The 1,153,433-nt window shown below is 43.2% G+C and overlaps 1 protein-coding gene across 2 annotated transcripts; it reads left to right on the forward strand.

Annotated features, from left to right (window-relative positions):
- Window positions 1-1,332: 1,332 nt before the first annotated feature.
- Window positions 1,333-968,837, forward strand: ptprn2 (protein tyrosine phosphatase receptor type N2). 2 transcript variants are annotated; one of them, XM_072576204.1, is made up of 23 exons: window positions 1,333-1,588; window positions 84,656-84,706; window positions 224,248-224,361; window positions 289,639-289,747; window positions 314,783-314,939; window positions 323,177-323,663; window positions 324,644-324,868; window positions 331,470-331,510; window positions 334,064-334,422; window positions 347,128-347,214; window positions 411,362-411,441; window positions 618,406-618,470; window positions 788,450-788,668; window positions 841,995-842,288; window positions 901,470-901,617; window positions 911,002-911,075; window positions 935,447-935,524; window positions 941,210-941,329; window positions 943,518-943,684; window positions 944,679-944,732; window positions 945,017-945,081; window positions 963,561-963,634; window positions 966,343-968,837. In XM_072576204.1, the coding sequence occupies exons 1-23, from the start codon at window positions 1,507-1,509 to the stop codon at window positions 966,412-966,414; spliced, it is 3,222 nt and encodes a 1,073-aa protein (XP_072432305.1). In that variant the 5' UTR covers window positions 1,333-1,506; the 3' UTR covers window positions 966,415-968,837. The 2 variants fall into 2 exon arrangements, with proteins under 2 accessions (XP_072432305.1, XP_072432306.1); XM_072576205.1 differs by having other exon boundaries at window positions 1,336-1,588; window positions 841,995-842,189.
- Window positions 968,838-1,153,433: the final 184,596 nt, after the last annotated feature.

A 1,153,433-nucleotide genomic window follows, 5' to 3' on the forward strand; every position in this document is an offset into this window, starting at 1 on the left:
ATTCATTGACTCACTACGCGATCATATGTTTTCGTTTTTTTTAATTTTTCAAGCCAAGTTTCATTTTAGGAGCTGATTTTTTTTGGGGGGTATTACCATCAGGCTGCGATCATGAGAGAAACTATCACAACACATATTTTGACACAAATTTCCCAATGTCAATGGGAATAGTTTTACAACACCAGTTAAATTTGTAATCTTTGTGAACCTGATGCTTGGGTTGATGCCTCGTTTAACAAGTCAATGTACTTTTCACCACTTAAGCTTCAAACATAAGGTTAATATGAATGTTTGAGAGGGAAATGAGAGCCACAAACCAATCTAATCTTCAAGCCATTTGCAAAGTATACCCAGTCTGTCCATTGTTAACGAATTCCAGTTCATTATTTATCATTTAGTCCAGTGTAGTGTTTTGTTTCTAAAATGCAGTTCTAGAATGTTCCTGTGTTCTAGAATATTCCAGCTATTCATGCTTTTAAGACAAGTTCCTTTTTTTTCCAAAATGGATCTCCGCTTATAACCTTTGGACCATATTTTAAGTATTTTTTAAAAATCTATCACTTTAGGTCTTATATGCAATTTTTGCTCGTCTTGCATTTTTGATACACTATGGTTAGTGCTGAAGCGATGTTTGATTGCCTGCCTGCTTACATTTTCTTAATATATATTGCATTTTCAATGTTAACTATTCCCATGTTTTCACAATTTTTCTTTCCTCGCCTACCTGCACAATTTAGCTTCCAGTGTGCCGATAACTATGTGATATCATTTCAAGTTGAACTTGACCTTATTCGCTCGCTTGTTTTATTCCTCATGGTAGTTGCATTTGTGCACTGGGCAAATTGAAACGTGATCTGTCGGGGCGAATGCAGATTTAGACCGGCGTTGTAAGGTCACCAAAAGCAGGATGTTTTGAGAAAGAAAACCACGAACCACAGTCCTCTGTGACTTTGGTATGATGCCCCAGTAGCTAAGAGCATAACACTGAACCCCGCCCAGGCCTAACTGTAAATATCAACTGAGAGATAAATTAACACGAGCCCATTGGGATCAATGACCTACAAACGTGAACAGAAAACACGGAGGCAAAACATTGTGCTGCAGTGAAGGATGCTGCACAAAGAGCTATGTGCCAATATGGAGCAGTTCCCTTCCAACCTTCCCCGCCCCTCGCTTTTAAAAAGACCTTTGCATTGGCACAGTCAGTCAATGGTGTGCAAGCTTTCTTGGCGCTGATCTCAGTGCTGTGGGCGGGCTGGGCTCCGCTGACTGACAGGATGGGCCTGGTCTGGGGTTGGGTTTGAATGACAGGCGATCCGGGGCGGAGTGAGAAGGGCTCAGTCTGGCTGCCGGCTCACTGTGAGCGCGGCGTGACCATAGGGGAGACGGACATCGCCGCTTCCTTTCACCCCATCACACCTTCCCTCTCCTCATCCCCTCTCATCTCTCGCCCCCCTCCCCCCCCCCCCTGGAATGGATTGTTAGTGCCAGTGCAATGGATGAAGAATGATGGAATTGTTCCACACCATCCTGCTGCTCCTATCGCTTTTCCACTGCCGCTTGATCGCGAGCGCCGATAGAAAATTCGGTGAGTTTGCTCTTGTGGTGTTGTTGGAATAAAACGCTAATTTATGTGGAATAATGAGAGCCTTCCTTTTTCCCTCTTGTTCGGTGCGGGTGCATCAGGTGGCGCACCCAGTGATTGAGAGAAGAGGTGGACGGTTCTCCTTTGGTTATCTGGGCTACTCAGATGCGACAGAATTACAGGGTTGCAAGAAAGATGAGGGACGAGACACGATAAGCCTGCAATCAATCTCCATGAAAAGGGGAGGGGGGTGTAGTGTTGTTAGGAGTTATATTTGCATTCACTCGGTGTGTTTTGTAAACCATGTGTACAGAGCTAATGATGTCTGAAGATACTTGTCACTGTTTGGTAAAGGGCGGGAGCCGACCGTTCCAGCAGAAATGTGCTGCTTTTTAAAAATGTTGCTGTTATTGAAACTGAAAGGTGTCCAAGATCAGTCACCTCCCCCCCCCCCCCCCCCCCCCGCTCATCGCCTCGAAACTTTCACATTTTGCAAAATTGAAAAAAGTTTCAATCCCATTCCGTCCCCTAAAAACAAACTGTTTCGACAAATCAATGCTTCTCATAGTCTGACTGAATATTCACCCTTTCCCTTTGTAAGTGGAATTGATTGCATGTTGTGATTTATTTTATACTAGACGCTTTCTGGTACCCAGTCAGATGCACGCAGTTCGCTGTCGCTGGATGTGACAGGATTATTTTACCATGGGGGCTCATAAAAGTTGTAGCCAGTCGTCGAGATGTGAATGTGGGAGCTGTGTTTCATGTTGACCATCCTCCGCCGAGATTTTGATCGAAATATCCAGATCCGAGTAGGAGAGTCAAGAACTCCATCCAAGAACACATCAATCCCCATAATATCCGTCAGACACAGGGTGAAGGTGAATTGAGGGCAAACTGCTTTCATAACGGACTTCGTGTACACTTGTCAGGGCGTGATTTATTTGACATTTGCACATTTTATTCTATGTAATTGTGCACGAATTACCTAAAATGCCTGACCTCGGGTCTTGAGAGGGATTTGGCGCTTTACAGAACTTAAAGGCAAACAAACCTTTATGCAAGTTTAACATTAGCGTTATCTTATTCCGGTAGGTTGAGAATAATCGGCCCTCATTAGTGTAAAATATGCAATGTTAAGAGTGTAATATGTGCCGTAGGTATTGGAGAAAAGGCAAATAAACTCTTTAACCAACGAACGTTTGTTTAAAGGGTTCGTATGTTGACAATAACAAGCAAACACCAAATTGTGTTTTCATTTTAATATTGTTAACGGTTTAAGAGTTCTTTGTTAACGCACTGTTTTAAATCTAATTTAAGACAGATATTTAAGTGCACACCCTTTCATTTTTCTTCACTTTTTAAACATGTTTTTAGAATAAAAACATTAAAGGGAACCTCTGAACCTTCCATTCATCTATTGTTATATCAGTGAAGGAGCTGGAAATAGTGTCAGGTTGAAAATGCAAACATAAAGTGGAGAAGTATAGAAGATGCATTTTTCAGACTTTTATTGCAAAACCAGCTGAATGCATTCAAGATCGTGAAGGAGCTAACAGCATTGATTTCAGCTTATCAGTTCACGATGGGACTAGTTCTAATGCCAGGGCAAAATGATTCGCAATTATGAGTAAGAAAGAATTAGGTATAACTTTTCACTCAAGCTTAGATTGTAGAGTAATGAATTTAGGGGAGGGACAGCCACTGAAGTTGGATTGGTAGGATTTGGAGGTCTATGGGCCAAATGCTGGCAAGTGGGACTAGGTTAATGAAGGATATACTGATGGCTCTGTTTCTGTGCTGTATAACTCTGTGACTCTATGACCGTAAGTGAATGTTATTAGTAAGTTCAACTGGTGGCCCTGTTTTGCTTTGGAGAGAGGAGAATGGAAATTGCAGCGGATAGACAATCCTGATACACAACAAGAAGTAATTTGTGTTCAATGGCCTTTTTGATGCTTTACAGTTTTATGTTTGCAAAATACTTATTCACTATATAATTGAGAACATGGTTCGTACAAGGTTCTGGATCATTTTGTTTTACCTCTTAGTGTCTCTGGAGTGATTTATTAATGTATTTAAATGAATTGTAAACATTATGGTTAGATGCCATGTGTTTCTCTGAACTTCATCAGGAATTCTTTCTGTTGGGGCCATTGTGCTACAGTGTCCATCTGTATTATGCTGCATTGAGTCACTCAAGGCTGGATTGCTACTCAGTGTCCATAAGTTACTGTTTGCACATATATAATGGGTTGAATTTCAGTTCAGGTAGGGGAGAAGCAATAACATTCAGTTTAAGATGATGTGATTTTACAGAGCTGCTATTTTTTAAACCTTTTATTGCAGTGCACCATATTTTACACTTAACTGGAAACAAGATCTATGTTTAGGAATCACATGAGTCAGGGTGGTTAGGGCATATGGTGGGTTCGGTTGGAGATTGAGATAGGGGCATGGTGTGGTGTTGTTGGTGGCCAGTAATCAAAGTAAGAACCAACTTTTCAATATCAACACACAATAAATTCTCTACAAATTGCAGTTTGGTGTGATTGTCCTTCTTACCTCTCCCATTAAATTGCTGCCAGATTTTGTGTGTCTGAGCGAATCCTTGGGAATGTTATATGCCCCCCCCCCCCCCTGTAATCCCTCTGTGGACTAACACCTGCTGAGAGCAGGCATTTATGTGACAAATGATGTGTTATGTACCAAATTTATGGTCCAAAATAGAGAGGCAAATTGCAATCAAATGCAAAAGAATCAGTTTGCTTTTAGAAAAGGGGCCAACTTCTCATTAAAAAATTAATCTTCAGATCAGTTTCGTCTCCTGTGTTGTGCCAGTATAGGTGTAAAGGTGTGAATGTTAACAGGGTGCCATCCCCAGACATTTGGAGATTGGTCAAAATATCAGATGAGAATCTCTCCTCTTTGTGCACGCTATTGTTGCAAAATATCTGCCCATTGTTCTGTTGTGTGAGTTACCACCAATTTTTCATTTCATTTTATGATTTATGTTAATAGTACTTTGACTCGAGCACTGTGTAGTTGTTTTGAGTTGAATGATATTGGGATTTTAGCCAGTATCATAAATAAAAATGCAGGAGATCTGCTAGTTTGTATTAAAAGTCTTTTCATGTGGCCATGTATCCTGGCCACACTGAAATCTTGTAACATTTTCCTTGTACTCAATTGTTAAAAGACAGCATGTCTCCAGTGGAGATCAGACAGTATGCTCATACAGACCAGGGCACTTTTTGCTGCAATTCTCTATCAGATTCTAGGCCTGCTCATAATCTCCCATAGAAATATTCATAGTTGCTGTACTTCAGAGTTTGCTTAATGATGTGGTGTCTTTGTGTTATGTTTATAATGGTAACAACAGTATTTGTGATTCCACATGAGGGGTCATCTAGCAGTGTTCCACAGGTTCACTGTCAAACAAAACAAAGGAGCAGTCCTTATAACTTAGCTGTAGATAGTATCACATCAGATTTATTTTCCACAGAATAAGGTTGATTTTATCTTTTTGAAATAGATATTAAAGGTATGATAACAGCTTCACAGTGGGGCAGGTCAAGCCACTGCCTCATTAAAGTTGACAGTTAGCTCTCTGCTGCTTTCAAAGGTGTCTACCTCTCAACAGCCAGTCCTTACCTGCACAATTAGGAGGCTGTTTTATTATGTATTTTAATCTCAACATGGCTGGAGCTAGAGTTCCACGCCCTCCGACCTCCCAATTTCAGAATTGAAAAGAACCTGAAAACATAATAAGACCTAAAAATCATGAGGAGCGTGGAAAGCCAAGATCATTTCCCCAGCATGTGGGAGTTCAAAACGAGAGGGCAGGGTGTAAATTTTAAAATGAGAGGGGCAAGATTTAAAAGGGACCCGAGTGGCAACATTTTCATGAATAGGATGGTGTGTGTGTGTGTGTGTGTGTGTTGTGCGTGTGTGTGTGTGTGGGTGGAATGAACGGCCAGAAGAAGTGGTGGAGGCTGGTACAATTACAGCATTTAAAAGGTATTTGGATGGGTACATAAATAGGAAGAGCTTAGAGGGATAATGGCCAAATGCTGGCAAATAGGACGAGATTAATTTAGGATATCTGGTCGGTGTGAATCAACTGGTCCAAAGAGTCTGTTTCTGTGCTGTACATCTCTATAACTCTGTGATTCCATAAGTTATAAAATATTTTTGTGTGGCAGGAGGAGCAGTTTGGAGTTTGATCAACCCATCTTCCATTGATTGTGTTAGCCTTTTTCTTATCAGATTTGATTGGTCTGTTCAAGATTGAGTTTGTCTGAATTTGGAGAATTTGCCTTTAGATGCCTGTTTGATACTGAGCTGACCAGTTCCATTTAAATGAAGCTCTGCTCTCAAAGGAGCTCTGACCTTTACTTCAGGAATGGTTGATCCACTGCCCTGTCTGCTGGTTGATCACCCAAAATATAATTGCAGTTGTTTCCGGTGGATGTTTTGGCGGTGGGGGGTGGGATAGGGAGAAATCCAGAACAGGGATGTGTAATCTTAAAATTAAAGTTGTTCAGCGATGGTTTCAGGAAAGGACTAATATCTGCACCATTCTGTCTTTCATAATACACTGCAGTGGCTTCACTTAAAATAATTTATTGTCTCTACAGAACTTTGGAACATTGTGAGGTTGTGAAATGCATCATATAAATGCAAGATCTTTACTTCTGGACATTTGATAAAATGATTAGCAGTAGGTGTTGCTCTTTCTGAGAAATACGTAAATGTTTTGAAATGTAAAGTATTCTTAGAGCCAATAAGAGTACTCTTGATTTGTTGAAGCATTGTGAGAGCAGGTTCAGACAACTTGTGTTCAATTGCTGAATATCTAGCCTTGCTTCCCACTTCAGTGAGAATCACTGGGGCTAGTTTTTAAAAAAAGTTATCATTTGGCTTGGTTCCTTGCAAGCTCCTGAGAAGTTACCATATGCCATTTCACAAGCACACTGTCAGATCTTATCCAGGAATTAATCAAAGCAGATCTTTAAGAAGGACAAGGGACAATTATGGCATTTGATAGTTATGTGACCTTCTGTCTACAAATTCCAAAAAACTGATAGTATCCCACTGTACAGATATTATGCTGTGAGTCATATTGAAATTAATGGTAAACTTTATTTGGATTATCTAGTCCGCTGTTTAGTTTTGTGTTTTACTCTGGACATCCATTGGTAAAGGGTAGGTGGAGCCAATCTTCTGTCAGCCTTATTTCTTCACAGATTTAACCATTACAAAAACAAAAACCTCCCTAAGTCAGTCACACCACAGTTTCAATAGTGTCTCTATTTACACATTAACAAATCAACAGTCTCTGAAAGATTTACTGTAACAGACTCAAGGGAAATGTCAGGTTCTGATAGTGTTTATTGGACTGATTGTGCAATCCAGCTTATATGGCTTCCACTAGTTACTGAAGCCCCAAGTTTACCAGTGCATACCACATACAGTCACAAAGCATATGTAGTCCCACCTGCCTGTGTTTGGTCAATATCTCTCCAAACCTTTCCTATTCATGTGGTTATCCAAACTTCTTTTAAATGTTGCAAGTGTACCTGCATCCAACACATCCTGTGGCAGTTCATTGCACATAGGAACCATTCTCTGTGTAAAATAAAAGGTTGCCCCCATGTCCTTTCTAAATCTTTCTCCTCTCATCTTAAAAATATAGTCCCTAGTTTGGAACTCTCTCACCCTAAGGAAGTATCCTTGTTATACACCTTTTCTATGCCCCTCATGATTTTATAAACATATATAAGGTCATCCCTCAATCTCCTACGCCCCTGTGAAAAATGACCCAGCCTATCTTTATAGCTCAAATCTTCCATTCCTGACAGCATCCTTGTAAATCTTTGCTGGACCTTCTCCATTTTAATAATATCCTTCGTATAGCACAGCGCCCGAAACTGTCCACAATATTTCTTACGGACCAGACCAAAATACATAAAGAAGATGGTCTAGACCCTAACCTTTTTTTTAATTTTGACAATAAGTTTCTTTGCATTCCAAATGCAATTCAGTTGATCAAATTACACGACTTGAAGCAAAATGCATTTTATTTTGATTATATTTTAACTGTAGTGTAAAATGAAAATAAAAGAATCAGTTTAATTTAACTATCAAAATCCTTAACAAAATAAAATATATTTAACAACTACTAATTAACTGTTCCAATATAGTAACATTCCATAAATACCCTTGGCAAAGGCAAATTCAGTAAAATAGATGACTTCACATGCAATTCTAGCAACAGGAAGAGAACCCCAGCTTTTAGCTATAACAGAGAATGGAATAAGAGCTCGTGCATCCAGCTTCAAGATTGCAGCAACTGCAGAAAGCTAAATTTAAAAATCCTGGTTCTGTGGAAGTTTTATCCATCCATTCAGGCTGTTTTTGTCTTTGTAACTTTTTTTTAGAAAGTAACCCAAGGTTACAAGCTTTGTAGTTTATTGACTGAGCAGACTGCTCTACACCTCTGTCTCAACATTTCTTCATAAAATAACAGGACAAAGTACAAGCCACAGTTCTGATGTATATACCTGTAGCTTAACGCCGTGGTATCATCACATACTCCAGAGGGGTCTCACCAAAGGCCTGTACAATCTCAACATGACGTCCCAACTTCTATACTGAAAGGTCTGAGCAATAAAGGTAAGCCTACAAAATGCCTTCTTAAACACCCTATCTACACGTGATGCAAATTTCAACAAATTATGTCCCTGAACCCCTAGGTCTCTCTGTTCTACAACACTACCCAGGGCCCTACCATTAATTGTATACGTACTGCCCTTGTTTGTTTTACCAAAATACAAAACATCACATTTATCCAAATTAAACTCTATCTGCATGTCCTCAGCCCATTAACCAATTGATCAAGATCTCTTCATAATCTTAGATAACCTTCTTCACTGTCCACCATGTTACCAATTTTGGTGTCATCCACAAGCTTTCTAATCATACCTCTTAAATTCTCATCCAAGTTGTTCATATATATGATGTACAAAAGTGGACCCAGTATTGATCCCTGTGGAACACCGCAGGTCACAGGACTCCAGTCTGAAAAACAACCCTCCACCAGCACCAATCTGTCTTCTACCATTAGGCCAATTTTGTATCCAGTTGGTAAGGTCACCCTGAATCCCATGTGATCTAACTTTACTAATTAGCCTAATGTGTGGAACCTTGTCAAAGGCTTTACAAAAATCCATGTAAACAATGTCTTACCATGCTGCCCTCATCAATCTTTCTGGTTACTTCCTCAAAAAACTCAATCAATTTTGTGAGACATGATTTTCCTGACACAAAGACAAACTGACTATCTCTAATCAGCCCTTGCCTTTTCAATATATGAAAATCATATCTTTCAGAATAACCTTCAACAACTCAGCCTTCGCTAGTGTCAGTCTCTCAGGTCTGTAGTTTCCAGGCTTCTATTGGACTCTTTGTCAGAACTTTGAAGTAGGAGCAGCCTCATTAAATAGTTGAAATGAAGCTGAAACCTAAAGTTCTCTTTACATGTACTCCACCATACCAAGAAATACAAAACTTGTACAATTAGCTCATTAATTGTACAATTAATGCATTCATTTTAAATCCATCTGCCTAGATTAGGTAAACATGCTAATCAACTAAAAAGATTGCTGTTGGGAGCTACAAGTAGACATATCAAAACTGTGGCTTGTAACAGCTGTTCCAATCTTAATGGAAGCTAAGCAGAATTATAGCCATTCATGAAGTGGCAAGTATACTTTTGAATTGTCTCAAAATATTTCAATGAACAGAGTTCGATCAAATTCTTGGATTTTATTGTCTAACCTGATTAAAGTGTGTCAACTGTTAGTTTTTATCAAATAATGAGACTTTGAAGGGAAATTACAGATGTGAGTTAATGAAATATGTATAAATGGTAAAGAAATAACACAGTTGGAACTTGACAGCTTGCACCAGGTTGATTTTCTAATATTAAAGCAAAAAAAGAATTTCCTGACTTCAATGAATTATTTGTCTAAAAGCCGCATATTCTGATCCATTGCATACCAGTCTAATGTGAGATTGTTCCCAAATTAAATTTGCTGTGAATGATATTTATTATCTTATATACCTGGTGACCAAATAATAATGCAGTCATGAATAATACTTCAGTATCCAGTGAATTGTGATTGCACAGTACTGCCTTAATGGATAGAGGGTCTGTTCCCATGCTTGTCCCATGTTTTGTATGGGCTGTATGATATAAGCAAAAACTTATTTTATATTTCCTGTAGTGTATATATTGTACATGTGTAATTAGAATTCTGGTTCCTAAAAAATGGTAAAGATATAAGATAGCATATTATTTATTTACAAATGGCAGTAGTTTTTTTAATATTGTATAAATAACGTCATCACATAATCCACTGTCTTATTAGAGAGGCAACTGGTGGTGGTTTAACCTGGGGGGTCTTCATGCATCGGACAAGGGGTGAGGTTGAGATTGAGATGGTGGGACCTTCATGGTAACATCAGCCTTTGTGGGAATTGAACCCACATTGTTGGCACCACTCTGCATTGCAAACCTGCCAAACTTGCAAACTGAGCTAATGAGGTTGGGTAAATTCCAAATTTAGTAAATGTCTGAAATGGGAAAATTAAAGTCAATTTCAGGTCGGGAAACTGATTTCTGAAACTTTATACCCCACCTGTTTCGAAAATTGTTATTTAGTCCCATATTTCCTGATTGGTGAAATCTTTTTCTATTTAAAAGTAAGGAATAAAGAGTAGAATTTATTTACTGGTTAACACAATCACAGGACGTCGAAAAGTGCTTTAGAGCCACTGAAGTACTTCTGTATGAGATGCAGTAGCCAATTTGCACAAATCAATCTGCCACAAACTTTATTGAGAAATAAATAATGGTCTGGATATCAGTGTTAATCAGTATCAGGGAGACATGGTGGCTCAGTGGTTGGCACTACTATCTCACAGCTCCAGGGACCTGGGTTCAATTCTAGCCTCGAGCGACTGTCTATATGTAGTTTGCGTATTCTACCTGTGTCTGCATGGGTTTCCTCCTCCAGGCCAAAGATGTATGGGTGAGGTTGGTTGGCCATGTTAAAACCACCCACAGTGTCCAGGGATATGCAGGCCAGGTGGATTGGATATGGGGAATGCAGGGATTGGGTAACAGGATGGGGTGGTCTTCAGAGGGTTGGTTTGGACTCAATGGGTTGAATGGTCTGCTTCTACTCTGTAGGGATTATGTGTTAACTCCCTGCTTTTCTTCTTCGATATAGTCCTTTGGGTAGTCTACATTCATCTGAGAGGGCTGGTAGGATCTCTGATTAATGTCACTTCTGGACAACAGTGCTTCAGACACAGCAGCAATCCCTCACCTGCGTTAATGTTAATGTTTTTGTTAAGTACTGGGGTGGAACTTGAACCTGGAGCTTGTGAGTGAAAACCAAGAGTGCCACCAGCTATTTGCTGGTATGTATTGCTTTACTGCAATGAGTAAATAAGGCAACGACAATGGTGTCTTTAAAGAAAGAGTGGAGAAATATTTCCACGAAGTACCGACTTATGTTGCATGAGTTGGGCAATGGAACCTATTTTGGATTGTTCTGGTAGCCTTGGTCTCCAGTGAGGCATTGTTATTTTATTGATCCAGGACCCCCAAGCATTACCTGGATTAATAGTCAAGAGGTCATCAGCTCCCTTGTATGAATATGCTAATTGGAATAGTTTCAGTCTTATATATCATCTGTTGGGTAAACATTGGTGAGTAGACTGGGAGTGCTCACATACTCTTCTTAGAGTTTGCTATTGGTTCTTTTATGATACCTGAGATGGTGCAGCAGTCACCCACTGTTATCCCAAAGTGCCACCTCTTATTTGCTACTACTGAGCCATGGCTGCCAAGCTAAGTACCAAGAGGAAAGTAAACAACCCAAAATGAAAGCAATTAGTTAAGCATGGTTTAAGCATCCTTAGATTTATTGCTGCTGTGTTCTTAGTGTTTACCATCCTCTAGTTACCTTCAGGCATTCATTTAAAAATAGATGCTGTGAAAATCAAGCATACTCTATGGCAGAGCTGTGGAAACGGTTGTGCAACGCTGATATCATAAAGTGAAATGTCTGCTTGTTCAGAGTGAGCTAATGACAATTGTTTTATTTATTCATGGGATGTGGGTGTTGTTGCATTGGTTATTGTTTATTGCCCATCCCTAATGGCCTAGAGGATGGTAAAACTCAGTTACATTCCTGTGAGTTTGGAGTCAAACATAGGCCAAACCGTGTAAGTATGGAAGATTTTCTTCTCTAATAAAGGTTAAGGGGCCAGTTGGATTTTCCCTTATAGTTGACAGTGATTGTCACTAGGCTAGATTTTAATTCCAGATTTGTATGCAGTTCACCATGTGGGATATAAAACCATGTGCTCAGCACACCAGCCTGGGTTTATGGAATACGAGGCCAGTGACATTACTGTGATGTCACCACTTCCCCAGTTGGTTTGCAACTCGCAGAAAGTGTGGGAATGCAGACTTCTATGCACTTGGACACTTGAAAACCACTGTCAACTGTCATAAGGGAAATCCATCTGGTCCCTTGGACGCGGTTTCAAGACCCCCCCCCCCCTTCTTAGCTTACTGCTAGCAAATGTACAATCTCTGGAGAACAAGGTGGATGAACTCGGATCACGGCTCAGCTTCCAGCATGAACTGCGGGACTGCTACGTTCTCTGCTTCACGGAAACCTGGCTCAACCCATCCAGTTCCGACTACGCACTTCAGGCTGATGGTTTTTCTATCCATCGTATGGGCCGTACAGCATCCTCAGGTAAGACAAAGGGTGCAGGGGTTTGCTTTTTAATCAATAACTTGCGGTGCATGGACATTGCAACCCTGGGCAGCCATTTCTCCCCAAATCTTGAATTCCTCACCATCAAATGCCGCCCCTTCTATCTCCCATGGGAATTTACCACTGCTATACTAATGGTGTGTACGTGCCACCATTAGTATAGTAGCGGTATGTACAAGCAAAGGTTGAGGAAGGTCTGGATGTGTTGTACTCCACCACTAACACCCTGGAGATGGAACACCCCGAGGCCCTGTTTATTGTAACTGGTGAATTCAATCAAGCCAATCGAAGGAAGGTGTTGCCCAAGTATCACCAGAACATTACCTGCCCCACCAGGGGCCCAAACAATTTAGACCACTGCTACACCACTGTGAAGGATGCCTACAGCTGCATCCCCTGCCCTCATTTCGGGAACTCCGACCACAATGCCATGTTTCTTCTCCCGGCTTGCAGGCAAAAGCTCAAGCAGGAGACCCCCTCGCAGATACAGGTCCAGTGCTGGTTGGAGAAGGCAGAGGATCAACTCCAGTGCTGCCTGGAAATGGCTGATTGGGCCATGTTCAAACAGTCTACAGGGACCTTGTACAAGTACACCACCACCGTCACGGACTTTATCAGCAAGTGTATGGAGGACTGCATACCGAGGAAGTCAGTCCGGGTGTTCCTCAACAGGAAACCCTGGATGTACCAGGACATACAGAACCTGCTAAAAGCTAAGTGTGAGGCCTTCAGATCAGCAGACCCACTCAAGTATAAGGAATCCAAGTACGATATTAAGCCAAGGACCAATACCGATCCAAACTAGAGACCCAGACAGACACCCGGTGACTATGGCAAGGACTGAATGACATCACAGGTTCGAAAAGAGACAGTGCAAGATTGCAGAAGATGAAATATCCCTCCCAGATCATTCTCAATGCCTTCTATGCTCGCTTTGAGCAGAATTTCGGCGGAGAGGTAATACCTATTCTGACAAGTCCTGACGAACCTATCCCAACAGTCACTGCATCACACATCAGATCAGTTTTCCTTCGTGTGAATCCAAGGAAAGCGAAGGAACCAGACAGAGTACCAGGCCATGCACTCAGAGCATGCGCAGATCTACTGGCAGAAGTCTTCTCAGACATCTTCAACCTATCCCTGCAGCAGGCCACCGTCCCTGCCTGTTTCAAGAGGGCCAACATTATCCCTGTGCCTAAGAAGGCTCATGCAGCATGTCTCAATGTCTACAGCCCAGTGGCCCTAACTTCGGTGGTCATGAAGTGCTTTGAAAGGCTGGTCATAGCATTAATCAACTCCAGCCTTCCCACTACTCTTTACCCACTCCAATTTGCCTATCAGACCAACAAATCCACGTCAGATGCCATACCACTTGCCCGCACTCCTCCCCAGAACATCTTGACAGCTACATAAGAATCCTACTCATTGACTACAGTTCAGCCTTCAACACTGTTATCCCCTCGGGACTGATTACTAGACTGAGTGATCTCGGACTAAGCTCCACTCTCTGCAACTGGATCCTCAGTTCCTTGACCCACAGGCCACAATCAGTGAAGATTGGGGACGATATTTCATCCTCACTAGCACTCAACACTGGAGCCCCCCAGGGATGCGTACTCAGCCCCCTACTGTACTCGCTGTATACCCATGACTGCATCACCAAGTACCAGACTAATGCCATTTACAAGTTTGCTGATGACACCACAGAGTCAGTTGAATCGCAGATGGTGACGAAACAGACTACAGACGGTAGGTGGAAGACCTAGAAAAATGGTGCATTGAGAACTGGTTACAAAGGCCCAACAACGTCTCCTCTTCCTCAGTCAGCCGAGGAAATTTGGCATGACGGCGAATCCCCTTGCCAACTTTTATAGGTGCGCCAGTGAGAGCATTCTGTCTGGATGTATCACTATCTGATATGGCAGCTGTACCATTCAAGATCAGAGACGGTTACAGAGAGTGGTGAACTTAGCCTGGACAATCACAAAAGCCAACCTCCATCCATAGAATCGATCTACCAGGCCCGCTGTCAAAGAAAGGCCGTCCAGCATTGTTTTTCTACAACCTCTACCATCGGGGAGAAGGTACAGAAGCCTGAACACACTCACCAGCCGGTTTCGTAACACCTTCTACCCTACTGTTGTTAGAATGCTGAATGGACTCACAAGCTCTTAACCTTCACCTGTACCTGTGCTTTTGTTTTTGCCGCTGTTTACCTATTGTTTACTTATCTATGCTACTTGGAGAAAGTGAGGACTGCAGATGCTGGAGATCAGAACTGAAAATGTGTTGCTGGAAAAGCGCAGCAGGTCAGGCAGCATCCAAGGAGCAGGAGAATCGACGTTTCGGGCATGAGCCCTTCTTCAGGAAAAAAAAAATTTTCCTGAAGAAGGGCTCATGCCCGAAACGTCGATTCTCCTGCTCCTTGGATGCTGCCTGACCTGCTGCGCTTTTCCAGCAACACATTATCTGTGCTACTTAACAAAGTAGTCTGCCTGTATTGCTCGCAAGACAAAGCTTTTCACTGTACCTCAGTACAAGTGACAATAAATTCAATTCAATTCAACCTGCAATGAATTTGATGTTTATGCTGGTGGCTCTGAGATGGTGGATTGGGACATGCCTGTTCCATATTGAATATGGTCACTTGTGCCTTTCGAGACCAGTTTGTGAATGGCAGTCTCTTTTGAGGCTGGTATAGGTGAATAGTGTTGGCACAAAGTCGACCGATACATTTTCCTTCTGACAGACTTTCTTTTCTGCCATCTTTTCATTTCTTTTGTCCACTGCATTTTCTGAACCATTCCCGACTGCTTGTTTTCAGGCACTCAATGTGCAGCAGCTGTGCGTGTGATCCTGGTCATCATCAAGAATGGCTTGCAGTCATTCTAGTATAATGCGCGTACAACTGGTACATTCGGTCTGGAATGTGCAGGTAAGAAAACCCATGTCTACACACAGAGAAATTAATGTACAAGATTTAAATCATCAATAATTATATTTCTCAACACCTTTATTATTGGTGCAATTGTGTCATGCTGGTCAAATGTCATCTTTCCTCTTAAAGCTTATTGTGACATGGACAGTATTCAAACCATGAAGGCAGTGAAGGGACCTCGTTGCTGTAAATGTAACATTAAAGACACAGTAAAGGTTCTGGATGTAGGTTTGCTCACTGAGCTGGAAGGTTCGTTTTCAGATGTTTCGTCACCATACTCGATAATATCTTCAGTGAGCCTCTGGATGAAGCACTGATGGTGTAGCCCACTTTCTTTTTGTGTGTTTAGGTTTGTAATGTCACTTCTGGTGGTGATGACATTTCCTGTGGTGACATCATCTCCTATGGTGATGTAATTTCCTGTTTTTCTCATGGGCTGGTAAATGGGATCCAAGTCAGTGTGTTTGTTGATAGAGTTCCAATTGGAATGCCATGCTTCTCGGAATTCTTGAGCATGTGTATTTGGCTTGGCTTTGAATGGAAGTGTTGTCCCAGTCAAAGTGTAAGATTGATTTCTCCAACTTTTAATTCCTTTGCAGTGATTGTAACGAGGTCAGCCAGTTGGACCTCATTGAATATGAGTTCCCTGATTGAGGGTGTTAATCTGGTCCAGTCAGGGAGTCCTGGCTGAGGGGTTGAAAAAGAAGAACTGTCAGAGATTCTGGCACGGAGAGCTGACTGAAGGAGCAGTACCCAGTGTCTGTGTGGGTTTCCTCTGGGTGCTCCGGTTTCCTCCCGCAGTCCAAAGATGTGCAGGTCAGGTGAATTATCCATTCTAAATTTCCCATAGTGTTAGGTGCATTAGTCTGAGGGGAATGGTTCTGGGTGATTTACTCTTCGGAGGGTCGGTGTGGACTCGTTGGGCCGGAGGGCCTGTTTCCACACTGTAGGTAATCTAATCTAATGTTCATGTGTAGAAAAGGGAAACTTGGTGACAGCCTCTGTGGAGTGATTTCACCTGCAATGTTGACCTTTTATAGCAGTCAGGCTACAGATCTCATGGAGTCATTCAGTGGTGGATAGGTCCAGGTAGGTAAAAGGCCTACTCCTGCTCTAATGGAGAAAGATTATTAAATATTTAATTGGTAAGTGGTGTTTAGCACACTATATTAATGCACTAAATTCACATTGCAGGGAATCTCATGACATGGCTGAATTGAAGTATTGTCTGAATGTGATGGTTTTGTACTCCTACTGCTCAATAATGCAGGCATACAACAACAAAAATAATACAAAAGCTCCATGAGCACTTGCTCAAGAATCCTTTGTACTGTTCATATGAAGAAAGCAGAAAGATTCTTATATCCTTTTTAGAAACATATTCAACTGTTGTCTCTAGCAGGAACCTTTCCCCTGCAGAGTTCACAGTGGGCTATTCCATAAACATGAATTTATCTACTCTTCAAAGAAACACCAGCAAACTTTATTATTGAGGTAAGGCCAGTGATTCCTGGCTTTCTTTTATTTGGACCTTCCAGAAAATTTTCCAGTTTTAAATATAGTCAGTTCTGCCACAGTTCTGTTCTCATTGCAATTCTCTGTTATAAGAAAATCACATAATAGCAGCACTCTTTAAACTAATAGGGACGGAATTGCATTTTAACCAATACATGCTTTAAAAGTTTGTGCTTTAGAAATAGTGTCCCCCAGTTTGTCAATCGCATTATAGGGAATTCGCATTCTTGAAATGCGCGTTATAGCAGAACGATCTGTATGACGACTTTTGACCTGGAAACAAAATAAGGCACAACAATAATTTCTTTAAAATGTCTGATGTATTCTATAATTGTTTAAGAATGTTAAAAGTTGTCAATGACTTCTAAGAGTTTGCATCTATTCTAAAGGGATCAGTTGGAATTTTCTTGCATAGTAAGGAATACTGGGGCATGTGACCTAGTATCACTTGACCTGATAGCAGCACCAGTCAGAAGAGAGTTTAGATTTCACATAGCCCAACACACAGATAAGCTGCAGATACAGAGGAGTGTTGCATGCAAAGGAGTTGGAAGGTGAAAGCAATTAGTGCAGAGATACAGACAGAGACAGAAAAAGAAACACAGAGAATTCTTGTTTGGATACGGAAGAAATCACTCAGGAATAGATCAGTCTTTCTGTTTAGCAGAAACTTTCAGTCACACGTTGCAAGCTGGCGATAAAGGTTTAAAACCTGGAAAGCTACATGACACCCCAAGAGATGCTAAAGGATTGCATGTTTTCCCAGAAGTGGCCAAAACGTAAACTGATGTATTATTGACCAGTCATTTGGGAAGTAACTCAGAACAGCTATGCTCACAGAACTGTCATGGCCCAAGGTAGAGGAGAATTTTGCAAGTCATAATTGCTGATCATAATTGCAACTCAGAAGTGAAAGGTGTTGTTAAATACAATTCCTAACCTACCCAATGTAAGTATTAAATAACAGCATATTGAGGAATTGTGTAGCGACTTACTCTTGTTAATAATTCATGTTAATTTTGCATTGGTTTTGATTCATGTTTTAGTAAAAGCTACAGAAGGTGAAATTATTTGGTAATTTCTTCATTTGGGGATCATTCAGTGAATGTGGTTATTTTGTGGTTCCCTCACATGGTTTGTTACAAATCAGTTACTTTTACTGTATTATTTATAGATTATGTTGTGTACTAACAATTCCGATTTTTAAAAAGTTGTTAATTATGGAGCCTTGAAGGTAACCAAGATACCAGTATAATGAAAATTACATCTTTAGATGAGATTTTCATTACAATCAAAATGATGGTGAAATATTTATACACTTTTTATTCCATATATGTCAACACATTATGCTGGTTATTATACAAAATTGAGAATTGTGGAATTAAAAGTAATATATCAATGTAGACTGAGGATTAATTAATGCACAGAAACAGAGAGTAGAAATAAATCACGTATTTTCAGGTTAGCAGGATGAAAATAACCGGACCAAATTTTGGGGATCTGTTCTTTACAATTTGTTTTCTGAAGATTGAAATTAAGTAAGTAATGAGAAGGATGCTATGAGGCTGTTACAGACAGATAGATGTAGATTGGTTAAATGAGTAGGCAGATGGAGATTAATGTGAGCTTATTCGCTCTGGTAAGAATACTTCTCTTTAAAAGGTTTAAAACTGGCAAATGTTGATTTTAAAGTAAAGTAGATTTTTTTTGTCATTTCTACCCGTATATAACTGATTCAGTAAAAAGTGAAACAGCATTCCACCAGGACCAAAGTGCTATGTGGACAGCACAAACAACACGATCATACACAGGGTGGTATAAAATACATAAAATGCATAAGAAGTGCAAAACACTGTAATAAAATAATGATAATTAATAGACATTGTTCTAGCAGCAATCCAAAGTTATGCAAAGAATTTCAGATGGAAAAAAGTCCAGTCATAGAGTGTTAAGGAGTCTGTTGGCTTGGGAGAAGAAACTCTTGCATAATCAGACTGTGAGAGACTGAATGCTCCGGTATCTTCTGCCAGATGGCAGGAGGGAGAAGAGTTTGAGTGAGGGGTGCGTGGGGTCTTCCACAATGCTCTCAGCCTTTCGGATGCAGCGGTGAAGTAAATGTCTGTAATGGAGGGGATAGAGACCCCAATGATCTTCTCAGCTGTCCTCACTACCTGTTGTAGGGTATTACGATCCAAAAAGGTATAATTCCCAAACTAAGCAGTGATGCAGCAGCTCAAGGTACTCTAAATGAACCCTCCTTAGAATGTGGTGGGTATGATGGGGGGAGGTGGTGGGAGGTGGGCTTTCCTCACTCTACGCAGAAAGTCGAGATGCTGCTACACTTTTTTTGGCTACGGAGCTGGTGTTGAGGGACCAGGTGAGATTCATTGTGACTTTCAGTGTGGCTTATATGTGATCGTACAAGGAACGTGCAGGCTGATTGTGCAGGAACATGGCAAATCAAATACGCTCTGGTACAGTTTGATAGTGGAGATGGTGGAAGGGAAATCAGGCTGTAAATAAGGAGGAATGACATGGGGTTAGAATGATCATTGTCTATCTATTGCGTGACATTTTACTGGTCGGACCCAAATGCCAACTGTTTGAGGCTGAATAGGCTGGGGCTGTTTTCCTTGAAGTGTTGGAGGCTAAGGGGTGACCTTATAGAGGTTTATAAAATCATGAGAGACATGGTTAGGTTAAATAGGCAAGGTATTTTCCCTGGGGTGGGGGAGTAAAGGACATCCGAACTAGAGGGCATCAGTTTACGGTGAGAGGGGACCTGAGGAGCAACTTTTTCAGGCAGTGGGTGAGCTGCCAGAGGAAATGGTGGACTCTGATACAATTACAACTTTTAAAAGGCATCTGGATGGATATAAGAATAGGAAGGGTTTAGAGGAAAATGGGCCAAGTGCTGGCAAATGGGACTAGATTAGGTTAGAATATCTGGTCAGTGTGGACATGTTGGACTGAGGGTCTGTTTCTCTGCTGTACATCTCTATGACCTAATGTTCAAGTTAAGAGGCCAGTGAAGTGCCTCTTCCTGATTCCTTTGGCGTTTTGCCAGCAGTGAGTGAAATCCCCTGCCATTTGGTAAACTTTGAGGATTTTCCATTTGGCTCTGGGGCTTTCCTCCTCATGGGTGACATTCTCAGCAGCAACCCTTACACAACTCTTTCCCACCCCCCTGCCTCCCACACTTGCCCATTGCAAGTGTCTGCCTACAGTGACCCCACTCAACTTGTTGTCAACGTAGCATCCATTTACTGTGTCCTCTCAGCTGGGTATATTCCCAGCAGAGAATTGAGGAGTAATTATCAGAAGAGAAAATATTTACCGGGCTATTGATCGAGTGATATGAGTGTATTGTTCCTTCAGCGAAACAGCACAGACACAGTGGGCTGAATGGCCTCATTATGTACTGTAATCATTCTGTGATTCAGTTACCTCTCATCCTGGTAAAATTGCTGAGCCAATCAAGAGTCTTTCATAACAGATAGGGGGCCTTGATGATGACTAATATGTTGCTGGATGAGCTGAAGATGCAGCCAGGGGTCTCCCAGACATCTGCGGTTTGCTTACCGTGAGCTTTTGGACACTTTCAGGGTCATATTGTCCTGAATAAATCCAACCCCGTCTTGTGCGTTTTGAGGAAAATATACAGTTAGTTGGAGATTCCCCTATTTGAGGAATTGCATTACAGTGGCTGACTATATATATGAATAATCTGGTGCTTAATTGGGCTCAAGTTGCATTTAAATGAAATAGAAACAATGTAGACCACAGAATATCGAACTTTACAGAGCAGTACAGGCCCTTTGGCCCTCGATGTTGCACCGACCTGTGAAGTTAAACTGATGCCCATCTAACCTACACCACTCCATTATTATCCATATGTATGTCCAATGCCCGTTTAACTGCCCTTAATGTCGGCAAGTCTACTACTGTTGCAGGCAGGCCATTCCATACCCCTACTACTCTCTGAGTAAAGAAACTACCCCTAACGTCTGTCAGAAATCTATCACCCCTCAATTTAAAGCTATATCCCCTCACGTTAGCCTTCACCATCCAAGGAAAAAGGCTCTCACTGTCCCCCTATCTAGCCATCTGATTATCTTGTATGTTTTTATTTTACTCACCTCTCAACCTTTTGCTCTCCAAAGAAAACAGCCTCAGTTCCCTCAGCTTTTCTTCGTAAGACCTTTCTTCCATACCAGACAATATTCTAGTAAATCTCCTCTGAATCCTTTCTAAAGCTTCCACATCTTTCCCATAATGTGTTGACCAGAACTGCACACAAGACTGTAGGTGTGGTTTTACCAGTGTCTTGTACAGCTGAAGCATGATCTCGTAGCTCCGAAACTCAATTCCCCAACCAACACAACATATGCCTTTTTAACAACCCTATCAACCTAGATGGCTACTGTCAGGGATTTATCCACCTGGACACCGAGATTTCTCTGTTCATCTACACTGCCAAGAATTTTACCATTAGCCTAGTACTCTGTATTCCTGTTACTTCTTCCAAAGTGGACTACTTCACACTTTTCCGCATTAAACTCCATTTGTCACTTCTCAGCTCTGCATCTTATCTATGTCCCTCTGTAACCCACAACATCCTTCGGCACTATCCACAACTCTGCCTACCTCAGTGTCATCTGTGAATTTACTAACCCATCCTTCTATGCACACCTCCAGATCATTTATAAAAATGACAAACAGCAGTAGCTCCAAAATAGATCATTGCAGCACACCATTGGTTACTGAGCTCCAGGATGAACATTTCCCATAAACCACCAACCTCTGCCTTCTTTCAGCTAGCCAATTTCTGATCCAAACAGCTAAATTACCTTCAATCCCGCAACTCCATATTTTATGCAATAGCCTACCATGTGGAACCTTATCCTTCATCCACTTGTTTTGTCACCTTCTCGAAGAACTTAATAAGGTTAGTGAGGCACGACCTACCCTTCTCAAAACCATGTTGACTATCCCTAATCAAATTATTCCTTTCCAGGTGATTATAAATCCTATCTCTTATAACCCTTTCCAACACCTTACCCACAACCGAAATAAGGCTCACTGGCCTATAATTACCAGGTTATCCTGACTCCCCTCCTTAAACAATGGAACAGCATTTGCTATCCTCCAGTCTTCTGGCACTGCTCCTGTTGTCAATGATGACATAACGATCAAAGCCAAAGGCTCTGCACTGTCCTCTCTGGCTTCCCAGAGAATCCAAGAATAAATCCTATCTGGCCCCGGGATCTGATCTGTTTTCAGATCTTCCAAAATTGCTAAAACCTCCTCTTTGTCAACTTTAATCCCATCTAATCTTGTAGCTGAGTAAAAGCTAAGATAAGCACTTTGTGGCTGAATATGTTAATGAGCTAAATAGGTAGACATGCCTACCCCTTCATTCTCAGTTAGCAAGGGCTACATTAGTTTAACTTGGTGTAAGGAAAATTGGTAACATTTCTCCAATTGAGGTTGAGAATCCATGTTTCATTTTAGTAAGTCTTCATACATACCTTGTATCCCTGTTAGAACATATATTTCTGCTACTTATTACCGTTCCATTATGTGCTTTACATTTTAAATTTATGTAAAAGCAAAGATTTCCTTTATAAATTAGGTAGGTCACCTTTATACTGTTTTGTAATTTGCATGGTTGTCTTTTGAGAATTAACTGCTGGAGGTAATATTTCTCCACTTACTTGAATGCTGGCCTTATGTTAGAAGTATAAAGCCATCTATTCTGCTAGACTAGGACCTACGTTGAGTTTATTGAAAACACAGCATTTACTGTCCATCTACTGTCAGAAATGTTTGAAGAAGAGAGCTGACCTATTGAACCTACTTTGACAGATCCTCCAGTCCTTTGAACATTGAACTGTCACCCTATGAATGGAAATTTTTATTCTAAAGGCTCTGTCGTGATATTTGATCACACGAGAAAACAAAATAATGCTTTTTACGATCTTCCCTTTACTTTCAGAAGCCTTCTCCAACACTCTCTTCTTTGTTGCTGGTGTTACCAATCCAAATGAGACCCAGTGTAATATTTACAGTCACTTTGGTTTCATGTACATAAACCAGGATATTTTCAATCTGATTTGATAACATTGCCACTATCCCTGATAGCATGTTGGCACAAATTACTACTTTACCACAGATGATTGCTACTTCCTGCTGGAGGGGGAATAAAAGCAAATTTTTCCTCTTTTAGCCGAAAATTCTCGGCCTGGCAAACTGCTAATGTTTTTTTTCTTTGTGGTCTGTGATGAGGTGGTTAAATCCATTTGCAGGTCAAATGTCCTGGATTCCGTGTGACTGAATAGATTATTGCCATGGCTTCATTTCTACGTAATTAATTCAAGACTACTCATCAGAAATGCCTTCTCCTCCATCCTTAATTGCACTGAGCTTCCTTCTGCCTGAGAACAAAACCTTGCAGCCAGGGCACAGCACCAGGGCTGTGAATCTTCATACCTCAGCCTCGTAGCCTCAGCTGTGCTGTTGGCACAGGAACACTAACTCAGGTGCCAGGTAGACTTCCTCACAAGGAAAGAGGGAAGTTACGGAAGTGCCAATCTCGGCAACTTTGACACAATTCTCATTGGTTTAAATGTCAGTTGGTGTGTGGCACCGCGCTTGTAATAAGCAGCGATTTGACTGAGGTTCATTTCCAAGGAATTTAAATCAAGATGTGTTTTGATTCTCGGGCACAGTTGGTCTTTTTTTTAAAATAGGTTCTGCAATGGGGAAGGTTTCTGCTGATTGTTTATTTAATTTCAGTTGCTCACCTGTTTCCAGCGAGATTTAACCAGAGACAGGAACCTGGTGATCTGATTCCTTCATCTGCAGGATTGCTCCAGGTCTCCACTTCAAAATCACTTTAGTGGGACCAGACAGAAATTTGTCCCAGACAGTCTTTGTTTCTGATGAAAGGACATTGACCTGAAATACTAGCCCCTTTTCTCTCAGAGTGGAACCTGTGATGAATGTTTGCTAATGTTCAGAATTGCAGCATCTGCAATATTTTAGATTTAATTACCTACAGTGTGGAAACAGGCCCTTCGGCTCAACAAGTCCACACAGACTCTCCGAAGAGTAACCCACCCAGACCCATTTCCCTCCAACTAATGCACCTAACACTAAGGGAAATTTAGAGTGGCCAATTCACCTGACCGGCACATCTTTGAACTGCAGGAGGAAACCAGAGCACCCAGAGAAAACCCACACAGACACGAGTAGAATGTGCAAACTCCACACAGACAGTTGCCCGAGGCTGGAATCGAGTCTGGGACCCTGGTGCTGTGAGGCAGCGGTGCTAACCACTGAGCCACTGTGCAGCCCGTGCTTTAATGTTGTTAAACTGGAAGGATGTCAATGGCGGAGGCTGCAGCAATGATGCTTGTGTTACTGTAGTATTTACAGTCTATGAACATGAAAATGGCCCAGTTAGCACTACGGTCATAGAATCATACAGAAGAGGTCCTTTGGCCTATCAAGTCTGTACAGCCAAAATTGTACTAAATTCAGAATAAATCCCATTTTCTAGCACTTGACATATGGCTTTTTGAATGTTGTGACATTTCAAGTGCTCATCCAAGTATTTTTTAAGGTTGTGAGGTTTCCCACCGCAATTACCTTTCGAGTCATTGCATTCCAGATTCCCACCACCCTCTGGGTCAAATGTTTTTCCTCAACTCCTGCCTTTTGTCTTAAAATTATGCCCCCTTGTTATTGACCTTTCAACTAAGGGGAACAGCTGCTTTCTTTTCAACCTATCCATGCCCCTCATAATCTTAGACAACTGAATCAGATTCTCCCTCAACCTTCTCTGCTCCAAAGGAAATAACCTGAGTGTATCCAGCCTCGGTTCATGATTAAAGTGTTCCATTCTGGTGCATAGCCTCTGCATTCTCTCTAGAGCAATCACATCCTTCCTGTAATCAAAACTGTGGTGCTGGAAAAGTACAGCAGGTCAGGCAGCATCTGAGGAGCAGGAAAATTGACATTTTGAGCATAAGCCCTTCATCAGAAATGAAGGGCTGACATCCTTCCTATAGTGTGATGACCAGAATTGCGCACAGTACTCCTGCTGTGCCCTCACTAAAGTTCTACATAGCTCCAACATAACCTCGCTGCTCTTATAATCTGATAAAGGCATATGTCCCATGTATCTTCTTAACTAGCCTGTTAACTTGTCTTGCCACCTTCTGGGTTTTCTGGACAAGGACCCAAAGATCCCTGTGTTCTCCAAGCTCCCTACTCTCCTGCCATTCATTGAGTACTCCCTTGTTTTGATATTTCTTCCAAACTGCATCACCTCATACTTCTCAGTGTTAAATTCCATCTGCTCCTGATCTGCCCACCTGATCAATTGTCTGCATTGTCCTGTAATCTAATATCTTCCTCTTCAAGCAAGCAGCCAATCTTTGCAGCATCCACAAATTTACTTTTGATTCTCCCCATGTTCTCAGCTACCTGGTTCATATATATTATGAACAGTAAGTGACCCAGCACAGATCCAAGTGGTATCCCACTGCACACTGACCTCCAGTCACACAAAGAGCCTTCTACCACCCACATCTGTCTCCTGTCGTTAATTCAATTTTGAATCCAACTTGCAAATTATCCTGGATCCCATGTGGTTTGATTTCCTTTATCAGTTTCCCATGTGTGACATTGTCAAAGGCCTTGGTGAAATCCATATAAACTATGTAACTGTATGACTCTCGTCTATATGTTTGGTCACCTCCTTGAAAAATTCCACCACATTTGTTAGGCATGACCTCCCTCTGACAATGCCATGCTGACTATCCCTGATCAAAGTATTCCTCTTCAAGTGAAGATTAAGTCTCTCCATCTGCTCTAGTTACCCGACTACTGTTGTGACACTCACCGGTCTGTAATTCCTTATTTGATGTAGACAATCCTTCTTGAAAAGTGGACCTACATTAGCCATCCTCCAGTCCTCTGGCACTTCTCTTGTGACCATATAGGAAGTAAAAATTTGGGTCAGAGTCCTTGTAACTTCCTCCCTTGTCTCCCAAAGAAGCTGGGGATGTAACTTATTTAGACTTGGAGATCTGTCTGCTTTTAAAACCATCAAAATCCTGTATCTCCTCAAATCCTTTATTAATCTTCTCAAAACCCTATGGTCCATTTTCCTAAATTCTGCACCTACATCCACCTTCTCCAAAGTGATGACACACTTGAAGTCCTCATTTAACACTTTACCAATGTGCTTCTGCTCCATGCAACAATTTCCCCCTTGGTCCCTAATGGGCCCCATTCTTTACTTGGTAATTCTCTTCCTCTTGATATTCTTGTAGATTATCTTGAGATTCTTCCTAATCTTGCCTGCCGGAGTTTTTATGTGCCCCTTCTTTGTAATTCTGATTGCTTCTTCCACTCCCCCCCCCCCCATTCTCTAAATTCGCATAGAGCTTCTGTTGATATCCTCCTCTTGTACTTGCTGTATGCCTCTCTTTTCCTTTTTATCCTATTCTGAAATATCCATAGTTATAGATTCCCTACAGTGGCCCTATTGAGTCCACACCGATCCTCTGAAGAACATCCTACCCAGACCCACGCCCCCATCCTATCACTGTAGCCCTGCATTTCCCATGGCCAATCTACCTTGCCTACACATCTTTGGACTGTGGGAGGAAACCAGAGGAAACCCAGGCAGACACGGGGAGAATGTACGAATTCTGTACAGTCACTCAACGCTGGAATCGAACCCGGGTCCCTGGCACTGTGAGGCTGCAATGCTAACCAATGAGCCCCCGTGCCGCCTCAATGAGGAATCGAGGACCTGAAATTGACAAATCCGGCGGGGTGCATAGAATCTGTATAGTGTCATTTGGCCCATCAAGTCCACACTGACCCTCCAAAGAACATCCCAACCAGACCCACCCTATCCCTATATCTCTCACCCTGCACTTCCCAGGGCTAATCCATCCAATCTGCACATCCTTGGGCTGTGCTTGTAAGGGCATGGAGATCCTCCACCTGCTTTATCTTCTTGGTTCTGCATTGTACAGAGTCTCACTTCCTTTCTTAGTTCCCCAATCCTCATTGGTCGAGGTCCAGGAGTACCATCTCCTATTTCAGTCCTCGAGTTCCTCGTTGATCGGGATCTCGGAATTCCGTGATGGTGATCTTTGGGCTTGTTACTCCTACATTTCATCTTAAATGAAACATGTTAGGCCTGTACTCTCCCCAGTTCCTTCTTGAATGCCTCCCACTGTCCTGCTGTAGATTTACTCTCAAGTAGCTGTTCCCGCCTAATTCGGCCAAAGCCCATCTTAGTTTAATAAAATCTGCTGTTTCTCAATCCAAAACCCTTTACTTCAGGCTGCCATTTTCATTTTCTATAATAAACTTAAAGCTTATTGTGTTTGTTGTTGTGAATTTGGTCAAATTATAGAGATTGATCCAGGCTCCTGAGACAGCACCTTCCAAACCTATGACCACTACCATCAAGAAGAACAGAGGCAGCACATACATGGGAACATCAGAATCCTGGAGTGTCTTCCCTCACTCCACTGTGGGTGTACCACACTATACAGACTGCAGTGGTGCAAGAAGGCAGCTCACCATCCCTTATCAAAGGAATAAGGGATGGCCAACTTGAAATGGGCCAGTCAAGCATAGCCTCCATCCTTTGAAAGAACAATAAAGTCTGTTGCGTGGCAGTTAACCAGTACACTATCCATGTTAATATATTATCCCCAATTCAACCTTGTGGATTAACCCTTTGTACAGCACAGTAGTATGCAGCCAGGAGGGAGTTGCCCTGGGAGTCCACAACACTGGGCGACATGTCATCAGTCAAACATGGTGAAGGAAGCTTCCTGCTGATTGCCGTGTACCACTTCACCCTCATGGCTGATGAGTCAAGTTTTCCATATTGAGTCCCACTTGGAAGAAGCACTGAGGGTTGCAATGTGCCCTGGGTGAGAAACTTCATTGTAGTTTTCAATGCAAGACTAGGCACCATGAGGCCATCACCTTCTGGGGATTTGTTGGTTTTAGTCCCTTCGGTTTCTCCAGTATTTTTTTTCCTGCTGCTATTCATTACTTTAAGTTCATCATTCCTATTAGCCTCTTCTGGAAGCATATTGAACTTAAAGTGTGAAGACAGAAGCAAAATACTTCTCATGCAGAACTGTTTGCATCTTTCAGGTCCTCGTTAACCTTGGTAAATTTCCCACTCCTTGTCTTTTTCTTCATAAGGATCACTTGTTTCTGTATCAACACCTCAGGTGTGTCTAACCATTCTCAACCAACTGTTGCTAAAACGTTTATCCGTACCTTTGTTATCTTCAACCCTATCTGTCCCAGTGCCTGTTTGCTCGACCTTCCATCTGCTATCCTATGTAAATTTCAGCTTCCCCAGAGCGTTGCCATCTGTCTTGATCCTGCAATAAAACCTAAGGGACTGAAACCAACAAATCCCCAGAAGCGGATGGCCTCCTGGTGCATAGTCTTGTGTTGTTAGATTTGTTCTTGCCCATCACTTTGTTGCCTGGAATCTAAACCCTTGCTCCATTTTGCCCCACCCCATTTTGCTGTCTGTGCCTTTCACTGAAAAGGCCACACAATCTGAATTTTCTCCCTGAATATGTGCCTTTGCTGTTTGAGACCTTTGATGTTTGCCTAGATTGCAGACCAGACAAGCATTGTACCTTAAAAATGGTAGATGACAAGCATGAGTTGTGACATTTCGATATAAAGATATCCACTCCACCTTAAGTAGCCAGTTCCAATCTTGCTAGTGCCAATCGTTACAATGACAGAAATATGAGGAATGGTTGACTTGCAATTTCTGTGTCTTTGCTGTATTTAGTCAATGTGGACTATGCGGCTGAAATTCCCTCCCTAAGAGCATTGTGGGTCTAACTCCAGCACATGGTCCGCACCATTTGACAAAGGCAGCTCACCAGCATCTTCTCAAGAGCAATGTGGGAATGGGCAATAAATGCCGGCCCAGATAGCCACACCAATGTCCTGAAAGTGAGTTAAAAAAATTCTGAGTGTGAGATATTAAAGCAAAACTTTAATACTTCAGAACACTTCAGGGTCATTGAATTCAAAACGTGAACTGTTTTCTTTTCACAGATTCTGCCAGACCTGCTGGATTTCTCCAGCAATTTCTGTTTTGTTTGTAACATATAGGGAACACATGGGCTGTACCATAAGAGCAGTTGTGTTTCACGCAAATCATCCTTCCTCAGAACCCTCTATCTGACCAAAGTTTCAGCCTTGCAATGTATCTTCTTTATTTTGAGGTCTGTATTGTTCCTGAGGTGCATAATTTCTTGAGCCATAGATGAAGTTAAAAGCTTTCAGCTTATTAAACCTTTGCAAATTGCTGTAGGAGTTATAGTTTCCATTTTTTTGTGCTCTAAACTGAGGTGACTGTAAATCTCCTGGGAGTTATAGTTTCCATTGATTGACATTGGGACAAATTTTTAAACATGTTTTAACTAGAGTTGTGGGTATTAGAGTTTCCCTGTTTGAAGCTCTCTAAACAAAATACACTACAATTCAGGGGTGTGGAATGTTAGTGTTTTAAGACTGAGGGACAATGCACTTCTTAATATATTTGTTAAACTGCAGCAGGTATGGTGAATTGCACATTTTTATAATGGAGTTTGGATTTCATAAACAGTGAATTGCGTGTGTACGTTACTGAATTTGGACTTTCACGGATGAGACTCATTACAAAGTACTTTCAGACCTTATTGGGATTGTTAGATTGAGTCCCTTTGGTAATTTTTAATAGGTTGTGCATTGCATGATCTAATGCTCTTGATGTTGTGGAACAATTCACCTAGATATACACTGTGCATCACCATGGGAGATCTAACAATCTCAATGAAAAAATATCTTGTATCTAGTTGTTAGGGACAACGTAAAAGAACAAAGGGCATACCTTTTCCTCCTTATTCCTCCCTTCTCAATCTGAAATTTGCAAGCAGTTTATTTCCCTTAAACATTTGCAAATAGCTACATGTATTTTAATTTCCAGTAGAAATGTTTGAATAGTGGTCTTAAAGGAACAGACATGTTAGCAGCTAAACTTTACGTTGCATTCTAGTTGACCATTAGCTCCTATTAATTTTTAGCTAGTTGTTCTGACCCATATGAAAGCATTTGAAAATATTTGTACTCCTTTGTCAGCCATAGTCATGGAGATGTACAGCACGGAAACAGACTCTTTGGTCCAACTTGTCCATACTGATCAGATATACTAAATTAATCTAGTCCCATTTTCCAGCATTTGGCCCAAATCCCTCTAAACTCTTCCTATTCATGTGTCCATCCAAGTGCCTTTTAAATATCGTAATTGTACCAGCCTCCTCCACTTCTCCTGGCAGCTCATTCACATGTCACCCTCTGCATGAAAAAGTTACCCCTTAGGTCCCTTTTAAATGTTTTTCCTTTCACCTTAAACATATGCCCTTTAGTTTAGGACTCACCTCATTCGGGAAGTGACCTTGGCTATTCATACCTCTAATGACTTTATAAACCTCTATAAGGTCACTCATCATGAAAGCAGGTCTCCATGTCAGAAAAGTTACAACAGGGATAACTGGTTTGTAGCGGCCAAGCATTCATAGAGATGACATGTTTTGATCCTTCAATATCGGCGCTTCCAGTCATTGTGAAGCAGAACTGTTATTAGTGTTCAGTCTGCAAAAGCACATTATATATCTATGGAAAAATTTTATATGTACACGTAGTGGCTTTAGATATTGAAATTAGATGGGGGACCAATTAAATGAGCTGCCCCCAATGCCATCACAATAAAGCAACCCATTTGATTGTTCCTCCATCCAAAGCATTCATCATTCATTGCCTTTAGCACTGCCACAATGTGTACTGTAGCAACACACCAAGGCTCCTTCACCAGCACTTCCAAACACGCAGCTGCCACCATCTACAAGGCCAAGAGCAGCAGATGCATGGAAGTGTCATCACATGCAAACCTCACACCACCGTGACCTGGAACCATAATCACCTGTAACTCTATCACTGTTGCTGGATCAAAATCCCTTCTTCATAACTGTGAGTATACCTGCACCCAGGGGGCTGTAGCACTTCAAGAAGGCAAATTGCTGCTATCTTCTCACGGACAATTATGAATGGACATTAAATACTGGTCTACTTAGCAATGCCCACATTTGGTGATCAATTAAATCTTTTAAAATGCGTAGGTTAAATAATATAAGAAATTGCAGCAGTAGAAGGACATACACTACTTTGCCTTACAATAAGACCAAAGCTTAGCCATTTATTCCATTTTCTCACCTTATTCCTGCAACCCTTGATTGGCTCTGTGTCCAAAACCCTATCTATTTCAAGTTTAAATATGCTCATCTACAGGAATCCACAACAATCTTAAGGTTAGAGAATTCTAAAGATTCACAAATCTTAAAAGTTTTCCCCACCATGCCGAATGACATCTTAATGTTTTTGTTTTCCCCCGTTTCTTGCTTTAATTCTCCCATCTGAGCGAGATGCGAAATCAGTGCCAACTTGGAACTTAATTTAGATGACTCATTTTTCATAGCCGACAATGTAAAGGAGGCCTTTGTCCATTAGACTGGCTTTGGTTCAAGCCTGGATCCCTTGATGAACTCAAACATTCATCAAAGTAATTAAATTAAAATAACTCCTAGAAATTACGATCTATCTGGACTGCAGCACAGGACTGATACCCAAGTTTGTTAATTAGTTTTGTTGGAGAGGCTTTTGTTTCACTCCTCTCATTTTCTCTCATTTGAAGATGTTGACTTCTTGTTTAGCAATGGAAACTTATTATTGGTACCAGAATGAAGCAGTTGTTAATTAAACATGGCACATTTGAGTGGCACAGTGGTTAGCATTGCTGCCTCATTGTGCCAGGGACGTGTTCGATTCCAACCTTGGGTAATTACCTGTGTGAAGTTTGCATGTTATCCCTGTGCAGACTCGATGGGCTGAATGGTCCCCATCTTCAGGGTAGGTACCATGTAATTGAGTGCAGGCTGCATAGTTGACTATGATGTTGAGGTACATCTGGATAATAAGCAGGCCCCTCGAACCTGCTTCGACATTCAATAGTTTCATTACTGATCCGACATTCCTCATGCTCACTTTCCTGACCTTTCCCTGTAACCGACTGATCAAGAGTCTGTCTCAGCCTTAACTATACATAAGGACTCTGTGACCACAACTCTCTGTGGCAAGGAGTTCCAAAGACTAAGAAGCCTCTGAGAGAAGAAATTCCTCCTCATCTCAGTCTTAAATTGGTGTCGCTTTTTTCTGACACATGCCTTCTGGGCCTAGCCTCTCTCGTGAGGGGAATCATCCTCCCAGCATTTACCCTGTCAAGCCTCTTAAGAACTGTAGATGTTGCAGTGAGATTCCCTTGGGGATCAGAATAGTGAAGCTATTTTCAGCTTCAGCTGATTTTAGGTGCTTGGTAAATTGTGCCGGTTTCCATTAACTCTGCATAGACTGAGGACAAAACCTGCAATATCCTAACTCATTGGATTAATGTAGAACCTAGGAGTAGGAGCAGGCTATTTGGCCTCAAATCTGAGCCTGTTTTGCCATTCATTGTGATCATGGCTGCTCATTCAGCTCAAACTTGTTTCTGCTTTCTCACTATTTCCTTTGATCACTTTACTCCGAAGAACTATTATCTACATCTTTCTTGAAAATTTTCAGTGTTTTGGCTTCAGCAATTTCCTGTGGGAGAAAATTCCCCAGAATCACCACTCCCGTCAGTTCTGCCGTGACACGTTTTTCTTCAATGTGAATTGGCTTTAGTATGATTGAAGAATTTAGACCGTTATTGCAGAACTCCAACTTTCCACACCTTTATTGGCTAAACATGATTCTCGCTCCATTAATTTAAATGGCATGGATATTTCACAATTTTCTTTTGACGTGAGATTACACAAGAACAGAACTATCACGTAACATCAGAACCGACTGTATCTGTGTGAAAAGATCCCTCTGCATCTCGGTGCTGAAAGGCCTGCCTCATATTCATAGACTGTGAACCATGGTTTTGGGCACCCTAGTCATTGGGAACTTTCTTCGCATCAACCTTGTTCAGTCCTGTTAGAATTTTATACCTTTCTATTATATCCCACCTCATGCTTCTAAACTCTAGTGAGTACTGTCCTAACCAATCCAGTCTCACCCTGTATATCAGCTCTGCCATTCCAGGAATCAATCTGTTTGACCTCCTTTGCACTCCCTCAATAGCCAGAACATACTTCTTCACATAAAGAGACTGAAACTCCTGTTAATACATTGATAGTTTAAGATTTTCTGGTTCTGTTCCTTCAAAAAGCTCAAATCGAAGGAACATTTTCATAGAAAGCAGGGTCACTTGTTCTTTTTCAATTTATTTTAGTCTGATCTGGTTTCACTGCGAACCCATCTGTATTATTGTTGCCTCTGGATGTATTTGAAGTTATCCCATGTGTATGACAGTGAAGCAGATTAGTCCCTGAGGTGGAAGTTTGTTTTGTCAACAAGAAAAGCACATTGCCACAATTTCACTCTTCTGAAATGGGATTTTAATGCTAGACTGTTCTTATGTATTAAGTTCTCTTTGAAAAGCCAAAGTGCTTGGTTTTGTGGGGACTTACTTCATCCTTTGCATTGGAGATAATTGTGCACACTAATTGTCTGCCTGGAGACATTTTTAATGGTTAGTACTAAATGTGATTGCTAGCTTTAGCCTCCATACATAAATTGATCCTGGAAATAAAACTAATGTAATGCATCTCAATGCACTGATTTGACTGTGATAGGACTTTCGTTCTTTAAGTGATTATTGTAGAGAATTATTAAGACCATACACCCTCAAGGAATGACAACAGAAGTAGGTCATTTGGCTCCTCGAGCCTGCTTCGACATTCAATAGGATCATTACTGATCCAACATTCCTCATGCTCACTTTCCTGATCTTTCCCTGTAACCTGTGATTCCTCGACTGATCAAGAGTCTATCTCAGCCTTAACTATACATAAGGACTCTGTGACCACAACTCTCTGTGGCAAGGAGTTCCAAAGACTAAGAAGCCTCTGAGAGAAGAAATTTCTCCTCATCTCAGTCTTAAATTAGTGTCGCTTTTTTCTGACACATGCCTTCTGGGCCTAGCCTCTCTCGTGAGGGGAATCATCCTCCCAGCATTTACCCTGTCAAGCCTCTTAAGAACTGTAGAAGTTGCAGTGAGATCACCTCTCATTCTTCTGCACTCTAGTGAGTAGAGTCCCAACCTGTTTAGCATTTGCTCAATATACAGTCCCTCCATACCCCAGGGTAGTGAATCTCCTCTGAACCACCACCATCAATGAAATGATATCTTTCCTTAAATAAAGAAATGCAAACAGCTCCCAGTATGCAGATGTGGTCTCACCAGCATCTTGTCCAGTTGCAGTAAGACTTCCCTACTCTATACTCCAACCCCCTTGAATAAGGCCAACATTGCTTTTGCCTTCCTCATTACCTGCTGTACCTGTGTGCTAGCATTCTATGTTTGTTCACAAAAGATTTACAAGGATGTTGCCAGGGTTGGAGGATTTGAGCTATAGGGAGAGGCTGAATAGACTGGGGCTGTTTTCCCTGGAGCATCGGTGGCTGAGGGGTGACTTTATAGAGGTTTTTTAAATGATGAGAGGCCAAAATAAGGTAAATAGACAAAATCTTTTCCCTGGCGTGGGGGAGTCCAGAAGTAGAGGTATAGGTTTGGGGTGAGAAGGAAAAAACATTTAAAAGGGACCTAAGAGACAACTTTTTCGTGCAGAGTGTGGTGCATGTGTGGAATGAGCTGCCAGAGGAAGTGGTAGAAGCTGGGACAATTAAAACATTTAAAAGGCATCCAGATGGGAATATGAACAGGAAGGATTTAGAGGGAAATGGGCCAAGTGCTGGCAAATAGGACAAGATTGTTAGGATATCTGGTCGACATGGATGTATGGGATCGAAGGGTTTATTTCCGTGCTGTACATCTCTATGACTGTAAGTACATTCAAGTCCCTTTGTGTTGCACACCATTATTTTCATTTGCCACGCTAAATCAATTTCCTGCAAAAGCTGTCATTAATGGATCAGAGGGCACCAACAGAGCACCGGCAGATACAACATCAAAGGGTACACTGTATGATGGGTGCAGCATTAATTTGTTAGACACTGAGAGATAGATTGGAGATTTGAAAGTATGTAGGAGGTGGATCTTTAGGAACTCACTGTGAGGACAATAGATTTTCTTCTGATCTCAGCCTCAACCAACATGAGGTGCATTGCAAATCAGCTCAGACCCAATCTTTGGCCAGATTAGATTTTGAAATAAGACCAGCACCTCACTGATGGCCATTCTGAGATTTGTTTAGCTGTGTCCAAAATTTGAAAGGAGATCCAAGTGATGCAAACAATGCTGTGTGATTGTCTCAGTTATGTGCATCACTGAAAAATATACTTCTAATTAAGTTAGCAGTAATCTGATACTAGAATCTCTTACAACTCTTTCAGGAGTATTCAAGAAAGTGCACTTTATAAAATCTATGTCAGGTCAAAGGACTGTAGACCATAGCTGTCATTGCTATGAAAAATGGAAGGACACAATTGCTTTTACATAAAGTACAATGATAAAGAATAATAATTTAGTGCAGTAAGCCTGTTTATTTTACTGAAGCCGTCTGCTGTCAATACATAATTTTTAAAAACATTATTACTTATTTATCAATTTCTAATTTTGCTAGTTAAGGTTTTCTGATGCTCGGCCTCTTTCCATGTGTAGAAGATCTTGTGCTAAAGTAATAATTTTGATGGTTGCACTACCTAGAACATAATTCAATGATTGTGATATTGACAATATTGGAGTAGAGGGAATAGAAAGCATCCAGAAACTTCCATGAGTTATACTGCTGATGAGTTGGAAATGAAACACCTCAGCTTCTTGCTTTGTGCAGAATTACAATTGGTTTCTTTTATTATTGTGGAATGCATTAATACTGTTCTCCTTTCTAATTATAATTTTTTTCTTTTCAGTTAGAACATTCTCCTGAAATATTAGGTTCATGAATTCATTTTCTTGAAATGAAAAGCTAACGTCGGTAAAAGAGACCTTGAAACCTGTTGTTTTGAAACCCCAACTGATTCACTAATGGTGTTTCACATAGGAAAACCTGCCATCCTTACTTGATCTGCACTCAAAGAGATTTTAATCTCAGGCCAATTCTGATTCTTACCTGCCCTCTTAGGTGGCCTAGGAAGCCCAGTAATAATTCAGGAAGAAAATCCGTCACCACTATCTCAGGATAACTTGGAGTAACCAATAAACTTTGGGCCTACCAGTGAAGCCCATTGACTTGATTTGTATGAGCAATGATGAAAGGTCTGCATGACCCTGAATAAATTCTGTCACACAATTTAACTTACAGAGGACGTGATTTAATGCCCTTGAATGTGACTTCTCTGCATTGTTTAGACACATGAGCATCTTCACAGCCCAGCTAAACTATATTGGATTGCTTCAGACTAGGCTTACTCTTGGGAGCTGAAACATTTGTCAGTCAGGGCTCTTGTGACATAACTCTGGACCAGGAGGTCAGGGTTCAAGTCTCCTCTGCCGCAGACATTTATCATAATGTGTTTGATTAAAAATATCTACAAAGTGAGTGGGTTAAAGCTGACTATCCTCACTGGTATCCGTGCAGTTTTATTGAAAGATTTGTGGCTAATATAGATAGCTGACACCTAACAGAATGGTTGTGAATTTCCATCATGGTTAGGGTGTCACCCCTTCAGGATTGGTCTGGAAAGTCTCCAGGAATTCAGGAGTAGCCCCTTTTGTGAGCACCGACAGAGGAAAAGCACCACAGGAGCACTTGCAACGAGATCATTTTCGATGTTGTGAAACTTGAAAGGGTTCAGAAAAGATTTACAAGGATGTTGCCGGGGTTGGAGGATTTGAGCTATAGGGAGAGGCCGAACAGGCTGGGGCTGTTTTCCCCGGAGTGTCAGAGGCTGAGAGGTGACCTTATAGAGGTTTACAAAATCATGAGGGGAATGGATAGGGTAAATAGGCAAAGTCTTTCCCCTGGAGCTGGGGAGTTCAGAACTAGAGGACATAGATTTAGGGTGAAAGGGGAAAGATATAAAAGAGACCTAAGGGGCAACTTTTTCACACAGAGGATGGTACGGGTATGGAATGAACTGCCAGAGGAAGTGGTAGAGGCTGGTACAATTCCAACATTTAAGAGGCATTTGGATGAGTATATGAATAGGAGGGTTTGGAGGGATATGGGCCGGGGGTGCTGGCAGGTGGGACTAGGTTGGGTTGGGATATCTGGTCGGCATGGACAGGTTGGACCGAAGGGTCTGTTTCCGTGCTGTACATCTCTATGATTCTAAGAACTATCCAATTGTTTGTGCCTAATGAACTCACGGCAACAGTACGGAGACAGGCAGTTATTTAATTAAGAAACCTCTAGGAATATGTTCAATAGAATGATTGAATACTAATCGTGGTGCCCCTCTCCCCCAGCATTTTGGGTTAGTGCTCACAGTTACAAGAAACATTAGTTGAAGATGGACTGCTGCAAATTATGAAAACTACCCAGAGGGAGAGGAGAGAATACACACTGAAGATGTACACAAGGGACATAATTAAATGCTTTAATGGGATTCAGACAGTGAGATAATGAGCTATTTAACTGATGGATACACCTTAAGAATTGATTGGCATTGATTGAGCCTACTTTTGTCTCTGGCTCTGAGGACTGAGCTGAAATATCTAGTAATAGCAGCTCTGTATTTAGCTTGCAGATTTAATGATTGCACTGGGAATGAGCACAATGCTGTAATGGAAGGTATGGCACTAAGTAATATTCTGATTATTTTTATACATTCATGGGGTTTAGACATGTTTGGCAAGGCCATCAATTATTACCCAACTCCGATTTCTGGGAGGACAGTGCAGACTTAGCGATGTGGCTATGGCTTTGGAGTCAAATGCAGGTCGGACTGGGTGGTGATGGCAGACTTCCTTCCCTAAAGCAAAGATGTATTTGGACAACAGTATTCAAACTGTATGATTTGTCATTTGGTATTTGGTGTCATAGTGTCACACACATTATTGTGAAGTTGAGCAGTTAAATTCAACACTTGAACCTAATTATTTCTGATTGGAGTTGGTCCCAGTCTCACTTTTCCAGTAAGCCTGATCAGTTTGAGGTTTCAGCTGTTAAGTGGTGATGTAGGTAGACTCTGTTGCTGGATCGAATACAATCTTTGGTTTAAGTCATGTTGCACATTTTCTATTAGTGTTAACAGCGATGATCATTTCCCTTCGTTACAAATATCCCATTAACATGCGGTTCTCCCCCTAGCAGCAGGTGCAGTGTGTCAAAGTTCAATCTGCAGTAACTTTAAGTGTTTTGTCAAGTTCACATTATCTGACTATACGAAAACACCACACATATTATTTTAAGCGTTTCCATTATCTCCTGAAAGAAGTAAATGAGAACATACAAGTGCAGAAGCAGAAAAGATTTCAGCCATCCTATTTTCACAGATTACTGTCTATCTTTTGCCACATCCCTCACGCGCTTGTCTCTCAACAAATCATCTGATTATCTCCTAAACACATTTACACAATTCATTTCAAGGTTCCAAAAAGGATATTACATTCTATTCTATCCTGGTAACTATTCTTCAAGTTTGTAATTTGTTTTGCAGAAAAGTTTGATAAGACTCTCCTTACACCTGACCAAATGTTTAATTTGTGTCCAGTATCAACTAAAATAGATTAGCCAGCCCTGTTTACCTCCTTGCTGTTCCAGGAAAAGCAGTCACTAGGTTTCAAAACTATTTATTCAGCAGTCAAACGTTTCAGAACGTACTGCGAATGTGAAAGATTTGATAAACATAACCCCTTCTTTGAAATAACTCAGGATTGTTGTTTTTTGCAGAGTATGGAGCAAATTGTTGAAATTTCCTCTGATGTGACAATACTATGGCTTTAAGAGGTTGTTTTGCCATTTTTCTCAGAGGGGTTTAAGGCAGAAGTTTAAACTGTCTAATTGGAAATCCAATAAGGTAAACAGCTTGTGAGGTCTTAGAATTTTTAAAAATAAATTGGAGCAGTAGAAGCAGTTTGAATGGGCGTGGTCAAACTCCTGCAGAACCAGGATTTTTGTTTTCTCAGTCTTTCAGTCACAGCTGTTGCTGGGTCTGCTGCTGTGTTACATCTCTCCTGCTACACTCTCGCTGAGCTCTCTTGATTTTTTTTTCCCTCACAAGCTGCTGGAATTGCATATGAGACAATCTGTTTTCTGAATTTGCATTTTGCCAATGATGTGTTTATGGGATTTTTCTGTATTGGAACAGCTACTACTTAGTAGCTAACTATCTATTATTCTGTTAAGTTTTCCAATAAGTTATAGCTAAGCTAGTTCCTTCTTTATTTTTCCTGTTATTTTATTTTAACTATAATGTATCAATAAATTATCAAGTAGTTTGACCACAGCACCTTACATTTACCTCTAAAATAAGAAAGGGTTAGAGGCCACCTACTTAATGAATATTGAAGGGGTCTGGTCTGGCCTAGCTTATAACATCTAGGTGAAAGTGAGGACTGCAGATGCTGGAGATTAGAGTCGAAAGTGTGCTGCTGGAAAAGCACAGCAGGTCAGGCAGCATCCGAGGAGCAGGAAAATCAGCGTTTCGGGCAAAAGACCTTCATAACATCTGCCAACTGTGTGCAGTTCTGGAATTCACATTATCCGAGGGATGTGATAGCAGGGGAGAGGGTGCAGAGGAGATTTACCAGTATGTTTCCTGAGCTAGAGAGTTTCAGTAATGAAGAGAGATTAGGCAGACTGGGATGGTATTGCTTAGAGCAGAGAAGATTGCGAGGGGACGTGATTGAGATGTACAGTGATTATGAGGGGCATAGATAGGGTAGACAGGAAGAAACTTTCCCTCTTGGTGAAAGGTTCAGTAGGTTTCAGGTAAAGGGCAGAAAGTTTAAAGAAAGTGTGAGGAAGAACATTTTCACTCAGAGGAGGTGGGAATCTCACTGCCTGTAAGGATGGTAGAGACAGAAAACTTCACAACATTCAAGAAGTATTTAGTGTGCACTTTTGATGTGAAGGCTATGAAGCAATCGCTGGAAAATGGTGTTAGAATAGTTAGGTGGTTGTTTTTGACTTGTTTGGACATGGTGGGCCGAAGGGCCTTTTTCTGTGCTGTAGATCTCTGTGACTCAAATGGTGATTGGATAGAACTTAACATCCAAGGTGGGGTTCATGTATGCCAGCTGGAAAGCTAGTGGGGACCCCCAAGTCTTATTTTGTAATGTTGCTATTTTCTCAAGGTCCAGGGTAATTTCATAAGAAGTGGGCACTATCCTGGGCAGCATGGGCCTGCTCACTGAATGAATCCCAATACAGGATGGCATTCTGCTGCCAGGACTTGCCAGTCAACCTGAGGCTGAAGGATACCTGGAGGGAGCTGACAGAGTGGGCTGGGGGTACGAGGGAAGGCAGTGGGTATTTGGTGGCGGCAATATCCAGAGTCACCTCGTTGCTGGGGCCCTAGATCGGAGAAAATGTGGCAATGCCCTCATGATTTGCCGTGCTGTCACCCCACAGGATGCATTCGTGGAATCCCTACAGTGCTATTGGTCCATTGGGTCGGCAGCAACTCACCAAAGAGCATCCTACCCAGCCTTCTCCCCATAATCCCTCATTTCCCACAGTCAACCCACCTAACCTGCACATCCTGGACACTACGGGGCAATGTAACATTGTCAGTCTACCTAAACTACACATCTTTGGACTGTGGGAGGAAACTAGAGCACCCATGTAGACACCGGGGGAATGTGCACAGTCAATCGACCAAGGCTGGAATCAAACCTGGGTCCCTGGCCCTGTGAGGTGGCAGTGCTAACCACTAAGTCACTGCTGTTGTGCTGGCTGCTGGTGGAATTCAAGTGGCAGAGGGCTGAGAATCCTGTAGCCACTTAAAGGCCTCAAGTGACCTATGGACATGAAGGTCACATTCCGACCTTTGTGTCCAGAGCTTGATTGGGTGAGTCAGGAAGGCACATGAAATGATGCCACAGAGGCTGGTATCCCATCACTAAGTCTCCCTTTATTGACACATGAACAATCCTGACATTGGTATTGCTTCATTCAGAGTCAGCTATTAGAGAGTCGGCCTCTCTGACATTCCCCCTTTTATCTGTCAGCCAGGGCTCCCTGATCACACCAGATTAACCATCCCAATCAGCGTACTCATATTCCATTGAGGTCCACCTTGCTGACCTTGTTGCAATCAGTATAACACCCCTCTCTCCGACCCAATCAAATGCCCCACCAACTCTAAATCCACCTCCAGGGAGGGGGTGTGCATACATTTCCACCCATTGATTCCTCTTGTGAAAAAAAAATAATTGGAAGGGGAGATCACAGAATCCATACAGTGTGGAAATAGGCCACTTTGCCCATCAAGCCCACGGCAACCCTCTAAGGAGCATCCCACTCAGTCCCAGACCTCCATCCTATTCCCATAGCCCCATATTTCCCATGGCTAATTCACCTAACCTGCACATCTTTGGGACTATGGGAGGAAACCGACGCAGACCCGGGGAGAATGTGCAAATTCTACACAGTTACCCGAGGCTGGAATTGAACTCAGGTCACTGGCACTGCAGTGCCAACTGGTGTGCCACCATGCCATCATGATCTTCTGCTTTGTTCCTGATATTGTATCTTTATGTGGCTTGTAATTTGGGAATGGAATATTGACATAGCTGCTGTTAATACTTGGTGGATGTTTGGGTTAGAGACACAGATGTTCGTAAGAAGCAGCAGCAAGTCTGTTGCAGCAACTATCCTGTACCTGCTCCTCTTCCTCTTCTCAAGGTGCAATTTGAATCCAAGTCCTCAGTCTGCTGTAGGCAAATTTGCCAACGCATAACTGAGCGGATCACAGGATTTTGGAATTTTTGTTTGAAAATGGCAATATATAAAACAAGTTCCAGCTCTCATTTAAACAATTGAGAAACATAAGGATGGTGAACAGTGTAAAGGTCCTGCTCCCAGTCTGCATTGCAGCCACTTTCTGTTACGAGCAACAGATGTAGCTGTCAAAGATCACCCTGAGCTAGTGAAGTAATTGTTCCAAGGTAATGTGCTGTTTGCCTTCCAGATAATTCATACAAAGATTCCGATATCTCTTCAGATGGACCTCACAGTGTAGTCATGAATGTAATATAAAAGTAGAAGGTAGCAGCAACCTTTTACCATATCTATAAGAAGCTTCATGCAATGAGCACATTATTATGCAAGCTCAAGCTTTGATCATCTATACCAAGCCTGTGATGAATATATTGGTGCCAGCAGTGTGAACATCAGATCAGTGAGTAAAACTGCAAGAGGAATAATATGCTGAAAGGAAGAAAATGCTTGCACTTAATGTAGTTTTTTTTCCACATCCTTAGGATGCTCCAAAATACTTTGCAGTCGATTAAGTATTTTTTATCACTTGTAAATAAGAATTGCAGCAGTAAATTGGTGCACAGCAAGGTTCCACAAACAGACAACCAGTTAATCTGTTTTCTAGTGATGCTGAAAATAAGGGAAAATATTAGACAGGACATCAGAGGTAATGTGTGGACTCTCCCAGAGAAGGATGGTGTTGGGGATTTGTATTTAACATCTCCACCTAACTGTCTACAGCACGTCCCTCAGTATTGGATTGAAATATCCGCCTACTTTGTGTGCTCATGCCCCTGGAATGGAATTTCAACCCACAACCTTCTAAACGAAGGTCTGAGGGCCAACACCATGGCATACTGATCCTTGCACAGTGGCCTGTCAGTCCAACAAGTGCAAACATTGACTCCAAATAATGGGATCAAACTACCATGATCATTTCTTCTGCTTGGCCTTACCAGGATTTCTGACCTTCTTCCTTCCTTGTCTTTTTTTTTTGTGTGACTGTTGATACCATGTACAGTTCCTCTAAACTTCAAATGATCTTGCTTGCTATTCATTTCCTTTGGAAGAGGATTTTTTTACCCTTTTGTGATGTTGCTGCAGTATTTTAAGTGACTAACATTGGGGTGATACATTAGAATTTTACTACAACACAGTGTCTGGGGAATTATCAGTTTCTGATGAGAAACCTGGGCAGCACGGTGGCACAGTGGTTAGCACTGCTGCCTCACGGCGCCAGAGACCCGAGTTCAGTTCCCGCCTTGGGCAACTGTATGTGTGGGGTTTGTACATTCTCCCCGTGTCTGCGTGGGTTTCCACCGGGTGCTCCGGTTTCCCCCCACAGTCCAAAGCTGTGCAGGTTAGGTGAATTGGCCATGCTAAATTGCCCATAGTGTTAGGTGGATAAGTCAGGGGTAAGTATAGGGGGGTGGGTTTCTCTTCGGAGGTTCGGTGTGGACTTGTTGGGCCAAAGGGCCTGTTTCCACACTGTAGGTAATCTAAAGAAAACATCAATTGGTGCTGTACATAAACTGTGCTGTCATGAGGAAGTATTAAACCGAGGACAGGCATCCTTTCAAAGGAGGAATGGAAATAACTTCACAGACACATAGTTGTTATCAGTGTCAATGTCTTCTATCTTCATGTTGCATGTGTCCTAACAGTCTGGATACTGATGCCCAGGAGGTCAAGATCTAGTGGCTAGTTCACTGCCTGTGGGAATCCAGCTGTCATCCATCTGATGAATGTGGCTGAGCAAGTGCAGATACTGAGGCCTCATTCCTGATGAAGGGCTCCTGCCCGAAACATTGATTTTCCTGCTCCTTGGATGCTGCCTGACCTGCTGTGCTTTTCTAGCACCACTCTAATCTTGTCTCTGATCTCCAGCATCTGCAGTCCTCACTTTCGCCAAGTGCAGGTACAGTTGGCTTAGCAATAAGTGTACACCAAGAATATGGTCTGAGGCAGGAAGACTGAACATTTTTTTGCCATTTCTCCTGACTATCTTATTGTCCCTATCTAACCACTGTACAGGTGTATACTGAGCCTGTGGAGTTGGTAGCCTCATAGTTCTCAATCACATTACTGTTGTTCCATTCACTCTCACTCACTCACCGTGGCTGTAACAGCTGCAGTTTTTGCCATGCTGTGACAGATTGCTGGTGATTGTGGAGTCTAGATGTGTGAAACAATTAACAACCTTTAGCAGCCCATTGTCAATGCTGATGGATGAAGGTTTGGCAACATCCTGGAGTGTGATAATTATCTTCCTAATGCTGATGGCCAAACCAAGCCAGATGTGAGAAAATATGTTCAGAAAAAATGGCGCAGTTATTGCGTTGATTAGTCCCCTGCACACTGGATCATCACTAATTTATTCCCGTCATTAATTATTGCAAAGAATCTTCTATATTTTTTAATTTTAAAAAGTGCTGTGACTGTAATAGTCTGACAGTTAGCCTAATTAAAGTGCCATCCATACATTTTGCAAACACTTATCAGTAAATTTGACCATCATTTTGAAGTCCCTTGCTTATTTTGTTGAATGTTGCTTATGTTTGAATCTGTTTGTAGTGATTTTAATGTGTGTTAACAGGATGTTTTTGGAGTCAAAGTTTGACCCATTAATTTCTTATTTTTAACGCACAAAAGGTGCAGCATATATATTTTTAAATGGTCAATTAAAAATAGCATGTTTATTCATTACTGAAATTGTTTAGGGTTGTACTCTTCAGAGTAATGTTCAGTGATAAAGTTTTGAGAGAAGATAACTGTTACTAGGCTGCCTTTCTTTCATTTTTAAAAGAAATTTCTACGTTATATTATTAATCTCCCAGCTGGAGGAATATGCCCAGTGAGAATTGGACAGCCTTGTTAAAAGTAAGAAAAGATTCTGACTTCACAAACACGGTAAATGGATGAGGTGAAGATGTCCATGCCTAAATCCCCTCCCCCCAACTGTTAGCCCCATAACTTTCTGTATGTTAGAAAGTTACAAATATATAAAATTACCCCTTTCCTTAAACCAGATGTCAACTCTCCAACTTTTTAACTGGGTGTTCACTGTTTCAAAGGAGAATCTATTAGAAACGTGCCAGTTGTGATGAACTGTAAGTACAAGTCACAGACCTGTCATGGAATCTGGTTCAGCACAGACTTGGATGCATACCCTATAATTTGAGAAGATGAATGGTATGCATATCTGTTCTGGAAAGCCCTACATGTCTTGGCTATCTGTTCTTTGTGTGGCCCAAATACAGCAGAGTAGTAAAACATTTTGAAAGTTCAATGCTGATTAGTGACCCCTGCCTTGGATCATTGATATGCAGAGGGGAAATTCTTTCCTTGCTCGGACCATTAATTCGTCTGTTGAGGTAAAGTAGAGCAGCCAGCTTTGAAAGTGGCTTCAGTGCTGCTGATTCATCAGCCGTCTGTGCTGATGGTTGTCACCAGCCTTGACCTGTAAGCAAGATTCATTAATGAGTCTGTTAGTAAGTGGTTGAACATCCCAAAGAGCACCTGTCTCCTGATGATCTCTGTGCCAACCCTCCTTGCATCAGCTTGCATAACATCTTCTTTCTGGCATGTCTCTTTTATTAGTGCGATGTAAAGTGTTGTGTGGATGATATTATTGTTTCTCACTGTGCTTCTGCTGTGCAGCTTCTGTTATGAGGTAAGGCTGAAGATAAGGGTTTAATGTAACATGTTCCTTTTCCAATTCGTGGGGTTAGGGGTTAATTATCACGTTGGATAGAGGAATGGCTAACCAACAGAAGGCAGCGTCTGCACAAATGGGTATTTTTTTTCTGGTTGGCAAGATTTGAGTGGTTGGAATGCCACAGGGTTCTGTCTCATGTCCCTAATTATTCACAATCTATATAAATAACTTGGGTAAGGGGATAGAGCCAAATTTTCAGAAGACCGTAAAATGGTTGGGAAGGTAAGTTGCAATGAAGAAATAATGCCTCTACAAATGAATATTGATAGAATCATAGATACAGTACAGAAGGAGGCCATTCGACCCGTTGTGTCTGTACTCGCTCCAAAAGAGCTACTCAGCTAGTCCCAGTCTCCAGGCCTATCTCCATAGCCCTTTAAATCCTTCACTTTCAAACATATAACTAGCTCTCTCTTGAAACCTCCTGTGGAATCCATCTCCACCACTCTCCCAGGAAGGGCATTCCAAATCTTAACAATTCTGAGTAAAGAATGTGCTCCTCATCTCATTCCTAGCTCTCTTGCTGACAGTCTTGAAATTACAACATAGCAAACTAGTGGAAACAAAATATCCTTCTTTGCCTTGTCAAGATTGTTTATAAGTTTGGACAGCTCAATAAGGTCACCTCCTAATCTTCAATACTGGCGAATAAGCCCAATCTCTAATTTTTCCTTGTATCTAAAATCCCTCAATCCTGGTATCATTCTAGTAAATCTCCTTTGCACTCTCTCTAAACTTTAACATCCTTCCTTAAATCAGGGTTTGCAGAACTGAGCACAATATTCCAATTGATTAGATTCCCTACAGTGTGGAAACTGCCCTTCAGCCGAATATGTTCACACCGACCCTCCGAAGAATAACCCACCTAGACCCATTTCCCTATATTTACCCCTGATTAATGCACCTAGCACTATGGGCAATTTAGCATGGCCAATTCACCTGACCTGACCTGTACATCTTTTGGAATTTGGGAGGAAGCTGGAGCACCTGGAGGAAACCCACGCAGACACGGGGAGAATATACAAACTCCACACAGACAGTCGCCCGAGGCCAGAATCAAACGTGGGTCCTGGTACAGTGAGGCAGCAGTGCTAACCACTAAGCCACTGTGCTGCCCTAGAAGTGGTCTGACCAACGAGTTAGAGAGATGTAGCTTTACTTCCTTGCTGTTATACTCTATACTTCAATTTATAACCCAAAGATCCTACAAGCCACCTTAACAATTGTTTCAACTTGCCTGGTCACCTTCAGAGAATCATGCACTCACCCATCAGCGGAAACATGTTTCCTGCCTCCAGAGTGTCCAATCCTTTAATAATCTTATGTCTCAATCAGATCCCCTCTCAGTCTTCTAAACTCAAGGGTATACAAGCCCAGTCGCTCCAGTCTTTCAGCGTAAGGTAGTCCCGCTATTCCAGGAATTGACCTCATGAACCTATGCTGCACTTCCTCGATAGCCAGAATGTCTTTCCTCAAATTTGGAGACCAGAACTGCACACAGTACTCCAGGTGTGGTCTCACCAGGGCCCTGTACAGCTGCAGAAGAACCTCTTTGCTTCCATACTCAATCCCTCTTGTTATGAAGGCCAGCATGCTATTAGCCTTCTTCACTACCTGCTGTACCTGCATGCTTACCTTCATTGACTGGTGGACAAGAACATCCAGATCTCTTTGTACTGCCCCTTTACCTAAATTGATTCCATTTAGGTAGTAATCTGCCTTCACCAAATCTGTCCAGGTCACCCTGTAATCTCCTAACATCCTCCTCACATTTCACCCTGCCACCCAGCTTAATATCATCAGCAAATTTGCTAATGTTATTACTAATTCATTCACCCATCTTCCCTTCTTCCCCCAACAATGCACGTTCTTCTGTTTCCCATCCCTGAAATTGGAAACCCACTTGATATTTTACAGACAAGATGCAGGGACCCTGGAACCCCTAGACATCATCAGGCGTAGTGTGGTCGCGGGGTTGGAGATGTCAGAGGTGAACGCTGTCAGGTTTGTGGGTGAATATTGTACAGATGGAAGTGGCTGCTGAGCAGTGCTGTGGTCACTGCTGGTGTTAAAACACCTGATCTCCAGCAGATTCTCTTCAAATCATGTTCCTCAGTAGGATTTATATCTGCAAGGAAAAACTCAAAATAAATCAGTGTAAAAACTGTGATAGAAGTGTAGTGATTGGTACAAGGCCAGTCAAGTGGACCTTATAGAATATGAGTTTCCTGATTGGGGCTGTTAATCTGGTCCAATCAGGGAGCCCTGGCTGACAGATTAAAACAGGAATGTCCCTCCAACTCTATTTTGATTTGATCCCTACCCTCCCCTTCACTGTTTTGCTCACACAGCATTGCCCTTTGATGTGAAGGGCAGTGCTTGTCACTGGCCACTTGGGTGTTTTTTAAAAAAAAGAAAAAAAAAAGGTAAAACAGGAATGTCCCTCCAACTCTATTTTGATTTAATCCCTGCCCTCCCCTTCACTGTTTGATCACACAGCATTGTCCTTTGATGTGAAGGGCACTGCTTGACACTGGCCACTCGGGTGTTTCCTTTCTTCCTGGTGGTGGAAATTTGAATAAAGATTTGTGCACCTTGTGTCTTTCACACACAACATGGGGTGCTGGGGGAAAAAAAAGAGTAAAATAAAACAGGAGCGTCCAAGGTTCTGTTTACTCTGAGAGCTGGCTGTATGGAGCTGGATCATTGCCAAGCACTGTGCACGTGTAAAGAAAGTGTGACTTGGTGAAACGATGCCAGCCTCTGGACTTATTTCAAGGTGTAGTGCAAACAGCTCATGTCACTGTGATTTTGGCACTCCTAACATCACTTCGGTGGAGAATCAGGCAGTAGGCCATGCCAGATAAAAACCAGCATAGGGAAGTTGAAACTTGCCATCTAAATACCATGGATGTTCATGTGTAGGGACTTCCTCCATCTCCTCAGGCACATCAGCAATCATGTACGATTCCTTTCAACTGGCTGGTGAATTGGTTTTGGTCATATTGGTTGAGGGACGAATGTTGGTGAAAAGGTAGGGTGCTTTCTACCTATCCTCAAATGGTCTGAATGTCCTTGTCAATCTGAACGCACATATGGGTTTAACATCTTAGCCAAAACGAACCCATCGATTAATCATTCAATCCCATTCTTCTAAAGCATGAATACAATCCCTAGCATTAATTTGTCTTTGTGTCTTCCTTTTATATCTGCAACTGTTTCAACATTTTTCTATGTGCTCTTGTCCACTTGATATGCACATGGATCTTGTGGCATCATAATCATTAGAAAAATATGTAAATATTATTTTTACACCATAAGATGTATATATGTACAGGCTGAGTTCAGTGGAATGTCATGTAATGTTGCAGTCTCGGTCATGTGAATTTGCAGTGGTGATTGTTTTAAGTCCCAAATGTGAAGAAATCCAAATAGCTCCCCCGTTCAGAATTTGATGACAACAAAAATAGTGCGCCAAATTCAACTTTTGATTTCTATTCTCAACTTACTCGTGCTTTGACCATTATTCAGTGTTAAAACTAAATGTTGACTTGAAAGAAAGAACCTTAATAAATAGCTCTTTTACATCCTCACAATTTTCCAAAACATTTCACAGCCCATTTTATAATTTGAAGATAACTTCAAGTTAAAGTAACAGCCAATTTCCTTTGAGCAAGCCCTCACAGCTAGCAGTTCGATAAACAACCAGGTTATCTGGCAATGTGGCTCAGTGGTTAGCACTGCTTCACCATAGTGCCAAAGACCGCAGTTTGATTCCAGCCTCAGATGATTGTGTGTGTGTGGGAGAATGTGCAATCTCCCTGTGTCTGTGTGGGTTTCCTCTGGGTGCTGTGCCTTCCTCCCACAAAGGTATGCAGGCTAGGTGAGTTGGCTATGTTAAATTGTCAGGGATGTGTAGACCTGTAGAATTAGCCATGAGAAATGCAAGACGGAGTGGGTCTGGGTGGGAAGCTCTTTGGATGGTTGGTATGGACTTAATGGTTAGAATGGCCTGCACATCGTGTGCATTCTGTTCTCTCTGTTTTTGGTAGTGTTGATTGATGAATATGTGTCTCCTAGATCACTGCTGAACAGCTTCATGAGATCATTTATCCATCTGAGGACCCTTGTTATAAAGGTATATTAATAGGCACCTTCAGCTGAGAAGCTTTTCTGTAATACTGCACTGAAGTGCTGGCCTGAGATTGTTCTCTTGTACCTGAAAGCAGAGCGTCAATCCACAATGTTCTGACTCCAACCCAAGAGTGCTACCACAGAGCCAAGGCAATATCAGAACTGAGACACTGAGTTCATTTTGCAGCTGTCGTTTACAGTGCACTCTGAAACAGTGGGACTCTGCAGTAAATAGATACAAAATAGCTTGCTATGAAGAGGAGGTTGAAATCATTTAGAACCACCTGATGGTGGGGGATTGTGAGTACTTCATGGACAGATGAATTAGGACCTAGTGTTGAATGGTTTCCTCATCCGTAATTTATCTTAAATGTAAACAGAATAATGTGTGGCCTAAGGACTTTATTGATGGCTACATCACTTTAAACCTCTCGGAAATGGAAGTGGTGACACCTGCCTTAATGCTAGTTGCCTGGCTGCGCAATCTAAGTAACAGTTTAATTTTATTACCAGCCTCAGTGTTCTTCCTTTTGTTAAAGAAGGAATCCTACCAAATAAAAAAGTGTAATTTTATTATAATCTTTGTATGGTATTTAAAAAAGATCATGAACATAATTATTCCCTTCACTAATACAATTTAGTATAAGATTTGTCAATGGAACATTCAACCTTAAGTACAACACAATGCATGTAAGTGAATATAATGTTTACTTGAGGTAAAGCGGATGAAGACCGTGTCTTTATGTTTGCACAAATCAATTTGAGTGCAGTATGACCTGTAACGCATTAAACAGAGGAACCTGCTTATGGAGCACAGCATATTTTACGTGGTAATGCCTGAGGATGCAAACAGTGAGTAGGCATATGTACCTGGGGACACAAGTTATCTTTTTCTTACAGTGTAACAGTGGAATTGAAAGCATAGGTAATTAGCAGTAAAGAAACAAACATTAATCTGAAATGGGCTATCAGCGTATTGAAAATGGGGAAAACAGTGACTTTTCAGATAAAGGTTTTGCATCACAACTGTGTTTGCAAATTTTTCTGTTTCCTTATCTCTGCATTGTTAATAGTTTTAGTTGGCATAACAACTATAATGAATTTTTCTCTTTATTAAAAATTTAACGACAGCATTGTAAATGTAATTGATGTTGTGCAGCACTAAGGCCCCTACAAAGTATATTAGAATTACATATTTACATGCTGTTTGCTCCCAGAACCTCTAGCTGTTGCCAGGACCAGTATAGACAGTGGATGCACAACAATATCGTGACAAGTAGATGAAACTCCAAAGATATTTTTGGTTCTAGAAAATATATTTTAAACTCAGACCACACCATGATTAAGCCCTGTGCAGTCCTTTGTAAATTGTTGTTAGCTAACAAAAGCAAAATATCAAATTTGCTGGAAATCCAGAATTGAAAGAGAAGGTGACGGAAAAAGCTCAGCAGGTCTGGCAGGATTTGTAGAGAGAGAAACAGCTAATGTTTTGAGTCTGACATGAAGAAGACTCTGCCCTCAAACTGGTTCCAACTTGCAATAAGGTCACAACTGAACTGATTAGACCGTGTTCCCCTTAATCCCAGGTATCCTTTCGCCCCTTGTTTATCAAGAATATGTGAAAAATCACCTAAAAAGATTGAAAGGATTGAATTTTATAGGCATCCAAGTGATGTAAGCTTTGAGAAAATTGTGGCAGGATTGGACGGAAAGTCAAGTGAGGTCCATCCAGCTCTCAGGAGCATCTTGCTCCATCTTTTATATTTTTACTAGGCCTTCTCGCTAGGCAGTGGTGAATTGCCAATGAAAAGAGAATAATAGCTTGTTAAAGACCTTATTAACGCACAGCTCATCTCATTTAATACTCAGCTTCCTATCTTATCAAACATGCCAAGCAAGCTGGTCACCAAGAAAGCTCAACATTGGCGTTGGAGTGAGTATCTGGTGAGGCAAGCAGACAGATGGTCACATGAGCCACTACACTGCTCGAGCTTCTGGACAACAAGGGCCTTTGTGTCCTACTTCCCTGGCTGCAGCTCCTAGCCCTCCCTGTGCATATGGACAAAGACCCTGATTTCTGACACCACTGTTGTCCTGTCCACCCTAGGGCTGAGCTGGGGCTTGGTCTCTGGCGGTCCTCTGAGTTCCCGGTGACCCTGGGGTGTTTTTCCTCAGCAGCATGATTGCTCCCACACCCTCTAGGCCAAACAGTCCCCACGGAGGTGTCACTAGCTGGGAGGGTGGAGTTTGCAGGAGCCAGCCTAGTCGATGTTTCATCAGTATTTCCATCCTCACAGTCATGGAGGTGGCTCCTGAGGGAACTAGCCACTTCACTGCAGGCGGAGTGGGCATGTTGGTGGTACCTGCCAGAGAAAAGAGAGAAAAGGCTGGTGTACAATGAATGAGACTGATAGTGAGCTTGCTGTGAGAGTGATACTTACTCAGTTGTCTGAACAGGAGTGGCTCTTGTTTTCTGCTCGGTGGTCCAAGGATTCTCTCCTCGCAGAGGCTGAGGAGTCCACTGTGAGACAACCATTCGGGCTCCTTTGACTGTATTGTTGGTTGTCTTCTCCTGTAGTGATAGGAAGGCGAGCATTGTGTGAGGTGACAGTAGTGGCATGGCTGTTTAGGGGGGTACAGGTGATCGGAAGGTGGTGGAGTTGTTCTAAGGGTTTGAGGAGACAGTGCATGGTTAGTGGGGCTGGAGGTGAGAGAAGGTGTTGTAGACAACATTGGGAGTGACAGAGCATGAGTGCAGTAGCGGAGCTTTTATTAATTCACTCGTGAGTCGTGAATGTCGCTGGCCAGCACCTCAGAATGATTAATAAATTGAGTGGCTTGCTAGGCCATTTCAGGAGGGCAGTTGAGAGTCAATCACATGGTTGTGGGTCTGGAGTCACATGTAGGCCAGATCAGGTGAGGATGGCAGATGTCCTTCCCTGAAAGACATCAGTGAGCCAGGTGGCTTTTTCCAACAGTTGACAGTGGTTTCATGGTCAACCGAGGTCCTCAGAACATTGGTGAAGCTAATTGTTTTCCAAGTGGTGTTCGCCATGAACTCAGCATGATGCCATAAAGCTAAAACGATGTTCCCTTTCCCATACACAAATGAGTAACATGTTATTGCCATGTATGTACACTGTATGTCCAAGGAATGTCAGATTGGAGCAAACAGCTTATCCCTTCAGTTCTTTGCAACAAGCAGGGTAGTGATCGTATATGACGAGGCCATGCTTAACTATGTCCAACTTTAGACACGATTCAGCAATTGGACAGCATGAGTTTCTGGATTAATAGTCTAACAATAATACCACTAGGCCATTGCTTCCCCAATTATAGACTTGAGTTTGGGGTAGCAAAGAGGAGGCTGGCATAGTGGATTAAACGACACTGCTGGCTGTTTCTCTGCACCGTCAAAGTGGTATTGACTTAGGCAGTTGCCTTAGACCAGGCTACCAAGTTCTGCTATTATGTTAGGAGTAGGATCACTCCCGCAACCAGGACTTCCAGTCACAGAATAACGGAGCCCTCTTCCCTTTCTTTTCTGATCTGAGAAGAGCAGATCTGGAATATTAGTGCCCGTCTGGGTGACCTTTTTAAATATGGTGTGTGCTCCCGAGATGCAGGTCTTTTGATGGGTGCACGGTGATCTCGAGAGATTTTTCAGAATTGGCACGTGGTCAGGTGGGGATAGAATCAAACATGAGGGTAAGCGTAGGGTTGTAGTTAAAGAAGCACATTTGGTAAGATACGCCATGAAATCTCACTGGGCTTTGCTGTGTGAATCCTCCCAAAAAAAACCCGACACAACTTAGCCAAAAAAATGGTATGACTCAGGCCGTGGCCTCTGCTTCTACCACCTTTTGAGGAGGAAAGTTCTGTTGCAGGAAATCTAAAATCAACCATTTTCTGTTTATGTTTAATTTACTGAAGTTATTTTCAATCTTATTATTGCCAAAAATGTTTTCTGCATGTAATTATATTTCAGTGTCTAATATAACATCAATTTACTGTGAGGGGAAAAGACATCCTTGTTATCTTTGTCTTTAACAGTGATATCTTTTGTGTTCCCTGAAGATTTGTTTCTTATTGGATTCAACAAGTTTGAGGAACAGGTGAAGCTAATTGTTTTCCGAGTAGTGTTTGCCATGAACTCAGCATGATGCCGTAAAGCTAAAACAATGTTCCCTTTCCCAAACACACATGTTATTGCCATGTATGTACACTGTATCTCCAAGGAATGTCAGATTGGAGCAAACAGCTTATCCCTTCAGTTCTTCGCAACAAGCAGGGTAGTGATCATATATGGAAATGTCGATTTCGAAGCTCCTTGGATGCTGCCTGAACCGCTGTGCTCTTCCAGCACCACTAATCCAGAATCTGGTTTCCAGCATCTGCAGCCATTGTTTTTACCTCATCATATATGACGAGGCCATGCTTAACTATGTCCAACTTTAGACATGATTCAGCAATTGGACAGCATTTGCTGTATAATCTTAAGTGTACAAAGCATTATGCTAACAACTAATTTAGGATTGTCAGTCAGGCTTGTAGTGTGCCACACACATTCATCCACAGTGCCCTGGTCTTTGTCAACTGAAGGAATACACACTAGCGTTGTGCCTGTTTCAGCTCAACAAAATAGGTAACAGCCATTTGCTTTTCCTTTCTCAGACATGCCCTGACCAACCAATCAGATATACCAATGAGAGACAACTTGCCAACTAATCAGGACTCTTGCAGTATGAATATTGGTGTTCCTCTTGAATTGGTATTCTTCAAATTGCCCTGATGTGTGCAAAACAAAAAGCTTCAAGAGAATCTCTTATTCATTTGTACTCATATTGTTTTTGTGTTTTGGAGTGAATGAATAGACATATTGGGGTGGGGAAACTTGTAGAAAGTGCCACCTGTGAAATGATGGGATGTCAGCAGGATGTTCAGTGGTGCTTCATAGAATAGAATCATAAAATCTCTGCCGTGTGGAAACAGGCCCCTCAGTCCAACAAGTCCACACTGAACCCCTGAATAGTAATCCACCCAGACCCATTCCCCTACCCTATTTTCCTACAATTACCCCTGACTAATGCACCTAACCTACACATCCCTGAAGACTATGGGCAATTTAGCATGGCCAATTCACCTAACCTGCACTTCCTTAAATTGTGGAAGGAAACCAGAGCACCTGGAGGAAACCCACACAGACATGGGGAGAACGTGCAAACTCCACACGGACAGTCGCCTAAGGCTGGAATTGAACCTGGGTCCCTGGTGCAGTGAGGCATCAGTGCTAACCACTGAGCCACCACCGTTCTCTGATTTCTACCTGTAAGACGTGTGGCTCTGTTAGCTGAGTTGGCTCAATGGCTGGTTTCCAGTGCAGACTGACGACAACAATGTATGCTCGTTTTCCATTCCAGCTGAGGTCACCATGAAGGTTCTATCTTCTTGACCATATCCTTGACCCAAGACACGGTAACCATCAGATTCAACTTACCACCAGTCTTTTCTCTCCAACAAGGGAGTGGGACTGTGGTGACTTTACCTTTTGTTCATTTGAAGGTACGCAATAAAGTGTTTATTCCTCAGCAGTGTTAGTTTACCCAGTTACTATTACTGAACCAGAGCTTTGACTGTTGAACTTCACTTTATAGCGGTCAGGAAAGCTTTCCCATTTGTGCATTTCCAGCTGGCAGGTTGGATCTCACCAGGAGTGCAATGGAGTGTCTTCGGTGAGGATTTGAGACATACTTTGCTTTTTTCTTGAAGTCTAAAGGTGGAACGTGGAGATTGGATTTATATTTCAGGCAAGTCTGGCACACGTTCAAGTTAATGAATGACAAGTAGGTGGGTGACTTCATGTGGGAACAGAAACACCAGTGGTTGCCAAAGGAAACCAGACCTTTTAGTTTGTTAAATTGAATATTCAATGAAAAACATTATTGTATGAAGCTTTTTATGAGTTTTCAAGTCGTTTTGTGGAGAATTATATTTGATAAAGAATGCGCAACTTATAATTTTTCACACTCAATAGTGTGTAGGGCAGGAAATGGTTTATCCTTATTTGTGATTTTAAGCAGATTATTATTGTTACTTTTAAAGATAGAAATTGGTTACTGAGGATGTGAAAAGACTGTAGTTGGGATGAGGTGAATGGTTGATTTTGGGATTCACTGAAGCATCTTGGGTGCCATTTCCTCCCCATCATGGACTTTCACAAAACATTTGGTCCCAGAGTCTAAATTATAATACAACTAAATTCTAATGCAACTAGATTCTGGGTTCTGATACTACCACTGATCTCTTCACCACCCCATTCCAATATTGCTATCCTTCCTGATGCTTTATAACTTGCATGTCAGTTCATCAAAACTCTTGAACTTCCTGCACACAACCCTTCCGAATATCTGTCTCCAGAACACCCTCTCTGCTCCCAAATTCTGAAAGTTTGACAATACTTTCACATTCTCTTGAATTATGAGGCTCTTTCCTGTTAATTGTCTTCAAATTAAGCAGGAACACCTTTTCCCATCTGACTGATATCAGATAAGTTCTAGTCTCCTAGGACCCTACCTCCTTGACGAGCTGGTTTTGAGACATTATTCCCAGTGGTTCTGGATCTAAGGCTGCCTTCCAAATATTCAAGGGCCATTTCCCAATACTGATTTTTCTTAAACCCTGCAAAAGCAAACAACTATAAAGCTGCTGTTCTCATAATGCTGATTCATTGTGATGAACACCATGTAAGATCCACTGATATATTTTAAAATGCTTCACAAAATCAGTTGCAGAAATTGTTTCTCAAACAGATTGGTAGTGTGGAAGGAATCTTAATAGCATTTTTCTGTAAATAGGATTACAGCTAATAACACATCGCATTGTTAGCTTTCACCTCATGGCTGTGCAAACTCCATACAAAATGTGGCTTTAAGAAGAAATAAAGCTTCTCTCTGCAGGTTTTCGAATCAAAAACCGACTTGGAGTTTGATGGGTAAGCAGCTTTATGAACTCAAAATTATCATAAGAAGAGGAGAGGTATAATGGCAGAAGAACCTAACCTCACCCTTTTTATTTATTTACTCATGGGACATGGGTGTTGCTGACTGGGTCAGTATTTATTGCCCATTCCTTGTTACCCTTGAGAAGGTGGTGGTGAGTTGCCTTCTTGAACTGCTGCAGAGCATATGCTGTAGGTAGACCCTCAATGCCCTTAGAGAGTGAATTCCAGGAATTTGACCCAGCAACAGTGAAGGAACGGCGATATATTTCTAAGTTGTGATGGTGAGTGACTTGGAGAGGAAATTAAAGTTTATGGTGTTCCTGTGTGTCCTTCCAGATGGAAGTGGTCATAGGTTTGGATCGTGGGTGAATTTCTGCAGTGCATCTTGTAGATAGTACACACTGCTGCTACTCTGCGCGATGGTGGCGGTGGTGGATGCTTGTAGATGCAGTGCCAATCAAGTGGGCTGCTTTGACCTGGATACTGTCAAGCATCATGAATGTTGTTGGAGTTGCACCCGTCCAGGCAAGTGAGGAGTATTCCATCAGTCTCCTGGCTTGTGCCTTGTAGATGGTGGACAGGTTTTGGAGAGTCAGAAGGTGAGTTACTCATCACAGTATTCCTAGCCTCTGACCTGCTCTTGTAGCCACTGCATTTATGTGGTGAGTCCAGTTCAGTTTCTGGTCAAGGGTAACTCCAAGGATGTTGATAGTAAGGGATTCAGTGATGCTAACACAGTTGAATGTCAAGGTGTGCTGATTAGATTTAGATTACAGTGTGGAAACAGGCCCTTCGGCCCAACAAGTCCACACCGTCCCGCCGAAGCGCAACCCACCCATACCCCTACATTTACCCCTTACCTAACACTGCGGGCAATTTAGCATGGCCAATTCACCTGACCTGCACATCTTTGGACTGTGGGAGGAAACCGGAGCACCCGGAGGAAACCCACGCAGACACGGGGAGAATGTGCAAACTCCACACAGTCAGTCGCCTGAGGCGGGAACTGAACCCGGGTCTCTGGCGCTGTGAGGCAGCAGTGCTAACCACTGTGCCACCGTGCTGCCCACAATTGTCTTTTAGATTGTCTTTTATTAGATGGTCATTGCCTGACATTTGCGTGGTGTGAATGTCACTTTCCAAGCCTGGATATTGTCCAGATCTTGCTGCATTTGAACATGGACTGAGGTATCACAAATAGTGCTGAACATTGTGCAATCATTGGCCAACATCCCACTTCAAACCTTATGACAGAGGGAAGGTCATTGATGAAGCAGCTGAAGATGGTTGGGCCATGGACACTACCCTGAGGAACTCCTGCAGAAATGTCCTGGAGCTGAGATGACTGACCTCCAACAACCATGACCATCTTCCAATGTTCCAGGTATGATTCCAACCACCGGAGGGTGTGCCACCTGATATTCCATTGATAGTTTTGTTAGGGTGGTGTGATGCCATCTCAAATGCAGCCTTAATGTCAAGGGCTGTCATTCTCACTGGAATTCAACTGTTTTGTCCATGTTTGAATCAACGCTGTAATGAGGTCAGGAGCAGAGTGGTCCTGACCGAACCCACACTGGGCATCACTGAGCAGGTTATTGCTGAGCAATAGCTCTGTTGATGACCCCTTCCATCACTTTACTGATGATTGAGACTGGACTGAAGGGGCCATAATTGACCGGGTTAGATTTGCCCTGCTTTTTATGTGCAGGACATACCTGGGCAATTTTCAACATTGTCAGGTAGATGCCGTAGTGTTGTAACTGTACTGAAGGAGCCTGGCTAGGGAAACGACAAGTTTTGGAGCTTATGTACTATTTTTCTCATGGTAAGATCTTCAGAACTATTGCTAGAATATTCTTGGGGCTCATAGCCTTTGCTGCAACCAGGGCCTCCAACAGTTTCTCGATATCATGTGGAGTGAATTGAATTGGCTGAAGACTGGTGTCTATGATGCTAGGGACAACGGGGGGCGGCCGAGATGGATCATTCACTTTGCACTTATTACTGACGATTATTCTGAATGTTTTGGTCTTTTGCACTTATATGTTGGAAATATTCATGGCGCTTCCTACTCCAGTGAGGTGTATAACTGTCCATGACCATTCAGGGACTGCAGAGCTTAGATCTAATCTGTTGGTTGTGGAATTGTTTAGCTCTGTCTATCACTTGCTGCTTATGCTGTTTGGCTTATAGCTGTCCTAGGTTGACATTTCATTTTCAGATTTGCCTGGTGCTGCTCCTGGCATGCCCTCCTGCACTCTCCATTGAATCTTTAGCATGTTTGCAGGTTATTGGATCACATCATAGAATCATAGAGTCCCTATAAAATGGAAGTAGGTCATTTGGTCCATTGAGGGCATCGCCGAACCTCTGGTTTCCTCATTTAGACATTTAGAAAAGCTCAAAGCAATGAAACAGAGTCAGCATGCTTTTGTGAAAGGTAAATCATGTTTGATACATTTGCTAGAGTTCTTTGAGGATATAATAAGCAGAATTGATAGAGAGGAACTACTAACTGTAGTGTGTGTTGACTTCCAGAGTGTATTCCATAAAGTGCCACTGAAAACATTACTGTGCAAGATAGGAGCTAACTTTGGCGGTAATGTGTTCGCATGGATTGAGGATTGGTTGCCACACACAAGACAGAGATTAATGGGTCTTCTTTAGATTGGAAAGACATAACCAGTGGAACCCACGTGTTCGTACTGGGGCACAATCATTTGCCATAAAAATTGATGACTTTGAGGAGGGGGCAAGATATAATGAATCAACATTTGCTGATGCTATAAAAATTAATGGGAGGGCATGTTTCACTGAAAACCTAAGGAATCTGAAAGAGAATTGATTGGGGAAGTGAATGGACAAACCATGGCGATTCTGTCTGATTGTATTCTGATTTTCTAAATACTCTCCTCCTCCTTCTTTATATTGATTCTACCATTTGCCCAATTATATACGATAGATTATCTGCCCTGTTTTATTTTTGTTTTTAACTTCCTTCCATTTCCACAATCTGCACCCCTTCCCATTTTCACGAAGCCACTCATCCTTCTGTAATTTACCTGTAAATGTTTACAGTACAGGAAACGATCTTTTGAGCTATGGAGTACCTGCCAGTACTTCCTTCGGAAAGAGCAAAATTGTTCCCATTACCCACTCTTTCCTCAAAACCTCGCATTTTCCTGACTTCCCATTGGAATTCATTCTCTCCTCTCCTAATGCATTCCCCTCTCTGTTACCCCATACTGCAGCCCCTGTCCTCCTTTGCAATATGGTCCATGTGGAACCGTTTACTCTTTTTGTACCATGAGATGAAATTGAGAATCATCCGCACATACATTTTTCCAAAATTGTCTAAACCTATCTGACCTCTGGATTAAAACACCGGGTGATATTAACCAATGCTATACACAGACGCAATGCTATTGGCTAACGTCTAGGCAAGGGTCCTGGGTTTTGAGCTTCGCAGACTGGGCTATGTTACAAAGAAAGACTGTGACATTCAATGGTTGACCTCTTTGCTTCACTGCAGCTTTGAATGTTCCAACCAGGGCACATCATTCACAAATATTATGGGAAGAGTGAATGGGAGCCTGCTGGATGACTCACACAAATTATTCAGATGCACGTCTGCCTACAGCAAGATATCCTACTTTCTTTCATTTAAAGAAGGAGCTTTTGAATCATTGACTAAGCACCTTGCGTAAATGCTGCAAATTTGTGAATATAATCTAGAATCCGGGGGCGTCAGCAGCTGCCTAAGAACAAGCAGAGGCAGCCAAGTTAACAAAAACAGCAAAAAGAAACAAAATGGCCAATTAGCTGCGTAATATCTTAATGGCACTCTAAAATGCCTTGTGTTGCTTCACTCTATTCTTCCAGTGCCTTAATTGTGCCATAATAACACACTTGCTTGCCTGTGATTGCTCACTTGGTAACTGGAAGGACTCTCCAGTCAATTTGTGTCTCCAATTGCAGGAAGTACTTTAAATTGTTCAGCAATGAATTGACGTCTTCTACAAGGCTAAGTATTTCTGTATGGTCAAGTAATTGATAGCTTTGCATTGTATTTGTTCCAGGGATGGAAGTATCACTGGCAAAACCAGCATTGGCTGCCATCTTTGATTGGTCTTTAGTGGATGACGCTGAGCATAAAACAACGGCCTTTTGGTTTTATCACTAGACAATTAATCTAAAGACCCAATTCCTACTCAGAGGACACGGGTTCGATTCCTGCCACAGCAAGCGGTGGAATTTGCATTCAATAAAATATCTAGAATGTCTAATGACAACCATGAAATTGATTGTCAGAAAAGTTCATCCAGCTCACTAATGCCTTCAGGGATGGAAATCTGGTATCCTCACCCAGTCTGGCCTACACGTAACTCCAGATCCACAGCAACATGGTTGACTTGTAAATGCCCTCTGGGCAATTAGGAATGAGCAATTCTGCCCCAGCCAGTGACATCCACATCCTGTTAATTTAAAAAAATCTTAGGGTGCAGGTAAATCTATAGAATTGTCAGTACGTCTTTATGACTGTAAGTACCTCCAAGTCCCTTTGTGTTGCGCATCATCATTTTCATGTGCCACGCTACATAAGAGATGAACCAACAATGATAATGGAACAGTGATATAGTTTCAAATCTGGATCATTTCTGGTTTGGAGGGGAATTTGCAAGTGGTGCGACTCAAATGCATCTGCTGCCCTTGTCTCACGAGGTGCTTTGGATGGTGCTGTTGAAGGAGCATTGGAGAGATGTTGCAAGTTATCATCAGAAAATATCTGATGCCGTCCGCTGTTTCTTGATATGACGTGGAGTGAATCACATTTGCTGAAAGTGGCATCTCTGATGCTGTTGACCTCAGGAAAAGACTGAGATTAATCTCCCACTCAGCACTTGTAACTCAAGATGGTCATAACTGCTTCAGCCTTGGCTTTTACACTGATGTGCTGAGCTGCTGCATCGATGAGGATGAGGATATTTTGAAGCTGCCTCTTCCAGGGAATGTCTAAGTACCCACATCTTGAATGGATATGGTAGGACTGCGGAACTTGAGTCTAATCTGTTGGACATGGGACTGTTAAATTCTATCGTGTTTAAATTCTGCTGTTTAGCATGCACCATAGTCATCTTTTGTTGGTTCACCAGGTTGACACCTCATTTTTAGGTGCTGCTCTCGTGCACTCTCCATTGAACCAGGGTTGACCCCTTGGCTTGATGGTAATGATAGAGTGAGAAAATGCCAACCCGTGAGGTTACAGGGTGACTGATTAAGCGTTTGTTTTGGATCACAGGAGGATGGATGATTAAGATGAAGGCTACCACTGGAAATGCCGAATGCGTTTTATATTTTTAAAATTTTTCCCCAGCCCCCATGTCATGTGTGTGCAGGTGTGGGACACAGTGAGACACACAAGGTGTACAAATCTTTATTCATTTTCCACCACCAGGAAGAAAGGAAATACCCGAGTGGCCAGTGTCAAGCAGAGACCTTCACATCAAAGGGCAATGCTGTGTGATCAAAATAGTGAAGGGGAGGGCAGGGATTAAATCAAAATAGAGTTGGAAATAAAAATAAAACACTCCACGAATGTGTTTTATTTGAATCACTGAGCCAGCACTTTTGAGAGAATGATCTATTGATCCCAGACATGCATAACTGAATGGATCAGGAAACCAAGGTGCCTTTCAAATGCTCTTAATGTATCTTATGCCCTGAACTATGAGATCAATATCTATGACAGTTTTTAAAAATATTTTTCTTTGGATGTATGTGATGATGCCTAGAAGTATTTATTTACACGCTCCATCCCGTAGGGAGTGTAGTTATCCAGTTGCATAGGGAGCTAGACCACATCAGAGGATGACAAAATGTCTATCATATAGCCTGGTTTAATGTACACCAGACCAATGACAGTTCATTTCCTTGAGAAATATTGGTATGACTGTTGCATTTTCATGACAGTTCAGCATTTTTCAAAATATTGGCAATTTACCATTGAAGTCAGAACCTCTGCATTCCTAGTTAAATACCATTAGCGTGTAACCATTGTGTCCTGATTTAATGCTTCATGATATTGTGACATTGGCAAAATTGATAAATATACTCCACACAGCAGCAGTCAAAATTAAATATTAAATCTCGCACATTCTCTTACTTTATGCCAGAGATATGGTATGAATGGGATATTCCAGCTACATTTATTGAATGTGCAGTAATTGTTGGAAAAGTTTAATCAACTAAACAGACCTATGGCAGCAAGAGCTACTTTTACTATTTAGCATACAGAAGAATGTAAATATTTAGCAAAGATAAATCATAGAATGCCTACAGTGCGGAAAGATGTTATTCAGTCCGTTGAGTCTGCACGGACCCTCCGAAGAGCAGCTCACACAGACCCAGCCATCTACTCTATAACCTGCATTTCCTATGGCACTCCACCTAGCCTGGACACTGTAGGAAATGTGGTATAGCTGATCTACCTGACCTGATGTATTTGGGCTGTGGGAGGAAATTGGAGCACCTGGCAGAAATCCACACAGACACTGGGACAACGTGCAAACAAAAAAAAAATCAAGCTATATCACACCATCCTTTACAAAATATTCAGTGGCTATGTCTCTTGTGAGCCAGCTGGAAGGTGATCGCCCTTGTACCTCAGTGTCAGTGTTGAGTTCAATCCCACACTAGTGATTTGGGATGTGTTTCGAGCCCTTCTGCACTAAAGAACTGAGATGGATGGAACCTGAAAATACCGGAGTTGGACGGTGTATGTTTACCCTGACACTGAACTTGGTGCTGGCCATTTTGAGATGGGCAGGGCTCTGGCAAAACCACCTTTCACAATGAGGCAGGCAACCAATTAGTCTAGTAAACTGCCAGGAGGAGAGAGGAGAAAACAAGTAAATTACCAGTTATACCTGGAAATGAAATGAGCCTACTGGTAGTACTGGTCATCCATTTTGAGATGTACGAGTCGGACCAGTATGGATCAGCCACCAGTTCTGTTTCTTCTGGGGGCTCTCCAGGCAAGTATAAGGGCTTTTGCCCGAAACGTCGATTTCGAAGCTACTTGGATGCTGCCTGAACTGCTGTGCTCTTCCAGCACCACTAATCCAGATACAAGCTTTCTCTGCCTGCCCAGGTCTTGCAGAAGGATACCATACCCACACAGTGCTACCCTAGCTGTTGTCTTTCTATTTTGTCATTTACAATTTGAAAGATTACGGATGAGGCCCCTTCAGGGATTGCAGCGCTCTCTTGAGAGTCCACCATTTAATGCAACTGGTTGCTGTTCTGTTGCTAGATGGTCTTTCATTGGCTTTCTAGCTTTGAGTGCCTGCCTACCACCCTTAACAGGCAGGAACCAGACCCAAAGAGCTGGTGTTTGCTCCCCCCTCAGGTGGGGTTCTGGGACCCTGAAGCAGTCCTGTTTTGTTTCCTACCCTCCAAAGCTAAACTTCAGCCTACAAACGCAGAAATCAAGGCCAACACTGGAGTGCCATACTGAGAGGGCGACTGCACTTGTCGGGGGGCAGTGTTTTCAGTGAGACACAAAACTAACGCCCTGATTGCTTTCCTATCTGGATGTAAATGATCCTCCATTTGGTTTAATGTAGCGGCTCAGATATAATTGACATAGCCAACAGCCACAGGATAAATCCATCATGTTGGCTGTTACTGTGATAATCAGGAATTATCTGCGTGTTCCTCTGATTTTGGTACACGTCAGCTGTCCACTGAGCCAGTGGAATTCCTCTTGGTCCAGTAAAGGGCAGGGATGTAAAGCCCGCAAAAAGATGGGCATGCAGTCAGTGGCACCCTGATCCACAGGGAAGCTTGTAAGTCAAGCAATCCGTGTTTCTGTTCCATTTTCTTCTACCTGGCAGGATAGAATTTGGTTGCCTCTTACCGTAAAGAGAACCACAGTGTCCTTTGCTAATGCAACAGCAAATGGCAAACTACAAAGTGTTGCACATATCTCCAGCTCCAACTAGCCAGGTATATGCTCAACAGCACAGTCACTGGCAGCATGGACCTTCCCCCACTCCAGGATTGCAGCTGTGTTCGGAGGAGAAGGCAGACTTCGGTGACACCATCCTTCCTGATGTGCAGACATCTTGCACATTGTACCTCTCTGAGGTTCAGGTCAGGATTCAGCTCCTGAATGCCCTGAATGGACAAGAACTCCCACACCTCTTTATGCAGAAGCCTTGAAGCCGACAAAAACCTGACACTTTACTCCACTTGTGGAATGGTAACAGCAGCCAGAAGAAAAAATCAACTCTCAACTAGTCGGTAAGGAATTGGTGACCCACTTAAATAATTCTTGTGGAAGCTTGGAGTTGTTGCCAACTCCGTTTTCAGCTGTGCGAGGTTAAGAGAGGGCATTAGCTGGAGGATGAAGAACCTGCACTGCTTTCACTTTTGAATTGCACACTGATGTCATGATCTGCCCACTGTGTCTTCCTTCAGCAACAGCTCAATGCACACTCACTGATCCCATCAACAATGGCATCTGCTCCCACTTTGCCCTAAAGGTGTGTGTGTGTTTGCACTGCCCATGTTATTTTGAAGCACTATTGACTTCGGAAATACCCAAAAAAAGGGCACACTGACTCCAGTTTCTCACCTGTGTGCTTTATGCTTGAGACATTCCTCAGTGTCGCTGAGGAATTCCTTCCCTAACAGTATTGTGGCTATACCCACAGCACATGCAGAGGTTCAAGAAGGCGCAGCCTTCACTTCATCATCACTTGGTGCAGCCAGTGTCACATCTCAGCAATGAATATGAAGAAATAGACAGACTGGCTAACTGAAGCACTCCACTTTTGTAAACTTAGTAAGCAAAGCTGACTACTTTGATCGTTATGAAACAGCTTACTGACATCCAACTTACCAGGAGTACTGGTGCCAGAATTCTGGCAGGTACTGTGCTGTACCTTTACAATAAGGTGAGCCCATCCCACTGGAGGCACATCTCCAGCTGTGATTCCATCACAGAATTTGTTACAGGGCAAAAGAATTAGAAAGATAATTGTTTTTCTACTTCTGATTTTGAGCCAGAAGATTATGGACCATGGCTTTGTCCTCCAAATGACCATGAGATTAAAAGAAAAATTGAAACTTCGAATGTAGAACACCAAGGCCACAAAAGGTTACTTCCAGGAAAGGTAGGAGAGGGAGGTAGGTAGTGCTGGAGTCTTCTGTGGCTATCCCATTTCAAACAAGTATGCTGTTTCCAAAAACGTAGGGGGTGATGGACTCTCAGGGGAATTTAGCACGAACAGCCAAGTTTTTGTGGCAGAGACTGGCTCTAATGTGTCAGGTATGTCAGATTCCAAGCGATCGATTGTGATAGGGGATTCTTTAGTCAGAGGCACAGACAGACATTTCTGCAGCCGCTAGCGAGGTATCAGAATGGTGGGTTGCCTCCCTGGTGCCAGGACCAAGGAGATCATGAGAGAGTGCAGGATGTTCTCAAAGGGGAAGGGATCAGCAAAACATCATTGTGCACATTGGAACTAACAACATGAGAAGGAAAAAGGATGAGATTCTGAAGAGAGAATATAGTAAGTTAGTCAAGAATTTAAAAAGGAGGGCCTTTAGGGTAGTAATATCTAAATTACTCCTGGTGCACAGAGATGGCGAAGGAATAGGAGGATAGAGCAGATGAATGTGTGGCTGAGGAACTGGTGCAGGGAAGAAGGGTTAACATTTTTGGATCATAGGAATCTCTTCCGGGGTAGAAGTGACCTGTAAAAGAAAGACAGATTGCACCTGAATTGGAAGGTAATATACTGGTGGAAAGATTAATATACTGGTGGAAAGATTTGCTCGAGCTGCTTGGGAGGATTTAAACTAATAAGGTGTGGTAGTGAGGGGTGTGTGTGGTGGTAGGTCCCAGGGTGATAGTGAGGAAAGAGATCAATCTGAGTCTGGTAAAGTTGGTAAAAGGAGCAAGTCAAACATCAGGACAGGCTGGGACACAGCAGGGAATGAGGTAGGACTGATAAATTAAACTGGATTTATTTTAATGCAAGAGGCCTAACAGGGAAGGCAGATGAACTCGGGACATGGTTAGGAATGTGGGACTGGGATATCATAGCAATTACAGAGATGTGGCTCAAGGATGGACAGGACTGGCAGCTTAATGTTCCAGGATACAAATGCTACAGGAAGGACAGAAAGCCGGGCAAGAGAGGAGGGTGAGCGGCATTTTTGATAAGGCATAGCCTTACAGCTGTACCGCGGGAGGATATTCCTGGGAGTGCATCCAGGGAAATTATTTGGGAGGAACTGAGAAATAAGAAAGGGATGATCACCTTATTGGAGTTACACTATAGACCCCTCCCAATAGTGAGCAGGAAATTGAGAAACAAATTTGCAAGGAGATCTCAGTTATCTATAAGAATAATAGTATGGTTATGGTAGGGGATTTTAACTTTCCAACATAGTCTGGGACTGACATAGTGTTAAGGGTTTAGAGGTACTTACAGCCATAGAGATGTACACCATGGAAACAGACCCTTCAGTCCAACTCATCCATGCCGACCACATATCCTAACCTAATCTTGTCCCATTTGCCAGCACTTGGCCCATATCCATGCTAAACCCTTCCTGTTCATATACCCATCTAGATGCCTTTTAAATGTTGTAATTATACCAGCCTCCACCACTTCCTCTGGCAGCTCATTCCATGCATGCACCAACCTCTGCATGAAAAAAGTTGCCTCTTAGGTCCTTTTAAAATTGTTTTTTCCCTTCTCATCCTAAACCTATGCCCTCTACTTCAAGACTCCCCCACCCCAGGGAAAAGACCTTGTCTATTTACCCTATCCATGCCTTTCACCATTTTATAAGCCTCTATAAAGTCACCCCCCAACCTCTAGATGGAGAGGAATTTGTTAAGTGTGTACAAGACAATTTTTCTGATTCAGTATGTGGATATACCTAATGGAGAAGGTGCAAAACTTGACCTACTCTTGGGAAATAAGGCAGGGCAGGTGACTGAGGTGTCAGTGGGGGAGCACTTTGGAGCCAGTGACCATAATTCTACTAATTGTAAAATAGTGATGAAAAAAGACAGACCAGATCTAAAAGTTGAAGTTCTAAATTGGGGGAAGGCTAATTTTGACAGTATTAGGCAAGAACTTTCAAAAGCTGATTGGGGGCAGATGTTTGCAGGTAAAGAGACGGCTGGAAAATGGGAAACCTTCAAAAATGAGTAATGAGAATCCAGAGAAAGTATATTCCTGTCAGGGTGAAAGGAAAGGCTGGTAGTTGTAGGGAATACTGGATGAATAAAGAAATTGAGGATTTTGGTCAGGAAAAAGAAGGAAGCATGTCAGGAATAGATAGCAGAGATTGAGTGAATCACTAGAAAAGTATAAAGGCAGTAGGAGTATACTTAAAAGGGCAATCAGGAGGGCAAAAAGGGGACATGAGATAGCTTTGGCAAATAGAATTAAGGAGAATCCAAAGGGATTTTATAAATACATTAAGGACAAAAGGGTAACTCAGGAGATAAAAGGGCCCCTCCAAGATCAGAAAGGCAGCCTATGTGTGGAACCACAGATGGAGAGATACTAAACAAGTATTTTGCATTAGTATTTACTCTGGAGAAGGACTTTGAAGATATTGGCACGGTGACTCTGTGGTTAGGATTACTGTCTCACAACACTAGGGGACCTGGGTTCGATTGCAGCCTCGGGCATTTGTCTGTGTGGAGTTTGCACATTCTCCCTGTGACTGTATGTGTTTCCTCCAAGTGCTCTGTGCAATCTAAACATGTGCAGGTTAGGTGAATTGGCTGTGCTAAGTTGCCCATTGTGTTCAGGGATGTGTAGGTTAGATGTACTAGTCATGGGAAACATAGCGTAATAGGGAGGGGAATGGGTCTGGGTGGATTATTCTTCAGAGGGTCTATGTGGACTTGTTAGACCTCAGGGCCTGTTTCCGCATTGTAGGGATTCTATGGTACCAAATGTGGAGAAGTAGATGGTGACATCTTGAAAAATGTCCATTATACAAAGAATGAAGTGCTTGATGTCTTAAAATGCATAAAGGTAGAAAAATTCCCAGGACCTAATCAGGTGTACCCTATAACTCTGTGGGGAGCGAGGGAAGTGATTGCTGGACTCCTTGCTGAGATATTTTGATCATCAATAGTCACAGGTGAGGGTTGGCTAACATGGTGCCATTATTTAAGAAAGGTGGTAAGGAAAAGCCAGGGAACTATAAACTATTGTTGGAGAGAGTCCTGAGGGACAAGATGTACATGTATTTGGGAAGGCAAGGACTGGTTAGGTATAGTCAACATGTCTTTGTGTGTGGGAAATCGTGTCTTACTAACTTAATCGAATTTTTTGAAGAAGTAACAAAGCAGATTGATGAGGGCAGAGTGATGGCTGCGATCTATATGGACTTCAGTAAGGCATTCGACAAGGTTCCTTATGGAAGACTGGTTAGCAAGGTTCGATCACATGGAATACAGGGAGAATTGGCCAATTGGATACAGAACTGGCTTGAAGGTAGAAGAGAGTAATAGTGGACGGTTCCTTTATAGACTGGAGGCTTGTGACTAGTGGTGTGCCACAAGGATTGGTGCTGGGTCCACTACTTTTAATTATTTATATAAATGATTTGGATGTTAACATAGGAGGTATAGTTAGTATGTTTGCAGATAACACCAAAATTGGAGGTGTTGTGGACAGCGAAGAGGTTACCTCAGATTACCACAGGATCTTGATCAGATGGGCCAGTGGGTTGAGGAGTGACTTTTGGAGTTTAATTTAGATAAATGTAAGGTGCAGGTTGGACAGGCAAATCAGAGCAGAACTTATACACTTAATTCGTAAGGTCTTAGGGAGTGTTGCTGAACAAAGAGACCTTTAAGTGCAGGTTCATAGCTCCTTCACTGTTGAATCACAGGTAGCTAGGACAGTGAAGCAAGTGTTTGGTATGTTTTCCTTTATTGGTCAGAGTATTGAGTACAGGAGTTGGGAGGTCATGATGCAGCTATACAGGACATCAGTTAGGTCACTTTTGAAATATTGTGTGCAATTCTGGTCTCCCTCCTGTTGAAAAGATATTGTGAAACTTGAGGAAAGGGTTCAGAAAAGATTTACGAAGATGTTGCCAGGGTTGGAGGGTTTGAGCTATAGGGAGAGGTTAGGGCTGTTTTCCCTGAAATGTTGGAGGCCGAGGGGTGACCTCATAGAGGTATATAAAATCATGGGAGGCATGGATAGGGTAAATAGACAAAGTCTTTTCCCTAGGGTGGGGGAAACCAGAACTAGGTTTGGGGTGAGAGGGAAAAGATTTAAAAGGGATCGAAGGGGCAACCTTTTCACACACAGGGTGGTCCGTGTATGCAATGAGTTGCCAGAGGAAGTGGTGGAGGGTAGTACAATTACAACATTTAAAAGACATCTGGATGGGTATATAAATAGGAAGAGTTTAGAGGAATATGGACCAAGTGTTGGCAAATGTGACTAGCTTAGCTTAGGATATGTGGTTGGCAAGAATGAGTTGGACCGAAGGGTCTGTTTCTGTGCAGTAAATCTTTATGACTTTATGATTGATGTGGTCTGTATATTGTATGTACAAACATAACCCCAAATCTCACAGGTAAACAATGCATTTTCTTTACCGGTTAATATTCTAGACTATTATTGGTCTTGTTATACTGCTAAATAATATTTACAGAGTCTACTGAGGTAAATAAAACATAACTTAATTTAAGAGCCATCTGACTGTGGCTTCATCTCGTTGCTTCTTGTGACAATGTGCACTCTCAGATCAGCAGACCACTCAGTAAAATGTAACCCTTTATACTATATAGGCTACACTTGAAAATTGCCAGGGAACTTCTGGTCTGATAAAAGAAGATGATATGCAACTAAATAAATGCTCTCTATGCCAATAAAATATTCTGTGCAATGCATTGCAAATCTGTTATACCTTGAAGTGCGATGTATTAACAACTGTAACTTCTGGTTCCTACTGAGATGCTTCATATAGAAATAGAGCCAGGAATGTCTCTATTCCTTGCTTTGCTTATATTTCAGCTGCAGTAGTTCAAAGCCTATTCTCCACATTCCATGGAGAAAAAAAAGGCTTAGCATCAATGTTCCTCCATTTTCTTTAATAAAGCAGTAGTTCAGCATAGGGTGAATGGCTGCCTTGTATCTGGGCATGTGCACAGGAGAACAGGCAGACATCCATCATGCTTATTGTTTGGGAACCGACATGATGGGATCCTCTAAATGTCATTCGCATTAACAATGAATGCAATTAGAGATTCTTTTTCCTGTTCCTAACTTCACATGAGCTAGATTTCAATGCTGGTGCCAATGCACATTCTGAACACCTCCCCCATCAGGTGTATGAACTATGGAATATAATTACCCTAGTGCAAGTTTGTCTCTTCATATTAATCTCCATCTAAACCTCATTTGCTGACAGATACAGGTTTACAGTATGATGTGCTGCATTATTAACTTGTATGATGTATTTCCTCTTTCTTTTATTGATTGTAGGAATACTTACCTTGAAATTGGTGGAGTTTGGATTTCTGAGCTGGGTGTGGTTGGTTTGACTGTAATTAATGCAAATACTATTTAACTAATTTCAAATTCAACCTCCAAACTTTCCCCGTCCTGCCTTTGTTAGATCTAGAAGTGAGTGGGTTGAGATCAGATTTGCAATTTTAAAAAAGTTTTGCATCCCACCTGACACAAAGCGACCTGTTTTTATTTAATTAAACATGGTGCCTATGGTTCTGTGAAGGACAATAGGCAGCAAGACTCCATCATGGTCCTGGTCTGTTCAAGTCTCTTAGCTCCAGTTTGTGTCTTGCCTTTGAAGGCCCCCCTTGAAGGTACTCTGCCAGTTTTTCTTTGGCTGTTCCTGTCATTGTTCCATCTGGTGGAACAGGAGGCACATGTCTCAGTGAGCTTCACTGCTGCCTCCCAGGGCCAGGGACCCGGGTTTGATTCCATACTCAGGCGACTGTCTGTGTGGAGTTTTCACATTCTCCCTGTGTCTGCATGGGTTTCCTCCAGGTGCCATGGTTTTCTCCCAAAGATATGCATGTTAGTTGGGTTGACCATGCTAAATTGCTTCAAAGTGTGCAGGGATGTGCAGGTCAGCCATGGAGGCGGAAAGGGGTAGCGGGAGGGAAGGTGGGGTTACTGGCATGGGGTAGAGGGGTGGGTCTGGTGGGATGCTGTTTGGATGTTTGGTGCAGACTTGATGTACCAATTAGCTTCCTTCTGCACTGTAGGGATTCTATGATTCTGTGATGATGTTGTCCATTCTACAGTCACTGTTGGGAAGTAGAATTTATAGCATTGCGTTTTGAGCACCATTACTCTTGAATAATGTAAACAGTGAAGTTGGCTGTTGCCATTGTGCTCCATACGTGGATGAGCTTCTCCTAAAGGTTATATTTGAAAATCTCTCCTCTGCCTGGGACTGGTGTGCTGGGTTCTACTGCTGGCAGTTTTGAACTCCATCTCACACTGAAATGTGACTGGTGCTTCACAGCAGGTGCGGTCTGTGCTGTGATCTCTTTAAATCTGGAGATGTGCACACACTGGATGAACTGAGAACTCCGTCCATTGTCATTGTTGTCCAGAATGGGTCAAGAAAATGTTTCTATTGCAGGGTCATTTCATAGGTTGGAATTTTCTGTCTGTCTGCGTGGTCAACATCATCACAGCTGCAGCTAGGTGCTCAGGCTGATTGTTTATTTGGGACAATGGGATAGATTCCAGTCACTATAAAAAATATGAGCAATAGGAGGAGGAGTTGGCCATTCGGTCCTTCCAATTAGCATGGTCATTCAGTACAAACGAGTTGTCCTTTTATCTCAGCTCCAATTTCCCACATCTTACCCATATGCTTTGAATTGCTTTGCATTCAGATATCAATCCCGAATGCACTCAGTGACTGAGCATCTACAGCGCCTTTGGGTAGATAGTTTCAGGGATTTACAGTCCTCTTTTCTGAGAGTCTCTTCTAGTTTCCAGCCAGAGGAAACATCCTCAATGAGTTCACTGCATATTCGTCTAAATTCTAGGGAATTTGGCTCTAGTCTTTTTTTCCCAAGAAGCCCTACAGCGTGGAAGCAGGTCATTCAGTCCATCAAGTCCACACTGACCCTCCAAAGTGCATCCTGCCCAGACCCACTCCCATCCCTTTATTTCCCATGGCCTATCCACCTGACCTGTACATCTTTGGACTGTGGGAGGAAACCGGAGCACCCAGAGGAAACCCACACAGACAGGGGGAGAATGTGCAAACTCCACACAAACAGTTGCCCTAGGGTGGAATCAAACCTGGTTCCCTGGCACTGTGAGGGAACAGTACTAACCAATGAGCCACCATGCCATCTCCTCAGGAACCAAGCTGGTCATCTTTCCAAGCATTCCTTCAAGGCAGATGTATCCTTCCCTGGGTAACGAGACCAAAACTGTAAAGACTTTTCCCAGTGTGGTCTTACTAAGGACCTATACAGCTCTTTTTCTCATCTTCAATCTTATATTCTAATCACATGCTAACATGTTTTTATTTTTCTCAATGCTATTGCAGGTCTTATTTAGGAAAACTGGATAATTTCAAAGTGTTTAATGAACCTGTTGGGGCCAAGTGCTGTGTCTTACTTTTAACAACTGTATACATGTCCATTTGGATTTTCCCATTGTACCAATAGCTCACTGTCCTTCAGAAGTGCAAATTGGATTGCTGTGAACTGCCATTATATAGCAGAGCAACCTTTTGAATGAGAGAGTACTTAATCTTACAGCTGATAACACTTTTAAAAAAGTGGCCGAGAGATGATTTGTGTATTTGTTCCTGCACTTTCACCTCTGAAACCTGGACTCGATCCAATGTTAAGATTGATGTGCTGAAGCTCTTCCCTCCTGCAGACTGCAATGATTTGGCATGAAATCAGTTCTGATGGTCTCACCCCATTTATTAGTTGAGGTGAGCTCACAGAACAAAAATACAATCATGGATCTATATGGTCAGTTTTGACTATACTGCAGGAGTAACTGAGCTAGTTCAGTTTTATATCTTCATTCATGGCTAGGCCAATGTTCGCGGCCCATTGCTAATTGCCCAGAGAACAGTTAAGAATCAACTGCATTGCTGTGGATCTGGAGTTACAGGTAACTCAAACTTGGTAAATTTGGCAGATTACTCCCATAAAGGACATTAGCGAATGAGATGGGATTTTAACGACAGTTGACAGTTGCCATTGAGTTAGCTCTGTTTTTGTATTCCAAATTTCGCCCCCTGTTGTATGGGATTCAACACTCCAGCCTTTTCCACATAGCTTGACAAATTCTTTCTTCTCAAATAACATTGCAATTCTCTTTTCAAAACTTGGGATTGGCTCTTTCCACACTCTTGATAAGTGGATTCCAGATCCCAACCACTTGCTGACCAGAAAATGTGTTTATTTCTCTCACAGCATCACCAGTTCTTTAGCTTTTTGCATTAAATTGGCATCAACAGCTTCTTGACCCCTCCCAGCACTGGGACCAGTTTCTCCCTGTCTGTTCTCTCCAGGACTGTTATGGATTTCTAACACTTCCATCAAATCACCTCGCAACACTCTCCTCGAGAGAGAGAAGAGCCCCAGAATCATGAGTGTACTCGTATAAATTGTCCAAAGCTTTGTATTTCTTATTATTGTCGTTCCTTCACTATTGCAAGGCCAATATCCTGAAAGTATCTCCATAGTGGTACTTTGGGTGTACTTACACTCTGTGAACTGCAGTGGTTCAAGAAAGCAGCACGCCAATAATGTCAATAAATGCCGACCCAGCCAGCAACACCCCACATCTCATGAAAGAATGAAACCAAAATAAAGGGGAAGAGATGACCAGAAATGTGTGAAATTGAGCAAATGGGTCAGGAGACCTGACAATGATCATACTGAGGAAGAATCGGCAGTTCAGAAAGACCTTATCCTGAAACGTTGGGACAGAAGTTCTATTTTTTGATCATGTCATACTGTGCTGTCCATCCCCAATTGTCCTGGTGAAGGTGGTGGTGAGCTGCTACACCTGGACAGCTTTTCACATTGTCGGGTAGGTGTCAGTGTTATATCAGTACTGGTGGAGCTTGGCTAGTGTCAAAGACCTCATTCTGGAGCTTAGGTCTTCAGTTTTGTTGCTGAAGTGCTATCAGGGCTCATTGTCCTTGCAAGTATCCAGTGCCATCAGCTGCTTTATGATGCCTCTTGCTTGAAGACTGGCATCGATGATGCTGAGGATATCTGGAGGAGACCGAGATGGATCATCCACCTGAACATGGTTACAATTACTTCAGCCTTACTTCCTCCATCAATGTACAGGGCTGCACTAATGTTGAGTATGGGGACTTTTGTGGAGCTTGTGCCTTCTATTAATTATTTATCTATTCCTGTAGGTATATAATTGGTCATGAACACTAAGGACAAACATTCAATCTGATTCATTGGTTGTGCGGTCACTTAGCCCTGCCTATTGTTTCAAGATTAGAGTGATACTGGAAAAGCACAGCAGGTCAGGCAGCATCCGAGGAGCAGGAAAATTGACGTTTCGGGCAAAAGCCCTTCATCAGTTTCCACTCTAACCGTGACTCTAATCTCTAACATCTGCAATACCCACCTCCACCCTGCCTATTGTTTGTTGTTTCACTGTTTGGCCTACACATAGAGATGTCACCAAGCTGACATCTCTCCTTGGTGTACCCCTTGGTGCTGCTCCTGGCATGCTGCCTGCACTCTACATTGAACCAGGGTTGTTCACATGGCCTGATGGTATTGGCAGATTTGGGAATGTGCCAGGCCATGACGGCACAGCTTGTGGATGAATGCAATTTCTGCTGCTGTAGATGGCCCACAGTGCCTCCTGGACGCCCAGTTTTGCATTGCTAGATCTGTTTAAGTCTATCTCATTTAGCATGGTGCCAGTGCCACACACATGATGGAGGCTGTTCTTGATGTGAAGACAGGACTTTATCTCCACAAACATTGTGCAGTGGTCACCCTTTCCAATACTGGGAGAAAGTGAGGACTGGAGATCAGAGTCAAGAGTGTGTTGCTGGAAAAGCACAGCCGGTCAGGCAGCATCCGAGGAGCAGGAGAATCGATGTTCCCTGATGAAGGGCTTATGCCCAAAATATCGATTTTCCTGCTGTTCGGATGCTGTCTGATCTGCTGTGCTTTTCCAACACCACGGTCTCCACCCTTTCCAATACTGCCATGGATAGAAGTATCTGCAACAGCGAGGTTTATGAGGATGAAGTCCAGTAGATTTTTTTGTTATCATGAGCTCTCTCTCACTGCTTCCCGCACATCGAGTCTAGCAACTGTCTCCTTTAGGACTTGACTCGCTTGGTCATTTGCAGTTCTACAAGTCACTGTTAAAGATGAACATTGCAGGCCCCTACACACAATACAGTACATTCTGAGCTCTTGCCACCCTCAATGCTTCCTGTTCAAAATGCAAGAGAGGTGCTATGTGATAATTAAGGCTCCCTTGTCAAGTTTAACTTGAATCTATGAGATTTCCTTGGCTCTGGAGTCAATGTTGAGAACTCCTTGGAACATCTGGAATTGAGGTGAGTTGTTGAAGGAGGTAGAAACCTTTAATCTGCATTAACCAGTGTTGCTGCCTTGGGAACATATGAAACTGGCCCTGGGGGGTTATGTTCTAGCTTTGTGTTGTTGTCAGTGGGCTTTGCTCACCCAGAGGACATTTGTTGATACACAGCTGTGTTTTGTATGATTTCTCCAACCACATGAGGGGGTTGCTGGGAAACTGTGTGTGACACTGAGCTGAATGTTCAGCTTGTTCTCATAAAATCATCGCCATTTACAACACAAACAGAGGCATCTGACTAATCATTTGAGAAAGAGCTTCCTGGCCTACAGCCCTTTCACAGCTCTGAGTCTGTCCCTTACAGCAGCTTTCTTATGCTCACGGAAAGCAATGTTTGAATATTGAGGTGAGAACTGATAAAGTTATCCCTTTCAGTACTGAAAGTGTGACATATGATCAGGGCATGCTTCCAGAGTGCTTATTTATGTGAGCCTGAAATTATTGACATGAATAGGGACAGATCTTGACTTTGTGCGAGTGTGTAAGATGAATTATAGCGTTGGGAATGCATATTTATTAAGAATGCTAACCCATCTTCTTTAGCTATCTTGCCTATCCCTCCTAGGTGCTGACCCTTGTTGGATGTTTAATTTTCCATTCTGGTCATCCTGCTGCCAGGTCTCTCTAATGGCAATTAAATCATGCCTCAAGTTATGCCTTCAAAGCATCAGCCTGTTTTGCAAATGCTGTGTGTATCAAACAGCGTGCCTTTAACTTTTTTTAACACAATTCTCTATTCTGACCTTGTTTGATGCTTCGCATGTTTTTTTTTGCTTTTTTCTTCCTTCTACCAGCATTGCTTCCAACAAATCTGAGATTTCTCTCTGATTGCAGTACCCTTGCCCATCTAGTCTAAACCCTCCTCAACAGCTCTAGAGAAAGTCCCTGCAAGTGCATTACATTTTTTTTTTAGATTACTTACTTACAGTGTGGAAACAGGCCCTTTGGCCCAACAAGTCCACACCGACCCGCCGGAACGCAACCCACCCAGACCCACTCCCCTACATTTACCCCTTCACCTAACACTACGGGCAATTTAGCATGGCCAGTTCACCTAACCTGCACATTTTTGGACTGTGGGAGGAAACCGGAGCACCCGGAGGAAACCCGGACGGACACTGGGAGAATGTGCAAACTTCACACAGTCAGTCGCCTGAGGTGGGAATTGAACCTGGGTCTCTGGTGCTGTGAGGCAGCAGTGCTAACCACTGTGCCACTGTGCCGCCCACATTAGCTCCTGTCTGGCTAAGATGCAGTCCATCCATGTTCCCTCTAAGCTGTGTGGTGGCATGTCCATTCCAGTGTTTGGCATACACTTGGCACACGGTGATTGGTGTCAGCATGCTGGCCATGGCATTCACTGGAAGGAGAAATAGGAGGAGCGCTGGGCCCCAACCTACCCCAGAATGACTGAAATGTCTCTGAAATATGATGCCCTCCTTCCTGCACCAGTTCTCCAGCTGGATGTTACAATTTAACAGTCTGTGAAGACAACTGTTTTCTGACTTTGTACATTTAGCAAGCAGTGCATGTGTCATGCCCCTGTTGGATTCAGGTACAGCTATCACAGTCACAAGGGCTCTGAGCTTTATTTCGGAACTGTTGTGCACATTTGTGACACATGTTTCTGTGAGACAGCCCGGCAGAGTTGATCATCTGCCCATCATGGGATAAAAATTCCACAATGAGCCAGAAATGAAGAGGGTTCCTTAAAGGTGAACATGACCCCTCTGAAATTTGATAAACTATTGATGAATTGTCTAGGCTGTACATCTCTATGACTCTATGACTCTTTGCATTACCAGTCACAGGGCTGCCAGCTCAATAGAGCAGGAATACTTCAGTGAAATGTCAGACCATCTTTGCGTACTGAATGGGAGCGAGAAAGAGAGTGCCATATTGCTTCATGTAGTTCAATATGCATTAACCTTCTTTATTTATAATACTTGAATTAAACATTAGACCAGACTCTTGAATGTACAAGTGGCAGTTCCGTACCAAATGTGCTCCAGTAATATCATGCTGTGCAACAGACTGAAGCTACAGTGGAGTGCGATCCTGGAGGCAAACTATGCATTGCACACACAAGTACAGTTACGAAGTAAAGACCGCTTTACAACAGATTTTGTACATGTGTGAATCTTCTATTTAAACATTTTATTGTGTCTCCCCAATTATGTTACTAAAGGGGGGAAAGCTGCACCGCTCGGCTGAAAGGATTATGGACAGCCAATGTCTGTTTCTAGCCACTTGCTGTAAAATATTGAATGATTTGCTCCCGTCTGTTAATTGTCCAATAATAATGCGTTTAGCTCCAAATGAAAGGTTAGATTACTTGCAGTGTGGAAACAGGCCCTTCAGCCCAACAAGTCCACACTAACCCTCTGAAGAGCAACCCACCCAGATCCATTCCCCTACAGTTACCCCTTCACCTAACACTACGGACAATTTAGCATGGCCAATTCTCCTAACCTGCACATTTTTGGACTGTGGGAGGAAACCGGAGCACCTGGAGGAAACCCACCCAGACACGGGGAGAATGTGAAAACTCCACACAGAGTCGCCTGAGGCGGGAATTGGACCCGGGTCTCTGGCGCTGTGAGGCAGCAGTGCTAACCACTGTGTTACCGTGCCGCCCATAAGATGTGACTTATTGCATGAAATTAAATTTTCTGTTCCTTGTTCCCTGCTGTGTTAATTTGTTACTTAAATTCCTGCCAGCTCGAACTGATTTGAAATCCATCTCCCAAAGTATATGTTGTCCCAAAGAATGTGTAAGTTTGGACCAGGAATCCTTCTACCCCATTAACTGTCATCCTGCTATCGCCAATGCCTTTTGGCTCAACTATCTGGTTATTGATCAGCCACTGTGCAAAGAAGTCTATCCTGACTTCTATTCCAAATTTGCTCTTCACTGCCTTCTCACCCCACCTGCTTATCTTGCTGCCTGGAAATACCTGGATTGTTATTTATTTTACTTCACCTTATCTATTCTATTAAACTGTTGAAAATAGGTTTTGTCATTCCCTTGGCTCCCTGATTGTGGAGATTTTGTGAAATCTGATAAAATGTTTTCTTTGCAAATAATTTTCCAAAAGTAAAAACCTAAGAGGTTTGCAAGTGTGAAGGAGACCATTTGGGTCATCTGACCTGTGCTGTTCATTGTAAGAGTTTTCCAATGGTAATCTCTTTTCCACATAATGCTGTAACTCTTCCTCTGCTTCAGCTGTTCATTCAACCACTTTTTCTTTCAAACATTCAAGTGTCTCGGATTTAGCTATTTGCTATGATGTAAACTTGATATTCTAACAATCCTGCCTAAATTTCTTTTTCTCAGGATCCGTAATAGTGACTACGAAACTACTAGCTTGTGGTCAAAGTGCACATCATTTTATGAATATCCTTCAGGATATTTTATTTGCCCTCCTTGGACAAGACAAAGTAGTTCTTCCTTTGGATGTGCATTCAGCATTTTCTTTTCACTTTGGATGTGTAAGCCAAGCATGTTTTAGTGATGCATGGGTATTAGCCAGGATGCCATGAAACTATCGTGAATTGTCTGATTTGTCTTCAGGGAAGGAAATGTGCTATCCTTACCTGGTCTGGCCTACATGTAACTCCAGACCCACAGCAATATGGCTGCCTCTCACCTGGCCTAAGAAATGGCCTGCTCAGCCACTCAGTGCAAGGGGTGCAGGAGCAGAGGTGGATATGTGCACAGATCGTTGAAGGTAGCAGGACATGTGGAGAGGGCAGTTGATAAAGCACACGGTGTCCTCAGCTTTATTAATAGGGCCATAGAGTACAAGAGCAGAGAGGTAATGTTGAAGTTGCATAGGACACTTGTTAGACTTCAGCTGGAGAATTGTGTACAGTTCTAGGTACCACACTACAGCAAAGATTTGAATACATTGGATAGGGCAGCACAGTGACTCAGTGGTTAGCACTGCTGCCTTACAGCGCCAGGGACCCGGGTTTGATTCCAGCCTCGGGCAACTGTCTGTATGGAATTTGCACATTCTCCCCCTGTCTGCGTGGGTTTCCTCCGGGTGCTCTGGTTTCCTCCTACAGTCCAAAAATGTGCAGGTTAGGTGAATTGGCCATGCTAAATTGCCCATAGGGTAGGTTATTAGTTAGGGGTAAATATAAGGTAGTGGAATGAGTCTGGGTGGGTTACTCTTCAGAGGGTCGGTGTGGACTTGTTGGGCTGAAGGGCCTGTTTCGACACTGTAGAGATTCTAAAAGAAGTGATTTACAAGAATGGTCCCAGGAACGAGAAATCATGAGGATAGGTTGAAAAGAAGTTGTGACCGTTCACCTTGCAGAGAAGAGGGCTCAGAGGAGATTTATAGAGGTATTCAAAATCATAAGTGAGCTGGACAGAGTAGCTAGGGAGAAGCTGTTTCCTCTTGTAAAAAGAATATGAATGACAGGGCATAGATTTAAGGTGATCTGCAAAAGAAACAAGGGTGTTGTTCAGACAGTGAGTAGTTTGGGTATGGAATGCACTGTCTGGAGATGTGGTGGAGGCAGGTTCAATTGAGGCATTCAAGAAGGCATTGGATAATGATTTGGATAGAAATAGTGTGCAGGGATATGGGAAAATGTAAAAGATTGACACTAGGTAAGAGAGCCAGTGCAGGCACGATGGGCCAAATGGCCTCCTCCTATGCGGTAACAATTTAGTGATTCTGTGACAATACTCCAAGTGTGGCTTTCCCAAAGCCCTGCACTATTGCAGCAGGACATTCCTGCTCCTGGTTCGAGTCCTCCAAATGTGAGGTTCAATAAATCGCCTGCATGCTTCCTTCCAGTGACTGGTGTACAAGAAAGCCCATGTCTCATTTCACCTTCCCTTTCCTAAGCCATTGCCATTTAGATAATGATCTACCTCTGTAGTTTTTCAATGATAAAGAGAGGAAAGTGACACTAGGCTGCTGTAATATTTAAAATGATGTAGACCCCAGTATCAAGTTGCCTCCTTGCCCACCTAACTGCAAATTCAGTGAAACCTCGGAGAGAGAAACAATTACAAACAGAATGTTGCCTGGAGAGCTCTGTGTGGCTGCTAGCATTCCCCATTGTTATCATGGGTTAATGATTTCCTTTCAAGTCAGAGGTGAACATTAAGGATATTTTTGTATGTTCAAGGTATTTCTTTGCAAGAAAAGAATTGATTTCATTGTTGACTGAGTAATAAAGGTTTCTAATTAGGTGTTCCATACAACTGGTCAGTGTTCCAATTGTCCCACAGTCAGAGCCAATTTTACTGTTACTCTTTAACAAACTATTCTCAGGCTGTCAACATTTTCCCAAAACTGGCTTAAGTGGAAGCCTACGCCAAGTTTTATGAGTTGTGTAGAATGAGGAGAATTCCTCTCATTTGCTTACCAGTGCCATAGAGTTGTAGGGCCAAATGCATGCCTATGGTTTCCCAATGTACTGTAGCTGTAATCTTTTGTAGAAGCACTAAGTAGGGTAACAACTTAGCAAACCAGTAAAATATAAGCTGCAGCTTTAAAAGAACTGATATAGCCTCCAAGTGATGACATCTGGAGAAGCTTGAGACCATCTGGGGAAAAGCAGCCCACTTGATTGGCACCACATCCTCAAACATTCACTCACTCCACCACCAATGCTCACTTGCAGTGGTGTCTATCATCAGAAAGATGTGCTGCAGAAATTCATCTTCCAGACCTGTGGCCACTACCATCTAGAAGGACAAGGGCAACAGATACGTAGGAAAGTTCCCCTCCAAGACACTTACAATCCTGATTTGGAAATATATCTCCGTTCCTTCAATGTCGCTGGGTCAAAATCCTGGCACCCCCCCCCCCCCCCCAAATGCATTGTGGGTCTATTTACACCAAGTGGACTGTAGTGGTTCAAGCAGGCAGCTTGCTTGCACCTTCTCAAGGGCAGCTAGGGATGGGCAGTTAATGTTAGCCCAGCCAGTGACACCCGCGTCCCACATACGAACAAAAAAATGTAATCCTTGAGCCTGCAGCTGGGGCGGAAGGAGGAAGCCATGTCAAAGAGCCCTTTGGCCTTGGAGATTAGGTTTGAGTGACCCCAGATACATTATGGCTCGAGGGCTGGGATGTGTTCAGTGTGCTTTGGGAAATGGAGTCCTCTCTTGCCTGGACTGAGCAGATTGGCAGTCTCTGGTGGCCGTCTGAGTGCCATTGACCTGGGGCAAGCGTTCCTTGGCCAGCTACAAAGACATGGTAGTGACTAGCATGTACTGTTTACTGTACTCGAGCAAACACACACACAGAGGTGTCTATATCTGAACTAGAGGCTGCCTGGCTTGTACATCCTCCGAGGACCTGTGGCTTCTTCCTTCCAGGTAGCAGAGGAGGAGCTGTATGGGAGGGCAAGACTCTTAGCTTTAGGGAAAATGCTGTGAACACGGGATGGATGTTCTGGCATGGTATGAACATCACACACAAACACACACGCACACACACGCTGGGAGAGTAGCCCAGCTGTGGACAATGCTTCTTCCTTGGCTGGCAAGACATGGATGTTTCAGCATTGTCATGAGCTGTCGCTGTCCTCACTGACCAGGGCTGGAGTCCTTACCTCGTAGGAAGTAAGGAGCCAAATGCCAGGCACCTCACTACCTCTTTCCCCATTGTGGGCTTTTCTCTCCTGCAAAGGGATTAAAGGAGGAATTGAGATTCAGGCCGTGTGTGACAGTATGGATTGCAGAGGCTATCACAGTTGAAAACACATCCTCCAGGCCCAGGGATGAGCCACAATGGCAGAGGAGAAGGCTCTGAATAAAGGAAAGGAGAGTGTAATTAACTACGAATAGCTGCATAATAAACCACTAGGATTGCCAAAACGTAAAACCTATGTAATGTTAGTGTTAGATGGGCAGATATCACACTTAACAAAGTAACAAAGACCTCACTCTTGTTTCTGACTGACTCTAGTTCCACTGGATATACTCATCTTCTGGTGCTTTCCCAGTGTCTTTTCTTGCAAGGAGTAAACATAGACTGAGAGCTGGGGGTAGGCATTGTATAACCAAGGGAAAAATGTTGGTCTTGATGATTTCTGGTGCATGTCTTAAGGCTCGTGTGTAAATCTGGAGGTATTTTTTAAAAACTTCTTTTTGGGCCCAGGACGTCACTGGCTAGGCTAATATTTATTGCCCAGAGGGCAGACTTCGTTTCTGTGGATCTGGAGTCATGTGTAGGCCAGACCAGGTAAGAATGGCAGATTTCCTTTCCTAAAGGACATTAGTATGTGGAATGGACTGCCAGAGGAAGTGGTAAATACAGCTCTAGTTACAACATTTAAAAGATATTTGAACAGGTACATAAATAGGAAAGATTTAGAGGGATATGGGCCAAACGGAGACAGGTGGGACTAGTTTAGTTTGGGAAACTTGGTCGGCATCGACTAGTTGGACCGAAGAGTCTGTTTCTGTGCTGCTATGATTCTATGCATGAGGGGGAAGTGTCTTGCACAGTGTTGGTACAGGTGAGGGGAAATCTGGTGAGATACCCTGAGGGGTGAGTGAGCAGGGAGAGCAGGGCAGAGGTTTGTACTGGATGAATGAGAGTGGGTGCTGTTTCACTCAATAGTCAGAGTGGTAGAGCATGAGCCTTCCTGGGAGGTCAGTATTATATCAGAGAGTGAGTGTGGGCTCTGTTGAGAGAGGTCATCAAAAATGTTTCTCAGTCATAAGTCTTAACTGGTGAATTTTGGAAATTATATTCTGTGGTTGACCTTATAAACTCATGAGGGGCATGGATAGGGTAAATGGACAAAGTCTTTTTCCCTGAGTGGTGGAGTCCAGAACTAGAGGGCATAGGTTTAGGGTGAGCGGGGAAAGATATAAAAGAGACCTAAGGGGCAACATTTTCACGCAGAGGGTGGTACGTGTATGGAATGAGCTGCCAGAGGAAGTGGTGGAGGCTGGTACAATTGCAACATTTAAAAGGCATTTGGATGGGTATATGAATAGGAAGGGTTTGGAGGGACATGGGCCGGGTGCTGGCAGGTGGGACTAGATTGGTTTGGGATATCTGGTCGGCATGGACAGGTTGGACCGAAGGGTCTGTTTTCATGCTGTATATCTCTATGACTCTAAATACGTTGGTCTCGAAAGGTTTTTTTTAGGCTAGTCTGTCTGGGTTTAATTTTATTTGTAATAGATTGCCTTCTGTTCTCTTGCAGGCTGCTTGTTCGAAGCTGATGTGTGCAAACCCTATGAGATCTGTGTAAATGGTGAGTAATTTCTACACCTTCTGAGGTTGTTTGTACTTGCGGATGCCAGAATGCTGCTGTTAAACTGATGAGTTTCCGCGATAATTGCCAGCCACAGATTGCAGTGTTTATTCACCAAATCCTTCACTGCAGTTTTACCTTGGGTAGTTTAGCTGGTATGTTCGAGGCAGGCCCCCTGGTTTCTCTGTAGCTCGCTAAGTATATTGAGTGAGCAATCCAATATCGCAGGTGCAGGAGTTCCTGGGCTGTCAGCACAAAATGGTTATGGAATGGAAAGAGGCCAGTCACCCTGTTGTGTCACACTAGGCTAAAGTCCCTCGGCACTGTCATCACCCTCTGTCACTTTTAACCAGGGACTTAACTGGATTAACCATATTGGCAGCACGGTGGCTCAGTGGTTAGCTCTGCCGCCTCATAGTGGCAGGGATTCGATTCCAGACTTGGGTGACAGTCTGTGCGGAGTTTGCACATTCTCCCCGTGTCTGTGTGGGTTTCCTCTGGATGCTCCGGTTTCCTCCCACAGTCCAAAGATGTGCAGATTAGGTGGATTGGCCATGGTAAATTGCCCATATGTTCAGGGGTATGTAGGTTAGGTTCATTAGTCAGGGGAATGTAGAGTAATAAGGCAGGGGAATGGGTCTGGGTGGGATACTCTTCAGAGGGTCGGTGTGGACTTGTTGGGCCGAAGGGCCTGTTTCCAAACTGTAAGTAATCTTAAAAAAAAACCTCTAATCTCAAAGGCCCTGTATTCACACTGTAGGGTTTCTATGATAACATGGCTAAAAGAGCTGGCTTTGAGATTCCAAGACCTGAAGGATTTCTCTACAATCTGCATTACTTAATTTAAGAATGTGATGGTATACTCTTTGTTGTAATAAATGTCAAGAAGTTTGGGGGCGGCACGGTGGCACAGTGGTTAGCCTTACAGTGCCAGATACCCAGGTTCAATTCCTGCCTCAGGCAACTGTCTATGTGGAGTTTGTACATTCTCCCCGTGTCTGCGTGGGTTTCCTCCGGGTGCTCCGGTTTCCTCCCACAGTCCAAAGATATGCAGGTTAAGTGAGTTGGCCATGCTAAATTGTCCGTAGTGTGAGGTGAAGGGGTAAATGTAAGGGAATGGGTCTGGGTGGGTTGCCCTTCAGAGGGTCAGTGTGGATTTGTTGGGCCGAATGGCCTGTTTCCACACTGTAAGTAATCTCAAAAAAAATCTCTAATCTTAAACTTTAATGGCAAGTAACAAAGGAGAGGTTCACATAATGTACATGAATGTTGCGGGACTGAACATCCACCAGACGATGGTGGGAGTTTACATGATCGTCAAGGTGCACTGGACCTACTCACTAAGGTTATTGGAAAGTACCTTCCAGTCCTCCAACCTTTATTGTCAAGAAGGATAAAAGCAGCAAAAGTCACAGGAGCACCACAGGGAACTCCAGCTTCTTCTCCAATGTTCGCCATGTCAACTTGCACTTACATCAATGTTCCTGCTTTGTCAGTGGAACTCCCTACCTCTCCATCATGGGAACACTCGCAGTGCAAAATTCTGACTTGAGAGATAAACCCAACCACCATCTTCTCAGTGCATTAAGAAATGAGCAGTGACTTCAGCCAGGGCAGTGTTGGCCATATCCCAAGAACAAAAGTTACAGACCCATTGAGTTGGCACAGTGCAGAAGGAGGCCATGTGGCCCATCATGTTGCTGGCAACTCTCCAAGTGAGCCTCTCACTTAATATCATTCCTCTTTCCTTCTCCATGCCTGCACATTACACCTTTTCAACTAGCTGTTGAATTAAGTTCTAAATGCTTCAGTTGAACCTGCCTCCACCACGTTCTATTTGAACTGGAATTTCTCATCCCAGTGACTGTTGTGTAAACCTGGTCTGCACCCTCTCCAGTTCTTTCATATTCTCCCATCTGCCCAGAACAATAAGCAATATTCCATTTGTGGCCAAATTAGAAACGAGACGTGGTTTCCGAGTGTCACTCCATGAAGGAGCTGAACATAAGTACTAGCAGCAGAATGAGGCCATTCAGCCTTTCAAGCTTGCATTGCCATTCGATATGATCGTGGCTGATTCGCTTGTGTTCTGAACCATATTCCCAACGATCCCTAATACCTTTTGATTCCTTTGCTTAACAAGAGGCTGTCTATCTTTGCCTTAAAAATATTTGATGAATATACATCCACAGTCTTCTGAGGCAAAGAGTTCAAATGTTATACAAACCTCTGAGAGAAAATAAATCCTCTCACCTCTGCCCTAATTGAGTTACCCTGAGTTTAAAACAGTGTCCCTAAGTTCTGAACCTACCCACAAGAGGAGGCATTCTTTCCTCATCCACCTTCTCAAGACCATTGCTTTCTGTTCACAGACGCTGTCAGTTCTGCTGAGTTTTCCCAGCAGTTTCTGTTTGTGTTTCTGATATCCAACATCTGCAGTTCTTTGGAGTTTTCCATTCAGGACCTAATCCAGTTTAATCAAATCACCTCATCGTCTTCAAATTTCTAGTGAAAACCATTCCAGGTATCAATCCAGTAATCTAGGAGAAGGCCAAAGCTGCACACCTGTATAACTGAAGCATAAAGCCTTACTTTCATATTCAGTTTTTCAAATGAAGGCTGGCATTCCATTTTCCTTCCTGATTATGTGCTGTACCTGAATAGTAACCTTTTGACACTCATGCACTGGAACATCCAGATTCTTTTATATCTCACGGCAATTGTTTTTCATTTCAGTAAAATGCTGCTTTTTAATTTATTTTCCTGCCAAAGTAGACAACTTCACATTTTACCATATTTTCTTGGATTCATGCACACACAGATAGACACAGACCAAGAAACAAAAATGGATGTTTTGGTGAAGGGGAAGACTGGCAAGGCATGTAATCTGTTCACAGTGTTATTGAGATGGTTATTGTGCTGATCAGAAGCCTGTTATTTGATCTTCCTTCTCTGAATTCCATCTGCCAGGTTTTTGCCCACTGCTCAATCTATCTATATTGGTCTGCATCCTTGTTATGTTCATGGCATACTTTCCTGTCTATTGTTGTATTGTCTGCAAATTTAGCCATTATACCTGCAATCCCCTAATCTAAGTCATTGGTATAAATTGTAGAGAAAATTAAGTCTGAGCAGGACACCACTTGTCTTATTCTGCAGATCTTAAAAAAGACCCGTTTATTCATACTGTGTTTTCTACCAGCCAACCAATCTTCTGTCCATGCTAATACGTAACCCACTATGTGCACATTAAGAGCTCATGATAATGACCATTTAATTTGGAACCTTTTCAAATGCATTTTGGAAATGCAAGTACTGTTCATCCAAGCGATGCCCTTTCATCCACAGCACAATTTAATCCTTCAAAAAATTTGAATAACTTGGTTAAATGGAATCTTTCTTTCACAAATCCATAGTGACTCTTCCTGATTATCTGGAGTTTTTTCAAGCGCCAGTTGTAACCTCCTTAATGATTGTGCCTCAACCCTTTCCCTACAATAGAGGTCAAACTAACTGGCCCATCATGTCCCGTTTCCTGCCTGTCTCCATCGTTGAATAGAGGGATTATATTTGCTATTTTTCAGTCTAATGGAGTTGTTCCAGAATCTATTGAATTTTGTCAAATTAACACCAAAACATCTACCATCACGTTAGCCACCTCTCCTAAGACCTTAGCATGAACCACCAAGAAACCTACTAGCCCTCAGTTCTGTCAGTTTGCTTAGTACCACTTCCCTGACAATAATTTCACAAAGTTCCTCTCTTCCTTCAACTTCTTGATTTTCAGGTATCACTGGCATGTCTTTATATTCTCTATAGACCATATCGTTTTTAAAATGTATTTTCAATAGTGGACTGAAATGGAAAACCAAGGATTGTTGGAGGATTACTGCGTGTTTTAGAAATCAAGTAACCTGGCACTCATTGTAAGTACTGTTTATACAGCTGCTGGTTCAAGCAGTCGCTGGAGAAGGTGCAAATGAACTGGATCCACCTGGCAACAAGCAGCTGATTGGTCTGTGGACAATTGTCCAGTTATCAATGTTAAAGGTCCAGTGCCCACCTGAAACTGTGATTTGGTTCTCCGGTAGCTGTTCAGCTTGGGACTGTGAACAGGGTGGGAAGAAGGTGTCAGGTCCCCACCAGCCCAGGAGCGGTCCTGTTCTCTGCAGTAAAAACCACCTTCAACCTGAAGAAAGCCAGTTTATTTAACTTCAGCAGTTGCTCTAAATTGTGACTTTGAATTTACAAGTTATGAACTTCAGCCAAGTGAAAGAATTCAGAGAAGGAAGGTCAAATAACAGGCTTCTGATCAGCACAATAACCATCTCAATAACACTGTGAACAGATTACATGCCTTGCCAGTCTTCCCCTTCACCAAAACATCCATTTTTGTTTCTTGGTCTGTGTCTATCTGTGTGTGCATGAATCCGAGAAACCCTACACTGTGGAAACAGGCCCTTCAGCCCAACAAGTCCACACCAACCCTCGAAAAGTAATCCACCCAGACCCAATCCCCTACCCTATTATGCACCTGACTAATGAACCTAACCTACACATCCCTGAACACTGTAGGTAATGTAGCATTGCCAGTTCACCTGACCTGCACATCTTTGGACTGTGGGAGGAAACCGGAACACCCAGAGGAAACCCACGCAGACATGGGGAGAATGTACAAACTCCACACAGACAGTCACCTGAGGCTGGAATTGAAGCCGGGTCCCTGGTGCTGTGAGGCAGCAATACTAACCACTGAGCCATTGTACTGGATGTGTAAGAGGAAGCTTGCAATGGGTCTAGAATTTTAACTAATAAAGTTTATGGTGAGAGCTTGTAATTGTTTACCCATACCTATCATTTACTTACTTGCAATAAATAGACATTCTTTTTAAGTACAGAAAACCAGTCTCTCCTTAGTTCCACTTAACAGGTAAATTAGGGAATTTTGCATTACTTAATTTTTTTTCACTTTTATGTTGATTCTGGGAATAGCAGGGCTTCATTTCCAGTGTACTATCCCACTGAGGCTTAACAACATTTGGGAGCTTATCCAGCATAGAGTGATTTGAATCTGAAACATTGAGAATGTGTTAATGACAGGTGAAAGAAAATAGAGTTTAGATCAGAGTGGTGCTGGAAAAGCACAGCAGATCAGGCAGCATCCGAGGAGCAGGAAAATCGACATTTCGGGCAAAAGCCCTTCATCAGGAATAGAGGCAGGAAGTCTCCAAGGTCGAGAGATAACTGGGGAGAGGAGGTGCTGGGAAGAAGGTAGCAAAAAGTACAATAAGTGAATGGGGGTAGGGATGGAGGTGATAGGTCAGAGGGGAGAATGGAGTGGATAGGTGAGAAGGGAGATTGGCAGGTAGGACAGGTCATGAGGACAGTGCTGAGCTGGAAGGTTGGAACTGGGGTAAGGTGGGGGGAGGGGAAATGAGGAATCTGGTGAAGTCCATGTTGATGCCCTGGGGTTGAAGTGTTCCAAGACGGAAGATGGGGCATTTCTTTCTCACTGCACTCCTCACTTTTGCCGAGGTGAAAGAAAATGCTGTGTTCTGTACTTCATTTACGACTAGAAATGGCAGGGGATTTCCTGCAGGTGGCAGAGTTGTCCCTGGCAATCTTAAGGAACTTTGAAAGCCCAGGTTGATTGATGTGGTGGGTAAATTGGAGGTAGCATTGCCTGACAGAGCTACAAGGCCTGACAAGGGAGAGATTATTGAGTTACTAGCATGGCATTTGGTGTTAGAGGAAATGCAGAGGGGCTGAGCACTCATGGGCAGTGAAACATTGGAATTGGGTGCCATTCAGTAATAGTTAAAGATATTTGAGCATAAGGAGAGAATGGAGAAACTAGAGATGGTGTTAAATAATAAAGAAAGAACAGAGAATGATAAAGAAATAGAAATAAAATTGAAAGGATTGAAAATAAGAACATTGTAATTAGAACTGCAACATGAAGAGGAAGGAAGGTGGGAAGCAAGAGAATATGAAGAACAGCTTAAAATGATGTAGTTAAAAAAAAACGAAATCAGATACTGATGCAGGCCCTGGCAGGGACAATCCGAGTCATAATTTGAAGTCCTGTCAGGAAATGTTTATGTTTGTGCAGATCCTATCAATGTTCTTTGAGAAAGGATAGGGAAACATTCTTTGTGTCATTTGTGAGAATTGCTAGACAAATAAATTGGGCAAAAGAAGACTGGAGATACTTCGTACAGAGAGGCCGAGGATGAGGGAGTTCTGGAGTGCCATTAATACCAAAGTGAAGTTCAGATGGAGGAAGTGGATTCATGCTCACAGACCTACAAGTGTAGAAAGGACGGTGATACTGGCCAGATACAGGAAGGAGATATTAGGAGGTTCCACAAGCAGGGCATAGAGGAATATCAAAACTGCCAGCATTGATAAACAGGCCAAAACTTCTTAAAGACATAGTGCAATTCTGTAAAATGTGTCATCCATGTCAGATGGTAGGACAGCCTGAACATGTGATCAAACATGTGATACACCTACCGGTTTTGAAGAACCAAGTTTCAGTGGATTATGTGGGATCACTACTGAAAATGAGAGCAGGCCAACAGTATATCCTTACAAATACTTTATAACAGCCCAATTCCCAAAAGCTATTCCTTTAAGGATGACTACAGCTAGGGTCATAGTAGAGAAGTTAGTTTTTTACTTAGATTTTTACTCATTACAGACTACTAATTGAGGTACAGCCTGATCAGGGTTCTAACATTATGTCTAAACATTTCCAGGAGATCATTAGCAACTTGGGTATAAACCAATTGAAGTCAATTGTGTATCATCTATAAACACAGGGACATTTGGAGAGCTACCATCAGACACTCAAAACCATCATTAAGGCATATCATCACAAATGCCCACAGGCTTGGAAGAAAGGATTAGATCCACAAGGTTAGATCGCAGGGGGCTGAGGGTAGAGTATTGTCTTGGATTGAGGATTGGCTGAGTGACAGAAAGCAGAGGCCTCGGATAATTGGGTTATTCTCTGGGTGGCAAACTGGAATTACTGAGGTAGATTAGATGAGATTACAGTGTGGAAACAGGCCCTTCGGCCCAACAAATCCACACCGACCCACCGAAGCGCAACCCACCCATACCACTACATTTACCCCTTACCTAACACTACGGGCAATTTAGCATGGCCAATTCACCTGACCTGCACATCTTTGGACTGTGGGAGGAAACCGGAGCACCCAGAGGAAACCCACGCAGACACGGGGAGAATGTGCAAACTCCACACAGTCAGTCGCCTGAGGCGGGAATTGAACCCAGGTCTCAGGCGCTGTGAGGCAGCAGTGCTAACCACTGTGCCACCGTGCGTTTAGTTCCTGGATCTGACAATCTATATAAACGATCTGCAAACAGGGCCAGGGTGTAACATTGCAAAACAGATGATACTAAATAGGTGGGAAAGTAGGCTATGATGAGGAGATGAAAAGTTTACAGATGGATATTGATAGGCTAAGAGAATAGGCCAGAATCTGGCTGATGGGGTTTAATGTGAATAAGTGTGAAGTTGTCCAATTTGACTGGAGAAACAAAAGGGCAAATAATTATTTAAATGGAAAGCAAATGCAAAGTGCATCCATGCAGAGGGATCTGGGTGTCTTTGTGCATGAATCACAGCAAGTAGGTATACAGGCACAGCATAACATAAGAAAAGCAAATGGAGTCCTGGCATTTGTTGCAAAACAACTGAATTATAACAGTTAGGAAGTGTTTTTACAACTATAAAAGGCATTGGTGAAACTACACCTGGAGTATTGTGTCGAGTTTTGGTTTCCTTACTTGAGGAAAGATATGGTGGCACTGGAGGCAGTTCAGAGGAGGTTCATCGGGTTATTTCCAGGGATGAAAGGGCTGTCATATGAGGAGCCATTGAATAGCGTGGGCTGGTACTTGCAGGAGTTCAGAAGAACGAGGGGGGATCTGCTTGAGCTATATAAGATGTGAAAAGGGATTGAGAAGGTGGATGTTGAACACATGTTCCCCATGTTGGACAGTCGCGAAGAAGAGGTCATAGATGATGAGTGGGAGGAGGTAGGTTCAAAACTATTTCTCTCAGAGGGTTGTGAATCCGTGGATCTCACTGCCCCAGAGTGTAATGGAGGAAGAATCAATCAACAGATTCAAGAAAGAAATAGATATGTTTATGATGAAAAGTGGGATAAAGGACTAAAGGGAACAGGAAGGAAAGTGCAGTTGAGAGGAGGATAAGATCAGCCATGATCATGTTAAATGGAGGAGTGGACTCAAAGGGCTGAATTGCCTATTCCCACTCTTGATGCCCCTGTTCCTATTTCTTACTACTGGGTAAATCTACTGGGTTTCATCCATTTGAATTGGTTATGGTCATGTTAATGGAGTTCCAGCCCAATTAAATTTGATTAGGGAGAAGTTCGTGATTGGAAAAAGACCTCAGTGTTGGATTACATGTCCATGTTTCTGGAAAAAATCAGGTGTGTGTAGGGTAGCACAAGACATTTGAAAGTTTCACAGCCAAAGGTGGAAGAATGGGCAGAAAACAAATTCAGCAAGTGAAATATTTCACGTGCGAGATGAAGTATTTGTATTGTCAATAAAAGTTGAACCTCTGAATATGAAATTCAGGAATCCATACAAAGTGGTTAGAAGGGTTAGCAAAATGACTAATCTGATAAACACTCCTGGTTGTTGGAAGGAGAAATAGTTATGTCACATAAACATACTGAAAATGTACCATCTTAGTGAAGAGGGTAAGGAGGAACAAGTGTGTCAGGTGGCAAGAGTAGTGAAGGTTTTAACAATAGTAAGTTTGAAGTAGGTGCAGTGGTAGACACTTCCCAAAGTGAACTTTCTACAACTTAACTCACTAACACAGCAATACGGAAACACTTAGACACTGTGTTCTCAAATTTAAGCAAAGAATAATGGGGAGATCTGTTAAGATACCGTGAGATAATCTGTAGAGATAGAGCTGCTAGTATTAGGCCTTTGCACGTGTGATAGTTTCTGATGCCTGTACGCATGACAGAAAAGGGCAGCACCATATGTCAGGAAGAGGTCATCAGAGTTGTTTGGGAGTACAGAAATTGAATATTGATGAAAAGGGCAATTCTGTCTCCAGGACTGAGTAACTTCAGTTATGAAGATAGATTGGGACTGTTCTCCTTGCAGAGATAGAGGCTGAGAGGTGATCTGATGGAGGTTTTTAAAATAATGAGCAGGTTTGATAGAGTAGAAAGGGAGAAACCATTCCCATTCGTATAAAAGATCAAGAACCAGTAGGCACAGGCAATTTGTAAAACATGATGCAAGAGAAATGTTTTCCACTGCAGGTAGTGAGGCTGTGAATGCACTGCCTGAAATTGTGGTAGAGGCAGGTTCAATTGAGGCTTTCAAGAGAGCATTGAATGATTATTTCGATAGAAATAATGAGCAAGGGTGTGGGGAAAAGGCAGGTGTAATGATGCTGATCTGAAGAATAAGAAGATGCAGACATAATGGGCCAAATGGCCTTATTCCACGCTGTTGTATCTCTGATTCTGTGAAGGTTTTCATCTTTCCCTCATCAGGATGTTTCTCAACAACACCAACTTAAGGGAAAACACAACATTTATAATTTGTTTAAGCTGCAAACAAAGCCTGGTTGTGAACTTCAACCATTATTCATTGATGCATTCTCTGTGGCAATGCATCGACCAAACAGATGCCACTTTCAAACCAATCAAACCTCTCCTGTTATATAGCACATCTGTTGGTTTTCACATTAAGTAGGTTCTGTTGTGAACTGTCCTGATGTAAGTCAAGAAGCTGGAATATTAGACTAGAGCCATATCACATCCGTCTGTTGTCTGCCCAGCCAGCTTTGGATAAACTATCTAAGACCAGTGCAATACATCATTTCTTTTTTTCCCTCTTTTTTTTCTTTTTACTTTGGGGTCATGTAAAGTTCTGTGTTTGTGCTTTTAACCCTGTAAACACTTTTCTTAAAGCAGCTGGCAGCCAAATGCATTTCTGGTTCCCATTACATCATAGTTTAGAATAATAAAAATAACTCCTTTCAGAAACTGCAGTTTTTTTGGAATTTTTTTCCTTTCACAAAAATTCTATTTTAAAAAGAATGCTGTGAAGTAAATTCAATGTAGTTAGGGATGTGTTGTCCCTACGATATTGGCTTTAGGTTCCTCATAACGTGGGCTGTATGACAGAAAAGGTTATTAACAGAGATTAAGGGAGTGATAGTTTAAGAAGAACGAACTTATATTTATATAAAACCTTTGCTGGCCTTAGGGCATTCTAAAACAGCTGATGCTAGTTTTGAAGTCTGCTCAGTGTTGTAACATAAGGAAACAGAACAATCAATATGCACACAGCAAGGTCCCACATACAGCAACAAGATGAAATACCAAATAGTTGCTTTGTGTTTTGACTAGGGATTAAAGTTTGTCCAGGACATCAGTACGTGCCACTGCTGTTTGATGTAGGTCAATAAGTAGAGGGTGATCTTTTTACAGCAGAGCAGGTAGACTGCTTACAGCCCAAGTTAAAATGAAATGGCAACTCTGACAGTGCAACGCTGCCTCCGGAGCTGTTCAGAGGAAGCGTCACTGGACTTGAAGCATTGACTGTGTTTTCTCTCCATAAATGCTACCAGACTTGCTGAGTTTCTTCAGCACTTTCTGCTTTTTTGTTTGAGATACCCTCTGGGAGTTTTATTAATTTATGGAATGCAAGTGTCACTTGCAAAATCAACATTTATGGCCCATCCCTAATTACACTTGACATGCTTTGACCAAGCATGTGGATGAGGGTAGAGCAGTGGATGTAGTGTACATGGATTTTAGTAAGGCATTTGATAAGGTTCCCCATGGTAGACTTATGCGGAAAGTCAGGAGGCATGGGATAGAGGGAAATTTGGCCAATTGGATAGAAAACTGGCTAACCGGTCGAAGTCAGAGAGTGGTGGTAGATGGTAAATATTCAGCTTGGAGCCCAGTTACAAGTGGAGTTCCGCAGGGATCAGTTCTGGGTCCTCTGCTGTTTGTAATTTTTATTAATGACTTGGATGAGGGAGTCGAAGGGTGGGTCAGTAAATTTGCAGATGATACGAAGATAGGTGGAGTTGTGGACAGTGAGGAGGGCATTTGTCGTTTGCAAAGGGACTTAGATATGATGCAGAGCTGGGCTGAGGAGTGGCAGATGGAGTTCAACCCTGCCAAGTGTGAGGTTGTCCATTTTGGAAGAACAAATAAGAATGCGGAATACAGGGTTAATGGTAGGGTTCTTAGTCAGGTGGAGGAACAGAGGGATCTTGGGGTCTATGTACATAGATCTTTGAAAGTTGCCACTCAGGTGGATAGAGTTTGTAAGAAGGCCTATGGAGTATTATCGTTCATTAGCAGAGGGATTGAATTCAAGAGTTGTGAAGTGATGTTGCAGCTGTACAGGACTTTGGTTAGGCCACATTTGGAGTACTGTGTGTAGTTCTGGTCGCCTCACTTTAGGAAAGATGTGGAAGCTTTGGAGAGGGTGCAGAGAAGATTTACCAGGATGTTGCCTGGAATGGAGATTAGGTCGTACAAGGATAGGTTGAGAGTTCTAGGCCTTTTCTCGTTGGAACGGCGAAGGATGAGGGGTGACTTGATAGAGGTTTATAAGATGATCAGGGGAATAGATAGAGTAGACAGTCAGAAACTTTTCCCCCGGGTACAACAGAGTGTTACAAGGGGACATAAATTTAAGGTGAAGGGTGGAAGGTATAGGGGAGATGCCAGGGGTGGGTTCTTTACCCAGAGAGTGGTGGGGGCATGGAATGCGCTGCCTGTGGGAGTGGTAGAGTCAGAATCATTGGCGACCTTTAAGCGGCATTTGGATAGGTACATGGATGGGTGCTTAATCTAGGATAGAAGTTCGGCACAACATTGTGGGCCGAAGGGCCTGTTCTGTGCTGTATTGTTCTATGTTCTATGTTCTAAAGTGCTTGTTTGTTTTTTCAGCAATACTTGCAAGACAGTTCTTACTACTTCAGGCTTAAATTGCTTTAAAACTGGCGATGGGCAAATTTACGTATTTTGATGCAGGCCATTCTGTTGGCAATTGAAATGAGCCTGGAGTGGGGTTCTGGAAAAGAGCCAAGGGCTCTTGCCTGAAACGTTGATTTCTCCTGCTCCTCTCCTGACAGGATGTGCTTTTTCAGCACCCCACTCTCGACTCTGATCTCCATCTGCAGTGCTCACTTTCTCCTAATTGAAATGAGACCATCTATCTTACTGTGAACAAAAGAAAGGACAGCATGAGAAACCTGCACTAAACACAACTTCAATTGGAGTATTGATGTCTGGTTTTGGAGACCATACTTTAGGAAGAGTACTGCTGCACAAGATACAGAAAAATATCGAAAGACTGATTCTGAGGAACAAGGAACTTGAGTATTTTGGATGGATTGGAGAAACTGGGTCTGTTCTTTTTGAAGAAGGAGAAGTTGAGATGAGATTTCTTAGACTTATTCAAAATCTTGACAAGTAGATCATGAGAAATAGTTCCAGTTCTCAAATGGATTGGGAGCTAGAGGGTTAATAATTAACTGAAAGCACTTGACTAATGAAGTAATGGCTACAATGGAGAAAAACGTTGTTGTACAGTGAGTAGTTAGGATTCGCGATGAGTTACCCAACAGTGTGGCGAAAGTAAATTCAATTATGGCTTTCCAAAGAGAGTTGTATGGTTGTCTGACAAAGAAAAAAAGTAAGGCTACTGCAAAAAGGCAGATAAACGGGACTGCGTGAATTGCTCTTCCTGAGACCCTGCACTGATGCGACAGGCTGCATAACATCCTTTAGTGCTGAAATCATTCTGTCATTTTATGTGGCTGAGACTTACATTTTTCAATTGTGAACTTTAGTTAACAAGATAACAACTGCTTAACCAAATACCAAAAGTATTATCATCATTACCACTGCTGTGATTAAATTCCTCTTGGCTTTTAATTTGCTGGCTCTTCCTTTATGTCCAATTTTAATGCATACACTGTTTAAAACCTGGTTATAGTTTCGACTCCTGAGTGTTAGTCACAGATAAAGCAAGCTCAGCTGAAATACTCAGAGGAGAAGATTAGAAACATCCCAAAAGGCAAGTGTTACTTTAGCAACAGATTTTACAGTGAGCTTGACAAATGAGCTAAGAACAAAACTTTGGAGAGTTAGTTGAAGGCTAATCAATTGCTTTTAGAGGTTACTTTATAATATGGACTCAAAGAGCAATGGGAACTTCTTAATCTTAAGAACAGGACTGTTGTTTTAAGACAGGCAGCACCATTTTCTTTTGAGAAAATAAATGACAGATAATTAACATGATTTCACATCACTTGCACGGAAATTTGAAAACACCGCTAACTGTAACATACAGGACAGGCAACATTTTATTTCTGCTGGTGTATAGTCCATTTGTGTGAAACTCCTTTATGTGCTATTTTAATGAAGGTAGAATACCAATTATCTTAAAATGGAGTAAATTAACATATTTAAATTAGACGAGTTCATACATCTTCTTTCTAATATCACACTGAAAATCCATTTCTAGGTGGCTACAACTTCATCTGTTTGCACAGATGGATGGAAAATAATGTAATGCACCGTATGGAAAAGCACAGATCCCGTCCAGCATCCTGACAAGTTTTCTCCTCCAAATAACACCATCATAACCTTGTGATAGGTTTAATTCTCAGTAGGCTGCAGAGATTGGAGGCCTGTGACCAGTGGAGTGCCACAAAGATCGGTGCTGGGTCCACTACTTTTCATCATTTATATAAATGATTTGGATGTGGGCAGAAGAGGTACAGTTAGTAAGTTTTCAGATGACACCAAAATTGGAGGTGAAGTGGATAGCGAGAAGGTTACCTCAGATTATAACAGGATCTTGATCAGCTAGGCCAATGGGCTGAGGAGTGGCAGATGGTGTTTAATTTAGATAAATGCGAGGTGCTGCATTTTGGGAAAGCAAATCTCAGCAGGACTCATACACTTAATGGTAAGGTCCTAGGGAGTGTTGCTGAACAAAGAGACCTTGGAGTGCAGGTTCATAGCTCCTTGAAAATGGAGGCGCGGGTAGATAGGATAGTGAAGATGGCATTTGGTATGCTTTCCTTTATTGGTCAGAGTATTGAGTACAGGAGTTGGGAGGTCATGTTGCAGCTGTACAGGACATTGGTTAGGCCACTGTTGGAACATTGCATGCAATTCTGGTCTCCTTCCTATCAAAAAGATGTTGTGAAACTTGAAAGGGTTCAGAAAAGATTTACATGGATGTTGCCAGGGTTGGAGGATTTGAGCTACAGGGAAGAGGCTGAACAGGCTGGGGCTGTTTTGCCTGGAGCTTTGGAGGCTGGGTGGTGACCTTTATAGAGGTTTATAAAATCATGAAGGGTATGGAAAGGCTAAATAGACCAAGTCTTTTCCCTGGGGTGGGGGAATCCAGAACCAGAGGGCATAGGTTTAGGGTGAGAGGGGAAAGATATAAAAGAGACCTATGAGGCAACTTTTTCACACAGACGGTGGTACATGTATGGAATGAGCTGCCAGAGGAAGTGGTGGAGGCTGGTACAATTGCAACATTTAAAAGATATTTGGATGGGTATATGAACAGAAAGGGTTTGGAGGGGTATGGGCTGGGTGCTGGCAGGTGGGACTAGATTAGTTTGGGATATCTGGTTGGCATGGACAAATTGGACCGAAGGGTCTGTTTCGGTGTTGTACATCTGTATGACTCTGAGAGGGTTTTGGACAGGTCAAGAGAGTGGGCAAAGAAATGGTAGGTGGATTACAACGTGGGAAAGTGAGAGATAATGCACTTTGGTAAGAAGAATAAATGCATGGACTATTTTCTAAATGGGAGACTTGGAGGTTCTAGTTGAGGATTCTCTCAAGATAAGCTTGCAAGTTGAGTCAGTGTTTAGGAAGGCAAATGCAATGTTGGCATTTATTTTGAGAAGACTGGAATATAGAGGCAGGCATGTATTTCTGTAGCTATCTAAGGCTCTGGTCAGACCACATTTGGAGTATTGTGAGTAGTATTGGGCCTCATATCTCAGGACGAATGTACTGGCCCTGGAGCATGTTCAGAGGAGGTTCATGAGAATGGTCCCAAGAATGAAAAGCTTAACATATGAGGAACATTTGAGGACTCTGGGTCAATACACGATGGAGTTCAGAAGGATGAGGGAGGATCTAATTGAAACTTACAGAGTAATGAATGGCTTGGACAGAGTGGATGTTGGGAAGATGTTTCCATTGGTAGGAGAGACTAGGACCCAAGGGCACAGCCTTAGACTAAAAGGAAGACCTTTGGAACGGAGATAAGGAGAAACCTCTCCAGCCAGACAGTGACGAATCTGTGGAATTCACTGCCACAGAAGGCTGTGGAGGCCAGGTCATTGAGCATGTTTAAGACAGAGGTAGAGAGGTTCTCTATTGTCAAGGGGATCAAGGGTTACAGGGAGAAAGTGGGAGAATGGGGTTAAGAAAGTTATCATCCATGACTAAATGGCAGAGCAGGCTCGATGAGCAGAATGGCCTTATTTCTGCTGCTATGTCTTATGGTCTTATGGTCCAAGCTGATATATTTTGGCATGAAATGAAAGAGCAAATTTCATATCACACAACTCTCCCCTATAAATTTTGCCTGTTTTATTGAGAAGCCTTGGTGAAGTATAGTGCTGACCATCAGTGATATTGAAAAGAAAAGCAGTTAGATGATGACTTCCTCACAGATTGGGTCTCAATGGGAGGCGTGAACACTTGTTTGCAGAAGGCTCAGTTCACCAGTTCTGCACATTCTGCAGTCAGGGTGGTGGATGGAGTTCCAGTGCAGCTGGCCATATTGGAGGATTGGCAACCTGAAAACCTCAGAAGACCCATTGGGATTGGTGGATGCTGCTGAGGCAACTAAAACTCAGAAAGACGTGGCATGCAGACCCACTATGGATATCCTTTCCTGCACATGGCACCTTCTTTGGGACATGGTCCCTTGGCTGTGGTGCCCTGGCCCCAGGCTGCTGCAGGGTGGACACCTCCATGAAGCTGATGGACTGAGAGCTCAAAGAATCGACCCTCATTGGCTCAGTCACTCTCCGTCTGTTTGATATCACCTCTAGAGGGCATGTGCCATTGAGTAAATAAGCAGGATGCAGGGCATGTGACTAGCATTTATTACAGAATCTGCCTTAGAGCATGTTGTGTGAGGGAGTGCTGCTGAACCTTTGTAACAAATCTGCAGACCAATCCTGTAGCATATCTTCACATAGATAGAACTTATATCCAGCTTGTTAGTCTGAGAGTCAGCCTGGTAAGTTCTAACAAAATTCAGAAGCACAACACATCTGGTTGCTTGAAGATCAGCGTCCCTGTCCATGCACATTGTGCACATGGAACATTTCTCTACTATTTGCCTGGTCCTCTCCACCTCCCAAACTATTATTCCAGGTCAAGAGCTTGGCTCTCTTTTGCTTCCGTCCCTACCATCGATAGTCCAATCACAAACCATTCGAAAATACACTGTGGATCATCTTCACAAGCTGAGCGTGGGACTTCAGCCCTTCAATGAAAGGAAGTCCTGTCAGAACCCAGCAAAGGGCACCACTGGGGCTGAGGCATCTCCACGCTGTAGACAGTTTGGATTGCAAAGTGAGGAGCATTCAGGCTCTTTGTGTGGGAAAGGATCAGGCAACCTAGAGAGGGATGGGAATGGTCAGCCTTTGGAGGCTGGGTGGATACCCATGATGGGAAACTGTGGTGGTCTTAAGGCACCAATCCTGTCCAAAGTTGTATTCCTCCTTGTTGGGTTTTTCCCAGAGTTGATACAAAAGCATCCTGCCTATTCTCCCTTATCTCCACTTGCCAATATCATTATGGCGGTGTAACATTTGGGTTAGACGGCTTGTTAACAAGCTCAATTGTCTGGTTGTGATTTGTTTTTAGAAATGGAGGGAGAGATGCCTGACCAACTACTATTTCAAGTGAAGATGGGACATTCACGCTGATTTTGCCAGCCGGCATCATTATGCAGGATACTATGTATGCACAGGACAGCAGCTGTTGTAATGGTTGCGCATGCAAAGTGCTGGACGAAGTGAGGGGCAGCTGCACTTTCTGTTGGGACCACCTCCTCACCTCAGTTGCAGAGGTACAGCATGTAATCGGAAAGATGGATAAAATGTTGACCTTTATCTCAAGGTGATTGGAATGCAGAAGTGAGAAGGTGACACTTCAGATGTACAGAGCCTTGGTCAGATGCCAGCTTGGATAGTGTTCAGTGTTAGGTGCCACTGTCAGGTTTAACCTTAGAAGCTGCATTGCACAAATTGACAGAATAATTCCTAAATGGTAAAGGTTCCATTGAGAGAACAGTCTATGGTGTTTGGTTTGTGTTCCCCGAGATTCAAAGCTTGAGGATTGGTTTAATTGCGATTTTTAAAATAAGAAACATAAGGAATAAGGGCCGGGTATTTGTCCCCTTTAAGACTCCCCACCCTCCCACCACCACCACCACCACCACCACCATTCTATATCATCATTCTGATCTACCCCAGGCCTCCAACTTCTCTTCCATGCTAGCTCCTCACAGCCCTTAACTCCTGTATTCTTCAAAAGCGTAGCAACATCCTCTTAAAGTACTTTCAGTGATCAAGCCTCCACAGCTCTCTGGGGGAGAGAATTCGAGACATTCTATGCCTTTCTAGAGAAGAAATGTTTTGCATCTCACTTTCAAATGAATATCCTTTTATTCTGTGACTATGTTCCCCCAGTCTGAGATTTCACCACTGGTGGAATTATAGAATCCCTACAGTATGGAAACAGGCCATTTGGCCCAGCAAGTCCACTCCAAAGTGTATCCCAACCAGACCCATTTCCCTACCTTATTACTCTACATTTACCCATTACTAATGCACCTAACCTACACATCCCTGAACACTGTGGGCAATTTAGTGTGGCCAGTTCGCCTATTCTGCACATCTTTGGATCGTGGGAGGAAACCAGAGCACGTGGAGGAAACCCACACAGTCACTGGGAGAATGTGCAAGCCCCACACAGATAGAAGCCCGAGGCTGGAATCGAACCCAGGTCCCTGGCGCTGTGAGGCAGCAGTGCTAACCACTAAGCCACTGTGCCACCCTAAATCTTCTGAATCGTATACCTTTCAATACTTAGAAGAAGAGTATAAAAGCAGTAGGAGCATACTAGAGAGAAATCAGGAGGCAAAAAGGGGACATGAGATAGCTTTGGCAAATAGGGTTAAAGCGAATCAGAAGGGATTTTATAAATACATTGAGGACAAAAGGGTAACTAGGGAGAGAATAGGGCCCCTTGAAGATCAGCAAGGCAGCCCATGTGTGGGACCACAGGAGATGGGGGAGATACTAAACAAATATTTTGCATCAGTGTTTACTGTTCAGAAGGACCTGGAAGATATAGAATGTGTGGAAATAGATGGCGACATCTTGAAAAATGTCCATATTACAGAGGAGGAAGTGCTGGATGTCTTGGAAATCATCAGACCTGATCAGGTATACCCTAGAACTCTGTGGGAAGCAAATGAAGTGAAGGATGGGCCCCTTGCTGAGTTATTTGTATCTTCCATAGTCACAGATGAGGTGCCTTGAGACTGGTGGTTGGCTAACGTGGTGCCACTATTTAAGAAAGGTGGGAAGGACAAATGTGGGAAGAAAGGTGGATAGTAGTAACAGGATAGGTCAGAGTCAGCGTGGATTTATGAAGGGGAAATCATGCCTGACTAATCTTCTGGAATTTTTTGAAGATGTAACTCTGAAGATGGACAAGGGAGATCCAGTAGATGTAGTGTACCTGGACTTTCAGAAAGCTTTTGATAAAGTCCCACATAGGAGGTTAGTGAGCAAAATTAGGGTGCATGGTATTGGGGGCAAAGTACTAACTTGGATTGAAAGTTGTTTGGCTGATAGGAAACAAAGAGTAGTGATAAACGGCTCCATTTCGGAATGGCAGGCGGTGACTAGTGGGCTACCGCAGAGATCAGTACTGGGACTGCAGCTTTTTACAATATATGCTAATGATATAGAAGATGGTAGTAGCAATAACATTTGCAAATTTGCTGATGATACTAAGCTGCGTGGCAAGGTGAAATGTGATGAGGATGTTAGGAGATTACAGGGTGACCTGGACAAGTTAGGTGAGTGGTCAGATGCATGGCAGATGCAGTTTAATGTGGATAAATGTATGGTTATCCACTTTGGTGGCAAGAACAGGAAGGCAGATTACTACCTAAATGGAATCAGTTTAGGTAAAGGGGCAGTACAGAGCGATCTGGGTGTTCTTGTACACCAGTCAATGAAGGTAAGCATGCAGGTACAGCAGGTAGTGAAGAAGGCTAATAGTATGCTGGCCTTCATAACAAGGGGGATTGATAAAAGAAGCAAAGAGGTTCTTTTGCAGCTGTACAGGGCCCTGGTGAGACCACACCTCAAGTACTGTATGCAGTTCTGGTCTCCAAATTTGAGGAAAGACATTCTGGCCATTGAGGGAGTGCAGCGTAGGTTCACAAAGTCAATTCCTGGAATGGCGGGATTACCTTACGCTGAAAGACTGGAGCAACTGGGCTTGTATACCCTTGAGTTTGGAAGACTGAGAGGGATATGATTGAGACATATAAGATTATTAAAGGATCGGACACTGTGGAGGCAGGAAACATGTTTCCGCTGATGGGTGAGTACCGAACCAGAGGACACAGCTTAAAAATACGGGGTAGACCATTTAGGACAGAGATGAGGAGCACCTTCTTCACCCAGAGAGTGGTGGCTGTGTGGAATGCTCTACCCCAGAGGGCAGTGGAGGCCCTGTCTCTGGATTCATTTAAGAAAGAGTTGGATAGAGCTCTTAACAATTGTGGACTCAAGGGTTATGGAGATAAGGCAGGAACAGGATACTGATTAAGGATGATCAGCCATGATCATATTGAATGGTGGTACAGGCTCAAAGGGCAGAATGGCCTACTCCTGCACCTATTGTCTATTGTCTATTGACAAACCAGCAACTATAGACCGGTGAGCCTACGTCGATGGTGAGCAAGTTGTTGGAGGGAATTCTGAGGGACAGGATGTACATGTATTTGGAAAGGCTAGGACTGATTAGGGATAGTCAACACAGCTTTGTGTGTGGGAAATCATGTCTCACAAATTTGATTGAGTTGTTTGAAAAAGTAACATAGAGGATTGATGAGGGCAGAGCAGTGGATGCGATCTATATGGACTTCAGTAAGGCATTCGACAAGGTCCCCCTTGGGAGACTAGTTAGCAAGGTTAGAATACTAGCCATTTGGATACAGAACTGGCTTGAAGGTGTCAGAGGGTGTTGGTGGAGGGATGCTTTTCAGACTGAAGGCTTGTGACCAATGGTATGCCACAAGGATCGGTGCTGGGTCCACTGCTTTTCATCCTTTATATAAATGATTTGGATATGAATATAAGAGGTATAGTTAGTAAGTTTGCAGATGACACCAAACTTGGAGGTGTAGTGGACAGCAGAGAGGATTACCTCAGTACAATGGTTCTTGGTCAGATGGGCGAATGGGCTGAGGAGTGGCAGATGAAGTTTAATTCAGATAAATGCAAGGTGCTGCATTTTGAAAAAGCGAATCAGAGCAGGACTTATACACTTAATAGTAAGATCCTCAGGAGTGTTGCTGAACAAAGAGACCTTGGAGTACAGGTTCATATCTGCTTGAAAGTGGAGTCGCAGGTAGATAGGATAGAGAAGAAAGCGATTGGTATGCTTTCCTTTATTGGTCAGAGTATTGAGTACAGGAGTTGGAAGGTCATATTGTGGTTGTACAGGACATTAGTTGGGCTACTGTTGGAATATTGCGTGCATTTCTGGTCTCCTTCCTATTGGAAAGATGTTGTGAAACATGAAAGGGTTCAGAAAAGATCTACGAGAATGTTGCCAGGGTTGGAGAATTTACCTTTGGGAGAGGCTGAATAGGCTGCTGCTCTTTTCCCTGGAGTGTCAGTAGCTGAGGGATGACCTTATAGAGGTTTATAACATCATGAGGGGCATGGATAGGATAAATAGACAAGGTCTTTTCCCAGAGGTGGGGGAGTCTAGAACTAGAGGGCATAGATTTAGGGTGAGAGGGGAAAGATATAAAACAGACCTAAAAGGCAACTTTTTCACACAGAGGGTGGTACGTGTATGGAATGAGCTGCCAGAGGAAGTGGTGGAGGCTGGTACTATTACAGCATTTAAAAGGCATCCAGATTGGTATATGAATAGGAACGGTTTAGAGAGATATGGGCAAAGTGCTGAGAAATGGGACTAGATTAGGTTAGGGATATCTGGTTGGAATGGACGAATTGGACCGAAGGGTCTGTTTCTGTGCTGTACATCTCTATGACTCAATAATAAGATCATTCTTCATTCTTCTAAACACTAATGAATAAAGGGAGAAATTGAGGTCTGCAGATGCTAGAGGTCAGATTCGAGAGTGTGGTGCTGGAAGAGCACAGCAGATCAGGCAGCATCTGAGGAGCAGGAAAATCATTATTTTGGGCCAGAGCCCTTCCTGATGAAAGGCCCTGGCCTGAAACATTGAATCTCCTGCTCCTAGGATGCTGCCTGACCCACTGTGCTTTTCCAGCAACATACTAATGAGTAAAGACCTATCCTGTTTAGTTGTTTTTGATAAGTCAACACCTTCATCTCAAGAATCAGCCCTTTTGAACAACATCCAATGCCAATACATCCTTGTAATAAATATGGGGACCAAAACTGTACACAGTACTTCATTATACAGTACTTATGGGCAAAAGAATCTGTTGTTAATGTAATTTAACTTGAATACTTTTCGAGAATTCACTTAGAGAATATTTAACCAAGATAAATGTTGTCTGAATAAAGGAAAAATACTTAACTAAATGGAAAATGGCATTCAGCAAAGAAACCAGAGCACCTGGAGAAAATCCACGCAGACGCGGGGAGAATGCGTAAACTCCACACAGACAGTTGCTTGATGCTAGAATCAAATCCAGGTCTCTGCCACTTTGACAGCAACAGTGCTAACCACTGAGCCACCATGCTGCCAATTTTCTTGGGTGGTTATAAGTCTTTGAAACTTTCACACAGAGAGCTGTGGGGGTAGAGTCCTTGAGTATATTTAAGGCTGTGATAGATTATTGATCTGTAGGGAAATAAAGGTTTGTGGGGAAATGACAGGAAGGTGGAGATGAGCTTAGATATGAACTTGTTGAATGATGGAATAGGTTTGAGGGGCCAAATGGCCTACTCCCGTTCCTGTTTCTTATGGTTCTTCTGATCAAGTTACTCACAGCTTATAAAATACATAACTTTGTAGGAGCACACAAAGGAATTTGGTACAAATGTGTTAAGCAATGCACAATTGAAGAAAATTAAATCCCAATGGAGTTTTCACCGACTGACTTGTCAGTGTCAAACCTGAACGTTGATGAATCTATTACAAGAATAAAGAGGATTTTGTGAATTAAACGTGTAAATCCGAAAGAAAAATCAGTTTAAAAGAATGATTTGGGAAATGATGTGATTTCAAGCTAAGATGATATTTGCTACAAAATCTGCAGTAGTTCAGCAGTTATATGAATACTGTAGAACTCCTCACTTTATGTTCCAGCATCCAGAATACATTTGAATTCAGTGTCGGTGCTGTGTCTTGTGTGATGTTGCCAGTGCAATAGTGTTACTGCTGCTTTACATCTGCTTCCGGGAGTAGACGATTTGCAAAATGGTGAGCACTATACAGGAAGCATCAAGACTCAGAATTAACACTATCAAGTCTTTTAATGCATTTTTAGAGGCAGTTTTGTGTGGGCCTCAATGGGGAAAAAAAGCACAATTATACATTTCATTTAGGTTCTGTTAATTGAATTCAGCGGAGATTGAAATGACGCAGTTTCTAATGTGCTTCTAATGGTCTCCAGATCTCTTTGATATGTTGCTAAAGGTCATTTGGGAAAGGTTACTCAAGGCTGGAGAGAAACCAATATATGAAGAATAACCATTAAAATGGAGTGTTCTACCAGCATCTGAATTGAGAGTTTGTGACCATCGCAGCTGGCACATGCTCTCAACTCATTGCTGTGTGTGTTTAAAACAGTTTGGATGCTGCAGAGCTCATCACTGGAAGGTATGTACAGTCTAATCTTGTCCAACTTGTCTAAATTGAATACCTTGTCAAGATGCTATTCTCACTATTTTGTGATGGTGTAGTGATCATGTCACTGGAATCCCACTGTGGCATATGGCAACATTTGACTTTGATGAAATTGAAATTAGTGACCGTGCAGCTATTGTCGATTATTGTACAGACCTATCCGGTTCACTAATGTCGTTTGGGGAAGAGCGTCTGCTATCCTTAGCTCGTTTGGCCTAGATGTGACTCCGGACCCTCCGCAATGTGGTTGGCTGTGAACGCTCCTCTGGCTAAATTGGAATGGGCAGCAAACACTGGCCTGGCTGGTCCAGTGGGCACTACACTGCTTCAAAATAGAGTAGAAGACTCATAACATACCCATTAGGTTCTCCCTTCAGTGAAACCAGAAGCCACTCAGCTTTCCCTGCCCACTCTGGGATATTTCCCCAGGGCAGGATTGCAACGGGGAGCTATCCTGAGATGGCTTCCTATTATTTTGCAGGCATTTCTGCCTCCAAGTCCCCCTCCCTGGGGCCAGGAAAATTCACCGCCAAAGCTGAGTAGTCCATCCAGATCATTAGCAATGATGTGAAACTGGGAGGGTTTACTAGACCAGGGTGATGTGGAGTGGTGAAGAGATTTCAAAATTTACATAACCGCTTTAAAATATTGTATGTCTAATGATTGGAGAGTGGGTTTTAGTGTAGATCGTGATGTTCATGGATGTGTTTGAACAAGTAACAGTTCATGGTGTGTGAAGGATTGGAAGTGACTGGAAAGATTAAATCTAATGGGCTCAAAGCCATGGTTGAAGAATTTAGCAACAGTATTGTTTAGTGCGAGTGTGATATTGAAGAAATAGAGCTAAGTATCTTGGTGATGTGGGCTTTGAACCTTAGCTGTGGATCCCAAATGCCCATCAACCTGTATGCATGGCCATCAGTGCTTGAAGGGGAAAATAACATCAGTGCCAGCAGAGCAGAGGAAGTTTAATGGCTGTCTCATTCAGGATTCAGGATTCAGTGGTTTTGCTGCAGTTCAGGTTTGGTGTCAGCAGCAGTTTTAAACAGTGATCAAGAGCAGTCAAGAAAATTGTAACCTGCCTATTACAGGCTGAAAGGTCTAAAAGAGTAACCTTGCTGCCATTCCCAGTTGTGATCAGCTAACTCAATACAAACCAGTAATACAGTCAGATTTGTGAGGTGCTGTAGTTAATCACCAGCAAGACTTGCTTAAGCCCTTGGGGCAGCTTTTTGAGATTTTGTGATTGTAGCTGTTGCAGCATTGTGCTCATTCATAATTGATGGTCTTGAATATCAGAACAAAATGAATCTCTCTCACTGACTCCTAAAGAATATCTATGAGAATTACAGAGCAGTTCTCTAGAGGACCTGTAAGAGCTGAGTGAAGGCAGTATAATATCTGCTGAACTCCAGGTAGTCCTGTGTGAGCAGTCACAATGCACTAGACTTGTGCAATTCTGAGAAGTGAAAACATGAGAGGACCAATGTAGTGAGAACACTTGATTAAATCCTGCTAAGGAACAGCCTCAGAAAGCATATATATTTTCTTTCTTGCTGGTGATGAGATTTACATTTGGGAAGTTGGAAACCTTCCATCTAGTTCCCCTTCCTACGTATACGCTCACACACACACATTTCAGTTCTTTTAAATTATACAGGTAAGACGGAGATATTTGTCTGATTTTCCCCTTTTGAGAAACCAAGGTTGAATAACATAGAACTCTGGCAAGGTTGCAAGAGTAGAATGCGAGACAGAATGGGATTAATATTGCAATATGCATGGATGGCCAGCTGCACCGAATTTCCAGAAAGCGCTCCTTCCCTTCCCAATAGTAACATCTGGATGATCACTTTTCAAATTCCGTCATCGATGCCATGGACTGAAATGATTTCACTAGGAAAAAAGCATCAACAAATAAAATGTCTGCAGTGATCACCTGATCAAAAGTTGTGCCAAGTTTCATTAAACCATCAATGAACATGAGCTAGTTGGAATTGAAATTAATGGGTTATTAAAGAGACTGAAACCAGATCTAGATCTTTGTTTAATTTACATCCTTATGTAAAGTTCATATGTTGGAGATAAACAAAAAAATCACCTGCAATTAACTAACTTTAAATTTATGAAGTCAGACCCTAGAATACACAAAAAGAAGCTGTATTTTGGGGAGCTTTTTTGGAAGATGTGAGATGGTTTTGGAACTGGAATTGGAGAATTCTCTCCCCCTCTATTTTTTGTCAACATCTCAAAAGACAAATCACCCAGTGATAAGGCACACTGGAGAGAAACCATCCAGTCACCAAGAATTTAGCAAAATATCTTCAATATTCATGTTGTTGTCAATCAGGACATCCCTAAACAACCATGGACACAGGTTAAAATTTACTCCTTCGAGAATCCCTGAAGGACTTTAAACTGCATATTCTTTTATCATTCACTTGATTTGGACACCATTGTTTCTATGATTTTGTCTGTGAGTTTGATGTCAAGCATTTATAATTTTTCTTAGGATTAGCCAGTAATAAAATTGCTGTTCCTTTACTTTGTAATTGATTTCTTAATTGTTTCTGGTGAACTAGTTGACCGCTTGGCAATATGTCACTTCAAAAAGATACATACTAAAATCTAGCCATCAGTACCAGGCCCTGCCAAGGTATGACCTTGGATCAAAACTGTAATGTCAAATTGAAAAGACTGAAGAAAAGCAAAGACTAATGTCATTTGAAAATCTGTGGGACTTGACCGTTTGGCAACTTGGCAAAAGTGAGGCAACTTGGCAAAAGTGAGGACTGCAGATGCTGGAAACCAGAGTGCAGATCAGAGTGGTGTTGGAAAAGTACAGCAGGTCAGGCAGCACTTGAGGAGCAGGAAAATTGACGTTTCGGGCAAAAGCCCTTCATCAGGAATCGCCTGTGCAGTTAGATTTGCAATGAGAGTCATAAGTGGAACTCTAAAATTAATGCTCATTGAGTGATTGCCTGCAGTACCATATATACCCTCACTTTAAAATCTAGAGGCACACACTCAAACCATGGCCAGCTGGAACTGACTAAATCTTGACCATCTCTGGAACATTCCAAAGTCTGGCTTAAAATCCTCAAAATCTTTCCTCTTGTGGAATCGAAGTAAGACCATAAGAAATAGGAACAGGAGTAGGCCATTCAGCCCCTTGAACCTGTTGTACCATTCATTAAGAACATGGCTGATTCTTCACATCCATTTTTTCCTGGCCTTTTTCCCCATAATCCTCGATTCCCTGACTGATCAAGAATCTATCTATCTCAGCCTTGAATATGCACAGGAACACTGCCCCAACAGCTCTCTGCAGCAAGGAGTTCCAAAGAATCAAAACCTTCTGAAAGAACAAATTCCTCCTCATCACGGTCTTATTGATGCCACTTTATTCTGAGACGTTGCTATCTGGTCCTAGACTCTCCCCTGAGAGGAAACATCCTCTCAGCATTGACCTTGTTAAGCCCCTAAGGAATCCTGTATGTTTCAATTAATTCACCTCTTATTCTTGGAAATGCCAGTTGGTGAAGACCCAACCTGTTTAGCCTTTTCTGAAAAAAATAATCTCTCTATACTGGGGTTCAATTTAGTGAACCTTCTCTGAACTACCTGCAATTAAATGATACCTGTCCTTAAATAAAGGGACCGAAATGGCACACAGTACTCCCGATGTGTACAGTTGCAGTAACAGTACCCTTATACTCCAAACCCCTTCAAATAAAGGCCATCATTCCATTACTCTTTCCGATTACCTGCTGCAACTGTGGCCTAGCTTTCTGTTTGGTGCACAAGTATCTCCAAGTCCCTTTGTGCTGCAGCTTCCTGCATTTTCTTTAAATAATGTTCTGTTCTTTTGTTCTTCTTTCCAAAACTAACAACTTCACATTTTCCCATACTCTCCTCCATTTTCCAACTTCTTACCCACTTGTGTAGCCTATTAATATCTCGCTATAAACTGTATCTCTCTCGCAACCAATTTTCCACCTATTTCAATGTGCTTATGGTTTCGTCATGAAACCTTGAGGCATTCCTGGGACAATCTGAGATAACCCACAATCCACTTCTAAACTCCCCCGATAATACACCAGGTGAGCAGGCTTGAAATCTGCTGCTCATCCACCATATATCACTAAATAGCTAAGGGCCATTTAGGCTTGTTCACATGTCTGTTGATCAGAATAATGCACTATCCATGCTAAACGGTCGTTGGTGTAGAAAGTCAAATGAGAGTTGGGAAGCTGCTTTTAAAGACCCACTTTGATATGTGGGAACATCATTTGCGAAGGCACCATGTGTATTAGAGGCTGCCTCCCTCAAGATATCATCTCACCCTCACTGTCTCCCTCACAGTGCCAGCCCCCTTAAGCTGCACCTTGGGCTTGCGGAGCAATCTCTGCCCCATTCCTCCTTCTTGGATCAAACATAATGCAGTCCCAGCGCTACTCAGTACCTAACTCTGCTTCTGCTGGTTATGATGGAGTTGTGGTCCGTCAGAATTCCTGGCACCTCCTATGGGCTGGACTTCCTGCTGGGTGAAGTCTGCTCGCTGGCTGAGGGACAGGCCTTCTTGGTGTGAGGGGGAGTGGGGGGGGGGGGGTCTTCCGCCCGTGATGATATATCTTCCAATGGTGCAGGGCAGAAGAGTTTATCCTGATCCCTCCACGGCAGTCCATTGTATTCCCACTGTCATTAATGTATCGTTTTCTCCTTTTGCTCTCTAAGACTGACATTACAGCACAACCTAACAACCTTACCCCTGTGCTTCGAGAGGACCGCGCTTTAGAATGACAACGTCTAATATGAGATGACCTGTAATACAGGGCGAAGGACAGCATGTTCCTGGACAATAACCACAATTGCTTTAGTTAGCACAATTAGCAATGTTAAACATCTCAAGGCGGCTTGCAGGAGCATACATAAACAAAATCCGACACTAGTTAAGCAGATATTGTGACAATTGTGCAAAAGCATGGGTGACATGGTAGATTTTAAGGAGTAACGTAAAGCTGGAGAGGGAGAGCCAAGTGGATTAGGGAGAGAATTCTTGGACTTAAGCCCACAGAAGCTGAAGGCAGGTTCTTCTGCCGAAATCAGTGGATGGATGCAGAATCACCATTTCCATTTATCAAGTGATGGTGGTTCGCTGACCTTGAGGTTTGCTCTACTGAAAGGGAAGGGAAGGGAAGTGCAGAGCACAAATTTTGTTCCCCTCCCTAGATATTTTCAATGTGTTAAGATTCATCAGATAGCAGATAAGTGGTGCCATTGAAAGGACAAACCAGCTCATTCTCATACACTTGTACAGTAAACAGTGTGCCTGCATTGGCTGTGTGCATTAGAGACATCATCTCAACCTCTCCAGTTGACATCAGAGCTCATAGCCTGATCTGCAGCAGGAAAGCTTACCTTACCCAGCTGATTGCCTTGTTCTGATTCCCTTTTAAGTGGAGGGTACACAATGGGGTTAATGCCTGGCATTTCTGCAGCTTCTTTCCTACTTTGTTTGCATTGCAACAATCTGTCCACATTGAGTCAGAGTCGTACAATATGGAAACAGACCCTATGGTCCAACCATTCCACACTGACCATGTTCCAAATTAAACTAGTCCCATTTGCCTGCATTTAGGCCATTTATCCCCCAAACATTTCTTATTCATGTACTTATCCAAATGTCTTTTAAATGCTGTAACTGTACCTGCATCCTTTCTCTGGGAATTTGTTCCACACAGGAACCATTCCATATGTAAAAAAACTCAGCTGAAATGCCGGAAGACTGGAGGTTGGCTAATGTAGTGCCACTGTTTAAGAAGGATGGTAAAGACAAGCCAGGGAACTATAGACCAGTGAGCCTGACGTCAGTGGTGGGCAAGTTGTTGGAGGGAATCCTGAGGGACAGGATGTACATGTATTTAGAAGGGCAAGGACTGATTAGGGACAGTCAACATGGCTTTGTACGTGGGAAATCATGTCTCACAAGCTCGACTGAGTTTTTTGAAGAAGCAACAAAGAGCATTGATGAGGGCAGAGCAGTAGATGTGATCTATATGGACTTCAGTAAGGTGTTCGACAAGGTTTCCCATGGGAGACTGATTAGCAAGGTTAGATCTCACGGAATACAGGGAGAACTAGCCATTTGGATACAGAACTGGCTCAAAGGTAGAAGACAGAGGGTTGTGGTGGAGGGTTGATTTTCAGACTGGAGGCCTGTGACCAGTGGAGTGCTACAAGGATCGGTGCTGGGCCCTCTATTTTTTGTCATTTACATTAATGATTTGGATGCGAGCATAAGTGGTACAGTTAGTAAATTTGCAGATGACACCAAAATTGGAGGTGTAGTGGGCAGCAAAGAGGGTTACCTCAGATTACAACAGGATCTGGACCAGATGGGCCAATGGGCTGAGAAGTGGCAGATGAAGTTTAATTCAGATAAATGTGAGGTGCTGCATGTTGGGAAAGCAAATCTTAGCAGGACTTATACACTTAATGGTAAGGTCCTAGAGAGTATTGCTGAACAAAGAGACCTTGGAGTGCAGGTTCATAACTCCTTGAAAGTGGAGTCGCAGGTAGATAGGATTGTGAAGAAGGCGTTTGATATGCTTTCTTTTATTGGTCAGAGTATTGAGTACAGGAGTTGGGAGATCATGTTGCGGCTGTACCGGACATTGATTAGGCCACTGTTGGAATATTGCATGCAATTCTGGTCTCCTTCCTATCGGAAAGATGTTGTGAAACAAAAAAGAGTTCAGATAAGATTTACAAGGATGTTGCCAGGGTTGGAGGATTTGAGCTATAGGAAGAGGTTGAATGGGCTGGGACTGTTTTCTCTGGAGTGTTGAAGGCTGAGGGGTGACCTTAATAGAGGTTTACAAAATTATGAGGGGCATGGATAGGGTAAATAGACAAAGTCTTTTCCCTGGGGTTGGGGAGTCCAGAACTAGAGGGCATGGGTTTAGGGTGAGTGGGGAAAGATGTAAAAGACACCTACGGGGCAACTTTTTCACGCAGAGGGTGGGTACATGTACGGAATGAGCTGCCAGAGGATGTGGTGGAGGCTGGTACAATTGCAACATTTAAGAGGCATTTGGATGGGTATATGAATAGGAAGGGTTTGGAGGGACATGGGCCAGGTGCTGGCAGGTGGGACTAGATTGAGTTGGGATATCTGGTCGACATGGACGAGTTGGACCAAAGGTTCTGTTTCCATGTTGTACATCTCTATGACTCTATATGCCCCCTAGTTTTGAACTCCTCCACCTTAGAGAAAAGACCCTTGCTGTTCACCTTATCTGTGCCCCTCATGATTTTATAGATCTCTATAAGGTCACCCCTTAACCTATTATTCTCAGTGAAAAAAAATCCCAGCCAATCCAGCCTATTTTTATAACTCAAATCCTCCATTCCTAGCAACAACTCTGTACATATTTTCTGAACCCTCTCCAATTAATAATATCCTTCCTATAGCAGGGTGACCAGAACTGCACATAGTACTTCAGAAAAGGCCTCATCAACATCGTGTACAACATTAACCGATGCCCCAAATCCTTTATGCAATAAAGGCAAGTGTGCTAAATGACTTATTAACCACCCTGTCTGCCTGTGATGCAAATTTCAAAGAATTATGTCCCTGAATGTCTAGATCTCTCTGTTCTACAATGCTACCCAGGGCCCTATTGTTAACTGTATACGTCCTACCCTGATTTGTTTTACCTCGCAATACCTCGCATTAATCCAAATTAAACTCCATCTGCCACTCCTCAGCCCATTGACCCAATTGATCAAGATCCCTTTGTAATCTTACACAACCTTCTTCACTGTCCACTATACCACCAATTTTGCTGTCATCTGCAAACTTCCCAACCATGCCTTCGACAAGCACAGAGTAACAGGAGGGGCCAAAAAAAATGGATGGTATTGAATCTGAGAGGAAGGTCAAATCAGAGGTAGATTATAAATAAAAAGCCTTAAAATTAAAGGTGCTTTGATTGTATAAAACATTCAATAAAAGGAAAGCCAAATTTATGACACAAACAGAAATTAACATGTTTCATCCAATAGCTATTACAGAAGACGTGATTGTATGACGACTGAGGTTGGGAACTTATATTCCAGGGTACTTTGTTTGAAAATGCAAATAAAATAGAAAGGTGACACGTATGTAGCAGTTTTGATAATGAATAGTGACTTAAAGATTGTAGTGATGAAAGATCTTGGCTCAAAAGAATAGGAAGTAGGCCTGGAGACAACGAATGAGGATCAGAAAAAAACTAACTGGAGTTGTTTATACGCCCTCTAATGCTAGCTCCACTGCTGGACAGCATTAATTAAAAAAATAAGAGTAACTTGTAACAAAGGTAATGCAGTAATCTTTGGCGACTTCGACCTTCACATAGCCGGTGTAAATTGAGTTGACAAAACAAGTTTGGACGATGAGTTCATGGAATACATTCAAGGCAGTTTTTTTTTTAAACCACAAATTGTTGAACCACCCGGGAAGGAGGTGACTTTAAATCCTGTTTTGTGTAATGGGATGGAATTAACTAGTCGTATCAAAGTAAGAGATTCTCTGGGAAATATTGAGCATCATAAGTATAAATTCAGTTTGAGTTTGACATGATGCATGAAAGTCCAAACCTCAATTGTTGTATTTAAATAAAGTCAGAAATCACACACCAGGTTAAAGTCCAAGAGGTTTCTTTGAAATCCCACATGTTCAGAGCATAGCCCCTTTGTCAGGTGAAGTGAGAGGGAAGCACACAGAACATAGAATTTACAGGCAGAGAGATCAAGGGCAGAGAGATCATAGATCATGGTGTGAGTGGAATGTCAAATAATAAGTCCCTGCAAGTGACCAGGGTGTTATGTGACCAAAGTGTCAACAGCTGAATAACAACCAAAGAGATCACCTGTACTCTGATTAAATGAGGCAGCGAGATAATTAGAAAAAAAAATGGTGCAGGAGACAACCAAGTAACTGGAATAACATGGAATACAAACAGAAGCTGCTGGAAAAAACCAGGTGTTGCTGGGAGTGCTCAACGGATCTGATGGAATCTGTGAAGGAAAATCGGAGTTAATGTTTTGAGTCCGGTGACCGTTCCTCTTTTCTGCACAGATACCACCGGACCTGCTAGGCTTATTTCATTTACAGGCTCCCCTTTCCCTACCCTGTGGGTTATGGGTTAAATAAAATCATCTTGTACCTTCATAAAACAATGCTCACTTAGGTTATCCAATGATTTTCTAAGTTCTGTGTTAAGACTTCCTTAATACTGATTCCAGCATTACCTGAAACCTGACGCAAGGCTAATTGGGCTGTAGTACCTTACTTGCCTTCCCTCTTCTCTTTATGATTGTGGATGTACACTAACTTCCAATTCCCTGGGGCTGTTCTAGAATCTAGGGAATTTAGGAAAACTTAACTAGTGCAGTCATGATTGCTGTGACCATCTCTTTTAAAACCCAGAATGTTTTGGTGGGATGCTTGGCAGTAGAGTTGCCCACAGAGATGCTACTGATAACCAAAATCTTGACAGAAACTCAGTGGAAACCCAGTAGTACTGGACCCTGTATCCACGTTATGGTAGAAAGTTGGGGACTTCTGTTCCTCTGTACTGCCGAAGCAGTGGCTGTATTTGGTTTGGTTTCAATGTTAAGGACATGGTTTTTTCAAAGAGAGAGATTTAATTTATACTTCAACATGTCACACACCTTAGAAATGTTTTCAAGTGCTTAATACATAATGAGCAACTTTTAAATACGGTCAGAATGCAGAGGACCTGGTGATCATTTTTGTGCACAACAGGGCCCCACAGAAAACAATGTGATGACTTCCCTGCAATGAACTGTTTTGATCAAAATGGTTGGAGGAAGAATTTTGATAGACTTCCTGGAGAATTTCCCTTTTTGTCCTTTATAAAATAGTGTGCTAAGAGGATAATACCTCCCTCTGGAGGAAGATTAGGGGTCAGTGCAATTCCTCCTATAGAAGGATAATACAACATTCCTTTTCACTTGAAACCAGTCTAAAGTGTGCACTCAAAACCTGCACTGGGACATAGTCAGCAGGCTGGAGGTGGTAATCCAGCACTGACCCTGGGCAGATTCTGAGATCTTTAGCTGCTTGGAGAACAATACCACTTCTTAGAAGGTTTACCAGTAGTATGGTGCCATTGGCCAACGCTGCCTTCTGAGCTGCACATGCCTCCTCCTGACCCTCAGCTGCACTGAACCCTTTGGTGCAGACATAAAGGTCTGAACAGCTTCCTCTGCGCCATAAGAATTCTGTGATTCTGGCTTCTCTTGAGCCTTGACCCACTACTCCTAGCTCTATGTGGTGCTTCTCTGGACACTGGCTGCCTGGACCCTGCTCACAACAGCTGTTATCAACACAGGGTCTCTCCTGGTGACTTCACTCCTGGTGGTCTCTTCCACTGGTTTCTCCCGATGCTGTCTCCTCTCCCTGTGGCACAGATTTTAAGTTTTCACCTGTGATCCTCGCTTTATTTTTATCCCCTCTTACTCCATCACACAGGTGCATAGCTTGAAATAAATAGCTTGAGTCTTTCAGCTGAATCACAACCCGAGTCTTTGTGCGTGCTGTTCACATGCTCAGAATTCTCAGCCAATAGAATTCTTGCCAGGGTCTGAAACCAGTCAAGTTCACATTTCATTACAGTATGCAGTTTCAATTTGTAGTCATTGCAATGCATTTAGCTCAAAAAGAAAATAGGTTGACTCTCTCTTCGTACATGTCCTACATATCATTTTAAAAGTGAAATGGAATTGCTGAAACAATGTTAACAGGAAGAGCGAATACAGTTCCCTGTCTTTGATCTGTTACCCAACCTCATGAAAAAATATCAAAAGCTGCATTGGAACTACTGCTTAGTTTCTAGTGCCCAAACTGTGAGACCTATCTACACTTGCACTTAAATTATGCAGGTTGTTGTCATGGAAACCAATCGCAGTTTCATTCCTGGTATTGAACCCACGCCCTGACTACTTTCAAGTGTTTGCTAAGTTGTTAGGATAAAGTGTAATGTGTCGTAGTATCAATCAGCAGTAAGTGTCGAGCTGCATGATGCCTCTGTGATATAATCACGTTACTGTTACAACCGTGAATTGTTGGGGAAGTTAGCTCACTGGTTCGAACATACTGCCTGCCAGGCTTTAATTGGGCTTTCTGTCTGTTTGTCCATGACAACATTGCTGATTCAGAGTCCAGTCTCATAAAAGCAGCACAGAGAGCTGCTCATTGTTTTCCTGGAAGGCCTTGGATAATATGAACCAGTTAATTGTGCAGATGCCTTGTGTTTACCCAGAGATAACAGACAGACAGATAATTTGCAGCCTCATTTACCCATGCTCCAAACACCAGCTGGACTGAACATTGTTCATGTATCACACCATCAAGAGCAGGCATGGTGGGGATAAAAAAGATGCAGTTTGGAAATAATGTCATACATTTAAAAACAAACTTGGTAAAGTTTCTAAATGTGGTATAGATTGTTTTGAATTGATTGCTTGTTCGTATGCTAAGAATGTAGTTAAACATTTGGTCATCTTTGCTCATCTCTTGCAAATGAGCAACAGACCTACCACCTCTGTCTTTTTAATGCCTCTTGGTTTTTTGTCTTCATGTACTTTCTATGTTCAGCCTATTCCAGGCAGAGGGCCTTCCTCAGCAGGAGTGTAGTTTTCACATTTGACTTTGCGTTATGATTTGATTTTGGACATACACTCCAACAGGTTAGGGTAATGGTTCCCAACCTTCTAAGTAATACGGTACACTTCAATGAGACAGTCAGTTCCATGGTTCACTTACTCCTCTCAGTTGAATTGATTGCTCATAAGCATCACATTTATTTGGTACATACTCTAGTTATGATCTTACTGGAGAGGTTTGCAACATAGTGCTAACACAAGCTAAAGAAGGGTCTGTTGTAGTAATGTTTCACATTCACCAGAAATAATGCACACACCAGGTTAAAGTCCAAGAGGTTTCTTTGAAATCCCACGTGTTCAGAGCGTAGCCCCTTTGTTAGGTGAAGTGAGAGGGAAGCACACAGAACATAAAATTTACAGGCAGAGAGATCAAGGGCAGAGAGATCACAGATCATGGTGTGAGTGGAATGTCAAATAATAAGTCCCTGCAAGTGACCAGGGTGTTATGTGACCAAAGTGTCAACAGCTGAATAACAACCAAAGAGATCACCTGTACTCTGATTAAATGAGACAGCGAGATAGGTGGAAGGAGGTCAAGGTGAGGGTGATAGGCCAGAGTGGGGTGGGGGCGGAGAGGTCAGGAAGAAGATTGCAGGTTAGGAAGACAGTGCTGAGTTCGAGGGATTTGACTGAGACAAGGTGGGGGGAGGGGAAATGAGGAAACTAGAGAAATCTGAGTTCATCCCTTGTGGTTGGAGGGTTCCCAGGCGGAAGATGAGGCGTTCTTCCTCCAACCGTCGTGTTGCTATGGTCTGGCGATGGAGGAGTCCAAGGAACTACATGTCCTTGGTGGAGTAGGAGGGGGAGTTGAAATGTTGAGCTACGGGGTGGTTGGGTTGGTTGGTCCGGGTGTCCCAGAGGTGTTCTCTGAAACAGGCCGCCTACTTGCGGAACATCTCCCCAATATAGAGGAGGCCACATCAGGTGCAGCGGATGCAATAAATGATGTGTGTGGAGATGCAGGTGAATTTGTGGCGGATATGGAAGTGTCCCTTGGGGCCTTGGAGTGAGGTAAGGGGGGAGGTGTGGGCGCAAGTTTTGCATTTCTTGCGTTTGCAGGGGAAGGTGCCGGGAGTGGAGGTTGGGTTGGTGGGGGGTGTGGACCTGACAAGGGAGTCACGGAGGGAGTGGTCTTTTCGGAACGCTGATAGGGGAGGGGAGGGAAATATATCCCTGGTGGTGGGGTCCGTTTGGAGGTGGCAGAAATGACGGCGGATGATACGCTCTATATGGAGGTTGGTGGGGTGGTAGGTGAGGACCAGTGGGGTTCTGTCCTGGTGGCGATTGGAGGAGGGGGGCTCAAGGGCGGAGGAGCAGGAAGTGGAGGAGATGCGGTGGAGGGCATCTTTGATCACGTTTAGGGGGAAATTGCGGTCTTTGAAGAAGGAGGCCATCTGGGTTGTACGGTATTGGAACTGGTCCTCCTGGGAGCAGATGCGGCGGAGACGAAGGAATTGGGAATATGGGATGGCGTTTTTACAAGGGGCAGGGTGGGAGGAGGTGTAGCCGAGGTAGCTGTGGGAGTCGGTCGGTTTATAGTAAATGTCCGTGTTGATTCGCCCGAGATAGAAATGGAAAGGTCTAGGAAGGGGAGGGAGGAGTCTGAGACGGTCCAGGTGAATTTGAGGTTGGGGTGGAAGGTGTTGGTAAAGTGGATGAACTGTTCAACCTCCTCGTGGGAGCACGAGGTAGCACCGATACAGTCATCGATGTAGCGGAGGAAAAGGTGGGGGCGGGGCCAGTGTAGCTGCGGAAGATGGACTGTTCCACATATCCTACGAAGAGGCAGGCATAGCTGGGGCCCATGCGGGTGCCCATGGCTACTCCTTTGGTTTGGAGAAAGTGGGAGGATTGGAAAGAGAAGTTGTTCAGGGTGAAGTCCAGTTCAGTCAGTTGAAGGAGGGTGTCGGTGGAAGGGTACTGGTTGGTACAGCGGGAAAGGAAGAAGCGGAGTGCTTTGAGGCCTTCATGATGGGGGATGGAGGTGTACAGGGACTGGATGTCCATGGTGAAGATAAGGCGTTGGGGACTGGGGAAGCGAAATTCATGGATGAGGTGGAGGGTGTGGGTGGTGTCCCGAACGTAGGTGGGGAGTTATTGGACTAAGGGGGACAGGACCATGTCGAGGTATGCAGAGATGAGTTCGGTGGGGCAGGAACAGGCTGAGACAATGGGTCAGCCGGGGCAGTCAGGTTTGTGGATTTTGGGCAGGAGGTAGAACTGGGCGGTGCAGAGTTGTGGGACTATGAGGTTGGAGGTGGTGGATGGGAGGTCCCCTGAGGTGATGAGGTTCTGGATGGTCTGGGAGATGATGGTTTGGTGGTGGGAGGTGGGGTCATGGTCAAGGGGGCAGTAGGAGGAGGTGTCCGCGAGCTGTCGTTTAGCCTCAGCAGTGTAAAGGTTGGTGCGCCAAACTACTACTGCGCCTCCCTTGTCTGCTGGTTTGATGGTGAGGTTGGGGTTGGAACGGAGGGAGTGGAGGGCTGCACATTCCGAGGGTGAGAGGTTGGAGTGGGTGAGAGGGATGGAGAAGTTGAGGCGGTTAATGTCGCGGCGGTAGTTGGCTATGAAGAGGCGGCGTGGGGTGTCCAGGTGGATGGGGTGTGTTGGAGGCGGGAGAAGGGGTCGTCAGAGGGTCGGCGAGAATCCTGGTTGGAGAAGTAGGCGCGGAGGCGAAGGCGGCGGAAGAATTGTTCGATGTCTTGCCGCGTATTGAACTCGTTAATCCGGGAGCGTAGGGGAATGAAGGTGAGGCCTCTGCTGAGGACTGATCTTTCATCCTCCGAGAGGGGTGGTCCTGGAGGGATGGTGAAAACATGGCAGGGCTTGGAGCTAGGACCTGGTGTGGGGCTGGAGCTGGGAGTGGGGGCGGGGACGGAGATCAGCGTGGGGCTGGGGTTAGGCGTGGGGGCGGGGACGGAGATCGGCGTGGGGGCGGGTTAGGCGTGGTGACGGAGATCGGCGTGGGGGCAGGGTTAGGCGTGGTGATGGAGTTCGGCGTGGGGCGGGGTTAGGCGTGGTGACAGAGATCGGGGTGGGGGCGGGGTTAGGCGTGGTGACGGAGTTTGGCGTGGGGCGGGGTTAGGCGTGGTGACGGAGATCGGGGTGGGGGCGGGGTTAGGCGTGGTGACGGAGATCGGGGTGGGGGCAGGGTTAGGCGTGGTGACGGAGATTGGCATGGGGGCGGAGTTGCATGCGGCATAGTGGTCGTGCAGGTTAGTGATGTCACTGGGGTCGGAAGTGACTGCGGTGACGGCAACCCAGGGGGCGGAAGTGGCTGTGGCGACGGCAGAAATGGTGTTATTCCTGATAGCCGCGGAGGCCGCGAATCTGTCGGCGATGGTCTTCCTGGCGATTGTGGAGGCGGTTGTCTGGCCGGCGATCGCGGAGTCTGCAAGGTTGGTGGGGGTGGAAGTGACGTCATGGTTCGTGGCGGTGGTTGCTGCCGTGGGCGCTGTAGCGGCCGCGTGGTTAATGGCGCCGGAGTGATTTTGGAGGCCGATGGAAGATTCTGGAACAGTTGCGGAACCCAGAGCGTGGGGGTAAGTACATGAAAGTTTTTGGTACTTACTGTCTTTAATTTCCGATATGGCTAGGAAGAACTGTTTGTTTAGTGTATGGATTCTTCTGTGGCTGAAGAACAGTGGAGGACCTTTGCAGGCTGCCTGACCTGCTGCGCTTTTCCAGCAAAACATTTTCAGCTCTGATCTCCAGCATCTGCAGTCCTCACTTTCTCCTCTAAAATCCAAATACAATCCATCAGAATCAGCACGATTTAATGGAGGGTAAATCACATTTAACTAACTTTCAAGGATGCCTTCCTTGAAGAAGCTCTCTTCCTCCCTCTACAAGGAGTTCAGTGAGTCCCTCTCTCACTGCACCCCTCAGGTCATCTCCTCTGCCCAGAAGCTCTTCAGCCACGTTCTCAAACAGACTCGCTACCACAGCCACATCTCCTTTCTCAGCACCTGCCTACGGAACCGACTGACCCCACACCGACTCCGGACTACATTCAGACCAACAAAATTTGGACCCAACCAGGACAACCAGTACCTACAACAAATCCGAAGCCTCCAGCAACAGACCTCCCTCCGGATCCTCCGCTCCACGCTTGCAGCCATGCGCCGCTACCTACATTCCCTGCAACTAGACCTACTCAGCTCAGGACAACACTCTCACAGACCTGCAAAGGTCCTCTACTGTTCTTCATCCACAGAAGAATCCATATCGCATTTCCAACGCCCCTCCCCAAGTCCCTCCTGCCTACCTTTTATCTTAGCCTGCTGAACACACTTTCCTCATTCCTGAAGAAGGGTTCATGCCCGAAACGCCGATTCTCCTGTTCCTTGGATGCTGCCTGACCTGCTGCGCTTTTCCAGCAACACATTTTCAGCTCTGATCTCCAGCATCTGCAGTCCTCACTTTCTCCTCTAAAATCCAAATACAATCCATCAGAATCAGCACGATTTAATGGAGGGTAAATCACATTTAACTAACTTTCTAGAGTTCTTTAAGAACGTAACAAGCAATATAGATAATGGCCTTCATATAGATGTAGTGTATCTGTAAGGTACTGCACAAAAGTTGAGATCACATGGCGCTGGGGTTATTTATCAGCTTGCATGGAGGTTTGGCAAACCAACAGAAAGCAGAGAGTTGGGATAAATAGATCTTTTTTGAGTTGCCAAGACGTAACCAGTTGGGTGCCACAGGGCTTGGTCCTCAGGCCCCAACTATTTACAATCGATATGATTGACCTGGATACGCTCGATCAGGAAAGACAGATCAATCCAGAGTGAGACACAGCCCGAATGAGGATGTAGTTCGGGGAATTTGGAGGCAGCGTGGGATTGCTTGTTTTGGCTCATCGTTTGTAAGTTTTCTTTCAAAACAGAATAAATTTAATTTCATTAGCCCAGTGCAGGAAAGTGACATCACAGGTAAACTAGTGGTTGGTGACAGCTACTAATTGGACTATCTGTTATAGGTTAATTTTTTATCAAATCCCAAAGAACTGCAGATGTTAGAAATCAGAAGTACAACCAGAAAATGCAGGAAAAACTCAGCAGGTCTGGCAGCATCTGTGGAGAGAAATCAGAGTTAACGCTTCAGAGTCAGAATCATTGGCGACCTTTAAGCGGCATTTGGATAGGTACATGGATGGGTGCTTAATCTAGGATAGAAGTTCGGCACAACATCATGGGCCGAAGGGCCTGTTCTGTGCTGTATTGTTCTATGTTCTATGTTCTATGTTCAGGTTGAGTGACCCTTCAGAATTGAATGGTGGACTCCATTGCGCTTCGAAGTGATGACATCAGTAGCAAATGGCCAGTTGAGACTCAGAGTTGGTGAGCTGGAGTCTGAGCTTTGATCACTGTGACACATCAGAGAGGGGAACAGTTACCTGGATGCTGTGTATCAGGATGTATTCAATTGGGTCAGTCATGAGGGTCAGGAGGGTGTGACTATAAGTGAGGCCAGTAGAGGGATCCAGGAGATAGTGCTGAAGGAGCCTCGGTCTTAGGCTGGTCTAAAAGGTTTGAGAATTTTGCTTCCTCTGTGGCTGAGATTGAGGAACAATGAGCAAACTGACCATAGCACTGTGGTACAGGGAGCCATTCAAGAAGGTGCGGGAGAAAAAAGAAATATCGCTGTACATGGGGGATGGTATAGTTGGGGAATAGACACTGTCCTCTGTGGCCAGAATTGAGAATCCCAATGGCTGTGTTGGTGCATCTGGGCTGCAGAGGAAGTTGATTTGGGAGGAGAAGATCCAGTTGTCATGGTCCACATAGACACCAAAGATACAGGTAGGAAGTGAAAAGAGGTTCTGCTGCAGGAATATGAGCAGTTAGGGGCTAAATTAGAAAGCAGAACCAAAACAGTAATAATCTGTAGATGACTACCTGACCCATGAGCAACTGGGAACAGGGTCAATGAGATTAAAGAGGTAAATGCTTGGCTCAAAGATTGGTGTGGGAGAAACAGGTTTGAATTCATGGGACATTGGCGCCAGGAGTGGGGAAAGAGGGAGCTGTTCCCATTGGACAAGCTCTACTTGAGTTATGCTGGGACTAGGGTCGGGGTGGTGGGGGGGTGGGGGGCAGGGGGTTCAGTTGCCTGGAAAAACTTAAAGTGGTGAAGGGCTCAGCAAAAGTTATTAAAGTTTCCAGAACAAATAATAGGACAGAGAGTATGGAAAGGGTCAGGAATTTAACCTCAGATGCAACAGGTAAGGAGACAGTTATGAGAAGGACAGAGCGTGCTGTATTTAAATACATGCTATATACAAAACAAGGTAATAATAGTGCTGGAAAAGCACAGCAGGTTAGGCAGCATCAGAGGAGCAGGAAAATTGATGTTTCGGGAAAAACCCCCTCATCAGGAATGAACGGCTTTTGACCGAAACATCGATTTTCTGCTCCTTGGATGCTGCCTGATCTGCTGTACTTTTCCAGCACTACTCTAATCTTGATTGTAACCTCCAGCATCTGCAGTACCCACTTTCGCCTATGAAACAAGGTAAATGAGCTTGTGGTGCAGATTTAAATTGGTGGGTACGATGTTGTGGGTATTACAGAGATGTGGCTGCAAGGGTATCAGAGCTGGGAATTATCCAAGGCTACACATACCATTGAAAGGTAAGGCAGATGGGTAAAGGGAGAGGGGTCGTCTTGTCAATAAGAAATGAAATCCAATCTATAGCAAGAATGACACAGAGACAGAAGATATAGAACCTGTGTGGCTGGAGTTGAGGAATCACAAAGGGAAAAAGACCCTGATGGGAGTGGTGTACAGGCCTCCGAGAAGCAGTCAGGCTATGAGGAGGAAAAGACATGTGAAAAAGGGCACTGATACAATAACCTTGGGGGACTTCAATATGCAGGTGTACTGGGAAAATCAGGTAGCGGATCTCAAGAAAAGGAATTTGTGGAATGTCTGAGATACTTTTTGGAGCAGCTGGTAGTAGAGCCCAGTAGGGAACAGGCTATTCTGGATTTGATGATGTATAATGAGGGAAACCTAATTAGGGAGCTTAAGGTGAAGCAGCCTCGAGGGAATCAGTGACTATAATATGATAGAGTTCACCCTGCAGTTTGAGAGGGAGTAGCTGGAATTAGATGTAATGGTATTACAAAGACATGAGGGAGGAGCCGGCCAGAGTTGATCAGAAGGGAAGACAGTGGAGCAGCAATGGCGGGAGTTTCTGGAGGTAATTCAGGAGGCATGGGAGAAATATATTGGAAGGAAGAATGAACATGCTAAGGGAAGGATGTGGCAACCATGACTGACAAGGGAAGTCAGGGACAGCCTAAAAGCAAAAGAAAAAAACATGCAATGTGGTGAAGATGAAATATAAGAATAAGAATTTTTTTTAAGCATCTAAAAGGTAAAAGAGAGGCAAGAGTAGACATTGGACTACTGGAAAATGAGGCTGGAGAAGTAGTAATGGAGAACAATGAAATGAGAGATGATCTGAACAGGTACGCTGCATCAGTCTTCATGATGAAAGACACCAGCAGCATACCAGAACTTCAAGAGAGTCAGAGACAGAGGTGAGTGTAGTGGTCATCACTAAGGAGAAGGTGCTGGGGAAACTGAAAGGCCTGAAGGATCAGATGAACTACGCCCCAGAGTTCTGAAGGAGACAGCTGATGAGATTGCGAAAGCATTGGTGGTGATCTTTCAGGAATTGCTGGAGTCAGGGAGGGTCCCAGAGAACTGGAAAATGTCTAATGTAACCCCCTTCTTTAAGAAAAGAGGAAGGCAGAAGACAACTGTCTGCCCATTAGCTTGACCTTAATCGTTGATAAGACTTTAGAGTCCATTGTTAAGGTTGAGGTTGTGGAGTATTTTGAAATGCATGGTAAAATAGGGTGAGGTCAGCACAGGTTCATCAAGGGGAGTCATGCCTGACATATCTTTAAGGAGTTTTTTGAGAATATAATGAGCAACTTAGACAAAGGAGAGCCAGTGCACATGATCTATTTGAATTTCCAGAAGGACGTTGACAAGATGCCACACAAGAGGCTGCAGGTGATAGGGGCAAGGTACTGGCATGGATAGAGAATTGGCTGACTGGCAGAAGGCAGAGAATAAAGTTCAGGATGGCAGCCAGTGACTAGGGGAGTTCTGAAGGGGTCAGTTTTGGGACCACAACTACTCAAATTATGCATTAATGATCTGGATGATGGAACTGAGGCCATTGTTGCTCGTTTTGCTGATGATACAAAGATAGGTGGAGGGACAGGTAGTATAGAGTGAGTGGGGAGGCTGCAGAAGGACCTGGATAGGCAAGGAGAATGGGCAAAGAAGTGACAGTATGGTAAAATATGAGGTTGTGTACTTTGGTAAGATGAACAGAGGCCTAGACAACTTTCTAAAGGGGAAAACCTTTGGAAATCTGAAGCACAAAGTGGTTGGAACCAGGACCAGGTGGATCTCATTAACTGTAAGATCCTTGATTGGGCTGTTACCAGCACCAACTAGGGAGCCCTGGCTGACAGGTATACACAGGAGAATCAGAAGGGCTCTCCAGTCAATAGACTGGCTCTGAGCTGGCTGGTCAGAGCCAGTGTACTGTGCACATGTAAATAAAGGGTGACTTGGTGATGGAATACTGACTCTGTGGAGTTATTTCAAAGGCACTTGGGACTCCTAGTTCAGGATTCTCTTTAGGTTATCATTCAGGTTCACTTGGCAATTAGGAAGGCAAATTCAATGTTAGGGTTCACTTCAAGACGGCTAGAAGACTCGTGCAGGGTTGTACTGCTGAGGCTGTATAAGGCTCAGACAGCATTTGTACTATGGTGAGCTGATTAAGCCCCATGTTTAAAGGAAGATGTGCTGGCCTTTGGGGTGTCCAGAGGATGTTTACAAAAATGGTCCCAGAAAGAAGGGCTTGTCTGAGGATTCTGTGTCTGTCCTCGATGGAGATGAGGGGGGATTTGATTGAAACTATCAGAATACTGAGAGGCCTGGATTGAATGGACAGGTAGAAACTGTTTCCACCAGTCGGAGAGATTGGGACCTGAGGGCACAGACTCAGTGAAGGAATGACCCTTTAGTATCGAGTTGAGGAGAAATTTCTTCAGGTTAATCTGTGGACCTCTTGGCCACAGATGGCTGTGGAGGCCAACTCATTGAGTGTATTTCAGACAGAGATAGGTTCAGGGTTAGTAAGGGGATAAAGGGTTAAATGGAGATGCAGGAGAATGGGATTGAGAAACATATCAACATGACTAAATGGCAGAACAAACTCAATGGGCTTAATAAGACCATAAGACATTAGCAGAATTTAGTGCTTTGATGTGGAGGGTCCTGGGTGTAATTATGCATGTATCACAGAAAACTGACATGTAGGTAGAACAGGTAATATGGAAAGCAACTGGAATTTTGGTATGTATTTCTAAGTGAATGAAACATAGAAGTAGGCAAGTCTTGCTGCAAGTGCACAACACATCAGTGAGACTGCCCCTACAGTATTGCTCACTATTTTGGTCCCTTTACTTGAGGAGGGATGTAGTTGTGTTGAAGGCAGTTTGGAGGAGATTCATTAGATTGATTCCAGAGATGACGGCGTTTTACTATGAAGAGAGATTGAGCAGTTTAGAAGAATGAGAGGTGATCTCATTGAGGTATATAAGATGCTAAAGGGGATTGACAGAGTTGGCGTAGAGAGGGTGTTTCCTTGTGGAACAATCTAAAGTGAAAGGTCATAGTTTTAGGATAATGGACAGCAGATTTAAAACTGACATAAAGAGAAATTACTTCTCCCAAAGGATTGTGAATCTGGAGAATGTACAACCCCAGGGTAGAGTGGATGGTAGGACTTGAGTAAATTTAAGATGGATAGATGTTTAATTATTAATGTATTGGAGTGCGGGCAGGAAAGTAGAAGTTGAGGCCAAGATGAGATCAGTTATTATTGTATCAAATAGCAGATCAGCCTTGAGAAGCTGAATTACCTTCTCCTCCTCCTAGTTCTTGTGATATTATGATCTCTTTTGCAACTCCAAAATCACCCCTACAATAGTTTTACATTCAGGCACGATTGAGATTTCAGCAGTGGGATGGGGCTTCTTTGATTTTGCTGCAAGTTTACCCACCAGGTAACTTGCCTTTTTGTCTGATACCTGCACACACTCAATCAGGTGTGGGTCTCCTTCATATTTTGTTCTTTCAAGCCCTTGAAGTGCTGAATATCTTTGTTTGCAGGAAATAGCCTGCAAATGGCATTTTACTTGGTTCGGATGCACCCTTGCCAACTTCTCTCTGCTGATGAGATCTTCAAGTAAATGGCATCTCCAGTCCATGAAAATCCAAAGGCCAGATTGCTCTCATTTCTGAACGGTTCTTGCTCTTCCTCCTTTGGGTTCGGATGCTTCATCAACAACTGAATTCACAGAGAAATCGCTTCTTTCGTCAAGAAACTTATCCATTTCTTCTTAGACCAGGGAAAGCAAAATAGATTTTGTAAAGAAATGCGGGGACAATCAATTTAGTTACATATGCTAACATTGTTTTGTCTTGTTTTATGATTAAAAAAGCACACAAATGCTGTCTTCGGTTTGTTTGATAACTGTTAAAAACTATTGCATCATCTCAATTTTGTTGTTTGACCACATGCACTAGAATGTTCATATTTTGCAACTGAATGACTGATATCTCTCTTCTAACTTGATGAATATTCACGAGTTTTATGTGTTGTAATTTTGATTGGATAGAATATTGTTTAAGATGAAAATTCATAGCACACTTGGACATTTCTCATAGCATGGCACACCAATTGAAAATCACCATTATGGTGAGGAAACAATCATATAAACCTTCAGCTGCCCTGTTCCCATGACCTTACTTCATAATTCCTTAAAACAGTGAGACAGTCTAATGTTGTAAATGGATTTGGTTTCTCCTCGCTCTTTAATGCTAGAAATAAATTCCACTGCTTAATGCACTTCATTACTTCTGTCAGTGGGACGTGGCAATGTTACTATCTTGAGCACTTCACTTCCAATGTGCCTGAGGTTATTTATGGGATTTTGCTGCTGTTTGTGAATTTAAAGCTGGTTCTTTCAGGTTATTATGGCACATCTTGGATTCACTACTGGCCTACTAAAGTAATCGGAATGGACCAGTGGACCTGTATTCTGTTGAGCAACATACACAGCAGGGGTAGCATGGTGGTTAGCACTGCTGCCTCACAGTACCAGGGTCTCAGGTTTGATTCCAGCCTTGGGTGACTGTCTGTGTGGAGTTTGCACATTCTCCCCATGTCTGCGTGGGTTTCCCCCGGGTGCTCCGGTTTCCTTCCACAGTCCGAAGATGTGCAGGTCAGGTGAATTGGCCATGGTAAATTGCCCATAGTGTTAGGTGCACTAGTCAGAGGGAAATGGGTTTGGGTGGGTTACTGTTCAAAGGGTCGGTGTGGACTTGTTGGACCAAAGGGCCTGTTTCCACACTGTAGGGAATGTAATCTAATATAGTAGAACATACTCATAGAGTGATAAAGCATGGAACTAGACCCTTTAACATGATAAGCTCAAGGCAATCCAATGTCTTGATTTCATAAACTTTTAGTTAAATGCTTTTTGCTATTTTGCATCTGTCTTCCTTTGTTAGGTTGCGGTTAAAGTAGGGTTGTTGACTTTTCTGGTTGATTGCAATTTGTTAACCTATGGATAAGGTCCTTTCTTTGTCACTTCTTCTGAGGCTGAATAGTCCAGGTAGACTGATATGCCTAAATAAAATTGGCTCAGGAATTTCTCAAAGCTTGGAAAGGGTAGTGTTGAAGGATTTTTTTGCTTTTACAGACAATAGACAATAGGTGCAGGAGTAGGCCATTCTGCCCTTCGAGCCTGCACCACCATTCAATATGATCATGGCTGATCATCCTTAATCAGTATCCTGTTCCTGCCTTATCTCCATAACCCTTGATTCCACAATCCTTGAGAGCTCTATCCAACTCTTTCTTAAGTGAATCCAGAGACTGGGCCTCCACTGCCCTCTGGGGCAGAGCATTCTACACAGCCACTACTCTCTGGGTGAAGAAGTTTCTCCTCATCTCTGTCCCAAATGGTCTACCTGTATTTTTAAGCTGTGTCCTCTGGTTCGGCACTCACCCATCAGCGGAAACATGTTTCCTGCTTCCAGAGTGTCCAATCCTTTGATAAACTTATATGTCTCAATCATATCCCCTCTCACTCTTCCAAACTCAAGGGTATACAAGCCCAGTCGCTCCAGTCTTTCAGTGTAAGGTAGTCCTGCTATTCCAGGAATTGACCTCGTGAACCTACGCTGTACTCCCTCAATAGCCAGAATGTCTTTCCTCAAATTTGGAGACCAGAACTGCACACAGTAATCGAGGTGTGGTCTTACCAGGGCCCTGTACAGCTGCAGAAGAACCTCTTTGCTTCTATACTCAATCCCTCTTGTTATGAAGGCCAGCATGCTATTAGCCTTCTTCACTGCCTGCTGTACCTGCATGCTTACCTTCATTGACTGGTGTACAAGAACACCCAGATCCCACTGTACTGCCCCTTTACCTAAATTGATTCCATTTAGGTGGTAATCTGCCTTCCTGTTCTTGCCACCAAAGTGGATAACCATACATTTATCCACATTAAACTGCATCTGCCATGCATCTGACCACTCACCTAACTTGTCCAGGTCACCCTGTAATCTCCTAACATCCTCATCACATTTCACCCTGCCCCCCAGCTTAGTATCATCAGCAAATTTGCTAATGTTATTGCTAATCCATCTTCTATATCATTAACATATATTGAAAAAAGCTGCGGTCCCAGTACTGATCCCTGCGGTACCCCACTGGTCACCGCCTGCCATTCCGAAAGGGAGCCGTTTATCACTACTGTTTCCTGTCAGCCAACCAATTTTCAAGGGGAATATAGAAGGGCTTTTGCCCGAAACGTCGATTTCGCTGCTCGTTGGATGCTGCCTGAACTGCTGTGCTCTTCCAGCACTACGAATCCAGTATTTGGTTTTCAGCATCTGCAGTCATTGTTTTTACCCAACCAATTTTCAATCCAAGTTAGTACTTTGCTCCCAATACCATGCACCCTAATTCTGCTCACTAACATCCTATGTGGGACTTTATCAAAAGCTTTCTGAAAGTCCAGGTACACTACATCTACTGGATCTCCCTTGTCCATCTTCAGAGTTACATTCTCAAAGAATTCCAGAACATTAGTCGAGCATGATTTCCCCTTCATAAATCCATGCTGACTCTGACTTATCCTGTTATTACTATCCAGATGTGTCGTAATTTCATCCTTTATAATTGACTCCAGCATCTTTCCCACCACTGAGGTCAGACTAACTAGTCTATAATTTCCTGCTTTCTCTCTCCCACCTTTTTGAAAAGAGGTATAACATTAGCCATCAATGGCTCTTTTGGGAGAGACTAGAAGACATGAGCCTTAGGGTCTGTTATGTGTCACTGCGGTAGTGTGCTCAAATTCAAGCCCCACTATCCCCAACAAGAGTTAAAGATTCAAGAGTTTATAAAAGTGTGCGAAATGCCCGAATTTCTCTATCTGCTAGACTCATCTTGACAAGAGTTAACAAGAGTTAAAGCCCCACTATCCCCAGATTTGTAACAAGAGTTAAAGTTTTATAAAAGTGTGCGAAATGCCCCAATTTCTCTGTCTGCTAGACTCCTCTTGACAGAAAGCATGGACCAGGTTACTGTACTCACAAAATAACTAGTTATTATAAATAAATGATTACCAGTTAAACCTCTTACCTCTTTATAAAACTCTCACTTCATGCACATGCACACAGGCACAAAACAAAGTGGTTATGAGTGTGCAGAAAGACTGGGAAGGCAGTTCATCGCTTCCTGTCTCAGTTCACTGAGATGACCCTTTTGGTTTGTCAGGACTTGCTGTTCCTTGATCATTCTGCAAGTAATTTTGCTTGCCTCCAGGAGGCACAGGGCAACTGGTTCATGCTTAGAAAATCTCTGACTTAATATTTAAATCATCTTGCAGCAACTGATGATTGAAGATAAACTGGCTTTCTTCAGGCTGTTTTGTTTTACAGCAAAATATAGCTCTGTCTTTCAGAGGTCCGATGGCTGCTAACCAAGCGTTCACACCCATGAGCTGTTCAGCTATCTGAGAGCCAATCACAGAGTTGCTAGCAGGCAGAAAGTCTTTGCCATCGACAATTGGTCTGCATTTTACAGAAGGCAGAGTTAGATGATTTTTAACCATTAAGAAAATCAAAGGTTATGGGGAAAAGGCAGGGCAGTTGAGGATTGTCAGATCAGCCATGGTCTTATGGAAAGACAGCGAGGGCTCAATGGGCTGAACGGCCTACTTCTGCTGCTATGTTTTATTGTCTTACAAATCAGCTACTTGTTGCTGGCTGAATGTCCCTCTTTACACACTCCCTTGGCACATCCAGTGTGCACTTGTTTCCTTCACTGACGGACAAGCAGCTTTGTAAACAGCATTCACAATGAGTGTCAGGTAACTTGCTTTAAAAAGTGCAGCAATCCTTCGACATTTCTTGGATTTTAAATGCGTTTTTTCGCCTTCAGTCCACAATCAAAACACAGAAAAATTTTAAAAAGTGCCATCGTTACAGGTTACTCTTCTAACACAAGGAGTCTTAGAGGCTGGATAATTGAATATAACACCGTTCCTTCGATGTTGCTGCGTCCAAATCCTAAAGTTCCCTCCCTAAGGGTATTGTACAGCGGGTGGACTGCAACAATTGAAGATGGCAGCTCACCACCACCTTCTCAAGGGCAACTAGGGACGAGCAGTAAATGCTGGCCAACCAGTGACACACCAACATATAAAGAAAATGAAAGAATGCTACTGTAGCAGTCAGCGACACAGTCCAGGCGGGCATGAGTTCACTGAATGATGGAGCAGCTTCGAGGATGGCCCACTCCTGCTTCGAGGGAGTTCCTTTTAGCAACATTTTGTAATGATATCCTGATACAAATTAGATTGCTTCCTTAAGCATCTTAATTTGTAAAAAATTGAATCATTTCATGAGGAAGAAAACTTGAAGCAAAGCTGCAAAGATGACATGCGTGTGGAGATGTTTAGTGAATTCTGCAAGCTAATAGCCTTTAAGGGGCTGGAAGAGCTTTTTCCATTAACTCCAGTGCATTTCTTCTTCTGGGTTAAGGCAGGTGCATGACAAACTAGTTAAATTTAATGAGCTTTGATTGCTATTACAGTGATGTGCGTGAACTTGAAGCAATTTCTGAGACGTTTTGTTCAAAACTAATTTAGCAACGCGCACTGAAATGAGTAAGTTAATTAAAATTGTACTGCGGTTGTTTATTCTATTGCATTAATAAAAAATGAACATTGGCGTTTTATTATTTGAACTAGATTGCTAAGACACTTATTTCTCTGATACTTTGGAACAAGCTGAACTGTTTTAACTAGATCAGAGATATATAGATCAAAAAAAGGGAACACCAAATACATTATAAAACTCAACTTAATTTTAGTTTTAAGTCATTTGCTGTGGTTTCACACAAGTAGAACGAATGTAATTTGTTGTCAGCCTCCGCAAGCTGACAAAACATTTGGTGGCAATGGTTGTTTTCTTCAAAAAAATGCAATTGTGACCTATTTAAGAGCACAGTTTAGTGAAGCATTTTCACTTGGGATGGGCTAATTCTCATGTATGTAATTGAACTAAACCTGACTTGATAAACTGTGTGGAGATGCGCTGGGCTGCATGTTCCTGGAGAGGAACAAAAACAAGAAAAAATTGCTCCTGTTTTAACATTAAAGTTGGAGCTGAGAGAATTTCATCCTGCATCTATTCTCGGAAATTTATGCAGCCGGGTCACTGAATAATCTTTGCTTCATTCTGAATGGGTATTCCAGAGGTCCAAGTGGGGCAACTCGATAACTGAAGCTCACTTAAAAAGCCTTGCATTTCTGGTGTTTTTCAACACCTATTTTCATGGTGTTACTGGGTCTTCAGCAGTCCTTAAGACCATTGGAAATAGGTGTAGGCCACTCAGCCCCTCGAGCCTGCTCGAATAATGGCTGATCCGACATTCCTCATGTCCACTTTGCTGCCTTTTTCCCACAGCCTTTGATACCTCTACCAATCAAGAACCTATCTATCTGAGCCTTTAGTTCCAAAAGACTCACAACTTCAAAGAAGAAATTCTTCCTTATCTCAGTTTTAAATTGGTGACCCTTTATTCTGAGACTGTACCCTCTGGTCCTAGGCTCTCCTGTGAGGGAAGCACCCTCTCAGCATTGACCCTGCCAAGCCCCTTAAGAATCCTTCATGTTTCAATGAGATCACCTCTCATTCTGCTGAACTCCAGTGATAGAGTCAAGATTAGAGTGGTGCTGGAAAAACACAGCAGGTCAGGCAGCATTCGAGGAGCAGGAAAATCCACGTTTCGGGCAAAAGCTCTTGCCTGTTCCTCAGATGCTGCCTGACCCCTTGTGCCTTTCCAGCACCACTCTAATCTTGACTCTGATCTCCAGCATCTGCAGTCCTTACTTTCGTCCAGTGATAGAGTCCCAACCTACTTAACCTTTGTTAATGAGACAACCCCTCCATACTAGGGATTATCCTAGTGAACTTTCCCTGGTCTGCCTCCAATGAAATGATACCTTTCCTTAAATAAGGGGATCAAACCCTTGAAAAAGAGCCAACATTGCTTAAGCCTTCCTGATTACCTGCTGCACCTGTGTGCTAGCTTTCTGTGTTTTATGCCCAAATACTCACAAGTTCCCTTTTAGAGTCATCGAGTCATAGAGATGTACAGCACAGAAACAGATCCTTTTGTCCAACTTTCCCATGCCGACCAGATATCCCAACCCAATCTAGTCCCACCTGAGAGCATCCGGCCCATATCCCTCCAAACCCCTCCTCTTCATATACCCATCCAGATGCCTTTTAAATGTTGCAATTGTACCAGCCTCCACCACATCCTCTGGCAGCTCATTCCATACACGTACAAAATACTCCACTCTTTTGTTCTTCCTTCCAAAATGAACAATTTCACATTCTCCTACATTCTACTCCATTTGCCAACTTCTTGCATGCTTACATATGCTGTCAATATCTCTCTATAAACTGTTTGTGTCCCTCTCACAGCCTGCCTTTCCATCTATTTTAGTGTTGTCTGCAAAGTTGGCTCCAATACATTGATTTCTTTCCTCCGAGACATATACTATAAACAGTTCCAGCACTGCTGCAGGGCTCCAACAAAGCTCAAGCTAGAAGAACAACATCTCATTTTCCACTTGAGGACCCTGCAGCCTTCTGGACCTCAAGATCAAGTTCAACAATTTTGGGGCTTGAGGTACCTTATCCCATGTCCTTCCCCCAAACCCCACACACAGGCCTTGTCATCACACAAACTGCCATCTAAACCAACCCACTATCAGCCAATAGTTGTTCCCATTAGCAGCTATAGATCCTCCCAGGCTGTTACCTATTCCTTTGGCTGCCTAACAATTCTTCCTCCCTCTGGACTCTATCTCTATCTATCTTTCTCTCCTTCCTCCTCCCCCTCCTCTATCCATTCTTTTGCAAGAAAAACAACCTTTTTCTGAAGAAGGTTCACTGGACCCGAAACATTAATTCTGCTTTCTCTGCACAGATGCTGCCAGACCTGCTGTGTTTTTCCAGCAATTTCTGTTTTTGTTTCTGATTTCCAGCATTCGTCCGTTCTTTGGTTTTTGGTTCCTACACTGATTCCTTTGGAATCCCACTGGTCATGAGTCACCAACTATCCCCACTTGCTGTTTCCTGGCCATTAGGTAAATCTCAATCTGTCCTAATATACTATCTTCAACGCCATGCGCTCTTATCGTAATACCTAACAATTTTGAGGTACCTTTTTCAACATCTTCTGGAAGTCCAAATACAACACATCTACTTATACCCCTATATCTACTCTGAGACTTCCTCAATAAACTCGTATAAATTAGTCACATACAATTTTCCTTTCATGAAGCCATGCTGACTCTGCTTGATTAGATTATTGTTTTCCAAATGTCATGCTATTAATTTCTTAATAATTGATTCCACTACTATTCCAACAATAGATACTCGCTTTTTGCTTCCCTCCCTTTTTGAATAGGCCTGTCATATTGGCAAGGAGACTGTGAGGTCTGCGGGTGCTGGAGATCAGAGTTAAGAGTGTGTTGCTGGAAGGCACAGCAGGTCAGGCAGCATCTGAGGAGCTGGAAAATCGATGATTCAGGATGGAACCCATTTGCTATCCCGTATTCCCAATTCCTCCGCCTCCACCGCATCTGCTCCCAGGAGGACCAGTTCCAAAACAGAACACACCAGATGGCCTCCTTCTTTAAAGACCAAAATTTCCCCTCCCATGTGGTTGAAGATGGTCTCCAACGCATCTCATCCACGTTCCGCACCTTCACCCTCTAACTGTAACAAGGACAGAACCCCCCGGTCCTCACCTTCCACCCCACCAACCTCCACATAAATTGTGTCATCTGCCGACATTTCCGCCACCTACAAACAGACCCCACCACCAGGGATGTATTTCCCTCCCCACCGCTATCCACTTTCCACAAAGACTGTTCCCTCTGCGACTACCTGGTCAGGTCCATCCCCCCTACAACCCACCCTCCCTTCCTGGCACCTTCCCCTGTCACCGCAGGAATTGCAAAACCTGTGCCCACACCTCCCCCCTCACCTCCATCCAAGGCCCCAAAGGAATTTCCACTTGCATCAAAGTTTCACCTGCACTTCCACATGTCATTTACTGTATCCGTTGCTCCTGATGTGGTCTCCTCTACACTGGGGAGACTGGACGCCTTCTCGCAGAACGCTTTAGAGAACATCTCCGGGACACCTGCACCAATCAACCCCACCACTTCGTGGCCGAACATTTCAACTCCCCCTCCCACACTGCCGAGGACCTGCATGTCTTGGGCCTCCTCCGCCGCCACTCCCTCACCACCCGACACCTGGAGGAAGAATGCCTTATCTTCCACATCGAGACCCTTCAACCCCAGGGCATCAAAGTGGATTTCACCAGTTTCCTCATTTCCCCTTCTCCCACCTTACTCCAGTTCTAACCTTCCAGCTCAGCACTGCCCTCATGACCTGTCCTACCTGTCAATCTTCCTTCCCGCCTATCCACTCCACACTCCTCTCCAATCTCTCACCTTTACCCCTACCTCCATTCACCTATTGCACTCTCAGTGACCTTTCTCCCAGCCCCCCCCCCCCCCCCCCTCCCATTTATCTCTCCTCTCCTGAGGCTCCCAGCCTAATTCTCTGGCCTGACCTGCAACATCGATTTTCCTGCTCCTAGGATGGTGCCTGACATGTGCTTTTCCAGCAACACATTCTCAGCTGTCATTTTTCCAATCTTCTGGTACTTTTCCAGAATCCAATGATTCTTGGAAAATTACTTCCAAAACATCCATCATCTCTGTAGCTACCGTCTGGATCAGGGCACCTAGCTGCCTTTAGCCTCATTAGTTTGACTAACACTACTTCTTTAGCGATGGTGATGGTACTTAACTCCTCCCCTGTATTTTTTGAATTAATTGAATGTTTAAAGTATCTTCCACCATAAAGAATGTTTCTTTTTATCATCATCCTTTGCTGGATTCTGAAGTCTTAAGGGTTTTCTCTGACTTTGGCCTCTTTATATGGTTTTCTTTTCAGCTTATTACTCTCCTTAACTCTTTTGGTTAGCCATAATTAGTTTTTCATCTTTCTTAGAAACGTTCCTTCTTATTGGGATATATTTTTGCTGAGAGTCATGAATTATTTCCTTAAGTGTCTGTCAGAGCTTTCTTACTGTCATTCCTGCTAAACCATGCACCCAATTCTCCTTAGCTAACACTATCCTCCTCTCAATAAAAACTGGAAGAACTGCAGATGCTGTAAATCAGAAACAAAAACAGAAGTTGCTTTTCCAGCAACTTTGTTTTTGTTTCTATCCTCACCTCATTGTGTTTTTCTTTATTTAAGTTGAACAGTTGTTTCTGACCCATGTTTCTCATTCTCAGACTACATATTAAGTTATATCATGTTATGATCGCTACTTCCTGGGAGATCTTTTACTCAGAGGTCATATTTTAAACCTGCCTCATTGCCTCCATGCTATGTTGCTCTAGGAAATTATCTGTAATGCATGCTATGAATTAATTGTTGTAGCTATAATTTGGTTGTAATTTTCCAGTTTGATTAACGCAGTCAACATGAAGAGGGGTATTCCTGATGAAGGGCTTTTTGCCCGAAACGTCGATTTTACTGCTCCTTGGATGCTGCCTGAACTGATGTGCTTTTCCAGCACCACGAATCCAGAATCTGGTTTCCAGTGTCTGCAGTCATTGTTTTTACCTAGTTGATTTTAACCCTACTGCAGATCCTTTTGCAAAGATGCCTGCCTTGAAGAAGTTTTCCTCCTCTCTGTACAAGAATCTCAGGGAGTCCCTCTCCCATTGCAACTCCCAGGTCATTTCCTCTGCCCTGAAGCTAGGTATTCCTGATGAAGGGCTTTTGCCCGAAACAACGATTTTACTGCTCCTCGGATGCTGCCTGAATTGCTGTGCTTTTCCAGCACCACTAATCCAGTCAACGTGAAGATAAAAGGCACCATAATTATTGCCCCGTCCCTGTATTTACCATGGCTAACGCTCCTAACCTGCACACCTTTGGACGGTGGGAGGAAACCGGAGCACCCAGAGGCAACCCACGCAGACAAGGGGAGAATGTTCAAACTCCACACAGAGAGTAGCTCGAGGCTGGAATCGAACCTGATCCCTGGTACTTAACTCCTCCCCTGTATTTTTTGAATTAATTGAATGTTTAAAGTATCTTCCCCATCTTCTTAAAAACATTATTAAAGCAGCAGTGCTAACCACTGAGCCCACATGCTGCCTAATGAAGAGCAACAAGCCATACGGTACTGCAGATGTTAGAGATTTGAAATAAAGATAGACAATGCTGGAGGAACGTGACAGGTTTAGCAGCATTTCTGGAGAGAGAAACAGAGTAAATATTTTGAGCCTGATACGACTGTTCTTCAGAATCATTTGGAGTAGGCAGTTGACTCAGAATGCTGATCTTAGCATTTCTGTAGAGATCTTTAAAGTGTGTGATTGTGAACCCTTCATGCATAATCTCAGATCATTGTAGAAAAGTCTAGGCTGATGAGGTATTATGTCTCAACTTTCGTAATGCTGTCATTATTTCACTCTTCACACAAGGTGATGTGGAGTTGTTGGAACTAAAGAAGCACATCCATTTTGTCTAACATGGGAAAGATACTCACACGAATCCTCCTTAACTGCCTCATACCTGTTGGCAAAGGGTCTCTTCAGAATCTCTGAAAAGATAGTCCTGCAGATGCTGGAAATCTGAAATCTAAGCAAAGGAGAAAAAAATTGCTGGAAAAAGCCTATTAAGATTAGGCAGCATTAATGGAGAAAAACAGAACATTTCAGATCGGATGACTTTCTGACACAGTTCTAATAAAAGGTCACCTGACCTCTCGGTTTCTCTTCACAGACGCTGCCTGAACTGTCAAGTTTCTTCAGCACCTTTTATTTCAGAGATTCACGACCATTTCCCTCTGGCCAGGGAACCACAGTTGCAATCTCTGCCACCTTGACAACGTTAAGAAACTCTGTAGTGCTGACACCATGTTGCCTGTAAAGGGTGTGCTTTAATAATGTTTTTAAGAAGACGGGGAGATGTCCATACCTGCTTCAGAGGGATACAGATGCTTTAGGAATTGGGCAATAGGTTTAGACAGTGGATTTGGATTGGCTTAGACTTGGAGGGCCATAGGATCTGTTCCTGGGCTGTAAATTTTCTTTTTTCTTTGTTCTCACTACAGGATCTGTCTTTGCTGGCTGTGATGTTTGGCAGTGATACTCACAAATCATACTCAAACTCCAGATGGAACTTGTACTTCTCAGCCTTGGGCAAAATGGTACTTCAACACTTTTGTTGTTGAGTTTAAGAGTGTCAATTCTTTTTTTTTGAAGAAACCCTCCCTTTAACTAGGTTGAACTTAGCCTTGGTGAATGTGGGTCACCCTGGCAATTGTTATGCCATTCTGCATGCACCACTCCTGTGTAAGAGCCAACACCCTCTTTGTTGCATGAGGAGGCCGTGTCTTGCACTTTTCTCTCAGTTCACACCAACCCTGCCTCCACTTACTCTGGTGGCATCTGTGAAGAGAAATCTGAGTTAATGTTTTAGGTCTGGTGACTCTTCCTCAGATTCCAGTGGATTCTCGTTTGACAACTCCTGATCTGAACTCTTTCACTGTACAACTGTTCTGTAACACTTTAGAGCACAGCAATTATTTTCTGGCTTCACATTGCCAATGGCAACCCCTGCTCGTAAGGAGTGCTAATCAGAAATTCCGAACAAAGTGGTGTGAGGTTATAAACCTGAATATCACTTAAGAGCTGGAGAGAAAATTGCAGATTCCTCACGATGGTGAAGGAGCTGTAGCAGTTCTACAAAAAGTAATGACAGGGGTCGCAATTTTAAACTACACCTTCTCCCACCTTTGATGGCTGGGTATGCATTGATGAGGAGACAGCTTGAAATGCCAAGACTTGCATTCGTACTTATGTGATGTGGTTTTCCATTCATTAGCACGTATGATAAATACGCCGAGTCACATTCCTATTGAGGCAGATGTCTGGAAGTTGTTTATTGACGACCAACTATGTAATCACAATCTGACATCTCAAACATATGTATGTAGTTTATGTATATGTAGAATCCCTACAGTGCGGTCGCAGGCCTTTTGACCCATCAAGTCCACATTGACCCTCCAAACAGCATTCCACCCAGATCCATCTCCCCCTAACCTTATTCCCTGTAATCTTGCATTTCCAATGACACTTCAACAAGGCGTTTGATAAGATTCCCCATGGTAGGCTCATTCATAAAGTCAGGAAGTATGGCATACAGGGAGATTTGGCTGTCTGGATTCAGAATTGGTTTACTGACAGAAGGTGGTTGTAGATGGGAAGTATTCTGCCTGGAGGTCAGTGGTGAGTGGGGTCCTGCAGGGCTCTGTCCTTGGGCCTCTGCTCTTTGCAGTTTTTATAAATGACTTGGATGAGGAGGTTGAGGGATGGGTTAGTAAATTTGAAGATGACATAAAGATAGTATCGAGGGCTATTGCAGGCTGCAACGTGACATAGACAGGATGCAGAGCTGGGCTGAGAAATGGCAGATGGAGTTCAACCTGGATAAACGCGAAGTGATGCATATTGGAAGGTCGAACTCAAATGCTGAATATAGGATTAAAGACAGGATTCTTGGCAGTGTGGAGGAACAGAGGGATCTTGGTGTTCAAGTGCATAGATCCCTCAAAGTTGCCACCCACGTGGATAGGGTGGTTAAGGAAGCACATGGTGTTTTGGCTTTCATTAATAGGGGAATCGAGTTTAAGAGCCGCAAGGTTTTGCTGCAGCTCTACAAGTCCCTGGTAAGACCACACTTGGAATATTGTGTCCAGTTCTGATCGCCCTACAGAGGCTTTGAAGAGAGTGCAAAGAAGGTTTACCAGGATGCTGCCTGGACTGGAGGGCTTGCCTTATGAAGAAACGTTGAATAAGCTCAGACTTTTCTGTCTGGAGAGAAGGAGGAAGAGAGGAGACCTGATCGAAGTATACAAGATAATGAGAGGAATAGATAGAGTCAATAACCAGAGTCTTTTCCCTAGGGCAGGATTGACTGGTACGAGGGGTCACAGCTTTAAGATATTAGGAGAAAGGTAAAGAGGAGACATCATAGATGGGTTCTTTACACAGAGAGTTGTGAATGCATGGAATGCGTTGCCAGCGGTGCTGGTGGAAGCAGAGTCATTAGGGACATTTAAGCGACTGCTGGACGTGCACATGGATCACAGTGAATTGAGGGGTGCGTCGGTTAAGTTATTATATTTTACATTAGGATTAAACGTCGGCACAACATCGTGGACCAAAGGGCCTGTTCTGTGCTGTACTTTTCTATTCTTCTAATCCACCTACCCTACACATCTCTGGGCACTATGGGGAAAATTAATGTGGCAAGTCCAACTAACCTGCACATCTTTGGACTGTGGGAGGAAACTGGAGCACCCAGAGAAAACGCAGGCAGACACGGGGAGAATGTGCAAACTGCACACGGGCAGTCGCCTGAGGATGGAACTGAATTGGTAGCAACACTCATAAATCATTCTCAACTTCCAGGTGGGACTTGTACTTCTCAGCCTTTGGCAAAATGTTCCCCTGTGTAAACTGATACTGCAGCACATTTTGTTGAGTTTAAGAATGTTAAATCTCTTTAATTAGGTTGAACCTAAGTCTTGGTGGGTGTGGGTCACCATGGCAGATTTTAAGCCATTCTCAGCGATTCTCTGAGCATGCTCCACTCCCATAAAAAGCCAACACACTCTTTGTTGCAAGAGGAGGTTGTGACGCAGCAGTGCTAACTATTGAGCCACCGTGCTGCCCTCCTATATGTTATATGTGTTCTATTATATAGATGATTGACTGGCCCTGATGAAATGACTACATGCAGAGTGAAATTGAGACTTCTTATACAGGAATGTTACACGACATGATGTCATTTAGCTCTCTGAAAACTGCAGTGCCTTTCTGGGGTCTGTAAATAATGTAACACTTCAATTTTTTTTTCATGTTTGGCTTTCTCTTAGGCAAGAAGCAAGTTTTTTTTCATTCAGTGCTGGAATATGGATGTGAGTGGTTTGGCCTGCATTTATTGCCCTGGTAACCGAATAAGGTAAAAACAATGACTGCAGATGCTGGAAACCAGATTCTGGATTAGTGGTGCTGGAAGAGCACAGCAGTTCAGGCAGCATCCAAGTAGCTTTGAAATAGACCTTTCGGGCAAAAGCCCTTCATCAGGAATAAAGGCAGTGAGTTCCACTGCCCAGTGTAGAGACCACCATAGACTAGTCAGCAGGCTAGATTGAATGCAATGCAATGAATCAACGCTTCACCTGGAAAGTGTGTCTGGGGCCTTGGATAGTGAGGACATAAACAGACAAGTTCTGTGATTGCATGGGAAGGTGTCGTGGGGGTACCCTGACCTATCACCTTCATCCCCTCCCCCACTCCCCATTGTACTCTATGCTACTTTCCCCACCCTCCTCTAGTTTATCTCTCCACGCTTCAGGCTCACTGCCTTTATTCCTGGTGAAGGGCTTTTGCCCAAAACGTCGATTTCGAAGCTACTTGGATGCTGCCTGAACTGCTGTGCTCTTCCAGCACCACTAATCCAGAATCTGGTAACTGAATAGCCTGCCAGTTCAATTAAAAACAAAAGAACTGTAGATGCTGGAAATCCAAAACATAGACAGAAAGTGCTAGAAGCAGAGTTTCTTCAATATGGGCACACCTGGAAGAGATGGGGTAAACCTTCATCTGGCCCATTTTTAACTCCTCCTTTCCCTTCCTTGACATCTCCATTTCTGTTTCTGGAGATGGGCTGCCCACTGCTATCCATGACAAATCCACCGAATGCCATTGTTACCTGGACTGTACATCCTTGTACCCTGCTTGCTTAAGGTCTCAATCCCATTCTCCCAATATCTCCGTTTCCATTGTGGCTGTTTTGATAATCCCGACTTCCACAGGGAGGCATCTGAAATGTCCACCTCTGCCTTCAACCAAGGGTCCCCCACCATACTGGTTGACAAGTCCCTCAGCCATGTCCAACCCTTTTCCCAATCTTATGCCCTCACCCTTTTACTCCCCTCCCACAACAACGATAGTGTACAGTTGTCACTTGCCACTCCATTGCTTCCAGAGGATCATTGGCCGTTATTTCCATCGCCTCCAGCAGGATGCTACCTCCAGACCCCCATTCCCTTCCCTTCCCTTGTCAGCTTCCACAGGGACCCTTCCCTCCGAGAGAGCCTGGTTCACTCGTCCTCCACTCCCAAAATTTCCCTATACGCCCACGACACCTTCCCATGCAATCACAGAACTTGTCTGTTTATGTCCTCACTATCCAAGGCCCCAGACACACCTTCCAGGTGAAGCGTTGATTCATTGCATTGCATTCAATCTAGCCTGCTGACTAGTCTATGGTTGTCTCTACACTGGGCAGTGGATGCCTGTTATTTTGATGTACCACTGTGTTCCCACCCCAGTACTTCTCTCTGAAGCTACAGTTCTCTAACAAATCTCAACACAAGCTGGAGAAACAGCATCTTCCACTGAGGTACCTTACAGCCTTCAGGACTCAGCACTGAGTTTAACAATTTCAGATCATGAACTCCATCTTCTTACATTACCTTCTCCCAACTCCTGAGGTCCTGTCCTGAATCGGCTGCTCCAGGCACAGCTAACCCTTTTTCACACATTTACGTTTCTCATTAGCACCCTTCTATTATCTCTATCTCTTGCAATAGTCTGCTTCTTGGAAGTGCACCAAGACAAAACAGAAATCTGCAGTTGCTGGAATCCAAGGTAGATGGGCAGGAGGCTAGAAGAACACAGCAAGCTCGGCAGCATCAGAAGGTGGAGAAGTGAAGGTTTCGGGTGTAACCCTTCTTCATTCCTCCCATCGACCAAACAGGTCATGCCCTCTACCTGTCTTCACCTATCCCTACCTTATCACTCTGCCCCTGCCTCCTCCTTTATCTGCAGCATCCCTGACACCCACCCCCAGTCCTGAAGAAGAGTTACACCTGAAGCATTGACTTCGCTACCTCCTGATGCTGCCTGGCTTGCTGTGTTCGTCCAGCCTCCTGTCTGTCTATCTAGGAATTGCACGTGCACACTTTTGGTTGCTTAAGCACTTTGCTGGCCTGACCCCATACACAGTCTAGAGCAAACTTCCTCTAATCCCCTAATATCGGTTCAAATCCCATCATAGCAGATAATGAAATCTAAATTCAATGAAACCTCAAATTAAAAAGCAGCCTATTGGGAACTAGGTGGATAATACTGATTGTTGTAAAGGCTATTCTACATTTTAGGAAAGGAAATTTGTCAGTCTTACCTCTAGTCCTATGTGTAAGTCCATTAATACTCTGCTGGTGTCTAATTTGTCATCCGAGAATACATGAAAAAGTCAAAGACAAGTAAAGAAATGGCACTTTGAAACTATGATATTCAAACCCTCACTTGTAGTTTCCACCTCATTCTGAGTGTGTTGATACTATTACCTGGTGAGTCATAGAGTCATAGAGATGTACAGCATGGAAACAGACCCTTCGATCCAACCTGTCCATGCCGACCAGATATTCCAACCCAATCTAGTCCCACCTGCCAGCACCCAGCCCATATCCCTCCAAACCCTTCCTATTCATATACCCATCCAAATGCCTCTTAAATGTTGCAATTGCACCAGCCTCCACCACATCCTCTGATAGCTCATTCCATACACTACCACCCTCTGCGTGAAAAAGTTGCCCCTCAGGTCTCTTTTATATCTTTCCCCTCTCACCCTAAAGCTATGCCCTCTAGTTCTGGACTCCCCAACCCCAGGGAAAAGACTTTGTCTATTTACCCTATCCATGCCCCTCATAATTTTGTAAACCTCCAAAAGGTCACCCCTCGGCCTCTGACGCTCCAGGGAAAACAGCCCTAGCCTGTTCAGCCTCTCCCTGTACCTCAAATTCTCCAACCCTGGCAGCATCCTTGTAAATCTTTTCTGAACTCTTTCAAGTTTCGCAACATCTTTCCGATAGGAGGGAGACTAGAATTGCATTTATTTCATTAAATGTTTAATTTCTCTAATATATTTTTATTAGGGCATCAGTATAGATCAGTAAGCACATAAATGATTTACCATCCTATAAACATTCATTCATATAAGGGAGGTACAGTTTGGACGAGGCTGATGTGGCATCTTTCAGTGAGGGTGAGGGGAGGACTGGGTGGAGGGGGTGGGGGGGGGAAGAAAGAGGGCAGGAGGTGGCATGGTGGCTCAGTGGTTAGCACTGCAGTCTCACAGCAATAGGAACACGGGTTCAATTCCCACCTCAGGTGAAGCTTGAAAGGGTTCAGAAAGGATTTACAGGGATATTGCCAGGGTCCGAGGGTTTGAGCTATAGGGAGAGGCTGAACAGGCTGGGGCTATTTTCCCTGGAGCATCGGAGGCTGAGGGGTGACCTTATAGAGGTTTATAAAATCATGAGGGGCATGGTTAGGATAAATAGACAAAGTCTTTTCCCTGGGGTGGTGGAGTCCAGAACTAGAGAGCATAGGTTTAGGGTGAGAGGGGAAAGATATAAAAGAGACCCACAGGGCAACTGTTTCACTCAGAGGGTGGTACGTGTATGGAATGAGCTGCCAGAGGAAGTGGTGGAGGCTGCAATTGCAACATTTAAAAGGCATCAGGATGGGTATATGAATAGGAAGGGTTTGGAGGGATATGGGCCGGGTGCTGGCAGGTTGGGTTGGGATATCTGGTCAGCATGGATGGGTTGGACTGAAGGATCTGTTTCCGTGTTGTACATCTCTATGACTCTGTGCACATTCTCTCTGTGTCTGCATGGGTTTCCTCTGGGTGCTCCGGTTTCCTCCCACAGTCCAAAGATGTGCAGGTTAGGTGAATTGGCCATGCTAAATTGCCTATAGTGTTTGCTGCGTTAGTCAGGCGTTTATGTAGGGGCATGGGTCCAGGTGGGTTACTCTTTGGAGGATCATTGTGGACTTGTTGGGCCAAATGGCCTGTTACCACACTGTAGCATTTCTAATCTTCTAACCTATTGTTGAAGCTAAGGCAGATATTAATTGCCATGCATTAAATGTGTACAGGTATGTATTTCGGCCATTTTGCAACACAGTATGTTTCTCTCTTACGACTCTATCTCTTGAAACAAGGCGATTAGTCAAAAGAAAATGAAATATTTTCTGTGTGATGTAGAGGGAAACAAGTTGTCACTGAGCACATTGAAAACTGCAAGTGGGTTTTGTTTTATAATTGACCGTTAGGAAAGTGAAGAATCTCAATCCGTCGCAGCACATTAATTACTGGTACGAGCAATGTGTGAGCTGGGACCAGAATGGAACGATGCTTCCGGAAGGCCGGCAATCCTGCTGTGGGCAATTAATTGTTCATACTGGTGTAACTCATAGAAAATTGCCACACCTCTATAATAGCTCATAAAGATGTAATCAACTGGCCCATCCTATCTGCCCCAATGTGAATGATTTTTGAGAGCTGAAAGAAAATGCTTAATGAAAATAGCAGATACTCAGGCCTGATTATAAAGCAAGACTCTAATAAGTGCAGGCTATTATTCGAAACACTGTTCACCTGGAGTCAGAATGTTAGCCTTGTGCTACTGTAGTCCACCATCACTGAGCTCCACACTCTTTGGAATTACATCCAAGGCTTTGTGACAGTTGAATTTCACTGTTCGATAAGGCACTGCATATTGGGTTACTTAATAAGACAAGAGCCCATGGTGTCAGAGGTAGTATCTTAGCATGGAATGAGGATCGGCTAACTAATAAAGTGAGGGAGTTGGGAAAAGTGCGGCGTTTTCAGAGTGGCAATCTGTAACTAGTGCCTCAGGGATCGGTGCTGGGGCCATAATTATCTCCTTTATAAATTGAGGGAGTTGGAGGAAGGAACTGAATTACTATCACCGAACGATGCAAACATAGATGGGAAGGCAAAGAGTGAGGAGGACCCAAAGATTCTGGAGAGGCTTATAGATGAGTGATGGTCAAAAACCTGGCAGGTGGATTATAATGTGGGTGAATTTGACAATATTTGCTTTGTCAGGAGAAATGAAAGAGATGAATATTATTTTAAGGAGAGAGACTGCAGAAAGCTGCAGCACACAGGGCTTTGAGAGTCCTTGTGAGAAAAGGTGAGCATCAATGTCCAGAGGACAATAGGGAAGGCAAATGTACCTTTATTTCACAGGGAATAGAATGTAAATACAAGGCAAAAGCACAGAAAGATTTTTTTAGATTAGATATTTACAGTGTGGAGATAAGGAGGGATTACTTCACTCAGAGGGTAATGAATCTATGGCATTCCTTACCACAACGGTTGTCAGGGCTGGGTTGTTAACTATATCCAAGGCTGAGATAGCTGGATTTTTAATCAATAAAAGAATCAAGGGTTTTAGGATGAGGCAGGAGAGTAGATATGAGGGTTATCAGATCAGTAATGACCTCATTGAATTTGTAGAATGGAACAGATGGGTCAAATGGCCTGTTTTGGTCTAATGGTCTCAGTGCGCTGCTGCTTTTAAGCTAAATGGTGAATGTTATTCCTAGTAATACATGTTATGGAGCTTATCAGAACTGATGTGTCTTCGATTTCTTTTTTACTCGTAGGCATTTGTCAAGCTTCTCTGTGTTGATGCCTGTGGAGGATAATGTGTCTTAATTACTAATCTGTTGTGCAATAATCTGTGGTTAGTTGCCAAGCAACAAGAGAACCAGTATACTTTTATCTAACCATAAGGGAAAGAAGAAATTGTGAATTCATAGAACATTGCATTGAGTTGCAGCACAAAAGCAGCTGTTTTGATGGACCATCCTGGTGTTTAGCCTCCACAGAAACATTCTCCTACATTTCTTCAGTTAACCTCTCCTCTTGATTTGCTGCTTTATTTGTTTATCTAGGCTCCCCTACTATGTATCCTTGCTATTTGCCTCAACAATTACTTAGAGTCATAGAGTCATAGAGCTGTACAGCACGGAGTCAAACCTTTCGGTTCAACTCTTCCATGCTGATCAGAAATCCTAAATTAATCTAGTCTCATTTGCCAGCATTCAGCCCCATATTCCTCTAAACCCTTCCTAATCATATACCATCCAAACGCCTTTTAAATGTTGTAATTTTACCGACCTCCACTACTTCCTCTGGCAGCTCATTCCACACAAGCACCCGCTGCATGAAAGAGTTACCGCTTAGGTCTCATTTAAATTTTTCCCCTCTCACCTTAAATCTACGCCCTCTAGTTCTGAACTCCCCAACCCAGGGAAAAGACCTTGTTTATTCATCCTATGCAGGCCCCTTATGACTTTATAAACCTCTATAAGGTCACCCCTCAGCCTCCAATGCTCCAGGGAAAACAACACCAGCCTGTTCAACCTCTCCCTATAGCTCAAACTATCCAACCGTGGCAACATCCTTGTAAATCTTTTTGAACCCTTTCAAGTTTCACAACATCCTTTCTATAGCTTGGAGACCAGAGCTGCATGCAGTATTCCAAAAGTGACCTAACTAATGTCATGTACATCAATAATAATGACATCCCAACTCATATTCAGTGCACTGACCAATAAAGGCCAGCATACTAAACGCCTTCTTCACTATCCTGTCTACCTGTGTAGCAGCATCTGTGGGGAAAAAGCAGAATTAAAGTTCCAGGTCCGCTGACCCTACTTCAGAACTGTGTTGTGAGATCCTGTCCTGTTGTATGTAACTGAGAACTGGATAGCCAGTTCTGAAGAAAAGTAACCGGACCCAACACATTAACTCTGTTTTCTATCAACAGGTGCTGCCACACCTAACGCGTTTTCCCAACAAATTCTAAGTTTGTTTCTGACTTTCAGCATCCACAGTTCTGTGTGTGTTTATTTTTGAGCTTGAGGGTAATTGTGGTTAATACCAAAACAGTACAACTCCTCCCACAGCACTTGGCTGGCAGGGTGAGTAAGTACAAGGGGACTGGCATGGAGTGGAAAGCAGTGCAGTCGAGGATTGAGCTGATACAAGCCAAAAGGGCAGAGTTATACCAACAGCCAGGGGCCATGGCTGTCTTGCTGCTAGTTCTGCTGAGCCTGGGTGCCCTGCTCCTCACCCAGCTGTACTCGGTGGGCACTTTCAGAAGGCAGTGGCCAGGCAAGCCCTCTCTTGGGCCGGGTGGCTGGCTGGCTAGGCCATGTCCCGTCGTTTGGAGGGTGACAGCAGAGTTCTTGCGGCTTGATCACCATTTTATTTAGTTCACACGGCAACAATATTTTAATGGTCAGTGAAAACCTTATCAATATAACTCTTTGAATGCTCTTAGGTCCCAGAGATACCAATCTTTGGGTGCACACCTCACCAGTGCATTCTCTGAGGGTGCAATTCTGGTCTCCTTCCTATCGGAAGGATGTTGTGAAAATTGAAAGAGCTCAGAAAGGGATGTTGCCAGGGTTGGAGGGTTTGAGCTTTATGGAGAGGCTGAATAGGCTGGGGCTGTTTTCCCTGGAGCGTCAGAGGCTGAGGAGTGATCTTATGGAGGCTTATAAAATCATGAAGGGCATGGATAGGGTAAATAGACAAGGTTCTTTTCCCGGGAATAGGGGAATCCGGAACTAGAGGACATAGGTTTAGGGTGAGAGGGGAACGATTTAAAAGGGACCTGAGGGGCAACTATTTCACGCAGATGGTGGTGCATGTATGGAATGTGCTGCCAGAGGAAGTGGTGGAGGCTGGTACAATTCCAATATTTAAAAGGCATCTGAATGGCTACATGAAAGGAAGGAATTAGAGGGATATGGGCAAATGCTGGCAAATGAGACTAGATTTATATAGGATATCTAGTCAGCTTGGACGAGTTGGACCAAAGGGTCTCTTTCCATGTGGTGTATCTCTGTGACTGTATGACTCTAGTACCTTCCTCCTCAGCGGTGGATATGATGCTGAAGATCTGCAGTGTTGGCCTCTTCACTGAGATGTACTGCTAGTACCTGGTTAAGAGAAGAGAGGCAGTTCGTTTTCAAGAATGGATAAAAGGCTGTGCAGGTTAACACTGGGAGAGCAATGCAGCACAGTATTATGAAGTTTACTGCATTTTGAATTCTCCCCATTCTCAAGCAGTGGTCACACTCTTCTCTGGCCAAATTGAATATGTCCCTTGATAAGTCTGGCCTTTGATTTCTATCTTATCTTGCTAACCTCTGGTACTGCTCTTCCCTGCAAGTGGAAAAATGCTGCCTGCATCCACTCTGTCAGAGCATATCATACCCGTAACCATAACCCTAACCCTGATTCAAAAAGGGAGGGAGACAGAAAGTGGGTTACTCCAGGTCAATTCACTGAACATGGATATTTGGAAAAGTATTGGAATCAATTACTAAGGACGTAATAGCAGAACATGTGGAAAATCTTAATGTAATCGAGCAAAGCTTCATGAAAGGGAAATCATGTCTGACTAATTTATTCACGTTTTGTGAGGAAGTTTTAAGCAGATTGGATAGAGAGGAACCAGTAAATATGTTGTATTTGAACTTCCAGAAGGCATTTCTCTCACAAAAGACTAAGTTATAAATTAATAGGCCTCGGAGTTGGAGGTGGTGGAATGACAAGGAGAGAGAGTTGCCCATGAGAGTGAGTGGATGTAAGGGGTTCTTTTTCAGGTTGGGTGACCCATGACCAGTGAGATTCCACAGGGGTTGGTGCAGGGACCACAATTGTTTACAATATATATTCATGAATTGGAAGATGAAAGTGAATGGATTGTAGCCAAATTTGAAGAGAACACGACAGTTGACAGAAACCCACACAGATATTGATAGGTTAAGTAAGTGGACGCAAAATTGGCAAATGAAGTATAAAATGGGAAAATGCAAAGATATTCATTTTGGAAGAGAGAACAGAAGAACAGACTGTTATTTAAATAGAGAGAAACTGCAGAAAGATTCAGCACAAACTTGGGGTACTTGTGCATGAAACACAGAAAGCTAGTATGAATAAAAGAAAGAACTGTGAGCGCTGGAGATGTGAAACAAAAGCAGAAATTACTGGAGGCACTCAGCAGGTCTGGCAGGATCTGTGGGGGGGAAAGCAAAGCTAATGTTTCGAGTTCGAACCGATAAAGCATCACTGAACTCGAAATGTTAACTCTGCTTTCCCTTCACAGGTGCTGCCAGAAAGATGGCACATAGGTACAGCAGGTAATCAGGAAGGCTAATGGAATTTAGGCCCTTATTTCAAGGGGGTTGGAGTATTAGAGTAGGGAAGTCTTACTGCAACTGTACAAGGCATTGGAGGCAGTTCAGAGAAGGTTCACTAGAATAGTCCCTAGTATATGGAGGGATTGTCTTGCAAACAAAAATTAAACAAGTTAGGATTTTACTCACTGAAGTTTAGAAGAATGAGAGGTGACTCATTGAAACATGCTGAAGGGGCTTGACAAGGTAAAGGTTGAGAGGATGTTTCCCCTCATGGGAGAGTCTAGGACCAGAGGGCATAGTCTCAGAATAAAGGGGCAAGAGTTTAAGATTCAGATGAGGAGGAACTTTTACTCCCAGATGGTTGTGAGGTTTTGGAACTCCTTGCCACAGAGGACTATGGGGCAGAGTCCCTATGTATATTTAAGGCTGACATAGACAGATTCTGATGATTAGGGCAATTAAAAGTTAATAGAGAAGGTTCCAAAAAGTGGATACAAGGAACATCGATCAGCCATGATCCTATTGAATGGAGAGGCCGAATGGCGTATTTCTGTTCCTGTTTCTTATGGTCTTCCAGACCTCTGTTAGGTTATCCCCAGCTTTCTTGATTCAAGAGAAGACAAACCTTGTCTGTTTAACATTTCTTGATACACATTTACGCATGTTTCTGCTATCAACTCTGCAGCTTGTGCCTCCATATGCTTCTCATTAATATGGTGGTCATCACAATGCGACAGTCCAAGTTATCACTTGCACTATCCTGCACACCATTCTCCCTGGGTTTCACTTGGCGCCTGATCCTCATCCTTCCTTCAAACCAAAGCTGATCTGCTGTAGATCATCAGCTTCAATTTCAGATTTCCAACTTTCCGGTCATCATGGGTCAACCTTCCCATTCTCATTTCAAAAAAACAATGTCTTAATTTGTATTGCATAAAGCTCATTCGGAACCACGACATAGCCGCTTATTTTTTTGTAGACCTGATCTGTGTGAGTTGTACCTGTTATTTTTCCCCTCTACCTGAATACATTTGAACCAATTATTTTACATGTTCAGTTGCTGCTCAGTTTAAATAATACATAAAAAGGAGTCAGAATAGCCTGCTGACGTTCCTGAATTAAACATTAAGCAGATAGAAATTATTCCCTGCCCTGGGACTGTCATTAAGCAACCATCACTTACTTTAACCTCTTTAGCTAATCTCAGCTGCTGCCCAGTTTATTATTGACTTAAGTCAGCTGAGTACTGCTGTTTACTGAGACTATTAGCATTGCAGTCATGCTGTGTGGCCTTTATGCAATGCTATATGTGAATTGATGAATACCCTTTATTCCTTGACCTCCTCAGGATGGAAAACAAAATCACCCAACTCGCAGTTTCATCAATATTAACGTGAAAATCTGTTGTGTTAATACTTTTATTTGCTCAAATATGAACAGAGTGTCAAACTCATTCCATAAACAGCACTGCAAAGACGAGGAATTTTAATAGCTGTGCCTGCCATTCCTTTCGCACTTGTATTAATTTTAATAATGGCCTGTAATTCCGGAGATCATCTTGTGTTGTCTTGCCTTTTAAACGAGTGCTTTTAGAAAACTGCAGAGGTAGGCCTGCAGACATGGTGTGAGGCAGCATTGCTGGGCAGCTTGTAGACTTACAAAATGGCGCGCACAACATTGACCGAAGGCTGCCATGCATGTGGTGAGAATAAGCTCATTGTCCATCATCATCACGTTCCACCCCAAATCGCTGCAAGGACCAGGTCCCATCAGTGATCTATCACCCAAAGTTAAAATACTGTTCTAATTATAACGTACAAAAGGCTAGCTCAGTGTGAATGCATAGCTAATTGATTAAAAGTAGCACTTCGCTTTCATTCATTCATATCAGATCTGTTCAGCCATTTGTTTAGCTGTTTTAAAGCTTTGAAATGCATAAACCTTTTAGTACCTTCAAAAATACCATTGCATTATCTAGTGGAGAGTTTATTTATTCAGAGGTCCTGAAGCTTGTGTATGAAGGCTTTGACAGATTTATAAGCTTCTGAAGATGTTACTGCTTTTTGAAGTGTGGTTTCAAGTGAGATTTAGGTGTTTTTTGACAGATTTATGCCATTCTGAAGGTGGGGGGGTAATGGTTTCTCCAGTACCCTATTCAAGTGCTATTTTGTTTCTTTAAACAGATTTAGGAGCTTTCCAACAACTTCCCAATATTATAGTAGGGTTTGTGAATTCAGTTTTTCTACATGGATTCTGGCTGGGTCAAGAGATAAAGCACACAAGGGAACAAGAGGGTGTAAGGGATGATGGTGTGACATGGGTGAAGTGATTTGGATTCAGGAGGTTAAAGGGTAAAAGGGTAAATGGGGGCAAAGGATACAAGGATTAAACTGGGGTAGTGTGAGGGGGTGTTGAGGGTGAGGTTTGCTTCACACAGATCTGAAGTACTGGGGCGATGTTTGTGGTAGTGGAGGTGGTCCTTTCCGCTAGCTGCTTCAGCATGCACCTTCAAACCATCCCCACACTCCGAGAGATAGAACTCCTCCTTTCTGAGACTGTGACTCTCATCTTTCAGTATTCTCTTTATTCATCCTTTAGTATCTGATTTGATGATTAATTCACACTGCTCTGCATTTCTTCCACTGCTCATTTCCCGATTTCTAATGTTCATTGCATAAGGAGATCGCCTGTTTGTGTTCCTGTTCACATGGGCACATCGAATCAGCAACAGACAGAGTTAGTTGCTTTGTTGCTGGAAATATTAGCGCATTGTCATTTGCAATGACCTGTGACTAGGTCTCCAACAATAGCACAAAATTACTTTAGAAGTACGGGTTTAAGAGCTATCCTCTTGACATCCTTAAATACCACTAAATGGCTCCTCTGACATTTCTGTCGTATCCTAGAATTAATCATCTTCATCAACGATTGTCTGTCCAGTGGGGACATCCACAATGTTGAGAATCAGTCTGTGGCCATATGCAGCAAGACCTGGACAATATCTAGGTTTGGCCTGATAAGTGACAAGAAACATTTGTACCTCAAAAGTGTCAGGCAATGACCAACTCCAAATCCAGCCACCTCCCTGAGATGTTCAACAGCATTAGTCTCACTGAATAACTCCACCGTCAATATCCTAGGCATCTATTATTGACCTGAAACTTAACTGGATCTGCCATGTAAGCGCTGCGATGACAAGAGTTTCAAGCAAGTCCTGGCCTCCTGACTCACCAAATCCTTTTTACCAACTTCCAAGGCATAACACAAGAGGCAGTAGCCGAGTGGTAACAATCTGGGCACCCGGATTGGAAGACAGCTGGTGGAATTTGGATTCAATTAAAAATCTGGAATTGAGATGCTAGTAATGACAATGAATTCAGCGAAAACCCACTTGGTTCACTCATGTCCTTTCAGGAAGGAAACTGCCATCCTTACCTTGTCTGCCCTACTTATGACTCCTGACCTACAGCAATGTGGTTGACTCCTAATTGCCCTCTGGGCATTTAGGGATAGGCAATAAATGCTGGCCCAACCAGTGATGCCCTTGTCTATGTAAATGAATTAATAAAAAAAGAGTGATAGAATACTCTCCACTTACCTGAATAAGTACATCTCTGACAACAATCAAGAAGCTCACTATCATCCAGGGTGAAGCATCTCACTTGATCAACTCCTCATCTATCAGCTTTAACCTTCACTCCCTCCTTGAGAACTGGGAATTAAAATGAAATCAGAGCATAGAGTGCAGTCTGAGATGACATATTGAAAAAGGCCTGGATTGTTTGTTAAGTCTCTCATCTTTTAGAATGACCGTGATGGTTTCAGTTCTTTTATATGTCAATCCCAGAACTTTTTAAAAGTTATTCTTGAGTGAACTTTAACAATAGGTGCCATATCATCTCAGATAATGCTTTGAAGGTGTAAGGTTAAAGTCTGCCTGTATCCTAATGTTCAGACTCTAATAAAGGGATTTACAGAATCTTGCATGGATTCATGCAGTTTGTGAGCAAAGTAAAACATTCAACCTTGGACCTTTGTGTGACCATCCTCCAAGGCGGTCTTTGGCAACAACACAAACTGGCCAAGGAGAGGCTAGTAGCTATAGTTGGTACCCATGGGGATGGCCTCAACTGGAGCCATGGGTTCATGTCACAGTAAGGGCGACCCCACATAGACTCACACATACCCCCCCCACCCCCAGCCCACCACACTCATACCCACCCTCTCACAGTCTTATACCACTTTATACACACATACATACACATATACACACTCTCTCACAGACACTCATAATCCGCCTCCCCCCCCCCCGCCGCCTCCACCACCGACACACACATGCACACACCCCACACTGTGGGGTGAATTTGTACTTGCAGAATGACATTTTATTTTGCTCAAAAACTGCATGAATCCATGTAAGATTCTGTAAATCCTTTTTGAGAAATACAATCAGACTGAATGGTGGGACACAGACAGACTTAAACCTTACACCTTCAATGCATTATTTGAGCTGACATGGCACCTTTTAGAGTCATAGAGATGTACAGCAAGGAAACAAACCCTTTGGCCCAACCTGTCCATGCCGACCAGATATCCCAACCCAATCTAGTCCCACCTGCCAGCACCCGGCTCATATCCCTCCAAACCCTTCCTATTCATATACCCATCCAAATATCTTTTAAATGTTGCAATTGTGCCAGCCTCCACCACATCCTCTGGCAGCTCATTCCAGACACATACCACCCTCTACGTGAAAACATTGCCGCTTCGGTCTCTTTTATATCTTTCCCTTCTCACCCTAAACCTATGCCCTCTAGTTCTGGACTCCCCGACCCCAGGGAAAAGACTTATCCTATCCATGCCCCTCATGATTTTATAAACCACTATAAGGTCACCCCTCAGCCTCCGATGCTCCAGGGAAAACAGCCCCAGCCTGTTCAGCCTCTCCCTACAGCTCAAATCCTCCAACCCTGGCAATATCCTTGTAAATCTTTTCTGAACTTTTTCAAGTTTCACAACATCTTTCCGATAGGAAGGAGACCAGAATTGTGCGCAATATTTCAACAGTGGCCTAATTAATGTCCTGTACAGCTGCAACATGACCTCCCAACTCCTGTACTCAGTACTCTGACCAATAAAAGAAAGCATACCAAATGCCTTCTTCACTATCCTATCTACCTGCGACTCCACTTTCAAGGAGCTATGAACCTGCACTCCAAGGTCTCTTTGTTCAGCAACACTCCCTAGGACCTTACCATTAAGTGTATAAGTCCTGCTAAGATTTGCTTTCCCAAAATGCAGCACCTCACATTTATCTGAATTAAACTCCATCTGCCACTTCTCAGCCCATTGGCCCATCTGGTCCAGATCCTGTTATAATCTGAGATAACCTTCTTCACTGTCCACTACATTCCAATTTTGGTGTCATCTGCAAACTTACTAACTGTACCTCTTATGCTCGCATCCAAATCATTTATGTAAATGACAAAAAGTAGAGGACCCAGCACTGATCCTTGTGGCACTCCACTGGTCACAGGCCTCCAGTCTGAAAAACAACCCTCCACCACCATCCTCTGACTTCTACCTTTGAGCCAGTTCTGTATCCAAATGGCTAGTTCTCCCTGTATTCCATGAGATCTAACCTTGCTAAGCAGTCTCCCATGGGAAACCTTATCGAACGCTTTACTGAAGTCCATATAGGTCACATCAACCACTCTGACTTCATCAATCCTCTTTGCTACTTCTTCAAAAAGCTCAGTCAAGTTTGTGAGACATGATGTCCCACGCACAAAGCCATGTTGACTATCCTTAATCAGTCCTTGCCTTTCCAAATACATGTACATCTTGTCCCTCAGGATTCCCTCCAGCAACTTGCCCACCATTGAGGTCAGGCTCACTGGTCTTTCATTCCCTGGCTTGTCCTTACCACCCTTCTTAAACAGTGGCACCACGTTTGCCAACCTCCAGTCTTCCGGCACCTCACCTTTGACTATCGATGATACAAATATCTCAGCAATCACTTTTCTAGCTTCGCACAGAGTTCTTGGGCACACCTGATCAGGTCCTGGGGATTTATCCACCTTTATGCTTTTCAAGACATCCAGCACTTCCTCCTCTGTAATCTGGACATTTTGCAAGATGTTGCCATCTATTTCCCTACAGTCTATATCTTCCAAATTCTTTTCCACAGCGAATACTGATGCAAAATACTCATTTAGTATCCCCCCAATTTTCTGCTGCTCCACACAAAAGGCATCTTCAAAGTTTGGGAGAAGATTTGTAGCTCGGGTGCTCGTTGTTGTGGTTCTGTTCGCCGAGCTGGGAATTTGTCTTGCAAACGTTTCGTCCCCTGTCTAGGTGACATCCTCAGTGCTTGGGAGCCTCCTGTGAAGTGCTTCTGTGCTGTTTCTTCCAGCATTTATAGTGGCCTGTCTCTGCCGTTTCCGGTTCACCGGAGGCTCCCAAGCACTGAGGATGTCACCTAGACAGGGGACGAAGCGTTTGCAAGACAAACAAAAGCCATCTTGCTGGTCTTTGAGGAGCCCTATTCTGTCCCTAGTTACTCTTTTGTCCTTAATGTATTTATAAAAACTCTTTGGATTCTCCTTAATTCTATTTGCCAGAGCTATTTCATGTCCCCTTTTTGCCCTCCTGATTTCCCTCTTAAGTATGCGCCTACTTCCTTTATACTCTTATAAGGATTCACTTGATCTATCCTGTCTATACCTTACATATGCTTCCTTCTTTTTCTTAACCAAACCCTCAATTTCTTTCGTCATCCAGTATTCCCCTACAACTACCAGCCTTTCCTTTCTATTCAGCTTCTCCCTGTAGCTCAAACCTGTAACCTCGGCAACAGCCTTGTAAATTTTTTCTGAACCCTTTCAAGTTTAAAAACATCTTTCCTATAGCAGGGAGAGCAGAATTGAACATCGTATTCCAAAAGTGGCCTCACCAATATCAGTGAAGGAGCCAGATGATACCCATTGCTCCTGAGGCCAAGTGCAATCCAGTGATGACTCAAGGATTGAGTGAGTGGGGTCCATCAGTGGTTTTGGGGAGGGGTGACACAATGTAGAATATTACTGCTAAAAGCCACCCCCTTTGCCTAACCTCTGACCACCACTCATCACCTCCGCCCTATTCCTCATTCATTGTCTCCTAAGGTCCCACAATGATACTGGGTGGGTACAGAGTCTGCTGTGTACTTCTACTCCAATAGGCACTGGCCAGCGTGAGGAAAGGTTAGCCTCTGATTGGCAATTAATTCTTCCTGGGAGAAAGTGAGGACTGCAGATGCTGGAATACCAGAGTTGAAAAATGTCATGCTGGAAAAACACAGCAGGCCAGGCAGCATCCGAGGAGCAGGAGAATCGACGTTTTGGGCATAAGCCTTCCTGAAGAAGGGCTTATGCCCGAAACGTCGATTCTCCTGCTCCTCGGATGCTGCCTGGCCTGCTGTGTTTTTCCAGCACGACAATTAATTCTTCCTGTCTGGGACTTCTCCCCAACAAGGACCTCAATCGTGAGGAAGGGCCAACGGCGTTTAATTAAATGCCTGACAGGGACTTGCTTATGTTGGGTCTCCCCCATCAGAGAGTAAGACCTCCCCCTGAGTAAAACCATTTTTATTAATTTTGAGCACGTTCATCTGGAAACTAACTCAGAGTCTGTTTCAGAAAACTCTGCGCTACAGTGACAATAATAGTGTTAACACAGTAAAATGTTTGTCTGCAGTTAAACCAATCAACGGCTGCCAACAGGCTTTTGGACCCTTGTCGATATTGATTACAAAACACTTTAGATGCTAATTTCTTGCTCTGGACTTGAGTATCTGCTATAAATTGAGTATCTTACTGCCACAAGCAGATATTAGCAGTGCTGCACATTAGTCTGCATTTGGAATTAGAATTGGAATGGTATTGATCTGAAGTGATTGTGGAACAAACTGGATTTAACAGATGGTGTTTTTAAAATTGTTTTGTAATATTATCTTTCTGTATTGCTGTGTAGTACTTTATAATGACTAATGTGACATTCTTTGTATGTGGCCTTCTGATTAATAGACGAACCAGATTAACTACTGTCTATGCCACATCCCTTGCTGTGCACAGAACAAGAGATGTCTCAGAGTACTTTACAAAATTGTCAAGGATCTGAGGGATTCTGAGGAAATCAGAGATGATTGAGTTGAAGTGTGTAAATGTGACTGAGGGCAGATGGTTAATCTCTGCTTGAAACACATTTATGAGGATTTTATTAACGAAATTGTTGCCAATACTTATCCAGTGGATAGAAGTTAATGATGAAGAATCTTATTGGAATTCTAAAGCCCCTCCAGTGCAAGGAAGGCACGTGATGTAAGGACCCAAAACAGTGGAAATAAAGATAAAGCACAACAGCGTGGGCCAAAGGGCCTGTTCTGTGCTGTACTTTTCTATGTTCTATAAAAACCCCAGGCGCTGTGATAGCATCCAGAGAAATTCAAGAAGATCGTTAAAGACAGAGCTTCAGAATGTGCTTTGGGAAGAGAAGTTGTGAGGTGGGCAGGTTCCAAAATGTGGGAACAAGACAATACTAGCGCCAACCTTCAAAACTCTCTGATCAATGTAGCACAGACAAAAAGTTAAGTTACTCGGTCGTACCCCAAACTATGTCCCAGACACACCTTCCCTCTGGGATAATATTGCGCAAGAATCCCTGGGATCATTCTTATAAACTTCCTCAGGACTCCCTCCGTTGCCAGCACATCTTTCCCTTAGATACAGTGCCTAAATCTACTCACAATATTCCAAGAGTGGTCTGACCAGAGCCTTACACAGCCTCAGCAGTACATCCCTGCTCTTGCATGCTCGCCCACTTGAAATGTATGCTTACATTGCATTTGCCTTCCCAACTACCAACCGAACCTACATATTAACCTGAAGGGAATCCTGAAATGGGACTCGCATGTCCCTTTGTGATTCCGATTTTCAAAACCTTTCCCTGTTTAGAAAGTAGACTATGCCTCTGCACTTCCTGGCAATGTGCATCACCTCACAATTTCCCACATTGTATTCCATCTGCTACTTCTTTGCCCACTCTCCTCCCTTGTCCAAGTTTGGATTACATTACTTACAGTGTGGAAACAGGCCTTTCGGCCCAACAAGTCCACACCGACCCTCCGAAGAGCAACCCACTCAGATCCATTCCCTGACATTTACCCCTTCACCTAACACTATGAGCAATTTAGCATAGTCAATTCACCTAACCTGCATATCTTTGGGCTGTGGGAGGAAACCGGAGCACCCAGAGGAAACCTGACAGAGTAGGAGAGCATCACAAGGATAGCAATAGACCTCAGAATGACCTGAATAGACTGAAGAAGGGCTTATGCCCGAAACATCGATTCTCCTGCTCCTCGGATGCTGCCTGGCCTGCTGTGTTTTTCCAGCATCACATTTTTCAACTCAGAATGTTCAAGCCAGGAAGGTGAAATGAGCTGAAGCATCGTAGATAATGTTCAATGTTGAGATGTCTGAAGTGATGGACTGGGAAAAAATAATATGGGAAGGCAGCATATTGCAACTGGCACAGTTTTGACAATTTGTGATGAATAGAGAAAGCTTTGTGTCTATTTACACAAACTCTGAAAGGCATAACAGCAAGTTGCTAAGATTGTTTAAAAGTTATTTGAGTTATGTGGCTTTTTAAATAGAGTAAGAGAGTATAAATTTGAAGAACCTGTGCTAGAATTTTGTAAACTGCTTTTTTTTATTTCAAAATATACTTTATTCATAGAAATAAATCTTTGGTATCTGTACAACTGGTCATGCCATTCATATATAGTTCTGTTTATTAACCATCCAGTCTCTTGGTATTTAGCTGAGGCTTCAGCGGAATCTAACTACTGAGTGGGCTCCCTGTTATACTACAGCAAAGGAACCTTCTTTAACCCCCAGTTTATGGGGTTACCATTGTCCATTTGATTGTCCAGTCTCTGGGGTGGCTGTCTGCATCCCCATGGTGAGCGTGAACTGCTGAACCCTCGCAGGGCTGAGGTAGCTGTCCAGCTCCTCACTGGGGTCATTTACCCACTCTGGTGTCATTGAGCTGAGGCAAGGGTCCGCACCGTCCAGTTCTGTGTCTGACAATCAGACTGTCAGAGGATCACGGCTCTCAGTTACCTGTAGCTGTAGCTGTGGGGCAGTGGGTATCCCCTGGTTCTCACTGGGTGGAGGGTGGACTTCAGGGGGTCTGTTGTTTCCTTATTGGGAGGAAATGCTCTCCTCTTCACCTACGGCGCTCTGTCTCTTCTTCTGGTGATGACCTTCCTTGCGCCCATCTTCACCATCCGAAGAGCTGACCATATGCAGCTGTCATTTCCCCCTTTGCTGGGAGGCTTTAGGGACTTGGCAGGATTTTCTTTTCCTGTTTTAATAGATATCCACCCCTTTTCCTCCCCGATTACCGCCTCCTCCATTGCTTCCATCTGCCCAGCTAGAGCTAGGATCAGCTGCTGTGTCTCTCCACTGGCTGCCGCCTCCTCCACTCCAGCCTGTTCTTCCTTCTGGGTGTTACCAGACTCCGTTTCCCTGCTGTCTAGGTGCACCTTGCTGATCTTTGGGGATCCACGGCTCACATTATCACCTCCAGCCATCTGTGTGCAAGTGCCCCCCTGTCTTGGGCAGGTCTTGTTCATGTGGCCCGCCTCTCCACACAGGTCAGATGACTCTCTTGCTTGCAGTTCCTGCAGATGGTCATCTTGCAATCGGCCACCATGTGTCCTGACTTCCCGCAGGTTCGGCACACTTTCGGCTGCCCTGCATATGTCAGGTAGCCTCTGCTCCCTCCAATTGCGAAGCTGGAGGGTCGGTGGAGGATGTTCCCGTTGTCATCGACCCTCAGGGTTACCCTGACCTGTCGCTTATTGGTCCAGATCCCGAAAGGGTAGAACACATCGGTGCTTTCTCCCTCGACTTGGACGTACCTTCTGCTGGTTAAGCCTCAGAGTACTATAGGCATGCCTGGTCAAGAATTAATGGAAGAGCCTTTGAAAGGGTACAAAGAAGGTCTACCCTCATGTTACTAGAGGTGAGGTAGAGCTTGAAAAGGTTCAATATGTTCTCCTTGGTACCGAGGGAAAAAAAGGTGAATTCTTAGAGGTTTACAAGATGATGAGAGGATTTGATAGAGAGGAAAATGAGGAAAACCATTTTCTCAGGTGACTAGCTCAATAAACACATCTTAGATTAAATATCATTGGCTGAAGGTCTAGAGGTGAATTCTTTCATATGACTACTTGGAGTAGTCAGGGCCGGGGATTAGCAGCTGTACAGTTTGGAGAATGGGGCATGGTTGTCCCTGTGGGTCCAACATAACTGGTCTGGGTTGTGGGGAGGTAACAGGAAGGTGGTGGGGTGCTCTACAGTGGTCAGTCAGAGGCTCTGGCCTATCGTCAGTCAGGGCTGCCTAACCTCAAGGTGGTTAAGGGGTTGGGCCACAGTCAGTCCTGAGGGACTGTTTCACTAAAAGACATGGCAGTGGGGTTATCAGAAGGAAGCTGGGGATCTGAGTTACAGTGATTGCAAGTCACATGCTGGGATGCAGAAGGGATACTGGGAACTATAGACCTGTGAGCCTGATATCGGTGGTGGATCAGTTGTTGGATGTGATTCTGAACGATAGGATTTACATGTATTTGGAGCGGGAAGGACTGATTAGGGATTGTCAGCATGGTTTTGTGTGAGGGAAACTGTGTCTCACAAACTTGGATTGAACTTCTTGAGGAAATAACCAAAATGATTAATGAGGGCAGAACAGTAGACGTTGTTTACATGGACTTGAGTAAAGTCTTTGACAAGGTTCTGCATGATAGACTAATTAGTAAAGTTAGATCACATGAGATTCAGAATGAGCTTGACAATTGGAGACGACATTGGCTTGGTGGTCGTGGAGGATTGTATTTTGGACTAGAGGCCTATGACCAGTGGTGTTCCACAGGTCCACTTTTGTTGGTCATTTATATAAATGATTTGGATGTAAATATAGGAGGCATGGTTAATAAGTTTGCAGATGACATCAAAATGGTGGTGTAGTGGACAGTGAAGCAGGATATCTAAGATTACAAACCGATCTTAATCAATAGGGTCAATGGGCTGAAGAGTGGCACTCGGAGTTCAATTTGGATACATGTATTGCATTTTGGTAACACAACAAAAGCAGGATTGATAGTTATTGGTAGGCCCTGGGTAGTGTTGTAGAACAGAGAGATCTCGGGCTTCAGGTATATAATTCTTTGAAATTTGTGTCACAGGCAGGCAGGGTGGTTAAGAAGGCATTTAGCTTGCCTTCATTGCTCAGACCTTTGGGTATAGGAGTTGGGATGTTATGTTGAGTTGTACAGGAAGTTGGTGAGGCCTCTTCTGGAGTACAGTGTGCAAATCTGATTCATTGTGAGGGATAACCTTTTTACACAGTGGTTTGTGTGTGGAATGAATTGCCAGAGGATGTGGTGGGTGGAAGTACAGTTACAATGTTTAAAAGACATTTGGATAAGTGCATGAATAGGAAAGGTTTGGAGGGATATGGGCCAAATACAATCAGGGGACTAGTTCAGGGAACATGGTTGACAAGGACTAGTTGGACTGAAGGGTCTGTTTCCAATCTGTATGACTCTATTAGTTAATGACTCAGAATGTGAGGGGTTAAAACAATAGAATGTGGAAGGGACAGGACTAATGCATTGGAGGAGGATAATTGCCAGTCTGTAACACTTGGCTTGGATGGAATGATATTGACAAATGGCATTGGGTGACATGGTGGCTCAGTGGTTAGCACTGATACCACATAGCACCAGGGACCTGGGTTCAATTCCAACCTTGGGTGACTCTCTGTGTGAATCACAACAGGTCAGGCAACATCCATAGAAAGAGAGCAAACTAATGTTTTGCGTCTAGATGACTCCTCATCAGAGCTGATATGAAGTGTGGAGCGGGCAGCATTTATTCAACAGTGGGGGGATGGGCAGGAATGTGATGGTGTGCTGGGGGGGAGGGAAAAGGCTGCAGATAGTGTGGACTGACGGCCATTTAGACTTGAAATGTTAGCTTGCTCTCTCTCCATGGATGTTGCCTGACCTCTTGTGGTTTTCAGGAGTTTTTGTTTTAAGCAGTGATTTTAGGTGGATTGGCCTTGGTGGATTGTCCAGGGATGTCCAGGCTAGGTAGGTTAGCCATTGGAAATGTAGGGTCACAAGATTGGATAGGAGAGCTGGATCTGCGTGGGATGCTCTTCAGAGGGTTGGTGTGGACTTGATGGGTTGAATGACTTGCTTCCACACTGTAGGGATTTGATGTCAATTCGACATACTTGGAGCTCAGGGTCATGAGGGGAGATGAACAGTTAGGTAGACAGGTTGGTAGGCAAGTTCAGTGCTGATGGGGTTAATGGCAGGGTGACTGAAAAGTGGATGTAGACATGTGGGGGTTCACTGTGGGCAAGGAGCTGAGTATGAGACTCACTTCACAAACAGCAACCAATGGGCTTAGAGCTATCATTCTGATATTTCTAACAAGTGTGGAACAAAGCTAAAGCTGGTTGGCATAACTTCAGGCGGGAGCAGGGTAAGCCTCTGTGAGGGAGGGGCCTTTTAAATTGAGTATTGTAACTCAGCAGTAATGATCTGTCACAGGAACTCTGGAAAAGCTGAAGAGTTGTTTAAAAACAGACAGTGAATCAGATGTAATAGTGTGGACTTTTATCAGCTGAATTTGTGATGGTTATAGAATTACGCTCTGTAAATATCATACAGTTGACTGGATGACATCAAGCAATGGCAAGCGGTAGCTGAGGTCAAAGTTGGTTAAAAACAAGAAATAAGCAACTTTCCAAGGAGATTCAAGCAAGTCCAAATGAGTTCATTATTCAAAACAACGTGGAAAACATGACACATCTGGGCCGTTTGCCAGTGGTCACATTGATCATATGTTGGTGACTGGATTTGGCTGTTTAGGTTCTTCGTATGGAAAGAGTATATAAAAATAAAAAACCCTTGCGTAACAGCACAATTAACTCATTCAGAAAGAGGGTTGTCTAATCTGATATGGATCAGGCTGGTCACCTGTTCTGGTCTGATCTTCAGGCATGTCCACATAAATGGGTTGACTTCCTGTTGTAAAGATTGTATGGATAAGATTTTTACAGTAGCTTTTGCAGCATACTTTCCTTAAATAAAGACCTTTGGGCATATTTTGTCTTTAGAACTGCCTTGGTATCCAAATTAAGTTGAATGGACCAGGGAAAGTGGGAAAAAGGCCTACAGAGAATTGGTGAGCCACCTAGGAGGGATGAAGATAAAGAAATAACCAGACTAGATAATAGAGGGGAGAATTAAAGTTTACATGGCAAAGAAGGTTTCACGTAAGGAATAGTGTGTCCAGACTATTTTGAAATGAGGTTTGAGTTTGATTTATTGTTGTCACATGTACCGAGACACAGTGAAAAGTGTTGTTTTGTGTGCTATACAGGCAGATCATCCCATACAAAATGCATCAGGGTAGCAAAATGAAGAACAGAATACAGTGTTACAGCCACTGAGAAGGTGCACAGGGAGAGAGAGAGAGATCACCTTTACGTTTTAAAGTCCTTATGGACATGCCAAATTTCCTTAGCCTCCTGAGGAAGTAGAGGCAGCATTGTGGTTTCTCTACCGTCATGTGGACATGAGTGGACCAGGACAGATTGGTGGTGGTCAAAACTGCCAGGAACTTGACGCTCTCGACCATCTCCACCTCAGTACCATTGATGCAGACAGAGACATGCCCTCCAATCTGCTTCCTGAAGTCAATGACTAGTTCCTTTGTCTTGCTGATGCTGATGGAGAGATTGTTGCCTTTACACCTTGCCCTGAAGCACTCTATACTCTGTCTCACCATTGTTTGAGATCTGACCTACAATGGTGGTATCAAAAGCAAACTTATAAATGGAGTTGGGAGGAATTTGGCCATACAGTCATGAGTGTATAAAGAGAGGGCTGAGTACACAGCCTTGCAGGACACTGATATTGAGGATTGTGGTGGAGGGGTGTTATCGCCTAATCTTACTGCTGGTGGTCTATAGGTCAGGAAGTCGAGCATCCAGTTACATATGGGGAGCTGAGACCTAGATCTCGGAGTTTAGAGAATAGTGAGATTTCACCAGCAAGCTGATGAGTGGATTGAGAAGTCTAATATAAGACAGGAATGTAATTGGTCATTTGGTTACTGTCATACCAAAGTGAAGAAAGTAATTAAAAACAAAAGATAGAGGAATTTAATTGAAAATGAGAAGAGGGGAAGGCTGTTATGGAGATACAATGCATGGATATTTAGCAGAAGAATCCCCAGAGCTCACAATATTTCAGTTGGCATTTGTATTGTTTCCATTGGTTACCATTTGGGTTCTCAGTTGGTCAAGACCTACTCCAGCAGCACTTGGATCGGATTGTTGAGCATGGACCTGATGATATTGCAATCATGTGTAAGACAATGGCAGAGCGCGACCAAGCCTTCACTTACTGATGACAACAGTGGGACAACAAGAATTGGTATTCAACAGCATAGATTCTGGATTAGTGGTACTGGAAGAGCACAGCAGTTTTACCTCTTTTTACTTTTTTACCTCTGTTTTTACCTATTCAACAGCATGGAGTAGTGGATCAACATTAACTGGATAGACAGCTTAGGATCCTTTTAATCCCATCATGGAGTCAGTCTCGATTCAGGTAAGGTTAGGTATGTTAAATGCCTCGTAAGATAAAGAGAATCTGTGACGTTGCCTCGGACTTTATTTCCCTCTTGCAATTTTGTGGACAAGGTATCTCCCGTGAGAGATTTGCTCAAGAAAGACATCCCTTATACATGGCAAAACGACCACCAATTTTGTGGGAACCCTTTCCTGAACAAGGTGTAACATTTCCAATTCATCAGTGTCCCTGTTACTGTTTGTAAGATTATGTCCAGTGTCTCCTCGATTTTCACCCTTACTTCCCATTATATTGTTGGATACATCTCATCACATCTTGATGGCTTATCAACTTTAGGTACAGCTAGGCTATCTGATACCCCTTCTCTGTGTTCATATTCAGCTCATCCACTGTCTCAAATCTTCCACTTTCAGTATAGCTTTGGCAGTACCTTTTTCCATGAAGTCTTCTTGCAGAAATTCAGTCATGCCCCGTGCATCCATGTTTCCTCATTGGAAGGTAGGACTAGAGAATTGTGTAACATGAACAATGCAATATCACTCAGCATCATCTCATTCATGGAACCTTTAGCAAAAGCCACGTGGTTGAGTGTGACATGTTTTCTTTAGGTGATGCAGTCCTTGTTTTGTAATACCATGGTGAGAGGACTGTGTACATCATTGGACCTTGAGATAGAATTAGAGGGGACATGGCTCTGAATAATTGGGCAGCCTCTTTTCTGAAGCAATTAGAATAGAATAGTCATTATTGTCACTTGTATTTTTTACAAAAAGGAATAGCTTAATTTGCTATACCACAGCACTTATCTTAATAACAGAGGCTTGGAAAATATAAGGAAAATATTTAAAAATGAAGCCAAGGTCCATGTTAGTTCAATTCCTAGCTCCTAGGTTCGAGAGAAGAGTTAATGCCACCAATTAAAATCCATGAAAATGAGCTGGTTGAATCCACTTCAAGGGTTTTACAGCTAAGTGAAAATAAAGATAATTGAATGCTGTACAAAACATGATGGTTCCTGAACTCAAGAGACCATGAAACTGTCAGGCTAAATAAAGTAACCTGTCAGAGATGAATAGCGTAGGAGGTTTGGTAATGTCTGTACTTTACCGTTTTACGTGATTTTTATCTGAAAAGGCTTGATGAATGGTAATGTAAGGATCAATTATTACTTCTTTAGAAATGCAAGAAGTATGGAATAGTCACCAATGGAACATGGTGTGCATGGTACTTGGAACAATGAAACTTCATGGACAAAGGTCACTCGATGCTTTCCTATGCCTTCTTGGACTCCACTTGTTGCACAAAATGCCTTATGAATTTCTCACCGAAACACATTTGACTCAATGTTTCACAACGTGGTTATTGAGGAGGTGAATCTGACTGATGAACTGTGACAGAGGGGCCGAGATATTCCAATTGACAGTAATACACTTGAATTCATATCTGTCTGAGATTTCTCTGACCGAGGTTCCAAGCCTGTCCTGTCCCAAATGTATCTGTTGAAGAGAACGGAGAACTCTACTCAATGAAGGTACTGCTTTGCAGACTAAGACAAATCCCTTTGATTAAACACTTACTGCTGTATTTCAGACATTAAAACCTCCAAAGCATTGACACCGACCGAGAAAAGGTAAATTAGGGCAGTAAGGGGAAAAGGAGTTCAGTGCCCGGTGCTTAAGAGGGTAGGGACCAGAGAAATGATTGTGTCCTTAGGGTAAGTCGATTCAGGCTGAATTTGGCAGGGATGGGGAGGTGTTGGCTGTAGCTGGGTCAGTCCAAGCTAGGCCAGTGTGAGTGCTGGAGCCTGTCAGCTTTAGCAGGGTTGGAGGGGGCCAGGTTGGGCTGGTGGGGAGTATGGGCAAGGGGGTAGTTGTGTTGGCTTCAGCAGGATTTGGGGGTACTCAGCTTGGGGCCGCGCAGGGGGCATGTCGGCATCTGAGGGTGTCATAGAAGTTATGGCTGGGCAGTTAATGGTGAGTCAGCTTAAATTCTGAACTGTCTTCAAAAGTGTAGGTGTGGACAGGATATTGCCTGTAATGGGAGAATCTAGAACCAGAGGTCACTGTTTAAAAATCATGCACCACCCATTTAAAGCACAGATTAAGTGAACATAAGAAATAGGAGCAGGAGTCGGCCATCTGGCCCATCGAGCCTGCTCCATCATTCAATAAGATCATGGCTGATCTTTTCATGGACTCAGCTCTACCTAACGGCCCACTCACCATTTCCCTTAATTCTTTTACTGTTCAAAAATATATTTCTCTTTGCCTTAAAACATTCAACGAGGTAGCCTCAACTGCTTCACTGGGCAGAGAATTCCACAGGTTCACAACCCTTAGGGTGAAGAAGTTCCTCCTCAACTCAGTCCTAAATCTGCTCCCCCTTCTTTTGAGGCTATGTCGCCCAGTTCTCGTTTCACCCACCAGTAGAAACAGCCTCCCTGCTTCTATCTTATCTATTCCCTTCATAATGTTACATGTTTCTATAAGATTCATCCTTACTCTTCTAAATTCCAATGAGTATAATCCCAACCTACTCAATCTCTTCTGATAAGCCAACCCCTTCAGCTCCGGAATCAACCTCCTCTGTACACCCTCCAATGCCAGTATATCCTTTCTCAAGTAAGGAGACCAAAATTGTACACAGTACTTCAGGTATGGCCTCACTAGCATTCTATACAGCTGCAGCATAAGCTCCGATTTTTAAACTCCATCCCTCTGGCAATGAAGGGCAGTGTTCCATTTTTCTCTCAGAGGGTGGTGAGTCTTTGGGACTGTCTTCATGAAAATACCCGATGGTGTGCTTTTGCACAAAACGTCGATTTTCCTGCTCCTCCAATGCTGCCTGACCTGCTGTGCTTTTCTAGTATCACAGTCTCGACTCTAATCTCCAGCATCTGCAGTCCTCACTTTCGCCTTCCTGAAAATCTGGTTGAGACAGAGTCTTTGATTATTTTGAAGGCTGAAGTAGATAATTCTTAGTAAGCGTGGGTTTGAAAGGTTATCAGAACGGGAAGGATTGAGTATAGAAGCAAAGAGGTTCTTCTGCAGCTGTACAGGGCCCTGGTGAGACCACACCTCGAGTAGTATGTGCAGTTGTGGTCTCCAAATTTGAGGAAAGACATTCTGGCTATTGAGGGAGTGCAGCGTAGGTTCACGAGGTCAATTCCTGGAATGGCAGGACACTGAAAGACTGGAGCGACTGGGCTTGTATACCCTTGAGTTTGGAAGACTGAGAGGGATCTGATTGAGACATATAAGATTATTAAAGGATTGGACACTGTGGAGGCAGGAAACATGTTTCCGCTGATGGGTGAGTGCCGACTCAGAGGACACAGCTTAAAAATACAGGGTAGACCATTTAGGACAGAGATGAGGAGAAACTTCTTCACCCAGAGAGTGGTGGCTGTGTGGAATGCTCTGCCCCAGAGGGTAGTGGAGGCCCTGTCTCTGGATTCACTTAAGAAAGAATTGGATAGAGCTCTCAAAGATAGTGGAATCAAGGGTTATGGAGATAAGGCAGGAACAGGATACTGATTAAGGATGATCAGCCATGATCATATTGAATGGTGGTGCAGGCTCGAAGGGCAGAATGGCCTACTCCTGCACCTATTGTCTACTGTCTGTTGTCTATAGTGGGGCAGGCTTGAAGGGCTGAAAGACCTAGTCTGCTCCTGACTCACATGTTTATTTGTTAACCAGGATTTTACACCTCTAATTTTCCTGAGTAAGGGTTAAGCTGAAGTGAGCTGGAAAATTGACATTTTTTGGAGATTCCAGAGGCAAGGGAATTGTCCTTTGGAAAAGTCAATTCAGAGTCATAGAGATGTACAGCATGGAAACAGACCCTTCAGTCCAACTTGTCCATGCCAACCAGGTATCCGAACCCAATCTAGTCCCATTTGCCAGAACTTGGCCCATATACCACTTCCTCTGGCAGCTCATTCCATACATGCACCACCCTCTGCATGAAAAAATTGTCTCTGAGGTCCCTATTAAATCTTGCCCCTCTCACCCTAAACCTATGCCCTGTAGTTCTGGACTCCCCCAGCCCAGGGAAAAGACTTTGTCTATTTATCCTATCCATGCCCCTCATGATTTTATAAACCTTTATGAAATCACCCCTCAGCCTCCGATGCTCCAGGGAAAATAGCCCCAACCTATTCAGCGTCTTCCTATTGCTCAAACCCTCCAACCCTGGCAATATTCTTGTAAATGTTTTCTGAACCATTTCAAGTTTCACAACATCCTCCAATAGCAGGGAGACCAGAACTGCACTCAATGTTCCAAAAGTGGCATAACCAATGTCCTGTACAGCTACAACATGACCTCCCAACCCTTATACTTGATGCTGTGACCAATAAAGGAAAGCATACCAAACACCTTCTTCGCTATCCTAGCTACCTGCAACTCCACTTTCAAGGTACTATGTCTTGGACAGTTCCCACAAAGTTAGCTGTATTGGGAATTTCATATGTCCCTGACGTGCAACTCCAATCCATGCTGTTCGAACAACATGTTGACCATGGAAATATCTGGGTCATTGTCTCCTCCATGTATTGAACACCAATGCCACCATTGCACTTTTGGGATTTACCAAGATTATTCTCTCATGTTCAGTGTCAAGGGCCACTTCTGTAATAAAATCACACAGACACAATGAACTGATATATGACTTACATGTAAGAAATAATCCTGTGTATTACTACTGGCCAGAGGGCAAAAACGGGCCTGTGTACTTTATTTGGCTGCTGAATCTGATGTCCACTCTTATTGTAATTCCCTGGAAGTCAGAAAGTGGAAAAATAAACATCCTTGTCAAACTAGTGTTGACAAGTTTTTTTAAACCAACTGAACCATCAGTAACAATGTACAGGTTACACAATCCTTTATCCAAAATGCTTGGGACCAGCTGGTTTTCAGAATTTAGAATATTTTTGAATTTTGGAATAAGTGACAGTTCGACAGTGAAACTTTTCAAAAGAAATCTTACCCAACAGCAGACTCATTGTGAGCACTACGGGCCCTGAGACAGAATTGAGGCCTGCAAGTGCAAGGCCACACCCACCCACGTCACATCTGAGTGACACGCATCGAATGGGTGTGGAGTTGGATCAATTGTTTGCACATCAAACAACCTTGTTAGTGAGATAAAAACTTCACAAAAAACCTTCGGATTTTGGAGCGTTTCGGATTTCGGGATTTTGGATAAACCGTTGTCTACCTGTACAATATAAGGGCGCACACTATTTCACTATGATATGTTATTCACACACCTGCCTATGTGTCATCATTAACTCTCCTGAGAACTCTGAACTTGGATAAATGCTCTTCTGTAATTCCTGAACATTTGTAATGGTCCTTAGAATCTGGACGGGCTCCAGTGCAGTGGCAGAAGAAATAGTGACCAGTTGGGAATATGATACCTGTGTTAACATTCTTAAAGGATATTTAAAAAACACACTTTTATAGGCAGCCAGTTTATATGATACTTTCCCAGGTGTAAGAATCCAATCCATGTTCACATATTATGCAGCACTTTACCTTGATTTGATTGATTTTCAGGACACAGGATGGTGGCTGTATTAGATGGTTTTTGTGTTGAATATATCCTCACGTACCAGATAGTGACATGCACTCTCTTCAGCATGTAGAAATAATTTGCTAGTTGCTAGACTTCCTTCACAAATTTATCTGGTTCTAATATATGTACAATTCAACCCCTATGCTTAAAAGGTTGTGACGTTTTTATAAGATTGAGAGTTCCAGGGAAGGAAATCATGTTGAGTGCATGTGTTGCTGGTTAATAACCAGCTAGGTATCTACAGTCTGTTCGATTCACTTTTGCATTGACAAAATTCACAAGCTGGTGTCCACGTTTATTTAAAAAAATGGCTTCTGTGACATTATCATTACGCTATCTCTCTTACATCAGTTTTACAACTTTGTCCTTTTAATATTGTAGTATAGATGCGCTTTGTAGATCCAAATTTTCCACATTTATCCATTAACATAATAAGTCAAAAATTTGTATGTGGATAAGGACAGAACATATGACATTTAAAATTAAGCCTGCTTCTGTCATCTTGGTCCTACAACTTGGATACCACATTTGGTCTTGAAGAGCTAATTTCAAAGGTTTCACTAAATTGACTATTTAATAAACTTGCAATGGGAATGATGGCATGCTAGTTTTAATCTGGGAATCTTACTGTCCATGCCTCCTGGTTGTTCTTCTTGGAAATTCCAATGTCAAGTAGCAGCAAGAACTGAAATATAAAAATCTAAAAAGTAAGAGGAGGAGTAGGCTATAAATATGGTTCCTAGAGCCAGGTCTGGCATTTAACAAGATCCTGGCTCCATGTTTCCACTTTATCTCCAGCACTAAAGAATCTCTTGATCTGAGTCTGAAAATGTACTGAATGATGGGACATCCATAGCCCTCTAAGGTAGAAAATTCCTAAGGTCATAAGACAAACAAACCTTTGAGTAAACACAACACATAGAAATCATAGCAGGAGTAGGTCATTTGGCTCTTTGAGTCTGTTCTGCCATTCAGAATGATCATGGCTCACCATCCATCTCAGTGCCCTGTTCCTATCATACCCTTTGATCCCTTTAACCCTAAGAACAACTAAACAAGTTTCTCCTAATCTCAGGAATAAAGGGCCAAAACCCTATTTTCATACCATCATCTCTAGTTCTAAAGTCTTCAGCTCGGAGAAATGGCTTCTCATCATCTATGCTGCAAGCCTCCCTCAGATATTTATGCATTTCAAATTCATCACCTCTCATTCTTCTAAAGTCCAGGGGATATAGACCCATTCTACTCAACCTTGGAGTAACCTTGAGAACTTTTGTGGCACACTGGTTGTTTTGTCTCACAGTCACTACATTAGTCTACCTTTAAAAGGCATACTCATTAAAACATCACAGTATGTGACCAAAGCATATAATGATCTCATACTCCATCTTACTTGGGATCACATGAAGTGTGACAGTCTACTGAAAGCCATGATTTGGAGATGTCTGTGTTGGACTGGGGTGTACAAAATTAAAAATCACACAACACCGGATTATAGTCCAACAGGTTTATTTTGACACTCTAGCCTTTAGAGCACTGCTCCTTCATCAGGTGATTGTCCTGTTGAAGGGGAGTGCTCCGGAAGCTAGTGCTTCCAAATAAACCTGTTGGACTATAACCTGGTGTTGTGTGATTTTTACCTACTGAAAGCAGTTACCTTTGTTATAAACCTAATGTTAGCATGGATCCCTGTGCCTGAACAATGAAATGTTTGTATGTAGTAGTTATTTGTCATAAATATCGACTGGATTCTTCAACACGAGGTCCAGTTTCTTGTGTTAAGGGCAAAAACAGAAGCATTTCTGCGTCAGATAAAACACATTAGGAAACCCATAGCCAGCATCTCTCAAAGGTAATAGACCCAAAATCATAGCAAATGTTTACATAATTATCACAAGTCTTTGTCACATTTAACCTCCAGAACTCCTTTCAGAATAAGAAACCATATCATTTACCTTCCTTATTGCTCACTGCACCTGCTCATTGTTGTCAGGCTACTAGGTGGTAATGTATTCCCTTTTCGATGGCGACAATATGGAAGAGGAGGGGAGGGGATGACAAAAAGATGCTGCGGGAGATAATGAGGGAGCAAAAAGTGAGAGCATTGCTGATAATACTCTGGCTAAGTTTGGAAAGGGAATAGGTTAGCCAAGTGTAGACTGTCCCACTGAGCTAGACAGGCAGGAAATTTGGATACTGGATTAGTGGTGCTGGAAGAGCACAGCAGTTCAGGCAGCATCCAACGAGCAGCGAAATCGACGTTTCGGGCAAAAGCCCTTCATCAGGAATAAAGGCAGTGAGCCTGAAGCATGGAGAGATAAGCTAGAGGAGGGTGGAGGTGAACTGCTGTGCTCTTCCAGCACCACTAATCCAGTATTTGGTTTTCAGCATCTGCAGTCATTGTTTTTACCTTGGAAATTTGGAGTCAGCAGGTTAGAGGAGATAGGTTTAAAGTGGAAAGAACCTTCTTGAACCATTACAATTCACGTGGTGAAGGTGCTCTCACATTGCTGTTCAGTAGGGAGTTCCAGAAGTTTGGGTGGCACAGTGTCTCGGTGGTTAGCACTGCTACCTCACAGCACCAGGGACCCAGGTTTGATTCCAATCTCAGGCAATTGTCTGTGTGGAGTTTGCACATTCTCCTCATGTTTGCATGGGTTTTTTCAGGATACTCCAGTTTCCTTCCACAATCCAAAGATGTGAATTGGCTAAATTGCCCATAGTGTAGGTTATTAGTCAGGGGTAAATATAGGGTAAGGGTGGGTTACTTTTCGGATGGTCGGTGTGGACTTGTTGGGCCTAATGGCCTGTTTCCACATTGTAGGGATTCTAAGTTTGAGCTAGCAACAAATGATTGGCAGTAGGTCTTCAATTTGGAGAGCACCTTGATGGTGATGGTATTCCTGCTGTCCTTGGCCTCTACTGTGGTGGAGGTTGAAGCTTTGGGAAGTACTGTTGAAGATGGCTTGATGAGTTGGTGCAGTGCTACCTGTAGTTAGTACACACTGTAGCCATGGTGCACTAGTGGTGGAGGACATGGATATTAAAGGTAGTAGTTGGACTCTGATCAAATGGACTGCTTGATGGTGGAAATCCTGTTGAGGTAGCTGTGCAAGTGCATCAGTCTTCGAAACAAGAAAATGTATAGGAGATTTACAAAAAGTCAAAAGGACAGGTGTCACCCTCCCTTACAATTCCAACAAGGTGTGTCAGTAACTGTCTACACAAAAATGAACAAAATGCATGTGCAGGAAAAGGCCTCATACTTCAAGTAATGGCCCTTCAAGTCTGACACATTATGATGCTTGGACCATTAGGACTAAACACTCACCCAGCACTAACACAACTTAAGCAAGCATAAAGAAAATCAACTCAAAAAAGGGCCACTGAGGGTAGAAAATATTCTGGCGAATACTTTCCTGATCTCTTCAGGACATTAAATCCAGTCCCAGAGATCACAAGGTCTTGGCAATCACGTTGACAAATCACATCCCCATCTTCCAACCACAGAAAAAGCAATGCTGTTGTTCCTGTGTGTACTTAGTGCCTTGAACAAAGCACACATTCAGAATGGTAAGTATTTAATCAGTTAGTTTTTAAAAAGAAAAAATGATATTTTATGTTTTGAAAGGAAACATTTATACAGTGTAATTTCAGAACAAAATGAATGTTTGTATCTGTTCCAGAAAAGATCATAAATAGCAGTAAGTGGATTAAAGGTGCAATCTAATTGAGGTTTTAGTTGACTTCATAAACTGAGAGAGCCAAGCCCTAGCAGTTCATGATCCTCGTGAACTCCTGAGTTTGAATTACTATCTCAAATCTACTTATAGTTACAGCTCTCGTTCGAAACGTACAGCAGGCTGCAGATTTTGCTTGAGGGGCTTTTCTTCCTTGTGAAGCTGTCTGCTGCTTTCAATGCACAACTTCCCTAATTTGGTGTCACTTAGGGTGAAGAATGTTGGCAGTCTTTGAGGTTAAGTCCAAAGAGTTATATCATGTTATGTAGCGGGAAATATCACTGTCTCGTGCCTGCAGGAAATCAGTGGTATCCAGGAGTATGTGAAGTGTGGCACGATGCACATTCTGTAGCTGGTTGAAGGTTATCGGCTATTGAATTACTGAACTTAACCTCAAACTTAAGATGCATTGGTATTGTTGTATTCACTTCATGGTGCATTACAGTTCAAGATGCAGCCAAATGTACTCACTTCTTGCCATTTCCCTTTGTTTTCCACTAGTGGGTTTGTCATTGTATAATCTGACAGCTGTTTGTTCCCATTTGTATATGAAGCAAATAGGCCAGCAAGGATATTGATCTTTCCCAAACCATCTCTATCAATGAGTGAAATTTAACACCTGAAGCTTGACTTACCTGTATTGATATTGATATTGATTCTGTCAATGCAGTCATTTCTAATGTAGTTTGAGCTGGAATCTAACAAAGGACTATTTTGGACAGAGTCAGGAAAGCCTATAGTTGGAAGATGCTGGCAATTAGAACAGAAAGATCCACTATGTCTGTTCTAACACTGGGTGGATAGAACCAGAAGACAAGGCAGGACTTCACGCTGAGAGTGATCAATAGGAAAGTCCCTCTGAAAGTTCCATGTGAGGAGAACACAATACCATGGGGTAGAGGGGCTCTGTGCAAAACATTAAATCTGTCACATCCCCTCAGGTGATTGAAAGAGTAGGCCAGATATCTCCTGTTCGGAAAGAGGGAAAAATGGTTGCAGAGTTTCCAATGACTGAGTCATTTATCTCCCAATGATGGGCAGCATTGTTGTGATCTGAAAACACAGTCAGGTGGAGCCTAGGATGTGGGAAACAATAAGTGAGAACATGGGAAAATAAGTCTAATGCATAGACTTATAAACAAATGAATAGCCTCAGAAAAGTAACGAGGTAGATCACAAAATAATAAAGGAATCAAGGTTTATGGGAGAAAGGCAGGAATATGGAGATGGGGATTATCAACCATGAATTTCATTGAATAGTGGAGCAGACTCAGCAGCCGAATAGCCTATTTCAGCTCCTATGTCATCTGGACGACCAACCTACAGAGTGCTTGATGTTACTGAAGGAGCCTGTGTTTGGATAGATTGGAGCAGAAACAGAGACTGCTGGAGCTAAGAGGTAGAGTCATAAAGCTAGAAAATATAGAGCAGGAAAATCGCAGACACATGAAATGATAGAGGGTGGGAATACAGATCTGTGAAAGGAGGGAGTCTGAAGCACAGCCTAAAGGGCAGAAATGTCTGAAGTGGACACTGCTTGCAAAACCACTGAGACACTCAGGCTTATTCTTAGAGGCAGAGACCACCCAATCTCCAGCACATTGGGCACTTAAGTAGACATCACTGAAACCTTCAAACTCCTCCCAGCACTCCCCTCCTCCACCAGGCTGTCATGTTGCAAGAGTCACCAGGGACTGAGGTAACTGAATTAAATTGGATTAGCTTTATTGTCATGTACTGAAATGAGTACAGTGAAAGGTTTAGAAGTCGCTACTTACAGCGTCATATTAGGTACAATTCTTAGTTACAGAATAGAGAAATGAAGAAAAAAAGTGATATAACAGCTATACACAGCAAAAGGTGGTCTGACCACTGGCTGCCGCCATGCTGGGCTGTTGGTTGTTGGTGTTCCTGCTCCAGCTATTTCTTCACATCTTAAAGAGCCATCTAGACTTGAAACATTAACTTGCTTTCTCTCCATGGGTGTTGGCTGACCTGCTGTGATCCCCAGCATTTGTTGGTTTCACCTCCCTGTCCCATGTCCATGCCTTTGATCATGTGTAAATGATTGCAGGTTGAGGGCCCACGCCAACTGGCCCACATCTCACATCTTTTAGCTTCATTAATTCAAAAGGATGTGAATTCCTGATGAAGGAGCAGTGCTCCGAAAGCTAGTGCTTCCAAATAAACCTGTTGGACTATACCCTGCTGTTGTGTGATTTTTAACTTTGTGCATCCCAGTCCAACACTGGCAACTCCTTGTCTTTCATATTCAACTCTTCAAGTGCACCTTGAATAGTCTGCTGTAGTTTCTGTTGTGTCTCTGATGTATGACAGATTCCACAGATCGTAAATAATGCAAGGTCAGGGCATTCTGTTATACCTGAAATGGCTGGCCCAGCCGTGTTTGCAGTGTAGAATATCTGAGGCATCCAGACAAATAGACTCAACCTGCACTGCAGTTCTGTTTATCCTACAAGTGAAATTGATGAACCATTGAACGCTGACTGTTTTATATTCATAGGTTTCCTCATGGTTTCTCATGCCTGTCTGCACATGAGTTTAGTCTTCTTAACAGTACTGCATTGGCTCTGATCCCTGTATCAATCTTAGCCAATAGGAATGGTCATCAGTTTTCAGAGGATAAGTCATGTGAGGTTTTGCAAACACTTCAGACATTGTGTTGACATTAGTGTTTCCTGTGAAATTGACAGTTCTAAATGTGTTCACCACCTTGTCTCATTGTATATATTGTCAGATTCTGGTTTGTCAATCACTTCATATATACCCCTCAGGCAGGATCCCAGATGGGCTCTTTATTGCTTAAGGTAATCCTTGTAAGCAGTCTGTTTAGGGAAGTGCACTGTGCTAGTAGCTGCTTCAGCCTTTGCTGTACTGCACTTCCATGGCCTTTTTGACACTTGCCTTGGAAAATTGATTGAAAGCTGGGCATTTCCTTGGAGCATACTGAAGGACGCATCTTCCAATGCTACGTTCTAATGATTGTGGTAAAAACAATGACTGCAGATGCTGAAAACCAAATACTGGATTAGTGGTGCTGGAAGACCACAGCAGTTCAGGCAGCATCCAACGAGCAGCGAAATCGACGTTTCGGGCAAAAGCCCTTTTGTGTCAACCCTCAAGGAAGGATCTATAAGCTTTGGTGACCTGTGAAAATAAGAAGGAGGAGCAGGAGCAGCACCCTGTATAGCTGCAACATAACCTCCCTGGTTTTACACTCCATCTGGCCCATCGAGCCTCCTCTGCCATTCAATAAGATCATGGCTGATCCTTTCATGGACTCAACTTCATTTACCCGCCAGCTCACTATAACCCTTCATTCCTTTAACTTTCTAAAACCTATCTATCTTTGTCTTAAAAACATTAAATGTGGTAGCTTCAATTGCTTCACTGGGCAGGGAATTCCACAGATTCATAACCCTTTGGGTGAAGAGGTTCCTCCTCAATGCAGTCCTAAATATGCTCCACCTTATTTTGAGGCTATGCCCCCTAGTTTTAGTTTCATCCACCAATGGAAACAACCTCCTTATTTCTATCTTATCTATTCCCTTCATAATTCTATGTTTCTATAAGATCCCTCCACTTTCTTCTAAATTCCAGTGAGTATAATCCTAGTCTACTCAATCTCTCCTCATAAACCAAACCTCTCAACTCCACAATCAACATAGTGAACCTCCTGTACATCGCTTCCAATGCCAGTATATCCTTTTCCCAAGTAAGGAGACCAAACTGTAAAGAGTACTCCAGATGTGGCCTCACCAGCACCCTGCACAGCTGCAACATAACCTCCCTGTTTTTAAATTCCATAATATTCCATTTGACTTCTTAGTTACCTGCAAACCAGCTTTTTGTGATTCATGCACAGAATCACTTTGTACTTTTGTCCATCCTTTAGTAAGTCATCAACACTATAAATTAGCAGTTTCTCTAGCAATTATTTCTGGAAAGCTTCCATGGGGGTAGATGAAATCATCAACTCAACAACTCTGACTGCTAGTCCCCATCTGAAACATCTCGTGATGAGCCCTTTTCTCTCCATCTGCATATAAAGCAGTCTTTGGATTCTGTCGACTTCTGTATAACTGACCAGAAGTCTCATTGGTGAGTACAAAAGTTCAGTTTGACTCTGAATTAATGTTCTAATGAGGTTCCATATCTTTGGGGGATCTTTTAGCTCCTCGGTTGTTTTTCCTCAATCGATAATTCTGTGTAGGTATTTGTTTCTAATTTCAAAGCAAAGTGTAATGCTTTGCTTTTTTGAATGAGACTTACCTGAATGTAGAATCCGTAGCACTGAGTGCTAATTAAACATTATGCTCTCTGTTAGGAGATGTGCTGTGTCCCAGATTAATCTCGGGAATTTTATGTACATTTTGATTGTATGTATTATCAATCAGCACGAGGTTTGATCACTTGTCTTTCCATAGAAATTTGTATGCCTACTTGCAAATTGTATTTCCAACATTTTCTGATATGTAGTGAACAAAGATTTTGAGTGTTGTCTCATGTACTTTAGTACAATTTAAAACTGTTGACGTGTGTCTCTTCAGCAGATTAACTTGTTTGCTAACTTTTTAAACATGATAGGCTTCATCAGTATGATATCTTCCACTGCTATTCACCATGTCACATTAATGATAATGTCCAGTAATCGGTTACCTATCAAGGGATTGAGTACGTCTGTGGTTTTATTGATTAAAAGCAGTGAAACAAATTTTAAAGCAGATCTTACAGCAAATGAACAAATTTCAGCATGTGCAATTTACAGACACACAGCAGACCAATTGTCAGGCTGAGTCACGATATTGTATACATACACAGCACACGAAGTGTTTAAAGGTAAGGTACGCCTAGAACAGATGATGCATGTAAACTTATGATCAGACAGTGTTTTGGATGCTTTTGTATATCTTTTATGCTTGAAGCATTTCAATTAAACAAAATGGTTTTGCTGAGAGGTAAAGGAACAAGTGAGCATTAAAGTGGAGTCAGGATAAATAACCTGCTAACATTGCAAATGCATTATTTAGGATTGCTTTTCGGATTTGACTTATTGTATAGCAATATGAGGAAGAAGAGTTGTATTCTGTTGCAAATTTGACAGCTATAGGATATTCCACAGTACATTTGAAGTAATATAGGAGGGTGGCATGCAAATTGCTGTGCACAGCATGCACCCACAAACAGCAATGAGATTATGACCACATAATCTGTTTCAGTGACATTAGTTGAGGAATGGAATTGGCCAAGCCACCAGGGAGATCTCCCCTGTAGTGAATGAGCCCTCTGAACCCTCCCTGCATTAATGCCACAAAATCTTTTACATGCATCTGAGAGGAGACACAGCCCTCAGTTGGAGGTCATATCCAAATATGGCTCCTTTGGCAGCGTATCATTGCCTCATTTTTACACTCACGTGCCAACCTTGATTATATGTTCAAGTCTTTGGAATGGGGTCCCAAACCTCTAACTCAGGTGTGAGCAGTGTGCCAGTGTTCACACTCAGAAAGAAAGAGGAAAAGGTAAAAATGTTTTTGCCGCAAAAGAAGACATTTGTACAGAGAGAAATAGAACATGCAGATGGGACCTACCATGACAGCCCCTGCTAGAAGTTGGCACTGATCCATATCATTAAGATTTTGTGCTTGTCTGGCTGTGTTGTATGCTGCAAACCTGACTGTCTTCAATATAGATTGCAGAGTTCTCATTCATTTTTCATACATGCACATCACACTTTTCAGTCAATTCCAATTCCCTTTCAATGCCAACTTCCTGCACCAAATGTTTTATGAAAATGTATTCAAGGTTGAACTGTATTCACCTCAGTTGCTGCATGTACTTAATACATTAGAAATACATTTTCGATGATGGGGTGATTGAATTTTTACTTCGTGACCCACTTTAAAACTGTTGGGCAGAGGCAGTCAGTGATGGAATACTTAATGTGAAATTGTATTTCACTCTGATACAAAGATAGAGACAGCGAGTGACACTTGCCTTTCCTGTTTTATCTGAAGTAGAGCTTGAAGGCTTAATTTCATGTGGCCCCATTTCAGTTAATGCACCAACATATGTTCTGTCATAGATGATTTTAACCCTGTCAGATTTTAAAAGTGTTAACAATTTTATTGCAAATGGTAATGAATGTGGTAACTATGGTCCTTCTAGAACCATTTATATTCGAAAAGATTTTCTGTAGCTGTCTTTTCCCACATTTATTTTTTTCCATTATTGTTAGATTGTGAAGCATTGTAACCAGGGACAACTGGAAGGTATCAGCAATTACACAGGTTTCCATTTTGTTTTATTCCTACCAACTCGTCAAAGTGTTTTTGCCTTCAACCTTGATTTTCAGAGTTGCAATCACTTATCCTTAAAGTCTCTCCTGTACCTGCTGTGCATGTAGCTTGTATTTAACGTCATTAGCAAGAAATTGCTTTCCCATTAGCTTTCCCTTTAGCTTTGTTTCGCTCTGGTGATAACTACAATAGACAGACCAATGCTGTATTGCTGGGTATCAACATTAACATCTACACAAGCTGTCATTGATCGCATATTTTATGTGAAACATAAATGTACAACTCATGACTTTTCAGGCTGTGCAATGGCAACTCTTCATCTTCATCACAAGAAGCTAGCGTACGAGTTCCGCAGGTAGTAGGGAAATCAAATGGCACGTGAGACTTTGTTTCAAAGGGAATGGAGTATAAAAGTAGAGAAGTTTGCCTCAAGCTACATAAGGCACGACAACTGGAATAATGTGAATAGCTTTGGGCCACTCAGCGAAGGAAAGACCTACTGGCATCGGAGCCAGACCAGAGAAGGTTCATTTGGCTGTCACCAGGTTTAGAAGAATAAGAGCTGAATTTATTGAAAGATTCAAGATTATTAGGGGTCTTGGCAGTGTGGCTGTGGAGAGGCTGTTCCCCATTCTGGGAAAGTCTAGGACCAGAGAGTGTAATCTCAGAGTGAGAGGTCACCCATTTTGGATAGAGATGGAGAGGAATTTCTTCTCTCAGGGGATCATTGCATCTCTGGAATCCCTTACCACAGAATGCTGTTGAGCCTGAGTCATTAAGTATAATCAAGGCTTGCCTGGTTTGGCCTACATGGCAGTGCAGAGCCACAGCAATGTGGTTAACTCTGGACTGCCCTCTGAATTGACTTAGCAAGCTGCTCAGTTCAAGCATTCCAAGAAATGGGCACCACACAATTCTAACCATAATCTAACCACAGCCCCTTGACATTCAATGGTGTTACCATCACTGAAACACCCATCATCAACATCCTCAAGGTTACCACTGACAACAAACTCAATTGGACTCACCATATAAACACAATGGCTACAAGAGCAGGTCAGAAGCTAGGAGTACTGTGGTGAGTAATCACCTCCTGACAGCCACTAAGCGAAGGAAAGACATATTGACCTTGGAGGCAGACCAGAGAAGGTTTACTTGGCTATCACCAGGTTTAGAAGGACAAGAGCTGAGTTTATTGAAAGATACAAAATTATTAGGGGTCTTGGCAGTATGGCTGTGGAGAGGCTGTTCCCCTTCTGGGAAACTTTAGGACTAGAGGGCATTATCTCAGAGTAAGAGGTCACCCATTTTGTGTTGAGATGGAGATGAATGTCTTCTCACAGAGGATCACAGTGGAATTCTTTACGACAGAGTGCTGTTGAGCCCGCATCATAAAATATAATCAAGGCTGAGATAGACATTTTTGATCAGTAAGGGAATCAAGGCTTGTCGGGGTAGAACCAGGGGAGTAGAGTTAAGGATGATCAGATCAGCCAGTATCTCATTGAATGTTTGAGCAGACTCGATGGGCTGAATGGCCTACTTCTGCTCTTTTGTCTTATTATCTTAATAATTCAGTTTTATTTGCAGGAATTAAAAGAGGAATCATCTAAACTAGTGAAATTCCCCCCTTGTTGAAAAGCAAAATATTTATTTTCCATAATCAACAACTGAGAAGTGAATTTTGATGGTGGATTGTAATTCGAAAGGGAAACAGGCCTTTTCCTTCCTTGTTCTGGCAGACATTACAGCCTTCATGTTGTCTCCTAGCTTGGTGAAGATATGCATAGCATTTTGTCAGCATGAATTGGGCTCTGAGGAGAACACAGCATCATCCAGCGAATATGGAGGGACAGCTGGCAGTTGGAACGTTCCAGAAACAAGCATCAATTAGAGCAGCAGCATACGGTTTGTCTCCCTTTTGAAGAATTAGCTTCAGTTGTCATGATAATTTACTCTAAGTGAAAAGATATCATTACAATCCAGATTAGGACAGAGTTCAGAATTCAAAGTATAGAATTATTACAAAGTAATAAAATATATTTACTGTGCAAGAACTGGCTAGTTAGCTTAGTTGGTCCATGCTGCATATGAGCCTCCTTCTCCCCCCTCCCCTTGTCTAATGCCAGCTCTCTATTCTTAACACCCTTGATATCAAGGCAGCTATTGACAGAATTGCATTAAGGAGTTCGAGCAAAGGGTATCTTCAATGCAAATCGAGGAAAAAAAGTACTCTGCTGATTGGAGTCCGATTTGCCATGAAGATGGATGGCTGCGTTTGTTGGAGGGTAATCATCCCAGCTCCAGGATATCTCTACAGTGGCTCCTCAGGGTAGTGTCCTAGGCCCAACCATCTTCAGCTGCTTCATCAACGACCTTTCCTCCACCTTAAGATCAGAAATGGAGAAGTTTGCCGATTGGTCAATGTGAATACACATTTGTGAATCCTCAGGTAATGAAGCAGTCCATGTTCAAATGTAGCAAAGCCTGGATAACAACCAGGCCATGATGGCATGTGATGAAAAGCATTTATGCAACACAAATACCAGGAAATGATCAGCTTCAACAAGAGAGAGTTTAAGTGTCTTCCCTTAACATTAACACTGTATTATCCACTAACAAAGCTTGTCTATCATCTACAAAACACAACTTAGGAGTGCGATGGAATACTCTCCAATTGCCTGGATTAAAGCAGCTTCAACAGTAATCAGGAACCTTGACACCATCCAGAACAAAACAGCCTATGTGTTTGGCACCTCTTCAACATGTACTTCCTCTACCACTGATCTACAATGACAGCATAGTGTACCAACTGCAATATGCAGTGCAGGAACACGCCAAGGCTCCTTTAACAGCATCTTTGTAACCCTCTACCATTAGAAGGATAAGGAAGCAACTTAATAGGCACACCATCACTTACAGGTGCTCCTCCAAGCCACACACCATCTTGATTTAGAAATATATCATCTTCCTTTACTATTACTGGGTCACAATCCTGGAACTCACATGGTGACAGCACTGTGGGAACACTTGTGCCCCATGGACTGGTTTTAGAAGGCAGTTCATCAACACCTTCTCAGGAGCGATTAGGTTGGACAAATGTCACATGAAATTCAATTTATCAATAACTTCAGATTGGAACTAGTCCCCATGATGGTGACCCTGAAACTATCATTGACTGTCATAGAATAATCCATTTGGATTATTAATGTCCTTTGGGGAAAGAGATCTGCTGTGCTTGCCTGGTTTGGCCTACATGGCAGTGCAGATCCACAGCATTGTGGTTAACTCTGGACTGCCCTCTGAATTGACTTAGCAAGCTGCTCAGTTCAAGCATTCCACGATATGGGCACCACATAAATGTTCATGCTAACCACAATCTAACCACTGCCCCTTGACATTCAATGATATTACCATCGGTGAAACCCCCACTATCAATATCCTTGAGGTTACCAATGACAACAAACTCAATTGGAGTCACCACATAAACGCAGTTGCTACAAGAGCAGGTCAGAAGCTAGGAGTACTGCGGCGAGTAACTCACCTCCTGACTCCCCAAATCCTGTCCATCATCTACAAAGCACAAGCCAGGAGTGTGATGGAATTCCCCACCATTTGTCTGCATGAGTGAAGTTCCAATAATATTCAAGACGTTTGACACCATCCAGGACAAAACAGCCCTCCTGATTAGCACCACATCCACAAGCATCCACTCCCTCTATCACCAATGCTCAGTAGCAGCATTGTGTCCTATCTACAAGGAGCACTACGGAAATTCACTGAAGATTCTTAGACAGTATCTTCCAAACCCATGACCACTGCCATCTAGAAGGACAAAGGCAGCAGATATCTTCAAGTTCTCCAAGCCACTCACCATCCTGACTTGGAAATATATTGTTGTTCCTTCAGTGTCACTGGGTTAAAATCCTGGAATTCCTTCCCTAATGGCATTGTGAGTCAACCCACAGCAGATGGACTGCAGCAGTTCAAGAAGTCAGCTCACTACCACTTTCTCAAGGGCAGCTAGGGACTGGTAATAAATACTGCCCCAGCCAGCAATGGACACGTCCCACAAATGAATAAGAAAAAGAATGCTGACCTTGTCAGCAACATCCGCATCCCCAAAAGAAGAAAAAGTCTCTCCAGGTAACTCCATCTGTGGAGTCCATAACTGTCGTAAACCTACTGTACACCCTCTCCAAGGCTAATATATCCTTCCAAAGAGATATGGCAACAGAACTGCTGGCATAACCAGGTGTGGTTTAACCAGGACTTTGAATAAGAGGAGCATAATTTCTAGAATCTTGTTTTTTTTTCATAGAATCCCTACAGTGTGGAAACAGGCCATTTGGCTCAACAGGTCCACACCGACCCTCCAAAGTGTAACCTACCCAGACCCATTACCCTACATTTAGTCCCTGACCAATGCACCTAACCTACACATCCCTGAACACTATGGGCAATTTAGCACAGCCAATTCACCTAAGCTGCACATTTTTGGACAGTGGGAGGAAACTGGATCATCTGGAGGAAACCCACGCGGACACAGGGAGAATGTAAAAACTCCACACAGATAGTCGCCTGAGGCTGGAATCGAACCCAGGTCCCTGGTGCTGTGAGGCAGCAGTGCTAACCGCTGTGACACCCCTCACTGAGCCACGGTGCCACCCCCCCCACTTGTTCAAGCCTTGTAGCTATAAAGGCCAGCAATCTATGAAACTTTGTGATTGTTTTTTTCTAATTTTTCATAACATTTCAATGATGTATGTATTTGCATTGCCAAGTCCCTTTGGATGTTCAGTTTGTAACTTGTCACCATTTAGAAAGAACTCTATTCTAACTATCTTACTGTAAAGGGGAAGACTCTACATTTGCTTAGGCCTTTGTTAAATGGCAAAGTTGAATATATGGTTTTTCCTAATCCATCTTCTAAGCTATTAATAAATATGGTGAATAGTTGAGAAACACAAATCTTGGATCACCATCAGTCACGCCCAGTCTACTTGTCTCCTGACACTTGGACAGTTTCCTGGACAACTCTTCAATTTGCCTTCAGTTCTATGGGGTACAACACAGACTAATGATTTCATGTGAGACATTTTATCAAATGCCTTCTGAAAATCTATTTAAATAACATCCAATAACATCTTCGTGTACTTTAGTCACATCTACAAAACAGCCAATCAGGTTTGTCGGGCATGTCCTATTCTTTATAAATCTCAGAATTGGCTCTCTGAGTAGCTGATAGTTTGCTAAGGCATTCTGTGACTGTCCTTAGCTATAAAATTCCAATAATTTTCTGATCAAAACATGTTACACTAACTGGTCAATTCCTCTCTGATCTTCTTTCTTCACTCTTCTCAAAAGGTGAGCAGAATTTGCCACTCTTAACGAATATTTCCTGAATTAAGAGGACTTTAAATGATTATACTTAGAATCTAGAATATCTACCAATGCCATGGACATCCTGGGTTAGGAACCATCTGGTTCTTGGGGTTTATTTGCTTTGAATGCTATTAATTCCTTCATTACTGCTGTTCTGCAACTCTGGAGAAAACCATAATTCTTGACCAATCACCTCAGAAATGCCAGTGGACTCTCATTAAGAAAAGTTGCCACAATTTCCTGCGAAACAACAATGAAAGCATTTATACTTAGTGTGAAATGTTTTCAGATACTTTAGCTCGATAGGTTACTGTATAAGTGCAATTGTTGTTCATTATCTCAATGAAAAGCATTAATGTCTTTTCACCAATAAGCTTTCTTTTGTTGCCTAGTGAACTCGCAGTTGCTTTTCAGAACAGAAAGTGATGTACCTCATCCACCTGTGCCACTCATTTATCTGATCAGCTTTTTCCTTTTGTAGTTCCTATGTGAACAGGATAGTAATTTGCTTGAAGCTCGGATGCCACATAATGCACATGGCACATTATCTGACTGTACAGTTCTAACCTTGCACTCTGTAAATTAAGTCATTACTGGTGACTGTCTTTCTTGTTCAAAAAATAGGGAATGCTGAAAATCCACAGAATTGAGTTTAAAAATGACAATATTTCGACTGTTCAGTAGCATTCTGGAAAAGTTAACTGTTTCCATATGAGATGTTTGCATTTTTTTCGAGCTTCATTCCTTCCTGCCCTGAAGCTTCTTGAATAAACTGTTGCAAAAGGCTCAGTCAAACTCCTGCACATGCAACTCCTAAATGGCCACCTTGATTGGAAATTTAGGTGGTGAGTATCAGCAGATATTTGACTATGGAGCCATTATATTTTAGTCTTAAAGTAAAATTCCAACCTCTCTAACTATATTACAGTTTGTGTGAAGAGCTCTGTGCTGAGCTTCTTATCCAGATATTGTAAATCATATCTGAAATTATATAAAATTGAAAACAAATGGATTCAAATGATTTAGAAAAGCCATAATATATTTTAAAGATTATACTTTCTTCTAATTTAGTGGAATTTCTCCCCACTCCCCCAGAAAAAAAACACACATCAGAGTTCATTGTTAAACCCTTTTTTTTAATGTTCTTACGACAGGCGCTGCTGTTTCTCTGTGTATTGGACTCTTTTATCATCAGCCTTGGTTTTTGTGTTTATTACAAGGGAGGGAGTTTTAGATGTGTTAATGGGTTATATGAATAGCCCTCTGTGGTTCTGATCAATTTTGATGTGGAGTTTTAAAAAAAACTCCAAACACCAATCCTAATTATCCTGCGTCACCATGACAACTGTGATCAATTTCCTTTGTTTAACGCCAGCATACAGCAACAGTGTTAGAGCCACTCACAGCTGCAAATTGTGTCACTGTAGAAATTGTGCAGGGAAAATGAGTCTTTTTGTCATTTATGTTTCTGTGTGAAGATGTCAGCTAAGATGTACCTTTCAGAGCCTGAAAGCTGTTGTCATTGTCCAAAATGTGCTTATTTTCAAAACGATGAACATAGTCATGGAATGGGTGTCACCATGTATCTTATAAATGGTCTTCACCCGCTACAAAAAAAAAGTTTAAAGAATCTGTTTGAAACTGGAAAAGGGAGGGAGGTCTTTCGATTAGATTCCCTACGGTGTGGAAACAGGCCCTTTGGCCCAACAAGTCCACATTGATCCTCTCTGAAGAGCAGCCCACCCAGACCCATTCCCTTACCTTATATTTACCCAAACTAATGCACTGAACTCTATGGGCAATTTAGCATAGCCAGTTCACCTGACCTGCACATCTTTGGATTATGGGAGGAAACTGGAGCACCCGGAGGAAACCCACACAGACATGGAGAGAATGTGCAAACTCCACACGGACAGTTACCTAAGGCAGGAATCGAACCCAGGTCCCTGGTGCTGTGAGGCAGCAGTGCTAACCACTGAGCGACCATGCCACCCATAAAGGATGTGGAAAGGATCCTTGAACAGGCCAACATTCCCAGCTTCGAGGCACTGACCGCCTATGACCAGCTGAAATGGACTGGGGGCATTGACAGCATGACTGACACAAGGTTCCCCAAGCAGGTACTCTATTTCCAGCTCTAAAATAGGAGGCCCTTTCTGTGATCACCCCCTGCCCCAAGTGTAATGGTCTGTACATCCACCTATGGACTCACCCTGAGAGTGGAAGAGAGTCATCCTCATGTGCAAGGGCCACCAGTGATCTCCAGCTTCCTGAGTATGTTTTATTCGATAATGCTCCTAGGTAGTACCTGAAGACTAGTCAACAACATGTACCTCACTATATAAATGTAAATTGTTGTTGTGTTATGGACATGGCATCCTATTTAAGATCCACAGTACTACCCAAAAACAAGCCATTCAGCCCAACTGATCTCTATGGCATTTATTGAGTAACCACTCTGATTGCCTTTCTACTTCTTGTTCCCCTCTCCCTATGTCTTAGCCAAGTCAAAGTCTTTTTTATTCACTCATGGGATGTGGGCATCACAAGGAGGGCCAGCATTTATTGCCCATCCCTTAAATACATCTGGGTGGCTATCTAAGGCATTTCAGAGTCGTAGAGGCATACAGCACGGAAACTGACCCTTTGATCTAACCTGTCTGTACCGACTAGACATCCCAATCTGACCTATGCCCTTTTGCCAGCACTTGGCCCATATCTCTGTAAACCCTTCTTACTCATGTACCCGTCCAGATGCCTTTCAAATGTTGTAATTGAGTCTACATCACTTTCTCTGGCAGCTCATTCCAAACACACATCACTCTGCATGAAAAGGTTACGCCTCAGGTTCTTTTTATATCTTTCCTCTCTCACTTTAAACCTACGCCCTCTAGTTTTGGACTCTGCTACCTTGGGGAAAAGACCTTAGCTATTCATGCTATCTATGCCCCTAATGATTTTAGTCAACAACTTTGCTGTGGGATTGGAGTCCCATGTAGGGCAGACTAGGTAAAGATTGCAGTTTCCTTCCCTAAAGGGCATTAATGACAACTGACATCAATTAAGTTTTGAATTCTAATTAAACCATCTGCTGTAGTGGGATTTGACCCTGCAACCTCAGATGATTACTTGGATCTTTGAGTTATTACCCTCGTGATAATGCCACTAGTCCATTGTCTTCCCTTCTCTGTAAAAGGTGTCCCCTAAAATGCACCAGGGCTAACTATTTCTGCCATTTCATGCAGTAAGTTATACACTTTCACCCAGTCTTTGTAAAGAACGTCCTTCCAAACTATTTATCTGATCTGTTATTAGGGAATTTAACATTTACATGCCTTCAGCAGACTGCACCCACAACAGGGAACAGGTTTGACCCGTTCTCTCTATCAGTCTCTTCAACAGTTGGAAGACCTCTTTTCAAGCATAAGCTCTTAATCAGAAACGAGCTCATTCCTGATGAGGAGTTTGTGCTCGAAATGTCCATTCTACTGCTCCTCGGATGCTGCTTGACTGGCTGTGCTTTTCCAGTGCCACACTCTGCCCTTTGATCTCCAGCATCTGCAGTCCTCACTTTCTCCCACTTGGAAAACCTCCATCCAATTTTGTCATAGTCTTCCCTTCTCCAGACAAGCACACATGACCCTGCCAATTAGAGTCATAGAGATGTACAACATGAAAACAGAGCCTTGGTCCAAATCGTCCATGCTGACTAAATATCCAAAATTAATCTAGTCCCATTTTCCAGAATTAGGCCCATATCCTTCTAAACCCTTCCTGTTCATATACCTATCCAGATGCCTTTTAAATATTGTAATTGTACCATGCACCACTCTTTGTGGGAAAAATTGCCCCATAGGTCCCTTTTCAATCTTTCCCCTCTCACCTAAAACCTATACCATCTAGTTTTGGACTCCCCCACCCTGGGGAGAAGATTTTGTCTATTTATTCTATCCATGCCCCTCATGATTTTATAAATTTCTATAAGACCATCCCTCAGCCTCCAACGCTCCAGGGAAAACAGCCCCAGCCTATTCAGCCTCTCCCTAAAGCTCAAATCCTGCAACCCTGACAACATCCTTGTAAATCTTTTCTGAACTCTTTCAACTTTCACAACATCCTTCCTACAGCAGGCAGACTAGAATTCCATGTGGTACTCCAAAAGTGGCTTAACTAATGTCCTGCACAGCCATAACATGACCTCCAACTACTTTACTCAATGGACTAACCAATAAAGGAAAGCACACAAAAAGCCTTCTTCACTATCCTGTCTACCTGCAACTCTACTTTCAAGGAACTATGAACCTGCACTCCAAGGTCTCTTTGTTCAGCAACACTCTCCAGGACCTTACCATTAAGTGTATAAGTCCTGCCCTGAATTGTCTTTCCAGAATGCAAATTTATCTAAATTAAACTCCAACTGCCACTCCTCAGCCCATTGGCCCATCTGATCAAAATCCCATTGTATTCTAAAGTAACCTTCTTCGCTGTCCACTACACTATCAATTTTGGTGTCATCTGCAAATTTACTAACCATACCTACTATATGCTCATCGAAATCATTGATATAAATGATGAAAAGCAGTAGGCCCAGCACTGAGCCTTGTGGCTCACCAGTGGTCACTGGCCTCCAGTCTGAAAAGCAACCTTCTACCAACACTCTCTGACTTCTATCTGAGCTAGTTCTGTATCCAAATGGCTAGTTCTCCCTGTATTCTGGAAGCATCCTTGTAAACTTGTACTTAAATATGTTTTTTTGCAATATGGGGAAGAGAACTGCCAGAGGTCCTGCAAATTCTTCAAAAAGAGATCATAGAATCCCTACAGTATGGAAGCAGGGCAGTTGACCCATTGAGTCCACACTAACCCACCGAATATCATCCCACCATAAACCCCCACCCCCCCCACTTACTCTCTCATAGTAACCCTGCATTTTCCAATGGCCAATCCACCTAACCTGCACATCTTTGGACTGTGGAATGAAACCAGAGCACCCAGAGGAAACCCTCACAGGCACGGAGAGAATATGCAAATTTCATACAGTTGCCCAAGGATGGAATCAAACCAGGGTCCCAGGACCATGAGGCAGCTGTGCTAACCACTGAGCCACCGTACCACCCAACAATTGTGAATGCTTTCGAATGAGCAGATGGACCTGTTGTGACCATGGACCGTATCTCAAAGCAAAGCCTTGTATTTTGGAGAGTCAATGTAGCTCTCAGTGCCATTGGCCTTCTAGATTCTGGTTTTAGTTACACTCATTAACACATCCATCAAGAGCACCTCTAGCCTGTTGCCTCATTTTGGTCGCATTGCTCTGATTTAACTCTACAAGAACATCTTCATAATGTGTTCAGCCATGACTCAGTTAGCAGTTGTCTGTCTCTGAGGTAGAAAGTTATTGGTTCAAATCCCATTCAGAGGCTGCAGTTTAATTGTGGTGATGGGAGTCTCCTGCACTGTGGCTGGAGACCCACCAAGAGAGCTTGTGTCACACATAAACGTCTCCAATTCTGACAGGCAGAGCTGGGCAAGCCAGATGTCAGGATGGGGTTTCCCCTGGCTGGATTTGGAGGCAGAGTTGTGAGGCTATGTTGGGTTCCAGACCAATGGGTCACAGTCTCAGGCTTCATTTCATTCTGAGATGAGGAGAAATGTCTGCGCTCGGCGGGTGGAGAACCTGTTGCAGAAGGCTGTGTAGGCCAAGACACCGAAAACATTCCAGTCAAAAAATAAATGGCTTCTCGGGGTGGAAAGAATAAAGGGACACTGGGAAAGATTATGATAATGACACTGAGGGAGAGGATCAGCCATGATCAAGTGGCAAAGTGGAGTGGGCCGAATGGTCTGAATGGCCTAATCCTGTTCCCGTTTCCTATGTTGGCTGGGGAAGGCCCAGTGGAATTAAATACCTGTCAGGAACACAACTGATCAGCCTGGCTTTCCTCTGGATTTAGGACAGCAGGGGCAGAAATCTATTGTACTCTATGCTACTTTCTCCCCACCCCCACCCTCCTCTAGCTTATCTCCCCACACTTCAGGCTTTCTGCCTTTATTCTTGATGAAAGGCTTTTGCTCAAAACGTCGATTTTACTGCTCCTCAGATGCTGCCTGAACTGCTGTGCTCTTCCAGTACCACTAATCCAGAAGCAGAAACCTTGCAGTCAAGGATTGGATGCTGATCAGAGGTTGCCATCCATTGCCAGCAGTGCTATAGAGAGCTGTGATAGCTGCTGTAAAAATACCCAGGGAGAGACCTGGCATCGGTGAGGCCCTCAGAGCAGAGGTGAATGAGGCTGGGATGGGGCTCCCTGGGACAGGCTCACCATTTGAGGAAGGAGTTGGGGCTGGGGTGTTGGTGGGGACGGGGGCGGGTATTGAAGTAAAGAGGAATGTCTCCAATCAGAGTGAGGGGCTGGTGAATCTTTGGGTGAATTCTCCACCCCAGAGGGCTATGGAACTTCTGTCATTGAGCTGGTTTAAGTTAGATATGACAGGTTGCTGGAAATAAATGACATTGAGTGTTATGAGGATAGTGGAAAAAGCAGCACTGATCATGAAAGTTAGGGCAGGCTCAACAGGCAGAATGGCCTGTTCATGTTTCTATGTTACACCCTTCCATGTACCATCATACATTGGATGTGTCAGAAATGGGAGTGGGATTTCCAAAGAGGGCCCCACTTACTTTTTGTTAAAGAGATTCAGAAAACACCATGATATCTGATCCTAGGTATGTGGTTGTGGTAGGGTAACTTGAGGGGAAGCTAATCACCACAGGAAATTCTACCAAAACCTTTTCAGAGAAAACTGTTCATATTAATATGTTGTATGCAATAGAAAATGTAGTCAAGTTAAATCTGGTATACACAAGTGCAGGAAATGTAGAGGAAAAGAAAGCCCTGATGATGAAGAGATTTGATAAAGTGGAATGTGGGGAAACCCACTGTTCCACTTAATGATAACTGAGTACAGACAGAACATCAATAAATGTTAGATAGCCAATAGCTAACCTGGAATATTTGCTGTTCAGTGATACCCACTGCCGAGCTGTTTTAAAAAAAAGGTAAGAAAAAGCTGTAATGTCTAGATACCATTTGGTAGTGATGAGACTACTACATGGGAATTTAATCTGAGACTTATGTGCAGAGATGATCAGACTTAGAAGGATACGCCAATGACTGACTCTGTACCATCCCTTTGAACTTTAGAAAATTGTCAGTTGCAGAATTAGTCCAAGCTGATGGTTTAGCCAGATTTACATGAGCAGGAGAGTCCTGTTCAGAAATGAATGCTATGCAAACCTCCCACTCTGTACACATGGTATCAGACTAATTGATATTGGGTGCTTTGTTGGCCCCTATTGTATAACTTTATGATGGTAACCCGATGAAGGGCTTTTGCCCAAAACGTCGATTTTCCGGTTCCTCGGATGCTGCCTGAACTGCTTTGCTTTTCCAGCACCACTCTAATCCAGTAACTTTGTGATGGTCCACTTCCATTTCAGAGCCATGTTGGTCGTGCCATTTCCAGAACAGCAGTGCTTTCTGGGCCTTGGTGAAGTCTCGAGTGAAACGTTACAAAGCTGTTCAAAAACCAAAAGAGGCCTGTTGTAGTTGCTTAGCAACGACTGTAAAACGGAGTTGAAAACGATTGTGAAAATTAGTCCTGTAGTTAGATGTCCTGCTGCTTTCCTTTCATCCCACATTGGCACTGTTATTAAAACAAATGACTGATAGCGAAGGACGGAGCTGAAGAGACTCAGGTACAATTAGCATCATAGTGACTGTGGGTAGGGAATGGGGAAAAATAAATGTTTACTCAAGATCAAGCAAGTTTTCTGCAGGGATTTTCACTGTGAGCCCTGATGAATTTTTTCACTGTGTTTTACAGAACTGCCCACAATTAACTATCTACCTTGCCTCCGTAGCATCCCTCACGTCCATTTCTAGCCCTAGCTTATCACAAACCATTCCCAGTAGATATCCACCATGACACCAGTAACACTTCCAGCTGCAACATCTTTCTAAGGCTGCTGCACCTCTGGACAGAAGTTGGTACTCTGCTGTTGTCCCTCACAGTATTGCGACTGAGTGGCAAGGCAGTCACAAAGCTATGCTGCCCACTTCAAATAGCTGGTACAGCTGGCACCTTCTTACACACAACTCCATTCTCTCACCCGAGTTGCTGTTTGACCATCACACCACATGCTTCCCCTGTCTGTATTTACACCGCGTCTGAAAACCTTCAAAGTCATCACTGTCCTAAACACAGTGCCCATGGGTGACCTGTAGCTTGTCATTGTCCAGTGGGGGAACATCCAATAAACAGTAATGAGACAGTTCCATGAGATATTGTTTACAGCAAGCAAAACTGGACACCAAAAAAACCAATAGAGGGTGAAGTTCACCACCAAAATGTTAGCCAGATTTCAACATTCTGACCATTGACTGTTTTACAGTCTGTCATGGGCTGCTGCATCTAGCTGTTAGACATGGGTGATAATCAGATAATGGCTGGCTTGTAATGCCAACGTCCTCCTCCCCAGTGTTCTTATGGTCTTCATCAGAATGCTGGTCCCTCAGCGTCCAACACATCCCCTCATTACCTGCTCCAACTGTGCGGAGCACAGTGCATCAGGATGATGCTGCACACTCAGTCTGACCTGCACTCGCATATCCCTGGTCCAGACAGTGGAATCACATCTTTTGCAGTCCCATTACCTGCTCCGCCCTTGTTGAGGCTTGGGCAGCATTAAACCTGTGCTTCGCACCAGGCAGGGGCTGGTGCAATGGTGTCATGAGCCCAGTCACAGTGGGTAGCTCTTGGCCCCCAGTGAGTAGCCTTGTAAGGCCCCCAGACCCTCAAATGCAGCAGGTACATGGGGGTGTACGCTAGGATGTGGGAGCTACAGCTGCCAGGGTAGTGGTAACAGCAATCACTCATCAGCTGGATATGAATCAAACAGAACGGTTCCCATTGCTGATTGCACATTGTTGTGATACGACTCTCTCAGTGCTACGTAGACAGGCAGGAGGCTGGAAGTACACAGGTAGCCAGGCAGCATCAGAAGGAGGAGAAGTCGATGTTTTAGGTGTAGCCCTTCAGGTTTGGGGATAGGTGTTGGGGGAGCTGCAGAGAAAGAGGGTGGTGAGGTGGGGATAGGTGAAGATAGATAGAGGGTATGTCCTGGTTGGTCAATGGGAGGAATGAATCCAATGGGTGTTTAAAGGGGATGGCGGGATAGCACCCCCTGCACCCACCCCCAGTCCTGAAGAAGAGTTACACCAAAACATCGACATCTCCACCTCCTGATACTGCCTGGCTTACTGTGTTCTTTCAGCCTCCTGCCTGTCTATGTTGGATTCCAGCATCTGCAGTTTTTTTGCCTCTCAGTGTAATGTGGCACCCCTCCCATGGGGAGGGTTCCAGCTACCACCCTGAATCCTGGTGCCCGGGCTGCAGCACTGGCCTTGTCATGGGGAAACAAACTGAACCGGTGTGATCTCACGCAGTTAGCAAAGTGTTTGTGAGTGTACGCCTGAGCAATCCCACACAGTTCAATCATCACTCCCTGGAAGGAGCCAATACATAGAGGCTCAATGAGACAGTGACCTTCACAGCCACTAGAAGAGGATGGCTTCCCATTCCGGCAGCTCTCAGATCCCACTCCAGCACCTGTCTGTCACAGTGTCCCGGGACATATGGATCCTGCCTCAGTCCAGCACCTCACTCATCCTGGGAAATGGAGTTGGGGCCTGAAGTCTCTGGGCCTGCAGTTCCCCAGGCATCCTGAGGGTCCTAGAGCAGTGCCTTCCCATTGTGCCGGCTGCTCTTTATTGTCCATAAAGCTTGCTGCTGCTCCTGGGTTCGCCTTTGGCCCCTCATCTCCTGAGACCATCCACACCTTCTTGTCATGGCAGTCACAGCGGCCAACATGTCACCAGCTGGGGTACCCAGGAAACTCTCATTGCAAATGACCTAACATGAGAACAGAAGGAACGTAAGAGGTTAATGGAATATCCTGCAGGTGAGGGCTGTGCACACTCTTCCTTACTGTGAGACAAGCTGCATTCTGATAATAAAGAACGGTATAACACACATCAAGGCCCTTGGGTCAACTAATCCCTACATCTTTCTAAACTAAAAACCTTTTGCCTTCATGCTGTTTATATCCCTCTATTCCATTCCTGTTCATACTTCTGTGAAGATGCCTCTTAAATGTTGCCGTTGTATCGGCCTCCACCCCTCTTCTGGCAGCACATTCCAGGCACTCACCAGCCTTTGTGTGAAAAAACACCTCTTACATCTCCTTTAAATTTACTGCCTTTTACTTTAAATGTATGTTCCCTAGTAATTACATTTCTACCCTGGGCAAAACGACTCTGATTCTATCCATACCTCTCGTAATTTGGTAAACTTCTGTCAGGTTGCCCTTCAGCCTTCGATATTCAAGTGAAAACAAACTAAGTTTGTGCAGTCTTTCCTCATAGCTATTACCCTTCTGGCAACATCCTGGTAAACTGTTTCTGTGCCCTTTCCAAAGCCTCTGCATCCTTCTGGCAGTGTGGTGACCAGAACTGTACACAGTGTTCCATATGTAGCCTAACTAAAGTAGTATTTGGCTGGAACACGATTTGCCAATTTTTATACTCTGGGCCCAACTGACGAAGGCAAGCATGCCATGTGCCTTCTTGACCATCTTATCTACATGTGCTGCCACTTTCAGGGAATTGTAGACCTAGATCCATCTGTATATTGATGCTTCTCTGGGCTCTGCCAATTACTGTATACTTCCTTCCTCCATTAGACCTTCCGACATGCATTACCTTGCATTTGTCTGGTTTAAACTCCATCTGCCATTTTTCTGCCCAAGTATCCAGCCAATCTATAACCTGCTGTATCCTCTGGCAATCCTCCTCACCATCCGCAGTTTCCCCCAGTCTTTGTATCATCTGCAAACTTACTAGTCAGACCATCTGCATTCTCTTCCAAATCATTAACATGTATTTCAAACACCAGTGATAATCTTTGGCTGTGCCTGTATTGCCAATGCTTAGCAAGATGAAAATGAGGACTGCAGATGCTGGAGATTAGAGTTGAGAGTGTGGTGCTGGAAAAGCACAGCAAGGTCAGGCAGCATCCGAGGAGCAGGAGATCGACATTTTGGCTAAAAGCCCTTCATCAGGAATGCTTCCCAAGGCCAGGCAAAGCTTTGCTGCTGATAGCATGCAGGTAGTCGCTAAATGAGTGAATACTAACACAGCGCGAGAGTAGCTTTGAGGTATAGCCCGGTCCAATCTGAGAGCTAGGTGTCTGTCCCTGTTTGGACAACAGCCTAGCAGCAACCTTTCAATGCTGCTTTCTGATGTACCTTGCAATGCAAGCAAAGCCTGTACTTCCTAAACAGGCTGCAGGTGGGTCAGAGAGGTGTGGTGTCGGTTGCAAATGCCAAGTGTCAGTGGACAAAGTTGCCCATGGATTGTGCCCTAGGCTGCAGGTGCAGGTGGCTCGGAGCGAGCAGTGGGCTGAATTGGTCAAGCACCCGTTCCTGGTTTCTTTGTCAAGTTTTCTTGACATGGAAGTTATTCAGCGGCTTTGGTAAAACAGAAAGCAGAATACTAATGAGGTGAGTTGGACCATCTACAAGGCGTTTATCCAGCAATAGCTGGCAACACGTGCAACGAAACATCTGACCTTTGGAGCAGATTCAGTTGACAGAACAATTTCATTTGGCCTGGGTTATGTGTTTGCAATGTGCCAGCACGATTCCAAACCCACCAACCCCCCCCCATAAAAGTTTGGCTAACCTTCCCGTTAAACTTATTGTCTGGAACATTATGTCTCAAACAAGTTCCGCTGAAGTAATTTGGGCCTATTGTTGACTAGTAAATTCAGATTTGACACAGAACGCACAGAGAGGTTTGGAGCTAGGAACCTCAACAAGAATGAGTTGTACATGACAGTTTGAAAGAAAAATGCTGATTTATCTGTCATTGTGTTACGGCTGCACGATTACCAAATTAAAGAACATTCCTTGACAAATGGGAATAGATGAAGGATGGGAGAGAGGAATCGTCCTGATGGCTGACCTGTTAAGAGAGCAAGCCTGTAACTTTGGGAGAGGCAGATGTGTCCAGACCTAGACCCATTTTTATTTGCACGATTTGCTTCACTAATGACGATAGTAAATCTATCAATTCAGTGATTTGATTTCAGAATAGTTATTTTTCAGGTGAACACATGCTGCTAATTCAATTGAGAAAACCAATTACCTCCAGCTGCAATGTTTTTATTGCAAAAGGAAATTTAGTCTTTCTAGAAAAAGAATAATTTTTGAACCATGTCAGTGGTTGTCAATTTTTCACATGCCTCTGTTTATAACTGAGACATTTGCTTGGGTGACAAAATTAGTATCTTATTTATTTATGGATGTGAAATAGAAAGGGATGCTGCCTGACCTGCTGTGCTTTTCCAGTAACACACTCTCAACTCTGATCTCCAGCATCTGCAGACCTCACCGTCTCCTAGTTTGATTTCTGAGCAACAGCTTGTTGCGGTGAAAGAGCACAGCGCCACACAAGGAATTGGTGAAACCACATTTTCTGAACGGGCACCTCCATTGATAAAACCAAGATCAATATTTACTAGCACACACCAGAAAATGATGTTGCTGTGAAGCTGAGCTATGAGTGTCAATGAAGTAAATGTGCCGACGCTACCATTGTCTGAAGGGGAATTTGTGAAGAATGCACGCTCAAAGAGGCAGAGATTTGACTTTCTGTTGAGTATGGCCGATGTCAAGTGCCAGGACATTCGATCAAGCCTGCTGTCCAAAACCCACCTTCAGCTGTGTACTTAGTGCTGTGGTAAGCTGGGGCCTAGAAAGAGCAAGAGAAAAAGACACAGGCTCTGGGTCATATTGATCATTTCTGAAATTTCAGCAGTGATTAAACTTTAAAATTCATTCATGGGCTGCAAATCACTTTCGGAGACTCTGCAGTCATGAAAGATTTGTTATGGACCAGGCCAGACCCCCTCAAAATATTTCAAGAAGGTAGACCCTAACGTTTCTAGTTGCTTTAAGCAGGTGTAAGTGGATATTCCAGGAGTGATGCAGCTGGTCAAACCATTCAGTTTTAAACAAAACAGAATTTGTTTACAGACTACCGAATGAAACACAAGCAAAAGGAAACAGAATTTAGAGTAACAACTATTTGAAAACCTGACTGACACCATATCCTCCCCAACTTAACAAAGAGTTGTTCCAATTTCCTGCAGCATCCCATAAACACACCCCCTTGACAAAAAGGTAAATTCAAACACAGGTTCTCACAGGAGAGAGAGATTGCAGAAAGGATCAGCCAGGGATCATTGGCTGAAACATTGGCTTCCACTGCAGCTGTTTCTCTTGGTCCCCAGCTGAAAACTAAACCAAACTAGAAAAATCCCTGAACTGGGAGAACAGGCCACACCCCTTTCATTGTTCGACTGCTTTGAAAAGCAAACAACCCTAAGACATCCTCGGCAGTATCTGTTACCATTATTAAAGTAGCCAGTTCAGACATATCGGCACCTCTGCCTTTACAATCCCTCTCAAAAAGAAAGAAGGGCAAAATAACCTTGTTAAAGAGGCAACATCATCGCAGCTGTTATTAAAATGTCGCAAGAGAAATGGTTTTTGCTACTGTTTTCCATTCTCACAAGGGAAGGTGGAGCTTTAGATCCGATCTATTTGCCAGCATTCCTGTACTTTCAACTAGGAATTTAAGATTAAATGTAATAATGTCAGAACTGACAATTACAAAGAGCAACAGGTGTAACCAAGTGGGAACCGTTTCTTTTATTCACTCGCTCATGTAGGTCAGATTCGAAGAGAACATCGCGTGAGCTGCCTTTCCAAGTTCAAGTTCTAGGCTTCCTTCTCTCAGATAGACAACCAGGGATTCAGAAATTGTGAGTCAGTGATTGTGCTGCTGGGATTAGAGTGGCATCTATTAAGGTGTGTGACTTTTTAAAACTAAAATGAGTTAGTGTCACTCGGTGAATGAGAACTAACATTCTAACTAAGTTTTTAACGGTCTGACTGAAACCCACCTGGTGTCTTTATGCAATGGGTGCTGAAAATGGAACTGAGTTTGAGTTTTAATATAAAATGTCAGACTGCATTCAGCTCATGTCTGGATAATACGAGATGAATTGGAGTCCTCCTGGGCTTCTGTCCTCTCCTGTATTTCTGTTTACGTTCGAGCTAATATTAAATTAGCCATATTACATATGCTGGGAGACCTGTTTTTCATACAGAAACTACAGGGTCTGCACCATTCTTAAGGATATCATGTGACGTGCTATACCTTCAGCCCTGGTGAATGTTGCTTTCAAACTGCACAGCATATCAGTGTAAATAATTTGCTTGCTTTTGAGGTGAAACACTGATGCAAAGAGATATACTTTGCAGCAAAATTCACTTTGATTAGATTTAAGTACTTTTCCCCAGGAAGACTATATTTCATTAAAACATTACGAGACCCCTGAAGCTCTGTAAACAGCAATTGAAGAAAATTTCCCCTGACACTTGCTTGCTAGCAACTTGTAAAAGCGACATGGAGAATTCTTTACCGTCGCAAGCTCAAACAATATTACAAGAAGTGAATGCAAAAGGACAATAATCAGAGAATATCATCTCTTGTATTGGTGTAGAAATTCGGCTGGAGAGTGAGGTAAAGCTGTTATATTGCTCATTCTTGATGCTTGTTTTAAAACAGCAACAAGTAATGGTATCTGAAATAATATTGCCGATTTTGTGCTTCAGGCCCAAGGTGACACGGGATTTGGAGATTTCCCTATTTCCAACATCCACGCCACACAAATGCCAGGCTATGACTATCACCAATAAAAGACAATCTAACCAGCACCCCTTGACATTCAATGGTGTTGCCATCTCTGAATCACAATATCCTAGGGGTTATAATTGACCAGAAGCTGGCCTCACCCCATTAGTAGTTACAGCTGCAGACTAGGAATACTGTGGTGAGTAACTCACCTCCAGACTCCCCAAAGCCTGTCCATTGTTTACATGGCACAAGCCACAAATATGATGGAATACTCCCGATTTGTCTGGATGGGTGAATAAGCTTGACACCATCCAGGACAAAGCAGCCCAATTCATTGGCGCAGTCCACAAGCATCCACTCCCACCAACACTCGGTAGCAGCAATGTGTACTATGTACAAGATTTGCTGCAGAAATACACTAAAGATCCACAGATAGCACCTTTCAAACCCACGGCCACCTCCATCTAGAAGGACAAGGACAGAAGAATCTGGGAACACCATCAATTTCAAGTTCCCCTAAAAGCCACTCACCAGCCTGATTTGGAAATGCATCGCTGTTGTTTCACTTACACTGGGTCAAGATCCTGGAATTCCCTCCCTAATGGCACTGTGGGTCATCTCACAGCAGGTGGACTGCAGTGGTTCAAGAAGGCGGCTCACCACCACCTTCTCAAGGACAGCTAGGGACAGACAATAAATGCTGGCCCAGCCAGCAACACCCACATTCCAAAAATAAATAAAAAATAAATTAGGTGGAACCTCTTACTTAGGTTAGTGGTGGGTAGAGACCAGGAAGAGGCGGGCATTAAACTGGCAAGATTGAATCTGTTATCCATTATGCTGTCCGCCCAACGTGCTCTCCCATTTCAACACCACACGTTCTTTTCTCCACCTGCCCTGTTGCTGTTGCAGTTTCCATATTCTCTTTTCCTTTTGAATTTCCACCAGTCGTCGGTTTTATGTTTATCCAAACTCATTGTTGTTATGTGCTCTGTGATTCAGACCTATTTGAGTGAGTCAGGGAGGAAAAAAACCTCACATTTATATAGGACTTGCACCTTAAACAATTTATATACCATGAAGTACTTTTGAAATGCAGGGTTTGCTGTAGGAAGGAAGAAAAAGCAATAGCCTGTATATCTTTGCAGATATTTATTCACACTTATTTACTTTTTCTCCTGATATCCTCCATAAAATGCGATTCAGAAATTGTAACAAAAGTAGAAAGAAATAAACAAATATCTACCATTACATAGCTCCCTTAAAGACCCCAGGATGTAACAAAGCACTGATATGTCCAATTAATACTTCTAATTCAGTTACTTGGGTTACTAAAGGAAATAAGGTTCACAGGTCAGCGCAACATTGAGGGCCAAAGGGCCTGTATTACTGTAATGTTCTATGTTCTATTTTCTCTAAAGCAGGCTGTCACAAACCAGGAGGTGATAATGTTGGTTGAGTTATAAATATTTGCTAGTAGTAGACCACAGAGGATTAGGATTTGCTATGAACTAGTGTCACCCGATTTTTCTTCTGCCCACCTGAGAGGATGGGTAATGTTTAATGTCAAACCTCAAAGATGGCACCTGTGATCACGCAGCACCTCTTGAGGTTGGCACAGAAGTTTCAGCTTAAATCTTAGATCGTTGGGCTCAAAATGGTGGAAAGGGTCGGAATCTGACTGTGTAGAGACCTGTGCATAATGAATGAGGCTGATAGTAGCAACAGTGATAATCATTCACCAGGGCTAGGATTTGAGGTGGAAGTGTTGTGAAAGTTGTGCCAAAAAACATTCAGGACGGCATTCTTCCCTGTTAGTGGACTTACTTGATGTGTTGAATGTGAGATCAAGGGCTGCACACCTAATGCCACAAGGAACTAGGAAGGGGAAAAAAAAAACAAAGCCTTGCATCGATATAGTGTTTTTCATTGGTTGGCTCAAACACTTCACAGCCAGTGAAGGTGCATGTATGGAATGAGCTGCCAGAGGAAGTGGTGGAGGGTGATACAGTTACAACATTTAAGAAGCATCTGGATGGGTATATGAATAGGAAGGGTTTAGAGGGATATGGGTCAAATGCTGGCAAATGAGACTAGATTAACTTAGAATATCCAGTCGGCATGGACAAGTTGGACCAAAGGTCTGTTTCTATGCTGTACAGTGATATGACTCTATAACTCAAAGTTTAGTCACCGGTGTATCTGAGCTATTTAACTGCATGCCTTTATAATTGCAGGGTCACATAGTGGCTCAATGGTTAGCACTGCTGCTGCACAGCACCAGGGATGTGGGTTTGATTCCACTCTTGGGCGGCTGTTTGTGTGGAGTTTCTGCATGGGTTTCTTCCCCTAGTCCAAAGATTAGGTGGATTGGCCATGTTAAATTTCCATAGTATCCAGAGATGTGCAGTTTAGGTGGATTAGCCATGAGGTTACAGGGTCTGAGTGGGATGCCCTTCATAGGGGCAAAGCAAACGTAATGGGTCAAATGGCCTCTATCTACATGTAGAGATTCTATCAATTGCCACACAGAAAGCTCCCACAAACATCAATGTGATGATCACCATCTGCTTTTTTGCTCTTTACTCTTCTTTGAAATAGAGTGACTTGATCTTTTGCATTCGCCTGAGAGGGCAGACTGGTCCTTAGTTTAGGTATTCATCCAAAAGACAGCACTTGCAACAGTGTGACACACCGTCAATACTACTGGAATCCATGAGCTTCTGAATCCGAGGCTACATTGCTACGAACTGAGCTGCAAGCTTTATTATTGTATAAATTAGAGAGCAGCGACAGGACTTTCACTAACAGTCTCCGGATTATTTCCCCACAGTCTGCTCTCAGTGCAGAGAATTGAGGCAGGAACTTCGCTCTGCATGTGGTTGGGCCCGAATGAACAAAGGCCACAGATCAATTCTGGGGCCTGCTGTCACAGAATTCTATTAACCAGCAACATAGAAACAACAGAAAAGTGCTTGAGTACCACTTGTTCCATGAACTGAACCATCTTCAGACACAGCAGTAGTTTCCCTTCTCTGAATCCACTCCTGCACAGTGAGAAATACTAGCATTATTCAGGGCAGCTGTTGATCTTCTGATTGAACCCGTGTTACACTGTTGTCCCCAGGAGTCGCTAACACCTTTGAGGCCTCCTCCTTGTGTGCTTCCTGAAGACGGATTGTGAACAGATCCCAGCCTGTTACACAGTGAACATGAATCTTCCAGGACTGAAGATGTGATTTGATACATTTCCATAGTCTAGCCTCAGAGTAAACTTTACCCAAGACAGACTGGTTATTTTGAAGAGGCTTTTAGCTATTTTTAATCCACATGCTATGACATAGTGTTCAGTAGTTAGCACTGTTGCCTCACAGCACCAGGAACCTGGGTTCGATTACACCCTTAGGTGGCTATATGGAGTTTGCACATTCTCCCCGTGGGTCTTCTCCAGGCACCCTGGTTTCCTCCCACAGTCCAAAAAGTGCAGATTATGTGGATTGGCCATGCTAAATAGTCCAGGGACATGCTTGTTAGGTGGATTAGCCATAGGAAATGCAAGGATGAGGATGCATCTGTGTGGGATGCTCTTTGGAGGGTTGGTGTGGACTTGATGGGCCAAATGACCTGCTTCTGCACTGTAGCAATTTTATGATTCGACATGTGGAACATGAACCCAGACCTTTATGTCCAGAGGTAGGGACACTACCACTGCACCATAAAACTCTAACAAACAGCAAAAGTTCCACTGTTGGATTGTCTTAAACCACTAACCTTTCTGTTATCAACTGAAGGCTATGCCATAACGATTAACTTGAAGAGGCTTTTGTGTTGTTGTGAATTTATAGATAGTTACAGAAAAAAACCTTTATTATTGTGTGAATACTTTCTCTTTCATTCTTCATGCGTGATCTCAAACAATGAGTGTGGACAGGGTATTGAACTGAGGCTTGTCTCTCTTCCACAATGAAAGCTTCTAAATGATCTACTTGATATTTTCAAGGTCATGATGAGAATTAGCTGAATTGATAATTATACTGAGTGTTTGAAGAGGGTCTCAACTTAGAAATGAGAGAGTTAGAGAAAGGCAGGTGGAACATGATCAAAGAGGAAGTAAGGGCTGTCAGATACATTGGGTCATTCAGTTATACAGTGCAATTGGATTCTTTTATGGAGTTGGTAGTGATGGAGGGAGAAAGTGGGAAAACAGGTAGCTTCAGGAAAATAAGGACAAAAGTTGTTGGAAAAGCTCCAGGTCAGAGTGGCATCTGTGAAGAGAACATAGAACATAGAACAATACAACGCAGAACAGGCCCTTTGGCCCTCGATGTTGCGCCGACCAGTGAACTATTCTCAGCTCGTCCCCCTACACTATCACAAAATCATCCATATGCTTATTTAAGGATTGTTTAAATCTCCCTAGTGTGGCTGAGTTGACTACGTTAGCAGGTAGGGCATTCCATACTCTTACCACTTTCTGTATAAAGAACCTGCCTCTGACATTGGTCTTAAATCTATCACCCCTCAATTTGTAGCTATGCCCCCTCATACAAGCTGACGTCATCATCCTAGGAAAAAAACTTCCACTGTCTACCCTATCTAATCCTCTGATCATCTTGTATGTCTCTATCAAATCCCGTCTTAGCCTTCTTCTTTACAAAAAAGGTTGTTGGAGTGAGTTGACTTTCTTTTTCATTTCAAGAAAACTCATTTCATGCTGAGTAGGATCTCAACTTGGGGGAAATTCTCAAGCCAGTTTTGGTAAAGTAACAGACGACTTTGATTGGAACATTGTCAAGGCAAGAGCTTTTCTTTATTTGTTTATGGCATGTTGCCCATTCCTACTCGGCCTTGAGAAGGCGATGGTAAGCCAGCTCCTTGAACCACTTGCAAGTGTGAGGGGTTGCACCTTGGGAGATTAAATGCTAAGGGAAAGTGTACAGCATCGATGCACAGAGGGATCTTGGGCTGCTAGTCCATAGCTCCCGCAAAGTGGTCACACAAGTATATAGGGTGGTAAAGAAGGCATATGGCATGCTTGCCTTTATTGGTCGGGACATTGAGTATAAGAATCAGGAAGTGATTTTGGAGCTTTATAAAAGTTTAATTAAGCTGCAATGAGACTATTGTGTTCAATACCAGTCACCACAGGATGTGGAGATTTTGGAGAGGGTGCAGAAGGGGTTTACCAAGATGCTTGCCAGGTTAGAGGGCATGAGCTATAAAGAGAGGCTGGACAAACTAGGGTTGTTTCCTCTGAAGTGGCGGAGGCAGAGGGAGACCCCATAGAAGTTCATAAAATGATGAGAGGCATAGATAGGGTTGACAGTGAGGATCTTTCTCACCAGAGTTGAAATGTCAAATACAAGGGGACATGCATTTAAGGTAAAAGGGAGAAAGTTCAAAGGAGAAGTGAGGGGCAAGTTTTTTACACAGAGAGTGTGGTAGGTGCCTGGAACGTGTCTTTGAGGAGAACCTGTAGGTTTTATTTGCTCCCCATATCCTTCCACGTGGTAAAGGTCTTGGGTTTATGCTGTTGAATGTGCCTTGGAGAATTACTGCAGTGCAGCCAGTGGTGGAGGGAATGAATGTTTAAGGTAGTAAGTAGGTTCATGTCAACTGGGCTGCTTTGTTCTGGATGGTTTTGAGCTTCTGAGTGTTGTTGGAGCTGCAACCATTAGGCATTGGATTGTATTGCTGATGTTCCTGACTTTGTCTTATCACTGGTGGACAGGCTTTGGGAATGCAGGAAATTAGTTACTTGTTGCAGAATTCCTAGTCTCTGAGCTGTCTTGTAGGCACTGTATTTATGTGGTTTGCCCAATTCAGTTTCTTGTCAATGGTAATCTTCTAGATGTTGTCAGTGGGAAATCTAGCAATGATGATGTAATTGGATGTCCAGAGGCAATGGTTAGGTTCACCCTTGTTGGAGATGATCATTGCCTGGTATTAGTGTGGCATAAATGTTACTTGTCACTCAGCAGTCTAAGCCTGGATATTGTCCAGGTCTTGCTGTATATGGACACAGACTGCTTCAGTCACTGGTGAGTGGCAAATTATGCTCTATATTGTTCAGTCATCCATAAACATCCCCACTACTGACCTTATGATGGAGGGAAGGTCATTGATGAAGCACCTGAGGAACTCTTGCAGAGATGATCTGGAGCTGAGAGTGACTGACCTCCAACAACCAGAATTATCTATCTATTTGCCAAGTATGACTCCAGCCAGCAGAGAATTTTTCCCCTGACTCTCATTCACTTTGGCTTTGCTTGGGCTCCTTGACGTCATACCTGCTCAAATGTGGCCTTGTTGCCAAGGGAAGGTACTCCCTTCTCACCAATGGAGTTTGGCCCTTCTGTCCACGTTTGGAATAAGGCTTTAAGTGTTGTCTCTCCCTCCTCAGCAACTACTGGGCCCTTAGAGAGAGAGAGAGAGAGAGATGCAAAATACAGGGGGAGCACGAGAGGGAAGGAAGATTTTTTTGCTTACTTCAGTTTCTTTCCTCTCATCAATTTTTTTTTAGGGGGGAGTGCTTTCCTCATGTTTCCTCCCGTCAAGTTTATTTTCATGTTTGCTAACTCACGACGATTTGCTCTCCCCTATCAAAAAAAAGTTACACTAAATTTTCTTGCCATCTGAAAGAAACTGTTTTTTGTTCAGAAAAAAAGAGTTATGGGATAACGGGAGGAGAAAGCAATGGAAATGAAAAATGCAAGAGCATTTTATTGACTTAACTCTGCGGAGAATGAGCTGAGGAAAAAATTTGTTGGGTTTGCAAAACAGCATCAGTCAATGTTGAGGGGGAGTTTGCTGTTAGAGCGCACAACTCAGGCTTGCACATATGCTGTTCTTGTTGTTCACAGTCATAAACTTTTAGATTAGATTAGATTAGATTAGATTACTTACAGTGTGGAAACAAGCCCTTCGGCCCAACAAGTCCACACCGCCCCGCCGAAGCGTAACCCACCCATACCCCTACATCTACATCTATATCTACCCCTTACCTAACACTACGGGCAATTTAGCATGGCCAATTCACCTGACCCTGCACATCTTTGGACTGTGGGAGGAAACCGGAGCACCCGGAGGAAACCCACGCAGACACGGGGAGAACGTGCAAACTCCACACAGTCAGTCGCCTGAGGCGGGAATTGAACCCGGGTCTCCAGCGCTGTGAGGCAGCAGTGCTAACCACTGTGCCACCGTGCCGCCCATAGTGCCACCGTGCCGCCCATGTCTTTTGTCCGCAGGGAGAATAAGTATCGGACAGCCTTTTTACAAAAAGTGTAAGACTTAACTCTAATGCCACATCTCAAGTATATATTTGAAGTTAATTATTTACTAAAGCATACTTGCATTTATATTTCTGTTCAAATTTACAAAAAGATTCTTTAAATGGATGAGGGATAGAATTTTCCTACTTCAATTGAAATGCGTGTACAGGAATCTTGTTCGGATAATCCAAAATTCAGATTATTGATGTTTGGATAACCGAGGTTGTTCTGTATAGAGGAGTGGTGGGTGAATCAGCATCCAAAAGGCTCCAAATTGCCTCAGAAAAATTTATTCATGGAAGTGACCAATCAGTGAAAAATACCTCCTCACAGGTTGAATGGAAAGAAATGGAGAGAACAGTTCCTCTCCAGAGGAAAGACATTCTGGCTATTGAGGGAGTGCAGCGTAGGTTCACAAGGTCAATACCTGGAATGGCAGGATTGCCTTACACGGAAAGACTGAAGCGACTGGGCTTGTATACCCTTGAGTTTAGAAGACTGAGAGGGGATCTGATTGAAACGTATAGGATTATGAAAGGATTGGACACTCTGGCAGGAGGAAACATATTTCCGCTGATGGGGGAGTGCCGAACCAGAGGACACAACTTAAAAATACGGGGTAGACCATTTAGGACAGAGATGAGGAGAAACTACTTCACCCAGAGAGTGGTGGCTGTGTGGAATGCTCTGCCCCAGAGGGCAGTGGAGGCCCAGTCTCTGGATTCATTTAAGAAAGAATTGGATAGAGCTCTTAAAGATAGTGGAGTCAAGGGTTATGGAGATAAGGCTGGAACAGGATACTGATTGGGAATGATCAGCCATGATCATATTGAATGGCGGTGCAGGCTTGAACGGCTGAATGGCCTACTCCTGCATCTATTGTCTATTGTCCTCTAATCTCAGTGCTGATAGGTCCACTAATGAACTTATCAGCAGCACATACCAGTCAGCACTTAGACCTGTGATTTCTACCCAGACTGATTCCACATCATGATCCTTTGCATCTATATCACTACTACCACCACCTTGATACCTTCCTTCAAGCAGTTGGGTAATTAAGGAGGCCATGATGTGGACAAGGTCAAAAATGACACCTGAAGAAGGAAGGAAGCTCCAAAAGCTTGTGTTTTCAAATAAACCTGTTGATCTAAAACTTGGTGTCTTGTGACTTTTGATTGTAAGTAAGGAAAGAGTTGCTGGGGATGCTGAGAGCTGGCAGCAGGAGTGCTGTGTGTTGGGAGTGGAGGCTGCATTCCAGGAGCCAGCAGTTGTTATGCTGGAGCTGGGAGCATTCTTACCAGGCTGGGTATGGGGAAAATTAGAGGTTGCAAGGGACTGGGGGGAGATGTGGGGTTGCAAAGGATTGGTAGTCAACAGGGAGGCTTTGGAAATTACTACAGATGCTGGAATCTGAAACCAAAAGAGAAAATGCTGGAAAATCTCAGCAGGTCTGGCAGCATCTGTAAGGAGAGAAAAGAGCTGACGTTTCGAGTCCAACTGATCTTTGTCATAGCTTTGTCAAAGGGTCAGTTAGACTCGAAACGTCAGCTTTTTTCTCTCCTTACAGATGCTGCCAGACCTGCTGAGATTTTCCAGCATTTTCTCTTTTGGTTTCAGATGCCAGCATCTGTAGCAATTTGCTTTTACCCAGTGTTTAACCTACTGCCACCTCTCTTCCAGGAATGCCTACCCTGAGGAAGCACTGCTCTTCTCTCTGACAGGATTTAGGTTTGTCTCTCTCCCCCTGTCCACCTTTGCTACTTTCTTTTTCTCTCTCAGTTGAGCTTTGACAAAGGGTCAGTTGGACTCGAAACATCAGCTCTTTTTTCTCTTCTTACAAATGCTGCCAGACCTGCTGAGATTTTCCAGCATTTTCTCTTTTGGAGAGAGGCTTTGGAGTTGGGAGGGAGTTTTATCAGTTCCTGATTTATACCTTGTTTTGCAGTCAGGCAACTCCTCGGGGGCCTTTGGATGACATACCTGTGACTTATATCTCGATACTCCTTATTTCCACCCACACTGATTCCACATCATAATCCTTCACACCTGTATCACACTTTGATACCTTCCTTCCTTAACAAAGCAGCTCCTTTTCCTTTTTGTCGATCTTTCCAGAAAGAAGGACTCTGTGAAATGGATGAATTATCCGTGGTTAACAATATAATGTGCAGGAACAGGAATACCTCCAAGTTCCCATCTGCTCCCATAACCATTGACACCTTTGTCAAAAATCTAATAAACTGAACCTTGAGTAACCTTCACGACCATCTGGGGAAGAGAATTTTCCACATAAACCATAAGACCAAATACATAGGAACAGAAGCAGTTCCTCAACTCTACTTCCTTGCTTTCTCCTTATAACCCTGATTCCTTCACTGATTAAATATCAATCTATTTCAGCTTTGATTGTACTCAACGACTCAATTTCTGAGTAAAGAATTCCACAAATATACTGCCCTCTGAAATTTCTCCTCCTGTCTACCTTAAAATGGCAACCTCTTCCTCTGAGACTATTCCCTCTGGTCCTAGACTCACCCACACAGGGGAAACAACCTCTCTGCATTTAACCTGTCAAATTCTCTCAAAATCTGGGAATCAAGGAGAGTATTCAAACAAAAACTAAGGCATACAAAGCAGCAAAACTATTGGTAGGCCAGTGGATTTGGAATTTTTAGGAATCAGCAGTGGATGACCGAAAAGCTGAAACAATGAGGGAAAAACATTGATTATGAAAGGAAGTTGGCAAGAAACAGGAAAACAAATACTAATAGCTTCCATTTGTGTACGAAAAGAAAAAGAGTGGAACCCTTGGAGGATTCAGCTGTGGAATTGGTAATGAGGAGCAGGGAAATGACTGATAGTGGAGACAAAATTTTGAATCAGTCTTCAGAGAGGAAGACACTGTAAATATTACATAGATATCAGGCAAGCAAGGTGCTCAAGGAAGGAAAGGTCTTGTTATAGTCTCTATCACAAGGGACAATGTATGTAGCAAACTAAAACAGATCTAAAGGCAGACATCCAGGTGTTTTATGGGAAATGGCTGCAGGGATAGTTAGTTGAAATATTCCAGAATTCTAACAAATTGAAAAACTGCTAATGTGATGTTTCTGTTCAGGAAGGGAGGGACACAGAAAGCGGGAACCTATCGGCAAGTTTGCCTAACATTCACTGTTGGGAAAATGCCACTCTAATTAATGAAAAGGATTTTGTGAGGGCTTTTGTTTATAGGTAAACAGATGAGACTTCAGGTCAAAATGGTCATAATTTAGAAGTGACCTATATAATGAAAGGGGAGTTGTAAACTCTCTAGCTGAGCAGTTTAGTTCAGTCTTGAACTAGTGCGGAGTTTAACAATGAACTGTGTGGAAAATCTCTCTCTCTCTCTCTCTCTTTCTCTCTTTCTGCCCTTCAACCTCAACCTGTAAGCATTTGTTCCACTTATACTGGGTTTTAAAGGGGATATGCTTATTGGGACTGTTGTGTATATTCGGAACAGTGTGGTTCAGTCTAGTTTGGATAGACTGAGTTCTGTAGAGGTTCTTTATTCTGTTCTTTGTGTTTCATTGTGTAATTTTGTGAATAACGTTCTGTCTGTTTTAAAATCTAGTAGTCAGTCATGTTATCTTACTCTGGGTAATTTTCACATACACTTACCGAAACAAATTGCAAAGTTATGGTCTGGGGCTGCCTGCTTAAGAATGTTTTGAGTGGTCTGGCCTAGTCCATAACGGTTATCACTAGACTATACAGAGACCCTGGTAACATTCTGAGGACCCGGGTTCAAATCCTGTTATGGCAGATGGTGGAATTTGAATTCAATAAAAATCTGGATGAGGCGTTGGGGAAATTTGGTTCACTCGTGGCCTTTAGGGAAGAAACCTGCCATTCTTACCTGGTCTAGCCTGTATGTGAGTCCAGACCCACAGCAATGTGGTTGACTCTTAACTGCCCTCTGGGTAATTAAGGAAGGACAATAAATGTTGGCCTAGCCAATGTGACTGAAATTTTAAAAAATTATTTTAGCTGGGACTGAGTCGCTCAAATTTTTTATGTGGCAAAGCAAGTATTTCAGTTCCCTAAAGCTATATTTAATTTATTTTGCAGCTATTGACCTCAATAGATGGAGCTCACTTACTGATTGTAATTGTATGCAACCAATGTTTTGCAATTCAGACATGAATTTGCATGTACCCATCTATAACAAGAACATATTAATTACGCGAGGTGTCCTTTGTACACAAAGTGCTTTTGTTTAATTTTGAGTGACATTGTGAAGTATCTGATTCACCACCAAGTTTCAAAATTCAGTATAAAGTTACATTGTATTTCAATTATAATTGCTGTGGATTTGTACAGCCAAACAAGGATTTCTGATGATGGGCAAAGACGAAATATATAATATAAACCTTTGTGTTGTAGATATTAGAAATCTCAAAACAGGAACAACAACTTCAATTGAAGGGGCTCACAAGAGAGAGATACAAGGAAAATGAGAACTGGAACTACATAAGGCATTAATATGGCAGATGGCAGTAACTTGGTCAAAGAAACATTATTTCATGAGGGGTCTTCAAAGAAGAAATTAACATAGAGAGACAGGTTACCTTTTCTAATGAAAGGTCAAGTGGCTGTGTTTTTCTTTTGACAAATGCTGGCTGACTGAATATTTCCAACATTTCTTTATTGCTCGTATTGAAATGTTACTTGTTTTTGAAAGGTTTGTGTTATCTAATGCGTACAAAATGAAGAAAGCAAAATGGCAACATGCTGTTAGCGCGTTAACCTGTCACAGCTGGGACCAAACGCAGATTCATCTCAGTTATTGGTGATCATCAGGAGAGAAAGGATTTGCATTAATATAGTTCCTTTCAGACATCAGAAAACACAGTACAGCCATCGAAGTCCTCCTAAAGTAGAAGCAAACACCGCACACTATTCCGTCCACGCCGACCAGATATCCCAACCCAATCTAGTCTCACCTGCCAGCGCCCGGCCCATATCCCTCCAAACCCTTCCTATTCATATACCCATCCAAATGCCTCTGAAATGTTGCAATTGTACCAGCCTCCACCACTGCCTCTGGCAGTTCATTCCATACACGTACCACCCTCTGTGTGAAAAAATTGCCCCTTAGCTCTCTTTTATGTCTTTCCCCTCTCACCCTAAACCTATGCCCTCTAGTTCTGGACTCCCTGACCCCAGGGAAAAGAATTTGTCTATTTACCCTATCCATTTGAGATGTCACTTAATGAAAAAGAGGGAAGAACAGGCTTTTAAATGATCTGATCTCTTTTAGATTAGTTGTGACCATCTTTGCTGAGTTTATCTACTCAAGGCCTATCCCAATTTGTACCGATCATTACTGTATTGCAGATTTTCCATCCACTTTTAATTTTATTTCCCCTTCTGGATTCTCAGAAGAGCCTACTGTTGGCAAGGATTTATGTGCTGTCTCACTCTCTCTGCTGCCTACACTCCCACTAGTTAATGTCCACCAAATGGCTCTAACAGAAGTGTCATTAAAGCTGTTGGATTTCAAAGAGAGCTTTGTAGCCTTTCTCTGTCCTACCCTGGAACGTTGGCCATTTGAAAGCTGAGGTGGGGGAAGAACCTTTTTCAGCCATTTGGACAAATGCAATCCTATAAATTTGATTTTGCAAACGTTTGGTCTCAATATTGTGGAGCTGGCTTAAGAAGGACCAGACTCACATTTGTTTGACTGGCCCTGTCATTGAATCCAGAAAGTGCAGCTGAGGCTTTGCTGTTGGAGTTTCTCTTGTGCATGTGTATGTCGCTGATACACAGTCCAGGCCTCAGTGCTCTTCAGGAGTGCAGGACCACACAGAGAGCAGCAAGCTGAGGATCGGAGCTCAGGAAGTGCAGCTACAGAGTCAGGAGCAATGAGGAGACGATCAGAGCTGGCCAGTTTAATCAGTGGGTTGGAATGATGTGTTTCATTGTTTGTGAAGCATGCAGTCCATTCCTGTGGCAGCATCGAGTCTGTGCTTATCTCAAGCTCTGAAAGCAGGTCCACAAAAAAAAAGAGGATGCTGACATTGAACCGAAAAACCCATGATCGAAAGGACGGATTGGAACAGGAGATATAGCAATTTCCCAGCAGCCATGATGTGTATGAATTCCTCAGCATACTCAATGTCATCTCCTGTGCAAGCTCCTACCTGGCTGACAGCTGACATGGGAATGGTGCTCATCGAGGACAGAGAGGCAGTAGGTGATGATTCAGAAGGATGTCTTTGAGGATTTCCTCAATGGAGACTCAGTCCTCGAAGTGGGTGCTATCAGGAAGGGCCTCAGCACAATCCCAGCCCAATATGAGATTGTAAAGGTCATTACAGCTGAGGGGTGCTACTGGAATCACTGCAGAAATGTAGCAGAGATGCACTGTTACCGCAAGCATGTGAAGGAAGAAAGCACATCAGCGAGTCTCTGAAGTCATAGAGTCATGGAGATGTACAGCATGGAAACAGACCCTTCGGTCCAACTCGTCCTCCAAACCCTTCCTATTCATATACCCATCCAAATGCCTTTTAAATGTTGCAGTTATACCAGCCTCCGGCATCTCATTCCATGCACGTACCACCCTCTGTGTGAAAAAGCTGCCCCCCAGGTCCCTTTTATATCTTTCCCCTCTCACCCTAAATCTATGCCCTCTAGTTCTGGATTCCCCACCCCAGGGAAAAGACTTTGTCTATTTATCCTATCCATGCCCCTCATACTTTTGTTAACCCCTATAAGGTCACCCCTCAGCCTCCGATGCTCCAGGGAAAACAGCCCCAGCCTGTTCAACCTCTCCCTGTAGCTCAAATCCTCCAACCCTGGCAACACCCTTGGAATTGTTTTCCAAACCCTTTCAAGTTTCACAACATCTTTCCGATAGAAAGGAGACCAGAATTGCATGCAATATTCCAACAGTGGCCTAGCTAATGTCCTGTACAGCTGCAACATGACCTCCCACCTCCTGTACTCAATACTCTGACCAATAAAGGAAAGCATACCAAATGACTTCTTCACTATCCTATCTACCTGTGACTCCACTTTCAAGGAGCTAAGAACCTGCACTCCAAAGTCTCTTTGTTCATCAACACTCCCATGGACTTTACCATTAAGATTAGATTTTGATTAGATTAGATTCCCTACAGTGTGGAAACAGGCCCTTCGGCCCAACAAGTCCACCCTGACCCTCCGAAGAGAACCCACCCATAACCATTCCCCTACATTTACCCCTGAGTAATCCACCTAACACTACAGGCAGTTTAGCATGGCCAATTCATCTAACCTGTACATCTTTGGACTGTGGGAGGAAACCGGAGCACCCGGAGGAAACCCATGCAGACATGGGGACTATGTCCAAACTCCACACAGACAGTTGCCCGAGGTGGGAATTGAACCCGAGTCCCTAGCACTGTGAGGCCGCAGTGCTAACCACTGAGCCACCATGCCACCCAAAGTGTATAAATCCTGCTAAGATTTGCTTTCCCAAAATGCAACATCTCACATGTACCTAAATTAAACTCCTTCTGCCACTTCTCAGCCCATTGGCCCATCTGGTCAAGATCCCATTGTAATCTGAGATAATCTTCTTCGCTGTCCACTAACCTCTAATTCAATGCCGGGGCAATTAGATTAGATTCCCTACAGTGTGTAAGTGGGCCCTTGGGCCCAACAAGTCCATACCGACCCTCCTAAGAGTAGCCTACTCAGATCAATACCCCTACCCTACATTTACTCCTGGCTAATGTACCTAACACTATGGGCAATTTAGCATGACCAATTCATCTGACTTGTACATCTTTGGGATTGTGGGAGGAAACCCATGCAGACATGAGCAGAATGTGCAAACTCCACACAGACAGTGACCCGCGGTGGGAATCGAACCTGGGTCTCTGGCGCTGCGAGGCAGCAGTGCTAACCAATGAGCCACCATGCTGCCCAACAGAGGCTAAGAACGACAAATTTAGATGAAGAAAAATGGGAGGAGGGTCAAGTTGAACCTAAACACCAGTGTGAACCAAATGGTCTATTTCTGTGCTGTAATAAGAAACTATATGCCATATCCTTTCCATAATGTAGTGGTTCTGAGGGTAAGGTGAAAAATAGCTGTGATCCCAATAATAGATCTTTTTTAGTAAACTGCTTTCAGATAAATTAGCACAGCTAAGACTCTGGTTTGACAAAATTGTGATAACTATATCGATCTTTCTGCTGTTCCCAAAATTACTCCTGACTAACCTCCTCTCGGTGCCTAAAGAGCTCCTATCAGAGACAGCATACATATTCTGTCAATCAACAGGAAAAGTGGATGTGATCTTCACAGCAAGACATATCCAAGAACTGTGCAGAAAGCAGCAGCAGAGCTAAACAATACCTTGACTTCACAAAGGCCTTTTAACAGTGTCAACCAAGAGGGATTATGACATGTTTTTTCCGAATTTGGGTGCCTGCAGAAATTAGTCACCATGTTCTACCAGCGACACAGCAGCCTACAAGCTGTGATGCTCATCACCAGGTTCACTAGAGACCCCATTTGTGGGAGGTCAAGGCAAGGCTGTGTCACCATTCCGATGATCTTCACTATCTTTGGCACTGCAACACTCTGCCCCATTTTCTGTCAAGCTTCTGGCTGGAGTGGAGCCGTTTTACAGGATGAATAGGAGACCATTCAACCTACACTGTTCCAGTCTGGAACCGAGACTATTAGAGTCTCTGTTATTGCGTTGCAGTATGTGGATGTCACTGCAAGCCATTGTCGGTGCACTCAAGGAGATGGATGAGGTAATGGGCTTTAAGTTAAGCATCTGGGTGACAAAGGTACTCTGTTGGCCTGCTCCCACTCCACAACATGATTCTCTGAAAATCGCCATCTACAGCGAACCACTGGAAAATGTGCATCGAATCTCAGTCCTAGGGAACCTCCTCTTAGCAAAGGCTGACATTGATGAAGAACATTGCTGCATTATGCCAGTATAGGCTTTGGCCATCAGAGGAACAGAGTATTTGATGTAAAGCACTCAATAGCAGGCTTATGCTCTATTAGGCAGTATAGGTTATCTTTCTTGACTATGTGTTGGAGCCATGGACCATGCACAACAGGCATCCAAAATCCTTGGGAAAAAAAATCATTGGAGAGACCTCCACAAAATCCTGCATATCCAACGGAAGAATATTTGCTGCAGTATCAGTGTCCTCACATCCCCAGTACCGAGGCACTGGTTATGATCAGTCAGCTGTGAAGGATTCTCACATTGTTTGCATGCCTTACGCAAGACTTCTGAAACAAGCTCTCTAACTTGAGCTATGTCACAGCAAGCAGCTATCAGATGGTAGTCAGGATGGTTAATGAAATGTTGGCCCTTATTTCAATGGGGTTGGAATCGAAGAGTAGGGAGCTCTTATTGCAACTGTGCAAGGTGCTGGTGAGACTGCATCTGGAGTACTGTGAGCAGTTTTATCTAAGGTATCATTTGATTGGAGCCAGTTCAGAGAAGGTTCACTAGAATGATCCTTGGTATAGAGGGATTGTTTCATGAGCAGAGGTTACACGGCTTGGGACTAAACTCACGGGAGTTTAGAAGAATGAGAGTTGAATTCATTGAAACGTGTAGGATTCCTAAGGGGCTTGACGGGGTAAATGCTGAGAGGATGTTTCTCCTCATGGGAGAATTGAGCACTCAGAGGGCATCATCTCAGAATAAAGCAACACCAAGTTAAGACTGAGATGAGGAGGATCTTCTTTTCTCAGAGGGTTGTGGTCATAGAGATATACAGCACAGACCCTTCAGTCCAATTCATCCATGCCGACCAGATATCCCAACCCAATCTAGTCCCACTTGCTAGCAAACGACCCATATCTCTCCAAACCTTCCTATTCATGTACCCATCTAGATTCTTTTTAAACATTGCAATTGTACCAGCCTCCACCACTTCCTCTGGTAGCTCGTTCTCCCCGTGTCTGCGTGGGTTTCCTCCGGGTGCTCCGGTTTCCCCCCACAGTCCAAAGATGTGCAGGTCAGGTGAATTGGCCATGCTAAATTGCTTGTAGTGTTAGGTAAGGGGTAAATGTAGGGGTATGGGTGGGTTGCGCTTCGGCGGGTCGGTGTGGACTTGTTGGGCCGAAGGGCCTGTTTCCACACTGTAATGTAATCTCATTCCATACAAGCACCACTCTCTGCATAAAAAAGTTGCCCCTTAGGATTCTTCTTATATCTTTTCCCTCTCACCCTAAACCTATGCCCTTTAGTCCTGGACTCCCCCACCCCAAGGAAATACTTTGTCTATTTGTCCTTTCCATGCCCCTCATGATTTTATAAACTTCTATAAGGTCACCCCTCAGCTTCCAATGTTCCAGGGGAAAACAGCCCCAGCCTATCCAATCTCTCCCTATAGCTCAAATCCTCCACGGAATTCCTTGCTGTAGAGAGCTGTGGGGCAGAGTCCTTGCATATAATTACAGCTGAGATATCCTTGATTTTCCTATTATTTAAGAATTTATAGTGAAAGAGCAGGAAAGTGGATGTGAGGAATGTCGAATCAGCCATGATCCTACTAAATGTTGGTGCAGGCTCGAGGGGGTGAACAGACTACACCTGTTCGTATTTCTTTCAGTCATATGGAGCCTTTCACAGGTACAGGACATGGTCATATGTCAGATCTTTAAAATCACACTCTTATATGAGATCACGTTTGTAAGTATTGGAGACCTCCTTATATTCTGAGATTATAAAATACAGTAAATGAATACAAGTCTTTTCCTTTTGCTTACACAGTTGGTCTGCTGCATACTTCAAGTAGCACTATCCCTGCTTTACTTAATAATATGCTCAACTAGCTTTCATGTACATGTTTTGAACAGCTATTAACATTGCTTTTATAATAAACCCATACAAAGAGAGGTCATTGATCTGATACATTAACTTCCTCTCTTTATATATGCTGCCTGACCCGCTGAACATTCTGTTGTTTTTTTCTTATTTCTAATTTCCAGTGTTTCCAGTATTTTATTGGTGTGAACTTCAACTCAAGAGCGCAATTCTGTTGAGAAAAAAGACATGGAACAATAAGACACAACTTACTTCCCAGTACTGCCCTTGGTCGTGGACCACGAAACAAGAAAATCACAAATTGACTTTGTGACTACCACGTTGATAATCTAGTGGTCCTCATCTTCAATAGATAATTCAAATTTACTTAGATCCTTGGAGAATGGATGACACAGAGGAGATTCATTAAAGGTTTTCAAAGTCATGTGGAGGTCTGGACCAAGTAGAGAGGGAGAAATTCTTCCTGTTGGTAAAAGGATCAGAAAAACTGACTGAAAGTTTTTGTGGCAAAGGTTGCAATAATAACGAGGAGGGAGAGAAACCTTATGGAGCGTGTGGTTAGAATTTGGAAAACAGCACTCATAAGTGTGGTCGAGGCAGATTGAATTGAGGTGTTGGATAATTGACTTCTGTGAAAATGTTTTTGAGGTCTGTGGGGAAAGAGCGGGAGGACGGTGGCTGAGACCAGCTGAGTTCTTCTTCCAGAGCGAGATAGCACAAACATGACAGACTGAATGACTGCCCTCTGCGCAGTAGCTGCTTTATGGTTCTGGTCATTGTTAATTTTTCACACGAATACAGTTTAACACAGCAGTGTCTTCATTGAAATGTTTTCATGACTTTGTTCTGATTGTAGAAGAGATTGTAGTCCATCACAGATCCATCTCCGTCAGCCAAGAGATTATCCAATTTGTGTGCTGGAGTGAATGTGTTCCCATTTCCCGCACATGTTTTAACAGCGAGATTTGTGGTGAAAGCTTTACAGACTTTTGAATAATTATTCAGGAATCTTCTCGTTGTTTTGCAGATGGAATATTCGGGAGGTGTCAGCTGGTCACGGTGATAGACATAGATAAATATGAAGTTTCACCAGCCGATCTTCAACGCCTCCGGACTGTCCTCCAGGAACTGGACCTCAGAGGTACACGTTAAATAAGATGGTTTTGAAAAAGGGCTTTTTCAATGAAGCTTCTGTTATGTCTCAGGAGCTTCACCGCATTATTACTAAGATTGCATCATGTATAGTATGAAACCATTGAAATATTTGTAAGATTTTCTCATATTTCTAACTGCGACTACACTTCAAATGTGCTTCATTGGCTGCAGAGCAGTTTGGGTTTGGTTTGACAGAATCCCTGCATTGTGGAAACAAGTCATTCAGCTCAACAAGTCCACACCGACTCTCCTGAGAGCATCTCACCCAGACTCACGACCCTCTACCCTATCTCTGCATTTCCCCTGGCTAATCCACCCCTGGACACTACAGGCAATTTAGCATGGCCAATCCACTTTACCTGCACATTTTTGGACAGAAGCCAAGCACCCAGAGGAAACTCACACTGACATGAGGAGAATGTGCAAACTCTACGCAGACAGTTGCCCGAAGCTGGGATTGAACCCGGGTCCCTCAGGGTTAACGGTGCTTTATAAATGTCATTCCTTCCTCATATAAAAAAATGACATGTGAATTGGCTTCAGAAGTTTTTCTCAGTGTTCTCAGTAGTCTGTGCAATCTGGCTTTCCCAGTAAGTAATAGTTTGTGGTCTTTGAATTGACACGCTCCTCGACAGGTAAATTGGTTTGTTTATGAGCTGGGTAGCTGGCACCTTAGTGTGAAACACGAATGTTGTCAGACCAATCACTGATCTGTCAGGCTAGAAAACCCAATAAACTGAGCTTGAAGGTCAACCCATCTGGTGCTTGTAAGGAATGAGTGTCCAATTGGACCTGGACACGATTAGCAAACGCAACACTGTGATCACAAAGCGTTTTAGACTTTCAAATAACTTGTATGTGCTGACAAAAATGCTTTAGCTAAGGAGTCAGGAATATTGACTGTTCTTCTCAAAACAGGAATAGTTTCTAAAGCTGAACAATTTTAGAAAAATCTTTTTGACAGTTACAAGTAATTTTGAGAGCTCAAGTTCCATCCAAAGTACGTTTTTGTTAGGTAACACTTGCAGTTTTTGATAAAATTTATTTATATTATCAAATGGAAAATCTTTCAAGGCAATTTCACGGATAACGAGTCACTTTTTGCTGTTAAGTCATCATGATAGAAGAGGATATCAGACAGAACTTTTTGACCAAGTGGTGAGAGAGTCATGGAAAGAGTTACTTTAACAGATTCCAAAGGCAATAAAAACATGTTTCTGGAAAGGGAAGGTGATCAAAGATAGGATGAGGAAGGCAGGAGTAAAGGAATTCACATTTATACACCAATTCTTATATTCCAAGATACATCCGAGACAGCATCTTCCAAACCCATGCCTGCTGCCATCTAGAATTGGCCATGCTAAATTGCCCGTAGTGTTAGGTAAGGGGTAGATGTAGATGTAGATGTAGGGGTATGGGTGGGTTATGCTTCGGCGGGGCGGTGTGGACTTGTTGGGTGGAAGGGCCTGTTTCCACACTATAAGTAATCTAATCTAATCTAGAAGGACAAGGTCAGCAGATATAGAGAAACACCACCACCTGCAAATTCCCCTCCAAGTCACTTGCCATATTGACTTGGAAATGTATCATCATTCCTTCAGTGCTGTTAAGGCAAAATCCTGGAATTGTCTCCCTCACAACATTGTGGGTATATTTACTGTGGTTCATTCTACAGACAAATATAACAATGCCCTGCTCTGTACCAAGTAAAGCTATTTGATATTTTATAACCTTCTAAATAGTGAGATGACATTTCGAACTTCATCTGAAGGATAGCACCTCGAACATTCTGTTAGGGCAGCAGCTGAGCCTGAACAGAGATTGCGTGCACACATCTTGGAACAAGAATTAAGTTCCCCTTAATGTGAAGTCGAATCAAGTTCAGAGGAACCTTGATTTTCCAAATATCAATTATCTGAATTTTGGATTGTCTGAAGAAGATCTCGGTTTCCTCCCACAGTCCAAAGATGTGCAGGTCAGGTGAATTGGCCATGCTAAATTGCCCATAGTGTTAGGTAAGGTGTAGATGTAGGGGTATGGGTGGGTTGCGCTTCGGCGGGTGTGGTGTGGACTTGTTGGGCCGAAGGGCCTGTTTCCACACTGTAAGTAATCTAATCTAATCTAATCTCAAGGTCCCGCAAAAGTGTTACATCAAAGCGGTAATTTACAGAATGCAAAGAATAGTTTGTTTAAATAGCAGACTCACTAAAATTATAGATTTAAACAAATTCTCTGGTAGAGCACAGCCTTAGATCAGTATGGCTTCCCTTGTTTAAGGTAATATTGATCATCCAAATAATCAATTATCCGAATGAAGCAGTGCCCACCCATCTCGTTTGGGTAATTGAGGTTCCTCTGTATTAGAGGAAAAGGCAGCAGTGTAGGGTCGAGGTTGTCAGATTGGCTATGACTTCATTCAATGGTGGAACAGACTTGACGGGCTGAATGGCCTACTTCAGCTCCCGTGTCTTAATGTGCAAAACCTTCTGACATGGTCATGCTTTGTATTTTCATCAAAAAGAGCAGGCTTGTTGGAGTTTCTATTGTACCTGAGATTTGGGACGTGTGCATGGAGAGGTCAAATAGGCAAAGCTAGTTAATGGGGTGAGCATAACTTGCAGTGTTAGGATGGACCTTGGAGTATTCATCCCCCTCTTAGCTGCACATAATTTAATTTGATTTAATTTATTGTCACTTGTACCTAGGTACAGTGAAAGGTTTTGTGTGCAGTACAGGCAGATCATCACATATGAAGACCATTGGGTGATAGAACACAGCAAGGAATATAAAGATACAGCTGCAAAGAAGGTGCACAAAAAGGAAGATCAACATTTGATTCGAAATTTGAGGGGTTCATTCAGAAGAGAGGATTCTGGGTAATCTAAGATGGAGGACGGGAAAAATTTCTGGTTGTAGCAGCTGCTCCTTTTTTGAGGTATTTTAGGTGCTGGAGGTGATTTCCTCAAATTCCAGGAGCAGCAATTACTGTTTCATATGCTGTTGCATTGTTTTGGAACTTTGGAAAAAAAAGTCAAAACAACAGCAGTTTTAAAAGGGAGAAGAGCAGACAAAGGAAGCACATGGTGAGGTCAGTGCAGGAGAGAGAGAGGGAAAGAAACTGACACCACAGTGAACCTGCACAGTTTTTGCCTTTGCTTTTTGAATTCATGTATCGCTGGACATTGGAGTGTGTCTGGGAAAATTAACGAACAGTGAAATTCATAACTAATCTTGGAGAAACTTGTCTGGGAGAGGTCATAGCACAGAAACAGATAAGTGAACAGTTTAAGTGTGGCCTACAGAAAGACTGCAGTATTGAGTTGAGTGGGTTCTTTATTGATTATATGTTTTTTGAGATATCTCTTGATTAAACTTATTATATAGGCCATAACTATTAATTTAACCTGGGGCAGTGTTTTGTAGATGAATAAGACGGTGTTATTTTCTGGGTCTGTAGATTGTGAAGGAGCAAAAATGACCTTTAGTAGAGTGATACGTGCTTCTTGTCAGATGTGGGAGTTTAAAGAGAGTCTAAGGGTTACTGAGGATTATATCTGCAATAAATGCTGTTGGATGCAAATATTATCAGATCGAATGGATCGGTTGGAGAGACAAAAGCAATGAGGAATTTGCAACAGCAACAGTATGTGATGGATGGCAGTTATAGGAAGGGCGGAAAGTCTCAGATACAGTCACATAGATGGGTTAACGCCAGGAAAGGTAAGAGAGGTAGGCATCTAGTGCAGGAGATTTCTGTGGCTATACCCATTTCAAACAAGTATGCTCCGTTGGAAAATGTAGGGAGTGATGGATTCTCAGTGGAACGTAGCACGAACAGCCAAGTTTCTGGTATTGAGACTGGCTCTAATGCAACGAGGGGTACGTCTAGTTCCAAGAGATCAATTGTGTTCGGGGATTTTCTAATCCAAGGTACAGACAGACGTTTCTGTGGCCAGCAGCGAAAAAGCAGAATGGTGTGTTGCTTCCCTGGTGCCAGGATCAAGGATGTCTCAGAGAGGGTGCAGAATGTTCTCACGGGGGAGAAGGGCCAGCAAGAGGTCATTGTCCACATTGAAACCAATTACATAGGAAGGGAAAAGGATAGATTCTGAAGGGAGATTACAGAGTGTTAGGCAAGAATTTAAAAAGGAGGTCCTCGAGTGTAGTAATATCTGGATTACTCCCGGTGTTATGAGCTAGTGAGCGTAGGAATAGGAAGATAGAGCAGATGAATGCATGACTGGGGAGCTGGTGAATGGGGAAGGATTCACATTTTTGTATCATTGGAATCTTTTTTAGAGTAGAAGTGACCTGAACAAGAAGGATGGATTACACCTAAATTGGAGGGGGACTAATATACTGGCAGGGAAATTTGCAAGAGCTGCTCGGGAAGATTTAAACTAGTGAGGTGGGGGGGTGGAAACCAGGGAGATAGTGAGGAAAGAGATCAATCTGAGACTGGTACAGTTGAGAATAGAAGCAAGTCAAACAGTCAGGGCAGGCAGGGACAAGGTAGGACTAATAAATTAAACTGCATTTATTTCAATGCAAGGGGCCTAACAGGGAAGGCAGATGAACTCAGGTCATGGTTAGGAACATGGGACTGGGGTATCATAGCAAATACAGAAACATGGCTCAGGGATAGGCAGAACTGGCAGCTTAATGTTCCAGGATATAAATGCTACAGGAAGGATAGAAAGGGAGGCAAGAGAGGAGGGGGAGTTGCGTTTTTGTTAAGGGATAGCATTACAGCTGTGCTGAGGGAGGATACTCCTGGAAATGCATCCAGGGAAGTTATTTGGGTGGAACTGAGAAATAAGAAAGGGATGATCACCTTACTGGGATTGTATTACAGACCCCCTAATAAACAGAGGGAAATTGAGAAACAAACTTGTAAGGGGATCTCAGCTTTCTGTAAGAATAATAGGGTGGTTATTGTAGGGGATTTTAACTTTCCAAACATTGACTGGGACTGCCATAGTGTTAAAGGTTTAGATGGAGAGGAATTTGTTAAATGTGTACAAGAAAAGTTTCTGATTCAGTATGTGGATGTACCTACTAGAGAAGGTGCAAAACTTGAATTACTCTTGGGAAATAAGGCAGGGCAGGTGACTGAGGTGTCAGTGCGGGAGCACTTTGGGGCCAGTGCCCATAATTCAATTTGTTTTAAAATAGTGATGGAAAAGGATAGACCAGATCTAAAAGTTGATGTTCTAAATTGGAGAAAGGCCAATCTTGATGGTATTAGGCAAGAACATTCGAAAGCTGACTGGGGGCACATGTTCGCAGGAAAAGGGACGGCTGGAAAATGGGAACCCTTTATTAATGAAATAACGAGAATCCAGAGAAAGAGTATTCCTGTTAGGGTGAAAGGATAGGTGGTAGGTATAGGGTATGCTGGATGACTAAAGAAATTGAGGGTTTGGTTAAGGAAAAGAAGGAAGCATATGTAAGGTAGAGACAGGATAGATCGAGTGAGTCCTTAGAAGAGTATAAAGGCAGTAGGAGTATACTTAAGAGGGAAATCAGGAGGGAAAAGTGGGGACATGAGATAGCTTTGGCAAATAGAATTAAGGAGAATCCAAAGAGTTTTTACAAATACATTAAGGACAAAAGAGTAACTAAGGAGAGAATAGGGCCCCTCAAAGATCAGCAAGGCGGCCTTTGTGTGGAGCAGCAGAAAATGGGGGAGATACTAAATGAGTATTTTGCGTCAGTATTTGCTGTGGAAAAGGACATGGAAGATATAGAATGTAGGGAAATAGATGGTGACATCTTAAACAATGTCCATATTACAGAGGAGGAAGTGCTGGATGTCTTGAAACGTATAATAGTGGATAAATCCCCAGGACCTGATCAGGTGTGCTCTAGAACACTGTGGGAAGCTAGAGAAGTGATTGCTGGGGCCTTTGCTGAGATATTTGTATCATCGATAGTCACAGGTGAGGTGTCGGAAGACTGGAGGTTGGCTAACATGGTGCCACTGTTTAAGAAAAATGGTAAGGACAAGCCAGGGAACTATAGACCAGTGAGTCTGACGTTGGTAGTGGACAAGTTGTTGGAGGGAATCCTGAGGGACAGGATATACATGTATTTGGAAAGGCAAGGACTGACTAGGGATAGTCAACATGGCTTTGTGCGTGGGAAATCAAGTCTCACAAACTTGATTGAGTCTTTGAAGAAGTAACAAGAGGATTGATGAGGGCAGAGAGGTAGATATGATCTATATGGATTTCAGTAAGGCGTTCGACAAGTTTCCCCATGGGAGACTGGTTAGCAAGGTTCGATCTCACGAAATACAGGGAGAACTATCCATTTAGATACAGAACTGGCTCAAAGGTGGTGGTGGAGGATTGTTTTTCAGACTGGAGGCGTGTGACCAGTGGAGTGCCACAAGGATCGGTGCTGGGTCCTCTACTTTTTGTCATTTACATAAATGATTTGAATACGAGCATAAGAGGTACAGTTAGTAAGTTTGCAGATGACACCAAAACTGGAGGTGTAGTGGACAGTGAAGAGGGTTACCTCGGATTACAACAGGATCTTGACCAGATGTGTCAGTGAGTTGAGAAGTGGCAGATGGAGTTTAATTCAGATAAATGTGAGGTGCTGCATTTTGGGAAAGCAAATCTTAGCAGGACTTATACGCTTAATGGTAAGGTCCTAGGGAGTGTTGCTGAATAAAGTGACCTTGGAGTGCAGGTTCATAGCTCCTTGAAAGTGGAATCGCAGATGGATAAGATAGTGAAGAAGATGTTTGGTATGCTTTCCTTTATTGGTCAGAGTATTGAGTACAGGAGTTGGGAGGTCATGTTGTGGCTGTACAGGACATTGGTTAGGCCACTGTTGGGATATTGTGTGCAATTCTAGTCTCCTTCCTATCGGAAAGATGTTGTGAAACTTGAAAGGGTTCAGAAAAGTTGTACAAGGATGTTGCCAGGGTTGGAGGATTTAAGCTATGGGCCGAGGTTGAATAGGCTGGAACTGTTTTCCCTGGAGCGTTGGCGGCTGAAGGGTGACCTCATAGAGGTTTACAAAGTTATGAGGGGCATGAATAGGATAAATAGATAAAGTCTTTTCCCTGGGGTGGGGGAGTCCAGAACTAGAGGGCATAGATTTCGCGTGAGAGGGGAAAGATAGAAAAGAGACTTAAGGGGCAACATTTTTACATAGAGGGTGGTACGTGTATGGAATGAGCTGCCAGAGGAAGTGGTGGATGCTGGTACAATTGCAACATTTAAAAGGCATTTGGATGGGTATATGAATAGGAAGGGTTTGGAGGGATAGGGCCAGGTGCTGGCAGGTGGGACTAGATTGGGTTGGGATATCTGGTCGGCATGGACGGGTTGGACCAAAGGGTCTGTTTCCGTGCTGTTCATCACTATAACTCTAAGTCGATTAACAGCGAGGAAAATGCTGCTCTTGAATCTGTTGGTATATGTTTTACTTCTGTATCTTCTCCCTGACAGAAGTGGTTGGAGGGTGGGAGGGGTGGGAGGGGTCTTTGACGATGTTGGCTGCCTTTCCATCAATGGATGAGCTGAAACAATAGCATGGTCAGACACAATTTTACTTCCCTTTTCTTGGTGACCTTAAAGGACCACTGGTTAGATCAAATCAAACTGAGCGATGCACATAACGTTATTCAAAATCTAGCTGTGACGTCCTAAGGTGGATATTAGGCATCTGATTAGCATAATATCAGAATCTAATGCCTGTTTCAAATGGGTGTACACTGTACATTAAGAACAATCTGGCTCTGATTTCACACTCAGAATGCGTCAGGGGAGAGTAGGATATTGTCACCATCAGTGGGACTGTGGTCTAACCTCTCTGCTGTTATGCCGGACATGTGCGATACTCGATTTGACAGAGCTGGCATCTTCATCTTGGTGTAGGTCAAAACCTTTTTTGAAAAATTACTGATAACTGACATAACAGAGCTTTTGTCCAGGAAATGTACGTGGGCCACGGAGTGAAAACCAAGACCAATCCTGACCTGTAATTGGCAGTGAACCTGATGCTTCTGTGTAACTGTGAGATAATCTACAATCATCATGTCAAGGATCTTGAAAGCTTCACACTGCATGAATATCACTTAGCAAGATGCGAGTCTAACACTTGAGGTCACAATGCTCGCTGACTAATGGGAAACCTAGGTTATTGTGTAAAAGCTGATCTGAAGCTCGTTGGGTCACAACCATTTTCCACTGATGGAAGGAAGGCAGATGTTCTCAGTTGAGGAACAGTCCAAAGGTTATAAAGACATGACATAAAAAAGGTTGAGGTGTATCTGGAATTCTGGGAGCAGCTTGCTGTTTTATCGAGGCTGTGTTTGCTGCCACTGCCATCCCTTTGTATGCACTCACCACCTGTGCAATCTCTCATTCATTGCCTCACTTATTGAGTGAAGCAGTGGTCAAGACAGTGAGCTGAACGCCCAGCTGCGCACCAGAAAAGGTGGCAAGGGTAGCAGCAAACACAGTGGCAAGGAGAACAGGGACAGTTAGGGAACCTGAGAACATAGTTGCACATGGGAGGCAATAGCCTAGTAATAGTATTGCTGGACAGTTAATCTTGTGACCCAGGTTCAAATCCTGCCGTGGCAGATGATGGGATTTGAATTCAATTACAAGTCTGGAATTAAGAGTTTAGTAAGACTGTGAAATCATTGTCAATTGTCGAAAAAACCCATCTGGTTCGCTAATGAAACTGTCATCCTTACCAGGTGTGGACCACATGTGATTCCAGACACATAGCGATGTGGTTGGCTCTTAACTGCGTTCTGGAATGGGATGGGCAATAAATGCTGGCCTGGCCAGCCGTACTGTCATCCTGTAAATGAATGAAAAAGACAACAGCCACACACTAATAAACAACTCCCTGCTTATAAGACCAACTTCCTGGTTCCAGTGCATTGGCAGGAGATACATTGCTTTAGAGTCACCGAGGGCTACAGCACAGTCAAAGGCCCTTCAATCCATTGAGTCTGTGCTAGTCAAAAACAGGCAGAACTGTGTGCAATTCAAGTGGGGCAGGTACATTCTGAGACAAAGTGATGCAGCATAAAGAAAATGCAAAAGACAAATTTATAACCAAAAAAAGCAATTCACCTGTGCTATGTCTGTTTGCAGTGTTGTCTGGAATTGAATTAACATAAGCTAATCAAAATGCCACTGAACCTATAGACAGCAGCCAGTAATCAACAGAGTTGAGGCTAAAGAAATTACTTCTGGGATTTAGCAATCTTTTTTGATTCAGAAGAAAATAGAACCCCGTACTGAAATCAATACCAGAGTTCTCTAAATAGAACAACTGTCGATAAATCACAATGGTAAGAGGAAATAAATTTTATCCTGCAAATGGAATATTTTACAAGGTCTCACTATGGAGCTGTTCAGAATATCAGAATATTAACTGATTGTCATCCCTGAAGCACTGATGTGAATCACATAAAAGCTCAGCTTCATTATTGTTTAATGCAGGTTTATAAATATCTATTCTTGCCTGTGACAGGCCAGTACAGCTCAATATGTGGCTGATTTTAGTAGAATGTGAGAACACAGACTAGAGAGCAGGATGTCAAATAGATCTGCATATCTGTGCTAACGTTTTCAGTTAATTATGATTCTTTTTCTCTCTAATACTGCTTTAAACTCTCCATATAGATCTTTTAGCTCATTGTGAGAAAGGACAGGAAAGGATAACTCAATTCTGAAGTCAGTTTTGTTTGTGATTAGATTAAGCAGTTAGTGAGCAGTCATGTTCGAAATGAAGCGAGCTTGTGCAACATATACAATGGCATGAGGAAAAAATGATAGACTGTACCATTACCCTGTGTTGCCTTGATGTTAATTGTTTGTTCATGTTCTGGCATTTGTACAGTCTGAAATTCGGAACTGAAAGACACTCCTTGGATCTGAAATAGACCAAGAGTCAATCATCATTGAGCAACATTCAGTTAATTTAAATTGGGGTGTAAGAAAATGACATAGGATAACACAGTAACAAGCCATTCGACCCAACCAGTCCATGCTGGTGTTTGTCTTCCATAGTATCATAGAGGCCTACACACAGAGAAATGCCCCTCAGCCCATTGAATCTGCTCTGGTCAAAGTACGTAAATCTTGGGATTGCAAGTGCACATCTAAGTACTATTTAAATTTTATGAAACTGGTTGACTCTACCACCCTTGCAGGCAGTGAGTTCCAGATTCCCACCACCCTCTGAATTATGGTCACTGTTCCCGAAATGCACCACCACTTACACTTTGATCACCTGGCTGGGTCCAGTGCCTAATTCCCCTAATTCCAGGCTTACTGTGGCCCCTTCCCCAGTTGGACTATTTAATTATTGCTTCAAGATTCTGTCCTGGACACATGTAACAAATTTCACCCCACCCCAACCACCCCCCCCCCCACCACCACCACCACATCCAAGCCCCCAGCACTGAGGGAGTCCCAGTCAATCTAGGGAAAGTTAAATCATCCACCACAGCAATTCTGTTTTTACATTTTCCATGGTCTATCCACATCTCTGTTCCTCCATAATCTGCTGGCTGTTGGGAGGCCTGTAGTACAGTCCCATCACCCTTCCTACTCCTGAGCTCTACCCCTATGGTCTCGCTGGATGAGCCGTCCAAGGTGTCCTCCCTCAGTACAGCTGTGATACTCCCCCTATTCAGTAACACAACTCCCCCCACCTCGTTTACATCCCTCTCTATCTTGCCTGAAATTCTAAATCCTTGACTGCTAAGCTGTCAGACTTAACACCCTCTCAACCAAGTCTCTGTCATATCTCCGATATCATAGTTATACTTATTAATCCAAGCTCTAAATTTGCCTTACCTGTCATACTGCTCACATTAAAACAAATACACCTCAGATAACCTCTCCCTGTCTTTTCTTCCTCTAAGCCTTACTGGCCTTAGGCTTTGACTTCACCTCAGTCATTTCACTTGCTGACTCCGGTTCCTCCCCAATCCCCACGTCCTGAGTTTAAATCCTCCCACATGGCACAAGCAAATACTCGGATATTGGTGTCCCGCCAGTTTTGGTGCAACTCATCCTTCTATACAGGCCCCATCTGCTGCAGAAGACATCACAATGATGCACATACCTGAAGCCCCTCCCTCCTACACCAGCTCTTTAATCACGTATTCAACAAAGTTCGTTAGCCATTCCCTATTGAATATTTGGATAGCCTCTAGTCCTGTACACTAGGAAGCATTTTCTCTGATTCATTGTATCAAAACATTTAATAGCTTAAAAAAATTAGTTCAGTCAGCTCTCAGCTTCCTTTTTTTCAAGAGAATTGATCTGTCAACCTTTTCCTGAGAATCTACATATGTGCAATTCTGATATAATCCTTGTTCACCTCTACTTTGCTTAGGAGAATGAGAGGAGACCTTATTAAAACATGGGAGATTCTCACGGTAGATGCGGAGAGGTTGCTTTCTGTTGTTGGAGGATCTAGGTCGACAGAAAGTAATCTCAGTACAAAGGGGCACCCGTATAAGATTGAGATGAGCATGAATTTCTTCGTTCAGGGGACAGAAAATCAATGGAATTCTTTACTGTGGAGGGCTGACGAGACTGTATCATTTTTCAAGGCAGAGATAGATAGGTATCTAATCAGGAAGGCAATCAAGGGTTATGCAGAAAAGGCAACAATGAGGAATTGGGTGGGGATTATCAGATCAGCCATGATCTCAATGAATGGTATAGCGAGCTCAATGGACTGCATGGCCTACTTATGGTCTTATGGCTCTTTTCCAATGCCTCGACATGCATTTTATAATATGGTAATTAGAACTGTACATTGTACTCTGTTTAGTGTAATTTCAATACAGCACAGAACAGGCCCTTCGGCCCACGATGCCTTACTCTTCAACCCAGTCCCTCTAGAAATAAGAACTAATGCTTGGTTTATGACCTTGCTTGTCCGTGGTATAAATTCTTTTGTTTGATGTATGTGCTCTATTCCACCTGGACTTGCACTTTGTATGTGATAAGTGACCTCTACTATTAACAACAAACTGCTTTACCTCACATTTATATTTGGTGAACTTTGTTAATTATTTGTCCTGTTTATCATCAAAGCTTATGCAAACTCATGTACAATCTTAAGTCTGCCAAGTTTGGTCCTGAAAAGTACCCAGTCTGCCTCAGATAATCCTGGGAAGTAAAGATAGTGCTCACCTCTCGCAGGATGCTGCTGTCAATCCAAAAAGACATTCTGCTAATTATGTAGCTGAGGAATATAGTCCATGAATTTTGGTGCCAATGTGATATCGTAGGCCATATGTCCCAAAGACTAGCAAATTGTATCAAACAGCCACATCTATTTGAATGACTATGCCATACTTCCAAAACTCAAATACACGGTTCAGCATTAGGTATGATTGACCAGATTTACAAAATATATCCTGAGTATGCTGTTGATTATGCTGTCAACCAATTTAAGATATCTCTCAGGTTCACAGTATGGCCCACTTGCATACACTGGAAGATATTTATATTATTATACAATATTGCAGCTACAAGGTGCATTTATATGTTTCAACTCATCAAAATGAGCAGCAGCCGTTCTCTGGTTCATTCCTTAGGGCAATGACTTGACCAATCTGAGTCAATCTGCCTGTTATGAAATTAAAGAAATATAGGCAGTAAACTGTCAGTCATCACTTAACTGGTGCCTTCTCCATGGTAGTGCCTTTATGGATAAAGTCTACTTGCCAACCAATCTGCCTTCTCTTGCATACAGTACAAAATGCTGTTCCCTTTTACATTGATATTCTTAGAAATGTCCTGATGAATACAAGCCAAAAACCTTCAATAAAATGTCATTCCTCAGCAATATTAAACTTCTGACAGTGTTGAGTGTTATTGTGGAGGAGGTGCAGTCTATTTTCACTGATTGCGGTCTATCGATCAGGAAGCTGAGGATCCAGTTGCTGAGGATGGAGCTGAGACCGAGGTCTGGGAGTTTTGAGATCAATCTGGGGGAGATAATGGTGTTGAAAGCAGAGCTGGAGTCGATGACTAGGAGTCTGATGTAGGTGTCCTTGTTTTCTAGATATTCCAGGGATGAATGTAGGATTCGGGAAATGGCATTCGCTGTGGACCTGTTTCATCAGTAGGCAAATTGGTCCTGCCCTTCTGCACTATCTCCATTAGCATGATGCTTTGGCAAGAGAAGGATCTTAACAACCTTAAGTGGTATTATCGCTGGACTATTGATCCAGAGACCCAGCAACTTGAGTTTGAATCCCACCATGGCAGATGGTGGAATTTGAATTCAATAAAAATCTAGAATTAAGCATTTAATGATGACCATGAAACCGTTGCTGATTGTTAGGGAAAACCCATCTGGTTTGCTAACGTTATTTAGCAAAGGAAATTGCCATCCTCACTTGGTGTAGACTATAGGTGACTCCAGACCCAGAGCAATGTGTTTGACTCTAAACTGCCCTCTGGAATGGACAATAATGCTGGCCTAACCAGCAATGTGCTCATCCTGAGAATGATGTTTTTTAAAAAAGCTTATTTCCATTTCTAGACTGCTGGAAGGCTTTTCAGACTCACATAAAAAAGTTAGAAATACTTATCTTTGAGCTCCTTCTCACTGACTGTTGCGCTGTCTTGATCCATAGTCAGTTAGACATGAAAACCTAAGACCATTAATTGCCATCAGCAATGAGGGATGGGTTGGGCAAGCACTTACTGTCTGTTACTAACGATCTTAGAGAGTGCGGTGGTGAGCTGCCTTCTTGAACCACTGCAAACCATTTGACCTAACTGTACAGCAAAAATGCTGTTTGGGTGGGAGGTCCAGGACTTTGACCTTGTGACAGTGAACAAAAGATTATATATTTCTCAAATAGCATGGCGATTGGTTTAGAAGAGAACTTGTAGGTGGTGGTTTTCCAATGTACTTGCTGCCCTTTTCCTTCTGGATAATTAAGTTCACAGTTGTAGGGTGCGATGGAAACCTCTGGTAAGTTCATGTAGTGTGTCTCATAGATGTACATAAATGGTGAGAATAGTGATGATAAAGATGATGAATATGCCAATCGAGTGCACTGTTCTGTCTTGAATGATGCCAAACTTCCTGAGTCTTTTTTGAGTTGTACTCATTTAGGATCTAATCAGGTGTACCCTAGAACTCTGTGGGAAGCTAGGGAAGTGATTGCTGGGCCTCTTACTGAGATATTTGTATCATCAATAGTCATAGCTGGACAACTGGAGATTGGTTAACATGATGCCACTGCTTAAGAAGAGTGACAAGGACAAGCCAGGGAACTATAGATCAGTGAGCCTGACATCGGAGGTGGGCAAGTTGTTAGAGAGAACCCTGAGGGACAGGATGTACAAGCATTTGGAAAGGCAAGGCCTGATTAGGGATAGTTAACATGACTTTGTGCATGGGATATCATGTCTCACAAACCTGATTGAGTTTTTTGAGGAAATAACAAAGAGGATTGATGAGGGCAGAGCGATAGATGTGATCTATACGGACTTCAGTAAGGCGTTTGACAAGTTTCCCATGGGAGACTGGTGAGCAAGGTTAGACATCTCATGGAATACAGGGAGAACTAGCCATTTGGATAGAGAACTGGCTCAAAGGTAGAAGTCAGAGGGTGGTGGTGGAGGGTTGTTTTTCGAACTGGAGGCCTGTGACCAGTGGAGTACCACAAGGATTGGTGCTGGGTCCACTACTTTTCATCATTTATGTAAATGATTTAGATGTGAACATAAGAGGTATAGTTAATATGTTTGCAGATGACACCAAAATTAGAGGTATAGTGGACAGTGAAGAAGGTTACCTCAGATTACAACAGGATCTTGATCAGACGGGCCAATGGGCTGAGAAGTGGTAGATGGAGTTTAATATAGATAAATGTGAGATGCTGCATTTTGGGAAAGCAAATCTTAGCAGGGCTTATACACTTAATGGTAAGGTCCTAGGGAGTGTTACTAAACAAAGAGACTTTGGAGTGCAGGTTCATAGCTCCTTGAAAGTGGAATTGCAGGTAGATAGGATATTGAAGAAGGCGTTTGGTATGCCTTCCTTTATTGGCCAGAGTATTGAGTACAGGGGTTTGGAGGTCATGTTGCAGCTGTACAGGACATTGGTTAGGCCACTATTGGAATATTGCGTGCAATTCTGGTCTCCTTCCTATCGGAAAGATGTTGTGAAACTTGAAAGGGTTCAGAAAAGATTTACAAGGATGTTGCCAGGGTTGGAGGATTTGAGCTATAGGGAGAGGCTGAACAGGTTGTTTTCTCTGGACCATCGGAGGCTGAGGGGAGACCTTATACAGGTTTATAAAATCTTGTGTGGCATGGACAGGATAAATAGACAAAGTCTTTTCCCTGGGGTGGGGGAGTCCTGAACTAGAGGGCATAGGTTTAGGGTGAGAGGGGAAAGATATAAAAGAGACCTAAGGTGCAACTTTTTCATGCAGAGAGAGATGCATGTGTGGAATGGGCTGCCAGAGGAAGTGGTGGAGTTTGGTACAATTGCAACATTTCAAGGGGGCCTGGATGGGTATATGAATAGGAAGGATTTGGAGGGATATGGAGCAGCTGCTGGGAGGTTGGACTAGATTGGATTGGGATGTCTGGTCGGCATGGACGAGTTGGACTGAAGGGTCTGTTTCCGTGCTGTACATCTCTATGACTCCAAGTGGAGGGAATTCAGATACTCTCCTGACTTGTGCCTTTTAGATAATAGACAGGCTTTAAGGAGGCAGGAGGTGAGTCACACCCACATAGTGTGACTTGTGAACCTCAGGCACTTGATGGTACCGGGAGTCATTCCCAATGTGTTTTGGTATAATGGATGCTGGCTACCATATTATAGCATATGGATTAGACATTGTTAATGGACCAAATGGTTAACAGGGCAGTGACTTTGCTGACTGTCTTCTTCATTTGTGGGATCATGAAAGATCTTTGAACAAAAGCCTTGCTTAAGAAAAGTGAGGGAATCATGCTTCTACGTAACACGGTTAGAAATCCCATGGCACGTGGATCACATATGTTGCACTGAGGGATAGCTATGAGGCAGAAAAGCACAAGAACCAGGTATAATGTATTTCTTTATGTTACAAACGGTCCTGCACTGCTAAAACAACTTATATGATCCGTTTGATTCAACGAAATGTCACAGGACACTTCACAATTGTTCTAGAAAACAAAGAATAACATTGAGCCAGGAAGGAAATATTCTTCAGACCAGTAACCTTTCAAAGAGGTATGTTGTGAGGAGTAAGATGAGATGGAGAGGTATGGATCATTTGAGCATTGGCACTGACCAAAGGTGGTGCAACTAAAGTTGAGGATGCACAAGCTAGAAAAACTACAGTAAGGCTAAAATAGGAACATAGGACAGAGGAACCTGGCAACAGAAATAGGAATATAAGTCCGTTGAGTCAGCTCCACTATTCTAGATCATGATCTTGATGCCATATTCCCATATCTCTTGAAGTCTTTAGCAGCTAGAAACCTATTAATCTCTGTCTTGAACTTAATTAATAGCTTGGAAGATTGTGCATCTGATGGAGATGACAGACGTAGGTAGGGGCAAGGCTGTAAAGGATTTGAAAACAAAGATGAAAAGAAGGCAGTTGTTCTTCCTGTGGTTGTTAGCTCAGTTTTGGATAGAATTTTATTGCAGACACAGTTGCTCAAGTAAGGCCTGCCCAGCCACATCTAAAATTCTGTTTGAAAGGTTAGTGGAGAATTGGATTGGATTTGATCGTAGCTCTGTTGTCGCAGCAGTACCAGGATTACCAGCTGCCACCAGATCCTCAAATGAAACATATGATCAAAATAGTGAGAGATTGCAGAGCTGTGAGATGTGGAGAGATCTTGGTAGCCTTGCGCATGAACTGCAAAGGCTCACATACAGCAAGTAAAGGAAAGCCAACCAAATGTTATAATTTATCATGAGATAGATTGAATACAATGATAGGAAGGTTACACTTCAGATATACAGTGCACTGGTGAGAGTGAATATGGAGCACCATGTATATTATTCATGAAGGAAGGTGTTGGAGACAATTCAGAGCGGGTTTACCAGACTAATACCTGGAATGGTTTGAGTTGTCTTATGAGGAAACGTTGGCCAGGCTAGGCTTGTATCTGCTGGAGTTTAGAAGTGTAAGAGGTAATTTGATTGAACTATAAAATCATGAAGGATCTTGACAGGGTGAATGTGGGAAAATCTAGAACCAGGAGCACTATTTAAACATCAGGGATGGCCCATTTCAAACCCAGACTGGGTGAAATCGTTTTCTGTCAGAAGGTTGAGAGGCTTTGGAACTCTGTTTCCTAAATAATGGTGGGAGCAGAATCCTTGAATATTTTGTAAGGCAGAGGTAGATAGTTCTATTTTAAGCCAGAGATTGGAAAGTTATCGCGGGTAGGTGGAATTTGGATTTGAGGTTATAATCAGAACAGCCATGAGCTTATTGAATAGCAGAGAGATTTGAGGGGCTGAATGGTCTCTTACTTCTGATTTGAATATCTATAATTCCCATAATCCAGACGAGGAAGTGTGGATGGTCAGAAGGTCTCACAATGGGAGGGAGGGTAAGGCCCAGGGGATTGGAATGTTGAGGGAAAGGCTAGGAAGTGGAATGAAAGAAAAGGTTGCACTTATGGAGTCTAACATTAGTGTGGAGGTGCAGGGCACCCAGTGGGGGAGAAGGGGCTTCGAAGGAAACCACTTGAAGGGCCTCCCCCTGCCCTGAACTCCTACTGCCACCCTCAAGGTAACCTCAGCCTCTGCATCACAATCCAGCCGTCCAACCAACTGAACTAACAAACCCCCAAGAGGCCTTTAAGGGGAGGTGAAAGCCTAGTGATATTGTCGCTGGGTTTATAATCCAGAGACCCAGGTAATGTTCCAGGGACTTGGTTTTGAATCCCACTACGGCATATGGTGGAATTTGAATTCAGCAAAAAAAAATCTGGAATTAAGAATCCATTGTCAATTGTCAAGAAAAACCCATCCTGTTCTTCATGGAAGAAAATGGCCATTCTCACCTGGTCTGGCCTACATGTGACTCCAGACCGACAGCAATGTGGTTGACTCTTAACTGCCCTCTGCGCAATTAGTGATGGGCAATAAATGCTGGCTTAGCCAAGGATGCCCTTATCCCATGAATAAATAAATAAAAAGTAGCCAGGAATTGGTCAGCCTTTGGCCTAATTCAGCCTATATCAAATTATGGACAGGTTCTGGGCAGGTGGGAAGGCAGAGATCAGGCTACTCTGGGGAATTTTATGAGTTTTCCAACTGCAAACCTGCAGGACCAGAGCATTCTGCCCAGTCTTACAACCCTTTGGGCGAGAAAAGCTTTTTTTCCTGAATTCTCAGTTGACTCAACAGTAACTTGTTAAGAAGGACTAAGCATCAGCTGTTGATGAGCTAATTGGAACTGTTTCAGTTACCAGAGAGATGATCAACCGATTAATCATCAGATCCAAACTTCATTCCAGCTCAGAACAGGCAGCTTACAACTAATGCTGCAGAGTATCACATCCTATCTGAGCACTTACACATTGGCACTGATTCACAACCCAGTTTCAAAATGGCATTGTCTTCAGAAAATCACTTATTTTTTAAAATTGAATTTTCAGCATCACATTTGATACAAACCAATTGTACGTTTGGATTACATGGTGCTTGCAAGTGTGGTATAATATATAAAAATATAAATTAGGGGATCTCAGACTGACTGTGAGGGTGCTGGGGCAATCGTTTCATAACACTTAAATTGTAATGTTTTAAAGAAGTACTAGGAACAGAGAGGCCTATGGGTTCACATGTATAAAGTTTTGATGGTGACAGATCAAGATCTGGATGGGTATATATATATAGGAAGCATTTAGAGGGATATGGGCCAAATGCTTGCAAATTGGACTCAATCAGATTGAGATATATGACGGTGCAGACGAGTTGGACTAAAGGGTCTGTTTCCACCAATATCATTTGTTGTATCCATTACTCCCGAAACAGTCTCCTCTACATTGGGGAGACTGGGCACCTCCTAGCAGAGCGCTTTAGGGAACATCTCTGGGACACCCGCACCAATCAACCACACCATCCCGTGGCCCAACATTTCAACTCCCCCTCCCACTCTGCCGAGGACCTGGAGGTCCTCGGCCTCCTTCACCGCCGCTCCCTCACCACCAGACGCCGGGAGGAACAAAGCCTCCTCTTCCGCCTTGGAACACTTCAACCCCAGGGCATCAATGTGGACTTCAACAATTTCCTCATTTCCCCTTCCCCCACCTCACCCTAGTTCCAAACTTCCAGCTCAGCACTGTCCCCATGACTTGTCCGGACTTGTCCTATCTGCCTATCTCCTTTTCCGCCTATCTCCTTTTCCACCTATCCACTCCACCCTCTCCTCCCTAACCTATTACCTTCATCCCCTCCCCCACTCACCCATTGTACTCTATGCTACTTTCTCCCCACCCCCACCCTCCTCTAGCTTATCCCTCCATGCTTCAGGCTCTCTGCCTTTATTCCTGATGAAGGGCTTTTGCCCGAAACGTCAATTTCGCTGCTCGTTGGATGCTGCCTGAACTGCTGTGCTCTTCCAGCACCACTAATCCAGAATCTGGTTTCCAGCATCTGCAGTCATTGTTTTTACCTTGTTTCCATGCTGTATAACTCTATGACTCCATAAGGCTACAATAGAAAGGATATGAGGTCTTTGGCTTTATAATAATGACATAGAATAAAAAAAACACAAGGAGATTCATAGAATCCTACAGTGTGGACTCAGACCATTTCACCCATTGAGTCCACACAGACCATCTGAACAGCATCCCACCCAGATCCAACCTCTACCCTATCCCTGTAGCCCTGCATTTCCATGGCTAATCCACCCAACCTGCACATCCTTGGACTGTGGGAGGAAACCCATGCAGACACAGGGAGAATGTGGAAAGTCCACACGGACAGTCGTCCATGGATGGAATTGAACCCGGGTCCCTGGTACTTATACTAACTCCCCCTTTGTAAATCACTGGTTAGGCTCCAACTGGTATCATACTGTTAGAAGAATGTCAGCCAGTTTGGAGATTACACATTTAAAAGTGAATCCCGTCATTAGATGCAAAGGTTTATTTTGTGTTTTTTTCACAACTTTTGCTCCTGATGGCATTAGCTTTTTCCCTTAGTTTTTGCCTTTTATTGTTGTGTTATTTACTATGTTTGTCTCTTCAGGTACTGTAAAGTGAGATGGAGCAAGCAGTAAAGCTGAGCATTATTTGGAATTTTCCTGAACAGTCTTTACCCATCTGTCTTTTTTTCGAGGAGAAAGGGCACTTAACAATATTTGAGCAGCTGTGTCTTCTGGGCGGGGCGCTACTAATTATATAAATGTGAACTTACTCATCTCATGACCACAGAGACACATTCAGGAAGTCATGATTTTTTTTTCAGTGGAAGACCTACCTCAAGCTGGAGCATTATGTGAGATTGACAGGGTTACCAGTGGTTTTGAAGTCAACTCTAGCATCAACCTTTGTGCAAATGGACCATTCTGAACTAGCAATAGCATATTTGCCCGTGCAGCCTGCAGTGCACTGATGTGTGAAGTCGGTCTTTGTTTGCTAGCAGCAAGTCTTTCATCGGTCTCCCTCTGAAATGCCATCATAGAGTACTGCGTGTTTAATGTGTACATGATGCAGTCTAGATAGTTTCTAAACAACCTGTTCAGAGATTATAGAATTTTTTTTTAGAATCCCTACAGTGTGGAAACAAGCCATTTGGTCCAACAAGACCACCCTGACTCATCTACCTACCCTATCCCATGGCTAATACACGCAACATACACAACCTTGGACACTATGGACAATTTGGCATGGCTAATCCATCTGTGCATCTTTGAACTGTGGGAGGAAACCAGAGCTTCTGGAGGAAACCCATGCCCACACAGACAGTTTCCCAAGGCTTGAATTGAACTTGGGTCCCTGGCACTGTGAGGCAGCAGTGCTAACCACTGTGCCAGCCCACAAAGGTATTATATACTTCTGGTGTAGTGATTACAACAAGGTCAGCCAGGTGGAATTTTTCTTCATTTATTCATTCATGAGATGAGGGCATTGCTAAGTAGGCAGCATTTATTGCCCATCCCTAATTGCCCAGAGGGCAGTTAAGAGTCAACCACATTACTGTAGTTCAAAGTTTGTGAGAAGATTTGTAGCTTGGGTGCTCGTTGTTGTGGTTCTGTTCGCCGAGCTGGGAATTTGTGTTGCAGACATTTCATCCCTTGTCTAGGTGACATCCTCAGTGCTTGAGAGCCTCCTGTGAAGTGCTTCTGTGATGTTTTCTCCGGCATAATGCTTCATTAAGCGCTTCACAGGAGGCTCCCAAGCACTGAGGATGTCACCTAGACAGGGGACGAAACATCTGCAACACAAATTCCCAGCTCGGCGAACAGAACCACAACACATTACTGTAGGTCTGGAGTCACATATACATATGGCAATTTCCATACCTAAAGGACATTAGTGAACCATCTGGGTTTTCCAGTAATCAACAATGGATTCATGGTCATTGTTAGACTCTTAGTTCCAGATTTTTAAAAAACTTGAATGCAAATTCCACCATCTGCTACAGTGCGATTCAAACCCGGATCCCCGGAACATTATCTCTTGATTAACAGTCAGTGATAATGCCACTTGGCCGTTTCTTTTCCCTCGGAGAATATAGGTTCCCTGATTGGAACTATTAATCTGGTCCAATCAGGAAGGCACGGCTGACAGGTATAAACAGGAGTGTCAGAGGTTCTGTTCACTCTGAGAGCTGGCTCTGAGGGAGCTGGATCAGTGTCAAGGACTTTCCATGTGTGAATAAAGGGTGACTTGGTGATGGTACACCCAGCTCTGTGAGGTTATTTCATCTGGAGCAGGTGGAACCTGACCCAGGCTCTTTGGTTCAGAGGTAGGCACATTACCACTGCACCACAAGATCCCCAGAAAGGTATAGTCCATTGTAAAGGACATACTTGGAGCCACCTGGGTTTCCAACCTTAATCCCATTACATTTATGAAAGAAAAAGGGGTTCAATTCCACTCTTTTGTAGATAGTCTGTTATTGTCTCTTAATTCAATAACAGTGTGGATGCCATCAGACGTTTGGCATCATGCAGTGTTTAAGATTTTCATGCTTTGAAGATGAATGCATAAACTAGCAATAGCTATATTAATTTCAGTATGAAAAAGGAAATCATTAAAAGGGTAGATTGAATCATATTTATATTCTCTTTGAACATGTTTACTAATTTTGCTAAAAGGCAAGGAAAATCTTTAAAATGCATTTTTGATTATAATCTTGAGGGAGGTCATTACAAAACTATTAGTCAAAAGAACTAGGAAGGTTTGTGTTTGAAATTTAAAAAAACCAAGTTGCTCAAGAATTAAAGCAAATATTACAAACATAATTACATACATTCCATAAACCCTTAGATTTTAAACACAAAAATTTAATTGGACCACTTCCTGTTCCAGTTTTAATTCTGTGGAAAAAATTCCCATAAATGTTACAGGATCTTGGAGAATTTTTTCACTTCTCCTGGGACAAATCCAAAGTAGGCCACAGCTCCTAGGAATTCACTTTGATTCTTCCCAGTGTTCCTGTTATTCTCCAAGAAGTAAGGTAGTTGAGCAAGATAGTCCTTCCATTGTCTACCAGTTGTTTCACAGTCTTTCCTTTTTGGTCTGTGAAAATTAAATGACAAATTCATATCTCTAAGAGTGGCCATTTCTCCTCAAACTCACAGACTTCATTTCTTCAGGTAACTGGGCACAGCTGCCAACTCCTCTCAACTCTGACCTTGTAAATTGACCTAGAAACCCCTTTGCTATTTAAATATGTTGGATGATCTTGTAAACCTCAGAGTTCCAGTGATTCAACCTTTTCCCCAAAACTAAATGAGCCATCCAATTAGACATTTTCACAGCACTATACATAGCTTCCAGAACTATTGAATGCCACTTGCTAACTCTGGTTGATATTTGTGGAGAGGGAAGAAAGTAATGCTTAATGTTTCAGTGAATTCAGGAGAAACTTTATTACTCAAAGACTGACATGAATATAGATGAGGATAATAAAATTAAACTTGAATGGGCTTGCAGGGAGTATGAATATCACATGCACCGGTTGGACTAAATGTCCCTTTTGTGTGCTGCAAACTTGTTGGAGCTGTCTTTAGCATGTCAGTGTACAACTGATTGGGAACATATTTGTAATGGTTTAAAGCCTGTGTTGTCTGCTCCAAGTTTATGTCAGAAATAATTTTACTCTAAGGTATTTGTAGGAAGAAATTGTTATTTTCGGTGTACTTTAATTGTGTGCACAGCCATCTCTGGATTGTTTTCTGTGGACATTGTGCAAGCTTTGGAGCCCTGCTGAAGCAATGGCACAGCACTGCAGTCACTTAAACTTAATGGACTTCTGGCAATCATGTAATCTGAGAAGCAAGCCATTCTGATTTTACTTCAATACCCGTCTGGCTGTTAGTCTATTTTATGTTCCAATAACAAACGTGGATAGCATCTGTCTCTTTGTGTTTTGCCTTATTATTCAGGCAGGTGGGTCTGAGGAAGGTGAACAGATGAATTTATCCTCAGTGCTGTAACTGTGATGAGAAGTCCATTGTTGTTACCTTATTACAATATGATGCAATGGGATGCCTGGGTCCCAACACTTGTGGTTGGGACAAACTGCTGCCACCAATTCCCTATGAGTATAAAGGGCTGTTCAATAGCCTGTGGTGGAGGATGGATCATGAATAAGTCCCAGCAGAAGAGGCCCTTGGATCTTGCTCCTGGATATTAAGATTGCTTGCGTTTAGATATTAAGAACGCCAAAGGATCCTTCCACATCCGACAGAAATTTACCTTTACCTCCACCAACGTCATCTCCTGTATCCGTTGCACCCGATGTGGTCTCCTCTACATCGGGGTGACAGGACGCCTATTTGCAGATCAACCAACCCCACCGTCCCATGGCTGAACATTTCAACTCTCTTTCCCACTCTGCCAAGGACATGCAGGTCCTGGGCTTCCTCCATCACCAAACCCTTACCACCCAATGCCTGGAGGAAGAACACCTCATATTCTGCCTTGGGACCCTGCAACCACATGGGATCAATGTGGATTTCACCAGTTCCTCATTTCTCCTCCCCCCAAATTATCCAATTCCCAAGCCTCCAACTCGGCACCACCCCCGACCTGTCCATCACCTTTCCCATCTATCAGCTCCATCTACTTCTCCGACCTATCATCTTCTCCCTCACCTTAATCTACCTATCGCACTTTCAGCTTGCCCCCAACCCCACACCCCCTCTCATTTCTCTGTCAGCCCTGGCTCACCAGCCACATTCCTGATGAAGGGCGTATGCCCAAAACATTGATTCTCCTGCTCCTTGGATGCTGCCTGACCTGCTGTGCTTTTCCAGCACCACATTCCCAACTTGGATATTAAGATGCAATTTATTCCATTTCAGTAACCACATATATCCACTTTTAGATACTTTTAGTTTTAGACAAGAGATAGATGCAGAACGTAACTCCATCAGAAGGCTGTACCCAGATTTCCCGTGTGCCTGCCTTCAACTCCATTGTGGTTGTTTACTATACCAGAATGGTTAGAACTTCAGCTTAACTCAATGTTTATCATTTGCAGATCCATTACAACCTATAAGATCTCTCTGCAACTTCCACCCCCCCCCCCCACTTTAGTTCACCAATTAAACAGTGTTCTAAGTGTTTATATAACATTCACCAAGGCCTTTTCTTCCCCACAAGCCTTTAACTTTACAAATTCAAGCAGTCTGGAGTTTCACAGTTCTTCCAGAACATACTTGTCACAGACTTGGAAGGTCAGAAGGATTGTTGGTTTGAGAATTGCTAACCTTAATTCTGATAATTTGTTTACTTCTTCTCTGGAAAATCTTTTGTCTTGTAAATGTCTTGGGTAACTGTTGACATTGGTGGTAGTGGTCCGATACGTTCTCTGGGGGTGATTTGATTTCGCGAATCTCCTTCGTGGAAGACACTAGTGTTGATGAAAGGGGTGTTTCATCCTTAGTACCAGACATGTGACAGAGCTTTCGCAAGAGCTTGGCCGAGACATCTTCCGGGATGCACCATGCTGGATTACCTGGTGTAGTAGATTTCCTTTGCACCAATGTCATTACTGGTACTGACTGGCCTGTGTCACTATTATCTTACTGCACTGATTCGCTTGATTGTTCATCGATGATCTCAGGTGAACCTTATTACTTAATTCTAATAGCAGTACTTGATTGCAGTCTCAAGTCTTGCTGATTGTTATCCTCTGAGGACCTTTCAGTTGTATCAGGGTTAGAAAGCATTTCTTATCGCCCTGTGAAATCTGAGCATTTTTCCATGCTTATATTACATCTCGGACACCAATATAAGTGATAATTGGTGGATTAACCTTCTTAGATTCAGCCATTAATCTTGGAAGTCTTCTATTGGTTTTGTCTTCCTAGGTCAGTCAATGGAAGTCTTTTTATGAAATGACTGAACTATATTAACAAATGGCAGGATGTTGAGAACAAAACACACATGTTCTGTATTTCGCTGGTTGTAGATGACATACAGAGTCTGCCCTAAGGTTCTTATGGTCTTTCGCCCTGAAATGGCAAAATTGATCTTACATCCCATCAACTAGATTTAGATTAGATTTTAGATTTTTTTTAGATTTTAGATTTTATTGTCCCTTGTACTCAATTACAGAAGTCCAGGTGTACAGTGAAAAGTGTATAATGTCGTCACACTTGGTGCCATCTAAGATACCAAAATACCTAGACATAAAAATAAATTAAGTACAAACAAACAAGAGAAGTGAAATAGGAATAATAATTAAAGTTCTGCATGATTTCAGTCTTTCTCAAGTTAAATTAAATATTTAAACCTTTGATATTTCTAAGATCATCTGTATGAATGAGTCTCTATAGTTTAATTTTTTCAATTTCTCAGCCTTGAAAGGTTGATTGATATTGTGTTAACAATTACCAAGTCATTAAAAAAGTATGTGCTATTTACCAGGCTTAGATTTTTTTATGATGCCATTAATGGGCAATTGTTCTGAAAATCTAGCAAGTTCTTAAACATTTCTGGGGAACCTGAGCTGGAGACGCTGTATTTTACAAAACAAGTGGGGGATTGGTGTGAGACCATGAGCAAATTCTGGGCAGGCAGCAGAAATGCCCGTCCCAATTAGTCAGGGGCTCCATTGATAATGTGATAGAAGAGGCAGCTGAGGGGTGACTCATCACCTCCTGCTACAATGTCACAATGTAACAATTCTCCTGTATATTCCACTAAAGCTTTGTATGTGCTTCAACATAGTGACAGATGGGTATATGTGATATTGATCTCTGATACTTCCTGAAGGGGACGCTGTTGCAGATGTTTTTTTTATATGAAAGCTGCAAGGTTTTAGGCATGGTTTGCCATATGGTAGTCATATTTTAAACAATTTGCATGTTGAACAGTTACATATCCTGTAAACAGAATGTTATGTCTAATAATATCCAGATGCTTAGTTTGATTCCCTTTAAAGTACTTGCAGTACACAGATAGGAAAGCAGTTCTTGAGTTATCTGACATTCATTAGTATCCAGTAAGCTCCTATAAATAGCCTCTGTATTTGTCTTTGATTTAATTTGAAATGAGATTAATATGATGGGCTGGATCCTGGTAGAAAGCTAATAGCATGTTAATGACCCATGCCGCTATTAATGTGCAATCGACCAGCTCATTCAGGGGATTAAGAGACAGTGCATGATTCGGAAAACTCCATAACTTGCTGACTGATTTACACATTTCCTTTCCAAAAACAGCATCTCCCCACCCTCATCCCCTCTATTAGTTTAAAAGTTTACTAGATTTGCACACTAATTACCTATTAAGCTCACCACAAAATGTTAAGCCTCGTAATTAACATGTACCTTTTCAACAATACGATAATTGCTAATAGGGTGCCAACCAAACTTGCTGGCTCAGAAATTAAACAACTTAATCTACAGAGTTTCATTTGATTAGATAGTAAATTGATCAAATTTTAACATTCAATTTACTTTTCCTTTATATCATTTTTTTCTTCCCTCAGTCCTCTCTTTATTCCCCTCTTTTTATTTTGCCTTTTTGTACTTCCAAGCCAGACTTCTTACATATTTCCAAGTTTTATTCCATTGATAGCATTTACTTGTCAGACGCCTGTGGCTCTGCGGGTCTGTGCCGAAATCTGTTCTCTTTTCCATGAATCAACGTTCCTCCATTAAGTCACTTTTTCAAACCTAAATTTTAAGCAAGCTTTAGGCCATCCTCCCTTATGTTTTCTAATGTGATTTGGTCTTAAATTCTATTTGATAACTTGCATTTGCAGTGCTTTAGGATTTTTTAAAAAGTTGAAAGCATTATAACGGAGCAGGCTTGAGGAACTAAATGGTCTATCGCTGTTCCTAAACAAATGCAAGTTGCTGATGTTGGTATTGAGTTGACTTATATTCAGTCTTCTCTCCAGTAAACATAAAAGAGAGTGGATGGCTGGTTGCTGATGCAGAGTGACACCAGTGGCATGGATTCGATCCCCACGCTGCCTGAGGTTAACCGTCTTAATCTCACCTGAGACTTGGTAACCCTGAGGATTAGCCACCACCAGTCATCTCACTGGTATTGAGAATAACCCTACGGTCTGGTGAGATTCTGGTAATTCTACCTACGTCTCAAGTTATTCCTTTGTCAATTTTTAACTCTCAATGGCTAATGAGTTAGGTCATTGGTCCCACCATTCATTGATATTCTAAATGCCCCTTGCTATTGTCAGACTATAGCCATCTTGGACTTCCAACAAGTCAGGGTGCAAATACATCTTTGAACTGAAGGTTGTAGGAACATTTATGGTGAGTTGATCGGATGATGTAGCAATATCCAGCCTGATGGGATAATTTGACAGTTCTAATCATAGCAGCACAAAATGAACGCATCAAGTTAACTCATTATCAAGCTGAAGAGACAATAGGACATCTGGAAATCGGCTGTATAATTATATTAAAATACATAGGAAAGTGCTGAAGGGCTGAAATGTTAAACCTTTAACGTTAAGGGGAATAATATTTGCAGTAAAAATGACTAGTGAGTAATCAGTAATTTTCCTTTAGGATAATGTTTTATTGGGGCAGAACCAATTTATTTTGATATTGCTGCACCTTTAATAAGACCAACTGCTCCTGGGAGCTTCCAACAGAGTGCCTCAATTTGCTGTCCCATTGTCACCAGCTTGGAGTCATTCCAAAGGAGGGCATTGCAATTTTCATGCCAGCTCCTTTCCATGAAGCATGGACTCCATGGCGAGGTACAACACCAGTGGTGATGTAATGTCTTGCTGAGTGACCATTCCTCATGTCTGAGGCAGTCTAGTGAGTGCTGGGACTATTCCATCACAGAAGGTAGGGCTGTTTCAGAAGGATCCATTCCTGTTCTACGTAAAGGCATCTTCTGTCAGTTAAACCATGTTGCATCCAGGAGCAGAAAACTTCACTAGGTTTTTTTTTCAATTCCCTTTTTCCAATCCAGTGGAATTGAATCTGGGATATTTCTACTCCGTGTGCCTCGGTTGCACTGTAAGTAATGGTTTTGATAACCAAGCCACTGATGACCTCAAAGGAAAAGAATGAAGTAGTCATTGGATTTTTTTTATACCATCGCTAATCTGTGACTCAATGCAAGGTATTTTAAGGAGTGGTTACTGCTTGAAGTTGTCTGTGTGTGTATATAATATATATATAATTTAAAGCTTATATGATATAAGCATTTTGAATAGTCGTCCTTTGCAGTAAATGCATGTAGTAAACTCAGAGATCCACTCACAAAGACAACTATCTATCGCCGGTAGCCTGGTCAATATTTGTTCCTGTCGGCAACTTCTAGTTCCCTTGGGTTGATCTCACAGAGAAACCAGAATAAATACTGATGTTAATTACTGGATAATTGTGTGCCGTGGTTCAAGAGGCATCAGCCAGAGGTGACACTCTATCTTGTTTCACCCTATTATGTAAGAATTTTATAAATTTCAATCTCAAAAACTCTAGACAATACAGACCAAGTTTTCTCAATATTTTCTGATAAGACAGTCCTGCTATCCCAAAGATTAATCTGACAAACCTCCATTAAATTCGATGTATGGCAGGTATATCCTTCCTCAGATAAAGAGTTGAAAACTGCGCATAATATTCCAGGTGTAGTCTCCCCAAGACTCTTTGCAGTAGCAGCAACACATCTTTACTTCTGGATTCAAATACGCTTAAAACTTAATGCTAATGTATCATTTGCCTTCCAAATTGCTGACTCCTCCTGCAGATGAGCTTTTCGCAACTCATGGACAAGAACATACTTTCAAAGTCCTCTCTTCCCAATCTCTCACCATTTAAGAAATGCCCTATATTTATGTTTTCTTCTACTGAAGTAATAACTTCTCACTTATACACATGATATCCCATGGTCCAAGTTTTAGCCCATTCACTTAACACATCCAGTTCCTCTTGAAGCCTCCTTGCATCCTTCTGACAACTCAGGCTCCCAGTCAGCTTGATGTTATCAACAAACTTGGAAATATTACCAAATATTAGTCCCCAAAGCCCACTGGAAACTGGCAGCTGGTTATTGTCCATACAGGCAAGCAATGAGACATTTTCAAAATGCAAAGCTATAGCGAGCTAAACCAAACACAAATGAAACCAACTGAGGCTGCAGTTCGCCCCTCTACACTAACCAGATGCTGACATTATGACCAATAACTAAGGTAGATTCCTGATGGGCTGCTGCACTCAGATCTTATCTCCTGGAACTGGGTGTCAATGAGGTCCTGTTTGGCATGGAGTGCCTGATGCAGCTGAACTTTGCCAAGCACAAGGACAGCTCCGCTAAGTGTTCTCAGCATCTAGCACAACACCACTTTGTGAGCTCCAATTATGTTTCGAGAGGATGTTTAGATAGAAAGCAGCTGAGGACAGGTAGTGTGTAGCCTGGGTGTTAATCAGAGACTAGGGTGAGAGGTTGGCCTTGGATGTACTAGACATTGTCAGCCATGTTGGCTGTGTGATTTGAGCACAGCTGTTACATTGTTCTGAGGGACAGTAAGGTTGCCACCATTTATCACGGGCACAAGGGATGCAGGTCTTTTGGCAGATATCCAGTGACAGGCAAGTTGTTTTGGGCATGGTGTATGTTAAAATAGGGATGGAATCAGATAGGAGAGCTCGATAATGAGGCAACTTTGATAAATATATGATGAGAAACCTTGTAAAGCCTTACAGCATGAAGCTCTCCATAAACCAACCCAACTCACACTTAGCCATAAATGCATAAGATTCACTCCTATGTCTTTGTTTGTCCCACTATTCATTCCCATGGGAATATACTGCGATTGTACCCAAAACATCTCCTTTTAAAGGCATCCCATTTTTTTCTTACATTTTCAGTTGTCAATGGCTGTTTCTAATTTACTTAAATATCCCACAATACCACGTTATAGTCTAACAGGTTTATTGGAAGTACAAGCTTTAGGATTGCTGCTCCTCGTCAGGAGGTTAGCTGTAAAAACCTGCTGTGCTATAACTTGGTGTTGTGTGATTTTTACCTTTGCTCAACCCAGTCCAACACCGGCACCTCCACATCTAATTTACTAAACAGAGTATTGCAGCAGTACAGGACATTGGTGAAGCCACTTTTGGAATATTGCATTCAATTCTGGTCTCCCTTCTATAGGAAGGATGTCGTGGAACTTGAAAGGGTTCAGAAAGGATTTATAAGGATGTTGCCAGGGTTCAAGGGTTTGAGCTATAGGGAGACGATGAAGCCATTTTCACTGGAGCATCAGAGGCTGAGGGGTGACCTTATAGAGGTTTATAAAATTATGAGAGACATGGATAAGGTAAGTAGTCAAGGTCTTTTCCCCAGGGTTAGTGATTCCAAAACTAGATGGCATAGTTTAAGGTGAGAGGGGCAAGTTTTAAAATGGACCTAAGGGGCACCTTTTTCATACAGAGGGTGGTGCGTGTATGGAATGAGATGCCAGAGGAACTGGTAGAGGCTGGTACTATCACAACATTTAAAAGGCATTCGGATGGGCACATGAATAGGAAGCGTTTAGAGGGATATGGGCCAAATGCTAGCAAATGGGATGAGGTTAGTTTAGGATTTCTGGTCGGCATGGACGAGTTGGACCGAAGGGTCTGTTTCCATGCTGTACATCCCTATGACTCGACATGCTATATGTGATGAATGATGAATCAGTCATTTGAATGCTGCATACATGTCCAGTAATTGGTTAAGACCTGACTTTTGCTGCCTTTGCAAGGCTGTAAAGAGTGACAATGAGATGTTTGAAGGATTTGACCGGGGAATGCTATTTCTATGATATAGGATTGATCTCCATGCTGCTGCTGGTACAGACCTACAACCAGACCCTTCAGCTTGTTCCTTTTGATCATTGCCAAATAGGAGTCAGAAACTTGGACAGGCCAATCGGTGCTCCATGACTGAGGCAGCACAGAGGGAGTGCTTCTGTGATAGTGGTGCTGCCTGTGGAGAGAGAGATGTTAAACTGATGCCCTGCTCAGGTGGATGTACAAGATTGCGTGACATTTTGAAGAACAGTGGAGTTAGCCAATGTTCACCTCTCAGTTAATGTCACCAAAAAAGATCATGGCCAGATTTTCACAGGCCTCTGATAGTGGATTTCTTGAAGGCCCAGTGAAATTTCCTGCTGTTTATTCCATCCCCTGTTCGCCTGTGATAATTTCACTGGGGGCTGGCATAGCACGTTACAACCCTTCAAAAAGTGTTCTATTGTTCCTCAATGAAACTTGAATTTTAAAGAAGGGTCCCTCAACCCGAAATGTTAAATCTGATTTCTCTCCACAAATGCTGCCAGACCTGCTGAGATTTTATTTTTGGGAAGCTTTTCAGAGCCTTCCCATTTCTCTGCTCTTCTGCTCCCTTAGTTTGATTATAAACTCTGCTGGCATCTTGTCAAGTGTCAACTCCTTTCCTGTGAACCAGCTGCCAGTTTTCAGCTGTTTCAGATTTCAAAGCACTTTTTTTTTTATAAATGGAAAAGGAAAAACTTGGCAGTTGGACAGTAAGCTTCATATCTGCAGGACACCCCAAAGTGACTTTCGCCTGATTTCGCATTCATTCCAAACGCCTTCAACGTTGTAATGTAGGAAACGTGGCAGCCAATTCCCGCACAGCAATCTCCCGCAGACCTCACTTCAGGAATGAGCAGCAAATCTGTTTTTGGTGATATTAATTGAGGGATAAGTACACAACAGGACATTCTGGGGACTGCTCACCTCCCCTTCCCCAGAATAGCCAAATGGGATAATTATGTCTGCCTGAGTGAGGAGACAGGGAGTCAGTTCGCTGTCTCCTCTGAATGACCATCTCCATGGAGCAGTGGTTTCTCATTGTGTCACTCGACTCTTAGTCTTGCATTCTGGGCTGAAATCTCCAGGGTTGAGCCCACAGCCTCTGCCTTGGGAGCAGAATGCTGGAAAATGAAAATTGGCTTCCCCTTTACTGTACTGTTTTTGAAAAAAAAAACAATGCTATTCACAGAATGGAAGAAAAATGGTTACCTTCGTCATTCCATACATCAAATGTTTTTTCAAAAGGCAGGCAAAACCCTTACTTTTTTTTTAACTTTTGGGATGTGGACGTTGCTGGCTGGTTTCTTGCCCATCCCTAGTTGCCCTTGAGAAGGGGTCGGGGAGGAGGGTTGGGGGGAAGGGGGTTGGTGAGCTGTCTTCTTGATCTGCTGCAGTCCACCTGCTGTGGGTTGACCCACAATGCCCTTGGGGAGGGAATTCCAGGATTTCGACCCAGCGATAGTGAAGGGATAGGAACGTGTTTCCAGTCAGGACGGTGATTAACTTCAAGGGGAGCTTGCAGGTGATGGTGCTCCCATGTCTCTGCTGCTCTTCCCCTTCGCGATGGAAGTAGTTATGGGCTGGAAGGTGCTGACTGAGGATCTTCAGTGAATTTGTGTAGTGAATGAGGTTCAGATGCTGGGAGTGGGCAGGGGCGTTCTGATTGTGGCTCAGGTGAGATAGGAAGTGGAAACGCTGCAATATAAGGTTACTCTAGTCAGCCTGGCAGAAATGTTCCTGCATTGAAAGTGTGGTGCTGGAAAAGCACAGCAGGTCAGGCAGCATCCAAGGAGCAGGAGAATCAACATTTTGGGCTAAAGCCCTTCCTAATGAATGACTTTAGCCTGAAATGTCAATTCTCCTGCTCCTTGGATGTTGCCTGATCTGTTGTGCTTTTCCAGCGCCACACTTTCTCCTAGAAATGTTCCTGTTCTTTCTGACCCTCAGAACTGTGTTGTAAAGTCATTTATTGTATGAATCCATCCCTTCTCAACTCCTTCCTAGATTTCCATACTGCTGAAACCTGGCAGACATCAGTTTACAATAGGTGCCTGTTAAAGTTAATGCAACCAGCTTCATTATCCAATTTCAGTTGCTTCATCAAGTTCCTTCTGTCAATCAGAAGGTCAGCAGTGGGGATGCTTGTTGATGATTGCACCATTTATGACATCTTGGACACTGAAGCAATCCGTGTCCAAATGCAACAGGATCTGGACAATATCCAGGTTTGGGCTGAGTAACTTTCACACCGCAAATGTGCCAGGCAATGACCTTCTCGCTGATTTTTCATTTCTTAAAATTATTTCTGGTTTGGACCTGTGAACTAGGAGCTGAGAGTGGAAAGGTGACCTTTGGACTATGAACAACAATTTGAGTTTTCAAAAAAATGAACAAATAAACTCTTTATGAAGAAAGCACTCTATAGACACTTTGACTCCAGAGAGGTCTTATGCTGAGTCAGACAGCAAATGTTTGCCACTGAACAGGGGTCAGTACCTGGGAATTGATTTCAGCAAGTCTGGGAGAGAACGTGATGATCAAACAGAGGTTGAGGCCAGAGTTTGGTGAACTGTTTTGAAGTGAGCCTTCAAGTGAAGGAGTTTTGCTGTTGAATTGAATTGAATTGAATTTATTGTCACATGTACCAAGGCACAGTGAAAAGCTTTGTCTTGTGAGCAATACAGGCAGATCACAGAGTTAAGTAGCATAGATTAGAAAATAACAGATAAACAGCAGCAAAAACAAAAACACAGGGGCAGGCGAATGTTAAGAGTTTTGTGAGTCCATTCACTTATCTAACAACAGGAGGGTAGAAACTGTTTCGAAACCTGCTCGTGTGTGTGTTCAGGCTTCTGTACCTTCTCCCTGATGGTAGAGATTGTAGAAAAACATTACCAGGGTGGGATGGATCTTTGAGAATGCTGGCGGCCTTTCCTTGACAGCAGGCCTGGTAGATGGATTCTATAGATGGGAGGTTGGCCTTTGTGATGGCCTGGGCTGAGTTCACCACTCTCTGTAACCATCTCCGATCTTGAATGGTACATTTGCCATATCAGATAGTGATACATCCAGACAGAATGCTCTCGATGGTGCACCTATAAAGTTGTCAGGGGTATTCACCATCATGCCAAATTTCCTCAGCTGCCTGAGGAAGAAGAGACGTTGTTGGGCCTTTGTAACCAGTGCATCCATATGAAGAGTCCAAGAAAACTTGTTGTGGATGACCACTCCCAGGAGCTTGACACTCTCCAATCGTTCAGCCTCTTTGGTGTTAATGTGTAGGGGGACATGAGTAACATCCTGCCGAAAGTCAATAATGAGTTCCTTGGTTTTGCCCGCATTGAGAGCTCGGTTGTTCTCAGTGTGCCTTTCTTCCAGGCCTTCCACCTCCCGTCTGTAATCTGTTTCATCGCCATGTGAGATTCGAGCGACTCTGGTGGTGTCATCAGCAAACTTGTAAATAGCATTAGTCTGGTATTTGGCGAAGCAGTCATGGGTATACAGTGAGTACAGTAGGGGGCTGCGTATGCATCCTGGGGGGCTCCAGTGTTGAGTGTCAGTGAGGATGAAATATTGTCCCCAATCTTGACTGATTGTGACCTGATTGTTTATGATACATCACGGAGTGGAGAGTATTCCATCACACGGTGACTTGTGCTCTGTAGATGATGAGCTTTGTGGAGTTAGGAGGTGAGTTACTCACAGTAGACTCAGAGCCTCCGACCTGCTGTTGTAGCTACTAGATAGATCAATTTCCTATTTCGTATAGTTGATTTTTAATTGCTGAACCCGTTGTTTGGGGTTACTTTTAGGCCTGGAGATGTTTATGCACCAACCTGTTCATTTTTGTTTCTTATATTTCTCAGACCGAAAATAAGAACTATTTTGTCTAATTCAGTTCCTTTGTGAACTCTGCCCTCCCATTGAAAACAGTGAAGAAATGTATTTCCCTGGTCTTTTGTTCACATGTTTCCCCTGGGTGAGTGCACAGTTACGCAGCAAACTTGTAACAGGCCGGAGGCCGAGGTGCGGAAGGACTGAAGTGGCCTTTATTGCCAGGTCAACTCACAGCTTGAGGGAGTTGTGTGTTATTGACCCAGTGGAGGAATCGTGATGTACTCCAGCCTGAGTACCACAGGTTAATAGAGTGTTTGCAGGTCAGTGCTGGGCATCTCCTGCTGCTAAACAATCTCACCAACTTCCTGTTCCTCTTCATAGAATCCCTATAACGTGGAACCAGGCCATTCAGCCCATTGAATCCACACTGACCCTTGGAAGAGTATCCCATCCCTGTAACGCTGCATTTCCCAAAGCTAATCCACCTCGCCTGCACATCCCTGGACACTATGGGCAAATTAGCATGGCCAATCCACCCAATCTGCACATCTTGGGACTGTGGGAGGAAACCAGAGCACCCAGAGGAAACGCACACAGACACGGGGTGAATTTACAAATTCCAGAACCATAAGCCACCCCGAGGTTGGGATCCAACCCAGGCCCTTGGTGCTGTGAGGCAGCAGTGCTAACCACTGAGCCACCATGCTGTCACTTCAGCTCAATGTTTCTGCAGAAGTGATCCACTAACCCAGATTCTGGGACTGAATCGAAACTTGCAGTGCCAAACTGTGCAGCGTGAAACTTAAGAGACCACAAAATAATCAACAGCAAAGACTTCAGTTCTTTACAAAATTCGTGCATTGCTTCAGACAAGGCCTAACAATGCATGTCCAGTTTACATCGAGACATTGAGGAATCAGTACACGATTGTCAGGTTTTCTTTTAATAGAAGCATTCTATATTATTCATGATCCCTGAGCCAGGAATCCTGATGTGTAGTATTGGCAGCGGTTGTTATATCCAAGTTACACATGGATTACTAAAATACACACACAGAACTGAGGACGCTGGAAATCGGAAGCAAAACCCCACTCGCTTACATAGACATTTCATCCATCCACAAGTACAATGTTATGATCCTGTTTTTGTTAAACCTGAATTACATTGGATGTAACAGACCATGGAATCATTGAGCTGAACCTTACTACGAATCGGCCACATGTCAGTGAATTTCATTGAGGGGTTGTCTCTGTGAGCCACAACATGGTTTCTCATGTCGTTTTCCAAAACATGTCTCATTCCTTCCGTGCCATGTCTCCATGGCACCCGTTTTCATCTCTGTTACACATTTGTTGTCTGGATCATGATGTTGGAAATCGCAGTCCCGCTTCGCAGGCTGAATTGCAACCTTTCACAATTTCAGGGAAGGCAACGGTCGAGCAGTATTATCGCTAGACTTTTAATCTAGAGACCCAGGTAATATTCCAGGGACCTGGCTTCAAATACCCCAGGACCAAGTCAAAAATCTGGAAATAACAGTGTAATGATGACCATGAATCCATTGCTGATTGGAGCCATCTGCCTCACTTTAGGGATGGAAACTGCTGTCCTTACCTGGTCTGGCCTACGTGTGACTCTAGACCCACAGCAATGTGGTTGATTCTTAACTACCTTCTGGGCAATTAGGGATGGGCAATAAATGTTGGCCGAGCCTGCGGTACCCACATTCCATGAATGAATACAAACAATTATTAGCCCCTTTCCATCCCAGTAGCTGCCTTCAAGCCCCATAGTTATGTTTCCCTGATAACCACCTTCCCTGAGTAGACAGACCATTAGGACTGACTGCGGTCTACCGCATTAAAAGGCATGAATGGACGGCACTGAGAGACTCGTGACTGATCACTGTATAGCTCCGGATTTAGCTGTGAATCCCTGGGCTGGTAACACTGTGACATTCACCACATCAACTGATCATATTCAAGCCCCGGACTGATACGTAATGCTGCCCTTGATTTACTGAGCCATGACAGACGGCTATATTCTTGTCCTGACTGTGGACTGCTCCCGTTGACACCCAGCTATTTCGTTGAAGTGTATTTGAGACCTCAGCTTGGCAGGGTGTCCATCCGCTTGACTGATGAGGCCTGACAACCCTGGGCAGCTGCCTGACATTGTGTCTGTGCTCACCTGGCAGCCTGTAAGCTCTGGCTGAGGGGGAGAGACACAGAAAGGTAAGACAGGTTATTGTGAGCATCCACATAGGCGCAATGAGACTGAGGTCACAGAGACCAAGTGAAAAGCCCAGATCCAATCCATGAGTTGTGTGTCTATTCCTGTGTGTAACATGGCTTGAGCAACCTTCCAATAAAAGGTGCCCAGGCACTACAAAGTGCAGCATTGAAGTCCATAACTGCTGTAAATGGATCAGAGACTGGACTGTCACTGGCCGTCAGCTTGGTCTCTCTGTGGGATGTCAGCCTGGTCTCTGGGCAGTATGTCAGCCTGGTCTCTGGGCAGTATGTCAGCCTGGTCTCTGGGCGGTGTGTCAGCCCGGTCTCTCTGCAGGATGTCAGCTCAGTCTCTCTGCGGTATGTCAGCCCGGTCTCTGTACGGTATGTAGGCCCGGTCTCTCTGCGATATATCAGCACGATCTCTCTGTGAGATGTCAGCCCGGTCTCTCTGTGGTATGTCAGCCCAGTCTCTCTGCGGGATGTCAGCCCGGTCTCTCTGTGGTATGTCAGCCCAGTCTCTCTCTGGTATGTCAGCCCAGTCTCTCTGCGGTATGTCAGCCCGGTCTCTCTGTGGTATGTCAGCCCAGTCTCTCTGCGGGATGTCAGCCCAGTCTCTCTGCGGTAAGTCTGCCCGTTGTCTGGGCGGTATGTCAGCCCGGTCTCTTTGCGGTATGTCAGCCCGGTCTGTCTGCTGTATGTCAGCCTGGCCTTACTGCGGTATGTCTGCCCAGTCTCTCTGCGATATGTCAGCCCGGTCTCTCTGCGGTATGTCAGCCCGGTCTGTCTGCTGTATGTCAGCCTGGCCTTACTGCGGTATGTCTGCCCAGTCTCTCTGCGATATGTCAGCCCAGTCTCTCTGCAGTATATCAGCCCGATCGCTCTGCAGTATATCAGCCCAGTCTCTCAGTCGTATGTCAGCCCAGTCTCTCTGCGGTATTTCAGCCCATTCTGCAATGGATTTAATGTAAACTATTACCTATTTGTTTTTTCTACTATTCTATGAAGTAATGTTAAAATTTTAACCCCCGTTTCTCTTACAACCTTGTACCTGAATGCTCTGTGTGGCTAGGTTCCTCGGTACCTGAGATGGTGCCATGTTTGGCGACATCATACTCTTTTCACTGTACCCCTGTACCTGAGTACACGAGAATGAAATCGAAAATCGAAATCTAGGCGACATACTGTGAGAATGCAATGAGGCTAGTATGTTGCGAGGTACCTGCCTGAGCACTCATGTCGGGAATAATCACTGTCTTGTTTCAGGCACATGGGAAAATGGGAAACTGTGTATCAGTGAGGCAAGCTTGCCTGATAATGGGCTTACAGTGCATGCAAGTACACCTCTTGCCACCCGCTCGTGAGATTCTTGGCTCACCAGTCAACACTTGTTTGGAGAGCCAGACAATTTCTTCTTGACGTCAGTAATCTCATTTCTGCCAATCTCGCTCTGTTTTCCCGACTGACTTGGTGATGTCCACATCATTCGGAGGCTTGGAAGATCCCTCCCATTCATAACTACAGCCGTAACATTTCAATCTGAACATTCAGTGTTACAGTGCAGATATCTTTTAACCAGATTTAATTCATGCATGGGCCTAAATGCAGCTGGTTTCATGAACTATTGACGCGGGAAAGAAAATAATAATAACCCAGCAGTCTTCAGATGTCATTGAGGAACGTCATGGGCATAAGTGAAGGATTGCAAGATTTGTGTCTTTTTTTTACTGTGTAGATTTTGCACTCATAAGGAGCAGAGGTGGAGTAGGGATCTTCACCATTCGTTCACTATCTACATCCTTGGGTCCCACGGATGCTGTTCACTGTAGAATAAGATTGCTTCAGTGTTCCAAGTAGTACAGTTCCCATCCAGCCCATGCAATAATTACTTTTTGGAACACCTCTGTGCTAAGCTTAACTAAGGGCAAATACAAAGAAATGAGAGCAGTGCTGGCTGGAATGGACTGGGAAAGGGGTTCAGCAATAAAGGTGATTGGCAACATGGCAGATGTTTAAGGAAATAGTACATGGCTCACTGCAAAATCATATTCCAATGTGAAAGAAGGGCTCTAGCAATGGGATAATCCAGTCGTGGACTGTTTGGATGCCTCAAACAAATGCAGGGAGGCAAGCAGCCACTTATATTTATTCCATTTGCAAAAGGTTAGTGCTTGAAGCAAATGAATGAAAAGTGCTCATTGACAATTGCTCGTACCTGGTGTTCAGGAGTGGTTCTCCCAAAGAAATTTAGGCTTTATTTTGGGTGGATCATTTAATAAAAGGCTATGTAAAACTGCAGGTTCAATTCAAATAATTAACAACAATGCTCCAGGGCTCCTTCGGCAACCGCCTTCCAACCTGTGACCTCTGCCACTAGAAGGACAAGGGCAGCAAATACATGGGGGCATCACCTTTTTCCAAGCCCCACGCCATTTTGATTTGGAAACATACTGGCGTTTCTTCGCTGTTGCTGCCCCTTCCTAATTGCGCTGAGGGTCTTCCTACCCCTCAAGAACTGCAGCGCCACTTTCTCCATGGCGATAAGGGACAGGCAATAACTATCAGCCTGACCAGCAACATCCCCAATTCATGAACAAGAATTGAGATAAACTGTCTGCGTACATCACTGACAAAGTGATTCTGTACACATCTGTGCATTGAATGTCAGAAGGCAGGAGGAGAGTGACTGTGCCAAAATGAAAATCATTTAACAGGTTATTTAACACAAGAAAAGGACAGATTTTTAATCAGCAAGGGAATCCTGAGTTACAGGGAAAAGGCAGGAAGATGGTGCTAAGGATTATCAGATCAGCATTTAGATTAGATTAGATTCCCGACAGTGTGGAAACAGGCCCTTCAGCCCAACTAGTCCACACCGACCATCCAAAGAGTAACCCACTCAGACCCATTTCCCCTCTGACTAAGGCACCTAACACCGTGGGCAATTTAGCCTGGCTAATTTACCTGACTTGCACATCTTTGGACTGTGGGAGGAAACCGGAGCACCCAGAGGAAATCCACACAGACATGGGGAGAATGTGCAAACTCCACACAGACAGTCGCCCGAGGCTGAAATCGAAACTGGAACCCTGGTGCTGTGAGGCAGCTGTGCTAACCACTGAGCCACCATGCAATGATCGTATTGTACAGCAGAGCAGACTCGATTGGCTGAATGCCTACTTCTGCTCCTTTTGTCTGATAGTCTTATGGAAATGAAAAAGTAAGTACTTGTTAAGTGAGTGGCATTGGGATGCCGGGACCAGTGATCAGACTGATAATTTACATCAGTATCATAGATTCAAAGCCTCCAATTTTGTTAAACTTTGATGAGATTGAAATTGAGTTTTAGTGGAGGAAAAGAGAACAAATAAGAAATCTCCCAGGGATCTGCAGAAAGAGTTGGGCAAACATATGGTCATGAATGAAAGAGCTGCAATGGAAGTTAGTTCCATGCTTGCCTCCATCGGTTGGGCCTTGAGTGTAATTGTTGTCAGATTATGTTGCAGCTGTATAAGACTTTGTAAAAACAATGACTGCAGATGCTGGAAACCAGATTCTGGATTAGTGGTGCTGGAAGAGCACAGCAGTTCAGGCAGCGTCCGAGGAGCAGTAAAATCGACATTTCGGGCAAAAGCCCTTGGCCAGGCCACATTTAGAGTATTGTGTATAGTTCTGGTCATCACACTATAGAAAGGATGGGTAGCCAGGGAAATGGTTGGCCCTATCAAAGACAAAGGAGGGAATGTAGGTGTGGAGCCAGAAGAGGTAGGTGAGGACTTAAACAAATACTTTGTCTTGGTATTTGCCAAAGAGAAGGAATTGTTTCTAAGCCAAATTCTATAAAAAAAAGGAAGGGGTGTTGTGCGTCTTAAAAAGTATTAAAATAACTAAGTCCCCAGGTGATGATGGGACCTATCCCAGTATATTGACGGTGGCAAGAGAACAAATTGCTGGGGCATTGACAGACATCTTTGTATCCTCTTTGGCCATAGGTGAGATCCCAGAGAACTGGAGAATAGCTAATGTTGTTCCATTGTTTAAGAAGGGTAGCAGGGATAATCCAGGAAATCACAGGCCTGTGAGCCTGACATCGGTGGTAGGGAAATTATTGAAAAAGATTCTCAGGGACAGGACCTATAAGCATTTAGAAACAAGTGGACTGATTAGCCAAAAACAGCACGGTTTTGTGTGGGGGAGGTCATGCCGTACCAACTTGATTGAGTTTTTTGAGGAGGTGACGAAGATGATTGATGAGGGAAAAGCAGTTGATGTTGTCTACATGGACTTCAGTAAAGCCTTTGACAAGGTCCTTCATGGCATGCTGGTACAAAAGATAAGTCACATGATATCAGGGGTGAACTGGCAAGATGGATACATAACTAGCTTAGTCATAGGTGACAGAGGGTAGCAGTGGAAGGATGACTTTTTGGAATGGAGGACTGTGACTAGAGGTGTTCCACGGGAATCTGTGCTGGAACCTCTGCTGTTTTGTGATCTACATAAATGATTTGGAAGAAAACATAGCTGGTCCAATTGGTAAGCTTTTGGATGATACAAAGATTGCAGATAGTGAGGAGGATTGTCGGAGGATACAGGAGGATATAGATCAACATGGGCAGAAAAATGGCAGATGGAGTTTAATCTGGACAAATGTGACAAATACATTTTGGAAGGTCAAGTATAGGTGGAAATTGTACAGTGAATGATAGAACCTTTAGGAGTATATAAGGGGAGGCAATGGCCTAGTGGTATTATTGCTGGTCTGTTAATCCAGAGACCCAGGTCATGTTCTGGGGGCCCGGGTTCAAATTCCACCATGGTAGGTGGTTGAATTTGAATTCAGCAATAATCTGGAATTAAGAATCTAATGATGACCATGAGTTCATTATCAATTGTTGGGAAAACCCCACCTGGTTCACTAATGTCTTTTAGGGAAGGAAAGAGCCATCATTACCTGGTCTGGCCTACATGTGACTCCAGACCCACTGCAGTGTGGTTGACTCTGCCCACTGGGATGGGCAATAAATGCCGGCCTAGCCACCAACGTCCTCATCCCACGAATGAATTTTAAAAATAAGTATTGATATGCAGAGGAATCTGGGTGTGCAGGTCCACAGATCACTGGAGGTGGCAGTGCAGGTAGATAAGGTAGTAAAAAGGCCTATGGCATGCTTGCCTTCATTGGAAGGAGCATTGAGTATAAGGGAAGACAAGTTATGCTGCAGCTTTATAGAACTTTAGTTAGGCCACACCTAAAATATTGTATACAGTTCTGGTTACCACCCTACCAGAAGGATGTGGATGCTTTGGAGAGGGTACAGAAAGGTTTTACAGGATGTTGCCTGGTATGGGGGATTTTAGCAGCACGGTTGCACAATGGTTAGCACTGCTGCCTCATAGCACCAGAGACCCGGGTTCAATTCCCGCCTCAGGCGACTCTGTGTGGAGTTTGCACATTCTCCCCGTGTCTGCGTGGGTTTCCTCCAGGTGCTCCGGTTTCCTCCCACAATCCAAAAATGTGCAGGTTCGGTGAATTGGCCATGTTAAATTGCCCATAGTGTTAGCTGAAGGGGTAAATGTAGGGGAATGGGTCAGGGTGGGTTATGCTTCGGCGGGTCGGTGTGGACTTGTTGGGCCGAAGGGCCTGTTTCCACACTGTAAGTAATCTAATCTAGCCGTGAAGAAAGATTGGATAGACTGGGTTTATTTTCACTGGGTCGCAGGAATTTGAGGAATACCCTGATAGACGTTTATAAGATTGTGATTGGCATGGATCGAGTGGAAAGTATGAGGCTTTTTCCCAGGGTGGAGGGGTCAAGTGTGGGGGTAAGTTTAAAACAGATGTGGGAGGCAGGTTTTTCACACTAAGGGTGGCGAGTGCCTGGAACACACTGTCAGAGGAGGTGGTGGAGGCAGACACAGTTACAGTATTTAAGAAGCACCTCGACGAATACATGAATAGGAAGGGAAGAGATTAGATTCCCTACAGTATGGTAACAGGCCCTTCAGCCCAACAAGTCCACACCGACCATCTGAAGAGTAATCTCACAGGCACATTCCCCTACCCTATGTTTACCCCTGACTAATGCACCTAACACTATGGACAATTAAGCATGGCCAATTCATCTGGCCTGCACATCTTTGGATTGTGGGAGGAAACCCACACAGATATGGGGAAAATGTGCAAACTCCACACAGACAGTCGCCCAAGGCAGGAATTGAATCCGGGTCCCTGGTGCTGTGAGGCAGAAGTGCTAACCATTGAGCCACTGTGCTGTCCCCAAATAGTGGGATAAGGATCCTGTAAGTGAAGACAGTTTTAGTTTGGAAGGGCAAAATGTGTCAGTGCAGGCTTGGAGGGCCGAAGGGCCTGTTCCTGTGCTGTACTGTTTTTTTGTTCTTTTTGTATGGATGTTTTGGAGAGGGTGCAGAAGACATTTACCAGGATGTTGCCTGCGTTGGAGTATATTAGCAGTAAGGAGAGATTGGATAAACTTGGATGGTTTTCACTAGAGTGTCAGAGGGTGAGGGGTGACCTAATAGAGGTATATAAAATTATGATGGACGTGGAGAGGGAGGATAGTCAGAATCTCTTTCCCAAGGTGGAACTGTCAAATACCAGGGTGGGGTCATAGGTTTTAGGTGAGAGGGAAAGTTTATGGCAATGTTTTTTTACACAGGTTAGTAGATGCCTGGAAGGCAGTACCAGGGGAGGTGGGAGAAGCAGATACAAAAGCAATATTTAAGAGGCATTTAGACAGAGACACAAACAGGTAGGGACTAGAGGGACATGGACCACATGCAGGCAGATGGGATAGGTTTAGAACAGCACAGACATGGTGGGCCGAAGGGCTGGTTTCTGTGTTGTACTGCTCTATGTTCTAAGACAGCACCCAATCACTAGCATGAATTGCTATTGTAGAAGATTTGGTCAAATGAAGAGCAGTCCATTAAATTGATTGCCTTCAGCTTTTCCAAAGTTGTTTGGCCCTCATCAATCATATAACCGTTGGCAGTTTTTGTATAAATCTGTTCTGCAACATGCAGCATGTGTGAAAAGAGCACTTGGGTAACGAAGTCAGTCAGACAGTATTTTCTCTTTCGGAAACCATGCGACCTGTCTTTGACAAGATTATGAATTAGGTTTTGGGAATGAAATCGAGAAGGGTTGGTATGCATTTCGCTGAACCCAAAGGTTGGGTGGAGCAGGCTTGAGGGGCTGACTACCTACTTCTGCTACTCATCACACACTCAATGCGTTGAAAGCAAACAGGATGTTGAACAGATATTGGTCTAGAGCCCCAATGAACATAATAATTAAAGAAAGAAAGATGGAGGGATATGGACCAAGGGCAGGCAGAGGGGATTGGTTTAATTAAGTGTCATGTTCAGCACAAAATTGTGGCCTGAAGGGCCCATTCCTGTTCTATGTGTATTTATAAGTTGCCTTTCATAATTTCAGAATGCCTGAAATTTATTTACTGTCAGTGAAGTTCTTCAGCAGTATAGACATAATGGATAATGTAAGGTTTGTGGGAGACCAGTTTAGGTTAAGCAAAAAAGCCCTTTTCTGAGCATGTATGTCAGGAGAACGTACAATGCCATGAGATTGTTTGCACATACTGGTAAGGGTAGCTGGTGATTCAGTTTAATGTCCTTACCCCAAAGGCTGGCAGGCTCAGCCGAGATGCTGGGGGTCAAGAGTGTGGTGCTGGTAAAGCACAGCGGGCCAGACAGCATCCGAGGAGCAGGAGAATCGACGTTTCGGGCATAAGCCCTTCATCAGGAGTGAGACTTATGGGCCAGGGTAGCTGAAAGATTAATGGGAGGGGGGTGGGGCTGGGGAAAAGGTAACTGGGAATGCGATAGGTAGATGAAGCTGGGGGTAATGGCGATCGGTCAGAGAGGAGGGTAGAGCGGATACGTGGGAAGGAAGATGGACAGGTCAAGAGGGTGGTGCTGAGTTGGAAGCTTGGGACTTTGATAAGGTTGGGGGAAGAGAAATGAGGTAAGTGGTGAAATCCACATTGGTCTCATGTGGTTGCAGGGTCCCAAGGCGGAATATGAGGCGTTCTTCCTCCAGGCGACAGGTGGTTAGGGTTTGGCGATGAAGGCAGCCCAGGACCTGCATGTCCTTGGTGGAGTGGGTGGGGGAGTTGAAGTGTTCAGTCACGGGGTGGTGGCATTGGTTGGTGCGAGTGTCCCAGAGATGTTCTCTGAAATGATCTACAAGTTGGCGTCCTGTCTGTCCGATATAGAAGAGACCACATTGGGTGCAACGGATACAGTGTGGAAGTACAGGTAAATTTCTGCCGGATGTGGAAGTATCCTTTGGGGCCTTGGACGGAGGTGAGGGGGGAGGTGTCAGTGCAGGGTTAACACTTCTTGTGTTGGCAGGGGAAGGTGCCGGGAGTGGGGTGTGGGCTGGTAGCTGGGGGGGGGAAGGGCGTGGATCTAAAAAGGGAGTCACGGAGGGAATGGTCTCTCTGAAATGTAGATAGGGTTGGGGAGGGAAATATATCCCTAGTGGTGGGGTCTGTTTGTAGGTGGTGGAGGTGGCAGAGGATGATGCGATGTATCTGGTGGTTGGTAGGATGGAAGGTAAGGACCAGGAGAGTTCTGTCCTTATTGCAATTGGAGGCGTGGGGTTCAAGGGCAGACATGTGGGAAGTGGAGGAGATGAGCTGGATGGGCATTGTTGACCACGTGGGAGGAGAAATTACTGTCTTTGATGAAGGAGGCCATTTGGGATGACCTATGGTGGAATTGGTCCTTCTGGAAGCAGATGCAGTGGAGGCGGAGGAATTGGGAATAAAGGATAGTGTTTTTACAGGAGGCAGGGTGGAAGGTAGTGTAGTCCAGGTAACTGTGGGAGTCGGGTTTGTAGACAATGTCAGTGTTGAGTTGGTCACCGTTAGTGGAGCTGGAGAGTTTCAGGAAGGGGAGGGAGGTGTCTGAGATGGTCCAGGTGAACTGGAGGTCAGGGTGGAATGTGTTGGTGAATTGGATGAACTGTTCAACCTCCTCTTGGGAGCATGATGTGGCGCCGATACAGTCATCAATGCAGTGTTCCATGTACCCGACAAAGAGACAGGCACAGCCGGGGTCCATGGCTACCCCTTTGGTTTGGAGGAAGTGGGAGGATTGGAAGGAGAAGTTGTTAAGGGTGAGGACCACTTCGGCCAGGGGGATGAAGGTGTCAGTGGAAGGGTACTGGTTGGGACAGTGTGAGAGGAAGAAATTGCAGGCTTGGAGGCTTTTGTCGTGGCGGATGGATGTGTACAGGGACTGGATGTCCATGGTGAAGATAAGGCATAGTAGGGTCGTCGAAACAAAAGTCTTGGAGGAAATGAAGGCAGTTGGATAGTGACCCGAATGTAGGTGGGGAGTCCCTGGACTAAGGAGGACAGGACTGTGTCACAGTATGCAGAGATCAGCCTAGATGCTATACTCTGGGCTCTGGGGTAATCACTGGTAACACTGATTACAAATCAATCATGGTATGTGAGGATGATCCAGGAGCTATCCAAATATTTCAGCAATGTCTCTGCCTGTATTGCAAAAGCACCAAACCTCTACTTCAATCATATTACCATTGCCAGTTTTTGCATATTGTAAATGCAAAAAAAAAGGCACTTGTGTGACTAAGTCAGGCAGACAGGATTTTCTGACAATATTTCCTATTGTCTGTGCGGCTGTATGATAATCGAATCACAACTGACACCATATTGTGAGCCGTTCTACAGTGATATGTGTGATTAAAATACTGTCCAGCAAACATCCGTTAGTCATCTGAGATATCAGGGTGATTTACTTCAGGAAGTGGAGGCCAAATTGCCAGTTTTAGCTGATCAATCTCTGGAGCATGTGTGCAATAACCAGTGTATTACAAGCTTCAGCTGTCTCTTGTGTTATCTTAGTCATAAAATGTGGATTTGATGGTAGCTAGAATGAAAAAAGTAATAAAAAAAAGCCATGATCTGTATGCATAGTACACAGTTACTTGTTTCTAAGTGCAGAGCAATGGGGTTTGTATCCGAGTTACCGTCGTCATGTAACTGCGATGTTTACATCAACATTTAATCCTGTGTTTCAAACATAGGTAGAAGTTGTTGGACAATAAATGGTCCAGATCTGCCAAGGTTACCTTTGACAACTTTTCATAGTCAAATGATGCAGACTGAACAAACACGTCATTGAATCAATCCTGGAGAGTCATCGGGTCAGACAGCATTGAAACAGACTCTTCGGTCCACCCCATCATGCCAACCAAGTTTCCTAAACTGAAGTAATCCCATTTGCCTGCATTTGCTCTGTATCCCTCTAAACCTTTCCTATCCATGTGCCTGTCCAAATGTCTTTTACATGCTGTAATTGTACCAGCCTCTACTACCTCTGGCAACTCATTCCATACGAGCACCACCCGCTGTGTGAAAACGTTGTCCCTCAGGTCCCTTTTAAATCTTCCCCACCCCCACCCCCACACCCCACCACACCTTAACCCTCTAGTTTTGGATTCCCCCTATCCATGCCTCTCATGATTTTATAAACCACTCACCCCTCAGCCTCCAATGGTCCAGTAAAAATTGTCCCAGACAATCCTCATAACTCAAACCTTCCAGTCTTGGTAACATCCTTGTAAATATTTTTTTGCACCCTTTCCAGTTCAATAACATCCTTCCTATAGCAGGGTGACCAGAATTGTATGTAGTATTCCAAATATGGCCTTACCAGTATCTTGTACAGCTGTAACATGATGTCCCAACTCTTATACTCACTGCTCTGACCGATGAAGGCAAGCCTACCAAATGCCTTCTTCACCACCCCACCTACCTTTGTCACCACTTTCAAGGAACTATGTCCCTGCACCCTTAGGTCTCCCTCTTCAACAACACTCCTCAGGGCCCTACCATTAACTCTAGAAGTCTTGCCCTGGTCTTTTTCTTGCCAAAATGCAACATCTTTTATTTATCTGCATCAAACTCCATCTGCTGTTCCTTGGCCTACTGGCCTAGTTGATCAACCTCCTTCTTTACTGTCCACTATGCCATCGATTTTGGTGGTATCTCCAAACTTACTAACTCTGCCTCCTATATTCTCATCCAAATCATTTTTATTCAACACTTGCTCTCAGTACCTTTGCTGTATAAACCTGCCTTTACCCAGAGTATTGTGTTGCTGACATAGGCGAGAGTCCTATTCTGCATGACTCCGATAACACCATTGTTACCCTCTCAGTCACTGTTAGTTTCCTGTTACTCCGCCACCATACCTGATACCAAAGTCTCCAGTTTACTCTCAGTGGTACCACACTCTCCTAACATTTGTTCAGTCCCATGCTTTGGTCTTGTTTACGGTGGACAGATATATTGTGTTGTCTTCATGGAGGAAGACACCGATAACATATCAGTCATTGATGATATGGAGGGTATGGCAGTTAACGACCCAAAGCGATCATTAATACTAAAGAGGCAGTGTTCGGCAAGTTAATGGGGCTAAAGGTAGACAGGTCTCCTAGCCCTGATGGAATGCATCCCAGGATACTAAAAGAGGTTACCGGGGAAGTAGCAAATCCACTCGTGGTAATTTACTAAAATTTGCTGGATTCTGGGCTGGTTCTGGCAGTTTGGAAAACAACAAATGTGGTGCCACTGTTTAAAAAAGTAGTTGGACAAAAGGGAGGTAACTATAGGCCAGTTAGCTTAACTTCTGTAATGGGGAAAATCTTTGAATCTATAATCAAAGAAGAAATAGCAAGAAATCTGGATAGAGATTATCCCATCGGCCAGACACAGCATGGGTTCATGAAAGTCAGGTCATGTTAACTAACTTGCTGGCATTCTTTGAGACCATTACAAGCATGGTGGACAATGGGGAACCAGTGGATATGATGTATCTGGACTTTCAGAAGGCATTTGACAAGGTGTCGCTTAAGATAAGGGTGCAAGGCATTATGGGCAATGTATTAGTAAGGATAGAGGATTGGTTAACTAACAGGAAGCAAAGAGTGTGCTGTGCAGAGGGACCTAGGTGCCCTTGTGTATGTATCAAAAGAAGTTGGTTTGCAGGTGCAACAGGTAATTCTGAAGGCAAATCGAATATTGTCCTTTATTGCTATAGGGATGCAGCTTAATAAGGTTATGCTACAGCTGTCTTGGGTGCTGGTGAGGCCACACCTGGAGTACTGTGTATAGCTTTGGTCTCCTTACCTGAGAAAGGATATACTGGCACTGGAGGGGGTGCAGAGGAGGTTCACTGGGTTGATTGTGGAGTTGAGGGGGTTTGCTTATGAGGAGGGGTTAAGTACACTGGGATTATCCTCATTGGAATTTAGAAGAATGAAGGCAGATCTTATGGAAACATACAAAATTATGAAGGGAATAGATAAGATAGAAGCAGAGAGGTTGTTTCCACTGGTGGGTGAAACTAGAACCAGGGGCATAGCCTCACAATAAGGGGGAGCAGATTTAGGACTGAGTTGAGGAGGAACTTGTTCACCCAGAGGGTTTTGAATCTGTGGAATTCCCTGCCCAGTGAAGCATTTGAAGCTACCTCAGGTGGTTTAAGAGCAAAGATAAATTTTTGAATAGTAAGGGAATTAAGGGATATAGTAAGTAAGTGGAGCTAAGCCCATGAAAAGAACAGCCATCATCTTATTGAATCAAGGGGCCAGATGGACTACTCCTTATGTTCTTATCCATAGAATCCCTGGCGTGCGGAAACAGGCCATTCGGCCCAACAGGTCCACACTGACTCTCTGAAGAACATTCCACCAAGACTCATCATTCCTCACCATCCCTAAAGCTCTGCATTTCTCATGGCACACCCACACGTCTCTTGACCCAATGGGTAATTTAGCATGGCCAATCCACCTAACCTACACATCTTTGGACTGTGGGAGGAAACACAGTCATGGGGAGAATGTGCAAACTTCACATACAGTTGCCCGAGGGTAGAATCAAACCAGAGTCCCTGGCACTATAAACCACCATGCCATCTCTGATATTCTTGTATTCTTATGTGGACAGTCTCAGTATTTTCAAATATGTGGCACTTTGCTGTGAACATGTCCTGTGCACTAATGAGAACATTTCACTTACTCTGGTAACGTCACATCTCAAAATCCAAATGGACATCTAGTAGCAGAGACTGAATGACTTACTCTTGCTTCTATGTTACTGCAGTGAGCAGTGGTGCTCAGCTGAAATTGGAAACAGGTAGAAAATTAAATTCTAATTCCTTCTTCACTTGTGACCTTCAATAATGTTCATACACAATGTGCAAGTGAATTGAGTGTTCGTTACTGATCTGTGTATTGGCAGTGTGTTAGATGTAGGGATGAGGTTTTGAAGAGTCTCTCCTGGTTCATTCTAATTGATCCAATTGTTGTGAGATTAGAAAGAAAATGACTTCAAATTTAAGTTGAAATGCCATTTTAGAATTCGAGCTGTTTTGTTATTTTATGAAAGGCTGATTGTCAATGTGAATTGTCAGTGGATACATATTGCCCTCTAGTGTTCAACTGCTGTATTTCAGATAGGTGAGAGCAATGTGCTGGGGGGACAAAAAAGGCTCATAAATGGAATTTCTTTTATTCATTCATGAAATGTGGGTGTCACTGCCCAGACCAGCGTTTATTGCCTATCTCTAGTTGCTCTTGAGAAAGTGGTGGTGAGCTGCCAACTGTTGCAGTCTTATTGCCAGGGACACACAATGCTGTTCGGGAAGGAGTTACAGGATTTTGACCCAATGTCGCTGAAGGAAGTTATTTATAATCAGCCTGTTCAGTGATGTTATAACAGACCTCTGGATCAGGTAAGACTTGAACTTTGGATTTCTGCTTCATAGGTAGGCACATTATCACTGCGGCAAAAGTGAGGACTGCAGATACTGGAAATCAGAGTCTAGATTAGAGTGTTGCTAGAAAGGTTTAGATCAGAGTGGTGCTGGAAAAGCATAGCAGGTCAGGCAGCATCCGCGGAGTAAGAAAATCAATGTTTCGGGCAAAATCCTCCAAGGTGGAGAGATAAAATGTGTGCCTCAGCATACTGAGGAGCAGTGATAATTTTCCAAGTCAGGATGGTGAGTAGTTCAGAGGGGAAATTGTGGTGGTGGTTGTTCTACGTATCTGCTGCCCATGTCCTTTTAGATGATGATGGTCTTTTGTTTGGAAGGCGCTATCTAAGGAACTGCAAGTCATGTGTGGAGGAGGTGAATTACTCACTGCAGGATTCCAAGCCTCTGACCTGCAGTTGTAGCTGCTGCATTGTCCAGTTCAGTTTTTCTAGTCAGTGGTAACCCTGGAGATGTTGATAGTGGGGGAATTAAATGCCATTGCATGTTAAGGGACAATGGTGAGGTTGTCTCTTGTTGAGATGGTCATTGCCTGGCATTTGTGTGGCGCGGATGTTACTTACCACTTGTCAGCCCAAGCCTGTCCAGATCTTGTTACATTTGAACATGGATTGCTTGAGTATCTGAGGACTCATGAATGGTGCTGAACATGGTGGAATCATTGGCGAACTTTCCCACTTCTGACAATATGATGGAGAGAAGGTCATTGATGAAGCAGCTGAAGATGGTTGGGCCTGGGGCCCTACCCTACGAATGTCCTGCAGAGAAGTCCTGGAACTGAGATGACTGACCTCCAAACAACCACAATCATCTTCCTCGGTGTGACTCCAAACAGCAGAGAGTTTGCCCCTTGAATCACATTGACTCCAGTTTTGCGCGGACTCCTTGTTGTGATACTAGATCACATGAGGCCTTGATCATATTAGCCATAAGACCATAACAAATAGGAACAGGAACACTTGCACCTTGGAGCCTGCTCAGCCACCCAGTAGAATCATGGCTGATTCAATATTCCTCATGTCCTCTTTCCTGCCTTTTCTCCATAAACCTTGAATCCTCTCATGATCAAAAATCTCTCTCAGCCTTAAATATATACAAGGACTCTGCCCTCACTTCTCTTTGTGCAAGGAGTTCCAAAGACTCAAGAAAAAATTCTTCCCATCTCAGTCTTACATTTGTTTCCCTTAATTCTGAAACTATGCCCTCTGGCCCTAGATTCTCCCATGAGGGAGAATTGAATTACATAGAATATTCAATACAGAAATAGGTCATTCAGCCTTAACTCCCCAATTCCAATATTGATAATCCACTGAAGCCAGATTAATTATTTATTTCTACTTCATGTTTGCATTTTCTTTCGCCTCCTTGATCATATACATTTGAAATAAGCCCTTAAACACATCAAAGCTATCTCTCTGAGCAGTTCCATGGGTCCCTTGTTGCGAGCAGTCTCTCTCTGAAGAAATATCTTGAGTTGATCTGTCAGCAACAATCTAACATTTATGCCTCCTTTTTCAGAACCGTTTCTCCACATACGTGTGAAACCTTCTCCGTTTTCAAGACTTTCAGTAGCCTTGATCTCAGTCGTCTTTTTATCATGGGGAAATGAGGGCACAGTATTCATGTCTCTGACATACTGATCGAGAAATACACGCTAATTCTTGGAAGCTATGTGTTCATGTCCCATGGCAGCTGGTAGAATTTAAGTTCAACTCAATTTAAATTATATGCTTCAGAATAGGAAATTAGTGTCCTGATAATAGTAACCATGACACTTTTTATCAATTGTCACGAAAAACTCATTTGGTTAACTGATGTTCTTTACAGAATGAAATCTGCTGTCCTTAACTACATCTGACTCCAGTCCCACATGGAATCATAGAATCCCAATAGTGTGGAAGCAGGCCATTCGGCCCCTCATGTCCACACAATCCTCTGAAAAGCATCCCATCCAGACCTACACTCCCTACCCTATCCTTTGCTCAGTTAAAGATTTGTAGCTTTAAGTCCAGTATCAGGCAGTTGAGCACAAAATGGAGGCTGATAGGTTGCACAGTTATTTTTCGGATGAAGAGCCCACCTTTTAGATCACGGTAAACAGCAGGGGTGTTGTACCTGCCCATTACTTGTGTCTTACCCACAGTCAAGAAACCAGATAATCTGGTCATTCTCTCTTGGCTGTTGATGGGACCTTGATGTGCAAGGACTGTGAAATATTTCATTGGTTGTGAAGTGCTTGAGACATCCTGAGGTGATGAGAGGTGTTGTGTAATGACAGGTTCTTCCAATCTGACTGTCACCATCCAGTTATATCATCGTGCCCAGTCAAATATTGGGAAACCGTTTTCTTTCTCCGACACCCAGTTTGTGTCACGGTGGGTGAATTACTTCATTCAACTTGACTTCCTTTTTATCTATGTCACATTTTTCTGACACTATAACAGTGACTGCATTTTGGAAGTGCTTTGTCAGCAGTGTGGTGCTTTGAGATGTCTGGCAATAGTGAAAACTGGCTTTTACATGCCCACTGCTCCTTCATTTTGATTTTCAGCAAACATAAAACTGACATGTTTGCAATCCTTGCTCAGTTCTGAGGAACTCTCAACCTGAAACGTTAACTTTGATTACTCTCCACAGATGCTGCCACACCTGCTGAACTTTTCTGGCAATTTCTATTTCTGTTTCTGATTTACAGCATCTACAGAATTTTTTTTCTGAAGGTTCCTTTTGATTGCTGTAGAACTGCAATCCTTCTGAGTGGCTGACATGACAGTTTTGAAGTTTAGGTTTGCGGATTGTTACCAGTGTGCACCCCTGGTCGTTGGGAGCATGCGATTATTTACTAAACTCTCAGCGTTTGTGATCATTTTTGAAGGTTTGTTCTGAAAATGTGTTAATCATAACAATGTTTGTGGCGTTTATAACATTCCCTGTGGAGTTTGCAAATCATTTGCCAAACAAAAGAGGGGGTTAACAATTTCCCCCATCTCTGGGAGCACATTAATACTAGCAGTTTCTCCCAAGCGTTTGTTGAGAGTCTCTGTGGAGTTTCTCAAGCATATTTATGTTTGCACATTTTCTCAGGGAATGTGCCTTCACCCTTTCTACCCAAAAAAAGAGGTATGTCACCAAACTTGTGTTGTAGCGATGGACTTTAAACCTGCAGAGTTAGATTAGATTCCCTACAGTGTGGAAACAGGCCCTTTGGCCCAATAAGCCCACACCGACCCTCCGAAGAGTAACCCACCCAGACCAGTTCCCCTGCCCTATATTTACCCCTGACTAATGCATCTAACACTACGGGCAGTTTATCATGGCCAATTCACCTGATCTGCGCATCTTTGGATCTTGGGAGGAAACCCACACAGACACAGGGAGAATGTGCAAACTCCACACAGACAGTTGCCTGAGGTTGGAATCAAACCTGGGGCCCTGGTGCTGTGAGGCAGCAGTGCTAACCACTGAGCCACCGTGCCACCCTTAATGGAATCTGAATGGGTATTTGAATAGAAAGGGTTCTAGGAAACAGGAGAGAACATTGAGTACTGGAGTTGGGAGGTCGTGTTGCAGCTGTACAGGACATTGGTTTGGCCACTTTTGGAATAATGTGTGCAATTCTGGTCTCCTGCTGTAGGAAGGATATTGTGAAAATTGAAAGGGTTCAGAATAGATTTACAAGGATATTGCCAGGGCTGGAGGGTTTGAGCTACAGGGAGAGGCTGAATAGGCTGGAGCTATTATTCCCTGGAGCATTGGAGGCTGAGGGATGACCTTATAAAGGTTTATAAAATCATGAGGGGCATGGATAGGGTAAAAAGACAAGGTTTTTCCCCGGAGTGGGGCAGTCCCTAGAGGGCATAGGTTTAAGGTGAGAGGGGAAAGATTTAAAAGAGACCTAAGGGGCAACATTGTCACTCAGAAAGCGGTGCGTGTATGGAATGAGCTGCCAGAGGAAGTGGCGGGGTGTGGTACAGTGACAACATTTAAAATGAATCTGGATGGGCATATGAATAGGAAGGGTTTAGAGGGATAGGGGCCAAATGCTGGCAAATGAGACTAGATTAATTTTGGATATCTGGTCGGCATGGATGAGTTGGACTGAAGGGAATGTTTCCATGTGGTATATCTCTATGACTTTATGACAATATTAGAGAGTAATACCAGGTTGCATTGAATACTGGGAGACACAGAAAACCATAAAATAGAGAGTATTTAGTCAGTCAGTGGAGTCAGAATAAGGGAGAAGTTAGAACATTCTGCATCATGGTTAAAAAGCATGTGCTTTGTGAATGAGTTGCAGATACACATACAGATACAGTTGCAGTTGCTGGCCTTGTGGATATATCAATGGGTTAATAATCCAGAACCCCAGCTTAATGCTCTAGAGACATGGGTTCAAATCCAACCATGGCAGAGGGTGAAGTTTGAATTCAGTAGCATTTTGGAATGGATTGGTGATCATGTAGCCACTGCCAGTTATCATAACAACCCCCATAGTTCCCCAGTGTCCGGTAGGGAAGGAAATCTGCTGTTCTTACCTGGCCTCATCTACATGTGAGTCCACGTCACTATGGTTGACTCTTAAACAATAAATCCTGGTCCAGCCAGTGACATATACATCTCTGAATAAACAAAAAAAAAGCTGCCATGTGGGAATATGATAATTTGGTGATAATGAAGACCTGTCTCAAGGAAGGGCAGAACTGAACAGTAACCATTCCTGGTTAGAGGAACAGATCTCCAAGGGTATTACAAAGACACACAAGCATTACAGAGTAGTTATGATGCTGGGGGGTACTTGAATTACCCAAGGACTGGGATAGTGGCAAGGTTGAGAACAGAAAGGGGCAATCTATCTTAGGTTGTGTTAAGGAGAATTTCAGAAAGCAGTATGTGACCAGTCCAAAATGAAACAAGGTAATACCAGTGCCTGGGAACTCGGTAGGTCAAATACGTCAGTGGGGGAACACGGGGGATAGTTATCATTGTATGATATAGTTTGGGATGAGAGTGGGAAAGGAGAATGGACAATCCAAAATAAGGGTAAATAACTGGCAGAGATTAAGGTAAGGAACAAAGGGTTTGCTTTATCATATAACTCAGAGTACAACAGGATTTTGAACAGATGGGTCAATGGGCTGAGGAGTGGCAGAAGCAGTTTAATTTAGATAAATGAGAGGTGCTGCACTTTGGGAAAGCAAATCTTAACAGGACTTACACAGCTAATGGTAAGATCCTAGGCAGTGTTGCTGAACAAAGAGACCTTGGAGTGCAGGTTCATAGCTCCTTGAAAGTAGAGTCGCAGGTAGATAGGATAGGGAAGAAGACAGGGTGGCACGGTGGCACAGTGGTTAGCACTGCTGCCTCACAGCACCAGAGACCTGGGTTCAATTCCCGACTCAGGTGACTGACTGTGTGGAGTTTGCACATTCTCCCCGTTTCTGCGTGGGTTTCCTCCGGGTGCTCCGGTTTCCTCCCATAGTCCAAACGATGTGCAGGTCAGGTGAATTGGCCATGCTAAATTGCCTGTAGTGTTGGGTAAATGTAGGGGTATGGGTGGGTTGTGGGTCGGTGTGGACTTGTTGGGCCAAAGGGCCTGTTTCCACACTGTAAGTAATCTAATGTTTGGCATGCTTTCCTTTATTGGTCTGAGTATATGGCATTGGGAGGTCATGCTGTGGCTGTACAGGACATTGGTTAGGCCACTTTTGGAATATTGTGTGCAATTCTGGTCTCCTTCTTATCAGAAGGATGTTGTGAAACTTGAAAGGGTTCAGAAAAGATTTTCAAGAATGTTGCCAGTTTGGAGGATTTGAGCTATGGGAGACGCTGAACAGACTGGGGTTGTTTTCCCTGGAGCATCGGAGGCTGAGTGGTGATCTTATAAAGGTTTATAGAATCATGAGGGGCATGGATAGGATAAATAGACAAGGTCTTTTCCCTAGGTTGGGGGGAGGCCAAAAATAGAGGGTATAGGTTTAGGCAGAGAGGGGAAATATATAAAAGGAAGCTAAGGGGCATCTTTTTCACATAGAAGGTGGTGTGTGTATGGAATGAGCTGCCAGAGGAAATGGTGGAGGCTGGTACAATTACAACATTTAAAAGGCATCTGGATGGGTATGTGAATAGGAAGGGTTTAGAGGGATATGGGCCAAGTGCTGTCAAATGGAACTAGATTGGGTTGGGATAATGTTTGGCGTGGACAAGTTGCACCGAAGGGTCTGTTTCTGTTCAGTATATCTCTATGACTCTATCTAACTGTCTTCCAAAGCTGACTATAGAGGCTTCAGAAAGGAGGTGGAAAGGGAGAGAAGTGATGCAAAGTGGGGTTATGAAGAACGACTAACAGCTAATATAAAGGGGAACCCCAAAGTCTTTTGTTGGCACATCAACAGTAAAAGGACAGTGAGAGAAAAGTAGGACAATTTAGGGACCAAAGAGGACTTTTACATATGGAGACAGGGGCATGGTTGAGGGTAAGGAAATACATTACAACTGCTTTTACCAAAGGGAAAATTTGAGGCCATGCACTTTGGGAGGAAGTGTAAAGGAGCTAAATATTATTTAAATGAAGAAAGGCTATGGATCAGACAGATTTGGGAGTCACAAAAAGCAGGTAATGGGGATGGCAAATGGACTGACGACCTTTACTTCAAAGGGGATAGAGTATAATAGTTGCTAAAACTGTACCAGGCCCTGGTCAGAGTACAGCTGCAATACCGTGAGCAGTTTAGGCCCCTTATCTAAGGAAAGGTATACTGGCACTGGAGGCAGAACAGAGAAGGTTTACGAGGCTGAACCCGATATGGAGGAACTACCTAATGAGGAGAGGCTGAGTAAGTTGAGCTTGTACTCATTACAGTTTTAGAAGAATGAGAGGTGAACGCACAAGATTCTGAGGGGCCTTGGCGGGTTAGATCCAGAAACATTGTTTCTCCCACACTTGGACTACAGGGCATAATCTCAGAATAAAGGCTAAGACAAAGGTGTGGAGAAATTTCCTCTCCCAAAAGCGAAGTGATCTCTGGAATTCTTTAGCACAGAGGATTGCAGAGGTTGGGTAATGGAGTACATTCAGGGCTGAGATAGAGATTTTTAATTAATAAGGGAGTTAGGAGTTATGGGGAAAAAGCAGGAAAGTGGAAGTGAAGATTGTCACATCAGTCATGATCTCATTGAAGGTGCTTTTGAAGAAGTAACAGAAATGTAATCTACAGAGAATCAGATGTAGATCTGTGAGGAAAATTGTAGATCACGGTATAAAATTGGACAATAAAAATTTAGATGTAAAGATAGGAAACTGACTGCAATGGTCAGTGGGTATTTTTCAGGCAGACAGAAGGTTTGCAGTGGAGTTCCTCTGGGATTGGTATCGGGACCCTTACCCTTCCTGATCTACATTAAAGATTAGATCTTGGAGCGCAGGGGACAGTTTCTCAGTTTGAAAATGATGTAAAACTTGGGAGTATTATAAACTGTGAGGAACATAATGTAGAACTTCAAAAAGGCATTGACAAGTTAGTGGAGCAGGTGGAAGACAGCATTCACTTTGGAGAAGTGTGAGGTGATACATTTTGGAACAAAAGGTGCCACTCAGAGGGTTGTGTAGGAGCAGAGAGACATTGTGTTCAAGTCATTGAAGGTGGCAAGACAGGTTATGAGAGTAGTTAGGAAGCACACAGTACATTGGTTTATTTAGTAAGGGTATAGAGTACCAGGAGCAAGGATGTTATTGAACTTATAGAAGGCATTGTCAGACAAAGCTAAATTATTGTGTACAGTCCTGGGCACCATCCTTTAGGAAATATGTAAGTACATTGGAGAGAGTCCACAAGAGGTTTCTGAGAATGCTTTCAGAGATGACACACCTCAGTTATGAGGACTTATTGGAGGCGTTAGGATGGCTTTCCTTGGAAAGAAGAAAGCTGCAGAGAGATTTGATAGAAATGTTCAATCTCTTCAGGGGGCTGGACAGAGTTGATTGAGAGAATCTGTTTCCCCTGATAAATGGATTGAGAACCAGAGCGCACAGTTTAAAGAGATGTGCAGAAGAGGTAGATATGGGGTGAGGAAAATGTTTTTTTCACGCAAGGAGAGGTTTGAGTCTGGAATGCACTGTCTGGAGGTATGGTGGAGGCAGGTTCATTTAAGGCATCTGAGGTGGCATTTGATAATTATTTGAATAGAAGCAATGGGTCCTCTGTAGAAAAGGCGAGAGAAGGGCACGAGGTCATAATGATTATTTGGAGAGATGATGGTTACACATTGGGCTGAATAGCCTCCTCCTGCATCCTAACAATTTTGTGATTCTGTAGACTAAAGGTTTGATCTGTACATAGGAGACTTGACCTTTGAGTGTGGCCTGAATCATCCTCTGGAATGCAGGAGATGAGCTTGCTCACAAGGGGGAGATGTACATGTAGCTGTCACTTCATCCCCTCTCCAAGTGTAAGCACATCCCCATCCTTCCCTCATCTTTCATTGGAACATTCCGCACCAAATTCAAGCCAGCATTGGAGATGACATTTGACTTTCTGTCTTGCCAATTCTCCTGAGAAAGTGAGAAATTGGAACCATTTTTCAGTGGTTCCACTAATTGTACTTACTTGCATTAAATATAATTCAGCATATAGAGGTAAACAGTGATGGACTCCATGCCCTAAAGGGTAAATCCATTGCATCTATAATATGCTTGTAGATGACACCTTGAGATGTCTTCATTGTTAAAATATAACACCCCTTCAGTGTCACACACACTCAAACACACAGCAATGATTTTTCTGCTAAATTTCTGATTCTACCACTAATCAGTAAAGCGAAGCACAAAGAGTGAAGTCATTTTATTGAAGTGTTCTTCATCATTTCAGCTTCCCTGAAAATCCTTTCTCTTTCATTAAAGTGTCGGCTGTGGCTCCTTTGGGAGTACCCCAGCCTCTGAATCTCAAGGTTATAAATTAGAATTCAGTCCCAGTGAGTTGGGTATTAATGTCAAGATAAATGCTCCAGAGAAGTGTTGCGCTGTCAGAGGTTTGCTGTTTCAGAGACGATGTTAGAGAGCAGCCCTGCCTACCCCCTCAGGTAGAAGAAATGATCCCTTGCCGTTATTTTGAGGAAGAGCAGAGAAGCATTCTCTGATCAATATTTGTCCTTCAGTCGACGTCACTAAAACACATCAGCTGATTGTTGTTACATTGCTGTCTGTGAGAGCTTCAGAATAACAGAGACTGCACCTAAAACTAGTCTATGTACTGTAGACACTTTGGGGCATCCTGTCTTCATGAAAGATGCAAGACCTTTTCTTTTATTAGTCAAAGAGGCAGCTACCTCTGCTCTAACCTTTCTCTCCTTTGTTGATGAGATGCTGTTAATTTGTTGATGGCAAGAGCAGTGTTAACCCCCATCCGAATCGCCCTTGAGATGGTGGTAAAAGAGCATGGACTCCTTTTCTTGCCCCTTTGCAATCAAGCAGAAGAATTGACTTTTTATAAAGAGAGTTCTGAGACAGGTTGTTAATTATTGTGGATGTGGTCATCGCTGGCTGGATCCCTGGTGGGCCTTTTTGAACCGCTGCAGTCCATGTGCTGTGGGTAGACCCACAATGCCATTAGTGAGGGAATTCCAGGATTTCGACCCAATGGCACTGAAGGAGTGGCGAGATGTTTTCAAGGCAGGATAGTGAGTGGCTTGGAGGCAAACATTTAAGTGATGGTATATCTGCTGCCCTCTCCCTTCTAGTGGATGTGGTTGTGGATTTGGAAGGTGCTGTCTTGTTCTGCATGGCTTCTTGTAGATAGTGGACCCTGCTGCTATTAAGCATTGATTGTGGAGGAAGTGACTGTTTGTGGATGTGGTGTCAGTCAAGCGGGCTACTTTGCCCTGGATGGTGCCAAGCTTCTTGGGTGTGGTGGGAGCTGCACCCATCCAGGCAACTAGGGATTGTTCCATCATATCTCTGACTTGTGACTCATAGTTGGTGGACAGGCTTTGGAGAGAATGTGGAGGCGAATTACTCGTGACAAGATTCCCGGCTTCTGCTAAGCTCTTGTAGCCACTGTGTTCATGTGGCTACGCCTGTTCAGTTGCTTGTCAATGGTGACCCCAGGGATGTTGATAGTGGGGAATTTAGTGATGGCAGTGCCATTGAATGTCAAGGGGTGATGGTTACTTTCTCTATGAGAGGAGATGGGCATTGCCTGGCATCTGTGTGAGGCAAATGCCACTTGCCACGTGTGGACCCAAGCCTGCATATTGTCAAGATCTGCAGAGCAGCTGAATTTTTTTATTGGATTTTAGTTAATGACATGGGATAACTTTGGTATAAACTCAGGAAACGTTATATCATGATGTTATGAAGGTATTAAGGAGTGCGGCGAATGGTGGTGATATATTAAAAACTCATTTCTGCATTTGTCACCTCGGAAACTTGTTACCAGTGAGTCGGAAATAAGCAGAATAATCATAAGTACAGATGTACCAGCAATTCTCTCAAGTGAATTGGCCAATATTGCAATAATAGGGTTGCACAGTAGAGTTAACTGTTAAACATGGTGGATAGAACACAGAAAGTAGACATTTGCTGTATATTACTTCTCATACCTAATCTTGTTTGAAGTTGTCATTTTGTAATTCCTTTCCTACTGATTTATTGGCCACACGAGCATGTGGGAAAAGACAAAAACAAAAATCAAATTACATAAACAGCGCTGTCAAAGCCCAGGCACGCAACAGAAGCACATTGTAACTGTGCAGGACTTTGGTCTGGCCATATTTAGAATCCTGTGGGCAGTCCTGGTCGCCACACTGTAGGAAGGACATGGAGGTTTTGGAGAGGGTACAAAGGAGGTTTGTCAGGATGTAGACTGGATTGGAGGGTATTAGCTAGGTGCCTGGAACGTGTTACTGGGGAGTTGGTAGAAGTAGGTATGATAGCAAGGTTTAAGAGGCATTTAGACAGGCACATGAACAGGCAGGGAACAGAGGGATATAGACAACGTGAAGACAGATGGGATTGGTTCAGAATAGCACAGACATAGTAGGATGAAGGGCCTGTTCCTGTGCTGTACTGTTCTACGTTGTAATGGACTGAAGATCATAAGGCATAGGAGCAGAAATAGACCATTCAGCCCACCGAGTCTGCTCTGCTGTTCAATGAGATCATGACTAATCTGATCATTCTTAACACCACTTCCCTGCTTTATCTCTGTAACCACTGATACCCTTACTAATTAAAAACCAGTCTTTATCAAACTTGAATAGCTTAACTTCTCAGCCTCCACAGCCCTCTGCGCTGAATAGTACCACAGATTCATCTCTGTCTTAAATGTGTGACCCCTTATTCTGAGATTACACCCTTTGGTCATACATTCTTCCAGAAGTAGAAACAACTTTTCCACATCTATCCTGTGAAGTCCTCGAAGAGTCATAGTGTGTTTCAATTAGGTTGGCCCTCACCCCTCTGATCAGCGCAGGATTAACATTCATATAAGACAGGCCGTCCATGTCAGCTGAGTGAACCTTCCCTCACTGGTCCCTAATCTAGACGACCCGCAGAGTTGGTGCTGCTGGGAGAAAGTATGAAGACAGCCTCTGAGCCTGGTCATCGCTGCGTTTCGCTTAATCCGTCGGCAGATTGTGACGGATTGCTCAGAATGTTGCTTTCTATTTTGATGATAAGGTATAATACCCATAGATCATAACTCTAAAGTATGTCCTCCGGACTCCGTCCCTCAGCACAATCCCCTGTCGTGGTGTTACCCTGGTCCTGAGCAAAATGGAAAACGCTACCTGTCACCTGAATACCAACAAACCATTCGGAACAGATGGAATGCTTACCTGAATTATGGAACATGATGGAGATACATTCATACAGATAGTTCCTTTATCTGGGGAGAGGAGTGCATGCAGGAATACCTCTGGGACACTGTCATCATGATTATATTTAAGTATATGGACACGTCTGATGTCACTGGCTGCAGAGGGGTTTCCATCCTGTCTGTGGGAAGATCATTGCATCAAGTATCCTCAATCACCTCCCAGTGGCTGAAGAGCTCTCAATGTTTAACCTTTGAGAGGCATTTTCACGGTGTGGCAAATTCAGAACAATGTACGTGACAGGATCAAATGCTGTGCTTGGCTTTTTTTGAGCTCATGGAATCCTCTGACTCTGTAAACTGCAAAAGCTGATCTTCCCCAATTTTGGCTGCGCTCAGAAATGTATTGCCACGTCCACTGTGACCCTCATCAACAGAACCAGCACAACTCTTTCTCAAACAAGTCATTACACCAACCCTTTACTCCATGTTCCTCACTGCCCTATTACACCTCACCTCCAGCAAATCACCCACTGTCTTAGAGCCTACAAAACAGAGGGGATCGATTCAAACTATGCTGCCTTCAATCCAAAACCAAAATCACTCCAGATGAAATTTGTGTGAGCAATCACTGAGAACCTGAGGTCCAGGTCATTGCCGACACCTAATCCAAGGCATCTGCTAAACTGGATCTTGGTCCATGTGACCAGAAATCCAAGATCCTCCTCAAACTAGTTCCCATAATACAAAAGCTCCTACAGTCAATTAAAATCCTGGAAAATGTGGCTATTTTCCATAAGTTGAGAACTGCTTCTTGACGGAGGCAGACATTGGAGACGAAATTCATCCTCAGCACCAAAGTGCAGATCATCCTTCAGCTGACTGAAGTAAAGGGTACCTATGGCCATGAGAAACAGGAACAGGCCATTCAGCCCTCCATGATGCCAGAAGAAACAGGAACAGCCCTCCACGCAGACCCAGGGAGAATGTGCAGACTCCACATAGATGTTGCCTGAGGGCGGAATCGAACCCACATCTCTAGTTGTGTGAGCCACCACGTCACCCTGCAATTATAGAGTCACAGAGTTGAATATTGTTCAAAGAGAGATGTGTCGAAGCTTATTGTCTTGCACTCATCAGGACAAATACACAAATCCAAAAAAAACTCATACAGTCAGAACAAATTAAGCTCTCAGGATGTTAATCAGTTGACAGGTTGATGCTGATTGGCTGAGGGATGACCACAGAGAAAACAATGGTTCCCAGTTAGGTAATGCCTGAACTTAAAAACATGTTGTTTTTGTATCCATAGCCATTGCCTTAGCCATTCCAAGCACGTGACTTCCTCCAGTTTTAAAATGCTCAGGGAACACTGACCATATCCTCCTGACCAGAACTCTTACACAATCCTGATTTCCTTTGTTCCATCACTGGTGGCTTGGCCTTTAGATGATTTAAGCCTAAAATTCTGTGTTTCCCTCCCTAAACTTCTTTGCCCTTTGATATCTCTTTCTTCCTTTAGAACACTTCTTACAATGGACCATCTTTTGTTAAATCTTTGGTTGCCAACTGTAATGCCTCCTTATATGTAGCTTGGTATCAAATTCTACCTGATACCACAACCTCTGATGTATCTAGCAATGTTTCATGACATTAAATGGAACTCTGTTTGAATATTGGTTGCAGTGTGAGTGTACTTGTTCAGAAAGCAATTGGAGTCAGCTGTATTCAATACCCTACTACCATTTACCGTCATTGTTTTTGGAAGGTTAAAGTGAAAAGGCATTGTTGATAATCATCTAATTGTTAATACCATCAAACAGTGACAGGAGGATGTTTCCCCACAACCTGCCTTGAGGTTGTTTACCTTTGTTCTAAACTGTGCAAACATCTGAGCTTCCACCTGTTAACTCAAAAACAGCACGGTTCTTTAGAGAAGCAAGTCTAAATTTAGTAAAGCCATATTCCCAATACCAGTGGGAAAAATGCACATTAATCGTATTTTCAGTTCATTTCTGCTCTTTATTCCCAAACAGGTTTAATGTGGCATGATGACGTTACTCAGCAGGTAATTGCGAAAGAACTGTCCAATCTCCATCAGAGCCATCACCCCCATCCAGAAGCTGGCTCATCAGACAACTTAAGGTGAGTAGTGGACAGAGTGAATTACTGTGTGCAGTCGGCTCCCTGTAAGGCCCTTTAAGGGGTAACTGTGAAAAAATAGGTAGTTCCAAAGACTGCAACTGTGGGAACTGAATAACGAGTTTAACTCAGACTACTTTACACAGTGAGTGGTGAATATGTGGAACATGATTTCCTGGGAGACAGTAGAGATGAACATTACTATCAATGGCAAGAAGAAAGTAGATTGATATTTGAAAGAAAATAGATAAAGAGTCATAGAGTCACAGAGATGCACAGCATGGAAACAGACCCTTCGGTCCAACCCGCTCATGCTGACCAGATATCCCAACCCAATTTAATCCCACCTGCCAGCACGCTTCCTATTCATATACCCATCCAAATGCCTCTTAAATGTTGCAATTGTACCAGCCACCACCACATCCTCTGGCAGCTCATTCCATACACGTACCACCCTCTGCGTGAAAAAGTTACCCCTTAGGTCTCATTATATCTTTCCCTCTCACCCTAAACCTATGCCCTCTAGTTCTGGACTGTCCTACCCCAGGGAAAAGACTTTGTCTATTTATCCTTTCCATGCCCCTCATAATTTTGTAAACCTCTATTAGGTCACCTCTCAGCCTCCGATGCTCCAGGGAAAACAGCCCCAGCCTGTTCAGCCTCTCCCTAGAATTTAAATCCTCCAACCCTGGCCACAACCTTGTAAATCTTTTCTGAACACTTTCAAGTTTCACAATATTATTCCAATAGGAAGGAGACCAGAATTGCATGCAATATTCTAACAGTGGCCTAACTAATGTCCTGTACAGCCGCAACATGACCTCCTAACTCCTGTACTCAATACACTGACCAATAAAAGAAAGCATACCAAATGCCTTCTTCACTATCCTATCTACCTGCAACTCCACTTTCAAGGAGCTATGAACCTGCACTCCAAGGTCTCTTTGTTCAGCAACACTCCCTTGCACATTACCATTAAGTGTACAAGTCGTGCTGAGATTTGCTTTCCCAAAATGCAGCATCTCGCATTTATCGAAATTAAACTCCATCTGCCACTTCTCAACCCATTGGCCCATCTCGTCAAGATCCTGTTGTAATCTGAGGTAACACTCTTCGCTGTCCAGAACACCTCCAATTTTGGTGTCATCTGCAAATGTACTAACTATACCTCTTATGCTCACATCCAAATCATTTATATAAATGACAAAAAGTAGAGGACCCAGCACCGATTCTTGTGGCACTCCACTGGTCACAGGCCTCCAGTCTGAAAAACAACCCTCCACCACCACCCTTTGTCTTCTACCTTTGAGCCAGTTCTGTATCCAAATGGCTAGCTCTCCCTGTACTCTGTGAGATCTAACCTTGCTAACCAGTGTCGAACGCCTTACTGAAGTCCATATAGATCACATCTACTGCTCTGCCCTCATCAATCCTCTTTGTTACTTCCTCAAAAAACTCAATCAAGTTTGTGAGACATGATTTCCCACGCACAAAGCCATGTTGACTATGCCTAATCAGTCCTTGCCTTTCCACATACATGTACATCCTGTCCCTCAGGATTCCCTCCAACAACTTGCCTACCACCAAGGTCAGGCTCACCGGTCTATAGTTCCTTGTCCTTACCGTCTTTCTTAAACAGTGGCACCATGTTTGCCAACCTCCAGTCTTCCGGCACCTCACCTCTGACTGCAGATGATACAGATATCTCAGCAAGAGGCCCAGCAATCACTTCTCAAGCTTCCCACAGAGTTCTAGGTACACCTGATCAGGTCCTGGGAATTTATCCACCTTTACCTGTTTCAAGACATCCAGCACTTCCTCCTCTGTAATATGGACATTTTGAAAAATGTCATCATCTATTTCCCTACAGTCTATATCTTCCATATCCTTTTCCACAGTAAATACTGATGAAAAATACTCATTTAGTATCTCCCCCATTTTCTGTGGCTCCACACAAAGGCCGCCTTCCTGATCTTTCAGGGGCCCTATTCTCTCCCTAGTTACCTTTTTGTCCTTAACATATTTCTAAAAACTCTTTGGATTCTCCTTAATTCTATTTGCCAAAGCTATCTCATGTCCCCTTTTGCCCTCCTGATTTCCCTTTTAAGTATACTCCTACTTTCTTTATACTCTTCTCAGGATTCACTCAATCTTTCCTGTCATATGCTTCCTTCTTTTTCTTAACCAAACCCTCACTTTCTTTAGTCATCCAGCATTCCCGATACTTACCAGCCTTTCCTATCACCCTGACAAGAAGATATTTTCTCTGGATTCTCATTATCTCATTTCTGAAGGCTTCCCATTTTCCGGCCGTCCCTTTACCTGCGAACATCTGCCCCCAATCAGCTTTCGAAAGTTCTTGCCTAATACCATCAAAATTGACCTTTCTCCAATTTAGGACATTAACTTTTAGATCTGGTCTATTCTTTTCCATCATTATTTTAAATCTAATAGAATTATGGTCGCTGACCCCAAAGTGCTCCCCCACTGACACCTCAGTCACCTGCCCTACCTTATTTCCCAAAAGTAGGTCAAGTTTTGCACCTTGGTAAATACAATGACTGCAGATGCTGGAAACCAGATTCTGGATTAGTGGTGCTGGAAGAGCACAGCAGTTCAGGCAGCATCCAAGGAGCAGCGAAATCGACGTTTCGGGCAAAAGCCCTTCATCAGGAATAAAGGCAGTGAGCCTGAAGCATGGAGAGATAAGCTAGAGGAGGGTGGGGGTGGAGAGAAAGTAGCATAGCGTACAATGGGTGAGTGAGGGAGGGGATGAAGATGATAGGTCAAAGAGGAGAGGGTGGAGTGGATAGGTGGAAAAGGAGATAGGCAGGTAGGACAAGTCCAGACAAGTCATGGGGACAGTGCTGAGCTGGAAGTTTGGAACTAGAGTGAGGTGGGGGAAGGGGAAATGAGGAAACTGTTGAAGTCCACATTGATGCCCTGGGATTGAAGTGTTCCGAGATGGAAGATGAGGCGTTCTTCCTCCAGGCGTCTGGTGGTGAGGGAGCGGCGGTGAAGGAGGCCCAGGACCTCCATGACCTCGGCAGAGTGGGAGGGGGAGTTGAAATGTTGGGCCACGGGGCGGTGTGGTTGATTGGTGCGGGTTTTGCACCTTCTCTAGTAGGTACATCCACATACTGAATCAGAAAATTGGCTTGTACACACTTAAGAAATTCCTCTCCATCTAAACCCTTAACACTATTGCAGCCCCAGTCATTGTTTGGAAAGTTAAAATCCCCTACCATTATCACCCTAGTATTCTTACAGATAGCTGAGATCTCAATAGACAATAGGTGCAGGAGTAGGCCATTCTGCCCTTCGAGCCTGCACCACCATTCGTTATGATCATGGCTGATCATCCTCAATCAGTATCCTGTTCCTGCCTTATCTCCATAAGGAGAAAGTGAGGACTGCAGATGCTGGAGTACCAGAGTTGAAAAAATGTGATGCTGGAAAAACACAGCAAGCCAGGCAGCATCCAAGGAGTAGGAGAATCGACGTTTCGGGCATAAGCCCTTCTTCAGGAATAATCTCCACAGTCCTTGATTCCACTATCCTTGAGAGCTGTATCCAACTCTTTCTTAAACGAATCCAGAGACTGGGCCACCATTGCCTTCTAGGGCAGAGCATTCCACACACCCACCACTCTGGGTGAAGACGTTTCTCCTCATCTCTGTCCTAAATGGCCTACCCCCTTATTTTTAAGCTGTGTCCTCTGGTTCGGGACTCACCCATCAGCAGAAACATGTTTCCTGCCTCCAGAGTGTTGTCCAATCCTTTAATAATCTTCTTTGTCTCAATCAGATCCCCTCTCAGTCTTCTAAACTCAAGGGTATACAAGTAAGGGTATATCTCCTTACAAGTTTGTTTCTCAATTTCCCTCTGACTATTAGGGGGTCTGTAATACAATCCCAATAAGGTGATCATCCCTTTCTTATTCTCAGTTCCACCCAAATAACTTCCCTGGATGTATTTCCAGGAATATCCTACCTCAGCACAGTTGTAATGCCATCCCTTAACAAAAACGCAACTCCCCCTCCTCTCTTGCCTCCCTTTCTATCCTTCCCATAGCATTTGTATCCTGGAACATTAAGCTGCCAGTCCTGCCCATCCCTGAGCCATGTTTCTGTAATTGCTATGATACCCCAGTCCCATATTCCTAACCATGTCCTGAGTTCATCTGCCTTCCCTGTTAGGCCCCTTACATTGAAATAAATGCAGTTTAATTAATTAGTCCAACCTTCTTGTACAGGTCACTTCTACCCCAAAAGAGATTCCAGTGATCCAAAAATGTGAATCCTTCTCCCATACACCAGCTCCTCAGCCATGCTTTCATCTGCTGTGTCCTCCTATTCCTGCCCTCGCTAGCTCGTAGCACTGGGAGTAATCCAGATATTACTACTCTCGAGGACCTCCTTTTTAAATTCCTGCCTAACTCTCTGTAATCTCCCTTCAGAATCTCAACCTTTTCCCTCCCTATATCATTGGTTTCAATGTGGACAATGACCTCTTGCTGGCCCTTCTCCCCCGTGAGAACATTCTGCACCCTCTCTGAGACATCCTTGATCCTGGCATCAGGGAAGCAACACACCATTCTGCTTTTTCGCTGCTGGCCACAGAAACCTCTGTCTGTACCTTGGATTAGAAAATCCCCGAACACAATTGATCTCTTGGAACTAGGCGTACCCCTCGTTGCATTAGAGCCAGTCTCAATACCAGAAACTTGGCTGTTCATGCTACGTTTCCCTGAGAATCCATCACCCCCTACATTTTCAAAAACAGCATACTTGTTTGAAATGGGTATATCCACAAAAGACTCCTGCACTAGCTGCCTACCTCTCTTACCCTTCCTGGAGTTAACCCGTCTATGTGACTGTATCTGAGACTTTCCCCCCTTCCTATAACTGCTATCCATCACATACTGTTGCTGTTGCAAATTCCTCATTGCTTCTAACTGTCTCTCCAACCGATCCATTCGATCTGATAAGATTCACAGCCAACAGCATTTATGGCAGACATAATCTGCAGTAACCCTTAAACTCTCTTTAAACTCCCACATCTGATAAGAAGTACATATCATTCTACTAAAGGCCATCTTTGCTCCTTCACAATCTACAGACCCAGAAAATAACACCGTCTTATTCCTCTACAAACACTGCCCCAGGTTAAATTCATAGTTATGGCTTATATTTCAAGTTTAATCAAGAGACGTATCTCCAAAAACATAATATCAAGAAAGAACCCACTCTACTCACTATTGCAGATTCTCTGTAGGTCACACTTAAAACAACAATACACTTATCTGCTTCTGTGCTGTGAACTTCACCCAACAGTTCCTTCAAGATCAGTTGTGAATTTCCCTGTTTGTTAGTTTTCCCAGATGCACTCCATTGTCCAGCGATACATGAATCCAAAAGCAAAGGCAGTAACTGTGCAGGTTCTCTCTCTCTCTCCTGCAATGACCTCACCGTGTGCTTCCATGTATCAAGAATGAAAGTTTTTTTTAAACTTTGGGACTGGCCAGGTGAACAACAGTGATCTTTTCTCTGACCCCATCTTCCTACTTTACTTAATCTCGCACCTATAATTTCTGAATACACTTGATGATGTTAATCAGTGAAATTGGCTACTTTATTTGAGCACTGAATAGTTTTCTTATTCATTCTTGGGATTTGTATGTCACCGGCTGCTCGGGTGTTAATTAGTCATGTCTAGTTGCCCTGGAAACAATGGTGGTGAGCAGGTCTTTATTACCAACCTTTATGGAGAGCAGAATTATTGATTGGTTGGACATGGGGAATGCAGTAGATATGGTGTGTGTGGATTTTCAGATGCTATTCAGATACAAGCATTGCTCAAAATATGTGGGCATGTGGTTTAAATATGAGATTGTTGATTCAGATTTGGTTAAATAATAGAAAATAAACAATTTGTGTAAATTGGAAGTAATTACACTGGAGGAAGATTGGAAGTGGATTCAGCATCTGCAGTTATTGTTTTTACCTCGAAGATTGGAAGTGGTCTACCACAGGGTTCAATGGAGGCAGTGGCAGTGCAATCCAGAGCTCCAAGATAATGTCCTGGAGACATGAGTTCAAATCCCATCGTAGTAGGTGGTGAAGTTTGAATTCAATAAAAATCTGAAATTAAAAAGTGTTGGTCTAATGGTATCCATGTGACCACTATGGTTCTTGTAAAAACCCAAGTGGCGCTAATGTCCTTTAGAGAAGAAAGTCTGTTGGCCTTGCCTGGTCTGACCTATGTGTCAGACCCACAGCAGTTCTGGGAAGTTAGGGATGGGCCTAGGCAGCAATGCCCATATCCTGTGAACGAATTAACAAACATTATATCAGAAATCAGTGTGTGAGTATACATGGAGTACATGGAGCTAGTCCTTATGGGCCATGCCCTGGCCACTTTTGGAATATTGTGTGCAATTTTGGGTCCCTCTCTGCTATAGGAAGGATATTGTTAAACTTGAAAGGGCTCAGAAAAGGGTTTGAGCTATAGGGAGAGGCTGAATAAGCTAGGACTTTTTTTTCCCTGGAGGGTTGACCTTTTAGAGGTTTACAAAGTCACGAGGGGCATGGATAGCTTAACCAACCAAGGTCTTTTTCCCAGGGTGGGGGAGTGCAAAATTGAAAGGCATAGGTTTAAGGTGAGTGGAGAAAGATTTAAAAGTGATCTAAGGGGCAATGTTTTCACGCAGCGGGTGGTGTGTGTATGGAATGAGCTGCCAGAGGAAGTGGTGGAGGCTGGTACAATTACAACATTTAAAAGGCATCTGAAGGAGTGTATGAATAGGAAGGGTTTAGGTGGATATGGGCCAAGTGCTGGCAAATGGGACTAGATTAATTTAGGATATCTGGTCGGCCTGGACAAGCTGGTCCAAAGTGCGTGTTTCCGTGCAGTATATCTCTATGACTTTATCCACCATGCGAGGTCCTCTGCACAGCCAGCAATGAGCTACAGCTGCCAGCTCCCTGTTCTGGGGCCCATGTCAAGAGTTCTCAATATCTAGCTTCTTTGGTGTATTTGGTGCGATTGGAAGCTAAATATTAATGAGGAGTGTTGCAGCCTTAATAAGACATTTAACAAGCTCTGATTTCCCAGAGTGGCAACTGGCCATTGCCGAGTGAGAAATCTGCCTCACTACTCAGCAAATACATAAAAGATGCTCAAATCTCATAGTAGCCCATGTCATTCAGACCCCTAGAAAATACCGCAAAAAGATAAAATGGAATAAACCATGCAATTTACATCTAATAAAAGTTTAAAGATTTCAAAGCACACAACCAAACACATTCCCATTAACCCCATCAGCATCTTATCACAATGCTGAAGCAACCAGAGTAAATACCCTTCTCTATCTCACATAGGGTTTGACCTAACTGTGGCTTCAGTCCTTGGCCAAGAGAATTTAATAGCATCTTCCTTAACTCATCATGTGTGAGAGCATAGACTTTCTCTGCTTACTGTGATCCCTTCAGGATTTTAGAGAAGCACTTATAGTGTGGAGCTCAACCCTGAGGTAACATTTCTATACTATTTTCTCCCTTTCTCGGGAGCCACTGCTTAAATATCCTGCTTCATCTAAGAACTCTGCAAAGTTGCCCAAACTGAAACTAAAAAAGAACATTATTATTTCAAGCTCTGAGTGTTACTCTAAGCTTCTATCTGAAAACTTTATGCACAATACTGTTTACTTTGTCCACCTGTAAACTCTCCCAACATAAACAAAAGTCTATTGCTGTCCAGGAAGTCCTTCTCTCCCACTGTGTTAAAGAAATTAAAGAAATCACTTTTGCCACAAAATCCTTAAAATTTACTCATTACAACCCTTCAGACACAGAAAACCCATATGCCACGAGTTGAAATCCAAATTCAAAAGTAAATGATTCCCACAAATTACATCGCAATGCCCAGTGTTGGCATTTGCTGATGACACAAAAGAAAAGTTCAGAAATCAGCTACAGAATATTTAAAAGACTTTGGGAATATCTGAACAAGCTAGTGTTTTTACAGCATTAAAGTTGATATATCAATGCAAATTGTTGTTGATACATGGACAGCCAGGTAGAAGATTTCATAGTTGAAGAGTGTGGTGCTGGAAAAGTACAGCTGGTCAGGCAGCATTCAAGAAGTAGGAGAATCACGTTTCAGGGATAAGCTCTTCATCAGGAATGAGGGGGTGTCCCAAGGGGCTGAGAGACAAATGGGAGGGGGGTGGGGCTGGGGGAAAGGTAGCTGAGAATGTGATAGGTGGATGACATAGGGGGTGAGGGTGATAGGTCACAGAGGAGGGTGGAGTGGATAGGTGGGAAGGAAAATGGACAGGTAGGACAGGTCAAGAGTGCAGTGCTGAGTTGGAAGGTTGGATCTGAGATAAGGCGGGGTGAGGGGAAATGAGGAGACTGGTGAAATCTGCATTGATCCCATGTGGTTGGAGGTCCCAAAGCAGAAGATGAGGCATTTTTCCTCCAGGCATCGGGTGGTTAGGGTTTGATGGTGGAGGAGGCCCATGACCTGCATGTCCTTGGCAGAGTAGGAGGGGAAGTTAAAGTGTTCGGCCACGGTGTAGTGGGGTTGTTTCATGTGGGTGTCCCGGAAATGTATCCGGATGTGGGGGTCCTGTCTCTCCAATGGAGAGGAGACCATATCGGGAGCAATGGATACAGTAGATGGCGTGTGTGGAAGTACAGGTAAAACTCTGATGGATGTGGAAGGATCCTTTGGGGCCTTGGACAAAGGTAAGGGGTGAGGTGTGGGTGCAGGTTTCACAATTCTTGTGGTGGCAGGGGAAGGTGCTGGGAGTGGAGAGGGGTTGGTGGTGGGGGGGGGGGGCATGGACCTAACAAGGGAGTCGTGGAGGGAATGGTCTTTAAGGAATGCAGATAGGGGTGCAGAGGGAAATACATTCAAGGTGGTGGGATCTGTTTGTAGATGGTGTAAATGGCAGAGGATAATACAATGTATCTGGAGTTTGGTGGGGTGGAAGGTGCCTGTCCTTGTTGTGGTTGAGAGGTGGGGTTCAAGGGCGGAGGTGTGGGAAGTGGAGGAGATGCGCTGGAGAGCTTCATTGACCACGTGGGAGGGGCAATTGCGATTTTTGAAAAAGGAGGCCATATGGTGTGTTCTTTAGTGGAATTGGCCCTCCTGGGAGCAGATGTGGCGGAGGCGGAGGCGGAGGAATTTTGAATAAGGGATAGCTTTTTTACAGGACGCGGGTTGGGAAGAGGTGTAGTACAGGTAGCTGTGGGAGTCATTGGGTTTGTTGTAGATGTCTGTGTTGAGTCGATGGTGATGAAGAGGTCCAGGAAGGGAAGGGAGGTGTCTGAGATGGTCCAGGTGAATTTAAGGTTGGGGTGGAAGGTGTTGATGAAGTTGATGAACAGTTCAACCTCCTCATGGGAGCATTGATGTAGTGGAGGAAAAGGGTAAGGAATGATGCCGGTGTAGCTGCGGAAGATGGACTGTTCCATGTACCTGACCAAGAGGCAGGCACAGCTGGGGCCCATGCAAGTGACCATGGCTACCCCTTTGAACTGGAAGAAGTGGGAGGATTCGAAGGAGAAATTATTGAGGGTGAGGACCAGTTCAGCCAAACAAATAAGAGTGTCAATGGAAGGGTACTGGTGGGGTCGACAGGAGGGGAGGTACTAATGAGGTCGATAGGAGAGGAGGTACTGGTGGGGTCGATGACAGAGTAGGTACTGGTGGGGTTGACGGGAGAGGAGGTACTGGTGAGGTTGACAAGAGAGGAGGTACTGGAGGAGTCGACGGGAGTGGAGGTACTGGTGAGGGGTTTTTCGGAGGGGAGGTACTGGTGGGGTTGATGGGAGAGGAGGTACTGGTGGAGTCGATGGGAGAGGAGGTACTGGGGAGATTGATGGGAGAGGAGGTATTGGTGGGGTTGACGGGAGAGGAGGTACTGGGGGGGTTGATGGGAGAGGAGGTACTGGTGGAGTCGACGGGAGAGGAGGTACTGGGGAGATTGATGGGAGAGGGGGTATTGGTGGGGTTGACGGGAGAGGAGGTACTGGGGAGATTGATGGGAGAGGGGGTATTGGTGGGGTTGACGGGAGAGGAGGTACTGGGGGGGTTGATGGGAGAGGAGGTACTGGTGGAGTCGACGGTAGAGGAGGTACTGGGGAGATTGATGGGAGAGGGGGTATTGGTGGGGTTGACGGGAGAGGAGGTACTGGGGGGGTTGACGGGAGAGGAGGTACTGGTGGCGTCGATGAGAGAGAAGGTACTGGTGGGGCCGATGAGAGAGAAGGCACTGGTGGGGTTGACGGGAGAGCTACTGGTGAGGTTGATGGGAGAGGAGGTACTGGTGGGGTTGACAGGAGAGGAGGTACTGGTAGAGTCGACGGGAAAGGAAGTACTGGGGGTGTTGATGGGAGAGGAAGTACTGGTAGGGGTTGAAGGGAGAGGAGGTACTTGTGGAGTCGACGGGAGAGGAGGTACTGGTGAGGTTGATGGGAGAGGAGGTACTGGGGGTTTGATGGGAGAGGGGGTAGTGGTGGGATCGACACGAGGGGAGGTACTGGTAGAGTCGACGGGAGAGGAAGTGCTTGTGGGGGTTGATTGGAGAGGAGGTACTGGTGGAGTCGACGGGAGAGGAAGTACTGGGGGTGTTGATGGGAGAGGAAGTACTGGGGGTGTTGATGGGAGAGGAAGTACTGGTGGGGGTTTGGTGGGAGAGAAGGTACTGGTGGGGGTTGATGGGAGAAGAGGTACTGGTGGAGTCGACAGGAGAGGAGGTACTGGGGGGTTGATGGGAGAGGGGGTACTGGGGGGTTGATGGGAGAGGGGGTATTGGTGGGGTTTGGTGTGAGTATTTTTAATGGTGTGACATATTAAGAAAAGGTGAGTGAAACATCAGAGCTTTTGAAAAGTGTTTTGAGTTCTGGCGGTTTAATTTGCTCCTGCACATTTGAAGTGATAATTGTGGCCTAATTCAAATTATTTATGAATAAATTCTATGCACGGACAAGGCACACAAGATCGTGACTTAGCTTTAATGCTGTCTTTTGGATAAGGTTGACGGGTGTGACATTGGTTGTGGGTAAGCTGTTGGAGATCATTCTGAAAGATGGGATTTAAAGTGCATTTGGAGAGGCAAGAACTGATTAGAGATAGTCCGCATACTTTTTTTTTAGATTAGATTAGATTAGATTACACTGTGGAAACAGGCCCTTCGGCCCAACAAGTCCACACCGACCCGCCGAAGCGCAACCCACCCATACCCCTCCATTTACCCGTTACCTAACACTACGGGCAATTTAGCATGGCCAATTCACCTAACCTGCACATCTTTGGACTGTGGGAGGAAACCAGAGCACCCGGAGGGTGCCCACGCAGACCCGGGGAGAATGTGCAAACTCCACACAGTCAGTCGCCTGAGGCAGGAATTGAACCCGGGCCTCTGGCGCTGTGAGGCAGCAGTGCTAACCACTGTGCCACCGTGCCGCCCACTTTCTGTGAGGAAAATCGTGTCTGACAAATTTGATTGAATTTTTTAATGAAATAACCAAAAAGATAGGAGACAGAGGTGATGGTGGAAAGTTGTCTCAGACTGGAAGCCTGTAACCAGCAGTGTTTCACAGAGATCCGGGCTGCATCCATTTTTGTTTGTTATTGAGTATAGACATAGGGTGGTCAGGACATGGGTTAGGCCACTATTGGAACATAGTGTGCAATTGTGCTGTCCCTCCTATCAGAAGGCTGTTGTGAAACTTGAAAGGGTTCAGAAAAGATTTACAAGGATGTTGCCATGGTTGGGAGGGTTTGAGCTATAGGGAGAGGTTGAATAGGCTTGGGCTGTTTTCCTTGGAGCATTGGAGGCTGAAGGGTGACCTTATAAAGGTTTATAAAATCATGAGGGGCATCGATAGGGTAAATAGACAAGGTTTTTCCCTGGTGTGAGGAAGTCCAGAACTAGAGGGCATAGGTTTAGGGTGAGAGAGGAAAGATTTAAAAGGGACCTAACGTGCAACTATTTCATGCAGAGGGTGGTGCATGTATGGAATGAGCTGCTAGAGGAAGTGGTGGGGGAACGGTACAATTATAATATTTAAACAGCATCTAGATGGGTATATAAATAGGAAAGGTTTGGAGGGATATGGGCCAAGTGCTGGCAAATGGGACTGGATTTATTCAGGATACTGGCCGGCATGGGCGAGTTGGATCGAAGGGTCTGTTTCCGAGCTGCATATCACGATGACTCTGTGGCTGTATTTACATGAATGATTTGGATGAGAATGTAGGAGGCAAGGTAAGTAAGTTTGCAGATGACAGCAAAATTGGTGGACAGTGAAGAAGGTTACCTAAGATTACAAAAAGTTCTTGATCAATTGGATCAATGGGCTTAGGGGTAGCAAGATGGAGTTTAATTTAGATAAATGTAAGGTTTTGCATTTTGGTAAAACAAACAAGGGCAGGGCTTATAAAATTAATACTAGGGCCCTGAGTAGTGTTGTCGAACAGAGAGACCTGGTTCAGGTTCACAATTCTTGAATTTTGTGCCAGAGGCAGACGGGGTGATTAAGAGTGTGTTTGGTACACATCCTTTTGCTTAGACCTTTTGATTATAGGAGTTGGAAGGTCATGTTGAGATTGTACAGGTGTTGGTGAGGCCTGTTCTGCAGTACCATGTGCAGTTCTGGTCACCCTGTTATATGACAGATATTATTAAACTGGAGAGGGTTCAAAAAAGACTTACCAGGATATTACTGGGAATGGACCGTTTGCGATATAAAAATAGACTGGATTTGCTGGCACTTTTTTCACTGGAGCATTGGAGGTTGAGGGGTCACCTTACAGAGATTTAAAAAGCCATGTGGAGCATAAATAAAAGACATTTGGATAAGTTCATGAATAGGAAAGGTTTGGAGGGACACAGGCAGGTGGGACTAGTTTAGTTTGGGAACGTGGTTGCCGTGGCCTAATTGGACCACAGGGTCTATTTCTGTGTGTTGTGACTCTAAAATCTCTCAGATAAACAAAGTGCTTTCACTTTGAAAGTTACTTTTTATAATTCCATTTTAACAAAAATGCCTGGAGATAACATTAAGTGTTTAATTCCCACTTTCATCCCATTTTAAAATTCAATGTTTAAGGTTTTTAAATTATTGAGCTCCTAAGCAGAATTACTGTCTTACTGTCTTACCTTATTGCCACAGGACCATGACCAATTACCTCAGACAGGGGAGCGGCAGTGTGGGGTGTGCTAGTGCTGACAGAGAGAAAATAAAACAGAATGGTGGGGAATGGAGACCTGGGCAGAGGGACAGAGGAGGAGGAGAAACATAGATAGAGACAAAAGACAGAAAGGTGAGAAGCAAAAGTGAAAGGCAGGAACAAAAGAGCAAAAACCAAGTGGGGCCATAATGCAATCTAAAGTGAAGATGACTGACAATGTTAAAAAGACAGGTCGAAAGCTTCATGTCTTAGTGCATACTGCATTCACAATAAATTGGATGAATTACTGGTATGAATAGATGTCAGCGATTGTGATCTATTACAATTACAGAGATATGGCTGCAATGGTGAACAAAGATGGGTACTGAATTTCTAGTGGTATTCATCAGCTAGGAAGGACAGACAAAATAGGAAAAGAGATGGGGTAGCACTGTCAGTAAGAGAGTAAAGCCAGTGTAATAGTGAGGAAGGATATTGGGTCAGAAAATCGTGATGTCAAAACTGTATGGTTGGCCATAAAAAAAATGCCAAGGGACAGAGAACATTGTTCACGGTTGCCTATAGGCTCCCAAACAGAGGTGGAGATGTAACAGAAGGCATTAAACAAAAAATCAGAGATGCATGCAGGAAGGCTACAACTGTATTCATGAGTGAATTTAACTAAAGTAGAGATTGGACAAACCAAACAAGCAATGGTACTTTGGAGGATAGTTTTGTGGAGTGTACACATAATGCTTTTTTCATATCAACACTTCAAGGAGCCAACCAGTGAATATGCTACTTTAGACTGGGTACTGTGCAATGAAAGAGGATTAAGTGACACTGGTGACACAGTGGCTCAGTGGTTAACACTGTTGCCTCACAGCACCACAGACCTGGGTTTGATACCCTCAAGTGACTGCGTGGGTTTCCTCCAGGTGCTCCAAATTTCTCCTACAGCCCAAAGATGTGCAGGTTAGGTGGATTGGTTGTGCTAAATTGCCCATCGTGTCCAGGGATGTGCAGGCTAGGTGGTCTAGCCATGGTAAATTCAGGATTATAGGGTAGGCGGATGGGTCTGGGTGGGATGCTCTTTGGAGGGTTGGTGTGGACTTAATGGGCCAAATGGCCTGCTTCCATAATGTAGGGATTGTATTCTATGAAAACATTCTTGTTATGCATAGTCTTAGGGAAGAATTGATCATAATAAGATCAATTTTTTTTCATTAAGATGGTGAGTGAAGTAGATGAATCCAAAACTAGGGTCCTAAATCGACATAAAGGGAACAATAAAGGTCTGAGGTGCAAATTGGAAGGACGGATTGAGGAATCTTACTGAAGGAGTTGATAATGGATAGGCAGTGGTTCATTTTTAGAGTCAAGAGTGTGGTGCTGGAAAAGCATAGCAGGTAAGGCAGCATTGGAGGAGCAGGGGAATCGACGTTTCAGGCAAGAGCCCTTCATCAGAACTGACACTTGTGAGCTGAGGTGGTGAAGAGATAAGTAGGATGGGAGTGGAGCAATCCTCACTTTCTCATATTGAGAGAAACTGTGCATGAATGGTTCACACTTGTCAGGCTCAAAGATTAAAGAAGAAAAGGTGTCTCGACCATGGCATACAAAAGAAAGTAGGGATTGTATTAGATCTGAAATATTTGATCAGTTAAGTGTTTGAGGTTAAGATTTATAAAATGTATAAATCTTAATCTGTTATTTTTCTTTTTATTCATCTATAATAGTGAGTAGGGGAGGGTACTTCTTTTAATGTTTTACTGAGATCTGTTTCTTGATTGAATTTTAATATACAAGATAGGTATTAACTTACCTCAGAGCCGTGTCTTGAGCAGTAAGGCTGTGCAACACTGGGTTTTTGAACAAAGTGTTTGTCTTTAGGTATTTTCTGGGTCTGTTGATTGCTACAGGGGCAAAGATAGCTTTTAGTAGAGTGAAGTGCTCTTCCTGGAAGATATGGGGGAGCGCAGTTTGAGGCAATGAGGAATTTACAGCAGCCAGGGGGTGTGACATATGGCAATTTCAGGAAGGTAGAAAAACTGCTGATACAATCAGGTAGATGGGTCACCTCCAAGAAACGTAGTAAGCAGGTAGTGCAGGAGTCTCCTGTGATTATCCCCATCTCAAACAAGTCTGCTGTTTTGGCTATTGTAGAGGGTGATGCCCTCTCAGGGTAATATAGCACTGATAGCCAGTTTCTGGTACTGAGACTGGCTATATTACAATGAGGAGTACATCAGGTGCTAAGTGATCAGTTGTGATAGGGGTCTCTCTAATCAGGGGCACAGACAGACGTTTCTGCAGCCGTGGGCAAGACATTAGAATGGTGTGTTACCCAGGGTCAAGGAGCAGATGGAGAATATTCTCAAAAGGAAGGGTGACGGGCAGAAGGTAATTATACACATTAGTACCAACGACATAGACAGAGAAAGGGACGAGGTTCTGCAGAGAGAATATAGGGAATTTGGGCGGCACGGTGGCACAGTGGTTAGCACTGCTGCCTCACAGCGCCAGAGACCCGGGTTCAATTCCCGCCTCAGGTGACTGACTGTGTGGAGTTTGCACATTCTCCCCGTGTCTGCGTGGGTTTCCTCCGGGTGCGCCGGTTTCCTCCCACAGTCCAAAAATGTGCAGGTTAGGTGAATTGGCTATGCTAAATTGCCCACAGTGTTAGGTGCAAAGTAAATATAGGGGAATGGGTCTGGGTGGGTGCGCTTCGGCGGGTCGGTGTGGACTTGTTGGGCCGAAGGGCCTGTTTCCACGCTGTAAGTAATCTAATCTAGGCAGGTGGTTAAAAAGTGGGTTCTTGAGGCGAGGAATATTTGGATTACTCCCAGTGCCATGTGCTAGGGAGAGTAGGGGATAGAGAGATGAACGGATGGCTAAGGAGCTGGTGTAAAGGGTAAGGATTCACATTTTTGCACCGTTGGGATCTCTTCTTGGGTAGAGTTGATTTATATAAGAAGAAAGGATCGCACCTGAACTGGAAGGTGACCAATGGTCTGGCAGAGAGTTTTGTTAGTGTTACTCAGGAGGCTTTAAACTAGTCTGTCAGGATGTGGGACCCAAAGAGATGGTGGGAAAAGAGATAAGTCTGAGGATGGTACAGTAATTAAGGGTAATAAATTAAATAGTAAAGGCAGGCAAGAACACGACAGAGAACAAGGTAAAACTGATCAGTGAAACTGCATTTATTTCACTGCATGAGGCCTGACAGGTAAAACAAATGAACTTAGAGCGTGGTTGGGAATATGGGACTTGGATATCATAGCGATTACAGAAGCATGGCTCAGGGAGAGGCAGGACTGGCAGCTTAATGTTCCAGGATAGAGATTTCTTTAAGAAGGATAGAAAGAGGAGCCAGAGAGGAGGGGGGGTGGCATTTTTGGTTACAGATAACGCAATGGCTGATGACACAAAACCAAGTGGGTTTGTGAGGAGAATTCAAGGTGGCTCCAAGGTGATTTAGACAGGTTGAATGAGTGGGCAAATACATGGCAGAAGCAGTACAGTGTGGCTAAATATGAAGTTATACATTTCAGTCTGAAAACAGAAAGATAGGGTGTTATTTAACTGGGCAAGTATGGAGGGAACCTGGCAGTCCTTGTGCACCAGTCAATGAAATCGGGCAGGTGTACCAAACAATGAGGAAGGAATATGGTTTATTAGTCGTCATAGCAAGAGGATTTAAATTCAGAAGTAGGAATGCCGTACAGCAGATATGCAGGGCCTTCGTGAGACCATACCTGGCGTATTGCATGTAATTTTGGCATCACTACCGAAAAAAGAATATACTTGGCATACAGGGAGTGCAGCAGAATGTCATTAGGCTGATACAGAGAATGTTAGGATTGTCCTATGAGGACAGTTTGGTTTATCTGAGCCTGTATTCACTAGAGTTTCTAAGAATCAGAAGGAATCTGATTGAAACCTTTAAAATTCTAACAGGGTTGGACCGATTAGATGCAGGAAGGATGTTTCCCATAGCTGGGGAGTCTAGAATCAGGAGGCACAGAGTCAGGATATGATGTAGGCCATTTAGCACTGAGATAAGGAAAAACAGCTTCACTCAAAGGATAGTGACCATTTGGAATTCTCTACCATAGAGGCTATGGAGGCCAAGGCACAGAATGTATTCAAGAGGGAGATAGATCCATTTTTAGATTGTAAAGGTGTGCAGCGAGAAAGTGGGAATATCACATTGAGACAGAGAATAAACCATGATCTAATTGAATGGATTAGGGCCGAATGGCCTACTGTTGCTCCTGGGTTTTATGTTTCTATTAAAACTAAGTGGATGGTTGAGCCATTCATGTGGATTATTGGAAAGTTGGAAATGTGTTCACTGGACAAAGATTTGGTAATAAAATTCAATCTTAATTGAAAACACTGCAAATAGAATATTTCAGACGAACAGAATCGAGGTAATGGCAATAATCCTACGTCACACATCAGCAGTTCCTCAAACAATCAAGTCTTATACAAAGCATTTAACAAAACCTGATTTGTGAACTAAAAGCTGTTTGATACACCATGAAAGAAATAAGAACATTTTGTCCCAAATGGGGTACTTGATCAAACTTGATGTTGAATTTATTTGGAAACATGCCAAGAATAAAGAATAGTTTCAGAATGATTTTGTTCATATTTTTCCCTATATCAAGGGAAACCAGTTGATCTAATGGCTTCAGCCTTCTGATGAGACTTCCATTTGAATTTAATTATTCCATCCAATGTGTGGCATCTCTGTCCCAGGCTCTACATAAGGTCCATCTGCTGACTGATGTCAGTTTTGATCTCATCTATGACAGTCTGTGACTGAGAGGCAAAGGCTTCTCAGCATTTTTTCATGGACTTTTAAACTTGGGAATATAAATTTGAGGTTACAGGAAGGATTGCTACATCCTTGCTTGTACTGCCTATTTTCAACCCTTGCTCTTCAGCTTCCTCATTGTCATCAGATCACAAACACCTGTTGTGTACTAACCCAAGGGAAATGCAAAAGGACGTATCAGTTCAATCGGCTCACTGTGAGCAAATTGGCAACAGTTAATCATGGCGATTATCAGGTGGTTCTCTGTGATGAATCATTGATTGCTCTCTGAGACAACAGCAAGGTAGGTCAAGTGCTGTGCCACTTTGTGTCTGTACTTGATGCTCTTGCTAGGTGTTGACAGTAGCCTACTGTGTGCTTGCTTTTCTTCTGGTGAATCTTCAGATCGGCTGACCTTAAGAGTTAGCTGTCAAGAGAATCGTTGAACGGCTGGACTGTGGATCACCACCAATGGTGCATGTGACTGACTGTGAGAGGGTACAGGAGCCAACCTGGGTGCAACTGTTTCTTCAGCTTTCTGCTCCCTCATTGGAAGCTCTTTCCTATGGTTTTCGCTTCAGTTGTGGGCCAGTGCAGCCTGAGTGCCTCAGGAAGACCCCGACGTACACAGAGCCGACTGCCATCTCTTCTCTTTCCAGCACTGATTGAGCCTGAGAAGAATGGAGGATCCTGGATTGGATAAAGGAATGGTGGGCATTCATCGTGGGTTACGAGGAGATCATCAGGCTGAGGGAACAAGGATAAGGCTGGCTAATTTTGAATGCCACCGTAGATGTGCTGGTCGAAATGTAGGGATCATCATTGAGTCAGGATCTGTGCTGGGGTTTGGGGGAAGGAGTGCGTAAAGGCTAGAGCAACAAAAAAATAACCAATTGTAATTCGGAGAATAAATAATCCCATTCAAAAATAAACCCTGGTCAGGTCAGATCTGTTGTGCGGAAACTTTCTGAATAATTCATTGTTGATTAAATCACACAAGGCTTTCAAATCATTAATATGCATTTAGAAGCTTCAGTAGTGTTTGCAAATCATTACTCAAAGAGATGTAATTGATTCCTGCTGCAGGCAGAAGTAGTAGATAACTATGAGCAAGAATGATGTTAGCTTGCTAAGATGTCGCCAGTAGTTGCTTAAACCATCCAATGGAACATTAATGTATCAGAGCAGCAGAGGAGCTGTCTTGGCTCAGAAAGCAATTTTCCCATTGCAGGTACATATTCAAATGGCACACTCCAACCCTATTCCCACAATCCTGACTTCAGAGATATTTCCAAGATAAAAATGAATGCTGTAGAGTTAAAGTGGTGTGTGCAAAAGGGGGAAGGGTAAAGGTGATATAAACTAACCATCAGAACAATACTTCGTCACTAAGTACAGAAACTGGAGAAATAGGTCTGTTCATGGAATCCCATGATTCTGGTCAATTTGCTTTTTCAATATAGACCAGTACAGCACAAGATTGGGGCCTCTGCCCATGATGTTGTACTGAACATGACCCCCAAATTAAACTAATCCCTTCTGCCTGCCCTTGGTCCATATCCCGCTATTCCTTGAACATTCATATAAAAGTCTCTTAAATATCCCTCTTATAGCTACCTCCACCATCAGCCCTGGCAGTCCATTCCTGAGTCCTACCACGCTCTATGTAAAAAACCCCTACCCCTCACATCTCCTTTGAATATGCCCCCTCTCAGCTTAAATGCGTGCCCCCTAGCATTAGACATTTCAACTCTGGGAACATGATTCTGATTGTCAACCATATCTGTGCATCCCATAAGTTTATAGACTTCTATCAAATCTCCCCTCAGCAACCACCGCTCCAGAGAAAACGACCTAGAGTCATAGAGATGTACAGCACAGAAACAGACCCTTCAATCCAACCTGTCCATGCCAACCAGATATCCCAACCCAATCTCGTCCCACCTGCCAGCACCCGGCCCATATCCCTCCAAACCCTTCCTATTCATATACCCATCCAAATGCCTCTTAAATGTTGCAATTGTACCAGCCTCCACCACTTCCTCTGGCAGCTCATTCCATACACATACCACCCTCTGTATGAAATGTTGCCCCTTAGGTCTCTTTTATATCTTTCTCCTCTCACCCTAAATCTATGCCCTCTAGTTCTGACTCCCTGACCCCAGGGAAAGACTTTGCCTATTTATCCTATCCATGCCCCTCATAATTTTTTAAACCTCTATAAGGTCACCCCTCAGCCTCTGACGCTCCAGGGAAAACAGCCCCAGCTTGTTCAACCTCTCCCTGTAGCTCAGATCCTGCAACCCTGGCAACATCTTGTAAATCTTTTCTGAACCCTTTCAAGTTTCACAACATCTTTCTGATTGGAAGGAGACCAGAATTGCACGTAACATTCCAACAGTAGCCTAACCAATGTCCTGTACAGCTGCAACATGACCATCCAACTCCTGTACTCAATACTCTGACCAATAAAAGAAAGCATACCAAACGCCACCTTCACTATCCTATCTACCTGTGACTCCACTTTCAAGGAGCTATGAACCTGCACTCCAAGGTCTTTTTGTTCAGCAACACTCCCTAGGACCTTACCATTAAGTGTATAAGTCCTGCTAAGATTTGCTTTCCCAAAATGCAGCAATTCGCATTTATCTGAATTAAACTCCATCTGCCACTTCTCAGCCCATTGGCCCATCTGGTCCAGATCCTGTTGTAATCTGAGGTAACCCTCTTCGCAGTCCACTATACCTACCTGAGTTTTTCTAGTCTCTCCTTAGAGCTCATACTCTATAATCCAGGCAGCATCCTGGTAAACCTCTTCTGCACCCTCTCCATCCTTTCATTATTTAACACTGCTCCAAATTGTTGATTGAATTTCATTCATTTTAATACATGTTTAGAAAAAAGGTATGGATACAATGTTTGAATAAAAAAGGTTCAACTCAGAATCTAGGATTTCCTATCAGTCTGATTTTTGTTTTGGTTTGAATGGGAACAGCATTAAGAACGTTTTTTTTCAACCAAGTCCGAGTTGTGAGAGTGTTTTTGGAGGATTTCTACTGAGTGTGCGAGTTGCTTTACCAAGCCCACCTCGTAAATGACTCACCTCACCCCGTGGAATCTCTGAATTCTGATTCCAACCCCATCTTATCACACACCATTCCCAGAACAACTCGACACTCAATGGGTATCCACCGAAAGATCAGCATTCCCCCGCGTTGATGCCATCTTTGAAAGGCAGCTGGGTACCCAGACGGGTATTGGCATGCTGAAGCTACCCTGCTCACTTGACAGGGACCGCGCGTTACTGGCCAAAGGGCGATGGTGCAAAGGCAAGCAGTTCTCTACCCAGAGGATGTCATGCCACCAGGCGTCAGCAGCCTGGTGTGAAGTCATCACCCAGGCCTGTACTGTCTCCTCAGACCCTGGAGGAATGGACAGCAGTGTGTGCTCGAAGAAGCTCAAAGGCCATCCCTGCTGAGCCAGGGTACATGCCACAATCTTCTCTCTGCTGCCTCACACCAACTGCAGCCGCATCCCACCAAGGCTCATGCTGTGCAACTTTCACTATTACCTTCATCTCTCAGTCGCAGTCTCCTCTCTGGACCTCCCACTGTAGCAATTCCCTCTGTGCACCTTCATCACGCCCTCAGACTATCTCCACCAACATTTTCCTACCTGCATCAGGACTAAGAGCCTTACCACTGACTTTCACCTGTGCCAAATTTTGGGATCTTCAGCTCATATGATGAGAGATCCCTGGCCCTTGCTCACCTTCCTCTCCATTTGAGATGTCCATGCCAAGTATGGTCATACATTGAGCCAGCCTTGAAACCAGGATGCTCCCCGACCATGGGCAAACCCTCTCTTTGAATGGCCCCCTTCCCACCTTTGCTTTACTGTATCCTCCCCTTGCAGTGCTCATCTCCCTTTACCCCAGCCTGCAGTGCCATTCCCAAAATAAATGCACAGAGTTTCTTTCCCCCTAAAGCAGACACCTTTGCTACCCCTCCTAGCCAATTCCTTTTCCGCTGAGTTTCTGTGGATGGACCTGATGGGGCTGACTGGTTAAGTGGCCTCACTAGATAACTGTTGACAAGAGGTGGCCACACCCCTGGCTGGTGGCTATAATTTGTAATTTCTCAAATGCATCAGCTCTATGCCCCCCCCCCCCATTTATCTCTCTACCCCTCGGCTCGCAGCCTCATTCCTGATGAAGGGCCCTTGCCCAAAACGTTGATTCTCCTGCTCCTTGTGTGCCGACTGACCTGCTTTTCCAAAACCACACTCTCGACTCTGATCTCTAATATCTGCAGTCCTCATTTTCTCTCAGAAATTAGGCCATTCGAGTCTGCTTCACCATTCAATCATGGCCGACGGTTTCTCAACCACATTCTCCTGCTTTCTCTGTCTTGATCCCCTTGACAATCAAGAACTTCACTATCTCCATCCTAAATACACTCAATGGCCTGGCCTCCACAGCCTTCTGTGGCAGTAAATTCTATAGATTCATCACTCTCTAGCTAAAGTAGTTTCTCCTTATCTCTTTTTAAAAGGTCTTTCCTTTACGCTAAAGCTGTGCCCTCACATTCTAGTCTCTTCTATCAATGGAAACAACTTCCCAGCCTCCACTCTGTCTAGGCCATTCATTGTTCTGTAGGTTTCAATTAGATCGCCCCTTCATCCTTCTAAACTCCATCGAGTATAGACCCAGGGTCCTCAAATGTTCCTCATGTGTTAAGCTTTTCATTCCTGGGACCATTCTCTGTGAACCTCCTCTGAACACACTCAAGGGCCAGTATATCCTTCCTGAGATCTGGGGCCCAAAACTGTGCACGATATTCCAAAAGTGGGCTGACCAAAGCCTTATAGAGCCTCAGAAGTATATCTCTGCTTTTGTATTCATTCCTCTATAAATAAATGCCATCATTGCATTTGCCTTCCTAACTACTGACTCAACCTGCAAGTTTACCTTGAGACAATCCTGGACTGGAACTCTCAAGTCTCTTTGCATTTCAGACTTCTGAATTTTCTCCCCATCTCGAAAATAGTCCATGCCTACCAAAGTGCATGACCTCACACTCTCCCATGTTGTATTCCTTCTACCATTTTGCTCACTCTCCTAACCTGTCCAAATCCTTCTGCAGCCTCCCCACTCCTCAACGCTACCTGTCCCTCTACCCATCTTCAAAAGCAATTAATGTTGGCTACATGGACTTCAGTAAAACCTTTGACAAGGTCCCTTATGACAGATGGGTACAAAAGGTGAAGTCACATGGTATCAGTGATGAGCTGACAAGATGGATACAGAACTGGCTTAGTCATTGGAGTCAGAGGGTGGCATCGGAAGGCTGCTTTTCAGAATGGAGGGTTGTGACTAGTGGTGTTCCACAGGGATCAGTGCTGGGACCTCTGCTGTTCATGATCAACATAAATGGTTTGGAGGAAAATGTAGATTGTCTATTTGGTATGTATGTATGATACAAAGATTGGTGGAGTTGTGGATAGTGAGGAGGATTGTCAGAGGAAAAAACAGGATATAGATCAGTTGGAGGCATGGGCAGAAAAATGGCAGATGGAGTTTAATCCAGACAAATGTGAGGTAATGTATTTTGGAAGGTCAAGTCCAGTTGGAATATATTACAGTGAATGGCAGAACTTTTAGGAATATTGATATGCAGAGGATTCTGTGTGTGCAGCTTCACAGGTCACTGAAGGTGGCAGTGCAGGTGGATAAGGTATTAAAAAAGGCCTATGGCATGCTAGCCTTCATTGGAAGGGATATTGAATATAAGGATAGTCAAGTTATGCTGCAGCTTTATAGAACTTTAGTTTGGCCACATTTGGAATAGTGCATACGGTTCTGGTCACCACCCTACCAGAAGGATGTGGATGTTTTGGAGAGCGTACAGAAAAGGTTTACAGGATGTTGCCCGGTATGGGGGATTTTAGCCATGAAGAAAGGTTAGACAGACTGGGTTTGTTTTCACTGGAACACAGGAGGTTGAGGAATAACCTGATCGAAGTTTATATGATTGTGATTGTCATGGATAGAGTTGAAAGTATGAGGCTTTTTCCCAGGGTGGAGGGGTCAATTACTAGGGGTCACAGGTTCAAGATGCGGTGAGGGTGTGGGGGGGAGTTTACAAGAGATGTGTGAGGCAGACTTTTCACACAAAGGGTGGTGAGTGCCTGGAACACACTGCCAGAGGAGGTGGTGGAAACAGACACAATAGCAGCGTTCAAGAAGCACCTGGATGAATACATGAATAAGAAGGGAATAGAGGGATATGGATCCTGTAAGTGAAGACAGTTTTAATATGGAAGGGCAAAATGTGTCAGCGCAGGCTTGGAGGGCCGAAGGGCCTCTTCCTGTGCTGTTTTGTTCTTTGTTCTTAAAAATGCATTGGCAGCATGTTATAAATATGTTCAGTGAGTGACCTCCGTGGTAAACAGATTGAAAAGAAACCAAATGGTCTTTGGAGCCAGGTTACGCTGTGGGATCTGATTTGTGCAATATTACTAGAAACTAAGATCTTAACAATACTATGGTTTCCAATCCATAGTTGACACAGTGAATGCCATTGGCTGAAGTCTGGGGCAGACCAGAAGGACAATTGGCTGTGAATGGGGTAACGTGGACTAGAAAAGGGTTGAGCAACTTAAGTAGAATATCTTTGTTGGGGAGAAAGCGAGGACTGCAGATGCTGGAGATCAGAGCTGAAAATGTGTTGCTGGAAAAGCGCAGCAGGTCAGGCAGCATCCAAGGAACAGGAGAATCGATGTTTCGGGCATCAGCCCTTCTTCAGGAATCATTCCTGAAGAAGGGCTGATGCCCGAAACGTCGATTCTCCTGTATCTTTGTTGGAGGCCAAGACCAGCCTGTGTCTTTGCAGTGTCACCATCTTGAACCATTCTCTGTTGAATGATAAAGAAAACTGTTCACAATCAATTCACACTGAGCCATTTTGACTTGGTTTTTGAATTCAAATTTAACTCATCTGACCCCTTTCTTTTTTCATTGTTAGGGCTACACAAGAAAAGGTCACAAGTGAGGAAAGTTATGAAAGGGCAGATCATGGTGACCTGCAAGGATTCAATTCTCTCCATCAGTACCTTCAGCTCCTCAGTGCTTTCTCGCAGCCAGCTAATCCCATGCCATCTCATAAGAGCAGAACTGACAAGGTTGGTATTGATTTTCATCTCTCTCTTTAAAAATGGTCACAACTGTGACAGTCACTGTCACATAAAACCATAAAATGCATGGCATTATATGACAGCAATAGCTCTTTTTTGATGACAAGAGTACAAGAGCTTGTGCATTCTACAACCCTCTTTGGAAGCAGACGTAGGATAATATAAAGTTGGCAGCGAGTTTCTGTGTGGCCCAAGTTTGTCTCTTAATGCTGCATAGTCATGCCCTACACATCCATGTTCTTCCTTCCATTGTCTACCAAGTCACGATACCTGAGCAAATTGATTTCAAGATTCTCTGATTTTCTGGAGCCTTTCCCCCCCCCATTTAATTCACAATTTCCTCCAGTCAGTTTATCCCCACACTCTGCCCCTTCGACCCTCAGGATGTGACATTGGGTGTATTTCCTGTGGCCTGGAGCACAGGCGAGAGACCCAGGCCGGCTCTTTTTGGGAAGTCCCCACTGATGGACATCCCACCACCTTGAGGATGTACCTACCGTATAGACTGCACAGTGACAGGCAGGCTTACAGCTGGGTCAGTCCCAGCCCTGGAGAGAGGAGTTGTTTGGCTTTCTCTCCCAGAACATAATTCTGCTTAAAAATAGGATCCGAGTGCACTATTGCCGCCCCTAATTATGTCGAATCAAAGACACTAGGAGCAGGATTTGGCCATTTGACCCATCAAGCCTGCTGCACCATTCAGTGTTACCATGGCTGATCCTCCACCTCAATGCCATTTTCCTGCTTTTGTTCCCATATCCCTTGATCCCTTTAAAACCTAAAACAACAATCCACCTCCATCTTGACTATGTTCAGTGACTTGGCCTCCACAACCTTTTGTGGTTGAGGAGTCCACCAGGCCATGACCCTACGAGGGCAGAAATGTTTCCTCGTCCCAGTCCTAAATGATCTACCCCCTTGTGAGACACTGTGATAGCTGGTTCTAAACATCACCCCACCCCCCGCAACAGGAAAACATCCTGCATCTAGCCTGTCAGCCCTGTTAGAATTTTATGTGTTTCAGTCAGATCCCCTCTCAAACTCTAGTGAGTGCAGCCCAAGCAATCCCCATTGAACCTTCACCGCACTCCCTCCATGGCGAGTGTATCCTTTCTTAGGTAGGGACACCAAAACAGCACAGCCCTCCAGGTATGGTCTCACCAAGGCCTAGTATGATCCAGTAAGACATCCTGGCTTATAGATGCAGCTCCACTTAAAATGAAGGAAGATACACCATTTGCCTTCCATGGGGTGGCACGGTGGCTCAGTGGTTAGCACTGCTGCCTCTCAGCGCCAGGGACCTGGGTTCAATTCCCGCCTCGGGCAACTGTCTGAGTGGAGTTTGCACGTTCTTCCCGTGTCTGCATGGATTTCCTTCGGGTGCTCCGGTTTCCTCCCACAGTCCAAAGATGTGCAGTTTAGGTGTATTGGCCATGCTAAATTGCCTGTAGTGTTAGGTGTAGGGGAATGGGTCTGGGTGGGTTGCTCTTTGGAGGGTCAGTGTAGACCGTTGGGCTGAAGGGCCTGTTTCCACACTGAAGGGAATCTAATCAATAGTTTGCTGCACCTGCTTGACTACTTACGGTGACTGGTGTACAAGGGCGGCCAGCTCTCTTTGTATTTCCTCACTTTCTCAATATCTCACCAAAACAATAGTACTGTGTGTCAGGGAGGAATGACTTAAGGTAAATCCATCAGCATCCAGGTCCATACCAAACATCAAATGGTTTATTTTACACCAGTGGGGAGTAGGTTGCTGGGCCCACCATGCATCTCTCCACCCCAGAAAAGGAAAACATAGACTTTGTATACTTTTACATCAGCCCATCCTGGCTGGTTGCAATCCAGTCATCAACATGAATTAATTACATATGGATGCAATCAAGTTAATAATTATGCATCATGCGGCTACATGAGCAGTTATGTGGACAGTACTGCATCGTCTCAGGATGTTCACCATTCCAACCATCCTCGGCCCTTCTCAATGAATCTCAGTGCTCAGTACCTCAACCATATCCCTCGCTTAGGAAAAAGTGAGGACTGCAGACGCTGGAGGTCAGAATCGAGAGAATGATGCTGGAAAAGCACAGCAGGTCAGGCAGCAACCGAGGAGCAGGAGAATTGATGTTTCCAGCATGAGCCCTTCAAAATGAGGCTTGTGGGCCAAGGGGGCTGAGAGAGAAATGAAAGGGCGGGGGGGGGGGGGGGGAATGCTAGGGGGAATGTGGCTCAGAGTGCGATAGGTTAATGAAGGTAGAGGTGAAGGTTGGAGAGGAGGGTGGAGCAGATAGGTGGGAAGGATGATGGACAGGTAGGACAGGTCAAGAGGGCGGTGCTGAGTTGACAAGTTGGATCTGGGATATGGTGAGGGGAGGGGGAATGAGGAAACTGGTGAAATCCACATTGGGTGTCCCAAGGCGGATGATGAGGCGTTCTTCTTCCAGGCATCAGGTGGTGAAGGTTTGGCAATGGAGGAAGTCCAGGACCTACATATCCGTGGGAGAGTGGGAAGGGGAGTTAAAGTGTTCGGTCACAGGATGGTGGAGTTGCTTTGTGTGTGTGTCCCGGAGATGTTCTCTGAAGCATTCTGCGAGTAGGCGCCCTGTTTCCCCAGTGTAGAGGAGACCACATCGGGAGCAACAAATATAGTAACTGATATGGGTGGAAGTACAGCTAAAACTCTGAAAGATATGGAAGGCTCCTTTGGGGCCTTGGACAGAGGTGAGGGGTGAGGTGTGGGCGCAGGTTTTGCAATTCTTGTGGTGGCAGAGGATGTGCCGGGAGGGGAGAGTGGGTTGGTGGGGAGTGAGGACCCAACAAGAGTGTGGTGGAGGGAACGGTCTTAATGGAACGTAGATAGGGCGGGGAAGGGAATATATCTCTAGTGATGGGATCTGTTTGTAGGTGGCAGAAATGACAGAGAATGATGCGATGCATACGGAGGTTGGTGGGGTGGAAGGTGAGCACAAGGAGGGTTCTGTCCTTGTTGTGATTGGAGGGGTAGGGTTTGAGGGTGGAGGTGCGGGAAGTGGATGAGATGCGTTGGAGGGCATCGTGGACCACATGGAAGGGGAAATTGCAGTCTTTGAAGACGGAGGCCATCTGGTGTGTTCTGTGGTGGAACTGGACCTTCTGGGAGCAGATGCAGCAGAGGCAGAGGAACTGGGAATAAGGGATAGTGGACACATAGTGGGAGGAGGTGTAGTCCAGGTAGCTGTGGGAGTCCACCTACAAACTGACCCCACCACCAGAGATATGACCCTCCCCACTACTACCTGCTTTCCTTAAAGACTGTTCCCTCCACGAATACCTGGTCAGGTCCACGCCCCCAACAACCCACCCTCCCCTCCTGGCACCTTCCCCTGCCACCTCAGGAATTGTGAAACCTGTGCCCACATGGCCTCCCTCATCTCCGTCGAAGGCCACAAAGGAGCCTTCCACATCCATCAGAGTTTCACCTGCACTTCCACATGTCATTTACTGTATCTGTTACTCCCGATGAAATCTCCTTTACATTGTGGAGACAGGACACCTATCTACAGAGCGCTTCAGAAGACATCTCCAGGACACCTGCACCAATTAACCCCACTGCCCCGTGGCCGAACACTTCAATACCCCCTCCCACTCTGCTGAGGACATGCAGGTTCTGGGCCTCCTCCATCGTCACTCAATGTGGATTTCACCAGTTTCCTCATTTCCCCTCCCCCCACCTTACCCCAGTTCCAGCCTTCCAGCTCAGCACCGCCGTCATGATCTGTCTCATCTGTCCATCTTCCTTCCCACCCTATCCGCTCCACCCTCCTCTCTGACCTATCACCTTTACCCCCACCTCCATCCACCTACTGCAGTCTCAGCTACCTTCTCCCAGCCCCAGCTCTCTCCCATTTATCTCTCCACCCCCCGAGGCTCCCAGCCTCATTCCTGATGAAGGGCTTTTGCCCAAAACGTCAATTTTCCTGCTCCTCGGATGCTTCCTGACCTGCTGTGCTTTTCCAGCCCACACTCTCTCCTCGTAATCAGTTTTTCAGTTTAGTTGTCTGCATGTCAGTGAGAGGCTTCTGCTCAGTAAGCATCATCTTTTCCAGCTGCAGTAACTGGATTTCCTCAGAAATGAGGTCACCTTATTCAACTCCCACAAAGCCAGTGGTACTCCATTGTATGGAATAGGTTGCCAGAGGAAGTGGTGGAGGGCTGGTACAATGATAATGTTTAAAAGGCATCAGGATGGATATATGAATAGGAAGGGTTTAGAGGGATATGGGCCATGTGCAGGCAAATGGAACTAGATGAGGTTGGTATATCTGTTGGCACGGACGAGTTGGACCGAAGGATCTGTTTCCGTGCTGTACAGCTAGGTGGCTATATGTAGTAGCCTCGACCATGGCCTTGGTGGGTATACAGTGTCGGTTTACAATATTGATATCTGAACTTCAGCAGCTATGAGGAGAAATTTTATAAATTGGGCCTGCTTTCTCTGGAGTTTAAACAAACTGATTTGAGATTCTAGAACTAGTGATCATAGTCTGAGAATTAAGACCATTCAGGTGACACTTTAGGAAGTACTTCTACACATAAAGGTTGGTAGATGTTTGCAACTCTCTTCCACAAATAGCAGTGGATGCTAGATCAATTGTTAAATTTAAATCTGAGGTGGATGACTTTTGCTAAGCAAAGTTATTAATGGGTAAGGGGCAAAGGCAGATATAAGGATTTAGGCCTCTGATCAGCCGTGATCTAATTGAATGGCAGAATGGCACAGGGGGCTGAATGGCCTCCCCCCGTTCTTTTGTTCCTATGCATTCTAACAACAGCACAAGATTCTGCCCTGAATTATCTGTTGGTTACAAGGCCCCCTTGTCAGATGCCCATCATCAGACTTTGTCATGACTTCATTTAATATGTATCTTTCTTCCAAAACTAATTTGTTGCACTAACTCTGTCCTTGTCTTCAAAGTCTTCTATCAGTTAATCTTCCCATAATGAGACAGATCAGAGATGCTTCTTCCCACTTCAAGCATTCTCCTGACTGCTGTTTTAGTTTGGCTGATCACTGCTCTGCATTGTTTGGATTCTGAGCTTTGTTTCTACAAATCTCATAGGTCCCTTTTGTTTCTCTGTTACCTATTTTAACACCACTAAGTGTTGCCTGTCTATGTCCTGTTTCTATGTGCAAGGTTTCCTGAGTCACTGCAAGTTTCAGTTGAACCTTTTTATTCATGTGGACATTTGATGATCCTTCACAAAAGTAATGCCATTAGAATAGTTCATTTATGTATAGAACTCTCATCTCTTCAACATTCCCAACAGGGTTTCAAATACAATGAAAAGGCTTGTATTGCAAAAGCAATTGTTTTGTAGGTAGGCACAGCAGCTCTTAACATTTGCCTGAACCTGAGTTTTTGTTTTTGCTGCTGTTTACCTATTATTTACTATCTATGCTGCTTAACTCTGTGATCTGCCTGTATTCCTCGCAAGACAAAGCTTTTCACTGTGCCTCGGTACACGTGACAATAAATTCAATTCAATTCAATTTTGAATGCAACAATGTCTGAACAATGAATGCAAGTCAAATGGCCTCATTAATTGCTTCTGGTTTGAAGGAGTAATGTTGTCCATGATTCCAATTTTCTCTTTGAATATGATGTGGAGATGCCGGTGTTGGACTGGGGCGTACAAAGTTAAAAATCACACACCAGGTTATAGTTCAACAGGTTTAATTGGAAGCACACGAGCTTTCGGAGCGTCGCTCCTTCATCAGGTGATTAAACCTGTTGGACTATAACCTGGTGTTGTGTGATTTTTAACTTTCTCTTTGAATAAGCATGCAGCATCTAAAACCATTCTATATGCTCAGCATCTCCATCAAACGTTGCCATCTTTCCCTCAGTGCTGCACCGAATTTGCAGTAAATGGCTTTTGCCCGAAATGTCGATTTTACTGCTCCTCGGATGCTGTGTTTTTCCAGCACCACTCTAATCTAGACTCTGGTTTCCAGCATCTGCATTCATTGTTTTTACCCAGTAAAGACTAAAATCCTTGAGCGGAGCTTGAACCCAGAGATTTCTGAGGCAAAAACTGAGCCGAATTATTATTTTATCTAAGCTTGTGTGGGTAGTGTCAAGGTGGCTGTATCACTGCATGCTGGCCAGACATTTCTTCTAGCAACGGTGGAAATGACTAACATCACAGGAAGACTTTGAAGACAAGGACAGAGTTGGTGCAACAAATTAGTTTTGGAAGAAAGATACATATTAAATGAAGGTAAGAATGGCTTTGTGCGTGGAAAATCATGTCTCACAAACTTGATTGAGTTTTTTGAAGAAGTAACAAAGAGGATTGATGAGGGCAGAGCAGTAGATGTGATCTATATGGACTTCAGTAAGACGTTTGACAAGGTTCCCCATGGAAGACTGATTAGCAAGGTTAGATCTCATGGACTAAAGGGAGAACTAGCCATTTGGATACAGAACTGGCTCAAAGGTAGAAGACAGAGGGTGGTAGTAGAGGGTTGTTTTTCAGACTGGAGGCCTGTGACCAGTGGAGTGCCACAAGGATCGGTGCTGGGTCCTCTACTTTTTGTCATTTACATAAATGATTTGGATGTGAGCATAAGTGGTACAGTTAGTAAGTTTGCAGATGACACCAAAATTGGAGGTGTAGTGGACAGCGAAGAGTGTTACCTCAGATTACAACAGGATCTAGACCAGATGGGCCAATGGGCTGAGAAGTGGCAGATGGAATTTAATTCGGATAAATGCGAGTTGCAGCATTTTGCGAAAGCAAATCTTAGCAGAACTTATACACTTAATGGTAAGGTCCGAGGAAGTGTTGCTGAACAAACAGACCTTGGAGTGCAGGTTCATAGCTCCTTGAAAGTGGAGTCGCAGGTAGATAGGATAGTGAAGAAGGCGTTTGGTGTGCTTTCCTTTATTGGTCAGAGTATTGAGTACAGGAGTTGGGAGGTCATGTTGTGGCTGTACAGGACATTGGTTAGGCCACTGTTGGAATATTGCGTGCAATTCTGGTCTCCTTCCTATCAGAAAGATGTTGTGAAACTTGAAAGGGTTCAGAAAAGATTTACAAGGATGTTGCCAGGGTTGGAGGATTTGAGCTACAGGAAGAGGCTGAACAGGCTGGGGCTGTTTTCCCTGAAGCATCGGAGGCTGAGGGGTGACCTTATAGAGGTTTATAAAATTATGAGGGGCATGGATAGGATAAATAGACAAAGTCTTTTCCCTGGGATCGGGGCGTCCAGAACTAGAGGGCATAGGTTTAGGGTGAGAGGGGGAAGATATAAAAGAGACCTAAGGGGCAACGTTTTCACGCAGAGGGTGGTACGTGTATGGAATGAGCTGCCAAAGGAAGTGGTGGAGGCTGCTACAATTGCAAAATTTGAGAATCATTTGTATGGGTATATGAATAGGAAGGGTTTGGAGGGGTATGGGCTGGGTGCTGGCAGGTGGGGCTAGATTGGGTTGGGATATCTGATCGGCGTGGACAGGTTGGACCGAAAGGTCTGTTTCCATGCTGTACATCTCTATGACTCTATGAGCTCTAAAGAACATACCTGCTAGACTGTAATCTGTCAGACTATCTGCTCATGGTTGCATTCTTCCATCAATCTTGCAGAGACTTCACGTGAGGTAGAATTGACATTAAAAAAATGATAGATTAAACTGTACTCGGCAGGTGGAAGAAATTTGATTGTAAATTGTACTATATTGAATTAGCTTTTGCTTTATTGTCACATGTACTCAAATGAGTACAGTGGAAAGATTAAAAATGACCACTTACAGCGCCATCTTAGGTACAAAGGTACCCAGGTGCAGTCCTCAGTTACAGAATAGAGAACATGCAGAACAGCCATAGGTCAGAAAAAACAAGAAGCAAAGTTGAAAAAACAAACATCACAGATAACGAATGTGGTTTGTCACTTTTTCACACACAAACCATAGATTTCCGTCTGTTAAAGTGAATGGAGAAAAGATTAGCAGGTTTGGAAGTGCAGACATGGAAAACTTAACCATGAAATTTGGATTTAGATCATTTGGACCAAGCGCCCTCTTTGTAGACTTCCCTCCACCGTGAAACAGAAGCATAATAAGAACTAATGATCTGAATTTAATTCACCGAAACCAGCTTGTTGATAACGATGTTTTGTTTTGAAAGCCAGCATCACACTCTGATGATTTTGCAAACCATGTTGTCTTATGTTTTGGTGACAGAGTGGGATCGCCCAGTCGAGTTCCGCCTTGGATGACTTCCTGCAAAGTAACCGAGGGAAATCTCCATCAAGCCAGTTCCTCGCATTTCATCATCAATTTCCCGACAGCAAACAAGGTCAAGCCGAGGCCTTAAGACTTCTCAAGCAGGAAAGAGGTCATCTTCTGCCACAGGGCCCTGCCCCTGTCAGTGAGGCCATCGACAGAAAGCAACTGATAGCACTTCTGGAGAGATATTTGTCACAGAAACTGGCAGCACAGGATACTACGCCAGGGAACGAGCCTAAAGTGTGGCTTAAGGAAACACTGGGCTCATCAAGGAGCAAACAGCAGGCAGGACCCAGTAAAGAGAGCCAGGGGGGTCATCCGAGCATGGATGGGCTACCTCCGAAAGCTGAAGATAGGCTGCCAGAGGTGAAAACGGAGAAAGTGCTGCATGAATCCAGCGCCAGGGCAATCAATGCAAACAATCTGCTCAGCCACATGGATGGTACGCATAAAAATTTAGATCAAAACATTTGAGTGATACCAAGTAATAATTGGTGGATTACAAGGGCTATTGGTAAGCTATTTCCCAAGGAAACGTAGAATTTTACAGGATAGTGGGAGGTCAGTCTGCACTTCACACACATCCAGGCCCTGACTGAAAGAACAATCCTACTTTCTCTCCAAACCCGTGGTTACCTTTTTAAATCTATTATGGTTTTGCATTCTACTTCTGCATTAAAAAGAAGTGTTGCCAGGTAAACTGCAGAACAGTACGCCCACCCTATGATCTCTAGGAGCCAATCAAAGAGTATACAAGGGCAAATTTCGTGTTGGAGAGATTTCTTTTCAGATAGAGGTAATTTACCTTTGAAACAAACCTGCTCTACATAAGGTACAGCCATTGCACTGTTAATGTCTGGTGGTGATGCCCATTGTGAAATCTGGGAATGGCATGGATTTATGGGCAGCATGTTGCTGGCCACAGCCACTAAGAGGCTGGCACCAGAATGACTGTCCAAGAAAGGACTGTGGTGCACCCCTCCCCTCCCAAGGCAATGTCTAGCCAATGAGAGGGCCTCGACACTGCTGCAGCTAACAGTGGCCATTGCTGAGGCTGTGTGGTCAGTGAAAAGGTCCCTCAATGTCTCAAAGAGAGCTCCTTCTGGGTAAGAAATGGCGAACCAAGTGAGTTGGCCCAGTCAGGCCTGGGGAGAGGAGAATCGTAGATCGTTGGTGTGAGTGTGGCCATTGCTGCCATTCCGATGAAGGGCTCTTGCTCAAAGTGTCGATTCTCCTGCTCCTCGGATGCTGCCTGACTTGCTTTGCTTTTCCAGCACCACACACTCAACTGTAAGCTAGACTGAGTGAGGATTAATGCTGTTCTCCCCTCCAGAGGTACACTCCATGGGAAGTCTGTTTATTCTTCTTTATTTTCAATCACATGCTCAAAATGATCCTAATCTGAGTTCTGTTTCTTATCAGAAAATTTCATTCATTCTGTGGTGCAGCAGCTTGGGACACAGCATGTAAACCTTGACAGTCTGACTTCCAAACAGCTCGATGAATTGTCCGACGTCATCGCTGATGCTTTGCAAGTTGTAGATGATGACACTCCCCGTGATGGCAGCAGAAACAGCCTCAAGACTAACCAAGGCCTTCAGCAGAAGGAAGAAGAGAAAGCGATGATGAGAAATGAGCTCCATCTGGGTAAGGAGGAGTCATTTTAGAGCTTTTTTCTGAACAAAATAATGCTGTTTTGCTATTAATTCTGTGCAAATGCACTAGAAAGGTTTTGTTTTCTACAAAGGTTCGTGGAAGTTTCTCAATTAGTGGACAGCAAAGAAGGTTACCTCAGAATACAACAGGATATTGATCAGATGGGCCGATGGACTGAGGAGTAGCAGATGGAGTTTAATTCAGATAAATGCGAGATGCTGCATTTTGGAAATGCAAATCAGAGCAGGACTTATACACTTAATGGTAAAGTCCTGTGGAGTGGTGCTGAACAAAGAGACCTGGGAGTGCAGGTTCATAGTTCCTTGAAAGGACAATCATAAGTAGATAGGATAGTGAATAAGGTGTTTGGTATGCTTTCATTTATTGGTCAGAGTATTGAGTGCAGGAGTTGGGAGGGTCATGTTGTGGCTGTACAGGCCATTGGTTAGGCCCCTTTTGAAATATTGCGTGCAATTCTGGTCTCCTTCCTATTGGAAAAATGTTGTGAAACTTGAAAGGGTTCAGAAAGGATTTACAAGGATTTTGCCAGGGTTGGAGGGCTTGAGGGAGTGATTGAATAGGCTAGGGCTGTTTTCCCTGGAGCGTCAGAGGCCGAGGGGTGACCTTATAGAGGTTTATAAAATCATGAAGAGCATGGATAGGATAAATAGACGAAGTTTTTTCCCGGGAGTTAGGGAGTCCAAAACTAGAGGGCATAGGTTTAGGGTGAGAGGGGAAAGATATAAAAGAGACCTAAGGGGCACCTTTTCCATGCAGAGGGTGGTACGTATATGGAATGAGCTGCCAGAGGAAGTGGTGGAGGCTGGTACAATTGCAACATTTAAGAGGCATTTGGATGGGTATATGAATAGTAACGGTTTATGGGCCAAGTGCTGGCAAATGGGACTAGATTAGGTTGGGATATCTGGTCGGCATGGACGGGTTAGACCGAAGGGTCTGTTTCCATGCTGTACATTTCTATGACTCTAATATTTCCTGCCAGCTTTCCCTCTCAAACATTGGCTCTACAGAAGACCTGAGTTTGTTTTGGACTGGCAGTCTATCTGTGGAATAGGTGTCAAACAGAGCTGTATATTTGCAGCAATTCTCGGATGTTGCCAGGCATGTTGAAGAGTAGCTCTGATGGATCACAGGTCTCCATTTTGAGCACTTCACTACAAACTTCTACACAGAAGCAAATTGGGCTGGGAATATATTTCACCATCACGCCTAGGTGATGCACTCATTGTCAGGGCTTCACTATTGTGCAAATGAATTGATCAGCAAGAAACAACTTGCATTGATGAAGTGTCTTCAATGTAGCAAAGCATCCCAAGCTCCTTATGAGAAGCACAATCCCAACCATTTTGACATCAAGCTCCAGAAGGAGATAACAAGATCAGTGAAAGAGTAAGGTATGGAGGAGCATGCTAAAGGATGAAAGGGAGATAGACAGTATTAGGATAGGTACAGAGCCAAGTATACAATTGGGAGAAAATACAGAAACTGGCTAGGCTTCCCTGTGTAATAATTAGCTTCAGATACGATCAAGGTGACCTTTGCACAATACACAATGCAATCAGGCTGGTCACTTCTGGATCCAGTATGTTTGGTATTAGCTGCTGAGATGATGTGGGATGTTAAATCAGAAGAATATTAATAACACCATTATGGGAGCCTTAGCTTTGTGTGAGGATGTGCACTGAACTGGGTCAGTGAACTAATGGAGTCAGGCTCTCCCAGGGAAAATGGTGAAAAACAGAATTGAACAAATGTTTCATTTTGTCCTCATTTTAGGAGCAATCATGCTTTTACCTGGTTTTCAGTGCCTAACCTATTGCAACTTGCAGAGGTTGATGAGAACAAACGTGAAGTGCAGTTCAATGTAGCAGATTGAAGAAATTCCAAAAGGAAAAGTCAGTCCCGTGCCATTGGGCTGTTAAACAGCAGTAACTTTTGTATAGGATTGCCATTTCAGCCACAGGCATTATACATCCACTGACTCCCATCAACACTCTGTCTCTGTCTTTCATCAAACTGAACTCACAGGTCTTTAAAGAATTGATGTTTGTGTTTACTCTTTATCACATTCACAAATGTGTTATATACATCGTGTGAACTAGACGTGTACCATCTCTGGCCCATTGTCTGTGTCACTTCAGAGCCCCAGTGTGATCAGAAATGCAGGTGAGCAGTGCGGTTATTTCTTTATTATTACCAGTTTGTTCTGTTTAAATTTTGTACCCTTGGAGGCTTGGAAGAGACATCTTTCACACTTTTGCCTCAGGTAAGAATTAACCTGGTAATGAAAGAGAGTTACTCCCAGGATGTTGCTTGGTATGGATGGTTTAAGTTCTAAATGAAAGCTGGATAGGCTGACATTTCTTTCACTGGAGCGTGGAAGGTTGAGAGGTGACATCTGTAAAATCATGAGGGGTATAGATAGAGTTAATGGTATGTGTCTTTTCCATAGGATGGTGGATTTCATGACTAGGGGGTACATTTTTAATATGAGAGAAGAAAGATTTTTTAAAAAGCATGAAGGGCAAATCTTTTACACAGAGGGTGATTCGCGTCTGGAATGGACTTCCTGAGGAAGTGGATGTGGGCATAGTTACAACGTTGCATGACAAATACACGAATAGGAAACCTTACCCCTCCAAATATGGGCCACAAGGTGGCAAGTAGGACTAGTTTGGTTTGGGATTATGTTCGTCGTGGAGCGGTTGGACCAAAGGGTCTGTTTCTGTACTATATGACTCTGTGATTCTATGACTGTATAAGAGAGGTTAGTACCAACAATGTGAGACAACAGTTAGAGTGGAGACATATGTTGCACCCTAGGCTTTCAAGTGGGCCAGAAGAGAAAAGATTGTACTTGCCTCCATAAGCAATAACCTTCAGGAGTGCTATTGAACTAACGCACATGATTAAAAAAACAGAGTTCAGAAAAGATTTACAAGGATGTTGCCAGAGCAGAGTTGGAGGGTTTGAGCTATAGGGAGAGGTTAAACAGGCTGGGGCTGGGGCTGGGGCTGTTTTTCCTGGAGTGTTGGAGGCTGAGGGGTGACCTTATAGGTTTGTAAAATCATGACGAGCTTGGATAGGATAAATAGGCGTGGGTGAGTCCAGAACTAGGGGCTATGTTTAGCGTGAGAGGGAGAAGATATAAAAGGGATCTAAGATGCAACGTTGTCATACAAAGAGTTGGGCGTGTGTGGAATCAGCTGCCAGAGGAAGTGGTACAGTTGCAACATTTAAAAGGCATCTGGATGGGTATATGAATAGGAAGGGTTTAGAGGGTTATGCACCCGGTGCTGGCAAATGGGGCTAGATTAGGTTAGGATATCTAGTTGGCATGGACGAGTTGGACTGAAGGGTCTGTTTTTGTGCTGTCCATCTGTATGACCCTATGACTCTACAACATACTTGATTAAAGTGATTGTTTGTTGAGGTAGGTGACACACCTTGCATTAAAATGGCTAATAATATTCATACAGTTATAATAGGCAGCTCAATAATATATCCATATGAAAAACCATAGCCTGATTTAGTGACCTAGAGTTTTAACCCTAAGGCAGTTGGACTGAGCCAGAACATTCCCAATTGACTACAGCTGACTCCGGAAGAATTGTCCTGAATGGCAGGATTTTCATTCTGGGGGAGGAGTGCAGGATGGTGTTGAACCTGTTGCTCCTTGACACTTGGTTACTATAATGATGGTACTTTGGGATATGTCAAGAAACAGCAATTGAATCTGCTATCATAGATGTTATTTTCAACTCTCACAGACACAGGAGATTCTTTTCCTCAGGGCAGAATATTTTAATAGCTTGACGGCTTGACAGTTGTACGCATCTTATTCATCCTTCATGAGTCTTTACAACTTCCCTAAAGAGTTGTAAATCACAGACTGAGAAATATGTCCTTGCCACAATGAAAGTCGTGCCTGTTTGAACTCACCACTGAGTTCACACGGCCATGTTGAGTTCCAGTTTCCCATATGTAGGAGACACATCCTACTTCTCTTGTTCTGCTCGACTTGGGAGCAGGGAGTTCCATATCTGAGGTTCATTTTAGGTAAATTGCTGTCTCTCCACAGTTCTGCTAAAGTTCAGGCCATTAACTCTGTTTTCTGTTCACAGATGTTACTAGACTTGATTTTCCTGTTTCAGATTTCTAACATCCATAGAACAGTATTTTGCTTTCGTAACAATGTACGTTGAGGTTTGTATGTTTTTAGCTTCTAATGCAGGAAATTACAATATAAAAGGAACTACTTAAGAGTCTGTCAGAAGTATAAGCCTTTAGTATTTCTATGAATAGTTACAATATTTATCCATAATTGGGCAAAATGGCATAAGCTGTTTAGAAAGTCAGGCCTGCTCTGCCATTACAACTTAACTCTCTAAACCCATTATATTCCTTTAATGAACAAAAAATCTATTAATCTCAGATTTCAAGTTAACAATTATAGAGTCATCAGGGAGAAAGTGAGGACTGCAGATGCTGGAGATCAGAGCTGAAAATGTGTTGCTGGAAAAGTGCAGCAGGTCAGGCAGCATCCAAGGAGCAGGAGAATCGACATTTCGGGCATGAGCCCTTCTTCAGGAATCCTGAAAAAGATTCCTGAAGAAGGGCTCATGCCCGAAACGTCGATTCTCCTGCTCCTTGGATGCTGCCTGACCTGCTGTGCTTTTCCAGCGATACATTTTCGGCAATTATAAAGTCATATGGCACACGAACAGGCCTTTCAGTCAATTAACCCAGCGTCAATTGGCATTTTTGCAGGAGAATTCCAAATTCCACTAAGCTCTCCAACTTCAGTCCTGAAAGATCTGGATCAAATTTTTAATATGCTTCCAACCCTACACTCGCCAACCAGAGCAAGTAGATTTGTCTGTATTTTCCCTATCTGTTCCCTCTCGTTTCTGGAAAACCTGTATCCAATCATGACATAACCGTACAAGTATTACTACATGGAGGATGTGAATACATTGGAGAAGAGCAGAGCAGAGGTTTATGAGAATGGTTTCACAGATGAAACATTTCAGGTATGAGAGAAAATTGGAAAGGTTGCATTGGAGAGGCTGAAAGGGAGATTTGATGGAAGCTTTCAAAATTATGAGAGTTCTGGACTGAGTGGATAGGGAGAAATTGTTGCCACTTATAAACAGATCAAAAAACCGGAGGCTTAGTTTTAAAGTGCTCTGCAACAGTAATGTGAGAAATAAAAACTGTTTTACAGCAAGTAGTGAAGGAATGGAATGCACTGCCTGGAAATGTAAGTTCATAGAGTCATAGGAGAACGAATGTGGAGGGTTATAGGGAAAGGCAAGAGATTGGCATGAAGTAAAATGCTCAGAGAGCCGATATGGACACGATGGGTTGAATGGCTTCCTTCTGCATGGTAACAATTCTGTAATTAAATGTCAGGGAATACAGCGCTAATTCTCACCTTCTCACCTTCGAATTTAACCCTTGGCGTTCAGGCACCATTGTGGTTACACTGCACTCCCTCTGAAGTGAATATTCTAAGAGGTGTTGAAAGATATGGAGCATTTTGATAGATATCAGTGAGAACAAGATGCTGTTGTTTTTGGATTATTGCACTGTGTGTATTAGATAGAGCATTTGGTATAATTAAAAAGAACAAGTCATGATCTTACAAGGCGTGTATATCTGTTGTCACTGTCAAACATCACAGATGCTTGGGAAGCTCAGTTATGTTACTTATAATAGATTTCTCTTAATATAAGGCCTGCACTCATCAAGACATTGGAAGCTGTAGAAATACGTGGCTGAATTTTGGATTGCAGCTGGAGTGTTCCAATTTCCTCTTTAAGATAATTTTTGCTATTATTCATCCATTGATGGGATGTGAATGTTGCTGGCTAAGTCAGCGTTTAATGCCCATTTGTAATTGCCCTGTGGTGGCGAGTCACCTGCTTGAGCCAGTGCAGCCCTCGGGGTAAAGGGACACCCAGCAAGCTGTCTTGGAAGGGCCCAGGCGCACTGAAGGAATGACAGTATCTTTCCAACTCAGGATGGTGTAGGCTTGGAAGGGAACCTGCAGGAAGTGCACTACTCGGAGGAAGTGATGCACTTGCTGCCCTGTGGGAGGCTTGGTTAATGTGTCTATCAAATGGAAAATGTTCCTGTGAATTTGTTTATAACATGGACTGGAATTTCCCATCATGACTTTCTACAGGTACCGGACACCTGGGTGTTCCTTTGAATAAAATAAATGCAGAGAAATAACTTTCTCCTGACTCTCAGCTCCAACATGCTGAAATACAGAGCTCATTAACAGCTGTTCCCTGCACTGTGACCAGTGGTGCAGTCGAGGTCAGTCTTTTCAGAGGCCATCTTGGTGTAGATTGGGATTAAAACTGGAGGGTCCTGCAGAATACATTTCAGTTCCACACCAGGCACTATGGAGTAGTCAACGAGCCATGCAGATGTGTGAGAGGCTTGGTGGAGGAGGAGAGAGCTACAGCCTTCAAAAATTTGCAACAGTTCTTTGTCTTCCTTATGATTTATCTCGTTCAAATAAAACATTCTAAAACTGATGTTCCTTTTTCATTGACAGGCAAACACAATGATGGATTCAATGAAGGCTTCCCTGAGCAGGTTTGTGGAATGTTCATATATTTTACAAAGTGGTTCCAGAGGGTCAGCTGTGCATTTTCTGGCAGGAGTTATGAGGAACTCCAAGATGGTCACATTTTTAGACAGATTATTAAGAACGAATGATGTGAACTTAAGAATTTAAATACATTGTATAGAACTATCATTTGAACACAAATATTAGCAAAGGAAGTGCTTTATTCCGACATTTACATTTTAATTATTGGGCAGAGATAACCTTTGACCTAGTATTGTCAAATGGAACAGTGAAGATGGAGAGCATTTTGCACATTGTACTTACACAGCTTCTTTGAAAGAGTTAGCTAATTAGGTTCCTTGCTTTTTCTCTTCATATATCCTTCAGATTTTTCCTTTTAAGGTTTGATCCAAATCCGTTTCGAATTTGTAGGCCCTCAGAATTAGTGGGTACTTCATCACCACCAGAATCACAGAATTATTGCAGTGCAGATAGAGGTAATTTGGTCCATCACACCTGCACCAGCTCTGTTATCTTGTGCCAATCTCCTGCCTTTTCCCCATCTCCCTAGACCATGACCATCTAAAACAAAAATCCAATGTCCCCTTGAATGCCTCAGTTGAACTTGACTCCACCACATTTCCAGGCAGTACCCCTTACAACTTGCTGTGTGACAAAGATTTTTCTCACCTCACCCTTGTTTCATGTTCACATCCCTTTAACTCTATGCCTTTGCAGAGCTCCGCATTCCCACTGCCTCTTTAACTGCATGGGAGCCTGCAAACAGGAAAGGTCTTTGGGGGCCTATTTACTTCAGCCCGTTTCAATATTAAAGGCACCGCTCATTTGAATCAGAGGTCATGGTGGATGGCTCCTTTTCAGCATTGTGACCAACCCCAGTAATGCCGAAGAGAGGCGACAAAAGTTGCTCTCACCATTTGGTTCTCTGAAATAAAAAGAGCAAATCTCAAAGCATATGGCAAGTAAACCGATATCTGAAATATTTCTCATGTAGAAGAATTTCATTGAAAGGATTTCAACCCCAAGGTATAAGATATCTTTATCTTGGGGTGGCACGGTGGCTCAGCTGTTAGGACTGTTACCTCATAGAACCAGGGACCCGGGTTTGTTTCCAGCCTCAGGTGAGAGTGTCTATGTGGAGTTTGCACATTCGCTCTGTGTTGGCGTGGGTTTCCTCTGGGTGCTCCGGTTTCCTCCCACAATCCAAAGATGTGCAGGCGAGGTGAGTTGGCCATGTTAAATTGCCCGTAGTGTTAGGTGCATTAGCCAGAGGGAAAATGGGTCTGGGTGGGTTACCCCATACTGTAGGGAATCTAATCTAATCTCTCACCAAGTGCTGATGGATCTGTTGAGGCAGTTCCATATTTTTGTCTTAATTTGCATAGAGTAGCTTAAGGAGCAAAATAAAGTGAAGAGAGTTATGATGAACCTTTATGCGTAGTTCTGACTGGAGGTTATTGTGTCCAGTTCTGGTCACTGCCGATTCAAAAAGATGACCAGGCCTTTACAGAGGATGTGGAAAGTGTTTGCTGGAATAGTTTCAGTGCTGATAGGTTTCAGTTATACAGCAGTACTGGCCACTCCTGGAACTGCACTCGTCCCAAGGCCAGATGCATCATCATTGAGGTGGCCCCTTTGTGAGGGACAAGGTGCCTGATCAGGTACCTCCCTCCAACACCCCAACAAAAACTTGTCCACAAGACACCAAGACCTGCCCATGCTTACCCATGTGATGCTCCCCTGCATACCCCATCCTCCCACCCTCAACTAGTCGAATACCAGCAGTGGTGAGGTGATGGGTTGAAGCCTTCCACTGGCCATGAACTGCCTCAGTTAACCTAGTGTGAGGGGGCTGACCTTGACCTTCCCGACCCCTGAATTCATCGGGAGGGAGAAGCGAGAAAGACAACAGGACCCTTCACCTTGCAACTTCCTGCCCAATGAAACCCTCCTGCCCCTTACCATCCAGCTGTAAAACCAGCTCCTGGAGCTGTGGGCTGGAGCAGGCCTTACCCCAAAGCGTGTGGCACTTTCAACCCCTTTCTATTTCCAGTCTTATCACTACAATTCCATCATGCTTAAAAAATAGGTTATTATTCAGATAATAATGGAATCACCACTATTGCGATATTTTGTGCATGTGCTGCCTTTATTGCTGTACTTGATCACTATTAAGATGAAATCAAGAGATAAAAAAGCTTTCTCTCATGTTAATGGACTACTTTGTTTTTATTGTGTATTTTATGTGGTAGATGAAGTTATTCAGCAACAATATTCAGCTCAAAAATTACTTTGCTGAACCTATGAAGGAATGGATGTAAAGCAAACCTCTTTAATGCTACATTGACCTCTGACCTTCATTCAATTTGTAATGAAGTGGGTGGTTAGAGTTGAACGTGTGTAGTGAGTGATAACATTAAGGATGTTTGACTTCTGGCATAGTCAAGTGGAACTTTAAGTGAACGGCATGTAGATTCAATTAAAAAAAGTGTGGATAATGGAGTTCAAAATTCTTTAACTGGTTAACGTTGACTTGTATTGATCAATATTTGTCACAGAGTCAGCCTTTCAAAACAGCAGCCGAGAGCGATGAAGTCAAGAAGAGTCTCGCTGACATTCTGAACGTTGACTCCTTATACATCAGGCCTCTCAAAAACCAAGTTAAAATGTTTGATTCCTCAAGTAAAGAAAAGGTTGGGATAGAAAATGTGAAAAGCCATACTATCACCAGAGAAGTGACCAACACCAGAAAGTCAGAAGATGGTATCTTTGACTCTGTAGAAGAACCAAATCAAAGGGTTGATGGAAGTCTGATGTACAAGGAACCACAGAAGAAGAACTCTCATATGGGAGATCAGCGCCTGGATGTATCTGCATCTGAAACAAACATGTACGGCTATATTGTGACCCAGCAAAAGTAAGTATTGAGACTATCATCTGCTTAACAAAAATACAAATGATGATCAGTGGGTTGTGATGGCCACATTACCTGGTAGATACAACCTATTTTGTTCTTCTAGATTTGTCTCAGACTCTCTCTTTCTCCCTTGATAGGGGTAAGTTGGACAGGGACATAGTTCTACGGTTGCCACAAATGAGGAATAGGGTTGGGTCATGTATGGTGAGGTAATTCATAGACAAGGGCGGCACGGTGGCTCAGTGATTAGCATTTTTGCCTCACAGCGCCAGGGACCCAGGTTCAATTCCAGCCTCGGGCGATGTCTGTGTGGAGTTTGCACATTCTCCCCGTGTCTGTGTGGGTTTCCTCCGGGTGCTCCGGTTTCCTCCCACAGTCCAAAGATGTGTAGGTTAGGTGAACTGGCCATGCTAAATTGCCCGTAGTGTTAGGTGCATCAGTCAGAGGGAAATGGGTCTCGGTATACTACTCTTCGGAGGGTCGGTGTGGACTTGTTGGGCCGAAGGGCCTATTTCCACACTGTAGGGAATCTAATCTTTTCCAAATGACTATCACATTCCTGGTGATCGGATTTGATGTGAGGGGAGCTGTGCTGATGATGGTTGAACAGCTCTGCTTCCTTTGGGTCCTCCCTCTCTGATGACTAAGCAATGAGCAACACTACTTATATTTTAGTCTGAGAGGTTATTTCAAATGAATGGGACTTCACGAATTGAAGGCAATGGAGTCTTCAAGCAGGGAAGATTTCAGAGAGATGACACTGGAGGATACTCCATGTCCCATGCAGCACAGAGAAGAGAGCACAGCTACATTTCGGGCAAGGCCTGTTCATAACTTTGGGCTATTTTAAAGTGTAGATTGAGACCTACCTTAAACCTTTGCCTTAGAACATAAGACACAGGAGCAGAAGTAAGCCATTCAGCCCATCGAACTTGATTCACCATTCAATGAGAACATGGCTAATTTGCTTATCTTCAACTTCATCTTCCTGCCTTTTCCCCGTAACACTTGATTCCTGTACTGATTAAAAATCTGCCCATCTCAGCGTTTAAGACAACTAATGACCCAGTCTTGACAGCCCTCTGCAGTAAAGAATAACATAGAGTCACTACCCTCAGAGAGAATAAATTCCTCCTCATCTTTGTCTTCAATGTGTGACCCGTTATTCTGAGATTATGCCCTCTGGTCTGAGACCCTCCCAAACGGGGAAACAACCTTTCTGCATCTCACCTGTCAGGCCCCTAAGCCTCTTGCATATTTCAATAAGGCCGTGTCCCATTCTTCCAAATTCCAAGAAGGACAGACCCAACCTTATCAACCTCTCCTTCAATGGTTGGCACTCCCTGAGGGGGGATAATCTCCTTCAAAATTAACCTGAGGAGAGTATCCATAGTTCAGGGGCTCCTTCTCTGGGCTCAGTTTGTGAGCTGGGACTTGTTCCAATCCTGGAGTGGAAATTAAAACTTGTGCTTTTGAGCCTGTCATGATAAAGGACACAGACACTTTCCAGCTTTCTCAGTTGTTAGATAATGACCGGGAGCAGCGACCTTGATTATTTTCTTTCCTGTGTTGCGAATGTGAAGGACATGTGTAAAAACCCTACATTATCCTGAATGAAGTTAGATAAAGCAGCACAGACTGGGGTGGGAGGGGTGCTTGTGTTATTTTTGATGTCCACTGAAAAATGAAGCAGTTGGTGGAGGGATAGATAATGCATATCTAGTCAAAAATCACCCACAGATGTTGCTAGCACTGTTTGGAATTGTTCTTGAAATGTTTCTGTCAACACGTGGATCTGCTGTGTTATTGTAAATGTTTTTAGTTTTGGTCAGCATAAAGTTGAGAGTTATGATGTTTATCATTGTACAGTGTGCTACTTATTTCCTTTGTTACTCGAGTCTTCTTTTGTATTACAGCGTACATTCTAGACCAAACAGGCAGATAGTCACATGATGAATGAATTCCAGTATAAAATTCTTTGCTTTCAGTAACTCCTTGCTCAGTGCAGTGGAGTCAGTGTGGTTGTTGCTTAGTTAGTTATATGTATGTAATTTCATAGTTTGGGTTTTATGCTTACTATTTCAATGCCAAAGATACCTGAGCAGTGTAAGTAGTTAATGTTGTTAATAAACTTCAAGGCCTCACTCTCAACAAGAATCTAGCCTTTATGGTATATATTATGTGAGTCAACCAATAGAAAAACACTCACCACATAAATCACATCATGACAACAGGAAGGGGTAGGAGAAGCTGGTGGCAACTAATGTCACAGCTGATCAGTGCCAGCGAATTGGCAGTAAAAGGTGACGGCAGCAGTAACGGTTAGAGTCATAGAGATGTACAGCATGGAAACAGACCCTTCAGTCCAACTCGTCCATGCTGACTAAATATCCCAACCCAATCTAGTCCCACCTGCCAACACCCGACCCATATCCCTCCAAACCCTTCCTATTCATTTACCCATCCAAATGCCTTTTAAATGTTGCAATTGTACGAGCCTAACAGTGGCCTAACCAATGTCCTGTACAGCCGCAACATGACCTCCCAACTCCTGTACTCAATACTCTGACCAATAAAGGAAAGCATACAAACGCTTTCTTCACTCTCCTATCTAACTGCAACTCCACTTTTTTATATGGGTTTAAAATATGCTAGAAGTTAATGAAAATTATATTAAATAATGTGAAATTTAGTTTCCACTTCTGAGATAACTGGCTTACTTCCAAAGATATCATTTAAGCATAGAGAAGGAATTTAGTGCATCACCAGTAATAAAGCATTATGTCTTCTCAAAGGCATTGATGCCTCTCCACAGTGCCAATGGAAATATTTAATGTTGAGGTAAATTGGCAAGAACATGAGTTGTGTACAAAGTACCATACCAAAACAAACATTGATGTACACGTTTGGAAGTGTTTACCTGTGCCTCACTGAGACCAAGTTCTAACATTTCCAGAGATGATGTTGGATTTTTCTTCAACCAAGTTCCTCTCATTGTCTTTCTTAAGACATTTCAGGGTTTCCAGCAGGCTATGCAAAATAGAGTTGTGCTCATTTTTAATGCTTCAAGCCCTTGGAATACTTGCTTTGTCTTGCCAATAATCTCTTCTTGTGACAGCTTTTCCAGTTTATCTTCCTTTAAATACACCATTGTGGACATGGTGTCATACATCCGTTTGCTTCAAATTTTGCAAAGTCATAATTTTCTTAATAGTCATTACTCATCATGTACCTGAGTTCAGAACTGAACCTGACAATACAAACATGGCTGAAGGCTAGAACTGTACTGAAGCACAGCAACCAGCACAGAGGAACAATTGTCAGTATACTCTCGCTCCTTCTCAAAAAAGATCTTCCATTTGCCAGACTTTAAAAATGTTCCAGGACAGTGCTGATTTCATAAAGCAATCCTAGAATGAAGTACAGCCCTAAGTGCAAGAAAGAAATTGCAGGTAGACACTGTGGTGAAGAAGGTATTTGGTATGCTTGCCTTTGTTCGTCAGTGCATTGAATATAGAAGTTGGGAGGTCATGTTAAGGCTGTGGAGGACATTAGTTTAGCCACTTTGGAATACTGCGTTCAATTCTGGTTTCTCTGCTATTGGAAGGATGTTGTTAAACTTGAAAGGTTCAGAAACAATTTACAAGAATGTTGCCAGGTTTAGAGTGCTTGAGCTATAAGAAGAAGCTGAATAGGCTGAAGCTGTTTTCCCTGCAGCGTTGGACGCTGAGGGAAAATCTTATAAAAGTTTAAAAAATTATGAGGGGTATTGACAGGGCAAATAATTTAAGGTCTTTTCCCCAGTGTGGGCGAGTCCAAAACTAGAGGGCATAGGTTTAAGGTGAGAGGAGAAAGATTTAAAAGGCACCTGAGGGGAAACTTTTTAAGGCAGAGGGTGGTGGATGAGCTGCCAGATGGCGTGGTAGAGGCTGGTACAGTGATAACATTTACAAGGCATTTGGATGGGTATCTGAATAGGAAGGGTTTAGAGGGATATGAGCCAAATGTTGGCAAATGGGACTAGATTAGGTTAGGATGTCTAGTTGGCATGGATGAAGTGGGGGTTTGTTTCAGTGTTCTACCTCTCTATGACTGTAAGAAATGTTCTGTATATTGTTAAGGCCTTACCTGTGCACAATTGTCAGTCAGTTCTGCCATGTTCTTTCCCCAAAATGGCGTAAAAGCAGAAAAGAAGACAAGCATGTCTTCACTTGGATACTGTTTTGTTGCGAATGCCACACAGAAGCACTGCACAACTATTTCTTTAAAAAGACAGAAATGTAAAATGTCAAGAACCCAGTCATTGTGATACACCTTATAAGAGCAAACATACAGGGAACCGCTCAGACCATGAGTCAAGATTAGAGTGGTGCCGAAAAAGCACAGGAGGTCAGGCAGTATCTGAGGAGCAGGAAAATCAACTTTTTGGGCAAAAGTCTCATTCCTGATGGAGGGCTTTTGGCCTAAAAGTCGATTTTCCTGCTCCTTGGATGCTGCCTGACCTGCTGTGCTTTTCCAGCACCACTCTAATCTTTACTCTAATTTCCAGCATCTGCTGTATCCACTTTCGGTACCGTTCAGACCATATCGACCTGACTGTGATATTTGACCCAAGAAATCACATTGTCATCTGATTTATAAGAGACTGAGATTACCTGAAGTATTTTAACTTGGTGCGAGTTTAGAATTTGAACCTGATCTACATCAAGCTTCAACAACATCTTATAATATCATCAGTATTCACACGTTGTGGACTGTGGCTTGATTTTAATTGACCACCTCTTTATCAGGCTCAGGCTTGTTGTGTATTGCATTCAAATGGTTGAAGAGAAACTCAGGAAAGTAAAGAAGATGTGGTTAGGTGATTTCAAGAGCTAGATTTTAAATTGTTCATAAGACGTTAGGTATGGTGCACTTTGAAAGTAGAGCTGTTTGATGGCAAGTCAGTGTTCCAACATATCAAAACATGTGATACTGGAAAAGCACAGCCAGTCAGGCAGCATCCAAGGAGCAGGAGAATTGATGTTTCGAGCATAAGCTCTTCATCAGGAATGTGGGGAGATCCAAGGGGGCTGAGAGATAAATGGGAGGGGGGAGGTGGGGCTGGGAATGTGATAGGTAGATGAAGGTGGGGGCTGGTGGTGCTCGGTCGGAGAGGAGGGTGGAGTGTGTAGGTGGGAAGGAAGATGGACAGGTAGGACAGTTCATGAGGCAGGTGCTGAGTTGAAGGGTTGGGGCTGGGAGAGGGGAAATGAGGAAATCGACATTGATGCCGTGTGGTTGGAGGGTCCCAAGGCAAAAGATGAAGCGTTCTTCCTCCAGGCATTGAGTGGCTAGAATTTGGCGGTGGAGAAGGCCCAGGACTTGCATGTCCTTGGCGGAGTAGGAAGGGGAGTTGAAACGTTTGGCCACAGGGCGGTGGGGTTGTTTAGGAAGTTTTCCAGCACCACACTTTTTCACTGATCTCCAGCATCTGCAGTCCTCACTTTCTCCCAGTTCCAACATATCAATGGCACACTGCAATTTGCAAAGGGAAAAAAGGGAAATTTGTGAGGATGAGTCGGCAAAGTGCCTCCAAGAAACTGGTTGTTAAGCTGCACAAAGTGTTTGTTAATGGGCTGAAGAGGGACAGGCTGGAGATCTTACAAATGACTAAGTTACATTGGGAATTGGTGTAATAAGTTTCCAGTTCAATACTGTGAGGAAAGCATGATAAATACACTGAAAGGAGACAATCATCTGTAAATTATTTTATTTTCAACCATTAAAATGTAAACGCATTTAATGAAACCAGATACAAACTGCTTTTTAGTGTGCAGCAATTTGTCATCCTGAGGGAATGTGCAAACCACTGTTAGAGTGCACAGAACAATACAGCACAGGAACAGGCCCTTTGGCCCACCATGTCTGTGCCAACCACAATGAACTAATCTCATCTGCCTGCGCGTGGTCCATATCCTTGTATTCCCTGCCTGTTCATATGTCTATCTAAATGCATCTGAAACTTTGCCCTGGTAGCTACTACCTTCTGTGTAAAAAGACTTTCCACGCACATCTCCTTTAAACTTTCCCCCCTCTCAACTGAAACCCCCCACATCCCCAAGTATTTGACATTTCCACTGTGGGAAGAAGGCTCTGTCTAGGCACTATATCTATGCCTCTCGTACTTTTATATACTTCTATCAGGTCGCCCTTCAGCCTCTGACGCTCTAGCGAAAGCAATCCAAGTTTGTCCAACCTCTCCTTATAGCTAATGCCCTCCAATCCAGGCAACAGCTTGGTAAACCTCTTTTGCAGCCTCTCTAAATCTTCCCCATCCTTCCTATATTGCGGTGATCAGAACTGCCCACAATACTTTAAATGTGGCTGAACTAAAGGCTTATACAGCTGCAACATTACTGACCAACTTTTATACTTGATGCCATGACTGATGAAAGCAAGCATGCCGCACGCCTTCTTTACCATATAATCCATTGCCGTATCAAGGAACCATGAACTTGGATCGCAAGATCCCTTTGATATCAATGCTCCTGAGGGTCCTGCCACTTACTGTATACTTTCCTCTTACATTTGACCAAAATGCATCTCCTCACATTTGTTCAGCTTAAACTCCATCTGCCACTTCTCCGTCCAACTTTCAGGCTGATTCATATCCTGCTGTATCCTATGACAACTTTCTTCAGTATCCATAGCTCCACCAGACTTTCATGTCAACTGCAAACTGATTAGAGCACCTACATTTTCACCCAAATCCTTTATATAAATTACAGACAACAGAGGTCCCAGCACTGATCTCTGCAGAACACTCATGATCAAAGACCTTCAGTCAGAAAAGAACCTCTTCACATCTACTCTTTCTTGTCTATGATCAAGTTAATTTTGTATCCAATGTACCAACACACCATAGATTCCATTATACTTAATCTTCTGGACCAGCTTACCTTGTGGAACCTTGTCAAGTGCTCTAGTAAAATCCATGTGGACAACATTTACTACCCTACCCTCGTCAGTCATTTTTATTTCTTCCTCAAAAAAGTCAATCAAGTAGAAAAGACAATATTTCATCTGTATAAAACCATGCTGACTATCCCTAATAAGTCCATTCTTGTCAAAATGAGAGTAAATCCTGTCCCTAAGCATCTTCTCCAATAATTTATTTACCACTGACATAAGGTTCACTGGCCTGGAATTTCCTGGATTATTCCTGTTGCCCTTCTTAATAAAGGCTATTTTCCAGTCTCCTAGGACCTCTCCTCTGGCTAAAGAGGATACAATGATCTCTGTCAAGTCCTAACAATCTCCTTGCTTGCCTCCTTCAATATCTTCTGACAGATCCTGTCAGGCCCTGGGGGCTTACCTACCTTAATGTTTTTCAAATCACCCAACTCCTCCTTCTGCTTAATATTGACATGCCCAAGAATATCAACATACTTTTCTCTATACTAACCATTCACCATGTCCTTCTCTTTGGGGATTAGCGATTCAAAGTATTCATTCAGGACATCGCCCACTTCCTCCAGCTCCAAGCATAATTGGGAATAAAAGGCCTTTGTCCTTGAGTGCACCTACCATTTCCCTGGCTACCCTCTTGTTCCTAATACAGAGGAACCTCGTTTATCCGAACGAGATGGGCGGGCACTATAATTGATTATTCGGTTTATCGATTCAAAGCCTTTCCTCTGGGGCTCGGAGTTTTCTGTAAAGTCTGCTCCCTGTTCAGGAGATAAGACAGCATCACAGCGCGCAACCCCCTCCCGCTCCCCCCAAACCCCGTCTAACACCACCCAAGCCCCATCCAACACCATCCCCTGCCCACCACCCAAACCCTGTCCAACACCACACCCCGCCCGCCCCCCAAACCTCATCCAACACCGCCCACTGGCCGCCCCCAACACTGCCCCCCCGCCTGCCCCCTCCCCACCCACCATACCCCCTTCACACACATCCCGTCCGCCCCGCCCCCTCTCCGGGGCAGCCGGACTGTACACCAACAACAAGACAGCTGCTGCTGCAACTGCCTTTGGGGGGGGGGGGTGAGTCTCCAAATAGTGTGCACGTGCGCATGCACACACACACACACGCGCGCGCACAGCCACACACACACAGATACACAAACACAGACACGCACACACACACAGATACAAACACAGACACACACACACAGATACACACACACAGCGACACACACACAAGAATACACAAGCACAGACACACGCACAGATACACGCACACAGCCACACACACAGACACACACACACACACACACACACAGCCGCACACACACACGCACACACACAGACACACACAGACACGCACACACACACACAGATACACACACACACAGACACAGATTCTCACACACAACTTTTTACTGCAACTTTTTGACAAGTTCCACCTTTGCCCCGTACAGGGCAATGTTGAAGAGATTATCTGGGGAAGGGGGATTTAGGGTACATCCCTGTGTAGAACTCCAGGGAAAATGTGGGAAGAGAGAGAGAGAGAGAGAGGTTGGGAGGTTAGTCATTTAAAGATGGTGCCTGGACTCCCCATCAGTCCAGGACTGATCTCAGCAGCACTTTTACTCACTGTAAATCAGTGTTGGACACAGGTCTTTGATGTAATGTTTCGTCAGGACCTCAAGATCTCCTTCGAATAATCCGATTTTGGGATAATTAGTATTCGGATAATCAAGGTTCCTCTGTATGCATATACAATGGCTTGGGATTCTCTTTAATCCTACTTACCAAGGACATTTCATGGTCCCTTTTAACCCTTCTAATTTCTTGTTTAAATTTTTTTCTGATGTTGATTTATTTATTGTTGCTTGCATTTTACTGTGAATAATACAGTAAAATACAGCGAAAAGCTTCAACGGTCACCATAATCCGGCACCATTTTGGATAGTTTGAGAATAAAAGGGGGTAAAAGATAGAACTGGAAGAGAGTCGTGACCCCTGTGCCACCACCCCTCCACTGCCTTGCTGCCGCCTGTGCCTGACCCACCAATGTAGGAGTTGCCACTCTTCATTAGGTACCATCTCTTTGCCACTAGGCCCACCTTGCTGCTGCTGTCGCTGCCAATGCCGTGTTCAGTGCCAAACCCACAATTACCGTGCAGCCAGGAGTTCCAGCTCTGCTCCTGCCTCAGTGGCAGGAATCCCAGCTCTGGGCCTACTCCAGGAGTCCCTGGCTCCACTGCCAGGCCGGGACGCTGCCACCATCACGCCAAGAGTCTCGCTCCGTCTGTCCTCCTCTGCAACGTCACCTGGCCATCTTGAAAAGGCCGCCGTGTCCAATCGCTGGAGGGTCCTAGCCGCCAGCCTGGAATGCCAGGAAGATGTCTCTGCTGCCACTGCCACCACTGCCTCCAGTCACTGTGAGGAGCCTGCTGCCTCTGACCGTCTGGAGGAGCTGCCATTCCCCACACAACCCGCTCTAGCTACGTTGCTGATTTCACCAACCAACCCACTGTATACTGCTCCAAAGAAAAGAAAAGCAAAAGATGCAAGAGAAAGAGCTTTCTTTTTATTTCTCAAAGGCCTTTGTTTGGTTTCAGTTTCCTAAACCTTACATATGCTTCCTTTTTCTTTTTGACTAAAGTTTCAACATCTCTTGTCATCCAAGCTTCCTGAATCTTTCCACCCTTACATTTCATCCTCACAGGGACACGTTGATCCTGAACTCTGATCAACTGGCCTTTAAACAACTTCCATACATCAGATGTGGATTTACATTCAAACCACCTCTAGTCTAATTTCTCCAGTTCCTGTCTAATATCGTTATAGTTAGCCTTCCCTCAGTTTGACACTTTCACCTGAGGACCAGTCTTTATCCTTATCCACAACTATCTTAAAACTTATGGAATTATGATCACTGTTCCCAAGATTCTCCCGCACTGGTCTGGCGAGGCTCATTCCCAAATACAAGAATTATATGGCCCCTTTTCCTAGTTAAAGACAAAACAAACTGCAGATGCTGGAATCCAGGCACAGGCTGGAAGAACACAGCAAGCCAGGCAGCATCAGGAGGTGGAGAAGTCACCATTTTGGGTGTAACCCTTCTTCCTTTTCCTCGTTAGCTATCTACATATCACTTCAAAAAACCTTCCTGGATGCACCTAACAAATTCTGCCCCATATAAATCCCTGGCAATAAGGGCGTTCCAGTCAATATTGTGGAAGTTAAAATCACCTGTTGTTTTTACATCTTTCCACCATCAGCTTACGTATCTGTTCCTCTATCTCCTGCTGGCTATTGGGAGGCCTACAGTATAACCCCCATCACAGTGACTGGACCTTTCTTATTCCTGAGTTCTACCCATAAGGCCTTGCTGGATGAGCCCTCTAAGATGTCCCCTATCAGTGCAGCTGTGACATTCTCCGTAATCAGTAATAAAAACTCCCTTACCCCTTCTACATCCCTCTCTATCACGGCTGAAATGTCTAAACCCCGGAAAGCTGAGATGCCAGTCCTGTCCTTCTCTCAACCAAGTTTCTGTAGTGACTACTACATTGTATTCCATGTACTAGTCCAGCCTCTAAGCTCATCTGCCTTACCTGTTATATTACTGGCAATAAAATAAATACACTTGAGATTGCCAGTCCCGCTGTGTTCATTAACCTGGCCCTGCCTGCTCTTCCTATTAGACTTAATTGACTTAACCTCCATGTTCTCCTCTATCACTCCACATACTGACCTACTGCTGTGGTGCTCACTCCCCTACTCCACTAGTTTAAACCCTCCTAAATGGCACTAGTGAACCTCCCTGCCAGGATATTGATGCTCCTCCAGTTTAGGCGCAACTTGTCCTTATTGTACAGGTCCCACCCGCCCTGGAAGAGGATCTGACTGTACAACCTGAAACCTCTCATGGACCAAATTGGATTTTCAGAAAGGAAGAAACTTGGACCCAAAATAGCTGCAGTTGTCACCTGATCACAGACCATGATGGGCTTTGTGAGACCCATGCACAATAAATGAAGCAGCCTGGACTGGAATCACCATAGTCATCTAAGACATTGAAACCAAGCGACTGAGTCAGTGACATGTATTTCATAGTTTCACGTTATTGAGAGACGAAAACTGTACTGCCAGTAGCCAACTTGAAAAAGCAATAGAATACATACTGAATTTTATTTCAACAACTGCTTTTGATCACCAGCCCAGAGCAGAGAGAAATACATGGGGCAATATCATCAGAACTTGGAAGCCTCGATCTATCTCTCTTGCCCTTTCTGGTTCTCTCACTGTTCCAAAACAAAATGTGCAGTGAAAAAAAAACAACTTGGGAACACATCCAGTCACTGCGAACTCCAGATATCTACAGATTCTGCTGTGAAAATGAGTCAACAATTAATCAACTCTGGCGTCATGTTTAAAATCTGACACCTCAGAGACTCGATAGACTTCAAAACTCCATAACCCTACTTCTCCCTGTCTGCACCAGACACAATCCCTTTTAAACTTATTACCCGTGTTTCTGTGTCTGTTCGATGATTATTAGGTAATAACATTTTCCTTTCATTCATTTAATAAAATCTTGTTAATTGGCTCCTTCTTTTTCTAGCAAACTATTCTAATTGAAATGTGATGGCTGAGAGCTAAAAATACATTAATAAAATATATTGTGACCAACGGAGAGGGGTTTAAAAGGAGGGCAGCTGATTCCCTCCTCCTCTTCAGTTTGTAACAGCCACAGACTATTTTGTTTCATGGGTTGCTACTCTGATATATTTTCCCTTCCTCAATGCAACCTCATCATTTTGATCTACCATCAAACTCAGTAGTTGAAAAATGAAAATATACTTTTTTGCAGATTGCTAACAAAATAATTGCACTTCGTCAATAATGTTTACCCTGGGAATGTTCACAGTTGGCTTCTTCAGATATTTAATGATTCTAAAATGGACGCATTACAGTCTAACTAAATATATTAATATAGCATTTTAAATCACGCAGTGTTCAGATTTGATGTCTTGCAGATAGCTTAATGTTTATAGCCAGTTTTGGCACTTTTGAAAATCTAGGTTTGAGAGGTATTATGTAAGATTGCTTTGTTCTCGTCAGCAAAAGGCTTTTGTATCACTGTTCCTTCCCCATTTTTCTATCAGCTTTGTAACCATGAAGTGACAATGGAACTATTAACCTGTAAACACTCGAAAATTTCAAAGCCTACTTCCCCTGCTGGAGTAGTTTAGCATTAATACAAAAACACCATCTTATATGAACTAATTGGTGCAGACAGGATCATCGTAGATTGAGGCGAGGTATTGTGAGAGAGGGTAAATAGTGTAATGCAACAGAACAAATCACAGCACTAACCTTTAGCAAAATCCTTATTTATGGAAATAACATTTCAAATGAGAACGTCCTACAGATGATGGTAAACCTCAATAATTAGTAAGCCCAGCAAGAAATCTTTTCAGATTTTAATAATAAATAGAGAATGACTGTTGATAAATTGTATCTCTTGTAATGATTCTACTTACACCTAATTGTTTGATTGGTGAAGAATTTGGGTTATTCATCATAGCTTAAGTGCCACCTGATCCCAATTCCCTTGCCATTACCCTTGCAGTGTGATAGGAATATAATGTGTTGCTGTTTGCAGTCTCTTCTGGTCAAAGGTGACAACCCAGTTGGGACCTTTAACTCAGCCGCTATTAATGAACTCTATTACTGATGCTGCATTTTTCCATCTCAACAGCCCCCTGAGTTCTGAGAAGGGCTTGGAATTAATGGAATATTTGTCACATCTTCTGAAGCTGCAAATCAGTATCTTTGATGATATCAGGTAAGTATTCCATCTCTTATATTATTCGGCATGGGGGAGGGTTGGGGGTGCTGGTTGTTTGTACTATTGTTGCTTTTGCTCAGGATGATCAGAATATGGAGATTGTATAAACAAGGCTTAGCCACATAACAAGCAGAAATCAATCAGAAAAATTGTTTGGCTCTTGAAGACTATTTTGATTCATGGGTTACCACTCTGGCATCCTTTCCCTTCCTCAATGCAGCTTCATCATTTTGACATACCATCAAACTCAGTCTGTTTAACTCGGTTTGAAAGAATTCACAGAAATGATGATATCAAACGATAACTTGGCCAATAATCCTTCCAGAACTTATGTATGGCTCCCAATGCTTTTGGTTTTGAAATATGTTCTTTAGTCTGGTTTGCATCCTCAACCAATACCTAGAGTCACAATCATTTACCCTGCAGTTATTTTACCGTTCTTTATACTAACATTCATTATTTTGCATTTCTTTGGCATTTAATACCATTCAGCAATCAATCACCTGCTAAGTTGCTCCAGATTCTAGTGAATAGTTTATTAACGGCTGCATGACACATTGCATGTTCCAGCGCCACTCTTTTCGACACTGATCTCCAGCATCTGCCATCCTCACTTCCTACAAATCTTTATCAGTTGAATTCTGCTTATAGTTCCTTATTTCAGTCATTTATGTATATTGTGACAGCTACCTGTTCAAGCAGTCATTCTGGTGGGACACTGTTTGTGATATCTTCAACTGGGATAACAACCATTTTCACTTCTCTCCTGTTTTCTATTGTTAAACCAGTGTTTGGTCACCACAGCCTCCTTCATGTTGCTGCCTATCTCCAGTAGCTTTCAATCAACGGGCTGTTTGGATGTCTTGTTATGAACCCAGTTGATGGTAATACTGCACAATTCAGAAAGGAGCCTGGTTTGATCAAACAGTTTTTTTTTGTTTAGTTAGACAAGATGGTCATTAGTCATAGAGACTTATTCTCATGAGGCTACACATTTTCCTTAACAATAAAGCAGAGGTTTATTACATAAAAGGAGAAAGAACAAAAACCAAGCTGTCTCAATATGGAAGATGTTAGAAAGATCTTAAAATAGAAGAATGTTGTTTCAATATGTTTCCCAAGGCTATCCATGATGGAGACTTTACAGCTTCATCGCAGTCCTTAAATTTCAATTTATTTATCACAGTTTCTTTGCTATGGATTGTGGAGACAATTTGATTGGTCCTTTCCAAGTCTGTGAACATGAACTATTCACAAATCTGAAAGCTTAAATGTTCTCAATTCTAACAACCTGTAGATTTCTAATCAAACTAATTAGGCCAATGATTTGCAAGCTGGGTGAATTAGCCATGGGGAAATAGAGAGGTGGGTCTCGGTGGGATGCTCTTCAGAGAGTCGGTATGAACCCAATGGATCGAATGGCATCTTACCACACTATAGGGTTTATATGATATGATTCTCCTGGATTGGAAGAATAACAAACAAAGCTGTCTTTCTGATGTGACAGGGTCTCTGACCCACCTTGACCTTTGGGGCTAGAAACTAAACTTGATTTTGAACTCAACCCTGAACTAACTTTAAAAAAAAGCTTTTTAAATCCTTGATTCTTCTCAACTGAAAACAAACCAAATGACCTTAAAAACAGAGAACTTCAGGTGCTGGAAGTCTGACACAAAAGGAGAAAGTCCCAGATCTAGCGTAGTTGTTAAGAGAGAAACAGAGTTTATGTTTCAAGTCCAGTGACTCTTTGTTGGAACTGAAGAAAGGTCACTGGACTCAAAACATTAGCTCTGCATTCTCCCAACACATGATGCCAGGGCTGCTGAGTTTCTGCTAATGACCTTAAATACTTATCCTCCCTGTCATAGGTCCACCAATATGCACCCACGGATCTGCATACTCAACTGAGAAATAAGAAAGGGATATGTATTATAGACCCCCTAACAGTCAAAGAGAAATTGAGAAACAAAGTTGTAATTGTGGTTCTGTTTGCCGAGCTGGGAATTTGTGTTGCAGACGTTTCATCCCTTGTCTAGGTGACATCCTCAGTGCTTGGGAGCCTCCTGTGAAGCGCTTCTGTGATGTTTCCTCCGGCATTTATAGTGGTTTAAATCTGCCGCTTCCGGTTGTCAAGATATAACGTTGTCAAAGTTGTAAAAATATCTCAGCTATCTGTAAGAATAATCGGGTAGTTATGGTAGGGGATTTTAACTTTCCAAACATAGACTGGGACTGCCATAGTGTTAAGGGTTTAGATAGAGAGGAATTTGTTAAGTGTGTACAAGACAATTTTCTGATTCAGTATGTGGATGTACCTACTAGAGAAGGTGCAAAACTTGACCTACTCTTGGGAAATAAGGCAGGGCAGGTGACTGAGGTGTCAGTGGGGGAGCAATTTGGGGCCAGCGACCATAATTCTATTAGATTTAAAATAGTGATGGAAAAGGATAGACCAGATCTAAAAGTTGAAGTTCTAAATTGGACAAGGGACAATTTTGACGGTATTAGGCAAGAATTTTTGAAAGCTGATTGGGGGCAGATGCTCGCAGGTAAAGGGACAGCTGCAAAATGGGAAGCCTTCAGAAATGAGATAAGGAGAATCCAGAGAAAGTACATTCTTGTTCGGGTGAAAGGAAAGGCTGGTAGGTATAGGGAATGCTGGATAATTAAAGAAATTGAGGGTTTGGTTGAGAAAAAGAAGGAAGCATATGTAAGGATAGATCGAGTGAATCCTTAGCTAGGTAATCCAAGATGGAGGATGGGAAAAATTTCTGGCTGTAACAGCTACTCCTTTTTTTTTTGAGGTATTTTAGGTGCTGGAGGAGATTTCCTCAAATTCCAGGAGCAGCAATTACTGTTTTATATGCTGTTGCATTGTTTTGGAACTTTAGAAAAAAAAAGTCAAAAACAACACCAGTTTTAAAAGGGAGGAGAGCAGACAAATGAAGCACGTGGTGAGGTCATTTCAGGAGAGGGAGACAGAGAACCTACACAGTTACTGCCTTTGCTGTTTGAATTCATGTATCGTTGGACATCAGAGTGCATCCTGGAAAATTATCAAACAGTGAAATTCACAACTAATCTTGGAGGAATTGTTGGGCAAAGTTCACAGCACAGGATCATATACGTTAATCGATGTTTTAAGTGTGGCCTACAGAGAATCTGCAGTAGTGAGTAGAATGGGTTCTTTCTTGATTATATGTTTTTTGAGATATGTCTCTTCATTATACTTAAAATATAAGCCACTACTATTCATTTAACCTGGGGCAGTGTTTGAAGAGGAATAAGACGGTGTTAATTTCTGGGTCAGTACATTGTGAAGGAGCAAAAATGGCCTTTAATAGAGTGATATGTACTTCTTGTCAGATGTGGGAGTTTAAGGGTTACTGCGGATTATATCTGCCATTAATGCTGTTGGCTGCGAATCTTATCAGATCAAATGGATCGGTTGGAGAGACCGTTAGAAGCAATGAGGAATTTGCAACAGCAACAGTATGTGATGGATTGCAGTTATAGGAAGGGGTTAAAGTCTCAGATACAGTCACATAGATGGGTTGACTCCAGGAAAGGTAAGAGAGGTAGGCAGCCAGCGCAGGAGTATTTTGTGGATATACCCATTTCAAAAAGGTATGCTGTTTTGGAAAATGTAGGGGGTGATGGATTGTCAGGGGAACGTAACACGAACAGCCAAGTTTCTGGTATTGAGACTGACTGTAATGCAATGAGGGGTATGTTGGGTTCCAAGAGATCAATTGTGTTCGGCTATTCTCTAATCAGAGGTACAGACAAACATTTCTGTGGCCAGCAGCGAAAAAGCAGAATGGTGTGTTGCTTCCCTGATGTCAGGATCAAGGATGTCTCAGAGAGGGTGCAGAATGTTCTCACGGGGGAGAGGAGCCAGCAAGAGGTCATTGTCCACATTGGAACCAACAACATAGGAAGGGAAAAGGTTGAGATTCTGAAGGGAGATTAGAGAGTGTTAGGCAGAAATTTAAAAAGGAGGTCCTCGAGAGTAGTAATATCTGGATTACTCCTGGTGCTATGAGCTAGTGAGGGCAGGAATAGGAGGATAGAGCAGATGAATGCATGGCTGAGGAGCTGTTGTATGGGGGAAGGATTCACACTTTTGGATCATTGGAATCTCTTCTGGGGTAGAAGTCACCTGTACAAGAAGGACGGATTGCACCTAAGTTGGAAGAGGACTAATATACTGGCAGGGAAATTTGCTAGAGCTGCTCAGGAGGATTTAAACTAGTAAGTTGTGGAGGGGGGGGGAATGTGAGGAAAGAGATCGATCTGAGACTGGTACAGTTGAGAACAGAAGTGAATCAGTCAGGTCGGACAGGGACAAGGTAGGACTAATAAATTAAACTGCATTTATTTCACTGCAAGGGGCCTAACAGGGAAGGCAGATGAACTTAGGGCATGGTTAGGAACATGGGACTGGGATATCATAGCAATTACAGAAACATGGCTCAGGGATGGGCAGGACTGGCAGCTTAATATTCCAATATACGAATGCTACAGGAAGGATAGAAAGGGAGGCAAGAGAGGTATATTGAGTCATCCCATCTATGTGACTGTATCTGAGACTTTAACCCCTTCCTATAACTGCAATCCATCACATACTGTTGCTGTTGCAAATTCCTCATTGCTTCTAACGGTCTCTCCAACCGATCCATTTGATCTGATAAGATTCGCAGCCAACAGCATTTTTGATAAGAGATAGCATTACAGCTGTGCTGAGGTAGGATATTCCTGGAAATACATTCAGGGAAGTTATTTGGAATGAATAGAGAAATAAGAAAGGGACGATAACCTTATTGGGATTGTATTATAGACCCCCTAATAGTCAGAGGGAAATTGAGAAACAAACTTGTAAGGAGATCTCAGCTATCTGTAAGAGTAATAGGGTAGTTATGGTAGGGGATTTTAACTTTCCAAACATTGACTGGGACTGCCATAGTGTTAAGGGTTTAGATGGAGAGGAATTTGTTTAGTGTGTACCAGACGATTTTCTGATTCGGGATGTGAATGTACCTACTAGAGAAGGTGCAAAACTTGGCCTCCTCTTGGGAAATAAGGCAGGGCAGGTGACGTGACAGTGGGGGAGCACTTTGGGACCAGCGACCATAATTCTATAAAATTTAAAATAATGATGGAAAAGGATAGACCAGATCTAAAAGTTGAAGTTCTAAATTGGAGAAGGGACAATTTTGACGGTATTAGGCAAGAACTTTCGAAAACTGATTGGGGGCAGATGTTCGCAGGTAAAGGGATGGCTGGACAATGGGAAGCCTTCAGAAATGAGATAACAAGAATCCAGAGAAAGTATATTCCTGTCAGGGTGAAAGGAAAGGCTGGTAGGTACAGGGAATGCTGGATGACTAAAGAAATTGGGGGTTTGGTTAAGAAAAAGAAGGATGCATATGTCAGATATAGACAGGATAGATCGAGTGAAAACATAGAGTATAAATAAATTAGGAGTATACTTAAGGGGGAAATCAGGAGAGCAAAAAGGGGACATGAGATAGCTTTGGCAAATAGAATTAAGGAGAATCCAAAGGGTTTTTACAAATACATTAAGGACAAAAGGGTAACTAGGGACAGAATAGGGCCCTTCAAAGATCAACAAGTTGGCATTTATGTGGACCTGCAGAAAATGGGGGAGAAACTAAATTAGTATTTTGCATCAGTATTTACTGTGGAAAGGGATATGGAAGATATAGACTGTAGGGAAATAGATGATGACATAGATAGGACAAGCCAAACAGAGAACAGCCAGGGAATTCCTAGAGGCATGGCACTCATCCACAGATTCTATCAACAAACACATCGACCTGGGACTCAATATACCAGCCACTGCAACGGACAGCTGGAACTGACAACCGGAAGCAGCAGATTCAAACCACTACAAATGCTGGAGGAAAGATCACAGAAGCGCTTCACAGGAGGCTCCCAAGCACTGAGGATGTCACCTAGACAGGGGATGAAACATCTGCAACACAAATTCCCAGCTCGGCGAACAGAACCACAACAATCCCTACAATGTGGAAACAAGCCCTTTGACCCAACAAGCCCACACTGACCCTCCCTCTGAAGAATAACCCACCCAGACCCATTCCGCTGCATACACTGATGCACCTAACTTTCACATATTTGAACACTACAGGCAATTTAGCATGGCCAAATCTTTGGACTGTGGAAGGAAACCGGAACACTCTGAGGGAATCCAAGCAGACACGGGGAGAATGTGCAAACTCCACACAGATAGTCACCTGAGGCTGAAATCGAACCCGGGTCCCTGGTGCTGTGAGATAGTAGTGCTAATCACTGAGCCACTGTGCTGTAATCAAGCACAAAACAATCACCAAAACATTTGCATTTACAAGGATGCTCTTTGGTCCACTATAGGTCAGTTTGGGCCCTTTGGGGGGGAAAAAACCTTTGCACAACCCAAACTGATTGATGAGGGAGGGGCTGTAGATATCATATACTTGGACTTCAGTAATGTGTTTGATAAGGTTCCCCATGGTAGGCTGATGGAGAAAGTGAAGTCGTATGGGGTTCATGTATATTAGCTCGATGGATAGAAAACTGGCTGGGTAGCAGAAGACAGAGTAATGGTGGAAGGGAGTTTCTCAAAATGGAGAACTGTGGCCGTTGATGTTCCGCAGGGATCTGTGTTGGGACCACTGTTGTTTGTGATACACACAAATGATCCGGAGGAAGGAATAGGTGGTCTGATTTGCAAGTTTGCTTACCTGGGAAGGTTTTTTTCTTATAAAAGCGTGCAGGCGAGGAACCCGAGGCACTACAGGGGTAGAGCCTCCCACCCACCCTCCTCCTCTAACCTAATAATAAGTCCCATTGTGACAAGCAGGTAAGTGCTGCATTTTGCTTGTTTGTTTCTTTAGATCTTGTTTTTAAAGTTTCTCTTTTAGAGGGATGGCAGCGAAGGCAGTGCAATGTTCCTCTTGCAACATGTATGAGGTGAGAGAAGCCATTAGCGTCCCTCCTGATTACACTTGCAAGAAGTGCACCCATCTCCAGCTCCTCCAAGACCGTGTTAGGGAACTGGAGCTGGAGTTGGATGAACTGCGGATCATTCGGGAGGCAGAGGTGGTCATAGATCAGAGCTTTAGGGAAGTAGTTACTCCGAAAGGTATAGAGAGATGGGTGACAGTGAGGGGGAATGGGAGGAAGCAGCCAGTGCAGGGACCCCCTGCGGTCATTCCCCTCAAGAACAAGTATACCATTTTGGATACTTGTGGGGGGGGGGATGACTTACCAGGGGTAAGCAACGAGGTTCAGGCCTCTGGCACGGAACCTGTCCCCGTTGCTCAGAAGGGAAGGGTGGTGAAAGGTAGAGCGATAGTTATTGGGGACTCAGTAGTGAGGGGCACAGATAGGCGGTTTTGCGGGGGCGACAGAGACTCACGATTGGTTTGTTGCCTCCCAGGTGCAAGGGTACGTGATGTCTCTGATCGTGTTTTCCGGGTCCTTAAGGGGGAGGGGGAGCAGCTCAAGATCGTGGTCCACGTTGGCACCAACGACATAGGTAGGAAGAGGGGTGAGGATGTTAGGCAGGCTTTCAGGGAGCTAGGTTGGAAGCTCAGAGCTAGAACGAAGAGAGTCGTTGTCTCTGGTTTGTTACCCGTGCCACGTGATAGAGAGTCGAGGAATAGGGAGAGAGAAGAGTTAACTGCGTGGCTACAGGGATAGTGCAGGAGGGAGGGATTCCGGTTTCTGGACAACTGGGGTTCTTTCTGGGGAAGGTGGGACCTCTATAAACAGGATGGTCTACACCTGAACCTGAGGGGCACCAGTATCCTTGGGGGGAGGTTTGCTAGTGCTCTTTGCAGGGGCATAGGAACCTGGACTGTAGCTTTAGGGTACAGGACCTTGAGTGTAGGGAGGTTAGGAACATGGCATCGTTCTCGAAGGAGAGTGCCTGTAAACAGGAAGGTGGCTTGAAGTGTGTATACTTCAATGCCAGAAGTATAAGAAATAAGGTAGGTGAGCTTGCAGCATGGGTTGGTACCTGGGACTTCGATGTTGTGGCCATTACAGAGACGTGGGTAGAACAGGGACAGGAATGGCTGTTGCAGGTTCCAGGGTTTAAATGTTTTAGTAGGGTCAGAGGTGGGGGGGTAAAAGAGGGGGAGGTGTGGCATTGCTTGTCAAGGATAGTATTACAGCAGTAGAAAGGGTGATGGAGGAAGACTTGCCATCTGAGGTAGTGTGGGCGGAGGTTAGAAATAGGAAAGGTGAGGTCACCCTGTTAGGAGTTTTCTACAGGCCTCCTAATAGTCGGAGAGAAGTAGAGGAAAGTATTGCGAGGATGATTCAGGAGAAGAGTGAAAGTAGCAGGGTGGTTGTTATGGGGGACTTTAACTTCCCAGATATTGACTGGGAAAGCTATAGCTCGAGTTCGTTAGATGGGTCAGTGTTTGTCCAATGTGTGCAGGAGGGTTTCCTGACACAATATGTAGACAGGCCAACAAGAGGTGAGGCCATACTGGATTTGGTTCGAGGTAATGTTGTGGCCAGGTGTTAGACTTGGAGGTAGATGAGCACTTCGGGGGCAGTGACCACAACTAGTGATGGAGAGGGATAAGTGTGCACTGCAGGGCAACAGTTATAGCTGGGGGTAGGGAAATTATGATGCGGTGAGGCATGACTTAGGATGCGTGGATTGGAAAAGTAGGCTTCAAGGGAAGAACACAAATGATATGTGGAGTTGTTCAAGGAACAGCTAATGGGTGTCCTTGATAAGTATGTACCAGTCAGGCAGGGAGTAAAGGGTCTTGTGAGGGAGCCATGGTTTAATAAGGAATTGGAATCCCTTGTGAAAGTGAAGAGGGCGGCCTATGTAAAGATGAGGCGTGAAGGTTCAGTTGGGGCGATTGAGAGTTATAAGGTAGCCAGGAAGGATCTGAAGAGAGAGCTAAGAGCAGCGAGAAGGGGACATGAAAAGTCCTTAGTTAGTAGGATTAGGGAAAACCCAAAGGCCTTCTATAGGTATGTCAGGAATAAAAGGATGACTAGGGTAGGTATCGGTCCAGTCAAGGATAGTAGTGGGAAGTTGTGTGTGGAGGCAGAGGAGATTGGTGAGACACTAAATCAATACTTTTCATCAGTATTCACTCAGGAACAGGACGTTGTTGCTGATGTGAATATTGAGTCACAAGTGATTAGAATGGATGGCCTTGAGGTACATAGGGAAGAGGTCTGGGGAATACTGGAAAGGGTGAAAATAGATAAGTCCCCTGGGCCTGATGGCATTTATCCTAGGATCCTCTGGGAAGCTAGGGAGGAGATAGCGGAGCCATTGGCCTTGATTTTTATGTTGTCGTTGTCTCCGGGAATAGTGCCAGAAGACTGGAGGATAGCGAATGTGGTCCCCTTGTTCAAGAAGGGGAGCAGGGATAGCCCGAGTAACTATAGGCCAGTGAGTCTCACTTCTGTTGTGGGCAAAGTCTTAGAGAGAATTGTAAGGGATAGGATTTATGAACATCTGGATAGGAATAATGTGATCAAGGATAGTCAGCATGGTTTTGTGAAGGGCAGGTCGTGCCTCACAAACCTTATTGAATTCTTTGAGAAGGTGACCAAGGAAGTGGACGAGGGTAAAACAGTAGATGTGGTGTATATGGATTTTAGCAAGGCGTTTGATAAGGTTCCCCATGGCAGGCTAATGCAAAAACTACGGAGGTATGGCATTGAGGGTGCATTAGAGGTTTGGATTAGGAATTGGCTGGCTGGAAGGAGACAGAGGGTAGTAGTTGATGGTAAAGGTTCATCTTGGAGCACAGTTACTAGCGGTGTTCCACAAGGATCTGTTTTGGGTCCATTGCTGTTTGTCATTTTTATAAATGACCTGGAGGAGGGTATACAACCTGCAGTTGTATAAGACTCTGGTGCGGCCTTATCTGGAGTATTGTGTGCAGTTTTGGTCGCCCTACTACAGGAAGGATGTGGAGGCACAGGAACAAGTGCAGAGGAGGTTTACCAGGATGTTGCCTGGCATGGTAGGAAGATCGTATGAGGAAAGGCTGAGGCACTTGGGACTTTTCTCATTGGAGAAAAGAAGGTTTAGGGGTGATTTGATAGAGGTGTACAAGATGATTAGGGGTTTAGATAGGATTGACAGTGAGAACCTTTTTCCGCGTATGGAGTCAGCTGTTACTAGGGGACACAGCTTTAAATTAAGGGGAGGTTGGTATAGGACAGATGTTAGGGGTAGATTCTTTACTCAGTGGGTTGTGAGTTCATGGAATGCCCTGCCAGTAGCAGTGGTGGACTTGCTCTCTTTATGGTCATTTAAGCGGGCATTGGACAAGCATATGGACATTATTGAGGTAAAAACAATGACTGCAGATGCTGAAAACCAAATACTGGATTAGTGGTGCTGGAAGAGCACAGCAGTTCAGGCAGCATCCAACGAGCAGCGAAATCGACATTTCGGGCAAAAGCCCTTCATCAGGAATAAAGGCAGTGACCCTGAAGCATGGAGAGATAAGCTAGAGGAGGGTGGGGGTGGGGAGAGAGTAGCATAGAGTACAGTGGGTGAGTGGGGGAGGAGATGAAGGTGATAGGTCAAGGAGGAGTGGGTGGAGTGGATAGGTGGAAAAGAAGATAGGCAGGTCGGACAAGTCCGGACAAGTCAAGGAGACAGTTACTGAGCTGGAAGTTTGAAACTAGGATGAGGTGGGGGAAGGGGAAATGAGGAAGCTGTTGAAGTCCACATTGATGCCCTGGGGTTGAAGTGTTCCGAGGCGGAAGATGAGGCGTTCTTCCTCCAGGCGTCTGGTGGTGAGGGAGCGGCGGTGAAGGAGGCCCAGGACCTCCATGTCCTCGGCAGAGTGGGAGGGGGAGTTGAAATGTTGGGCCACGGGTCGGTTTGGTTGATTGGTGCGGGTGTCCCGGAGATGTTCCCTAAAGCGCTCTGCTAGGAGGTGCCCAGTCTCCCCAATGTAGAGGAGACCGCATCGGGAGCAACGGATACAATAAATGATATTAGTGGATGTGCAGGTGAAACTTTGATGGATGTGGAAGGCTCCTTTAGGGCCTTTGATAGAGGTGAAGGAGGAGGTGTGGGCACAGGTTTTACAGTTCCTGCGGTGGCAGGGAAAAGTGCCAGAATGGGAGGGTGGGTCGTAGGGGGGTGTGGACCTGACCAGGTAGTCACGGAGGGAACGGTCTTTGCGGAAGGCGGAAAGGGGTGGGGAGGGAAATCTATCCCTGGTGATGTGGTCTTTTTGGAGGTGGCAGAAATGTCGGCGGATGATTTGGTTGATGCAAAGGTTTGTAGGGTGGAAGGTTTAGCACCAGGGGTGTTCTGTCCTTGTTACGGTTGGAGGGGTGGGGTCTGAGGGCGGAGGTGCGGGATGTGGACGATATGCGTTGGAGGGCATCTTTAACCAGGTGGGAAGGGAAATTGCGGTCTCTAAAGAAGGAGGCCATCGGGTGTGTCCTATGGTGGAACTGGTCCTCCTGGGAGCAGATACGGCGGAGGTGGAGAAATTGGGAATACGGGATGGCATTTTTGCAAGAGATAGGGTGGGTAGAGGTGTAATCCAGGTCGCTATGGGACTCGGTGGGTTTGTAAAAAATGTCAGTGTCAAGTCGGTCGTCACTAATGGAGATGGAGAGGCCCAGGAAGGGGAGCGAGGTGTCAGAGATAGTCCAGGTAAATTTAAGGTCAGGGTGGAATGTGTTGGTGAAGTTGATGAATTGCTCAACCTCCTCGTGAGAGCACGAGGTGGCGCCAATGCAGTCATCAATGTAGCGGAGGAAGAGGTGCGGAGTGGTGCCGGTGTAATTACGGAAGATCAACTGTTCTACATAGCCAACAAAGAGACAGGCATAGCTGGGGCCCATACGTGTGCCCATGGCAACACCTTTGATCTGGAGGAAATGGGAGGATTCAAAGGAGAAATTGTTAAGGGTGAGGACTCTCTCCCCACCCCACCCTCCTCTAGCTTATCTCTCCACACTTCAGGCTCACTGCCTTTATTCTTGATGAAGGGCTTTTGCCCGAAACGTCGATTTCGCTGCTCGTTGGATGCTGCCTGAACTGCTGTGCTCTTCCAGCACCACTAATCCAGTATATGGAGGTTATTGGGCTAGTGTAGGTTAGGTAGGCTTCAGTCGGCGCAACATCGAGGGCTGAAGAGCCTGTACTGCGCTGTATTTTTCTATGTTCTATGTTCTGTGACACAATATTAGTGGAGTAGCATATAGTGAAGGGAACTGTCAGAGAATGCAGCAGAATATTGATATATTGGAGAGTGGTGGAGAAATGGCAGCTGGAGTTCAATCCAGGCAAATGCGAAGTGATGGATTTTGAAAGAACCAATTCGAGGGCAAACTGTACAGTAATATAGCCCTGGGGAAGCTAGGGGAAAATGGAAAGCCCTGGGGAAAATTGATGTACAGAGAGATTTGGGTGTTCAGGTCCATTGTACCCTGAAGGTGGCAATGCAGGTCATTAGAGTGGTCAAGAAGGCATACGGTATGCTTTCCTTCATCGGATGGGGTATTGAGGACAAGAGTTGGCAGATCATGTTGCAGTTGTATCAGAGTTTGCTTTGGCTACATTTGGAATACTGTGTACAATTCTGGTCGCCACATTATCAAAAGGATGTTTTGGAGAGGGCGCAGAATTTGTTCACCAGGATGTTGCCTGGTATGGAGGATGCTAGCTATGAAGAGAGGTTGAGTAGACCAGGATTATTTTCATTGGAAAGATGGAGGTTGAGGGGGTACCTGATTAAGGCTTACAAAATCATGAGAGTTGTAGACAGTGGGGATAGCAAGAAACTTTTTCCCAGAGCAGGACTCAATTACTAGGGGTCATGAGTTCAAGGTGAGAGGGGAAGAGTTTAGGGGAGATATGCATGGAAAGTTCTTTACACAGAGGATGGTGAGTGCCTGGAACGCATTGCCAGCGGAGGTGGTAGGGGCAGGTACAATAGCATCATTTAAGATGTATCTGGACATCTGGACATGAATGGGCAGGGAGCAGAGGGATACAGATCCTTAGAAAATAGGTGACGGATTTAGAGGATCTAGATCGGCACAGACTTGGAGGGCCGAAGGGCCTGTTTCTGTGCTGTAATTTTCTTAGTTGACCTGAATGGACTTTAAGTGAAGGTAGTTTTCAAAGGGCCAGAACTCAGTGTGTCTGCAGGTCTGTTTAAATACATGCAGGCCCACTTTTGAAAACACCTTTGATTTTTAAGCCTTTTTAGTTTCTGGACGTATGGATAAGGATATCTGACCGATGGTAGATACCACAAATGTTCAAGAAAGATGTGGCGGTACAGCAGTTCTCAAGCCACCATTTTGTCCTTAGCAGTGTCATGTGTTATAGAAGGTCAAATGTGAACAGCTTCTATTTTAGGAGAAGGTGTATTAAAGTTAGATATATTTCTCAGAAAAGAAGAATTCTGAACATACGCACCATTTTTTTATTTTCATTTTTTAATAATGATGCCTTTATACTTCTGGGAACAGATGGAGGTCAAAGTAAAAATTTTGATTCTCTAGCCTTAACACAACTGGCATGTGTGTGCCAGGGATAGTGTGGCGCCGTGTAAATGTAGAGCTGCGAGATGACACATTGCAGAGAATGACCTGAGAGCTGGGCTGAGAGAGAACGAGGTAAAATTGTTCAGATTATTAGAGTTGTTTTAGAAAGAACACTTAAGTAAGTACGTTGCAGTTGTAGGCATTAGTCTTTCTGGAGGTGTGAAGGTTGGTGGAAGAGCAACATTAAGGTTTCACATTGAAGCTTTCAGGTTGACAGGAACGTAGTTCTGTTCCAGCTTGCGGTAAGTTGGTTGGGACTTTGGAATTCTTGAAGTGGAAGATCATTAAACCCAAGTGTCAGCCATAGCTTGGTGCCAGCATCGCTTCCTCTGAATCAGACATTTAGGGCTTTAAAATCTACTGCAGCAATTGTGTTTTGGGCAAGTGCCAAGCTGTTGGAGGAGCTACCTTTCAGGTAAGACTTTAACTTGAGACTGTGTCATGACTCTCAGCTGGCTGAAAAAGATCTCACCACCATGGTGCTGAGAAGCTTGCAAGTGAACCCTGGAGTCTTTTGCCAAAGTTTAATCCTCAACCAGTCTCATTAAAATCAAATGATCATGACCTCAGTGCTGGTTTTGGGATCCGGTGGTGTGCAATATTGGCTGCAGGTTTCCTACGTTTCAGTAGGCAAATCATGCTTCAAGGAAACTTTATTGGCTGTAAGGCAGTTTTAGAACATCCAGAGATTGCACTGCCCCGATTCAAGGCAGCAGCTCACCGCCACCTGAAGGGCAGTTAGCAATGGATGATAAATGCTGGCCTAGCCAGCAACACCCACGTTCCCTGAATGAATAGAGATTTTGAAAGGCACTGTATATATGCAACTTTCTTTATGAGTATCATGCAGTGCAGAAGAGACCCTTCAGCCTTTTGAGTCACCTGACTTTCAACCTCATCCCATTTACCAGCACTTGGTCCATAGCTTTGAAAGTTACAATGTGCCAAGTGCTCATCCAGGTATTTTTAAGGGATGTGAGGTAACCTGCGTGTACAACCCTCCCAGACAGTGTTTTCCAGACCATCGTCACCCTCTGGGTAAAATCATTTTTCTTCCCATCCTCTATAAACCTCCTTCCCATCGCCTTGAACCTGTGTGAACCCCCCATTGACTGACTCTTCAAGTAAGGGGAACAGCTACTCCTTATTCAATTTGTCTATGCCCCTCAATCTTGTAGACCTCAATCAGATCATACCTTAGTGTTCTATGCTCCAATGAAAACAACCCAATTCAATCCAATCTTTCCTCATCGTGTAAAGTTTCCATCCCAGGCAATATCCTGGTGAATGTCCTCTGCACCCCCTCCAGTATAATTGCATCCTTCCTGCAATAGAACATAGAAAAGTACAGCACAGAACAGGCCCTTTGGCCCACGATGTTGTGCTGAGATTTAATCCTAATGTCAAATATAGTAACTTAATCTATGCACCCCTCCACTCACTGCTATCCATGTGCATGCCCAGCAGTCACTTAAATGTCCCCAATGACTCTGCTTCCACCACCACTGCTGGTAACGCATTCCATGCATTCACAAACTCTTTGCGTAAAGAACCTACCTCTGATGTCTCCTTTATACCTTCCTCCTAATATCTTCAAACTATGACTTCTCGTACCAGTCAACCCTGACCTGGGGAATAGTCTCTGGCTATTAGGCCACTGTTGGAATATTGCGTGCAATTCTGGTCTCCTTCCTATCGGAAAGATGTTGTGAAACTTGTAAGGGTTCAGAAAAGATTTACAAGGATGTTGCCAGGATTGGAGGATTTAAGCTATAGGGAGAGGCTGAACAGGCTGGGGCTGTTTTCCCTGGAGCGTCAGAGGCTGAGGGGTGATCTTATAGAGGTTTACAAAATTGAGGGGCATTGATAGGGTAAATAGGCAAAGTCTTTTCCCTGGGATCGTGGAGTCCAGATCTAGAGGGCATAGGTTTAGGGTGAGAAGGGAAAAATATAAAAGAGACCTAAGGGGCAATTTTTTCACGCAGAGGATGGTACGTGTATGGAGTGAGCTGCCAGAGGATGTGGTGGAGGCTGTTACAATTGCAACATTTAAGAGGCATTTGGATGGGTATATGACTTGGAAGGGTTTGGAGGGATATGTGCCGGGTGCTGGCAGGTGGGACTAGATTGGATTGGGATATCTGGTTGGCATGGACAGGTTGGACCGAATGGTCTGTTTCCATGCTGTACATCTCTATGACTCTATGACCTTGATCAGGTCTCCTCTCATCCTCCTTCTCTCCAGAGAGAAAAGTCTGAGCTTATTCAACCTTTCTTCATAAGGCAAGCCCTCCAGTCCAGGCAGCTTCCTGGTAAACCTTCTTTGCACCCACTCCAAAGCCTCTGTGTCTTCACCAGAACTGCACATAGTACTCTCACTATGGTCTCACCAAAGGTATATTCAATTTCATCATGACTTAGTAGGAGCAAATTACTGCAGATGCTGGAATCTGTACTGAAAACAACAAATGCTGGAAATCACAATGGGTCAGACAGCATCTGTAGAGAGAGAGAGCAAGCTAACATTTTGAGTCTAAATGACTTTTCATCAGAGCTGAAGTGTGGAGGGGACAGCATTTATGCCATAATTCACATAAAACCTTGTTAGACTGCCAAGTTGCTTTGTGCAAAGTTTTTGTTGAGAGAGGACTCAAAGAGAATAGAATAAAACCAAAAGAGAGAATGCTGGAAAATCTCAGCAGATCTGGCAGCATCTGTAAGGAGAGAAAAGAGCTGACGTTTCGAGTCTAACTGATCCTTTATCAAACTCGAAACGTCAACTCTTTTCTCTCCTTACAGATGCTGCCAGACCTGCTGAGATCGTCCAGCATTTTCTCTTTTGGTTTCAGATTCCAGCATCCACAGTAATTTGCTTTTATTTAGAATAGAATAAAAACAAGGAAATAAGTGGAGAAAACAGGCAGAAAACTTTCTCAATGACGTGATCGGGTCCCCCTTGTCCTCACTTTTCACCCCATCAGCCTCCGCATTCAAAGGATCATTCTCCATCATTTCAGACAACTCCAACAGAACCCCACCACCAAACACATCTTCCCCTCACTCCCCCAATCTGTATACCCTAGTCCATCCACAACCACCGAAACCACACTGTCTCCCCCCCCCCCCCCCACCTCCCCCGCCAACTTTCCTATAGCACCATCCCATGTAACCACAGAAGGTACAACACCTGCCCCTCCACCTCCTCCCTGCTCACCATCCAAGGGCCTAAGCAGTCTTTCCAGGTGAAGCAGCATTTTACCTGTACCTCCTCCAATCTTGTGTACTGTATTTGTGGCCGACTCTAAGATTAGATTACTTACAGTGTGGAAACAGGCCCTTCGGCCCAACAAGTCCACACCGCACCCGCCGAAGCGCAACCCACTCATTCCCCTACATTTACCCCTTACCTAACACTATGGGCAATTTATCATAGCCAATTCACCTGACCTGCACATCTTTGGAGTGTGGGAGGAAACCGGAGCACCCGGAGGAAACCCACGCAGACACGGGGAGAACGTGCAAACTCCACACAGAGAGTCGTCTGAGTTGGGAATTGAACCCGGATCTCTGGCACTGTGAGGCAACAGTGCTAACCACTGTGCCACCGTGCCGCCCAATTGGAGAAACCAAATGTAGACTTGGTGATCACTTTGCTGACCATGTGGAAGCAGGACCCCAACCTTCCCAAGCCGGTCATTTTAATACAGCGTCCTGCTCACATGCCCACTTGTCTGTCCTCAGCATGCTGCAATGTTCCAGCGAATCAGAACGCAAACTGGAGGAACAACATCTCATCTTCAGACTTAGCTACATTACTTCTGGATTTAATACGAGGTCAGCACCTTCAGATTGTGAACAAACTCCCATTTCTTCCCTTTCTGTTAGCTTTACTCGTTACATCCTCTGTCACCGTGTCCTCTCTCTCCTCCCCCCTGCCTCAGTGGGACTGTCTGTTGTTTTCAGTCTGGCAGTTAGATAAACTGTTGTTCTGCCATTCTCACATTCCAATCGCTTAATGTGAACTATCAACATCTTTACTCCCCAGAACTCCATACCCCACTACAACCATACACACATCACCACCCCCGCCCACCCACCAACTGTACTATAAATGCTGTCCCCTCCACACTTCACTTGAGTTCTGATGAAGAGTCATCTGGACGTAAAATGTTAGCTGCTCTCTCTCCATGGGTGCTGTCTGACACACTGTGGTCTCCAGCATTTGTTGTTTTCAGTCCATCATGACTTCCCTGCTTTTGCAATCTATGCCTTGATTGATAAAGACAAATGTCCCATATTCCTGGTTCAAATGCCCTTCCAAGCCCTTCTGTTCCGCCAAAACTTTCTAGTGTTGTGTGTGCTCATGAATACTTACTGGTCAAATCACTACACTTTTCCAGTTGAATTCCCGCTGCCACTTAACCTGCTCATTTGATCATCCAGTTTATATCTTCTTTTAGGTGAAAACATGCAATCTCATTGTTAACTACCAAATCAATCTTTGTTCCATCGGCAAACTTACTAATCCAGTCCCCCCCTCCCCCACAGTTATCTATGTCATTTATATAAATGGCGAGTAATAGGGACTCAGCACAGATCCCTTGGTGCACCACTGAACACTAATGCAGCCTTCTGTCATCACCCTCTGTCTCCTACAACTGAATCAATTTTGAATCCTCATTTTTGTTGTATACGCAACGTAGAAGCAGTACTGTAGCTAATAATACTGTGAGAAAAATGTTATAGTAAATGTTATAGGCCACTGAAACGAAACTTAGCTAAAGTGTTGAAAAAAGCAATCAACGATGTCAAATAGACTGATGAAGGGCTTTTGCCCGAAACGTTGATTTTCCTGCTTCTCAGATGCTGCCTGACCTGCTGTGCATTTCGAGCACCACTCTCATCGAGACTCTGATCTCCAGCATCTGCAGTCCTCACTTTTGCCTGAGAATAGACAGGCAGAACCAAGCAGTATTTTCTGGAGATGCCAAACACGTTGCCACCATTAGCTGGATGCCAGCCTTAAACAGGCAGATCAAATGTAAATGTCACTGTCAAATTTGAGCAGTTTGCAGGGAGCCACTAAAAAGCAGGGAATCAAGAAAGAGGCACAAACAAGGCAGGAACGTGCGGTTGCTTTTGCATCCGTTTTTAAAATTTGCATTCTGATAGCCCAATGCCCATATGCTGGCTCTCATTGCTTAGGTTATTTAAATTCATTTTGACATTGTTAAATACATTTTCTGTAGCCCAGTGGGGTCTGGGTCTACCGGCCTGCCAATTTAATGGAGCAAACCCCCTCAGGAGCTGGCAGCTACACTTCCAGCTCCTGAAATCCCAAAAGAAAGTAACAAGAGCAGCTTGTGACTGAAATGTAATAACGGCCTGTGCCTGGAATTCCAGCAGTGAGATGAGGAAGGCAGCTGATTGCAAGACACTGCCCGCGGCCTTATCTTTATAAGTGACCTGTCTATCTTCAGTTTCCTGCTGCACAGAAACCATCATGCCCTACAACTTAATCAGTTTGGTTTGATTTACGTTCTCGCAGTGAGAGCTTGAACCAATGCTGTTTTCACCGGATTTTTAAAAACATTGTTTTTATATTCATGAATTTAGAACAACTTCTCAAACATATTAATTTTCAAATGATTGATTTTTCTTTTTCTTTTTCTTTGCATTTATGATTTACTGCAGGGAATGATTTTAGGAAATAGTGACGGTCCTTCAGACTGGGTTTGAACAGCTTATGGTCCGAAACAAGGAAAGCCTCTCCAGCTTTATTCTTCTAGCCACAGCTAAAAGGACAGTCGGTCAGACAGGTGACAATGTAAAGGGGATTGTGTTTGCTAACTTGAGATTATACTTAGATTGAGATGATGAGATTAGATTGCGGAGCAGACTCAATGGCCTAACTTCTGCTCCTATGTCTTATGGTCTTAACATTACCAACTATGAGCCATTAGAGTATTTACTTTTTTCATTTCCCATCCACTATGCCTAGGGTCAGTCTTAGGGGCTGCAGTTGAGATGGAAGGAGCTATGGGGGAGCCAGTTGACTTTGGAATTTTGGGCAGGCAACCCCGAGGCATTCTTGCGGTGGATTTTGCCAAGGTTGAAGGTCACAGGCAGAGTAGATGTGGAGGCGCTGGCAATCTGCAGAATGCCCTGAGAGAATAAGAGGGTCTGCATTTGATTTATAGAATCATGTAATCTCTATAGTGTGGAAAGTATTTGACCCATCGAGTTTGCACTGACCCTCCGAAGGAGACAAAAAAAGTACAGATGCTGGAAACCAAAGTAGACAAGCCTGAGGCTGGAAGAACACAGCAAGCCAGGCAGCATCAGGAGGTGGAGAAGTCAACATTTCAGGTGTAGCCCTTCTTCAGGACTGGGGTTGGAGGTGGGGATAGGTGAGCTGGAGGGTTGGTGTGGACTCGTTGGGCTGAAGGGCCTGTTTTCACACTGTAAGGAATCTAATCTAAGCTCTCACTATTCTCAACCAGCCGAACCCCTGACACCACTAACCCTGCCTGCCCTCTGCATTATCTAAAGAGTATTAATTCCGAAAATACCTGGCACTCTCTCATTCCAGGAGGAAAGTAGCCCTCAACAGGGCAGGAAGAGTGAAGACAGGTAATGAGTTGCCTGCTCCTTCCCCTTTAAATGAAGACTGTCCTGATTCTGACAGTCTGACTCACTGCCCATGTCCATACCCCTGGACTGGTATTAGAAGCTGCCATTGTACCCGCTGACCAAAGGCTATCTCCCTTGACTTGACTGAGGCCTGCTAACAACCACGATATGCTTCCTGCCTTTATGTCTGCACCAAATGGCAAGGCAAAACAAAAGTATTATGAGCCTGGAATTTCTGACTGTCTTTTCCCTGGGATTGGGGAGTCCAGAACTAGAGGGCATAGGTTTAGGGTGAGAGGGGAAAGATATAAAAGAGACCTGAGGGGCAACTTTTTCACACAGAGGGTGGTACGTGTATGGAATGAGCTGCCAGAGGATGTGGTGGAGGCTGGTACAATTGCAACATTCAAGAGGCATCTGAATGGGTATATGAATAGGAAGGGTTTGGAGGGACATGGGCCGGGTGCTAGCAGGTGGGGCTACATTGGGTTGGGATATCTGGTCAGCATGGACAGGTTGGACTGAAGGATCTGTTTCCGTGCTGTACATCTCTATGACTCTGAGAGGCAAAAGTCAACAAAGGCAAGGCCGAGCTGCTGTGATGAACCAGGTATGCATCAGGGTGAGTAGATGCTGTAAGAGTGATCGAAGAGCCTGGAGCTGCAGCCTGGTCTAAATGCAAGCCAGCTACAGCATCGTTTACGGCATCATTGCAATGATAACTGCCTGTGCAGCATTGAAGTGCAACAGTATCCTGTAATTGGAATGGAGATGCCCAGGAGGGGCTGGCACATATCAGATGGCATGGATGTGGTGTGCATGTGCCAGTGCCTATGTGGCCTGCCTTGAAATGTTGGAGCCCAATGTCCATCATGAAGCAGAGTGGTGAGTTGAACTTGCCAGGACCTGTCTGATTTCCATGTCAAAGTTTCTCAACATCTAATTGTTTTGGGAAGACAGGAAGCTGAATATCAGTGTGGTTAGTTGGGCTGTCAACCAGGTGTTTATCAGTCTATAATATCCCTTAGTTGGCAACTTGTCATAGCCTAACAGGAAACTTGCCACGCTGCTTGAGAAAAGCACAAAAGGTGATGCAGGATGCTTCAGATATTAAAATAGGTCTTGTTGGACTTCTCATGGAATTCTGCCACACATCTCGCCACAGCCCATGTCACTCAGACCCCTGTAAGATTGTCTTTGTTCAAAAAAATGATTGTAAGATTAAGATCAGCAATTACAGACCAGTCAGTTAACTTCACTGGCGGGGAATCATCTAGAAGCAATTATTTGGGAAATGGTGTGTTTATTCTGAAAAGCCAGTGTAGATTTCTAAAGGGGAAATCATACAATATCCTTTTTGAAAAAGTAACAGAAAGGATCGATGAGAATCATGCTGTTGATGTGATGTACAAGTACATTCAAAAGGCATTTGACACAGTGCCACACAACAGATTTGTGTCAATCATTATAGCTTATGGGATAAGGGGGATGGTAGTAATACGGATACAGAATTGGTTGAGTCATTGAAAATAGAGAGTTATAGTCAATGACTTTTTTTGAGCAGGGGGAGTTTGGGAAGGGAGTTCTGCAGGGGTCAGCATTAGTACCCTTGCTCTTCCTGGTATATTCTACCCAATTCACCTGATGGAGGAGCAGTGCTCCAAAAGCCTGTGATTACATATAAACCTGCTATGTGAATTCTGACTTTGTCTACCCCAGTCCAACACTAGCATCTCTACATCATGCATACTTCATTATCTCAATCATGGCATTGCAGGGAACAATTTGCGAGTTTGAAGATGATACAAAACTACGAAACATTGTAAATTATGAGGAGAATAGTGTAGAATGTCAGCAAGACATTGAGAAGTTGTTGGAGTGGGCAGCCAACTGGAAGGTGAAGCTTCATGCAGGCAAATACGAGGTGATCACAGGCAATCAACGCAAAACAAGGGCTACAATTCCAAATGGGATTTACATAAATGATTTGGATGCGAGCATAAGAGGGAAAGTTAGTAAGTTTGCAGATGATACCAAAATTGGAGGTGTAGTGTACAGTGAAGAGGGATACATCAGATTACAACAGGATCTTGACCAGATGGGCCAATGGGCTGAGGAGTGGCAGATGGAGTTTAATTCAGATAAATGTGAGGTGCTGCGTTTTGGGAAAGTAAATCTTAGCAGGACTTATACACTGAATGGTAAGGTCCTAGAGAGTATTGCTGAACAAAGAGACCTTGGAGTGCAGGTTCATAGCTCCTTGAAAGTGGAGTTACAGGTAAATAGTATAGTGAAGGCAGCGTTTGGTATGCTTTTCTTTATTGGTCAGAGTATTGAGTACAGGAGTTGGGAGGTCATGTTGCAGCTGTACAGGACATTGGTTATGCCACTGTTGGAATATTGCATGCAATTCTGGTCGCCTTCCTGTTGGAAAGATGTTGTGAAACTTGAAATGGTTCAGAAAAGATTTACAAGGATGTTGCCAGAGTTGGAGGATTTGAGCTATAGGGAGAGGCTGAACAGGCTGGGGCTGTTTTCCCTGGAGCGTCAGAGGCTGAGGGGTGACCTTATAGAGGTTTACAAAATTATGAGGCGCATGGATAGGATAAATAGACAAAGTATTTTCCCTGGGATCAGGGAGTCCAGAACTAGAGGGCATAGGTTTAGGGTGAGAGGGGAAAGATATAAAAGAGACCTAAGGGGCAACCTTTTCACGCAGAGGGTGGTACGTGTATGGAATGAGCTGCCAGAGGATGTGGTGGGGGCTGGTACAATTGCAACACTTAAACGGCATTTGGATGGGTATATGAATAGGAAGGGTTTGGAGGGATATTGGCCAGGTGCTGGCAGGTGGGACTAGATTGGGTTGGGACATCTGGTCGGCATGGACAGGTTGTTTCGTGCTGTACATCTCTATGACTCTATGAGCAGAGGACACTGGGTGAACATATCATGAAAGGTGGCAGGATAGCTGGAGAGAGCAATTAATAAAGCATACAGTATAATGGGCTTCATTATTGTGGACATAGGGTGCAAGACCAAGAAAATGATGTTGAACTTGTAAAAAAAACACTTGCTCGACCTCAGTTGGAATATTGAATTGAATTGAATAAGTTTTATTGTCACATGTACTCACATGGGGACAGTGGAAAGATTACAAGTCAACCATCTTAGGTACATAAGTACCTAGGTTCAGATTCTTCAGTACAAATTCTTCGGAAAAAATTTAGGAAAATAAAAAAAAAGTCCAGCATTACAGAAATTCAAAAGTAGAAAATCCTAGCAATAAATTAGAAAAATAAGGAAATAAAAATTTCAGAATACCAGTACTTCCACCATAATATAACAAGAAAAGAAAAGAAATTTTATAAAAAGAGGATTTAAGACAAAGTCCCCTTCATCTATTAGACTTCCTGATGAAGGGCTAATGCCCGAAACATCAATTCTCCTGCTCCTCGGACGCTGCCTGACCTGCTGTACTTTTCCAGCACCACACTCTTGACTCTAATCTCCAGCATCTGCAAACCTCACTTTCTCTTCGTCTATTATGTACAGTTTTGGTGCCACACTATATGGGTCTGGGTGGGTTACTCTTCGGAGGGTCGGTGTGGACTTGTTGGGTCAAATTGCCTGTGTCCACATTGTAGGGATTCTAATGTAAACTTCAAAAAGGGTGTAAACATAAGAGAGAATGCGGGAAAGAATTCCAGGAATGGTTCCAGGGCTGAGAAACGTCAACGATGAGGAGAGGATTGGAGAAGTTGGAACTGTTCTCCTCGGAGGGGAGGTGATGAAGAGGAGAGCTGGCAGAAGTTTTCAATGTTATGCGGGGCTTGATAAGGGTAGATAGAGAGGAACTGTCACCACTTGCAAGGATGAGAGGGCATAAATTTGAAGCAATTTGCAAAAGAAGAAAATGTGTGTGGGGAAAAAAATTTAGACAGTGTGTGGTTTGGGTCAGGGAAAAGTCAGGAGAATGGCACAAAACAATGGAGAGCTGAGACAGACACAGAGCTTGGCTTGACTGGAGGAGCTGTGATGGGGTAAAAACAATGACTGCAGATGCTGGAAACCAGATTCTGGATTAGTGGTGCTGGAAGAGCACAGCAGTTCAGGCAGCATCCAAGGAGCAGCGAAATTGATGTTTTGGGCAAAAGCCCTTCATCAGGAATAAAGGCAGTGAGCCTGAAGCGTGGAGAGATAAGCTATAGGAGGGTGGGTGTGGGGAGAAAGTAGCATAGAGTACAATGGGTGAGTGGGGGAGGGGATGAAGGTGATAGGTCAGGGAGGAGAGGGTGGAGTGGATAGGTGGAAAAGGAGATAGGCAGGTAGGACAAGTCCGGACAGTGCTGAGCTGGAAGTTTGGAACTAGGGTGAGGTGGGGGAAGGGGAAATGAGGGAACTGTTGAAGTCCACATTGATGCCCTGGGGTTGAAGTGTTCCAAGGTGGAAGATGAGGCGTTCTTCCTCCAAGCATCTGGTGGTGAGGGAGCGGCGGTGAAGGAGGCCCAGGACCTCCATGTCCTCAGCAGAGTGGGAGGGGGAGTTGAAATGTTGGGCCACGGGGCGATGTGGTTGATTGGTGCGGGTGTCCCGGAGATGTTCCCTAAAGCACTCTGCTAGGAGGCGCCCAGTCTCCCCAATGTAGAGGAGACCGCATCGGGAGCAACGGATACAATAAATTATATTAGTGGATGTGCAGGTAAAGCTTTTGGATGTGGAAGGCTCCTGTAGGGCCTTGGATAGAGGTGAGGGAGGAGGTGTGGGCGCAGGTTTTACAGTTCCTGCGGTGGCAGGGGAAAGTGCCAGGATGGGAGGATGGGTTGTAGCGGGGCGTGGACCTGACCAGGTAGTCACAAAGGGAACGGTCTTTGCAGAAGGCAGAAAGGGGTGGGGAGGGAAACATATCCCTGGTGGTGGGGTCTTTTTGGAGGTGGCAGAAATGTCGGCAGATGATTTGGTTTATGCGAAAGTTGGTAAGGTGGAAGGTGAGCACCAGGGGCGTTCTGTCCTTGTTACAGTTGGAGGGGTGGGGTCTGAGGGCGGAGGTGCGGGATGTGGACGAGATGCGTTGGAGGGCATCTTTAACCACGTGGGAAGGGAAATTGCGGTCTCTAAAGAAGGAGGCCATCTGGTGTGTTCTGTGGTGGAACTGATCCTCCTGGGAGCAGATACGGCAGAGGCGGAGGAATTGGGAATACGGGATGGCATTTTTGCAAGAGGTAGGGTGGGAAGAGGTGTAATCCAGGTAGTTGTGGGAGTCAGTGGGTTTGTAAAAAATGTCAGTGTCAAGTCGGTCGTCATTAATGGAGATGGAGAGGTCCAGGAAGGGGATGGAGGTGTCAGAGATGGTCCAGGTAAATTTAAGGTCAGGGTGGAATGTGTTGGTGAAGTTGATGAATTGCTCAACCTCCTTGCGGGAGCACGAGGTGGCGCCAATGCAGTCATCAATGTAGTGGAGGAAGAGGTGGGGAGTGGTGCCGGTGTAATTGCGGAAGATCAACTGCTCTACGTAGCCAACTAAGAGACAGGCATAGCTGGGGCCCATACATGTGCCCATGGCTACCCCTTTGGTCTGGAGGAAGTGGGAGTATTCAAAGGAGGAGCTGTGACTCCTAGCTTTCACTTGCTCGACTCATACAACTGGGACAGTGAACATATTGGGCTAATCAGTAAAATAGCTACAGAGAATGAGGCAGGTGTCCAATCTAACCAACAAAACCGATGTACAAAGTCTACTTTTGTCAGCACAGATTTGACAGCAGTCTTACGATCAGGACGTGCTCACCCAGATTGCTCACAAGGGCTGCAGATGACCTCTGTGGAAGACATCACTTAGATTAAATAAATCACGCCTATAGATTTTGGACACAGTCAAAAACAAATTGCCTGGAGTCCTTGGGATGCCCGAGTCATTTGTTCATAAAATCTTTTTAAGAGTCCACAACGTAAGCAATCTTCTGCATTAGTCAGTGGCTTCAAATTACAAATGGCTGTTTGGAGTATTTACTGACCATAAGATAAATATGAGCAGAATTAGGCCATTCGGCCGATTGAGTCTGCTTCACTGTCCAATCATGGTTGATATATTTCCTAACCACATTCTCCTGCTTCTCCCCCAACCCTTGATCCTTTTACTAATCAACAACCTACCTATCTCCATCTTAAATACACTCAATGACGTGGCCTCCACAGCCATCTTTGGCCATGGGTTCACCACCCTCTGCCTGAAGAAATGTTTCCTCCTCTCAACTTTAAAAGGTCATCCCTCCACTCTGAGGCAGTGCCCTCAGGTCGTAGTCTCTCTGACTAGTGGAAGCATCTTCTCCACATCCACTCTATTCAGGATTCTCACTTCTGTTTGTTTCAATCAGATCTCCTCTCATCCTTCTATACTCCATCAAGCACAGATTACTGACTGATTTTAATGTAGCTGTTAGGCAACTTGGCAATGATTTACTACAGCTTCAAATGTATGAATTTCCTTTAATGGAACAAGAACATAAGCTTTAAAGCAGGTAATTTGGGACAGTGCGCAATACAGTATTCTTAATGTTATTCCTGCTCACATCGCAAGGACAAAATAATGATCTCAACCTGTAAAATGGCCTATTAAGTGAAAGTCATAAGTATGTTCCTGCAGTTTTGCAATAGCTGCAATGGCAGATTGTCGCAGTGTTTATCATGGTGAAGTGGTTTGACTCAATACTTCCACCCCACTTCTTAAGGTGCTACAATTAGACATCCAGCTCACTGGAAAAGTGGGGCCAGTTAGCCAGTAACATTTGAGTAGAGCTGCAATATTTAACAGCTTCAGACCAGTTCCTTTTGCTCAGTGGTTCATTGCTCATCTTGAAATCAGATCTGTCCTTAGCAGGTAGTTATTAACAACACCCTGAGAAGTAAATGTGCAGTGTGTCAAACATAGCTTGTGGAATAACTTGCTGTGCAATAAAAAGTGAATCCAAGATTGCAATTTATGAATCTGTACTGGATTATTGGAAGAAGTGGAAAATCAGGATACTTTAACAAAGACACACAAACAATGAAACAGTGAAGGACATGTTAAAACATGAAATTTGACAAGTCCACCTGCAATCAAAGGGAGTATATCTATGCTAAAAAATGCAGTAATGTCAAGTATTAATTATGTAGCAAGTCACTGCAGCGGTCACTGTAATAAAAAAAAGTTCCATGATGATTACATTAATTATAATAGGATGGCACTGCGTGTTTTTGCATTGATGATATTAAAACTGAATGGGAATGAGGCATGGACAGTTCCATGTTTGCAATACCGAACATTAAGTGGACCATACTAATTAAGGGCAGCCCCTACAACATTCTTTATAGAATGTAGACCTTTTAGTGTGTACTGGAATAAATCTTTGGCACTGTCAGGCAATGGGTTTTACTGTCTGGACCAGGAATCTATGATTTCTGCCAGTGTGCAACTCCACATTCATGTGGTCTTCGGAGTCCTCCATAACCTCGCGAAGTTGAGGCCATGACCACCTTGAGCAGGCATGGAGAAGATGAAGTGAAGATTTGGATGAAGATCACATGGTGCACCACAGCTGGGGTCACAAGTGCTGTGATGGGGTTGACCGTCAATCCACTGTGCAAAGGGCTGTCTCCAAGCTCTATGTGATGCCCCATGCTACGTTTGGGGTGAAATTGTACTCTCAAGCTAGCCATGCCCCTAACCAAGTTAATCCAATACAGCTGCATCATCAGCATCTTACCCATCAATATAGAAAATTGATCATGTGTGCTCTACGCACAAAAGGCAGGCCAAACCCAGTCCAGCTAAATCCCACCCCATCTGTCTACTCACAAAAACAGCAAAATTATGAAAGGGGCCATTGACCTGTTCACTCATGCTCTGCTTGAGTTTTGCCAGGATGACTTATCTCTTGACCTCATTACAGCCTTGCTTGAAACATGGGCAAATGTTCTGAACTCAAGAGGTGAGGTGAGAGTGACTGCTGTTAATGTCAAGGCTACATTTGTCCCATTGCAGCACCCACCATGAAGCCTGAGTAAAACTGGAGTCAGTGGAACCCAGTCAGCAACCTCTCTACTGGCTGGAGACTTCTCTTACACAAAGAAAGATGGCTGTGACTGTTGAAGATCACTCATCTCAGCTCCAGGACATCGCTGCAGGAGTTGCTCAGGGTCATGCCCAACATCCCACCATCTTTATAATCTACCTTCTCTCCAACATAATGTCAAAAAGTGAGGATGTTTGGTAATGATAACACCATGTTCAGCACCATTCATGATTACTTAGATACTGAAGCAATCGGTATGCAAAAAGACCTGGACACCATTCGAGCCTGGGCTGATAAGTAGTGAGCTGAAAATGTGTTGCTGGAAAAGCACAGCAGGTCAGGCAGCATCCAAAGAACAGGAGAATCGACGTTTCGGGCATCAGCCCTTCTTCTGATAAGTAGTGAGTAACATTAGTCCACACAAGTACCGGGCAATGGCAGTTCTCGACGAGAGCCTCACAGCATCTTCCTCCCTTAACATTAAAGGTGTAGCCATCACTCAATCACTCATTATCAATATCAGGGCACAAAAATATATTTCTTTTCTCTACCCCAGGGCCCCTGTTGAGGGCTACTTTTTGATTTTAGGAGCTTTATTTTTGTGGTTCTCGTACTGTTTTGTCATTCTCACTAAAGCTTTGTTAGGTTAGGTATTAAGTTTGTTGCCTTTATATATTTGTGTTGATGTGAAGCTATTTGGTCTCTCACATACAGGCAGCATTGCAAGAATTCATCAATGTCCATAATAATTTTCAGCCCAATTAAATTTAAAGCTGCAGCACAGCAAGAGGACATTAATTTCCTGGATCCCATAATACCTGTATTTAAATTAGCACAGATAACAGGCGTCAATTAGCCAAGTATTTTTTTCCAAAATAACTGACGTATATTTCCATACACAAAGCACCATCATTTGAATATAATTTCCATCCACTGGCAAGGCTGCAGCTTATAGAGTTTACATTGCACATTCACAAAACGTGAATATTTTAACAAATCAGTTGCTACCCATGTTATTGCATATCTCAATCTTAGATTCTCAGATTTAATAATTGACACAATGTTCCTTGCAGCAGCTTCAACAATACTGTCCCCCATTGAGTTGCTCCTGAATGCATGCAACTTTAAGCTCAAGATATCATGATCATTTGCAAGTCATTTCTTACCTCAGTTATTTTGAGCTTCTAGTTCTTATATTGACAGGTTTGAAACTGTCCTGCCTTCTTTGTAACCCCCCTCACTTGCTCCCCCAATTGCTACCTCCTCTTATACACCCCCTCCCCCCTCAACATTGGAGCCTCCCTCTCGTTCCCAAACACTGTTTTCAAAAGTGACAATCCCCCAGCACTTCATACCCACCGTCTCCATTATGCAACCACCTTCTCTCTTGACGCACTCCCTCTCTCTCTCTCTCCCACACACCCTCGCTCTCTTTCCTATGCACCCTTGCGCTCTCTCTCTCTCTCTCTCTCTTTTTCTCACTCTCTAGCACACACGCATTCACACACACTCTCTCTCTCCCATACAACCTTGCTCTCTCTGTCTCGGTTTCCCAGGCACTCTCGCTCTGTCTCTTCCACAAACACTCTTGGAGCCTGCAACCTCCTCCGAGTGAACCCTCAATCCCCTACCATCCTCCACTCCCTCGAGCCATACTGTGGCTTTCTGTCTCCCTCCAACTCTTCATGTTCTTCGTGATTACCCCATCCCCGTTATGACCTGTTAACTCCTATGAGAACTCATGCTTCTTCCCCATCTCTCCCTACATCCCGACATTCACTCCATCTCTGCATAAATGCATTGCAGGCTGTCCCACTTCCCCAGCTTCCTGTCTCCCTGAGCTTATATATGGCCTTCCATGTACCTCAGACCATTGGGGCCTCTCTATCTACCCCAGGCTGCTTGCAGCCTCCCTGTCTCTCTCTATGTATTCTTTTGATAAGACCATGAGTTATAGGAGTAGAAGTAGGCCATTCGGGCCATCATATTTGCTCTGCCATTCAGTGAGATTATGTCTGATTGATAATCCTTGATTCCACTTTCCTGTCTTATCTCCATAACCCAGGGTTTCCCTATTAATTACAAATATCCATCTTTGAATCTCAGTAATGACCTTGCTTCTACAACCCTCTGAGGTAAATAATTCCACAGATTCACCAACTCTGTGAGGAAAAAACTTACATCGTCACCCGAGACTTAAATGGGTGACCCCTTGTTCTGAGATGATGCCTTCTGGTCCTAGACTCAAAAGGTGTGGTGCTGGAAAAGCACAGCCGGTCAGGCAGCATTTGAGGAGCAGGAGAGTCAAGGATTCATGATGAAGAGCTTATGCTCAAAGTGTTGACTCTCCTGCGCCTCGGATGCTGCCTGACCTGCTGTGCTTTTCCAGTGCCACACTTTTTGACTCTGATCTCCAGCATCTGCGGCCCTCACTTTCTCCTGTCCTAGACTGTTCCATGTGGGGAAACACACTTTCTGTATTGACCCTGTCAAGGCCCCTATATTTCAATAAGGTCTCCTCTCATTATTCCAAATTCCATTGTGCCCAAGACCAATCTACTCAACCTCTCCTCATAAGACCCTGCATACCTAGTATGAACCTTGTGAACGTCCTCTGGACTGCCCCAAGTGCCAGTTTTCTTTCCTTAAGTAAGGAGCCCAAAACTATTCACAGTATTCTAAGTATGGTCTGGCTGGTGCTATGTATAGATTTAGCAAGACCTCCCTATTTGTATATTTCATTCCATTTGAAATAAAGGCCAGCAGTCTATTTGCCTTCCCTATTACCCACTGAATTTGTATTCCAGCTTGTCGTGATTCGTGCACAATGGTAGGTGATGGCCTGTTGTGTCTGGATGGGGACAAGAATAGAAAAGGGTTAGAGGGATATGGGCCAATTGCTGGAAAATGGGATGAGCTCAGATTGGGATGTCTGGTAGGCATGGTTGAGTTGGACCGAAGGTTCTGTTTTCGTGCTGTATAGCACTGTGCCTCAATGGTATTATCGTTCGACTATTTATTGGGAGACCCAGGCAATGTTCTGGGGACTTGGGTTTGAATCCTGCTGTGGCAGATGGAATTAGAATTCAATAATAATCTAGAAATGAGAGTAGAATAATGACCATGAATCCATTGTTGATTGTTGGAAAAACCCAACTGGTCCTTTAGGGAAGGAAACCAGGTCTGGTCTATATGTGACTCCAGGCCCACAGCAATGTGGTTGACTTTTAATCGTCCTCTGAGCAATTAGGGATGGGTAATAAATGCTGGCCTGGCCAGTAACAGCCTCATCCTGTGAATGAACAAATGAAAAAAAGGACCTCAAATCCCTCCACGCTGTCTTTCGCTATTTAATAATAGTCTTCCATTCTTGCTCTCAGATTGTTTAATGTCACATTTTGCCACATTATAGTCCTTTTCAGACCAAGGCTACCCCCCCCCCCCCCCCTCCAACCGCCACCCACCACTTCAGCCCCTTGCAGCTTCCCTTAGATGGTGCTGATGGTTCAATCCTTAGACTGGGGGCCATCTTTCCTGAAGGACAGCTCTGTGCCTTCCTCTGCCGAATAGTTACAGCAATGTAGAAGCTTCAGGAGGCAGTGCTAGTAGGTGCCTGAGGATGAAGTGAGTCACATGAGTATCATTAAGCTTGATGTCCTGGCTGACAGGGAGTGCTGAAAAAGCGAGTGTTTGGGATACAATGCATTGAGTAGCATGAGAGACCAGAAAAGACACGATGGGTTAAATGGCCTCCTTCTGTACTGTAAAATTCAATGGGAGGTAATCACGCTGTGGGTTACAAATGTCTTGAGAAATTGCATGCACTGACCTTGTGAGATTATTGAACTCGTTCTAGCATTGCAACAGGCCCTTTCAGACACCTCTCGTCATCTCTCCCCATTCCCTTGATAAAAATCACACAACACCAGGTGATAGTCCATCATGTTTATTTGGAAGCACCAGCTTTTGGAGTGCTGCTACTTCTTCAGGTGGTTGGATGAAGGAGCAGCGCTTTGAAAGCTAGTGCTTCCAAATAAACCTGTTGGGCTATCGCCTGGGGTTGTGTGATTTTTAACTTTGTACACCCCAGTCCAACACCAGCGTCTCCAAATCAATCCCTTGATGACCTCCTGGCTCTCTGCGGAAAAGGTTTCGCACCTCTGTCTCATTTACCTCCTGGAGTGAAGCTTCCTGCATCTTATCTACATACCCCCGGGGGCTCTTTCTCTTGGCCATTGCTCCGTGCTGTTATCTTTGTTCTTACAGCCACTTGCATAGCAGGCAGTCAGCAGTAGACTGTGTGGTAAGTGCAGCTTCTCCTTAAGAAAGACATCCTGCCTTTAAGGGGTTGCACCTGCTGTTTAAGCAGGTTACTGACCCCTTCACTGGGTCATCTAGCAAACAGTGATGGTCACAGCAGGGGGTGGAGTATGTATGGAATGAGCTGCCAGAGGAGGTGATGGAGGCTGGTGCAATTTACAGCATTTAAAAGGCATCTAGATTGGTAGAAATCGGAAGTGTTTGGAGGGATATGGGCTAAATGCTGGCAAATGGGGCTTGAACAGCTTTGGATATGTGGTCGGTTTGGACAAGTTAGACCGAAGGCTCTGTTTACGTGCTGTATGAATTTAAAGAGAAAGCAGTATGAAATTTCTGTGCTTAATGAGACCGGGTGTATCATAATTATGGTAAACTGCCTGAACACAGGGGCAACCCAATTGTGAGACATAAAATCGACATTCAAGAACATGCTTTTTTGATTTCCTTCTGAGGCCTCCCCAGCTCATTTGCTGGTCAGCTTGACTTTGCTTTATCCTTTGTTCCTGTCCGACCGAACCGGCGTGTTTATTAGCACAGGGAGCTAATCAAAAGCCAGAGCAAGGAGACATAAATCAATAAGCAGGAAGAGGAAAGGCAACTTGGGTCCTGGGAATGGGAGTAATCAGGGCAAAGAAAATTAACTTTGAGAACAGGAGAGAGGCAGTTTCTGGGCAAGGCATGGGGTGAGAGGGGGCCTGGAAACAGGGTTGTAAATGGAATTCGAAAGCTATTGATCACCTTTAGCTGCATCACCTAAACTTTGCAAGCAGCTGGCTTCACTGTCACATCCCACTGCTGTATTGCCGTGGAAGCTGTAAATTCAGAAAACCTTCCATGAATGAAACTGACAAGTCTGTTCTCATCCCCCTCCCCCCCCCACTCAATCCCATGGTCGGCGTCAGAATTTCCACCAGACACTTCAAAGCTTACCAAAAACAAGAGTCGGTATTTACAATTTCTGCAGTTTCTGATTTACGAAGCAGTGTGCTTTTCTTTCTCACCGAAAACCTGACATGTCTAATTTGCAAAGACATATTGGTCAACATATGTAATATATGTTATGTTGATTAACAGGGTTATTTTGTGAAGAAGGTGGAACAAAATGAACCCCTCGTGAAATCTCTTAAGATTAACACATAAGTGAATGCCCTTGGAGGGATTCATGATTTTTTTTTAATACTGGGAGACATCTGAGAGAATATATTGCCATCACATCATAGCCTTTAGGTTGGGAACAGAAGTCTCTGAATACATTTATTCTCAAGAGACGTTTTAATAATGTATTTAAGGTAAAATTCTTAAGAATTCAAAGACAAGCTTTTTTTACAAAGAAAAATTGAATCAGTATGAGTTGCTGCATTTTGAGAAAACAATTTTTGAGCATAAGTGGCTTTTGATGAGATGGAGAAAATGATGGTTGCTGCTGGGAGCTGCGGAAAGTAGAGTATGGTGTCTGACTTAACCTCATGACCAGAGCGAATCCAGTTAATTTGAACAAGGTTGGCCTCTGGATGTCACATGATCCTAATCCCTTTCTGAGACTGTTCTGCTTTATCTGGTAGCGATGAAGATTAAATTCAAAAGCTCACAAACTTCGGATGGCCCCCTTTCTTTTCGCCGCCAATTTGCTGAAAGCAGTGATTTGAGCTGTGCTGCTAGTCTATGCTGACTGCCCAATCACCGGTCAGCTGAGTGACCTTTCTCCACCTCACTGCCTGACCTCCTGTTAATGGGAGCTATCACAACCAAGCCTATTTGTCACTAGTCCACCTAATGCATTTCACAGCAGAGCTTTGGCAGTCATTGTTTTTACCTTTATTGGACATTGATCAGGCAGTGTGGTGCAGCTCGTTCTGCTATAACACACATTTCATAGACGTGAATTCGCTGGAACGTGATTGACGAATTGAGGATGCTGTTTCTACAGGGCGAACATATGTTGGCTGTAACGCGATTACATCACCAACTTTTTAAGCACTGTTTCTAAAGCATGTTTTTTCAATAACATGGGGTTGAACAAGAATGTAACCATCACATTATTGAAGAAGTGACTGTACGTACTTCCTCCACCCTGTCAGTAGGAGGAGTGCCCGTCTGATATTACCAAAGAGAGGCAGGCATGGCCTGTTTTGAGGGCTGCGCAGTTCAGCATCTGTCTGATCTGCAGGCTGTGGTCTAAACCATCCGCAGTGAGTGTTTAGAATTTACCATCTGGAGACCAACAGCACAGCTGTATCTCAAGGGAGGCTGTGAGTGCGTGAGGAGGAAGAAGGAAATGTCATGTTGATAGGGTTAGATGAACAGAGGTGGGTGGAGGACCATGTGGAGCCATTGGGCTAATCATCCAGTTTCAAGGAGGTAGATTCTCTGTAGTTCTGAGAAGGTGGGGTAAATAAGGCAAGTCTTAATCCTCAAAAGCAAAATCAATTGGAACTTTCAAAAGGAAATTAGAAACGTTGCTAGAGAATGAAACAAATTGAAGTATGAAGAAGAAAGAATTAGGAAGTGGGCAATAACTTTGGATTGCTCTTTCAAAGAACTTGCACAGACTTGATGAGCTGAAGGCTTGCTATGCTGTGAGATTCCATGGGCCCAATTTTTAAGTAGATGTGATGGTGAAGCCGGAGACAAACATGATCCCAGAATCTCCCACCACTGGCCGGAATGCTACTTTGCCAGCACGTTCGGAGGCTGAGGGATGACCTTATAGAGTTTTATCAAATCATGAGAGGCATGGATAGGGTAATTAGACAAGGTCTTTTTCCTGGGGTGGAGGAATCCAGAACTAGAGGAAATAGGTTTAAGGTGAGAGGGGAAAGATTAAAAAAAAGGACCTAGAGAGCAACTTTTTCACACAGAGGGAATGCATGTATGGAATGAGCTGTCAGAAGAAGTGGTGGAGGCTGGTACAATTACAGCATTTAAAAGGCATCTGGATGAGTATATGAATAGGAAGGGATTGGAGGGATATGGGTCAAAGAGTGTGGTGCTGGAAAAGCTGGTAAGGCAACATCTGAGGAACAGGAGAATTGACGTTTCAGGCATAAGTCCTTCATCGGGCTAAGGGGGCTGAGTGCTAAATGGGAGGGGCTGAGGGGAAGATTGCTGGGAATGCAATAAGTAGGGGGGTGAAAGTGATAGGTTGGAGAGGAGGGTGGAGCAAATAGGTGGGAAGGAAGGTGGACAGGTAGGACTGTTCAAGAAGGTGGTGCCAAGTTGGAATGTTGGGACTGGGATAAGGTGGGGAAGAGGGGAAATGGGGAAACTGGTGATATCCACATTGATCACCTATCTGCTCCACCCTCCTCTCTGACCTATCAACATCTCCCCCATCTTCATCTATGTATCGCATTCCCAGCTACTTTCCCTCCAGCCCCAGCCCCCTCCCATTAATCTCTCAGCCCCCTGGGCCCACAAGCCTCATTCCTGATGAAGGGCTTATTCCTGAAACATCGATTCTCCTGTTTCTCAGATGCTGCCTGATCTGCTGTTTTTTCCAGCACCACACTTTTCGACTCTGATCTCCAGCGTCTGCAGTCCTCACTTTCTCCTTAGAGGGATGTAGGTCAAGTGCTGGAAAATGGGATTAGATTAGGTTAGGATATCTGGCCAGCAGATGGACTGAAGGGTCTGTTTCCGTGCTCTTCATCTGAACTACTCTGTGACTCTCGCTCATTTTAGACCTGAAAGTGGCGGTCGCCAGATGACAATCACTAAGGGCCTAGCAGATTCACTGTGCCACCTGGAATTCTCCAGTTGTCATATGGGCTGGAGTCTGGCTGCTGAATGTGGCCTATCAGAGGCAGACCAGGGAAGGCAAACTTTGTCGGCAAATTTTGACCACCTCCTCCTTAGGGCCGCCCCGTCAAGATGGCCAGAGATATGGCCACAGGCCACTTTGTGGGGGATTTGCTCCCCCTCCCTCCGCGCCAGTGGTCTGTCAGTTTGATTTTGACCTTTAGATCTCAGGTTGGAGGTTCTCTTTCACCTCATCTCCACCGCACAAAGCAACAGTTCCCACTTCAGATCTCAGGACTGCTAAACTCAAAGGCCCTCCAGTTTCAGGAGAGTTAAGGATGGCGATTGGCAGTTACAGAAAAAAAATCACTTTTGCTGTCAGATTCTGGCCTGAAAATCAATCTGATATTGGAGATCCTGCCCCCTGAATCCAAAATCCAACCTTTATGTGATTCACTTAAATGCAGAACCTTCCTAAACAATGAGTTCTGTAAGACATGATATTTGTTAAAAGGCTGAGAAATGTTTTTTTTTATTTTGCTTTGTGTAATATTACCTTCAAAGACACAGCAGAAGCACCATCACTATGGCAACACCTCAGAACAAACAAGATAAACAGGTGGGGGGTTGGGAAGGATTGGAAGTTGCTTTATTGGAGTTGAAATCTATTATCTTGCTTGGAAAGCTCCGTTTTATATTAACCTCGGTACATATCGTTCTGCCTTCAAACAGTGCCATGGTTTCCTGTCAGTTAGAATCAGAGACTTCAAAGAAGGCATAAGGATGGCAAACTAATATTTACCAAAGAAATTAGAGTGTTTATTGCACATTATTTGGATTTGAACTGATATGTACACTGCACCAGCAGCTTTGTAAACAAAACTTTGTCGGTTGCTGCAGAGCAGCAATGGATGTGGGAGTGGGAAATGCTTTTGCAGAGCATAATTGATCAAAACTATATTACAACCAGATAGCTACTTCACATAAGATGAAATTGTCTAGCCATGGATTGAGACATTGAGAGACACCACCTATGATAAAATGAAGCCAACTCTACCATTGTTGTGAAAGAGCAATCAGTGTTGGAGCAAACATCTTTCATCCAGCTGCAAACAGTTGGTGATAATCTCAGCAGTTTTGTTTTTGACAAGTTATATTTCTGCTAAGAGCCTGGAAACTGAAAGCTTTGAAGGCCTTGATATATTGGCAAGTCCACTTGCTTGCTATAGTGTAAATTGCATTGAAAGACTGTACGGCTCACTTTCACATGGGGTTAAATGGGAGATGTAACACAGAAATAGGTCATTTGGCCCAACTCGTTCATCCCAACATTTATGTTCCACTCAAGCCAACACTGGTCTTTGCTCATCTAAATTTATCGTTGTCCAACTCTGTTTCCTTCTAAGTCATATCTCTGTCCAACCTTCCCTTGATTGTATCTCTGCTATTTACTTAAACCCTTTGGTAATGAGCTTCATGTTTTTAACACTCTGGGTAAAGGAATTTCTTCTAATTTATCGATTTAGATATTTTTGTAATTGTCTTATATTGATGGTCCGTAGGTGTGTTTTTCCCCACAATGGAAACACTCTGTCTCCAACTTCCAGAATTTTTGACTAGACGATGCAGGAGCAGACGTAGGCCAGTCATTCAGACCATCACATCAGCTAGCCCATTCAACGAGATCAAGACTGATCAAATAATCCTCAACTCCAACTTGCTGCATTTTCCTATAACCCTCGATTATCTTTGTTGTGAATAATGTGCTATTTTCTTAAGCATCTGCTGTTGTTCCTCAACTGTCTTTTCAGCTAAGCCCTTTTGCCAATCCACTCTAGCTAACTCAGTCTTTGTCCCTATATCATTACCTTTATTTAAGTTTAGCACAGTTGTTTCAAATCCAACTTTCTCACTCTCAAACAGTATGCTAAATTCTATTGTGTTACTATCACTGTTTCCAAAAGGATTTCTTACTCTTAAGATGACTTATTAAATCTGTCTTATTACACATTGCCAAAGAAAAGATAGATAGGTTCTTGATTAGTAAGGAGATTAAAGGTTGCAAGGAACAGATAGGACAATTGAGTTGAGAAACACATCATTCATGATCAAATGATGGAGCAGACTCGATGGGCTGAATGGCCTAATTTGGCTTGCATATCTTATGGCTTTATGGTCTAAAATAGCCTACTATTCTGATTGGATCTGCAGCATAGGAAATTATCACAGACGCATTTTATAAATTTTCCTCATGGATACCAATTCCAATTTAATTTTCCAATCCACATGAAGATTAAAGATTGCAATGACATAATTACATGCCCTCATTACCTCTTGATTCATTCCGTGACCTACAGTGTATCTACTGTTAGCGGACCGAGAGACTCCTCTTGCCATTGTCTTCTTCACCTTGTTAATTCTTGCCCCCATTCATCTGGACTCTATTTCATCCAATCCAAGCTTGCACACTCTCTCTCCTCTTTGTCTCCCTTTGGGTATTGTTATTAAAGTCATTACCCTACAATGCTGCCATACCCTGAGAAGATCACCCCTTCAGCTTTTTGCTTGGGCCACTCATTGTGCCATCATATTCATGAGGAGTAGGAAGCTACTATCGGACATTATCAGCCATGATTGAATTACCTCTCATGACTGAGAACCATGAAGTTGTGTTTTCAAGTCCGCTCAACAACCTGAGCATGTCATTTAGGTTATAAATTCCTTTCAGTGCTGAGGAGATGATATTTTCCATTTGAGGTGTTAAACTAAGGTTTCTTCTGCTCTCTCAGCTGGATGTAAAAGATCCCACAACTCTATTAAGATCATCAAACATAGGAGCATAAATTAGGCCATCCAGTCCATCAAATCTCCTCCACCATTCAATCATGACTGATATGTTCCTCAACTCCATTGTCCCACCTTTTCCCCATAATCTTTGATCCCCTTGACAATCAAGATCCTATCTGTCTCTATCTTAAATATACTCAATGAATTGGCCTCCACAGCCTTCTGTGGCAATGAATTCCATAGATTCACCACTCTCTGGCTGAAGACATTTCTCCTCATCTCCATTCTGAAGGGTCTTCCCTTTGCTCTAAGGCTGTGCTCTCGGGTCAGTGTCTCCCCTGCCAATGGAAACATCTTCCCAGCGTCCACCCTGTCCAGGCCATTCAGTATTCTATAAGTTTCAATCAGGTTCCCCTCATCTTTCTAAACTCCATCAAGTATAGACCCAGAGTCCTCAAACGTCCCTCATCTGTTAAACCTTTCATTCTCTGTGATCATCATGTGAGCCTCCTCTTGACCCGCTCCAGGGCCAGCACATCCTTCCTGAGATAAGGGACCCATATCTGCACACAATACTCTAAATCTGTTCTGATCAGAGCCTTATAGAGCCTCAGAAGTACATCCCTGCTTTTATATTCTAGACAAAATAACTGCTAACTTTGTATGTGTCTTCCTAACTACTGACTCAATCTGCAAGTTTACTTTAAGATAATCCTGGACTAGAACTTCCAAGTTCCTTTACATTTCAGATTTCTGAATTTTCTCCCCATTTAGAAAATAGTCCATGCCTCTATTCTTCCAAAATGCATAATTTCCCATGTTGTACTCCATCTGTCACTTCTTTGCCCCCTCTCCTAACCTGTCCAAATCCTTCTGCAACATCAATACTACATGTCCCTCCACCTGTCTTTGTATCATCTGCAAACATAGCCAGAATTCTTTCAGTTCCTTCATCTAGATTATTAATGTATAAAATAAAAAGTTGTGGTCCCAACACTGAGCCTTGCGGAACTCCACTAGTCACCGGCTACCATCCTGAGAAGGACCCTTTATCCCCACTCTCTGCTTTTTGTTCAATAGCCAATCTTCTATCCATGCTGGTACCTTGGCTTTAACACCATGGGCTCTTAGCTTACTCAACACCTTGTCAAAGGCCTTCTGAAAGTCCAAATATGTAATATCCATTTGCTGTCCTTGGTCTAACCTGCTCATTACCTCCTCAAAGAATTCTAACAGATTTGTCAGGCATGACCTCCCTTTAGAGGTCCTATTAGTGGAAGAGCAGGAAATTCTTCCAATATCTGGCCAATAATTATCTTTAACAGATATCATTAAAAATAGTTGATGGCTATCTGTTGCTGGTTGTGGTTCCTGGGTGTGCATCGCTTTGGCTGTCATTTTAGAGAATGATGTTGAATATTGGAGGCAGTGAACGGTGCTAGGACTGCTAAGTTTTACTGGATGACATTGCTAATTTGCCCCACTAACAGAGAGTCTCACTTCCAAAGTGTGCATATAAAGTAATCCCTGGTGTATTCCCTGCCATCCATGTGAAGGTGCATGGAGGAAAATTGTTTCTCAAATGGCAAAACAGTCAAAGATTCAGGGAAATCATTTGATCAGGCAGCAACAGTAGGGTATAATTTTAATCTAACTTGGTGAATGGAAGACCCGTTGAGGGAATTCTGATTCATAATTTTCTAATTTTTTATTCACTTGTGGGACATAGGTATCGCTGGCTGGGCCAGCATTTACTGCCCTTTCCTAGTTGCTGTTGAGATGATGGTGGCGAGCTGCCTCTTGAACTGCTACAGCCCACGTGCTGTACATAGAGCCACGATTCTGTAAGGAAGGGAATCCCAGATTTTGATCCAGTGGCAGTGAAGGAATAGTGATATGTTTCCAAGTCAGGAGGGTGAATGCCTTGGAGGGGAACCTGCAGGTTGTATGGGGTTTCCATACATCTGCTGCCCTTGACCTATTGAGATGGAAGTGGCCATGGGTTGGATAAGTATTGTCTAAGGATCTTTGAATTTCTGCGGTACATCTTGTAGATTATGTAGCAACTGAGCATTGGAGTGTTGATCTGGTGCAAAGCAGGCGAGCTGCTTTGTCCTGGCTGGTGTCAAGCTTCTTGAATATTGTTGGAGCTGCACCCATCCAGGCAAATGGGGAGTATTTCCTCACATTCCTGACTTGTGCCTTGCAGATGGTGGGCAGACTTTGGGGAGTCAGGAGGTGAGTTATTCACTGTAGTATTCCTAGCCTTCCAGCCACTGTATTTAGAGAGTCAAAAAACCGACAGATGCTGGAATCCAAGGTGGACATGCAGGAGACTGGAAGAACACAGCAAGCCAAGCAGCATCAGGAGGTGGAGAAGTCGACCATTTTGGGTCTAACCCTTCTTCAGGACTGTTTTTATAGGGCAAGTCTAGTCAATTTCTGGTCAGTAATATCCCTCAGGATGTTGGTAGTGGAGGATTCATGATGGTAATGGCATTGAATTTCAAGGGGCAATGGTTAGATTAGATTAGATTAGATTCCCTACAGTATGGAAACAGGCCCTTCGGCCCATCAAGTCCACACCGACCCTCCGAAGAGTAACCCACCCAGACCCATTTCCCTCTGACTAATGCATCTGTGGGCAATTTAGCATGGCCAATTCACCTGGTCTGCACATCATTGGATTGTGGGAGAAAACCGGAGCACCCAGAGGAAACCCACGCAGACACGGGGAGAATGTGCAAACTCCACATGACAGTTACCCAAGGCTGGAATCGAATTTGGGACCCTGGTGCTGTGAGGCAGCAGTGCTAACCACTGAGCCACCGTGCCATCCCACGATAGGTTATTTACTATTGGAGATAATCAGTAACTGACATTTGTGTGGCATCAGCATTAAACTCAGTGGAGAGTACAACTGGGAAGCTTGTAAAACCAACGTTGCACCCAATCCCACATTAACCCAGTGAGCAAACTCAGGGAAAAATTGCCTCTTTGGATTACATTCCTCTCAAAAAACTGAAATAGTTCACTTTCACCCTTTTTAATTTGACTTTATTTTCTACACATGCCAGAAAAAGTACAATACTCGAGCCTTATCAAATTCTCACCTGGAAAATAAACAAGATTTACAACAAAAACTAATTGGTTTTTTTTGCTAATGAAATACACAGCTTGAAACATTAGACTTTGGGACAATTAAGTCATGGTAAAATCTAACTGTATTCCCGTACCATATTATCTCTCCTCTTCCCTTCCCCCAACTCCCCCATCCCCAACACACTCTCACACACACCCCACACAATTAGTGTTAAAAGCCACTAATGAGGATGGATGCTTTTGTTGATTGGTGGTTCACACTGTTTGAAAGAAGTGTGCAATTTTTGATATATTCCAGTCACTGTGCTTTCCTGAAGACTATTGCTGCTTTATTTTTCTTTACCCTCCCTCCTTTATATTTTCCTCCCAAGGGAAATCTTGAAGTTGAAAACCGTTTACAAGTAGTGCAGCGAAATTGTTCAACGTAACACTCGGCCAGAACAAATGGTACACTGCTGGGTGACTGCAAATGAAAATTGAGGGCATTGAAATATTTATGAAGCGGAATTTGTTTGCCGCGACAGGATCGCATTTGAAAACCGCCAACTTTAAATCAACTTTTGACTGAATGTCAAAGTTTCAAAACAACATTTTAATCAGTTTTCTTGCTTTTATTGCATCTGGTGCAAAAATTCAAAAATATAATAGTTTTTAGTCTGGCCTGCAGTGTTTCTTTATTTTGTGGTCTAGCCACAGGCATACAGCATTAAACAAAAAATATTGAATTGGAGAACACTGTGCAGTCTGCCTTATACTCTCATATTGTGAGTTCAAAGCATTTGCAGGTATCTTCAAAAAGCTAAGACACGTGTTTAAAGGAAATTTCATTTTATTCTTTTTGTGACACATCTGAGTGATTATCAGCCAGCTGCTGTTTTAGCTGCCCCCGTGCCTCACATTTAGAAAGGGATGATAACCTTATTGGGATTGTATTACAAATCCCCTAATAGTCAGAGGCAAATTGAGAAACAAACTTGTAAGGAGATCTCAGCTATCTGTAAGAATAATAGGGTGGTTATGGTAGGGGATTTTAACTTTCCAGACATAGACTGGGACTGCCATAGTGTTAAGGGTTTAGATGGAGAAGAATTTGTTAAGTGTGTTCAAGACAATTTTCTGATTCGGTATGTGGATGTACCTACTAGAGAAGGTGCAAAACTTGACCTACTCTTGGGAAATAAGGCAGGGCAGGTGACTGAGGTGTCAGTGGGGGAGCACTTTGGGGCCAGCGACCATAATTCTATTAGATTGAAAATAATGATGGAAAAGGATAGACCCTCTAGTTCTGGACTCCCCCACCTCAGGGGAGAGACCTTGAGTACTTATCCATGTCCCTAATGATTTTATTAACCTTCATGAGGTGACCCCCTCAGCCTCCGACACTCCAGGGAAAACAGCCCCAGCCTATTCAACCACTCCCTAAAGCTCAAATCCTCCAACCCTGGCAACATCCTTGTAAATCTTTTCTGAACCTTTTCAAGTTTCACAACATCCTTCCAATATTTGCATGCAATATTCCAACAGTGGCCTAACCAATGTCCTGTACAGCCACAACATGACCTCCCATAAGGTTTAGGGTGAGACGGGAAGGATATAAAAAAGACCTGAGGGGCAACTTTTTCATGCAGAGAGTGGTACGTGTATGGAGTGAGCTGCCAGAGGAAGTGGTGAAGGTTATTACAATTGCAACATATTAAGGGCATCTGGATGGGTATATAAATAGGAAGCTGAAAATGTGTTGCTGGAAAAGCGCAGCAGGTCAGCCAGCATCCAATGAGCAGGAGAATTAACTTTTCGGGCATGAGTCCTTCAGGAATGAGGAAAGTGTGTCCAGCAGGCTAAGATAAAAAGTAGGGAAGAGGGACTTGGGGGAGGGGCGTTGGAAATGCGATAGGTGGAAGGAAGTCAAGGTGAGGGTGATAGGCTGGAGTGGGGGTGGGGGCAGAGAGATCAGGAAGAAGATTGCATGTTAGGAAGGCGGTGTTGAGTTCGAGGGATTTGACTGAGACAAGTTGGAGGGAGGGGAAATGAGGAAACTGGAGAAATCTGAGTTAATCCCTTGTGGTTGGAGGGTTCCTAGGCGGAAGATGAGGCGTTCTTCCTCCAACCGTCGTGTTGCTATGGTCTGGCGATGGAGGAGTCCAAGGACCTGCATGTCCTTGGTGGAGTGGGAGGGGGAGTTGAAGTGTTGAGCCACGGGGTGGTTGGGTTGGTTGTTCTGGGTGTCCCAGAGGTGTTCTCTGAAACGTTCCGCCTACTTGCGGAACGTTTCAGAGAACACCTCTGGGACCACCTACTTGCGAAACATTTCAGAGAACACCTCTGGGACCGCCTACTTGCGGAACATTTTAGAGAACACCTCTGGGACTGCCTACTTGCGGAACGTTTCAGAGAACACCTCTGGGACACCCGGAACAACCAACCCAACCACCCCGTGGCTCAACACTTCTACTCCCCCTCCCACTCCACCAAGGACATGCAGGTCCTTGGTCTCCTCCATCGCCAGACCATAGCAACACGACGGTTGGAGGAAGAACGCCTCATCTTCCGCCTAGGAACCCTCCAACCACAAGGGATTAACTCAGATTTCTCCAGTTTCCTCATTTCCCCTCCCTCCAACTTGTCTCAGTCAAATCCCTCGAACTCAGCACCGCCTTCCTAACCTGCAATCTTCTTCCTGACCTCTCCGCCCCCACCCCCACTCCAGCCTATTACCCTCACCTTGACCTCCTTCCACCTATCGCATTTCCAACGCCCCTCCCCCAAGTCCCTCCTCCCTACCTCTTATCTCATCCTGCTGGACACACTTTCCTCATTCCTGAAGAAGGACTCATGCCTGAAACGTTGATTCTCCTGCTCCTTGGATGCTGCCTGACCTGCTGCACTTTTCCAGCAACACATTTTCAGCTCTGATCTCCAGCATCTGCAGTCCTCACTTTCACCATATGAATAGGAAGGGCTTGGAGAGATGTGGGTTGGGTGCTGGCAGGTGGTACTAGTTTGGGTTGGGATATCTGGTTGGCATGGTCAAGTTGGATTGAGGCATCTGTTTCTGTGCTGTACATCTCTATGATTCTATGATTCTCAGTCAGCACCTAAATTGAGGGCCAGTGAGCAGTATGCTGCTGAGGATCTGCTGCTTGATGCCACCTTCCATCACTTTACTGATAATAGAGAGTAGACTGGTGGGGCAGTAATTGGCCGGGTTGGATTTGCCCTGTTGTTTGTGTACAGGAGTCACTTGGTAGATGCCAATGTTGAAGCTGTACTAATGACTAGGAGTGTGGCAGGTTCTGGGGCACAAGTCTTCAGCATTATTGCTGGAATGTTATCAGGACACACAGCCTTTGCAGGATCCAGTGTCTCAGTTGATCCTTGATATTATGTGGAGTGAATTGAATTGGCTGTAGACTAGCACTTATGACACTTGGGTGAACAGCCTTGGCTTGTCAACTTTGGTACCAATGGCATAGGTAGGAAGAGTGATGAGGTCCTGAAAGAAGATTTTAGGAGTTATGAAGGAATTTATAAAGGAAGACCTCAAAGAGCAATGATGTGAAGTGAATCAAGATATCAATGAGTTGTGAATATATTTATTAGGTATCCGGATCAGGTAGTGTCTGACAATGGATCACGTTACACTTTGTTCAATATGTATACTCAAGATACATTGCTAAGTATGGAGAGACCCAGATTACATCATCACTGCACTACCCACGCTTAGACAATCTCATGGAACATAATGTCCATGCCACTGAGTCACTGTTCATTAAGTGTTCAGGAACAAAGCAAGATATTTGCACTGCTGCATTTTTGTGTGACACCAATGGAGTTGGGATTATCACCCCGAGCAGAACATATGCTTGGAAGGCAAGTGTGAAAAATCTTGGCCAGCAAATGAGACAACAGGTCATTGTTCTACAAAGACAGAAGGGAATCAAAGAGGTACACAATGAGCGAGCTGGTTGAGAGCTATCAAAACAACAGAGTGCGACTTAGAAATCCAAATCAAGCACTTGGGTACCAGTAAAGTTCTCTATAATACAACACAGATCATGCAACACCATTTCTGATCATGGTGCTCCATTGTGCTGGAACAGAAGGCAGCTCAGATGCAAGTGCAACACAGCACATCAGCTGTGCATGAAGAGAGTCAGGAAGAACACTCTGATGATGAGTGTCAATATTGAGTGGCAGCAACCAGCAGCAAGATAAACCAAGTGTCAGGCAAGCACAACACAGAGCAACATGTACCTTTTCACATGGATATATGATCAACACATCAACATGAGTTGTCAAAAGTGTTAATTGAAGTTTGAAATGTTAATGCTGTAAATACCCATTTTCACTTCTGTATAATTATCTAATTAACAACATGTGCCTACATACAGCCTTGTATATCTGTTTTGAATTTTTGAATTTTGGAAAAGGGGACTATCATGTTATGTCTCACAGCTAGTATGTATACCTTAATGAGGCATGGTCATGATATCATCAGTCATATCATGTGACCTGACTGTACAAAAGTCTCATACTCTATATTGTCTGGGATCACATGCAGTATGCTAAAAAAAAAACTTAAACATAACAGTTTAAAAACAATATGATTGTCTTTGGCTTCTCTGTGAGTTAAAGATGCTAAAGCATCATTGTAGCCATCATTTATTGCCCATCCCAGAGGACAGTCAAGAGTCAACATTGCTATGGATCTGGAGGCACATGCAGATAAGGTAAGGCTGGTAGTTTCTACCCTAAAGGACATTAGTGAACACATGGGCCTTTTCTGACAATTGATTCATAAGCATTTTTAATCACTGAATTCCAGATTTTTAAAAAATTGAATTCAAAGTCAACCATCAGCTGTGACAGGATTAGAACCCAGGTCCCCAGAACACTAGTGGGTCTCAGTCTTAACAGTCTACCAATAACACCACTAAGCCATCACTTCCTCTTTATAGTAAATGGTTCCAGTTGCAGTGAACTTGGCGTTAAGCTGTTGGCCTGTGCGTCATAGTTCTACAGGTTAGCCAATTCAGTGGTGCCTTTTCTGTCTTATGGCTTGCTTCCAGCAGTCAGCAAGAGTGAAGAAAAAAACATGCTTATACCAGCAAGCATCGGATTTCCTGGCAGACCTTCTTCAGCTGCGGTCTTTACAGCAAACACCAGCTCGATAGATCTAGAACACCTGGCTGATGAATTTAAAGCCAGTTTGCTAATGGTTTTTTTAAAGCCCTTCCCTTTTATATTCCTGGAAGGGGAAAGTACAAATACATGCCTTTCACCCAAACTAGAAAGGGTGGACTTGGCTTGGAAAGGGTGGATGCTAGGAAATTGTTTCCATTAGGTGAGGAGACTAGGACCCGTGGACACAGCCTTAGAATTAGATGGGGTAAATTCAGAACAGAAATGCGGAGACATTTCTTCAGCCAGAGAGTGGTGGGCCTGTGGAATTCATTGCCGCAGAGTGCAGTGGAGGCTGGGACGCTAAGTGTCTTCAAAACAAAGATTGATAAATTCTTGATGTCACAAGGAATTAAGGGCTATGGGGAGAATGCGGGTAAGTGGAGTTGAAATGCCCATCAGCCATGATTGAATGGCGGAGTGGACTCGATGGGCCGAATAGCCTTACTTCCACTCCTATGTCTTATGATCTTATGGTCTTAAACTACTTTCTTTGAACTTACATCATGTCCACAGCCTGGAATGGAATAGTTTCTGCTGAGGTGGTAATTATCCTCCATTACCTCTGCAGCCATGGGAGATTATAGTTCAGTTTCTGCATCTCTTCCACTGAAGTATCTCTGTGTAAAGTTCCTTAACACCCTCCAAATGCAACATTTTGTAGTTCGTCTTATGAAAAGTTCCACTTGTCTGAAAGTAGTTTGGGTCAAAGATCCGTGGACATGACACCCTCTGTGATCCTCACTTTATGTAATTGCTTGTCCCTCTGCCTCATCCCAGGCTTTGACACTTGCCACACTGCTCCCTCTCCATTGCACTCATATCCACCCATACCTAACTGCAGCATTTCCATGCTTCATAAGTAATTAACCCTTTCGTGATAATAAATGGATCAAACTTTGAAGAAAACAGTCATTCATTCATAACTTTACACTAAGTTAATAAAAAAAGTCCTTGCACTATGGAGCAGTAAAGTGTTAATCAACCAGATCATTTAAAATATCAATATCAGAAACTGCAAGCAATTGAAACTGCTTAATCTTGTGCAAATAAACATTGTGCAATTGACAGCAGAGGTCAGAGAGATTGAATTGAGAATAAAGCAGTGTTTTTTCTGGAGCATCAAGGCTTTAATCAGAGTGTTCGCTCGGAAATGAGTGCAGAACGAGGTGGCTCTGACTCCGTTCCAGACTTGATTCTCTGAGACTAAAATTCCAGGAGAATTGACTGAGTGTTTGAAGTCAGGAGCACAAAGTCAGGCGGTGACTAACTCAGGTGTTCAAACCAAAAATTAAAATCTAGTCCTTAGTGTTTCCAAAGTGGAGGCTGTGATGCATCGATTTGCATATATCTTCCCTCACCCTCTTTCTGCTGTTGAGCAGTCTATAAAATGCTCCTATTAGCATGATTGATCCATTCTTGTCTTTTTCAAGTCGTTTCGGGCAAAAGCCCTTCATCAGGAATAAAGGCAGTGAGCTTATCTCTCCACGCTTCAGGCTCACTGCCTTTATTCCTGATGAAGCCCGAAACGTCGATTTCGCTGCTCGTTGGATGCTGCCTGAACTGCTGTGCTCTTCCAGCACCACTAATCCAGTCCTTATTATTCTGTCCAGTGGTGTTCTGTTGGTCCAGCTGGAGGCCATGCAAGAAATGCAGCTGCTTCCTATCCCAGTGATGGTGCCATTATCTTCTGAAAGCTTTGATTTGGACAGTTGCCACATTGTAATTCGAAATGGCTGCTTGACGAAATGTAGAAGCAGGAAATGGTTTTGAAATCCAAGAAGAAATCAAGTAAAGAAGACTTAATTGGCTGTCATAAGTCAGTAACAGAGTGTCAGTGTTATACCAATTGGCTGCGTAATGCAATCTTTGATAGCAAGAAAGGGTGTGAAATGAGAAATACGCACAGGAAAGTGTTTACTATCTTTTGCAAGCTGGTACCGGGTAGGAATATCATTAGCTTTCTGCTTGAAGTGAATGCCTGACAGTTTTGTCAAAACATAATATGGTATCTCCTTTGATTTACTTGATTCACATCGGGCATACAGTCATTGCCCAGTGTTAGACTTGCAGAGTGAATGCATATTTCTGTAACTTTTAATCTTACTTGATTTATAAACAGCAGCAGTTGAAACATATTAAATGCTGCACGAGAATGCTGCAAAGAGAAATTGGAATTAGTTTAATGCTTCTGTATTCTCATCGACGTTAGATGTAAGCATGATTGGTATAAAGTTATCCTGTAGAGTGACGTGCTGTAGGTTAAAGAAGACGAAACGGTGTTGCCTAAATCTGGATTTGCATCAAGCAGGACACTTGTACCATTATAAGTAGACATGTCTAGCACTTATATTCTACTAATTTTCTTGTATTAACATGAACTTTGCCTGTGTGTTGGTGCATCTGTAATGAAATAAATGAATTGGGAAAATGGTGTAAATTAGACAGTTTTAAAACAAAAAGCTGCACATTCATACCATTGACTTTTCAAGTACAGGTATAAATTTTAAAAGTATTCTGCAGAACACAATAAAATAGCCCTTCAAGTCAAACGATATTGTGCAGTAGATCCGTATTTCACTTCACAGTGTCACAGCACTCATGTATAAATCATAGAATTCACTTACTGGAGCCTTCCACACTTCATTGAAACACCATGTCAACCGCCTCCAGCAAAACAAAGTTGAATGAGTATAAAATAAAAGAAGTTCCCACCAGCTTCTCCACACTATTAACAACAACTCACGTACCAAGGACAGGGTGTACCTCAAGGTCTCAAGTGGTTTTGGTGAGCCTCAGGGTCTTCATCCTTGCAATTTAACCCTTTGACAATTTAAGTTGACTTAAGACTGCAAGATGATAGGAAATAAGTAAATACAGCAAATGTACTCAGCAAAATAGTGACTCTGGGTGAATCACATGGATCAGGATATGTCCGAAGTACTCCTAATTTTCAATATGTAGTTGGAAATGCAACAGTAAATGAAATCTGGATCCTAAATTTGCACCTATGATTTGTGAATCCATATACTTATAAACTGGCTTGGGATGTGATTGGGGGATGGTTAAGTGGACTAGGTACCTAAGAACATAAGAAATGGGAGTAGGATCAGATAGCAGTGGCATTGTTGGAATGTCTCTATAAAAGTAATCCAGAGCCCCAGGCTAAAGTTCTGGGGACTTGGGTTTGAATCCCACTGTGGCAAATGGTAAAATTTGAATCCAATAAAATATCGGATAAAAAGCTGGCATGATGGCGACCTTGTAGCTATTGTTAATTGTTGTAAAAACCAATCTGGTTCACTCATGTGCTTCAGGAAAGGAAATCTACCACCCTGAACTGGTCTGGCCTACACATGACTCCAGACCCACAGCAATGTGGTTAACTCCTAACTGCTGTCTGGGGATCGCTTGGCCCAGCCAAGAGAAATGAACCAAAAAAAAGCTGCTCTCCTCCAGGCCTCAACTCCTGTTTTGTTCCAATACTTCTTAGCCCTCAGCCCCACGATATTTCCAAAGCCTTCAAACTGGGCGGCACGGTGGTTAGAACTGCTGCCTCACAGCGCCAGAGTACCAGGGTTCAATTCCCACCTCAGGCAACTGTCTGTGTGGAGCTTGCACATTCTCCCCGTGTCTGCATAGGTTTCCTCCGCGTGCTCCGGTTTCCTCCCACAGTCCAAAGATGTGCAGGTTAGGTGAATTGGCCATGCTAAATTGCCCATAATGTTAGGTGAAGGAGTAAATGTAAGGCTCTGGGGGGGTTGCTCTTCAGAGGGTCGGTGTGGATTTGTTGGGTCAAAGGACCTGTTTCCACACCATCAGTAATCTAATACTCTTTAAATACCTTCAGTGACCAAGTCTCCCCACCCTCTTGGGGAGACAATCACTACCCTACAGGAGAAGAAATTCCTTTATATCTCCGTTTTGAATGAGTAACCCTTTATTCTGGAACTATGCCCTCTAGTTTGAGATTCCCCCATGAGTGGAAACATTTTCTCAATATGTGCCCTGTCAAGCCCTCTCAAAATATTTCTATGTTTCAATAAGATTAATCCTCATTCTTCTGAACTTTAATGAATAAAGGCCTAACCTGGTTAGCCGTTCTTGATAAGACAATCCTTTCATCTCAGGAAGCAGCCTTGTGAATCTCTTGTGAACTGACTCCTTGCCAGTTTATCATTTGCACATCCTGAGGCCTAAATTGTGCACGGTATTCCAGGATAGGCCTTATCAACACCTTTTACAGTTGTAATAAGATTTGTAATTTGTGACCCTTGAGTGATAAAAGTCGAAATTACATTTGCCTTAGACCATAAGCTGTCGAAACAGAATTCGAAAACAGATACATTCAGCCAACCAGACTGCTCTGTCTTTTGAGCAGGGCTGATATATATTTCAACCCCATTCTCCTGCTTTCTCTCCATAACCCTCAATCTCCTTAGCAATCAAGAACCTATCTATCTCTGCCTTAAATGACATGGCCTCCACAGCCTTTTGTGCCAGCGGGTTCCACACATTCACCGCCCTCTGGCTGAAGAAATTCCTGCTCATCTCTGTTCTAAAAGGTTGTCCCTTCACTCTGAGGCAATGCCCTTGAGTTCTAGTCTCTCCTATTACTGGAAACATCTTCTCCACATCCAGTCTGTCCTGGCCTCTCAGTATTCTGAAAATTTCAATCAGATACCCACTCCCTGCCCCCGCCATCCTTCTAAACTCCATTGAAAACAGAGTCCTCAGCCACCCCTCAGATGACAAGCCTTTCATCCCCAATATCATTCTTGTAAACTTCCTCTGGACCTCTTCCAATGCCAGCACTTTCTTCCTCAGATACAGGTCCCAGAAATGCTCACAACATTCCAAATGCAGTCTGACCAGAGTCTTACACAGCCTCAACAGTATACCCCTGCTCTAATGTTCTAGCTCTCTTGAAATGAATGTTAACTGCCAAATGTACCTACATGTTAACCTTAAGAAAATCCGAAACCAAGAATTCTAAGTTGCTTCGTGCTTCAGATTTCTGGAGCATTTCCCCACTTAAAAAATAGTCTACATCTCTACTCTTCTTACCAAAGTGCATAACCTCACACTTTGCCAAATTGTATTCCGTCTGCCACTTCTTTGCCCACTCTCATATCCTGTCCATGCCCTTCTGCAGCCTCCCTACTTTCTCAACACTACCTACCCCTCCAACTATTTTTGTGTTATCTGCATATTTAGCAACAATGCCCTCAGTTCCTTTGTCCAGGTCATTAATTTATAATGTGAATAGTTGTGGTCCCAACACTGACCCCTGCTGAACTCCATTAGTCACTGGCTGCCAACTTGAAAAAGACCTCTTTTATCCCCACTGTCTGCCTTCTGCCAGTCAGCCAATCCTCTATCCATGCCAGTACTTTGCCCCAACACCAGGGCTTTTACTTAGCAGCCTCCTGTACAGCATCTTGTCAAAGGCCTTCAGGAATTCCAAATAGATCACATTCACTGGCTCTCCTTTGTCTAACTTGCTCGTTCCATCCTCTAAGAATGATAACAGATTTGTTAGGCATGACCTCCCTTTGACGAAGCCATGCTAATGTCTCCCTATTTTACCTTGCATTTCCAAGTACTCTGCAATCTCATATTTAATAATGAACTCTAAAATATTACCAATGATCAAGGTCAGGCTAACTCGTCCAGTTAATTACTTGCTAACGTTCATGCTAACTTTCTGTTTCGTGCAAAAGAAGATTTTTATCCCTCTATGCTGCACTATTTTAGAGTTTCTCTTTCTATTTAAGGAATAGTTTGCCTTTCAATTCTTCCTACTAACATTACAATATCTTTCCATTTTTGAGGCAAACCAAATGGCCTGTCTCCACACTGTAGGGATTCTAAGTATTCTAACACTCTGCAAAGAGTCTGCAGGGCATCAGCAGCAAAGACTTGATGGACAGTTCCTGGATGGAATATTACAGAATAAGATGTGTGAGACTATAACATATATGTGATTGCAAGACAATATATTTGTTTCTCAATATTTTTGTAAGATATTTTCTTGAGAGAACTACATGCTGGGGTCTCTTTCCATTCTATCATAATAATGTGCATCTATATAGGACCTTTTCATGTAGTAAAACATCCTGAAGTGCTTCATGTGAATGAGGCGCAAACAGCATTTGGGACTAAATAAATGACATGTTAGCAGAAAGCACCAAAAGCTTTGTTAGAGCTAGGTTTTAAGGGATGGATGTCGTGATTGAGGAAAGAGACTCATAGAATCATAGAGATGTACAGCACAGAAACAGACCCTTCGGTCCAACTCGTCCATGCCTACCAGATAGCCTAACCTAATCCCATTTGCCAGCACTTGGCCCATATCCCTCTAAACCCTTCCTATTCATATACCCATCCAGATGCCTTTTAAATGTTGTAATTGTACCAGCCTCCACCACTTCCTCTAGCAGCTCATTCCATACACAAATCACCTTCTGTGTGAAAAAGTTGCCCCTTTTTGTGAATCCATATACTTATAAACTGGATTGGTAGGGGGATGGTTAAGTGGACTAGGTACCTAAGAACATAAGAAATGGGAGCAGGATCAGGTAGCAGGGGCATTGTTGGAATGTCTCTATAATAGTAATCCAGAGCCCCAGGCTAAAGTTCTGGGGACTTGGGTTTGAATCCCACCGTGGCAAATTAAAATTTGAATCCAATAAGAATATGGGATTAAAAAACTGGCATGATGGCGACCTTGTAGCCATTGTTAATTGTTGTACAAACCAATCTGGTTTGCTCACAGGGAAGGAAGTCTACCACCCTGAGCAGGTCTGGCCTACACATGATTCCAGACCCACAGCAATATGGTTAACTCCTAACTGCCGTTTGCGCCATTACGGTAATAAATTTTGGCCCAGCCAAGCGAAATGATCAAAATAAAAGCTGCTGTCCTCCAGGATTCAACTCTTCTTTTGTTCCAATTCCTCATAGCCCTCAACTCTTCGATATATCTAAAGCCTTTCACCTCCTCTTTAAAGACCTTCAATGACCGGGTCTCCCCACCCTCTGGGGTAGAGACTTTTAGGGAGCAAGTTCCACAGCTTAAGGCCTAAGATGCATTTCTTGAAACACAATACAAACTTTGCAGCAGACACCTACTATGAGGAGAAGAAACAAATACCAATAAACCAACAACATAGACAATAAAATCTAAAAGGTGGTAGAACTCTGGAGATAAGAAGGATTAATTTAGGATGGCCCAGCCATGTCTGTATGGGTTTCCTCTAGGTGCTCTGGTTTCCTTCCATGGTCCAAAGATGTGTAGGTTAGGTGGATTTGCCATGTTAAATTGCCAGTAGTGTTCAGTGATGTATGATTAGGTGCATTAGCCATTGTAAATTTAGGGTTACAGGGAGAGTGGTGAGATGGGTTGAGGTGGAATGCTCTTCAGAGGGTTGGTGCAGACATGCTGAGCTGAATGGCCTGTTTCCAGCCTGTAGGGATTCTGTGACTTGTATCTCTATAGATCCACCACAGGGACATTGGTCTGTTACATGATATTTTGGGCTAAATCAAAATAGGATTAATTTGTGATGAAACATCAAAGCTAGAATTCCAAAAGTGGCCTCAAGAGAAACGGACCAGAATTTTAAGAAGACAGTGGAGATCTCACCCATCAGTTGAGGAATTTCCTTTAGTTCCATGGGGAAGACTGAGAATAATCAAATGCTATCAGGCACTTCATTGGCCATCATCAATCCTACCCATGATTGAGGGCCCTGGCCTCGGGCCTCATATGTGTGTAGTGCCATTGGGAGCAGTGGCTGCTGGTGGCATTGCACCCACCCCAAGGCTGTGACGCCCCAAGGGGCACCAGACCGCAAGTGATGAAGGAAGGATGCGGATTCTGAGGCAAGGATTGCGGGAAGGGTGGAAGGGATTGGAAGAAAGGGCAGGAGGTTGGTGCAGTGATTGTAACGAGGTCAACCAGGTGGACCTCATAGAATATGAGTTCCCAGATTGGGACTGTTAATATTGTCCAATCAGGGAGCCCTGGTTGACAAAAAGGATAAATAATGGGAAAAATGAACCCCTGGAATGTCTAACTCAGTGAAAGGCAATGCTATTATCAAAGGCTATGCTTTTGTAAATAAAGGGTGAGTGTGTGGAATGAGCTGCCAGAAGAGGTGGTGGAGGCTGGTACAATTACAAAAGACATCTGGATCGGTATATGAATAGGTGGACTCTAGAGGGATATGGGCCAAATGCTGGGAAATGGGGTTCGGTTAATTTAGGATACATGGTCAGCATGGAGGTGTGGGACTGAAGGGTCTGTTTACGTGCTGTGTAACTCTATGACATACTTGAATGTCAGCTAGCTCATAAATGAACTTACATAACATCCAGTGCCTGCAACTGGAAATCTGTGTAAGTGCCCTCTCCTAATCAACTAGAGAGGTTTTCCCACCATTGTGACTGATTTGGGAACTCTCCCATGATTGAGCCGGTTTGGCTGCCCAGGATACCAATCATGACGGATTCAATAAAATCCGCCGACTCCACCCCAGCGAATTATTACAAGTTGCTTCAAGAAGGGGCTTCCTATTAATTGAATCATTTTTTCTTTTGTTTCACCAGGAATGTTTATGTGGGAAAGTTTGTTTTTTCAGGAAATGATTTCAAGAAAGAAATTTGGAATTTGTAAATACACAGCCTCAGAGAGAAAGGAGAGAAAAACTGCAAGAGAAAAGACTCTTGTGGGTTCAATTCCAACTTTAGAAATTCAACAATTCAACACAGCACTGATAAAGGTTTAGACTGTTGGATGTGCCCTCTTTTGTATCAGACATAAAGTGAGTATTAAAGGTCACATAGCATATTCTGTAGAAGAGTGGGGAGTACACTCTAATATCCTGCCCAACATTTATCTCTCAGCAAAAAATCATGAAAGCCGTTCCAGTCATAGAGTCACACAGCATGGAAACAGACCCTTCAGTCTAACCTGTCCATGCCAACCAAGTTTCCCAAACTAAACTAACCCCCATTGCCTGTATTTGTCCCTCTAAACCTTTCCTATCCATGTACCTGTCAAATATATGTTAAATGTTGCAACTGTACCCGTATCTACCACTTCCTCTGGCAGCTTGTTCCATATACTCACTACCCTCTGTGTAAAAAAGCTACCCCCAGGTCCCTTTTAAGTCTTTCTGCTCTCAGCTCCAGAATACACCTCTCACTTTGAACTCCCCCAGCCTAGGGAAAAGACCTTTGTTATTCACCTTATCTGTGCCCCTTGTGATTTTATAAACCTCAGTAAGGTCACCCCTCAAACTCCAAGGTTTCAATGAAAAAAGTCTCAGCTTATCCCGCCGCACCTTATAACTGAAACCTTCCCATCCTAGCAACATCCTGGTGAATCGTTTCTGAACCCTCTCCAACTTAATAACATCCTCCTACAACCAGGCGACCAGAACTGTACATTGTATACCAAAAGTGCCCTCACTAACATCCTATATAACCTCAACATGATACCCCAACTCCTATTCTCAATGGTTTGAGTAATGAGGGCAAGCGTGCTAAATGCCTTCTTCACTACCCTGTCTACCTGTGATGCAAATTTCAAAGAACTCTGCACCAGAACCCCTCAGTCTTTGTTCAACACCACTACCCAGAACCTTCTAGAGTCATAGAATCGTAGAGATGTACAGCATGAAAACAGACCCTTCGGTCCAACCCGTCAATGCTGACCAGATATCCCAACCCAATCTGGTCCCACCTGCTGCTCCCGGCCCATATCCTGATTTTACTAAAATGTAATACCTCATGTTTATCCAAATTAAACTCTGTCTACCAGTCCTCAGCCCATTGGCACAGTTGATCAAGATCCATTTGTAATCTTAGATTATCTTGTTCACTGTCGACTCTCCCACCAATTTTGATGTCATCCACAAGCTTCCTAACCCATGCCTCTGATTGGTATTAATTTGCTGTTTTTTGAACCTTGTACCCCAACTGACTGCCAAGTTTTCTACGAAACAATAGTTACACTTCAAAAGCAATTCATTAGCAGAAAAGTATCTTGGGGCATCCAAAAGGCTGTACATAAATGCAAGTCTTTTCTTCCTTTACATTTATCAAGAATTAATACAATGGAAAGCCCCACATGAAATGCTAATCTTGCTTTACTTATTGAAATTTTGTTCTTTTGTAGCATTTTTTAATTCCTATTGTAGATTTTTAAAGATGTTTTCCTTCACGCCTTTTAAGTAATCAAATGAAGGAACTTTGTAGCATATTTGTAATCAATATCACACAGTATGATTTCAAAACCTTTGACTTCATAATTTAATTTGGTCAGGTAAATAAGACACATCCAATAGTATCAGTAACCTTGAAAACCTATAAACCTCTATAAGGTCACCCCTTGACCCCATATACTCCAGTGAAAACAGTCCAGCCTCTCCTTATATCGCAAACCCTCCAGTCCTAGCAACATCCTGGTAAATCTTTTCTGAACCCTCTCCAGTTTAATTATATCTAACTTATAGCAGGGAAACCAGAACTGTACACAATAATCCTAAAGTGGCCTCACCAACATCCTGCATAACCTTAACCTAACCACCTCATATCTCCTATACTCAATGGTCTGAGCAATGAAGGCAAGTGTGCCAAACATCTTGTTAGCCACCTGTTTAGCTATGACACAACTTTCAAAGAACTATGTATCTGCACTCATATGTCTTGCTGTTTATTTTAAAAATCTTTCAGACCTGTGTACGTCCTGTTGTACTTCTGATATTGTGTTCAGCAGTGAATAGGCAGAATACTTGTGGTGTGGATTATGGTTCAAGCTCCCTCCCAGGGCTTGGCTGCCAAGGAAGGTGTAGCCAAACAGAATGAGCACCAAACCTCCTTCCCACAGTCAACAAAGGCATGTAGTAAGTGTCATGGGACATTCCCGGTTAGTAATGTAATGGAAAAAAATTGGAGCATCTACCACTGCTACTTATTCCTCTGGATTGCACATGTGTTGCCACTGCAACTCGGATTGCTTGGGTTGGAATGTTACCAGGGCAATGGTGTGGATCAGATTGGTGTCAGTAACATGGGTTTTGGACCCTGTTCTGGCTGGGCTGGATTTGAATCTGCTTCCTCGCTCTACTATGGGGCATGAGATTTTACCTCGGTTAGCTTGTTAACAAGAGTGTGGTGCAGAATGGGAAATAAAACAAGAATGGGTTCAGTCCGCATCCCTGTTGTGCTAATTTACAATTGCCTGCCTCCTCATTTTATCTGTCCTTATGGAGTGGTTGCCCCCAAGTTGTCCATGACCACTTTTTCTTTTTGTTTTGGAGAGAGAAACTTCTGTCCCTTTGTGGCCTACAGCTCCGTGGCTTTCCCTAGCCAGCCATGGGGATAGTTGTAATGCTGTGGTTTAGACCAGCCTTCGGGCTCAGAACTGGAAGGAGAGAATGTGGATGAGGAGGCCAGGCATTTATTGTGCTTATTTGTTCATTGACTTTCTATGGGCTTTGCAGTGGGACTTGCATTTAAAAGTTCTTTGGAAGACAGAGTTCTTGACCGGTCAAAAGGGATCTGTATGAATAGGGCAAGCAACGGTGCAGCTTCTTAATCAATCTGATTGAAGGAATGTTTGTGAATGGGGCAGAATCTAATATGTGAGTTAGCACATTTACTGGACTGATTCAGAGGGAAGGAAAGTTGGGATTAATAGAAAGAGAGGTAAAGGAGACAGAAAGAAATAAACTGAAGGAATGAAGCACCCAATTTGTAAACTGTAAATTCCAGTGTCAGAGAGCTTCTCTTAAAGTAAATAAGGTTCATCAAGGCCTACTTATGGTCATTGAGTATTATTGAAAGAGAGACATTTGTGTGTCTTTCAGCAATATTTATCATGATATTAGAAATCTATGTTAATTTAAAAGTACAAGGTTTATCCTTTTCTGATTTGGAGATGCCGGTGTTGGACTGGGGTGTACAAAGTTAAAAATCACACAAAACCAGGTTATAGTCCAATAGGTTTAATTGGCAGCACACTAGCTTTCGGAGTGATGCTCCTTCATCAGGTGATCGTGCAGGGCTCAATCCTAACACACAGAATTTATAGCAAAAATTTACAATGTGATGTAACTGAAATTATACATTGAAAAGTTGATTGCCTGTTAAGACAGTCAATTTTTCAATGTATAATTTCAGTTACATCACACTGTAAATTTTTGCTATAAATTCTGTGTGTTAGGATTGAGCCCTGCACGATCACCTGATGAAGGAGCATCACTCCGAAAGCTAGTGTGCTTCCAATTAAACCTGTTGGACTATAACCTGGTGTTGTGTGATTTTTAATTTTTTCTGGTGAGTTTAGTCGCTAAGTAATGGGTACATACAGCAATTTTATACTGTTCATGTGTATGGCAGCAGAGTCTTCTTGCAAAATACTGTTCAAATGTAGTTTCTGGAGGAACAGGACAACTCAGACAACAACATCCTCAATTTGATATTCATCTTCACTAAGTTCTGACCAGCTTACCCTTTCACAGTAATCAGTGCTAATGCTAGCATAAAATCGAGGTGTTTCAATTTGTGGTGTAATGATAGGAACAAGGTCAGCAAGGTGGATCTTACAATTTTATGAGTTCCCTGACTGGGGCTGTTTGTCTGGTCCAGTCAGGGAGCCCTGGCTGACAGGAGTGCTAGAGGTTCTCTTCACTCTGAGAGCTGGCTGTGAAGGAGCTGGATCAGTGTCCTAGACTCTCCGCGTGTAAATAAAAGATGACTTGGTGATGGGATACCAGCCTTTGTGGAGTTATTTCAGTGCTTGTTTTAATACTGCCCTCTTAAAACACTTTTGTATTAATTTGGAATTGCAGTCATGTGTAAAACAGATTCTAAAATGCTCAGTTTTCTCTCCAAAGAAGGCTAATGTTGAATGGTAGGCAGACCAGGACACAAAGAAAGTCAGGGATGCAGAGAGACAGTGATACAAGGAATGGGAATGGGGAAGAATAGAAGAATAGGTAGCGAGGAGACAATACAGTGCAAGTGAGAGATATTGGAGTTGCTTCAAAAGGCACGATCACTGTCACAGGAACCCTTCTAAATATATATAAAAATAAATTGATTCAGGATTTTCCCAACTTCTGTACAGCAGAATGTTTTGTTCGATAGCAAATTTATATTCTTAATGTCCCAATTTTCACAGTTCTCCATTATCACAATTATACAAATATTCATTGTCTCATTACTGCCTTCACCTTTGAACTACTCCCCTCCCCTCTCCTGCTTTATGATTTTACTGCAAGTACCAAGTAGTGTTTTATTAAATTGATTTGTGCTATTAATAGTGTCTGCTCAATCACACCAATGTACAGTATTGGTCATTTAGTGATGTTTTGTTGAATTTATTTATGATAATGTTGATTCAGGGAAACTAAACATTGGGTGAGAGAAATTTGGGTGCAGTGTGCTGCCTCAAGTGGTATTGTCTGCCCTTAGGGAATTGATATAAATGCAGAAAAAAACACTTTTAATCTGGTTTATGGATCAATTTTATAGTCAGCCAGCAAGACAGCCTGATGCTGAATTGTCATATTCCACTAGGGGGTATAATTACATTGTAAATGTGTTCACGTCCAGTACAATGGTGTTGCAGAGACTGTCTTGAGTAGTGGTTTCAGTCTGCTCCACTATCTCCCTTTATCATGAAATTTCAGTTCACCCACAATTGTCAACTGGACTTCACTGTTCAAACAAAAGTTCAAAAGTTAGGGTAAAGCAAGTATTTTGTGCACAACAATATCTTTTAAATGTTTTGCTGAGTGATGCAATGCTAAGTTTCTGCTGTTTTAATTTTTAGAAAACTACATTTATATAGCACCTTTCATACATTTATTGCATCCAGCTGTACATATCTTAGAGTATTGTCATTTTTGCAGTGTTCCTGCCTAATAACCAAGTCAAGTGGCTTATGCTAAGATATATCACATTGCCATACAAGCCGACTCAGCTCAGAAGACTGTGTCTGACAGTTAATTGTACATAAAATCTAAGTTCTAGTGTGTGTCTTTCTGATATCATTTGAGGATTTATTTGCAATTTTTGTTTACACTCATTTTAAAAGACATTGAAATCCTTGGGGATTTATAAGCAGAATAGACCACTGTAAATCCCAATATATTTTACTGTGGTGTTGTCACGAGCTACCTAGAATGTTCAGTCTTAAAGTGAATGATTCTTGTGTACACTTCATGAGAGGTGATCATTTTTATTGTTTTTATTGAGTAGTCCTCAAGAAATCCCTGCTTTTTTTGACTAAGATTAAATCATTCTCACTGGTAGAATGTAACAAAGGGCAGTTTAAAAGCCTCCAACCATTTGATTTTACATTCACATTTCTAGGGACGCAAGACATTTGGAATTAAACAAATGACAGGTTCAAAAAATGCTGCATTACACTTAAATCCTAGCTGTTACAGCATCACAATCCATAATAAAACAACAAATATATTTGTGAAGATGCATTGAACACTTCAGGAAGTTTTCTTCTGTTAACAGTGCAGTACAAATGCAAGACATTGTTGCATTTCCAAATACTTTAATTTCAGCAAATGGAGATAGCAGATGTTTTAATGTATAGTTTTTTATATGTCGACACTCCAGAAACAGTCAAAAAGGGAGTGGTTTTAGAGAAAATCATTATCATTCTGCTCATTCACAGAATCTGCTTGTGAAATCATATGTTGAGAGATATTAATACATCACTTGATGCCTGTAGAATTGCTATTTGAGGACTAGCCTCCTTCAGTAATTGTTGCTTGAATTTTCTTGGTCCCTGTGGTATTCAGAGTTGCTTCCCACTGCCTGTATGTAAGAGCATTACTCATACAAAGGTGGCCTGCAGTGTCGGCAATTCAAGTATTGTTCAGCAAACATCAGTAAGGCAAACCAAGATCATGAGTCCTTGTAAAGAGGAAAGGCACATTTATTTTGGGTTCAGACCCTTTGTCAAACAGACCTGCTGTCCATTCCCCGTACCTTTGTTTTCATACAATCTTTTACACCTGTCTGTTCCTTTGCTTAAATGTTATTCAGTGAGGCCATCCCTACGTCATAAAATTTTCCAATTGATCAAAGTGACAAGTATGTTTTTCCATCTGATCTCACATGAAGCAATTATTGTTATACTTGGAGCAACAAAGGTTAAAGGGAACGTTATTAGAGGTGCTCAGAATTATAAAGGCTTTTGATTAAGTAGATATAAGGAAGCTGTTTCCGCCCTTAGGTGGGTCATTAACAAGAGGACGTAGAGTTAAGATCATTCAAAGGAAAAGATAGGGGGAGGGGCAAATAAGGCAATTTTTAAAAACTCAAAAAGTAGTTATGGTTTAGAATATGCCACATTAAAAGGTAATCATCAGAAATTAAATGTTAAAGAACATCTTTGCAGGGTTGTGAGGAAAGAGTAGGGAGGTGAGATTAATTGGTGGCTCTTTAAATGGGTTCTACATCACAATCTCCTTCTGTGATGCCTGGCTCTACGTTAGTGGAGAGTCAGAGTTTGCAACAGATTTGCTTCTTTACAATAGCCACTGTCCTCCCAAATAATTGTGTTTGAAGCACTTTGGGAAAAATTCTGATGCCTGTATCTTAACTCGTAATAAGTACAATTTAACCTGCTGCCCCTGTGCTCATTGGCCTACTTTGGCTCCAGAGTTAAGCAAAGACTTGATTTTAAATTCTTCCTCCTTTTTAAAAAAATGTCTCCACAGCCCCCGGATCTCTCCAGTGCTTTTATCTGCTTCTGCCCCATGACTCTGTGGGAAGTCTAGGTTCTTCAAAACAGGCCCACTCTGCACCCATTACATGCTGTGGGCTCCTACGATAAATGGGCAATGAGATTTCAGCCCCTTCGTACCTGCTGGCCAATCTCTGGCAGTGCCAGAGCTCTGTACTGGGCACTGCTGGGACTCCAGCTAGTCCCAAAATAGTGTACCATGGATCCACGTGAATCACAGGAATTGGATGGTGGATGGGATTGTACATTAAAGGTGGGGTGGCTGAAGACATTCAAGTTCATGCAGGGTAGAAGGAAAGGAGGTTCTGTCTTCTGGGGGGGTCCCTCAAATGTGTAAATGGATAATCTCTCAAGATGGTACCCATCACATTTCTTCAAAAATTGTTAACAGAAAAAGCTGCTCAAGTGGCACATGTTTTAGTGTGGGCAGCAGGCTTTTTAAACAAATCTCATTCAGAGGATGTTGGCATCACTGGCTAGGCCAACACATATTACTCAACTTGAATTTCCCAGAGTGCATTTAAGAGGCAGCCACATTACCGGGGATCTGGAGTCTCCTGTAGGCCAGACCAGGTAAGGGCAACAGTTTCCTTTGCTAAACAATCATCATCAGACTCTTAATTCCACATTTCCAATGCCCCTACACCAGGGCCAGGATATCCGGATTCACATGCTTCCTTCTCTGGAGGTGTGTTATGGCATGTCCGAACGCAGGTTGACAACATCTATAGTGTGGGCAGATGACATTGGGGTTAGTTGATCTTTTTAACAAGCTGAGTTTACAGTTTTAGATTTTAGTGCATCAAAGGCGCTATATAAATAGGCTTTGTGGATTTGTGGTTTTGTGACTTTCAACTGTCCACCTCAATTCCAGTGTAAAAATGAATCTACCATTGCTTCTGTGTAGAAGTCAAGCCCATCATTAATTTTAATTATCTTTCAGTATGCTGGGACCAGCTGTGATCTTCCAAGTCAAAGCCGTCGGTCAAAACGTGTCAACAGCTGATGTGGTGAACGTAGCAGGTAGGAATATTGCTTTTACTCTGCATCAAAAATATCGCAGAAAGGATTCTAACAGATACACACACATACACACACACCCCGCACACATGCATACAAGGAGACTGACACTTAATAGAAGAGGCGCTTGTGAGGAGATTGGCACAGATGGGAAATTGAAGTGTAACATCGTAGAGTCAATTAAGGCTTCATTGTTTGTAGAGGAGATGGATTTAAATTAAGAGATGTGAGTGTGGTGTGGAATAGTGAAAGAAACTGTCTCCATGCACTTAAAAGAGAAATAAAAAAGGACATGAAGATGTATTAGCACAAAGTAAGGTCACTGAGAGAGATGGAGTTTACCTTACTGACAAATACTGCCTGATCTGCATCTGTCTGAAGCTGAAATATAACATTTCGGGAACAAAATGTCGAGAAAAAGTCCATTCAAGTGAGCTGGGGGATGGGTTAAATTGAACAAGATAAAAATGGGTAATGGACTTGCCGTGATGTTGTCAGTTAGTGCTGAACCAAAAGGTATTTGAAATCCTTGCTACAAATGGATGAGAAGATTTATTTGCTTCAGAAAGAAGGTTTGTGCAGAGGTAAAGGAGTCTAACAGTAAACAAGTTGCAATAATTACATGTATAGCCTCAAATATATATTTGAATCAACTCTGTCTAAAGACAAAGATCATTGGCACAATATTATTGGAGCCACTGTTCAGCCAAGACTGTGCAATCTGCTTCACTCATAGAGTCATAAAAGCTTTTGGACAAAAAACAACTTGCTTTGGTAATATCTCCTTCGTCACAGTAAATCCAATTTTCCTGTTCGTTTCCTGGACACTTTCCTGTCTGTAAAGTCTTTAGTCTCACCTTTATTTTCTCCTGCACACAACTGTAAGCATTGATAACCTTGAGAGATGGTGGCAATGAATTAAGTCGCGTGGAAAGTGGCGCATAGTTTTGAGGAGACTTTTCAGCAGCAGTACGTGTCCAGTCCAATGAGAAATGAGGAGTAACAAAACCCAATAGTTGAGAATGAAGGGCCAAGTGATTCAGGTGTTAGTGAGGGAATATGAGGAGATGGTCATTATTGTCTCATAAGGTTTATGTTGACAGTGGAACAGAATAATGAACAATCCAGACTGATCACTAATTACCTGGCAGAGAGCTGACTTCAACGGGGCAAGAATGGGATTGGGCTAGAAAGGGTTGGTGGGAAAATCTGGAGCTGAACAGCAGGCGATCTTCAAGGAAGAGATGGTTCTGGCCAAGCCGAGGTATATTCTCCACAAAGGGAAAAGTTGGGCAGACAAATCCAGAGCTCCCTGGATGGATGAGGTGTCGAAATTAGGATATAGAAGAAAAGTTATACCTATGAAAAGCATCAGGTAGAAAATACAGTTGAGAGCCAAATTGAATATACAACGTACAGCAGGGAGATGAAAACTCAAATAAGAGATGCAAGGAAAAATTATGAAAAGAGACTTGCAGCTAACATAAAAGTGAATCCTAATAGTTTGGTTTTAATTTGGTTTATTAATGTCACATATACCAAAATACGGCGAATAGTATTGGTTTATGTGCTACCAGGCAAATCATACCTTACATAAGGAAGTTATATATGAAAGCAGGGCAAACAGGGCTGAGGTCTTAAATAAATACTTTGCATCTGTCTTTACAAATGAATTGGTGTCACCCAAGTCATGGTGATGGAGGACAAACCTCAAGCAATTGAAGCATTCAAAATTGATAATGAAGAGATGTACATTGACTATCCTTAAAGTTGACCAGACACTGAGACGCATTCAAGGCTACTGAAGGAAGTAAGAGTGGAAATTAGATTAGCTTCCCTACAGTGTGGAAACAGGCCTTTTGGCCCAACAAGTCCACACTGATCCTCCAAAACGTAGCCCACCCAGACTAATTTCCCTACATTTACCCTGACTAATACATCTAACATTATGGCTAATTTAGTATGGCCAATTCACCTGACCTTCATATCTTTTGGAACGTGTGAGGGAACCGGAGCACCAGGAGGAAACCCACATAGACATGAGGAGAAAGTGCAAACTCCACACAGGTAGTTGTCCCAAACGGGGATCAAACCCAGGTCCCTGGTGCTGTGAGACAGCAGTGCTAACTACTGAGCCACTGTCCATAACATTTCAGTTTTACTTAGAGTTGGGGATTGTGCCAGATGAGAATTGCAAACATCACTCCCTTGTTCAAAAAACGTATAAGGATAAGCCCAACACTTACAAACCATTCAATATAATCTCTGGTGCTGGGGAGTCACATAACAAGGGAAATAGAGAGTATTTCAAACTAAACAGTGAGGGGATTGGGAACAATTGTAGAAAGAGGTAATATAACAAGGATTCAAGATAAGGTAAGGGAGGAACATAGTAATTTGGGAAAAGAGGGTTTGAAAATGGCAAGATGTGGCCAGGGAGAGAAAAAAAAGCATAGAAATACACCAACAATCAAGACTAGATGCATACAAAAATTAAACAAAAAACTAATTCTTCTGTATGTGAATGTGCATTGCATTCTTAAGGAAGTAAAATTATTAGTGAGCATTAATGTAAGTAAATACAATCCGATAGCCATTACAGAGACATGGTTGCAGGATGACAAGGATTGGGCCCTGAGTTCTGAGGGGTATATGACATTTAAGAGAAATAGGAAGCTAGGGAGTGTTGGAGGGGTTCCACTGATAATCAAGGATGGTGTTAGTGCAGTTGTTGGAAATGATCTCAGTTCAGGAGATCAGCATATAGAATCAATTTGGGTGGAGATGTGAATTGTAGGGAGAAGAGGTCACAAGTGGGAGTGGCCTACAGGCCCCCTAACAGTATTACAGTGATGCACAATGTATACAGGAAAAAAATGGACTCTGTGTTAAAGGGAAAGTAATGATTATGAGTGAAGCAATCAACAAATAAACTGGAGTAGCCTGGATGACGAATTTGGAGAATGTATTCGAGATAGTTTCTTAGAGCAATGCATTTTGGAAATGACCAGAACGCAGGTTACATTCGACATGGTATTGTGTGATATGTCAGGATTAATTAATGACCTCAAAGGGAAGGGACCTCAAGATAATAGCAACCACATTATGATTGTATTTTGTATTCAATTTGAAAGGGAGAAATTTGGGTCTAAGATTAGCATTTTAATTTTAAATAAGGGCAACTTGTGAGTATGAAAACTGAGCTGACTGAAGTGAACTCTATTCCAATAATGACTATAAATCAGGAGGTGGATGGGAGAGGAAAACTTGGTGAAATGATATTCATGAGGAAAGTGGTCCTGAGCAAACTGATAGAGGTACGGGCTGAAAAGTCTCCATGTCCAGAAAGACTTCACCCGAGGGGTGAGGTTGCTCATGAAGTAGAAGATTCAAGTGTAAACCCTTGATTCAGGAAGGGAGGGAGGCTGGAACAGGAAACTATAGGTCGGTAAGCTCAATGTTTGTCAAGCAAAAGATGTTAGAGTTAAGGAGATTGTCACTGCGTACCATAAAAAAAGCGCTGAACGTAATTAGGAAGAGTCAGTATGTATTCATCAAAGGCAAATCATGTTTAACCAATTTATTGGGGTTTTTTAAAGGATTAACTATGAACAAAGGAAGCACTGTACTTGGATTTGCAGAAGGCATTTGAGAACATGCCACATCAAAGCTTATTGTAGGAAATAAAAGCTCGTGGTGCAGAGAATAATATATCAGAATGGATAGATGATCAGCTGTCTGGCAGAAAACAGAAAGCCAGCCTAAATAGGTCTTTGCCCAATTTGCAGGATGCAATATGTGACCAGTAAAACCATCAGTTTCCCACCTGTCCTCTGCTCTGAAAAAAAAGAGTCATATTGGATTTGAAACATTAACTCTGTTTCTGTCTGCACAGATGCTGCCAGACCTGCTGAGTTTCTCCAGCATTTCCTGTTTTATTGGTCACTTGTTACATCCTGCAAACTGGGCAAAGACCTATTTTTGCAGAGTTTCTGTTTTCTGTTTTTATTTCAACATTTTTCCTGGTAAACTGATTAAATTTTGATTAGAACATAGGGAGTTTGGGATTCTGGATAACCCGTTTACTGGCATTACAACTATCCCACTGTCTCCCCCTGCTACTATATTGAGTAGAGGAAATCTTTAGGGAATGCTGATATTATTGTAGGTAGAACCAGAGAATTTCATGTTAACGCATGTTGACATCATTCCTGATTGAATTACACAGAAGACCAAAATATTTTCACTTCCCATCTCAATAAACATAACTGTCATCTGAAGGAATTTTAATCACCTTATGTTAGAACATAGAACATAGAACAATACAGTGCAGAACAGGTCCTTCGGCCCTCGATGTTGTGCCGAACTTCTATCCTAGATTAAGCACCTATCCATGTACCTATCCAAATGCCGCTTAAAGGTCCCCAATGATTCTGACAACTTATCTAAGGATTGTTTAAATCTCCCTAATGTGGCTGAGTTGACTGCATTAGCAGGTAAGGCATTCCATGCCCTTACCACTCTCTGCGTAAAGAACCTGCCTCTGACATCTGTCTTAAATCTATCACCCCTCAATTTGTAGTTATGCCCCCTCGTACAAGCTGATGTCATTATCCTAGGAAAAAGACTTTCACTGTCTACCCTATCTAATCCTCTGATCATCTTGTATGTCTCTATCAAATCCCCTCTTAGCCTTCTTCTTTCCAATGAGAACAGACCAAAGTCTCTCAGCCTTTCCTCATAAGACCTTCCCTCCAGACCAGGCAACATCCTGGTAAATCTCCTCTGCATCTTTTCCAATGCTTCCACATCTTTCCTGAAATATGGGGACCAGAACTGTACACAATATTCCAAGCGTGGCTGCACTAGTGTTTTGTTCTTATGTATAACACCAGAAATGTTTGAAATTCACAAGATACTCGATTAGATTACTTACAGTGTGGAAACAGGCCCTTCGGCCCAAAAAGTCCACACTGACCTGTCGAAGCGTATCCCACCCAGACCTATTCCCCTACATTTACCCCATTCACCTAACACTACGGGCAATTTCACATGGCCAATTCACCTAACCTTTCCCTATTACTCTACATTTCCGCTGACTAATGCACCTAATCTACACATCCCCCTGACAACAATGGGCAGTTTAGCAAGGCCAATTCACCTAACCTGCACATTTTTGGATTGTGGGAGGAAACCGGAGCACCTGGAGGAAACCCACGCAGACACGGGGAGAATGTGCAAACTCCACACAGAGAGTCGCCTGAGGCGGGTATTGAACCCGGGTCTCTGGCTCTCTGAGGCAGCAGTGTTAACCACTGAGCCACTGTGCCGCCCACCTTATAGGTGAGGAAAGTCCTTTGCTCCATCAGAAATCTCTAGATTTTTGCAGACTGCAGCGGCCGTTGAATAATTCCAGGCCTTTCATCCACCCTGCTTTATCTGACAGTTTACTCCAAACAGTGAGCACTTTGTGAAGAATTTCCTGATTTCACCCCTAAAGTTCCTTCCATTGGTTTTGAGCCTGTATCCCCTTGTTAAATTCCCACAAATGAATTTAATTCCCTTTTGTGTAATTTTCTTTCCCAAAACCTCCATGCGATCACCTCTCTTACTATATCATATTTATAGAGTCAAAACAACTGCATTTCTTTCAAGGTATTTTTCATCAACCTGTTCAGACATGCCAGGAGAGTAGGTGGAACTTGGAGCCAGGTCTCTGGATCAGTGCCACAGGACCCTCTATTATAGTCCTTCCTTCATATGACAGCAAAGTGCAACTGCCCTTCTCCCACTGTCTTCAGTCCTTAAATGTCTCTTCTCTGAATATCATGAATAGGAGTACTATTATGTCATGTTCGATAGAAGCTTTGCTTACATGAGGTTTTGAAATTCTTTTGTCCTGGAGAGGCAAGGAATTGGTTAGAATTTTGGCGAGTTATTATGTTTGATCCTATGTACATTTATTAAAGTTGTAAGGAAATCACGTACTGAAATTCACGTTTGGAAATGAATCAGGTCATTGAAAAAGCCCTGGTAATTAAGAGCTCCATTGGATACTGCGCACTGGATGCTGGTGGATGCTGTGGGCTCTACATGGCTTGCAAAATCACACAGTAACATTCTAAACACCTGTCAAACTTCAAATGAAGCCACATGTGCGCTTATTTAGACATCATCATGGGATACCCAACAGGACATGTTCAAGGACGAGGCTTGAACTGTAATGAACAATAAATCCAGCCTTGCCAGCGTCACTCACTTCCCATAAATGAAAGCTGTTAATGAGAAACAAATCCATTGTAGATATTTTCTAATCAACCTGTTCAGAGGTGTTATTATAATATCTGATCGGCGTGGATTAGTTGGACCAAAGGTTCCGTTTCCATGCTGTACATCTCTATGACTCTATACACCTCTGGAACAGGTAGGACTTAAACGTGAATCTTCATGGCTTAGAGGTGGGGATGCTACCACAGCACCAGAAGACCCTGCATCATAATACACATCTTCACATCAAATGCAATAACTTGTTCCTTCTGGTTTTATAAAGAGCCTGAAGCAGAGGCATTTCCACCTATTATTCCCTCACTTATGATATTTTGACAGATTAGACTTGAAGCTAAGTTCATTTTTATCCACAGGGGCAGACTAAATCCACTGGAATCTATTGGCAGATGATCCCAAGTTGAGAAGTAATTTCCTTTGTGCTCAATAATTGTTTTGCTTTCAGATTTTGTTCCATCTGAGGAAGTCACAATGGCTCACACACCCTGACTACTTCGAATAGTTCCTTACTCATAGCCTGTCCTTAAATTATATTTGGTTTTGCTTTTGCGACATTTGACTCTCATTGAAAGCAGCACAAAAGGGAACGGCCCCTGCATTTTATATTCTAAAGTGAATAATTCCTGTTCTGACATATCACTCTGCGTTTTAAATGCACTGAATTTGAGCCTTTGGCCACACTGGTTTGATCATGAGGAGATATTTCCACAGTAATCTGTGAACAAAACATGAAAGGTCAGGACGTTGGGAATCGATGGGGGCAAAGATGGGATGCTTGCCATAACTCATCTGTTTTGCGTGTCCTGATGGAATATAATGCAGTGCACACAAACTGAGAAGAGGTTAAAATGCTCCTTTTAAACTGCGAGAAGTGAAAATGAGTAAGAATGCAGCATTAGAGTGAGCATCTTTGCCAATAGGAAGGTGACGTCTGATCTGTCACTGTACCTGATTATTATCAGCGGTTTGCTTTTCTATTCAATTCACAATTTGCAAGGCAGATTAGAGTTCAGAGGATTGGATATAACTGAAATGTCTCCAAAAAAAAACAAGATTTGAGACAGTATTGACCGGATCTGTCACATTTTCTTGTGTGCATCAAACACATCCTCTGTAGTTGCTGCTTGTTGACATTTTACCAAATGGTGGGTATGGACACTGGTGACTCACTCAGGGAGATGAAGAAGAAAAAGTGTTGGGTCGCTAAGGGGGGAGAGTAGTTACCAGCTGTCAGAGGAATGTAATGTGTGATGGCTCTCACATCACAGATCAACAGAGAAACAAAGATGTGTGGAGGTTAAAAACTGCCGTTTGGTCCCAGTCTAAACAGATTGGAATTTAAGGTAATGAAGGAGCCCATTAATTCTTCTAAAATTAATATATGTATTAAAATGTTTTAGCAGCATTTTCTTCTCCTCAGAGAGATGGCAAAACAGGGAAGTAATTGTGTGAATTTCCCCTGGAGAGAAATTTGTCCCTATCTCATGACCTTTGTTATTACACGGGCAACTTTTTCAACCCACTAGCAATTAAGTTCCTTAAGTCAATTAATGGCCACTAAGGACCTTAACGTGTCACTTCCTTGACCATCATCCTTTCTGGCTGGGGGGAAAGATGCACAGATGACAGAAAGGCTGTCAGCTTCGGCAGGTATCTCCCAGCCTTTATCCCAATCCTCCTGCTCCCAGGAGCTGAATAAGATGATGAAAGGAAAATGACTTTCTCGCTTCAGGACCACCTGTGGGGTAAGCCTCAATGAATGAACTTTAGGACTAAGAATCTGCCAGCCTCTGATTGGGCAGCACCTTCTGATGGTCGAGGGTCTAATAAAGCAAGGTACTCTCCTGTGATTGTGTCTCAGTTTTTAATGAGCTGATTGGCAGGCGATTCACTATGTTCACTCGCCTTCACTGTGTGTAATGTGTAAGCTGCCTTGCCAGTAGGTGGCCCGGGGGTTCGGAAGCAGTATATCACATTGGAATGCTTAGGAAAGATGGATAGTTATAATCCAGGGCCTAATCAGCATTAAAAACTTGAAGCAATTGGTAGAAATGTATCTTGCAGCCTTGCTATTGATCCTATTCTAAAGCCCATTATGCCTTTGAAAGCAGCAACAGAGCTACGTTGTTGTTCCATTTTGTCATTCTCTGTAAGATAACACCATTATAAATGCCATTCTTCAATCAGTTCTACTCACTTCTGAGAAATGACTATAATTTACTGAAGGCTATAGGCCCTGATAACATTGCAGCTGTGACACTGGTGACCGTGTGACAGAACAAGCAAACGTCTTCCTGTCCTTTTCTCAAGAGCAACCCAGTCAGTTCCCACTGCTCCACCTGATCTATTGCTGCTACTGTGCAAATTGACTGGCTTTCTTTTGAAATCATTGATTTGCTTTTGCTTCCACCAACCTTATTGGCAGCGAGCTCCACATCAACACCATTCACTGCATATGCCTCCCGTTCCCTCTATCTCCAACCCAAAAATTTCTCCTCCCTCATCATCAGCTAATGGACACAGCCTGTCTCTTGCTATCTGCCCCCAATTGACCCCAGACTGGGGCAAATGGAATTGCCTGCCCCAAATCTGGCTCTGCATTCAGTGTTGGTATAGCGGTCACTTGAGGCAGCTTTGTTGAGCCCCTCAAGTGGCTGTTAATTAGTCACTTACGAGCCATAATTGGTGGCAGCGAGAGGGGGTTTACCTGTGGACCTCCTGGTCCAGAATCTTATTGCTGAGGTAGCAGGAAGGGAATGAGTATCTCCGCACGGCCAGTCCCACCCCACCATTTTCTTCACTATCTCCATGTATCATGCCTCAGGAATTGGACTAGTCTGATTGTAATCTTTCAGTACTGCTCCCACAGCAGCCATTAAGTAGCCTTTGGTCAGAGGCTTTGATTTTTAAAAAAAGGTGTTTTCTTTTTAGCTTTTGCGATACAGAAAGCTTCGCTGATTGAATGCTTGTTATAGAATGCTATTCACTGGCGGAAGCTGTGTTTAAATGTCGCAACACCTTCTTTGGAGATGAGGGCAGATTGAGAAAAGTGAGATGAGGAGATTTTTTTTGCAGCTGGCTGTTATTATCGGAATGCACTGCCTGAAAGATTAATAGAAACAGGCTCAATAATAAATGGGCAATCTAAGTTTGATAAGACTGGATCTGGAAAACAAAATGAACAGCTAGGAGGAAAGAGCAGGGAACTAGGATTAATTGGATATCATTTTCAAAGGGCCAAAAAAGGCTTTTCTGACCAAAAATCATGAAATCCTTCCAAATACACCACACTCTAAATTATACAACTCCTCCCTTGCCTCAGTTTATCTGTTGCTAAAACACTTCGCTATTTCTTTCTCACCTCTAAACTTGATGAGCCGAACTCCTGTTCCCCTCCCATTTTCTATTCTCTGTCAGGTTGAAGTTATCTAAATATTGCTGTGTCTCTCCAACTCATACTAAGCCTCATTCCTAATCAGCCCATGCTCACTATCTTGTTGAGTGGTTGAGTAAAGCCACAGTTTGAAAATTCCCATCCTTTCTTTACAAATTTCTCCATGGCCCCGTGCCTTCCATCATCTTAGGTTTCTCTGTAAATGTTTCTGGCTCTGCAGCCCTCTGTGATTTCTGCTCTGTTCCAAATCTGGCCTTTTGACACTTACTTAGGGTTGTAGGAGCAGTAATTACCTCCTGGGTGCAACAGTGCTCTCCTCCCATTCTTTGCTGCATAGCTAATGCCTAGATTTAAAATTGTAATTAAATATGAGGCTCACAGTATCTTAATGACATTTGGCTTACTAATCCCATCCCAAGGAATGGCTTAGTTACTTCCCCCCTCAACCCATCACCCTAAAAAGCACAATTGGATGGTTTTCAAGCTTTTTGGAGTCAGAGTTGTGGTTTTTCACAATCCATGCAACCCGAAGTCTCCTATCTCTGGGAATTAAATTTCTTCAGACAGAAACAGAAAGATACATATATGGAAGGAAATAGTGGGAGAAGTGGAGAGGAAAATGGGAGACTTGCGCCAGGAGACTTGTGGGCAAACTGAATTTTAATCAGCAACCTGTCTCAAACGGCTGATGAACCCTGCCATTCGCAGCTTGCCTAACATTAAAGTCGCTTGCCAGCTTGTTACCATAGCAGCTAGCAGTATGGTTGGCATGCACTTACTAAATTACAGCTTAGATTAAAGGGGTGAATCAATGACCCTGATTTGTGGTACAACAAGAGTTGCCGAATTGGAGTTGCAGCTTTGTCTCTGACCTGTGCCTCTGTATGAATGCAGCTCCCCACTGGGATTGTAGCATCACGAAAATCACTCGTTAAATTATTGCTAATAGGGACACGTGGCAACGCTGTGAGAAACTGGTACAGTAACCAGCTGGGAAGTTCCTTCACTCCAGGGAAAGTTGGAGAGGCAGAACATTAACATATTAAAAATGCCACTGTTTAAAATTATGGTTTTGTGGTATGATCCCTTATATCCTTTGATTTAACATGGCAACCCCAATAGACATTTACTAATATATCTATTTATATGTTAATAAAACATCTTATGACCATACATCCAGGGCGATTATCTCCAACCCTCTAATCCTACTTCAGTCAGAGACAAAATTAATCTCAACTAGTTATATATTAAAAGCATTACATGTGGTACAATGATATGTTACAATATTATCCATGTCAGATTTCTCCTGTCACAATCACTTGACAGCTGTAAGATTGGTATGGATTTTACATTTGTAATGACAGCAAAAATGTCAATTCTCAATGTCGCTACAACCCTGAAATTACAAGAAACAACTGGGACTGGACTTGCCTCTCCCAGAAGTGATGCAAATAGGGAGGTGAAGCACTGAACATTTCTTTAGTTGGAGAAATGATTTTCATGTGCCTTCCTGACCCTGTGCCATTTTTGGTGGTTAGGGAAGAACATGCACCTCTTCCAATTGTAGGCACATGCACCTCTTCCACGGTAAAGCTCTTTTTCCTCTCCCACACTATTCTCCTGGGTGAATGTGGGTTTTGTAAGCCCAAAAAAGACACACCCCCTTGCAGAGTTCGTGACCACTGAGAGAATTATGCTGAGGAAATAGGAGCATTCTGAAAGGTAATTGTGAAATGTTTTGACATCTTCAAATGTCACACACTGTAATGTACCTTTAGATGAGTTTTTAGTGGAGTGATTCATCATAGGAATCTGTCCTTCTAATTGGTCTTTACATTGACCAGCATTGTGTTAGTCTTGTCATGCATTATGGAACTTGTACAACTGTCAGAAGTGTCATTAAAAAAATGTAAAACTAAATGCTCTGTCAACCTTTGCTGTTATGTTTTGTGCTGTGGAGGGGTCCCTTCTGTCCTGATTAAACCACACTTCCAACACTCCAGTACAGTGGAAGGCGCAAGATTCCACCCAAGAAATACATCTCATTCCCTCAGATCCTAAATTCTTCCAAGAGGTTCAAAGAAAATGTCTGGTCTATTTTGACAGCAAGCTTTGTGCTAATCCAGCCATCCCCACGAATTTTAATGTTAAAGGTCGTAGGGAGAAAGTGAGGACTGCAGATGCTGGAGATCGCCCCTCCCCGCCCCCAACATTCACCTACCTATCGTGTTCCCAGCTACCTTCCCCCAGGCCCCATCACCCTCCCACCTATCTCTCAGCCTCCCCACATTCCTGAAGAAGAGCTTAGCCTCGAAACATTGACTCTCCTGCTCCACGGATGCTGCCTGACCGGCTGTGCTTTTCCAGCGCCACATATTTTGACTCTTAATGTTGAGGGCAATCAATGATAAGTCACAAAGATGTTTTGAAACATAAAAATAAACATTTGCTACATTTGTTATTGACAATAACATCACAAGATAGAGAAATCTGAACAATTTGAGACATGGTATAGCCAAGTGTCACATACTTGGGACAAATATTTGATCTTGGACCCAGGGTTTCTGAAGCACTCGAGATTTTCATACCTCGTGTCTAGTTCTGCTATAGACTCATTGGAGTTATAGAGTCACAGAAATGTACAATACGGAAACAGACCTTTCGATCCAACTCGTCCATGCTGACCAGATATCCCAACCTAATCTAATCCTATTTGCCAGCACCAGGGCCATATCCCTCCAAACCCTTCCTATTCATAAATCCATCCAGATGCCTTTTAAATGTTGCAATTGTACCAGCCTCCACCACTTCCTCTGGCAACTCATTCCATATATGTGCCACCCTCTGCATGCAAATGTTGCCCCGTAGGTGTCTTTTATATTTTTCCCCTCTCACCCTAAACCTATGCCCTCTAGTTCTGGACTCCCCCGCTCCAGGGAAAAACTTTGTCTATTTATCCTATCGATGCCCCTCATGATTTTGTAAACCTCTGTCAGGTCACCCCTCAGTCTTCAATGCTCCAGGGAAAATAGCTGCAGCCCAGTCAACCTCTCCCTATAGCTCAAACCCACCAACCCTGGCAACATCCTTGTAAATCTTTTCTGAACCCTTTCAGGTTTCACAGCATCCTTTCGATAGGAAGGAGACCAGAATTGCACACAATATTCCAAAAGTGACCTTACTAATGTCCTGTACAGCTGCAACATGACCTCCAAACTCCTGTGCTCAATACTCTGACCAACAAAGGAAACCATACCAAATGCCTTCTTCACTCTCCTATTTACCTGCGACTTTCATTTCAAGGTGCTATGAACCTGCACTCCAAGGACTCTTTGTTCAGCAACACTTCCAAGGACCTTACCATTAAGTGTACAAGTCGTGCTGAGATTTGCTTTCCCAAAATGCAGAACCTTGCATTTATCTAAATTAAATTCCATCTGCCACTCCTTAGCCCATTGGCCCATCTGATCAAGATCCCGGTGGAATCTGTGGTAACCTTCTTCGCTGTCCACTGCACCTTCAATTTTGGTGTAATCTGCAAACTTACTAACACTCATTGAAAGAGAATGATTGCTCTTATTTCTGCGTCACTCCATAACTGTTGTATCATAAGGTTAGAAGGATGGTTGAAGACTTTGGGCTTTTTTCAGTGAGCCACTCTCTTTTCCTTTCCTTGTTTTTGTTTCTAATTTGCACTGCTTCCTCTGCCATCATTTGTTTTCCTTTCTCTATCCCTTTGTTCCATTGACTAGGGTGAGAGATGATGGGACATGATATTCATGAGGCCCCCATAGGAGATATTGCCATTGTCAGTTGACATTCCAGCAATGAGCACTGTCTGTATATTACACTCCATGGAAAGTAAAGGCAACAGTTCCCAATTTATGTCACTTATTGTGAACTGCAAATTTCTCGCAAAATCTGTGGCAGGATGTCAACTGAACCTTTAGGTAAAATCTGTTCATCTTTTTACTTCAGAAGGCACGTCAAGCAGAGAGACTATGTGTGTTATCCTCGACATAATTTGAATTCATCGAATTTTAAAAGCTTCTCATGCTAAAGAAGAGCTCTCATTACCATCCGCTGTGTCTTAATAGCTTGAAAACATAAACATTCTAATTAGTGACAGCTGTGATAGAGAGCGATAAACACAGAACTCTTCACTAAATATTGATTTCATTTCTGCGGAGACCTCTTGGAAGACTACAAACCAATGCTTATCGCTCCCCCTCCCTTATGCAATTCAGACTGTATTACTGATATTGATAAGGAAAGTGAACGTACTATCGCTAATTTTGTGGATGACGCAAAAATAGGTGGGAAGGCAAGTGGTGCGGATGACATAAAGAGTTTGCAGATGGATGTAGACAGGCTAAGAGAGTGGGTAAATAACTTAGCAGGTGATATCTAGTGTAGGAAAACATGTGCAGAGGAAGCATCATCAGACCTTTAATGTTAACTCTGCTTTCTCTCTCCAGATACTGCCAGACCTGCTGAGCTTTTCCAGCAATTTCTGCATTTGTTTAGGAAAATGTGAGGTCACTCAGTTTGGCAGGGAACAATAGTGGAATTGGATATTATTTAAAGACTGCAGAAATATACACACAGAGGAATTTGGGAGTTCGAGTTATTGGCTAACATCCATCTTGGGCAGATAATAGGGATGGATTCTGGATTAGTGGTGCTGGAAGAGCACAGCAGTTCAGGCAGCATCCAAGTAGCTTCGAAATCGACGTTTCGGGCAAAAGCCCTTGCTGAAACGTCGATTTCGAAGCTACTTGGATGCTGCCTGAACTGCTGTGCTCTTCCAGCACCACTAATCCAGAATCTGGTTTCCAGCATCTGCAGTCATTGTTTTTACCACCGAGATAATAGGGATGGCAAATGGAATTTTTTTCAAAGGGAATGGAGTATGGTAAATCGGTATGACTTGCTAAAGCAATACAAGGCATTAGTTAAACCATAGCTCGAATACTGTGAACAGTTTTGGTCCCCTTATCTAAGGCAAGATATATTGACACTGGAGGCAGCCCAGAGAAGGTTCACCAGGCTGATCCTGGGTATGGATGAATTTCCTTTGAGCAGGGTTTGAGTAGGTTGAGGTACTCATTGGGTTTAGAAGAATGAAAGGAGGTCTTATTAAAATATATCTGACTATTTGGGAACTTGATAGGCTAGATGGGGGAGGGAGTGGGGATGTTGGTTTAGTGGTATTATCACTGAACTATTAATCCAGAAACTCTGCACATATTCTGTGGATGTCAGTTTAAATTCCACCACAATTCAATTCAAATACAAATCTGGTGTTACAAGTCTATTCACCGCCATAAAACCATTGACGATTGTCAGAAAAGGTCATCTAACTCATTAGAACAAAGAACAAAGAAAATTACAGCACAGGAACAGGCCCCTCAGCCCTCCAAGCCTACACCAATCCGGACCCTCTATCTAAATCTGCTGCCTATTTTCTAAGGATCTGTATCCCTCTGCTCCCTGCCCATTCATGTATCTGTCTAGATACATCTTAAATGATGCTATCATTCCCACCCCTACCACCTCCATTGGCAATGCATTCCAGGCACCCACCACCCTCTGTGTAAAGAGCTTTCCACACATATCTCCCCTAAACCTTTCCCCTCTCACTTTGAATCATGACCCCCAGTAATTGGGAAAATTAGTATCTGGGAAAAAGTTTCTTGCTATCCATTCTGTCCACACCTCTCATGATTTTGTAGGCCTCAATTAGGTCCCCCATCAACCTCCATCTTAACAATGAAAATAATCCTAATCTACTCAACTTCTCATAGCAAGCATCCTCCATACCAGGCAACATCCTGGTATACCTACTCTGCAACCTCTCCAAAGCATCCACATCCTTTTGGTAACGTGGCAACCACAACGGTACGCAATATTCCAAATGTGGGCAAATCAAAGTCTTATACAACTGTAACGTGACCTGCCAACTCCTGTACTCAATACCCTGTCCGATGAAGGAAAGCATGCCTTATGCCTTCTTGACCATTCTACTGACCTGCATTGCCACCATCAGAGAACAATGGATCTGAACACCCAGATCTCTCGGAACATCAATTTTCCCCAGGACTTTTCCATTTACTGTATAGTTTGCTCTTGACTTGGATCTTCCAAAATGCATCACCTCGCATTTGTCCAGATTGAACTCCATCTGCCATTTCTCTGCCCAGCTGTTCAATCTATCTACATTCTGTTGTATTCTCTGACAGTTCCCTTCACTATCAGCTACTCCACCAATCTTAGTGTCATCTGCAAAGTTGCTCATGAGGCAGTCTACAGCTTCCTCTAAATCATTTATGTATACCACAAGCAACAGTGGTCTCAGCATGGATCCCTGTGGGACACCACTGGTCACAGGTCTCCATTTTGAGAAGCTCCCTTCCACTTCTACTCTCTGTTTCCTGTTGCCCAACTAGTTCTCTATCCATCTAGCTAGAACACCCTGGACCCCATGCAACTCCACCTTCTTCATCAGCCTACCATGGGGAACCCGATCAAATGCCTCACTAAAGTCCGTGTATATGACATCTACATCCCTTCCCTCATCAATTAACTTTGTCACCTCTTCAAAGAATTCTCTTAGGTTTTTAAGATGTGACCTTCCCTACACAAAACCATGCTGCCTATCACTGATAAGCCAATTTTCTTTCAAACGGATACATATCCTATCCCTCAGTATCTTCACTATTAGCTTCCCTACCGGTCTATAATTACCTGGATTATCTTTGCTACTCTTCTGAAACAAGGGGACAGCATTAGCAATTCTCCAGCCTTCTGGGACCTCCCCCCACCATTAATTCCTTTCAGGGAAGGAAATCTACCATCCTCACCTGGTAGGATCCTACGTATGATTCCAGCCCCACAGCAAATTGGTTTCCTCTCAACTGCCCTCAAAGTGGCTTAGTGAGGCACTTGGTTCAAGGGCAGCTGGAGATGGGCAATAAATACTGGCCTACCAGCAACACCCATGCCCCACGAGTGAATTAAAAAAAAAGATGTAGAGAGGCTGTTGTCCTTCAGGGGATGACCCGAGAGCATAATCTTAGAGTATAGGGTCTCCCAATTCGGACAAAGATGAAGAGGCATTTTTCTATCAGAAGGTAGTGAATCTGTGGAAATCTTTACCACAAAGGACTCTAGAGACCGGATCATTAAGTATATTCAAGGCTGAGATGGACAGATTTTTAAACAGTTGGGACTATGGAGAAAAAGGCAGGAAAGTGAGGTTGAGGATGATCAAATCAGCCATGATCTCATTGGATGACAGAGGAGACTCAGTTGGTTGAATGACCTTACATCAGTTACAAAGGCTCAGTTTTAACTCTGTAAGTGGGTGAGTTTGGAATGCCTTGAAACCAACTAATGGTCAAAATGAGCCTTGCATTTTTTACACCTTTTACTGTAAAAGTAACTGTTATGGACCAGGCCAGACCCCCTCAATATGTTTCCAGAAGGTAGCCTAGACCTGAACATTTTCTTATTTTAAAGGCAGATGTGAAGTGGGTGTTCCAGGTGTGCTGCAGCTGGTCTAACCACTCGGCTATAAGCAAAACAGAATTCACTTAAACACTACAGTTGAAACACGAACAAAAGAAAACAGAATTTAGAATAACTTAATTTTTGGAAATTCTAACCCAACGTAGTACAGTAACTATCACTACATAACTGTTTCAATACAGTAACATCCCATAAACACACCCCTTGTCAGAAAGGTAAATTCAAACAGAGATTCTTTCAGGCAGGAAGGGAACAATATCCAGAGAGAGATTTCAGAGAAAGTCAGTGGAATCATTTACTGAAGTTAGCCACTCTCCTGAGCTCTCAAATCTTGTGCCTGTTACAGGTAAAAAAAACTAAACCGGTAAAACCCTGAACTGGGAGAACTGACCATTCCCCTTCTGTTGGTAAACTATGATGTGGAGGCACTGGTGTTGGACTGAGGTGGACAAAGTTAAAAATCACACAACACCAAGTTATAGTCCAATAGGTTTAGCTACCTAATGAAGGAGCAGTGCTCTGAAAGCTTGTACTTCCAAATAAACCTGTTGGACTATAACTTCGCGTTGTGTGATCTTTAACATTGTTAAACTGTGCCTCTCTTAAAAATAAACCAAGGACAAAATAACCTTCTTAAAGTAATAGCATTGTCACAACACAAAGGTACTTCACATGTATTATCAAACAAAATTTGGTGATGAGTCAGAGGAGACATTTGGAGAGACATGTGTTAAGAATCATCTTTAAGGAAGAGGTAGATTTAAAGAAGGATTGCAGCTTCGTTCATGTCTTGTTGTAATTTATTGCAGTCCTCCTTGGCAATGATTACATTCTCTGCCCACCAATTGCCAAATTGGTGTCATCTTCAAATTTAGAAATTGATTCTAAAGTCTTCATTGTTACTAGGGATTTTGAACGTTTATTCCAGTCTCGATCCTTGTTGGAGCCTACTCTCCCCTACCCATCTTTCTACATGGCAGAGTTTCTCCTCAACTCTTATGCATTTTGCAACCAGCTGCTTATCCGTTCTGCTCTTGTTCTCTGATTTCATATGGTCTGACCTCATTAGATTGCCATCTGGTATAATTTCAAAGGCCTGTACCAGTCCAGCGATCTTACATCAACTACATTATCTTTGTCTGTTCTTGCTTACCTCTTCAGCTGATTCATGACTGACCTCCCCTCCATTATAAGGTCACAGATTGAGATGTTTGCTGATGATTGCACAGTTTATAGCATCATTTGTGACCCCTCAGATATTGAAGCAGTCCATGACCAAATGCCATGTCCTCATTCCTGATGAAGGGCTTTTGCCTGAAACGTCAATTTTCCTGCTCCTTGGATGCTGCCTGACCTGCTGTGCTTTTCCAGCACTACTCTAATCTTGACTCTGATCTCCAGCATCTGCAGTCCTCACTTTCGCCTAATCCATGTCCAGATGCAGCAACCTGGATGATCTCCAGGCTTTGACTGATAAGCAGCAAGTAACATTCACACTCCACAAGAGACAGAGTGACATCTCCAATAAAAGAGAATCTAACCATTTCCCTTTGACATTAAATGGCACTTTTATTACTGAATTCTGGACTATCCACATCCTGGGAATTGCTATTGACCAGAAACTGAACTGGACTGTGGCTAAGAATCCTGTGGCAAATGATTTACCTCCTGACTCCCTGAAGCCTCTCAGCATCTGCAAGATACAAGTCAGGAGTGTGGCGGAATATTCCCTGTGTAGTTATTAGAATGAGGCCAGCCAGATGGATCTCAATGAATATGAGTTCCACAATTGGGGCTGTTAATCTGGTCCAATCAGGGAGCCCTGGCTGACAGATATAAGCAGGAGTGTCTGATCACATAGCATTGCCTTTTGTGAAGGGTTGTCACTGGCCACTCGGGTGTTTCCTTTCTTCCTGATGGTGGAAATCGAATAAAGATTCGTGCACCTTGTGTCTCTCACTGTGTCTCACACCTGAAGAAATAAAGAAAAAAAAAGAAAAAAAAAATTAAGCAGGAGTGTCAGGGTTTCTGTTCACTTTAGGAGCTGGTTCTGAGCCAGCAGGGTCGGCATCATGCACTATGCACGTGTAAATAGAAGGTGACTCGGTGACAGGATACTGGCTTTCGTGGAGTTATTTCGTCCCACTTGCTTGGATGGGTACAGCCCCAACAACACTCAAGAAGCTTGACAGTATCCTGGGACAAAGCAACCTGCTTAACTGGCACTGCGTCCACAAGCATCCACTTCCCCCACCACCGACGCTTGGTAGTCGCATTGTGTACCATCGACAAGATTCACTGCAGAAGTTCGCCAACGATTCTTAGACAGCACCTTTCAAACCCACAACCACTTCCATCTAGAAGGAGAGATATACATGGGAACCCAACAACCTGCAATTTCACATTGTTGAATCAAACTCCTGGAATCCCCCTCCTAATGGCATTAACACCAAACGAACTGGCAATTTAAGATGGTAGCTCACCACCACCAAGGGCAACCAGGGAATAGCAAATAAATGCTGGCCCAGCCAGTGATGCCCACATCCACAGAATGTATAATAAACAGATACATCTAATCCAGAGCAACGTTTCTATCTTCTGAGCTGATTCACTTGATATTTCTTCTCTTGGTGTTTTAAATTCAGTTGTATATCTGTAATCTCATCTTCTCATGCCATGCTTACGTGCTGCTTTGATAGTAATAAATTGAAATGATTATATAATTTTACCACTGCTGTCACCACCTAACAGCCCGATATCTATCCCAAGTTTCCTTATTTTAGGAAGAAAACCAGAAATTGCTGGAAAAGCTCAGCAGGTCTGGCAGCATCTGTGGAGAGAGATCAGAGTTAACGTTTCGGGTCCAGGGATCCTTCCTCAGAACTGATGGCAGCTAGCTTTTTTTCATGCAGAAGATAGGGTGGGGGGAGGGTGTAAGGTGTAAACAATTGGTGGAAATAGAGCCCAATAACAGAGAAGATCAGTTGGACAAAGGAATGGATAACAATCAGGCTAGGAGAGTGAATACCTCTTAATGGGGGCTGTTAGTGGCTAACAATAGGTTGTGTGTAATAGCAGACATGCAATAACAAGGTCTGCTGTGTGGGGGTTAGGGTAATATCCACTACATACCCATCAATCCACATCGCTACCTTGACCATACACCCCGCTTCCTGGAAAGATTCTATTCTCTTCTCCCAATTCCTCCATTTCTGCTGCATCTATTCCAATGGTGCCAACTTCAATAAGGGAGCCTCTGAAATGTCCACCTTCTTCCTCAACCGAGGATTCCCCAGCACCATAGTTGACAGGGCCCTTAGCTGGGCCTGACCCATCTTCCATACTTCAACCCATGTCCATTTTCTTCCCTCCCACAACAGCAATAGCATTCCCCTTGTTCTCACCTACCATCCACCAGCATCCACATCCAGATGGTCATTAACCAACATTTCCACTTCCACCGAGCCTGTCGCTGACCAGGTTTTGGGTTCATGTCTGGGAGTCCTGATGTGACTACCTTCTATTCTCCAGACATAAGTTGGAGATCTGGAGGGGCACTGTGTGGTTTGTTGGGAGGATGTGGAGTTCAGATCCTGTCACCTTCGTGACTGTCCCTGATCGAGTTCCGAGTGAGAAAAGGACACATAAGGATCTCATGCTGCCACTGCTAATCTCTATCGGCTGTAGGTGGAGAATATGCAACATGGGTCAATCAAACAGCAATCGGCCTGATTTCTCTCGCGAACATTTGCTTCTGCTGACCGTGGGGTAAAGCAACCCTGCAGGTGATCCCTGCAACCCTCCAGGATGGGGCAGAGCTGGAATGGAAGTTTAACAGCACTGGGTTTCTGTTCTGGAATACCAGCTGGCAATCCTGTGAGTTGGTGCTGTGCAGAGGCAAACTGAGTTTAAATTGGAGCTGTCAATGTATGTGGGGTTCAATTCTGTGTCATCATCCAGGCCTCCTTTATCTCTAGACTTGAGTGGACAACCTCCAAACCCCAAGCAACACAAATCTGAGCTCATCTAAAACTCTGCTACCCATATCAAGTTGCTTTCACCCACCACATTCTGTGTTCTTTGACCTATATTTGATTAGTAACAGTTCAGATTTTAAATTCTCACCTTTGCATTGCAAATTCCTCCATGGTCTCAACCCTCACTAACTCTGTAACCTCCACCAACTTTGTAATCGGCAGCATCTGTGGAGACAAAGCAGAGTTAACATTCTGGTTCGTGTGACATTTATTCAGAACTTGTTCAACGAGGTTTTAGGGGTTGTCTTAAAAGAGGAAAGTGAGTTAGAGAGACAGGGAAATGGTTTTCGACAATTTTGGGCCTGGAGGCCTGAAGGCGAGTAACAAATTCCCGACTTTGGTCAGTTGACTGCTGCAAACCACTCGGAAGAACCTGGAAGCCAATGGGAGGGAGCAAGATGGAGGGCCATCATTGCAACTGACGGAATGGTTCCCAGTGTTGAGGTGGATTGCAGGAAACAGATTTTAGGATGTGCTTATATGGGGAATTCCAAATGATGTGAGCACCATTTCTCAGTAGGTATGGATGGCAAGTACGGCTTTTCTCTGTATTCTTTCCTGGGATGCTAGCATCGCTGATGCGGCCAACAGTTTTTGCCTATCTCGAATTGCCAGTTGAACTGCGCCATTTCTCAGAGGGCTGTTAAGAGTAGCCACGTCAAATCACATTTCTGGATAAGGGTAGCAGATTTCCTTCACTAAAGGCCATTACTGAACCAGGTGAGTCTCTCGGAAAACCAACAAAAGCTTCATGGTCACTGATGCTAAGACTGGCTTTACAACTCCAAGTTTATGAACTTGAACTCCACCAGCTCCTGTGTATCACAGAACATTCAGCAGAGCCTCTGGACTACAGAGGATCAGTGGTTAGCAGTGCTGCTTCACAGCGCCGTGGACCCGAATTCGATTCCAGCCTCAGGCGGCTGTCTGTGTGCGGTTTGCATATTCTCCCCGCGTCTGCGTCGGTTCCTTCTGGGTGCTCCGGTTTCCTCCCACAGTCCAAAGATGTGCAGGTTAGGTGAATTGGCCATGCTAAAATGCCCGTTGTGTTCAGGGGGATGTGTAGACTAGGTGAATTAGTCAGCAGAAATGTAGAGTAATAGGGAAAGGGAATAGGCGTGCTTGGGTTACTCTTCAGACGGTTGGTGTCGACTTCTTGGGCCAAATGGCCTGTTTCCACACTGTAGGAATTCTATGATTACTGGTTTATGACATGACCACGATTCCATAGTCTCTTCTTAAATAATATGTATGGTCTTATAATAACCTTCATTCATTGCCTTCTGTATTCCAGCAAATGTAGTGGGTGCATAGATGTGGCCAGCACACAAGCTGGGGCACCATGTATTAATCTTCCTCTAGTTTACTCTTATGTCAGCTGGAAAGCCCAGTGCTGCGCATAGCAATATTTTGGCACATTTCTTCTTACAAATGGGAATGACAGGGCCTGTGATTTATTACTTTCCTTCGGTGAATTGTAATATGGGTCCTTTGGAGAATGGTTTTATTGTTTTAATAAAATCAAGGTGGTGTGCACATAAATCCAGGCATTTGCATCAGGCTGCAGTGGGAGAGCATAGCCCATTTTAGTAATGAAGCCTTTTAAAAGTCATTAGTCAGTGCAGTCACATTCCAGACGTTGTGTTTAGAATCTCATCTGTGCCACACACAAGGTAAGAGTGGTTTATGCCCCAGATGAGATTTGATAAGAGTTTTGTTTACATTTTAATTGTATTAAAAAAGAAAAAGAGTCCAGGGCAAGCTGTCTATCACTACTGGATCACTCGCTCTCGGGCAGCGCCACCTCATCCCCCTGTCTACCACTGCCATACATGCCACCTAATCCACCTTTAGCTGAACATTTTGAATCAAGGGCCATTAGAATTAAACCTGGTCAGGAGCAACAGCCATTTCTGTTTGCCGCCTCTGCAGAGGCAGCACAATGCTTTTTCTTTCTTCGCTCATGGGTCATGGGAATTGCTGGCTGTCATTTATTACCTGTCCACAGCTGCCATGGAGAAAGGGCTGGTGAGCTGCCTTCTTGAACCGCTGCAGTCCATTTGCTGTGGGTTGACCCCAATGCCCTTAGGGAGGGAATTCCAGGATTTTGACCCAACAGTGACGGAATAGCTACATATATCCAAGTCAGGATGGTGACTGGCTGGGAGAGGAAGTTGCAGGTGGTGTTCCCATGTATCTGCTACCCTCAACCTTCTGGGTGAAAGTGGTTCTGGGTTTGAAAGGTGCAGTCTGAGGAACTTTGGTGAATTTCTGCAGCATATCTTGTAGATAGTACGCACTGCTGCTGCTGAGCTTCGGTGGTGCAGGGAATGGATGCTTGTGAATGTGGTGCCAATCAAGCGGGCTGCTTTGTCGTGGATGGTCTCAAGCTTCTTGAGTCTTCTTGGGGCTACACCCATCTTGACAAGTGGGGAGTATTCCACCACACTCCTAACTTGTGCCTTGTCGATGATGGACAGGCTTTGGGGAGTCAGGAGGTGAGTTACTCACCACAATATTCCTAGCTTCTGACCTGCTCTCATAGCCATTGTGTTTATGTGGTAAGTCCAGTTCAGCTTCTGGTCAGTGGTAACCTCCAGGATTGATAGTGGGCAATTCAGTGACGCTAACACCATTGAATGTCAAGGCATGATGGTTAGAATGTCTCTTATTGGAAATGATCCATTGCTTGGCATTTATGTGGTGTTAATGTTACTTGCCACTTGTTACATTTGAACATGGACTGCTTCAGTATCTGAGGAGTCACAAAAGAGGCTGAACATTGTGCAATCATCAACAAACATCCCCACCTCTGACCTTATGATGGAGGGAAGCTCATTGTCGAGGCAACTAAAAATGGCTGAGCCTAGGGCACTAACTGAGGAACTCCTGAAGAAGAAATGTCCTGGAGCTGAGCTGACTGACCTCCAACAACTGCAACCATCTTCCTGTCTGCCAGGTATGATTCCAACCATCAGCAAGTTTGCCTTTTGATTCTCATTGATTCCAGTTTTGTTCAGGCTTCTTGATGCCGCATTCGGTCAAATGTACCCTTGATATCACGGGTTGTCACTCTCATCTCACCTCCGGAATTCAGCTCTTTTTTCCATGGAGTCATAGAGTCATACAACATTGAAACAGACCTTTTGGTCTAACTCGTCCACGCTGATCAAGTTTCCCAAACTAAACTAGTCCTACTTGTCGGCATTTGTCCCATATCCCTCTATCCCTTTCCTATTTATGTACCCATCCAGATGTTGTAATTGTACCTCCATCAACCACTTCCTTTGGCAGTTCATTCCACAAATGAACCACCCTCTGTGTGAAAAGGTTGCCCCTCTGGTCCCTTTTAATTCTTCCTCCTGACATCTTAAAAATATGCCATCCAATTTTGAACTCTGCTAACCTATGGAAAAGACCTTTGGTATTCAGCTTATCTGTATCCCTCATGATATTATAAACCTCTAAAAAGTCACCCCTCGACCTCCTACACTCCAGTGACAAAAGTGCCAGTCTATCTAGCCTCTCCTTATAACTTAACCAAGGCTGTAATGAGGTCAGGAGCTGAGTGGCCCTGGCAGAACCTAAACCAGACATCACTGAGCAGGTTATTGCTGAGCTGGTGCTGCTTGATAGCACTGGTGATGACAAGGGCAGCAGATACATTGGAAAGCCACCACCTGCAAGTTCCCTCCAAGCCACTCACCATCTTGACTTGGAAATATATCACTACTGCTTCACTGTCACTTAGCCAAAATCCTGGAATTCCCTTCCTAAGGGCAATGTGTGTCAATCTGCAGCAGGTAGACTGTAGCAGTTCAGTATCCCATCACCAAGTCACCCTTTATTTACATTTGGAGAGGCCTTGACACTGATCCTGCTCCCTCAGAGCCAGCTCTCAGATTGAACAGGATGTCAGACACTGCTGTTCTTTTTTTTAATCCTTGTTTTTAAGACCCCTAGTCACACCTGTTCTTCTCTGTCAGCCAGAGGTCCCTGATTGAGCCAGGTTAACAGCCCCAATCCGGGGAGTCCTTCTCTGAGGTCCATCTGGCTGACCTTGTTACAATCACTACAACCACCACCTTCTCAAGGATAGCCAGGGACAGGCAATAAATGCTGGCCAGCCAGCGATGCCCATGGCCCACAAGTGAATATAGAAAACTCAGTCACATGACCCACAGTACTGAGTGAAATGTTCTGTTTATCTTGTGCTGGTTCCAGTGGTGTATCGATGAAGTTATGGTGAAGCAACCTGTGACAAATGAAATTAGCTCACATCATTGCTTCATTTCACAGTGTGCAAAACTGCAGTGAGAACTTGCTCGCAGATCTTCTAATTACAGAAACATTGGCTGCTGAGCTCCTCACCAGCTGAGCTGATTAGCATAGATTGTGAACGTTGATATCTTTGACCTTCACTGTAGCAAACACTTGTCAAAATGCCAAATGTAATTACCTGGCTGTTTAGAAAGAAGTAATGTGCTTTACCCACTTTTGTTCAGTTCCTGATTTTGGGCTTATTTCTTATTGGTTTGTCCAAAAACTCCAAACCATCCATTTGGTAAGTTGCCACATTGTGATAATATCTAGACTTGCCAGCCAAACCTTTCACACACCTTCATGTTACCAAAATATTGGAAGTTATTCACGCCAAACCCCAATGTGACCCATTCACTCTTATACTCTTCTTGTCATTATGCATCCTGTTTCTGTCTCTGAAGGGAAATATTTTTTCTGTTGCATTCAGCAAAAAATTAATGACCTTTGTTTCCGGCATTTCATTAATCCAAGCTTTTTGGGAAATTGATTACAGAAGGAATTTCCCCTCATATTAAATCCTTACTGCCTGCATCTGCTGCACACCACACACGTTAGGAGCGAAGACCAAGTCTCCTGACTTTAGCAGAAGAAATCTAACCTTATCAGCTGAGTTTTATGATGATACAATACCACTATATGTCCTGATGTGGACATGGATCAGTTTTATTACAGAAGGAAGTATGTTAGAACAAAGAACAAAGAAAGTTTACAGCCCAGGAACAGGCCCTTCAGCCCTCCAAGTCTGAGCTGATCCAAATCTACTGTCTAAACCTGCCACCCAATTCCTAAGCATCTGTATCCCTCTGCTCCCCATCTACTCATGCATCTGTCCAGATGCATCTTAAATAAATCTACCGTGCCTGCCTCTACCCCCTCTGCTGGCAACGCATTCTCTCTGTCTCGCTCAACATCATTCAAGTCCCTTTCTGTCTTCTTTGTCATCTCCCTTGATTTTTAATTTTTTTTTCTTTTATTGCTTTTGATGTCTTAGGGCCAATTTTTCTTTTTAACGCCTTAATTTTTCTGTCTTCCTTTGTGACACAATTTCTTTGTCTTGCTGTATCTCCTTTCACCATATTGTGATGGCCACAATATTTCTTTGGTATTTCTTTGGCTTCTCCTTTTGTTTTGTTTCATTGACCTTGACACCTTTATCCACCTTTGGGTTACTTGCTACCTTCAGCCTCTGTGAGATGTGTGGACTGATGGTCAGCTAAATGTTGATCTGAAAAAGAAAGTAAACAAAATTGTTGTAGCAAAATAAAAGCTGTCGACACAGTTTCCATTTTACTTGTTTTATATAAATTTAGTGTGTAAACAATGAAAGTGAAGATGAGTTGTAAATGTTCCAATTAGCACTGAGTTAATCCTTTACTAAGGTGAATTTTCATGGCCCTACCTGCACTCAGTTGCATTTTTCTTTTATATATTCATGCTCAATGAATAATTCAATTTAATTTGCTTGATTTTCACAAGTACTCAAATGAGAACAGTGAAAAGTTAATAAGTCATCACGTTATGGCACCATAGAGTCTTAGAGATGTACAGCATGGAAACGGACCCTTCGGTCTAACCCGTCCATGCCAACCAGATATCCCAACCGAATCTAGGCCCACCTGCCAGCACCCGGCCATATCCCTCCAAACCCTTCCTATTCATATATCCATCTAAAGGCCTCTTAAATGTTGCAATTGTACCAGCCTCCACTACTTCCTCTGGCAGCTCATTCCATACACATACCACCCTCTGTGTGAAAAAGTTGCCCCTTAGGTCTCTTTTATATCTTTCCCCTCTCACCCTAAACCTATGTTCTCTAGTTCTGGACTCCCTCACCCCAGGGAACAGATTTTGTCTATTTACCCTATCCATAATTTTGTAAACCCTCATAAGGTCACCCCTCAGTCTCCAATGCTCCAGGGAAACAGCCCCAGTCTGTTCAGCCTCTCCCTGTAGCCCAAATCCTCCAACCCTGGCAACATCCTTGTAAATCTTTTCTGAACCCTTTCAAGTTTTGCAACATCTTGTGGGCGGCACGGTGGCACAGTGGTTAGCACTGCTGCCTCACAGCGCCAGAGACACGGGTTCAATTCCCGCCTCAGGCGACTGACTGTGTGGAGTTTGCACGTTCTCCCCGTGTCTGCGTGGGTTTCCTCCGGGTGCTCCGGTTTCCTCCCACAATCACAAAGATGTGCAGGTCAGGTGAATTGGCCATGCTAAATTGCCCATAGTGTTAGGTAAGGGGTAAATGTAGGGGTATGGGCGGGTCGGTGTGGACTTGTTGGGCCGAAGGGCCTGTTTCCACACTGTAATGTAATGTAATCTAATCTAATCTAATCTTTCTGATAGGAAGGAGACCAGAATTGCATGCAATATTTCAACAGTGGCCTAACCAATGTCTTGTACAGCCGCAACATGACCTTCCAATTCCTGTACAGATGCTTAAGTATTTGATACAAAATAGAAAAAAAGTTCTCGTAAACAGATAAAAACGGAAAAATACTACACAGTTTAGAGTCTTTCCATCCCTGTTCATGCCAACACCTAGCCTCCAGACCACAGTGGGCCGAGTTTCTAGACACCACCAGGCCGAGCCTCCAGGTCACACCAGGTCTAGCCTCCAGACCACACCAGGTTATGTTTCCAGACCACATCAGGCTATGTTTCCAGACCACACCAGGCCATGTTTCCAGACCACACCAGGCCTAGCCTCCAGACCACACCAGGCCATGTTTCCAGGCCACACCAGGCCTAGCATCCAGTCCATACAAGGTCATGTTTCCAGATCACACCAGGTCATGTTTCCAGACCACATCAGGCTATGTTTCCAGACCACACCAGGCCTAGTCTCCAGACCACACCGGGCCATGTTTCTAGACCACACCAGGCCATGTTATCCAGACCATACCGGGCTTTGGAACTCGAGGCCTTGTCCCAGCCCATGAGGAACCTTGTCTACCCACAATGGGCACCCACTTTCTCGCAATGGCCTCCAGTCTGGAACCTCCCATTCATGCTGGGGACCTGTCTCCTTGCAACAGCATCCAGCCAGCACACTTACCTTGCCTCGATTCTCAATTGATTCCATTTCAAGACATTTAAAAAAATGTTTGCACAAAGATTTTAAAAACACAACAAAAACGAAGAAAAAAAATAAAAAACAGACAGAGTGGACGAGCTTCAGCACGGGAGCTCTACTCTGCTGCTATCTTGATAAAGTGGAGTGGATTAATTCATCATGCAACCCACAGACCTTTCTGGCCTCTTCTTTTCAAATGGGTCTACTTATACTTGGGATTCCACACGCAGGCAGTCTTTGATCCCTTACAACTACTTCAACTGTGACTGTAAAGAATAAGTGGCAGGGACTACAATGACACCAACATGAGATATTGGGCATGCTGAAAATCTGAAATAAGAACCAAAAAACTGGAAGCACAGGTAAAGTCAATCTGTGGAGAGAAACAGAGTTCTCGTTTCAGGAAGATGATCTTTCATCAGAACTGGTAGAAGATGGTTAAGTAAGAATCTGAGGCTTTTGACAAAGGAGTTTGAGTGCCCCTGTGGAGCTGGGGAAATCCATGCTGCATCCTTTCCCAGGACAGGATGGCCTTCCTAAACTTTGATGGCACAATAGTTCTATGTAATCGAGCTGTACTTTGACCCAGGCTCAGCTGAAGCATAACCTTTACCCCCCTTGAATTCTATTCCTCCTGATTTCAGGCCAGCATTCCATCACACCTTTTGATTACTTTCTCTACCATTTCTTGACAATTTGATGACTTACGTACCTAACCCCCAAACCGTTCCTTTTCAATTCATTCGCGGGATGAGGGCATTACTGGCCAGGCCAGCATTTATTGCCCATCCCAAATTGCCCAAGGGCAGTTAAGAGTCAACCACATTGCTGTGGGTCTGGAGTCACATGCAGGCCAGACCAGGTAAGGGCAACACTTTCCTTCGCTAAAGGATGTCATTGCTCTGTTGTTTCAAATTTATCACCAATCAGAAACTGTCCCCTTCCGTGTATACATCACTGTCACATATCACCAAAGGAGGCCATGTGGCCTACTCTATCAGTGTTGGCTCTTCACAAGGTTAGTCCCACTCCTGCTGGCCTTGCTTCGCATATTCTTTTGAAGTTGCAGTTGAACCTTTTTGATTGGATGGGTCAACCTTAAATCCAATTGCAAATAAAATTCAATTTTCAAAGAATGTAAAGGATGAATGAAATGTACCTTGTTTCATTTCCTAAAAATATGTTTGAAACATGATGACCATTTGCCTAAGTCAGAATGGATTAAATGAGCCATGTTCTTGCCTCAATGACCTCTGCATCAGTTGAAATGCTGAGTGTGAACATACCCAACTCCTTTGTTCGGAGCCCATGTTATTACAGAAACCACTTGATTGATGCTGGTCTGAATTTTGTGTAACATCTGGATGCAGGAGTTGGGGAGGCGGGGGCTCGTTCATGCGGGAAGCGATGGAATGAATACAGACGTAAGTTTTCTTTTGTCAGAGGTATGCACAAGTGGTCCCATCTGCATATGGGCCTGTCACATTGTATTAGAGCCTCTGATAAGAGAAACCCAGCCACTGATGCATGAACAGCCCTTTGTGGTGAAAAGTAAGGCTAGTCCTTGAAGAAAATGCACATTGTTCAGAAATAATTTTTGTAAAAAGAACTTCTCAGGAACAATAATAATAGCACAAAGAATCAAAAGGTAGCATTCAGATCTGTAAGAAAATAATTAGGAGTGTTTTTAATTAAATAATTGTTTCAACTCTCCAGTTCAAATTGAGTCTTTTTCCCTTGTGCATCCATGTGGCAAGGCCTGCATCTGTTGTCCATTCTTATTTGTCCTGGAGAAGATGGTAGTGAGCATCTTTCTTGAGCTGTTGTGCTCTGTATGATTGAGGTTTACACACAGTCCTATTGAAATAACTCCACAGAGGCCATTATCCCATCACCAAGTCACCCTTTATTTACACATGGAGAGTCCTTGACACTGATCCCGCTCCCTCAGAGCCAGCTCTCAGAGTAAACACAACCTCTGATACCTCTCATCTGTCAGCCAGGGCTCCCTGATTGGACCAGATTATATCCCAATCAGGGAACTCATATTCTGTGAGGTCCATCTAGCTGACCTTACTACACTGATAGGATTGGAGCTGTGGGAATTTGAACCAGTGACAGTCAAGGAAGGGGGATGTATTTCCAAATCAGAATGGTGAGTGGGTTGGAGAGGCACTTTTAGGTAGTGGTGATCCAATGCGCCTAGGTCATAGAGGGCAGGGATTTGGAAGGTTCTGTTGGATGAAACTTGGTGAGTTGATGCAATACATCTTGTGGAAGGTACGCATTATAAATATTAAACCCTTCACAGTTTTCTTTTGGTTTTGTCATTAAGATTTAAAAAGCCATAATTCTTTGTTTAGTTGCAAAGTCATGTCATTGCAGCTTGGCTGTCAACCGAGTAATGAAGGTATTTTGGGAATGGAACAGTACGTGTTAAATCCCAGGAAAACAACATTAAAGAACAGCATAGGCACAAGTGGTAAGAATTTTTACTTACTCAGTGAAAAACATAAAGGATTTTCAAATTGTTACCTTGCATTGTTGCACCAGCTAAACTCCGACCACTCTAGACATAAATTTAAACTTTAGAAGCGTGAACTCAGTGGTTAGGGAGTGAAACCAAAATTTGGTGAAAATCTATAGCAAGACAGATATGACTAGAAAGAGGTGGTTAGAAGCACAGATAAAGGACATATAGGTATTCGTGGTCCATTGGTTTGGTTACAAATATGCGTACTGTATATTTTACATTTTTCAATCTCACCTTTTGCAAAATGACTGTAAAATGATAAAGTTGTACAGCATGTAAACAGACCCTTCATTTCAAATTGACCATGCCAACCAGATATCCTAAATTAATCTATTCCCAATTGCCAGCATTGGCCAATATACCTCTAAACCCTTCCTATTCATGTACCTATCCAGATGCCTCTTAAATGTTCTAATTGTACCAGCTTCCACCACTTCCTCTGGTAGCTCATTCCATATATGTTCCAGTCTCTGCTTGAAAATGTTGTTCCTTAGGTCTCTTTTAAATTTTTCTCTTCCTCACCTTAAATCTATGCCCTCTATTTTTGGACTCCCCTACCCTGGGAAAAAGACCTTGTCTGTTCAACCTATCTGTGCCCTTCATGATTTTATAAACCTCTATAAGATCACCCCTCAGCCTCTGATGCTCCAGGGAAAACAGCCCCAGCCTGTTCAGCCTCTCCCTATAGTTCAAACCTCCAACCCTGGCAACACCCTTGTAAAAGCTCTCCGTTAAATTCTCCCTCACTGCATGCTGCCATTGAACCAGTGGCCTGTCTCACCACTATCCATAATGTGAAACAAGATAGGTTGAAGCTTCAGACTGGCAATTCTGGTTCTGTATTATCCTGGAGGTTTCATCATATGATTTGTCATCTTGAACCACAACTCCACCCTCCTGAAATTGCTTTCTGAAATCATCTGTCCTAAGGGAATAAGGTCTGCCCATCCCAAATCAGAATGCAAAAAGACAGCAGTGCTAAACTTGAGGAAAAAATATATTTTTTTAAACATTCCTCCTTTTCATGGTTCTTAATTTTTCTTTTGTTTTTTTATGGAATGTGGATACCACCGACAAGACCAGCAATTATTGCCTATTCCTACTTACCCTTGAAATGGGTGGCTTGCTGGGTAATTTCAGAGGGCAAGTAGGGGTCAAACAGTTTTCTGTGAGCCACATGAGTTAAGAATGGCAGATTTCCTTCCTTTGTTCCGTCAAGGATATTAGTAAATCTGGATGACCAGATCAGAGCATTACCTCTATGTTCCCATTTCCCCACCACAGAACTGACTTTACAGTTTCTAAGAACTCCATGCCAACACAGATGAGTTGGCATTTTTGAGTGGAACCTCTATTTACCTGATGTGCAAGTCCTTATCCTTAGTTTGGGCTGACATGTCACAAGTGACATGACACCACGTAAATGATTAGATTAGATTACAGTGTGGAAGTAGGCCCTTCGGCCCAACAAGTCCACACCGACCCGCCGAAGCACAACCCACCCATACCCCTACATGTACCCCTTGCCTAACACTACGGACAATTTAGCATGGCCAATTCACCTGACCTGCACATCTTTGTGACTGTGGGAGGAAACCAGAGCACCTGGAGGAAACCTACACAGACACGGGGAGAATGTACAAACTCCATAATGCTGGGCAATGATTATTTCTAACAAGAGAGAATCTAACCATTGACATTCAAAGGCAGCACCAGTACTGAACCCCTCATTATCACCATTCTGGAGTTTACCATTAACCAGAGACTGAACTGGCCTGTACACTATCTACAAGATATAAGTCAGGAGTGTGATGGAATACTCTCCACTTGCCTGGATGGATGCAGCTCCAACATCACTGAAGAAGATTGACACTGTCCAGGACAAAGCAGCCTGTTTGATTGCCACCATGTCAGTCCAGCATCCATTCTCTCCACCACCGACACTCAGTAGCAGCAGTGTGTACCAAGTACAAGACACACTGCAGGAATTCACCAAACTTCCTCAGATAGCATGTTCTAAATGTACAAACACTTCCATCTCAAAGGACAAAAGCAGCAGATAGTTGGAACTCACCACCCACAAGTTTCCTCTATATTGCTCTCATCCTGACTTAGAAATATATTGCCATTGCTTCTTTGTCATTGGGTTAACATCCTGGAAATCTCTCTCTGACAACATTGTGAAACTACCGATAACAAATGTAATGGAACGGTTCAAAAAGCCAGCTCACCACCGCCCTTATAAGGACAACTAAAGCTGACCCAGAAAAGCTTTCCCAGCCAGAGATGCCCAAGACCCATGAAGTAATTTTTAAAAAAGATGGTTTGCCTGCATTTGCAATGTTTGAATCTCTTTCAGAACCATCTCACAGCTGTAGCTCATTTGTTGTGTTTCCTTGCGCAGGTTAGTATTTCTCTATTTCACAGAGGTCTACAGCCTTGCTGGGTAAGATTGCCTGGCGAGTACTAATTAGTGTTGAATGAGGAACTGTTTTGCGCTGTGGGTCCAGGCCCGCTAGGAATTGATTTGAGACTAATTGTTTTTAAAGTGCGTGTGTGCCTTACCAAAACATAGAATCACATGGATTTCTTTGCTAATGTTGATTTTCTTTCATGTGCAAAAAGGTCACTAATTAACCACCTGGCACAACATAGATCTTGTAAATACTTTCAAAACTTTCCTTAGCAAAAATGATTTTTTTTAAAAATTGACAATAATTGCAAAACACTGCAACTTTGTGGAATGGTAATTGTTTCTGAAACTCTATTAGGTGCTATATATTGGCTATTCAATAATAAAAATAATAGCCAGGAGATTTCATTACAGCAAATGATAATGTGGGTCAGTTACACTACATAACAATGCAGAATTGTTGTTACATTTACCCTGGAAGCACTGCTCTAAATTAGAATGTATCTTTATATAATGCCTGCGGGAGCATTTATCTTCCTGGAAAGTATTTATTTTACAAAATGCACGTAAGTCTTTGCAAATCAGACTCTGTTATACCATGTGTGTGCGTGAAAGCATTCTGACTCACATATCACCTTTCAAGCCATAATAAAGCAATTTGCAATTAACAGTACTTCCAAACTGTAGTCATTGTTCTAATGTAGGAAATAGGACAGGCACGTGAATGTCAGATGTTGTCACACTTCAAAAAAGTAGGTTGTATTTCTCAAATCAATTGTTGGTTGGGAAATTGAATTCTTCCAAGGAGTGCTATTCATCAGGTTCTCATAGTATCAGACGCCACTCAAAAAGAGTCAAAAAGTGTGGTGGTGGAAAAGCACAGCAGGTCAGGCAGCATCCGAGGAGCAGGAGAATTGACGTTTCCGGCATAAGCCGTTCATTAGGAATGTGGGGTCGGGTAGGGTGGAAGATGAGGCATTCTTCAAAAACAAGCTGCTCGAGGAAGAACACCTCATCTTCCACCTCGGGACCCTCCAACCACAGAGATCAACATGAATTTCACCAATTTCCTCATTTCCCCACCCCCAACCTCATCCAAGATCCAACCCTCCAACTTGGTACTGCCCTCTTGACCTGTCCTACCTGTCTACCTTTGTTCCCACCTATCCACTCTATCCTCCTCTCTGACCTATCACCATTACTCTCTATCTGCATTTACCTATCGCCTTCCCAGCTACCTTTCCCCCCAGCCCCACCCACACCCTCCTATTTGTCTCTCAGTCCCCTTTCCCACCCCCACATTTCCAATGAACGGCTTATGCCTGAAACGTCGATTCTCCTGTTTGTCGGATGCTGCCTGACCCACTGTGCTTTCCCAGCACCACACTTTTCGACTCTGATCTCCAGCATCTGCAGTCCCCACTTTCTCTTACCACCCAAAAAGATCCAGAGTAAAAGCTGCTTTTGCTCTGCCACCAAAATAGGGTGACATCCCAACCTCAGAAGAGTATTTCCTACTGCTGCACTTTTACTTTCTCCATGAGCTTAGAACACTACTTGTTCAGTTGTGAACAGCAAATTTCTACACAGCAACATGCCACGCATAGCCTGCAATAGGTGATAATCCTGAACCCCTTCCCTAATGGTACTGTGGGTTTGCCTACCCCTTGTGGACTACTGCAATGTTCAAGAAGGCAACTCACTACCACTCTGTCAAAAGCAGCGAGGAAATCGTAACACGTTCTGACCATGCTCGGAACTCCAACATGCATGAATAAAAAAAAGGACATTAGTGTGACTCACGGAGCTCATTTATTGGTGGAAAATTTAAAAACCCAATGTGCACAAGCATTTAAACAGCAGGTAATACAATAGAGCAAGAATTGATGTTGCCAGCTACCTGGTTTGGTTAACACCCAATGTATTGTTCATCATTTTATCATCAATCTGCACCTTCATCCTTCATCTCAATATCACATTTCATTGGTTTGACTTCAAGGCTTGGGTTTCAACCACAACAGAGAGTCACTTTTATAAATGTTTTTTTAAGACTTTGGAATATTGCCGAGCTCCCTCACTGCTTTCAGCACTGGGCTCATTCCAACTTCTAACGTAAGCTGCACCACCACCATCATCCGGCTCTTTCCTCGGAAAAGACAGAAGAGCTAGTGTCTGAGCATCACTTCTGAAAGGTGAAAGTGAGACGCAGATGCTGGAGATTAGAGTTGAGAGTGTGGTGCTGGAAAAGCACAGCAGATCAGGCAGCATCCGAGGAGTAGGAGAATTGACATTTTGGGCAAAAGCCCTTCATCAGGAATGTGACTTGTGGGTTGGGGCTGAGAGATAAATGGGAGGGGGGTGTCGCTGGGCAGGGGGAGGGGAGGGGAGTAGCTGAGAGTGTAATAGATAGATGGAGATGGGGGTAATGGTGATTGGTCGGAGAGAAGGGTGGAGCGGATAGGTGGGAAGGAAAGTGGACAGGTAGGACAGGTCATGAGGATGGTGCCGAATTGGAAGGTTGGAACTGGGATAAGGTGGGGGAGGGGAAATGAGGAAACTGGTGAAATTCACATTGATGCTGTGGGGTTGGAGGGTCCCAAAGCGGACGATGAGGTGCTCTTCCACCAGGTGTTGGATGGTTAGGGAGTGGCGATGGAGGAGGCTCAGGACCTACATGTCCTTGACAGAGTGGGACAGGGAGTTGAAGTATTTGGCAATGGGGCAGTGGGCTTCGTTGGTGCGGGTATCCCGGAGATGTTCTCTGAAGCACTCTGCAAGAAGGCTTCCTGTCTCCCCCAATGTAGAGGAGACTGCATCGGGAGCAACGGATACAGTAAATGACATTGGGGAGACAGGATGCCTACTTGCAGAGTGCTTCAGAGAACATCTTTGGAACACCTGCACCAACCGACTTCACCGCTCCATGGCCAAACACTTCAACTCCCCCTCCCACTCTGCCAAGGACATGCAGGTCCATCTTGAAGAAGTTTTCCTCCTCTCTCTTCAAGAATCTCAGGGAATCCCTCTCCCACTGCAACTCCCAGGTCATTTCCTCTGCCCTGAAGCTCTTCAACCATGTCGTGACTCTGCTACTTTCTCCCCATCCCCACCCTCCTCTAGCTTATCTCTCCACGCTTCAGGCTCACTGCCTTTATTTCTGATGAAGGGCTTTTGCCTGAAACGTCGATTTCGAAGCTCCTTGGATGCTGCCTGAACTGCTGTGCTCTTCCAGCACCACTAATCCAGAATCATTTTCCTTTCCATCTATCCGCTCCACCCACCTCCCCTCCCATTTATCTCACCACCCCCTCAGCTCACAGCCTCATTCCTGATGATGGGCTTTTGCCCAAAACGTCGATTCTCCTGCTCTGAGATGTTGCCTGACTGGTTGTTCTTTTCAGCATCACACTCTCGATATTACTTCTAAAAGTCTGTTTGATGCATCGAGGAATTCTCCCAAATCTGTGCACCTGACTTGAGAATAAAAATCCAGGCCTTTGTTTTTACTGTGTGATCAATTTGCACATTTGGCCCTGCTTTGACAGGAATAAGAAAATTGAAAATTCTTTCTTTCGTCCTGGAGAAACGATCACCTGAGCAACACACTGATATACTTTCTGGAACATTACAACTATAGTTAGCAACTCTGATTGACTTGTCGATGGTTAGTGCTCAATATAAATTGCACTGTTTTGCCTGGTATTTTAAAACAAAAATGAGAGAAAATTAAGACCATCACAGATGCTAAATTTCATTTTGTATTTAGTTTACATGCTGATTGTAATACTTTGACTATGCTGGCTAATCTGTAATTGCATCTCATGGGACATTGCTGACCCAACTAGTTGTTACTGCTTTCCCATTGTTCCAACTAATCGTTAATGATTTAGCTTATAATAATTGTTGAATGCATACATAGTATTTTGACATATATGAGTAGTCTGTGGGTTTAAACAGTAGCAGTTTGAATGATCCTCAAGGCAGGGTAGCTAATATACATAATGAGAAAGGAACATTGTGTCCAGGTCTCTTGGTGTATTAAAAGCTTAACAAGAGGAGAAATGTTGCTAGGTCTAGTAATAAGAAACAAACGAGAGCAATTAAGGGAAATAACAGTGGGGAACATCTGGGCAATAGCGATCTCAACATAATGTGGCTTAAGGTAACATTTGAGAAGGAGCTATTAACGTTTGAGTGGGGTGGCACAGTGGCTCAGTGGTTAGCACTGCTGCTTCACAGAGCCAGGGACCCAGGTTCAATTCCAGCCTCTGGCCACCGTCTGTGTGAAGTTTGCACAATCTCCCCGTGTCTGTGTGGGTTTCCTCCCACAATCGAACGATATGCAGGTTAGGTGAATTGGCCATGTTAAATTGCCCCTAGTCAGGGGTAAATATAGGTTAGGGGAATGGGTCTGGGTGGGTTACTCTTTGGAGGGTCAGTGTGGACTTGTTGGGCTGAAGGGCTGTTTCCATACTGTAGGGAATCTAATCTTAAGATAAAGACCAAAACAGTAGATAGTTTATTTTGAGTGAATGAAAATGGAAGCAATGGCAATAAACTGGACACCAGATTATGGTCCAACAGGTTTATTTGAAATCACAAGCTTTCAGAGCACTGCTCCTTTGTCAGGTGAAGTGCCTGACCTGATGAAGGAGCAGCACTCCAAAAGCTGGTGATTTAAAATAAACCTGCTGGACTATAACCTGGTGTTGGGTGACTTTGACTTAGTCCACCCCTGTCCAACACTGGCACATCATATCATAATAAACTGGAAAACAAGGAAAGATAAAGAGCAGCAAGAAATATTTTAAATATTGTCCAAAAGAGTTCAGGAAATATATTTTTCTAAATATCAAGAAGTAATTAACCAGTAATGAATTGTTGTAGATGAATACTGCACGGTCGCTCAGTCATTAGCACCCGAGGACTTGGGTTTGTTGTCTGTGTGGAGTTTGCACATCCCCCCCCCCCCCCCCCGTCTGTGTGGATTTCCTGTGGGTTCTCTGGTTTCCTCCCACAATCCAAAGATGTGCAGTTTAGGTGAATTGGCCATGCTAAATTGCCCAGTTTCAGGGATTGTAAGCTAGGTGGACTGCTCAGGGATAAATGCAGAGTAATAGGATAGGGGAATGGGTCTGGGTGGTGTTATGAAGATGTGGGTGAACTATATCTTTTAAGAGAGTTAAAAGCTGGCAGTGACAGCACCAAGTGTTCTCAATAGACACAATGTAACATGTGCTCCAGCTACTGGTGTAGCTGGTTGCCTGGAAACAACAAACAACAGATTCAAATTAGGACAATCAGTTTAAATTATTCACCAAAAATTACCAATTTCCAATCAAGTTTGAATTGAGTATATTGGCAATCTGAAAAGCCAATGACCATAATCCGATGCTGTGGGAAAATTGAACAGTTGGGAGGAGAACTGTCAAGCCCAGCATGTAAGCAGACTGCTTGAAAAATAGCTCTCATAAAAGGTACGTTTTCAATCAGTAACATGTGACACGGAAATTCCTAAGAAGAAGAAAAGAAGACACAGGAATAGAAGAACCGAAAGCTGCCTGATTTTGAGATTAGTGTTGTTTTGTAAATTATAATTGGGAGTTTTATCGGACTAGTATTATAGAAGGGAAGGTAAAAGATTGGTTAGAGTGAGGACTTGTAAATAGTTGTTTGTTAATTATTCTCTGTTATACTTTAAATTTTTATTTTTTACTTTAACAAGTTCTTGGCCACTTGAATGTTTACAGATTATTGCACGGGATAAATCTTTTCTGTGTTCCCAGTTTTAAATTAAGCAGGAGAGTTTACCCCGTGTCACAACAGTGGGTTACGCTTTGGAGGGTCGGTGTGGACTCATTGGGCCAAGTGGCCTGTTTCTACACTGTAGGGATTCTATGAATAAAGAGATAATGCCAAAATTGAAATTGAATAAATGTAGACATTAAATACATAGAGTACAAAGGAAATGATGACAACAAGGAATAGGAGGAGGTTCGGATATGAGGCAAATGCTGGCAAATGTGACTGGATTAGTTTAGGATATCTTGTTGGCATGGATAAGTTGGACTGAAGGATCTGTTTCCAAGCTGTACATCTCTATGACTTTATGACTCTAGGAGAATAAAACAATAAGCAGGGCAAGAATGGTCTATGAAATTGAACTATTAAAGATTATAAAAAGAAATTGTAGTAAAGTCTTCTGCAGACATAATAATAAAATAAATATTAGGATGGGAATAGGGCCATTAAGGGATATACCAGGTAATGCTGCATGTTAATGCCACAAGAAGGCAGAAATATTAAACAATTACTTTGCCTCAGTGTTTACCAGAGAGCTTAACAAGATGGACATGACAGAAGAAATGATCACAGGCAAAATGAACATATTTAAGATAGATGTGGAAGATAACTGATAAACTAACCACACTTCGACAAGATAAACCCTTGGTTCAATTGAATTGCTTTTGACCATATTAAAAGAAACAGAGAAGACAAAACAGACGCACTATTTCATATTAAAAAAAATCATTAGACAAGGGAATAGTGCCAGATGTCGAGAGGATAGCTGCTTTTATGCCTTATTTTAAAAGGAGATAGAACAGGTTCAGGGAGCTATAAACCAGCTAGCTTATTGTCAGTGATAGGAAAAGTAATGAAAGGTTGCCTCAAAGATGTAATAAGGAAAAATTTCAGAACTGAAAATGACAGATTTCAAAAGAGAAGGTCATGTTTTACCAATTTAATTGAATTCCTTTAAGAGGTAACCGAAAGGGTGAACAGTAGATGTAATTTAACAATAACAACAACTTATATTTGTATTGTTATGACTGAGATGGGAGGAATGCACTGCATTTTTTCTAATACCACTACTTCACAGGTCACAATTTTAAATGTTTTATCCAGTGTTCGATATGGCTAGCTGCATAAGACTTGGAATAAAAATGTCCCATTCTTTAATAAACATAAAGGTATTTAATTATTGAAAAATACAACTTATTCAAAGAAGATAATTTTAACATGAAAGTAGAACAGAGGGTGCCTGTGAGAAGGGACCAAGATGGATTCTGAGAGTAGTTGGTGTGTATTCACCATGACTGAGAAGGGGATAGCAAAGGACCCAGTGCTCAACAGGAGGAAGTGTATCCAACAGGGGGTGCCAGTGAGAAACCACAATGGCAGACTTACTTTGATCAACAGCTAGGAACCAGAACCAGAGAGTCCAGAACGAGGAGACAGCAATCGGAGCAGGTAAAAACTCGAGCACAGGGTATATCAGGCCTAGTTTCGAGTAGCTCCATTACACGGAGATTGCCATGGCATCTGTACATTGTGATGTCACAAGTTCAAACGTGATGATTTGGACAGAAGGGCTCCTGATTTGTAAGTAGTGTTCAGCTGATTCTTTTTCTCCTTACTTTCAATCTCCATTAACCTTTTTGTACCCTAAGGTTTAGAGTAGAGGGAGTTAAGCTCGTAGTAGATTAGCAGCAGCTAGAATGGTGGTACAACAGTTGGCTCTATTGTACAGCAGGGAGCAGAGCAGTAATGATCTAGGACTCTGTAGTCTGTGGCACAGATAGGAAACAGTGACCATAATTCCTTCCAGATAAGGATCAGAATAGTCCTTGGATGAAAGTACAAAACTGGGGGGTGGCAGACTATCACAATATTAGGCAGGAAGTGGGAATGCAGATTGAGGGTGGCTGTTTTAAGGATAACCCACGTCTGCCATGTGGGAATCTTTTAAAGGCCAGTTGATTAGAGTTCAGGCCCAGCATATTCCTGTAAAAATGAAGGGTAAGGATGGCAATATTTGGGAACCTTGGATGACAAAAGAAATTGTGAGCTTAGTCAAAAAGAAAGAGTAGGCATATGTACGATTTAGGAAACTGAGACAGAGCTCTTGAAGAATATGAAGAAAGGAAGAAACAACTCTTAAGGAATTAGGAGGGCTAAAACAGACCATAAAATGTCCTTGACAAACAGGATTCAGGAAAATTCCAAGACGCTTTAATTGTACATAAGGAACAAGAGGGTGGTTGGAAAGGATAGGTTCACTCAAGGACAAAGGAGGGAATTTATGCTTGGAGCCAGAGGAAGTGGGTGAAGTCTTTTATGAATACTTTGCTCAGCATTCACAAAGGAGAAGGAAATGGTAAGGGTAAAGAGGGGTATGTTGATATTCCAGGGCGTAGCTATATTAAAAAATTGTGTCGGGTGTTTTGAAAAGTATTAAGTTAGACAAATCCCCAGGACCTGAAGGGATCTATTCCAGAATACTGAGGGAGGGACTTACTGGGGCCTTGTACAAAATCTTTGGAGGACAGGAGAATAGTCAGTGGTGTTCCTTTGTTTAAGAAGGGCAACAGGAAGAATTGGGAAATTACGTCAACGGTAGGGGAATTAGTGCAGAAGATTCTAAAGGACAAGATTCACTCATATTTGGAAAAATAAGAATGTATTAGTGATAAGCACTATGGCTTTGTATGGTGACGGTCACGTCTCACAAATTTGATTGGTTTTTTGAGGATTTGACAAAAATGATTGACGAGGGCAGCATGGTGGATGTCACCTACATGGATTTTAGCAAGGTCTTTGACAAGGTCCCTCATTGCAGACTGATACAAAAGGTAAAGTTGCATGGGATCTGTGGTGAGCTGGTAAGATGGACACGTGACTAGCTTAGTCATAGAAGACAAAGGTGAGCTGTAGAAGGGTGTTTTTCTGACTGGATATCTGTAACCACTGGTGTTCTGCAGGGATTAATGTGGAACTCCTGATGTTTCTAGTATATATATTGATTTGGTGGAGAGTGTAGGTTGCTTGATGAGTAAGTTTGTGGACAACAAAAAGGTTGGGGGAGTTGCAGACAATGATGAAGATTGCCAGAGGATACAGCAGGATATAGATGGACTAGAGACTTGGGCGGAAATGGGAGATGGGATTTAATCCAGATATATGTGAAATGATGCATTTTGGACGACATAATGCAGGAGGGAAGTATACAGTAAATGACAGAACCCTGAGAAGCATTAACGTGCAGACGGAATTAGGCATACAGATCCACAGTTTCCTGAAAGTGGCAACTGAAAGTGGTCAAGAAGGTATATGGCATGCTTGTCTTCATCGGTTGGGCATAGAGTTTAAAAATTGGCAAATCATGTTGCAGCTATATAGAACTTTAGTTTGGCCACATTTGAAATGTTGTCTACAGTTCTAGTTGCCACAATACCAGTAGGATGGTGAGGCTTTGGACAGGTTACACAAATGGTTTACCAGGATGTTTCTTGGTTTGGAGGATATTAACTATGAGGAGAAATTGAACAAACTTGAACACTGAAGGCTCAGGGGCAACCTGATAGATGTTTACAAAATTACAAGAGGTATGGATGTACTGGATAGTTAGAGTCTTTTTCCCAGAGTAAAAATGTCAGTTACTCGGGGACATAGGTATAAGGTAAAAGAGGGTAAGTTTAAAGGAGGTGTGTGTGGAAGTTTTTACCCAAAGGATGCTAAGTGCCTGGAATGTGCTACCACGGGAGGTGGTAGAAGCAGATACAATAGCAGCATTTAAGAGGCATCTTGACAATTATGGAATAGAAGGATATGGACAGCATAGAAGCAAAAAGGTGTTTAGTTTAGAAAGGTGCAATGTTGGTGGGTGGAAGGGCAGGATTCCGTGCTGTACTGTTCTTTGTTTTTTTTTGTAGAAGTGTTTACCCCTCTGAATAACCTAGAACATATAATTAATAGGTAAAAGGGAAAAACAGCAAGTTTCTCTTCACAGAAATACACTTTGGGCATTAAAAAAATTGTTGACCAATAATGGGTAATTCCTGAAAGAAAAATGGGCATGGCATGGAATTTTCAGATGGCTATTTCTCCAGCATACTGGCTGACATGGACAGTTCACTGGATATGTACATTTGTCTCTGGGGTCTTGGCAGATGCAGTTTGCTCAGAAAGTACGGTATTGATAATTGTTTTAGATGCTGTTTAAGAGAAATGTTAACTTTTATGCTGAAGTCACAGCAAGAGAATTTAAGGAGACAGATGAGCTGGGCAGCTTTTACCTCAGCAGGCTTTTCTATAACTGCAAATCAAACAATCTCCAAACAAAACCAGCCCTGCTCTACTCATTAACTCACCCATGCATTTTCCCAGAAGGAAGCCAATCAATTATAGGTCATTCTGCTATAATGCACGTTCGTTAACACAAATTCGCTATAATGCAATTGATCAAATGGGGGACACTGTTTCTAAAGTGCAAATTTTAAAAAGGTGTGTTGACTGTAACACGATTAAAGCATTATTTCTAAAGCACAATTTTTCTATAATTACACAAAAACACAACCATCGCTTTATAGAAGAACAACTTGTGGATGAAACCACATGACTTCTAACAATACCACGTTAAAAAAAGATGTTACCACTGAAAGGTTTGCTTGGCCATTTCAGAGGGTGATTAAGAGTTAACTGCATTGCTGTGAGTCTCCAGTCATATATAGGCCAGACCAGTAAGGACAATGTATTTGCTTCCCTGAAGGACGTTAGTGGACCAGATGGGTTTTTAAGAGAATGATCAACATTGATCTTTTCATTTCAGATTTTTATTGTATTCAGATTCCACCAGCTGCATAAAGAAGAGCAAAGAACAATATAGCACAGGAATAGGCCCTTCAGCCCTCCAAGCTTGCACTGTCACATTTTGCCTTTCCATACTAAAACTGTATTCACTTACATGATTCATGCCCCTAGGCAAAACTGAGGACTGCAGATGCTGGAGATCAGAGTCAAGATTAGAGTGGTGCTGGAAAAGCTCAGCAGGTCAGGCAGCATCCGAGAAGCAGGAAAATCGATGTTTTGGGCAAATCTTGACTCTAATTCATGCCCCTGTATATGTTTCCTATTCATGTATTCGTCCAGGTGTTTCTTGAATGCTGTAATTGTGTCTGCTTCCACCACCTCCTCTGGCAGTGTGTTCCAGGCACTCACCACCCTTTGTGTGAAAAGCCTGCCTCACATATCTCTTTTGAACTCTACCCCCTGCCCCCTGCACCTTGAACCTGTGTCCCCAAGTAATTCCCCTCCACCCTGGGAAAAAGCCTCATACTTTCCACTCTGTCTATGCCATTCACAAACCTCTATCAGAATCCCATCGTGCCACAGTAGGATTCAAATCTGTACACTCAGAGTAGTTCTCCTATAACGCCATAGTTGCATTTCAGCGAAACCTTGATTAGCAGAAAACCGCTTAATATAAATGATGAGGCCTCTGGGAAAAGTGGGGTTGGGGCAGATCAGCAAATTATATCACTTACAATCACTCAACTGTCACCCAAAAGTCTAACACAAAGTATAGCACAGCCTGAATGAAGGTTTAAATCATATTTATTAATGAAACAAAAGTAAATTTAGCACAGTACATTTAAGAAATGTAAGGAAGCTGCATTCTGTATAGTATCTCTCACAGCTGCTCTGTCGGCAGCTGACATCAGAGCATACGCAGAATGGCATGAAAGCCGACGCTGACACTGCGTATGGACAAAACGGTGCGGACACCAACGCATACACTGACCAGTGTGGAGATTTTGGCGCAGACATTGGCACAAGCGCAGAATGAAATACGTTAACCGATCCCCCCTGAAATCGCACTATTGCCAACGGAGGTGAGCGTTCTCGAAAATACCGTTCCCCAATTTTTCAGCGACGTTGTAGCCAAAACACGAGTTATCCCAGAATTACCTGTACATGGGTCTCTGAAATATTAGCCCAGTAAGAACACCACTACACTATCACCTCCCCCAATTTTGTCTGATGATTGTACTGTGAAGCAGCTTTGGGAGTTTAACCTCATCAAACAAGTTATGTAAATGCAAGCTGTTGTTATATGATTCCATATGCATGTTGTTAAGATGTTATACAGAGTGACTGCTATATTGTTATAGGAGATGTAAGTGGACCCAGTGACACTCAGGGACGTACAATAGACTGACCTGTTATGATTGCCATGTGGCACACTTGCTGCCCTGCCTAACCGCAGGCATGGTAGCACATTGTACTTTGAAAGATGTGTTTGGAAGTAACAAACATCAACAGTTTAGTTTTAGCCATATTTTCTGAATCGCAGCAGGGAACATCAAGAAATGAATTCAACAGAATTCCAGCTGAAGCTATGCGTATCCTTGAATTCAACAATTCCTCTGATGCATGTCGCTGTATTGGATTGTGTCACTCCTGTCAGACACAGTTTTTGATTTGGAACAGTCCAGTGGACTTCCCTGTCTGGGGACTAGTTAAAAACACCAAAAAGCACCATTAAAAATAGTTACAAACAACTACTTTAGTCAATGATATCTTTTCACTTTGCATAATAAGTTGACAAGTTTCCAGTTTTTTGTAGACATGGCAATGAGTCCTAAGGGCATGAAGCAGTCACATATAGCTCTCTCATCTAAGGCAGAAGCTGCTTGTAATCTTGTTTTGTCGTGGGTTGGGGGGTGGAGTGGAATGATTTTGAGGAGCTGCTTCTGCTGTGAAAGGAATTGAATGACACCACAAGTGTGTTAGACTGCTCTTGTGTTTTCAGTATTTTTATTCAGATATTTATATTTCAACACCATATCAAATTATTTTCTCTCAAAGACTATCCGAGATCCAAGTTACCATTATTATTCTCATCAAGCATCTCTATGACTCTATACCAACCTATAAAATTGAATGCAATTTTCACAGTGTCACCTGTTGCCATGTCCCTTGGTTATATCAACATATGGGCAACTCTCCACATTCTTTTGTGTTTGTGTATCGTACATTATATTGGCTGCTCTACTCTCAGACCATTCATTTAGGGAGAAAATCAATTGAGATTACACAATTGGAGTTGGTTCAGGTTGGACTGAATTTTCTGACCAGTATCAAGTCAAAGTCCAAGTGCAACAAGAGTCTGACTTTTTAAACCACTGAAGATCCAAAGTTTCCTGTGAATATTGATATTGCAGCAAATCATTAAAATTGTGGGGCGACATGGTGGCTGAGTGGTTAGCACTGCTGCCCCACAGTGCCAGGGATCCAAGTTCAATTCCACCCTCAGCTGACTGTCTGTGTGGAGTTTGTATGTTCTCCCCGTGTCTATGTGGCTTTCCTCTGGGTGCTTCAGTTTCCTCCCACAGTCCAAAGATATGCAGGTCAGATGGATTGGCCATGTTAAACAACACCCATGTTGTGCAGGGTCAATGGATTAGTCATGGAAAATGCAGGGTTACAGGGATGGGGTAGGGAGATGGGATCCTCTCCTGAGAGTGGTGTGGATTCAATGGGTTGACTGGTCTGCTCCACAGAGCAGGATTTGAATATAGAAGGTTTTCTAGGCACAGTCTTGCTCCTGACTTGCAGCTCATTATTCCATGTTGTGAGTTCCATTTGTTGTTGTGCTGTCTACACCAAGTGCTTCCCACTCGTCTTTAAATGCCATTTCAGCTTTTAAAACATTCTGGAATGCTGCTTTGCTCATTTAACTCTGCATAGCTGCAGTTTGAAAGATTTTTTTAGTATAACTATTATTTTACCTTATTTTCATGTTATTTCAAATCTAGTGGGCTCCTGATTTTATTTAAACTGCTGTTCATGAGATTTTCCTAACCTTTCCTTTAATGAGTTCGAGGTCGAAGTGTTTTTGAAAGTTGTTTCTTGGCCTGTGAACTCCAAAAAGAGAGATTAGAAAATGACCATTTAAAAAAAAATTGTTGTTCTGAATTTTGAAAACGGCGAAGGGACGTGTGCCTTATCCATGTTTTTTTAAAATTCATCCATAGTTTAAGAGCATCACTGCCAGGATTTGCTTCCCATTCCTAATTGCCCAGAGGACAGTTAAACATCAACCACATTGGTGTGATCTGGAGTCACACGTAGGCCTGACCCGGTAAAAAGGAAAGATTTCCTTTATCTAAATGATATTAATGAACCAGATTAATTTATACGCTAATCGCAAGTGGTTAGGTGATTGTTATTAGATTAACTACTAGAGTCAGAGAGATATACAGCACAGAAACAGACCCTTCAGTCTAACTCGTCCATGCCAACCAGATATCCCAACCCAATCTAGTTCCACTTGCCAGCATCTGGCCCACATCCCTCAAAATGCTTCCTATTCACATACCCATCCAGATCCTTTTAAATGTTACAGTTGTACTAGCCTCCACCACTTCCTCTGGCAGCTCATTCCATACACGTACCAACCTCATTGCGAAAAAGTTGCTCCTTAGATCTCTTTTATATCTTTCCCCTCTCACCCTAAACCTATATCCTCTAGTTCTGGACTCCCTCACCCAAGGGAAAAGACTTTGTCTATTTACCCTATCCATGTCCCTCATGAATTTTAAACCTCTATTAGGTCACCTCTCAGCCTCTGACGCTCCAGGGAAAACAGCCCCAGCCTGTTCAGCCTCTCCCTATAGGTCAAATCCTCCAACCCTGGCGACATCCTTGTAAATCTTTTCTGAACCCTTTCAAGTTTCACAACATCCTTCTGATAGGAAGGAGACCAGAACTGCACGCAATATTCCAAAAGTGGCCTAACTAATGTCGAGTACAGCTGCAACATGACCTCCCAACTCCTGTACTCCATACACTGACCAATAAGGGAAAGCATACCAAATGTCTCCTTCATTCAAACGTCACTAGTGGATTCAATCCCATGTCCCCTATCTGTGGATGTAGACTCTGTACTTCAATGTGTTGATGAGCACAGATACTTGCCTTCACCTCCTGCAGTTGCTGTAATGGTGTTTTCTAACCTGCTTACTTGTTAGTCATGCTGGTTGAGGATGCTGCTCATTTATAGCATGACATCTCTCACTGGGACAGCTGATTCTTCCTTGGAAAATGAAAAATTGAAATATGGTTCATAAACTTGTTTCACATCTCCCAAAGCTACTCATTTGCAAGGTTGTCTTGCCATCTGAACACCATCAGTTCAAGGTTTATTAATGAGCTCAATGGGATCATACAGATTCTTATTATCATTCTGATTGTTTCTTCAGCTGTGGTGTGTAATATGGAAACGTAATGGCACGGTGGCTTAGCGGTTAGCACTGCTGCCTCACAGCACCAGGGACCCGAGTTTGATTCCATTCTCAAGCTACTGGCTGTGTAGAGGTTGTACATTTCCCCGTGTCTGCGCGGGTCCAGTTTCCTCCCACAGTCCAAACATGTGCAGGCTGGGTGAATTAGCCATGGGAAATGCAAGGTTACAGGAAGAGGTGCGGAGTGTGACTGGGCGAGATTCTCTTTGAAGGGTCAGTATGAGGTCAATGGACAGAATGGCATGTTCCTACACTGCAGGGGTTCTCTCATATGTCATAGTGACACCAACCCTCATATCCAACATCAAATTAATGAGATGTCCATTAACAGAAATCACTTTTTGCATCAATATATTGGTTGGATGACCAATTTCCCCGACTTTTGTCGAATTACCGATTTCCTCTGGGTTTATATTGGGTGCCTCTTCTCTTGGAAGTTGCTCTACCTCAGAAAGTTCGTTTAGATATCAGTAATAATAATATGGTTAAATTTCACATTCAGCTTGAGAGATGAAGAGTGGGTCCAAAACTCTTAGCATTTTAAACAGAATAGGGGCATGAGTGCAGAACTAGTTAACGTGAACCACTATATTCGTTTAAGGGATAGGTCAAAAGAGATGACAGCATCAGACATTTAAAGAGATATTTGAGAACTTAGAAGAAGGAGACCAGAATGAGAAGGAGAAGAATGAGAAAGAAGAAATCTCAAGGGGCAATTTTTCAAGAGTTTAAGAGACCAGCAGACTGAAAGAAAAAGCACATATTTATGTAAAGATGGGTAGTAGACCAGAAGATTGGGCAGTTCCTTTTTTAATAAACAAACAATTATTAAAAGATTTACAATAACAATGACAATTTAACAATAATTAAAAGGGGGAAAAATAAGAATATGAGAGAAAGCTAGCTAAAACTATATAAACAATTAGTGAAAATTTCTCAAGTTAGTTTTGAAAAGCAAAGAGTTAAAGTGAGAACTTGACCTCTTATAAAGTGGGCGTGGAAAATGAATTATGGAAAGTAAGGAGCTGGCAAACGAATTTAACAGGTGTTTAACATTGGCTTTCCCTGTATAGGATACAAATGACATTCCAAAAATAGAAATACTGGGAAGGGAGAACTCAAGGTAATTAGAATCACTAATTAGGACTAAGTGGGACTAAGCAAGTTGTTAGAGTTGTGTGCTGACAAATTCCCAGGTAATGATGGACTTTAATCTTTGGCCTTAAAAGAAGTCACTATTGAGATAGTTGATCGGTTGGTTAGAATTTTCCAAAAAGCTCTGGATTAGCAAAAGTTTTCATTAATTTGGAAAACTGTGAAAATAATTCCTTTATTCTGAAAAGGGAGATGGAGACAGAGCAAGACATTACAGGCCAGTAAGCTTTAGCTCTGTCATAGGGATCACCTTAGAAGCTATTATCAAAGGTGTAGGGCACTAACATAACGGCACTAAAAGCTCAATTTGAAAGTTTGAAAAGTTCAAGGTAATCAGACAAAGTCAACGTGATTTTGCAAAAAGGGAAATCATGTATATCCAACTTGTTAAAGTTTTTTGAAGCAATGACATGTGGATAAAGTGGAACTGGTTGATGAACAATGCAAGATTTCCAGAAGGCATTTGATAAGGTGCCACATCAACCACTATTGCGAGGGTGTAAGCTCATGGTGTAGGATGTAATATTCTGACATGGATAGCAGATGAGGTATCTGATAGGAAACAAAAAGTGTACCTTTATGGTTGGCAAGACAGAGCATTGAGTACTGGAGTTGGGAGGTCATGTTGCGACTGTACAGGACATTGGTTAGGCCACTGTTGGAATATTGCGTGCAATTCTGGTCTCCTTCCTATTGGAAAGATGTTGTGAAACTTGAAAGGGTTCAGAAAAGATGTATAAGAATGTTGCCAGGGTTGGAGGATTTGAGCTGTAAGAAGAGATTGAATAGGCTAGGGCTGTTTTCCCTGGAGCGTCGGAGGCTGAGAGGTGATGTTATAGAGGTTTATAAAATCATGAGAGGCATGGATAGAATAGATAGGTAAGGTCTTTTCCCTGGGGTGGGGGAGTCCAGAACTAGAGGGCATAGATTTAGGGTGAGGGGGGAAAGATATAAAAGAGACTTAAGGGGCAGCTTTTTCACACAGAGGGTGGTACGTGCATGGAATGAGCTGCCAGTGGAAGTGGTGGAGGCTGGTACAATTGCAACATTTAAAAGGCATCTGGATGGATATGTGAATAGAAAGGGTTTGGAGGGATATGGGCCTGGTGCTGGCAGATGGGACTAGATTGGGTTTGGATATCTGGTCGGCATGGACGGGTTGGACCGAAGGGTCTGTTTCCATGCTGTACATCTCTATGACTCTAAGTGGTGTTCCACAAATGTCAGTGCTTGGGCCTGAACTGTTTACAATTCATAAAAATGACTTGGATGATGGGACCAAAGGTTTAGTTGCTATCTTTGCTGCTAAATAAGGAGGTAAGTTGTGAAGATGAAATAAGAATATTGCAAGGGAATAAAGATAGGTTTGGTCAACAAGCAAAGATCTGGCAAATGGAGTACAATTTGTGAAAGATGTGGATTTGTTCATTTTGGCAGGAAGCATTAGAAAAACACATTATCCAACTAGTGAGAAGATGCAAACAGATGTGCTTGTCTTAGTGCATGAATAACGAAAGGTTAGTATGCAGGTAAGTAAGTAATCAGGAAAGCTAACAAGATTCCAGCTCTGATCCCCAGCATATATTTTTATCACAAAAGGAATCGAATACAAAGGGAGAGAGGTTATACTTCAGCTGTACTGTACTTGGACCACAACCGACCTATTGTGTTTAGTATTGGTCTCCTTAGTTAAAGATGGATATGTATGCATCGGAATCAGATTGTAGAGGGTTACCAGATTAATACTCAGAATAGCCGAGTTACCTAATGAAGAAGGTTGGACAGGTTAGGCTTGCATCTAGTGACGCTTAAAGTGACTCTATTGAAACATATAAGATCCAGACGTTGGAATTGGAATGGAAGTGTCTTCTTGTGAAAGATTCAAGAACAGGGGTCACTGTTTAAAAATAAGGGGTCCACCATTTAAAGTAGCCGTAAGGAGAATCCTTTTCTGACAGAGAGTTGCATGTCATTGGAACTCTTTTGCAGAAAAGATGGAGGAAGCGTGGTCTTTGACTATGTTAAGGCAGAGGTGGATGGATGCTTCATTAGCAGAGGAAACTTGAACAGAAATTCAGGCTACTGCAGGTGTAGGGTGCTTGGATCAGTTGGCTGGTACCTTTCAATCCTGCACTCCTCTGTCCTTGGTCAATATAGTGGTCTGCTGCAGTCTCCATAAGCTGACCCTCCAGTACACTGTGAACATTGAAAATAAACAGGCAGGAAGCTGGAAGAACACAGCAAGCCAGGCAGCATCAGGTGGTAGAGAAGTCAAAGTTTCGGTTGTCACCCTTCTTCGGTTCTGAACATTGAAGACAATGCACCCTCAGAAGAGGATAACACTTTGGGGGTGGAGCAGGAGGGACAAGGGAATGAGATATTGCAAGGGGAGGGAGAGAGGCACCTCATCTTGATGTTTCATGGCCTTGCTCTCAGTGCCAAATTTCTGGCTCCCTGCGACATTTCACCTCCTTCTGGTGTAGTGAAAGGCATTAGCATAAAACTGGGCTCTTAGGACAACTAGCAGCCTGAGAAATGGCTGACATGAGCCATCTGAAGGAATCCCACACTTCATCCTACCTGCCTGTAAGTGGACAGAAACCTTTCCCTGAAGGGATCATCCCTGTGAGAATCTGAACTTTAATCAACTTCCCATCAGAGACAGGGTTCTGACTTTAAAACACAGATCCTGTTTCCTGTTTCCCTGGTGAAATTCAAGCCTTAGCATTCATTTCTAACAGAGTTTTGTTCAAAATTGGAAAGTGCAAAAAGTGCCAAAAGAGTTGCAAGGGTGATAACAGACTTCAGACGGTGAAACTAATAAAGAAACCTGAGGAGGTTGGAACTCCCTACTTGAGAAGCGAGAAGTCTGTGAGGTAACCTGGTACAGACCATCAAAATATAGAAGGGGTCTGATTGGTGTAGTAGTAGCAGTTTTCCTTTGTAGACAAGTCTGAAACTAGCGCCCCAAATGCAAAATAGTTATCAATAAATGCAATAAGGAATTCAGGAGAAACTCCAAGGTTCAGAGTGGTGGGAGTGTGGAACTCACTACCACACTTGGCAGAGGTGCATTTAAGAGTCATCTAGATTAATACATGAGGATGAAAGAAGTCAAATAAGTTCATTGGGTAAGATGAAGCAAGGTAGGAGAAGGCTGGAGAGAAGCACAGACATTGATGTGGAGCTGTCAGTCTGAAAGGGCAGTTTTTGTGATGTAAATGTTCCTGTGATTCTGATCTGGGTCTGATCTAGTCTTTTATTAATTTTCATAGTTTGCTCTTTCTGTTGGATCTATTTTGGGGACACTCAATACCAGCAGGAAATTGCAAGCATAGATGAACTAATTTTTAGACAGTGTAACTGACATCACTCATTTACAGGTGAACCTCCTTGTTGGTATGCTATCTCTGAAAATCAGCCTTTCTATTTCCTGTTTTGATTCATCATAAATGAGTGTCAATGATTACATAAGCTGATTGAAGTGGGTATAAGTGAATTATGTCCTCCCCACCTCATCCCATCCCTAGGTTTTGCTTCTGTGACTATACTATGGCTTAAAGAGATATATTTTGTCCTTTTCTTACGAAAAGCCATTGAGATAGAGGTGGTAAGCTGTCTATTTCAAACCAACAAAGTAAACAGTTTGTGCGGCCCTGAGTTTTTTCTTTTAAAAACTTAGAACAATAGAATCGGCATGAATGGGTGGAGTCAGGCTCCCACAGAGCCAGGGATTTCGTTTAGCTTTCAGTAGTTGGGGTTTTGAAGTAGCTTGCAGAAATTGTTGTACATCTCTCCCTGCTACAACAAAAGGCTTGAGTGTTCTCTCTCTGCCAGAGATTTCTCTTGGTGTTCATTTCTCCTGGACTAGAGATACATCACATGTGAGAAAATCTATTTTACTGAATTGCCTTTGCCAAGGATGTGTTTATGGGATGGTACTATATTGGAACGGTTTGTGTTTAGTAGTTAGATAATCTATTATTCTGTTAAGTTGTCCAGTAGCGTTAAAATTCTACCAATTTTTCTTTCTTTTGTTTGTATTTTAACTTGTGGTAAGAATAAAGTGTGTTTTGCTTAAAGCCAAGGAATGTGACCAATTAAATTGCATCTGGAACACAGCACCTTATATTTGCCTTTAAGTAACATATAAGTTAGGGTCTAGACTATTTGCTTGATATATTTGAAGGGGGTTTGGTCTAGTCCAAAACACTTTCCCAGGGATTCAGAGTGGGGATCACTCTTTTCATAAAGCCTATTTTGACATCAACCCTAACTTTCCTTTCGTCATTTTAAGCCTATTTGTTTACCAACATGCCTTGCTCCAGTGCTCAGAATAACTTTTTCTGAGTCACCTACCTTTATATATAGCTCTGTAAGATAATTTCACTGTCCCTTAATTCCAAGGCTAAAGAGCTACAGTTGTATTCAAGTCAGGTCAGCTTACCATCTGTGAAATTCCCTTTCTTTAAAGCTTACCATTTTAAATAAGTTTTAGTTTAAAATTATAATACACTTTCAATAGCAAAAATTAATTGGATTAATCTTCACTTTAATCCCCCGAGGCTTGATATTAAATGGGTGCTCAAATTTAAAATGTAATTAAATGTTCAATTTTATAGATTAACACATGTCTGAACTGTGATGTTGCTTAAGCATTTTTGACCTGTTCATTTTAGGACTTTGCTCAAGGTGTCAGCTCATCGTGTCTCATTTGTCTATAATTTGCATGGAATAATTTCTATCTATTTGAGCAGGTGAGCTGACATTTGTTACAATTCCAAAAAAAAACCCACTCAAGTGTAACCATCTAATTTAATTTCCAGATCCTGTAGATTATTTCTGTCAAAGGATAAGCAAGGACCAGAATTAACTGCTAAATTAATAGTGAGGCTATTGGCACTTTCTGTTACTTATGACTAAATGGTGCAGTAATGCCAGGTGAAGGATATTTCATTGCATGTCATTGAATGTAAATAACTAAAAGGTGTCGAAAAAATTATGCAACTTTAACATTAGTTTTGCAAAAATCTCAGCCATATACCTCCTTTTTTGCTTCAGATTTTCCATACTACTTTCTCACTAATTATCATTAAACTTGCCTGAGAATGTTGAGTGTTGTCATGATAAGCATAAGTACCCTTTTAATAACTTGTTAAAAATTCATTTTAATCAACCAACCTCCCCAGCACTGAAAATTAACTCTTACAAGTATGATATTCTATTTCCTCAGCATTACGTCCATGATAGGTCATCACTTTTCCATATCCCTACCCTTAAATTTCTATGAAATGACTCTACCGAGGCCATTACCCTGTCACCAAATCACCCTTTATTTACACTTGACACTGATCCAGCTCCCTCAGAGCCAGCTCTCAGAGACAACAGGATGTCTGACACTCCTGTTCTTATCTGTCAGCCAGGGCTCCCTGATTGGACAAGATTAACAGCCCCCAATCAGGGAACTTGTATTCACTGAGGTCCACCTGGCTGGCATAATCACCACATCAAGGTCAAAATGATCATCTCCAAGAATAGCACCACTTAACAACTCAAAAAAACCTTATACTTGTATATCAGGAATTATAGAAACAAAACCCTACAATAATGTGATTTAGAAAAATGTAATTAGACTAGTCTACTAGTAGTTAATGAAAAAGATTGTTCATATCAATATGAGAAAACAAAATAACTAAGATCATAACAACCTGCAAACCCAAATTACTTAAAGGTTTTCTTGACCTTTGAAAATATCTTCAAATAAACCACATGTTCATTTTAAGATATTGAAAAATAGAATCCCAACAACAATGTGGAAGCAGGCCATTTGGCCCATCGAGTCCACACTTTACCTTGGAAGAAATCCCATCCAGACCCACGTCTCCTACCCTGTCCCTGCAACCCTGCATTTCCCATGGCTAATTCACCTAACCTGCACAACCCTGCGCACTATGAACAATTTAACATGACTAATCGACTCAGCCTGCACAGTGTTGAACTGTTAATTAAAAATGTATTGATGTTCTAGGACAAAAGAGTGGAATCCAAAAATTTACATGATTCATACAAATCCAGAAAGAAAGAAAGATTTACATTTATATTGCAATTTTCTCAACTTTGAATGTCTCAAGGTACTTCACAGCGAAAGTGCTGTCACTATTGTATTTTTGGGATCATGGCAGTTGAATTGTATGGAACAACCTACCATATATGTAGTGTAATAATAACAAGATAATCTATTATAAGGAGTTAGTTGAGTGATCATTTTTGACCAGGACATAGGCATGAATTCCTGCTTTTCATATTAGTACTGTGCCTCTTTGTAAAAGTAGGTATGTTACTTTGTTTAAATGATGTGAAGGACCTGATAATAAAGCTGTTTGAAAACAACGTAGTAACAGAAATCAACCACGTTTTCAACTATTCGTCCCTGTTGCATTCTGCTTTCTCAGTCTTTTTGCATTTGCTTTGAAAATAATATTTCTCTATACAGTTGGCCAGTATTATTCAAATCTGGAACATTATAGTTGAATGATTCTATAATATTCTACAGGCTTTTCTAGGATGTCATTCTCCATTGGTGTCAAAGGATAAAAATAACAAGTTGTTATTTGATAGTACAGACCTTGAGTATTGCTGTATAAAGCATTTTGTTGAAGCTTTTTATCTTGCATGTATTAAGACAATGAATAAGGAAAAGTAAAGGGAAACAAACATATGTATTGTGTAGCAAAAGAACATTGATTTGTTGGCAAGTAGACTCTGATTGGCAGAGACATTGGCAATAAGAATGTACTGGTTAATGAAGGTTGATAATTAACTACCAAAGAATGTTTAATTTTAAAACAGGCTGGTTGATTCTGATTGGTGAAGACTTGTCATGAAAAATGAACTAGGAAATCGCTTTCAACTGTTTTACTGAGTTGAAACAGACAGTGTGTGCACATGTTTTTGCCATCTGCAAATAACAGAGCTTTGTGTATTAATGTATATAGCTTCCACAGCTGACATGTTGCCTCAATATGTGCATTATTGTAAACTGTTTCTTTGCATACTCAGAATTATTTAACAAAGTTTGCCCCATTTTGGAATTACTAAACAATTGTCATTTGGGCTTGTGGAAGTTTACATGCACACTCTATTTCAATGCAGTAAAATTGGTGCAGACTCAATGAGCTGAAAGGCCTCTTCTGTACTGCATGATTCTATGAAAATAGGTTGATAGTCATTCTCTGGTTCATTTCTCAGGGCAAGGTCTTGACCAATCAGCCTCAACCTGTCTGATTTAAAATGTAAACATAATTTGACCATTAATTGTCAATTATCATTAACTCTGCTTTTCCACGACAATGCCTCTAACCATCAGAGTAAACTCATAAGTCATCTGCACTCTCCTCTCATGCAGAATAAATGTTGGTTTTCCTATTAACTGTTTTTTGCAAATTGGCCTGATGAATCCAAAATAATAGACTTTGATGAAATGTGTCTTTTTCAGCAGTTATTAGAATAATCTTCATTGCTTATTTTATGCCCTCTTTCAACTTAAAGTACTGAGGTTAATTTTGGCATAACCAATGTGGCTGTGGTTGAGACTGATGAACTGAACCCTGTGTGCTTCTGTGCTTTGTGACAAGAGTAATGCATCACAATGACTTACTGAAATATCAGTGTGCCCATGACAAGACATTCCTAATGATTGGAAATAATAGCCACAGGCGCTGTCAATGAACTGATGGAAGGAAATCCCAGGCGTGGACAAGTCATTTTAAAATTAGGTATCTGGAACTGCTAACAATATGATGAAAGTAAATTCATTGGAAAGTTTTAGGGAAAAAAAATCTCCACACTGAAATTGAAGAAACAAAAGTTATCTATTAATACTCTTGTCAGTGTTTGCTACTAGCTGCACAACTATTGAGATATCTCGGCAATGCTGAGCATTCTTGTAAGGTCCTGTGTCTTTGAAGTAGATTGTGGCCAGATCAGATTCTCAGTGGGGATTCAGTGGCTAATTAAATTGGACACAACTGGTTTGTATGCTCCTTCTCTCTTGCTGTCCTTGGGAAATAGTTGTGTGATAAATAATTGTCTAACAAGGAACTACTAGAATTAAAAATCCTGGATTCTATTTAGTCCCATTTCCCCATTCCCCACCTAACCCAAATAGAAATTCATGTCATTTCACCAGATTCTTAAATGATCACTCTAATGAGCTAGGTGGAATTCTAGTCAGGTGGTCTGGTCAGAGTTGTCAGTGAGAATAGAGTTGGCTGGAGATTATCAATAAGAATTAAGGCAAATTCTGGCTGTGAAAACCTGATGAAATTGGGAGTATCAGTGAGCGTTGAGTTAATAAAAGGGTTAAGGACCACCATGGTCTTGCTCATCATTTAAGTGTCTAATCCCTGTCCTGAATGAATGTTCAGGATGCACGTTTGGTTGCTGTATTAATCCTTGCCTCCTTCTTCCCAATCCACTCTCAGGTTTCATCGTAAGTAATGTTTAATATGATCCTGCAGTACTGTATTTATAAACAATTAGCGAGCATTGAGTTAACAAGTAGAATTGTTTTATTTACTAAATTAGTGACCTTATCTTTGGTAATACTCTTTCATCCCTTTGCAAGCAGAAAAGAGGAATAGCAGAAACTGGCTCGTCTCCTGTCTTTCCTGCCAACAGCTTTTGTGAGATAGCAAGGACACAGAGACTGACTGCTGGGGCTATTTTCCCTGGAGCGTTGGAGGCTGAGGGGTGATCTAATAGAGGTTTACAAAATTATGAGGGGCATGGATAGGATAAATAGACAAAGTCTTTTCCTTGGGTTCAGCGAGTCGAGATCTAGCTTTAGGGTGAGGGGAAAGACATAAAAGAGACCTAAGGGGTAATTATTTCACGCAGAGGGTGGTGCGAGTATGGAATGAGCTGCCAGAGGAAGTGGTAAAGGCTGGTACAATTGCAACATTTGAGAGGCATTTGGATGGGTATATGAATAGGAAGGGTTTGGAGGGATATGGGCCGGGTGCTGGCAGGTGAGATTAGATTGGGTTGGGATATCTGGTCGGCATGGACGGGTTGGATCGAAAGGTCTGTTTCATGCTGTACATCTCTATGACTCCATGACTCCATAACCTCACCAAATAGCTCATGGCGTACATTGTGTTTCCTATTAAAACTAAAATGCTTGCTCCTGTATGATCATTCTGTGATATCCTACTGACTTTTCTTGTATTAATACAAGGTAATATTACCAGAAAGGTGCTGATTTAAATTCAGATTTTCTTTTCAGTTGAAAGCCTCTGCATGTCAGAAAATATGATAGCTGTGTGACAGCTTATGTGAGGTTATTGTCATGATGCTGACCCTGTCAAAAATGGTCACTTTTACTTGTGGAGCTAACTATGCATGCAAGAGAGACCCACTTATTTTAAATGCTTATCACGTTTCTGAGAAGTGGTCCAAGGAGTGTGCAGTGCATTGCTTTGGCAGTGGAGTGATTGCTTTTGTCGCCAAACATGGCAGTTAATTTGCACACCCGGGATGTTTAACATTGCAGTGAATTACTGAAATGGGCAGATGTGGCACAGTTTAACATTTCAGCTGAGAGATACCACCTCCAGTATTGCAGCACTCCCCTTAGTAAAGCATTGATGAGCTGCATCTTACAGTGACCCCCATCTGCTGGCTGAAAAATTGGGGTGCAAACCCGTCTCTTCTCATGGTCCAAGTATCTAGGACTGGAGGTGTTAATCGTCTGAGATCTTGACCTCCACCCCTTACAAGACAATATCTTGCTTCCAGTTACTGTTGGTCAATTGAAAGGCTGGCAGAACTCCAGTTCCAGTGCTACTTGGAGCTGTGGCCAGTACTGGTACTGCACAGACGCCATTGAGGGGCAGCAACAAGGGGGTTCAACTGAAGTACATTCAGCGACATTGCCAAGGCCAGTCAGACAGATCCTGACAAAGGGGCTTGGGAACAAGCGGCGTATCCATTTACATTGGGGAAATGTGGATTGGACATAGGATGTCCAACAGGAAGGATATCCTGCTGCAATCCCACAGTGAGGTTGGCAGCATGATACCCACTCTCCTGCCATCAGTAATAGGCCAGCAGTGTGGGGAAGGTAGTTGCTCCTTTTTGAGATAAAAGCACACCAGACACACCAGACAAAATTTCATCCCGTCGTCTGGCCATCTAATTTTACAAACTGTGTGAAAGCATTTTGCAGGCTGAGGGGGCAAATTTTATCTGAGGTATCAGCCTATGGGGAGGTGATGGCTTAGTGGTATTATCACTATTATTAATCCCAAGACCCACGTAGTGTCTGGGCAGATGGTGTAAATTAAATCTAATAAACATCTGGAATTAGGAGCCTAATGATGACCATAAAACCATTGTTGATTATTGGAAAAGCCTATCTGATTCCCTAATATTCCTTAAAGAAGGAAATCTGCCATCTTTACCTGGTCTGGCTTACATGTGACTCCAGACCTTCTGCAACGTGGTTGACTCTTAACTAACCTCCAGGGCAATTAGGGATGGGCAATAAATGGTGGCCTGGTCAGCGACATCCAGATCACAGGAATACATTTTTAAAAAGTGTAGTTTACACCTCAAATATGAGCTTTAATCCACAAAATCCTGACTCTGAAGTGAAAATATTCCCAGCAGACTACAGTTGGCATGTTGCTTTTTTTTAATCAACAACATTTATTTAAGCACTGTTTGTGGCTTTTAGATATACTGACTGTCTGACCAAGAATAGAATGCTCCTCTGCTGGGTGACCACAGGTTAGCAAAGTGGCATTATTTTATGGCAGTTGAGTCTTCCTTTTTCTTCCGAACATTGATCAGCTTTTGAAGGGGCTGCTCCATTTAGCATATGCTTAACCTTCATAGAGACTTTCTGAAATTCTTCCCCTTTCCTGAAATCTAATTACTCCCAGCCCTCATGCTTTAGTTGCTTACAGCACCCTTCAAATCTTATCGACTTGAATAAGTCTGCGTACAAATGAATAGTTTCCCTTGCTAATGAGAAGTAGAAAGTTTGAGCAGGGGATCTCCACTGGTACCTTCAGGGCAAACAGCAACTTGTGTTTCTGCTGTGTCTCACAGGAATCTTTCTGTTTGAACCCAGCAAATTCCCAGCTGTATCTTTGAAGGTTGGTAGATGCTACTGTTAGATGTGGCAGTAAATCAGCATAACTGATGAAGGGCTTATGCCCGAAACGTCGCTTCTCCTGCTCCTCGGATGCTGCCTGATCTGCCTTGCTTTTCCAGCACCACATTCTTCAACTCTGATCTCTAGCATCTGCAGTCCTCACTTTCTCCTAATAATTGATCACCTGTCTATATTTCCAATAATTTCAACATGTATCAATTAAGCCTCCCAACAGAGAGTTGACACTGCCAACAATAGAACTAACACCTCAGTAACCACTCCAAATCATTGAATCCCATAGTAAGGAAACAGGCCTTTCAGCCCATCGAGTCCACACTGACCCTCTAAACAGCATGCCACCCCCTAGCCTATCCCTGTAACCCTTCATTTCCCATGGCTAATCCAGCTAGCCTTCAAATCCTTGACCATGCTAACTTATTTATTTAAGCAATTTAGCATGGCCAATTCACCTAACCTGCACATCTTTGGTGAAAAGTTGAAAAATAAAGAAATAAGTTAAAAGTGGAAATTACATTTCTTCTTAGTATAAAGTAGTAAATAAGAAATAAAGTCAAAAATTCCAAATTGTAGAGCTCCTTTAGCCTTGGGCCTGCAGTCGCTCTACACTTGCTGGGCTCAATCTCTCACTCAGAGAGACATAGAGATGTACAGCACAGAAACAGACCCTTTGGTCCAAATTGTCCATGCCAACCAGAAATCCCACCCTAATCTCAATAGACAATAGGTGCAGGAGTAGGCCATTCTGCCCTTCGAGCCTGCACCACCATTCATTATGATCATGGCCGATCATCCTCAATCAGTATCCTGTTCCTGCCTTATCTCCATAACCCTTGATTCCACTATCCTTGAGAGCTCTATCCAACTCTTTCTTAAATGAATCCAGAGACTAGGCCTCCACTGCCTTCTGGGGCAGAGCATTCCACACACCCACCACTCTCCGGGTGAAGAAGTTTCTTCTCATCTCTGTCCTAAATGGCCTACCCCTTATTTTTAAGCTGTGTCCTCTCGTCCCATTTGCCAGCACTTGACCCATATCCCTCTAAACTCTGCCTATTCATATATCTATCCACATGCCTTTTAAAGGCTGCGATTGTACTAGCCTCCACTGTTTCCCCTGGCAGCTCATTCCATACACGCATCACCCTCTATGTTAAAAAGTTGTCCTTTAGATCTCTTTTTTATCTTTCCCCTCTCACACTAAACCTATGTTCACAAGTTCTGGACTCCCCCACTCCAGGGAAATTACTTTTTTTTTATCCTATCCCTGCCCCTCATGAGTTTATAAACCACTATAAGGTCACCCTTCAGGCTCTGACACTCCAGAGAAAACAGCCCCAGCCTGTTCAGTCTCTCCCTGTAGCTCAAACACTCCAATCCTGACAACATCCTTGTAAATCTTTTCTGAACCCTTTCAGGTTTCACAACATCCTTCTGATAGGAAGAGCTCTGAGCTCAGACCTTTACTCAGCTGCCATCTTGAAGTAAACTGTTTCTTTTATATTTAGTAACACACTTAATTTTGCACACACTATTCCAAAAGTGGCCTAAACGATGTCCTGTACAATCGCAATATGACCTCCCAACTCCTCTACTCAATGCTCTGACCAATAAAAGAAAGCATAACAAACACCTTCTTCACTATTCTATTGACCTGTGACTCCTCTTTCAAGGAACTATGAACCTGCACTCCAAGGTCTCTTTGTTCAGCAACACTCATTAGGACTTTACCGTTAAGTATGTAAGTCCTGCTCTGATTTGCTTTTCCAAAATGCCGCACCTTGTGTTTATCTAAATTAAACTCCATCTGCCACCCCTAAGCCCATTGGCTCATCTGATCAAGATCCTATTGTACTCTGAGATAACCATCTTCAGTGACCACTGCACCTCCAATTTTGGTGTCATCAGCACACTTACTAACTATACCTCCTATGTTGACATCCAAATCATTTATATAAATGACAAAAAGCAGTGGACCTAGCATTGATCCTTGTGGCACTCCATTGGTCACAGGCCTCCAGTCTGAAAAGCAATCCTCCACCACCACACTCTGTCTTCTACCTTTGAGCCAGTTCTGTATCCAAATGGCTAATTCTCCCTGTCCCTGCACTGGGCTTGATCTCTCAATTCCCGCACGGGGCTCAATCTCTCCTCCTGCACTGGGTTTGATCTGTCACCCCACCACACTGGGCTTGATTACTCAGTCTATTTGACTGCACACCGATGTCTCGCCGCTGACTGCCAGAGTTCTGCCTGGGCATACCAACCGCCTCAAGGTCCCTACTCTGCACTCCCAGCTGCTGCCATCCCAGCCACTGCTTCCACGACAAGATGGACCCTGTGTTGATCCATAACTGTGTCAATCTCTGACTGCGTTTGATATCATTTTGAATAGGTTCGCTAAATACCGTTCATTATTTATGTGTTTTTGCCGACTCATCTCTGGACTGCATTGACTAGGACTCAACACCTCCCGTCCTACACAATGCAGGGGCCATGAACTAGAATACTCTCATTCTAGAAAACGTTACTGCTCTGACGTAAAGTTGGAAGAATTATTAAAGAGAACCTGGAAATTCTGGATGTGAACAGTAAAATTTACCATGACTCAGACACCAAGAGATCTGGAATGCATATCTTTAGCTGTTTCTTTTAACTTTTAGTAATACATATTTGAATATTTTAAATGAATATTGAGATAGAGCTTTTGATATCATCGGTAAGGTATGCTTAATTGGTGGAAGAAATTAAATTAAAACTGGAGACGTAATTTCCAACAAATACTTATTCATAGAAAAGGAGTGATGTGCACATTAGAGCCATTTGTTTCATTAATGAACAGTGTTAGTTGGGTTGTGTGAATGTGTTGTTTTGTTGTACTGAAAGCTGCAATAAGCAATCGGTACTTGTTATTATAATGAATGTAAAATAAAACTGGCTATTCACCAGAAACCAACAATTCCTGCAATTTATCTCATAGTCATATTCAACCACTTGCAATAGGCAGGGAAGCTTCTAACAAAACGAAAAAGGGGCATAGAAAAAGAGGGGAAATCGATAATGGGCTGAACAATGGGCTGAAATAATTTCCATTTTTCCGCCTCTTTTGATTGAAATGTTATTTTCAACAAAACTGTGCAATGGATGGTCTGAATAATTGTGCTCACAATCTACCAAATAGCGAAAAAAAAACAGTTTGAGCTGTTCAATGACAGCTACAAAGAAGAACTAGCAACCTTTGGTGATCATACAATGTGTGGATTGGACGATAGCACTGAAGTGAATAGACAACAGGATCTGCCATTCACAGTCTGTATTACTGAGGAACAAAGAACGCTACAGCACAGGAACAGACCTGTCAGCCCTCCAAGCCTGTGTCAACACATTTTGCCCTTCCATATTAAAACTGTCTTCACTTACAGGATCCGTATCCCTCCATTCCCTTTCTATTCACGTATTCGTCAAGGTGCTTCTTCAACGCTGCTATTGTGTCTGTTTCCACCACCTTCTCTGGCAGCATGTTCCAGGCACTCACCACCCTTTGTGTGAAAAACTTGCCTCACACATCTCTTTTAAAGATCCCCCCTTGCAACTTGAACCTGTGTCTCCAAGTAATTGACCCCTCCCTCATACTTTTCATTCTATCCATACCATGCACAATCTTATAAACTTCTATCACGTCGTTCCTCAATCTCCTGCATTCTAGTGAAAACAAGCCAGTCTATCCAACCTTTCTTCATAGCTAAAAATCCCCCATATCAGGCAACATCCTATTCTGTACCTCTCCAAATCATTCACATCCTTCTGGTATTGTGGTGACTGGAACTGTATGCAATATTCCAAGTGTGGCCTAACTAAAGTTCTATAAAGCTGCATCATAACTTGCTTCTCCTTATAATTGATGCCCCTTCCAATGAAAGCAAGCATGCCATTGGCCTTTTTTACTACCTTATCTACCTGCACTGCCAACTTCAGTGATCTGTGGACCTGCATACACAGAACCCTCTGCGTATCAATATGCCTAAGAGTTCTGCTATTCACTGTAATTGACCTTTCAAAATACATCACCTCACCTTTGTCCGGATTAAACTCCATCTGCCATTTTGTGCCCATGCCTCGAAGTGGTCTATATCCTGCTGTATCCTCTGACATTCCTCCTCACTATCCATGACTTCACCAATCTTTCTATCATCCGCAAACGTACTAATCTCCATTTATGTAGATCACAAACAGCAGAGGTCCCAGCACTGATCCCTGGAAAGATACCTCTGGAAAGGCAGACTTGTGAACAGCGAAAGCAGCCTCCAGAAAGAATGATTCCATTCTCACTTCATTCAGCTGGTTACAGCAAAAGAACCATTTCTTATCCCTGCTCTTTCAATCTCTGCAAGAAATAAGTCAATCATCAAGACTGGGATCTTACTGACAAACAGGACTTCCCAACATTAACACAATCTTGTGAGGTAGTTTTTAATGTGGGTCACTGGCAGCCTCACCGAGGGAGATGACAGCTGCCAAGATTGGTCACAAACCTCTCACTGAGCCAGAGCTGAGCAGGCAAGCCCAGTGATTGGAGGGGTAACTCCTACAGAGGACAGCATTGAGGCTTTGAGGGGGGTGGGAAGGTGGGCACATGAGTAGCCCAGTCTGGTGGTAACAAAGGAGGGTTTTGATAGCAGAAGAGGTGAGTGGGGTGGAGCAGGTCCAGGTTTTAGAGGTGGAAATAGGCATTTTCAGTCATGGCAAATGTTTAGTTTAAAAGCTCGTTGCAAGGTCAAATCGGTGAAGTGGCCATTGAGCAGCTTTTTTGTTTTCCAGAAAAAGAAGGCTATGGCAATATTCCACATGAAAAGTTACTTCATAAGATTGTGTGAAACGTAAAGTTGTAGAAGAAATTAGTTGGAAGAGAAGGATATGTACAAATTGGGAGGAGGGTGACATTGAGCTGAGAAGACTTGCCAGATAGAATGCTAGCATTAAACAGTGTGAAAGTCGCTATTGTTGCTAATTTATGAATGTGAGCTAAATTGAAATATCACACAATATAAATTAGCTACACTTGGGGGGTGTGAAAGTAAGGTTTGATGAAGCAGCTTGGGAACTTAAGAAGAATCTAGAAAATAGTTGCCAACATGAAGATTAAATTCAATATACTATGTTTGACATGGAGAAATGAGGGGCTGTCTAATAACTGCTGTGTACTAGCTGAGAGACAGAGAAATGCTAAAATTTATAGACTTAGCATTCACTAAACATCCCAATGCTTTGACGTAAACCATCTGAACTCTAAGCTATTACTCCCACAGACGACCCACAGCAGAGGCAGAGGTCGTTATCAAAGGTAAACCAGCTGGTATACTGAGGATGCAATTGCAATTTTACAAACATCCCCCTTTTCATTAAAAAAACAAGGAATGCGTGCATCATTATTTGCAAATGGAAGTTCCAGAAATTTCCTATTATACTCGGTCACAAAAGAAATTTGCATTTTGTCAGTGTCTTCACAGGAATTGCATAAATAGACTTTAAAATTTGCATGTCTTCCAGTACAGGTAGTTCTCCTACAGCCCGCATTTATTAAACACAATTTGGCTGTAACACAATTAATGAATTGCAGAACTTTATTTTATAAAGTGAACTCCCGTTGGCTATTACGCGATTCCATCCCTGGCACTTCCCTGATCAATCCCACGATCCTCTGTCTGCAAAATGCAATTTCAGTGGTTCAGCTAAAACAGGAAATGCAATCAGCTCTGCAAACCTTGAAGCTGGATATTGTAGTCTACATTTAGAAGGAACTTTATTTCAAACGGGAGAGAGAATTTTGAGGAGAGATTGGACTCTGCGTGGGCGGCACGGTGACACAGTGGTTAGCCCTGCTGCCTCACAGCGCCAGAAACCCGGGTTCAATTCCCGCCTCAGGCGACTGTCTGTGTGGAGTTTGCACATTCTCCCCGTGTCTGCGTGGGTTTCCTCCGGGTGCTCCAGTTTCCTCCCACAGTCCAAAGATGTGCACGTCAGGTGAATTGGCCATGCTAAATTGCCCATAGTGTTAGGTAAGGGGTAAATGTAAGGGTATGGGTGGGTTGTGCTTCGGCGGGGCGGTGTAGATTTGTTGGGCTGAAGGGCCTGTTTCCACACTGTAAGTAATCTAATCTAATGCGTAGGCATCACATGGTCAGTCAGCCTGTGCGCTTTCTGGTGAAATGCTTTATGAAAGGCACAGTGCTGTACTAGTCAGCGATTTTTGTGTTAAATTCACTATTATTTCATCAAAATAGATGCTGTTAAGATTGACTTAGACTGTGCTATCGTTTGTGTTAGGCTAACTATTATTTTTGTTTTGATTTTTACTGATACGTTTTGGAGGTTCACCCCAACCCTGTTTTTTTTCCCATAGGCCCCATTATTTAGATTGCATGATTTTCGATAACATGGTATTACACAGGAACACAACTATAGAGAACTACCTGCAGTACATATGCGCATTATCAGTATTACTTGTTTGAAACATGTGAAACCTATTTCTTGATCTGTGACCCATGTCGTTAGCAGTGAGCTTGGATTAGAGGTTCACAGGCTGATGGCAGATTGGTCATAAACATTGCTTTTTGGCCATAAATCCAATAAATCATTGCATTGCTTTCACCTCTGTTAGCCACTGCATCTTTGCTACAGCTGTCACCCTGTCAGGATCTAGCTAAAGCCTTTTTGATATCAGTACCTGACCTTTGAACTTGACTTCAGGCATCTTCAATTGCATATGTTTCTTGTCCTGCTTCAGGTTCATCTGGTGAGCTCCCTCTCGCAGTCACACCAGATCCTGATGATCATCTACGATGACTTCTTCTGTTGTTTCTTCACATTGATAGACCAACATGTTATTGATTAGCGACTTCACTCTGGGAAGATCACTGACTGACTGACTATCTCTTACTGTCTGCAATTATACTTTTCTGGAGCATGCCAAATGGCATGTGCTACCATCTGTATCTTCTGAATGACATTCACAAGGTAGTTAAGAGACTGCTGCTTTCACCTAGCTTCACTTGCCAGTGACCATCCTTCAGATTACAAAATGCTTTGCAACTTTCTTCAGTGATTGCATTGGGTCAGCAAGGTAATTTCAAAGCTTTATTGATGTCCTTTAGATCTTTGCACACTTTGTTTTCCAGGTTTTCTCACTATTACCATGCTGCAAATCTAGTCTAATGTACTCTCACTTTCTTGATTACTCATATGAGGTGCAAAGCCTGAAAAGTCTCTTGCACCTGACTTTTAAGTTCCAGTGCGACCTAAATTGCCATATAACGTGTAGCACTATTCTTGCAGCACATTTCCCCAGCAACTTTTGTATTTCAAGTTTTTTATTAATTCTATTGCAGTTTCATAGATTTGCCACCAAGATCAGAAAGAAATTCTAATTGCATCCCATATCGAGTCATATAGATGTACAACACAGATGTACAACCCTTCAATCCAACCCGCCCATACGACCAGAATCCTAAATTAATCTAGTCCCATTTGCCAGCATTTGGCCCATATCCCTCTAGACCCTTCCTATTTATGTACCCATCCAGATACCTTTTCAATGCTGTAATTGTAATCGCCTCCACCACCTCCTCTGGCAGCTTTGGGCTTCCTGATGAAGGGCTTTTGCCCAAAACATCAATTCTCCTGCTCCTCGACTACTACTTGACCTGCTGTGGTTTTCCAGCACCACACTCTTGACTCAGAAATAGCCCCAGCCTATTTAGCCTCTCCCTACAGCTCAAATCCTCCAACACACGCAACATCCTTGGTAAATCTTTTCTGAATCCTTTCAAGTTTCACAACCTCTTTCCTAAAGCGAGGAGACCAAAATTAAACACAGTATTCCAAAAGTGGGCTAAATATTCTCCTGTGCAGCTGCAACATGACTTCCCAACTCCTATACTCAATGCATTGACCAATAAAGGCAAGTGTACCAAAAAACTTCTTCATTACCCTGTCCAACTTGTACTTCACTTTCAAGGAATTGTACACCTGCACATCAAGGTCTCTTTGTTCAGCAACAGTCCCCAGGACTTCACAATTAAGTGTTTAATTCCTGCCCTGATTTGCTGTTCCAAAATGCAACACCTCTCATTTATCTAAATTAAACTCCATCTGCCATTCCTCAGCCATAAACCAATCTGATCAAGGTCCCATTGTACTCTGAGGTAACCTTCTTCGCTGTCCACTACACCACCAATTTTTGGTGGCATCTGCAAACTTACTAACTCTACCTCCTATATTCACATGCAAATCATTTATATAAATAATGAAAAGCAGTGGACCCAGCACTGACCCTTGTGGCGCACCACTGGTCACAAGCCTCCAGTCCAAAAAGCAACCCTCCAAAACCACCACCCTCTCTCTCCCACCTTGACCCAATTTTGCATCCAAATGGCTTTCCCTGGATTCCATGTGATTTAACCAACAGGAAGTGGAAAATGCACAGCCATTTTGGCTCAGTCTTGCTGGTTGTTGTGTTTTTTTTACTTCTTTCTTGCAGTTCCTTTCGGTAGCTGACTGTCTTAATCGCTGAAAATCCATATACTCCTTGCTGACTCCCACAATGGCTGGCTCTTTCCCACCATGGAAAGTCCAAACGTTCCAGCTGCGCTGTTCTGACACCACGTTGTAGGTGGTGTGTATTTAATGGCTTCCAGAGACTGCCCAATTCTAGCAGAGGTAGAGATCTTGTGACTACAACAGGCCAACCTAAGTATTCTATTACATCTGGCCAACATAGTACTAAAATAAATTTTAAAAACTTAATTGTGAGCTGATTTGAATACAGGAATGCATAGAATAGAGAGACATGAACAAGCCAGTAAAAGGCAAGTTTAGATTAGATTACCTATGGTGTGGAAACATGCCCTTTGCCCCAACAAGTCCACATTGACCCTCCGAAGAGTAACCCATCCAGACCCATTCCCCTACTAATGCACCTATCATTATGGGCAACTTAGAATGGCCGATTCACCTGACATGCACATCTTTGGACCGTGAGAGGAAACCGGAGCACACCCACGCTGACATGGGGAGAATGTGAAAACTCCATGCTGACAGTCGCCCGAGGCTAGATTCGAACCCAGGTCCCTGGCGCTATGAGGCAGCAGTGCTAACCACTGAGCCACCGTGCCACCCTTCTCATTGAAACCGTCTCAAAAATGGTGATTACAACCTTCAAGGTCTTCCGAAGTGACTTACTGGATGGAGGAGAAACTTTGGAAGCATTCAAGAGCTGTGATTGGACAGTGGGATGGACGAATCCAGACTTATCCCTGAGGAAGGGTCACCTGACCCAAAACATTAACTCTGATTTCTCTGCACAGATGCTGCCAGACTTGCTGAGCTTTTCCAGCAACTTCTGTTTTTGTTTCAGATTGATCCCTTGTTCATGTTATCCATTGACCTAATGCTTCAGAGACAAAGACAGAAACTATTTTTCCCACATGCTGAAGTGAGATGAATGACCAATGCCTTGATTGGAAAATAACTGTTGTTAGGCAGAAAGACCTCCTGTTTTCCTCAAACAATGCCTACAGTATGGTATGTAATGGAAAATCAACTTAAGGCCACTTCTGTTGACTTGTTGAGATATAATACGAATTGTTTCTATTCATTAATTAAACTTTTTTTTAAAATTATTCATTCGCATGACAAGGCGTTGCTGGCTAGGCTAGCACTTATTGCCCAGACAGCAGTTAAAGGTCAACCATATTGCTGTGGGTCTGGAGTCACATGGAGTCCAGAGCAGGTAAGGATGGCTGTTTCCATCCCTAAAGGACATTAGTGAACCAGATGGGTTTTTCCCAACAATTGGCAATGGATTCACAGTCACCATTAGACTTTTAGCTTTGATTAGATTAGATTCCCTACAGTGTGGAAACAGGCCCTTCATCCCAACATGTCCACACCGACCCTCCAAAGAGCAACCCACCCAGACCCATTCCCCAACATTCACCCCTAACACTACAGGCAATTTAGCATGGCCAATTCACCTGACCTGCACATCTTTGGACTCTGGGAGGAAACCAGAACACCCGGAGGAAACCCACGCAGACACGGGGAGAATGTGCAAACTCCACACAGACTGTTGCCCAAGGTGGGAATTGAACCTGGGTCCCTGGCGCTGTGAGGCAGCAGTGCTGAGCCACCGTGCCGCCCCTCTGGATTTTTTTTGTGTTAAATCCAAAGTCTACTATAGTGGGATTCAAACCCAGGACCCTAGAACATTATCTGGGTCTCTGGATTAACAGTCCAGTGATAATAGCACTAGGCCATTGCGCTCCCCATTGCCTTAGTACATAATATGTCTGGGTAGATAATAAACAGTACAAAAGTATATGACCCCAGCTGTGGGAGTTCTGTCCTTGTGTTCCATCAAGTCTCATTCAGCCATCATGCTTGTGCGTGTCCATTTACATAGGCTGCTGCTCTAACAAAGCCTCAGTTTTAAAATGCTCATTCTGGTTTGGAAATCTCTGTTGTTGTGGTTCTGTTCGGCGAGCAGGGAATTTGTGTTGCAGATGTTTCGTCCCCTGTCTAGGTGACATCCTCAGTGCTTGGGAGCCTCCTGTGAAGCGCTTCTGTGATGTTTCCTCCAGCATTTATAGTGGTTTGAATCTGCCGCTTCCGGTTGTCCGTTCCAGCTGTCCGCTGCAGTGGTCGGTATATTGGGTCCAGGTCGATGTGCTTATTGATTGAATCTGTGGATGATTGCCATGCCTCTATGAAGTCCCTGGCTGTTCTCTGTTCTCAGGGAATTCCTAGAGGCATGGCAATCATCCACAGATTCAATCAATAAGCACATTGACCTGGACCCAATATACCGGCCACTGCAACGGACAGCTGGAACGGACAACCGGAAGTGGCAGAGACAAACCACTATAAATGCTGGAGGAAACATCACAGAAGCGCTTCACAGGAGGCTCCCAAGCACCGAGGAAGTCACCTAGACAGGGGACGAAATGTCTGCAACACAAATGCCCAGCTCGGCGAACAGAACCACAACTATGAGCACCCGAGCTACAAATCTTCTCACAAACTTTAAAAATCTCTCTGTTGTCTAGCCGCTCTGTATCTCCAAACCTATGAATCGTCAGGTTCTCTGCATTTCTCTAACTCTTGCATCTTAGCTTTTCCAATTTCAATAATCTCTCCACCAATGGCATCTCTGCTTTCAGGTACTTGAGCTGTAGCTCTGGGAATCGTTCCTTAGAGTCATAGCGTCATAGAGATGTACCGCACAGAAACAGACCCTTCGGTCTAAATCATCCTTGCCAACCAGATATCCCAATCTATTCTATTCCCATTTGCCAGCACTTGACCCATATCCCTCTAAACCCTTACTATTCAGACACCCATCCAGATGCTTTTTAAATATTGCAATTGTACCAGCCTCCACCACTTCCTCTGGCAGCTCATTCCATACACATACCACCATCTGTATGAAAAAGTTGCCCCTTAGATCTGTTTTATATCTTGCCCCTCTCACGATAAACCAATGCCCTCTAGTTCTGGACTCCTCTACCCCAGGTAAAAGACCTTGTTTATTTACCCTTTTCATGCCTCTCATGGTTTTATAAACCTCTATAAGGTCACTCCTCAGCCTCTGACGCTCCAGGAAAAATCGCCGCAGCTTGTTCAGCCTCTCCCTATAACTCAAACCATCCAACCCTGGCAACATCTTTGTAAATCTTTTCTGAACCCTTTCAAGTTTCACACATCCTTCCGATAGGAAAGAGACCAGAATTTCATGCAAAATTCCAAAAGTGGCCTGAATAACCTCCTGTACAGCTGCAACATGACCTCCCAACTCCTGTACTCATACTCTGACCAATAAAGGAAAGCATACCAAATGCCTTCTTCACTATCCTATTGACCTGCGACTTTACTTTCAAAGAGCTGTGAACCTTCTTTATCATAATCTCTTTGTACTCTCTTTTTTTAAAACCATTCCTGTTTGAACAAGTTTTTGGTCACCTGTCCTGAATCTGTGGTTTGCGGTCAAATATCTTTTTACCAATCATGCTTTTTGTCATGAGTGGCCACATTAAAATTGCTCGATAAAGGTAGGCTATTATTGGTGTACATGGTGACTTTGTTACCAAATAATTTAAAAAAAGAGCTGATCATTACAAATTACTCAACAGCATATTTCAACTTACAGGTAAGTCTATAGGATCATAACATCCTTACAGTGTGGAAGCTAGGTCCTAAAGCACGTTGACTTCTCCATCTTCTGATGCTGCCTGACTTGCTGTGTACCTCCAGCCTCCTGCCTGTCTGTGTTCAGCCCATCTAGGCCACATCAACCCTCCACAGAGCATTCCACCCAGACCCACCCCTGTACCCTGTCTCTGTAACCCTGTATTTCCCAAGGCTAATCCACCTGGCCTGCACATCCCTGGACACTATGTGTAATTTAACATAGCCAATCCACCTGACCTGCACATCTTTGGACTGTGGGAGGAAACCAGAGCACCAAGTTAAGGAAAGATTGAATTTCTCAAGAGTAGATTAAATCTGGATGGTGCCAGTTTTGATGTCCAAATACATTGCCAATGCTAAAGTGTGACAGAGACCCAGGATAGGATGGGCGCTTGTGAGATGAAATTGTAAGATTGCTGATAGAGTTACTGTAAAGTCTTAGGAAATGTAACTATATCAGCAAAATGCACACCATTCTTAAAGGCGAGCATACCTAAATAGCATTACTTGAAAACAAGCTTTAAAAATTGTTTTTAGAACTTGTGTAAGGGTAACAACCTACCAGAAAATATATAGGATATCGTTTTTTTTACTGCTCACATTGATCACGCACATTGATGAAATAACTCCAAAGAGGCTGGTATGCTGTTACCAAATCACCTTTAATTTACACATGCACAGTACTAGATACTGGTCTGGCTCCCTCAGAGCCAGCTCTCACAGTGAACAGAATCACTTACATTCCTGCTTATACATGTCAGCCAGGGCTCCCTAAATGGACCAGATTAACAGGTCCAATTAGGGAACTCGTGTTCTATGAGGTCCACCTATCTTACCTCATTATAATCAATATATAATGGTTAGATAATGGTTAGGCCACATTTGGAGTACTGTGTGCAGTTCTGGTCGCCTCACTTTAGGAAAGATGTGGAAGCTTTGGAGAGGGTGCAGAGAAGATTTACCAGGATGTTGCCTGGAATGGAGAGTAGGTCGTACGAGGATAGGTTGAGAGTTCTCGGCCTTTTCTCGTTGGAACGGCGAAGGATGAGGGGTGACTTGATAGAGGTTTATAAGATGATCAGAGGAATAGATAGAGTAGACAGTCAGAAACTTTTTCCCCGGGTACAACAGAGTGTTACAAGGGGACATAAATTTAAGGTGAAGGGTGGAAGGTATAGGGGAGATGTCAGGGGTGGGTTCTTCACCCAGAGAGTGGTGGGGGCATGGAATGCGCTGCCCGTGGGAGTGGTAGAGTCAGATTCATTGGCGACCTTTAAGCGGCATTTAGATAGGTACATGGATGGGTGCTTAATCTAGGATAGAAGTTCGGCACAACATCGTGGGCCGAAGGGCCTGTTCTGTGCTGTATTGTTCTATGTTCTATGTTCTATGTTCTATATATGGTTGCCCAAGACACATGATAAGGCTATAAGACATTCAGCCCATTGACTCTGTCTCTCCATTCAATGACATCATTGGCTGCTCTGATAATTGTCAACTCTACTTTCCTGCCATTTCCCCTTAGTCCTTGACTCTCTTACTGAATAAAAATCTATCCCTCTGTCAATACCCCTCTGCGGTAAAATAAATCCACTGATTCAGTTCATTCTGAGAGAAGAAATTCCTCCTCGCCTGTGTCTTAAATATGTGATTCCCCTACCCTGGAATTATGCCTTCTGGGCCTGGACTGTCCTGCAAGAGGAATGAATCTCTCAAGCCTCTTAAGAATCATGGACGTTTCAATAAGGTTGCCTTTCATTCTTCTAAACTCCAAAGAATATAGGACCAACCTACTCAAACTCTCCTTGTAAAACAATTCCTCCATACAGTGTCTACATGTTTATTTGATGTTGCTCACCTGTTCACCAACCTACCACTCAAAGAAGCCATAGAAGTCTGCACTGTAGTAGTGTATCATGATGATCTAGACCCAGTACCATTTCAAGAATCGGTATTTATTGAGTTTATGTATGTAGTGGAGTTTAATTTTCAAAATACCATGTACAGCCAATTACATGATGTTGTCATGAGATCCCTGCTAAGGTCAGCTTTGCAAACATCTTTGCTGGGTTCCATGAGAAATATGCCTTTGATTTGCAATTTGCATCCAACTTGCTACCACTTGGATATTTCTGAAAGCTTGATGATATATTTGCTATATTTGAATCTGCAGCTGCATGTAAGAATTCCCTTACGCACATTAATGAACTTCACCTTGCACTTGAAGTCACCTTTGAAATGGAACAGTCAAATGAGCTCCCTCTCCTTGACATTCCAGTTGTGAAATTAGCTAGGGTCTTCCCCACTAATTTCTACCATGAACTCGCCTTCACGGATCAGTGAGCATATTGTGATTCCTACAGTTCCACACGCTGTAAGATTGGCCTTAGCAACCTGAAAAGTAGGGCTCAAGCCAATTGTGCAAGCTCGATGTTGACATGGGATGGACCAGAGCTGTCCTGTCAGATAATGGCTCCCTTGATCAGATCATTCTTTGCTGTCTAACACACAAAATCATGAACAGGGCTAAGGCTGTCACTTTTACTGCCTAGGTTACCTCAGATTGCTCTGGTTCAAATGTTTGCAAAACATGTGAGCTCCCTGTTTTGCATTGCTTCTATGGAGTAGCTACACGGCTGGTGCTTGCCAGTTACTGGATGTCGCTGTCAAGCCAATCAGACATTCACACAGATGAGTAAAGTAGAATGTGGATTTTAGTGTCTGTGTGATTCTAGGTATCCAAAGGCTGGCAAATCATATCAGACAGCATTCATTTGGCTTAAATAAGGTATCGACTGTACCTAACCAGCCAGCATTTGCGAAACTCACAGCGCAATGTCCAGTGTTGGACATTATTTCATAATTGGACAACATTTGCTCCATGTTTTTGAATGTGCAAAGAATGAGGCTGATAATCAATGTGGTTGTTCAGGCTCATAATGTGGTGCATGTGCATGTATTGGAAGTTACATACTTTAATACGTAGAATCCTGTTTCTTTGTAGGCCAAAAGAACACAAAAGCACGCTGTGCTGGTTTCAATACAATCAAATAAGTGATAGCCATTCTTTGAATAATTTCTCAGGGCAATGACTTGATCAATCAGAATCAACATGTCTTGTTTAAAATTTAAAGAAAGCTTGGTGGTTAGCCATTAGTCATCATTTTTTCCATGCAATGAGAGTCTACCAATCAAACTCCATGCACAAATCAATCAGCACTCTCTTCCCATACTGTATAAATATTGTTTTCCCTTAACCATGGTATTCTCACAAATTGTCCTGATGATTTCAAGATAAAACGTTTTGACACAATGTGTCTTTTTTCAGAAATACTCCCATGTGCAAATTAGCTGCTGCTATAACAGTGACGACACACCCAAAATGTATTTCAATGCAAAGTGCTTTGGGATACGTGCTATGTTTGTGCAAGTTGTGTATAAATGCAAATTATTCTTTCTTCCCGATTCTTCCCAGTGACATGAGTAAGAAAATGCTTTGGTAACTTTAAAATTAAGTTAGTGCATAGCATTATTTATGTTACCACAAATACGTGTTTTGAAGCAAGCCCAACATTGTTGATTGCAATTGCCTTAAATGATCTTAGGTGGAACAACAGCATCAAATGTGGTTCTAGTGCACGCTAATACATAGCTGAAAATAATTCTTAATCCAGGCATCGAGCTGTCAGATGCATTTAGACGAGGCAGGAGAATGGCTGGTGTGAAATGCGGTTATTTAAATTGAGTCCTTCATAGTTTGGGGCTAAGCCTTTGTTGGGGCAGGGTTGAGGGAGAGGTTATTTTCAGATTCAACAAGCTGTGATTTACTGTTTATGAAGTGTGTTAAGCTATTTCAAGTATGACAATTTCAGGCTTTTCATCCTAGATGCCAACCCACCTTTGTACAGTAAAACAAGGCACAATACCAAACCATTTCTTGAAACTTTGAAAGATGTATGACACAGTTTGAAACCCTTCACCATGGGAAGGTTCATCACGTCTGCAATAACTGAAAAACGCACTGTCCCTAGTCGAATGCCAACTTGGCTTGTTACCCTGGAGGTTATAGCAACTCCAGCATAGATGTTTTATAAATGTGCTGAGGGCTCATCTCCCACCTTCACAGGTCCTCATTACTGGGTGAAAATATTCCTCCTGAACAACCCTCTGTTGCTTTCATGAATTCTTTGCCTGGTTAATGACCTTTATAAATAGATCCCTCCTACCCACTCTATCTAGACTTCTCATAATTTTGTATGCCTCAATTAAATTTCGCCTCAGCCTCTTTTGCTCCAAATGTCCTATGCTGCCTCATAGCTAACACCCTCTATTCTAGGATGACAATGTCCCTACACTGTAGCTTGCAGTATATAAATTGTCCCAATATATAAGACAGCTCCTTTGTGTTTGGCCCCAGAGATTTTCTTTCATGTGCTTTGCATTTGAGTCAATTAGCCACCTTCCCTTTCCAGCCACGACATGCTGTAGTCACATTAGCAGTCAGCCTCAATTTTTCACTGCATAAGTTGACATTTTACAACTGGTGTCGGATAACTGAGCGCAGGGGCTTTAAGCAGATGGTATGGGCTGGTTGTTAAGTGACACATAATCCTAAGACATGCCCAAATGGAGCACACTCTGTCTGATGACAGACAGTAATACTGACCACCCTTGCCTGTGCCAGCAGTTCATATTTTTTTATTTTACATATAAATCAGCCCGTGTTTTTGGAGAGTTTGTTTTAGAAGCTTCAATGATTGAACACCAAAATCTTTCAGCACCAGTCTGATCACATCCTTCAAGTAATGCAGAGAGCACAACTGTACATAGTATTGTGGCTGTTGTCAAACTTGTGTTTTATAAAGTTGTAGCATATCCTGTCTGATCTTATAATTGATGCTACAGTCAGTAAATGAACATAACTGTGTGCCTTTGTGACCAGCTTATCCAACAAGCCTGCTACCTTTTCGAGGTCTTCAGAGAAGCACCATTCCAAGGTCCTTTTCAGGAAAGTACCATGTTTCTCCTCCCCAAATACACTACCTTCTCTGGCTTGTTTCCATTTGGCACTTTTCTGCCCATCAGTCTAGTCTATTGGTAGCTTCCTGCAGTCTCCAGCCTTTTCCCTCAATGTATAGGATACAGAGAGTGGTGGGAGAAGACTATTTGTGTGGGTGGGGGCCAGTGTCCAGTGGTGTACAAAGGGGATCAATGCTGGCTCCGTTAATGTTTGTGATGTATATGAGCAATACAGAAGAAAATGTGGGAGTAATGATTGAATGTTTGCAGATGGAGCGAAGATTGGCCAAGTGGTTGTCAGTGAAGAAGAAGTTTTTAGGATATGGGAGAATAGAACATAGAACATAGAAGAATACAGCGCAGTACAGGCCCTTCAGCCCTCGATGTTGCGCCGATCAAAGCCCACCTAACCCACTATCCTCCATATACCTATCCAATGCCCGCTTAAATACCCATAAAGAGGGAGAGTCCACTACTGCTACTGGCAGGGCATTCCATGATCCATGAATATGGATAGGTTGGTCAAATGGGCTGACCAATGGCAGATGGAATATTACCTTGATAACTTGATGCACTTTGGAAGAAGTAACAAGACAAAAGAGTATTCATTGAATGGCAGGAAACTAGGAATCTCCAAGGAATAGAGAGATCTTGGGGTGCTTGTCCACAGATCGTGAAGGCAGTAAGACAGGTTAATAGGGGAGCTAAGAAGGCATACAGGATGTTTGCCTTTCTCAGTCAGAGATGATAAGAGCGGGGAGGTTATGTTGGAGCTGGACAGAACTTTGATTGGGGCACAGTTGGAATACTGTGTGCAGTTCTGGTCACTGCACTGTACGAAGGATATGATGCAGTGAATGGGGTGCAGAGGAGATTGACCAGGATGCTGCCTGGGATGGAGTGTTTCAGCTCTAAAGGGAAGCTGGATAAGCTTGGGTTTAATTTGGAGCAGAGAAGTTTGAGAGGAGGCCTGATTGAGGTGTATAGGATTATGAGGGGCATGACAGGGTGGATAGAAAGCAGCCATTCCCCTTAGCCAAAGGGTCAATAACAAGGGGTTTAACTTTAAGATGAAAGGCAGGAGGTTTAGACTGGATTTGAGGGAAAATGTTATGGCCCAGTGGATGGTGAGAGTGTAGAATGCACTGCTTGGGAGGATAGTGAGGCGGGAAACCTCACAACTTTTAAAAGATACTTTAATAAGTGCTTGAAGTGTCAAAACATTCAAGACACTGGGCCAAGTGTGGGAAAGTGGTACTAACGTAGATTTGGAATAGTTTTTGGTGGTGCATCCTCAACGGGCTAAAGGTCCTGTTCTGTACAGTGTGGTTCTGTGATACAGCACGTGGCCATTTTCATGTCATTTGCACATTTCTACATTCTGCCCCCTATATTTATGTCTATATCATGAGTACTTACCAGGTACAGCTGGAAAACCGAATGCTGTTGAACCCGAGTGGAAACAGCTTTCCAGTCACATAAACTGTTAGGATTATGAGGGGCAGAAGTGCAGATGTAGAAGTGCAGATGTAGAAATCAAGTTGTTAGAACTGAGAAAGTTTATGCCTTCAGAATTGTGGATAAAGTCACAAGTCACACGACACCAGGTTATTGCCCAACGGATGAAGTCACCTGACAAAGGATCAGTGCTCCGAAAGCTTATGATTTCAAATAAACCGGCCAGACTATAACCTGGTGTCGTGTGACTTCTGACTTTGTCCACCCCAATCCAGCACCGGCACCTCCACATCTCAGAATTGTGAATGTTTTTTGCCCATAGACTCAGAAAGGAATCATAAAATTGTCTCCACACTCCATGGAAAAGAAACTGGAAGAAGCCTGTTAAGTAAAAAGGATTGAAATTTTATTTTGGATTCTTTTGGACTTCTGGACTTGTATCACTGTAACAGATAATGTTGGGAAAGGTGTTGAAAAATATTTTTGCTTTTCTTGTTCAGATCTTTTTAAACTGGCTAATAAATCACTATCATTTGTTTTATTTTTTTCTTTTGTTATAAACTTACGTTCTGTTGTTGAAAAACTCTCAAGTGAATATGTTTCAGGGACTAACCACCAAGCAAATTAAGGCAAAGAGCACGTGATGTATTGAGCCAGGCTTCATTCTGGGATCTGATTTGTTCAATAATACTATCACCTGGGATCATACAATATCTGTCGAAGTGTCTTTGGATTTTCCTTGATTTGACTTGCCAACATTTTCTCACGCAACACAGCTTTTTGTGTAATGCAGCTGAATAGTACATTCTGGAATAATATGCACCACCTCAGTGCACGTCAAATAATCTGCAAATAAGGATTAGTGAAAGACCTACCTAATTTCTTTAAATAATATTTTGTGAAGGAACAGCGAAACTTAAAAATTGCCCTGGGCTGTCGTCAATCAATCTCAGTGTCCAATTAGATTAATAATAAGAAGGCAAATCATAATGATATCACTTGGTGTAAGCTGGCGCAGGGTCCAGTGAAAGCAGAGATTCAATCATTTAGACGTCAAGAAACATCATGTCATTGCTGAATGTTTTAAAATCGGATCATCTGGATAATGCATCAACCCCAAGCACCTGCATATTCCTTAAATGTGTTCTTTAGCAGCAGTTATTTGAAAATTCTTAGAGCTCTGAAATTGCAGTGGAAATTTTGTTAGTTTGTAAATGTGACAGAATGCATTTTTTTTCAATTCTCACTGAGCATTTATGTAATTGCATAGTAAGCAGGTATAAACTGACAGATACACGTTCATCCAATATCTGCAATTTCAGTCAACAATTACATTTTCTCAATCAAACTAGGGTAGTGTTGTACATTAGGTAATTAATTTGTTAATTCCTTAAAGAAGTCAACTGCCAATACAGATGAGCTTTCCCTGGGAGACTGACATCCTGTTTTGCTATTTCCAGATATCTGTGGTGTGACTGTCAGCCCCATGTTGCTATAACTTGGTTATCTCATATAACTGAAACTGTCAGTTTAGTTTTACTGGAGCCGGGTTGTTCTAGTAGTGAAAGCTTTAAATATTTATTGTTATCATTGCTGCATTTTAGTTTGTATTTTCCCTATTTTCAGCATTTATGTTTTCACTTCTAAAAGTAGATATAAAAGAAGCAGCACCTCATGTATTTGGAAGGTATGAAAATATATTCAGTTACTACAAAGCAATTTTCATTTCAGTTGTTTGTATTTTGGGAGGACTTAGGAAAGGTGACACTGAAATGCAGAACGTAATTCTTGCATTCAGACACAAATAAAGGATGATGAATAATTCAAAAGCATCACAAGCGTATTCCAGCATCTTGTTATTCACCTGGCCTCTGGTTACTATCCGAATCAATATGCTTGCTCTCTGATGACGGGTCAAAGCACAGCACCAGTCTCCCAGAATGAAACTGCGTTAAATAGATGAACCAAAACCAAGCTCTGTTGCGTCTAGCATCTCAACTGCTGCTTTGCAACGAAAGAAGATAGTTGCAGCTTCAATTGTTTTACAAAAGATTCTATTTCCTTTAGTATCTGAGAATCAGAAACTATTCCTTCTTATTTTGAATCTGTTGTAAGGCTCTGCTCAGAACTGTCGTCTCTTTTGGATGATCAAATGTAACTATTTGAATTGTTGCTTTTGAAATGACAGTGCTGTCGGACAGTAATATAAATACATGTTTGGATTGTGTCCCCGTGTTGTTACACCGGAAATGGATGATTCATATAGATACTATTTCGCCAAGAGCTCTTAGATTTTCCTTTGTAAATTTTAGGATAAAGATGACACTGGCAAAGCCGTATTTATTGAATCCCTACAGTGTGGAAGCAGGCCATTCAGCCCTTCAAGTCCACACTGACCCTCCAAAGAGCATCCCATCTCGACCCCACCCCCCTTCCCATATTTCCAATTGGCTTTCTGCACAGCCCGAGACATTATGGGTAATTTAGCATGGCCAGGCCACCGAACCTGCACATCTTTGGACTGTGGGAAGAAACAGAAGCAATTATAGGGCCAGATTGTGCAGGAGTTGTAGGCTTCTTTACCTGAAGTTTACCAATGACCAGGTTTTGTTCGTTTTACAGCAGTCTGGCCACATTTCAACATCTTTCATTTCTCAAATGATAGCCCCTAAATTTACCAGATTCGCAACATTAATTTTCTTAACTTACCAGAATGGGACTTGAACTTCTAGCCTCTGGGCATTGTGCAACTGAACCCCACAAACTAGATGCCCAATCAAAGCAGAAAACTGTGGATAATGGAAATCTGAAGCAAGTACAGAGAATGCTGGAGAAACTCAGCAGGTCTGGCAGAATCTGTGGAGTGAAAGCGGAATTAATGTTTCAAGACTAGTGTGACTATTTTTCTGAACTGAAAGATGTTGGAAAATCGGTTCTTTTTTATACTTTTGACAGCTGCAGAAGGCAAGGGGGGAGATGATGTAGAGTCCCTATTCAAAAGACAAAGGGTTTGTTCATAGCAGAGAAAGAAGATATGAGGATGTGAAAAGAGTGTAAGTTAAGATAATGAGAGGAAGAGAATTGGTCCTTCCTGCTAAGTGCAAAGTATATAAGACACAAACTCTCATGGCTGTGAGGGAGTGGGGAAGAGAACATAAGAAAAATGGAGAGCAGACATTATGCAGTCAGTTTCTGAGGGTATTCAATGCAATACTGAGACCACAAGGCTGTAGAATGTTGAAGCGGAAAATGAGATGTTGTTCCAGAAGCTTGCATTGTGCTTCACTGGAATATTGCAGCAGCTCCAAGACAGAAATGTTAGCACTAGGGCAAGGTGGTTTATTGGATTAGTGGTGCTGGAAGAGCACAGCAGTTCAGGCAGCATCCAACGAGGTGGTTTATTGACATGGCAAGGAACTGGAAGGTCAGGGTCATTCTGCAATGCAGGCACCCTGTCTGCATTTGGTCTTACCAGTATAAAGGAGACCATGTTGGGAGTTGCAAATGCTAGCTGATATTCCATTACTGCTTCCTTGTGAGGAGCAGAATAGGGATGTTATATTTGGCCCCTGTCTTTTGTGCAAGGGATAAAAAAATGGAAAGGAAATTCGTTCTTAGTCCTCTGGAAAATATAAACACCGAGAAGTTAGATAAGGAAATGAGCAGCATTTACTCAGCAATGAGCAAAACATTGTATGAAGAAGATGGATAAAGGAGGGGACACAATAAGAGCTTCCATTCCTGTGCAGTGTTTTGCTTTATAGAGTCCTGTGAAAATATGTGCCTAAAAGAGAGATTTGTTCTGTACTGTTTCTCTTGAAGAGGGGTGTTGACACCATGCTGCCAACGTGTCTACTTCAGAAAACTGGGGGTAGTCAGCTTTGAGCTCCCAGTGTGTTTGTTTAAAATGAGACCAAAGCAGCACGACTGTGAGTCAGGCTCACACAGATCTGGGGTTTTAGCTTTGCTTTCAGTTGGGGTTTGGAGGTGGCTATTGAAACTGATAGATATGGCTCTCTCTCCACTGCTAGATTGTGTGTTTCAGTGTTCCTTTCTCCTGGACTGGAGAAGAGATAGCACATGAGGAAAATCTGTTTTGTTGAACTTGGCTTTGCCAAGAGTGTGTTTATGGGAAGCTGCTATATTGAAATACTTAATAAACAGTAATGAAATAATATGTTATTTTACATACTATTTTGGTAGAATTAAATTTATGTTTATATTTTAACTATGTTGTAAGAATAAAGTGTGTTTTGCTTCAAACCTAGGAGTGGACCAATTGAATCACATCTGGATTACAGTGCCTTACACTTCCCTCTAAGTAAATAAAAGTTAGGGTCTAGGCTACATCACAGAAACACAGAGGTCTACAGCAAGAATATAGGCCCTTTGGCCCAACTTGCTCATGCCGCCCAGTTTTAACAATTAAACTAGTCCCATTTGCCTACAGTTGGTCTATCTTCCTCTATACTTATCCCATCCATATACCTCTCTAAATGTTTCTGAAATTATGAAATTGTATTCACCTCCACCACTACCCCTGACAGCCTGTTCCAGATACTCACTACTCTCTGTGTGAAAATATTATCCCCCTGGACCCTTTTGCATCTCCACTCTCTCACTTTAAACGTATGACCTCTCGTTTTAGACTCCCCAACCATGAGAGAAAGTGAGGACTGCAGATGCTGGAGATCAGAGCTGAAAATGTGTTGCTGGAAAAGCGCAGCAGGTCAGGCAGCATCCAAGGAGCAGGAGAATCGATGTTTCGGGCATTCCTGAAGAAGGGCTCATGCCCGAAACATCGATTCTCCTGCTCCTTGGATGCTGCCTGACCTGCTGCGCTTTTCCAGCAACACATCCCCAACTGTGGGAAAAAGATATTGGCTATCTGTTTTATCCATGCCCCTCATGATTTTATAGAGCTCTACAAGGTCCCAAGCTCCAGGGAAAAAAGTCCTAACCTATCCAACCTTTCCTTGTAACTCAAACTTTCCAATCCAGAGTGCATCCCAGTTAAAGCTTTCTGCACTCTTTATAGTTTAATAATATTCTTTCTATAGTAGGGCAACCAGTACTCCAAGCAGTACTCCAAACATGGCCTCACCAATGTCTTGTACAGCTGCAACAAGACGTCCCAACTCCTCTACTCCATGCTCTGACTGATGAAAGCAAGCATGCCAAAAGCTACCTTCACCACCCTGTCTACCTGTGACTCCACTTTCAAGGAGCTATGAACCTGTACCTCAAGATTTCTTTGCTCTGTAACACTCCCCAGGGTCCTACCATTGACTGTGTAAGTCCTGCCCTGGTTTGACCAACTAAAATGCAATACCTTACATTTATCTAAATTTAACTCTGCTATTCCTCAGCCCAGTGGCCCACTTGATCAAGATCTTGCTGCATTCCCAAGTAATCGTCTTCACTGTCCACTATACCACCAAACTTGGTGTCATCTGCAAACTTACTAATGATACTTGCTAAATTTTCATAGTGTCATAGAGATGTACAGCATGGAAACAGACCCTTCGGTCCAGCCCATCCAAGCCGACCAGATATCCCAACCCAATCTAGTCCCACCTGCCAGCACCTGGCCCATATCCCTCCAAATCCTTCCTATTCATATACCCATCCAAATATCTCTTAAATGCTGCAATTGTCCCAGCCTCCACCACTTTCTCTGGCAGCTCATTCCATACACGTACCACCCACTGCTTGAAAAAGCTGCCCCTTAGGTCTCTTTTATATCTTTCCCCTCTCACCCTAAACCTATGTCCTCTAGTTCTGGACTCCCCGACCCCAGGGAAAGACTTTGTCTATTTATCCTATCCATGCCCCTCATAATTTTGTAAACCCCTATAAGGTCATCTCTCAGCCTCCAACACTCAGGGAAAACAGCCCCAGCCTGTTCAGCCTCTCCCTATAGCTCAAATCCTCCAACTCTGGCAATATCCTTGTAAATCTTTTCTGAACCCTTTCAAGTTTCACAACATCTTTCCGATAGGAAGGAGACCAGAATTGCATACAATATTCCAACAGTGGCCTAACCAATGTCCTGTACAGCCGCAACATGACCTCTCAACTCCTGTACTCAATACTCAATACTGACCAATAAAGGAAAGCATACCAAATGCGTTCTTCACTTATCCTATCTACCTGCGACTCCACTTTCAAAGAGCACCTCGCATTTATCTGAATTAAACTCCATCTGCCATTTCTCAGCCCATTGGCCCATCTGGTCCAGATCCTGTTGTAATCTGAGGTAACCTTCTTCGCTGTCCACTACACCTCCAATTTTGGTGTCATCTGCAAACTTACTAACTATACCTCTTATGCTCGCATCCAAATCATTTATATAAATGACAAATAGTAGAGGACCCAGCACCAATCCTTGTGGCACTCCACTGGTCACAGGCCTCCAGTCTGAAAAACAACAACCCTCCACGACCACTCTCTGTCCTCTACCTTTGAGCCAGTTCTGTATCCAAATGGCTCATTCTCCCTGTATTCTGTGAGATCTAACCTTGCTAATCAGTCTTCCATGGGAAACCTTATCGAATGCCTTATTGAAGTCCATATAAATCACATCTACCACTCTGCTCTCATCAATCCTCTTTGTTACTTCTTCAAAAAACTCAATCAAGCTTGTGAGACATGACTTCCCATGCACAAAGCCATGTTGACTATCCCTAATTAGTCCCTGCCTTTCCAAGTACATGTACATCCTGTCCCTCAGGATTCCCTCCAACAACTTGCCCACCACCGACATCAGGCTCACTGGTCTATAGTGAGCCAGCAATCACTTCCCTAGCTTCCCACAGAGTTCTAGAGTACACCTGATCAGGTCCTGGGGATTATCCACCTTTGTGTTTCAAGACGTCCAGCACTTCCTCCTCTGTAATATGGACATTTTGCAAGGTGTCACCATCTATTTCACTACTTTCTATATCTTCCATGTCCTTTTTCACAGTAAATACTGATGCAAAATACTCGTTTAGTATCTCGATAAAAACAAGGACTGCAGATGCTGGAAACCAGATTCTAGATTAGAGTGGTGCTGGAAAAGCACAGCAGTTCAGGCAGCATCCGAGGAGGATTTTCCTGCTCCTCAGAAGCTGCCTGAACTGCTGTGCTTTCCCAGCACCACTCTAATCTAGAATCGTTTAGTATCTCTCCCATTTTCTGTGGCTCCACACAAAGGCTGCCTTGCTGATCTTTGAGGGGCCTTAGTTACCCTTTTGTCCTTAATATATTTGTAAAAACCCTTTGGATTCTCCTTAATTCTATTTACCAAAGCTATTTCATGTGCCCTTTTTGCCCTCCTGATTTCCCTCCTAAGTATACTCCTACTGCCTTGAGACTCTTCTAAGAATTCACTCGATCTATCCAGTCTATACCTTTCATATGCTTCCTTCTTTTTCTTAACCAAACCCTCAATTTCTTTAGTCATCAGCATTCCCTAACCTACCATTCATTCAAATCATTTTTGCAAATGATGAATAACAGTGGACCCAGCACCAGTCATTGGGGTCCAGCATTGGTCACAGGCCTGCAGTCTGAAAAAAACAACCTTTTACCACCACCCTGTCTTCTACCGTCGAGCCAATTTTGTTTCCAGTGGGCTAGCTCTCCCTGGATCCCGTGAGATTTAACCTTCCTCAACCTTTTCAGTGGTCTTGCTAAAATCCATGTAGATAAAGTCAGCTGCACCACCCTCATCTACTTTCTTGATCACCCCTTCAGAAGAAACCTCATTCAAATTTCCCACACACACAGTCATGCTGACTGTCCTGGTATTGAGTCCTTGCCTCTCCAAATGCCTCAGAATGCCCTCTAACAACTTACCCACCAAAAAGGTTCACCTAAGCATTTTTCTGCAGCCTTTCTCAACCAATGGCACAACTTTCGCCACCTCCAATCTTCGGGCACTTCACCCATACCTGTTGATGATACAAATGTCTCCACCAGGGGCCCGGCAAATTCCTCCCTCGCTTCCCATGAAGTCTTGGGATACACTTCATCAGGTCCTAGGGATTATTCTACCTTAATGTGTTTCAAGATTTCCAACACCACCTCTTCTGCAATGTGGACTCTCTTCAAGACATCATTGTTTATTTCTCCAAATTCCCCAGCATCCATGCCTTTCTCAATAGTAAATACTGAAAAGAAATCTTCTTTAGGATCTCACATATCTCTTGTGGCTTCACACACAGATGGAGAAAGTGAGGACTGCAGATGCTGGGGATCAGAGCACACACAGATGACCTTGTTGGTCTTTTAAGAGGCCCTATTCTCTCCCCTGGTCACTCTTTTAACCTTCATGTACTCTCCTTGATATATTTTGAGAGGATTTGATCTGGTCCATAAGGCTACTATTATTCAGATTGAATGAATCCCACATCTTAATTGATGACTGTGAAAAAATTACCTGCTTTGATGGTTTGGAGCTGCACACTTGAGGAATTCTGTGGAAATTGAAATTGTATTGAAGGATCTTTGCACAGTGGATCTGATTGTTGTGCTGTAATGTAAGTTTGTTGCCCTGTTAGAGATGTGTTTCTGGAACAAGCTGCAACCCCAACCAAACTAGAACCAGGAGAAGAGTGGAGTGGCAAATGTTACCATTGTCCCATTTCAGAGAAGTGCAGGGAAATTATCTCTGGTGCCTTCGTGAATATTTATCCCTTACTCAACTTCACAAATTGTCTGGTAATTATCACATTATTGTTTGTGGGAGATTGCTGCATGGATGACTGCTGTGTTCTTATATTACAGCCATGGCAACAATTCAGAAATACTTTGTTGACAGCAAAGTGCCTTGGGACATCATTTATTATTGAAAGGTACTAAGTATGCACCTAGTCTTTCTTTAAAAAGAGGGTGAAGCGGTAAAGACCCGAGAATTGGAAAGTAGAGGGGAACATTTAGGGGGAACAAATTGATTTTAACCTGAATTTGATTTTCACTTCGCCTGGAAGTTGCTCAACTAATAAAAGCACCATGTTTCAAGATGTTTGGACCATTCTTCAGAAACAATGGCAAATACTTACAGGGAGTTGATGAGAGTGACGTCAAGAGACCAAAAAGAATCGCAAGTACAGGCGAGGGCAAATTCAGCGGCAGGATATCGTCTGAGAAACTGCTAGGTGGGAAACCAGCTGGAGACAAGAAAAGAGTGAGGAAAATGAACAATCGGGGAGGACAACAATATTCAAGAGAGGTACCAAATTCCAATGGGTGTCATTAGATCAGAGGGATGAGGTTGGACAGTTGTAAGGAGGGAGAAACTAGGGGAGGCAAAAATTTCCATTCCTCCTGGCCCACAAGCAGTGCTGGAAAAGCACCTGTCCACTGCAGTTGCCAGTACTGGCCTTCATTAACTGCTGCTTCCTGGGCATTGGAAAATTCACCCCACAGTCAGAGTTAAATTGAAATCGATGCTTACATCTGAGGCAATGAGCCTCATCAACGTACAGTTGTTCAAGAAGGCAGCTCACTATCATCTTCTTAAGGACAACAAGGGACGGGCAATAAATGCTGGCCCAACCAGTGATATCCATACCCAATGATAAATAAAAATATATCTGAGATTAAGCCAGACTGTTTACATCCTTGCTCTCATTTTGACTGAGCTTCTGATGTTGTATTGTGCCTTTCTGCCTCAATAATTTTGCCCACTTTGGAAAGGAGACAGAGAGAGAGGGCAGTTAGAAAATTTGGGTTTGGAGCCTCAGCTGTTAGGTCAAAGTGCTGCTATTGAGGTGAAAGTGCAGACTTTGGTGAGCGTCAGCCTGCTTTGAGGAGGGCGAACAACATTAAATTGCAGCAAGGTAAGGTCTTGCCTTTTCTTTTCATCCAGTAGTTACCAGAGGGGTAGGAATCCAGTCAGTGGAGTGATATGCTGCTCCTGTGAGATGTGGGAGATCAGGGAGTAGTCACTTCAGGAAGTGTGTCCACCTGCAGCTCCTCTCAGACGGCAAGGATCAGTCGGACTCACTGAGGAGCGTACAGGAGGCAGATAATTTCACAGATGGGAATTTCAGGGATGTGGTTGCACCAAAGTTTCAGCCAGATAGATGGGTGACTACCAGGAGGGACAGGCGGGCAATGCAGGAGTCCCCTTTGGCTATTCCCCTCCACGTTTTGGAGACTGATGGTAGAGGGGATGGCCTCTTAGGGGAAAGCAGCAGCAGCCACAACAGTGGCACTGTTGTACAACAGGAAGGGTTTTTGTACAGGTAAGTGGTCGTGACAGGAGAATGTACAGTGAAGGGCACAAATAGGCATTTCTATAGCCGTAAAAGATTCTCAGGGATGGTGTGTTGCTTCCCTGGTGCCAGGATCAAGAATGTCTCTGAGCAGGCACGATATATGGAAAGGGAAGGGTAAGCAGTCAACAATTGTGGTCCATATTGGTACTAACAGCCCCTCCAGGCAAGGTTCTACAAAGGGGAGATGGGTAGAAAGTTGAAAAGCAGGACCTCTAGGGTTGTAATCTCGGGATTACTTCCTGTGTCGTGCGTTAAAAATAGAAAGATAAAACAGTTGAATGTGTGGATGAAGGGCTGGTGGAGGAGGGAAGGTTTCAGAAGGCATCATTGGGATCTTTTCCAGGGCACACGGGACCTGTGCAAAAGGATGGGCCGCATCTAACATGGAGGGCCACCAATATCCCCGCAGGAAGGTTCACTAGTGCCACTCGGGAGGGTTTAAGCTAGTGAGGCAGGGGATGGCAACCAGAGCAGTAGGTCAGTATGTAGAGTGATAGAGGAGAAGATTGAGGTTAAGTTAAGTTAGTCTAATAGGAAGAGCAGACATAGCCAGATTAATACACATGACAGGACTGGCAGTTTGAAGTATGGGTTATTTTAATGAAAGGAGTATAAGAGGTAAGGTTGCTGAGCTTAGAGCCTACATGGAATTATGATGTGGTAGCAATTACAGAAACTTGGTTGGGAGAAGGGCAGGATTGACAGCTTAACATTCCATGTTTAGATGTTTCAGGCATGATAGAGAGAGATAAAAAAAAGGAGGTGGGTGGGTGGGCTGAGGTTTGCACTGCGGGATTAAGGATGCTGTCGAAGCTACACTGAGAGAAGACATTTTGGAGGGTTCATCCAGTGAGGCCATTTGGGTAGCACCAGGAATAACAAAGGTGCAATCACTGTGATAGGGTTATACTAGAGACCTCCCAATAGCCAGCAGGAGATAGTGGAACAGATACGTAAGCAGATCATAGAAAGAGTGAGAACACTAGGGTTGTGGTAGTAGGTGATTTTAACTTCGTCAGTATTAACTGGGACTTCCTTCGAGCCAGGGGCTCAGATTGAGCAGTATTTGTTAAGAGGCTTTTGTGGAACAAGCTGTAGATAGTCCAACTAGGGAAGGGACCATATTAGGGAATAAGCATGGCCAGATGGTCAAAGTTTCAGTGGGGGCAGTATTTTGTGAAGATTGATTGTAAATCTTTAACTTTTAAGAAAGTTATGCTTAAGGATAAGACTGGTTCTCAGGTGGAAGTGTTAAATTGAGAGAAAACTAGTTACAACAGTATTAGGCAGGAATGGGAGAAGTTAGATCGGGAGTGACTGAGGATAAATCCACATCTGGCATGTGGAGTTTTGTTGATCAGAGTTCAGGACCAAGCTGTTCCTGTGAGAATGAAAGATAAGAATGGCATGATTCAGGAACCATGAATGATAAGAAGGGGGAAGCAATGGCCTTGTGGTATTATTGCTGCACTGTTAATCCAGAGACCCAGTAATCTTCTGGGGATCTGGGTTTGAATTCTGCCACTGCCGATGGTAGAATTTGAATTCAAGAAATATCTGGAATTAAGAGTCTAATGATGACCATAAGTCCATCTTTCATTGTTGGAATTACTCATCTTGTTTACTTATGCCCTTCAGGGAAAGAAACTGCCATCCTTAACCGAGATCACAGTGGGTCGGACAGCATCCATGGAGAGAAAGCAAGCTAACATTTTAAGCCTAAATGACTAGATGAGCTCAGATGAAGAATCATCTAGACTCAAAACGTTAGCTTGCACTCTCTCCATGGATGCTGCCCAACCCACTGTGATCTCCAGCATTTCTTGTTTCTGTAGTAATTTGCTCCTGCCACCCTCACCTAATCTGGCCTACATGTGACTGCAGACTCACATCAATGTTGTTGACTCTTAACTGTCTTCTGGGCAATTAAGGATGGGCAATAAATATTGGTTTGGCAAGTAACTCCTTCATCCCATGAATGAATTAAAATAGAAGGGATAATTAAAGTTCAGTCAAAAAGATAAAGGAAGCAAATGTAAGGTTTAGGAAGCTGAAATCAGACAAGACACTGAGTAGAAAGGAAACTGAGTAGAAACTTACACAAGGAATAGAAGGGTTAAAAAGGACCATGAAATGTCCTTGGCAAGTAGGATTAAGGAGAATCCCAAGCCATTGTACACGTATATTGGAAACAAGAGGATAGCTAGGGAAGGGTATGTCCACTCAAGGACAAAGGAGGGAATTTATGTCTGGAGCTGTGGAAGAGGATGAGGTCCTTAATGAGTGTTTTACATCAGTATTCCCAAGGAGAAGGACATGGATGATGGTAAGATTAGGGCTGACACACTGGGGTATGTCAGTATGAAGGAGGAGGAGATGTTGGATGTCTTGAAAAACATTAAGATAAGTCTGTAGGCCTGATGGGAGCTCTCCCAGGATACTGAGGGAGGCAAGGGAGGAGATTGCTGGGGCCTTGGGGCCTAGAGCTCCTGCTCTCCAATTGGCTGGCAGTTCTTACAGTCCCAGTGAAACAGTTTGATTTGATAGTGATCCAACAGTTTCATAAACACTCTCACTACTTCATGCATTTTTTAAATTGCAAGAAAAGGGGATTTAATGTTGTTTTATCTCGAATACTTGATCGGTGTATTCACAGCTCAGCTGTACAAATTCCTGATGCCATATTTCCTCCAATATAAGAACTCCCTATGTCTGTCTGTATAACATCACCTAATTATGCACCTCTGTTGCTGCTGCTGCTACATTCGCCCATAATTTTGTCACCTCCAGACTTGGCTAATCCAGTAATCTCCCTGCCAGTCTCCCATCATGCATTCTCCATAAACCTTAGCACATCTAACACAGCCTGTGGCCTTTTCCAAGTCTTGCTTTTCCAGAACCTCAGAGTTTCTTGATTTGAGTAGCCCCTCAAAGTCACCAATGTAAAAACCTCATCCTCATGCCTATATACCGTCATGGCTTTACCCCTCTCCTATCTCAGTAACAAGGAGAAAGTGAGCACCGCAGACACTGGAGAGTCAGAGTCACTGGAAAAGCACAGCCGGTCAGGCAGCATTTGAGAAGCAGGAGAGTCGACGTTTCGGGCATAAGTCCTCTATCAGGAATGTGGAAGGGGAAGGGGGATGAGAGATAAATAGTGGGGCGGGAGTGGGGCTGACGGAAAGTAGGTGGGAAGGCGATAGGTGGATGCAGGTGGGAGGTAATTGTGATAGGCCAGTGGGAGGGTGGAGCAGACAGGTGGGAAGGAAGATGGACAGGTCAAGAGGGCAGTGCTGAGTTAGAGAGTTGGTGTTGGGATGAGGTGAGGGTGGGGAGATATGGAAACTGGAGAAGTCAGTGTTGATGCCGTGTGGTTGTTGGTTCCTAAGACGGAAGATGAGGTGTTCTTTGTCTAGTTGGCAGGTAGCTTTGATTTGGCAGTGGAGCGGGGCCAGGACTTGCACGCCCATGGGGGAGTTGAAGTGCTTGGCCCAGGGCGGTGGGGTTGTTTGGTGCTTACAGACCAGAGATGTTCCCTCAGCGCCTAATTATGCACCTCAGCTGCTGCTGCTGCTACATTCACCCATAATTCTGTCACCTCCAGTCTTGGCTAGTCCAATAATCTCCCTGCCAGTCTCCCATCATCAGCCATCTCTAGACCTGAGATGTTTCACAGTAGCAAGGTCAGAAGTTACGTGACACCAGGTTATAGTCCAACAGATTTATTTGAAATCACAGGCTTTCACAGCACAATTCCTTTGTCAGGTAAAGTAATATCTCAGTAATATCTTTGATCTGCACTCACATTTCTTAAGATAATGAGGAATATCGAGGAGGGTTCAGTCTTTGATTTGACTAACTCCCATACTCTGGAAACCCTTCTCTTAAACTCTTCCACATCCCCCTCCCCCTTTCGCACCTTGTTTAAAGCTCACCTCTGATCCAGCTTTTGACAATTCATCTTATCCCCTGACGCCCCGAAGTATCTCCTGTACAATCATAAAATGCCCTCAGTGCAGCAGGAGGCCATCGGGCCCATTGTCTCTGCATCAGTTCTGTGAATGGACAGTTCACCTCATGCCATTTTCCCCACCATTGGCAGTGACTCATGGCTTGTAGACCCGATGCATAGATTAGATTACTTACAGTGTGGAAACAGGCCCTTCGGCCCAACAAGTCCACACCGCCCCGCCGAAGCGCAACCCACCCATACCCCTACATCTACCCCTTACCTAACACTACGGGCAATTTAGCATGGCCAATTCACCTGACCTGCACATCTTTGGAGTGTGGGAGGAAACCGGAGCACCCGGAGGAAACCCACGCAGACACAGGGAGAATGTGCAAACTCCACACAGAGAGTCGCCTGAGGCGGGAATTGAACCCGGGTCTCTGGCGCTGTGAGGCAGCAGTGCTAACCACTGTGCCACCATGCCGCCCATAGACTCCTGGAATAGCAGCAGGGCATTGACTGTAGTGATGGCAGAATGGGGACTATTGGCAGCAGTAAGCCCGAAGTGTGGACTCTTTCGGTGGCAGTGGGTTGTCGAATGTGGCAGTGTTGGTGCCCAGAGCAGGGGCTCCCAGCTGTGGTAGGCCCAGCATAGAAGTCATGGAGCCATGTGTGGGATCCCAGCTGATGAAAATAAACTCTATTCAAATACTTTCTTCTTAGTCTTTTGTACCTCAAAATGGTGTGAGATTGTGGTGATAGAACACTTTTCACTGCTTCTCCCTGGATATATGCAACATTAAATCATTCATTCATTCACTTTTGCCCCCTAAGCCTGCACATTTTTCCTTTTCTGTTAACTGTCTAACTCCCTTTGGAGGTTAATCCCATCTCCATCACAGACTGAAGCAGTGTTTTTGAGTTTCTAACCACTGGCTGCATGAAAACATTTCTTCTCAGATCACCTTTGCTTCTTTACTAATGATGTCAAATCTGTTCCCTCTCATTCTCAATGCTTTCATGAGTGGGAATGGTTTCTCATATCTACTCAATCTAGTCCCTTAATGATTTTGAATTCTTCAATCAAATCTCCTCCAGGCCATCTTTTCTCTAAGGAAAACAGTTCTAACTTCTCCAGTCTGTTTTTATAATTGTAGTACCTTTTCCCTGGCTCCTTTCTCGGGAACCTTTACCACATCCACTCAAACGCCTTCATATTCTTCCTAAAGTGCCAAGCTCAGACATAGATGCTGCATTCCAGCTGAAGCCAAAGGTGCGACTTATACAAGTTCAACATAGCTCCCTTGCTCTTTGTTCTTTATGCCACTGTTAATAAATCTCGGGATACTGTATGCTTTATTGACCACATTCTCAATCTGTTTTACTGACTTCAATGGCTTATGCAAACTTAAATTTGCCCATCTATCATGGTGGGATACGAGCTCATGTCACCACTAATCTAAGCCTCTGAATTAATGGGTTAGTACCATTACAATTCTCCTACTAAATTATCTTGATCTACCCTGGTTCAGTGTTTTTTTTTTGTCTTTTGTCTTCGTGAATCACCTTATGATGTTTCTCAATGTCACCAGTGTTATATAAGTGCCAGTTGAATTAAATGTTGCTGGGAAGTTATGAAGCAGCTTAGAGTTGGAGTACTTCTTGTTTGCCATTTGCTCAAATATAGAATACTTAACAGCATTTGCACAGCACTGGCAGAGCCGAGTTCAGCCATTGTGTGAGCCACAGCAGCAGGGCTCCCTTTCAATTCGGCATTCTCCAGAGAGATGATGAGGTGATTGGAGCAAAACTGAGAATCACCACTTTCCCATCCTATATTTGTCTGCTTTCTTGTGTAGCAGCAGTACTCCCAACTGTTAGATTAGACACTGGCTGACGTAATAACACTAACTCGTGTCACTGAGTTGAGAAAATAATTTTTGCCAGGCAAGTGGTCTTCATGCTTGTCACTTCATCATTTGGATGCATACAGCTCAGCTCTGGATCCAGCTTTTATCCTTTAAAGCTTGCAACACTGAACAAGACAGTAACCTGAAAATGTTCCTCTTAAGATTTCTGTGCACGCACTCCAGATTTTGCTTCCAAATGACAGCTTGATTGTGTCTTCTGTTGATAGGATTTTAAAATGCTTGATCTTTTTACAGCCATTCAGCCATAGAGCCGTGAAGGATATATGGCCCAACATGCGCACAACAGCTCTTTGAGAGGTATCCAACTGGACCCTTTCTATCACAATTCATCTATAACTCCAACAAATTTCCAACTCCCTGTAGAAAGTTGCTATCGGACCTGCTTCCATCACCCTTTCAGAGAGTGTGTTTCAGAGCATTGCTGTTGTGCATTGGCGTTGTTTATAATGGCAACTCCTATTCTTAGGCAAGGCCACATGTATTTGCTGGTTGAGATAACATGTTTGGTCTTGGCCTTTTTTCATTTAAAAAATATACTTTCTTTTTAAGAAGATCTTTATGTATATACAGTACATAGTCACAAAAGCAGTTCAATTCTGTACAGTAGCATATCAAGGAAACAAAAAACATTGGAGTTTGACTCCATCCAACAAACGAAAGACATCTCTTACACGTACAGCATTACATTTACATGCATTTGAGGCACTGGGAGGGTCTGCTAACTGAACGGATCCCCAATTAAATTTGGCAGAAAGATCTCAAAAAATGGTCTTTCTCAACTGCGCCTACCATGTGATTCCCTGGGCAGACTGACAAAGTCATTTGGCAGAATGCCTTACCACCAGAACTTTACAACAAACACCAAGACATTGCTTGGCTGCTGGTGAGATGGGCACTACCCATGAGATCCTTCTTGTACACCTAGTCTATGTGTGCGGCTGTATGCTGCCCTCAAAGCAGCTGTGTGTGTGTGTGTCTGTGGGAGGGGGAGTTGGACACAGTCACACATCTGCTTCGGGTTCCCTTGGCTTTGGGTTGAGGCAGCTGTATGTCAGGACCAAGACAAACAGCAGTTTGTCCCGAGCAGTGATCTGTAAGGACAGCATTCTTTGCTGAAGATTGGTTTACGCCACACAGCAAGAGGCAACACCCATGCTGTGAATATGATTGGTATCACCTTGCAGCTTTCCTCTTCCCCTTTGGAAATTCAATTCACATTTTTTGTGCAGCACATTGCTTTTTGAGTTCCTGATGCACGGTGTGCAACATTTACATCACAAAAGGGGCCTAATTACTAAGCACTGTGTTGCCAGATACTTTGTAACTGGCTCAATTTTCCTCGCATTAATTGGCTGAGCTTCCGACAAGCACTAGAGCTTTCAAAGCTTGCTGCAGCTCCGAGCTCCTGCATCCACTTGCCTTCCATGCAAACAGCTCCAAGGAAAAAACATTTAAAATTAAACTTCAACACAGGCGAGCTCGTGTCCTCACAGTCGCTGTGGCAACCTCTTTGTCTGCTAATCTGATTGCTGTGTGTGTTTGCGTGTGTTTATTGGTACACATCTCTAATGACCTTCAAGACTCCAGACTCAGCTGGTTTGCAGCTCCAGACTGCAGAGTTATTTAACAGCAACTAAGTGGTTACATCCTCGGGATTAGCATCCAACGTTGCAGTGGACTTGTTGAATGCTTTGTGCATTAGAGAACATGATGTTGGCACTGGAGTCAGCTATAGTCAAAATTAATTTACATCAACTAATATGCAATAGGGAAAAATCAGATGAGCTGCACATCATATTTATATTTATTTTTAAAAGAACACACCTGACACCTTATTGAATGGGTTGAATCCAAATATTTCCTCAGCTACCATCAAGGTAGAGTTGGGCAGCAGCTAATTGCCATTTAACCATGTGGTCTTCCACAGACAATTTGTTTTCTCTTACATCTTGGCCAGAATCTCAAATTTGCTCTGGTTTCTCTGCGATTTAGCTAATGCCAATTTTGAAATTTCCTGAGAATCTCATTAGCTTAGATCATAACTTTAAATAAACTCCCTAAAAATCAAACACGGCAGTGATGCACTAAAGCGCCTCTTTAATTCCCTCATTACCTATTGGTGTTATGAACATTAGAATGTTGAAGACTTCAGGCCATTATCTACACACATTTAACCACATTCCTGCTTCAGGAAATGCAACAGTAGAAGCTTTGTGTTCTAAATTACTTGTTTGTTAAGAAAACATTTTTAAAAATGAATCAATGATATAAGTAAAAGGAAGAAAGTTATCATGCCACAGAGATCTAAGTTAAATGCACTCAAAAATGTTTCCAATGAATTAACTTCATGTAAGTCCTACCCTGAGTGCTTATCCATACATCATACTCATGTTTCAAATTCTTACAGAAGACACAAATGAGTTGAAGAGCCAACGTGCCCTGCATCTGAGGGTTTGCAGCCTCTTTCTTGAATACATCCAACAGTAATACTGAGAAAAAGAGTCATCTCATTGTTCCTGATGCTCTTTACTTTCAGCAGAGTTCTTTGAGACAATGTCTCATCAAGATCTGAATATCAAATAACCTTCCTGTGTTGCTCAGTAATCTCAGCACTCTTATGGAGCTTGGAGTGTGTCAGTCGGTGTAGACGGACCGAAGGGCCTGTTTCTATGCTGTATGACTCAATGAGTCTGCATTCCAAGGTCAACAATACCAGGCTATCCAAAAGGGATCACACTCTCAATTACATCTGTACAGAGAAGTTTGTGATTCTAGATTGTATTATGTATAGAATATAGACTCCCTACAGCGTGGAAACAGCCCCTTCTGCTCAACAAATCCACACCAACCCTCCGAAAAATAACCCACCCAGACCTATTCCCTTACCCTATATTTATCCTGGAACGATGCACCTAACCTACACACCCCTGAACACTGTGGACAATTTAGTAAGGCCAGTTCACCTAACTTGCACACCTTTGGACTGTGGGAGGCAACTGGAGCACCCAGAGGAAACCCATGCAGACACAGGGAGAATGTGCAAACTCCACAACGACAGTTGTCTGACGCTGGAATCAAACCCAAGTCCCTGGTGCTGTGAGGCAGCAGTGCTAACCACTGAGCGACCATGCCACCTATTCAAAAGGATTTGTTTTCTGAGGTGATATAATTATGTAGTATATCCCTTTGCTGCCATGCTTTCTTTTAGAAAGAAGAATTCTTACAGTGTGGAAGCAGGTCATTTGGCCCAATGAATACACACCACCCCTCCAAACAGCATCCTACCCCTCCCTCCACCCCCCTAGCCTACATCTAGGTAAAAACAATGACTGCAGATGCTGGAAACCAGAGTCTAGATTAGAGTGGTGCTGGAAAAGCACAGCAGTTCAGGCGGCATCCGAGGAGCAGTAAAATAGACGTTTCGGGCAAAAGCCCTTCATCAGCTGATGAAGGGCTTTTGCCCGAAACGTCGATTTTACTGCTTCTCAGATGCTGCCTGAACTGCTGTGCTTTTCCAGCACCACTCTAATCTAGACCACAGCCTACATCTCCCATGGCCAATCCACTCAACCTGCAAAGCTTTGGACTGTGGGAGAAAACCAGAACACCCAGAAAAAAAACCAAGCAGACACAGGGAGAATAAGCAAACTCCACACAGACAATTGCCTGAGGCTGGAATTCAACTCAGGTCCCTAATGTTGTGAGGAGCAGTGCCATGCTGTGCATTGTTCTTTCCAATAATTTGACACATTGGTACTTGTAGGTGGTAACGTTTTCAATGCCCATATCATGAATCTTCACAAGAACAATATTATTAGCTGATGTTCTTCCAAAAACCTATAACCAGTTCTTTCATCTTGCATTTATTCAATTTAAGAGAATTATTATTGCACCATTTAATGAATTTCACCATCGAGATCCTATTGTTTTCTTATTTCTTATATTTATAGAACCAGCAAGGTCCGCCAAAAAAATGTGGAATTGAATTGAATTGAATGGCAACAGATTAAGTTGCCCAAAAATATACCCTCTAAGAATAAAGATAATATAAACACTCACATTCAAACAAGTTGCTAAAAGAAAATTGAAATATAACATTAATTTGGATCTGTCTGTCCCTGAAAGTTTGCCTATAATTTTATGTCATTTCAGATCTGGTGTAAAGGCAGAAATGGTGCTGAATCTGTTCAATAAAATAGCCCTACCCCATGCAAAAGAGCTAAATTGGGTTCCAGTGGGTGAAAATTAGAGGTGGGAAAAGGATTGAGGTGACTTCAAACTTGGTGGGAAAACATGAGGTAATTCACCGACAGGCAGATTTTCACAGAGATACGAGACACGATGAGCCTCTTTATGCTGCTGTTCCACTCAAAATGTTGAAAAGTTCTGAACCAGATTGTTTCCTTTTAACCTGATATTATTTAATTACTGCAATTCCTTCTAGGTTCTCTATATTAATAGACAGATAGCTATTTCATCCTGTGAATCTCCTCTGATCATCAGAAGAAATGATTTGTATTTGTCCTGGTCAGTAATTAGCCTTTAACCAGTGTTGTTGAAACTAAAGGGGATCTGATTATTGTCTCGCTGGGAAATCTTTCAGACATTGCAACAGTGGCATGACCTCAGAGGTACTTCTTTGGCTGTGTTACTCATTTGGGATGTTTTCCAATAATTCACCCCTGTATAACACAACAGCTTTGAGGACCAAATTTAAGACCTTAATCCCACGTTCTTTTCTGCTGAACAGGTACGGGTACTACTAACTGAACTAAGCCAGCACATAGTGACTTCTTAACAACTTTTATATGGCTTCAAACAAACACACTGGTGTGATTTGGTTACTATACTGCATTTCAGGATTGTTAATGATGCTGACTAATGAATAAGCGAGCTTTTTAATGGGGGTTTGCTCAGTGTCGGAACTGATGAAGACAAATGAAATGTGAACACAAATGAATAACGTTTTTAAGCAGCTGTTCCAGTCTCAGTACCCTCTTTGTACTCAGTTTTAAATTGATGGTTATTGATGCTGATCTATGTAGGAGAGAGCTGCCCAATGCATCAACATCAACCAAAGCAGCATTGTCAAATAAGAAAATAGTAGGCAGGGGCTAAGGAAAACACAACATCCACTACTCGTAGATCACTTTGTAAATAAGCCATACCCTCCCTGTCACTCTACTATTGAAAGAGAGTGTGAGAGAGAAGCAAACTCGACAGGGAGGTAAAAATGAGAGCAGTGGGAGGATTCCTCGCCTGTAATCTTAAGGCATTACACTTACTAACTGGTCAGAAACAGTCTTTCCCTAGGCAGTGCACGGCGGGCAAAGTTCTTTGCTTTATCTGTGCTGAAGGCAGTGGATCTCTGCTTGCCACCATTATCCTTGACAGCAGCAAAATGAGTTACCTCGAATTCCCTGTGGGCAACATCATAATCTGTGGAGTCAGGAGGCCTGCTGTCACCATGACAGCTGAAAACCTCCAGCAAATGAGGAAGTAGTGTGGCCATTCTGACTTCCTTTTACACAGCCTGTGCTCACAGCGGCCACACCGCCTTCAGCAGCTTATCTACATTCTCCACTTATTCTTTTTCTTCAGTACAAAGCAGTCATGAAAGTAAGACTGTCACATTGTTGTATTTGAATTGGCCCTTTTTCTTTCGATATCATTTGTATTTTGTTTACCCTCTGCTCTTTTGTGCTGAATTTTGCCATCACACACTCCCTAAAGTGTGTCAAAACGCGGTCGTTTAAAGTCGTTATTGCAGACACTGGAAGGTTCTAGTGTGTATGGGAAACCGGGAAGCTAGTGTGTGAATATGTAAGATGGGATGGGCATGTGAAGAAATTAGTAAATTAAGTATTGTATAGAAATTTCAGGGTGGGGGTGGGTTGGTAGTGGCTGTTTGAATGCCTTATGGAAGATGACTTGGGAAGTTTGGTGGGAGTTCAGGGGTGGCGTGGGAGAGATTTGACTTGCCAGAGTGGGCATCTATCACTTCATGTGGGAAGTCAAAGAAGCAAGAATTGTGGTTGTGTCCAGAAGATGGCAGGAAGCCCCTGACGTCCACATTGAACTTGCTATTGTTTGTTAGACACAGAGGAACCCCTTGTGGGACAGGCACATCGACGATGAAGTGTATGCTTGAAGCCAGCTGTATTAACCTTGGATTCTGGCCTTGGCAGCTGCTGGTTCTCTGAGTTGTGTGACACTCGCTAGGTTTAAACTGAGGTGAGAGGAAAGTGCAGGGTCCACAAGCTGAGAAATTGACAGGACTGAAAAAGACAGATGTTTCAGCTGCTCTTTTGCCCGGGTGAAAGACTTTTGCTCATGGAAACTGCTCAGCCCATTTCTGCTACTGCCCTTTAATTTTTATTTCCTTAGCTTTCAGCCTTCTAAATAGTTCCATCTTGGACCTCCAGTGAAGAGCAAAAGCAGTAGCAGTGTAGCAAACACCACAAACAGCGGTAATTGCAGCTGTCTTCTCTGCTGTCACCTCTACTGCACAGGCCAGAGGGAATGTAGAGAGAGATCCCAAACTTACTTTTTAATCATTCGTGTGATATTGGTGTCACTGACTGGGCCAGCGTTTATCGTTCTTCCCTGGTTGCCCTTGGGCAGTAAGTGATGAGCTGCCTCCTTGACCCACTGCGATCCCTGGGGTATGGGAAACCCATAGCAAGGAAATTCCAAGGCATTGACCTGGCCAATGTGAAGAAACAGAGATTGTTCCAAGTTTGGATGAGGAGCTTGTAGGTGATGGTGTTCCAATGCACCTATTGGTGTTGCCCTTCTAACTACAAGAGGCTGTGTGTTTAGAAGGTGCTGTCTAAAGAAACAGGGTGAGTCATGACAGTGCATTATGAAGATGGCACACAGCTGCCACTGTGCATTATTGGTGAAGGGTATGAATGTTGAAGATAGAGGGTTGAGAGCCCCAGCAAGCTGGCTACTTTACATTATATTACAAGCTTCTTGAGATTTGTTTGAGATGCACTCATCCTGGCAACTGGAAAGTGTTCCATCACATTTCTGACCTCTGCCTTGTGGATGGGCTTTGGGGAGTCAGGAGGAGAGTTACAAATAAGAAGAAACCTCCTGGAACAATACCTGTTGAAATGGGTTAGGCCACTGCAGCCCTGAACCTCTTCAACTACAGCTCCTTCAGGGATCTGCCTCTGACGTCTACAGAATCTGCTGTACAGTAGTGCACTTCCAAGGCAGTGTCCTCCAAATTTTATTCAGAGTGCATGGCCTGCTCGTTTTAATTTTTGTTCTTTATTTATTTATTCTTTGACAGGATTTTTCCTATTCATTAACAGGATTAGGACATCACTGGCTGGGCCAGCATTTATTGCACATCCTTTGGAAAAGTGGTGAATTGCCTTCTTGAACTTTGCAATTATTAAATTAAATTGAATTGAATTTATTGTCAAGTGTACCAAGGCACAGTGAAAAGCTTTGTCTTGCGAGCAATACAGGCATACCACATAGTTAAATAGCATAGATAAGTAAACAATAGGGAAACAGCAACAAAAACAAAAACATCGGTACAGGCAAATGTGAAGAGTTTGTGAGTCCATTCAGTATTCTTACAACAGTAGGGTAGAAACCGTTTCGAAACTGGCTGGTGTGTGTGTACCTCCTCCCCAATAGTAGAGGTTGTAGAAAAACATTGCCAGGGTGGGATGGATCTTTGAGAATGCTGGCGGCCTTTCCTTGACAGCGGGCCTGGTAGATGGATTCTATAGATGGGAGGTTGGCCTTTGTGATTGTCCAGGCAGAGTTCACCACTCTCTGTAACCATCTCCAATCTTGAATGGTACAGTTGCCATATCAGGTAGTGATACATCCAGACAAAATGCTCTCGATGGTGCACCTGTAAAAGTTGGCAAGGGTATTCATTGTATCCCAAATTTCCTTAGCTGCCTGAGGAAGAGGAGACGTTGTTGGGCCTTTGTAACCAGTGCGTCCATATGAAGAGTCCAAGAAAGCTTGTTGTGGATGACCACTTCCAGGAGCTTGACACTCTCCAATCGTTCCAGCTCTGTGCTGTTAATGTGTAGAGGGGGCATGAGTAACATCCCGCCGAAAGTCAATAATGAGTTCCGTGGTTTTGCCGGCATTGAGAGCTAGGTTGTTCGCAGTGTGCCATTCTTCCACCTCCTGTCTGTAATCTGTTTCATCACCATCAGAGATTCAACTGACTATGGGAGGGAATTATGGGACTATGGGAATTAGGGAAGGAGTTGGTACTGTTCAGGGGGGAGTTAGAAAATATTGATCCAGCAACAATGAAGAAATGATGCAGTGATAGTTTCCCAACCCCTGGACCAAGAGGACTGGCTTCAAGTCCCACCTGCTCCAGAGCTCTGCAATAACATCTCTGAACAGGTTGTGTTAGTTAAATGTTTAGAACATAAAGGATCAGTTGGTATAGTTCCAAACGTCAGGATGATGTGTGGCATGGAGTGGAACTTGCAGGTGGATGAGGTTCCCATACGTTCACTACCCTTGTCTTTCTAGGTTTTGCTGCTTACGCACACAAACTGCTTAAGTGTCTGAGCAGTTACAAATTCTGCTGAACATTTACCATCATCAACAAACATCCTCACTTCTGAACTTATGATGGTCATTGATGAAGCACCTGAAGATATTTGGGGTCCATGACACTACTCTGAGGAATTCCTGATGACCTGTGGCTGAGTTGATTGACCTCTAACAACCACAGCCAGCTCCCTTTCTTCTAGGTATGACCCCATTTACTGGAGAGTTTTCACTTTGATCCCCTTCAACTTGAATTTTACTTGGGCTTCTTGATGCTGCACTCCACCAAGATGCTACCTTGTCAATCTCCCCACAGCAGTTGTACAATGGTTCCATTCTGACCCTTGCCAGGGTCCCTTAAAACAGCGGCTTCACAAAGCAGGTGTAAGATCATGATCACACTCATCTATCCTGCTTGGTCAGGAATGCTGGAAATGGGTGGTAATGCCAGGACTATAGACCAAAGAACCATAGAAAACCCTAAACCTGGAACCTCACTGTCAGTTGATCTACCTTTAACCTACCATTTTCTTCCTTGGTCATCCAACTGGATGGTATCACTTTTCGTTGGTTCCATTCTTACCAATGCCCAACATGCCAGGAAATGAGTTCTCCTGTTCCAGCTGCCTCCGAGTTTCAGCATCATCCAATGAATTTGATACTGTTAGTCTTTGAATGCTCTTCTAGCTGACCTCCCAATTTCCAGGTTTCATAAACTTGAATTCAAGCTATACCCTCCTGACTGTACTTAACTCACACAAAGTCCTATCACTTGACACATGTTCGCTGGATTATGTTAACTGGCAGTCCAACAATTGCTTACATTGATTTTTTTTTCCTTGTTTCCAAATCCCGCCAACTCCTGACTCTCCTCTCTTCTCGCTCTATAATCTTCTGAGGTGAATTCTGTACTTCTTCAATTCTGGCCTTCTGCACATCTTACTTTTGGTCATGTTTCTTAAGCAGCCAAAGACCTACACGATTGAATTCCCTCCCTAAGTTTTTCTGCCTCCTCCTGTAAGACAGTCCTTAAAACCTATCTGTTTCCTGTATCAGTATTGTTTTTGCATGGCTAATATAGTGCTCCTGTGAAATATTTTGGGAGATTTTACTATGTTATGGAAGCAATATGAATTCAAGTTGTTCCCGTCATTAAATGTGATACCTAAATTGAATTGGGCAGTCAGCATATTAGATTGTTATAGTTAGCAAAGACAGGCAGATTGATGTTTAGAATGGGATACTTAATAGTGACAGAGGTGTTGGTGGAGCTGTAGATTCAAAGAATGGTTACAGCACATAAAGAGGTGATTCAGCCTATTGTGCTTGTACCAATTCGCCTAGTCCCACCCTCCCAACCTCATCCTGCTTTTTCCTAGCATCCATGCAATTCTTTTTTCTCCTCTGATAATTATCTAATTCCACTTTGAAAGTGTTAATTAAATCTGTCTCTGTCATACTCTTGGATATACCAATTCCCAAAAATTTGCTGCAGTGCAAATTCTGTCCAAGCACCCTATGATCTGTACGTCCTTGCTTACTATGATCTGCTCACAAACAAAGCTTTTCACTGTATATAGATAGAATGAATAAAATAAAATCAACTGTTTCCTCATGTTACCAATTGCCTTAACTCTGTGTCCCCTGGTTTTGCACCAAAAGATGCAGTTTCTCCACACATCAAAACCAGGATCCTTTACTGATGCAGATGCTGTTATTTATATGGACTTCAGCAAGGCATTCTACAAGTTTCTACATGGTTAGACCTGTTAGCAAGGTTAGATCACATGGAATCCAGGGGGAGTTAGTTCACTTTATATATTAGTGATCTGGATAAAGGGACTGGGGCATCTGGCGAAGTTCGCCGATGATGCGAAGTTAGGCGGACAGGCAGGTAGTTCTGAGGAGGTGGGGAGGCTGCAGAAAGATTTAGACAGTTTAGGAAAATTGTCCAATAAATGGCTGATGAAATTCAATGTGAGTAAATGCAAGGTCTTGCACTTCGGAAAAAAGAGCACAGCGATTATTTTCTAAACAGTGAGAAAATTCCTAAAACCAAAGTACAAAGGGATCTGGGAGTGCTAGTTCAGGATTTGCTGAAGGTTGACTTGCAGGTTGAGTCCTTGGTGAGAATGCAAATGTAATGTTGTCAATTATCTCAAGATGGTTGGAATGTAAAAGCAGCAATGTGCTACTGAGACTTTACAAAGCTGTGGTTAGGCCCTATTTGGAGTACTGTGTCCAGTTTTGGGCCCCACTCCTCAGGAAGGACAACTGACACTGAAGCATGTTCAGCAGAGATTGACATGGATGATCCCTGGAATGGGAGGCCTAACATATGATGAATGCCTGAGGATCCTGGGATTCTATCATTAGAGTTTAGAAGGTTGAGGGGAGATCTAATAGGTACTTACAAGATAATGCATGGCTTAGAAAGGATGGACGCTGGGAAATTGTTGCTGTCTGGCGGGGATACTAGGATTTGTGGGCACAACCTTAGAATTTTAGGGGGTCAGTTTAGAACGGAAATGAGGAGACATTTCTTCAGTTAGAGAGTGTCCGGCCTGTGGAATTCATTGCCACAGAGCATAGTGGAGGCCGGGACATTAAATGTCTTCAAGACAGAGATTGATAAATTCTTAATCTCGCAAGGAATTAAGGGATACGAGGAGAGTGCAGGTAAGTGGCATTAAAATGCCCACCAGCCATGATTGAATGGCAGAGTGGACTTGATGGGCTGAATGGCCTTACTTCCACTTCTAGGTCTAATGGTCATATGGTCTTAGTTGGATACAAAGTTGGTTTGACAATAGGAGTTGAAAATGTGTTGCTGGAAAAGCGCAGCAGGTTGGGCAGCATCCAAGGAGCAGGAGAATCGATGTTTCGGGTATGAGCCCTTCTCCAGGAATCAGTAGGAGACAAAGGATGGTTTGGGGGAATTTTTCGGACTGGGGAGGCCTGTGATCAGCAGTGTAGCGCAAGGATCAATGCTGGATCTTCTGTTTTTCATCATTTATACAAATGATTTAGATGTGAATACAGCAGATACGGTTAGTAAGTTTGCAGATTACATCAAAAGTGGTGATGTAGTGGACATTGAAGAAGGTTATTTCAGAATATTACGGCACCTGGATCAGATGGGCAAATGAGCCGAGGAGTGATACATTGGGTTTAATTTAGATAAATATGAAGTGCTTTATTTTGGCAAGGCAAACCAGGGTAGGTCCTATATAGTTAATGGTGGGCCCTGGAGATTGTTGCTGAACAAAGAGACCTAGGCGTGCAGCGTTCCTTGAAAGTGGAGTTGCAGGTAGACAAGGTGGTGAAGAAGGCATTTGACACACTTGCTTTTATTGGTCAGTGCATTGAGTATAGGAGTTGGGATGTCATGTTATGGCTGTGCATTACATTGGTGAAGCCACTTTTATAATACTGGTTCAGTTCTGGTCTTCCTGGTATAGGAAGGATTTTGTTAAATTTGAAAGAGTTCAGAAACATTTACGAGGATGTTGCCAGGGCCGGAGGGTTTGACCTGCAAGGGAGAGGCTGAGGCTTTTTTCCTTGGAATGTTGGAGGTTGAGGGAGACCTTCTAGAGGTTTATAAAATCAGGAGGGACATGGATAAGATCAGTAGCCCAGGTCTTTTTGCCAGGATAGAGGTAAAAATCGATGGGCCAAATGGCCTCATTTCACAGTTTAAGGATTCTATTCTAATTGTACTATGATTTTATTATATCATGTGGTCATGAAGTTATACAATATGGAAACAGCCCCTTCGGTCCAACTCATCCATGCTGACTAGATCCTAAATTAATCTACTCCCATTTGGCCCATATCTCTGTAAACCCTTGCTGTTCATATCCCCATCGAGATGTCTTTCAAGTATTATAATTGTACCAGCCTCCATCACTTCCTCTGGCAGCTCATTCCATACACTCGCCACCTTCTGCGTGAAAACGTTGCCTTTTAGATCCCTTTTAAACATTTCCCCCTCACCTTAAACCTATGCCCTCTAGTTCTGGACTCCCCTACCCTGGAGAAAAGATCTTGTACTCGGGTGCTCGTTGTGCTGGTTCTGTTCGCCGAGCTGGGAATTTGTGTTGCAGACGTTTCGTCCCCTGTCTAGGTGACATCCTCAGTGCTTGGGAGCCTCCTGTGAAGTGCTTCTGTGATGTTTTCTCCGGCATAATGCTTCATTAAGTGCTTCACAGGAGGCTCCCAAGCACTGAGGATGTCACCTAGACAGGGGACAAAACGTTTGCAAGACAAATTCCCAGCTCGGCGAACAGAACCACAACAGGATCTTGTACTTTCACCCTATCCATGCCCCTCATGATTTTATAAACCTCTGTAAGATCACCCCTCAGCCTCCAATGCTCCAGGGAAAATAGCCCCAGCCTGTTCAGCTTCTCCCTATAGCTCAAGCCCTCCAACCATGGCAACATCCTTGTAAATCTTTTATGAACCCTTTCAAGGGTCCCACAATCTGTGAACAAGCATAAAACAAAATGATGGCCAACACGAAAGGGAGGTTAGCGTCTTTAAAGGCAAAATTTAAATTGCAGGCAGTGTAGCATCTAGTTTATGCACAAACGATTCCCGGCCAGTTGAACACCTTTCTGCAGCTACAATGTCCCTTTCCTTTCGGAGATGTTTAGTCATTCCTAGCTTGACATGCGTTTTGGCTGCTGTTGAGTTTACTGCAACTCAGCAGCAGATATAGAGCTGAACCGTGAGTTGCTGGCATGGAAAACAGAATTAGCAGGCAGGATGCAACTTTTAATGTAAGTAAATAATTAAAAGCCATTACGGATGGCAGCTCAGTTGATGTGTCAAAGCTGAAGCATATGGGAGCTCCAAATACCATTGTGAGCCAGGGCAAACGTGTCTGCAGTCGGTGTTTGAAGCAGTTTCAGGTTAGAGTTTATGAGCTGGCGGCTAAGCTACAGACACGGCAATATATCAGGGAGGGGGAAAGCTTTGCACCAGGCAATAGTCACGCCATTTAGGATAAGATAGGGTTTGGTTAGGAGCACAAGAGTGTGACTCTGAGTGAAGCAGGCTAAGGGATCCAGAGAGCAGGAGCCTCTGCAGTCGCCTGGTAGTTTGTGATTCTCTCAAGATGCTTGGATGAGAATGGAGGCTGTGAGTTGCATGTGTGAACTGACGATGGTAACCCGGTTCAGGAGCAGCAAGGAATCTAGGTGAGAGTAATAGGTTAGAGTATAGTGAAGGGATGAACCCATTCCCTGCATCAAAGAGCAAGCATCTAGACAGCCGCCTGGTGCCACAGTTCAGGACATCTGCTCAGGCCCGGAGAGGAACGTGCAGTGAAAGAGGTAATCATGGCTCATGTTGGTACCAATGACATAGGTACAACTAGGAAAGCATTCAGCATAGAGAGTATAAGGCATGAAGCACTGAATTGAAATGTAGAACCTCAAAGGTTATAATCTATGGGTAAACCGAGCCATGTGTAAATTGGCATAGGGTAGATAATGTTAGAGATGAAAGCATGACTTAAAATGGAAGAAGTGGGTTCTATTTTGTGGATTGTTGTCATCAGTTAAGGGGAATGTGGAGGCTGGACTGATGGCACAGTCGATACCTGAACAGTGCTGGCCCAGTATTCTTGTGAACCAAATAATTAGGAATTAGAGAGTATTTTTAACTAAACAGTAGGGATAAGGAATCAAATGTGGGAGGGTGGGAGATAGCAAAGACTTCAATGAAGGTTCATCGGACTTTTCTGTCCTGTGAAAAGGGAATGAACAAATGAGGTCTGTATTCTTTAGAATTTTGAAGAATGAGATGTGATGTCATTAAAACGTACAAAAGATGATTCCCTAAAATGAGGGTGAGGAATTGTTGAATATTTTTAAGACAGAGAAAAATAGATTCTTGTCAGGAAAGGAATTCAAGATGCGAATGTGAAATTTGAAACAGATCAGCCATGATCTTATTGAATGGCAGAGCAGGTGTTGGATGCTGCCTGAACTGCTGTGCTCTTCCAGCACCACTAATCCAGAGCAGGTGGTCTACCTCTGCTCCTATATTCCTTGTTTGTGTGTTACTATAAGTTTTGATGCTGTTGTTAGTTACATTGGAAATTCCAGACCATTATTTTTGTACTTCCAAGTATCAGTCATTGATTAGTGGTAGCTGCAATGCTGCTTAGCTACAAGGTGCTGGGTTCAAGTCCCATTTTAGAGACTTAGGCATCCTGGAGCAGCTGAGCTTCACTGTTGTACTGTTAAAGGCACTGTCTTTCAGCAAAGACATGGAATCAAGGCCCCATGAACAGTGTGCCTGTCTAAGTTGCATGGTTAGGCAGCCACTCAGCAACATAAGAAAAGGTGATGGCCTAATGCGATTAATGCTGGACTGTTAATTCAGAGACCCCAGCAACGTTCTGCGGACCTGGGTTTGAATCTTGCCAAAGCAGATTTTGGAATTTGAATTTAATTTGAAAAAATCAAGAAATTAAGATTTGATGTGGATCATGACTAATGTTTTTTAAAAAAGGAAATCTGACATCCTCGCCTGGTCTGGCCTACCTAAGACTCCAGACCCACAGCAATGTGGTTGACTCTCAGTTGCCCTCAGAAATGGCCTAGCAAGCCACTCAATTGTACCAATCGATACGAAATCTCTTCTAGGGCCGGGCATTAAATGCTGGCCAGCCAGCGATACCCACGTCCCACCAGTGAATAAAAAAAAATCAATATTTTTAAAAACCCATCTGGTTCACAAATGACAGCAACACTGCCACGCTTACCTGGTCTGGCCTCACATGATTCCAGACCCACCTTCTGGGCATTTAGCGACGGGCACTAAGTGCTGACCTAGCCGGTGATGACCTCATCCAATGAATAACAAAAAAACAAAACGTCCCCTGCAGAATGTGTGTACGTGAGTCCCTTCAAATCACCACAAATAAACAGCTGCTGAAAAAAATTGGCAGTGACCTGTGTATTCAAATGAATCGACCATACACCACAAAAGAAAATTAAAGGTTACACAGCCATGGATGCAAAAGATCCTACAGCACTCAAAGGCCATCAGTGGAGATCATCCCCTCCCCACCACCTCCCCAAATTTCTGAGCTATATTTATCTCTGTAGCTCCATGTTTATCATGAAAGCAGATGATACAGTCTTCGTTTCATTGTTGTTTTGTTTGCTGCTTTTTAGTTGTCACATTTCCTACATTGAACCACTTACTGCACTTTTAATTCACTTCATAGCTTGTGACATCCTGAGCTCATTTAAATGCAGGTTGTTTCTCTCCTGATGTTGGGGCTCTTGAAAGGTAACCAGTTGGATGTAATGGAGAATGTGTTGAGTATAAAATAGAATGCGTCAGTGAGGCTAATTCTGCAGTCAGACACAAATATGAGTTTTACTTTGAATGCCTGAAACTATAAGTGTGAGTCATCAGTACCAGGCAACCAAAGAACTGAACATCCATTGTCGCAGCGATAACACAATTCTGGAACTCTGAAGGTCAATTTGCAGAACAATTGATATGTGCAAGAAAAGCAAACTTTACGAGATCCTACAGAGAAGTCAGGATGTGGGAGTCTATTCATTCCAACATATTAATGTTCTCCATCCCAGCTTCTAATAACATCTAAAACAAGTGCAGAGGTTTTAGTTTGAGTGCTGGCCTTACCTGAAAAACCATTTCTCGAATTCAACAATCTTTCTTATTAGTCCTGTATTCACCCTTTCGCTGCTTCTAATCGTGTCCCATTCTCCTTCAATTACAGCTGAGCCATCACTGAAAGACACAAAGACCTTTAGAAACATTACCATGATGAAACTATCGATTATTGTAAAAATCCATCGAATTAGCAAAACCCAGAAGGCCACAAAGGAAGGAAATCTGCCATCCTTACCTGGTCTACCTTACATTTGATTCCAGACCTGCAGTGAAATGGTTGTCTCTAACTGTACTGTGAAGTGGTCTAGCAAGTTTGAGGGTAATAAGGGATGGGTTGTAAGTTCTGTCCTTGCCAATGATGCCTACATTACACAAAAGAATTTTTAAAAAGATAATAAACAATGATCATTTGGAGAATAAATCTCCCTGCACCAAAATGGCCGCAATTCACAAGCATCTGCACATTGTATTTTCTATTCCTTTAATTTGCCTTCTTTCAAGGTAAATGCTGTACTGATTCCGGAAATGCCATTCATGGTGTAGGAAGTTTTCTGAATATCTGACTGTGACCAGATTTATAGTAAAAATGTCCTGGTGAAAGATTAGGACCAAAATGTTACTTTCTTGTTGATGGCTTCCCTTTTTGTGATGCAAAAGGAAGGAGATTTGACAACATGAGCGATTGGTGACGTGAAAGATTTAAACAAAGATCAAAGAGAGCAAAGAAAGAACAAAGAAAATTTCCAGCCCAGGAACAGGCCCTTCGGCCCTCCAAGCCTGAGCCGATCCAAATCTACTGTCTAAACCTGTCGCCCAATTCCTAAGCAACTGTATCCCTCTCCTCCACAGCTACTCATGCATCTGTCCGGACGCATCTTAAATGAATCTACCGTGCCTGCCTCTACCGCCTCTGCTGGCAATGCAATCCCGACGCCTACCACCCTCTGTGTAAAGTACTTGCCGCATATATCCCCCTTAAACTTTTCACCTCTCACCTTGAAAGCGTGACCTGCGTGAGTACGTTTGCAGATGCGAAAGGCCAAGGTGATGAACAATGAGCATCCCAGGTTGCGGGTATTACTGGAGGGGCTGTGTTATGTGATGGATTCTTCCATTAGTACCCAGGTTAGTGGCAACAGTAGGGAAATGAACTCAGGGAGTGGGAGTGTGGGGTGGCAGGTCATTCTGGGCCATGTGACTGCCACCCAATTGGATGTGCATGTGCAAGTGGCGTGGCCAAACATATGGGAAAGACTGGAATGAAGTCGAAGCCCCCAGGGTCAAAGGTCGGATCAAAGGTCAGAAGGTCCAGGTACCCTTAAGGATACCCCAGGTGGCCAATCAGTCCCTGCAAATAGGGGCATCTCCCCGACTCTCTGAGTAGAAGCTGACATTGCACCCAGATCCTGGCGGCTAGAATAATGGGAAAGCCAAGGGGATTTTTAAAATATAGAAAGAGCAAGAGAAAGAGTTGGACCTTTTTGGGACCATAGAAATAATCTAAACATGGACCCGGCAGAGATGGCTGCAGTCCTCAATGAATATAATATATTTAAGGTAAGATGGAGAAGGCTAACAGGAAAGTAGAGGTGCATTTTTTCATCTGGAGGCTGATGATAATGTGGAACTCACCATCTGAAAAAAATGATAACTCAGAAACTCTTGTAATATTTAATCAGTATTTACATATTCACACATTGCTCCACCCTCCAGGGCAGTGGGCCAAGAATTAGAAAATAGGATTTGTGTGGTCAGATCTTTGTTGATTGGCACGGACACAATGTTTGACAGTCTTCCCTCCTTGATGTAAAGATCATTGAACTAATAAGCCATCGATCTGGGATGTCTCGAAGAAGACATGGTGCATCCTGTTGTTGATACAGCAGCCCCTTATTTCAGACTCTTCTCCAGGCCATCCAGGAAAGCTGAAGGTTCACCTTTCCCAGCAAGAGGCCTACTCCTGTTCTTACGTTCTCCCAGCTGATCAATGCAGACTAGAAGGAAATAGCATTGCAGGTCAGTACCAACGTGGCCCACACAGATCCTGATCCACTGGTGAGAAAAGATGAACAATCTGCACTCTATTCTGGATTAGAGTGGTGCTGGAAAAGCACAGCAGTTCAGGCAGCATCCGAGGAGCAGGAAAATCGACGTTTTGGGCAAAAGCACTTCACCAGGAATACAGGCAGAGTGCCTGAAGGGTGGAGAGATAAAGGAGAGGAGGGTGGGGGTGGGGAGAAAGTAGCATAGAATACAATAGGTGAGTGGGGTGGGGATGAAGGTGATAGGTCGGGGGCGGGGGGGGAGGGTGGAGTGGATAGGTGGAAAAGAAGATAGGCAGGTAGGACAAGTCATGGGGATAGTGCTGAGCTGGAAGTTTGGAACTGGGGTGAGGTGGGGGAAGGGGAAATGAGGAAACTGTTGGTCCACATTGATGCCCTGGGGTTGAAGTGTTCCGAGGCGGAAGATGAGGAGTTCGGAACTTGACTTCAGTGAGCCTGACGTGAATCTCTCCTTCCCCCACCTCACCCCAGTTCCAAACTTCCAGCTCAGCACTATCCCCATGACTTGTCCTACCTGTCTATCTTCTTTTCCACCTATCCACTCCACCCTCCTCCCTGACCTATCATCTTTATCCCCTCCCCCACTCACCTATTGTACTCTGTGCTACTTTCTCCCCACCCCACCCTCCTCTCATTTATCTCTCCACCCTTCAGGCACTCTGCCTGTATTCCTGATGAAGGGCTTTTGCCTGAAACATCGATTTTACTGCTCCTTGGATGCTGCCTGAACTGCTGTGTTTTTCGAGCACCACTCTAATCCAGAATCTGGTTTCCAGCATCTGCAGTCATTGTTTCTACCAATCTGCACTCTACAAAAGTGCTGCCTAGTCATTGCTAAATGACACTCATGACAGCAATAGTGGTGGAGACGTCAAACAGGAGTCTAGAGTGCAGGCCTCCCTAGCAGATAGAAGATGCAGATCGAATACTTGGGAGCCACCTCATGCCATGAATATCTGGCTGCAGAAAAAAAGGCAGAGAGTTAGAAGGGACACAGTCTGACTGAAGAAGGACCTCCTGATAGAAGAATTCCCATCCCTTTTGTGGAGGTGGCCACTGCCCTTGCCAGAGAGGACAGGGAGAAAAAAAATCTCAGGTAACCTCTGGTCTGTTATTGATAAATGGACACACAGGTCTAATGCTGCAAACATTGTTGACGAAAGAATATCAATCAGATTCTTGCAGCAAATCCCAGAAGAGGAAGCAGCCAATCCCAGTTCTGGCTTCCTATAAAGTACCACCTTTGAGGATGTGACTCTTTCTAGATACGCCTTCTCTTTGAGTAGGCATGGAGGAACACATTGCCCCACCGACAGGGAATGGAAACGCCAACAGGATATCCTAGGCACTTCATGCCAGGGCCCTCCAGGGTGCTCTGCTGCTCTGGCTCCACTCTCCCAATTGCCGGATCAAGACCAACAGATAAGACCAAGGAGGGTGCATATGCATTTGTGCAGAAGACCCTCAGCGATAGTATAGGCCTCAGGCTATCCAAGGCAATGGACGGGCAATCAGCAGCTGCCTCCAACTCCAAGGCATATTATTAGGAAAAGAAAGATCAACAAGTTCTAATGGCTGAGATGTAACATGGGCAATTACTCACTGTGTATGTGAAACAGCCTAGTTAGTATATGTTCATTTCCACATGAATATTTGTTGTATTTTCATTTGAGTGCGAGCTGCTGCAATGGCTGCATGCATTCAAGTGGATTGTACCTCAATGCTGATCAGTTTTGGATGATGTGGAGCCAGGGATACAATATTTATAATGTCAGATCATTGGTAGTGACATCACTGAGCATGTTCAGGCTTAAGCCGTGGGCAGCATTTGTAAAACCGAAGCCTTCCAGCACATCTGGCCAGCCAGCAGGGAGTGTTTATCTGATTATCATGCCTGTGTGGCTGCCATCTCAGTAGCATTGGCAGCTCGGTCTCACTTGTATCCGCCTGATGGGGTTCTTCGCAAGCCACTGTCCCCGTTTGATGAATGAGTTAGTGAGACGTGTGTGTATCACTGCCACAGTACAAGTGGTTATGCCACCTGACAGCATGTGTGAGGAGCCAGGTGCCCAAGGTCACAGGAATGTGCGGAGCTATCCAGGTGAGGTCCCTGTCCTGCTGGCAAAGACACTGCGGTTTTCTCTGAGTGGCACATTGAGCACAAAGAGGATTATTTCAGACTGGCCCTCACACAGGATCACGATGCCAACAGTGCGGAAGTGCAAATGTAAGAACTAACGCAGCCCCCAGGACAATGCAATAAAATAAAGATGTGAGCCCACCAGGGAACGCCCTGGTTCCCAGCCAGTGTGGAACAATGACTCATGGCACAGAGAAGTCTGACTTCTCCTGGAATCTGTGCTAATGAGGAAGTCACAGGCACATAAATCAGGAGCAGAAGTACATCATTTGGAGCCTGGACCTGCTCTGCCACTCAGGACCTGCTCTGCTACACTCCAGGGACCTTTCGCTCCCTTGACACAGCTCTGTCTACCACCTTGCATCTGCCAGTGCAGCTGCAGCCGCTTCTCCCTCATCACCAAGTGCCATCTTCCCCTTCGTTCTCATCAGAGGAGAGGTGTGGAGTCTCCATTTCCCCCCTCAGTGAATCGCTCCTGAGTGAATGACCATGGGTGAGGTTGGGTAGGACACAGCAGACCACAATCCTGGACCTTCATCCTGGTGAAGCCCTTTAACTGAATAGTGGGAGCAACGTGACTTCATCATTCACAATCCAGAGATCTGCTCTGTGAAAGCCCTTGATAAGGGGATGCTATAGATATCCTCTGCTGAATGCTATGGAATCTGCACTGTGCGAGTAGATGTCTCTCCTGTAGGTATCCCCTGTAATTAAGGAGCCAACGCTGCATTTGATGAGTGGGTGGCACTTGCAAGTTGGTGAGGCTGGGCGCATTGCGGACAAGAGCTCCACGGAGACCCCAGAAAGATTTCTTTCCTGAGATCACAGACAAGTTACACATTCACAGAGTGAACCTGCTTTCTGTGAACGAACGCTACTGGCTGATCTCTAAGAGCTCATGGCAGCTCATGTGCAATCCGTTGCCGGTTGCACTTTTTGGAAAAGCTGCACTGGAAGAAAATCCCACTGCTCAGGCTGTCTGGCTCCAGGCATCAGGAATGACTTTTACAAGATCACTTGCTGTTCTGAACAGCACATCACAGTCCCTTTGATGTAGATGCTGTTAGGGAGGGAATTCCAGGATTTTGATCCAGCGACAGTGAAAGAACAGTGATATATTTCCATGTCAGGATGGTGAGTAGCTTGGAGGGGAACTTGGAACTGGAGGCATTCCTATGTATCTGCTACACTAGTCTTTATTGGTAAAAGTGGCCATGTATTTGGAAGATCCTATCTGAGGACTCATTGGTTCAGAAGATGCTTTGTAAGGAACCTTGATGAACATCTGCAGTTTCTGCAATCCATCTTGTTGATGTGTATATTGCTGCATCTCAGCATTAGTAACGGATGGTTTGAATGTTTAAAGATGTGGTGCCAACCAAGGAAGTTGCTTCGACCGGGATGTATCAAGCTTCTTGAGTGTTGTTGGAGCTGCACCCATCCAGACAAGTACCCCATCACACTCTTGACTTGTGCCTTGTAAATAGTGGATGTGCTTTGAGGAGGCAGGATGAGAGTTAGTTGCTGCAGGATTCCGAGCTTTTGACCTGATCTTCTAGCCAAATATTTCTGGTTAATAACAATGGCCAGGATGTTGATAGTCGGGATTCAGTGATGGTAACACCATCAAATATCAGCAAGAGAGCGAGTTTTGAGAAGATGTGTAGCTCAGTTTGAGGTTCTCGATGTAGGTTTGCTCGCTGAGCTGGGAGGTTCATTTTTTAGACGTTTCGTCACCCTACTAGGTAACATCTTCAATGGGCCTCAGGCGAAGCAGTGTATATGATTCCTGCTTTCTATTTATATGTTTGGGTTTCTTTGGGTTGGTGATGTCATTTCTGGTGGTGATGTCATTTCTGGTTCTTTTTCACGGGGGTAGTAGATGAGGTCTTACTCAATGTGTTTGTTGATCGAGTTCTGGTTGGAATGCCATGCTTCTTGGAATTCTCATGCGTGTCTCTGTTTGGCATGTCCTAAGATGGATATGTTGTCCCAGTCGAACTGGTGCCCTTCTTTATCTGTATGTAAGGATACTAGTGAGAGAGGGTCACGTCGTTTTGTGGCTAGTCGGTGTTCATGTATCCTGGTGGCTAGTTTCTTGCCTGTTTGTCCAATGTAGCAAGAGAGGATTAGGTTCTCTGTTGTTGAAGATGGACATTGCCTGGTAGTTGTATAGGGTGAAATCAACTAGGAGAAAGTGAAGACTGCAGATGCTGGAGACCAGAGTCGAGAGTGTGGTGCTGGGAAAGCACAGCAGGTTAGGCAGCGTCTGAGGAGCAGGAGAATCAACATTTCGGGCATAAGCCCTATTGGGTGCATGTTATTTGTTTCTTTGCAGCACAAGCCTAGGATTGCTCAGGTCTTCTCATTCAGTCATGGCCTGATTCAGTGTCTGTGAACAGTGCTGAATATTGTGCCACTATCCGTGGACAGCCCAGTTGTGATTTTTTGAAGGGAGGGGAGGGGTGGGGGGGAGAGGTGAAGGTCACATTTATCTGCCTGAATTATTTGAACAAATTGCAGGGAACGATCTGGTCAGAATATCCTTCGAGATCCGCCCCCAACCCCCTGCTGGCCTGAGCAAGTCAGCTCAATGTAAAGCCTAATACTTAGCATCCAGCAGCCCCATGAACACAATCCTCCCCAGTGTGATCCACACTCACCTGGAGGCTGACTGCTGAGATCACTTCTTGTTATCAGCACTAGTGAATGGACAATGAACTTGGCATTGGAACCCATGACAGTGCAACGTCCCTCTGTCACTGTTGAACTGACCACCTTTGAGCCTGAGTTTAACAAGAGTCCCCCCACCTTCTGCCTCAAACGTTCTCCCTCCCTTGCTGCCACAGAGGGCCTCCCACCTTCCTTCTTAGCCCCCTCCGTGCCTTGAATGGCCTCCCTCATTCCCTCCCTGTTTAACAAAGCCTTCCTCCCTCTCGAAAATTCAAGGAAGATTTGCAGATGCTGTAGATCTGAAGCAAAATTGAAAATTGTTGGCAATTGTTGTCAGTTGCTTGGAGCAGCTGTGAGAAGAAGGCCAAGTTAACTTGAAGCACAGATGCTGACAGCCCTGCAGAGTTTTGCCAGGACCTCCTGGTTTTGCTTCCTCTCCCTCTCCCTGTTTTGGGACAGCGTCCATTCTTTTTCTCCCTGACTCAGACAACTCCCCGCCTTTGCCTGCACACCCTACCCCTCAGTTAGCACCCTCCCCGCTTACTTCCCTCCTTCCCTGCCTTAGACAGCTTCATTCTCCGAATCCCTCCTTATCTCGGAGATCTTCCTCAGTCAGTTTCTGTCCCTCGGACGGCCTTTGTCCCTCTGTTCTTCCCTCCCTCGGACAGCATCTCTTCCTAACTCAGAGATCCCTGCCCTGTTGCTTTTTGCTTGCTGTCATCTAATCTTGATCACTATGGAAGGGGGGGGGGCAGCATGGTGGCTCAGTGGTTTGCACTGCTGGCACACAGCGCCAGGGACCCGGGTTCGATTCCAGCCTCGGGTGACTGTGTGGAGTTTGCACATTCTCCCCGTGTCTGCTTGGGTTTCCTCCGGGTGCTCTGGTATCCTCCCACAGTATAAAATGTGCAGGTTAGGTGAATTGGCCATGGTAAATTGCCCATAGTGTTCAGGGATGTGTAGTTGGGTGCATTAGTCAGGGCAAATGTAGAGTAATAAGTTCGGGGAAATGCGCCTAGATGGGTTACTCTTCTGAGGTTCAGTGTGGACTGGTTGGGCCGAAGGGCCTTGTTTCCACACTGTAGGAATTCTATGAACACCGCTCCTTAGAAAAGCGGAAGCAGCAGCGACTTACCTTCAACTCTCTCACCTGCTGCACCCCACTCCCACGCAGTTGTGGAGGCATGTGGAGGCTTCTCACACATTGGTAACTCAATGGGAAAGAGCACATCATTCTGATGAGATTTAAAGGACGTGCATTACATGCAAACCTATGCAAGAGAGCTCGACCCACTTTTAAATATCTGAGCACTTCACAGCGTGGTTTCAGTAGTCATCAGGAAACTGATTTTCTGCACAAGATTACACCCACCATGTGAAATAAACAGTACTGGGAAATACCATTGGAACCAAGCCAGTCAGTCCCTGCATTATATAGTCTTGAATCCCACAGTATGTCTCATATGCCATAATGCTATTTTTCTCTCTAGGTACTTACCATCGCTTTTGAATTTGCTGAAGCTATCAGTCCCTAAAGCCTCCCCTGACAGTTCATTCTACATTTTCACTGTCCCTTGCATTAAGTCATTGAATATATTAAGGCTGTTATATTGCAAGAAATTTCTTTAAACAAAACAGTAATATATATCTTCCACAACTTTTTATTTGCATCTCACAGCTTAATGGTATGTATCCATGATCCACAAAGGGCATAGGTATCCTTCTCCATTAGGGAGAGAGAGACACACACACAGAAACACTTAAAACATAGACCTACCACAGACAGTATCGGGATTGAACCCACATTGTTAACTTTATTCTACTTCCATAGTCATCCAGCCAATTGAGCTAGCTAGCCGCCAAAGTTCTCTCTTCTTCCTGATACACTCCCCTTAAAGAAGAAAACCAGTCCTTCAATATATGCTCCAATGAACATCTCTATTATTTTTGGAGCATTTTTTAAAATTAAATTTGTTCACAGTATGTGGCATCACTAGCAATTATTGCCCATTCCAGAGGGCAGTTAAGAGTCAACCACATTGCTGAGGGTCTGGAGTCACATGTAGACCAGACCAGGTAAGGTTGGCTGCTTACTTTCCTAACTGACATTAATGAACCTAATGGGTATTTCCAACAATCAACAATTATTTCATGGTCATCACGAAACTCTTAATTCTAGATTTTTATATTTCATTGACTTCAAATTCAATAGATTTGAACCAGGATCCCAGAACATTACCTGGGTATTTGAATTAACAGTCCAGTGATAATACCACTAGGCAATGCCTCCTCTTAAGGAACCATCATTCAAAGCATTGTCACAGGCTGGGTATGTTGGCATCGGATATAGTGGCAGTGAATTCTGGATTGTTGTCCACATTTGTCTATCCAACAAATTCCAAAGAAATCTGAGGTATGTAACTGTAGAAACATTAAAATTGGATTTTGGGGTCACTGATAAATCATCTCACTGGGAGATATACCAATTGGCTGCATTAACTTTGGTAGGAGACCAGTCAGCCAACAACACCTCCTTCCATTTGAAGTCTAACATTGCAATAAAAAAATCCCGCATGCTCATTCTTATTCTGTGTTTGTCCATTGTTCTTTTGGCTGAAATTCTGCTCTGGACTTGCTGCAAAATTTTTGATCATATTCTGTCGCTTTCTGTCTCTTCCTGATAATGGATGCTGCTAGCTGGCCATTGTAAATATTTTCTCATCAGCCTATCCAGAAACGTTATGACCTACCTGTGGAGCAGGTTAGCTGGACATTGTAAAGTTATAAATAATTCTGCTCCTTTGATGCCCTCTTTTGTCAAGTTAGCATACGTTGCTTTTGTTGTTTGAGGTGGAGATAGTTTCATGGCTTTCCTTTGATGTTACTTTGAAACTTGTTTCTTTTAATCAGCTAATCAATTTGCGGGATATTTTCTGGAGAAGAATTTGGACCTTCTTTAATTACAGTTCCTTTCGTTTCTTCCTTTGCCCTTGACTGCTGCTGATTCGTATTCTGTTTCCTATCCTTGTTGTCAGACGTGCTGATTGTATTTTATTTATAGGGTTGTAAGATATAGTTTTATTCTGTGATTAATTGTACTGTGTTTTAATTTTTGACTAACAGATATTTTGTAGCAAATGGAAAATGCAGGAGGAACATTTTTGCTACAACTGTATTCAGAGTCTGAACTGATTAATGGTATGGATGGAGACGCCAGTGGGTTTCACTGAGGAGCTAGCCATGCTTTAGACAAGGAATCTTGCAGGCAGATTGGGTTCTATTATAATAGGATTATATTTCACTTTCCCTTTCCCACACTGGATCTATGATTATGTTTTCACAGGGCATGTTTTGTCATTGATAGGATTCACTTTACCTTGTGTGCACATGCACTTTTACTGCTGGCATTTTACATTCTATTTTGTATTTATTTTATATTAATTTAATTTTATATTGCTATGGTTTTAGTCAAGGATCTATTATGCAGTAAAACCTAGTTGCAGTATCAACTGGGCCAGAGGGTGCTGACGCAAGTACACAGGAGAATAATTTTAATCTGGACTTTGTTTTCCTGCAGGTGGGATAACATCGAAAATAATATGGGTTCTGATTAAGACAAGGGCTAAGACACAGAAGGACGTTTCCAAGGTTCTGTGTATTGACAGCTTCAGAAGATTTGCCTGTATTTCTTCCTGCCATATATCCAAATAATTTATGGATACAGCACAAATTGAGGCTTTAACAAAAAAGATTTCTCACTGTGCAATCAGCTGTACAATATGTCAGTGTTCTTTATTTTCTGTTTTTGACTGACATTATTTCTTATCTATAATGACAGCTAGAACAAATTTCTATAATGAAGTCACCTTGGACTTCTATTGCTTCTTGACTGCTGCTTCCTATAAGAAAATGATCAAACCAAAGCTGTTTTTCATTGTGAATTTTCCAGCAAATTTTGTATTAAAACATGAATAGCTCTTATATTACCCCTCCTCTTAAACACACACACCCGCACACTCAAAAATATTAAGAATTATACCAAGTCTAACACAGCAGGCATTCTGTCACTATTGAGACTTATGCCTGGTCACATTAATCCTCTATCAAAATGCAAGTAGCACACTGACATAAAAGAATCATCACTTTTGATAATGTTCTAAATTTTAATCAATCGTTTTCCACTTCAGTCAAATTGTTGGGTCAACCCTCTCACACTTGTGACTGAAAGTGACAGCCACCTTCAGGTAAAATTGTGCATCATCTCAGGAAATATCTATTGCATCATTCTTTGCTGCCTGTCTCCCCCACACTCTCTCAAAGGAGATGATATTCACTGTCTGCTCAAACAGAGTGAGGTAGCCCAGACAGTGAGTGGTGGCACACATTTTCATCTTTTGTGGGGTTGTAGGGTAGAGATTGCATGTGTTAGTGGAGCTTGGAGTCACTCTTGCCCCTCCTTTTAACCAATCTCCACATTTGCACACTTCTGTAGATATGTGAAGAGGAAAAGCCTAGTGAAGACAAATGTAAGTCCCTTGCAGTTAAAATCAGGTGAGTTCAGAATGGACAACAAAAAGATGGCAGACCAATTGATCTGTCTTCACTAAGGAAGACACATATAATCTTCAGGAAATGATAGAGAAGAGAGGGTCAAGCATGAAGGAGGAACTGAAGGGAAATCCTTATTGGGCAGTGGTAATGGGGAGATTGATGGAATTAAAACCCATATGTCCCCAGGGCCTGATGCTCTGCATCCCAGAGTATTTAAGGAAGTGGTCCTAGAAATAGCAGATTTATTGGTGGTCATTTTCCAGCATTCTGTAGACTCTGGAAAAGTTCCAATGCACTGGAATGTAGCTAAGGCAACCACCCTCTGTAAAAAAGGAGGGAGAGAAAAAATTGGGAATTATAGGCCGGTTAGCCTAACATCGGTGGTGGGGTAAATGCAGGAGACAATCATGAAGGATGTGATAACTGAGCATTTGGAAAGTGTTGACAGAATCGATCCTAATCAGCATGGATTTACTAAAGGGAAATCATGCTTGACAAATTTTCTGGAATTTTTCTGAGAATGTGACCAGTAAGGTAGAGAGTGGTGAATCAGTGGATGTTTTGTATCTGGACTTTCAAAAGACTTTTGACAAAGTTCCACACAAGAGATTCGTAAGGAAAATTAAACCGCATGGTATTAGCATGGATGGAGAACTGGATGGCAGACAGGAAGCAGAGAGTGGGAATAAATGGGTCCTTTTTAGAATGACAGGCTGTGAAGAGTGGGGTGCCACAGGGTTCAGTGCTGGGACCCCAACTGTTCACAATATACATTAATGATTTGGACAAAGAAATTGAATGCCATATCCCCCTATTTGCAGATGACACTAAGCTGGGTGGCAGTGAGTGCTGTGAGGAGGATGCTAAATTACTGCAGGGTGACTCGGACAGTCTGGCTGAGTGGGCAAGTGCAAGATAATTTGGATGAATGTGAGGTTTTCCACTTTGGTCGCAAACACAGGAAGGCAGATTATTATCTGAATGGTGGCAGTTTAGGGAAAGGTGAGGTGCAACGAGACCTAGGTGTCATGATGGAACAGTCGCTGAAGGTTGGAATGTAGGGGCAGCAGGCAGTGAGGAAAGCTAATGGCATGGTCTCCTTCATAGTGAGAGATTTGAGTTTTGGAATAAGGATGTCTTGCTGCAATTATACGATGCCTTGGTGAGTTCACACTTTGATTCTGGATTAATGGTGCTGGAAAAGCACAGCAGTTCAGGCAGCATCCGAGGAGCAGAAAAATCGACGTTTCGGGCAAAAGCCCTTCATCAGGAATACAGGCAGAGTGCCCTCCTCTCATTTATCTCTCCACCCTTTAGGCACTCTGCCTGTATTCCTGATGAAGGGCTTTTGCCCGAAACATCGATTTTCCTGCTCCTTGGATGATGCCTGAACTGCTGTGCTTTTCCAGCACCACTAATCCAGAATCTGGTTTCCAGCATCTGCAGTAATTGTTTTTACCGAGGTCACACCTTGAGTATTGTGTGCAGTTGTGGTCTCCTAGTCTGAGGAAGGACATACTTGCTATTGAGGGAGTCCAGTGAAGGTTCACCAGACTGATTCCTGGGATGGCAAGACTCATAAATGAGGCAAGACTGGATCGACTGGACTTGTACACACTGGAATTTAGAAAAATGAAGAGGGGTCCCATAGAAACATATAAAATCCCAATGGGACTGGACAGGCTAGATGTGGGAAGAATGTTCCCGATGTTGGGGAGGTCCAGAAAAAGGGGTCACAGTCTAAGAATAAGGGGTAGCCATTCAGGACTGAGATGAGGAAGCATTTCTTCATTCAGAAAGTTGTGAACCTGTGGAATTCTTTCCCACAGAAAATTGTTGGGGCCAGTTCATTGGATATATTCAAGAGGGAGCTGGACATGGCCCTTGTGGTTAAAGAGATCAAAGGCTATGGAGAGAAAGTGGGAATGGGATACTGAGATTGCATGATCATATCGAATGGTAGTGCAGACTCAAGGGGCTGAATGGCCTAATTCTGCACCAATTTTTCAATGTTTCTACGTTTTATAACGGGTCACTTGGATAATAATCAAGTACAATACCCTAGCCCAGTAACGGAAGCTAATTGTCAAACTAGATGTTATCAGGGAATATTAAGTTGACTAGACCTTACATAACTTGTGTAAAGGATGAACTCCAGCAGAAATGAGTTTGGCTGATTTACCTATTTGCCAGTGATATTTTCTTTGGAATTCAATGATCAAACAATGTAACTGTATTGTTAGTGGCAAGTACATAATCTGAGTTATTCCAAGTATTTGTATTCAGTTTGAAGTTAACTGAAGGAAAGAACTTGAGCATAAACATTGACTTTAAAAGTAAAATATCATATGTACTCATGTAAAAGTTGACACCCAGTTTCTGACTAAAAACGAAGCCTTAAAATTTTGATTCTTACATGGATAACCTTTCTCAGAAAGTTTAAATCCAGCCTCCCCTACATAGCCTTGCAAGCACAGCTGCCATACCAGAGATTGTATCTGTTCATCACTTCCGCAAAAGTAGCACAAGTGGAGTGGAAAGTATTTTTATTTCTTAACAAATAATGACCATCATGCAGACAGGCTGTAACTTTATAAAGTTTATCAAATGCATCAAAAATATTAGGCATGCACACACTTTGTACAACTTCCTTCAGTTATTTCTCAATAAAGATTTTTATTTAGCATCCGCTAATGTACTAAACATGTATTAAAATCCGTAAAAATCATCTTCCTTGGCTCCAGAACCAAATAACAACTCTCAATCTGCCTCTTGAATGGCGAACATCATCCCCGTTAGGATTCACATTGTTATTGTCCTTATCATTCCACAAATAATCATCCGAGTGCATTTGATCTTTCCCCTCGGATGGTGATGGCTAACACAAGGGGACATAGCTTTAAATTGAGGGGTGATAGATATAGGACAGATGTCAGAGGTAGTTTCTTTACTCAGAGAGCAGTAGGGGCATGGAATGCACTGCCTGCAACAGTAGTAGACCCGTCAACCTTAAGGGCATTTAAATGGTCATCGGATAAACATATGGATGAAAATAGAATAGCGTAGGATAGATAGGCTTCACATTGGTCCCACAGGTCGGCGCAACGTCGAGAACCAAAGGGCCTGTTGTGTGCTGTAATGTTCTACGTTCTATATTTCCAGCATTTCTTGAATGATTTCAGGACAGTATGTGTTCTAATTACACCGCTGTAATTACATCACATGCCTGTCAAGCCCACTTACACAGGCCTGTTAACAGCAAAACCCTTTGTGATGTATCTTCTATCTTCCTACAATACAGACATTCCCCTTATTTCCCAAGCGATCTTTGAAGGGCTTGTTTGGAGATATATCCAATAGTGAAACAAGGCTGGTTGGATGACAGAGAATCATGGGTTTGCAATCTAACTTTAGCAACAGCATCATCGAGAGATAGCCTCCGAATGTGTCCCTATTCAGAAGTCTTTATTTTTATCTAATCCTCAGCATTTTTTCAAGCATTTCCTGTATCCATCCTTTATTGTGACATGAATAACTCCTCCTGCTTTGGGAAGGGTTTTCTCTTCAATACCTCTATTGACTTAAACTTTGTCCCATTAGACATACATGAAGCACGATGGCGAATCTACGCCAGTTTTCATGCCCAGTTGTCTTTGCAGAAACTATTTTTTCTCCAGCTTTGCTCACTGTTTGATTGATTGGCACATCAAAATTCATTGGGAGTCTCATCCTGTTCCCAATACAGGCCAATCTGTATCTATGCTGCTGACAATGTTTGATGGTAAGCCTTTGAAATGTGATAAGCCTGTCATCAGGTGCTGCTGAGTGATACTGTCATGGCTTGGTCTTCTGATACTGTGCAGAATTCGTTTCTCTTCATAAGCTGGTAGACCAAAGCCAAGGGCTGGCTTTCACATCTGCCTTGATTATTTTTTTCACTTATTTCAGGGTGAAGATTGGGATTGATCTTTGAGAATTTGAGATTCATTTTGGTGATTTTTATTAATGCATTTTATCTTCTAACTGTTGCTATACGCTTGGCTTTCTGCTCTACATTCAACTGTGTATAAGATGAGGAGCAAGCTCGTTCCATTCTTTAACAGTCTTCAATGCCTTGAATTCACGAGTTGCTGCACAATTGTTTGCTGTGCCAACTCAATGATTTTTAAGTTTGCACTGGGCTCTGTGTGTTGCCATATTAATGAGTGGGACTGGCCAGAATGCAACACAAAGCTCCCGTTGAGAGGTAGCCTTGACATCACGCCTTGACGTGCACAGACACGAGTTGAACAACGTGCAGTGTGTTTGATTATGAATTCTGCTAAGTAGATTGCCACCAAGGATGAGTTAGATTTCAGCAGTGAGTGGGTAGTAACTACGGTGCTGTTGGGCTAGCGTCTTGGAATTCCCTCTATAAGGTCATTGTGGGTCAACCCACAGCACGTGGACTGCAGCGTTTGAAGATGGCAGCACACCTTCTCAAGGGCAACTGGGGATGGGCGATAAATGATGGCGCACCCAGTGATTGCACCATATTGCACTTATCAGGGCAATTTATAAGAATACAATTCATGGAGAAAATCAACATTTGACTGCATGAGAGGAGAGTACCGATTACTTGGTTTCCTTTGAGAATTAACTGATGAACACATTAATGCTGATTGACAGTTAACAGCTGGGGTTTGTTCAGTCTTAAACCTCCTGCTGAATTCTGGTTGGTTAGGACATTGTCCTGAGAAATGAACCAGTGAATGATTGTTCCCGATTTTGTGGAGGTGAAACAGGCTCAGTTAGAGCAATAGGTGAAGCTAACGGTTTCACATGACTATTCTTCAGTATCAAGTGGGTACCACAGTGGGTAGAGTGCTTTATCTTCCCTTCCAAATCCATCTTGATTTAGCCCTCTCCCATTCTCATCATCTCTCTCTCACCATCAATGGTTTGCATTGCCTTTAACAGGTTTTGCACATAAATGTTCACTTAGAAACATGGGTGATTTACTATTGGTGGTTAATAGATTTAAAAAAGTACCGCAGATGATTTGGTGATGGGGAGAAAAATATTCAGTTATGTGTGAGAGTATGTCTGGATATGAGAAAGTATCAATATCAATACAAGTGGTGTTTGCCACCAACAGGACGCTGCCATAAAACCAAAAGGATGGTCTGCCTACCGTCTCAATGTTTGTGATATGATATATGAACGGCAGTGCTGGTGCGATGACAGTCACACATCCCGAAGACAGGCAAATTCTATCAAACAGCACCTTCCCTTGGCTGTTTGCAACAAATAAGTTTGCAACCCATCCCCAACCAGTCTGTACTTGCAAAACTCACCACAGCATGTCCAAAAGTAGATAATTCTTCAATTGGGCAATTTCAATTAGACAAATTTGTTGGATAATCCTGAATGTGTAAAAAGTTACGCTGACAATCGATTTATGGTTGTCAGTCAGGCTCACAATGTGATATACTTGCATATTACATAACTTAATGCAGACAAAGCAAACATTCACAAGCAATGTTCCTGTTTTGACTCAATGCAACAGGTGATAGCCATTTGATGGCTAATTTCACAGACAACGGCCTGACCAATTAGAGTCAATTAAGCGAAAGTGAGGACTGCAGATGCTGGAGATTAGAGTCAAGATTAGAGTGGTGCTGGAAATGCACAGCAGGTCAGGCAGCATCCGAGGAGCAGGAAAATTGCCGTTTTGGGCAGGAGCCCTTCATCAGGAATTAGAGTCAATTGCCTGGTTTTAAAATTTAACCCAGCCTGGATGTTAACTATCAATCATCATTAATTGATGCATTTTCTGTGGCAACACTTTTACCAATCAACTTCTATTTGCCAAATGACTAGCAATGCCCCGTCATGCAATATAAATGTCGGTTTCCCCTTTGAAATGGTGATCTTGCAAATGCCCTGATGCGTGCAAGACAAAATGTCTTAGCAAAATGTCTTCTTTTCAGCAAGTTCCCAGAAAGTGAAATTAAAATTGTTTCTTACCCTATTGGGCCAGGGGATTTGAATCTGCAGATATCTGTTGGTTCCGGGGAGTAAATTAACTTCTCGTCTTTCTGAACTATTGTCAGTTTTAGGCAATCCTGGGCCAGATAAACCATTGTGAGTGTTTGTAGGAAGTTCAGGTTTCGTTTTGATTTTATTTAGTATTTCTGGAGTTTCAGGTTTTTTTTGCTTTATTGAAGTCTCTCTGCTTGACACGAACAATAATGCTGTGGCTCAAGTAAAGAAGAGCCCCCATGTGGCACTCTGCATTTCCCATGTCAGCCAAGTTTATGTTTCTCTGTGTGCCATAGTCATGGAGCCAAGTTAGAGATTGTTCTGTGTTTTGGGTCCTTGCCCACAGGCATTGGATGGAAACTCACTTCACACACTAGACATCTCATTAGTCTGGTCTAAATATCAACACTTCCCACACAGGTAGAAACACATTCTCCTGACCCAGTGTGCACTTATTCTGCTGCAAAGTAAGGAATTCTTAATGATGAAGATTATGATGAAGGCAACACCTAATTAGAATGACCCTGTCTGCATTAACTAAACAGGATTTTGTTCCTTGCATCTTGCCAGGCCCTTTAGTTTAACATTTTCTCTATTACCACAGATATAATGAAACCCTTTACACAGTGATTATTCAGTGTCAGTACCACACTGCTGTAAGCAGGCAGCAGGACAAAACTGTAAAGGTGGCCTGTAATCTCACAGGAAGAGCTGCTGCTTACCATTGTGACCAATATAAGGATAGGCCAAGAACAGCAACAAACAGAGCTGACAAGGAATTTGTTCATTGCTAAAGGGCAGCCAACATGTCACATTGTACATTGGCCTGGACCTCTATGTTTTGTGATAAATATTTTCAGAAGGTGATTCAACTGATCTCCTCACCTATTTTTACATTAGTCCTCTGAAATTATGCAGTGTTAGCATGTTTCTGACCTTTTTTTGTAGGAAAAATAGATGGTGACCCCTCATGTGGATACCTGTCCCACAATGTGTGTGGGATACCTGGCCCACAATGTGTGTAGGATATCTGGCCCACAATATGTGTAGGATACCTGGCCCACAATGTGTGTAGAATACCTGTAGTACAATGTATGTGGGAAAACTGGCCCGCAATGTGCATGGGGTACCTGGCCCACAATGTGCATGGGATACCGTCCCACAATGTGTGTAGGATATCTGGCCCACAACATGTGTAGGATAGCTGGCCCACAATGTGTGTAAGATACCCGGCGCACAATGTGTGTGGGATACCTGTCCAAAAATATGTATAGGATACCTGGCCCACAATGTGTGTAGGATACCCGGCTTACAATGTGTGTAGGATACCCGGCTCACAATGTCTGTAGGATACCTGTCCCACAATGTGTGGAGGATACGTGTCCCATAATGTGTGTAGGATACCTGGCCCACAATTTGTGTGGGATACCTGGCCCACAATGTGTGTGGGATACCTGGCCCACAATGTGTGTAGGATACCTGTCCCACAATGTGCGTGGGATACCTGGCCCACAATGTGTGTAGGATACCTGGCTCACAATGTGTGTAGGATACCTGGCTCACAATGTGTGTAGGATACCTGTCCCACAATGTGTGTAGGATACGTGTCCCATAATGTGTGTAGGATACCTATCCCACAATGTGTGTAGGATACCTGGCCCACAATGTGTGTGGGATACCTGGCCCACAATGTGTGTGGGATACCTGGCCCACAATGTGTGTGGGATACCTGACCCACTGTGTGTGGGATACTTGGCCCACAATGTGTGCAAGATACCCGGCGCACAATGTGTGTGGGATACCTGTCCAAAAATATGTAGAGGATACCTGGCCCACAATGTGTGTAGGATACCCGGCTCACAATGTGCATGGGACACCTGGCCAACAATGTGTATAGGATACCTGGCCCACAATGTGCATGGGATACCTGGCCCACAATGTGTATAGGATACCTGTCCCACAATGTGCGTGGGATACCTGGCTCACAATGTGTGTAGGATACCTGGCCCACAATGTGTGTGGGATACCTGGCCCACAATGTGTGTGGGATACCTGGCCCACTGTGTGTGGGATACCTGGCCCACAATGTGTGCAAGATACCCGGCTCACAATGTGTGTGGGATACCTGTCCAACAATATGTATAGGATACCTGGCCCACAATGTGTGTAGGATACCCGGCTCACAATGTGCATGGGATACTTGGCCTACAATGTGCATAGGATTCCAATCTTACAATGTGTGTAGGGTACCTGGCTCACAATGTGTGTAGGATACCTGTCCCACAATGTATGTAGGATACCTGGCCCACAATTTGTGTAGGATACGTGTCCCACAATGTGTGTAGGATACCTGTCCCACAATGTGTTTAGGATACCTGGCCCACAATTTGTGTGGGATACCTGGCCCACAATGTGTGTAGGATACCTGGCCCACAATGTGTGTGGGATACCTGGCCCACAAAGTGTGTGGGATACGTGGCCCACTGTGTGTGGGATACCTGGCCCACAATGTGTGCAAGATACCCGGCTCACAATGTGTGTGGGATACCTGTCCAACAATATGTATAGGATACCTGGCCCACAATGTGTGTAGGATACCCGGCTCACAATGTGCATGGGATACTTGGCCCACGATGTGTATAGGATACCAGTCTCACAATGTGTGTAGGATACCTGGCCCACAATGTGTGTAGGATACCTGTCCCACAATATGTGTAGGATACCTGGCCCACAATGTGTGTAGGATACCTGGACCACAATGTGTGGGGGATACCTGGCCCACAATGTGTGTGGGATACCTGGCCCACTGTGTGTGGGATACCTGGCCCACAATGTGTGCAAGATACCCGGCTCACAATGTGTGTGGGATACCTGTCCAACAATATGTATAGGATACCTGGCCCACAATGTGTGTAGGATACCCGGCTCACAATGTGCATGGGATACTTGGCCTACAATGTGTGTAGGATACGTGTCCCACAATGTGTGTAGGATACCTGTCCCACAATGTGTGTAGGATACCTGGCCCACAATGTGTGTAGGATACCTGGCCCACAATGTGTGGGGGATACCTGGCCCACAAAGTGTGTTGGATACCTGGCCCACTGTGTGTGGGATACCTGGCCCACAATGTGTGCAAGATATCCGGCTCACAATGTGTTTGGGATACCTGTCCAACAATATGTATAGGATACCTGGCCCACAATGTGTGTAGGATACCCGGCTCACAATGTGCATGGGACACCTGGCCCACAATGTGTGTAGGATACCTGTCCCACAATGTGCGTGGGATACCTGGCCCCCAATGTGTATAGGATACCAGTCTCACAATGTGTGTAAGATAGCTGGCTCACAATGTGTGTAGGATACCTGTCCCACAATGTGTGTAGGATACCTGTCCCAGAATGTGTGTAGGATATCTGGCCCACAATTTGTGTGGTATACCTGGCCCACAATATGTGTAGGATACCTGGGCCACAATGTGTGTGGGATGCCTGGCGCACAATGTGCATAGGATACCTGGCCCACAATGTGCATGGGTTGCCTGGCCCAAATGTGTGTGGGATATCAGGCCTAAAGATGTGTGTAGGATACCTGGCCCACAATGTATGTAGGATACCTGGCCCACAATGTGTGTGGGATACCTGGCCCACAATGTGTGTAGGGTACCTGCCCACAATGTGTGTGGGATACCTGGCCCACAATGTGCATGGGATACCTGGCCCACAATGTGTGTGGGATACCTGGCCCACAATGTGCATGGGATACATGGCCCACAATGTGTGCAGGATTCCTGGCCGTATGTGTGTGGAATGCGTGGCCCACAATGTATGTAGGATACTCGGCTCACAATGTGTGTGGGATACCTGTCCCACAATATATATAGGATACCTGGCCCACAATGTGTGTAGGATACCTGATGCGCAATGTGTGTAGGATACCTGTCCCACAATGTGCATGGGATACCTGGACCACAATGTGTGTGGGATACCTGGCCCACAATGTGTGTGGGATACCTATCCCACAATGAGCTTGGGATACTTGTCCCACAATGTATGTGGGATACCTGGCTCACAATGTGTGAGGGATACCTGGCCCAAAAATGTGTGTAGGATACCTGGCCCACAATGTGCATGGGATACATGGCCCACAATGTGTGCAGGATTCCTGGCCGTATGTGTGTGGAATGCGTGGCCCACAATGTATGTAGGATACTCGGCTCACAATGTGTGTGGGATACCTGTCCCACAATATATATAGGATACCTGGCCCACAATGTGTGTAGGATACCTGGCCCACAATGTGTGTAGGATACCTGATGCGCAATGTGTGTAGGATACCTGTCCCACAATGTGCATGGGATACCTGGACCACAATGTGTGTGGGATACCTGGCCCACAATGTGTGTGGGATACCTATCCCACAATGAGCTTGGAATACTTGTCCCACAATGTATGTGGGATACCTGGCTCACAATGTGTGAGGGATACCTGGCCCAAAAATGTGTGTAGGATACCTGGCCCACAATGTGTGTAGGATACCTGGCCCACAATGTGTGCAGGATTCCTGGCCGTATGTGTGTGGAATGCGTGGCCCACAATGTATGCAGGATACTCAGTTCACAATGTGTGTGGGATACCTGTCCCACAATATATATAGGATACCTGGCCCACAATGTGTGTAGGATACCTGGTCCACAATGTGTTTAGGATACCTGTGCCACAATATATATAGGATACCTGTCCCACAATGTGTGTAGGATACCTGGCCCACAATGTGTAAAGGATACCTGGCCCATGATGTGTGTGGGATACCTGGCCCACAATGTGTGTGGGATACCTGTCCCACAATGTGTGTGGGATACCTGGCCGACAATGTAGGATACCTGGCCCACAATGTGTGTAGAATACCTGGCTCATAATGTGCATGGGATACTTGGCCCACAATGTGTGTAGGAATCCTGTGCAATAATGTGCATGGGATACCTGGCCCACAATGTGTATAGGATACCTAGCCCACAATGTGCATGGGATACCTGGCCCACAATGTGTGTGGGATACCTGGCCCACAATGTGTGTCGGTTACCTGTCCCACAATGTGTGTAGGATACCTGGACCACAATGTGTGTGGGATACCTGGCCCAAAAATGTGTGTAGGATACCTGGCCCACAATGTGCATGGATACCTGGTCCACAATGTGTGTAGGCTACCTGTCCCACAATGTGTGTAGAATACCTTTCCCACAATGTTAAAAATCACACAACACCAGGTTATAGTCCAACAGGTTTAATTAGAAGCGCTCTAACTTTCGGAGCGACGTTCCTGCATCAGGTGATCAGGAGCGTCGCTCCGAAAGTTAGTGTGCTTCACACTAAATCTGTTGGACTATAACCTGATGTTGTGTGATTTTTAATTTTGTACAGCCCAGTCCAACACCGGCATCTCCAAATGTCCCACAATGTGTGTAGGATACCTGGCCCAGTATGTATGTGGGATACCTGTCCCACAATGTGTGTAGGATACCTGGCCGATAATGTGCGTGGGATACCTGGTCCACAATGTGTGTAGGATACCCGGCCCACAATGTGTGTAGGATACCCAGCCCACAATGTGTGTGGGATACCCGGCCCACAATGTGTGTGGGATACCCGGCCCACAATGTGTGTGGGATACCCGGCCCACAATGTGTGTGGGATACCTGGCCCACAATGTGTGTAGGATACCCGGCTCACAATGTGCATGGGATACCTGGCCCACAATGTGCGTGGGAGACCTGTCCCACAAGGTGTATAGGATACCTGGTTCACAATGTGAGTAGGATACCTGGCTCGCAATGTGTTTGGGATACCTGTCCCACAATGTGTATAGGATACCTGGCTGACAATGTGTGTGAGATACCTGGCCCATAATGTGTATAGGATACAGGCTCAATGTGTGTGGGATACCTGGCACACAATGTGTGTGTGATACATGGCCCATAATGTGTGTAGGATACCTGTCCCACAATGTGCGTGGGATACCTGTCCCACAATGTGTGTAGGATACCTGGCCGACAACGTGTATGGGATACCTGGCCCATAATTTATGCAGGATACTTGCACCACAATGTCCGTGGGATACCTGGCCAACAATGTGTATAGGATACCTGGCTCACAATGTGTGTAGGATACCTGGCCCACAATGTGTGTGGGATACGTGGCCCAAAGATGTGTGTAGGATACCTGGCCCACAATATGCATGGAATACCTGGCGCACAATGTGCATGGGATATCTGGCCCGCAATGTGTTTGGGATACCTGTCCCACAATGTGTATAGGATACCTGGCTGACAATGTGTGTGGGATACCTGGCCCATAATGTGTATAGGATACCTGGCTCACAATGTGCATGGGATACCTGGCACACAATGTGTGTAGGATACCTGGCCCACAATGTGTGTGGGATACCTGGCTCATAATGTGTGTAGCATACCTGGCCCACAATGTGTGTCGGACACCTGGCCCACAATGTGTGTAGGATACCCGGCTCACAATGTGCAAGGGATACCTGGCCCACAATATGTGTGGGATACCTGTCCAACAATGTGTATAGGATACCTGGCTCACAATGTGTGTGGGATACATGGCCCAAAGATGTGTATAGGATACCTGGCTCACAATGTGCATGGTATACCTGACCCACAATGTGTGCATGGATACCTGGCCCACAATTTGTTTTGGATACCTGTCCCACAATGTGTGTAGGATACCTGGCCCACAATGTGCATGGGAAACCTGGCCCGCAATGTGTGTAGGATACCTGGCCCACAATGTGTGCATGGCTTCCTGGCCCACAATGTGTGTAGGAATCCTGTCCCACAATGTGCATGGGATACCTGTCCCACATTGTGCATGGGATACCTGGCCCACAATGTGCATGGGATACCTGGCCCACAATGTGCATGGGATACCTGGCCAACATTGTGCATGGGATACCTGGCCCACATTGTGTGGGATACATGGTCCACAATGTGTGCAGGATACCCAGCTCACAATGTGTGTGGGATACCTGTCCACCAATATGTATAGGATACCTGGCCCACAATGTGTGTAGGATACGCGGCTCAAAATGTGCATGGGATACCTGGCCCGCAATGTTCATTGGATACCTGTCCCACAATGTGCATGGGATACCAGGCTGACAATGTGTATAGGATACCTGGCCCATAATGTGTGTAGGATTCCTGTCCCACAATGTGCGTGGGATACCTGTCCCACAATGTGTATAGGATACCAGGCTGACAATGTGTATAGGATACCTGGCCCACAATGTGTATAGGATACCTGGCCCACAATGTGTGTAGGATTCCTGTCCCACAATGTGCGTGGGATACCTGTCCCACAATGTGTGTAGGATACCTGTCCCACAATGTGTGTAGGATACCTGTCCCACAATGTTTGTAGGATACCTGACCCACAATGTGTGGAGGATATCCGGCTCACAGTGTGTGAAGGATACCTTGCCCACAATGTGTGTGGGATACCTGGCCCACAATGTGTGTGGGATACCTGTCCCACAATGTGTGTAGGATACCGGGCCCACAATGTGTGTGGGATATCTGGCTCACAATGTGCGTAGGATACCTGGCCAATAACGTGTGTGTGATACCTGGCCCAAACATGTGTGTAGGATACCTGGCCCACAATATGCATGGGATACCTGGCCCGCAATGTGTGCATGGATACCTGGCCCACATGTTTGCATGGATACCTGGCCCACAATGTGTGTGGGATACCTGGCCCAGATTGTTTGTGGGATACCTGCCCCACAATGTGTATAGGATACCTGACTCACAGTGTGTGTAGGCTACCTGGCCCACAATGCATGTGGGATACCTGGCCCAAAAATATGTGTCAGATACTTGGCCCACAATGTGTATGGATTACCTGGCCCACAATGTGTGTAGAATACCTGTCCCACAATGTGTGTAGGATACCTGGCCCATAATGTGTGTAGGATACCTGTCCCACAATGTGTGTTGGATACCTGGCCCACATTCTGTGTCGGATGCCTGGCCTATATACCTGTCCCAGTAGATATGTGCAATTATCTCTCTTGAAATGCATTAAAATCCTCACAGTCTGAAGCTCTGCAAACAGCAGGAGCAGCAGTGTAACAGAGCTTCATCGATGGTAAAACACACAGCCGAGCCTTCTGTCTTTTTCCTCTTGTTTATCGTGAATCCTTCTCAATAATAAATTTTTCTGAGTGAAGCTGATTAAATTCAAGTCATTTTCATCCAGAGATGCTTTCCAACGTGGACTGTACGTGCAGAATTAGACTTCAGATTTTTCATTATATTAAGGAGCTTGAAGAAAATGAGAAAATCCTTTTATTTGTCTTACAGTAGCTATATGAAAGAGATTCAAAATGAAAAGAAGTCTAGACTAAGTCCACTAACACCCAAAATTGCATTGGAAAAGCTATGCTCAGGAACAGAGTTTGGAGGCTTCAAGCACGGGATTCGATAGAAACTAGATCCATGAATCCAACCAAGTGGATGCCTGATTGGCTGAGTGATTTGTCTGATTCCTCTGCATGAGAAGGTTGCACTTTCCAGCTTGACACCATGATTTGAGTGTGTGACCCCCCCACTGGCATTACAATATAGTATGACATACCAGGAGCAAACCAGGGCAGGACTTATGGGACTTAATGGTAAGTACTTGGGGAGTGTTGCCGAACAAAGAGACCTTGGGGTACAGGTTCATAGCTCTTTGAAGGTGGAACCCCCAGTCGATAGGATAGTGAAGAAGGCGTTTGGTGCACTTACCTTTATTGTCCAGTGCATTGCGTATTGGAGTTTGCAGGTCATGTTGCAGCTGTATAGGACATTGGTTAGGCAACTTTTGAATATTGTGTTCAGTTCTGGTCTCCCTGCTATCGGAAAGATGTTCTAAAACTTGAAAGGGTGCAGAAAGATTTACAAGTATTTTTCTGAGGTTGGAGGATTTTCAGCTATAGGAAGAGGCTGAATAGGCTGAGGCTATCTTCCCTGGAGTCATAGAGTCATAGAGATGTACAGCATGGAAACAGACCCTTGGGTCCAACACATCCATGCCGACCAGATATCCCAACCCAATCTAGTCCCACCTGCCAGCACCCGGTCCATATCCCTCCAAACCCTTCCTATTCATATACCCATCCAAATGCCTCTTAAATGTTGCAATTGTACCAGCCTCCACCACATCCTCTGGCAGCTCATTCCATACACGTACCACCCCCTGCATGAAAAAATTACCCCTTAGGTCTCTTTTATATCTTTCCCCTCTCAGCCTAAACCTATGCCCTCTAGTTCTGGATTCCCCAATCCCAGGGAAAAGACTTTGCTATTTATCCTATCCATGCCCCTCATAATTTTGTAAACCTCTGTAAGGTCACCCCTCAGCCTCTGATGCTCCAGGGAAAACAGACCCAGCCTGTTGAGCCTCTGCCTGTAGCTGAGATCCTCCAACCCTGGCAGAATCCTTGTAAATCTTTTCTGAATCCTTTCAAGTTCCACAACATCTTTCCAATAGGAAGGAGACCAGAATTGTACACAATATTCCAACAGTGGCCTGACCAATGTTCTGTACAGTCACAACATGACCTCCCAACTCCTGTACTTAATACTCTGAATAATAAAGGAAAGCATACCAAACGCATTCTTCACTTATCCTCTCTACCTGCGACTCCACTTTCAAGGAGCTATGAACCTGCACTCCAAGGTCTTTGTTCAGCAACACTCCCTATGATCTTACCATTAAGTGTATAAGTCCTGCTAAGATTTGCTTTCGCAAAATGCAGAACCTCACATTTATCTGAATTAAACTCCATCTGCCACTTCTCAGCCCATTGGCCCATCTGGTCCAGATTCCATTGTAATCTGAGGTAACCCTCTTCGCTGTCCACGACACCTCCAATTTTGGTGTCATCTGCAAACTTACTAAATGTACCTCGTATGCTCGCATCCAAATCATTTATGTAAATGTCAAAAAGTAGAGGACCCAGCACCAATCCTTGTGGCACTCCACTGGTCACAGGCCTCCAGTCTGAAAAACAACCTCTCCACCCTCACCCTCTGTCTTCTACCTTTGAGCCAGTTCTGTATCCAAATGGCTAGTTCTCCCTGTATTCCATAAGATCTAACCTTGCTAATCAGTCTCCCATGGGGAACCTTGTCGAACGCCTTACTGAAGTCCATATAGATCACATCTACTGCCCTGCCCTCATCAATCCTCTTTGTTACTTCTTCAAAAAACTCAATCAAGTTTGTGAGACATGATGTCCCACGCACAAAGCCATGTTGACTATCCTTAATCAGTCCTTGCCTTTCCAAATACATATACATCCTGTCCCTCAGGATTCCCTCCAACAACTTGCCTACCACCGAGGTCAGGCTCACCGGCCTATAGTTCCCTGGCTTGTCTTTACCGCCCTTCTTAAACAGTGACACCGCGTTTGCCAACCTCCAGTCTTCTGGCACCTCACCTGTGACTATCAATGATACAAATATCTCAGTAAGAGGCCCAGCAATCACTTCTCTAGCTTCCCACAGAGTTTTCGGGTACACCTGATCAGGTCCTGTTGGAGTGTTGGAGGCTGAGGGATGATCTTACAGAGGTTTATCTAATCATGAGGGGCATGGATACGGTGAATGAACAAGGTTTTTTTCCCCAGGGTAGTTGAGCCCATTGGAGGGCATAGCTTTAAGGTGAGAGGGGAAAGATATAAAAGGGACCTAAGGGGCAACTTTTCTATGCAGAGGATTGTGCGTGTATGGAATGAGCTGCCAGAGGAAGTTGTGGAGACTGGTACAATAACACTTGAAAGGCATCTGGATGGGTATATGAAGAGGAAGGGTTGAGAGGGATATGGGCCAAATGCTGGCAAATGGGACTAGATTAATATAGGTTATCTGGTTGGCATGGACGAGTTGGATCAAAGGGCCTGTTTATTTGTTGTACATTTCTATGAATCTATAACTAAGAGCAGATGAATAGTTAAAGAAGAACTTCCAATAACGTGAACCGTGAAAGAAGACAGTTTTGTCGGTGCATTTTTAAAATCCTGTTTCCTATGCTATTAATGTGCCCCGCTTTGTTATGGACTATATCCCACATTACAAATCACATTATCCATCTTCTGCATTATGTAAATAATAGTGCCTTTGTTCTGTAGAGTATTTGCTCTGATTAGAACCTTGACTTATCTCCATGGTCTGAGGTTGGCTATATACCTGAAGTGAAACAATTCACGTGAGAACAAATAACTTTGATGGAAATTAACTCAGTCGGGCTATTATATCAGAACTCCACTCCACTTGGCAGCCAAATCTACTGGGGAAATGCATCAGAAATTTGAGTGCACAATCTCCCTAGTTTTTGACCTTCCAGTGTTTAGGTCTCCCTACCAAAACCACCTGGATGAACTGGTCCTCACCCTTAACAACTTTTCCTTCCAATCCTCCTCCTTCCTCCAATGCACAGGGGTAGCCATGGGCATCCGCATGGGCCCCAGTTATGCCTGCCTCTTTGTCGGGTATGTGGAACAGTCTATCTTCTGCAGTTACACTGGCACCATTCCCCACCTTTTCACCCGCTACATCGATGATTGTATCGGTGCCAACTCGAGCTCCCATGAGGAGGGTGAACAGTTCATCAACTTCATTAACACCTTCTCCCCGACCTCAAATTTACCTGGACCATCTCAGAGAACACCCTCCCCTTCCTGGACCTCTCCATCTCCATCTCCAGCGACCAACTAACCACAGACGTCTATTACAAATCCACCAACTCCCACAGCTACCTGCACTGCACTTCCTCCCACCCCACCTTCTGTAAAAATGCTATCCCTTATTCCCAATTCCTCCACCTTCGCCGTATTTGTTCCCAGGATGACCAATTTCAACTTAGAAATTCCCAAATGGCCTCCTTCTTCAAAGATCACAATTTCCCCTCCCGCGTGGTTGGCAATGCCCTCCAGCTCATCTCCTCCACTTCCCGCACCTCCGCCTTTGAACCCCACCCCTCCCAATGCACAAGAACAGAACCTCCCTGGTCCTCACCTTCCACCCCACCTACCTCCAGATACATTACATCATCCTCCACCACTTCTGCCGCCTACAAACAGACCCCATGAAGGATATCTTTCCCTCCCCACCTCTGTCAGCGTTCCAGAGAAACCATTCCCTCCGCAACTCCCAGATTTGATCCACGTCCCCCCCCCACCAGCCCACACCCCACTCCTGACACCTTTCCCTGTCACTGCATGAAGTGCAAAACCTGTGCCCTCACCATTCCCCTCACCTCTGTCCAAGGCCCCAAAGGATCCTTCCACATCCAACAGGAATTTACCTGTACCTCCACACACGTCATCTACTGTATCCGTTGCACCCAAAGTGGTCTCCTCTACATCGGGGAGACAGGACGCCAACTTGTGATCGTTTCAGTGAACATCTCTGCGACACATCCCCTAACCAACCCCGCTGTCCAGTGGTTGAACACCTCAACTCCCCCTCCCATTTCACCAAGGACATGCAGGTCCTGGGCCTCCTCCATTGCCATCCCCTAACCACCCGACACCTGGAGGAAGAATGCCTCATCTTCCGCCTTGGGACCCTGCAACCACATGGGATCAATGTGGATTTCACCAGTTTCCTCAGTTCCCCTCCCCCACCTTATCCTAGTCCCAAGCCTCCAACTCAGCACTGCCCTCTTGACCTGTCCACCGCCTTTCCCATTTATCCGCTCCACCCTCCTCTCCGACCTATCACCTCATCCCCCACCTTCATCTACCTATTGCATTCCCAGCTACCTTCCTGCCAGCTCCATCCCTCTCCTGTTTATCTCTCAGCCTCCTGGCCCACAAGCCTCAATCCTGATGAAGGGCTTATGCCTGAAACGTCAATTCTCCTGCTCCTCGGATGCTGTCTACCTATTCCAGCACCACACTCTCCACTCCCCTCCAAACGCACAATTGTAAACATTTGGATCCTTCTATATCAGCTGCTGAATGAGGCAAAATATCTTTTCTTCCCTGAAGCAGATGAGCGTGCAGTTTTCTAAACCTGACTCCAGATGAAATAACATTCTCAAATCCAAAACGCCTGTACTAAATTTAGTTTAAAGAAGAATGTATCAAATTCGCTGACATGGACTCGATGGATGTAATGACTACTTTGTGTGCTGTAACAGATATTTATTGAAGCAATGGGCGTCGCAGCTGCTGGGTGAGTATTTAAAAATCATACAGATGCCGTGAGGCCAAAGATACAGAAACCTGAATACATGCAGCAACAGGTTCAAGAACAGCTTCTTCCCTGCCATTAGTAGACTCCTGAATGTCTCTCTAACTTCAAATAATGCTGGTCTTGTTGATCTTGCCTAGCACACGTCCTGTGCAGCGTAACCTGTATGCCTTACTCTGTCCAAGTTTTTTTTTCACCCTCTGATCTGTATATGCTTACTTAATATGATCTGCCTGTTCTGCTCGCAAACAAAGCTTCTCACTGTCATTAGGTACAATTAGTGACAATAAATCAAATCATCATCAACTTCACCAACAGGTCCCAGTGCCAGACTTGTTCATCATCTGTTTTAGCTGATGTACAATTCTTAAAACTTTTTGACATCCAAAAATCCAAACATGCAGCAGACAACAAAACTGTGGACAGTTAGGTTGTTGACAAGCTTAATTCTGAACCCGATGTCAAAATGTTGAATTTTTTATCAGTGCAGAGAGGGGCTTGGGGGAGCTAGCAACCTGATTTGGGAAGATTTAACATATAATTAACTCCACCCGGACTTTCCTTTATTCTGGCACTGTTTTCAGCTGGTTCATTTGTTCTAAAGGATTCACCTGCACTGTTCTCTTTCAGATCCCTCTGATGGCTTCTGTAAACTTCAAAGCTCATTGACACTTGTCTCGTAGTGTTTTCTGAAGAGCCCCTTCTTGAGTTTGACCAATCCCAAAGTAATTCTGCCATCATCTCATCTTAAAAAGAACTCTTGTTTCTGTGATGCTTCAAAGAGTGTCTCTCAACTGTGCACACACCATCACACACATGCACGCAGGCAGAACCAAGCACGCACAATTAAATTGAAACAAAACAAATATGCATATACATATCCACACCATAGACATATACATGCATGCAAACAACATATACAAACATATATTTACACACATGTATACACACACACACACACACACACACACACATTCTGAAGAGCTCACATAATTGGCCTGATGAAGAGCTGATGTCCGAAATGTTGATTCTCCTGCTCATCGGATGCTGCCTGACCTGCTGTGCTTTTCCAGCACCACACTCTCGACTCTGATCTCCAGCGTCTGCACTCCTCACTTCCTCCTAGCTAATTGGCAGTTTTGGCTACACTAATCAGTTTAAGATTAACTGCAATAAGCTGGCTGCCACTTAGTAAGAAAGTTAACCAACACATATTCACAGTTGGTAAAAACAATGACTGCAGATGCTGGAAAGCAAATACTGGATTAGTGGTGCTGGAAGAGCACAGCAGTTCAGGCAGCATCCAACGAGCAGCGAAATCGACGTTTCGGGCAAAACCCCTTCAACAGTTACCTTGCTACTATATAATATATTCCTGATTTATTTTGTAGAAATGGAAAATCTTCATTATGTGTGAGACACCTGTGTGGACTGTACTCACTTTGGCCTCTCAAACTGAAATGGTTCCTGTTTGCAAACTGAGAACTCATTTTCATTACGGTGCTCAGTGGAATACTAATTCTAACCCTAAAATGATGGAAAGGCAATGATTGTTTCTTGAGCCTGGTTCACAATCTATTTAAATATATCTCATATTTTTTGCTTATGCCAATTAACTTTTAGTTTTGCTGTTTCTTCTACCTGAAATTTTGATTAGGATTGATGTTTAGGTTACATCTGTTTATCTTTTAAAAATCTGTCACACTTATTCAGATTACATTAACTCATTGCATGTGTGAATTTAACCGATGACTTATATCCAGTGATGTCTAAAAAATTTAAGAAATCGCTCCAGTTTTCTGAAGGGAAGTTTTACAAAGCTGTTTCCGTGCAAGTGGGGTATCAGGGTTTTTTCTTCATTACAGTGTTGAAGGTGCCATATTGTGGTGTGAGGCATCAAACCATATACAGGGTAGATGAATGTAAAAGGTCCCAGGGCAGTAGTTTGAAGAAGAACAGGGAAGATCTCCCCTATGTCCTTGTCAAAATCTATCCTTCAAAAAACACCAAAAGCACATTATTTGATGATTATCCCTGCTGTTGGCATATTCGTTTTGCACAATAAAAACAATGATTGCAGATGCTGGAAACCAGGTTCTGGATTAGTGGTGCTGGAAGAGCACAGCAGTTCAGACAGCATCCAAGTAGCTTCGAAATCGACGTTTCGGGCAAAAGCCCTTCATCAGGAATAAAGGCAGTGAGCCTGAAGTGTGGAGAGATCAGCTAGAGGAGGGTGGGGGTGGGGAGAAAGTAGCATAGAGTACAATGGGTGAGTGGGGAAGGGGATGAAGGTGATAGGTCAAGGAGGAGAGGGTGGAGTGGATAGGTGGAAAAGGAGATAGGCAGGTAGGACAAGTCCGGACAAGTCATGGAGACAGTTACTGAGCTGGAAGTTTAGAACTAGGGTGAGGTGGGTGAAGGGGAAATGAGGAAACTGTTGAAGTCCACATTGATGCCTTGGGGTTGAAGTGTTCCGAGGCGGAAGATGAGGCGTTCTTCCTCCAGGCGTCTGGTGGTGAGGGAGCGGCGGTGAAGGAGGCCCAGGACCTCCATGTCCTTGGCAGAGTGGGAGGGGGAGTTGAAATGTTGGGCCACGGGGTGGTGTGGTTGATTGGTGCGGGTGTCCCGGAGATGTTCCCTAAAGTGCTCTGCTAGAAGGCGCCCAGTCTCCCCAGTGTAGAGGAGACCGCATCGGGAGCAACGGATACAATAAATGATATTAGTGGATGTGCAAGTAATACTTTGATGGAAGTGGAAGGTTCCTTTAGGGCCTTGGATAGAGGTGAGAGAGGAGGTGTGGGCGCAGGTTTTACAGTTCCTGATGTGTAGCGGAGGAAGAGGTGGGGAGTGGTGCCGGTGTAATTACAGAAGATCAACTGCTCTACTTAGCCAACAAAGAGACAGGCATAGCTGGGGCCCATACGTGTGCCCATGGCTACTCCTTTGGTCTGGAGGAAGTGGGAGGATTCAAAGGAGAAATTGTTAAGGGGGAGGACCAGTTCGGCCAAACGAATGAGCGTATCGGTGGAAGGGTACTGTTAGGGACGTCTGGAGAGGAAAAAACGGAGGGCTTGGAGGCCCTGGTCATGGCGGATGGAGGTGTAGAGGGTTGGATATCAATGGTGAAGATGAGGCATTGGGGGCCGGGGAAACGGAAATCTTGGAGGAGGTGGAAGGCGTCGGTGGCGTCTCGAACGTATGTGGGGAGTTCCTGGACTAGGGGGGATAGGACAGTGTTGAGGTAGGTAGAGATGAGTTCAGTGGGGCAGGAGCATGCTGAGACAATGGGTCGGCCAGGGTGGTCAGGCTTGTGGATCTTGAGAAGGAGGTAGAACCGGGCAGTGCAGGGTTCTTGAACTATGAGGTTGGAAGCTGTGGGTGGGAGATCTCCTGAGGTGATGAGGTTCTGTATGGTCTGGGAGATGGTGGTTTGGTGATGGGGGGTGGGGTCATGGTCGAGGGGGCAGTAAGAAGAGGTGTCCGCGAGTTGACGTTTGGCTTCAGCGGTGTAGAGGTCAATGCGCCAGACTACCACTGTGCCCCCTTTATCCGCTGGCTTGATGGTGAGTTTGGGATTGGAGCAGAGGGATTGGAGGGCTGCGCGTTGTGAGGGTGAGAGGGGAAGGGAGGTAGACAGGTTGAGGCGGTTAATGTCCCGGCAGCAGTTGGAAATGAAGAGGTCGAGGGCAGGTAATAGGCCAGCGCGGGGTGTCCAGGTGGATGCAGTGTGTTGGAGGTGGGCAAAGGGATCCTCGGAAGGTGGGCGGGAGTCCTGATTGTGAAAGTAAGCTCGGAGGCGGAGGCGACAGAAGAATTGTTCGACATCACGGCGTGTATTAAATTCATTGATGCTTGGACGGAGGGGGATGAAGGTGAGTCCTTTGCTGAGGACTGATCGTTCGTCCTCAGTGAGCGGGAGGTCTGGGGTGATGGTGAAAACTCGGCAGGGCTGGGAGCTGGGATCTGGTGTGGCTGTAGAGCTGGGAGTGGGGGCGGAACCTGTAACTGGAGTGGGTGTGATGGTGGGGGGAATGGGGGTGGAGTCATGAGCAGGGGTAGTGTTCCCCTTGGGGTTCTGGGGGGTGGGGATAGTGACAGTGGGGTCTGTGGGGGGCATGTCAGCAGAATGCAGGTGAGTGGTGCTGGTGGGGGCGGAATTGGTGGTGACCATAGCAGTAGGGAGTCCCTGAGCATGTGGCATCACCGATGATGTGAAGGGCAGAAGTGATGTCAGGTGTGATGCATGAGGAATTGTGAGGGGTGGAAGTGGTTGTGGGAGTGGCCATATTGGGGGGGGGGCGGAAGTGACATCATCAATCAGCGAATCCTCTTGCAAGGATGCCTGCCTTGAAGAAGGTTTCCTCCTCTCTCTACAAGAATCTCAGGGAGTCCCTCTCCCACTGCAACTCTCACGTCATTTCCTCTGCCCTGAAGCTCTTCAACCATGTCGTGAAACAAACTCGCTACCACAACCACGTTTGCTTCCTTAGTGCCTGCCTCTGTAACTAACTCATCCCACACGGACTCCGGACCACCTTTAAACCAGCAGAGTTCGGACCCGAACAGGACAAATAGTACAGACTACAGATTCAAAAACACCAGCAACAGTTCTCCTTCAAGATCCTCCGTTCCACGCTTGCAGCAATGCGCCGGCACCTAACCTCTCTACAGTCACTCTCTCAGAATTGCAAACGACCCACTCTGTACTACATCCTCAGGAGAATTCATACTCTCAACAAACAGTATTTCAATTCCATCTCAAACATCAAAAACCGTAAATACAACAAACTTTTATCCACCCACCTCCATAACCAGCGCTCCTCAAACATTCCAGAACATTCCCCAGGCCTGTGAACCTATTCCACCATTAGCCATGCGGCTGATGCAGCTGCCACCCCCACACTGATTGATGATGTCACTTCCGCCCCTCCCCCACCAATCATGGCCACTCCCACAACCACTTCCACCCCTCACAATTCCTCATGCATCACACCTGACATCACTTCTGCCCTTCACATCATCGGTGATGCCACATGCTCAATGACTCCCTACTGCCGTGGTCACCACCACTTCCGCCCCCACCAGCACCACTCACCTGCATTCTGCTGACATGCCCCCCACAGACCCCACTGTCACTATCCCCACCCCCCAGAACCCCAAGGGGAACACTACCCCTGCTCATGACTCCACCCCCATTCCCCCCACCATCACACCCACTCCCAGCTCTACACCCACACCAGATCCCAGCTCCCAGCCCTGCCGAGTTTTCACCATTCCCCCCCAGACCTCCCCCTCACTGAGGACGAACGATCAGTCCTCAGCAAAGGACTCACCTTCATCCCTCTCCGTCCATGCATCAATGAATTTAATACACGCCGTGATGTTGAACAATTCTTCCGTCGCCTCCGAGCTTACTTTCACAATCAGGACTCCTGCCCACCTTCCGAGGACCCCTTCGCCCACCTCCAACACACTGCATCCACCTGGACACCCCGCACTGGCCAATTAACTGCCCTCGACCTCTTCATTTCCAACTGCTGCCGGGACATTAACAGCCTCAACCTGTCTACCTCCCTCCCCCACTCCAAACTCTCAACCTCACAACGCACAGCCCTCCAATCCCTCTGCTCCAATCCCAAACTCACCATCAAGCCAGCGGATAAAGGGGGTGCAGTGGTCGTCTGGCGCACTGACCTCTACACCGCTGAAGCCAAACATTAACTCGAGGACACCTCATCCTACTGCCCCCTCGACCATGACCCCGTCCCCCATCACCAAACCATCATCTCCCAGACCATACAGAACCTCATCACCTCAGGAGATCTCCCACCCACAGCTTCCAACCTCACAGTCCGGGAACCCCACACTGCCTGGTTCTACCTCCTTCCCAAGATCCACAAGCCTGACCACCCTGGCCGACCCATTGTATCAGCATGCTCCTGCCCCACTGAACTCATCTCTACCTACCTCGACACTGTTCTCGCCCCCCCTAGTCCAGGAGCTCCCCACATACGTTCGAGACACCACCCACGCCCTCCACCTCCTCCAAGACTTCTGTTTCCCCGGCCCCCAACGCCTCATCTTCACCATGGATATCCAATCCCTCTACACCTCCATCCGCCATGACCAGGGCCTCCAAGCCGTCCGTTTTTTCCTCTCCAGACGTCCCCAACAGTACCCTTCCACCGACACTCTCATTCGTTTGGCCGAACTGGTCCTCACCCTTAACAATCTCTCCTTTGAATCCTCCCACTTCCTCCACACTGTCTCTTTGTTGGCTACGTAGAGCAGTTGATCTTCCGTAATTACACCGGCACCACTCCCCACCTCTTCCTCCGCTACATTGATGACTGCATTGGCGCCACTTCGTGCTACCGCGAGGAGGTTGAGCAATTCATCAACTTCACCAACACATTCCACCCTGACCTTAAATTTACCTGGACCATCTCTGACACCTCCCTCCCCTTCCTGGACCTCTCCATCTCCATTAATGACGACTGACTTGACACTGACATTTTTTGCAAACCCACCGACTCCCACAGCTACCTGGATTACACCTCTTCCCACCCTACCTCTTGCAAAAATGCCATCCAGTATTCCCAATTCCTCCGCCTCTGCCGGATCTGCTCCCAGGAGGACCAGTTCCACTACAGAACACACCAGATGGCCTCCTTCTTTAGAGATCGCAATTTCCCTTCCCACGTGGTTAAAGATGCCCTCCAATGCATCTCGTCTACATCCCGCACCTCCGCCCTCAGACCCCACCCCTCCAACCGTAACAAGGACAGAACGCCCCTGGTGCTCACCTTCCACCCTACCAACCTTCGCATAAACCAAATCATCCGCCAACATTTCCGCCACCTCCAAAAATACCCCGCCACCAGGGATATATTTCCCTCCCCACCGCTTTCCGCCTTCCGCAAAGACCATTCCCTCCGCGACTACCTGGTCAAGTCCACGCCCCCAAACAACCCACCCTCCAATCCTGGCACTTTCCCCTGCCACCGCAGGAACTGTAAAACCTGCGCCCACACTTCCTCCCTTACCTCTATCCAAGGCCCTAAAGGAGCCTTCCACATCCATCAAAGTTTTACTTGCACATCCACTAATATCATTTATTGTATCCGTTGCTCCCGATGCGGTCTCCTCTACACTGGGGAGACTGGGCGCCTCCTAGCAAAGCACTTTAGGGAACATCTCCAGGACACCCACACCAATCAACCACACTGCCCCGCGGCCCAACATTTCAACTCCCCCTCCCATTCTGCCGAGGACATGGAGGTCCTGGGCCTCCTTCACCGCCGCTCCCTCACCACCAGACGCCTGGAGGAAGAACGCCTCATCTTCCGCCTCGGAACACTTCAACCCCAAGGCATCAATGTGGACTTCAACAGTTTCCTCATTTCCCCTTCACCCACCTCACCCTAGTTCTAAACTTCCAGCTCAGTAACTGTCTCCATGACTTGTCCGGACTTGTCCTACCTGCCTATCTCCTTTTCCACCTATCCACTTCACCCTCTCCACCTTGACCTATCACCTTCATCCCCTTCCCCACTCACCCATTGTACTCTGTGCTACTTTCTCCCCACTCTCACCCTCCTCTAGCTTATCTCTCCACGCTTCAGGCTCACTGCCTTTATTCCTGATGAAGGGCTTTTGCCCGAAATATCGATTTCGAAGCTACTTGTATGCTGCTTGAAGATTTGTTTTGCAGTTTATACGCATACTTCAAAAGCAACTGCATATTGAAAAGTAATTTAATGACTGCAAAGCTTTGACCTTAAGACCACAAGATAAAGGAGCAGAATTAGATCATACAGCCCAATGAGTCAGCTCTGCTATTTGATCATGGCTGATATGTTTCTCAACCCCATTCTCCTGTCTTTTCCCCATAACCTTTGATCCCCTTACTTTTCAGAAATCCTTATATCTCTGGTTTAAATGTACTGAGTGACTTCGCCTCCATAGCCCTGTGTCAGAATGCGTTCCACAGATTAACCAACCTCTGGCTGGAGAGATTTCTCCTCATCTCAGTTCTAAAGGGCTAGCCTTTCACTCTGAGGCTGAGCCCTGGACTTCTAGTCTTTCCTACTAATAGGAAAATATTTTTCACATCACTCAATCCAGATCTCAGTATTCTCTAAGTTTCAATCAGATCCACCTTTATCCTTTTAAACTCCATCATATGGACCCACAGCCCTCAACCATTGCTCATATGACAAGCTCTTCATCACCGTGAGCATTCTTGTAAACCTCCTCTGGTGCCCCTCCGATCCTAGCACATTCTTCATTAGATTTGGGGCCCAAAAGTTCTCCATATGTGGCCCAACCAGAGCCTTATCCAGCTTCGACAACACATCCCTGCTCTTGTATTCTAGCCTTCTTGAAATGAATTCAAACATTGCATTTGTCTTCCTAACTATCAAGTGTGGCGTCCTGAGGTTGTTAAAAGTGCTACATCAATGCAAATTCTTTCTAAAACTTCTGATAGACTCATTTCACTGCATTTAGCTCCTGCAGACTCCATAATGTGCCACATTTTCTCTGTCACTGTAATCTATTTCCACTTCCATGATTTCAGTCGACTAGCACAGGAGCAGTGCCCCCCCCACCCCCGCCCCCCCCCACCACGACTTCGTGCTTTGCCCCACACTAGCCCCTAAAGCCAGACTCCTCACCTCCCTCCCCTCATCACCCAGGTCATCAATTCTTGCCCAGAAACACCTTCAGGTCCAGGTAACATCCTCTTGCTTCCCAATGACTGCTTGTCCTCTCGACAGTGACCATTTCAGTCATCCAGTGCTGTTGGGATTACAGAGCTGTCGGCCACTGCTCTCGTCAGTGGAACCTCCCCTACATGGACGCTCTACCCTCAAGTAATTAATGCCACCCTCGAAACATTTTGTCACTGCAGGGTAGCTTGATTTAAAGTAGGCAAAGTTCCAACAAACTCTTAACCTCGTGTGGGAGGGGATTAACTCATCCCTTTACTTTTAAAATCCACCCCATGAGTCAAAAGTTCATGCCATCTTTTCTTGTTGAGGTACATTCACACGCAAACCTCCAATTTATAACTCTCATCTTTAATTTACATCAGATCATATCTCTGCCCTTTGCGATCTCTGTAACCTCTTCCAGTCCTACAAGTTGCCTCTGAACTCAAGTGTTCCTCCCTGCTTATGCTTTACCAGATGCCAAGGTCTGAAGTTCTGGAATTCTCTCTTTTCCTCTCAATTTTTCCATTTCTTCTTTAATACACTCCATAAGACCTACCTCTCCAACCATGTTTTTGATTGCAGTGGCTCCTTCATTATAGTATTAGTGTCCATGCTTGTTGGGTTATGCTTCTGTGAAGAGAGTTGAGCCATTTTGTTGTGTTAAAGCTGAAATAAGAATGCAAACATTGGTGTTTTTGGTATTGACTATGATGAGCATTGTATATGGTATTCAGTTGTTGTAAGTCTCTGGGAGCAGTGACTGAATCTATCTCCAGTACTAGTTTGGAGGTAACACAACAAGAGGCCAGGCCTGGGAGTGGTAAACTGGACAAACTGAAATGAAGAATCACTGCCTAGCAACTAAAAGAGTTATAATGTGTTAACACGTGTGTGATTACCAATTAAAATTCAGGACATCGGCTGGGCACATGATAAAAACATTTTTTTATTAATTTAGCAGGTCTAATTTCTGTTTTCCTTTTTCATCTTTACATTTAACCTAGCTTAGTTCAGACAGGAAAACTCTCTTGATTCTTCAAAAGGAATGACTTGATTCTGATTAGCTGCTGTCACAGGTATATAGATTCCTGCGCAATAATTTCAATGGATATTGGCAGCAGAATGTCCCTTTTGGGGAATTACTTCAACAAATTGCAACATTGGCAAAACGGATGGCTTCTCTATCAAATCCAATATAATGAAATCCCATGATCTTTGACATTTCCTTCATCTAATACTTGAACAGGTTTCAGTTTTTGTTTTGATAAATATTTGAGTGTACAGGTCCACAGATCCCTGAAAGTGGCAACACAGGTGGAGAAGATGGTCAAGAAGGCGTGTGGCACGCTTGCCTTTATCGGCTGGGGCATCAAATATAAAAGTTAGCAAGTTATGTTACAGCTGTACAAAACTTTAGTTAGGCCACATTTGGAATATTGAATGCTGTTTCAGTTGCCACACTACCAGAAGGACGTGGATGCTTTGGAGAGGGTGCAGAGAAGGTTTACCGGGATATTGCCTGGTCTGGAGGGTTTCAGTTATAAGGAGAGGTTGGATAAGCTCGGATTATTTTCATTGGAAAGGTGGAAGCTGAGGGCAAACCTTACAGAGGTCTACAAAGTTATGAGAGGCATAAATAGGGAGGACAGGCAGAGGCTTTTTCCCAGGGTGGAAGGGTCAACTACAAGAGGGCACAGGTTCAAGGTGAGAGGGGAAAAGATTTGGGGAGGGAGAAGTGCAGGGAAAGGTTTTGCGCACAGAGGGTGGTGGGTGCCTGGAATGCACTGCCAGTGGAGGGATGAAAGCACATTAGTAAAGTTTAAATCGACGTGAACGGAAGGTGAACAGAGGAATAGAAACCGCTCATGGATGGGCAACAAGCAATGGGTCTAAATAGGGATTAGGAATTGGCACACTGTTGCTGGGTCAAAGGGCCTGTTGCAGTGCTGTACTGTATTGTATTTTATCAATTTTCTGCCAGGAAGCAGTAATGAAAAGGTGGTCTGAGAGTATCAAGGACATACCTATTGCTACAAAACAGCTCTGAGCGTACAGAGATGAAGTGATAGCCAATTGGTGGCATAACATATAAAGGAAATAGAGTCCTAATAGACACAGAGAATGCTAAGAAACTCAGCAGAACTGAAAAAGAGCCATACTGGACTCGAAATAATAACTCTCTTACTCCGTCCACAAATGCTGTCAGACCTGCTGAGTTTCTCCAGCAATCTCTGTTCTTGTTTCAGATTTTCAGTACCTCCAGTATCTTGCTTTTAATTAAATAGAGTCGTTATCTCCAAAGAGACGGGGAAAGGGATACTGAAGTGTATCCTTATAAACCGCCAAGGATTTGAGTCTGGCCTGAGGAAGAGCTATACTGGCCAAATATAAGCAATGGGATTAAGGGCTCCATCAGTCAGTACTGTGGTTGTAAGGAGAATGAAGCTGAAGACATGCTTGTGATGCATGGCATCCTGAACAGATCATGGATGAAGCTTGGACCAGAGTTTTATGACAAAATGACCAAACAGGTAGATGAGAGTAAACCTGTTGATGTGGTGTATATGGATTTCAGCAAGGTGTTTGATAAGGTTCCCCACAATAGACTATTATACAAAATGTGGAGGAATGCGATTGTGGGAGACATAGCAGATTGGATCAGTAATTGGCTTGCTGAAAGAAAACAGAGGGTTGTAGTTGATGGAACATGTTAATCTTGGTGTCCAGTTACTATCAGCGTACCGCAAGGGTCGGTGTTGGGTCCACTGCTGTTCGTCATTTTTATAAATCACCTGGATGAGGGCTTAGAAGGGTGGGTTAGTAAATTTGCGGATGACACTAAGGTCGGTGGAGTCGTGGATAGTGACGAAGGATGTAGTAGGTTGCAGAGAGACATAGATAGGATGCACAGCTGGGCTGAGAGGTGGCAAATGGAGTTTAATGTGGACAAGTGTGAGGTGAGACACTTTGGACGTAGTAATTGGAATGCAACGTACTGGGCTAATGGTAAGATTATTGTGAGTGCAAATGAGCAGAGAGATCTCAGTGGCGATGTACACAGATCCCTGAAAGTTGCCACCCAGATTGACAGGGTTGTTAAGAAGGCATACAGTGTTTTGACCTTTATTAGTAGAGGGATTGAGTTCTGGAACCATGAGGTTATGCTACAGCTGTACAAAGCTCTGGTGCGGCCACACTTGGAGGATTGTGTACAGTTCTGGTCACCGCATTATAAGAAGGATATGGAAGCTTTGGAAAGGGTGCAGGGGAGATTTACTGGTATGGAAGGAATGTCTTACGAGGAAAGGCTGAGGGCCTTGAGGCTGTTCTCTTTAGAGAGAAGAAGGTTGAGAGGTGACTTAATAGAGACATACAAAATAATTGGAGGGTTAGATAGGGTGGACAGGGAGAGCTTTTTTCCAAGTATGGAGACGGCAAACACGAGGGGACACAACTTTAAAGTGAGGGGAGATAGGTATAAGACAGATGTCAGAGGTAGTTTTTTTACTCAGAGAGTAGTAAGGGTATGGAATGCTTTGCCTGCAATGGTAGTAGATTCACCAAGTTTAAGTGTATTTAAGTCGTCATTGGACAAGCATATGGACGTACAAGGAATAGTGTAGGTTAAATGGGCTTCAGATTAGTATGACAGGATGGTGCAACATCAAGGGCCAAAAGGCCTGTACTATGCTGTAATGTCCTATGTTCTATGTTGTATGTAATTAACAGTTTTGTAAATTAATGATTATTTTCTTTGTTGACCAGGGACATTGGATATCTTGGCAAATACATGGCTGCAAATAATAATGTACGCGTTTTTGTTTTGTTTGGTGCTGATAAAATAAAAGAGAATGCTTGGAGAAATGCATTTGTACATGGAGTAGTAGTTGCGATGCCTACCTCTGCTGTAACTTGCTTTCATTTTAGTTTGTAGCACCCGTTAAACACATTACTCAAAACATCACAGTGATGTTCTTTTCTGTTCATTTGTGGGATATGGGCATCACTGGCAGGCCAGCATTTATTGCTTGCTCCTAGTTGCCCTTGGAGACTTTCTAGTGATTGGCACAACTAAATTGCTTGCTAGGCCATTTCAGATGGCAGTGAGAGTAAACTACATTGCTGTGTGCCTGGAGTCAGGTGTAGGCCAGGCCAAGTGAGGATGGCAGATTTCTTTCTCTAAAGGGCATTAGTGACCCAGATAGGATTTTCCGGCAATGGTTTCATGATCATCAGTCGAGTTCAGTTTTTATCTTAATTGAGTTCAAATTCCACCATCAGCAGTGGCGGGATTCGAACCTGGGTCCTGAGAGCATTAGCTGAGTTTGGATGGGAGATCAGAGGTTTGGCCCAGTAATGGTGAATGATGAAATAGTTCAAAGTCAGGATGGTGCATTGCTTGCAAGTGGTGATGGTCCCATGCATCTGCAATTGTTTTCATTCTCACTGGTCGAGGTCACAGTTTTGGAAAGTGTCGTCAAAGAACTCTTAGTGAGTTTCAGCAGTATGTCTTACAATCAGTGCACATTTCTGCCACCGTGGTTAGTTAGCGGAGGGATTGAAAAATCAAAATGGTGGATGTGGTGCAAGTCAAGTGGGCTGCTTTGTCCGGGATGGTGTCAAGCTTCTTGAGTGTTGTTGGGGCTGGACCCACCCAGGCAAGTGGGGAGTATTCCATTTCACTCCTGACTTGTGCCTTGTGGCTGGTGGACAGGTCTTTTCCCTTGCCCCATGGGCCTCTACATCTCCATTGCTGCCAGTGACAACCTGAAGCACTGTGTAAAAGATCACTGAGAAACAGTCTCCAGAAGATTTTTATTTTTACTTTACCCTGAAAGAAAATTCATTCCTGATACTTGGTTGTTTAAACCACTGTAGATATTTCAATCCTGGAACAGGAAGCCATTTCCTCTTCCTGAATGGAGTTACCAGGTGGAGATGCAGGAATAATTCTGGATTTTCATGATTAAAATTCAATTGAGGTAAATGCCTCTGAGTCTGTTCAAAAGGCAGATATCCTGTCTATTGGTCTTCGAAGTAGTGATCTTCTTAGGCAGTCCCTCATGGTCAAGGATGATTTGTTTGCATACAGGATGTCGTGCATCACAAGCATGTCTTCAGCTTCGTTCTCCTTACACCCACAGTACTGGCTGATGGAGCCCTTAATCCCATTGCCTCAAGAGCCTAATGCACGACCTACAGTCTCTTGTCCCATTTGAGCCAAGAGGTGCTTCAAGGACTGGGATACCACATGCACCTTTACCTGTTGATGCCAGACTTCAGCTTGTCATCAGCGATGAGACGTGAGGGGTACAGATCCTCCTCGGATGTTTTCCCTCAGGCAGTGATGGGCCAGGTTTTCCCAGATGGCAATGGGATGTCGCACCTTTTCAAACAGATTTTGAGGGTGTTCTTGAAGCACTTGCTGTGCTGCCCTGGGCCTTGCTTGATATGTCAAAGCTCCAAGTTGTGTGTTTGTTTCGGAAATTTTGTGTCAAGCATATGGAAAATGTAGCTGATTGAGCAGAGTTGATTCAACAGGGTGCATGCTGGGAATGTTAGCCTGAGTACGAACACTAACATAGGCGTGTCTATCTTACCAATTGGGTCGCAGGATCCTGAGGAGGCAGTCTGAATGGTACTTCCGCAGGATTTTGAGGTTTCCTACTGAACATAGCCCATGTCTCTGAGTCATACAGGAGGGTATGCTGCAGTGTAACTATTTCTCTGTTAAGAAGATAGTGATCGAATTGAAGAGTGGCAACCAGATTCCAAGAGTCTTTGCTTTTCTCTGTGAGATGCTGCGTGTAAAACAATCTGCCAAATTCTTACTAATTTTGTTTTCAGATCATCATTAAATCAGGTTTCTTTTCTGTTTTGCTGCTGGTGTCTCAATCAAGAACTGTAAATGTAATCGGTAGTAGATGGTTGCGAAGGTATTTCAGAGGCTACCTCTTCACTTTCTCTTTAAAAATATCCCTCACCTCGGAAAAACATTTTGCGGTTCTTTTTTCACCTTACTTTGTGGAAACCTGCTTTCATCCATTGAATTCTCTGTAGCTCCAGATGAAAGTGAAGACAAGGTGTTGCAGCCTGGTTTGATGTAGCAGTTTCTGGCACGTGCCATCCACACCTGAGCATATTCACACCAACCTGTGCCTTCAGCCAGCATCAAAAAACCTACTGATTAGCTATGCAGGCTGTCCAAGTGCTCCTGGCAGAATGCATTGCTGTGTAGTGGTTCCACATTGAACCCTTTCATCCATGCTTTTCATCAACCGTCCTTAATCTCTTGCATTTGTATCTTCAATTCATCAGAGTGTGGTCCACACTGCATGCCCTATGGTGACCCCTCGCATAGAACATTGAACATTACAGCGCAGTACAGGCCCTTCGGCGACCTGTCATACCAATCTGAAGCCCATCTAACCTACACTATTCCATGTACGTCCATATGCTTGTGCAATGACGACTTAAATGTACTTAAAGTTGGCGATTCTACTACCATTGCAGGCAAAGCATTCCATACTCTTACTACTCTCTGAGTAAAGAAACTACCTCTGACATCTGTCCTATATCTATTACCCCTCAATTTAAAGCTATGCCCCCTCATGCTCGCCGTCACCATTCTTGGAAAAAGGCTCTCCCTGTCCACCCTACCTAACCCTCTGATTATCTTATATTAAGTCACCTCTCAACCTTCTTCGCTCTAACGAAAACAGTCTCAAGTCCCTAGCCTTCCCTCCATACCAGGCAACATCCTAGTAAGTCTCCTCTGCACCCTTTCTCAAGCTTCCACATCCTTCTTATAATGTGGTGACCAGAACTGTACACAATACTCCGAGTGCGGCCGCACCAGAGTTTTGTACAGGTGTAGCATAACCTCATGGTTCCGGAACTCGATCCCTATATTAATAAAAGCTAAAACACTGTATACCTTCTTCACAACCCTGTCAACCTGGGTGGCAACTTTCAAGGATCTGTGTACATGGAGACCGAGATCTCTCTGCTCATTTACACTACCAAGAATCTTACCATTAGCCCAGTACTTTGCATTCCGGTTACTCTGACCAAAGTGAATCACCTCACACTTGTCCGTATTAAACTCCATTTGCCACCTCTCAGCCCAGCTCTGCAGCTTATCTATGTCTCTCTGTAACCTACAACATCATTCGTCACTATCCACAACTCCACCGACCTTAGTGTCGTCTGCAAATTTACTAACCCACCCTTCTGCACCCTCATCCAGGTCATTTATAAAAATGACGAACAGAAGTGGATCCAACACCAACCCTTGTGGTACACCACTGGTAACTGGACTCCAGGATGAACATTTCCCATCAACCATCACCCTCTGTCTTCTTTCAGCAAGCCAATTACTGATCCAAATTGCTATATCTCCCACAATCCCATTCCTCTGCATTTTGTACAATAGCCTACTGTGGGGAACCTTATCGAACACCTTGCTGAAATCCATATACACCACATCAACCGGTTTACTCTCATCTACCTGTTTGGTCACTTTCTCAAAGAACTCAATAAGGTTTGCGAGGCATGACCTACCCTTCACAAAACCGTGCTGACTATCCCTAATCAAATTATTCTTTTCTAGATGATTATAAATCCTATCTCTTATAACCTTTTCCAACACTTTACCAACAACTGAAGTAAGGCTCGCTGGTCTATAATTACCAGGATTGTCTCTACTCCCCTTCTTGAACAGGGGAACCACATTTGCTATCCTCCAGGCTTCTGGCACTATTCCTGTAGACAATGACGATTTAAAGACCAATGCCAAAGGCTCAGCAATCTCCTCCCTGGCTTCCCAGAGGATCCTAGGATAAATCCCATCCGGCCCAGGGGACTTATCTATTTTCACACTCTGCAGGATTTCTAATACCTCTTCCTTGTGAACCTCAATCACACCTAGTCTAGTAGCCTGTATCTCAGTATTCTCCTCGACAACATTGTTGTTTTCTAGAGTGAATACTGTTGAAAAATATTCATTTAATGCTTCCCCTATCTCCTGACTCCACACACAACTTCCCACTACTATCCTTGATTGGCCCTAATCTTACTCTTGTCATTCTTTTATTCCTTAAATACCTATAGAAAGCCTTAGAGTTTACCCTGATCCTATCCACCTACAACTTCTCATGTCTCCTCCTGGCTCTCCTGAGCTCTCTCTTTAGATCTTTCCTGGCTACCTTATAACCCTCAAGCGCCCTAACTGAGCCTTCACATATTATCCTAACATAAACGTTCTTCTTCCTCTTGACCAGAGATTCCACTTCTTTCGTAAACCACGGCTCCTGCGCTCTACAGCTTCTTCCCTGCCTGACAGGTACATATTTATCTAGGACACACAGTGGCTTTTCCTTGAATAAGCTCCACATTTCTAATGTGCCTATCCCCTGCAGTTTCCTTCTCCATCCTATGCTTCCTAAATCTTGCCTAATCGCATCGTAATTGCCTTTCCCCCAGCTGTTACTCTTGCCCAGTGGTATACACCTATCCCTTTCTATCACTAAAGTAAACATAACAGAATTGTGATCGCTATCACCAAAGTGCTCACCTACTTCCAAGTTTAACACCTGGCTGGGCTCATTACCCATTACCAAATCTAAAGTGGCTTTGCCCCTTGTTGGCCTGTCTACATACTGTGTCAGGAAGCCCTCCTGCGCACACTGGACAAAAACTGACCCATCTATAGTACATGTATTTGGAAAGTTGAAGTCCCCCATGACAACTACCCTGTCTCTGTCACTCCTATTAAGAAGTATCTTTGCTATCCTTTCCTCGACATCTCTGGAACTATTCGGAGGCCTATAGAAAACTCCCAACAGGGTGACCTCTCCTTTCCTGTTTCTAACTTCAGCCCATACTACCTCAGTTGACGAGTCCCCAAACATCCTCTCTGCAACTGTAATGCTATCCTTGGCCAACAATGCCACACCTCCCCCTCTTTTACCATCTTCTCTGTTCTTACTGAAACATCTAAATCCTGGAACCTGCAACAACCATTCCTGTCCCTGCTCTAACTATGTCTCCGAAATGGCCACAACATCGAAGTCCCTGGTACCAACCCATGCAGCAAGTTCACCCACCTTATTCTGGATGCTCCTGGCGTTGAAGTAGACACACTTCAAACCAACTTATTGCTTGCCTGTGCCATCTTGCATCCCTGAAACTTGATTTTGGACCTCCCTACTCTCAACCTTTTCTATACTTGAACTACAATTTTGGTTCTTATCCCCCTGCTGGATTAGTTTAAACCCACTCCAATAGCCTAAGCGAATTTCCCCCCCAGGATATTGGTACCCCTCTAGATCAGATGAAGACCATCCGGCTTGTAGAGGTCCCACCTACCCCAGAAAGAGCCCCAATTATTCAAGAATCCAGAACCCTCCCTCCTGCACCATCCCTGTAGCCATGTGTTCAACTCCTCTCTCTCCCTATTCCTTGCCTCACTAGCACGTGGCACAGGTAACAAACCAGAGACAACAACTCTGTTCATCCCACCTCTAGGCTTCCATCCTAACTCCTGAATTTCTGCCTTAAATCCCCATCTCTCTTCCTACCTATGTCATTGGTGCCTATGTGGACCACGACTTGGGGCTGCTCCCTCTCCCCCTTAAGGATCCCAAAAACACGGTCAGAGACATCATGAACCCTGGCATCTGGGAGGCAACACACCAACCGTGAGTCTCTCTCGTCCCCACAGAACCTCCTATCTGTCCCCCTACCTATGGAGTCCCCAATGACTACTGCTCTGCTTCTCGTCTCCTTTCCCTTCTGAGCAGCAGGGACAGATTCTGTGCTAGAGACCTGTACCCCACTGCTTTCCCCCCCCCAAGTCGTCTCCCCCCAACAGTATCTAAAACGGTATACTTATTGTTGAGGGGAATGGCCACAGGGGATCCCTGTACTGCCTGCCGGCTCCCTTTCCGTCCCCTGACTGTAACCCATTTGCCTTTTTCTTCTACCTTAGGAGTGACTCCCTGTAACTCCTCTCAATAACTCCCTCTGCCTCCCGAATGATCCGAAGTTCATCCAGCTCCAGGTCCAGTTCCCTAACGTGGTTTTCGAGGAGTTGGAGTTGGGTGCACTTCCCTCAGATGTAGTTAGCAGGGACACAAGTGGTGATCCTTACCTCCCACATTTGCACGAGGAACATTCAATTGTCCTAACCTCCATTCCCACTATTCTAAATTCCCAAAGAGACTGTTGAAAAAATAAGGAATAAAAAAAACTCGTTACCTTATCAATCTGGCGCACAGATCCTTTTTTTCCACATGTCAGTGTCTCACTCTCATAGAACATAGAACATGGAACATAGAACAATACAGCACAGAACAGGCCCTTCGGACCATGATGTTGTGCCGAACATTTGTCCTAGCTTAAGCACCCATCCATGTACCTATCCAATTGCCGCTTAAAGGTCGCCAATGATTCTGAATCATCTCTATGATTTGTTCCTATTCCACAAAAGATCTCCAGTAACAGCAGCTCCTTGTCCAAAAATGACCAAAGAGGAGATTGCTGAGCAGGAACAGCTTCCAAATTTCTCATGAATGGCATATAAAACAGATGCTCATGTCTCCATTGGATGGATGGATGATATCACTAGTTTATTGAAGAAGAAAGGATTTCTCCCAGTGTTCAGATCAATATTTATCCCTCAACCAATTTGAAAAAAAGAGATTATCTGGCCACTTTCACCATGCTTTTTATGGATTCTTGTTACGCAGAAATTAGATTACCTTGTTTCTTATATAACTACAATGCCTTCAAAAATATATTCAGTAAATGTTAATTGTTCTGAAGCATCTTGAGGTTTGAAAAGCATGATATATCGTCATTCTCTCTTTATTTAAAAAACCTCCCCAGTGGCTGACTTGGTAAGTGCAGAACAGAACTGTTCAGATTAAGAAGAGTTTTATTAGATCCCAAATCTGTAGTGGATGGTCTATTGCTGGCTACTTGAGGATACGAAAATAAGTAATCGACTTAAATCTGGCTTCAGCATCACCAGCCCAATAGTTTGTTTCTAATCTGCAAATTATATGAATTCACATTTTCCAGACCAATGTAACCTCCTCAAGTTGGCTGCAGCTTCAGGGTAGAACAGAGGAGCTGAATTTGATTTGATTTGATTTATTGTTGTCACATGTACCTAAGTACAGTGAAAAGTTTAGTTTTGAGAGCAGTACAGGCAGATTATAGCAAACAAGGACTCACTCTCATAGAACATAGGACATACAGATGATAGGGTGCTTAGAGATAGTGAGGCATACAGATTCCGATTGCACAGGAGGTGCACAAAAGCAAGGTTGTTGAAGAAATTCTCCAGACTCAGACCTTGAGCATTGACAAACGTTACTGCATGATACGATGGGAAGCACAGCCTTCCTTAGATCAGACCGGTGCAACTTCAAAGCACAGATCATCGTGGATTTATATAGTCCAAGCAGAAAGTTGCTCAGTCAGACATAGAACCACTAAAAACTGACGAGTTGCCTGACGTGAACATACATCAGGCAAAGTTGAGGTCTGGCCAAGACTATACATTCATGAGCTGTTGTTCTCAGACTTAAGTCAATGCACTTTACATTTGCATGTTGTTTAGCAGGTGTCTACAGATCAATTGTTCATGAGTTATGTGCGAAAAGCAGTATTTCTCATAGCTAAGGCCATCCAGGCCAAAGGGGCCAAGCCAAGGTGAAAGCAGCACCATGACTGACTAAAGAAATGGCTGCAAACAGGCAGTCCAGCAAAAACAGCTTCCACAAAGGTTAATACTAGATTTGAAATCAGAGAGTCCATTCATCAGTCTAATAATGGCAGGGAAGAAGCTGTTCTTGGAACCTGTTGGTACGTGTGTTCAAGCTTCTGTATCTTCTGCCTGACTGAAGAGGTTGGAGGAGAGTTTTACTCCTTATTCTGGTGACTCCAGCTGATGCATGTGTATATAGCATTCGGGATTGTGAAATAAAAGCGAACAACTGCACATGCTGGAAATCTGAAACAGAAGGAGAAAGTGCTGGAGCAAGTCTGGCAGCATTTGTGGAGAGAAAAACAGAATTAACGTTTCACGACCCATTCTTTGAGGTAGAATGGGTCATCACTTTCAGAAAAAGACAAATAAAAAAGCAGACGAAAAGTAAAGAAACAATATTGACGTTTCTTATAACCATGAAATATGGCTGGCACTGGTGATTGCAATAAGTTCATTTCCTGATCGATGATGAATCCATGACTGAATTCAAATGGATTAGTGCTATCCTCCTCTGACTAGTTATTGTTAAGCATGTATTTCAGCAGGCAGTCAATTAGCTGTTAGATCTGGACTTAATCAATAGTACATGAGTTCAAAAGCTAGGAAAATTGCTAAATCTATACAAAAGCATGAGTTTGGCGATAGCTGGAGTATCAAATTCAACACGACACCTTTAGGAAGGAAAAAAAGGATTTGGAGGCAAGTGCAAAAGAAATTTGTTGGAATTGTTTTGGGTTCGATGGATTGTAGTTACGCTATTTCTCGTTGGAGCAGAAATGGCTAAGAAAAGATCTATACATCTTCTTTTTCCAAGAACACAAGGGTTGATAACCAGATAGCATAGATATAAGGTGATTGAAAAAGGAACCAGAGGCAACAGGAGAGAGGAAAATACCTATTCTCAATTAGAAGAGGATTTTAGTTTCGGAACAAAAATGACTTCTTGCACTTATGTAATGCCTTGGTGAGACCACACCGAGGAGCATTGTGTGATGTTTTGGTCTCCGTACCAATGAGAGTATAACTTCCCATAGAGGGAGTATCATGAAGAGTCACTAAATTAATTCCTGGGATGGAAAGGGTTGTTTTATGAAGAAAGATTAAATAGACTGGGCCCATATTCTCTAAGATTGAAAGGTGATTTCATTCAAACTGACAAAGTTCTGGCATGGCCTGACAGGGAACAGAGTAAATGTTTTCCCCTAGTTTGGTGGTGGGGTGTAGAATCAGGAGACACAGTCTCAGAATAAGGAACGGGCCACTGAGGACTGAGATGAGGAGGACTTTCTTCACGCAGAGTTGGAGAACCTTTGGAATTCTTTGTCCAGAGGGCTTTGGAAGTTTAGTCATGTTCTGGACTGAGATTGATAGGTTTCCACACATTATGTATATTAAGAAATACTGGGCAAGTAGAGGAAATGGTTGCAGAAATAAAAGTTCAGCCATGATCTCATTCAATGGTGGAGTGGGCGCGAAAGATTGGATAGCCTATTCCTGCTTCTATAACATATGTTCTAATGTTAACACAATAAATGATGAGGATTTCAATGCACCATCTGAAATGGTGCAGATTCAATAGTGACCTTCAAAAGAAAAGTGAATGAATAAATGAGAGTGAAAAAAATACAGGGCTATGGAAATGAATGAGGATGTGGTACGAACAGCTACCCTTCAAAAGAGCTAATACAGACACCATTAGCTGCAAGACTGTCTTCTTGTACTGTATACTCATTGTCCTGTGATAATCTATCTGTAACCTGCTGGTATGTATTAACAGAATACCTAGATGGGGAACAGTGAGAGCCATTTCTTTAAACCACCTGAGAACTTGAGATACCCTTACCTGTGAGTGGGACACAGATAACCAACTGGTGTTGGAGAGGATTCTGGGGGATAGGATTTATGACCATCTGGAAGAGCATGGCTTGATTAAATGCAGTCAACATGGCTTTGTGAGCGGCAGGTCATGCCTCACAAACCTTATTGAGTTCTTTGAGGATGTGACTAGAAAAGTTGATGAGGGTCGAGCTGTGGATGTGGTGTATATGGACTTCAGCAAGGCATTTGATAAGGTTCCCCATGGTAGGCTCATTCAGAAGGTCAGGAGGAATGGGATACAGGGGAACTTAGCTGTCTGGATACAGAATTGACTGGCCAACAGAAGACAGCGAGTGGTAGTAGAAGGAAAATATTCTGCCTGGAAGTCAGTGGTGAGTAGTGTTCCACAGAGCTCTGTCCTTGGGCCTCTACTGTTTGTAATTTTTATTAATGAATTTGGATGAAGGGATTGAAGGATGGGTCAGCAAGTTTGCAGATGACACAAAGGTTGGAGGTGTCGTTGACAGTATAGAGGGCTGTTGTAGGCTGCAGCGGGACATTGACAGGATGCAGAGATGGGCTGAGAGGTGGCAGATGGAGTTCAACCTGGATAAATGCGAGGTGATGCATTTTGGAAGGTCGAATTTGAAAGCTGAGTACAGGATTAAGGATAGGATTCTTGGCAGTGTGGAGGAACAGAAGGATCTTGGTTTGCAGGTACATAGATCCCTTAAAATGGCCACCCAAGTGGACAGGGTTGTTAAGAAAGCATATGGTGTTTTGGCTTTCATTAACAGGGGCATTGAGATTAAGAGTCGTGAGATCTTGTTGCAACCCTATAAAACTTTAGTTAGACCGCACTTGGAATACTGCGTCCAGTTCTGGTCGTCCTAATATAGGAAAGATGTGGATAGCCAACAGCCACTCTCAGACAACAACTCACCAGAACGAAGGACCCAATACCCAACATGAGCAAAACTAATGTAGTGTACAAAATCCCATGCAAGGACTGCACAAAACACTACATCGGACAAACAGGAAGACAGTTAACGATCCGTATACACGAACACCAACTAGCCACGAAACGACATGACCAGCTATCCTTAGTAGCCACACACACAGATGACAAGCAACATGAATTTGACTGGGACAACACTACCATTATAGGGCAAGCCGAACAGAGAACAGCCAGGGAATTCCTAGAGGCATGGCACTCATCCACAGACTCTATCAACAAACACATCGACCTGGACCCAATATACCGGCCACTACAGTGGACAGCTCGAACTGACAACCGGAAGCGGCAGAGACAGGCCACTATAAATGCCGGAGGAAACAGCGCAGAAGCGCTTCACAGGAGGCTCCCAAGCACTGAGGATGTCACCTAGACAGGGGACGAAACGTTTGCAAGACAAATTCCCAGCTCGGCGAACAGAACCACAACAAGATGTGGATACTTTGGAGAGGATTCAGAGGAGGTTTACCAGGATGCTGCCTGGACTGGAGGGCTTATCTTATGAAGAGAGGTTGACTGAGCTCGGACTTTTTTCATTGGAGAAAAGGAGGAGGAGAGGGGACCTAATTGAGGTGTACAAGGTAATGAGAGGCATAGATAGAGTCGATGGCCAGAGACTATTTCCCAGGGCAGAAATGGCTAACACGAGGGGTCATAGTTTTAAGCTGGTTGGAGAAAAATATAGAGGGGATGTCAGAGGTGGGTTCTTTACACAGAGAGTTGTGAGAGCATGGAATGCCAGCAGCAGTTGTGGAAGCAAGGTCATGGGGACATTAAAGAGACTGCTGGACATGCATATGGTCACAGAAATTTGAGGGTGCATACATGAGGATCAATGGTCGGCACAACATTGTGGGCTGAAGGGCCTGTTCTGTACTGTACTGTTCTATGTTCTATGATGAACAAAGGAGGGAGGTTAGGAGCAACTGTGTTTCACACAGAATATTGGAACCAAGATGTGCAATGTTATGTCAGAATCCGGAAGCTCTTATGAACATATTGAACCTATGTAAAGAATGACCTTCCATTTGTTGTATTTATGGTGGACTGCCATGGGAGGACTGGTTTAAAAAATGCTGACTGTGGAAAGGCTGACTGGAGTTTTTTAAAAAAGCATGTTTCCTGAAACTCATTGTGAATATTATTTACACTGCTGTCTCTACGAGCAGTGGGGGATGTGGCTGTAGATGAACTGGAGATGGTGGGTGTGTTCATTTGGCCAGTAGCAAATAGCTGATTGGTCATTGGAGTGGTAACCAGTGTTGATGGCAAAGGCCTTCTGCCTGCCAACAGCTCTGCGATTGGCTTGTAGGTAACTGAACAATTTGTAGTTGCGAATTTTTGGTTGGAAAACATTGGCCCTCTGAAAAGGAAGGAGGTGTCCTGGAGAAGGAAAATTGCTATGCGCCTTTCCTGGTGAGTCAAAAGGATTATCTCAGGGATCCCTGTGGGTAAGGACCATTGAACTGCCTTCCCAATCTTTCTCTCTGCCCATGCCACCAGTGTTTATATGTGTGTCTGTGTGTGTGTGTATGCATGCAGGAGGTGTTATACAAGGAGATTAGAGTTAAAATGTAGCTTTATATATTGGCAGTTCATATTTGTTTATCTTCAGCAAGTAGATTCCTGATTGGAGAACATCCTAACCAACCAGAATCTACTCAGAAAAAACCCCAATGAACTGCAGATGCTGGAAATCAGAAATTGTTGGGAAAACTCAGCAGACCTGGCAGCATCTGTGGAGAGCAAGCAGAGTTAATGTTTTGACCCTTCCTCAGAATCTACCTGCCTGTTCTGAGAATTAAGATTGTTCTTGTTGCATCTCCGTGCCAATAATGTTCCAACCAATCAGCATCCTCTGCTCATGTTGTACAAATGGTCTCCCCTTTTCCAAGTCTGTTTCTTGCATCGTCCTGAGTGTAAAACAAAAAAAAGCCTCCAATGTCTTGTCTCCTGTTAGCAATGTAAAAGCCTCTTAGCTTACTGGAGCCAAGAATTTTAATCAACTGCTTCACTACCTGCCTCGGCGTTACTGGTTTCCAACTTACTGGCCACCAAGATCCACACATCCAATCTTTACACAGTCCATAGATTTGTTTTGCTGTTACTTCTTTACTGAATTCATATTTCTAACCTGTATTTGTGTGACCTTTTACTCGTATTTTTTGTTGTGTTTAGAAGGTAATGAACTTACTCTTCCTTAAACTCAAAAAGAATCTGATTCATTTGGCTCTTTTTAAAATATGAAAACATCTGGATTGGGAATAGGTATCCACAGAGGATGAGATTTAGTTTAAAATTTAAAAAACACACAACACCAGCTTAGAGTCCAACAGGTTGGACCTGTTGGACTATAGGAGAAAGTGAGGACTGCAGATGCTGAAAATCAGAGCTGAAAATGTGTTGCTGGAAAAGCGCAGCAGGTCAGGCAGCATCCAAGGAGCAGGAGAATCGACGTTTCGGGCATGAGCCCTTCTTCAGGAAGAAGGGCTCATGCCTGAAACGTCAATTCTCCTGCCTGTTGGACTATAACCTGGTGTGTGTTTTTTATCTTTGTACACCCCAGTCCAATACCAGCACCTCCAAATCATAATTTAAAATTAATCTTGTGACCAGTCGAGGGAGGAGTTGATTTCAAAAGGGAACCAGCTCATCCCTCTTTACCCAGAGAGCACCCCACCCGAAATTGAAAAGAGTTGGGGTCCCTCACCTGGAGTGGAACATATAACATCAGGTTGAACAGAAAGAATGTAACAGGGCACGGGAGAGGCCATGGGTCTAGGATTATGTTTTATAGCTTCAATTGTGTAGCTATCAATGCCAGGAGTATGAACAGAGAAATAGCCTTGTTCAGGGCTGTAAATGCAGCCAATAGTGTGATTTCGCTGGGGTACCAATCTCCCAAGCAGCGCAACCTTCAGGCTTTCCCTGAGTCACACTCTGACTATTCTTTGGAACTGTTCATATTTGGATGATGACAACTTAATGATGAGCAGTTCATTAAGGAGGAAAAACATACTTGAGGATCTCCATGCCAACCAGAAAACTGACAATTTTTTTTGTTGCAATGTCAGTGAAATCTGTGTGTTCTATCAGATCATTTAGTCCTCCTTCGTGTGCTTAACTTCATGATTTGACAGAATCTGCTTTCTCAAGAAAACAAGATCAGATACTTTCAAAGACAAATGCCCGTCGGATCCTGCTGGTCGATTGTTTGGCTGGCATTCCTTTTTCAAGTGAGAAGTACAAAGTCTCGTTCTCTTGCTTGAAGTGAATTGGGGCAGAAAGACATTCCCAGGCTTTTGTCCATCAGCTGGCCATTCATTACAAAGCCTGGAGCCGAGGAACAGCTGTAAAGGAAGTGATTCTGCTCAAACAAAGTGAGAAGGCCCATTACTGAGCTAAAGCTAAGGCTAAGGTTGATGATGGACTTTGGCCTCACACAAGGTTCGTTGGTTGTGCAGCCCTCTAATGAAGCAGTTTGCAGTTGGTGAGTTTTTTTTCTCTAACAGTTGTTGCCATGAGGGAGGCAGGCAATGAAGGTTACACCCATGTGTAAATCTTGATTTTAATTAATTTTCCACCAGAAGTAGAATCGCGACCTGAGACTGATTCTACCTCTTGGTTTCTCCCTCCATGAGCAAAGTTCAGCCCCATGGACTGGTCACTGATTGGGCAAATTGCTGGCTTTGAATTGTACTGTTTGCATGTTCACCTGAACGTCAGACCTACCTCAACATAATGCCCCATCTGACATATGACACCCTGGAGGGGCAACACCCCCTTCGCATTGCACTGATGTGTCAGCTCAGTGCTGGTCCCAAATCACACAGTCGTTGGGCTCAGAGATGTGGATGGTAAAACTGAGCCACACTGATATTCGCCTCCAACTCTGCAAGCTTTGTTTGACTATCGATATTTCTGCTAGCATACTCCTTTCAGCAGACCGACTGCAACTCAGATGCAACTGACACAAACTAGTTTATACTATTTTTCCAGTCTTAGTGTCCTTTTGGATGACGTGTGCAATGTATGAAACTTTCCCTTCTATGGAAGTGGCAAGAAGGAGAAATAATTAGACAGGTCGATTCTTGGAGAGAGGCATACATCCCCCTCCTCCCACACCCAACCTTAACATTTCAACAATAATTTCTGGGTGAGATGGTCAATTGGGAACTTCCTCAAATGTCCACCAATTAAGGCCACAAAGTGGTCAATTGTATTGAATTTGTGTTGCTATATCCTTCCCAGACCACAGGACTGTTCATTCATTGGAGAGAGACGATTGATACTGATTGAACCTGAGGGCCATCAGACCTCAGGTGAGGGGAGGAGTTGAGAAGGAGAATCCTTCATGGTAACGTCAGCTGATGATGGGAATTGAACCCATGGTTTTGGCATCACAAACCAACCATCAAGCCTACTGACCGAAACAAAGCCCCAGTGCTCTATTAATGATTACTTAAAGTCCAAACTGACCCCCTGTTTGATTATCTGCTTTCCCAGCAGGAAGGTGAACAGGCTGTAGTGCCAGTTTACAGGGGTCTCCAACAGCCCCTATCTGAGAGCAAATGGAGGCATGGATTGGGAGGGTGAGAGGAGGGTCACGGCGGTGGCCTATGGAAGTTGCAACCTTTTTCTTGGCTTCAACACCTCTGATTCCCTATCTCCTGCCCTATAGGAAGCAAAAGTAAAAGACTTTCTTGCCACTGGATCCACTGAGGGGAACCTTTTGATCCACAGAGTGCAACCTGGAAAGAGAGGACTGCAGCACTTTAGCAATTGTGGGGGTTTAAGAGGCATCCTCTTGCATGAGAATCTAGGACTAATTGCTGCTTTTAGGGCTGAGGAGAGAAAACACAACCTTTCTTCCGCCTCTGACTCCATTTTAATTTAACCCCTTCCCTCAATTTCAATAGTTTGCCTTGCCTACATTTTGCTTTCCTTGTAAATATTTAATGGACTGCACAGGTGATTACTGGTGGTAAGTGGCTGCACAGGTGATTACTGGTGGTGATTGGTTGCACAGGTTATTGCTGGTGGTGATTGGTTGCACAGATGATTAGTGATTGTAGTTCATTGGTAAAAAAGGAAGATGAAAGCAATGACAAAAGTCATGGTCATTTTGATGGTGGGAAGTTTGCTCGGTTTATACTTCTGGGTAAATGTTAAAAAGTAATAACAGTCTCTTTTAGTGCATGGGCCTGTGGCAGTTTGATTAAATGTGAGAGGTAGGTGGGATAAAAGAGGGAGATTTTTATTTTCTCCCACTGTCTTGTTTTCCTAGCTATTTTTTACAAGCAAGTAGGGGCATGTGCAGACCAAGGCCCCACTGGCAGGGAGATTAATAAAGGATTAACTGAGAAGCATGAGAATAAGTAAACGTCAGAGAATAAGAGGTGACTAAAGTAAAGGGAGTATCTTTAGGATTAAGTAATTGGAAAAGTTAACAATAAAATTAAGTAAATTGAAGTCATGGCAGATGAGGTCAACCGAGTGGAGTGTGTGACCTGCCATTTATGGGAAGTCTTGGATCCTAATGACATCCTAGATGACCTGATGTTCAGGAAGTGTTCCCAACTGCAGAAACTTGAGCTCTGTCTTTCAGAGTTTCAGCAGTAGTGGAAGACACTGTGGTACAGCTGTGAGGCTGCGATTGACATGGGTAGCATGTGTATAGAGGTATCCACACCCTAGCTCAATGGACAGCAGGAAAGAAGGGCATGGGTTACCACCAGGCAGTCAAAGGGAGTCAGAAAGGTAGTTCAGGAGTCCCCTAAGTCCTGCCCGCAAATCTGTTTTCCATTTTGAAAGCTCATAAGAGTGCTGCCCCTTCAAGGGAGTGTAGACAAAGCCAAGCTTCTGGTATCGCAAGCAACCTTGCTGTACAGGAGGACAGGAAGAAGAAAGCAGTAGTGATAGGGGATTCATTCGTTAGGAGAACAGGTGGCCATTTCTGCAGTTGCAGACGTGACTCCAGGATGTGTTGCCTCCCTGGTGCCAGGGTCAGGAATATCACTAAGCATCTTGAAGGGAGAAGGTGTAGTACACATTGGCACTAACAATGTAGGAAGACTGAGGAATGAGGTCTGACATCAAGAATTTAGAGAGCTAGCCAGGCAACTAAAGAATGGGACCTGAAAGGTTGTTATCTCTGGATTACCCTCAGTGCCACAGCAAGTACAGAACTAGAAGAGTAGAGCGTGGCTGATGAGTTGGTGCAGGAAGGAGGGTTTTAGATTACTGGATGAATGGGACCTCAAGATATGTAGAAAGCTCATGTCAAAATAAGAGTAGATATTATATTGGGATTTCACTTCCCCAGCATTAATTAGGATAGTCTTAGGGTAAAGGGTTTTGAGAGGAGAGACTTTACTGAAATGTATACAGGAGAACTCTTTTATAAGAACATATGAACTGTCTACCTTCAGGATGCTCTACAGGCACTTTTCATATGAAGGTCCTACAAGGGATTGTGTAGTGCTGGACCTAATTCTAATGAACAAAGCTGGATAGGTGTTTGAAGTGGCAGTGGGAGAGCATTTTAATGAAAGTGATCACAACACAATACGGTTTAAGTTTGTGATGAAAGATGAAAAAAAGTTTTCAAAAAAAACTTTCTATTTGGGGGAAGGCAGATTTCATTAACATAATGTGTGGACTTGTTAGGCCGAAGGGCCTGTTTCCACACTGTAAGTAATCTAAACTAAATAAATAAGGCAGGACCTGGCCAAAACAGACTAGGAACTGCTACATTGGAGTAAATCTACAGAACAACATTCAGGTGGGATGTGTGGTTGGGAGGGTTTGATGAAAGATGTTGGCAAGAGTATAAACCCAACATATCCTCTTCATGGTGAAGTATAGGAACAACAAACTAGAGTGTCTAGGAATATTCAGGACAGGATAGGAAGGAAGAGAGAGACACAAAAGGAGGAAATCTTTGGACACTCTAATGGAGTAAGAAAGCAATTAGGAGAGTGAAGAGAGGGCTTAAATACACAGGGAGTAAGATGAGGGAGAATCCCAAGATATTCTGCAAGCATATCAAAGGGAAGAGAATAACCAGGAAAAGAGCTCGACATGTTTTGGACCAAGGGGACGATCTGTGTGTGGACCCAGGAAGATGTTGGTAAGGTGTTAAGTAAGCACTCCACATCTGTCTTCACTTTGGAGAAAAAAGGTACAGAATTCAGGAAGAAGGACTGTGAGGTTTTACAGCAGTTTGATGGAGGGAGTGAGGAGTTATTGGACCTTTTGATCAGGGATAGTCAGCATAGCTTTGTCAGAGGCAGGTCATGCCTAACAAATCTGGTTGATTTTTTTTGACATGACCACGTATTTGGATGAGGGTGGTGCAGTTGATGTAGTTTACACGGATTTCATCAAAGTCTATAAAGTCACACGAGGGAGACTGATTAAAAAGGTAAAAGCTCATCGGATCCAAGGTATCCTGTCAAGTGGGATCCAAAGTTGGCATAAGGTTTGGAGCCAGAGAGTGGTGATAGAAGATTGTTTGTGACCGGAGACCAGTGTCCAGTGGTGTACCACAGGGATCAGTACTTAATGAGGAGGGGGTAACTGGGAATGACGTGCAGATGACATGAAGATTGGCTGGTTGGTTGACAGCGAGGAAGTAGGATTGGTCAGAAGGTCAGATCAATGGAATTTAACACTGCGAGTCGATGCTTTTTGGAAGTATTAAGAAAAGTAAGTACTCTGTGAATGGTAGGACACGAGGAAGCTCAGAAGAACAGAGGAACCTTGGGGTGTTTATCCACAGATCTCCTGAAGGTGGCAGCACAGGTTAATAGGGTAGTTAAGGATTCTGGGGCACTTGTTTTTATTAGTCGTGTCATAGATTATAAGAGTATAAGTTTTACAAAACTTTGGTTAGGCCACAGTTGGATTACTGTGTACAGTCACTGCACTATAGAAAGGATGTGATCACACTGGAGGGGGTGCAGAGGAGATTCACCAGGATGTTGCCTGGGATGGAGCAGCTTCCCTATGAAGAGAGGGTTGGATAAGCTCGGGTTGTTTTCTTTAGAACAGAGAAGGCTGAGAGGGGACCTGATTGAGATTGAGGGGCATAGATAGCAGCTGTTCAACTTGGTCGACGGTTCAATAACAAGGGGCATGATTTTAAGGAGAAAAGCAGGAGGTTTAGAGAGAGCTTGAGGAATGTTTGTTTTCTTCCTGAGGGTGGTGGGAATCTGGAATGCGTTGCCTGGTAGTTGAGGTGGGAAACCTCAAACCTTAAAATATTACCTGCATGATCCACGATATGCTGGAGAGTGGAGCCAGTGTAGGTTTAGAGTAGGTTTTGTTGGAGCAGACTTGATGGACTGAAGGGCCTCTACTGTTGTTTCTTATTCATTTGACGGATGAGGGTGTCATTGGCTAAGCAACATTTATTGCCCAGAGGGCAGTTAAGAGTCAACCACATTGCTGGTCTGGAGTCACATGTAGGCCAGATCAGGTAAGGATGGCAGTTTCCTTCCCTAAAAAATATTAATGAACCAGAAAGGTTTTACCAACAATCGACAATTGATTCATGGTCATTACCAGATTCTTAATTATTGAATTCAAATTCCACCATATATCGTGGCAAACATTGAACCCAGAAAGTTGTTTGGATCTCTGGATTAACAGTCCAATGATAATTCCATTCGACCATCACCTGTCCTTAAAGCCTATCCTGCAGAATTTATGATTCTATGGTCTTTTGGACCGAGAGACCAGTAGCTTCGAGTGAGCTGGGAGTGTTGTGGACTATGATGGACAGGGCAGCTCACCAGCCGTCTGTTAAACAAATGGCACACCATCATTTGGGATTGCTCCATGATACCTGACACTCTATCCCTCTACACTTCGGCTGAAAAAGGGAAAATTGTGGCCAATGTGCTCACTAGGTATTAACTAGATTCACCTGATTGAAAGGGATAAGTGCCTCTGAGTCTCAAATATGTAACATTTAGGGAGTTTGTGGTCTGAAGCCCCAAATTGGGCATCCTGGGCTTCATCATAGTAGACCGTCATGGTCCACTGTGTGTCATGAGGGAGCTGGGAGAACCTCATCATGTACGTGGCTGCATAACAGGTCTATCAACAATGAGGAAAATGAGCATTCACAGGAGTAATTGGGTGGAGCTACTGAGGTTCAGCAGTTACTTGGGAAGCAGCTCTTGTATTATGTTGGACTTGTTTCGCAGTGCTGTTTCTAATTGGTTTCCACATTACAGCGAAGGTGTCGATGTAACGAGATTTACTGTTGCCCATGTCCGAACTCACACCAGGTCTGTTTCATCCACCCCTGCACTGAGTGACCGCCCTAGGTTTCCAGTTTATAAGGCCTCGATTTTAAAATTCTTACCTCTGTTTTTGAAATCCAACCCGTCCTTGCCTTTCCCTAACCCTGTAAGCTCCTCCAGTTGTGCAACCGTCCAAGATCTCTATACTCCAAAAGCCGTACACTTGCCTAACTTCTGATGCTTAATTGTTGTTAGTTGTGTTTCTGCTGGCCAGACCCCACCATAAATCTCAGTCCGAGTCACACAGCATAGAAACCGGCCCTTTGGCCCACCAGGTCTACACTGACCAACAAACACCAAACTACACTAATCACATTTTCCTGCAATTGGTCCAGAGCCTACTATGCCCTGGCATTTTCAGTGCTCATCCAGATATTTCCTAAATGTTGCGAGAGTACCTGCAGGTTCCATATATCTACCACCCTCTGGGTTAAAAAATGTTTTCTTCAGATCGCTTCTAAATCACTTACTCCTCGCCTTTAAATTTGTGCGCTCTTGTCTTAGACACGTCTTTCATTGGGAAGAGATTCTCTTGATTTACTCTGTCAATGCCTCTCTCAAATTTGTTTATCTCAATCAGATCCCCCTTCAGCCTCCTCCACTCCAGAGAAAGCAAAACCCAGCCTATCCAGTCTCTCCTCACAGTGAAATTTTTCATCCCAGGCAACATCCTGGTGAATCTCCTCTGCACCCTCTCCAGTACAATCACACCCTTCCGATCAGAACTGCACACGATATTCAATCTATGACTTTGCTCCTATGTTCTAGTTATCCTGTATGCCTTCTTCACTGCCCTGTCTACCTGTGCATCAGGGATCTATGGATTTGTACACCAACATCTCTTCATTCCTCAGTTCTCCCTGGGGCCCTCCCACTCAATGTGTATCTCCTTCCTTTAGGTCTTATAAAAGTGCATCATCTCACAATTATCAAGATTAAACTCAATCTGCCATTGCTCTGCCTAATTTACCAGCTGATCAATATCTGACTGAAGGCCAAGACCAACATCCACATGATAACAACACCATCACCTTTTGTGTCATCTGTAAACTTACTAATTATACTTTCACATTCAAGTCATTAATGTACATAATAGCAAGAGTCGCAGCCCCAATTCCTGTAATACACTTCTGGGCACAGGCTTCCATTCACAAAAACCACCCTCCACCATCACCCTTTGCCTCTCATTTGCAAGCTAGTTTTGGATCCAGCTTGCCAACTTGTCTTGGATCCCTTGGGCTCTCACCTTTTGGACCAACTTTCCATATGGGACCTTGTTAAAGACCTAACTGAATTCCATGTAAACCATATCAACTCGAAGAGTGTGATGCTGGAAAAGCGCAGCCGGTCAGGCAACATCCGAGGAGCAGGAGAATCAACATTTCGGGCATAAGCCTTTCATCAGGAAAACCATATCAACTGCACGACTCTCATTAATATATTTAGTCGGCTTTACAAGTAAATTCATCAGATAGGGTGTCCCTCTAACAAATCCATGCTGCCTATTCCCAATCAGTCTTCCCTTTCCAAGAGTTGATTAAATCTGTCCTTCAGAAAGTTTTTCCAATAATTTTCCTGCCACTGATGTCAGACTATCTGGTCTGTAATTATCTGGCCTATTCCTGCTGCCCTGCTTGAATAAAAGAACCACATGAGTGATCCTCCAGTCTTCTGACACTTCATCTGTGGCCAGCAAAGTATTAAATATCTTTGCCCGGCCTCCTGCAATTTCTTCTAGGAGAAAGTGAGGACTGCAGATGCTGAGATCAGAGCTGAAAATGTGTTGCTGGAAAAGCGCAGCAGGTCAGGCAGCATCCAAGGATCAGGAGAATCGACGTTTCGGGCATGAGCCCTTCTCTTGCAATTTCTTCCCTTGCACCCCATAGCAGCCTGGGATATACCTCATCAGGCTTTGGGATTTATGAACCTTTATGCCAACTAAAACATCTGAAGCTTTTTTCTTATTACACAATACTGAATGGACTCTCAAACTGTTCACATTCACCTGTACCTGTGGTTTTTGCCACTGTTTATCTATTATTTACTTAACTATGCGATCTGCCTGTATTGCTCGCAAGACAAAGCTTTTCACTGTGCCTAGGTAAATGTGACAATAAATTCAATTCAATTCATTAATCGTAACATGCTCTGGAACCTCACCATCCCAACTGACATCCTTAGCTCCAAGTCGTTCTTCTCTGTGAATATACCGACCTGTCCTTCTGATCTGCGGTTGATGTGATCTGGGCTTTTTACTGTAGATAATACTTAGGTTATACCCTTGTCCCCCATAAAATAGGAATGGGAGTTGAGTAGCACTGAAAAACATAACAGATGTTTATTCCATCTCCTGATATCTGCGTGTATTACAAACAAAGGCACCTCTGTGCCTGATGAGAACTGAGCAATATGTTTACAGACTGTGACATGATTCCTTCATGCAGCAAGTGACCCAGGTAAAATGGAGACCCTTAACCCATCAAGTCACATGTTTGTCCTGTACCTAGTCCTGTGGTGTAAATTCAGCAGGTTGGCATCTCATTTTTAGGCATACCTGGCTCTGCTCCTGCCATGCCCTCCTGCATGGTTCATTGAATGAGGATTGATCTCCTGACTCAACAGTAATGGTAGAGTGGAGGATGTGCTAGACCATGAAGTTATAGATTGTGCTTGAATCTAATGCTGCCTAATAATGCTGTCCACAGCACGTTTTGCATGCACAGTCTTTTGCTCGACCTCTTCAAAATCTATCCCATTTAGAATGGTGATAGTACCACACAACATGACGGAAAGTATCCTCCGTGTGAAGGTGATACTTCATTTCCACAAAGACTGTGTGGTGATACTGTCATGGAGAGACATATCTGCCAGAGGACAAGATTAAGTAAGTTTCTTTTTCCCTTCTTGCTGGTTTGCTCACCACCTGCCACGGACTCAATCTGGCAAATATAGAACATAGAGCATAGAAAACTACAGTGCAGTACAGGCCCTTTGGCCCTTGATGTTGTGCCGATCCAAGCCCACCTAACCTACACTAGCCCACTATCCTCCATATGCCTATCCAATGTCCGTTTAAATGCCCATAAAGAGGGAGAGTCCACCACTGCTACTGGCAGGGCATTCCATGAACTCACGACTCGCTGAGTAAAGAATCTACCCTTAACATCTGTCCTATACCTACCACCCCTTAATTTAAAGCTATGCCCCCTCGTAATAGCTGACTCCATACGTGGAAAACGGTTCTCATGGTCCTTGAGGATTCAACCAGCTCAGTCAGTAGATGCCACCGAGCCACTCTTGGTGACGAACATTGAAATCCCCCACCCAGTGCATTTTCTGTACCCTTGCCACCCTCAAGACTTCATCCAAATGTATCCGGCACAGAGCAAGAGCTTTCCTTGTCCACTCTTGATATGACTTAGACACACAGAAACACAGAAGATAGCAGCAGGAGGAGGCCATTCAGCCTTTAGAGCTGACTTCGCTATTCATCACAATCTTGGCTGATCGTCCAATTCAATAGCCTAATCCTGCTTTCTCCCCATAACCTTTGATCCCATTCACCCCAAGTGCTACATCTAGCTGCCTCTTGAATACATTCAATGTTTTGGCATCAACTGCTTCCTGTGGTAATGAATTCCACAGGCTCACCACTCTTTGGGTGAAGAAATGTCTCTTTATCTCCATCTTAAATGGTCCACCCCTAATCCTCAGATCATGACCCCCTGGTCCGTTGGAACTCCAGTGAAAATGATCCTAACCTAGTCAACCTCTCTTCATATGCCAGTTCCACCATCCCCGGGATCAGCCTGGTAAACCTTTGCTACACTCCCTTGAGAGCAAGAGTATCCTTCCTCAGAAAAGGAGACCAGTTTATGCTCTTGCTGCGATGCAGTCAATGTTGAGGACTCCCAGGAGCACTCCTTCTCGACTGTCCCAATGGGACAGGGCATGTCTGGGGATGGTGATGGTAGTGTCTGGGACATTGTGTCCATGAATTATTTATGTGAGTATGATGTCAGGCTGTTGCTTGACTAGTTTGTGAGACAGCTTTTCCAATTAAGACAAACTCTGATCCCTCCAGATGTTAGTAAGGAGGATTTTGCAGGGATGACAGGGCAGTTTTTGTCATTGCTGTTTTCGGTGCCTGAGACAATGCCAGATGTTCACTCTGGTTTCATTCCTTTCTTCAGACTTTGTTTTTTGGGAGTTTTTTTACATGACTGAATGGCAGTTCAGTGAGCAGCTAAGAGTTATCCCCCTGTTGTCATCATATGTAGGCCAGATCGTAAAGTGGTGGCACAATCAACAGTTGTCACTTGGTCACCATGAGGTTAGCTTTTAGTTCCAGGATTTTGTAAATTCATATGACTGTACATACTGCGGTAGGATTCAAACCCAAGTCCTCAGAGCATTGCTAGTTGCAGGGTGGCCTGGTGGCTCAGTGTTCAGCACTGCTGCCTCCCAGCGCCAGGGACCTGGGTTCAATTCAAGCCTCAGGAGTCTGTGTGGAGTTTGCACATTCACCCCATGTTTGCACGGATTTTCTCTGGGTGTTCTGGTGTCCTTCCACAGTCCAAAGATGTGCAGGTTAAGTGGATTGGCCATGCTAAATTGCCCATAATGTCAAGGGATGTGTGGGCTAGATGGATTAGCCATGGGAATTACAGGGTTACAGGAATGGTGGGGAGTGAGTCCTTGTGGGATGCTCTACAAAGGTTGGTATGAACCCAGTGAGCCAAATCGCCTGCTGCCACACAATCAGAATTCTATGATTATTTGGAGAAATTGAGGACTGCAGATGCTGGAAAAAACACAGCAGGTCAGGCAGCATCTGAGGAGCAGGAGAGTCGACATTTCGGGCATAAGCCCTTCGTCAGGAATGTTTATCATTTCATCAGGATAATCTGTTCATTGCCGTTGTCACCACCTTCCCATTGAAATAAGAGAGTAAATATCTCCCAGTCACTCTCAGCAGGTTACAAAACATCCAAAGCAATTTCCAAATGAATTTCTTTTCAGTCAAGGCTCTTGGCACCTGTCAACTAGATGTATGTCTTGCCAATGCTCCTATTGTGACAGAATTCCCAATAGCCATCCACACACCAGTGAGCTCTTATTTCATGACAGTCTACTTATTTGTGCGAATGAGTTATCCTCACTCTCTCATCACTAACATCTTGAAGTTAGAATTACTTAATAAAAATTAAGATGGAACTGTGGTGTTGCTTTGCCAATCTTATTGCCACCTATCTAACATGCCCATCCCCCTCAGTTTTACTCTGTTCATATCCAGGGTAATGCCCCCTGTACTCCCTTTTCAAAAGCACTAGAAGTTTGCAGAAAACATTACCTTGGGAATAATGCCTATTTCAAAACATGACTGTACTTGTTGGTGAAAGCACCATTATGCTGCTGTAGGGGTTGTGACATAATCTGTAACAAGAGAAGGATACCTGGCAAGTCAATGTGCATCATTTGAATGTTGCTATTTCAGTGCAGACAGTACATGGCACATTTTACAGTGCCAGACAGTCACATCTTTATATCAGCTGAAACACACTTGTACAGAGAGGATATGTGATTAAGTCCCTGCACGTTTCTGTCCTGGAGTTTGCACCAAGACATGTAGAGCTTTCTGATCGAAGGCTTCTCAAGGCTGAGAGGGTTATTCTTTTGAACCCCTCCATTCTTGTTTCTTCTATCGCCCTCCTTTTATTTTGTAAAGAGCAGATAAATGTACTTCAAGCAAATACTACCTTTTTAAGGTGAAGGCAGCAGCACAGTGTCATTCCTGCCTTAATTAATTGTAAGATATCCCACAGTGAACAAATTTGTCCGGATGTTAGGGAATATGTTGAGTTTATGACACATCCTGCATTGCAACAGTGACTACATTCCATACAGGAATTAACTTGTCATGTGCCTTGGGACATTGTGGAGTTGCAAATGGCATTACATCCACAAGGTCTTTCCAAATATGTGTCATGTGCCAGTGTGAATTGTGGCAGTCAGTCTGCAGTAGTTTTTCTCAAGTGAAACAAGCAAATCATTTATTTTTCTCGATACGTTGTTGTACAAATTCCCAATCATGGCCATTACTTCTTTTTTATGCTATAGATATGTGGAGGATCACTTCAGGGCTTGTTGCTCAGGTGATGAACGCTTATATGTAATTTTGCAACAACATTTAAATAAGAGCTGATATTTCTTACTTAATATGCATTTCACTATTCTTCTCAGGTTTTCCAGGTGTTATCCCCACTTACTGTGTAAGCCACCCTCATTTCCCTTAATGTTTTGCAAGTGGCACCGTGCCACATCTTTACACAGTCTGAAGTGATCTGTAGCTTTTAATCAATGGGCATAATCATTACATTCAAAATAACACCCATTCAGACAACCAATGTCTACTTGTATTCAATTCTCCTGCCAATCTCATTTGTATACATCAAAGGGACAGTCTGGTATAACGGGGATATGGCTGGCTGGCGATATAGATTAAAGTGTAAGGGACACAGATTCAAAACCACCATGGTAGTTAATGAAGTTTAAATTCAATTAGTAAATTTGCAATATAAAATTAAATTCATTAATAGTGACCGAGATAACTGGTATCAAATTCTGAAACATCCATCTTGCTCACTAATGTTCTTTAGGGAAAAATGTGCTATCACAATAAAAGTTCATGATCTATTATTATTACTATTTGGATACTTGGGTTCTGATGTGGACAGAACTGAAAATGTGTTGCTGGAAAAGCGCAGCAGGTCAAGCAGCATCCAAGGAACAGGAGAATCGACGTTTCGGGCATAAGCCCTTACCTCATATAACTTCAAGTTTGATTTGGTTTCTTTTGTTGTTTATGGTAAGATGTTTTAATTTCATTTTGTGTTCTGTGAGTGGTGCTGAGTTGTCTGAAGTTTGTTCATGTGTAAGATGAGGCTTTTAAGAAACCCTTGATGTGAGTGATTCCATGGCTTCATGGTTCCATGCCACAACGAGACAGTGACAGAAACAGATGCTTTTTAGAGAGAGATAGAGAGAGCCATCTAGGAGTTCAGTGAGTGTACGGGTTTCTTTCAGAGTGAAATGGTCTATACTAGCAACAGTGCAGTTTAGCCTCCAGCAGAACAGTTAAGGCAGGAGGAAGAAATCCTGAGAAGCTCCAAGAACAAAAGATCATGAAAGAAGTATTTAGTGAACTTGTGCTAAAATATGTTAGTCTTCTTAACAGGTTGTCTTAAAGATCTTATGAAGAAACCTTAATTAAAGAAAATAGTATTGAGTGAATGCAGAAGTTTGCTGGAAATACTGTCAACTGCAGTTGAGCCATCGAAATGAGGATTTTTAAAGTGGAAACACTGTGATGTTTCACCAAAATTTGAGTATCTGGAAGGTTGATATTGAGAGGACAAGAGGTTGAATCTTCATTGCTGATAGCTTTAATGTGACATTTCCAATAATTCTCATAGTATAATCAGTTTCTTTTCTTTTTGTGTATAATAAACTTTTGATTCTTTTGCCAGAACTGCATTGGCAGCCTCTTATAAATATTTCAGTGGCTGGCCATCAACAGTAGCTAACTTATGAAAGGGAAACTTATGGTCTGACAGTGGGATTTGACTTGTCAAGTATTGCCATCAGGTGTTATCATAACACTACCCTTACCAGTAGTCACATCTGAAAATGTGTTGCTGGAAAAGCGCAGCAGGTCAGGCAGCATCCGAGGAGCAGGAGAATCGACGTTTCGGGCATGAGCCCTTCTTCAGGAATGAGGAAAGTGTGTCCAGCAGGCTAAGATAAAAGGTAGGGAGGAGGGACTTGGGGGAGGGGTGTTGGAAATGCGATAGGTGGAAGGAGGTCAAGGTGAGGGTGATAGGCCGGAGTGGGGGTGGGGCGGAGAGGTCAGGAAGAAGATTGCAGGTTAGGAAGGCAGTGCTGAGTTCGAGGGATTTGACTGAGACAAGATGGGGGAAGGGGAAATGAGGAAACTGGAGAAATCTGAGTTAATCCCTTGTGGTTGGAGAGTTCCTAGGCAGAAGATGAGGGTAGTCACATCAGCCTATTTGCAATTCTTTTGTCTCCATGTGTGATTCCAGACCCACAGCAATGTGTTTGACTCTTAACTGTTGTTCAGTGTAAGGGCAGTTAGTAATGGGAATGACTATTGGCCTTATTGGTGATACCCACACACAATAGAAGAAAGAAAGAAAATAATTGCATACTGTGAGTACAGGAAATCACTGAACTCACACCATATATTCCTTGTTTAAATGAAAGTAAAAGTCTCAACTCATCTGACTATCATTCATGTGCATGGTCAATGTGTTTAAGGACATGGAAACTACTCAGTCTTTAAAGTGACAACAAATTTCATGAAGAGTGCATTTTAAAAATGCAAAAGATGCATGGCTTGGAAGATGGCTACCCAAGTTCACCTTAACTGTTTTCTGTGACAAAGAATTCCATAGGCTTGCTACCCTCTGGATGATGAGATTTCACCTCATCTCAGTCCTAAATGGCCTACCCCTTATCCTTAGACTGTTACTTCTGAACTGCCTGATCTTCTGAAATATTCTTCCTGTGTTTACCTATCTAGTCCTGTTGGAATTTTATAGATTTCTGTGTGGTCCCCCAAGCCCTTCCATTCTTCAAATCTCAGGTGTATATCCGATGTCTCTTTATGTCAGTCCTACCATCTGAGGAATCAGTCTAGTAAACCTTCGTTATACTCCCTCCATCCCCACAACATCCTTTCTCAGATAAGCAGACCAAAACTGCACACAATACATCAGGTGTGATCTCACCAAGGCCGTATACAACTGTATATATCCCTGTTCCTGTACTCAAATCCTCTTGCTCTGAAGGCCGCCATACCACTTGTCTTGATCGCTGCATGCTCCACCTGCATGCTGATGTATGAGTTCACCCAGGTCTCATTGAATCCACTCTGTTCACAATCTCTCGCCATTCAGTTAATAATCTGCCTTCCTGTTTTTGCTACTAAAGTGGATAACCTCACATTTATCCACATTATACTTCACTTGCCTCGCACTTGTCCTACATTCAACATGTTAAAATCACACTGAAGCATCTCCACTCCATCTTCATGGTTCATCGTCCCACCCAACGTTGTGTTGTCTGTAAACTTGAAGATGTTACATTTAGTTCCCTCATGTAAATCTTTAATATGGATTGTGAAAATCTGTGTCCAAGCACTGATCCCTGCAGTCCCCACTAGCCACTTGGAAAATGACCCACTTATTCCTGTGCTTTGTTTACTGTCTGTCAATTAAGTTCATATCTTAATACTGCAGCAAACTTTGTTTTGACTGGCGTCTTATCAACCATCAGTCTCAAAAGAAAGGCAAAAATTAAAGACCTCCAATACCAGACGTTTACTATATTATCGTAATGGGCCAAGTAGTCAGTTGAGGATGTGAGTGAGAAAGCTGTCTACCGGTAAATTTTATTTCAGGCAAAGTTGCATTGTTACTTAAGTGATTTATACTGTAAATAAAGTATTACAGTGATGTGCATACCCCCCTGCATTATGTCCATTACTTAGTGTTACGTGGACTTCTTGATCAACTGGAATATTTTTTCAACTGGTACACTCCTAATTCCATAGGTGGCAGTTAATAAAGCGCTTGCTGTACATTGTTTGTAAGAAAAATTCAGTCTTATGGCACTTCAAAACCCAGTAAGGAAAATGTTCCGATTGTGGCTAGGAAAAGAATTTTGAAGATTGGGTTAAATCAAAGGAAGTCCTATAAAGTTGTCATAAGTGTCCAAGTCTAGCATTTGGAAAAATGTTAGAACTCTGGAAAGGAGGAGCAAGAAAATAGATTCAAAAGTGGAAAATGAAGATGAGTGTGAACAAGTGAGAAAAAAAACATAGACTGTGAAAGCTTCGAAATGTATGAGAGAAGGAAAAGATGATCAAATGTAACTGTGGGCCCATTATAAGCAGAGTCTGGAGAATTTATAATGGGGAATAGGAAAGTGGGAGAGCAACTGAACAAATACAAAAGGTGGCTGTAGAGATGATAGATACATTGGTGGTCACCTTCCAAAATCATATAAGATTTAGAATGATCTCTGCTGATTGGATCATGGCAAATGTAACCCGCACCATTTAGGAAAAGAATGTGAGAGAGAAAACATGGAACTACAGATTTGTTAACCTTGGATCAATTTTGAGAAATTCATAGAATCCCTGTAGTGTGGAACCAGGCCATCTGGCTCATCCAGTCCAAACCGACCTTGCGAAGAGCATCCTACAAAGACCCAGACAGTCCCCTTTCCAATTTCCCATGGCTACTGCTCCTAGTCTGGACATCCCTGGACACTATAGGAAATGTTTCATGGCCAATCTATCTAACCTGCACATCTTTGGACTGTGGGAGGAAACCAGAACAAACCTATGCAGACACAGGGAGAACATTCAAACTCTACACAGACAGTTGTCTTAGAAGTGAAGCAGCTGTGCTAACCATTGAGCCACCAAGCCACCCAAATTGCTAGAATCTATAATAAAAGATGCAATGACATTACACTGAGAAAATAATAGCAGGATTGGATAGAATCAACATGGACATATAAGAAGTAAATCATGTTTAACAAAGCTGTTGGAGATTTTTGACGATATTATTAGCCAAATAGAGAAGGGGAAGCAGTGGTTTGCTATGCTTGGATTTTGAGAAGGCTTTCCATAAGGTCCCACATAAGTGGTTTGTGAACCAAATTAAAGCACATGGAACTAGGAATAATGTATCGGATTAAGAACTGGGTAATTGACAAAAGAAAGCGGGTAGGAATAAATGGGTCATTTTTGGTTTGGCAGGCTGTGGCTAGCAGAGTACTGAAAGAATCAATGCTTGGGTCCCAGCCTCTCACAACATGCATCAGTGATACGGAGGCGGGGATTAAATGCAATAATTTCAAATTTGTAGATGATACAAAACCAGGTGTGAGTGGGAGTTGTGAAGAGGATAGAAAGACATTCCAAGGGGACTTGGAGCGGCCAAATGAGTGGGCAACAATCTGACAGATGGAGTACAACGTAGAGGAATGTAAGGTAGGAGAGACAGAAATGCAGAGTATTTCTTAAATGATGAGAGGCTGCAAAGTGTTGAACCTCAAAGCAAATTAATGACATGTAAACGGACCACCTGAAAGTTAACACACAGGTGCAGCTGCAAATACGAAGGCAAATGGTACGTTGGCCGTTATTACAAAAGGATTTGATTATAGGATAAAAGGTATTTTCCTAATGTAGAGCTTTGGTGAGAATACATGTAGAGCACGGCAGGCTGTTTTGTTATGTAATGCAAGATATACTTGCTGTAGGGTGGGTGAAAGTTTTTAAAATGTGGGATGTGGCCATTGCTGGCTGGCCAGTGTATATTGCCCATCCCTAATTGCATTTGAGAAGGTGGTGGTGAGCTGCCTTGCAGGCCCTCTGCTGTGGGTTGACCCACAATGCTCTAAGGGAGTGAATTCAAGGATTTTGACCCAGCGACAGTGAAGGATTGGCGATATATTTCCAAGTCAGGATGGTGAGTGGCTTGGAGGGAAACGTGCCGGTGGTGGTGTTCCCGTGTATCTGCTACTTTTGTCCTTTTAGGTGGAAGTGATCGTAGGTTTAGAAGGTTCTGTCTGTAAATCTTTGGTAAATGTATGCATTGCATCTTGTAGATAGTACACACTGCCGCTACTGAGCGTCTGTGGTCAAGGGATGGATGTTTGTGGATGTGGTGCCAATCAAATGGCTTTGTCCTGGATGGTGCCAAGCTTTTTAAGTGTTGTTGGTATTTCATCAGAGTGCACAGCCCAGCAGCTCTATGAAGGCAGGCTCTTCATGAGAGGCCTGAACTTGGAGGCTTTTGACACCAATGATACTTCAAAGCCAGAAGTATCCAAAATAAGGTTGGTGAGCTTGCAGCATGAAAAGGTACCTGGGACTTTGATGTTGTGGCAATTTTGGAGCATGGATAAAACAGGATCAGAAATGGATGTTGCAGGTCCCAGGGTTTAGATCTTTCATTAAGAACAGGGAAGGTGATAAAAGAGGGGGAGATGTGGCCTTGTTAGTCAAGGACAGCATAACGGTAGCTGAAAGAACTTTGATGTGGACTCATCTACTGAGGTAGTATGGGCTGAGGTTAGAAACAGGAGAGGAGAGGTGACACTGCTGGGAGTTTTTTTATTGGCCTCCACAGAGTTCCAGGGATGTGGAGGAGAGGATTGGCAAAACAAGAGGAATAGGGTGTTCATTATGGGGGACTTTAACTTCCCCAACATTGACTGGAAATGCTATAACTATAGTACATCAGATGGATCAGTTTTTGTCCAATGTGTGCAGGAGGGATTCCTGACACAGTATGTCAAAGGGCTGACAAGAGTGGAGGCCACACTGGATCTGTTGTACTTGGTAATGAACCAGGCCAGGTGTTTGATTTAGTGGTAGGTGAGCACTTTGGAGAAAGTGACCATAATTTGATTACGCTTAGTTTAGCGGTAGAAAGGGGTAGGTACATGCCACAGGGCAAGAGTTATTGATGGGGGAAGGGCAATTATAATGCGATTAGGCAAGACTGAGGATGCATAGAATGGGGTAGCAAAATGCAGGGGATGGGGACAGTCGAAATTTGGAGCTCGTTTAAGGAACGGATATTGCGTGTCCTTGATAGGTATGTCCCTGTCAGGCTGGGAGGAAGTAATAAGGTAAGGTTTACTACAGAAATTACATCTCTTGTTGAGCGGAAGAAGGAGGCTCATGTGGCGATGAGACGAGATGGTTCAGATGAGGTGATGAAGAGTTACAGATTAACTAGGAAGGATTTAAAGAGAGTTAAGAAAAGCAAAGAGAAGACATGAGCAGGTAGAATAAAGGAGAACCCTAAAGCTTTCTAAAGGTATGTGAGGAATGAAAGAATGACTAGGTTAGGAATATGGCCAGTCAAAGACAGAAGTGGGAAGTTGTGTTGGACACTGTGGAGATTGGAGAGGTACTAAATGAATATTTCTCATTGGTTTTCATTCAGGAAAAGGAGAATATTGTAGAGGAGAAGAATGAGATGCGAGATATTAGACTAAAAAGGATCGAGGTTAGTAAGGAAGAGGCGTTATTAATTCTAGAAGGAGTGAAAGTAGACAAGTCCCCTGAGCCAGATGGGGTTTATCCGCGGATACTCTGGGAGACTAGGGAGGAGACTAGGGAGTAAGTTGGAGACTTTGGCTTTGATCTATGAGTCGTCATTGTCTACAGGTTTAGTACCAGAGGACTGGAAGATCGCAAATGTTGTGCCCTTGTTCAAAAAGGGCAGTAGAGATGACCCAGGTAATTATAGACCAGTGAGCCTTACATCTGTTGTAGGAAAAGTTTTGGAAAGGATTATGAGAAATAGGATTTATAATCATCTAGCAAGCAACAATATGATTGGAGATAGTCAACATGGTCTCATCAAGGGCAGGCCATGTCTCATAAACCTCATTGAGTTTTTCTGGAAAGGTGACCAAGCATGTGGATTAAGGTAGGGCAGATGATGTGGTATACATGGACTTCAGTAAAGCCTTTGATAAGGTTCCACATGGTAGGTTGTTGGAGAAAATATTGAGGCATGGGATTAAGGGTGATTTAGCATTGTGGATTAGAAACGGGCTTTCTGTAAGAAGGCTGCGAGTGGTGATTGACGGAAAATATTCAGCCTGGAGTTCGGTTACTAGTGGTGTGCCACAAGGATGTGTTTTGCGACCACTGCTGTTTGTCATTTTTATAAATGACTTAGATGTAGGCATAGGTGGATGTGTTACTAAGTTTGCAGATGATACCAAAGTAGTGGATAGTGTGGAAGAATGTTGTAGGTTGCAGGGGGACTTGGATAAATTGCAGAATTGGGCTGAGAGGTGGCAAATGGAGTTCAGTGCAGCTAAATGTGAGGTGATTCACTCTGGGAAGAATACCAGGACAGCAGAAAACTAGGTCAATGGAAAGATTCTTGGTGGTGTGGATGTGCTGTGGGATCTTGGAGACCATGTACATAGTTCCTGAAAGTTACCACCCAGGTTGATAGTGCTGTTAAGAGGGCATACGGTGTGTTAGGTTTCATTGGTAGAGGGTTTGAGTTCTGGAGTCATAATTTTGTGATGCAACTGTATAAAACGCCAGTGCTGCCACACTTGGACTATTTTGTACAGTTCTGGTCACACCATTACAGGAAGGATGTGCAAGCATTGGAAAAGGTGCAGAGGAGATTTACCAGGATGTTGCCTGGTCTGGTGGGAAGGTCTTATGAAGAAAGGCTGAGAGACTTAGGTCTGTTCTCATTGGAAAGAAGAAGGCTAAAAGAGGATTTGATGGAGACAGACAAGATGATCAGAGGATTAAAGAGGGTAGACAGTGGAAGTCTTTTTCCTAGGATGATGACGTCAACTTGTACGCTCTTCCGCTCAACAAGAGATGTAATTTCTGTAGTAAACCTTACCTTATTACTTCCTCCCAGCCTGACAGGGACATACCTATCAAGGACACGCAATATCCGTTCCTTAAACGAGCTCCAAATTTCGACTGTCCCCATCCCCTGCATTTTGCTACCCCATTCTATGCATCCTCAGTCTTGCCTAATCGCATTATAATCTAGAATAGCATAGCTACAAATTGAAGGGTGATAGATTTAAGGCAGATGTCAGAGGCAGGTTCTTTACTCAGAGAGTGGTAAGGCCGTGGAATGCCCTACCTGCCAATGTAGTTAACTCAGCCATATTAGGGATATTTAAACAGTCCTTGGACAAGCACATGGATGATGATGGGATAGTGTAGGGGGAAGAGCTTAGATTAGTTCACAGGTCAGTGCAATATCGAGGGCCGAAGGGCCTGTTCTGTGCTGTGTTGTTCTATGTTCTGTGTTCTATGTTACACTGTAGGGGTATGAATGACTGCAACCATAGCTGAGGCCAGAGGAGCTTTACCTTCATTTCTGACATACCTACAGCCTTGGGCCACCTTACCTTTGACATTTTATTCACTGCTCAATAGCCCCCACCTCTGGCTGTGGGGCAGCCGCTGTTCGCACCTATGAGCAGTCTGCGTGGGCAGGATCCTTAACTGGATGATGATCAATAGAGATGGGCTATCTGAGGAGGCCACCTCGCCCAGTGTACCCGTTGCTGATTCTTGAGAGCTCGGGATCTGATATGTGAAAATAGTCTTGAGAAGTTTCCATTGAGAGAGAACACTTTGCATCTTTAGTCTGCCCAGTCCAACAGGTCACTGTTTTAACTTTGCAAGTCAACTTTCCAGGTTGATACTTTGTAAATAAATAAATTGATAGGGTTTGTAGATTAAGTGTCAAATGCCTTTGGTAAATTTGTTCCCATCAAATCTGCCGTGTTTGCGTGAAATAATTTCAGCCTCATCATTCTATTCTTTTCCAAAGCATTTCTTGCCTGCAATTTGCAGCCACCTAATGAAGGGCGTCTCTTCTTTGTGATATGAGTGTCAGCAGTAACAACAATCTCCCTAATCAACACTGGAAATCAAAGCTGCTTAAGCAGACTACTTAGGAATTACTGACAGGCTCATGGTTTTGTATTCCACTAACTCAAAACTCAAAAGTGTAATGTTTCGAGATCTAATTATAAATGTGTCATTCAGCATTTGCTTAAATGGACAATCACCAGCAGAAGAGTCCTTAACTTACTTGAAAAGTGAGCGAGCGTGATCGCAGGACAATCCTGCCACCATCAAAGTGGAAATCTGTGAATGGTGCAGAAGGAAATGTAATTCCCATTGGGAAATCAATAAATTAGAATATCTAAAATTTTGTGGCATTTAAAAAAATGGAGACAATGCAATGATTGAGACGGTAGATATAATATTGTAACAAGCATATGAATTAGGAAGAAGAGCGAGTCATTCAGTCTCTTGATTCTGTTCCTCTTTCAAACAGATCATGGTTGGGCTGATTACTCCACATTCCTACCTTCCTATGATAAGCTTTCAACCCCTCGCTTATCAAACGTTTGTCTACCCCTGCCTTAAAGACTCTGCTTTCATCGCCTTTTGAGGAAGAGAGGTCCAAAGACTCATGATCTCCGTGAGAAATCTTTTCATCATTGTGTGTGAAATAGGTGACCCTGTCTTTATAAACAGTGATCCTTCTTTGACTGCTCTTTATTTTGACCAAAGCTTACTATTATGCCTGTGAGATTGGGCTCCTTGGTGCCATTAATATGGGTGCTTTGGAAACACCAACAGGCTCTAGGTCTTTGTAACGATTATCATCAGACTAGCCTTTTATTCTAGATTTTTATTGATTTCATCATATGTCATTGTGGGATACAAACCCACTGCTTTCTCTCACTGAATGTGTGTGTGTGTGTGTGTTTAAATGGAAGATGGAAGTATATAAGAGGATTGAAGTTTTAATGTGTTAAGTTATATGCCTGGTTCCAGTTCTGAGAAAGGGTCACTGGACCCTAAATGTTAACTCTGATTTATCTCCACAGATGCTGCCAGATCTGCTAAGCTTTTCCAGTAATTTCTGTTTTTGATCCTTTCCACCATTGCTAACAGCCTCTAACTTAAACATACTCAAAAACTGACTTTACATAGCTCTCTGGGCAGAGAATTCCAAAGGATCATAACTCTCTGAGTAAAACAAAAATGCTCCTCATCTCTGTCCTAACTGGCACCTCCTTGCTTTTAAATTATGCCCCCGATTTTAAACTCCCCAACCCCCAGGGGAAAACAGCTCAACTGCATCTATCTTGTCTACCTTGTAAGCATTGTGTGGGTTTCAGTGAAATTACCTCAGTCACACAAAGGCTTTGAAATCGATAAGGAGGCGATATTGGATAAACTTTCAGTACTTAACATTGATAAGGGACTGAGAGTGGATGAAATACATCCAGGGTTATTGAAGGATCTAAGTGGAATTATGGAGGGATTGGCAATTATCTTTCAATCCTCCCTGCATTCAGATGTGGTGCTGAGGAGGAGAGGTCCTATGTAATATTTAATGAGGAGGTTTACCACTGCGGGCTGCATTCTCAAGCAACCTGTCTCTAAGAAGATTCTATCCTGATGAACCAGGGGCTATTAACCAGCAGAGAACAAAGGAACGTCTCACTGGTTTTATGACTCTGAAAGGAAGTGTGCTTCCAATTAAACCTGTTGGACTATAACCTGGTGTTGTGTGAATTTTAACTTTGTACACCCCAGTCCAACACCGGCATCTCCAAATTATCACAATCCCAAGGGGTACCTGTGGTGCAATGATCAATTAGGTTAGATTAGATTTATTGTCACATGAAAATAAAAGTACAGTGAAAAGTGTTTTTTCACTATGGAAAGTGTCACCACACTCCAGCATCATCTTGAAACACTGAATATAATGCAGAATTTTACTGCAATATCATCTTTCTGTCTTCTTCTTGTACCTCCGCTGGTTCTCCAGTCGCTGCTTGACATTGGCTGGGGTCTCTGAAATGGGTCTGTCACTGGCTTCGGAGTCTCTGTAACAGGCTCTGTGTCTCTGTAACAGGCTCCGGTGTCTCTGTAACAGGCTCTGAGTCTCTGTAACAGGGCTCCGGTGTCTCTGTAACAGGCTCGAGGGTCTCTGTAATGGGCACTGGGGCCTCTGTATTGGCCCCTCTTGTCTCTGTAACAGGCTGTGGGGTCTCTGTAACAGGCTCTGGGGTCTCTGTAATGGGCCCCCTTGTCTCTGTAACAGGCTCTGGGGTCTCTGTAACAGGCTCTGGGGTCTCTGTAATGGGCCCCCTTGTCTCTGTAACAGGCTCTGGGGTCTCTGTAACAGGCTCTGGGGTCTCTGTAATGGGCCCCTTTGTCTCTGTAACAGGCTCTGGGGTCTCTGTAACAGGCTCTGGGGTCTCTGTAATGTGCCCCCTTGTCTCTGTAACAGGCTGTGGGGTCTCTGTAACAGGCTGTGGGGTCTCTGTAACAGGCTCTGGGGTCTCTGTAATGGGCCCCCTTGTCTCTGTAACAGGCTGTGGGGTCTCTGTAACAGGCTGTGGGGTCTCTGTAATGAGCCCCCTTGTCTCTGTAACAGGCTGTGGGGTCTCTGTAACAGGCTCTGGGGTCTCTGTAATGGGCTCTGGGGTCTATTTAATGGGTTCTGGGTGTCTCTGATGGACTCTGGAGTCTCATCTATGGGCCTTCGCCTCTGCCACAATCACAACTGCTGTGCCTGAGCTGGAGCCTTGGGCCTGGGGATGCCCGGGTTCCATACCTCCTATACCCCACCCGCCTCCTCCTCCTCCAGACCCTGTGCCAATCCGCCATCCGTCCCTTCTGCCGACTCCTCCACCCCTTCAGGTGTCCGGGCCTAGCTGCAAAAGAATTGGAATTCATGTCAAATCTTTCTGTTTTGCTTACGACACTCAGGCGTCACATAATGCCTGGCCAAATTGATGTAAATGTTCGCTTTTATCAAAAGCTTTCCTCTGTTCCCTTCCCACACCTCCCTCCTACTCAGTGTCTGTCCTTTGTTCCAGGCACCCTTTGGGTATTTGCCTTGTCAGCATGGGAAGTGCAGCGTAAACAGCCTTGTTAGGATTGATTTCTATAGCAAATGACAGATCGGCTGCTGATAAATAAACTGAAAGTCACCTGTCAGGCTTTCAAGTGCTAATCAGAATTTCTGGATTACTGTCAGTGAAGCCACAGATTTTTTTTTGCCAAATTTCTTTTGACAGCCATTGTGTGCTTGAGGAAAGTCACCAGAGATGAATTTTGTCAGCTGGCTAGATCTGTTTATTTGTTGGATCATTTAATATTTATGGAAACAGTTACTTTACCTGAAGCTGGAATGTGGTGCCTGCCAAGTTCAGATGAGACCATTTCACCCAAATATTTGTTCAGTTTGTTCATCTGGGGATTTTCTCAGTCAATCACACTGCTAATTAGGTTCTCTCAAATCTTTGCGATCTCAAACCTGAGCTGTTCACAGCATCTTACCTGGGGCTTTTTTGCATTTCCTCCCTCTTGCTGTTTAATTGCATCCATCGTTATCAAGACTCTGTTGAGGATTTGAGTGGGGTGTAGGGCTGAAGGGGTGAGGGAGAAGGAACATTTGTTGCTTTGTCTGCTGCTTCAGTCTGGAATTAGCATCCCCTTGCATCTATATAGTCTTCAGCCCTCAGAATATGTTTAACTCCTATATTCTTTATCACTGTTATTCGTTTGGTCGAGGGTTTTAGTTAGCATTGCCAGTGACCTCAATGTTGTAGTTTGAACAAGAAGCAAGCAATTGTAAAATCGCTTATTCTTGGAAAATTTGGAATTAGTTTTTAACTCGGGAATTCCTCAGTCTTCAACGTGATGCAGCCTTAGTGAGTATTCTAACTGCAAGGCAGATGTTAAAACATTTGCAATGAAACTGTTTGCTTTGAGTGAATAGATTTCCAGAATTGGCATGGTGTTGAATAAAATTAGCAACTGTAGCACATAAACCCCGGCGAAAGTGAAGACTGCAGATGCCGGAGGTGAGAGTCGAGAGTGTGGTGCTGGAAAAGCACAGCAGGTCAGGTAGCATCTGAGGAGCAGGAGAATTGACGTTTCAGGCAAAAGCCTTTTATAATGATTCCTGATGAAGGGCTTTTGCCTGAATTGTCAATTCTGCTGCTTCTCGGATGCTGCCTGACCTGTTATGCTTTTCCAGCACCGCACTCTTGGCACATAAAATTAGGCAGGATTCACAGGGCAGCATAATGGAATCTTTTGTATAGAATGCTTTGAATTAAAAATTTTAACCATTAATATGACAAACAAAAGAGCAACAGCCTTCAAACAAATCACGTCTATACATTTAGAAATAGGAAGATATTAAAAGAAATACCATTGAAAAACACAGATTCCTTTTCATCATCCACAACACGTCTGGAAACGATATTCTGGGCAGGTTACAAAAAGATTTGCTTTGGTACAGTGTCTGATACCCATTCTAAATTCGACACAACCTCCTTTTAGGGGAAATGTTGATATAATTTGAAATATTCTATGTTCAATCTTATGATGGCAGTTAAAAGAATTTCTACGTCTTTTCGCAGACCCTCCAAAACTGCTGAATTCCAAGCATTCAGAGGATGAAATTCGTCTTATGTATATTAGAACAAAGCATTCATTAATGATTTAGTGGGGCTATTTTAACACCCTCCCTGATCCCCTTGATTTTCCTTTTCCAATCACTTAAATTATGTGCAAATTGTCCAAAAGGAAGTTTAAACCTGGAAAAAATGTATGGTATTGAAGAAGACAATTTGACTTAATATGCTTGTATTGGTCCTACTTCTGTATCAGTCTTTCCACCTTGAATCCCACTCTCGTGCTGTATCTCTAATTCTTTAATATTTTTCCTGTTCAAGTGTTCACCGTATTAAATTTCATGATTTTAGCAGCTTTGGCTATAAGCCGGTTGTAGTTAACCCCTTGAGTGGGGTAAAAAAATCTAGTCTCCTTGTTATGCTTTTCGGGCTAATTTCATTGACGTGGTCTAATCTTCACTGATAATTTCTAACCTATGAAAACAATCTTATATGTTATGCATTCGCAAATCCATTTATTTTTAAACTTCCATCTAATTGTATTTAACTTTCTCTGCTCTAATGAATAGTTTTTGAGTTGTTATTCCTGGTATTGGCCACATAAATATATATTTCAGCTATTTCATTGGTACAATGTCCTTTCAATAATGGGAGATGTAAACTGTAAGTATCCAATGATAGAATCACATGGTACAGAAGACGCCCTTTGGCCCAACAAATCATACTGCCAAAGCTACACTAAATCGACATTAGTTCCGCTTCCCAGCACTAGGCCCATTGCCTTGAATGTTGTGACATTTCAGGTGCTCAAGCTATTTTTTAAAAATGGTGAGGTTATTCACTTCGGCTATCCTCCCAGCTAGGGCAGTCCAGTCTCCCACCACACTCTGGATGAAAAAAATTCTCCTCAAATCACCTCTAAACCTTCTGTTTCTCACTTTAAAATTAGGTCCCAATTGAATGGTTTTCATATTTATTTTCTTTTTTCTATCCTCAAGATATCGATGTTGCCTGAAAGACTAGCATTTATTGCCCATTTCTAGTTGCCATGGATACTAATGTATGGCTTACTGGGGCACTTGATAGGCTAGTTAGGAGTTTATGTTAAATGTGAGTCAGAGAACAGCCATAGTGAAAGAGCATCTGACTTCTTTCTCTGAGCAATATTAGGGAACTAATTGACTTTTCCAGGCAATCGAAAAGATTCAAAATGATTTTTTTTGCTTATGCAATGCCGATGTTTATTAGCATTCTTGTGGTGCAGTGGTAGTATCCCTACCTTTGAGCAATAAATCCCAGTTTCGAGTCTTGCCTACTCTGTCCTAATAACATCTCTAAATAGCTTGTTTAGAACAATACCGGCAAATGTTTATTTGCAGGTTTTTAAATTGGATATTTAGGGAATTTGAACTCACTTCCTCAATAGTACTAGTCTTCAAAACTATTTTACTCTTATATACTTAGTCCTCCTTAGTACAAAATCATACTTTCTAGTCACATATTTTACAACCATTTTCTCTTAAGGTCCTGTTTTTACCTAGATACCTATATTCTCACAATTGTTTTCCACTCCATTTACTATTTAGGATATATCTGTATTGCGTGAAAAAATATTTTTGCTCTTAATGATTTTTGTACTCATCAAGCTGAGGGATATCAGTGCTAGACTCAATGGGCTGACTAATTTAGTCCTGTTTCTATAATCCCCCAGAAGCCTAACCCCACAGCAATCCTATGAAAGAAGGTTGAAATTGAGTTGAAAGAAAAACCTTTAAAATATATAAAAAAAATTCAAGTGCAAGAAGTGTTTCTGAATAATCACCATTTCAAATTGGCTCTTACAACTTGAAAGAAAAATAACATTTGCGTGTCCATTCCACTTTTGGATACAGGATACCTGCTGCGCATTTCAAAGATTTTCTGCTTGTCACACCTTAATGCACATTAGACTGGAAATTACTGTTGGCAACTGTCGAAAGTTTCAGGTCCAGCTTGAATATTATATTACAGCAGAGCAGTAAGTCAAAATGAAAAAAAAGTCAAGATTTTCATTTTGTGTTCCAGAGCAACTTTAGAATTGGTCCCCTGAAAATTTGAATGTGCACTACCCATGTTGGGTGCCAAGAGTAGTTTTGAAGACCAAAAGATACAGGAATAGGAGTAGGCCATTCAGTCCCTCAAGTCTGCTCTGCTATTCAATAGGATCATGGCTGATCTGACATTCCTCACCTCCACTTTCATAGTTATAGAGTTACAGAGTCATACAGCACAGAAACAGACCCTTCAATCCATGCCGACCATAATCCCAAACAAAATGAGTCTTACCTGCCTGCATTTGGCCCATATCCCTCCAAACATTTCATATTCATGCACTTGTCCAAATGTCATTGAAACAATGTAACTGAACCTGCATCCATCACTTCTTCTGGAAGTTTATTCCACACATGAACCACTTACTCTGTGAAAGAATTGCCCCTCATGTCTCTTTTAAATCTTTTTCCTCTCACTTTTAAAATATGCCCCCATCATCTTGAAATCACCCATCCTAGGAAAAAAAAATACCTGCCATTCACCTTATCTATAATACTCATGATTTTATAAACCTCTACAAAGTCGCCTTCAATCTCGTACGCTCCAGTGAAAAAAGGTCCCAGCCTGTCCAGCCTCTCCTTATAACTCAACCTGCCTTTTCCCTTGTCACCCCGATTTGCAGACTGATCAAAGGATCTGTCTGTTGGTATTTTGAAATTCAAATGGTGTCCTTGGCTCCTGGACACTTCTCACACCACTGGATGCTGAAGATTCCAGGTAATGTTCTCACTTAACCCACACAGTTCTGCACATGGGAAATAGCTGATAGGATCCCACCAGTGCTGTTTAAAGGAAGCATCAATTACTTGCAGGTGAGTTACTGCTGGATTAATGCTGAGTTATTATGATTGTGCAAGTGATGGGTGCTTTCTGGAGCTTGTAGAAGTTGCTGACCGTGAGGTGGCTGGTGCGGAAAGACATAGCCTTGATGTCATATCCTCCACCCTCCTCCACTGAGGTATGGTTCTTGCTTGGGAGTGGTGAGATGCCTATTAATAAGGATTATTACTTGTTATCTTCTCATGTTGCCTGACTAAAATGCAGATTCCTATTTTAACCACATACTGGATGGAAACTAAATGCTGAGAATTCCAGACAAGGAAGTCAGAGCATGTTCCAGGTGACTCCAGCTCACTGCTTGATCCTCCAGAGCTCAATACTGGGCATGTGACCCCCTTGTCGAGAGTGTGTTGCTGGGAAAGCACAGCAGGTCAGGCAGCATCTGAGAAGTACGAGAATCAACATTCCCCACATAAGCCCTTCATCAGGAATGAGGCTTGTGGGTTGGGGCTGAGAGATAAATGGGAGGGGGTGGGATGGGTAGCTGAGAAAGCAATAGGTGGATGAAGGTGAGGGAGAAGGTGATAAGTCAGAGGGAGGAGTGATGGAGAGTTGGAGGCTTGGGACTGGGATAATGTTGGGGGAGGGGAAATGAGGAAGCTGTTCAAATCCACATTTATCCACGTGTGGTTGCAGGGTCCTAAGGCGTGTTGGTCTGAGTATGGTCAGGAGTCCATTGTTGATCTGAATGTGGTCCAGAGTCCATCGCCTAGGGAACCTGCGACCACACATGGATAAATGTGGACTTCAACAGCTTCCTCATTCCCTCTCCCCCAACATTATCCCAGTCCCAAACCTCCAACTCATCCTTGCCCTGTGGACCTGTCCATCACTTCCCCCCGACCTATATTCCCTCACCTTCATCCATCTATCGCTTTCTCAGCTACGTCGCCCCATCCCACCCCCTCCCATTTATCTCTCAGCCCCAGCCCACAAGCCTAATTCCCGATGAAGAGCTTATGCCTGAAACGTGGACTCTCCTGTTCCTCGGATGCTGCCTGATCTGCTGCGCTTTTCCAGCAACACACTCTCGTTTCTGATCTCCAGCATCTGCAGTCCTTACTGCATGTGACTCCATTATTTCAGGGCACTCGTGTACCCCACATCCAGAGACCTTGGCATTTAACACATGCTCACTTCTCTGCACCATCATGGCAAATCTTTGATCCAATTACAGTATGATTCTATTTCTTCTTCTAATCCAGTCTTACAGGATCAGACACCCAGATCACAGATTGAGCCAGCCTGCATCTTATCTGTTCTCTCAGCGCTCCCTCTCCTTATGCCTACCTGCAAGCTCTTAGCATCTATGCCTCATCTTGCCTTGTCCTTTCTGTTTTGCCATGCGTTACCTTTCCTCCATTGCCCAGCGCAAATATCAGTGGCCCTACTCTTTCTTTGACCATTCTCTTATTCCTCACATAAGTGTAAAATGCCTTTGTGTTCTCCCTAGTCCGTAATGCCAAGCCTTTCTTGTGCCCCCTCCTGGCTCTCCTCAGACCATTTTTGAGCTCCTTCCTCACCTGCCTGTAATCCTCTAGAGCTGAGCTTGACCCTAGCTTCCTCCACCTTATGTAAGCTCCCTTTTTCCTTTTGCTGAGAAGTTCCACCGCTCTCGTCATCCAAGGTTCCTTTATCTTGCCACTTCTTGCCTGTCTCAGAGGATCACATTTATTCATCACTTGCAACAACTGTTCCTTAAACAGTCTCCACATGTCTATAGTGCCTTTACCATGGAACAATTGCTCCCAATCCATGCTTCCTAACTCATGTCTAATCACATCATAGTTTCCTCTTCCCCAATTAAATACCCTCCCATTTTGCCTAATCCTCTCCTTCTCCATAGCTATGTAGAACGTGAGGCAGTTGTGGTCACTATCACCAAAATGCTCTCCCACCACAAGATCTGATACCTACCCCGGCTCATTTCCGAGCACCAAGTCTAGAATGGCCTCTCCCCTCATTGGCCTGTCAACGTACTGAGTTAGGAAACCCTCCTGAACACACCTTACAAAAACAGCTCCACTCAAATCTTCTGCTCGAAGAAGGTTCCAATCAATATTGGGAAAGTTAAAGTCACCCATTACAACAACCCTACTATGTCCACACTTTTCCAAAATCTGCCTTCTCCCAGACTGCTAGCTCTCGACCAGGTGCATAACAGCCTTTTAAATATGGTGGCAGTGCCAGGGAAGATGGTCTATTCTGGGATATCCCAGCAGTGGCATGTACGTCCAGCTACGACGAATGTAGAATCAGGCCAGGATTGGACAAGGGAAGCACTAATGGGGCAGGGTAGATGGTTAATGAAATGGTAATCCAATTTTTTTTAATGGGGTGATAATGTGAGAGAAGGTGCTAGGCCTCATGGAGAGAATCCCTTCATGAAGCCTAGTGAAAATTACACTTGTCCAAAATATCATAAGATTCAGCCTAATAACGCATTGTTCGCATCATCGTTGCATGTGGGATCTTGCTGTGCTTTATGTTTGCCTTTATGGCCACATTGACAAGACTTCAAAATGATTACTGATGAACATATGAACAAAGAGAAATCCCATCTGTCCCCTTGAAACTGTTCTGCCATTCTATAAGGTCATGGCTGATGTGATTGGAATCTTACATTCACATTCTTGATAGGGCTGTTCACCCCATTGCTTAACAAGAATCTATCCATCTCTGCGTGAAATAGTTTTAAGAACTTTGGTTTTCATCACCTTTTCAGGAAGCGATTTCCATAGAATCAGAACTCTCTGAGAAAAAAAATTGTGTGATCTGTATTAAATAGTTGAACCTCAATTTGTAAACACTGACTTGTCGTTCTAGTTTCTCAGATAAGAAGATACATCCTTTCCACATCTACTCTATCAAGATCTTGCACGAGCTCACAGTTTTCAATCAAGTTGCCTCTTACTCTTAAATTCCAGTGAATACCAGCCTAAGTCTGTCAAATGTTTCCTCATGAAACAACATTCTCAACCTCGGTGTTAGTCCAGTCAACCACTTCTCAACTCCTTCCAGGACATGTACATCCTCCCTTAACTAAAGTGACCAATATTGTACACTGTATTTCATCCAGGTCTGGTCACTGACCAGCCCTCTGTACAACTGAAGCATAAACTCTCTATTTTTGTATTCAGTTCCCCTTGGAATAAATGATAATGTTCTCTATTTTGTAGATTTTGAGATGGTTCTGAGACTGCCATTGTTCCTCTTCATCGAGATTAGGCTCGAAACGTCTATTCTCCTGCTCCTCAGATGATGCCTGACCTACTGTGCTTTTTCAGCACCACACTTTTTGACTCTGATTTCCAGCATCTGCAGTTCTCACTTTCTACTGGCATTATTCCTCTCCTCCTATAATAACCCCCTTCTTTCTTTCCACATATTTCCCTAATCATCCTGTTTTCGATTTGATTTGATTTGATTTGATTGCTCTCATGTGTACTGAGGTACAGCGAAAAGTGTTGTCTTGCATTTGCTTTAAAAGCAGATTGTACTGTATAAGTACAGCAGGGTAACAGAATAGAGTGCAGGATACAATGTTACAGCTGCTGAGAAGGTGTAACAAGAGATCAATATCAATATTAAAGAGATCCATTCAAAAGTCTGACAAGTAATGGGGCAGAATGGATGGGAGGCTCCACGCCCCCAAACAACCCACCCTCCAATCCTGGCACTTTCCCCTGCCACCGCAGGAACTGTAAAACCTGCGCCCACACCTCCTCCCTCACCTCTATCCAAGGCCCTAAAGGAGCCTTCCACATCCATCAAAGTTTTACTTGCACATCCACTAATATCATTTATTGTATCCGTTGCTCCTGATGCGGTCTCCTCTACATTGGGGAGACTGGGCGCCTCCTAGCAGAGCGCTTTAGGGAACATCTCCGGGACACCCGCACCAATCAACCAAACTGCCCCGTGGCCCAACATTTCAACTCCCCCTCCCACTCTGTCGAGGACATGGAGGTCATGGGCCTCCTTCACCGCTGCTCCCTCACCACCAGACGCTTGGAGGAAGAACGCCTCATCTTCCGCCTCGGAACACTTCAACCCCAGGGCATCAATGTAGACTTCAACAGTTTCCTCATTTCCCCTTCCCCCACCTCACCCTAGTTCTAAACTTCCAGCTCAGTAACTGTCCCCATGACTTGTCCGGACTTGTCCGACCTGCCTAGCTCCTTTTCCACCTATCCACTCCACCCTCTCCTCCTTGACCTATCACCTTCATCCCCTCCCCCACTCACCCATTGTACTCTATGCTACTTTCTCCCCACCCCCACCCTCCTCTAGCTTATCTCTCCACGCTTCAGGCTCACTGCCTTTATTCCTGATGAAGGGCTTTTGCCCGAAACGTCGATTTCGAAGCTACTTGGATGCTGCCTGAACTGCTGTGCTCTTCCAGCACCACTAATCCAGAATCTGGTTTGTGTGATTGACTGGGCTGTGTTCACAACTCTCTGTAGTTTCTTTCATCTTGGGAGACCAGTCACCATACAACACTGTGACGCACCCAGATAGGATTCTTGCAATGGTGCATCTATAAACATTTATAAGTGTCTATATGGACGTGCCAAATGTCCTTAGCCTCCTGAGAAAGTAGAGGCATTGCTGTGCTTTCTTGACCATGGTGTCCATGTGGGTGAACAGAACAAATTGTTGGTGATTGCCACATGCAGAAACTTGATGCTCTCGACCATTTCCACCTCAGCACCATTGATGCAGACACAGGTGTGGCCTCCACTTCACTTCCTGAAGTCAGTGACCAGCTCCTTTGTTTTGCTGATGTTGTTGGAGAGATTGGTGTCTTTACACCATGCTCCTTAGCAGAGAGTCATCAGAATCTGTGGAAAGTTTGACTCTCTCAGCCTGTCACTAAATTCTAAAATCCAACTGGTGTATCAAATCAGTCCTTTACATCCTCCCTTTTCATAACATTACGCGGAAAATTCTGAAGGGAAATATTCAGCCCAGCTGAACCACATGCGAGCTTATGCTCCACCGAAGCCTTTAAACACCTTTCTTTATGTAACGCTGTCAACTTAACCTTCTATTCTTTGCTCCATCATGTACATATCTCACTCAAACAAAAACAAAAATTGCTGAAGTTTCAGCTAAAAATGTTAACTCTGTTTTCTCTTAACAAATCCTGTCTGAATTTCACCAGCAATGTTTGGATTTTTTATTTCTAGATGTCCACGATCTACAGTTCTTTGTTTTAATTCAATTTTTACCTAGCTTCCTCTTAAATCCACTTATGCAACTCACCACAACTTCCCGGTACGGCAGGAAGTTCCACATTCGAGTCTGGATAAAAGGTCTTCTCCTGAATTCTCTATTGATTACCTTTTATTTATGATCTATAGTTTTGGTCTCATTTGAAACATGATTACTCTTTTCAGTATTGTATTGTCTGGAGGAAAGACTATTCAATCTTTCTGGATAATCATACTCTCTGAGTTCTGGTGTTATTCTTGTAAATCTTTTTTGTACCTTCTCCTGTATACTTTTTTTATAATTTGGAAACCAAAACTTTGCACTGTGTTGCTGCCAGGGTGTTTTTACAACCTGAACATATCTTCTCTGTCGTTCAGTTCTATCCCTTTAGAAATGATCCCAATTCCTTTGTTTGCAATTTTTATGATCTTGTTAATCTGTATCACTATCTGGAATTATTTATTTTAATGAGTTAAAAGTCTCAGAGACCGCCTTTTGGCTTTTGTTTGTTGTCTTTGTTTCTTGAGAACAGTTTTGGTCTGCCTAGAAATTACTCAATTTAAAACAAAAACAGAATTTGCTGGAAAAGCTCTGAGGAAGGGTCACCGGACCTGAAACATTAGCTTTGATTTCTCTTCACAGATGCTGGCAGACCTGCTGAGCTTTTCCAGTAACCTCTGTTTTATTTTCTTTCTGACTTACAGCATCCACATTTCTTTCGGTTTTCACTTCATTTTAAAACTTGTGTTATGTATTGCACAATGAGGCAAAAAACTGCCTCAGAGGTTTTTTCATTTTTATATATAAAAAAGTTATAATTTGCCACAATAGAATTCAGTGGCTGGATTTGCCATTCTTGCCCTGGGAGTAACAACAGTGGGTCCCACCTTCCCCATCTCTAATTGTGCCAGACTCTAGCTTTAGTATCAAAGCCCTGGTTAAATGTCTTTAGGCCACACAGCGTACTGTAAGGAAATTCATGCGAACAGATTGAAAGCTAAAACGCTAGTATCAGAAACTAAATTAATGCAAGTGAGAATGAAAAAAAATCTAATTAAAATAATTTGAAAAATGGTTTTAAAATTGGTCTTGACACCAGCATTTACCAAGCTGTCATCAACAATACTGCAAGCTACACATTTAGATCAAGCGTTTAGAAACAAGCAGCATGTTTTTTTTAAGCTGGGAACTAATATTGACAAGCTGCTAATAGGCATATACACAGGACTGAAAATGCGTACTCTTCTTGGCTAATTACCAGGCTGCTCTACAGTAGAATGGTATAATCTGCGGAACTCCCAGCATGCGCTTTGATAAAGGGAAAAAAAGCCATTAATTTCTCCTTATTGTAATTTAGATCAGAGTTGAGACATACACAGTTCCTTTCAGGGTAGAATAACTGCTATTAGCAGCGCTGGCAAGATTATTCCTCTGAAGCTGCATGCTTAATTACATAGAATACTGCATAAATTGTCAAGTGCAAAGAATAATTTTGATAAATTAAAATACTAATTAAATAGGCCTTTGCAGAATTTTCAGAACATTATAGGGTTCAGCTCTTCCAGCCTATTTGCATATCCTTCATCTGGGGATTTTGAAGAAAAAAACATTTTTTTGCACGTGGGAGCACTCAAGAAAGGTTCTTGGACAATAATTTGGTTAAAAATTTAGTAACATGTTGTTTCCATTTTCTATTCCTCATATTTCTGTTCCTTGCCTCTCTAATTGCCTGTTTTGAAAGTGTTGCGTGATTAATTAACAGGCCAGGTTTAATATATATTTCAGACAATATTCTTGGTTTTAATTACAAACTGTAACTGTATTGAGTTTAGAAAATGTCTGTTTTACTTACGCGGTGTGATTTGTGAGTACAGTTTTATGTACACAGAAAGAAGTTATTAAATGATGCAAGGTAATGATTTAAATCTCTCTTTGCCCAAATGAATGAACGTCACTATTATATTACGGCAAGCAGTATATTTAGAAATTGGGAAAATTTCAGGATATTTTTGGACATGAAACATATGAGGGTGGTCTTTTTTTTTGAGTGTTTCTCTGGTCACCTCACAAAATATTGAAGTTGCTGAAGTTTTAGTGTCACCGGCGTCAAAGGGTTGCGTAGTATTCATCTGTCCTTATATGCCTGATTGGTAGTCCTGGTCTGTTCTTCTGCCACCATTATTGTATTCCTTCAGGGGATGTGAGCTCCTCGATCTAGGCTAACCTTTATTATCTGTCCCAGTATTGTCTTTGAGAAAGTGGTAGTGAGTTGCTGCTGTCCTTTTGGTGTTGGTAGACCCACAATGCTGTTGGGGGGGGGGTGCAATTGTTCCAGGATTTTGATCAGCAACAAAGCTGCTGATACAATTTCAAGTCAGGATGGTGACTAGCTTAAGGAGAATAGAGAATGTTTTCATCTTTTAAGGGCCACTCCTTGCCTGACGTGAGGCATTGGTGATGGTGTCAGGGGGTGCCTCATTCAATGGCCTTTTTTCTAGACTGACCAACTCCCCCATTCCCAGGAAGTTCTCCCTCCCACTGTGGCCTCGCCATTGTTGTCATTTCCACCCAGACCTCATCTGATTTACCTGCCATGAGCCCTGCCCAGACTATGGGACCTAGACTGGGGGGATCTGTCTGCAGTCCCAGTCTGAGCCAACAATCTCACTGGCTCTGCTGCCACTACAGAGCTGCTGGCAATAAAGATCAACTGGGAACTGTCTGAAGTAAGTTATCTGCCCAAGTGAGGGCTAGAAGTCCCATCTCTGGCCAGGGATGTGGCTGTCCAAAACATCCTTGTGTGACTTTTGCCTGGAAATCTGCCTCATGATTCCATAATTGAACGAGAGCAAAATATTCTTCTAACATGTTGTCCCGCTTGTGACATCTGCTGAGCGGAATGTGGTAGCAATACTCTATGGGAATATACATGCCCTGAAGCAAGTTGCTTCAGATTTTGGTTTTGGGTCCTTAGGTGTGCAGCAATGAATGGAGAAAATAAATCTTGAAAACCTCAGCCATGTTTGCTCAATATAAAACATCTACTGGCAGCTTTTGTGTTCATGGTGATTGATTTGTTTAAATGTTCAATTTTTAAAAGAATGTGCAACTTTACAGGGCATCATCAATTCTCAGATTATTTTTCTCAATAATTGCATAATTCCCTTATTGTAGGCACTCTGAAAGATCCCAGTCTGTGGGTATGTACTGATGTCGTCCACGTTTCCTAGAATGATATTGGAGCATGCCTTCCGTACACCCAGTTTAAACCTGTCTCTTTTTTTCTGACAGTGATCAACAAGGAAAAACTGGAAGAAGAAACAGGATTAAAAATCTTGCAAACTGGCATGAGAGAAGTAAGTTGAATTACTTTTAATATGGAGGGCGTATTCTATGTGCTATTCTACATTAATACTTCCATCCTGTATTCCACAGCCAATGAATGTCATCTGTATTTTGGTCACATTTTCATGAAAGCAGTTCATTTCAGGTTCCAATCTATGGCTTTGAAGGTCTCCAGACATCAGTCAGAATACCTACGAGACTGAACTGTTTACTTTGAAGAAATTAAAATGCTCGTAGTCCATTTGTTAGTTATAGCATTCAGGTTATACCAACATAAAACAGTTTTTTTAAATTTGCTCCTGGGACATGAGCATCACTGGCTGGGCCCATATCTAGTTGCCATTGAGAAGGTGATAGTGAGTTGCCTTCTTGAACCGCTGCAGTCCATTTGCTGTAGTTAGACACAAAATGCCCTTAGGGAGGGAATTCCAGGATTTTGACCCAGTGACAATGAAGGAACGGCGATGTATTTCCAAGACAAAATGGTGAGTGACTTGGAGGCCAACTTGCAGATGGTGGTATTCCCATGTATCTGCTGCCCTTGTCCTTCTAGATAGTGGAGTTTATGAGTTTGGAAGGTACTGTCTGAGGACCATTGGTGATTTTATTCTGCAGGGCCTCCTGTAGAAAGTACACCCTGCTGCAACTGAGCTTTGGTGATGGAGGGGGGAATTGCTTGTGGGTTTGTTGTCAATCAAGCGGGCTGCTTTGTCCTTAGCTTTGCATCATAGCAAATTATGTGGCACAATTATCGTCATAGAGTCAAAGAGCTGTACAGCATGGAAACACACCTTTCAGTCCAATTCATTTATGCTGACCAGATATCCTAACTAAGTCTAGTCAAATTTAGCAACGCTTGGTCCATATCCCTCTAAATCTTTCCAATTTCTATTCAACTATCTGGATATCTTTAAAATGTTGTAATTGTACCAGCCTCACCACTTCCTCTGGCAGCTCAGTCTACACATACACTACCCTTTGTGTGAAAATGTTGTCCCTTAGGTCCCTTTTAAATCTTACCCCTGTCACCTTAAACTTCTAATTTTGGAGTCCCCCACCCTGGGGATAAGGCCTTGTCTATTTACCCTATCCATGCCCCTCATGAATTTATAAACCTCTATAAGGTCACCTCTCAGTCTCCAACACTCCAGGGAAAACAGCCCCAGCCTATTCAGTCTCTCCCTATAGCTCAAACCCTTCAACCCTGGCAACATCCTTCTAAATCTTTTCTGAACCCTTTCAAGTTTCACAACATCATTCCGATAGGAAGACCAGAATTGCACGCAGTATTCCAATGCAGGCCTTACCAATGCCCTATACAGCCACAGCATGACCTCCCAACTCCTATACTCAATGCTCTAACCAATAAAGGAAAGTATACCAAATGCCTTCATCGCTATCCTATCTATCTGCAACTCCAATTTCAAGGAACTATGAACCTGCACTCCAAGGTCTCTTTGTTCAGCAACACTCCCGAGGACCTTATCGTTAAGTGATTCAGTCATGCCCTGATTTGCCTTTCCAAAATGCAGCATATCGTATTTATTTAAATTAAACCCCATCTACCATTCTTTGGCTCACTGGCCCATCTGATCAAGATCCCATTGTACTCTGAGGTAATGTTTACTGTCCACCTCCAAATGTACTAACTATATCTCCTGTGCTCACATCCAAATCATTTATATAAATGATGAAAAGCACTGGCCCAAGCACCAATCCTTACAGCACACCGGTGGTCACAGGCCTCCAGTCTGAAAAGCAACCCTCCACCACCACCCTCTGTCTCCTACCTTCGTGCCAGTTCTGTATCCAAATGGCTAGTTCTCCCTGTATTCCATGTGATCTAATCTTGCTAACCAGTCTTCCACATGAAACCTTGTCAAACGCCTTACTGAAGTCCATATAGGTCACGTCCACCACTCTGCCCTCATCAATCCTCTTCGTGACTTCTTCAAAAAACTCAATCAAGTTAGTGAGACATGATTTCCCACGCACAAAGCCACGTTGACTATCCTTAATCAGTCCTTGCCTTTTCAAATACATGTAAACCCTGTCCCTCAGGATTCCCACCAACAACTTGCACACCTCCAATGTCAGGTTCACTGGTCTGTAGTTCCCTGGCTTTTTCTTACCCACTTTCTTAAATAATGGCACCACGTTAGCCAACCTCCAGTCTTCTATTACATCACCTGTGGCTATTGATGATACAAATATCTCAGCAAGGGGCACAGTAATCATTTCCCTAGCTTCCCACAGAGTTACTAAACTAACAAAAAACAAATACTATTGTGTATTACATAGATTTTACAGCTCAGATTTAGGATTTCAGCTCAACTGGTTTTCAATAGAGTTTGTGTTCCTCAAGGGCCTGCTCCCACCCTGCTTATCTCACTCTATCATCAGGATGAATCTTCGCACTGATGGTCACATCCTGTGACAGGGCTGAAAATGGGTGCCGCCAGCGGGACTTGAGGGCAGGATTGTGCCAGGACTTGCCAGTCGATGGCATTGGCCTGACCCAAGAGATGTCAGTTAGGACTGGCAGCAACATACCAGCTATCAATCTTGGCCAGAAGGCACTGTAATATCATTCCCACTGAGCTGGCTCAAGCTGTGGGCTGCGGAACACTCATCAGAGAAAAGGAATGCTGTCAGGGTTGACCTGGCCATCTTCCTTCTCACCCAGTGACAGACTCCCCTCAACATGGGCAAACTGCCCTGGGGCTTGGTGGGAAGTTGATATTTTTGTGGTATTATTGATATTTCAGGGACCCAGGTAATGTTCTGGGGACATGAGTTTCAATCCTGCCATTGCAAATGGTGTAGTTTAAACTCACCAGGAGACTAATAATGACAATGAATCAATTGTCAGGAAATGTCCATCTGGTTCACTGATGTCCTTCAGGGAAGGAAATCTGCCTGGTGTGGTCTACATGTGACTCCAGACCTACAACGATATGGTTGGTCACTAACTGCCCTCTGGGCAATAAATGCTGGTCCAGCCAGTGATGCCCACATCCTGTTAAAGAATTGAAAAAGATGCTGCCTGGTGGATTGCCGTGCTGCCGAGGTGCCCGCTGCTTCCACAGGTGAGGGGGAAGCTTTCAGCCCCTCCTCCTAACCCCATATATGGCATTTTCCCAGCCCCCAGAGACCAGGTTGGGGAGATTCAGCCCAATGTGTCCGGTAGGGTTCTCTATAAAACAGGAAAACGCATTGAACAGAAGTTCCACCTTCTCAAACCTATGGGGATAGCGAAATTGGAGTGTAACAGAATCGAAATGGCAGCCAATATTTCATTGCACCAGCTCTTCTCCTCGGTCTGGTTCCCAAGAGCAACAATCCACACTGTTTCTGGATCCTCATCTCCGAGTCGCTTTCACTTGGTAAAATCTCAGCAATATTTTTCAGGTAAAGGTTGGAGTGACAGAAGACTACTGTGATGTGGCATGAGCCTATTTCATCTTACTAGCGTGGACCCATAACCCCGAATGTATGGCAGAAACGGCTATTTGACAGCTGCAAAACAAATCTGAGTTCATAAAGCACAAGTTTAAAAGTCAGTCATTTTCACATGGCCCTCCTAGTGCTGTTTAATACGCATTAGGTAGACAAATGCACTTGGTCAGTTGTTTGTTTGTAGGATTAATGAGCGGTGGTTATAGCTTGTACTTCATAGTAACAAGCTGAGAGTGCTCCCCATCAGCTCTGGATGACTCGATTGTGAAGGGTACAATATTCTGGAGATGACTGACTGCCGTGCACTGCATCTGCATGAAGATATACCAAAGGGCATCAGTAGATTTAAAATGTGCAAACTAGAGGAGGATATAAACAAGGCAAAGGAACTTATGGAGTATCCTGCTTCTTATATACTCCGAAAAATAACATTGAACTTATTGTTGTCTTGCTCACTTTTGGCTGCAATGCCAGATGCAGCAGATGAACGATTCACAGAACATTCTTTGTGTGCTCTCTCCCTTTCTCTCTGTCTTCCTCAGCAGCTTTTGGCCTTATATTAAAATATTAAAAGGGTCTATGACTGGGACAAAGTGGGTTCTCCAACCATCTGGACAGCCAGCTGATAGTAGGCCCCCTATGGGATGGCATCAGGCCTAGACTGGGATACAGATGTTAGACTGCGATGCCAATATGATTGAAGCAGCAGCAGAGTGAGAATGAAGGGGAGAGTCTTTCTCTGCCAGGGGCACACAGTCGTAAGGTTGTGCCAGTTAACTATACTGTAGGAAGTACTGTTCATGCTGAGAGTTCCTGCCAATATCATCCTTAAACCAAACTTATTGTAATGAAGTAAAGGAAAAACACTTCCCTGTCTAGCTAAGAAGACACTGGACTGAACTTTTTTGGCTAAGTCCAAGTTGTGTCGAGGTTTTGGAAGCCTTCTCATTGTGAAATCTATTCAGTTTTCTCACTGTATCTTACAAACTCACCGCATTAATTACTTACCCAGTCCCTATGATATCCCTTATATCTGATTTCCACCCCACCTTATCACACGCCATTCTGGGAACAGCTCACTACTCAGGATTGCCCAGAATTCACCAGCATTCTTTGCTCTCATGCCAACCTGAAACCATACTGTGCACTCGGATAAGCACTGGCAGCATAGCGCTGCCCTGTACGGTTGTTGACAGTTCTGCCAGGGAGGAATCGATGCTCCGTTGTGCAGTTAGGGTCCTGGCAGAACTGGCTGAGTGGAGTGGTGCACAGCCGGGACTTTCTGTTGCCTTAAGGTCAGCAGTGGAGGCTAGAACACCAGACCATGCCAGCCTAGTCCAACGTTGCCATGAGAGTTAAAGCAATTTCAGCCATTTGGAGGAGGGCACAGCACTGTAGGAAGCTCAATGACCTTCCCCAGTCTGACAATGCCACCTTCTTCTCTCTGATATCTCACACGCACTCTATCTCTGTCACTGCACCACCTCCTACCAAGGTTCACGTAGTGCCATTCTCACCAGTGTCTCTGAGACTGCTTGGAATTGGTGGGCTGGACTGTTCAAGGAGTGAGCAGAAAACCTAGATGATTATGCTACCACTGCCATGGACTTCATTAGCAAATGCATGGAGGATTGTGTGCCAAAGTAGTCAATCTGGGATTTCCCCAACCAGAAACCTTGGATGAACCGGGAGATCCACTGCCTACTGAAGACCAAGCGCGCAGCAATCAAGTTGGATGTCACAGAACCATACAGAAAATTCAGATATGACCGCCGCAAAGCCATCAGAGATGCCATGGGGCAGTACCGGACCAAGTTAGAGGCCCAAACCAACCAGACAAACAGCCGCTGCCTGTGGCAAAGCTTAAACAACATAACAAGATACAAATGAAGCTGAGCAAGATAGCACACAAAGTTACATCCCTCCCTGATGCACTCAATGTTTTCTATGCTCAGTTTGAGCCGAATGCTAGCGGTGCAGTGTCACCTATCCCAACTACCCCAGATGCACTTGTTCCGTCCATTACTACTGCACACATCAGATCAGTCTTCCTGGGGGTGAACTGAAGTGGGAGTTGACACGGGGCACACAGATACAAGATGGCCATTGAACCATAAGTTGGTCACTTTGCACACAAGATGACCACTGAGCCATTACATGGAAAAATACAGCAAAGCATACACACATACTTCCTGAAGGCAACAGGATACCAGTACAATAGGCACAGAATGTATATGATTAGTTTAAGGCAGGTGGGGGAGAGAGCGCACATCAGTAATGTCTACTGCCCGCCGAAGTGTCTGAGTCCAGCCACCACCTTCAATAGAAGTTTTGAAGAAATGCTACCTGAGACTGCTTGTATACAAGTGTTAATACTTCAGATTTGCAGTAATGGAAAACTATCTTCCTGTCAGGAAGAATGATCACAACCAATTACTGGAGCAATGGACTGCTGCGTAGCTGCTGAAACTGACACTAACTCTGTAATGTTTTGTGCAAACAAAGACTCAATACTTGAACTATTACACCATAAAATGTATAAAATATTATGACATGTGCTCCAAGGGTTACAGAAGGTTCACAGCTGACAATCGTGTTGGTGAGTGTCTCTCTCCCTGGAACTCTGTCGTTGAATCCCGATTCTGACTCCGAGGCTGGTGGTTTTCCCCACAACACAATCAAGGAAAGCTATCGGTCCAGACGGAGTCCCTGGCCATGCACATAGATCCTGTGCAGTCAAGCTGGCGGAGGTATTCAGTGACATCTTCAATCTCTCCCTCCTACTAGCCGAAGTCCCCATCTGCTTCAAGAAGATCAGCATTATCCCTGTGCCTAAGAAAGCACACGTGACATGCCTTAATGACTACTGCCCAATAGCTCTGATCATGAAGTACTTTGAGAGGCACATCAACCCATGCCTTCCAGCCTGCCTTAGTCCTGTGCAATTTGCCACCGACATAACAGGTCCACAACAGACGCCATTTCCCTAGCCCTGCGCTCATCCCTGGAACAACTGGAAAATAACAAAATCTACATCGGACTCCTGCTCATTGACTACAGCTCCTCCTTCAATAGCGCCATCCCCTTCAGACCGATCTCAAAACTCAGAGACATAGGTCTTGGCTCAGCCCTCTGCAATTGGATCCTCAGCTTCCTGACCTTGAGACCGCAATCAGTGAAAAGAGCCGACTGCATCTCCTCCACGATAACATTGAACCCCCCCCCCCCCCACATTGATTCATTCTCAGCCCCCTGCTGTACTCCCTGTACACCACAACTATGTTGTCAAATTCCCATCTACAAGTCTGCTGATGACACCACTGTGGTAGGATGGATATCAAACAACAGTGAGTCAGAATACAGAAAGGAGATAGAGGGCTTTCCACGTAGATCTGATGGTCAAGGCAGCACAATAATGCCTCTTCTTCCTCATGTAACCCAGGAAATTTGGCATGTCCATAAGGGCCCTCACCACTTTTATAGATGCACCATCAAGAGCATATTATCCGGCTGCACAACGTCCTGGTATGGCAACTGCTCTCACCAGAACCCTACGAAACTACAGAAGGTTGTGTGCACAGCCCAGACCATCACAGAAGCCAACCTTCCGCTCATTGCGGAGAAAAGGCTACTGACATCATCAAGACCCCCACCCCCAACACTTTTAATACTCTCTTACAGCCTCTCCCATCAGGCAGAAAATATAGAAGCTTGAACACATGCACCAACAGCTTCAAGGGCTTCTTCTCTGCCATTATTACACTAATGAATGGACTCTGTAACTTCAAATAATATGTACCTTGTTAATGTTAATCTTGCCTGTATACCACTGTCCAAGCTTTATTTTTCACCCTATGATCTGTACATCCTTTCTGACCATGATCTGCCTGTACTGCTCCAAACAAGGCTTTTCACTGTACTGAGGTACACGTGACAATAAATCACATCAAATCTTTGCCACATCTTCAGCCACTCACTGTCACCCACCCCAGTGTCCCACTAACCCTGCCTGCCCTCTGCACTGCCAGCAGTTACTCAGGACTCTCCCCATCTGCATCAGTAGCAATAGCCATGCCATCTACTTTCATCTCCCCATAAGCCCTGGCTCTGTCTCATTCCATGAAGAAAACAACCCACTCTAAGGCAGAAAGATTCAAGACAAGTGGTGTGCTGACTATCATTCAACACTTCAGCCCTCTTGAGCAGACGACCGTGACCCTGAACCCTCCCACGCAGGGCCTGGACTCGTATTGGAGGATGCCTTGACTTACTGTGCCAGGAACTCCTAAACGAAGAACATGACCTGATAGAAGCCTGTTGCAACTGCTTTCCTTTGTCATTTTGCTAAATGCATGAAAGATAGCAGTAATGTTGTTGGGTATCTCTAGTTGACAAGGTAATGCAGGGCAGCGGTGCATCCAGGTAGGCTCATAGTGAGTATGTGAGAAAGTGAGGACTGCAGATGCTGGAGATCAGAGCTGAAAATGTGTTGCTGGAAAAGTGTAGCAGGTCAGGCAGCATCCAAGGAACAGGAGAATCAACGTTTCGGGCATGAGCCCTTCTTCAGGAATCATGCCCGAAACGTCGATTCTCCTGCTCCTTGGATGCTGCCTGACCTGCTGCGCTTTTCCAGCAACACATTTTCAGCTCATAGTGAGTATGCACATGGTAGACCAGTTAGTAAAGTTAGATCACATGGGCTTTGGGGGAGCTAGCCAATTGGATCCAAAGTTCACTTGACAGTAGGAGACAGAGGGAGGTGGTAGAAGGTTGTTTTTTAGTCTGGAGTGATGTCACAAGGATCAGTGCTGCATCCACGATTGTTTGTCATTTATGTAAACAATTTGGATGAGAATAAAAGAAGAATGATTTGCAGATGACACCAAATTGGTGACATCATAGACAGTGAAGAAGATTGTCTCAGAGTACAATGGGACCCTGATCAGCTGGAGTGGCAGATGGAGTTTAATTTAGATAAATGTGAGCTGATGCATTTTGGTAAAACAAACAAGGGCAGGACTGACAAAATTAATGGTAGGGCCCTGGGGAGTGTTGTCAAACAGAGAGACCTAGATGTTCAGGTACATAATAACTTGAATGTTGCTTCATATATAGACAGGGTGGTTAAGAAGGTGTTTAGCATGCTTGCCTTCATTGCTCAGACCATTGAGTATAGAACATCATGTTGAGGTTATACAGGAATTGATGAGGCGTGCAGTTCAGGTCACCCTGCTATTGGAAGGATATTATTAAATCGGAGAGTTCAGAAAGGATTTATAGGAATGTTACCAGAACTGGAGGGTATGAGTTATAAGGAGGGGCTAAATTGGCTGGGAGTTTTTGCACTGGAGCTCAGGACACTGAGGGGTGACCTTACAGAGGTTTATCAAATCATGAGGGGATTCAATAAGGTGAATAGCAAAAGGTCTTTTCCCTCAGGTAGGAGAGTCCAAATCCAGAGGGCATAAGTTTAGGGTGAGAGGGGAAAAGTTTAAAAGGGACCCAAGGGACAACTTTTTCATGCAGAGGGTGGTTTGTGAATAGAATGAGCTGCCAGGGGAAGTGGTGGATGCAGGTACAATTACAACATTTAAAAGACCATTTGGACAGATATATGAATAAGAAAAGTTTACAGGGATATGGGCCAGGAAAATGGAGCTAATTTATTTGGGAAACCTGGTCGGCATGGACGAGTTGGACTGAGGGTCTGTTTCCGTGCTGTATGCCTCCATGACTCTTCGGCATATGACTGAGAGCCTAGACATGCACTGCATCTTTGCTGCATCTTTACAATGCTGGTTGCTGGTGCAACCTGAACTGTAGCACTGAAGTACAGAAGTGTTTTGTAAGAGGATCAGAGATGTGCCTTGACAGTTGAAAGAGGCTGCTGTATTTGGGATGCCAATGTCTGTGGATGTGATGTGTGTGTAACTGGTGCCCGTGGAGCCTGCCCTCAGATGTTTATGCCCAGTGCCAACATGGAGGTCATTCATAGAGTCATAGAGATGTACAGCATGGAAACAGACCCTTCGGTCCAACCCATCCATGCCGACCAGATATCCCAACCCACTCTAGTCCCACCTGGCAGCACCCGGCCCATATCCCTCCAAACCCTTCCTATTCATATACCCATCCAAATGCCTCTTAAATGTTGCAATTGTACCAGCCTCCACCACATCCTCTGGCAGCTCATTCCAGACACGTACCACCCTCTGCATGAAAAAATTGCCCCTTAGGTCTCTTTTATATCTTTCCCCTCTCACCCTAAACCTATGCCCTCTAGTTCTGGACTCCCCAACCCCAGGGAAAAGAATTTGTCTATTTATCCTATTCATGCCCCTCATAATTTTGTAAACCTCTATAAGGTCACCACTCAGCCTCCGATGCTCCAGGGAAAACAGCCCCAGCCTGTTCAGCCTCTCCCTGTAGCTCAGATCCTCCAACCCTGGCAACATCCTTGTAAATCTTTACTGAACCCTTTCAAGTTTCACAACATCTTTCCGATAGGAAGGAGACCAGAATTACACGCAATATTCCAACAGTGGCCTAACCAATGTCCTGTACAACCGCAACATGACCTCCCAACTCCTGTACTCAATACTCTGACCAACAAAGAAAAGCATACTAAACGCCTTCTTCACTATCCTATCTATCTCTGACTCCACTTTCAAGGAGCTATGAACCTGCACTCCAAGGTCTCTTTGTTCAGCAACACTCCCTCGGACCTTACCATTAAGTGTATGAGTTCTGCTAAGATTTGCTTTCCCAAAATGCAGCACCTCACATTTATCGGAATTAAACTCCATCTGCCACTTCTCAGCCAAATGGCCCATCTGGTCCAGATCCTGTTGTTATCTGAGGTAACCCTCTTCACTGTCCACTACACCTCCAGTTTTGGTGTCATCTGCAAACTTACTAAATGTACCTCTTATGCTCGCATCCAAATCATTTATGTAAATGACAAAAAGTAGAGGACCCAGCACCGATCCTTGTGACACTCCACTGGTCACAGGTCTCCAGTCTGAAAAACAACCCTCTATCACCACACTCTGTCTTCTACCTTTGAGCCAGTTCTTCATCCAAATGGCTAGTTCTCCCTGTATTCCATGAGATCTAACCTTGCTAATCAGTCTCCCATGGGGAACCTTGTTGAATGCCTGACTGAAGTCCATATAGATCACATCTACTGCTCTGCCCTCATCAATCTTCTTTGTTACTTCTTCAAAAAACTCAATCAAGTTTGTGAGACATGATTTCCCATGCACAAAGCCATGTTGACTGTCCCTAATCAGTCCTTGCCGTTCCAAATACATGTACATCCTGTCCCTCAGGATTCCCTCCAACAACTTGCCCAACACTGCAGTCAGGCTCACCGGTCTATAGTTCCCTGGTTTATCTTTACCGCCCTTCTTAAACAGTGGCACCATATTTGCCAACCTCCAGTCTTCCGGCACCTCACCTGTGACTATTGATGATACAAATATCTCAGCAAAAGGCCCAGCAATCACTTCTCTAGCTTCCCACAGAGTTCTCGGGTACACGTGATCAGGTCCTGGGATTTATCCACCTTTAACCGTTTCAAGACATCTAGCACTTCCTCCTCTGTAATCTGGACATTTTGCAAGATGTCACCATCTATTTCCCTACAGTCTATATCTTCCATATCCTTTTTCACAGTAAATACTGATGCAAAATATTCATATAGTATTTCCCCCATTTTCTGCGGCTCCACACAAAGGCCGCCTTGCTGATCTTTGAGGGGCCCTATTCTCTCCCTAGTTACCCTTTTGTCCTTAATATATTTGTAAAAGCCCTTTGGATTCTCCTTAATTCTATTTGCCAAAGCTATCTCATGTCCCCTTTTTGCCCTCCTGATTTCCCTCTTAAGTATACTTCTACTTCCTTTATACTCTTCTAGGGATTCACTCAATCTATCCTGTCTATACCTGATGTATGCTTCCTTCATTTTTTTAGGTTAGATTACTTACAGTGTGGAAACAGGCCCTTCGGCCCAACAAGTCCACACCGCCCCGACGAAGCGCAACCCACCCATACCCCTACATCTACCCCTTACCTAATACTACGGGTGATTTAGCATGGCCAATTCACCTGACCTGCACATCTTTGGACTGTGGGAGGAAACCGGAGCATCCGGAGGAAACCCCCGCAGACACGGGGAGAACGTGCAAGCTCCACACAGTCAGTCGCCTGAGGCGGGATTTGAACCCGGGTCTCTGGCGCTGTGAGGCAGCAGTGCTAACCGCTGTGCCACCGTGCTGCCCATTTCTTTTTCTTAACCAAACCCTCAATTTCTTTAGTCATCCAGTATTCCCTATTCCTACCAGCCTTCCCTTTCACCCTGACAGGAATATACTTTCTCTGGATTCTTATTATCTCATTTCTGAAGGCTTCCCATTTTCCAGCCATCCCTTTACCTGCAAACATCTGTCTCCAATCAGTTTTCGAAAGTTCTTCCCTAAAACCGTTAAAATTGGCCTTTCTCCAATTTAGAACTTCAACTTTTAGATTTGGTCTATCCTTTTCCATCATTATTTTAAAACAAATAGAATTATGGTCGCTGGCCTCAAAGTGCTCCCCCAATGAAACCTCAGTCACCTGCCCTGCCCTATTTCCCAAGAGTAGGTCAAGTTTTGCACCTTCTCTAGTAGGTACATCAACACACTGAATCAGAAAATTGGCTTGTACACACTTAAGAAATTCCTCTCCATCTAAACCTTTAACACTATGGCAGTCCCAGTTGATGTTTGGAAAGTTAAAATCCCCTACCATAACTACCCTATTATTCTTACAGATAGCTGAGATCTCCTTACAAGTTTGTTTCTCAATTTCCCTCTGCCTATTCAGACCAAGCAGCCAGCTGGGTCTGCCTGGAGCTCGCTCTGGTTTTTTTGTTAAGTTTACTTGATCAAAGTCTGTGAGAAGATTTGTAGCTCGGGTGCTCGTTGTTGTGGTTCTGTTCGCCGAGCTGGGAATTTGTGTTGCAGATGTTTCGTCCCCTGTCTAGGTGACATCCTCAGTGCTTGGGAGCGTCCTGTGAAGCGCTTCTGTGATCATTCCTCCAGCATTTGTAGTGGTTTGAATCTGTCGCTTCCGGTTGTCAGTTCCAGCTGTCCGCTGCAGTGGTCGGTATATTGGGTCCAAGTCGATGTGCTTATTGATTGAATCTGTGAATAAGCACATCGACCTGGACCCAATATACCGACCACTGCAGCGGAAAGCTGGAACTGACAACCGGAAGCGGCAGATTCAAACCACTACAAATGCCGGAAGAAACAGCACAGAAGCGCTTCACAGGAGACTCCCAAGCACTGAGGATGTCACCTCGACAGGGGACGAAAAGTCTGCAACACAAATTCCCAGCTCAGCGAACAGAACCACAACAGTTTACTTGATGTTGAGCATGCACAGGAAATTTCGTACAATGGGAGGCTGAATATTAATGAGATGAGTTGTCCCATTAATGAGCTGTTTGACAAGCATTAATTCCCATCAGTTGTCATCTCACCACTGCCCAGCAAGAATCTCCAAGCCACTTGTGAAAAATGCAAAGATGGAGTTAGGTAACCTTGATGTTGAGATGGGCCTTGTTGTGCTGAATCGGCCTGATTCTGTCACACATCTCACCACAGGCCACGTCACTCCGAACCGTGAAGATTCCTCTTATTTACTTATCTATGCTATTTAACCCTGTGATCTGCCTGTATTGCTCGCAAGACAAAGCTTTTCACTGTGTCTCGTTACAAGTGACAAGAACTAAATTCGATTCAATTCAATTCAATTCTGCCCATAGTTTACCACATGCTAGCTAGCTGCAGCTTACACTGATATGATAGATATTGTTACAGAGAATTTGAAAAGGACCAGATATTACAACTGACTCCACCCAGATCTGAAGCCATTCTGTTCACAGGTCCACGCGATTTCATTAGAGTGGGTGGTGAAGGGCTTTTGCCCAAAATGTCAATTTTCCTGCTCCTCGGATGCTGCCTGACCTGCTGTGCTTTTCCAGGACCACATTCTTGACTCTAATCTCCAGCATCTGCAGTACTCACTTTTGCCTGGGTGGTGCTCATGACAATCCTATGTATTAACCCTTTCAGATCCTTATTTACATCATACTCTGTCCCAATGATCTTCAGTGAGGCAGCAACAAATCTCTCACTGACTGACTTCCTTTCTGTGCAAAGAGATCCATGGCCTTCAAATAGATCAGGGCCCAAGTTAGAAATGTGTGATAAAGTTTGTGTAATGGTTCTTGCACTGCCCATGTTCCAGCCTCATTGAAATCCACCTGGAGAGCTCCAACTGCAATGTCCTTGGAATTTCAGCTGCCGTGGATACCAGGCTCGCTCACAGAGAACTTCAGTGTCAGTGACAAGCCAGGGTGGGGGGGTGGTTTGGTTAACACAGCTCCCAGTATTAAAGTACAAACACAAGAGGCATTCCTGCGTTTGTCCAGGTCCACATTGCAGTCAGCTTTTTCTTTTGAAAAAAATGTGTTGGCCGGTTTCTTTGGCAGGTCCTGACAATCGGACTAAAAGAAGATCTGATAAGTTTAGGGATGGTCCAAACATTCTGCAAAGCAGGTACGGGTTTTTGCCCTGCTGAACGAGTCATTACAGCATGAAAACATGCATGATGGTGTTGAATTTATATCCTAACCGATACCTACAAGTGCTAATGAAGGCAGGTAAGGAGGACTTCGAATAAAAGGCTGAAGAAGTCATAATGACCTGATACAGAACATTGTTTAGGCTATTGAAATATATGCAGATTTGGCAGCCCATTATAGAAAGCAAATGCAAACCTAGTATCAGTTGCTGATTCAACATAATAGCACTGGGGTTAAAAAAAACCCATAATTAGAAAGAGTGATATGTGATATTGGGATTATTTCTACTGGAACTTGGATGAAAAACAAAGATTCAATGCTATGAAGATTTTTGAATATTTCCTATCATTGGCAGTCAATGTCAAAGGATCATCAATTTAGAATTGTCACTAAGCGATTGAGGTGAGACATTAGGAGAACCTCTTTTATGCAGATAGAGTATGAAATGCTTTGTCACAGCAAAGATTCAGACAAAGACCACTGTATATTTGAAGATGAAGATTAGATAAATATATGAAACAAAGCAAAATATGAGGTTGTGGGGGAAATGGGATGTGGTTAATATCCTGGCTTGCTCATGGTGTTTTGCTGTGCTATAAATATTCATATTGTTTTCATAGACTGGCTGAGATCAGCTTTGTTTTACATCCAGGAACTCCTTCAAACTTTTTAAACTCTGTTCTGTCATACCATTAGCCAATGTGATTTAAAAAAGGGAAATTTCAGATTGAATTTGATGTGTTTTACTAAAAAGAGCAACTAAGATCACGATGAATACTCTGTCTTTTCCAAATTAAGATCACTGTCCTGAAAGTAAAACATCACTCTGTCTTCAGGAAGCTGTTCAGTTTGGAGTGAAATGTCAATGTTTGCAGAATGCCAAGTGGAGTTGTGATTGCTTGTGATCAGTATGAAGGGGAAAATGTTAAAAAGGAAAGTATCACTTAAAAAGTTGTAAAACCTGTTAACATCTTTGTTTACTTCAAAAGAAGTGGCTTTACATGAAAAAAGGGTCTAATTTGGCTTACACCTTCCAAAAATCTGCAAAGTCTCCTGGTATTTAAAAAGTACATAAAGGAGTAAGCTTTTTTGTTATTTTTTTCATCGAATCTAGGATTCGCTTCCTGGACCAGAATTTATTGCCTGTTGCTAATTTGTCTTTGCGCTGTCTTCTTGAATCATGCAGTCAAATACCCACAATGCTGTTAAAGAAGAAGCTTCTAGAATTTTGACCCAGTGACAGTGAACGAACAGTGATATTGTTCCAAGTGCGATTGTTATCTGACTTGGATGAAAACATTCTCTCCAATTAGTTATAAATTCCCTTTCTATTCTGACCAAAATAGATAACCTCCTAGTTATCCATGTTAAACTCCATCTGCCAAACTTTGGCCTATTCACCTAATCTGTCCATATCAAATTGTAATTTTTAAAAATCTTTTCCATTGTAACTTATGTTTGTACCTAGTTTAGAGTCATCCGCAAATTTGACTATAGTATCTTTCTATCCCTGTGTCCAAGTCAGTAATTTAAATTGTAAATAGCCTGGCTCAAGGCCCAAACTCTGTGGCACCCTATTGGTTACATATTACCAACCACAAAAAGATTCATTTATCTCAACTTGCTGCTTTCTGTTGGTTAGCCAATTCTCTGTCCAAGTTAATAAAGTACTCCTAACCCCGTGTGATTTTAGTTTGTGTGTTATCCTTTTGTGCAGCACCTTATCAAATGGCCTCTGGAAGTCCAAATATACTAAATCTACAGGATCACCATTATCCACTTTGCTTGTCACATCTTTGAAGAACTCTAGCAAATTAGTCAAATTTCATGAAACCACGGAGACTCTGATGGACTGTGTTTTGATTTTCCACATGTCTTGTTACATCCTTAGTAATGGATTCTAATAATCCTTTTCCCATCTAGACAGTAGAGGTCATGGATTTCTAAGGTGCTGATAGACGAGGCTGGGTAGGTTTCTGCAGTGCACCTTGGAGATGGTACAAACGGTTGCCCCTATGCAATAGTGGTGAAGGGAGTGACTGTTGATGAAGTGGTTTACCTTACTAATCAAGTGTGATTATTCATCCTGCTGTTTCTTCAATATAGGGGATCAGCTAGCTCAGGTGGATGGATGGCTGGTTTGCAATGAAAAGTGATGTCAACAGCGCAGGTTCAATTCTTATACTAGTAGAGGTTCCCATGAAGCACTCACCTGTGACATCGTGGCTCTCAGGTTAAGCCTCTACCAGTCATCTCTCTGTTTTGAGAGAGCAGCCTACAGTCCAGTAGGACAATGATGACTTTATAACTTCAATGCTGGCCAAATAGTTTTGGATTGGCCCAGTTGGCCAATTAGCCCTCTTTTCTGTTTTTGCCAAAATATGTGGCATGTTCTCACATATTCTCAGGTGATTTGCAGCTGATTGTTCAACCTTGGCACACTATTCTGGACATGCTGGAAAATATCAGTGCTGGTTTTAGTTCATAAATGTGTCTGATACATTTGTTATGAAGTTGAAGGCATGTACTAAACCTTTAAGAGGCATTATGGGTAGAGCTGAGAAATAAGAAGGTTGCTGTTACATTGTTGGGGCTGTACTATAGGCCTCACACGTGAGGTAGAAGAACAAATTGGTAAACAGATTATGGAAACATGTAGAGGCAACATGGTGGTGGTTTTAATTTTCCCAACATTGACTGGAATGCACTTAGTGTCAAAGGTCTGGATGGGGCAGAATTTATAAGGAGCATCCAGGAAAGTTTTCTCGAGCAGTATGTCAATAGTCCAACTAGGGAAGGGGCCATATTGGACCTGGTGTTGGGGAATGAGCCAGGCCAGGTGGCAGAAGTTGCAGTGGGGGATTTTGGGGGGAATAGGTTGAAGATTGTGCAGGATAGGCATGTCCCTTTGAAAACAAGGAATAGAAAAGGCAAGTTCATGAACAGTGGATGACAGGAGAAATTGTGTGACTAGCCAAGAGGAAAAGGGAAGTGTACATAAGGTCTGGGCAGCTAAGAACAGAACAGGCCTTGGAGGAATATTGGGAGAGTAGGACCAATCTTAAACAAGGAATCAAGTAGGTTAAAGGGGGTCATGAAATAACATTAGTGAGCAGAATTACGGAGAATTAAGAAGAAGCCTTTTATTCATATGGAAGAAGCAAGAGGGTAATGAGAGAAAGGGTTGGTCCATGAAGGATAATGAAGAAAGGTTATGTGTTGTACCTGAGAAAATGGGTGAGATTCTCAAGATTCTCATTCTTTGCATTCGTGTCCACTGAGGAGAGGGACATGATGAATGTTGAGATTAAAGATAGAAGTTTGTTTTCTCTGGATCATGATGACATAAGGAGGGAGGATGGATTGGATAGGCTAAAGGATATTAAGGTAGACAAATCCCCAGGACTGGATGGGACCTATCCCAGGTTGCTGAGGGTGGCAAGAGAGGAAATAGCGGGGGTTCTGACAGATGACTTTGTAGCATCTTTAAACACAGATGAAGTGCCGGAGGGTTGGAGAGTTGCTAATGTTGTCCCTCTATTCAAGAAGGGTAGTAGGGATATTCCAGGTAATTACAGATCAATGAGCCTGATGTCAGTGGTAGGAAAGCTGCTGGAGAAGATAATGAGGGATAGAATCTATTTATATTTGAAAGAGAATGGACTTATCAGTGATAGGCAACATGGTTTTGTGCAGGGGAGATTGTGCCTTACCAACTTAATAGAGTTCTTTGAGGAAGTGACCAAGTTGATAGATGAAGGAAGGGCTGTTGATGTCATATACATGAACTTTAGTAAGGCGTTTGATAAGGTTCCCCATGGTAAACTAATGGAGAAAGTGAAGGGTGCAGGGTGTTCAAGCTAAGTGGATAAAGAACTGGTTGAGCAACAGGAGACAGAGTAGTAGTTGAAGGGAGTTTCTCGGAATGGAGAAAGGTGACCAGTGGTGTTCCACAGGGGTCAGTGTTGGGGCCACTGTTGTTTGTGAAATACATAAATGACCTGGAAGAGAGTATTCGTGGTCTGATCAGTAAGTTTGCAGATGACACGCAGATTGGTGCAGTAGCAGAAAGCATAAGGGACTGTCAGAGAATACAGGAGGATATAGATAGACTGGAGAGTTGGGTAGAGAAGTGGCAGATGGAGTTCAATTTGGGCAAATGTGAGGTGATGCATTTTGGAAGTCTAATTCTAGAGTAAATAGAAGAGCCCTTCGAAAAGTTGATGAGCAGAGAGATCTGGGAGTTCAGGTCCATTGTACCCTGAAGGTGGTTGCACAGGTAGATGGAGTGGTCAAGAAGACATATTGTAAGCTTGCCTTTATCAGACGGGGTATTGAATATAAGAGTTGGCAGGTCATGTTAAAATTGTTCCAGTCTTTGGTTTGGCTGCATTTAGTTCTGGTTACCACATTACCAAAAGGATGTGGACACTTGGAAAGGGTGCAGACATGGTTTATAAGGATGTTGCCTGGTATGGAAGGTGCTAGCTATGAAGAGAGTGGGTTAGGATTGTTTTCATTAGAAAAAAGGAGATTGAGGGAGGACCTGATTGAGGTCTACAAAATCATGTTGGATATAGACAGTGTAGATAGAGATAAGCTTTTTCCCAGGGAGAGGGATTCAATAATGAGAGGTCATGCGTTCAAGGTGAGAGGAGAAACGTTTAAGGGGATACATGCAGAAAGTACTTTCACATGGGTGGTAGGTGCCTGGAACATATTGTCAGCAGAGGTAGTAGAGACAGGCAAGGTAGATTCATTTAAGGTGCTTCTGGACAGTTGCATGAGTAGGTGGGGAGCAGATGGATACAGATCCTTAGGAATTGGGCAATTGGTTTAGACAGTGGTATGGATCGGCACAGGCTTGGAGGGTCGAAGGGCCTGTTCCTGAGCTGTAAATTTTCTTTGTTCTTCTGTGTTCTTTGTTCTGAACTGAGAGCTTACAGGTCTCTATTTATATGACTAGATGGCAGTCCCAGAGTGTACTGGAAAATTGAAAGTTTGTAACATTTGGCTGTGAAATGGATACCTGAGTTTTAGCTGCTGTTTTGATAACAATTTGAACTTAACCATTCAGTTTAAATTATGCCCCAGAATAGTCAATTGAGTTTGAATTTATTGTTTTGCCAACATCAAACCAATGAGATGATCTGATGTTGGAGCATATAAAAATGAGGACATTTTTAAAAATTGGTCAGAGAGCAACTGTCATAGAGAGAGAGCTAATTGCCCATTTAACATCTTGTTCTCCAAGAAATTAGGAAGCACTCTGTATCAAAGGTACCATTTCATGTGAAACATACTCGCAGAAAAAAGGAAGATGAAGACCCAGGGCTATCCTCAGCCAAAAGAGGGAAGACACAGAAGAAGACAGTGACTGTGTGATTTTGAATTTAAGTTGATGTAATATTAATAAGTGTCTTATTGGAACACATATTGTTATAGAGTTGAAGGCAGATAGTAAGCAGTTAAGAGAAAGGGGGCAGGTCTTAGAGCAGTGAATAGTTTTTGTTTAATGTTCACTTTTAGAGTTTAAAAAAACATGGTATTTTCTTTAAATGGTGGAATTTAGGAGTTCTCTGTCACTCATATTTTAACAGATTACGAGGCAAGGTGAGCTTTTCTGGGTATTCGGTTTCATTAACAGAGGGGTTCACCTCCGTGTTGTAACACGTTATTCAATTTGTTACCTGGTTAGGAATTGCAGGGGAATGCCTGAACTGCACCATCCTCTGAGTGAAAAATAATATCCATACATCCCCTCTTGCCCCTTACCTTAAATCCTTGCTCCCTGGTCATTAAATCTTCCACCAAGGAGAAAAGTGTCTTCCTAGCTACCCTGTCTCTGCCCCTCATAACTTTATATATCTCAATCGTGTCCCCTGTCAGTCTCTTCTGCTCCAAGGCAAATAACTCCAATCTGTCCAATCTTTCTTCAAAACTAAAACTCTCCAGCCCAGGAAACATCCTATTAAATCTCCTCTGCACCCACTCCTGTGCTATTACATGCCTCCATAATGTGGATTTCAGAACTGCACAGAATACTGCTGCTGTGGCCTAACCATAACCTCTCTGCTCTGAAACTCTATGCCTCAGCTAATAAAGGCAAGCATGCCTTTTGCCTTCTTAATCACTTTATACACATGTCCTGCTACCTTAGTGGACTGGTGGGCATGCACACCAAGTTCCCTCTGGTCCTCAGTGTTTCCCAGAGTCCTACTATTCATCATGTGTTCTCTTACCTTGTTTGTCCTGACCAAGTGCATCATCTCTCAGTTATCTGGATTGAATTACAAAAGTTAAAGTTCACACATCTCCACCACGTATGTTAGACAGCGCAAACTGTTGCTTGCTAGACAACATTGTTCTGATTTTATGATCAACTTTTCTTGACTATTAAATTTTTTCAGGATTACAACACAATCTTTTGAACTGTCTCTAAAAAGAAATCAGTATTAGGTGAACACAAACGTGAAACACCCAGATATCAATGGATTGCAACCATCAAGCATTTTTGTTCAATTTCTTTGATTTCTGGGTTGCATAATGCATTCATGCATTGTTTATTCCACAATTACTGCATTACTGAAATGTGATCTTGTGTTTTGCTTATAGGGAGAGCAAGAGGAAATCTGAGTTGGATGGGGAGTCTTTAGTTTTCACCCAGCCTCTTGTGGGGGGCACTGATGGGATATAATGCAGTGCTGGTTTGGAGAATGTTGCTTTAAACAGGTGTTAATCCTGATGGGGAACCATCATTCGACCTGATCTTGGGTGTTCCTCCGCTAGTGTGTTCAGTTAAAGTTAACCATACAACATAAAGTTAACCCTCAAACATAAACTGGGAATTGCTGGGAAACGCCACACTTTGTTAATCAGTATCATGTCAGTTGCTTGCGTTTTCAGTTCCAGTGTAACCTCACTGTGACAAAGCTATTTGGAAGTACTGATGTGTTTTGCATACATTTTTCCAATTAAACCATTGAGGGTTTGATCTCAATCGTGTCCCCTGTCAGTCTCTGCTCCAAGGCAAATAACCCCAATCTGTCCAATCTCTCCTCAAAACTAAAACTCTCCAGCTCCGGAAACATCCTATTAAATCTCCTCTGCACCCTCTCCTGTGCTATTGCATCCCTCCTTTGAGGCCAGTATCCTGTCACCAAGTCACCCTTTATTTCCATATGGAGAGTCCTTGACATTGATCCAGTTCCCTCCGAGCCAGCTCTCAGAGTGAACAGGTGAACAACCCCAATCTGGGAACTCATATTCTATGATGTCCACCTGGCTGACCTCATTACAATCACTACAATCCTCCCCCTCTGAGTCCAAAGACATAGGCTGGGTCCTTTCTTTTAGCTCTTCCTGGGGCATTTAAGGAGGAAGTGAGGACTGCAGATGCTGGAGATCAGAGCTGAAAAATGTGTTGCTGGAAAAGCGCAGCAGGTCAGGCAGCATCAAAGGAGCAGGAGAATCGACATTTCGGGCATAAGCCCTTCAGGAATTCCTGAAGGGCTTATGCCCGAAATGTCGATTCACCTGCTCCTTTGATGCTGCCTGACCTGCTGTGCTTTTTCAGCAACACATTTTTTTAGCTGGGGCATTTAAGCACTGGCTCAGGTTCCTTCGACTCTGCCTCTGATATGTGTGGTGTATAGCACACAGTAGCTTGCCTCTTGTGCACTGAACATCTTGAGAGAAATTTGTTTTCTTCTCAGGCAGCAAAGGCATTGAGGTAGTGACATCTGTATCTCAGATTCACAAGGTATCTTCACCACTTACTGGAGAGGGAGGATCCACGGGTTCCGGAACTGTCAAAAAGACAGTCGAGGAGCTGGGCACATTTTGCTCCCACACTGTTTGTGAGTTTGCGGCTTTCATATGTTCCATGTTCTTGTTCAGGACCATAGCATCACCCCGAACTTCATATGTCACTGGACCTGTCCTCATGTTGACCATGTCTCTTACTCATGCAGGGCCATTCCTGTGGTTCCTACTTGATCCCTGACATAAACTGCCTCTAGAGTTTGTGTGTCCTGGTGTGGAATCTTCTCCCCATTAGCAACTCTGCTGGAGCTGTCCCTGTGATTACATGAGGAGTGGTCCCATAAACAAATAAAGTTATAAACCGGGAAAGTTTGGTATCTAATGAAGCTGTCAGCTGTATCTTTAAGCTTGCCTTCAAAGTTTGGACTGCTGTTTCTCCCAGACCATTGAATAATTGATAGTTTGGAGCTGTCTTTAAATGACGAATATCATTCGACTTTAAAGAATACTCAAATTCCATGCTGGTAAACAATGGCCCAGTATCTGTGACCAAATCTTCTGGGAGTCCATGTGTTGCAAAAGGTGCGTGGTTTTTTTCTATCATCGTCCCCATGTTTGACGCATGCTCTGTGTATGTCTAGCCACTTCGAGTGGTCATCCACACTGACTAAGAACATTGAACCCATGAAAAGACCTGCATAGTTGACATGTAACCAAGTTCAGGGTTTACCTGGCCATTCCCACGAATGTGTTGGAACTGCGGGTGGTAATTTTTGTCCTTGTTGGCACTGCCCCACCAAATGGGCTATGTTTGCATTTGGTCCTGGCCACGAGACATAACTTCTCGCCAACATCTTCATTTTGTAAGCCCCTGGATGACCCAGGTGGAGTTCAGCCAGTATCTGGCTGTGACCTTCCCCATGGTAATATGCCATCCTCTCCTGTGATTTGGTCTCTCTGGATCCAGAGAGGTTTCAGTTCTGGTTGTGACAGCCTTTTGGTTTCCTCCCATCACCACCAGCTGTTTCAGTTTTGCCAGGACCAGATTTTGCTGTGCCCAAATCTGATATTGTCAGCTGTGACTGGAAGTATCTCCAGAAAATTTAAAACCATTACGGACTCTTCTAATTGGCGGAACCAGTGGTACATCTGCCAGTGGGAGGTGACGGAACACATCCGCGTTTGCGATTTGACTTCCTGGACATTGTTCCCAACTTGATATTAGGTGCACATAGAATTAGAGCCCACTGCATAATTTGGCCTGAAGCTTTGAGTAGCACTGCCTTGTCCTCTTTCTGGAGACCTAGTTACCAAGTCACACTTTATTTACACATGGAGAGCCCGCGACACTGATCCAGCTCCCTCAGAGCCAGCTCTCAGAGTGAACAGAAACTCTGACACTCCTGTTTGTATCTGTCAACCAGAACTCCTTGATTGGAGCTATTAATCTGGTCATATTCACCGATGACCTCATTACAATCATGACAGGGGGTACTTAAAACAGAGATAGATAGGCTCTTGATTGGTAAGGGGATCATGGCATCTATGGAGAAGGCAGGAGAAACATCTCAGCCATGATCGAATGGTGGAGCAGACCTGATGGCCTGAATATTCTGCTCCTACGTTTTATGGGATAATGATATGTGTCTGTAGCACCGAGTGCAAGACATCAAAAGGTGACCTGTGTTATTTAAAAACTCGTCAGTACGGTATAACTTGCTTATGAGCAACAGCACGGAGAGAGGACTGGTAGTGGTTTAACCTGAGATTCGCCAGGCCACATGCGAGGGGAGAGGTGGGACCTTCATGGTGACCTCAGCCAGTCACAGGCATTGAAGCCGTGCTGTTGGTGTCATTCTGCAATACAAAGCAGCCATCCAGCAACTACGCTAACCCACCCACTGTAAGGTAGAACCCTGTATGGAGGTTTGCTGTGTCAAGGTCTGGGTGAATCATATGGGAGCATGTAAAAATGTAAAAAAAAAAGTTATGGTTTGAGAAGAGACTGATATTTGCAAAGCTAAAGTGATCTGTTCGTCAAGTCTAAATTTTATTACACCCTAGTATCATTCTTTATTACTTCACTCTAAATTGCTGCCAAAACTAACGTTCATTTGAGAAAAAAAGCTGTTCAGTCAGTGCTTAGACAAAGATTAAACACTTTATGGTTGGTGGCACTGGTTTCATTGATCTGGACGACACATTGCATTTCTCTTTATGAGTCTAACCTAAACAACTGCAAATTATCTCTGAGATTGCCACCGTAAATAGACAGTCATTTCTTTGTGAGCGGACCACAGTTGTGTTCGATCATGTGGCAAATGCATTTGTTGTGGAAATTTGGATTTAATGCAAATTTAGTTTTATTTGAAAAGCTGCTGGGTGGGGAAGAATATTGAAGTTATTTTGCTAGTATCAAATCCATATGTATTTATTTCGTCTGTGCAGAGCCACACAGACACTGGGCAAGATAATTAAAACAAAGGCTTTCTGTCAGAAAAGTAACTGGATATAAATTAAAAAGGCATTCAGGGTTTCACAGGAAGGGCAGCAGTGTGCGATCAATCGGACAACTCATTCAAAGAGCAAGTACAAGGATGGTGGGCTGAACGGCCACCTTCTGTGCTGGATGATATTAGAGTTTGCCTCAAACACTGCTCTAAGTTTCTGCCTGTCTAAGCCTCTCTCGCTCTTGTAATTTTACACATTTCACAGCTTAAGGGCAGATAACCACCAAACAGTCAATGAGGAACAGGCAAAAAATGCAAGAATCCCCTGAATGTATCTTGTTGTCCAGTTGGCTTCCACATTTGAATACTATTGCGACCGATGGCTTGTTTGAAGAGTGCAGCCACATCCAAGAGGCTGAATTAAAATCATAGAATCCCGAACAGTGCAGAAAGAGGCCATTCAGCCCATCGGGTCTGCACCGATCCTCTGAAGAGCATTCCCCTAGACTCAGACCCCCACCCGATTCACATAATCCTGCATTTACCATGGCTAACCCAGCTAACCTGTATATCCCTGTACACTTACAGGGCAATTTAGTATGTTCGATCCTCCTAACCTGCACATCTTTGGACTGTGGGCAGAAACCACAGAACCCGGAGGAAACCCACAAAGACATTGGGGGGAATGTTCAAACTCTACGTAAATAGTCAGCCAAGGCTGGAATCGATCCCAGGTCCCAGACACTGTGGGCCAGCAGTGCTAACCAGTGAGTCATTGTGCCACCCAGGAGGTGATAGGAATCTTGCCTGTAGGCGGAAAAGCCGGCAGCAGTCTGGCCACGTCTGTTTGCAGGAAGTCATTAAATGCCTTAAATTCACTAGGAATTCCACCTGCGGAGGGTGGGGATGGTGCTGGAGATTGGGGAGAGGAGGGGTGAAGAGGGGGAGTGGAGTTTGGACAAAGAGGCTTGGCGAAAGGGGAGGGGAGTGGTTCTGAGTGAGCCATCACCCTCTGCCATGACAGGTCCCTCAATTAGGCACTGTGAGTTCTGCCCCATGGCAAGCTCTGCCCCTCCACCATGCCAGCACCCCAGAAACCCACAACCAACAGACCAACCCCGTTCAGGGATCAGTGCTGGGACAACAATTATTTATAAAACGTCTCGTAACTGAGATGAGGAAGGTGAATGAGCCAAGTTTACAGATGACTCAAAAATACATGGTACGGCAAGTAATGGAGATGACTAACGCAGTGTGCACAGCATTATTGACAGTTTAAGCAAGTGGGCAAAAACCTGGCAGATGGGATGGCATATGGGAAAATATGAGGTTATGCACTTTGACAGGATGAATAAAGGAGCTGAATATTATTTAAGTGGAAAAAATTGCAGCGCAGAGGGATTTGAGCATTCTTACGGATAAAATGCAAAACGCAAGCACCTAAGTTCATCAAGAAATATGGTGGATAAATGGAATTTTGGGTCTTTATTTCAATGAGAATGGAGTATGAAAATAGGGCACAATAAGTACTGAGAGGTTCCTGATGAAGGGCTTTTGCCCGAAAAGTCGATTTTCCTGCTCCTCAGATGCTGCCTGACCTACTGTGTTTTTCCAGGACCACTCTGATCTAAACCCCAGACTAACAGGTCACCCATTTAAGATAGAGATGGGAGGAATTTCTTCTCTCAGTGTAGTAACTCTGTGGAATTCTTTATCACATGGACTGTTGAGGCTGGGTTATTAAGTGTGTTCAGGGCTGAGATAAATTAGATTTTTAATCAGTAAGGACATCAAACGTAGGCCTATCCCTCTGCGGCTACACTATATGGTCTAATGTATGAATCTTATGCTTTTTGGCCCATCAGCCCATTGAGTCTGCTCTGCTATTCAATATGCTAATAGTTGCTGTAATAAACCTTAACACCACTTTTCTGCCTTTTCTCCATAATGTTTGATGTCCTTACTGAGAAGCTTCATTTTTACTTGGAAATTTGATAACCAGGGGAATCAATATCAGGAATTTTGACTGTGTTAAGACAACTGGCAGAAGCGTGTAACTTTGGTTTAATCCTTAATGAGATGCTGAGGGACCATTTGGTATGTGGTAACTATGCAAAAAATGTCTGCTAGCTGAAGCCCAACTGGACTTCAAGAAGGCCCCACCACTGGCTTTATCATTGGAAAATGCTGAAAGTGGAGCATATGCATTGCAGGGTATTCCAATGGAAGTGGACACCCTCACCAGTCTGACTGAACATGGGGAACACCACTTGGGTGCAGGTAATTGCATAGCCTCACCCAGGGCATATCCTGAACAGAGGGACTTGAGGTCAGCCCACAGCAAAGCCCCAAAACACAGCCAAATATCAGCCAAAGTTAAAATTTACTTCGGGATCCAAACCAGCAAGCTATTGCCGCTGCTGCCAGTGTATGGACTTGAGACAGCAAAAGTGTCCAACTAGACCTAAACTGAGTAAGATAACTCATAGGCTGGTATCCAGGAGGGTATCCAGAAGAGGTCATACCCTGGAAAGTCCACCTGTGTCTGGTTTGGGACAGGCAAAATCAGAGCCAATCAAAATTGGACATGGAAACCAATACTTTTATGGTAGTAAGGTTGTGATAATCATAGATCACAAACCCCTACTTGGTCTGCTTAAAGAGGACAACGCAGTGCCAGCTATAGCTTTGAGTGCATTCAGCCATTGGCTCTAATGCAAATTCCATATAATTTCAAATTAAAGCACCGTCTGGAAAGCCGAGTAGTGAATGCAGGTACATTGAGCTGTCTCCCATTAACTGATACACCACCGGTGGTACCCCCAGTGGAACAGTCTGTAATGATATTAGATTTTCTGGACACACTCCCAGTCATAGCTAACAATATCAGACTTTGGATGCGGAAAGACTCAGTCCTTCCCAAACTGAAACAGCTGGTGATGATAGGGGAAACCAAAGGGCAATCACAACTAGAGCTGAAACCTTTTTGGACCTGGAGAGACTAGATCACAGGAGAGGATGAGATGTTGTAATAGGGAACAAGAGTAATTGTCTCAAGCAAAGATCACTGCCAAATACTAGCTGAACTCCACTAGGGCCATCCAGGGGTCTCCAAAGTGAAGATGTTGGCAAAACATTATGTCTCCTGGCCAGGATTGGATGCAGATATAGCTGTGTTGATGTGGCAGTACCCAGAATGCCAAAAAGGACAAGAATTACCTCTAACAGCATCCCCACATCCATGAGAATGGCTGGATAAACCCTACACTTGGTTGTCCATTGACTCTGCAGATCCTTTCGTGGGCTCAATGTCCTTAGTCATTGTAGATGCCTATTCACAGTGGTTGGAGGTGCACAGAGTTCATTCGTCAAATACGAGGATGGCAATAGAAAACTTGTGTGCATCTTTTTCAAGATAGGGACCTCCTGTGTTGGTCATTGATAACGGGCCATCGGTTGCCAGCAAAGAATTTAATAATTCCTAAAATTGACATACAAGAACAGTTTCATATCCATCATCCAATGGTCTGGCAGAAGGAGTAGTCCAGCCTTTGAAGGCCGGCTTGAAGAAACAGCCTAGAGCTTCATTAGATACCAAACTGTCTCAGTTCCTCTTTGATTATAGGACCACCCCACATGCAACTACAGAGATAGCTCCAGCAGAGTTGCTAAAGGGAGAAGACTCTGCACCAGGTTAAATCTGATCTTCCCGGACCTGGGGAAAAACTGCATCAGGAACACAAGCCTCCGGCTAAGCACGAGAGTTTGCTTCAGGAGACAAAGTTTGATGTAGGAACCATGAGAATGGTCCTGCATGGGTAAGAGACTTGGTTAACATGAGGTCAGGACCAGTGACATATAAAGTTCAGGGAGGTGCGATGGTTCATAAAAGCATGTTGACCATATGCAAGTTACAAATTTGCAAATGATGTGGGAGCAAAATGTGCCCTGTCCGTTGGAACAGTCAGAACAACTTCCAGAACCCGTGGGTTCCCCCTCTTCAAGTGTCGATGAATGCCTATCATTATCACAATAAGGAGGTCAATGTCCTTCGCCAATCGGCCAGCGTAATGCCACCATCTTCCTGTTGACCCTCCACACTCACTCTGTCTGTGCTCCTGTACCTAACCCACCCTGACACCACTAACCCTGCATGCCCTCTGTGCTGCTACTTAACTCATTTGGGGACAACTCCCCACCTTCAGCTGTGCCAGCAACTTACATCGCCCCTGCTAATGGCTCCTCTCTCTTTCCAGAACATTTGGGCACAGAGAGTTGTAGGGGGTGGGGGTGCACTGTCTGTTGTTTGTCCCTTGTTTGAAGAGGATCCTGCTTCTGACCAGCTTGAGCAGGACCTCGACTAATCTCGGAGACTGGTGTACAATGCCAGGAACCGCTGAGTGAAGGCTTTCCCCTCCACGACTTGTCTTGTTTGAGGCCTACTGACAACTATGAAAATCTTCCTGTCTTTGTGGCTGTACAAAATGGTACAGTAGTAATATAAGGTAAAAACAATGACTGCAGATGCTCGAAACCAGATTCTGCATTAGTGGTGCTGGAAGAGCACAGCAGTTCAGGCAGCATCCGAGGAGCAGTAAAATCGACATTTCAGGCAAAAGCCCTTCTGCCCGAAACATCGATTTTACTGCTCCTCGGATGCTGCCTGAACTGCTGTGCTCTCCCAGCACCACTAATCCAGAATCCAGTAGTAATATAAGCCTGGTATCTCTGGTAGGGGAGGTGCAGCGCAGAAAAAGACAAGGCAGGGCAATTCATGGGATGCCGCAGCTTCCAAGTAGGTTCAATTGAGTGAGTGCTATGAGAGCAAGCAAAGAGCCATGAGATGGAGAATGGAGCAGTCCATGAGCCACCCTTCAGCTCACAATGTCCCTGCTGTAACATTCCAATGAGAGTCACCCATTCCACCCGACTTGCAGCATTGGAGTGGGATCAGAGATGTACCACGTGAAGTACTAGAGCCTGGCACATGCTGAATGCCAGTGCCCATGGATGTGGGGTGACGTATGACCAGTGCCCACAGAGCGTGCCCTCAGATATTGGTACCCAGCGTCCAACATGGAGGTTGTTCAGAGCAAGCAGCCAGCTGAATCCACCTTGGCGCTCACTCTGGTTCCCTTGTCGAGGTTTCCTGATGCTGAACATGTTCGCCAAGTTCTGAAACTTTTGCTCCCACATCATTTGCAAATTTGAGGGAGTGAATATTAATGAGGAGTGTTGTACTGTTCATGAAGTGTTAACAAACGTGAATCCCTGCAGGTTGGCGTCTTGCTGCTGTCTACACAAAGGTCAGCATGCCGCTTGTGGAAAACATCAAAGATGGCACGAGTGGCATCTAATATTGAGATGGGCCTCGCTGCAGTCATCGCCTGGTTGCTAGGTGGCACAGTGGCCCAGTGGTTAGCACTGCTGTCTCACAGTGGTAGGGACCCAGGTTTGATTTCCGCCTCAGGTGACTGTGTGGAGTTTGCACATTCTCCCCATGTCTGTGTGGGTTTCCTCTGGGTGCTCTGGTTTCTTCCCACACTCCAAAGATGTGCTGGCCAGGTGAATTGGCCTTGCCCAAAGTGTTAGGTGCATTAGTCAGGGGTCAATATAGGTTCGGGGAATGGGTCTGGGTGGGTTACTCTTCGGAGGGTTGATGTGGACTTGTTGGGCCAAAGGGCCTGTTTCCATACTGTATGGAATCGAATCTTACCCCATTTCACCTTGCTCACCCCCCTACAGGATATCCCTCGTAATGTTTAGCTGATGTGAAGGGGCTGGGAGCATTCTCGTGTAGAACCACAGAGTAGATAGGGAGAAACTGTGCCCTTGACTGATAAGTTGAGAATACGAAAAGACCAGCCTAAGATGATGAGGAGAAAGCTCTTTACTGAGTGGGTGATTAGGACCTAGAATGAGCTGCCTGGGGGACAGGATTTTAAACCCTTCACCAAGGTTAGTTTGCTGTTGGCGGACATTTAACTGGGCGAGAGGGTGGGCGCAAACTATTCACTTCCCTCCTCTGCATTGACCAAGTCCCACTGCTGGTGAGGCCTTTGCAATTCCCTGGTCTGCAGGAAGCCCCTAAAGCAATACCTGCTGAGCTGCTCATTGGCCTCCAAGGGTGGGGTGGGGTGGTGTCTCTTTCAAAGGTGCTCAACACCTGACCGAGGAACACAGAGCCAGGAAAGGGGGATCTGCTAATAACCACCCCATGTTCCTTCTTCTTGCCCTGCTGCTTCTACACAAGCCCATGCTATATTGCCCTGAGAGCGTGCTGCAGGCAGATTCTGCAGCTGCTTTCCAAAGGGAATCAGATAAGTCTCTGATGGAAAAGAATCGAAGGATTATGGGGAAAGAATGGGAAAGTCAGACTGGTGAAATTTCTGTGCAAGACCTGGCACAGACTTGACAGGCTGTACCTCCTTCTGTGCCATAAACTGTTTGATTAATCAATGATATACTTTTACTTTCATATAACACCTCTTTCTTACATCCTCACTGCTTTGATATCAGGCTGATTATACCATCGTTAACCTTTAAATCGTATCTTTCTCAGCTTCTGCTAATTGGGAACTTCTTACCTTGCCATCTTCCTTTTCCTTCCATAACCTAATGGCATTTAAGTACATGCTTGACATCAGCTAGTTACACCTTCCACTTGTCTTGCCTTGAACATTGATGTTGTACGATACAATGGGTCTTTGCCCTTTCACTTAGACTTCGCAATAAAAATACTGAAGACATAAATGATGATCGATTTATCCTTATAATTAGCAGTTAATACAAAATAACTCAGTATAGATCTGTATTTGATCTATTGTACTAAACAGCTGACTGAAATGAAGTATCATTAATTTTTCACAGATTACTGCAAAGACTTCCATATATGTTCTTACTGTTATTTTTGTCTTTTAGTTTTCCATTGTGAAGAAAAATATTTTAACATACACACAAACACACACACACACACACACACAACCTCTGAATTTCTGTTGATTAAAATTAATTGGGTATCAGCACATTAAGCATTCACATAATCAGATTGCTAACAAGAGTTTCTACTAAGGATGAGAATTGACATTTTCTTAACATGGAACTATAGAGCACCACACCCATTGTAACCTGCTTTTACAGACTGAACGAAATCTAATGAAAATGATAATAACAATAAGCTTTCAGCATCACATGACAAGAATTAAATACTGTGTTTAAATCTAAATGAATTAAAAAGGCAGAAATTATTCCCCATATGGATGGAACCAGTTGGTGGCAATTTTGTGACCTTCAGTGAACTGTCTATGAATGTGCCTTCAAACACAATTTACAGATCATAAGTCACATACTGTCAGGTGTATACTGTTAAGCAGCCATTTGTAACATTTTTTCAATTCAAAGTCCTAAAATCTTCACATTTCTTTTTCTCCCATTCACAAACCCCATTGTGTACAGACTGGCAGTGGTAACCTCTCTAATAGCATTGGTGGAAAAGCCCAAAAAAGCCTACAAGCTCTACGTAGATCTCTCCACTGCTTAACTAAATAGACCAGATTTTACAGAAGCTTTCTTTACTCTGAAGCGAAGTCCAAATAGGTTTAGGGTGAGAGGGGAAAGATATAAAAGGAACCTATAGGGCAACTTTTTCACGCAGAGGGTGGTGTGTGTATGGAATGTGCTGCCAGAGAAGTGGTGGAGGCTGGTACAATTGCAGCATCTAAAAGGCATCTGGATGGGTACAAGAATAAGTAGGGTTTAAGAGGGCTATGTGCCTTGTGCTGGCAAATGGGACTAGATTAGGTTAAGATAACTGATTGGCATGGACGAGTTAGATCAAAGGGCCTGTTTCTGTGGTGTACTTCTCTGTGACTCCAAGTAACAAGGATGGAAAGCAGCGACCTCAAAGCAATATCTAAATCAAGATTGAATCCCTTGCATGGTTTCATTGATTAAGAGGGCCTAATTTTAAACTCTATGTGTCAGTATAGGGATTGTGATTGAGTTCAAGGGCAGAATCTCCTTGAGATACCAATGGGTTTGCCTACTGACTAGAAAACAAGTGAAAACCCTTTCCAAAGAAAATCTTTTTTTAAAAATAATTCATGGTATTGAGCATTGATGGCAGTTTCGAGTTGACCATATTGCTGTAGATCTGGATTCACATGTAGGCCAGACCAGGTAATGACAGCAATTTCTTTCCTTAAAGGGCAGTAGGAAACAAAATAGGGTTTTCGAACAATGCTACATGGCTATCTTTTTCATTCCCATTTTTTATTGAATATAAGTTTCACCATCTGTCACGGTTGAATTCAGACTCACAACCCTGGAATATTGTTCTGGGGATCTGAATCACATCAGCACTGAGCCACCATTACCCTTGTGGAAGTACATGCCAGTCAGGTGGTGGTGAGACTGAGGTACATGTATGGGCCCCAGCTATGCCTGTCTCTTTGGCTACAAATAGCAGTTGATCTTCCGTAATTACACCAGCACCACTCCCCACCTCTTCCTCCGCTACATTGATGACTGCATTGGCGCCACCTCGTGCTCCCGCGAGGAGGTTGAGCAATTCATGAACTTCACCAACACATTCCACCCTGACCTTAAATTTACCTGGACCATCTCTGACACCTCCCTCCCCATCTTGGACCTCTCCATCTCCATTAATTAGATTAGATTACTTCCAGTGTGGAAACAGGCCCTTTGGCCCAACAAGTCCACACCGCCCCGCCGAAGCGCTACCCACCCATACCCCTACATCTACCCCTTACCTAACACTACGGGCAATTTAGCATGGCCAATTCACCTGACCTGCACATCTTTGGACTGTGGGAGGAAACCGGAGCACCCGGAGGAAACCCACGCAGACACGGGGAGAATGTGCAAACTCCACACAGTCAGTCGCCTGAGGCGGGAATTGAACCCGGGTCTCTGGCGCTGTGAGGCAGCAGTGCTAGCCACTGTGCCACCGTGCCGCCCGACGACCGACTTGACACTGACATGTTTTACAAACCCACCGACTCCCACAGCTACCTGGATTACACCTCTTCCCACCCTAACTCTTGCAAAAATGCCATCCCATATTCCCAATTCCTCCGCCTCCACCGTATCTGCTCCAAGGAGGATCAGTTCCACCACAGAACACACCAGATGGCCTACTTCTTTAGAGACCACAATTTCCCTTCCCACGTGGTTAAAGATGCCCTCCAATGCATCTCGTCCACATCCCACATCTCCGCCCTCAGACCCCACCCCTCCAACCGTAACAAGGACAGGATGCCCCTGGTGCTCACCTTCCACCCTACCAACCTTCGCATAAACCAAATCATCCGCCAACATTTCCGCCACCTCCAAAAATACCCCACCACCAGGGATATATTTCCCTCCCCACCCCTTTCCGCCTTCTGCAAAGATTGTTCCCTCCGTGACTACCTGGTCAGGTCCACGCCCCCAACAACCCACCCTCCCATCCTGGCACTTTCTCCTGCCACCGCAGGAACTGTAAAACCTGCGCCTACACCTCCTCCCTCACATCTATCCACGGCCGTAAAGGAGCCTTCCACATCCATCAAAGTTTTACCTGCACATCCACTAATATCATTTATTGTATCCATTGCTCCCGATGCGGTCTCCTCTACATTGGGGAGACTGTGCGCCTCCTAGCAGAACGCTTTCAGGAACATCTCCGGGACACCCGCACCAATCAACTGCACCGTCCCGTGGCCCAACATTTCAACTCCCCCTCCCACTCTGCCGAGGACATGGAGGTCCTGGGCGTCCTTCACCGCCGCTCCCTCACCACCAGACGCCTGAAGGAAGAACACCTCATCTTCCGCCTCGGAACACTTCAACCCCAGGGCATCAATGTGGACTTCAACAGTTTCCTCATTTCCCCTTCCCCCACCTCATCCTAGTTCCAAACTTCCAGCTCAGTAACTGTCCCCATGACTTGTCCGGAATTGTCCTACATGCCTATCTCCTTTTCCACCTATCCACTCCACCCTCTCCTCCTTGACTTACCGCCTTCATCCCCTCCCCCACTCATCCATTGTACTCTATGCTACTTTCTCCCCACCCCCACCCTCCTCTAGCTTCTCTCTCCATGCTTCAGGCTCACTGCCTTTATTCCTGATGAAGGGCTTTTGCCCAAAACGTCGATTTCATTGCTCCTTGGATGCTGCCTGAACTGCTGTGCTCTTCCAGCACCACTAATCTAGAATGGTGGTGAGACTGACCCCAGGCCTCCCCTGGAATGAAGGCCCCAGCTTGGGGTTGGGGAAGTGGGGGAGGCAGAGCTCCAGCATAGTGAGATAAGAGGGAAGGTGGAGACTAGCAGCTCTTGCAGAGGAAGTCATGACACTTTCTGAATGGGCATAACCACAGAAATCCAAGATAAATGAAAGTGAAGTGGAGGGCGAAGGGTTGGTTTCTCAGCTGTGGGATTGATGATGGTGACAAGGGCAGCAGGATCTGAAGCAAGTTATATGCAGAGGCTGGATACGCTGAGCTGAAGTGTAGGAGATTGGCGGTGCAGGCTCGAAGGGCAGAATGGCCTACTCCTGCATCTATTGTCTATTGTCTATTGACCGTATAGAGTTTTATACAATCACGAGGTGACCGTATAGAGTTTTATACAATCACGAGGGGCAGATGTCTTTTCCCTTGGCTGATTTCAAAGTGAGAGGAGAAAGATATAGGGGCACGAGGGGCAATTATTTTTACGCAGAGAGTGGTTCGTGCATGGAGTGAATTTCCAGAGGAAGTGGTGGATGTGGGTACAGTTCCAATGTTGAAAACACATTTGGATAAACATATGAATAAGAACTGTTGGGGGGATATGGACCAAGTACAGGCAGGTGGGACTAGTTTCTTTTGGGATTATGGTTGGCATAGTCTGGTTGGACCAAAGGGTCTGTTTCCTTGCTGTATGACTCTATGACCTCCCCATCTGATGTTCAGTCCTTCGAATAGGCACTGATTCTCTTCAATCAAGGAACTCCCATTTGTCCCAGGAAACAAGCTGCCCACATGATAGCTCTGTATGTCAAGCGACCTGTTTACAGCTGGGTTAATCCCAGCAATGGTGGGATGAGGCCGATAGGGTACCAATAATTGGCTGTTTAGGGGTCTCAATTGGTGGGGTAATGGGATGATTAACCCTCAGTCTTTCCACTTTGATCCTTGCTCAGGCAAACGTGGGAAGAGGACAGGGTTTGGGTATACCACCACATCACCCAGTTCAGTGCCTTCACACTTCCATGCTTTACACCTCGAGGAACAGGAGATTTCACCCAAAATCTCATCGACAAAGTGCCAAATCCAAAAGAACATCCGAAACATTTATTGTCAAGGTGTAGTCTGCCTTATGCAATCAGATTGGTTAAGATTCTGCAGCAGAGTACCTCGTACATAGTCTGCTGCCCAGTGATATATTGGAGAGTCTGCAGCAATTTAATAGTGGGCATTCTGCAAAACTGTACATATTGGGGATAATCTACAATAGGACACATTTGGAGCAATCTGCAACAAGGGACATATCAGGCAGACTTTAACAGGTTATCTATTGGGCACTTTGAAACAGGGTACATACTTGACTTCCTAATTTTGTTAGTCGCTGTTTGTCAATTCCTTTCCATGCCAAGCCCTTCCCCTCATATCATGAGCTATTTTGGTAAACACCAACATTTACCATATACATCTCATGTAAAAGTTAACCCTCATTGTTCACAGATAATGGAACAACATTTGTGAGTCAAGGTAGTATCCAGTACATAAATGTTACAATGAGGAAATTAACATTTTTTCATGCTATTATGTGTTATGATGTACAATTCACACCAATTTGGCACAAAGATTTTAGATGCATCAGAACAGAGTCAGGTGACAACCTCCCTTTGTGTGCGGCTCAGCTGAGCTCAGTTCCCCTGTAGCACTCATGCAATGCAGTATTATTACCGTAATTCATTGTGTTTTTTCTTTATTCATTTAGAGATGTCAATTGGGCTTCTGCTAATGATTCAGTATTTTGGACTATAGTGTGAATTTCAACTCCTCAAATGTAGTCTCAATGTAATAGTCGACCCCGTAAATTTAACCTTAAAATAGTCTAAAAGATTTGACTTTTATGGTAATCCCTTTTCCACCATTGTTAGAACTTGAAATAGTTTGCCTGTTGACCATTCTGACAAAACTCTTTCATTGTGTAGGTTCACAGGGCTGACTGGCCTAATCCTCAATAGCTTCTACTTCATCTGTTTATACAAATGCATCTAGATTATGGCATAAAGAAAAGTTATAAAGCTTTTGAAGAATGGACGGCTGCAACTTGATTACATTTATGGAGAGTTCTAAGCTGCAGGGAGTACCGCAGGACCAGAGTGGATTGTGAGAGAAGAGAGTGGGTGTGGGGGTGCAGATCGTTGTGAGGGAAACAGATTCCAAGATGGCATCAGTGGAGGAAGGTGGCTTCGGCGACACTGGCAGTAGCGGTGGTGGTAGAAATCCAGCACTGGACTCATAGTGACTCAGTGAGTTGTCGACAGCAACAGCGGCAGTGTTGGTGGGTCCTGCGCAGGATGCATGGCGCTGGTGAGGCCACAGTTAAACCAGGTCCATTGGCAAGTTGGGGGACCCCATGGAGCGTCGGCGGAGGCCATGATTGTTGTGAGCCACAACACTTAGAAATTGTGAAGATGAGCCCTTATGCTTGACTGTTTGGCTTTACTTGCTGTATGTTGTGCTTTGTTTTCTGCTTTTCAAGATGGTAGCGGACAGTGGCGAGACTGAGCAACACTTTTACTGCATTAATAACACACGTGACAAGAAATAAATCTAATCTAATCCACTGCGTCATTGCTGGGCTGGAAGGAAGAGAGTGCCCTGCAGGACGCATTTGTTTAGAGGTGGGAAAGTGGAGGAAGATGTGGCTTCGGGTGGAGGTGGGGGGGGCATTGAAGTGGATGAGTGAAACTATATACAGATGCAAGTGGGCGTCAAGCTATTCTTGGTCGCAGTTTACTCCTCTGTGCTGTATTCACCATAGTGACAGAATGTGATGTCAGACAGTTTTATTCCTATTAATATTATTACTCATCGTGAAGGTCAAGTTGCTCATGAATAATTTACGTGCGACTGCCAGTTTTTCACCCATAAACTCGGCTTCAGTTGAATGGCAAGTGGTGGCTGTTTGTGCATGAAACAGCACCATCAGGGTGCTCTCTGCAGGGTGGCAAACTCAAGCAACAAGCTGGAGATTTCAGCTACTTGCTGTGATTCAAAAGTCAACCGAGGAGAGCTCTCCCTTCAGTTCTGCTTCGGTGGGCCCCCTGATTTTTTTCAGCTTTCCGTTTTTGCTATGTCCGGGTTGAAGATCGAATCGATCAAAAACGATGCGAAGCTTTCCAATCTGTGCTTATTTAGTGCCAGCAGTGACCCAATTAATAATAAATTAATACCGCAGGCATTAATATTGATAAAAGCAAATGCTCATAATCAGAAATAACCTTGGGTTTAATGAAGCTTACTCAGCAAAGCAATTTTTCAGAGGACAACTGAAACATTTTTAAGGTAAAATGTAATAAATGCTCACAGTTGGACAGAATAAATATGGAGAAAACGTTCCACTCTTGAAAGGATGAGATGCCACAGATTAAAAAGTAATTAGTAAAAGAAGGAAAGGCGATATGGGGAAAATCATTTCTGAGGCAATGAGTGGCAAGGATCTGGAAGCACTTTCTGAGAGTTTGGTGGAAACAACTTCAATCGCAGCATTCAAAGGGGAATTTTTTTTTCCCTTGGGCATCAGAGGCTGAGGAGTGACCTTATAGAGATTTATAATATTATGAGGTGCATGGATGAGGTGAATAGCCAAGGTCTTTTTCCCAGGGTGGGGGAGTCCAAAACTGGAGGGCATAGGTTTAAGGTGAGAGGGGACAAATTTAAAAAGGACCTGAGGGTTAACTATTTCACACAGAGGGTGGTGCATGTATGGAACGTGCTGCCAGAGGAAGTGGTGGAGGCTGGTACTATTCCAACATTTAAAAGGCATCTGGATGGGTATATGAATAGGAAGGGTTTGGAGGGATTTGGGCCAAATGCTACCAAATGGGACTAGCTCAGATGGGATGTCTGGTTGGCATAGACGACTTGGACCGAAGGGTCTGTTTTTGTGCTGTATGACTCTATGACTCTGTTCAGCAGGGGACAAAATGCAGGGTTCCAGGGAGAATGCAGTAGAATGACACTCATTTGGAGAGCCGTGCAGACCTATGGGGGCTGAATGGCCTCCTGCATTGTAACAAATCTTTGAATCTGTAGCAGCTACTTGAACAAAGCTTTATGATAAAAGCTGTAGCCGGGCCTCAGTGTCAGAACCTTCACTTCAAGGTATAGTTCATAATTGGATACATTGGCACCATTCACTGCTCATTGGTACTGAGAGAAAGTGATAATCATCTTGGGTCAAATGGAGCGAACCGCTGCAAGTATCACATAAGAATCTGGAGCGAGATTGGCCCCTACTCTGTGACTCAGCAGGATCATAATTAATCTAACCATTGACTTAACTCCACTTTCCTGTCCATCCTCCATGATTCTTGCATGCCTTGCCGAACAAGACCAGGACCACAGAATACAGATCATATCGCCAGTTTTATCAGCCAAGATTTCATTTTTCTGGGAGTAATTAAGGTTCAGGGAAATCAAGAAGATTCCTCGGAAAGAAGTTCCAGGACCTGTGGTAGATTCCAAAAGAAGTCCAGCCCAGTGTAATCATTTCACACAAAGCAAAACATGTAAGTTATAGAGTCATAGATATTTAATTATGTAGCGAGCCCATTGTTACATTACATTGAAGAGGCATATCTTTAGCATGCAAATGCAGTTTGGCTATTACATTGGGCATGCAGACCAGGCAAATAACTATTACCAAGCCTGCTGTGCTGAGGTTGGGGAATTCCTGTGACCAAATTAATGGAGACTGTTCACAACACTTTGATCAACTGTTATCAAGCATTGGTTAGATGCATTAGTATCTAACTTGTAGTCTTTTCAGTGTCAGACATGGTGAACACCAACACAGCTATAATTCTGCACAGTTATAGAGCATTGTTTACTGTGCATGCAAAATGTTTCCGGTAGCATGGGAGTATTGCGCTGTCAGAAGTGCCATCTTTCAGATAAATATGAAACAGAAATTCTACCTGCACTTTTAGATTGATATAAAAGCAGGCCCATTTTCTTTCAGTCTGCTCCTGCCTCACTGACCTGATTTCCTCATATCTCAAATCTATCTTACCTCCTCTTACCTAATCTCTTCCCACCTGCAGCTTTGACTGCTTTGAAGACCTCACGGGTTCCAGTTACTCTGCCCTAGCCATCTCCTTTTTCCCCATGGGTGTCCAGTCCCTCTACAACTCCATTCTGCACTAGGACAGTCTGAGAGCTCAGTCCTGCTTCTTTGAATGGAGACTCAACATGTGTCCCTGCCGACCAACCTCATTGAACAACGTCTCATTCAACTTCACTCGCTCCCAAAAGTAAAAGGTGTTGCTGTTGGTAACTAAATGTGGCCTAGCTATACCTACCATATTGTGGAGTACATGAAATATTCATTGTTCCACTCCTCCTCAGATCCCCATCATCACCCCTTTATTTGGCACATTGATGACTGTATCATTGCCATTTCTTAATTTTGCTCCGAACTGGAAAATTCCATTGACTTTACTTGCAATTTCAATTCTTTTCTCAGCTTCACATGATCCATCTTTGACTCTTCCTTGATTTCTCTGCTTCCATTTCTGGAATCACTCTATTAATCAGTAATTACTATGAGGCAGAAGTGGGTACTGCAGATGCTGGAGATTGGAGTCAAGATTAGAGTGGTGCTGGAAAAGCACAGCAAGTCAGGCAGCATCCAAGGAGCAGGAAAATGGACATTTCTGGCAGTGCAATTCTGTGAGCAAGAGCCCGAAATGTCGATTTTCCTGCTCCTCGGATGCTGCCTCACCTGCTCTGTTTTTCCAGCACCATTCTAACCTTGACAGTAATTACTATGAGCCTACCTGCAGCTACTGTATTTGAATATGCTCCCTCTCACCAAGCTTTTAAGAGCTTTCATTGCATTCTTCCAGTTTCTTGTCTCTGTTTTGACAATGCATCTTCAATACTGATGCTTTTGATATGTCTTACCCTGTGGACTCCACCTCCCCACCTACCATGGTTAATGGAACCCTTGGATGCATTTATTCTGTTTCAGGGTTTTCAGTTCTCATCCTTTTGACTCTGGAAATATGAAACCCTTCCCTTATCCAACCGACCAAACTTCACCACCTTTACCACCAAACACGTTCACCTCTCCCCACCCTTTCAGTATTATGAAGGGAGCATTCCTTCCACAGTTCCCTGTCTTCTCCTCAGTCAACCTCAACACTTCCACCCTTTCCCTACAGCATCGTTCGATACACAACATTTATCTCCTTTGCCTCCTCCAATTTCACCGCCTGACCCCCCAAGTGAAGCAGCAATTTACTTGTACTTCTTTCAGTTGAGTTCACAATACTCATTGCTCACAATGTGGCCTCCTCTACACCAAACAAAGATTGGCTGATCACACTGTGGGACACTTGCAATCAGATTGTAAACAGAGCCCCACGTTTTCAGTCACCTGGTATTTAAACCCCTCACCTTGCTACCGTTCTAAACCTCCTGCCCTTGGCTTCCTGCAATGAGCCACCGAGCTGGGAATAGATATAAATTTAGATTTAGATTTATTGTTACATGTACTCTAGTACAGAAGTATAGTGAAAAGTGTATAATGTTGCCACACACAGTGCCATCTTAGGTACAAAGGTACCTAGGTACAGAAAAAACTTATGCATATCAACTGGACACTTTCCACTTTTTTGGACACAATGGAGAGTTACACAATTTTAAATTGCAACTCTGTCCCCATTTTGTTTTCTGCCATCTCTGTGTTTCTCACTTATTTGATTTTTGTTGTTTTTAGACATTAGCTATTCAGGATCCTGCCATTTACACCTCATTTGGATGTACCTCTTGTTTCTGAGCAGGTCCCATTGGTTTTCCACCTCAAAATGTTTTGGTGTTTACTCTCTATTTCTCGCCTTTCACAGACTTTGCCTTTGGTTCTTTTTCCCTCCCTCCCCATTTCACTTGATCACGACCTATACATTTCTACCTTCTCCCAGTTTTGAAAAAGGTCGCAAACCTGAAAGATAGTCTGCATCTCTCTCCCTCGGTGCTGCTTAATCGGCTGAGTATTTCCAACAGAGTCTGTTTCTAGTTTTGAGCTCTTCTTGGTGTTCAGGCCAACATCACTCTGACAGGTTCTCTGCAACGTCATCACTCTCAGAGACATCTTGTTGTATGTAATTGGCAGCTATATTTCCTACACTTGTACAAGTCTGAGCATAGTTCAAAAGTACTGAATTAACTGTAATCCACTTTGGGGTACTCCAACCTTGTGAAAGGCATAATAAAAATGCAAATGTCATTTTTTAAAAAAATGTTTGGGCCTAGACACTTCCATTAATGCATTATAAATCACCAGTCTCAAGGCAATGACGCTCCTCTGTCTTACACAATCTCAAATCGATGACATAAGGGCACATTTGCCTCTGTAATACCCTGACTGTGGAAGTGCACTCACCAAGAGCATATACTGAGAAAATAAAATTAGTGAAGGAATATTACAGCTGTTAGCACTTCAACCTGGTTATAGAGCAGTGAGGAAGGAAGTTAGTAGAATGTCAGTGTGAGGAAGTTGGTGTGATATCCTGTTCTCTATGGGTAAGTAGTGTGAGAGTGTATTGTAGACAAGTTAACTCAAATAACAAGTATTGGAGGAAATATCTCAAGGAAGGAAAAAGAAAGGAAAAACTGCTGTGGCTGAACTGCAGCAGCAGGAAGAATCCTGGTAATGAAGAGGGGATTAGATTCCTCAACACATACTGTTTCCTCCAACTATTAATGTTTTATATGTACCCACTTACATACACACTTGTCAGTTTGTTTGGGAGAGAGAACCAACTGTTAGAGTGTATTGGAGGAGCGGGTTTTGTTGCAAGTTTTTATACTCTAGTGATTTAAGTTGACTTGTCAACATTAATTTATAAAAAAACAGGTGCATTCTGCACCTGTCAAACAGATAATGCTTTTGTCTTGGATGGCAGATTATCTCACAGTCTTTTAAAAATAACTAGTCACTATTATTAACAATCTAATGGATGTTGATGTCTCTGTCGTGATTCGTTTAATTCTTTAAGTGTTTGCTTTTTCTAAATCCTTCTGCAAAACAGGCCTATCTCTCTTGTTTTTGGATGGGCCCCTTCCCTCCCTCCAAAGCACATCTGTTTGCTCGTCATGAGATGGGGGTGACAACTGGCTTTTCTTAGTCTCTGTCAAGATTAGAGTGGTGCTGGAAAAGCACAGCAGGTCAGGCAACATCCAAAGAGCAGGAAAATGGACGTTTCTGGCAGTGCAACTCTGTGAGCAAGAGGAGTGGGGAATGCTTTGATCCTAATATTAATGAAGAGGTAGTGAGGGGGTGGAGGCATCTGAAAACAACCAAAGATCCCCAACAGATCGAGGGGATGAGGGGAACAGTGGGAAGTATGGAGGTCCTACGAAACTTAACAATGGGAATAGGTAGTTTGGTTCCATTCCCCACTCAGTATCTGGCTGAATGGACAGTGTGGCTGGTGGGACACTGAGAAATCACCTCCGGCCAGAAGGCAATAGGAAGGTGTGAGGGAGGCTCCCGATCTGTCTGGATGAGGCGGAAGACTTCCTCATCACTCCAGCTCTTTGAGGCCCGTAAGAAATGCTGGAAAAGGCAGCTCTCTCCTCCCTTCTATTGTCCAGCATCATAATCCCTGGGAAACCCAGGAAGCAGCAATTATTTTTCAAGTGCTTGTTTCAAATAGTTATTTTTATGTATAGATGTTCACATGGTATAAATCTATAAATTAAATGCTCTGAAAGCACCAATATTCATTACTGATAGTAAAGGTACATCATAGACCATCGAATCCCCACAGTGTGGGAGCAGGCCATTCAGCCGATCCAGTCCTCTCTGACCCGCTGAAGAGCATCCCACCCACAATCCACATCTGTAATTCCCATGGCTAATCCACCTAGCCTGCACATCCCTGACACTTTGGCATTGTTAATCCACCTAATCCGCACATCTTTGTGACTGTGGGAGAGATGGGAGCACCCAGAAGAAACCCATGCGGACACAGGGGAGAATGTGCAAACTCCATACAAGACAGTCACTTGAGACAGGAACTGAATCTGGGTCCCTGGCACTGGTGGTAGGACTGCTAACGACTGAGCCACCGTGATACCCATAAGTGTCAGACTGGGACCCGTCCACTCAATTTAACTGCTTTCCATTCAAAGACATGAAGGCCAAACCAGCAACAGAGAAGGGAAAATGTCAGTTCGAGAGCAGTGGGTGCCATGCTTTTAATGAATAATCTGCATCTTAAAAATGACCAATAAACCAAAATATTTCCTCTCAAGTAAATGCAAATATATTCTCGCTATCAAAGTTCTCCTTTTGTACATGTTCAGTTTTAATTTTCAAAAGATCTTTCAGATTAGTGCAGTGAAAGACAATGTTTGAGGTCTTGTTATCACATGAATGAACGGGAAGCTATCATTTCAATATGACAAAAAAAAGGATTATCTGAAGCACTGTCAGTTTATGTGCAAACATTATTTTGCCTACATTTTCATAAAATTAGCAACGAAAAATATTCAACATCAGAGTGATGAAAGGAGGAAGATCAGCATTCATGGTAATAAATATTCATAGTTGACTGAATCGTCTGCTCTGGAGATGAAATCTAATCAAGGGGCTATTGAAGCACCGGCTCCTTTTTAACCAAGAACATCTCATCTAAATTGGGTTTGATATGGAAATTAGTTTCGCTCCAAGTCCTTCAGGCCACAATCACGCTGAGACAACACTGGAGGTGTCCGACTTGTCAGATGTTGCTGCCAGCATCTGGGGTCACACACGAACAAGAACGTTGTCTGGAAAATGCCTGTGAGCCAGTCTCTCGGTCATACAATTTGTGTTAAGTTTGAGCGACCCAAGTGTAGACACAAAACCGCCGTGACAGCGGAAATCTGACCAAGTGCAAATTTGCCGCCCAGTCTTCACGTGGCATCTTGGAAGCCAGCGAGTGAGCCGAAAGGATGATTTTTTTTGGCTGCAAAATAAAAATTGCCTCCAGATCAGTTTTAAATGGTGCGATACTCATTGCAGAGGGGATTGTAATAGGCTGTCAGCTTTGATATATTTTTGCAATAAACTGTTTATCACAACAAATAAAGTACCACGACAATGTGGACATAATTTGATTGGTTCACATTATGTCTTGACTGAGTAAGTTTGTAAGCTGCTTTAACATTTCTGTTCTTCTTTGCTTGTTACATATCTGAATTTTCCCCGAGCAATTGCTGGATGTTAACTCAAGATTCTACACATCTGTTTGTGCGAATCTTGAAATTAATTTACCCTTGACAAGCAGCTTCCGTGCATTTTTAACCTAAGGACAGTGGAATAGTAAATAAATTTCGATCGCTCCTTTTGATCATTGCTTAATGACAAATTGCCAATAACTGTTTTATTATTCCAGAACAGTTATGCGATATGTTAATGCAAAGAAGAACTGTCTAAAAGGACAAAATCCTTTTGAGAGGCGGGTAAATCTCTTCCCAGTTTTCTGATGAAAGCTCACCGTGTTGAAGTACTGTCATTTTCCAGGTTCAGTTGGATTTGCTTATAGACAGGCAGAGGCTAACCTGAATGGTGCTCCGCCTGTAACTTGCTAAACTAAGGGGGCCGGTTTCATCAGTTGAGATCCGGAACGGTTGCTAGCACAGCACTGTCATGTACATACTCTCTCGGTTTACTGAGCTGAAATTGTCACCTATCTCTGCATTCATTTATCTCAATAATGGTGACCCTTCTGCTTTTGCGGGGACAACCAGTTGAAAATACAAGGAAGCTGCGTTGTTAATGAATTGCCACTTAACAGTAGGGTCCCGGGGAGTGTTGCTGAAAAAAAGAGACCTTGGGGTTCAGGTTCATAGTTCCTTGAAAATGGTATCTCAGGTCACAGGATAGTGAAGAAGACATTTGGAATGCTTGTCTTTTATTGGTCAGTGCATTGAGTATAGGAGTTGGGATGTCATATTGAGGCTGTACAGGACATTGATTAAGCCACATTTGGAAAATTGCAATCAATTCTGGTCTCCCTGCTGTAGGAAAGATGCTGTTAAACTTGAATGGGTTCAGAAAAGAATGACAGGATGTCACTGGGGTTGGAGAATTTGAGCTATAGGGAGAAGCTGAATAGACTGGGGCTATTTTTCCTGGAGCGTCGAAGGTTGAGGAGTGACCTTATCAAGGTTTATAAAATCATGAGGGGCATGGATAGGGTTAAGCCAAGGTCTTCTCCCCAGGATAGGGCATTCCAAAACTAGAGGGCATAGGTTTAAGGCAATAAGGGTAAGATTTAAAAAGGGACCTAAGGGGCAACATTTTTCACTCAGAGGGTAGTGTGTGGACTGAGCTACCAGACAAAGCACTGGAGGCGGGTACAATTACAACATTGAAAAGGCATCTGAATGGGTATATGAATAGGAAGGGTTCAGAAGGATATGGGTTAAATGGGTCTAGATTAATTTAGGTTATCAGGTCAGCATGGCTGAGTTGGACTGAAAGGTTTGCCCCTATGTTGTACAACTCTATGACGCTAAGAACATCCACTATAGGCAGGAGTATGTCATACAATTTTGTTCATGGTGCAGAGAACATTTGATCAAATGTCTTGGCAGAATGTAAAATTCTTATGAAGACTATGGCAATTAAAAATAGAAAGTAGAGTCAGACATGCTTTTATAATACAGAATTTCCTTTTAACCTGATTGTCTCAGCCACCAAACGCATAAGTTGTCATGCCTAATCCATGCTGGCAGTCCTCTGCAATGCTGAGGGAGAGAGTGCTTCACTGTTGGATCTATTACCTTTTGATGCACCACTGTACCAAGGCTCCTTCTACTTTCTCAGGAGGGGTGTAAAGGTTTCCATGGCACAATTCAAAAAAAGGAGAATGGCGTTCTGCCTGGTGCTCCTGTCACTAATTAACTTTCAACAAATGTCGCTGAAACAGATTATCTGGTTATTTGAGTTTGTGGAACCTTGCTGTGCAACAATTGGCCGTCGTATTTTAATTACATTACAACACAACCACATGAAGTGTTTCAGAAACTTTGAGACATGACTGCTCAGTTCATGGTGAAATAAATCTAGTTCATTGGAGGCATTTATCCCCATTTGTCCATTAACTTCAAATAACCAGAGAAATAAGTGATAATTTTTTATGGCATTTTTATGCTATTTTTTATCGCATCCTGTTATGAATGCCTTAACAATAATTCCTCACTTGCATAATCTTGATGTGGAGGTGCCGGTGTTGGACTGGGGTGCACAACATCAAAAGTCACACAATATCAGGCTGTAGTCCAACAAGTTTATTTGAAATCACAAGCTTTCGGAATGTTACTCCTTCATCAGGTGAAGTGATTTCACTTGACAAAGAAGCAGCGTTTCGAAAGCTTGTGATTTCAAATAAACCTGTTGGACTATAACCTGATGTCGTGTGACTTCTGACTTTGTATAATCTTGACAAACAGCAGGTTTTTGCTCTCTGCTTCCGCAACTGTATGGTTCGGCCTCCACCACCTTTCCTTCAAGATTGTGTGTGTCTCTGATGTGTAATAACTGACTTGCCAGCCTTCTGGGTGTCAACTTTGTTCACAAAGACAATTCTGCTGTTTCATTGCACATGGTGAATGTACCTAATGCCCTCCCAGGTTGAGAGAAATATAAATTATTGTATATGCCTCATGGTAATGTGCTTAGACATCTAACTGTCAACTAAACATACTAACAGGACTCTTGTGGCACCCAGATTTACATAAAGAAGTTATTTGTGCCAACATTATCTCAAAGAAGATTAGCAATATGGAAGAACTCTCAGATGTGTTCTTTCCTCTGAACAGTCCCTCATCTTATTTTCGAGAGAACCCTGAGGTGTTGTCAATTAGATTATAGCACAGCCTTGAATCGCAGTCATTGGGCTGTTTACATACCGCACAATTTCCATTATATTTTGCTTAGGATTTAATTTCTGCATGGGCAGCCTTCAAACTGGCTGGCTTCAAAACTTTCTCCAGGTTAAAATGGGGGGGGGGGGGGGGGGATAGAGAAACCGGTGCTCACTCCCACCAGATTTTCAATAGGTTTGCTGTATGATCTTTGATGAAAAAGCGACAAAACTATCTGTTTTTTTGGCATCTATTCAACATTCCTACACTCCAACATTGGGTCTCTTGATGTTTCCTGCTGGCCTTTTGCAAAGGAATCTGCTCCAGACTTGGTGTTGTTGATATTTCATCTAGTGCAGCATTCGGCAACTTTACAGGGTGAAAGCTTTAGTTCTGCTGGTGACACCTTTGCCTCTGAGCCAGAAGATGGTGAATTCTAGTGCCATTTCAGGGACATCAAAGCAAACTCAGCAGGTCAGGCAGCACTTGCGGAGAGGAAAACAGACATTCAAGCCCAGATTTACCCTCCTGCTTCGGATATACAGAGAATGGTCATTTCACGGCTCAGCAGAGCCCACCTTTAAAAATGGTTGTGGGACTTCGGAATTTTGATTGGGGGTGGGGTGGCATTGTGGTATGGTGGGGGAATGGACTGGTTGAAAAGCCAGGGTGGGTGAGTCTGGAGGGAATAATGAGACGGCTGTATGTAAAGGCAGGCAGGCTGAAGGGGTTGTCTCGGTGATCCAGCACTGTGTGTAAAGTTTAAAAGTAAAAAAGTAAATTTTAAATTATCACTTCTCTCCTCACCATGCTCCTCCCTCACTAAAACACACCCAACGTCCCATCCATGTTGTCCTAAACAATGTTCTCCAAAGCACCCTCCTGCCTCTTCTACCTCTATGACAACCTATGATCCTTCACCCACCCACCCATGGCACTATCAACTTAGTGCCTAGCTTTGCCAACAATGCCCATGACCCAAAACCCTTATCCCTTGCACCTACCAAGGCAACTTGCTGCCTATTAACATCAGGGGCGCATGCAGAAATGAGGTAATGGGAAACCGATTAGCAAGGTTAGATCTCATGGAATAAAGGGAGAACTAACCATTTGGATACAGAACTGACTCAAAGGTAGAAGACAGAGGGTGGTGGTGGAGGATTGTTTTTCAGACTGGAGACCTGTGACCAGTGAAGTGCCACAAGGATTGGTGCTGGGTCCACTTCTTTCCATCATTTATATAAATGATTTGGATGCGAGCATAAGAGTTATAGTTAGTAATTTTGCAGATGACACCAAAATTGGAGGTGTAGTGGACAGCGAAGAAGGTTACCTCAGATTACAATGGGATCTTGATCAGATGGGCCTTTGGGCTGAGAAGTGGCAGATGGAGTTTAATTCACATAAATGCGAGGTGCTGCATTTTGGGAAAGCAAATCTTAGCAGGACTTATACACTTAGTGATAAGGTCCTAGGGAGTGTTGCTGAACAAAGAGACCTTGGAGTGCAGGTTCATAATTCCTTGAAAGTAGAGTCGCAGGTAGATAGGATAGTGAAGAAGGCTTTTGGTATGCTTTCCTTTATTGGTCAGAGTATTGAGTACAGGAGTTGGGAGGTCATGTTTCGGCTGTACAGGACATTAGTTAGGCCACTGTTGGAATATTGCGAGCAATTCTGGTCTCCTTCCTGTCGGAAAGATGCTGTGAAACTTGAAAGGGTTCAGAAAAGATTTACAAGGCTGTTGCCAGGGTTGGAGGATTTGAACTATAGGCAGAGGCTGAACAGGCTGGGGTTGTTTTCCTTGGAGTGAGGGAGGCTGAGGGGTGACCTTATAGAGGTTTACAAAATAATGAGGGGCATGGATAGGATAAATAGATAAAGTTTTTTCCCTGGGGTGTGGGAGTCCAGAACTAGAGGGCAAAGATATAAAAGTGACCTAAGGGGCAACTGTTTCACGCAGAGGGTGGTACGTGTATGGAATGAGCTGCCAGACGATGTGGTGGAGGCTGGTACAATTGCAACATTTAAAAGACATCTGGATGGGTATATGAATAGGAAGGGTTTGGAGGGATATGGGCCGGATGCTGGCAGGTGGGACTGGATGGGGTTAGAATATCTGGTCTGCATCGACAAGTTGGACTGAAGGGTCTGTTTCCATGCTGTCCATCTCTATGACTCTAAAATGAAGTTCTGATTGCCTATTGCAGAAGTCACTATATAGGAAAAATGTCTCATCCTTAAAAATCAATTCATTAAGCTTGTAACAATGAATGGGAGAAAAAAATCAAAGTACTCAATCCTGATAGAAACAAATAGTGGAATTTATAGTCCCATATTAAAGGCTTTATGGGCGACATGGTGGCTCAGTGGTTGGCACTGTTGCCTCACAGCATCTGGGTCCCAGGTTTGATTCTAGCCTCAGCCAACTGTCTGTGTGGAGTTTGCACATTCTCTCCGTGTCTGCATGGGTTTCCTCTGGGTTCTCCGGTTTCCTCCCACATTCCAAAAATGTGCAGGTCAGGTGAATTGGCCATGGTAAATTGCCCATAGTGTTAGATGCTTTAGTCAAAGTAAATGGGTCTGGGTGGGTTAATCTTCAGAGGGTCGGTGTGTATTAGTTGGGCCGAAGGGCCTGTTTCCACACTGTAGGTAATCTAATCTAATCAACTACGTGTAGCTATTACTCAAACTGTAAAATGGCAAGCACTTTACTGTGATCGTGTGTCCCTAAGAAATGAGTTATGTGGTAGCCATGGAAACCCTTTGGCTTTGTCAACAGACAGAAATAATAAGCAATGTTTTGCTTTAATATTGAAATTGTTTTGTTGCAAGATTTAAAGGGCAGGACTTTTAAATCCCTTGAAGAGTACCAGTTCATTTTGACAGGACCACTAGGCACCTGTTGCAAGTCACCTGATAGTTTTAACAGGGCCCTTTGACAGAGGTTTCTCACCATTTTAACAGTTGACTTTGACAAGTCTGTTAACGGTTTCAATAACCATTTTGAAAACTTTAAAGAGTACCTAAACTACCCAAAGAGTAGTTCAAACAAAGGGAATCAAACCTCCACCAAAGGACATTTTGCCTCCCCGTAGGTGTCCAGGGACTTGGACCAAAATTCCACCCGTGTGCAGGCAGCTGGTGATTTAAACAGCCAGCTGCCACGTCTACCAATAATGATCATGGTTAACGTGAGGGAGACTTATCTAAATGTCTTTTAAACATGGAACTATACTCACATCCACCACGTCCTCTGGAAGTTCATTCCATACGCGAACCATTTTGTGTAAAAAAATAGCTCCTCATGTCTTTTTAAAATCTTTCTCTTCTCCCCTCGTCTTCAAATTCCACACCTTGTGAAAGATTTTTTAACAAAAGGATCAGACAGTCCCTCTGAACAGTGACATAATCCAGTATGTTTCAGAGAGCAGATTGTTGTTAACTCCATGGAGTTAATGGAAAGCTGTTGATACTGTTGGATTTGCGACAGGTAGAGTTTTCATTTTATTTGTTCATGGATGCGGGCACTGCTGATTCGGCCAGCATTTATTGCTCATCCTCAAAGGCAGTCTGGAGTCACATTTAGTCCAGACTGGGTAACAATGGCAGTTTCCTACCCTAAAGGACACTAGTAAACCAGATGAAGTTTTTCCAACAGCCAGCGATGGTTTCATGGTTAACATTGAGCTCAATTACAGGTTTTGATTGAATTCAAATTCCACCATCTGCTGTGGCCAGATTTGACCCCATTGCCCCAGAACATTATAATATCACTAGGCCATCACCTCCCCTCAGAGTAAATCTACAAGCTTTGTTTTCAGTTCAGAAGGATTTTAGGTAAACATTTTTTTAAACATTCAGTTCAGAAGCAAGTTCTTACGATTTTTATGTTTTGTGGCCCTCATGTAAGCTCCTCCATTCAGTAAGATCAGACCTGATTGGATTGTGATCTTATGGTGGCACAGTGACACAATGGCTCAGTGATTAGCACTGCTGCCTCACAGCTCCAGTGACCTGAGTTTGATTGCAGCCTAAGGTGACTGTGTGAAGTTTGCACATTCTCCCCTGTCTGCATGGGTTTCCTCCCACGGTCCAAAGATGTGCAGGTTAGACAAATTGGCTGTGATAAATTGGCCTGTAATGTTCTGGATATGTAGGCTAGGTGAAGGTTACAGGGATGGGGTGGGTCTGGATGGGATGCTCTTTGGACCAGTGGTTTGGGACTCCATAGGTTGAATGGCCTGCTTCCACACTGTAGGGATTTTATGATTTTCCATTTTCCTGTCTACTCCAAAGTCAAAGTGAAGGGAAGTGGGATAAAGACAGAAGGAATGAGAAAAGTGTGGGACTGAGGGAAGGAATGAAATAGGACTGTTTTATAAAACAGGACAAGAGAGGCTGAGAAAGAAAGAAGGTTGCAATTATACTGTGACGACTTTACATGAGTAATGCCTATTGTAAATGAAAGTGAGAAGAAATATAATAGATCTATGAAACAATGGTGAAATGTATTACTTTGCAATCATGACGAAGTAAATCTGTATATGTTGTTTTAGTCCTTTCCTGACTTACAATCCCACCTATTATAAAAATTATAATTTTTTCAATTACATTAATCAATTGACATAAATCACCCACAGAGCTTTTCCTACTTAATTTACTTTTGTCAGATGAATCAATTAGTGGGGCATCTGCTCCTGTGTCAGAGGTTATGAATTTAAATCACTTTCTTAAACATGTACAATATGATATTCTACCTGATATAACTTCAGCTCCCCAATGCACACTTGTGCATCCAGTATTCCAAGATTTCTTGTTGGAAGTAATAGGATATACAGTATAATGATGGGGTGTCTATTTCTGCCATTAATGGTTTTTATGAGAGTAATGTGGCTGGATGTAACTTGATGGGAAAGAGCAGCCTTTCAACTAATCCACCTGAGTTTATGCATTATTTTAAAATATACTGTCCGAGGGATCTAAAGTGGGCTGCAGTCCTTCACAATCCACTCCAAGGTAGATATCCTCAATTGCTAAGATGGAAATGAGCATTAATGGTCAGAAGCACATCATGTAGCTCACAGAACTTCCATTGCCAAGGCATGCAAGGATCCCACCAGACTGCAAAACCCCAGCCATAACCTGTTGATTGAAGATTACTTCATTGTCAGAGTTTTAGAGAGGGATTTGCCAAGGGGCTGAGCCATGAAAGCTAAAGGTTTTATAATGAATGTCAGGCTGGACAGCAGAGCAGAATGCCAAGTGGGTTGGAATGTGGATTGAAAGGAGAGAAGGGGAGGGGGGGAGCGAGTCTAGTTAGGATAACGGTGGCTAATTTGATATTTTGGGTGAATCAGAAATGGGTTTGTCTGGATTTGGAGAGGATTCTGTGCAGATTTGGATGGCTGGAGGCTTGTGAGGTTGATGAGAAGGACCTGAGGCATCTGATTGGTGATGAGAGACTCAATGAAGGCAGGTGGAGTTGTGGCTGTAAGTTACATATTCGCAGTCTAACTAACACGAGGATCTGGGGAAGACGAGAGAGTTTTCCGCACTGGCCTGGTTCATGATAAAATCTTCCCAAACTATTGATGCCATATATGATAACATGGACAAGAGATGGCCATGTTTGTGGCTGGAGATCTGACTGGTAAGATTAAGTGAGAGCATAATGAAAATCGATATCACTGAGAGAAAGGATAGTTTTGAAATGGAGAGTGAAGAAAAGATGAAAGTGCAAGTGTAATGAAGAATAAAGATGGTAAACAAGATGCAGGACAAGTGAAGAAAATGGGGCGCTCAACAAGGGGTTTGGAGGAGTGAAGGGAAACCCCAAGTATAGGACCTGGTGATGCGAGTGGAAGGGCGTAATTCCAGTTAGAGATATGGTGAAAAAGAAAGCCAGATGAGTTCACTTCAGCAAGAGGGGACCAGTTAACTCTTGTGAGTGAATTTTCTCCCAGGATAGTGGTACTTAAAGATAACTGCTGGTGTGTAGTGCTTGGAAATACTTTGAAATGGTATGGTTTTGCATAACCACAGGTTTTAAAATCCTAGACTGACTGACTCTAACAAAGCCAAACTCCTCAGCTTGCAAGAATGGACAAATTATTGATGATAGAACCTCTGGTGGAAAAAGGAAGGAGCATGTGATCATCAGGACCGGTGAAGTCTGAGTAGGTGGCACACATTACTCGTAGCATTGAAGAATTATTGGTGTCATTTTCTATATTTTTCATTGTATTTCTAATGTGTCATATTTATTTCATCTGCAATTTCTGGGACAAAGAATTGATGAGGAAGCATTTGCAGACAATAGCAACTCAGATCTTGAGCTACACGAAATTGCAGGCAGCAGTGAGGTCATAATGTAATTTGCATTATGAGCCACGGCTTATAGTAAGGAGGATAAAGGGATAACCAGGCTGTTCCTACAATGCTTTAATTAGGATCTTCTTATCACTTTCTTAAAACTGAATCTGATGGATTTAGTTGAACTAAACCTGTGGGTTCTTATTTTTTTTCCTCGATCCATCTGTTTCTCTGCTCATTGTGGTGATACTGCAACAGACTTTATTTCAGTATTCTCCCATGAAGGGTAGTGGGTGTGCAATGACTGTCTTTTGCTGCCTCCCACCAGCCCAGTGTGCACCATGACTTTCTCCACTGAGAGCTCACACATGTTGTAAATATTTCTCGTACCAATAGATGCAAATGACAAAAGATTAGATTCAAGACAAGTGGCCAAGATGAGCAAAGCGTTCAGTGCAGCGTTAAAAAGTGTATGGAAAAGTACAGCTTGCTTCCACGTGGTGAAGCTGACTCAAGCGACTGGGTTGGTTTCTGGTCGCTACGTTCTCGAGGGACGCAAAAGTCTTTTGATCTCATCCACTCCCACAGGCCATGCATTCACCCCCTGGTGCATTTTAAAATTCTCCGCACGCTGAAGCTGCTGGCAGATTCTTGTGTTAACGATTTGAGATAGCAGTAAGATGAGCGTCTTGTAATCATTCTCAGGTATCCTTCATTCTTCATTCAGTGCTCAGCATCGCAGATTAAATTTTGCTAAGAGACCGCAAGATAATACTGAAGTCTGATCTGATCGCTCTTGTGCAAAATCAGTTTTGGTTCTCGTGATTTCTGCTTCTGCGTAGATTGGATTGCCTGATGCTTGCTAAAATGGGTAATAGCACAATGATTTACAAATCGTGGTTGTTCTTTCCTCCAGCATATTAGGATTGGGATATAAATAAAATATAAGAACACAAGAAAGCAGGGATTGAGACGAATATCATTCAGCCCATCAAGTCCCTTTAGTCCACACATAATGCCACGCAAAGATGCAGTTAAATTTCTCTCCGGTCCCAAGAACAAATTCCGATAGAAAATCCCGATATCAATACAGTCATGTGTTTGATGTGTTCTGATCCTTTTTAAACACAGTTCATTGGTACTGTCTTTTAATTTTCATAGAGGAGTCAACCCCCAAGGCTTTTAACTCATTTGTTCTTTCCTCTTTTAGCATAAAAACATAGAAAACAGGAGCACAAGTAGACCATTCAGTCCTTCAAGACTTCTGTGCTATTCAAGATGATCACAGCTGATCATCTAACTCCATACGTGTTCCCACATTCTCCCCATATCCTTTGATCCTTTTAGCCGTAAGAACTACATCTAACTGCTTCTTGAAAATATTCAATGTTTTAGTTTCAACCACTTTTTGTGGGAGAGAATTCCACAAGTACACCACTCTCTGGGTGAAGAAATGTTTACTAATTTCAAACCTAAATGGCCTACCACATATTCTTAAACCATGTCCCCTGGTTCTGGACTCCCCAGTCATTGAGAACATCCTTCATTCATTTACCCTGTCGAGTCTTAGTAGAATGATGTTGTATTCTGTGAGATCCCCCCTTCCTTCTTCTAAGCTCCAGTGAAAATAGCCCTAACTGATCCAGTCTCCCTTCACGGAGCAGTCTTGTCCATCCCAGGAATCAGTCTGGTAAACCTTTGTTGCAGTCCGTCCATAGTGAGAATATTGTTCCTCAGATAAGGAGACCAACACTGCACACCCTACTCCAGGTGGGTCTCACCAAGGTCCTGTGCAATTGCAGTAAGTAATCGCTGCTGCTGTACTCGAATCTTCAAATGATCAGAGACGGTTACAGAGAGTGGTGAACTCGACCCAGACAATCACAAAGGTCAACCTCCCATCTATGGAATCCGTCTACCAGGCCCGCTGTCAAGGAAAGAAGAGCATTCTCAAAGATCCATTCCCGCCCCCAGCAATGTTCTTCTACAACCTCTACCATCAGGGAGAAGGTACAGTAACCTGAATACATGCACCAGTCCGGTTTTGAAACAGTCTCTACCCTACTGTTAGAATACTGAATGGACTCACAAACACTTAACATTCGCCTGTCCCTGCATTTTTGTTTTTGCTGCTGTTTACCTATTATTTACTTATCTATGCTACTTAACTATGTGAACTGCCTGTATTGCTCGCCAGACAAAACCTATCACTGTGTCTCGGTACACGTGACAATAAATTCAAATCAATTCAATTCAATTCAATTCAAGTCAATTCAATTCAATTCACTCTGAAGACCAACATGCCTTCTTCAACAGTCAGCATGTTATGATCTATAGTCTTGTATTTTGCCACACTTATTTCAATACCTCTAAAGTCCCAGTTTAGACCTAATTATATTCCACATAAATGTAATTATCTGTGACTCTATTTATCCTTCTAATTGAAATATGGCTCAACCAAATATTCCTGATGGACAGAACCTTGCTGTGGGATCTTGCCTGCCAGCTGTGGAGCTGGTGAGAGACCTGCGCTGCCACTTTTTGGCAAGTCCTACTGAGCCACAAGCCAATCAGACATTAATGAGGCCCCCCGAACCTTCCCCTGGAAATAAGGGCCCAAAGACTGCAGACCTTCTGCTCCACGAGGGAGGGTCAGGGTGGTCAGGGTACTATTGGAAAAGCACCTTCTTTCAGGATCACAGAGCACAGGTTAAGCAATATGTAGGGATGGGAAGGATTTCAGGCTGGAATCATGGAGTGAGGCTGGACAGGAGTTGACAGTAATGGTAGGAATTGGCACATAGCATTCATTCCCCTTCCTGTCCAGCTGGTGCCCAAGGTCAGTGCAGGAAAAGACAGGGTAGATAAAAATAAACTATTTCCACTGGTTGGGAATTCTAGAAATAGGGGGCACAGTCCAAAAATTAGGGTCAGACTGTTTGAGAGAGCTGATGAGAAGAACCCCTACATACAAATGGTGGTAGATGGCAGAGTGACACAATGGTTAACACTGCAGCCTCACAGCCCCAGGAATCTGGTTTGATTCCACCTATAGATGACTGTCTGTGTGGACAAAGTTAAAAATCACACAACACCAGGTTATAATCCAATAGGTTTATTTGGAAGCACTAGCTTTCGAAGCACTGCTCCTTCATCAAGTGGTTGTGAAGCAGGGCCATAAGACACAGAATTTATAGCCAAAGATTACAGTGCTGTATATTCTGTGTCTTATGATCCTGTCCCACAGCTACCTGATGAAGGAGCAGTGCTTCGATAGCTAGGGCTTCCAAATAAACCTGTTGGACTATATCCTGGTGTTGTGTGATTTATAACTTTGTCCACCCCAGTCCAACACATCATGTCAGTGTGGGTTTCTGCCAGGTGCTCCATTTTCCTCCCATGGTTAAGTGATGTGCAGGCTGTGTGGATTAGCCATGCTAACTATGGGGATAGAATGGATCTGGGTGGGTATTCTCTTCAGTGGGTCACTGCAGACTTGATGGGCTGAATGGCCTCTATCTTGATGTTTGGAAGTCTCTTCCATAAATGGCAGTAGATGCTGGGTCAGTTTTAAATCTGAGAAAACTAAGGAAAGGTGTCAAGGGATATGGGCTAAAGGCAGTTGTATGGAGTTAGATCACAGATCAGCCATGATCTCATTGAACAGACTCAAGGGGTTGAATGACAGACTCGAGGGGTTGAATGGCATACTCCTGGATCTTATGATGCTTGAGTGCTTTTGATTGAAAGTTTAATTCTACTGGAGGCAGCAAGGTGGCAGAGTTCAGGTCCACCAACACACTGGGCTAATTACAGGCACCGTCTCCAAGCTTACCCCCAGTGGGAACTGATGATTTCCTGAACTGTCCACAGGTTCCGTAGAAATTAAAATGTTGCACCCACTTATGCAACAACAATGGGTTTAGCAATAAATCACATTCAATCTGTCTGTGCATTCAGACCATTGTTGAATTATTCTGCAAGTTTTACCATCTCACATCACTTGTAATAGAAGTTAGGCCCTAGCCAAAATCTGTTTTAGGAACTTTCTACCAATTGGACTTATTGAACGAAGCACAAGTTGGCCTTGCTGCTCTCAGAAGTCCTGTAATGGATGCAGTTTCACAAGTAGCACCTACTAACCACTGCAGCATTCTGCAGCTCCCTCCATGCAACTTCCTGTCTCGCGCTCCACTCTTCTCCCACCTGGGAATTTCTATGTCAAATGTGTCAGAAAATGGCTGCTTCAGTTCTTGGTGAGCAGTGACTTGAAGCTGTCTGTAAATATTGAAGGAGAAAACACAGCTTAATACTAAGTAAGTCCCATATGGTGAGGGACAAGAACTGTGAAGAACACAATTACAGCCAAAATCATCTTTGCATTCCCATAAGATGCAACATCTGATTAGAAAAAATGGTATAAAGCTGTAGAGATGAACACTAACAAAGCTTGCATCTATATAACACCTGAAAAGCAGCAAAACAACATAAAGAACGTTCATTTTATTTGTGAATACAACATTCTCCATGTGTAGAAATGTGTAGAATCTATTTACCTTGGCAGCATGGGTTGTATTATGTAGGGTGTGGGCAAGTCAGTAGTTGAGCTGTAAGCATAAATGCATTTGCTACAATATTCTTTCCATTCCTTTGGGCATTATTGGCTATGTAACTATGAGGGAGTGAGTCCCTGGAGGTTTTGTGGTATGTTCAGGAAGTGGGCAAGCTTACCTGTTTTTCACTCCGTATTTACATTTGTTTAACGGTGCCAGCAATGCTAATTTCCACTTTGAATCTTACACTAGTGAGAGGCTCAAAATGCAGTGTAGATAGAGGCCATTCAGCCCATCAAGTCTGCGCCAACCCTCCGAAGAGCATACCATCCAGTCATACTCAAAATAGCTGAGCTTGAAGAATTTTCTCCCGGATTAAATATCACACCCATCCCAAACTAAGAAAACCAAGCGAATGCGTCCCAACTACCAAACGGTGCTACGTTCATCCACTAAATGAAAACGATATACTTACATTATTTCAAATATGTGCTTAGCATTGTGTTATATATAGGGCTGTACTGACCCATTTTGCAGAGTAATCAGGAACTTTTGTGATGTAGTATGGCACTTCAATTAGGACAGTCTTATACTGTGTAGGATTTTGAATTTGGGACCACAGTTAGTTAATCGAGGCAGTCAACTATTCATAAATTCACAAACTTATCACACAAAGTCATTTTTGTATAGTTTAATTTATGTTGTTAAGAAACAATGATTTACACATGATACACTAGTTAATTAGACAGAAAAAGTATATGACCTGCAACATTTGAGGGTCTTAATTGATTCCAGAGGCAAACAGATGGGTAGCATACACTATGTTAATCTTGACACCATGTGGTGGCAGCATCTTGTTTTTTAACCAAAGCATTTAGAAGATCTTCCAGGGTCTTCCTTATTCCCTTCTGTACCATCTTTCATTGGAAGAAGGTAGTTGCCTGACAAGGACTTGTGCACTGTCTCTAAGCACACGTACTTCATTTCTTGAGGCTGGTAGTCGATGTGACCTCAATCCGTAATTTGAATGTTTCCCTATTCAATAAATTTGGAGCCCACACATCAGATTGTCATCTCCCACTTTGCCCACCTCCCAGCCTAAGACCAGTTTTGCTATGCCAGCCCCAGCTGTCATCTCTTTTGAAAGGCTTGCATTGATAATCAAGTGCACAAGGCACCATCCTGCCAACATGGGAATGTCACGAGAATGGTCCCAGGAATGAAAAGCTTAACGTATGGGGAACATTTGAGGACTCTGGGTCTATACTCGATGGAGTTAGAAGGATGAGGGGGATCTAATTCAAGCATACAGAATACTGAATGGCCTGGACAGAGTAGATGTTGGGATGATGTTTCCATTAATAGGAGAGACTAGGACCCAAGAGCACATCGTTGGAGTAAAGGGAAGACCTTTTAGCGTGGAGATAAGCACAAACTTCTTCAGCCAGAGAGTGGTGAATCTATGGAATTCATTGAATTGAATTGAATTTATTGTCATTTGTAATGAGGCACAGTGAAAAGATTTGCGAGCAATACAGGCAGATCACAGAGTTAAATAGCATAAATAAGTAAATAATAGGCAAACAGCAGCAAAAACAGTTTCCATACCAGGTAGTGATACATCCAGACAGAGTGTTCTTGATGGCGCACCTATAAAAGTTGGCAAGGACATTCACCATCATGCGAAATTTCCTCGGCTGCCTGAGGAAGAAGAGACGTTGTTGGCCCTTTGTAACCAGTGCATCCACATGAAGAGTTCAAGAAAGCTTGTTGTGGATGACCACTCCCAGGAGCTTGACACTCTCCACTCATTCCACCTCTGTGCTGTTAATGTGTATGACTAACATCCCATCAAAAGTCAATGAGTTCCTTGGTTTTGTTGGCATTGAGAGCTAGGTTGTTCTCAGTGCACCATTTTTCTGTGACTTCCACTTCCCGTCTGTAGTCTGATTCGTCGCCATCGGAAATTCGACCAACTATGGTAGCATCATCAGTGAACAATGGCATTAGTCTGGCATTTGGTGACTCAGTCATGGGTATACAGTGAGTATAGTAGAGGATGGAGTACGCACCAGTGTTGAGGGCTCCAGTGTTGAGTGTTAGTGAGGATGAAATATTGTCCCCAATCTTCACTGATTATGGCCTGTGGCTCAGGAAACTGAGGATACAATTGCAGAGAGTGGGGCTTAGTCCACAATCACTCAGTCTAGTAATCAGTCTCGAGGGAATAATAGTGTTGAAGGCTGAACTGTAGTCAATGAGTAGGATTCTTACATAGCTATTCTTGGTGTCAGAACATTCTAAGGAGGAGTGATGGGCAAGTGATATGGCATCTGACGTGAATCTGTTGGTCCAGTAAGCAAATTGGAGTGGTTCAAGAGCAGGAGGGAGGCTAGAGTGGACAAATGCCATGACCAGTCTTTTAAAGCGCTTCATGACCACTTCATTGCCACAGAAGGCTGTGGAGGCCAGATCACTAAGTATATTTAAGACTGAGATGGATAGGTTCTTGAGTATCAAGGGGAGAAAGTGGGAGAATGGGGTTGAGAAACTTACCAGCCATGATTGAATGACAGAGCAGTCTCGATGGGCTGAATGGACTAATTTCTGCTTCTATATCTTATGGTCTTATGGGCAACATTGAAGAGTGACCCAGATATTTCTATCTTTGCAGAGAGAGAAAATTAATCAGGCATCAGTTAATTTTACAAGTTCTTTGCTATGCAGGAAGTATCTGTTTGTTGAGGAGCCTAATTTCTTACAGCAGACGAAATGTATGGGAGGACATTTCACTTATTGGGAGGCTGGCTAATGGAACACCTCAACTATTTGCCCAATCCTGCCGGTGACAGGCCAGGGCCTGGACAAGTTCGGGGGTTTCCATAATGACATGGTTGTTCTGGTGATAAGCAGGTTTCTCACCACAGTTTCAGACTGGAGTTCAATCAGCTGCTGAAGAGGTTCAGGTGGGAGGATGGTAGGTTGGGACCTCTGGGTGAGGGCTGGGGAGGGAGGCAGGAATTGTTCTCAGGGATGGGCAGCCTAGGAGAGGGTGGCATGCATCATTCTTGTAGAATCCAGAGGAACACCTCTCCTGTGCCTGACCCATCAAAATAATCTTCAGTCAGACCTTTGGGGTATTTACAGTGCAGTAAGTTACAGCGGAATTTGTATAGTTCCTGGTCTGCCATTATCTGCCAGTTGAATGTACTTTGTCCCGGATTTGGATATATATGAATGCCTGCTGTCTGGAGCAGGTGGGTGTTCCAGTTTTGTAAAGGATAGCAGCTCCAGCAGAAACAGACTGAAGAGTAATTTGTTCAGTCCCAAGGATGTGCAGGTCAGGTGGATTGGCCAAGATAAATGGCCCATAGTGTCCAGGGATGTTCAGGTCAGGTGGATTGGCCAAGATAAATGGCCCATAGTGTCCAGGGATGTTCAGGTTAGGTGGATTGGCCAAGATAAATGGCCCATAGTGTCCAGGGATGTGCAGGCTAGGTGAATTAGCAATGGGAGTTGCAGGGTTACAGAGATAGGGTAAGGGAGTGGATCTAGGTATGATGCTCTTTAGAGGATTAGTTGGGCTGATTGGCTTGCTTCCACACTCTAGGGCTTCTTTGATTCTGTGAACTTTTAAGATAGCACACACCCTGGTATTGTCAAATTCGAAATCCCTCCCTGGAGTGAATGGGTGCCAATCACACCCAACAAATCTGAGTGTGCTTCTGATCCAGCCTTCGGCATACCATTTACTGTGCACATTATCATGGTCCTTGCATCAACATATCCACCTAAATATCCATCTGCCAATCCACATTACATCTCTTTAAAGGCCTGTGGAGAGCTGTGTTTATGAGTAAATTGCTGGAGTAGCAAGATTAACTTTCACTTTTAAAACCATCTTGTTTCGTTGCATGTATCTCTTATGAATTCGGTCGGTAAAGTTTATTCTTTTGGTGAATCGATTTTCACACTAAGTTTTATTAGAATTTTCTAACATTGGCTTTTAACTTGAATTGATGAAACAATGCAATCTCCTGGCGAGGACCAAACAGTATTTGCAGTGTTAGCATCATAACCTTGTAAAGAGTAAACATCCCTGCTTTGCAATAAAGCAATGTCTGAGGCCCTAGGGTCAGCAGATATATAATAACGCACATTGTTTTGCTTCAAGTGGCTTTTCAACTCCCCGGTATAAATCTCATGCAGTCTTCAATGTAGGTCTCTGTGGCTTATGCTGTTCTATTCAGTCTATAACTGAAACATCTGTGGGATTAGAGTCGGGTTTTGCATTGTGGTGAATGATGAACTTAAAAGGTAAGAAACTTGTCATACAAAGTAACTCCTCTGCAACATATTGCAGGTGACAAAAGTAGTGCCATTTATTGTTCAGTGCTCCTGTACAAAATGACATATCTATTATTTTCTCAAAAATATGAAATGGATATAACTGTCAAGCTAGCAGAGCAGAATATGTAACAGCTAGGAAATGGACACATTGAGTTTGAGGAATTCACACAGTACCTTTTGACTGCCATGGCAGCCTTGCAATGCACCCACAAAACTGATACTTTACACCTACATTATACTGATGTTTTTTTCTCCATTGCACATCTGGTGGTTGTCAGGTTGACTGGGTCTGAATCCTCGTTAATGTAGCATTACTACCAATTGTGATAAAAGGTACAGTGTCACTCGTGAAGTCACAGTATTATACCATAAGGGCAGAATTTTACATTTCCCTGCCAGCAGGTTTATAGGAGGGTGGGTCTGTAAAATTCCTTGGATTGCTTTCCCACTGGTCCCTTGCTGACCCCAACCATTCTGCAGTGTTATGATGGGTTGGGTGAGGCATAGACTGAGCTGCTCACATTTTCCCCAATTCAAATGTTATGGAAAATGCCTAGAGTTTAGGTTTTAACATTGTGACATCCAAATGAATCAATTTTATAAAGAGTTTAACAAAAACCTTTCTTAACGGTGCTGCCTGACCTGCTGTGCTTTTCCAGCATTTGCAGTCCTCACTTTCTCCTCCTTAACAAAAACTGGGTCAGGCAGTTCTCATGGAATGGTGAGCTAATCCAGTTTTGGTGATATTGAGCAGAGTTCCCTAGGAGTATTCAGGGCAGATTGTTGTTATTGGAGGTTTATGACAAGTGGATAAAAATTGAAGGCCATTCACATTTCCTTAGTTCAAGACAATCAAGGATTGACTTTAGCTTAGAAAACCCAGAGATCGGTTTGGGGAAAGCACAGTTACCTCAGTGTAAATTTCCTCAGTGAAATTTCCAAATCGTAAGTGTTTTGTTAACAATCTGAGAAAATATGAGAAAGCCTATGCTCTTAATTTTGAGAGTATTCATGTAAAGTAACTTTACAGGTCACAGGAAGAATGATGGGGGAATCAGTTAAGTCAACCTTAAAGATGTTATATAAGTGGTGATTTCTCTGGTGTTAAGTCTCTGTATTAGATAGTGTTAAAAATAGGTTCTGAGTGTTTTAAGATCTTTCTAACTGTGTACTACATATAGTTAGTTATTTTTTCTGTCTTTTGCAAAGAGACCTTGGAGTACAGGTTCATAGCTCCTTGAAAGTGGAGCGGCAGGTAAATAGGATAGTGAAGAAGGCATTTGGTATGCTTTCTTTTATTGGTCAGAGTATTGAGTACAGGAGTTGGGAGGTCCTGTTGCTGCTGTACAGGACATTGGTTAGGCCATTGTTGGAATATTGCGTGCAATTCTGGTCTCCTTCCTATCGGAAAGATGTTGTGAAACTTGAAAAGGTTCAGAAAAGATTCACAAGGATGTTGCCAGGGTTGGAGGATCTGAGCTACAGGGAGAGGCTAAACAGGCTGGGACTGTTTTCCCTGGAGCATCGGAGGTTGAGAGGTGACCTTATAGAGGTTTACAAAATTATGAGGGGCATGGATAGGATAAATTGACAAAGTCTTTTCCCTGGGGTTGGGGAGTCCAGAACTAGAGGGCATAGGTTTAGGGTGAGAGGGGAAAGATATAAAAGAGACCTAAGGGGCAACTATTTCACACAGAGGGTGGTACGTGTATGGAATGAACTGCCAGAGGATGTGGTGGAGGCTGATACAGTTGCAACATTTAAGAGGCATTTGGATGGGTATATGACTTGGAAGGGTTTGGGGGGATATGGGCCGGGTATTGGCAGGTGGAACTAGATTGGGTTGGGATATCTGGTCGGCATGGACAGGTTGGACCGAAGGGTCTGTTTCCATGCTGTATAACTCTATGACTCTTGTGTTAATAAACTTCTGTTCTATTGTTAATGAACTCTTCAGCCTTGTGTGATTCTGTCTCAGCGGATGGTGCAATGTTAATTTAAGTAAACATGATCTATCACTCCACTTCATACAAAGGAAGAGACAAAGATTAAAAATCCAAGCCAAGACAAAAATGTGCAAAACTCCTCCTCAGTTACTGTAAGCACTCAAAGCTAGCCTAGGAGATTATGTTGTTCCTAATTTACATTACAGGCAACCTACCGGTTATATAAGGGGTTGATCTGTGGCCCAGTCCAGAAAAAGATCCTTGGCTGGTCCATATTAACATAACGTTTCAATCTTTCCTATGTGAAGAGGTTCCAGAGGATCCAGAAGTCACAAATGGCACCCTCACTCAAGGAAGGATATATGGGCAGTTGTAGCAATTACATATCAGTTAATTCATTATCATAGTGGGTAAGGTTTTAAAAAGGAATGGAGGGAGATGGACCAAGGGCAGGCAGAACAGCTTAATTAATCTGGTGTCATGTTTGGCATAACACCATAGGCCAAAGGGCCCATTCCTGTGCTATACTGTTTCATGCCCTATGTTCTACGTGAAACACTAATTAGGGATAAAAAATCAATAGAGAGATTAGAGCTAATTTAGGAGCACCGACACATAACTGTAAAACACAGATCATGCTTAGCTAATTTAATTTAAATTTTTTAAAAATCAAAAATAAAAGAAGGTTGATTAAGGGAATGCAGCGGGTGACATCTATGTGGATCTTCAGAAGGCATTCGGTGAAGTATATATAAATGGCTTGTTAGCAAAACTGAGGCAAATGGTAAAGGATGGATAGTGTCCATCTGGACCAAATCATAGAGTATGTAGATATTTTGCTGATTGGAGAATGGCAGATAATGGTGTTCCCGAAAAGGCATGTCAAAATTTGCTGATGATACCAAACCTGGAGGAGTGCCAAACAGTGATGATGATACAGATCACTTGCAACATGACAGAAATAGGCCAGTGGAATAAGTAGCCAAGGAGCCGGAAAAATTTAATGTGTAGATTTGTGAGATAATTCCCTTTGGCAGGGAGATGCAATCTGGACTAAATGCCACAGTTCTGAAGGGGATGCAGGAACAGAAGCACTGGAAGGCACATGGGCAGTCAGCCTTGATAGTGCAAGACAAATTGAGGGAGTGGTAACAAAGTATACGGAATCCTGGGCTCCATATAAAGAGGCGTTGAGTACCAAACTAGGGAAAGTGGAGTATTGAATGCAGTTCTGATCATCATACTTTAGGTAGGATGTGAGGGTCTTTGAATATGTTTCGAGGAGATTTCCCAGAATGTGGAATTTTAGTTGCATGTTTAAGTTGGGAAAGCTGGAGTTTATTTTAAGGGAAATTAAAAACAGCAATTACTGTAAAACTGAGCAGGATCAGCACTATCTGTGGAGAGAGAAGCAGAGTTAACATTTTGAGTTCAATATGATCCTCCTTCTGAAGATTTCAGTTTTGAATTTATGCTGGTAGCAGTGTGGTCTAGGAAAATTAACACCTGTATATTTTACTTTGTTGCATTGGTAGTCACAAGATGGTGTCATGGTAAAGATGGGATTGAATTCAAGAGTCGTGAGGTGATGTTGCAGCTGTACAGGACTTTGGTTAGGCCACATTTGGAGTACTGTGTGCAGTTCTGGTCGCCTCACTTTAGGAAAGATGTGGAAGCTTTGGAGAGGGTGCAGAGAAGATTTACCAGGATGTTGCCTGGAATGGAGAGTAGGTCATACGAGGATAGGTTGAGAGTTCTCGGCCTTTTCTCGTTGGAACGGCGAAGGATGAGGGGTGACTTGATAGAGGTTTATAAGATGATCAGAGGAATAGATAGAGTAGACAGTCAGAAACTTTTTCCCCGGGTACAACAGAGTGTTACAAGGGGACATAAATTTAAGGTGAAGGGTGGAAGGTATAGGGGAGATGTCAGGGGTGGGTTCTTCACCCAGAGAGTGGTGGGGGCATGGAATGCGCTGCCCGTGGGAGTGGTAGAGTCAGATTCATTGGCGACCTTTAAGCGGCATTTGGATAGGTACATGGATGGGTGCTTAATCTAGGATAGAAGTTCGGCACAACATCGTGGGCCGAAGGGCCTGTTCTGTGCTGTATTGTTCTATGTTCTATGTTCTATGTTCAATCCATCTGTTTTTGTTGTTCCAGAATGCCCATTTGTTTCCCTTTTGTAGAATTAATGTTTACTCAGTCTAAGATCTCATCCTTAGGAAAGTATCACTGATGATGGATATCTCCCTGAGTAAGTATTGCGTGCTGTCTAGTTCAATTTTTGAGTCCAACTTACCTCCAACCTCTGTAAAACGTTCGTGCTCATCCAATCCAGGGCTCTTGAGAATCTCTGATTTTAACCACTCCACTTGTGGTTTCGACTGTCAAAGCTCTGCTCCCCCCCCCCCGGAGTTTCCTCCTTGAATCTGTCCTCCTTATCTTTCTTCCTTTAAGATGTACCTTACAGCCATCCTCCTAGACCAAGTTTTTGGTCACATACCCTACTTCAACAATTTAATACCAGACATTGTTCGATACTGAGTTTTGAGACAATTTGTAGCTCAGGTAGAGGTTCTGGATGTAGGTTTGCTCGCTGAGCTGGAAGGTTCATCGGTGAGCCCCCGGTGAAGCACTTACTATTTATGTGTTTAGCTTTCATTGGGTTGGTGATGTCATTTCCTGTTCTTTTTCTCAGAGGGTGGTAAGTGGGGTCAAAGTCATTCTGTTTGTTGGTAGAGTTCCGGAATGCCATGCTTTTAGGAATTCTCATGCATGTGTATGTTTGGCTTGTCCTAGGATGAACGTTATTCCAGTCAAAGTGGTGTCCTTCGTCATCTGTGTGTAAGGATACTAGTGAGAGTGGGTCATGTCTTTTTGTGGCTAATTGATGTTCATGCATTCTAGTGACTAGTTCCCTGCCTGTTTGTCTAATGTAGTGTTTGTTGCAGTTCTTGCATGGTATTTTGTAAATGACTTTAGTTTTGCTTGTTGTCTGTACTGGGTCTTTCAAGTTCCTTAGCTGCTGTTTTAGTGTGTTGGTGGGTTTGTGAGCTACGTTGATTCCAAGAGATCTGAGTAGTCTGGCAGTCATTTCTGAGATGTTTTTGATGTAGGGGAGAGTGGCTAGGGTTTATGGGCATGTTTTGTCTGCTTGTTTGGGTTTGTTGCTGAGAAATCAGTGGACTGTGCTCGTTAGGTACTTGTTCTTTTTGAATACACTGTATAGGTGTTTTTCCTCTGCTCTGCGTAGTTCCTCTGTGCTGCAGTGCTTGGTGGCTCATTGAAATAATGTTCTAATGCAGCTTCGATTGTGTGTATTGGGATGATTGCTTCTGTAGTTCAATATTTGATCCGTACGTGTTGTTTTCCTGTAGACGCTGGTTTGAAGTTCCCTGTTCGCTGTTCACTCTATTGTGACATCTTGGAGTGGCAGTTTGTTGTTGTTTTCCTCTTCTTTTGTGAACTTTATGCTAGTAAGGGTATTATTGTTACTGAGTATGGTGACGAAACATCTGAAAATGAATCTACTAGCTCAGTGAGCAAACTTACATCCATTGTTTGATACCATCTGTGGGAAGTACCTTGGAATGTTTTACGATTTTAAAGGTGCTATGTAAATGCAAGATGTTTTTTGTTGTTGTTTCTATGTGCATTTTGCTACAAATATTCAAAGTGTAACACATTTTTTACAACTTTTCTAACCACCAGTACTAATTTGGCACATTGACCCTTCTGCAGACACACTGAAAGCTTTAACTAAATTGCCAGGCAGCAGTAATATTCATTAAGATCATTATGTGAGAGGATTCTTCATTTTAGGATTTTTAGGACAGAGTATGAAACTAGATTAATAGTCCCGAAGGTGGTCCTGGATTATTCTTACTTTCTTCCTCTTGCTGTATTGTGTGGAGAAACAACACTCTCCATATATATAGCATCTTTAACATTGTAAAACATCCCAAGACACTTCCCACAAGTACTATCAAACAATGTTTGACATGAAATTGTTGAGGTTAGGGTATGTGACCAAAAAGCTTGGTTTATATCCATCAGCTGTATTCTTGGCTAACATTTCTGTGAGCTTTGATTATTGTGAGCTTTGTTTTTGGCCAGGATCTATTGCACAGAAAATAACAGCAACTGGTATCGGTAAGAAGTAATGATATGTTAATCTGATTAAAAGGCTTCTTTTATTGTAATGTGAAACAGAGTCGACAGATGATCTCCAAAATCACAAGATTATCTGAGCTCCAAAATGAGTTTGCTGCCATATATTTAATTCTTCGCTAGTAACTTATATGAGTGTAATTTCCACCATCATTCATCACAAATCAAAAATTGAAAGGATTTTTCTGTGTTTCCTGGATAGGCTTGGATGCTGAAGTGAGGAACTTCAAATGTGCTTGAGGGGAAGTTTCAGTTTGTTTCATGATGTGTTCAGTCACTTTTCAAAGTAGAAGCACTGAGTTACTCTGTAATTGGGGAGCTGGGGCTTAAGATGCAAGAAATTATTTATAATACATCTAAATGGGAATCATGGAACATGTTCTTGGTACCAAGTTCACCTCTAAAATTGACTTTGTTTTCCATAAGCTCACTGAAATGTACCCCAAATTGCTGACAACGATGGTGATAAGGGGGCCAAGGTGATATTATCACCAAATACTCTGTGAATTAAATAGTGAAATGTCTCAGGACACCTCACCATGGCAACGAAAGGCCTTTGGATGCGGTTCCACGGTCATGCATCATTGTGTTCTAATGAATTCTCTGCAACCTATATAAAACATTCATGTGAGTTTTAAACTACCACAAAAGAGAATTACAAATCAGCAGCGTATATACTGTAGCTAAATATTCTCTTTATGCTCCTTTTTAATCTCTGGAGATAGACTGGAAATGATGCAATTCAGTTCAATAAAATCTTTTAAAGGTTAGCAATGATCACACATCAAGTTTTAACAGCTTCAATGTCCATCCTGCCTGTTGAGGTCTTTAAAAGATTCTTCAGCTTTTAAGTGAAATGTCAGTTTATTTCCTGTTTTTAATGAATTGTAAATCGAGTGTCTTCAGTAAATTCAGTGACAGAAAAGGGCTACATGTGATAAAGGGATCTCCTCAGACACTGATCACAGATACAAACTAAATAAGGAAAAAAATAAATTAGTGCAGAAATAAATAAACAATGTCTGGAAAATGAAGAAGTGAGCATCATGGCAAAACCAATTATAGCACTTTAATTGATCAACATTGCAAATTGATGCACTTATATCAGCAAAACTCACCCCACACTGTATTGCTGCTTGAGTCTGAGAATTATGAAATGAGATTAGAACCTGGCTGAAGAAATAGGTTTTCAGGTGGCAAGTGAGGCCTCAGGAGAGAGTTACTTTCCCTGTCTGGCTTCTATACTGACTCCCCACCCAGGAGGATACAGTTATTCTGAACAGTTGTGGCTTTGTCATTAAGACAGTTTAGTTCAATGGTCGGTTACAAAATTCATAGACCTGCGAGACCTTGGCCCAGGGGCTGCTCAAAGCAGAGATGCTTAGTGACCCTCAGATCAAAGGTCGGATCCTCATTTTGTTTTCAGTAGGTTCCCAGGGAAAGGCCCTAGTCTTGAAACTAACCAAAGTGGAATTCAGGACAAAACAAAAAGTCTGCGCCACCTGACTCACAGGCACACCAACACACATTTCTTTTCCTGTGGATTGCTCTGACTTCTTAGTCCACAAAAGCCGTTAGACTTTTCTTGTCTTTATTGAGACACCAGTCCCTGCTGTAATAGTGTGTCTTTTGCTTGAGTGTCCTTTGTTGCTTCTTAAGGGATTAATTGCTGTTGACAGAATGTTAACACAGGAAGCTAGTGTCACTCAGAACTGAGAATGCTGGGAGCACATTGCGGTGCCATCTATGTCTAAGCCACAAACATTTGCAAAGTCACCTGCTGCTGTATCCACCATTTGTGTCAGGGATGTGCTTTCTTGTATTTGCATATGTCAGATTATGGGTAACATTCTCTTTCCCTATCTGTTCGCTGTATTTCCTTCCACTGCTATTCCCCCATCACCACAACCATCAATTGAGAGGTCCTGACTCCATCTGAGTTTTAGGCTTCAGGTGTGTCTAACTATGAATGTTGAAAATGGGCATGATCTGGTCACTCAATCATTGGAGTATTACAGTCAATGTTACTCCTGCTCTGACTCAGAACCTAAGTGGCAATGCTACACTTACTGCTAAAATCTCCTCGCTTTATCTAATTTCAGATGTTACGTGAAGCACTGAATGTAGCAATATATTTATTTGTGTTTGAGAACCGAGACAGTCTTGGTTGAGTAACTCTCACTGCTGCAAAAGATGCAATTAGGCAAAGCATTAGATCTCGATTAAAATAAGTCTCAGCCCACCACTGGTGGGTACTTAACAGTACATGAAGTTATTTTCGACTGTAATAAATTCTTGATTGCCCAGTGCTAGATTATTAAGAAGCCTATCAACAATATAAGGCAATCCCAAATTGAACTCACATTGATCTCTTGACATTTCTTTTGGTGCTTGGTGTTTAACAAGTCCACAGCTGTAACCGAAAAATCTAAGGTTTCTATTAAAACTGACTGGGGCTGTTCTGCAGCAGGGTGGATTGTTTGACTGAAACTACAAGTTGGATAGTCAGAAAATATCACTTTGGAATATATCTTTTAAAAACACATATTCAAGGGATGTGCGTGTTCAGCATTTATTAACAAGAAAATTAGAGATTGCAGGAAAAGCTCAGCAGCATCTTTTTTTAAAATGTATTCATGAGATGAGGGTGGCACTGGCAAGGCCAACATTTATTGTCCATTCCAGAGGGCAGTTAAGAGTCAACCACATTGCTGTGGGTCTGGACTCACATGTAGGCTAGACTAGGTAAGGAGGGCAGTTTCCTTCCCAAAAGGATATTAGTAACCCAGATAGGTTTTTCCTGACAACCAGTAATGGGTCCATGGTCAGCATTAAACTCCTGCTTCAGCTTTCTCTTAATTAAATTCAAATTCCACCATCTGCCATGACTGGATTTGAACATTATTTGTATCCCTGGATTAACAGTCTAGCGATAATACCACTAGACTGTCGCCTTCCCTTTCTGTAGAGAGAGAGATCAGAGTTAACATTTCAGGTCAAGTTAACACTGATTTCTCCCCACAGATGCTGCCAGACCTATGGGGCTTTTCCAGCAATCTCTATTTTTGTTTCTGATTTGCAGCATTCACAGTTCTTTTCATTTTTATCCAGCATTGTCATGTTGGTTCAGTGGTTAGCACTGCTGCCTCACAGCACCAGGTTCCCAGGTTCGATTCAAGCCTCGGGTGACTGGCTGTGTGGAGTTTGCACATTCTCTCTGTGTCTGTGTGGGTTTCCTCCAGGTGCTCTGGTTTCCTCCCACAATCCAAAGATGTGCAGGTCAGGTGAATTGGCCATGCTAAATTGCCCACTAGTATTAGTGTTAGGAGGGAAATGGTTCTGGGTGGGTTACTCTTCAGAGGGTTGGTGTGGACTGGTTGAACCAAAGGGCCTGTTTCAACACTGTAAGGAATCTAATCTAATTTATTACTCAAGGAGCAATTCTGGGTTCCCAACATTGCCGTGGGCCTGGAGATTCCTTGAGTAGGCCAGCCAAAGTTATGGTGGCTGCTTGCTATGTTCTTCCAGCCTCCTGCCAGTGTAAGGGTGGCAGATTTCCTTTCTGAAAGGACATTATCAAACCAGGTGTGTTGACGACAATTTATAATGGCTACTTGGCTGACATTAGACCACTTTTTTTATTGCTGCCTTTCTACTGAATTCAGATTTCACCATTGGCTGTGGTGGGATTCGAGCCCACATCCCCAAAACAGTAGCTGGCGTTCTAAATGACTAATCTAGTGACATTACTACTACAGTACCATCTTCCCAAAGAATGTTGAGTGAGTCACTTTTGATATATTTCAAACCATGACCCCAAACCTGAAACTCTTCCTGAACCCTAGCTAAATAAACAGCACTAGAGAAACAGTTTGTGTTGGTAGCTAAGTTCATTGTCATAAGTTGCTCGGTTGACTCGCAATGTATTAATCTAACTTTAGACAAGACTGGTTTCTTATTCTCTTTCACCATGTTTGGTCAGGTGTTGGCATGTTGTAAGCAATGAAGATTGATTCAATTTCTCCTCTTCTGGTGGTATCAATTTTGCTCAGTTTACTTTGGGGATTGAGGGGGTGAGGGGGTCAAATATCTATTTGCTACGCTCCATGAATTACAACTTTAACTTCAAGCTTAGTATATCACAACTAAATGTGAACAGTGCTGACTACTCTTCGTCCAACTGTGTTTAGAAACTCTGCTTTAACATCGTAATGCATTTGCTTTGCAGTTCATATCCCAGAGGCCCACAAGGGTCAGTGTTCAAAAGATTTGGTGTGCTTTGTATCCTTGTTTCTCACATTTCCCATCTTTCAAAGCAGTCTCGCCAACTTTCTGCAAAGTTTAATGCAATTGAAACTATTCAGCATCTCCCTTTTCCATCTTCAGTAATAGTACTTGCATTTGCAAAGCATCTCAAGCACTTCACATCACAGTCATTTTGGCAGTGCAGTGTCTGTTAAAAGGAACACTTATATTCACACAAAACGTTAGCTCATCAAAACACCTCAAAGTCATTCACATGATGGATGAAGTTAGAAGTATTGAACTTTTGTTAGGCAAACATGGCTGCTATTCCACATCAGTAGCATCCAGTAGGAAAAGACTGAATGGTTAATTTGTTTGCAGTAGCTCAGAGGGGAAAAGAAGAAGAAAGAACTTCCATTTATACCATGTTGTTCACATCCTGAGGCCATTTCAAAGTGCTTCACAACCAATAGAGTTCTTTTGTATGACAGTCATCATTGTTATGTCGGCATGTCTAGATTACAGAAGCAATCATAGCTCAAGCACAAACAGAAAACCCAAAATGCAGCATCTTAGGCAAATCAACAGTCACTCAACACTTATTTTAGCTACTGGATTAGTGGTGCTGGAAGAGCACAGCAGTTCAGGCAGCATCCAACGAGCAGCTTATTTTAGCTGCTGAGGCCTTGGCCTGAGCTCTGTAATTTGTTCCCGAAATCTCCCTTTGCATTTCTTTCCTCTTCTAAGACCTCTTTGATCAGGCTTTTGCTCATCTCCCAATTATGCCCTCATGTGGCTCCGTGTCAAGTTTTGTCTGACAATACTCCTGAGAAGCATTTCGGAGCATTGTTTTGACATTAATGGTACTTTCTAAATAGACGTTGTTGTACTAGATTATCAGCTGACTTTATGGTGGAATCTTGTGGGGTCTGAGTAGCATGGACTATGGTGAGGACTGTAGCAGAATCAGACAAGAAGTTGAGCATGGATAACTTCAATGTCAGGCGCATCTTTCGTACTTGAGCTCAGCAGTGAGGCATGTTTCTCACTAGGCTGTGGTGAGCTGTCAATTAAGGGGGATTGCTTTGTTTTTGAATGATTTATCAATGCCTCAACCCACCTTATTAGTATTCAGCTTCCCATCTTAGCAAACATACCAAACAAAGTGGATACTGAGATTTCTCAACCTGGAAGTCAGAGCAGTTACCTGGCAACTTCAGCTCACTGCTTGTTCCAAAGAGCCTCCATGTTGGACACTGGTCACCAATATCTCAGGGTGCGCACCATGGGCACCAGCCATATACATCCCACGTCTACGTGTGCTAGCCTCTGAGAGCCCATGTAAGAGGTTAAATAGGCTGGGGCTGCTTTCCCTGGAGCGTTGGAGGCTGAGGGGTGACCTTATGGAGGTTTGTAAAATCATGAGGGGCATGGATAGGGTGAATAGACAAAGTCTCTTCCCTGGGGCAGGGGAGTCCAGAACTAGAGGGCATAGGTTTAGGGTGAGAGAGGAAAGGTATAAAAGGGACCTAAGGGGCAAAGAAGGTGGTGCGTGGAATGAGCTGCCAGATGAAGTGGTGGAGGCTGGTACAATTACAACATTTAAAAGGCACCTGGATGGGTATATGAAAAGGAAGGATTTAAAGGGATACGGGCCAAATGCTGGCAAATGGGACTAGATTAATTTAGCATATCTGGTCAGCATGGACGAGTTGGACCGAAGAGTCAGTTTCTGTGCTGTTCAACTTTATGACTCTATAACACATCTCTTCTGCTCTTCAATTCTGCGCCTTGGACTGAAATGGCAACTATCATCGTCATCTGCAGCACACCAATTTGTGCTTCTGGGTGGGATGCTCTTCAGTGAGTTGGTATGAACTCGATGGGCTGAATGACCTGTTTCCGCATTGTGGGGATTTTAGGTTCTATGTGCCAGAGCGAGTAAAATAACACTTAAAGGAAGCTGAAACATTTTGATGTGCACAACGTGTGTTGAGTTTTTTTTTCCCAGTATCAAAGAATGATGGTTACATTGGGATATGGATTAGTCAGGGTGGGTTTGGCACAAGCTAGTAGCTTGTGGAGAGTGAAATTTAATGTTAAATTGGGCTGTTTGAATTTGAAACAAGGGCAGGAAGTAAGATTTTGGCATTTACATTGAAATTTGCTTTGCTCAGGGCTTTCAGCTACCAGAGCCAGGTGAACCAGAAATCCCACCTCGAATCTATCCCCACCCTCCTCTTAGCTTTGCTGCAGTCTGAATATGGGGCATGGATGAGGCGCTTTTGAAAAGAAAGATTGTGCTTTGAGTGGGAAGCCAGGAATCTCCAGTCTCCACATCCACCTCACCCAACCACAGGCTCTCTCTTTGGCTCCGCTAGTCACCATGTGCCCTATCAACATCACCAGCATGGTGGAGTGAGCTTTCAGTACACCATCCCAAACACTCATACTGAGTGGGGTAGAAATGATGGACATTTTGGTCGGCATGGACCAGTTTGGGCCAAAGGGCCTTTCTCCGTGCTGTAGGACTCTATGACTCCAGCTGGAAACTGGTTTTCCATCAAGTGGGATTCCAGGCTCTAGTGATTGTGTGAACCAAACAACCCTTCCCACTCTGTCCAGGCCACCATTCCCAGGGCCCGACTGAGAACTTTTGGGTGTCCTGGAAACTCTTGATCCTGGACCGCAGTATGAAGCAATGGAAGGAGCCACCAGCTGATTAACAGCCTGGCAAACTGCCAAGTATCCTGTAGCAGCTTCATGGTAGAGTTTTTACCCTTCCCACGCCACCAGTCAGGTTGAAGATGCTGGGAGTGTGGGTCATGTAAAATGAAACAGATGGCTATTGTGCCCACCTGCCCACCTATCCCCCAACTTGTCTGACATATAACCGGACTAACTCTTGACCACTTACAGACTTCACCCTGTCAGTCTGCATCTTATCTGTAGTGGGGTGGGAAAAGGCCAACACTAAACTCAGCAGCTTTAGCTTCACAAACTGCTGTTGGCCATGTGGGGGGAATCTTCTTTTGTGGGCCTCCAGACTCATTAGAGGCACCCCACCTGAAAGATTACCCTCTCCTTTAATCCTCTGCAGCCTGTCGAACAATCATGCGCCCTCACAGTGTTCACCCTAGCCCCTGTGCCCCCATTATCTTCAACCTGCCTGTGATCCCAGCAATGGTCACAGCTCCCCCCGCCCCCAAGCACTGCAAGGACTACAGAACGGCCGGTGATGTGATTGGCCAGTAGCTCTTTAAGTTGGCATCTGTTCCCAAGAAAGAGGTGGCATTCTCACCTTTGATCTTTTGGCTTGGTTTGGTGGAGCAGGAATGGGTTTGAGACTCTATGGCATCCCATATGATCCAGCCAATGCCTGTCTTTAGTAAAGGTGATCAGAGTAGCATACTGCTAGTCTGGTGAGATCTGACTGGAATCCAGGCCAATATTTATCCCTCATCAGACACCTTGAAAGGGAAATGATCTTGCCATTCTTCCACTGTTATTTGTTGGACACTGTATCAGAATGTTGTCAAGTCCCACCCAAATGCAATATTTCCTTCAGCATACTTCAAACGTACTTGACTTACTGCATAACTTGGTTATTTTCACTTTTACCGAAGTCGCTTCCCCTACAGTGTTTCCCTTCTTCAAGTCTACAATTGTGAGATGACTCTCAATCTTTATCTGTGTATGAGCTCCACACACAGTAGGGTGTCACTGTGTAGGTGCAAATTGATAGTGACTCCTGACTCCCTTTCCCTCTGTTTACTCCAGAACTGCAGAGAACCTTGTTTTGAATCTGCCAGCAGCCACCTCGGCAAAGACTGGACTTGCAGGCTTGGATTGACCCAGTATGTGCGTTGCAGCCACTCGTTGGGTGAGCTCACTGAGCCATCATTGCAGTTGATATTTTTGCAAGAGGGATTGGCTGGTGTACTTGATAATGAAAGTCTTGAACGAGCTTCTGATCAGCCAAGTACTTGAGGCAATATTTTCTTCCTTTTAAAGATGCATCAGGCCGACTGATTCCAGCAACTGGACGTACTTTGCTGATTACTGCTGCCTTATTAGCATTGGCCACGTTCCCTCAGATTAGTAGTAATTAAAGTGTGAAATCAGAGTGATTGCCTTAACTTGAGATTCCATATCAGCCTGTCAGAAGAAATCATTTGGGATAAATCAAGGGCCTGGCACATTGCTGTTCACCTTTGCCATGGGAGAGAGACGGAATAATAAGGACATAACAACCTCTCCTATCCTTTGGACAGTCAGCAGCCAAGCATTGGGAGGTTGCCATGACAACAACAGGAGTTAGGATAAGCCCCTCGCTCCCACTTGCTATGGTTAATGAAGAAGCTAATAAAGAATTAGGCCAAACATGAGGCATTTCTTTTAAACTTATGGCAAAGAAAAAACTAGCCTAAAGCTGCAACACGTGTAATTGTATGTTGGTAAATCCATAAAGATATTTTACGAATCTATAACCCTTCCAGATCCGTCGAGCTATAACAACGTAGTGCTTCCCTCAGTCAATTTGCCATTGTGCTGCTTTCACCCTAACAGGGGATGCTTTCAGCCAATCCTGTCAAGACGTCTTTTAATCTCTTTGTGTTGCAGTCAGGGAAGAGCTACAACCAGAACTGAGAGCTGCACAATCTCTGTGACCCTCTGATGCATTAACCTGTGAATTATTAACCCTCTACACTCATATATTAGAGATAATTGCCCCTAAATCTCACTTGATGTTGCCACTTGTTCAGTTCACATTCTATGAGCTTGCTCCCAACGTGCTGCTAAATCCGATTCCCCTGTTTCCGTGCGTAAAACCAGTGACTCAGTTTTCCAGGGTGTGAGGTGTAATGTGTGCAACTGCTGGGAACCAGTTCACAAACCTAGAATCTACGTTTTCCCGGGATTTGAGCTAGTATAAAACAGTACGAAAGTCCATTTTGCAATAAAATGTTGACTTTGAACAAATATGTACAAGCAAGAGGGATCTCAGGATCTGCATTGTCTCTGAGGTGAGGCAGCCACTGTGAAATAGAGTGTAAGGAGAACTGCCAAGTTATGGACGAGAAAGCAGTGCTGGGGTTCCAATTCCTGACGACGTACTCAGTAATTCCATAAGATTTAGGAATGGAATTAGGCCATTCAGCCCGTCAAGAATGCTCTGCCATTCAGTGAGTTCATTGCTGGTCTGATAATCCTCAACTCCATTTTCCTGTCTTTTCTCTGTAACCTTTAACTCCCTTACTGATTAGAAGTCTGTCTATATCAACCTTGCATTTACTTAAAGACCCAGCCTCGACAGCTCTCTGTGGTAAAGAATTCCACAGATTCACTCCCATCTGAGAGGGAAAATTGCTCCTCATCTCTGTCTTAAATAAATGACCCTTTATTCTGACATTATGTCCCCATATCTGAGATTCTCCCACAAGGAGACACAATCTTTCTGTATCTTCCCTTTCAAGTCCCCGAAGCATCTTCTATGTTTCAATAGGGTTGGCTCTCATTTCTCTAAACCCGAATGAGTACAGGCCAATCTACTCAGCCTCTCCTCCATACCTGGTACCAGCGTAGTCGCCCTTTTTTTTGATTCTCTCCAAAGCCAGTAAATCCTTCCTTGAATAGGGGGACCAAAACCCTTTATAGTATTCCAGCTGTGGTCTGACTAATGCCTTTCAAGTTTTAGCAAGACCTGTCTATTTTTATACTCCATTTCCTTTTAAGTAAAGGCCAATATTCCATTTGCCTTCCCTATGATGTGCTGAATTTGGATGCTAGCTTTTTGTGATTTATGCACGAGGGCTCCCAAATCCCACTGTTCTGGAACTTTCTGTAGTCTTCCTCCACTTAACTTGTATTCACCTCCTGTATTCTTCCTGCTAATGTGCAGATTTTCACATTTTCTCACATTATATTCCATCTGTCAAGTTTTGCTCACATATTTAACCTGTCTACATCCCTCTGTGTCACCATCACCACTGGCTTCCCACTTGATTTTGTGTCATCTGCAAAATTGACTATAACACTTTGACTTTACTCATCCAAGTAATTAATATACATTGATCTCCAGGGCACTCCATTAGTTACAGGCTGCCATCTTGAAAATGATCTCCTTCCCTCAACTCTCTGTCTTCTATTAGTTAACCAATTCTATCCATGTTCATGTACTGCTTCCACAATCGTGGGCTTTCTTCTCTTATTAAGTAGTTTATGTGTGCTATTTTATCAAACCCGCCTTCTGAAAATCAAATATATTACATCCTGCTTCTAATTATTTGCGCATTAACAGTGGATGGGGGCAGAAGATGTTTCAGCTGGCAAATAGCCCAACAACACCCACTCTGTATGGACAAAGACATGGAGCTAAGATAAGTGAGCTGCACCTTTAAGAGATGAAGCAAGAGATAGAAGGAGCAATACTAAATTTCGAATCCAGATTTATGCCTCATTCCAAATAAGCCTTAAATGATTAAGTGGATTGTGTCAGTGGCATTTGGTGTTTGCAGTGAAAGTGATGTAGGAATGGTTAACCACTCTCTGGTTAACTTACCAGAGGTTGATTTGCTGTGGAGAAGGAAACAATGGTTCTGCAGATGCTGCCTGGTTCTACTGTGTATTTGCAACATTTTCTGCTTTCAGCTCAGAATTCCAACATTGACAGTGTTTTACTCTTGTCTTTTCATAGCTCTCAATTCAGAGAGAGAAAAAAAACCTGAGTTATTGCAAGGGCTGGGGTGTGGGTAGATTGTAGCTTTGTAGATTGTAAAGAAGAATTTGTTGCATTTGTTTGCAGTTTTACAACTCTGACAGAGGGGCTGGAGGGGGAATTGGGCATCTTGGTGTGTGTATGGCAGCTGTTCTTCCCCCGTTATTTGAAGGAAAGTAATTATTATAAAAATTGTTGCAAGAGGCACTGGAGAGTGCAGCAGCGATTTACAAGGATGGTACCAGAATTATACAGTTATGCCCTGTTACACACTGGGGTTCTTTTAGTGATCTAATAAAGATTTTTTTAATTATGCAAGATTTTGACAGAGTCGTCACTGTTTCCAGACAGCAAAACTGAGACCATTAATTTAAGACGGTAACCAATAAGTCAAGCAGGGAATTCAGAGGAACCTCTGGAGCACTGCAGCAAGCCTGGGACAGAGATGTTGGCCAGGGAACAGGGTGGGATGATAAAGGGAAGGGAAACTGGAAGCTCAGGACCTTTTTTGCAAGCAGAATATAGGTGTTCTGTGAAGCAGTCACCCAGTCTATGCTTCGTTTCCCCAATGTAGAGGAGAGCACATTGTGAGCAGCGAATGCAGTAGACTAGATTGTGTGAAGTGTAGGTAAAGTGCTGCTTCACCTGGAAGGTGTGTTTGGGCCCTTGGACACTGAGGAGGGAGGAGGTAAATGGGCAGGTGTTACACCTTTGGCGTTTGCAGGGGATGGTGGGACTGTGGGAGGGTGTTGGCAGTGAAGGAAGAGTGGACCAGGGTATCCCGGAGGGAATGGTCCGTGAGGAAGGCAGATAAAGGAGGGGAATATGTTCTGGTTGTGGCATCTCACTGAAGGTGGCAGAAATGGATCTCCTGGATGTGGATGCTAGTGGGATGGTGGGTAGCGACAAGGGGAACCCTATCGCTGTTAGAACATAGAACAATACAATGCAGAACAGGCCCTTCGGCCCTCGATGTTATGCTAACTTGTGAGCTAAACTAAGCCCATCCCTGACACTATCCTATCATCGTTCATATGCTTATCCAAGGACTGTTTAAGTTCCCCTAATGTAGCTGAGTTAACTATATTGGCAGGCAGGCCATTCCACGGCCTTACCACTCTCTGAGGAAAGAACCTGCCTCTAACATCTGTCTTAAATCTATCACCCCTCAATTTGCAGCTATGTCCCTTCGTACAAGCTGACGTCATCAACCTAGGAAAAAGCCTCTCACTGTCCACCCTATCTAATCCTCTGATCATCTTGTATGTCTCTTTTAAATCATCTCTTAGTGTTCTTCTCTCAATGAGAACAGACTCAAGCCTCTCCGCCTTTCCTCATAAGACCTTCGCTTCAGACCACGCGACATCCTGGTCAATCTCCTCTGCACCTTTTCTAATGCTTCCATATCCTTCCTGTAATGGGGCGACCAGAACTGTACACAATACTCCAAGTGAGGCAGCACTAGTGTTTTGTAGCATGACATCATGACTCTGGAACCCAATCCCTCTACCAATAAAACCTAACACAACGTATGACTTCTTAACAGCACTATCAACCTGACGACTCAAAGATCAAGGCCAAAGGCTCCGTCATCTCCTCCCTAGCTTCCCAGAGAATCCTTGGATGAATCCCATCCATCCCAGGGGACTTATCTACTTTCACACATTCTAGAACTGATAACCTCAATCCTTTCAAGTCTAATAGCCGGTATCTCAGTCTTCTCCTCTACAATATTCACCTTTTCTTGAGTGAAAACTGATGAGAAGTATTCATTTCACACCTTCACAGGCATCTCCATAGGGTCCAGACACAACTTCCCTCTTCTGTCTTTGACTGGCCCTATTCCTACCCTAGTCATCCTTTTATTCCACACATATCTAAAGAAACCTTTAGGATACTCCTTTTTTCTACCTGCTAAAGTCTGCTCATGTCCCCTCTTCTTAACTCTGTCCTTAAATCCTTCCTAGCTGATCTGTAACTCTCCATTGCCTCATCTGAACCATCACGTCTCAACATCACATAAGCCTCCCTCTTCTACTTAACAAGAGATACAATTTCTCGGTTCCCTTACCTTATTACTTCCTCTCAGCCTGACAGGGACATACCTATCAAGGACGCGCAATATCTGTTCCTTAAACCAAATCCACATTTCGATCGTCCCCATCCCCTGCATTTTGCTACCCCATTCTATGCATCCTATGTCATGCCAAATCGCATTATAATTGCCCTTCCCCCATCTATAACACTTGCCTTGTGGCATGTACCTATCCCTTTCCATCACTAAACTAAATATAACCAAATTATAGTCAATCTCTCCAGAGTGTTCACCTACCACTAAGTCAAACACCTGGCCTGGTTCATTACCAAGCACCAGATCCAGTGTGGCCTCCCCTCTTGTTGGCCCTTCGACATACTGTGTCAGGAAACCCTCCTGTACACATTGGACAAAAACTAAAACATCCGATGTGCTAGAGTTATAGCATTTCCTGTCAATGTTGGTGAAGTTAAAGTCCCTCATAACGAAAGGAGTTCCTTTTACTCCAACCCAAAATCATTTTGCCAATCCTCTCCTCCACGTTCCTGGAACTTTGCGTAGGCCTACAATAAAACTCCCAGCAGTATGACCTCTCCTCTCCTGTTTCTAACCTCAGCCCATACCACCTCAGTAGACGAGTCCTCATCAAAAGTTCTTTCAGCCATCGTTATACTGTCCTTGATTAAAAAGCCACACCTCCCCCTCTTTTACCGCCTTCCCTGATCTTAATGAAAGATTTAAACCCTGGAACCTTCAACAACCATTCCGACCCTGCTCTATCCCTGTCTCTGAAATGGCCACAACATTGAAGTCCCAGGTACCTATCCATGCTGCAATCTCACCTACCTTATTCCGGATACTCCTGGCGTTGAAGTAGACACATTTCAAACCAGCTTGCTGTCTGCCAGCACATTACTGTGACTGTGAAATCCAGTCCATGCTGTCCCTACTGTCATCCTTCTATGCACTGAAACTACACCTCAGGTTCCCATCTCCCTGCTGAGCTAGTTTAAACTCACTCGAATAGCACCAGCAAATTTCCCACCAGGATATTAGTACCTTTCTGGTTCAAGTGAAGACCGTCCTGTTTGTAGAGGTCCCACCTTCCCCAGAATGAGCCCCAATTATCCAAGTACCTGAAACCCTCCCTCCTGCACCATTCCTGCAGCCACGTATTCAGCTTATACCTCTCCCTCTTCCTCACCTTGCTATCACCTTGCACGGATAACAAACCAGAGATAACAACTGGGTTTGTTCTAGCTGTCAGCTTCCATCCTAGCTCTCTGAAATCCTGCCTTACATCCCTATCCTTCTCTCTACCTCTGTCGTTGGTACCTATGTAGACCCACGACTTGTTCCTGGTCACCCTCTCACTTCAGGACCCTAAAGACACAATCCGAGACATCACGGACCCTGGCACCTGGGAGGCAACACACCAACCGTGAGTCTCATATGTTCCCAACAAACCTTATATCTGAGCCTCTAACTATTGAGTCCTCAATGACTAGCATTCTCCTCCTCCCTCCACTTCCCTGTGTAAGAGACCTACACCCAAGCATGTCCCTCATAAGGTGTCTCCCCAACACTATCCAAAACATTTTCATGGGGACAACCACAGGGGAACACTGCACTAATTGTTTTTTCCCCCTTTGAACAGTTACCCAGCTTTTTTTTTGTGCCTAGGAGTATATCTATCACAGCCTCTGCCTCCTGAATGACCTGAAGTTCACCAGCTCGTGCTCCAGTTCCCTAACACAGTCTTGGAGGAGCGAGAGTTGGGTGCACTTCCTGCAGATGTACTTGGATGGGACGCTAATGGCATCCCTCACCTCAAACATCATGCAGGAGGAACATTCCTCTCCCTGCACTGCCATCCCTGCTAGTCCCCTTATCAGAAAGTTAAAAAAAAAGAGAAGCTCACCTGCTGTTGTGGGAGGGAAGAGAGGGGTTGAGGGCGGAAGTGCGAGAGATGGGTCAGACCTGGTTTGGGGCCCTGTCAACAACAGTACTGGGAAAGCCTTGGTTGACAAACAAGATGGAGATTTTGGAGGCTCCCTTGTTGAAGTTGGCCTCATCAGAACATATGCGATGGAGATGAAGGAACTGGGAGAAAGGAATGGACTCTTTGCAGGAAACATCTGATCTGAAGAAGAAGAGAGGAGTTAAAAGAGAAGTTGAGGGTGGGGTCAAGCTCAGCCAGGTGGGGGAGGGTGGTGGTGGGTGGGGATGGTTCAGGTCTTTGCTCCAGGAAGACATAGAGAGCCCTGACACCATCCTGGCGGGGGATGGATGTGTAAAGGGGATTGCACATCCACGGTAGAGAGGAGGCAGCTGGAGCCTGCAAGCTGGAAATTCCGAAACTGGCGTAAAGTGTCAGAGGCATCACGGCTGTACATAGGCAGGGACTAGACCAGGGGAGAAAAGATTGAGTCACGAAGAAGATTACCTCAGAGTACAACGGGGTCTTGGTCAGATGGACCAATGGGCTGAGGAGTGGCAAATTTTCATTTAGATAAATGCGAGGTGCTACGTTTTGGAAATGTAAATATACTTAATGGTACGGTCCTGGGGAGTGTTACTGAACAGAGAGAGACCTTGGAGTGCAGGTTCATGGTTCCTGGAAAGTGGCATTGCAGGTAAATAGGATAGTGAAGAAGGCATTTGGTATGTTTTCCTTTATTGGTCAGAGCATTGAGTATAGAAGTTGAGAGGTCATATTGTGGCTGTACAGGACATTGGTTTGGTCAGTTTTGGAATAGTGTGTGCACTATCAGAAAGCTGTCATGAAACATGAAACAGTTCAGAAAAGATTTACAAGGATGTTGCCAGGATAGGAGGATTTGAGCAATAGAGAGAGGCTGAACAGGCTAGGGCTGTTTTCCCTGGAGCGTCAGAGGCTGAGGGGTGATCTTAGAGGTTTATAAAATCATGAGGGGCATAGATAGGAGAAATAGACAAGGTCTTTTCTCTGGGGTGGGGAGTCCAGAACTAGAGGGCATAGGTTTAGGGTGAGAGGGGAAAGGTATAAAAGGGACCTAGGGGGCAGAGGGTGGTACATGTATGGAATGAACTACCAGAGGAAATGGTGGAGGCTGGTACAATTACAGCATTTAAAAGGCATCTGAATGGGTATATGAATAGGAAGGGTTTGGAGGGATACCAAGTGCTGGCAAATGGGGCTAGATTAGGTTGGGAAATCTGGTCGGCATTGATGATTTAGACCGATGGGTCTGTTTCTGTGCTGTACATCTCTATGACTGTAAGATAGGACGAGATGAGTTCTGTGGGGCAGGAGCAGGCTGAGACAGCGGGTGTACCCGGGCTGTCCTGTTTGTGGATTTTCAGAAGGAGGTAGAAGCGAGCTGTGCAGGTTGGGGGACTATCAGCTTGGAGACAATAGGGGAGGGATCACCAGATGAAATGAGGTCAGTGACTGTGGTTGATACAACTGCCTGATGTGCCAGGGTCCAGGGGAAGATAGAAGGAAGTATCTGAGAGTTGGTGCTCAGCCTCTGCAAGAAGTCAGTATGCCAGACTGCAACAGCACCACCCTTATCGGCAGGCTTAATAACAAAGTCAGGGTTGGATCTAAGCCCACAGAGTGCAGTCCGTTCAGAGGGAGATAGGTTACATTGGCAGAGGGGGAAATTGAGATGACCAATGTAACGTTGATAGTTCTCAATGAACAGATTGAGTGTAGGTAAAAGGCCAGAGGGATGGATCCAGGTGGAGGGAGAGTGTTGGAGCTGGACCAAGGGGTCTATGGGATGGAGAGAGGACTCTAGTCCAAAGAAATGGGCACAGAAGTGAAGACGATGGAACGAGAGTTCGACATCATGTCATGCCCAAAATTCATTAAGGTGGGGATGCAGAGGGATAAAGCTAAGACCCTTGCTGAGTATAGAACATTCAGCATCAGAGTGTGGAAGGTTAGGAAGGATAGTGAGTACTCAGCAGGAAGTAAGGTTGAGGAAGGGGATGGTGTCAGAGGGAAGGGGATTGGAGGAAGCTTCTGGAAGGCCATGAGTATCCCTGAGTTGTTACATCTTGTGGGCCTTGATGCCTGAAAGGAAAAGGAAAAGTTTTTTGTTAGCACAGTGAATGAGTGAGAGGATGAAGTGGAACTGCAGAATGGTGCAGCCCTGAGCCAGTGTGATGCGATGCTGTCGGAGGGAAAGGTGGAGGATGTGCATATGATACCGCACGGCACTGAGTGTGGATCTCAGCATGTGGCGAGAGCAGTTGTCTGTGGAACATTAAACATCACGGGGATTCCTTTGATCCTGGGTGGATTCAAAGCATGAGGGATGAAACTTCAGTTGGAATCCAAATGGGGTGGGTCTGAGCTGGAGGCAGTCACTGAGGGATGTGGTGGCTGTGGTATTTGCCTAACCCCCTACCACACATACCAGCCTTGTTATCTTAATCTGCTATTACACGCTATCTATTGTTAGCCACTAACTCTCTCCATTCACAACTACTCACCCCCCAGTCAGGTGGTTATCAACTCCTTTGTCTGTTCAACTGTTCATCTCTCTCTTTGGGCTCTATCCATATCTATTGTTTAGTCCATACCTCCAATCCTATCTTTTTCCTAGTTATCATCAGTTCTAAAGGAGGGTCACCAGACCCGAAACATTAACTTTGATTTCTCTTCACAGAGGCTGTCGACATGCTGAGCTTTTCTAGCAACTTCTGTTTTTGTTTCTGATTTATAGTATGCACTGTTCTTTCAGTTTTTATCTGCTCCTGTTTATTCCTACTCTCACTAATATCCTAATCACTATCCCCACGATGCTACCACATCGACCTGGATTGGCCCTTAATCTGGAAAAATACTTATTGCATATTCAAATCATTTTCAAATATCTGCACTCTTCTCGTTCTTGCCTCTTGAACATCCTCAATTCCAATGGTTTGTTTTGCAATCTCTTCCCTAAATCTTGTCTCCCTTCCTTTTCTGTTTTAATATGAATCTTAAATTTAGTCTTTGACCAAGATTTTGTTCAATGTCACATTATATTTGATAAAGTTACAGTGGAACAACCAAAGATATTGTTACTGTGTTGAAGGTGCCATATAAATGCAGATTATTGTTGTTTCCTCTCTATTAGGAGTGCTTCTCAGGAATGTGGCCAAGATGTGATCCGTCTGTTTAGAGAAATGTAGCTTAAAGTGTACGTACATAATTATGTTTCGTTGTCCTAACCACAGGCCTCGGCTAAATGTTGTGAAAAAGTTGTCCCTGCCCCATGATTGAGAAGGTCTCGGAAACTTTCATAAGAGGAGGCAATATTGACTCCGCACGAAACAGTGAGGATGCATATGGAAAAGATACTTGCTCTTGAAGAAGAATCTAAAACAGGCGGTTGTTGTTTGAAACTAAAGGGCCACTCATTTGAGACAGAAGGCCATGAGTCTTTGGAACTCTCTTTCTCGAAACGCCTGGGAGCAGAGTCTTTGAATATTTTTAAGACAGTGATTTTTGATAGGCAAAGAACTGAAAGGTTATCAGAGGAATGTGGAGTAATCAGACCAGCCATAATCTTATTGAGTGGCAGAGAACATCCATGTAACCTACTCCTTCGTATATTCACATTAGCGGAGAGCTACAGGACTAAAGCAGAAAATGTTTTCAGTAGACTCAACCACCTTTTCTGAAAGTGTTTCGGACAGCGTTTATCTAAGATCTGAAATCCAGGGCATACTCTTATTGGAGTGAATAAGGCAGGGATCCATGAACTGGAACTTGAGACAACCTCCTGTCTCTTCAGTTAAGAACCAAACCCACTTCTTAGTACCATAGATAGGAAATAAGGTTTACATTTATATCCTGCCTTTGAAGTCCCCATGGTGTCCAGCATTCTTTATGGCCAATGAAGTATTTTTGTAATGTAGCAAGCACAATAAACGCAAGGTCCCATAATCAGCAACATAACAGTGATTGGATAATCTGTTTTCAATCATGTTTCTTGAAAAAATGGTGGACAGGGAAAATCTTTTATATGGACTAATTTGCATTTATCTAAAATACAGTGTATGATTGGAACAAAGTCAGCCAGGTGGATCTCATAGAATATGAGTTCCCTAATTGGGGCTGTTAATCTGGTCCAATGAGGGAGCCCTGGCTGACAGATACAAAGAGGAGTGTCGGACGTTCTGTTCGCTCTGAGAGCTGGCTCTGAGGGAGCTGGATCAGTGTCAAAGATCTGCCATATGTAAATAAAGGGTGACATGGTGACGGGATACTGGCCTCTATGGAGTTATTACACACACAGCACTTCAGACTTCGGAATCTATGTACTATAATTATTAAAATCCTACAAACAGATCAAAGAAAAAATGAAAAGACAAGTGGAATATTGTCCTTTATAGAAAGACCTGAATACAAAGGGTCAGAAGTCATGCTGCCACCTGGACAATGCCTTCATCAGACCACACGATAAGCACCGTGTTCAGTTCTGGGCATCACCCTTAAGCACCATATGGAAGGGATGCAGCATAAACTCGCCAGTTCAATACCTAAACTCAATGCATTAAATTATGAGGAGAGATTACACAAACTAGGGTTGCATTCTCCGGTGTGACTCAACCCAAAACGTTAATTCTGATTTCTTCCCTAAGGCTGCTGTCAGACCTTTCTAGCCATTACTGTTTTTGTTTCTGATTTACAGAATCTGTGCTGCTTTTGCTTTTTATTTTGCATTCTCTGGAATTTAGGAGATTAATGAGTGACTTAAATGTAGGTGATTGGAAGCCCTACACACGCCGAGAATAAAAACCCCTCCTCTCTGCCCTAAAAGGGTGACCCCTATTTTAAAACAATGCCCCTTGTTCTGGAGTCACCAGTAGGTGTAAGCATCATTTCCACAGCCACCTTAACAAAAGCACTCACAATCTTTACTTTTCAATCACGTCAACCCTCACTCTCCTAAACTCCGGAGAAACCAGCCTGTCCTCATTGAGACAGCCGCTCATTCCAATTATTTATCGAGCAAACCTTCTCTGAATTGCCTCCAACACATTTACATCTTTCCTTAAAGGAGAAGAAGACAGTAAATGAGATGTTGTTTAAAGAGCTCATTTAGAATTTATAGATAGGTTTTATAAAGAGTGCTCCACAGTTCGCAAACCACCCACATTTCACGTCAATATGAAGCTTGTTCCCTTCCCTAGGGAAGGACAAGGGAATTGATTTTGTAGTTCATCATGCAAGGAGGGTCAGTTGCTGCATTAATGAGACACCTTTCATCTCTAAGGCTGGCCTGGGTTTGAATCCAAACCAGAATTATGATTTGAAAGTTGCCCTTATCGGGACGTAAGGGCTTTTTGTGAAATGAGTGTGGGCAGCTTGAGCCTGAAGAACAAAAAGACTCTCAGTTAGACTGAGGGATGATGTAGAGTGTGAGGATGTGTGCACTCAGGCTGTCAGGGGGCATTTATCTGAATTAGAGCCATAGAGATGTACAGCACAGAAACAAACCCTTTGGCCCAACCCATCCATGCTGACCAGATATCCTAAATTAATCTAGTCGCATTTGCCAGTTTTTGACCCATATCACTGTAACTGCTTCCTGCTCATGTATCCATCCTTTTAAATGTAGTAATTATACTGGTCTCCACCACGTCCAGTAATTATTGCTGAAGTTGCTGTATATGAGAGACCTGACCTGGGAGTGATTGTACTAAGTGACAGAATTGGCTACCTAGCACTCAAATCATTTGAGTTGGCAAAACTCAGTTAAAAGTAATTCAACGTATGACAAGTAAATGAAATAAGAAGTGTGGTGCTGGAAAAGCACAGCCGGTCAGGCAGCATCTGAGGAGCAAGAGAGTTGATATTTCAAGCATAAGCTGTTCATCAGGTGTTGTGTGATTTTTAACTTCGAACTCCAACAGAGCTGCTAGATTTTTCTCCCATCTAGACAACAGAGGCTGCGCTAACACCTCATAAAGGTTTGAGGAAGGAATGTTGAAAATCAGCTTAAAAGACATCAGCAACTTAATTTAAATCTGGGTAAGGCATGGGTTTATAACTGCACAAAAGGAGGTGGAGGATACATTATTTTACAAATCGTGCTAATGCAGTTGTACCTGCGATGGTACAGAAGGTTAACTCATATCTGAAAGGAGAAAGGGATGGATGTGCATAGGATTTGCATGAATAACTTTTGGCTGTGTGTAATTTTTGTTGAGTTTCATGAAGTTTTTTTAGCAGGTTTTCGGGAATTTCATCACAAACTCACCACATTTACTGCCTACCGTGCACTCCCATGACACTCTTCTCGTACGATGCCAACCTGACTCCTTCAGCCCCTCAGCTGGAAGCACTCACCATCGCTGGGATATTCCGGGATCCCCTTGGATCCCCAGCACCAACACCATCTTTAAAAGGCTGGTATATGCGTGGTCCACCATGGTCAGTCGGGTGCTGCCCTGCACAATTTGAGACATTTGCCCTGGACATGGCAGACAAGAATAATTTGGTGCTCCATTTTGTGGACAGGGGGCTGAAGTGCCCTGACAAGTATTCAAGGTAGCAGTTAGGAGTCACCAGGTACCCATTCTGCTTCCATGTCAGGAATTCTCAGCATTGACTCCTGCGGTATGGTAGGCAGCTGTATATTAATGTGTTTGAGATTCGCAGTTAATGAGAGTCAAAACATGAACAGTAATCCCCATTAATAGGGCTATCACCATTCCCGGGTGAGAATCTCATCTTGACGTCTAGAATTCTGTTGGAAGATGCAAATAGGCGCTTCTAACACCAAGAAAGGCCTTACTTAACTAGTCATGTGATTCTCCCAGATTTCTCACCAGAACCACATTGTTCATGGTCAGGAGTCAAATGCCACCAGGTTAGAGTCCAACTGGTTTATTTGAAATCATAAGCTTTGGAGTTCTGCTCCTTTATCATGCCAATAGTGCTCAACCTGTAGTCTTTTATGACTCTGGAACAATCACCTAACTTTACAATCACTAAGGTACTTTTAAAGTGTAATCAGCAATGTTTGAAATGTGACAGACAATTAACACACAAGTGAGTCCACAATACCACAGTGATCATGACCAGTTAATAGGTGTTTTTGTTAGTTTACTGGAGAGAACATCCTGTTTTTTTTCAAATGATGTAATGATTTCTTTTACATCCATATGGGAGGAGAGGTGTTCCTTTGGCTCAATTGCTCATCAAAATATGGCATGAGTGATACAGCAACATTCCATCAGTACTAGACTGAAGTATCAGCTAAGAGTTTATGCTCAGCTCTGCAATGGGACCTGAACTGTACAATCTCTGATAGAGTCATAGAGATGTACAGCATGGAAACAGACCCTTTGGTCCAACTCATCCATGCTGACCAGATATCCCAACCCAATCTAGTCCCACCTGCCAGCACCTGGTCCACATCCCCCCAAACCCTTCTTAGGCATATACCCATCCAGATGCCTTTTAAGTGTTGCAATTGTACCAGCCTCCACCACTTCTTCTGGCAGCTCATTCCATACAGTTACCACCCTCTGCGTGAAAAAGTTGCCCCTTAGGTCTCTTTTATATCTTTCCCCTCTCACCCTCGACTTATGCCCTCTAGTTCTGGACTCCCACACCCCAGGGAAAAGACTTGTCTATTTATCCTATCCATGCCCCTCATGATTTTGTAAACGCCTATAAGGTCACCCCTCTGCCTCCGATGCTCCAGGGAAAACAGCCCCAACCTATTCAACCTCTCCCTAAAGCTCAAATCCTCCAACCTGGCAACATCCTTGTAAATCTTTTCTGAACCTTTTCAAGTTTCACAACATCTTTCCAATAGGAAGGAGACCAGAATTGCACGTAATATTCCAACATTGGCCTAACCAATGTCCTGTACAGCCGCAACATGACCTCCCAACACCTGTACTCAATACTCTGACCAATAAAGGAAAGCGTACCAAATGTCATCTTCACTATCCTATCTACCTGTGACTCCACTTTCAAGGAGCTATGAACCTGCACTCCAAAGTCTCTTTGTTTAGCAACACTCCCTAGGACCTTACCATTAAGTGTGTAAGTCCTGCTAAGATTTGCTTTCCCAATATGCAACAGCTAACATTTATCTGAATTAAATGCCACTTCTCAGCCCATTGGCCCATCTGATTAAGATCCCGTTGTAATCTGAGGTAACCTTCTTCATGTCCATTACACCTCTAATTTTGGTGTCATCTGCAAGCTTACTGACTATACCTTATACGCCCACATCCAAATCATTTATATAAATGATGAAAAGTAGTGGACCCAGCACCGATCCTTGTGGCACTCCACTGGTCACAGGCCTTCAGTCTGAAAAACAACCCTCCACCACCATCCTCTGTCTTCTACCTTTGAGCCAGTTCTGTATCCAAATGGCTAGTTCTCCCTTGCTAATCAGTCTCCCAAGGGGAACCTAGTCAAATGCCTTACTGAAGTTCATATAGATCACCTTTCTGCCCTCATCAATCCTCTTTGTTACTTCTTCAAAAAACTCAATCAAGTTTGTGAGACATGATTTCCCACGCACAAAGCTATTTTGAATATCCCTAATCAGTCCTTGCCTTATCAAATACATGTACATCCTGTCCCTCAGGATTCCCTCCAACAACTTGCCCACCACCGAGGTCAGGCTCACTGGTCTATAATTCCCTGGCTTGTCCTTACCACCTTTCTTAAACAGTGGAACCACATTAGCCAACCTCCAGTCTTTCAGCACCTCACCTGTGAGTATTGATGATACAAATATCTCAGTAAGAGGCCCAGCGATCACTTCCCTAGCTTCCCATAGAATTCTAGGTAATCAGGTGCTGGGGATTTATCCATTTTTATGCCTCTGAGTTCTAACAACTGACACCCAAACAGCTGAAGCACTCTTACTACAACAAAAAACAGCAACTTTCTTTGGTGAGGCATCATGTTTTTGGGCTGCCTGACATTTCTTGTTCCTCAGAAAGGCTGCTTCCCATAAATATATCTTGAGCATTTATGATGAGGAGGTGTCGGTCTTGGACTGGGAGTGTACAACGTTAAAAATCGCATAACACCAGGTTATAGTCCAACAGGTTTATTTGGAAGCACTAGTTCTTGGAACACGACTCCTCTGTCAGCTAGCTACCTGATGAAGGAGCAGCTAGTACTTCCAACTAAACATGTTGGACTAAAGCTGGCATTGTGTGATTTTTAACTTTGAGCATTTATGTTGCTAAGCTGTTTTGTCATGTAAATTAATCCTAACTCTGCACATGCTCAATATGTACAAGCGTGTGCCTTTTAGCAGGGGTCAGTGGGGAGCAGGAAAGACGGTTAAAACTCTTACTCGTTTTAACTTTGCCTGAAGACTTTTCAGAGCCTTCAAAGCTCTGTTGTAGTTGTGATCAGAAACTTGAACACAGCTAAATCTAGGTCTAGTTTTTTATGTGATCAATTATGACACTGTGGGGGTCAATCGTCTTCTAGGTTATCAAGGGACCTCTTCTCCCATTCCTGCTCAATGCACTCCTTGTGTTCCAAGTGTAAACTGACCATTCTTTATGACTCGATTCCAGGCATGAAGCATGCCACATGTTGGCAGCTCTTTCAATCAGATGGATAATTGTTAATAAAAGGAAGAGGTCGGGTGGGGGAGGTAAGGTTTTGTTTGACGTCAAGCCTAGCTCTGCCTCCAGCTGAGCACAAGACAAAAGCCACTATTTTCATCAAAATGATGCCAGTCAGGTTTCAGGAGGAGGTTCAGAGATTCGTGGTTTTAGAGTTAAATTTCGATCATCCTATAACAGATAAAAATGGCCTTTCTTGCTCGTATGTCTTTTGTGAATGCTTGACTTTTAAACATTCATTCTAATTCTTACTTTGGAGACATGAAGCAGCTGTGCCGTGTGTCAGCTGAGTTTCAGTTGGTAGCCTCTGAGACACATATTTCTCTGGGACTTGAGAACGCTAAAACTGCAGTTCTGTACTGAGGCACTGCTTGCTGTTGGAAGTGTCATTTTATTTTGGATGACACGTTAACCGAGACCTTTTCTGCCCACCTGGATGTATGTAAAAAAAATCTCATGGCACTGCTTTTGAAAAAAAAGCAGGGGAGTTAGCCTTGGTGGCCTGACCAAAACCTAACATGCAAACAATCATCTGAAAAACAGATTATCTGATCTTTATTACAACCCTAGCCCTGTTACATTGCTCTTTGTGGGAGGACAGGTTTCCTGCATCAAAAAGTACTTACCTGGATGACTCATATCAGACATCCTGGGGTTGTGAAAAGTGTTGTATTAATATAAATCCTTCTATTCTTTGATTATCTTCCATTTTTACAGGAGTGTGGAGGTGGGTGTTGAAGGGGGAGTGGAACAGAGGTGGTTGTAAGTGTTAATTTGCCGAATCACTTTGAAAAGTAAGACGTATAACTTGAAAATTCATTCAACCTCATGCAGCCTAATTACTTGTGCAGTCTGTCGTCAGTGTGCTCATCACTCTTCTCAGTTGAAGATGCCTTCTTTAAGGATTTGTAATATCAGACGTGAGGAAAACACCAAAGTGTCTCATTTTGTTTCTGCCGAAATCAGCACATCTATCTCTTCCAAACCTGGCTGTCAATGAGAATGAGGTCACTGTCTTGCTTTTCTTTGTGAAAAATCAGTTAAACACTGAGTTGATGTATAACGCAAATGCGATATGTCACTGATATAAACACTTTCACAGCTTTTAAACCAATTTAAATGCAAAATGTAAGGGCTATCATAAGCTGCAGATGACACGATATCTCCTTTAGCAAAATAGTTATCTCAATAACAGGAGTGGGAACATGCCGAGAGGTTACCAGATGACACGGCTCATGAGTTTAGGCCCTCAATTGTGTATCACCATTGACAATATGCAATGGGATCCAAACTAAGTGGTGCCAAGGTTTAGGGAGGGAGGGAGATTTAGAGATTTAAAGAGAAAGGTTAAGACAGAATAGTGATATGAGTAATGATAACTGGAGTGTGGCAGGAAGGGACAGAGCATCGAAACAGAACAGTGGAATTTCAAATAGGGTCAGAGTAGTAAGACATAACAAGTAGACAACATTAAAGGCTGAATGCACATAAAGAGAATCATAAACCCATGGCACAAATAAAGCTAAATTGGAACTGATATCTATGACAGAAACATGAGTATAGTGACAAGGTTGGGAACTGAATATTCAGGTGTACTTGATAATTCCAAGAATAGGCAGATGAGAAAAGGAGGTGGAGTAGCTCTATTAATAAAGGAGTTATGTGACATAATTTGATTTGACAGAATCAGTTTGGCTGTAACTAAGAAATAAGAAAGGAAAGAATATGCTAATGAGAATAGTCTGTTGGCCTACTAATAGTAACATTGTAGGACAGAGTAGGAAGGAAGGATTATGGGGCATGGAAGAAAGCTTTGTAGTAATTATGTGTGATGGTAATTTTTATATAGTTTAAATGAATCGAAGTGTCAAATGTAGATGTCAAATGAGTTCAGGATAGTTTCTTGGAAAATACATTGTGGAATCAAGCAAGGAGCAAGCTATCTTAGATCTGACAATGTTTAATGAGATTGTATTCATTACTGATTGCCTAGTGAGGGAACGTCTGGGAAAGAAAATAACTTGATAAAACATTAGGTGCAGCTTAAGGTGAGGAACCTTGAGTTTGAGTCAAGAACTTAAAATTAAATAAAAGCGTTAACAAAGTATGAAGGTACATTCCATTGAGAAATCATTGGGAGCACATTGGGAACTACTATTTGTCATTCATTTAAATGATTTGGATATGAATACTGGAGGAATAGTTGGTAAGTTTGCAGATGACACCAAACTTGACAGTGAAGAAGGTTATCTCAGAGCACACTGGGACGTTGATCAGATGGGCCGATGGGCTGAGGTGGTGTGGTAGATGGAGTTTAATTTAGATAAATGTGAGGTATTGCATTTTGGTGAAGCAAATCTGGGCAAGACCTACACAAATTAATAGACAGTGTTGCCAAAAAAAGAGACCTTGCAGTGCAGGTTCATAGCTCCTTGAAAGTGGAGCCACAGGTAGACAGAAAAGTGAAGAAGGCATTTGATACACTTGCTTTTATAGATCAGTGCAGTGAATATAGGAGTTTGGATGTCATGTTGCAGCTGTGCAGGACACAAAGTTCGGCCACTTTTGGAATATTGTTTTCAATTCTGGTCTCCCTGTTTCAGGAAAGATGTTGTTAAACTTGAGAAGGTTGCCAGGGTTGGAGGGTTTGAGCTATAGGGAGAGGCTGAATAGGGTGGGACTATATTTCCTGGAGTATCAGAGGCTAAGGGATGACCTTATAGAGATTGTAAGGGGTATAGAGATGAGGGGCATGGATAGGGTAATTAGCTAGTCTTTTTCCCAGGGCAGGGGAATCCAAAACTAGACGACACAGGTTTGAGGTGACAGGGGAAAGATTTAGAAGAAACATAAAGGGCAATATTTTCATGCAGAGGGTGGTGTGTGTATGGAATGAGCTGCCAGAGGAAGTGGTGGAGGCTGGTACAATTACAACATTTAATAGGCATCTGGATGGGTGCATGAATAGGAAGGGTTTAGAGGGATTTGGGTCAATGGCACTAGATTAATTTAGGATAACTGGTCAGCATGGACGAGTTGGTTCGAAGGGTCTGTTTCCGTGCTGTGCAATTCTATGACTCTATGACTAATATCTGCAAATTCCCAGCTATTTTTCCTTGAAATATGTCAACATTCCTTCACTAGTGCCAGCTCAAATGCCTGGAACTGAGCATGACTCTACACCAGATGGCTTGCATTGGTTCAGAAAGGTGGTTTACCACAAACTTCCCAGGCAAATAGAAATGGGCAAGAAATGCTAGTCTGAGAAGCCATCTCACATTCTACGCATGAATAATAAAAAAGAAACTGTAACAGAAAGATTAACTATTTGTGACGAACTAAAGAAGTTAAAGATTAATTTGAAAAAAGATACTTAATGCTGCACAGGTTGATGGGAGGCCAGAAAATGTTGGAAAGTTGAGAAACCTGCAAACGCTGACCACAATAAGAATAAAGAGGAAGAAAATAAAACATGAATGAAAACTTGTAAAAATATAAAAACAGGTAGTAAGAGCTTCAGCACGTATATGAAAAGGAAGAGAGCAGCTAAAGTAAACATTGGGCTGTGAGAGAATGACAATGAGGAATTAATATTAGGAAGCCAAGAAGTAGCAGAGACTTCAAGCAAATGTTTTGTTGCTGTATTAAAACTAAAATAGGAAGGATGTTATTCAATTGGAGAGGGTGCAGGAAGGATTTACAAGGATATTACCAGGACTAGAGAGTTTGAGTTATAAGGAGAAGCTGATCAAGATGGGACTTATTTCAACTGCAGTCGTGAGGTGACTTTATAGAGTTTATAAATCATAAGGGGCATAGATAAGGTGAGTAGCAAAGTTCTTTTCCCTAGGGTAGGAGAATTCAAAACTAAAGGGCATAATTTTAAGGTGTGAGGAGAAAGATTTAAGAGGGACCTGAGGAGCAATGTTTTCATGCAGCGGGTGGTTTATCTGTGGAATGAACTGCCAGAGGAAGTGATAGGTGCAGTTATAAGACCTAAAAAGTATTCAAACAGGCGCATGAATAGGAAACATTTAAAGGCAAGCAAATGGGACTAGTTTAGTTTGGGTAACTTTGTCGGCATGGCCAAGTTGGACTGAAGGTTCTGTTTCCGTGCTGCGTGATTCAATGACTCTGTGACTCGAGAAGGGAGTCAGTTGGCTCAGTTGACTGGTTTGTGGTGCAGAGTGACACCAATAGCGCAGGTTCAACTCCTATATTAGCTGAGATTACCATTAGGTCCCACCTTCTGAACCTCACCTGAGGTGTGTTGAAGGATGAAACTCACGCAGTCAACTCTTTCTAAGAAAGAGTAGTCCTGGATCCTCTGGGACTATGGTGACTTTACCAGTGGAAGATAGTAACAAACAACCCAATAATGCAGATATCTGATGGCCAAGGGGAGCAATGCTCTTAAAATAATCAGTACCATTAGAGAAGATGAACAAGGAAAGCTAATGGTTAATATGGTCCCTGAACTTAATAGCCTGCAGTCTAGAGACTTAAGGATATAGCTGCAGTGATGCATGCATCGATTATAATCTTCCAAAATTCCCTACGTTTGGAAAAGTCCCAGTGGCTTGGAAAATGATTAATGCCTTTATTCAAGGAAGGAGGGAAACTATACCAGTGGACCTAAGATGGAAGTAGTAGCAGGATATTTATAAAGTCATGATGTTATCAATGAGACTCAACGCTGTTGTTACATTTAGAACATAGAACATAGAAAAATACAGCGCTGTACAGGCTCTTTGGCCCTCGATGTTGCGCCGATCCAAGCCCACCTAACCTACACTAGCCCACTATCCTCCATATGCCTATCCAATGCCAGTTTAAATGCCCATAAACAGGAAGAGTCCACCACTGCTACTGGCAGGGCATTCCATGAACTCACGACTCGCTGAGTAAAGAATCTACCCCTAACATCTGTCCTATACCTACCACCCCTTAATTTAAAGCTATGCCCCCTCGTAATAGCTGACTCCATACGTGGAAAAAGGTTCTCATGGTCAACCCTATCTAAACCCCTAATCATCTTGTACACCTCTATCAAGTCACCCCTAAACCTTCTTTTCTCCAATGAAAACAGCCCCAAGTGCTTCAGCCTTTCCTCATACGATCTTCCTACCATACCAGGCAACATCATGGTAAACCTCCTCTGCACCCGTTCCAGTGCCTCCACATCCTTCCTATAGTATGGCGACCAAAACTGCACACAATACTCCAGATGCGGCCGCACCAGAGTCTTATACAACTGCAACATGACCTCAGGACACCAGAACTCAATTCCTCCACCAATAAAAGCCAGTACGCCATATGCCTTCTTCACAGCACTATATACCTGGGTGGCAACTTTCAGAGATCTGTGTACATGGACACCAAGATCCCTCTGCTCATCTACACTATCAAGTAGCCGACCATTAGCCCAGTACCCCATCTTCTTGTTACTCTTACCAAAGTGAATCACTTCACACTTACCTACGTTGAACTCCATTTCCCACCTTACTGCCCAGCTCTGCAGCTTATCTATTATCCCGCTGTAACCTGCCACATCCTTCGTCACTGTCAACAACTCCACCGACTTTCGTATCATCCGCAAACTTGCTCACCCAACCTTCTAGCCCCTCCTCCAGGTCATTTATAAAAATGACAAACAGCAATGGTCCCAAAACAGATCCTTGTGGAACACCGCTAGTAACTGCATTCCATGATGAACCTTTACCATCAACTACTACCCTCTGTCTTCTTCCAGCCAGCCAATTCCTAATCCAAACCTCCAACTCACCCTCAATGCCATACCTCCGTATTTTTTGCAGTAGCCTACCATGGGGAACCTTATCAAACGCCTTACTAAAATCCATATACTCCACATCTACTGCTTTACCCTCATCCACCTCCTTAGTCACCTTCTCAAAGAATTCAATAAGGTTTGTGAGGCACGACCTGCCCTTCACAAAACCATGCTGACCATCCTTGATCACATTATTCCTATCCAGATGTTCATAAATCCTATCCCTTACAATTCTCTCTAAGACTTTGCCCACAACAGAAGTGAGACTCACCGGCCTATAGTTACTAGGGTTATCCCTACTCCCCTTCCTGAACAAGGGAACCACATTTGCTATCCTCCAGTCTTCTGGCACTATTCCTGTAGACAACGAGGACATAAAAATCAAGGCCAGTGGCTCTGCAATCTCCTCCCTTGCTTCCCAGAGAATCCTAGGATAAATGCCATCAGACCCAGGGGACTTATCTATTTTCACCCTTTCCAGAATTTCCAACACCTCTTCCCTACATACCTCAAAGCCATCCATTCTAATTAATTGTGACTTAATATTCACATCGGCAACAATGTCCTGTTCCTGAGTGAATACTGACGAAAAGTATTAATTCAGTGTCTCCCCAATCTCTTCAGCCTCCACATGCAACTTCCCACTACTATCCTTGACTGGACCTCATTTTTTACAAACCCACTGACTCCCATAGCTACCTGGATTACACCTCTTCCCACCCTATCTCTTGCAAAAATGCCATCCCGTATTCCCAATTTCTACGCCTCCGCCGTATCTGCTCCCAGGAGGACAAGTTCCACCATAGGACACACCAGATGGCCTCCTTCTTTAGAGACCGCAATTTCCCTTCCCACGTGGTTAAAGATGCCCTCCAACGCATCTCGTCCACATCCCGCACCTCCGCCCTCAGACCCCACCCCTCCAACCGTAACAAGGACAGAACGCCCCTGGTGCTCACCTTCCACCCTACAAACCTTCGCATCAACCAAATCATCCGCCGACATTTCCGCCACCTCCAAAAAGACCCCACCACCAGGGATATATTTCCCTCCCCACCCCTTTCCGCCTTCCGCAAAGACTGTTCTCTCCGTGACTACCTGGTCAGGTCCACACACCCCTACGACCCACCCTCCCATTCTGGCACTTTCCCCTGCCACCGCAGGAACTGTAAAACCTGTGCCCACACCTCCTCCCTCACCTCTATCCAAGGCCCTAAAGGAGCCTTCCACATCCATCAAAGTTTCACCTGCACATCCACCAATATCATTTATTGTATCCGTTGGTCCCGATGTGGTCTCCTCTACATTGGGGAGACTGGGCGCCTCCTAGCAGAGCGCTTTAGGGAACATCTCCGAGACACCCGCACCAATCAACCAAACCGCCCCGTGGCCCAACATTTCAACTCCCCCTCCCACTCTGCCGAGGACATGGAGGTCCTGGGCCTCCTTCACCGCCGCTCCCTCACCACCCGACGCCTGGAGGAAGAACGCCTCATCTTCCGCCTCGGAACACTTCAACCCCAGGGCATCAATGTGGACTTCAACAGCTTCCTCATTTCCCCTTCCCCCACCTCATCCTAGTTGCAAACTTGCAGCTCAGTTACTGTCTCCTTGACTTGTCCGACCTGCCTATCTTCTTTTCCACCTATCCACTCCACCCTCTCCTCCTTGACCTATCACCTTCATCTCCTCCCCCACTCACCCATTGTACTCTATGCTACTCTCTCCCCACCCCCACCCTCCTCTAGCTTATCTCTCCATGCTTCAGGCTCACTGCCTTTATTCCTGATGAAGGGCTTTTGCCCGAAACGTTGATTTCGCTGCTCGTTGGATGCTGCCTGAACTGCTGTGCTCTTCCAGCACCACTAATCCACTATTCCTACCCTAGTCATTCTTTTATTCCTGACATTCCTATAGAAAGCCTTTGGGAAAAAGACTTTCTATTTATTGGAGTGCTTTGAATGGTACAACTAGCAGGGCATTTGATTTCCGAAAGGCAGTCAGTTAAGTGCCACCTAGAAAGCTACTGCACAAAATAAGAAGTTGTGGAATTGAGGTAATACATCAGCGTGGAAGGAAATTGGAAAACTAATGTAAAACAGAAAGTGTGGATACATGCACCATTTTCAAGTCAGCAAATTGAAACTAACTGCAAGCTGTGGGGATCAGTGCTATAGCCTCAATTATTTTTGGGTCAGCATTCATTGAAAAACATGAGGTGGTTCATTGAAACATGAAAGGGGGGCTTCACTGGATAAATATAGAGAGGATGTTTCTCCTTCTGTGGAATCTACAACTAGGATACATAGCTTCAGAGCGAGGAGTCTGCCATTTAAGATGGAGATGAGGAACAATTACTTCTCTCAGGAGTTTGTGAATCTGCAGAGTTTTTTAACCCTGAAAGAACAGTGGAAGGTGGAACATTACTTGAGGCTCAGTTAGCTGGACTTTTGAGCTGTTGGAGAGTTGAGGGCTGTGGGAAACAAGAAGAAGAGTGGAGTTGAGATTGAGATCAGATCATCAATGCCTTTGTTGAATGGCAGTGAAGGTTTGTAGGTACAAGTAACCTGCACGTTCTGTTATTTCATGGGATTCATGAGAATGGTTTCAGGGATGAGGAATGTCAGTTATGGAGATAGATTGGAGAAGTTAGGACTGTTTTCCTTGGGGAAGCGAAGGGATTTGATAGAGATAATCAAAACCATTGTGGGTCTGGACATAGTAGATAGAGAAACTGTTCTTGCTGGTGGCATGATCGCGAACAAGATGGCACGGATTTAAGGTAATGGACAAAAGAAGCATTGGTGGTGTTTTCATACAGCTTATGATTAAAATCTGGAATGCAGTGACTGCAAGTATGGTTAAAACAAGTTCAAACGAGACTTTCAAGCTGATTATTGGGTTATTATTTGAATAGGAAGAAGAATGAAGAAGGGTTACAATGAGAAGGCAGGATAATGGCATGAGTGCCTTGTTTGTTTAGAAATCTGGCACAGACATGATGAGCCGAATGGCCTCATTCCATGCTGGAACAGTACTGTGATTTGATGATATGTTCAGTTCCATCTACATACATGTGTGGCAGCAGGGAGGCACAATGGAGAGGGGAATAATTCAATAACAGTCAGAAGATGGAACTCTTTGGACTTCAGCAATGCTAATGCCAAGAGCTACATTTAATCTCACTCTCGTTGATCCATTGTGCCTCAGTTGCAGCACTCTCACCTCAGAACCAAAAGGTAGTACACTCCAGAGACCTGAATACAAATCCCTGATGAAGGGCTTTTGCCCGAAACGGCGATTTTCCTGCTCCTCGGATGCTGCCTAACCTGCTGTGCTTTTCCAGCACCACTCTAATCTAAACTCTGGTTTCCAGCATCTGCAGTCCTCACTTTTGTCTACAAATTCTAGGCTGATGCTCACTGCAGGGCTGAGGGAGTGCTGCAACCTGAGGTACCATTTTTCAGATGAGTTTTTAAACAGAGGGATATAAAAGATCCCTCGGCACTATTTCAAAGATGTTTGGTGGAGTTATTTCTGGTGATACAGATTATGTCATCATTGTCACACTATTATTTTGGGGAGCTTCTACAAACTGGCTGCTGTGTTTCCTCCATTATAATGGTGACATCACCATAAAATTGCCTCATTGACTGTCAAATGCTTTAGGGCATTCTGATGTCGTTAAACAAATGCACATCTTTGTTTCTTGGTTAACTCAGCAGAGTGTGATTGAAACTGGATGCATTCTCATCTCTGTGGTGAAAGAACATATTGGAAGAACATCACTCGCATTGAGATTGCCTTTTGTTTAAATATTGTGGTATGTTATGATTGCAGGTTCAACTGACTCACTTCTGGTTAGGCTTCTTCTTGTCTGTTTCATTACTTGATTGCTTCCTGAAGTAATTCAAGAGCTGATCAGTGCCTCACTATGGAAATTGCCATGTTTATTTCCTCAATATTTATCTTAATTCGGATTACTTTAAGCCCTGACCAGTAGCCTATCATCAGATTTATGGCATAACTCAGTGTTTAGAGTATCTGTTTTCTGAGATATAGAGCTTAAAGAATTTTGAGAGGAATCTTTTTGTGTTTTGTTATGGAAATAATGATGCATTAGAAAGATCAGGGTTCACTAACACTTAGGGCTTTAACATCAATTTGCTGTTGACTGCCCTCCATATTTCAGTGAGGCGATAAATTGTTGCTCCTGACTACTATGAAGAAGCATTGCAGTATTTACTTTCCATTTTAAGACCACCAATGCAGAATGTAGTGCAGTTGTAAGTACAGTGATTTTTCTCATTCCGCTGTTTGCCCTCGGGCAACAGTGGCTCTAGCATGGTCTTTGTGGGGCCCACAGGAGCACTGTTAGCAAATCTTATGAGAGCTTGATGCCATTGAATGTTGACCAGGTTTTAGTGAGCAGGCCTGATTTTATGGAAAAATCTAAAAACAACAGGATTGTTGTGATTGCTGATTTTAACTTACCCAACATTGACTGGGACTCCCTGACTAGTCCCAGGGACTTGGTAAAAACAATGACTGTAGAAGCTGGAAACCAGATTCTGGATTAGTGGTGCTGGAAAAGTACAGCAGTTCAGGCAGCATCCGAGGAGCAGTAAAATCAACGTTTCGGGCAAAAGCTCTTCATCAGGAGTACAGGCAGAGTGCCTGAAGGGTGGAGAGATAAATGAGAGGAGGGTGGGGGTGGGGAGAAAATAGCATAGAGTACATTAGGTGAATGGGGGTGGAGATGGAGGTGATAGGTCAGGGAGGAAGGTGGGGGAAGGTAGCAAAGAGTACAATGGGTGGATGGGGGTGGGATGAAGGTGATAGGTCAGAGAGGAGGGTGGAGTGGATAGGTGGAAAAGAAGATAGGCAGGTAGGACAAGTCATGGGGACAGTACTGAGCTGGAAGTTTGGAACTGGGGTGAGGTGGGGGAAGGGGAAATGAGGAAACTGTTGAAGTCCCCATTGATGCCCTGGGGTTGAAGTGTTCCGAGACAGAAGATGAGGTGTTCTTCCTCCAGGCGTCGGGTGGTGAGGGAGCAGCAGTGAAGGAGGCCCAGGACCTTCATGTGGCTGAGTGGGATGGGGAGTTGAAATGTTGGGCCACAGGGCGGTGTGGTTGATTGGTGCGGGTGTCCCAGAGATGTTACCTAAAACGCTCTGCTGGGAGGCATCCAGTCTCCCCAATGTAGAGGAGACCGCATTGGGAGCAACAGATACAATAAATGATATTGGTGGATGTGCAGGTAAAACTTTAATGGATGTGGAAGGCTCCTTTAGGGCCTTGGATGGAGGTGAGGGAGGAGGTGTGGGGCGCAGGTTTTGCAATTCCTGCGGTGGCAGGAGAAGGTGCCAGGATGGGAGGTTGGGTTGTTGGGGGGCGTGAACTTGACCAGGTAGTCACGGAGGGAACAGTCTTTGCGGAAGGCGGAAAGGGATAGGGAGGGAAATATATCCCTGGTGGTGGGGTCCGTTTGGAGGTGGGGGAAATGTCGCCGGATGATTTGGTTTATGTGAAGGTTGGTAGAGTGGAAGGTGAGCACCAGGGGCGTTCTGTCCTTGTTACGGTTGGAAAGGTGAGGTCTGAGGGCGGAGGTGCGGAATGTGGACAAGATGCGTTAGAAGGCATCTTTAACCATGTGGGAAGGGAAATTGCGGTCTCTAAAGAAGGAGGCCATCTGGTGTGTTCTGTGGTGGAACTGGTCCTCCTGGGAGCAGATATGGTGGAGGCGGAGAAATTGGGAATACGGGATGGCATTTTTGCAGGAGGTAAGGTGGGAAGAGGTGTAATCCAGGTAGCTGTGGGAGTCGGTGGGTTTGTAAAAAATGAAGTAGTCCCAGGAACTTGGATAGGGGGGAGTTTGTTAGGTGGATCCAGGACATTTTTTTTAAACAATATGTAAATAGTTGAACTAGGGAAAGGGCCATATTAGACCTGGCACTGAGAAAGGAGCCCAGCCAGGTGATTGAAGTTTCAATTGGGGAACATTTCGGGAACAGTGATCATAATTCTGCAAGTGTTAAGTTACTTATGGATAAGAATAAGAGTAGTCCTCGTGAAAATACTAAACTGGGGGAAGGCTGTCAACTCTAATATTAGGCAGGAACTGGGAAATGCAGATTGGAAGTAACTGTTCAGGATCAGCATGGACCTGTGAAAATGAAGGATAAAGATGGCAAGATTTGGGAAGCTTGGATGACAAAGGAAATTGAGAAGTTAGTCAAAAAGGAAAAGGAGGTAAATATAAAGTTTAGAAAACTGAAGGCAGACAGAACCCTTGAAGAATATAAAATAGCAGGAAAGAACTCAAACAATGAAACAGAAGGGCTAAAAGGAGCCATGAAATGTCTTTGGAAAGTAGGATTAAGGAAAACCCCAAGGTGTTTTATACATATAGGAAAAGCAAGAGGGTCATTAGGAAAAGGGTGAATCCACTCAAGGACAAAGGAGGGAATTTATACATGGAACAAGAGAAAGTGAGTGAGTTCCTTAATTAATGCTTTGCATCGATATGCACAAAGGTGAAGGACATGGTGATAGTGAGTCTAACGAGGGATATGTTGATATTATAGAGCATGTCAACATAAAAAAAGGTGTTAGTTGTTTTGGCAAACCTTAAGAAAGACAAATCCCCAGGACCTGATGGATCTATCCTAGAATTCTCAGGGAGGCAAGAGATGAAATTGCTGTGGCCTTGTATGAAATCTTTGTATCCTCTTTAATCACCAGAGAGGTCCAGAGGACTGGAGAGTAGCTAACATTGTTCCTTTGTTTATAAAGGTCAACAGGAATAATCCAGGAAATTATTGGCCAGTGAGCTTTATGTCAAGATTAAGTAATTTATTGGAGAAGATTTTTAGGAAGAGGATTTATCACATTTGGAAAAAAGTATGTACTTGAAGTGACAGGCTTTGTGTGGGAAGATTGTGCCTCACAAACTTAGACTCATAGAGTCATAGGGATCTACAGCACAGAAACAGACCCTTAGGTCCAACTAATACATGCCAACCAGATATTCCAACCTAATCTAGTCCCACCTGCCAGCACTTGGCCCAGGTCTTTTGCCCAAAACATCCAGCACCACACTTTCGGCTCTAATCTCCAGCATCTTCAGTCCTCACTTTCTCCATATCCCTTTAAACCCCTCCTATTCACATACTGATCCAGATGCCTTTTAAATGTTGCAATTGTACCTGCCTCCACCACTTTCTCTGGCAGTTCATTCCATACATGCACCACCCTCTGCGTGAAAAAGTTGCCCCTTAGGTCCCATTGTATCTTTCCCCTCTCACCCTAAGCCTATGCCTTCTAGCTCTAGACTCCCCCACCTCAGGGAAAAGACTTTGTCTATTTACCCTATCCATGCCCCTCATGATTTTATAAACTTCTATAAGGTCACACCTCAGCCTTCGACCCTCCAAGGAAAAAACAGCCACAACCTATTCAGCCTCTCCCTATGGTTCAAATCCTCCAACCAGGCAACATCATTGTAGATCTTTTCTGAACCCTTTCAAATTTCACAACATCCTTTCAATAGGAAGGAGACCAGAATTGTACACAATATTCCAAAAATGGGCTAAACAATGGCCTCTACAGCCGCAACGTGACCTCCCAACTCCTTTACTTAATGCTCTGGCTAATAAAGAAAAGCAGATCAAATACCTTCCTCACTATCCTATCTACCTGTGACTTTAATTTCAAGGAGCTACGAACCTGCACTCCAAGGTGGCTTTGCTCAGCAACACTCACTAGAACCTTACCATTAAGTGTATAAGTCCTGCTAAGATTTACTTTCCCAAAATGCATCACCTCGCATTTATCTAAATTAAACTCCATCTGCCACTCCTCAGCTCATTAGCCCATCTGATCAAGATCCCGTTGTAATCTGAGGTAACCTTTTTTGCTGTCCACTACACCTCCAATTTTGGTGTCATTTGCAAACTTATTAACTATACCTCCTATGTTCATATCAAAATCATTTATATAAATGACGAAAAGTAATTGACCCAGCACCGCTCCTTGTGGCACACCACTGGTTACAGGCCTCCAGTCTGAAAACAACCTTCCACCACCACCACCTTCTTGACTTTTACCTTCAAGGCAGTTCTGTATCCAAATAGCTAGTCCTTCCTTTATTCCATGAGATGTATCCTTGCTAACCAGTCTCCCATGGGGAGCCTTGTCGAATACCGTACTGAAGTTCATATAAATCACGTCCACCGCTCTGCCCTCATCAATCCTCTTTATTTTTTTCAAAACTCAATCAAGTTTGTGAGACATGATTTCCCATGCACAAAGCCATGTTGACTATTCGTAATCAGTCCTTGCCTTTCCAAATACATGTACATCCTGTCCCTCAGGATTCCCTCTAACAATTTGGCCACCACCGATGTCAGGCTCACTGGTCTATAGTTCCCTGGCCTGTTCTTACCACCTTTCTTAAATAATGGTACCACATTAGCCACCTCCAGACTTCTGGCACCTCACCTGTGACTATCGATGATACAAATTATTGATTGAGGTTTTTGAGGAAGTGACATAGATGTTTGATGAACAGGGTGGTCTGAAATAACTCCACAGAGGCCAATATGCCGTCACCAAGTCACCCTTTATTAACACATGGAAAGTCCTTGACACTGATCCAGCTCCTTCAGAGCTAGCTCTCACAGTGAGCAGAATTTCTAACACTTCAGGTTTTTTTTCGTTTTTTTTCTTTTTTCTTTTTTCTTTTTTTTTTCTTTGTGACACACCTATTCTTTTTCTTTTATCTCCACACTACCGCCTAATTGCGGTAGTGCTTATTTTTTCTCCCCAGCACCCATGTGTTTGTGTGTGGGTGTGAGACACGAGATACACAAGGTGCACAAATCTTTATTCAGTTTCCACCACCAGGAAGAAAAGAAGCACCCAAGTGGCCAGTGACAAGTAGTGCCCTTCACATCAAAGGACAATGCTGTGTGATCAAACAGTGAAGGGGAGGGCAAACACTCCTGTTTTTATCTGTCAGCCTGGGCTCCCTGATTAGACCAGATTAACAGCCCCAATCAGGGAACTCATATTCTATGAGGTCCATCTGGCTGACCTTGTTACAATCACTGCACTGTCTATATGGCCTTTAGCAAGGCCTTTGACAAGCCTCTTTAGATTAAATTCCTTACAGTGTGGAAACAGGCCTTTCAGCCCAACTAGTCCACACCGACCCTCCGAAGAGTAACTTGCCCAGACCCATTTCCCTCTGACTAATGGACCTAACCCTATGGGCAATTTAACATGGCCAATTCACCTGACCTGCACGTCTTTGGACTGTGGGAGGAAACCGGAGCACCCGGAGAAAACCCATGCAGACACGGGGAGAATGTGCGAACGCCACAGTCAGTCGCCCGAGGTTGAAATTGAACCTGGAACTCTGGTGCTGTGAGGCAGCAGTGCTATCTACTGAGCCCGTGCCACTTGTGGCAGGCTTATACAAAAGGTGAAATCACATTGGATTCACGGTGAGCTGGGAAGATGGATACAGAAGTGGCTTAGTCATAGAAGACAAGAGTAGCTGTGGAAGGGTGTTCTTCTTCCCGGAAATCTGTGACCAGTGGTCATGGAGTCATAGGCATACAGCCATACAGCACAGAATCAGACCCTTCAGTCCAACTCATCCATGCCGAACAGCTATCCCAAACGTAGCCAGTCCCATTTGCCTACGCATGGTCCATATCTCTCTAAACCTTTATGTTCCACAGGGATCAGTGTTGGGACCTCTGTTGTTTGTTATATACATAAATCATTCGAAGGAGAATGTAGATGCCTGATTATTAAGTTTGTTGATGCTACAAAGATTTGAGGAGCTGCAGATAGTGAGGAGGATTGATGGAGGATACAGTAGAATGTAGGTAAGCTGGGGACTCGACTGGAGAAATCACTGAAGTTTAATCTGGGCAGATGGGAGATGATGCATTTAGGAAAATCTAAGGATGTATGGAAGTATACAGAGCCCTTACTAACATTAACCTGCAGAGGGGTTAAGGTGTACAGATCCACAGTTCCTTGTGGGCGGCATTGTGCCTCAGTGCTTAGCACTGCTGCCTCACAACACTAGAGATTCATGTTCAACTCTAGCACTGGGTGACTGTCTTGGGTGCACCTTCTCCCCGTATCTCTGTGGGTTTCCATCAGGTACTATGTTGCTCATTGTGTCCAGGGATGCGCAGGCTAGGTGGATTAGCCATGGGAGATGCGGGGTTATGGGGATAGGGTGGGGCCTGAGTCTGGGTGGGATGCTCTTCAGTAAGTTGATAGAGACCTGTTGGGCTGAATGGCATCTATCTGCTCTGTATGCATCCTGTAATTCTATACATTCTGTGATTCTGAAAGTGGCAGTACGTCTGGATAAGGTGGTCACAGAGATATGTAGCGTGTTTGCCTTCAACGATTGGAGAAATGAGTATAAAAATTGGAAATTCCGGTTGCAGCTGTATAGAACTTTAGCTAGATCACATTTGGAATATTGTGTGCAGGTCTGGTCACCACACTACTGGAATGATGTGGAGGCTTTGGAGAAGGTACATAAATGGTTTACCAGGATGTTGCTTGGTTTGGAGGGTATTAGCTACGAGGAGAAATTGGACAAACCCGGATTGTTTTCACTTGAACATTGGAGGCTGAGGGGCGACCTGATAGGGGTTTACAAAATTTTAAAAGGCAATGATAGAATGGATAGTTGGAGTCTTTTTCCCCAGGATGGAAATGTCAAGTACGAAGGGACATAGTTTAAGGTAAAAGGGGATAAGCTTAAAGCTTAAAGATATGAGAGGCAGGTTTTTTACACAGAGGTGCTAAATGCCTGGAATGCACTGTCACCTGAGATAGCGGAAGCAGATACAATAACAACCTTTAAGAGACATCTTGACAGATAGATGAATTGTCAGAGAATAGAGGGATACAGATGGCATGGGGCATCTTGCTGAACGTTTTAGTTCAGAAACGTGTCATATGGCAGCACAGTCTAGCTGATCTGAAGGATCCATTCTTGTTCTGTGCTGTTCTTGCAAACAATAAGGGCCAGAGTGACACCTTTTCTACCTGAAGGGACAGTGGAATTAAAATATCTGGTATGGTATAAAATTTCCACCCAGATTTAAACCAAGGGATCACCAAAACTGATGCCAAACGTGAAGCCAGTCACCTTCAATGTTGGACTTTCAGCTCGTCTGGTGTGACTGTCACGTGCCCTGTGCAGGGAAAGACACTCACATTAGCACATATTCCCAGCTGACCAAACTGTAACGTCACACTGCTGTTGTAGCTACATTGATAGCTAGTTCAGAGTTTTCCACATTTACAGCCAAGTTTGGTCGGGGCTTTAATGGTCAGGGACCTAGAGGAGCAAATGGATGAAGTGGTGATGAGGAGGGAAATCCTTCTTCCCACTGAATGCCAAAGGAGGCCAGGCCAGCAAACCCAGCCAACCCGGATCCAAATATCTGCTCAGTTCAGTGTTTGTCCAGCGTTAAAAGGATCAACCAGAAATGCAGCAAAAAAGGGTCAGTGACCTTCTACTCTCTGGAAGGGTAAGTTCCACCATCTTCTGGCTACTCCCTCACACTGACAGGGCCACCACTTGCTCTAACTCGACCAATACATGCACACCTCATCAAAGCTTCTGAATTACATTTCCCATGCTTGGATGCATTGTGTTTACTTAATGGTTCTCAGCCACGATATCTTCCAAAACTACCAGCCCTTCTTACCCCTGTGCTTCCAACTGGTTGCAGTTAACCTGCAGGGTTGATCGTGTCCCATATACCAGACTGCAAGGACAGATTCCCAGTCTCTGATGGGATGACGCATCTGACTGACTGTGATGAAGCCTCTAGACTAAAATTGACCAAGCCCCATGACTGACCACATAAGCCCTGTCTGACAGATCCCACTGAGCCCTTGATCCCACTGAGGACCTTCAAACATAGCCATTTCCCTAAAGTTCATTCAGTGTGTTAGGACTCTTGTGGCACAATGGTAATGTCCCTGCCTCTGGGCTAGAAGTTCTGGGTTAAAGTCCCATCAGCCCTGCAGCTCATAACTGGGCAGCATAGTGACTAATGGGTTAGCACTGCTGCCTTACAGCTGCAGGGTCCTGGGTTTGATTCTGCCCTTGGACAATGGTCTGGGTGGTGTTTACACATTCTCCCCTTGTCTGCGTGAATTTCCTCTAGGTGATCCAGTTTACTCCCGCAGTCCAAAGATGTGCAGGTTAGGTGGATTAGCTATGGGAAATGCAGGGTTACCGGGGAAGGTGTTGGGATGGAATGCTCTTTGGAGGGTCTGTGTGGATCGATGGGCAGAATGCTGCTTCCATTCTGTAGGGATTTGATGATTAACATGTCGTAGTAGATTGATTCAAAATATGAACATGCAATGCGTTGGATGTGTAAACTGCAGACACATGTTGCCGATGTGACATTGGTGTAACACAACAATATATCCATTGTCTTGATTGTTCCTTGCTCGCCTCCCTGACGAGCTGCCTGCCTCCATCACTGCACTGGAAAGTAATGCCAGCCACAGGAGCTGACATCCAGCAAATAAGCACAAAGTGGATGAGCACAGTAGCATAAAGCTACATGGCAGAAGATGCATCCTGTTTGGGTTCAAGAGATGAATGCATGTCCCAGTGCAGAAACACGCAAGATAAATGCATGTTCCTGAGCTCCTAACCCAAGAGGTGAAGGGCTGAAATGCTGTGAGAGCTGGATCGAGAGCATGATGATGAGGAGAGGCTGGTGGTTTACTGATGCCAACCTGTGTGGGCTTAGAGTGGAGGAGGAGGATGTTCGGGGACTGTGCTTTGTGGGGGGCATTGCGGTGAGGGCACATCAGATTAAGGTCAGGACAGTAATGGGCAGGCTGCAGCGTCCAGTTACCCACGCAAGACAGGGATTTGCACCTGTCTTCTTGGGAAAGGAGAGGAGAATTGGAAGTGCCACAGGACGATGTTGAATTGAGCTGCTAAAGACGTGAAAATACATGGTCATGTGATGGTCAGTCCTGAATAATGAAATTCTGAAGCTGTCACTTAAAACTGAAAAGGAAATTTTGAAGTTTTTTCCTCAATGTCGCAATTCTGATTTTTTCGTTTTTGCTTTATGTTCCAATTTTCTCACCATTGACCATGTTACTGCAACAAGGGGAAATTCTACCTGTAATTTCCAGTATTAGACTGCACTTCTGCAAAGGAATTTCTTTTTAAATTGCTTCATGAATTGTGGGCATTGCTAACTCAGCCAGCATTTATTTCCCATGCCTAACTGCCCTGGAGAGGCAGGTGGTGAGCTGCCTTTTTGAACCACTGTCGTCTTTCGGGTATAGGGTGACCACATTACTGCTACAAGGGAAGGGATTCCAGGATTTTGACCCAGTAACACTGAAGGAACAATGATATCTTTCCAAGTCAGATTGGTATGGAACTTAGGAAGACTGAGGAGGTGATGATGTTCCCATGTATCTGCTATCCTTATCTTCAAGATTGCAAAGGCCCCAGTTTTGGAAGATACTGTGTAAGGAGCCTTGGTGGGTTTTCTTAGTATCTACTTCCGCCCGTGTGCATTGGTGGTGACAGAACTGAGTATTTAAAGTATTAAGGGTGGTACCAATGAAGTGGGCTGCCTTGTTCAAGATGGTGTCAAACTCCTTGAGTGTTGATCGGAGCTGTAGCCATCCAGACGAGTGGGGAGTATTTCACCACACTCCTGACCTGTGCCTTGTAGATGCTGGACAGGCTTTGGGACGTCAAGAGCTGAGTTACTTGCTGCAGGCTTCCTCGCCTCTCGACCTGCCACTGTATTTATACACCTGGTCCAGTCCAGTTTCTAGTCAATGGTAACCCTTCAGAGTATTAGTACTGAGGGTATCGGCAATGGTGTAGGCACTGGATATCAGGGCATGATGGTTAGATTCTCCTATGCTCTGTTCCACTGGAGACTCTACTTGAGTCCCTGTAGCAGAACCCGACTCTGTAGATAGGTTTATATTTTGTTCAATAAAGTAACTCACTGATTTCCCACTTCCCAGTTGAGATGTGCGGTCAGTGCCCAAACCTTTGGTGAGCCTATTTGCTGTCTTCAGCTCACCAGCCCGAACAAGGTGAAGCCAGGTCTCAGTGTAACTCTGAACACTTTGCTCCAAATGGGCAGGAGTGCGCTCTGCACATATGCTCCTGATATTGAAGCAGGTCCCCTCATCATTTGAAACAACTATTACTACGTGAAACCTACAGTGTACTCTCATTGAAACCTGCAAAAGGGATAGATAAGCTGGGTACAGGTAAGATGTTCCCATTGGTTAGGGAGTCTAGAACCTGGGGGAGTAGAATATAAAAATATGGCAGAATGCCATTTATTTTACTCAGATGGAAACTCCAGAGGGCTTTGGATGCTTAGTCTTTGAGTATATTTAAGGTAGAGATTGATAGATTGCTGATTACCAATGGAGTAAATAAATTAGATTCCCTACAGTGTGGAAACAGGCCCTGCGGCCCAACCAGTCCACACCAACCCTCTGAAGAGTAACCCACCCAGACCCATTTCCCTCTGACTATGGGTAATTTAGCATGGCCAATTCATCCGAGCTGCACATCTTTGGACAGTGGGAGGAAACCGGAGCACCTGGAGGAAGCCCACACAGACACAGGAGAATGTGCAAACTCCACACAGACAATCGCCCGAGGCTGGGATTGAACCTGGGATCTTGGTGCTGTGAGGCAGCAGTGCTAACCACTGAGCCACTGTGCTGCCCCAATAGTTCTCAAAGTAATGTGTATAATAGGTATTCAGTCTGCCATGACCATATTAAGTGGTGGAGCCATTGAGGTCTACAATGAAGGGTATAGACAGGTTAGGCAGAGATAAGCTTTCTCCCAGGGTGAGAGATTCATTAACAAGAGGTCATACGTTCAAGGTGAGAGGTGGAAAGTTTAAGGGGAATACATGCGGAAAGTACTTTACACAGAGGGTGATAGGTGCCTGGAACACGTTGCCAACAGAGGTAGTAGAGGCAGGCACGGTAGATTCACTTAAGATGCGTCTGGACAGATGCATGAGTTGGTGGGGAGCAGAGGGATACAGATCCTTAGGAATTGGGCGATATGTTTATACAGTGGATTTGGATTGGCTCAGGTTTGGAGGGCCGAAGGGCCTGTTCCTGGGCTGTAAATTTCCTTTGTTCTTCTTTGTTCTTTGAGCAGACTCACCAGGTTGAATGGCAGTTCCGATGTTCCTATTCGGACTCTAAGTTGCCTAATGCCTGAAAAAGATGAATGCCCTACGCACTCTTTCATTGATCCTTTTCAATGCAATGATTGTCATAGAGTTGGGATAGTTGGTTGATAAGTTTGATACTCCTGCTCTTATGTCCCTGTTATCTCCTACTACTGTCAGTAAAATGGACCCAAGAATAGCACAATAATTGGGGAAAATTCTGTAGGCATTTGGAAAGGTGCAAAAGGCATTCTGGCCTTTCTGGAGATTGAAAGGACAAGGCTTTAAGAAAGGAAAGGAAAATAGACAAGAGGTAGTCAAGCAAACTTACCAGTTATGAACCCGCAAGCAAGCGATCATGGTGTTTGATCTCTGTTTGATGAAGCTGAAATAGAGAGAGAGTTATATGTATGCCTGGGAGGATGGTGAGGTGACGATTTTCTTTACTGTTATAGCCAGCTAAGGAGGAGTCATGGCTTCCCTCTTCTTAGCTCTCGCTTTCTTGCTTGCAACAATTTTTTTAGCACACATAGCAGTTACATTTCAACTAGTCATTGTATTTTTAGATTGGATTATGTACAGTGTGGAAACAGGCCCTTCGGCCCAACAAGGCCACACCAACCCTCTGAAGAGTAACCCACCCAGACCCCCTTTCCCTCCGACTAATGCGCCTAACACTAGGGGCAATTTAGCATGGCCAATTCACCTGACCTGTACATTTTTGGATTATGGGAGGAAACAGGAGCACCCGGAGGAAACCCACACAGACACAAGGAGAATGTGCAATCTCCACACAGTTGCCCGAAGCTAGAATCGGACGTGGGGCCCTAGCGCCGTGACACAGCAATGCTAACCACTGAGACACCATGCCGCCCAGTTCATCAGATATGAAAGCATTAGCCATTACTAATCAATGTTCAATTTAGATTTCTAAATATCCTGTTATCCCAACATTCCTCCTCCCATTTCACTGTGAGCTCTTTATCTGTATATGCCTGTGTTTTTGATGTTTTTTGATTTGGATTTTATTTTTATTCACTTGTGGGACATTGGCATCACTGGCTGGGCCAGCATTTATTGTACTTCTCCCTGGCTCAGCCAGCAATGCTTCATTCTCATGTCCAGTAAGTGAATAAAAGAAAGTTCTACAATACTTCAATTCTGCACCTTGGGCTGCACTGACAACAATCACTGTCATGTTGCAGCAAGGACACTGTGCACTAAGGGACAAGTAGGCAGAAGTGAGGACTGCCAGTGCTGGAGTTTAGAGTCAAGATTAGAGTGTTGCTGGAAAAGCACAGCAGGTCAGGCAGCATCCGAGGAGCAGGAAAATTGACGTTTCGGCTTTTCCTGATGAAGGGCTTTTGCCTGAAACATCGATTGTTCCTGCTCCTTGGATGCTGACTCAGGGACAAATAACCAGCTCATGGTATGGACCAGGCTGCATTTCCAAGCTTTTAGCTCATCGTCACAATGCTCACTCATTCTGAACCTGCCTGGATGCTCCCAGTGCACCTGCTATGTATAGCCTTATTTTGCTTTGTTCCCTCAGCCAGAAATCCCAGGCTTATTTTGGTTCTGTCTCACTTTGCCATTTAGTGTAGACTAGACAAAAGAAGGAGGTTTGTCATGATTGTTAGCTGGCCTCAGTCAAGACATAAAAGGTAGCCTTCAGTCAGGTGGTGCCAACACAATAGGTCAAGGGCAACCTCTGATATCAGTCTGGGACTTGGATAACGTCAGTCAGCTACTCGGTGTGCTCAAAGTCAGGATACTCTCCATATAAGGGCGAGAAACCAAATGTCAGGCAGCCTACGACCCATCTGGAGTATTTCTGCCCAATTAGGACAGTTTTTCTCCTGGAATAGGGAGAAGTAAGCGTTAAGGGAAATGGAAGTGGGTATGCACAGCTGTTAATTTCCATGCAGGTAGGGAGTCAGTGAGTGGTCAGCACAGAGGGCATGGTGTGCTGAGAGCAGGGCTGGGTGAAGATGCATGGGGAGCATGTTGCAGGCAATAGTGAGAGTGGTAGAACGTGAACCTTGCTGGGGAGGTGGGTACAGTAGCAGAGCGCATGTGAGGTTTCAGAGAGAAAATGTTGGTAGTTCTGCTGGCAATATGGAGAAGGTTATTGACCTTTTGCCTACAGTGCTGTGTAATCCTCCAAACAGCTGAGACTGCAGGCTGGCATAGTCTGGGTCGTGACCCTCCGCTGGTGTTCTGGGGAGAAGTCTCACCTCTTCACCACCCATGCCATAGGATCTCCAGGTCCCTGCCCATTAAACGGGCACCAATGTCTCCCTGTCCTCTGTGTCCAGTGCAAACGTGACTGACAGTGATGGGCCTTTAGGGATGGTGTTGCACAAGGACTGCTGGCCCATTCTGGGATGTCCCAGCAATGCAAAGTCTTGTAGTAAGCTGGGGTCAGAATCGGACCTAGTTAAAAAAGTAAGATTTAGCCCATAGCAATAAGGCAATTGCCACTGGAAAATCCCTTTATTGTCAGTCCTGATGCTGGAGGCAATGGAGTAATTTATAACCATTACCAATGCAGTTCAAGAAAAAGTATTGGTGAAAATCAAAGACTATTATCCTCTTCATGAGCTGCATTCTTAGCACAATCCTTTCTGTCTATGATTTATATCTTGCATTCTACATTTCAGGACACATGGGGTGCACTATTCTAAAATTAACACAAAATATCATCTCTCCAAGTTCATTATGTCAAATGGATGAAGCTGTTCAGTCCTACTGGTGCTACAAGAGCGCCACAATTTATAAAAATCTGTTCTTGGGATAGTGTGTCTCTGGCTAGGCCAGCATTTACAGCCATCTCTAATTTTCAGAGGGCAGCTAGGAGTTAGCTACATTGATGTGGATCTGGAGTTCCATGTAAATCACACCAGGTAATAGCAGATTTACTTCCCTAACAGATGTTAGTATACAGAATGGATTTTTACAACACTTGTCGGTAATTATATCGTCGCTGTCAAGTTGTTCCAGACTTATTTTCACTGAATTTAAGTTTCACCAGCTGCCAGGGTAGGATTGGAACCCATGTCCCCAGGACGTTAGCCTGGGGGTCTGGATTACCACTACTGTAAATGGTCCCATCAGCTTTTGCAATAATTTAGACAGAGTAACTCTACAGTGACCCTTGCTTTGGAACAATCAGGGTGCAAAGAGGTTTTCAATACATAGAAGACACTTAGATAGTCGAAATATGTCATTTGTGGCAAGCACCTGATTATCCTATCTTAAAATTTCACAGCTTTGGGCTCCAGAGATGCTTCACAAATGTACAGTTAATGAGGTTTTGCCATACGGGATAACTCCATGCAGCATTCTGCCAAATCAAAGCCCACACCCCACTATAAATTGTTGAGTTGTTTCCAGCATAGTATCAGGCTATTTTTGATGTGCTGAATTTGTTCTGTTGGTACTGAGAACTGAGTGTGTATATGCCCCCACACATGGACAGCTTCTACTTAATCATAAATACCACTTTGGCAGACACTGTTTTTCCCTGTTTTTGGATAATGTGCTGCCTCTGCAACTTCTTACAATAAGAAAATGTGTTGATGTTACTTTAAGTTTGTTGTGTAAAGGGAGAAATGGGTACTTCGTTCCTCCACTGTGCAAACTTTGACCTCATAGTTTTTAAATTCACTCTCTGGAATATTTGTCCCCTCTGGAATGGATACATTAGTGTAATAGTTATTGTGTTCAGCTAATGATCCAAAGGTTGTGAGATTAAATTTGTGAGCTTTCAATAGAAGAGTGACCATAAAACCTGGTGACTGTCATAAAAACCCATTAATGCTCCATTTATGACTAAAATCTGATCCATCTCTCCCACTGTTCTTGAGGCACTGACGAACCTTCGCAGTCTGCACAAAAAAACTGACTCCAGACCGCACTGTTTAGCTGGTTCTTAAAGTCTTCTGAAATGACCTAGTAAGCGGAAATATTTTCCCAGCAAACTTATAACAAGGTAGAACTCAATTTCTCTTATACAGCATGCAATATTTCAAATGTGCAGACTGGACAAGAATTTCTATGAAGCAGGACCCCAAAATAACTGGCAAACAGAACAGGGAAGATGTTGATAAAAATCTGGACTATGTTTATATTGGTTCTGTCTCCAAATCGAATGAACCATAAAACAGGACCAACCTGAATGGCAGCAAGTTTCCCCAGTGGTCACTTAGCCTGATAAATCTCTGACAAAGACTGCAACAGTGAAAAATATTTTTTAATAAATCATGTTGCAAATTCTGAGCATCACTATGGTGGCCATCTATAAACGACATTGCTTTTAAGAAATCTCTAGGGATAAATAATTTTTTTTTGCATTTTCCCATTTCTGTACTTCCTGACTTCACCCATGATCAGTCTGTTTGACTGGCAGCGTTACCAGGTCCCTGGAGCAGCATTTTTCCCTGATATCTTCAGGCTTTTATCACCAACAGTCACACCCCACATTCAAGGGAATAACATTCCTGGGATGGTAAGAGACAATATTAATAAATGTCCTAACAAACAGGTTTTTTCTTGATACAAAAACTACAGCTTTTTAATATTTTAGGGAACCTAAGATTACTCGTCATATACAGAAAAAGGCAAATCCCAACACAGCCATTTATGCTCTTGAAGTCTGGTCATCACAAATGAATAGCTAAAGGCTGTTGCAGATCAAGAGACGATATTTTATTGCATTTTTAAATTAGCAACACAGCTCACCTAGTGTCCTGCACTTCATAGCTTTATTATCAGTGTCAAAACCTAAATAACCTTAGTTTATTATTTGTGGATTTTTCTTGTAATATGTATGCAACATAATGGGTAACTGCAAGGTGGAGGTGAAGGTGCAGTGGTAATGTCACTGGGTGAGGAATCAAGGGTGTCAAGGTAATGTTTTGGGAATATGGTTTCAAGCCCCAGCCTGTAGATGGTGAAATTTTAATTCAGTTAAAAACTGACCCAATGGTGACCAAGTTATTACTGTCAATTGTGAAAACCCTGGCACTGAGATTGGGCGACTCTTTGCAAGTTCTCTACAGCAGATCTCATTCTCACATTTCTTATGACTGTTTTGCACTTTTGAACCTTAATTCTAAGGCCGTAAAAATTATCTTGTTAATGTTGATCTTGCTCTGAGCACATCCTGTGCAGCTGTAACCTTGGTAAGCCTTGCTCTGTCTAAGCACCCTATGTACTTGTTTGCTCCCAAATGCCTGCACTGCTCACAAAACAAAGCTTTTCAGTGTACTTAGGTACATGTGGCTACAACAAATCAAATCAAATCAAGTTTTGTTGCTGACCTTAAGAGAAGGAATCTGTTGCCTTTATCTAGTCTGGCCTACATGTGACTCCAGAACCACAGCAATGTGGTTGACCTGTAACTTTGCTCTGAGCACCTAGTGATGGACAATAAATGTTTGCTTTGCCAGCAATGCCCAAAATTCCATCAATGAATTGAAAAAAAAGTCTCCTGGCAATTGCTTTATGCGCACGTTGGGCTTTGTACTGGCTCAACCTTACCTTGTGATTTTTGTTACTGTGTGAAGTTTGCAGTTTGGGTAGTTAACATGTGAGCAACCACAACAGCACAGATAAAGTGATGAGGGAAATTCCAATGTAACTAATTACATTTGCTTTTGATGACTGGTCACCATTAATGAATAGCCATCGGCTGCTGCATTATAGCATGTTCTTAATTAACAGATTTCAAAGTAGAAAGTTGTTCTTGATATTCCGTTCCATCCAGTGTCTGAAATTAGCTGTTGTCTAAAGCTCTGCACATCGTCACTTCAGAACAATTATAAAAGCCAGTATGACCACAGGTTATTGTACGTGGGTCTGTTTGTAATTCATTACTGATTTGCATATGGAGTTTATGTTTCGTGTAAGGTGCACATTTCTATCCTTCTCCCACCTTATTATGGTGGCAAGAAAGTCCAACTTGGTAAGTGTGAAGGGGAGGGGTTTGCCTCTTTCAGGTGACTAGATATAGCTCTGAGTTAGGAATGTGGCAAGAAGGGGACCGTGTCTGTCCGGTATCAACTGTAGGCAAATGTAGCTGATTTAACCACTGTCCCTCATTTAGCTTTTCAAACCGAGGGAGTGGGAATTCGATGGGAATCAGCTGCCTGACTGTTAAAATCAGATGGTGGGAAACCATCACTGCAGCCTCACAGTGACTGATTCCTGGGAATAGGTAAATGTTACAGTATGGGAATCTCAGTTGGGAAAGTCTGCTCATTTTGTGATTCTAACCTCTGAGCCCCAAGGCCCTGGCGTCAAGTCCCACTCAAGGCCTGGAGCTTGTAAAAACCAAGGCAGACACTGCAGGGCAACACTGAAGGAGAGGTACAATGTTACAATTGCTATTTTTTAGGTGGAACCTGAAACCAAGCTCCTGCCTGCCTGGTCAGGTGGGTCTAAAAGACGTAAAAATGAGCAGGACATTATCCCTAAAGTTCTGGTCAATAACTATCCCTCAAGGAAGAGGCAATAGCCTAGCTGTACCTGAGAACTCTGTGGGAAGCTAGGGAAGTGATTGCTGGGCCCCTTGCTGAGATTTTTGTATCAACAATAGTTACAGGTGAGGTGCCGGAAGACTGGAGGGTGGATAATGTGGTGCCACTATTTAAGAAAGGCGGTAAGGAAAAGCCAGGGATTTATAGACTGATGAGCCTGCCTTCAGTAGTGGGCAGGTTGTTGGAGGGAATCCTGAGGGACAGGATTTACATGTATTTGGAAAGGCAAAGACTGATTAGGGATACTCAGCATGGCTTTGTGCATGGGAAATCATGTTTCACGAACTTGACTGAGTTTTTTGAAGAAGTAATAAAGAGGATTGAGGGCAAAGTAGTCAATTTAATCTTTATGGATTTCAGTAAGACGTTCCAACAAGATTCCCCATGGGAGACTGATTAGCAAGGTTAGATCTCATGAAATACAGGGAGACCTAGCCATTTGGAAACAGAACTGGCTCAAAGGTAGAAGACAGAGGCTGGTGGTGAAGGGTTGCTTTTCAGATTGGAGGCCTGTGACCAGTGATGTACCACAAGGATCGGTGCTGAGTCCACAGCTTTTCATCATTTATACAAATGATTTGAATGTGAATATTTGAAGTATAGTTAGTAAGTTCACAGTTGACACCAAAATTGGAGGTGTAGTGGACAGCAAAGAAGGTTACCTTAAATTACAATGGGATCTTGATCAGATCAGCCAATGGGCTGAGGAGTGGCAGATGGAGTTTAATTTAGATAAATGCATTTTGGAAAAGCGAACTAGAGCAGGACTTATAAACTTCATGGTAAGGTCCTAGGCAGTGTTGCTGAACAAAGAGACCTTGGAGTGTAGGTTCATAGTTCCTTGAAAGTAGACTCACAGGTAGATAGGATAGTGAAGAAGGTATTTAGTATGCTTTCCTTTATTGGTCAGAGTATTGAGTACAGGAGTTAGGAGGACATGTTGCAGTTGTACAGGACATTGGTTCGGCCACTGTTGGAATATTGCGTGCAGTTCTGGTCTCCTTCCTATCGGAAAGACGTTGTGAAACCTGAAAGGGTTCAGAAACGATCTACAAGGATGTTGCCAGGGTTGAAGGATTTGAGCTAAATGGAGAGATTGAATAGACTGGGGCTGTTTTCCCTGGAGCGTTGGAGGTTGACAGGTGACCTTGTAGAGGTTTACAAAATTATGAGGGGCATGGAAAGGATAGACAGACAAGTTCTTTTCCCTGGGGTGGTGGTGTCCAGAGGGCATAGGTTTAGGGTGAGAGGGGAAAGACGTAAAAGGGACCTAAGGGACAACTTTTTCACACAGAGAGTGATGCATATGGACTGAGCCGCCAGAGGAAATGGTGGAGGCTGGTACAATTACAGCATTTAAAAGACATCTGGATGGTTATATGAATAGGAAGGCTTTAGAGGGTTATGGACCAAGTGCTGGCAGGTGGGACTAGATTAGGTTGGGATATCTGGTCGGCATGGACAAGTTGAACCAAATGGCCTGTTTCCATGCTGTACAGCTCTCTGACTCTATGTATTATTGCTAAACTATCAATTCAGAAACCATTGCCCATTGTCGGAAAAACCTATCTGGTTCGCTAACGTCCTTTAGGGAATGAAATCTGTCTTCTTCCCTGGCCTTCCCTAAAAGACAGGAATGAACCAGATGGGTATTTCCAACAATTGACAATGGATATATGGTCATCATTAGACTCTTAATCCCAAATTTACTGATTAGAGATAGTCAGCGTGGCTTTGTGCATGGGAGGTCATGTCTCACAAACCTGACTGAGCTTTTTGAAGAAGTAACAAAGAGAATTGCTGAGGGCAGAGCAGTTGACGTGATCCATATGGACTTCAGTAAGGCGTTCGACAAGATTCCCTATGGGAGACTAAATTCAGATTAACAGCCTAGTGATAATATCACTAAGCCAGCACCTCCCCTATAAATCTATCAGTTCCCCTTTATCTACTAGTTTAGTTAACGATAACGTCCTTGTCTCAAAGCCAAGTTGGCTTGTGATTTTGTTAATGTCCTGCTATCACATCCTTAATAATGGATTCTGACAGCTTCATTTTGACAGCTGTTAGGTTGACTAGTGTATGGTTTCCTGCTTTCTACCTCCCCTTTCTTCAAAGAAGATGTAATATTTACAGTTTTACAATAAGTTGGAACCCTTCCAGAATCTAAGGAATATTGGGAAGTTATAATCAATGCATCTACTATCTGTCATTGATGTACGCGCCATGGTGTGGCAAATGATAAAACTTTTCACTGTATTTTCATGTAAAAATACACAAGACAATAAATTACTATTCTATTTTATTCTATCTTCTTTGTCTTCTTGGAACATGAGCAATGTGGGATATGGTGAGAAATGTGACAGAATTAAACAAGAAATTCAGTGAGGCTAATCTCAACGTTAACAACAACTTGCTGCATCATTGAACAAAGTTCCAGCGTCAAGGTGAAGATTCTTGCTGGAGGGTGTCAGCTTGCATGTTGAGGGGAATTATTGCTTGTTGATGACCTTATTAACTGCAAATACCACCTCATTAACATGTAATGTTCTGTCCTACCATCTGCCACCAACAAACTAGATGTCGAGCATTCCCGACATAGAATTCATAGACATAGACTTCAGCTCACAGTTTCCTCCATGTTGAACATTAGGCAGAAAATCTCAGGACACTCTCCATAGGCACTGGTCATATGCAGACCATGACCAGAGACATTGCCATCCAACATGTACCATCCTCTAAGAACCACTGTGGCTCCCCATCTATCTTCAGCTCAATGCAGCAATCTTGGGGGAACAGCAACTCTCATTGTAACAGTGCAGCAAAGACAGTTTGCATTCAGGGACACACATCCAGCTCATGTATTGGACCAGGTTGCATCTCTGAGCTGTTTGCTTGTTCTCTTTGCACTGACGCACTTTCATTTGACCTGGATGCTTATACCATTCCTGCCTTGACTTGCATTTTTGTGTCTTGCCTCTCAGCCAACGACACCATGCTCACAGTACAGCTTATTCTGAAGAAGAATCATATCTGCAAAAAAAACTCAAAGTCATATTGGATTCACAACATTAACATTGATTTTCTATCTACGGGTGTTGTCGGACCTGCCATCTCTTTATCCTCCATTTCTAATTCCCCAGACTCATTTTCTATTGGATCAGCACTTATCTATTAACTCTTGTTTTTTTTTCAATTTCTGAAGAAACATTTCCCATCTGTTTTTATATTTTTGGCTAACTTTCTCTCATAGTCCAATTTTTTTCTCTATCTTTTAGCAATTTTCTGGTGTTTTTTATGTTCTGTCAAATCTTCTGACCCACCACCTATCTTTGTGCAATTAATATATCTTTAGTTTGAGGTTGTTGCTACCTTTGACTTTTACAGTTAGCACACTGATAGTAGGCTTTTCTTGATTGTTGGTATGTATGCTTTGTGAAACATCCCTTAAATAATTACCACTATCCCTTATCTAAATTGCCAGTTCACTTTCACTTAGTGGACATAACTGGGCAATTTTCCACACGAAGAAAGTGAGGACTGCAGATGCTGGAGATCAGAGTCGAAGAGTGTGGTGCTGAAAAAGCACAGCAAGTCAGGCAACACCTATGGAACAGGAGAGTCGACATTTTGGGCATACGTTCTTCATCAGAAAGAGCTTTTGCTTGAAATGTCGATTCTTCTGTTCCTCAGATGCTACCTGTCAGCTGTGCTTTTCCAGCACCACACTCTTTGACAGTTTTCTACATGGTCAGGCAATGCCACTATTGTAGTTGTTCTGGAACAGCTTGGCTAGGGAGTACGTTCTGAAACATTTATTAGATTAGATTAGATTCCCTACAGTGTGGAAACAGGCCCTTTGGCCCAACAAGTCCACACCAACCCTCCGAAGAGTAACCCACCCAGATCCATTCCCCTACATTTACCCCTGACTAATGCACCTAACACTACAGGCAATTTAGCATGGCCAATTCACCTAACCTGCACATCTTTGGATGTGGGAGGACACCGGAGCACCCAGAGGAAACCTATGCAGACATGGGAGAACGTGCAAACTCCACACAGACAGTTGCCCGAGGAAGGAGGGTCTAGGCTACCTTCTTAAAACGCATTGAGGGGGCCTGGTCTATTCCATAACACATACTATTATGATTCTGGACCATCCCACCAATGTTATGTCACAGCCTGACTCATCTTCAGTACTATTGCCAGAATGTTGTCAGAGCCATTGGAAATTCCAGTGCCTCCAACCATTTCTTGATATCACATGGAGTGAATTGAATTGAATGAAGTCTCACATCCAAGAGATTGGGACTTCTGCAGTAGGCTGAAATCGATCATCAACTCTGCACTTCTGGCTGGGGATTGTTGCAAATGCTTCAGCCCTATCTTTTCCACTGATGTGCATCATTGAGGATGGGGATATTTATGAAGTCTCCTCCTAAGTGTGTTGTTTAATTGTCCACCACTGTTCACTACTGGAAGTGACAGAAATCAGACCTTAGATCTGATCTGTTGTTTGGCTCCATCTATCACATGCTGCTTGTTCTGTTTGGCATGCAAATAGTCCTGTTTTGTAGCTTTACCAGTTTGACACATCATTGTTAAGCATACTTAATGTTGCTCCTGGCATGCCGTTCTGCACCCTTCATGGAACCAAGGTTAATGCCCTGACTGGGCATAAATGGTAGAATGGAAAATATGCTGGGTAATGAGGTTGCAGACTGTATTTGACTGCTGATGTTGGTGCACAGTGCCTCATGGATGTCTAGTCTTGAGTTGCTAGATCTGTTTGAAGTCTGTCTCATTTAGTACATGGTCATGCCACGCAACAAAGTGGAGACAGTTCTCAATATAGAGATGGAACTTTGTCTCCACAAAGACAAGGTGGTCACTCTTACCAAGGGACAGATGCAGCTGCAGCAGGCACGTTGGTGAGGATAAGTATTGTTTTCCATAGCCACCTGCTATAGACCAGGGCCAATAGCACCACTGTCCTTTATAACACGAGCAGCATAGTCAGTTGGGATCGTTGTGATTCAATCAATGAACTTTTTTTGGTGCTTTGTCATTGCAGGTGTAACACAGCAAACCGTTCACACTAAACTAGTAAATGGAGTGTTAATGTGTCTTGTCCACAGTTTCCCCTATTGCTACAGTAATTAAGGGCTGCATTTTGCCGGCCCCTTGGAGATAAGCAGTGAGGTGGGAAGGCTGACAAAGTGGCATGTGAAGGGATTGAGTACCATGCCTGTATATCAGCTGTGTAACTGGGGCAGATTGACCACACGCCCAGAGTGCAATTGAGCCACTTAGTGCCCAATTAAAGGCCTGTTCCCACTCCTGCAAAACAGAAAGGAAGGCCCCGTTGCTGTGTAGGAGATTCCTAGGCAAACACTGATAGCCTTCCAGTTGGTTCCAGAGTGGGGCAACATTTTGTGCCTTCCTCGCCTTCCACAGCAAAGGTGACAGTGAGGCTTGCCAACAAAAAAGCCAATCCTGGCAGCGCCCCCCACCAGCCCCTCGCCAGCTCTCCCAGAGAGGTAGGCATGTCTCAGAAACCCCAAGATCCCACTCAGCCATGAGGGTGCATGGCCATTGATGCCCCTCTATCCTCTAGACAGGGTCGCCCCATTCAATTGGTGCTGCTGAGTCCACTGACAGCCCTCTGGTTGTGGAGCAGCTGCTGGTGGCAGCCATTGAATTAGCCAATGCCAGCAAAGTGTGGCCCTGAGCCCTCTACCCATCGAAGGGGCGGATGGCTCCCATGTCTCAAGCCCCCGTCCCCCAACCTCACCCTCACCGCCCTAAAGCAAGACTTTACTGGCTCCTCAAAATTCTGCTATACACCTCCAGAGTATCGTAGTTGCTGTACAGTGCTTTGGGACGTCTTCAGGGAGTGAACAAGGTTTTGTAGGTACGAGCATCTCTTTTTTTATTTGACATTCAGGCTCCTCTGCCCATAGGCAACTCCCATCTGTATTTGCCTGCACATCTGTGATGAGAAAATCATCACTTTGGTTGTTTAACAGGAATAACTGAATAAATGTGAAATTGTGCATTGGGAACAAATGGCTGTCTGAGTAAATGTGCTTTGAAACGATTGTTTTCATTAACTCAGTGCCCATTAGCAGACATTAAGAAATATTACAGTACTTGCAAACGCGACAGCTGACACTGTGTCAATGTGGAGATCCGCAAGGTACTCAGCTCCTGAAGATACTGTAATGCACTCATTACCTGCCAAACTAGAAATTCAAAGCCGTCTAACAAACCAGACTTCTGCTAACTCTTATATATTTTAATCTGTCCATCCAAAGATATAACTGCGGTATGAAACTGTTGATTTGAGATTGACAGATAGGAGGAATTGTGTAAATTCTCCTTCTAATAGTGACCAGGCTAATCCTTGGAAAGGCAGGTCTGATGTAGGAGGAGAGACTGGATTGATGAGGACTATATTCACTGGTGTTTATAAGAATGAGAGTGAGTCTCATAGAAATCTATTAAATTCTAGCAGGATAAGACAAGGTCAATGCAGGAAGGATGCTTGCAATGATCAGGGAGTCCAGATTCAGGGCTCAAAGTTTAATGTCAAGTAGAAACCTGGAAGATTAGATTAGGATTAGGCCATTTGACTCCTCAAAACTGCGCTGCCGTTCAATATGACCAGGGCTGGTCATCGAGCTCAATAGCCTAATCCCACTCTTGCCCCATATTCCTTTATCCCTTTAGTCACAAGAGCTGTACCTATCTCCTTCTTGAAAAAGCATGTTTTGGCCTCAGCCACTTTTGTGGGAGGGAATTCCACAGGCTCACCACTGAGGAATTAAGAAATTTCTCCTCCTCTCAGTCGTAAAAGGTTTACCCCTTATCTCCAAACTGTGACCCCTGGTTCTGGGCTCCCTACCATCAGGAACATCCTTCCTGCATTTGAACTGTCTAGTCCTGTTAGAATTTTATAGGTTTCTATAAGATCCCCTATATTCTTCTGAATGCCAATGAATACAATCCTAACTGACTTAATCTGTCCTTATACATAAGTCTGCCATCCCAGGAATCAAATTGGTAAACCTGCACTGCACTCCCTCAATAGCAAGCACATCCTTCCTCAGATAAGGAGACCAAACCTGCACACAATCTTGCAGATGTGGCCTCACCAATGCCCTGTATAATTGTAGCTAGGTATCCTTATTCCTGTATTCAAATCCTCCAGCTACAAGGGCCAACATACAGTTTGCCTTCTTTACTGCCTGCTTGAATCTACACATTTAATGTCAGCGACTGATGCATGAGGACACCTAGATCTTGTTGTACATCCCCCTCTCTCAATCTACAGCTATTCAAATAATAATTGGCCTTTCTATTTTTGCTGACCTCATGTTTATACTACATCTGCCATGTATTTGCCGACTCATTCAGCCTTCCAAATCAATATGGAAATTGACTATAATATCTCTGCATCCTCCTCACAGCTCATCCTTCCACCCAGCTTTGTGTCATCTGCAAGTTTTGAGATATTACAATTAGTTCCCTCATCTAAAGCATTAACACATGGATCTCCCCCTTACCCAATCCCATGTCTGCATGGATTTGCTCCGGATGCTCTGGTTTCCTCCCAAAGTCCAAAAATGTGAATGTGGATTGGCTATGGGAAATGCAGTGTAATATGGATAGAGTAGGGTGGTGGTCTGGGTGGGATGCTCTTCGAATGGTCGGTGTGAACTCAATGGGCTGAATGGTCTACTTCCACACTGTAGGGATTCGATGATTCTATGATAGATTGTGAAAAACTGGGGTCCAAGTACTGATTGCTGCAGTACCCCACAAGTCACTGCCTACCATTCAGAAAAAGACCCATTTATTCTTACTTTTTGGTCCCTGTCTGCTAACCAATTTTTTGATCCATGTCAATACACTAACCCCAATCCTATGCGCTTTAATTTTACACATTAATCTCTGCTGTGGTTATTTGTCGCAAACCTGAAAGTCCAAATAAACCCCATCCACCGATTCCCCTAACCAACTCTATGAGTTACATTCTCAAAGAATTCCTGTAGATTTGTCAAGCATGATTTCCCTTTTGTAAATCCATGCTGACTATATCTGATCCTACCACTCTTTTCTAAGTCCTCTGGTATAAAACTCTTGACAATGGACTCTAGCATCTTCCCCACTACTGACATCAGACTCACTGATCTATAATTCCCTGTTTTCTCTCCATCTCCCTTTTCAAATAGTGGGGTTATATTAGCTGCCTTCCAATCTGTAGGAACTATCCTCAGAGTCTAAAGAATCTTGAAAGGTGACCACCAATGCATCTACCAGTTCTGGGACCACTTCGTTAAGTACTCTGGGATGTAGATTATCAGGCCCTTGAGGGTCTGTCAGCCATCAACCAAGTTCTCCAACACTATTTCTTTGCGAATACAGGATTGCTTGAGTTCCTCCCTGTCAGTAAACCCTGTGTTCATTTTCAATACATTATTCGTGTCCTTCTTTGTGAAGACAGAAGCAAAGTATGAATTTTATTTATCAGCCATTTCTTTGTTCCCCAATTTAAATTCCCCTGTTTCTGACTTGTAGTGACCTACATTAGTTTTCACCAAACATATTCTATTTACAAACCAATAGAAACTTTTACATGCAGTTCTTATGTTCCCTGCAAACTTTCTCATATACTCTAATTCCCCTTCTTAATTAATCTTTTGGTCTTTCTTTGCTGACTTCTAAACTGTTCCCAATCCTCAGATCTGTTGTTTTTCTTGCCTTTTTTTTGCATTGGGTACCACCTCTAACTTCCCTCATAAGCCATGGTTCAGTCACTGTTCTTTTTGCACTCTTGCATTAGGCAAGAATAAATGATTTTCACACTTTGCCCACCTTCAGTTTTAAACTCTGCATCATTGATAGCCATGAATTCAGCTTCCCAAACTCTTAACTCTGGAATTCTCCCATGAGTCTCTCCACCTCTCCTCCTCTGAGGTGCTCCAAGAGAGTAACTCCTCAGACCAAAATTACAGCAGCTTGCTTTTTAGCTTCATACTCATTCCGTGAAGCACCTTGGGATATTATTATAGCATTGAAGGCGTCACATAATTGCAAGTTGCTGTTGATGTTTGAAACCATTCTTTGCCCCTAAGCAGCTGTAGGACGTGCTCTCTTCCCTTTCCCCACAGACTCACAACCATTTTCTGATTGCTAAGGGTCGTTGCGTGCTGAAACTTGGTAAAGGACTCTCACCATGACTAAGATAACTGATTATGTCCAAATGACATTATTTAGTTGCAATGCCTTTTACAATTACTGACATAGAATGGTGAATGAATAAGGTAATTAGGAATGCAGTCATCATTTAAGTAGTACTGTATTCAATTATTCTGCAAATATCCAACTAATCATTCCGCTTGAAATTTTTATTTTAATCTACAAATCATAATTTAAATAACCTTGAAAATTATATTGATCTCTGACGACTGAATAAAAGTCTATTAGGATGTGTTTGTTCTGTCGACTGGCTATAAATGATTGTAATTTCATAGAAACTATTCAGAACAGGGTTGCTCACTTAAAGACATACCTAAAGGGACCAGAATGTAATAAAATTCTAATTACAGCTGAATAATCCTGGATACATGGTAATAAAGTGCAAAGTTAATGTTACTGGCCTTGTACAGTGTGCATGACCTTATTAGTTCAATGCACATAATTGGTTGAGTGACCTTTTGTGCTCCGAACTCCTTTGAATGGCAGCTTTGAAAATTCCACCAATTTCCTCATCGCTTCTGTTTAAAGCAATTGAAGGAGAAAATGATCAGTTGCTTTGAGATATTTTCAATCAACCTGTTCAAAGATGTTATTACAAACCCCTGGAGTAGGTGAGGGTCTTAAACCCAGGGCTCCTGATGAAGAGCTCTTGCCCGATTTTCCTCCTCCTCTGATGCTGCCTGACCTGCTGTGCTTTTCCAGCACCACACTCTCAACTCTTAAACTTTTTTTCCTTTTACTTCTTTGAGGCAATGAGATGGAAATTGGTCTTTGTTAAAGAAAACAGGGGCATGTGGGGTAAGTTTTGGGTGCGATATCCTCTGAAGCAGCCTCCATGTTGGGAGCTTCACCATATTGGTATCGGCAATTTTGCAGACAGAGGAGCTGTTTTAATATTATGTTCAGATATGTTACTGATAAGCTGAAGCCACACCTCAAGGAATTTCTTTAAACACTTTATTGACAATATGGCACTGCTTAGGGATCCATTTATCTTCAGCCTTATATAACCAAAAATGCTGTCACATGTCTACAGACATCATGGTTCCATCAAAGCATATCATATCTGCATTGTCATTAAACATTATTTCTACATCATCCCAAAAGTACGTTCCAATATTGTTAACTGAAGGTGTTTTCTTAACATTATTGACTGAACATATTTAACTCAAAGTATCCCGATTTAACTGAAAGTACTTTCTATTCCACCAATCCCAACTCCCCAAAGTCCACTATTTGCAGACTGATCTGCTGTGGGAACTCGGAGTTCTCCCTGATCTGACCATTTGAAGTAGCATAAGAAGACAATAGTCTGTCAGCTGACCTTGCACTGTGCTTTCAGCAGGTGAACTGTGAAGAGTAGAATTAGAAACATTGTCCCAGACCTTGTGGTCCTGAAAGGGCTGGTTGTCTCTTTTTTCTTCCCTGAGGTGATCACTACTGACAACCTGTCATATTTTCCTGCCTCTATCAATATTGTCACTACAGTCTTCCCAGACCTTAAGGCTGCTCTCTCAGTAGATGACTGGTGATGATCTAACCTAAGGATCACCATTTCTCAGACCAAGGAAGGGGTTGAGAAGGAGAATCCTTCATGGTAACCTCAGCTGGTGGTACTGGGTGAGGGATGTGTAATGAGTGTCAACTTGATAAATTGATGTAGACTTCAGGAAAAGAGGAGAATGATCATTTGCTTCATAGAGAGATATGGAGATGATGCCTTAACATTGTGAAGTTTAAAGCTCTCTGGTGAATTACAGAACACCTTCAAACTTTATACAGATTACAGCATATTACAATTCCCACAGTTCAATCTTTATTTTCCCACAGTCTTTAATAGATGTTGCCTGTTCTTTTACTAAAAGCCTTTAATAGTTTGGCTTTCATGCTACTAATCTTGATATCTGAAAGTCCTGTTTGTCATTTATTTCTTGATATATCTGTAGTTCCCACATACTAGATTTATTTATCATTGATTGTGTGGCGAAAGCTTTAATTATTGAGTAGCTTTTCACCTTCATTTGTTTGAGGTTGTTTGCTACTACCAGTCCTTCATCCTTGTTTTGTCTTATGTCTATCTAGTGATTACAGATGGAGGATACCATAGGGTATTCACAGAAGAGTTTCTTACATAACAAGAAGATTTACTGTATAATGGCAATAAGTGCATTTAAATTTGATCAAGTACAATTACAAGGGTGTAAAGGAGTTCAAACAGGTACATCTGCTCCCTCCAAAATCGGGAGTAGAACTCCTTGTCTGCGCCCTGAAAATTGTGTGATATCAGTAGAACAGATGGAGCTAACATTAACATCTCTAGAACCATTACCTAACCCAACACCATCCCTCTCTAATCTTTTATTCCCCCATAGTTAACCCATCATACAATCATTCATCTCATTGTATTCCATTTCCCATTAGTTCACCTCCTCCCAAGTCTCCAACTTCACAAATGTCGTTGGCCTGGATATTTCACACTTTTCCCAGAATGTACTACCTTCAGATTTTGAAGATTTCGAGGGCTCTTGCTTGAGTAGCATTGATCCTGGTTCCGATCTGTAGATCATTTCTCTGCTGAAGCACTTTTTATTTCTCCACTGTGTTTCAGGGAGATAGTTTTTACTGGACATCTAACTAGAGTGTTTTTGCAGCTGCACTAGCCAGGTAGGAATATTCCATTACAATGCCTGGTACAGGTATAGTATGAATCTTAACTTGCTATTTATCAGCCAGTGCTATCCAGGTCTTGTTGCATATGGGCGCAGACTACTTCAGTACCTGAGGAATTATGAATAGTACAGAGAGCAATTCAATCATTGGTGGACATCTCCACATCTCATCTTATAATGGAGGGAAGATCATTAATGAAGTAGCCAAAGAAAATTAGGGTTAGGACAGTACTTTCATGGACACCTGCAGTATTCATAACTGTACCTTTGATTCCAACCAGTGGAGCTTTTTCTGATTCCCATTGACGTCAGAAACAGAAATAGAAATTGCTGGAAAGGCTCAGAAGTTTCTGGCAGCATCTGTGGAGGTAATTCAGAGTTAACGCTTCAGCTTGAGTGACCCTTCCTCAACCTGTTGACTTTAGTTTGACCAAAGACAGGCAGCTGTGATGTTTGGAACCTCAGGAGGAAACCAAGGGTAAGTGATGGCCAAGTGGTATTGCTGCGAGACTGTTAATCCAGAAACCCAGGTAATGTTCTGGGGACTTGTGTACAAATCCTGGCAAACGAGAAGGTGGAATTTGAATTCAGTAAATATCTGGAATTCAGAGTCTAATGATGGCCATTGTTGATTGTCAGGAAAATCCCATCAGGCTCACTAATGTCCTTTAGGGACAGAAACTGTGATCCTTACCTTGTCTGGACTACATTTGACTCCAGACCCACAGCAATGTGGTTGACTCTAACTGCTCTCTGGGCAATTAGAGATGGATGATAAATGTTGGCCTAGCCAGTGCTGCTCACATCCCATGAATGAATTAAAAAAAAGAGCAATTGGCACTTTTGGCTGAAGGTATTTTCAGATGCTTCGACCTTGTCTTTTGCATTGATGTTTTGAGCTATTCCATCATCGAAGATGTTTCTAGAACCTCCATCCAACTCCAGTTCATTGTATAATTATCCGTCGCCATTGCTGACTGGATGTTGCAGGACTCTGGATTAGTGGTGCTGGAAAAGCACAGCAGTTCTCGGATGCTGCCTGAACTGCTGTGCTTTTTCAGCACCACTAATCCAGAATCTGGTTTCCAGAATCTGCAGTCATTGTTTTTACCTGGATGTTGTAGAAGCAGAGTTCTGATCTGATCCAATGATTGTGCGATCACTCAGTTCTGTCAATAGCACACTGCCTCTGCTGTTTAGTTCGCAATATCTTCCTGGATTGCTTTACTCAGTTGACACCTTGTTTTTAGGTTTTCTTTGCATGCCCTCCCGCATTCTTCATTCAACCAGGGTTGATATTGCAGCTTGATTTTAAAATAGAGTGAGGGACATGTTGGGCTACGATGTAATAGACAATAGTGGAATACAGCTATGTTGCTGATGATGGCCACAGCACTACATAAATACCCAGCTTTGAGTGGCTACATCTGTTCTGAATCCATTCCATTTAATACAGCAGTAGAGCTGCTCAACACAAAATACTGTTTCAGTATTTTGTGAAGACAAGACATGACCTCCAGAAGCACTGTTTTTGGACAGACACATCCGCCATTGGTAAATTGGCAACGGTCAGGTCAAGTAGGTTCTTCCCTCTTGTTGATTCTTTCACCACCTGTCACAGACCTTGCACAGGACCTAAGCTGCTTGGTCAGTAGTAGCACTGTTAGGTCATTCTTGGTGATGGATTTTAGTTTGCATTTTGCTTTGATCTGATCTCTAACATTTGCTGGCTACCAATGCTGTACGATGGAACTACTTTAATAAAACGCGAGTCAATCCACGGACTGAAACAATGCTAATCATTTGCTGCCTGACCTGCTGCGCCTTTCCAGCAACACATTTTCAGCTCTGATCTCCAGCATCTGCAGTCCTCACTTTCTCCTCAATGCTAATCATTGAAGAAAACTGCTTATTGAAGAAAACTCTCAGCTAGTGCGCCATCTCAGTCTGTGATCTCGGGATTTCAGCAGTTCACTTAAAGGGCAGAAATCATTCATTATCACTGTAACTGTCTGAGCTCTCAAGGTAGTTTATTGAGTGATTACACTATGTCGGTATGTTAATCAGTCATGTTTGAGGAATCATTTTCTGCTAAATTTTCAGTGATTGGGCTTGCCAGTGGGACTGCAAAGTCAGAGGACAACTTGGATGCAAACTGAGAAGTTGACAACAGTCAGTTTGCACTCAGTCAGATGTTCTCAGTAATTTTATGCACAAGGGGTAGTGGTCAGCATCTCATCACTGATCACTAAGGACAAAGAAAGGAAGGTAACTTGAAAGAACAATTACATAAAACATGTAGTGGGCTTCATTAGGTTCAACTTCAATTCTGGAGAACTAAGAATCGAGGACGTAAACCAGGCTGACATTCCAGTGTGTGATCACTGAGAGAGAACTGCCCTGTCACAGAGGTGCTGTCTTTCAGATGAGGTGTGAAACTCTCTACCGTCACAGAAAGATATAAAATAACCCACTGCCTTGTTTCCAAGAAGATCAGAAGAGTTCCCCTACTGTCCTGGTCTTTATTTATCCCTCAATCAACACCAAAACAGAACAGGTTATTTGCTAATTCATCTTATTGCTGTTTGTGAAATTTTCTTTACAATCATTGATTGGGTGTGGCTGTTACTGGCTGGGCCAGCACTTCTTCCCATCCTGAATTGTCCTGAACAAGGTGGCGGTGAGCTGTCTACTTGAACCTCTGCAACTCATGTGGTGTAGGAACACCCATAATGCTGTTGGGGAGGAAGTTCCAGGAATTGGATGTAACAACATGAGGGAATAATGATACATTTCCAATTCAGGATGGAGGGGAACTCGCATGCAGTGTTATTGCCGTGTACCTGCTGCCCTCCTTCCTGTAGGTGGTAGAGGACATGGAATTGAAGAATAATGACAAAAAGAGCCTGATGAGCTGATGAGTTGCTACAGTGCATCATGCAGATGTTACTCACTGTAGCTGCTGTCCGTTAGTGGTGGAAGGAGTGAATTTTGAAGGTGTTAGATGCTAGGGCTGCTTTGCCCTTGATAACGTTGAGCATTCTGAGAGCTGTTGGAGCTACACTTATTCAGACAAGAGATCTTACTGTGTGAAAATTGGCTGCTGTAATTTCCACATAGAAATGTTGATTACACTTCAGATGTATACAAAATTGGCTGCAATGATCTTTGAGACTCCTGAGGTGGTGAGAAGCACACAATGTAAATGTAAGTCTTTATTTCTTTTTGTTTCAGTCTGTTTCCTGCTGTGTACTACATTGTCATTGGCACCCAACTAGTCCCTGGAACAGTTCCCAACCCCTCCCCCATTGTGCTATTTGTTTGACCAGCTGGAGTGTTCGAATCTAAGTTGATTACCTGATGAGCTGCTGTTGAAGTAATTGGCAAATAGTTTGAAATCTTTATGTTTTTACACAGACAGCTAAGGTTCAGGTCAGTCTCTCTCAGCAAACTATGATTCATCCCTTTCAACTGGTGTTCTGCAAGACGACCTTCTAATAATAGTGGAGTCATACAGACTTTACTGGTAACAAAGTAGGCATTAACACTAATAGCATGGTCACCTCAGTAACCTGACCTGAATTAATACTAACTCTGATAAATAAATTGAGGCAAATAATAATTGCTGCAGCCAATGCTTTGAAGATTTGCTAATTCCAGCCTCTTGTATATCCCCAATTTTAATTATTCCATCATTGGCTACTGTACTTTCAGCTGCCTATGCAATATTCATTGAAAATTCCTTCCTAACTGAAATTTCCTGCTCTCTCCTTCATTCTGTTCTTTTTTAAAGCTTGCCTGTTTGACTAAGGTTTTGTTTGTGTCCTCATAGAATTCCTACAATGTGGAAGCAATCTGTTCAACCCATCAAGTCGACACTGAGAACATCCCATCCAAAACCAACCCCCTCCCCTATTCCAGTATTTCCCATGGCCAGTCCACCCAACCTGCATTCCTTTGGACTGTGGGAAGAAACCAGAGCATCCAGGGGAAACCCACACAGACACAGGGAGAATGCACAAACTCCACAGAAACAGGTTGGAATCAAACCCAAGTCCCTGGTGCTGTGAGGCAGTAGTGCTAACCACTGTGCTACCGCACCACAAATACCTCCTACGTGCTTTGATGCCAGCTTTGTTTTGTGAAACACCTTTGGAAATTATATTATGTTAAGGTCTTTTGTGAAGAGGGTTGGATAAAACATTTTTTTTCAAAAGGACTGATAGAGGCTTGTGTAACTTTTATGATGGGAACATAGATATGAATCATCTTATTGGCATGATCAGTTCTTTTTCCTGATACAGGTGTGTATATAAATTTTACTAACATCTTTCTCACAAAGCCAGTGGTGTTCTTAACTAATTATTTTGACTTCTTTCACTTTGTAGTGAATTTACTTGGTTAGTAAAGTATTTATTGTTGACTGGATGGTTTAGATATTGCAGAAAGATGCAACTTTGAGATGCAGCAAAGCCAATGAAAATGAAAATGTTTTTGGGCCAAAGAATGCAAACAAGGGAGCAATGCCTGTGATCAAGTTATATCCGCAGAATTATTCATTATTACTTTGTACTATGCAAGCCGATTCCAATTTCTGCCCAGTTAATGATTCAGAGCCTGCAGGAGCAGAGTGAGCTGAAGTTCTGACTCAATGTGTAAATAGTGAATTCATTTGAAGATGTGGATCTTTTCAGGGGTAAAAATGATCTGTATAAGGAGGACAGGTTCCATCTGAATTGGAAGGAGACTAATATCCTTCTGGGGAAATTTGCTAGTGTTACTCAGGAAGTTTTAAACTGTTAAGGGAGAGGGAACCGAAGTAATAGAGAATGAGGCTGGGACAGTAGATAAGGGGAGCAGGTCTAATAATCAAGGCAGACAAGAACTTGTCAGAGAACAAGGTAAGACTGAAAAATTAAACTGCATTTACTTCCATGCAGGAGGTCTGACAGGTAAGGCAGATGAACTTAGGGCATGGTTGCGAACATGGGACTGGGATATCTTAACTGTTACAGGAACATAGCTCAGGCATGGACAGGACTGACAGCTTTATGTTCCAGGATATGCTTGCTAAAGAAAAGATAGAAAGAGAGGCAAGAGAGAAGGGGGACTGGCTTTTTTGGTGAGGGAGAACATTATGGCTGTACTTAGAGAGGATATTCCTGGAAATCATCCAGTGAAGTTATATATGTGGAACTTAAAAATAAGAAAGGGATGATCACCTTGTTGGGATTGTATTATAGGTTCAAAAGTATAAATTGCTAGTACAGCTCAGCAGGTCTGGCAGCATCAGTGGAGAGAAATCAGAGTTAGTGTCTTGACTGTTCTGAGGAAGGGTCATGCAATCCGAAATATTAACTATGATTTCTCTCCACTGATACTGCCAGACCTGCTGAGCTTTTCCAGTAATTTCTATTTTTGTTTCTGATTTACAGCATCCGCAATTCTTTCAGTTTTTATTTAGTATTATAGAGCACCCCCCACCCTACCCACCCATGCCAATTATCAATGGAAAATTGAGAAGCAAGTATGTAAGGGGATCTCAGATATCTGCAAGTAAAATAGGGTTGTAATGGGAGTGGATTTTAACTTTCCAAACATAGACTGCGGCTATCGTAGTGTTAAGGGCTTGGATGGGGAGGAATTTGTTAAGCGTGTATAAGAAAATGTTTTTATTCAGTATGTAGATATACCTACTAGAGAGGAATCAATACTTGATGTTCTGTTGGGAAATAAGGCAGGGGAAGTGACTGAGATGTCAGTGGAGGAACACTTCAGGGCAAGTGATCATAATTCTGTTAGTTTTAAAATAGTATAGAAAAGGATAGAACTGATCAGAAAATTAAAATTCTACATTGGGCCAAGTTAAAAATCACACAACACCAGGTTATAGTCCAACGGGTTTATCAGGTAGCTGTGGAGGAGCACCTAGGGCTTCCAAATAAACCTGTTGGACTATAACCTGGTGTTGTGTGATTTTAACTTTGTCCAACACCGGCACCTCCATGTCACATGTTCTAAATTGGAAGAAGGTCAATTTTAATGGAATTAGACAGGGCCTTTCAAAAGTTGATTGGGGCAGGCAATTCACAGTTGGGAAGTAGGAGGCCCTTAAGAATGAGATCATGAGAGTTCAGAGACAGAATGTTCCTGGTCGTGTGAAAGGCAATGAGGAGAATAAAAAGGGGACATGAGATAGCTTTGACAAGTACAGTTAAAGAAAATCCAAAGAGAGTCTGTTAATATATTAAGGACAAAGGGGTAACTAGGGAGAGAATACGGCCCCTTAAAGATCAGCAAGGCTGCCAATGTGTGGATAGGGATGGGTGAGAGACTGAATGAGCATTTTGCATCAGTATTTGCTGTGGAGAAGGATATGGAAGCTAGAGAACTTCGGGAAAGAAATTATAATATCTTTAAAAGTGCCCATTTTACAGAAGTGGAGGTGTTAGAAGTCTTAAAAAGCATAAAAGTAGGTAAATCCCCAGGACCTGATCAGGTGTTTCCCAGAGCATTGTGGGAGGCAAGGGAATAGACTGCTGGGATATTTGTATCATCAATAACCAAGAGCGAGGTGCCAGAAGACTGGAGGTTGGCTAAATTGGTGCCGTTATTTATGAAAGGTGGTAAGGAAAAGCCAGGGAACTACAGACCGGTGAGCCTTATGTTAGCGATAGGTAAGTTGTTGGAGGAGATTCTGAGGGACAGGGCTTACATGCATTTGGAAAAGCAAGGACTGATTAGGGATAGTCAACGTGGCTTTGTCTGTGGGAAATTGTGTCTCATGAACTTGATTGAGTTTTTTTGAAGAGGTGACAAAGAAGATTGAAGAAGACAGAGCAGTCGACATTGTCTATGTGGACTCCAGTAAATCGTTCGACAATGTTCCACATGGTAGACTGATTAGTAAGCTTAGATCACATGGGATCTGGGGACCTAGCCAATTGAATACAAAATTGGCTTGAAGGTAGGAGACAGAGGGTGGTGGTAGAGATTCGCTGCTCAGACTGGAGGTCTGTGACCGTTGGTGTGCCACAAGGATCTATGCTGGGATGACTGTTTTCCATCATTTATAGAAATGATTTGGATGTGAACATTGGAGGTATAGTTAGTAAGTTTGCAGATGACACTAAAATAGGTGGTGTAGGTGGACAATGACAAAATAATCTCAGAGTACAACAGGACCAATGGGCTGAGGAGCAGCACATGGAGTTTAATTTAAATAAATGTAAGGTGTTGCATTTTGGTAAGGCAAACCAGAGCAGGACTTAAACAGATAATGGTAGGCCCTAGGGAGTATTGCTGAACAAAGAGACCTAGGGGTGGAGGTGCACAATTCCTTGATGGGTAGACAGGGTGGTGAAAAAAGTGTTTGGCATGCTTGCCTTCATTGGTCAGAACATTGGGTAAAGAAGATATGTCATATTGCAGCTGTACAGACATTGGTGAAGCCACTTTTGGAATATTGCGTACAATTCTGGTTGCCCTTCTCTAGGATGGATATTGTTAAACTTGAGAGGGTGCAGTAAATATTTATAAGGATGTTGCCAGGGTTGGAAGATTTGAGCTACAGGTAGATGCTGAATAGGCTGGGGAGATTTTCCCTGGAGCATCGGAGACTGAGGGGATGTCCTTATAGAAGTTTACAAAATCATGTGAGGTGTGGATAGGATGAATAGCCAAGGTCTTTTTCCCAGAGTAGGGGAGTCCAAAACTGGATGGCATAGGTTTAAGGTGAGAGGGAAAATATTTTAAAAGGACGTGAGGGGCAACTTTTTCTTGCAGAGGGTGATGTATGTCTGGGCCGAGTTGCCAGAGGAAGTGGTGGAAGCTGGTCCATTTACAACATTTAAAAGGCATTTGGATGGGTATATGAATTGGAAAGGTTTAGCGGGATATGGGCCAAATGCTGACAAATAGGACGCGGTCAGATTGGGACATCAATGTGGATGAGTTGGACCGAATGGTCTGTCTCTGTGCTGTATGCAAGTCAGGTTGAGTGGTGCATGAGAGCTGCAGAGACTGTGTTGCTGCAGTCAATGTTGGAGGCATTGGCCTAGTACTGGAATATTATTTCAGAGTGTTCCAGGTGGGAACATGGAATCAAATACCACCATGGCAGCTGTTGGAATTTGTGATGAAGGAAGTTTAATTTTGAATTCAGTGAAAAAGGAACTCTGGAATTAAGCGTCAAATGGAACTCTAATTAAGAGACCATGAAGTTGTTGTCAATTGTTGGGAAAATCCCATCTGGTTTACTGAGTTAACTGCAACCCTTACCTGGTCTGACCTGCATGTGGGACTCTGAACTGCCCTCTGGGTGGGATGCTCTTTCAGAGGGTTGGTTTCGATGGACCGAGTGGCCTCTATGTGCACTGTAGAGGTTCTGAGTGTAAGTGTCTCATATTACATGGATAAAAGGAAGTTTCTTTTGTCCCACCAGAAGAATTCAGCAGGCATCCTTGTTTCTCTTTTCAAAGTTTCTTGATCTGCTGCCATCTTAAATTTTAGAGCAACATTCTTTTCCCTATTTGTTGTTCTGCTGTGCAGTATGAAGTTATTGTTCGGACATTGCAGTACTTAACACATAATGAGACACATCAGCACAACACGGAGGATAATAAACTAATGATTTTCTGTCACATCTGAACAAAGAAGTACCACTTTCTCAGTATGTCGTTATTTTTTTTCATGTATTTCTTTGCTGTCATGGACAAATTCTTCCGCATCAAAGTAAATAAGCGATGTACTACTTTCCTGCTCCCTGGATGAGTTTTTGTGGCGAAGAAAACATTCTCAGAGAAATGACATTGCAGGCTAAAGCTGTGAGAAATAGATAAAGCACTTGTTGAGGAGAAGGGAACTTGCAGAAAACAATCAACCCACCATTTATTAAACAGCCCACCATTTTACTTTCATTCCAATTAATTCACTTCTGGAAGTGTACTGCTTGTTAAGAAATAAACATGACCACCAAACAGTAATGTCTATCATAAGTAAATGGAACTGGAATTTGGAAGAAAGACAATTTTTTCTTTAAACTACCCAACCCTGACAGGTTGTTTGCTGTAGCTAACAGCCTGACACTTCTCCTAAACAGTAAAACTGAAAAAATTACGTTTATGCTGATTCTGACATCACCTTACTTTGTAATTTCCTGAGACTCTTATTAGCAATTGGTATAATGAAGCATCACCTTACTTTGTAATTTCCTGAGACTCTTATTAGCAATTGGTATAATGACGAAGAACCAGGAACAGAGAAAATTTGGCCATATTCCCACTAAGTGACTTTTTTTTTAACTGAGCTGAGCAGCTATGTTATGACACATGTTTGTATCAGATGAGATTTAGACCATGAGGTGTAAGAGCAGAATTAGGCCATTCAGCCCATTGAGTCTGCTCAGCAATTCCGTGCAATCATGGCTGATCTGATCATGGATAGCTCCACTGTCCTGCCTATTCCCTGCAACCATTGGATTTCCTTCCTGATTAAAAATCGGATAATCGCATATTTGAACACAGAGGTAGAGCAGAGCCGTCGTTTTTTTTAATCAATCAAATTTTTTCAATTCAAATTTCGCTATCTGCTGTGATGGGATTTGAATCCATGTTCCGAAAACGTTAGCCTGGAGCTCTGCATCACTAGCCCATTGCTATTCACACTACACCACCCTGATTTTAATAGCCCAAGTTTCCCAGTCTCTGGATAAACAAAGATCAGATGTACGAAATGAGAGATACATCGGGATCCTGCCTCCCCACGCACATCCCATCTCAGCCACCATTTCTGCAATTGAAAGACCCAGCCACGAACACAGAGCATCGTCAGGTCGAGGGAACTTTCGAAAAGAGCAGCAATCCAGTGACCATTGTGGCTTCTTAGAAGATTCAGGCAAATGTCGCTCATTCTGACATGCATTGAAAGATCTCAGTGTGGAGAGAACTCTTTAAAATAACACTACAAGAAATATATCTTTATGTCTCAACATGCTTAAAACCTAACCATAAATTTGTACCTGATCCTAGCTGGTATACATGGAGGAATCTAATGTTGCCAGGATTCTTGTACGAGAATCTGTGTCAATGAATGCAGAGGCCTTTAGCAGAGGTTTGATTGAATCGATGCAGGAGGATATTTGGGACTGATGTAAAAATGCCAGTTTCACTAATGTCTTAATTTCCTAACCTTTTGCACTGAAAATTACCATTACGTCATACTTATGCTATTAATAGAGGGAACTTTCAGGAATTCCAATCCATTTCCATGTATCCAGCTACACTGAGGGACATTTAATTCCCAACAAAAAGTCAGTTTTTCTTAAATATCTCATGCCATTCTGTGCAGTACCAGGTACATTTCTTACTTAAGTTAGCACGACAAACATTTGTGGAAGTCTGCTCGACCTCTGTTGTATTATGGAATAGATTCCAGACCGCATAGACAATTTCTGCTATCCTTACCTCCTCTGGCCCACATCTGACTCCAGAATCATACCAATGCGTGGCTGACTCTTAACTGTGCTCTGAAATGGCCTAACAAGCCACTCACTTGTGTCAAGCTACTGCAAAATCTAAACAAAGGCATCAGAAACAGAAATAGCCACCTAGCCCAGTCAAACCTACAAAGTCTGCCTTACTAACATTTAGGGGCATATGCCAAGGTTGGGAGGACGGTCCCACAGAACAGTGAATCCACAGTTGGACATGAACATACTTCATGGAACTACAACATCTCAGACACAATTGTAATGTCTCAAACACATCATGCCTGAACAGGCCCAATTCCCCAAGCAGGAAAAACCCAGCAGAGGTGTATCACATTGGTAAACAACCAGGAATGTGTTGCCCTGGGAGTCCGAGACATTTTGCTTTCTTGATTGTTGCATCAACGTGAGTGGACCAGGGCAGATTGTTGGTGATCATCACTTCCAGGAACATGACGCTCTCGACCATCTCCACCTCAGCACTCTTGATACAGATATGAGCGTGCCCTCCATTCACTTTCTTAAGTCAGTGACCAGCTCCTTCATTTTGCTGATGTTGATGCATAAATTGTTGCTTTTACACCATGCCACTAAGCACTCAATTTCTATTCTGTCTCATCGTTGTTTGCAATTTGAGCTACAATGGTGGTGTCATCAGCAAACTTGTAAATGGAATTGGTGTGGAATTCTGGTATAAAGATATCCTTCTCATCTTCAGTAACTCTGTCTGTATAATGGAGTCGGTGTAGTCAGTCAGTTATGGGTGTGTAATATGCAGTAATATCAGCCTGCACAGAACTGAAGCAATGTTTACAAGTATGATATAAATTAAGTTGATATTAAACTTCAAGATATTTGACACAATGAGAATCCATATTTCATGGTATATGGTACATGGGCTACCATATGGTGAGCCACATTCTGTGTCAGCATATTTACTAATCTATGAGAAAGAACAAACTTTCTGATCCCCACTCTTCTTTTTGACTTTGTCAATATTATCATCACATTTTAGCATTAACCAGCTATGCTCAAAATGCCCAAGTTTTCTATATACTTGAAACCTATTTACCTCTGATTGATGCAAGGTTAACATATCCAGTTTAAGTGGGTGGCACAGTGCCTCAGTGGTTAGCACTGCTGCCTCACAGTGCCAGGGACCCAGGTTCAACTCCCACCTCGGGCAACCGTCTGTGTGGAGTTTGCACATTCCCCCTTTGTCTGTGTGGGTTTCCTTCCACGATCCAAAGATGTGCAGTTCAGGTGAATTGGCTATGCTAAGTTGCCCGTAGTGATAGGTGCATTTGTTGGGATAAATGAAGCGGAATGGGTTTGGGTGGTTGACTTTCGGAGGGTCGGTGTGGTCTTGTTGGGCCTGTCTCTATACTGTAGGGAGTCAAATCAAAATGCTCGGACCTCTCCTACTGCTTGATTGGCCTTTGTCAGCTTTGAGATGAATAATCAGTTATCATACTGAACCCTCTTGTTCCCACACCTTCATCAAAGGCTACTGCTGTTTTTTTTTCCTGTGAAGACGATGGGGATGCTTTGCTTTGTTAAATATAAATTGTTATCGTTTCCTATTCTAGTAGTCACTGTTTAAATTAATCTCTAGTTGGAAGGCATTGGAAACCTTGATACTTTTCTCCTTGGGATGGAGAAATCTAAAAGGTGGCCTAATAGGGGTTTCCAAGCTGATGAAAGGTTTTGATGTTGTAGGTAAAGATCAAAGCTTTCTTTTGGAGAGCAGATCAATAACTAGAGGTCACAGGTTTAAATCATTGGCTGGAGATCTTGACTGCAGGTGAATTTAATTTTTATTTAGTCTACCTGAAAAGATAAATAATATTCCATAAATAATAGGAATTAGACAAATCCTTGAGAACAAGAAACTTACAAAGTTACAGACAGAGATGGCAGTCTAAGTATGACATTAGGCACTACGGGCCTAATGGCCTCTTTCTGTGCTCTATGTTTCTATGATTCTTTGGTTAATATAATTGGCCATTCTGAAATCATCATCAAGAGGGCAGCATGGTGGCTCAGTGGTTAACACTGCTGCCTCACAGCAGCAGGGACTTGGGTTCGATTCCAGCCTCAGGCTGTGTAGTTTGCACATTCTCCCTGTGTCTGTGTGGGTTTCCTCCCACAATCCAGAAATGTGCAGGCCAGGTGAGTTGGTCATGCTAACTTGCACATTGTGCTAGGTGCATTAGTCAGGGGTAAATATAGGGCCTGGATGGGTTACTTTTCGTGGCGTCAGTGTGGACTTGTTGGGCCAAAGAGCCTGTTTCCATACCATAGGTAATCTAATCAATAATTAGTAACCACAATACTAAAAAGCTTTAAGAATTTGTAACTTATTGTTAGGATCACTTATCAACTTAGTTATCTTAAGCATTACTAAAGCAGGGAATGTCATAAAACTACTGAAGAATGGAGTGTATTCCTATTTAGTGTCAACATCATCGGACAGATGCAGCAGAACAGTGCAAGCGTAAATCCTTCTCACTGTTATGGATACTTTTAATTATTCCTGTTGTGGTGCAGTGATAGTGATCCTGCCTCTAAACAAAGACTTCAAGTTCAAGTCCCACCTGCTCAGGAGGTATCTCATATTGCATTAGCTAGCAGAGTGATGCAATGCGAGTGTGCTGGACCTATAGCCCAGGGCTCAAGGGCTCTAGAGGCACAATGGTAGCGTCTTTACCTTTGAGCCAGGAGGGCTAGTCTCGCGTCCCACCTGCTCCAAAGGTGTGTACTAACATTTTAGAACCGGTTGATTAAAAGTCTCTATGTTTGAAACCACAGACTCTCCTTTTCCATGTGTGCTCTTCAGTTTCCTTTCATTAAGTCTATACTTTGTAAAAAAAAATTATTTCTCAAAGTCCATCCTTTCAACTTTAAATTGCATCTGCCACCTGTCTCTCCAACATCTTGAATATACTATTTTGATGTTTGTCTTTTCCTCTGCTTTTGTGTCATTAGCAAATTTGAATAATACACCAAAGGTCCAATTCTTAACACACATTGAACACAAGAGATCCTAACACAGACCCACGGATGCACATCATCAAACCCTTCTCTAATTCAAGTACCAGCTAACAATGTGAAGACATTGCTTTTTGTCCATCAGCCAATACCATTTTGTGCTATTTTTTTCCTATTTATGCCTAGATTTTTTTTATGGGCTTTCTGAAAAACCGTAAGCACGAAATCTACACATTGTCTTTATACAGCCACCTTGTCAAAAACATTACCAATAGCTGTAGACTTTAACAAATGTATGCTCGCTATCCCTGATTTCAATGCAAAATGCTCATTTATTTGTTCTTGAATTATTATATTGAGAGTTTTCCCATGGCTGATGTTCGACTAACTGGTCTACAGACCCTCAGACAATCTTTATGTCCAAAGAGGATTGAAAGTTATTCAAGAGTACGTACTATCTTCCCCAAACCTCATTCAATGCCTTCAGTATGTAACATTATGACCTGGGTAACTTATCCACTTTATCATCTACTAATTACTTGAGAACTAATTCCTTTTCAACTGTTATCTCTAAGAATAATTTCCCATCCTCTGCTAGCATACAATTGTTGATATGAATGAATTATCCCTATTGTACTTGTGTATTCTGCAAAGAGATTCCCTCCTCATCTTTGTGAATTTCTCCTTTTTGTTTGAATAGGATTTGTTAAACTTTTACATTTATCATTTGTGTCATCTGCCAATGTTTTTAAGTATCATGTACAGCACTTTTAATTTTCATTTACCTGTCCTTGCTACATTTGCTGTGTTTTCTGAGTCTGCCTTTTCAGTTTAATTTCAATCTCTCCATCGATTCAATTTTTATCAAAATTACATCCAACTACTTTTTATAATGTGGAAAGTGCTATGTAAATGCAGACTTTGCTTTCTTTTTAAAAGCTCTCCTTTGCTCATCCTGTCCCATACATTTACTGCTTTTCAAATATCTAATGTGGTAATTCACATATTTTGGAATTTTTAAGTTCATTTTGTGGGATGTGGGTGTTGCTGGCTGGACAGTATTTATTTCCCGTCCCTAACTGCCCTTGAGAAGGTGGTAGTGAGCTGCTTTCTTGAACCGCAGTCCACCTGCCGTGGGATGACCCACAATGCCATTAGGGATGGAATTCTGGTTTTTGACCAGGGACACTGAAGATATGGCACTATATTTCCAAGTCAGAATGGTGAGTGGTTTGGAGGAGAACTTGAATATGATATTGTTCCCCAAGTATGTGCTGTCCTTGTCCTTCTAGATGGATGTGGTTGTGGAAGGTGCTGCCTGAGGATCTTCGGTGAATTTTTGCAGTGCATTTTGTAGATAGTGCACACTGCTGCTACTGAGCGGCGGTGGTGGAGGAAGTGAATGCTTGTGGATGCAGGGGCTGCTTTGACCTGGATGGTGCCAAGCATCTTGAGTCTTGTTGAGACTGCACCCATACTGGCAAGTGGGAAGTATTCCATCACACTCCTGGCTTGTGCCTTGTAGATGGAGGACAGACTTTAGGGAGTCATGTGAGTCACTGGCTACAGCATTCCGAGCCTCTGACCTGCTCTTGTAGCCACTGTGCTGATATGGGAAGTCCAGTTGAGTTTCCAATCACTGATAACTCCCAAGATGTTGATAGTCAGGGATTCAGTGATGGTAACGCCACTGAATATCAAGGGACAGTAGTTAGAATGTCTGTTTTGAGTGATGGTCATAGCCTGGCATCTGTGTGACATGAATTCACTTGCTGCTTGTCAGCCCAAGCCTGGATATCATCCAGACCTTGTTGCCAATGGGCTGAGGAGTGGCAAATAGAGTTTAATTTAGAATAATGTGAGGTGCTGCATTTTGGCAAAGCAAATCAGAGCAGGACTTATACACTTAATGGTAAGGTCTTCGGGAGTGTTGCTGATTAAAGAGAATTTGGAGTGCAGGCTCATAGTTCCTTGAAAGTGGAGTCAGGGGTAGATAGGATAGTGAAGAAAGCGTTTGGTATGCTTTCCTTTATTGGTCAGAGAATTGAGTATAGGAATTGGAAGGTCATGTTGAGGCTGTACAGGATATTGGTTAGGACTGGTCCCCTTCCTATCAGAAGGATGTTGTGAAACTTGAAAAGGTTCAGAAAAGATTTGCAAGGATGTTGCCAGAGCTGGAGGATTTGAGCTATAGGGAGAAACTGGTTAGGTTGAGGCTGTTTTCCCTGGAGCATTGAAGGCTGAGGGGTGAATGGATAGGATAAACAGCCAAAGTCTTTTCCCTGGGGTGGGGAAATACAGAACTAGGGGGCATAGGTTTAGGGTGAGAGGGGAAAGATATAAAAGGGACCTAACGGGCAACTTTTTCATGCAGAGGGTGGTACGTGCATGGAATGAGCTACCAGAAGAAGTGGTGGAGGCTGTTACAATGACAGCATTCAAAAGATATCTGGATGGGTATATGAATAGGAAGCATTTGGAGAGATATGGGCCAAGTATTGGCAAATGAGGCTAGATCAAGTTAGCATATCTGGTCAGCATGGACGAGGTGGACTGAAGGGTCTGTTTCTGTGCTGTACATCTCTAAGACTCTAAGATTTGGGTACAGATTGCTTCAGTGTCTGAGGAGTTGCGAGTGGTGCTGAACATTATGCAATCATTGGCAAACATCCGCACTTCTGACCTTATGATGGAGAGAAGGTCATTTATGAAGTATCTGAAGATGGTTGGACCTAGAACATTATCCTGAGGAACTCCTTCAGGGATATCCTGGAGCTGAGATGACTGACCTCCAATAATCACGACCATCTTCCCATGTGTCAGGTATGACTCTAACCAGAAGAGATTTTGCCCCAATACCCATTGATTCCAGTTTTGCTAGGGCTCAATGATGCTACACTTGGTCAAATGCAGCCTTAATGTTAAGGGCTGTCATTCTCACCTCACCTCTCGAATTCAGCTCTTTTGTCTGTGTTTGAACCAAGGTTGTATTGAGGTCAGGAGCTGAGTCAGGAACCCAGACTGGGTGTCACTGAGCAGGTTATTGCTAAACAGGTGCTGCTTGATGACACTGTTGATGACCCCCTCCATCACCTTACTGATGATTGAGAGTAGACTGATGGGTCAGTAATTGGCTGGGTTAGATTTGTCCTGCTTTTTAAATTCAGGATATACTTGGGCAATTTTCCACATTGTTCGGTATTTTCCAGTATCGTAATTGTACTGGAACAGCTTGGCTAGGGGAGGGGCAAGTTCTGGAGCATAAGCCTTCAGTACTATTGCTGGAATGTTGTCAGGGTGTGTAGCCTTTGCAGTATTCAGTGTCTCCACCTTGATATCACGTGGAGTGAATCGAATTGACTGAAGACTGGTATCTGAATTGATGGGGACCACTGGAGGAGGCCGGGATGGAATATCCAATCGGCACTTCTGGCTGAAGATTGCTGTGAATCTTTTGCACTGATGTCTTGGGCTCTTCCAACATTGAGGATGGGATATTTGCGGAGCCTCCTCCTCCTCCAGTGAGTTGTTTAATCATCCACGACCATTCACAACTAGAAGGGCAGGACTGCAGAGCTTAGATCTGATCTGTTGGTTGTCAGATTGCCTAGCTCTGTCTACCACTTGCTGCTTAAGCTGATTTTAGTATGCCTGGCATTGTCCTCCTGCACTCTTTATTAAAACAGGTTTGACCCCAGTTTGATGGTAATGGTTGAGTGGGGGATAAGCCAGGCCATGAGGTTACAGATTGTGCTGGAGTACAATTCAGCCGCTGTTGATGGCTCACAACACCTCAGGGGTGTCCAGTGTTGAGTTTGATGTCTGTCCTACTTTGCAGGTGATAGTGCCACACAACAAAATGGAGGTTATTCTTAATGTGAAGGTGGGACTTGATCTCCACAAGGACTGTGCAGTGATCGCTGTTACTGATGCTGTCATGGTCAGATGCATCTGTATCCAGCTGATTGGTAAAGATGAGGTCAAGTATGTTTTTCCCTCTTGTTGGTTCCCTCACTACCTTCCACAGACCCAATATAGAAGCTATCTCCTTTAGGACCCGACCAGCTCGATCAGTATTACTGCTGCTCAGGTACTTTTGATGGTGGACATTAACATTCCCCACCCAGAGTACATTTGTTGCTCTTGCCATCCTCAGTGCTTCCTCCAAGTGTCATTCAACATGGAGGAGTATGGACTCATCAGCTGAGGGAGGATGTTATGTGGTAATTAGCAGGAGGTTTCCTTGCCCATGTTTAACCTGAAGCCAGGAGACTTCATGGGGTCCATAGTCAATGTGGAGGACTTCTAGAGCAACTTCCTCCCGACTGTATACTACTGTGCCACTGGGTTGGTGACGATTCGCCACGGCAGATTTGCCGCCGATGATTAGCCACTGCCAGTTCTCCACCAGCGTTTCTCCACTGGGGTCGCTTGACCTCTGGAGACTATTCACCACCGAAATATATATACGTACTGATTGTTTTCCTTCCCGCCTGTTCTTTCATACTTCTCAGTCCCCTTTATTTATACAACTACATAGTACATATTGATAAAAAAAGAGGTAAAATAAATATCATTTTATTGGTTTATATATAAAAATGAGTTACAGACTTTAACCAGAAAAAGGAAATATATTTTAAAAATCTTTATAATAGCAGTAACATCTCACATTAATATTAAACAATAAAATATTAGTTCATTTGATAGTTATGCACTATTCCTCTAAGATATTCCAAACAGTTTCTTTCACCGTATTCAAGAACAATTTTTTGTATTCTATTGTCTGCGTCTCCTATCATTCCTTTTTTGTCGAATTATTTTCTTCATGCTGCTTGTCGTTGGTCAAGATGCCAGGACTGACTGAGGGACATCAGCTACACATTCGTTAATAAGAACACTATAAGAACGTTCACATCACCAAAATCTAATACTTGAATCACTCTTGGACAGTTTATCAAAAACATATATAAAACCATCGTGGTAAAACATCTTATTTTCACGTTTACTAATAATTGTTGTTTCCATTTTGAAGACTTGAGGGTAAATGGAAAAAAAATACAAGCTTAAAAAAACTCTCCTGTAACGAAAGTAAGTTGTTACTGAAACAACGCAAACACTATCTTAACCAACATAACAATAATTTTATATAGTTTAGATATGCTTGTTCTCTAACATTTTAAACTTATTTGCGGTAGCGAATCGTCTTCAGTGGCCACTGGGCAGTGGCTAAGCGTCCTCGGTGGTCAAAGGGCAGTGGCTAATCGTCAGCGACAAATCTGCTGTGGCGAATGGTCCCATCCCAGTGCCACTACCTCTGCTGGATCTGTCCTTCCGGTGAGACATGACATAACCAGGGATGGTGATGGTGGTGTCTGGGGCATTATCTGTAAGATATGAATCCATGTGTATGACTGTGTCAGGCTGTTGCTTGACTCGTATATGAGACAGCTCTCCCAATTTTGTCACAAGCCCACAGATGTTACTGAGGAGAACATCGCAGGATCAGCAGGGTTGTTTCTGTCACTGTCTTTTCCAGTACCAGGTGATCCATCCAGTTTCATTTCTTTGAGACTTCATAGCTTTTGATACAACAGAATGGCTTGCTAGGCCATTTCAGAGGACAAAGCAATCAACATTTCGGGTAAAAGTCCTTCATCAGAAATGAGGCTGGGAGCCTTAGGGGTGGAGAGAGAATTTTTTTTATCGATTTTCCTGCTCCTCGGATCCTACCTGACCTGCTGTGCTTTTCAGGCACCACACTCTTGACTCTAATCTCCAGTATTTGCAGTACTCAAATTTCGCCCATTTCAGAGGACAACTGAGTCAACTACATTGCTGTGGGTCTGGAGTCACGTGTAGACCAGATCAGATGATGATGGCATATTTCCTTCCATGAAGGGCATTTAGTGAACCAGATGGGTTTTTCCAACAATCAAAAATGATTTCATGATCATCAGGAGATTCTTAATTCCAGATCTTTTTCATTGACTTCAATTTCTACCATTGGCCGAAGGCAGGATTTGAACCTGGAGTCCCCAGACAAATGTCTGGGTCTCTGAATTAATAGTCTAAGCAATAATAACACTAGGCTATGTAACCTTTTGTTTTGGGAATGAAGAATTAAATGTAAGATTATTGGGAAGACTGATTGAGAGACTGATGAACAATGTTAAAAAAAAACACCTTGAGTAATTACAGCACAACTTGTTTATTTATTAAGGTCAGAGTTAAAAAGCAGAAAACTAAAGCAATGGATGACCTATCTTAATGCTTTTGGAAAGAAGCTGGAGGGGTACAGTTATTTTAATAAAGGGCTTAAGTTAATGATATCATTCTCAGATCAAAGAAGCTAACAGCCCCTTCTCAAATGTTTGTTTATTGTGAAAGCAGCAAAACTGGAGAAGGGGGTCTGGATTAGTGGTGCTGGAAGAGCACAGCAGTTCAGGCAGCATCCAAGTAGCTTCGAAATCGACGTTTCGGGCAAAAGCCCTTCATCAGGAGAAGAGGGTCATTAACTCCATTAGATATAAATTAAGTATGTGCCACAGAATTAAAGGTGTTGCTTTGAAAGTAAGTGATAATTAGTTTGCATTTATGTTTGGACATCCCAATGTGCCAGTTTGCCATGATAATGGGTTTTATTTGGAAGTACTCTTGCACTTCAGTTCTGAAGAAGGGCTATTGGACCCAAAACATTAACTCTGTTTCTCTCTCCACTGACCTGCTGAGTTCTGCAGCAATTTCAGTTTTGTTTCAGATCTCCAGCGTCTGTGGCTCTTTGTTTTACAGACTCCCGGAGTCTTGACAGGCTTAATTTTAATTCTCATTTTTAATTAAAGCCATGTGATCTAGAGTCTCAGTGGTGAATTGCTTTCACATCTTACAGATGTGGACTGATGGAAAAGCCCAACACATCAGGGCAAAGATAAAGCTGAAGCTTTTGCAGCAATTTTCAGCCAGAAGTTCTGAGTGGATGATCCACTTCGGCCTCCTCCAGTGGTCCCCAGCATTACTGAAACTAATCTTAATTCAATTTGATTCACTTCGTGTGATATCAAGGTGGAGATACTCGATAATGCAAAGGCTACAGACCCTGACAACATTCCAGCAATAGTACTGAAAGCTTATGCTCCAGAACCTGCCCCTCCCCTAGCCAAGCTGTCCCAGAACATTTACAAAACTGGCAAATACCCAACAATGTGGAAAATTGCCCGAGTATGTCCTAAATATAAAAAGCAGGACAAATCCAACCTGGCCAATTACTGCCCCATCAGTCTACTCTCGACATCAGTAAACTGATGGAAGGTGTCATCGACAGTGCTATCAAGCAGCATCTGCTCAGCCATAAACTGCTCAGTCTCGTCCAGTTTGGGTTCTGCCTGGGCTACTCTGCTCCTGACCTCATTACAGCCTTGGTTCAAACATCGACAAAAGAGCTGAATTCCAGGGGTGAGGTGAGAGTGACAGCTTTTGCCCACAAGGCTGTATTTGATCAAGTATGGCTTCACGGAGCCCTAACAAAACTGGAATCAATGGGTGTTGGGGGCAAACTGTGCTGGTTGGAGTCATACCTGACACATAGAAAGATGGTCGTGGTTGTTGGAGGTCTGTCATCTCAGCTCCAGGACATCTCTGCAGGAGTTCCTCAGGGTAGTGTGCTGAGCCCAGCCATCTTCGGCTGCTTCATCAATGACTTTCCCTCCATCGTAAGGTCAGAAGTGTAGATGTTTGCTGATGATTGCATAATGTTCAGCACCATTCACAATTCCTCAGACACTGAGGCTGTCCATGTCCAAATGCAACAAGATCTGAACAATATCCATTCTTGGGCTGACAAGTAGTAAATAACATGCATGACACACTTGGAAGGTTTAGGTGTTCTTTGCTTTAATTTATCAGCCTGTGTGTTTGCTTGAAACAGGGAGTTGGTAGTTGGGTTTGGGAACAGCAAATGGCAGCTCAACTATTTGCAATTTAATGAGTCAAGAGAACAAAAAGAGATATATGTTAGTCAGACCTGAACCTCAAGCAGAGAAAATACTAACTTCATTGTGAAACATATGGAATGAGAGTGGGTGTGATCTGTACAGGTACAGGATCCTTTATCGGAAATGCTCAGGACCAGCTGTTTTTCAGAATTTGAAATTTTTCGGTTTTCAGAATGTGAGAGTTTAATGATGAAATTTTTACAAACCTTACCAGAGAAGCAGACTTCTAACTAAGAACGTGCTTGGCCACGCCCCCCCGCCCCCCACAACGTCACATCTGAATGACACACATCAACTGGGTGTCAACTTGAGTTAACCGTTTGCTTGCCAAACAACCTTGTTACTGAGAAAATAACTTCACAAAAAAACCTTCGGATTTTGGAGATTTTCGTTTTTGGATGTTTGGATAAAGGATCTTGTACCTGTACTTCAATGGCAACAGTGTTCAGGTGAGAAAAGGCAGCTGGAAGATTTGCGTGGCTTGGAGTTAGAGAAAAAGAATCCTCATAATTAAATCAAGCAATTCAACATGGAATGAGTCAGAGAGAGAAATTTATCAGGAGCTTAAAGCAGCTGTGGGCCAAGAGAAGTGAGACTAAAAAATAGGGATGTTTTTAACTTTCTGTTCAAGTCATGTGCAGGAATTGTAGTAAAGCTCCATCTCAAGCTGAAATGTCCCAGACCTTACAAGATAAATGTGGAAAGGTTTGGAATTGTCTCCATGAAGGAGGGTAATTTTTCAATAACCTCATAATAACCAAAGAAATTTTGGGGGAGGTGAGTCACAGTATAAAGAAAAGGGTTCAATTCATGATTTCGATTTAATATAACTGTGGTTGAGTTGTTGTACTTTTAATTATAGATCATAAATAGTTATCTAAGAGAGGTTTTATTTAGTAGTGTCTGCTAGTTTGTGGTTTAGTTTGGCTTTAAATAATATTTGGATTAATCTTGTGGCCTGTTGTTGATTGGGAAACTTTCTGGCTAACCATGATTGGCTAAAATCTAACTTCAATAAGTTTCTTTAAAACTATTTTATTTACATTCCAATTGCCCCTTAGTTGGACATGATCCATCACAATGAAATTACCTGTGTAATCTTCATGGCATATTTCCAGAAGTCTTAGGTACACGTTTCTTGTTGTGTACCTAAGGAATAGTTCGATCTCAGATCTCTTTAACATGCACCTCTGTTTGAAACATCTCCATCCAAGTGGAATCCTTCAAGAATAGGTGTTTAAAGACCAGGCTGTTTCAATGAACAGCAGGTTTAGAAATCTTACTCTATCTTCCAGCTCTTCCATCCATGAGTGTTAAATCACCTCAAATTTCTTCTGCAATTCAAATATGCTGGTGCAATTTACCTAACAGCTGTAGATACGGGATGGAACCTAGCTTTTGTGTCAGCAAGTCTGATGATCTTGCACATTCTTTTCAATTCCTAAGCAGAACGTGGGGGTTCCTGCGTGATATGAAAAGTAACTAAACAAAATCACATGTATATATGCAATAAATTGCAATATACATGCCAACAGCTACATTTAGCTAAGGAATTGTGATCTAGGATTGTGGATGACCTCATGTGCAAAGCTGTCTGCTCATGGAGGCATAGAATTTGCTGCTAATGAATAAACAAAATTCTCTGCTCATGGAAACATCGTTACAAAGCAGGGTCTGCATATACCTACACCCCATAGGGTTTCATTAAATGTAGCATTATGGACTGTGGCTGTTCATTTTGATTGTGCCATATAAAACCTGCAAGTCCATGTTTGTGGTTTCCTCTGCCTTTGTACTGTGCTCTCTTCTTTTGTTCTTCCACGACGGTTTCAAATCTTTTTTTTTGCACTATTGATGAATTGCTATGGCTAACAGCGTAAGTGCTGTCACAATTGAAGGGAGGACTTTTAACCTGAAAACTTTTGAAGTATGTTCGTAGTTTTAACTAATGATGTGCAAAATGCTGGTTACTCAATTCCTTTCATGAAATTAAATCCTCAGCGCCATTGTGCAATTTTGTTAAACTTTTAAATGTCAGTAACTAGTTTTGCGATTGTACAAATGCATTTTCACAGCAACTTTATAACACGCATATATTTCTTTTGGGATCTTAACCTATGATTTAAAATTCAGATTTATTCACATCTCTAATTCTGTTTCAGAAAATGTCATCAAAGTTTTCTAAAATTAGTCACCCTTAATCACGCACTGCCAAATACCATGATGAAAATTGTGTTTTTGTCACCACTATTTCCCATCCGTCTCCCAACTCCTCAGGCCTCAGGTTAAAACTGCAAATCAAGGCTAAATTACGTCATTAAAGTTCAATCTTCACATTTAAAGAGGAACGTGCTGCCTTTGGACAGAAGGTTCTTCTCACCTACAACGTAAAATTACAGTCTGTCATATCGCAGTGAGAAAGAAATGTGTAAGTCCCCCACTCTATTCTAGCTGCCCGTTCACTTTCTCCCTGCCCCCAGTCTGGTTTCCATCTGCTAGGGACAGTTATAACTGAGTTCAATAATTCTGTCAATGGCAGGCATTTGTCGCACTGTACAATTCAGTGAAGCTCCTGAAATGTATTTCGATCATGTAATGTTACACTGTTGGAGCTCTGTGAAGACCAGAGCAGGAGGAGGCCTTTATTCATGTCATTCAACCCCCATTGTTTAGGCTTGAAAACAACTTGACCTTTCATCTAAGTAGGGGTGAGTGGCCTGGGAAAATGGAAGGTGATGCATGCTGAGGGGTCAAACAGAGATTCACACTGTCAAAGCAGCAAATATGAAGTTAATCAAGATTCTTTGTAACTTTTCTACATGAATTGCTAATTGTGAGCCTTACCTTTTAGTCGAAGGTATAGAGGAAGCTCTTGATAGGAATGGTCATCTGCTCATTAACTGCAGTTCAGAGCTCAGTAATGATTTTGCATTTTCCTTTCATAATTTTTCACACAGAGAGTGGTGCATGTATGGAATGAGCTGCCAGACGAGTTGGTGGAAGCTGGTACAATTACAGCATTTAAAAGGCATCTGGATGAGTATATGAATAACAAGGGATTAAAGGAATATGGATCAAATGCTGGCAAATGGAATAGATTAATTTAGGATATCTGGTTAGCATGGATGAAGAGTCTGTTTCCATGTTGTACAACACTATGACTCGATAAGCAATGGCAATTGAAGGTTGCCAGTGTAGGAACAGAACAGATAATAGGGAATTCATCAATGGCCTTGATAAGGCTTTCCTCTTTCACTTTGTTTTTGTCATCTTCCATAAGGCTGGAACTTGTTTCCACATGTGGAAGGAATTCACCAATGAGGTTCTACATCACATGACTTTAATTAATAATGAGAATTAAAATTAAGCTTGTCAAGACTCCAGGAGTCTGTAAAACAAAGAGCTGGAGATCTGAAACAAAACAGAAATTGCTGCAAAACTCAGTAGGTCTAACATTGTCTGTGGAGAGAGAAATAGAATTAATGTTTTGGGTCCAATGACCCTTCTTCAGAACTGAAGTAGAGGAGTACTGGAGAACAGGAGAAATATGCTGCATATTGCTGTCATATATAAATATATTGTTTTCTCAGTAAAATTAATCCTGGTTAAATGAGCAAAAAGAATTTATGGAAATTGCCTTTGGTAATCATCAGTAGCAGGAAAATAGCACCTCCACCTTTTCCTCCAAGGTTAGGTGAGGTGCTATAAAGAGAAGTAAAAGGTGTTCTGTTAATTGCTCAGACACTTTTCATTGTTGTTCTAGATCCTACAGTCTCTGCTGGGGCAGAGCTTGCTGAACTGGTCAGTCTGATAGCAGGTGCATTAACAATTCTGTCCTTTGCACTTGTCACAGTGAGTACTAATATAGCACTCAATCACAGTGATAGTAAATAGGAACGGAGTAAGTCATTCATCGCGTCTACCATTCAATAAGATCACAGCAGATCTAGCTGTGGCCTTACTCCACTTCCCTGTCTATTCCCCCATAGCCCTTAACTCCCATGTCAATCAAAATCCTTTCTAATTCTGCCACAAATGACCCAGCCTCCACTGAACTCTGTGGAAGGAAATTCCACAGACTGCTGATCTGCTCAGAAAGGAAATGCTTTCTCATCTTCATCTTAAATTGAAGGCATTTACTTTTGATCTGTGCCCCCTACTAATGTCAAGCCCCCTCAGGATCATTTCAATAAGATCGCTAAATTCCAAAGATCACGGGTCTCATCTGCTCAGCCATTACTTCTAATCGTACCTCCTTCATTCCAGGAGCCAGCCTTGTTTACCTTCTCTGGACTGCCACCAAAGCAAGTATGTCCTTCCTTAATAAGGAGATGAAAACTGTTCTCAATACTAGAGGTGTGACTCCATCAATGCCCTGTCAAGCTGTAGTGAGACTTTTCAACTTTAATACTCCATCCCCTTTCCACTTAAGGACAACATTCCATTGGCCTTTCTAATTACGTACTGTGCCTGCTTGCTGACCTTTCTGTGATTCTGTGATTGTGCTAGGCATCTGGACGGGTATATGAATAGGAAGGGTTTAGAGGAGTATAGGCCAAGTGCTGGCACATGGGACTAGATTTATTTAGGATATCTGCTTGACATGGACGAGTTGGACTGAATGGTCTGTTTCCATGCTGTACAAATTCATGACTCTATACGCCTTTGTCAACTTATATTGCTTTGAAAGTGAAGATTGAAGCAAAAGATTTTTTTTCCCTTTTACTTCCATGAGTGACCCAAGTATAAAATCTCTCAGTTGGTCCTCGGGAGCATTTTTACTCTTTCGTCGGCTCAGCAGCTAATACTTAGTTATTCTTGGTGCAAACATCTTCATCAGCAACATATCAAGCCCCTGACAGACAGGGCGGACAACTTATAGATAAAAATCAAATGCTGGCATCATCACTCAAAAAGTGCTTTCAAGGTGATTATTATTGGTTCAGTGGTGCAAGCTCTCCTTTATTTTGTTTGATTTCAATCAGAGCTCCCAAATTATCTCAATAGTGAGGGCTCTGACTTCTGCCACAAATAAAGATTTATTTAGCTCAATAAAGCAAGTGAGGCTAAAACAGGTGAAGGAAAAATCAAATTGAAATTCGCAATGGTGTTATCAGGGTAGAAATTGTTCCAAGTGGTATTCAATCTTTGGGTACCAGGTCATGTTTAAGGAAGGGAGGGCTAATTTTAGGCAAGGTTACTCCAGGAGTAGCCGCTCGGCCAGTTCTGAGGATGGGTCACTCGATCCAAAATGTCAACTCTGATTTCTCTTCACAGATGCTACCAGACCTGCTGAACTTTTCCATCAATTTCTGTTTTTTTTGTGGCATTTAGCAACGTTGCTGCACTCAGAATGCCAGCCAAAAGAAGCATAAGGTGGCTCGATGTTTGATTTGAGCCTACGGCCTGTTCTAGGATCCCTGTTGTCAATCTGGACAAGAAAGAGAAAGGAACAGTCACTTGTAGCAAACAGTTAAACTGTTCTCCATGGTCATTCAAGAGAAATTTACGTCATTTTATTCAGGATAGGATAAATATGAGAACTGAACTAATTATAAATGGGAACTAAATTAATTTTGAGAAGGAATAACACTATCAAAAATGCACATTGTAAAAACAGCAGTGGGTTGAGAAGGAATGTGGCATATATGATGCACTTTTGCTGGTAACTCCAATCCCAACCCTCCTAACTCACCTGATCTACTTCCTACAGATGGGTCCCATTTGATTCAAGTCACAGCTATTCAAGACTGCATGTGTCAGTACCTTAGCATATAATTTAGGTTAACTTCAAGAATGTCATGCTGGAAAAGCACAGCCGGCCAGGCAACATCTGAGGAACAAGAGAGTAGATGTTTCGAGCATGAGCTCTTCATCAGGAATGGTGCACCTCAGATGCTGCCTGACCTGCTGCCTGACTCTGATCTCCAGCACCTGCAGCCCTCACTTTCTCCTAATCTAACTGCTGACTAACTCATGGCTTGCATGTTTCTACTCTTGTACTCTGTACCACATATGCTACTATAACGTGGCATTTCCTAAAATGAGCATGACTTCTAAAAGCGCCATTCTGTCAATGAATGTTTGGAGATATGTGAGTTGGCTAATTTGCTTTCCTTTTCTGACCAATGATCTGAGATGCAGATTCTAAAACATGATTTCTCTGGTAATTCTTCCCCACAAATTACTATCCAAATTTCCCACCTTGTCTTATCTCCAGAATTAATTGATTCCAAATTGGGGAACAGTTACATAAATGATTATTACCCTCTGATATCTCGGCCAGCTAGCTATTACTCATGTCTGACAGTGACTGCTGACAGGCTACTTAATAGGAAGCAATATCGTGGCGAATCCCAAATCCATCTTTCACTTTGCTCTGCACTTACAGAAGACAATCAGCCAACAATGCCTCAGTGTAGAGCACTTTCACCACTGAATTGGAAGATTATGTCTTCAGATCCTAGTCCAGAAGCATTGGTATGAAATCTAGCCTGGCATGTCAGTGCGGATCCAAAGGAGCACTGCATTGTTGGTAGTGCAGTCTTTCGGATGGTTTTGAATGGATAAGCGAAGGCTGTCCCATGTGGATAAAGGATCCCTGACTTTATTTCAAACATTTGGAAAGTTCTTCCTGGTACCTTAGACAATGTCGATCCCTTGACCAACTCATAAAATCATGTTGTTGTCACACTGCTGTTGCTGTGTGCACATTGGCTGCTGTGTTACTTCCATCACCAAGAAAGATCATGGTCTGCCTTTTTGCTGCAGGCTCCCCATCCTGATGCCAGGCTAGTTTCCAGCTACTTCAGAAATACAGGAGCTGCTGTCGGATGAACTCCCATTAAAACCATTAATGATGAGGTGGGCATTTAAATGGCTGCCTCCATATTCATTCATGGGATGAGGGCATCGCTGGCTAGGCCAGCAATTATTGCCCATTCCAGAGGGCAGTTAAGAGTCAACCACATTGCTGTGGGTCTGGATTCACATGTAGGCCAGACCAGGTGAGAATAGCAGTTTCTTTCCCTAAAGGACATTAGTGACCCAGATGGGTTTTTCCAACAATCAATAATAGATTCAGGGACATCATTAGACTCTTAAATTCCAAATTTTTATTGAACTCAAATTCTACCATCTGCCATCACAGGAGTTGAACCCAGTTCCACAGAACATTATCTGGAGATTAACAATGCACCGATAATAACACAAGGCCAATGCCTCCCCCAAATTGCCTCTGAGAACCCCATCCACATAAAGATGGTGGGGAGGTTCGGAGGTTTGGAAGCTGAAATAAGGCCTTCCTGCACTGCTGTGAGAGATGGTAGCTGCCAATGTAAGTAGGGGCACCCACCATTGTCAAGGGTGAATCTGTGACCTTGAGGTGAATCATGACACTGAGGAGATGTTGAGTGTTGCATAGTGGAGTGGTGAGGAGACAGGATTCCTCTGCCCGCCCCCGCCCCCCCCCCCCCCTTCAGTGTGCCACCAAGAGGGCGTGCCATCCATCAGCAGGGTTTCCGGTTTCACTGGGCAATAAGGGCCTGCAGCATGCAGACTGGGCAATTCCAGTTGGCCTGTAAAGTTGCTCATTGCATTCAGGCAAGTAGCGATCCATCACCCTGGCATTAAGGTTGGCATCAGGAAATTGCAGGCCTTTCATTCTCTGTACTTGTCTCTGCAGCCCTTCAACAATCCAGCCCCATATTTCGAGCATGTATTTGATACTGAAGCCCCTTGGGAAGTTCGGAGTTTGTGAAAGATGCGATATAAATGCCACCCTTTCTTTCTATGTCTCATTTAAGAGCTAGAGACCTAACTGATTGCTCCTTTCCAAATTTGTCACCCCGTGCAATGGCTTTCCACCTGGTCTGACCAGCACAGCACTAAAATTGAAGTTCTTAACCAAAAGAGTGACTTTCAGCTTCATTTTAGGACAGGCATTTAATGTTTCCTTTTAATTGAATAAGACGATAAGGTATAGGAGTAGAATTAGGCCATTCAGTCCATCAAGTCTGCTTCACCATTCAATCATAGCTAATATATTTCTCAACCCCATTCTCCTGTTTTCTCCCTGTCACCTTTGATCCCCTTATTAATCACAAAGCTATCTATCTCGGTCTTAAATGAACTCAATTACTTGGCCCCCAGAGCCTTCACTTCCACAGATTCATTATCTTCTGGATGAAGAAATTCTTGCTCATCTCAGTTCGAAAGGGTCGTCCCTTCACTCTAAGGTTGTGCCCTTGGGTCATAGTCTCATTAAATATAATGTTTAACCCTTCCAGGACCATATTAACATTTCTGTAATGTATCTTACCAATCCAATCAAATTTGCTTGGCAGGGGTTTCCCTGAAGCAACTTTCCTCCAATAAATTGTTCCCATTAACTAGAAAGTGAGATGTGAATGAATCTGCAAAATATTCACTTTGATTGTCTATCCATATCAGCAATACAGCCTTTAATTGGCACTTACGGGAATGTATTGGTAGAGTTTTAAACAGACAGACAAGCAGGTCAATACTTTGATAACTTAACGGAATTGTTAATCATTCTGACTCTATGGTAAGAGGGAGGGAGGCATGTTTTCTGAGAGCACCGATCAGTAGTCTTCCAGGAAATGTCATGTGTGTTAAGTGTTCAAAAAATTGCACCTTTGGACTTAAGATGGACCAAAGCTCTCCACTGAATGTGCATGGCCAGAAGCTTCTGCCACAACACTTGGCCTCAAGAAATGCTCAAAGGCAATTTTTGCATTCCAAATACCCTTCAGCCGATCAAAGTTTAGCACAGATAAAGACACTGTTCTGATTCATGCACGCTGACCCACTGGAAGGTATAGCATTTTGCTTTTGCAAATATACATAAACCCAGGAGACTGTCAATGGAATAGGGTGGGAGTGATGGTAGGGAAGGAATAGCGAGGCAAGCAGTGTGAGTTGGGATGGGACAGAAAGTGAGGTATCACATTTAAAAGTCAAAGTAACAGTTGGCCTTAATAGAATGGTGTGAGTTTTTGTTTGTGGTGTCCTGTTCATTTTAAATAGGGTAATTTGCCAGGCAGTGTAGTGGGATCAAATCTCTAAAATGCACATCGAAGTGCCAACTCTGATCTGCACGTGTTAATCATTTTTAAGTTTGATAATGAAGTATTTAAAATCAGACACACTGCCACAGCTTCTGCTGAGCTTCCCTCAGCTGCCAAAATGAAGATTGTAGTGGGCACCAGATGCACAAGAATTACAGCTGCTACCGTCAAAACACTCCCTGCTGGACGGAGTAAAAGATTACAAATAGGAGATGTAAAATCAAAACAAGAGTTGGGATTACTAGCCAAGGTCAAAGTTAAAAAAGACAATCCATTAGAGAGAGAGAGAGAGAGAGAGGGAGAGAGAGAGAGAGTATGTATGTGTGTTTCTATCACTGGCCTCTGGAACATTACAGTCATTACTGGTGTTTGGAGAAACAGAAAAGATGAAACTGAATTAATTGAGAACTTCAATTGAAAAGCTGATGGTGTGAATCAAACAAACCGCCTGTTCTGGTCAGACTAGCAAAGGCCACAGATCCATTGCTTTCTGAAAGAGGCAGTGGATTAAAGATGGAATAAATACCTCAGAGGGCAGCGAGGGACGTGGTGGTTTGGATTTTGGTTTGAATTGAAGCTGTAGGCCATATTTGCCCTTCTGTTTAAATTGTACCTTGCTGCGGCTACTATTCGTTCAGCAAATGTGAAGGCTAGTACGGTGTGAAAGAACTCATTCTGTCAGGTCTTCGGGCCTGTCATCTCCAGCTGTCACAGGGCTAAACAATAGGGGAATCACATAAGGAGGGGGATTGAATAGAAAGATAAACTGAAGAGCCCTCCCAAGATTTGTCATCTGCATCTGACACGGCTTCTTCTCCACACACACACACCGCCCTCCCCCCCACCAAGCCCCCGACAACACTCCTCTCTTTTCCTTTCCTGTTTGCTGCAGCTGTTACCTTATACAATCCCGTCTAATCCTGCCAATAGCTAATTAATATGCCTTGTACTTTTATATTCACCTTTCCACTCAGAGCTGCATTTACTACCATACGAGCCTGTATCCCTTCTCTCAGATGTGCTCTCATTCGGTTAGATTCTCCAGTTTTGTCACTCTCAGCTGACATCATGAATGGTGCCAAGAGATAATAAAGGAAAACAATATTGTATAGACTCACACACACACAGCCAGCAACAGAAGAGAAAATGAGCACAGCCCCAAACAGAAACCTCAAGCAGCTTTACAAATGTACGACAAAATTGATATCCATTCATATTCGCACTCATGTAAGGTTTATTAACAGAAATGCTTCTTATCCAATTACTGTCAGCAACATGTGGAAGCATCACCATAGCAACCAGGGGATATGACATGTGGTATAGACAGGGACTTTGGGGCTGGGCAATATAAGGAGGGGTCGGACCACTATTTTGTGGTCAAAAATCCATCACTCTCTCACACGGTTGATTCTAAGACGGAGGGGCCACCGAAGAGATTCTTCTGCTTCCTTTTGTCTCTCTCTCTCTACCACCTCCTCTTTCTTGTGAAGTTCAAACCACTGCACACATTCCAGCTGAAGCAAGGCAGCTGCCGATTCCAGTCCTGTGAAAGATGGATGGTAGACGGTTAATATCTGAAGCCAGACCTGCAAGAAGCAAAGAAGAATGAGGCATTTAGGTCAAGTCTTTCTCCCCTGTTTCATTTTGTTCAAAGGATAGTAACCAAAAATCTTTGAGACGGAAAAGAAAAATAATAGAAATAGAATCAGGTATGTAAACTTGTTACGTCGTATGATCAGATTGACTCGGTTTTTAGTTACTTGACTGTGAGGATCCTATAGTCCTAATTGCTTTGTGTTTTTTGTTTGAAAGGTAATTTTCTAACAGCATCATTTTTTTAAAAGATGTGCCAACAGTAACTTTCTTTGCATTGTCGCTGGTTAGTATGAATTACCTTGAGTGGGTCCTCCAGGTTTGGAATATCTGGGCTTGTGAGTGCACTTAATGATAGTAGGGCTCTTATTTTCATTAAGTTTGCTTCAGTCAGTTGGCAGTGGGGGGTTTGGGGGGTGGGGGTCGAAAAAGGTTGAAACTGCATTTCAGAAGGGTCTAAAAGTAGGTTTGAAAATGTTGACTAAATTTGCAATGTTTTGTTCATTGAGAAAGGGGCAAACCTTAGCAGACACACATCACTGATTCCTCTGTAATATTTTCTTTGTTCAGGTGGAGCCAAACAATATCAAAAGTTTAGGTGGTTGGAAAATAAAATGCAAAAAAAACGGCAGACATAGTGTCATTTTTCCAGTTACTGATGATGTGGGCTTGGTGTTAAGGTCACTGAAAGATCACTGTGTCTCTTCATATGAATAGGTCTGTGCCTTTCGTTATGACCTTTCTCAATGATTTGAATAAGCCAAACCTCCAGAAATCCTTCTGCCCTTTGTCTTTTTGATTTCTGTAATCCTTTATACTCTCACTCAAGAGAATAAATGTCTTGAAATCCCTTGTCTTGGTAGATTTTATTTTGTTTTTGAAAAGGTAAAACTATTAAATCCCACTCGGTTCGGATTGATAAATTGGTGCCTCGTTCTTTTTGTACACAAAAGCGAAAACTTACTCAGAAAATGAAGCTGAACACTGAGTGATCTCCAGTTAATGTGCTTGTGTGATACATACTGTGGTAACGTCTAAAAGTTTCTTTTTTGGGAGAGATAAATAACAGAGGTGATCAATAGAAGAAAAAAATAAAAGAAAATAAACTTTACAGATTTCCGTATCATATGGCATCCCACCGCAGCTGTCAATTCAATATAAATTTATATTGAAAGAGATGGTTTAAATATTAACTGGTCTATCTTTCTGGCTGCAATGAATGACAAATTTGCAAGTACAATTTTCAGTGATATGGAGGGACAATGGTTTTCAGGGGCACAAAGACTTTTTTCTCTCCTGCAGTTTTAAATGACAATGCCTCATGTTTTAGTAATATCTTTTTGAAAGGATTTCGTAATGTCAAGTGTTAATACATGATTATTTCTGCTTGATTGAATGTATTTAATATTTTTCCCCCTTTTTAAAGAACAGCGCACAAAAGTTTAAATATTGATGGGGAAGGGGAGGGAGTTAAAATGCTTTGGGGCTTTCCTTTTGGATTGTTTGCTTCATCCTGGAGTAGAATTACAGCACTACCACGGCTGTAATTTATTAATTCATTGAAACCTACAGAGCAGTGACAAAAAGTTTACACAAATCCAAGGAGCACGTCATGCTCACCCTCTGCCTCTCTCAAGATGGAGCTGGGACCATGGATTTTGTAAAAGTGTTCTGAAGGGCTCTGAGACTGGAATCAAATATCTGCACAGAAGTAGGTGGAGAGCTTTCATACTCTGAAAACAGTAAAATAATCTAAACTTGCAGAATTAATACATTTAACTTGTGACCTCTTGTGCTGCTATGGGCCTTGTGCAGATTGTTGCTATTTTTGCTATAAAGAGGGATAATTCCATATCTTTTGTCTGCCTGAGGGTGGGATTTTACCTAGAGGTTGGACTGTAGGCCCAAGGTAGTAAATAAATTAACCTTTAATCTTGGAACTGTACTTGGAGGTGCCTGGGCTGGTTGAACATAGGATCAGGAGTAGGCCATTCAGTTTTGTGAACCTGAGCCGCCATTCGTTTAGGCGCATGCTGATCAGCTTCATTTAGCCATATCCATTGCTACCCTTACCCAACACAAACCTCTGGATCTCAGTACTGAAAGCTCCAACGATGTCAGCTTCCAACAATGATCCGAGGTAGAGAATTCCAGATTTCTAGTCCCTTTTGTGCAAGGAAGAGTTTCCTCACTTCCTTCGATGGCCTATAACTCTTAATTTTAATGTTGCATTTTCTTCACTCCGGATTCCCCCTTTTTAGAGGAAATATATTCCCTACTCCATCTGCTAAATTATTTTCGGACACCATTGAATCCCTTTCACATTTTAAAAAACAATTTGGTTTCTGTTCTAGTTCCTTAAAATATTCATCAAAACTGGAGCGCTAGCAGTGCTAACCTCCTGCTATTTCCTTTGTTTTGTGGTGGAGTATGGAATTGTAAAAAAAAACATGCTAGAGATCAAATCCCTGAATCTTTTTTGAAAATTTTGTTCACTAAATTTAAAAATCTAATTCATAGACAATTCAGATTCCAACTCCAGAGTTGAAAAACAGCAGTGAACCTTGAACAAAATTAAAAAAGAATTTTTTTTAAGTGCCCAGTAAAATATCTTTCTGTACTGTTTTCAATCAAGGAAAACACTTAAAGAAAAGCTGTCAATCTTGAATTGGAATTGAAAAAGTCTCGGGCAAGATGGACAGATACAATAGTGAGATTCTGAAATACAATGGATCTGGTCAAATTATTGGCTTACTCTTAACTCAGACTTTTCAGCATCCAAGGTTAAATCTCTGATTCAATGTGGAAAGTGATCGCACCAGTTTTAATTTTCTTGGTGATATAATTCTGCAAGTCACAAAAGTAAAGGGATGGGAATTCTCATGAGTTTCAAACATAATTATTCATGTAAATCAATTGTTTATAAGAATTCAAAGTATGTTGTAATTTAAGTACAAAAAAAGCACACAAATCTCTCTTGTTATTTTCTTTCAACAAAGAATGAAGTGCTGAAAAATCAGTCCTGTCTGTATTAATCTTCATGAAGCTCCATCAGGAGGTGAAGACTGGTTGTAAACAGCATTTTATAGTCTACTACATCTTTCCTACAATAGTGTCCAACTGAACTCCAAATTGTGCACTATCCATAAAATATCTTTAAACTCTTACCATCAAACACTTGTACATATTACCACATAATAGAAAAGTAGGAAATAAAACACCTATCTTGATTTACATTAAGTGAAGTGATTTTGTGGCATCTAGACCGAGATCAAATCTTTTATTCAATACTGTTTTCAAATGTTGAAGGGTAAACTGACTGAATTGAGTCTGTCGCTAAAATACATAAGAACTCCTCTTCATCACTTCTTATACAAAGCACTGACATTCTTTAATCACAGAACATCACCAACCACTCAGGAGCTGAATCAGGTCTTTAAAAGGGAAGCAGAATATGCTGTTAATGAGAGAAAAATCAACAGACCCCCACATGATGTTTAATGTGGGATTGCAGTCCCTCATTCCCGTTCATCCAAATAGATGTCATTTGTTTAAAATAAGGTTCTTAATTTTTTAAAATTTTAACTACTTGGCATTTTATTCTTTTTGTGTGTGTTCAGTAAGAATATCTAATTAAGCCCATGCAGTAGCTTGATACAAAATCATTTGAAACTGCTGCAAAAAGGGATTCTCTCCACACCCACTACTCAGAAACCCTAATAATGTAAGTATTCAGCATTACTGAGAGTGATGTGAAGGCTGCTTAAAAGGAAAGATTGGCAATGCCAATTCAGGCCTTTTATTGCACAACTTTGGCTGTTCCAGATGCATGTAAAGTCAACCATGCAAATCTATTAATGGACAGAAATCATTCAAAATTTCATTAAATTTCTCTTCTCATTTAAGTCATCCAGATTAGAAGACAAGTTACCTCTTTCCTCACAAAGATACAAGAAAAACGCTTTGCGGCAGAAAGTATAAAGTGTGTTTTAGTTTTTTTCCCTCTCAGAGACAGCTGTGCTTTGTAAGTCATTCAGTGAATGGCCAAGAACAAAGATTTTGTGATTTTCTAATATATAAATGGTGGAATAACACTCGGGAAGTAGGATTTCCAACACAGATACATTTTTTTAAAAAAAATGCAATTCTGCATGGCTTAGCACCGGGCTGCTGTCAATCCACCTCCCGGGGGTCACGATGCTTCACAATCCTTCTCTGTGGTGCATAGTCAAAGCAGGAAGATCTTGGAGCTTTTATTTAGTTTGAGCTCCCCATTAACTTGTGCCTCAGCAGCAGCTAATCCAGCGGACTGAAGACAAGAGGGCTAATTAGGGACAAACTCTGACTGTCGAGCCGACTGATAATTGCTCAGTGGCCTTTGTAGTGTAAAAGGACTGAAATGGACTGGGCTTGAACCAGCTTTCTATACATTGCTTACAAGCGTAAATTAGACGTTGGCTGCTTGAATGCTGAGCAGAAAATTACTGACAGAATAGTGGAGATAATGAATAGGTTGGCTAAGTATTCAGGAGTTAAATTAAAAATTCCATTTGTAACCAAGTGAAAATAGGTACCAGCAAAAGTGCTAATTGTTCCCCATCTTCCAGCTTTAAATTAATTTCTCTTAGCAATTGCAAAGAAGGACTGCAGAAATAAAGCTTGCCCCTATTGATGTGCTCTCTTATTTTTCATCTGCAGTTGTTGTTTTTTACTAAATTGTTACTAATATCCCTAATAATGAAGGCTGACGTGGATGAATTGCGGTACAGTCTCGCAGTGGGTATGGACAAACAAAAATGAAAGAAACCAATGCAATGATTGTTTACAGAGAAAAATATTACACCCGCAAAATTAATTGTAACACTATCTTCTCTTATTTTCTCCCCTCCACTTTTTTCCCCCCCGCCACCCCTTTAACCACCTTCAGAAGAGTAAACTGCTGGCTTTCCCCCAGCGTGCCAATGAAGAGGACTCAACCAAATTTATTATCTTAACAATAATCTCCATCGTCTGCATCATTGGGGTCCTCGTTGCATCGGGAGTCATCTACTGCCTCAGGCATAGCTCTCATCAGAAACTGAAGGCAAAGCTGGGCACACTGGGACATGATGCCACCGCTGGTTCCGATGCCACGAATGCCTACCAGGTAATAATTATCCAGGGTTGGAAAGCTATTCAGAACCTATGTATGTATTTGAACCCACCAAATAAATGGGAGGCATAATAATTATTTCCTTGTCATTCCAGCATTTATTGTACTTCCAGGCATTATTTTGTAATGGAGTATAATTTATAGTTTGGTTCAGTCTAGCCTCCATTCCTTTCAGATGTCTGTGATTGGAGATGACTTATTAAAAAAAACAAGACCGACTAACACTGGCAATCCATCATGTTTTTACTTGCTCCCCCTGTGTTGTCAATGGTAAAATCCAATTTACTTTTCTGAAGGGCACATCTAATGAGAAGACAAAATAGTATTAATTCAACAGAAGGAAACTTACAAAATAATAATAACGCTTTAGTCTCAATGTATCATTTTAGTTTTTATTTAGGCCACTGCTTGTTTGAGTGTTTGAGTGCTAAGATCAGAGCTATGATGCTGGACTGAAGGAAGGTGAGACAGGGAGGTCCCCTGATATCAGTTTGGCTCCTTTATAGTACATTGCAATTCCTGGCTCTTTCTTGATTAGTAAGATGAGTTTGTTACTATTACGGGGGATGATAGATTACTGAAAGAAGACAGGAGAATGGGCTTGAGATCAGCCATGATCCAGCAATGGAGTATACTCAATGGGCCAAACAGCCTAATGTTTCTCCTATATCTTTTGGCCTTTCCAAGCCAGGTCACAAGCCAAGTGGTCATTAGTCATTTGGACAGAATTAGAGGCACCATGGACAATTATTCCTCTGATTGAAAATTTTCAGATCAGGATGACATGCTGTGGAAATTAGGTGTTGCTACGGGGATACGTGTCTGCTTACTTTATGTGGACCTCATTGGTCTCCCAAAATGCTTCCACATACTCAAATAATTTATGTTTCTGACTGAGGACTAGAGCTGAACGTTTGTGAATATGTCTCATCAGCAAAAGGAGTGATTTGGAGCCAGAGGTGAACCAGCAGTGCTTCCTCTGAATGATAGGTTCTGCCCACAAACCCAAGGAACTTCCAATAGAACAAAGAGTTACTAATCTCCCAGATAAGAATTTGCACTTCTGTTCTGTCAGATGTACTGAATGATAAGCAAAGACTACACTTTTCAAACCACTCTGTGGCAGTCTGAGTAGTCAGTGCTGGGAATTTCTTCGGGATGCTGAAAAACGCTACATATGTATATAACATATATTTTAAAAAAGCAACACTACCATTCAAATGTGGACAGTACACTAAAAGCCTTCAGTGATAACAAGTACATTTGTTAATGTTTAACTCAGATTAAATCTAAAAGGTGCAAGACCATAAATTCAGCACTGAAACTCACCAGTGGAATTTCTGTATTTAATGGTAAAGAGCTTAATTTGTAATAGTTTAATTTGCCTCATCTTCCTGTTCAACTCAGTGCATGAGAGCTGGCTACTAGTTTATGTGCATGAGAGGAGCCAGAGGCCTCGTATTGGAAATGAAAATATTTTAATGTTCATTAATCTCGTTATTTCTCATAATACCACAGATCACCAGGAATTTCAATCTAGTTATAATCTAGAGTCACCAATTTATCATTCAAATTGGAAACTACCAGAGGCTGTCCAATGCGTAGATAGTAGGCAGTCTGTTCTTTAAATAGATTAGCTTTATTTGTCAGGTGGACCTAATATAATAATAATCCAAAGTGATAAACTGAAAAAAAGAACACTTGAACAGGAGATCTATATGGTTGAATGTTCCAATAACAATTTCTCAGACAGGATCCTGGAGAAGCTTTGAGTGGAGCTGATAATTTGATCTGAAAAAACAGAGTTGACATTAATAATCAAGCAATTATTCTATACATTAGGTGTGAGAAAGCTCCATGCTGCAAATACAGCTGCAATTAAAAATAAATGACAAGCAGAATATTTTACTGTTGCTGCTCCCTTTTGGTACCATTGACAATCATGAGGGTACTATCAGAATAACCCTTGGCTTTACCTTCAGAGTAAACAGTTAACTGCTAAAATTTGTGCCAGTGCTCATTAAGCAGCGTCTATGTTATTAGCAAAAACAGTGAGAGAAATTACAAGAGTAACAATGGCAAGACAAAGTCAGTTGGGTTAAAATTTGTATTTGTAATATTGCTGAGACTGTTTCAAGGGGATATCTTGAATGTGGAGATGATGTTGGAGTCTGATTTCCAAATTATTTAAACACATCCAACACATTCGACCTCATTATTATGTGTGAAAGTTCCACTATATGACAGTCCTCAGTAAATGCATTGGTAATGAAACATTTTTTTTCTCAGTGCTGGGTTTGTTTAAGTTTCTGCCTGTGACCTTTTTGCCTTTCCTCCTGAGGGCCCAGCAGTTAAGTCCATATTGATTTTATAATGAGCTCAAGTTGAGTTAATAAGGAAGCAGATCTTATATTTATTGGGTAAATGACAGCTATAGGTGAATAGAGATGACTGAATGTAGTACCAGACGCATGGGGCTGTAGGAGAAGAGGGGTCGGATAGGAAGGAAGACGCACATGAGGCAATAAGCAGAGCGTCTTAACACATATCACGCCTGTCACTGCTGTCATTAGATAGTGATTACCAATATGATGACACACCAAGAATTGATGTTCAGTGGCATTCAACAATATTTAACTGCTTGACCTGAAGTATTGCTTATTCAAATACCTTGTTTAATAAGCTAATGCAAATTGAGATAATTTCTTCAACTTTTATCCCAAAACTTTTCTGTTCACTGAGTGGCTAAATGTACTGCCTAATAGGATACTAAGCCAAACATTTGAGACTGGATTTTAAGCCCACCTCCAACAACCCACCAAATCTGACATTTTCAGTTGGGCACCACAAAAATTATTGGTATGTGGTTAGATTACCACTTTCCTGTCAACTCCTGACCCACTACCCATACTATGATGCATAATCAGCTGCGTGTCCTTAGACCTCTTGAGGCCCTTAGCTATCCAATTAAAGAGCAATTAGGGACTTCAGTCCACCTCCACTGCCATAATACATTGGCAGGTGGAAGACTGATTTTAGAACAGAGTTGGTAAAAGGGAGGGAAGGCAGGGGGCATACCTCCTTCAGAGAGTACTTTTGTGTAAGTAGGGAATACTGCTATGAAAATCATGCCCCCTTTCCCACTTTATGCTGGCCTCCAAGACACAATCCTCTCACTCCCCTTCCCAGGGTGTCAAATCCTTCCCTCCTCAAGGAACCCTGGTTCACCATGTGTGACAAATATGACTCTTCTTTATGGCTTTCATTGCAGTCCCAGCAGTGCCCACTACCCTCTCCTGGTGCTGTTTGAGATTGAAGGAGCTGTGATAGATCTCTCTGGGCTGTGATCTACAGTCTTCATTGGGTTGGCTGCCCTCCGAAGGATGTAGTTGGGGTGATACAATGGGCTGGGTAATGGACGCATTCCCATTCCTGATAGTTATCTAACAAATCCTGCAGGAACTGTAGATGTTGGAGAAGGCCAAGACTTCATGCAGAGGGCAGTCTGTGGTATTGACTGTTGATGTTCAAGTTGAAGAAATTACCACTTAAACGTGGTGCTGAAGGGCTGTTGAACTGTACCCAGCAAGTGTCAGGAACTTGAGAAGCGAGGAAAGTATAAAAATGAGAAATACTTAAAGCCAAGTTAGTCTTTAACATCAAAATTCCTTGTTGTACTTTGTTATTAAAATGAGCATTGATTTATATTAGTGAGTTGGAACCCTGCATTAAGTATCATTCAGTTGCATTAAATCCTAAATAATAATTGTATTAACTATTGGATTTGTGATTAGATTAAAGCAGCAATCTCTCCTACTTTGTGTCATCGCCATATCAAATGCAGTTTCGAAGGAGGACAGCACTCAGTGTTAATGGCTTTCAAAAGGTTTTGTTTGAGCCAATTTGTCATATTTCATTCATGGATGGGAAAATGATTAAGAAGGGGAGGCGTACCCTCTCATAAGGAACTTTTTGTGATAGTTCAGTTGATAAAAGGAATGGAACTGAGCCTCTGAAGATTCCAGATCTCTCAAGCTCGTCTGAACCAAGCAGTGGAAATTAACCTGGACAAAGAAAGCGAATATTCAATGGAGCAGCAGACCATAACACTTCTGGGCTAGTGATGGGAAAGGTCAGCTAGGATCCTCAATCTCAATATCTATTCAGTAACCCCTGCTGGAAAGTATGTGTTTGTGGACGTGCCTAGGCTCAGTTGTTATATATCCCATGGTTGCGTAGACAACTGGCATTCAATATCTGACTCAAATATGAACAATGGGCACCTTACGGGAGGCTCCCATAGCAGACGGAGAAGCCTAAACCACAAATAACTGAATCGCTGCGGGAGAAAGTGGCAGAGACAAAATTGGGGTATTTCAAACACCAAAAATCATGGCATATTTAGTAAATTAAAATTGTGTTTGCTGGCTCATCATGAGTTACAACTGGAGTGAGATATGTTGGAAAGTCTGAATTGAATTGAATTCAATTTGTTGTCACGTGTACCGAGACACAGTGAAATGCTTTGTCTTGCGAGCAATACTGGCAGATCACATAGTTAAGTAGCATAGATAAATGAATAATAGGCAAACAGCAGCAAAAACAAAAGCGCAAGTACAGGTGAATGTTAAGTGTTTGTGAGTCCATTCTGTATTCTAACAACAGTAGGGTAGAAACTGTTTCAAAACCAGCTGGTGCGTGTGTTCAGGCTTCTGTACCTTCTCCCTGATGGAAGATGGTGTAGAAAAACATTGCTGGGGGGGAATGGATCTTTGAGAATGCAGGCGACCTTTCCTTGACAGCGGGCCTGGTAGACGGATTCCATAGATGGGAGGATGGCCTTTGCCAAGTTCACCACTCTCTGTAACTGTCTTAGATCTTGAATGGTACAGTTGGCATACCAGGTAGTGCAGGCAATAAATAAAGGGGTCGGCAAATAGATGTAATGTGAGGCAGTGTCAGCCCCACACTGGACTGGCCTGCAAACAGGCCTGCAGGTCATCATTGTTTTTCAGCTTCACATATGTAGTTTCAGGCATAGAATGCACATTGAGGGAAGAGAATTTTATTAACATCATTTGCAGAATTTTAACAAAAAAAATCAACACATAATGTGATATGTCTGAGACTTGAACCCAGACCTTCTGGCCCTGAGGTAGGGGCACTATCACTATGCTACAAGAGTCCTAACATCATTTATAACATGGGTATTAATTGCAGAATAAGTGAGGCATGCTTTAACTGGTGAAAATATTATCATTAAATTGTTGAAATCAAAGAAATTAAAAGCAAAGAACTTCCCATTTTCCTGCTTCTTATTCCCTCAAAGGATTATGACTCTGTGGAATTTACAGCTACAGAGCGCTGTGGATCCCGGGACAATGCAGAAATTCAGGGAGGAGATAGATTTTTAATTAGTAATGGTTTATAAGGTTATAGAGAGTGGGCAGAATGTGGAGTCAGGACCAGATGAGATCGACCCTTGATTGTATTAAATGGTGGAACAGGCTCAAGGAGTTGAATTTCCTAATCCTGCTCCTAGTTCTTATGTTTTATTTTGTTCATGCTGCTGTTTTCTTCAACAGCAATAGAAAATCAACCTTGCTGCTTCTCTGTTCTCCTGACATTTCATTCTTCTTCTGCATATGAATATTTGTTTTATTTTCCTGATTGTATACCAACAGCATCCTTTATCAGGATCGGTACGTTGAAAGGAAATTTGCCAGGCTAAGGGGACCAGGTGTCAGAGTGGAACTGGGTATGTGTTCTTGCTAGCATGGGCACAGTGGGCCACATGGCCTCCTTTTATGCTGCAACCATTCTATCAGGCTATGAATTTCACATACCAACAAATCACTATCTGATTAAATTTCTTCCACCTCATTCCCCAGACTCAGCAATGATTTAAAATGATGCTTTCTGATCACTAATTCCATGGCCATAGACAATAATCTTTATGGATCAAACCACCAATATGCTACATTATATAAAGTAAAATGCTGTCAGTGTTCCCTTAGTCTTTTTAAGAATTACTTATAATCTTTGCAGCCACCACGTTGGATGTTAGACCGGGGCTCATGGATCTCAGTACACAGAAATACATAAAAGCATCATCGCTCATAAATATCTTTGATTTAATCACTAACATATAGACTTGAGTATTGCTGAAAGTAAGAAACGCATTTTTTAGATACTTCATTTTGCACTAATCCTGATATTCACATGACACTAATGTAAAGGGGAACACTATTTTTATATTGTATGAGAAGAGTAAGATAATTTGTTGGCAGTGGACTTTGATAATTAGACATGTAACCATAGAGAATGCACCAACTGGATGGCAGTTAACTTCTAATCTCCGTTTAAGTTTAAACCTGGCAGACTAACTCTGATAGGTTAATATATTGCCCTGAGGAACGAACCAGAGAATAACCATTGTCTGTTTTATTGGGTTAAAACAGGTGCAGTGTATGTTATGTCTTTTCAGTCTACAAACAAATGAGCCTTATGTATTCATATGTGTAGCAGCCAATGTACATGTGTTGCACACAGTGAGCCTAACTCTTAATCTTAAGTTGATTGTGAGCAAATCACTTAGCACACTCATGATTATTTAACACATTATGTCCAAACATGCAATCGTATATAATAAACTTTTAGTTTTGCAAGCGTGGGCTGTTTGAGTCCGGTCAGAGAAATGTTGAAAATAGGAGTGAGATAGACCCTACTGCACAATTCAGCCAGATCAGAGGTGATCCTTTAGCTCAACAGTAGATCCCCATTTTCTCCACATTTTTGTTGACATCTTTCGCCTTTAGAAATTTGTTTCTTTCTTAAACATATTGGGTGGCTTGACCTCCAGAGCCTTCACCACCCTTTGAGTGAAGTCATTTCTCCTCATCTCAGTCTGAAATGGTCTACTCCACATTCTGAGACCATGACCCCCTGTTCTGTATCTCCAAACAAGGAAAAGCATCTTCCTCTTTCCAGTTTGTACAACCCTGTCAGAATTTATCTCAATGAGATCTCCTCTCATTCTTCTCCTCATTCAGTACCTTGCTTGTTAGATATCCCAAAGGGACATACTGGGCCAGTCTTTGGGATCTGCAGCCTACATACCTGGCACCACATTGGCACCCCACATCATATACCATATTACTCATTTACAATGGGCAGAGCTTCCTTTTGGCTTGACTGCAGCATCCTGTAAGTGGAAAATGCCATGCATGTTGCTGTTGCTTAGTAACTATGTGAAACAGCTGACTTCATCATTGCTCAAATCTTCTGTATTATGGTAATCTGAGGTAGACTGGACAAAATGTGTTTCTTTCAGCAATACTACTGCATGGATTACATCATAAACAACCTAGACCTTTCTTGATGTCTTCAACTACCCAGTAGTCAAACTCCAAATTGACGTTCACTTGATGTTGAATCTTCAGAGATCTCTGTCCATTGGAACAGGGCAGTGGAAATGTGGATGCTGTATAGTAAAATCATAATAAAATATATTTGAATAACTTGAAAATTGGTTGTGGCAATTGCCAGGCCTTCTCGTTGGCAGAATAAGATCCAGCAGAAGGTTGCTTGTGATAAAACAAAGTGCTGGACTAATAACTTTGGATTTCTGAACTTGCGCATGCATGTCATATAGATGTGCCAACCTGACTGAAGTTGAGCCATGATGGAGTGCGAAATCAAGGGCAAGCCTGCCATGATGGACCAATCTCAGACCAGGTCAAAGCATCATCTTCCGCACAGTAAGCAGTGAGGCTACAGCAGTTACAGATAATTGGCTGCAAGATGCTCTCGCCCACATCCTCGATGACCAGCAGTCATTTCCATCCTGAATGAAAACATTTTTTTCAATCTTTACCAGATCACTCTTCAGAACTAAAGATGATATGTGTAGTGGGTGAAAGCGCAGTGAGGAATGTGAGCCCAAACATTTGTAGGCATTTTGAGTTACATAAGGGCTTCCTGTGTTATCTCAAAGCTCTGTCCAATGCAAATTCAACTGCAATTTGATTTCCCAAAACCTATTTTGTATAAACTTTTACATTTTTGTTCCACTCTTTCTTTCATAGTTCTCACAGGTACATCAAAATGATTGGTTCTGTCAGGTATGTGTCTATTCCTTGTTTACTTTCTTTAATTCTAATCCTCTTGATCCTTTTATAAGCATGAAGTTTCTACCTGTTTCTTCTGACTTTACTGTTCATGATTTTGAAAACAAATGAATCTCCTCTTATCCTTTCCTCTCCACAGAAAATAATCTCAATTTCTCCAATCTGCTGTCATAATTGAAGTTACTTATCCCTCGAAACATTGTCATAAACCTCTTCTGCCCTTCCTCCCATATGCTGCCAGAACTGTACACCGTACTCAAGATGAGGTCTAACTAGTACCTTATAATGGTTCTGCATAATCTCCTTGTTCCTTTACTCTATACCCCTACTAATGAAGCCTAGGATACTGAATGTTTTTGCTTTAATTGTTTTCTTCCATGAGATGAGTATCTGGATGGCAAGTCTGACAGATATTGCCCTAGTTGCCTTGAGCTGAGACCCTTCACTGGGCCATTTTCAATGGGCAGCTAAGAGTCAGTCACCTTACTGTGGGTCTGGAGTCACAGGAAGGCCACACCAGAGTGGTACTCTATGTTTCTGCTTATGAAACCCATGTTAATAGCCTTCTTTTGTATAGCTTTACTTTTGAACATTTACATTCACCGGAAATTATGTACTCCAACCCCCTTGCTGTTCATCTTACTTTTCAATGTCTCTCATTCCACACTTCTCCTCCCATTTCTTGACATTAGACTGTATCTGCTTCCGGTCTGCCCATTCCACTAACCTGTCTATAGCAGCCCAACGTTGCTCATTACATCAAGAAATTTCGAACTGTTTTCCAGTTTTTGAAACAGCCAAGGATACCTTAGTTGTCAACCAATTCACTTCCCGTATTGTTGCACCTTTTATACCAGTTTTGTAAAACATTCGAACAAGTCTGTTGCCAGATGATTTTTCTATTATCTTTTGGAAGTTCATATACACTGCATCTGTTTTGTTCCTATTATATAACACATTGCCACTTTATCACAAATTACTTCAATTTGTTATAATTTGCTTTTAGTAAATCAAAAAATGTTTTATCTAACTAGAAATCAGTGAAACTCATATTTTGTGGTCTTAATAGAACAAATCAAGGGACTAGAATTTCTCTCAGTGTTCAATTAAATTGTAAAGACAATACTTCACCATCTCTTGTTGTGTTTCAAACTTCCAACAGCCAAAATTAAATATATATTTTTAAAAAGTGTTCTTGTACACCATGGAGCATAAAGGTATATCCTTCCAAAATTATGTGAGAACCTGAAATAAATTGGATCCACCTCACAATGGTGATAGTGAGCTGCCTTGCACACAATCATTCTTGTTAGCTCTGGATCAACTGCTATTAGGATTGGGCTACCTATTTACTTGGAGAATGTAGACTTTCCAACTGACCCTCATTTCCAACGTGACACTCTGTCACTCGAAGAACAGCCACACATTTTCAATTGCACCTATTCTGAACACAGTTTACAAGCATTTTCTGTACTAAACAAGATAAGGAATGGTTTGTGGCATATTAAATAGTGTGTGTCCTTTGGCAATCAGATGACTCATCACTCACAAAACTTTGATTAGTTTGGAAGGCCTGGGGAATAGCAAATAGCTCACTCGGCTCACGGATATGGATCTTAGTTATGAAAAAACAATCGAGAGTCCCCAGTGTTGTCACAATTTGCACAAAGATCAGACTCTAATCTGAGAAGCAACCACTCAACATGCACCATTGACAACAGAGGCCTGCATCCAATAGACAAACCATGCCTTTGCGAAACAGTTCATCAGTCACGGTATAAATAATACAATGTGACTTGCTGAAAAAGAAAACATATGCTGTGGAAGCATTTCATCTTGCACCCACCAGGACAATTCACAGGGATACCAATTTGTGGGAAAAGAAACAAGATATATACTGCAGAAGAGGAGAATACAGATTAGTTGGCATATGGACTCTGATTGGTTGTGGCATTACCATGAAGAATGCACTTAATTATGATGATTGACAGTTAATTGCTAAACCTTATCTACATTTTAAGCAAAGCAGGTGGGCTATGATTAGTCATTGCATTGCCCAGAGAAACAAGCCAGTGAATGGTAGTTGCATTGAAACAGGCACAGTGTATATGTGTGTTATTTCTGTCTGCTATGAACGTCACCCTGTATATTAACATATATAACTTCCAGTATGCACACATATGTCACACTGCAAGCCTGATGGACAATCCTAAATTGGAAGGACTTCCTGTGGATCACTTTCAGCCATGGACAAAGGAGGCAAGGGATTCATTTAAATGATAGGATTCCAGGAAGCACTGAGGATAAGAAGAACCTTGGTGTGCAAGTTCACCCAGTCCCTTAAAGTATCAGGACAGATAGATAAAGTGATTAAGATGGTCTACTTGCCATTATTAGCCATGGTGTAGAGTTTAAGAGCAGAGAGGTTTTGGTTTGGACTCAGCTAGAGTATTGAGTGCAGTTCTGGAATCCACATTATCAAGGAGGGGTGTGATAGCATTGGAGAGGATGCAGAGGAGATTTACCAGGATGTTGCCTGGTCTGGAGAGTTTTAGCTATGAAGAGAGATTGGACAGCCTGGGATTGTACTTCTTGGAGCAAACGAAATCGAGAGAGCACATGATTAAGGTGTGGGGCATAGATCAGGCAGACTTTTCACCTTGATAGAGGGATCAATGACCATGGGGCATAGATTTGAGGTCAGGGGCAGAAGATTCAGAGGAGATTTGAGGAAAAATCTTTCAGAGTGTGGTGGAAATCTAGGAAAGGATGTGCTAGCCTTGGAGGGGGTTCAGAGAAGGTTGACAAGGATAATCCCAGGGATGATGGCTGCATCATATGAGCAGTGTTTGAGGACTCTGGGTCTGTACCCGATAGAGTTTCGAAGGATCAGGATTGATCTCATTGCAATGTACAGAATACTGAGAGGCCTGGTTAGAGTGGACATGGAGAAGGTGTTTCCGTTAATCGGAAAGACTAGGATCCGAGGCCACAGCCTCAGAATGACTGGGATGAGGAAGCATTTCTTCAATCAAAAGCTAATGAATCTGTTGACCACATTGCCACAGAGGGTCATGGATGTCAAGTCATTGAGTGTATTTAAGGCAGAGCTAGATAGGTTCTTGATGAGCAAGGGAATCAAAGGTTACCGGGAGAAGGCAGGAGAATGGGGCTGAGAAACAAATCAGCCATGATTCAATGGGCCGAATGGCCTATTTTTTCTTCTATATCTTATGATCTTATGGAATCTGGAACTCAACGTCTGTAAGGGTGGTCGAAGCAGAAATCCTCATAACATTTAAACTGGGTACGCATGATGCCAAGGCTCACAATGCTATGGACCAACTGCTGGAAAATGGGATTAGAACAATTAGGTGGTTGCTTTTGACTAGTGCAGAAGTGATGGGCCAAAGGGGCTTTTTCTCTGCTGTAGATCACCATGACTATATTGCACACAAATGATGCATGAATTTCAGAACTGATGTGTTGCTCAGCACATAGGTAGCACATCCCAAAGACTGGGTAGATGTTCTCAAACAGCATACCCTTCAACTATTTGCAATAAGCAAAGTACTGACAATATGCAGCCAGCCAAATTCAACATAAACTGTGATTCTGTTCTTGGACAGCAGTTACTGGATAGTCATGAGTGTGTGAATAATTACATTGACAGACAATTTATGATTAAATATTATCTCAGTGCAGGCATAAATCCAGCTAGCTGGTCATGTTTGCCAGCAGTGATCAGTCTTGGGGGTGGATATGTTGCGTTTTGGTTCTGTGCTGTGTAAATGTCACACCTGCAAAACATGCCAGTCGCTTTTGCAGCAAACACACTGAATGTGCTTCAACCAAATGGCTGTGTATTATTGGTTACAGGCAGCAGCAAGCTTTCATCAGCATGGCAAGTTAAGGTAGAGCCCGAGACCTTTATATTGTCCAGTCACTTGCCGTAATACAGTGATGATTAATATATGTATTTTTCTTAAAGGTTTATTGACACAGACTGTGAGATATAACATCACATGCTCCCTTTCCAAAGATAAGTGCTATCCAACACAGATATACCTGGTTGTACGCACATGTGTTGTTAATTTGATAATTTTACAAAAAGGTATTTACAAATTTTACAAGGTTGACAATTTAACTTTCAATGTAAACTCTTTGAGGGTTTGACAACTCATCCTAAGCTAATAATCTTTTACCTGTCTGGGGAGATACACATTGTTCTTTGTTGAATATGGTTGCCTTGATACTGGTTGCTGTCCACTATCATTATCATCAGAGTTTTCTTCTTCATACTGTTCATACTGTCAATAATAATTGGTGTGTTGTACTGTACCCCCTTACACCTTTGTAAGGTATCACTGTGATCAGCGATGACTTCATATGAACTGGGCTGATTGCAGATATTCCTGTTATAAAAATAAATGGTTTCTCATTCCCCTGATTTGCATTCTACGCCCAGTGTTCTGTTTTGGTAGCATGTATCCCTTTCATTTCCTTTGTAATGGTTAGACAGTTGGTTTCTCTGCAAAGTTGTTCACACTTAGCTCCCAAGCTGAAGTTGTGCTGGGGCTAGTGATGCCTTCTTGAGTGGTACTGTATGATCTTCATAGAATCTCTATATTGTGGAAGCAGGCCATTTGGCCCATCGAGTCCACACCATCCTTCTGAAGAGTGTCCCTCCACCCTATCTCTGTAACCCTGCATTTGGCTAGTCCAACTAGCCTCTACGTTCCTGGGCACTATGGGCAATTTAGCATGGACAATCCACCTAATCTGCATGTTTTGGATTATAGGAGGAAACCCACACAGACATAGGGAGAATGTGCAAACTCCACACAGACAGTTGCCTGAAGGTGGAATTGAACCCGGGTCAATAGTGCTGTGAGGTAGCAATGCTAAACAATGAGCCACCGTGCTGCCACGTTAATGCAATAATGTAGCAATTCAATATGATAAATTAATTTTCTTTTGCTCAACTATTGATGATCGTTGACTTGATGGTATATACTATATGTCTTTTTGAGTGTGGATAGTTGGGTGACAATTTGATATGGATAACCTCTCATTTAGTACATGTATGAACATATGTATGTCTTAAGCAATTTGCAAGTGAACTGCGATCCCTTGTGAGACACTATCCATTGCAGGATACTAAATAAGCTGAAAGTAGATGGCATCATGCCCGCAATAGTTTCACTTGAGTTGTTAAATCTTTGAACGGTGCAAAATTTGAAAAAGTAAGCCATCACAGGAATGTGATCTTCCCTGTGCTCTGTGAATACACCTTTGCTATTTTCATCTAATGAACGGTTGATACATCGTGTATTTGTAGAGACCTCTTCCCCCATTAGGGTTGGTATGTTTGGCATCACTCACATACATTCAGGAGGCATTCAATGTTCTTGGCTATTAGACGGATTTGCGTGTTTAGCGCGTTCTATAAATATGTGTCCCTGGTGTAATGTGGCCTAATGTTTTTGGCATGATATATCAAATTCATTTTTGTACATTAAAGTGACTGAACATTCTCAGTTACTTCAATAATGTCAGGTCAACCCTAGATAACCATCCTTTGTCACTCTTGTAGTTGCTTAGCTTCGGCAGTTGCCAATTACGACTGTTCACACTGGGTCAGGCTAAAGTGTAACAGATCAACCTTGCGGATGTCTTCAGCTTTATCTGACTGGATTGCATCATGTGTGATCTCTGTTGCCACCTTCGATGCTGTTTCACATGATTTGTGAAATCATAGAATCCCTACAATGTGGAAACAGGCCTTTTGGCCCAATAAGTTCACACTGACCCTCCAAAGGGTAACCCACCCAGATCCATTCCCCTACCCTGTTATCCTATAGTTACACTTGATTAAGGCACGTAACCTACACACCCCTGAACACTACGGCCAATTCACCTAACCTGCATATCTTTGGATTATGGAAGGAAAACAGAGCACCTGGAAGAAACCCATGCAGATACAGGTAGAATGTGCAAACTCCACACACACAGTCGTCCAAGGTTGGAATTGAACCCAGGTCCCTGGTGCTGTGAGGCAGCAGTATGAGCCACTGTGCCACCCCAAAGTCTCCCTGAAAACACAGGATGTCTGCATACTGGGAACCCCACCACTGCTACACCGTTGATAAAAGGTAGAAGATTTTGAATAGCCTAGTTAAGCTCATGTTATTGACACAGCAGGGTGATTCTGCCATTGAATCAAATTGGTGATCAGTTATACTCTGTGAATAATGGAGTGCCACTTGGTGAGGTACATGATCTTCAGGATGCATGGTGGTAATTTGTTGGCACTAGCTCCTGTGTTGATTTTAGCTTTCAGTGTATGGTGTCTTGCCTTTTCAGGACACATGACCTTACTGATGGTAAAAGCGATTGATTGCCATGTACCATTAACGTGATGTTGAGACGTTAATAATATGGAACTCTGGGTTATCTTTCAAAACTTGCCTTTCATTTGGTTGACACTGAACCTCATGGATGTGTTTGCATTTATTAAGCCTCCTGACAACTCCTTTGTTACCAGTGTTGTGGTGTTGTCCTTTTTTAGTGATCACCTGTGATTTGTCCTGGGAACTGGCGTGACCTCTGCAACAAGATTTCCTGCACGTCTGTGCCCAGCATTCCTTGGTACCAAATGCTTTGCAAATATCAAGAGAAGCTGGATAGGTTTTGGATAGGTGTGACAAACTGCATCTGTTATAGCTTATGTTGGTTTGGTGTATTTTGCTGACCATAGCAACAGAGTTGGTGGCACCTAAGGACTGCCACTGTGGCTTCATGCATGTGTCCATCTTCAAGTAATGCATCAATGGTCTGGCATTTTTCTTGTCCAGAAGATTCTTCCCGATTCTTCCAGGTAGAGGTGATGACTGGTTGACTCTTAGCGTTACTGTCTCTGTAATGAGTTGATGAGGTGAAATTCTGAAGTCCCTTTATTGTCGCTGGGTCCAAATCCTGGAATTCTTGCCCAAACAGTGTTGTGGGTCAACCTGCAGTGCAGAGGTTCAAAAAGGCAGCTCACCACCACCTTCTCAAGGGCAACTAGGGACAAGCAATAAATGATGGCCAGCCAGCGACACCCACATCCGACAAATGCATTTAAAAATATTCTTACCTTGAGCTGGTCATCAATTACCTTCCAGATCTTAATTAATTCTGCAAAGCCCCTCCTAACCAATAGCAAACAGGATTTTCAAAATAGATAGGTCCCCTATGCCGGATGGGATTTATCCTAGGATGCTCTGGGAAGCCAGGGAGGAAATTGCCAAGCCTTTGGCTTTGATCTTAATGTCGTCATTGTCTACTGAAATAGTGCCGGAAGACTGGAGGATAGCAAATGTTGTTCCCTTGTTCAAGAAGAGAAGTAGAGACAACGCTGGAAATTATAGACCTGTGAGCCTTACTTTGGTTGTGGGTAAAGGGTTGAAAAGGGTTATAAGAGATAGGTTTTATAATCATCTAGGATTTTCAAAGCTGTCTTTGCACAATCATCTGTCACTTGATCTGTAAAGAAAACTGCTTATTTTGCTTAAATAGCAATAATTCAGTAAACATGTAATTGGCTGCCTAGTCCATGGTTCAAGTGTTTGCCTTCCTTTTCTTGTTGAAGATCTTTTTCTCTTGTGCAGTAGAGTGCAATATTTGTTTATTTCTTTCATTGCTGTTGCTTATCTCTCTTTATATTTTCACCTTTTCTGCTCTGTTCTCTTTCATTATAGTTTGTGGTTATTCCTTCCTTGGCTTTACCCCCTTTAAGAGAGATGCTTTAAGAGCTACAACCTTGTATGTTTATAATTGCTGGATTAGTGCTGGAAGAGCACAGCAGTTCAGTCAGCATCCAACGAGCAGTGAAATCGACGTTTCGGGCAAAAGCACTTCATCAGGAATAAAGGCAGTGAGCCTGAAGCATGCAGAGATAAGCTAGAGGAGGGTGAGGGTGGGGAGAGAGTAGCATAGAGTACAATGGGTGAGTGGGGGAGGAGATGAAGGTGATAGGTCAGGGAGGAGAGGGTGGAGTGGATAGGTGGAAAAGGAGATAGGCAGGTCGGACAAGTCCGGACAAGTCAAGGGGACAGTGCTGAACTGGAAGTTTGAAACTAGGATGAGGTGGGTGAAGGGGAATTTGAAGTCCACATTGATGCCCTGGGGTTGAATTGTTCCGAGGCGGAAGATGAGGCGTTCTTCCTCCAGGCGTCTGGTGGTGAGGGAGCAGCAGTGAAGGAGGCCCAGGACCTCCATGTCCTCGGCAGAGTGGGAGGGGGAGTTGAAATGTTGGGCCACGGGGTGGTCTGGTTGATTGGTGCGGGTGTCTCGGAGATGTTCCCTAAAGCACTCTGCTGGGAGGCGCCCAGTCTCCCCAATGTAGAGGAGACAACATTGGGAGCAACGGATACAATAAATGATATTAGTGGATGTGCAGGTAAAACTTTGATGGATGTGGAAGGCTCCTTTAGGGCCTTGGATAGAGGTGAGGGAGGAGGTGTGGGCGCAGGTTTTACAGTTCCTGCGGCGGCAGGGGAAAGTGCCAGAATGGGAACGTGGGTCGTAGCGGGGCGTGTACCTGACCAGGTAGTCACGGAGGGAACGGTCTTTGCGGAAGGCGGAAAGGGGTGGGGAGGGAAATATATTCCTGGTGGTGGGGTCTTTTTAGAGGTGGCGGAAATGTCGGCGGATGATTTGGTTTATGCGAAGGTTTGTAGGGTGGAAGGTGAGCACCAGGGGCATTCTGTCCTTGTTACGGTTGGAGGGGTGGGGTCCCTCTGCTCTAATCCCAACCTCACCATTAAGCCAGCGGATAAAGGGGGCGCAGTGGTAGTCTGGCGCACTGACCTCTACACCGCTGAAGCCAAACGCCAACTCGAGGACACCTATTCCTACTGCCCCTCGACCATGACCCCATCACCAAACCATCATCTCCCAGACCATACAGAACCTCATCACCTCAGGAGATCTCCCACCCACAGCTTCCAATCTCATAGTCTGGGAACCCCGCACTGCCCGGTTCGACCTCCTTCCCAAGATCCACAAGCCTGACGATCCTGGCCAACCCATTGTCTCAGCATGCTCCTGCCCAACTGAACTCATCTCTACCTACTCGACACTGTCCTATCCCTCCCAGTCCAGAAACTCCCCACATATGTTCGAGACACCACCCACGCCCTCCACCTCCTCCAAGACTTCTGTTTCCCCGGCCCCCAATGCCTCATCTTCACCATGGATATCCAATCCCTCTACACCTCCATCCGCCATGACCAGGGCCTCCAAGCCCTCCAATTTTTTCCTCTCCAGACGTCCCCAACAGTACCCTTCCACTGACACTCTCATTCGTTTGGCCGAACTGGTCCTCACCCTTAACAATTTCTCCTTTGAATCCTCCCACTTCCTCCAGACCAAAGTGGTAGCCATGGGCACATGTATGGGCCCCAGCTATGCCTGTCTCTTTGTTGGCTATGTACAGCAGTTGATCTTCCATAATTACACCGGCACCACTCCCCACCTCTTCCTCCGCTACATTGATGACTGCATTGGCGCCACCTTGGGCTCCCGCGAGGAGGTTGAGCAATTCATCAATTTCACCAACACATTCCACCCTGACCTTAAGTTTACCTGGACCGTCTCTGACACCTCCCTCCCCTTCCTGGACCTCTCCATCTCCATTAATGATGACCGACTTGACACTGACATTTTTTACAAACCCACGGATTCCCACAGCTACCTGGATTACACCTCTTCCCACCCTATCTCTTGCAAAAATGCCATCCCGCATTCACAAATCCTCCGCCTCCACCGGATCTGCTCCCAGGAGGACCAGTACCTCCATAAAACACACCAGATGGCCTCCTTCTTTAGAGACCGCAATTTCCCTTCCCACGTGGTTAAAGATGTCCTCCAACGCATCTCGTCCACATTCCGTACCTCCGCCCTCAGACCCCACCTCTCCAACCGTAACAAGGACAGAACGCCCCTGGTGCTCACCTTCCACCCTACAAACCTTCGCATAAACCAAATCATCCGCCGACATTTCCGCCACCTCCAAACAGACCCCACCACCAGGGATATATTTCCCTCCCCACCCCTTTCCGCCTTCCGCAAAGACCGTTCCCTCCATGACTACCTGGTCAGGTCCACACCCCCCTACGACCCACCTTCCCATTCTGGCACTTTCCCCTGCCACCGCAGGAACTGTAAAACTCCCCCTCCCACTCTGCCGAGGACATGGAGGTCCTGGGCCTCCTTCACCGCTGCTCCTTCACTACCAGACGCCTGGAGGAAGAACGCCTCATCTTCCACCTTGGAACACTTCAACCTCAGGGCATCAATGTGGACTTCAACAGCTTCCTCATTTCCCCTTCCCCCACCTCATCCTAGTTTCAAACTTCCAGCTCAGCACTGTCCCCTTGACTTGTCCGGACTTGTCCGACCTGCCTATCTCCTTTTCCACCTATCCACTCCACCCTCCCCTCCCTGATCTATCACCTTCATCTCCTCCCCACTCACCCATTGTACTCTATGCTACTCTCTCCCCACCCCCACCTTCCTCTAGCTTATCTCTCCACGCTTCAGGGTCACTGCCTTTATTCCTGATGAAGGACTTTTGCCCGAAACGTCGATTTCGCTGCTCGTTGGATGCTGCCTGAACTGCTTTGCTCTTCCAGCACCACTAATCCAGAATTTGGTTTCCAGCATCTGCAGTTATTGTTTTTACCTCCTTTATAATTGCTGGATTCTAGTTAGCCATCTCAACCACTAATGACGTTTGTACCAAAAAGGGGAATGGCAATGTCACAAGGAATTCCTTCTACTTTCACAATGAATTTGGAGAGAAAAGGAAATGGAGCAACCAACCAACCTTCGCACATTCTTCTTGGTGCCAAACTTGATAGCTGTATTTTTTTCTCAGGAAAGTTTTGTAGCTAAGAATGTCATTTTTAATTATCAGAACTGCAGACTGTCAGTTCATTTTTGTTTAAAATGTGGAGATACAAAATAGAGTATTCACTGCCTCAACACCAGGCTTCATTCTTGCTTGAATGTGCAACTTCACTGTTAGAACTTCCTTTTAGCTTAAAAAATAATTAAGAATAAATTAGCTCTGTTACTTGGCTTTGCCTATCTACAGATCTCTGTTCACAACAGCTGAGGTGCTGAATCCCTAAATTGTTTGATGTCTACTTGATCTTCAGTTAGATTTCTAAATAACAATCATAAAGACAGTTGGTTGTATTTTGCCTCCAGCAGAGTATCATTACCTGATGTGGGAATACTTACTTTATTCCTAGTAACATTAAAACTAGATACGTGTAACATGGTATTGAAGAATGCAACAGAACATTTATTCCAGTTTTCCGATTAAATACAATACTAGATTCACAGAACCAAGGGTTCAATTTTCTTGGAAAATAAATTCGCTGAGAGCACATTTCAATGAGTTTCATGGATAGCTTCCATCTGTTCCCAAGGGACTTTTCTGAGGCAGTTTTACATTTCTCACCCAAGTATGTACTGTGCCTTCACAGACCCACTCTTGCACTTTATTATACTATCAGTGGTGGTGAAATGTTCATCACTGTGGGGTCTTTTAACTTCCCTACACACTAAATCAAACCAGAGTAAAAGCTGAACTAGGAGAACGGGCCATTACCCTTTCGTTGTACAAGTGTTCTATTTTAATTTTAAATCTCAGCAGTGCACTGCATCATATGATTAGATTCTCAACTGTTTTAGTTTAGATTCTCAACATAAGACCATAAGACATAGGAGCGGAAGTAAGGCCATTCAGCCCATCGAGTCCACTCCGCCATTCAATCATGGCTGATGGGCATTTCAACTCCACTTACCCGTATTCTCCTCGTAGCACTTAATTTCTTGTGACATCAAGAATTTATCAATCTCTGCCTTGAAGACATTTAGCGTCCCAGCCTCCACTGCACTCTGTGGCAATGAATTCCTCAGGCCCACCACTCTCTGGCTGAAGAAATGTCTCTGCATTTTTGTTCTGAATTTACCCCCTCTAATTCTAAGGTTGTGTCCACGTGTCCTAGTCTCCTCGCCTAACGGAAACAATTTCCTAACATCCACCCTCTCCAAGCCATGTATTATCTTGTAAGTTTCTATTAGATCTCCCCTTAATCTTCTAAACTCCAATGAATACAATCCCAAGATCCTCAACCGTTCCTCGTATGTTACATCTACCATTCCAGGGATCATCCGTGTGAATCTCCGCTGGACAGGCTGCAGTGCCAGTATGTCCTTCCTGAGGTGTGGGGACCAAAACTGGATACACAACTCCAAATGGGGCCGAACCAGAGCTTTAACAGTGTGGAAACAGGCCCTTTGGCCCAACAAATCCACACCACCCCTCTGAAGAGAAACCCACCCAAACTTATTCCCCTCCCCTATATTTACCCCTGACTAACACACCTAACACTGTGGGCAATTTAGCGTGACCAATTCACCTGGCTTGCACATCTTTGGATTGTCAGCCTTCACTGTAGTAGTCAATGTGGTGTTCACAGTCTGGGGAAATGCTCACCATAGCTGGTAATTACCTTCTGTAATGGTGCCCTGTAAAGGTAAGTGCCACCTTCTTCAAGTCATAGAGTCATAGAGATATACAGCAGGGAAACAGAGGCTTCGGTCCAGCTCGTCCATGCTGACCAGGAATCCTACAAAAGTCTAGTCACATTTACCAGCATTTGGCCCACATCTGTCTAAACCCTTCCTATTCACATACTTAGCCAGATGCCTTTTAAATGCTGTAATTGTACCAGCCTCCACCACTTCCTCTGGCAGCTCATTCCATACATGCACCACTCTCTGCGTGAAAAAGTTGCCCATTAGGAGCCTTTTAAATCTTTTCCCTCTCACCTTAAACCTGTTTTGGACCCTCAAAACATTTCAATAAAGTAGTCCAGACCCTAACTTTGTGAGTTGTTTTAAGCAAGTGTAATGTGGATATTACAGGAGTGATACAGCTGGCTCAAACATTTAGTTTAAAACAAAACAGAATTTATTTGCAAGATTGCGGAATGAAACACAAACACAAGAGAACAGAATGGAGAATAGCTTAGCTATTTAAAAAACCCAAAAGCTAATTTATCCCAACTTAATCATGCTGTTCCAAATTCCTGCAATGACCCCCTAAACACCCTTGGCAAAAAAAATGGTAAAATTAAACTCAGGGTCTTACAGGAGAGAGAGAGATGGCTGAAAGATCCAGCATGGAACACCTTCTGTGTAGCTGTTTCTTTGACCAGCAGCTCCAAAAAAACTGACTAGCAGCTCGGAACAGCCAGACTGCAAAAGACCAAACCAAATCAGGGAGAGGCTGAACAGGCTGGGGCTGTTTTCCCAGTGCCGGAGGCTGAGGGGTGACCTTATGGAGGTTTATAAAATCATGAGGGGCATGGATAGGATAAATAGAGAGAGTTTCTTCCCTGGGGTGGGGGAGTCCAGAACTAGAGGGCATAGGTTCGGGGGCAAGGGTAAAGGTATCAAAGGGGCCTTAAGAGCAATCTTTTTATGCAGAGGGTGGTGTGTGTGTGGAATGAGCTGCCAGAGGAAGTGGTGGAGGCTGGTACAATTGCAACATTTAAAAAGCATCTGGATGGGTTTATGAATAGGAAGTGTTTAGAGGGATATGGGCCAAGTGCAGGCAGGTGGGACTAGACAAGGTTAGGATATCTGGTCGGCATGGATGAGGTAGACTGAAGAGTCTGTTTCCATGCTGTACATCTCTATCACATTAAATCAAACCAGAGTAAAAGCTGAACTAGGAGAACTGGCCATTACCCTTTCATTGTCAAAGTGTTTTACTTTAATTTTAAAAACTTCGTCAAATACAAACATTTCGGAACCTATGCATTTACGACCCCTCTGAATAAAAAAACAAAGGACAACCTAACTTTGTTAAAGGAGCAGCATCATCATAAACCTATGCCCTCTAGTTTTGGACTCCCCCAAAAGTCCTTGTGTATTTAGCCTATCCATGCCCCTCATGATTTTATAAACCTCTATGAGGTCACCCTTCAGCCTCCAACGCTCCAGGGAAAATAGCCCCAAACAATTCAGCCTCTCCCTATAGCTCAAACCTATCTTCCTTCTGTTTTCATTCTCTCCATCTCTGCTCTTGCATCTGCGTTCCCCCAAAGCCCTATAGTCTACCACTCTCACTATTGCATGCAGCATTTTCCCTTAATGGTCGTCATGCACCCCATTCCTTCTAAACTATCCCCCCTAACCTTTCCTGCCATCTGTCCTTCACTCAGGACATTTTACTACCTTTCCTGACTGGGAGACAGGTAAGACCGCTTACAATCTCCTTGACTGTTCATGACCAGTTGTTTGACTACCTCTCTATGCTAAAAGACAAGGCACGGCAGAGATACTGTAAGCATCTATCTAGGTTCAAAGTGAGTAAACACTAGGAAAGCTAACACAGAGCAATGAATTTTGTTCTGCTGTTTATGGTGAGTGCCACTCTCTATATTCTAATCGACCCGGCAGCAGAAGTTGCGGTGAACTGCAAAGAGCGGTATTGAAGTGCTGAACTGTTACAGTGAATCGGGGACATGCCATGATGATGGAGTGAAGGCTATGCCATTCTTCATGGACATAGATGCTCTTGGCGTTGTCCAGAGCAAAAAGCATCTTGCACTTTCTTTCCAATAACTCAGTAAGAGTTCCCTTTTATCCTTTATCATCCAGGTCTTTTGTCTCCCCACCCTACATCATTCTTTCATTTTACTTTAAATTAAGGACAGCCCCAAAACATAGCAGTCTTATAAACTTCATGTTTGTAACCGTTCCATGAGGGGGGAGGAATTCCAAATTTGGAAAGCCTTTAAAGGCATTGTCACTAAACAAGCTAATGATTCTGCAGGCAGGTGACAGAGTAGATGGGTAAAAGGCGAAATGACCATAGTCCCACTCTCTTATGATAGAGAGGCAACAGGTGGTGTTTAACCTGAGGGCCACCACACCTCAGGTGAGGGGCAAATTTGAGAAGGTGGGACTTTGATGGTCACTTCAGCCAGTACAGGAATTAAACTGACATTATTGGCATCAATCTGAATTGCAATGCTGCCATCCAGCCAACTGAGCTTAATGACCCCAAGCCTGTGCCTCAATTTGTTACCATTTAAAGTTGAGGTGGTGTTGTATGGGGAATTGTCCTCTGTGTCATTCCATAGCACCATCGCCCAAACCCTCTGCTTCAAAAAGTGCAGAGGAGGCTACAACATTGCACCTGTCCCCCACTGCTGCACCATAGTCAGAGAGAAAGCGATTGCCAAGTAACTGTGCCAGAGCCTGCAGAATAATTTGTCTCTTTGCAGGTGTGGACAAGACAGTCAATACTGACTTATGATTGCGTTGCCATGTCTTCCTTCAAAGTAGGATCTGTTGTGTTTGCTGAGTCTCTAAAGAATGTTCTAATGTAAATGCTAGCCAGTTGTTAATATATTGTCATAATGATAGCAGAGTTGCTGAACTTTACAGCACAGAAACAGGCCACTTGGCTCTTCATGACTGGGATAGCTCTTTGAAGGAGTTATCCAATTAGTTTGCTGTTTCCCTTGAGTCTTTCCCCTTCAAGGGACGTACCCAGCTCCTTTTTGTAAGTGACTTTTGAATCTGCTTCCATCGCCTTTTCAGACAGTGCCTTTCAGATTATAACAAATCACTGCTTAATGTATGTGCTCCGCTTGATCTGGGAAAAGTAGCCTTTGTCCATTTGGGATGAGGGTTAGGATTTTACTGGGAGGTGAGGAAGGGGAAAGGCCGGGGAGGTGGTGCTCAACCTTTTGTGACTACATCTGATTGGCTCCTAAGAGCCGCATTGCCACTTGCCTGCACTCCTGGCCTCCTTGATAGCCGCTGAGCTGAGCCTTGCTGCAGTGCCTCCATTGGCCAGAATTCCCAGTGGTGCTGGAGAGCTGCCACCTATCCAAATGGCTGCCAGCTTGTGGGGAATGGACATGATCCCCTGGAGAGGCAGAAGGTCTAACTCCAGGCAATTAGCTGCCTATGCATGTCATAATCTGGTTTTCATAACCAGCAGAGGCACAGTTGCTCTCAGTTTTCCAGAAAATATGCAGAGCCACCTCCAACCCATAAACTCGTGGCCATTGTTACCACTATCTGTCAATACAAGGGTGAGAGAACTGACAGGAGGGAAGAGAGCACATGTCAGGCATTCCAACTTGTCTGCTATCCCTCTTGTGTTACTTCTCTTCTTAAATCATGTTACTCAGGCAGACGTTCGCTAGCAAATCACATTTGCTGGCTAACGGAGGCTGGAAAGTAAAGTGGAACCGAACAATTGGCCAAAGAATCACTTAAGAAAAAAGTCAGTCTTTAAAATGTCTAAACTGACCATGTACCTTGAAAAACAACTGTTTAAAAGCCTTCCCAGGTAAAACATTATCATTTACCTCATGGTAAATTTGCAACCAGGACTTTTGTCCAGTGGAAATTGGAGCAGGACCTTTTTCAGTTCCCCATTGCATGGAGGTAAAAAAATGGCCCCCTGACTAGAACTAAAGTTTCAAACTGCGACCACAGGCCCAGTTGGATGGCTGCAACAGAGCTGTAAAAAGCAGTGAGAATTAGACTGGATGCCCATGTTTGTGTGAGTGCTGCTCTCCCCATTTTCATGTCAAGTGGGGACTGGATCTGTCATGCCCGCATAGTAACCTGGCAACACATGCCAGGTATTGCCAAAGTAGTCACCCACAGCCATCACCTTATTCTTTAACAATTGGTAATAAAAAATGGATTACTAATTTATCACTATCTGACTTAAGCTATGCCCCCTCTAAAAAGCGAACTTGCACACATTCACTCATTAATTAGAAGAACTGTTTGACGCAAATACTTTGGTGGAAAAATTTCAACAGTGAGAAATAAATTTTGTAGATCAAAGTCCAGGCCACGAATGTTAGAGTGAATTAATTCTCATGGTGCTTTTGGTTGTTACCGATGATGACATGATGTTGTCCTCAAAGCGACAGTCCATCTCTGATTTATTAGTCGATTGGGTGGGCCTGAATGTTTTCTTGTATTGGAACTCTTTCGCGAAATTTTCAAGGTTTTTCTTTTTCATCTTTTTCCCTCAGAAAGAAGGGGAAGACCTGTTTCTAGTCATTAGGCTTCTAAATGCCCCTGAATATACCACAAGCACAGTGAGGCTTTATATTTAGGTGGTTGCTTTACCCGAAACACTATTCGGGTAGTGTCTCCCACCTGTCCTCCTCTAACCAAAAAAGGTTCTGTGTGTTGATAGACAATAGGCAATAGACAATAGACAATAGGTGCAGGAGTAGGCCATTCTGCCCTTCGAGCATGCACCACTATTCAATATGATCATGGCTGATCATCCTTAATCAGTATCCTGTTCCTGCCTTATCTTCATAACCCTTGATTCCACTATCCTTGAGAGCTTTATCCAACTCTTTCTTAAATGAATCCAGAGACTGGGCCTCCACTGCCCTCTGGGGCAGAGCATTCCACACAGCTACCACTCTCCGGGTGAAGAAATTTCTCCTCATCTCTGTTCTAAATGCTCTACCCCATATTTTTAAGCTGTGTCCTCCGGTTCGGCACTCACCATCAGCGGAAACATGTTTCCTGCCTCCAGAGTGTCCAATCCTTTAATAATCTTATATGTCTCAATCAGATCCCCTCTCAGTCTTCTAAACTCAAGGGTATACAAGTCCAGTCGCTCCAGTCTTTCAGTGTAAAGTAGTCCCGCCAATCCAGGAATTGACCTCATGAATCTACGCTGCACTCCCTCAATAGCCAGAATGTCTTTCCTCAAATTTGGAGACCAGAACTGCACACAGTACTCCAGGTGTGGTCTCACCAGGGCCCTGTACAGCTGCAGAAGCACCTCTTTGCTTCTATACTCAATCCCTCTTGTTATGAAGGCCAGCATGCAATTAGCCTTCTTCACCACCTGCTGTACCTGCATGTTTACCTTCATTGACTGGTGTACAAGAACACCCAGATCTCTTTGTACTGCCCCTTTACCTAACTTGATTCCATTTAGGCAGTAATCCGCCTTCCTGTTCTTGCCACCAACGTGGATAACCATACATTTATCCACAATAAACTGCATCTGCCATGCATCTGACCACTCACCTAACCTGTCCATGTCACCCTGTAATCTCCTAACATCCTCCTCACATTTCACCTTGCCACCCAGCTTAGTATCATCAGCAAATTAGCTAATGTTATTACTAATACCATCTTCTGTATCATTAACGTATATTGTAAAGAGCTGTGGTCCCAGCACTGATCCCTGCGGTACCCCACTGGTCACTGCCTGCCATTCCGAAATGGAGCCGTTTATCACTACTCTTTGTTTCTTGTCAGCCAACCAACTTTCAATCCAAGTTAGTATTTTGCCCCCAATACCACGCGCCCTAATTTTGCTCACTAACCTCCTATGTGGGACTTTATCAAAAGCTTTCTGAAAGCCCAGGTACACTACATCTACTGGATCTCCCTTGTCCATTTTCAGAGTCACATCCTCAAAAAATTCCAGAAGATTAGTCAAGCATGATTTCCCCTTCATAAATCCATGCTGACTCTGACCTATCCTGTTACTAAAATCCAGATGTGTCGTAATTTCATCCTTTATAATTGACTCCAGCATCTTTCCCACCACTGAGGTCAGACTAATTGGTCTATAATTTCCTGCTTTCTCTCTTCCACCTTTCTTAAAAAGTGGTACAACATTAACCACCCTCCAATTCACAGGAACTGATCCCGAATCTATCGACCTCTGGAAAATAATCACCAACGCATCCATGATTTCTCGAGCCACCTCCTTCAGTACCCTAGGGTGTAGACCATCAGGCCCCAGGGACTTATCAACCTTCAGACCTAACAGTCTCTCCAACACCAATTCCTGGCAAATATAAATTCCTTTCAGTTCAGGTCCTTCAGCCACTGTTAACTCAGGGAGTTTGCTTGTGTCTTCCCCAGTGAACACAGATCTGAAGTACCAATTCAATTCTTCTGCCATTTCTTTGTTCCCTGTAATATATTCCCCTGTTTCTGTCTTCAAAGGCCCAATTTTAGTCTTAACCATTTTTTTGCATTTCTCATACCTAAAAAAGCTTTTACTATCTTCCTTTGCATTTTTGGTCAGTTTACCTTCGTACTTCATTTCTTCTCTGCATATTTCCTTCTTAGTAATCCTCTGTTGTTCTTTAAAGCTTCTCAGTCCTCCGTTTTCCCACTTATCTTTGCTGTGTTATACTTTTTCTCTTTTAACTTTATATGTTTCTTAGCTTCCCTCATCAGCCACGGCCACCCATGCCTCCTCCTAGGATCTTTCTTCCTTTTTAGAATGAACTGATCCTGCGTCTTCTGCATTATACCCAGAAATATCTGCCATTGTTCCTCCACTGTCATCCCTGCTAAGGTATTGCATCATTGAACTTTGGCCAGCTCCTCCCTCATAGCTCCATAGTTCCCTTTATTCAACAGAAATATTGTCACTTCCGATTGTACCCTCTCCCTCTCAAATTGCAGATTGAAGCTTATTGTATTATGGTCACTACTTCCCAATGGCTCCTTCACTTCGAGGTCCCTGATCAATTCTAGTTCGTTGCACAATACCAGATCCAGAATTGCCTTCTCCCTGATAGGCTCCAGCACCAGCTGTTCTAAGAATCCACCTCGGAGGCACTCCACAAAGTCTCTTTCTTGAGGTCCAATACCATCCTGATTCTCCCAGTCTACCTACATGCTGAAATCCCCATAACAACTGTAGTATCATCTTTGCGACAGGCCAATTTCAGCTCCTGATTCAACTTACATCCGACATGCAGACTACTGTTTGGGGGCCTGTAGATAACTCCCAAGAGGGTCTTTTTACCCTTAGAATTTCTCAGCTCTATCCGTACTGACTCTACATCCCCTGATTCTAGGTTCCCCCGCGCAAGGGACTGAATATCATCCCTTACCAACATTGCCACCCCACTCCCTCTGCCTGTCAATCTGTCCTTACGATAGCACATGTAGCCTTGAATATTCATTTCCCAGGCCCTGTCCACTTGAAGTCACATCTCAGTTATCCCCACAATATCGTAGCTGCCAATTTCCAAAAGAGCCTCAAGCTCATCCATCTTATTTCTAAAGCTTCGTGCACTCATGTATGGTATTTTTAATTTGTTACTGCCCTCACCCTTTCCATCAACTCCTGTTTCACTCAACCTTACAGCATGATCCCTTTTTGAGTTTTCTGCCTCATTGATACAGTTGTCTTTCTTGACTTCCCTTGTTCTAACTTTCCCTTCAATTTCCTTCCTAAACATTCAGTTTGTTCCCTCCCCCCCCCGCTACTTAGTTTAAACGTAGCTGTGTTGCAGTAGCAAACCTGCCTGCCAGAATGCTGGTCCCTAACCTATTAAGCTGCAAACCATCTCTCGTGTAGAATTTATGCTTACCACAAAACATACCCCAGTGATCCAAGAATTTAAATCCTTGCTTCCTACACCAGTTCCCCAGCCACATGTTCAAGTCCATTATCTCCCTGTCTCTGGCCTCTCCAGCCTGAGAAACTGGAAGCAAACCGGAGATAACCACCCTGGATGTCCTGCTTTTCAGCCTTCTTCCTAGTTCTCTGAAGTCCCGCTGTAGTATGTTCCTCCTCTTCTTCCCGACATTTGTGCCGACATGTACCACCACCTCTGGCTCTTCACCTTCATCCTTGAGGATTTCCTGCACTCTGTCTGTGATGTCTTTAACCCTGGCGGGTTTGTATCTGGGATTTCAATGTTGTGGCCATTTCAGAGACATGGGTGCAGCAGGGACAGGAATGGTTATTGTAGGTTCCGGGATATAGATGTTTCAGTAAGAACAGAGAAAATGATAAAAGAGTGGGTGGTGTGGCACTCTTAGTCAAGGACAATTATGGTTGCAGGAAGAACTTTTGAGGACTCCTCTACTGAGGTAGTGTGGGCTGAGATTAGAAACAGAAAAGGAGAGGTTACCCTATTGGGAGTTTTCTATTAACCTCAAAATAGTTGTAGAAATATAGAGGATAGGATATCAAAGATGATCCTCGATAGGAGCACAAATGACAGGATAGTTGTTATGGGGACTTTAACTTTCCAAATATTGACTGGGAATACTCTTGGAGGAGAAAGTGAGGACTGCAGATGCTGGAGATCAGAGCCTGAAGAGGGGCTTATGCCCGAAACGTCGATTCTTTTGTTCGTTGGATGCTGCCTGACCTGCTGTGCTTTTCCAGCAACACATTTTCAGCTGGGAATACTCTTGTTCAAGTACTTCAGATGGGTCAGTTTTTGTCCAATGTGTGCAGGAGGGTTTCCTGACACAGTATATAGACAAGCCAACAAGGGGCGAGGCCACATTAGATTTGGTACTGGGTAATGAACATGGCCAGGTATTAGATTCGGAGGTAGATGAGCACTTTGGTGATAGTGATCATAATTTTGTAGTATTTAGTGATGGAAAGGGATAGGTATATATCGCAGGGCTAGAGCTATAGCTGTGGCAAAAGCAATTAAGATGCGATTAGGCAGGATTTAGGCTGCATAGGATGGGGAAGGAAACAGCAGGGGTTGGGCATAGTTGAAATGTGGAGCTTATTCAAGGAACAGCTACTGCGAGCCCTTGATAAATATGTACCAGTAAGGGAGGGAAGAAGTTATCGAGTGTGGGAGCCATGGTTTATGAAGGAAGTTGAATTGTTTGTCAAGAGGAAGAAGAAGGCTTATGTTCGGATGAGATATGATGGCTCAGTTAGGGTGCTTGAGAGTTACAAGTTAGTCAGGGAAGAGCTAAAGAGAGAGCTAATAAGAGCCAGGAGGGGACGTGAGAAGTCATTGGCGGATATGATCAAGGAAAACCATAAGGCTTTCTATAGCTATATCAGAAATAAAAGATGACTAGAGAAAGATTAGGGCCAATCAAGCGTAGTCGTGGGAAATTGTGTATAGACCAGAGGAGATAGGGGAAGTGCTAAATGAATACTTTTCATCAGTATTCACACTGGAAAAAAGATGATGAGAAACCGGCTACTAGACTAGATGGGATTGAGGTGCATAGGAGGAGGTGTAAAAATAGATAAGTCCCCTGAGCCGGATGGGATTTATCCTAAGATTCTCTGGGAAGCCAGGGAGGAAATTGCAAAGCCTTTGGCTTTGATCTTAATGTCGTCATTGTCTACAGAAATAGTGCCAGAAGACTGGAGGATAGCAAATGTTGTTCCCTTGTTCAAGAAGGGGAGTAGAGACAACACTGGAAATTATAGACCTGTGAGCCTTACTTCGGTTGTGGGTAATGGGTTGGAAAGTGTTATAAAAGATAGGATTTATAATCATCTAGAGATGAATATTTTGATCATGGATAGTCAACGTGGTTTTGTGAAGGATAGGTTGTGCCTCACAAACCTTATTGAGTTCTTTGAGAAGGTGACCAAACAGCTAGATAAGGGTAAAGTGGTTGAGGTGACGTATATGGATTTCAGTAAGGCATTTGATGAAGTTCTCCACGGTAGGTTATTGCACAAAATACAGAGGCATGGGATTGATTTAGTGGTTGGGATCAGAAATTGGCTAGCTGAAAGAAGACAATGGGTGGTGGTTGATGGGAAATATTCATTTTGGAGTTCAGTTATTAGTGAGGTACTGCAAGGATTTGTTTTGGGTCTACTACTGTTTGTCATTTTTATAAACGACCTTAATGAAGGCATAGAAGGATGCATTAGTAAATTTGTGGATGGCACATAGGTTGGTAGAGTTTTGGATAGTGACGAAGGATATTGTAGGTTCCAGAGAGACATAGATAAACTGCAGAGCTGGGCTGAGAGGTGGCAAATGGAGTTTAATGCAGAAAAGTGTGAGGTGATTGACTTTGGAAGGAGTAACAGGAATGTAGAGTACTGGGCTAATGGTAAGATTTTTGGTAGTGTAGATGAGCAAAGAGATCTCAGTGTCCACGTACATAGATCCTTGAAACTTGCCACCCAGATTGATAGGATTATTAAGAAGGCATACAATGTTTTAGCTTTTATTGGTAGAGGGCTTGAGTTTCGGAACCATGAGATAATGCTGCAGCTGTACTAAACTCTGGTGCGACCACATTTGGAGTATTGCATACAGTTCTGATCACTGCATTATAGGAAGAATGTGAAAGCTTTGGAAAGGGTTCAGAGGAGTTTTACTCGGATGTTGTCTGGTATAGAGGGAAGGTCTTATGAGGAAAGGCTGAGGGACTTGAGGCTGTTTTCATTGGAGAGAAGGTTGAGAGGTGACTTAATTGAGACATATAAGGTAATCAGAGGGTTAGATAGGTTAGACTGTGAGAGCCGTTTTCCTCAGATAGTGAGGGGACAGCTTTAAATTGAGGGGTGATAGATATAAGACAGATGTCAGAGGTAGATTCTTTACTCAGTGATAATAGGGGTGTGGAATGCACTGCCTGCAATAGTAGTAGGCTCGCCAACTTTAAGGGCATTTAAATGGTCATTGGATAAACAGAGGACGAAAATGAAATAGTGTATGTTAGATGGGCTTCAGATTGGTTCCTCAGGTCGGCACAACGTCGAGGGCCAAAGGGCCTGTACTGCGCTGTAATGTTCTATGTTCTTTGGTATGAAAGGCTGAAGGCTGTTGTTTGGCCGTTTATTTCCTTACCTTAAAGACTCCTCACCGCTCTGGCTCATAAAGTACAGTATTACTGATCTGAAAAGTGCCAATTTTGTGCAGCTTAAGTGCACAATCACACAATCACACAACCACACAATCACATTTAAACTGCAAAATGTCTTGTTACTTTCAGAGGGGACAAATGTTGAAGCTCCAGTAATCCAAAAGGAAAAGAACCATGGTCCATTGCAGTAGCAAATATTGGCATCAAGTTTGTTCACAGCAATTTACCAGCAATGTGTTAACAACCAGGTAAACTGTTTATGGCTTGTGGATAAATAATACAAAAGCACCAAAAAGCCTCTCCTGATCTCCCTCAGAAAGTATGTCATTGGTTCCTTTATGTCCACCTGAAAATACAGATATGTTCTCAGGTTGAAGTGTCATCTGTAAGACAGTGTCTCACTGTGCACTGCTCACTTGGTGCCGCACTGGATTTTAGACTGGATCTTTGCGCTGAGATCCTGAGGTAGAACTTAGATTTATTAACTTTCTGACTCCCTAATGACATTGTTGGTGTATCTACACCAAATAGACTGCAGTTCTTCCAGAAGACAGACCACCATCTTCTCCAGGGCAACCTGGGATGGGCGATAAATGCTGGCCCAGCAAACGAGGTTTATATCCTGCAAGTGCTACAAGCGAGTGAGGGCAGGAATATTAGGATAGAACAGATGAATGCATGACTGAGGAGCTGGTGTGTGGGAGAAGGATTCACATTTTTGGATCATTAGAATCTCTTTTGGGGTAGAAGTGACCTGTACAAGAAGGACGGATTGCACCTAAATTGGAAAGGGACTAATATACTGGCAGGGAGATTTGCTAGAACTGCTTGGAAGGATTTAAACTAGTAAGGTTGGGGGGTGGGTGGGACCCAGGGAGATAGTGAGGAAAGAGATCAATCTGAGACTGGTACAGTTGAGAACAGAAGTGCATCAAACAGTCAGAGCAGGCAGGGACAAGGTAGGATTAATAAATTAAACTGCATTTATTTCAATGTAAGGGGCCTAACAGGGAAGGCAGATGAACTCAGGGCATGGTTAGTAACATGGGACTGGGATATCAAAGCAATTACAGAAACATGGTTCAGGGATGGGCAGGACTGGCAGCTTAATGTTCCAGGATACAAATGCTATGGGAAGGATAGAAAGGGAGGCAAGAGAGGAGGGGGAGTGGCATTTTTGGTAAGCGATAGCATTACAGCTGTGCTGAAGGAGGATATTCCCGGGAACACATCCAGGGAAGTTATTTGGGTGGAACTGAGAAATAAGGAAGGGATGATCACCTTTTTGGGATTGTATTATAGACCCCCTAATAGTCAGAGGGAAGTTGAGAAACAAACTTGTAAGGAAATCTCAGCTATCTGTAAGAATAATAGGGTAGTTATGGTAGGGGATTTTAACTTTCCAAACATTGACTGGGACTGCCAAAGGTTTAGATAGAGAGGAATTTCTTAAGTGCGTACAAGACAATTTTCTGATTCAGTATGTGGATGTACCTACTAGAGAAGGTGCAAAACTTGACCTACTCTTGGGAAATAAGGCAGGGCAGGTGACTGAGGTGTCAGTGGTGGAGCACTTTGGGGCCAGCGACCATAATTCTATTCGATTTAAAGTCGTGATGGAAAAGGGTAGACCAGATCTAAAAGTTGAAGTTCTAAATTGGAGAAAGGCCAATTTTGACGGTATTAGGCAAGAGCTTTCAAAAGCTGATTGGAGGCAGATGTTCACAGGTAAAGGGACGGCTGGAAAATGGGAAGCCTTCAGAAATGAGATAACAAGAATCCAGAGAAAGTATATTCCTGTCGGGGTGAAAGGGAAGGCTGGTAAGTATAGGGAATACTGGATGACTAAAGAAATTGAGGGTTTGGTAAAGAAAAAGAAGGAAGCATATGTCAGGATAAATCGAGTGACTCCTTAGAAGAGTATAAAGGAAGTAGGAGTATACTTAAGAGGGAAATCAGGAGGGCAAAAAAGGGGACATGAGATAGCATTGGCAAATAGAATTAAGGAGAATCCATAGGGTTTTTACAAATATATTAAGGACAGAAGGGTAACTAGGGAGAGAATAGGGCCCCTCAAAGATCAGCAAGGCAGCCTTTGTGTGGAGCCACAGAAAATGGGGGAGATACTAAATGAATATTTTGCGTCAGTATTTACTGTGGAAAAGGATATGGAAGATATCAACTGTAGGGAAATAGATGGTGACATCTCGCAAAATGTCCAGATTACAGAAGAGGAAATGCTGCAGGTCTTGAAATGGTTAAAGATGGGTAAATCCCCAGGACCTGATCAGGTGTACCCAAGAACTCTGTGGGCAGCTAGATAAGTGATTGCTGGGCCTTTTGCTGAGATATTTGTATCATCGATAGTCACAGGTGAGGTGCCGAAAGACTGGAGGTTGGCAAACGTGGTGCCACTGTTTAAGAAGGGCGGTAAAGACAAGCCAGGGAACTATAGACCAGTGAGCCTGACCTCAGTGGTGGGCAGGTTGTTGGAGGGAATCCTGAGGGACAGGACGTACATGTATTTGGAAAGGCAAGGACTGATTAGGGATAGTCAACATGGCTTTGTGCGTGGAAAATCATGTCACACAAACTTGATTGAGTTTTTTGAAGAAGTAACAAAGATGATTGATGAGGGCAGAGCAGTAGATGTGATCTATATGGACTTTAGTAAGGCGTTCGACAAGGTTCCCCATGGGAGACTGATTAGCAAGGTTAGATCTCATGGAGTACAGGGAGAACTAGCCATTTGGATACAGAACTGGCTCAAAGATAGGAGACAGAGGGTGGTGGTGGAGGGTTGTTTTTCAGACTGGAGGCCTGTGACCAGTGGAGTGCCTCAAGGATCTGTGCTGGTTCCCCTACTTTTTGTCATTTACATAAATGATTTGAATGTGAGCATAAGAGGTACAGTAAGTAAGTTTGCAGATGACACCAAAATTGGAGGTTATTGGACAGCAAAGACGGTTACCTCAGATTACAACTGGATCTGGACCCGATAGGCCAATGGGCTGAGAAGTGGCAGATGGACTTTAATTCAGATAAATGTGAGGTGCTGCATTTTGGGAAAGCAAATCTTAGCAGGACTTATACACTTAATGGTAAGGTCCTAGGGAGTGTTGCTGAACAAAGAGACCTTGGAGTGCAGGTTCATAGCTCCTTGAAAGTGGAGTCACAGGTAGAGGATAGTGAAGAAGGCGTTTGGTATGCTTTCCTTTATTGGTCAGAGTAATGAGTACAGGAGTTGGGAGGTCATGTTGCGGCTGTACAGGACATTGGTTAGGCCACTGTTGGAATATTGCGTGCAATTCTGGTCTCCTTCCTATCAGAAAGACGTTGTGAGGCTGAGGTTTTCAAAATTATGTGGGGCATGGATATGATAAATAGACAAAGTCTTTTCCCTGGGGTCAGTGAGTCCAGAACTAGAGGGCATAGGTTTAGGGTGAGGGTGGAAAGATATAAAAGAGACCTAAGGGGCAACTTGTTCACACACAGGGTGGTACGTGTATGGAATGAGCTGCCAGAGGATGTGGAGGAGGCTGGTATGATTGCAACATTTAAGAGGTATTTGGATGGGTATATGAATAGGAAGGGTTTGGAGGGATAAGGGCTGGGTGCTGGCAGGTGGGAATAGATTGGGTTGGGATATCTGGTCGGCATGGACAGGTTGGATCGAAGGGTCTGTTTCCATGCTGTACATCTCTATGACTCTATGACTCTAAGTGAGTTTTAATAAAATCTCAGAGGTAGAGTGCTGCCAATAGATGAAGGGCTTTTGCCCGAAACGTCTATTTTACTGCTCCTTGGATGCTGCCTGAACTGCTGTGCTCTTCCAGCACCACTAATCCAGATGCTGCCAATAGATGACCAAATGTGTCATTGACGAGAGGTCTTGAAGGAATATCTTAAAGGAGAAGCTGACCACCACCCACCTGCGTTGTGAGGTGCAAAGATTTTGCTAGAGTGAGATCAAGATGTCTCCAGTACCAGTGGTCAGCTTTTTCTCATTCACTCATGGGCTGTGGACATCACTGGCTGTCCAGCATTTATTGCCTGTCCCCAGTTGCCCTTGAGAAGGTGGTGGTGAGCTGTCTTCTTGAACCATTGCAATCCACCTACTGTGGGTTGACCCACAAATACTGTGAGGGCAGGAATTCCAGAGTTTTGACCCAGCAACACTGAAGGAATGATGATATATTTTGAAGTCAGGTGGTGGTGTTCCTATGGTAAAAACAATGATTGCAGATGCTGGAAACCAGATTCTGGATTAGTGGTGCTGGAAGAGCACAGCAGTTCAGGCAGCATCCAAGTAGCTTCAAAATCAATGTTTCGGGCAAAAACCCTCTTTGTTCTTTGAGATGGAAGTTGTTGTGGATTTGGAAGGTGCTATCTGAGATTCGCTGATGAGTCTTTTTTCTCTCCTGTAGCAAAAGAAAGTATTAGTAAGTGATGCAAAATCATTTTTTGTGACTCTTTAAAGGCTTGCTTTGCGAGAAAATGGCTTAGGGTGAAGTATCTGCAGACAATGAGCAGTGAATGTCAGAGGTGGCAGCCATGTTGGGGCTTGTTCCCTGGCAACAGGGCACTTTTTAGAATGCCAGCCAAATAGGAGATGGAAGAAAGTGGCCAAGTACAATTAGTAACTCAGCAACAGTTCAGCCACAAAGCTTCAGAACTCAAATAGTGAAAAACTTTCTAACATCTCAACAAACTCTCTGGCAGTTCGACGCTAATGGGCAGCAGACAGTTTGAGTCTGGTGAGAAAAGCCTTTGAAAGTTTGCAACCTTGACCACACTTTAACAACCTCCTGAAGGAGCAGCAAATAGGTTTCCCATTTCCTATTACCCTTTGAAATTTTCAGCCTGTCATAGTGATTTTGGGATCCCAAGATGACCTCTGGGACCATGATTTTGAAGTTAACCATAGCGCAGTTTGAAAATCTGCCTCTGAGTTTTTGTTGGCATCAGGGCACACCACGAGTCACGCCTTTTGTGCCCGAAGGTGAGGCAAAGCAATTCCATGCTCAGAGAGTTATAGAGAGAGATTCCTTCACCATCTCTGGAGCTTTAGTCTGAGCAGCTGCATGTACAGCCATCACTACTTGGAGGATGCAAGTTTGGATCAGTACAGAGAGTGTACAAAACATGCAAAGGGAGAGATAGCTGTTAGCAGCTTCCTCGTGGCCAGCGTAAGATCCCTCACGAAAGCAGCAATTCAGAGCAGGATGGGGCGTTTGGCCTTCTTAGCGTGTTCCACCATTCTGTACAATTATGGCCAATCTGATTTTGCTCCCACCTCCTCCAACTCCCATAACCAGGCCAAACATCTTCCCCACTCAGCACTGACTGACCCATTCAATGACCCAGTCTCCACTGCACTTTAGGAAAGAGAATTCCAAAGGCACATGATCCCCTGAGAGAAAACACTTCTTAAATGAGATAACTCAAATGTTTATGTTAGATAGATTCCCCCAAAATACGTCCACACTGTATAGTCCTCTGTAGATCTCACGCGTTGCAATAAGATCACACGTCACTCTTCCACACTTTAATGGGTGTTTAGGGCCCATCCTGTCCAACTACTCCTCATACATAAACCTCTTTAGCCCAGGAGTCAGTTAAATTAACTTCTTCTGAATTGCTTCCACTGCAGTTATATCCTTTTTCAGACAAAGAAATTGATTCTTCACAACACTCTGGGTGTGAACTCAAAAGCCTTGTGTAGCTATAGAAAAACATTCCTAATTTATGCTTAATTTCTCTTGCAACAATGTTTTTTATTCATTCATAGGATGTAGGCATCACTGTCCAGACCCACATTAATTGCCCATCCCTAACCACCCAGGGTGACCACATTGTTGAGAGTCCAGAGTCACATATAATTCAAACTCCACCATCTGCCAGAGCAGGATTTCAATCTGAATCCCCAAATCATTACCTGGAACTCTAGATTAGTAGTCTAGCAATAATACCAATGGGCCATCACCTCCCCCATAAATGAGAACATTCTATCACATCTTTAACAAATTCTAGCGTTTTCATCAGTTTTGATGTTAGACTAACTAGTCTCTAATTCTGTGTTTTCTCTATCTCTTTTAAACTAGTTGGGTTCCATCTCTCACCCTCTAAGATGTAGGACCTGCCCTACAGTCTGTAGAATTTTAGAAGATGACCATCAACAATGCAATATTTCCAGGATCCACTTCTTTTGGCACTATCAGACATAGATTATTAGGCCCCTGTGATTTGTTTGCCTTTAACCCCATTAATTTCCCCAGATACTGATTTCTTTCAATTCTGCCTCTCACTAGATCCTTGGTTCCCTGAAATCTTAAGACCCTGAGAACTAAATTGTCATTATGTGAGAAACTGTTGTTTCTAACAGTACTGGGAGTAACTAAAACTAGGGGGAAAGTGCAAGGGAACTAATATGACTAAAGACTAATACATCCTGGTACCAATATATGGTGGCTCAGTGGTTAGCACTGCTGCCTCACAGCATCAGGGACTTGGGTTCAATTCTGGCCTTGGGTGACTGTGTGCTTGGAGTTTGCATGTTCTCCTCTATGTCTACATAAGTTTCCTCCCACAGTCCAAAAATGTGTAGATTAGGGGGTTTAGCCATGGGAAATTCAGGATTATGGGGGAGGGGGGGATCTGGGTGGGATGCTATTTGGAGATTTGGTGTGGACCTGTTTCCACACTCATAGAGTCCTACAGCACAGAGACAAGCCCTTTGACCCAAATTGATCCATGCTGACCAAAATGTCCATCTACGCTAACCCATTTCTCTGCACTTGGCCCATATCCTTCTAAACCTTTCATATCTGTCTATTTGTCCAAATGCTTTTTAAATATTGTTAATATACTCACCTCAACCACTTCTGCTGGCAGCTCATTCCATATGTGTACCACCCTCTGTATAAAAGTGTTGCCCTCAGGTTCCTTTTATTCTTTCCCCTCTAACCTTAAATTGACACACTGTAGTCATCAATTCCCCAACCCTGGGAAAAGGACTGAGTGCATTCACCCTATCCATGCCTTTCATGATCTTATACACTTCTATAAGATCCCCCCTCAGTCTCTTACACTCTAAAGAAAAAAGTCCTAGCTTGTCCAACCTCTGCCTATAATTCAGACCGCTGAGTCTTGGCAACATCCTTGTACATTTCTTCTATACTATTTCTAGTTTAATAACATCCTTCCTACAGCAAGGTGACCAAAACTGAATACAATACTCCAAATGCAGCCTCACCAACATCCTGTACAATTGCAACATTACTTCCCAACTTTTAACCCAGTGCCCCGGATGATGGAAGCCAGTCTGCCAAAAGACTTCTTTATGGCCCTGTCGACCTGTGACTCCACTTTTAGAGAACTGTGCACCTGCACTCCAAGGTCCCTCTATTCTACTACACTCCTTAAGACCCTACCATTCACCATGAAGCTCCTCCCTTGATTTGACTTTCCAAAATGCAAGACCTCACATTATCTATATTAAACTCCATTTGACATTCCTCGGCCCACTTCCCCAGCTGATCATGATCATGCTGCAATTTCTGATAACCTTCCTCACTGTCCACAATACCACCTATTGTAGTGTCATCAGCAAGCTTATTAATCATGGCTTGTACATTCTCATCCAAATCACTGATATAGATAGCAAACAGCAGTGGGCCCAGCACTGACCCCTGAGGTACTCCACTAGCCACAGGCCTCCAGTCCAATAAGGCCTCCATTCTTCCACTATTACCCTCTGCTTCCCATCATCAAGTCGACTGTGTATCCAGTTTGCCAGCTCCCTCTGGATTCCATGCGTCTAACCTTCCAGAGCAGCCTACCATGTGGAATCTTATCAAAAGCCTTACTGAAATCCATATAGACTACATCTACTGCCCTGCCCTTGTCAACCTTCCTGGTCACTTCATCAAAGAACTCTAACAAATTTGTGAAGCATGATCTCCCATGCGCAAAATCGTGCTGACTATTCCTAATCAATCTCTGTCTTTCAAAATGCATGTATGTCTTATCTCTGAGAATCTTCTCACATAACTTACCCACCACAGATGTGAAGCTTACTGGTCTGTAGTTCCCAGGGTTTTATTTGCAGTCCTTCTTGAATAAGGGCACAACATTCACTACCCTTCAGTCTTCCGGGACCTCACCCATGGCTAATGATGAAGCAGAAATATCAGCTAGGGCCCCCGCAATTTCTTCGCTAGCCTCTTGTGGTGTTCTTGGATATATCTGATTCGGACAAGAAGATTTATCCACCTTCATACATTCTGATACATCTAACACCTCCTCTGTTGTGATATAGACTGTCACCAAGATATGACCACTAATGTCCCCAAGTTTTCAAGTCTTCATGTCTTTCTCCACAGTAAACACAGAGGAGAAATATCAATTGAGGATCTCACCCGTCGCCTGCAGCTCTGCACATACATGTCCACTTTGGTCCTTGAGGGGTCCTATTCTCTCTCAAGTTATTCTTTTTCCTCTGATATCCTTAAAGAACTTCTTTGGATTCACCCTAATTGTCTCAGTCAAGGCTATCTCTTGCCCCCTTTCCACCCTCCTGATTTCTTTCTTCAGTAAACTCCTGTATCCCCTTTATACCTCCAGGGATTCCCCTGATCCCAGCTGCTTGTACCTGAGCTATGCTTCTTTCTTTTTCTGCTCAAACCTCAATATCCCTTGTCATCCAGAGTTTCCTATTCCTGCCAACTTTGCCCTTCATCCTCACAGGAACATATTGACCTTCAACTCTAGCTACCTCACTTTTAAAGACCTCCCACTTGCCAGAGGTCCGTCTCTCTGCAAATAACCTACTTCAATCAACCCCTGCAAACCTCTGTCTAATTCCATCAGAATTTGCCTTGCCCCAATTTTGAACTTGAACCTGTGCACCGTAACTATTTTAAAATTAATAGAACTATGGTCACTGATCTCAAAGCGCTCCCCCACTGTCACTTCAGTCACCTGTCCTGCTCTATTTCCCCATTGGATTTTGCTCCATCCCAAGTTGGGCCCTCTATATACTGCTTGAGGAAACTTTCCTGAATGCACTTGACAAATTCCACCCCATCTAAGCCCTTAATGCGACAGCAGTCCCAGTCGATGTAAGGAAAAATTAAAATCCCCTCCTAGGACAACCCTATTGCTCCTGCAAGTCGCCCCAGTCTCCCTGTATATTTGTTCCTCTAATTTCCATTGACTTTTGGGGGCCTATAGTGCAACCCCAACAATGTCACCATCCCCTTCTTATTTCTTAGCTCCACCCACAAAGCCTCACTGGGTGATTCTTTAGTTATTTCATCCCTGAATACTGCTGCGATACTTCAAATCAAAAATGCATACTGTAGGGATTCTATGAAATGAATGGCTTACCTTCAACGTTATTATACAGCCAATTTGCTCTGCTCTTTTATGTGCCGTTCTCCCTAGCAGCATACTCAGTGCAGCCACAGCGCAGACTCCCTTCCCCTCATTGTACCCACTGTCCCTAACTGGATGCACGTTCTTTGGTTGAACGGAGAACACAGCACTCTCAGCTCTGAATGAGCAAGGTGGAAAAATTGAGATCATGTCAGGCAGAGCAACTCAGCAATGCAAGGGAAAGGCGGGGGGAGGAGGGGATGTGAATGTCAAGAAAACAAATGGGAAGACAGGGAAAAGAAAATAACTCTCAAAAAGCAAGTGAGTTTATAAAATTCGGCAGGCAGTTTCTGAATAATTTTCATTGCTTTGGTGAAGTTGTGTTGGATTTGGGACTATTGTATATTTCTGTCAGAGAACCAGCACAGGCATGATAGGCTGGATGGTGAGCTCATATGCGATGATATTTTATGTATCCTCCGTTGATAATTACTTCTATGCTGTGATATTTTTCAAATGGTATTAAAATACTTGGAACATGGATCTTTGCCAGATGCCAAGTGTGCACATAATTGTCATCATATAACTGTATATGTTTTTATGCGTTACTAAATACCATTAATGCCGACATTCAGATTGAAATTTACATGGGTTAGGAACAGAAATGTTGCAATATATTTACTTATCCCTGAATAGATTGCATTCAATCAGGCTAAGCTATATCAATTCTTACATTTGATCCATGCTGTTATGAATGTGGTAATTTGATTTATTTCTTCATGGAATATGGTGTCAATAGAAAGGCCAGTATTTATTGCCCATCTCAAATTTCCCTTCATCACTTGCAGTTCATGGAATGAAGGCAAACCCACAGTCTGTTAGGGCGACAATGTTAGGATTTTGGTGAATGGTGAGAAAGTTCCAGTCAGGATGGTGCTTGGCTTGGAGGGGAATTTGGAGGGGTGCTATCCTGTTCACTTGCTGCCTTGTCCCTCTATAGGTGGTAGAACTTGCAGGTTTGAAAGGTGCTATCAAAGGAGCACTGGTGAATATCTGCTATGCATCATGTAGATGGAATACCGTGTGTTGGTGAGAATGAATACTTAAGGTGGTGATTGGGCTGCTTTGTACCAGATGGTGTTGGGCTGCTTGTGTGTTGTTGGAGCCGCACACGTCCTGACAAGTCAAGTGTGTTCCATCATGGAATATTGCGTGCAATTCTGGTCTCCTTCCTATCGGAAGGCTGTTGTGAAACTTGAAAGGGTTCAGAAAATACTTACAAGGATGTTGCCAGGGTTGGAGGGTTTGAGCAATGGGCAGAGACTGAATAGGCTGGGGCTGTTTTCCCTGGAACGTCAGAGGCTGAGGGATGACTTTATTGAGGTTTTTAAAATCATGAGGGGCATGGATAGGGTATATAGACAAGGTCTTTTCCCAGTGGTGGGGAAGTCCAGAACTAGAGAGCATAGGGTGAGAGGGGAAAGATTTAAAAGGGACCTATTTCACGCAGAGGATGGTGTGCGTATGGAATGAGCTGCCAGAAGAAGTGGTGGAGGCTGGTAAAATTACATTTAAAAGGCACTTTATTGGGTATATGAATAGAAAGGGTTTAGAGTAATATGGGCCACATGCTAGCAAACGGGACTAGATTAAGTTAGGATATCTGGTCAGCGTGGATAAATTGGACTGAAGGGTCAGTTTCCATGCTGTACATCTCTGTGATTCTATTACACTAAACTGATGGGGGTACTCTGTACAAGCCTGCTGACTTTATATATCACCTTTGTGCGTGGGGATTTTTTTGACATTGATTGGTGATGTCAGTCGTGAGGCAGGAAACCAGTTGCTGAAAGTTATGGAAATGGAAGTGAGGCCAAATATATAAATGAGCAACTGATTCACTTTCACACAGTCCCTGCCCAGAGCTACCCACATGTGTGTCCATCTAAATAAAAACATGTAGAGCCTATAAATAGAGGTATCCAGCCCAAATAATACCCACTTCGGTACAGTGCAAACTAAACCTGAATCTTGAAATACAGTCATCAGTCATTTAACTCCTGAGAATAGCAGAAGCAGACGTGTAGGTTACGATGGTATCACTCTGTTATTTTGAAAGTCTGTAGGTGGTAGCAGGAAGGGGAAATGTCAGAAGAAGTTCCACGGTGTGTTGAACAATAGCCCTAGAGACTCCTAACTTCTCTGCTTTGCATTTTAAAATCTCCTGTAACAAGCCAATTAGAATTGACATAAATCAGACATCAGTTCACAAGCAAAGGCCGTTTCAAACAAAAGGGTCAATTTTACTTTGGGTCGGTGATATAACAAAGAAGGATTTCGCATAGTTGCGAGCAGTCACCATGTTTCACACACAATCATGTGATTATGTGCAGTTTTACAGACTTTCCTGCTTGGCCTCTGCAAATATTTCAGCTCTTGAATCACTTTCAATAGTGGCCATATTCATCTGACATCCCGAGATATGGTTAAAACCAACAAGGCATATGTCTGTGAGCGCTCTTTCATTCAGATCATAACAGTTCTGATTCTTTAAACATGGTGGGGGGGGGCTCGCGGAATGCAATAATCTGAAATAACAGCACTGCATCATAGAATCCCTACAGTGCAGATAGAGCCCTCCAAAGAGCATCCCATCCAGACTCATGCCTCCAACCTATCCCCTGCCCTTTACCATGGCTAATCTACCCAGCCTGAACATCCCTAGACACTCTGGGTTAATTTAGCATGGCCAATCCACCAAACCTACGCATCTTTGGATTGTGGAAGGAAACCAGAGCACCCAATGGAAACACATGCAGACACAGCAAGAACATACAAGTTCCACATAGGTAGTCACCCCAGCCTGGAATCGAACCCAGACCCCTGGTGCTGTGAGGCAGCAATGCTAGCTGCTGTGCCACTATACCACCTCCTTACCATGCCTGTCTTTATTTCTGTGCTCCTTCCAACTGTATACAGACATAATAACACAGTCTCTCCTCTATTCTCAGATATTTGCTTCAAAACTGGGATCTGTTTGAAAAGTGCCAAACATAAAACTCTTCCATTTGGCGATAATCTTGCATTATACAAATTCTCATTATGTTCAGAATTGCCAAAGATAAAGCACAGACTGAAACTCAACCATATTGCAATTAGCTTTCTATTTACTTGATGTTCCTTGGCTGTTCATTCCAATAGCAAGCTGAGGTCACAAGGACATGGTGTCATAATCAGGAAACCAATTAACTCTCCATCAGGTTATGGCACAAAATACACAACAGACTTTTCCTGGTGCATGGAGTATCATGCAGAAAATACAGATTTTTCTGAGAACATGGCAAATCAATCTGTTCGACCCCCAAAAGAAAAATGTCTGAACTGAAAAAGAATTTCTCATCACCTTTTCCAAGCACAATATCTTTTAACACTCTAACAACTATATAATTCCATAATGTGCAGGTCCCTTAGTCACATTTTGCAACTAAATACTTTGCATTGACAGTAACATAAGGCTTAACTTGCAACAAAACCAATCAGCTGGAGCAGTTATGCAACTTACATGAGTTCATAGATCCTCAATGTTTTTACAAACAAATGTTTGCTTTATTCCTGGTTAACCCATTTTCATTCAATTAACTTGAGATCTCCTTTCCCATTCTCTGTAGACTTTCTGGTTTTTCCACATCCCTGGCTAAAAGGTTGTGCAATAATTTTGCATTCCTCATGTTGTCTTTTTAAAAAATATTAATCAGATTGTGTACAGTCTGGATGAGGGATAGCATTTGTGATGGGTTGAAATGGTTTCACCATTTGTTGGACTTGTTTAACTTTGGCGTGAACAACATTGCTGATTGGCAGCAATCTATCTGATATTTGGGCACTGGCTGTTATGAACTGGAAATTAAGGAGAAACCCACTGTTTTTCTGCTCATTCCCCAGTCAACGTTTCGCCCATAAACTCTTCATCACGAATTAGGCTCAAAACGTCAATTCTCCTGCTCCTCGATGCTTCTGACTGGCTGTGCTTTTCTAGCACCGCACTCTCCCACTCTGATCTCCAGCATCTGCAATCCTCATTGTCTCCTACTTTCTTAAATCATAAGATCATAAGAAACAGGTGGCAGGAGCAGTCCTTTTGACCCAATAAACATGCTCACCATTTAATAAGGTCACACCTGATCTGATTGTGGCCTTTGCTCCCACAGTCCGAAGATGTGCAGGTCAGGTGAATTGGCCATGCTACATTACCCATAGTGTTAGGTGCATTTGTCAGAGGGAAATGGGTCTGGTGAGTTACTCTTTGGAGGGTCAGTGTGGACTGGTTGGGCCAAAGGGCCTGTTTCCACACTGTAGGGAATCTAATCTAATCTAATCTAACTGTACATTTTCACCAATGTTTCAGTTTGCTGATGATTAAGGCCCACTTTAGCTGCTTTAAGAACTTCATTTACATTGTTTCAATATTCAGCTGAGAGAGTTTGATAATCTTTTTCACTAATCACAAATATTCTTAATAAACTCCTGGTTCTCCGCATCAACTGAACAATAGCTTTGTCAGCTCCCATTATGGTAAGAATGGCCATTGCCACTTGCTGAAGTTTTAATTTCCATTCCAGCACCTGTAACTGGTCCTGCAGCTCTCTACTGTCAACATTGGACTCAGCCTTTTCACTTCTTATGCCTTTCCCTTGTCTCATCATGAGCTGTTAGAACTGTCTCTCCCTGCTTTGTCCCAACTTGCACGAGCTGGGCAAGAGCTTCCATCCTGAGGTACAAGTTCAGCGATGGCCCTGGAAGTAAGCATCATGGGGCAGGTCAGCTTTTCCCATGCGATATTGTGGTTGTCAGCTCTTTACCTGTGCACACACATCACACTGTCACCATAGGGGGTCAAGATCAAGTGCTATATTTAAAGGGCAAGGGACAGGCATGCTAGCAAGAAGGTTTCTGCTCTGCCATGATGATGTGAGATGCTCCCATCAAAGCCTTGCCAACTTCTCAAGAATCTCATCATAGCCCACATTGCTCAGACCCCTGTAAGATTCCACCAACTTCCTTCTGTCTTGCAGAATTCCTAAAGACTCGATTCTGTTTTCCTTCCAAATTTTGAAATGTCTCTCTATAGGCTTTTAGTCCAACCTCATAGGCATTGAAAATGCAATTGTTATTCTGTCATAGCCAGCTGATTACTCTCTAAAATGATTTGAGTACTTCTCCAAAGATGTTCCAATAAAATATAAACTTTGTGGGCTAATCTTTTTTATACTATTTCAGTTTACTCACAACTTTCTCAATGATCCAAGGTATGTTTTTTGCCTTCCACATTAATTTAGGCATCACACAAATATTCTTTATTAAAACAAAAGTGCAAGTTTTTGAGTTTTCAAAATCCTGTCTTTTTCCTTCTAATGCATGAGCCTTGAGCCTTCATCTTACAGGATTCGTGTGGTGCTAGAAAAGCACAGCAGGTCAGGGAACATCCGAGGAGCGGGAAAATCGATGTGTCGGGCAAAAACCCTTCGTCAGGAAGGGCTTATATATCTTAGCTTCCTGATGAAGGGCTTTAGCCTGAAAAGTCAATTTTCCTGCTTCTCGGATGCTGCCTGACCTGCTGTGCTTTTCCAGCACTACACTAATCTTGACCCTAATCTCCAGCATCTGCAGTACCCACTTTCACCTTCATCTTCCAGTTCTAATACAGCCCACAGATCAGAAAGATCTGCAGCACAGAGAAAAGGCCCTTCAGTCTATCAGGTCCATGCTGGTCAAACCTAACTATTGTAATCCCAATTTCCAGCATTTGGTTCATACTTTGTATACCTTAGCATTGCAAGTGCACATAAAGTCATAGAGTCATAGAGATGTACCACACACAACCCTTCAGTCCAAATCATTCATGCCAATTGGATATCCTAATCTAATCTAGTCCCATTTGCCAGCATTTGACCTATATCCCTCTAAACCCTTCCTGTTTATATACCCATCCAGATGCCTTTTAAATGATGTAATTGTACCAGCCTCCACCACTTCCTCTGCCAGTTCATTCTATACAGGCACGACCTTCTGTGTGAAAAAGTTGGCTATTAGATCCCTTTTAAATCTTTCTCTTCTCATCTTAAACCTATGCCCTCTAGTTTTGGATTCCCCTACCCTGGGGAAAAGACCTTGTCTATTCATATGATCCATGCCCCTCATTATTTGATAAAGCTCTACAAGGTCTCCGACGCTCCATGGAAAATAGCCTCAATTTATTCAGCCTCTCCCTATAGCTCAGACCCTTCAACACTAAGTACTTACTAAAGGTTATGAGGGTTTCTGCCTCAACCACATTTATTGGCAGTGAGTTTCAGATTCCCACTATTCTCTTCAAAATTCAATTTTCAAGTGTTTTCATTCCAATTCTCTGTCTCTGACTCTTTCCTCACTTTGTAACTTCATCTATTCTTTATGTAAACCAATTTCTGCTCATTCATCCCAAACATTCGTAGGAAAATCCTTTCTTCCTGATGTTTCAAGTGCTGTGCCATATCTCTGCTTTTCTAGATCCTGATTTCAGTCACTAATTAATCCCACTGCCATAGCCTTCAAATTAACATTTGTTAACTGTTACAAGGCACCAAGAAATAGATCCATTCTCTACTAAGTGGTCTGAGCAATAGAGTGTCATGTTCAATTTCCCTAAACAGACCAAAAGTAAATTTGAAATATTGGGTTTATTGAAATGTTGGTACATTTAAATGTACCAGTTTGCCTGTCTCAACAATTTCAGATCCCCCAGACTAATACCTTGGATACGATTCAATATGTATAATACAAGTCCAAACAGCACAGGAACAGGCCCTTTGACCTACGCCAACTCTAATCCTTATTTAGACCCACTACTTGTTGCCTATGTGTAGTTTCTATCCCTCCATCTCCCATTCATAAGAAAGAATCCCCACAAAATCAACAGAAAGAAAACTGGTAGCCAAGATTTCTGTTTTAAAACGTTCACCAAAATAAACCAACTAAAATCAACATTTTATAAACATTAATTAACAGGCAAGAGACATTTCAGACAAATAACTAGTCATTACAACTAAGATAGGCTTCATGCAATTACCAGCTGTCGCATTATCTCCCACACAAATGTGGATGCAGGTTTTATATGTTGGCCTCCACTATACAGGACCACTTCCATACCACTCAATTGGTTTGGGTCTTGCGTCACATTCAATCTGCAGGAAGAGTGAGCCTCATGTGCAGTGAGGGAGGTCCCCTGGCATATGCGATGGCAGCAAGAGCAAACAGCCTGAGGTCTCCCCAAGAGCGTGTCAAAGCAGAGGTAATCAAGTCCTTGTAGGGAGTGATATTTCAGCATGGCTAAGCACTTAAGGCAGACTAGGGTGGCATGGTAGCTCAGTGGTTAGCATTGTTGCCTCGCAGTGCAACGGACTTGGGTTCAATTCCAGCCTTGGACAACTGTCTGTGCGGACTTTGCACATTCTCCCCATGTCTATGTGGGCTTCCTCTGGGTGCTCTGGTTTCTTTCCACAGGTGAAGATGTGCAGGTTAGGTGAATTGGCCATGCTAAATTGCTCAGAGATGTGTAGGGTAGGGGAGTGGGTCTGGATGGAATACTCTTTGGAAAATCAGTGTGGACTTATTGGGCCAAATGGCCTGTTTCCACACTGTAGGAATTCTATACTATTTTAATTTTATTTATTTTTCTACTTTATATTAAGAAGGACTGTAATGTTTAACTTTTAACATGTTTCTTTGTTTTTCTCCTTTGTACCTAAGATTTTGTACCTAGATACCTTTGTTCCTAAGAGTGACTAGGAATGGCGACATTGGACACTTCTCACGGTACTCATGTGCTTCTATATTTGAGCATATGTGAGAATAAAATCTAATTTTATTTCTAATTCTAATCTATGAACTGTCTTTCAATCAGCTCACAATGATCCTGATGGCATGGGATCTTCAGAGACTCTTTTAAATTACCCATTTCAACATTGACTCCAACAACACTGACAACAACAAAGGGTCTAGTCTAATTCACAAATCCTTGCCTTTCTTGTCTTCAGTTGTCTGCTCTTTCTAAACGTTTAACACATATATTGTACTAGCGTGACTATTCTCAGAGACGTGCTTCAATGTTCAAAACCTGCCAAACAGAAAAATGTTCCAATAGAAGAGAACTTTGCTGGTTTTCTCTCGCATAAATTTGTAATATGTTCTGAACTGCCAAAGAGTGAAAAAACAAACCAAAACCTTACAAATAGCTTTCTATTTACCCTTTACTACTGAGCATTATCTAAGTCATGTGAATTTCTTGAAATCTAATTATGCCATAATCAAGAAACCAATTAACCCTCTTTCAGAATACTCACCAGGCCACTTCAGTCTTAGATTAGATTACTTACAGTGTGGAAACAGGCCCTTCGGCCCAACAAGTCCACACCGCCCTGCCGAAGCGTAACCCACCCCTACCCCTACCCCTACATCTACATCTACATCTACCCCTTACCTAACACTATGGGCAATTTAGCATGGCCAATTCGCCTGACCTGCACATCTTTGGACTATGGGAGGAAACCGGAGCACCCGGAGGAAACCCACGCAGACACGGGGAGAACGTGCAAACTCCACACAGTCAGTCGCCTGAGGCGGGAATTGAACCCGGGTCTCTGGCGCTATGAGGCAGCAGTGCTAACCACTGTGCCACCATGCCACCCAGAATAAAATCTAATTTTATTTCTAATTCTAATCTATGAACTGTCTTTCAATCAGCTCACAATGATCCTGATGGCATGGCATCTCCAGAGACTCCTTTAAATTACCCATTTCAACATTGACTCCAACAACACTGACAACAACAAAGGGTCTAGTCTAATTCACAAATCTTAAAGGGGGTCATTGCAAAAGGAAAGACTACAAACTTTTCCTAGCACATGGGCCATCAGAGGAGGTTTGGGAGGGAATGCATGGAATATAGAGATCAAGACAACTCATGCAGTATTCTTCCAGTAGTCCTTTTGAGAATGGGAGAATCACTTTTCTAGAAAATAATGGCCAGGCCAGGAATGACACTGACTGGATAAGACTAAGAATGTTTTGAAGTCAGTTACACTTGTGATGCATAAATAACCTTGCTCGCTCAGTCTGGAGTCAGAGTTTAGAGAGATTTACAAACTAAGAGAGAACATTTATGTGCAGGTCCCAGCTCTATATTAGCCTCCAAGCTACATAATCTGAACTGCTGGTTCCATGAGCAGTATAATTATTGCTGTTGCTCTGTCTCTTTATCTTCAGGCTCCGGTGGCTGGGCAGGCTGGCTGTCTTAAGTCAGAGGCCTTATAGGGTGACATTATAGAGGTTAATCGAATCATGAGGGGACTGGATAGGGTAAATAGACGAGGTCTGTTCGCTGGTGTGGAGGAGTCCAAAACTAGAGGTCATTGGTTTAAGGTGAGAGGGGAAAGATGTAAAAGGAACCTAAGGGGCAACTTTTCCACATAGAGGGCGGTGCATGTCTGGAACGAGCTGCCAGAGGAAGCGGTGGAGGCTGGTAAAAGATGGGTATATGAATCGGAAGGGTTTAGAGTGATATGGGCCAAGTGCTGGCAAATGAGGCTAGATTAATTTAGGATATCTGACCAAAGGGTCTGTTTCCGTGCTGTAGGTCTCTATGACTCTAAATCATCAGAAGAAGAAATTTAGTGTGAGATGTGATGTAAGGTGGAATAGGAAGTAAGGGGTTAATGGTCATATGACAGCAACAGCTTATGTTTAGGAAGTACCTTTAATGTCATAAAACATCCCAAGGTACTTTGCAGGAATATTATAAAATGAAACAAAAACAAATTAGGTCACATGACCAAAAGCAGTAGGCTTTAAGGAGTGTCAGAAGAGAAGAAAGCAAGGTAGAGAGTCAGAGAGGTTTAAGAAAGATATTCTAGATTTTGAGACCTTGGCAACTAAAGGCATGGCCACGAATAGTGAAATGATTCAGCTTGGGGATGGTGAAGATGCCAGAATTGGATGTGTATGAGTTGTGCAATTGGAGAAGAGAAGAGAGATAGTGAGAGGTGAGATATGAAGAGATTTGACTGTAAGAATGAAAACTTTAAAATCAACATGTAACTTGACCAGTAGCCAACATAGATTGGTCAGAAAAGGATGACAGATGATCTTGGAATCAAATTAATATAAAGGCATTAGAGCTTTGGTTGATTCTGGAGTAGTGGAAGTCGGGAATGCAGTGACATAGTTCACACTAGGGATAACAAAGGCACGGAGAAGAGTTTCAGCAGCAGATGAAGAGAGATGGGAATGAAGCTGGACAATGTAGCTGAGTTAGAAATATGTGATAATTTTGGCTTGAAGATCTGCAGGACTCCAGGGTCAATGTTGGTTGGTGGAAACTGGAGGAGCCGAGAGGGAAAGATGAATTTTTGAAGCTGTTTCAATTTTGGTCATATCAATTTAATATTAATTTATTCAGTAGTTTACCATTTGTGCAACCTATTCAAAAACACTTTCTGCAATCCAAGATGGCATCAGAATGTGGCGGCGTTATCTACTTATTATTCTACCTAGGTACAAGTGACAATATGTTAAATAAATCTAAATACATCTAAAGTTCATCCAAGGATCAAACATTATTTCAAGATTGCCAAGGGACTGGTGTGGTCTCTGATTCATAGCCCATCAGCTGCTTGCTCAGCATGCTAGATAGTCAGCCAAGAGTTTGCTGGGTACCAAGAAGGAACTGAGACAGGAATGTGTCATTGTGCTCATCATTCTTGATGATGCTGGCTGCCATGAACCCTGCTGAACATAGTCCCTTGATACCGTGAGGCATCTCCTCCATTGGGATCAGCAGAAGCAATTGTCCCTGTTACTCATAGGTTCAGCTCAGCTCCTTTTAATTGTATGCTATCTTGAAGAAAAGACAAAATATCAGAGGTTGTTTAGTAACATATGTGGGTAATAGGACTGCTACTATTAACTAACTGGAGGTATGTGGTAGCAATGAGAGGTGAATTGGAGCAGAGTAGCATTGGTAGGTTTGTGAGGTTGAGGCTGAATGTCCACCTGGATGTTAGGCATGAGCCCTGAGGACCAGGAAGGGCTGCTGAGTGAGAGATGGTAATGTGATGCATAGGGCAGCAGGAGAGACTGCTGTTACAGTGGATGGAAGATGTCACATGCGGATGTATTCACTGACCATGACTTTCTATGGCCCTTCCCCAAGGACCCTTGTTTCCAGGCTTCGGGAGTTGACCCGCTGCTGATCATATCTGAGGTTGGTCTTTTTGCACTTGGAGAACAACTCCCCATTTCAGTCCCCTTCCCTAAACCCCACCCCATTCAATATCACCACTGGATCACAGCATCTCTTTCCTCACTTACCCTGCATCCAATACCAACATCCATTGCTCTGGAATTCTTTCTTAGCACTGGTATTCATTTTGAAATGACTTGCATTGCAGCAATATGATTGAGTGCATTTTCTGTTTAAGATGCCGCCTACCTTTAGGTAAAGGAGGCTGGCTGTATCATATGGTCTATGGGCAATGGGGCCTGCCTCCAGCTGTATACAGAAACTGCAGGAAACATTGAGGAACAAATGGCAATATGGCAATGACCAACACCACCATCATGCCAATAAGGAGGGGATACACAATGTGTATTTTTCCATTCCACACTGACTAAAGTGTTAGCCCTGTGTCCATCTCTAGATGTTGCTTGACTTGATGAATGTTGTCCAGTATTTTCTATTTTTAACTTCATTTTATATGATGAAGACCAATCAGGAATTGAACGTAGTTGGTTTAATATTCTAAACAGGCAATCATTTGATAAAAATGTTGCAGTTGACTTCTAGGGATGATCAGAACACTGAGAAAATGTAAGAGAAAACTGTTGATTGATGGCCAATGGTTCTCTTCAGTTTCACATTCAGACCTGATCAAGAATGTGTTGAAAGTAGAGGCTGGATTTCATCCTGCACCCAACATCCCAACCACATCCCTATCCACTACAGATGGTGGCTGCTGTTGGATTGCTTCCAACCTGTTCTCTTTTTCTCTCTCTCTCTAATCCAGGAGCTTTGCCGCCAGCGTATGGCAATCAAGACATCCGAGCGCCCAGAGCCTGCCCACGCCTCTCGTGTCAATAGCGTCTCCTCCCAGTTCAGTGATGGCCCACAGCCCAGTCCTTCCACACGGAGCAGCACCTCTTCATGGTGTGAGGAACCAGTTCAGTCGAACATGGACATCTCCACTGGACACATGATACTGGTAATGTCTCACCCTGAACGGCACTCATTTTTCTCCTATCCTTGCACACAACCCTTCTGCAGGATGAGGGATTTCACTTCTCGGGGGCACATTTTTAAGGTGAGAGGGCTGAGACTTAAGAAAGACATAAGAGGCAAATTTTTTACACAGAGGGTGGTTCGTGTGTGGAATGAACTTCCTGAGAAAGTGATGGATGTGGTTGCAGTTACAACATTTAAAACACATTTGGATAGATACATGAAAAGGAAAGGTTTGAAGGGATATGGGCCAGGAGCAGGCAGGTGGGACCTGTTTGAGTTTATGTTCAGCTTGGACTGGTTGGAACGAAGAGAGTGTTTCCATGCTGTATGACTCTGTGTATAAATCACCACAATTCAGTGCCATTTTAATCAGAGAAATTATAATTTATGTATATTGTTATAATTCAATTGCAAAGAGTTGAATCAATTGAACTTGAACACAGTGGTGCTCCTGTAAGAAAATTCCAAAATTTATCCCTCCACCAAGCTCAGCATAGCAGGGTACAATATGCAGTTTTAGCCACAAAGCATCTGCTGCAAAGCAAAACCTGTATCTCATTTTAAGTAGCAAATCAGTCACCAATAAACATTTGTTTTGTCATCAGTCAGAAAATAACCCTAACCATTTTCATCGGTAAAGACTTTATATTAATGGTTCTCGTCTACTCTATACATCTGAAGTATCATTTCCAGAAACAGGATATAATGAGGGAATTTTACAGCATAGGCCCTTCAGCCCATCATGTCTATGTTTGCTCTTTGAAAGAGTGTTTTAAAATTTTCTGCCCTTCAAATATTTATCCAGCTCTCCTTTTGAAATTTACAATTGAACCTTCAGCTATACTTTCAGTTGGTACATTCCAAATTATAAGAATCACTTTTTTAAAAAATCCTTTCATCTCAGCCCTGGTTCGATGGCCAATTACCTTCTATCAGTGTCCCCTGATTACTAAGCCTTCAGACAGTGGAAACACTTTCTCCAAATCACTTTGCAAAATGCAGCACTTCAATTTTGATTGCAAGAATTAGTCTTGAATGTTTTAAAGAGGGTGAGCATGTCAAAAATTTTTAGAAATATGTTTCTGTGCCTCACTGACAGCATCCAGAAAATTATTAATTCCAGAGATTAAGTAAATTGTGAACAAAACCTGGAAACACAAACGTAGAAGAGCAAAGGACAATTAAACATCTGCACTAATTATATACATAGATTTCTCACATATAATTAAAAGATTTCATATTTCTAAACAATAGATGAATACACTGAGCTCTGAGCGACATTCTTCTGTGTATAGTTTTAAACATGCTGAATTCTCAGTGATAATTTATTCTTTGTTGTTCATTCATGGAAACTGGGCATCACTGGCTGGACCAGCATTTATTGCCTGTCCTTAAGAAGGTGATGCTGAGCTGCCTTCTTGAACTACTGAAGTACATATGCTATAGGTAGGGAAGGAATTCCGGGATTCTGACCCAGTGACAGTGAAGGAATGGTGATACACTGTACTTCCAAGTCAGGATGAAGAGTAACTTGGAGGGGAATTTCAAAACTTGAAGGTGGTGGTTTTCTCCTATAACTGCTGATTTATATTATAAACTGACCTCAAGTGACATTGTTCTGGATATTTGTTTCAGTGCAGTAAGCTCAGAATGATTCCTACATGGACATATTAATAGAGTGAGCACTGAGTGACATTTCCTCTTTATGTGTCTTTACACACTGAGGTCTGTGTGATATTACTCTGTAGTATGTTTAGGAACACTGACATTCTCCTGCTTTTGTTTAAGCCAGTGTGACCACCTCTGGTGTAAATGCAATGATCTTTAAGCAATGTCTTCCTATTTAAATACACTTTTTGTTGAGTTAGAGTCTAATGATAACACATTTAAGTAAAATGCTGTGAGTGAGATTCTCCTGTTTATAAATTCATGCCCAGTGAGATCTAATTATGTTTTTAATGTATTGATTTGAAAGCTCTGAGCTCTATTTTCGTGCCTACTGATTTTCATATACTGAATCTTATGTCTGTTGATTTTAGTACACTGAGCCCTGTTCCTTTGTATGTAGACTTAGAAACACCAATCACTGGGTGACCTATACCTTTAAATGTAGATACGCATATTCTGAACTGAAGTGACAATCTCCTGTCCGTATATTTAACACACTGAGCTCACAGTGACAACTGCCTCTATATAGACTAAAATACTTTAGGTTCTGGGTGTCTTTCTCCTGAGTACAGATGTAATACTGAGTTCAGTGTCACATTTCGCTGTATATGGATTTTAATACATTCATTCTGAGTGTCACTCACCCAGAAATGTTCTATGTCCAACCTGTGTACTAATTGTTTGAGTGACAATGTCCTGAACATTGACTAAACACTGAGCTCTGCATGACGTTGTCCAGTATTCTACAATGCACTGAGTTTTCCGCATTCCCCACAGTGAAGTGATTTGTGTCAAACTCATTTGTGCTCTGAGGGGGTTGTCAAGCAGACATTTAAGACTAAGTGATGTGTTAGTTCATAGAATCCGTACAGTACAGAAAGAGGCCATTCGATTCATTGAATCTGCACTGACCCTCTAAAGAGAATTCCACTCAGACCTAACCCCCACCATATCCCCATGGCTAACCCACTTAACCTACACATCCTTGGATGCTACAGGCAATTTTACATGGTCAGTTCACGTAACCTGCCCATCTTTGGACTGTAAGAGGAAACCAGATCACCTAGAGGTAACCCGCACAGACACAGGCAGAATATGCAATCTCCACACAGACAGTCACCTGAGACTGGAATTGAACCCAATTCTGTGCAGCAGCAGGGCTAACCACTGAGCCACTGTGCTGCCCTTGGCTCAGGGCAAGACATCCTCCACAGCTTGGATGGAAGTCCTGCCTCATCTCTGCTCACAGCTGGCCCTCTGTGATCCATGGTTACTGATTAGATTAGATTAGATTAGATTAGATTACTTACAGTGTGGAAACAGGCCCTTCGGCCCAACAAGTCCACACCGCCCCGCCGAAGCGCAACCCACCCATACCCCTACATCTACCCCTTACCTAATGCTACGGACAATTTAGCATGGCCAATTCACCTGCCCTGCACATCTTTGGACTGTGGGAGGAAACCGGAGCACCCGGAGAAAACCCACGCAGACACGGGGAGAATGTGCAAACTCCACACAGTCAGTCGCCTGAGGCGGGAATTGAACCCGGGTCTCTGGCGCTGTGAGGCAGCAGTGCTAACCACTGTGCCACCGTGCCACCCACTGCCACCGTGCTAGAGACCCGGGTTCAATTCCCGCCTCAGGCGACTGACTGTGTGGAGTTTGCACGTTCTCCCCGTGTCTGCATGGGTTTCCTCCGGGTGCTCCGGTTTCCTCCCACAGTCCAAAGATGTGCAGGTCAGGCGAATTGGCCATGCTAAATTGCCCGTAGTGTTGGGTAAGGGGTAGATGTAGATGTAGGGGTATGGGTGGGTTGCGCTTTGGCGGGGCGGTGTGGACTTGTTGGGCCGAAGGGCCTGTTTCCATACTGTAAGTAATCTAATCTACTGATGTGCCTGCCTTCAGTGTCACATGGAGACCCTTACTGGAGCGAGATGGAGAATAATGTTGGGGAAGGATCGGAGCACTCTGAGCCCATAAAGGGTGTACCACTCATCCTTTCTTGGAAGTAACCACAGCAGCGAGACCTAATGAGATTCAAGCTTGGTCTTGCTCTCTGAGCAATACCACAGTGTACCAGCAAGGTGGAACAAGCTGCCTTGAATGAGCACTTAAGTGCCTCTTAAGGTGGCCCACCAAACAGTCTGACAACACATTAATTTTTTCCTTTATTCATTCAAGAGATGAGGGTGTCACTGGCTAAGTAGCATTTTTTGCCCATTCCTAATTTTCCAGAGGGCAGTTAAGTGTGAACCACATTGCTGTGGATCTGGATTCACATGTTGGCCAGACCAGGTAAGGATGGCAGTTTCCTTATACTGGATTAGTGGTGCTGGAAGAGCACAGCAGTTCAGGCAGCATCCAACGAGCAGCGAAATCGACATTTCGGGCAAAAGCCCTTCATCAGGAATGATGAAGGGCCCTTGCCCGAAACGTCGATTTCGCTGCTCGTTGGATGCTGCCTGAACTGCTGTGCTCTTCCAGCACCACTAATCCAGTATTTGGTTTTCAGCATCTGCAGTCATTGTTTTTACCTGGCAGTTTCCTTCCCTAAAGGACATTAGTGAACCAGATGGGTTTTTTTCCAACAATTGACAATGGATTCACATTCATCTTTAGACTCTTAATTCTAGATTTTTTTTTAGTTGAATTTGAATTCCACCATCAGCCATGAGGGGATTTGAACATTATCCACATCTCTGGATTAACAGTCCAGCAATAATATCATTAGGTCATCACCTCCCCAATCACTCTTCAGTCAAGCGTAAGTTGATTTTGGGTAAGAGTTGGTTGGTTAAGTTCCAAGAAATCCAAGCTTACACCCTTTCCCCAGCATCCTGCCCAGCCACCTCCAGAAAGTGTAAAGTTCTTCCCATAGTTTTAATCACACTAAGCTCTGAGTCACATTTTCTTCTTAACAGATTTTAAAATGTTGAACACCGTGTGATTTTATTTGACCATAACTTCCTGTGCGTGGAGCCCGAGTTACATTCTCCAGTCTATACATTAAAGAAAACTCGTTTCATTTTAAATATAGATTTAAATTTACCAAGGTCCTAATGACGTTCCCTGGCTCAAAGTTTAAATACACTGAGTGGAATTACACTGTCTACATACTTTACATAACATCAGGTTATAATCCAACAGATTTATTTGGAACTAGCACTGTTGGACTGTAACCTGGTGTTGTGTGAGTTTTAACTTTGACCAACCCAGTCCCAACACCAGCACCTTGTTATCATGCATACTTTACACACAGAACTCTGAGTAACATTGTCATGTACACAGATTTAAATATGCTGTGCTGTGGGTAATTTTCTTCTGTATATTGATCTAAACCGACTGAGTTGTAAGTGAAATTCTCCTAAATATGGGCTTAAGTATATAGAGAGATTTGAATGATAAATGTTGTATGTAGCACTGAATTCCCATGAAAATTCTCCATAGGATGTTCTAACTATGGACGGAGTGTGACCAAGTTTACCAGGCTGATTCTTGGATTGGCAGAGCTGCTGTATGAAGAGAGACTTGATCAGTTAGAACTGTACTCACTGGACTTTAAAGGAATGAGGGAGGATCTCATAGAAAGCCATATAATTCTAACAGGACTAGACAAAGTAAATGATGGAAGGATGTTCTTGGGTTCTGCAGAACCAAGGCTTACAGGCTAAGGATCTGGGATAGGTCATGCTGGACTGAGACAAGGAAAACTTTATGGATCTAGAAAATGATGAGTTGTGGAATTCTCTGTCACAGAAACCAGTTCAGGCCAAAATATTGAATGTTTCCAAGAAGGTGATGGATATAATTGTGAGGGCTGAAAGAAACAAAGGAGATGGAGAGAAAGCAGGATAATGAATCATAATCATATTGAATAGCGGGACAGGCCGAAGGGCCGAATGGCCTACTGCTGCTCCTATTTTCTGTGTTTCTTCTGCACATAGATTTAAACACACAGATTTTCAACTGGCATTACCCTGTCCCTTGCTTTAAATGACCAGTGTCCTCCTGTGTGTAGATTTGAACACACAGAAGTCAAAATGATTTCTGATGTAGACAAATTCAGAAGTCAGACAAACATTCTCCTGCCTGTACATTTAAACACACAGAGCTCAGACTGACACTCTTCCGTCTGTACATTTAACACATTGAGCTCACTAACACTTTCTTGTCTATACGTTTAAACACACTGAGCTCAGACTGATGTTCTCCTCTATATAGATTTAAACACATTGAGATCAGACTGACGTTCTCCTGTATATACATTTAAACACACCGAGCTCGGACCGAGATTCTCCTGCATATACATTTGAACATACTGAGATCAGACTGATGTTCTCCTGTATATACATTTAAATGCACTGAGCTCTGACTGATGATCTCCCGTATATACATTTCAACACAAGGAGCTCCGACTAATGTTCTCCTGTGTATACATTTAAACACACTGAGCTCAGACTGATGTTCTCCCGTATACACATTTAAACACACTGAGCTCAGACTAACATCCTCCTGTATATGGGGTGACATGGTTACTCAGTGGTTAGCACTGCTGGCTCACAGCGCCAGGGACCTGGTTCGATTCCAGCCTCAGGTGACTGTGTGGAGTCTCCCTGTGTCTGTGTGGGTTTCCTGTTGGTGCTCTGGTTTCCTCGCTCAATCCAAAGATGTGCAGGTCAGGTGAATTGGCCATGCTAAATTACCCATAGTGTTAAGTGCATTAGTCAAAGGGAAATGAGTCTGTGTGGGTTACACTTCGGAGGGTTGGTCCAAAGGGGCTGTTTCCACCCTTTAGGGAATCTAATTTAATATCCACTTAAATGTACTGAGCTCAGACTGACACTGTACATTGAAGCACACTGAGCTTAGACTGATGTTCTATATATACATTTAAACGCACTGAGCTCAGACACATGTTCTCCTGTATACCTGTGTAAGAATGCTCAGCTCACATTGATACTCTCCTGTATATACATTTAAACGCACTGAGCTCAGACTAACAATCTCCTGTATATACATTTAAACACACGACTTAGACTGCTGTTCTCCTGTAGATACATTTAAACACACTGACGTTCTCCTATCTGTTCATTTAAACAAACTTAAGTCAAACAGATTAGATTAGATTACTTACAGTGTGGAAACAGGCCCTTCAGCCCAACAAGTCCACACCGACCCTCCGAAGAGCAACCTACCCAGACCCATTCCCCTACACCTAACAGTACAGGCAATTTTTTAAGCATGGCCAATTCACCTGCCCTGCACATCTTTGGACTGTGGGAGGAAACCGGAGCACCCGGAGGAAACCCACGCAGACACGGGGAATTGAACCCGGGTCTCTGGCACTGTGAGGCAGCAGTGCTAACCACTGTGCCACCGTGCCACCCAAGATATTCTCATATACAATGCATATGCAAGATGTTCTCTTGTATATGCATTTAGACACACTGAACTGTGACTGACATTCTCCTGTATATACAGTAAACACACTGAGCTCAGACTGACACTGTCCTGTATGTACATTTAAACACACTGCTCAGACTGATATTCTCCTGCCTCTACATTTAAATGCACTGAGCTCAGACTGATGTTCTCCTGTATGTACATTTAAACACACTGAGCTCAGACTGACATTCTCCTGTCTGTATAGATTAGAGTGGTGCTGGAAAAGCACAGCAGGTCAGGCAGCATCCGAGGAGCAGGAAAATCGACATTTCAGGTATTCCTGATGAAGGGCTTTTACGCGAAACATCAATTTTCCTGTTCCTTGGATGCTGCCTGACCTGCTGTGCTTTTCCAGCACCACTCTAATCTAGACTCTGATTCCAGCATCTGCAGTCCTCAGTTTTGCCTAGTTCTCCTGTCTGTACATTTAAACACACTGAACTCAGACTAATGTTCTCCTATATGTACATTTAAACACACTAAGCTCGGACTGATGTTCTCCTGTCTGTACATTTCAACACACTGAGCTCAGATTGATAGTTTCCTTTATATACATTTAAACACACTGAGCTCAGACTGACAGTCTCCTGTATATAGGTGGTGCCACTATTTAAGAAAGGTGTTGAGGACAAGACAGAGGACTACAGACCAGTGACCCTGATGTCAGTGGTGGGCAAGTTGTTGGACAGAATCCTGAGGGACAGGATGTACATGTATTTGGAAAGGCTAATAACTTCCTAATAACTGATTAGGAAGAGTCAACATGGCTTTGTGCTTGGGAAATCATGTCTCACAAACTTGATTGAGTTTTTTGAAGAAGTAACAAAGAGGATTAATGAAGGACAGAGCAGTGGACGTGGTCTATATGGACCTCAGTAAGGCATTCGACAAGAGACTGGTTAGCAAGGTTAGGTCTCATGGAATACAGGGAGAACTAGCCATTTGGATACAGAACTGGCTCAAGGTAGAAATAGAGGGTGGTGGTGGAGGGTTGTTTTTCAGACTGGAGGCCTGTGACCAATGGAGTGCCACAAGGATTGGTGCTGGGTCCACTACTTTTCGTCATTTATATAAATGATTTGGATGTGAGCACAAGAGGTAAAGGTAGTAATCTTGCAGATGGCGCCAAGATTGGAGGTGTAGTGGGCAGCGAAGAAGGTTCCTCAGATTACAATGGGATCTTGATCAGATGGGCTACTGGGCTGAGAAGTGGTGGATGGAGTTTTATTTAGATAAATGTGAGGTGCTGCATTTTGGGAAAGAAAATTTTAGCGGGACTTATACACTTAATGGTAAGGTCCTAGGGAGTGTTGCTGAACAAGGAGACCTTGGAGTGCAGGTTCATAGGTCCTTGAAAGTGGAGTCGCAGGTGGATAGGATAGTGAAGGCGGCGTTTGGTATGCTTTCCTTTATTGGTCAGAGTATTGAGTACAGGAGTCGGGAGGTCATGTTGCGGCTATACAGGACATTGTTAGGCCACTATTGGAATATTGCGCGCAGTTCTGGTCTCCTTCCTATTGGAAAGATGTTGTAAAACTTGAAAGGGTTCAGAAAAGATTGACAAGGATGTTGCCAGGGTTGAAGGATTTGAGCTATAGGGAAAGGTTGAATAGGCTGGGGCTGTTTTCCCTGGGGCATCGGAGGCTGAGGGGTGACCTGATTGAGGTTTATAAAATCATGGGCATGGATAGGATAAGTGGACAAAGTCTTTTCCTTGGGGTGGGTGAGTCCAGAACTAGAGGGCATAGGTTTAGGGTGAGAGGGGAAAGATATAGAAGAGACCTGAGGGGTAACATTTTCACGCAGAGGGTGGTACATGTATGGAATGAGCTGCCAGAGGAAGTGATGGAAGCTAGTGCGACTGCAGCATTTAAGAGGCATTTGGATGGGTATATGAATAGGAAGGGTTTGGAGGGATATGGGCCTGGTGCTGGCAGATGGAACTAGATTCGGTTGGGATATCCGGTCAGCATGGATGTGTTAAACTGAAGTGTCTGTTTCCATGCTGTACATCTCTATGACTCTATATACATTTAAACACACTGAGCTCAGACTGACATTCTCCTGTATATGCACTTAAACATACTGAGCTCAGAATGATATTCTCCTGCCTGTACATTTAAACACAGGGAACTCAGGCTGACGCTTTCCTGTATAGACATTTAAACATAGGGAGCTCAGACTGATACTCTCCTGTATACACATTTAAACACACTGAGCTCAGACTGATACTCTCCTGTATACACATTTAAACGCACTGAGCTCAGACTGATGTTCTCCGTCTGTACATTTGGACACACTGACCTCAGACTGACATTCTCACGGATATGGACTTAAACACACTGAGCTCAGACTAACAATCTCCAATCTGTACATTTAAGCACACTGAATTCAGATTGACATTCACACGTATATACACTTAAACACACTGAGCTCAGACTGGCATTCTCCTGTGTATACATTTAAACGCACTGAGCTCAGACTGGCATTTTCCTGTGTATACATTTAAACGCACTGAGCTCAGACTGGCATTCTCCTGTGTATACATTTAAACACACTGAGCTCAGACTGGCATTCTCCTGTGTATACATTTAAACGCATTGAGCTTAGACTGATGTTCTCCGTCTGTACATTTAAGCACACTGAGCTCAGACTGACATTCTCCTGTGTATACATTTAAACACACTGAGCTCAGACTGACATTCTCAGGTATATACACTTAAAGACACTGAGCTCAGACTGACATTCTCCTGTATATACATTTAAACACACTGAGCTCAGACTGATGTTCTCCTGTATATACATAGAACATAGAACATTACAGCGCAGTACAGGCCCTTCGGCCCTCGATGTTGCACCGACCTGTCATACCAATCTGAAGCCCATCTAACCTACACTATTCCTTGTACGTCCATATGCTTGTCCAGTGACGACTTAAATGTACTTAAAGTTGGCGAATCTACTACCATTGCAGGCAAAGCATTCCATACCCTTACTACTCTCTGAGTGAAGAAACTACCTCTGACGTCTGTCCTATATCTATCACTCCTCAATTTAAAACTATGCCCCCTCGTGCTCACCGTCATCATTCTTGGAAAAAGGCTCTCCCTGTCCACCCTATCTAACCCTCTGGTTATCTTATATGTCTCTATTAAGTCACCTCTCAACCTTCTTCTCTCTAATGAAAACAGCCTTAAGTCCCTCAGCCTTTCCTCATAAGACCTTCCCTCCATACCAGGCAACATCCTAGTAAATCTCCTCTGCACCCTTTCCAAAGCTTCCACATCCTTTTTTATAATGTGGTGACCAGGACTGTACACAATACTCCAAGTGCGACCACACCGGAGTTTTGTATAGCCATAGCGTAACCTCATGGTTCCGGAACTCGATCCCTATATTAATAAAAGCTAAAACACTGTATACCTTCTTAACAACCCTGTCAACCTGGGTGGCAACTTTCAAGGATCTGTGTACCTGGACACTGAGATCTCTCTGCTTGTCTACACTACCAAGAATCTTATCATTAGCCCAGTACTTTGCATTACGGTTACTCCGACCAAAGTGAATCACCTCACACTGGTCCGTATTAAACTCCATTTGCCACCTCTCAGCCCAGCTCTCCAGCTTCTCTATGTCTCTCTGTAACCTACAACATCCTTCGTCACTATCCACAACTCCACCGACCTTAGTGTCGTCTGCAAATTTACTAACTCACCCTTCTACGCCCTCATCCAGGTCGTTTATAAGAATGATGAACAGCAGTGGACCCAACACCGACCCTTGTGGTACACCACTGGTAACTGGACTCCAGGATGAACATTTCCCATCAACCACCACCCTCTGTCTTCTTTCAGCAAGCCAATTACTGATCCAAACTGCTATATCTCCCACAATCCCATTCCTCCTCATTTTGTACAATAGCCTACTGTGGGGAGCCTTATCGAACTCCTTGCTGAAATCCATATATACCACCTCAACCGGATTACTCTCATCTACCTATTTGGTCACCTTCTCAAAGAACTCAATAAGGTTTGTGAGGCACGACCTACCCTTCACAAAACCATGCTGATTATCCCTAATCAAATTATTCTTTTCTAGATGATTATAAATCCTATCTCTTATAACCTTTTCCAACACTTTACCAACAACTGAAGTAAGACTCACTGGTCTATAATTACCAGGATTGTCTCTACTCCTCTTCTTGAACAGGGGAACCACATATGCTATCCTCCAGTCTTCTGGCACTATTTCTGTAGACAATGACGATTTAAAGATCAATGCCAATGGCTCAGCAATCTCCTCCCTGGCTTCCCAGAGGATCCTAGGATAAATCCCATCCGGCCCAGGGGACTTATCTATTTTCACACTCTGCAGGATTTCTAATATCTCTTCCTTGTGAACCTCAATCCCACCTAGTTTAGTATCCTTATCTCAGTAATCTCCTCGACAACATTGTCGTTTTCTATAGTGAATATTGTCGAAAAATATTCATTTAATGCTTCCCCTATCTCCTCTGACTCCACACGCAACTTCCCACTGCTATCCTTGATTGGTCCTAATCTTACTCTTGTCATTCTTTTATTCCTTAAATACCTATAGAAAGCCTTAGGGTTTACCCTGATCCTCTCCACCAACAACTTCTCATGTTTCCTCCTGGCTCTTCTGAGCTCTATCTTTAGGTCTTTCCTGGCTACCTTGCAACCCTCAAGCACCCGAACTGAGCCTTCACATCTCATCCTAACATAAAGCTTCTTCTTCCTCTTGACCAGAGATTCCACTTCCATTTAAACACACTAAGGTCAGACTGATATTCTCCTGTATATACATTTAAACACACTGAGCTCAGACTGATGTTCTCCTGTATATACATTTAAACACACTGAGCTCAGACTGACGTTCTCCTGTGTATACATTTAAACACACTGAACTCTGTGTGACATAGGTATAAATAGATTTAAATGTGATGAGTTTCGAGTTGAATTTAGAATCACAGGTTACACAGACAGCAGACAGAGTGTATTCAACCAATCAAGTTTATGCTGATACTATAAAAAGTATTCCGTCTCCATATCCTATCCCCATAATCCCATATTTATGATGGCCAATCCACCAAACCCACGTATCTGTTTACAAAAAAGAGGCAACTCGAGCACCTAGTGGAAACTCAGGCAGACACATGGGGAATTTGCAAACTCCACACAATTACTCAAGGCTAGAAGTGAGTCAGGGCTCCTGGTCCTGGGAAGCAGCAGTGCCAACTACTGAGCCACCACACCAACCATAATTGATCTGTCTCTCGATTTAAAAACTGCATCCTCTCAGTGACAATCTCTGTCTGTAGGTTTAAGTGCATTGTGCGTGGAGCACTAATGTCCTCTAGATAGATTTAAATACTCTGAACTCTGAGTGATACATTCACCTGGTTGTCATTTGAAAACTATTGAGCTCCAAGTGCAATTTCCCTGTATAATTTTAAATATACATATCCTTGAGTTAAAATCTCCTGTATCAACATTCACATGTGAAGTGGATTGAGTGAGTAAATAGGTTTAGGTACAATGTGTTCTGAGGGGCTGTTCTTTTTATATCAATTTGAATTCACTTGAGTTGTCAGTGACATTCGCCTGATTATACATTTAAACAGACCAATCTCAGACTGATGTTCTATTGTCCATCAGTTTAAAAGTGTTACCAGTAGTAAGACCAGGTTCACAGGTCAGTGAACATTAGTAAACTTCATCAAACATGCCAGTAAACAAGGGATGGTTAGAGAGGACCTCTCCTGGAGCTCTACACACTCAGACTCCAATTTCACGTCCAAAGATGTCTCGGTTAGGTTGATTGACCATGCTAGATTGTCCCATATGCCCTGGAATGTGCAAGCTCGGTGGATTAGCCATGGGAAATGCAGGGTTACAGGTATAAGGTAAGGGGGTGTGTCTGGATGGAGTGCTGTTTGGAGCTTGGTGTGATATGGAGTCCCTCTAACTTAGTTCCTCACGAACAAACACAGTAGTTATTCTTAGAGTAAATGTATAGGTAATCATTTACACTCAAGTTCTTTCACTGTAAACATGTTAATCATTAACATTTAACAATGAACTAACCTCTTTACTCCACCTACCACCCCTCTGCACACACAAAACACAAATTATTTTTGCTCATGGCATTAATCTCCAACAGTATTTTCAACTACCTTGGAGATGTCTAGGTGGTTGAAGGGCTGAAGTGGATGGCAGCTTCTCTGTACCACTGGCCCCAGACAAAATTTGGTAAATGAAGATTTTCCTCCTACTCCTGAATTAGGAAGTTCACTTTCTATCAGCTTCAGGCCATTTCCTGGTCCAGCATAAGGCTCCATGTCCAAAACAAGGACATCCCCATATAAGATGGAAGCCTATCATCAATAATGTGGAAGTAGACTTCTGGACCAAGACCTCTCGGAATGTCCCACATAACACTCTGGAATTCTGGCTGGATTGATAATTAGACGACATCAGGAAATTCAGGAAATATCATCTGCTGATCATCCTAATCTCAGTCAAATGTTCAGACTGGCTCGATCTTGAGGACTGAAGTTCTCCATTTGCTTTCCCTTTTATTTCTAAGCCTTTCTTCATGAGTTCATTGTCACCCAGCGGTGATTTCTATCATTGCCAAGAGTTTGTTTTTCCTGGACTGTTTTCTGCAAACTCCGTGTTCTCCCTCTGAAGAGTTTATTTTTCTAATGTAAGATGAGCACTCATTGATTGTACCGGGAGGTTTACCTTAGCTAATAATTCACAGTGATGCAGGAGCATTGAATATTTCTGTAAAAGGGAGACTTTTTGTTCCATCAAAGCATCTGTTTTTGTTAATTTTGTAAGAAGACAGTCTGTTGCCGCACAAGATTTTTTAATAAACTTACTGCGATCTTTTCTTTCTCAGTCTCCTGATTGCGTTATGTAACTGCATATAGTTGGACTGTTGGGTCATAAGTTCCTTTGAGATAGTAAGACAGCTCCAACTCTTACAAGAATTTGATCTGTTTGAGCTCCTTTTCATGCCCAAATTTAAGCTGCTCCGAGGCAATCCTCATCTGTTGAAGCTCCAAAAGTTGAATCCCAACTTGTTAACTACAAAAACCCTCAAGTGTTTTCCATAGCTCACTCCATTGCAGACTCCAACTACTATTTAGACAGAATGTTAATATTGGAATGTTGCATGCTGGCATGATCCAATTTAGACTTAATCATACTACTTTCCCTGGGTAGTTTTTTTTTATTACCTACTTGCTGTTGTTGAGCTATTACGTTAGTGGGCTATTTCTGAGATTGGAATTTTTGTCTCTAGACGTGTCAGGTTCATGTTGATGATCTCAGTGCAAGTATTGCATGCAGAGCTGAAAATGTGTTGCTGGAAAAGCGCAGCAGGTCAGGAAGCATCCAAGGAGCAGGAGAATCGGCGTTTCGGGCACGAGCCCTTCTTCAGGAATGAGGAAGGCGTACCAAGCAGGCTAGGATAAAAGGTAGGGAGGAGGGACTAGGGGGAGGGGCGTTGGAAATGCGATAGGTGGAAGGAGGTTAAGGTGAGGGTGATAGGCTGGAGTGGGGGTGGGGGCGGAGAGGTCAGGAAGAAGATTGCAGGTTAGGAAGGTGGTACTGAGTTCGAGGGTTGGGACTGAGACAAGGTGGGGGGAGGGCAAACAAGGAAACTGGAGAAATATTGCATGCAGTTGGCTTCTGAAATAAAGATGAGCCCCCATTCACCCTGCGTGAAGCTTCAATGTCCACGAATCTGTTTTAGAGCCCTGAGACCTCATCCATGCATGATTGAAGATTCTTTTATGACTTCATAATCCACGACTCTCAGATAGTGTGATCACTTTGGTTGCCATAGAGATTTTCGAAGTTATGTTTTTATTTACGTGTAGTTGAACTAGTGTAAGATTTCCGTTAGCTGCCTACCCTTTAAAAGTGCCAGGGTGTCTGCCATTTGTGCCTGTCGGTTGCATTTAATCAGCAGTTTTAGCATCTTCTTTACCAGCAGCTACATTGTCTGCAACATTGTCCAAGTCCTATTTATCTCTAATGGATACGGCCAACAACAGCTAAGACTTCATCATACTGGTCTCTTTCTGTTTCCTTGTAGTGATCCTGCCTGCATCATAGGAAGAAATTCCTGCATCTAACAGTAGTTGCAGTTTCTATTCGCATTTCTGCATATTATTGGTGGATTCACTAAAATAAGGAAAAAGCTGACCTCCTTGTTGATTTCTTCAACAAAGCAATGACTCTCCTCAAGAGAAATAGTGGAGTCCTCACAAACAGTGCACAGGAGCACCCTCCATTTAATGAACAATTGAATGGTGGCCTCATTCCCTATACATCCATTTTGAAAGAGAAAACAACAATCTTAAGTGCCATTTTGTGCAGGGCACCTTCATCAACAATCTCTCTTCTAAGAGACGTTACGGGTCTACATTATCTTGTAGTCCAAAGGCTGGAGTGTAGAGTCATTCCTGCCACACAATATCAACTTCACTGTCTTTGGTGTCTGCTAACAAAGAATGTTCGCTGCTCATCATTATGAAAAGAAGGGTAATCAGCCATGATTATATAGAATGACAGTGAATGCCCAATGGGCGAAATGACCTACTCATGCCCCTAAATTTTTCTGTGTCTATGCAGTGTTTAGGAATAACCCACAAGGTTTCTGTGATCCCTCTTCTGTTGTTGTGAAATATCGCATTTAAATACCTTCGCACTCTGATTTTATTTCCCCTGTGCTGCATTAGATATCAGTGCAAGAGAAGGCCATTCAGTCTATCATTTCTGCTGTATCATTCTTAACTGATCTGATTCAAATTTGAATTATGGATGGTCTGAGAATTTTCTGCCTCAGCCATTGAAATGGTATTCTCAAGAATAGATACATCTGCCACTACGTGCAATTTCAAATTCTTACTTCTACTAGTGCTCATGATACCTGCGTACCAGAATTCATCATGTGGGTCTATAAAATCAGGAGAGCTGAAAACCCATAGTGGGACCGCTACATCCCTAAGAAGAATTCATCTTGCTCCTCGGCATCCCCTAAGTACCTAGACACATGTACACGCTTGTATGCTGCCTGTGCAAGTCTGAAATTTTCTATCTCAGCACCATGACCCTCTGTAATACTCGCTGAATTTAGTGAGGTGTCTTAGCTGAGTTTCATCATGGACTTGCGCTTCACCATCCCTGTAAAGACCTTGGATTTAATGTTGTTACAACACAGGGATTGCAAGCCAGACCCAATCAGAATCACTTACACTGAATATTGCAACATAATGAAATTAAAATTTTCAATGTCTTTCAAAATTGCTCAAGTGCTCCTAACCAGACTTTATGAATAATAGATATCAGACACCAAGCTTATAGTTTAAACAGAAATTAAATCTTCTTTGATCATAGCCCCACTCACACACATAGACACAGACAGACAAAGTTAAAGGATAGATTAAAAAGGAGGTAACAGAGTTGTAACAGGCCATTTTCCTTAAACAGTTTCGAACAATGGTTGATAAACCATCATGCAATCCTTAGATAATGAGGTGTTTACAGGCATGTGGGACTATATCTCTTAAGTGAATTCTGAGGTCCACTGAAGGCTTTTACCTATGTCTTACAAACTGAGGTTCTTTTCTCAGAACTTCCAATAATTCAATCACAAGAGAGCAGCCAATACTCCAACCAATAGCTCTCACAGCTACACAGCTTTCTGCCCTAACAAAAACCAGTTTAGTGTATGTAACATTCTCTTTGTTTGACTAGTCAGCACCAGCCTCCCTCTGATAACTCCTCTTAACATTCTTAACTCCTCTTAACTCTTAACTAGCTTCTGCTAGTCCTTGAGCAATAATGCATCCTAGGTGCCAAAACATCTAGACTGCTTTTAGAACAATAATCAACCTGCATTTAACCTGCCAGGCTAGTTCTTATATTCAAATATCAGTTTGTTTGTTCTTTTCTTGTTCACAGGATAACGCTCGACTTCAACCCACTGGTTCAAACCAAAAATGAGTAAAATAAACAAAAACAGCGTTGGTCCTAATGCTAATGTTTTACTCTGTGTGGTTCTTTGATTTCTCTTGCAGCTTGTCACATACCTTGCTAAGGGCTTTCTCCCATACTTTGCCTCCAACTAGCCAGTGGACCTTGAAGCCCATTCGTTGTTCCCTATTCCTGCTGGACTTCCCTTCAGAGTTTGCCCTCACTTTTGGGATTGAGTCTCTTGAGTTAACTTGGACTTTCACCTGTCGCCCAGCCCTACTGCTAGGCTTGCCTTCAGCTGCTACTTGCTGTTTGCCTCCAGTTCTGTGGATCTGGTCACCATGATACTTCAGAATGAGGTCAGAGCTACGCTTACCAGAATGAACATTAACCTTATCAAGTATAACGCAGAAAACATAGGAAGGTGATGGTCTAGTGGTATTATCGCTTGACTATTAATCCAAAGATGTAGGAAAAAGTTCCGGGGACCTGGGTTCAAATTGCATTGTGGCAGATGGTGGAATTTGAATTCAAAGGAAGTCTGGAATTAAGAGTTTAATGATTGTCAGGGGAAGAAAGAACTCACCTGCTTCACTAATCCCCACTGCTGTCTTTATCTATATGTAGCACCAGGTTCACTCTTAGCTACCCTCTGGACAATTAGCAATGAGAAACAAATGCTGGCCCAGTTCGTGATGAATGAATTTAAATAAAAAAACCGTAAATAGGTGATGGAAAGGAAGAACCCGACAGATTCAAGTCACTCTGATATCACTATCACATAGCTCCTTATGCATATGCTTAGTTGCTATTTAGGGTAAAGTTCCACACTACCTGCTGAGTGATATTCTCATCGGCACATCTCAACATACTGAGCTTTGAGTGACTTCCTCTGGTGATCAGATACACTGAGTATTGAATGAATAATGTTTCCCTACATAAAGTAGATATCTCTGAGTTACAATATGCTGAGAACCAGTGTTCTGAGTGACATTCTTCTGTATATAGATTTTGACACATTCCACTCCTTTTGAAATCATTGAGCATTTAGGTTTCAATGCACAGGCATTCTCCTCTATCAATATAAACACAGTGTGTTCTGAGTGATATTCTTCTGTGCTCGCATATGAATACACTGATCTCTGAGTGATGGTCTCCTATAGATTTAAATGCACCACACTCTCAGTGATATCCTTCTGTATATAACAAAGCTGTTAACTGTATTGCAGGTGTGGTCTGACTGCTATCATGTAAAGACATTCTTATTTTTATACTTTACTCACTTTGAAATGAAGGCCAACAGTCCATTAGCCTTCCCAATTATCTGCTGAACTTTCATGCTGGCTCATTGTATTTCGTGATAAGGACCCCCACATCCTTCTGAAATCTTTCTCCATTTAAATAATATTTAGTTGTTCTTAATCTACCTATCCCAGTGCATAATCTCACATTTTCAACACTCACCCCTCAGTTTCACATGGTCCATCTACAACTCTTCCCTTGCTTGACATCTCTCTGTTCCTTGCAAAACGCAGTCAACCAATAGTCATTAAAATCCCACTAACACGTGTTGCTACCTTGGCTACGCTTGTTCATATCCAACTCCTGTAAGGATTGCAATCCATTCTCCAAGTTTCTCCATCTCCATCATGTCTGTTGCATTGCTGTAACATTACACTCCTGCATTTCTGAGATGTCTGCTTTTTGCCTTTTACTGTCGTCCTCTTCAGAGTCCAAGGCCCTAAAGCAAAGCATCAATTTATGCATACATCTTTCAATTCAGACTACTGTATTCACAGCTCATAATGTGGTCTATGCCAGGAAGACCAAACACAGATTGTATGATTGCTTTGTGGAAACCCTCTGTTCAGTTCACCTGCATGACTTTGAGCTCCCATTGTTGTAATTCTCCACCTCATCCTTACGCTGATATCTATGTCCTTGGCCTGTTCCAGTGAAGCTCAATGTACATTTGAAGAACTGCACCTCATTTTCAATTAGTTGTGAGTGCCTTCTGTAAAATAACTCTTCTGTCATTCAGTCTGTCCTGCCTTCCACCCTAACATGGATCTTGCTTTATCTCTGCCCAACCTACTCCTTGCTCAAAGCTGATTATATCTCAAAACCTTTCTTAGTTCTGAAGAAGGGTCATTGATCTGAGTCAGTACTACTTCTCTTGCTACTGATGTGCTGAGTATTTCCAACATTTTCTGCTCATATTTCAATTTTCCAGCATCCATAATATTCTGTTTTCCAATTCTGTGAATGAATTTCTTCTGTGTTTATACTTAGCTCTGAGCTCCAAGTGACATTATCCCGTGCAGATTTAAACACACTGATTTTTTTCAGCTCATATTATTCTGTAAAGATTGAAACGCACAGAACCCTGAGTGGCATACTTCTGTCAAAAGATTTAACCACACCGAGTTCTGAATGATGTTCTGCTGGATGTACGTTGAAAAATACTGAGATCTAAGTAGCAATCTTCTAGATATACATTTCGACAAACTGACCACTGGGTGACATTCTGCTGTACATTGATGTAAATATTTAGATGTTGATATTCCCTAAAGGTGGCATGATGACTCAGTGGTTAGCACTGCTGCCTCTCAGCACCAGGGACCTGGGTTAGATTCCAGCCTTGGGTGACTGTGTGGAATTTGCACATTCTTCCTATGTCTGTGTGGGTTTGCTCTGGTTTCCTCCACAATCCAACGATGTGCAGTTTAGGAGAATTGACTATGCTACATTTCCCATACTGTTCAAGGATTTATAGGTTAGGTGCATTAGTCAAGGGTAAATATAGGATAAAAAGGTAGGGGTCTGGGCATGTTACTCTTCAGAAGGTTGTTGTGGACTTGTTGGGTCAAAGTGCCTGTTTCCACACTGCAGGGATTCTATGAAAGGTTTGAGTGCACTGTTCCTTCGTCGATCATTCTCTATACTGAGTTAAACACTTTAAGATCTCAGTGACAAAGTTTGTGCAATATTAAACAAACTGACCTAACGGTGCCATTCTCCCAAATATACTGAGGTCTCAAAGATAATCTTATCTATAACATTTATATTCACTGACTTCATGTGACTTTTTGTTGTATATAGAGTTAAACACATTACCACTGAGTCGTGTTTTTGCTGCAGATTAAACACATTGAGCTTTGAGTGATAGTATCCTGTATATAGATTCAAACAGACTGCTGAGCAACTTGCCTGTCTAAGTGGCATTTCCCTGAGTATAGTTTTCAAAACCCAGTGTTCTGACCAACTGTCCCCTTTATGTAGATTTAAACATCCTGAAATCTAAGTGACATTCTCCTGTGTATACAATGAAATATATTGGACCTTTGAGTGGGCTGGACCAGTATATAGATTGAAACATACTTAAGTTGATTCACATTGAATGTATATAGATTTAGGTATACTGAACTCAAGGCAACATTCTCCCTTGTATAGATTTAGTTACAATGACCTCTGAGTGACATTTTCCTGCATGGATTTAAACACATTGAGCTCAGACAATCTCATGCATACACTGTGTTTTGTCTGTATACATTTATATTACACTACTGTGTATTTTGATGTGTGCATTGTTTAATATGCTGAGCTTTGTGTCATTTCTTTTCCTGTAGATTCAATTCGTACAGCGTTCAGTGAAATTCTCCTTTATATAGATTGAAGCACTGAGATCTGCGTAACATTCACCTCTGTAAAGGTTTAAATAGACTACACCTTGTGTGATATGGTCCTATAAAAAGGCTGAACACTGACATTTTCCTGCATATAGATTTAAATATATTAACTTTTGTGAGTCGTCTTACTGTACATAGATTTGAATATACCAAGCTCTAATTGACAATCCCCCATTTAGAATTAAACACACATACCTCCACATTGCAGTCTCTTACCGATATTATATAGGGTGGCACTGTGGCTCAGTGGCTCTGTAGTTAGCACTATTGCCTCACAACACCAGAGACCTGGGTTCGATTCCAGCCTTAGGGGTCTGGCTGTGTGGAGTTTGCACATTCTCCCTGTGTCTGTGTAGTTTCCTTCGGGTGCTCCAGTTTCCTCTCACAATCCAAAACTGTGCAGGTTAGGTGAATTGGCCATGCTAAATTGCCCATGATGTTCAAGGATTATGTAGGCTAGGTGTATTAGTCAGGGGTAAATATAAGATAGTAGGGGAATAGGTCTGGGTTGGTTTCTCTTCAAAGGGTTGGTGTGGACTTCTCAGGCCGAAGGGCCTGTTTCTACACTGTAGTGATTTGAAAAAAGATAGTAAACACACTGGTCTCTCAAGGAATTTAAAATCATAGAACCCCTGCAGTGTGGAAGCAGGTCATTTGGCCGATTGAGTCCACACTGATCCTCTGAAAAGTATCCCATCCAGACCTGCCCCTCTACTTTATCATTGTAACCCCACATATTCCAAGACCAATTCACCCTAACCTGCACATCTTTGGTTTGTGGGAAGAAACTGGAGCACCCGCAGGAAACCCACGCAGACAAGGGGAGAATATGCAAACTCCACACAGTTAGTCGCACAAAGGTGGAATCGAACCCAGGGCTCTGGCACTGTGAAGCACCAGTGCTAACTTCTTGTTTATATAAAATTTTGAGTGATGTTCCTTTTTACTTAGATTTGAATGTAATAAGCAGTGAATGCTGTACTTCTGAATTTAGATTTTAATGTATTGAGCTCTCAGTAATCACTGATTAACATTCTGCCATTCAGAACTTCAAATACTTAGCTCTGAAGATTTTGTTTACTCTTATTCTGTTGTGCGATAAGAGCGTGTTGGTATAGCTATCAGTTGTTGATTGTACTGAATTTTTCTTGAGATGGTGCCAGTGAGCCATATTCTTGCCTCAGTGCACTCTATCTGGTTTTAGGAAGGAAAGGTCATTGTCCTGCCAGTATAATTACTCCAATGTTTCACGTTCACTCTCAGCCACTCCATGTACCTCCCACCAAGGCTCATGTTCTCCTACTCTCACTATTACCTGCAACATTCATCCCACTCCCTCTCACCCAGCCCAATCCCTGATACCGCTAATTCTGTCTGCACGCTGCACTGCCTACTCACTCACTCAGGACACCTCCCAACTTGCATCAAAAGTAACAGCAGTGCCACCCACTTTCATCTCCTGAAAATCCGCCTCTCCCTCACCCAGGAGAAAAGCAGCCCCCAATGGGAAGGAAGGACTCAAGAAAGATGGTGCACTGACCAGTATTCAGCCCCTCACCCCTTATTTGGAGAGCATCCTTACTCTAACCACCCCAAGGGACAGATGCCTGTTTCCAAGCTAATGGGTTGGTATTGGAGATTTCGCTTTACGTATAGCTGGAACCCCCTGAGCAAAGGCTATCCCCTTGACTTGACTGAGGCCTACTGACAACTAATGAGAAGCTTCTTTCCTTTGCCCATGTGCTGAATAGCAAAGCATAACAGAAGGAATATGAGCCAGGTATCTCTGACTGTGAGAGCAAAGTGCAAAAAGGCAAGGCAGGGATGCTGTGAGGAGCCAGATACAATCACCCTCAGCCTGATCTGTGACAGTGAGCAAAGAGCCTGGAGATGCAGCCTGGACTATTCTTGGCAACATTCTCCATGTCAAGTTTCCATGTCAAGTTTTCTCTATGTCTAAATTGTTCGGCGAGTTTGGTAAGATGGGAGGTTCTTGCTGTTCCGCACTTCTTGTTCCATCATTGAGCAGTAGGACCACCCAGGGTACATTGGCATTGGGTCTGGATGGTCTACACAGAGGAACCATCACTCTCATATTTTCCAAAGCCAAAAAGCAGTTTGTGATTGAGATACACTTGGGGAAATTCCCTGACTATCTGACCGGTCTCCTTCTTCTGTATAGCAGTCACCCATTTCCTCTTCTGGCTCCTTCTGATTTCAATTTTATCAAGCTCCTTGACACCACATTCAGTCAAATGCTGCCTTGACATCAAAGGCAGAAACTCTTACCTCATCGGTTGAGTTCAGTATTTGTGTACGTGTTTTAACCAAGATAGTAATAAGGTTAGAAGCTAAATGCCCTTGGCAGGATTCAAACTGAGCTTCAGAGAGCAGATTATTGCTATCTAAATGCTGCTTGATAGCACTATCATTGATATCTTCATAACCTTGCTGATGACATAGAATAGACTGCATTTGCCAGTTCAGATTTATCAGCCTTTTGTGTATGGGACATACCAAGGCAATTTTCCAAATGGACATCATTGCAGTTATACCGTAGCAGTTTGGTTGGGGCAAGGTTACTTCTGGAGTCTTCAATACAGTAGTCAGAATGTTGTGATTATGCGTAGCCTTTGCAGTATTCAGTGCCTTCATTCATTTCTCAATGTAGAAACACAGAAACATATAATATAGGTGCAGGAGCAGGCCATTTGGCCTTTCGAGCCTGCACTACCATTTGATATGATTATGGCTGATCATGCAATCTCAGTATCCCATTCTCACTTTCTCTCCGTAGCCTTTGATCCCTTTAGCTGCAAGGGCCATGTCCAGCTCACTCTTGAATATATCCAATGAACTGGCCCCAACAGCTTCACGTGGGAGGGAATTCCGCGGATTCACACCTCTCTGAGTGAAGAAATTCTTCCTCATCTCAGTCCTGAATGGCTTACCCTTTATTCATAGACTGTGACCCCTAGTTCTGGACTTTCCTAACATCAGGAACATTCTTCCCACATCTAGCCTGTCCAGTCCCATTGGGATTTTATATGTTTCTATGGGACCCCTCTTCATTTTTCTAAAGTCCAGTGTGTACAAGTCCAGTCGATCCAGTCTTGCCTCATTTATGAGTCCTGCCATCCCAAGAATCAGTCTGGTGAACCTTCACTAGACTCCCTCAATAGCAAGTATGTCCTTCCTCAGACTAGGAGACCAAAACTGCACACAATGCTCAAGGTGTGACCTCACCAAGGTCCAGTATAACTGCAGCAAGACGTCCTTACTCCAATACTCAAATACTCTCACTATGAAGGAGACCATGCCATTTGCTTCCCTCACTGCCTGCTGCCCCTACATGCCAACCTTCAGTGACTGTTCCACAATGACACCCCAGGTCTCGTTACACCTCACTGTTTTCTAAACTGCCACCATTCAGATAATAATCTGCCTTCCTGTGTTTGCGACCATAGTGGAAAACCTCACATTTATCCAAATTATATTGCATTTGCCAAGTATTTGCCCACTCAGCTAGTCTGTCCAAGTCACCCTCGAGTCTCTTAGCATCCTCCTCACAGCACACACTGCCACCCAGCTTAAGGTCATCGGCAAATTTGGCGATATTACATTCGATTCCTCCAGCGAAATCATTAATGTATATTGTGAACAGCTGGCGTCCTAGCACTGAACCCTTCAGCACCCCACTCATCACAGCCTGCCACTCTGAAAAGGACCCATTTATTCCACCTCTATGCTTCCTGTCTGCCAACCAGTTCTCTATCCATGTCAATACATTACTTCTCTTACCATGGGCTTTAGTTTTCCTTACTAATTTCTCATGTGGGACCTTGTCAAAAGCCTTTTGAAAGTCCAGATATGCAACATCTACTGATTCACCCTTGTCCACTCTACTGGTCACATTCTCAAAAAATTCCAGAAGATTTGTCATACCATGATTTCTCTTTAGTGAATCCATGCTGACTAGGATCGATTCTGTCACCACTTTCCAAATGATGTTATTATATCTTTGTGAAGGATATATCATGTGAAGTGAATCAAAATAGAACATAGAACATAGAACATAGAACAATACAGCACAGAACAGGCCCTTCGGCCCACGATGTTGTGCCGAACTTCTATCCTAGATTAAGCACCCATCCATGTACCTATCCAAATGCCGCTTAAAGGTCGCCAATGAATCGGACTCTACCACTCCCTCGGGCAGCGCATTCCATGCCCCCACCACTCTCTGGGTAAAGAACCCACCCCTGACATCTCCCCTATACCTTCCACCCTTCACCTTAAATTTATGTCCCCTTGTAACACTCTGTTGTACCCGGGGAAAAAGTTTCTGACTGTCTACTCTATCTATTCCTCTGATCATCTTATAAACCTCTATCAAGTCACCCCTCATCCTTCGCCGTTCCAACGAGAAAAGGCCGAGAACTCTCAACCTATCCTCGTACGACCTACTCTCCATTCCAGGCAACATCCTGGTAAATCTTCTCTGCACCCTCTCCAAAGCTTCCACATCTTTCCTAAAGTGAGGCGACCAGAACTGCACACAGTACTCCAAATGTGGCCTAACCAAAGTCCTGTACAGCTGCAACATCACCTCACGACTCTTGAATTCAATCCCTCTGCTAATGAACGATAATACTCCATAGGCCTTCTTACAAACTCTATCCACCTGAGTGGTAACCTTCAAAGATCTATGTACATAGACCCCAAGATCCCTCTGTTCCTCCACCTGACCAAGAACCCTACCATTAACCCTGTATTCCGAATTCTTATTTGTTCTTCCAAAATGGACAACCTCACACTTGGCAGGGTTGAACTCCATCTGCCACTCCTCAGCCCAGCTCTGCATCATATCTAAGTCCCTCTGCAGCCGACAACAGCCCTCCTCGCTGTCCACAACTCCACCTATCTTTGTATCATCTGCAAATTTACTGACCCACCCTTCGACTCCCTCATCTAAGTCATTAATAAAAATTACAAACAGCAGAGGACCCAGAACTGATCCCTGCGGAACTCCACTTGTAACTGGACTCCATGCTGAATATTTACCATCTACCACCACTCTCTGACTTCGACCGGTTAGCCAGTTTTCTATCCAATTGGCCAAATTTCCCTCTATCCCATGCCTCCTGACTTTCCGCATAAGCCTACCATGGGGAACCTTATCAAATGCCTTACTAAAATCCATGTACACGACATCCACTGCTCTACCCTCATCCACATGCTTGGTCACCTCCTCGAAGAATTCAATAAAACTTGTAAGGCAAGACCTACCCTTCACAAATCCGTGCTGGCTGTCCCTTATCAAGCAGTGTCTTTCCAGATACTCGTAAATCCTATCCCTCAGTACCCTTTCCATTACTTTGCCTACCACAGAAGTAAGACTAACTGGCCTGTAATTCCCGGGGTTATCCCTATTCCCTTTTTTGAATAGTGTGAGAGACTGACATTTATGATGCTTGGACCCTGAGGAGACCAATCCATGTAGCACTTCTGGTTTAACATGACAACCAAATGCTTCAGTTTTGTCTTTTGCACTAGCATACTGGTCTGTCATATCATCAAAGATAGGGATTTTGGAGGAGACTGATTCTCTGCTTAGTTATTTATTTTTCCAACAACATGCACAATTGAATATAACATATTAAAGACATCATGATGGTAATACTAAGCAAGATAGATCTCAGCATTAAACCTGGCTTGATGGACAATAAGTTTTTTTTCCCAGTTTGTTTCGTCTGATGTCCTGTCACTGAACATATTCTCAAGAGGTAGCCAACTTATTTTACATTAAAAAAAACACATTTCTGTTTTACAGAAAGAAAAGAAACACAAATCATCATGCTATTTAAGAACTATTTTAAATAGCCTTATGACAAAGGTCAAAAATAAATATTCAACCTTTGTACCTTCAACAACCACCTTACAGATTCTTAAGTCTCAGTGAAAGATCATCCTCCCATTTAAAGTTCCTTGTTCTATGTGCACAGCTATATTTGGTTTCTTTCCAAGCAACATCTTGGTTCATTCAATGCTATCTTCTTCAGTTAATGCCTCTTGAACCCTCTTACTCCTTAACGTATATTCCTATATGATATGGAGTATCCGCTGTTGGACCGGGGTGGACAAAGTCAGAAGTTACACAACACTGGGTCACAGTCCAACAGGTTTACTTGAAGTCATAGCTTTCAGAGTGCTGCTCCTTCATTAGGTGAAGGGACTTCCTCTGACGAAAGAGCAGCACTCCAAAAGCTTGTAATTTCAAATAAACCTGTTGGACTATAACCTGGTGTCGTGTGACTTCTGACTCTGTTCCTGAGACTTAGGTATTCAGCAGTCTTGTAAGACGTCTTATTCCACAACTCCTTAAAGCTTTTCATTCCTGGAGGTTTCTTTTAATAACTTTTAAGCTACTGAGGACCTCTTGTCATCTGCTTTGACTGTTTTAAAGACTGTTCTTGAGAGTCCTAAACTGCTGTGCTGTTGGGACAAGACTTTTTTGTCCAACTGACTTGTTTCATTCTCTTTGAAAGAAACCTGCACACTCCCTGACACCTGATGAAGGAACGTTGCTCCGAAAGCTAGTGTGCTTCCAATTAAACCTGTTGGACTATTAACCTGGTGTTGTGTGATTTTTAACTTTGTATACTCCAGTCCAACACCGGCATCTCCAAATCATGACCTTCTGTATAGCTGTGTCACTCTTTTCATAAAAAGAAACTTGTTTTTGTCTCCCTGTGTTATAGGACACAACAGTCCAATTTTTATCTTCTCTTCTATCCTTGATTTCTAAAGCAGTGAATTATTCACCTCAACTTCTGTTTTAAATCCTCTTTTAAATGCCTGTAAAGAAAATTCCAGGTAGCTCAGTTGGCTGGCTGTAATGGAGAGTGACAACAACTGCATGGGTTCAAATCCTGCATTGATTGAGGTTACCATCAATGATTCTCCTTCTCAAGCTCTCTCCTTGCCTGAGATATGGTGACCCTCAGGTCAAACCACCACCAGTCATCTCTTGCACTAATGAGAGAGCAACCTTTTGGTCTGGTGATTTTACTTTTGCTATCAGTGAGCAGACAGGATGTCAATATATGCAACATACACACTTTGCAGAAAACTTTGAAAGCTACTGTTTTGAAGTGTTGCTGTTAATCTGGTGTCTCAATATCCATTCCCTGTATTTTAAGTTTGGATGGCTTATTGAAAGTATGAATCTAGTTTGACATCCCGGTCTCAGTCCCCAGAGCCTATGAAGGAGCTCTTCCAGGTACTTTCTAATTTGCAATGCTGAAGATTTTGCACGTCGTTACTCAGTTGGTTTGTGTCTCTATAATTGGTAAAGATTTGAATCTTCAAAAATATATCGCACATTTTAAGAACAATAATTTTGTTCATCAAATGCAAAATTATTTTGAATAAAAAGGACCTTCTTCAAGCTTTGGAGAATGGATATTAAGTAGAATGGATTATTAGTGAGATGACTGTCATTGTAATTGTTCATATTTAAGACCGGGATAGAAATATTTCCAGTCTCTCAGGGAATTATGGAGGGCAGGAAAGTGGAGATGAAGATTACGATCAGCCATGATTTTATTGAATGCTCGTGCAGTCCTGATGGGACATTTGGTCTATTCCTTCTTGGATCTGTTGTTAATGTTACGAACGAGAGCTAATAGTGAAGGATTTGGACATGGATGTTGGAATTATTGTAAACCTGACAAACTAATTGTTAGAAGATTGAATGAAATTTCTCTCATCTACAACATTAAATGTGGGCGTGATGCTTAATGATGACATCCATTGCATTTTGTTGAGAAAATTATAAACATGACATATTTGTGGTACTTAAACTAAAACAGTGAATTTCAAGTAAAAGTGAAATACTGCAGATGCTGAAAATCTGAAATAAAAACAAATAACAATTGAAGAGGGACTAGTGCTATCTGCGAGTTAACATTCTAAGTCCTATATGACTCTTCTTCAGAATTGAAGGAGAGTGAACTTAATTTACTGTACAGTAGTGCCTCAACATACAAACGACATCGTTCACGAACAAATCGGTTTACGAACAGGATTGTACGTAAAATTTTGCTTCAACGTACGTACGAAATTCAACGTACGAACGAAGGTACGAATGTAAAAGGCCTGTGTGCGACCACGTGGTTTCATTGTTCTGCTTTGCTACGCGCTTGTTGAATGCAAAAGCTCTTGGGCGCCGCGCGATCTCATTCAGTTCGTCTTTGGCGCGTGTGCTGTGAACAGCCGTCCAAGCGTTCTTATGCTATCTGAACAATGGGAAAAATTGATTCAGTTCACGAACTTTTCGGTCCGCGAACCGGGTCCGGAACAGATTAAGCTCGTAAGTCGAGGCGCTACTGTATCTGAATAGACACAAATCATAAAGAGCGACTGTGCAAGTCACAAAGCTAACACAGAGCTCTATAAATTCAAGAGTTAGACATTAATGAATGCATTACAAAATGTTGGAACTAAAGGCTTCAAGACAATTCAAAAAGCAGGTTAAAAAGTGCAGTTAAGAATTTGCAGGATAACTTTATATAAATCAGGCAGCGTGTGCTCCAAAATAATAAGTACAGGAGAAGAGTGTCAAGGAGGCAGAGCTGCTAAAAATTGCACATCCTTGAGTTTATCAAAAGAGGGTTAGCATCAAAAGCAATTACCTTTTAGATATATTAGCATCAAGCATAAGTTGAAGTCAATTCAAAATAATAATCTAAACAACTGAGCAGGAGGGCTAAAGGTGTATTTGGGGCCTGGGGGCATGTGGGAATCAAGGAGAAGCAATAAGGCTCATGGTTTCCCTCTTACACCCTGCTAATGAATCATTCTCGATGATGGACACTTTGTGCTTCACCCACATTGTTTTCTGCTTGAAGGAGTATTGATTAATCTGCTGATGAGTCGGAGGAGTTGGAAGGGGTTAGTAGATGGTAATTAGCAGGAGGTTTCTTTGTCTACATTCCATATGATATTGTGAGACTTCATGGAATCCAGAGTCAATGTTGAGGACTCCTAGCAGAACTCTTTCTCAACTGTGTGCCACTGTTCTATCACCTTTGCTGGGTCTGCCCTATCGTTGAGACCAGACAAACCCAGGATGATTGCTTCACTAAGTCTGTGGGATTGCTCTCTCAATCTTTGCGCAAAATACCTGGTATTAGTAAGAGGAACTCTTCAGGGCTGTAGGAATAGCATGTACCCTCGCCAATTCCAGTGCCGAGGTCAATGCCAGCTGGTCCCTTATGCCTAGTTCATTTCAAGGTCAGTTCAGAGTCATTGCTGTGGTCCTGGAGTCACACACAGTCCACATTTGCTTCACTGAAAGAGTATTCGTGAACTAGGCAGTTATTTTTCACAATCCAATAGTTTCAAGGTCGGTGTTACTGGAGCCAGCTTTCTTTCCCCAAAATTTGGTATACTTATGCAAGTGGATATAAATTCAGCTGCTATCACAGTAAGGTTTAAACTCATATCCCCAGAGTAAAGATGTGACCATCAGGTGTGTGACAGCATGTCAGTCTAGGCAGTCAGGTTACTGTTAATATTGTCACTGTGTCTCCATGCCTATCTTCTCCTGGATAAAGACTGAAATGGCCTGTGATCAGATTGCCAACCTCCTTTATATGCATTGTCCACTTAGAGATTATCTTCTGCTTGTGGGATTCTCCTCTATTAATGTAAATCTGAGTGACATTCTCCAGAATATATACTTAAACACTGAGCTTGTAAATGTGCACCTATATGCAGTTTTAAGCACACAGTCCAGAGCTTTGTAGATTTATATACACAGAGGTCTGTGTGACATTCTCTACTATTGATTTAAATTCACTGAGCTTAGGATGATAGTCTTGACTTTATACATTTAATTATACTGAGCTCAGAATGACAATCTCCTTTATAGATTTAAACTCACTTAGCTATGAATGGTATTCACTTGCATATAGATTGAAGCGCCCTGAGCTTAGGGTGATGTTCTCCTATAAATAGATTTAAACACAACGAGCTAAGTGACATTTATTTTAGAACACACTGAGCTCTGAACGATATCCCTGTCCATACACATTGTCATGCACTGTCTCTGAATGACATTCTCCTCTATGGATTTAAATGCACCGAACTCTGTGTGGCAATCTCTTAAGAATTGATTTAAACAGAGAAAACTCTGCAAAAGTTGCTCCTAGCTGAAGAAATAAACATCCGGACTCAGACTGGCATGCACCTGGATGTAGATTTAAACACATTGTGCTCTACGTACATATGTATGTGAAATACACAGGATGTATCACTACCTGGTATAGCAACTGTACCATTCAAGATCGGAGATGGTTACAGAGAGTGGTGAACTCAGCCCGGACAATTACAAAGGCCAACCTCCCGTCTTTAGAATCCATCTGCCAGGCCCACTGTCAAGGAAAGGCCGCCAGCATTCTCAAAGATCCATCCCACCCTGGCAATGCTTTTCTACATTGGGGAGAAGGTACAGAATCCTGAACACACGCACCAGCCGGTCTCATAACAGTTTCTACCCTACTGTTGTTAGAATACTGAATGGACTCACAAACTCTTAACATTCACTTATACTTGTGTTTTGTTTTTGCCGCTGTTTACCGATTATTTACTTCTCTATGCTACTTAACTATGTGATCTGCCTGTATTGTTTGCAAGACAAAGTCTTTCACTGTGCCTCGGTACATGTGACAATAAATTCAATTCAATTCAATTCATTGAATAACATTCTCTTGCATCCACATTATAGGAGGGATGTGACTGCACTGGAGAGGGTGCACAGGAGATTTACCAGCATGTTACCTAGCTAGAGAGCTTTGAAGAGAGATTGAATAGAGGAGATTGAGAGCGGGTATGACAGAGATGTACAAAGTTATGAGGGGCATGGATAGAGTAGGCAAGAAGAAACCCTTCCTATGCATGGAGGGATCAACCACTGAGGTTACAGGTTTAAGGTAAGAGGCAGACTGGTTTAGAGTGGGTGTAAAAATAACCTTTTCCTCCAAAGGATAGTGGAAATCAAGGACTCAGCACGTCGAAGCAGAAACCCTCATAATATTTAGGAAGTATTACATGTGCTGTTGTGAATCCAAGGCTTACAAGGTTATGGGCCAAGTGCTGGAAAATGGGGTTAGAATGGTTAGGTGGTTGTATTTGACCGGCACGGACATGATGGACTGAAAGGGCTTGTGTGACTCTTTCAACTCAAGAGTTCACAGTAACATTCACCTCTATAACGAACCCACTACCCTCTGCAAAAAGAACTTTCCACATATATCTCCCCTAAACTTTTCCCCTCTCACTTTGAACTCATGACCCCAATTAATTGAGTCCTTCACTCTGGGAAAATGTTTCTTGCTACCCATCCTGTCTACACCTGTCATGATTTTGTAGGCCTCAATCAGGTTCCCCCCCCCCCCCCCCCAAACACCTTCTTTCCAATGAAAATAATCCTAATCTACTCAATCTTTCTTCATAGCTAGCACCCTCCATACCAGACAACATCCTGGTGAACCTCCTCTGCACGTTCTCCAAAGCATCCACATCCTTTTGGTAATGTGGCGACCAGAACTGTATGCAGTATTCCAAATGTGGCCGAACCAAATTCTTATACAACTGTAACATGACCTGCCAACTCTTGTACTCAATACCCTGACCAATGAAGGAAAGCATGCCACATGCCTTCTTGACCACTCTACTGACCTGCATTGCCACCTTCAGAGAACAATGGACCTGAATACCCAGATCTCTCTATACTTCAATTTTCCCCAGGACTTTTCCATTTACTGTATAGTTTGCTTTTAAATTGGATCTTCCAAAATGCTTCACCTCACATTTGTCCGGATTGAACTCCATCTGCCATTTCTCTAGCCAACTCTCCAATCTATCCATATTCTGCTGTTTTCTCTGACAGTCCCCTTCACTGTCTGCTACTCCACCAATCTTAGTGCCATCTGCAAACTTGCTAATGAGGCAACCTACACCTTCCTCCAAATCATTCATGTATATCACAAACTACATTTTGAGAAGCAATATAGATTTAAACAAAGGGTGGGTAGAATCTGAGTGATGTGACTTAAGGTGAGATGTTTAGCAGAATTGGGTGACAAATGGAGTGAAGCCTCAATGTTGAGATCATCTCGCTCCTTCCTTTATGCTTCTCACAACTAGTATAGTAGAGATTCTTGCCAGGCAATGTCATGATGCCCATTGCCATGGATTAATATGACCATTAGGCCCATCAAGGCTGCTCCGTCATTCGATCATGACTGATACGTTTGTCATTCTAATGAAAAGCTTTTGCCTGAAATGTCAATTTTCCTGCTCCTCAGATGCTGCCTGACTTGTGCTTTTCCAGCACCATTCTAATGAAATGTTTGTCAACCCCATTCTCCTGTCTTCCCTCTGTAACCTTTGATCTCCTTGCTATTCAAGAAACTACCTATCTCTATCTTAAATAGATTTAATCAAGAACCTACTTATCGCTGTCTTAAATATAATCAGTGACTGGCATCCACAGCCTTCTGTGGCAATGAGTTCCACAGATTCACCACTCTCTCACTAAAGACATTCCTCTTCATCAGGTCTAAAGGGTCGTCCCTTCACTCTGAGGCTGTGTCCTTAGGTCCTAGTATCTTGTACTCGCCGAACAATCTTCTCCACATACATCACATACATTCTATCGAGACCTCTCAGTATTCTGTGTAACTCAATGAGATCACCCACTCATCCTTCTAAGTTACATTGAATACAGAGCCAGAGTCCTCATTCCCTCCTCATATGATAAGCCGTTCATCCCCAGGATCACTTTTTTTAAACCTCCATTGGATGCCCTCCAATGCCAACACATCCTTCCTTAGAAACGGGGCCCAGAACTGCTCACAATATTCCAAATGTGGTCTGACCAGAATCTTATACAGTCTCAGCAGGACATCTTTGCTTTTGTATTCTAGTGCTCTGGAAATGAACACTAACATTGCATTGGCCTTCCTAACTGCTAACTGAACCTGCATGTCAACTTTAAAAGAATCCAGATCTAGGACTCTTAAGTCCCTTTGTGTTTCAGATTTCCAAAGCCTTTTCCCATTTAAAAAAATATTCTATGCCTCTATTCTTTCTACCAAAGTGCATAATCTCACGCTTTGCCACACTGTATATCATCTGCCACCTTTGTGCCCATTCTCCTAGCTTGTCAAGTCCTTCTGCAGCCTCCCTATTGCCCTCCCTTCCACCCTAATGTTCAACCCCTTGTTAACACTGTAACTTTCCTCAATAATGTTCACACTCCCAGCTTACCAAACAAGCTTGATGTTGGAAAGACTCAACAAGGAAACCAAAGCAAGCATCTAGCAGGATCAGCTGGCCACTTGCTCTGACACTGGATCCCAACATCTCAAGACATGATCCACGGGCGCATGCTATGTGACCCAACATCCACGGACATTGACATCTGACAAGTGCCAACCGCTAAGATCCCTCATGGTACATGTCCAATCCACTTGAAGGTCACTTCTGTGCTTCTGATTTTCAATATTACATCACTGGCTGCACTAGCAACCATCGCTGTAATGCTGCTGCAAGGACACTGTGAGCTCAGGGACATGCATCCTGCTTATGGACTGGTACAGGCTATATCTCTGGGTTCTTCACTCTTTGTCATAGCACTCACTCACTCTTTTTATTTTGTATTCCTTAATGGGATGAGGGCATTGCTGGCCAGGCCAACATTTATTGCCCATCTAGAATTGCTCAGAGGGCAGTTAAGAGTCTACCACAATGTAGGCCAGACCAGGTAAGGATGGCAGATTTCCTTCCCTAAATGACATTAGTGATAATGGCTTCATAGTCATCATTAGATGTTTTAATGAATTCAAATTCCACCATCTCAGGTAGTGGAATTTGAATCCAGGTCCCCAGGACATTAGCTGAGTTTCTGGATTAATAGTCTAGAGATACTGCCACTAGTCCATTCCCCCCACCCTTAAGAGGGGAGCCTTTCTGACCCTTTCTGGATGCTCATAGCATCTCTGCCTTGTCTTGCCTTGCCTGTTTGTGCTTAAGACAGTCACCGAGAGCTGTCATGTTCATATTGCTGTTGTCTCGCTTTGCAGTTTACCACAGACACGTAGTCTGAAACTTGACAGCGGCCTCAGTACAGTCACGGGGGATAGCCTTCACTCAGAGTTCCCAGCACAGTACATCAAGGGCAGCCTCTGATACTAACCAGGTCCTGCTTGAGGCAGTTAGATAGTCAGGATTGTCTCCTCACAGAAGGGTGAAGGCCCAAATAAAGGGCAGCACAGCAATTTGTCTTCCTTCTCTGTTATGGTCTGTTCATCTTATGGAATGAGAGACTCTCAGGTATCATGGAAGACCAGACTGAGTGGCACAACTGTTGCTGTTACTATGTGTAGGGAAATGCCCCGCGTGAGTGAATAGGCAGTGCACAGCATATGCAGCATTAGTCAATTGATTTATTTGAACTGATTTATTATTATCACATGTACCTAGGTACAGTGAAAAGTTTTATCTTGCATGCAGTACAGGCAGATCATACCATACAAAATGCATAAGGGCAATAGAACAGAGTGAGGGATACAATGTTATGCATGCAGAGACGATGTACGAAGAGCGAGATCAACATTTTAAATTTAAATTTAAGCATTAAATTAAAAACATGAAAGGTAGTGGTGTTGGGGTGACAGCGAGTGAGGGAAGATGTTGTAGGTGATGGTGAGAATAATAGAGCACAAGCCTTGGTGGGAGGTGGGGACAGTAGCAGAGACAGAGTGAGGTCTCAAAGAGAAGGTATTTATTTATTCTAGTGCAGTGATAGTGCTTCATATAGGGCAGAGCGTAGATGTGGACTTCAGTAAGGCATTCGACAAGGTTCCCCATGGGAGATTGATTAGCAAGGTTAGATCTCATGGAATACAGGGAGAACTTGCCATTTGGATACAGAACTGGCTCAAAGGTAGAAAGTTGTTTTTCAGACTGGAGGCCTGTGACCAGTGGAGTGCCACAAGGACCGGTGCTGGGTCCTCTACTTTTTGTCATTTACATAAATGATTTGGATGCGAGCATAAGAGGTACATCTAGTAAGTTTGCAGATGACACCAAAATTGGACAGCAAAGACGGTTACCTTAGATTACAACAGGATCTGGACCAGATGAGCCAATGGGCTGAGAAGTGGCAGATGGAGTTTAATTCAGATAAATGCGAGGTGCTGCATTTTGGGAAAGCAAATCTTAGCAGACATACGTTTAATGGTAAGGTCCTAGGGAGTGTTGCTGAGCAAAGAGACCTTGGAGTGCAGGTTCATAGCTCCTTGAAAGTGGAGTCGCAGGTAGATAAGATAGTGAAGAAGGCATTTGGTATGCTTCCTTTTGGTCAGAGTATTGAGTACAGGAGTTGGGAGGTCATGTTGCGGCTGTACAGGACATTGGTTAGGCCACTGTTGGAATATTGCATGCAATTCTGGTCTCCTTCCTATTGGAAAGATGTTGTGAAACTTGAAAGGGTTCAGAAAAGATTTACAAGGATGTTGCCAGGGTTGAAGGATTTGAGCTTTAGGGAGAGGCTGAAAAGGCTAGGGCTGTTTTCCCTGGAATGTCGGAGGTTGAGGGGTGACCTTACAGAGGTTTACAAAATTATGAGGGTCATGGATAGGGTAAATAGGCAAAGTCTAATCCCTGGGGTCGGGGAGTCCAGAACTAGAGGGCATAGGTTTAGGGTGAGAGGGGAAAGATATAGAAGAGACCTGAGGGGTAACGATTTCACGCAGAGGGTGGTACATGTATGGAATGAGCTGCCAGAGGAAGTGATGGAAGCTAGTACGACTGCAACATTTAAGAGGCATTTGGATGGGTATATGAATAGGAAAGGTTTGGAGGAATATGGGCCGGGTGCTGACAGGTGAGACTAGATTGGGTTGGGATATCTGGTCAGCATGGACGGATTGGACCAAAGGGTCTGTTTCCATGATGTACAGCTCTATGACTCTATGGCTGTACACTGTGCATTCCTCCAGATGGCCAAGAATACTTTACCTCAGGTGATCACCTTCGACCCGGCTATCATGGTCTCCGCCGCTGGTCCAGGGGAAGAGGAAGTCTTGCCTCTGTACCACCCTGGTCCAACATGACCTCCAGGAACCTGCCCAGAATGTAGGCCGTCTAATTCCCCTGTCTGCCATGTCTAGGGAACATGAAAGGAATTACAGAGGCAACTCTGGGCACACAGTGCTTTTAGAACAATGGGCTTTTAAAGATGGCATGGATGCAAGAGTTGACTGGGATATCCCAGAAATGGCAAGTATTCTGGGAATGCAACATGGCACAATGTGGAGGAAAGTCAGGCATGAGAGACACTATAGGAGTATGGTAGGCAGTTACTAAGGTGTGTTTGGTAAGATATGATGAGAAAAATCCACCATGTCTTACAGCAAGAAACCTTCCAAAAAAACCCAATGTAACTTCGACGTAGACAACCAGAAGTAAAATTTAGCCAACTGAGATTTTAGTGACATCCTTCTTTATCTGGGTTAAGCAGACTTAGCTTCGAGGGGCATTCGCCTATATATATACATAACATAGTTCATATGTATAGGATGGTGTTGCAGGGTCAGTATTACATCGAATGAAGACCATTCAGACCGTTGGGTGCATTCCCGATCTCTGAGTAGCAGCCCAGTCAATCCCACTCCAGTTATATCCCAAAGCCTGACATGTTTATTTCCATCAGGTGCCCATCCAGGTTCCTTCTGAAATGATTCATTCTGTCCACTTCAATCACCTTCTTAGACAGAGAATTCCCAGTGATTACTACTTGCTTCGTAAAAATATTCTCCCTCACATTCTCCCGTATCTCCCTTGTATTACCAGCTAATGAAACAGCTTTTCTTTGTCTACCATATTTAAAACTGTCAAAAACATCGTCCTTCCTATTTGGATGTATATAGAATACCCCAGTATTCTGATCATGTTCTTTTTGCTACTTAGCTCTAACCAATTAGATTCTGTCCTTGCTGCCTCATGAGTATTTTCTCTTTTCAATGCTACAGTTCCCTAATCAGTACTGTCACCCCACCCAGCCTATCTCATTTGAATCTCTGTTTTGCCAAAGAACTAATCAGCACAGTAAGATCTGAGTAGCATTGTTCTGTACATAGATTTAACACACGAACAAGGATTATAGAATCCTACAGTACACAAGTGGCCCTTTGGCCCAATAACTCTGGACCACCAAAGCTTACTAAATATACACTAGTCCCACTGTCTTGCAGTAAGCCTAAAGCTTTGAATGTTATGACATTTCAAGTGCTCATCGACCTACTTTTTAAAATCTGCAAGGTTTCCTGCTTCAACTTGCCTCCCAGGAAGTATATTCCAGGTCCCTACAACCCTTTGGATGAAAAAATATTTTTTCAAATTCCCTCTAAGCCTCCTGCCTTTGACCTTAAAATTATGCCACGACAGTATTGACCTCTGTTACTAGGGGAACAACTGTTTTTTATTCACCCTACCCATACATCTTTAGCAGGTCCATCCTCAACCTTCTGTACTCCACAGAAGATAACCCCAGCTTATGCAGCCTTTCTTCATCGCTAAGTCCCAGGCAACTTCCTGGCGAAACGTTTCTGCAACCCCTCCAGTGTAATCACATTTTTCCTATAGTGTGGAGACCAGAACTGCATACAGTATTCCAGCTGTGGCCTAACCAAAGTTCTGTACTGCTCCAACATGACCTCCCTGCTCTCACATTCTATGCCTCAACCAATAAAGGCAAGTGTCCTCTATGCCTTTTGAACTACCTGCTCTGCCACCTTCAGAGATTTGTGGATAAACATCCCAAGATCCCACTGTCCTGCCTGAGTTCTAACTGACATTCCCCGATGTATAGGCCAACATAGTAAGCCTTGGGTGACATTGTACATATAGAACATATAGCACATAGAACATAACAGTGCAGTACAGGGTCTTCGGCCCTCGAATTTGCGCCGACCTGTGGAACCAATCTAAAGCCCATCTAACTTACACTGTTCCATTCTTGTCCATATGCCTATCCAATGGTCATTTAAATGCCCTAAAAGTTGGCGAGTCTGCTACTGTTGTAGGCAGGCCATGCCGCGCCCCGCCCCAGGTTCCTCACAGTTTAGCTCTTCTTGTCTAATGGAGAAGTGGTGAGGGGGCATGTGGGTGTGCGGGGGCAGCAGATGTGGGGTAAGAGGCAGGGTCAGGGGTAAGAGGCAGCGTTGGGGTAAGAGGCAGGAGAGTCTGGATTGAGGGAGGATACAGGGACGTGGGAGTGTAAGAATGTTAAAGCACATTGAGTTCTAAGTATCACTCTCCTATCAATAGATTGGTGTGCACTGAACTCTGTGTGAGATACTCCATTTACAGATATAAAGACAGTGATTGCACACTGCCAATAGTTTTAAATACACTCAGCTCAGAGCATGATTCATATTTAGAGGAGGTGGTGGCATTGTGATAGTCTAAGTGGAGTAGTAATTCATATTTCACAGCTAAAGGTTTCATGGTATGGATTTGAATCTCTCCATAGCAGATGGTGAAATTTGAAAAAAAAAGTCTGGAGTTTAAATACTATATCATGTGGTGAACATGTAACCATTACCAATTGTCATAAAAAACCATTGATTCACTAATGTCCTTTAGAGAGGGAAATCTGCCAATGTTCCCTGGTCTGGCTTACGTGTGACTCCAGACCACAGTAATAGGCTTGGTGTTTGAATGCTCTCTGGGAAATTAGGGATGGGCAATATATTTTGGCCTGGTGAGCCACACCCTCATCCATTAAGGAATTTTAAATAAAACATGCATTAAAATTCAAATTCAGGAGCTTATAGCAGCATTCACCTGTATATAAATTTAAACAAACTGAGCTCTACATTACAATCTCCTGTATGTACATGGAAATACCCTGAGCTGTGATTGACATTCACCTTTACAGATTTCAACACACAAAGCTCTGATTGACAATCTCCCGCACATAGATTTAAACACTTTGAACTCTGCATGGCATTGCCCTGAATATAGACTCGAAGCACTGAGCTATGAGTGACATTCAGCTGTATATAGACTTGAATACCCTGGGCTCTGCATTGTCCTGAATATTGATTTAAGCAGCATTCTGATTGACATTCACCTGTATATTGCTGTAAACACACTGTACACTGAATGACATTCTATCTGTCTGTTTAAATTCACAGCTTTGTGTGACAAACTGAGTATAGCTTTATAACAGTGATCTTCCGCTGACATTCAGCTCTTCATAGTTTTAAAAATGCTGAATTCTGAGCAATATCCTTCAGGTTTGAAATACTCTGGGTATCGTACTCCTGGATATAGATTAACCAACACTGGGCCCAGAGATATTTCCATATATGGATATACAAATATCTATTGTCTGACAAAAGATTTTAACAAGTTCTTGTTTAATGGACTTAAGTCCCCTCTATGCATTTCAACACACTGAACTGAGGGGTTATTCGTTCTCATATATAAATGTAACTACACTAAGCTGATGTGTGATATTTTCCTGTCTATAGTTTGAAATATACTGAGATTTCAGTGACCCTCTCCAGAACATACATTGAAACACACAATCTCATATTGATATTTCCCATTCATGGTTTTAAATGCACTGAATTCTGAATGGAGTTCTGAATGAGTCAATGAGCTCTGAAAGACATTTGTGTCTCCTCAGATTTATATATACTGAACTGTCAGTGTGATTCTCCTGAACGTAGATTATACAAGTTAAGCTTTGAGAGACATTGTTAATCCGCACTTAACTTGATATAAGTGATCAACTTTGGAAGGTGCTCTCAGGAGGACCATGGTATGTTCTGCAGTGCATCTTGTAGATGGTATGCACAGCTACTGTTGTACGTCATTGATGGAGGGGGTAACTTTTGAAGATGGTGAATCAAGAGGCTGCTTTTTTCTTGATGGTGTCAAGCTTGTTGAGTGTTGTTGGAGCTGCACCATTCCAGGCAAATGAGGAGTATTCCATCACACTCCTGACTTGTGCCTTGTACATGATGGACAACAACCATAATCATCTTCCTATGTGCCAGGTATGACTCCAACCAATAGAGGTTTTTTCGCTGATACCCACAGCTGTAGAGTTCAGCTCTCTTATCCTTGTTTGGACCAAGATCGTAATCAGCTCAAGAGCTGAGAGGCTCTGGCAGAACTCGAACTGAGCATCAGTGAGCATGAATCTTCAGTAATATTGCCAGAATATTGTCAGGGGGCCATTAGCCTTTGCAGGATCCAGTGCCTGCAGCCAGTTCTTGATGTCATGTGAACCAAATTAGTTACAAATTGGTATCTATGATGCTGGGGACCACTGGAGGAGGCTGAGGTGGATCATCCACTTTGCACTTCTGGCTGAAAATAGTTGCAAATGTTTTAACCTTGTGTTGATGAGCTGGATGCCCCTATCCTTGAGGATGGGAATATTTGTGGAATCTTGACAGTTACAGTCAGTTTATTCACTTCTTATGCATATTCATGTCTATATTAAACAATACCAAAGATTATTGACCTCTCCCAAAGCTGTCTTTGGACAATATCCTTATGTACGGAAGAATACCCTACCTCCGCAAAAAAACTCCAGTAAGTTTAGATCTTCTCCAACAAATTCTATAGTGTAAGTGTCATGAACTATGAATGTGCAAACTATAACCTAGCTTCATTGCCCCACTGGACATTGCCGGATTCAGGGGTGGAACGTCTGGAAGCAGACATCCAGTGCCATTTTGGCTAAGCCAGAAACGCTTTTTGTCCTCACAACTGTTCATGTTAAATCTCAGGCAATTCCTCGTCGCAGAACGGAAGAGCCCCTGTCTCTTCATTACTCAGTCTACTGGCACTCAGGAAGAGCTTTGTGACTTTTATCTGCTTGAATGACACCTTTCCCTTTGTCTCGATGACCAGATTATAAGCAACACCCAAGGTGTAGTCCTATCAGACACTGTATGGTTTCCATTCTACAGCTGTTTCCCATAGACTTGTAGTTCATTTCTATCTGAGATATGTGTTGAAGACACCATTGAATCTTCCAGGCAATGTATTCCAAACCAAAATAATAGTCTTGAATCCAAGCCACCTAAGTAAACGAATGTGAGGTATGCATTTTGGAAAGGCAAATCAGGGCAGAACTTATACATCTTATACATTTAATGATAGTGTCCTGGGGAGTGTTGGCAAACAGAGAAATCTTGGGGTGCAGGTGCATAGTTCCTTGAAAGTCAAGTCGCACGTGGACAGGGTAGTGAAAAGGTGTTTGGTACACTTGCCTCTATTGGTCAGTGCATTGAGTACAAGAGTTGGGATGTCATGTTGTGGCTGTACAAGACGGTGATTAGGCCAATTTTGGAATAATGCATTCAATTCTGGTCTCCCTGCTATAGGAATGATGTTGCTAAACCCAAAAGGATGCAGAAAAGATTTATGAGGATGTTGCCAGTGTTGGAGGGTTTGAGCTATAGGGAGAGGCTGAATAGAGTAGGGCTATTTTCCTGGAGTATCAAAGGTTGAGGGATGACCTTACAGAGCTTTATAAAATCATGAGGGGTATAGATAGGATAAATATCCAAGGTCTCTTTCCCAGGGTAGGGGAGTCCAAAACGAAAGGGTTTAAGGTGAGCAAGGAAATGTATAAAAGGGAGCTAATGGGCAGCTTTTTTCATGCAGAGGGTGGGGCAAGTATAGAATGAGCTGCCAGAGGAAGTGGTGGAGGCTGGTACAATTACAGCATTTAAAAGGCATCTGGGTGGGTCCATGATTAGGAAGGGTTCAGAGGGATATGGGCCAAATGCTGTCAAATAGGACTAGATTAATTTAGGATATCTGATTGGCATGGAAAGTTGGACCAAAGGATCCGTTTCCATGCTGTACGACTCTGACTCTAAATAAATGAGAATCAGAACTTGCAACACCAAGCCCTGGGACAGTCCCTCAGTTCTTCCACATCTCAGATATCTTACCTCATCAGCACTTGTTATTTTGACCCATCATCTTTTAATTATGACTTATCATCCAGCTTCTGTCAAGGCTGGAAGTCTAGATACATGATTTTGTAAGGTTTCCAGTTGTCCATTTATGCTATCAATTCCTCAGATGTCAAGGAAGTTGATAATGAAGGCTTTCCCTTCCTAAATCCATATTGACTACAGTTGACTGGTTTCTTGTTATTCTAAAGCATATTTCTCTCACTATTTCACTATTTACATGGAATAATTCCCTGAATCTGTTTTATTAGAGCCTTCTAAGGACATACGGTCTTTTTTGGAGACTACACAGTGAGGTGATGGGAATGATTGCAAGGTGCTTGAATTATATTGTCCTTGTGGCATTCTAGCTTAAGCCACACAAACTAGACAAGTCAGAAGGTAGAAGCCAGACTAAGGTCAGTCTTTCTTGTCAGGGGATTCGGGATCAGGTCTATTCACCTAAAAGTGTTTAAACACACAGAAGCAACCCAGGACAAAATACTGTAAGAAAGAGGGAGGTCTCCAACACTTGGCTGCAACCAGAGGGTCTGAAGTTACACCTTCATTATCACCCAACTGTGGGCCCACAGCAAGAGACTTCAATGCTTCATCCTGACTCTAGCATTCCTATGAGGTTCTCTCCCAGTGACTGGAACCAAGGAAGAACGAGGCTGCCATGGGTAATGAAAGGTCCCTTGAAGAGCTTTGTGGTCACCAGCCTTAAGTGTTTGGAGCTGGGAGGGCCTGGCTATGCACTGCATCACCCGGCAAGGTAGTATGGTCCAGCTGACTTTCCAGTGCCCGAGTGTGTGTTGGTTGGAAGAGTTACTTGGATATTATATGTTGTCATCCTTTGAGAGTACAACATGCCCTATTCTCATTGCACAAAGGCTGTAGCTCAGCACTTCCTCTGATGCACAGGAGAGCAGGCTGTAGGATACTAAGGCTCTGAATATAGCCTTGTCAGCCTTTGCTTGAGCCAAGAGCCTGTATGGCCCTATTATGAGTATCACAGACATTTAGAAGCTAATGTATTACATTTAATACAGCATAAACATTTTTAAAAATGTGTCCAATAATTACCTTACAAACTGCACGGAAAGGATGTAATATTTGCTCTCCTGATGGCTTGGTGAATAACAGTCTTGATTAATTGAGTACACAAGGCTGAATAATGAAAGTTTGATTCCCAGCCAATAATGTGCTAGGTTGTGGAATAAATTGAGCATATGCAGAGTGAAGCATAAAATCAAGGATAAAGTTATTGATTTTTAATTTTTGTTGGTCTCCTTTTTATGTGAACAGCCTGCTCCTTGTTATTGTCGTGACTGAATGCTTGATGTAGTCAGATCATGTTTGTATTCTTTCTTGGCACATGGACATCACATAAGTATTTACTGCCCATCCCTAGATCCCTAGTGACTGTAGCAAAAGTGATGGTGAGCCACCTTCTTGAACCACTGTGGTCCATGTGATGTTGGTACACCTACAATGTTATTGGGAAGGGAGATCCAGGATTTTGACCCAGCATAAGCTCCTTAATTTGAATAAAGCAAGAACACTTGGGTGTGTGTTTTGAGATGCAAGATTAGAGTAGTGCTGGAAAAGCACAGCAGGTCAGGCAGCATTCGAAGAGCAGGAAAATCGACGTTTCAGGCAAAAATGCTGTAATTCACTGTGCACTACAAAGTGTGATTGGTGAATGTTTATTCTGAGGCCTATAAATGATTTCCATGCCATACCTGAATTGCCTGTTTCTTGTTTACATGTGATATATCTGCTTATAGCTAGTTCCAAGATTAATGCTAAAAAAATTGCATGTGACATTTTTAATAAAAATTTGCAATGAGGTATTGCAAGCCATAGTAATGTTGCTTCTCTTGAGTTCCGTTGGGAATACTAAAAAAATTGCGACAGGCCACATTGCTTGACTGAAAGAAGCAATGATCGTCACTTAAATACTATTTAAGTTCATTGAAGAAAAGTATGAGAGAGCTGTTTGCAATGCTATTTATTTCTTTTTCTTCCGTTATGGAATGTTATTCATGGGTTTGCATTTTTCAGATTTGGAATGTTGGATCCATTGAAGTCAATGCTGGCTATTGAAGGGCAAGTTTAGGGCCAACTCTGAGAAAGTGGTCAGCAACTGTGTGCAATTGACACAAAAATGTGGCCCTGGCCAAAGCAGTGGACAATAGATGCTCTGGAATAAAACATTGACCTGGCATGCTTAAGAATGGCATGACAGAACATATTGCATCATTGTACACTGGTGACAAGATAAATGTGAACCTCTGCCATGATTTCTAGTGAAACTAACTTGCACTTGCACAGTGGGAGTGGGGACAATGGCTGTAGCTAGAGGAATAGAGAGGGTGTGGGACAGCCTGTTATAGTTAGGGAAGAGTCTGGAAAGAGGACCACACCTCATTGCTAGGGGCACAGTGTTGGAAGAGGGACCACAGTGTGTTGGGAAGGAAGAGAGTGCAGGTGAGGCCGCAGGTTGTTGTGAGGGACACAGCCTCCAAGAACAGATTCCAAGATGACGCCAGAGGGGGTTGGCGGAGGAACGTAGCTTCAGTGATGTTAGGGTAGTGGTGGAGGTAGAGGCCCAGCACTGGACTCATGGTGGCAGCAGCCAGTCAGCCATGGCAACAGAGGCAGTGTTGGTGGGCCCACTGCAGGATGCATGGCGGCGATTCAGCAGTCAGTCCCAGGTCCATGGCACATTGGAGGAACCCATGAAGCACAGGCGGAGGTGATGGAGCCCATGGTCGTTGTGAGCTGTAGCAAGAAGGGAATGTGAAGATAGGCTCGTTTGCTTTATTTTTTGCCTTAATAGTCTGTGTCTTGCTCTATTTTCTGTGCTTCAAGATGACGTTGAACAGTGGGGATACTAAACAATATTTTCATTGTATTTGCAACGCACTTGACAATAAATAAATCTCAACTAATCTAATCTAATCCATATGAAAATTTGGGCCATTCTGCTATAATGTGCTTTTTTTAAAACATGAATTTGCTATAAATCAATTGACGAAATGGGGACACTGTTTCGAAAGTGTGATGTTTTAAAGCGTTTAATGCGATTCCAGCCGCATTCGTTTAAAAGGTGCTGCTATTCCATGATTTTCTTATAACACGGGTTTGCACGAGAATGGAACTACCGTCTTATAGCAGAACTGATTGTAGCAGTGATCCATGGATCTCACATAGTGGACAAGTAATGATCTCCAGGAACTTTAGGATCTAGCACCGTTAGGGACTTAAAAGCAGACATCTCCTACCACAATGTTTTTACTTGTCATACCTCCTACGCTTGCACCTTCTCCTTCTGTGAAAAGTGGAGTGGCCTTTACAATCACATTATTCTTCTGCATGTGTTGAGATGGGTGGGAAGAAGGCCATCCTAGCAAATCAGTTCCTCACAGAACTCTCGTCAGAGCTATTAAAAGAAGTGCAGAAGCTACAAAGAAAGTATTAAACGCTGCAAGACTATCAGAATTTTGGAATCGCTTCCTTGGATTGAAAAATTGCAAATGTCTGTCCACTATTCAAGAAAGGCAAGGAAAAATGAAAGACAAGACAAAGATCTGGCAGCTATCATGGATTGTGGAACAAGTCACAGCAACCTATCTTCTGAGACCGAGACCTGAATTTTCGGCTGCTGGGTTGGGATCTCGGAGTCAGGATAATTCTCTGTTCCACAAGCCCGAACAACTACAGTGTGCCGCGGGACTTTGGAATTTTGTTTCGGGGGTGGGAGGGGGGTGCAGATTTTCTGATAGCCATGGCAGGCAACCCTGTAAACACTGCAGAGGGTGCAGAGTGTGCATAGGCATGCAGCCTGCCCTGGTACATCAGCATAATGTTGAAGCAATGTTAAAAAAGACAAGAAAACAAAACACAACCACCAGTCATCATCCCTCATAACCCTTATTCCTCACATACTGCCAAAGCTGAATCCATGCCAGCCATGCCCCCTTAAGACCCTCATTTTAATACCCTCAATAACAATTTATGCCCCTCTACCCTCTTCCCAAGGCCCTATCTATACTCCATTCCCAATGTGTGCCTCTCCATCCACTCCCTTGTCTCTTTCTAGGCCCTGTGCCAACTTGGCATCAATTCATGGCAACCATTCCCATCACCCTTTGCTCTACATGCCACCTTACTTGGTATCTAACATGGGCAGATCTCATGCCCCATTCTGAAATTAAATGAAGCCCTTCAGTATCTATTGATGAATTCATGAGTCTCATATTTATCCATTTAAAATCTAGTCACCTACATAGAATTAAAATTTGATGCCCACCATTACAAAACAGAACATTCTCATTGGCAAAAACACATTCGCTACATTTAACTTCCATTAATCACTTATAGAAATAAACATTTTAATTCATAGTCCTACTGCAAAGAGTTTATGACCATTTGGAATTTTCATTCAAACTGAACTGATAGGCACCACTTTATGACACTGACAATCTGCGAAGTCAGTAATGTAGTACTAATCCTCTTGTGAAAACCTCAGGCTTATATCGAAAGAGTGAAATAGCAAGTGCTGATGTTTTTTTAAAACACTTTGGACAGTTTTTTCAAATGTCAAAAGGGCAGAACTTTTAAAGCTTTGAGATCTTGATCACTCCCTGGATGGTTCTGTTTGCAGCTCACTTTGACAGCTATGAAGACATCCTGTTTTGACAGTTCCAATGTGTTTGTGCGCTTTGTGCATATCTTCATGCCTACCAGTTTTAAAATATACTAATCATGTTATGAGCATCGCACCAGTAAAAATCCAATCAGTCTGTGTCAACTGCGCTTGTGCTGTTTCCTCCTTGAATGATAGATGCATCCATTAGAACCCACCCTTATTTCCATTACACGTTTAAGGGCAGGGCTTTCTGATTCAGGCTTCTACTGCCATTTTTGTAATTATGGAAAAAGTTTTTTTCCTTAAGTTCAGGCCAGAGAGTCTGAAGACTTAGACAACTGCCAGCTGATCACAGGCATCGTGGATGTGTGATGAAGAGGTCATGTCTGATTAATTTAAACAAAGAACAGGAAGGCAGATTGCTACCTAAATGGAATCAATTTAGGTAAAGGGGCAGTACAGAGAGATCTGGGTGTTCTTGTACACCAGTCAATGAAGGTAAGCATGCAGGTACAGCAGGTAGTGAAGAAAGCTAATAGCATGCTGGCCTTCATATCAAGAGGGATTGAGTATGGAAGCAAAGAGGTTCTTCTGCAGCTATACAGGGCCCTGGTGAGACCACACCTGGAGTACTGTGTGCAGTTTTGGTCTCCAAATTTGAGGAAAGACATTCTGGCTATTGAGAGAGTGCAGTGTAGGTTCACAAGGTCAATTCCTGGAATGGCGGGATTACCTTACACTGAAAGACTGGAGCGACTGGTCTTGTATACCCTTGAGTTTAGAAGACGAGAGGGGATCTGATTGAGACATATAAGATTATTAAAGGATTGGACACTCTGGAGGCAGGAAACATGTTTCCGCTGATGGGTGAGTGTCGAATCAGAGGACACAGCTTAAAAATACGGGGTAGAGCATTTAGGACAGAGATGAGGAGAAACTTCTTCACCCAGAGAGTGGTGGCAGTGTGGAATGCTCTGCCACAGAGGGCAGTGGAGACCCAGTCTCTGGATTCACTTAAGAAAGAATTGGATAGAGCTCTCAAGGATTGTGGAATCAAGGGTTATGGAGATAAGGCAGGAACAGGATACTGATTAAGGATGATCAGCCATGATCACATTGAATGGTGGTGCAGGCTCGAAGGGCAGAATGGCCTCCTCCTGCACCTATTGTCTTTTGTCTATTGTCCATTATCTATTGTCAAATTGCTTTAAGGGAGACTCTTGTATATGGAAGTGGGGAGTGCCAATAGATGTTGTGATTATGAATTTCCAGGGGGCACTTGATATGGTATTGCATGTGAATTTCCTAGCAAAATTAAGATTAGTGACATCAATCTATAATTGGTCGTGAATTAAGCGACAAAACATAGGATTAAACTTATCTTCTTAATAGTAGTGTCCCCTAAGAAGCTTTGGGTCTGCAGTTTTTCACCATGTATATTTCAGTGAAAAAAAGAGTTACACATCCAAGTGTACAAGAGGCATATTGTCTTGTACCAATGTGTGTAGGAAGTTGCAAAAAGTTGCAAAAAAATAACTGACTAAGCAAGATTGTGGGAGATGGAGTTAAATATGGGGATTAAAATGATCACCATGCTCATGTCATGAAATACATTGCTTGCTGCTGACCTCAGCACTGCCTTCACTTAAAAGTACATTTCTTGGGTTACTTGGTTGCCGCAAGGAAATCAACATAAATCCAGGAAATTCACGAGTTCCTTTCCGTCAGGGTGGGGTTACGTTAACAGGCTCTGGAAAATGAGGCACAGGAAATTATGAAGCTGTTATGTGAGCTAACTTAACTAACTTTCCTTGAATTTTGAGATAGAAAATGGGTTTCCAACATAGATGCACGAGTGTAAATAGCATGTGTTTCTGAGGAAATTCAAAGTCCTATGTCACATTTGAAGAAGAACCAAGAATAGACCAACTTCCAACTTTTCCATCCAAGCAATTGGTGAAGAAATACTGGTTAGTCCACATCTTGGGTTTACATGGAAATTTGAGAATCACTAGTTGGGATGACTGCTTCCAAATTTCTAAGTTAAAGTATCTTTCTAAAATATTACATGGATTGACTGTCTGCATTGACTGCCTGCAGATTGTGCACTTTCTGAGCAAAATAGAACGTATCTGCAAATATAATCCTGTAAATGCAAATTCACCCCATAGATTTATATGTGTGTGTGCGTGCATGAGAGAGAGAGGGAGAGTGTGAGTATGTGCATGTGAGTGTGTGAGTGTGAGTGCACATGAGAGAGTGTGTGTGCATGCTTGGTAAAATGCGTGCGTGGGTGTGATGGAGTATAAGCCTGCGAGAGGTTGTGCATGTGTGTGTGTGTGTGTGTGTTTGTGTATGATGTAGTGGAGTCACCTGTAGTGTGACATGAAGCCAAGGTCCTGGTTGAGGCCATCCCCATGGGTACCGAACTTGGCTATCAGCCTCTGCTTGGCCACTTTGCATTGTTACTTATCCAGAAGTCCACCTTGGAGGATGGTCAGTCAAAGATCTGAGGGCCAAATGTCCCTGACTGCTGAAGTGCTCCCCAACTGGGAGGGAACATCCCTGCCTGGCGGTTGTTGCGCAGAGTCCATTCATCTGTTGTCGTAGCGTCTGCTCGGTTTCACCAATGTACCATGCCTCAGGGCATCCTTGCCTGCAGTGTATGAGGTATACAATGTTGGCTGAGTCACATGAATACCTGATGCATATATGGTGGCTGAGCAGAGGCTGATAGTCAAGTTTGGTACCAATGGGGATGGCCTCAACCAGAACCTTGGGTTCATGTGTGAGCCCAGGTGACCCCACTACACTATACACTGTCTCACACACACACAGGCAGATGTACACATACATTCTTAAATACTCTCACACTCACGAAGACGCTCTCTCATGCACATGCTATCTGTCATACACATATACACCCCTCACAATCACACACACGCACATATCGTCTCATAGGCATATACTCCATCACACTCACATACACACACTTAAGCATGAACACACCCACAGTCTCTCATATGCAAACACTCACATGCACACACTCATACTCTCTCTCATGCACACACGCGCACGCGCGCGCACACACATCTATATGGTGAATTTGCATTTGCAGAATTATATTTGTAGATACATTCTATTTTGCTCAGAAAGTGCACAATCTGTAGGCAGTCAATGCAAGCAGTCAATCCATGTAATATTTTATAAATTCCTACTTTGGAAATAGAACCAGTCAGACTCAAGTTTGGGATACAGACAGACTCTAACCTCATATCTTTGCTGAGATGTCACTATTTTATAAAGCCTTAAATTATCTGGAGAACGTGACTTAAAAGAAGTTCTGGGATTTATATATTAAGGAAGTGAAACTTGCAACCCCATTCTAAAAGATGAAAGACTTAACACTAACTATATATTCAATATATCATTTCAGTTACATAGAACATAGAACATAGAACAATACAGCGCAGTACAGGCCCTTCGGCCCTCGATGTTGCGCCGATCAAAGCCCACCTAACCTACACTAACCCACTATCCTCCATATACCTATCCAATGCCCGCTTAAATACCCATAAAGAGGGAGAGTCCACTACTGCTACTGGCAGGGCATTCCATGATCTTACGACTCGCTGAGTGAAGAACCTACCCCTAACATCAGTCCTATATCTACCCCCCCTTAATTTAAAGCTATGCCCCCTTGTAATAGCTGACTCCATACGCGGAAAAAGGTTCTCACTGTCAACCCTATCTAACCCCCTAATCATCTTGTACACCTCTATCAAATCACCCCTAAACCTTCTTTTCTCCAAAGAAAACAACCCCAAGTGCCTCAGCCTTTCCTCATAGGATCTTCCTACCATACCAGGCAACATCCTGGTAAACCTCCTCTGCACCCGTTCCAGTGCCTCCACATCCTTCCTATAGTATGGCGACCAAAACTGCACACAATATTCCAGAAGCGGCCGCACCAGAGTCTTATACAACTGCAGCATGACCTCAGGACTCCGGAACTCAATTCCTCTACCAATAAAAGCCAGTACGCCATATGCCTTCTTCACTGCACTATTTACCTGGGTGGCAACTTTCAGAGATCTGTGTACATGGACACCAAGATCCCTCTGCTCTTCCACACTACCAAGTAGTCTACCATTAGCCCAGTAATCCATCTTTTTATTACTCTTACCAAAGTGAATCACTTCACACTTAGCTACATTGAACTCCAATAGTTCAATGTAATAGTTGTACTATTACAAAAACAGTGTTATCTTTTGCTATAAATTCTGTGTCTTGTGATCCTGTCCCACAGTTACCTGATGAAGGAGCAGTGGTTCCAAAAGCTAGTGCTTCCAAATCAACCTGTTGGACTGTAATCTGGTATTGTGTGATTTTTAACTTTGTCCACCCCAGTCCAACACTGGCTCCGCCACATTATGGCATCCAAATTTCTAATCTAATTATGTTGCACCTTACTCAGTTTTTTTCCCAATGTAATATAACAAGCATAAGATTATCGATTTTACAAACAGTAAAATGCTATTGCAAAATTCTTTGTTTTACCAATCTGCGTTTCCTCTTTCACTTGACCACTATCTGTCCTTTTTCTCTTTTTAGTGTTCTCTGCCTTTCCTTTCTCAGTGCTTCTCACTCTTCTGTCACTGGTCCTTCCTATCCACTCCACACTCTCCTCCCCTCTGAACACTCTTCTTCTGTTATTCTGTCAATGTGCTTTGTCTTACTGCTTTGTCAGCATTGTCTTCCTTTTTCATTTGCCCTCTTCTCTCTGTTCACATCTCACACAGTGATTTCTGCATGCCTTCTCTCAGCACCCTGTTCTTCCTCCCTACTTAATACAACATCTCAATATATGTTCCTACGCCTTTTAATGAACACTTTTTAGATTTCATAGTGATCTTTTAGTTTCTTTCTTAGTGCCCTTTCCATTTCCTTTCAGCCTTTTCTCCATTCTTTATGTTCATACTCTGCTATTTTCTGTTAATGCCTTTTTGCTCTGTTCATTCTGCTCTCTCTGATAATTGCTTTCCTTGTTAATGCATAGTGCCCTCTGTCAGGGTGCTATTTCATCTGTTGATTCTCTGTTTTGTTTGTTAATGCTCTTTTTCCTGCTAATTGACTTCCTCATTGATGCTGTTTTTTTCTCAATTAATTATTTTCCTTGTTAATATTATGTTTGTGTTCTATTTTCACTGGTCATTATTTTTGCTGTGTTAATGCCCTGCTTTCCTTGTTAGTGCCCTGCTTTTTCTGTTAGTCTTCAGTTTCTCCTGTTAATGGCTTCCTTGCTAATATTATGTTTTCCTTCGTAATGCTATGCTTTTTGCTTTTCATGTTTTTTCTGTTAGTATTGCACTTCCCACGTTATGGTTCCAGATGTGATGGTTTACTTTAAAACAACAGCATGGATGAAAAGGCTATTTCTAAAATGGCTAGTACGAATTTGAGGCAGTTTTTCTGGAATCTTCAGAGATGTAGACCAGGCCTTGATTATTGGAGGAGATAGCGGCATAGTCAATTGGAGGCAAGTGCAATGGTTTGGAAAAATTGGTCATACCATGGCTGTTTGTGGAATTTAAATTCAATAAATAAATCTGGATTTATAAAACAAATCCCAGCAATGGTGACCTCAAAGCTCTCATGAATCGAGGTACCGAAGGATCCGCACTTAGGTCCAAGTTGTTCAGAATATGCAGAGGAATCTCGATTAGCCAAGTATTTCATTCAGTTAATCAAATTCCAGATAATCAAATGCCGAATAGCATTGTTTAGCCAAGCATCGGGACCTTGCGATCTTGTCGGATAATCTGAAATTCAGATAATCGAATGCCGGATAATCAAGGTTCCCCTGTACATCAAGGATTTGTTTGAGGGAACTAAGTCTAATATTTCCAAGTTTATGGATAACGTAAGGATGCCATTTAACCTCAGGTAACTGTCTGTGTGGAGTTTGCTTGTTCTCCCTGCGTCTGCGTGGGTTTCCTCCGGGTGCTCCGGTTTCCTCCCACAGTCCAAAGATGTGCAGTTTCGGTGGATTGGCCATGCTAAATTGCCCATAGTGTTGAAGGATGTGCAGGCTAAGTGGGTTAGCCATGGGGAATGCAGGGTAATGGGGAAGAGGGCCTGGGCCTGGGCCTGGGTCTGGGTGGGATCCTCTTCAGAGTGTGATGCAGACTCGATGAGCTGAATGGCCTCTCTATGCACTATAGGGAATCCATGATTCTGTAAAGCTAGGTGGAAATGTGTGCTATGAGAAAGATGCAAAATGGGTTCAAGAGGATTTGGCCAAACACATTAAATGAGCAAAAACATGGCAGATAGAATATGATGGGGAAAAGTGTGAGGCTATCCCCTTAAGTAAGAGAAACAGGTGTACAGACTATTTCTTACATGACAATAGACTGGAAATTGTAGATGTACAAAAGAACTTAGATGTCCTTGTCAATATGTCAGTGAAGCTGATGTGCAGATAGCAGCAAGCAATTAACGGTATGTTAACTTGCATAGCAAGACAATTTTATCCAGAGTAGTGAAGTCATTCTCCAATTGTACAGAATCTTGGTTAAACTGCACTTGGTGTTACTGTGTGCAGTTTTAGTTGTCACACCGTAGAAAGGATATTATTTCAAAAGAGGGAATGCAATGAAGGGTTCCCCAGATTATTCCTGGGGTGATAGGACTGTCCTTTTAAAAAGAGAATGAGGAAAACAGAACTGCATTCTCTGTATGGTTTTGAAGAATGAAGGGTAATCTCATTAACACCTACAATATATTTACAGGGATAGATAAAGAAAGAGGGTTGGGGAGAGGGGATATGGGTCCATAACCAGGGACACAATTTCAAACTAAGAGGGAAGCCACTTAGGACTGAGATGAGGCATACTGTTTTACTTAGAGGGTTGTTTTTGTTTAAAAGAGGAAACTAAGGAGGCAATGCCTAGTGGCATTATCATTAGCCTATTAATCCCGAGACCTAGGTTCAAATCCCGCCATGCCAGATGGTAGAATTTAGATTAAATTTTAAAAGAAGCCTTGAATTAAGAGTCTAATGATGGTCAGGAAACTGTTGTTGATCATCGGGAAAAACCCATCGGATTGATGGATGTCCTCTGTGAAAGGAAACAGTCAGGTCTACATGTGACTCCAAAACCACAACAAGTGGTTGGCTTCTAACTGCCTTTGGGGCAGTTAGGGATGGTGTGTAAATGCTGGCCTAGCCAGCAATACCTACATCCCACGAATGAATTTTCTAAAACACAGTTATTGAGTATGTTCACTGACAGATTTCTGAACCAGTAGTGTGAAGAAACACATGGATAATCTGGGAGAAAGTCATTGCGGTGGATGATCAGCAGTGATCATGTTGAAGCAGACTTGGTGGATTGAGTAACTTACTCCTGTTCCCATGTTCCTTTGTGTGTATCATGAGAGTCAATGGAAGACCATGACAGATTTGGGCTGTCTAGAGACATTCTTTGTTCTGGTAGTGCAGCTCTGCAACAGCATGGTCTCCTTGTGTCTTTGATGCTGGAGAATCCCCTGTTGCCTTCCCAAACAGAAATGGAATGAATCAGAGAAGTGAGTTGTTCCTACCTTGGTCTCTGCCATGGTTATGAAGTATTCTGTGTTACTGAAATTACATTAGAAAACGGCAAACGTGTGCTGATTAGAAGCTAAAATCAAAGTGAATGGCCAAACACTTCATATCTTTCTTTTTGTCGATGACCTTGCTCTAAATGCTTGGTCAATACAAGAAATGAAGAATTACATGGAATATTTCTCATCTGTAAATGATAACTTCGGTCTCACTATCAAGATCAAAAAGACTGAGGACATGTACCCAAAAAGCCGTGTTTGAAGTCAACTGTCATGTTCAATGGTCAAAGGCTTAAAGCAATGAAAGGACTTGCTTACCTGAGCTGTACTCTGTCCAGAGTGGTTCACTTAGCAATAGTCAGTGCCAGAATAACTAAGGCTAGTGTCGCCCTTGAAAAGTTACCAAGAACAGTCTAGGGGTGAAGAGGAAAGAGACTTTCAACAAAAATAAAGATTTATAGAGTCCTTTACACTGTCTTGCAGTTTGTGAGATGTAGAAAATTTACTCCAGGCTTACGAAAAGGCCTTACCACTTTCAAACGACCTGTTTGTGCAAACTACTCAAGTTCAGATGGCAAGACAAGGCTACCAATACTAAAACGCTCTCCCTGATCAACACACCGAGTATCCATGCTCTGCTGAAAGAGCTTAGGTAAGGTGGGCAGGACATCATGTCAAATGCCAGATGAATGCTTGCCAAGAAAGGTTAAGCAAACTAACTTGTTTTATTCCTTCATGGGATGTGGGCATCTATGGCCAAGCCAGCATTTATTACCCATCCCTAATTCCCCAGATGGTAGTTAGTTGTCAATCTCATTGTTGTGGGTCTGGAGTCACATGTAGGCCAGACCAAATAAGGATGGCGGTTTCCTTTCCTAAAGGACATTAGTGAACCAGTTGGATCTTTCCCTGACAATTGACAACAGTTTCACAGTTATCATTAGATTCTTAATTCCAGATACCTATTGAATTCTAACTCCACTAACTGCCATGGCAGGACTCAAACCCGTGTCCCCAGAACATTTGCTGAATTTCTGGATTAATAGTCAAACAATTATACCACTAGGCCATCACTTCTCTAATTGAAGGGAAGCATTAACATGGAGGCCAAAAACAGCCTTTAGGACATTCTGAAGGACTAAATAAAGACTTCCAATATAACCCATGAAACATGAGAAAACCTTACATGGGATTGTTATATATAATGTTATCAATAAAAGGACCACCTTTATGAACAGAAGGGCAATGGTACTGAAAACAACAATGCTGGAGATCACAGTGGATCAGACAGCATCCATGGAGAGAGAGTAAGCTAACAAGCTAGCATTCTTCAGATAAAGAAGAGTAATGAATATTTGAAAAGTTAGCTTGCTCCCTCTCCGCAGACCCACTGTGATCTCCAGCATTTGTTGTTTCCAGTACAGATTCCAGCATCTGCAGTAATTTGCCCCTATAAGAGCAGCATTTGTCCCTTTGAGCCTGCTCCACCAATTAATAAGGTTGTGGCTGATCTGTTTGTGGTCTCAGCTCAACATTCCTGTCCACACACCATTACCCTAGACTCTTTTTTTCTGACAAAGACCTATCTAACTTCAATAAATTTAAAATCTCAGCCTCTTGTCTGGGGAAGGGAATTCCACACTTTAACCACCCTTTAAGAGAGAAAAACACTTGTGCACAAGTTCACTGGCACAAATCTACACGTTTCCTAAAGAAAGTAATTTACAATTGAAGCAGATTTTACACATACTTTTGTGGATTTATTTTTACTCTAGATATTTTTGTTTCTGTGTTTCATACTATTGTCATGTGGGAGAGTCCTAGCTTTTCGTATTTTCGACAGTATACCACTCATGCTCAAATACATAAGTTACATTCATGCAACACACTAGAAATACAGACATAGTCATAGAGCACAGAAACAGACCCTTTGGTCCAACCAGTCCATGCAAACCATAATCCCAAACTAAACTGTCCCATCTGCCTGCACTTGGCCCATATCCCTCCAAACATTTCATATTCATGTGCTTATCTAAATGTCTTTTCAATGTTGAAACTGTACCAGCATCGACCACTTCCTCTGGAAGTTCATTCAACACATGAACCACTCAGTAAAATGTTACCCTATATATCTTTTTCCTCTCACCTTAAAAATATGCCCCTTATTCTTGAAATCAACCACCTCAGGGAAAAGACACCTACCATTCACCTTATCTATGCCCCTCATGATTTTAGAAACCTCTATAAGGTTACCCTTCAACCTCTTATGCTCCAGTGAAAAATATCCCAGCCTATTCCAGCGTCTCCTTATAACTCAAACCCTCCATTCCCGGCAACATTCCTTGGTAAATCTTTTCTGAACTCTCTCCAGTTTAACCATATCCTTCCTCTAACAAGGTGACCAGAACTGGACACAGTACTCCAGAAGAGGGCTCACCTATGTCCTGTCCAATGTCAACTGTGTTCATTCCAAGGTTTTTTTGGGTTTTGGTATAAAAACAATCTCAGAATCAACTGTATTATAGACAGTGAAGTGACAAATAAAAACTAGTGTGACAAAGCACTTTTTTTTACAATTTCAAATTTTATTTGATAGAAAGTATTATGTGATAGCAAGTATTGATTTGCAACTACTGTGAATCCTATGTTACATGCAGTATATTTATCTCATGGGCTTTTCTTTGATTTCATCCCCACCTCCAGGAATTACCTGGCTTGATGATGTATTTTCTACAGTGTTGGATAGATTTTTTTATTCATTCTCTTGTGGGATCTGGGCATTGCTGGCTGGGCCAGCATGTATTGCTTGACCAGAGTTACCCTTGAGAAAGTGGTGGTAAGCCACCTTCTTAAACCACTGTAGATAGACCCACAATGCCGTTTGGGAAGGAGTTCCAGGACTTTGACCCAAAAGACACAACAATAATTCCATTTAAATTCATGACAGTGATTTAGCATTCTGAATAACTATCTGTTGAGTTCAAAACAGATTTTCATCAAAGAAAAATACATTTGAACGAATCAGAGATGTTTGTATTGAATTGATTGGCTTGGTGTCTTTGTTGGAAGCCAGTCAGACCAGAACCATTGACTTTGTGACAATTGTATCCAAATGAGCTTCCTTTCTGAAAGCAAGTGAGGAAGCAATGGCCTAATGGAATTATCACTGGACTGTTAATCCAGAGACGCAGCTAATGTTCTTAGGACCTAGGTTTGAATCCTTCCACGTCAGATGGTGGAATTTGAATTCAATAAGAAGAAAATCTGGAATTAAGAGTCCAATAATGACCATAAATCCATTGTCGATTGCCAGGAAAAACCCCTTTGCTTCACTGATGTCCTTTACGGAAGGAAACTGCCATCCTTACCTGGTCTGGATTACATGTGACTCCTGACCCATCACAATGTGGTCGACTCTTTACTGCCCTCTGAGCAATTAAGGATGGGCAAGAAATGCTTGCCTAGCCAGTGACGCCCTCATCCCGTGAATGAATAAAGAAGTAGATTAACACTGCTTACAGGAAAAATCCAATACCAAAATAAAATTGATGTGAGAAAAGCTTGTTTTTTGTAACATGTAGGCTTTTTAATTTAAATGTTAGTGGATCCCATGAACCTTGGGAGAAAAAAAAGTCTTCCTGAATCCTAAGGAAAATTACAGTTTTCTTATTGAGAGCTGTAGCTGGAATAGCAAAGAGGGAAATTCAAGGCCATCATGTTAAGCTCACCACCACCTTCTCAAGGGCAACTAGGGATGGGCAATAAATGTTGGCCCAGCCAGCGATACCCACATCCCATAAAAAAATGAATAAATTTTAAAAAAACACAAAAGCACTCCATGATAAAATTTAAGGCAATGTGTTTTAAAATAAATCCTGCTGGATCCAATAGAAAAACAACATTTTGTTTTCAATAAATCCAACAGAAATTCACTGCAGCTGGGACAAATCCCACACAAATCATCAAAAAGGTTGAGAAATAAATTGGATAAAGATCGTGTGGTGCCGTTGTTGATTCATCTTGAATGTGTTTTACAGTATATCTGTGATGCATTGAAACGGATGGAATACCACTTGAAGTTTAACATTTGCATTCTCCGCTGTGTTTTAGTCTTATATGGAGGACCATCTGAGGAACAAGAACCGTCTGGAGAAAGAATGGGAAGCACTGGCTGCCTACCAGGCTGAACCGAACACCAGCAGCATCGCAGAGAGGGAGGAGAATGAAAAGAAGAACAGGTCTCAACTGGTCGTGCCATGTACGTGCACCTCTTTCATGCTGACATGATACAGCAGAGGGAAGGTTTATTTTATCCATGCAAAATTTGTAAACACGAAGATAAAATTAACGAACAACCATAGGAATGTTTCCCTGGAGTAATGATTCGAAACATTGCCAAGTATCATAGTGTTGCAAAACATGCCTTATATTAAACATCACTTTTTTTTAGCACACCCTTTCCAGTTCCCTCTGACATCCAGCTGACTGCTTTGAAAAGCTTCAAGATGCTCCCTTTTGCCTTTCTCTATCACATTAGCCTCTTCACTCCTTTGCTTTGTGTCTGATGTTCTTTTATATATATCTGCACATAGAGGCATTGTTGCATGTCTAAATAATGATTGTATGATGTAAATGTTAAAATGTTCAAATATTGAAGATCTTCATATGTTGCATCTGATGGTAAGATCATTGGACACAAGGGCTGAAGTAGGCCATTCAGCCTGCTTCACCTTTCGATGAGATCAAGGCTGAATTGATAACCCTCAACAGCGCTTTACTTCCTTTCTCCTACAGCCCTCGATTCAACCACTGATGTATCTATCTCAGCTTTGCATATGCTTAATGACCCAACCTTGACAGTTCTCTGTGGTGAAGAATTCCATAGATTCACTACCCACTAAGAGAAATGATGCCTCATCATCTGTCTTGAATGGCTTGAATCCCTTATTCTGAGATAATACCATCTGTTTCTAAATTATCCCTGAAGGGGAAACAACCTCTCCACATCTACCCTAACAGCCCACGAGGCATCTTATACATTTCAGGAAGGTCGCCTGTCATTATTCTAAATTCCAATGAGTACAGCCCAACCTATTCAACTTCTCTTTATAAGACAGGCCATTGATACTCAAGATTAACTTAGTGAACTTTCTTTGGACTGATTTCAATGTCAATATACCTTTCCTTGGTAAAGGACATCAAAACTGTTCAAATATTCTAGGTGTTGTTTGACAAGTGCCTTATGTAATTCTAACAAGCTTCCTGACTTTTACACTCCAATCCCTTTATAATGAAGGTCAATATTCCATTATTAGCTAATCCTCTATGCAGTTGAGAGAGTGGTGCTGGAAAAGCACAGGCAGCATCCAAGGAGCAGGAGAATCGATATTTCAGGCATATAGCATGTAGCACTCTGCAAGTAGCTTCAGAGAACATCTCCAGGACATCCGCACCAACCAACCCCACCGCCCCATGACTAAACACTTCAACTCCCACTCTGCCGAGGACATGCAGGTCCTGGGCCTCCTACATCGCCATTCCCTAACCACCCAACACCTGGAGGAAGAACGCATCATCTTCCGACCCAGGATTCTCCAACCCCACGGCATCAATGTGAATTTCACCAGTTTCCTTATTTCCCCTCCCCCGACCTTATCCCAGTTCCAACCTTCTAACTTGCCACCACCCTCATGATCTGTCCTACCTGCTCATCTTCCTTCCTGCCTATCCGCTTCACCCTCCTTTCTAACCTATCACCATTAACCCAACTCCATCTACCTATCGCACTCTTAGCTACCATCCCCCAGCCCCACCCACTCCCATTTATCTCACCACCCCCTCAGCTCACAGTGTCATCCTATTGAAGGGCCTTTGCCTGAAACATCAATTCTCCTGCTCCTCAGATGCTGCCTGACCTGCTGTGCTTTTCCAGCACCTTACTCTCAACTCTAATCTCCTCACGTTGCAGTTCTCACTTTTGCACACTACCACAACACCTTGGACTCTTTGGGTACATGAATAGGAAGGGTTTACAGGGATACGGGCCAAATGCTGGCAAAATAGGACTAGAATAATTTAGCATATCTGGTCAGCATGGACGAGTTGGACGAAGGATCTGATTCCGAGCTGTACATCTCTATGACTCTATGGTGCCGTGTCAAATCTTTTGGTGATCCAAGTGTACTCTAGCTATAGGTTCCCCTTTATCTATCCTGCTTGTTACTTCCTCAAAGGACTGTGAAGAATTTGTCAGGCATGATTTCATCTTCATGAAGCCATACAGACTCCAATTGATACTGTTATGTAAATTTAAATGCATTGTTATTGCATTCTTTATAATAGACTCTAACATATTCCCGATGGCAGATGTGAAGCTAATGAACCTACAGTTGCCTGTTTCTTGTTTGCCTTCCTTTTTGAGTCCAGGTATTATCTTGGAAGTTTTTTCTTGGGCTGGGACTTGTCCAGAATCTCAGGATTCTTGGAAGATTATTTACTAAATCATAGCTACTGCCTTTAATTTCCTAGGATGCAACCTATCAGATCCAGGGGATTTTAACCCCATCAGTTTCTCTAATATATATCCTCCAGTGTTAGTCAGTACATTTATTTCCTCACCCCACTTTTTCCCCCCAGTTTAGTATTTATAGAACGCTTTAATGTCCTCTACCTTGAAGACTGATGCAAAGTATTTATTCAAATCTTCTGTGATTTCCTGGCTCCCCATTATTAGTTCCTAGCCTCATTATTCCAAGGGGTCTATGGTCACATTGACCTCTTTCTTCCTTTTCATATATTGAATTCCGCTCTCCGTATCCATTGTTATATTACTTGTTGGTTTAGTTTACCCTCAGTTTATTTTCACCCTTTTTTTGATCATCTTTTGTAAGATTTAAAAACTTTCACCATCCTCTGGTTAACTGCTATCTTTTGCTACATTGTGTGATTTAAGACCATAAGACCATAAGACATAAGAGCAGAAGTAAGGCCATTCGGCCCATTGAGTCCACTCCGCCATTCAATCATGGCTGATGGGCATTTCAACTCCACTTACCCGCATTCTCCCCATAGCCCTTAATTCCTTGTGACATCAAGAATTTATCAATTTCTGCCTTGAAGACATTTAGCGTCCCAGCCTCCACTGCACTCTGCGGCAATGAATTCCACAGCCCCACCAGTCTCTGGCTGAAGAAATGTCTCCACGTTTCTGTTCTGAATTTACCCCCCTGTAATTCTAAGGCTGTGTCCACGGGTCCTAGTCTCCTCGCCTAACGGAAACAATTTCCTAGCGTCCACCCTCTCCAAGCCATGTTTGTTTGTTTCAGTTTGATACCACCCTTAACTTCCTTGGTTAACCATAATCAATTTATCCCCTTCCCAAAATCCTTTTTCCTTGTTGGAGTATGTATTTGTTGTGAGTCATGTACTAAGTTCTGCCATTGTTAATCAATTATCTTTTTTGCTAAATTCTTTTCGGAATCCGCTCCAGCCAACTCTCCCCTCATTCCTTCATAATTATCCGTATTTACGCTTTTGCACAGTTATTTCCAACCCAAGTTTCCCACTCTCAAACTGAGTACCAAATTCAACCATGTTATGGTCACTGTTTCCTGTGAGCTAATGTATTAAACCTACTGCATCACAAATTATCAGATCTCTGGTTCGATCCAAAATATATTGTTCAGGTAAATTGTCCTGAGTGTATGTGATAAATTCTTCCTTGTGGTTATCTCTGATAATTTGATTTTCTCAATCTCCCTAAATTCACTCATGATTAATGTATTGCCTTTATTACATGTCCTCAAGTTGTTTTTTTTCTCTCTCTGTCTTCTGGTATAGCTACTGTTTGGGGGCACGTAGACTCCTCCCATTTTGTTATTACTTACCCCCGCTCATTTGGATTTTGAAACTTCCAATATAAAATGGGGTGGTGCAGTGGCTCAGTGATGAGCACTGCTGCCTCACGGTCCCAGGTTCGATTCCAGCCTCAGGTGACTGTCTGTGTGGAGTTTGCACATTCTCCCTGTGTTTGCTTGGGTTTCCTCCAGGTGCTCTGGTTTTCTCCCACAGTCCAAAGATGTGCAGGTCAGGTGAATAGGTCATGCTAAATTGCCCACAGTGTTAGGTGCATTAGCCAGAGGGAAATGGGTCTGGGTGGGTTACTCTTCGGAGGGTCGGTGTGGACTGGTTGGGCCGAAGGGCCTGTTTCCACACTGTCGGGAATCTAATCTAATCATTTGAATTTAACAGATTTTTGCACTGTCCTCACCCCAGTGGGTACAAATAGCAATCCAGAAACTGCATCCACAGGTCTTTCAATTTTTAACCCAGAAATAGATACAAGTTAGGGATTGAAAGGGAGGGAGAAATGTATCGCAATTGAATCACCAGGGTAAACATCCAGAGAGAACTATTCAAACTAAAAGCTGGCATTCCCCCAGGACCTGAAGGACTTCACCGCAGGGTCTTAAAAGAAGTGGCCACTGAGATAGCCAATGAATTGATTTTAATTTTCAAAGTTTTCCAGTTTCTGGAAAGATTCCAAGAGATTAGAAAATAGCAAATGTAACCACTGTTATAAGAAAGGAGGGAGTCAGAGGGCAGAAAACTACAGCGATCGTAACATCTGTCACAGGGAAAATGCTGGAATCTATTATCAAGGAGAATTGTGCAGGTATGTAATGAAATCTTATTGTAATCTAGCAGAGTCAACGTGCCTGACTAAGTTATAAGAATTCTTTGAGAAAGTGACACAGATAACTGGGAAACCATGAATTTGCTGTAGTTGGAAATGCAGAATACATTTGACAAGGTACCACATCAAAGTTGTGCAAATGATGTAGGGGGTAACATGTTGCGTGGATTGAAGACTAGTTAGCTCGTATAAAGTAGAAGGTAGGCAGAAGTGAATCCTTTTTAGGTTGGCACAGTGTGATGAGGGATCAGTGCTGCAGCCTCAACTAGAAACAATCTATCTCAAAGACTTAGATGAAGGGACCAAATGCCTGGCTGCTAAATTTGCTGTTGACAAAAGTTAGATAGTGAAGTCAGTTCTAAAGAGAGTTGTGAAGAGGACATAATTTGGACTGGGTGTTTTAAAAAGGCTATTAATGTGTTAGAAGCAGTTCAGAGAAAGTTCACTCAATTGATACCTGGGATGAGGGGTTACCTTATGACAAAAGGTAGGGCAGGCTGAACCTGGATGTATTGGCGCTTCAGAAGAATGAGAGATGATCATAATGAAACACTTAAGTGGCCTCCCATTTAAAATAGAAATGAAGAGTAATAGAAATGAAGAGAAGGTTGCTAAACTGCGGAAATCTCTTTCCCAGAAAGTGGTGGAGGCAGACAGATGGATTCTTGACGAACAAAGAAATCAATAGTTATTGGGGGCAGACAGGTAAATTAAGGTCACAATCAGATCAGCCCTGAATGGTGGAACAGGCACAATGGCCCTGATGGCCTACTGTCAATTCATGTATTTTTATGTTCATTTCTAGGCTTTAGCTGATTGTTAGAAATGAAATCCCATGAAATCATTTAATGTTATTTCATGTCCTCAGACGCTCTCCCTGAGTTTCCTTACTTTAATTAGTGTTAGCTGGATTTGAAGGCAGACAGTAAACCAACCCTGAGGCCAATGCCAGAGACACTTTGTAGTTACCTGCTGGGAGTTATGTGTGGCATAGAATAATTGCTTCTCCATGTCCCCCTAGGAATGTGCCTGTCCTCCACTTGCTGCTTCCACACAAGATCATATGACATTTCATGGAGCATTATTACATCTAACACAGTGCAATAATAATGAGGTGCAGCATAGGAACAGTATTTTTTCAAAAAAGTGTTGCTTACTTACAGCATCTTTCATGTCCTTCGGACCTCCCAAAGCACCTTACAGACAATTAAGCAGTTTTGAAGTGTGCTGACTGCTGGAAAATAGGAAATGCAGCAGCCAACTTGTATACAGCATAAGTTTACAAATAGCAATATTGTAATGACCAGATAATCTGCTTTTAGTGATGGGGGATAGTGGATAAATACTGCCCTCGGTACTGGAGAGAACTTCTTGCTATCCTTTGTATAGTGCAATGGGATCTTTTACATCCACCTAAGAGCTCAGATAAGACCTTGGGTCAATGTCATATCCTAAAAACAGGCCCTACAACAATGTAACACTCCCTCATTGGAGTGCCATCATTCCCTGGAAGAATTGTCCTTCCGCATTCAATTCTTAAGTTGCATTCAAAATAAGTTAACTTAAACATTGTGACTATTCTGAAAGGAAGGAAGAGCTCCAAAGAGATTTTCTTTCAAATACAATTTCTCATTGAACTCTAGAATCAAATCTATACTTCTTGGAATTTTTTACACATAGCGGGCATGCTATTCTGTACATAGCAGGAGGCCTCTATATATATATCAATAAAGAGTAACAACATCATTTTCCAACTGATCATTTTTTCTCTAATGTTTTTCAGTTGGACTGAATGTCCTAGTATTGTCTTAGTATAGATGGAAACCCTTTAAAACTGATGTTATTAATATGCCGTTACTTGCAATCAATTAACACTGCATTTAATCAAAGTTATATCAGTGTTTTAGTCACTGGAATTATTTTTTAATCCACTTCCACAGCCAAGAGCAGTAGTGTTCCTCTTTTCTGTCAGAGACTGTGGTGCCCATGATTACTTGGGAAATGAAGCAACTACAATTTGTCTAAGTAAATTGAAAGGAACTAACTCATTTACACCACAATTAAATACAATTACAAATCATCCTGAACCAACGCAGAGCACAAATTGTTCGGATCGCTTATGGTCAAGAGTTGGACTTCATCTCTTCAACAGAGAGTCCTACAAAGATTGTCAATGCTTTCAGTCAGAGGTTCCCGGGTTTGTGGTATTAAGGTCTCATTATGCCACCTGAGTTCTCCACATAGAGCCTGGTTTTTTGCATTGGAAAGCAAATAAGTGGCATTAGTAGCAAGCAAAGGCTTTATGGAAGGCACCCTGAGGCAGTTCCTCTGAACTATATTGGTCACTCCGACTGGCAGGAGGTTAAATGATAGATTCAGGGACTGAGAGGTTTAATGGCATTGTTTGGGGGTGAGTGGTGGATGCAAGATGGAGGAGAGGCACAGAAGAAAGAAATGGCCTCGAGGGGCCAGTCAAGGCAGCAGCAGTGATGATTTTGGTGATGTCACAAGATGTACTCCAGTTGGCCACTCAGGAATAATGTCACCCAGGCAGGACCTCTTTCTTGACTCCCCACACACCCACTATGGAGTCGGTTGGACTATGAACAGTGCACATGCTCAAAATATTTCCAATCGAAGGTGACAGTTGAGATTTAAGTATGTGCTTCAGGTGCTCAGTCTTATGACCTTTCCAAAATGGCAGCAACACATCCGTGACAACAAGATAGCAAGGAGATTCTTTTTGATTTATTTAGCATCCCATTATCAGCTAGTCGTGAAAACTAAATTTAACCTCGACTATTTCAGTAATGTAGGAAATAGGAGCAAGAGCAGACCATAGGGCTCATTGAGTCTTCCCCATTCAATATGATTGTAGCTGATCATCAGCTTCAGCTTCACCCTCCTCTATAGTTCCCAAATGCCTTGATTCCTGGAGAGGCCAAAGATATACCTATTCCAACTTTAATTGTATGCAGTGATGGGACATCCATAATGTTCTTGGGTCAAGAATTCCAGAGCTTCAGAAGCCATAAATGATGAGACTTTATTCTGAGATTGGTCCACATGTGTTAAATTCCCAAGCCAAGGGCAGCAACCGTTCAGAGACTGCCCTGGGCACCCTTTCCAAATCTTGTGTCATTCAGTCAGCCTTCATCAGAGGACAATTCTGTTATCCTGGGGCCAATCTAGTGAACCCTCACTGCACTGCCTCTAAGTAGTTAGGACAGGGAAGGGAATGTTACCACTTAATGCAAGGAGAATTTAATCCAAATGTAAGGAGTTTATGCTCCAGTTATACAGAGTAATGGTGAGACTCAAGAGTACCCTGGAGTGATTTGGTCTCCTTCTTTAAGGAAGGATGTATATACATTTGGAGGCAGTTCAGAGAAGGTTTGCAATGCTAATATCTGGAATGAGAGGGTTATGAGACAAAGTCAGACAGGCTGCAGTTTAGAAGAATAAGAGGCAACTTTGTTAAGACGTTTTATGTCCGGAGTGGTCTTGACAGAGTACAAGTAGAAAGGAAGTTTCTTCTTGTGGGAGAGTGTAGAACAAGGGGTCACTGGTTAAAAACAAGTGGTCACCCATTAAAGACAGAGACGGGCAGAATGTGTTTCGCACACAGAATTGCCTGTCTTTGGAACTCAGTTTCTTACGAAACTTGGAACCAGTCTTTGGATATTTTTAAGGCAGAAGTAGATGGATTCTCGATAAGCAAGGGAAGGAAAGGTTATTGGTAATAGACAGGAATGTGGAATGATCAGGTTAGCCATGAGGCTCGAGGAGCTGAGTAGCTCACTCAAGGTTCAAATTCATATATTTGTATGTGTGTATCCATCCTTAAATATGGAGACCCAATTACGCAGAGCATTCCAGGTGTGGCCTCGTCAAAGTCCTGTGGATATTTAACAAGACTTAGTATTTCAATCAGCTTGCAAAGAAGGTCAACATGCCATGTTCTTTTCTAATTGCTTACTGTACCTATGTACTAATGTGTTGTGTTACTTGTATGAACAGATGGAAAATCCTCTGGGCAGCAACATTTCCAAACCTTTTTGTTCCATTGACTTAACCTATCCATATTTCTTGCTCGTCTCTTTGCATCTTCCTCACAGCTCACATTTCCATCCAGATTTGTATTGTCAGCAAACCTAGATACACATTCTCAATTTCTTCAACTAAGTAATGCCAATAGATGTATGAGGAGCTGAGACCTCAGCACTGATCCTTGTGTTATTCCACTAGTCACAGCCCACCAACTTGAAAATGCCCCTTTTTAAATTCTTGCATAAAACCTGGGCATTGCTTGCATTCATTATCCATCTCTCATTGACCTGAATAGTTTGTTAGGTCCTTTCAGAGGATAATTGAGAGTCAACCACATTGCTGTGGGTCAGCAGATACATGTAGTCCACGTCAGGTAAGGATGGCAGATTTCTTTCCCTAAAAAATACAATTTGAATATTGCTGAAAAAATCCTCACCATCTCCCCCAAATGAATGGGATGTTTAGAGTTATTGAGTCACAACAGTGCTGAAAAGGGAGCAAGAAAATAGTAATTGCATAAAAAGTGATATTCAGAAATGTCTTGATACTCAAGTTAACTCCTTAGGCTGAACAGTTCAAAACTAAAGTTGACTCAATGTCTCTGTTCTGCTATTGAGAAAAATTAGCTAACTAGGGCTAACACTGCTGATTATTACCTGGTGAAATATGCTATAAACACAGGAGGATGTAATTGGGAATTGTCATTTGGTACAGTTCCCACTAATGTGAAAACATGGGCTTTGAGTCAGGTCTTAGCTGGCCAGAGCCTGTCAAACTGACCTCTAAACAAATGGAAGGAAGGAATGAAGATGAACATTCAATGAGGAGGGAGTAGGAATTATATAAGAGCAATAATCCCTCCTTTCTTCTGATATGATTGAATCTTTCTTTCCACAGATGATCACTCTAGAATAACATTGAAAGTTGAATCCAGTCATTCAAATTCGGACTACATCAATGCAAGCCCAATTGTAAGTACATCTCAGCACCAAATGGCCCTAATAGCTTCTTTATTAAGAACAGTGACTGAATCTTGAAAATAATTAATCACAGGATAGTTCCATCCTCACCATTTGAGTCTGGTGGAAAGAATGAACCATCCTGTCTGATCACAGACAAGACCATTGGGAAGCTTTCTGTAATGCCAGTTTATTTTTGCATGTGAATCATTTTTAATTGCTGGTGAGCAATTGGATCTTACAGCTCAGAAGGAGAGCATTCAGCCCATCATGTCTGTGTCAATTCATTGAAGCCGTCCCACTCCTTGCATCTTTCCTCAGAGTTCTTCAATATTCTTTCCTTTTCAAATGTATGACTTTTGAAAGTTACAAATGAATTGCCTTCTATCAGCCTTTCAGACTTGTGTTTGGAAAGTTAAAATCCCCTATGACAACCCTATTATTTTTACAGCTATCTGCAATGTCCTGACATATTTGCTGCTCAATGTCCAGCTGACTATTAAGGTGTTTATAGCTGAAAAATGTGTTGCTGGAAAAGGAATCCTGAAGAAGGGCTTATGCCTGAAACATCGATTCTCCTGCTCCTTGGATGCTGCCTGACCTGCTGCGCTTTTCCAGCAACACATTTTTAAGCTCTGATCTCCAGCATCTGCAGTCCTCACTTTCTCCCAGATGATGTGATTTGTCAATCCAGTACAACACTGAGGGTTCACTGTAACTGCTGAAGGTGCCGTCTTTTGGACAAGACATTAAGCTAAGTTCCCATCAACCCTTGGAAATGGATCTGAATGTTCCTCTGGCACGCCTTGAAGAAGAGGAGAAAGTGATGACTGCAGATGCTGGAGATCAGAGTCAAGACTGTGGTGCTGGAAAAGCACAACCCATCAGGCAGCATCCAAGGAGCAGGAGAATCAGTGTTTTGAGGATAAGCCCTTCATGCTCGAAATGAGACCACCTTCCTAATGAAGGGCTTACGCTCGAAATGTTGATTCTCCTGCTCTTTGGATGCTGCCTGACCAGCTGTGCTTTTCCAGCACCGCAGTCTTCGACGCTTTGAAGAAGACCATGCTAGAATCCCCCAAGGAACATCACTAAAACTGACTTGATTGATCATCGTCCCATTGTAGTTTGTAGGGTTTGTTCACAAATTAGATACTTTGTTTCCTACAGTAACACAGTCACTACACATCAAAAAAATACTTCATTGACTGTAAACTACGTGAGGAATGAGATTGTGGAAGGTGCTATGAAAGTGGAAGTCGTTCTCTCTTTTTCTCATTTTCTTGACCACAGGTTTCACGGTGGGATGCATATTACATGTTTCAGGGCTGGGTGCGGATTTGTAATGGTGGATGGACTGAGACATTACACACAACCCTCCCCACCAACTGGGCATACACAAACCACTTGCCCCCTCCCCTTCCCCATAATGTTATGCCTAGTACTTTGCCGAATCAAAGCTATTATGCTGTGAATAATGGGGGAGCTTTAAACCAAAGTTGATTTTTTAAGGACTTTCACAAAATGAAATTTTAGCTGGAATTAGATTAATCTCTGAGTGATTTTCCAGCATTAGTGATGCGCCAATTTCATTCTTCCACAAAGTTCAACAAGAAAGGTTCTCCTGCATCTTAATCTGTTTTCCTGATGGTGGGAGACAGCTTTGATTCTAAGCAGTTGATATGAAGGATAATTTACGTTCCACAAGATGACATTTGGCAGGGTGCTACATGCTTGCAGACTTGACAGGATGTACCATACTGCTTGTTCTTTGAGTCTTTCTTTCACCTATATATGGGTATTGCTAGGTAGGCCATCATTTGTTGCCCATCACTAATGGCCCTTGAGAAGATGGTGGCGACCCATCTTAGGGAGGCACAATGGCTCAGTGGTTAGCACTGCTGCCTCATAGCGCCAGGGACCCGGGTTCGATTCTACTCTTGGATGGCTGTCTGTGTGGAGTTTGCATATCCTCCCTGTGTGTGCATGGGTTTCCTCTGGGTGCTCCAGTTTCCTCCCAGTGTCTAAAGATGTATGGACTGGGTGGATTAGCCATGGGAAATGCAGGGTTACAGGGATATAGCAGGGGGGGGTGGGTCAGGATGAGATGCTCTTCCTAGGGCCAAATGGTCCACTTCCAAACTGCTACTACCATAGTGGCATCGAGGAGGAAGTCCCAAAATTCTGAAGGAACAGTGATATGTTTCCAAGAATGTAGGTGGCTTGGAGGGGCATATAGGAACGTAGGAATAAGAGTAAACCATTCAGTCCATCAAGCCTGCCTCGCCATTCTGTATCATGGGTGATCATCTTCTCCGTCCCACTTTCCTGCATTGTCTCCATGTTGCCTCCGTTTGGTGTTCCCATACATCTGAAACCTTTGTCCTTCTCTGTGGTATAAGTCAGGGGTTTGGAAGGTGCTCTTGAAAGAGCCTTGGTGAGTTGCTGCAACGCATCTTGTAGATGCTGCCACTGTGTATTCAGTGGTGGAGGGAGTGCATATTTGTGGATTTGGTGCCAATTAAACAAACTGCTTTGTCTTGGATGGTGTTGAGCTTCTTGAGAGTTAGAGCTGATAACATGTGCTTTGTAGATATTAGGAGAAAGTGAGGACTGCAGATGCTGGAGACCAGAGTTGAAAAATGTGGTGCTGGAAAAGCACAGCAGGCCAGGCAGCATCCGAGGAGCAGGAGAATCGACGTTTCGGGCATAAGCCCTTCCTCAAGAATGAGGCTGGTGTGCCAGGCGGGCTGAGACAAAAGGTAGGGGGAGAGGGAATTTGGGGGAGGGGCACTGGGAATACAGTAGGTGGAAGGAGGTGACTTGTAGAGGGAGGAGGAGAGCTTCTACAAGGTAGGCATCCTTGCAAGAGGATCCTTGTAGAGGGAGGAGGAGAGCTTCTTCAAGGTCGATATTAAGCAGGCTTTGAGGAGTGGAGGGGCGATTTACTGGCTACAGAATTCTCAGCTGCTGACCTCCTGTTGTAACCATACTATTTATATCACTACTGAAAATGTGTTGCTGGAAAAGTGCAGCAGGTCAGGCAGCATCCAAGGAACAGGAGAATCAACGTTTCGGGCATCAGCCCTTCTTCCTCATTCCTGAAGAAGGGCTGATGCCCGAAACGTCAATTCTCCTGTTCCTTGGATGCTGCCTGACCTGGTGCGCTTTTCCAGCAACACATTTTCAGCTCTGATCTCCAGCATCTGCAGTCCTCACTTTCTCCTATTTATATCACTAGTCCAGTTTAGTTTCTGATCAATGGTAAACAGACTGTCTGACTTTCGGATTGGGTAATTGCCTGAAAACATATACTCTGATTAAAAACTGAAAGATTTGCGGATGCCATAAATCAGAAACAAAAACATAAATTGCTGGATAAGCTCAGCAGGTCTGGCAGCGTCTGAGGAGAGGAATTAGAGTTAATATTTCGGGTTTATTGACCCTTCCTGGGCTCTAAGGAAGGGTTACTTGACCCAAAACGTTAATTCTGATTTCTGTCCTCAGCTGCTGCCAGAACTGCTGAGCTTCTCCAGCAATTTCTATTTTTGAATACAATCTCTGAGCCTGATAACCCAAATGGCATCATGCAAACAGCCACCTTTACCTCCTCAGTTGGTTTTGGATTATATAATATAGTAGTGTCTGAAGCACAAAACATCACCAGTCAGCCCAACCAATCCATTCCAATTTGATGTGACCCTGTCAACATAACTTACTCACGTGTCCATGTCTTTATTTAGCTTTCTTTAAATTGAATCTTGGCTACTTGCTGGAGTTACTTCATGTGAGTTCTACTTTCTAGCCACGTATTTTCACCTGAAACTGGAGACTGAAATCTGAGAATGGGATTCTCTCTGGCATTGGTTACGTCTTCCGACCTATTTGACACACTCTCTTCAGCAACCTTATTGTTAGTCAAATCTTGGTTGACTGACTAGACAGCAACTCACAGAGCAGCTCCAGTCTTTTGTCATTCCTTAAGACCTCATCAAGAGGTTGCTTGAGTCTTTTGCCTCTGACACTTGAAGAGAAGATTTGCTTAGAAACACTGTGCTCTGCGCTTCCTTATTAATTCCTTGACAGGTCTGCTCCCTATTTATTCATCTGCATTTTAATTTAGACTGTTGAAGCAATAAGCCTGTTTAAATTAAAATGTGATGATTATGTTTCCACATCATGTGATACGCCTGCATGGCTAAGCTGGTTTTTTTCATTATAATACGTCGGACGTTGACATTGATGCAATCAGATTCCCAATAGAAACTTGGAAAACAGATGAAACCTAATGACACTGGATGATATTATCTTTGGAGGCATATTCTCATTTCTCATTCCAGCATCCTTTCCGTTGACATCGCTGTTCCCGGCACCGTTTACTGCTGTGTTTCTAGACAATTATAATTGCTGCTGTAATCACTACCAAGCAGTGAAAGAGCCAGAATCCCTAGGATATCATTTTTTGTAGAAGAAAATCTCCATGCATCCCCCAGTTACTGCATACAAAATTGTTCAGCTCTCCCCAGAAGCGATTTCTCCTACCACAACCTCTGGACATCCATCATACCACACCCCTCCTCCATGGCAGTTGAAGCCCTTGTTTTAGTCAATGCAGGTCAGACAGCACGGTGGCTCAGTGGTTAGCACTGCTGTCTCACAGTGCCAGGACCTGGGTTCGATTCCAGCCTCGGGCGCCTGTCTGTGTGGCGTTTGCATGTTCTTCCCATTCTGTGTGGGTTTCCTCTGGGTGCTCTGGTTTCCTGCCACAGTCCAAAGATATGCAAGTTAGGTGAATTGGTCATTCTAAATTGCCTGTAGAATTAGGTGCATTAGTTAGGGGGAATGAGTCTGGGTGGGTTACTGTTCGGAGGGTCGGTGCAGACTAGTTGAGCCGAAGAGCCTGTTTCCACACTGTAGGGAATCTAATCTAAAACCTCTCCACCACACTAACTTCCCAATGTCCAGTCTAAATAAACTGGAACTCACATGCCCGTTCCCCATTGTCTTACTGTTCTGACATTCTGGACCCTCACTGCTTTCCCTTTCAGAACTAGAGTTGGAATTAGGTTTTATTGACGTGTGTACTCAAGTACAGGGATACTTGTATCAGTTTTCAATGTAGCCATTCACGGCGCCATCTTAAGTACAAGGTACCTAGGTACAAAATCTGAGGTAAAAAAGACAGAAAAATAAAGAAATAAGTTGAAGTTCAACATTGCAGTTCTTGTCAGTATAAAGTAGTAAATAAGAAATAAAGTTAAAAGTTCAGAATTACAGTCCTTCGCTAGCCATGAGCCTGCAGTCGCTTCATATTGGGCTTTCCCCACAAGGGCTCGATCTCTCTCCCATGCTGGTATTGACCTCCTAATCCCTGCACCCTCATGTAGTTTGAAACTAAAGTCCTCATTCCTTTGCAAATACCTTCTTGACCTTATTCTTTAATTTCCAAATCTCCTTCAGCCTCATGTCACAGATCACTCTCCCTTCTCCCCTCTCATTAATGCAGTTTCAACGTTACGGTTGGGATCATCTATCTCATGCACCCTCCCTTCCCCCTACTTTAGTACCTCCACCTTCAAAGCTTCTCAACGCCTATCTCTTGGACTACACCTTCACTTAACTTTATCAAATTCTTCTCACTATTATTTGAGATCCATGGAGTGCTTTGGGGCATTCACATATAAACGGAAGTTCTTGTCAACTTCATTCTGTTTTCTCCTCTTTTCTCCTTAAAAGCGTTCTAAGGAAGTCAGCACTCAAGTGCCAGTGCTTTGTGTGTAAATCTGGGCATCGGGTGGGGCAGCATGTCTGCCTGCAGGGAGTGCCATTGCCAAACCTCGATCAGCCCTCACTAAGAGTATATATGCAGGTGACTGGCTAGCAGTCATGAAATCAGCAATGGGAATGTTTTCTGATAATTGTACAGTGTCCAAAACCATTCGCAACTTCTCAGTACAGAATTAGTCTATGCCTGCTTGCAGCAAACCCCAGGCCGGTGTTGAAAGGTAAATCAGAAATAAATACAAGCGCTGGGCAAAGTATCCAGATGGCTAAAAAGCATCTCCCAAACCAGGTCCTGTTTCCTCACCACTCAAGTAGTCAGTGTTCCTGCGGAGAACAAAGAAAACACTAAAATACATTTCTGCAGCTCTCCTCATAGTACTGGCATTAAAGACGTTGAGGAATTCTTTAGCATCCCTACAGTGTGGAAGCAGGCCCTTCTGCCTAGCAAGTCCACACTAACCCTCTGAAGAATATCCCACCCATTCCCCTATTACTCTACATTTACCCCTGAATAATGCATCTAATCTACTCATCACCAAACACTATGGGCAATTTAGTAAGGCCAATTCACTAACCTGCACATCTTTGGATTATGGTAGGAAACCTGAGCATCCGGAGGAAACCCACGCAGACACAGGAAGAATGTGCAAACTCCACACAGACAGTCACCCAAGGGTGGAGTTGAACCCAGGTCCCTGGCACTGTGAGGTAGCAGTGCTAACCACTGAGCCACCATGCTGCCCCTAAATTCCATTCCTGTCTTTCAAACAGGCAACAGCCTGTCCACGAAACTGAACTGCCTTTCAAGTCCAAATACTGAGGCACAGCAGCAGGAGATAAAGAAAGAAAAGAAAGCAAGTTTCACATTCTCGATCCCATTATATCATGTGATGCCCGGCCCCATGTACCCAAAGATCGGTCAGTTGAGAATTAGCCAGTTCAGTCACATGAAGACCTACAATAGAAACCCATTACATTATCCTCAAATTGAGGGACAACCAATGATGAGTCCTGTGTTGTAGCTCACCAAGCTGACACTTGATTTGTTTGGGTATACACATGGCACTACTCCTGGCATGTTCTACTTCATTGAGGTGGAATTAGGAGTTAAAGATGGGCAGGAAATGCTGGCCTTGCCCATAACCCTGGATGATTTTTCTCTCCTCTGATTCTGGAGGACTGAGGCCAATTGTATCATTCCTGATGAAGGGTTTATGCCCGAAACGTCGACTCAGACTGCTGCTCAGATGCTGCCTGATCTTCTGTGATTTTCCAGTGCCACCCTCTTTGATTCCAACCATTAACAGAACCAAGAAGTAAACTGGGGTGAGTGGGGGAGTCAGGTTTGTCAGAGTGGACTGATGGGAAACATAAACTTTTCTGTACACTCCACATTCCATTTCTCAACCCACTATAATTTAGTGCATGCCATATAATTGTGTGGAGTGCATTAGGAGATAATTAATATGTAAATTGCAGGGCCAACCAGTGCACAGTGTAGTTGGAACCCTCTGAATCTAGCTTTGACTCCTCTGAACTGTGAGTACAATCAGCTGCTTTAATAGTGTGTCACGGTCAAATACTTATGCCAACAGTGCTGAGAAATGCCGTGCAGGATTAAGCGTACACTATCATTTTCATCTGGCAATTATCCGTTCTCAAAAAGCACTGTCGGTGCTGCCACTGAATTTTAAAAGTGTGCACCTTGGGTTAAACAGAGGCTTCTGTCAAGTTGAGTTGGTTGAGTGTTTTCAGTGGACATTTGTGATCACAGCGCAGTCGTGCGGCAAAGCCAGAGAATTAAAACGCTTCATACTATATTTGGATGAGATGCCAAGCCTGCTACAGAGGAAATGCAAGTGAAAGCTATGAAATGTCAATGAAAATGGAGTAAATCCTTCAGTATAGGAGAACAATGGAGTAGCCTTCCATCAGATACCAATGAAGGCAAGGAAGAGTCGTGCTGTATGAGCTAGGATATGGAGCTGGGAATCAAACAAGAGAATTCTTGCTTGTGCATTTTTGTGCAAAAACTAGACGCCTTAAGAATCACTTACCCATCTCATTCATGCACTGACTGTCCTATGTGTTTCCAGCATCTTCTAATTGATATTTAAGAAAGGATGTATTGCCATTGGAGGTAGGTCACAAGAAATTCAAGGGCCAATTTCTGGGAGGAAGGGGTCGACTTAATAAGAACAGCTAAACAGGTTAGGCCCTTATTCAATAATGTTTAGAAAAATGAGGGTTTATCTTATTGAATCATACAAAATTCTAAGGAGCTAGACAGGATGGATGTCAGGAAGCTGCTTCCATGAGGAGTGGGTTTTTGAACTAGGGAATATTGTTACGGACTAAGAGGGCTCTCATTTAAAGTTGAGATGTGAATGAATTTCTTCTCCCAGAGGTTAATGAATGCTAGACTCCAGAGAATTGTGCAGGCTAGATCACTGAAAGTATGTGAAGAAGAGGTGGGTCGATTTTTGAAATATCAGGGAGTTGAGGGTTTTGCTGAGCTGGCATGAAGCAGAGGTTAAGACCCTGGGGCAGATTGGCCATGATCCTGTTGAATAGCAAACAGGTCTGACGGGCTGAATGGCCTGTGGTTGCTCCTGTTTCTTATGTTCTTATGATACTATGGTAGAATTGTATTCCTATGTGACTAGGAACTTTCTGTTCTCACCTGAAGCCATTGAAAATGCCCGAATGACCTGGAGAAGTGTAAAATTCAAGAAAGCATCCCCACTACCCTTAAATTTGCATGTGAGTTATACGTATGTCATGCTAATACCAGTCGGCTGGAAAACAATTCATTATGACAATCTAACAGAAATGTAGAAAATATATAGCTGGTTAGTCCATATCTGAAAGAAAAAAAATGAGTTAACATTTCAAGATAAGTTTTTAAAATATCAGGTTTGTAATCTGATTTAAACGATTTTAGTTTTGAAAACATACACAAAAACAAAGCGACAATAGAACTGGGGTTTCAGTGGCCTTCTGATTCATGCGTCTCGGAATTGTGTTAAAATATGACTTTGATTTTTAAAAAAAATTAAGTTGCATAGATACAGTATAAAGAGTAAAGCCTACTCCATCCCTGTCTTTGTCAAACAATATGTAAGAAAATCAAAAATAGCATTTATTCAGGTCGATGCAAGTTGAGGAAGAAAGACTTACAATGACAACATCAAGTGAACCACAGCATAGAACAAAATTGTGATAATTACATGGAGTCACAGAGTCATACAACACGGAAACACACCCTTCAATCCAACCGATCCACACTGGCCGTGTTCTCAAACATACCTAGTCTCACCTGCTTACCTTTGGACCATATCACTTTCTTATTCATGAACGTATCTGTGCAGAGAAGTTGCCCCTCATGTCCTCATTAAATCTTTCTCCTCTCACTCATAAAAATATGTCTCCTAATTTTGAACTCACCACCCTCGGGAAAAGGCCCTTGTCATTCACCTTATCTATGTCCCTCATGATTTTATAAACCTCGATAAGGTCACCGCTCAACCTCCTGCACTGCAGTCAAAATTAAGTCCCAGCCTTTCCAGTCTATTTTTACATTCTCAAACCCTCCATTCCAGCACTGTCCTGGTAAATATTTTCTGAACTCTTTGCAGTTTAACAATATATCCCAGTCATTATTAAAGTGTAGTGAAATCAGCCATTGGTGAATAAAAGGTAATCTCTGCTGCTGAATAGAGAGGTGGTTTCAATAAATAGGAAGCTGTTGTCCTCGCAGAGAGAGTGGCAGCAAGAAATTGCCGAGTGCATTAAAGGCTTAGATGTTTTAAACTCCTGAGTATGGGTTCCAAGGTATGATTAACTTGCTACCATTTGTGTTTAAGTAGGAAATGTTCAATAATGATACTTAGGCAGATGATTAAAGCAATAAGTGAACATTTTAAAAAGATTAAATAATAAGCCATGAAGACCACATAATTTTTTTTTATTCACCCCTGAGGTGAAGATTGCACATACCTGATTTAGCTCTCTTATATGTTTCCTGGTAATTTTTTTTTTAAATCAAGAATGGGTTTATTTTGCTATTTGGAGAATTTCATTGTTGGAATATATACATTTGCATTCCAATGTTTCATAATTAATAATGTAATATGTTAGATTACTCAAGGAAGAGGTATTATGGAGCTTTGCGGCTGGCTCATTAACAACCAGCTGGTTTGACGAAATGACTTTTTTTATTTAGAATTCACCCTTCTGATTTATTTATTTCTTATAAAATTTTATAAAATGTATTTATTGCATTGTGTTCATTTCTAGAGAAACTTTGTCAATTACATCAGCCTAAGCTAAAAACAAGTGCCTTAAACAATCATGACCGAAGGAAAGTGCAGAGTTTGCACCATATCTTCCATTTTTTTTCTGTATGAAAATTAAATATCCACATATTAGCCACAGTCCATTTGAGATCATACAGTCATTGAGATTTCCCAATATTTAATGTGAATTGTGCCATAAAAAACGCATTCACATAAACAGAATGCACAAGGCAGCACTCCAAACGCACTTTTTAAAAAAAATTGATCAGAAGATTATAACAATATACCAGGCTGATTGCTTTGCTTCTTGATGCACCTCAAATTCGTGATTTGATTTCACATTCATGTTAAACCACTGTAGCTGCAGGGAATTCACATCCAAATTCACAAGGAGCTGAATTATGTAAACAGGATAGAAGGTTGAGGTAACTCAGGTGTTTTGCATTTGTGCCCTATTTTACACCAAATTTCCGTTTTATGTATTTTGATTACAAGTGTTCCTGACACAGATACATGGAAAAATTCTGTCTCTCTACGTGGCTAGCAATCACTGCATTCCAAAAAGGGAGGAATGTAAAGAGAGGTTACATATTTTCAACACCCGAGCGACATCAAAGAATTAAATAGTGATTCTCATCTCCCATAATGTTTATATGTAAGATTTTTAGCTTGTCACCCCTCCCCCAAGCCTCGCTTTAGTGGCGGCTGACGGGTGACCTTACAGAGGTTTATAAAATCATGAGGGGCATGGATAGGATAAATAGAGAAAGTTTTTTTCCCTGGGGTGGGGGAGTCCAGAACTAGAAAGCATAGGTTTAGGGTGAGAGGGAAAGGTATATAAGGGACCTAATGGGCAACCCTTTCACACAGAGAGTGGTGTGTGTATGGAATGAGGTGCCAGAGGAAGTGGTGGAGGCTGGTACAATTACAACATTTAAAAGACATCTGGATGGGTGTATGGATAGGAAGGGTTTGGAGGGATATGGGCCAAGTGCTGGCAAATGGGACTACATTAGGTTGGGACATCTGGTTGGCATGGTCCAAAGGGTACGTTTCCGTACCGTACATCTCTATGACTCTGTGACAGCCCTTAGAATCAAGGCTGTATTCGATTAAATGTGGCATCAAGGAGCCCTAGCAAAACTGGAATCAATGGGAGTCGGGGGACCAATCTCCACTGGTTGGAGTCAAACTTGCCACATAGGAAGATAACTAGGCAAAAATTAGGACTGCAGATGCCGAAGATTAGAGTCAAGAGTGTGGTGCTGGAAAAGCACAGCAGGTCTGGCAGCATCCAAGGAGCAGGAGAAACCACATTTTGGGCAAAAGCACTTCATCAGGAATCTGCACCACACTCTTGACATAGGAAGATAGTTGTGATTGTTGGAGATTGGTCATCTCAGCTCCAGGACATCTCTGCAGGAGTTCCTCAGGGTAGTGTCCTGGACCCAACCATCTTCAGTTGCTTCACAGTGATCTTTCCTCCATCATATGGTCAGAAGTGGGGATGTTCAGCAATGATTGCACAATGTTCAGCACTATTCACAACTCCTCAGATACTGAAGCATGTTAAAATGCAGCTAGATCTGGTCAATATCTAGGCTTGTGCTGACAAGTGACAAGAAACGCTGATGCCACACAAATGCCAGGCAATGATCATCTCCAATAAGAGACAATCTAATCACCACCCCTTGATATTCAATGGTGCTACCATGATTATATCCCCCACTATCAATATTTTGGGGATCACCACTGACCAGAAACTCAACTGGACTCACCACATAAACACAGTGGCTACAAGAGCTGAGAATGCCTCAACAAATAACTCACCTCCTGACTCCCCAAAGTTTGTCCACCATCTATACGACACAAGACTAGAGTATAATGGAATACTCCCCAGTTGCTTGGAAGAGTGCATTTCCAACAACTCAAAAAGCTTAACACCATTCAGGACAAAGCAGCCCACTTGATTGGCATGACATCTACAAGCATCCACTCCTTCCACCACCGACACTGAGTGGCAGCAGCGTGTACTATCTATAAGATGCACTGCAGAAATTCACCAAGATCCTTAGACAGTATGTTCCAAAGTCTTCCAAAGCCATGACCACTGCCATCCAGAAGGACAAGCCACTTACCATTCTGACTTGGAAATATATCGCCATTCCTTCACTGTCACTTGGTCAAAATCCAGGAATTCCCATCTATGAGCATTGTGGGTCAATCCACAGCAGGTGGACTGCAGCGGTCATGAAGACAGCTCACCACCACCTTCTCAAGGGCAACTAGGGATGGGCAATAAATGCTGGCCAGCCAGCGACACTCACATCCCATGAGTTAATAAATTTAAAAATCATTTAAGATTAATTTTAGGCAATTATAGCATATGATCTATTTTCTCTTCAAGTTCTTCTTTGCATTCTTCTGGTTCTATTTTGCTTCAGGAAAGTAAGTTGATACAACTGCCCCAAACTGGCGTCAGGCAACTGCTTTGCTCCTCCTGCATTCATCTCTAAAGCAGGGAATGCAGTATATTCTGCCTCAGACATATGCCATCTGCTCTGCTTGTTGACTACATGAGGCGATCATCTGATAGAGCAACCATTCACATTAGCTTGACTTGCCTGTAATTGTATTTTGACCTTGCCTACATTTGATTGGCATTGACTTAAAGGGATCTGTTCTTCCATTCTGTCACTTTAAGCAAGTTAATTTTGCAAAATGAAAAGATATCTAGCAGTTATCATTTTACTTTAACTACTGGTAATTCAAATGCTGTTTTGCACAATGTTTATCTTACTTCCCATTAATCCGGGTGTTTTTCGTAGTCCAACAAAATTACAAGGTATGACAGTAATTCTTTTCTTTACTGAGATCTCAGGAATTTAATCCTCACAATTATCTTCAGTTGTGCAGTTACTATGGTGAATAGAAAGCTGTAATGCTGAGCGAGTTGGTTTATCCAGTGGCATTTTGAAAGATGTCAGGCTACACCTACATCATGGAAACCGCTGATTTACATTAAATTTATAAAAAGGAAAGCAGAGAGGAGGACAAAATACATTCCCCAAGCCTGGAGAATCTAATACAAGGTCTCACTCTAATTACACTATGAAAAATTACAGCTGTTTACAAAAGGCTGTCATTAGGAATGTGTTACGTGTTGCTAGGATATTAGGAGAACGTGCTATCTCCCTTTATGTTCCTTCCTTATTCTGCATGCTGTAATTGCTGGCTGCGTACCATTCAAGTGACAATCAGATTGTGTGAGGAGCTTGTGACTTTTCTTTGTGCATTTTGCAGAGATTTACACTGGAAATCCGTTGTGTGACAGTCAGAACTTTAAGCCAAGTCAAAATTATCAGCTTGACGCATATTATGTCAGCTAGTTCAGACTTTGATAATGAAATGGACAACTGATTGTGGATAGAATGAAGTTTATTATTAACTACCACTTATCCTGATGTTTCTTACATATGTGAAGCAGGCACAAAAAATGATTATTCATTTTGGTAAAGAACTGAAACACATTTTCTTTGCTAGTGTTCGCTGCTTGCAGTTAATAGGCAATCGAAAAGTGAAAAGTATTCTAATTTCAAATGACTTCATCAATTTGTAGAATTATTAAAATGTGAATTTATTTTGAGGACCCGTTTTTTTAGACTAGTCAGAATTCTTAAAAGTGGCGATCTGTCTGTTCCCATTTCTAATGCGTCCTTTAACAAAATTAGTTGGAGGTTAATGTTTTGACTGCTGATATTCTTATGCCAGAGCTTGAAAGTCTGGATGCCACATTAACCATGTCCTGATAGCATCTTTCCAAAAAGGTTTAATGGTTCAGATCATGGATGCCATACTGCAAGCTTGTGGTCAAATTGGCTGCAGTGAATACTGATAATAGCCATAGGGCTAACAGGAAAATTTAATTCCAGGATTAATTGCAATAATTTATCTTCCCTGAGGAAAGTTTATAAGATGCCAGTCCTAGGTTCAACATCTTGCTGCCATTAAGCTGTGACAAATGTATTAGTTTTTAACAACAATTTGCATTTATATAGCAACTTTCACATCATAAAATATCCCAGAGCTCTTCAGAGAAGCATTATAAAACAAAGTGTGATGTTGATCCACATTTTGCTTGTATTCACAGATGAAATATTAGGTCAAAATGCACAGAGACATGTTTTAAGGAGTGTCTGAGGTTAGGAGAGTAAGATATCAGGGTAGTGTCCTAGGCCCAACCATCTTCAGCTGCCTCATCCATGACCTTCCCTCTATCATAATTGATGAAATTGGCCATAGCATTCGGGGATGTGTAGTTTTGGTGCATTCATCGGGGGAAATGTAAAGTAATAGGGTAGGGGAATGTGTCTGGATGGGTTACTGTTTGGAGGTTTGGTGTGGACTTGTTGGGCTGAATGGCCTGTTTCCACACTGTAGGCATTCTATGATTCTATGATGTAGGTGGAAATGTTTAGGGATGGAGGTGGAGAGTTCAGGAGCCTGGCAACTGAAGATGCAACTGCTAATGGCAGAATGATTAAAATTGGGCCAGAATTAGAGGATTGAAAATATCTTCAGAGGGGTGTGAGGCTCAAACAAATTGCAGAAATGGGGAGGAGTGCCTTTATAGAGGGATTTGAAAGCAAACATGACCATTTTAAAATTGGTTTGCTGCTTAACCAGGGGTCAGTGCAAGTCAGAGAGTAAAGGAAAGATGGGTAAATGGGATTAAGTGTGAATCACAACATGGAGAGCAAATCTTTGGATATCCTCTCGTTCACAGAGTGTAAAATGTGGGGAGGAATGAATTAGAATACTCAGTTCTAAAGGTGGAAAGGCATCAATGATAGTTTTGGCAAGAGATAAGTTCATTATAGAATCCCTTCAGCTTGGAAGCAGGCCATTTGGCCCATTGTTTCCATACCAACCCTCCAAAGTGCATCCAATGCAGACCCATCCCATCTCTGTTCCCTGTATTTCCCTGTATATGGCTAATCCATCTAGCCTGCACACTTCTGACACTATGGGCAGCTTTGGACTGTGAGAGGAAACCCTTGCTGACACAGGGGAATGTGCAAACTCTGCACAGTTGCCTGAGGCTGGAATTGAACCTAGGTCCCTGGTGCTGTGAGGCAGTAGTGTTAGCTGCTGAGCCACTATGCAACTCTCATGATCCAGGCATTTGGAACTGGATGATATTACAGATGTGGAAATTCTGAGTAATAGTCCTTGAGTGAGATTGACAAAATATCTCGGGGTTAAATATGGCACAAACAGGATGTATATTTGTTCAACTGTGGATAACTCCCAGAGAGTCAGATGGAGTTGGCAGCTAAGGAACAGATTCTGGATTAGTGGTGCTGGAAGAGCAGAGCAGTTCAGGCAGTATCCAAGGAGCTTCAAAATCGACGTTTCGGGCAAAAGCCCTTCATCAGGAATAAAGGCAGTGAGCCTGAAGCGTGGAGAGATAAGCTAGAGGAGGGTGGGTGTGGGGAGAAAGTAGCATAGAGTACAATGGGTGAGTGGGGGAGGGAATGAAGGTGATAGGTCCAGGAGGAGAGGGTGGAGTGGATAGGTGGAAAAGGAGATAGGCAGGTAGGACAAGTCCGGACAAGTCATGGAGACAGTGCTGAGCTGGAAGTTTAGAACTAGGATGAGGTGGGGGAAGGGGAAATGAGGAAACTGTTGAAGTCCACATTGATGCCCTGGAATTGAAGTGTTCCGAGGCGGAAGATGAGGCGTTCTTCCTCCAGGTGTCTGGTGGTGAGGGAGCGGCGGTGAAGGAGGCCTCCATGTCCTCGGCAGAGTGGGAGGGGGAGTTGAAATGTTGGGCCACGGGATGGTGTGGTTGATTGGTGAGGGTGTCCCGAAGATGTTCCCTAAAGCGCTCTGCTAGGAGGCGCCCAGTCTCCCCAATGTAGAGGAGACCGCATCGGGAGCAACGGATACAATAAATGATATTAGTGGATGTGCAAGTAAAACTTTGATGGATGTGGAAGGCTCCTTTAGGGCCTTGGATAGAGGTGAGGGAGGAGGTGTGGGCGCAGGTTTTACAGTTCCTGCGGTGGCAAGGGAAAGTGCCAGGATGGGAGGGTGGGTTGTAGGGGGGCATGGACCTGACCAGGTAATCACGGAGGGAACGGTCTTTGCGGAAGGCGGAAAGGGGTGGGGAGGGAAATATATCCCTGGTGGTGGGGTCTGTTTGGAGGTGGCAGAAATGTCGGCGGATGATTTGGTTTATGCGAAGTTTGGTAGGGTGGAAGGTGAGCACCAGGGGCGTTACTATTGGAGGTGTGGGGTCTGAGGGCGGAGGTGCAGGATGTGGACGAGATGCGTTGGAGGCCATCTTTAACCACTTGGGAAGGGAAATTGCGGTCTCTAAAGAAGGAGGCCATCTGGTGTGTACTGTGGTCGAACTGGTCCTCCTGGGAGCAGATACGGCGGAGACGGAGGAATTGGGAATATGGGATGGCATTTTTGCATGAGATAGGGTGGGAAGAGGTGTAATCCAGGTAGCTGTGGGAGTCGGTGGGTTTGTAAAAAATGTCAGTGTCAAGTCGGTCATCATTAATGGAGATGGAGAGGTCCAGGAAGGGGAGGGAGGTGTCAGAGACGGTCCAGGTAAATTTAAGGTCAGGGTGGAATGTGTTGGTGAAGTTGATGAATTGCTCAACCTCCTCGCGGGAGCACGAGGTGGCGCCAGTGCAGTCATCAATGTAGCGGAGGAAGAGGTGGGGAGTGGTGCCGGTGTAATTACGGAAGATCAACTGCTGTACGTAGCCAACAAAGAGACAGGCATACCTGGGGCCCATACAGGTGCTCATGGCTACCCCTTTGGTCTGGAGGAAGTGGGAGGATTCAAAGGAGAAATTGTTTAGGGTGAGGACCAGTTCGGCCAAACAAATGAGAGTGTCGTTGGAAGGATACTGTTGGGGACGTCTGGAGAGGAAAAAACGGAGGGCTTGGAGGCCCTGGTCATGGCAGATGGAGGTGTAGAGGGATTGGATATCCATGGTGAAGATGAGGCATTGGGGGCCAGGGAAACGGAAGTCTTGGAGGAGGTGGAGGGCGTGGATGGTGTCTCGAACGTATGTGGGGAGTTTCTGGACTAGGGGGGATAGGACAGTGACGAGGTAGGTAGAGATGAGTTCAGTGGGGCAGGAGCATGCTGAGACAATCGGTCGCCCAGGGTGGTCAGGCTTGTGGATCTTGGGAAGGAGGTAGAACCGGGCAGTGCGGGGCTCCTGGACTATGAAGTTGGAAGCTGTGGGTGGGAGATCTCCTGAGGTGAAGAGGTTCTGTATGGTCTGGGAGATGATGGTTTGGTGATGGGGGGGTGGGGTCATGGTCGAGGGGGCAGTAGGAAGAGGTGTCCTCGAGTTGACGTTTGGCTTCAGCGGTGTAGAGGTCAGTGCGCCAGACTACCACTGCTCCCCCTTTATCCGATGGCTTGATGGTGAGGTTGGGATTGGAGCAGAGGGATTGGAGGGCTGCATGTTGTGAGGGTGAAAGGTTGGAGTGAGGGTGGGAGGTAGACAGGTTGAGGCGGTTAATTCCCGGCGGCAGTTGGAAATGAAGAGGTCAAGGGCAGGTAATAGGCCAGCGGGGGGTGTCCAGGTGGATGCAGTGTGTTGGAGGTGGGCGAAGGGGACCTCGGAATGTGGGCAGGAGTCCTGATTGTGAAAGTAAGCTCAGAGGCGACGGAAGAATTGTTCAACGTCACGGCGTGTATTAAATTCATTGATGCATGGACGGAGAGGGATGAAGGTGAGTCCTTTGCTGAGGACTGATCGTTCGTCCTCAGTGAGGGGGTGGTCTGGAGGGATGGTGAAAACTCGGCAGGGCTGGGAGCTGGGATCTGGTGTGGGTGTAGAGCTGGGAGTGGGGGGCGGAACCTGTAACTGGAGTGGGTGTGATGGTGGGGGGAATGGGGGTGGAGTCATGAGCAGGGGTAGTGTTCCCCTCGGGGTTCTGGGGGGTGGGGATAGTGACAGTGGGGTCTGTGGGGGGCGTGTCCGCAGAATGCAGGTGAGAGGCGCTGGTGGGGGCGGAAGTGGTGGTGACCACGACAGTAGGGGTGGGGAAAGTCACTGAGCATGTACCCTACTTCTTGCAAAAATGCCATCCCGTATTCCCAATTCCTCCGCCTCCGCCGTATCTGCTCCCAGGAGGACCAGTTCGACCACAGAACACACCAGATGGCCTCCTTCTTTAGAGACCGCAATTTCCCTTCCCACGTGGTTAAAGATGGCCTCCAACGCATCTCGTCCACATCCTGCACCTCCGCCCTCAGACCCCACACCTCCAATAGTAACAAGGACAGAACGCCCCGGTGCTCACCTTCCACCCTACCAACCTTCGCATAAACCAAATCATCCGCCGACATTTCTGCCACCTCCAAACAGACCCCACCACCAAGGATATATTTCCCTCCCCACCCCTTTCCGCCTTCCGCAAAGACCGTTCCCTCTGCAACTACCTGGTCAGGTCCACGCCCCCCTACAACCCACCCTCCCATCCTGGCACTTTCCCTTGCCACTGCAGGAACTGTAAAACCTGCGCCCACACTTCCTCCCTCACCTCTATCCAAGGTCCTAAAGGAGCCTTCCACATCCATCAAAGTTTTACTTGCACATCCACTAATATTATTTATTGTATCCGTTGCTCCCGATGTGGTCTCCTCTACATTGGGGAAACTGGGCGCCTCCTAGCAGAGCGCTTTAGAGAACATCTCCGGGACACCCGCACCAATCAACCACACCGCCCCGTGGCCCAACATTTCAACTCCCCCTCCCACTCTGCCGAGGACATGGAGGTCCTGGGCCTCCTTCACCGCTGCTCCCTCACCACCAGACGCCTGGAGAAAGAACGCCTCATCTTTCGCCTCGGAACACTTCAATTCCAGGGCATCAATGTGGACTTCAACAGTTTCCTCATTTCCCCTTCCCCCACCTCACCCTAGTTCTAAACTTCCAGCTCAGTAACTGTCCCCATGACTTGTCCGGACTTGTCCTACCTGCCTATCTCCTTTTCCACCTATCCACTCCACCCTCTCCTCCTTGACCTATCACCTTCATCCCCTCCCCCACTCACCTATTGTACTCTCTGCTACTTTCTCCCCACACCCACCCTCCTCTAGCTTATCTCTCCACGCTTCAGGCTCACTGCCTTTATTCCTGATGAAGGGCTTTTGCCCGAAACGTCGACTTTGAAGCTCCTTGGATGCTGCCTGAACTGCTGTGCTCTTCCAGCACCACTAATCCAGAATCTGGTTTCCAGCATCTGCAGTCATTGTTTTTTACCTAGCTAAGGAACAGAGTTTGTCACAAAGGCTTAGCTCTGCACAGTATTACAGTGGTGGAAATTTCTACTTCTTTTGAGATTAGAATGGTGCAGAGCTGGTTTTGAGGTATAGTTGGGACGTTCTTAACATTATATGGAAAATGACACATTCAGACAAGGTAAAGGCATTGGCCAGGAGGCTACTCAGAGTCCTCCAACTCCTTCATAGAATCTTGGCCAGTTCAGAGTCTCCAGGTCGTGAATGGTTCCTGTTCAGGAGTCTGTTCACAAGTCAACTTGAACGCAAGTCGGAACACATGACAATATTAATAGACATTTGGGAATACAGGAAACATTTGTGTATCGGATCATTAAAATTACACCCCTGTATGGGATCACGTTCCTAAGTACAAGTGTTAGTAAGTCAGACCTTCATAAATCAGGGACCTCCCCCCAATACATTGTGTCACAGAAAAATAATGATGTAGAGGAGCTGGTGTTGGATTGGGTGGACACACATTAAGTTAACAATCACACATCACCAGGTTATTGTCCAACAGGTTTATTTGGAAGCACTAGCTTTCAGAGCACCGCTCCTTCATCAGTTAGCTGTGGAGCAGGACTATAAGGCACAGAATTTATAACAAACGTTTACAGTGTCATGCAACTGAAACAATATATTGAACAAATCTAGATTGCTTTTAAGTCTTTCATCATTTAGAATGAGTTGCAGGTTTTGGTTCATTAATATGTAAATCCCAAAATTTCTTTTAATTCACATTCTCAAGATAACATAAGGTTTTATTTAAAAAAAGGTGACATCTCAGCTTAGGCAATGCATTAAAGGTGTGTGGTTAGAGTGTGTCTCTATCCCAATCTTGAGTCAGACTGGTTCTATTTCCAAAGTGGAATTTATAAGATATTACATGGATTGACTGCCTGCATTGACTGCCTACTGTTTGTGCATTTTTGAGCAAAATAAAATGTATCTGCAAATATAATTCTGCAAATACAAATTCACCCCATGGACGTATATGTGTGAGCATGTGCATGAGGGTGAGAGAGAAAGTGAGTGTGTGCATGTGAGTGTGTGTGAGTGTGAGTGCGCATGAGAGAGTGTGTGTTGGCATGTGTGCATTCTTGGTAAAGTGTGCGTGTTAATGTGATGGAGTATAAGCCAATGACAGGGTGTGTGCGTTGGTGTGAGTGTGGGGAGTGTACGTGTGTATATGAAAGCGAGTGTGTTAATGAGAGAGGATTTGTGTGAGTGGGAGAATATGTAAGAGTGTGTGTGTGTGTGTGTGTGTGTGAATACAGTGTAATGGGGTTCACCTATAGTGTGACATGAACCCAAGGTCTCGGTTGAGGCCATCCTCATACGAGTACCAAACTTGGCTATCAGCCTCTGCTCGGCCACTTTGCGTTGTTGCCTATCCTGAAGTCCACCGTGGAGGATGGTCACCCAAAGATCAGAGGCCGATTATGTCGGACCACTGAAGTGTTCCCCGACTGGGAGGGAACACCCCTGTCTGGTGATTGTTGTGCGGTGTCCAATCATCCATTGTCGTAGTGTCTGCATGGTCTTGCCCATGTACCATGCCTCAGGGCATCCTTGCCTGCAGCATATGAGATAGATGCTGTTGGCTGAGTCACATTAGTACCTGCCGTGTACATGATGGGTGGTATTCCCATGTGTAATGGTAGTATCCATGTCGACACTCTGGCATGTCTTGCCATGACACGGTTGAATGGTGTTGTGGGCGATGTTGCCCTGAAGGCAGATCAGTTTGCTGTGAACAATAGTCTGTTTAAGGTTTGGTGGTTGTTTAAAGGCAAGAAGTGGAGGCGTAGGAAAGGTCTCGGTGAGGTGCTCATTCTCATGAATAATGTATTGCACACTACAAAGAACATGGCATAGTTCTTCCCCTCCCAGGAAATACAGGACAACAAAGTGTACCCTATTGGTTGCATCCCATGTCTGTCTACTGAGGAGGTCATTACGGTTTCTCGCTGTGGCACATTGGAACCTGTGATTGATGAGTTGAGCATTGTACCTTGTTCTTATGAAGGCATTCTTGAGCACATTCAGGGGTCCGTCATATTCCTCCTCACCTGAACAGATCCTGTGCATGTGTAGGGCTTGTCCACAGGGGATGACTGTTTTAATATGTTTAGGGTGGAAGCTAGAGAAGTGTAGCATCATGATCCGTGGGTTTGCGCTAGAGTGAGGTGCTGAGGAGCCCATCCTTGATGGAGATGCATGTGTCCAAGAATGAGACAAATACTGAAGAGTAGCCCATGGTAAATCTGATGGTGGGATGAAACTTGTTGATATCATTGTGTAGCTGTTTCAGTGACTGCTCACCAATCGTCCAGAAGAAGACAATGTTGTGAATATGTCTGGTGTATAGTTGGGCTGAAGGTCCTGTGCAGCAAAGAAGTCTTGTTCGAACTTGTGCATGAAAATGTTGGCATATTGGGGGTAAATTTGGTCCCCATGGCTGTTCCATGTGTCAAAAGGATAAATAAGTTACATCTGCCAAGTATAAGAGATCCTGATGGCATATATTTCATAACCAAAGGCTCCTCCCAGATGCAGGCGAAAGGATGTCAGAGAAATGGTCCCAGATACATTGATCTGTACATGGGACAAACTGTGGCAACAAAACAAAGGCAATGAAAATCCTGTTTACCAGTACATGTTTGGTGTTATTAAGAAAAGTCTTAATGTCTACAAAGAGAAAAAGCAGTGAACCAGTGCAGTTCACGTTACTCTATTATTTTGTCTCTGGTCCTAATATGGATTTTCAATATGATGAATTGGTCATTTACTTGGTTTTTTGTTCAGCCGCTGGCGAGGATGGAATTGACCCCTTTTGTGATAAACAGGTAAGCTGGAACAGCATGGAAATTCCTTCTGGTGTGCACCCTGCACTCTGCAATGTCAGATTCACTGACAAAATCAATGTAAAATTGTATAGCAATTGTTCTGCCATCAGGAGCACTGCAGAAAAACGCAATGTGGCAATTGAAAGCTGAAAGCTCACATTTTCTCCAATTTACTAACTTGAATGAAAAGATTGCACTGTTAACTGCTTTAATCACATATAATGCATGCATTGTTATCACCAAAATTAATAACCTAGGTCTTTAAGTGGAACTTCTGATGCACAGATTTCTACATAGAGAAACGGAGGGTGCCGGATCTTTCACTGCTGCTGTTTCTGCAGTTGAACAGAATCCATTAAATTGCTATTTAAGGCACTGTGTCACAGGTTGATCATCGAGGAAGAACTAACATTTCATCATTCGCATTCAAAAGCTAAGGTTATGCCCCTTTACACAGAAAAGGATTCCACTTTGCATGTTTCTGTTTCTATATATTTGCAGCTTCCATTGATATCTCAATAATTGAAAAAAATATAGAACTGGAGATTTAGAATATTGGCACTTGGGATAATAAAACGACAAACTGTGGATGCAGGAAATCTGAATCAGAAGTTGCTGGAGAAACTCAGCAGGTCTCGAAACATCTGTAATGAGAAAAAAAACAGAGTGAACATTTTGAGTCCAGTGAACCCTCATCTAATAAATAGTCACTGGACTCAAAACGTTAGCTCAAGTTTTCCTCCCTGCAGATGCTGCCAAACCTGCTGAGCTTCTCTAGCACTTTCTGTTTTTGTACTAGTGTTTGGGAGTTGGGTGAATATAACATGAAGGGAGGAGGGCTATAGCTTTCATCAGTGCATTATCATAGAATGATAGAGTCCCTACAGTGTGGAAACTTGGCCCAAGTCCACACTGACCCTCTGAAGAGTAATCCACCCAGATCCATTCCCTGACCCTACAACTCTACATTTACCCCTGACTAATGCACCTAACCTACACATGGATCTTAAAAACATATGTCTTATATGGATATATAATTTACATTTTTCTGATGTAGTTGTATGAATTGCACAGTTTAAAAGCATGACGAAAACTACTGACATAAATAATGAGAAACATTTCTCCCATCAATGATAGATGAACCTGACCTCCCCACGAGGCAGAGTCTCATATCAATGTATCCAGATTGTAACCCTGAAAAACTATCTTCTATAATGTGACTCGAGTTGTGTCATGGTCCAATGATTAATAAATAATCCTATCAATAATCCGGAAAGGAATCCCGAGTCAGCACTCTAATATGGCTGCATATTCTTTTGAATCGTGCATCCCTTAGGAATACATCAGAGCTGCTTTTCCCATGTCCCCTGATTCTTAAATATGCATCCAATTAATTTCTGATCTGCATCTTTCTTTCATTACTGATTATGGGAATCTTATCTCACAGGATTTATTTTGCTTACAATGAGTAAGACAAGCTTGAAAATTTGAGCACACTTAGAAGTGGGTAAATGCTGTTCGAAATAGCAAACTGGTTCTCCTTGGGTTGCACTATTGTCTATTGGTTGGAGAGATTTTGTCTTAAGACCCTCTGCTGAGACCTGAGCCTGACACTTCAGTGTGGTGCTGATGGAGCACTGAGCTGGCATCTTTCAGAGGAGACATTAAGCCAGGATGCTGTTTTATCTCTCAAGTACAAATGATCTCATTTGTATTTTGATGAAAGAGCGAGCAAGTTTTACCTAGTCAATAGTTATTCCTCAACTAAAATAAAACACATACTCCAATTATTATCTCATTGCTGTGCACAACCTGGGTTGCTGTGGATTTTATATTACAACACTGAATACACTCGGGAAGTACTTAATAGATTGCATAGCACTTTAGGACAAGTGGGAGTCCTGAAAGCAGGATGTAAATGGAATTCATTCATTTTCTTTCATTGCGTGTATTTATAATTCCTTACTCCTAAATTCTTAATTTTTAACTTTGCTTTTTGCTGTTGAACTTAGCCTCCACAATAGATCAATTTGCCAGTGAACATGACTGTAGATTGCAAAACTGAGTGTGAGGAACTGTGATAAACCTTCCAGAATAACCCCATACCTGTCATTTCTCTCTACTCAGATGGATCATGACCCTAGGAACCCCGCATACATTGCGGCTCAAGGCCCCCTCCCTGCCACTGTTGCAGATTTCTGGCAGGTAAGAATGCTGCCCAAGCATTATTTGTATTCCAAGGTAAAGTTCAAAAGAGCTGAATGAATGGGAATTTGATAAAATGTTGCAGGTTCAGGGACTAGTTTTATCTGATATTTCACATTGGTTATTTCATTCATGGTCATTGATTATGTTTTAATCTGCCATTTGACTTGAAGCTAAATCGTGAAGCAGCTGTGAAATATTTGATAAACATCTCGTTTTCTCCGTGCGAAAGACATAGCTTCAAAAGTAATGCCTCTGCCATTAAATTGAACAAAACAAAACTTAACCAATTTAAACTCTGCTTCGGTGGATGTCTGTAGTGTTTGAATGCAGAAAGAAATAGACACATGGTACTTCAGTTCTAACATAGAGCAGCACACAAATGTAAAATGCAATTTGTGTTCTTGGGTAGCAAATTATCAATGGCTCTAATGGATTAAAATGTGAAAAAGAACTCATATTTTTAGACTGTTCTGCGATTTAAGGGAAGATTCCTTCTGGGAATATAAGTAAAGCTTAAAGCATTTAATAATTTGCTGACTTTTCCTAAACCACTACATTGTTGCTGATGTTTCTCGAGACATGGAATAGCTTATTTGCTTTTACTCCTGAAAACATTCAAAATAATGCTTATTGAGACTTGGGAATGAATTTTTGCTCCTCAGTCATGTGTACGGAGTTGGAAATATTTGCAGCTCCCTAAATCAGCAGGGGAGAAATCTTTCAAAAATGTTGGATTTCTGTTTCAGTGGAACTGAGAGGAAAGGAGCCTGCAGTTGGACAGATGTTAATTGGAGTCTGACCAGCCACACCCCTGGGAATGGTTATCATTAAAATAATAAGGCCCTTTAGGCCTCACTCCTCACATCCTCTTCTTGTATACACGCTCTCCAAACATCCTCATGTCCTCTATGCATCCCCCATGGCTCCTAATATCCTCCATGTGAACCTACTTCATAGTCTGCAAGACAATTTAGTGCTAACCCATGACCTCTACCTCTCATTTTAGCCTCTTTGACCATGGAATGCCAACTCATACAAATCTAACCCCCCCCCCCCCACTCACCACCCTTTTTCCTTTACAGTCTCCATCATGTTAACCTCAGGAGTCATTCAGAGATGAAATAAAATAAAGTTCCAAAGATCCATTACAAACACCATTATGATGTTAAAGAAACATTCATTGATAAAAGTTCACAAATTCCTTCAAGTACTTAATCCTGTATAAATTCACCATTTATGTTTATAACCGCATCAGCTAATGATTCATAACCATGTGGAATGTCAATCAAATTGTACCTACAGGCCTCCCACTATAATGATAGGTTATATGAAAGCTGAATCATATAATGCTAGCCTTGGACTTTTTCCAATTAGCAATTATTGAAAGGGCCAGCACTGACTTTTTTTTTAACAGAGTGTCACTGTAGATTATTTGTTTCAAAATTAAATGATCTGACAAATTAACAGTTTGCCAGACCTTATCCATCTTTTCCTTGCATCCAAGTCTACTATTAACAAACCCAAAGAGTTATACCTAAACCTCTTTAAAATGGTATCTGAATCCTCCAGACAACTCTAGTAGGTTTAGTCTTTTTCATCAAAAGTGTAAACGGCTATAAGTCATGTTTCAGAAGCTGGTCTGGCCATGTATCATGTACTCATGATACATCACGTACAAATAATGTCCTCCCAACTGAAGGAAGGTTAGTCTGCCATAGTGGCCAAAAGAAATGCCTCAACGTCAAGAGATTCCATTCAACATCAACAACGGGACATGGCTACAAACTGGAATCACTGGATAAATGTCATCCAGCAGGATCAACACACCATGAAAATGGTCTCTGCCATGCCATTTAATTGAAGAGAATCTTGTGCAAGGAGAGGCACACACATCACACCCACCTCCGATCACCATTACCACCCACCAATGCCCACACTGCAATAGAATCTGTGGATCCTATATTGGCCTCTTCAACCACCAGAAGACCCACAGATAGGCACCCTTATGGAGGACAACCGTATTTGACCTGACTGATCGCCGATAGACAGATGCTGGTCTGGCAAAATTTGTTCCTGATCAAAGACAGTTCCACTTTCAAATGTACATCTACTCCCGTGGTCTGTGGATGTGTGTCCAGCTCCAGCTCCTCATCAACAAAGCCCTCACGAACATGGTGAGTGCCAGGTTCCAGCGCAAGACTTCCAGAACTTGGGCCATGGTGCCATTTGGTTAGGGCACAGAGTCCTTTCTTCTGCTCAGAAATTCAGGTCTTGATGAATGAATCGTTACTCATTTCACTTGGTAAATAGTGATACCGTTAGTGCTGCCTTCACCACATTTAACACACTCAGTGGCTGCAGAATTCAGGAAGAGTAGTGCCTGTTGATAGAGCTGGGAGCATCGGTTTATGCAACTCATTGAATAAAGTTGGTGTGTTCTGATTTAACACATCAGTGCACTGCACTGACCATGAACTCCATCACCCCTGCCTTGGGTACTTTGTATGTAGATCTCAATAATTAGAATGCAATTTGCACTCTGTGTAATTCACTCATTTGCCTAATGTAGCAAATTAACTGAATGAAAGAGGAAACTTTATACAGACTTTAAATAAAATGCAGCTCCTCCAGGCAAATGCAAAGCAGCCAATGGTAGCAGAAAATCCATTATCTTCACCATCAATAACAAAACAAAAGCACCTTGTATTCCTGAGGATCATATGAACATACAAATTAGGAACAGGAGTAAATTATTTGGCCCCTCCCTTGTCAATCATGAATCTACCTAAATTAATCTTGAGAGGACTCAATGTTCCACCCTCCATTCAATGGGGACTATTAACCTTCTGGGAGAAAAAGAATCTTCTTCATAAATGGGAACCTCTTTTTTTTAAATTTGTGACCCTTTGTTCAAGTCTCCCACAATGGAAAACATTCCGTACCCCCCTTGTCAAGTCCCCTCAGAATCACAAACATTTCAGTAAGATCCCCCCTCACTCTTCTCAACTCCAATGCATACAGGTCAGCCTTGTCATAGGATAACCTCATCATCTCAGGAATTAGTCAAGGGAATCTTCTCTGATCCTTCTTTTGAAAATGTATCTTTTTTTAAATCAAGAGACTAAAATACAGATGTGATCTCACTACTGCCGTATGTGAGATATACAGTGTGATCAATTGTAACTCCCACCCATTGATTTAATCCTGCAGATGTAAACACATAACAATAATGTATATAAGACTTCAATGTAAGTCACGTATATCAGGGTAGGTGACCAAATGTGTAGACAAAGTGTTAGGTTTTAGGAAACACTTTAATGAAGGAAAGCAAGGTGGTTAAATGGAAAGGTTTATGACGAGCTTAGACCCTAATAGTTTTAAGAGATAATTTCTCAGTGGTTAGCACTGATGCCTCATAGTACCAGGGACCCAGCTTTGATTCCACCCTTGGGCGACTGTCTGTGCGGAGTTTGTACATTCTCCCTGTGTCTACACGGGTTTCCTCCAAGTGCTCCAGTTTCCTCCCACAGTCCAACGATCTGTAGGTTAGGTGGATTGGCCATAGGAAATTGCACATTGTGTCCAAGGATGTGCAAGTTAGATGGATTATCCGTGGGACATGCGGGGATTGGGAAGGAGGGTGGGCCTGAGTGGAATGCTCTTCAGAAGGTCAGTGTGGACTCAATGGGCAACATGACCTCCTTCCATATTGTAGGTATTCTATGATTTTGAGTCCAATGACCCTTCTTCATTGCACACCTCTGGAGATGAGACTTGAATCCCAGTCTCCTGGCTCAGGGGTAGGGTCAGTACCACTGTGCCACAAGATCCCTCTCTGGTAGCTGTGTCCTAACAAAATCTAACAGATCTCCTGCAACTCATTCTCTTTTGACCTGCTATTTAAAGTATCTATTCCAATTTTGCACAGAAGTATTTTCAAATGATTCCCTAAAACCTCCTTCACGGTGGTACTTCTTACCTACTACATCCCCTACTAATTCTCCCTTTTCTAACAATTAACAACAAGGAAGGTAATTATTTCAGTGACTCTCTGCCTTCAATGGGGAACATTCTGCTCCCCAACCCCCCACTACTGAGCAAGGATTCTGAGCTTGCTGGTCAAAATTGTTCCCCCTTTCCCTATAAAGACCTCTGGGAAATTGTGGCATGATAGTAATGTCACTGGGTTAATACTCCAAAACACCCTTGGGCTCTCCAGGGGTTTGAGTTCAAATCCCACAGTAGCAGGTGCTGAAGTTTGAATTTAGTAAGAACCTGGAATGAGAAGTGAACTTAATATGACCATGTAAACACTGTCAATTGTTATAAAAACCCATCTACTTCACTTTAGGAAAGGAAATCTGCCAGTTTTATCTGGTTTGACCTACATATGAATCCAGACTCGCAGCAATGGGGTACACTCTTAAGTGCCCTCTGAACAATTAATGATAGACAATGAATTCTAATGTAGCCAGTGATGCCAACATCCCGTGAATAAGTAAAACAAAATCCTGATTCTGGCTTCCTGTTTTACTGATCTGGCTTCTTCACAGTCTCCTGACTCAGCACTTTTGGGCCTTTCGTATCCCTTTCCCTCGTCTTCCTCCTTCCGTTTTTCCCTCTTCCTCTTCCCTTTCCCATCTCCCTCATCCTGTCCCCCATTCCATCTATCCTACCATTTTCCCCTTCTCTTTGCCTTCAATCTTTTCCTTTCCGTTTCCTCTCTCACTTCCTTCCAAGCTGTCTCCACTCCCTCCTGAATTTTTTGGTTCAATTGTTCGCTCACGTGCTGAACCTTGCTTGACCTAATTAGTGACTTTGGTTGTGACTTCTTACCTAATTAAGAATAAATTGATAAGAAAAAAGGGTACATACAAATCATTCATTACTTAGCATTTAGACTGTCCGAGCTCAGATGAACTCTGTGTACTTTAGAAATGTCTATTGATGCTCTTGTCCCTAAACCTTTTCTAATTGCTTTTCACATGCACTGAGCTTTAATTTTTAATGGGACTAGTGAATTTCCTTGCCAGGTTCACCACAAGGTGCATGGGTGGCTTGCATTTAGAATACAGAGTATGTCATTGAAGGATTGTTTGATAGTCTTGATCATCATGTTTTTATAACTTCAATAAAAAAAATTTCTTCACATTTTGTTAAGGGTTTCACTGATCTCTGTACCAGTCCAATTAAAAGGACAAGATAATGAGAGCATGCATTTAACATTATAGCATGACAGTTGGAAATTATTTTTTGTTTTAAGGTTTAGTGGAAACCTTCTTAAAAAGTGTCATTTTTAATGGCAATCCATTAAAATGTCATAATAAGCCACACCCATCTATAGATCATTTGCTGCAACTAACTTATACATGATAGATAATGGGTTATCTAGCATGATTACATTATTCCGGCACTATACGAGGACACTGAGGAAACTAGGCACTGAGTTTGAAAGACCTGGTCATTTCCAGCCCAGGTATGGACACAAGAGACAAAAATAAACCTCTACGGAGGCTGCAGTATGAATTTTTACTGTAGGTTGGCGAGCAGCAAGTGAAACGTGAATTAAGTAGTTGATCACATTTTCCTGGTGTGAATGACTTCTCATCGTGACTCAGAGATAATAAATGCAGAATAATTAATTCATACATGGTGACTGCAGTCTCTGATATTCCCCATCAGATGGTTTGGGAGAATGGCTGTGTTGTTATCGTCATGCTGACGCCCTTAACAGAGAATGGAGTCAAGCAATGCTACCACTATTGGCCAGATGAGGGTTCAAACCTCTACCACATCTATGAGGTAAAGTGCTACAGTGTGATTCAATAATGGTCTGTATTTCGGTTCTTATTATATCAGTGATTCAAGCATCCGCAATAACAAATTTTAAAATGAGCTGTTTACAATGTTGGTACCTGATTTGATGTGTGACTTCTCCTTTCAAGAATTTTGTGAAAACAGTCCCTTCCAGACTGTAAAATATTTAAGACGATAGCATCTATCTGTGAAGTACTGTTTTAACAAGCTGGCCCAATGCCAGGATTCTCAGAGTGCCTAAGCTTCTGTGGGACCCATTTACATATTCCCTTTCCTGCTCTCACTTGCTTTCATTGAGTGACTCCCTTTTTAATCCTCCTAATTTCATATCCTTGCCCTCACAATTTTAAATTCATGACTTTGTATTAGTCCCAGTAAATTAGCTGTTTTCTTTTTGTGCATAGCCATGACATCAATCACGACCACTGTTCTGATGTATCACCTATGGCAAACGACACACGTCATGGACTTAAAGCACTGTCTTTGTACATGTTATCATTTAGACTGTACAATTATAATGAATGATACCATCTTATAATCCAAGTGTAATTGCAATTGGAAAAGAGAGCTGGCTGGAAGATAAGCCAGACAATGTTCCAGTAACAAACTAGCTATTTTGAGGACAATGCAAACTTTAACTGCTCTTTCAAACAGTCTCAATATTTCAGTTCACACACATTACAAGTAACTCCAAGCAAAGCAGTAAACAACAGGTTTCAAGGTTTAAGGTACATGGCATTGTTTGAGGCTTTAGCTCTCATTGCAAACGTTCCAGGTTTTCAGTGAAAGGGCATGGCTGGAAGCTGATGGCATACCATTTCTCTGTTCTTTCCAACTTACTTTCTGCCAAGCAGCCACATCGCTGGCACAAGCTGTGAGCACACTTGACTGTCAGCCAACACTTTGTGAGGTCGAATACGAGATGAGCTTTTCCTTTGCATTCTGCTCCATCGTATGTTGTTGACGCTCTGATCACTTTGCACTTGGGTTGCAGCCCAGGATTGTCTGGCTGGTTGTCCCTGCATCATGCTTTCTGCAGTGATTCTCACTACCTGCAGCATGTGGAGTGAGCTGGCAGATGAATGGAGAGGCTGGGAGAGAGGCTCATATCACCTGTACAATGTGGATTCAGACTCTAAGTGCAACTCATTCTCAAAATGGTTAACATTGACAGGATCCCAGCTACAACAGAAACATGATCAAACCACTGTCAATAGCAGTCCTTAACATAATATCAATGATCCAACATCCCAAGAACTGATTACAATTGGAGACCCATATTTTCATTGTGATTACTCTTCGATCCTGCAGCATTGGTATTTGGAGGTCTCCATATGAGCACGGCTCCACCCTCTGATGTCAGAATTCCATCAAGGCTAAATCACAAAGGCTACCCCAGTTTTATGCTTTTTCTGAATGTTATGCTGTATATAGGGACCCCAATTTACAAACGCGATCCCATACTGTGGTGTAATTTTAAATTCCGGACATACCACATTTCCTTCCTAGCGAACAGCTGCTTTTTGTTATCCTGCATTGTGCTCTGATTTGCATAAACAAACCGATCTGGAATGAAGTCCAGAACGGAACCCGTTCCTAAGCCAAATTGGTCGGGTGAGTGCACAGATCATTTCTATTAATGAACTGAACAAACCTGGAGAGAGTAAACTGCTGTCCCAGAGAGGGAAACCTGCAATGTTCCCGATTTCTAGGATGGTGTATGGCCCCTTTTCCATTTCCTGATCTGTATGCAGCTAGAGTTGGATAATAAAGCTGGGAGAAGGCTCATGTGGAGCAGAAACAAAGGCTTCATGGCCTGACTCTGAAGCCTGAAGCAATGGAAAAGCTATACCTTATATCTTGATTAAAGCCACGCTACAAATTCCATTTGATACAAAGGGGTGTCACTGCAAACAGAGGTAAAGTTTGCACCTGGAGGAGAGTCCAGATCCAGACGTTATCAATTTGAGGTAATCAGTAGTAAATCCAGTACACTTCCGGAGAAACCTTCTGTTCAGAAAGTGACTGCAATGAGGGAAGAGAATAGAAGGATTTATAGATAAGGTGAAACGATGTAGAATGGGGTAAGGATAAACAATTGCACAGACTATTTATGTCAAATGGACTGTCTCTGTGAAGTGGATAACCCCTTTACTTTAATGTTGTATTTCAGGTTAACCTTGTCTCCGAGCACATCTGGTGTGAAGATTTCCTGGTACGCAGCTTTTACCTCAAAAACCTCCAGACGAACGAGACACGCACAGTGACTCAATTCCATTTCCTAAGCTGGTTTGACCAAGCTGTCCCCTCGTCCACCAGAATCCTCTTGGACTTCCGCAGGTACAGCACCTCGGGGAGCAAGATGATCTCATTGTTATGCTTTGTTTAGTTTGCTCTTGTATGTCTCATTAATTTTAGAGGCCTTTCAGGCACTACTAAGGCCCCTTGGGGAATGTGGGTGTTTCACCGGGAGACCTGTAAACTTTGGGTGTCAACGTGCTGAAGCATTTGGCTTTAAACATTGCTTGAGCCGGCTTTGTTTGGCAGTGAGCCAATGATTGTCAAATAAGTGACATCAGGTTGAAGAAGCCCAGCGAACACAGTGGGGCAGCGTTTTCTGACTGCAGATAGAGATACAGTTGATATGTCTAATTAATTTATTCCTTCTGCCCCGAGGGAGCAAATTTGCACTTTAAAGGAGATTGTGAGACAAAAAAACAGCAAAAATTAGCATCAATGTGTGAAGTACTCTTTTAAATTTGAAATTATGCTAAATATTACCCTAGCCTGACATATTTTCTTGCTGTGTGCCACAGAATTTACTAACAGTGCTCGCTCTGTAAATGGACAAACTCTTATGTTACCAGCTCATTAACAGTTGCCAGTGTCATTTTTGTGATGTTGCAGCTAGTAATATAAGCCCAGTTGCATAGTCACAAAAGTGATCATTGGAAACTGTGACTCTGCAGCAGGGAACAATGTGGAAAAATAAACCTTGCCTTGGCCTCTAACCACCTTTGACTTTTGCTTGCTAATGGTTTGCATGATGGTTTTCTCTCTTGAGCTAAATGCTGGTTGGTATTACTAATTCCTGTGTTTGATTTTTAATCAATTTACGTGGCTAGGGGAAGGACAGAGTGCTTTTCTGTACATAAACACATGCACACAAAGAGAAGAAACAACTCTTAACGGGGGTTATTCAACTGTTTGGCAGTGATGAGCTTTAATTTTGCTTCACGTTAATATTCTAACTTTGCGTTGACAGCACAGGTATTCACATAAACAGGCAGTACGGACTGCATGCTTGAATTGAGTTTCTTCTGCTTTATTACAGAAAGGTAAACAAGTGCTACAGGGGACGCTCATGTCCGATAATTGTTCACTGCAGGCAAGTACATTTTCTTTCTGCATGCTTTTTTTAATTAAAAAAGGGAGCACGGGAGTGGGAGCCATTTCTGCAGAATCCCCTGTACAACTCCCCCCCCCCCACCCCCTTCACCACTGTTGAGGAACATCAGCAGTTCCCTGGTGAACAGCTGACTGAGAGTCGGGTAGACATTTCTACAAGTTAAAAATAAAAGAGATGACAGCAGCTGTCTTATGGGTCTGAATGGTGAAATGCTAATAGCAATTATTTTTTTCCCCCAACCTTCCCTCTCTTATTGTTGACAGTGATGGCGCTGGAAGATGTGGGACCTACATTCTGATTGACATGGTTCTGAATAGGATGGCCAAAGGTGAGAGTCGTTGGCTTCTTTTGTTAGTGAAATTGAGTGTGTGTGTGTATTTTTGCTGTCTGAGAGTATATATATGTGTGCTTGTGTGTTTGTTTTTGTATGTATGCATATATATGTGTGTGTGTATGAATGTGTGAGTGTATATGTGTGTGCCTTTTGTGTGTGTATTTTTGTGTTTGTATGTATGAATACGTATGTGTATGTTGTGTGTGTGTTTGTGTGGGGGGGGAGGGAGTGGGGGGGTAGTGGGAGGTGGTCATTTTGTTACCCTGGAGATGGTAGGCATTCGCATTCAGGAGACAGCCAGAGAGAGAATATGTGCAAAGCAGATTGTGCTGTTTGTTGAATGGCCTATGGTTATTTGCACTGCTATATTGATTGCTGAGTCAGTTCGTTCGAAAATAAAGGCTGTGCACTGCAGATAATGGTTGAGAGTAATTAATAATAACAAAGAAAAGGTTTTACCGATAAAAGAAAAATGGCTGTACAACATAAAGGTCCAAGTGTATTGAATGAGGGGAGATAGTTAGAAGACAGACCATGTGACATTTAAGTACAGGATCATCATGCTGTGTCAATCATCTTTCAGCTCCATTTACTTGGTCTGTCTTGGAAGCCTTTTCAAGGCACGAGAAATGTGGACAAAGGCTTTCAAGTAGACTGCTTTCTGCTAAGCAATGTGTACTTATATATAAAAAGATCTATTAATACAGTCTTTTCTTCCAGTCAGATTGTGACACGATGGTAAGTGCAGAAAAGCATTGCAGGTCAAACAGAACTTGACCCAGAAAACTTGCACTGGCAGACTGCAGCTGACCAGGATGAAACCAGCTGGAGCAGCAAAATTAGTCCCTCTGTCACTCAGCGCTCTGTATTTCACATCAGAGCCCAGCAAGCTTCCTAAAATGAAAGAATGGTGCCTGGAGCTTTGTCTCCCGTAAGAGAGGCACAAAACTTTGAAAGATGGTCAAATAGGGTGACATGTTGCAAATTTTCCAAATCTGATTAGGTTTCTGTTCAAGATTCCCACATGATGCATTAACCCATGTTTCTCCTTTAGCTGATAACAGACTGTCTGATCCTAACATGACAGGTATAGTCACGTTAGTACTGTGTGGGAAAACAGGATTTTGCAACCCATCAACAGGAAAGACACTTCGTGTGATAAGTGGTTCTCATAGTACACTGCCCAATACTTATATCTCAGCCAACATCACTAAAACAGTTCATCTGATTGTTGTCACATTGCTGTCCATGGGATAGGATTCCCAACAGCCATTGCATCTCATTGACTGGAATAATAGAGGAACCTAAACAGTTCCAATTAATTTGCTGTTTGCAGCATTTGTTATATTCATGCCGTGTTGACTCTACAGGCACTACAGAAATTGCCGGGGTCTTATTGGTGATCATTTCAGTAAACATCCAAGGAACAGGAGAATCGACGTTTCGGGCATCAGCCCAGGGCTGATGCCTGAAACGTCGATTCTCCTGCTCCTTGGATGCTGCCTGACCTGCTGCGCTTTTCCAGCAACACATTTTCACCTCTGATCTCCAGCATCTGCAGTCCTCACTTTCTCCTCGATCATTTCAGTAAACTCAGGCTGTGCCTAGCGAGTGTCAATGCATAGCAGCTGAATCTCTGAATGGGAACCATGGAAGAAAAAGTACAAGGGCAGCTCTGCAAACAATCATTGAGTTCATCCATTCTCTGCAAGTGTTCGAATCGCCAAGAGAAAGTGCAGCATTGTTGAGGCTGTTATTTTAGAAGTCCGCCATTATACTGGTTTGGAAAATGAGTCAGCACCTTGAGGTGCTTGTGTTTGTTGCGTCTGAGAAATGATTTGGAAGTTTCGGAGTTGACTTTATTTTTGAACGGGAAATAAGATGTCATTTACTTATCTCTTTGTACCGTACAATATCAAATGGCATTTCAAAGCACAGTGTTAGTGCTTTGCACAATGCAAAGGACATCATGTGAAACTGGGCTGAAGAAAAGTTTCTTCAAGTTGGTCACCCTGCCCCCATTTCCCTCCCCTCCCCCACCTCACTGGCATTTCATATTGACCTCTTCTTCTTTTGCCTCTGGTGTAAATGGCTTGAAACCCTGTGACCTGGAGGTTTGGCACTTGTTCGAATGGAAAGATCAAAGGGCAGAGTGGGTATCTAAACCTCCCGCTGAGTAGGGCCTTTCCCAGGCTGTCATACTGAGAGACAAGCAAAGACTTTGTTCTGAAAGAAATCTGCCTGGCTTCTAAGGCCAACACTCCCATTGTCTGGGGTAAAAAAGTTTGAGGCCTAAGAAAAGATCTAGTGTTCATCTACCGATCAAAGGCTGAAGTCGTGGACCCCTAAATCTCTCTTGCTCTTTCTTTTTAAACAAAAGAATGCGACGAACAAATGTGGGACAGAGAGAATAGCCCTAGCTTGCTTTACTAGCACTGTCAGAGCAGCATTATTAGTATAGAGAGCACAGGCTGAACGTGTAAATTCATATTTAACACACATTTGATTAGAGGAATTGGTCATTGCAGGGGCAGGTAAGGAAATCCCTCCTTTAACCTTGTGGTTTCTGTAATAAATACAGAGAAGGTCAAGATCTGTAACTCAACCCAGCACAATTACAGACAATGTAGAAGTTTCTGAAGCTTTCACCTTGACTAATGTCAAAGAAGGATGGAAAGCAAGAGAAATTACATATTTTAGGTTGAAGACTGAAATGTGAGTTACAAAGTAAAGGGTAATTGTATCAATAAGCCAAGAACAGTCTGCATTGGATTTTGAAGAAGTAAAAGAGTGGGCGAAGGGTTAAGAGGGCTAGCAACAGAGCATAGACTATTTAAAAATCAAATCCCGAGGCTGCTGCTTATGATTGTGGGGATTATGGATGTAAAAGAGGCATCCTAATTCAAAATATTTGATTAGATAGTTTCAGCAATTGAATGTCAAAGTAATACCTTACTCAAGTCTACGAACACGGATGAATATGTCTGGATGTTGGCCTCCATTGTAACATCAGGTTGGATTCAGATGGGTACATGGTGTGGTAAAATGAAACTAACTTATCGCTTTTTAAAATGACCATTTTAATCACTTGGGCTTTCTTGAATCCTGTAACTGGAGTGGGTGTGATGGTGGGGGGAATGGGGGTGGAGTCATGAGCAGGGGTAGTGTTCCCCTTGGGGTTCTGGGGGGTGGGGATAGTGACAGTGGGGTCTGTGGCGGGCATGTCAGCAGAATGCAGGCGGGTGGCGCTGGTGGGGGCGGAAGTCATAGTAGGGGTGGCGGATGTCACTGAGCATGTGGCATCAGCGATGATGTGAAGGGCAGAAGTGATGTCAGGTGTGATGCATGAGGAATTGTGAGGGGTGGAAGTGGTTGTGGGAGTGGCCATGATGGGGGCAGAAGTGACATCATCAATCAGTGTGGGGGTGGCAGCTGCATCAGCCGCATGGCTGATGGTGGAATAGTTTCCAAGGCCAGGGGAATCTTCTGGAATGTTTGAGGAGCGCTGGTTATGGAGGTGGGTGGATAAAAGTTTGTTGTACTTACAGTTTTTGATGTTTGAGATGGAATTGAAATACTGTTTGTTGAGAGTATGAATTCTCCTGAGGATGTAGTACAGAGTGGGTCCTTTGCAATTCTGAGAGAGTGTGGCCCTTAGCTGAGGCAGGGCTGACTGGAGAGAGGTTAGGTGCCGGTGCATTGCTGCAAGCGTGGAGCGGAGGATCTTGAAGGAGAACTGTTGCTGGTATTTTTGAATCTGTAGTCTGTACTGTTTGTCCTGTACGGGTCTGAACTCTGCTGGTTTAAAGGTGGTCCGGAGTCCGTGTGGGATGAGTTGGTTATGGAGGCAGGCACTGAGGAAGCGAATGTGGCTGTGGTAGCGAGTTTGTTTCAGGACATGGTTGAAGAGCTTCAGGGCAGAGGAAATGACCTGAGAGTTGCAGTGGGAGAGGGACTCCCTGAGATTCTTGTAGAGAGAGGAGGAAAACTTCTTCAAGGCAGGCATCCTTGCAAGAGGATTCACAGTAGGGTTAAAATCAACAAGGTAAAAACAATGACTGCCGATGCTGGGAAACCAGATTCTGGATTAGTGGTGCTGGAAGAGCACAGCAGTTCAGGCAGCATCCAAGTAGCTTCGAAATCGACATTTCGGGCAAAAGCCCTTCATCAGGAATAAAGGCAGTGAACCTGAAGCGTGGAGAGATAAGCTAGAGGAGGGTGGGGGTGGGGAGAAAGTAGCATAGAGTACAATGAGTGAGTGGGGGAGGGGATGAAGGTGATAGGTCAAGGAGGAGAGGGTGGAGTGGATAGGTGGAAAAGGAGATAGGCAGGTAGGACAAGTCTGGACAAGTCATGGGGACAGTTACTGAGCTGGAAGTTTAGAACTAGGGTGAGGTGGGGGAAGGGGAAATGAGGAAACTGTTGAAGTCCACATTGATGCCCTGGAATTGAAGTGTTCCGAGGCGAAAGATGAGGCGTTCTTTCTCCAGGCGTCTGGTGGTGAGGGAGCGGCGGTGAAGGAGGCCCAGGACCTCCATGTCCTCGACAGAGTGGGAGGGGGAGTTGAAATGTTGGGCCAAGGGGCAGTGTGGTTGATTGGTGCGGGTGTCCCGGAGATGTTCCCTAAAGTGCTCTGCTAGGAGGCGCCCAGTCTCCACAATGTAGAGGAGACCGCATCGGGAGCAACGGATACAATAAATGATATTAGTGGATGTGCAAGTAAAACTTTGATGAATGTGGAAGGCTCCTTTAGGGCCTTGGATAGAGGTGAGGGAGGAGGTGTGGGCGCAGGTTTTACAGTTCCTGCGGTGGCAGGGGAAAGTGCCAGGATGGGAGGGTGAGTTGATTGGGGGCGTGGACCTGACCAGGTAGTCGCAGAGGGAACGGTCTTTGCGGAAGGCGGAAAGGGGTGGGGAGGGAAATATATCCCTGGTAGTGGGGTCTGTTTGGAGGTGGCGGAAATGTCGACGGATGATTTGATTTATGCGAATGTTGGTAGGGTGGAAGGTGAGCACCAGGGGCGTTCTGTCCTTGTTACGGTTGGAGGGGTGGGGTCTGAGGGCGGAGGTGCGGGATGTAGACGAGATGCGTTGGAGGACATCTTTAACCACGTGGGAAGGGAAATTGCGGTCTCTAAAGAAGGAGGCCATCGGGTGTGTTCTGTGGTGGAACTGGTCCTCCTGGGAGCAGATCCGGCGGAGGCGGAGGAATTGGGAATAGGGGATGGCATTTTTGCAAGAGGTAGGGTGGGAAGAGGTGTAATCCAGGTAGTTGTGGGAGTCAGTGGGTTTGTAAAAAAATGTCAGTGTCAAGTCGGTCGTCATTAATGGAGATGGAGAGGTCCAGGAAGGGGAGGGAGGTGTCAGAGATGGTCCAGGTAAATTTAAGGTCAGGGTGGAATGTGTTGGTGAAGTTGATGAATTGCTCAACCTCCTCGTGGGAGCACGAGGTGGCACCAATGCAGTCATCAATGTAGCGGAGGAAGAGGTGGGGAGTGGTGCCGGTGTAAGTACAGAAGATTAATTGCTCTACGTAGCCAACAAAGAGACAGGCATAGCTGGGGCCCATACGTGTGCCCATGGCTGCCCCTTTGGTCTGGAGGAAGTGGGAGGATTCAAAGGAGAAATTGTTAAGGGTGAGGACCAAATGAATGAGAGTGTCGGTGGAAGGGTACTGTTGGGGACGTCTGGAGAGGAAAAAACGGAGGGCTTGGTGGCCCTGGTCATGGCGGATGGAGGTGTAGAGGGATTGGATATCCATGGTGAAGATGAGGCATTGGGGGCCAGGGAAACGGAAGTCTTGGAGGAGGTGGAGGGCGTGGGTGGTGTCTCGAACGTATGTGGGGAGTTCCTGGACTAGGGGGGATAGGACAGTGTCGAGGTAGGTAGAGATGAGTTCAGTGGGGCAGGAGCATGCTGAGACAATGGGTTGGCCAGGGTGCTCAGGCTTGTGGATCTTGGGAAGGAGGTAGAACCAGGCAGTGCGGGGTTCCCGGACTATGAGGTTGGAAGCTGTGGGTGGGAGATCTCCTGAGGTGATGAGATTCTGTATGGTCTGGGAGATGATGGTTTGGTGATGGGGGGTGGGGTCATGGTCGAGGGGGCAGTAGGAAGAGGTGTCCTCGAGTTGACGTTTGGCTTCAGCGGTGTAGAGGTCAGTGCGCCAGACTACCACTGCGCCCCTTTTATCCGCTGGCTTGATGGTGAGGTTGGGATTGGAGGGCTGCGCGTTGTGAGGGTGAGAGGTTGGAGTGGGGGAGGGAGGTAGAGAAGTTGAGGCGGTTAATGTCCCGACGGCAGTTGGAAATGAAGAGGTCGAGGGCAGGCAATAGGCCAGCGCGGGGTGTCCAGGTAGATTCAGTGTGTTGGAGGTGGGCGAAGGGGTCCTTGGAAGGTGGGCGGGAGTCCTGATTGTGAAAGTAAGCTCGGAGGCGGAGGCGACGGAAGAATTGAATCCTGCCAGATGTCTTGGTTTCTGGCAGAGGTAGGGAGTTGGCAGCATGTGGCAGCAGGATGCCTCACAGTCTGTATAAACCTCACCCATTGAGCTAGACGGTAGGATCAGTTTTCAATAGATTTGGATTTAGATTTTACTGTCACATGTACTCAAGTCCAAAAGTGCAGGAGTTCAATGAAAAGAATATAATGTCATAACGCATGGTGCCATCTTACGTACAAAGGTAACTAGGTACAAAAAAGCTTGGGTACAAAGTAGTAAAAGCAACAAAGTTTAAAAGGTTAAGCATCACCTTCATAGAATAAGTATAAAAATAAAGAAATAAGGTAATAACCAACATTAAGCATTAGATGGGGAGGTGATGGGTATATGAATATGGGGCGATATGAGCCGGGTGCTGGCAGGTGGGACTAGATTGGGTTGGGATATCTGGTCGGTATGGATGGCTTGAACTGAGGGGTCTATTTCCGTGCTGTACATCACTATGACTCTAGTGGTTATTATTGCAAGACTATTAATCCAGAAACCCAAGTAATGTTCTGAGGACCTAGGTTTGAATCCAATTGCAGCAGATTCAATAAAAATCAGGAGTTAGAAGCTTAATAATGACCAGGAATCCCTTTTCAATTGTTGGGGAAAATCCTAACTGGTTCACTAATGATCTTGAGGGAAGGAAGCTGCCATCCTTACCTGGTCTGGCCTACACGTGACTCAGACCCAATGTGATTGACTTTTGAGGCAGTTAGGCATTGGCAACAAATCCTGGCCTGGCCAGCAATGCCCTCATCCCATGAATGACTTTTAAAAAATTAAAGTCCTGTTTAATATATACTTGAAAAATGAAGGAATAAAGTTAAAAGTTCAGCAGTTTTTGATGAGTCTTCTGCTTAACTCGCTCTTTAGGAGACCTCAGCTGCCTGTTTCAGATACCGGGGAGCTCCCTCACAGTGGGCCGTGATGCCATTGCTGCTGCTGAAGCTGCCACCTCCCCTATCTCTGCTGCTGATGTAGGGGCTGGGGTTGATGGTGGGGGAGGGGGGGGGGGGGCGGAGGTGGAGTCAGGGAGCTGTAATTGGGGCACAGTGGGGACGTGGATTGGGGGGGGGGGAGTGGGGGGCGGTGTTGGAGTGGGAGATAGTGTGGATCTCACATTCAGGCACCGTGGATGATTGTCACCGATTGTCACCGAAACTTTCATCATGGGGTCCTGGAGTAGCAAACCCAAACTTAATGATCGAAGTTGACAGTTTATTGTCAAACCGAGGGAGCATTATGCTGCTGGCAATTGCATTCTGCTGACGAGGAGATAAACAAAAAAAGAATTGCTGGAGAAACTCAGCAGGTCTGGCAGCACCTGTGGCAGAGAAAGCAGAGTTAACATTTCAGGTCCAGTGACCCTTCTTCTGAAATTAACTAACAATCAGACTACCTGAGGAAAACCTCCTGATTTTTATTGTGGAAGAAAATTATTGGGCCATTGAATGTGTAATAACTGAGTTAAGGACTGCTCAAAGCAGTTTTATGTAAGTGTGTGCTCTCTGGAAAATTAATTTCTCAAAATATTTTTCCACTGAGAAATACAATCCCTATAAAATAGCCCAATTAAAATGAAGCTTTTGCATTTTGTAGAAATGCTTTTCCCTCTTTCAGTTTGTTGAATATTATCCCAGAGATCAAAAACCTTTTAGGAGAGAAATTGGTCACTACAGTTCTACCAGCGCAGATGATTTCTCGCACTAAATCAGGAAGGCATGATGCCTGATCACAATGAAACATACGGCCTTAGTCTTAACCAGACCTCTAAATGAAGTAAGCCTATTGTGGCTACCAGGAACCTTTGCCAGAAAATGATCTTGGTAGTGCCCTGCAGATGGATCCTGGGAGGTTTGAAGATAATCAGCCTGGGCTGAATTATTATGGCTGGCAGCTGTCTTTGGAGCTGGTACACAAGACAAGTATCTTAGAAAACACACCTGCCTTGGTACTGGCCACAGTGCCTTTAAGGACAGCAGATCAGGCCTCACGTGGACCAGGATCACTCAGCTTAGCATCTACTGTATTCCCCCCCCCCCCCCCCCCCCCCCCGTCCAAGTTTGAAAAGGAGCAGATAAGCATAAGAGTCTGTTTCCAATATGAACCTAGACTCTGATTCCAGAACCCATCCTGATGTGGTGGGCTCTACCATATTGAATGTTTATTTACCTGTATTTTTAGAACTTGTACAATGTCAACAAATTTCCAGTTCCTGAATTCTACTGAAGAAGATATTCCCCGACCTCTAGTATCCAGAAATTAGTTTGGGTTCATTAATCTGGATAAAGTTAGGCAGTGGAAATAAAATGCATACTCAGTTCTGTGGAAGAATGTATTTGGCTTGTTTGGTGGAATTTTGCCATCAATGACAGTGCTAATCCTTAAGGCTGAAAAATAAGTATTAAGGAGTTACTGCCTTAGGTCCTGTAAGTTAATTTGGTTAGTTAAAGGCCATGGGTATGTTAATCTTCTTTGTGGAATGTATTAGTAACTGATGGGATCTGAAGAGCCACTCTTTCCCAAGATTATGTTTTCTAGAATCAAATGTTTTGCTTAGCTAAGTTGTTATTTTCTGAAAAATATATAAAACATTACTCTCAGTTGTGATTGGAACAAACTTTGAATCTCTTTTTGTTAACTTCTTAGGCACTCCCTGTTGACGTAACCATGCTTTCCTGCCTGCCTCAGCAGTCCCTACATCTCCATGTGGGCCTACCAGCCTGACACTGCTGCAGTCTTCTCATTGGGAAACTCATTCCCTTGAATACTACATCTACAAGAGCAGGTCAGAGGCTAGGAATACTGCAGCAAGTAGCTCACCTCCTGACACCCCAAAGCTAGTCCACCATATATCTACAAGGTACAAGTCAGGAAAATGGTGAAGTTTTCCTCACTTATCTGTATGAGTGCACCCCCAACAGCACTCAAAAAGCTTGACACCATCCGGGGGAAAACAGTCCACTTGATTGGTACCACATCCACAAACACTCACTGCCTCAGGCACTGACACACGGAATGCACCACCTACAGGATGCATTACAGAAGTTCGCCAAGGCTCTTTTGATATCACTTTGCAAATGCACAACCATTTCCACCTTGAAGGACAAGGGCAACGCACACATTGGAACACCACTACCTGCAATTTTCCCTCCAAGTCACTCACGATCCTGACTTGGAAATGTATTGTTGTTCTTTCACTGTCACTCGGTCAAAATCCTGAAACTCCCTCCCTAATGGCCTTATGGGTTTACTTACAGCAGTCCAAGAAGGCAGCTCACCACCACTTTCTCAAGGACAATTAGGGGTGGGCAATAAATGCTGGATTGCTCAATAATGCCCACATCCCACGAATGATTAAAATGAGATTCATCTGCTTTCCTTATTGGATGTGACTCCTGCAGGCCAATTCTTAATTGGCCCCCGCTTTATGTCTCCAACCCCAGCCACCTCCAGATTCCAGATCTGGAATTGAACCTGATGTCAGGATCAAGCCTCAACTTGGAAAATTCACCTATTTCAAAATATAGTGAATGGTAAGAGCCAAGATGATGGTGTTCCTTTGGGTCATTCCTTTGACTGATTGGGTCAATTCACACAGTTGACTGAGTTTCAGTCTGCACCTCTTTTTATATTGGGTGCCTCTCAACATTATATTTTTTTAGTAGGATGTGACATTGCTGGCAAGCAAATATTGCCCCTCCCTAAATGCACTTTTTACAAGGGGCCTTTACCAATGCAGCAAGAATTACGATTACAAGAATGAGACATTCTGGATTGATGATTAGTGCATGCTATGAACAGAGTCCCCCTTCCACTTATTACCAGTTCACTTATGAGGTTCCCCAATGCATTACGTGCTTGGGATACTGGTTCACAGTTCCTTGCAAGTGGAGTCCCAGGTAGACAGGATGGTGAAGGCGTTTGGTATGCTTTCCTTTATTGGTCAGTGCATTGAGTATAGGAGTTGAGAGGTCATGTTGCAGCTGTACAGGACATTGGTTAGGCCACTATTGAAATAGAGAGTGTGGTGCTGGAAAAACACAGCAGGTCAGGCAGCATCCAAGAAGCAGGAGAATCAACATTTCGGGCAAAAGCCCTTCGTACCACTTTTCACCACTATTGGAATACTGCATTCAATTCTGGTCCTCCTGCTGTAGGAAAGATGTTGTAAAACTAGAAAGGATTCAGAAAAGATTTACAAGGATGTTACACGGTTGAAAGGTTTGAGCTGAAGAGGCTGGGGATGTTTTCCTTGAAGCATCAGAGGCTGAGGGGTGACCTTAAAGAGGGATAAAATAATGAGGGGCACAGATAGGGTTAATAGCTAGCATCGTTTCCCCAGGGTAGGGGAGCCCAAAAGTAGAGGGCATCAATTCAGGGTGAGAGGTGGAAGATTTAAAAGGGACCTAAGGGGCAACTTTTTCACACAGAAGGTGGTACATATATGGAATGAGCTGCCAGAGGAAGTGGTGGAGGCTGGTACAATTACAGCATTTAAAAGGCATCTGGATGGGTATATGACTAAGAAGGGTTTTGAGGGATATGGGTCAAGTGCTGGCAGGTGGGACTAGCTTAATTTAGGATATCTGGTCAGCATGGACGAGTTGGACTGAAGGGTCTGTTTCTGTGATGTATGACTGTATGAGTCTATTATACTTTGAGACCAGATAGCCCAAACTACCGAGCTCCCAGGTGAAGAGAAATCAACTGACGCCCTTCCTCAACAAGGATCATTTATGAAGAATATTTTCACTTGTGGATACCTCTCTTCCATATCCATTTTTTTTAAAGGAGCTAATTTAACCAAGCTATTTGGAGGTAACAAAAGAGTGAGTTTATTAGGAGTAAATGAGAGATGAAATAGTAACGTTACACACATACAGAGATGAGGAACAAGAACTGAGTCCAACAACAACCTTCATATAAAGATAAAGTTAAAAATCACATGACACTGGGTCCAACAGGTCTATTTGAAAGCTTTCAGAGCACTTTTCCTTCAGCAGGTAGTAAGTGCTACTTGGTGAAGGAGCAGCACTCTGAAAGCTTGCAGTTTCAAAGAAACCTGTTGGACTATAACTTGGTATTGTGTGATTTTTAACTTTGTCCAGCCCAATCCAACACCAGCATGTACATACCATACATAAATATATCCAGTTCAGTCTCTGAGTCATTTGTGAAGAGCAGATAGTAGAATATAGTGGTTGTTACATTAGATGGTAAAGGTACGGTTGATGTTAGTAATTGAGCAGTTAATTTTAGAATTCCCTATCTATTTGAATGTTGACTGACATCCTTTTGTCCTGGTTCCTTCCTACAGAATCTATCTCACACAGATCGAAACAGTAAATGTTCTCTCTTTCTCTACCGACAGTGCAGGGGTGTTTACTGGGAATTCTAAAGCTTGATTCTTGGTAAATGTGTCTTCACCTGTCCAATCTTGGTCATATGTATTTTTCTTTCCCTTTGGCAGTATTATCCACTGGAAATCACATAAGAACAGGAGTTGACCATTCAGCCTGTTCTTCAGCCTGTTCTATCATTCATTGAGATTACAGCTGATCTGTGACCTAACTCCATATTGCTGCCTTTGACCCATATCCCTTAATACTTTTGTTTGACAAAAAATCATTTAAGATTTAAAGTTGACATTTGATCCAGCATCCACAGCCATTTCTAGAAAAGCATTCCAAATCTCTCCCATCTTTTATGTGTAGAAGTGGATTGTTGTGAAAACCCATCTGGTTCACAAATGTCCTTTAGAGAAGGAAACTGCCATCCTTTCCTAGTCTGGCCTACATGTGACTCCAGACCCACAGCAATGTGGTTGACTCTTAACTGCTGGCCTAGACAGCGATATCCTCATCCTGAGAGTGAATAAACGAAAAGTGCTTCCTAACATCTCTTCTGAACAGTCTGGTCCTAACTCTTAAACTGTATCCTGTTGATCTAGAATTCCCAAACAGTGGAAATAGTTTCTCATTATGTACCCTGTCTTTTCTTATTAATATCTTGAAGACTTCAATCAGAATTTCCCTTAATCTTCTAAATCCTACATGTTCATCAAACATTTGGAGGTTAGCAGTGATATTTCTGTGGACAGAATGTCTTTACGTTTTTTTGAAATCATTGTTAGCAGCACACACTTACAACACATAAATCTTGCCCAGCCAGAAACTACCTGAGGGTAACATTGCCAGGGAGTGGTCAAGAGGTGATGTTCTAATGGTATTATTAAGGGCTCATGAGGTGCAGTGGTAGTATCCTTGCCTTTAGGACCCATCTGCTCTAGAAGTGTGAAATACCTTTGGGTAGCACGGTGGGTCAGTGGTTAGCACTGTGGCCTTGATTCCTGTCTCAGCCGACTGTTCGTGTGGAGTTTGCAAGTACTCCCTGTATCTGAGTGGGTTTCTGCCAGATGCCCTAGTTTCCTCCCACAGTGCAAAGGTTAGGTGGATTGGCCATGCTAAATGCGGAGTTACAGGAACAAGGCGGGGAGGAGAGAATGTGGGGTGCTCTTTGGACAACTGGTGCAGGCCAAATTGCCTCTGTTTTCTCTGTAAGGGTTCTGTGGTTTTCTCTGAGTTACCACTGCCAGATGGTCCAGTGTAAATTCGACATAAATTCAAGTTTCAGATGCCCATAACTTGAAAATGTTGGCATTTTTATGAGGAACTATTGACACATGAGAGCCTGTCATGAGGGATTATTGTAACTGAAGCAGCAAAGGTCACTGAATATTCAAAATCACAAAAGAAAATGTTGAATAATTTCAATATAATGTTTTACAGTATTTCATCTTAGCTTTTTATTTCATTTGAAAAATTAATATGGTATAATCTATATTTATGAATATTCCCTCTATTTGGTATTTGTGGTGGAAGCATATTTAAGTCTTTGCTGCAAAAAGTGAACAGAAAAAAAATTTCTCCAAATGAATTAAAAAATTGACTTACATTTATATATTTTCTTTCAGAATTTCAGGGCATGCCTGAACATTTTACAGCAGATGAATTACTTATTGAAGAGTAGACCTTGTAGGAAACATGGCAGTCATTTGCATACAGCAAGATTCTGCAAACAGCATTGTTGGCCCGACAAGGCCATCTGTTTTAGTGATGTCGATTAAGCTATACATATTGATCAGGCATCCCCTGCTCTTCGTTGAAATATCATAGATTCCCTACAGTATGGAAAGAGGGATTTGGCCCCACAAGTCCAGACCGACCCGCCAAAGAGGAACCCACCCAGACCCATTCCCCTACTACGCTATATTTACCCCTGACTAATGCACCTAACCCACACATCCCTGAACACTATGGGAAATTTAGTATGGTCACTTCACTTAACCTGCACCTCTTTGGATTGTGGGAAGAAGCCACAGCACCTAGAGGAAACCCACACAGACACAGGGAGAATGTCCAAACTCTACACAGACAGTCACCCAAGGCTGGAACCTAATCCCGGTCCCTGCTGCTATGAGGTAGCAGTGCTAACCAATGAGCCACCATGCCATCCATAGTGCAGAGTATCCGCTATTGGGGAGAGTAGGCAAGGCCTCTGTTTAACATCTCCTTCAAAATCAGGATCTCGAACAGTGTTGTGTCAGCTTTGTTTGTACTCCAAGTTTGCGGACTGAGGATTCTCCATTCTTTCATGGGATGTCAGGGTTGCCTATCCCTCACTATCTTTGAATGGAGTGGCCATTGCCAAGACGTTTCAGAAGGCAGTGACTAACAGTCTTCAGACTCGCAGGCGAGAATACTACCCACTCTGCCACAGGTATTACCCTCTCCACAATAGTGCAGCATTCATAAAGCAAAGTGATGGTATCCCATCACCAAAGCATTTTAATGCCTTTTTTTTCTCAGAAGGGCGGGGTCTGGTGTTGCCTGGGCTGGAATGGCAGCTGCTCTGGAGCAGCAACACTCATCGAAGAGCAGGATGATAAATAACTGTAGAAGCGAAATACTGCAGACAGCGGAAAGCAGAAACCAAAACAGAAAATACTCAGCGTGTCTGGCAGCATCTGTGAAAAGAACAGAGATACCAGATTGTTAAAGAGTCAGGACCCATTGTGTGTAGTCCAGAGGTCATCTCGGGATCCTGGTGCCTCTAGGATGGTTTTCTCAGGGGGATTGTGTGGGTAAAGTAATCATTGTCATTAAAAGCCTCGGAAGTAATTAAGGGGCTTGATCAAGTATCTGTCCATTCTGACTTGGAATTTTGTAACAATTTCAGAATATCCTTTAATGCACAGCTGCTAGGTTCAGAGCAGGGCCCACCACAGTTTATTTGAGATGAAGTTTGAGGGGCCAGTTGGCACTAGTGTCAGTGCTGCCTCAAACATTATTGTGCACGGCCACTTCTGACCTCCTGGTCTTTCCAGGTATAGCCCAACCTGATTGGCAGGGCAGTAACCACAGCTTGCATTTGGATGCTACCCATGTCTACCACTGGCACAGGACAAAGCCTGAACTGATCTTCTGGCCAGGAGGGAGAATCCCTAGCCACTGTGGGAGGGTTTTAACGAAAGGCTGAATTAGACAGGATGAGTCACTTCACTTTCTGTACTCCAGAATAGTTTCAAATCCAGTCCAGAGTGAAAGGAATTAGTGCAGGACACTCACACCTTTTAATCTGGCTGCTTCAATTTAACAATCCAACTGAGGATACGCAATGGGGCATCAGCTGTCGATTGCAGACATTGCAATCACTGAATGACACCGTGTTGTAAGTGCTCTATAAATATGAGCAGGGATGTGGTCCAACCATCAAATGTGCTGATCAAATGTTCATTAACTTTCATTTGGAGCTTTAGAAATACCAGATTCAGAACTGATGGAAGCACTTGCACATGTATTATTTGCTGATGAGGTTGTTAGTTCTTAAATTCAGTTGTTTTCAGGGCACTCGTACCTCTGGGAGGCCTGGATTCAAACGCAGCTGCACTGCAACTCCACTGGTTGTACAGTTCCTTTAAGAAATGAGATGGGAGATTTGCAATCCAGGTTCTGGTCAGCATTTCATCTCTGGCATAAAATGGGCACTGACATGATCATTTTAAGACTATAAGACATAGGAGCAGAAATTAGGCCATTCAACCCATCAAGTCTGCTCCACCATTCAATCGTGGCTGAAAGGTTTTTCAATCACACTTTCCTGCTTTCTCCCTATAACCTACAATCCCCTTGGCAACCAGAAACTTACCTATCTCAGTTTAAAATACACTCAATGACCTGGCCTCCGCAGCCTTCTGTGGCAATGAATTCCACAGATTCACCACCCTCTATCTGAAGCTCTTTTGCTCACAAACTGGGTGGAAAACTGAATTGTTGCTCTGACTCATCTGGCAAGTGCCTTTCTGACTGGAGGGACTTTTATTCCCCAACTATTCCTGATGTCCCAAGTGTTTCAGTGAAGCTAAGATGGCTGTCCTTTGGTGTTTTGATGGAGTCCAGTTTGACAGATGGTTAAAATGGACAACTCGTCTCACCCTCCTTTCCAATCCTATTGCCTTCCTGATTGTGGTGATTTAACCGGCTGTTTTGATTGAGCGATGGGCGCACCCACTGCTAAGACACACTTGCGGCTTTAGGTCTGAGGATCAGGTGTAATTTTAACCCCAGGCTTGACCTGCCCAAACCACCTTGGTTACAAGAGACATCTGATGTGAATGCTTCGCTGGGTTCTGAAGAACCATCTTGGGCAGCTCCTGGCCTCTTCTTCTCTTCACCATGACACCTTCTCAAACGCCAATCAGAGTGTTTGCTGCTATTCATTCCTCAACAGCGTCCTGCCACCCCAAACACTCTTCACCGCTCCCCACCCATGAAAATGGGCAGAAATGTGCTGCAACCATGAAATGTTCATTATCTTTAATTTGGAACTTTAGAAACACCAGATTCAGAACTGATGGAAGAACTTGCTTCCCACCTTGTTGGTTGAGCAAATACAAGATGAAGGGCCTCAGATTAGGCCCAGCACACTTCCTATCTCTGGGCCTCCAACTACAGTTTGCTCACTGCCTCCTCTCCTATTCTCCATCTCCCGATAGGGGCCATTGGTGGACTGGTAATCCACAAACGCATGCTGAGACTTTGGCAACATAGGTCAAATCCCCCCCACCACAAGTAGCTTGACGTTCAATTAATAAACCTTTTGTAATACAAAGTCAATTTCAGAAATGGTGAACATGGCAAACACCATTATGGTAAAATTTTATCTGCCTCAGTAATGCCTGTTGGTGAGAAAAATCTGTTATCCTTCTCTGATCTGGCTTGCCTCTGATACTTGCAGCAAGGTGATTGGCCCTCTGAAATGACCTAACAAGCCTAACAGTTCAAGTGCACTGGGGGGTGGGCAGCAAATGCTGACTTTGTCAGTGACATAAAAACCTATTAAAATGAAAAAAAAAGGTACAACTCCCACCAAGAGTTAAAACCAGTCTTTGAATGTCGAAAACATCGCTCATGTTGGCAAACACAAATAGGATGTATTTCGCAGCTCTCACGTTGCTAATTACACACCTTCACCTCTTCGTAATGACCAGAAACTGTTAATGCATTTGCATTTATCCAGGTCACAAGGCTGAGTCCCTTTCAAAGAATGCAGCTGGGAATCATAACACCCTGTATACTGTTCCTGTAAATCCTGAATCCTAACCATTTGAAACGTTTTAGAAATGCCAGGAGGACAATTAAAAGAACACTACTCAGAACTCAATACTCTTGAACTGCCCTTGAAGCACACATCACCCATGCAGAAAGTTTTTTTTAAATTAATATTAATGTGTAGTTTTTTTTCTTTAAAAAAATAAACAGCAGATGAAGATGGAACAAATCTGTTTGCAGTAATTAGGTAAATGCTCAGTGAGGTATTCCTGTTTTGGCTTTCATTAATTGTGACGATTGGGGCCACAATTAAGACAAAACGATAATAGGACAAGAGTTGAGGAGGAAGCTAGAGAGATTCAACAAGATGATTACTGTAACACTGATAATTATTGATTGATCACTATCAATGTGAAGTTGTTCAGAAACTGCATTAGTGGCTGTCCTGATAGATTGGTCGCAGTTTATGGCTCAGTGTTAATGGAACATAGAAGCAACACATAAATGAGTAGCAGGATCTAACTGCAGCTACTGTATTGCTCTATTATCTATCCTATTTAGAGAGCTGTGATGTACGCAAGCACACTTCTAACTTCCACCGATCACTTTCCATCAGGATTATCCAGGCTTATTGGCAGTAATATGGTGTAGGGAAAATAAACTATGCCTGTAAATTTGTAGAATCCTCTTAATTTATCACTATCCCCTCACCGGCAATCAATAACTAGGCTTTATAAGTACACTGCAGCTCAAACGCTCTGGTAGTAAAGGTAAAGGTAAAGTCACCATTGTATTCCCAAATCATCGGGCTGCTTTCTCATCAGAGAGAGTCAACTGGTGGTGGTTTAACCTGAGGGTCGCCACACCTCAGGGTGAGGGAAGAGGTTGAGAAAGAGAGTCCTTCACGGTAACCTCAGCTGTTACACGAATTGAACTCAGAGCGTTGGCATCACTCTGCAAATCAGCCATTCAGCCAACTGAGCATATTGTCAATAAATAAAGCTTGGAAGGGAAAACGTTTTCGGTGCCGAGGAGTACAGTTTTATTGGGATCGTCAGAGTCTGGGGTTCTATGGCTTGCAAGGCTGGCATTTAAACCACATTCTTAAGGAGATGAGAATGCCATTGTGTGAATCATCGGGCCGCTTCAGAGGTCATCTGAGAGTCATCCATGTTCAGTTTGGGCCTGAGGTTTGTGTGAACTTAGTAATGCTCAATTTCTCTGCATCTTAATGGCACGTACTTAACTAGTGAGCATCAGAATTCTGAGTTAAAAAAGCCCACGTGTTTTGAGAAAGTGTGGGATCTGACCTGGGGAGATTTATAGGATTGGTACAGCAGTTTGATATCACTTCAAATTGTGGTTTGTTGGCAGGTGCTAAGGAGATCGATATTGCTGCTACGCTGGAACATTTGCGAGACCAGAGACCAATGATGGTTCAGACAAAGGTAAACAAAAGCGCAAAAAAACATTAAAATTGAAAAAGCATATCGCGTGAGGCAACAACAAGGGAAGGAAATGATTGTTCTTTCTGGTGAGACTTTTAACTCGGGGGTTGGGCTATTGCCTAAGACATTTCTAACATTTGCTGAGTTTATTTTCAATTTCCTACATCACAAATTTATCATTTTCCTTCGGACACACCATGGGATCTGACAGTTCCACTGTTGTTGAGGAAGGGAGTGGATAAAGGGTGTCAGTCGGGTTTAACACAGGCCTGAGTGAGATGGAGCTCCATGGGGGATGAGGCTGCACCCTACCAGAGTCTACCCAATGGATTAGAGCTCATGATAATATTGTATACGATCTGTTGCTGGAACATGCTTATGAGCTGCATGGCAATGTCGTTTAGTTCTTCACTTTGTCCAGAGCTTTTAGACAGAGCTTCACTCTGCGACTGAGAAATTGAGAGCCAACCTGGCTCTGCTTGGTGGGGTCGCCTTGCAGGTCTGTGTCAACCAGCAGGATAACCGCTTCCTCCCGCAGGGACTTTCACCCTCACCCACCCGCAGGGGACTGCCTCCCAATCAAATCACTAGTTGCTGCCTCTTCCCACTGGGGAGAAGGCAGCCCCTGAGAACCAGATGTTCAAATCCCAGGGGCATCTCAAGGGCAACTGAGACAGAGCCATTGCCCTGGTACACTCCACACCACCTCGCCCAGTTTTTAAGCCTGCCCCCAGCAGCAAACTTCTGGCCTTGGTAATTGTCACCTATATCTTTACAGTCATTCTGTAATGTATTGATATGAAACGGAATGCTTCGAGAGTCTCAGAGTTGGAAGAGGATTGCAGAAAACAATCCTCTGGAAACCCACTCCCATCACAGTTCAGACTCCCTACCGTAAACGACATGAGGTGGTGTCTGGGGTTTGTCTGAAATCCTGCCATTTGTGCTAGCAGTCAGATAGTCTGCCCAGACTCGAGTGAAGGATGGGCACTCAGTGTTGGAGGTCCTGTCGGCACTAATGAAACCTTTTGGGGTGAAGAGAACATGGAAATCAGGTGCAACAAACCTTTCATTCAAGGTGCCATTTGATTTCCTCAGGACTTCCTGTCCATTAGCTGGCTTTATCTGATTCTATACAAGTTAAAACAATTGTAAAGGACAGGCACTGTGTGTGGGGGGGGGGGTTTGGGGTGGGGGGGGGGTGTAGGTGGGCAGGGGGAATGAACCCAAGTTGACCAAAAGGATAGAATCAAGTGTGCACTCCCCAGGAACAAGTGAGTCACATACCCAGGTACAAGAATCCTAATCACAGCAGGAACGTGCTCTGACTGTTGCTAGGCAACAGCATCCCATCTCACGCACACGAATACATCTATTCAGATGCTTGGTGAATTATAAATATCTAATTACACACCAGCGGGAGAACTCTCTCAAGAGAGTTTTTTTTTCCCTGGATGGATCTAAACAAGCCATGCGCTCGCATCACTGAATATAAATAAGGAGTAGAAAGGCTTCAAAATCATTTAAATCAGTGGATTAAAAGTCAGGTCTGAAATGTCACTTATGGCAAGTCCTGTAACAAAGCAGAAGCTAAGACACCATACCAGTGTTAGTGACTAGTTGTTACAATTGCCTGCATAAACCTGTGTCAAATGTTGATAGTTTTTAAAAATCTAACTTCAATAATCAACTGTGCCATTTCTGGCAATCTTTGGACAGCAAGCGAAATGATTCATTTATTATCTCAATCCCCACAAAATCTGAAACGACATCATGGAAGTGCACAGAAAGTTTATTGATCTCCGAAAAGATAAAAAGACGGACTAGTGGTTCGGGGCTGGAGTGTTTTTGCAGAACTGGAATCTCAGTCCTGGAATTGTATGTTCCTCACCAAGCCGACTTGCAAAGTTTGAAACAGAATCATATTGCACAGGAGTACACCACTCTGCACTGCCACTCGAAAAGTCCAATCGGGCTCACAGCTTTGCTCTTTCCTCAAAGCCTGGAATTTTTAAAAACTTTTTCAATTAGAGATCCAAATACCCTTTTAGAAGTTGTTGTTTAATCAGCATTCACCACCCTTACAGGCAGTATATTCTAGTTGTTTCAAATTAGTGTCCTCTTGGTTACTGACCTTCCTGCAGTGGAAGCAGTTTCTCCTTATTTACTTTATTAAAACCCCCTCAAAATGTTGAGCCCCTGTGCAGAATCTCTCCTTCACCTTCTCTGCTGTATAGGTGGTGCGATGGCTCTGTGATTAGAACAGTCCAGGCTGCCACAAGTTTGAACCCTGGCCTACGTTGAGTACATTAAAATCAGTCAGTTGACTGGTTGGGATGGGAAGTGGGGGCCATTGGAAAGTTGAATATTCTGCTTATGTTCCTAGCACCTGGTTTCAGTGTGGTGACCTCGCTGTACGTGGGGTAATTCGCAGGTGAAGACAGAATCATGCCGGATTCTGGGGCCATTTTGCTGTTAGTTATCGCACTGACAGTCACTGATTGCACTCCTGCACTTGTATGAAGTGCAAAAGAGTTGCTGAAAACTAACCTGGGCAAGAGCCATCAAAGGAGGAAAAACTTGGAAGGATGAGAAAAGTTAACTATCAATTCCCATGGACATGGTTATAGTTTATAAACAACAGTAAACCAATTAGTCCCCTCAGGAAATGCCAATCTGTTCTCATGCTGCTGGTTTATTTTCCACAGGAGCAGTTTGAGTTTGCACTGACAGCAGTAGCTGAGGAGGTGAACGCCATCCTGAAGGCCCTACCACAGTGAGCGTCAACTGGAAATGCCTCCTGGCTCCAACACTTTAATCCTGCCGATCTCCGTGAATGTTGTAGAAAACGTGATCTGATCTTGGCTGTGTAACTTCTCTTTTAACACATTTAGAAAATGTGTCCATTCAACATCTGTAATTGATGCAAACCTTAGCTCAAGAAAATAAACTCCGAACGGTTTCCAGGTAGGAAGAACGAAAGATCAGATGAGAAGTATTTGTACATATGCTGTTTTTTTGGGACTGGACAGAACTGGGTGCAAAATTCTTGAGGAGAAAGCCCAGAACACATTCACGGCAGATCTGAGTATGTTGTAAAGTCAGAGTTTTCATAACACAACCTTTATTTTCTATTCATTCTGATATTGCAGGTTAAAATCAGCCTTTCAGTATTAATTCCACAATATATTGATTCTACTGCTGACATTACCTGCATCGATATTTTGTAGTGGCCATATGACTCCACCTCCTGGTTCTCCTTAGTTGACCTCCCCAGTCTATCTGTGATGCTATCCATCCACAGTAGCAGTATAACTTGCACACTGTTTTCCTGTGAAATGCAGTTCTCCTCACAAGATAACTGCAGCTGGTTTTAATGGTGCTCGGTATGAGACTCCTGGAAATTAATTCGAGAGAAATTCTTTCAGCATTAAACAGAACATCAGTAAAGTCTGTGATAAAATCTTTTCGAAAGTATTTTGAGGAAGGTTGTCAGCTTTGTTACCGATGCATTATTATTGGAGGTATCTGCACTTGAACCATATTTATGACTTGTCCAATCTCCTACATGCTGGCTTCTCTCCCATATGAATGTGGGAGGTGGACAGCAGGCCAGGCATGACTGTGCTACTGACTTGCCCTCAATTCTTTTGGAAATACTCATGGCCATCCCTTAAAGCATCTATTTGAACTTGTTAACTCACTTTCTATGGACATAATATAGGCATCCTGTCAGCTGAAAGGTAGAATAATTGCTCTATCCCAGGTCTAATCTCTTTTGGAAGTGTCCTTCTGCTGTCCCTGAGCTTTACCTGATCTCTGCTGCACAGAAGAATCACAGAGCCAGTAAGTACAGCAAATACTTCAACAATCCCACAATAATAATGATCGATCAGACACTTGCCAGAAACACTCAGTTAGAATGTTGAATGTAGTAAATTGTAGCATGATTAGTGCTGATGAATCTTTCATTGCTCACATGTGGTGTGTTTGGACATATTGTTGGAATTCTACATTATTTACAGAAGGGAGAAGGTGATCTAGTAATAGTCCATTTAGACAGTTTTTCTAAAGCCCTGACATTTCATACAATGAAGAGCACAGGCAGATGACTGGGGACTGCAGTTAGGTCTGTAGAAGAGCTTGGGTTACTTCCAGTCAGATCTTCCATCACACTGAAGAGGAAGGTGATCTTCTGAATTTAACACTAGAACATGTTATTGAGACAATTTGAACAACCTCATATTGCCCCAGCCATTCCATGATAAACATCACTAATTGTCTGTTAAAGAAAAGACCTTTCCCTCACATAAGCCACATATTTATTTGAAAATGGGGGTTCTGAGTTCAAATCCCGTGTAGACTGGGTGTGCTGATGCTTCTTTCCCAGCGTGCACACAGGAGTTGTAAGTGAAAATGGCTTGGACAATCATATTTGAATGCTAATTGTAAGAAGAGATCATTGTAAAACATGTCCATACATTTAAGCCAATAACCAGGTTCCCAGAAATGATGTGATAAATCACCATGGTGCTGTTAAAGCCCATGTTTAGGTATACTATTCAGTTATGCTGAAGGGGGCAATTGGAAGTAGATCTAAGCACCTTTATGATGTGGGAACACTTGATTACTTTTGTTGATCTTCGGTGCAAGGCTGACATGATAGTCCAGCTGCATTTATTTCTTTCCTGTACGGTTTGCAAGTTCAGCTGCCGAAAAGAAGCAATGAAATTCCACCTCCTCAATGAGCAAAATGCACTGATGATGTGATTATTGATCAGGGTCTTACTGAACTCCCAGTTCCTGTTCTGTCCCATTGAAGGTGGCATAATCTCAACTGATTTTTTTTTGAAGATTCTTCCATTTCTGGTTGAGTTTCAATGTCAACATGTAGGTAGCAATCCTAAGTGTTTGATTTTATTCAATTCTGACAATTACTACAGTTGGTAGCAAACTTGATGTTGACACAGAATATGTAGTCTTTGTCTGTAAATAGTCCTAGTCATGTAAGACCAATCTCATATATGCCTCTTAAGGATATATTTCAATTGTTTTAGCTTCACAAAGACAGCACTCTCTTCAATCGCTTGTGGGTCCTGTTGTGCTAAGTCTTCAAAAGTAACCTAATGTTTGCCTCTTACTGATCACTGGTACTTTCCTTTTATCTAATAAATAATCGGTATCATTTCCTAATTAAAACTTATTTTATTTGCTTCATGGTGAGAGAATTTGTAGTAACAATTGGTTCTTTGCGAGAAGCCAAAATTATGTAGCTGGCTCAGTCTCAAAATATTTAACACTTCCAGAGTCATGTGCTTTCGGTAACTTGACTTAAATATTGAGTTGCTTTTCTTCATAATTTAGCCTTGCACCATAACCAGACTTTCCAGAACATTCCAAATGTGTTTTCTATCTGAAAAGGAAGCATTCAAATCCACATGCATCTTTATTCCAATTTGGGGAAATGTTTTTCAGCAAAATGTTATTAATTCAAAAGTTACATTTACTGAAGGCACAAAGTGCTCAATAGAAGTGAAAAAATATGATAAATCTTTGACCGTTTTTATTCACAGATGTAAGTCAAGCTTTTATTGCTGCTTGACTATTTTGAAGCAAATATGCAGAGCTTATTTTTAAAAGGATCACTCAACTACGCATTTGATATTACACAATTTAACACAGGATATTGTTTTTTTAAGTTCCTGGTAATAGTTTGAAAAATCAATGTATTTTAATGCTTATTAATCTGCTGATAGGTGCAGGGTAATTTCCATCTCTCTGTACCAACTGCTTTTGTTTGTATTTAGAACTAAGTTGCTTCACTCAGCATTTAGTCTTGCTTATGATGAATCTCAGACATAGCAGTTATGTTCGTACTGCAATATTAGCTTGAGACTCAGGAGAGGTTGTTAAAGTTTCCAGAACATGTACTAGGACAGACAGTATGGAAAGGGTCAGGAATCTAAATTCAGGCACAGCAGATAGGGGAACAACTAAAGAAGGGGGGCAGTCCATTCTGGACTGAGGGTGTTGCACTTAAATGCACACAGTATACAAAACAAGATAAATGAGCTCATAGTGCAGTTTGAAATGGGTGGGTACGATGTAGGTATCACAGCATCGTGGCTGTGAGAGGATCAGGGCTGGGAATTAAATATCCAAGGATACATACCCCATCAAAAGGACATGGGGTTGGACATGGGGTTGCCTTGTTAGTAAGAATTGAAATTAAACCAACGGTGAAAAGTTGAAAGGGGGAGAATCTGTACGGGTGAAGTTAAGGAACCGCAAAGGAAAAAAGACCCAAATGGGACTTATGTAAAGGTCCTCAGCAGTAGTCAGCATGTGGAGAAGAAAATAAATCAGGAGATAGAAAAAGCATGTTAGAAAGGCACTGTTACAATAATTCTGGGGGACTTTAATGTACAGGTGGATAGGGAAAATCAAATTGATAGCAGATCTCAAGAAAAGTACTAGATTTATTTTTTGGAGTAGCTTATGGTCAAGCCCACTAGGGAACAGGTATTTCTGCATTTGGTGATGTGTAGTGAAGCAGAATTGATTGGCGAGCTTAAGTTGAGGAACTCCAGAGGTAAGTGACCATAATATCACAGTGTTCACCTTACAGTTTGAGAGGGAGAAGCTTAAGCCGATATAATGATATTATAATTGAGTAATGATAACTACAAAGAAATAAGAGGGAAGCTGGCCAGAGCTGAGTGGAAAGGAGCAGCAATGGCAGAAGTTTCTTGGGACAATTCAGGAGGCCCAGCAGAAATTCATCCCAAAGAATAGAAAAAACATTTGAAGGGGAGAACAAGACAACCATGGCTGACAAGAGAAGATAAGGACAGCATGAAAGCAAAATAAATAGCATACAATGTGGTGAAGATTCATGGTAAGCCAGAGGATTGGGAAACCTTTAAAACAACCAGAGGGTAACTTAAAAAAAAAGTAATAAGGGGGAGAAGAAGAAATTTGAGAGTAAGCTAGCTTGTTTTATAAAAGAGAATTGCAAGAGCTTTTTTTTAGATATATACAAGGTAAAAGAGAAGCAAGAGTAGTCATTGGACCACTTCAAAAAGAGGTTGGAGAAGTAGTAATGGAGAACATCGAAATGGTGGAGGAACTGAATAGGTACTTTACATCAGTCTTTGTTGAGGAAGACATCAGCAGCCTACCAGAACTTCAAGAGAGTCAGGGGGGTGGAGGTGAGAGTAGTGGCCATCACTAAGGAGAAGGTGGTGGGGAAGCTGAAGGGTCTGAAGTTGAATGAACCACTTGTACTAGAAGGATAACACCTCTGGGCTCTGAAAGATATAGCTAAGGAGATTGTGGAGGCATAGGTGGTGATCTTTCAAGAAGCACTGGGTCCAGAGAACAGGAAAATTGGGTGGCACGGTGGCTCAGTGGTTAGCACTGCTGCCTCATAGCACCAGGGACCTTGGTTCAATTCCCACCTCAGGTAACTATCTATGTGGAGTTTGCACATTCTCCCCATGTCTGCATGGGTGTGCTCCAGTTTCCTCCCACAATCCAAAGACGTGCAGGTTAGGGTGAATTGGTCATGCTAAATTTCCCATAGTGTTAGGTACATTAGTCAGGGGTGAATGTAGGGGAATACATCTGGGTGGTTGCTCTTCGGAGGGTCGGTGTGGACTTATTGGGCCAAAGGGTCTGTTTCCATACTGTAGGAAATCGAATCTATATGGGTGGCACAGTGGTTAGCACTGCTGCCTCACAGTGCCAGAGACCCGGGTTCAATTCCCACCTCAGGCGACTATCTGTGTTGAGTTTGCACATTCTCCCCGTGTCTGCGTGGGTTTCCTCCGGGTGCTCCGGTTTCCTCCCATAGTCCAAAAATGTGCAGGTTAGGTGAATTCTAAATTGCCTGTAGTTAGGTGAAGGGGTAAATGTAGGGCTCTGGGCGGGGGGGGTTGCGCTTCGGCGGGTCGGTGTGGACTCGTTGGGCCGAAGGGCCTGTTTCCACACTGTAAGTAATCTAATCTAAAAGGAAAGGCTAGTGTGACAGCTTGTTTAAGAAGGGAGGGAGGCAGAAGACAGGAAAGTATAGGCTGGGTTAGCCTGACCTTGGCTATTGATAAGATTTTAGAGTCGATTGTTAAGAATGAATACTTGGAAGTGCATGGTAAAAGAGGACAGCATCAGCATGGCTTCATGAATGACCTGACAGATCTGTTTGAATGTTTTGAGGAGGCAATGAGCAAGTGAGATCAAAGAGAGCCAGAGGATGCGACATATTTTTGTTTCCAGAAAGCATTTATCAAGGTGCTGCACAGGAGGCTGCTAAATAAGATAAGAGCCCATGGTGTTATAGGCAAGGTACTGCCTTGGATAGAGGATTGGCTGACAGACAGAAGGCAGACAGTAAGGATAAAGGGGCCAATTTCAGGATGGCAGCCAGAGATTAGTAGAGTTCCACAGGGGTCAGTGTTGGCATCGCAACTATTCACATTATACATTAATGATCTGGATGAAGGAGCTGAGGGCATCATTGCTAAGTTTTTAGATGACATAAACATAGATGGAGGAACAGGTAGTATTCAGGAAGCAGGGATGCTGTAGAACAGCTTGGACAGGCAAGGAGAGTGAGCAAAGAAGTTTCAGATGGAATTCAATGTGGGAATGTATGGATATACATGTTGGTAGGAAGAATAGAGGCATAAACTATTTTCTAGATGGAGAAAAGCTTTGGAAATCTAAAGCACAAAGAGATTTAGGATTTCTGGCTCAGGATTCTGTTCAGATTAATGTGCAGGTTCACTTGGCAGTTGGGAAGGCAAATAAAATGTGAGCATTCATTTCAGCTGAGCTATATTGCAAGAGCAGGGATTTACTGTTGAGGCTGTGTAAGGCTCAGGTCAGATTGCATTTGGAACATTGTGAGCAATTGGGCCCTGGACCTAAGGAGGGCTGTGCGGGCCTTAGAGAGGGTCCAGAGAAGAATTAGGGCTCTGAGTCTGTTCTTGATTGAGTTGAGAAAGAGGAGTGGCAATCTCATTGAAACTTAGAATGCTAGGAGGCCTGGCCAGAGTGGATGTGGGGAAGATATCTTCACTAGTACAAGAGACTAGGACTCAAGGACACAGCCTGAGGGAGAAGGGATGATCCTTTAGAACTGAAATGAGGAATTTCTTCAGTCCGAGAGTGGTGATTCTTTGGAACTCATTGTCACAGAAGGCTGTGGAGTCCATGTCATTGAGTGTCTTTAAGGCAGAGATAGATCGATTCTTCATTACTAAGGGGATCAAAGATTATGGGGAGAAGGCAGGAGAAGTGAGGGTTGAGAAACGTATCAACCATAATTGAATGGTGGAGCTGATTCAGTGGGCCAAATGGCCTAATTCTGTTATTATATCTTATGGTCTGATGGAGACTCCTAAATTAAACACAAGTACTTAATTCTACTTAAAGTTGAAGGATACTCCTGTGCTCCAATCATTTGTGACCCCATCTCTTCTCCCTTCCTTAAGATTGGGAAAGGGTAATTTTAACAAAGACTAATAGTTTAAAAAGTGTAAATGGAAATCAGTAGAGAAGTAACACAGGTTGCCGACGACTCACTCAGGAGAAGATGCTCAGGACGTTGAAAGATCTGAAGGTGGAGAACTCGCCTGTTTTATGCTACCAGCCAAAGTTGACATTATCCCCAAATACTTTGGAGCTTTTGCAGTCCATTTGAGAAGTGAAAATTGCTCCCTTTTTCAAATAATGTTTTAGGTTTGCTGAAAACCAAAGGCTTTAAAGGTAAGTTTTCAACCACTGAAGGTTCAGCTTACAGACTGTGAGATGCACATTGGAAATGGGGATCAGAGTATCATTGGAAACTCTAAGAAAAAGTGAGCAATAAAGTGAACTGGATGCTCATTATATCTCCAGCTCGCATCATGTATGATTCACATCTCATTCAACACTGCTCATTTTCCACCATTGTCATAGTTAAAATGGCTCAGATAAAAGCAAAACTCTGCAGACGCTGGAGAGCTGAAATAAAATCAGAAAGTGCTGGAGAAAATCAGCAGATTCGACAGCACACAGAGAGAAACAAAGTTAACATTTCAAGTTTGAAATGATTCTTCTTCCAAAGAATTTGAAAAGTTAATTCTGTCTCTCTTACCATTGATGCTGCCATAGTGTCTCTCGCACCTTCCATTTTTATTATTAAATGACTCATGACGTGTTGAAATATTGCATTGAAAATAATTCCTTAATACAGACTAGTCAACTTACAGGAGAAAGTGAAGACTGCAGATGCTGGAGATCAGAGCTGAAAATGTGTTGCTGGAAAAGCGCAGCAGGTCAGGCAGCATCCAAGGAGTAGGAGAATCGATGTTTCGGGCATGAGCCCTTCTTCAGGAATGAGGAAAGTGTGCCAAGCAGGCTAAGATAAAAGGTAGGGAGGAGGGACTTGGGGGAGGGGCGTTGGAAATGTGATAGATGGAAGGAGGTTAAGGTGAGGGTGATAGGCCGGAGTGGGGGTGGGGGCGGAGAGGTCAGGAAGAAGAAGTCAACTTACTATTTGGCAGCACAGACAAATGGAGCAGATTGGGGTTGTCCTTCCATCCCACCTCTTTGAGAAAGGCTTTGGTTTGGGTCTTTTTTACAGAGTGATTTTGACTGCTTTTAGAATTCCTGGTTCTGTAGTGGATAGACTGTCACCCAGGAATAATTAACTAGCTGAACTAAACTCTTACTTGGCTCCCATCTGGCCTTAGAAGAGATTTAGTTTGATGCCAGCATAATTGAACAACTTTGGACAACTAGGGACAGGCATTAAGTGCTGGACAACCCAGCAACACTCACGTCCCACAAATGAATAAAAGAAATTTTAAAATGGCTCCTGGAAGGATATGTGATGGATTTTCATCTCCAAGTTACCTGGATTCACCCACAATACTGGATTGTTCTGAAACTGTCTCTTGCTCATACTTCATATTAATTAATGGTCACTGATTTGTACATAAGACAATAAAATATACAAAGTATTTTGTTCTACTTCTGTAAAAAAAAAGTACACGTGAATAAAGTATTGTTTGTGGAGTATGCTGGATACTGAAACAGAGTTTGAAGTTTCTTCAGCATTGGCCTCTCATGGTAGAGCAGTATTGTTTTAAGAGGACAAGCAGTGAAAGTGCAGATTAGTTAATTTCAAAATGAAAAATTACACAACACCAGGTTATAGTCCAACAGGTTTATTTGGAAGCACTAGCTTTCGGAGTGCTGTTTCTTCGTAACTGTCTGACAGCTACCTGATGAAGAAGCGGAGCTCTGAAAGCCAATGCTTCCAAATAAACCTTTTGGACTATAACCTGGTATTGCGTGATTTTTAACGTTGTCCACCCCAGTCCAACAGCGGGTTCCTCCACATTGCAGTTAATTTCAGGTGTGAAAGTGCATGGTGGGGAAAGTCATTCGTTGTAGCATTTGAATGCAGTTGATAAATAATTAAGGAAGCATTCTTAACTAACTAGTTAGAGAGTTTTCAAAGTTTTGGGCATTATATTCTTATCGATTTTCAAACATTACTTTATACAATTTCATGTGGGGATTGCTACTGACAATGATGTCTGCTTATAAAACATACCTTTTAAAGTATGAAAACATCGAAGGTGTTGAACAGGAATACAATCAGACCAAAACTGGCCTTGAGCCGAGGAAGCGATCTTAGGAGACATGAATTTCATCAAAGTTTTAAGAAGCATCTTTTCAAAAAAATGTTAGAAACAGATTGGGGAGGATTTTCCAAAGCTTAGGGGCAGTTTGCTTAAAGGTATCATTGTCAATGGTGCAGCAAAAGACCTAGGCTTTTCAGAAGAGCCTCAAGGTAAAGAACTAAAGAATAAGAGACAATAAAGTTTGTTCATTACGATATAAGGCCAATATCAGCTCCCGGGGTAGTAAATGTTAGCTACAAAGTCACAGGCTCGATAATATTGGCATTGAGAGGTTCAAATATAACACACAAGAGGCTTACAAATACAGTCTTCCAATTAGAATTAGGTTTTATTGTTATTATATGTTAGCTGAAGCTTGTTCACATCAGGAAAGAGAAAACTTGGTGACCTGACAAAGATGTTTTTAGAAGTATGAAGGGAATTGGTAATGTGCTCTAGATATCACACTAAGGAGTATAAAACTATAAATTATCTGAAGTTTAGGAATCAAAAAGGAATTCAGAAGCGGTACAGATGCATTCAGAAATTTATGGATTGACCAAAGCAAACTATATGGATTGAGACAAGGAGTAGGTTTCTGGAGAATGATGATTCAAAGTCATTGTCAGACAGCAGACATGAGAGAAATAAAAAAAAACAAAGGTCAAATATTCCCCTCCCTCCGTATGGTGAGAATAATGGGAACTGTGGCAAGAAAAGGCAAGAATGAAAAATGGATTCTCAAAGTCAAGAAACATTTTCCCAATGTTTTCCTTTAATCCTTAAATTGCCGTGTTAAGGTCGTATGCTTGAGTGTGACTACCTTATTTTCATGCATTTGTGTCTCGTCATAGCCCAAACTCGTCCGATTTCCATCCCACTTCTAACTCTCCTCTCATCCAACCAAGAAAATTGAATGTGCATGTTCCTGACAGATAAAACAGAGCAGCTACTTGGAGGCTGCAGCTCATAGCGTGTGTTCCACAGTCAGAACACTGCTTCCTGTATATGTTCCTGGGCCATCCTCCTGCTCAACCCTTCATCGTTGCCTGTTCTCAGGTGAATTCAGGCACCACTTCGGGTCCACGACTCTTTACCTTGGAGCTGATCCTACAACCTGCATACATCTGCTGGCTTGCCTTGTGATGCATTTACATTGTCGATTTTGCACTGACATAGATATAAAATGGTATGGCTTTTGAAAAGGTTAAGTCAGTTTCATTTAGTTAAGGGTTGAATTTTCAGTCATATTGTAAATGCAAATGTTGACCACAGATGGACGCTGACAGGATAGTAATATAAGAGCTATCAGCAAGATAAATGCAGCCTTGGGTGAAATATAGACAGAGTAGGTTCGAAGGACCTACTCCTGTTCCTAGTTCTTTTGCTTGTAAAGACAGACATTGTAAGACAACCTGGACAAAGAAGTCTAAGAATTGTAATATGTATGTTGTAATTCCTTGTACAAAGCTTAAAGGTTTCCAGAGCCCACCAGAGTTTAGCTTTAAACTTCACGATGATAAAACTGGCTCTCCCACATCCACATGAGGTAAGCAATCCTTTATCAGGTTTCCTGGGTCCTCCTGTCAATGTCTCCAATCACTCTCTCTTCACATTCACTGACTTTTACACCGAGATTGTCAATATGTGTGGGTCATATTGCTTTCTTAGAACACAAGGTCATGAGTGCTGAGTTGCCAGTCTCTTAGTTCGTTTTTAGCGCAAAGCTTGTGAAGGTGTAGAGCACTGAAGGGTAAATATTTCACTCAGACGGAAGACCAACATGTCAATGTGTGGCACCATTCGACATCAATGCCAGAGTTTCAGTATGTGCCAGCAACTTAGGTGGCATATGTATAGCGTCAAGCAAAGGGGAAAGTGTCCTTGGTGGGGTGAAGGGGATCTTGGTCAGTCATAAGATACCACCATCGTCACACAGGAGACTTGTACAAAGACAAACAAGGGAGTTGGCCATACATAGTCCTGTAGGTCATGGGATTACAGATCAGCCAGACAAGGTTCAGTTTGTTACAGTCTGCCAGTTCTCCTGCCGTAAGATAAGGGGAAGGATTGAGTTTGATGAAAGAGGCTGTGGAAGCAGTTAATGGTCACACATGAGCAGAAGAGGTGGTGAGGTATTGGGAGTGATTGAGAAGGAAACACACAGGGCAGGAAGGGTTCGTAGTTTTAGAGGAAGACACCCGGTGCCCTTGAGTGCCATGTGACGTGTGCAAAAGTAAAGATTGTAATCAATCAGCCTCAGTGAAATGGATATCTTGTGACAATGATGGGTCAGGGCCCCAAAGTATTGTGGATAGCTTTTACTGAGAGAGGGAGCGGGGGGCGGGGGGGGGGGGGGGGGGGAAGGGAGAGAGAGAGAGAGAGACCAAAGTATTGTAACACATAAAGTTTTGAAGGAACTTCAAACAGACTGGACTATGACCTCTTGTGACTACAGAGATAATCAGGAACTGATAAACCCTTGATCCACTCCCTGTGGATTATGCCTAAAACTGCAGACACAGTTTGTGTTTTTCCTGCTGAACAATACACAAGGACAGGCATTAGAAAGCCAGCTTCAACATTACAGGAGTGGAATGGTGGAGCCGAGAGTTCTTGTGTGTATGAGCCTGTGTTCAAGTATTAACATGCTGTGACAGTCACAAACAAATAGCTATCACATAGTTACCTCTGTGTGGCCAGTAAAGAGTTCCTCTAATTCCAAATAATGCAAAACAGTTCAAAAAATAAACAACACAAATAACTCTTTCACCCAGAATGCTCGAATTCAATCATGGTTAAAAAGAACCAGAACTATAGAATGACAACAAGTCTGCAACACTGAAGATTATGAAGTCAACTGTTCAACTACAAGTCAACAATGCAACAACCAGGAAGTTTAACTATCTGTTCATCACAAACAATTCAGGGACTGAACTGTATATCTATGCTTTAGCTTTTATCTTTCAGGATTCACCTTGTTTCTAATCTGTGCATACTAATCTTACTAATTCTAATGAAGAAATAGCTCTTTTTGTTAATTTGAGAAAGCCTGGATAAACTGGTTCCTTTTAAAATATAAAGCTATTTATGTCTTGGAGAAAGGGAAATCCACAAGAGAAGGGATTCTTTGTAAATGAACCTTATTGCAACCAACTGAGAGGATGGGTCAATAAAGAAGAGAAGCATTTTCGTCTGTCCTCTTCCACAAACTTATCGTACTGGGGAACTTTGCTCAGGATCTGATCATAACAGGCTGGGCTTTTAATTATGCAAATTCAAAGTGGCAAGCATTTCTGCCTCGGTAGCCACATGATTCCTTGAGAAATCCATCCAGCTTCTCAGTTGTGTGATTAATGAGCTGTAAAGCTAAAGGTCCACTTGAGAAAACCTGCCCTGCACCATGGCAGACGGGGCACCAGGAAGCACACTGCCCACTGCACTCTAACTGCAAAGGAAACAAGTGTATTTTCAAGGCTTCAACTGAAACTAAATATAGCACAGACGGTTCTTCTCCATATGATAATATGCTTTTGCTTCCACAATATTATCTAATCACGAATGACTAATTTCATGGTTTCTTCATTATTTCTTCACTTAATTTAACTTTTCTCCAGCCATTATGAATATTGAAATCATGGGCTGTGAGTCTATACAGCAAAGATTGCATGAAATTGACAATGACATTACTGTCATCCATGTGACTTGGGAAGGACCCAATGAAACTTACACAAAGTTCATTGCACTTGGAAAGAAAGTCAATCTTCGATTGTCAAGAGAGTCAAGGGTTATTGGGGATGACAGGAAAGTAGTGTCTAGACCACAACTAGATCAGCCATGATCTTAGCGAATGGCTAATCAAGTTAGAAAGGCCAAGTGACCTTCTGCTATACCTGAGTCCTATGGTCCTTATGTATACAATAAAAGAGAATGGAAGTTAGCCCGATGGTATTGTGCAGTGATGTTCCTCTATGCTGTTTCATCGAGTCAGGTAGAAGTTGGTATGGTATCAATAATTCTGTTACAGTGACAAGAGGATGCTAGCCCTCCAGCAGGATTTAAAAACTAGGGAATCAGTTTCACAGTAAGATGTTGCCCAATCTTCTCTCAGAGGGTTCTCTGGTGAGCAATGGAGGTTTGGTCTTTGAATACAATCAAAGCTGAGTTAGATTTTTTGGTTGATAAGTGTCATGCGGGCAGACAGAAAGCTGGAGTTAAGGCCAACATCAGCTCCAACAACGCTCAAGAAGCTTGATACCGTCCAAGACAAAGTGACTCACTTGATTGGCACCACATCCACAAGCATCCACTCCTATCACCACCAATGTTCAGAGGCAGCAGTGTGTACTATCTACACGAAACACTGCAGACATTCACCCAGGGTCCTTACACAGGGTTAGTGACGATTCACCATGCCAGATTCGTCGCCGATTAGCCACTGCCGGTTCGCCACCAGCGTTTCTCCACTGGGGTCACTTGACCTCTGGAGACTATTCGCCATCGGAAATATATATATATGTACCGACTGTTTTCCCTCCCACCTGTTCTTTCATACTTCTCAGTCCCCTTTACTTATACAACTACATAGTACATATTGATAAGAATAGAAGTAAAATAAATATCATTTTATTGGTTTATAAATAAAAATGAGTTACAAAGATTTGCGGTGGCAAAATCGTCCTCAGCAGCCAATGGGTGTTGGCTGAGCGTCCTCGGCGGTGAAAGGGCAGTGGCTAATCGGCGGCGGCGAATGGTCCCATCCCGCCTTCCAAACCCACAACCACTCCCGTCTAAAAGAACAAGGCAGCAGGTACATGTGAACATCACCACCTGCAATTTTCTCTCCAAACCACTCACCATCTTAGAAATATATTGCCCCATTCCATTATCGTCTCTGCGTTACAATCCTGAACTTTTTTTATTCATTGACATGGGTCCACTGGCTGGCCAGCATTTATTGCCCATCACTTGTTGCCCTTGAGAAAGTGATGTTGAGCTGCCTTCTTGAACCGCTGCAGTCCATTTGCTGTAGGTACAACCACAATGCCATTAGGGAAGGAGTTACAGGATTTTGGTATCCTCATCCCATGAACGATAGAACAAATGAATAAAGAAAGAGATATATCATCCAGAATCCAAATGAATGGTAGAGCTCAGGGGCTTCTTTCCCTTTTACTCTATAGTTGTTGTGGTGAGCTGCAGAACTAGCCTGGGCTGGGTATTCTGTGCGCACTGCATGGGGAGACATCAGCAGCTCCTGCTACAGTTTTACAGCTCCTGTCATTTTTTTTCATCTCTGTCCACTCAACTACTTCATTGACTGAACAGTTCAACTCTTTATTGGACTTAAGCTGTGCAGGCACTAGAGCTTTCAGTGTGACTGTCTGGTGGTCATTATTAATTCAGCGTAGGAATACGAGGAAGGAATCCACACTGGCACCTCCCAAGTCTCAATGGTTCAGCAATGTAAAGATCAAGCCCACTGTACATTCAAGGCACCCCGTCATCACATCACCTGCAGCATCCTATATCACCAGGAAGAACCTGTTAGAGAGACAGGAGAAAATAACATGGAGGGAGAGAAATGAATGATTTAAAAATCAATCAGTAACAGAGAATTCCCATTTCCAGTTTCATTTAATCCGGGTTCAACGAACACCCAGAATATACTCATTCTCATATGGAAGAGAAATCTGTTAACTCAAGCAAAATCAGTTTTTCAAATTGAAAAATGCATTTCAAGTTATGTTTCAGCAGCTAAGATGAACAGGATAATCAAGCAAACAATTTTTAACTTCCTGAGTTTCTGAGTTACAAGTACTTACCCCATTTTTATACATTGTGCTAATTGAATGCCTTGTCGATATTAAAATCATTCTGCCGTTGCTTTTCAGAAGCCATCTAATCACAGTTTGTCTTGTCCATACGTGAAAATTCATACACAAGTCATGGAGTCATAGAGTTACACAGTTAAAAAGCACTTGGTCCAACTTATCCATGTGACCAGATGTCCTAAACTGACCTTGTCCCATTTGCCCATGCCCCTCTAAATCCTTCCTAATCATATACCCATCCAGATGCCTTTTAAATGTTGTAATTGTACCAGCCTCCACCACCACCTCTGGCAGTGCATTCCATACACACACCACCCTCTGCTTGAAAACGTTGCCCTTTAGGTTCCTTTTAAATCTTGCCCCTTGAATCTTAAATCTATGCCCCCTAGTTTTGAACTCCCCCACCCTAGGGAAAAGACCTTTCCTTTTCACCTTACCTATGCCCCTCATGATTTGATAAACCTCTTTAAGATCACCCTTCAAATGCCTGCAATCCAGTGAAACAAGTCCTAGCCTATCCAGCCTCTGCTTATAACTCAAGCCCTCCAGTCCTGGCAGCATTCTGGTAGATCTTTTCTGGACCCTCTCCACTTTAATAATATCCTTCCTAAAGCAGGGCAACCTGAACTCTATGAAGTACTGCAAAAGTGACCTCACCAACATCCTGTACAACCTCAACGCAACATCCCAATTCCTATACTCAGTGGTCTGAGTAATGAAAGAAAGTATGTTAAATGCCTTTTTAACCACCCTGTCTATCTGTGACACAACTTTCAAGGAACTATGTACCTGAACTCCAAGGTCTCTCTGTTCAACAACGCTACCCAGTGCCTTATCATTAATTGTACAAGCCCTGTCTTTATTCATTTTACCAAAATGCAATATCTGGCATTTATCCAAAACCAACTCGATCTGTCACTCCTTAGCCCATTGGTTCTATTGATTAGGATCCCTTTGTGATCTTCGATAACCTTCTTCACTGTCAACAATACCACCAATTTTGGTAACATCTACAACCTTACTAACCATGCCTCCGAAATTCTCATCCAAATAATTTATATAAATGACAAACAACAGTGGACCCAACACCCTGCAGAGCGTTGCTGGTCACAGACCACCAGTCTGAAAAACAACCTTCCACTATCAGCCTCTGTCTCCTCCCATCAAATCAATTTTGTATCCAATTGGCAAGCTCTCCCCAAATCCACATGATCCAACTTCACTCATCTGCCCTCATCAATCTTTTTGGTTAATTCCTCAGAAATTCAATTAAGTTTGTGAGATAGGTAGACCAGCAGTCAAGTGTTTGCTGAAACAGGTTGCACATTATTTTATTGCAATGCATGACTGGATGTTCGTTAAGGTTAAAGGATAAAGTTATGAATGAGAAATAACAGATACTAATATTAAAATGAATACTGATAACACAAACAAATACTTATAAGGGGAAGGTCCTAGTAAGTCTCAATATCATGAATTCAGTTTTTGTTTTTTATTCTCAAGGGATGTCGACTTCACTAGCTGGGCCAACATTTATTGCCCATTCCTAAGGTTCTTGCTGAAATGAAGATCATACCCTTTAAGACAGATCATACTGCAGTACTAGTTTTTGTAGTTAGTAAGTCAAACTTTGAGAGAAAGGTTTCTTGCTCTTCACAAATTCTGTGGTGATGGTGCTTGTAGATTGCTTGGACTCTTACATCAAACTATGGTTTATTTCTGAAGCAAATCTTTTTCTTTAGCTGACACCTTGCTTCTCTGAAAATTTTTGCCTCGAAGAGACTTCCTAGGGAGCTCTGATTTTAAAAAAAGAGTTTTGAAGCTTTACACAGATCAAGCTGTGGATGATTTCTATGTTAACTTTTGATGAATCACTGTCCTACAATGGAAGGTCAATTATTTGGGATTCCCTGTCTAGGTTTCTTTCAATATCTTGCTTGTTGCCCCAAAAGACTTCAATACTCACACCTGTAAAAACAAATGCCACCTTGTGCAACGGGGTAATTAAATCCAAAATTGTGTCTTTTGTGATTGGTACTGAAATAACATAGTCTATGTGTCGTTTAGCTGATTGAGATGAATCAACAAGAATCAGCGATGCAATACCTAGGAGTCCATTTCATATGTAGGGTCCAGTATTTAAAGTTAAATTAGTTTTCTTTATAAAGTAAACAGTATTATAACTATATGTTTGTGACAATAACACTGAGGCGATAAGGAGATATTAGTTCAGTTGCCAAAAACTTGTCAAAGAAGTAGGTTTTAAGGAGTGTCATAAGGGAGGAGAGTGAAGCAGAGAGACACAGAGAGAATATTGACTTAGCCACTTTTAAACAATGTTTTGGTTGAGTGGTCAGCAATGCTGCTTGAACTTCCCCCATTCACATGTCATTGTGAGAGAGTAGAGTTTTACAAACATTCTGAGGAATCCTTCCACAAAGCTGAAATGTCTCGATAAAGTATTTTTATAGAGGTTCAGTAATTACTTCAATAAGGGCAGTCATTAATCTAAAAGAAAGGTCTATGATATTTTAATGCCTTCTTAATGAGATGTCCTGAAAGTTAATTTGCATTTGATATGGAGGCTAAGCCTTGTGTAATTCCATGTATTCTGGACCAGGCCAGACCCCCTGGAAACATTTCAGCCCAGGCCCCAAATTTTCTGGCTGTGTTAAGCAGGTGTAAGTGGATATTCCGGAGTGATGCAGCTGGTCAAGCCACTCAGCTTTAAATAAATGAATGAAACACAAGCAAAAGAAAACAGTATTCAGAATAACAGCTATTTGAAAACACAGCCAACACGATATGCACACCCCAAACCTAACAAAGAGCTGTTCCAATTTCCTGCAGCATCCCATAAACACATCCCCTTGGCAAAAAGGTAAATTCAAACACAGGTTCTTACAGGAGGGAGAGATTGCAGACAGGATCAGCCAGGAATCATTGGCTGAAATATGGAACCTCTTTTTTTTTCCCAATAGCTTCTCGGGGTCCCCAGATAAAACTAAACCAAACTAGAAAATTTCTGAACTGGGAGAACTGGCCACACCCCTTTCATTGTACAATATAGTTAAAAATAACCTAAAAGCCATTTTTTCTGATTGTTGCCTTAGGCAGTATCTGTTAGCCATAATCAAAGTGCCTAATCCTAAACAAAGCAGCACCTCTGTCTTTTATAACCCCTTTAGGAAAAAAACAAGGACAACATAACCTTGTTAAAGGAGTAGCAGCATCGCATATTGGTGTATTGACAGGAAAAGAAAAGTTAAGCTGACTTCTAAACTTCATTTTGTTTAAAAAAGAAATCAATTCTCAACTCCATTTTTAACCAAATATGTTCATTTTAAAGGAACAGCTGTAGGTCATTCAGCACATTAAACTTGTCCCACATATCATACAACTATGGCTAAATGAACACTTAAGAGGCTCTTACCCCTCATACCCCGTAACCCTGTACCTGAGAAGACATCTGTACCTTCCACAAAACTCTGTGATAGAGAATTTCAGAAGTTCACAATGCTTGGATTAAAAAACTTCTTGAACATAAGTGGCATCCCCCATATGTTTAAATTGTCCCTCTTGATTCTAGATTCCAGGAATTGGTGGCAAGAACAGGAAGGCAGATTACTACCTCAATGGTATCAAATTAGGTAAAGGGGCTGTTCAGAGAGATCTGGGTGTTCTTGTCCACCAGTCAATGAAGGCAAGCATGAAGGTACAGCAGGTCGTGAAGAAGGCTAATAGCATGCTGGCCTTCATAACAAGAGGGATTGAGTATAGAAGCAAAGAGGTGCTTCTGCAGCTGTACAGGGCCCTGGTGAGACCACACCTGGAGTACTGTGTACAGTTCTGGTCTCCAAATTTGAGGAAAGACATTCTGGCTATTGAGGGAGTGCAGCGTAGGTTCACGAGGTCAATTCCTGGAATGGCAGGATTGCCTTACACGGAAAGACTGAAGCGACTGGGCTTGTATACCCTTGAGTTTAGAAGACTGAGAGGGGATCTGATTGAAACGTATAGGATTATGAAAGGACTGGACACTCTGGCAGGAGGGAACATATTTCCGTTGATGGGGGAGTGCCGAACCAGAGGACACAACTTAAAAATACGGGGTAGACCATTTAGGACAGAGATGAGGAGAAACTACTTCACCCAGAGAGTGGTGGCTGTGTGGAATGCTCTGCCCCAGAGGGCAGTGGAGGCCCAGTCTCTGGATTCTTTTAAGAAAGAATTGGATAGAGCTCTTAAAGATAGTGGAGTCAAGGGGTATGGAGATAAGGCTGGAACAGGATACTGATTAGGAATGATCAGCCATGATCATATTGAATGGCGGTGCAGGCTCGAAGGGCAGAATGGCCTACTCCTGCATCTATTGTCTATTGTCTATTGTCTATTGTCTATTGTCTATTCCCTATGCAGGGTTAATATTTTACTTGCATTTACCGTGCTTCTCCCTTTATGTATTTTTTAAGATTCAATGAGATCACAACTCACTGTTCAAAACTGAAGACAGTGTGGGATCAGTTGAATTTCAAATTTAAATCCAGGCTTCCATCTTGAGTGTGACATGATCAATTGTTTTATGCTCAAGGCATTCAAAGGCTGGTCCCCTTTTCAAACAAGAAATTGCTGGAAAATCTTCACACTGTTCTGAAGAAGAGTCACCTGACGTTAACTCTGACTTTTCTCTGCAGATGCTGCCAGACCTGCTGCGAATTTCCCAACAATTTCTGTTTCTGTTGCACATTTCCAGCATCTGTAGCTTTTTGTTTTTTTTTTCCCAGCAGTTTGAGACCCTGGGCTGAATTTTAAAGACAGGCCAAAGTCTCCATCCTCCCACCTCCCCCCCTCCCTCCCCCTAACCCCTCATCCCCCAACTCAGAGTTGACTCCTAGGAAGAATGAACATTGCTCTGCTGTCAATTAATAGACAAGAGACCAGTAATAAGGTAGCAGCAGGTTTCCTGGCCCTCAGGCAAGTCCCACCTCAGATAGCCTCCTGCCAACTGGGTGGACTGCAGTCCCATCAGCACTAGCCAGAAGCACAGGCCACTGCTGGAATAACAGACGGTCCCAAGAAGAGAAAATCCCTGGAACTGGAAGCAATTGGAGGAGATTTTCTTCAGGTTTTGGGTGATAGACTCTGAAGAACAGAGTTAGTGGAAGGGGCAAAGGTGGGAGAGCATTTCTGAGAGAATTGTGAAGGGTTACATTGCGGAGTCAAATGTGATATTGTTGGGGGTATTAGGAGAAGTGGTGTCCACCAGTGGGTCCATAAAAGAGGTTCCACCTTCACCCTTTCCTTAGTGAACCCCTGAGAGCTGATTTTAATGCCCTCCCCATTTAGATGTGGACCCCACCTCCCATAATTCCCACACTACTGTGGATAAAACACTGGTGTGGTTGGAATGATGCTTCCACTATGGCCCATAAAATTTCATACACATCGGGGTTGGGGATGGAAGTTTTGGTGACAGGCAAGTGAACTGCTAGACTTTAAAAACCACCATCCTGATGTCCTACCACCTTCACAATCACTGGAATAGGAGCAAATAAAATCCAGCCCTACATGAAATCTGTGGGAAATTTGGGGAGCATCTGGGCATATAAACATCAGGATGCGATTGATTCTAATTTTGATTTTGATTTGATTTATTATTGCCATGTGTACTGAGATACAATGAAAAGTATCGTATTGTGTGCTATCCAGGCAAATCATACCTTACAGATATACATCAGGGTAATAGAACATGGCTTGAGAAAGCTGGAAAAGGGAACTTGATGCAAGAACACAAAATAAAAATAAAATTAGAGATGTTTAGACTGGGTAATTACGTAATCTCCAACAATCATGAATACAGAATAATAGATGTTAGTATTTTATAAATAAAGATATCACACATACCTTTGAAAAGGAGAGCAAGGAGATCTGGGCGATACAGGTAAAAAAAATCATTAACAGCAGAACTGTAGGTCAGCAATGCAATTAAGAATGCTATCAATGCATAGGAATTGCATTATCATACAATTTAAAAACCATTCAAATAGACAGCAAGGGAAATATTACGGCTGATACTTTTTCAAGTACACACATGAAAGAAACTGAATATTGTGATCGTAATGAGGTTGAATAAAACACGGTTTAAATTACTATCAGCATGTATTTATTGAGAATATATTATTGCTTTTGCTGTAACTTAGAAATAGTGACAATAAAATACGTTGATAGAAAATGCCTTTTAAGGATACCTCTTCATCTTTTTTCTTTGGGGGGTAATTGTGATGAAATGCATATAATATATAGGATATCTTGGATTTGGATTAGAAATAGATGTAGATGGAAGTGGGTCAGTTCTGTGAAAACAGTTCAATTTTACACAGGGCAGAATGTCATTTGGAACAGTGCCCTAAGTGTATCAATCCCAAGAAAACTGCAGTCAAGTGTATGAAAGTACACTTAATGGGTGGAACGTTTATATTATTGAATCGATAATGACACAGAATATCATTACATTTAGGTTTGACTTCAAAAGAGAAAGTTCAATGTTCCACTTCAAAACAAACAGTTCAGTTCAAACGTAGAACAGTTTGCTCTTAGCAGCAGAATCAAAATTTTAGATCGAGAGAGGCAGTCACTAGAGCTGCAGTGTTTTAGTTTGTGGGGCTTCTCAGCCTGCAGAGTTTGAATAGAAAACTTCAAGTTCTAAGAAGTGAAAAAGTTTAGGTTATCAGAATTGTGAAAAGCTTGTTTTTTTTAACTTCTGTGTAATCAATTTTTGTTCTGTTGCTAAGTGTTGTGTGAATATGTTTCAGTGACTAACTGGCACAATAGCCATTTGCAAAAATTAAACATATGATCTGTTAAACCAGGTTTCATTCTGGGATCTGATTTGTCCAGTGTTGCCATCTGCTGGGATCAAAGCACTGCACTCAAAAAACATAGAGCTTTACAGTGCAGTACAGGCCCTTGATGTTGCGCTGACCTGTGAAACCAATATAAAGCTCATCTAACCTACGCTGTTCCATTTTTGTCCATATGACTGTCCAATGATCATTTAAATGCCTTTAAAGTTGGCGAGTCTACTACTGTTGCAAGCAGGACATTCCACGCCCCTACTACTCACTGTGTAAAGAAACTACCTCTGACATCTGTCCAATATCTATTACCCTTCAGTTTAAAGCTAAGCCTCCTCATGCTAGCCATCACCATCTGAGGGAAAAGGCTCTCACTGTCTACCCTAAATAACCAGCTGATTATCTTATATGTCCCAATTAAGTCACCTCTCAACCTTCTTCTCTCCAATGGAAACAGCCTCAAGTCCTTCAACCTTTCCTCATAAGACCTTCCCTCCATAGAAGGCAACATCTTAGTAAATCTCCTCTGAACCCCTTCCAAAGCTTCAACATCCTTCCTATAATGCAGTAACCAGAACTGTACACAATATTCCAAGTATGGCCGCACTAGAGTTTTGTACAGCTGCAGCATGACCTCATGGTCCCGAAACTCAATCCCTCTACTAATAAAAGCTAACACACTATATGACTTCTTAACAACCCTATCAACCTGGATGGCAACTTTCAAGGATCTATGTACATGGACACCGAGATCTCTCTGCTCATCTACATTAACAAAAATCTTACCATTAGCCCAGTACTCTGCATTCCTGTTGCTCCTTCCAAAGTGAATCACCTCACACTTTTCTACATTAAACTCCATTTGCCACCTCTCAGCCCAGCTCTGTTGCTTATCTATGCCCTTCCGTAACCTATTCTTCAGCACTATCCATAACTCTACTGACCTTAGTGCCATCCGCAAATTTACTAACATATCCTTCTTTGCCCTCATCCAGGTTATTTTGAAAAATGACGAACAGTATTTGCCCCAAAACAAATCCTTGCAGTACGTCACCAGTAACTGAACTCCAGGATGGACATTTCCCATCAAACACCACCTCTGTATTCTTTCAGCTAGCCATTTTCTGATCCAGACTACTATAACACCCTCAATCACATGCCTCCATATTTTATGCAATAGCCTACCACTGTGAATCTTATCAAATGCCTGACTGAAATCTATATACTCCACATCAACTATATCCTTACCTAGCTTTTGCCCGAAACGTTGATTTTACTGCTCCTCGGATTTTACTGCTGCCTGAACTGCTGTGCGTTTCCAGCACCACTAATCCAGAATCTGGTTTCCAGCATCTGCAGTCATTGTTTTTACCTACCTGATTATTGCCGAGTGAATACTGCTCGATAGCATGATCAATGACATCCTCCATCATTTTCCTGATGATCACGAGTGGACTGATGGGACAGTAATTGGCCGAGTTGAATTTGTCCTGCTTTTTGTGTCCATGCAATTTTCCACATTGTTGGGTAGATTCCAATGTTGTAACTGTACTGGAAGAGCTTGGCTAGGGGATTGACAAGTTAGAATCAGACCCATTTGCCAGCATTTGGCCCAAATCCCTCGAAACCCTTCCTATTCATATACCCATCCAGGTACCTTTTAAATGTTGTATTATCCATAGCACCAAATGACAAGTGTTTCCTTCTACCTGACGAAGGCACAGCACTCTACAAGATTGTGATTTTAAATAAGTCTGTTGGACTATAGCGAGGTGTCATGTGACTTCTGACCTTGTCCACCTTAGTCGAATACCAACACCTTCACATCACTGAATTAAAATTTCACCACTTGCCAGGATAGGATTCAAAGCCATCACTCAGGGGATTAACTATGGCAGTACTGCACCACTGCCCCCTTGTATAAAGCACAGTGAAGCTACACCTGAAGTATCCTATATAGTTGTGGCATCTTTATTTAAGAAATAACACAAATATTTTTGCAGGCATTCACTCAACTGACAACTTGGCTTGGAGTGTATTACTTTAACAGAAATGTTCAGGTAGGCTATGACTGTATCCATTTGGAGTTCAGAAGAGTCAGAGTTGATTTATTGAAACATATAGGATCCTGAAAGATGTTCTCTCTTGAATGGATTGGCACTGTTTGAACATAAGAGATTTTCCATTTAAGAAGAGATGAGGGGGATTTTTTTCTCTCAAGGAGCTGTGAATCCTTGGAACTCTTGTCCCCAGAAAGAAATAGGGGTGAGGTCTTTGAATACTTTTAAGACAGAGGCAGATAGATTCTTGATCAACATGGAATCAAAGACTGGTGGGATAGGCAGAATTAGGGAGTTCAGATCAGCCACAATCCTATGAATGGCAGAGCAGTTTAGAAGGGCTGAGTGGCCTCTTCCTAACCTACTTTGAATGTATATCTCACACAAATGTTTATCCCATCAGATTTTCAACCAATATTGCATTTTGCCTCTCTACCACCTCTCCTCCTTTAAGAACCTTCTTAAGATGATTTGGAGGGGCCAGTGTTGGACTGGGGTGGACAAAGTTAAAAATCACACAACACCAGGTTATAGTCCAACAGTTTTATTTGGAAGCACTAGCCTTCAGAGTGTTGCTCCTTCATCAGTGTACTTGCAGAATTACACTTTATTTTGCTCAAAAACCGAATGAATAAGTGTAAGATTCTATAAAGGAGAAAGTGAGGACTGCAGACGTTGGAGATCAGAGCTGAAAATGTGTTGCTGAAAAAGCGCAGCAGGTCAAGCAGCATCCAAGGAGCAGGAGAATCGACGTTTCGGGCATGAGCCCTTCTTCAGGGCTTCGGATTCCTGAAGAAGGGCTCATGCCCGAAACATCGATTCTCCTGCTCCTTGGATGCTGCCTGACCTGCTGCGCATTTCCAGCAACACATTTTCAGCTAAGATTCTATAAACCCTTTTTGTAGAGATCGAATCAGTCTAAACACTGTGGCACAGACAGCCTCACACAGGGGACCTCACAACTTCAATGCATTATCTGGGCTGACATTGGCACCTATTGTTAAAGTTCACTTGAGAATGTAACTTTATAAAAAGTTCTGGGATTTGCATATGAAAGAACTGAAACCAACATGGTCATTGTAAAAGATGAGAGACTTAACAAACAATCCAGGACTTTTTCAATATATCATCTCAGTTGCATCAGACTGTAAACTTTTGCTATAAATTCTGTGTTCTGATCTTATACTCCACAATCACCTGATGAAGGAGCAGCGCTCCAAAAGCTAGTGCATCCAAATAAACCTATTTGACTATAACCTGTGTGATTTTTAACTTCTTAAAATGTGCCATGTTAGCCAGTCTTTTCGTTACTCCTCTTAACAATTCATTCTGCGGTTCAGTATCTACTTCTTTTCATCTTTTGAAGTGTTTGATGTTTCTCTTACATTAAAGGAGTTATGTATTTGCATATTGTTGAGCTTGAGTCCCGGTGATGCACATTTGTCAATTGCCTACCTTTCAATTTTCAAAATAGCTTTGCCTTGATTGATGTGTGTTTATAAGTGGTGGATGCAGGTACAGTTGGAACATTTAAAAGACGTTTACACAGATACATGACGGGGAAAGGTTTAGAGGGATATAGGCCAAATGCAGGCAAATGGGACTAGTTTGGTTAGGGAAATTTGGTCAGCATGGACAAGTTCGATCGGAGGGTCTGTTTCCATCCTGTATGACTCTATAATGGAATCGGTAAATTTGGAGTAGGTATGTTGTGATAAACGCATGTGTCACTTACATGACATAGCAACCTCAAAAGGCAACACTTGCTATGGTACTGTGGACAATATAAGTGAATGAAACTTACAGTTAGAGTCAAAAGCCTGGGTATACATTCACAAATCCTGTAAACAGTTCTGGCATCTGGTTAGTTTGCTAAGTATACTTAAACCTAACAGTTGTCTTTATTATCACTAGAAGAATCAAACATTCTGCAAGTTATATCAAATTCTGATATTGTTGCCAACAGGGAAATCTCATATGATTAAATTTACAGTTATCAAGGCGCAGAACGGAAATGTATAGCATTAATTTTGTTTCTGAACAGAGGGCAAGTCCTTTAAATTTAGCATATTTCAATTCCTGCCGGTTTGAAAAAAATATCCTTTAGATAGCAAAAATTAATACGTATATAATCATCTATGTTCACATCTGACACTAACATTCTTTAATAATTTGTATACAAGTTGCTTGTCAATTAAAGATCATTGTTATAACATTGATTTTAAATGTGGACAAGATCGGTTTACTGCTCTATCACCAAAGATCAGGTTACCTCCTGGAGGTAGGTGGGCAGTCTGTGTGGCAAGAAGTACCAGGGACAATGGATGAGGTTCTGGATGAGTGCCAACCCCTGCCAGGAGAGATGGGTGCTGCCAATGGACAAGGGCACCTCAGGATGGCTGAATCTTGGGAAGGTCTTGCCAGTCCCTCTCCACGTTTAATGTTGGGCTTCAGCCTCACAGTGAGGCCCTTTCATCTTCAGGGAAATATAAGGCAGCATCATCCCCCGTCCCATTTGATCAGCCATGACCATATTGAATGGCACAGTCGGCTCAAAGGGCTGAGTGGCCTAATCCTGCTCTGATTTTCTATGTTTTGAAGTGCGCATTGAATTGAGAGTAAGTTATAAAAGCAGAGAATCCTGGAGAAACTCAGCAGGTCTGACAGCATCTGAGCAGACAAAAACATAGTTAATATTTTGAGTCCAATATGACTTTGTTAAACACAAATTGTCAACTCTGTTTCTCTATTTACAAACAGCATTTTCTGTTTTCATTTCAGATCTCCAGCATCCACAGCAGATTGCCCCTGTCTTAGTGATAGTGGTTCTGGGCAGTGTGACTCCCAGCTCTGACAAGACAGCTCAGAGATGAGGATCATGTCAGATAGACCTAACCACTGTGTGCATCAAAGACCCTTTTCTCCAAAGTTGTCTCATTGCGGCTGTGAAGATTCCACCCTTTCAGAGTTATCCCAATTTGGGTTGCTGTTTTCCAATTGAAGTTTGCAAAGTTTTCAATATCATCCATTTTAAAACATTTACTTTCAAGAGTAAGGGAATGTGAAGATGAGAATGCACTTATTTGTAATTAGACTGCCTGGTATCATATTACAGCAGATCGAATACAACATCATCAACAAGTTATGTGATCATCTAGGGATCTCTTTGTAAAAGTCATCATTGATTCATCATGTGCAGTCGTGTAAGAATACAAGACACTTCAGTAATTTGTGAAGGTCAATCTGTCTCATAAGCAAGCTCCTTTGTTTTATGTCAATTATATCAATGTAGCTTCTCAACCTATCCCATAAAAACATCTACATTTGTCTTCAATCCATTGATACGCACCACACCAGTCGCTTTCCCTCTTGACATATGCCATGCTTATTTTACATTCATGTGCTTTTCTTTATTGCGAAAATATACCTTATTCATAAGAAAAATTATCGCTAACTACATATAAAAAGATTCTCATTCCGTTCTGTGCAATTTTTCCAATGTGGGTAAAGAAATATAAATAATACATTGGAATTTTACATCCCACTGAGCTACCGTGTAATTGAAAAATAACAAGGACATTTTTAACTCATGCAGGAAGAAAATATTTACATTGAGGCAAAGAGAGGGACTGACAACTGAGCAGACTTCTGCTATACTTCAGCAGTAAGACTGTACATGGTAGCCTTTTCCCCAATGTGTCTGACAGCAGCTGCCCCAAGCTTTGGTGCGTCCCTCAGCATGTAGTCCTTCACCTTGGAATGTGCCCATCGGCAACACTTGGTTGAAGTCAACTCTTTGCTCTGGAAAAACCAACAAATTTTGGGCAGACCAAAGAACATCTTTCACCAAGGTGATCGTCCTCCAGAGGCAGTCAATGTTCGACTCAGTGTGCATCCCGGGGAACAGTTTGTAGAGCATTGAGTCCAGCGTCATGGAGCTGCTCAGGACTAACATAGACAACAATCTCTGTGTTTCTCTCCAGACATTCTTTGCAAACACAAATTCCAGAAAGAAGTGCGTGAAAGTGTCTTCACTGATGCAGGTGCTTCAAGGGCAGCTTACAGTGGCACATACAGACCGAGCCAGCGTGAAGGATAGGACGGGCAGTGCCCTTCCCACTGCCAGTCAAACACAATGTCTTGGTGCTTGTTGGAAAGTTCTAGTGATGAGGCAGTCTGCCAAATAACTTTGACAGGTGGCTCTGGGAACCACCTGACAGGATCCACCTTCTTCTTTTCCCTGAGGATTTTGAGGGCTTTAAATGCTTACCACCTCCTGATGGACTTGCGGTCAAATGTGTGTTCCATTGCACATTTTTCCATGAGAGGCAGGTGATACAGAATGGTCCACTTACTTGGAGCATTCTGTGGAACGAGGCCAGACCCATCCTTCGTATCACTGGCGGCAGGTTGAAGATCAGTACGTGGTGAGACTTAGTGTTTGCGTACCGAGTGTCTAAGCATAGCGGGATTCAGCTGTACATGAAGGTGGTCTTCAGGATGAGGGTAGCCTTGGGAACATCTTCTTCTCCCCAACACCACCCCCATCCCCGTCCAGAGTTTTGTTCGAGGTGTCCCTGTGGACAGGGCCCATCCTTGAATTCCAGGTGAACTGGAAGGCGGGTCAGGGAATGGGCCAGACCTGCACCATGTGTAATAGCACTGACAGTACCTCCCAGCTGATGACTAGGCTTTTACTCTCACTGTAGCAATACGCTCCTCCTTAGATACTTGAGCATACCTCAGCCCCTCTCTACCATATTCCCACACCTTCAGGTAATCTGACCTGACAGTGAAGGGAGTAAAGGAGCTAAGTTCCCAAAGAACATGCCCACATTCTTATCTCGATTTAACTTGGCTCCTGAGGCCAGTTCGAACTGGCTGCAGATGCCCATTAGTCTGTGCACTGACAACGAATCCGAGCAGAAAACAGCAACACCATCCATGTAAAGGCAGGCTTTGTCTTGTAGGTCTCCACTGCCTGGAATAGTCACCTCTCTCAGGCTGATGGACTCAGCAGAGGGTTCTATACAATACACAAACAAGGCAGGAGAGAGTGGGCAGCCCTGTCTGACTCCGGATCTGATCAGGAATCTTTGATTCCTACCCATTCATTGAGACTGTCCTCATGATGTTGGTGTAGATTCCCTCCCCAAAGCCTATTTTGGAGAGCACGTCCCACATATGACTGTATGATATTCTGATCCAGGCTGATGAGGCAGGCATCCACACCCACCTGTCCTGCGCATAGGCGGCCATATCCCTGAGGAGTGCGAGGCTCTCAGAGATCGTCCTGCCCGGTACAGCCCAGGTTTTGGACGGGGTGAATCACCAAACCTGGAGCAGACCTGATTGGGTTGGTGATGATCTCAGTCAAGATTTTGTAATCTGCATTCAGCCGTAAATGTAGTCACCAATTTCCACTTTCCTCCCTCTCCCCCTTCCTCTTGGATGATGGTGAAGGTGATGATGGCCTTCCTCATGCATTCAAAAATACAGAAACATTCTCTCATACACATCCAGCAGGTTCTGACCAATCAAATTGAACACGTCTCATGTCCTCCCTGGGGGTGTCGACCCAATCAGGTGTCACTGGGGCAAAGGCGTAGCCAATTTGGTCAGTTTTGTGTTGTCCTTTGAATCAGACAGAGCTATTGTTATGCTCTGCTCCTGGTTTAGAGCATTGCTAGTCATGATTGGCCAGAACTGTGGGGAAGGTAGATACACTGTGGTTCCTGCCATCATGAAATGAGGTTTGGACAGGCCCTTGTGATGTTGAGAGCTTCTGGGCTGAAGGGTCGTCTTCCCCCCCCTCCCCACTTTGCCCCTTGTGTTTATGGCACCCCTCCCTGGGGCAGCACGTTGGCTCAGTGGTTAGCACTGCTGCCTCACAGTGCCAGGGACCTGGGTTCGATTCCAACCACGGATGACTGCCTGTGTGGATTTTGCACATTCTCCCTGTGTCTACGTGGGTTTCCTTCAGACGCTCTGGTTTCCTCCCACAGTCCAAAATTGTGCAGGTTAGGTGAATTGGCCATGCTAAATTGCCCATAATGTTCAGGGATATGTAGGCTAGGTGCATTAGTTAGGGGACATGATTCATGCCAGTGTTGGACTGGGGTGTACAAAGTTAAAAATCACACAGCACCAGGTTATAGTCCAATAGGTTTAATTGGAAGCACACTAACTTTCGGAGCACTGCTCCTTCATCCACCTGATGTAGGAGCAGTGCTCCGAAAGCTTGTGTGCTTCCAATTAAACCTATTGGACTATAACCTGGTGCTTGTGAATTTTAACTTTAGCTAGGGGAAGTCGAGAGTAATCTGTGACAGGGAATGGGTCTGGGTGAGTTACTCTTCGGAGGGTCAGTGTGGACTAGTTGGACCAAATGGCCTGTTTCCACATTGTAGGGATTCTAATTCTACATTCTCCCATACAACTTCATCGGAGGAGGAGCCGCTGGTGTGTCCTTGGTGTATGGGCAAGTTACCTTTGTCACTGTGTGATCGAAGTGAACTCCCTTTGAGGGTTCTCCTCACCATCTCCCTCTCACCTTGTTTGTCTGCTGCCACCTCCTCCATTGTTTCCGTATTCTCAGATGGTGGCTCAATGGGTTTATCGTTCTCTGCAGTGCCATCCTTTCTTTCTCAACAAGCCGTGCCCTCCCTCATATTGTCCCTTTCCTCAGTTGTCTTGTGGAAGGCTGGCATCTGACTGTCCTTTTGGGGTTCACTGTTCAGTGTGTCACCTCTGGCCACTGCAAGCCTTGTAGAGGTGGCCTACATTCCCGCACAGGTTACAGCTCTTTGGTTCTTTCCAGCCCTCGGTCAGGTGCCTCTTCTGTTTCCAGCTCCTGCAGACGGTAAAGTCACAGGCTGCAGTCATGTGACCTTCCTAAATTCACAAATTAGCGTGCAAGTTCCCTACTGCTCCTGCCAAGTCTCCGAACAGCTCAATGGGTCACATGCCTTGCACTCAGGATGACTTTGACGAGTTATGCAAGTTTGTTAAAACAAATTGTTAAGCACGCTTCCACTAGGAAGAAAGCCCTTGTGCAGAAGATATAGAATGGATGGCTTGCTGTGAATTGCAGAGATCAAATTTGATTCAAATCTCTCTAAGTGCTGTTAAATGCATTGGAATAAATTATACAGTGTAACCAGGATAAAAAAAAATCTATATCGTTATCTTAAACTCATAATCAGCTATAAGTGGACTCAGTTCACCAGGATACTTTTACTTTATTTCAATTGTGAGCACGATCATTATTTTGCCATCCTATTTTGCACTTTATGCAATTGTAAAATCAAAAGGAAACAATTTGCCAGTCTTCAATAATTTTTTTTTGTTTTTGTCCAAGTGGAAGGTGAATTTGACTTGAACGATGGGAATCTCCTCTTTGTGGATATACAAACTACTTGGGATGTTCACCTACCAGGAAGGATAGATTGAGTTTAGCTTTGACTTCAACTCTCATTCACTATGCCCATAAAGAAGACAAAATCAAAAGCAGCAAAATAGAAGGGAGAGGAATGAAGGATTTCATTCTATGAATTACTCAAAATATAGTCAGCGTTATTAGGGCTGAATTCTCCAACTTCTTGGTTGTAAGATGCCATTGTTACACAGCCCCTGACTCAGAGGGTAAATCATATACAATACACTCTGCTTGAAATCAATCTTAATCAAGTGTTTTAATAATTTGATGCCAGGAAATTTTGGATGATCTTTACCTTTATAAAAAATTTCAAGTACAGTGATCTTGGGGTTCAGGGCCCCAAACAATCTGTATTCAGATTTCCTCTGATTAAAGGTTTCTTTTATGGATGGTAAGGTTCATTTCCTCCTTAATTTCACCTTCATCAAAAGAAAGTCTGCATTTATAAAGTGACCATAAAGTCATAAGATGTAGAAACAGAAATAGGCTTTTCTGCCATCGATGTTCTGCCATTCAATGAGATTATGATAATCCGCAATTCCTCAACTTTCCTGCCTCATCTCCACAATACTTGATTCCTTTACTGATTAAAAATCTATTGCAGCCTTGAATAAACCACCCTTGCCAGCTCTCTGTGGTAAAGAATTCCACAGATTCACCAGCGGCTGAGAGATGAAATTCCTCCCCATCTCTGCCTTAGACTCATAGAGTCATAGACATATACAGCACAGAAACCGACTCTTTGGTCCAACTTGTCCATGCTGGCCAGGTGTCCTAAATGTATCTAGTCCCATTTGCCAGCACTTGGCCCATATCGCTCTGAACCCTTCCTCTTCACCTCCCCATACAGGTGCCTTTTAAATGTTGTAATTTTCCCAGCATCCACCACTTCTTCTGGAAACTCATTTCATATATGCACTACCCTCTGTGTGAAGAAGTTGCCCCTTAGGTCCCTTTTTCCCCTCTCACTTCAAACCTATGCCTTCTAATTTTGGACTCCCCCACCCCAGAGAAGAGACTTTGTCTATTTATCCTTCCATTTCTCTTATGATTTTATAAACATCTATAAGGTCACCCCCCAGCCTCCGTCGCTCCAGGCAAAATAGCCCCAGGATATTCAGCCTCTCCCTATAGCTCAAACTGTCCAGCTCTGGCAACATCCTTGTCAATCTTTTCTGAACCCTTTCAAATTTCGCAACATCCTTCCTATAACATGGAGACCAGAATTGCATATAGCAATTGAAAAGTGGCCTAACCGATCTTAAATGGTGATCCCTAGCTTTGAGATTATATTTTCTAGTCCTAGACTCTCCCACAAGGGTAAACAGGGCAAAAGGGAGGACTGCAGATGCTGGAAACCAGAGTTTAGATTAGAGTGGTGCTGGAAAAGCACAGCAGGTGCTGATGAAGGGCTTTTGCCCGAAATGTCGATTTTCCTGCTCCTCAGATGCTGCCTGACCTGCTGTGCTTTTCCAGCACCACTCTAATCTAAACACAAGGGTAAACAACCTTTTCATGTCTACCCTGTCAAATCCCCTAAGAATCTTACACATTTCCATAAGTTTTTCTCTCATTCTTGCAAACCCCAATTAATACAAGCCCAAACCACTCCTCATAAAACAATCCCTTTATACCTCCTTTGTATCCCAATGCAAATATTATCACTTCCTGCACACAGGAAGATCCCACTAAGAGTGAGGTGCTAATGACCCATAATCTAATCAGGACATGGGGGAAAACATATTTGCAATCGTGTTATGGGATCTGCTTGGTCTAATTGCAAGGAGAAGTGGGGCTTCAGTTTGGCTACTGAGCTAAAGGTGTCCATTTGGAAGGAGCAGCCCTTACCCGGGGCTGTGCTGAACAATCAATCTGGATTTAATGCTCAGACCTCTTGTGTGAGTCTCAATTCCATCACCTTCTGACTCAGACACGGAAGCACTACCATGGAAGCCCAGAAATGTAAAACACATGTAGCACTGAATGACCGAACTAGAGATGTGTTATGATGCAGGAGGCCATTCAACCCATCTATGCTGACTCTATTACTGAGTGCAACTTTCCCATTCTTTCCCTGTATTCCTGTACACCATCTCTATCCGAATGATCATCCAGTGCTTGCTTGAATACCTGAATTGAACCTGCCTGCATATATTTCCAGGCACAACATCCCTAACTGCTCACTGTGTGAAAAAGTCACCCATCCCTCATTTGCACGTCATTTTAAATGTCCTTTCATTCTTTTTTCTTCTATGAGCAGAAATAGCTATTCCATATCTGCTGTTTCCAGCCTGCTCATGATTTTGAAAATCTCTCTGAATCTCCTCTCAGTCTTCTTCTGTCCAATGAGAACAGTTCCACTTTCTTCAATCTATCCTCATAAGTGGAAGTTCTCATTTCTGACACCATTCTTGTCAATCGCTTCTGCGTTCTCCCCAATGGCTTCACACCTTTCCAGCAATAATTGTACATCATATACCCGCTGAGGTCCAATAAGTGTCTTGTACAAGTTCAAAATCATCTTCTTGATCTTGTACTCTATAACGCATTAATAAAGCCAAGAACACTGTAAGCCGTGTTAACTGTTCTATCCAACCATTCTGCCACCTACAATGATCCCTCAGGTCCCTCTGCTCCTGCATCTCCTTTAGAATTGTGTTACAATTTGTATTGTCTTTCAGTGCTCTCCAGACTGAAGTGCATTACTTCACACTTCCCTGCATTGACCCTCATCTGCCACCTATCTTCCCTCTCCACCAAATTATCAATATCTCTTTGGAGTTCCACACTGTCACCTTCACTGTTTACAATTCTGCAGAGTTTACTGTCATCTGCAAACTTGGAAATTTGATTTGACTTGATTTATTATATATAAATATTGATATATTGTAGTCGCATGCACCTAAGTACAGTGAAAAGCTTTGTTTTGCGAGCAGTACAGGCAGGTCATAGCAACATTGTTTGCTGCATGCCAAAATCCAGATCATTAATCAATATTAGGAAAAGCAAGGGTCCCAATGCCAATGCCTGGGTATCTCCATTGGAGCTCCAGCTAATTTTGTTTCCATGTAGCGATACCTTTTATACCTTGACCAATAACTTTCCTCACAAGTCTGTCATATGGCACTGGATCAAACACCTTCTGGAAATCCATGTATACCATTTCAACTCATCGACCTTCATCGACTCTTTCTGTTACCTCTCCAAAATCCTCCAGCAAATTAGTTAAATGCTATTTCTGCTTAAGAAATCCATTCTGCCTCTTTCTAACCAACCAATTTATTTTTCCCCCGTGATTACTAATACTATCCTGCATAATTGTTTCTAAAGATTCCCCCACAACTGAAGTTAAACTAACTTGTCTGTAATTGCTCAGATTATTCTCACAAACCTTTTTGGAAAAGACCATAATATGTTCAGTTCTCCAGGTTTCTGACATTTCCCCCTCTTCACAGGTTTCTGGCATCTCCCGAGTCCAGGGAAGATGAACGATCATGGTCAGTGCCCTCACAATTTCTAAAATCCTTGAATGCATCTCATCTGGTCCCTGTGCCTTGGTTAATTTTAAGCATTAACAATCAATCAAAGACTTCTTTCTTATTATTCTGAAGCCTCCTAGTGACAGAGTTTCCTCCTCAGTCATCATGGCCTGAGAAGCATCCTCCTCTTTTGTAAAGACAGATGCAAATGATCAATTAACACCTCAGCCATGCCCCCTGCCTCCACTTGTAAATCCCCCTTTTGGTCTCTGATTGGCCCTCCTCCTCCTTTAACCACTCTCTTATTAGTTATATGCCTACACAAGATTTTGGTTTCCCCCAATTCATTAGCTGCTAGTCTTTTCTCATAGCTCCTCTTTGGTTCCTCACCTCCCCTGTAAACTTTCACATTCCTGCTCATTCTCAATTGCACTTTCTGCCTTTTGCCAGTCATATGCATACCTTTTCTTTCTAATTTTAATCTCTACTTCCCTTGTCCTCCAGGGAACTTTGGATTTGTTTCTGCTATCTTTCCTGTACCTTGACCAGCTGCTCTTGTCCAGTTTATTTTTCCTTTACTCTTTAACAGGATGATGGTGTCGCTGGCCAGGCAGCATGTAGTGTCCATCCCTAATTGCCCAGTGGGCAGTTAAGAGTCAACCACTTTGGTCTCGGTTTGGAGTCACATGGAGGCCAGACCAGATAAGGAAAGCAATTTCCTTCCCTAAAGGACATTAGTGACCTAGATGGTTCAAATTCCACTATCTGCCATGGTGGGATTTGAACCCGGGTCTGCAGAACATTAACTGGGTTTCTGGATTAACAGTTTAGTGATAATACCAAGAGGTCATCAACTCCCCATATGATCTGCCTGGCAAATTCTTATTAAAATTAATCCTGCCCAGCTCCTTTCTTGCTCCATTGAAGTCAGCTCTCCACCAATTGATTTTTCATTGATTGTTTGTATCATTCTCAACCACCACTCTGATCCTTATGATACTACGATCATTAAATATTCCACCACTGATACTTGATCCACTTGGTCCACCTCATTTCCAAGGACCAGGTTCAAAATACACCCTTCCTTGTTGGGTTGAATACACATTGAACATAGAACATAGAACATAGAAAAATACAGCGCAGTACAGGTCCTTTGGCCCTCGATGTTGCGCCGATCCAAGCACACCTAACCTACACTAGCCCACTATCCTCCATATGCCTATCCAATGCCCGTTTAAATGCCCATAAAGAGGGAGAGTCCACCATTGCTACTGGCAGGACATTCCATGAACTCATGACTCGCTGAGTAAAGAATCTACCTCTAACATCTGTCTTATACCTACCACCCCTTAATTTAAAGCTATGCCCCCTCGTAAGAGCTGACTCCACACGTGGAAAAAGGTTCTCATGGTCAACCCTATCTAAACCCCTAATCATCTTGTACACCTCTATCAAGTCACCCCTAAACCTTCTTTTCTCCAATGAAAACAGCCCCAAGTGCCTCAGCCTTTCCTCATACGATCTTCCTACCATACCAAGCAACATCCTGGTAAATCTCCTCTGCACCCGTTCCAGTGCCTCCACATCCTTCCTATAGTATGGCGACCAAAACTGCACACAATACTCCAGATGCGGCCGCACCAGAGTCTTATACAACTGCAACAGGACCTCAGGACTCCGGAACTCAATTCCTCTACCAAGAAAAGCCAGTACGCCAAATGCCTTCTTCACAGCACTATTTACCTGGGTGGCAACTTTCAGAGATCTGTGTACATGGACACCAAGATCCCTCTGCTCATCCACACTACCAAGTATCCGACCATTAGCCCAGTACCCCATCGTCTTGTTACTCTTGCCAAAGTGAATCACTTCACACTTATCTACATTGAACTCCATTTGCCACCTTTCTGCCCAGCTCTGCAGCTTATCTATATCCCACTGTAACCTGCCACATCCTACCTCACTGTCAACAACTTCACTGACTTTTGTATCATCTGCAAACTTGCTCACCCAACCTTCCAGCCCCTCCTCCAGGTCATTTATAAAAATGACAAACAGCAATGGTCCCAAAACAGATCCTTGCGGAACACCGCTAATAACTGCACTCCAAGATGAACCTTTACCATCAACTACTACCCTCTGTCTTCTTCAAGCCAGCCAATTCCTAATCCAAACTTCCAACTCGTCCTCAATGCCATACCTCCGTATTTTTTGCAGTAGCCTACCATGGGGAACCTTATCAAATGCCTTACTAAAATCCATATACACCACATCTACAGCTTTACCCTCGTCCACCTCCTTAGTCACCTTCTCAAAGAATTCAATAAGGTTTGTGAGGCACGACCTGCCCTTCACAAAACCATGCTGACTATCCTTGATCACATTATTTCTATCCAGATGTTCATAAATCCTATCCCTTACAATTGTCTCTAAGACTTTGCCCACAACAGAAGTGAGACTCACCGGCCTATAGTTACTAGGGTTATCCCTACTCCCCTTCTTGAACAAGGGAACCACATTTGCTTTCCTCCAGTCTTCTGGCACTATTCCTGTCGACAACGAGGACATAAAAATCAAGGCCAATGGCTCTGCAATCTCCTCCCTTGCTTCCCAGAGAATCCTAGGATAAATGCCATCAGGCCCAGGGGACTTATCTATTTTCACCCTTTCCAGAATTTCCAACACCTCTTCCCTACATACCTCAAAGCCATCCATTCTAATTAATTGTGGCGGCACGGTGGCACAGTGGTTAGCATTGCTGCCTCACAGCGCCAGAGACCTGGGTTCAATTCCCGCCTCAGGTGACTGACTGTGTGGAGTTTGCACATTCTCCCCGTGTCTGTGTGGGTTTCCTCCGGGTGCTCCGGTTTCCTCCCACAGTCCAAAGATGTGCAGGTCAGGTGAATTGGCCATGCTAAAAAATTGCCCGTAGTGTTAGGTAAGGGGTAGATGTAGGGGTATGGGTGGGTTGCGCTTCGGCGGGGCGGTGTGGACTTGTTGGGCCGAAGGGCCTGTTTCCACACTGTAAGTAATCTAATCTAATCTAATCTAATCTAATTCACATCGGCAACAATGTCCTGTTCATGAGTGAATACCGACGAAAAGTATTCATTCAGTGTCTCCCCAATCTCTTCAGCCTCCACACACAACTTCCCACTACTATCCTTGACTGGACCTATTCCTACCCTAGTCATCCTTTTATTCCTGATATACCTATAGAAAGCCTTTGGGTTTTCCCTAATCCTACCAACTAAGGACTTTTCATGTCCCCTCCTTGCTGCTTTTAGCTCTCTCTTCAGATCCTTCCTGGCTACCTTATAACTCTCAATTGCCCCAATTGAACCTTCACGCCTCATCTTTACATAGGCCGCCCTCTTCCCTTTAACAAGGGATTCCAATTCCTTATTAAACCACAGCTCCCTCACATGACCCTTTCCTCCCTGCTTGACAGGTACATACTTATCAAAGGCATTCAATAGTTGCTCCTTGAACAAGCTCCACATATCGATTGCGCCCTTCCCTTGAAGCCTACTTTTCCAAGCCAGGCATCCTAAGTCAGAAAGGATTGCTGTCAGAAATCCTCCCAAACACAATCTATGAACACTTGGTCCTCACTGCGCCTCATATTACTGTTATCCCAGTCCATATTTGAGTAACCGAAGTCTCCTACTATAACTACTCTATAATGTTGGCATTTCTCAATAATTTTTCTTCAGATTTATGCTTCTGCATCCTTGGTCTATATCTACACCAAGCAATCTAATTGCACCCTTTTAATTCTAGCCATATTGACAGTCTTTGAATCCGAGCTGAAAATGTGTTGCTGGAAAAGCACAGCAGGTCAGGCAGCATCCAAGGAACAGGAGAATCAACGTTTCGGGCATAAGCCCTTCTTCAGAAATCACTGTCTTTGAATCCCCTAAGATATCTTTCTTCTTCAGCATTGCAATGCCCTCTTTAACCAATACAGACACCCTCCTCCTTTCCTTCCTTTTCTGTCTTGCCTGAACCACTTACACTCAGGAATGTTTAGCATTCAGTTTGACCTTCCTTGAGCCAGATCTCTGTCACTGCTAATACATCATAATTCCACATTGCAATCTGCATTGGTACCTCCCCAACCTTATTTACTATACTCTGTGTCTGGATCAACTATGGACTGTTGGCTTATCTTTCAAAGAAATGGAATATAAAAGTAAAGAAATCTTGCTAAGACTGCACAAGGCACTATTTAGCCACAGCTAGAATACTGGGTTTGTAAGGATTGTCTTAGTTTGAGTAGAATGAGTATATAATCATTGGAATCTAAGAGAATGAAAGGCAACCGGTGGTATAGATTCAGGCTTCTCCTTTAAGAACCTTCCACTTGTGATGATGAGGTCTTCCAGTGGGTTTTCAATTCATAAACTTTGATGAGAGAGTTTTCAGAGCAACAAAGAATGGGCGAAGGTTAAAGCCATTGTCCCATGCTCTCTCTGAGTGCATTCAAAACATGTTCAAAATGTTACACTCACCAACTCTGTCATGTGATCTCTCTATGAAAGCATAGTTGACTCAGTTTTTCTATTCAAGCAGTGTGTATTGTTTTGTAAATGTGAACTCTTTTTAACTGCTGCAGCCAATCCCCCTTGTTTTGAGAAGTAATTTTTTTAAGAAGTTCAGGATGTAATTATGCCCAGCAGATGATACTATAAATTAATATTTGAGTTATTAGATCTTCATAACATCATGCATAAGATGTGTACTCCTTAGAATGAGATTAGACTAAGCACTGGGCAGTTGCACAAATCATGGCCTGAATTTCAGTGGAATTTGTGCTCGAGCAATCATCGATTTTGTCAGTTCTGAAGGGTGCAAGGCTCAAATCACTGGTTTTGTAAAACAAGCATCACTTCCAGTTGCACGGCTCAAAGATTTAATTAAAAAGCTCTTCATCATGTGCTGGTACAAGCAAAGTTGGTCTTAGAGTCGTTTTGGAGAATTTGTTTTGCACTAATGTATGCGTACATCTATGAACTGCATTGTGGTTCTGCCAGAATCTTGTGGTGCAATCACACAATGAGTGCCAAGATCCTGACACCAGACAAGATTAGAGAAATACTTCTTTATTTTGCTCAACACAAATTCAATTGGCTGGCTCCTTGCCTGCCTCAACAGGTCTTGCGCTGCTTGCAGGAAAATTATAATTGCTGGCTTTTAAAGGCAAATGGACATTGTTTATCTAATTATATGTGATCCACTTTGACAGTCCAGACCAAATCTAACACTATATTAAGTCTTAATACAACTCTGTAACATCACATTGAGAGTTTTATGTCAATGTATTCCAGTGACATGCTGTAAACACTAAAAGAATAGGATATTCAGCTCCTTGTGATTGTTCTACCAAGAAATCCTGATGCAGCCCTGTGTACTTGCTTCTCCCGGCCTAAGAAACAATCTATTTTAATATTAATAACCTTCCAAAGCGTTTCATGCATGCGTCATGGATGGAGCAACTATTCTGCAAAAAGTAAATAGCCCTGAGATGAATGACCAGTTAGTCTGCTTGTAATAATGTTATTTGATCAAGAAAATCCTACTCTTTGTCAAATAGTGCCACAGAATTCTTCATGGTAAAAACAATGACTGCAGATGCTGGAAACCAGATTCTGGATTAGTGGTGCTGGAAGAGCACGGCAGTTCAGGCAGCATCCAAGTAGCTTCGAAATCGACGTTTCGGGCAAAAGCTCCTGATGAAGGGCTTTTGCCCGAAACGTCGATTTCGAAGCTACTTGGATGCTGCCTGAACTGCTGTGCTCTTCCAGCACCACTAATCCAGAAACAGAATTCTTCATGTCCATGTAGATAACAAATGAAATCCAGGCGTCTTTTTTGACATCTGTGCCAATGAAGCATTCTTTCTTTCCTTACTGGAGTGTCAGCACAGCTTGTGCAAGACTCAAACACACAAATATCTAACCCTGATATGGAAGTGTTAAATCATGTTCCCAGCCAACATTGGGGTGGGTTACAGTTTTGGCTGCGCACTGCTGCAACCTGGATCCATTTCTCAGCTTTCCTGTTTCAGATTGATCCAGCCTCTGCCTCTGACTGGTCTCAAGGTCTCAGAATACTGGCCTTGCTTGGCATCTCGCTGATGGTTGTCTCTTGTGTTGTATAGGTATGCCAGCTCGTTACCCAGGCAGAGCCAGTGTTCATGACTCTGACATTGACGGGTCAGCGTGTTGAGGTGGTGGTAGAGAAGAACAGGCCCAATGGCAAAAGATGGTGCCTGGGGTTCAAAGTTTGTGAGAAGATTTGTAGCTCGGGTGCTCGTTGTTGTGGTTCTGTTCGCCGAGCTGGGAATTTGTGTTGCAGACGTTTCGTCCCCTGTCTAGGTGACATCCTCAGTGCTTGGGAGCCTCCTGTGAAGCACCAACTAACCACGAATCGACACGACCAGCTAATCCTTAGTAGCCACACACGCAGATGACAAGCAACATGAGTTCGACTGGGGCACTACTACTATTATAGGACAAGTCAAACAGAGAACAGCCAGGGAATTCCTAGAGGCATGGCACTCATCCACAGATTCTATCAACAAACACATCGACCTGGACCCAATATACCGACCACTGCAGCGGACAGCTGGAACTGACAACCGGAAGCGGCAGAGACAAACCACTATAAATGCCGGAGGAAACATCACAGAAGCACTTCACAGGAGGCTCCCAAGCACTGAGGATGTCACCTAGACAGGGGACGAAATGTCTGCAACACAAATTCCCAGCTCAGCGAACAGAACCACAACATGGTGCCTGGGGACCGGAGACTTCGATGTTGGTTGGGCATGGACAGCAGCGAGGTGGTGGAGGAGGAATGGTGGCATGGGTGTCCTTGATGATGAGCTGGTTCAGTACTGATAGACTCTCTTTAAGCTATATCTTTCTTTCTTTTTCCTTACTCTTCAATCATTCAAAATGGAGCCAGATCTTGGCAACTTTGGAAAAGCTTTTCACTGCATTTTTACTGTTTTTCTCACAGTAAAATATATACAAGTCAATTCAAGTATTGGAAGCCTCAGGGCCTGCCTGATCAAGTGCAGGCGAGGAAAATAATTTTCTTGTTTCACAAGACCTACTGCATGAGCAATTAGTTACAGCTTATATTGCTCTGATAAACTTTGTTACAGAGACCCGGAGGAGGATCAGATGTTAGGTCTCACTCCTTCGAGATCCGAAACTGCTGTACCCACAAATCAATGAAAATCATCTTAGCTAGTGGCACTCCTTGGTATTAACCCTTTCAGACACATATACAATATCTCTGGCCTATCCATCTCTGGTAGTTTCCAGTGAGTTATGCAACTGAAACAGGACAACTTGAAATGCACTTTCAAATGACAGTCTCTCTTAAACGCAAGAGAATTGCCAAACAAAATATTTTACATAAAATATGAGTTAATTAGTCCTTCCTTTGGTACCTGTTACCAACATACCTTGGCTGTTAAAATATCAAAGCAGCCTTCAGATGGACTCTCAATTCGGCAACACATGCTGAGATATGTGGGCGGCACGGTGGCACAGTGGTTAGCACTGCTGCCTCACAGCGCCAGAGACCCGGGTTCAATTCCCGCCTCAGGCGATTGACTGTGTGGAGTTTGCACATTTTCCCTGTGTCTGCATGGGTTTCCTCCGGGTGCTCCGGTTTCCTCCCACAGTCCAAAGATGTGCAGGTCAGGTGAATTGGCCATGCTAAATTGCCTGTAGTGTTAGGTAAGGGGTAGATGTAGGGGTATGGGTGGGTTGCGCTTCTGCGGGCCGGTGTGGACTTGTGGTGGTGTGGTTGGGCTGAAGGGCCTGTTTCCACACTGTAAGTAATCTAATCTAATCTAAAAATCTAAAAAAAAATCTAATCTAATCTAATATGACCATGAGATATAGAAGCTGAATTAGGCCACTTGGCCCATTAAATCTGCTCTGCCGTTTGATCATGGCTAATATGTTTCTCAATCCCATTCTCCTGCTTTTTCCCCATTGCCTTTGATCCTTTGCTAATCAAGAATCTATCCAATACTGTCTTAACGACACACAATGCTTGGCCCCCACATTGGGTTCCACAGATTCACCACATTCTGGCTGATGAAATTTCTCCTCATCTTAGTTCGAAAGGGTTGTTCCTTCATTCTGAGACTGTGCCCTTGGGTGCTAGTCTCTCCTACCAGTGGAAACATCTTTTCCACATCCACCGTATCCAGGCCTCTCATTATTCTGTAAGTTTCAGGAAGATCTCCCTTATCTTTCTAAACTCCATCAAGTGCAGATCTGGAGGCCTCAACCACTGCTCATATGAGAGTATCATTCTTGTAAATCTCCTTTGGACCTCTCTACTAGTGCCAACACATCTTTCCTTAGATATGGGGCCCAAAAATGCTCATAATATTCCAAATGCAGTCTGACTAGAGCCTTATACACCCTCTGCTCTTGTATTCTGGCCCCCTCGAAATGAACGCTAACATTGCATTTGCCTTTCTTACCCCCAACCAAACCTGCACATTAATACTATGAGAATCCTGAACCAGGATTCCTAAGTCCCTTTGTCCTTCAGATTTCTGAAGCCTTTCCCCATTTAAATGTGGTCTATGCCTTTTCTCTTTTCACCAAAGTGCATAACCTCACACTTTCTCATATTATATTCCATCTACCATTTCTTTAACCACTGTGCTAGTCTGTCCAATTCCTCCCCACTTCCTCAACACTACCTGTCCCTCCATCTATCTTTGTGTCATCTTCAAACTTAGCAACAATGCCCTCAATTCCTTCATCCAGATTGTTAATGTATAGTTGCGAGCAATGAATAGTTGTGGTTCCCACACAGACCCCTACGAATCTCTACTAGTCACCGGTTGCCATCCTGATAAATGCTCTTTTATCCCTACTCTGCCTTCTGCCAGTTGGCAGTTTTCCTTTAGCCATGCCAGTACCTTGCACCTAACACTATGGGCTCTTCTCTTATTCAGCAGCCTTGTGTGTGGTACCTTGTCAAAGGCCTTCAGGAATTCCAAATAGATCATGTCCACTGGTTCTCCTTTATCTAACTTGCTTGCTAACTCCTCGAAGGATTCTAATAGATTTGTCAGGCATGACATCCCCTTGACAAAACTGTGCTGACTCAGCCTTATTTTATTACACTTAGTGCACTTCCAAGCACTTTGCAATCTCATTCTAAATAATGGACTCTGAAATCTTGCCAACAACTGAGGTTGACCTAATTTACTGTCTTCTGCGTCCCTCCCATCTTAAACAGATATTGCATTTTCCAGACCTTTTGGATCCTCCTTGACTCTGGTGATTCCTGAAAGATTACCACCAATGCTTGTACAATCCCTTCAGCTATCTCCTTCAGAACCCTGAGGTGTAGTTCATCTGGTCCAGGTGATTATTCTACTTTCAGACCCTTCAGCATACCCAGCACCTTCTCCTTAGCAATAGCCATTGTACTCACCTCCAAACCCTGACTCTCTTGAAGTTCTGTTATACTACTGGCATCTTCCACCATGAAGACTGATGCAAAGTTTCTATTCAATATCTCCACCATTTCGCTGCCGTCCATAACTACTTCTCCAGTCACATTTTCCAGTGGTCCTGTGTCCACTCTTGCCTTTCTCTGAGCTTTTGCATGTCTAAACAACACTTGCTGCACTCTTTTACCATACTAACTAGCTTGCCTTCATATTTTATCACCTGGCCCTTTATACAGCCCCAGCAGTACATCTCTGATCTAGTATTCTCGATCTTTCGAAATGAATACTAACATTGCATTTGCCTTTCTAACCACCAACTGAACCTGCCCTTTGCTGGTTTTTAAAAGCTTCCTAATCCTTTGGCTTCCCATTAATCTTTACCACATTGTATGGTTTTTTACTTTTGCTTTTATGCTGTCCCTGACTTCCTTTGTCGGCCATGGTGGTTTTTTCCTCTCCTTAATATACCTTTTTTTGAACTCATCTTTCGAAAGATAAAAGCTAATTGAATGGCACATTATAAATGCACATCAAAAAAAAAATTGCTCCATCCTATTCCTTAATGCATTTTTATTCCGTATTATGTAGCTCAACAATACATCGAGTGCTCTATCCCCAACTTACAGTTCCTTGTTTCCTCCCTGTACCATACAGAGCATATCTATCGCAATAAATCTGAAGGCCAATTAGTTACAAAACAAAATGTTCACTGTGGCATTTTTGTTCCAGTTTTGTTGCAACTCAATTTTAAAATTACACTTGAATAGCAATTCTACTCCTGAAGGTCAATACTGCAGATTGTGAACAAGTTTGAAAGTTTCAGTCAATGTTTTCACTTTTCTTACATTTATGTATGATTTTGTTCTGCATTCGTAGAAATATGGAAAATTGGAGCAGGAGTAGGCCACTTTACCCTTTGAGTCAGCACCAACATTCAGTATAAGCATTGTTGATCATCCAATTCAGTACCCTCTTCCCACTTATTCCTCATATCCTTTGATCCCTTTAAATCTAAAAACTATATATAATTCCTTCTTGAAAGCATTCAATGTTTTGCCCTCAACTGTTTTCTGTTGCTGAGAATTCCACAGGCTCACCACTCGCTGGGGGAAGGAATTTCTCCACATCTGCATGAGGCAATAGCTCTTCTTAGAAAGAGAACATAGAACAGTACAGCACAGTACAGTACAAACTCTTCAGCCCATGATGTTGTGCCGAGCATTTACCTTAATCTAAGATCAACCTAACCTACACACCCCTCAATTTACTGCTGTCCATGTACTTGTCCAGCAGTCGCTGAAATGTCCCTAATGTCTTTGACTCTACTACCACAGCTGGCAGTGCATTCCACACACCCGACACTCTCTGTATAAAGAACCTACCTCTGACATCGCCCTTAAACCTTCCTTCAATCACCTTAAATGTATGACCCCTCGTGACAGCCTGGGAAAAAGTCTCTGGCTATCTACTCTATCTATGCCTCCCATTACCTTGTACACTTTTACCGAGTGACCTCTCTTCCTTTTTCTCTCCAGTGTGAAAAGCCTGAGCTCACTCAACCTCGCTTCATAATCCAGGCAGCATCCTGGTAAATTTCCTCTGCACCTTCTCTAAAGCATCTACATCCTTCCTATACTAGAACTGGACTCAATTTTCCAAGTGTGGTCTAACCAGGGTTTTATAGAACTGCAGCAAAACCTCACGGCTTTTAAATTCAATCCCCCTGTTAATGAAAACCAACAGACCATGCGCATTCTTAACAACCCTATCAACTTGGGTGGCAACTTTGAGGAATTTATGTATGTGGACCCCAAAATCCTGCTGTTCTTCCACACTGCCAAGAATCCTGACTTTAACCTGGTATTCAGCATTCAAATTCAACCTTCCAAAATGAATCACTTCACATTTATCCAAGTTGAACTCCATCTGCCACTTCTCAGCCCAGCTCATGTTGTAGCCTGCAACAGCCCTCAGCACTATCGACAACACCACCGAACTTTGTGTCATTGGCAAACTTGCTAACCTACCCTCTGCTTCTTTATCCAAGTATTTTATAAAAACTACAAAGAGCAGAGGCCCAAGTACACATCCCTGCAGGTTACCACTGGTCACTAACCTCCAGGTGGAATACTTTCCATCCACTACCATTCTCTGTCTTCTTTTGGCCAGCCAATTCTATATCCAGACCACCAAATTTCCCTATATCCCCTACCTCCTAACTTTCTGAATGAGCATATTGTGGGGAACTTTATCAAATGCCTTACTGAAATCCATATAGCTTAAAAATGTGTTGTTGGAAAAGCGCAGCAGGTCAGGCAGCATCAAAGGAGAAGGAGAATTGACGTTTCAGGCATAAGCCCTGCTTCAGGAAGTGAAGCCCTTCTTCATTCCTGAAGAAAGGCTTATGCCCGAAACGTCGATTCTCCTTCTCCTTTGATGCTGACTGACCTGCTGTGCTTTTCCATCAACACATTTTTAAGCTCTGATCCCCAGCATCTGCAGTCCTCACTTTCTCCTGAAATCCATATACACCCACATCCACAGCTCGACCTTCTCGTCTTGTCTCATCACAACTTCAAAGAACTCAATAAGGCTTGTGAGGCAAGACCCGCCCCTCACAAAGCCATGCTGATTATTTTTAAAATCAAACTATGTTATTCCAAATAGTCATAAATCCCATCTCTCAGAATCCTTTCCAATACCTTGCTTACCATGGATGTAAGATTGACTGGTCTGTAATTCCCAGGGATTTCCCTATTCCCTTTCTTGAACCTAGGAACAACATTCGCCTCCCTCCAACCATCCGGTACTATCCCCATGGAAAGTGAGGATGCAAAGATCATCACTAGAGACGCAGCAATCTCATTCCTTGCTTCCTGTAGCAACCTTGGATACATCTGATTCAGCCCTGGGAACTTATCTATCTTAATGTTTCCCAGAATTTCCAGCACATCCACTTCCTTAATAGCAATCTGTTCAAGCCTATTAACCTGGCCTATGGTGTTCTCACTATCAACACGGTCCCTCTCTTTAGAATATTGAAGCAAAAAACTCATTTAAGGCCTCCTCTACCTCTTCAGACTCCAGACACAAGTTCCCTCCACTATCCCTAATCGGCCGTACCTTGTCTCTGATCATTCACTTGTTCCTCATGTAAGTGTAGAACACCTTCCTTAATCTCTCTGGCTAAGGCTTTCTCGTGCCCCTTCCTAGCTTCCCTCAGTCCATTTTTGAGCTCTTTCCTAGCTACCCTGTAATCCTCTAAGGCTGTGCCAGGTCCTTGTTCCTCAAACTTAAGCAAGCTTCCTTCTTCCTCTTCATGAGAAGCTCCTCCTCTCTTGTCATCCAAGGCTCCTTCACCTTACCATTCGTTCCCTGTCTCAGTGGGACAAAGTTATTCAACACTCGCAACAAGTCCTCCTTAAACAGCCTCCACATTTCTGTTGTGCATTTCCCGTAGAACAATTGTTCCCAATTTATACTCCGCAGCTCCTGTCTAATAGCAGTATAAATTCCCCTCCCCCAATTAAATTCCTTCCCATATTGCCTGTTCCTATCCCTCTCCATGGCTATGGTCACTGTCACTGAAATGCTCTCCCACTGAGAGATCTGACACCTGGCCTGGCTCATTGCCTAGCACCAAATCCAATGTGGCCTCTCCTCTAGTCGACCTATTTACATATTGAGTCAGGAATCCTTCCTGCACACACCTGACAAAATTGGTTCCATCCAGACCGTCTGCACTAAGGAGGTTCCAGTCACCCATAACAACAACTCTGTTACATCTGCACCTTTCCAAGATCTGCTATCCAACCTGTTCTCCCATCTCTCTGCTACTATTGAGGGATCTATAGAAAGCACCCAATAAAGTGACTGCTCCTTTCCTGTTACTGACTTCCACTCATACTGACTCAGTCGACGAACCTTCCTCATTAACCTTCTTTTCTGGAGCTGTGATGCACTCTTTAATTTACAATGCTAATCCCCCTCCTCTTTTACCCACCTCCCTGTTCCTTTTAAAAGATCTAAACTCTGGAACATCTAGCAATCATTCCTGCCCCTGTGAAATCCATGTCTCCGTTATGGCTACAACATTGTAGTTGAAAAATGTGTTGCTGGAAAAGTGCAGCAGGTCAGGCAGCATCCAAGGAGCAGGAGAATCGACGTTTTGGGCATAAGCCCTTCTTCAGGAATGAGGAGGGTGTGCCAAGCGGGCTAAGATAAAAGGTAGGGAGGAGGGACTTGGGGGAGGGGCATTGGGAATGCGATAGGTGGAAGGAGGTTAAGGTGAGGGTGATAGGCCGGACAGGGGGTGGGGGCAGAGAGGTCGGGAAGAAGATTGCAGGTCAAGAAGGTGGTGTTGAGTCCGAGGGTTGGGACTGAGATAAGGTGGGGGGAGGGGAAATGAGGAAGCTGGAGAAATCTGCATTCATCCCTTGTGGTTGGAGGGTTCCTTGGCGGAAGATGAGGCACTCTTCCTCCAGGTGTTGTGTTGCCATGGTCTGGCGATGGAGGAGGCCAAGGACCTGCATGTCCTTGGCGGAGTGGGAGGGGGAGTTAAAGTGTTCAGCCACGGGGCAGTTGGGTTTGTTGGTTTGGGTGTCCCAGAGGTGTTCTTTGAAACTTTCCGCAAGTAGGCAGCCTGTCTCCCCAATGTAGAGGAGGCCACATTGGGTGCAGAGGATGCAGTAAATGATGTGTGTGGAGGTGCAGGTGAATTTGTGATGGATATGGAAGGATCCGTTGGGGCCTTGGAGGGAAGTGAGGAGGGAGGTGTGGGCGCAAGTTTTGCATTTCTTGTGGTTGCTGGTGAAGGTGCCGGGAGTGGAGGTTGGGTTGGTGGGGGGTGTGGACCTGACGAGGGAGTCGCGGAGGGAGCGGTCTTTCCAGAACGTAGTTCCAAGTACTGATCCATGCTCTAAGTTCATCACTCTTGTTCCTGACATTCCTTGCGTTGAAAAAGACACACTTTAACCCATCTCTTTGCCCAATCAACTGTGTATTCTTCCTGACAGATTCTCTGCATTCTAATTCTGCCCGTTCAACAACCACCCTGTCCTCTGATCTGTGGCTCTGGTTCCCATCCCCCTGCCAAACTAGTTTAAACCCTGCCAAAGTGCTCTAGCAAATTTCCCACCCAGGACATTGGTACCCCTTCAGTGTAAGTGCAGCCTGTCCTTCCTTCCCCCAAAGGTACTCCAACGATCTATGTATGTGAATCCCTCCCTCTTGCACCAGCCCTGTAGCCACATGTTTCACTGCACTCGCTCGCTGTTCCTCAACTCACTAGCATGTGGCACTGGTAGTAATCCTGAAATTACTACTCTGCTCGTCCTGCTTTTTAGCTTCCAACCGAACTCCCTGAAATCACGTTTTAGATCCTCATCCCTTTTCCTAGATGTGTCATTGGTGCCAATGTGCACCATGACTTCTGGCTGCTTACCTTCTCCTTCAGAATCTTGTAGACTCGATCAGAGACATCCCGGACCCGGGTACCTGGGAGGCAATGCACCTTCTGGGAGTCCCATTCATGACCACAGAATCTCCAGTCTGTTCCTCTAACCATTGATTCTCCTGCCACTAGTGTTTTTCTATTCTCCCTGCTGCCATTCTGAGCCACAGAGCCAGGCTCAGTGCCAGAGACCTGGCCACTATGGCTTTGCCTGGTAGGTCACTTATCCCAACAGTATCCAAAATGGTATACTAATCATTAAGGGGAACAGCCACAGGGGATCCCTGCACTGTCTGCCTGCTCACTTTCCGTCCCTTGACTGTAACTCATCGACCTTTCTCCTGTACCTGAGGTGAGACTACCTCCCTGTAACTCCTCTCTATTATTCCCTCCACGTCCTGAATAATCTAAAGTTCATCCAGTTCCAGTTCCCTAAGGTGGAGTTGGGTGCATTTCCTGTAGATGAAGTCAGTGGAGACACTAGTGGTGACCCTTACCTCCCATATCCGACTGGAGGAGCATGTAACTGCCCTAAGCATCCATTCCCAAAGTTTTGAATTCCCAAAGAGACTATTGAAAAAACAAGTAACCATACCAAATCAGTGCACAGAAACATTTTTTTTGGTTAGAGAGGGAGGATGGGTGGGAGGCACTACCTAAGTAGTGTTTCGGGTGAAGCAACCGCCCTCATATATTGCCTCACGTACTCATCAGTCCCATGTCCATTCTTCCTCAGTGTGTGCTCTGCCTATTCACAAGATAAGTTATTAAAGGATTAATTTACCTTCCTGGCCACTACCTGGTCCCTCACTCTTACTGCTCCCACTGCTGCTGCAAAAATAGAGTATCTTTAATTTTTCTTGTCTTGCAGTGACAGTGCTGAATGCTTACAGGTTATTTGAGACATGGAATAGGTGCAGAACGATGTCCTTTAATCCTTAGTATTCCTGAATGATGTGAATTTTCCAGTACCTGTGAACCTATCCTCATGACCACTCCATGGCTAATGATCTGTGGCAATTAATATTGAGTTGTCAGCAATTTATTGTTATGGGCTCATTGCTAGGAATGATTTGACTGTGTTTGGAAACAATTCACTGATGACTTTATTCCCAGTCCTCTGCTGCTGGGCTATGCAACCATCATGAAGCAGATCAATGCCCAGACTTGGAACTGAAACTCTATCTGTTAATCCTTCAGAGATTCTCAACAGTAACATGCCAGAAGCAAGATGAATCACTAACTCAGGCCGAATCTTCTCAGCTTATGAATACATTCTCCCAGATAATTGGCAAATCTGAACACACATTGCAAGTCTGAGAGAAGTTTCACTAATTGGCTAATTTCCTGAGAATTGGTACTAATAAGATGGAGAAGTTGGGCTTTGGCCACAATCTTCAGTTATGCAAAGGTATAGAGGGAAATCATCACCATTGTCTCAAACAGGTATTCCCCCATAATCCCAATGGATAGAGAGGACATGTGTGGAGCAAGTTGTATTGGTCTGTTTCTAGGTTTTAAATTCAGGGTGATGTTTGTTCAAGAATAAATATTGACCAAAACACCAAAAACATGTCCTTGCTCTTCTCAGAAATAGTTCAACTTGGGTTCAGCCTGGGCTACTGAGCCCCAGGTCTCATTTGAGTCTTGGTTCAAAAGTGGAAACATAGCTGGATCCAATAAAGTAGATAAGAAGGACTGCCCTTGACATTAAGGTAGTATGGCATCAATGAGCCTGATCAAAATTTGATTTATTAGTGTCACATGTACCAAGATACAGTGAAAAGTATTGTTTTCCATGATTAGATTAGATTACTTACAGTGTGGGAACAGGCCCTTCGGCCCAACAAGTCCACACCGCCCCGCCGAAGCGCAACCAACCCATACCCCTAACCTAACACTACGGGCAATTTAGCATGGCCAATTCACCTGAGCTGCACATCTTTGGACTGTGGGAGGAAACCGGAGCACCCGGAGGAAACCCACGCAGACACGGGGAGAACGTGCAAACTCCACACAGACAGTCGCCTGAGGCGGGAATTGAACCCAGGTCTCTGGCGCTGTGAGGCAGCAGTGCTAACCACTGTGCCACCGTGCCGCCCATGCTAACCAGACAAATCATACCTTACATAAGTACATCAGAGTAATAGAACAGAATGCAGAGTGTGGTGTTACAGTTACAGACAAGGTGCAGAGAAACATCAGCTCTAATATTTGAGAGGTCCTTTCAAAAGTATGAAGTGGGGAAGAAGGTGTTCTTAAATCTGTTGTTACGTGTTTTCAAACTTTTACATCTGCTCAGTAGAAGAGGGTGGAAGAGAGTATAACTGGGTTGGAAGGGTTTTTGATTATATTGGGTGCTTTCCTGAAGCAGCAGAAAGTATAGACAGAGTCAATGGAAGATGGTGTTTTCATGTTGGACTAGGCTGTGTTCACAACTCTCAATGATTACTTGTGGTCTTGGGCAGAGCAATTGCCATACCAAAGTGTTATACATCTGGATAGTGTGCTGCCCATGGTGCATCTATAAAAATTGAGAAGAGGGCATGCCAAATCTCCTTAGTCTTCTGAGTAAAGGTGTTGGTGTGATTTCTTGACTGCAGCATCAACGTGGATGGGCCAGGACAGATTGTTGGTGATATTTACTACATGGAGTTTGAAGTCCTCGCCCAGCTCCACTTCAGCACCATTGATACAGACAGGGCGTGTCCTCCACCCCGCATTCTGAAACCGATGACAAGCTCCTTCATTTTGCTGACATTGAGGGAGAGATTGTTGTCTTCACACCGTGCCACCTAACCGGTCTATCTCTTTCCTGTACCCTGTCTCATCATTGTTTGAAATTGACCAACTAGGATGGTATCATTAAGAAAATTGAAGTCAGGGGGAATTCGGGGGGGAGATACCTTCCACTGGTTAGAGTGATACATAACACTGAGCAAGATAGCTGTGGTTGTTGCAGGCTAATCTTCTCAGTCCCAGCAACTTCATTCAAAAATTCCTCAGAACAGTTTCCTTCGCTCAACCATCGTTAGGTGCTTCATTCTTGATTTTCTTTCTATCATAATGTCAGAAGTGGGGGTGTTCACTGACATTTGCCTTGTTCGGCATCATTCTCAATTTCGCAGATATTGAAATAGTTTGTGACTACATGCAGGAAGCTGAAAATGTGTTGCTGGAAAAGCGCAGCAGGTCAGGCAGCATCCAAGGAACAGGAGAATCGACGTTTCGGGCATAAGCCCTTCTTCAGGAAGGGCTTCATTCCTGAAGAAGGGCTTATGCCCGAAACGTCGATTCTCCTGTTCCTTGGATGCTGCCTGACCTGCTGCGCTTTTCCAGCAACACATTTTCAGCTCTGATCTCCAGCATCTGCAGTCCTCACTTACTACATGCAGGAAGACAACTCAGACTTGAATGATAGGTTGTCAAGTAACATTTATGCAGCAGATACAAACAATCCCCAATAAGGGGATCTAGCCATTTTCCCTTGATGTGTAATAGCAATATATCACTGAGTTATCCATTGTCAGCATCCAGGGAAATTGTCATTGATTAGAAACTGAGACTCTTCAGCCCACTCACACAGATTCATACAAATGCAGACATGCACAATCATGTGAGAGAAGTGGTGGGGTAATGGCATTGTCGCTGGATTAGAGTGCTAGAGTCATACAGCATAGAAACAGACCCTTCGGTCCAACTAGTCCACGTTAACCATGTTCCCGAATTAAACTAGTTCTTTTTCCTGTGTTTGGCCCATATTCCTCCAAACCTTTCCTAACCACGAACTTATCCAAATCTCTTTTAAATGTTGTAACTGTACCTACATCCACCACTTCCTCTGGTAGTTCATTCCACAGATGAACCACTCTCTGTATAAAAACATTGCCCCTCATCCCCTTTTTAAATCTTTCTCCTCTTCCCTTACAGATATGCCTAGTTTTGAACTCCCCGACCCTCGGGAAAGGACACTTGTCATTCACCTTATCTATGCTCCTCATGATTTTATAAACTTCAACAAAATCATCTCTCGTTCTCTTATGCTCCAGTGAAAAAAGTCCCAGTCTATCCAGTGCCTCCTTATAATCACACCCTTCGTTCCCAGCAACATTCTGGTAAATGGGCGGCATGGTGGCACAGTGGCTCACAGCGCCAGAGACCTGGGTTCAATTCCCGCCTCAGGCGACTCTCTGTGTGGAGTTTGCACATTCTCCCCGTGTCTGCGTGGGTTTCCTCTGGGTGCTCTGGTTTCCTCCCACACTCCAAAATGTGCAGGTCAGGTGAATTGGCCATGCTAAATTGCCCGTAGTGTTAGGTAAGGGGTAGATGTAGGGGTATGGGTGGGTTGTGCTTCGGCGGGGTGGTGTGGACTTGTTGGGCCGAAGGGCCTGTTTCCACACTGTAAGTAATCTAATCTAAATCTTTTCTGAAACCTCTCCAGTTTACTAAACTCCTTCCAATAACAAGGAGATCATAACTACAAGCAGTAGTCCAGAAGAGGCCTCACCAAGATCCTGTACAACCTCAACATGATGTCCCAACTCCTATACTCAAAGGTCTAAGCGATGAAGGCAAGCATGCCAAATGTCTTCTTAACAACCTAGTCTACCTGTGACGTAAACTTCAAAGAATTATGTACCTGAACACCTGTCCTTGCTTGCATTGCCAAAATGTTTTACCAAGATGCAATACCTCACATTTATCCAAATTAAACTCCGTCTGCCACTCCCCAACTTACCCAATTAATCAATATCTGTTTGTAATCCGCGAGAACCCTCTTCACTGTCCACTATACCACTAATTTTAGTGTCATCTGCAAACTTACTAACTATGCCTCCTATATTCTCATCCAAATCATTCATATTGATGACAAACAAAGGTGGACCCAGTCTAATCCCTGAGGAACAACGCTGGTCACATCCCTGCAGTCTGAAAAACAACCCTTCACCACCATCCACCATCTCCTACCAGGCTAATACGCTGGAGACAAGAGTTTGAATTCCACCATAGCAGATGGTGAAATTGAAAATGAATTAATAAATTTGGAAATTAAAAAAAGGTGGACTAATGTTAATTATGAACCTATGGTCAATAGTTGTTAAAGCCATGTGGTTTCAGTAGCATCTTATAAAGAAGGCAAAAATCTGCCTCACCTACTCTTGACCTATAGTTTAGATCAGAGTGGTGCTGGAAAAGCACAGCAGGTCAGGCAGCACCCAAGGAGCAGGAAAATCAATGTTTCGGACAAAACCCTTCATCAAAAGCTCTTGACCTATACGTGACTCCACACGCATAGTAAAGCAATTACTTCATAACTACCTTCTAATCTTAGCAATCCTCTCAGTTCAAAGGAAAGAAGGAACAGGCAGCAAATACTGGCCACGCAAAGGCTCCCACATCCTGTTGAAGACACAAAGTAGAAAGCCTATCTATCCAGCAAACAACCTCAACCTATTTGTATGCAGACAGCCCAGTGTCGAGGGAAATATCAGTTCAATTTTATCAGAAAAAAATTAATTTACAAGGACAAGATTTCAACTTCAGATGTGTACTCAATTCAGAGCAAAACAGAAACCAATCAAATTGTGCAAGGCTATCTCCACCTGACACAGCAAGCTGCCTGTTCCTGTTTATAGATGCAGACTGGATTTGTCATGTCTTTCCAGCATTTTCCAATCGTATGTCATACCCTCAGAGTTTCTTGTTTTTCATCTTCACCAGACTAGTTTGTCCATTAATTGCAGCCTTCGATCCATCTATTTCTAATGAGTTAACAACAGAGTTAATAAATTATTCCCCACACGCACGCAGTCCCTCCTGGATTGCAATCAGATTTTGGTGCCTTCTCTCTCACTCAACAATTGTAAGGTAAACACTTCCACTTAACCAAACAGCACAAGGTATAGGAAACAGATACAAGGTCATCTCGATTCAAGTAATAAGAGACAAAGATGAATATTATAGAAGCAACATCTATGAAGATCAATGGCAGTGAACTTCAATTATGACCAATATCTTCCTTCATTATATACAGTCTGATTTAGTTATTAATAGAAAGCAGTGAGATACTGACATTTTACACAGTCTCAGCTGACGATGCAGTCAGGACTCTTGTGGCATTTAGTTTATCATTTTCGTCAGTGCCATTCCAAGAATGACCGCAGCTGGCCCTAATATCACATTCTGTCAGTCATCATCAGCAAGTTTATTTGCATGTTTCTAATCATATTAGACCAGAGTTTGTCAAAATGCTTCAACAAATCCGCTAAGGAAATGTTTTGCATTGGGTGGAGGTAGGAGAGAGAGAGAGAGAGAGAGAGAGAGAGAGAGTGTGTCTGTGTGCACATTTATTAAGTATATGAGCACTTGAATGTGCATATTCATGCATGTTGTCAACATACCAAAGTCACTCTTTAGCTATACCTCTCCTACCCCACCTGACATCTCACTTAATTCCCATGTGTCCTCCGTCAATTTCAAGCCTCTCTACCCAACCATCTCCACTCCCCCACCCTCCTTCCCCGTGGCATTTCCTGTCCTGCTTTACTGGCAAAGCCTGTTCTGCATGTTCAAATGGGTGTAGCATTGGTTAGCCATGCATGCACCAAGTTGCCATGTAGTGAGAAACTGGAGGCACCCTGAAACAAATGGAAGAGAAGGGCATTATGGGCTATACAACCAAGATGGGCAGATGGGGTTATGTTATACAACAACCATGATCTAAGTGAATAACAGACAACACTTAAAGATTCAATGGCTAACTCTTGTTCCTCTAGACCCAGTGAAAGTTATAAACTTCAGAACAGGAGGAAGCGAGATGGGAGAGAGGAAATATATTTTAGAAATAAGTCAAAAGAAGCTACTTATTTCCTGGAATGAATGTAATGATAAAAATGAGATGACTTGGAAAGGGATTGAATTTGGGGAAGTATTCAGAAGCGAAAATATGCATGCATTTTCATTCATAACATTTCTTGAAGCAATATTCTCTCAAAAAACATGTTTTAAGGTCAGAGTGAAAGGCTGTGCAGAGCTGAGGAATATCATGAGCATTTGATGAAAAATCAGTTGAAACTGCAGAAGTAACCATTGAACTTTTGCTTGACTGAAGTGTGGCAGCAATCACTGAAGGGTTGACAGAGTTGTACAGTCGGGCTTAGTGCTTGATGTATGTCCTGTGGAGGGTGGAACGTCATGTGTAGGGAGAAACTGAAAATGCAAAACTTTCCATTAACTCCACTGACACAATTATCTTGCAAATGCAATTTTCTGGATGTCAGATTTGGGGTAGAGCAGGATGAGTGAAGTGGAAAAGAAGGTTAGACATTTTTGCTGATCTCTATCAGAACATTGAGGATGGAATAATTGGCCCAACTCTAATATTTGGAGACTGTACCAATGTGAAAAGTGCTGCATGAAAACTCAGTGAAGGATGGAGAGGAGGTACATTTATCCCCACTACTCCTCTTTTTTCAGTATCCAACATTTGATTTCTAATTTTATGCAGAAAGAGGAGTAGGTAACTCAATACAGGGTAATGGCGTCACTAGAAACCACAGGATTTTATCAGTACAGTAAAGTTTACTGGCAGTGCTAAATCCCTTGGGAGGTGTGGGCTGTATTAAATTAAAATTTATTCAAAATTAGGAATAATAAACACATACTAGAGTTGGCAGGGCAGGTGATGAGCTGTGATTGCAGAAAGTGGGATTTCTGAATGTCAGTGGGATCTAGGGCAAACACATCTGTGGTAAGTGTTTGAATCTGCAGAAACTTTGATGTGGAGTTTGTGAGCTGGAGATCAAGCTTAGATACTGTGGCACATCAGGAAGCATGACAGTTAACTGGACACTGTATTCCAAGAGGCAGTCAGATCCCTTGGGTCAGGAGAGGGTGATTACAAGTGAGGGCAGTTAAATGAACTCAGAGAACAGGAGTGCTGGAACCTCAGCCTTTGCAATGCTCCAACAGGTTTGAGGTTTCTTTCAACTTATTTGGTTGTATGATGGCTAAAAAGTCCATCAGCAATAGCACCGTGGTACAGGCCGTTTAAATGGCAGGAGTAAGAAGGCATGTGATAGAGTCATAGCATCATACAGCATAGCAACAGACACTTTGGTCCAAACAATTCATAATCCCAAACTAAACCAGTCCTACCTGCCTGCATTTGGTCCATATTCCTCCAAAACTTTCTTATTAATTTACTTATCCATATGTTTTCTAGACATTGTACCTGCATGTGCATCTTTCACTTCCTCGAGCAGTTCATTCCACACACAAACTATGTTCTTTGCAAACAAAATGCCCCTCATGACTTTTTAAACTTTTTCTTCTCTCACCTTAAAATTATGACCCCTCGTCTTGAAATCCTCTGTCCGAGAGAAAAGATACCTGCCATTCACCTGATCTATTACCCTCATGATTTTATAAACAGGTTCATAGTTCCTTGCAAGTGGAGTCACAAGTAGATAGGATAGTGAAGAAAGTGTTTGGTATGTTATCCTTTATTAGACAGAGCATTGAGTATAGGAGTTGGGAGGTCATGTTGCTGCTGTACAGGACATTGGTTAGGCCACTGTTGGAATATTGCAGTTTTGGTGTCCCTGCAATAGGAAGGATATTGTGAAACTTCAAAAAAAATTGACGGGATCTAAGATGGCGGCGATCTGAGAAGATCACACTGCGGAGCTTTGCATTGCAGCAGGAGGAGGGTGGTTCTTTAACCCACCCAACCCAGGTCATCAGAATTTCTTGGGGTGTTGGAAAGATTGTGGAGCCCCAAGAAACATTTAAAAATTGAATTACCTTTATTTTCAGCTGTCCAGAAGTGTCTAAAAAGGGAGGAGGAGCATCTGAGGCCGGGCCTGCAGCTCAGCCTGCAGCTGCCTCGGAGCTGATTACTCTCCAGGACCTGGTGAACCAGCTCTCGAAATCTCGCGAGATGTTGGGGAAACAGATTGAAGAGAAGCTGGCTCCAGTCTCTCTCATGCTGCAGAGGCATGAGCAGCAGCTGGGAGACCTGAGACCTGGAGAAGAGGGCGGATGAGGTGGAGCACAGGGTCACAGTGGTGGAAGCTGATGCCAGTTCATTCAAGGAAGAGATCGATGCCCTGAAGACGCAGGTTCGTAATTTGCGTGACCAAGTGGATGATCTTGAAAACAGGGGCAGGAGAAAAAACATTCGGATCATCAGCCTGCCTGAGGGTAAGGAAGATGAGCAGCCTGCGGAATTGTTGAAGATTGGCTTCCGAAATTCCTTGACTTGGAGACTGGCATGAGGAGATTGAAGATAGAGAGGGCTCACCGGATCGCAGCACAGTGGTTGGGTCTGGGTCAAAGCCCTCATCCTTTCCTGGTGTGGTTCCATCATTACCAGGATAAGGAGAGAGTCATGGAGGCTTCTAGACTCCAGGGGAAGGATCAAAAGGCCCTAATTTACGAGGGGTCTAAGATTATGTTTTTTCAAAACTTTTCAGCGGCGGTGACCCAGAAACAAAAATCGTATGATGGTGTCAAGAGAAGATTGAAGGAACTTGGGATTCAGTACTCCCTGAGATATCCGGCAGTGCTTCGGATCACCTTAGATGGATCCATACATCTCTTTGACACATCGGAGAAGGCAAGAGACTTTGTGGACAAACTAACCTAATTTAAACAATTGTAGTATGTATATATATTGTTACTTGGGTATGCGTTTATCATTCTGTAAAAGAAATGGAGGAAATCCGGTTGGAGCTTTGTTTTTCCCCTTTTTTCCCTCCATTGATAATAATTTGGTTCAAACTATGTCTGGCGGTGGTTACGATGTACATTTTAAATTTCTAAGTTAGGACATACCAAAGGATGGGTGGGGTATTTATTCCCTTTTTTTTATAAAAGAATGTTTTTTTATTCATATTGATATTCTATGGGGTGTTTATTCTTTTTAGCTTGTGCTTGCGATGAGGCTCTAGCTGGGAGAAGTGAAGGTGGTTGAGATGGTTAGATGCCTATTTATGGGCAGTTCGGATGGGTAGTTGCCCCCTCTGGGCAGGGGGTCAGTTCCCCTACTCAGCGCTATTGGCGCTTTGTATGTTGGTATGTTTTCTGGTTTTTGTTGTTTTTTATTTTAAATAATTTTGTATGTTTGTTAAATGCAGTGGTTTTAGTTTATGTAGTTTTTATATTTGGTGGACAATGCGACACTAAGGCTCAGCAATTTGTGGTTCGGGTTCCTCCTCTCTGGAATTTAAATGTAATTGCAGAAGATTATGGCTAATGATTTGATTAAATGGTGTACCTGAAATATCAAGGGAAGTCACTCAGCAATTAAGAGGAAGAAGGTACTCTTGAGTCTTAGAAAGGAGAAGGTGGATATTGCTTTGTTACAGGAGACACATTTGGATGACAAGGAGCATCTGAAATTATAGCAGAATGGCTTTGACCGAGTTTAATTTGCATCATTTAATACCAGAAGTAGGGGAGTGGCTATATTGGTAAGGAAAAATCTCTCATTTAAATTGTTGGAATGTGTTAAAGACACATACGGGAGGTTTGTAATTCTAAAGCCTTGATAAATGGGGAAGAATATGGCATTTTAAATGTTGATTGACCCCGTGCTCATCCTCTTAAATTCTTGGTAGATGCTTTGGTAGAGGGAGATTTTAACTGCCTCATGCACCCCACAGTAGTCAGATTGCCTAAAGGTCCCTCGGTACCCACGGCACAAACTAAACAGTTATTGGGTTTGTGTGGGGAATTAGAGTTGGTGGACGTCTGGAGGTGTCTCCACCCTACAGGTAGGGATTTCACGTTTTTCTCCAATCTGCATAGATGTCACACGAGGATTGATTTTTTTTTCTGACCCCTGCGGTAACCCTGGATCTGATGGCATCCTGTAAGATTGGTAATATTGCCATCTCTAATCATGCTCCAGTGTTAAAACTAAGGATGTTACAGCGGATTCAAGGTACTGGCAAATGGACCCCTTTATTCTCATGGACAGCAAGTTTGTGGAGTATTTCTCTAGGGAATTTCGGGCATTCCTAGACATCAACATAGGCTCGGTTGATAGCTCATCTGTTCTCTGGGAAACTGCCAAAGCTTATGCCAGAGGGTTAGTTATTTCATATTCCACCAGTAGGAAACGGCAGCAATGTCTCCTTGAAGCACGGTTGAAGGCAGCCGAGAAGGCCTATTTTGACAGACCCTTGTTGGTCAAACTACAGAGGATTACGGCCCTGCGGTCTACACTAAATTCTGTGCTCACGCAGGCGGCAAAGAAGGAGTTGGCTTTTGCAAAGCAAAGGTTATATGAGCTTGGTGACAAGCCAGGCAAATACTTAGCATACCTTGCCAGAAAGAGAAGTGCCCCACAAACCATTACAGCAATTAGGGAAGGGTCTGGGAACCTAACATGTGATTCTCAAAAGATTAATGTGGCGTTCCAGAGATTCTACTCTTAAGTTATATCAGTCTGAGAATTGTGAGGAGGGGCAGGCCAAAATGGAATCCTTTTTTAGAGATCTGAAGCTCCCAGGTGTGACTCCCAAACAACAGTCCTCTCTCAATGCCCCATTATCAGAGCAAGAAGTGCAGGAAGCTGTGAGGCAGCTTCAGAGTGGAAAGGCGCAGGTCATGATGGACTTCCCAGTGAATTCTATCAGGAATTTATAAGTATACTGTCAGGCCCGATGCTGAATATGTTTAATGATTCATATAGTCATGTTTGTCTCCCACCATCTCTGAGAGAGGCCTATATTTCACTTATCCTTAAAAAAGGGAAGGATCCAGGAGACTGTGCTTCATACAGGCCCATCTCGCTCTTAAATGTGGACTCTAAGATCCTCACTAAGGCTCTTGTGTTAAGGCTGGAGACTGTGTTACCCTCTATTATTAAAGAGGATCAGACGGGCTTCATAAAGGGTCGCAGATCCTCCAATAACGTTAGGAGGCTGCTTAACGTAATTCAAGCATACCAACAGCAGTCAATACAGGGATTGGTGATTTCTTTAGATGCAGAGAAGGCTGGGTTGAGTGGCCGTACCTTTTCTATACTCTAGACCAGTTTGGTCTGGGTGAAGTTTTCATAAGATGGGTAAAGATTCTCTACAGTGTACCTCTCGCTGCGGTCATTACCAACGGGGTACGATCAAGTAGGTTTACTATTCCTAGGGGCAGCTGGCAGGGTGTCCCCTTTCACCATTACCTTTTATGTTGGTGATTGAACCGTTGGCAGAGGCCATTCATGGGATCTCAATATATCAGCTCCAGAAGTGGGGTCAAAATTACATAAGATCTCGCTGTATGCAGATGATGTTCTAATTGTCTTGACAAATCCAGCAGTTTCAGTGCCTTGCCTGATACAATGCATTCACGCATTTGGCGCTTTTTCAGGGTATAAGATTAATTGTGCTAAATCAGAGGCTATGCCTATGGGTGGTCTTACGAAAGAGTTGGCCCTTGAGAGTGACTATAAATTCCCATTTAGGTGGTCACAGGGGGGTTTTGTGTATTTGGGCATATTCATTACTCCAGTTCTGGGTTGGCTGTTCAAAGCCAATTTTACTCAATTATTTGAAAAAATTAAACAAGATCTCCAAAGATGGGAGGCACTTTCAGTCTCATGGTTGGGTCGGATAGCGCTTATTAAGATGAATATTCTCCCTCGTTTGCTATACCCTATACGGATGGTCCCCCTGATTTTCAATAAACAAACACTCAGGAGACTGAATGGTTGGTTCAGCTCCATTATCTGACACCGTAAATGGCCCCTCATTAAATTAGCCAAACTGCAGTCGCCTCACAGATTGGGGGGAGTAGACCTTCCGGACATTAAAAATGACCAATTAAGCTCGCTCTTGACCTACATAAGTGATTGGGTTTGTGGGGACCCTCTTTCAATATGGCTAGATATCGAAGTCCCCCAGGCAAGGTGCCCCCTTACCAGTTTGCTGTTTTTGGACAAGGTGAGGACAGTTAGGGAATATTGCCATAACCCAATAGTTATCAATACTGTTAAAGCATGGAGGGCAATTCGGCAGAGGGAAGGTAATATTGGCAAAGCATCTTTGTTTACACCTTTACTGGGTATGCCGAGTTTTCAACCAGGTATGATAGATTCAGGATTTAAACGTTGGGTAGCTAGGGGTATATCTTGCATGGGTGATTTATTTGAGGGAGACGTAATAGAACATAGAACATAGAACAATACAGCGCAGTACAGGCCCTTTGGCCCTCGATGTTGCGCCAATCCAAGCCCACCTAACCTACGCTAGCCCACTATCCTCCATACAGCTATCCAATGCCCGTTTAAATGCCCATAAAGAGGGAGAGTCCACCACTGCTACTGGCAGGGCATTCCATGAACTCATGACTCGCTGAGTAAAGAATCTACCCCTAACATCTGTCCTATACCTACCACCCCTTAATTTAAAGCTATGCCCCCTCGTAAGAGCTGACTCCACACGTGGAAAAAGGTTCTCATGGTCAACCCTATCTAAACCCCTAATCATCTTGTACACCTCTATCAAATCGCCCCTAAACCTTCTTTTCTCCAATGAAAACAGCCCCAAGTGCCTCAGCCTTTCCTCATACAATCTTCCTACCATACCAAGCAACATCCTGGTAAACCTCTTCTGCACCCATTCCAGTGCCTCCACATCCTTCCTATAGTATGGCGACCAAAACTGCACACAATACTCCAGATGCGGCCGCACCAGAGTCTTATACAACTGCAACATGACCTCAGGACTCCAGAACTCAATTCCTTTACCAATAAAAGCCAGTACACCATATGCCTTCTTCACCGCAGAATTTACCTGGGTGGCAACTTTCAGAGATCTGTGTACATGGACACCAAGATCCCTCTGCTCATCCACACTACCAAGTATCCGACCATTAGCCCAGTACCCCATCTTTTTGTTAATGATGTCCTTCGATCAGTTAGTACGCAAGTACGAGTTACCTACTAGAGACCTCTTTCGTTTTTTTCAAGTTAGGGATTTTATTCAAAAAAAGACCACACTTTTGACTGATCCCTACAAATCTGACATAGAAAGAGGGGTACTAAGGGCTAAGAGTACACTCTCTGTCAGTACTCTATATCACCAATTGGGGGGTGCCACCTCACATTAGTCTGATCGACTCTGCAAGATGTGGGAAAGAGCTGGGTGTTGAAGTTTCTTCAGAAGCATGGGAGGATATTTGGGAGAATGCAAGGAAGAATCAATTTGCAATAGGACCCATGCTTTACAGTTGAAGATCCTCCACAGGGTCCACTTAGCCCCAGACCGTTTGTCAAAATTTAAACTGGGGTATCTTCAGCATGTCCCATGTGCAAGGTCTGTCTGGGCACTCTTACCCATTGTCTTTGGTCTTGTGACAGGCTTCAAACATATTGGAGTGCTGTGGTGCAATGGAGAGGATTTTAAGTGTAGGGGTGGAGAAGGACTCTATTTCACTCCTTTTGGGCCTACCCATTGTATTTCCTGCAGACTCGCATAAGGAAAGACTTTTCAATATTCTTACATTCTGTGCAAGGAAGAATATCTTGCTAGGTTGGATATTCGAAAACCCCCCCCAGGCCTGTCGGATTGGTGGAAGATTGTTATGGAGCATATTCCCCTGGATTTTCTCACAAATATGGTACAGCACAAAACTGAGAATTTTTACAAGACATGGCAACCCTTTTTGAAATACCTGGACACAGATTTATCTGTCACACTAACAAGGGCTTTTATATAGTCGTAACGATTGTGTTTCATGAGTCCAATATCTAGGGAGGAGGAACTGTGAATGTATGAGTGTTTTGTTTGGCTGGGCTAAGTTATTACTATTTATTTGTTTGTTGTTAGGTATTTAGTTAGTTAGTTAAATAGCTAGTTTAGTTTTTTTTAAAAATTTTATACTTCTCTATATATGTTTATACATTCGTATAGGAGGGTGGGCTGGGGAACTTTTTTATTATTTGGGTTTAGTTTTGTACTATTTTTGTACTGTTTTGAATTGCATTGTTTTGTATTTGTTGTAATATTTAAAAATCTATTTTTTCTTAAAAAATATATATTATAAAAAAAATTTACAAGGATGTTGCCAGGGTTGGAAAGTTTGATGTACAGGGAGAGGCTGAATAGTCTAGGGCTGTTTTCCCTGGAGCATTGGAGGCTGAGGTTTATAAAATGATGAGGGGCATGGATAGGATAAATAGACAAGACCTGCGGTGGAGAGTCCAGAACTAGAGGGCATAGATTGAAGGTGAGAGGGGATAGATTCAAAAGGGACTGAGGGCAACTTATTCACATAGAGGGTGGTGCATGTATGAAATGAGCTGCCAGAAGAAGTGATAGAGGCTGGTACAATGACAACATTGAAAAATCATCTGGATGCGGATATGAATAGGAAGCATTTAGAGGGATATGGGCCAAAGGTCAGAAAGGGAGGCAAGAGAGTGGAATTTTTGATAAGAGGTAGTATTACAGCTGTATCGAGGGAGGATATTCCAGGAAATACATCCAGGGAAATTATTTGTGTGGAACTGAGAAATAAGAAAGGTTTGATCACTTTATTGGGATTGTATTATGGAGCCCCAAATTGTCAGCAGAAAATTGAGAAACAGATTTGTAAGGAGATTTCAGTTATCTGTCAGAATAATGCAGTGGTTATGGTAGGGGATTTTAACATTCCAAACATAGACTGGGACTGCCATAGTGTTAAGGGTTTAAATGGAGAGGAATTTGTTAAGTGTGTACAAGAAATTTTTCTGATTCAGTATGTACCGACTAGAGAAGGTGCAAAATGTGACCTACTCTTGGGAAATAAGGCAGGGCAGGTAACTGAGGTGTCAGTGGGGGAGCACTTTGGAGCCAGCGACCATAATTCTATTAGTTTAAAACAGTGATGCAAAAGGATAGACCAGATCTAAAAGTTGAAGTTCTAAATTGGAGAAAGGCCAATTTTGACATTATTAGACAAGAACTTTCCAAAGCTGATTTGGGGCAGATGTTCGCAGGTAAAGGGATGGCTGGAAAATAGGAAACCTTCAGAAATGAGATAACAAGAATCAAGAGAAAGTATATTCCTGTTAGGGTGAAAGGAAAGGCTGGTAGGTATAGGAAATGCTGGATGACTAGAGAAATTGAGAGTTTGGTTAAGAAAAAGAAGGAAGCATATGTCAGGTATGGACAGGATAGATCGAGTGAATTCTTAGAAGAGTATAAAGGCAGTAGGAGTATACTTAAGAGGGAAATCAGGAGGGCAAAAAGGGGACATGAGATAGCTTTGGCAAATAGAATTAATAAGAATCCAAAGGGTTTTTACAAATACATTAAGGACAAAAGGGTAACTTGGGAGAGAATAGGGCCCCTCAAAGATCAGCAAGGCGGCCTTTGCATGGAGCTGGAGGAGATGGGGGAGATACTAAACGACTATCTTGCATCAGTATTTACTGTGGAAAAGGACATGGAAGATATAGAATGTGTGGAAATAGATGGTGACATCTTGCAAAATGTCCATATTACAGAAGAGGAAGTGCTGGATGTCTTGAAACCTATAATAGTGGATAAATCCCCAGGACCTGATCAGGTGTACCCTAGAACTCTGTGGGAAGCTAGGGAAGTAAGTGCTGGGTCTCTTGCTGAGATATTTGTATGATTGATAGTCACAGGTGAGGTGCCGGAAGACTGGAGGTTGGCTAATGTGGTGCCGCACTTAAGAAAGGTAGTAAGGAGAAGCCAGGGAACTATAGACCAGTGAGCCTGACGTGGGCAAGTTGTTGGAGGTAATCCTGAGGAACAGGATGTACATGTATTTGGAAAGGCAAGGACTGATTAGGGATAGTCAACATGGCTTTGTGCGTGGGAAATCATGTCTCACAAACTTGATTGAGTTTTTTTGAAGAAGTAACAAAGAGGATTGATGAGGACAGAGCAGTAGATGTGAACTATATGGACTTTAGTAAGGCGTTCAGTAAGGTTCCCCATGGGAGACAGGTTAGCAAGGTTAGATCTCATGGCATACAGGGAGAACTAGTCATTTGGATACAGAACTGGCTCAAAGGTAGAAGACAGAGGGTGATGGTGGAGGGTTCTTTTTCAGACTGGAGGCCTGTGACCAGTGGAGTGCCACAAGGATCGGTGCTGGGTCCACTAATTTCTGTCATTTATATAAATGATTTGGATGTGACCATAAGAGGAACAGTTAGTAAGCTTGTAAATGACACCAAAATTGGAGGTGTAGTGGACAGCGAAGAAGATTACCTCAGATTACAACAAGATCTTGATCAGATGGGCCAATGGGTAAGGAGTGGCAGATGGAGTTTAATTTAGACAAATGTGAGTTACTTCATTTTGAGAAAGCAAATCTTAGCAGGACTTATACACTTAATGGAAGGGTCCTCAGGAGTGTTGCTGAACAAAGAGACCTTGGAGTGCAGGTTCATAGCTCCTTGAAAGTGGAGTTGCAGGTAGATAGGATAGCGAAGAAGGCATTTGGTATACTTTCCTTTATTGGTCAGAATATTGAGTACAGGAGTTGGGCGGTCATGTTGTGGCTATACAGGAGATTGGTTCGGCCATGTTTGGAATATTGCGTGCAATTCTGGTCTCCTTCCTATCGGAGCAATGTTGTGAAACTTGAAAGGGTTCAGAAAAGATTTACAAGGATGTTGTCAGGGTTGGAGGATTTGAGCTTTAGGGAGAGTTTGAATAGGTTGGGGCTGTTTTCCCTGGAGCATCGGAGGCTGAGGGGTGACTTTATAGAGATTTATAAAATTATGTGGTGCATGGATAGGGTAAACAGATATGGTCTTTTCCCTGGGGTGGAGAAGTCCAGAACTAGAGGACGTAGCTTTAGGGTGAGAGGGGAAAGATACCTACAAGAGACCTAAGGGGCAACTTTTTCACGCAATCAGTGTTGTCTGTGTGGAATGGGCTGCCAGAGGAAGTGGTGGAGGCTAGTAGAATTGCAACATTTAAGAGGCATCTGAATGAGTATATGAATAGGAAGGATTTGGAGGGATAAGGGCTGGGTTTGGCAGGTGGGACTAGATTGGGATGGGATATCTGGTTGGCATGGATGAGTAGGACTGAATGGTCTGTTTTGGTGCTGTACGTCTCTATGACTCTCTGGCTCTAAGTGCTGGAAAATAGGACTAGGTTAACTTAGGATATCTGCTTGGCATGGATGGGTTTGAATGAAAGGTCTGTTTCCATGCTGTACATCTCTGTGACTCTATCACTCTATAAGGACACCCCACAACCTCTTACACTCGGGTGAAAACGGTCCCAGTCTATTCAGCTTCTCCTTATAACCAAATCCACCATTTGGTAAATCTTGGTCAATCTTCTCTGAGCCTGTTCCAGCTTAATAATATCCTTCCTGTAACAGGCTGACCAGAAGTGGACACAGTAATCTAGGAAAGGTCTCACCAATGTCCTGTACAACCTCAATGTTACATCCCAACTCCCACACTCAAAGGTAGACATGCTATGAAGGTAAGCATGCAAAACATCTTCCCAACCACATTGATGCAAACTTCAAAGAATTATGTCATGGTATTTCAGTTAGTGAGTGGGATTGACACTTTTCTCTGTAATACAGATGTGCATGAGTCCAGGCAGCTGTATTGTCTGTCGAGTGCCAGGTTTAAGATATCTGCTCTGGGCCAGAGAGGCGCTTGCAGTGGAAAGGGAAATCAAGTTACAATGATTCACTTCGGAACCAATAGCATAGCTAAGGTACAACTAGGAAAAAAGCTCTTCTAAGGGAGGATGAGAGGTTAGGTGTTAAATTACAAAGCGGAACCAGAAAGGCAATAATTCAGAGATTACTGCCTGAGCCACATGCAAATTGACAGTGGATGAAAAAGATCAGAGAAATGAATGTGCAGCTCAAAGGCTGGTGTGGGAGAAGTGGGTTCCAGTTCATGGGGCATTGTCACCAATACTGGGAGAAGTGGGAGCTATACTGTTGGGATGGTCTGCACTGAGGTTTGCTGGGGCAAAACTATAGAAAACCTATAGTTTTCTAACTATAAAGGATAATAATAAAAGATAGTCTATATAAGATACTCTAGAGAAGTGGAGAGTGATTTAAACTAAACAAGGGAAGAATAAAATATCACGTGTAAGTGTAAGAAATCAAGGGAGAGCGGTGAGGCAGGAAGCAAAACATTAATAAACATTAGAGAATGGCAGGGAGGGACAGAAAGAAAAATAATTAAGAACATGCTAGATACCACAAAAATAACAAGAAAAACTAAAGGGCGTGTATCTTTGAATCACAGAACCATAGTGATCTTCGGCCAATCGTGTCTGCACTAACCTTAAGAAAACTTATTTAATCTACATCAGTCCCACTTTCCACACTTGACCCATAATCTTGAATGTTATGATACTTCAAGTGCTTGTCAAAAAATTTTTTAAAGATTGTGAGGCTTCCTCTTCATCTCAATAAAGCTTGTAAGGGTGGAGGGATTGAAAGACAAGGGGAGAAAGCAAGAACAAAGTGCTGAATTGGTTGATCAGCCGTGATCATATTGAAGGGCCGAATGGCCAACTCCTGTTCTTACTTTCTATGTTTCTACATTGATCACATGGATATAAAAAGGATGTTTAGTCTTGTTGGTAAATTCAGAACTAAGGGATACTGGATTAAAATTGGGGGTCTCTCTTTAAGGTTCAAGATGAGAGCAAATGTTTTCTCTCAAGGGATTCTGTGACTTTGGAAAACAGCCTCAGATAGATTCTTGGTAGGCAAGGAAATCAGAGGAAATCAGGGAGCAGTTGGGAATGTGGAACTTAGTGACAAAGAAATTAGTTTGTTGAATGGCAGAGTGAGCTTGAAAAGTTACATTGGTGACTTCTACTCCTTAATTATCTGTCTGTAAGGAACTGCGATTAATTGCATATAGTAGATAACAATTTTCCTCTCACTGTATTTTGCTAGAAGAAAATACTCCTGTTTTGAAACGGAGAGACTGCAGCATTTTCATTCATGAGTTTGGAAACAAAGTAGACATCCTGAGCCCCCTCAAGCAGCATTAATCCCCAAGTCCCACCACAACCTTCCAAGTTATTGCCGAATACAATGGCATCAATATTCACTCTGAAGGGGATGTTCCATTTTAAATGACTGAAGGCCTAATGGATAATGTGAGGGTTTGGGACAATCTGACCACTAGCTGCTGGTGGCTTTGACATTGACATTGTCCTGAACCCCAAGGAGATGGACAGTTAAATAGTAAGGTCTTGAGGATGGAAAAAAAATTGATTTACTTATCTATCCATTATCTACTTATCTTCAAAAGGAAACCAGATTAGCCTTCAAATGGGATTGACGTGTGGCATGGTGGCTCAGTGGCTAACATTGCTGCCTCCCAGAACCAGGGTTCAATTCCAGCCTTGGGCAACTACATGTCTGTGTGGGGTTTGCATTTTCTAGCTGTGCCTGTGTTAGTGCTCTGGTTTCCTCCCACAGTCCAAAGCTGTGCAGGTTAGATTGATTGGCCATGCTAAATTGCCCTGTTGAGTAAAGGAATGTGCAGGTTATGTCGATGATCCATGGGAAATGTGGGTGATAGGATGTGAGGAATGCGGTTGGGTCGAGATGAGATGCAGTTTGGAGACTCATTGCAAACCCGATGGGCTGAATGGCTTCTTTCCACACTGAAGAGACTCAATAATGTACTTTTCTTGGAGCCTCTTTATAGGATCCATAGTTGAAGATTTAGCCAGTGGGTTCCTATAGGAGGGTGTTATGCTTGGTAGAATTCTGAGGGTCACTCAGGAATATCTCGATCATGTCTCAAAATGTGCACCAGGCGGAAAGGGTGTGTTCATAGACATCAAGTGCTGCCAATATCCAACCACCATCCCACCCCACCCAGATCCCAAATTGCAGCTTCGGACAGAGTGGGAACGAAATGAAGGCTGGCAACAAATCCAACAAGTCCTGCTTTTCCCTGAAATTCCTGCCTGTCGCCACCAACCAAATTCTTTGTGGTTTTCTTACGTGCTTTGTGCCCCCACAATAATTTTATCACAAAAGCTGACCGCGAAACAGTTGTTAAACAACATGCATAAAAGCAATCAGATAGTAATCTGAGGAACAACTGAATTCACCATTCATAAACTCAGATACTCCGCTGCTGTGGAATCCTTGAAGGAGCAGTTTCATGTGTCAGGACCACTGAAACACAATCTCACAGTTGAACCCAACCCTTACCTGGCAAATCACTCACCTAGGTAAAAACAATGACTACAGATGCTGGAAACCAGATTCTGGATTGGAGTGGTGCTGGAAAAGCACAGCAGGTCAGGCAGCATCCAAGGAGCAGGAAATCGATGTTTCGGGCAAAATCCCTTCATCAGGAATTGAGGCAGAGTGCCTGCAGAGTGGAGAGATAAATGAGAGGGTTGGGGGGGGGGGGGATGTGGGGAGAAAGTAGCATAGAGTACAATAGGTGAATGGGGGTGGGGATGGAGGTGATAGGTCAGAGAGGAGGGTGGGGGAGGGTAGCAAAGAGTACATGGGTGGATGGGGGTGGGATGAAGGTGATAGGTCAGAGAATGGAGTGGATAGGTGGAAAGGAAGATAGGCAGGTAGGAACAGGTCATGGGGACAGTGCTGAGCTGGAAGTTTGGAACTGGGGTGAGGTGGGGGAAGGGGAAATAGAAAACTGTTGAAGTCCACATTGATGCCCTGGGGTTGAAGTGTTCCGAGGCAGAAGATGAGGCATTCTTCCTCCAGGCATCAGGTAGTGAGGGAGCAGCGGTGAAGGAGGCCCAGGACCTTCATGTCCTTGGCAGAGTGGGATGGGGAGTTGAAATGTTGGGCCATGGGGCGGTGTGGTTGATTAGTGCGGGTGTCCTGGAGATGTTCCCTAAAGCGCTCTGCTAGGAGGCGTCCAGTCTCCCCAATGTAGAGGAGATCGCACCGGGAGCAACGGATACAATAAGTGATATTGGTGGATGTGCAGGTAAAACTCTGATGGATGTGGAAGGTTCCTTTGGGGGCTTGGATGGAGGTGAGGGAAGAGGTGTGGGCGCATTGGTGGCTGGGGAAACTGAAGTCTTGGAGGAGGTGGAGGACATGGGTGGTGGATAAAGGGGGTGCAGTGGTAGTCTGGTGCACTGACCTCTACACCGTTGAAGCCAGACGCCAACTCGAAAACACCTCCTCCTACTGGTCCCTCGACCATGACCCCACCCCCCCATCACCAAACCATCATCTCCCAGACTATACAGAACCTCATCACCTCAGGAGATCTCCCACCCACAGCTTCCAACCTCATAGTCCGGGAACCCCGCACTGCCCGGTTCTACCTCCTTCCCAAGATCCACAAGCCTGATCACCCTGGCCGACCCATTGTATCAGCATGCTCCTGCCCCACTGAACTCATCTCTACCTACCTCGACATTGTCCTCTCCCCCCTAGTCCAGGAACTCCCCACATACGTTCGAGACACCACCCACGCCCTCCACCTCCTCCAAGACTACCATTTCCCCGACCCCCAATGCCTCATCTTCACCATGGATATTCAATCCCTCTACACCTCCATCTGCCATGACCAGGGCCTCCAAGCCCTCTGTTTCTTCATCTCCGACGTCCCCAACAGTACCCTTCACCAACACTCTCATTCATTTGGCCGAACTGGTCCTCACCCTTAACAATTTCTCCTTCTAATCCTCCCACTTCCTCCAGACCAAAGGGGTAGCCATGGGCACCCGTATGGGCCCCAGGTATGCCTGTCTCTTTGTTGGCTACATGGAATAGTCCATCTTCCGTAATTACACCGGCACCACTCCCCACCTCTTCCTCCGCTACATTGATGACTGTATTGGCGCCACCTCATGCTCCCATGAGAAGGTTGAGCAATTGATCAACTTCACCAACACATTCCACCCGGACCTTAAATTTACCTGAACTATCTCTGACACCTCCCTCTCCTTCCTGGACCTCTCCATCTCCATTAATGATGACCGACTTGACACTGACATTTTTTACAAACTCACCGACTCCCACAGCTACCTGGATTACAACTTTTCCCACCCTATCTCCTGCAAAAATGACATCCCGTATTCCCAATTCCTCTGCCTCCGCCGTATCTGCTCCCAGGAGGACCAATTCCACCACAGAACACACCAGATGGCCTCCTTCTTTAGAGACCGCAATTTCCCTTCTCACATGGTTAAAGATGCCCTCCAACGCATCTTGTCCACATCCCACACCTCCACCCTCAGACCCCACCCCTCCAACCGTAACAAGGACAGAACACCCCCGGTGCTCACTTTCCACCCTACCAACCTTCACATAAACCAAATCATCCACCGACATTTCCGCCTCCTCCAAACGGACCCCACCACCAGGGATGTATTTCCCAACCCCACCCCTTTCTGCCTTCTGCAAAAACCATTTCCTCCGTGACTACCTGGTCAGGTCCACGCCCCCACTACAACCCACCCTCCCTTCCTGGCACCTTCCCCTGCCACCGCAGGAATTGCAAAACCTGCGTCCACACCCCCCACCCCCCTCACCTCCATCCAAGGCCCCAAAGGAGCCATCCACATCCATCAGAGTTTTGCCTGCACATCCACCAATATCATTTGTTGTATTAGTTGCTCCCAATGCGATCTCCTCTACATTGGGGAGACTGGGCACCTCCTAGCAGAGTGCTTTAGGGAACATCTCCGGGTCACCTTCACCAATCAATCCCACCACCCCGTGGCCCAACATTTCAACTCCCCCTCCCACTCTGCCGAGGACATGGAGGTCCTTGGCCTCCTTTACCGCTGCTCCCTCACTACCCAATGCCTGGAGGAAGAATGCCTCATCTTCCGCCTCAGAAGACTTCAACCCCAGGGCATCAATGTGGACTTCAACAGTTTCCTCATTTCCCCTTCCCCCACCTCACCCCAGTTCCAAACTTCCAGCTCAGCACTGTCCCCATGACTTGTCCTACCTGCCTATCTTCCTTTCCACCTATCCACTCTACCCTCCTCTCTGACCTATCACCTTCATCCCCACCCCCATTTACCCATTGTACTCTTTACTACCCTCCCCTTCCCTCCTCTCTGACCTATCACCTCCATCCCCACCCCCATTTACCCATTGTACTCTTTACTACCCTCCCCTTCCCTCCTCTCTGACCTATCACCTCCATCCCCACCCCCATTTACCCATTGTACTCTTTACTACCCTCCCCTTCCCTCCTCTCTGACCTATCACCTCCATCCCCACCCCCATTCACCTAAATCACTCACATACCTGACCTGGCAGAATTTTCACAGGAGACAGTAAGGACTGCAAAGGCTAGAAGTCTGAGTCAATAGATATGAAGCTGGAAGAGCACAATAGGTCAGACAGCATCCAAGGAGCAGGAAAGTAAAGGTTTCAGGCTGAAACCCTTTATCAGAACAGGGGAGAGAGAGAGGAGTCAGAAGTAAATGGGGGGAGGGGCGAAGTTGGGGCTGGAGGAAGGGTAGGTGGGATGGTGATAGGTGGATACAGGGGGGTGTTTATTGCGATTGGTCAGTGGGAAGGGGAGCAGACAGGCGAGTAGGAAGATGGACAGGTCAGGGAGATGAGGGAAGGAGGGGTGGGCCTGGACATATGATAAGGCTGAGAGGGAAGGAATTTTGAAGCTGGTGAAGTGGATGTTGAAGCCATTGAGCTCCCCAGGCAGAACATAAGGTGTTGTTCCTCCAACTTCCGTTTAGCCTCACTCTAACAGTGGAAGAGGCCAAGGATGGACATGTCGCCCAGGGAGTAGGAGGGGGAATTAAAGTGGATGGCAGCTGGAAGGTCAGGTTGCTTAGTGTGTGCAGAGCGCAGATGCTCCATGTACCAGTCCCTGAGTTTGCATTTGGTCTCCCCCATACAAAGGAGACCGCATCAGGAGCAACAGATACAATGGATGAGGTTAGATTATATGCAGGTGAATCTCTGTTGGTTTTGGAAGAATTGTTTCGGGCCTTGGGCAGGGGTAAGAGGGGAGGTGTGGGGGCAGATGTTATACTTTGTGGTTGCAGGAAAAGGTACAGGGTGTGGTGGAAAATTTGGTGGCGAGTGTAGCATTGATGAGGGAGTTGCGGAGTAAACAGTCCCTGGCAAAAAGCAGATGGGGTGGGAAGGAAATTTCCTTTTGGTGGTGGGGTCTGATTGCCGGTGGCAGAAATGTCAGAGGATGATGCATTGGATTCAGAGATTGTTGGGATGGTATGTGAGGACCAAGGGAACTTTCTACTTATTATTGGTGGGGGGAAGGGTTTGGGGCAGAAGTGCAGGAGATGGAGGAGACACAGTTGAGGCATCCTTAATTACTGAGGAAGGGTATAGACGGTCCCTACAGTAGGAGGATATCTGGGATGTCCTGGAGTGGAATCCCTCATCCTAGAAACAGATGCAGTGGAAGCAGAAGAATTGGGAATATGGGATAGCATTTTTGCGAGGGGGTGTGGTGTAGTCGAGATAGTTGTGGGAGTCAGTTGGTTTGAAATGAATATCAGTGGTGAGTTGATTTCCAGAGTTGGAGGTGGAGAGATCCAGGAAAGGGAGGGAGGTGTCAGAAATGGTCCAGATGGAATTGAGGTCAGAGTGGGAAAGGTATTGGTGAAGTTGATGAACTGCTTGAGCTCCTCGCAGGAGCATGAGTGAGCATTGATGCAGTCATTGATATAACAGTGGAAGAGGTGAGGGATGGTGCTGGTATAGCTGCGGAAGACGGACTGTTCCCACTAGTCACTTTCACAGGATCGCTCTGTCAAGTAAACAATCGGATTGAAACGTCCTACTGCCTCTCTCCCTTGACACGATACTATCTTGCTATGGTCTCCTGATGGTTCAACAAAGGGGTATTTGAGAAGGGAAGCACAGAGCAATTATAAGCAATGATGTGGACAGAATTCCATTAGCACTAAAGAGATCATCAAAATGTCAAGCGACGTGTTGGCAATAGGCACTATTCCCACCATGACAGGTCTGTTTATCTGTGATTGTTGATAATTACTAAATGAGCTCATGTTTAACGGAAAGAGCACCATCAGATCAGCCTAGGCACTCGATACTAATTGGAAAATGCCATTCGAAACATAATTATAAACCTAAAGCATCAAGCCAGAAAAAACTCTTCAATATTCTGGTCTTCTTCCTCTATTCGTTGTCGGGAAATGTAAGGTATTCATTTTCCACGGTAGGTCGGTTATGCTTTACCATGTGTTTACATTAGCAACTTAAAGGTTTGTACTGACCTGAATAACATAGAACTCTAAATGATTAAACCATGGGAGTAAAAACACTTGCATGTAAGTGCAAAATTATCTTTAATATAAATTAAACTCTTGAAATTTGTTACCACATAATTATATAGACAAAATAAAGTACAAATCTAAAGCAGGTACAAGAGCAGAAGGACCTGAGTGTATATTTACACAGATCACTAAAGGTGGTAAGGCAGGTTACGAAAGCAATTAATAAAGCATACGTTGTCCTCAGCTTTATTACTATGGGCATAGAGTACATGAGCAAGGAGGTGACATTGAACTTGTATAAAATACTTGCTAGACTAGAACTTTTTTAAAAATTTACTCTAGACATGGGCTTTACTGGCTAGGCCAGCATTTATTGCCCTTTGAGAAGGTGGTGGTTAGCTGCCTTCTTGAACTGCTGCAATAGACCCAGAATGTTGCTCTGGAATTTTTTTTAGATTAGATTCTCTACAGTGTGGAAACAGGCCTTTTGGCCCAACAAGTCCACACTGCCCCTCCAAAGAGAAACCCACCTAAACCCATTCCCCTACCCTATATTTACCCCTGACTGACGTACCTGCACTGTGGGCAATTTAGTATGGCCAATTCACCTGACCTGCACACCTTTGGATTGTGGGAGGAAACCAGAACACCCGGAGGAAACCCACGCAGACACGGGGAGAATGTGCAAACTCCACACAGACAGGCGGAAATCGAACCCAGGACCCTGGTGCTGTGAGGCAGCAGTGCTAACCACTGAGCCACTGTGCTGCCCATAATGTTGTGTATTGTTCTGGGCAACACACCAGAGGAAAGATGAGGACACATTGGGGAAAACACTGAAGCGATTCATAAGAATGGTCCCAAGGTTGAAAAATTTCACTTACAAGGATAGATTGAAGAAGTTGGGACTGTTTTCCTTGGACAGATGAAGAGTAAGGGGAGATCTGATAGAGATTTTTTCAAATCATGAGCAGGTTGGATACAGTAGGTAGGGATAAAATATTCCCATTTGTAAAAGGATCAAATATCAAACAGCACAGACTTAAAGTGATTTTCAAAATAATTAAATGTGATGCAAGGATAAAGCTTATCTGTACAGCAGGTATATCTGATCTGGAATTCAAATCTCCAACTGTGGTAGATTCAGGTTCAATGGAGACATTCAAGTGGCCATTGGATGGTTATTTGGATAGAACTAATGTGTAAGGGTGTGGGGAGAAGCAGGCAGTTGTCTGTCGGTAATGATGCTGGTTTGGAAAACTAGTGTAGACACAGTGGGCTGATTGGACTCCTAATTGAACTCCTTCTGTACCAAAGAATCACAGACGTGTTTTGGCACTGAAGAGCATTCAGTTTTGTATTGCAACTTGTTGATCTTTTAAAGGCAATCAAACATTGTCACAGCTTTCCTGGACCACAGCTAGCTGGTACCAAGCACTTGATCTTAAATTGGCTGATTTCAAGACAAAGCAGATGATCTCTTATTTAATTTAACGCACAAAAATAATGCATTGGTACGTGCATAATACTTTGTCTCTTGAGTGGTTATGAAAGCCCACAGAGATATCTGGTGACTTCACATATAATTCGACTCAACCATTTAAGTAAGAAAGAAAATTTAAAGTGACCAACCACAACTTACTGGAAATGAAGTGTTCAATAGCAATAAGTTTTATTTACATAGTGCCCTTAACATAGCAAAATGTCGCAATTGTAAATTGCCTGTTGTCCAACCACTGGTGGCATGTGATTGGACTAGAGTATGACCAACAATCATCCTTTCTATATTGTGGCTAAGGGCCTAGCCTTTTAGCAGTGGATAAACCATAAGCGAGACTTAACAAAGGGCACTTTCCTTAACAACAAGATATAGTTTAATGTATGAAAGGTGTAAGTTATGGCAGGAGTGATTATAAAGAGTATTGGGAGCCAGAAATAGACATGTCTGTCTCCATGAGGACCTCATGCAAAATTGACCTTCTCCAATCTCAGATTCCCGTGAAATCATTTGTTTCGGTGAAACTTAATGCAGTTTTATCAATTGCTCTTTCAGGACCAATATTATGTTCAGCACCTTGCTGTGGGCCAGCAGATGAGATGTCCATTGAAGTAAATGAATTATTTCAAACTCAGTTCAGATAAAACACTTTATAGTAACATGGTATCTCTGGACTGCTTACTGGGGATTTCGCCACATTTATTACGATCAAATTCTCCTGGAGGTTTCCTTGGCTTCTGCAGACAAGATGGAGAATTCCCACTTCTTCAAGAGCAAGCAAAAATGCCCCCACTTTTTACAGTCTAAAACACAATGTGTATCCCCTTGTTTAACTTTGAAAATAAACATCCGTGACTCAGGTTTAATGTATTTTCTCAGTGAAGATACAATTTACTTTATAGAGTCCCATTCTTATCACAATCTTAAAAGTCCTGTAACCACCTTCTTACATTACATTCTACCTCAAAAAGCTTTTAAAAATGCCCCTAGGCATCTCAGATATGGTCTCAGAATTTTTCAGTTCTGCAACCTCTGTATCAATTAATGTTATGGCCCTAGCTCTGCTTGCTGCAGCCATACCTCATGGAACCGCTCATGATGCCAGAGTCACTTGTTTCAAAGGACATGTGCACCTTTTTATTTTGTACCCTTTGCAGCCTGATCTTCTGTGCTAATAGTTTAATGTTTATCCTCTTATGCATAGGGATTTCTAGCTTTATGCATGGAACTCAAAACTGTTCTCACAGAACCTTCTTCTTGAAGGACTCTTGTCATTTCCCAGGTTGCCTAGTTTTTATTTCCTTCCTAGTCCGCACCATTTTTTCTGTGCCTCTTAACAGTTCCAAAATGAGAGATTTCTTCTGGAATGTCAATTTTGTCCTCCTGCTCCTTCTACAAGTGCTGATGACTGCTTTTCTCCTTACAGGCTTTCGGATTCTAGACAGATTTACTGTCTGCATCTTCGTAAGACAGTAACATTCTGAAAGCGATAAACTCACATCTCTTCTGAATTTGTTTTCCTCAAGAGTTGAATGGTTCTGTTTTCACCAATGTTACCTTGAAGCATTTGTTCAACAATCCACCAGTAATCACCATGTTACCTGCCATCAATTCTCCTTTTTACTCTATGTCTAAGGGCATGTACAGTTAGCAGAGGTAGATGACAAATCACTGTTGAGTCTTAAGGAGAAGAGGCACCTGTCTTAACATTAAGATTTCATGATGGAAATAGATACTGGTTATACTGGCCACTTAGGCCTAACTGCAAAGATTATCAGGGACAAGCAATGAGATGTTTGTCTCAATCAGGATCTTGCATTCGATTCAAGCAAATGACTGCAGATGCAGTCACTGTACTGGAGATCACAGTGGGCCAGGCAGCGTCCATGGAGAGAGGGCAAGCTAATGTTTCGAGTCTCTATCAGAACTGATGTGAAGTGTGGAGGGGGCAGCATTTATGCAATAGTGGGGGTGCAGGGGTGGAGTGCTGGGGAAGAAAGGGTGTTGATACAGCAGATTTAGTGATCGCAATGTGAGAATGGCAGAGCAATGGTGTGTCTAACTGCCAGCCTGGAAACAACAGGCAGTCCCACTGGAGTGTGGGAAGGGGAGAGAGGACACAGTGATGAGGAATTAGATTAGATTAGATTAGATTACTTACAGTGTGGAAACAGGCCCTTCGGCCCAACAAGTCCACACCGCCCCGCCGAAGCGCAACCCACCCATACCTCGACATCTACATGGGCAATTTAGCATGGCCAATTCACCTGGCCTGCACATCTTTGGACTGTGGGAGGAAACCGGAGCACCCGGAGGAAACCCACGCAGACACGGGGAGAACGTGCAAACTCCACACAGTCAGTCGCCTGAGGCGGGAATAGAACCCGGGTCTCAGGCGCTGTGAGGCAGCAGTGCTAACCACAAGTAAAGCTGAAAGAAAGCGAAAGAATGGGAGTGGCTTCACAATCTGAAGGTGTTGAACTTGGCATTAAGTCCAGAAGTAACGTGCCTAATCTGGAGATGAGATGTTGTTCCTCCAGTTTGCGTTGTGATTCGCTGGAACATTGCAGCATGCTGAGCACAGACAAGTGGGCATGTGAGCAGGACGCTGTATTAAAATGACCGGCTTCGGGAAGGTCGGGATCATGCCTGCATCAGATTGTTTTTCTCCAACCAACAACAGGGTAAAAACAATGACTGCAGATGCTGGAAACCAGAGTCTAGATTAGAGTGGTGCTGGAAGAGCACAGCAGGTCAGGCAGCATCCGAGCAGCAGGAAAATCGACGTTTCGGGTAAAAGCCCTTCACCAGGAACACAGGCAGAGAGCCTGAAGGGTGGAGAGATAAGTGAGAGGAGGGTGGGGGGTGGGGAGAAAGTAGCATAGAGTACAATAGGTGAGTGGGGGAGGGGATGAAGGTGATAGGTCAGGGAGGAGGGTGGAGTGGATAGGTGGAAAAGCTAGGCAGGTAGGACAAGTCATGGGGACAGTGCAGAGCTGGAAGTTTGGAACTGGAGTGAGGTGGGGGAAGGGGAAATGAGGAAACTGTTGAAGTCCACATTGATGCCCTGGGTTTGAAGTGTTCCGAGGCGGAAGATGACGTGTTCTTTCTCCAGGCATCTGGTGGTGAGGGAGCGGCAGTAAAGGAGGCCCAGGACCTCCATGTCCTCGGCAGAGTGGGAGGGGGAGTTGAAATGTTGGGCCACGAGGCAGTATGGTTGATTGGTGCGGGTATCCCAGAAATGTTCCCTAAAGCGCTCTGCTAGGAGGCATCCTGTCTGCCCAATGTAGAAGAGAACACATCGGGAGTAACAGATACAATAAATGATATTGGTGGATGTGCAGGTAAAACTTTGATGGATGTGGAAGGCTCCTTTAGGGCCTTGGATGGAGGTGAGGGAGGAGGTGTGGGTGCATGTTTTGCAATTCCTGCGGTGGCAGGGGAAGGTGTCAGGACGGGAGGGTGGATTAGAGAGGGGCGTGGACCTGACCAGGTAGTCACGGAGGGAACGGTCTTTGCGGAAGGCGGAAAGGGGTGGGGAGGGAAATATATCCCTGGTGGTGGAGTCCATTTGGAGGTGGCAGAAATGTCGGCGGATGATTTGGTTTATGCGAAGGTTGATAGGGTGGAAGGTGGGGATGATATCATCAGATTGGGTGAAGCTTGAATGCAGCTTCAGTATTTCAAAACTGTCACCGTGTACAACCTCTTACTCTGGACTGGAAGCTCTCATTTTAAATTGTACTTTAAGACTTGTTGATCATAGAAGAAGGTGACATGATATGGTTCAAGAGGGTGATAATCAGATTGGGGATCTTTCCACCAGCTCCCCATGATTCCCCAAAGGGAAATATGGTACATGAGGATAGGCATTAACAAAAAAGGACAGGTTGGTCAAAGAAGGAAGTTTGAAGGTGCGTTTAAAAGAAGAGAGGGGTGAGAATTCCAAAGCTTGGAGCCAAGGCATCTCTTGGCACAGCAACCAATAGTTGAGTGAAGAAGACCGTACCAGCACAAGAGGCTGGAATTAAAGAGTGGAGAGATTCTGGACAGTATAGGGTTGGGGGAGACTAAAAAGTGATGGGATCAGGGATTTCTCAACAGGGTTGAGAATTTTAAAATGGAGGCACCATGGGACTGGGTAAAGAAATGTTTTTGTTTAGGTTAATTTGGAAACTGAGGCTGACAATTCGGAGAAGGTGAGGGTGTAACTGGGGAGTCTCATTTTTCATTGTGGTGATGAAAAACCAGCCATGCTGCTAAATAGGCTCACAATCAGACTGGTTAGTATTACAGCTGCTGATTACATTCACTCTATATCTCTGAGAAGTCAATTCTCAGGCAGGCAATCTGAGAATGTGAACTCTGATGTTACTTGATCTGGAAATAAAATTTAGAGTCATTGACAGTGACCATTGTCATATTAGATTCTGGATTAGTGGTGCTGGAAGAGCACAGCAGTTCAGGCAGCATCCAAGTAGCTTCGAAATCATATTAGACTCTGGGTAGTTAAGGTACAGAGCTGCAATGAATCTTTCTTTCACTGTGAGTCTAAGGGTTGCTTAATAATCAGTGGTAGCAGAGAGATGCCTGGTGAGTGTGAACAAGAAGAGGCAGTTCTACACAACAAGAGGCAGTTTATTTCATGAAAACAATACATACATTAGTTTGACAACAAAAAGTGCTGGGGATCAAAGTGGGACAGTTAGCATCCATGGACAGAGAGCAAGCAAACGTTTTGAGTTTCTAAGACTCTCCATCAGAGCTGATGTTAGCTTGCTTTCTCTCCGTGGTGCTGCCTGACCTGCTGTGATCTCCAGCATCTGTAGTAATTTGTTTCTGCATACATTGCTTTAATGGGCATTAGAGTCATAGGGTCATAGAGATGTACAGCATGGAAACTGACCCTTCGGTCCAACCCGTCCATGCTGACCAGATATCCCAACCCAATCTAGTCTCACCTGCCAGCATCCGGCCCATATCCCTCCAAACCCTCCCTGTTCAAATACCCATCCAAATGCCTCTTAAATTCTTTGAAGTTTGCGTAAGTGTGGTTGGGAAGATGTTTTGCATGCTTACCTTCATAGCATGTCTACCTTTGAGTGTGGGAGTTGGGATGTAACATTGAGGTTGTACAGGACATTGATGAGACCTTTCCTAGATTACTGTGTCCACTTCTGGTCACCCTGTTACAGGGAAGGATATTATTAAGCCAGAACAGGCTCAGAGAAGATTGACCAAGATTTACCAAATGGAGGATTTGGTTATAAGGAGAGGCTGAATAGACTGGGACCTTTTTTACCCGAGCGTAAGAGGTTGTGGGGTGTCCTTATAGAGTCATAGAGTCACAGAGATGTACAGCATGGAAACAGACCTTTTATCTGAATTAAACTCCATCTGCCATTTCTCAGCCCATTGGCCCATCTGGTCAAGATCCTGTTGTAATCTGAGGTAACCCTCCTCGCTGTCCACTACGCCTCCAATTTTGGTGTCATCTGCAAACTTACTAACTGTACCTCTTATGCTCACATCCAAATCATTTCAGGAGGAGGCTTTGCTGTGAAGATGAGGTGTTGGGGTCCGGGGAATCGAAAATCATGGAGGAGGTGGAGGGTGTGGTTGGATCATGAATGTATATGAGGAGTTCCTGAACCAAGAGGAACCTCAGCCTATCAGGAGGTAAAGATGCCACACCTGTCCCCATAAGGGTTTTGTGTTACCCTGCCTGTTTCACCATTGTATGGCATCTTCAAACTGGATCGAGCATATTACAGGATTAACATTAACTCATTTAGAAACATTACTCAATACAACAAACATGAAGTAATTGAGTTGTTATGAAGATCTAATTGGTTCATTGCTGTCTTTTGGGAAATTTGTGTGACTATATTGAGAAACAGCCGAGCAACTGTCATTCAGTGTCAACACAAAAACAGACATTGCTGGAGAAACTCTCCAGATCTGGCAGCTTCTGTGGACTGAAAGCATTTTGTGTTTCCATCCTGAGAGGCTTGAATAGACTGAGCATGAAGGAGATGTTTCCATTAGTAAGAGAGGCTAGGACAGGAGGGCACAGCCTCTGAGTGAAGGCACAATCCTTTTGAACTGAGATGAGGAGAAATATCTTCAGCCAGAGGGGGGTGAATCTGTGGAAATCATTGCCACAGAAGGCCAAGTCTCTTGGGTATTTAAGACAGAGATAAATAGGTTCTTGATTTGTAAGGGGATCAAAGATTAGGGAGAAGGCAGGGGAATTGGGTTGAGAAATATATCAGCCATGATTGAATGGTGAAACAAATTCAATGAGCCAAATGGTCTAATTCTGCTCCTTTATCTTATGATCTTATGGTCACTCAGTGTGTCGGCCAGCTAGGAATGGGAATAAATACTGCTTTACCAGAAATATCTACAGTACAAAAACAAACTTTATGAATTGAGGCAGGGGTTAGAATCATGCGCAGGTTTCCCTATTCCCAGTATAACTCAATTTCTTGAGGCATCTACTGCTTTTCCACCAGAGCTACAGCAAGTGATTGGGAGAACCTCTGCAGGAATATTTTTTGCAGTGATTCCAGGAACACAATGGCATCATTCTCCAATTAGTCTACTAAAGCTGTTGGAGTCAATGGAAAATTGCATCTCTTCTAGAAGTACAGTATGTAACATCCCTGACATGTCACATAAGGGCAATAACAAGACAACCCAGTCTTAGAATGTGCAAAGGTTTTCTGTTCTTGAGCTTTATCCTTCCAAAGAAGGGAAATGGACAGCAATAAAGCTGAGGATGTCATTGACAGGACTATGGAGATGTTTTTGTATGGTCCAAAAGAGGAAAGCATGGACTCGTTAACTACACAAATAACGTAAAGATATTGAGCAGAGCTCTTTTTTCTTTTTCTACATCCACATAATTTAACTATAAGAACCCCTACAGTGTGGGAGCAGGCCATTCAGCCCATCTACTCCTCACTAACCCTCCAAAGGGTATCCCAACCCTCTACCCTACAACCCTGCAACTCCCATGGCTAATCCACATAGCCTGCACATCATGGACAATTTTAGCATGGTCAATTCACCTAACATGCACATCTTTGGACTGTGGGATGAAACCAGAGCACCCGGAGAAAACCCACACAGACATGGGGAGAACGTGTAAACTTCACACAGATAGACTCCTGAGGCTAGAATCAAACGTGGGTTCCTGGAGCTGTGAGGTAGCAGTGTTAACCACTGAGCCACTGTGCCACCCTATCAACGTACCCTTGAACTTCGTAACTGCATATTCCCACACAAATTTCTTTGTACATCCACATTCTCAATATAAATAATACTCAAATATTACTCTGCAATTCTGCTTTTCACATTAATGTGTACAACTTCTCTTTATTCCCATTATACAGTACCTGCCACATGCTTGCCCATATATTCACCTTATCTACATCACCCTGAAGTCTCCTTGCATCCTATTCAAATATTATAACCCCTCTTGGGTTTCTGCCATCAACAAACTTGGAAATGTTGCATTGGTTCTCTCATCAGATCATTTATATACAACATGAATATCTCAGGTTCTATAGTACACCACTTGGCACCACTTGACCTTGGGAAAATAACCCATTTATTCCCACTCTTTATTTCTGGTCTGTCAACTAAGTCTCAGTTAATGTCAGGATATTAACCCCAACCCTGTGTATGTGAATTTTTGTCCACTACCTTCTTATGTGAGACCTTATCAAAAAGTCTTGAAATCAAATACACCACATCCACTTGTTCTCCCTTATCTATTTCATTGTTTCATCCTCAAAATAAATTCAAATAGATTATTTCAGTATGATTTCCCATTCATACATTCACTAATCCTGTAGTGTTTTCCGAGTGTTCTGTTCTCACACCTTTTACAATAGACTTGAGCATTTTCCCCACTGCTGATGTTAAGCTAACTGGTCTGTAATCATTTATTATTTTTCTCTCCCTCATTTTTCAAAAATAGTAGTGATACATTTGCTACCTTCCAATCTGTAGGAAACACTCCCAAATCCATAGAAACCTTTCCTTCAAATCTCCAAAATTGACACCTTGTCAAATTTTGTGAAAGTTTTGGGAGAATGTTTCCTTGGAGTTCAGTAAGAAAAGTAAGTGAATTCGCAGCATCTGTCTGTCATGGGGAGACACAGAGAGAAAAACACCTGGTGAATGGGAACACTAACAGTCTTGTCAGTTGCATCAGATACCAGAGTGAAGATAGAGTTACATTTTACTGGGGTTGAATGTCTGTAAGAATACTGCTGGGAAAAGAGGGTGAATCTTTCCTTTCACTGTTTATGCTAAGGTCTATCCAAATTGTCATTTATGTAGCTTTGTCATTTCTTTTTGTGTGTGTGTAATAGAATTAGTCTTTTTTTGTTGGGAATATGGGAATATGCTCAGTGGTTAACTATCACATACAAAAATAAAACTTATGGTCTGTTAAGCTCAGCTCCACTTTGAGATCTGACTTGTCCAGTACTATCAATTGGGATTATAACATGATCTACTGCGTGTTTTCAGCATTCTGTGTTCCAAGTTCCAAACTTTAGCCTTAATTGCATCTGTTTTGCTCTCCTGTTTTCTGATTTATTTGTCTGCAGCATGTACAGTTCCTCTAATCTTTTTTCACATACAAAACCATGTTGGTGTATTGCAGCTGTCTCAAAACATTGGTCACCTTCCAGCAAACAAACTGACAATTACAGCACAGGAAATCAATACAACTACTTTTGCAAGCTGCTTAAACTTCAGAGTATTGGGTCTAAATCTGTCTGTCTAAATTAAACACTTACCAAGTCTCCAGCCACTTTCAGTCAACTGATGGAAAATTCACCTCATATATCAAGTATTCATTTAAAAGTTGCGTAAATTAAAGTTAATGCAGAGGTCTCTTGGCAAGGGCATTCATTTATCAAGCCAGGAAGACAAGGATGTAAAAGAGCTATCATAGACTGTCAGGCTCTCAACCAACTTCAATGAATATCATACACCACGTTAGCTTTCATCTCCGTCCCTCTCCTGCAATACCAATACATATATGCAGCTGCCACAACCTAAACCTTCTTTGAATAAAATGTGAATAGACTCTGTTTCCTTCATTTGGCATTGTTTTTTCTTCCAGTTTTCATTGAGCTACTTTTAGAGGTTAAGAAAGTTTTTTTTTGTGTGGAGCAACAGCCGAGTGGCAATATTGCTGCACTTTTAATCCAGAGACCCAGGTAATGTTCCAGGGACCCGGCAGATGTTGGCATTTGAATTCAAAACAAATCTGCAATTAAGAGTCTAATAATGACCATGAATCCATTGATTGTTGAAAAAAACCTATCTGGTTATCTAATGTTCTTTATGGAAGGAAACTGCCATCCTTACTTAGTCTGGCCTACTTGTGACTCCAGGCCCATAGCAATGTGATTGATGCTTAACTGCCCTCCGGGCAATTAATGCTGGTCTGGCCTGCAATGGCCTTGTCCTGTGAATGAATGGGGAAACAAAATGAAAATGTTAGCTACAGTTACTTGTCGAGATTAAGTAAATTGGAAGAGTCAATAACAGAATCGGTCTATTGATGTAATTGTGTTCAGTCACCTGAATAGTCTTCATATTCCAGTTTCCGAGTTAGCGGTAAGTTTCATGTCTTGTACCTAGCAACACTCTTGGTGTCACTCAAAGATGTTTGATCTCAGAAGAAACACGCCCAAGACTTAAAATGCATCTGAGGAATTATGGAGGATAGAGTAGAGAGTTGCTAGCTGCCATCTGTAAAACAAAGGCCACCACTGGATCAGATTTGAATCCCTTTCTCAGACTCATGCTGTCGAAGTAGTTTCTGGCTCATGGGGAATTACCACCAATACCGGGGAAGGTGTGGACTGTACTGTTGTGATTGACTCCCCTTGGAATACATTGGGACTGTTCTAGTGAGGTGTGTCAGTAGGGAAGTAGAGAGAGGTTTGAATTAAATAATGGGATGAGAGATCAAATTTGGGAAGATGTACGAGTAAGGCAACAGAGAAACTACGATTACAAGAAATAGTGAATGGATTGTGACAGGAAGGAAGACAGTACAACTCTAACAGTAAACATGCAGATAAATCTAGAAGTCACAGAAAAATTAAAATCTAAATACACATAGGATTCAAAGCAAACAGATGGACTAATACCTGGAATGAGCAGAGGTTTTTTAACGAAAGGTTGGGTAGTATTACAGCCAGATTCCAGGTGAGTTTCCAAAGTCATTACTATTTCAGATGGACACCCCAAAATCATTAAGCTCCCCTTCTTCATTCAACCACTCCCTCCATTGGTCACAACAAGGTTAACTTATAAAGGAGGCGAAAGTGAGGACTACTGATGAAGGACATTTGCCTGAAACGTCGATTCTCCTGCTCCTCGGATGCTGCCTGACCTGCTGTGTTTTTCCAGCACCACGCTCTCAGCTCTTACTTTATAAAGGATCCTGCTTTGTGGATGCCTTTCTACCAGACCAAATATATTTAAGTCTTAAAAGTTGGCAAACTTAACTAGGCTTCACAAAAACATGATTTTATTAGTTACTAAAAGCTAGAAGAAATAATATTGCAGCACACAGATTAGGAATAAGAAGTAAATCAAAAAAGTAACAGTTAAAAGATATACAGACTAGTCTCTCTGGGTGGTTCATATTAGTAGAGCATTGATGGCTGATCCTCATCTTTGCAGTTAGTTGAAATCTTTCTGTCCTGTTTCCTTTGTCATGGTGATTGGCAGAAAATGCTCAGAACATGAGAACCCTCCTACTGCCCTGTTTCCTTTCATCTGACTTGTTAAATATTTGGTTTCTAGAAATAGAATAGAGATTAAGAGTAATAGAGATAAACCAATAGCAATTTAGGCAAGGTGATAGCTTAGTGGTATTATCACTGGATTGTTGATCCATGGAATGTTCTGGGGACCTGGGTTCAAATCCCCCCACTGCAGAGGGTGGCATTTGAATTCAATAACAGTCAGGAATTGAGAGTCTAATGATGACGATGAATCAGTTATTGAGAAAAATGATGAAACTATTGACGATTGTCAGAAAAAACCCCATCTGATTTGCTAATGTCCTTTAGGGAAGGAAATCTGCCATCCTTACCTAGTCTGGCTTACATATGACTCCAGAGCAACAGCAATGACTCTTAACTATCCTCTGAGCAACTGAGGATGGGCAATAAATGCTGACCTAGACAGTCACATCCACATCCTGTGAATGCATTTTTTTAAAAACCCATTTGGTTCATTAGTGACCTTTAGGGAAGGAAACTCTACTTGGACTGGCCTACATTGTTGATTCTTAACTGCTTTCTGGGCAATTAGAGATGGGCAATAAATATTGGCCTAGCCAGCAATTCCCTTATCCAGTGAATGAACTTAAATAAAATGACTCTACTTGCAATGCAGAAGTGACTAGAGGGTACTGTTTCAAGTCTGACCTTCTGAGCACACTAGCGCCTAAATCCACAGCACTACACATGAACTTCAACTCACATACACAGGCCAATGGTTTTTTTAAGTCTTTTTATTTTCATTTCAGACTCCCGAAGAAGATTTATTGTATGTTAAATCTGTTTCTTTCTCCACAGTTGTTACCAGAGTTTCTGTAGCATTTTTTGTTTTAATGTCACGTACCCTGTTAAGCTAAATCTGCAACTCTCTGTATCAGTAAGGTATACCTTAAATGTCATGTTGGTCATATGACACATTACTTTGGTACCTTTTGGTAGTAGTGTGATGCTTGAAGTCTCATGTTTGGTGCCTTAATGTGTATTAAGTGCTAAGATTATCTATGGACAACACCAGTGAGTTCTACTACACCATAGATTCACTGTCAAGAATATTTAATTCAAGTGAAGATATTCTGTTTAACTACAAAAATCAATGTTCTGCAACATTGGTCTCATCAGGCCCTCATCATTTCAATACTCACTGATCTACATTGACTCCCAGTCCAACACTGCCTCTAATTTAAATTCACACGCTTGACTTCCATTGTATCTTTGCACCCTAGCTTTGTAACCCACTCCACTTCTACAACCTTACGAGATTGCCACACTCCTCCAATTTTGAACTTTCGCTCCTGATTTTAATCGCTCCATTGTCGGTAGATGTGCTGTCCATATCTCTACTATGCTTCCTGTCTGTATAATACTCCATATATGTATCTCTTTGATGAAGCTTTTGATCACTTGTCCTGATAACATTTTACAGGGCTCAGTCTCAAATTGTATCTGATAATGATCTTGCAGTGCACATTACTTGGCATATGATTAATGCAGTTAGGCTTTATTTACCTGTTAATTGTGGCACAGTTAGTCGCTCTCTTGCTTCTGAGCCAGAAGGCTGTGGATTCAGAATCCCACTCCAGGAACTTGGGCACAAAACCAATGCATGATGCGTCATTGAACCACCAGGGAAATGCAACATTGATAGTGCTGCTGTCTTTTGGATCAGATGACAAACAATGGTGCAATTTTAAAAATTCCATACCATGGGTCAGGAGCAAGGGAATATCCTTGGTGGCTTGGCCAAAATGTAATTCTTAACCAACGTCACATAGACAGATCATTTTGTTTTAATCACACTTCTGTTGTTGGAACATGTGTGTAAATTGACCGCCTTGTATCCAAAATCACAATTACGACTTCCTCAGGCCATGAGACTATAACCTGTAATGGACATTCTGAAGTTATGAAAGGCTTTCTACAAAGGCAAGCTTTTCCATACACATACCACTTGTTGTTATCATGTTCTGTTGTGTAATTTGTTATATTCATGGTTGATTTAATAGAGAAGCGTCTACCTCTCGCATATTTATATAGTTCACAACAATCATGCTTCTTCTCAGAAGCACATGGTGATTGTAATTAAATACAGAAAATATTTAATTTAGTCTGCAAAGTTATTAAGTATGCTCACCCCAGGAAATGAACAGAGACATATTTTAGGACTATTACTGAATTGGCAAATCAGTCATGTATATACAAAGGTCTCGCATTTCCTGCAGTTAACATTTGCAAAGGTCTTCCATATCACCCACTCATTCGGAGTGAGGTGGCTTTTGGAGACTGGGCACTGGGTGCCCCCTATAGGGACTCACATCTTCCACCAGGTCTTGTCTTTATTTGGTGAGAGTTAGCCAAATTAATATATTTAATGTTAACAATTGTGAGCTGAGCTCAATTACCAGTGTTTTATAAGTGATAATATTACACTTCCCTCAGATGTTTGAATCACATCACTGTTAAATGTAGGTGAATGATTTATTTTCTCACTCACCTTTCTGATGCTAGTCTGCAGGGTTTGCCTCTTCATTTTGTCTCTTTATTTTGACTTTTAGAACACAAGACATTTACATTTTAACAAGTGTTATTTACAGATCGAATAACAATAAAGGATTAATGTTCTACATGGTAATGGCATTTGCATTTACTAATATAATTGCCCAGTTTCTAACAGATATTGTGGATAAGAACAAATTGCTTGAGATGCTTCTAACTGTTCAATCTGATGGGTCTTCGGCACACAAGTTTCAGGATTATAACCATATTTCACAACTTGTATTCCTACTGCCCTGCTCTCTGAGAGAATGGGAGGGAGCAGAGGTCACGGCCTCCCTCTTGCAGGGCTCACTGCTAAATAAGAACAAGGAACATGGGCAATGCTGAATATTCAGATTAAAGAAAAGAAAATGCTGAAACAAAAAAGAAATAGCAAAAAGAAATAAAAGATTATCTGTCCTGCATGCATCCCAAGTCAATGCCTGACAAGGTAAAACTCAGTACCAGCAGGACTGAAGGAACTTAACATACGAAGTGGTTTGTATAAAGCAAAGTGTGAATTGAATTGACTGAATGCTTGGTTACATATTTCACACCTTTTTTTCCATAAGCTTGAAAATATCAGGAAGGTCATGGAGTTCATGAAACCATAGGACTCTCTTGAATAAACCAGATAGTAAACTCTTACTTTAACGTTTGCATAATAATTGGTATTTTACCAGCATCATGGCACCTGGGACTATGCCATTGCTACATTCTGATTTAGTACTGAGGATCATTATAATGAACTTAGGTGTGCAGGAGGTGGTATGTGAACTCATCTGCATTTTAGATCAAACAGAGCAGAGAAAATCAACCATCCATAATTCATTATACGCTTCCTACAGGGTCTATAGACTGCAGCGATCCTAGCAACAGAGTCATGGCAACAGGATTCTGTTTGACCAATCAAAGCATCAGCTGCTGGATCGCAGTTGGCCAATCGCAAGAGGTGAGTGAGTCAGAAGGACAAGGCTGCTAGTCGACCTGATTCCAGACCTGCTCCCAACAATCATGGTTTAAGGCCAAATCAATTCAATAATTGGACGGCTCTTAGAGAGGCACCAGACTGAAAGGAAGCAGCTAAAATTCCTTTGAAATAATTCTGTACTAAGAATCACCTTGTTGTGAATCTGTATCAAACTTCCACACATCGCTGTGTGTGTAAAAGTGCTTCCTGATTTCAGTCCTAAGTGGCCATCTCTCGTTTCATAATTATGTCCCCTTTGCACAGCTCAATTCACAAAAGGAAATGTTGGTACTGATCAAACATCTTATCACTTTTAAAGATTTTGATTATAAAGGCTTATGGGGACAGGCAGAAAAGTGAAGTTAAAACATAAAAACAGGAGAAAGGTATTCAGCCCCTTGAGCCTGTTCCACCGTTTAGTGAGATCATGGCTGATCGATGGACTAGTTCCATATACCTGCCTTTGGCCCATATTCATTAATAGCTTGTCTAACATAAAATTATCTGCTTCAGATTTAAAATTAACAACTGATCTAATATCAACTCTTCTGGAGGAGAGTTCCAAACATGTACCATCCTTTGTGTGTCAGATCAATGTCAGAGGGGCCAAATGACCCATTCCTGTTCCTATTTCTCACACACATAAGCCTTCTCAATGGAAGGGAATGTAAGGCAACTTTATACAATCTGTCCTCATAGTAAAACCCTTTCTCTCCAGAGAACCTAGGTTATATCTCCTCCAAGATGTCACACCTAGTCCTTGGACAAAGATCCCTAATTCTTCGTAACTTCTGGGTGAGGACAGGAAGTAACTGACTCACCTTCTTTATTCAATAGCTCCCTCAATCCCACCACCACCCCTTGCCATGTCCCTGGGATATCTAGTATATGTCCTCAGTTGTAACCTAACCCAACAGCACTAAAAGACTAGACTAGGATAATTGTACTAGAACTCCAGACCAACACATAAACATGCACCAGATGTGGAGTCTTACTAACTTGATTGAGTTTTTTGAAGAGAGGGTGGTTAAAAAGACATTTGGCGTGCTTGCTTAGGCCTCTGAGTATAGAAGTTGGGATGTCATGTTGTGGTTGCACAGGACTTTGGTGAGGCATCTTCTGGAATATTGTATCCAGTTCTGGTCGCCCAGTTATAGGAAGGTTATTATCAAGCTGGAGAGAATTCAGAAGAGATTTATCAGGATGTTGCCAGGTATGGAAGGTTTGAGTTATAAAGAAAGGCAGAGACATTTTTCACAGGAGCATAGGAGATTGAGAGGCGATCTGATGGAAGTTTATAAAATAGAGGTATACATAAAGTTAATGGTGGTTGTCTTTTCCCGAGGATGGAGGTTTTCAAGACCAGGGGGTACATTTTTAAGGTGAGAGGGAAGGCAATTTCCCAGGGGTGGGGGAGGGCCCAGAATGAGAGGGCATAGGTTTAGGGTAAGAGGGGAAAGATTTAAAAGGGGCAATGTTTTCATGCAGAGGGTGGTACATGAATGGAATGAGCTGCTAGAGGAAGTGGTGGAGGCTGGTACAATTACAACATTTAAAAGGCATCTGCATGAGTACATGAATAGGAAGAGTTTAGAGGGATGTGGGCCAAATGCTGGTAAATGGGACTCGATTAATTTAGAATATGGATGAGTTGACCGTTGGGTCTGTGCTGTACATCTTTATGACTGATTCTTCTCATGTATTCGTGGCAGGGGATAACGCAGGCTTATTTTTTTACCCAAACTGCCTTCTGATGTCTGACATTATATCAACAGTCTGGAGACGTAACTTACAAGAAGTTGTTCAGGTTGTTTTGCAATGTTTCTTTAAGTATTTCTGGGAAATTCCTTGAAATCCTTCTGGATGGGACATCCCAGGAATTTTCTCAAATCTGAGCATAATCCAAATAGGAATTTTCAAGCCAGTCACTGAATTGCATTCTCAGCCATCTCGGACTTGTATGTCCTTTTCTAAAGGACAAAACAACCTGGCTCACTTCAAAGTTCAAAGTGTCCATAAATAATTTGTAGCTATGATGCATTGTCATGACGAGATGCCTATGTCTTTCCATACAACAGGGACAAAACATCAATACTACTGATTGTAATGCCTCTGGACATCTCAAAGTGCTGTCTGAAATTGCAAGTTCTTTTTTTCTTTCATTCCACTAAATAAAATGTGTGGAGCAGCCCTGATGTCCTGGGCAAAGGTTGCCTTCAACCTAAATAATCAAAACCAGAACAGTCCGTTGAGTTCTTTAAATTGTTATGGACCAGACCAGAGTCGAAGAGTATGGTGCTAGAAAAGCACAGCAAGTCAGGCAGCATCCAAGGAGCAGGAGAGTCGACGTTTCGGGCATAAACTCTTAATCAACTCTTCTGATGAAGAGTTTATGCTGGAAATGTTGACTGTCCTGCTCCTCAAATGCTCTCTGACCGGCTGTGCTTTTCCAGCAACACACTCTTCAACTCTGATCTCCAGCATCTGCAGTGCTCACTTTCTCCTAATAGACCAGACCAGACCCAACCATCCCCTCCCCCAACCTCCCCCCCCACGCCCCAACAAAATATTCAGAAGATAGTCTAAAGCCTAAACCTTTCTTATTTTAAAGGTAAATGTAAGGTGCTGTGTTGCAGATCGGTCAAATCACCAGATTTAAAGCAAAAAACACTTTATTCATCCACTATAGTTAAAATACAACAAAAGAAACAAGGAATTGGAATAACTTAATCCTACTGGAAAACTTAACAGAATAATAGATACAGTAACTATTACTATTTAACTGTTCCAATGTAGCAAAATCCTACAAGCACACCCTTGGCAAAAGACGATTCAAAAATCAGATATCCTCACATGCAGTTCTCCAATCCAGGAGAAACAAATACCAAAAGACAGTTCTGAGAGAAAAAGAACTCCAGCTTTCAGCTGTAGCAAGGAGAGATGAGGCAGATTTTCATGACCCCAGCAGCTTCTGCTACTGAAAACACTGACAATCCTGGCTCTGTGGTTGGGGAACTTGATAGCACCCATTCAGGCTGCTTCTATTGTTGTAAATTTTTTTTTAAAAATCCAAGGCTTCACAAGTCATTTATCTTCTCATAGACTGCTCAGTACCTGTTCTCCAACCTCTGTCTAAAAGAAACCAGGACAAGACACACCTCTTAAAGCCACAGTATCGTTATAAAGTTATTCATTCAGGGGACGTGGGCTCTGCTGGCTGGGCCAGTATTTATTACCCACCTCTTGTTGCCCTAAAGAAGTGGTGGTGAACTGCCTTCTTGAACCACTGCAGTCAATGTGCTGTAAGTAGATGCAAAATGGCATTTGGGAGGGAGTTCCAGGATTTGGCCATATGAATGGTGGTGTATCTCAGATTTAGGATAGTAAGTGCTTGAAGGGGAACACGTGTGTTCCATTATCTGCCCTCTTCTCCTTCTGGGCAGTTCTGGCTGTGGGTTCAGAAGGCAATGCCGAAGGAGCATTCAAACTCAAAAATAGATATCGTGTGCAAAATAAGCATTTGGTTTGCTACCACAGCAAGAGTCATGCAGCGTAAAGCACTTTGAGTCATTATTGACAGATATGAAAAGACTTTAAATAAACACAAACCCTTCTGTTATATCAACAGAGAATGAAACTGTAGTTAACAATCCTTGCAGCATAGTACTCAATACCATTGCATTACTTAGCATATTATGATTCAACTCTTTTTTTATATGTTTTACAGGCTCATTGGTAAATAAATGTATACTGTCAATGGTCCACTATTGCACTTTTTTTTTAATTTGCAAATTCTCTGCTCGTGTAGTTAAACTGTTGTTCATTCCAAGCAAAAATAAGCAGCCTCATCAAACAACTCAAACAATTAGGGAAAAATGTACCGTTGTTCTTAGACATTCTTAATTTATTTAGTAAGAAGCTTTCAAACTATCTATAATTTCCTCAATATCCACCAAGCAGTCATTTAATCACATGATTTCACTTTTATCATCAAGATATGAATCACATATACTTCTAAGCGAAGGCGAACAGCTCAAGGGATTGTAGAGATGTTGTCCGATTTTCAGTCAAGCACTCCAGTAATCAGTCCCTGGTTAGTTGCTCCACTAATTAGATGTGATTTCAGCTTCCTCTTTAATTGCTCTGGTAGTGCATTGAATTTTCCCTCTCCCTTCCCCCAGTTGTCTGAATGACAGCAAATGAGGCTTGGATGCCAGCACAAGATTAATATTAACCAATTATTTGCACTGCGGTATCTGTGAAAGGATGGTACATATTTTTTAAAAAAGGCAAGTGGCATTCCCAACTTTCTCTGTAAAGTTGCTCAAGGTAAAAGTAAGAAAATGCAAAAGTTTGGAAATCTCTTATGCCAGGTATGTCATATGGCACAAGAGTGGCAAAGATATCTACAACAGGATCCTGGTTGAATGCATCAGCAAACTCTGTTGGAAAAATGGCAACACCTGTATGATTTCTAATGACCTTTTCCTTAACAAAAAGCTTTTTGTGCTTTCAATGAATAGTAAAGACTGATTCTGAGAGCATGGGACCTTTACAATTCTAGCTGTGACTGCAGTTAACTATTTTGCTGCATGACACTGCAGCCTTCCAGTGTCTATTCTCAGAACACACAAGCTCTCAGTTCATGCCAAAGGGGTTAACTCATATATCATTGCTGCACCAAAAATTCAATACGAAATCTTCTTTTAATGTTAAGTCTAAATCACGAGAGCTGACTATGCCATGGTATCTAAAAACAGGGAGAAACATGAGAAATTGGCTTTGATAACTGTGAGGGTGTGAAGGAGCAAAGGGAAGGGTTTGTGTTTGGGAAGCAAGTTTCCTATGCACCAACAATTATTGTTTTCATTCCCTTTGGATGACTATTAGCTGACCACCTGATGTCGAGCTGGACATGCTGAGATGGCAGCAAATCCCAACTGAATTCCTCATTTTCCTTTCCACTTCCTTTGCCACTAAAATGAGGAAACTGCTTCTTATTTTGATGCAAATGTCATAGATCCATTTAAGGCAAAGCTAAAAAACTGCAAGAGAGAGAAACGAGTAGAAGGAATGCTGACTTGGTTAGATGAAGTACAGGAGGCAGGAACAAAGAACAAACAATAAAGAAAATTACAGCGCAGGAACAGGCCCTTCGGCCTTCCAAGTCTGCGCCGACCCAGATCCTCTATCTAAACCTGTCGCCTATTTTCTAAGGATCTGTATCCCTCTGCTCCCTGCCCATTCATGTATCTGTCTAGATACATCTTAAATGATGCTATCGTCCCTGCCTCTATCACCTCTGCTGGCAAATGTGTTCCAGGCCTCCACCACTCTCTGCATAAAGAACTTTCCACGCGTATCTCCCTTCAACTTTTCCCCTCTTACTTTGAACTCATGACCCCTAATAATTGGGTCCCCCACTCTGGGAAAAAGCTTCTTGCTATTCACCCTGTCTATACTTCTCAATCAGGTTCCCCTTCAACCTCCTTCTTTCTAATGAAAATAATCCTAATCTACTCAACCTCTCTTCATAATTAGAGTCCTCCATACCATTCAACATCCTGGTGAATCTCCTCTGCACCCTCTCCATAGTATCCACATCTTTTTGTTAATGTGGCAACCAGAACTGTACACAGTATTCCAACTGTGGTCGAACCAAAGTCTTATACAACTGTAACATTACCTGCCAACTCGTGTACTCAATACCCCATCCAATGAAAGAAAGCATGCTGCATGCCTTCTTGACCACTTTACTGACCTGCGTTGCCACCTTCAGAGAACAATGGACCTGGACACCCAGATCTTTCTGTACATCAATTTTCTCCAGGACTTTTCCATTTAGATTAGATTAGATTAGATTAGATTACTTACAGTGTGGAAACAGGCCCTTCGGCCCAACAAGTCCACACCGCCCCGCCGAAGCGTAACCCACCCATACCCCTACATCTACATCTACCCCTTACCTAACACTATGGGCAATTTAGCATGGCCAATTCACCTGGCCTGCACATCTTTGGACTGTGGGAGGAAACCGGAGCACCCGGAGGAAACCCACGCAGACACGGGGAGAACGTGCAAACTCCACACAGTCAGTCGCCTGAGGCGGGAATTGAACCCAGGTCTCAGGCGCTGTGAGGCAGCAGTGCTAACCACTGTGCCACCGTGCCGCCCACCATTTACTGTATAGGTCACTCTTAAATTGGATCTTCCAAAATACATCACCTCGCATTTGCCTGAATTGAACTCCATCTGCCATTTCTCTGCCCAGCTCTCCAATCTATCTATATTCTGTTGCATTGTCTGACATTCCCCTTCACTATCTTCTACTCCACCAATCTTAGGTGGCACACATGGAGCACAATGCACCACTGAATTGGTGTGCAAAATTTGGCAGGTAACGAGAAAAGGAGAACTCTGTGTAGTTCTAAATGTCTACACACTCATCATCATGTTAGGGGATTACAGGGTGACCTGGACAAGTTAGGTGAGTGGGCAGATGCATGGCAGATGCAGTTTAATGTGGATAAATGTATGGTTATCCACTTTGGTGGCAAGAACAGGAAGGCAGATTACTACCTCAATGGTATCAAATTAGGTAAAGGGGCTGTTCAGAGAGATCTGGGTGTTCTTGTCCACCAGTCAATGAAGGCAAGCATGCAGGTACAGCAGGTCGTGAAGAAGGCTAATAGCATGCTGGCCTTCATAACAAGAGGGATTGAGTATAGAAGCAAAGAGGTGCTTCTGCAGCTGTACAGGGCCCTGGTGAGACCACACCTGGAGTACTGTGTACAGTTCTGGTCTCCAAATTTGAGGAAAGACATTCTGGCTATTGAGGGAGTGCAGCGTAGGTTCACGAGGTCAATTCCTGGAATGGCAGGATTGCCTTACACGGAAAGACTGAAGCGACTGGGCTTGTATACCCTTGAGTTTAGAAGACTGAGAGGGGATCTGATTGAAACGTATAGGATTATGAAAGGACTGGACACTCTGGCAGGAGGGAACATATTTCCGTTGATGGGGGAATGCCGAACCAGAGGACACAACTTAAAAATACGGGGTAGACCATTTAGGACAGAGATGAGGAGAAACTACTTCACCCAGAGAGTGGTGGCTGTGTGGAATGCTCTGCCCCAGAGGGCAGTGGAGGCCCAGTCTCTGGATTCATTTAAGAAAGAATTGGATAGAGCTCTTAAAGATAGTGGAGTCAAGGGGTATGGAGATAAGGCTGGAACAGGATACTGATTAGGAATGATCAGCCATGATCATATTGAATGGCGGTGCAGGCTCGAAGGGCAGAATGGCCTACTCCTGCATCTATTGTCTATTGTCTATTGTCTATCATTGGCAGGCTCTCGCAGACAAGGATGACTCGCTTCCACTTTCAGGTTAAGTCTGTAGGTGGCTGTACAGTCTGATGTGATTTCCACAGGCTCTGTTACACATGGGGTAGAAGATGGTTGCGAGAAGGAGTGGGTGGGGCACTGGTGTTGCAGCACCCTCCTTTTGCTGTTTTCTCTTGGCTTATACTTTTTCCCAACGGCAAGTATTGAGGTGCTCAATACCTTCCCGGGTCCTCCTTCTCCACTTTGGTCAGTCTAGGGCCAGTGATTCCCAGTGAGGCCTGGATGGTATCCCTGAAGCACTTCCTCTGTCCGCCTGGGGCTTGACTGCCATTTCAGAGCTGGAAATAGAGCACCTGCTTGTGGAGATCTATGCATTCAGCACTGAAGAACAACAGGTTAGTGAGAGAGTTCTATGGTTCCACAACCATTGGAATATAACAATATTCTGTAGGCTTACTACATCAATCAGGAATAGTGGGAGGGGAAAACGTGAACATCCTCATCCATAACCACGTTGGTGCTGAGGATGCGGGCACATGACCTTAAAATATTTGATATCACCTCCAATTGTAAGTGTGATGTTGGTCCTATTTGTCATTCTCCCAAAATCCCTGACATCAGAAAGAAAAATATCTGGTCATCTTTGTTTACTTGACATTGTTATTGTTAGCTTGATAACTTTAAGTGAGTTTATTTAATAATGGTGAGAAAGAAATAGCACTCCACTCAATGAAACTGTGATACTTGTATTACGATGAGTGTTTGCAAAGCCGAACAAAGTTGGTTCTGGAAATCATGAACGATTGAGTGCGCAGTGCTTGAAGCTCAAACCACTTGCATCACATCCATTTGTGTGGTACCAATCAGTAATCCTAATGTCCTTTCAGGCACCAAACTATCTTTTGCAGTTTACGAGGTTGGTTGGAAGTGTGGCAGAATTCTGTATACTGAACCTGGTAAACAGTGAAGTTTGCATCTGATAGGATACACTTCGTGTGTTCATGTCAAATAAGGGGCCATTGTTACCTTGACAAATATGATTTCTACTTTTGCTGTCTTTGTTTGCTTAAGCTTGACAGCTTCAGAATGCTTCAGTCCTGCCTGAATAATGATGGCTTGCAGTAATAGGCAGCGTGCAAGGTTAAACGGCAATCCATGTATGCCACACGGACAATTACGATGAATTACGACAAATAGGAGTCACCAACAAGCAGATGAAGACCTCTCAGCTGTCACTGAGCATTCATCCAGAACTCAAGAGGGAAGCATTATTAGATTAGATTAGATTCCCTACAATGTGGAAATAGGCCTTCAGCCCAATGATCCACACCGACCCTCCGAAGGGTAACCCACCCAGACCCATTTCCCTCTGACGAACGGACTTAACATATGGGCAATTTAGCATGGCCAATTCACCTGACCTGCATATCTTTGAATTGTGGGAGGAATCTGGAGGTTTTGAAAGCTGATTGGAGGCAGGTGTTCACAGGTAAAGGGATGGCTGGAAAATGGGAAGCCTTCAAAAATGAGATAACAAGAATCCAGAGAAAGTATATTCCTGTCAGGGTGAAAGGGAAGGCTGGTAGGTATAGGGAATGCTGGATGACTAAATAAATTGAGGGTTTGGTTAAGAAAAAGAAGGAAGCATATGTCAGGTATAGACAGGAGAGATCGAGTGAATCCTTAGAAGAATATAAAGAAAGTAGGAGTATACTTAAGAGGGAAATCAGGAGGGCAAAAAGGAGACATGAGATAGCTTTGGCAAATAGAATTAAGGAGAATCCAAAAGGGTTTTTATAAATACATTAAGGACAAAAGAGTAACTAGGGAGAAAATAGGGCCCCGCGAGGATCAGCAAGGCGGCCTTTGTGTGGAGCCACAGAAAATGGGGGATACTAAATGAATATTATGCATCAGTATTTATTGTGGAAAAGGCTATGGAAGATATAGACTGTAAGGAAATAGATGGTGACATCTTGCAAAATGTCCAGATTACAGAGGAGGAAGTGCTGGATGTCTTGAAACAGTTAAAGGTGGATAAATCCCCAGGACCTGATCAGGTGTACCTGAGAACTCTGTGGGAAGCTAGAGAAGTGATTGTTGGGCCTCTTGCTGAGATATTTGTATCATCGATAGTCACAGGTGAGGTGCCGGAAGACTGGAGGTTGGCAAACGTGGTGCCACTGTTTAAGAAGGGTGGTAATGACAAGCCAAGGAACTATAGACCAGTGAGCCTGACCGCAGTGTTGGGCAAGTTGTTGGAGGGAATCCTGAGGGACAGGATGTACATGTATTTGGAAAGGCAAGGACTGATTAGGGATAGTCAACATGGCTTTGTGGGTGGGAAATCATGTCTCATAAACTTGATTGAGTTTTTTAATGTAGTAACAAAGAAGATTGATGAGTGCAGAGTAGTAGATGTGATCTATATGGACTTCAGTAAGGCGTTCGACAAGGTTCCCCATGGGAGACTGATTAGGAAGGTTAGATTTCATGGAGTACAAGGAAAACTAGCCATTTGGATACAGAACTGGCTCAAAAGTGGAAGACAGAGGGTGGTGGTGGAGAGTTGTTTTTCAGACTGGAGGCCTGTGACCAGTGGAGTGCCACAAGGATTGGTGCTGGGTCCTCTCATTTTTGTCATTTCCATAAATGATTTGGATGTGACCATAAGAGGAACAGTTAGTAAATTTGCAGATTACACCAAAATTGGAGGTGTAGTGGACAGTGAAGAGGATTACCTCAGATTACAACAGGATCTGGACCAAATGGGCCAATGGGCTGAAAAGTGGCAGATGGAGCTTAATTCAGATAAATGTGAGGTGCTACATTTTGGGAAAGCAAATCTTAGCAGGATTTATACACTTAATGGTAAGGTCCTAGGGAGTGTTGCTGAACAAAGAGACCTTGGAGTGCAGGTTCATAGCTCCTTGAAAGTGGAGTCGCAGGTGGATAGGATAGTGAAGAAGGCGTTTGGTATACTTTCCTTTATTGGTCAGAGTATTGAGTACAGGAGTTGGGAGGTCATGTTGCAGAGGACATTGATTAGGCCACTGTTGGAATATTGCGTGCAATTCTGGTCTCCTTCCTATCGGAAAGATGTTGTGAAACTTGAAAGGGTTCAGAAAAAATTTACAAGGATGTTGCCAGGGTTGGAGGATCTGAACTACAGGGAGAGGCTGAACAGGCTGGGGCTGTTTTCCCTGGAGTGTCGGAGGCTGAGGGGTGACCTTATAGGGGTTTACAAAATTATGAGGAGCATGGATAGAATAAATAGACAAAGTCTTTTCCCTGGGTGGGGGAGTCCAGAACTAGAGGGCATAGGTTTAGGTTGAGAGGGGAAAGATATAAAAGAGACCTAAGGGGCAACATTTTCATGCAGAGGATGGTACATATATGGAATGAGCTGCCAGAGGATGTGGTGGAGGCTGATACAATTGCAACATTTAAGAGGCATTTGGATGGGTATATGAATAGGAAGGGTTTGGAGGGATATGGGCCGGGTACTGGCAGGTGGGACTAGATTGGGTTGGGATTTCTGGTCGGCATGGACCGATGGGTCTGTTTCCATGCTGTACATCTCTATGACTCTATCCCAGAGGAAACCCATGCAGACACAGGGAGAATGTACAAACTCCACACAGACCATCACCCAAGGCTGGAATTGAACCTGGGGCCCTAGTGATGTGCAGCAGTGCTAACCACTGAGCCACCATGCCGCCCCAGCAGGAAGTCAGAAGGTCTTCTTTAAATCATCAAGTGGTTTCAATGAAGTAAGGAAGTGGAAATATGGTAATTGTCACCAATAAATCAAGGAAAATCCACAGTATGTCAAGGAACTTTGTCACGATTGAATATAGTTACTATAGAGAGTGAAAAATACATTTAAAGTAAGTTAGTTAATGCCTTCCCCAAAGCAATGTGCTGAGAACTATCAAATGAACCCACAAAGCACTCACCTGCTAATATCGCTGATGTTAGTATTTAGCCTGAAGATAAAATAAAAACAAAGTCAGAAATCCTGTCATCCTGATTCCGCCCACCCCAACTATTCCTGAAACTAAATGGCTTGCTAGTTCATTTCAGTGGATGGTTAAGACTCAACCACATTCCTATGGATCTGGGCAACACGGTGGTTAGCATTGCTGCCTCATAGCACAAGGAACCTGGATTCAATTCCACTCCTGGGGGACTGTGTGGTGTTTGAAAAGTTCCCCATGCCTGTAAGAGTTTGCTCCAGTTTCCTCACAAAGACATACAGGTTAGGTGATTGGCCATGCTAAATTGCCAGTGGTGTTCAGGGATGATGTGGATGAGCTGGTGTTGGACTGGGGTGAACAAAGTTAGAAATCACGCAACACCAGGTTAGAGTCAAACAGGTTTATTTGGAAGCACTAGCTTTCAGAGGACTGCTCCTTCATCAGGTGGTTTTGGAGCAGGACAAATAGACACAGAATTTGTAGCAATAAATTACAGTGTTATGCAGCTGAAATAATATAGAACATAGAACATAGAAAATAGAACAATACAGCACAGAACAGGCCCTTCGGCCCATAAAGTTGTGCCGAACTTCTATCCTAGATTAAGCACCCATCCATGTACCTATCCAAATGTCGCTTAAAGGTCGCCAATGATTCTGACTCTACCACTCCCACGGGCAGCGCATTCCATGCCCCCACCACTCTCTGGGTAAAGAACCCACCCCTGACATCTCCCCTATACCTTCCACCCTTCACCTTAAATTTATGTCCCCTTGTAACACTCTGTTGTACCCGGGGAAAAAGTTTCTGACTGTCTACTCTATCTATTCCACTGATCATCTTATAAAACTCTGTCAAATCACCCCTCATCCTTCGCCGTCCCAACGAGAAAAGGCCGAGAACTCTCAACCTAATCTCGTACGACCTATTCTCCATTCCAGGCAACATCCTGGTAAATCTTCTCTGCACCCTCTCCAAAGCTTCCACATCTTTCCTAAAGTGAGGTGACCAGAACTGCACACAGTACTCCAAATGTGGCCTAACCAAAGTCCTGTACAGCTGCAACATCACTTCACGACTCTTGAATTCAATCCCTCTGCTAATGAAGGATAATACACCATAGGCCTTCTTACAAACTCTATCCACCTGAGTGGCAACTTTCAAAGATCTATGTACATAGACCCCAAGATCCCTCTGTTCCTCCACCTGACTAAGAACCCTACCATTAACCCTGTATTCCGCATTCTTATTTGTTCTTCCAAAATGGACAACCTCACACTTGGCAGGGTTGAACTCCATCTGCCACTCCTCAGCCCAGCTCTGCATCATATCTAAGTCCCTTTGCAAACGACAAATGCCCTCCTCACTGTCCACAACTCCACCTATCTTCGTATCATCTGCAAATTTACTGACCCACCCTTCGACTCCCTCATCCAAGTCATTAATAAAAATTACAAACAGCAGAGGACCCAGAACTGATCCCTGCGGAACTCCACTTGTAACTGGGCTCCAGGCTGAATATTTACCATCTACCACCACTCTCTGACTTTGACCGGTTAGCCAGTTTTCTATCCAATTGGCCAAATTTCCCTCTATCCCATGCCTCCTGACTTTCCGCATAAGCCTAACATGGGGAATCTTATCAAATGCCTTACTAAAATCCATGTACACTACATCCACTGCTCCTCCCTCATCCACATGCTTGGTCACCTCCTCGAAGAATTCAAGAAGACTTGTAAGGCAAGACCGACCCTTCACAAATCCGTGCTGGCTGTCCCTAATCAAGCAGTGTCTTTCCAGATACTCATAAATCCTATCCCTCAGTACCCTTTCCATTACTTTGCCTACCACAGAAGTAAGACTAACTGGCCTGTAATTCCCGGGGTTATCCCTATTCCCTTTTTTGAACAGGGGCACAACATTCGCTACTCTCCAGTCCTCTGGTACCACCCCTGTTGACAGGGAAGACGAGAAGATCATTGCCAACGGTACTGCAATTTCCTCTCTTGCTTCCCACATAATCCTAGGATATATCCCGTCAGGCCCGGGGGACTTGTCTATCCTCAAGTTGTTCAAAATGTCCAACACATCTTCCTTCCTAACAAGTATCTCTTCCAGCTTACCAGTCCGTTTCACACTCTCCTCTTCAACAATATGGTCCCTCTCATTCGTAAATATTGAAGAGAAGTACTTGTTCAAGACCTCTCCTATCTCTTCCGACTCAATACAAATCTCCCACTACTGTCCTTGAACGGACCTACCCTCATTCTCGTATAAAGTTGTTAATGATGTGGGCTTAGATAGCAGTTAATTTGCTCAAAGCAAGCTCCCATGATTGATTAGGTTAGATTAGATTACTCACACTGTGGAAACAGGCCTTTCGGCCCAACAAGTCCACAACGACCCGCATATACTGAACAACCTAGATTGCTGTTAAGTCTTTCATCTTTTTGAATGGGTTGCAGATTTCGATTCATTAATATGTAAATCCCAGAACTTATTTTAAGTCACATCCTTGAGGTAACTTAAGGCTTTATAAAAAAGGTGACATCTCAGCTCAGACAATGAAGTGTGAAGTTAGAGACTGTCTGTATCACAATCTTGAGTCAGACTGATTCTTTTTCCAAAATATTACATGGATGGACTGCCTGCATTGATGAGGTAAAAACAATGACAGTAGAAGCTGGAAACCAGATTCTGGATTAGTGGTGCTGGAAGAGCACAGCAGTTCAGGCAGCATCCAAGCAGCTTCGAAATCGACGTTTCAGGCAAAAGCCCTTCATCAGGAATAAAGGCAGTGAGCCTGAAGCGTGGAGAGATAAGCTAGAGGAGGGTGGGGTGGGGAGAGAGTAGCATAGAGTACAATGGGTGAGTGGGGGAGGGGATGAAGGTGATAGGTCAGGGAGGAGAGGGTGGAGTGGATAGGTGGAAAAGGAGATAGGCAGGTAGGACAAGTCCGGACAAGACATGGGGACAGTGCTGAGCTGGAAGTTTAGAACTAGGGTGAGGTGGGGGAAGGGGAAATGAGGAAACTGTTGAAGTCCACATTGATGCCCTGGGGTTGAAGTGTTCCAAGGCGGAAGATGAGGCGTTCTTCCTCCAGGCGTCTGGTGGTGAGGGAGCGGCGGTGAAGGAGGCCCAGGACCTCCATGTCCTCGGCAGAGTGGGAGGGGGAGTTGAAATGTTGGGCCACAGGGCGGTGTGGTTGATTGGTGCGGGTGTCCCGGAGATGTTCCCTAAAGCGCTCTGCTAGGAGGCGCCCAGTCTCCCCAATGTAGAGGAGACCGCATCGGGAGCAACGGGTACAATAAATGATATTAGTGGATGTGCAGGTAAAACTTTGATGGATGTGGAAGGCTCCTTTAGGGCCGAGGATAGATGTGAGGGAGGAGGTGTGGGCGCAGGTTTTACAGTTCCTGCAGTGGCAGGGGAAAGTGCCAGGATGGGAGGATGGATTGTAGGGGGGCGTGGACCTGACGAGGTAGTCATGAAGGGAACGGTCTTTGTGGACGGTGGAAAGGGGTGGGGAGGGAAATATATTCCTGGTGGTGGGGTCTGTTTGGAGGTGGCGGAAATGTCGGCGGATGATTCGGTTTATGCGAAGGTTGGTAGGGTGGAAGGTGAGCACCAGGGGCGTTCTGTCCTTGTTATGGTTGGAGGGGTGGGGTCTGAGGGCGGAGGTGCGGGATATGGACGAGATGCATTGGAGGGCATCTTTAACCACATGGGAAGGGAAATTGCGGTCTCTAAAGAAGGAGGCCATCTGGTGTGTTCTGTGGTGGAACTGGTCCTTCTGGGAGCAGATACAGTGGAGGCAGAGGAATTGGGAATATGGGATGGCATTTTTGCAAGAGGTAGGGTGGGAAGAGGTGTAATCCAGGTAGTTGTGGGAGTCGGTGGGTTTGTAAAATATGTCAGTGTCAAGTCGGTCGTCATTAATGGAGATGGAGAGGTCCAGGAAGGGGAGGGAGGTGTCAGAGATGGTCCAGGTAAATTTAAGGTCAGGGTGGAATGTGTTGGTGAAGTTGATGAATTGCTCAACCTCCTCGCGGGAGCACGAGGTGGCACCAATACAGTCATCAATGTAGCGGAGGAAGAGGTGGGGAGTGGTGCCAGTGTAATTACGGAAGATCAACTGCTCTACGTAGCCAACAAAGAGACAGGCATAGCTGGGGCCCATACGTGTGCCCATGGCTACCCCTTTGGTCTGGAGGAAGTGGAAGGATTCAAAGGAGAAATTGTTAAAGGTGAGGACCAGTTCGGCCAAATGAATGAGAGTGTTGGTGGAAAGGTACTGATGGTGACGTCTGGAGAGGAAAAAATGGAGGGCTTGGAGGCCCTGGTCATGGCGGATGGAGGTGTAGAGGGATTGGATATCCATGGTGAAGATGAGGCGTTGGGGGCCGGGGAAACAGAAGTCTTGGAGGAGGTGGAGGGCGTGGGTGGAGTCTCGAATGTATGTGGGGAGTTCCTGGACTAGGGGGGATAGGACAGTGTCGAGGTAGGTAGAGATGAGTTCAGTGGGGCAGGAGCATGCTGAGACAATGGGTTGGCCAGGGTGGTCAGGCTTGTGGATCTTGGGAAGGAGGTAGAACCGGGCAGTGCGGGGTTCCTGGACTATGAGGTTGGAAGCTGTGGGTGGCAGATCTCCTGAGGTGATGAGGTTCTGTATGGTCTGGGAGATGCATTGATGCCTGCAGATTGTGTGCTTTCTGAGCGAAATAGAATGTATCTACAAATATAATTCTGTGTGAGTGTGCGCATGTGAGTGTGAGAGTGCATGAGAGAGAGTGCTTGGTAAAGTGTGATGGAGTACAAGCTTGTGAGAGGGTGCGTGTGTGGGTGTGAGTGTGGGAGGTGTATGTTTGTGTGCATGAGAGAGAGCATGTGTATGAGAGAGGGTCGATGTGAGTGTGTATGTAAGAGTGTGCTTGTGTGTGTGTGTGTGAAATAGAGAGTATAGTGTAGTGTGACATGAACCCAAGGTCCTGGATGATGCCATCCCCATGGGTACTGAACTTGGCTATCAGCCTTTGCTCAGCCACTCTGCATTGTTGTATATCCCAAAGTTCACCTTGGATAATGGTCACCCGAACATCCAATGCTGAATGTCCTTGTCCGATGAAGGGTTCCTCAACTGGGAGGGAATACCCCATCAGATGATTGTTGCACAGTGTCCATTCATCCATTGTTGTAGCATCTGCTTGGTCTTGCCAATATACCATGCCCCGGGGCATCCTTGCCTGCAGCAAGTGAGATAGACAGCATTGGCCGAGTCACATGAGTGCCTGCCGTGTACATGGTGGGTGGTGTCCACGTGTGATGGTGGTATCCATGTTGACACTCTGACACATCTTGCAGTGACAGGGTTGTACAGTGTTACAGTCGATGTTCTCCTGAAGGCTGGGCAGTTTGCTGCAAATAATGGTCTGTTAAGGTTTGGTGGTTGTTTAAAGGTAAGAAGTGGAGGCGTAGGGATAATCTTCGCGAAGTGCTCATCATCAACGATAATGTGTTGCAGGCTGTGAAGAACATGGCGTTGTTCTTCAGCTCCCAGGAATTACTGCACAACAAAGGGTACCCTACCGATTGCATCCCATGTCTCCTGAGGAGGTCATTATGGTTTCTCACTGTGGCATGTTGGAAATGGTGATCGATGAGGTGAACATCGTACTCAGCTCTTATGAGGACGTCCTTCAGCACCTTGAAGTGTCGCATTCCTCCTCAAATGAGGATTCATATTATCACAAGCGCAGTCTTATTTTTCAAACCCCATTGCAGTGACTTCAATTTTGTAAAAAGGTCATTAAAGATGCAGCTCATTATGTTCCTTCTAATAAAAATAAACAGTGTTGTGAAAAATTGAAATAAAATCAGAAGAGTCAGAAATAGTCAGCAGATTTGGCACCACCTGTGGAGAAAGAAATAGAGTTAGTGTTTCAGACTGATCATCTTTCATCATTCATCTTAAATACACACCAATAAAAAAGGAGTAGGAAGGAACCAGTTGGGGATTCTATGTGTGGAAGTACAAATCATTGAAGGTGTCAAGGCAACAACGTAGTTCATAAGCAGGGGGCCTGCGCAGTCATTTGGGCTCTGCTGACTCCTCAGCTTAAAATGTAATCGTACAGACCTGTAAATAGGAATGATTATTCTGTTTCGGTATGCAAGGAAATGGAATGTTTACATATGTATGGCATGTCCAACTGTACAGACCATTAAAGTATTTTATGAATAAAGTATATTTTTGAAATAAAAAAAAGATACATTGATACTGGAGATCTGAAAACTGCAAAAGCAAGGAAGGTACAGCGAAGCCAGATGAAACAGTTTGACCCTGCAATGTGATCACTTCATTGTATGTGCTATCCACAAAGATCTCAGCCTTACAGATACTCCACCAGTGACTCCAGCTGCTACTCCAGATGTGAAATGTAGATTTTCAATGGCTACACCTCCTGCACAGCCAGCTTCTTTGGGCCTTCACATCAAGTCCAGCAGGCTGTAGATTGAAAAGGCTTATCAGGTTACAGTGCACAGGTCAGGGCCGGTGCAGCACCTCCACCCAGTCCTAGTGCACTTCCACTCATATAAGGACAAGCAAAAAAGTAATAAAAGCCTCTAGATTACTGGGAAATGATCCGCAGGCACTGCTGCACAAGGGGTCAAAAATCATGTTTTTCCAGGATTTCTCGGCAGCTGTAATTCAAAAGTGGAAGTTAAAAGAGGCTGAGGAACCTGGCCATCCAGTACTCCATGAGATACCCCACAGTTTTCCATTTCAGCCACGAAGACTCCGTTTATACATTTGACTCAGTGGATAATGCTAAAAACTTTGCAGACACTTTAAAATAGACAGACTGGCCTGAAGAATACGGTTAATGTTCGTTCTCTTTTCCTTCTTTCCCCATGTTTTCCCTTCCTTTATTTATTCCTTTCTTTCTCCCTAATAATTTCTTTTTTGGAAAGGGGTGAAAAATATTTGGAATAAGTTGTTCCTTTTTTTAAAACTAGATTTTATAATGGAAAATTTTGTGGATGTTCTTTGTTGTGTCCCCCTTTTTGTTTGTTCTGTTTCTCTTCTAGTCACAAGTAGAATCATGAAGCCAGGGATGGGTGGAGTGCTCATCCTGACTTTTTCTTTTTTCTTTGATTTAACCATCATCTCCTTGTTTTTTTTTCTGACCTAAGGCTGGGGCACAGTCCGGGTTTGAAGAAGCTGTGAAGGAGGGGATGGGTAGGGTTTGGGATTTCATCCAGAAGAAGACGACACATCTCACTAAGCCCTATAAGCCCAAAACAGAGAGGTTGTTGCTACGTTCCACAAGCACTCTTTTGGTTAGTGTCCTCTATCGCCTGCTGGGTGGCAGGGCCTGGCAGGATATTAACTGGTTATGTGAAGTCTGGGAGCAAGAGCTAGGAGTGGAGATCTCTTCTGAAACATGGGAGAACATAGAAGATAGAAGATAGAACATAGAACATAGAACATAGAACAATACAGCACAGAACAGGCCCTTCGGCCCACGATGTTGTGCCGAACTTCTATCCTAGATTAAGCACCCATCCATGTACCTATCCAAATGCCGCTTAAAGGTCGCCAATGATTCTGACTCTACCACTCCCACGGGCAGCGCATTCCATGCCCCCACCACTCTCTGGGTAAAGAACCCACCCCTGACATCTCCCCTATACCTTCCACCCTTCACCTTAAATTTATGTCCCCTTGTAACACTCTGTTGTACGCGGGGAAAAAGTTTCTGACTGTCTACTCTATCTATTCCTCTGATCATCTAATAAACCTCTAACAAGTCACCCCTCATCCTTCGCCGTTCCAACGAGAAAAGGCCGAGAACTCTCAACCTAATCTCGTACGACCTATTCTCCATTCCAGGCAACATCCTGGTAAATCTTCTCTGCACCCTCTCCAAAGCTTCCACATCTTTCCTAAAGTGAGGTGACCAGAACTGCACACAGTACTCCAACTGTGGCCTAACCAAAGTCCTGTACAGCTGCAACATCACTCCACGACTCTTGAATTCAATCCCTCTGCTAATGAAGGATAATACACCATAGGCCTTCTTACAAACTCTATCCACCTGAGTGGCAACTTTCAAAGATCTATGTACATAGACCCCAAGATCCCTCTGTTCCTCCACCTGACTAAGAACCCTACCATTAACCCTGTATTCCGCATTCTTATTTGTTCTTCCAAAATGGACAACCTCACACTTGGCAGGGTTGAACTCCATCTGCCACTCCTCAGCCCAGCTCTGCATCATATCTAAGTCCCTTTGCAAACGACAAATGCCCTCCTCACTGTCCACAACTCCACCTATCTTCGTATCATCTGCAAATTTACTGACCCACCCTTCGACTCCCTCATCCAAGTCATTAATAAAAATTACAAACAGCAGAGGACCCAGAACTGATCCCTGCAGAACTCCAATTGTAACTGGGCTCCAGGCTGAATATTTGCCATCTACCACCACTCTCTGACTTTGACCGGTTAGCCAGTTTTCTATCCAATTGGCCAAATTTCCCTCTATCCCATGCCTCCTGACTTTCCGCGTAAGCCTACCATGGGGAACCTTATCAAATGCCTTACTAAATTCCATGTACACTACATCCACTGCTCTACCCTCATCCACATGCTTGGTCACCTCCTCGAAGAATTCAAGAAGACTTGTAAGGCAAGACCGACCCTTCACAAATCCGTGCTGGCTGTCTCTAATCAAGCAGTGTCTTTCCAGATACTCATAAATCCTATCCCTCAGTACCCTTTCCATTACTTTGCCTACCACAGAAGTAAGACTAACTGGCCTGTAATTCCCGGGGTTATCCCTATCCCCTTTTTTGAACAGGGGCACAACATTCGCTACCCATCCAGTCCCCTGGTACCACCCCCGTTGACAGGGAAGACGAGAAGATCATTGCCAACGGTACTGCAATTTCCTCTCTTGCTTCCCACATAATCCTAGGATATATCCCGTCAGGCCCGGGGGACTTGTCTATCCTCAAGTTGTTCAAAATGTCCAACACATCTTCCTTCCTAACAAGTATCTCTTCTAGCTTACCAGTCCGTTTCACACTCTCCTCTTCAACAATACAGTCCCTCTCGTTCGTAAATACTGAAGAGAAGTACTTGTTCAAGACCTCTCCTATCTCTTCCGACTCAATATACAATCTCCCACTACTGTCCTTGATCGGACCTACCCTCGTTCTCGTCATTCTCAGGTTTCTCACATACGCATAAAATGCCTTGGGGTTATCCTTGATCCTATCCGCCAAGGATTTTTTATGCCCTCTCTTAGCTCTCCTAATCCCTTTCTTCAGGTCCCTTCTGGCTATCCTGTATCCCTCCACTGCTCTGTCTGAACCCTGTTTCCTCAACCTTATGTAAGCCTCCTTCTTCCTCTTTACTAGACATTCAACCTCCCTCGTCAACCAAGGCTCCCTCACACGACAATTTCTTTCCTGCCTGATAGGTACATACATATCAAGGACACGTCATATCTGCTCCTTGAAAACGTTCCGCATTTCCACCACATCCTTCCCTGACAGCCTATGCTCCCAACGTATGCTCCTCAAATCCTGTCTTACAGCATCGTAATTTCCCTTCCCCCAATTGTAAAATCTACCTTGTTGTGCGCACCTATCTCTCTCCATAACCAAGGTGAAAGTCACAGAATTGTGGTCACCATCACCAAAATGTTCACCCACTAACAAGCCCATCACTTGTCCCGGTTCATTACCGAGTACCAAATCCAATATGGCCTCCCCTCTGGTTGGACAATCTACATACTGCGTTAGAAAAGCTTCCTGGACACACTGCACAAACACCGCCCCATCCAATCTACTTGATCTAAAGAGCTTCCAATCAATATTTGGGAAGTTGAAGTCGCCCATGACTACGACCCTGTGGCTTCTGCACCTTTCCAAAATCTGTTTCCCAATCTGTTTCTCCACATCTCTGCTGCTATTGGGGGGCCTATAGTAAACACCCAACAAGGTGACTGCTCCTTTCCTATTTCTGACTTCAGCCCATACTACCTCCAAAGGCAGATCCCCCTCAAACTTCCTTTCTGCAGCCGTTATACCATTTCTAATTAGCAATGCCACCCCCCCTCCTTTTTTACCACCCTCCCTAATCTTACTGAAACATCTGTAACCAGGAACCTCCAACAGCCATTCCTGTCCCTCATCTATCCACGTTTCCATGATGGCCACAACATCGTAGTCCCAGGTACCGATCCACGCCTTAAGTTCACCCACCTTATTTCTGATACTCCTTGCGTTGAAGTATACGCACTTGAGCCCATCTCTATGTCCGCAAGTATTCCCTGTCAGTGCTACCTTCTCCACAGCCTCCCTACAGTCTTGGGCATCCTGACACACAGCTAGCTTACTTGCTGGACTACAAGTCCGGATCCCCCTGCCAAATTAGTTTAAACCCCCCCGAAGAGTGCTAGCAAACCTACCCCCCAGGATATTGGTGCCCTTCTGGTTCAGGTGCAACCCGTCCTGCTTGTACAGGTCCCACCTTCCCCAGAATGCAGTCCAATTGTCCAAATACCTGAAGTCCTCCCTCCTACACCATCCTTGCAGCCACGTGTTCAACTGCACTCTCTCCCTATTCTTTGCCTCACTGTCACGTGGCACCGGCAACAACCCAGAGATGATGACTCTGTCTGTCCTAGCTTTTAGCTTCCAGCCTAACTCTCTGAGCTCTTGAATGACCTCCCCACCCCTCTTCCTACCTATGTCGTTGGTGCCAATGTGTACCACGACTTCTGGCTGCACTCCCTCCCCCTTAAGGATTCTGAAGACACGGTCCGAGACGTCTCGGACCCTGGCACCCGGGAGGCAACAAACCATCCGAGAGTCTCGCCCATGTCCACATATGGGAGAATGCTTGAAAGATCTCAATCTGTAATAGGACATGCGCTATGCAGTTACAAGTTCTGCACAGGGTTCATCTGGGACCAAATGTAAAATATGTGTAGGTACTCTTACCAATGCTTCTGGACATGCCACAGGCTATGTGTTTATTGGAACTCTGTGGCGGGAGAGATAGGGAGGGTATTGAGGACTGAAGTCAAAGTAGACCCAAAATTAATTATGGAGCACATTTCCTTGGAACTTTTTGCAAACATGGTGCACCACACAACAGACCATTTTTATAAGACATGGCAACCCTACTTGAGTTATTTGGATATAGATTTGTCAGCTATTTTAACTAGGGTGTTTTTTTAATCAGGATGGTTAGGTTTGTCGAGCGTTGGGCTCTGGAGGGGGTCTCCTGAGTTAGTACAGGTATATATACAATGCTCCCATTCCTTTGTTTGGGAGCTTTGCGCCGAGCATAGCTGTTCTGTATTTTGTGGGGTTTTTTTTGGTTTTTTTTAATCTATTAGTTATTTACTTATTTATTGGTGTTGCTTTGCACAGTGTTAGGGTTTCAATGTATTATAGGGTAGGTTAGTAGTTAGTAGACAGTAGTTGTGTGGTAATTCGTGTTTTTTTTCTTTTTATTACACTGATATTTGTTATTAATTGTATTTTTCAATAACTTTATATGTTTGTAAAGTTAAAAAAAATTGCTAATAAATATATTTGCAAAGAAAAAGAAATGTTTGGAGACACTGGATACTGCAAAGGCTAAAGGTCCTGACAACATTCCAGCAATAGTACTGAAGACTGGGTTCCAGAACTTGTCACTCCCCTGGCTATCTTCTTCCAGTACAGTTAAAAGACTGGCAAATATCCAACAATGTGGAAAATTGCCCAAGTATATCTTATACATAAAAAGAATTATAAATCCAATCAAGCCAATAATCGGCCCATCAGTCTACTCTCGATCTTCAGTAAAGTGATGGAAGGTGTCATCAACAGTGCTATCAAGCAGCACCTGCTCAGTAATAACCTGCTCAGTGACGCCCAGTTTGGGTTCCACCAGGGCCACTCAGCTCCTGATGTCATTACAGCGTTGGTTCAAACATGGACATAACAGCTGAATTCCAGACATGAGGTAAGAGTGACAGCCCTTGACATCAAGGCTGCATTTGACTGAGTGCAGCATCAAGGAGCCCTAACAAATCTGGAATCAATGGGTATCAGGAGGCAAACTCTCCACTGGTTGGGATCATACTTGGCACATAGGAAGATGGTTGTGGTTGTTGAAGGTCAGACATCTCAGCTCCAGGACATGTCTGCAGGAGTTCCTTAGGATAGTGTCCTAGGCCCACCCATCTTCAGTTGCTTCATTAATGATCTTCCCTCCATCATGAGGTCGGAAGTGGGGATGTTCACCAATGACTGTAGAATGTTCAGCACCATTCCTAATTCTTCAGATGCTGAAGAAATCCATGATCAAATGCAACAAAATTATTTGTGGGTAATAAGCATCACAAGCAAAGCCATGAGTCATAGAGTCATACAAGAAAGAAGAATTCCCTCAGCCTATCAGTCTGCACTGACCTTTCTACATTAATCCCCCTTTCCAACTCTTTCACCATAGCCTCAAACATATGACATTTCAAGTGTAGAAGCACACACACATTTTAAAGGTAGTGAGGTTTCAGTCTCTTCTACCCTCCTGGACAGTGCATTCCAGATTCCCACCAGCAACTTGGCGAAATAATTTTCCTTCGATCCTGCTAAACCTCCTCGCTTTCATGTTAAAATTGTTGGTAACCAGAATTACACCCACTACACCAGCTGTGTCCTAACCAAAGCTTATTTGAGCTGATGGGTGGCTCGTCCTTAACTGCCTTTGAGAAGATGGTGGTTGGTCACACTCTGAATAGCTGCAGTTCAGTACATTACCCTACCTTTTAATTCTACATAGTTCAATTCAGATGGTCTTTCTCAACTGCAAATATCTAGTCAAAAATCACACAAAGACTATAGCTAAGGCTATGAATTGGACCATAAGACATAGGAGCAGAGGCAGGCCATTCAGCCCATCAAGTCTGTGCTGCCATTCAATGAGATCATGGCTAATCTGCTAATCCTCAACTCCACATTCCCACCTATTCTCATTAAGCTTTCACCCCTTTACTGATTACGAATCTGTCTACCTCAGCTGTGAGCTTACTTAATGACCCAGCTTCTGTGGTAAATAATTTCACAGATGCATTACACTGGAGAGAATAAATTAATCCTCATCTCTGTTTTAAATGAGCAACCCCTTATTCTGAGATCATGCCATTGGTCCTAGACTCACCCACAAGAGGACACACACTGCCAAATCCTCTAAGAATTCTGTATGTTTCAGTAAGGTCAGCTCTCATTCTTCTATATTCCAATGAACACAATCACAACCTATTCAGCCTCTTCCAATAACCCAGTCCCTCTAGACCTGGCATCAGCCAAGTGAATGCTGCCTGCAATGTTAGTTTCCTTTCATTTGATAAGAGGAATATAGTTGGGTTAATGTGAGGTTTTGCACTTTGGCAGGAAAAATGGAGGTGCTGAATGTTATTTAAATAGAGAAAGACTACACAAAACCACGAAGGATTTAGGAATCCTCCTGCCTAAATTACAAAAAGCTAGCATCCAAGTTCAGTGGGTAACAGGGAAAGCAAATGGAATATTGGCCATTTATGTCAAAGGGAATGAATCTAAACATATGGAGGTTTTGCTCAATTTCATTCCCTTTGACATAAAGGCCAATATTCCATTTGCTTTCCCTGTTACCCACTGAACTTGGATGCTAGCTTTTTGTAATTTAGGCAGGAGGATTCCTAAATCCTTCGTGGTTTTGTGTAGTCTTTCTCTATTTAAATAACATTCAGCACCTCCATTTTTCCTGCCAAAGTGCAAAACCTCACATTAACCCACACTATATTCCATCAGGCAAGTTTTTTTGTCCAGTCACTTAACCTGTCGATAGCCCTCTATAGACTCTTTGTGTCACCCTCACCACTTGCCTTCTCACCTATTTTTACATTATTCACAAACTTGGTTTCAGTACATTCAGCTTCTTCAACCAAATCATCAATGTATATCATAAAAAAAGTAACCCTGGCACTAATCTCTGTGACATGCCACTATTTACAGGTTGCCATCCTCAAAATGCCCCTCTTATCCCAACTCTTAGTATTCCATTAGTTAGCCAATCCTCTATCCATGCTAATATACTACCTCCAGCACTGTGGACTCCTATTTGTCATGTAGCTTAATGTGTTGTACCTTATCAAACACCATGTGAAAATACAAATACATTACATCCACTGCTTCCCCTTTATCTGTCCTGCTTGTTACCTCTTTGAAGAATTCTAGTAAATTTGTCAGAAATTATTTCCCATTCATGAATCAATGCTGACCCTACTGGATCATGTTATGTATTTGCAAATACTCTGCTATGACATCCTTTACCATATACTCTAACATATTCCCAATAACAGACGTTAAGCTAACTGGTCTATAGATAGCTTTTTTTGTCTCTCTCACTTCTGAAAAAAAAAGGATTCTTGGAAGTTTAATACTAGTGCATCTATTATCTCTCTTCCTACTTCCTTTATATTCTAGGATGCATCCCATAAATTTCAGCGGATGTGTTGGCCTTTAGTCACATTAGTTTCCCTAGCAATTCCACTCTAGTTTTAATTATTGTATTTATTTCCCCTCCTCCTTTTGCCCCTGGATTATTTGGTAATTTTGGAATGCAATTAGTATCTTCCAATGGGGAGGACTGATGCAAAGTATGTATTCAACTTGTCTACCATTTCCTGATTCACCACTATTTGCTCCCCTGCCTGGTTCTTTAAGGAGTCCATGTTAACTTTAGTCTCTCCCTTTTCATTTATTTAAAGAAGCTCTTACTATCCATCTTGATACTACTTGCAAATTTACCCTCAAAGAAATTTCAACCTTTTTTTATTATTTATTTGGTCAATAAAATTAAGGTTGCTGAGCCTTAATACATGATCAGTATGTCCAAAATCCAAAAATGTGTTATTAAATGACAAAGCAGGCTTAAGGGGCTAAAATGCCTTTTTTGCCCATAATTCATAAATCATTTACATATAACGCTATCTTTTCTTTCTCGATGCTGAATGATATGTCATACATTTCTAACAACTTTGGTTACTGTCACCAATAAGACACTTTCCCTGATCAGAGACATGTAAAGATTGAAATTGGACATGGACAGGCTTACTAACCAGGTGGAATTGCAATATTGTTCTAATGATAATGAACCTGAATATCAGGCATGACTATTAACAGGTGACCATTGTAATGTCACCTCTGTGAATTCTGATTTAGGTTAATGTTAAATGCCTCATGACCATGGATTCTACGAGGCCAAAAGCAAAGTCCTTTCAGCTTGTACTGTAACATCAAAGATATTATCTTTCAGATGTACTGAGGTCCTGTATATCCTCCAGGATGACCACAAAATATCCTGTGGCCCTACTTCAAAGAAAAACAGGGAATTATCCTCAAGGTCCTGATAATATATATCTACACCAGTACCATAGAAAATTAATTATCTGATCATCATCAATGTGCTGTTTGGAGCTGCTTATAGAGTTATAGAGTCATACAGCACAGAAACAGACCCTTCGACTCAACTCGTTCACGGCAGCCAAGTTTCCCAAACTAATCTAGTCCTATTTGCCTGCATTTAGCCCATATCCCTCTAAGCTTTTCCCATCCGTGTAGCTGTCTGATTATTGTTAAATGTTGCAACTGTACCTTCATCTACCACTTCCGCTGGCAGTTCATTCCACATACGAACCATTCCCTGAGCGAAAAAGTTGCCCCTTGGGTTCCTTTTGAATCTTTCTCCTCTCATCTTAAAATTAGGCCCTCTAGTTTTGAACTCCCAAATCCTCAGCTATAGAACTTATCTTTGCACCTCATGATTTTATAAACGTCTAAAAGGTCACCTGTCAACTTCCTACACTCCAATGAAAAGAATTTGCAGCTTATGTAGCCTCTCATGATAACTTAAACCCTCCAGTCTCAGTAACATCCTTGTAAATCCTTTCTGCACCCTCTCCAACTTAATAATATCCTTCCTATAGCAGAGTATGCATGCAGTATGCCAGAAGTGGCCTCAGCAACATCCTGTATGTATGCAACATGATGTCCCAACACCAATTCTCAATGGTCTGAGCAATGAAATCAAACATGCTAAATGCCTTCTTTACCAGTCTGTGGCGCAACTTTCAATGAACTATTTACCTGAACTTCGAGGTCTCTCTATTAGACAACACTCCCCAGGGTCCTATCACTAACTGCGCAAGCCCTATCCTTGTCTGTCTTACCAAAATGCAACACCCTTGCATTTATTCAAATTAAACTCTATCTGCTACTTCTTGGCCCTTGGTCCGATTGATCCAAGATAACCTTCTTCACTAACCACTATATCATCAATTTTGGTGTCATCTGGAAACTTCCTAACCTTGTTTCCTAAATTCTCATCCAAGTCATTTATATAAATGACAAACAACAGTGGATCCAGCACTGATTCCTGTGGAATACTGCTGGTTACAGGTCTCCAATCTGAAAACCAACCCTCCACCACCACCGTCTCTTATCAGCAAGCCAATTTTGTATCCAATTGGCAAGCTTTCCCTGAGTCCCATGTGATCTTTTACTAACCAGAAAATGATGTAGAACTTTGTCAAAGGCCTCACAAAAGTCCGTATAAACAATGGGACCACTCTGCCCTCATCAATCTTTTTTAGTTCCTTACTTTAAAAGCTCAATCAAGTTTGTGAGCCCCCACACAAAGCCATGCCAACAATCTCTAATCAGTCCTTGCCTTTCCAAATGCATGTACATCCTGCTTGAAATAAGAAAATTTACTGTCACATTTCCTGCATTGCAACAGTGACTTCAAAGGTATTTGAAAAGCATGGTACTTGTAAAACTTAGTATTTAAATGCAAATTTTCCTTTCTTTCTTTCTTCAAGCACAAAAGGAACTTACACCAAAAGCATTCTTCAGAAATTTCCAGAACAACTTCAAATTTTGCCACAGAAAAGGTATCATTTATTGATCTAATCCAAATGTTAATAGTATTATCATTATTGTTAATGATCTTTCCCAGTCAGAGGGACCCAGTACTAAAGCCCATGGGAGCCAGGAGTCAGATATCACTCTTCATTGACTCTATTGACAATTAGAAATTAAATGATGCGAAGGCTGGAAATTAAGAACAGGTCATTAAGAATCTGAATGACCGTGAGAGCAGAAAAGCTGATGTGCCAGAGCAGAATGGACAGTTATCATACATCAAGGATGGAGGCCATTTTGTGCTTTAACATGAAGAACGAGGTATTCAATTCATCCCACTCCCCTGCTCTTTTGCCGAAGCCTCACAAATATATTCGTCCTCATATATATCCAAGCCATTATTGAATTTGTTTCCAACTACTGATCAGGCAATCCATTCCAAATTGAAATAGCTTTCTGCATAAAAAAATCAACTCTCCCTTTCTTGCCTCTGGATCTTTACTAAGTATCTGAAATTTGTGACCCTTTAGGCAGTGGGAACAGTATCTCCTCTTGAGTCTGTCAAGTCACATCATAATTTTATAACACCTCTACTAAATCACCATTTAATAGAGTTTTCTGCTCTGAGCAGTTATTGATTTTCTAGTCTTCACACAGAACTGAAGTCCCACATCCTATACTTTCAGTCCCCTTCCCAGCATTTTAAAATTCTCTGACAGACCATTAACTGTCTTTGTATGAAAAGATTCCTTGTAGAAAGGAAAGATCTGACACTTGTCTCCTTTTCCCCTTGTAGTTTTGTTCTGTTCTCTAACTGGGACATTATCAATCCAGCCGTGGTGGTTCAGATGAGGGGCTTTGTGCTAAATTGTTAACCTATTTTTTCAAAAAAACATTTTAATTGTTCCCCTCCCCCTCTATTCATGCCCCCAGTGCAATGGGAATTCTGAGCCTGGAGACCAAACAATCAACTGATTTTAGATTGAATTACTTTTATAATGAAGGTCAGTATGGTCAACAAGTAAGCTGCCTTGCTTCTTTCTCTATGAGTATATTGGTAAGTCAAATATAGAAAAGCAACTGCGTCAAAATGCCATATTCTGACCTTGCAGTGCCTCACTTTAACCTTATCCGCACATACGCAAAAGCATGGTATTGGTTTGCAAATGTCAATGAAAAATTAATATGCTAATTTACCTAAACAGCTGTTATAATGTCCTTGCAGAAATGACTGCACCACTTATTAGTTTGCCCCTATAAAAGAAAAGGAGGTCAATTTAAGCACATCGACAGATACCTGGTGCCAACACCGCTGCTGTTACATTACTGAACTGACATTTCTTTATTTTCAACAGGTGACTGGGCTGGAGTTCTAAGGCAGTGGTCAATCTCCAACAATTAGCACATTGACAATTCCATGTCTGTGAGTCTTGACAATGAGTGTCAATAGGTGAATAACTGGTGGGTGCTTGAGGAAGTTTGAGCCCTTCAAGATTCAAGATGGCGCCGTCACAGGGCAAGTCTTTGCAAGCTCTCGACAACAGATAGAACATAGAACATAGAACAGTACAGCACAGAACAGGCCCTTCAGCCCACGATGTTGTGCTGACCATTGATCCTCATGTAAGGTAAACTTAATGTATGAACCCTCAAATTTCTGTGACCATATGCATGTCTCTTAAATATCCCCAATGACCTTGCTTCCACAACTACTGCTAGCAACGCATTCCATGCTCTCTCAACTCTCTGCGTAAAGAACCCACCTCTGACATCCCCTCTATACTTTCCGCCAAAAAGCTTAAAACTATGACCCCTCATGTGAACAATTTCTGCCCTGGGAAAAAGTTTCTGGCTATCAACTCTATCTATGCCTCTCATTATCTTGTACACCTCAGTTAGGTCCCCTCTCTTCCTTCTTTTTTCCAATGAAAAAAGTCTGAGCTCAGTCAACCTCTCCTCTGAACCCTCTCCAAAGCATCCACATCATTCCTATAATAGGGCAACCAGAACTGGACACAGAATTCCAAGTGCAGTCTAACCAAAGTTTTATAGAGCTGCAACTAGATCTCACGACTCTTAAACTCAATTCCCCTATTAATGAAAACCAAAACACCATATGCTTTCTTAACAACCCTGTCCACCTGGGTGGCAATTTTAAGGAATCTATGTACCTGTACACCAAGATCCCGCTGTTCCTCCACACTGCCAAGAATCTTATCCTTAATCCTGTACTCAAATTTCAAGTTTGACCTTTCAAAATGCATCACTTCGCATTTATCCAGGTTGAACTCCATCTACCACCTCTCAGCCCATCTCTGCATCCTGTCAATGTAACGCTGCAGCCTACAACAGCCCTCTATACTGTCAACGACACCGCCAACCTTTGTGTCATCTGCAAACTTGCTAACCCATCCTTCGATCTCCTCATCCAAGTCATTAATAAAAATTACATAGAGTAGAGGCCCAAGAACAGAGCCCTATGGAACACCACTCACCACTGGCTTTCAGGCACAATACTTTCCTTCCACTACCACTCGCTGTCTTCTGTCGACCAGCCAATTCTGCATCCAGACAGCTAAGTTCCCCTGTATCCCATTCCTTCTGACCTTCTGAATGAGCCTACCATGGGGAACCTTATCAAATGCCTTGTTGAAGTCCATATACACCACATCCACCACTCAACTACATCAACTTTTCTAGTAACATCCCCAAAGAACTCAATAAGATTTGTGAGGCATGACCTGCCCCTCACAAAGCCGTTCTGACTGCATTTAATCAAGCCATGCTCTTCCAGATGGTCATAAATCCTATCCCTCAGAATCCTTTCTAACACCTTGCAGATGACAGATGTGAAACTGACTGGTCTGTAATTGCCGGGGATTTCCCTATTTCCTTTCTTGAAGAGAGAAATTACATTTGCCTCCCTCCAGTCCTCAGGTACGACTCCAGTGGAGAGCGAGGATGCAAAGATCTTCGCAAGCGGAGAAACAATCACATTTCTTGGTTCCCAAAGCAGCCGAGGACAAATCTGGTCTGGCCCTGGCGACTTGTCAATCTTAATGTTTGTCAAAATTTTCAACACATCAGCTTCCTCAATCTCTATCTGTTCCAGCATGCTTACCTGCTCCTCAATGATTTCATTTACTACAAGGTCCTTTTCTTTAGTAAAGACAGAAGCAAAAAACTCATTTAGAGCTTCCCCTATGTCCTTAGACTCTATACACTATTTCCCTATGCTATCCCTAATCGGCCCTATTCTTTCTTTGATCATTCTCTTATTCCTCACATACACGTAAAATGCCTTTGAATTCTCCCTAATCCTTCCTGCCAAGCCTTTTTTGTGCCCCCTCCTGGCTCTCCACAGACCATTTTTGAACTCCTTCCTCGCCTGCCTGTAATCCTCTAGAGCTGAGCAAGACCCTTGCTTCCTCCACCTTACGTAAGCTGCCTTCTTTCTTTTGACGAGAAGTTCCTCCGCTCTCGTCATCCAAGGTTCCTTTATCTTATTCTCACAGTTATTACAATGGTTCGACACTTGTAAACCTCAATTCTAAGGCAGTTAAATGACAACAATGTTAAATTACAGAGAGTTGCGAACACAGCCCAGTCTATCACACCAGCCAACCTTCCATCCATTGACTCTATCTACACTTCCTGCAGCCAACATCATCAAAGGAAGGCAGCCAACATCATCAAAGACCCCTCTCATCCCAGTTATATTCTCTTCCAACCTCTTTCATCAATCAGAAGTTACAAAAGCTTAAAGACATGCACCAACAGGTTCAAGAACAGCTTCTTCCCTGCTGTTATTAGACTGTTGAATGGGCATCTCTAATTTCATACCTAATGTTGATCTTGCTTTTCTTGCACCTTCTTTGTAGCTGTAACTTTGTATTCCTCACTCTGTTCAATCACCCTATGATCTTTGTATGTTATCAGTCTGTACTGCCTGTATTGAGGTACATGTGACAATAATAAATCAAATCAAATCAAATCATGCAGATACTAGTGCTTTAGCAGATGTCCATCAATGGATAATGTTCAGATGCAGGACACTGTACAATGTTTTTGTCCTCTCTTAACACCTGCTCTTGTCCAGATCTAGAGTCAGATAACTATTGCTGATGGCTCTGTTACCCAACTTCCTTGCTAAGACTTGGCGCAGATACAATGCAGCTCATTCTTCCACTGAGGCCATCATGAACCAGACAATAGGCGCCTTCATACTTGGGTTGATCTGGAGGAGCCTTATGGACAAAGAGCGCCTCATATTCTTAGCATGCTGTGCACTGCTGTACGGGAGCAGGAGAAAATGGTGCACCAGCTATGCCAGCCACTTCTGTCTCACTCAATTCCACCCTACGTTTCATTGCAGGAGATAAAGACTACAACAGAGCAGAGAGTGCCAGTGCAGTTGGTGAGGTGCCCAATATTCATTTCCTCATCTCGTATGAGGAGAAACCCCTTGAGCTTGCAGGAGAGGGCTGTGATAGTTCATGTGGTCATGTCAAGACCTCCATGTCCCGATAACCAATTGACATTCATTGTGATGTGTTGCCCTCTCTGCAATTTCCACAACTGTGAATGTTTCGTTAAGATGATCAAGCATCCAACCCTGCTGCACAACTCATTGCCTCTTTTGGCTTTTGCTGGCACTGGCATCACCTAGACAGCCTCTGTCCTGAAGGATCAGCTTCTCAAGGCAACAACTCCTCTTGAACAAAAAGACACACATCCCTCAGAGGAAGAATCAACAAAGCTATCTCCTGATGGCAGATCCCTTAGGAGCATTGCTATACAGCAGGATCTTGGAGTCTAAGTCCAGATTCCTGAAAGTAGCAACACAAATGGATAAGGTGGTAAAGAAGATGTACTGCATGCTTGCCTTCAGTGGTAAAAATTTGGCAAGTCACATTTCAGCTGTACAACACTTCAGTCAGGCCACCTTTGGAGAATTGCACGCAGTTCTGATTGCCACACTATAGGAAGGATATAGATGTTTTGGAGAGGGTGCTAAAGCAGATGTTTCCTGGATTGGAATGTATTAGCTATAAGGAGAAATTGGATATACTTAAATTATTTGTGTTAGAGCTGAGGGTTGACCTGAGAGAAGGATATAAAACCATGAGATGCATCAATAGGGTGGATAGTTGAAGTCTTTTTCACAGGGTGGAAATACTTGAGGATATACATTTAGGATGAACAGGGGAACATTTAAAGGTGATGTTCCGAGGTGAGCTTTTTACTCAGAGGGTGGTAGGTGCCTGGAACATGCTGCTAGGGGAGGTGGTAGAAACAAATACAATAGCAAAGTTTAAGAGGCATTTAGACAGACACGATGGTAACCCTCGAATGTTGACAGTGAACCATTGTGTGATGAATGCAATTGAATGTCAAAGGGTGATCAATAGATTTATCCTTGTTGGCGATGGTCATTGTCTTGCACTTATCCAACATGATTGAGATTTGCCACTTAGTCATAGAGTTGTATAGCATGGAAACAGACACTTCAGTCCAACTCGTCCATGCCAACCAGATATCCTAAATTAATCTAACCCCATGTGCCTGCATTTGGCCCATATCCCTCTAAACCCTTCCTATTCATATACCCATCCAGACGCCTTTTAAATGTTGTAATTGTAGCAGCCTCCACCATTTCTCTGGCAGCTCATTCCATACAAGCACCACCCCCTGCATGAAAAAGTTGCCCCTTAGGTCCCTTTTAAATCTTTCCTCTCTCACCTTAACCTATGCCCTCTAGTTTTGGACTTCCCAGCCTGGGGAATAGACCTTGGCTGTTCACCCTATCCTCTCAGCCCGGGTGTGAACATTGCCCAGTGAGCTAGATGTAGATATTATCATTGTTTATTTTTATTAATATCTAAAGTAAAGAAAGTTGATACTTTCATTTGAGAATTAATTTCAATCCAGACATCAAGAAGGATAAAACGGTTGTGCGACTACAAATCAAACAAATGAACTGAACCTAGAACTGGCCTAATAAGCATTAATGGGTGTATTCTCCATGGCAATGTGTTTGGGAATAGCTTACTGATTAGTTACAGAGCGTGTGTGGCGTGGGGCTGAATATAGCTTGTTCCAAACAGTTGACTCAGTTTCGAATCCCTGCTATTGCATCTGGATCACACTTGCTGTTCATCAATCTTCTGGCATAATTTTGTTTTGGATTTTTCTTGCATATGAGTAATATTGTTCTCTATTTCCCCTTTAAGTGTCCATCTGGATCTTAAAGTAAAAGAGGAGCCTCAATCACTTGTCTTTAAAACAGATTGTCTGGTCATTTATCTGATGGTGGTGGGTGCAAGTTAGCCACTGCATTTCCTTATTTAACCACAATGTTTCATTTGAATGCACTTTAGAACATCAAGAGGTTGTAAAAGGCGATATATTTACTAATTCACAGCTGTGGACATAGCAGGCATTTGTTGTTCATCATTAAATGCTCCATGAAGGTAGTGTTTAAAATCACTGCGTCAACGGGATTTTACAGGGGCTATTTAATGACACTCAACCTCGTGTGGGAGAGGAATACTGTATAACCTAAACCTTTATGACAACCTGATTTTCAGTATAACAGGTTTTATTTTCGCTTTCTTCAAATCGAACTTAGAAATCTCAAACTTCCATGCTAAGAATCAAACTCAAGTCCTCGGAACCATCAGGCAGTCATTCGTATCACTAATCTCACAACATAAAGACTCAGCTATCGTACCCCAAAATATCGTATCACATCAGAACACACTCCCACATTATATAAAACAATGATGAATCCTGAAAGATGACAGAACTCATTCAATTCCAGCTGCTAGCAAGATCAAACTGAATCCCACTGTCCTAATATCCCCTCTATCCCTTTACCTTCCTCTCTTTCAAATTGTATTGTCATGACATTAGCAAATATCAATGAGTAACCTTTAGAATAAAGCATTTGTACTCATCCACGGGTTAGTGAGGCTTCAGCCAATCCATCACAAGTGAAATATTGATGTTCAAGTCGGGAGCTTGGGGGATTTGGAAACAACGTTTCCTCTGGTCATCGTGTGTGAGTGGCATCATAAACAGAACAAGAGCAGCTTTTTGAACAGTGTTTGCAGAGAAATTTCTGTCACTTGTTAGGACTCGTTTTTACAAAATAGCAAACACTGCATGTCATCATGTTGTACCTAACAGCCAAGGGACAAGAGAGAATACTCCCCAGAATCGTTCAGACACAGCCTCTGAGAAGTCTTTGGAAAGGAAATAGAGCTCATTTACATCAAGATTGCTGACACTGACGACCCAGGCATCCCGAAGTGAACAATAGATCGAGGAATTCATTTATCACCAAGATATTTGATTAATTCCATCTAATGACCTGAGTTAGACACAATCGTCCTGGCAATGGATCCCAAAGGCCAAAAGAATTCATGTGCATCATTTGCATTGATTTTTGGGGTAATACCAACATTGCGCATTCATTCAGACTGAGATTTGCAAAGCACATATGAGACATTCGTGTTCATGATTTGTGTCAGGTAGTTGCAAGTACAGTGTGCATAGATTATAGACATGTCTTTATTTTGCTGGGAAATTATCCACATAGTTGAATAACTTAGTCTCGGTCAATCATGCAAGATGCAGTGACGCAGCCCACCTCAATGACTTGCAGCATTTTATAGAGAAGTAGCTTTTTTTCCTAGTCCAAGAACGCTACTGTTCTAATTACTACATTCAACTGAATGACTGACACTGAGTTGAAATTATTGAGGCAGGGGATGAACGCTCATCTCCTGCTGTAAAATGTGAACTTTATAATTTGTGGCTGGTATATTTTGAATGTCACTCCAGCTTTCTAGAATGTTTTCTGCTTCAATAAGGTGTTTCCTGTTGAAATCACTGTTGCAAAAGTGGCATTCACTCTGAACCCATAGGCTTCCTGCTCAGTGACTTGGATTCAAATGATCCACTTTTACTTCAGTTAATTGAACTACAACATCAACTGAGATACATCTGGCCTCAGATTAAATAAGGGGAATTGGTAACAAGAAATATAATGTTAAATGGGAGGGAAGGGTGATGATAATGATGTCATGGTAGCAGTACTGCACAAGTAAGCCTGAGGCCTAGGCTAATACCCACCAAATTGGCTGCTGGAATTTAAATTCAATTAATAAATCTTTAATACAAAACTAGCTTCATTTGTTTATTAAACTGATTAGTTTTCATTGTATCTGAAGTAGGCAAGTGGCTTGGTCTGTGATCTAAAAAGTGTTTTTTTCTAAAAGAAGAGACAGCAGGATGGGGTCAACATAATAATGTAATTTAAGTAGGCAAAAGAGAATAAGGGAAGCAAAGTTGCCACAAGGGAAGCAAGTTTAAGTTTAAATAAGTTCACAATTAAGACGTTACAGCATCGGTTGAGTGGAATGTGTGGTCTGTAATGTGTAGGAAGTCAGGGACAATACTGGAACCCTGGATGACCTCATGTTCAGAAAGTGCTTCCGGCTGCAGAAAGTTGAGTTCCAAGTTCGGAGCTGGCCTGATGACTTGAGACACTGTGGCACATCCACATGACTGAGAGTAACGAGGATATCATGCGCCAGAGAGATGGTCACATGATGACTTAAAGGCCTAGAGGAAGGAAGGGAATAGGTGACCGCCAGACAGCCCAAGAGAAAACAGGAAGGTGGCGCAGGAGTCCCTTGGTGTCACAAAATGGCTTTCTCTTTTTGGAAACTGATGTTAAAATTGAACTCAGTTGTATGGGTCTCTAAGTTCATAAGTTCAGTAAATACCAATTGGCATAATGGTGGTGGTTCGAGGTCTCTGATGTAATGCTGGAGCACAGATGTCTATGGATTCCTTAAATGGTACCTTAGTCAATAGGCTAGCAATGTCAAATCAGCACATGGACACAGCATTGCTATCAATAGACAAAACAAGGACATGGGTGTCTGGATTGCTAGTTCAGTAACATGACCATTATGCTACTGCCGCCCCTCACATTGCCCTGTACTCGTATCTGTTCACCAGGTCAATTGATTTAGTAGTGGAGTAGAGAGGAGGGGATGGTGGTGTTGGTGGTAATGATTATGAGGAAGGGTCTACAGCACAGCCTTTGACAAAACAGTGCAATCCAGAATTTCAGTGTTCATACTGCACTTGTGCTAAATTCTGAAGTGTGTCAGTTTCAGGAGAGTAATGATGGCAATTGCTGACAGCCCAGCATCAAGCAGCCAACAAATTGTTTCTGAATGAATAGGGTTGGCAAACTGGGCTGATAAACGGAAGTGGCACTTGCTGGCAAATGCGATGCAATAAGACAATGAAGAAGAAAACTAAACAGTGGGAATAGAACTGAAATGCCTTGAGGTTCTAGCAAAGGTTAGAAATATTAACACAGTGACGGATGTCTCAGTCAAATCAACTGTGCAGTTTTTGGCTGCAGTGTGGGAAATGAATAAGATCTCAGGCTTTGTGCCAAAAGGACATGTCACAATTCCCAGGAGGTTTAATGAACCAATGGAAAGTATTGGCATGGCTGATCCTTATGCTTGTCAAAATTGCATTCTGCTGGAGAAGCTATAATTTCAGCTTATTTACTTCTACTTGACGTATAGCTCACATTTCAGAACATCCTATCAAGCTTTCGCATGCAGCTCATTTGGCTTTGAATTTTCCTACTTGTTGTTCACCTTGGCTTGTGTTTCTCTGCCCTACTTATTGAAAGCACATCAGCAGCTTGAATCAATGGTTTCCTTTCATTTTCCATGCATAGGATTCCAATTCTGAGTCCACAGAATCACAGAAGTGTTACGGTACAGAAAGAGGCCAATCGGCCCCTTATGGCTGCATCAGCTCATTAAATGTGCAACATTACTCCGTGCCAACCTCCTGCAGTTTTCCTATGTTCTTGCACATTATTTTTATTCAAATAATCATCCAATATAATAAAATAGAAACAGAAATTGCTGGAGAAACTCTGCAGGTCTGGCAGCACATAAAGCAAGAAAACAGAGATAATGTTCTGAGTCCAGTGACCCTTTATCAGAATCATATAGTGCCCTCTTGAATACCTCAGTTGAACCTATTTCAAGGCAGTGCATTTGATTCCCTCACTACTCGCTGTGTGAAAAAGTTTTTCCTCATTTTATCCTTGCTTCTTTTGTCGATCAGCTTAAATCGCTGCTCTCTTGTTTTTGCCTCTTTTCCAACAGGAACAACTTTGTCTTTTCTACTTTGTCCAGCTTTGATTTTTTTAAAGCCTCTATCCAATTTCCTCTCATTCTACTTCTCTCTAAGGAGAACAGTCCCAACTTCTTCAGTCTTGCCTCAATTGAAATTCCTTATCCCTGGAACCATTCTTGTAAACTGCTTCTGCACTATCTCCAATAGGTTCACATCCTTCCTATAATGTGGCATCCAGAACTGTACAAAATTTTCCAGATGAGGTCGCACAAGTGCCTTTATGCAAGCTTAACACCATCTCCTTGATCTTGTACTCTTTGCCTCTGTTAAGAAAGCTGTATGCTTTATTAATTGCTCTCTCTATCTCTCCTGCAAATTTCAATGAGCTGTGCACATGTACATCCAGGTCCCTCTGCTCCTGTACTCCCCTTTAGAATTGTGCTACCATTTCATAGCGTCTTCCAATGTTCTTGTGACCAAAATCTATCACCCTACACATCTCCAAGTGTGAAAGTCCATCGGCAACCTATCGGCACACTCCACCAACTTGTTTGTGACCTTCTGGAGCTCTACACTGTCCTCCTCACAGATTACAATTTTTAAAAGTTTTGTGATATCTACACAACTACAAGTTGCTCCCTGCACACCACATAAACATCGGAGCAAGAAACAAGAGCAGACTGTTTGACTTTCCCAGCCTGCTCTACCTTACAATAAGATCATGGCTGATCTGGTTTTAACCTCAACACCCACATTCCTGCAAGTCACCAGTAATCTTTCATTCCCTCAGTGATCAAGAATCTACCTATCTCTGCTTTAAAAATATTTAAAGATTCTGTATTCACTGATACACCCGTCTGAGAGAAAATATATTTCCTCATCTCTGTTCTAAATGGGCGTCCACTTATTTTAAAACTGTGACCCCTCATTCTAGATTCTCCCACAAAAGTAAACAAAATTCTCCCCCATCAACCTAATCAGCACCTTCGTGCCATGTTTGCCCAAATAGGTGGTGTTCCCATGGGATCCCCACCGGCCCAATTCTCGAATGTCTTTGTTAGATTTCAGGAGAGGCACACCTTTGATGGAATGATATCTAACTTCCTAACCCTCGTATATTTCCAACATTTCCCTTGTTAGCTATGGTTGCCTTGTCCTCCCCTTGTGTATGTTTTTTCTTCCTTGGGATGAATTTCTGCTGCGTCTCCTGAATTACCCCCAAAAACTCCTGCCTTTGCTACTCCATCATCTTCTCTGCTAGGCTCCCCTGCCAATCAACTCTGGCCAGCTCCACTCTAATGTCTTTGTAGTTATCTGTTCTTAAAAATTCATTTGTGAGGTTGTCAGTGTCACTGACTGGATCAGAATTTATTGCCAATCCCTAATTGCCCAGAGGGCAGTTAAGAGTTGATCACATTGCTGTGGGTCTGGAATCACATGTAGGCCAGACCATGTATGGATGGCAGATTTCCTTCTCTGAAGGGCATTAGTAAACCAGATGGGTCTTTCCCTAAACAATCAGCAATTGTTTCATGGTCATCATTTAACTCTTATTTCCCCAATTTTTATTGAATTCAAATTCTGCTAAGATCTCCCATGGTAGGAGTTGAACCCTTGTCCTCAGAACATTAACAATTACAAAAACAGAAACTGCTGGACAAACTCAGCAGATCTGATAGCATGTGTGAAGAAAAGCAGAGTTAACATTTCGGGTCCAGAAATTGCTGGACAAACTCAGCAGGTCTGTGTTCAACTTCTGAAGAAGGGTCACTGGACCCGAAATGTTAACACGATTTCCAGACCTGCTGAGTTTGTCCAGCAATTTTGGTTTCTGAATTCGAGCATCTGTAATTCTTTGGTTTATTTGAGACCCCAGATCATTACCTGGGTCTCTGGATTAATAGGCTAGCAATAATACCACTAGGCTATTGCTGACCCTGTTGTACCTGTACTCAATTGTTCTATGATTACATCTGATTCCAGCTTCTCTCTCTCAAACTACAGGATGGATTTGATCATATTGCGGTCACTGCCCCCTTGGGGTTCCCTCACCTTAAGCTCCTGAATCAAGTCTGCATCATTACACATCACCAAATCCAGAATTGCTTAGACCCTCATGGTCTCTACTACAAGCTACAGGGGAATCTGGATGGCCTAGTGGCATTAGCACTTGAGTATTAACCTGGCAATCTAGGTATTGTTCTTGGGACCCAGATTCAAATTCTGCAACAGCAGATGGTGGAATTTGAAATCAATCTTTTTTAAAAACTGGAATTAAGAGTATAGTGATGACCATGAATCCATTGTTGAGAAAAAGCCTTGCTCACTACTGTTGTTTTGGAAGGAAATCCTTCCCTGGTCTGGCCTAGATGTGACTCCAGCCCCACAGCAATGTGGTTGACTCCTAGGGTGTCACGGTGGATCAGTGGTTAGCACTGTTGCTTACAGCACCAGGGTCCCAGGTTTGATTCCAGCCTCAGGCAACTGTCTGTGTGGAGTTTGCACATTTTCCCCGTGTCCGCATGGGTTTCCTCTGAGTGTTCTGGTTTCTTCCCACAGTCCAAAGATGTGCAGGTCAGATGAATTGGCCGTGCTAAATTGCCCATGGTGCTGGGTGCATCATTCAGAGGGGAATGGGTCTGGGTGGGTTACTCTTTGGAGGGTTGGTGTGGTCTGGTTGGGCTGAAGAGCCTGTTTCCACACTGTAGGTAAACTAATCTAAATGGCAATTAGGTTAATAGGCAATAAACATTGGCTTGGCTGGCTATGCCCCCATTCTGTGAATGATTTTTTTTAAAAAGCTGCTCCAAAAACCCATCTCGTTGACATTCCAAGAATTCCTCTTTTGGGATCCATTGCCAAACTGATTTTCCCAGTCCCATCTGCACAGTGAAGTCCCCCCGTGATAAGTGGGAATGTCACTACCTTCAAGTTACCCTCCAAGCCACTCACCATCCTGATGAAGAAATAGATCACCTTTCCTTCACTGTTGCTGAGTCAAAATTCTGAAATTCCCTCCCTAAGGGCATTGTGGGTCAACCCGTAGCAGGTGGGCTGCAGCCATAGAGTCATAGAGATGTACAGCATGGAAACAGACCCTTCAGTCTAACCCGACCAGATATCCCAACCCAATCTAGTCCCACCTGCCAGCACCCAGCCCATATCCCTCCAAACCCTTCCTATTCATATACCCATCCAAATGCCTCTTAAATGTTGCAATTGTACCAGCCTCCACCACATCCTCTGGCAGTTCATTCCATACACGTACCACCCTCTGCATGAAAAAGTTGCCCCTTAGGTCTCTTTTATATCTTTCCCCTCTCACCCTAAACTATTGCCCTCTAGCTCTGGACTCCCCAACCCCAGGGAAAAGACTTTGTCTATTTATCCTATCCATGCTCCTCATAATTTTGTAAACCCCTATAAGGTCACCCCTCAGTCTCCGACGCTCCAGGGAAAACAGCCCAAGCCTGTTCAGCCTCTCCCTGAAGCTCAGATCCTCCAACCCTGGCAACATCCTTGTAAATCTTTTCTGAACCCTTTCAAGTTTCACAACATCTTTCCGATAGGAAGGAGACCAGAATTGCATGCAATATTCCAACAGTGGCCTAACCAATCTCCTGTACTCAATACTCTGACCAACAAAGGAAAGCAGACCAAACACCTTAATCACTATCCTATCTACCTGCGACTCCACTTTCAAGGAGCTATGAACCTGCACTCCGAGTTCTCTTTGTTCAGCAACCTTACCATTAAGTGTATAAGTCCTGCTAAGATTTGCTTTCCCAAAATGCATTTATCTGAATTAAACTCCATCTGCCACTTCTCAGCCCATTGGCCCATCTGGTCCAGATCCTGTTGTAATCTGAGGTAACCCTCTTCGCTGTCCACTGCACCTCCAATTTTGGTGTCATCTGCAAACTTACTAACTGTACCTCTTATGCTCGCATCCAAATCATTTATGGAAATGACAAAAAGTAGTGGACCCAGCACCGATCCTTGTGGCACTCCACTGGTTACAGGCCTCCAGTCTGAAAAACAACCCTCCACCAGTCTTCTACCTTTGAGACAGTTCTGTATCTAAATGGCTAATTCTCCCTGTATTCCATGAGAAGAATGATGTGATCATTGACAGCGGTGGGATTCAAACCCACACTTCAACTGAGAGTGGAACTTGACTCCAGCACCTTAGACCACTCGGCCACAAAAAGGCAGCTCATCACCACCTTCTCAAGGGCAACTAGGGACGGGCAATAAATGCTGGCCAGCCAGCGACACCCAAATCCTACATGTGAATTAAAAAAAAGATATTTCTTCAATTACCCCATAATGAGATGAAAAAGCATGCAATCTGCATTTAACCTAGCCCTCGGCAATGACTGAGATGTGCAATCTGGGATACTCACGACCAAACTTAAACTTCAAAATGAAACATCTCAGTCTCAGAATCTATTATTTCACAACATTTTCAGCAGGTAACATGTCAGAACATGGCTTCCCAGTTCGAACTGAACTGACTTTTTTTGAACAGCCTATTTTAGAAAGTGTTTTGGTCTCAGTTTTGTAAGATTGCTCAGCATTAATTTCATCGGTACAATTCAGACCTGATTCAGAAGTGTTGCTTCTGAGAAATGTCTTTCAAAGTTTTAACAGTGATAACAAAAGGGAGTAAGAGATTCAATCCTTCTGACAGCAAGATCCTGTCAGTAGGGAGAACTCCAATATCTCAGAGGTTGTTAGGCCCTGTAAAGGAGTTAAACGGCTCAGTGATGTACCTCAGTATCTTGCCTCTGATAAATGGCACACAACTAATATGTCAGGGTACTAGGACAGAGGAATTGTCAAGGGGCTAATGATGGATGTGGAAACAAGCCGAGACAATATGTGCAGTGAATGGAGAGCTGTTACTCTCACAATTTACCTTTTCCAGTCCCTCAGCTCAGCCCGTGTTGATGCCTAAGGAAAGATATCCTTTGGTATTGTCTCAGTTGCTCAGCTCACTCACTTATTTATTATTTATACCTACTTTCTTCATTCTTTGCTGCTTTAAGGACCCTCAGGTCCCCTAACAATGTTTGCTTTTGGCTCTTAAAACTCCAAGTTCTTCTTCATGCTCAGCTTCACCCAGAGAGTGGTGGCTGTGTGGAATGCTCTGCCCCAGAGGGCAGTGGAGGCCCAGTCTCTGGATTCTTTTAAGAAAGAATTGGATAGAGCTCTTAAAGATAGTGGAGTCAAGGGGTATGGAGATAAGGCTGGAACAGGATACTGATTAGGAATGATCAGCCATGATCATATTGAATGGCGGTGCAGGCTCGAAGGGCAGAATGGCCTACTCCTGCATCTATTGTCTATTGTCTATTGTCTATTGTCTTTAGCATCCCCAGCTCTCAGCAACAGGTCATAGTTTGAAATGCACTCAAACTAATTTCAGCCTGGACTAATTGGTCTCTTGGTATGGAGACCTCCTTCCACACCTACACTGGAACTATATGCTCCAAACTTATTTGGTTGTTTGTTGATTGTTTTCACTCATTAAGAAATTGATTCTGCAACACCGTCCAACCAGCTCTACTCACATATTGACGAAAATGAGCTATAATGTTATAGCCCAATTTCCAAGTTGTGCTCCATGCCAGAGACAATCTTCCCTGGGGACACAGGATCATGAAATCTCCTCAAATTAGCTCTTCAGGGTCGTGATTGACTCAACAGTCAGTTACATTCTTACAACTGCACCTCACACAAAATAATTTGTAACCTTCTCACATAAATCTTTTAATGTCAATCCAAGTTTATGGTTTTGAAATAAATGCACCGAGGGTGGTTCCCATCACCAAGTCACTATTCACTAGTGCACAGTAGACTAGTTGTGGCCAGCCAGCTTGGTGTCAGTCCTCAACTGAGGAGACTCTAATCTCCTGGCTATGTTTTTGCTTTTTTTTTGTTTCTTTTTTAGGGTACCCATCTCTCCCTTCTCCTGGTTATATGTTTTCTTTGTGAGGAGATTCTACTCTCCTGGATTTTTTAAAAAACTCCTCCCCCACCCCGCCACCACTGCCATACAACAGCACCCATGTTGTATGGGTGTAGGTGTCGAACACAGTGAAGAAATATCAAGTGCAGAAAACTTTATTCGTATACCATCAGCTGGAAGAAAAAACACCTGAGTGGCCAGTGACAAGCAATGTTCTCCTGGTTATGTTGGTCTACCAAGGCTTTCCCAATTGGCCCAGGTTAATAACCCCAATCAAGAACCTCATAGTCAATGAGGTCTACCTGGTTCCAATCACTACAGTTTCCTTCTTATTGATCTATCGACTTGTATTTCACTATTCAACCTCACAAAACCCTCTCAGAAAGTTGAAACTGAAGAGTACCTTACTCCAAATATGACTAGGCCTCTAAAATTACCCATCATCCATTGGGAATCTGCCTACTTTTGGTACTTGGTGATTCTTCTCAATAATATATCCCAACATTTGTCTCCAGTTGCCTCATTTTGAACAGAGGTAACAAATAATAGGGACATAATGGCTAAACCAAACCAAAAGATGCTTTTTCCAAATGATTTTAACCTTGTTTTTTTCAATTTAAATGGGGAAAGACTGCAGAAAGCTGCAGCACAGAAGGAATTGGAGATCCTTATAGATAAGTCACAAAAAGCTAGCATGCAAGCAGAGGATTCATGTGGCACAGTAGTAACGTCCTTTACCATTGGGCACTTGATCCAGAGATGTAACATGCCTAAATGGGTTGTTTAAAATAGCTACAAGCTGAATGGGGTAATAAGGAAGGCAAATGGAATGATGGTCTTTATTTCAAAGGGAATGGCACATAGAAAATAGGGAGGTCTTGCTAAAACTAAACAAAGCACTTGTTAGGCCACATTTATTGTGAATGGTTTTGGTCCCCTTGTCTGAAGAAAAATACACTGGCATTGGATGCAGTCCAGAAAAAGCTGCTTAGGTTGATCCTGGGTATGAAGGGATTTTCTTATGAGGAGAAGTTGAGTAGGTTGGAGTTTAGAAGAATGAGAAGTGACCTTATTGAAACCTGCAAAATTTTTAGGCAGCTTGACAGGGTAGATGCAGAAAGGTTGTTTCCTACTGTGGGAAAATCTGGGACCAGAGGGTATTACCACAGAGTAAGTGATCAACCTATTAGGACAGAGATGACGAGGAAATTGTGAATGGGTTGAATTCTTTACAGCAGAGGGCTGTCAAGGCTGGGTCATCAACTATATTCAGGGCCAACGTAAAGAAATCAAGGATTATGTAGTAAAAGCAGGAATGTGGATTTGAGGATCATCAGATCTCAGTGAAGAGTGATTATGGACTATCTCTGCTCCTACACCGTATGGTGTTATGGTCTAAATGTAAAACATCTCAGTATTGCTGGCTGTCACAGCATGGCATGGCTCAGCCTTATCTCCCAGTGGCTGAAAGGATTTTGGCAAGCCCGATTGTCATACTGACAGCTAGCACACTGCCATGTAACAGTATGAGCAGCATTCACTGTATTAATGTGAGACTTTGACTGTTATCACAGGGGAAGTCCCACCATAATTGCCCATTGAAGGCCATTAGTAGGCAGTCAGGCCAGCTGACAGTTCCAACACTCCTCCAGCAGGAAGGATGCTCACTGAGGTTTACAAATGTGACAGATTAAATATGTGCAAACCCAGCCACTGATGCAGACAAGCTAATGTGTATCAGTGCTGTTCCCAGGCTGGATACATCCAGGCTCCCAGGCAGGAGAGAATCAGTGGCAAGAAAGATACCTGGCTGTGAAAATACCTAGCCAAGCGGACCTTCCAAGATGGCGGCAGTCAGGTATGCAGCTCTGAAACCCAGATCTCATCCATTCCGCCTGCTTTCCTTCTTTCTTTCCTTTTTCAGTTCTCAGTTTTTTTAGTTTTTAGCGTTTCTTGCTTAAGCTTTGAAGGCTGTGCAGGCAGAGGTGGTGATGGAGTGTGACAGTGGCTGGGGCCCAGATGGCAGTGGTGATGAGGTGGTGATCAGCAGCCGGCGACAAAGGATGGGGTCAACGGCAGTCGACGGCAAGCGATGACGATGTCAGTGATCGGCCATGAGGGATGGTGGCAGCAGTGGTCAGTGGCGATGTAGTAGTTCAGGCCTAGGCCTTGCGAGGGGCAGTGAAGCCTGGCATGCCCAAATGGAACTTAGCCCAGCGCAGGTAAAAGCAGGCCCAATGAGGGGGAGAGCAAGCCCCGTTGGGGAGGCCCAGCTTGGAGCATTCGCAGGCCCATGGCGCAAGAAAGGACTGTAATGTTTAATATTTCAACTTTATTTCTTAATTTTTAAAAAAAAGTTTACATTAAGAAGATTGTAGTGCTGAACTTTTTAACTTATTTCTTTATTTTTCTATTTCTGTAATTAAGATTTTGTAACTAGGTACTTTGCACCCAAGATGGCACCTTGTACACTTTCACTGTACTCTTGAATCCTGTAGTTGAGGGCACATGACAATAAAACCTAAATCTAATCAAATCCAAAAATTATGGTTAATATGATGATCACTCAATTATACCAGCCTTCTGCTCAGTGAAGCTCACATTGCGTTAAGATACAGAAAGTCACAGAACAAAGCAACTCAGAGTGAGGCTTTTCAGCGCACTGTTAGCTTTTTGATTGTATATTCGGAGTGCATCGCAAGGACAACTTAGGAATAAATGTACTTATGTTACCCAGACATTTGTGAGCCAAAGTGTATCTTGGTTTATATTAGACTAATAGCTGGCAGGAGTGGGCTGGCATGAGGAAAGGTTGGACTGATTGGGTTTGTAATCTCTGAAGTGTAAGAGGTGACTTCATTAAAACATGTCCTTAGGGATCATGAAAGGGTAAATGTGGAGAAGATGTTTCCTCTTTCTGAAGCATCTAATACAAATGGTCACTATTTAAAACATAGTAGCAGTCCTTTTAAAACAGAGATTAGGTGTTTTTTCTTTCCCCCCGAGGGTTATAAGTCTTTGGAACTCCTTCCTGAAATGGTGACCCTTGAATATTTTTAAGCAGAGGTCAGTCGACTCTTGTTAAGCAAAAGGGTGAAAAGTTATCAGAGGTAGGGCTGGATATGAAGATTTGAGGCTATAATCAGAACAGCCATATCTTATTAAATGGTGAAGTAGACTCAAGGGGCTGAGTGACCTACTTCTGTTCTTGATTTATATCCTGTGTGTTGAGATCTGTGAAGTCAGAGGTCATATGACACCAGGTTATAGAACAAAAGGTTGGTTTGAAATCACAAACTTTCATAACTCTGCTCCTCCACATCCTGAGATCTGTAGGTTGAAAGTAAAAGCCAAAAGAACTGCAGATGCTGGAAGTCAGAAATAAAAACAGGAATCGTTAGAATGTTTGGAAGGAAATCGGTATTAACATTTCGGGTCTAGTGACCATTCCTCAGAATGGACCTGAAACACTAACTCTGATTTCTCTCCAAGGGTGCCACCAAACCTGCAATTTTGGCTTTTATTTCTGTAGACTGAACATTATCTATTATCTTTACATCCAAATTTCAATATCCTGTTTTGAGGTTTCCAACCAGTTCTGCTTTCCAAGAGCAAAGATGCATGTTGTCAGGTTAGCCTTTAGGACAGCTCTAGTCCCAAAGATACCATCACTTAACCAGCTATTGTAGCTGGACACAATGCTGGTGTTTATCCCTGTCCCCATACTGGACCAACACAGCATCCATAGTTTTGCTCATTGTCTAAGCTTAAGAGCAATTTTCTCATCCCCTGCAATATTTTGCAATGTGAAACTCAAAATACACCAAATGACATCCTACTTTAACTTGCCACACAAACTCTGCTGCTGTCTTCAAAAGACTGTCTCTCCTGCCTTCAGCCTTGCTCCTGGCAATCAATAAAAAACTCAGCACTTCAGTAGCTTCCTTTGAAATGTTTCATGCATTGTGAACTATAGTGGCACAGCAGTCAACACCAAGCGCCCTTTTCTCTTCCATTTTATTGACAGGAAATCAAAAGTCAGCCTGAGGTGAGATTTTAACATTTGCTCTGAAATGCTCACTGGCTTATCAATATTGGGAGAAAAGTTCCACATTTCAGCTGACTACAATGTTTATCCTTCTTCTTTCTATCAGGTCTTTGTGGCCTTATCAGCTGCTGTCTCAAAATAAACAGGAGTCAACCCATTCCCTTCACCTGACCACCTTTAGCATCTTTCCCTGACCTGCAGTTACTCTTTAACTTTTGAAATACCTGTAAAATCTAATGGCAGTCCTGCATTTTTTGTCTTGTCTTTGTGTGATATTGAACATTGTCCTCCTGCCTGTCATGTTTTTGAAAGCAAGATCTACCAAATGTTCCCCTATTAATTCTTAACGAGACCATCAAACCTGTTCAACCTCTTTATCACCTCTGTTCTCCTTTTGTCCTTCTAATCTTTGGACCTTTTTTATACCCAAATTTAATGGCACTTTAAACAGAACTTCTGAAATTACTTCAGCCTGTGCTCTTTCAATCACACAGGGCATCCTACAGTTCTCATTCCTGAAGAAGGGCTTATGCCCGAAACGTCAATTGTCCTGCTCCTTGGATGCTGCCTGACCTGCTGTGCTTTTCCAGCAATACATGTTTCAGCATCCTACAGTATGAGTCTTGTCTCTTCATCGGGTTTCATAATTCAAACAAAATTCATATAGTTAAATTGTTTAATTTTACCATAAATGCCATGGGCCATTCTATTAAAGAACACATGAAAGTCAGATTCACAATGTATTTCTAATATTGATAGGAATGATAGTTTTCTCTTTCTCACGTGCTCTTTCTATTGGCTTTTAATTAATGCACTTTGCTCTAGTACTTCATTCAAATTCCCATGAGTCAAGATTGAACCTCACGATGTCCACACTGTCTAATAGATGCACAGGGATAAGCAGTAAATCTCAGACTTTGGTTGATTATATAGCCTCCAATAACACTCTGACTGGGACTAATGAACTCAGGATCCTGAATCTGAGAGTCTTTCTGGTGTCATCCATTCTCCTAAATGGGTGCAGCCATCAGGAATTCCATACCTCATCACTTCTAAGCTGAACATCACCTTGTATTATTGTAACTTCGTGCATGGTTTAACTCTTTGTGGCAAGGTATTCCAAAACTCTTAGCATGCAGAGTTGTCCTTTACCTTCCAATCTCTTTGCACCAGTGAGTCCTCCAAGGGTGTTTGCAATGGCGTTACTGAGACTGAAGGGTTTGAGTTATAGGGAGAGGCTGGATAGACTGGAACCTAGGAGGTTGAGGGCCGACCTTAGATAGGTTTGTAAAATTATGAGGGGCATAGATGAGATAAATAGCCATGGTCTTTTCCCTAGGATGGGGAAGTTCAAAACCAGAGGGCATAGTTTTAAGGTGAGAAGGGAAAGATTTAAAAGGGACCTGAGGGGCAACTTTTCACACAGAAGATGGTATGTATGTGGAATGAACTGCCAGAGGAAGTAATAAAGGCAGGTACATTAACAATATTTAAATGGAATTTTGACAGGTACATGAATAGGGAAGATTTAGAGGGATATGGATCAACTGCAGGTAAATGGAACTAGTTTAGTTTGGGAATCTGGTCGGCATGGATGAATTGGACTGTAGGCTCTCTTTCTGTGCTGTATGACTCTATATCTTGATTGGATCTTAGACCATAACACGTAGGAGCATAAGTAGGCCATTCAGCCCATCACATGTGTTCCACCATTCAATCAGGTCACAGCTGATCTAATAAACCTCTTTTCCACTTTCCCACCTTTACTCCATAACCCTTAATTTCCTTACTGACTACAAGTCTGTCTATCTCAGTATATTTAACCACCCAGCCTTGACATCCCTACGTGGTAAAGAATTCTACAGCTTCCCCACCCGCTGACAGAAAAAATGCCTCCTTATTTCAATCCCAACTGGCCGATCACCTATTCTGAGATTATGCCCTCTGGTCCTTGACTCTCCCAAAATGGGAAAAACCGTGCAGCGTCTACTGTGTCAAGCATCTGAAGGAAATTACATGTTTCGATAAAATCACCTCTCATTCTTTGCAAATTCAACAACGTGGGATTGACCATTGACCGAAAACTGAACTGGGCTCGCCACACAGACACAGTGGCTACAAGAACAGCAGAGGCTGGGAATACTTAGCAAGTATTTCACCTCCTGACTCCCCAAAGCCTATTTATTATCGACAAGGCACAAGTCAGGATTGTAATGGAATAGTCCCTGCTTTTCTGGATGGGTACAGCTCCAACAACACTCAAGAAGCTTGACACCATCCAAGATAAAGCAGCCCACTTGATTGGCACTGCATCCAAAACCATCCACTCCCTCTACCACTGATGCTCAGTAGCAGGAGTGCATTCTACCTGCAAGGTGCACTGCAGAACTTCACCAATGAACCTCAGACAGCAGCCTCCAAACCCATGACCATTTCCATCCACGAAGACAAGGGAGGCAGATGTATGGGAACACCATGACCTGCAAGTTCCCCTCTAAGCCATTCATCATCCTGACTTGGAAATATATCACTATTCCTTCACTTGTCGTTGGGTCAAAATACTGGAATTCCCTTCCTAAGGGTATTGTGGTCTACCCTATAGCATGTGGACTGCAGTGGTTCAAGAAGGCAGCTCACCATTACCTTCTCAAGGCCAGCTAGAGTTGGGTGATGAATGTTGGCCCAGCCAGCGATACCCATATCCTACAAGTGAATCAGAAACAGAACACAGGACCAACCTACTCAACCTCTCCTCATAAGACAAGTCTCTCTATACCTGATATCAATCTAGTAAACCTTCTCTCGACTGTCTCCAATATCAGCAGATTTGGTTGTTCGAAAGAAGGGTCACTGGATTTGAAATGCTAACTCTACTTTCTCTCCACAGATACTTCTAGACCTGCTGAGTTTCTTCAGCAATTTCTGTTTTTGTTTAGTATATCTTTCAATGGTTAAGGACCCAAAACTTCACGTGATTCCAGCTGCGGTCTGACTAGTGTCTTGTGTAATTTTAGTAAAACCTCCCTAGTTTTATACTCCAATCCCTGGTGAAAGGCATTTGCCTGATACATCGATTTTCCTGCTCCGCGGATGCTGCCTGACCTACTTTGCTTTTCCAGCACCACTTTAAAATAGACTCTGGTTTCCAGCATCTGCAGTCCTTATTTTTACCTATACTCCAATCCCACTGAGTCACAACCTTCACCAGGAGCAGCGCTCTGAAAGTTAGTGCTTCCAATTAAACCTGTTGGACTATAGCCTGGTGTTGTGTGAGTTTTAACTTTGTACACCCCTGTCCAACACCGGCTCCTCTAAATCATGAACCTTGTCAAGACTACCTCCAATGTCTTCCTTCGATAAGGAAACCCAAACTGTTTAGAGTATTCCAGGTGTGGTCTCACTCATGCCTTGTATAGTTTTGGAAAAACCTCTTTATATTCCATTCCCTTTGGAATCATTCCACTTGCTGAAATTTTTTTTTATGCCCAGTTATGCTGGAGCTTTCAGCAATCTTTCTGTTGTTTAAATAATATTCAGTTTCCTGTATTCTTCCTTCTGAAGTGCATAACCTCACGTGGTATTCCATCTGCTACGTTCTTGCCAATTCACTTAACCTGTTCCTATCCCTCTGTAGATGCTTTGTGTTATCCTCACCACTTACTTCCTTGCTTATTTTTGCATCATCTGCAAATGTAGCTCAAGCCACAGTGGGGAAGCTAGATGTCTGGTTGGTACTCTGCCTGATTTTATGTTTCTGTGGCTTCACTGAAATGAGAAATTGAGCAAAGCGGGGGCATTGATCTGATTCCCTCTGTTTCCAGGAACTGAGATAATTCCATAAGGTCTACAAATTCACGAAACCCTTCGTAACTGGCTGGGTTTTAGTACTGAACACTAGCAGTAAGGCTGTTGATAGGGAGTCTCAAGTATTCTTCATTATTATGATGGGGTGGGGGGACAGTCATGGCAGGCTAGAGAAGGGGCTGGGTTGTTTGAGGAGGTGGGAGGTGGGGAACATGTGCTTGGTCTCTAGTGAGGCAGGTAGCTTGATGCAAGAATTGACCAGAGACTGCAGAATGCAGCAACATCAGGGAGAAGTGGCAATCAACAGAGGGCTGGCAGAAGGTTTTGTTCAGATGGATCCCTCCTGTCTCCTGCTTCAGTCAATAGCACAAGTCTCCATTTTGCTGGCAACTTCACAATCTCTACAAACTCTGGTCGACACCAATCATATGTAAATCAGGCTCCTCATTGCACTGAAGATTATTATAATGAGATATCATTTTCTTTCCAAGAAGGGGTACACGTACATGTTAATTGCTGCTGCTAAAAAGATAGTGGCTTTGGGGACTTATTCCTAATCAGCTATTTCATGTACTCCCACCTGTCCTGGGGAGAGCTGGGAGAGGGTCACGTCCCACTTTGCACTTGACCATTTTACATAGTCTTGAAGTCTTTTACAACCTCTGACCTTTGCCTACTTTGTGCCGTCACCACATTTTGAGTGGTCTAATATAGTTCTCGATCAGAATAACTGTGTGAAAGCAGAGTGTATATGCTATAAAACTTATGCTGTGGCTGAGTAATTTGTGATTTTAAGGTTTTAAAAGATAGTTTTTACTGGAGATAGTGAATGACAGATCTGCAAGTAAAGATAACATGGTATATCAGGCTCAGCAATACTTTTGTACAAAGAATTTGGTTGTACCATTTCATTTTATGCTTTTTCAAATTTGCTTTTTTTTAAAATTATGATCATTTATATTTGCTCTAAGCATATATTAATTCTAATTTTTTGAAACAGAGGAAAGGAGAGTAATTGAGTATTACAGAACAGAAACAGACCCTTTGGTCCAACCAGTCCGGCCAACCGTGTTCCCAAACCAATCCAGTCCCACCTGTCTGCATTCAGCTTATATCCTTCCAAACCTTTCCTATTCATGCACCAAATGTCTTTTAAATGTTGTACCTGCATCCATCACTTTCTCTGACAATTATTTCCACAGATGCACCATTCTCTGTGTAAAACTGTTGGCCCTCGTGTTCTTTTTAAATTTTTCTCCTCTCAGTTAAACAGATGCCCTCTAGTCTTGAACTCCCCCACCCTCAGGAAAAGACCCTTCTTGTTCACTTTATCTATGCCCCTCATGATTTTATAAACCTCAAAAAGGGCACCCCCCAAACTCAACATGACGTCCCAACTCTTGTACTCAAAGGTCTGCCCAATGAAGGCAAGCCTGCTAAATGCCTTCTTAACCATCCTGTCTACAGGTGATGCAAATTTCAATGAGTTATGTACCTAAATCCCTAGGACTCTGTTCCACCACAGTACCCAGGGCCCTAGCAAATGATAAAGAGGGGACAGTAAATGGATTGATATTTGGACGAACCAGTACTGACACAATGGATTAAATATTCTTCCTCCATACAATGATGATTCTATAATTCTGAAAGTGAGCTGCTGTCTGCAAACCAAAAGGGATATGTTCAAGCCTTGCACATATTTTATGCTGGCAGGAGGCTTGAGAAGCTGATAATTCCCTGTTGCTTTCTCCAATAAATCAAAGACAGTTTGCCAACCCACAGCCCCTTTGTCCTGTCATATAAATTGTTTGAAATTTAGCATTCTTGTATTTGTCCTGATGAGTATAAGATGAAATGCTTTGGCAACATATCTCTCTTTCCAGCATTGTTGTATTTTCTTCTTCTCTAGTAAATGCCATTTTGTTATGCTATATAAATAGTACTTTTTATTTGCAGACACCTATATCTGAAGGATACAATTCCATCAGCATTTAGTTTCATTGATTTTTAAACTGAGGAGAAACCTTTGACAGAATAACGTTGAATCATTCATTTTGCATTGTATCTACTCAACTGTTCTTTTTACTCAGGAATTGATGTCCCATGGTATTGGTCAAAGACAGAAGTTGAAAGACTGTGTCTTTCAAGTGTGAGTCTTTTGCTGGAACTGTTTTTCTCTATTTGCCTCTCATTCACCAATTCTTTCTGTCTCTGTCCCATCCTCTTTCTCTCTCTCGCCTGAGTTGCGGGGTAGTGGTAATGTCACTGAATGAGCAAGTTAATGTTCTGGGGATTCGGACTCAAAAGCGACTGTGGCAAATGATGAAATTTGAATTCAAAAGAATATGGAATAAGGAGCTGGCCGAATGGTGGCCAGTATCATAAGAACCCATCTCGTTCAATAGAATCACAGAGATATACAGCACGGAAATAGACCTTTGGTCCAACTCATCCATGCCGGCCAGATATCCCAACCTAATCTACTCCCATTTCCCAGCACCCAAATCTCTCTAAACTCTTCCTATTCATATACCCAAACAGATGCCTTTTAAATGTTGTAGTTGTATCAGCCTCCAGCATGCACTACCCTCTGGGTGAAAAAGTTGCCCTTTGAGTCCCTTTTAAATTTTTCCCCTCTTACCCAATAATATCCTTTAGGGAAGGGAATCTATCATTCTTATATGATCTGGGCTTTTTGTGACTCCAGAATCACAGCAACATAGCTTAGTCAAAACTGCCCTCTGTGCAACTAGGGATGGGAAATAAATTCTGGATTAGTGGTGCTGGAAGAGCACAGCTGTTCAGGCAGCATCCGAGGAGCAGCAAAATCGACGTTTCGGGCAAAAGCCCTTCATCAGGAATACAGGCAGAGAGCCTGAAGCACGGAGAGATAAGCTAGAGGAGGGTGGGGGTGGGGAGAAAGTAGCATAGCATATTTACCTATGAGAAATAAACGCTGACCTAACTAATAATGTGCACATCCCTTGAAGAATTAAATTGCAAACAAACTGAAAGAAAACACACATTGGAGAATTGTCAATTGCTAAATTGTAATACTCCCTCTGACAAGTGTTCCCTTTAGAGCAGACATATACAAATGTAAAGTTTTGCTTTACATGTTTTTTTCATACTGCACCCATTTACTACTTTTGTTATTTTGTGATGGTTTAGCCGGAAACAAAAGCCAAGAGGTTGACACAGTGAGAACTGTATTTATCTGGTGATTTGATTTGATTTGGAATGATGGTTGAAGTAGATTTACCAGTAACTTTCAAAAGGGTATGTTTAACAAGAGCAGGGGTGTGGAGTTAATTGATTGTTCTTTCAAAGAATTGACACTGCTACGAGGGCCAACTAGCCTCCCTCTGTGCTGAATGGTCCTATAAATCCTGAGGTGGAATTTTATGTTCTCTCCCATGTCATGTTTGGAAGCAGAGAGATATCTAATTATGCAGAATGATGGCATGCCTGAGTCAGGGCAGAAGGCCTGTGGCTGGATATCCTGCCCATCTCCAAATGAGACCCTCAAGCAGTCAATTATGTGCCATTTAATGAACCTTATCCATCACTGGTCTTGACCCAGTGGTGGGTGGGCAGGTTTGTCAACGTGTGACAAGTCAAACAATGCAGTCTGCTTGTGGTCTTGTGAATACATGGTTCTTGTTCCTTTTCCAGAGTCCCTATTGAGGATTGAAGAATTGGAAGTGTGATATGTACATATATAGTTATGTAATTACAGAGTTTGGATTTCAAACTAGTGGCATATAGGTGTTAGAAATGTTTATGAAGGGTTTTGGAAAGACTTTTTCTGAAATAGTGACCTAATCCAGTATATATCAGAGAGCAGGGACTCTTGGAGTGTTAAGGAATGCTTGCTCAGACTGTTCTGGATTTGGGATGGGGCATGCAAACAGTGAGGGCCATCAGTTTGGAAACAGAATTCAATAAAAATCTGGAATTAATATTCTAATGAAATCATTGTCGATTATCAGAAAAAAAATGCCTGATTTACTAATATCTTTTTGGGAAGGAAATCTTCCCTCATTACCTGGTCTGGCCTAAATGTCACTCCAGGGACTTTTAACTGTCCTCAGGACAATTAGGGATAGGTAATAAGTGCTAGCCTAGTCAGTGACACCCACGTACTGTGAATGAACAGAGAAAAACTGGTGAAGTCTACCCAAACACCTCCATAAAAGCCAGTCTGCACTTTCTGTGAAGTTGCTCTGCATTCCGCATTCCGTGCTGATGTCTGTTTTTATGTACGTAAGTTGATATCTAGTTTGAGTTTCATTTTAATCAACCATGGATTAAGGCAACATAACCATGAGAGCCCCGAAAGCAACTCCTTGTTTTATTTACAAAGAAGAAGCACATGGCGCTAGCTGAGAAAGATTTGTAAGCTGACTCTCCCCAAGTAACTAGCAGACAGTAAGCGATTGATTTCCCAGACGTGTAGAGTGAGAGAGGTCTGTGTGGTCGAGACGTGTCATTGCATTGACTGATGGTGCCCGTCTTTACCTCGATAAGGTACAGTGAACTATGCCCAGTGCTGTGGGGAAAGCAGCAATGGAATAAAATGATTTGCTGTGAAAGCAGCTGTTTTATTGCACTCCTGGAGAAATGAATGATCCTGCCAACCTTGCAGATCTGTGCATCAGTCACCTGGAGAATTACAGCTTGCCTTGGACCCAGGGTGATAATTCTATCAACTCTTTCCAGTCCCTAGGTGGGCCCATAATAAATCCATGATGTTTCCAATGACCAAAGACCAGGCAACAGTGAGAACTCCTGAGAGCTTTTACATTTCCATAGCCATGTCGGTAAATACCTGGCGTCATAGAGCGGTATTTAAGGAGGCTACAGGGACCTTCCTCTCTGGCTGGATAGCCACTAAGAGTTCTGCATTGTCCCCTTTAAGGAAGTCCATTGCAGAAATTGCCACTTAGGCACTTACCCCTATAGCAGGGGTCTTTGCCCCATCAGCAGCTCCACTGTATGGCAGAGAGGCAATGGTTGCTAACAACACGACATAAACCCAAAGCCCTCTATAGTTGCTTGATCCCAGGCCACAAGCAGAATGTCACAAAGGTGAGGTAGAGATCATGGAGTTGGGGTGATGAGCAACAAGAGAGTCGAAACCAAGGGATGTGTATCAGCCAGTCCCGATTACCAATTGCATGACCCTCCATCAGGAACTGAGTAGCTTAGAATGACGGTCCCCTCCCACATTAAATTCTCCATGCAATCCCCCTTGTTAGTTTCCCACCTTCCTGTCACAAACCTGTCCAGGGGAGCCGGAAGGGTTAGCAGGGATCCTATTCATTACCATCCTGTCTGATTAAGTGCCTCGTATAGCCAGCAGCGAGTGAGCATTAAATTAGACACTTACACACACCATACACAAACTAATACACAAACCAAACATGCACGCAGACATACAACACACACACTACAAACACATGCACAAACCACACACATACACACATGTACACATTCACACACATACAAATATACATACACACATATATGTATCATACACATACAGATATACATTTACAAAAATCAAACTGATTCAATCATTCCCCTTCCACTTGATTCAGCACTTTATTCTCCTCTCAAGTAAATGCGAGTGCCAGAGCTTATCTAAAATAGTAAGGACAATGAAACAGCTAAATGTGGTGAACAAGTGGGATGGACTGGGCGGGGTTTGGGGCAGTGAGGACAGGACAAGATGGGGAGAAGGAGGACGTGAGGAGAGGATGGGGAGTAGGATGGACGGGGGAGTGAATATGGGGGAGTAAGGATGGAGGGAGGATGGGGGAGTAAGGATGGAAGGGAGACTGTGGATAGAGGGGGAGTGAGAGTCAAGGGGGAGTGTGGATGGAAAGGGGAGTGAGGATGGGGGAGGGGAAGTGAGGATGGGGAGGGAGTGAGGATGGAGGGAGAGTGAGGATGGAGGGGGGAGTGAGGTTGGGGATTGAGGATGGAGGGGAAGATGAATGGGGAGGGGGGAGTGAGGATGCAGGGAGAGTGAGGATGGAGGAGGAGTGAGGATGGAGGGGAAGATGGATGGGGAGGGGGGAGTGAGGATGGAGGGGAAGATGGACGGGGATGGGGGGTTGGGGAGGGAGTGAGGATGTGGGAGTGAGGATGGGGAAGGAGAATGAGGATGGAGGGGGGAGTGAGGATGGAGGAGGAGTGAGGATGGAGGGGGAGTGAGGATGGAGTAGTGAGGATGGGGAAGCAGAGTGAGGATGGGGAAGGAGAGTGAGGATGGAGGGGGGATTGAGGATGGGGAAGGAGAGTGAGGACGGCGAGAAAGTGTGAGGGCCATCTCTCCCTGCTCTCTCTCGCTCTCTCTTATTCCCCACCACAATTTTCTCTGTCACATCATCCCTGACCACCCTCTGCCAGTTATGGTCCAGTCCCCCTGAAACCGTTTAAATGCACACAGCTCACATGTTGTGATGTCAGCAAATGCTATCCACAACTTAACAAATCCCAGCTCTTATTTCCAGAGCTAGGTGAGAGTGACAGCCCTTGACATCACGGCTGCATGATGTGGGATCAAAGGGCCCTAATCTATTGGAATGGGGGAAACGTTGCCGCTGATTGAAGACGTACCTGGCATATAGCTTGTGGTTGTGCGAGATCAGTCATCTCAGTCCCAGGACATTTATGCAGGAGCTCCTCAGGGTGGGGACCTCGGCCCAACCATCTTCAGCTGCTTCTTCAACGTCGTTCTCTGCATCGTAAGGTCAGTAATGGGACATTCAGTAATGACTGCACAATAGTCAGCACTATTTGTGACTCCTCAGATACTAAAGCAGTCCATGTTCAAATGCAACTAAACCTCGAAAATATCCAGGCTTGGGCTGATAAGTGGCAAGGAGAAAATAGGGTCTGCAGTCACTGGAGAACAGAGCCGAGAGTGCGTTGCTGGAAAAGCACAGCAGGTCAGGCAACATTCGAGGAGCAGGAGAATCGACATTTCAGGCTGGAGTCCTTCAAGTCATGTTCAGGCCACACAAATGCCAGGCATTGCCCAGCTCCAACAAGACAGAATCTAACCATTGTCTCTTTGACATTCAATTCAGCAGGAAGGAGAGTATCAACAGATTCCTCCAGGATCAACATCTTGGGAGATTACTATTGACTAGACACTCAAATGGACTATTCATATAAATGCAGTGACTACAAGAGCTGGTCAGAGGCTCAGAATACTGTGGAGAGTAACTCACCTCCTGACTCCCCAACGTCTGTCCATCATCTATAAGGCATACGTCAAGTGAATGATGTAACTAGACGCTAAATAGGACAAAGCAGCCTGCTCAATTGGCATCACGTCCACAAACATTCACTCTCCACCACCAATGTTCAATAGCAGCAGTGTGCACTATCTACAAGATGCACTGCAGAAATACAAGTCGTCTTGAACAACAGATTCCATATCGCTAGCATCTAGAAGGTTGGGGCAGCAGATACATGGGGGCAGCAATTCCAGCAACATATCCCCAACCACTCACCATCCTGACTGGGAAATAAATTGCCATTCCTTCAGTATTTTTGTATCCAGATCCTGGAACTCCTTCCTTAAAGGAATTGTGGACTGCAGCTAGAGTCAGAAATGTACAGCACAGAAACAGACCCTTCGGTCCAATTCGTCCATGCCGGCCAGATATCCCAACCCAATCTAATCCCACCTGCCAGCACCCAGCTCATATCCCTCCAAACCCTTCCTATTCATATACCCATCAGATGCCTTTTAAATGTTGCAGTTGTACTAACCTCCACCACTTCCTCTAGCAGCTCATTCCATATACATATCATCCTCTGCATGAAAAAGTTTCCCCTTAGGTCTCTTTTATATCTTTCCCCACTCACCCGAAACCTACACTCCCGGACCCCAGGGAAAAGACTTTGTCTATTTATCCTATCCATGTCCATCATAATTTTGTAAACCTCTATAAGGTCACCACTCAGCCTCCAACACTCCAGGGAAAACAGCTCCAGTCTATTCAACCTCTCTCTTTAGCTCAAATCTTCCAACCCTAGCAACATCGTTGTAAATCTTTTCTGAACCCTTTCAAGTTTCACAACATATTTCCGATAGGAAAGACACCAGAATTGCACTCAATATTCCAATAGTGGCCTAACCAACGTCCTGCATAGCCTCAACATGACCTCCCAACTCCTATACGAAATCAGCCGCCGACATTTCCGCCACCTCCAAACGGACCCCACCACCAGGGATATATTTCCCTCCCCACCCCTTTCCGCCTTCCGCAAAGACCGTTCCCTCCGTGGCTACCTGGTCAGGTCCACGCCCCCCACCCCTACAACCCACCCTCCCATCCTGGCACCTTCCCCTACCACCGCAAGTATTGCAAAACCTGTGTCCACACCTCCTCCCTCACCTCCATCCAAGGCCCTAAAGGAGCTTTCCACATCCATCAAAGTTTTACCTGCACATCCACCAATATCATTTATTGTATCCGTTGCTCCCAATGCAGTCTCCTCTACATTGGGGAGACTGGACGCCTCCTAGCAGAGCGCTTTAGGGAACATGTCCGGGACACCCTCACCAATCAACCACACTGCCCTGTAGCCCAACATTTCAACTCCCCCTCCCACTCTGCCGAGGACATGGAGGTCCTGGGCCTCCTTCACTGCCGCTCCCTCACCACCAGACGCCTGGAGGACAATAGACAATAGGTGCAGGAGTCGGGCATTCTGCCCGAGCCTGCACCACCATTCATTATGATCATGGCTGATCATCCTCAATCAGGATCCTGTTCCTGCCTTATCTCCATAAACCTTGATGAGGAAGAACGCCTCATCTTCCCCCTCGGAACCCCAGGACATCAATGTGGACTTCAACAGTTTTCTCATTTCCCATTCCCCCACCTCACCGCAGTTCCAAACTTCCAGCCCAGAACTGTCCCAATGATTTGTCCTTCCTGCCTATCTTCTTTTCCACCTATCACCTTCATCCCCTCCCCCACTCACCTATTGTACTCAATGCTACTTTCTCCCTACTCCCACCCTCCTCGCACTTATCTCTCCACCCTTCAGGCTCTCTGCCTGTATTCCTGATGAAGGGCTTTTGCCCAAAACGTCGATTTTACTGCTCCTCGGATGCTGCCTGAATTGCTGTGCTTTTCCAGCACCACTCTAATTTAGACATTAAGTGTATTTACTTTCCCAAAATGCAGCACCTCATATTTATCTAAGTTAAAGTATAAAGGAAGTAAGAGTATACTTAAGAGGGAAATCAGGAGGGCAAAAAGGGGACATGAGATAGCTTTGGAAAATAGAATTAAGGAGAATCCCAATGGGACTTTACAAATATATTAAGGACAAAAGGGTAACTAGGGAGAGAATAGGGCCCCTCAAAGATCAGCAAGGCGGCTTTTGTGTGGAGCCACAGAAAATGGGGAGATACGAAATGAATGTTTTGCATTAGTGTTTACTGTGGAAAAGGATATGGAAGATATAGACTGTAGGGAAATAGGTGGTGACATCTTGCAAAATGTCCAGATTACAGAGGAGGAAGTGCTGGATGTCTTGAAATGGTTAAAGGTGGATAAATCCCCAGGACCTGATCAGGTGTACCTGAGAACTCTGTAGGAAGCTAGAGAAGTGATTGCTGGGCCTCTTGCTGAAATATTTGTATCATCGATAGTCACAGGTAAGGTGCCGGAAGACTGGAGGTTGGCAAATTTGGTGCCACTGTTTAAGAAGGGCAGTAAAGACAAGCCGGGAACTATAGACCGGTGAGCCTGACATCAGTGGTGGGCAAGTTGTTGGAGGGAATCCTGAGGGACAGGATGTACATGTATTTGGAAAGGCAAGGACTGATTAGGGATAGTCAACATGGCTTTGTGCGTGGGAAATCATGTCTCACAAACTTGATTGAGTTTTTTGAAGAAGTAACAAAGAAGATTGATGAGGGCAGAGCAGTAGATGTGATCTATATGGACTTCAGTAAGGTGTTCGACAAGGTTCCCCATGGGAGACTGATTAGGAAGGTTAGATCTCATGGAGTACAGGGAGAACTAGCCATTTGGATACAGAACTGGCTCAAAGGTAGAAGACAGAGGGTGGTGGTGGAGGGTTGTTTTTCAGACTGGAGGCCTGTGACCAGTGGAGTGCCTCAAGGATCGGTGCTGGGTCCACTACTTTTTGTCATTTATATAAATGATTTGGATGTGACCATAAGAGGTATAGTTAGTAAATTTGCAGATGATACCAAAATTGGAGGTGTAGTGGACAGCTAAGAGGGTTACCTCAGATTACAACAGGATCTGGACCAGATGGGCCAATGGGCTGAGAAGTGGCAGATGGAGTTTAATTCAGATAAATGCGAGGTGCTGCATTTTGGGAAAGCAAATCTTAGCAGGACTTATACACTTAATGGTAAGGTCCGAGGGAGTGTTGCTGAACAAGAAGACCTTGGAGTGCAGGTTCATAGCTCCTTGAAAGTGGAGTCGCAGGAAGATAGGATAGTGAAGGCAGCGTTTGGTATGCTTTCCTTTATTGATTACAGGAGTTGGGAGGTCATATTGCGGCTGTACAGGACATTGGTTAGGCCACTGTTGGAATATTATGTGCAATTCTGGTCTCCTTCCTATCAGAAAGATGTTGTGAAACTTGAAAGGGTTCAGAAAAAATTTACAAGGATGTTGCCAGGGTTGGAGGATCTGAACTACAGGGAGAGGCTGAACAGGTTGGGGCTGTTTTCCCTGGAGCGTCGGAGGCTGAGGGGTTTACAAAATTATGAGGAGCATGGATAGGATAAATAGACAAAGTCTTTTCCCTGGGATGGGGGAGTTCAGAACTAGAGGGCGTAGGTTTAGGGTGAGAGGGGAAAGATATAAAAGAGACCTAAGGGGTAATTGTTTCATGCAGGGGGTGCTACGTGTATGGAATGAGCTGCCAGAGGATGTGGTGGAGGCTGGTACAATTGCAATACTTAAGAGGCATTTGGATGGGTATATGAATAGGAAGGATTTGGAGGGATATGGCCGGGTGCTGGCAGATGGGACTAGATTGGGTTGGGATATCTGGTCGGCATGGACAGGTTGGACCAAAGTGTCTGTTTCCATGCTGTACATCTCTATGACTCTATGACTCCATCTGCCACTCCTCAGCCCATTGGCTCATCTGATCAAGGTCCCATTGTAATCTGAGGTAACCTTCTTCACTGTCCACTACACCTCCAATTTTGGTATCATCTGCAAACCTACTGACTATACCTCTTATAATCACATCCAAATCATTTATATAATGACAAAAAGTAGTGGACCCAGCACCGATCCTTGTGGCACTCCACTGGTCACAGGTCTCCAGTCTGAAAAACAACCCTCCACCACCACCCTCTGTCCTCTTACTTTGAGCCAGTTCTGTGTCTAAATGGCTAGCTCTCCCTGTATTCCATGAGATCTAATCTTGCTAACTAGTCTCCCATTTTACAACAGATTGAGTCGAATTTGCTATGCAATTGCATGTTTGATGAGAGGGTCTTGGAAGAGGATGAAGTGGGAATATTAGATTTGCACATTGTCTGAAGTGTGGGTCTTTTTAGGCAAGTCCACATTAACAAGTTTTAAGAGAGAATTATGGCAGTTCAAAGGAGTTGCATGCTCTTCCTGTCGAATGTAGGAGATTAGGAAACATTTGACTACGTCTGCAGGAGGCTTGTTTGGATTAGGCTCATATCAGACCATCTTGATTGATTGGAGAAGCAGTTGGAGTCCTGAGGAACAGATAGGAGACAGAGTGTGATGGTTCGTAGATTTAGAGAGGTGTTTCCACTGCAGGTGCAGTCAGATAGATGGGTGACTGTCAGGTGAGGTCAGAAGGTAGTTTAGGAATCTCCTGTGGCTATTCCTTTCTCAAACAGATACCGTTTTGGGTACTGTTGAGGGGGATAGTCTCTCAGAAGAAAATAGAAGTGGCAGTCAGATCTTGGGCACCAAAAATGATTCCTCTGTTAAGCGGCATTTGACAAGTCGGAAGGCTTTCAAAAGTGAGGTAACAAGAATTCAGATGCATTATGTTCCTGTTAGAGAGAAGGATAGGCTGGTAGGATTAGGGAACAATGGATGAATAAAGATATTAAGGCTCTGGTCAAGAATAAGAAAGAGGCATATGTTAGATATGCACAACTGGGATCAAGTGAATCTCTTGAACAGCTTAAGAGGGAAATCAGGAGGGCAAAGAGGGGATATGAGATAGCCTTGGCAGATAAGGTTAAGGATAATCCAAAGAGATTCTACAAGTACCTTAACAGCAAAAGAGCAAGTGGGGAGAGAATAGGGCATACCAGACTCAAATGCTAACTCTGTTTCTCTCTCCTCCAATACTGTCAGACCTGTTCTTTAAAGTATGGAAAAGGTCAGGTCTTAGTGGTGCAGAGGTTGTGTACTGCCAGGAGAGACTACCACTCCCATCAGTAAGCAAGCCAGTGGCAGTGGTCCATTACAATGGAACGTGATGCTCAATATCAACCTGTGGTAAACCACACATTGATGATGATGTTTCTGCTTTTCCATGACAGGCTGCAGCTACCTGTCCTGTTACAGCTTGACACAGCACCCTCTTTTATTCTTAAATATTTCTTCATTGGAATGTGGGCATCATTTTCTGGGCAGGTATTTACTGACCCTCCTTAATTGCCTTAGAGAAAGTGGTGGTGCCTTCTTTAAGTGCTGCAAACATTGGGTGGGTTACACCCACAGCGCATTTAGGAGGGGGGCCTTGAATTTTGACAGCATAACCCAACAATGTAGAACATTGCCCAGGTATGTCCTGTACACAAAAAACAGGACAAATCCAGTCTAGTCAATTATCACCATATCAGTCCTCTCTCGATCATTAATTAAGTGATGTAAGGTGTCATCAACAGTGCTATCAAGCAGCACCTGCCCAGTTTGGGTTCCACCAAGGCCACTCTGCTTCTGGCTCAAACATGGACAAAACATGAACTTGAGAGGTGAGAGTCACTGCCTTTGACATGAAGGCTGCATTTGACTTGGGTCATTAGTTCCTTCCTGTGTGTGTCATGTTCTCACTTGCCATCAACATCAAGAAAACTAGTTATGGGGGAAAATGCTTTGGCTCCATTTTTGATCAAACTCAAAAAGACAACACTGGAAGCAGTCAGCAGAGTCTGCCATACTGAATCAACCCATTCCGTAAGGAGGAGCTCAACAAACGCATTAGAAAGGCATCCACCAATTTTGGCTGCATAACAAAATGGTGAGCATGGAGAAATAGCAAACTGATTGATGGGACCAAACTGCTTTTCCTGTATCCTCAGTGCATTGTTGTGTGGCAGCAAAGCCTGGGCAACCCACACTTACATTAAAAACAAAGGCTCAATAATTCCCATCTCTGGTGTTTACAAAGTATTCTTGGCATCATACATAAAGGCAAAGTCACCAAGAGAGCAACAGATCACCCCAGGCTCTGCTTCAAGGATGCTGTCAAAATATACATGCAAACCCTCAACATCAATCATGTCAAGTGGGAAACTCTAGCTGGCAACCAATGCAAATGGCAACTTCGGCTGTGAGCAAGAGTGTACATCTCAACAACATCCGATTTCGGAAGCTCCGAAACCGATGTCACCCCTGCTGAACTAGGCGACAGTGGTGGGCGGAACTAGGCAACAGTGATGGACTGAACTAGGCAACAGTGATGGGCAAAACTAGGCGACAGTGATGGGCGGAACTAGGCGACAGTGATGGGCGGAACTAGGCAACAGTGATGGGCGGAACTAGGCAACAGTGATGGGCGGAACTAGGCAACAGTGCCCACGTCCCATGAAAAAAATCTTTTAAAAACCAGGCTACTTTAGAGATTGTTGTGTATCACCGATTGGGGACAGGGATTAGTGTGGAGCTTGTGGTCAGATTTTATCTTTCCAGAATCTGTCTTTTCAACCAGCAAGTTCAGGGCAACCAACAACCTCGCCAAACTCCGAGCTCCATTCCTATCATCTCTCACAGAGAGCAAAATGGTATCCCCAATTAGTGAGACAAGCTGTAGACCACAGGAGAACCAGGCACAAAGAGACCAGTAAGCTGATCCCACTTCCAACTCTGCTTATTGTGTCATTGAAAAGCTGGAAGATAACTAGCTGAAAGCTACCTGAGAAGAATTATTCTTTTCGTCTCGGAGTTGAGATTCAGAAAGGAGTGAAGTGGGGTCAGGTAATTAGTGCAGTCTAGTTCAATTTGCATTCCAAATGCGTCTTAAGAACACTGTACTTGGCTATGGAATGGGAATTGTCAGCAAAGCAGTTAGCAAGCTGATGGATGCTGCTGAGAGCACTGACGGGCTTAATTTCCACTGGTAACAGTGCTTAATATCTCCACATAAAATTCTTTGTTCTCTAACTCGATTGTTAGTCTGTTTACTTCAAACTGGTTAATAACTGCACTAAAATAGCTTGTAATAGAATTTTATGGGAATTTGCATCAGGAGAGCATTTAACTCATTAGGATGCATTCAGTAATCTTGATTTATTTGACTTCTCTTCTTGGTCTGGATGGTTAAACAAAGGCTCATTCACAGCAGTTGCCCTATTACTCGGGTCTTGTGTTCGTTCCTCTATTTCACTCTTGGGTTTCCTCCATATTAACTTTTTAAAAAAAATTAATTCACGGGATGAGGGCATCGCTGGCCAGGCCAGCATTTATTGCCCATCCCTAATTGCACAGAGGGCAGCCAGATCAGATAAGGTCTTCCTTCCCTAGAGGACATGAATGAACCAGATGGGTTTTTCTGACAATCAACAATGGATTTGTGATCATCATTAGATCCTTAACTCCAGATTCTGTTTTTACTGAATTCAAATTCCATCATCTGCCGTGGCGGGATTTGAACTTGGGTTCCAGAACATTACCTGGATCCCTGCGTTAATTGTCCAGTGGTTATACCACTAGCTGTTGCCTCCCCTAACTATGCCTTCTGGTGATGTCTAGTCAATGGCCTTGTGACGGACACTGCTCACATTCCCATGTCAGCCACTTCCATTTCCTTTTGTTTTGGAATACTGGGTTCAATTCTGCTCTCCCTGCTGCAGCAAATATTGTTGAGTAATTTGAAAGGGTTCAGAAAACATTTACAAGAGCGTTGCCAGAATTAGAGGGTTTGAACTCTAGGCAGAGGCTGAATAGGCTGGGGCTGTTTCCCTGCAGCATCAAAGGCTGAGGGGTGACCTTATGGAGACTTATAAAATCACAAGGGGCACGGATAGGGTGAATAGACAAGGTCTTTTTCCCAGGATGGGGGAGCCAAAACTAGAGGGCATAGGTTTAAGGTGAGAAGGAAAAGATTTAAAACGGCACTGAGGGGCATCTTCTTCACTCAGACGGCGGTGCATATATGAAACAAGCTGCCAGAGGAAGTGGTGGATGCTGGTACAATCACAACATTTAAAAGGCATCTGGATGGGTACATGAATAGAAAGTTTTTACAGGGATATGGGCCAAATGTTGGCAAATGGGCCTCGATTCATTTAAGATATCTAATCGGCATAGACGAGTTGGACCAAAGGGTTTGTTTCCATGCTGAACAACTCTTTGCCTCTTATGTTGAAACCAACACAATTTGTCTTTCCTGATTTTCACACCCATCAACAGCAGTTCTCTTCCCACCTCGTAATATGATAATGCCTTCCAAACCCACAATCTCTGCCACCTTGAAGGACAAGGACAGAGATGGAGGCACATAGTAACATCATCCGATCTAACCCTCTGATTATCTTATATGTCTCAATTAAGTCACCTCTCAACCTTCTTCTCTGTAATGAAAATAGCCTCAATTCCCTAAGGTTTTCCTCATAAGACCTTCCCTCCATGCCTGGCAACATCCAAGTAAATCTCCTCTGAAACCTCTCCAAAGCTTCCACATCGTTCCTATAATGTGGTGACCAGAACTTTACCCAATATTCCAAATGTCGCTGCACCAGAGATTTGTACAGCTGCAGCATGTGGCTCCAAAACTCAATCACTCTATCAATAGAAGCTAACACACTGTATGCCTTCTTAACAACCCTATCAAGCTGGGTGGCAACTTTCAGGGACCTATGTACATGGACACCGAGATCCCTCTGCTCATCTACACTATCAAGAATCCTACCATTAGCCTAGTATTCTTTATTCCTGTTGCACTTTCCAAAGTGAATCACCTCACACTTTTCCACATTAAATTCCATTTGTCAACTCTCAGCCCAGCTCTGCAGCTTATCTATGTCCCTCTGTAATCCGCAACATCCTCCAGCACTTTCCACAACTCCACCGACCTTATTATCATCTGCAAATTTATTAACCCATCCTTCTACGCCCTCATCCAGGTTGTTTATAAAAAAGACAAACAGCAGTGACCCCAAAATAGATCCTTGCAGTTCACCACTAGCAACTGAACTCCAGGATGAACATTTCCCATCAACCACCACCCTCTGTCTTCTTTCAGCTTGCCAACTTCTGATCCAAACCGATAAATCACCCTCAATCCCATGCCTCCACATTTTCTGCAATAGCCTACCATGTGGAACCTTATCAAATGCCTTACTGAAATCCATCTCCACCACGTCAACTGCTTTACCCTCATCCACCTGTTTGTTCACCTTCTCAAAAAACTCAATAAGGTTTGTAAGGTATGACTTATCCTTCACAAAACCATATTGACTATCTCTAATCAAATTATTCCTCTCTAGATGATTACAAATCCTATCTCTTATAATCCTTTTCAACACTTTACCCACAACCAAAGTAAGGCTCATAGATCTATAATTACCAGGGTTGTCCTGACTCCCCTTCTTAAACAAGGGAACAACATTTGCTGTCCTCCAGTCTTCTGGCACTATTTCTGTAGTGCCAATGATGACATAAAGATCAAAGCCAAAGGCTCTGCAATTTCCTCCCTAGCTCCCCAGCAAAATTTAGGATAAATTCCATCCGGCTCAGGGTACTTATCTACTTTCACACTTTCCTCCTCCTTGCTAACATCAATCCCATCTAGTCTATTAGCCTGTATCTCAGTATTCTCCTCAATAACATGTCTTTTTTCAGTGTGAATACTGACAAAAAATATTCATTTAGTGCTTCCCCATCTCCTCCGACTCCACACACAACTTCCTACTACTATCCTTGATTGGCCCTAATCTTTCTCTAGTCATTCTTTTATTCTTGATATCCCTATAGAAAGTTTTCGGGGTTTCCTTGATCCTACCTACCAATGACTTCTCATGTCAATTCCTTTCCAAATAACACCATGTGTCCCTATACCCCAAGGACTGCAGTGGTTCAATTAAGCATGAGCAACACTCACACCCCATGAATGAGGAAAAGCTAAGGAAATAGACTTTAGGCAGCAATCATCTAATTGAATGATAGAACAGGATCAATGAGCTCAATGGCCAGGTCCAAACCAGGAGTGCAAATTGACCATGTTTACAATTTGATACAATATTGCTTTCATGCCAATGAGGTCATGGCCAACTGAAAATCAAGCTCACAGAGCAGAATCATCTTAGCTTTAATTGTTACTTTGTGATGAGTTGGCTGCTCCAGTCGTGGGTGAAAATGGAGCCTCAGTGTTAGCCTGAAGTTCACGTTCCTCCTCCTGATCACTATTTTCCATCTCGGTGTCTGAAAGTCATGGGTTGAAGCCGATAGAGGGACCTGAGCACCATACAAGGAATCTTGTTCTTTCAGAAAGTAATAAATCTATGGGATTCTTACTGCAGAAGGATGTTGAAACTAGATCATTAAGTATAATCAAGGCTGAGATAGACAGATTTAGAATGAGTAAGGGAATTAAGGGTTATAGGGATAAAGAAGGAATGTGGAGTTGAGGATTATCAGATTGACCATGGTCTCATTGAATGGAGAAGACTTAATGCGCTAAATGGCCTACGTCTGTTCTGAATTAAGCCTTATGGACTCTGCTTGAGGATGTACAATGTTATCAGAGGTGTCATCTGTCAGATGAGATGTTAAACTCCTGAAGCCATGGCTCTGGGATATAAATATTCCAACTATTGTGAAGGAGAACCTGAGAGGATTCTCCTGGGTAACCTGAGCAACACTTACCTCTCAACTAACATTGCAAAATGAAAAAGATTGTCTAGACTTTCTCTTTGCTGCTGTTTATGGGAATTTGTTGACAAAATGGTGGCTGCATTTCCACCACTGTAATAGCAACCATACTTCTAAAGGACTTTATTGGCTGTAAGGCTGTTTGGTTTTCCTTTAGGCCAGGAAAGGTGCAATATAAATATGGGTCACTCATTTATCTACTAACCCTTACTAGAAGGGTTAATGTAGGGGAATGGGTCTGGGTGGGTTACTCTTCGGAGGGTCTTGTTGGGCCGTAGGGACTATTTCCACACTGTAGGGATTCTATTCTATAAAAAAGAGAAGATGATGTTGCATGGACCACAGTGTTCTTTCACCCAAACTCCACAATGTAATCTTCCTAATGAAGAATTGTCACTTCATGGAAATACTAATACCCAGCTAACGCCAGCACAGAGGCATAACAGAGTGAACCAGTGCTTTCACAATTAGATTTAATTAATACAGGAAGGTGTAGCATATGTGCACCTGACAGGATTGTGCACTGTGGTTATTGACTGAACACAATGAAAAAAAGATATTGAGTTCCCTAGCCCTCAATCCTTTACCATAATATTCAGGATTATATCAACTTGCAATTCTATAAAGCCTCTTTCAACATTTGACATTTCAAGTCCAATTAATGATTTACAGAAGTATATTCATTTGATAACAGAATAGAATTTCTAAGATACAAATATACAAACAAGAACCAAGAGTAGGCCATTCAGCCCCTCAAGCCTGCTCCACCATTTAATACAATCATGGCTGATCTGATTTTAACTTCCACTCCTGCATATTCCCCCCATTATCTTTCAACCCCTTGGTCATCAAGAACATATCCACCTTTGCCTTAAACATGGATTCTGAGTCCCAAAGACTCACACCCTCTGAGAGAAGAAAATGTTGCTTCATTTCCGTCTTCACTGAACAACCCCTCATTTTTAAATTGTGACCTACAATCTGTACAAATACAGGCCTTTCATTCTGACTGCTTTATGGGATCTTTATGTTCCACTCAGGCCTCCTATCTAGCTACTATCTCTCAACAGCAGAGTACTCTTTTTCCTCACTTTGAGCTTGTTTTATTGTGTTGAGTTTACTGATATCTGAGAGTAAAAACAATGACTGCAGATGCTGGAAACCAGATTCTGGATTAGTGGTGCTGGAAGAGCACAGCAGTTCAGGCAGCATCTGAGGAGCAGTAAAATCGAAGTTTGGGGCAAAAGCCCTTCATCAGTAATACAGGCAGAGAGCCTGAAGTGTGGAGAGATAAGTGAGAGGAGGGTGGGGGTGGGGAGAAAGTAGCATTGAATACAATAGGTGAGTGGGAGAGGGGATGAAGGTGATAGGTCGGGGTGGGGGGGAGGGTGGAGTGGATAGGTGGAAAAGAAGATAGGCAGGTAGGACAAGTCATGGGGACAGTGCTGAGCTGGAAGTTTGGAACTGCGGTGAGGTGGGGGAAGGGGAAATGAGGAAACTGTTGAAGTCCTCATTGATGCCTTGGGGTTGAAGTGTTCCAAGGTGGGGATGAGGCGTTCTTCCTCCAGGCGTCTAGTGGTGAGGGAGCGGCAGTGAAGGAGGCCCAGGGCCTCCATGTCCTCGGCAGAGTGGGAGGGAGAGTTGAAATGTTGGGTCACAGGACGGTGTGGTTGATTCGTGGGGGTGTCCCAGAGACGTTCCCTAAAGCGCTCTGCTAGGAGGCGTCCAGTCTCCCCAATGTAGAGGAGACCGCATCGGGAGCAACGGATACAATAAATGATATTGGTGGATGTGCAGGTAACCTTCCCCTGCCACCGCAGGAATTGCAAAACCTGCGCCCATACCTCCTCCCTCACCTCCATCCAAGGCCCTAAAGGAGCCAGCCACATCCATCAAAGTGGTCATAGAGATGTACAACATGGGAACAGACCCTTCGTGCCAACTTGTACATGCCGACCTAAGTGTCATAATTGTCCCAGCCTCTACCACTTCCTCTGGCAGCTCATTCCACATACGCACCACCCTCTGCATGAAAATATTGCTCCTTAGGTCCCTTTTAAACTTTTCCCCTCTCATCTTAAATCCATGCCCTTGAGTTCTGGACTCCCCCATCCCAGGGAAATGACCTTGTCTATTTACCCTATTCATGCCCCTCATGATTTTATAAACCTCTATAAGGTCACCCCTCAGCCTCCAACACTCCGTGGAAAACAGCCCCAGCCTAATCAGCCTCTCCCTGTAGCTCAAATCCTCCTTTAAAAATATTTTCTTACTTGTCAGATCACATTGACCATCTCATGACACTCCAACACTGTCATTTACCTGACAACATGGAAAATTGCCCAGATATATCCTATGCATAAAAAATAGGACAAATCCAATTCAGGCAATTTCTGCCCAAGGAGAACAGCCAGAAATCGTGTTACATATTGGCACTAATGATATAGCCAGAAAAAGGATTGAGGATATAAAAAGTGATTTCAGGGAGTTAGGATGGAAGCTGCAAAGCAGGACGAACAGAGTAGTGTTCTCTAGTTTACTACCGGTGCCACGAGATAGCGAGGCGAGGAACAGGGAGAGGGCGCAGCTTAACACGTGGCTGGGCAGCTGGTGGAGGAGGGAGGGCTTCAGATACGTAGATAATTGGGATGCCTTCTGGGGAAGGTGGGACCTGTACAAGAAGGACGGGTTACATCTGAACTGGAAGGGGACCAATGTCCTGGGTGGAAGGTTTGCTCGAGTAGTTCGAGAGGGTTTAAACTAGTATGGAAGGGGGGTGGGAACCTGAGCTGTATACCGGAGATGAGAGTGGATGCAGATGAGGCAATAGCAAGAGGTAGACCAGCTAGTGGGAGGGATTTTCCAAGGAAGGAACCAAGGGATCAGTTAAAGTGTGTTTGCTTTAATGCAAGGAATATCAGGAATAAAAGTGATGAACTTAGAGCATGGATCAGTACCTGGTGCTATGATGTTATGGCCATAACAGAGACATGGGTTTTTCAGGGGCAGGAATGGTTGCTGGATGTTCCAGGGTTTAGAGCATTTTAAAAGAATAGGGAGGGGGGAGAAAGAGGAGGGGGTGTAGCACTACTAATCAGAGAGAGTATCACAGCTACAGAAGCTTCCATTGTTGAGGAAGATGTGCCTACTGAGTCAGTATGGGTGGAAATTAGGAACAGCAAGGGAGCAGTCACCTCTTTAAGGGTTTACTGCAGGCCCCCCCAATAGCAGCAGGGAGATTGAAGGAAGCATAGGTCAGCAGATTTTGGAAAAGTGTGGACGTAGTAGGGTTGTTGTAATGGGTGACTTTAACTTTCCCAATATTGATTGAAACCTCCTTCGAGCAGAAGATTTGAATGGAGCTGTTTTTGTAAGGTGTGTTCAGGAGGGTTTCCTAACTCAATACGTTGACAGGCCAATGAGGGGAGAGGCCATTCTGGACTTGGTTCTTGGAAACGAGCTGGGGCAGATATCAGATTTTGCGGTGGGAGAGCATTTTGGTGACAGTGACCACAACTGCCTCACATTCTACATAGATATGGAGAAGGAGAGGATTAGGCAAAATGGAAGGATATTTAATTGGGGAAGAGGAAACTATGATGCGATTAGACATGAGTTAGGAAGCATGGACTGGGAGCAATTGTTCCATGGTAAAGGCACTATAGACATGTGGAGACTGTTTAAGGAACAGTTGTTGCGAGTGATGAATAAATATGTCCCTCTGAGACAGACAAGAAGGGGTAAAATAAAGGAACCTTGGATGACGAGAGCGGTGGAGCTTCTCGTCAAAAGGAAGAAGGTAGCTTACATAAGGTGGGGGAAGCTAGGGTCAAGCTCAGCTCTAGAGGATTACAGGCAGGTGAGGAAGGAGCTCAAAAATAGTCTGAGGAGAGCCAGGAGGGGGCACGAGAAAGGCTTGGCAGAACGGATTAGACAGAACACAAAGGCATTTTACACTTATGTGAGGAATAAGAGAATGGTCAAAGAAAGAGTAGGGCCGATCAGGGATAGCATGGGGAACTTCTGTGTGGAGTCTGAGGTGATAGGGGAAGCCCTAAATGAGTTTTTTCCTTCTGTTTTTATGAAAGAAATGAACTTTGTAGTGAATTAAACCGTTGAAGAGCAGGTGCACATGCTGGAATGGATAGAGGTAGAGGAAGCTGATGTGCTGAAAATTTTGTCAAACATTAAGATTGACAAGTCGCCGGGCCCGCACCAGATTTGTCCTCGGCTGCTTTGGGAAACGAGAAATGCAATTGCTTCACCACTTGCAAAGATCTTTGCATCCTCGCTCTCCACTGGAGTCGTACCTGAGGACTAGAGAGAGGCAAATGTAATTCCTCTCTTCAAGAAAGGAAATAGGGAAATCCCCAGCAATTACAGATCAGTAAGTCTCATGTCTGTCATCTGCAAGGTGTTAGAAAGGATTCTGAGGGATAGGATTTATGACCATCTGGAAGAGCATGGCATGATTAAATGCAGTCAACACGGCTTTGTGAGGGGCAGGTCATGGCTTACAAATCTTATTGAGTTCTTTGAGGATGTGACTAGAAAAGTTGATGAGGGCCGAGCTGTGGATGTAGTGTATATGGACTTCAGCAAGGCATTTGGTAAGGTTCCCAATGGTAGGCTCATTCAGAAGGCCAGGAGGAATGGGATACAGGGGAACTTAGCTGTCTGGATACAGAATTGGCTGGTCAACAGAAGACAGCGAGTGGTAGTAGAAGGAAAATATCCTGCCTGGAAGTCAGTGGTCAGTGGTGTTTCACAGGGCCCTGTCCTTGGGCCTCTACTGTTTGTAATTTTTATTAATGTCTTGGATGAGGGGATTGAAGGATGGGTCAGCAAGTTTGCAGACGACACAAAGATTGGAGGTGCCGTTGACAGTATAGAGGACTGTTGTAGACTGCAGTGGGACATTGACAGGATGCAGAGATGGGCTGAGAGGTGGCAGATGGAGTTCAACCTGGATAAATGCGAGGTCGAATTTGAAAGCTGAATACAGAATTAAGGATAGGATTCTTGGCAGTGTGGAGGAACAGAGGGATCTTGGCGTGCAGGTACATAGATGCCTTAAAATGGCCACCCAAGTGGACAGGGTTGTTAAGAAAGCATATGGTGTATTGGCTTTCATTAACAGGGGAATTGAATTTAAGAGTCGTGAGATCTTGTTGCAGCTCTATAAAACTTTGGTTAGATCGCACTTGGAATACTGCGTCCAGTTCTGGTCGCCCTATTATAGGAAAGATGTGGATGTTTTGGAGAGGGTTCAGAGGAGGTTTACCAGGATGCTGCCTGGACTGGAGGGCTTATCTTATGAAGAGAGGTTGACTGAGTTCGGACGTTTTTCATTGGTGAAAAGGAGGAGGAGAGGGGACCTAATTGAGATATACAAGATAATGAGAGGCATAGATAGAGTCGATAGCCAGAGACTATTTCCCAGGGCAGAAATGGCTAACACGAGGGGTCATAGTTTTAAGCTGGTCGGAGGAAAGTATAGAGGGGATGTCAGAGGCGGGTTTTTTACACAGAGAGTTGTGAGAGCATGGAATGCGTTGCCAGCAGCAGTTGTGGAAGCAAGGTCATTGGGGACATTTAAGACACTGTTGGACATGCATATGGTCACAGAAATTTGAGGGTGCATACATGAGGATCAATGGTCAGCACAACATCATGGGCTGAAGGGCTTGTTCTGTGCTATACTGTTCTATGTTCTATGTTCTATTAGTTTATATTTGGCCATCAGTAAAGTGATGGTAGGTGTCATCAACAGTGCTATCAAACAGCATCTGTTCAGTGACACCCAGTTTGAGTTCCACCAGGGCTGACCTCATTACAACCTTGCGTCAAACAAACACAGATAAAGAGCTAAATTACAGAGTTGAGCTGAGAGTAATAGCCCTTGACATGAATCCTGCATGGGACCATCAAGGAGTCCTAGCAAAGCTGAAGTCAATAGGAATCAGGGAGATAACTCTCTGACAATTTGACTCTTACCTGTCAAATAGGAAAATGGCTGTGGTTGTTGGAGGTCAGTCATTTCAGCTCCAGGACATCTCTGCAGGAGTTCCTCAGGGAGGTGTCCCAGGCCCAACCATCTTCAGCTGCTTCATCAATGACCTCCCCTCCATCATGAGGTCAGAAATGGGGATGCTCATCAATGATTGCACAATACTGGATTAATGATGCTGGAAGAGCACAGCAGTTCAGGCAACATCCAACGAGCAGCGAAATCGACGTTTCGGGCAAAAGCCCTTCATCAGGATGTCTAGTAATATTTGTGATTCCTTAGATACTGAGGCAGTCCATGTCCAAATGTACCATGATGTAGACAGTCTCCAAATTTGGCAAGTAACACTCTTCCAAATCAATGCTAGGTCAATGATTATCTCCAATAAGAGAAAGACGATCTAACTCACCGCCCCTTGGCATTCAATGGTGTTACCATCACTGAATCGCCCACTATCAACATCCTTCAAATTACTGTTGACCAGAAACTCAACTGGACTCACCATATAAATACAATGGCTACAAGACCAGGTCACGGGCTAGGAATACTGCGTCAAGCCTGCTTGGTTGGCACTACATCCATGTTCTCCACCATGATCAATCAGTAGCAGCATTGTGTTCTATCTCCAAAATGCAAGCCAGAAATTCACCATAGACCCTTAGACTGCATTTTCTAAACCCACAACCATGGAAGGACAAGGGCAGCAGATACACAGTAACACCACCACCTGGAATTTCCCCTCAAAGCCACTCACAATCCTGACTTGGAAATATACTGGCATTCCTTCACTAGGTTAAAATCCTGCATTTCTCTCCCAAAAGGCATTGTGAGTTGACACATGCTTGCAATGGTTCAAGAAGTCAGCTCACCACCACTTTCTTCTCAACAGCAACTTGGGACAGGCAATAAATGCTGGCCTAGCCAATGATCCCATGACCCATGAGCAAGGAATAAAAAGAAACTTAATTGTGTTTGTCAGACAGCTGTAGATGTTTGGGGCCCATTTGTCAGTGCATTTCACTCACAATGCACTCTCACATGTTAGTCACTTCACACACAATAAAGTGACATCTGTCTGTTCACACTGTCACAAAGCTAGTCTTTTTTTTCGAAAAGCCTTCCTTGGCTCTGGGATACTCTGTCCTTGATTTTTCTCAGAGGGGTAATAAACCAAGCCGGGCTCTGATCAGTCTGGTTTGGTACAGAGATGAAAAGGATTTTGAGAGGCCAAAGTGGTCATGTTTTAGAAGTGACCTGTATAAAGAAAGGGGACTGGTCAGCTCTCTAGCTGAGCAGCTTAGTTCGGTCCAGAACTGGTGGGGAGTTCAACAGTGAGCTGTGTGGAAACTCTCTCTTCTGCCCTTCTAATTTCAACCTGTAAGCATCTGACCCGTTTTTGTACATAGGAACCTCAATTATCCAAATATCAATTATCCGAATATCGGATTATCCAAAGGAGATCCTGAGGTGCCAATAGAAACATAACATCAAAGACGTGTTTCCAATGCTGATCCCATCTTTTGTTTCCAGTGATTAAAAGTGAATTCTGCTTCCTGAAATGCTGCCGAGAATAGTCCTGGACTGATGGGAGCGCAGGCACCATCTCCAAATGATTGACATCCCGCCATCTCTCTCTAACCCCACACTTTCCCTGGAGTTCTACACAGGTGTGTACCCAAAACCCCCCTTCCCCAGATAATCTCTCCAACATTGTCCTGTACAGGGCAAAGGTGGAACCTGTCAAAGAGTTGCAGTAAAAAGTTGTGTGTGTGGCTGTGTGTGTGTGTGTGTGTGTGCACGCTGTTTGGAGACTCAACCCCCAAAAGGCAGCAGGAGCAGTCTCATTGTTGGTGACAAGTCTGGCTGCCCTGGAGAGGGGTTGTGGGGGGGGGGGGGAGGGCGCATGGGGGGGGGGGGTGTTGGATGGAGTTGGGGGGGCGCATTGTTGGAAGGGGTTGGGGGGGTGGTATTCGAGGGCAGTGTTGGATGGGATTGTGGAATGGATGGGCAGGGGGCGGTGTTGGTGGCGGGCAGGGGCCCAGTGTTGGATGGGTTTGGGGGGGTGGGTGGGGGCGGCAACTTTGTACGGGGTTGAGGGGGTGGGCGGGAGGGCAATGTTGGACGGGTTTCGGCGTCGGGTGGGGGGGGGCAGTGTTGGAAGGGTTTGGTGATGGGCGGGGCCAGTTTTGGATAGGTTTGGGGACGGGTGGGGGCACAGTGTTGGGAGCGGGTGGGAGCCCAGTGTTGGATGGGTTTGGTAGATGGGTAGGGGGGCGGTGTTGTACGGGTTTGGGGATGGGCGGGGGGCAGTGTTGGACGGGTTTGGGGATGGGCAGGGGGCAGTGTTGGATGGGTTTGGGGATGGGCAGGGGGCAGTGTTGGACGGGTTTGGGGATGGGTGGGGGGCAGTGTTGGACGGGTTTGGGGATGGCCAGGGGCAGTTTTGGATGGGTTTGGGGACGGGCGGGGGGCAGTTTTGGATGGGTTTGGGGATGGGAGGGGGGGGCAGTGTTGGACAGGTTTGGGGACGGGCGGGGGGGGCAGTGTTGGACAGGTTTGGGGACGGGCGGAGGTGCGGTTTTGGATGGGGTTGCTTGACTGAATACAGGCCCAGTTGAATTAATCTCTCCTCATATAACAGTGCTGTCAGCCCGGTATCAGCCTTGTCAACCACTGCTGAATTCCAACTACCACCACCATTTTCCTTGGCAACCTAGCAAGGGAATGAATGGGTTAACACAAACTAGTACTTGACCAGCATTGACCAATCAGAAACCACGGTCTGTTTTCCTCATGAAATCAGCAGGGTGCTTCCCTGGAATGGGTTGCTGCTGGCTTCTCTTGAAAGGAATGTGTGGCTGAACTGAAACTAGGCCCCAAGAACCCCCAAACTTGATTTTAAATCTTCCCCATTACAGGCTCCTCCCTCCGACTCCCCCAAAAGAGACATGCCCAAACTGAAACTAGCAGCTGTCTTCTTCTGTATTACGATCCCTCCAAGCATACTACGTTGGAAGTAGATATATCTCAATGAAGCCTTGGAGAATATTTGTGACAAGAGGACAAGCTTATTCCATTTGATTCTAAATTCCTTACAGCTCAGATGAACTACTCCAACATAGGAAAGATCTCACTCCAATTTTCAGAACATAAAGCTTCCACATGTACCTATTTGGGAAGCATTTCATTGTTCATACTGACAACAAAGCATCAGAAATGATTTACCAAATTGTGCGCTTCCATAAGTACAATATGTACTTGCGACGATACAGGCATATGATTTTGAATTACAATACAAACCGAGCTCACATATGACTTTTCCCCCGATATTATTAGCTGACATTCAAAACCAACAAAGAACAAAGACTGGAACTGTAAGTCAAAATTATTAAATCCTTGATAAAGATGTTCTCCTGATTGATCTCAATTATTTTGGTCACAGCTAAGCACAGCAGATTCAACCACCTATGTTTGATAATCTCCAGCTGCAACAGGTTAAGAAGACCATCATTAAGCTGGTAGCTTAAATACCAGGCTCCTGAACAAGCATGTTAATTCTGGCCATTCAGAGTCAAACTTGGACTGTCGAGGGATGTAGGTTCAAAGACAAAGAAGTGATTATTCCACAGGTTCTACTTCAAGATTTGCTATCTACGAACTACACATAGATCACATGAGCTCATAAAAAACGAGTGGATGGCAATTTAAGGCATCCATTGGCCCAATATAAATAAGAACTTTAATCAACTGATCTAGTTATAAGAAACATGTTAATTCCATCAACATCAATAATCAAGAGAATCCTCCATTGGCGGTTGAAACTAGAACTAGGGGGCTCAATCTCAAAATAAGGGGGAGCAGATTTAGGACTGAGTTGAGGAGAGACTTCTTCAACCAAAAGTTTGTGAATCTGTGGAATCCCCAGCCCAGTGAAGCAGTTGAGGTTACCTTATTGAATGTTTTTAAGGCAAAGACTTTTGAACAGTAAAGGAATTCAGGGTTATGGTGAGCAGGCGAGTAAGTGGAGCTCAGGTCAATGAAAGAGCAGCCATGATCTTATTGAATGGTGGAGCAGGATCAATGGGCCAGATGGCCTACTCTTACTCCTAGTTCCTCTGTTCTCTCATCCCAAAATTTCTTCTGAGCTGCAGCACAAGATAGTAACTGACTTTTTCATGTCCCATGACAAAATTACATTAGGATGAGGGACTATTTTACCTAACACCCTTCTATGCAACAAATCAAAGATATTACTAGTGGCACAGTTGAGGACTCGTTGATTGCTTGATGCTCCACAACAAATCGTGTCCGACAGTGATCCACTATATGCTAGCATACCCAATTGAAGTCAGATCCAAGCAGTTCCTACTGAACACACTCTCACAACCCAATCATGCTCCTAATGCATTGCTGGAAAGAAGGGAGAAAATAGTAGAAGACTGTGATCAACATTGTGCAAAACACTTATCCCAATTTGAACCAAGACAAAGCATCAAATTCAATATCATTGTACAAACACATGGGTTTGTGGAAACATACTACAATGTTGTGTCCAGCCAGGTCATACAACACTGTGGCAAACATGATGCTGCCAGTGGGGTGATATGCTGACTCAGGTTCAATTCCAGCCTTGGGTGACTGTCTGTGTAGAGTTGCACATTCTCCCTGTGTCTGTGTGGATCTCCTCTGGGTGCTCTGGTTTCCTCTCACAGTCCAAACACATGCAGGCTAGGTGGATTAGCCATGCTAAATTGCCCATGGTGTCCAGGAAAGTATGGGCTAGTCATGGGATATGCAGGGTTACACAGATCGGGTGGTCTGGGTGGGATGCTCTTCAGAAGGTCATTGTGGACTCGTTGGGCTGGTCCACGCTGTGGGAATTCTACTCTATGATCAACCATCCATCATATAGGATGACTCAAAGTATCATACCAGACAAGATGTAAACATCCATCCTCAGATAGACTGCAGAATGATATAACTGTTCTTCAGAACTTGTATTCAAAGGCAATTAATCAGATAGGAGAAGGATAGTCACAGGATTTACCAGAATTAACATATTGCTAAATCAGATCCCCAAAGTTGGAGATTAACCTTCCAAGACTGCCATAGCATTTTTTTTTTTAAAACTTAAATAATGCTTAACATCTTAATTCAAATCACTTGCAATTATAAGGTCAGCTTTATGTGAGGTCAGACAGGACTGATGAAAGCATTGGTCATCATTGTGTGGTTGTAGGACGCTCTGACAATCTGGAGTAATGCACTGCTCTTAGTAAGCTGCCCATTCCTGTAAATCGCTTCAGCTGCATCTCCAACGCATTCACATTCTTCCTAAAATGAGGTGCCGAGAATTGTACACAGTCCTCCAGCTGAGGTCCAACAAGCAAAAACCAAAAAAAACACTGCGGATGCTGTAAATCAGAAATTGCTGGAAAAGCTCAGCAGGTCTGGCAGAATCTGTACAGAGAAATCAGAGCTAATGTTTCAGGTCAGACCTGAAACATTAACTCTGATTTCTCTCCATAGATACTGCCAGAGCTACAGGGAATAGACTTAAAACGACCTGCACAAGAAGCAAACGTGCCAAGCCTGCTGAGCTTTCCCAGCAATTTCTGTTTTTGTCTGATTCAAATTCAACATCACCTCCTTGATCTTGTACTCAATACCCCGAATAATAAAGCCAAGGGTTCAGCATGTTTCACTCTGTGCTCTCTTCAACGGTCCAGCCTCCTTCAATGAGTTGTGCACATTTACACCCAGGTCCCTCTGCTCCTACAACACCTTTAGAATTGTATCCACTAATTTATGTCTTCCATTGTTCTTGCTCCCAAAATGCATCACCTCACACATCTCTGCATTGAAACATACCTGGCTCTCCACTCCACCAACCTGTATACAGTCTGTTCTGATATAACGCAATAGTTCCGTTCCCATGTGATCCCGTGTTATAAGAAAATTGTGTAGTAGCAGCACTATTTAAGCCAATGGGACTGGAATAGTATTATAGCCAATACTGGTAAGGAAAGTTTACATTCTACAAATAATGGTCTAAATTCTTCAATCGCATTATAGCCAATTCGTGTTGAAGAAACGCGGGTCACAGCGGAACTGACTGTATATCACTTTGGAGTTCAGCTTCAAATGAACATCTACCAATTTCTCACCCTACAATTGAAAAGGCCAATTGACAACCAAGAATAGACAAGATGCTCGTGATACAGAAGAATAGTACTATGTGGCTCAGAATAACAGAAACTTAACATTCTAACATTATGGGACTCACCCACACACACATACCTTTAGTGCAAATACAAACTTTCCTTTACCTAGCCCCTCCACATGGCGCAATTCTAATGGCTACAGCAGAGGAAGTGGCAGGCGCTGATCCCTGCTCTGACTGATGAGATGGTCTTGGCTGATGTTTTCTGGGTCTATCAAACTCTATCTCACCTACCCAAGTGCAGGTACAGACTTGACCACCAGGACAAAACACATGTTGGGAAAGAATTGGAGTGGGGGGGGAAACAAGTCAAAGGTGGAAATGATTTAACTGAGCCTCCACGTCAATTGTTCTTTTCACCTTCACCTCTTTTGTGGCCTAGCTACATGTCCATGCTAGGAATGAAATGGAGAACATTTCATTATAGATCACTGGGGCAATGAATGGCCAAAACAGATGCTTCTAAACCTGCTGAGTTGCTTCAATTTCTCTGTGTTTGTTTGAAAATAAGGGTTGTCGCTTAACACTATCCATCTCTTGGCTTGATTATAATATTTTAATAAGATAATCATTAGTACCATTGAATGTATACATCAGGGATATCCCTTTAAATGGTGAGGTTAAAATTGCTTCATATGGGTCATCACCTGCATGACCCGAATTGTATGGGAAATAGTATGGTATAGTGGCTGGGTTAAAAAGGTTCTGGCCAATGCTCTGTACCTCCTTCTGGGCTTTCTGTATATTATCAGACCTTCCAACTCCTAGTGTATTGTTAACTTAAAATTTAACATATACCGTTGCCAGCTGTCATTGCATATAGTGTATCTGTATCATTACTTAGAGTCATTAAGGCAAATAACATAGCTATCTTCAAGCGCAAGTGAGACATTAAGAAATTAATTTAATAAATAATGCTTTTATAGAATATATAGAAACAAATTAATAGTCAGCATACAGCTACTTCAGTAAAGAAACTGTCTCTTCATTCACAAGTGGGACATGGGCTGCCTCTCCCTAATTGCCCTTGAGAAGGTGGTGGAGAGTTGCCTTCTTGAATCACTGCAGTCCACATGCCATTCTACCACATGCTTTGGTTAACCCACAATGCTGACAGTGATGAAATTCACCCTCTCACTGGAAATACAGATAAACAATGATTGGAAATATCAAGGTCTCTTCATTCAAGATTCCATGTTGACATCCCTGAGTTGGAAGGATGCTGCCTGAGCTATTTTTTATTTGATCACAGGTGGAGGAATTGCTGACCGGGCTAGCATTTATTGCCTATCCCTGTTCTGGAGAAGATGGTAGTGAGCTACCTTCCTGCTAGACCTCGGGGTGGGCACGGTGGCATAGTGGTTAGCACTGCTGCCTCACAGCGCCAGAGACCCGGGTTCAATTCCCGCCTCAGGTGACTCTCTTGTGTAGTTTGCACATTCTGCGTGTCTGCGTGGGTTTCCTCCGGGTGCTCCGGTTTCCTCCCACAGTCCAAACATGCACAGGTCAGGTGAATTGGCCAAGCTAAATTGCCTGTATTGTTAGGTGAAGGGGTAAATGTAGAGGAATGGGTCTGGGTGGTTTGCGCTTCGGTGGGTCGGTGTGGACTTGTTGGGCCGAAGGGCCTGTTTCTGCATTGTAAGTAATTTTTTAAAAAAGTATACTCACAGTGCTGTTAGGCAGGGTGTTCTGGGACTTTGACCTGGTGACAGTGAAGGAATAGTGATATATTCCAAGTCACTTTGGTTTGAGACTTCGAGAAAAACTTGCAGTTGGTTTGTTCCGGTGCATTTGCAGCCCTTTACTTTCTAGGTGGTAGAAGTCAGGAGATTAGAGAGTGCGGTTGAAGTAGCTTTGGTGTACTATTGTAGTGTATCTTGTAGATGGCACAATCTGCTTCTTGGTGGAGGTGGGCACCAATCAAGGGGGCTGCTTTGTCCTGGATGGTGTCAAGCTTCTTGAGCGTTTTTGGACCCATCCAGGCAAGTTGGGGGGAGCCAGGAGGCGATATTCTATCACACACCTAACCTCTACCTTGTAGATAGTGGATGAACTTTGGAGAATCAGGAGGTGAATTATTCACTACAGGTTTCGTCACATCTGTTCTGCTCCTGTAGCTACAATATTTATATGGCTGGTCCAGTATGGCTTCTGGTCAATGGTAACTTCCAGGTTGTTAATATTGAGGGATTCAGGAATGGTAATGCCACTGGTTAGAGATGGTAATTGCTTGGTATTTGTGTTGGATGAATGTTACTTGTCACCTGACAGCCGAAGCCTGGATAGCTTCAGTATTTGAGAAGTCACAAATGGTGCTGAACATTGTGTAATCGTCACAGGGCACCCCCACTTCTGACCTTATGATGGAGGGGCATGAATGATGAAATAGTTGAAGGTAGTCAGTGAAGTGATGTTAGAGATCATCCACACAGCTACCAAGCAGCACTTACTTAGCAAGGACCTGGTCACTGTCACTCAATTCAATTTGGGTTCTGCTAGGGCCAGCTGGTTATTGGCCACATCACAGGCCAAACATGGACAGAAGGGTTAAACTCCAAAGGTGAATGAGAAACTACCCTTGACACCAACACAGCACTTTACCAAGTATGGTATCAAGGAATGCTGGAAATACCTGAGTCAATGGGAATCGAGCGGAATATGTTGTACTGGTTGAAGTCATATTAAAGCATAGCAAGCTGATCGTGAGTTCCTCACTGTAATATTCCTAGCCTCTGACCTCCTCTTGGAGCCACTGTGTTTATGTGATACGTCCAGTTCAGTTCCTGGACAATGATAACCCCCAGAGTATTGATAGTGGGAGATTCAGTGATAATAACACCATTGATTGTCAAGGGGCAGTGGTTACATTGTTTGGAGACAGTCATTGCCTGGCAAATGTTACTTGCCACTTGTTAGCCCAAGCCTGGATATTGTTCAGTCTTGTCATATTTGAATATGAACTGCTTCAGCCTCTGAGATGTCGTGAATGGTGCTGAACATGCTGCAATCATCGGGTGAACACGCCCACTTCTGACCTTAGGATGGAGGGGAGGTCATTGATGAAGCAGCTGAAGATGATTGGGCTGAGGACACTACCCTGAGGAACTCCTGCAGAGATCTCATAGGGGAGATATTCTGGTCATAAAATTCAGGAAATATGAGGAAAAAGAGTTGAGGAAACGGAAGCACCTTTGTAAGTTATCTTTGCCTTTGAGATGTAGGTATCTTCTGTATCTCTTCAATCTTGGTAGGATCAGGTCTAATATCACTTGAAGAGCAAATTCACTCAAATAAGTTGATTTGGTTCATGTTGACCAGTTTGTCGTAGAAAGTGAGACCATACTTTCATGCCATTGTCATGAGCTGATGGAGGTTTGTTGTCCTGCTCATGCTTAGTCTTGCTGAGAACTGTAAGGTCATGCGTTATACAGAGACAATCAAGTTGATTGAGTATGATATGATCCATATGTTGTTGGATCAGCTAAATGGTAACCTGAAAACATAGTATGCACCAAAAGGATTTCTAGAAGTTTTCCGTACCTGTATTTTTGGGGCAAGATGCATGGATGAATATCTCATCTTACCTTTGAGATTGGAAAAATGTTTAGCACCTGAGAACTTGGGAATTAGCTCATTCAGGAAAAGAATCTTGTGAGGATATCTTTCGGTGCAATATTCAGCCACTTTTGATCTAACCATACACACAGAGTATCATCTTCCTTCAAAAGACAGGGAATGGAGAGCTGCACAACTTTGTGAATGATGCTGTTTTGTATCAGTTTGAGCTTTTCCTGGTTGTGAATGTTACACTTACAAAGAGGGTCAATGTTAGGTAGTGCATCACCTTTCAGATATTAAACTGCATTGTCATTAACATTACCAATAGAATAAAAGCTGCCTGAGCAGCAGAACATCAGGTCATGATAGATTTGATGTTACAGTCTGGCATTGTTGGTTTTGGAATTGATGTATTCATTACCAAATGGATCAAAATAATACATAAATCTGTGTCTGCTATTAGATCAGTGAATAGAAGGTTCTACTGTATCAATGAGGTAAAAAGTTTCTGGTGTTCACCCAGAACAACTCTAATGGCATATAAAATGGATAATGCCAAAGCATGAGATGTCAGAGTTATTGTGAGCTGTACCAGTTGGAGTAATTGCTTGAATACATCTTTTGAGATGGATAGAAGAATATTTCCATTTGCACCAATCTCGGTCATGCCAAATAGTGCATTTTGTCTATTCCTTTTAGAATGTATCTCTTCAATAGAGGTAAAGACTTCAACTTTTCTGATGACATTCACATGGTGTGTCAAATCAATGACATGTCCTGTCTGACTGGGGTCTGAAATCCGTAACATAACTTGGACTTCATTGGCTGTAAGTTTAGATTAGATTAGATTACCTACAGTGTGGAAACAGGCCCTTCGGCCCAACAAGTCCACACCGACCCTCCGAAGCGTCACCCACCCATTCCCGTACATTTACCCCTTTATCTCACACTACAGGCAATTTAGTATGGCCAATTCACCTGACGTGCACATCTTTGGACTGTGGGAGGAAACCGGAGCACCCGGAGGAAACCCACGCAGACACGGGGAGAATGTGCAAACTCCACACAGTCAGTCACCTGAGTCGGGAATTGAACCCAGGTCTCTGGCGCTGTGAGGCAGCAGTGCTGACCACTGTGCCACCGTGCCGCCCCACATTTGACATTATTCAATGACTGATTTTCTCCAAGTGCTGCAGTGGAGCATTGCATTGATCTTTAGGTTTCTCTGAACATTTGGGCTTCTTGTATGTTTTAGTCCAAACGTTAGTTGTCGAACAAACCTGGCATATATCACAAAATGTGGACGCTGTTTTGGTGGGTGAGACAGGAGATACCTCATTCAGGATTTGGCTGTTTTACTGATCCTGTTCACAGTTGCAATAGTTGTTGCAGAGTCATGCATCGATAAATGCCAGGCAGAAGTGGGTACTGCAGATGCTGGAGATTAGAGTCAAGATTAGAGTGGTTCTGGAAAAGCACAGCAGGTCAGGCAGCATCCAAAGAGCAGGAAAATTGACATTTCGGGCAAAAGCCCTTCATCAGGAATAAGGCTGGGAGCCTCGGGGGTGGAGAGATAAATGGGAAGGGGTGGTGGTGGGGAGAAGGTAGCTGAGAGTGCAATGGGTAGATGGAGGTAGGGGTGAAGGTGATAGGTCAGAGAGGAGAGTGGAGCAGATAGGTGGGAAGGAAGATCGACAGGTGGGACAGGTCATGAGGACCGTGCTGAGCTGGAAGGTTGGAACTGGGGTAAGATGGGGGAGGGGAAAATGAGGAAACTGGTGAAATCCACATTGATGCCATTTGTATCTGTATCTGTAGATGCTGCTGTTCTAGGTTAGATTAGATTCCCTACAGTATGGAAATAGGCCTTTGACTCAACAAGTCCACACCGACCCTCCGAAGAGTAACCCACCCAGACCTATTTCCCTCTGATTAATGCACCTAACACTATGGGCAATTTAGCATGGCCAATTCACCTGACCTGCACATCTTTAGATTGTAGGAGGAAACCAGAGCACCTGGAGGAAACCCACACAGACACGGGAGAATGTGCAAACTCCAAACAGTCGCCCAAGGCAGGAATCGAACCCAAGTCCCTGTTGCTATGAGGCAACAGTGCTAATGACTGAGCCCCTGAGCCGCCCCAATGTCCTGTTACAATTGCTTCAATCTCCTGCCCTTTCTCCAGGAATGCATTGGTGGAGTGATTTTTTAATTTGTCTAAAAGTGCCTTTCATAAGGATTTAATGAATGAAGAGGTAATGACTGCATTGCTTGAATTAACACCTGTTTACGAACTGGTTGATTGTTTCACTTGGCTGTTGACATTGTGATTAACTCAAACCTGTGTATCCTGAAGATGACTCAGATCTTAAGTTGATCTCTTTAAAAGTTTTGGCAGGATCTTTACAGTCATGTTCAGAAACACCAGAAGATTTTATTGATCTAAAACTTTTGTTTATCAAATCAATAGGATGTTTGATTGCCTGTCTTTCTGTTGATATGTGAAGTAAAAATTCTTTCTTTGAATTAGTGAAATTCTGACAGAATGTCACTGAAGTGCCAATCCACATTCAGATGTTTGTGCATTCCATCCTTACTGTGCAGCTTTATGCTCTTTAAAAATTGCCAGTACACACAGAATTGGATTTGCAGTGTAATGTCTCTCTTACACTTTTGTTGGCTTCTCTTTTTTCTAGACTTCCTTTGATAAGGTGCCTCATGGGAGGCTGCTGAGTAAGGTGAGGGCCCATGGTATTCAAGGTGAGCTACTGGCATGGATTGAGGATTGGCTATCTGACAGAAGGCAGAGAGTTGGGAATAAAAGGTTCTTTTTCGGATTGGCAGCTAGTGACATGGGGCCAGGGCTGTTCACTTTATATGTAAATGAGCTGGATGAAGAGATGGGGGGCATTCCAGCAAAGTTTGCCAATGATACAAATTAGGCAGACAGGCATGTAGTTCTGAGGAGGTGAGGAGGCTCCATTTCCTGGAGAGTAGTCCAGGAAATGGCTGATGAAATTCAATGTGAGCAAATGCAAGGTTGTGCACTTTGGGAAAAAGAATACAGGCATGGACTATTTTATAAACAGTGAGAAAATTCATAAAGCAAAGTACAAAGGGATCTGGGAGTGCTTGTACAGGATTCTCTAAAGGTTTTTTGCAGGATGAGTCCGTGGTTAAGAAAGCAAATGTAATGTTGTCATTTATCTCAAGAGGGTTGGAATGTAAAAGCAGCCTTGTGCTAATGAGACATTATAAAGCTCTGGTTAGGCCCCATTTATAATACTGTGTCCAGTTTTGGGCCCCACTCCTCAGGAAGGACATACTGGCACTGGAGCATGTCCAGCAGAGATTGACATGGATGATCCCTGGAATGGTAAGCCTAACATAAGATGAATGGCTGAGGATCCTGGTATTGTATCATTAGAGTTCAGAAGGTTGAGGGGAGACCTAATAGAAACTTACAAGATAATGCATGGCTTAGAAAGGGTGGATGCTGGGAAATTGTTTCCGTCAGGTGGGGATACTAGGACCCGTGGGCACAGCCTTAGAATTAGAGGGGGTAAATTTAAAATGGAAATGGGGAGACATTTCTTCAGCCAGAGAGTGGTGGGCCTGTGGAATTCATTGCCACGGAGTGCAACGGAGGCTGGGATGTTAAATGTCTTCAAGGCAGAGATTGATAAGTTCTTAATATCACAAGGAATTAAGGGCTATGGGAAGAGTGCGGGTAAATGGTGTTGAAAAGCCCATCAGCCCTGATTGAAGGGTGGAGTGGACTTGATGGGCTGAATGGCCTTACTTCTACTCCTATGTCTCATGGTCTTATGTTTCTCTCCTTGTTGCTACTTTAGAAGTTGCTGTGTTCTTTCAAATTATACTTCTTTTATTACAAATATTATAGCTGAGCAGCGCCTTTCAACGACTATCAGAGTGATGTCCTGTGCACCTTTTTCCTCTATTCATTCTATTTCTGAAGAAAACAAAATTGTGTAATCACCTGATAACTGCGCACAGGTAAGACCCTAACAATATATAGAATGTTTGTTCCCATATTTTGTTAGAGAAGCTGACCTGTGCCTCTTGTAAACTGCTGTGTTTCTTTTAAAAATGGACACTTGAAGGCCTTCCATTTATATTCCAAAAAAGAGTCTAATTACAGTTTCTCCTTGGTGCTTGCTTCAGTACAGATTGTACTTCTCAGTCTTGGTCATTAGACATGAACTCCAACTCTAAACTCAGCTGGACGATGGGTGATGGTTAAGAAAAAATCTTTTCACAACCAGTGCTGTAGATATCACCTTTTCAGTCTTTGGCACCAACTTAATGTGACTAATTTTTCGTTGCTACTTACCCCGCCAGCTTTTAGTGCCCATTGGCTGCCACCATGATATGATATGGTTTTTCTATTTGTTTGCCAATATAAAGTCTTGGTTTCTTATTGAAACAGGTATCTGGAAGTTTATTAACAACCTTAAGTATGTATTAAAATAAGATACCTTTGACTTAAATATAGTCTAGGTCCTATGCTTACATGTTACTGTTGAATGAGACACAATTTATAGGCTGATGACACTATGCTGAACTGGATTGCACTGAATTGCTGAACTAATTCGCTGTTTATCTAACTACACAACTAGCTGACTGAGAATAAAATGGAGACTCTATATACTGCATGTTGTGATGTGATTGAGCTTTCTTAAAGATATAGTGCCTTTTTGAGATCAGTGGATTAAACCACACCAAGTAACTCAGCATAGATGCACAGTGAGAGAGACTGCCCTTGATATAATGGTTACATTTAAATTGCTAGTTGGAGTCATATCATTGAATAGAGTCAGAGAATAGAGACATAAAATCCCTACAGTGTGGAAACAGGCCCTTCGGCCCAACAAGTCCACAATGACCTTCCGAAGAGTAACCCACCCAGACGCATTCCCCTACCCTATATTTACCCTTGATTAATGCAGCCTCGGGCAATTTAGCATGGCCAATTCACCTAACCTACACATCTTTAGACTGTGGAAGGATCTAGCACTTGGGAAGATAGTTGTAGTTGTTGGAGGTCAGTCATCTCAGCTCCAGCACATCTCTGTAAGAGGTCTTCAGGGTAATGTCCTAGGCCCAACCAGCTTCAGCTGCTTCATCAATGACCTTCCCTCCATCATAAAGTCAGAAGTGGGATATTCACTGATGACTGCACAATGTTCAGCACCATTCACGACTGCTTGGTTATTAAAACAGTCCATGTTCAAATGCAAGAAGACCTGGAAAATATTCAGTCTTGGGCTGACAAAGTAGCAAGTAACAGTTGCACCATAGAAATCCCAGGCAATGACCATCTCCAATCAGAGACTATCTAACCATTACTCTTGACATTCAATGGCATTACCATCATTGAATCCCCTACTATCAACATTCTGGGGTTAGCATTGTCCAGAAACTGAAATAGGTAAAAACAATGACTATATATTCTGGAAATCAGATTACTAGAGTGGTGCAGTTCAGGCAGCATCCAAGGAGCAGTAAAATCGACGTTTCGGGCAAAAGCCCTTCATCAGGAATATAGGCAGAGTGCCTGAAGGGTGCAGAGATAAATGAGAGGAGAGTGGGGGTGGGGAGAAAGTGAGTGGGGGAGGGGATGAAGGTGACAGGTCAGGGGGGAGGGTGGAGTGGATAGGTGGAAAAGGAGATAGGCAGGTAGGACAAATCATGGGGTCAATACTGAGCTGGAAGTTTGGAACTGGGGTGAGGTGGGGGAAGGGGAAATGAGGAAATTGTTGAAGTCCACATTGATGCCCTGGGGTTGAAGTGTTCCGAGGCAGAAGACGAGGCATTCTTCCTCCAGGCGTCTGGTGGTGAGGGAGCGGCGGTGAAGGAGGCCCAGGACCTCCATGTTCTCGGCAGAGTGGGAGGGGGAGTTGAAATGTTGGACCATAGGGTGGTGTGGTTGATTGGTGCTGAAATAGACTAGCCACATAAACATAGTGGCTACAAGAGCAGGTCAGAAGTAAAGAATACTGCAACAGGTAACACATCTCCTGACTTCCCAAAGCCCACCTCTTATCTACTAGCCTCAAGTGACAAATCTGATGGAATACTCCCCACTTGCCTGGATGAGTGCAGCTCCAGCAACACTAAAGAAGCTTGACACCATCCAGAACAAAACAGCCCACTTAATTGGCATCCACAAGCATTCACTCCCTCCACCAGTGACATTCAGGAGCAACATTGCATACTATCTACAAAATGCACTGCAGAAATTCACCAAAGATCCTCAGAAAACACCTTCCAAAGCCACAATCACTACAATCCATAATAACAAAGACAGCATATACATGGAAACATCACCATCTGCTAGCTCCCTTCCAGGTCACTCACCTGACTTGGAAATGAATTACTGTTTCTTCACTGTAATTGAGCCAATGTCATGGAATTCAATCCCTGAAGGGCAGTCATGCATTTGCCTATGGACTGCACATGGACGGCAGGGGTTAATAAAGAGCTCAAGGGTAACAAGGGATGAGTATTAAATGCCCATGTCCCATAAGTGAATTTCTTTTTAAAACATGCATGCTGAATGGAAACATCAGAACCACAAAGAAGATTCAGACCTCTGAACCTGCAATGTCAGTTCAAAGTGCTCAATCCAGTGTGCAAAGACCTTTCAAACAAGCAGTTTAAAAAAAAGTAGTGAGTACATATATTGACATACTCCCATTGTACCTTCAGCTACCACCCCTGTGCAACTGTCACAATCTGCTCACTTCATTTTCATTCAAGTTCCAGGAAACCTGGGGAACCCAAGGATCTAAAGTTAAATTGTAAAATCCACGTTAATATCACCTGATATTAACACATTGAAATTGACAAACTATCTGTCTAGTGGGTGGTGCCCACATTCAGCCGTTTGCACTGCACGTAAAGGCAGAAGCCATTGCATTGGTACTTGATTTTTCTAAAAGATTTCACCCCCTACCTCCAACCCAATTAAAATATCTACAATGTTAAACATCTCCCCAGTCCTCACATATAGTACATGCGCCTTGAAATTTTGCCTGAGAAATACTCATGCTAAGTTCACAAGTCCCTAAGTCCTCCAAATCCTATTTCAGGGGAGGCAGTCACCCATTTATTGTAAATATCTCCATTAATATGGCCAGGAGAAGAATTTCAGAGGAATACATCCTTCCTGGGCCATAAACTCAGATGGATTTTAAAACATATTTAGTGTAAATAATGAGATAACAGAGAGCAATTTAAAATATATAATGTAATCTCAGGATCCACGTGGCAATCATACATGGCTCAGCCTTTGTCCTCTCCAGTTTCTGGCATCACTAGAATGTTTTAATTAAATTGCCCTCACTTATCTGCTGTCTGGCTCCTCATAGTCATGCTCTGGTTTCTCAGAAACCTCAGAAATCGTTGCTTTCAGGCCCAGTATTAAGCTGTTTATTCTAAGGTTTCAAAACAATATAAGTTTGGATTTAAAGCAATTAAGAGATCTCTTATTTGTTTATGTATCTGAGTCTGGAAATGAACTTTGGAGTCAGCATCTATAATCCGTATCACTCCGCCTAATTTAGTTGTATGCGTTTCCAAGCGGCATGTGCTCTAAAATTAGCTTTAACGTCAAAGGTTACATAATGCCACTGATATATTTAGTAACAGCAAGTCAGTTCTCTTCAGGAGTCTAGATTTATATGCATGGCTCAAATATGAGTCAGCTCTAGTGAAGATCCCTGAGTAAAAGGTGGTGAATGTATTATACAGGCCTTCTCAAAACAGCAACAACTGTGGATTGTGCTCTCGTAGGATAAGTCTGACAGTGCTAATATTTCCTTGTATTTATTTTTATTAAACCTAACTAGTTTAGATTTATATCTGCAGTTATGTGCTGACAACTTGCAAATCTAATCGGTTTAAACCTGGATCTTTATCAAAAGTGCCTAGGCACTAATTCAGGTTCATGTTTTGAGTAGTGCATGTAGCCCTCTGGTGGGCTGGGGAAGGAAATGCAAAGAACATGTACAATGGCAGACACCCAAAAAAAAACTAAATCACATAATATGTGTAGTGTGAGGAAGGCCGTTAGGTTCATCTTGATGCATCCACACAGAATAACGTAACCTAGTGTTGACTCTGTTTTTCTGACATTCAGATTTTTTTAAAAGTTTTGGTTACTCTCTACCTGAAGAAATTCCTGGTGTCAGTCACAAAATTAGATTGAATCTGTGCCCTCTTGTTATACTTTTCACTGTTTAGTTTATTCAGGATTAACACTTGCCATGATATTTACTGTAACATAACCTGATCTCCTAGATACCTCCATCCCAGATACAACAGTCAAGCCTCTCTCATGTTCCTTAATTACTCAAATCCTGACCCTTCATTGCATTGCCTCCTGCGAATGTTTCCTTTGTTCCACAGTGAACAGAATAAGATATAAGGAGCTATTTGATCAGAGTACTATGCAGGTTGATTACATCCTCCCCCGACTTGTGTCCTACCATTTTGGCTATACTTCTGTTTGAGTGCATCTCTGCATTTGCAGGATCAGTTGTGTGTCAGATCTACAAACACTCCTAGCTCTTTCATCTACATGAAATAAGCTTGTTGCCTTTTTTTAACCCGGTCCAATACTTTTCAGCTGTCCAAATTAAGTTTTATTTGCCATTGTTCTGCCTGCTCAGATTACTTTTTTGCTTTGTCCACTTTGAATTATCTTCTCCATTCTACAGACCTTTTAAGTTTGACATCATCGCCAAATGAGAAGAATTTTCATTAAGTTTTTAAACCACTTAATTGATGTTAACTAGAAAGGATAGTGATCTCAACCGAGCTCATTTAGTACGTCCTGCAGCCTGCTGTCTTCCAACCAAACAGTAACTCATTGTCTTCTCCTCATATCCATTGTGACAGTGCTGTCACTTCAAGAGGTTATTTTGTCCTTTTTTTTGAAGAGACATTGTAAGGCAGAGGTGACGATCTGTCTCTATAAAAGTAAACAATTTGTGAGGCTTTGGGGTTTTTTCTAAAAGTTGGAACACTGGAAGCAGCCTGGATGTGGCCAGTTCTCATCAACCAGGCTTTCCAGGTTTTGTTTAGTTTTAGATTTAGTTTTGAGCAGAAGCCTTTGGTGTCTCAAAATATTTGGAAGCTTCAGTGAATGTCTCCTGGCTGCTATTCTCTCTGAATCTTCTCGCTTTTTTTCCTCCTGG

This window comes from Chiloscyllium punctatum, chromosome 8, assembly GCF_047496795.1.
Source record: "Chiloscyllium punctatum isolate Juve2018m chromosome 8, sChiPun1.3, whole genome shotgun sequence".
Lineage (NCBI taxonomy): Eukaryota > Metazoa > Chordata > Chondrichthyes > Orectolobiformes > Hemiscylliidae > Chiloscyllium > Chiloscyllium punctatum.

What these genes read in the sequence shown, in the direction of transcription:
- ptprn2 (XM_072576204.1), top strand. Translation starts at nt 1,507, where the DNA reads ATGATGGAATTGTTCCACACCATCCTGCTGCTCCTATCGCTTTTCCAC. An exon ending in TATATTGTGACCCAGCAAAA is followed by an intron (nt 334,423 to 347,127) that starts GTAAGTATTGAG and finishes CCATCTCAACAG; the next exon opens with CCCCCTGAGTTCTGAGAAGG. An exon ending in GTCTCAACTGGTCGTGCCAT is followed by an intron (nt 901,618 to 911,001) that starts GTACGTGCACCT and finishes TTCTTTCCACAG; the next exon opens with ATGATCACTCTAGAATAACA.